This window comes from Dama dama, chromosome 26 (assembly GCF_033118175.1).
Source record: "Dama dama isolate Ldn47 chromosome 26, ASM3311817v1, whole genome shotgun sequence".
In the NCBI taxonomy this organism is placed as follows: Eukaryota; Metazoa; Chordata; class Mammalia; order Artiodactyla; family Cervidae; genus Dama; species Dama dama.
Window position 1 is genome coordinate 21,283,749 of NC_083706.1, and position 1,153,433 is coordinate 22,437,181.

Here is a 1,153,433-nt window from a genome sequence, read left to right on the forward strand (position 1 = left end):
CTGGCAAGAACACTGAAGTGGGTTGCTGTTCCCTACTCCAGGGGGTCTCCCCGACCCAGGGATAGAACCTGTATCTCTTGCATCTCCTGAATTGGCAGGTGGTCTTTACCACAGTGCCACCAGGGAAGGCAACACAAATAAACCTTTTCCTGAAGATCTGATTTCAATCCTAGTTAAAGAATATTCTATTTGTTACAAGACGATAGTTATTAAATATGACAGAGAACATACACACAAGCAAAACAAACTTTATTTTCAATCTCCCAAAATCTTCCATAGATGAGCATGAAGTTTATTATGTCTTTCAAATTCAAGAAAGCCAGAAACACAGTACAAAAAGGATTTGCATTGTTAGAAATGATATATATGATTTCCACTAGAAAGCTCTTGATGATTTATGACTGAACTAAGACATACATTCTCCTGAATTTCTAATCAAAGAATTGTACTTACTAAAAGTATGGACTTAATTGTTCTCATATAACAAATAAAAATACTATATATTTTTATTTGAAAATTAACAAACTGGCCTGTGAGTTTTATGAGTTTGCCAAAATTGTTGAGAAAGGATTCTCAGTGGACTTCAATAATCAAACGTGGGGACATAATCTTTTAAAAGTTCTTGTTTTTATGGGCACAAACAATGGAAATAGATAAAAGTGAAACATCAGAAAATTTCAGAAATCAAAATAACAACATGTTACCATCTCAAATCACTAAATAATCCTTAGGATACTGGAAATCAGGGTCCATTTCCACTTGAAAAGGAAGAAAATAAGGTACAGAGAAGCAAGTTAAGTCAGCATGTAAGCATTTATGAAAGATTGTAATTTTTTTCCTGTGGAAAAGTTGTTTCATGATTTGTCTTCAGAAACTAGTACTAAAAAAGCGAATGATTTCTATACATGATATAAAATAATTATGAGATATGAGATTACCTATATTTTTGTATACAGCACAATCTATGAACCAAGTCCAAAGTAGGCCATTAAATTCCTGTATAATACCTGTATGGCTTCCTAGGTGGCTCGTGGTAGAGAACCCACCTGCCAATGCATGGTTTGATCCCTGGATCAGGAAGATCCACTGGAGGAGTAAATGGTAAACCACCCCAGAAAATTCTTGCTTGGAAAATTCCATGGCAAAGGAGCCTGGCGGGCTATAGTCCATGGGGTCACAAGAATTGAACAAAATAGCACATATGCATAATTCCTGTATAATTCTCTGTCATTTCATTTTGTTAGAGGCCAAATAATGTTGTCCCTGTATACTTAATACATAAATGATACATAACTGAAATGGCTTTCCTCCAATCCTAATAAACATTTATCTAAAGGGTTATCTGGTCTACAGTACATAAATTAATAAAGCATATTATCAGATCTTTGGTGATATGGCAGTAATGAACTCTGGTTATTAAGGGACAGGGGAAAAAGTTATGGGAACTACCTGTAACTCAGAGTGGTTTTGACTGTCAAGTCTCAAACACACTTTTCACTATATGTTTCTAAAACTAAATAAAAATGTAAAGTCAAACTTATTTCCACAGCTCCAAGGGAATCACATAAGAAACCTGGCTATTTTAGATCATTCTCATATAATTATTTTTTGTTGTTTTTAACAATAGTGATGATAACACTAAAAAATGGCAAAACAAATTCTGAGGAAAGTGAAGATAGTTGGTGAGCTTTTGTCCTATTTTAAATTGTTTTACTGAGAAACTAAAGTATAAAAGTAATTTCCAATTGCTTAATTGTCAGTAGTGGGAATAGAAACCACAAAAAATGTGCACATTAAATAAACATGTCCCTAGAAACAATAAAAAAATACATGTAGATTTTGGCACAACAAAATAGACTATGAATTTTATACCCTAGGTTGCTCTTTAAGTTTTATCTGTTAAAAACTTTTAATGTTGTCTTCACCTTTGCAATGGCCTGGACTCCTTTCGGGGCTATTTTTTCAGCTAGGAGGCTAGGGTTTGGTTTTACATTGCAACATTTATGTTCACTGACCAAGTGGCTTCAGTCACATCTCATTGTTTTTGATGTTCTTCAGTTTTGAAGATTTCTGTAAGAAAAAAATATTAAAAGGGGTCCATCAGAACGTGTATTAGAAATAGTCAAGAAAGAAACTATTTGCTTTCAAGTACTGTTTGTAGGACACTCACCTGCCTCTAAGTTTTTTGAGAACTGAGAACAAAATAAGAACCAAGACAAAACAAACAAAAAAACCAAAAGTCCAAGGAACTCACGTAAACCCTTCAAAAACAAAGTAGATATTTCTGTGAGATAATACATTAAATTTGTTAAGTGTCTTTCAGCTTACAAAGTGCTTTTCTTTGTGTTTTAGTTTATGCTTATAAAGACTCTTTTATCTGGCAATGTAAAGTGAAAACCTGACTCCAAGGTGAAGTTCAGAGACTGGCCTAGTAAGGGGCTAGAGCTTGATTGTGCTCTAAAAAATGTCCAGTTGCAGACCCATCACCTCAGCTGTGCCACAATGGCTATGCAATGGAGTCCAAATCTAGTGGAGGAGAAAAGGGTACCTATAATATTAAATGAAAAAAAGCAACAGGTCTCAAACAGAAGCTGTACAATCTCGTTTCTAATGAACATGTGCACAGACTTGATGTTAAGACATCATGTACACCCATGGCTGATTCATGTCAATGTATGGCAAAAACCACTACAATATTGTAAAGTAATTAGCCTCCAATTAAAATAAATAAATAATTTTTTTTAAAAAAAGACATCATGTCACACTCTCAAGGAAAGTAAGCTACCCTGCACTCTCTGTGTTCAAGGAAGATGGACACTTCTTTGCCTTATGGCTTTGTGGAGCATGAGGCATAGGCAGTTTAAAAAAAATTCTAATGGCATGAACTATAATGGTCAAACAGTACAGAAAACTGATCATTTCTTTCACTTGTTCACTCCTCATTGTGCTAGTGATCTACTGTCCAGTGCTTAGCCTCGTGGACCTGGAGAGGAACACTCTGAGGTTGTTGGCCCTGAGCGTTCATTAGCCTACGACTTCCTCCCTACCTCCCTTTCTGCCTCCCTTTTCCTCTTCTTCCTTCCTTTCTTCCTCCCTTCCTTCTTGCCTTCCTCTCTCCTCTCCTCCCTCTTCCTCCTCTTCCCTTCATTCCTTCTTCCTTCCTTCCTTTTCTACTACACACTGGCTCTATAACCTTAAGTAAGTTACTTAACCTTTATGTACCTTAATTCCTCATCTTTGAAAACAAGGCGAGTGGGGAAGGGACAATAATGTCTATCTTACAGGGTTATGACAAGGATCAAATGAGTCAATAAATGTAAAAGTTTTATATTTTGCAATAAAGAGGTTTACTATTTCATCAACTGTTACCTAGTTTTACTATCTGTGTGAAATATAAGGACAAAACATAGTCTGTGATCTCTGAGGAGTTCACAGACTAACTGGGAAAAAAAGAAAGAGGATGTCAAAGCAGAAAAAAGTGGAATTTCTCCACACATCATGTTAATTCCTCTAACAGCCTGAATTTATTTTCTTCCATCAACTTCCCCTCAGTGCTAGGTGAGGCTGGGGGCTGGAAGGTGGGGTAGGATGAGAGGAAGATCGTCTAGACCTCATGCTCTCTTTGATTTCATTCTCTCTCCTCATCATCCACCATCCCCAACTGCTGCCTTCAGATTTTCATGTCTTCCTTTTATCACAAACAGCAATAAAACTACATACTGTGGAATATACATTATAGATAAAAGAAAACAGGATTCTTAGGCAGCATGCCCAGATATAATCCCCACTTCCACCACGGACTATCTTTGTGACTTTATCTGCAAAAAGGGATAACAACCGAATTTCTCCCTCACAGCCTTGCTTTTCATAAGGGGAGAGGCTGGGGAGGGCAAATGAAATAGATACACTGTAGTACAGAGAAACAACCTGAAAAACTCGATCTGAGTCCTGATTCTAAGACTTACTGGCTGTGTGTCTTGAGAAATCTCTGAATTCCATTTTCTTACAAGTGAATAAGTTTTGGTAACAATAACAGAATCATAGCATTGAGGAAACATCACATGCAATAACGAACCTGCAAGTGTTTTGTAAAATGTAAAGTGCAACAGAAATATTACTTGCTATTACTATCTCATAGTCACACAAGCCTGTAGCTTGAAAGTTCAATCTGTCATCTTGACAGTTATTAGTTTCACTTTCCCTTGTCAGTAAACTGATTTAAGATAGAACAGAGTTAAGCAGAAAACTGGGAGGGGAGGGATTAAAATAATTAAATTATCTCAATATAAAATAATAGGATTTAAACTATCTTAGTTTTGGAAGGGACTCAGATGGTAAAGCATCTGCCTACAGTGTGGGAGACCCGGGTTCGGGTTCAATCCCTGGGTTGGGAAGATCTCCTGGAGAAGGGAATGGCAATCCACTCCAGTATTCTTGCCCCCCTGCCCAAAACAAAGGGGCTCAAAGAAATATTTGGGAATCCCAGGTAGCACAGCGGGAAAGAATCTGCTTGCGATACAGGAGACTCAGGTTCAATCCCTGGGTCAGGAAGACCCCCTGGAGAAGGAAATGGCAACCCACTCCAGTATTCTTGCCTGGGAAATCCCGTGGACAGAGGAGCCTGGTGACCTACATTCCACCGGGTCACAAAGAGTCAGACACGACTGAGCGACTTCACTTTATAAGTTGCCTCTCTCTGCCTGATTTAGCCCCATCTTCCACCCAGGGCGGGAATCCCCTCAATGATGCCTGTGCTTTAATGGCCAGCTGAAGTTAAGACACAGCTGATTTCATGTTAAGTGGAAACTTTGTTCTTTTTTTTTTTTTTTCCAGTGGGTTTTGTCATACATTGACATGAATCAGCAATAGATTTACACGTATTCCCCATCCCGATCCCTCCTCCCACCTCCCTCTCCACCCGATTCCTCTGGATCTTCCCAGTGCACCAGGCCCGAGCACTTGTCTCATGCATCCCACCTGGGCTGGTGATCTGTTTCACCATAGATAATATACATGCTGTTCGGAAACTTTGTTCTTTACTGAATTAAGTTACAAGAATTTTCACAGTGCGAATGAACTGATTTTTCTGACAATTATTTAGGTTTTAAAATTCAAATTGATTTAAAGCCATCAAACCTTTTGGCATTCATCGACCACTCCTTTGGAAAATGTCACCAAATTAATTTGGAGGTGATGTTTCTTACCTTGAATTGAATACTGACTGATTATTTTTGAAAATTCATAATTACTTAGATGATGATATTAACTGAGGGCTCTGGAATCAGGTGCACTCAGTTCCTGGGAGTTCAAGCCAAATACTTCATCCACAGAAGAACACAGAAGGAAGTTTTATTTTGTTTTGTTTTTCTCTCAAAAATGTGTTCTTCAATAGTCAGAATAGTTCTTCAATAGTCAACGTCTATGTAAGAACAAATGACTGTTTAATTCACAAAATGAAGCTTTAAAAATATGTAAGATTAGATGAGAATTTTTTTGAATGAGAGTATTAAAGTCAAAGAAAATCTCCATTTCATCTGATTTTTGAGGAATCCAGTTCAGGTATATCTAAAAATGCTCTACATTCTTTTATAAAGCTGATTTTTCCCAAACAGTTAACTGAACCAAGGCTAGTCATGCCCTGCATTTTCCCTTTTGAGAACTTCGAGTGTTCCTTTCCTCAAACTGCTCAGCCTGATGTTGAAAAGTAAAACTTGAAGTAACCACATCTACTTGCTCTAAGAAGCACTTGTTTGTGGAACTTTCTAGAACCTCTTCCAAACATCTTCAGCTGAATTTACACCCATGTACCCTTCCTCTATTTACTTTCCTTTAGCATTTTTGTAACTAAGTTATTGGTTGAGAGGGAAAAAAGCAAATGATACAAATTTATTCTTCTTCTCATCTGTGGTGGTTACAAGATATTACGTCATTTTTCAAAGACGAGTCTTAAACTCCTGGCAATTGTTTTTGCATGTTTGATAGGTGTCACACACAATCTGTCAAGAACAGAGTGGGAGTCTGGGCTTCATTTCTCTATTCAAGAAATATTTATTGAGAACCAGCAGTAAGCCAGGAACTCTTTTAAATCTAAGGACAGAGCAAATGGGTAAAATTTCCTGTCCTCATGGAGCCCACATGTGGGGAAGACGGCCCATAATCAAAATAAAGCAGCAAAGTGTGCGGCGTGTGAGATGCCATGAAGGAGGTCAGTAGGCCCCGGTGAAGAGTTACAGTTTCAAATAGGGCGTTCATGGAAGGAATTGCCAAGAAGGTAACGGCTAAGAAGAGACCTAAATGAAGATAAAGGCCGTGCAAATCTCTCGGGGAAAGACTGTGCCACTTAGAGAAAACAGTCTGTGTTGTGCTGAGGATGGCTGCCCCTCAGACTTCTGAGGAGCAGCTGGGAGGCCAAGGTACCGAGAAATGGAGAGACCCCTGGAGGATTCGGAAGAAAAGAGTTACATGATCGGATTAAAGTTTTAAAACATTCACTCTGGCTGGCCTGTTGAGAATGGAGGATACTGAGGCAAGGGCAGAAGCAAATTGACTAGTTAGGAAGCCAGTCCAAGAATGCAGATGAAAGGTGATGATGGCTTGGACAAAGTTGATGGCAGTGAACTAGGTAAAAATAAATAAATAAATAAATTCTAGATACTGTTTGAGGATAAAGCCAATAGGAATTGCTGGTGGAGTAGGTGATGAGAAGGGGAGAAGAAGAGACAGTTTGTTCTTAATTTTCCTACTGTATTACCTTTCAAAGTGTCATCAGACCTCAGTATCACAATCACCTAAAAACATGTTGAAATCAAATCAATGACTGTTCTTTCTTGAGAACCTCTGAATCAGACTCTCTAGAGCAGGGGTTAACAAAGTTTCCTTCTAGAGGGCCAAATCGTAAAAATTTTAGGCTTTGCATATGGTCTTGGTCAAAACTACTCAGTTCTGATGATACAGCACAAAAGTGGCTACAGACCATGTGCACGTGAATAAGTGTGGCTCTGTTGCAGTAAAACTTTATATAAAAATTGAAATTTGAATTTTAGGTAATTTTAATGTGTCAGAAAATATTTTTATTTTTCAACCACTTAAAAATGAAAAAACAAATATTCTTAGCTTGAGGGCAGTACAATAACAGGCAATGGGATGCATATGACCCACCAGAGGTTGTCAGCACCACTAGAGAGAGAACATCCCAAGAATATGTATTTTTAACATGCTCACTAAATGACCGTTTTATGTACAAGAACTTAGAGACTCACTGAGACAAATTTTCAAAGTCATCTGTTCCTTTTTGCTTTGCTTACTTTATTGGCCAAATTAAAGATGGGCCTTGTGAATGAAATAAAAACCAAAATTGATTGAACTAATGGGTAAAAGAAAGTCCTTTGCCAATAAGAAAAAAGGTTAGGGAAAAAAGGGAAAGGAAATTTAAAATGATAAGGTTAGAAGTTATTAATAAGGAAAATTAGGAAATCGGGGAGAGGCTCAAAAGCTCATTATTTTTAAGAAAACTCTATAGTTTCAAAAAATGCATTTACCATTAAAAAAGATCAATTAATGATGCGCATATGACTCTATAAAGGTCCACGGCAAAGATCAACATACAGATCCAATCCCTTGTTCCACCCAAGTTAAGATACTGTCACTGGTCATTAAGAAAAGTCTCATTTTGCCGTGTGAAAGAATGACACTTTTCTCTGCTCTGTGCACAGAGCTCCCGTCTGCTGCAGGAGCCCTGCATCTGGTCTCGGTTATTATGACTTTATACTGTGGCATCTTTTTCCTATTTTATCACAGAAAAGTGATGAATTTGCTTTAACTGGTTTTCTTTATAGTGTTACACACAAGTTATAAAACCACGTGGGGGAAACAATAAAAAAGTGAATGTACTTAAACAGATTTGTTAATTGTAGTCATACTACTGAAAGAGTGATCGTCCTGGACTTAAAATAATTGCTTTTGTTTCTTCATCTTGTATCTCTTATCTCTGCTTTGCTGCCACCGTCTTTGCTGACAATCTTCTTTGTCTCAAGATTTAATTCACCAAAATTTTGTTTCTGAGACGTAAGCAAACAGAAATTGACAATTTTAGAGAAATAACTTTTAATAAACTAAAACACAGTTTCCAACCTGAATAGGTAGGCCTAAAACTATTAGCAAACACCTTTCAATTTTTTAAGAACTGATTTGTGAAAAAAAATAAGTTCATAAGTATCTAGTGAGCATCATGAAAAGTGTGAGTGATGATGAGAAGAGAAAGGAAATGAAGAGTAAAACTTCAAACAGGCCATCTCAATAAGGTGTCTTCATCTCATATGCCTAACTCCTAAAGCTGAAAGATATATTTCTTAAACTCTAATAGATTAACATGTGACATGGTTACAATTATGCCACACTAGTCAATATGCAGTAGGTACTAAACGAAGGCTATGATAATATGAATAATTTTCTAGCGTGCCAGTCTCATTATATAATTTCACATGAGGCAGGCATTTTTATGTTTATTTTACAGATAAAGAAATCAAATCCCAAATAAATTCAACATTATTTGAGTTAGAATTCAGTTTTGGGTCTGTCTGGTGGCAAAGCCTGCACATTTCCTCTATACCCCACCATCTCGCAGAATGTTTCCCCAGTGGATAATGTTCCTACTCAGGCACAGTCTGAGGAGAGAATGAAGCGGAGAGAAAAGAAAACAAAAAGACTGCATTGCCTGGAGAACTGCTTTTCCCTTTCAATATGGTATATGGTTTTGCTTTTATAATTAACATTCTGCTGATGAGATCTCCCATTGGTGAGGGCTGACAGGTCAGATTTTCCATGAAGAGCAAGCACTGCAGGAAATAAATTAATCTCTAGGGAAGAAGAGGGTCAAGGCTGTCGGTACTCACACAACTGCCTAATAGGAAATGATGTTTCAGAATTGTTCAAAGAAGGAAATGACTGTGGGTTCTCCTTCCAGTATATTCTTCAACATTTAAACCTTCCAAAAAGAGGGAAATATTAATAGGTTGCTATAAAAGGAAGAGCAGACTTATAATGTTTTACTTTAGGCTGTCAGTATTTCTAAACTGAAAACAGTATTCCCTAGAAATGTGAGAGAAGTTCTACTGGTGTCATTATTTTGTTTATATTATGAAAAATCTGCATTGATGTTAAGAGAAGGACAAAAGATATACCAGATTTTTGGATTACCAGTTTGAAATTATCTGATATCTTAAACAATGATTTTCTAGTCTTTAGGAGTAAAAGTAATTATTGTGCTTAAAATTACATATTATCTAGAATAACAATGAATTATTGAAGTCTGCGTTTAATAAAATTGAAAAACAAGGATATATTTTTTTATTTCTAAAGTTCCTATGTCTAAATAACATATATTCAGTCATTCAGTCAAGGTCTTTAAAATGGAACCCTCACCTTGTTTAATTCTGAAATAGTTTTATAGAAAAGTTCCTATGCTTTGATTCCCAACATATAAGTAAAATATGTTTACAGTAAACATTAACATTGAAGTAAAGCTCAATATAAAGAATTCTTTATCTTCTTATAAACCCATTCTTTCTTTCTAGCTTCTGCCATGACCTTAATGAAAGCTTTTCCATGAAACTTGTTTCCTCTTATCTGTTTAATTTACCATAAGTATGTTTCTAGATGTGGTGAATCATTTCTATGTGAGTCTTAGCTTAGAAAGTCTTAACTTATCATAGTGCCGTGACTATGATATCAGAAAAGACCATCTAATCACATGCTTTTAGAACCTGGGGCATCTCATATTTTGATGAGGAAAATATAATTCAGAAAAATGAAATGTCCTGGGACAGTCTGTACAGCTAGGATGCACAGCGCTGGGACTAGACCTTACTGAACCTGTATTCTGTTTTCTGGCCCAGGGGTCTTCTCACTACTTGATTACTTGGAGGATGAGTTGTGGCTTGGGTTTAATATAAAGATGTAGGATAATTAGAATATAGTTGGAGCTTCAGAAGCAAGGAAATTCCATTAGAGAATGTTGATCAGGAGAGTATAAAATTTACGTAATAGAGAATATTTATGTAGGATAAAACCAAACATATAAAGAGAATAAAAGAAAACCATCTTTCTGTTTAGCCAGTCAGATCACCAGAAGCAGTCTCTACAACTAATGTGTGACCTACACAATAACCAGATCCTTCTCACAGCTAAATGATAATCCTGATACCAAACAACTTTGCCCTGGGCTGAAGGAAGCCACCTTGCCCACAGTCATGTCCCCTTTCCAAAGGCAGCTGAATCCAATGATGGACTGAAGCAGGGGCCATGAAAACCTGGCCCCCTTGTCCTAACACAGGAGAACTCAGAAGAGCCACACCAGTTCCACAGTTCCCTGTGCCATCAGCTGAGGTCTTTCTTGTGACACTACTATGATTTCTTTTATTTATTGTGATTTCTATTATGATGACTTCTCTGTCCAGACCTGCTTTCATTCCTCAACCTATGTGTTGTCCCACAAAGCACTTCTCAATAAACTTTCCATATGCAAGTCCACCCTGGAAACTGGACGTGAAGCAAATAGCTCAGTACAAACATTTGCTCTTAACACATGTCATCTCTTCAAAAACACTGCTGCCACTGATGAACCAGGGAAACTGGACTCTTCTTGAGCTACTGCAGCTGAGGTAGGGGGTGGGAGGGGTCCTTTAGGGAGGCTCAAGGATTCCACGTCTTTGTAGGATCGCATTGCTTCAAAGATTCAGAGGATTCAGTGACACATCTGCAAAAGATTTCTAATCACTTTTCATGTACATAAGATTCATAGAGGCCTTGAAATTCCCAAGAGGACAGAGTTCTCAAAGGGAAATACTATGGACAGAAACTCAGAGACTATAAGAGCCATACCAAGTGGTCAGAGCCAGCACTTTGCAAAATATACTGTCAGGAGGCAAAATTTTTCTTAGCCATCAACTCATAAATATGCAGACATGAATTACAATAGCCATAATTCAACTGGAGTGTATTATGTACTATACTTTGGGCTTCTCAGCTGGTGCTAGTGGTAAAGAACCTGCCTGCCAATGTAAGAGACTTAAGAGATGCGGGTTCAATCCCTGGGTTTGGAAGATCCCCTGGAGGAGGGCATGGAAACCCACTCCAGTATTCTTGCCTGGAGAATCCCGTGGACAGAGGAGCCTGGCCAGCTACTGTCCATAGCATTGCAAATAGTTGGACATGACTGAAGCGGCTTAGCTTGCAGGCATACTAATTTTAACCTATTTTATCTAATGTAGTCATTGAAATAGCCTGTAGGATAGCACTATTATTAACCCAATTTTACAAATAAAGAGACAGAGATGTTAGCAAATTGTTTGTGATACACAGCTGGTGAATGCAGTAGCCAACGTTTAACGTTTAGTCTTAGGTTCGGAGTCCAAAATTTAACTACGTAATCATCCTACTTTCAGAAAACTGTTCTTCTGGTGCAGACTTAATAATAATGTTCCCTAAATAAGATATGGGCCTTGTCGAACAGCCAGAGTGAATCGAGGATCCAGAGAGGAAGGTCACCCTTGAGATCTGGTGAGGTATGTTCATGTTTCTTAAGTGAAGAGGAGCTGGGACTGACAGCACGGATCCTGTGGTAGAATCTCCTGTGTTCCCGGCCACAACAGATCAAACCTTCATTATACAACGTGTTCAGCTATTTAGAGTGAATCTTCTAGTTGTCTGTAGTGAATTTCAAAATAAATAATTCCCTTTAGTATAATTATTAGATACAGATCTGAAATGGTTCCACTTCATCTAACTGAAAGAAGAAGGTCTGGGTGTCCAGAAGGGGCAAAACCGCAGAAGCAGCTTCCCTGTCTTAATGAGGCTTTGTTTGGTTTCGCTTTGCTTTCTCTGTGATATGCTACAGAGACTCTAAAACTGCCATTCTCACCCGAAGAGAATTTAGGAAATGACTGACTTGTGTCTAAAATTTTAAAAGAGGAGAAAACTCAGAAAGAGTATGATTTGTCCATCCTGAACCATCAGGTAGTTAACGAATATTCACAGATGAGCTACTCATTCAAAGTACAGTAAATGTTAAGTATAGATCCAAAGGGGCTTCCCTGATGGCTCAGATGGTAAAGAATCTGCCTGCAATGCAGGACACTGGGGTTTGATCCCTGGATTGGGAAGATCCCCTGGAGAAGGGGACGGCAATCCACTCCAGTATCCTTGCCTGGAGAATCCCATGGACAGAGAAGCCTGGTGGGCTACAGAGTCGGACACGTCTGGGCTACTAACACACACATAGATTCAAAGAGCCTCTTTTTACTGAAGAAAATAGACTAAGTTTCACAAGACAAAAATGAATTTTGAAGAATTATATTTCTGCTTTACTTTTGTGTTCTTGTTATGGAACTGTCACACAATTATAATTCACAATGAAGACAGACTCTATAATTTATCATAATTTCAAATGGGAAAGCAAGTGAAAATGCTGCCCAGATACACACACTGTGTAGTTTTTAAATAAATTCTTGTTGAAATTAATGTAAGAAAGCAGATTTCATTTCACTCTCTTGAGTAAAGTTAGAAAGTCGCACTTGCCTAGGACCATCACTTTAATTCCAGGTCCTCTTTTTTCTTAAACCATCACTAACAGGCAATAGGTTCAAAGCAGTTCCTGCCCTGGTCTGTATCATACTCTGCACTGATTCATTCACAGCACAAACCTGGAGCTGTCATACAGCATCCCAGGAAGATTCACACACAGGGGAAGGTCAGATAATAAGTTTTGCAATGATTGAAACAAAAACTTTGATCTCAGCGATTGTGTTATCTGGTACTTTTTAGGATCCATAATCTTAAGGAAAAAAAAAACAGTTTCCAATGAATTAATAATAGCCTGAGACTCAGCACACTGCAGCCAATTTTCGCTGCAGTAGTTGTTTCTTTTATAGTCACACTTGGTTAGTATTTGAAATTTGGAGGAATTGCAATATGCATGGTTTTCAAAGCCCTTTATACAATTTCATTTTTATCATTCAGAAAGAGTCAATGAAAAAGTAATAAGAAAAGCTCTATGGGATATTTTTATAGGAGTGTCAGAAGCCAGTAAGTTAACTACATGAAAGAACCCAGATTGCACAGTCAGAGTTTGAGCAGAAACACTTCAGAGACTTTATATCTAGTATTTTGACTTTTACATGCCCTTGGAGGAAAAAAGAGTGCCGGCTACAAAATCAAATAAGGAGGGAAAAAGAACAAACCATATGCTTAAGCATAATTACAGTTTCAATTTTTCTACAAACGAAATGTGAAGTTTCAAAGATAAAGTGTAATAGAAATTGAGCTTCTTTGGTGTGTTTAAAAATATTGCCAAGAAAGAAAATTCTCATTTCCCTTGCTAACTTATCCCAGATTTCCACAATATGGAAGTTAGTCTGGGTAACTTAATTGAATGCTATCAACTTTTTGACAAGTCCATTTGCTCTTGTTTTGCTTTTAGTAGAGATGAAAAATATCAGAACACCGTCTCTATAAACTAAACTATTATAATTCAAGTCTGCATTAGGCTACCCATCTGACACTTTTTAAAATTAAAAGAATCTCAATTATCTTGACCTCTTCTCAAGCTGTTAATCCTTCTTGTTAAATCTAGCAAACATTTAGCAATATTATTGTCATGATAATACAAGAAATGTTAGACTAAAAACACTTCCTTGGGCATGAAAATCATAAATGAGAAAAAAAATCTAATAACAGCAAACAATGAACAGATCTTTTGTCAATGTGTTTAATATTATGATTCACTTAAAACTAAATTTCAGTGAGATTCACAGTTCAGGGCTGTTGCTTTGACTGAGTCATATATTCCAAATAAAATGGTAATAAGAAGCTGTACATTTTGCCTTTGTCATAAAGGCAGTTAAAACCAGTATCATGTGGCTTAACCAACCTGTGGTTGCATCAGTACCTGTTATTGCAGTTGCCTCAGTCTTTCTCTTCTGTTTCTCCAGATCAGCCAAATCATTCTGACAACCAGCTGGTACTTTTGAGTCCAGACCAACTTGATTTGAGTACAGTTTCTTGGATCTGTCTACGTGGACACTCTGAAATGACACAGACCAGAGTGATTGATTTTACAAGTAAATTATCAGTCCAAAATGAATGCTTCCCAGTGTATGACAAGGATAGTTATCATATGGCGAGTTATTTCTGTATATCTGAAATCAAACAGTCCATATGTCAAAGTGGGTTACAGGTTATATCTTCATCAATATACTTTGGTAATCTAGGTGTTGAATTTTTGAGGCAATCTAGGTGATTCAATTAACAAGTCCTCTCAGATGCAGAATATTATCTTCAAAACCCATTTGTGTACATTACTTTCTTCTTATGAAGCTTATAAAATATTGTTTACTTCATTTTTATTCTTAATAATTTAGTAATGCAGACTTTCATTATATGTTACATAATTACTTATTGTATAATGAAGAACAGGTTTCACTTCTGTATTATCTACACATTTTATATCATAAAACTAATCACAATATTTACTTTAAAATAACCTACACTTTTATCAACATTGTCCAAGTATGACAAAGCTCCTCTAGTCAATTTTAGAATGGCAATTCATCATAGCAATGAATTATTAAGGTAAAACATCAATGGACTCTAAAACACATCTCACTTATAAGAAATGTCATAGGGTTTGATGTTGCCCTGACATACTGTATGCTTCAAAAGAATCATCAGATAGGAACAAGCACTAAATTGAATTTTCAATTTAAATAAGAAATTGAATTTTCAGCACATTGCTCCTTACTGAAATTCAGATTAGAAGTTTTTCAGCTTGGATATGATTACAAAATATTCAGAGATTCATGGAGTCAAAAGTAGCCGATCAATTTTGGCCATCCACACTAGCCATGTTGGTTCACTAAAGAGTAGCATAATGAACAACTTCCCTTAGGTTCCTCTTACTGACTGTATACAGCATTATATTCATTAAAACTTCATTAAAAGCTTGAATCAAAGGCTTTTAAAGTTTGGGAAGAGCCATTAAGGAAATTAGGGTCCTTCACAATTAAACAATATACCCAAATTAACAGAATGAACAGTGCCTCAGGGATATGTCTCCCAACCCTTAGTCCAGTGCTTTTCCCTCACTCGTTGACCCATGTATTCACTCAATGGACCAATTCTTGCTCCTCTCTGTATGCATGTTCTTCCTGTTTGATTTTGCACTGCCTTCTTACTCTGACTTTTGAGTTGTCCATGTGACTTTTGCTAGACCAACAGAAAGTTGACACATGTGACACAGAGTTGAAAATGCTTGCACAGTTGGTCTTACTCATGGGTGTCCTTCCCCTACATTGTGAGAACATGCCCAGACTAGCCTTCTGCAGGTTGAACAGGACAGAAATTAGAGTCAGGTTACCCCAGTCATCCTGGTTGAGACAACTAAGGGCTAGAAGAGTCTTAAATATTTGGTTAAACCCAACCAGATGAGCTAAAACTAACTTAGGTCAGCTGAATTCCAGAGCCTCATGAAAAATGTGTTTATCTGGATGCCACTAAGTTTTTCTGGTGAGTAAACAGCATTGTGTGACAATAGATAACTGGTACACCCAACAACCATTTATATTTAGTATCCCAGATACTGGGAACATTGTGAGAATACAAACATAAATATAAATAGTCTCAGACTCTATGTTGTTCAACTATAATTTCTTAAACCAGTGGTCCCCAACTTTTTTGTCACCAGGGGCTGGTTTCATGGAAGACAATTTTTCCATGGACCAGGGTGAGGGGGAGTGGTTTCAGGATGATTCAAGTGCATTACATTTATTGTGTACTTTATTTCTATTATTATTACATCAGCTCCACCTCAGATCATAAGACATTAGATCCTGGAAGTTGGGGATCCATGTTTAGATCTCTGCCAACTATTTAGGCAGAGAATTAGAAGAGTACAGTTTTTTGTTGGCAATTCTCAAATTCCTTCTTCTTTTTTTTAAGAGCTCTGCTTTGTATTGAATGTGTTTTAGTCAAAAAGACCAGAGCTCATGTCATCATCAGACTCTTCAGCTTCTCCTTTCTTTGCTTCTACTTTTTCCCTCAGTAGGGGTAGCAGTGCTGGATGGGGCCGGACCTCCTTCTGGGTCTGGTCCACCAGCTCCCACATTGCAGATGAGGTTCCTGACGCTGACACTGGCCAAATCCTTTGCCAAAAAGTCTGGCCAATTTAATGACAAAAGATGGAATCCTGATGATATTATGGGGACAACTCAAAAGATCACAGTTGAATATTGATATTAACTAGAACTAAGCCACTGTACTTCTTTATATTTGACTCATCCACAGCCCATAAAAGCTAAGTCCATCACTTGACATGAATTTTTAAAATTATTTTCAAGCCTGTAGTACCTCATAGCTTTGAAAAAAAATACTTTCCTGATTCTGAATTAGATACTTTGGAAAATATATTATTATCTCAAGTTATTAGATGAGTATTAAATCATGGTCCTTAGTACTGAGAAGTACTAAGCAGTAAATTAGGTTCAACAAGGAATGCAGTTTCCTACTTTTTCATACCAAATTCAATTGATGACATTAAAACACTGAGGAGAAAATGTTAGAAAAGTTCATGCAAGCCTGTAATGCTATGAACCTTCCCCTTAGCACTGCTTTTACAGTGTCCCATAGGTTTTGGGTTGTTGTGTTTTCATTTTCATTCATTTCTATACATATTTTGATTTCTTTTTTGATTTCTTCTATGATTTGTTGGTTATTCAGAAGCGTGTTATTTAGCCTCCATATGTTTGAAGTTTTAACAATTTTTTTCCTGTAATTGAGATCTAATCTTACTGCACTGTGGTCAGAAAAGATGACTGGAATGATTTCAATTTTTTTGAATTTCCCAAGACCAGATTTATGGCCCAGGATGTGATCTATTCTGGAGAATGTTCCGTGTGCACTTGAGAAAAAGGTGAAGTTGATTGTTTTGGGGTGAAATGTCCTATAGATATCAATTAGGTCTAGCTGGTCCATTGTGTCATTTAAGGTTTGTGTTTCCTTGTTAATTTTCTGTTTCGTTGATCTATCCATAGTGAAATGAAAATGGAGAGATCACAACAGACAACACTGAAATACAAAGGATCATAAGAGACTACTACCAGCAGCTCTATGCCAATAAAATGGACAACTTGGATGAAATGGACAAATTCTTAGAAAAGTATAACTTTCCAAAACTCAACCAGGAAGAAATAGAAGATCTTAACAGACCCATCACAAGCAAGGAAATCGAAACTGTAATCAAAAATCTTCCAGCAAACAAAAGCCCAGGACCAGATGGCTTCCCAGCTGAATTCTACCAAAAATTTAGAGAAGAGCTAACACCTATCTTACTCAAACTCTTCCAGAAAATTGCAGAAGAAGGTAAGCTTCCAAACTCATTCTATGAGGCCACCATCACCCTAATTCCAAAACCAGACAAAGATGCCACAAAAAAAGAAAACTACAGGCCAATATCACTGATGAACATAGATGCAAAAGTCCTTAACAAAATTCTAGCAAACAGAATCCAACAACATATTAAAAAAATCATACACCATGACCAAGTGGGCTTTATCCCAGGAATGCAAGGATTCTTTAATATCCACAAATCAATCAATGTAATACACCACATTAACAAATTGAAAGATAAAAACCATATGATTATCTCAATAGATGCAGAGAAAGCCTTTGACAAAATTCAACACTCATTTATGATTAAAACTCTCCAAAAAAGCAGGAATAGAAGGAACATACCTCAACATAATAAAAGCTATATATGACAAACCCACAGCAAGCATCACCCTCAATGGTGAAAAATTGAAGGCATTTCCCCTGAAATCAGGAACAAGACAAGGGTGCCCACTCTCACCACTACTATTCAATGTAGTGTTGGAAGTTCTGGCCTCAGCAATCAGAGCAGAAAAAGAAGTAAAAGGAATCCAGATAGGAAAAGAAGAAGTAAAACTCTCACTGTTTGCAGATGACATGATCCTCTACATAGAAAACCCTAAAGACTCTACCAGAAAATTACTAGAGCTAATCAATGAATATAGTAAAGTTGCAGGATATAAAATTAACACACAGAAATCCCTTGCATTCCTATATACTAACAATGAAAAAACAGACAGAGAAATTAAGGAAACAATACCATTCACCATTGCAACAAAAAGAATAAAATACTTAGGAGTATATCTACCTAAAGAAACAAAGGACCTATACATAGAAAACTATAAAACACTGATGAAAGAAATCAAAGAGGACACAAACAGATGGAGAAACATACCGTGTTCATGGATTGGAAGAATTAATATTATCAAAATGGCTATTCTACCCAAAGCAGTCTATAGATTCAATGCAATCCCTATCAAGCTACCAACGGTATTTTTCACAGAACTAGACCAAAGAATTTCACAATTTGTATGGAAATACAAAAAACCTCGAATAGCCAAAGTAATCTTGAGAAAGAAGAATGGAGCTGGAGGAATCAACCTGCCTGACTTCAGACTCTACTACAAAGCCACAGTCATCAAGACAGTATGGTACTGGCACAAAGACAGAAATATAGATCAATGGAACAGAATAGAAAGCCCAGAGATAAATCCACGAACCTATGGACACCTTATCTTTGACAAAGGAGGCAAGGATATACAATGGAAAAAAGACAACCTCTTTAACAAGTGGTGCTGGGAAAACTGGTCAACCACTTGTAAAAGAATGAAACTAGAACACTTTCTAACACCATACACAAAAATAAACTCAAAATGGATTAAAGATCTAAATGTAAGACCAGAAACTATAAAACTCCTAGAGGAGAACATAGGCAAAACACTCTCCGACATAAATCAAAGCAAGATCCTCTATGACCCACCTCCCAGAATATTGGAAATAAAAGCAAAACTAAACAAATGGGACCTAATGAAACTTAAAAGCTTTTGCACTACAAAGGAAACTATAAGTAAGGTGAAAAGACAGCCCTCAGATTGGGAGAAAATAATAGCAAATGAAGAAACAGACAAAGGATTAATCTCAAAAATATACAAGCAACTCCTGCAGCTCAATTCCAGAAAAATAAATGACCCAATCAAAAAATGGGCCAAAGAACTAAACAGACATTTCTCCAAAGAAGACATATAGATGGCTAACAAATACATGAAAAGATGCTCAACATCACTCATTATTAGAGAAATGCAAATCAAAACCACAATGAGGTACCATTATATGCCAGTCAGGATGGCTGCTATCCAAAAGTCTACAAGCAATAAATGCTGGAGAGGGTGTGGAGAAAAGGGAACCCTCTTACACTGTTGGTGGGAATGCAAACTAATACAGCCGCTATGGAAAACAGTGTGGAGATTTCTTAGAAAACTGGAAATAGAACTGCCATATGACCCAGCAATCCCACTTCTGGGCATACACACTGAGGAAACCAGATCTGAAAGAGACACGTGCACCCCAATGTTCATCGCAGCACTGTTTATAATAGCCAGGACATGGAAGCAACCTAGATGCCCAACAGCAGATGAATGGATAAGGAAGCTGTGGTACATATACACCATGGAATATTACTCAGCCATTAAAAAGAATTCATTTGAACCAGTCCTAATGAGATGGATGAAGCTGGAGCCCATTATACAGAGTGAAGTAAGCCAGAAAGATAAAGAACATTACAGCATACTGACACATGTATATGGAATTTAGAAAGGTGATAACGATAACCCTATATGCAGAACAGAAAAAGAGACACAGAAATACAGAACAGACTTTTGAACTCTGTGGGAGAATGTGAGGGTGGGATATTTGAAAAGAACAGCATGTATACTATCTATGGTGAAACAGATCACCAGCCCAGGTGGGATGCACGAGACAAGTGCTCCGGCCTGGTGCACTGGGAAGACCCAGAGGAATCGGGTGGAGAGGGAGGTGGGAGGGGGGATCGGGATTGGGAATACATGTAAATCCATGGCTGATTCATATCAATGTATGACAAAACCCACTGGGAAAAAAAAATAATAATAATAATAAAAAATAAATAAAAAAGAAAAGTTCATGCAAATTATGTAACTAACATATATCCCAGACTTCAGAGAAGAATGCAGAATTTAAATAAAATTCTTAAACCTGAAAGCTTAACATGAAAGGCTGAGGAAAGAAAATGAACTCTTGATCAGAATGGGTCAATTATTACAAAAGCCTGGAGCTTCTTGGTGTAAACCTCTGGGCAGGTTGAACATTTTATATATCAGCATTTCAACAATTAAGAACCCCACTTTGCTAGAGACAGTACCCACTTTTTGATCTCTTCTAGTAAAGCTCAGTGAAGCTTTCCAAGCTCTTCTTTGCCTTAGTTATTACAGGTGAGTTCCTGTTCCCAGGTCTGAATGAAAAGGGAGGTACTCATCTCTTAAGCTACTAACTCTGCCACGTCCTCTAAACCCTGTTCCCTTAGCCCTTCCCTCCAGGCCCCTGAGTCTTCAAACCATCCCCAGGTATTGATTTTGTGCTACAGTAAAATTTCCATAATGCTCCATTTTTTCAGTGCCAGTTGCTCTTCATTGAGGACCGGTTCACCACCCACCCCACCCCCCCTCCACCCCCCACCCCCCACCTCTCACTCGGCCCTGTGGCTTTCTCTCCTTCTTTCCAATCTCTCAAGTTCTTCCACTGTGCCTTCAGAACTTTGCTCTGTGGTTTGCAAACTTCACCGCATACTTACCTTTCTTTCAGAACATTGTCTCTACCTTCCAACCAATCTTGACTAAAATTCCATTCTTCACTAAGGACAGCACTTGCATTGCAAATGACAATGGCTGCTTATTCTTCCACACCCTAGATACCCTCAGGTTGAAGATGCTCTGGCCCCTAGTGCTTATGTTAATTTGGTGTGCAGAGTATTTTAAATGAGTTTTGTGTGTGTTAAGTCACTTCAGTTGTGTCCGACTCTGTGAGACCCTATGGACTGTAGCCCATCCATGGGATTCTCTAGGCAAGAACACTGGAGTGGGTTGTCATGCCCTCCCCTTAAATGAGTATAAGATTGAATAAATGGATGTCCTTATCTCTTTGAAAAAATCCCTATTGCTCTGTTATTCCTGCCATCTATCTATGCACTATCTCCATTATTGTTGGTACCATCTGTCCACTAATCTCTAGTCACAGTTCATTCTTCATAAAAAGACTGGATTATTTCTCTTCAAGCCCCACGATCCCAAGTGATGCTCATACCTATACAAATATTCCTTTCAGCACCCTGACTGGATCTCCTTATTACAAATAAACTTTTCATTTCTCTTCCTTAGCCTTTCACTTCCAGAGTCACATCTGAAATCTGACATAACCTGAACATTTTCCACTTTCAAAATCACTAAATGTCCTCCTTTCTCCACTAATCTCCCATCCTCAAGTCCAGTGTCTCTCTATACTCCATCCAGTGTTCTCATTTCCCAGAGTGCTTTTGTCCCCAGGACTATTTCTGGGTCTCATTGGGACCTCAGATCTGATGATCCCTCTATTTTCTCTATGTCCAGTAGCCTTCTAGCTCTTATAATCCCACCCCCTACCTTCTCTCTTGTGACTCTGCTACGTTGTTCACCTAGAATGTTCTTCACAAATGCTTCCTCATTACTTTTACTAAGTGTGGAGTTCCTACCCATTTTTCATCACCATGTAGTCTTTAGCTAGCAACATTTTTTCCAAATCTTTGAGAAACTTATACTTCTACTGAAATGCAATTTTCCCAAATACAATCAAACAACAGTTAGCTTCATGTTTAATATCTATCTTTTGATTAAAATAGAAATGCACTGAAAATAAAGATGATGCCTTTACTATTTTTAGTCCTTATTTTGGCATTTAAATATAGTATTAAATAACTATAAATTAAACAAGTAAAGAAATGCATGAATAAAATACAGACAATTTTTATGGCATTTCAAGAAAAAGAGGCCAGCTTATCAATGACCAATACAGTCACATGTTCACATGTTAAGAGTGATAGCCACTCACTCTTAATAGTAAAACTTATTATATAGTTGAAAGGCACACATATTTTAACTTCTTTTATCCATTAAAAAAACACATCACAAATCCTGTGCTTTAAGTGAACTTACTGTTGCAATCACTGCAAACACTATGTTATGTAACATCTCATGTATTTCTCTGATTCATGTTAGACAGTCACTATGTATGGAAATTATAAATCAAATAATGGTGATGACAGGGAAAGTGAGAACCTGAGAACTGAGTATGTATAAACAGTGGCCCCATATTCCCAAGGCATGAAATTGTGGTCTAACAATAATAGAAGAAATAAAACCCTCTGCTTGGCACTGCTGCAGTGATACCAAGCTTTCAACCTGAAGATCAAGTCCAAGAAAAATGAGAAAAATAAGATGTGTGCAAACAATAGAGAGGAACGCAGGTAAATCTGACCTGGCAGTCATTGGGCCTTTGTGACTACTCTATAGTACTTCAAAAATAGATCCTGTTCATTTTGTGTAATTTCCATTTAACTTGTCATTAGAAATGAGTCATTAGCATCCTGTCCGCTAGTATAAAATGAGCATTAAATTGTTTGTCATGTTATTCTTGGCTTGCAGTTTAAGTACTGCTTTTAGTGTTCCTGCTGAAAGCAATGATCCAATTACAAGATATTGGATATTTTTCTCATGCACAAAGAAAGGAGCAAATAAACACTGTCCCAAAAAAGTTAACCCAGATAGCCATGGAAAAAAATTGAAAGACTTTTTCAATTCTATCTTTCGTCTCATACCTTAGGCCATGTTGTTGGGTAAAAATTACCCTTTTCCAAACAAGCCATTGAGATTCCCAGTTTGTGATTATATTCGCTTGTCTTTTCTCCCCAAGGGCAAACAAGGCTTGCTTTTCCTTAGAAAGCCACAGAGGGACTTCTTGGCCCAGGAACTAAACATCATCTACATTTAAAATGATGTGAAATATCCCAGTTAAAATCCATCATTCTCTTAACAGACTTAAAAAAGTGACCTCCTTCTCTGCTTATATAAATAACTTCCCTTTTACACTGCCTGTACTTTTTCATTTCAGGGTAGTGAATTCAAGGGATACTTGAGAAGAAATTTCAAATGTGAAATATTCAGGAAAAAATTTCTCATGAACTTTATTCCTCAGAATTAAATTCTACTTAAAACAAAAAGCTAACAATAATTTGAGCCTATACATTAAAATAAATAAGCAAAGACCAAAATCTAATCACAAGAAATATAGGTTTGCTGTGCACATTCAAATTATCACTCCAGGAGAACATGTAATCCTCTATGTAGTCTGTGTTCTAGTATGTGTGTGTTCTTTTTGGTTCATTTATGGTTGAATCACCATAAATAATTTAGAAGGTTATCAAGTGGTTTGGAAAAAGTAATAAATTTCTCATTGTGCACTATAAAGACTTAATTAAATGGAGACAAATGTTTGGTATTTTTCCTGAGGAAAATATTTAAATAAGCAAGAATATCAACTGAAAAATAATCTAAAGTTGATCATCCATAAAAATAGTCCTCTGTTTCAGACAATAATTTGAGGTTTCATACAATCATCCATTTACACAAATTAACTGTTTTTTCCTGCAAAGAAAACATTCTCTGTACCAGTTGAAAGAGAATGCTTTTGACCTTGCTTTGTCCAATTCCAAAGACAAACCATCTCTGAAACCTTTTCAGTCCCTTCCAGCCTTAGGCTGTTTGCAAGGGGGTTGCCCAGGCCTGTGGTATGCATGCCCATTGGAAGCCCATTGGAAGCCCACCTTCCCTTCCATTCCCAGAACTTCAGGCTGTGGCCTGTCTGGCGTTTCTGAGACCTTTTGCTGGCTGGCATCACTCACCATTCTCAGCCAGGGCTCTTCCCTTCTCTACCATACACACCTTCTTTGCGCCCTGGGATCACACTGGCCGGACTCTGAGCTGGCAGCTGACTGAGGGCCTCAGCACAGTCCCAGGTGCATGCACACACGTGGCTTGACACTTAGATGCTCTTGGGCCTAACTGTAGTTAACAGGTGGGACCTAGGCCTCTTATCCCAGCCTGCTCCAAGGACTGCCCAGAAGCTTAGACATTTAAAAGAGCTGGGGTTTTCTATTTGCCTTGTCCTTTCCCTTGGGTCAGAAAAGAGACAACTGGCCCATGGAAAACAAAGATGCCTGTATCTGCTTCCCTAGCTGCCCTGATAAGAGATGAGAGTCTTCCATCTCTGCCCTTCAGGGCCCTCCACTTCCTGCTGGACTTGCTGGGGCCAGATCCAAAGGAGACTATCCCTCCTGGAACTATGATTAGAGATTTTATCATGTATCATATATCACAAATCACACCAGGCTCTCTGGGAAAGAAATCCTTCAGTTTTTACTAAGCCTACTTTAAGCCTACTTTCAAAGACCTGTTTCCAGAACATATTATGTACCAAAGGAAGTTAATAAGAACTAATATATTTCATTGGTCATCCATATAAATCATTCAGCATTTTTCCTCTGCTGAAAACTGGCAACTAGATAATTTGACATCTATAAGTCCTACCATCTTAATTTGATGTTTATTTGGCCACTGTCTTGGCAAAAAAAAAAAAAAAAAATCATAGTTTACAGATGCAAGAAGAACTCAATATAATAATACACTTCAATTGAAAGAAATTAATTTAAGAATTTTCCTCCAGAGTCTCAGGGCAGAGAACCTCTTCACACTGTTCTGTCAAGCTCAATTCGATCTACTTCTTGCCACTCTAATTTTCTATGAATTAAGCCAAAGACGAAATGGAAACTTGAGGTAATGCTTGACCAACATACCTTTATTTTAAAATAAGGTCAGAGGAGACAGTTACTCTGTACATTTGTTATACAAATAATGAAATAAATGAGAAGTCTGGCTGCCCTCAAAAGATGTTAGACTTGTTAGATAATGGACAAGGCACGTAAAAGTTTTTGCTGTTTTAGAGGGGCTGTGACAACTGCATTCCCTAGAAAATACAACAGTTGGCTTACTTACAGTGTTGCTATTATGAACACAGGAATAGCTCTTTGTGTAGAAATATATTTTCTTCTTTTTCATTATTTGGCCTTCCTGAAAGTTTTAAGATGATTAATTCATGTGGTTATTATAACTTTCACGGCTCCTATTTTAATTGGAAAATCCTAACTCTTTAGACTTTGTAAGGGCAATTTGTGGCCAAAGGGCAGGAAAATTAATCTTAATTTGAATTAGAGAAACAGAAATTCTAGCAACATAAATTATGTGACACATTTTTGGTTTAGATTAGTTTTGGTGAAATTAGTTTTGAATCAGTGGACGTACGAATAGCATTTGAAAAATGTCCAGTAGAGCAAGGCTTGATGCAGATGGCAGATGGGAACTGCAGTCTACCATATAATAGTTCTGTATCTAGAAAAATAATTTAAAATTCATTTCTTAAAAATTACATTTGAAACCATTTTAACCTTCTGGGTATTAAAATGCAGGCTTTCCCAAGGATCTTTGAAAGTCATCCATCCTGGCAACTTGATTTAAAATGTTTCTATACTATTAATTGAGCCAGCAACAGCTTTGATGAGTATGAGTCATCTGTTTCTTCAGGTATTTGCATTCTATGAAATGCAAAATGGTACTCTTACCACCAAAGTGGTATTAATGTAAAAATCTCCTGCTCTTTTGAAAGAGTGCCCAACACAGGATGTCTTCCTCAAAGGCTGCTTCCCACCTCCTCACCTCAAGCCTGGCCACACTTCTGTGAAACTCGTTCCCCATAAGGCTGCTGTCTGACCTCTTCCTGCTCACACACCCCATTCTCCATGCCCTTTATAAAGAGTGCTCTCGTACCACCATCCAACAACGTCTCTAAATTTCTTGCACAATCTTGGCACGATCCCTCCATCATCTCTGGGATCCTCTCCCACTGTGCTCACAATGTTCTCTTCAGCTCCTGGCCTGCTCTTTGCCATCCCTCTAATCAAAACGACATCAGAGGACTTAACATTTCATGCCTCTGTAGCACTTTTATTTTTTACTCATTTTTTTTTTTTTTAAGTCTCTTGTAAGTACAGTTAGAACTTGGATCTCACTGTCCCTCAGAGTTTCTCCATCATCCAGATCTTGGGTTCCAGCACTCTCCTCTGCACACACTCTTACTTAGCCCTATTCTGCCCTCTCAGTCTTCAGTTCACTTTTTCCTTCCAGCTTCCTCCTATCTCACTTGTTTTCCTACCCAAGGGATCCTTGGAACCCACATTAACAGTTTTTTCTCACTGTGGTTGTTAAGATTTTCGTTTTCTATTCCTCTCATTTTGCCAATTCCTAGAAGTCACTTTCTGTTCTCTCACTTCCCGAAAGGTGGCTCATTGCTGTTAGTTGTTTGGTTTTTTTTTAAGTCTTGTAATTTTCTCATTTGTCTCTGACATAAGTTCATGTTGCCTGGTGACATTGGGTCCTCAGTATTACTTAGCAATCTGAGGATCTCTACTTCAGTTCCTTGTGAGGCATCCATAGACAATGTTTCAAAATCTTTCCTTCCTTTATCAAGCTGAAGTTGCAACCTGGCATTCCTCAATCATAGAATGGTATTTAATCAGTTAATTCAATGAGATAACAGCTATTTGAAATCAACTTCCACAACTTTCCTTGTCTTTGCTTAGAAAGTCAGTTAAGCTCTCTTCTTTCTCATTGACTTGCAAAATGTCCTGTCCACTTTCTGAAGTATTCCCATTTCTCCGACTGTGACCCTTTCTTTCCCACCTCTCCCTGTCTCAATTACTATGCCCACTTCTACACTATTTTCTGACCCTGCCTCTCCACTGCTTTGTTCATTTTCTGCCAGACTTTAGTGAGAGTGGACTATTCTTCTTGCTCCTTTTCCTTCTCTCTTCTTCATGTATTAACAGATATTTACTGCATAGAATCTGATTTCTGTGCCTGCCACTTGACTAAAAACATTTTCACCAATAACTTTCTCATCATCAGTCATAAATCCCATGGCCTTTCCTCAGACCTCATGGTTCCTGAGCTTTCTGCTGCACATAACTCTGTTACCAACCTCATCATTTTTTAATAAATGCTTCCCCCTCAGTCTCCAGAAACACTGTACTCTCTTCTCTCTTGGACCCTCATTCACTCATCTCTTTCATCATCTTTTCTCTTTCCTACCAACCTCTAAGTCAGCGATCCTTAAACCATTCTGATTGCATGTTTTAAATAATAAAAAATTTAAGCATAAAACATAAATGTGATGCATGTGTTTGTTGCTATTGCTCAGTCGCTAAGTCATGTCTGACTCTATGTGGTCCTAGGGACTGTGGTCTGCCAGGCTCCTCTGGCCCCGGGATTCTCCAGGCAAAAATACTGGAGTGGGTTGCCATTTCGTTCTCCAGGGGATGCATGTGCAAATACACAAAATTGTACTTATGTACTCTACTAGCATATATGAATTTATGTATATTTACTATACAACATATGATTATAAAACAAAGTAGAAATTTACTAAAATTGAAGTAAAAATATTTTAAGCAAAATTTTATTTCATTTATTAATAACACAGAAAAATGCTGGAATAGTTTTCATTATTTTTTAAATCTTGATTTAACACTTTGTGATACAGCAATTCAATTGTTTCCTTCATAATTAAGTTGATTTATATACTGAGTTTAAGTGGGTGTCACCCATGAAAAGTAGTGCTTCACAAAAATACATTGATCTAAATGGGAAAAGTACCTTGTTAATTGCTCTCACTAAATCATGATGCCTATATTTCAACAAAGTCTACTCATTTGGCAAAGATAATGTAGTACATGTAGTACAACTAGTAATACCCTATTTTTCCTAACATACAACTCTTTTTTAAAACCCAAACAGATTTGAGCTGTCAATTAATTAAGATTTTAAATACTGTGTTCAAAACCCACTGAAATTCTTTGGAAGTGTTTGTAAATGATTAAAATTTTTGTTTCTAAGTTTTTAAAATTTGTAAGATGAGAGGTTTTATATGTTGAAAGCTGTTTTCAGGAATTAAAGCACTTAGCTTCGGAAATATTTTTTAAAGCATCCTTTAAAAAATATTCCTTATAAGTGATTCTTAGTTATTTTTTGTCCTTTTTATTGAAAGTCCAGCTCAAATGTGTACATATGTATCCCTCTAGGTTACAGACAACCAACAGGCAATTGGAATCATGGATTAGGTAGGCAAATTTGAACACTTGATTTATTGTAAAATAAATCTTAATAAATCTTCAGTTTTGGAAAAAATAACTTGCCGTCAGATAATTTATAAATAAATCTTTATATGGCACAAAAAATGTCATAATCATTCCCCCCTCACAAAGTGTAGTGAGTTGAGGATCCTACTACATTTTTTACTTTTGTTTCTATAAATTAACCATATTCAAAACATGCTGTAGAACTTTGTAAACTTCTGGCTACAATTTCTTTGCTATAGTAACTTGCATACAATGACCCTGGGAGTATATTTCATATGCGGATTCACCACTCTAAGCCTCCTGTAGGATTTAAAAATTCTAGATAAGGGAGCTCCTCTATCAACTAGTTGAACTTCATTCACCCATGAAGCAATGCTTTTACTAAAGAAATCATTAAGGGAGAGAATCATGGCTTCTCCAGTGCGTTAAAAAATACTTTATGGGTTCCATTATTGAAGCACAATCTAGCAAAACAAATGAACATACATGTCAGGAAAAATTGAACTCTCACACAACTTCATAGAAAATTTCCCTCACTGAGTCATTTGTTTGAATAAATAACAATAATAGCTAACATTTATTTTGTGCTTACTAAGTGTCAGGCACCATATTCTATGCCTTTTACATGTACTAGCATATTAAAATCTTAAGCATTTTTCTATACATCTTATAAGATTATTTTCATAAAAAGAAATGGTTTTAATTTGTCACCATATTGCTTCTTTGTGTTACATTAGCCATTTTTAGGAAGAACTAGTTTACACAATAATATGTCATTTTTTTCCTTACTACTATTAGAAAAACTCAAGTTAACATTAATTATAGTGACTTTTAAGTACAATGAAGTACTAGATTTAGAATAGCATAATTATAAACAGCACTGAAAACCTATAGACAAATGTCTTCATATTCTTATTGCTTAATTTTAAAATATATTGTTATTCACTAAGGTTTCATTTTCTCAGTTGCTAATGTCACATAACAAAGTATAAAATACGGTGAAATTTGCTGTCAGAGTGTTATAAACCCTTATTTCAATCTTTTTGATAATTTCAACTTTTTGGCTGACATTTTGATGGGTTTGACTAGTTAATTTTTTTTTTTCCTTTTAATGTGGCTGATGCAGAAATACTAGAAGTAGAATAGAGTATTAATAGCAACTCAGCAACTCTCTCATGCCTCAACCCACTCACATTTTCAATTCCTCTTCCCCAAAGCTAACCACTACCTTGACTTCTGATAGCATAGTTCAGTTTTCTCTTTTGTTTGGAAACTTTACATATTTTGGATAATAGAGTATATTCTCTTTTGTGTCTGGATTCTTTCACCTTTTCTGAAATTCAGAGAGTATTCCATTGTACAAATATACAAAAATTTATTAATATACTCTACTATTGAAGAAGATCTGAGTTGTTTCCACGTTTTAGCTATTACAAATAACACTGCTATAAATATTCTAATGCATGTCTTTTTGTACATATACATTAATTTCTGGTGCACATATGCATACATTTCTGTAGGCACAAAATTGTTAGGTCATAGGGGATGTATATGCCTAACTTTAGTAGATCCTGAAAAACAATTTTCCAGACTATAGTCACACAGAGTACGTGAGATTCAGTTTTTTCATATTCTTGCTAAGATTTGATACTGTCTGTCTTTTTAACCACTCTATGAATCTATAGTGTTATCGCACTGTGGTTTTAATTTACATTCCCCAGGTGACTAGTGAGATTAACTATTTCTTCAATGTTATATTGGTCACTGTGAAGTAACTGTTAGTACTTTGCAAGTAACAACCATTCAGTTGTTCTGCCCATTTTCTGTATTATGCTGTCTGTAATTTTGTCATTGACTGGTAAGTTTTATATACTCTGAATAATAGTCTTTTTTTAAATATTGCTTGCTTATTTATAAATAGTCTTCCCTTCTCTGTACCTTATCTTTTCACTCTTTTAACAGTGTCCTTTGTAATATAATCTTTATTTTGTATTATGTGTGTGCTCAGTCACATCTGACTCTCTGCAACCACATGGACTGTAGCCCAGTGGGCTTCTCTGTCCATGGAACTTTTCAGGCAAGATACTGGAGCAAGTTGCCATCTCCTATTCCAAGGGATTTTCCTAGCTTAGGGATTGACCCTGCAGCACTTGGGTTTCCTGAAGTGGCAGATGGATTCTTAAATCGACAGTTTTTTCCTGTAATTAAAAAGGATTGTTCATTTTGTGAGATCTGATTTTATTTAAACTAGAAAACAGAGTTTTTGAACACCTTGATCAGGTTTATCAAATCCGCAGTGCAATGCAATTCCCTGAAATCCAGGGTGCCACCATGTACCTAGGCAGAGTCCCATCTTAGGGATATCTAATCTCTTAAAACAGAAGCAAGACCCAGTGACCCAGAACTGCTCTATAATTTGAGTTGGCAGTGATCATCAACAGCAGCCAACTTTATAAAAACAAACCAAAACCTACTACACAGCAGACAGAACTCTACTCAATGCTCTGTGGCAACCTAAACGGGAAGAAATCCAAAAAAGAGGCTATTTAAACACACAGCTGATTTGTTCTGCTATACGGTAGGAACTAATAACAACATTGTAAAGCAAATACACTCTAATAAAAAAAAATTTTTAATAAATAAAAACAAAAGACAACCAGATATTATGTACCTCCTGATAGAAATGCACAGCACTCTTTATGGAGTAGTCCTTCCAAAAAATCAAATCTGAATCTTCCAAGCTTCAAGAGTCAACTAACAATGTGTAAGAAAACATGTCAGAAGAACATCTTCAAAGGAAGCCAACTCACAGGCAAAGCAATCTTAGAATGCATGACATCTAGAATATATTTCATCTAGATTATACGGCAGAAAGCAAAGAAGAATGAAAAAGTCTCTTGATGAAGGTGAAAGAACAGAGTGAAAAACACTGGCTTAACACTCAACATACAAAAAACTAAAATCATGACATCCAGTCCCATCATATCATGGCGAACAGATGGAGAAAAAGTGGAAACAATTACAGATTTTATTTTCTTGGGCTTCTAAATCACTGCAGCCATGAAATTCAAAGACACTTAGTGCTCCTTGAAAGAAAAGCTATGACAGTGTATTAAAAACGTGGACAGCTTATTAAAAAGCAGAGACATCACTTTGCAGACAATGATCCGTATACACAAAGCTACAGTTTTTCCAGTAGTCATGTATGGTTGTGAGAGACAGACCATAAAGAAGGCTGAGCACCGAAGAATTGATGGGTTTGAACTGCGGTGTTGAAGAAGACTCTTGAGAGTCCCTTGGACAGCAAGGAGCTCAAACCAGTCAATGCTAAAGAAAAACAGCCCTGAATATTGGAAGGACTGATGCTGAAACTGAAGCTCCGATACTTTGGCCTTCTGACGTGAAGAGTCAACTCATTGGAGTAGAGCCTGATACCGGAAAAGACTGAGGGTAGGAGGAGAAGAGGGTGGCAGAGGATGGGATAGTTGGATGGCATCATTGACTCAATGGACATGTGTTTGAGCAAACTCTGGGAGATAATGAAGGTAGGGAAGCCTGGCATGCTGCAGTCCACGGGGTCTCAAAGAGTCAGACTGAACAGCAAAAACAAGATTATATGGCTTGTGGTAGACCAAGGGGAAAACTGATACACAGAAATCCTATGTGAAGTATAAGAAATCTAAAAAGAGAAGGTGCTTGGTAAAGAACTAAAATATCACAGTTAATTTCAGTTTCTACACAATTGCTCTATTTAACAGGCAAAAGAAAAGCATTTCCACTCTTGAAACCACAGGGATACGATTGGTAAAATTCACGCTGTAGAAAACTATAGAACTAATCCAGTTTCTCAAACAAACTGAGAAAAAACAGAAAGAAATCTATAGATTAAAAGAGACTTTAAAGCATGTCATTCAATTGTAATCTTTACATTTTATTTAGAGAAAACATTTAATAGAGAGCCAGGCAAATTTGAATTCTAACTTGATAATAACATTCAGGCATTATTCCTAATGTTGTCAGGAATATAACAAAATTGTTTAAGAATCTGTATCTTTTAGAGATATCCACTGACATATTTGGTGTATAATGGCCTATGTGGGAAAATAATCTAAAAGAGTGTATATAAGGACTTCCCTGGCAGTTCAGTGGTTAAGACTTGGCCACCTAATGCATGAGGAGTGGGTTCGATCCCTAGTCAGGAAGCTAAGATCCCTCATGCCTTGTGGTGAAAAAACCAAAACAGGAAACAAAAACAGTATTGTAACCAATTCAATAAATACTTTAAAATGGTCCACATTAAAAAAAAAAACAAAACTTTAAAAAATAAAATAAAAATAAAAGCGTGGATATATGTGTTGAGTATAACTGATTCACTTTGATGTATACTTGAAACTAACATAACGTTGTAAATCAACTATACTCCAATCAAAATTTGAAAAAAAGCCTTAAAATTTTAGCTCTTAAGAAAATACAGTAAAACATCATTTCATATTTGCTTTAAAAGTTAGGTTGTAAGCAAATAGCAACAGGGAGGTTGTGACTGTATTTCAGTAGCAATTTTACATCCCCACCAGATGGCAGTCTTCCCTGACTCTTCGCAGGTACCTTACAGAGTCTAGCTGTTCATTGCTCACAAAGCAGTGAGATTACATTCGTGTACTCAGATAGAATATTGGAAATCTGCCAGAACTCCATGGCTCCAGGATTAAATATCTCTTTGAAAAGAGACTTCCACGGGCAGAGGTTTTCAGTTTTTCAAATGATATGTATATCTCTGGGACAACGGCTATTTACATAAACTCTAGGCTTACAACGAGTTTCTCAGGATCACAGTTGGCACCTTTTCTTGATGTTCAGGACGCCAACAGGCTGGTAAATGCACCAGAGAAGGTTTCAGAGTATTGTGTTTCTCCAAGCAGAGCCAAGTAAGAAGAATTCAAATGCCACCCGTATATCAAGTATTCTCATCTAATCTCAGCTCCTAGAGTGTTTACTTAAAACATTTTCATTTTCTTGGCAAAGAGCTACGTAAATACATTCAATTTTACCTCTTTTATACATATGTCCTTGAGATATTTTGACTAATGTGTTAGGTTTGAGAATTTTACTCTCCAACTACATGTGCATGACTAGATCATAAACTAATTCTAGAATAAAAGGCTTATTTCAACAATCAGTGACATTTGCAATTGAGAATTTATCCATTCTTTGCGATGTTGGAGACAATGTCACTGCATTTTCAAATTTAATTATTTTTTATTTATACCTATAACAAATTCATATCCCTGACAGGGATCAGTATTAGTAACTAATTTATTCAATAGGGAAATTCACACAACTCCTCTATTTTATATAGGGGGGATAGATTAGGAATACTCTCACAGGGACCTCGTGTAAAGAATCTTCTTAGTCAAGGGTGTGATGGTGACTGAGGGAGTAAATTGGAAGTCGGGCTCTGTCCTTATCTTCTTGGCTCTTTTCTACTGACGGATAGCAGAACACATAATTTCAAAATATGACTACGGGAGTTTAGGGCATGCCGCCTCAAACATGTTGCTTTGGTATATTGATTATTTTGAGCTGTAGGTACTTGGAAAATAGCAAATGCAGGGAGAGTCTGCCTCTGGCTCCCCTTATCTGATTAGAAAAGAGATCCTCCAAAACTCAATTGTCATACATCTCCTGCCCGGGGGGTTCAGTGTGAGATTGGTCGGCTCTTCTCACAGAAGAGACCAGAAGTCATCACCACATTCAGACAGACTTTGTCACAAACTATCATAGCTCTTATCTTTTTTCTAAGGGTCTCTTCTTTCTTGATAAGGATGCAAGATCTTGATGAGGGTGAAAGAGGAGAGTGAAAAAGCTGGCTTGACACTCAACATTCAAAGAGAAAATAAAATCATGGCATCTGGTCCCATCACTTCATGGCAAATAGAAGGGCAAACAGTGGAAACAATGACAAACTTTATTTTCTTGGGGCTACAAAATCACTAGGATGGTGATTGCAGCCATGAAATTAAAAAACGCTTGTTCCTTGGAAGAAAAGCTATGACCAACCTAGACAGCATATTAAAAAGCAGAGACATCACTTTGCCAACAAAGGTCCATCTAATCAAAGCTATGGTTTTTCCAGTAGTTATGTATGGATGAGAGAGTTGAACCATAAAGAAGGCTGAGCACCGAAGAATTGATGCTTTTGAATTGTGGTGTTGGAGAAGACTCTTGAGAGTCTGTTGGACTGCAAGGAGATCCAACCAGTCCATCCTAAAGGAGATCAGTCATGGGTGTTCGTTGGAAGGACTGATGCTGAAGCTGAAACTCCAGTACTTTGGCCACCTCCTGTGAGGGGTTGACTCATTGGAAAAGATCTTGCTGCTGGGAAAGATTGAGGACAGGAGGAGAAGGAGGTGGCAGAGGATGAGATGAATGGATGGCATCACTGACTCAATGGACATGAGTTTGAGCAAACTCCAGGAGATAGTGAAGGACAGGGGAGCCTGGTGTGCTGCTGTCCATGGGGTTGTAAAGAGTCGGACACGACTTAGTGACTGAACTACAACAACATCTTTCCTAAAAATCATTGACTCCCCTCTAAAGGGCCTATGTTCCCCTACCCTTTCCTGAGTAAGATGGTATTTAAACTTAAATTCTAAAGCTATCTCCTTGGGATAGCTCCTAGGTGTTACCAGGGTTACCAGGGTTACTCTCATGTGCACATGGGGTCTACATGTTAATAAACCTCTGCTTTCCTCTTGGTAATCTGTCTTTTATTTACAAGGACCCAGAAGGGTAGAAGGAAAAATATTTCTCCTCTCCTACACTATTCACACCTAACAGAGAAAAGCTCAGCTATGGAACAAAGCTATGGGAAGTCCCACCCTGCCCCCAGATTCTCATTTTCTCCCTGCCACCCTACTTCACACAACGGTCTGCTGCATATCTAGACAATATAAACTATTTTTCATATGCATAATATAAAGCAAGTGTTAGAATTCAGTATAAATTTAAGTAAAAAAAAAAAAAAAAAAATACTCATTATCCAGAACTAAATTCACAGTCATTCTCAGAGAATGGGGCTATAATTCAGTTGCCTAACAATGTAGCATATGTGGATACAATCATGCATAGGAAAGGAAAATTTTCTATGGATGGGGCACTGGGAACTGAATCACATAGGGAAGCAAGGCAACAAGGGGAGGCTCTGGTATTGTTCATGAGAGTTGAAAACAGAGACATTTCTATTTTATTTCAACTGCAAAGAGTCTTAGGTTTATCACATAAAATTAGAGTTTTCAGTTTAATTTCTCTGGTATTTAAAATTCCTAAATGAATGCTATGCTATAGCCCAAAGGACAAACTCCAAACCACCTCCTGTGACCTTTAAGATTATTTCTCAGCCCCATTTAATGTCTCCTCTTCTATGCTTTGCAATTACATGAGCAGGCCCTGACTTTGCTTTTTTCTAAGTCCACCCCACTACACAGCATGCTCCTGGCAGTCTCTCTGCTTGTTCATCTTTGAAATTTCCAGTGAGTTCTTAATACATGTGTGGTGGATTAGTTAATCAATTATTAACTCATGTTTGGCCTTCTGACTAGGCTATTTCTGTAAATTTCTAAAATGCCTAGGAAATAAATGCCTATCCATGGTTCTCTGGGAAGACTTGAGATACCTGGGTCTGATATTTATTCCTGCTGTAGCAAACTTCTACAAACTGTTTGGCTTAAACAGCAGAAATCTATCCTCTAAAAGTTCTGGAAGTCAGAAGTTTGAAATCAAGGTGTAAGCATGACTCTATTCTCTTTGGAGGCTCTGGAGAAGAAGCATTTTTGCCTTCTTCCGGTGGTTGTTGACATTTCTCGGTGTTCTGTGGCTCACGGCTGCTTCATTTCAGTATTGGCCTAGTTGCCTTTTCCACTGTGGTTTTGTGTGCCTAAAATTCCTCACTTTTTGTCTTATAAGATGTGTATGATGTCATCTATGGTTTACCTGTTAATTCATGATAATCTTCTCCTCTCAAGATCCTTAACTTAATCACATCATTGCCATATAAGGACATACTCATTCTTTTGTCATACAAGATAAGAGTTAGATTTTTACATGACCAAGATGCAGACATTTTAAGGTACTCCATGTATCCCACCGCAACCTGAGAGTAAACAATTAACCATTGAAGATACAAAGTCCAAACTGAACTCAGAGTATCTATCACAAATGCAGTATTTTCTTGGATAGACCTAACCCTAGATGTTTCTATAGCTCTGAGGAGGAACTTTTAGATATAGCACCCAGATGAACGGCTATTGCTAAGTGAGCTATAAATGAACTGACACCTCCCAAAAAACATGAGGATGCAGTGATAAAACTGAAGAAGACCCTGGTGATAAAACAGTACCTCAGGAGACAGACCTGATTAATGCCTTTTAGTTCTATCTATTGGACAGGCCAGTACTGTGAATATCTGGGGATGGAGACCTCAAATACATGCCATCCAAAGAGAAGCATTTGGGAGCTAGATAGTTCCCTGGTAGCTCAGACAGTAAAGCATCTGCCTACAATGCGGGAGATCTCGGTTCAATCCCTGGGTCAGGAAGATCCTCTGGAGAAGGAAACGGCAACCCACTCCAGTACTTTTGCCTGGAAAATCCCGTGGACAGAGGAGCCTGGTAGGCTACAGTCCATGGGGGCGCAAAGAGTCAGACACCACTGAATGACTTCACTTTCACTCTTTCACTTTCCAAAAGATGGATAAGAAGCCCAAGTCGAAAAACAAATTTGCATTTCCAAAGAACAAAGGAGTTGAGAGAGCAAGAGTGAGCAAACTGTGCGGCAAAAATAGATGACAGTTACTTCCAATTATTTCCAAAGGTTAAGAATAAAGAACAGAAAAAACATCAGTGGGAAGAAGAAGGTGGTCTGTGAAACAGGGAGGGCCTGGGCAGCCTACTTAATGCTGTAAACCTAACAAGCTCTTCGGAACTAAAATGAGACTTTGTATAAATCTGTAGTCTACCACTTTGCCATTATTCTTGTATGCTATGACTCTTTTATACTAAGTATTAAGCACTTAAGGTAGCTTTAATATCATTGGTTAAAGGGCTCACATTCAGAGGATATGCGCTGGTACCAAGCAGACCAGCTTCTCTTCTCCAGGAAGGCTGGCCCGCGCCCGTGTCCTTTTCTCCAGCACCATCTGACCTTGTGCGTGGTCGCGTCAAGACAGAAGAAGAGCCACTGGAGAAGGGACACTTGGACCTTGGGACAGATTCTACCCCCGACTCCTCCAGGGAAAGAGATAGAGAAATAATTAGGACTTTGGCAACAGGAACCTAATTCGGTTTTCCCCCCTGTTTTATGGGTCTTTTCTGAGAAGCTGGGAATGTCTTATCACAAAGAATATCTAAAATCATTTAAAACATCCATGAAATTAGGTGCTGGTAACTCAAACACCTTCAGAGCTAAAGATGGAAAACAGAAAAAAACCAGAAGGACCATAATTGTGACTGACTTCGAGGGGTGGAGGGGGGGTGCAGTTACCAGTTTTTGACCCTGTTTAATGACAGTATCTTGTCAGACAAATACTACAGAAGTTTGGAGTTCTCTAGAGTATTGGAACATTGCTAAAACTTTTTAATGGATATAAATTTCAAACTGTTCATAGTCATAGCCCAGTAGTTTAAAAAAAAAAAAAATTGAACAAAAGAGATTAAAAGGTAATTTTTTAAAAACTTAATTGCATGGCCAATCCAACTGATTTTCCCCAAAGTGCCTCTTATTTGGCCTAAAACCTCTGAGTGGAATGTGAAAATGTTGATTATATGTAAGGTCAGCTTCATTCTGCTATTGCTATATAAAGACATGAAGGCATAAACAGTCTGATCAGTTTTTTTCTTTTGCTATTTAAACATAGAGATAGTATGTGGTTACAAATGGCTGTGGAGAAGGGGAGGAATTATTTATTGAAGCATGTGTGATGGACATAGCATCAGACCTCCAGAGAGCATTTATGAGTTACTAGGATTCCAAAATGCAAACTATAAACTATTTCCTGCAATATTTTTTATGAAAAAAGAAATAAAAAGTTAGTAGGCATTTTATGATATATATATATATGTATGTGTGTATACATGTATATTTTTTTATATTACCAGCAAGTGTTCTAACTAAAAATCAAAAGTTTTAAAAAAATTTTGTCTTTGTAATCATGTTTGAAAATATTTTTACTTTCTTGTTCCTATCATCATATATATAGACATTTGACATACTTGCTTGCCCACATCTAAAAAGTTCTTAAATTGTATAGACACCATCTATGTGAACCAATAAAACTCCACAAATACTGCAGTTCTATAGAAAAGTCAGCTTTAAATTTGGAAAGATACTATCTAACCTCACCACTTCTCAATAAACATGTGGTTAATAGACACAGAACAGTGAAAGATAACAGTCCACAATACATAAATTATAAAAATATGAATAAGCTTACCATTTCTTTAAACTGGTCTATTAAGTTTTCTGTGTGTTTTCAGTATTAAGGGTCAGTAACCTTTGCAAGCAAGAGAGTTTCAGAAAAACATCTATTTCTGCTTTATTGATTATGCCAAGGCCTTTTACTATGTGGATCACAATAAACTGTGGAAAATTCTGAAGGAGATGGGAATACCAGACCAGCTGACCTGCCTCTTGAGAAACCTGTATGCAGGTCAGGAAGCACCAGTTAGAACTGGACATGGAACAACAGACTGGTTCCAAATAGGAAAAGGAGTATGTCAAGACTGTATATTGTCACCCTGCTTACTTAACTTATATGCAGATTACATCATGAGAAATGCTGGGCTGGAGGAAGCAAAAGCTGGAATCAGGATTGCCAGGAGAAATATAAATAACCTCAGATATGCAGATGACACCACCCTTATGGCAGAAAGTGAAGAAGAACCAAAGAGCCTCTTGATGAAAGTGAGAGAGGACAGTGAAAAAGTTGACTTAAAGCTCAACATTCAGAAAATTTAGATCAAGGCATCTGGTCCCATCACTTCATGGCAAATAGATGGGGAAACAGTGGAAACCGTGGCAGACTTTATTTTGGGGGGGGGGGGGGGCTCCAAAATCACTGCTGATGGTGATTGCAGCCATGAAATTAAAAGACACTTACTCTTTGGAAGGAAAGTTATGACCAACCTAGACAGCCTATTTAAAAAGCAGAGACATTACTTTGCCAACAAAGGTCCGTCTAGTCAAGGCTATGGTTTTTCCAGCGGTCATGTATGGATGTGAGAGTTGGACTATAAAGAAAGCTGAGCACCGAAGAATTCATGCTTTTGAACTGTGGTGTTGGAGAAGACTCTTGAGAGTCCCTTGGACTTCAAGGAGATCCAACCAGTCCATCCTAAAGGAGATCAGTCCTGGGTGTTCATTGGAAGGACTGATGTTGAAGCTGAAACTCCAATACTTTGGCCACCTAATGTGAAGAGCTGACTCACTGGAAAAGACCCTGATGCTGGGAAAGATTGAGGGCAGAAGGAGAAGGGGACGACAGAGGATGAGATGGTTGGATGGCATCACTGACTCAATGGACATGGGTTTGGGTGGACTCCAGGAGTTGGTGATGGGCAGGGAGGGCTGGCGTGCTGCGGTTCATGGGATCACAAAGAGTCAGACATGACTGAGCAACTGAACTGAACTGAACTGAACCTATACCTCTTATATAAAATTATGTTTTTTTAATTCTTTTGATGTTTCCTCTGATTTTGAAAATAGCTCCTAAAATACCATTGTTTGCTGTTGTTTATCAAATTTCATTTGCAATATTGTAGAATTAGAATTACAAAAGGTGGAAGAATCTGCCAGACATATTATGCTCTCTTTTCCATAATAAAATAAAAATGCAAAATGGAGTGAATGAGGAGGATAAGCCAATTAAGGACTTACAACATTTCTAGAAAAAAATTTTAAGCCTTAAAAGCAAACAAAAATCTAGAGACACAGCAGAAAGTGTTCAGCTATGAATTTAGAAATTGATTTTACAACCAGCTTCTCCAACTCCCTAAGTAACCTGTGGAAGTTTTTTGTGGTTACTCTGCTTTTCAGTTAACCCTTTGCTATGCCAGCTCATTCTCATAACAGACATACTCATCTAATCAAGATATCAATCCGCAAAATGGGAATAACCATTACTGGTTGATCAAGATAATGGTCAAGGTTACACGAGGTGTTCAGGCTTGACAGAACACAGAAGAAATCATTGGAACACAGGTACTTTCCCATCAGGTGACAGTTGATCCCCACGCAAATAATTAACACCAGTGAAAAATGACTAAAGAAGTGGTTGCTGTAAATGAGTAAATGAAAACCACTAAAACCAGTTCTTTGCAGAGCAGTCAATAGAGTTACATGAAATTCAGGGGAGAAAAGGATATGGATCATTGTGGAAAATAGTATTGTGGTTCCTAAAGCAATTAAACATGGAATTACTATATGACCTGGCAATGCAACTTCTGGATATACATCCAAAAGCATAGAAAACAGGGACTCAAACAGATGATTGTATATCAATATTCACAGTAGCCAAAGATGAAAACAAACCACATGTCTACTAACAGAAAAATGGATGGACAAAATGTAGAATATTATTCAGCCTTAGAAAAGGAATTGTGACACATGCTACAACATGAAGAAATTTTAAAGTTATTGTGCTAAGTGAAGTAAGCCAGACTCCAAAGAACAAATATAGTATGATTTCACTTATATGAGTTACCTAGAGTAGTCATATTCATAGAGATGAAAAGCAGAATGCTGGTTGCCAGTCAGTGGAAGTAACGAGTCTTACTGTTTAATGGGTACAAAGTTTCAATTTGGGAATATGAAAACATTCCTGAAATGGATTGTGGTGACAGTTGTACAACAATATGAATACACTTAGTCTCACCGAATTGTATTCCTAAAAATCAATTGAAATGGTAAATTTACATCATGTATATTTCATCACAATAAACATGTTATGAAGAGTATTTCTTCCTAAGTATAAAAATCATTTGTTGAAAAGGCCAACAAATGAAAGATCAAATTTTTCTTACAATGATATATAGTGTGCAGAAAGATGATTCATAAACAAGAAAATGGCTATTCTCTTGAGGAAGGTAAGCATCCAAATAAGTGGTCCACAGGAGACTGAAGGGCAAGAATCACCACGAGGTGACTGTCTTCTCTTGACTCTGGAGCTAGTTTTGCTTTTTTTTTTTTTTTTTTTTTTGCAAGTTACTCAGTCGTATCCGACTCTTTGCAACCCCAAGGACTATACAGTCCATAGCATTCTCCAGGCCAGAATATTGGAGTGGGTAGCCTTTCCCTTCTTCAGGGGATCTTCCCAACCCAGGGATCGAACCCAGGTCTCCCATATTGCAGGCAGATTCTTTACCAGCTGAGTCACAAGAGAAGCCCAAGAATACTCGAGTAAGTAGCCTATCCCTTCTTCAGCAGATCTTCCCAACCCAGGAATCGAACTGGAGTCTCCTGCATTGCAGGCAGATTCTTTACCAACTGGGCTATCAGGGAAGCCCTGATAGCTTTTGCATTAGAGTCTCTTAATTTTAAATTTGCCACTTGTATGCTAATCTGGGTACCAAACACTCCAGATATGAAGTCTAAGCCTCAAGTTTTATCTTACCCAAAGATAAATTAAATGCAAAAGTCAGGTTGACATTTAGAAATTAATGGATGTGAATGGAATGAAGAAAAGAAGTTCGTATTAGAAATATGCTTGGTGTTTAAGAGGAATTAAAGAATGAGATATCTGGGAAAAGAGTAGGACAAAATGGTAATATTCAGAGGATGAGCTTTCTAGTCTTTAAATGTAATGGGGATGGAGTATAAAGGTTTCTTAAGTTAGACTCTCTTAAGAAAAATGTATACAAATATTTTTTAGTTGCTATGTTATTAGGTTTGTGGGCAGAAACTAAATTCAAACAATTCCGGACATCTTTTTGTGCCCCGGGCTGCTTGACATATATGCAAGGATGAAGAAGAAGGTGATGAACTCAATTCCTTTCATAAACCTTAACCCAAATTTCTCAGGTACATAATGTATTACAAAAGCAAATCTTGTATTTAGAATAAGTTATGCTGAAAATATGAATAAGTATTGGAAAACTAGTCTGTGTTTCTCAATATTATTATAGTCATTTCTGTATTATGCCTATAGGTGTTTCCTTAGGTGAAAGTACAACAGTTCACTAGGTTTTATTTTCAACAATTTAATGTTACCTTTGGAAAATTGCTTTTGGCCATGAAAAAAAGACTAGATAGTAAAGATAAACAACTGAGATCTGGAAATAAAACTTTTATTAAATCACTGAAATTGACCAACTTACCAAAATTTTGTATCAGATACAATAGCCCCTAGAACAGACTTTTCACTGCCTGCTCTCGGTGATTATTCTTCAATAAGTTACAGAAGCTGAAAATGTCTTTATTGGGTTTGCCAGAATCATCTGCTCATTTAGCTTAGGAAGTTAAAGAGTGGCTGATCCTTTGGAAATTTTCAGCAGAAACAAAATTTGTCTTTGGTAGTCTCTTTTTGCTCATTATCCCTCCTTCCATTTCCCAGCTCCCTTTAATATCCTTATATTACCCCAGATCCTTCATACTGTTTTAAATGTACAATGGAAAAGTATGACAGAAAAGACTAATATAAAGAAAGAAAACACAGTAGAACTTATGCCAAAATGGCTCCTGAGCTTCAGAGATGTTTAAACAAAATCCTCTCTTTAACTTCATAAAGCAATCAAAGCAAGGTGACCAAAAACAGCACTCTTACACATATCTAACTTGAGAGAGCATCAGTTATTCCCCAACTCTTACGGAAAGTCACTTGGAAATATATATCAAGACTTTTAAACATTATTATACCCTTGGCCGGTAATTCTACTTGTGGGAAATAAGCCTAAGTAACTAATCTTAAATATAAACTGTTTTATAGAGAAATATTGGAAATGATCATTAAAATGACAATTAAAATTCAAAAAAATACAGGATAACTGTAGGGAAACTGTGGTGAATTCATGTAAAGTAGATATTTAAAGTCATTTAAAAAGATGACCTACAATATCTTTATGCTATAATTTTACATGGAAAATAACAAATAAAGATACACGTGTGTTAGACAATGTACCTGCACTACTGTGTCAAACTGTAAGTACTTAAGGGTATTATGCTATGTGAAATAATCGGATAGCAGAATACAAATATTATATGGCCTCAGTTCTTAGAAACAAACAAAAGCTCAGAGACACAGAGAAGAAATTGTGGTTGCCAGAGGCCGGGGGTTACAAGAGGACAGAATGAGTGAAGGGATCAAAAGGTATGAATTTATAAGTAAAATATAAATATGACATAGTTATGTAATAAACAGCATGGTGACTATTGTTAACAATACTGTTTCATGCTTGAAAGTTGCTAATGGGGTAAATCTTAAAAATTCTCATCACAAGAAAAAAAATTTTTTAACTATGTACTATAACAGATGTTAACTAGACTTACTGTGTTGATCATTTCACAAAGTACACAAATACAGAAATACAAAATTATTATGAAATAATATAATGTTATATATCAATTATACATTGACTTTTAAAAAAAAGAAACAAGGATGTTAATCATAGTTCTGTTACTACTACATAACATTGAGAAAGCCACACTTTCTCAGAAACTCATATTCCATGTTAACCTATAATAATATAATTATGAAATGCTTTGTGAAAGTGAAAGTGTCAATAGCTCAGTTGTGTCCAACTCCAGCCTGCCAGTGTCCTTTGTCCATGAAATTCTCCAGGCAAGAATACTAGAGTGGGTAGCCATTTCCTTCTTCAGGGCATCTTCTAAACCTAGGGATCAAATCCCAGTCTCTTGCATTGCAGGTGGATTCTTTACTGTCTGAGCCATATTCATACCTCAAATTATTTCATAGTGAAAGCAGCCTGGATTGAAAGTCAGGAGATTAAATGTCATTCCCAGTTTGACTCCTAACTTTTTAATTGATTCTGGGCCAGGCAATGTATTAGGACTAGCCTACCTACACATGAAACAGTAGCATAAGATGAACTTTAAGGTCTCACTCCATTTAACATTCCATGATTCTTTCAATATGGCCCTATAACAATTTCATATGTCAGAATATTGCTATTGGCAAAAAATTTCCTCATATGTAAAACCTGATCTAGCCCTGAGGATATTATGCCTCATCGAGTCTAGAGCTCACTGCATGGTAAAAGCTATTTTCCTTTATCTGGAAAAGCACGTAATTATTCAGTCTATGCCCCTCACAGTGTGAGCAACTTCTTTAGTTTCCGTTGTTCAAATATGAAAATAGCATAAAGATACGTAGTGATAATAAACTGGCTGTAAGCAAAGCAAGTGAACTCGATATTTATTCAAACTCCAGGACTGATGCTCTCTATGTCAAGTTAACGGGGAAGAAAAGTCTTCATGAAACTACATATGAAGCATTGCACGTCAGCAGCTTATTTTGAAAGAATATTTGAAATAGAAAATAATGATTTATTTTCATAAAAAGGCTGTATCACATTTTCAATTCTTTGGATTTTTGTTGCATGTCCAATATACTTTCATAGGAAGTAGCATCTTACATGTAGCAGTAAACCTACAGGTGAGTCTGAAATAGATACCTTGATAGGACCAGAGATTTTTTTAGAGACTTTTTGAAAGGAGGTTAAGACTCCAATTAAGTAATCTTCTTCTATAAGATCCCGACAAAGCATTACCCAGCCATAGGGTTAAAAGTTCCTGGACCTTACTAGATTGAAGATGAGGTTTAAGCTGTAAAATAGGCCTTATCCTCTGGACTTATAACTGAACTGAAAGTTTACTAGAGCATAATACATCATAGAGAATTGCAGCCAGCTCCAATGACCATGATAACCCCATGTCTTGAGTATCACAGAATATAGGGATAGATTCAGAATTTTGAGCGGATCAAAATATTAATTAAAAAGGCATTTTGTTGATCTTTTCTGGGATACTAATAAAAGCCATTCCTAACCTCTGCTCATTTCTTTATAAAATGGGAGCACTATCTCCCAGAGCACTTGGAAACGCTTGTAAAAAACGTTCTATACAAGTAAATTGTCATTGGCCTCATCATAATCATTGTCTATTATGGGGGTATTACCACAATCCTGTCCAGGTCTCAGTCAACTAACTCTATGGGACCTGGGTTGTAATGAGAAAGCTGTCCGTGCAGGGCAGAGAAGGAATTATTGGTATCCTTTTCTAAGTAAAGCATATGCTGATCAACTGCAGTTGAAAAATAATTATCTCTTAAGTGAAAGATAAACAAGGACATCTCATCATTTATGTATCGTCTTTATGAGTCAATTATAGTTTCTCCTCATAGCTTTGACCAGCATGGAAAATTATCACTTCATATATATTTCAGTATTGAATTTGTTTTTGATTTTATGTATACCTCATATAGTATTTTGTACAGTCAACCTGAAAAAGAAAACACAAAACAACTTGCTAATTGTAGGCAAAAGCTTATTTATGCCTAATCACAAATTCTAAATTATAATGTTAATGCATCATTAATATAAGAGCTATCCTCTTAGTCAATGTTTGGATTTAGATTCTCAAACAATAGCAAAACAAAACGGTAAAACTCGATCTTTTTATCTGATTTAAGGCAGGAAAAATCTGTGTTCCCTGACTGGATAATTAGTTATACAATTTTAAGTTAATGATTGAGATTTATGGGAAAGTTAAAATATGATATAAAAAAGCAACTTAATATTCATTGCATATTATTTAAATACTTTACAAGGCAGAGATTGTACAAGCAGTCTTCAATTTACAAGGGACTATGGTCCTACACTTGGGTAAAGTTATTGAGAGAATTTTCCTATAACAGTATTCTCAACCATATGTCTAAGGCTTCTGGACTTTCTCATAACAGTTGTTTCAATGTAGGTTAACTTTAATACAAATGATATTTTCAAACTGATATTTAATATATAATTTTTATTGTGAAATATGTATGAGGCTGCTGCAACTCATGATACCATAGCCCAATAATGCTATTATGGACCTAAATTCTTGCTTCTCTCCCCTTTGTCATTCTTAGAGTGTCAATTCTGTCGACTTTTCAACTCTGGTCATAGCCACAAGATGACTGCTAGAAGCAACTCCAAAAAATGTTTCTTTGTTCACATCCACTGTAAGACAGAAACATCTCTACTTCAACTAAGAATAATCTTCCTCTCTTTGGTCTCAACTAGGCAAACTGGGACCCTGTGACCATCTCCAGACCAATCATGATTGATAGGAAAATTGCATCAAATGAATCATAAAATAACCTTGAAGATTGGAACAGAGGTTTTAAAAGAAAAGAAAAAAAGGTTATATTAGGAAGAAGGAGGACAGCAGTGCATTCTGGGCATTTTGAATGCTACTTAACAAATCTGGGAAAGACAGATTTCAGGCAATAAAAATGGATGAAGGAAGAGTGGTGATTTGTGGCAACTGTTCAAATTAGTGAATTGTTTATAAATTACCTACTGATAACTTGGGAAATTTTTAAAATGTTCATAATGAAACATGCATGTAGGACTATGCGTCTAGAAAATATTGTAACTAATTGGAAAAATCTCCCAAGAAATCAAGTTATCTTAAAACTTTATCACATTCATTATTTTCAAAAGACCTCCTCCTTCAAAAATTACATGACAGCTTGTTATTTTGGTAATAGATTCTTTAAGCAAATGTCTTGCTCTGCTGATGTGTGAGGCCTTTTCCTTCCAAAATTGCAAGTATCTACAGAACACATTTCTTCCAGAAACACATAATGCTCCAAAATTATACCTGGCATTAGCATCATAATCACCAATGAGACACAGGCAAAGCAATCCAAGGATAAAGCACATAAGAGGCATGGACTCTCTAAATGAAAAAGACCTAAATACTATTTCAACTCCTAAAAGATGATGCTGTTAAAATGCTGCACTCAATATGCCAGGAAATTTGGAAAACTCAGCAGTGGCCACAGGACTGGAAAAGGCCAGTTTTCATTCCAATTTCAAAGAAGGGCAATGCCAAAGAATGCTCGAACTATGCCACAATGGCACTCATTTCACATGCTAGCAAGGTGACACTCAAAATCCTTCAAACTAAGCTTCAACAGTACGTGAACTGAGAATGTAAAATATACAAATTGGATATAGGAAAAGCAGAGGAACCAGAGATCAAATTGCCCACATTCTTGGATCATAGAAAAACCAAGGGAATTCCAGAAAAACGTCTACTTCCGCTTCATACACTACGCTAAAGCATTTGGCTATGTTCCATTCAGTTCAGTTCAACAGTCGTGTCCGGCTCTTTGCAATCCATGAACTGCACCACGCCAGGCTTCCCCGTCCATCATCAACTCCCTGAGTTTACCCAAACTCATGTCCATTGAGTCGAAGATGCCATCCAACCATCTCATCCTCTTCATCTCCTTCTTCTGCCTTCAATCTTTCCCAGCATCAGAGTCTTCTCAAATGAGTCAGCTCTTCACATCAGGCAGCCAAAGGATTGGAGCTTCAGCTTCAACATCAGTCTTTTCAATGAACACTTGGGACTGATCTTCTTTAGGATGGACTGGTTGGATCTCCTTGCAGTCCAAGGGACTCTCAAGAGTCTTCTCCAACACCACAGTTCCAAAGCATCAATTCGGTGCTCAGCTTTCTTTAGTCCAACTCTCACATCCATACATGACCACTGGAAAAACCATAGCCTTGACTAGATGGACCTTTGTTGGCAAAGTAATGTCTCTGCTTTTTAATAAGCTCTCCAGGTTGGTCATAAATTTCCTTCCAAGGGGTAAGCACCTTTAATTTATGGCTGCAGTCACCATCTGTGGTGATTTTGGAGTCCAAGAAAATAAAGTCAGTCGCTGTTTCCATTGTTTCTCCATCTATTTGCCATGAAGTGATGGAACTGGATGCCATGATCTTAGTTTTCTGAATGTTGAGCTTTAAGCCAACTTTTTCACTATCCTCTTTGACTTTCATCAAGAGGCTCTTTAGTTCTTCTTCACTTTCTGCCATAAGGGTGGTGTCATCTGCATATCTGAGGTTATTGATATTTCTGCTAGCAATCTTGATTCCAGCTTGTGTTTCAACCAGTCCAGTGTTTCTCAAGATGTATTCTACATATAAGTTAAATGAGCAGGGTGACAATATACAGCCTTGACGGACTCCTTTTCCTATTGGGAACCAGTCTGTTGTTCCATGTCCAGTTCTAACTGTTGCTTCCTGACCTGCATATAGGTTTCTCAAGAGGCAGGTCAGGTGGTCTGGTATTCCCATCTCTTTCAGAAGTTTCCACAGTTTATCATGATCCACACAGTCAAAGACTATGGTATAGCCAATAAATCAGAAATAAATGTTTTTCTGGAACTCTCTAGCTTTTTTGATGATCTAGCAGATGTTGGCAATTTGATCTATGGTTCCTCTGCCTTTTCTAAATCCAGCCTAAACATCTGGAAGTTCACAGTTCATGTACTGCTGAAGCTTGGCTTGGAGAATTTTGAGCATTACTTTACTAGCATGTGAGATGAGTTCAGTTGTGCAGTAGTTTAAACATTCCTTGGCATTGCCTTTCTTTGGGATTGGAATGAAAACTGACCTTTTCCAGTCCTGTGCACACTGCTCAGCTTTCTAAATTTGCTGGCATATTGAGTGCAGCACTTTCATAGCATCATCCTTTAGGATTTGAAATAGCTCAACTGGATTCCATCACCTCCACTTGCTTTCTTTGCAGTGATGCTTCCTAAGGCCTACTTAACTTCACCTTCAAGGATGTCTCACTCTAGGTGAGTGATCACACCATCGTGATTATCTGGGTCATGAAGATCTTTATTGTATAGCTCTCCTGTGTATTCTTGACACCTCTTATCTTCTGCTTCTGTTAGGTCCATACTATTTGTGTCCTTTACCGAGCCCATCTTTCATGAAATGTTCCCTTGATATCTCTAATTTTCCTGGAGAGATCTCCAGTCTATCTCATTCTATTGTTTTCCTCTATTTCTTTGCACTGATCACTGAGGAAGGCTTTCTTATCTCCCCTTGTTATTTTTTGGAACTCTGCATTCAAATGGGCATATCTTTCCTTTTCTCCTTTGCTTTTTGCATCTCTTCTTTTCACAGCTATTTATAAGGCCTCCTCAGACAGCCATTTGCTTTCTTGCATTTCTTTTTCCTGGGGATGGCTTGATCCCTGTCTCCTGTAAAATGTCACAAACCTCCATCCATAGATCATCAGGCTCTCTGTCTATCAGATCTAGTCCCTTAAATCTATTTCTGACTTCCACTTTATAATCATAAGGGATTTGATTTAGGTCATACCTGAATGGTCTGTAGTTGAACATTTCTATGGAGACCTACAAGACCTTTTAGAAATAACATCCCAAAAAGATGTACTTTTCATTATAGGGGATTGGAATGCAAAAGTAGGAAGTCAGGAAACACCTGGAGTAACAGGCAAATTTGGCCTTGGAGTACAGAATGAAGTAGGGCAAATGCTAATAGAGTATTGCCAAGAGAACACCTGGTCATAGCAAACACCCTCTTCCAACAACACAAGAGAAGACTCTACACATGGACATCACTAGATGGCCAACACTGAAATCAGATTGATTATATTCTTTGCAGCCAAAGATGGAGAGAAGCTCTATGTGGTCAGCAAAAACAAGACCAGGAGCTGACTGTGGCTCAGATCATGGACTCCTTATTGCCAGATTCAGAATTAAATTGAAGAAAGTGGGGAAAACCACTAGATCATTCAGTATTACCTAAACCAAATCCTTTATGATTATACAGTGGAAATGAGAAATAGATTTAAGGCACTAGATCTGATAGACAGAGTGCCTGATGAACTATGGAAGGAGGTTCATGACACTGAACAGGAGACAAGGATCAAGACCATCCCCAAGAAAGAGAAATGCAAAATGGCTGTCTGAGGAAGCCTTACAAATAGCTGTGAAAAAAGGGAAGCAAAAAGCAAAGGAGAAAAAGAAAGATATAAGCATCTGAATGCAGATTTCTAAAGAATAGCAAGGAGTGATAAGAAAGCCTTCCCCAGCAATCAATGCAAAGAAATAGAGGAAGACAACAGAATGGGAAAGACTAGTGATCTCTTCAAGAAAATTAGAGATACCAAGGGAACATTTCATGAAAGATGGGCTCGATAAAGGACAGAAATGGTATGGACCTAACAGAAGCAGAATATGTTAAGAAGAGCTGGCAAGAATACACAGAAGAACTGTACAAAAATGATCTTCATGACCCAGATAATCACGATGGTGTTTTCACCCACCCAGAGCCAGACATCCTGGAATGTGAAGTCAAGTGAGCCTTAGGAAACATTACTATGAACAAACCTAGTGGAGGTGATGGAATTCCAGTGAAGCTATTTCAAATCCTGAAAGATGATGCTGTGCAAGTGTTGCATTCAATATGCCAGCAAATTTGGAAACAGCAGTGGCCACAGGACTGGAAAAGTTCAGTTTTAATTCCAATCCCAAAGAAAGTCAATTCCAAAGAATGCTCAAACTACCACACAATCGCACTCATCTTACACGCTAGGAAATAATACTCAAAATTCTCCAAGCCACACTCAGCAATATGTGAACTGTGAACTTCCAGATGTTCAAGCTGGTTTTAGAAAAGGCTGAGGAACCACAGATCAAATTGCCAACATCCACTGGATCATCGAAAAAGCAAAAGAGTTCCAGAAAAGCATCTATTTCTGCTTTACTGGTCATACATAAGCCTTTGACAGTGGATCACAATAAACTGTGGGAAATTCTGAAAAAGATGGGAATAACAGACCACCTGACCTGCCTCTTGAGAAACCTGTATGCAGGTCAGGAAGCAACAGTTATAACTGGACATGGAACAACAGACTGATTCCAAATAGGAAGGGGAATACGTCAAGGATGTGGATTGGCACCCTGCTTATTTAACTTATATGCAGATTACATCATGAGAAACGCTGGGCTGGAAGAAGCATAAGCTGGAATCAAGATTGCTAGGAGAAATATCAGTAACCTCAGATATGCAGATGACACCACCCTTATGGCAGAAAGTGAAGAGGAACTAAAGAACCTCTTGATGAAAGCAAAAGAGGAGAGTGAAAAGTTGGCTCAGAAAACTAAGATCATTGCATCCAGTTCCATCAGTTCATGGCAAATAGATGGAGAAAGAGTGGAAACAGTGGCTGACTTTATTTTGGGGGGGCTCCAAAATCACTGCAGATGCAGATTGCAACCATGAAATTAAAAGAGGTAACTCTTTGGAAGGAAAGTTATGACCAACCTGGACAGCATATTAAAAAGCAGAGACATTACTTTGTCAACAAAGGTCTGTCTAGCCAAGCTCTAGTTTCTCCAGTAGTCATGTAAGGATGTGAGAGTTGGACAATAAAGAAAACTGAGTGCCAAAGAATTGATGTTTTGAACTGTGGTGTTGGACGAGACTCTTACGAGTCCCTTGGATTGCAAGGAGATCCAACCAGTCCATCCTAAGGGAGATCAGTCCTGGGTGTTCATTGGAAGGACTGATGCTGAAGTTGAGACTCTAATACTTTGGCCGCTTGATGAGAAGAGCTGACTCATTTGAAAAGACTCCGATGCTGGGAAAGATTGAGGGCAGGAGGAGAAGGGGAGGACAGAGGATGAGATGGTTGGATGACATCACCGACTCAATGGACATGAGTTTGGGTGTACTCTGGGAGTTGATGGTGGACAGGGAAGCCTGGCGTGCTGTGGTTCATGGGGTCGCAATGGGTCGGACATGACTGAACAACTGAACTGAACTGAGTGGTCTAGTGGTTTTCCCCACTTTCTTCAATTTAAGTCTGAATTTGCCAATAAGGAGTTCATAATCTGAGCCACAGTCAGCTCCCAGTCTTGTTTTTGCTGACTGTGTAGAGCTTCTCCATCTTCAGCTGCAAAAATATAATCAATCTGATTTTGATGTTGGCCATCTGGTGATGTCCATGTGTAGAGTCTTCTCTTGTGTTTTGGAAGAGGGTGTTTGCTATGACCAGTGCGCTCTCTTGGCAAAACTCTATTAGCCTTTGCCCTGCTTCATTCCATACTCCAAGGCCAAATTTTACTATGTCGATCACAACAAATTGGAAAATTCTTAAAGAGATGGGAATGCCAAAGCATCTTACCTGCCTCCTGAGAAACCTGTTGCAGATCAAGAAGCAACAGTTAGAATCAGACGTGGAACAATGAACTGGTTCAAAATTGGGAAAGTAGTACATCAAGGTTGTACATTGGCACCCTATTTATTTAACTTATTTGCATAGTACACCATGAGAAATGCTGGGCTAGATGAAGCTCAAGCTGGGATCAACTTTGCCAGGAGAAATATCAACAACATCAGATATGCGGATGATACCACCCTTTGGCAGAAAGCAAAAAGGAACCAAAAGGCACTTGATGAAGGTGAAAGAGGAGAGTGAAAAAGTTGGCTTAAAACTGAATATTCCAAAAACAAAGATCATGGCACCCAGTCCCTTCACTTCACGGCATATAGATGAGGAAAAAATGGGAACAGTGAAAGACATTACTTTCTTAGGTTCCAATATAACTGCAGAGGGTGACTGCAGCCATGAAGGTAAAAGACGCTTACTCCTTGGAAGGAAAGTTATGACTAACCTAGACAGCATATTAAAAAGCAGAGACTTTACTTTGTCAACAAAGGTCCATCTAGTCAAGGCTGTGGTTTTTCCAGTAGTCTCGTATGGATGTGAGAGTTGGACCATAAAGAAGGCTGAGCACTGAAGAACTTATGCGTTTGAACTCTGGTGCTGGAGAAGACTCTTGAGAAGAATCCCTCAACTGCGAGGAGATCAAACCAGTCAAATCCTAAAGGAAATGAACTCTTAATATTCACTGGAAAGACACTGAAGCTAAAGCTCCAATACTTTGGCCACCTGATGCAAAGAGCCCAGTCATTGGGAAAGACCCTGATGTTGAGAAAGATTGAGGGCAGTAAGAGAAGAGGGTGACAGAGGATGAGATGGTTGGATGGCATCATTGACTCAATGGACATGAGTTTGAGCAAAGTCCCGGAGATAGTGAAGGACAGGGAAGCCTGGTGTGCTGCAGTCCATGGGGTCACAAAGAGTCAGACACAACAGAGTGACTAAAGAACTACAAATACTTTTCAAAGCATTAGTTGCTCAATCGTGTCCGACTCTTGCGACCCCATGAACAGTACCTTTGTCCATGGAATTCTCCAGGCAAGAATAATGAAAGGGGTTGCCATTCCCTTCTCCAGGGGATCTTCCTGACCTAGGGATTGAACCTGGTCTCCCACATTGCAGGCAAATTCTTTACCATCAGAGCCACCAGGCTATCCTTTTCAAAGGAAATGTTATAAAAGACTAGTTAGTTCAACTTCCTAGTCTAAGCACATTTTGGATTTATATTGAGATGTCAGTGAACAAGAATTGTGAGGTTTTCAATAAAATGTTTAACACTTCATATTTTTATCCAAAATAAACATTTTTTTTCCAACACCCTAGAGAATGCTGGAAAAAAACCATCTGGCATATCAAGATAACATTTTATAAGTTTTTTTTTTACTTTGATATCAGCTTACCATAACTTTTGAATATCTATTTGTATAAACATTCTCCACAATCAAAGCAGTAGCATAAATTCGCAATATTCTCATCCTACATATCAAGATTTAGTAATCAATAGTCAACATTAATTCATCCAAGTATGGAAAAAGATTCATGGTATGTAACTAGAAAATGCCATTAAATAATATTCCTGTTTGAAAAAGAAAGACTTTATCATCATTAACTTTAAAAAACTAGAAATTTCATTTCAACACTGTTCAGTGTAACTTCCTTAAAATCTATATGTAAACCTACCAATATGTAGTATGTACCAAACAGGTACTAATTTGTATGGCTTTATAAGAACAGCTATACAGAGTGGCTGTCTGGTTAAAAAGGTAGCACACAAAAATCTCATTAACTTGTAGATCAATGCCTCAAATGCAACTATGAAATCTTGGACACATTTTACTATGTCTAAGATTATTACAAGTCAATTTCACATTTGTAGAAGCATAGAGAAAGAAGCACAAAAGATGGGAATTATTGTGTGACATTTTCTAACAGAATATCTCCATGAACAAATTGAATTTTATTCAACATGAATGCCCATTGCCTCTAATGACTCCTTTTGACAAAATGATAGTAAAAACAATCAGATCAGAATGATCAGTATACAAAACATCAGAAAGCATTCTGGAACTTTTAAATGAAGCTTTTGGCTTTTTCCTCTGAGTCCTTTCATTGTCACTCAGCTGCATCATCTAGAATTTTTCACTTATTATTAACTATTTACTAAAGCGATAGCTACTTTATTTAGCTGAAGAAATAAAGTTTAGAGTGATAGTGTATTTTGTAGCATTTTGATATGCTAGTCAAGTTTATTCCAAAAGTGAGTTTCATTAGAGTGACTCACTGCCTAGCTTTTATGAGGGAGTGGTAATGTCACTTTGAACCCTGAAATGTGCCTGCTCTGCAGTCTAATTATTTATATCCTAATAGAAAATGCCATAACACTGGGTTTCTCTCCTGTTAAGTGAACAGCATATAATGACTTTTCAATTGAGATTGTTCCTCATTAGAATGTTCCTACCAATTTGTGATTTTTTTTTGTGGCAAAAATCATAACAAAATAGTGTCATGATCAAAAAATGGCCACCACTTTATTTAGAAAGAAAAGTAGGAAATAAAAAATATCTGTACAGCAAAGTCAAAAGAACATTCTTTTATATGGTAGTAGAACTTTCCAGTAGAAACTTTCTGGAATGAGAGAAATGTTCTATATCTGTGTTATTCATTACACTAGTCAGTGGCCACATGCAGTTATTTGAACACTTGAAATGTGACGGCTGCTGCTGCTGCTAAGTTGCATCAGTTGTGTCCGACCCTGTGCGATCCCATCGATGGCAGCCCACCAGGCTCCTCTGTCCCTGGGAGTCTCCAGGCAAGAATACCAGAGTGGGTTGACATTTCCTTCTCCTGAAATGTGACTAGTTGAAATGTGACTAGTTGAACAAAGAAACTCTATTTTTATTTTAGTTAATTTAATTTTAAATTGCCCCACATGGCTAGTGACCATATTAGTCATGAAGTAATATGTTACTTGTTTCTACAATTATAATTGGAGTTACTGATGAAGTATTTAAACCTTAGGGAAATATATATATTCTTGAATAGACAAAAATGTACTTAAAATGTAATAATCTCTAAAGGCACTAATATATTTAGGTGGTTTATATGTAAAGAGAAATTAATGCACTTACATAGCTGGATAGATGGATAATACAGAATAATACATATGAATAAATTGTATTAGCTTATAATTAATTAATTTAGTATCAACAATCACTAATTCTTAATGGGTTATAATATAGGTTTATTTGTTATTCCTGTTATATGTTGTCATGGTTCAGCTGTAGCTAAGACCTGAGACCAAACTGAAGAAGTGGTTACTATCTAGGACTTAATTCTTGAGAACAGTGGTGGAACCAAGTGCGGGATCTAAAAGCTTCTTCTTGGAAGTGCCATGTGTCGTATGAGTCACATTTCATCAGCTAAGCCAAGACACATGGACCAGTTTGATATCAAAGGTACCAAGAATATTATTTTTCTTCAGGAATAACCTAATAAAGAGCAATCAGATAGATAAGGGCAGCAAATATTTTTACAAAAGTACAACTTATTCTCCATAGATACATATAGATATAGCCACATATACCACATATATATATACATACACAAATATATATAGATATATCCACAATCTATGCATTTATGTGTATCCCTGGTGGCTCAGAGGTTGAAGCGTCTGCCTGGAATGTGGGAGACCACGGTTCGATCCCTGAGTTGGGAAGATCCCCTGGGGAAGGAAATGGCAACCCACTCCAGTACTCTTGCCTGGAGAATCCCATGGAGGGAGGAGCCTGGTAGGCTACAGTCCATGGGGTCGCAAAGAGTCAGACACAACTGAGCGACTTCACTTTCACACACACACACACACACATATAAATACTTACTCATTGCAAAAAAGATATGCATTGATTATAATTATATATAAAACCAACAGATTACAAAAAATAAAGAATTGAAAACACAACAAAATTGGAATCAAAATGGAGAGTATACAAAGATCAAATCATAGTTCCTTTACAGTTGAGAGAGCTGAATTGAAAACTTCCTTGTATGCTAAATGATGGCTACATTATCAATTCTAACACTTATATTAGTCTTAAGAGGAAAATAAATCCATTTCTTAGAGAAATATGGTTTTTATCAGTAGAATTTATGAAAATTCTATATGATAATGAAAAAACTTATTTCTTAATTACCTTGAAATAAATACATATTATAAATATATATCACTACACTAAATAAAGAACTCAATGCCTATCAGGCTTTCAATAGACATTTGCTGAATTTAAAAAATAACAGGAATGTCGAGTTTCCTATAGCAGCAACACAAAAAGTCACTTAAAAGAAAAAGCTCAATAAGGGAGAATATCTTTTACAAGAAGGCAAGTATACGGATAATTATGTAATTTGATACAAAAAAAGTTTGGAGTATATTGAAGAATGAATGGACTACAGATTATTTAGGTAAGCATTCTTAAAAGAAAGTATTCTTGGATCATTTCCATGAAAGATGAATCTGGCTCTTTATTGGGTAACTTGATCAGAATTATAATAAAAGATTATGAGACTTTTTAATCTGTTTTATATTTTTAAGCAGGTACATAGGTAGTTGGTGCACTTCTATGCACAACTGAAGGACTTATAAAATACTTAAAAGAACTCAATTCTAGAGATTCAAGGAATCTTGAAAAAGTTATACGAAAAGACTGAAGTCATAGTGTTCTGTACAGAAAATGGTTATAATTTCAGAATTTAGGAAGAGTGTATTTTAATTAGTTAAAAAAAGGAGTTTAGGGGCATTCCCCTAGTGGCCCATTGGTTGAGTTCACCTTCTGATGCAGGGGGTGCAGGTTCAATCCCACGTGCCTCTCGGCCAAAAAACCAAAACATAAAACAAAAGTAATACTATAACAAATTCAACAAAGACATTAAAAATGGTCCACATTTTAAAAAATGCTAAAAAAAGGTGCTTAATATATAAGTATTACTGGACATAGGATGATTAATTACAGTACTTTAAAATAAGGGAGTTTGATTACAAAGAAATTGCTGTTTATCATTATTAGATAGAACACAGCATAGTACCTTCATAAATTTTAATTGAATTATTCAATGAGTAATATTTATAAATAAACCTTGAGATTTGCTCAGTTATCAGTCACACATAAACTGAAGATACTCAAAATTACATCTCCACCTATAATCTCTTCCCTAATCACTGAACTTAAATACATAATATATATTCAACTATCCTCCAATGGATATAGTTGTATGTGCAAGACGTTTTAAACTTATATCTAAAACTTAATTACTCCCCTTCTCTCAATCATATTGCGCTTCAGAGGAAAGAGGTGGCTCAGAGGAAAAGAATCCGCCTGCAATTCAGGAGACACAGGAGACATGGGATTGATCCCTGAGAGAGAAAGATCCCGTGGAGGAAGAAATGGCAATCCACTCCATTATTTTTGCTGAGAAATTCCATGGAGAGGGGAACATGGCAGGCTACAGTCTATGGGGTCACAGAGAGTCAGACATGATTGAGTGATGGGCACATTCATTTATTCTCAATCATGATACCTTACTAATTGTCTCTATCTCAGTAAATGGCAAGTTAGTTCTTCCAATTTCTCAAATTAATAACCTTGGAGTCCTCCTTGACTCTGTCTCAGCTAAATTCAGTTCAGTCTCTCATTTGTGTCCGACTTTTTGTGATCCCATGGATGGCAGCACACGAGGCTTCCCTGTCCATCACCAACTCCTGTAACTTGCTCAAATTCATGTCCATTGAGTTGGTGATGCCATCCAAACATTTCATCCTCTGTCGTCCCCTTCTCCTCCTGCCTTCAATCTTTCCCAGCATCAGGGTCTTTTCAAATTAGTCAGCTCTTCGCATCAGGTGGCCAAAGTATTGGAGCTTCAGCTTCAGCATCAGTCCTTCCAATGACCACCCAGGGCTGATCTCCTTTAGGATGGACTGGTTGGATCTCCTTGCAGTCCAAGGGACTCTCAAGAGTCTTCTCCAGCACCACAGTTCAAAAGCATCAATTCTTCAGTGCTCAGCTTTCTTTATAGTCCAACTCTCACATCCATAAAGGACTTCTGGAAAAACCATTGCTTTGACTATACAGACCTTTGTTGGCAGAGTAATGTCTCTGCTTTTTAATATGCTGTCTAGGTTGGTCATAGCTTTTCTTCCAAGGAGCAAGTGTCTTTTAATTTCATGGCTGCAGTCACCATCTACAGATTTTGGAGCCCAAAAAAATAGTCACTCACTGTTTCCATTGTTCCCCCATCTATTTGCCATGAAGTGATGGAACCAGATGCCAAGATCTTAGTTTTCTGAATGTTGAGTTTTAAGCCAGCTTTCTCACTCTCCTCTTTCACTTTCAGCCAGAGGCTCTATAGTTCTTCACTTTCTGCCATAAGGGTTGTGTCATATGCATATCTGAGGTTATTGATATTTCTCCTTGCAATCTCGATTCCAGCCTGTGCTTCATCCAGCCCACCGTTTCTCATGATGTACTCTGCATAAAAGTTAAATAAGCAGGGTGACAATATACGGCCTTGATGTACTCCTTCCCAATTTGGAATCCGTCTATTGTTCCATTTCCAGTTCTAACTGTTGCTTCTTGACCTGCATATAGACTTCTCAGGAGGCAGGTAATGTGGTCTGGTATTCCCATCTCTTGAAGAATTTTCCACAGTCTATTGTGATCCACACAGTCAAAGGCTTTGGCATAGTCAATAAAGCAGAAATAGATGTGTTTCTTGAACTCTCTTCCTTTTTCAATGATCCAACGGATGTTGACAATTTGATCTCTGGTTCCTCTGCCTTTTCTAAAACCATTGAACATCTGGAAGTTCACAGATCATGTACTGCTGAAGCCTGGCTTGAAGAATTTTGAGCATTACTTTGCTAGCGAGTGAGATGAGTGCAATTGTGCAGTAATTTGAACATTCTTTGGCATTGCCCTTCTTTGGGAATGGAATGAAAACTGACCTTTTCCAGTCCTGTGGTCATTGTTGAGTTTTCCAAATTTGCTGAAATACTGAGTGTGGCACTTTCACAGCATCATCTTTCAGGATTTGAAATAGCTCAACTGGAATTCCATCACCTCCACTAGCTTTGTTCATAGTGATGCTTCCTAAGGCCCACTTGACTTCACATTCCAGGATGTCTGACTCTTGGTGAGTGATCATACCATCATGGTTATCTGGGTCATGAAGATCTTTTTTGCACAGTTCTTCTGTGTATTCTTGCCACCTCTTCTTAATATCTTCTGCTTCTGTTAGTTCTATCCTGTTTCTGTCTTTTATTGTGCCCATCTTTTCATGAAATGTTCCCTTGGTATCTCTAATTTTCTTGAAAAGCTCTCTAGCCTTTCCCATTCTATTATTTTACTCCTTTCCTTTGCACTGATCACTGAGGAAGGCCTTCTTGTCTCTCCTTGCTATTCTTTGGAACTCTGTCTCATATATCTATCAATGAATTATGTATATGTACAACTGATTCACTTTGTTATAAGGTAGCAAGTAGCACAACACTCTAAAGCAACTATACTCCAATAAAAATTAATTCTAAAAATAAAATAAAATTATGCCCTTGGTAAGGATTCAGGACAGACATACTACATGGTGGTTTTATTCAAAGGCAATGAGAACATTGATAATCACACTGTAACTCAGCAACAGCTTGTATATTTTCTTACTCTGTGCATTCTCCAATTTAATTTCTGATAGCTATATTTCCTTACTTCTCACTTAATACCTCCAGAAGTTGTTCCAACTCTGCTTTACCTGAAGAGATTAATATAAATATTATTTGTTCTGCCTTCTGTCGTTGTCTCCACATTATAATAAAATTAGACCACCCTCAACTGCAATATGAGTTTATGCTTCATTTTGTTCTGACATCTCCATTTGTATAGGCCACCATGGGGGAAACCTCATTAACTTTGAATTTCTAAGCTTCTTGTAAACTACAAGTGTCCTATAAATCTAATACTGCTACCAGAGACCATAGCATTCTCAAGAGATACTCCCTGAGACTTTCAAGAATTTTCAAAGTCAAAAATACTATTATAATACATAATTTCTTCCTTAAAAATTCATAAATACAGAGCAAAAAAGAGGGTGAGTGGTTTCTTCTAACTCTTAATGGTCCTACAAACACAAGGCCAAAATCATATATAAAGCTATTTGAGGAATAAGAATTGCTACTCTCTTAGGTCTCTTTACTACTCACTAACATCATCAGTTGGCTATATTCTTGGAAATATATCACAAAGCAACAAAATTTTCACCATGTCATGAGTGTAGCTGTGTAGAAGATGATGAAGAGAGAACAATAAAAGCCCAAGTTCAGATGTATGGTGAAGCTAACTCCAGCACATTAGCTTCAAAGCATAAAAGATTCAATTTCATTTGTAAACTGAAAATTGTTACATATTATTGTGTCTAAATATTGTGTAGATATAAGACTTATTGGGATGGGAAGGAGTTACAAGCCAAGAAGTAATAGAGTACAAGCAATCGTCTAAATTCTATGACCCTGCAGCTTAAAACAGTCGTATAGTGTTGCTGCTGTTCAGTTGCCAAGTCGTGTGCGACTCTTGAGACCCCATGGACTGCAGCATGCCAGGCTCCCTGGTCCTTCACCATCTCCTAGAGTTTGCTCAAACTCATGTCCCATTGAGTCGGTGATGCCATCCATCCATCTTATCCTCTGTTGTCCCCTTCTCCTTTTGCTTTCAATGGTTCCCAGCATCAAGGTCTTTTCAGATGAGTCAGTTTTTTGCATCAGGTGGTCAAAGTATTGGAACTTCAGTTTCAGCATCAGTCCTTCCAATGAATATTTGGGACTGATTTCTTTTAGGATGGACTGGTTTGATCTCCTTGCAGTCCAAGGGACTCTCAAGAGTCTTCTCCATGACCACAGTTCAAAAGCATCAATTCTTTGGCACTCACCTTTCTTTATGGTCCAACTTTCACATCATCATACATGACTATGGAAAAACCATAGATTTGACTAGACAGACCTTTGTTGGCAGAGTAATGTCTCTGCTTTTTAATATGCTGTCTAGGGTGTCATAACTTTTCTTCCAAGGAGCAAGCGTCTTTTGTTTCATGACTCTAGTCACCATCTGCAATGATCTTGGAGCTCAAGGAAACGAAGTCTGTCACTGTTGCCATTTTTTCCCTATCTATCTTTCATGAAGTGATGGGAATGGATGCCATGATCTTAGTTTTCAGAATGTTGAGTTTTAAGCCACTTTTTCACTGTCCTCGTTAAGCTTCATCAAGAGGCTTTTTAGTTTCTCTTCACTTTCTGCTATGAGGGTGGTGTCATCTGCATATCTGAGGTTGTTGATATTTCTCCCAGCAATCTTGATTCCAGCTTGTGCTTTATCCAGTCTGGCATTTCGTATGATGTACTCTTCACATTAGTTAAATAAGCAGGGTGATAATACACAGCCTTGACATACTCCTTTCCCGATTTTGAACCAGTTTGTTGTTTCATGTCCTGTTCTAACTGCTGCTTCTTGGCCTGCATACAGATTTCTCAGGAAGCATGTAAGGTGGTCTGGTAGTCCCTTCTCTTTAAGAGTTTTCCATAGTTTGAATGTTTCTTTTCATGGAAAGAATGCTTAATTTATACTATAAGTAAAAAATAGTAGCTATTAATACATAGTTAACCTATTTTCTTTTCTACTTCCAGAAATCAGAGAATTTCCTTCCTCAACTAAGTAAAAATGTAAAATTTATTCAACAGGCCCAATAAATTCATGAGTTATTTATCAATGATTTATGATAGAACGTCCATAAATACATCTTCTTTCCTCTTACAATCTCTTTCTCTAAGCCGTGCACACAGATACACAGTAGTTTATCTAGTTCTGAGCTTAGCTACTTAATGATTTCTCCATTCACACAGATTATAAGTTGGTAGAGGAATATGATGCTTCTTTTATTTAATTAAAGAAATGCACTTTCAAAGCTAAATAAATATTAACTAACATTAATTGTATTCCAGGGATTCATCTTCCATCCCTTCTAACTAGCTTAAATGCCACGCTGTGTTTCTGGATTCGTTAACAACTCTAGGCACATTTCCCTCCATTTGCCTCTGTCAACCCAGCAAGCTGTTTCTTCTGACTTCAAAGTGTGAATGTTTTGCTTCATCATCAAATTTGTCATTTGTGGTGAGACTTGGCTTACCTAAAAAGGAACCATACTTTCCAATAAAGACAAGAGAATAGGGATACTGATCAGCACTTTCTTTTAAAATATGCATGCCTCTTCTTCTTCAAAAAGAAGAAAGACAAGGGGACTTTCTTTTCTTGAAAGAATAAAGGCTAAATATGAAAGAAAGCTTCAAACAGTATTAATCACATTTTAAAAATTCAGAATATAATTACACAATACAATTATAAGCTGAATTATTTATGCATTCAGACAATTATTCAGATTAGAATTTTAACAGTGTCAATAATATCATGTTTCTAAACAAAAGTTCCCAGGTGACTCATCATTTCTACACAGTTACCTAGATAAAGCTCATTGTTGAATGTAGAAGTACCACTTTGGGTTCATTATATTGGCTTTGCTGTCTGCTGTCAGGTTCTAATAGTTTTTGCAGACCTGAGGCTTAGTTAGTGATTAAATCACTTAGTAGTGATTTAATTTGTTTTAAAATAGTTTACCTTGGTAAGACAATTGTGAATTAACCTTCATAAATAAATACACTTTGAGATATTTCAGTGTCAGTAAATCTCCATAAAGAACATTACTCTACAAAATACCAAAGTGACATGGTTATCAGTTTTCAGCAAATTAACTCAGAATGAAATGCTGTGATTGACAAAGACTTTCCTCTTTAAAATTTTATTAATCCTATCCCTTAGCATAAGATCAGACATTCTTGCTTTTCATATGGCTAATCTGGAAGAATCTTTTAACCTTAAACAACACCGTTCAGTTCAGTTCAGTCACTCAGTCATGTCCGACTCTTTGCGACCCCCTAAATCGCAGCACACCAGGCCTCCCTGTCCATCACCAACTACCGGAACTTACTCAATCTCATATCCATCGAGTCGATGCCGTCCAGCCATCACATCTTCTATCATCCCCTTCTCCTCCTGCCCCCAACCCCTCCCAGTATCAGGGTTTTTCCAATGAGTCAACTCTTCACATCAGGTGGCCAAAGTATTGGAGTTTCAGTTTTAGCATCAGTCCTTTCAATGAACACCCAGGACTGATCTCCTTTAGGATGGACTGGTTGGATCTCCTTGCTGTCTAAGGGACTCTCAAGAGTCTTCTCCAACACCACAGTTCAAAAGCATGAATTCTTCGGTGCTCAGCTTTCTTTATAGTCCAACTCTCACATCCATACATGACCACTGGAAAAACCATAGCCATGACTACACAGACCTTTGTTGGCAAAGTAATGTCTCTGCTTTTTAATCTGCTATCTAGGTTGGTGATAACTTTCCTTCCAAGGAGTAAAAGTCTTTTAATTTCATGGCTGCAATCACCATCTGCAGTGATTTTGGAGTCCCCTCAAAATAAAGTCTGACACTGTTTCCACTGTTTCCCCATCTATTTCCCATAAAGTGATGGGACTGGATGCCATGATCTTAGTTTTCTGAATGTTGAGCTTTAAGCCAACTTTTCACTCTCCTCTTTCACTTTCATCAAGAGGCTTTTTAGTTCCTCTTCACTTTCTGCCATAAGGGTGGTGTCATCTGCATATCAGAGGTTATTGATATTTCTCCCAGCAATCTTGATTCCAGCTTATGCTTCCCCCAGCCCAGCGTTTCTCATGATGTACTCTGCATATAAGTTGAATAAGCAGGGTGACAATATACAGCCTTGACGTACTCCTTTTCCTATTTGGAACCAGGCAGTTGTTCCATGTCCAGTTCTAACTGTTGCTTCCTGACCTGAATACAGGTTTCTCAAGAGGCAGGTCAGGTGGTCTGTTATTCCCATCTCTTTCAGAATTTTCCACAGTTTATTGTGATTCACACAGTCAAAGGCTTTGACATAGTCAATAAAGCGGAAATAGATGTTTTTCTGGAACTCTTGCTTTTTCAATGATCCAGCGGATGTTGGCAGTTTGATCTCTGGTTCCTCTGCCTTTTCTAAAACCAGCTTGAACATCTGGAAGTTCAGGGTTCATGTATTGCTGAAGCCTGGCTTGGAGAATTTTGAGCATTACTTTACTAGCGTGTGAGATGAGTGCAATTGTGTGGTAGCTTGAGCATTCTTTGGGATTGAAATGAAAACGGACCTTTTCCAGTCCTGTGGCCACTGCTGAGTTTTCCAAATTTGCTGCCATGTTGAGTTGAGCTAAATCTAAAATCCAAGTATTACAGTGTTTCAAACATATCCAAGACAACATTCATTTCTAATTTACTTTGCAGACCTTTCTTTACCAGGTGACATTCTAAATTTTGGTCAATTTATGACTCTATAGGGACATGGAAACATTACTTATATTAAGAAAAATTATTTGAATTTCTAAAGCTATATTTCAAATGGTAAATTTAATGAGGAAAGAAATAGACTAGAATAAAACTAATGCTTTTAAGGATTCCATTAAATTGGGTTAATCATTTAAGTTATCTGTCTTTACTTTGTTCTAATCAGTGGTTTAAGATGCTCTTTTGAATTTCTTAGTTTATTTTATTATGAATACATTAAAATAGATAGTAATTTCTGAAGACTTATGTGCTTGGCTGCATATGAAATGTTTTCCTATAATATCTTCTTTGATCTCCCCCAGGAACTTACTAGATCCATTTTCCAAGTTAGGAAAGAGAGGAACAGGGGTGAAGCAACATGTTCAGTGTCACTCAGCCCATAAACTCAGGCTTTGTGACTACAGTCAGTCATCTTCTTGTTCTGGGGTTACAAAGATTTTATATACACCCTACTAGATAATGGAACTTAATAATTACCTTTATGTTCCATGGCGATCACTAACTTCACTTTGAAAGTTGGAACTATGAAAGTATTTTATTATTTATGGTTTGCCTAAGCACAATTTAAAACCAAAGATGAGATTCTTTCAAGTCGTACCTTACATTTTTCCCCTTCTTTTTATTTCTGCATAAATACAAAATTAATATATGCATACCTCTTACTCATTATTTTTCCCTCCTTTTCCCCCAGTGTCACTGTACTCAGCATAGCTTTCTTTATGTAATAATATATATTGAATACTTTTCTTTTATAATACATCTAAATCTATCTCACTCTCTTAAAAATGCAATTTGCAGCAACAAAGATGGTCCTAGAGATTATCATACTAAGTGAAGTAAGCCAGACAGAGATAGACAAATATATAATATTGTTTATACATGGAAGCTGAAATGATAGAGACAAACTTATTAATACATACAAAAGAGAAATAGACCCACAGACACAGAAAACAAATTTATGGTCACCATAGGGGAAGGGTGAGAGAGGGATAATTAGGACTTTGGGACTAACACATACACACTTCCATATATAAAATAGATTATCAAAAAGGAATTTATAGCACAAAGAATTTGTGCTATAGTGTGCTATAGAATTTATAGCACACTAGTCTATACTCAAAGTTTTGTAATACTCTATTAGGGAAAAGAATCTGAAAAAATAGATACATACCTGTGTAAAAGTAATCACTTTGTTGTACACCTGAAAGTAACACAACATTTAAATCAGCTATACACTGGAGGAAAAAATGTAAAAAATTTAAAAATAAATAAATAAAATGCATTATGAATATTCTTAGATTATAGAATCTCTCCTATTAATAGTATTTATATTGCTTCCATATGTTCATTATTTGAAACAAAGTGACAATGGTTATGCTTCTGAATGCACATATGGAGGAATTTTCTAGGTCACATAATTTTAACTGGAAATGCTAGGTTAAAAATATTCATACAGGGTATAAGGGAACCTGTTAGCTCAAACTTTTTGGTTATCTTATTACCTTTCTCTTCCCCCTAGTGAATTCAAATATCTTATTTTTAAATTTGTATATTTGTGATTTTTAGTGAGATTAAGCAGTGTTTCACTTATTTCATGTCATCTGTATTTCTATAAATTTTCTATTCATATCATCTGCCCACTTTTCAGAGAGAGTGTTCACCTGTTCACTAAGGATTTTAAAGGAAGAGTCCTTATATTTGAACTTTTAGTTTCTTTATAATTGAATTATCTAAGGATTAAGCTCTCAAGGTTATCTTCTGGAAAAAACTTGGATGTTATGGTTCATTTCTGTATAGCTAGAGTCATTCAAATATTTTCTTGTTTCTATAATTCCATTCTTCTCTTTAGTAAGTATACTTGCCAACAGCTTCTAATTGCTATGGCTTTTTTCTGGAAATAAGAGCAATAAGTTTTTTTTTCCATTTATTTGTATTAGTTGGAGGCTAATTACTTTACAATATTGTAGTGGTTTTTGTCATACATTGACATGAATCAGCCATGGATGCAAACTAGATGCCCATTAGCAGATGAATGGATAAGGAAGCTGTGGTACATATATACAATGGAATATTACTCAGCCATTAAAAAGAATTAATTTGAATCAGTTCTAATGAGATTTATGAAACTGGAGCCCATCATACAGAGTGAAGTAAGCCGGAAAGATAAAGACCAATACAGTATACTAATGCATATATATGGAATTTAGAAAGGTGGTAAAGAGCAATAACTTTTAAATCTAATGTTATTACGATGTTTACACTCTCAGAGAAGTCTAAAAATGTAAAAAGTTCTACTGAATAATTTAGAAGTCCTGCCTTTTCATTTAGTTGTAGCTCGCTTAAGGGAAGAGGTTGGAAAACACTCCATAACTAAGAAATTCTTATTTTATAAAAATAAAATTTGTATGCTAGAATTCTCTTGGTTCTGCCAGTCATGAGCTCTTAGCATAAAAATGAGGTTATGCTAAATCAAGGTGATAGAACTAGATACATTCCAGAGTTCAATGTCTATGTGTGTATAAAGATACAATGATTCAAACTAAACACAAAAATTCTCTAAGTTGCTTTTTTGCATGGTTTTGAGGATGAAAAATAATTAAGAATCAAGAGGTAATCCCAAGATTTTGCTGATAAGAGAATAAAACTTTGGCCTGAAATGCCAAAATAAGGCATTTGAATGTAGCTTTTTGTAATGGTCTCACATAATCAACCAGTGTGGAAGCATTGAGACCTATCAGACTATTTTTGGAGTACCAGCTTATTAAAGAATCACTGTTTCTGATTATCACACATACTCTAAATATATTTCAGCATGAATAGTATGCCAAGTTCTAAGCTAGAAATTTTCAAAAGAAACATTAATATTTTTAGAACATGTTTGAGCTTCTTTATCCTATTTTCCATCATTAAAATGAAGACACTCCTAAAAATACTCAGAAATTTCTTTAAAGTATTTTATGTATTTAAAAAAGTTATGTTTTCCTATGACTGATAAGCAGATACAAATCTAAACTTCCACTAAAGGATTTTAAAAGATTTTTTTAATGACAACAGGAAAATTAAGAATATTTTCATCACATATGTGACATCTGGTATCTTCTTTACTGCCAAATCTATAAATGGCTTAACTTTCATTTAACTTTGGAAGAAAAAGCAAACAAACTTCAGAAAGAAGCTAAACAACCAAAAGTAGAGTAATTAATACAACAACAACTGTACAAAACTGAAATATTAGCAGCTATGTAATTATATGTCAGAGAAAAAGAGTTAACCTTAACTCAATTTCAAAGTGAGGAAATGATAATTAGGGAACTCATTCATTTTTATTCTATATAATCTTATTTTTAGTGATTTATGAGTGTCTCAGTTGCCTATTAATGAACTACAAATCACTCCCAAATTTAGTGGTTTAAAACTACACCATCTTATTATCTCCACCACTGTGTAAATCAACTGAGTTCAGCTCTATGTAATGTCATCTGGGTCTACAGCATCCAAGATGGCGCACTATGTATCTGACAATTTGGTGGAAAATTGCGGGTTCTACTGGGATGCTGTGATGATTTGAGTATCCCAACGGGCTCTTCAATAAGAGTCAATTTTTGCACATGGCAGCTCAGGGCTCTCTTAGAATGCAAAGTAGAACCTACCAAGCCTTCAGATTTAGACCAAGAACTGGCTCAGTGACACATATACTACATTAAGTTGGAAGACCAGGAGGTGTGACTCATTGGGGGTTGTCAAGAGTTTAGCTAAACAACTCCAGAGTACTGCTGTCCTGGCATTTATTTGGCTTAGCCAAGCACCCCGAGGACCTTAAACTAATACCAGCCCTTCATGTAAGGGTGTGTTCTAGATGACAGCCAACAGAGTCACAAGTAAATGTAAATTCCTAATATGACTTCCCCAGAGGCCCTTGTGACAAAATCTCCTTTGCCTCCCAGGGTCTTCCCTTTCCACACTCCACAAAGCTTACTAAAACCTCACTTTTATGGTCTGAATTGATCTATCCAGGCTTCTCCTGAACCGACAAACTGTTACTCTACCTAACAAATGTTTATTTAAACATACTTGTCATCTCCAAAAGTTTCCTTGGGACTCTTTGTTTTTGTTGTTGTTTTGTGATAAGACCAACTTAGCATTTTATCTATCCTCTTAAGACATTTTTGAAGTAAACAATACTTTATTGTTAACTATAGGCACTATGTTGTACATTAATTTCAAGTTTACTCATCTGGTTTAATATTTACCCATCGAACAGCTCCACATATTCCCCTCCCCAGTGATAACTGGGTAACTCCACATATTCCCCTTACCCAGTGATAACTGGGTAACTACTATTCTATTATGTATTTCTATATATTTAACTATTTTAGATGCCTCATAAGAGGAATCAAGAGTATTTGTCCTTTTTTGACTGACTTATTTCACTTTTTATAATGTCTTCAAGGACCATGCATATTGTCACAAGTTCATAGGATTTCCTTCTATTGAATAATATTTCACTGTATGTATATTTTATATCTTCTTTATCCATTCATCTGTCAATGGATGTTTGCATTGTTTCCACATCCTGGTTATTAAGAACAACATTGCAACAAAAATGGGAAAGCAGATATCTCTGTGATATCCTGATTTCATTTTCTTTGGATACCTACACAAAAGTAAAACTGTTGGATGATATGATAGTTTTAAGTTTTTTGAGGAAACTCCATAATGTTTTTCATAACAGCTATATTTTATATTCTCACTAAGGTGTACAAGGACTCCAATGTCTCCATAACTTCAAATATGTAATACTTTCCCTTTTTCATAATAGTCACCCTAAAAAGGTGATGATATCTCATTCTAATTTTGATTGGCATTTTCATGATGATTATTGATGTGAGCATCTTTTCATGTACTAATTGACCATTGGTATGTCTTCTATGGAACCGTGTTTACTCAAGTCCTTCACTCATTTTTAAAATCAAGTTGTTGGGTTTTTTTTTTTTACTATTGACTTGTAGTTCTTTATATATTTTGGAAATTAAGCTCTTATCAGATATATAGCATGAAAATATTTTCTTCCATTCCATGAGTTGCCTTTTTATTATGTAGAAAGTTTTCCTTGCTGTGCAGCTATTTTTTAGTTTAATGTAGTCTCACTCTTTTGTATATCTATATTTGCTTTTGTTGCCTTTGGTATCATATCCAAGAAATCATTGCCAAAGTTAATGTCAAGAAGCTTTTCCTCCATGCTTTTAGGAGTTTCAGATCATACATGTCACTCTTTAATCCAGTTTGAGTTAATTCCTGTGTATGGTATAAGGTTTTCTTGTGGTTTGGTTGCTAATGCACCTGACTCCATTTAATTTTTGCATGTAGATATGCAGTTTTCCCAGCACTGTGTGTTGAAGAGTAGGCGATCTTGCCTTCTTTCCAGATATCAGAGAAAAAGTTTTTAGTTTTCACCATTGAGTATGCTAGCTATGGGTTTTTCATATATGGTCTTTTTTTGTGTTAATTGACTATACTTAATTTCCTGAGAATTTTTTGTCATAAAAGGGCCTTGAATATTGCCAATGCTTTTCCTGAAACAGTGGAGATTATTAAATAATTTTTGCTCCTTCATTTTCCTATGTCACACTGATTGGCTCCCATGTGTTGACCCATTCTGGTATTCCAGGGATAAATCTGACTTGGTCATGGCACATGATACTTTTTTAAAGTGCTATTGAATTAGTTGTGCTAATTTTTTGTTGACACTTTTGGCATCCATGTTCATCAGGGCTCTTTGCTTGAAGTTTACTTTTCTTGTGGTGTCTCTCTGGCATTGGTATCATGGTGATGCTGGCCTCATAAAATAAGTTTGGAGGTGTTCCCTCTCTGATTTACTAGAGGACTTTAAGAAAGACTAGTATGAATATTTCTTTAAGTATTTGGTAAAACATCTACTTCTGCTTTATTGACTATGCCAAAGCCTTTGACTGTGTGGATCACCACAAACTGCAGAAAATTCTTAAAGAGATGGGAATACCAGACCACCTGACCTCCCTCCTGAGAAATCTGTATGCAGGTCAAGAAGCAACAGTTATAACTGTACATGAAACAACAGACTGGTTCCAAATTGGGAAGGGAGTATGTCAAGGCTATATATTGTCACCCTGCTTAACTTATATGTAGAGTACATCATAAGAAATGCTGGACTGGATGAAGCATAAGCTGGAATCAAGATTGCCAGGAGAAATATCAATAACCTCAGATATGCAGATGACACACTCTTACGGCACAAAATGAAGAACTAAAGAGCCTCTTGATGAAAGTAAAGGAGGAGAGTGAAAAAACTGGCTTAAAACTCAACATTAAGAAAACTAAGAAAATGGCATCTGGTCCCATCACTTCATGGCAAATGGATAGGGAAATAGTGGAAACAGTGGCTGACTTTATTTTCTTGGGCTCCAATATCACTGCAGATGCTGACTGCAGCCATGAAATTAAAAGACGCTTTCTCCTTGGAAGGAAAGTTATGACCAACATGGACAGCTTATTAAAAAGCAGAGACATTATTTTGCCAACAAAGGTCCATCTAGTCAAGGCTATGGTTTTTCCAGTAGTCATGTATGGATGTGGGAGTTGGACTATAAAGAGAGCTGAGTGTCGAAGAATTGATGCTTTTGAACTGTGGTGTAGGAGAAGACTCTTGAGAGTCCCTTGGACTGCAAGGAGATCCAACCAGTCCATCCTAAAGGAAATCAGTCCTGAATATACATTGGAAGGACTGATGCTGAAGCTGAAACTCCAATACTCTGGCCACCTGATGTGAAGAACTGACTCTTTGGAAAAGACCCTGATGCTGGGAAAGATTGAAGGCAGGAGGAGAAGGGGATGACAGAGGATGAGATGGTGGGATCACATCACCAACTCAATGTACTTGAGTTTGAGTAAGCTCTGGGAGTTGGTGATGGACAGGGAGGCTTGGTGTGCTGCAGTCCATGGGGTCGCAAAGAGTCAGACATGACTGAGCGACTGAACTGAACTGAACTGAAATTCACCTGCGATGTTATCCTCAGTTGGTAGTGGTTTAGTCACTAAGTCGTGTCTGACTCTTGCGATCCATGGACTGTAGCCCGCCAGGCTCCTTTGTCAATGGGATCCTCCAGGCAAGAATACTGGAGTGGGTTGACATTTCCTTCTCCAGGGGATCTTCCAACCCACAAATCAAACTTGGGTCTCCTGCATTGGCAGGCAGATTCTTCACCAACTGAGCTATGAGGGAAGCCTTATCCTTAGTTAGTCCTTGCTTTTCTTTGTAGGGAGGTTTTTGATTACTGATGCAATCTCGCTGTTATTCAGCTGTTCAGGCTTTCTATTTCTTTTGAATCAGTGTTAGTAGGTTGTATGTTTCCAGCAATTTATCCATTTCCTATAAGTTGTCCAACTTGCTAGCTCACAACTGATCACAATTATCCCTAATGATTTTTTATTTGTGTCATTATTTGTAATATCTTCTCTTTTAATTCTGATTTTATTTGCACCATCACTGATTTATTCCTAGTCTAGTTAAGGGTTCATCAATTTTGTTTTCTTTTCACCAATTCTTTTTTTTATTGCTTTTTGAATTATTTTCCAATTCTCTAATTAATTTCTGCTCTAATCTTCATTACTTCCTTCTTTGTGCTAATTGTGGCTTAGTTCATCATTTTTATATTTCTTGAGGTATAAAATTGAGTGGTTTATTTGAGATCTTCCTCATTTGAGATCTACCTTGTATAGGTGTTTTTAAACTTCCTTCTTAGTATTGTTTTTCCTGTATCTCATTTTGGTGTGCTTTCATTTTTGTCTGTCTAAGATATTTTTTAATTTCTCTCTTTATTTATTCTTTGACCCAATAATTGCTCGAGTGTATTTCTTTATTTTCCATTTATTCATGAGATTTTCCAATTTTCTTTTGCTATTGATTTCTAGTTAATTTCCATTGTGATCTGAAAATATAATTGAGATCATTTCACTCTTCTTGAATTTCTTAAGACTTACTTTATAACCTAACGTGTGATCTTAGATGTTCCATGTGTACTTGAAAAGAATGTGCAGTCAGCTTGCAGTTGGGTAGAAAGTTCTGGTACATCTGTTAGGTTTGTTTGGTATCTAATGCTGTTCAGGTCTTGTTTCCTTAGTGATTTCTGTCTGAGTAATCCATCCATTATTTAAAGTGGGTTATTTAAGTCTCCTATTATCATTTTATTGCTGTCTATTGCCACCTTCAGATCTGCAAATGTTTGTTTTACATATGTAAATACTTTGATATTGGGTGCATGTATATTTGTAATTGTTTTATCTTCCTATTTAATGGATCTTTGTATTATTATGTAATGATCTTCTTGATCTCCTGCAGCAATTTTTACTTAATGCCTAATTTTGTGATATATAAATTCAGATAAATATATCTGTGCGATATAAGTATTTGTCTCAGACAGTAAAGAATTTGCCTGCAATGCAGGAGACCTGGGTTCAATCCCTAGGCTGGGAAGATCCCCTGGAGGAGGCATGGAAACCCATTCCAGTATTCTTACCTGGAGAATCCCCATTGACAGAGGAGCCTGGCAGACTATAGTCCATGGGGTCACAAAAAGTCAGACAACTGAGTGACTAAGCACAGCATAGATATAAGTATAGTCACTTCTGCTCTCTGTGGTTCCAGTTTGCATGGAATATCTTTTTCCATCCCTTTATTTTCAATGTGATCCTCTGATGGCTGCAAGGTTGCTGGTTTGCACAGATACTGTGTTTTGCAAGGCTACTAGTTTTTAGGTCTATTACAGAGGTGAAGGGCTTCCCTAGTGGCTCAGACCAGGGAAAGTTCAGGTGGCTGAGCCATGGTGGCTCAGATTCAGGTAAATCTTCCTTCAATGCGGGAGACCAGGATTTGCTCCCTGGGTTGGGAAGATACCCTGGAGAAAGGAATAGTAACCCATTCCAGTATTCTTGCCTGGAGAATTCCATGGACAGACAAACCAGGCAGACTATAGTCCATGGGATCACAAAGAATAGGACACGACTGAGTGACCAACATACACACATACAGAGGTGAGGAGACAGAAAAGAGACTAAAGCTAGTTTGGGATGAGTTTTTGGTAATAACAACTGAAAGAGTCGAATTGTCATAGGGCTTACCTATTGAAAGCATTTTCTTTCCAAAACATCAGATAGCAAAGGCAGTCACACTATAAACATATATATATAATTTTCATGGTATACATGAAAAGATTGTATAAAGTTAAGTAAAATTCTGATTCTTAAGAAATAAGCTTTTTTCAGAATGATTAGAAGGTTTTATGTGAAGTACATTTATCTCTCTTAGATCTAATTTGATGTAATCTTTAATGTATCAAAATATTCAAAAATATAATAATTGAAACTTATCAGTTGAGTCTTAATGAAGAAGAAGAGCTGGTAAACCAAAATAGATATCTTCGCTTGCTTATTCAAAAACCAAAACCTTGAGAACACTAACTAAAAAAATAAATCCCAAAAGAAAACCTGAAGTGAATATTTACATGAATATTATGCTCAATATATTTATAAAAGAGAGGGGAAATAATGATGATTTTTTCATACCTAATTATTATTTTTAAATATTCCAAATTATCCATTTTGATTATGTATTAATCCCATTCACTGACAGGCTCAAGCTTGCTGACATTTAAGCCACTGAAATAGTCTCATCTTCTAACATCCACTCACCTTTGGGAGAAGATATCTTAAGGAAGCATCTTTGCTTGTTATTAAAATTTAAAATATTTCATAAAAACTTAATGACTTTGTAACTCTAGGTACCTCATAAAATATTATAAATTTTACATTTTCTTCCTGAGACAATCCTTTCAAAAAGTTCAATTTTGTAAACGCATTTTTAAAAGTACATTAAAAAATGTAACAGGCTTATTTTTCTGAAGTAACAAAAGTACCCTGTTTTACTGTGATTTTTTTCAGCCTACATACTTGAACAGTAAGTATAATAAGCATAATATCTCCAACAGGTTGGCCATCTGGTATTGTTTCAAAAAGCCTTAGGGAATACTCAATGTAATAGAATACAAAACATTGCCAACTGCTGTGATCTGAAACTTTGTATAATATAATCTACAAATCCATCTACCCAGATAAATGAATTCAGAAAAAATAAAATGTGACTTACATTGTAAATATAAAACCAATTTTTTTTAAAAGATAAGTTTCTTAATATCTGAACTTACATATTTTAAATGAATGTAAATGAACATGTTGGCCAGTGGTTATTGGGTGTTATGTGCCAGGTACTATTCTCAGTGATTTTCCTCAATGGGCTTGTCTAATTCTCACAACTTTTCTGAGGTATGTTATTATCCCTGTTTCACAAATGTGAAAACTGAGAGGACAGGATGTTAATTAATTTTCCCAAGATGAACAGTTAGGAATTGTGGACTAAGGACCTCCAAAATAGCAATGAACACTGGCAAAAATCATCGGAATCAACTTTCTAAAAACTCCAGAGATTAATTAAATATTTTCAAGAATCTGAGATCTTTTATTCAAGAAAAATGACTGAATCTTGATGAGGACAGTGTGCTTTGTAGGGTCTTACTTGCTTTAGTCCTATTCTCTCTCTTGAAAACCAGCAGCCTTGCAATCGCAGTCACTGTGAAAACCAGCAACCCTGTAGCCATCAGACAGGCATGCAGGGTTCTTAATGCCCAAGAAAATTAAAAACAGAACTACATACGATCTGTCAATACCACTTTTAGGTATTTATCCAAAAGAATCGAAATCAAGATCTCAAAGTGACATATACACTCTCATATCCATTTTAACACTATTCATAATAGCCAAGAGGCAAAAACAAGCTAAATGTCCATTGATAGATAAGTGGATAAGGAAAATACAGTATATACATACAGTGTAATACTGTTCAGCCTTAAAAAACAAGGAAATCCAATGAAATATGACAACATGGATAGACCTGAAAGACATTATGCTCAGGGAAACATCAGGCACAAGGACATACTCCTCATTGTTCTATGTTTATGAAGTATCTGAAGTAATCAAATTCATAGAGTCAAAGAGTAGAATGGTGGTTGCAGGGAGAAGGATGGGAAAATGGGACTAACTAATCAATGGACGTAAATTTCAGTTAAGCAAGATTAATAAGTTCTAGAGATCTGCTCTATGATATAGCACCAATGTTCAACAATATTGTATTATACACTTCAGTTCAGTTCAGTTGCCCAGTCGTGTTCAACTCTTTGAGACCCCACGGACTGCAGCATGCCAGGCCTCCCTGTCCATCACCAACTCCCAGAGTACACCCAAACTCATGTCCACTTTGTTAGTGATGCCATCCAACCATCTCATCCTCTGTCGTCCCCTCTCTTCCCACCTACAAGCCTTCCCAGCATCAGGGTCTTTTCAAATGAGTCAGCTCTTCACATCAGGTGGCCAAAGTACTGGAGTTGCAGCTTCAGCATCAGTCCTTCCAATGAACACCCGGGACTGATCTTCTTTAGGATGGACTGGTTGGATCTCCTTGTAGTCCAAGGGACTCTCAAGAGTCTTCTCCAACACCACAGTTCAAAAGCATCAATTCTTCGGCACTCAGCTTTCTTTATAGTCCAACTCTCACATCCATACATGACTACTGGAAAAACCATAGCCTTGACTAGATGGACTTTCATTGACAAAGTAATGTCTCTGCTTTTTAATATGCTATCTAGGTTGGTCATAACTTTTCTTCCAAGGAGGAAGCGTCCTTTAATTTCATGGCTGCAGTGACCATCTGCAGTTATTTTGGAGCCCCCCAAAATAAAATCTGCCACTGTTTCCACTGTTTCCCCATCTATTTGCCATGAAGTGATGGGACCAGATGCCATTTTCTTAGTTTTCTGAATGTTGAGCTTTAAGCCAACTTTTTCACTCTCCTCTTTTACTTTCATCAAGAGGCTTTTTAGTTCTTCACTTTCCACCACAAGGGTGGTGTCATCTGCATATCTGAGGTTATTGATAGATCTGGCAATCTTGATACTAGCTTGTGCTTCATTCAGTCCAGCATTTCTCATGATGTACTCTACATATAAGTTAAACAAGCATGGTTACAATACACATCCTTGATGTACTCCTTTTCCTATTTGGAAACAGTGTGTTGTTCCATGTCCAGTTCTAACTGTTCCTTCTTGACCTGCATACAGATTTCTCAAGAGGCAGGTCAGGTGGTCTGGTATTCCCATCTCTTTCAGAATTTTCCACAGTTTATTGTGATCCACACAAAGATACACTTAAAATATGTTAATAGGCTAGCTTTCTTGTTAAATGTTCTTAACACAATAAAACCATTGTTTTTAAAAGAAATAGCCTCATGTTTGAGCATTGACACTGTTACATCAATCTGGCAGCTCTCTGAAAAGCTTCTTTAGTTGGATTTGCCATTCCTTGACCTGACTCCACGCACTTTCTGGGAATAGTCCTATATCTAGGCCATTTATTGAAAATCATTGAGCAATTATTCATCACATCTTCCTAAAGCTGTGATACCAGCTATGGCAATAAAAATATAAGATATCAGGTTATCCCTTTCATATTCTAAATCTCCTAAGTTTTTTGTTTCATTTACCTCTGCCATTCTCCATCACCCTTGCATGCAGAGACACAAGTGCACATGTGCATGTGTATACACACCACACACAGACACACGGACACACACAAACATATACCACACATACTTCATCACCTTGTTGCTTAACCAGAAAGCAAAAACCCTGCATAGCTACTCACGCAAAGAAAAAAAACAGATCACCAATCCACTGAGTATGTCAACGTGACATTCTGCAGCACTCATGTCAGCATGTTCTCTATATGACATCATCAGTTTGGTTCAGTTCAGTCGCTCAGTCGTGTCCGACTCTTTGCGACCCCATGAATCGCAGCACGCCAGGCCTCCCTGTCCATCACCAACTCCCGGAGTTTACTCAAACTCATGCCCATCGAGTCAGTGATGCCATCCAGCCATCTCATCCTCTCTTGTCCCATTCTCCTCCTGCCCCCAATCCCTCCCAGCATCAGGGTCTTTTCCAATGAGTCAACTCATCGCATGAGGTGGCCAAAGTATTGGAGTTTCAGCTTCAGCATCATGACATCATATTTAAACTTATTATGTTTCAAAGAAATTGAAAGTCATCATCAGCCAGGGAAGTGCTTTTACCTATGCATATCAACAGTCCTGAAAGTATGTGTGTGAAGAAGATATTTATACACACATAATTTCATCTCTTTTTTGAATGTATCATAGAGAACAAATGACAGAATATCTTGACAACTGGCATCACAAAACAAATCTCATTTCTCAGTACAAACATCACTATGGCATGAGCCTCATGAAGGGAATGTATCAGTATTTAATCTGAAATTGTGAAGGATCTGAGACATTACTTAGAAGATGAGAAATCAGACTACCCAGGTGATAGATAGGTAGACAGGTGAACAGTAGGTAAATGGATAGGTAGGTAGGTAGAGAGATTGATCAATTGATTGATAAGTTAATCAATTGATAGGTAGATATTCTAACAAGAAACACAAAGTCTACAGATCAGAACACAGTTTATCATTCACAGAGCATCTATTACTGGCAAGGCTATGGCAGCATGATATTACTCTACAGATACAGAGGGGTTGTATCACAGACTCACAAAGGCATGACACTCAGCCATTTGGCTGACACAATGGCCCAGCCTCCCCTTTGAAGAGGAAGAGACTTTTACTCTGGGATATAAGCTAATATCTACAAGAGAAAGAAGTCTCAAAATCTCTCTGAAGCAATATATTACTTCTGTATTCCAGGACATGGTTGCTCTTTAGTCATCCTTTAACCAAGACCAATGGTCTTTCCTCAGAAAATTTGGACTCTGGGTTAACAGAACAATGTTCACAGAGAATTGCCTTCCAGTAGTCAAATCTAGGTGCTAAGGCTAAGTGGTCTACTGACCTTTCCTGATTTATTCTACAATTCCCTATTATTGAATAATGAAAGATTGGAAGTCTAAAAGGCGAAATGTAAAATGGTTCTTCATCATTATTGACATGTTCATTAAAGAAATCAATGATATTCATAATTATTGGCTTTGAACTGTCCAAACTTTTTTGAAAGTAATCATTTATTGGCAGTAACATGGTACTAAAATATATTTTTAGACCGCAGTATCCTAATTGAAACTAATTTCCTGACATTTTATTCCTATATCTTTTCTTGAAAAGACACAACAAAAATAATAACTCCAGCCAAGATCCACTCTTTGTGTCACTGAATAGGCAATACATTTTTTGTTATCTTACAAATTCTGTGCACAGTAAGTTACCTCACTTAATCCTCATTATCCTCTACCTTACCCAAAATATGACAAAGTATTACAGAAATAAAATAGACTTCATTTTGATATAGTAAAAATATTTTCAAATAAATTTCAAAAGTATAATAAAATGGTTGCACTATCTAGGTCACATTCTAGAAACAAAGTTTCAGTGTCTTGATATTGCCAATGTTAATGATTTGTGACCCACTTAGGACCAGAGTGATTCTTTTAGTGGTAAGTCATATCATACCACATCTCTGCTCCTTACCCTTCAGTGGTTCCCTATAGAAGTCACAGAAGAATAAAGTCCTTTCCATAGCCTGTAGTAATCCACATGGCCTGACCATTCTAGATTATGGTTGCTTTTTTTTCTTGTGTGTTGGTTTTGCTTTGCCTTATCTACATATCCCAACCAACTGATACACAGTTTGATAAATGATTGAGTATGATTAGCATGTAGTTGCTAATCGTACTCAAATAATGTTCAAAATTCTCCAAGCCAGGCTTTAGCAATACGTGAACCGTGAAATTCCAGATGCTCAAGCTGGTTTCAGAAAAGGCAGAGGAACCAGAGATCAAATTGCCAACATCCACTGGATCATCGAAAAAGCAAGACAGTTCAAGAAAAACATCTATTTCTGCTTTATTGACTATGCCAAAACCTTTGATTATGTGGATCACAATAAACTGTGGAAATTCTGAAAGAGATGGGAATACCAGACCACCTGACCTGCCTCTTGAGAAATCTGTATGCAGGTCAGGAAGCAACAGTTAGAACTGGACATGGAACAACACACTGTTTCCAAATAGGGAAAGGAGTACGTCAAGGTTGTATATTGTCACCCTGCTTATTTAACTTATATGCAGAGTACATCATGAGAAATGCTGGGCTGGAGGAAGCACAAGCTGGAATCAAGATTGCTGGGAGAAATATCAATAACCTCAGATATACAGATGACACCACCCTTATGGCAGAAAGTGAAGGGGAGCTAAAGAACCTCTTGATGAAAGTGAAAGAGGAGAGTGAAAAAGTCGGCTTAAAGCTCAACATTCAGAAAACTAAGATCGTGGCATCCGATCCCATCAGTTAATGGCAAATAGATGGGGAAACAGTGGAAACAGTGTCTGACTTTATTTTGGGGGGCTCCAAAATCACTGCAAATGGTGATTGAAGCCATGAAATTAAAAGATGCTTACTCCTTGGAAAGAAAGTATGACCAACCTAGACAGCATATTAAAAAGCAGAGACATTACTTTGTCAATGAAGGTCTGTCTGGTCAAGGCTATGGTTTTTCCAATCATCATGTATGGATGTGAGAGTTGGACTATAAAGAATGCTGAGTGCCAAAGAATTGATGCTTTTGAACTGTGGTGCTGGAGAAGACTCTTGAGAGTCCCTTGGACTGCAAGGAGATCCAACCAGTCCATCCTAAAGGAGATCAGTCCTGGGTGTTGATTGGAAGGACTGATGCTGAAGCTGCAACTCCAGTACTTTGGCCACCTGATGTGAAGAGCTGACTCATTTGAAAAGACCCTGATGCTGGGAGGGATTGGGGGCAGGAGGAGAAGGGGACGACAGAGGATGAGATGGCTGGATGGCATCACCAACTCATTGGACATGGGTTTGGGTGTACTCCGGGAGTTGGTGATGGACAGGGAGGCCTGGCGTGCTGTGGTTCATGGGGTCACAAAGAGTCAGACATGACTGAGTGACTGAACTGGAACTAGCATGTAGTTTAGAAGTAAGTCCTAAAGTTATTTAGCTTTGCATTGAAACTACATGAGTTCTGTGTATAATTCAATTTTTTTCCTATGGAAGATTTTTTTCAAGTGTCTTGAAAATTTGTTCTCTTGTTCAACTCCAGACAAAGACTTAGTTAGCATCTTTTGAGGGTAGTCATACACACTTTGAAATATGGTATTTAGTGCACAGATTATTCCATTCTAACAAAGGAGGTATGCACATCAATATTAATTTTAGCAAGTAAGGTGGTAAAATAAAAAATAAAATTCCAAGGAATTTCAAGGGAACTATGGTCAAGATAACTTCATTACTTGTTCCAAACTGGAAAATTCTCCTAGGTGAAGTGAGGAATACCCAGAAACTTAGATCTGCTCTATCTTAGAAGGAAGACAGAACAGAAACAGAGAGACATTAATTTTATAAAATTCAAAGAAAAGTTGGCAACAATGCCAATATACAATCCAAGTGTATTAGCTTACCACAATCTTTGCTCATCTGGTTAGCACACAGAACTACAGAAACAGTACAGATCCAAAGAGGAAAATGGTTGACAACATCCCTCTCTGCAACTATATGTAACAACACGATTTTTATATAAAAATCAAAATGCATTTGCATTTAAATGTATGCTACTGATGTACCTTATCACAATATCTTTGACCTAAAGGAAACAACTTTATCTCAAATCACAAAATCTGCATATAAAACAGGAGAAATTGAGCTTTTAGGTGAGGGAATATTAATTCCCTTGTGATATGTTCATTTTTAGTCATGCGTTATTTGGGGGGATTTTGTCTTTATAACCCCCCTGTGATGAAGGTGCAATCACTACATTTGGCCAATGATGGACACAATAAACATGGATTCCATACAAGGAACAGTAGAGCAGAGAACCGATAGAGTCATTCATATACTACCTTTCCAGGAGGCATCTGGGATCCTCAGAAGCTCAGGGGCTCTGCTGGCAGGAGAGCGTGGAGAATATTCACCCTGAGACTGACTGCAAACCTGGGAGCCTTGGGCAAGTCTTCTTAGCTATAAAATGGTGGCAATGATGCCCATAGCCCAAGGCTGTGTTACAGGGCTCAAACGAGAGGGAGTACACAAAACCACTGTGCATTCTTAACTATAAGCTGCTAGGAAAGACACAACTTGAAAATTTTGTAACATATTTATCAGTAACCCAATGTTAGGAAAATTCTGAGAATCTTCATTTTGGATTGTGTTTCTGGCTCTCTCAAAGTGCTCCTTATTTTGAACTATTCCCTGAAAAGCCTATGCTGCCAATCAAATCTGAATTACTGCTTACCTCTACAGACCACTCTCTTGAACACTGATTACCTTTTAACCATGACTTAAGAGTTTTCATAATAGGAAATAATAGTTGTACAGAGAGGTCTGGCAGGGCTTTACAGAACAGCTTCAGTCAGGTTGACATTTGCTTTTATTAGCCATATTTCCTGTAGCTGCTCAGACAATGAGAAATCCACTTCTGTGAGTTGAACCAATTATAACTAGCAAGTACACTTTTTTCTTGGTCTGGTCATAATGTTAAATGTTTGATTACAAAGGTCTTGTGCTTTTAGCTAAATAGGAGTAAATTTCTTTCCATTTGCAAGAACAAGCTATTTCTGCCTTTCATTCCATAGCCTCTTAGTATTTTAATTCTGGTCTCTCAATGCCAAATAGAGTCACAAATGTAACACCCTTGAGATGGGGAAAACAATATTGTTATATTCCTTTGAAAACAAATTGAGTTCGCTTCTGGAAGGACTAGACTGCACCACTGCACAGAAACAAATGCATTGCATGATCTAGGTGAGAACAGAGACAAGTTACACATGAGGAATGAGTTTCAGGAGCAACATAGAGAAGGAATTGGTAGCTCTAGAAAGAAATTTCAAGACAGGCATCAAATACAGGGATATTTTAAGATTAAGAAGATAAAAAGGTGATGGGGATACTTTTGCATGCACATCTAATGGAATGATACAACCACAATAAAACGAGCTTTGGAACATCAGGCTTGAAATAGGAAAGGATGATTCTGAAAAGAGGCAATTCCTGGGAAAGTCTTTCCAGAGAAGCATGAAAACAGAGAAGAGAAAATGGGCCAAATCCTACTAAGTGCAGAATTAAGAAGCCAAAACAGGCCACATTAAATCAAGCATTATAGATAAGGACTCCTCTTACAGGCAATGTTGTCTGGGAGATGACCATTGCACCAAAGTACCATAAGCTTATTTTTTGGATACTTCTGTTTCATCTCTTTAAAATTATTCTGCTATGGCAAAGCAACATGTTGATATTTCATGCAACTCAAATGAATATTTTTCAGTTACTTTTAACTCTTTACTGACCATTGTATAAATATGGGATCAGAGATTTGTAGAATACTTAGGTTCAAAGAAATAGTACTAATCATTAACTCCAACTTTATTTTATAGTCAAGGATGCTAAGATTATCCCAGATGACATGCCAACTAGTAACAGAGCCAGGAAAAAGAATTATGTTCTCCAAGTTCCCAGATTTTTTTCTTTCTTTTTTTTTTTTTAGTTATAGCTAAAATTAAATTTTCAATATTTTAAAAAGAGAACTACACCCATATAAAGTCCAAGGGACAGCAAGGATATCAAACCAGTCCATCCTAAAGGAAATCAGCCCTGAATATTCACTGGAAGGACTGATGCTGAAGCCAAAACTCCAATACTTTGGCCACCTGATGTGAAGAACTGACTCATTTGAAAAGACCCTGATGCTGGGAAAGATTGAAGGCAGGAGGAGAAGGGGATGGCAGAGGATGAGATGGTTGGATGGAATAACAGACTCAACAGACATGAGTTTGAGTAGGCTCTGGGAGTTGGTGATGGACAAAGATGCCCGGCGTGCTGCAGTCCATGGGGTTGCAAAGAGTCGGACACGACTGAGCAACTGAACTGAACTGAATGGAAAGTCCAAGGGAAGAAAATTATGTTATTAAGAGAACCCAAGTAGAAATAAGCTAAATTTTAAAAGTCAGCAGTAAAGAAGTTATAAAATGAAGTTCCCTTATTGAAAGTAGAAGAAAAAATGCAATCCAGAAGAAATATTTTTGACTTTGCACTCAAAATACTTTTGGAACTTACCATTTCTTATTACCTCCATTGCTATCACCCTGGCTCAGGACAGTATAATGGGGGCATGACCCCCAGTTGGTCCCCCCGTTTTCCATCCTTGCTCCCCTACTGTCTTAAAGCATCACAAAGGTCATATGAGTTTAAGATGTAAGATGGTTTATTTCATTCCCCTACTCAATCCTCCAGTTGTTTCACATCTCATGAAAAGTTAAGTGAAAATCACTACAACGACCTACAAAGACCTAACAAATGACTTCCTCATTTCCTCTGATCTCATCCCCTTTGTCTCCTTCACCAACTATATTCCAACTATTCTGGCTGTCCGGCTTACTCTCAAGCACATCAGGGACATTCCTATCTCAAGATTTGTACCATCTCTCTCCCTGGCCTGGAACACTTCTTCCTGGTCTCTACGTAGCTCCTCTTACCCATTCAAGTCTTTGGAAAAGCGCTGTCTTTTCAGTGAGGCATACTATGACCACTCTATTTAAATTTATTCTATTCCCTTCATACTCTTAATCTTTCTTATGGGGCTTCCTAGGTGGCACTAGTGGTAAGAGATCTCCCTGCCAGGGCAGGAGACAGTGGGTTTGATCCCGGGTCGGGAAGATCCCCTGGAGGAGGAAATGGCAACCCATTCCTGAATTCTCACCTCAAAAACTCCATGGACAGAGGAGCCTGGCAGGCTACAGTTCATGGGGTGGCAAAGGGTCAGGTGTGACTGAGCACACAAACACACACATCTTGCTTTATTCTTTTTTTCGTAGCTTACTATGCTCTAACGTTCTATATCATTTACTCCTAGCAGAATATAATATTAAATGTGGTATCAAAACATCCACTAAGATGTTTTGCTGCTGATTTATATGCAGTACTTACAATAGTACTTAGAACATAACAATAAAGAAGTGCTTTCTGGTTGAGAGACTTGACTAAAAGAAGATCACCATGTTAAAAGACATACCCTCTGGTTTTACTCACATATGTGTGTTTGTGCTCAGTCATGTTCGACTCTTCATGACTCCATAGACTATAGCCCGCCAGACTTCTCTATCCATCAAATATTCCAGGCAAGAATATTGGAGTGTGTTGTCATTTCCTCTTCCAAGGGGTCCTTCTGACCTAGTGATCAAACCCATGTTTCTCTTGTCTCCTTTATTGACAGACCAATTTGTTTCCACTCTCACCACCTGGGAAGCCCCACAAAAATACATAAATCCTACACCAGAGAAAGTACCACAGTGCTGAATATTTCTAAATCTCAAGGAAGGGCCTCTAATATGATGAAACATCACAACTGCATGAAAAATTGTTAGAAAGATACATGATTTTAATGAGAAGATTTAACTAAATGGCATATCAAATGATTTATCAAGTTGGGAAATCTAAGTATCAAAAAATTTATATTCTTCAAAATTAATATTTAAGTTCAACATAATTTCAGCCAAAAGCCCCATCAGATATTTATACAAAAAATTAACATTTTTAAAAAAATTAATTTGAAAGAATAAGACAAGAACTTCAACAATTATAGATGAAAAGAAAAATATAAGATGTATTAGAATGGAGTCTATAAAACTGGTTCTGAAGAATTTATTTACAGGGCAGCAATGGAGAAACAGACATAGAGAATAGACTTATGGACATGGGGAGAGGGGAGGAGAGGGTGAGATGTATGGAAAGAGTAACATGGAAATTTACATTACCATATGTAAAATAGATAGCCAATGGGAATTAGCTGTATGCCTCAGGAAACTCAAACAGGGGCTCTGCATCTACCTAGAGGGGTGGGATGGGGAGGGAGATGGGAGGGAGGTTCAAAAGGTAGGGTATATATGTATACCTATGGCTGATTAATGTTGAGGTTTGACAGAAAACAATAAAATTCTGTAAAGCAATTATTGTTCAACAAAAAAAATAAGTTTAAAAAAAGATGTATTAGAAAATACTGCATTGTAAGTTACTGATTTTACATTAAGACAACTCAGGTAAACCAAAGAAATGGAATAAAAAATCAAGAAACTGCCTCCAATACATATGGGTAAATAATAGTCTAGCAAATATATAGTACTGAGAAACATATGGACCAGTTTTTATAAAGTTTGATCCTCATCTCATGCAATGCACAAAATAAATTCCTCATGGAATAGAGAGTTAAATAAGAAAACACATAAAGATACAGAATAAATTATAAGTGGATCTTACTTCAAGGCAGGTCAGGCCTTCCAAGCTTAAAACTACATAACTAAACTATGAGAATGAGCATTTTGAATTCATTAAATTAATAACTTAATTCAATTATTTATTACTTAAATTAATAGTTTGTTATTATTATCACTCTTTTTATTGTCATTAAGCAATAACCAATATGAGACAATCCTGGATAGAAAAGCATTAGTTTTATGTGATGATAAAACCTGAAAAGGGTTAAGGGTCAAGAATCATTAAACATGAGAATTTAGAACATTCACTTCCTGTTCCCAGCTATTATTACTAGACCTTCAGCAAATTCATGTTTACCCAAGGGTACAACTACTAGTGTTTCCTTGAAAAATTGAAAAGAACAAACTGAATTCATACATTGGGGTGGGGCTCTAAAGATCAGAGCAATCTGATGCAACTGAAGTGAGAAGAGCTAAAGTGGATGTGAAAGTGTTAGGTTGCTCAGTCATGTCCAACTCTTTGAAACAATGACTGTAGCCCTCCAGGCTCCTCTGTCCATGGAATTCTCCTATGACTTAGGGTGACTGAAAACCTAACGTAATTTAAGAAAGAGTGAGCAACAATAATAAAGAGGTTGGAAGAAAACTTTTGGAGGTGATGAACGAGGTTTCTGACACAGACTGCTGATGCTTTCATGGGTGTACACTTATGACCAAACTCAGCAAACCATATGTGTTCATTGTGTACAACTTTTTATATAAAAAAAAAATAAAACAAAATGGTGAAATACAGGAATAAAGAGTAACAAGCATGAAAGCAGTGGAAATTTAAAGGAGAAAACAAGCACCTCCACATAAATTTTAGGAAATACAAGGAGTGGGACAGTGGTATGACAAAAATTATATGAAATTGATAACATACTTGCTTATATTTGGAAATTAAAAAAACTTGATATTCAAAAGGAGGAGATAATTGCATTGCACATTTGCAAACATACATATTTGTACATGAGATATGCACACATGATATGCAAACACACACACAGTTATAAATAATTTATTGAGCAAGTTAGATTTGATAGGATAAGACCAGAACCAACTTCATGCTTGCTCTTTTATACCCCTTCAAATCTCTCTGAACTAATGGTTGTTCTAACTCTGCATAAAATCTTGGGGAAATCCCATAGCTTTCAGTGACCAAATAATTCATAAAAATACACTTCTGTAGAATAACCACCAAACCTCTGAGTCCTTTCCTAGTTTGAGACTTTGTCCTGTAGTTGCCTCAAGCCCTCTTGACTCCCACTCCAGGATGTCTGGCTGTAGGTGAGTGATCACACCGTCGTGGTTATCTGGGTCAATAAAATCTTTTTTGTATAGTTCTTCTGTGTATTCTTGCCACCTCTTCTTAATATCTTCTGCTTCTGTTAGGTCCATACCATCTCTGTCCTTTATTGAGCCCATTTTTGCATGAAATGTTCCCTTGGTATCTAATTTTCTTGAAGAGATCTCAGTCTTTCCCATTTTATTGTTTTCCTCTATTTATTTGCACTGATCACTTAGGAAGGCTTTCTTATCTCTCCTTGCTATTCTTTGGAACTTTGCATTCAGATGGATATATGGTTCCTTTTCTCCTTGGCCTTTTGCTTCTCTTCTTTTCTCAGCTATTTGTGAGGCCTCCTCAGACAACCATTTTGCTTATTTGCATTTCTTTTTCTTGGGGATGGTTTTGATCACCAACTCCTGTACAATGTTACAAACCTCCATCCATAGTTCTTCAGGCACTCTGTCTATCAGATCTAATCCCCTGAATCTATTTGTCACTTCCACTGAATAATTATCAGGGATTTGATTTAGATCATACTTGCATGATCTAGTGGTTTTCTCTGCTCTATTTAATTCAAGTGTGAATTTTGCAATAAGGAGTTCATGATCTAGGCCACAATCAGCTCCTGGTCTTGTTTTGGCCGACTGTATAGAACTTCTCCGTCTTTGGCTGCAAAGAATATAATCAATCTGATTTCAGTATTGACCATCTGGTGATGTCCATGTGGAGTTATTTCTTGTTTTGTTGGAAGAGGGTGTTTGCTATGACCAGTGCATTTGCCAGGCAAAACTGTTAGCCTTCGCACTGCTTCATTTTGTACTCCAAGGTCAAACTTGCCTGTTACTCCAGATATCTCTTGACTACCTACTTTTACATTCCAGTCCCCTATTATGAAAAGGACAGCTTTTTCTTTGGTGTTAGTTCTAGAAGGTCTTGTAGGTCTTCGTAGATCTGTTCAATTTCAGCGTCTTTGGCATTAGTGTTGGAGCATAGCCTTGGATTACTGTGATATTGAAAGGTTTGCCTTTGAAATGAACAGAGATCATTCTGTAATTTTTGAGATTGCACCCAAGTTACTGTATTTTGGACTCTATTGTTGACTATGAGGACTCCTCTATTCTTCTAAGGGACTCTTGGCCCACAGTAGTAAATATAATGGTCATCTGAATTAAATTCACCCATTCTTGTACATTTTAGTTCACTGATTCCTAAAATGTTGATGATCACTCTTGCCATCTCCTTTTTGACCACTTTCAATTTGCCTTGATTCACGGACCTAACATTCCAGGTTCCTATGCAGTATTGCTCTTTACAGTATCAGACCTTGCTTCCATCACCAGTCACACCCACCACTGGGTGTTGTTTTTGCTTTGATTCAGTCTCTTCATTCTTTCTGGAGTTATTTCTCCACTGATCTCCAGTAGCATATTGGGCACCTACCGACCTGGGGAGTTCATCTTTCAGTGTCATATCTTTTTGCCTTTTCATACTGTTCATGGGAGTCTCAAGGCAAGAATACTGGAGTATTTTGGGTTTGCCCAAAATGGGTTTGCCATTCCATCTCCAGTGGACCACATTTTGTCAGAACTCTCCACCATGACCTGTCCATCTTGGGTGGTCCTACATGGCATGGCTCATAGTTTCATTGAGTTAGACAAGGCTGTGATCCATGTGATCAGTTTGATTCATTTTCTGTGATTGTGGTTTTCATTCTGCCTTCCCTCTGATGGATAAAGATAATGGGCTTGTGGAAGCTTCTTGATGGGTGAGAGTGGCTGTGGTGGAATCTGGATCTTGTTCTGATGGGTGGGGCCATGCTCAGTAAACCTTTAATCCAATTTTCTGTTGATGGGCAGGACAGTGTTCCCTCCAGTAATGGCAACCACCTACAAAAGGACTTATGCCAGCATGCTTGATCTTCCAGGACTGTTGTATTCAGAGCCCCTGACCCCATGGAAGGCCACTGTCGATCCATGTCTCCACTGCAGACTCCTGGACATTCACAGGCAAGTCTGGCTCCATCTCTTGTGGGGTCACAGCTCCTTACTCCTGGGTCCTGATGTGCACAAGGTTTTGTTTGTGCCCTCCAAGAGTCTGTTTCCCCGGTCATGTGGAAATTCTGTAATCAAATCACACTGGACTTCAAAGTAAAATTCCCTGGGGGTTTTTAGTACCTTTGCTAGATCACCAGGTTGGGAAATCTGTTGTGGGTCCTAGAACTTTTGAAACAGTGCAAGAACTTCTTTGGTATAATTGTTCTCCAGTTTGTAGTTTGTCTGCTTGGTGGCTCTATGCTGGGCCTCAGGAAGCAGCTCTATGAACAAAGCCAGTGGAACTGATGGCATATGCCAGCTGGACTATTTTAAATCCTAAAAGATGATGCTGTTAAAGATGCTGCACTTAATATGCCAGCAAATCTGGAAAACTCAGTAGTGATCACAGGACTGGAAAATGTCAGTTTTCATTTCAATCCCAAAGAAATGCCAAAGAGTGCTCAGACTACCACACAGTTGCATTCATCACACACTAGCAAAGTAATGCTCAAAATTCTCCAAGTGAGGCTTCAATAGTAAGTGAACTGAGAACTTCCAGATGTTCAAGCTGGAGAAAAGGCAGAGGAACCAGAGATCAAACTGCCGACATCTCCTGGATCATAGAAAAAGCAAGAGAATTCCAGAAAAACATCTACTTCTGCTTCATTACTGTGCTAAAGACTTTGATTGTGTGGATCAAAAAAAAAAAAAAAAAAAAAACTGTAGAAAATTCTTAAAGTGATGGGAATACCAGACCACCTGACCTGCCTCCTGAGAAATCTGTATGCAGGTCAAGAAGCAACAGTTAGAACTGCACATGGAACAACAGACTGGTTCCAAAGCAGGAAGGGAGTACATCAAGGCCATGTTTTGTCACCCTGTTTATTTAACTTATATGCAGAGTACATCATGAGAAATGCCAGGCTGGATGAATCACAACCTGGAATCAAGATTGCTGGGAGAAATATCAATAACCTCAGCTATGCAGATGACATCACCCTTATGGCAGAAAGTGAAGAGGAACTAAAAAGCCTCTTAATGAAAGTGAAACAGGAGAGTGAAAAGTTGGCTTAAAACTCAACATTCTTAAAAAAGAAGATCATGGCATCCATTCCCATCACTTCATTGCAAGTAGATGGGGAAACAATGGAACCAGTGAGAGACTTTATTTTCTTGGGCTCCAAAATCATTGCTGATGGTGACTGCAGCCATGAAATTAAAGGACTCTCGCTCCTTGGAAGAAAAACTATGACAAACTTAGCCAGCATATTGAAAAGCAGAGACATTACTTTGCCAACAAAGGTCCATCTAGTCAAAGCTATGGTTTTTCCAGTAGTTATGTATGGGGATGTTAGAGTTGGGCCATAAAGAAAGCTGAGCACCAAAGAATTGATGCTTTTGATCTGTGGTGTTGGAGAAGACTCTTGAGAGTCCCCTGGACTGCAAGGAGATCAAACCAGTCAATCCTAAAGGAAATCAATTCTGAATATTCATTGGAAGGACTGATGCTGAAGCTGAAGCTTCAATACTTTGGCCACTTGATGTGAAGAACTGGCTCCTTGGAAAAGACCCTGATTCTGGGAGAGATTGAAGGCAGGAGGAGAAGGGGATGACAGAGGATGAGACGTTTGGATGGCATCACCAACTCTATGGACATGAGTCTGAGCAAGCTCCGAGTGTTGGTGATGCACAGGGAAGCCTGGTTAGCTGCAGTCCATGGGGTCACAAAGAGTCAGACACGACTGAGCTACTGGACAGAACTGAACTGAACTGCTAAAGCCCTAAAGAGGCTTCCAAGTTTACAACAGAGAAGCAGAAAGTATGGTTGACTTTTTAATTACTAACTCTCTGTGTCTCCTTCCCCAACACACTAACTTTTCTTTTTCACTTTAGCATAAGGTCCAGGGAGAAAAGGGAATAAGAAGTATATACACTGTCTTCCATTGCTAATATCTCTGTAATTTAGACGTGGCAAAAGTTAAACACTGACTCATTCATTCATGGAATACTTCTTCATATTACTTAGAAATCATCCTATTTATGAATGATATTACAGTTTCCTTGCCAAAAGCTAGCCACGTACAACTATTGCCTTCAGCTCTTGGGTTTCAGAAAATACACCGATTAGTCAAGTGCCCTTCTCCTCCCTCAAGTTCATATCTTGTCTGCGGAGAACCCACATATATGCTGAGTCATTGACGGAAATGTAGTTTATTCCCAGTATCACTCACCCCAGGCGGAGAGCTTCTTCCATCATAACCTCCTACTTCTTGACTTTGTAGATATGTGTCAAATACTAGCTCCTATTTTCCTCAAACTCCCACAGCCCAATGACATGATCTCCAAATGGATTACTTGAAAACCTCATCTCAAAACCTGAGGTGAGAAAAAAGAACCCAACTCCCTTTACTCATAATTTTGGAGACAGAAAACTCAGAGGATGTGGTTAACTTTCTGAAAAATAAATCTTCTCTCCTCCCCTTGCTAACTTCTCAATCTTCCTCCTTCTCGACCTGAGGTGAGATGAAATGCTGTAGCACACTTGCTCCTGACTTCACTAGTATCAAGTTTCCTTTGGCTTCCAAGATACAACACTGGCCATCGCTGTTGCCACAGCTTGCAGGACATCATGTTCCAAGTCCTGCATATACAGTCTAGCAGCTCACTTTAAACTATGTAGGGTTCATTGGGTCACATTTAGTCTCAGATTTGGAGCAATGCTCTGGTGTAATTTCAGGGCAATGAGTAAAATGTAATAATCTGTTAGACTATACACATGTGTACCTATGCATATATGCATCTATATCTATATATCACTTTATCACAGATAAATACAGATTCACATATATATGTGTGCCTGAGCCTATATGTACATGAATAGTGGAAATACAGTACTTACCAGAAAAAAATTTAATGTGATAAGATAACTGGTGATTTTATTTTCTTCTTTTGTCCTTCTGTTTCCTAAAATGTCATGCCTTATTCTTAAAATCATTTAAAAAGTATATTTTTATATAAACATATAACAATGGATTTTATTTTAAAGGTATAAATGTAGTTCAACAATAAAACAATCACTGAAAAAGAATGAACAATCAAGAAGCAGACTTTAAAGAAATTTATTATGTGATAAAAAAGCTATAGAAAATTAAGAAGAATTCCTTAATGAATAGTATTTAGATGTTTTGAAATCACCTTCACAATATCAGATGAGTTCAATAATATATAATCTATACACATACACACATGTGCACACATACATGTATGCATAGCATACATCTCTATGCATGCATATATGTGATTATATATATTGAGTATATATGAAATCAGTAGTTTAAAAAAATTAGAAGTAAATAGGATTGATCAACATGTATTAGGTCACTGGAATGGGGATAAATTTAAAAGCAATACAAGCAGGCACAAATGAAATGAATAGGTTTGGGTGTATAATTTTAATACTTTCACAAAGAAATACTAAGAACCACTAGTCTGGAAATACCCCCAAATGTGACATATTTACAGACTGTTTTTAATATATGGCTTTCAAAGGAATTAATTTAGAGAAAAATAAAGCAAAATGAAATAAGGTAACGTTTCCTTTCTTTCTTTCTCCATATCACAAAACTTTATTGAGTGATTTCTCTATACCAGGAACTTTAATGAACACTAAGGAAGTAAACACATGTATTCCCTAGCCTAAAGAATCAAAAAGTCTAATTGTCATGATAGACAAGTAAAAAACATTATAACACTTTAAGTGCTATATATGAATTGCAATAGCAATTTCATAAGGCTTGTTACAGAAACCCATTTAAGAGTACCAAACGTAAGTGTGAGCTGAAGTTTGGGAGGTACAGGAGTGCAGGGAAATTTCCTTAGGACAGGTGAAAACATAGGGTCGCTTACGTGAAAGATAAAAGATGGCTTAGAATTCTAGCTCTAACTCTTACTGATAGCTCTCTGTCCCTGGGCAATTATTCTCTGAGTTTCAGTTTCCTTCTCTATAAATTGGGAATAATAGTAACACGCATGTGTGTGCTCACTCAGTCATGTCCGACTCTTTACAACCCCTGTGGACTATAGCCTGCTAGGCTCCTCCGCCCCTGGGATGGACTGCCCAACACACTGGAGTGGGTTGTCAATTCCTCCTCCAAGGGATTTTCCCGTCCCAGGGATCGAACCCGTGTCTCCTGTGACTCCTGCATTAGCAGGCAGATTCTTTATCACTGAGCCACCTGGAAGGCCTAGTAACACTCATAGGGAAACTAAAAGGATTTAATGAGAATAATTTAGTTATTAGAAATTTGATAAGTCCCCACTGAACAGATAAGAATAACAAAATTCCTTTCAAAGATTGGAAACTGAGGAAGGAATCAAGTCTTTGCAAACTACACATTTAGTATAGTTGAAGTATAAATGTGAAGATAGATATGGTGAGAAGGAAGGCTTTAGAAATACATAAGGGATAGATGATAAAAAAAAATTCAAAGGAAAACTATGTAGAATTTTTAGCAAGAGACTACACAGTAAGAGTTTCCTTTTACAATGATCAATATGTCAGTGATGTGTAGAATGTATTTGAATATAGTGTGACCAGAAATATTTATTGAAAAAGTTTGCATATAATGGATGCACTTATTCAAACTTGTGTTGTTCAAGAGTCAACTGTAGTTAGAAGGTCTCAATAATCCATCCAAGAAATAATGACTTGAAGTGAGGAGGTATATATTCAAGAGATATTAATAAATAGGATCTATAGAATTTAAAAATTAACAAATGGGAAGAGTAAAAAAAATTTTAAAAAAAGATTGTTTCTAGGTGCCTAGTTTAAGTTACTCAGTATATAGCATTTGGAAAGATAAGAAATACAGAAGGAAGTTGAAATGTGATTAATGTTTTTAAAGACAGTGGAGTAGTCCTTGTGTTGTTCACTAGTATCAGATTTTCTTCTAGTTCCAGGCATAAAGGAAGGTTACACTTTCTCATCCCCAATTACACAGGGACTACACTTTACTTTGGATAATTAAATAAGTGTAGTGGATAGAGCAGAGAAGGCAATGGCACCCCACTCCAGTACTCTTGCCTGGAAAATCCCATGGACAGAGGAGCCTGGTAGGCTGCAGTCCATGGGGTCGAGAAGAGTCGGACACGACTGAAGTGACTTAGCAGCAGCAGCAGCAGCAGTGGATAGAGCTAGAGCTAGAGATCTATCATTAATGCATTATTTCCAGCTCACCATTCTCTAGCCACATAATGACAACCCTCCATGTTCCAGAAAACGGAGTTTCCGTCAATGAAGGTCCTATTAAGGACGCCATGCTTCAAAAAAATTCTCCTTTGACAACTTAAAGTTCCATGAAATGTTAAGTTACTCACACATTGAGAACATTGATGAGTTCTATCATTTTTTGTGAGAAAAAATAAAAGCATCAGTTAGCCACAGCTTGAATTTTGATTCTAAAATCACAAGTATTCTCAACGGCACTGAGTCTCTTTAAATATGGTTCATTATATCTACCCATAGGTCTATAATCCAGACTTCTGGTCTTGGAAAATTATAGAACGTTGAGCAGCCTTAATCACCTTAGAATTGAGGTAATAAATTTGAGACTACCTTTATTGGATTTTTGTGAGAATTAAATGACTTTACACAGGTAAGAAAACTTAGAGTAGTGACTGATTCATGGTAAGCATTTAGTTAATAAAGTTCTCCAATTGCTTATTTTTAGGCTTTTTATGTACCTCTTTTGTCCCTTATATTTTGGATTTCCTCACAGAATTCCATCATTCTTTCTCATGAGCTACACACTTGCCAGTTTCATCTAATCCTCTCCCAGAACTTCATTTACCATTTATATTTGCTGACACTTGAATCATCAACTTCATCCTGGAATTCTTTCCCAAACTACAGACTGTTAACGTCTAACCAGACACCTCAGCTCAGACATCTCACAGATATTTCAAACTGAGCATCTTTAAAATAGACTCTTCCTTTTTCCCCGCAAAAGCATCCCTCCATGTCCTACGTTCTTGATTTAATGAGTTTCATCACCATCCATTCTGATGCTTATGTCAGAAGTCTGGATATTTTCCTTATACAGTGCCTTTTTTACTCCTTACACTTCATCAGTCACACATCCTACAAATAGCATCACCTACAATCGTTCTGAATATTGCTCTTTCAGTCACAGAGACAATTATCTTATCTCTCTTATATTTTAAGCTTTCTAATTGGTCTCCCTGCCTCTATTTGAATGAATTATCTGCTTTATAATTAGAGTGTTTTTCTAAACTAGACAATTGAATAACTTTATGAGATGCAGTTTTTAAAATTATTTTTATTTTGTATTGTGATATAGGTGATTAACAATATAGTGATAATTTCAGGTGAACAGCAAAAAAGATTCAGCTATACATACACCGGTTGATATTGTTACTCTTAGCTCAGTGGCTAAGACTCTATGTTTCCAAGGCAGAGAATGTGCGTTCAATCCCAGGTCAGGGAACTAAGATTCCATGTGCCATGCAGCCAACAAACAAACAGAAAACCCTCCTCACTTTATAAGTGTACAGTTCAATGAGTTTACTAAATTTATAGAGTTGTGCAACTATTGCCAAAATCCAGTTTTAGAACTTTTTCACCACCCAGAAAGTTCCCTTATGCTGTCTGTTTGCATTTCATTTCTACTCCTACCCACCACCCTAGGCAACCATTTCTCTGTTTTCTGTCTCTATAAACTTGTCTTTTCTAGATGTTTTGTATCTAAAATAGAAATTTTATTGTTATTTCCCACCTGGGGAGCCTACCATAGCCTCCATTTTTTTTCTCTTTAGAAAATCCAAATTCCTTGAAAAACAGGGCAGTTTAGAAAGAACCATTCTTTTTTTTTTTTTAATGTGGAATACAACTGATCTTTTTTTCTTCATTTTTTTTGGTATGCTAAAACACTAAAGTATAGTATTTCTTTTTAAAAGTTAGAAAGATAAGGAGAAAATGAGAACTAGTTTGTTTCAAATCCTAAGCTAAAAGTTGAAGCCGTGGGTTTAATGGGCTCCAAAGGTTATTGTCAAAGGAGACTTGAAAATAACAAAATAAAGTACCTCTTGGAAAAACAAAACCAAAGGAAAAAAAAATGACTAAATGTAGGAGACATGAAGAGTGGTGGTGAGGTTTGTAAGAACATGGGAACAATCCTTAGGAAATTAGGTAAGAAGAAAGGGGTCCACAACCACGTGGACCTGACGACAGAAATAGGCAAAGGGTAGGTCAAGTAACACAAAAACTGAGTTCTGACCTTTGGGAACATGCGGTGTGGCAGGAAATCTAATATGCTGATTCTGAGCAAGTCTCATTCGCCATCTGTGACAGAGTGATACAGAAAAGAACGGAACTACTTTGGAGCCCTGACCTAAGAACCTTGGTAATGATTCACCTTTTATATCCTGACCCTCTTTGGTCTTCTACCCTCATATTATTACACTGTGCTACAGACATTTTAAGCTTCTCCTAGATCCTGATATGAGGATCCAGGAGACAACTCAATAGACATGAGTTTGAGCAAATCTGGGATACAATGAAGGACAGGGAAGCCTGGCAGGCCGCAGTCCATGGGGTCACAAAGAGTCGGACACGCCTGAGTGACTGAACAGAAACAGACCTTGATAAGGTTATGTCTCCACACTATCGCCAACACAGGAGTTTTTTAGGGTTTTTTTTTTTTTTTTTTTTTTTTTGGCTAAATCATTCTAAACATCACTCGACATCTGACTATTTCTACATGTCCAAACTTACATATTTCAACTGAGTCATTAAGTATCCTTTTCTGAGCTCAATCCCACATTTCATTGTGTGTATGTGCTCAGTTGCTAAGTTGTGTCCGACTCTGACTCCATGGACTGCCCACCAGGCTCCTGTCCATGGGATTTTCCAGGCAAGCATACTGTAACGGGTTGCCATATCCTCCCAGGGGATCTTCCAGACACAAGGATCGAACTCACATCTCCTCTGTCTCCTTCAATGGCAGGGGAATTCTTTACCACTGAGCCACCTGGGGAGCTCACATTTGAAGAGGAGATTTTAATAAGTTGTCTTCCAAATCCCAGTACTGGCCTGCAAATGAGACTTTTCAATTTCCATACTGTAATTGTCTGTTTTCCTATGTCTAATCCATTGTACAGAAAGTCCACTGAGAACAGATACTATATTTCATTCACCTGATATGTCTACATTGCTGATCACAGTAAATGGCACATAATTAAGGCTTATATCTATGGAACTAAAATATGGAATTATATCTATGGAACTAAAATAACTATAAACAATTATAATAATTATTTTTAACATTTTAGAATAATTATTGATATAAATAATTTTAAAACACTGTATGCACAATGTACAATTAAAGCAATATTTAAAGAAATTCAAATCAATAGATTTTTAAATCTTTCTCCACAATCTTCTATTGCAACTATATAGTTCTAGTTTTTCTCTATGCATCTGTAATATGCTCTGATTTTTCTTGGCTTATTAAGAATATGTTCATTTTTTGAGATCCATACCTTATTAATCCTTACTAGTCTTTTTCTTTGTATAGGTCCATAGCTCCTTTAATGAATAAAAGGTTTCCTATTCTCTCTGGATCTGTGTTATCACCAACTTGATAGGAAATTTCAAAGTTCCTAATCCAAGTCCTAGTCTTAGTTCTAGTTCCTGAAATTTATTTCAGCTAAATCTGAATTGTCACCAAAGAACTCTCTAATCATGTCAGTAATGACCTTAGATCTTCCCTAAATTTCTAACATCTCAAATAGCTTAAGGTATTCTCCAGCTTTTTCATTACTGGATCAGGGAAGAAAAATTCTGAGCATGACAAACCCATATTTATAAGAATAAAATGCTAGAAGGAAGTGTCTTCCCTCATGTCACCACTTCCTCATCCTTTGATGTCTTCTAGAGGTACATGAAAAGAGTATAATTGCTACAGACCAGACACACTGGTAGAAGCCGGCGTCTCTCAAAGACTGAACTTTCCTTAAAAAGCTGATATCCAAGTACATTTAAATGGATTTTAAAAAAACAGGAGATCACTTCCAGTTTCTTTCTTTAATAAATCCGTACATATGAGTGATTTAACTGAGAGCCATTTTATATGCATAAAATAAGAAACTCTGAGTATAAGCAGGCACTCAAAAGACTGGGCATGGAGAGAGAAGAGAGTAAATTGAGTTCCCAGGCATGTGAACACTTAGATGTGAAGACCAGAGGAAGGACCAGCAAGGACCTCCAAAGAAAACTCAATCCCTAGAGCATAAGAAAACCAGTAGGGTATGCATTTCCAGAAAATGAAGAAAGATTCCAAACAGTAGCGGGTATCGAACTGTGGCATTTACCACTTAGTATCTAAATAATATGAGCAAATAAGATCGACCATAAAATTTGGCAACCTGAATACCACTTGGAACTACAACCATTACATACTTCTCAATATCAATTACCTACCCTGCAAAAAATATCAAGACTCATTTCATGAAAAAGTGTGAAGGACTCAATAAGATAATACATGAAAGTACCTAGCATAATGCCAGCAACAGAGGTATAAGCAGGAGGTTTTTTAAATTATTGATACAGATTGAGGTTGTCTGTAACACAGGCCACCTGAATACAGTATGCTTGACAGCCATGTGAGAGAGAATTTGGCTCAAGTGTCTAGTATGACTGGAAAAAGCAGAAATGATTATAGCTCAGAGAAGAAGCTGGAACCAGAGACAATGAGGAGAGAAATAGTGTGAGAAGGACAATTCCTTGGATAACAATTAAAGAAACACACCTCTCATGACTTTGTGTTTTATCCTATCTCATACCTGGTGACTGCACACTTTTTAAACATTAGTTAATATTTGGAAAGCATTTGAAAACAACAACAAACTTCTCTTGAGGACACATGGTATATAAAGTTTAGTGATCTAAATAAGCATAATGTCACAAGTTAAAATTCCATTCTTATCTCCTATACAATATATTGTCTAACTCCATAATTTTACAATCAACCCTTTTACATTTTGTATCTACATAAATATCTACAGGTGGGCTTTCCTGGTGACTCAGTGGTAAGGAATCCATCTGCCAATGCAGGAGACATGGGTTTGATCCCTGGATCAGGAAGATCCCCAGGATAAGGAAATTGCAACTCACTCCAGTATTCTTGCCTGAGAAATCCCAAGGACAGAGGAGCCTGCTGGGCTATAGTCCATGGGTCACAAAGAGTCAGACATGATTTAGCAACAAAACAATAACAACAAATAACTATAGACTTATTATATAGTTCTTGTGGTCTTTGATATATAAAATGACTCCATTTGGCTAATTTTTAGTCAATGGCCTTCCGATTTTATAAGATTTCCCCTATTTTTTCCTCTTCTCATCAGATTTAAAATTAGTTATGTAATCGGTCATGGTAAACATCTTAAATAATGGTTTGTCCTACAAGACAGCTAAAAGCAACTTGTGTTTTTAGAAGTATTTTTCATCATAACGATCATGACCGTGACATCACGATCATATTGAAGCTAGAGTCTGGATGAAGTATAATGTAAAAGAATTAATGCTGCTAAAGGCTGGTTGAAAGTTTGCCCTTAAATAATGCATTTGTATGAATCATTTCTTTCTCTATAAGTTTTTAGAAAAATACTAATTTTTGGAAGCCTATTTTTATGCATTCTTTCAGAACCATCTTATGCTCATTTCCTATCTTAACATTTACATAGGAAATTTGGTTTGCAAAGCAAAGCATATGTCCTTATTTATGTAGGTCTGACATCAGCGATTAAAAGTAATGGTTGACTTGCAAGAAATGTATTTGCTCAAATATATAGCTTATGCTTTATCAATTTTTTCTAGGCAAGGTTTTTATTCTAAAATAAATTCAGAACTGATAAATATAGTAGTGAAAAAAATCATATGAATCCATTTTGGGAACTGCAAAGTCATTTTGAATTTAGATTTCATCTGGATTTCTCCACCTGCTCTTTGGAGTTTTTTTAATTTTAGAAGAAAAGGAAGGTAGCAAACTGAAAAAGCAGCAGTTAACTATCTAGTGAGCCCACACATAACTCAATGATTCCAGGCACTAAACTCACTAAAGAAATTATAGGAAGTTGGCAATTCAAATGCCTTCCCTTTATACAAACTGTGCACTGAACATTCCAAACTGCTGATTCTTCTCCTAAGGTTGCTCATTTCTAAATAAGGGTATCCAGGTTATGGACATTTAAGAAAGTGAAAAAGCCTTTGTAAATGCCAAAAATCTAAAGTGAAATGATTTATTTCAAATTTTATTTAATCATTTTGCAAATCTACTGGAAAAATAAATATTTTTTAATTTATATTTTTGTGGAACTTTAATACTAACACTGAAAATATAGTGATCACCTATTTGGTGGTGTTTTACTTCTTGACTCCACAGATGGGAGAGAGAAGCAAGGAACAGTATTGATCAATGTTTCTCATCAGCTCTTTCTCATCTACCCAGTGAGAGAATTCTCAGTTGGCAGAAAGCTCAAAGATGGCCAAATTTTTGGTTTGTTCAAGTATTTCTAAGCAGGAGTGTACTTCAACCATCCTGGAATGGAAACAATGTTCTCTGGACAAAAACTCCTTAGAAAAAATAGTATTTTACTATTAGTTTGACAGCTTGCTCATTTTTTGCTTGCAATTTCCTTAAAATTGGACAATGTTTTCTAATGTCTTACTTTAACCAATTACTTTTCATTTAAAATTCATTCAAACCATTCTTTGGCTATTTGGCTAGAAGTATTCACGTGTCATAACTAGAGGAAAGTTTCAAAAGTTCTGATTACTCTCCCATAACCAACAGCACAAAAAGTACTTTAAATATTCTGTGCTACCCATTGGGCACAGATTTCTACCTGCAAGGTTTCAGCTGGAAATTGGGTTTGGCTCATTTTCAACCCAGCACTTCCTTTCATTCTCCCATTTTTTCACTTCTTCCTACTATAGTTGGCTATTTACAGGCTAAAGCCATTTATAAGCAGGGAACTCAAAAACCATCATGTACCAATCTGTATGTTATCTGGCCCTAATAAAAGCTCAAATATCTGCTAACATACACTAAAACTGTATCTCACAGTTAAAATTTGTCTTTTTAAAGGAAGGTCGTAGATTCCCTTTATTTTCCTTGTTATTCAGATTTAAATCCCCAATTTCTTAAGTATGTCTATATTTCACATCCCTTGCTTTTGGTCTTTGAAAATGGCTGACACTGTTTCTCTATTCACAGTGAAATAGACTTAAAGCTTCTAGGTTAGAACAAGAGGACACACTAAGGCATCCGTCTTCAGAAGTGCAGAGTTGGTTACAAATCCAGTCTTCATGTCTTTACACCACATCAAGTTAACAAAAACAAAAACAAATCACATCCTTTGTGACTAAATCCTATGGATGACAAACGAGTGGATGTCTCTGAAGATCTAGATTTAGCCTAGGAGTGTGGGTTTCTTTAACACTTTTCAGCCACTCTGTCACACCAGATCAGAAATGAGTCTCTGCACCCAGCAGCAGCTGTTGAAATGTTCTCTCTCTGCACCTCCCAGAAACGATTGCTTTCCTTCTGCCTTTTTCAGCTCTCACTCTAATTCTGGTTCAGGGTTTGTTTTCTGCTCAGTTCATAGTACCTTGCCATAACTGCCTCCCCTGCTCTTTGCCTTAATGTCTCCTATGGGTGTTCTTGTCCGACAGAAATCTAGACATTCCGGCAGCAAAGTGGACACTTGGGCATTAAATGGCCAAACAGAGTTAGTGAAATGCAAGATTTCTGGTCCCAGATGCAGTCTCCAAAGGAGTGGAATATCTCATCTTTCAACCAAAGGTTTGTTTTTCTATCTGGTTATAGGCTTTTTCATCAGAATACAGAAGTTACATTTCTCCTATGTGGCACTCAGAAGTCATAGCCATATATATTCAGGACAGGCAAAAACCCCAGTGAGGATACGCTCTTTCAAACTATCTGAAACTACTTCTGACAGAGAAACTAACCATCAGAGGAGAGTTTACTCCACAGCACTCTTATTTAGAAAAGTATTTTAGGCCCAGCTTAATTTATTTAATTGCTTTATAACATTTAATCACTTTATAACATTGTTTTCATCTGACTAAGTATCAGAATGCACAAATCTTAAAGATACTATTTTTTTTCATTTATTTTTATTAGTTGGAGGCTAATTACTTTACAATATTGTAGTGGTTTTCGTCATACATTGACTTGAATCAGCCATGGATTTACATACATTCCCCATCCCGATCCGCCCTCCCACCTTCCTCTCCACCCGATCCCTCTGGGTCTTCCCAGTGCACCAGGCCCGAGCACTTGTCTCATGCATCCCACCTGGGCTGGTGATCTGTTTCTCCCTAGATAATACACATGTTTCGATGCTGTTCTCTTGAAACATCCCACCCTCGCCTTCTCCCACAGAGTCCAAAAGTCTGTTCTGTACATCTGTGTCTCTTTTTCTGTTTTGCATATAGGGTTATCATTACCATCTTTCTAAATTCCATACATATGTATTAGTATACTGTATTGGTCTTTATCTTTCTGGCTTACTTCACTCTGTATAATGGACTCCAGTTTCATCCATCTCATTAGAACTGATTCAAATGAATTCTTTTTAATGGCTGAGTAATATTCCATTGTGTATATGCACCACAGCTTCCTTATCCATTCGTCTGCTGATGGGCATCTAGGTTGCTTCCGTGTCCTGGCTATTATAAACAGTGCTGCGATGAACATTGGGGTGCACGTGTCTCTTTCAGATCTGGTTTCCTCAGTGTGTATGCCCAGGAGTGGGATTGCTGGGTCATATGGCAGTTCTATTTCCAGTTTTTTAAGGAATCTTCACACTGTTCTCCACAGTGGCTGTACTAGTTTGCATTCCCACCAACAGTGTAAGAGGATTCCCTTTTCTCCACACCCTCTCCAGCATTTATTGCTTGTAGAATTTTGGATAGCAGCCATCCTGACTGGCGTGTAATGGTACCTCATTGTGGTTTTGATTTGCATTTCTCTAATAATGAGTGATGTTGAGGATCTTTTCATGTGTTTTTTAGCCATAAAGATACTATTTTTAACTGGTATAAACCCAAGAGGAAATTTGAAAGGTTGCTTGGTGCATTCTCATCCCCCCGCCTTTTTTTAAGACTCCAAACCTTATTCTTCCAAACACTGAACTATCACATTTAAAAAACAACAACAGAATCTTCCAGTGTAAGACTTCATGGGCCTGGAGATGTGCTGTCATCTCTACTGAAATCCATCCCCCAACTCATCTGCCCAGCTTACACCCAAACCACAATTCTCAAATCTCTACTATAACTGAGTGCTTTCTTAGTTAGGTATTAGAGAACAGTTGACAATCTCACCTTGGGAAACAATTCTATAATATTCTAGCTCCTATAACCTATCCTCAGAGTGTCTTAATTTCTGAACTTCTTAGGTGAAATGTAGAGTTCATAACTGATAATGATACTTATCACAAGTGAATCTGACTAACACTGTGTATATTTAATTTCTTACTATTAGACAGTCTATACAACTATTCTATTATTAACAGTTCAAGAAATGATCTTGTAAAGCTAAGGAACAAGGGAAGGCAAAAGTAAACTATACAATGAAGGATCTGATATTCTTCCTTACATATGTAATATGGTATTTTAATGAGTCAAGTCAGTTTGAATAGTTAAACTCCAAATAACCCTTACAAATTATTATCTGAATTTAAGGCACTATTCCACATACAATCCAAAATCTTTGAGGCTTGCTTTCAATGGCTGCTTTCTGCCTACAAATATTTTTTTAAAATCTTATCCAGTCCCTTCAAAAGCATATATAGAAAAGCTTTAATGTAGATATCAGAAGAAATATGAAAGAAATATATGAAAGGATGACATTGTGATAATAAGAAATGGTTGTTGCAAGATTTTTCAAGTACATTATGAAGAAACTGACAGAGTTTCTGTTTAAATTCCAAAAATAATATACTGAGTAAAGTCCTATCTTCATGGTGAGAAAAAAGGTTGAAAATGAGGTTGTCAGTAGATCTGAACACAGGTAAATTAGAGCATACTCTGGCATTTTAAACTGATTTCAGAGAAAATATAGCTCTTTATTGACCACACCAGAAATGATGAAACTAATCATGAAGAATTATAGACTCTCAATTGACTGATAAACTTTCCATCAAGCAGGTATCTCTTGATAACACCACTGACCTAGGATTTCCTAGCTTCTGCCGAAACCTTTTCAGGGCCAAGAAATAAGTTCCAACATTTTACACCAAAAATGTCCTTCCTTTCAGTCTCAACCAATGTCGCAATGGAAAATAAGAATGCACTCTTTACTACAAAATAGCTCTTTCAATTATAAAATAACTAACATCATCTAGCACTAAGTCATTCAAGTTTAGACTATCACTCATTTTCCTCAGTCATTCACAGAATAAAATGACTCATGGAACTTTTAACATCTTAACAAATAACTCTTAACATCTTAACAAAGTTCAGTTAATCAACATTGTTTAGAAGTGTGACTCAGAACTAGACAAAGAGTCGATGTGGGGTCTGAAAATTGAATAAACAGGAATTATTAATTTGATCTGGAATCCTACATGTATGATTTTAATCAAAGATAGCACTTGTTTTAGTTTAGCAGCTGGTGATAAAAGAAAATATATGTACTGATCTCTGCCCCTGATTCCTGGCACAGAGCTCCTGAAGCCCTTGTAAATTCCTAGGTGAAAAGATACTAGGAACATCTTCTTTTCTAATATTTGGTCTTTGACCCCAGCTCCTGACACAGGGTTTCTAAATCCCCTGGAATTTTCCGTGTGATAGTGAGAGAGTTAATTCTTAGGTAGGTTGATAAAGAGTCCGGGGCCCTCAAGGAGTAAGGAGTCTGAGATCCTTGAGGAGGAGAAAGGGGTACAGGGCTTGCTCTCAAGGAGGAGAAAAGGACAAACTTTTTTTTCCTACATTGGTTTGTCTTAGTCACATAAGACATTATTTTCTTTAAGCCCAGAGCTAATGATTACACAACAAAACTCATCTTGCTCAAGGGTGTGTTTTTCCTTAAGTTCTGTGCTAATGGGCTTCCCTTGTGGCTCAGCTGGTAAAGAGTCTGCCTGCAATGCAGGAGACCTGGGTTGATCCCTGGGTTGGGAAGATCCCCTGGAGAAGTGGGTGGCTACACACTGCAGTATCCTGGCCTGGAGAATTTCATGATGTGGGAAAGAGTTGGATAGGACTGAGTGACTTTCACTTCACTTCTAATGATTATATAGTAACAATGTATATTGTTTCTCTTCCTTAACAAGAACCTTCTGACTAATCTGGTTATCTTGTAGGAGTGGGTCTGGTAAGACCTTTCTATTGTTAGTTCTAATCTTGTTAATTTAAGATGTATCTTGTGGGAATGGGCCTAAAAGTATGTAAGCCCTTGATAAGACTAGCAGAGGGGCACTCTCTGTTCCCCTTCTGATGTCTGTCATAAGCATTCTCTGTCCTTTTTCACTGTAATAAACTTCTGCCACACAAGAGCCTGAATGATCAGGCATGGTCCCTGATCCCAAAGCTATATCTTCTTCTTTGGAGGTCACGAATTTCACATCCTTCACCATAAGCTACCAATAGGGGTGCCTTTTGTTCTAATAAGGTGACTCTGGGTAGATTCTCAGATGTTCTTGGATGGGGGCTGGTCACCAGAAACACCAAGCCATGATTAGAAGCTTGGAATTTTCAGGCCTAACCCCCATTCTCTAGAGGAGAGGGACTGGAAGAGGAGTTAGTAATTGTTCATGTTTACAAGAGGAAACTTCCATAAAATTCCCAAAAGTACAGAGTTCAGAGAACTTTCAGTTTAGTGGACACATCCACACGCCAGAAGGATAGTACTGTACACCCCAGAAATTCCTGACCCTCCCAGACCTTTATCTGACTGTTCATCAGTATTCTGTATCATATCCTTTAAAAACATAGGAGGAAGACTAGAAGGTTTTCTAAGCAGTAACCTAGACCCAGCATTATTGCTTTGTGTTCCTTTCCTAATGAAGCACATCAATCATTTTCATGTGACATTCTTTCAAAGGGCATTTAAACTTTTTTTTAATTTATTTATTTTCTACGAATGCTTTCTTAGTAGTTTAGGGATTTTTGGTCTTCTCCCTTCTACTAGTAATAGGCACCTACTCTATCTCTAGACCTTCACATACTACTCCCATATTTCTATTATTTGAGACAACTAGTTGTCATTCCCTTCCCCACCAATCCTGGCTGTAGTTGGGACAACCAATGAGTTGATTGAAACAGGAGATGGGCATGTGATCCCCAAACTCCTTCTTCTTTTAAAAATTGGAGCCAAACAAAGAAATTTTTTACATTCTTCTCTTGTGATGAAACCACGAGATGTGGGAACTATCACAAGTCATGTCCAATGTTTGATGAAAACGAAGGCTCACTCTGGCCATGTTCTACATCCTGTCTCTAATCAGCCCTGGATCCTAGTGTCCCCTTAGGTTCTCCAAAGGTACAGGAACTCATACTTTCATTAAAAGGAAAAAGGAAGGGAAAAACCACTTTGCCAGCAAAACAACACAGTTTAAGGGCGCAGTCCCACAGGACTGCTGCCCACTTCAGATGCCAGTTGCAAGTAGTAGGTCCCCAGGTTATTGACAGCTTCTGTCTGACGGTTACAAATCAGAGGTCCCCAGAATCCCATCCTTGGGTTCCATTAACTTGCTAGAGTGGCTCACAGAACTCAGGGAAACCCCTATTTACATTAACTAGTTTAGAAACTTTTTGGAGGCTCTAGGGAAGAAAGCTTTCTTGTCATTCTAGCTTCTAGAGACCATCCACATTCCTTGCCTCAATGATTCCTGCCTCCACCTCTCTAATGTTCTTCTGTAGTCACATCTCTCTCTGACCCTGACCTCAAGTGAGAAAGATATTTTAAGGACTCTTGTGATTAACTTGGACACACCTGAATGATCCAGGATAATCTCATCTCAAAGTCCTTAATTTCAAGTACATGTGCCAAGTCTCCTTTGCTTTCCAATGTCATGTATTCAACAGCTCTGGAGGCTTAGACATAGACATAGGCATAGGCAGAGAGGGTGGTGGTAGGGGGACAGGACTTTCTTCTGCTTCCCACTAAAAATGAGAACAACATTCCATCTCTCACATCATTTGATTCAGTAATAAAAATATATTAAACAGGAGAAGCCAGACACTCTCCATGTTTAGCAGCCTGTTAATCAACATTATTTGGAAACAGTTTAATTTCAAAATGACTCTTTCAAAATTGATTTTCTGGAAAGGAAATTTCTGCTGGTTTTATCTTTTCCTGAAGATGAGTTTGAAGATCTTTATTGGATTTCCCCAGCAAACAATCAGAATGCAGTCTTTGAAATGTAGAAGCAAAAGTATTTCCATACCCACATCCTTGAAGCCTTAGGCTGCTATCATTCCTGAGTATAGAGAGTAAACACAGCATCTCTCTTTGTTTTACTAATTGCTTTGTTTCCCCAAGCTGCCAGCTCAACATCTGCCAGGCCAGAAAGCACTCTCTCCACACACCAGCACTCTCTCCACACACATCTCCACTGCCGGCAAGATGAAGGACCTGAGCTCCCTGGGGTAGGGATAAGTGATTTCCAGGCACTCAGCAGGTGGTTTCCAAGAGGCAAAAACTTTCAGAGAAAACGAAGCTGAAACCCCTCCCCTCCCAAAATCTTTAGAGCAGTTATGGAGTTGTTGATTCTGTAATGATCTCATACTGTCTGCAATTTTATTGATTTTGTTTTTCAAAAGAACTGTTAAAGATGACAGTTCTCAGACAGGCAGAATGTGGGCAGATGCCCATATTCTCACACAGTTCTGCCAAGATACTTTTGCATCTTTCTGCACATAAAACAAAATGAAGACACGTGTCATAGACGCCTGCTACTGGTACCCCACCCCCAGAAGAAGGGGGTTTATTGTGTGCTCATTTCCTGGATGTAGTATTAAAACAACTCCACCTAGAAAAAAATGAACAGCTCTTCCAAAATAAAAGAGATTTGCTTCTGAGGCACTTTATAAACCATTCCTAATTAACAAAACCCATTGAAACAGCAATTTGGGTCATCATAATCAAGTGCCATCCCCACAATTTCTAATTCTTAAACTTCTTGTCACATCTACTGGTGAAGCATCAAAATACCAAATGCTGTTAACAGCTTATGCTCTGTTGACATTCAGTCATCTACTGTGCATCAGAAAGGCTCGTTTCAAATATGGCATGAAAGGAAGAGAAGTAAGCAAAAACCAGATTCAGAAAAGGTTTGAAATAAACTGCCTCCAGGAAAATGCCCAAGAGGAAAAACTGCAAAATCATAGCCTTACCTTGGGAGACTTGGGCAGATTCACTGTCTTTTTTTTGGCTAAGCTCAGCGGAGTTAACTCTATTTTCTCCCCTGAGGGATGCTTCGGAGGGCGAGGTGGGGGGTGCAAGAAAGAGCCTTCATATCTCCGTATCATGTAATACTGTTCTTCAGTGATCTCTTCGACCAGAGTACTGACTAGAAGTGATCCTGGATCCCCAGAAAAATTATTAACTACCTGAACGGTCATATTCACGCGGCCAACAGGAATTTCCCAGCACTTCTTGGGGTTGGCAAAGTCACTTATGAGTAGATAAGAGTTAGTGATAGATTCCTCCAACTGTAGTCCTGGTGTAGCAGCCAAAATGTCTTTTTCAATGAAAAGATCTCTCACAGACACCTTCACATTGAAGGGTAGGCGGAACTGTGCACAAAGCTCGGAAATCTGGTACTGTTTCTTATCATGGATCACCTCTACAAAACCTCCGTCCATGTACAAGGGCAGCAGTGCTGCCTCATGGGAATTTTTGAGGATTTTTTCACACGCCAGAACATCCATCACTTTTTTAATTCCTTCACAGAGGACTTCAGTTGTCTGTGAGTGATGCACTAGAAACTCATCCCCGACAGATACAGATGACAGCTCCTCAAAGGGGGAATGAAAGGCTTTGGTGGCCACCACATGCAGAGGTTCCTTTTCACTCTTTGCTATCTCAAGGTCATAGGCGGTTGGGAACTCTCGAGGTCGCCGCTTGAATCTGCCTTTATAGCTAGTGGGGATCAAGAAGTGTCTTTTAGGAGAATTGCTTCTAATTTCTGAAGCCAAGATCTTTGATGCCTGGCACTTTTTGTGGATCACAATGGTTTTCCCAGGCTGTAAAATGTTTATGGGTAGCTGGTTTCCTTGGGGCACTTCTATGACTTCAGCTACTATGGGGAACTCTTTATTGGTCATTTCATAAAGATCTTGTGTAGATAACACCTGAAGAAACCAGTTGGCATCATAGTTGTCGGTAATGTCTTTGACTTCAACATCTAAACTGGGGAGGATACGGACTATATCCTTTCGGACTGAAAAAGAAAAGACATTTTTTGCATCAAAATGTTGCTCTGGAGTAGTATTAAAATCGCTCCAGGAAACCCAAGGAGGAGGGGAAATGTGCATACATGTGGCTGATTCACTTAACTGTACAGCAGAAACTATCAACCTTGTAAAGCAACTATGCTCTAATTAAATAAATATCCTAGGGAAACAGCACCCCCTCCAGGACTCCTGCCTGGAAAATCCCATGGACGGAGGAGCCTGGCAGACTTCAGTCCATGTGGTCACAAAGAGTCAGACACGACTGAGTGACTTCACTTCAAAGAAAGTTAAAAAAAACTCAGTCCAGGTAGCACAAATAAATGTATTAGAAAATCTCAGATGCTTATGATATAACATTGCTTATGCATGACTTTCCCTTTTTTATGTTTAAAAATGAAATAGACTGTAAATAAAACCAACATCCATAAATCTGCCTAGTTTTAGAAATGGACATTAACTAGTATCTTGGAGCCCTACAAATGTCACCAAAATCATATCCTCCTCACTTTAACCTAAGAGTAGTCATTCCTCTGATTTTGGCGTTAACTATTCCAATTCTTTTTTGTAGTTTTATCATACATAACATACATGAATGTATGTACATATGTTTAAACGTATGAGTGTCTTTTCAGATAATTTATTATATCATTTTAGGTCATGTTTTTGCCGTCCAGATAGTGTATGTAAAATAATCTTAGAGGAAAGTTTGGGTATTTTACGTAAGATTCTTCCTGCATAGGCCTCAAGACATACAATCTTTATACAAAATTCTATGCTATCAGGTATAACTGTTTTGCAAAATCATGGGATATAAAGTATTCAAGATTAATTAATATGTGGAAATGGATACCGAAATGCAGTCTTTTTCCAGTGTGAAAACTATTCCTCTCTTTGCTGGTGCTGCCTTAACACCTAGACAGAAAAGAAGTAGTACAGAATGTTACAGTCAAAAGACCACTCAGGAATTCTAGGTTTGCTGGCAGAGTGCTTAATGGTGCATTCTCTGCCAATGTGTCACCGGGAATAATGAATCTCTTTTATTTTTTCCAAGAGCCCACTGTCTCAGAAGTCTTTCTTTGAGACTACAGAGACACTTAAAATATTGTCCTGAAATCATCTGCTCTCCATATGCTGTCCCACACAGTATCATTACAGATGGTCTTGCATCAAAAAATAAAGTTTTACATTAATATTAAAAGGATTTTATAATAGTTTGTATTTTCTTGAAAATTTCTTAACACTTAATGTTTTGTAGCCTTTTTATAATCTACCATTGTTTTCCAGTATATCTAGCCACCCTTCTGTCAATATTCTTTCTTTCCTATATGCTTTTGTAAATGAATAATTTGGAATATTTGGAAGACAGAATTTTTCTCTTATAAAACATTACCTATATTAATATGTTTTATATTACTGTTTATGCATCATTTGAAAACTCTAATTTGTGTCATATTACTTATACATGCTGCATAAGAGAGTTCCTAAAAACACACAGCATGATACTGTATTATTTTATTTTCTTGAACATAAAAAATAAAAAAAAAAATCAATGGTTGTCTATAGGTTGAAGGTCAGTAAAAACCTCAAAGATTTTCCATGAAAAAAGAAGAGGGGAATTTAAAAAAAAAAAAAAAAGCTTTATCAGTTCATTTTATAAAATTTGGTAAACTCAAACTTTTGAAATTGTTGCCACAGGTTTTTCTGAAACCCAACGTAATTTTAGAAACTTTAAAATCACACTTATTTCAGTTGAAATGAACAGTGTTTAAGAATTATAGAGCTAGGACTAGATGGGTTCATAGACTCAAGTCATTTCTCAAGTTGAGGGCACAGCTTGACATGGGTAGAATAGATGTCATTAAGGAGTTTCTGAGGATTCCTAATTGAACATAAAGACCATAATACAAGCTAGATCACAATCTGCATTTGGGCACAATGAGTCCAGTGGGGAAAGAACTGTCTTAATACTTTAGGATGATTTTATTGCCAGAGAAAGCCTATGGACCAGGATACCTAACTTCTGTTCAGTTTTATGTATCTAACTCCTGACCTATATTCAATGCTTCTGTACCAAATCCACTGAAGATATGCTAGTTTATCTGATCCTACTTGTAATACCAGTAGTATTTGAATAGTAGATTTGACTCTGCTATATAATTTTCTCACTTATTTCCTTTTTTTTTCCCCACTTTTTTTTTCACTTATTTCCTCCTTATCATTCTTCTCAACTTTTTTTCTGGTTTCTTCTCCTCCACACACCACCTACTCCCCCTGCACCTCACCCCCCTGCCACACACACACATACCTTTTAATGTTTCTTGGTTCTGCTTCTTTCTTTGTCTACACTCACACCCACTTGATCTTACACAGTCTCACATCTGTCTTTAAGTCTCATCTGTATGCTGATGATTCTTCAATGTGTATCTCTAGCCAAATAATTCTCCTGCACTCCAAATATCTACTTAAGATCTCCACTTGGATGTCCAAAAGATGTCTCAAAATTAACACGTTTACAGTGAAATTCTGATCTTCCCAACCCAAACCTAATCTATCTGTTGCTCATTCTTCTAAGAAAAATCCCCTCATGCTTTAGGCAGGGTGAGGAGAAAAGTAACCATTTTGAAATACATCCAGATCACTCACTTCTCCTTTAAAAAGGCCTGAGCTAAGAAAATCTACTTTGCTACAGCCTAGCCAACTTGGGTTGTACAGAGTCTAACTGATGTGGGAAGGGAATTACCAACCTCCAGTCCCTGATGACCATTCTATCTCACTAAAGAGATGTGAGGAAAAAAGCTGAGAAGCAAGATCAGTAAAAGACTGAGACTTAATTATAGGATTATAGAATGCTTCAGCTCCCCTACACTTCACCAACTATATCAAGGAGAATAATATGTGATAGCAGGAGATTACAATGGAAAGAATGGCATTTATGATCCTATTTAAGTAGGGGTCTCTAGAGAAAGACAACGGGGAAATAATAAACTAGAACACTACGTAGAATGTTAGTTTCTGACACCTACAGGTACAGCAACCAATGAACACAGCTTAATTCCTATTTTAAAAGCTCACACTAAGGACCTATTACCTCAATTTCTTTTATTCTATACATCATGCCTAGCTTTCAACAAGAAATTACAAGGTATGTTAAAAGGCAAACAACAGTCTGCAGATACAAAGCAAGCATCAATACTAGACTCAGATATGGAAGAGATTTTGGGATTATCAGATTGGCAATTTAAATATGATTAATATACTAAGGGCTCTAATGGAAGAAAATGCAAGAGAAGATGGCTAATATAAGCAAAGAGATGGAAACTGTTTGAAATAACCACAAAGAAATGCTAGAAATTAAAAACATAGGAAAAGAATTAAAGAATAACTTTGATGTGTTCATTAATAAACTATATATGGCTAAGAAAAGAATCAGTGAGTCTGAAGATTTGTCCATAGAAACTTTCCAAACTGAAAAGAAAAAGAATGAAAAAAACAACTGAGAATTTTGAAGACCAATAGGACAATTCCAAAGGTGTAATACACACATTAGAGGAATGCTAGAAGGAAAAAAGGAGAGAAAAGAAAAGATGCAATCATGATGTTATAATGGCTGAGAATTTTCCAAAATTAATGAAGTTAGCAAACAAAAAAATTTGTTTTTTTGACACCTAAACATATTATATTCAGACTACAGAAAATCAAAGAAAAGAGAAAACTTAAAGAAGCCAGAAGGGGAAAAAAAACACAAACAAACCATTTTACCTTTGGATGAAAGAAGCTAAGAACTACATTGGACTTCTCTTCAGAAACCATGAAAGCAGAAAGATAGTAAACAGCATATTAAATACTGAAAGAGGAAAAAAATACCAGCCTAGAATTTTGTAGGTGGAAAAATTACCCTTCAAAAGTCAGGGGTGGAAGAAGATGCCGTCTCAAAATATCTCTTTGGTTTAAGGATTAGTTTGAGCTAAATGTACTTCAAAAGTAGCAGATTCAAGAACATACTAATCTCCCCTTTCTTCCTAAAAACAGGAGATAAAGACTCCATGTTAAAGATGTCCTCCATACCAGAAGAAAGGAAACATTTTAACAGGGAGTCAAAGCCAAGATAATTCCAGACAAACAGAACTTGTCAAAAGAATTGTATCTTAAAAAAAAAAAAGAATTGTATCTTCCTTTAGCCTCTCCTCATAGTTTACTTTTCCACAAAAGTCTGTTATTCAACCCAATTTAAAAGCTGCAGGTTTCAACATTTCTTTGGGTCTTCATTTTCTTATTAGGGCTCCCACGTCAAACTTATGCAAATTTGTATGTTTTTCTCCTGTTAATCTAAGATCAGTTTAATTCTCAGGTCCAGCCAAACACTCTAAGAGGGTAAAGCTGAAATTTTACCTTCCCTACGAAAGTGAGGGAGAGATAAAGACTTTCTCAGACAAACAAAAATGATAAACTATGTCAACAGCAGACTTGACTTGCAAGGAATATAAAAGAAGTTCTTCAGAGAAAAGAAAATCACATGTCAGAAACTCAGATCTACATGAAGAAAGAAGAGCATTAGAGAAGAAATAAATGAAAGCAAAGAGAATATTTCTTATTTTTAAACTTTTTCTTATTTTTAATTGATAGAACAGATAACAGTTTGTTCAAAATAAAAACTGCAACAACATATTGGATAATTACAGCACATTGATGATGCAATAAATGACAGCACTGTATAAAGGGACAAGGAAGAGTAAGTGGGCATACCCTGTTACGCATTACCTGAACTCATCATGAAGTGGCATAGTGGTAGTTGAAAGTAGACTTAGATTATACATGCACATTTCAAACTCTAAGGTAATGACTAAAAATATCTTTGAAGTAAAGCTGATATGCTGAGGAAGAAAGAAAATGGAATCATGTAAAAGGCTCAGTTAAAACTACAGCAGGCAGAAAAAGAGTGGAATAACATATCTAGGTTTTTTGGATGGGGCCAAAGATAGATACTAGGAAAGATGTGACCACAACGTCAGTATTTAAGGATGGGGAGAAATTACAAGCCAAGATAGGATATGAGAAGAAACATCCTAAGAAAACCACAATTATAGATAAGGAAGCAGACTAAAAGGATATGATCAGAGATCAACATGTAGTTCAGTCTCAGGATTCTCAATGAGAGAAGGGAGTTTGGAGAACAAACCTGTTAAAAGTAAGACTATGTCTGAAGATGAATCTGTCCCTGGAATATTTGAGATTAATAATGACCAAATTAAATAGAATTCTGGCAGACTAATTCAACAGTATGTTTGGAAGAGAAGCTGAAATTGAGCATTTGTCTATCTCTACTAAGTGCCATGAAGCCCACAGATAATCACTATATTGACAACTCACTCCATCTAATTGCAGTTGCATTAACTTCAAATGTTACATATTTTACCATTTTGTTAGATAACACATTAAAACAAAATCCTTGTTATTGTTTACAATATTCTCTTTACTCTTGCATATTTTAAGTTCTCCACTGTTGTTCAGTCACTAAGTCGTGTCCAACTCTTTGTGGCCCCGTGGACTGCAGCACAACAAGCTTCCCTGTCCTTCACTGTTTCCTGGAGTTGGCTCAGCTTCACGTCCATTGTGTCAGTGATGCCATCCAAGCGCCTCACCATGAAGTGATGGGATCAGATGCCATGATCTTCATTTTTTGAATGTTAAGTTTTAAGCCAGCTTTTTCACTCTCCTCTTTCACTTTCATCAAGAGGCTCTTTAGATCCTCTCCACTTTCTGCCATTTCTGCCACGTTCTGTGTATTTGAGGTTATTAATGTTTCTCTTGGCAATCTTGATTCTAGATTGCGCTTCATCCAGCCCAGCATTTCACCTGATGTACTCTGCATATGTTAAATAAGCAGGGTGACAATATACAGCCTTGACGTACTCCTTTCCTGATTTAGATCAAGTCTGTGGTTCCATGCTCAGTTCTAACTGTTGCTTCTTGACTTGCATACAGATTTCACAGGAGGCAGGTCAGGTGGCCTGGTATTCCCATCTCTTTCAGAATTTCCCACAGTTTGTTGTGATCTACACAGTTAAAGGCTTTGGTGTAATCAATAATGCAAAAATAGATGCTTTTCTGGAATTCCCTTGCTTTTTCTATGATCCAACAGATGTTGGCAATTTGATCTCTGATTCTTCTGCCTTTTCTAAATCCAGCTTGTACATCTGGAAATTCTCGGTTCATGTATTGCTAAAGCCTAACTCAAAGGATTTTGAGCATTATCTTGGTAGCATGTGAAATGAGTGCAACTGTACAGTAGCTTGAACATACTTTGGCATTGTCCTTCTTTGGGATTGGAATAAAAACTGACCTTTTTCAATCCTGTGCCTGTTGCTGAGTTTTCCAAATTTGCTGACATATTAAATGCAACACTTTAACAGCATCATCTTTTAGGATTTTAAAAGTTCTCCATAGCCAAAAGTTAAAATAAAAGCATATTTTTAAAAGTTTCCTAGAATTTGGATATGACATACTTAAGTTTTCAAACTGACATACTTTCAAGACAAATTTTATTATATCTAAGTATGTGTCCAAGAGAAAGATAAGTCAACATTTCTGCTGTTTTTCTTACAAAATAGATGGTCATATGCTGTTGCAAAATATTTTTTTAAAAATAAGAGGGGAGATATCACATTACAATCTTTATAAACTTTAGACTACGACTGCTTACATTTGGTATATATAATTCTAGTGTGTGTGTGTGTCCGTGTGTGTGTGTGTATGTATTACACATCTTTAAACAAGTATTTTTAACTTATAACTGGAAAAATTTAATACTCTCTGTCACCACCAAAAATGAAAATGGTTACAGTGAGGGAGCTAAACTAAAAATTTTCCCAAAAAATTATCTTCACAAAAAACTGATTAAGAGATAACAAAGCACCAACCCAGAGCATGTGAGGCATTCCTGAAAGTGTTTATTACAAATCTTCCAGTTTTATATTAATCTGAAGTAGAAAGAATATATATTCACACAACCTTAACACTTTCCAAATTTTCTTCCTGGGTAAACATGAATTATTGGGTACATTTCTGGTTCTCCAAAGGGAGCTATTAAGAAAAAAATGTCCATTCCATTTTCTCTAAAAAAGGTAGCATTGGTTTCCTCCCTCTGCTTCTGAGTCATTTCATTAAATTCTGTCTTTCTGCCTATTCTTTTCAGGGAAAGTCCCTTTTACAGTTCGGGCTAATGTTAATCATAATGTGATGCTTTTCTGCATTTCCCACTGCAACAACTCTTTCACCTAAGTACTAATTTGGGGGAACCCACTAAAAATTATCTTTAAAGAGAAAATAAAGGTATATATTTAAGCTTGATTAATGTTAGGCAATACGTGTATCCTTGGACAGCTAATATTCTGGAATACTCTTGGTCTCAACTCAGCATTCAACTGCCAGTCATTTGCAATTAGACCTGAATTAGCAGTACACAGTTAGAAATCTACTGAGACAATCTTATTCAAGTCTGGAAGGCAAGATGGTTGTTTTGACATATTTTTATCTTAATAAATTTTGTAAATTTTAGCCTGCAATTTTTCTCAATTTTTAGTTTCTCCTATATTATTATGGTTAAATAGCTCATGTATTTTTGGGAAATTTTCACTTTCTAAGTTTGATTTTGTTGTTGTTGTCATTTACTTTAAGACTATACTTATATTTCTCTAAAGTCCTTTCATAAATTTTGTTTCCAACTCTCATTTATTCAGTGAATTGGTTACATTTTTGCATCACATCCTACTCTTTATTATGCAATGATTATTAGATGTGCTAATAATTTCTGAGCTTGCCTCATTCTAGACATTTAAATTAAAATTTGATTTATCGTTCATCTATTTGATCTCAATTTCCTTTATATTCTGTGACTTAATTTTTTCCCATTTATTCAGTTTCATTTCAACTTAAGAGAAGCTATACAAAGAATTTTCATTCTGTTGGGTGTCTATCTGTAATACTACTCTGTCTTTTACATTTTCATTTAGCTCATAAAAGCTAAGAAAAGTGAAGAGCCATTTTCTTATATTTAATGATGCAATTAACATATTTTCTTCATTTGATATGTCAATTGCCTGGCCTATTGTAGCTAGTTATTTAATCAAACACTGATCTAGCTGTTGTCATGAAGGTATTTTGTAGATGTGGTTGTCATCCAAATCACTTGACTTTAAGTAAAGGTTGTTGCTCTAGATATATGGATGAGCCTCATTCAATCAGCCGAAAGTCTAAAAAGCAAAAACAAAGGTTTCCCAGAGAAGAAACTCAGCCTCAAGAATGCAGCATAAACTTCTGCCCATGTTTCCAGCTTGCCAGCCTGTTTGATTGACATAGAACTTATTAGCCACTGCCCTCCACCCCGTAATTACATTAGCCAAGACCTTAAAATTAAATATTTAACTAATATATAACTATGCATATATAATACAATTATATATAAAATTGTATACTGTTTCTCTGGAGAACCCTAACTGGTAAAATGTTAATTATTGGTAGTTTAGGAATAAATAAACATGTATATACATATCCACACACACAAATGCAGTAAAAACAGTACTTTGCTTGCTGTTTGATGTTTATATTGGTAGTAAGATTTCTGCCTAAAGGAAGAAAATGAAATGGAAGCTGGCTAGAGTATTCATGGGTTTCAGAGATCATGTTATGTCACAATATTTTCATGGACACACCAGGAAAAACATCACTAATAAAAACTGAACTTGTTATATGACTATGTGTGCATACTAAATCACTTCAGTCATGTCCAACTCTTTGAGAACCTATGGACTGTAGCCCACCAGACTACTCTATCCATGGGATTTCCCAGGCAAGAATACTGGAGTGGGTGGCCATGCCCTCCTCCAGGGGATCTCCCTCACCCAGGGATTGAACCCATGCTTCTTGAAGCTACTGTATTGCAGGCAGATTCTTTACTGCTGAGCCACCTGGGAAGCCTGTATTGTGTCTATAAAAGGAGAATGAATATTCACTTCACGGCACCAAACTCAGTATCATTTATAGTTATATAACTGATATATAACTGACACTAACTTTGGTGCCATGAAGTGAATATTCATTCTCCTTAGCTATTAAGTTCATAAATATGTCATTGCAACCAATCAAATCTAGATATGGTAGGTGAGAAACTCCTCTTCTACCTAAACAGGATCTTTATACATAGACAGAAACAATTATTTTAGTGGCTTCATTCATTCATTCAATAAAGTATTTAATTTATTGAATAATAATCATTTACTTTATCAGGGCTTTCCTGGTAGCTCAACGGTAAAGAATCTGCCTGCCAATGCAGGAGATGCAGGAGATAGGGGTTCGATCCCTGGGTTGGGAAGATCCACTGAAGGAGGAAATGACAACCCACTCCAGTATTCTGGCCTGGTAAGTCTCATGGACAGAGGAGCCTGGCGAGCTATAGTCCATGGGTTTGAAAAAGAGTTGGACACAACATAGCAATGAAATAACTTTATCTCCAGCACTGAGAAGATAAATACATAAGAAATTGACTAAGAAAGTTTCAAAAGTTACTAAAAATTGTGTTGTGTTAAAAATATTAAGTTTATAAATTACACTTAGCATTTAGCAGTATTAGCAACCAATCCTTTCAGAGTAGTATTAGATCCAGGAAAAACTCTGGGCTAGGACCAATTTAAGTAAGTAGTGAGGCTTATGGGTAAAATATATTGTTTTTCAACCCTTTCTTCCCTCCAATGCATCACAGGGTAAAAAGGAGGAAAAGAATGAAAAAAGACAAGTTTCAATGAATCTAAAAGATGTCTGCAATTCTTGAACTAGACAAAGATTGAACTCAGATGGAATAATGGTCAATGATTTTGTAGAACAGAAAAAGGAAAGCCTATGAACCTAAGGTTTTTCCAGTAGTCATGAATGAATGTGAGAATTGGACTATAAAGAAAGCTGAACGCTGAAGAATTGATGCTTTTGAACTGTGGTGTTGGAGAAGACTCTTGAGAGTCCCTTGGTCTGCAAGGAGATCAAACCAGTCCATCCTAACAGAAATCAGTCCTGAATATTCATTGGAAGGATTGATGCTGAAGCTGAAACTCCAATACTTTGGCCATCTGATGCAAAGAACTAACTCATTTGAAAAGACCCTGATGATGGGATTAAGATTAAGGGCGGGAGGAGAAGGGGACCCCAGAGGATTAGATGGTTGGATGGCATCACTGACTCAATGGACATGAGTTTGAGTAAATTACAGGCGCTGGTGATGGACAGGGAGGCCTGGCAGCACCTCAGTCCATGGGGTCGCAGAGTCGGACACTGAGCGACTGAACTGAATTGATGTACCTAAGGAGTAGACTCCAATGAAAAGCCAGCCTTTTGTGTCCCAGATGACAATCAAAAGCCTTTTGAGTTGATGGCATAAGGCCCCTCTGAAGGTGGAGAAGGTAGAGGACAAAACAAGGGGATTATGTGAAAATTTGAAGCATGATTAAATCCAGATTTTCAGTTCTAATTTGGGGAAGATGGCTGACAACCCCTCCAACCTCTCTCACTGCAGGAAAACAATACAGGGTCCCAGAACCTGGAAAGTCAGCATAGGTGAGCAGAGAAGTGTGAAACTGAAAGCAAAAAAGGGAAGTCAAATATATGAGGGAACAGTGAAACCCTCAGTAACTTCCCCACTCAGTTACAATAGTTTCATAACCCCCACACGGTATCAAGAACATTGCTTTCAGATGAAACTGATCAAGTCCTGGAGGAAAGACTCACAGGATGTGAATTTAGGGAACTCTTCAATGAAAAAGCCAAAAAAATGTAACCTTAAATTCAAAGCAAAGAGTTTGTATATAAACAATACCTCACCTGTAAATTAAAAATTTGTCCCACATGAAAATAGGAACAAATGGCAAATAATGACTAAGCATTTCAGAAAAGCATTTAACAAGAATGACAGACTAAAACTATAAAAAGACTAGAAGAGGCAGATAAAATGCAAGGAAAATCAGAAAACTTTCAGTTCAGTTCAGTCACTCAGTCGTGTCTGACTCTTTACGACCCCGTGAATCACAGCACGCCAGGCCTCCCTGTCCATCACTAACTACCGGAACTTACTCAAACTCATGTCCGTCGAGTCGGTGATGCCGTCCAGCCATCTCACCCTCTGTCATCCCCTTCTCCTCCTGCCCATAATCCCTCCCAACATCAGGGTCTTTTCAAATGAGTCAGCTCTTCACATCAGGTGGCCAAAGTACTGGAGTTTCATCTTCAAAATCAGTCCTCCAATGAACACCCAGGACTGATCTCCTTTGGGATGGACTGGTTGGATCTCCTTGAAGTCCAAGGGACTCTCAAGAATCTTCTCCAACACCACAGTTCAAAAGCATCAATTCGGCGCTCAGCTTTCTTCACAGTCCAACTCTCACATCCATACATTACCACTGGAAAAACCATAGCCTTGACTAGATGGACCTTTGTTGACAAAGTAATGTCTCTGCTTTTTACTATGCTATCTAGGTTGGTCATTACTTTCCTTCCAAGGAGTAAGCGTCTTTTAATTTCATGGCTTCAGTCACCATCTGCAGTGATTTTCGAGCCTCCAAAATAAAGTCAGTCACTGTTTCCACTGTTTCCCCATCTATTTGCTGTTAAGTGATGGGGCCAGATGCCATGATCTTCGTTTTCTGAATGTTGAGCTTTAAGCCAACTTTTTCACTCTCTTCTCTCACTTTCATCAAGAAGCTCTTTAGTTCTTCACTTTCTGCCATAAGGATGGTGTCATCTGCATATCTGAAGTTATTGATATTTCTCCTGGCAATCTTGATTCCAGCTTGTGCTTCCCCCAGCCCAGCATTTCTCATGATGTACTCTGCATGTAAGTTAAGTAAGCAGGGTGACAATATACAGCCTTAACGTACTCCTTTTCCTATTTGGAACCAGGCTGTTGTTCCATGTCCAGTTCTAACTGGTGCTTCCTGACCTGCATACAGGTTTCTCAAGAGGCAGGTCAGGTGGTCTGGTATTCCTATCTCTTTCAGGATTTTCCACAGTTTGTTGTGACCCACACAGTCAAAGGCTTTGACATAATCAATAAAGCAGAAATAGATGTTTTTCTGGAATTCTCTTGCTTTTTTGATGATCCAGCAGATGTTGGCAATTTGATCTCTGGTTCCTCTGCCTTTTCTAAAACCAACTTGAGCATCTGGAAATTCATGGTTCACGTATTGCTGAAGCCTGGCTTGGAGAATATTAAGCATTACTTTACTAGTGTGTGAGATGAGTGCAATTGTGCAGTAGTTTGAGCATTCTTTGGCATTGCCTCTCTTTGGGATTGGAATGAAAACTGACCTTTTCCAGTCCTGTGGCCACTGCTGAGTTTTCCAAAGTTGCTGGCATATTGAGTGCAGCACTTTCACAGCATCATCTTTTAGGATTTGAAATAGCTCAACTGGAATTCCACCTCCTCCACCAGCTTTGTTCGTGCTAATGCTTTCTAAGGCCCACTTGACTTCACATTCCAGGATGTCTGGCTCTAGGTGAGTGATCACATCATCGTGATTATCTGGGTCATGAAGATCTTTTTTGTACAGTTCTTCTGTGTATTCTTGCCACCTCTTCTTAATATCTCCTGCTTCTGTTAGTGGAGTGAAGTTGCTCAGTCATGTCCAACTCTTTGCGACCCCATGGACTGTAGCCTACCCAGGCTCCTCCCTCCATGGGATTTTCCAGGCAAGAGTACTGGAGTGGGTTGCCATTCCTTCTCCAGGGGATCTTCCTGGCCCAGGGATTGAACCGAGGTCTCCCACATTGCAGGTAGACACTTTACCATCTGAGCCACCAGGGAAGTTCCCTGCTTCTGTTAGGTCCCTACCATTTCTGTCCTTTATCAAGCCCATCTTTCATGAAATGTTCCCTTGGTATCTCTAATTTTCTTTAAGAGATCTCTAGTCTTTCCCAATCTGTTGTTTTCCTCTATTTCTTTGCATTGATCGCTAGGGAAGGCTTTCCTTATCTCTCCTGGTTATTCTTTGGAAATCTGCATTCAAATGGGAATATCTTTCCTTTTCTCCTTTGCTTTTCACTTCTCTTCTTTTCACAGCTATTTGTAAGGCCTCCTCAGACAGCCATTTTGCTTTTTTGCATTTCTTTTCCATGGGGATGGTCATAGCAAAAAACTTTAAGAAATAGTATATTCTCAGTGAGAGAAGATATTGCATCCTTAATACAAGAATATGGTCACAGTTAAAAAATGAAGTAAGAAATAACTCTTAGAAATTAAAAATATGATAGCTGAGATTAAAAATTCATTAAAACAGTTGGAAATGTAGTTAAGAAACTTTCCCTGAAGGTAAACCAAAGACAAAAAACATAAAGAAAAGAGTTCTACATCGGTATGGGAGCTTCAACATGAGATTAGAAGTTACAGAATGAAAAAAGAAACAAAATAGTTGAAAGGCAATTACCAGAGAATTTATCCTAGAAATGAAGCACCTGAATTTCTAACTTGAAAACTTCCCTCACGGTGGAAGAATAGACCTACCACAAAGCCCGTTACTGTGCTGTTTCTGAATACTATGGATAATCTCTCAAAGGCAAAACTGGAAGGTAGATGATAAGGGAGCAAAGATTTTAAAATTCTGAGAAGTTGTTTTCAACTGGGAATCCTAGAAATAATCAAACTGTCCATCTTATTTGAGTGTAAAATAAAGATCTTTTCAAACAAGCAGGTCTTGTAATCAACTAATTAATATCCTCTGCACCTTCCTTAGGAAACAAGTAGGGTATGGGCTTCATTCACAAAACTAAAGGAAACCAGAAAAGAATGTTCTTTGAGTTCAGAAATTGCTGGTAAACACAGAAGCAATTCAAAGATAACCACCAGGATCATGTCAAATCGAAGTTCCAATATAACACTGTTATGGACTAAATGTTTATGTCCCCCAGTATTCATATGTCGAAACTGACTCCCAATGTAGGGATACAGAAGGTGGCACCTTTGGGAGGTGATTAGAATTAAACAGTCATAAGTATAGATAAAATCATGGAGCCCTCGTAAATGAGATTAGAGCCCTTATAAAAGACACCAGAGGGGTTTCCTAGGTGGTGCAGTGATAAAGAACCCACCTTCAATGCAGGAGATCTGGGTTCGATCCCTGGGTAGGGAAGATCCCCTGGAGGAGGAAATGGCAGCCCACTCCAGTATCCTTGCCTAGAAAATACCGTGGACAGAGGAGTCTGGCAGGCTGCAGTCCATGGGGTCGCAAAGAGACATAACCAAGCAACCGAAGCTGCAAGTCACCAGAGGGAGACTTCCACAGGGGTCCACTGGTTAAGACTCTGCGCTCCACTGTAAGGGGCATGGATTTGATCCCTGGTGGGGGAAGTTCCACATGCCACGTGGTGCAGACAAAAAGAAAATAAAAGAAATGTCACCAGAGAGTTTCCTTTCCCACTCTGCTCTCTGTGAGGATACTGTCAGTCTGCAACCTGCAAGAGTTTCCTCATCAGAATCCAACTGTGCTGGCAACCTAATCTCAGAATTCCAGCCTCCTGAACTGTAAGAAACAAATTCCTGTTGCTTATAAGTCATACAGTTTACAGTATTTTTTAATTATAGCATCCCAACCTTAAGCCAGCGTCATCTTTCAGGATTTGAAATAGCTCAACTTGTATTCCATCACCTCCACTAGCTTTGTTCATAGTGATGCTTCCTAAGGCCCATTTGACTTCACATTCCAAGATGTCTGGCTCTAGGTGAGTGATCACACCATCATGATTATCTGGGTCGTGAAGATCTTTTTTGTACAATTCTTCTGTGTATTCTTGCCACCTCTTCTTAATACCTTCTGCTTCTGTTAGGTTCATACCATTTCTGTCCTTTATTGTGCCCATCTTTGCATGAAATGTTCCCTTGGTATCTCTAATTTTCTTTGAGATATCTAGTCTTTCCCATTCTATTGTTATCCTCTATTTCTTTGCATTGATCGCTGAGGAAGGCTTTCTTATCTTTCCTTGCTATTCTTTGGAACTCTGCATTCAGATGGATCTATCTTTCCTTTTCACCTTTGCTTTTCACTTCCCCTCTTTTCACAGCTATTTGTAAGGCCTCCTCAAACAGCCATTTTGCTTTTTTTTTCCTTGGGGATGGTCTTGATTCCAGTCTCCTGTACAATGTCACGAACCTCCATTCATAGGTCATCAGGCACTCTGTCTATCAGATCTAGTCCCTTAAATCTATTTCTCACTTCCACTGTATAGTCATAAGGGATTTGATTTAGGTCATACTCAAATGGTCTAGTGGCTTTATCCACTTTCTCCAATTTTAGTCCGAATTTGGCAATAAGTTGTTCATGATCTGAGCCATAGTCAACTCCCAGTATTGTTTTTGCTGACTGTATAGAGCTTCTCCATCTTTGGCTGCAAAGAATATAATCAGTCTGATTTCAGTGTCGATCATCTGGTGATTTCCATGTGTAGAGTCTTCTCTTGTATTGTTGGAAGAGGGTGTTTGCTATGACCAGTGCTACATTCAATATGCCAGCAAATTTGGAAAACTCAGCAGAGGCCACAGGACTGGAAAAGGTCAGTTTTCATTCCAATCCCAAAGAGAGGCAATGCCAAAGAATGCTCAAACTACCGCACAATTGAACTCATCTCACACACTAGTAAAGTAATGCTTAATATTCTCCAAGCCAGGCTTCAGCAATACGTGAACCATAAATTTCCAGATGTTCCAGTTGGTTTTAGAAAAGGCAGAGGAACCAGAGATCAAATTGCCAACATCTGCTGGATCATCAAAAAAGCAAGAGAATTCCAGAAAAACATCTATTTCTGCTTTATTGATTATGTCAAAGCCTTTGACTGTGTGGGTCACAACAAACTGTGGAAAATCCTGAAAGAGATAGGAATACCAGACCACCTGACCTGCCTCTTGAGAAACCTGTATGCAGGTCAGGAAGCACCAGTTAGAACTGGACATGGAACAACAGCCTGGTTCCAAATAGGAAAAGGAGTACGTTAAGGCTGTATATTGTCACCCTGCTTACTTAACTTACATGCAGAGTACATCATGAGAAATGCTGGGCTGGGGGAAGCACAAGCTGGAATCAAGATTGCACGGAGAAATATCCATAAACTCAGATACTCAGATGACACCATCCTTATGGCAGAAAGTGAAGAAGAACTAACGAGCTTCTTAAAAATAAATAAATAAATAAAGAGCTTCTTGATGAAAGTGAGAGAGGAGAGTGAAAAAGTTGGCTTAAAGCACAACATTCAGAAAAATAAGATCATGGCATCTGGCCCCATCACTTAACAGCAAATAGATGGGGAAACAGTGGAAACAGTGACTGACTTTATTTTGGGGGCTCGAAAATCACTGCAGATGGTGACTGAAGCCATGAAATTAAAAGACGCTTACTCCTTGGAAGCAAAGTTATGACCAACCTAGATAGCATAGTAAAAAGCAGAGACATTACTTTGTCAGCAAAGGTCCATCTAGTCAAGGCTATGGTTTTTCCAATGGTCATGTATGGATGTGAGAGTTGGACTGTGAAGAAAGCTGAGTGCCGAAGAACTGATGCTTTTGAACTGTGGTGTTGGAGAAGATTCTTGAGAGTCCCTTGGACTGCAAGGAGATCCAACCAATCCATCCTAAAGGAGATCAGTCCTGGGTGTTCATTGGAAGGACTGATGCTGAAGCTGAAACTCCAATACTTTGGCCACCTGATGCGAAGTGCTGACTCATTTGAAAAGACCTTGATGCTGAGAAAGATTGTGGGTAAGAGGAGAAGGGGACAACAGAGGATGAGATGGTTGGATGGCATCACCGACTCAATGGACATGGGTTTAGGTGGACTCTGGGAGTTGGTGATGGACAGGGAGGCCTGGGTGCTGCAGTTCATGGGGTTGCAAAGAGTTGGATACGACTGAGTGACTGAACTGAACTGAACTGAACCTAAGCCAAGCACCTATGCATTAGTTCTAGAGATCCACAGATACAGATTGGAGCATGAGGTCAGAGAGTTCCAGGAGGAATATTTCAGGATAAAAAATAAAAGAAGATGTAGATCTCTTGACGGTTTGGGCTCTGGAATATTGTAGAGAATAGTTTTTGTTTCTGTTTTTTTAACAAAGATGTTGGAACATACAAGTCTTAGGAGAGGACTGAAGAAAACTAAGCAATGAAATAATAAGGTCATTATTACAGAAAAGTAAAGTTATACAGAAGTGAAATTATGGTCGTTATCTACCACCTGATTCAGCGATGAATTGTCACAGAAATGAAACTACTTAACCATGACTTATCATAAAATGAAAGAAAGGAGAAAGAGAAGAGAAAGTAGGAGTATAAGACCATTAAATCTTCACATCACAAGTGAATGTCAGAAAATGTCTAAAATTGATCACGTGAGAAATAGCAATATCATATATTATTTGGAAATGTGAATGGCAATACAAGAAAGCAGGAGCAAGATATTTAAAGGAGTTACTTCAGAGTAGCAGAATGTAGGGGAAATTCGGGAATGATCAAGAACATGGGTTTTCTGATAACTTTGTCTTTTTTACCACTATTTAATATTTCTGACTTTGATAAAAATGGAATTTTTTTAAATTAATGAGAGAAAGAGTCTCAGAACACTAAAAGATTGATGCAATTTTTTCTTCATCTGTCACCTATTATACAATATTCAGATACTGCCTTTCTGATAACACCATTTTGTTTGTATGATTTCAGCCCTCTGTTCATAAATGAACTAATATATCATATATTTGAGTGGAAACCTTTCCCCAATTTTGAAAGGCACTGTTTTTCTCCTAAAGCAAAATGCAACTTTCCAACTTGTAAAATTTCCATTAGTAAAGAAACAACTATCAATCGATACATCAAAACATAACTTCATTAAAGTTTTAATGATCAAGATTTCTAGTTTTTTGAAGCAATTTTAAATGGCTGCCTCCATTTTTCACTTGCAAATATTATTCATTCCATCTGTTATACTAGTATGAATTTTATCTTCCCGTTAAAGGCACAAACTGATTTTGCTATGTGGTTAGAAACCTGTGGTTAGAGGTCTTTGGTGGTTATTTATACTCTTTCCCAAAGAGATTTAGCTTTTTAAAAAATCATTAAATGTATGTTAAGAGTTAGAGAGGTTTGGCCTATGATGGAAATACAACCAAGAATTTCCAGAAACAAATATTTCATTTAAACACTTTCAGCTACTTCTTTTTTTAGTGAAGTCTAAATTTTCTCATTAATAATGTTAAAAACTAGCACTAGGAGTAGAATATCTTACATTTCTTCTTTTCTCTATTTACTTGCTATGTTCTCTTTTCAACAAACAATAATTTCATAGCTTCCTATAGTTTTCAATATTTTTCATCTTCCTTTTTGCTCTAAGGTTTCTCTAAAGTTCCCTGTTCCTAACTCATATCTATTCTTTTTCTTGTCACTTCAGAAGAGCAGGATTCAAGAGGAGTTTGAACTATGCTGGACACTCAAAGCCACTGAAAGACAACTTAGCAGACCATGTGCCCGTGACTTCAAGGCAAGTTTAACTCTTCAGTATAAAAAAAGAATAATATAACACAAGACCACAGTTGATTAAAAAGCAGTCTAAAGAATTATGTATAAAAAGAAACAGAATTACAGATGTAGAAAACAAACTTACTAAGGGGTAAGATGGAGGAGGGATAAATTGGAAGATCAAGATTGACATACACACCCAACTAGACATAAAATAGAAAGCTAATCAGGTCCTGCTGGGCAGTACAAGGACCTCTGCTCAATCCTCTGCAATAGAAAACGGTCTCAAAGAGAGTGGATGTATGTATAAGTATAACTGATTCACTTTGCTTTATACCTGAAACTAACACAACATTATAAATCAACTGTACTAGAATAAAATTTTTAAAAGTACATTGAAAATAAAATTTAAAAGTCTACATTTTATCTTTAGAAGAAAAATGCCTATAATAACAATTTTTTAAATTGGACTTTTTTATGTTGAACACCCAGCATCCATTTTCAGGAAATATGCAGCAGTCAGTATACAGGTAAAGCAGTCTCATACAGAATCCTGAAATTTCTGTACAATAAGAGCTAATGCTTAAAATAATCCCTAAAAATCAAAGATCCAAAATAATTAAAATCAAAATCCAATTTTAATATTATTAAAGAATAGAAATTTATTAAAACCTTTTGGGAAGGATTTTATTTCACCCAAAGGCAATTTCTTCTGGGACCTTAGTTATTAGCATGAAATCATATTTAAGTCCGTCTAAACAATTCAGTCAATATCCCTTGCTCTTTGTCAATGTTAATATTTACTAAACAGCACCACTATTCAGCCACCAAATCAAGCCAGAAGCTTGGCAATGAGGTTGACTTCTTTCCACTCCCAACAGACCTTGAGCTCTGGCTGAATGTACTTCTGAAATACCCATTAAGAACAGCTGTCCCTCTCAGGTTACCACTATATTAACTTTTCAGTACTCTGCCATAGAACAAGCGGCCTCACTACACTTCTATCTTATTTATCCAGCTGGAAAATCTCTCTTAATTTGCCCTTTGGACAAATTTAATCCCTTACTTAACTCATATATTTCAAGACCCACCATGCCTGATTCTACTCCTCCATTGCATGCTTTGATGGCTGTCTCAACCCGCCTTCTCTTTTTTCTCATGTCAGCTGCACTAGAACCACAATCTCTTGCTTATCTCCTTTCCTGTAAGCTGCATCTGCTTCCTCCAACGTTGTCCTCTGTTTCTCGACCTGCCCATCTCCTAGTCAGCCTTCAGATCTCAGTTTACATGTCATTTTCTCAGTGAAGGCTTTTGTGATACCTAACATAAATGCATTAAATATTGTAGCTATCTTGTTCATATATTTAGGTTCTGGGTTCACCTTCGTTTGCATCTGCATTATAGGAGCTGCCAATGGTTTTAGAAAAACTGATTTTAAAATGAGAAAATGCAACCCATTATTTATGAAAATTGAGGAAAATCCAGTTACCAATTTTGACTGTACATTTTGTGAAAGCTGCCAGAACACTAATGTAATGTCTAAAGTTTATTGTGACTTCAATTTTTTGTCATATTAACCAGTTATTGACAAGAGTTAGAATCTAGGACTTCTGACTGAAAATACAGAACTCTTGGCTCCATACTTGCCCTGCTTATGTGCCATAATCTTAAAAACTCAAGGTGTTAATTTCTTTAGGATTACAAGGCTCTATCCAGCTATTCCTATTTTAAAATGCAAAAATCTCATGAAGATTATGCCATTTGTAGCAACATGAATGGACCTAGAGACTGTCACATTGAGTGAAGTAAGTCAGAGAAGGAGAAGTGTTTATGACATCCCTTATATGCAGCATCTAAAAAGAAATGACACAAATTAACTTATTTACAAAATGGACTCACAGACTTAGTGAAGGAGAACTTACAGTTGCCAGGGGGAAAGGATCAGGGTAAGGGATAGACATGGAGTTTGGGCTAAATGTGTATACACTGCTATTTTTAAAATGGATAACCAACAAGGACCTATTGTATAGCACAAGGAACTCTGCTCAATGTTAAGTGGCAATCCGGAGGCAGAGGTGTTTGGATAACACACACACACACACATAGTTGAGTCCCTTTGCTGTCAATCTGAAGCTACCACAACACTGTTAATCAGCTATGCTCCAACATAAAATAAAAAGTTTAAAAATAGACAATTTAAAAAATCTTATGAAGATTACATATTGAAATACATTCACATGGGGAGAGGGAAAGGGGAGTGGCAGGATAGGATAAGGGATTAAGATATACAAACTACTATATATAAAGTAGATAAGCAACAAAGATATATTGTACAGCACAGGGAAATACAGCCGCAATTTTTTAATAACTCTAAAGATGGTATAATCTATAAAATACTGAATCACTATGCTGTCTACCTAAAGCTAACATTATCAAACATATTTCAATAACTTTTAACTCACACTTTTGTATGAATTAATTTGTCACATTGTTTTCCCTTAAGTCAGAGGAACTCTCAGCTGATAGGAAGATTTATGACCAGTAATGGATGGCTAAAAAAAAGAAAAAAGGCTCTCAAAAAATAACAGTAAGGGACACATTAAGGTAACTTTGCACCCTTATCACTTTTGAACACCTCCATACAAGAAAGCTATGTAAAATCCTAAAAGATGATGCTGTTAAAGTGCTGCACTCAATATGCCAGCAAATTTGGAAGACTCAGCAGTGGCCACAGAACTAGAAGAGGCCAGTTTTCATTTCAATCCCAAAGAAAGACAATGTCAAAGAATGTTCAAACTACCATACAGTTGCACTTATTTCACATGCTAGCAAGGTAATGCTCAAAATCCTTCAAGTTGGGCTTCAACAGTACGTGAACCAAGAACTTCCAGATGTATACGGTGGATTTAGAAAAGGCAGAGGAACCAGAAACCAAACTGCCAACATCCATTGGATCATAGAAAAAGCAAGGGAATTCCAAAAAATTATCTACTTCTGCTTCATTGACTATGGTAAAGCCTTTGACTGTGTGGATCACAAATGGAAAATTCTTAAAGAGATGAGGATACCAGACCACCTTACCTGTCTCCTGTGAAACCTACATGCAGACAAGAAGCAACAGTTAGAACTGCTCATGGAATAATGGACTGGTTCAAAATTGGGAAAAGAGTACATCAAGGCTATATATTGTCACCCTGCTTTTTAAAATTATATGTAGAGTACATAATGCAAAATGCCAAGCTGGATGAATCACAAGCTGGAATCAAGATTTCCAGGAGAAATATCAACAACCTCAGATATCCATATGATACCACTCTAAAGGCAGAAAATGAAGAGGAACTAAAGAGCCTCTTGATGAGGGTGAAAGGGGAAAGTAAAAAAGCTGGCTTAAAATTCAACATTCAAAAAACTAAGATCATGGCATCCAATCCCATCACTTCATGGCACATGGATTGGGAAAAGTGTAAACAGTGACAGATTTTATTTTCTTGGGCTCCAAAATCACTGTGGACAGTGACTGCAGACATGCAGTTAAAAGATGCTTGCTCCTTGGAAGGAAAGCTATGACAAACCTAGACAGCATATTAAAAAGCAGAGACATCATTTTGCCAACAAAGGTTCATACAGTCAACACTATGGTTTTTCCATTAGTCATGTATGGATGTGAGAGTTGGACCATAAAGAAAGCTGAGTGCCAAAGAATAGGTGCTTTTGAACTATGGTGTTGGAGAAGACTCTTGAGGGTCCCTTGGACAGCCAGGAGATCAAAGCAGTCAATCTTAAAGGAAATCAACCCTAAATATTCATTAGAAGGACTGGTGCTGAAGCTCCAATACTTTAGTCACTGATGTGAAGAGTCGACTCATTGGAAAAGATCCTGATGCTGGGAAAGATTGAGGGTAGGAGGAGAAGGGGGCAACAGAGAATGTGATGGTTGGAAGGCATCACTGACTCCATGGACATGAGTTTGGGCAAACTCTGGGAGATATTGAGGGACAGGGAAGCCTGGTGTGCTGCAGTTCATGGGCTCACAAAGAGTCAGACACAACTTAGCGACTGAACAACAACAACAATAATAATATGAGAAAGCTTATTTCTAACCAATTATGCTGTGTTCTAAAATGTAACTCTTTTGACCATGTTTAACTGACAGTGATAAAAATTAAATCAATATTTTAATCTGTCTGTACCTGATAATTATAGCATTTTACATTTGGATAGCACTACACAATTTAAAATATTCATTTAAATACATTATTGAATTTGATTCTTGAAACAAATACATGGCTTGCTTATTTACAGATGAGAATCTTAACTCTCAATGGGCTTAATGGATAAGTAGGGACATAGTTTCATTCTTTAGACTAAAATCTTCCTCTTTCCCAAACCCCACAAACTTGCTCATAAAGCTTCATTCTCAGTAGATACTTACATTTCATCACACCTTGAATTTCATAAACAGGCTTGAGAATCACAGCGCCATAAAAGCCTCTAGGGAATGGGTTTGTTGAGTCCCACTTCGCTGAAAAACCTGTAAGTATCACAGTTCGTGTTCTGTTCTTGGGGATCTTCCATTGGATAATTTCCTTTAGGGTATAAATATGTTCATCTTCACACTCATAGAACTCTCCTTCTTGTGACAAAGGCAAAGTAAATGAGTGCTTTTGATGATTCCTTAGCACACCACAGTTTACCAATATTTCTCCATTGATCTCTTCCACTGAGTTGAGCATGATTCGCTCACCTTGCTTTATGATGAGATTCTCTAGTTTTATATCCTTCTGATGATAGAAGCAAGGATGATTCAGTCTACTTGGTCTAATATGGTTGGCTTTTGTAATCTCTTCCATAGTGAGGTATGGAGTTGTATCAGCCACAATCTTAAAAAGACCTGAGAACAGAATTCTGTGAATTAAAAAGAGTTCTTAACAATGAAAGTTCTCATAAGTAAATCACAGTGAGAGAGTTATAAAGCAAGTAAAACATAGCATTCAAAAGTAAAGTACCTTTTTAAAGATTAGAGATATTTGTTTTAACCCTGAATTCTTCTAGGGTATATCTTAATGTATTATCTGTAGGCTGGATTGTCAGATCCACACAGGTCACATAGATGGAAACAAGGGGAAAATATCTTGAAATAGAAAAGGCCTACTTCTTGAAAGTTAAATCTGCATGAAATACTGGCTATCTCCGAACTACATGTGTGATCTTGAGCAAGGCACTTAATCTCTCAAGATCACATTTTTAACTTTTAAAATGAAAGGACTAGATTAGATGAGTATTTCCATATATATTCTCTGGAAACACCAAAATTAAAAGCTATTTCAGTAGGAAACTGTTTCATGGTCAAGTTAACAATTACAAAGCTATTACCTGGAACTTGACCATGCTGATGACTGTAACACATCATGAATGAACTTAATGACACTAAATTGTACATTTTAAAGTGGTAAATTTGATGCTATGCATATTTTACCATAACAAAAAGTATCTACCTTTTTCCAAGTAATTTGAAATTTCTCAGAAACTTTAGATGCACTATGACTCATAAGAGAGAAATATAACATTCAGAATTTCCCAAATTTCTTTCATCATAAAACTCTTAGGGGCACCTTCATTAATAAATTACTAAACAGTATATCATATATACTAGTTTTCCACATAACTCTCATTGGGAAATGCCAGGTTAAGAAGTTGTTCTGGATTGAAATCTCTTGATTGTATATCATTCATTCTTTCTATTACTTCTCTAATTTTTCATTATTTCAAATCTTTTCTTCCAATACTATTAGGACAGTCAAGTAACACAGCTTTTTATGTTTGCATGTTTAAATTTAATTCTTTTCTTTCAATTATTTTGCATTTATTTCATAGGCACATCTGTTTTGTAACACTAACAGAAATTTATTTATATAATAAATTTCATTAAATTCCAAAGAAAGTAAGGACAAAGGAAAAATTAGGTAACTGCTTGCTTAAGTCCAAAGTAAATTGAGAAAATATTACATAATAACATCCACTTAGAAGCAGCATCTAAAGAACCCTAGAGGAATGATATAGCTTGGAAAAGTTCTTTATTCACTTAGCCAAAAATACAGTCCAATTAAATTTCTCTATCAAATTATTATTAACCAAATTAAAATGGCTTTTACATGTATTTTGGGTTATGGTACAAAGATTTATGTTACTATTTTACTCAAACAAAAAAAATTACAGGATTTTGATTATTTTTAAATATAAATGTTCTGAAAAAGTATGTGATGCAATCCTGACTAAGACTGAGGAAGATAGCATGTGCAATCTGTCCTGGAAACTTTTATAAATCAAACAGTGTTCATCCCCTGCATAGTGTGCTTGAAGACAGTAAGGGGAAAAAAACATTTACTTTGAAGGAGCTTCTTATTTTGTTAGGTCTTGTATCAGGGAAAATCCAATAAAACAGTACTCTTAAATTCCCCACAGTAACTGAATTTATGTGTGTTTGTGTGTGTGTGTGTGTATGCACCCATGTGCAAGTATATGCGCATGTTTAGTCTCATTTGTCTCCATGGGAAGATTTATTTTTAAGAGTCTGCTGGCATTATAAGGGTATAAAAAATTTAGCTGTTTTCCTGAAATAAGTTTAAATAATAGCTACCTAGAATCTCATAAGCGTAGAGAAACATAGCTTTATTTCTATCCTAGCTATATTGATGACATAAGTCACAGAAGAATTAATTCAGCATCTTCTTTCCTGGGGAATTGGGTTCACCTAAGGTAATAACAGACCCAAAATGTTATGAAGTAGAAAAGCCTTAAACCCTATGGGCCACTATTATTTCAAGTTAATCACACATTTCAGAGCTGTCTTGTTGGATGTCTCTATTGCAAGAAAAATCTAAGAAATCTGTGTGTTTTCCCTCAGAAGATGATTAGGGACACAGTTTAGCATACTAAGTGGCAGAGTACAGTAAAAATATTTATTAACTTGTTTCTTTATATATCATTGCAGCCAGTCCAAAGAGTCTGTCCTTGTAAACAGCCACTCAATGCCATATAAACTAGTTTCAAGTATATAGAAATATATATCTATACACATACATATGAAAGTGAAAGTGAAAGTCACTCAGTCATGTGAGACTCTTTGCGATCCCATGGACTATACAGGCCATGGGATTCTCCAGGCCAGAATACTGGAGTAAATAGCCTTTCCCCTCTCCAGGGCATCGTCCCAACCCAGGGATTGAACCCAGGTCTCCCACATTGAAGGCAGATTCTTTACCAGCTGAGCCACAAAGGAAGCTCAAGAATACTGGAGTGGGTAGCCTATCCCTTCTCCAGTGGGTCTTTCTGGCCCAAGAATTGAACCGGGGTCCTCCTGCATTGCAGGCAGATTCTTTACCAACTGAACTATGAGGGAAGCCCTATACATACATATATATTTATATATGAATTATATCATACTGTAGCTATAATTTCATAATAAACTGAAGCAATATAGTTTTATAGTGCAGAAAATATAATCTATTATTTTTTCAAAACACAAAACAAAACATATTTCAGGAGCTATGTGATAATTAGAGTAATAATAAAAGAAGCCAATATATAATCTTAACAATTTAAGTTAAAAAGCAGAAAGAAAATAGATTTCTATTCCAAATTTGATTGTCACCTGTTAAAATAGATGAGCTTCCCAGGAGGCACTACTGGTAAAGAACTCATCTGCCAATGCAGGAGACGCAAGAGACATGAGTTCAATCCCTAGTGTGGGAAGATCCTTCGGAGGAGGGGAAGGCCATCCACTGGAGAATCCCCATGGACAGAGGAGCCTGGTGGGCTACAGTCCATAGGGTTGCAAAGAGTTGTACACTACTGAATCAACTTAGCACACATGCAAAAAGCATACTACTCTTATTTTTACTTAGGAGAAATTGCTCAGATGGAGTGTGTCTCTTGAGAAACAAAAATTATAAGGAAATGTAATCAGCTGATCTGTTGAAAATTAGCCAATAAGTAAATTTACTCTTTGAGATCTTAATCCTGAATCTTAGGCTTTGGGGAAGTTTATATTTTTATCTAACTATTGATGATCTACAATCATTATTATGTAATAGTAACAACTGAAATCTGCTTAAAAAGTAACAAATTTGAATAATTTTTTCATTTGGATCATTTATAATCTTTTAAGAACAGTAAAACAAATATTACCAAGGAATATAAAAAGTCATGATTTTCATAGTCATGGCTGTAGAATCTCAACTCATACTTTGAAATCCAAATGTCATAATCTTACCTATATACCAGGCTACCTCCCTTTCACACAAAGGACTTACAAGGACACTGTCTATGAAAACATATTTATTCCAGTTCACAAAAATATGTATGTGGTCTTGCAAGTAGGCCCTTGATTTCCATGGATCAGCCTTCCCAGACCCTTGAATATGAAAAGAGCTAAAATAAATTCCTGGTTCACTGTGTGGAATTTACACTCATCAGACTTTTTTCTACTGTTCCTTTACCTCATCAATTCTCACACAAATAGGGAGACATTTTTTAAAAAACAAAATTTCCAACTGTATATTATAATACTATTTATATTCCAACTGTGTATTCACATAAGATCACTGTGAAGAGTTCCCAATCTTTTTTCCTCATCTAATCTGTAGCTCAGATATGCAGATGACACCACCCTTAACCAGAAAGTGAAGAATTAAAGACCCTCTTGATGAAAGTGAAAGAGGAGAGTGAAAAAGTTGGCTTAAAGCTCAACATTCAGAAAACCAGAATCATGGCATCTGGTCCCATCACTTCATGGAAAATAGACGGGGAAACAGTGGAAACAGTGACTGACTTTATTTTGGGGGGTTCCAAAATCACTGCAGGTAGTGACTGCAGCTATGAAATTAAAAGACACTTACTCCTTGGAAGAAAAGTTATGACCAACCTAGACAGTATATTAAAAAGCAGAGACATTACTTTGCCAACAAAGGTCTATCTAGTCAAGGCTATGGTTTTTCCAATAATCATGTATGGATATGAGAGTTGGACTATAAAGAAAGCTGTGCACTAAAGAACTGATGCTTTTGAACTGTGGTGTTGGAGAAGACTCTTGAGAGTCCCTTGGACAGCAAGGAGATCCAGCCAGTCCATCCTAAAGGAAATCAATCCTGAATATTTATTGGAAGAACTGATATTGAAGCTGAAACTCCAATACTTTGGCTACCTGATGCAAAGAACTGACTCTTTTGAAAAGACCCTGATACTGAGAAAGATTGAAGGTGGGAGGAGAAGGGGAGACAGAGGATGAGATGGTTGGATGGCATCACTGACTCAATGGATGTGAGTTTGAGTAAACTCCACCACTGAGTTGGTGATGGACAGGGAGGCCTGGGGTGCTGCAGTCCATGGGGTTGCAATGAGTTGGACACGACTGAGCAAACTGAACTGAACTGAACTGAACTGAATCTCTAACTTGCTTTCACAGTTCCAACCAAACATATGCCTCCAACTCTTAGAAAACGAATCCTAGAGTGAACTTTACGAACTAATTCTCATTTTCCTCTCATACTTTCAAAATTAGGATATTAAAAGATTAGCAACTTAGAATGTGCTGGACATTTACCTGCATGATAGAATTCATTTTTCTGAATAACAATATGAGGTAGCTAGAAATAAAAAACAAACACTTCACAAATAAGCACAAGAAAGTCTGTAGAGATACCATAAATTCTCTATCGTCTCACAGCACATAAAATACATAGTAGGATTTTGTGTCTCTAAAGCTCAAGGGCTTAATCACAAGGCTACACTTTTAAACCTTTCATTATTATTTGGAGCCATAAATTGTTTTTCTAGCTTTTCACTCTCCTTCTGGGTGCAGAAATTCTTAGAACTTCTTAGAACAAGCAAGATGAGAAAGTGAACTTCACTGATATTTATGACATCGTTTGGCACTGGTCTCATCTCTTCATATGTCAGGGGGCCACTTGCCTGAAGGTGTAGGACGCGGGAGTCCAGCACAAGCTGAAGGGGTCGACAGTGCTGCCTCTTAGATCATGTACTCTGAGTGAGCTGCAGACCACCTGGCCATGTTAAGTGGGTTTCCAGAATATATTATCACAGTTTTTAAATAAAATAAATTTCACAAAATGGATAAATGACTTCACACACTTCTTGCAAAAAATTGTGTATTGAAAATAAAATTAATATAACACAAACAAGGAGCAAAAAATGACGAAGCTGACATTTCTACTCTCACTCAAGTTTTTCTTTAGCCATATTATGAAATAAAACAATGACACTAATAAAATATGAAAGGTGGCTGAAACTTCTTTAATACTTTTAAAGTTGTCGAAATGTATATTTATATCCATTATCATCATAAAGAAATTAGCCTTTGAGATATAGGTTAACAATACAAAAAATATACATGCAAGCACACAATTTTAAATAAATACATATATATTTGAAATACTGCTCAAAAATTTCCAATGGACTGATCTATGTGGAGAAGAACATTTAGAGAGAAATCAAAGTGTTTTTCATACAAAGACATACATGTTGTACTTTTTGTCTTGTGTCTTGTCTCTCTGCCAGTAAAGCAAACTGTATTTCACTTATTTTTGTGAGGGTATGCCTCTGCCTCTTAAAATGGCACTTTGTCTTGCAATCAGATTCTTAAGAATCCCTGTTATTTTATACTTGCTTATGTAAGTTTTTTATTCTGCATTTTTGTATTATTTTGTTATTTTCTCAAGGTAATTCTTAGGTCAGCATATCCTACAAAAACTTCTTCAAGACTACCACAAATCTGGTATTTTGACTAGAAATTTTAGCTCAATTAGCTCTATGTAATTTTGGATTTAATGAGATGTATGAAATACCCTATCAAAGCAAAAAACCCCACAAAATTCTTGGGCAAAGTAATGAAATGTAATAATAACAACATCCAAGCTGTAAAAAACTTCTTCAGATTTCACAGAGTCAATTATAGGATTACTGAAAATCATCAACTAATAAGTGATTCTAACAATCTTTTTTTTTTTTTTCTCATTTATTTTTATTAGTTGGAGGCTAATTACTTTACAATATTGTAGTGGTTTTTGTCATACATTGACATGAATCAGCCATGGATTTACATGTATTCCCCATCCCGATCCCCGCTCCCACCTCCCTCTCTACCCGATTCCTCTGGGTCTTCCCAGTGCACCAGGCCCGAGCACTTGTCTCATGCATCCAACCTGGGCTGGTGATCTGTTTCACCCTTATAATATACATGTTTTGATGCTGTTCTCTCAAAACATCCCACCCTCGTCTTCTCCCACAGAATCCAAAAGTCTGTTAGAAAGATGATAACGATAACCCTATATGCAAAACAGAAAAAGAGACACAGATGTACAGATTCTAACAATCTTGATAGAAGTCTCTAAGAGTAGCAACGAGGAATGCAAGGAAAGTCAAAGGTCATAAAGAAAATTCTGCATAGTAATTTAATGGGGTATTTAGGAGGGAAGAAGACATATATAAGCTGGTGACCAAGTCTGTTAAATGTTAGATGCTAAGTGAGGATGTAGAATTCTTATGTTTGAATGTCTTTACACATATAATGAAATGAGAATTATCTATAATAGCTATTAATGGTTTTTAATAGTTTTTTTACTTGGGGTAAAAAATAATAAGTCATAAACTTTTGATTCATTTTTATCTCAGTGGTTCAAACACAGCATGAAAAAACTCTTATTTTCCCACTATGTCCTTAAAAGGTTGGACTATGCATATCTAACACATTTGAGATATTTAGCAAATAATTCATGTGAATAATGTTAGATTTTAAAATCAAATGATATAATTTTATATCTATGCCTAAAACTCTGTTATAATCATGGCTTTATTAATAAAAGTACCATATATCCTTGTTCATGTCAAAACTTTCTCTCTACTAAGCAGTGAGAATGAGTAATAGACCTAGGATGAAGTGAGAAGATGTGAGAAACTTTTCTTTTCATGAATCTTGACAAGAGCACAGTTCTCTGGACTTTGGCAGTTCTGCAGAGAACTGCCCCTTTTATTATAGATTACACATAGAGGCATCAGGACTGGAAAGAACCCCCATAGACAATTAGTCCCCTCAAATCTCTCATAAGGCTTTATTAGGAGGATAGTCGAAATATTACAGATTTACTCTTTCTGGACCTTGGTGACTTCAGGCACTAGAATTTTCAGGGCCAGCAACATAGTACTATTCCAATAGTAAAGTAAAGTAGTCAGAGTAGGAATTTTTGCTTCAAACAGACGGAGTTTAATTTTGACCTCAGTCCTTCCCCCACTGTGTAAAGTTGAGAACTTAAATTCTCAGAGTTATAATTTCCTTTTCTGTAAAATGGAGAATATTGTATCATCCTCCCCATAAAACCATTCTGATGATTAAGTGAGAATACATGTAACACACTTAGATAGCATTTAACACATAGCAAGCACCAAAAAAGGAAAATACAAAAAAAAAAAAAAATAGCTATTCTTTCACCTCATTTTCTTTCACTCTGGAATTCTAAGCCATAGTAGGTTGGTTATAACATCAGAGAGACGAACACTTATAGGGCCAAAGAGTACACACTAGATATTCCAGTTTGGATCAAATTAGATGAGACAAAATATGTAGAATCCATGATTCAGTAGTATGTGACACAGGCTGAGCAAAAATAATTCCCAGCAACCATTATAGATTATGCCAGAGTGTTTGATTATGGAAAAGAGCCTCTGGTGACTTCTTTAGTTGGACTGCCTTTGGGGAAATATTTCCAGGTGGCTTTGAGGAGTCTGTCTGACTCCGTGCTTCGATAAATTTGCTTAGAATTTAACCATCATAATATTATGCTCATAATAAGCTGATTATAGGGAGATGTAAGCACATGTTGAATGTAAATATTGCGCTGGTTGTAGCTATTCACCAGGTATACATTATACACAGTTGCTGAAGTTCCCTTAAACAAAAGAAGCAGCAAAATGCCAAGGCATTTTTGAAAATGTGCTTTATTCATGGCTCTGAAGGGTAGTTGAAGCCAATTGAGGGAGGAGTATACCCTTCCTCTATTTTAATGATCTTAATTTTGCTAATGGGAAGAGTTTGGGAGCCATGTGGTGCTAATTGCGTTGTTCAGTATTGATGTTGCTTGCAAATTAAATGTACCTAAGTAGCCACCTGTTTATGCTTATGATTATGTAAAGCCCCATATGTTTCCCTCTCTACACATGGGAGGTAAATATTGAAAAAATTATTCTGGTGTGAAGGGTGAAAACAGCAGCAATTCTTCTATAACTGTCAACATATGCTGTGGTGTTTCCTTTAATGCTGTGCTTTGTCTGACATATTTGCTGATTTTTACCATGCAGTGTTCAAAAAAATCTGCTATCCATGGTTATACAAAACAATTAAAAATCAGTTTACATTAAATTCAAATTAGGAAGAGATATAGTTTTCCAATGTAACCGTAAGTTCTAAATAGATTTCAGAGCTTATGATTTAAATAGACTTGATTTGCACAATAAAGAAAACCAAACTTTTTTCCTAAATTCACCGGCATGTATAAAGCAATATTTTGTTCCTAAGCACATCCTTTTGATCCCATATTAGTAGGCAACCAAAAAACTGACTCGAATAACATAAATTTGAAAATCCTACCTGAAATCGGCACTGGCTCTTCAGTTGGGAATCCCACCATAATTCCCACTGGATTGATTCTGAAAAATTTTCCTGAACCTCATACAAAAGATCTGACCTGGTACCTGGTCAGCAAGAGCTCATGAGCAGTTTTGGGGATGAGCCTCGTTAGAGCACTGGATTATCTGGCAAGGTTTAATACCTTTGGAACTAGTTCAGACTGTTCAGAGTTTGGCCCTGACAGTAACTTGCTGAAGAGATCAGAGAGACTGGATTTGCTGTTGATGATCACTTTAGATAGTGCAGATAAACAAACTGGAGTTCCATATGGTTTATATCTGATTGACAGGGATTTAAACGTCGATTGTCTAGCATCCTAGACATGACTGTCTCTATCTTCCCAATAAAGTACTGCAAAAAGGCACAGAGTATGTTAGAAAAAAGATGTAAATTAACCTCATCATCAAAAGCTAAGTGTAACAGACCAACTCCCCTACTTCAAAAAAGCAGTCAGACTGGGCCTCTTATTAGTTTCTAGTAGAATGTAATTGGCAGAAGTTTTATTGAATGTGATTTGGCAATAGGCATCAAAACTTTAAAAACATTTTTACTTTTGAAGTCATAATTTTATGTATATGAAATGATCATAATAATCAGAAGTGCAGACAAAACTTTAGCTAGAAGACTGTTCTAATGAAATTGCATAAATGATCATGTTTGGAATGGATTTATTATGGTATAGCCACATAATGGACCATTATACAGAAAATAAAAATCATGTTTTGAAGGATATTTAATGACATTGGCAAGTCCTCATAAATATGTTTATTTTTCATATGAAAACATGTGCCTATACCTGTGTAGGTGTACAATGCACTTGAAAACAATGGAAGGGAATGCACTAAATATTAATGCTAAATAGCTCTAGTGATGAGACTATAGCTCCCTGAATTTTCTTCCATTTTCTACATTTACTTCTTTGCATTTTCTTCCATTTTTTTAATTTTCTACAAGATATATGTGGCATGTGCAAAGTTAGAAGAAATCAATACATTTTATAACTTTAAAAAGTTGTATTCCTTATGTTCCTACAAAAACCCTCATGACATTTATAGCAGCTTTACTTATGGTTGTCAAAACTTAAAAGCATCTAAGATGTCCTTCAATAAGTGAATGGATAAATAAACTATGGTACAATCAGACAATGTAATATTATTCAGTGCTAAAGAGAAATGAGCTATAAAGACATGAAAAGACATAGAGGAACCTCAAATGCATATTACTAAGTGAAAGAAGCCAATCTGAAAAGACTACACAGCCTATTATTTCAACTGTATGATATTTTGGAAAAGGCAAAACTATGGATACAGTGTAATGGTGAAGAATCTGCCTGCCAATGCAGGAGACACAGGAGTAGTGGGTTCAATCTCTGGGTTGGGAAGATCTCTTGGAGTAGGAAACGGCAGCCCACTCCATTATTCTTGCCTGGGAAATCTCATGGACAGAAGAGCCTCGCAGGTCACAGTCCATGAGGTCACAGAATCGACCCACACACACACACAGACACACACACACACACACACCATTCCTTTTTTTTATTTCCATTTGGGGTTCCCAGGTTGTGCAATGGTAAAGAATCCACCTGCCAATGCAGGAGATGCAAAAGATGTGAGTTCAATCCCTGGGTTGGGAAGATTGCCTGGAGTAGGAAATGGCAACCCACTCCAGTATTCTTGCCTGGAAAATTCCATGGATAGATGATCCTGGTGGGCCATGGTCCATGGCGTTGCAAAGAGTAGGACATGACTGAGTGACTGAGCAGACAGAACACATAGAAACAGCAAAAAGACCAATGGTTGCCAGAGATTTTGGGGAAGAGAAGATGAAGAGACCAGACACAGAGGATTGTTGGGCAGTGAAAATACTCTAATATGATCCCATAATGGTGAATACATATCATTTGTTTAAGCCCATGGGACACACAGCACCGAGAGTAAAGCACAGTGTAAACCAGAAACGTCAGAGATCATCATGTGTCAAGTCTGATGTGCCCATCATAACCAGTGCACCGCTCTGGGAGGAGATGTTAAAATCGCGGAGGCTAGGTCTATGCAGAGGTAGGGTGTATATGGGACAGCTCTGTACTTCATGTCAAATGTGTTATGAAAACCTAAAATTGCTCTAAAAAATAAAGCCTATTAAAAATCTTTTCATCCAATGGCAGAAACTCTAAATCTCTGATATATAACTAAATATAAATACAGCAATGTTCTTTAGCAATATCCACCTCAAGAAATGAAGGCCTGAGTAGACAGTTTGGGTGGACAGTCTGGTTCCTCTCATGAGAGTCCACGCTGGTACTGCTGAGGCAACACCATAAAGAGCTTTGAAGGAATTGTTCATGAAAAAGAAGGAGGTGGTAAGAGTAAAAAGTGATGACATAGATTTTTAGCAGAAGTGCTTACAAAATTAATAATATGAGAACTTATAGAATAGTGCCAAGTGTAAAAGAGTCTATTTTAAAATCATCTTTTTGATAGAATTCCAGTCTAATTCTAAGAGGTACACAGCTGGGCAAAGAGAACATTGTGAGCTAGAACTGCTGGTCTATTTGTCTTTCAGATAATATATATCTTAGTTATTCAAAACCAAAGATGAGGAAAAGAAATCTGATCATGCACTACAGAATAGAAAACACAGGCAAAAAAAAAAAAAAATGGAGCTAAAAATTATTGTAAAATTCTGAATTTTTGTGCATTTAGACGACTTCACATTTTCTTGTGTGGTATAAGAAGAATATTCCTTTCCTGACCAGTCTAGGAAAATATTTTGTATAAGAGACAGAGATTAACCTCTTTTGCTTAAGTGAGCACAGTGGGGAAGAAATGCCTTAAGAGAAGTTGACCCAGAAAACCTGGAAGAATGGCCCATGATTCCTGGAATAGAAAATAATCCAGAAATCGGGGAGCCCTACTTAGGGCTTTTCTGAATCATGTGTCATCACAACATCCAGATGTAAAAATAACAGCAAATTCTGCTCTATAGATTGCTTCTTTTAATGTAAGTCATTTAAAAAATGAAGACAAAATGTTATTCATGTATTATAAAGCTATTAAATATATTTTAAATATTTTCACACAATTTTCCTATCAGGTCCCTTTATAAACTGATAGTATAGTAAAAAATGATAGCTACAATCATAAAATAGCTAACATAAAAGATTTAATCATTCTAATGGTACATGAAACATAATAAATCACCACTGAATGTAACGTTACATTTTCTATCAATTAAGTATATATTTTCCCAAATAAAACAATGAGAAATTCATTTTGAAAAATGTTCATGTATTAGGTGTTTTAACGTCCATGCATAAAGGAGCAAGTTTCATAAATTTTAATCATTTAACCTTAATCAGTTTCTTGAAGAAATACTTCTATTATTCATCCAATTTTGTCACTGATTATTACTACTTTCCTACACTTTTCATATTTATAATTAAAATGATTTTGGAAAGAGTTTTACTGTTAAGTGATATAGATATGTTGGAAGATAATTCTCCATAGCATTTCACATGTCTTAAAACTGGAGGTAAAAGATTTGCTTCCTGACCAGTATGGAAATAGTAGAGAGTATCTCCCTCCTGAGAGACATTCTAGAATCGTAAAGTCTCCCTCCTCTTTCCCAAGAGATTTTCTTACATTCCAGGTAATAAAGGCAATGTTTTCTTCAAAGGCAAAGAATGGCAGGTTGGTAAGCACCCATTACACTTTGGAGATTCCCTGAACTCACTGTTCCTCCACTGTGCATTAGACATCCACCTGGCTCAGTCCCATCTTCTCCGTGGGAGATGGGACTCAAGGGGAACCACTAACGCATGATGCTCAAGCCATCAGCTGTGCCATGAGAAATTAACTGCGGCATTCATACGGGCTTATTGTTTCATGACTGATCCAATTTATGAAGTGTAGCAAGTTAGCTTGGCAGCTACAAGGTAACTTAAAGATGGCTTGACCTCTTGACAAATGAAATCCATTTATCCACTTATCTGGTAGCAATTAATTTACATAGGAAGCACTGCCTAAAGTTTGTCTTTAAAGCATGACTCAGGTCCATTAAACATATGAAAGAAATATTATAGTTAATAAATTTTCTAACATTCATTTAAAAATTCCTATTTTATGTTATTTAGGAGTAGCATTAATTGAGATTTAACCTTACAAAGCTTACTGCATATAACAGAAAAGTTAGAAAGAATGCCACATATCTGGGGGATTTGTCGATCCTCATAATTTTTTGTTTAATTTTTGTTCTTTTTTGTGTTTTCTTAATTTTTTATTTTGTTTGTGGATCCTCATTATAACACTGATGCTGGCTGACAAAAAGACCACCTTACTCTTTTCTATGATTAAGAAAGAAGTGCCCCCGAGCACAGACTCTGGAATGGTTTGGATCTATCCTGCAGCTCTCCAATACAGTACCACAGCTGAAGCTCTGCACTGAGCATTTGAAATATGGCCACTTGAAATTTGTATGGCCAGACTTGATATGTGCTGTAAGTGGAAAATACATGCTGGGTTATAACACATTAAAAATACATGCTTGACGTGAAAGTAATATGAAATATCTCAATAATTTTATACTGATTAGATATTAAAAGAATATTATTTTAGATGAAAGTGAAAGTGTAGTAGTCACTCAGCCATGTCCAACTCTTTGTGACCCCACAGACTGCAGCCTGCCAGGCTCTTCTGTCCATGGAATTCTCCAGGCAAGAATACTGGAGTGGATAGCCATTCCCTTCTCTGGGGCATCTTCCTGACCCAGGGATTGAACCCAAGACTCCTGCATTGCAGGCAGATTCTTTACCGTCTGAGCCACCAGGGATGCCCCAATATTTTAGACACATAGTTTTAAATAAAATATATTTGTAAAATTAATTCACTTTTTTTTAACTTTTAAGAGTATCTGTGTTTGGTAACCTCCAAGATAGGTCCCAGTGATTCCTGCCTTACATCCTGGTTGTCACTTCTTTGTGCAGTCCCCTCCCAGATCACCAGCATTCGCCTGTGTGATCAAAAAATATAGCAGAAGTGATGGTGTGTCACTTCGGAGATTAGGTTATAGAAGACTATGATTTCCATTTGGGGCTTGCTTAGATCACTCAGGAGAAACCCACGAGTAGAAGAAATGAAGTTTTCTGGGATAGCCACATAAATGTTTGATGAATAAACAAGAATAAGCATATTAAATGTCTATTGGACAGTGCTGGTGTAGATTTAGGGGCTTCCCTAGTGGCTCAGCGATAAACAATCCGCCTGCAGTGAAGGAGACCCCCTGCAATGCAGAAGACACAGGTTCAATTCCTGGGTCAGGACGACCCCCTGGAGAAGGAAAAGGCAACCCACTCCAGTATTCTTGCCTGGGAAATCAGAGGAGCCTGGCGGGCTTCCGTCCATGGGGTCACAAGAGTCAGTTATGACCTAGCAATAAACCACCACCACCAAGGTAGATTTAACATAACCACTTACGTAACTATGTGATCTTGAGCAAGTTACTTGGCCTTTCTGTAACTGTTTTCTCATATGTAAAATGTGAATTCAATTAGTAATCCATATATACATAAAAGTGTTTAGAGGAGTTTTACATGTATAAGAATTTAGAACAGTGTCTGACACATCATTAGGATTCTGAGACTGTGATGTGGGCAGGATAGACTGTAGGGTAGTAGGCAATGTTCCATACCTAAGTTCTACTACCACACTTCCCACACACCTCCACAATAGTATTCCTCCACAATTATAAAATTCGTAAAATATGATCTAAAAATTCAAACAGAAAAATGTCTTCAATCTAACCATGTAATTTTATGGTGATTTTACAGATTCAACCACAGCCTTTCTTGAACATATGGTTTAGAGATATTATGTAAGTTTGCTGCTTGGAAATAAACTTTGTCCATCTGAAAAAAAAAAAACAAAAAACGTATGCTGAAACTTAGGATACTTCTTATGTCTAAAGAGAAAGCATTTATTATACATGCTTAATAACACTATGAAGGAGAAACAAATATTTCCAAGAAGTAATCCAGAAATTTGGAACTTTACTATAACCCAAACATTACATGATTTACTGATCTATGTGGAGAATGCAATCAACTGCCAAATATCAGAATATATTTTTGTTGTATTTGGCAAGAATGGTATGTTTTCTAGCTCATAAAACAACTTAACCAAGTGGGCTGTCTTCTAAAATAACAAATTATGCTTCTAATACAAGATGTTTATTTCCATAAACAATTGAAGTGATTGCTTTTTATTTCTTTCACTATATTGAAGATTTTTAAGGTAACATAATAGATATATCTAGAAACATAATATTAAAATATATGATGCAATCAGCTATGTATATTGCAAGCTTAATTTCCCACTCCCGTTTAGCAAAAAATCAGCTTCCAGTTCATTCCCTTAAAGAGTCCTTGCCAACTGACTACAGAGCTTTTCTTTCTTAATTGTTGCTTGAGCTTTCATTTGCTGGAGTTGCATCTATACAGCTATATTTACTGATTAAAAGCTGTATATCTTTCTTCAGTAGAGCATCTTTATTTGCAAAGAAAGGGTACCATGCATACCATTGTCAAAGCTATGGTCATCTTCATCAAAACTTTTGGATTATCAACCAGAAATTAAGAATCTACATTTGTATACTTTACTTCAATACAGAAGAGTAGATGATGTCAAAGAGATGGTGGAATAAGGGTCTTTGAAAATTGTTTCCTCCATAAAAGCAATAGAGAAACTGGTTTTTAAAAATCACCAGGATTAATTTTTTCAGAACTCTGGAAATTAACCAAAGAATTACAGCAATCTGGAGAAAATTTATTAATGGAAAAATATTACGAGCTGAATCTTTTTAAGAACAGCAAACTTTGTGGCATTTTAACTTGCTTGTATTCCCACTCTTTCTACCCTCTTCAACTTCATGGTAGCTTGAAAACCAACAGCCTATGATCATAGCAAAGCCAGCAGTTATAAGATGGGGCAGAAGCTGGAGTTCCTTCAAAGCTCATTCTCAAAAAAACTCATTATTTGACATGTCTGGTGACTCTGGGGAAGCTTCTGTTTGTAATGCTGTCTCTATTTGGTCTATTTTGAGTTCATTGAAGGGGGAGAGACTTTTTCTCAGGGCATTTGTCAAAAACAATGAAAGGCAATTATTTAATTTCTGTGGGGTGTAACAGTTGGGGAGGGGGAAGGTTAAACAAAAAGCCTAAAATGAAAAGCTCAGGAATGAGGTGTCCATAAGGACACTGAGAAGTTCCAACACATTGCTGGAAATCTAGAGGACCACATAAATGTATGTGACCTTGCACATGCCCAAAACTATGTGCATGCTCAAGAAAGACCTGACAAGTTCATAAACTCTCAATTCTGGTTGACTTTGAAGCTTTATGTGAGCAGGAAATAAAAGCTAAGCAAGAGTTTTCAACTGCTTGGTTGAGTGTTTGAAGGCAAGCTCCAAATGAACACAGAATCTCTTCAAAGACTGGGAAACATCTTGGTTCCAGTTGTTTAAGGAAATCTCTGTTCAGACTTTCATTGCCCAGCAAGCAATGACTTCTATAGCGGAGATTTCAATGGCTGTATGTAACAAAGAATGTAAACTTTACAGACTTAATTCAGAAGAATCACTAAATAATCAGCAATAAGAAGCCCTGAGGAGGGAAGAGAATCCAACTTCTAGAGTTGATACATTGTATTGTTGAAAATATGCAATATTAGACATTAAATTGCAAGACAGGCAAAAGAACAAGTGTCTGGCTCATAAGCAAGGGGAAAAATTCAATCAACAGAAGCTGTTTCTGAGGAAGCCTAGACACTAGAATTCCTAGAGAAAGAATTCAAACAGCTATGTTAAATATATTCAAAGAACCAAAAGAAACTGTGTCTATAGGATGAAAAGGAAGTATGAAATCAAGTCTTAGCAAATAGAGAATATAAGTCAAATTCGAAAGTAGGTAAACTGAGATTATCCATTCTAAGAAACAAAAAGTATGAAGAAAACAAACAGAGCTTCAAAGACCTGTGAGACACCATCAAGCCTATCAATATGTGAAGAATGAATACCTCAGAAGAAAGAGAAAAAAGTGTAGAAATAATATTTGAGGAAATAATGGCAAAAACTTCCAAAATTTGATGAAAAACATTAATCTACACACTTAAGAAGCTCAACATACTCCAGGCAGAATAAACTCAGAGATCCATGGCTAGACACATCATAAGTAAACTGTTGAAAAGTAAAAACACATAGAGAATTTGAGGTGGGGGGGGGGAGGAGAAAAGAAAAGATTCATCATGTACAAGAGTATCTCATAAGATTAAAAGCTAATTTCTGCTAGAAACCATGGAGGACAGAAACCACTGGGATGACATACTTAAAGTGCTGAAAGAAAAGGACTATCAACCAAAAATTCTCTGTCCAGAAAAAAAAAAATCCTGTAAAAATAAAGAAACTATTAAGACATTTCCAGATAAACAAACATTGAGAGAATTCATCACTACCAAACCTTCCAAAGAAGAAAACACTCAAGGGGGTCCTTTAGGCTAACATGAGAGGATACAAATCAGTGACTCTATTGTATGTGACGAAATAAGAGTTATCAATAAAGGTAACTACGAAAGTAAAAGACATTTAAATGTATGCTTTGCTTTCATTTTCCTCCTAGCTTATTTTTTTTTAAAAAAAGGCTGCATAAAAAAGTTACAGATCTGTCCTGATGGGCACACAATGTATATAGGTGTGATTTTTATAATAATAAAAACCCAATATGCAGAGTACATCATGAGAAACTCTGGGCTGGAAGAAGCACAAGCTGGAATCAAGATTGCCAAGAGAAATATCAATAACCTCAGATATGCAGATGACACCATCCTTATAGCAGAAAGTGAAGAAGAACTAAAGAACCTCTTGATGAAAGTAAAAGAGGAGAGTGAAAAAGTTGACTTAAAGCTTAACATTCAGAAAACTAAGATCATGGCATCTGGTCCCATCACTTTATGGCAAATAGATGGGGAAACAGTGGTTGACTTTATTTTGGGGGGGCTCCAAAATCACCACAGATGGTGATTGCAGCCATGAAATTAAAAGACTCTTGCTCCTTGGAAGGAAAGTTATGACCAACCTAGACAGCATATTGAAAAGCAGAGACATTGCTTTGTCCACAAAGGTCTGTCTAGTGAAGGCTATGGTTTTTCAGTGGTCATGTATGGATGTGAGAGTTGGACTCTGAAGAAAGCTGAGCACCAAAGAACTGATGCTTTTGAACTGTGGTGTTGGAGAAGACTCTTGAGAGTCCCTTGGACTGCAAGGAGATCCAACCAGTCCATCCTAAAGGAAATCAGTCCTGGATGTTCATTGGAAGGACTGATGTTGCAGCTGAAACTGCAATACTTTGGCCATCTCATGCAAAGAGGTGACTCATTTGAAAAGACCCTGATGCTGGGAAAGATTGAAGGTGGAAGGAGAAGGGTACAACAGAGGATAAGATGGTTAGATGGCATCACTGACTCAATGGACATGAGTTTGGGTAAACTCTGGGAGTTGGTGATGGACAGGGAGGCCTGGCGTGCTTCAGTTCACGGGGTCACAAAGAGTCAGACACGACTGAGCGACTGAACTGAACTGAACTGAACCAAGGAGTAAGAAACAGATCTATATGGGAGCCAAATTTTTTATACCATTGAAATTAGATTGGCTAATCCAGACTAGATTGCTAAAAATTGAGACATTAATTGTAATCCTCAGACTAATACTGAAAAAAATCACTAAATATACCCACATATATTTAGATATTTTTTAAAAAGCACCAGACTTCTTGTTTCTAGTCTGGCATACAAGGAATTTGGAAGATATCCCTCTGTCCTAAAGAAAAGTGAAATCTGAACAAACTGAAAAAATCAATGATTGTTCTTAGGTACATCAGAGAAGTGAGATCAGAGGACAAAATACTGCCTCCAAAACTGGAGGGACAGACAGGGAGGTACCAAGAATCATAATTTACTGGAGAAGAAGCTGCTGCAAAAGCCAGTACCAGCGTAGACAAATCTGAACTGCAATCAACAAATTGCTGGAGGCTTAACGTGGACAAGTGTGACAGTAAAAAACCTCAAGGGAGATCTAGTCATAGGGAGGGACCACAGTTTTTTAAGTTCTACCACCAAAAACTCAACCTAGCTCTCACAGTGTTCATCAAAGAAAAATCCCCTCGTGCTTCTCATAGAGGGAAGGTAGAAAAACCCATTTTGAAACAGGCCAGAGTATTCTGTTCTTAATCAGTGCTTTATCAAGACTCATTGACTCAGAGGGATGAAAATACACAGCTAACACCCACTCTAGCCTTCCACTTCGGGAAAATACACAACAAAGCCCACTCTCGCCTTTCCACTTGGGGAAAGGGAAATACCCAGCTTTGGCCTGCACTGGTCCTCCACGACGGAGAAGGGAAATACCCAACTCCAACCCACTCTAGCCATACTGCCCCAACTAAGGATGCGGGGAACAGGACCAAGAAGCACTCTGAAGTTCACAATTCAGAGGCACAAGTTCACAAAAATACTATAACATAATCACAGGACTAGTGAACGTTTCCACCCCTGCCACACCTCACTGCCACATTGCGTGCATGCATGCCAAGTCTTTTCAGTTGTGTCCAGCTCTGAGACCCTATGGACGGTAGTCCGCCAGGCTTCTCTGTCCAGGGGATTCTCCAGGCAAGAATACTGGAGTGTTTTGCCATGACCTCCTCCAGGGGTCTTCCCAACCCAGGGATCAAACCTATGTCTCTGATGTCTCCTGTATGGGTTTTTTTCTCAGGCAGAGTTTACCAAACTATAGTTCACAGGTCAAAATCTGCCAACCCCCTGATTTTGAAATAAATTTCTATGGAACCACAACCACGTTCACTGGTTCAAGTAGTGTCTATAGCGACTTTCATGTAACAACATCAGAGTGGGGTAGTTGTTATGAAGACCATTTGGCAAGTGAAGTCTTAAATATTTACCTCCTGGTCCTTTATAAAAAAAACCTGCCAACTCTGTTCTAAAGAATAAGACAAATAAAGAAATCACTAATTACTATCCAATAAGGTGTATAGTATGGTGCCCAAGATACTATGGTAACATAAAAGAGTGATATCTAGATTGAATTATAAAGTCAGCAAAAGTTTCCTAGGAGACATAATATCTGAGACAATTTTTGAAGATGGCATTAACTAGACAAAGAAGAGCAGCCAAGCTTTGTCAGTGAGGCCAGCAAATGAAGGTTAGCAGTAATCCAGGGAGTTAGGAATAAGGAGTGCAAATATGATTAAGAAAGATTAATTCCTTCCATATAAATTATGAAAATACATCTTTAATTTCTTCATTCCTACTACCTAGCACAGCTAATGGTGCATATAGTTGAACTCACAAATATCTCATAGCAGAAAATATTAATTCCTAAGTAAAATATGTTTACTGAAAAGGTGAGAATATTTGCCTTCTATTAGTCCTTAAAAATCACTGAACTTTAAGACTCCAGTTTTTCACCCACTACCCTAGAATAAAACAAAAAATACCATTTTTTCATTGTTTTCAGTTATAGAAATTATATAACATTTAACAATACAGTTTTATAAATGAGAAATTGTTGCAAAATACTGTACCTGGAAAATTCATAGGCAGTTCAAACGATTTTGGAGACACACAACCTTCAACCTGCTCACAAATTTCAGCCATGATTTTCTTAATTTTGAGGTCAGTAATTTTAATCACTTCCCCTGTTGACAAACAGCATTCATCTCCAAACATTTCATAAATAGAACCTGAAAAGAAGAAGAAAAAGAGAATTCAATAATGAAGACCAAAGTAGGAATCAAAAGTCTCATATGAAGCATTTTTATTCAGTTCTTCTCTTAGACATCTGCTAAACAGGAATTTAATCAAGCTTGGCAAAATGTACAGCATGTACTAGGAAAAATATTAGATTTTTCACTTCATCCACTGGGCAAAGTGTAAGCAATCTTATTTTTGCTATTATTGTAAATTGAATTTATGGTTTCTTCAGTACCTTTAGCTCATCTTTCCAAGGTCAAGCTCAGCCATGTCTTCCCCTGCTGGAATTTATGATCTTTTTTTGCTAGGTCACAGAGTGAAACCACATGAGTCAATAATGATCTAAGTTAATACTGCAAACAAGGTTGTAATACCATCTAACCTCCAAAGACAGAGGATTTGTATACCTGGGCTTCATATTAAGAGCAATGCATCTATTTAAAATACCTAGTTCTTTTCATCATCATGAATATAACATTTTGCCCACTTTTTCTCTTGTTTTTGACAAGCTGAAAACAGTTCTCAATATCTGATGGCAACAGGGGGCAGACCAGTCCAGAGAAACTGAAAAACTTTATTTTAGTTCAGGATTTCAGTCTCCTTCCTAAGAGACCTTTTACCATAGACGTCAATGCTGAATTTCTCATCTCTTTAATTTTTCTTTTATATCTCCTGGTAGAAAAACATTGAACAGTGAAACTAAAGATGAGCAACAGGAAACAGGAGAAGCAAAAGTTCTGGATAACCTACCCTCAATGAAAAGGAAACAACCCCCAAACTACATCTCTGTGATACTGTCACTTCACAATAAAACAGGAAACTAGAGGTTGATATAAATAAACATTGCAGAACTCTGGGATTTTTAAATATATCAATTTTCTTACCTCCAATATGATTTAAACCCTCTTTACCACACTAAAATACGAACAATAAGAGCATACAATTTTAGGTTAGTTGGTTGGTTTTCTGAATTTTTCTCTGCTGAGACCCCTCCTCACAGATATAGCAGGTATCTAAAACATTTTTACAGCATTAATGGTTATCATGAAAGCTATTAAGCCCAGCATTTAATCTAGGTCTATCCTGTAGCTCAAACTGTAAAGAATCTGCCTGCAATGCAGGAGACCCAGATTCAATCCTTGGATCAAGAAGATCCTCTGCAGAAGGAAATGGCATTTAATCTAGCTTTAAACAGTTCTGTGTTTGTATCAGTCTCAACAGGGAGCAGGGGACATATGCAAATCAGAATGATTTAAGGAGGTTTTATACAATTCATGAGGTTCTCACAGCAAGTATTCTGGGGTGGTCTGCCATTCCCTCCTCCAGTGGCTCATGTTTTGTCGGAACTCTCTACTATGACCCTGTCCTTCTTGGGTGGCCTTACACAGCATGACTGATGTGTGCAATGGATGCAATAGACATGAACTTGGGCAATGGACACTGTTGCAATGGACATGAACTTGGGCAAACTTCGGGAGATGGTGAGGGACGGAGAGGCCTGGTGTGCTGTGTCCATGGGGTGGCAAAGGGTCAGACACAAACTGGGCGACTGAACAACAACAAGGAGGTTTTTAACAAAGCGGCAATTTACACACTGGCACAGCCAGTTCTAGGAAATACAAGAACATAAATGTCCTGATCCCACTCTTTCTCCATTGGATCATAAGCCAGTGCACCCCAGTTCAGCCAGAAGCTAGAAGACAGTGAGCTGCTGACTCCACAGGAGTCAGCCTTCCAGGCAGAGTGGAAATGAAATCTAGCACACCAATCTTATGGTCCAAAAGTGAGGGTCATTTTTGCAAGCAAGCTAGTGTATGCGCTCCTCGTATACTTCTAAACCTTGCTTCTTTTCTCACACTATTCCCTTAACTACATACACATATGTTCATTACTTTTCATTAACTTCAATACGTTGTGTTGTTGGCCATCTCAAATCCCTCATGGAACACACTGGGACATTAAATAATAATAAATCCACAGTGACATTTTCTTCCAGTGAGCTCAGAATAGTTATTTTCTGATTCTCATTTGGCAATTAATCTCACAGTAGCATTTTACTTTTACAGTATTATCTCATCCTGTACTTAACTTTTTATGACTTTAGTTTCTATTACTCCCAATTTAATATTAAGCTTCATGAAAAAAATACTGCATTATATTACTGTGTATCTACCAACACATCAACCGCCCTTCCTCACTGATTGAGCAATCTTTAATGAACACTTACTATGTGTCAGACATTGTAATTGGCAGTAATTTAATTTGGCATTTAATTGGCAGTAATCTAATTGACATTGTAATTAGAGATATAGAGGCTTCCCAGGTGGCTCAGTGGTAAAGAGTTCCTTTGTCAATGCAGGAGCTGCAGGAGACGTGGGTTTGATCTCTGAGTCAGAAAGATCCCCTGGAGGAAGAAATGGCAATCCACTCCAGTATTCTTGCTGGGATAATGCCATGGACAGAGGAGACAGTGGCTTACAGTCCATAGGGTCACAAAGAGTCAAACATGGCTGAAGAAACTGAGAACCCATGCATGCAATAGAGGTCCCACACATATGTTTTCTCCATAGAAGCACTGTTTTGAAGAGAAGAGACAAGTAAGCAAACAATTGCAGCAGATTATGAGAATGCTATAATACAGAAAATACAGGGCATTGTGGGAGTAAATTGGCAACATTTAACTAAGCAATTACATGGTAGAGAGCTTAGAGAAAGAATTATGGAGGAGACAACAGCCTAGCTGAGTTTTAAAGGAAACCTCACAAGATGTTAAGGCAGGAGAGGATATAGTATTTGAAAAGGCAGTGAAGTGTGAAAGAGTCTGATACTTTCTGGAAACTTCACATAATATTTTATGTCTCAAATATAAGTAAGAAGTAGGAACTGGTAAGAAAGGAGATGGGAGAATTAGAGGGAATCCAGATCACGCAGTGTGTTTATAAAATTACCAGTAAACAACAACAACAAAACAATTAGTCTGAAGCAACCTCAGAGTCAGAGAATTTACATTTTCAGTTATCAGGGTTCAGGAACTAATACCAAGTTAATGAGAGGTCATACGTATCTAGGCACTTGCTATCCAAAGTGTGGACTGCTGCATCACCTGGGAGCTTGTTAGGATCTTAGCCAGACCCCAGACCTGCTGAATCAGAACCTGCATTTGTAACAAGATCCCCAGATGATTCATAAGTACATTAAGGTCTGGAAAGCACTGGTCTAGACAGCAAATGTATAACTGAAATAGTCTCTGTTCTGAGGTTGTAGCAAAACTCAGCAGAGAGAAGGGCGTCAGGTAGAGGAAGCATTCAGCGTCACTGAGGCTGTGTCAGTGGAGATTAGGAAAGGGAAGGATTTAAAAGAGCAAAGTGACACGGTGAGATTTTTGTCACATGAAATAGAATGTAATTTGATCTTTCCCATTTCAGCAGAAGTCTGTTTGGCTTAATTTCAGCGCAATGAATGTCTAATTGCAGATGTAATGTACAGCAGACTGACTCACTTGGAACGCCAGCTCTTTTTCAAAGGTTCCACTGGAATTCAGAATTAAAAGACAAGCTTATGTGAGATTACATATCAACTCACAGGGGACAGAAGTCAAAATCTAAGAGAAAATTGTGAGTTTTTGTCACCATACAAAAACCTTTTGCTACTTCAGGTCTCTTTCTAATCATCCCTCTTCTTTTAAAAAAAGAAACCCTCCCCCCCTTTTTTTTTCAGTCATGCAAGGAAAAGAACCTCATGAGAATGTTAATCTTTAATATTTGCCTTTAATTCTTTGTGACTTGCAATATTCTCTAAGTAAGAAAGCTATGAACTCATTTTTAATTAAGGGAGAAGTCAGTGATACCCAACTCTAGAAAGTTATGTCCATGATAGGTGACAGGAAATACAGCAAATCACAAACTCCTAAAACTTGAAGAGTTCTTGTACATTGTTATCATTATTATGTCTCTTAAAATACATTTTTCCTCAGTGAAAATATAAAATGGTTAATTTAAAAAACAGCCAACATTCATAATCTCAGAACAAGCACATTATAATATGCCTAATTGCCTTCAAAAAATTGCTGAGATGTGTGTCTGAATAATGTGTTGTGTGTATATAGATATAAAAATAGTTTTCATTTCATTTTTAACCACAAGACATACATTTTCAATATGCAAATCTCAAATCTATTAAATCTTTACAGACTGATTCTTTCCAAGTCAGAGCATATGTATTCAGGATAATGCCAAACATCAGAGAAAGCTGGAACAAAGCAGCCTGTTTTCAGTGATCAAACATTGCCCCTGAAGGCTGTAATGAGAGAGTCATGTGCCTTTGAAATCACCTGTTCTGTAATGCTACTTTGCTCAATAAAAATGACACATTAATATCCTTTTATGAGCCCATCCCTTATTTGACAATCCACATAAGCAATGCTGGGATCACACAGAAAAAAAAAAAAAAATGGTTCCAAAGATTTTCTTCCTTTTCTTTTACAAAGTTGAAAACGTGTGGCAGTCAGGCAAGAGGAAGCTTATTACAGGCCTTTTTGCCCTTTACTCAGCATGTACTCATTCGCTCCATTCCCTTGCCATCACTTCTCAGCCCTGCCATGCCAACCACTCATTCCATCATCAGTCTGCTGAAGTTCAACCAATCCTAAAAATTTAGCTCATGTTCATTGTCTTCTTCAAAGCCTTCCTTTATTCCCACCTAAGTAAGAATTAATTCTTTTCTCTAATAGTATTTTGCATGTGATCATTATCACAGCCTATGATTATGGTATTATTTTCTGACCAATGATATTATATATATACATTAGAATTTGCTATGCCTTCCTAAAGAAAAGACATCATCTTAACTATATTTATACCCCTCCTCACATGTGCACAGATAATTGCACCTTTTTTGTTGATTAGTATTTAGATTCTTAGTGAATGTTAAATTATAACTTAGCTATACTGTAAAATCACAACAAATTACTGAGAATAGAGTAGAAGTCTTTCTCCATCAACAGTTTAAAACATAGCTAACCCAAGGCTTTGGCATGGGTTATATCTCTAATAACAAATGTACAAGCATATGTGAGATTAGCTGGTCACCTTGTGAATTCCCTAGACAACGAACATTAAGGGCAAGTAATTCTACAATATGAATCTCTGGGGATAAATTTTCTATTTTTCCATTATTTTATCATTTCTATATTGCTGGACTTGAGGATGAGGTTCATAAAATGGTCTAAGTTTGATTTAATTTACTCTGTAAAGTCAGACTGATATCGTATGACACTATCTATAGATTGGGCTTGCCAGTAGAGATTTATCATTTCTACTCATAAACAGTTGTGATTATTCTTTGTTATTATTCTTACATAGCCAGTCTTCCATAAGGAGACTGTCTCCATCCCCCGTATGGCATAGACAAAGTCATTCCCACCCATGACATGAAGACTATATCTAAAAATAGATGAACATGATATATGAATGTAGTTTGCAAATAAAGAAGCTTGCAGCTTTACTAGGGATGGATTCTACCAGCTGGATATCAGGTATATCTGAGAGGTGTACCACTGACAGGTATATCTGAATATTGATAAGAAATGACCTTTCAAGGTCAGAGAGACTCTCATTCCTTCTGCCGAACTATCAATATGAAGAGGGCAAAACAGTGGCACCAAGTGTTAAGGCAATTGATGACCGACACCAAAGACAGTAAAGGCATAATCTCTCTTACTTCTACCAACATGGGGTTTTTTTCTGGTGAATTTTAGGTTTAAGTGTTAACTGAGAAATCAAGTTTAAAGACAGAAATATGCTAGAAACTATAGTGAATGTTGGTGAGTCTTAAAAAGTCTGAACATGGAAGCAATGAAAACCACAATAGGTTGAAAACAATGGAATCCAAGAGTCAATAAAGCAGATTAAAATCATAGTGAGGCCAGAAAATGTCCAACTTTTCAACTACTCTGAGTGAAATATGCAGCATTTAGACAATCAGGTTTTAGTAGTTGATGGAGAAAGATTCACAGTGTCATGCACCAGCTAAAAATTTAAAATTTGTTTAATGGTAGAATCAATTTAGTAGATTAAATAAAATTGTGCTTAGAGGGTTTGCAAGTTGGTGTAACTATAGACGTCAGCATCATGGCTCTTTGTGGCAACAAATATCAGAACAAAGGGATTCAGGGTGTATGAAATGAGTATCCCTCCTACATATCTATGAAACATTTCCTATGATGATGGAGCAAATCAGTGATCTGTATCTCCCAATATTATTATTGACCAAATGTTCCCCTGGCTTTACCCAGATTTTAATTCTCAAAATTACATCATAAATAATGCTATAATCATATGTTCATATAATTATATGAACAATGTTGCATTGAGAGTTGGTTTATTATCTTAGGAATGACTTGATTTCAAGTACATTTTATATACTTCAATATATTTGCCTATGTATTATATCCTAAATGTTAAATAAAGCTGCTGTAGTTCTCCATAGCCATTTAAAATCATAAATTTGTTCTCCATATCGCACTTAATGAATATCAGTACATTGGTTTAATTGTTTATACATGGGCTCCAATGTACTATAATGTGTTTACTCCATGCATACAAGATAAAATTTCACTATAAGTTTTCCCTAAGTTCATTAGCACTGAATACTTCATTAACTATTTTACTTATAAAATATGAATTTTGAAATTGCTTTATATCCATGGAATTAAGTAATAAAGATATATATGCTTGTATTTAAACACCTTTATTTTTATTATATTTTTATAATAATTCATTTGTATTAAATTACCCATCTATAATGGATTGGGAAAAGAAACTGGACCTTCACTGCAGGTAGTTTGAGAAGCACTTCTCTAAACTGTTAAGTACAAATATGACCAAGTCAGTCTGTGCAGGAAACCAGGATGTAGTCTCAGGGAGTTAGAGAAAATTTTGAATATACTAGAAAAGGGAAAGTTATAATGTAATACACAAAATCAGTATTATTAGCTCATTTATCTCAATATCACCAGTGACCTGAGTGCCCTGACTAAAAGACACAGGAATTTTAATCAACTTGACGGTAATAGTTCTAATTGCAAACTATTACACTGGCATTCTGATTTGTACATTATATTCTTCTGAGTTGTACGAGACAGTGCTTGAACCTAATTGAACCTAGACACTTTGAACTGCTGCATCCACACAGCTAAGGAACAAAGCCAGGAGCACGTGAAATCCCCTAAGAGATGAATTTTGTGAGTTCTATCTAACTAGTGTGCCAGGTATTCTCAATGAGAGAGATGGCAAATATCTAAACTATATTCTTCCATTCTCCCTTCCCATCAATAATCATCCATGGCACATTTCCAGCTGAATCAATATGAGGCCTAATAATCCACCTCAACATAAATTTCCAAGTGACTATCAATCAATTGAAGACAGCATGCCAGGTATAAATTATTCTGAGCCCAGTCCTGTACTATGACTTTTCTTGCTTTCTTTAAGCCCCCTTGGGAGATATTTATTTTTAAAGATTTTAATTGTCCGGTCTGGCTAATTTACTCTCAAAGGCTTAGTTAAAAGAAATCTGGCAGAAGAATACAGAGTCTCCATCCATCATTTTTTTTCAGGTAGCTGCCTGAATTAAGGCATAAAACATCTAACTTGATAATAATCACAACTATATATAGCCCAATGGCAGCCATAGGATGACTTTCAATTTCATTTTATTTCTAAGCCAAGTGCCATTATTTCTAACGATCTCTTGAATCACTAGTCTTAGTGTCAGGAGCTTAAATAGCATCACATCCTACTAATATATTAAAATGACTTAGTCTCTATATAATATCTCTACCAACTGGTTGTCTAAACTATATTTGAATACTTTCAATGGTGGAATTCCAATTATTTTAGTGTGATACTTGGTGTGCACGCATGCTTTTGAGAAATTCTTGTTGTGAAAAGCTCTGCATTGTAAGTGTAATATGTGTTCCTGTAGGGTATAGAGACACTGAGAACTATGCTTATCCTTGGAATCACAGAAAACAGTTATTTAACTCTCATATATAGCAGCCTTAAAATGTCTGAAGAAAGCCATAACCCATTGTTCTTTAAAACAAATCAATCTGTCCAATGATTGAAATCTGTTCAGGGCCCCTGCTTACAGCATAGGCTGCCCATTATAAAAGGACCTGAGGCACAGCTTACTTGGATGTCAATGGCATTCCCGCAGTTCCGCACCAAGGTATCATGCCCCTCAAAAACACATATGCCACTGACTGCTCCGGAAGAGGTTTGATAGTGCCCGTGGGGATGTTCTAACATGGCTGCTTCAGCACCGACCGCCATGTTTGAATTTCAACCAGTGAGAAAGCGAGATGAAGAGAAGGAAACATTCTCTTTGTTTCAGTAGCATGCAGTAGAAATTTCAAATGTCAAATACGATCTCGGTCCATTAGCTGAAACCTAATCAAGTGGCTACTTTAAGCTTCAGGAGACCGGTGTAGCATCTTTAGCCAGGCAGCTGTGTTCACAGCTGAAATCTCTGTTACCATAGAAGACCAAGAGAACAGATACCAGTTACCGGGACAGTTAATAGTCTCTCAAATGGTAAGGAAAATTTATGCGTATTTCAGGATTTAAATTAGGCTTCATGTGCCTATAAAATTTACATTGTCTTATGAAGAAAAAAATACCAAAGATAGGTTTGTTGCTGGGGTTGAGACTGAAGGATTAAATTTCAGGGTTGAACATTATCTCTATTAAGTGATACAACTGTTGAATACACACATGCACAACTGCCTCTCTCTACTCATTCCTAGGCATTTAACTAGGTAAAACTCACAGATAAAAATGCCTTCTCTAGAGTCAGTCAGTGTCAAAAGCAGAACCTACATTTGATAAATATGTGACTTCAGGCAATATCTTCTGTAAAATGGGATAGTACCTCAATTTCTTTATCTTTAAAATGAGAATAGCAATTTTACCTCGGATAGTTGCTTTGAGGATCAAAGTATAAAATCAATTTTTAAGTTTACAACCCAGAATCTGGCACCTATTTAGGGCTCAATAGACTGAGCGACTGAACTGAAATGAACTGAAACATTAGCCATCATTGATGTCATTATTATTATTTCATATGATGTTGTTTAAGACCAAATAACTCAATATAATGTTATACTATTGTAAACTGGTGTGATTTGCTTGGTTAAGATGAAAGATAAATGTCTTTCTGTAGATAGGGATGGGGGTCCTCCTGAATAAAAAATTGTTATTTTCTTGTCATTCTAAAAAGAGAAAATTATGAAAGTGAAAACAGAAACTTGAGAAGACGGACTTGGGCTGGGAATCAAGAAACATACATCCAAGATAAATTTCTTCCCACCCTGTACCAAGGAACCTTAGTTTGCCACAAATGGGTTACAAGTATGCTAGCATATTGAAATTCATCTTCCTTGAGGTGATCAGCTAAGATGGGTCTGGGACGACTAGTGGCCTTGGCTGGTGGCGCTGGTTGAAAGTTACCTTGTCTGTTTACCCCATCCAAGCAAATACAGTTGACTCCTGAACATTGCTGGGGTTTGGGGTGCTTACCTTCCAGGTGGTTGGAAATCTGCCTATACTATACAGTAGCCCTCTGTATCTGTGGTTCCACATTAATCTAATTAACAAATTAACTGAATACATGCTATGTGCCAAGCAAAATAACTATGATGAGTACTGCTGATATAATGGTGACCAAATGATGTGTGATCTTAACCTTCATGAAATATTTAATTACTGAAATAAAAGTCATTAATCAAAGAACTATACAAATATATGATTACAAAAAGATAATTACTATGAAAGAAAACAACATGTACTAGGAGAAAAGGCCTGGGTTTGGGCTCCATGAATAGGACATCTGTACTACATTTATAAGACCATTTAACAAATATTTATTGAGTCCTAGGAGTATTTATCTCAAGTTTATAGTAAAGCCTTATTAAGAGGTGCTTCAGCTGGGACTTCTGTTTCTGGAAAGATGAAGTAGACATACATTTTCCTAACCTCATATATTCCAGACTTGCAACTGAAGATGCTGGCAACCTAGAAATGCCAGTGGGTATAGACAAAAAAAATATCCAATAAATTCTGTTCTCTCTAGCCAAAAAGTCAGGAAAGGAACAGCCTAGAAAAACAGAAAACTTTTTGACAGTGATCACTCTACTCAAGCCAAACACCACAGAAAAATGGTTAGTTTCACAGCCACCTACACCAGAAAAGGCTGGGTAGAGTTGTTAGAATTGCACCCTCAATGAGTGTGATGAGACATTCACCCACCCTTTGCTGAGGTGGTGTCAGAAAAGGCAGAGTTGAGAGGTGGGACTTACATCTTTGTGAAACAGTAATAAATTCCCATTTTCTGCCAGGGAAACCAAGTGAGGAGTCTAGACTTCCAACACTACCCAGCAGTACTGAGGTACACTTGTTCCGCCCCCTTACAGGGAAGTCAGAGGATGTCAGAGAAACATCAGGATTTTCTCTCCTGCCCCATGTAATTAGGCACCACCCCACCACAAGGGACCATGACTCTCAAGAGGAATGAGGCACTGTTATCCCTCCTTTCAAGAGTGGTGTCAGTGAAAAACTCATGAGAAGTCAGCCTCCCACTCTGACCAGCAGTAAGGGGGAGCCTTTCTCCTTTGGGTGTCAAAAGAGGCTGAAAGGAGAACCCGGGCTTCTAACCCCACCTAGCAATAGTGAGGCAATGCATCTCATCCCCTGTTGGAGAAATAAAAAACAGAAACCAAACAGAAAACTAAATATATAACAGACTTAAGCTTTGACATAACAACAGTTACATTAAATGTAAATGGTCTAAATACATCAGTAAAAAGAGATTGATAGAGTGGAGTAAAAAAAAAAAAAAAAAAAAACCCAAATATATGCTATCTATAAAATACTTACTTCAAATATAACAATATAGACAGGCTGGAAGAAAAGGGATGGAAAGAGATATATCACGCAAAAACATATCAAAGGAAACCAGGAGGAGCTATATTAACATCAAATACAGCAAACTTCAGATTGAAGAAAATTGCTAAGGACAGGGGTATATATTACATAATGATAAAATTGTCAATATACCAAGAAAATACAGCAATCTTAAATATGTATATATCAAACAATGGAGCTACAAAATATGTCAACAAAAACTGATTCAACTGAAAGGAGGAATAGACAAATCCACAATTATAGTTGGAAACTTCAACATCCATCACTCCACAACTGATAAAACATTAGACAGATTATCAGTAAGGATATAGAATAGCAAGAAATCTAAACAACAGAATCCAATCAACTTTTATAGAAGATGATAACCAACACAGCAAATACACATTGCTTTCAAGTGCCCATCAGAATGGAGATATCCTGAGCCATGAAACAAACCTCAACAAATTTAAAGAACTGAATCATAGTATTCTCTGATTACAATGAATTAAACTAAGAATAAATAACAGAAAGATAACAAAAATCCTCCAAACACTTAAAAACCTAAATGCCATACCTCCAAATAATTTGCAGGCCTAAAGAAAACTGCAACACATCAAACCACAAATTTTGACAAGGATAAGGAAGTATCCTTATCCTAAATGCTGATATTAAATCCTAAATCCTAAATGCTGATATTAAAAAAGAGAAAAATCTCAAGTCAATATTCTAAGCTTTTTCGTTAAGAACTTGGAAAGAAAAAAATAGAGAGAGAAAAATCAATGAAACAAAGATGATTCCTTGAAAAGATCAATAAAGATTACAACCATTAGAAACTCTGAAAAAGAAAGAAGATACACACGACAAATGAGAGGAAAAAATAAGATGTCACTGCAGACCCTCCAGAGAGCAAAAAGGAAAAAAGAGATTCCTACAAACAACTTAACTTACATAATTCAACAACTAAGGTGAAGTGAACCAGTTCCTCAAAAACCACAATATACCACAACTCACCCAAAACAAAATAAATACTTGTTTCAGTTCTTTATTCTGATAATTGATTCATAATTACAAAGTCCTATAAAAGAAAACTCCAGCACCTGGTTGTTCCACTACAGAATTCTATCAAACTTAAAAGGAAGTATTTTCACCAATTCTACACAATCTCTTTCAGAAAGCAGAAGAGAAAATATGTACCAATTTATTTTATGATCCTAATACTACCAAAATCAGACAAACACCACAAGAAAGAAAACTGCAGACCAATACTTCTACCAAAGTATTGCTAGAATATTGTGTAAAGTATTGGTAGAAGTATTGTGTAAAAAAACCATTCACAAAATTTTAGCTAATACAATACAGCAATATATTTGAAAACTATATATCATAACCAAGTGTGGTTAATCCCAAAAATACAAGGTTGGTTCAAATATTCAGAACCGATCAGTGCAATCCTCTATATTGTTAGGCTAGAGAAGGAAAAGCATATGACCAAATAAATTGATGTAGAAAAAGCAGTTGAAAATTTAACACACATTTGAAATAATTTTAATATAAAAAACTCTATGTAAAAGCCAATGTGAAAAAGATGAAAAGACAAGCTACAGATTAGAGGAAAATATTTCAATCCATGTATATAGAATTTACAGAGAATTCTCAAAATCAAATAGTAAAAAAATCAAACAATCCCACTAGAAAATGGGCAAAAGACATGAGCAACCATTTCATTGAGGAAGAATCACAGAGGGCAGATGAGCACATTGCTAGCCATCATTGAGTGCAAATTAAAAGCACAATGAAAATCACTAGATGCTTCTCAAAATAGCTAAAAAAAAAAAAAAGTGACACCAACAAATGCTGGTGAGGATGCAGAAAAGCTGAAATACTTGTACATTGTTGGAAGAGAATGTAAAATGGTAGAGTCACATGAAAACACAGTTTGACAGTTTCTTAAAAACATAACTAAACATGCAACTACCAGCATTTCAATCTTGGGCATTAATCCCTGAGAAATAAAAAAAAATATTTTCACATAAAATCCTGTCTACAAATGTTTCAGTTCAGTTCAGTTCAGTCGCTCAGTCGTGTCCGACTCGTTGCAACCCCATGAATTGCAGCATACCAGGCCTCCCTGTCCATCACCAACTCCCAGAGTTTACCCAAACTCATGTCCATCGAGCTAGTGATGCCATCCAGCCATCTCATCCTCTGTTGTCCCCCTCTCCTCCTGCCCTCAATCTTTCCCAGCATCAGGGTCTTTTCCAATGAGTCACCTCTTCACATGAGGTTGCCAAAGTATTGGATTTCAGCTTCAGCATCAGTTCTTCCAATGAACACCCAGGACTGATCTCCTTTAGGATGGACTGGTTGGATCTCCTTCCAGTCCAAGGGACTCTCAAGAGTCTTCTCCAACACCACAGTTCAAAAGCATCAATTCTTCGGCACTCAGCTTTCTTCATAGTCCAACTCTCACATCCATACATGACCCCTGGAAAAACCATAGCCTTGACTAGACGGACCTTTGTTGGCAAAGTAATGTCTCTGCTTTTTAATATGCTATCTAGGTTGGTCATAACTTTCCTTCCGAGGAGTAAGCACCTTTTAATTTCATGGCTGTGATCACCATCTGTCATGATTTTGGAGCCCAGAAAAATAAAGTCAACCACTCTTTCCACTATATCCCCATCTATTTGCAATGAAGTGATGGGACCTGATGCCATGATCTTATTTTCTGAATGTTGATCTTTAAGCCAACTTTTTCACTCTCCTCTTTCACTTTCATCAAGAAGCTCTTTAGTTCTTCTTTACTTCCTGCCATAAGGGTGGTGTCATCTGCATATCTGAGGTTATTGATATTTCTCCTGGCAATCTTGATTCCAGCTTGTGCTTCCTCCAGCCCAGCGTTTCTCATGATGTACTCTGCATATAAGTTAAATAAGCAGGGTGACAATATACAGTCTTGACATACTCCTTTTCCTATTTGGAACCAGTCTTGTTGTTCCATGTCCAGTTCTAACTGTTGCTTCCTGACCTGCATATAGGTTTCTCAAGAGGCAGGTCAGGTGGTCTGGTATGCCCATCTCTTTCAGAATTTTCCACAGTTTATTGCAATCCACACAGTCAAAGGCTTTGGCATAGTCAATAAAGCAGAAATAGATGTTTTACAGCAGCTTTACTCATAAGAGCCCCAAACTGAAAACACGCCAAATATCCGTTAACATGTGAATAGCTAAATAAATTGTGGTACATCCATATTTTGGATACCCCTCAGCAGGAAAAAATAAACAATTAGTTCATTCATAAATATGTATTAATCTTCAGAGAATTATGCTGAGCAAAAAGGTCAATTCCAAAAGGTTACATGATGCATGTTTCTCTTTACATAACACTTTTGAAATGAAAACTTTATCAAAATGCTGAACAGAATAATGGTTAAAAGGGGTTAAGCAGGAAATGGGGGGAGTGGGAAGGAAGTGGGTGTGGCTATAAAAAGGCCACGTGAGTGACATGATGATAGAAATGCTCTGTACCTTCACTGTATCAATGTCAATATGCTGGCTGAGATGCACTTTAGTTTTGTAATAGGTTACAACCCTTAGACACTAGATGAAGGTTACATGGGATTTCTCTGTATTATTACTGCAATTTCACAGGTCCATAAACATGTGTGTGTGTGTGTGTGTGTGTGTGTATTATGCCTGTGGTGCAGTGCAACTTCTCACATCAGTGACAGACTAGGAAAGCCTCATTCAACCACAGGAACTAGGAAGACAAAGGGAAGCAGAGAAGGAGCCTGAGGAAAATGAATAACCCCTAACTGCAGTAAGTCCTTAGGAGAGTCATGATAGCAGAGAGAGAGGTGGTGGGTTACACTGATACTGGAAAAATTTGAGTCTCTTCCTACCTATGGGACACCCAGAGGGTCCCAGAGGGACTCTAGAGCAGCATTGTCCATTCAAACATTTTGCAAAAAAGGACATATAATTTGAGTTGCCCAGTACTGCAGCTAATAGCCACAAACGGCTCATGAGCACTTCAAATGTAACTAATGTAACTGAGGAACTCAAGTTAAAAAAAGTATTTAAATTGCTACAGAATGGCTAGTGGCCACTGTACTAAAGAGTAGCTCTTTTTTGAAGAAAAACAACAGTTGATATGTGAGTCTAGGTTCTGCTACTGGTAAAGTGCTTCAGAACTTGGGTATTTTGTGTGTCCTTATGTCACCTTGATTGTCCTCTTATGCTAATGAAGTTAGCAACAACAAGCTTAAAGTATAGTCTCTTACATATGCAGTAGGTGATGTATGATTATGGCCAAATGGGGTCGATCTGGAAGGCTGGTTATTAATGTTAAGGGACAGGCATTCCAGAAAGTTAAAATAGCACTTTTCAGATTTAAATAAATTAATATGTATTAAAGAACTATATGACATCTAGTGTCTTTCCAAGATGATCTGATTACAAAATATAAATTGGTTGAAGAGAACATATGAAGAGTGGATTTGAACTGTAGGCAATATATTGCTGTGTTTCTAAGAAAGTTCTCTTAGGAGCAACAGCAAGACAGGAGAGGCAAGGAGAAGTTACCAGATGCCATTAAGTATTCAGTGAGGAGAGCCAGAACAGATTGGCAGCCACAAATACTGAAATGGCTCTCCACCAACTGGTGAAACAAAAACAAAAGAATGTGGCCAAAGTGACTTCCAGACCACGATGCTGGGGCAGTAAGAGAAAGCTGGTGCATTTAAATGCGGAGAAACTGGAAAGGAAGCACCATGCTCAGTTCCTAATATATTTTTCTGCCATAAAATGGTCATACTTAAGTAGAGATAGTCCTATCTAGTTCCTCTTGAACAACTGCTTGGCAGCAGGCTGCACCAGAATTAATTGGGTAACACTTTAAAATACAGATTCTAGGGCAGATTCTAGGGCTTACTCCAAAAATTCTAAATCAGATTTTCCAGGGTAGAATCCAGGAATATGTTTTTGTTTTTTTAAAAGTTCCCAAGTATATTCCAAAGTTTACTTATGTTTGAGAGATACAGTTACAAATCATGAAAAAAAGGAAAAGAAAATCAGTACACATGTCAACTTGGGAAATGATACAAATTTGGGAGTTAGTTAAAACTAAGAATGAGAACAAGACACAAGCAACTCTGGATAGATCTCCTCCACTGAGAGCAAGAATAGAGTATCTGGGACATGTGCAAAGACAGATATTTAATGTTACTACTTAATACACTTCAGCACAGACAATGAGATACACGTGCATGTGTCCAATATGCTTAACCTATAGTCCTGGGTAAGGGATAAAAAATAGTCTGTATTTGAAGTACACTAATATGGAAGGACTAATGCTGAAGCTGAAACTACAATACTTTGGCCACCTCATGCGAAGAGTTGACTCGTTGGAAAAGACCCTGATGCTGGGAGGGATTGGGGGCAGGAGGAGAAGGGGATGATAGAGGATGAGATGGCTGGATGGCATCACCGACTCGATGGGCATGAGTTTGAGTAAACTCCGGGAGTTTGTGATGGACAGGGAGGCCTGGCGTACTGCAATTCATGGGGTGGCAAAGAATCGGACATGACTGAGTGATTGAACTGAACTGAACTGAATATGCAAACCTCATGAGGAACACTGGGCTGGAAGAAGCACAAGCTGGAATCAAGATTGCCAGGAGAAATATCAATAACCTCAGATATGCAGATGACACCACCCTTATGGCAGAAAGTGAAGAGGAACTAAAAAGCCTCTTGATGGAAGTGAAAGAGGAGAGTGAAAAAGTTGGCTTAAAGCTCAACATTCAGAAAACTAAGATCATGGCATCAGGTCCCATCACTTCATGGCAAATAGATGGATGAACAGTGGAAACAGTGTCTGACTTTTTTTGGGGGGGCTCCAAAATCACTGCAGATGGTGATCACAGCCATGAAATTAAAAGGCGCTTACTCCTTGGAAGGAAAGTTATGACCAACCTAGATAGCATATTAAAAAGCAGAGACATTACTTTGCCAACAAAGGTCCGTCTAGTCAAGGCTATGGTTTTTCCAGGGGTCATGTATGGATGTGAGAGTTGGACTATGAAGAAAGCTGAGTGCCGAAGAATTGATGCTTTTGAACTGTGGTGTTGGAGAAGACTCTTGAGAGTCCCTTGGACTGGAAGGAGATCCAACCAGTCCATCCTAAAGGAGATCAGTCCTGGGTGTTCATTAGAAGGACTGATGCTTCAGCTGAAACTCCAATACTTTGGCAACCTCATGCAAAGAGCTGACTCATTGGAAAAGGCCCTGATGCTGGGAGGGATTGGGGGCAGGAGGAGAAGGGGACGACAAGAACGAGATAGTTGGATGGCATCACGACTCAATGGGCATGAGTTTGGGTAAACTCCAGGAATTGGTGATGGACAGGGAGGCCTGGCATGCTGCGATTCATGGAGTCGCAAAGAGTCGGACATGACTGAGCAACTGAACTGAACTGAATCAGAAATATAGAACCCAAGTATATACTAGTTAACCCCCCCAAAAAAATTAATCAGAAGCTCATACTCTCAAAACAACTACCACAAGTGTCGTCTACATTATCTCAGTTATTAACACAGCTTTTTAGATTAGGATAATGGATATTAGTATTAAGATGGCTTTATTGGTAGTGAAAGTGTTAGTCACTCAGTTTGTGTTTGACTCTTTGTCACCCCATGGACTATAGCCCACCAGGCTCCCCTGTCCATGGAATTCTCTAGGCAAGAATACTGGAGTCGTAGCCATTTCCTTCTCCAGGGGATATTCCTGACCCAGGGATTGAACCCAGGTATCCTGCATTGCAGGTGGATGCTTTATCATCTGAGCCAAAAATGAGTGGTGTTCAAAATTAGTCTCAAATGTAACACAGACACTCCTGTGCTTGCAAAGGGGTAGAATTAAGTGAGCCCAATATAGGTCCTGGTCCTGGGCTTCACAATCCTGCTTTGGCAAAGCAGCTTTGTCATCTAACCAGAAAATTAGCTAGAATGTTGCTACAGAAGTCTCTAATGAGCCTTTCATGGAAGGTGCTGTCAGAGTATTTAAAAGACAAATAGTTTAGACTACATCAAGCTGACACACAGGTCATGTAAGTATTTTGACGTCTGTTTGCAAATAAACATTCTACATTTGATAAAATTTCATTTTATGAGACCATATGGTTTCAAAGACTGAAGGCTACCAACATGGACAAAAAATAACCTGGTAAAGGTGAATGATGACATCAATTCTTAGTCAGTTTGAAACTAAAGTCATTTTCTCCAGAAAGTTTTGCATGACCTTTTTTCATCAGTTACTCTTAAAAAATGGGATTCCCAGGTGGTGCATTGGTAACCTGCCAATGAAGGAGACACAGGTTCAATTCTTGGATCAGGAAGATCCCCTGGAGGTGAAATGGCAACCCACTCTAGCATTCTTGCCTGGGAAATCCCATGGACAGAGGAGCCTGGCGGGCTATAGTCCATGGGGTGGCAAAGAGTCAGACGTGAGTGAGTAACTGAGCACACACACTCTTAATAATGGAATGAAATTAATAACACCGTGGGCTTATTTCAACAAATGAGAGCTGCCAAATTTTGCTGAGCATTGAGCTTCTGGGTTTTTAAAACATGATACTCCCTTGAATAATTCTGTTTTCTTTTCAAAAGAAATCTGAATTAGAAAACCAACTAGCATGGAGCCCAACAGTAAAAATACAATGTTGCAGGTCACCTGTCAGATGAATGGCATCTATCAGTAGACAATCTCACTGTCAAATTTTTAATGAGAACTGATAAACGAAAGGCTTATTGTTCCAAGTAAGAAGAGAATGTTCTTAACAGCAGAAATCAAAGTCCATACTTCTATCTTCAGTGGTTTAAAGCACTCATTTAAAGTGTGTTGCAATAAGTAGTTTACTCAATGTCCTATTTTTGAAAACCTTCTTCAAAATAATGCTATTTCTATACCAAAAAAGTTTCCTTAGGTATATTATCAGAAAATTCCAATGTTCTAATCAGCAGTTGACCAAAACTCCATCATATACCAATCCAGGAGTGACCACATAATTGTAAGCATTTGTTAGTGTAGAGCTGGACAGGACACACTTCTGTAGCTGTTACATCTGACTTCATGAGGAGTCTTGACTTCTAAGGGAGGGCTATGGTGATTTAATGAGCTTTGTTACTGCAAATTCAGTATCTGCCAGGTATTAGCAGTCATTCAGAGTATTAGCGGAATAAAGGGATATTCTTGGAGATCTGTTTAATCATTTATTTGTTTGTTTTCCTTTGTTAAGTATCATTAAGAAAAATAATTGTTGATCCTGTTATTGGAAAAAGAAAGTTTTCTTCTTCTCTTCACTAATAATCCATGGATGGAATAATTGCACAAAGACTTTATGGACAAGTCTCTGCCCCTCTAAAAGGAGGAGGTTAATTTTGTTGATTTGGAATACTGTCTTATTCTAAAAAGAGTAGATTTACTAGAAATGAAGAAAATAACTTTTGTTTGTTTTAAATGGACAAATTACAAGAAGGCAGGGTGAAGCGAGATTTAAAAAAAAAAAAAATTGGATCCTTGGGGCTGTCAACAGCTGCCGCTGCTGTGGCGACTCTGATGCAGTGAGCGAGCCCAGGCCGAGGCCACCGGAGCGCGGCGGCAGGACCGCAACCGCACGGCCTGCGGCTGCCTTTGCAAACCCGGAGCTGCCCTCTCTGTTTCCGATCCGACGCCTCAGCCAAGCTCGGGTTTCAGGATTTACGACCCTCCCTCTCCAGGCCGGCTCCGCGTCGGCATTTTCCCTACCTATCAACAGGGGCTGTGCGTGCATTTAAGCCTTCCCCGGCAGCTCCGATTCACACCCACCCCGCAGCCAGCTCACAGCCCGGGTACTAGGGTCACGGACACCTCCTAATCTTGATTTTTTTTTTAAGCATGCAATGCATGTACAGTCGACCTGGGATTTTTTTCAGGTGTCATCTCTATTATTACCCTCTATATTATCTGTCCTTTCTTTGAGTGAAGATCTTGATCGCGGTGGGTTTTATTTTATACGCCAGCCCCTCTTCCTGTCTTATGACGGCACAAAACGGCTATTCCAAGCACACTGCTGTCCAAGAGCATCAGTAAATGAATCCAGTCTCATCCGAATGAAGTGCAGAGAACGGAAGGGAGGCAGGCAGGGAGGGCAAGTGGAGGACGGTCCAGCCTGTGTCTGCTCTAAAACAAGTTCAGATTTTCCTTACTGTCGAGTTTCTGTAATCTCTCCGAACATGCTAAATGATGGCTCTTTTTTCCTTAAATTACTGGAATAAATACATACACTATATTTAAATTGGGATATATTTAAATCAGTAACTATGTTACTAATATTCAAAATCAGAGTGGCCTCTGATAATGAACAGTTAATTAAAAACTCAAGATTTGAGTTCACAAGTTCTGGGAAAAAATATTTTAAATATGTTTTAGGCTTTTCCTGATGTCAATAAAGAAGTGAAAAAAAAAAAAAAATGCCTTTTGGTCTGTGGTTAGAATTTACACATTGTTCATGGGGCAGGTGTTCTTTCCTTAACTGACATTAAGTGCTGAATCACTAAACCAACCCTTCTAACCTAGAGTAAAATGGAAAATCAGAAAATTAATTTCATTATACAGATTAGTGAAAACCTTCCCCGTTTCCTAATAAATTATTTTTCATTAAAATAACAACAAAATTTTCAAATAATGTCCTTGCCATTTAAAAATGTTATTTCGTGTGAAAAACTTTGTTTCATTTAAGTAAATTTCATCTTATGGCTTTTGCTAAAATCTGCTTTAAAAAGGTACAATGGTTTCAAATATTTATTAGAAGTAGAACAAAGTAGATGCCCCAATTAGAGTGCAATTTTTAAAATTCAGACCTTAAATACTGCATCAAAAATAGACATCTCTAAAAATAATTTTTTAGAATTTTTAACACCTTACTTGAAATTACCTTTTCTCCCATTCTCATTGCTTACTCTCCAGTTATTCAGCAGGGCCTAAAAATATTTGCTGGTATCATAGTATACAAAAGTATAAACTACTACACATAAGGGCAAAGCTTTTTCATTTTCTTTAGAAAATGTTTTTCAATGTTAAATAATTGATGAATAATTTGTACTTATTCAAAGGAATTTGGTAATTAATAACCCTAAACAAAATGTCTATTTCACAGTATTTGAAAACCTACAAGCCAATAAAAAACACAATTTTTACTTAAGTTATTGCTTAGTCACTTCTTTATACTTATAAAATGAAGAAAGCATATGAAGAATCTCTATACAAGTATATGTAAAAACATATGCTAGCTTTCCATTTTTTTCATCTTTATATTGCATAGTCAAGCTTGGCACTTAACAAATAAGTTGAATTTTTAAAGCATGAATATTCTGCAATAGATGTGAACAATGTGTACCACTGTATAAAAATGCCCACATTTTGGGACATTTCCACTTAAGTTAAACAGCACAAAAATCTTCCTGGCAGTTATTTTCTTCAATAGCTTTTGAAAATAAAACAACTGATATTACTCTTACCTGAGCTTCTTTTGCTTGCTTTTAATGTTCCTATTTTAGGGCTTTTTCCTAAAATAAGTTCTGCTTGAGTTAAGTTTTAGGGAAAAAATGTGTTCCATTCAAGTACAAACACAAAAATGCCACACACTTATTTTTATTTTATTTTTTAAAATGTAATGTTTAATTACACTAAAAGGATAATTCATTGATCTGTAGTGTATGGCCTAGAACCAGTCTAAGAGTCACGATATACAGTAGCTGAGGTGTTAAGCCTTAGATAAAAAATGATTCCAAGGTTTCTATAGAAAAACATTTAACATCATTTCAAATAATATTGTGCTTTAATGAATGTTAATTTTGCATATTACCAAATCAACATTTTTAAAATAAAATTGAATGTTCAGGTTTGCCAAATTCTATTCTGATAGTCATTTTAGTGTTCAACTATATGACACTGACACAAATAGAGCCAATTTATATTTTTTTAATTAGTCATATTATCAATTTCAAATATTGGGATATAATAAGTTTTACCGAATTGTAAAGCTTAGATATTGAAAGTGTTCAACTTTCACTGTCTGCAAACTTAGATCTTCCTGAATCAAGAGCAGTTTTAAACCTGCGAAGCTCAACAGAATCTGTTGTAAATATTTAGAAAATTCTACTTAAGAAATGTAATGTTCATCTTTAATACATTATTATAAATATAAGTTCATGTAGAGAAATACTGGTGCTCTGTGTCATTTAACTGAAATTATTTTTTAAATATGTGACAGGACATATTTCATTAGCCTTTACAAAATTTTGTTTCTCTTGAGTCTGTATCAACCAATATCAATATTGTGAATTAATATTAAAAAGTGAAAAAAAAGTTTTCTTTTGCCCTAATATTTAAAACTTATGAAATATGAATAAACATAAGTTGAATACAATGCTATAATTTTCAAATTTTCCCTGATTCTACTACCATATCCCTAGCTGATTAAACTAAACCTTAAAAAAGTTAAAGTCAATTAGCCATAAAAGAATTATGTTGGTATTAAAATAGGCACGATTTTTTGCCACATGAACTCATACATGTGTCAAATTAATAAAAGTCATGTTCATATAGTTCACTATGTATCATCATTCAATGCATTTAACCAGTTCAAGTTAATTTTTAACATCATACTTATTAAATTGAAATTGTAATCAGTAGTAGAATGTGCGTGCTTGTGCATACTAAGTCACTTCTGTCACATCTGACTCTGTGACCCCATGAACAGTAGCCCACTGGGCCCCTCTGACCATGGGATTCTCCAGGCAAGAATACTGGAGTGAGATGCCCTGGCCTCTCAGAGGGTATCTTTCCAACCCAGGGATCGAACCCGCATCTCGTCTCCACCACTGATAGGCAGGTTCTTTACCACTGAGCCACCAAGTCCTAAAAGACAAACCAAATGTGTATCTAATACAAGCTATTTCTTGTGTTTGTTTGTAACCCAATTGTATAGTCAAACAGTAAATAGTTATAAAATTTCTAAAAATGTTGATTTTATAAAGATAGGATTTACTACAGAATATCATAAACTCTTCAGGTAGGAAGAGCAAGAATAAACTTCACTACAAGTTTTATCTCTGGGGCAAATAGGTGTCTTGAAAATGGAAATAATAATAATAATTTCAGCAGATAACACCAAGGATTAAATGTATTTATAATGTATAAATGTATAAAAAATGTATAAAAAAAAATATACGAGTAAATTTTTTATATGAGACAAGTGCTCAGGCCTGGTGCACTGGGAAGACCCAGAGGGATCGGGTAGAGAGGGAGGTGGGAGGGGGGGATCGGGATGGGGAATACATGTAAATCCATGGCTGATTCATGTCAATGTATGACAAAAACCACTACAATATTGTAAAGTAATTAGCCTCCAACTAATAAAAATAAGTGAAAAAAAAATAAAAATAAAAAATAAATATAAAAAATTTAATAAGATTAAATATATATGCATACATGTACTAAATTTGTGTACAGATGAGGATAAAGTATTATTTAATTATATGTGTTGTATTAGATATATTCAGATATATTTATGTATAAACATACATATGCAAAACACATTTATACACGCATTACATATGCTTACACACCCAAATCTATATACCCATCCCATAATAATCCTTCAGTATATAGAGCTATCATAGTCAATAATCTATCATAAACTATGTTATCTCTGACACTTCCATTCTAATGCTTTCTGTTCATTTATTTTGATTGACAAACCAGCCCACTTTCTCCAATTTCTCCTTCAACAGAGACTTTTTTTCCTTTATTCTTTGTCGACTTGACCAACTTCTTCTCTATCCATACTTTCCATGTTGCTCTTTGAGATCCACATATTTCTGACCTGACGCATGCACTACAGCGCAATCCTGAAATAACAAGGCTTTTTTCACCCACTTACAATTCTGATATATTAAATCTGGGAAGCCTCCTACTCTTTTTACTTCAGACATACATTTTTGGCGGGCTAACGTCCATCCGCATCTGAATGTCCTACAGGAGCTCATGCTCATTGGAATGTAACTGAATCAGCCCTCCATCTCCAAAACAACTGCTGCTCTTGTGGCAAGTCTTTCAAGTAATATTTTTATCACCCACCATGTTTTCTTAGTCCAGAAACCTCTGATCTGTCATCAACTCCTCCCTCTTGCTCACAGCTCATAAACTGTGAAGTTCAGAATGTTTGACCCAAAAAGACCACAGATCCTGTCTTTTCTATTTGTAGCTGCTACTAGATCCTTGCTGTTTGTCTCATATTCATCTAGTAAACCTCTACTGGAATAGATGTCTAATCTACTCATCTGAGACTTTTTTTTGCCTTAAAATCTCAGAAATTCTTTAACTTTTTCTATAATTTTCAAATTTACAATCAACATGATTTACTTTTATAATCAGATATAAAAATAATATCCTTTTATAAATTACTATTGATTACAGCATAAATTCAATAACCTTATTACAGCTCAGAAGCCACTTAAAATATGACAACAAATTACCTGGTCACCTATTATTCTCTGAGCTGTTCTTGGATCACATTTTGAATTTTCAAACTTGTATAATGATCTAAACATTTTTTTCTCATTCTGAAATTCTCTTATTTGCTTACTCATTTTCTATATAGGCTGCGGAAAAATATCATCACCTCTTGGTAAGCTTTTTGGGTGGTAAATTCTCAGTGTTCACAAAACAGTTTATTAAAATACATTTCACAATATAGCACATGTATTGATTTTTTAAAAATCTATCTTCTTTTACTGTCCTAAAGAGTCCTTAAGGACAAGAATCATTCTCTATTCATTTTGTAGAAGGAAGGATAGAGAGAAGAAATGCAGGGAGGCAGATACAATTTAAGGACTAATTTCCATAATTTTAACATATTTTGGCAGGAAAAAGAAATATGATATTTAATATATTCAAAACACAATATTTAAAAATCTTACCTCCTCCAAATCTTACTTTCCCCAAGAGGGAAAACATTTTCATGGTATTTAAAAATTGCTATAAGAAACACTTTTGAACATTATATTTAGGGCTTATTTAAGCAAAACTATGCTCTCACTTCTGCAAATGTATGTGTGCTTTCATCAATATTCATTTTGGTAAACAGAAGAAATGGCTAATAGACTCTATATTCAAAGTGATGAGAAGAGTTCTTGCATTGTTTTAGTTGCTTTTGCTAATTTAGATTGGTACCTCCAAGTTCCAATTCTAAGAGTAAAACTCTTATAATATTCAAAAGAACTACATATGGTTCTGCACCATTTCCCCTCCGATATCATTTCTGTCCACTCTCCTCCTCCTTCTAGCCTCAGTGGTTTCTCACTTTTTCTGAAATACACCAGCATACTCTCACCATAATATTTCACTAAAGATATTCTCGTAACTTGGAAAGCCATTCACCAGATATCTGTTTGGTTAACTCCCTCACCTCTCTCAGCTAGAGAGATCTTGTTGTACCTGAGTCATCCCCAGCATGCTTCATAACTGTATAGAGAGTTGATTAATTCTTAAGTTACTTGGAATTAAGGCTTCAGAAAATTCTAGTTAATGCAAATGGATCTTAGACCTAGAGATAAGAGGTAAAACTTGTGTATGTAAGAAAAAAAAAACTGTGCAGTAATGAGTTAACCATTACTGAGGGTGCTCAAACCCTGCACATATCAAAGAAAGGACTACCCCTTAACTGGCTCTGGAGAGAAAACATCTAAGCCCTTATCCTGTCAGATAAGAGTGTTTTATATCTGGGATCTTGGGCCACACCAGATAGAGTATGCTAACAATGTGATTTATGGTGAATGCCCTTTACGGTCCATTTGGGGTCCTGGACCATACAGCACCACTTGATCTCTAGAGGGTCTGAAGACCCAGTAGGTGAGGTCAGTCACACAAATCCTCCATGCTTGTTTAACTGCTCCAATAAAAACCTTGGATACGAAGGCACAGATGAGCATCCCTAATTGGAAATAATATGTCCTTATTGTGACACATCATTGCTAGGAGAATTAAACATTATCCATGTATCTTCACTGGGAGAGGGTAACTGGCAATTTGTTTTCTCATAGACCCTGCTGTATATATGCCTTTTTCTTTACTGGCTTTAGTTTTTCTTTGTTCCCTGTGGTAAACTGTAACTCAGTTTAACAGCTTCTCTGAGTTCCGTATTTCTAGAAAATCAGCAAGACCAGGAGTGATCTGGTGGACCCCCAACACAAAATAGGAGGAAATTTTTCTAACTTTGAGTTAGGTAACATGATAAAAAATGTATGACACATCTTGACTCTATAAATTTAAAATCTTTTTGTTTCAAAAGATAATATTATGGAAATGAAGACAAGCCATAGAACAGAAGAAAATATTTTCAATTATATATCTGAAAATATTTGCAAATCAAATATCCAAAATACAGAGATAAGTCTCACAGCTCAATAACAAGAGGACAAAGGCCAAAAAATCTGAAGAGATGCTATTTCAAAAAAAGGCAAATAGATGCTACTAAGCACAGACAAAAATGCTCAACATCACTTGTCATTAAGGAAATGAAATTAAAACTACAGTGATATACCATTGATTATAAAACAAAAGATACACAAGTTTTAGCAAGGATTTGGAGAAACTGGAATCCAAATTCATTGTAAATGGGAAATTAAAATGGTACATTATTCATATTATCTCCAAAAGGGAGATAATACAAATGGCCTTTGGTATTGAATAAACAAAATGTGGTATATCCATACACAAAAAACTATTTAGGAACAAAAAACACACCAGAATAGTAATATATGCTACAACATAGATGAACCTTAAAAACATTAAGCTAAGTAAAATGTTAGTTTCAAAACACTATATACTGTATGATTTATTTTATATGAAATGCATAGAAAAGGCAAATTTATAGACAGAAAGGAGAGCAGTGGTTGCCTGAGGCTGGAAATGTAAGCAATAATGATTGGCAAATAGCTCAAGGGACTTCTTTGGGGTGATGGAAATGGTCTAACATTGGTGGTGGTTGCACAACTCTATAAATTTACTAAAAATCATTGAATTGTATACCTATAAGAGATGAATTGTATGGTTTTAAAAATTAATACCTCAAAAAAATTAATACCTCATTTAAACTATAAGCAAAATTTAATGGGGAAAGATGCAAAAATAAACAATAAATAATAACCTACATGATATATAAGAAGATAGTGTTTTGATTCCAAAACAATGAAGAATTTAATAGTATAGGGAATATAGGGGAGAGGGAACAAAAATTTTTCAGTAATAAATAGGGTGGTCAGATAAGCCTCACAAGTTGACATCTGGTTGAAGAGCTTGCCGACTCAAGGAAAAAGTGGGAGCAAAGTTTTAAGGCAGAAGCATATCCTCAAGTTTGAGGAACAGTGAGGAGGTCAATGGGGTTAGAAGGGAAAGATTTGTAAACAATAAAGTCAGAGCAATAATGAGAGTAAACATAGAAAAATAAAAGCCTATTTCCCATTGGAAGGTCATTATTTTGAGAAAAACTGGGAGAGCCATTGGAGATTTTTTAACAGAGAAGCAGCATAATCTGGCATACCACTTACAAGCATGACTCTGGATGCTATAAGAATAGACTTCAAGAGTGAAAGACAAGTAGGGAGACCAATTAGGTGGCTATTTTGATAATCCTGGCAATATGTTATGATGATATGAACCCACCAAGGGGGTAGATGGAGGTCTCAGTGAGTGGTGATATTCTGGATAAAGCATGGGGGAGAAATTGGCATAAATTTTTCTCCTTTTAAAAGTTAATTCATACTTTTATAAAAATTAGAAGTTAATACATCAAAATGTTAATCATATTTCTTTATATTTGATGAAATTATTCAATATTTATTTTTCTACATTTTCCAATTTTCTAGCCATGTGCACATATTATTTCTATAGAGAAAAACCATTTTTTCAACATCCAGTTAATTGAGCAAGATTGTAATACAAGCAAATCTTGTTTTTGCCCAAATTTTAAGACAACATCAAACTGGTTACATATATGAAGTAATCAGTGATAAATGGTAATATTAGCAATATGCAGAATAGTCAAGCAGCAAATATTTCCTGAATACAGAGTGGTAAATTCACTTTTCCATAAAAATGTGGTAACATTATTATCAACTAACTTTCCTGGGATTGTATGACTGTCTCCAGAGTTTGCCTAATATCTAGTTTTTTTAGTTGGTAATAAATGCAGTTCTAGTTATAATGAATATAACTTGTATCAGTAAGGAAAGAATTATGTTGAAATAGGGCTTCCCAGGTGGCTCAGTGGTAAAGAACCCATCTGCCAATTCAGGAGACACTGGAAATGTGGGTTTGATACCTGGATAAGGAAGATCCCCTGGAGGAGGAAATGGCAACCCGCTCCAGTATTCTTGCGAAGAAAATCCCATAGACAGAGGAGATTGGTGGGCTACAGTCCGTAGGGTCACAAAGAGTTGGTCATGAATGAGCGCGCATGCGTGCACACACACGTGAGTGCACACACACACACAAACACATATGCTGAAATAACAAACAACTTCAAATTCTCAGAGATTTAAATAATAAAGGTATATTTCTCATTTCACTCTGTGTCCAATTCAAATGAGTGAAGGCAGGGTGTCTAATAACTATAGTTACTTAGAGATCCAGACTGTTGAAGGCTTCATTTTGACATGATCTACCAGGATAAAATATGTTAAATTATTAACTGGTTCTTAAAGCGTCTGTTCAAAATGATACACCTTACGTCTGCTCTCGTTACATTGGTTAATGCAAGTCCCATGTCCTATGGTCAGAAAAGAGTCAGGAAGTCCAATTCTATGATGTACTCAAAATTTAAAGAGAAAAATCTATGATAATTATTATTTTGAGAAGGGAGATAAAAGAAGAAAATATTAGAGCTTCCATTTGTATTAATTTTTATATAAAAATAAAATTAAACTATACTAACATTTACTCTAAAGATTTTCTAAAATTTAATTTTAAACTCTAGTATTTAATTATAAAAAATTTAATTTATTCCCATACCAGATGGTCACATGACATGTATAGTCCCCAACATGTTGAGACAGTTTCAGAATTCCAAAAACATGAATGAAAGCAATTGTCTTCTTTCTTTCATTTTCTTGCAATACTTGCATATAATGGATTGTATACAGATCAAGTTAAGAATTATTATAATCCAGTTTCAACTCTCCACAAAGTAGGCAATAACTTTGTAAGATGCCTACAAAGACATTTCGGAATTGAAAATTGCAGAACCTATCAAGAAGAAAATGACAGAGTGACACTTCTATTCCTAGTACGAACTTGTCATCAGCTACATACAGCTGCTGTCTAAAGAAACTGCCAAAATCAGATTTATGAAGAAAATTATTTCACATATGGATTGATGGCCACCAACATTAATGATAAATCTTCCTTAAATGTATATTTTATATGGTGTGTACATGCTGTATACTGGACCTTGACAAGGTATCTTTAAGGGCTATTATTTAAAACAAGCACTGAAATAAATACATTACAGCTATGTCTTTGAATCACCCTATCACATGGTATTAAATCAACATTTTTCCAAATACTGAAGTATTCAATAATGGAAATATTTAATACTTTCAATAATGTTAAATAATAGTTAATATATTATAATAATTTAACTTTTATGAGAGAAAAATGGGTTTATTACTAATAAAACATTTAAATTGTTTAAAACATTATTAACTTCATCTTTATCCTCTTATAATTTTTACTACTGTGTATGCTTTAGAATTACCATAAATAACAATAAAGAAATTGATATTTTAAGGTATGTGCTCATTTTTTTTGTTTTTAGCCTACAAGGTTTGTGATTGAATAAAGTCCTGATCAATTAGCTCAAGGACGGGGCATTCCAGTCATTATTTCAATCTGTGGTCAAAATTTATTTTTTTCAATTGTCTACTTGAAATTTCCATTTGGGTGAATAACAGATTTAACATGTCCAAAATGAGTTTTTGCTTTCTCTATCAAACCTCTACCCTGCCAAGGTCTTCACAACTCTGTCAAAGGTACAAACATCTATCTAATGGTTAAGGTCAAAGTCCTGTCATGCATCATTTAGTCTTCTCCTACCTCACACCCATATCAAATCTATTAGCAAGTCCTGACATTTCTACCTCTAAAGTACACACTACATTCGTCATTTCTCTTCCAACTGAATCAAAGTAACACGAACTCTCTTCTGGATTATCACACAGTCCTAAAGTGTCTCAACCCACTTTTGCCCTGCAAAGGCCTGTGCAGTCCCACCAAAAATGGTGACAAGTCCCGTCAATCTCCTACTGTGCATTGGTCATTACCAGTTATAAAATCTAAACTCCTTGAAATGCTCTTGCCCATTCCTTAAATCTCTTTCTCATATGACTTTCCCGTTTTGTCTTATATGTTCAAGGTACAGGGACATTTTTCTCTTCTTCAAACAGACTAAGCCCCTTTTGGCCTAGATGTTCACTCTGTTTGGAACACTCACCTCCAGGATATTTTCTTGTCTGATTCCTTCTCAGCATTCAGGTCTCTGCTACTAAACCAGCTCTTTAGAGAGAAGTTCACTGATCATTTTATCTTACTGGTCCCCACCCACTTCCCCAGCCCCACTATGTAGCAAATTATGTATTACATGGCTTTTAAGGCCTACAAAATTTGTGCATCCGCATGTCCTCAGCCTCATTTCCACTGTTTCCCCTCAATTGCTCTGCTTTATCCTCACATGTCTCCTTTTTGCTTCTTACTTAGATAAAGAGATCTATTATATGGTTTGCACTTGCTCTGTCCTCAGCAGAAATGTTCTTCCAGAAATATGCAAGACTCATTTCCTCAGTTTATTATGGCCTCTGCTCAAATATCATCTCAGCAGAGCTATCTGCCCTGATTGCCCTAGCAAAAGATCATCTCCTCCCCCTCTTGCTTTGCTCTCTACTTATTTAGTTCTTCATGGTACTTGTGTATATATCAAATCTGTCAGCTGTTTGTCATTTGTTCCAGCCACTGGAATATAAGCCCCAATAGGGTAGGGGCTTCCCCAATCCCTTCCATGATTCTAGCCTTTTGAACAATGCCTGATAATGTGTTATTGTATTTTATATAAGCTAGTCCATGCTGAGACTCACTTGATGTTTCACGTTTCATGTCATAAAGGAAGCCTGAATCAATTTCAAAGGAACAGTAATACAATACAATATAGACTACTGTTCTCTAACAACATACAATAAAACTAGTAATTAAAAGACAAGAACAGCTAACAACAATGTTATATTATCAGAAAATAAATAGCCATTGGATTTAAAAGGAAAAACATGTACTCAGAACTGAGTAAAAGTGAAAATATTACAAGGCAAAATTTATGGGAAAGAAACAAGTATCTAGAGAAAAATATAGGCTTAGGCGTACTTACCAAGAAAGAAATGTTTTTAAAATGACTGTGATTTATACCAGGAAGCCAGAAAAGGAGCAGGAGAGCAAAGGACACGAGAAAATAATAGAGTCAGAAATCAAGGAGAGAAGCAAAACAACAGAGGATTTCACCAAACCAAATTCTGATTTCCCTCCCCAAAATTTCACATCCAGTTATTCTTATAAGAGAATTTTACCAAATTAAAGAGTTTAAGGCCCATTTCTCTCTTTTCAAATACCTCAAAAAAAAAGAAAACAACAAAATCTATGTAGTTCACTTTAGAAAGCTAGTGTTATCTTGAATCTAAAATTATAAATGAGTCTATTAGCTCATTTCGATTATGATCAAGTGCAAAAATCCTTAAATATATCAAATTCCTACTTTGTATTTCAAATGTTACTACATATTATTATCAATACTATATTAAAAGATTCTTCAGTTTGAAAAATCTTTTAAAGGTAATTTCATTAGCAGACCAAAGAAACCAAACAACCTAGAAAGCAAGGAATAGATAGGAACTTCCTTAATTTAGTGACGACTAAACATCAGTTCTAGAATACTCTACTTAATGAAGGAGTTTTAAACACATTCTTTATGATTCATAATTCTCATTTTTTAACACAGTACTGGAGGCTCTGGACTATACTATCAATATAAGGAAAAATGAACAGTTGCAAAACACATGAGGCAAGAGACCCAACTCAATGTTTTCTAATGATATCAATATTTAGGAAAATCAGAGAAATAAAAAATAAATTATTAAAATTAATAAGTTTATCAGTATGACAGTAATAGGTACTTACATTTCCACTTCAGTGGTAATCAATGAGAACAGAGGAAATACGGTATCAGTCAATATAGCAATACAACATGTGTATGTGTCTGCATTCTAGGAACTAGCTTTAGAATACACAGGATCTCTACAGAGACATTTTTTTTTTAAATTCTAATACATGATCAGAAAGATGAATTTTTAGTTTGTTTATTTTTACTGAGAGATAAACTATGTTAATGGATGGAAAGACCTTACTACTTAAAAAACTGAAGTCATAATCAAAAAACTTATCTACATCAGAAATCCCAGCTCAGAATGGCTTTATTTGTAATTTTACTAAATATTTAAATAAGAAATTACATCTAATTTTTATGATATCTTTAGAAGAAGAAAAAAGACTCTACCCAAGAAGTTCTATAAGCTCAACATAACTCAATAAAAAAACCTGGGTAGGATGTCATACAAGATTAAAATTATAAGCCAATTTCATACCCTAAAAGAAATACAAAAGTTCTTTAAAACTAATAAACTGAATTCAATGATATATAACCAAATTGATCTTATCCCACAAATAAATGACTTAAGATTTTAAAAAATCAGTGCAAAAAAATTATCATCACAAAAGTTATTTAAAAATTTGATAAAGTAAACATACCTTTATGACTTAAAAAACTGGTAGAAAATTAGAAACTTCTTTAAATTAAACCAAACATTATATTTAATGATAAATTATTAAAACTTTCTCTCTATGGTTGTGAGGTGAGTAAAACGAGGCTTTTATCATTACTCTTATTTGATAAAATACTATTGATAGAAACAGTAGCTAATACTTTAACTGAAGGAAAATAAAGTACAATCATTGGAAAGAATAAGAACCTATCAACATTTACAGAAAACTTAAATATGTATATAACAAATCTGAAATAAAGATATATTCTTAGAATTCAAACACACAAAGAATAAATGAAAACTTCAAAAGATACCACTTATAATGGAATTTTAAAAATCAATCAGTTAACTAAGAATAAATCTGAAATAGAAGTGTAAAAACTTCACAAATAAAAGTTATTAAATGTTACAGACAGAAGTGAAAAGATATCTATTCATATAACTAGACAGATAAACTAGGTTCATGGTTCAGAAGAAGACTTCATTTAAAGATCATGTCAATTCTCTATAAAACAATGAACTGCTAATAAAAAAAATTGGGAGAACTGGTTTTACGATACTAGTTCTCAAATTTGGCTTCATTTTTAATCATCAGGGAGATTTTTAAAAAACTGATGCCTTATCACTTACAAATTAAATCCTTGTCTTTTCAGGAGAGAACCAGACTCTGAGAGTTGCTAAGAAAGTAAATTTTAAAAGTTCCCATCACAAGAAAAAAAAAACAAAACTGTAATCATGTGTGGTAATATGTGTTAACTAGATTTATAGTGGTGATACTTTTGCTATATGTACAAATAATGAATCACAGTTTTGTACATTTGAAAATATATGATATTATATCTAAATCTCAATTATCTTAAAAAGAGATATCAAGTGTTATGAAGAATATGGATTAATTAGAATTCTCATGTTCTGCTGGTAGGAAGATAGCATGATATAACTACTTAAGAAACTTGTTTTCCATTACCTACCCAAACCAAACATATGCATCCCGTGTGATGTGGCAATCCCACTCATTTATATACACAATTGAATATGACACACGTGTGAACACACATATATAAGAATGTTCATGACAACATTAACAGACATCTTCAAACTGGACATAATTCAAATGCCTATTAGTAGTGGAATGGATAAATAAATTGCAATATATTCCTCTACTGGAATATTACACACACTGGAATGAATAGCCTATATAGAACAGCATGGATTAATTTTACAAAGATAATGTTGAACATATATGCCAAACATAAAAGGATACTGTTATAATGTTTCATTAATATAAAGTTCATAAATGGGCAAAAGTCTGATAAGGGTTACTTCTTGGGAAGATGGTAGATAATGACTGAGAAAGAGCACAAGATGTAACTTCCAAAATACTTGTAATTTTCTATTTCTTGACCGTGATGGTGGTTACATGGATACACTTAATTTGTGAAAATTCATCAAGATGTATGCTTTTTTCTCTTAAGTGAAGTGTAGCATAATAGTAAAGTATTAAAGGATGAAGACAGTCTGAACACATGGAGAGAGTATGTTCTTTTGCAAGATTTAAAGTAAAAATGTCAATCCTTCCCAAGTTAATCTATAAAATCAACATACTCTAATGCAAATTCCAGTTGAATTTTTTTTCCCAGTTGAATTTTTAAAGTAATCAATTGATTTATTTCAAGACATGTTTGAAAGGTCTGTGAATAGCTACATCAACTTAGGATAAAGGAGCAAAGAGATTGGTTTATATGTGAACTATGCTTATGCCAAAGCCATAGTTCCAAAAACAATGCTTGAACACAATTGAGAAAAGACAGACTAATGAACAGAAGAGATATTTAAGAGACAAACCAACCCAGTTATGAGCAGATAACTTAAAGACAAGAACACAAATCAGAGAGAAAATGATGGCTAGCTTAGCAAACGGTGCTAGAAAATTGCAGTTACTATATGGAAAAAATTCAAATTGGATTCCTCTGCACTTCATGGCATAGTTTAAAATTTAAATATGAAATTTAAAGTTGATTTAAAATAACATAAGAAAATATCTTTGTAAACCAAACATGAGGAAGAACTTTCTAATGTGAAATCTTAAAAGCACAAACTATGAGACCAAACAATGACTTGGGTACAGCTTAGGAACAAAGATACATTTCGCAATATTATATATATGGAAAAATACGGTCTGCTTCAAAATAATCCATTTACAAATGAATTAAACAAAATGGTCTGTAGAAAACTGATGGCTGCCTACACCAATTCATTGCCTGTGCATGCCCGCTCAGTCACATCCGACTCTTTGTGACCCCATGGACTGCAGTCCGCCAGGTAGCTCTGTCCATGGGATTGTCCAGGTGAGCATCCTGGAGGGGGCTGCCATTTCCTATTCCAGGGGATCTTCCCGACTCAGGCATCAAACCCGTGTCTGCCACATCTCCTGCACTGCAGGTGAATTCTTTACCACCCACATTCACTCATTCTATTCTGCTATAAATCGTACAGTCTTAGTAAAAGTCACTCTGTACTACCTCAAGAGGTTAACTCACTCTCTCCTATAAGGTGATTTTGTTTTATATATTTATTTTGGCTGTGCTGGATCTTCCCCGCTGCCTGCGGGTCCTCTCGTCACAGTAAGTGAGTGCTGCTCTAGACGCGGGGCAAGGGCTTCTCACTGTGGCGGCTTCTCCTCTTGGGGAACTCGGGCTCAGGAGCACCCCGGGGCCAGTAGCCACAGCTCCCAGGCACTAGAGCACAGACTCACAGGTGTGCAAGTGTGTGTTTGTGTGTGTGTGAACTGGGTCTGACATTCATCAATCATGTTATTTCTTAATATAATATCTAAAAAATTATTTTGTCTGCAAATGGGAAAGATTTTCCTACCTACAGCTTTTTACCTTCCCAGTACCTTTTCTGGACTTAATTGTATGACTGGCTCGATTCTACCACCCTTGGAACCAGAAATATATATTTCCCCAGAAAATGACTCTGTCTTACATATATTCGAAGCACTGCTTAAAAAAATTGAGGGTATGTATTGTATATGTTGTGAGTCTTAATGCTTTCTTTGAAGTAATAGAGTAAGTTACACCAAAGCACACTAACTTATTCAACAGTCTTAGTTGAACTCTGACTTTAGAACTCTGATAAAGATTCTATAAAAATTATCTTGTATTGAGTAAGTGTTAACTTCTATACCTTTAAATATGAATGCCATTATTAAATTAGAAGTTAGACCACTGTGGAAAGAGGGAGAGAAACATTGATATAAGCAACATTTAGAAGTGGTTAAGATTTTGGTGAAATTTTCTTCCTAAATGCTGTGCTTTTAATAGCTGTTTTAAAAAAAAAAAAAAAAAACAACCCAAAAACTGTATTTTATGTTCTAGAAACATAGATACAGATAACTTTTCACTTGAATTACAACCAGTTTCAAAGGAAAGGCAAGAATAATTCATGTTGAACTATTTAAAGCCCTACAAAAAGTTCAAGAAGCTTCACTCACTTCCTAGCCCCTATCCACACCAGTCTTATCCAGTTTCTCCTTTCAACACAATATATTAAGTCTTGACAATTTCTCAATTACTGTCTCTGATAATGACCTTTCCTTTAACAGAACTCATATATTTTCTGTTGAAAAAGCTTGCACCTAAATTCCTAACAGTATATTGAGCATATTGTAGCTAATCAAAAGATAGGAAGGTGCTTACCTTCAAAATAGAAGCCTGACTGGATTTCTAGGACCCTGGGGAGGGTCCTGAGGTCAAGGGAGTGGATGAATTCTTCCAGTGGCAACGCCATTGCTTTGGCGTGGGTCTTGTGCGGACCTGGCACTTACAGAAGCTTCTGGCTTCTGAGTGTCACTTTGCAGCTACAGTTCCAACTCATCGTTCCTTTACCTGGGATGTCACGCCGGAGCCTGCTTGGGGTGGAGTAACTCTATGTGGGGAGGGGAGTGAGAAGGGAGGAAGGAGGCAGGCAGGGGACAAAGGGTGTTACAGCTCTTTTTAGTTCTCATTGTGGCTTCATTTCCTTCTAACACTGAAGTAGAACAGGATGGGGGTGTGGTGAGCATGTCTGAACAGACACTGCCCAAAAAATGAGAACTGGCAAGTAGCTGGGTTCATCTGCTGCTGGACCAGCTGTGCATCCTCCGCAGGGGCCAGGCTGCTTGAGGTCAGAGTTGTTTGTGGCTTGTCAACCAGGAAAGAAGAGGAATTCAGGACTAGAGTATAATCTTAAAAAGGGCACCGTATCAATTCTTTATCTCTTCACTTCACTTCTAAAGTTTGGCTCTGTGCCTTATTTGCATACTCTCAGGGCTTTTATACAAAATTAGGTTACAAAAGTGCTTTGTGTCAGCTCTTTTCAGAAATCTGATACTCTGGAGGGGGAGGATCAGAAACCCCTTTCTATTCTTCCACATTAAAAATTTTGCTGAATATTAAAGGAGAGTGGGGGAGGGGTACACTATGCAAAGTGATACAGTGAATCAATATGAATTTTCTAATCACCACACCATAGTGAAAGTATCTAAATCTGTTGTTAGGAAATCTGAATTTCCTGGGGTTAGCTCTGATTTTGACTTACCAGTGACATCAGCCTTGTCTTCTCTGTCCCTCATTTGTCTCATTTATTTAACAGAGAAAAAGTTAGAACTTAATACACTGTAAAAATTTCTTACAAGGCCAAAATTCTACAACTCTGATCATGGGGTCCAAATTTGCAGTGGCGAGGGTTGGGGATGACCAAAGTCAAAGGAAGCAAAAGAAGCTTCATTAAAAATAAATCTCTAAAAAATCTCCCTTCCTAGTCTTTATATTTAAGTGAGACAATATTTTAGAGCTAGAGTATACAATTCAAGGTGACATTTTCCAAGTCTTTATAAAGGTGACTAAAAGAAGACTGGTCGATATAAATACAGCAAAAGAAACTAGGAAGCTGCATATTAGACTTACAAACTGGACTCCGGGTTCCTGTCTAGAAACTGTTTTAGCCTTAAGCTGCAAAGAGCATAGCCAGACAGAGAGGGTCAGGGCGCACTCATTATGTAAATAACCTAAGAAAATAAAAACAAGGCCTTATAAAACTCTTTTAACTCTTAAAATCATATCTGATATTTGCAATAATCTGCCTGGCTTCAATTCTGTCTTTACAAAACTAAATTTTATAAGGTCACGTCAATAGATTTTTCACCAGTAGCTTCTAAGTACTTTTTCATTTGCAGTTGTTTTTTTGTTTTTTTTGCTCAAAATCCTCCTAAACTTGATCAGTCTGCCTTCTGCACCCCTTTTCCCAAGCTTAGGACCTTCAATAGACTGCAAACATTGTTTACAGCTTGCCTCTCACATGGTTGAGTATATGGAAAGGGCTGCTGTGGACTGCTCCTTAAAAATCGTGCATCTGTTAGAAGTGGTACTATAGCAAATTTCATTTGATATCTAACTCAAACTGGACTTCACTTGATTTTTAAAAAAAAATTCTCCCACATCAACTTTTTATCCTACTAGTCAACGAAGCCATTTCAAAGTATTATCAATCTTTTACAGTTGTCTTTGCTTCTCCTGCTTTTGCTCTAGGAACAGATGAACCTCCTTTTCTGTTACATTCTCCTTCTTTTATATGCTCAGTCTTAGTTAATGACACTACCACTCTCTCAGTTTATCAAGCCCGAAGGCTGCATCATGAGAGATGCCATGTCCCGACTCCAAATCCCTCAAGCACTATAGGCAGCAAGAATCAATATCACTCACCTTGTTCTTGCTTTATATTCTCCACTACTACTGCTTTAGTTCAGATCATTATCACTTCTGACACTATAGGCAAAGAAATCCTGACATAAACAGCTGAGATAAAATTGACAAATAAGAATATTAAGAGAGTACTTGAACCACCAGGTAGTAAAATAAATGCTTAAAGTTTAATAACTGAAACAGCAGATTACAGGTGTAGTAAGAGCCTGATCAATGAGAATTCAGAAAAAAAACCAAAGCATTGCCAACTAAAGATGATGCTTCATCACCCAGTTCTACAAGAACTGAGTCATTAGCCACCTTGGTTGCTGATATTCAGCACATCCTGAAAGAAGTTCAGGACAGAGATCAGACTGGTAGAACAGGCCTTCAGATAATTAGAAACTCTCTGGAGAAAATTTTAAGAACTCATTGTCTTGCATCTTCACATTCAGAGAAGAGCACTAAAATCATTAACTGAGATGGCTGTTCTTCATGACTGGCAGCAACCCTCCACTGAGATGTGTGCTTGATTGCACATACCCCTTCTCCAAAATCCACTCCCACCACCACTTCTCCAAAATCTCCACCCCATACCCCTTCCGATCAGCTCCTCAGAGTTCTCTGAAAGGCTTCTCCTGGGCTACAGTTCTCAGTAAGTGCTCAGATAAAACTGAAACCCATAGCTCTCATGTTTTGCATTTTTATTTCAGCCAACAGTATAAATAATAATTCTATATGAAAAAGATGAAATTTCAAAGCAGTAGGGGAAAAATTCATTCAAAAAATAATTTTAAATAATTTTTAAGTAAAAATTTCCCAGAATGTTATGCAACAAAATTAATTGCAAGGAAAGGGTTTCCCTGGTGGCTTAGTGGTAAAGAATCCTCCTGCCAGTGCAAGAGACATGGGTTCAATCCCTGGGTCTGAAAGATCTCCTGGAGAAGGAAATGGCCATCTACTCTATTCTTGCCTGGGAAATCCCATGCACAGACAGGCTACAGTCCATGGGGTTGCAAGAGTCAGACATGACTTAGCACCTAACAGCAGCAAACCAAGGGGGAAAATGTCTGAAGAAGGTAAGGAGAGAATTATTTCTTAGTATCATTGGAAGTCTTAAAAGACTAATAAGTTTGACAACAGACATAGGAAACACTTCTATAAATAAAAAATGAGCTCTAAAAAATAGAAAAAAATATTTTACATAAAGAATTAATGTCCTGGATCTATAAAGATCACTTATTATTCACACAAAATAAGAATATTTAAGGATTTCTGCTTCTGAATATGAGCTTGGATTTGACCAACTCTTCTACCAAGGACAACTTGAGAAGTGGATAGCTTTTCAGAATTTGTTTTAAGGAACAGGAGTGTCATCAGGGCAATTGGGACTTAAGAGTCAAGATCTTGCAAGGCAGGGAAACACAAAGTGAGGGAGATCCAGTCTTCTACACTTCTTTTCCCCTCAAGGCATTTGTGGATTAATAGTTGGCACCAAGAGAGACTGAGAAGCAAAGAAAATGTGCTGGTAAAAGAGGAAAGAAGCAGAGCTGAGTCTTAGCAGTTGCACATAGCTAGGGAGACAAAAATTGGAACTTGGGGCTAGCAAGGCATCCGTACATGCATGAGTGCTAAGTCAGTTCAGTCCTATCTGACTCCTTGTGACCCCAAGGACTATAGTTCTCCAGGTTCCTCTGTCCCTGGGATTCTCCAGGCAATATTCTTATATTGGAGTGGGTTGCCACGCCCTCCTCCAGGGGATCTTCCCAACTCAGAGATCGAACCCAGGTCTCATGCATCTCCTGCAGCGCGGACAGATTCTTCACCACTGAGCCGCTGGGGAAGACCAGCAAGGCGTCCAGGGAAACTCAGAGAAATGAGTTGTTCAGCACCATGCTTCCCCTTCAAGACCTGGTCTGTTCAAAAGCAGCAGACGGTTGATTGTCGGAGAGAGCAGTTGGAAAGCTTCTTCTGTAAGAAGCTGCAGAAGCCAGGAGTGCTTTTCAGAGCCTCATAGAGATGGGAAAACAGGGCCTGCCGAGGAGGAGGAAGGAGCTCTAGTAAATATTCCTTGCCTTCAGCAGGGCCCCTGAGACTGCTCCCTAAAAGACAGTGTTGACTGTAAACAAAATAGGCCTCACAAAAATTGAAGACCAGACTAAATTTCATTCAATCCCTGACTGGATTAAGGTAAACTGCCCATTTTAGCTCCATATAAAAGCTTTCTTAGGAGAAAAACAACCAGAACTCCAGAATTTCTAAAATTTTTTCAAGATAACATCTAGGGAAGGAGAGAAAGAAGGAAAGAAGGGAGGAAGGAAAGTGAAGGAAGGAAGGAGAGAGAAAACAAGCATGTCAGAAAACAGGACAAAGAAAAAAAAGAAGAGGCCATTAAAACAAGCTCATGGGAGTCTTAGATATAGGAATTATTGGGTGTACAATTTTAAATAATTTTTGTTAATATGTTCAAAACTTTAAGATAAAAGGATAATTTCTGAAGATAAATGCCATTTATAAAAGCTATTCAATGAACATTCTAGAGTTGAAAATGCAATATAACTAAAATTAAGAATTCAACAGTGATTTAACAGCAGTGTGGACATATAGTAAGAGAAAATGGTTGAACGGGAAATAGGGGGTGTAGAAAATATCTACACGATCTTCAGAGAGATATAAAGAATGAACCATTAAGAATAGGATATAAGGGACATTTCAGCCACATTGAAAAGGTTTTTACTTACATGTAAACTGAGTCATAACATAAAAGAAGAAAGAGAACAGAGGGAAATCAACATTTCAAGAAACAGTAGTTGGAGATTTTCCAAAGCTAAAAAAGACTTTGATACTTAGATTAAAGAATTGCCAAGAATACCAAAGATGAAAAATACAAAGAAAAACATAGGAAGGAACAACATATTGAAACATTTAAAAACTAAAGTCAGAGAGAATATCTTAAACGCAATACATGGGGGAAAAAACCATCATCTTCAAAGGATTGACAGTAAGATGAAAGCTGACTTATTAATAAAAACCAATAAAGCCAGAATACACAGAATCATTAAAATCTTGAGAGAAAATAACTACCAATTTAAAATTCCACATTCAAAGAAAATAATCTACAAAAATTAAAGGAAATATTTTCAGACAAATAAAAACCAAAAAAATTTGTCTTTAGTAGACCTGCACTAAAACAAATACTAAAGGGTGCTTTTCAGACAAAAGAAAAATGATCCCAGACCAAAAATGCAAAGAGGAATGAAGAAGGCAAATACATGGGTTAACTGAATAAATGTTGACTGTACAAAACAATAATTTTAATGATTTAAAAATTTAAAATATATGCAAACTATTTATAGCTCATGTGTATACTGCAACTTAAAACAGTAATGCAAAATAAAGTACTAGTAAATGAATTTAAATGTTCCAAGTTTCTGACCTTCTAGAGAAGTTGTAAAAGTACTTGTTAGCATTGGACTGAAATAAGGATGTGTGTTATAATTTCTAGGAAAACCACTAAAACACAATAATTATTGTTTTTATTAACCCAGAAAAAAAGGCAAGGAAGGAAAGAAAAGGAACCCTAAAATAGCTGGCAAATAATAAGGTGGTAGCAATATTGTTTATTGAATTAATTTAAATTAATATAAAAATAAATATTAACTAGTAATCTGAGTAATAAACTAATATTGACAAATTGTATTTTGAAAATACATATTACTTAAAAAGATATACTTTAAGTACACAGAAAATCTAAAGCCAAAGAGGTGGGAAAATCTACAAGACAATATTAAATAAAAGAAAGCTCAAGAAACTATACCTATGTCAGATAATGTAGATTTAAACACAAAAAGCATTATTAGACATAAAAGGTATTTAATAATCAAAGAGTGATCAACTCACAAGGAAGATGGCAGCTCCAAATCTGTAATGAACCCAATAACACAGCTTCAAAGTATCTAAAGAAAAATTAACCAAATGAAAAGACAAAGAATCCACCCTCAGAGTAAGAAACATTTACACATACGTTCAACAGCTGTTAGAACCACCAAATATTTAACTCATGAAATCCACATTGCTGATGGTACTTACTCACATATACTGAAAACTGATGTGATCTATCTTGAAACCCAACTTTATATTTAAGTCAGTTTGATCTAGTATAATCAGATACAACCAAAGATTTATTTATACCACCCACTGAAGCACTTACTATTTTTAATGGCCAAAAACGGGGGGGGGAAAAAACAAAAACAGAGAAGTATTTTGTTGACAGAATTCTGGATTTGTTTACTCTGAGGTAAGTGCATCATGGACCATGACAAACCCTTGCCCATTCCATAAGGAATTTTAGCCCAGTTTCTGATGGAAAACAGTCTTCTACCAGAGGCCCAAGTCTCAGAACAGTAATGCACAAGGTCAGAATTGTTCATTTTCCTACTGAAGAAAATTCTAATGTCTCTTGCCCGACCCTCCCCCTAGCAATAGAAGAATAATTTTATACTAATCTTTAGCCCATTTTTCTCCAACTATTTAGTCTGTTTTCTCTAGGGCATCACAGGACAATGGTGATGCAGGGACTAAAGCCACTCCCCAGAGCAATCCTGTGGAAACAATAGCAGAAATCACCCAGGGGCCTCTTTAATGAGACAGGTAAGAGCTCTGTGACCACAATTTGGTAGGGCCTATGAGCCCCTTGTCAGCCTGAAGAAATTAGGAAAGACAGAACTTCGCCCTTGATCTTCCCAATAAAGATTTTTTGGGTTTACATCTCTCAAGGGGGATTTGAGGCGGGAGGTAGATGCCCCCCACTCCCCAGAGTAAAGTAATTAGAGATTCATTCCCTGTGGACTGAAACTAAGACAGGAGTAGCAGGACAATTAAGGGAGGAGGCTGGGCCCTGCCCAGACCACGTATTTCTCATTCTCAAAATCAGGAGACCTCCCTGACCACACATGCGCAGAAAGGTTCCTTGGAGTTCAAAGGGGGAGTGATGTCAAGGAATGCTCTACCCATAAGCCTTTCGGGTAGAATCCATCTTTGCTAAGAGTCGTGTGAGCACACACAAGAGGATCCTGAGATCTACCAAATGTGGACTGTGAACCAGGCAAATGAAAATGATTGGCCAAAGGAAACTTGGAAGAAATGCTCCATGAAAGCAGTTCAAACCACCACAAGTGCCTGACTCAGAGACTCTCTCCGAGTCTCCCCGTGTGTCTACACATACTGTTCTTTTTTTCCTCCTAATAAATACTTGATTTGCTTCAGTGGAAAATAAAAAATAAAAAAGAATGGAGAAATATTTACATCAATTATCCACATGACTGTACTATGATGCCACAAAAATTTTTTTCAAAGAAAACTCTGTTATGAAAAATGCTAACTATGCTAAAAATTGAGGACAGAGGAGAATCAGCATAGAAAAAATATAGATTAGGTACCAAATTTTATATTTCTAATGTGTATGAGTGTGTGTTTTTATTTTAATTTTTAGAGTGTGTGTTTTTAAAAGAAAAAAATTAAAGATTAAAAGTCAATGAACGACAAAAGGTGTTTTTCCTCTTGACAAACAGAGATTTTTTTTTTTTAATTCTGTGGTTTTTATCACCTTCTTTGCACAGTTTTCACCCAAGCCGCATATTACCCTGTTCCTCTTTATTATATCCTGTGGATTTTTTTTTCTTATCTTACCTTCGTATTCATAGTTATGCCCTTTTCCTAAATACTCTTTTTTGGCTTTCCTCATTTCTCTTTCTATTTTTCTACCTTCCAATCTTGATCTTTTTTCTCACTCACAACATCTGTCTTGACTATTCAAATACAAATTTTAATTGTTGCATCTCCAGCCAGGTTTTGTCAGGAAAGAATATAAATCCAAAGATACTGGTTTTTCAATATTTTCAAGAAAAATTTAAGATAATGCTCTTCTTGTGAAATACCTTTATATATTTGCAACTAATACTCATTTTAAAAAATGATGGCCACATTATTACTTTTATGAATTATCTGATCGCTACTAAATATTTTCAGAAAAGGGAATGCTAGCCAAAAATAAATAGATCAAAGGGTTTCCCATTATGACCTTTGATCCTTTGATCTGTACTGGTATAGTGATGGCTTCTAAATTTGTGTCTCTGTCCACAAATTCTGAGATTCAGATCTATATAAAACCTTTTGGATACTTTTCAAACCTTAAATTCAACATGCCCCAAATCAAATATTTAATTCCTTTTGCTGTCCCCAATTCCAACCCCCACCCCATTCACAATCTGTCTCTTCTTTCTATATTTTCCATCTCAGTAAATAGCACCACCCTCCATCCAACTCTCCAAGCCAAAATCCTAGGTCTTGTTAGTGATACTTTCCTCTCTGCCATCCGCTCAACCAAATGACCACTGAGGGAATCCAGGTCTACTGTTGGGACATTTCTCAATGACAAATGTCCCAACAGTAGAAAGAGAGGTCTGCTACCTCTCCCCAAGCTTACTGAGCCTATGTGATGAAGGCCGCCACCATCTCCTGCCAATATTAAGGTAAGAGCTCCCAGACTATCAAATGTTTGAAACCTCCTTCCTCACTGTAGGTGTAGTGTTAGTCGCTTAGTCATGTCCGACTCTTTGGGATCCCATGGACTGCAACCCCATTCAACTAGTATGAACTTTCCAGGTGGCACAGTATTAAAGAATCTGCCTGCCAAACAGGACCCAGGGGTTCAATCCCTGTGTCAGGAAGAGCCTCTGGAGAAGGGAATGGTAACCCACTCCAGTATTCTTGCCTAGAGAATTCAAGGGACAGAGGAGCCTGGTGGGCTACAGTCCATGGAGTCGCAAAGAGTCAGACATGTCTGAGTGACTAACACACACACACACACACACACGCAATCATTCTAAAGTATGAATCTGACTAACTCATTCTCCTTATTATAACTCTTTTGGAAGCTTATTCTTCAGTGGTTATTATCTGAAGTCTCTCCCCTGCTATAAATAATTTGCAAGCTATAGGAACTCACAAAGTCTGCTCCACATGACATGTGGCCAAAACTGACCCTTTCATAGACAAAGCATCCTGAGCTTGAAATTTGGTCCTTTACTTTTAGGAAAAGAAAGAATAAATAGTTGTGACTGGAAGCTTTTGTCCTTGGGTAATGCCTCCCTGGTGGCTAATTGGTAAAGAATCCCTGAGTCAAGAAGATCCCCTGGAGAAGGAAATGGCAACCCACTCCAGTATTCTTGCCTGGGAAATCCTATAGACAGAGAAGTCTGGTGGGCTATGGTCCATGGGGTCGCAAAAGAGTTGGACATGATTTAATAACTAAACAACAACAATAATAAGCAGAAATGTCTAATGGCATTTCTCCTAGAAAGATTCATTTCATTTATTCCTAGTTTTTTAAGGAAACTCCATACTGTTTCCTTTGGAATTCCACTCCAAACTCCATAGTGGTTCTATCAATTTACAACCCCAACAGTGCAAAAGGGTCCCCTTTTCTCCAAACCCTCTCCAACATTTATTATTTGTATATTTTTTTAATGATGGCCATTTCTGACTGGTGTGATGTGATATCTCATTGTAGTTTTGATCTGCATGTCTCTAATAATGAGTGATGTTGAGCATCTTTTCACTTGTTTATTAGCCATCTGTATGTCATCTTTGGAGAAATGTCTGTTTAGGTCTTTGTACCACTTTTTGAATAGTCTGTTTTTCTGATATTGATTTGTATATTTTTGAAATTAACCCCTTTTCAGTTGTTTCATTTGCCATTATTTTTTTCCTTTCTGAGCATTGTCTTTTCAACTTGTCTATAGTTTCCTTCACTGTGTAAAAGCTTTTACATTTAATTAATTGTTTATTTTTGCTTTTATTTCCATTTACTATAGGAGGTAAGTCATAGAGGTTCTTGCTGTAAGTTACATCATAGAGTGTTCTGCCTGTGTTCTGTTCTGCCTGTGTTTTCCTCTAAGAGTTTTATAGTTTCTGGTCTTATGTTTAGATCTTTAATCCATTTTGAGTTTATCTTTGTGTATGGTATTAGGAAGTGTTCTAATTCCATTCTTTTATACGTAGCTGTCCAGTTTTCCCTGTAGCACTAATTGAAGAGACTATCTTTGCCCCATTATATATTCTTGCCTGCCTTGTAAAAAAAATAAGTTACCTTTAGGTGCATGGGTTTATCTCTGGGCTTTCTATCTTGTTCCATTGGCCTATATTTCTGTTTTTGTGCCAGTGATGACTATAGCCTTGCAGTATAATCTAAAGTCAGGAAGGTTGATTCCTCCAGCTCCATTCTTCTTTGTCAAAATTGCTTTGACTATTCAGAGTCTTTTGTGTTTCCATATGAATTGTGAGCTTTTTTTGTCCTAGTTCTGTGAAAAATGCCATTGGTAATTTGATAGGGATTGCACTGAATTTGTAAATTACATTTGGTAGTATAGTCAGTTTCACAATATTGATTCTTCCAACCCAGGAACGTGGAATATCTCCCCATCTGTTTATGTAGTCTTTGAAACCACCATATGACCCAGCAATCCCACTACTAAGCATACAGCCTGAGGAAACCAAAATTGAAAAAGACACATGTAACCCAATGTTATTGCAGCTCTATTTACAATAGCTAGGATATGGAAGCAACCTAGATATCCATTGACAGATGTGGAACATATGTAGCATGGAATATTACTCAGCCATTAAAAGGAATGCATTTTAGTCAACCCTAATGAGGTGGATGAACTTGAGTCTATTATACAAGTGAAGTAGGTCAGAAAGAGAAAAACAAATATTGTGCACTAACGCATATATATGGAATCTATAAAGATGGTACTGATGAACCTATTTGCAGAGCATCAGTGGAGACACAGACCTAGAGAATATACTTACGGACATGGCTGGTGGGGTGGGGGAGGAAGGAGAGGATGGAATGTATAGAGAGAGTAACATGGAAACACACATTACCAGAGGTAAAACAGATAGCCAATGGGAATTTTCTGTATGAATCAGGGAACTCAAACCAGGGCTCGGTAATAACCCAGAGGAGTGGGATGGGAAGGGAGGTGGGAAGGATGTTCAAGTGGGAGGGGACATGTGTAAACCTATGGCTGGTTCATGTTCATGTTTGGTAGAAACCAACACAACACTGTAAAGCAATTATCCTTCAATTAAAAAGAAATAAACTTTAAAAAGATGCATTTCCCATCACTACAATAATTCAAATATGCTTCAAAAGTTCCTGTTGAAAAAAATCCGTTTCTGTTGAGAACACTCTCTGAGCTTGCTGCTCAATGCTTTTACTAAAGAACAGAGATGGACCTGCCCATAAATAAACCTCAACGTTGATACTAGAGTTGTAATTGTGGTTCCCCTCGGGGCTCAGGCAGTAAAGAATCTGTCTGCAATGAAGGAGACCTGGGTTCAATCCCTGAGTCAGGAAGATCCTCTGCAGAAGGGGAGGGCAACCCACTCCAGTATTCTTGCATGGAAAATTCCATGGACGGAGGAGCCTGGTGGGCTACAACCTGTTGGGTTGCAAAGAGTCAGACACCACTGAACAACTAACACACAGGTATAACTAGTGTCATCACTGCCGATGATTTCTGCCCTAAGAAAAGCAATGTTGGATAAAAGAGAAAAAAGAAAAGTAATGAAAAAAAAAAAAAACAAGAAAAGCTAAAAACAGGCTTTGTATAAAATGTCCATTCCTTTGCTAATCTCTCTGTATCTACTTTGTTAAAATTTGAGCAGAACTACTTGAATACTAAAAAACAAGCAAACAAAATCCCCTCACTACATAAACTACACAGCAGGGATTTAAAACCAGTATTTTAATATCTGACTATGACAACATTCCTTTGAGTGAAAACTAAACCTTAGAGAATATTTTCACTGTTAGCTAAATCTCTTCATTGTTTATTCTGAAAAATAAAAAATTTGGTCTTGCCTAGAAAAGAGGAATCACTCCCTGATTTTTGCTCAAAATGTGGAATTTATTAGTTCAAGTCACTGATGAGTTAAGAAGTAATTCTATCTACCAATAGCTGTTTCTGGAGAGCTACACAATATTATCAGAGCATCAGGCTCAGCTTTCTGCTGCATGGATTGCATTTCAGGGACATCATGTGGTTGACCCCTGGCAACTCAAGATCTTCATAGATCCAAGTGCAATGGAAAGAAACTATAATCATCCCTCAGTATCAGCAGGGGATTAGTTCCAGAAGCCCCGCCTGCCATACCCAAATTGAATGTTCAAGTCTCTTATATAAAATGGCATAATACAATGAATATAAGTGGCTCTCCATAACTGCAGGCTTCTCATTCACAGATTCAACCAACGGTGGATGCCAGACCTGTGGATATAGAGGACCGAATGTATCTTCTCTTTATATCAGGAAAAGTCCCAGGATAAGTTTTGATTAATTCAACTTGGATTACACATCTGTCTCTCAGCTGATTATTGCGACTGAGAAAATGGAATATGCTAGTTGCCCACATCTAGCTCATGTGCTTCACTTCACATTTTATTAGGCAGTTGCCCCAGGTAAATCACAAAAACCAAGTTGGGAGACAAGTCTCAAAGCAAAATCTGTGTGCTATTACCCAAAATAGGAGAAATCGATATTTGATGGGCAAAATCATAGATGTCTATCATAAGTGTTACCAGTGCTGTAAATGGATCCCTGTTTGCAGTATTGTGAGCACCTTGCTCTTCCATCTCCAATTGGAGATATAATTATGTACATTTTTAATTTAGAGGAATGAGTATGAATTACTCTAGTCATTGAGAAAGAAAATTAAAATCTGCTATGAAACAACCTATTTGTCTTGTCAAAATCCACATGGGCATCTTTAAAACTGCACATCTTTTAAAAGATTGCTAAATTAAAATCTTTCACTTTCCCCAGTGACTGTGTCACAGCCTACATCGTGGCCCCACTTTCAAAGAAGCTTATGCCTCCAAGCGTTTTTACCCTCTTTTTGGATGAAGTTCAAGATAGGGCTGACAGTTCTTCCCAAGTAGGTTTATCATTCTGGTCATCCTGTTTTCTACCCTTATGCTTGATTGTTCTTTCAGCAAACATTTGTTGATGCTTCCTCTGTGCCTGTGGTTACATAAGGCATTGAGAATATAAATAAGCCCTTAAATTACATTTTAGCAGATCATGCACACAATTTAAAAATCACAAGCCAGTGTGTAAAGTTGTATAAAGCTCTCCATAGGGATGAGCAGACTATTTTATGGGAATGCCTAGGAGGGATACCCAATCCAAGAGACCTGAAGATTTAAGACTGGGTTTCTCTAGGGAGAGTATTCCTGAGCTTAAGCAGCAGTTAGGTAGCTAAACCTGCTCAGCTTGAGAAGGATTTATTCACAAGGAAGGATTTCTTTGCACAGGGTTCTGCCTGTTGTCAGACAGTGCAGAGAAGGTACAAACTGAAAAATGAATCTTGGGGAGAGGACTGATGTGGATGTTGGCATCATCGTGTGAATTCTCTGCTGCCATTTAGCCTTGTCATTGACCTCAATCCCTCTCCTCAGAACCATAATGACTAATAAAACAAAATCCCTTCACTAATAAAAGAGACTCCATTTCCTTTCTCCAAATGGTACAAGGTTCTGCGCTGTAACTTTAAAATTATTTTAATACTTAACTGCAATATGCATGTAAAAAGGATTTTCACACTTTTAACAGTAATTCTCTTTTTCACCAATTTCTTATATCTGATAGATCATCAAGGATGTCATTCATATTTTAGTATGGTAATACAGTCTCTGAGAAACAATTCAGTCCTAAGCATTAATAAAAATAAAATTTTAAAAATAATTTTCAAAACAAACACTGATAGGTTGCCAACCTCTTCAAAATGTCAGGACTTTTTAAAATTCAGAACTAAAATTAAAGAATGTACTAAAATATCATTGTATTATAAAAATAAAATGAATTATCAAAATAAAATATTAAAATACACTTTAAATGTAAATTATTTAGTTTGGGAAATTTAACTTATGTATTTGTTTAACCCAAGTCAGTTTTTTGAGTACAAACGTTTCACTTCACTGAAATTATTCTTTATAAACAGCTTCTTTTTTGCACCTCGTGCTACAGGATTAATGTTGGGAGGTAAGCGGTGACCACAACTGTAGTGTCAGTAGCATATTGATTATGGGGAATGTAATAAAAATAACGAAAACATACAAACATAAAATAACAACCACCACTAAAACTATTATTTTTGCATATATGTATGCTGAAGAGAGAATGATCCAGAATTCCTATTTTCTAAAGTATTTTAAAAACTGAAGGACTTAACTTTCTCCCTTGGCAGGTAAGCAATGCATAACTGAGATCACTACGCTTCTCAAAGTCCCTCTATTTTGTAAAGTAAGCACATGATACACAATTTGACTGGAATCATTTTCAAAGTTGGAAAAGTTATAAATTTTAGTGACAAGAAAACCCAGGGCAGAAACTCCTTACGGAAAGAAACAAATTTGTTGAGAAACTACGTTCCCGCATCCCACTCTACCAAGCAAAAAATCTCAAAAAAAGACTGAAAGGGTAGCAACAGGAGAGGTTTATAGATTCACTTTCTACAAAAAGAATGACTTTAAATTTCATTACTTTCTAGTGCATCCAATTTCTTCAAGAATTTTTTTTGTATACATGGAATAGCTAAGAATAAATGAAGTAAAAGTCTAGTTATAGATGATTATTCTTCACAAAGATTTATAGTTATAGTTCAAATTACCTTCTCGGTGACTATGTTTTCTAATTAAACTCTGAGAGCATTGCAACCAGCCTCATCATTTTGTGAGCTTATTGTTTTAGAAGATGTATTTATTTCATTCTTAGGAGTCATGAGTTTACCTTCAAGAGTTTGTTATCAGGGAAGATAACTCTTGACATCATGTGAGTATTTGTTTTCTGATGGAATGTATTCAAAAGTAACTTAATATTGTTAATCTATTTCCTGCAGCACTATTCCTAGAGCAAAGCTGTCTGAACAGAATAAGGTGTGGGGAGCCAGTTCCTACTATCACCATGCTGCAAAGAAGAGCATTAGAGGACTTCATATTCAAAATGGAGCTTAAAAAGTAGAGTAACCGTCTTTTTTCTTTTTGTATTTAAATAATTAATTTTAGAATAGGTTGTAGATTTACACAAAGCTGCAAAGTTAGTGTAGAGATTTCCTGTACACTCCACACCCATTTCCCCTAGTGCTAACATTTTACGTTGCTGTGGTGCTTCTGTCACAAGTCAGAAACCAATATCGAAATTAACTAAACCCAGTCCTTAATTAAAATTTTATTACATTTTTACTAACACCCTTTTCCTGTTCCAGAGTCCTATCCAAGATACCTACTCACGTTTAGTTGCCATGATTCCCTAGGCTGCTTAAGCTGTGACAATTTCTCAGACATTCCTTGTTTTTGATGACCTTGAAGTTTGAGGAGTACTGGTCAGGTATTTCGTAGAGTGTACCTCCACTAGGGTTTGCCTGGTGTTTTTCTCATGGTTAGACTGAGGTCATGAGCTTGGGAAGAAAGACCACAGAGATGAAATACTGTTCCCATTTCATCACATCAAGGATTTATGCTGTTAACATGAGGTGTCACTGATGACGGTCACGTTCATCATCTTAAGGTAAGAGTGTTTACCAAAGTGTTCTCCAAAGTCAATTTACATTTCCTTTCCCTTCAAACTGTTCCCTTTGGAAGCAAGTAATTAGCATAGTCTACTCTTAAGGGTAAATAAGACCCTATTGCTGGAAAAGATTGAAGGCAGGAGGAGGAGAAGGGAACAACAAAGGATGAGAAGGTTGGATGGCATCATTGACTCGATAGACATGAGTTTGAACAAGCTCCAGGAGCTGGTAATGATGGAAGCCTGGCGTGCTGCAGTCCACGGGGTCACAAAGAGTTAGACATGACTGAGCGACTGAATTGAACCGTAAGGGGTGGGAATTTATGTTCCAGCTCCTTGAGGGGAAAGTAGCTACATAAACACTTTGTAATTCTGCTGAATGAGAGATCTATGTCTTCTCTCTCATTTATTGATTCACTCATGTATTTAAATCAGTATGGATTTGTGGATATTTATTTTAACCTTCGGGTTATGCTCTAACACCACTTTGTTTTATAAATTTTGTAGCTCAAATTGTTCTGACTTTGACTATTGTATATATACATATCTATAAATATTTCTATATGCATTTGTCTCTATCTACATTAAGCTAGACATGAGTTCAACCTGATATCTCTAAGTTTAAACTAGTACTTCTCATTTATTCTAAACTTTTCCCCTTGCTCATTTGTAACCTTCCACTCCAAATAGGAGATGTCTGCCTCCCACTACCTGCCATTCAATGAGTTACTTGTTCAATCCCAGTATATATGTCCAGAGGTTTCAGACACATTAATCCATGCACAGAACCACTCACTGTTCTAGGAACATGCTGTTAATCTAGTAGGAAAAAGGTCGCTATGGTGTGCTTTCCTCAGCAGTCTGGCTGGAGTATGCATTCGTCCCTGAACAACCTGACAGCCAGGTGGCTGCATGCTCTGACTGGCCAGATTAGGTTGGAGGCCTGTTCTGACACTGAACATATAACACCTCGGTAGAGAGTGAAGTAGGAAGTGATTCCTCCCTCAGAGAAAGGCAAAGAGATGCTGGGTGAGGAAAAAAACAATGATGTCTCTTACACTCATCTTTTAAGGGTCATCTCTAATTCCTTTAGCTCTATGAAGCCTTTTCTGATCATTCAATCATTTTTAAAATTCTCTCTCCTTTCATAGGAGTCTCATTAGCTGAACATCTCTTATTAAGTGGCTTTTGCATGCTTTTTCTGTTTCTGGATTGTTAATTTGCTTCTAATTCAGCTGCATATGCTTCATTTTTCCAAGCAGTGTGCTTGCAAATATTTTCTAAGAGACTAAATGAACAACTTTCATATATATGTATTTAATTGAATTAACAAAACTGAAGCAGGTTAAGTTCTAGTACACCCTCCTCTTCTTTTCCTCAAGATGACAGAATAAGGTTATGACCACACTTGGCCACAGGCCAATGCTAGGACGTCTGAATCAACAAGAGACTCTCAGTTGTCAACTAAGTAAGACTAGAAATTTCAGGCTTTGAATCCCCAATGCGTTATTTCATCTGCCTTTGAAGCAAATATCAACCACATTAGGAGGCTAAACATGTTTGTTCTGAATAAGACTTTGTAACTCATGCCCTAGAATTCGGTCACATGGACCATATTCCAAGACGGTAGCTTTGAATAGGTGGTGGCAATCAAGAATTGCTTGTTTCCTAGGACCAACTCTGGATGAAGTATTGCTCTCATATCCCTTACTGAATAATAGATGTTAAGTCTTATACTATTATTCCTATAAGAATATAACTGTGAAGATACTAAGAAAAACTTACATTCTTTTTTCTTGTCACTTTGGAAATCCCTATGGTATGAATCCCATATGCTATATATCATCTTCTATAATGACATAATTTTAAAAGTGAAAGGATCCTTGGCACATCCAAGTCAGGGCATAATTGTATAATCTCTAGAAAGTTCTATGTGGTTTGATAAGCAGTATTATAGAGAAAATTCCAAGTACTATATTTTATAAATGCCCATGCTTTGGTTATCAGAAGAACTGACTTGAAACTTAGCTTGACTTTACCTAACCAGTGAACTCAAAGAGATGCTAATTGTTGGTCTTAAAACATTTTCAGAATCAACTGCATATTATATTTCTTTCAGCTTTGTTGAAGTATAATCAAGAAATTAAAAAGTACAGTGTACAACAGGATGTTTGATAAATGTATGCACTGTGAAATGATTACTATAGTCATTACTATAATCACAGACATATCTATCACCTCAAATAGTTACTTTTTAAAACTTTTTTGTGGTGAGAACACTTGAGATCTACTGCCTTGGCAAATTTCAAGTATACTTTATTATTAAATATAATTACCATTCTGTACATTAGACCTCCAGAACTTACTCATACTATAAGGGAAAGTTTGCACCATTTGCTTAATATTCCCCTTTATCCCCACCCTTGAACTTCTAACCATCATTTTATTCTCTGTTATGATGATTCTGATTTTCTTTTTTTCATTCCATATATGAGATTACGTGATATTTTTATATCTGTGTCTGACTTATTTAATGTCCTCCAGACCCATCCATTTTATCACTAATGGCAAGATTTCCTTCTTTTTTAAGGCTGAATCATATTCCACCTTATACAGCACATTTTCTTTATCCACACATCCACTAAACTACACTTATGCTGTTTCCATATCTTTTCTACTGTGAATAATGCTGAAAGTACACATACATCTTCAAGATCCTGTTTTCATTTCCTCTGGCTGTATACCCAATCCTCTGGGATTGCTGGATCATGTGGTAGTTCTATTTTTAAGTTTTTGAGGAACCTCTATATTGTTTCGCACAATATCTGTGCTGATTTCCATTTCTAACAAACAGTGCAGAAGGGTTCTCTTTCTCCACATTTGATCTTGGGTGGCCTCAGCCTGCAGCAGCTTGAAACAGGATTTTGGTTTCCGGGCCAGAGACTGAAGTCTAGCCACAGCGGTGAGAGGCCTGACACCTCGCCGCTAGATCAGCAGGGAGCAGCGGCCAGTGGCAATGCCTGTCAGCTTTGCAGAAGTGACTTTCCACAGAAAGATGGAAAGTAGTGAGACTAAGTGTTCACACAGAGGCAAAGAGTACATGTGAACTAGCTCACATGGGCAGTCTCAGAGAGAGCAGTGCCCTTGTGGTACAGTGTCTGAACCATGGGGCATTCCTCGCAGGTTCCTCTGGCCCGTCATCTGGTTGCCTGGCGCTCGGTCCATATTTGGTCCGTCTCAGGGTTCTCGCTGTGTGCACGCACATCTCTTAGCCAAGATAAATTCTAGTGAACAGGTCTATAGGTAGGCCGACATCACCTACTATGGGGTAGTGGCCCCTCCTTTGACCCTAGAGGAGGCTTTCTGCGCATGCGTAGTTGGGAAGGTCTCCTTGACCTCAAGAATGAGAAATACATGGTCTCTTTATCTCTGATCTCTTATATGGGCAGGGCTCAGCTCCTCCTCTCTCCTGCTATTATCTTCAAGCTGGAGTATCTGTTCACAGGGGTTAAACCCAGCTGCTGAGTCTGCAGCCCATCTATCTCCTGCCTCATATATTCAACAGGACTTGTTATCTTTTGGCTTTTTGATAATTGCTCTTGTTGTTGTTCAGTCACCAAGTCCTGTCTGACTCTTTGCAACCCCATGGACTGTAGCATGCCAAACTTCCCTGTCCTTCACCGTCTCCTGGGGCTTGCTCAAACACTGTCCCTTGAGTCGGTGTTGCCATCCAATCATCTCATTCTCTGTCACTCCCTTCTCCTCCTGCCCTCAATCTTTCCTAGCATCAGGGTCTTTCCAATGAGTAAGTTCTTCGCTTCAGGTGGCCAAACTATTGGAACTTCAACTTCAGCATCAGTTCTTCCTGTGAATATTCAGGGTTGATTTCCTTTAGGATTGACTGGTTTGATCTTCTTTCTGCACAAGGGACTTTCTCCAAACCACATTTCAAAAGCATTAATTCTTCAGGGTTCAGCCTACTTCATGGTCCAACTCTCACATCTGTACATGACTACTGGAAAAACCACAGCTTTGACTAGATGAACTTTCTGGGCAAAGTTCTCTCTTTCTTTGTTAATACGCTGTCAACATTTGTCATTGCTTTTCTTCCAAGGAGCAAGCGTCTTCTAATTCTACATCTGTAGTGACTATCCACAGTGATTTAAAGTCTGTCACTGTTTCGATTGTTTCCCCGTCTATTTGCCATGAAGTGATGGGACCAGATGCCATGATCTTCATTTTTTGAGTGTTGAGCTTTAAGCCAGCTTTTTCATTTTCTTCTTTTATCTTCATCAAGAAGCTCTTAGGTTCATCTTCACTTTCTGCCTTTAGGGTGCTATCATCTGCATATCTGAGGTTGTTGATAATTCTCCCAACAATCTTGATTCCAGATTGTGATTCATCCAGTCGAGCACTTTGCATGGTGTATTTGCATATACTTTAAATAAGCAGGGTGACAGTATACAGCCTTGATGAAGTTCTTTCCCAGTTTTGAATCAGACCATTGTTCCATGTTTGGTTCTAATTGCTGCTTCTTGACCAACATATAGGTTTCTCAGGAGGCAGGAAAGGTGGTCTGGTATTTTTAAGAATCTTAAAGAAACTCTTTAAGAACTTTCCACAGTTAACTGTGATCCACACACTTAAAGACTTCAACATAGTCAATGAAGCAGTAGATGCTTTTCTGGAATTCTCTTACCTTTTCTATGACATAGCATATGTTGGCAATTTGATCTCTGGTTCCTCTGCCTTTTCTAAATCCAGCTTGAACATCTGGAATTTCACAATTCACGTACTGCTGAACCCTAGCTTGAAGGATTTTGAGTATAATTTTGTTGACATGTGAAATGAGTGCAATTGTATGGTAATTTGAACATTATTTAGCATTGCTTTTCTTTGGGATTAGAATGAAAACTGACCTTTTCCAGTCCTGTGGTCACTCCTGAGTTTTCCAAATTTGCTGGCATACTGAGTGCAGCACTTTCACAGCATCATCTTTTAAGATTTGAAACAGCTCAGCTGGAATTCCATCACCTCTGATAGTTTTGTTTGTAGTGATGCTTCCTAAGGCCCACTTGACTTCACAATCCAGGATGTCTGGCTCTAGGTGAGTGACCCCATCATTGTGGTTAACTGGGTCATTAAGAGCTTTTTTTGTAGAGTTCTTCTGTGTATCCTTGCTGCCACCTCTTCTTAATATCTTCTGCTTCTGTTAAGTCCTTGCCATTTTTGTCCTTCACTGTACCTGTCTTTGTATGAAATGTTCCCATGGTAACTACAATTTTCTTAAAGAGAACTCTAGTCTTTCCCATTGCATTGCTTTTCTCTATTTCTTTGCATTGCTCACTTAAAAAGCTTTCTTATCTCTCCTTGCTATTCTTTGGGACTCTGCACTGAGTTTGGTATATCTTTCCCTTTCTACTGATTGCCTTTTGCTTCTCTTCTTTTCTCAGCTACCTGCAAGGCCTCCTCAGACAGCCATTTTACCTTTTGCATTTCTTTTTCTTGGGGATGGTTTTGGTCACTGCCTCCTGTACAGAGTTACAAACCTCCATCCATACTTCTTCAGACACTCTATCAGATCTAATCCCTTGAATTTATTTGTTACTTCCTCTGTATAGTCATAAGAGATTTGATTTATGTCTTATCTGAATGGCCTAGTGGTTTTCCCTACTTTATTCAATTTAAGTCTACATTTCACAATAAGGAGCTCAAGAACTGAGCCACAGTCAGCTCCAGGTATTGTTTTTCCTGACTGTATAGAGCTTCTCCCATCTTTGGCTGCAAAAAATATAATCAATCTGATTTCAGTATTGAACATCTGGTGATGTCCATGTGTAGAGTCGTATTTTGGGTTGTTTGAAGTGGGTGTTTGCTATGACCAGTGTGTTCTCTTGGCAAGACTGTTTGCCTTGCTTCATTTTATACTCCAAAGCCAAACTTGCCTGTTATTCTGGGTTATCTCTTGACTTCCTACTTTTGCATTCCAATCCCCTATGATGATAAGGACACCTTTTTTGGGTGTTAGTTCTAGACGGTCTTGTAGGTCTTCACAGAACCATTCAACTTCAGCTTTTATGGCATTAGTGGTTGAGGCATAGACTTGGATTACTGTGATATTAAATAGTTTGCCTCAGAAATGAACAGAGATCATTCTGTCATTTTTGAGACTGCATCCAAGTACTGCATTTCAAACTCTTATGTTGACTATGAAGGATTCTCCATTTCTTCTAAAGGCTTCTTGCCCATAGTAATAGGTATAATGGCCATCTCAATTAAATTTGCCCATTTCTGTCCATTTTAGTTCACTGATTCCTAAAAATGTCGATGTTTACTCTTGCCATCTCCTGTTTGACCATATCCAATTTACCTTGATTCATGGACCTAACATTCCAGGTTCCTATGCAATATTGCTCTTTACAGCATCAGACTTTACTTCATCACCAGACACATCCACAACTGGGCATAGTTTCTGCTTTGACTCAGCCTCCTCATTCTTTTTGCAGCTATTTCTCCACTCTTCCCCAGGAGCGTATTGGAAATCTACAGACTTGGAGGGCTCAGGGATTCCCAGTTCCTTTGCTGGCTCCCCAGGTTGAGAAGTCTGATGTGGAGTCTAGAACCTTTGCAACAGTGTGTGAACTTTTCCAGTGTGACTGTTCTCTAGTTTGTGGGTCACCAACCCAGCAGGTCTATGGTAGGCGACCTGCTCCAAGAGGACTTGGGCCAACACACCACACCTTCCAGGACCACTGCAGCCAGTGCCCCTGTCCCCACGCAGGTCACTGCTGACCCACGTCTCTGCAGGAGACTCTTGAACACCCACAGGCAGGTCTGGCTCAGCCTCTTGTGGGATTGCTTCTCCTTTCCCCTGGGTCCCAGTGCACACAAGGTTTTGTTTGTGCCCCCCGCCCCCCCCCCGACAAGTCTCTGTCTCCCCTAGTCCTGTGGAAGTTCTGTAATCAAATTCTGCTAACCTTCAAAGTCAGGTTCCCTGGGGATTCCCAGTCCCTTTGCTGGATCCCCAGGATGGGAAGTCTGATGTGGGGCCTAGTCATAGTTGTTCTAAGGTTTGGAGTGGTATCTCATTGTGGTCTTAATTTTCATTTTTTGGTGACAGTGACGTTCAGTATCTTTTTTCATATACTTGCTGTCCATTTGTATGTCTTCTTGGGAAAAATGACTACTTAGATCTTTTGCCCATTTTTTAAATTGGGTTATTTGGTTTTGCTTTAGTTATGAGTTATCTGAGTTGTCTTATGTATTTTGGATATTAACTCTTTCTCCTACAGACATTCTGCAAGTATTTTCTCCAACTGCATAGGCTCCATTTTCATTATTGTTGATGGTTTCTTTTGCAGCAAGGAAGCATTTTAGCTTAATGTAGCCCACTTGCTTATTTTTTGCTTGTGTTGCCCATGTTTTTAGTATCAGATCCAAAAAAAAGAAAATCACTGACAAGACCAATATCAAGGAGTCTTCTCCCGATGTTTCCTTCTTTTAGGCCTTATATGTTTACAATTTTATTTATTCATTTTTGCCTATGCCAGGTCTTCACTGCTTGCAGGCCTTTCTCTGGTTGTGGCGAGCAGAGGCTACCCTTCCTTGCGGTGACAGGCTGCTCATTGTGGCGGCCTGTCCTGTTGCAGAGTGTGGGCTCGAGGGCACTGGCTTCAGCAGTTGCAGCATGTGGGCTCGAGAACCCAGGCTTAACAGTTGCGGTGCACAGGCTTAGTTGCTCTGTGGCATGTGGGACTTTCTTGGACGAGAGATCGAGCCCATGTCTCCTGCATTGGCTGGCTGAGTCATCACCACTGAGCTGTTAGGGGAGCTCTAGACCCGATGTTTAAATCTTTAACTCATTTTGTGCTTGAGGGTTTTTTTTGTAAGGTAAAGGTGCAATTTGATTTATTTTGCATGTGGCTATCCACTTTTCCCAACAGCATTTATTGACCAAAGACTGTCCTTTCTCCATTGTGCCTTTGTGGCTCCTCTGCCAAAAATTAGCTAACTGTATATGTGTGGGTTAATTTCTGGGTTCTCTGTTCTGTTCCATTGTTCCGAGCCTGTTTATTTTACACAAGCACTGACCATACTGTTTTGATTACTGTGTCTTTATAATATCATTTTAAATCAGGAAGTTTAATGTTTCCAGCTTTGTTCTTATTCAGGATTGTTTTTGCTATTTGGGATGTTTTGTAGTTCCATACAAATTTTAAGATTGTTTTTACAAATTTTAAGATTGTTTTTACTAGTTCTGTAAAAAGAAATGCCACTAGAGGTTATATGGGGATTGTATTTTATTTGCAGACTGCTTTGGGTAGAACAGAGAGCTTAACAATATTAATTCTCCAATCCATCAACACAAGATATCTCTCCATTTATGTGTGACTTCAAATTTCTTTCATCAACATTTCATAGTATTCAGTGTACACATCTTTCAATCCCTTGGTTAATGTTTTTTCTTAACATTCTACTCTCAACTCTATTTTAATTTTTCACTTACTGAAGTCCTGAGAGTTGAACTATAAAGAAAGCTGAGTGCCGAAGAATTGATGCTTTTGAACTGTGGTGTTGGAGAAGACTCTTGAGAGTCCCTTTGACTGCAAGGAGATCCAACCAGTCCATCCTAAAGGAGATCAGTCCCGGGTGTTCATTGGAAGGAGTGATGTTGAAGTTTATTTTATTTTATTTTATTTTTTGAAGTTTAAACTCCAATACTTTGGCCACCTGATGCAAAGAGCTGACTCATTTGAAAAGTCCCTGATGCTGGGAAAGATTGAGGGCAGGAGGAGAAGGGGACGACAGAGGACAAGATGGTTGGATGGCATCACTGACTCAATGAACATGAGTTTGGGTGGACCCTGGGAGTTGGTGATGGACAGGGAGGCCTGGCGTGCTGCGGTTCATGGGGTCACAAAGAGTCGGACATGACTGAGCGACTGAACCGAACTGAACCTAACTGAACTGAGTATAACTACATTACTGGTGGATCCACTTTTCCCCTATTTATAGAAAATGTACTTTGAATATATATAACACTTTTTTGTGTGGACCATTTTTAAAGTCTTTATTGAATTTGTCACAATATTGCTTTTGGTTTATGTTCTGGTTTCTATTCTTTTCTTTTTCTTCTTGGCAGAGAAGCCTGTGGGATCTTAACTCCCTGACCAGAGACCAAATGTGCACTCGCTGCATTGGAAGGTGAAGTCGCAATCACTGGACTTCCAGGGAAGTTGCTAGAAAATGTGGTTTTAGAAGAATCACAGAAAATCCTTTTAGAGCTTTTGTTGGGGTGTTGAATGCACTTACTGTACCTCCCACTTAGGAACAAACAAAATTGAAAGCAAACATGGGAAACAAAGTGATGATGGCAATATTGAGTGAACGATATTGGATTCTGGATCTCCAAAGAAGACTCAGCTTCAGGATCAGGGACCAGGCTTGATCACTTAGAGCTTTTGTGTGGCAGTTTTATTACAGTGAAAAAGGACAAAGCTTCTGACATAGACATCAGAAGGGGGACAGAGAGTGCCCCACTCATTAGTCTAATCAAGGCCTTATATACTTTTCCCAGACCCACTCCTACAATATACATCTTAAATTAACAAGATTAGAACTAACAGTTGAAAGGTCTTACCAGACCCACTCCCACAACATATGTCTTAGTAACAAGGTTAGTCAGAAGGTTCTTACTGAGAAGGAGAAACAAGCTCTTGAGCAAGATACATTATTGTTATATAATCATTAGTACATACAATCATTAGCAAAAGGAAAAGATATATCTATTTGAATGCAGAATTCCAAAGAATGGCAAGGAGAGATAAGAAAGCCTTCCTCAGTGATCAATGCAAAGAAATAGAGGAAAACAATAGAATGGGAAAGACTAGAGAGCTCTTCAAGAAAATTAGAGATAACAAGGGAACATTTCATGCAAAGATGGGCACAATAAAGGACAGAAATGGTATGGATCTAACAGAAGCAGAAGATATTAAGAGGTGGCAAGAATACACAGAAGAACTATACATAAAAGATCTTCATGACCCAGACAACCATGATGGTGTGATCACTCACCTAGAGCCAGACATTCTGGAATGTGAAGTCAAGTGGGCCTTAGAAAGCATCACTATGAACAAAGCTAGCAGAAGTGATGGAATTCCAGCTGGGCTATTTCAAATCCTAAAAGATATTGCTGTGAAAGTGCTGCACTCAATATGCCAGCAAACTTGGAAAACTCAGCAGTGGCCACAGGACTGAAAAAGGTCAGTTTTCATTCCAATCCCAAAGAAGGGCAGTCCCAAAGAATGTTCAAATTACTGCACAGTTGCATTCATCTCACACGCTAGTAAAGTAATGCTCAAAATTCTCCAAGCCAGGCTTCAACAATATGTGAACTATGAACTTGCAGATGTTCAAGCTGGTTTTAGAAAAGGCAGAGGAACCAGAGATCAAATTGCCAGTATCTGTTGGAACATAGAAAAAGAGAATTCCAGGAAAACATCTACTTCTGCTTTATTGACTATGCCAAGCCTTTAACTGTGTGGATCACAACAGACTGTGGAAAATTCCTAAAGCGATGGGAATATCAGACCGTCTTACCTGCCTCTGGAGAAATCTGTAGGCAAGTCAAGAAACAACAGTTAGAACCAGACAAGGAAAAACAGACTGGCTCCAAATTGGGAATGAGTACATCAAGGCTGTATATTGTCTCCTTGCTTATTTAACTTATATGCAGAGGCCATTATGGGAAATGCTGGGCTGGGTGAAGCACAAGCTGCAATCAAAATTGCCAGGAGAAATATCAATAACCTCAGATGTGCAGATTATACCACCCTTATGGCAGAAAGCAAAGAAGAACTAAAGAGCCTCTTGATGAAAGTGAAAGAGGAGAGTGAAAAAGCTGGCTTAAAGCTCAAGATTCAAAAAACTAAGATCATGACATCTGGTCCTATCACTTCATGGCAAACAGGTGGGGAAACAATGGAAACAAGTGAGAGACTTTATTTTGGGGGGCTCCAAAATCACTGCAGATGGTCACTGCAGCCATGAAATTAAAAGACGCTTGCTCCTTGAAAGAAAAGCTATGACAAACCTAGACAGCATATTAAAAAGCAGACATTATTTTGGCAACAAAGGCCCGTCAAGTCAAAACTATGGGTTTTCCAGTAGTCATGTATGGATGTTGGACTATAAAGAGCTGGACTATAAAGAAAGCTGAGCGCTGAAGAACTGATGCTTTTGAACTGTGGTGTTGGAGAAGACTATTGAGAGCCCCTTGAACTGCAAGGAGATCAAACCAGTCAATCCTAAAGGAAGTCAGTCCTGAATATTCATTGGAAAGACTGATGCTGAAGCTGAAACTCCAATAATTTGGCTACCTGATGCGAAGAAGTGACTCATTGGATCAGACTCTGATGCTGGGAAAGTTTGAAGGCAGGAGGAGAAGGGGACAACAGAGGATGAGATGGTTGGATTGGCATCTCCAACTCGATAGACATGAGTCTGAGCAAGCTCTGGGCATTGGTGATGGACAGGGAAGCCTGGCATGCTGCAGTCCATGGGGTCACAAAGATTCAGACATGACTGAGCAACTGAACTGAATCATTAGTACAGAGCTGAAGGAAAAACATACCCTTGAGCAAGATGAGTTGTTTTGTTGTGTAATCATTAGCTCTGGGCTTAAAGGAAAAAAGCGTTTTATGTGACTAAAATGCAGGAAAGTAAAAAAACATTTGTCGCTTTCTCCTCAAGAGCCCTGTACCCTTTTCTCCTCCTTGAGGGCCTTGGACTCCTTATCAACCTACCTAAGATTTAACTCTCTCAATGTATTATCTATTTGTTGTTTGGTACAGCTAGGGTAAATAATAGATCTGTGAATATCAGCTAAAATTAGAGCCTCCAACCACCTTCCTCCAAGTCCACAGCTTGTAACTGACAGCTGAGAGAGTTCCAGATTCTACACTTTAAAAAATTCACAACTTCCTTCACAAGTCATATTTCTGACCTATCACTAGAAAACAGGCCTTGGACTCTGATTTGGCTATGCTTACTAATAAAAACCAGGACAGAGAAAGATAAGGTAGTCCTCCTGTGGGCAGGAGAGTGAGAGAAAGATCAAACCATACAAGAACCTTTATACCAGTTTCACCAGAAAAGGAGTTTTTCCTATGGAAGGAGCAAGTAAGGAAGATGAATATTCAAACTGTTTTCCAGCATTTAAAATAGATTGCAGGGGTTCCTAATTTTATGTAAATGAAGTCAGAAAATTAGCTTTATATTTCTTTAAAAATTATTTCATATTTTGAAACCTAAAGAAAGTGTTAGAAAATATTTCTATTTTGTTAACATTACAATTAAATTGTTTTATTGAAAAAAAAAATAAACCTAGGGAAAAAGTCAGAAAGATGACCAAAGTTAGAACTATATGCTCTCTGTGGGTATCCTCTCTGTGGGAAACTTAAATGTTGAAAACAATATGATAAAGAAAGTAAGAAAAATAAAATGAATGAAGTACTTTCATTTCAGTGGTTAGCAATGCTAAGACAAGATAATTACTTCCTGCTGCACTGTTAAGATTCTAGATCTGATAATTCCACCTTCCAGCAGTCAGTGAACTCTCTTATGCTTAAAATAAATTTCTACTTAACCCATATTCAATGTCTGTTGCTTACAGACAAGGGCCTTAAATAACATACTACCAGGCAATTGTTTCAGATTGACCTAGCCATATTTGTACTGTACAATCACTTTCTGGACCATAGTTGGCTGAGGAGGGACTTGAGAAGAGCAAGGGCAATCAGATTCTTTTCCCCAGAATTTTAGAATTAGGACTAATGACATGCTGGAAATTGTGAATTAAGTGTCATTAAAGACAAAAAATTTTCAGAACTAGTCACAAACTCCTGCTTCTGAGATCTGCTTTTCCTGGTTTCCACATTTCAAATGTCTAAAGGTTTAACATTTCCTTTGATTCTATGAGGTACCATAAAATGCTTCTAACACATTTCTCCTTTCTGCTGAAGTTAGCATGACTCAGCTTATCTCACTGATACTGAGAGAACACAAACTACTGTGCTGTTAAAAGTCCTCACTGTATAGTTCAGTGGTGGTTTTTAAGAATCATGCATGACTTGACTAAATTTAGAAGTCATTATCCATTGGCCATTTTGCTCAGTTCAGTTCAGTTCAGTCGCTCAGTCATGTCTGACTCTTTGCGACCCCATGAATCACAGCACGCCAGGCCTTCCTGTCCATCACCAACTCCTGGAGTTTACTCAAACTCATGCCCATCGAGTCGGTGATGCCATCCAGCCATCTCATCCTCGGTCGTCCCCTTCTCCTCCTGCCCCCAATCCCTCCCAGCATCAGGGTCTTTTCCAATGAGTCAACTCTTTGCATGAGGTGGTCAAAGAATTGGAGTTTCAGCTTTAGCATCAGTCCTTCCAATGATCACCCAGGACTGATCTCCTTTAGGATGGACTGGTTGGATCTCCTTGCAGTCCAAGGGACTCTCAAGAGTCTTCTCCAACACCACAGTTCAAAAGCATCAATTTTGGGGGGGCTCAGCTTTCTTCACAGTCCAACTCTTACATCCGTACATGACCACTGGAAAAACCACAGCCTTGACCAGACAGACCTTTGTTGGCAAAGTAATGTCTCTGCTTTTTAATATGCTATCTAGATTGGTCATAACTTTTTCTCCAAGGAGTAAGCGTCTTTTAATTTCATGGCTGCAGTGACCATCTGCAGTGATTTTGGAGCCCAAAATAATTAAGTCTGACACTGTTTTCAAAGTCTTCCCATCTATTTCCCCTGAGGTGATGGGACCAGATGCCATGATCTTTGTTTTCTGAATGTTAAGCTTTAAGCCAACTTTTTCACTCTCCTCTTTCACTTTCATCAAGAGGCTTTTTAGTTCCTCTTCACTTTCTGCCATAGGATGGTGTCATCTGCATATCTGAGGTTATTGATATTTCTCCCGGCAATCTTGATTCCAGCTTGTGCTTCTTCTAGCCCAGCATTTCTCATGATGTACTCTGCATGTAAGTTAAATAAGCAGGGTGACAATATACAGCCTTGATGTACTCCTTTTCCTATTTGGAACCAGTCTGTTGTTCCATGTCCAGTTCTAACTGTTGCTTCCTGACCTGCATACAGGTTTCTCAAGAGGCAGGTCAGGTGGTCTGGTATTCCCATCTCTTTCAGAATTTTCCACAGTTTATTGTGATCCACACAGCCAAAGGCTTTGGCATAGTCAATAAAGCAGAAATAGATGTTTTTCTGGAACTCTCTTGCTTTTTCAATGATCCAGCGGATATTGGCAATTTGATCTCTGGTTCCTCTGCCTTTTCTAAAACCAACTTGAACATCTGGAAGTTCTCAGTTCACGTATTGCTGAAGCCTGGCTTGGAGAATTTTGAGCATTACTTTACTAGCGTGTGAGATGAGTGCAATTGTGCGGTAGTTTGAACATTCTTTGGGATTGCCTTTCTTAGGGATTGGAATGAAAACTGACCATTTGCTAGTCTGGCCATTTTGCTAGTCAGGTCCTAATGGCAGTATAGACAGTGCCTCATCATCAACTCCAAACTGGCACTTAATACTCCAAAGGACAGACTCCCACCATTAAAAATACATGAATGAACCTATAACACATATTCTATAATTAGCATTTTAACCCTAAAGAAAGAGAAGTATTATCAACCTGATCATAATGGTAATTTTTTTTTTTTTAAGAAATTCTCATATAAACTCTGTCTGGATAGTTGAATTGGCTACTTGGAGGAAGAAAATCCTGAGACTATATATTTATAACTTGTGATAACTACAGCCGTCAAAAGTCTTATGCAGAAGGTATTATTCTGCAAAGAGCTGCACACTTGATCACAAAGGCTGACGCTCAGCGTTATTATCTATATAGGGATACACGAGCAGCCCAGGTCTCCTCCCACAAGGAGAAGGGTGTCATAAAGGGACCCACACACACCAGCAAAAGAGACCAACATACACAAAAACCTTGGAAAGGGAAATGTAAACCTGAGTCCTCACAATGCTTGACTTGTGAACCTGGTGTATCTAGAAAGCAGGGTAGAGCTCTTAAATCTTGATGTGATTTTTAAACTCAGACTGGACCAGACTCTGGTATTTCCTGCTGTGTTAGCTGACTGTAACAGCGACCAATTCCAGTTAGATTAATCTGAAAAGTAAAATTATTATAAACGTTCAGAATTGTTTAAAGGCAAGCTTACAGCTGGGGATCAGGTAAAAACTGGAACCACAAATCAAAAAGCCATCTGGAACTTAAAGTGTTCTCTCCCCATCTTTCATTTTTATTTTCTCTGCATGTCACAAAAAGAGTCTAAGTAACCCTCCCATGTTCACTCAGATAGTTTGTAATAGAGGTGGTACCAAAATTGAAATCTTTGATTTCTGGTTTTAAGCAATTTTCTACTTCACTTTACTCTCTGTTTTAAAGGCAACTATAATCAGCTGTGTAAATCTAACACCTTCCATACTTTACAATTAGTAAACTGCACTGAATGGATACATATCGAATGAAGTTGAACAGCTGCATGGAGGTCCACATATTTCTTTCCTCTCTACTATCTGCCTCTCTTCCAACACAGTATAATAGGTGGTGTCATTGACCATGAAGTCATATTGTTTCTGTTCTGCACCTCACCATGGTGAGGCCATGGCCTTTAGGATTCTCAAAGCAGAAGTATATGTATTGATGAAAACAATTTTTTAATGTTTTTATGGAGGAAGAAGTGAGGTAAACAGATGAAGTGATGCTCATGTGTGACCTAAGCCATGTGTCAAAGTCTAGTTTCCCAAAGAGAATGGCCAGGAGAAATACCCAGTATTTCTGGGCAACTGTGAAACCTTGATTTACACAGATGCAATAACACCTGCTGAATTAACCTATGACATTTGTCAAAACCTACCTCTGCCTAAAACATTCTCCTCCTGGCATGCTAAGAGACAGAAGTATTAAACATTTACTGAGACACTTCAAGATAGTCTCAGGTCACAGGAAGTGTTGTGAGATTTATTTGGCATACTTTAAATGCACATAACACAGTGGGAGATACACAGGGAATGTACCTGAGGTTGTTTTTTTTTTTTAATCAGCTTCCTCTGTGACTTTTACACTATAATTTATTTTTAAAGAAGCATCATAGTTTTCTGGGTGCCATAATAAAATCTAAAATAAATGCTTTTGCCCAGATAAGCACTATTAAAAGGAAAGGATACTGAATTCATTTAAATACATTTCCAAAAGACTGATTTTCCCAAGGGAGTGAGCATATCCTATTTTTTTAATTATTCTTGAAGTTTTGCCTATCAACTGACAATTTCCTACAGAAAGGAAGCAAAACAACCTGGCTTTCCTGACAGCAAAGAGCTATAATAATACTAGAATGAAACGGATTTGTCACTTACCTTATCTATTTTAATGTCTGAGTTACTAGTAGTCAGAAATGAAATAACCCCCACGCTAGCGAACACAGTTGCTAAGAATATATTAAGCTGAAAGTTAAATTCAAAGTCAACTTTTCCCAATTTTTGAAGATTAACATACGCAGTCTTAACACTAAGCAACAGGTATGATGAGTTATACAAAATTAGAGAAAATGTAGTCATATTTGCTTCATTTTTCCAACTACTTTTCTACTCTTCTCAAAAGTCCAGCATCTGCCATCATAGCTGCTAACAGCAGGATGTCTGGGTGATCCATAGCGAAAGTCACTCAGTTGTGTCTGACTCTTGGGACCCCATGGACTGTAGGCCGCCAGTCTTCTCTGTCCATGGAATTCTCTAGGCAAGAATACTGGTGTGGGTAACCATTCCCTTCTCCAGGGGATCTTCCGACCCAGGAACCAAACCCAGGTCTCTAACATCGCAGGCAGATTCTTTACTGTCTAAGTTACTGGGGAAACCCGGGTGATACATAAGTACCTGGTTAAACCTTCCACAACAAGCCCCAGATCTTCCTATTTTAGCACAGTTCCACTTTAGAAGTTGTGATTTTTTTCCCTTGTCACTGAACTTGGTTCAGGTCATCATGAACTGGTCCTCTGCCAAAAGCAATGATTTCTCTTGAAGAGTGGTGATTGTTATATAACATTGTGAAGGTACTTAATGCACATAATTGTGAAACATGCACTTAAAAATGATTTAAAATGGTGAATGTTGTGTTGTATACATTTTAATAAAAAAAGTAATTATCTATAACTTTTATTTCTAAGCAGCAGAGGAAGCTTGCTTCCCAGAGGGTCCTGTCCTTCTTTTTCCAATAGGTCCACCACTTCTGTATCATTGCAAGCCAAAGGCAGAGGCTTTTTGTAGTAATCACAGGTATATAAAATAAAATTGTGTCTTTTTACCCTTTCTCTTCTCCTTCAAAAGACAGAATGCAATTTCCCTATGAAAGTACAGGGTCCCCTTTGAAACAAACTGAATATGGGAGGTACCATGCTGTATAAATTGAGAGGACAGACGGCTAAATGCATTTCACCTTCTTTCCTGCTTGCTCAGACTCATGCTGGCTCCCTCAACTACCCCAAAGGGAGCCCAACTACCCTGAGGCCACCATGCTGTAAGGAAGCCCAAAACAACCCACACAGGGAGGCCAATAGAGAAGCCCTAAGATCACAGGAGGACAGAGATGCAGCCCTCAGCTTCTCCAGCTTCAGTCACTGACTACAACTGCGTGAGGCACAGAACCAAAATTATTGTTGTTGATTTTGACTCACAAATTGCAATGCAGCAATAGAGAACTAGAGCAGAATTTAATACCTTAAAGTGGGTACCATGATAAAAACTAAAAATATGTGACGCTGGATTTAAAACCAGGCAAAAGCTGGAAGAGCCTTTCCTACCTAGGAAAGCCTAAGAGGCATGGAGAAAAATTTAGTGAAGTTTTAAAAGACCTCAAGGAAACTGTCTTGAGGTACTGTAGTAAAATGTAGGCAACATAACATTTCCCATTTTTAATCATTTTTAAGGGCACACTTCACAATGCTGTGCATTGAGTGTCTTCACAATGTTATAGAACAATCAACACTCTTCAAGAGAAAGCATTGCTTTTGGCAGAAGACTAGTGGAAGCTTGAAGGAAAGTATGGAAAATATTAGAAGATTAAGGAAAGGAGATCCTTTTATATAGTAATAGAAAGCTGAACAAAGCTGTCGTCTGAAGTCACATGAGAAATAGAGAATGCACCGGCGAGCTTGGTGGTAGAGCTAAGGACGCCTCCGGGCAGAGCGCCGGGAGCTGCCAGGTTCCCTTGAGCTGCCGGTGGTGAAGTGAGAGAAGAGACGGTCTAAAATGCAGTTATTCAGGTTTCGAATGGGATTTGAAGAGTGTGCAAAGGCCCTTGAAACAGTATTTTCAGCTAGCGAAAGCCTCCCAAACTAAGAAAGGGTCTCAAGCCAAAGATCACATCCAAAATGTGACTAAGGATTATCAGAAAGACCTAAGGCACCTTAGGCAGACAAAAAGGCAAAAAAGGCCTTAAAGCAATGCCTTTCAGTTAAACAAAAGGGTTTCTGTGAACCTTAAGAGAAACTTAAGAACCTTAGCAACCTCAGAGCTACAGTGAAAGTAGAAAGGGCGTACCTTGAAGATATCTGTGGGTGTGGCTTTTGTCTAATGAAGCAAATCAGATTAATACACAAGAAGCCTATAATATTTAAAAAAACTATTTGAGAGTATTAAAAATTAAAAGAGAGCTTTGCGTTTTAATTTTCAAAGACTGAAAGCAAGATGAGAAAACTAATCAAATGCAAATACAGACTCATCTTATATTTCCTACCTATAGTCACTTCCTGTATTCTATTTCCAATCTAACAGTCACTTCTCCAAGAAAACTTAATTCTATTTATTGGAGGATGGTACTAGAAGCCAAGATCTGAGGACTTGGTGTACTCATTGCCTCTGAGATGTCACTGTTTCTAGGTTTTCTCACCTAACAGGACAAGGAAATATATATATGTGTATAGAATCTTGTATATATATGCATATTTATAAATATTTCTCTCTATATATCTGTGTTTACATTAAGCTAAACATGAGTTCACAGTGATCGCTTTAATGCTAATTTATTACATGGATCACTCTTGCTTCCTCCCTTCGCTTATTTCTAAACTCCGATAGCAACAGTGAGAGAGTGGTTTCCATAACCACCATCCATTTAGTTTCTTTCCCAAGGGGGTATGGGTTACAATTCTAACACTGCTATACATGTATACTGGTATTGAATAATTAAGTAAATGGGTGACTAATGTTAGGGCTGAAGCAGGAACTATACAGGATGAGCCTAGAGTATTTCACTGTGCCAGAAAACACACAGTCTGATAGGGAATCTCAAAGGGCTACAAGTGAAAGAATCCAATAGCCAAACCTATAAGCAAACTAAAAAGGAATATTGCATTACAACCCAAAGTAAAAAATAAGTATTCATGAGCTCATACTGATATAAACGAGCTTCCCTTGTGTCTCAGCTGGTAAAGAATCCATCTGCAATGTGGGAGACCTGGGTTTGATCCCTGAGTTGGGAAGATCCCCTGGAGAAGGGAAAGGCTACCCACTCCAGCATTCTGGACTAGAGAATCCTATGGACTCTATAGTCAGTCCATGGGGTCACAAAGAGTCAGACACGACTGAGCAACTTTCACTGATATAAACAAACACTTGAAAAAATAAATGAAAGAAAACACAAATATGCAGAGTAATTCCAAAAAATTTTATATATATATTCTCCATTCTCCCACCCCAGGAGGTGAAGCATAATTCCCCAAATTTTGTGTCATGCATATAATGACTTCCTTCCAAAAAGTATATTTGGGAAAGGTGGAAATGTCAACTGTACAGTTGAGAAACCTAACAAACACGACCTTTACTCGATAATCAAAGTCAACATCAACAGTGATGTCACGTTGATCACATGAACCCTTGATATGATGCAACACTTCACCTTAGAAGTTTTCTTCCCCAAACCTACAGCTCTAGTCTAACAATGGGAAGAACATCAGACAAACCACAATTGAAGGACATTCTACAAAATATCTGACCAATACCCTTCAAAACTGTCAAGGTAGTTAAAAACAGGGTAAGTCTAATAAACTGTCACAGCTAAGAGGAGCTGAAGAAGATGTCACAAGTAAATGTAATATAGTATCTTTGATGGCATTCTGGCACAGTAAAGTAACATTAGAAAACTAATAAAATCTGAATAATGCCGAGTTTAGTTAACAGTTGTGTATCTGTATTGACTTGTTAATTGTGACAAATGAACATAAGATGAAAGATGTTAATAACAGAGGAAATTGAACATACATAACAATTTTCCTTATAATTTATTTACAACAATCTTCATAATTTTTCTGTAAATCTAAAACTATTCTAAAATAAAAGTTTTATTTAAAAGAAAACAAATTAAAGAAGAAACTGTATCATCCTTAGGCCATGACAGGGTTGCTACACCAATACAGGTTTACCTACTGCCAAATTTTTATTGCACAGAGGAAATTTCCATGTTGCTAAATTTATCTTGATATAATTTTCAAATCTTTCCAATCAGAACAAGGAAATGAAAATGAGTATACTGGATTTTTGAGGTGTGAGATAAGAATGACAGAACTGAGAAAAGGAAGATGCATAGAAAGAATTAAGTTCTTTCTGAAGCATATTATTTTATAAGAGCCCACATTTTAATGTCATATTTGTGTGAGTAACTACACATTTGTAACTGAAAGAATGATCCATCTTCCCCAGTTGAAAAAAGATCTCTAATCGTTGTTGGTGGGTTGTAATATGGGAAACAAAAGAATGTTTAAAAGCAACAACAATAATATGCTGAGTAGACTCTAAAAACAACACAAGGTAGCCAAGTTTGGTGGGGATCAGTGGGAATAACAAAGTTGACAAGAGTATTCAGGAAGTGATTTTTAAGATAGGGTGTATTAGAAGGAAAGTTGGATATAAAATGTCGTGTCACCTCGGTCAAGACCCCTGGTGTTACCTGTGATCCTCAGAGGGTTATTCTTGTCTGGCTGGTTGGAAGCCCCTGCCATCTGAGGCAAAGGGGATGATATATCTAGTAGTTCCTTTGAGATTTTGCATATTTCTAAGCAGAGGACACAGAGGTCCAGTTCATGAGTGAAAGTCTCAGGAGACTCCTCAGAAAAAGTCCAGGCCCCTTTGGTCAGCTGAGCAGTTCAACTAGTTACTGTCTAAGGTCAAGGATGCTGTATCCATATCATCAATTCAACAGGCAGTGAGGAAGTGCATTTAGGTTAGAAACTCAGATATTCACGTCTAAGGAGAAGCAGCATTAACAAAATAGAAATATAATGAGATCAGAAATAAAAAGCAGAATGTGGGAACCAAGTAAAGCCCACAACCCCAGCAATGAAGGTACAGTGAAGTGGAAGGGGGAGACTGTGATTTTTGTTCTGTGGCTATTAAGAAGAAACTCTCCAAAACAAATCAGTGATAAAAGGATGTATTATCTGTTTGCTTCTGGTTATAAGTCACTCTCTAGAAGCCCCTGAAGGTCACATCTACATCATTTCCCACAGTTTTAACAAGGTGGGTATGGAGGTAAAATTTTGGTCCCTAACTTTGACACCCTAGGAACTGAAGGTGTTCTAGAGGCAAGCTTTCATTTTATTTCCTTTTTCAGAATACTCCATGTCTCATTTCATAAATTAAAAACGTGGCAGGATATATTTAATTGTAATTTCCTCCTCGGCCTATGTAAAGTTCAGTCTGAAACAGCTTCAGAGTGTTTCATTTTAATGACTGAAATGTGTATTCAATTCCTATAAAAATCCAAAGTTCCATTCCGAATGCAGTTGACATTCTCCAGCACATCATTTAAATTTCCCCTAGTAATTTTCTGCCTTCTGTGAGACAGTGATATTACATTGCCTCAAGGCATTTTGCATATTTTGTTGATTTTAACTTTTAAAGTCCTGGTGGTTTTTACTCTCTCATTATGTCCCTGCTCATGTCCCATATTTTCTCTACTGTTCTAGGAAGCAGTGAGGAAGTTGAAATAATTTGTGTGAGTATAAAAAGCAATTTCTAAGTGATGGGGACAGAAGAGGGTTTGAGACAGAAGCATCGATGAAGACATCAGGAGTTAAGGAAGTTTATTCTGGTTATGATGGCTATGAAATGACTGCATTCTTCTGCCTACTACATAGAAGACTGTAAAATAAAATGGAAGCTGAGGTCTAGAATCTCTTTCAGCATTTAGGAAAAAAAATGATAAAACCACTAGATTATTTGAGATTTCTTACACAAAAGAATAGGAAAGGCATGGGAGGAAAAGGCAGAGTACTCCAAGTCTCTGAATTTTCAAATGTCAACTCTGTTAAGTGGAGAAGAAACACTTGAATGAAAACAGGAGAGGAGAATAAGCCAACCTGATCAAAAGGCAATGCCAAGAGCCATTATATCTAATAAAAATTTTCAAATACCTCTATTCTGCTGTAATAGCATGAAAAGGAAAAACCTGTGGCATATCTAATTAGCGTGTGGTATGTGTGTGTGTGTGTGTGTGCTTAGTCACTCAGTTGTGTCCAACTCCTTGCAACGCCATGGACTGTAACCCACCAGGCTCCTCCGTCCATGGGGCTTTTTCAAGGCAACTTTTTCAAGGATTGTCATTTCCACCTCCAGGGGGTCTTGCTGACCTAGGGAGCAAAAACGTGTCTCCTGCACTGCAGATGGATTCTTCACTATTGAGCGATTGTGTGTGTGCGCTCAGTCATGTCCGACTCTGCGACCCCATGGACTGCCAGGCTCCTCTGTCCATGGGATTCTCCAGGCAAGAATACTGGAGTGGGTTGCCGTTCCTCCTCCAGGGGATCTTCCCAACCCAGGGACTGAACCCACATCTCTTGCATCTCCTGCATTGGCAGGCATATTCTTTCCTCCCACTGAGCCAGCTGCGAAGCTCATATTGAACAATTAGGAAGCGTCTAGTTAACATATATATGTGCCTTCCCCAGTGGCTCAATGGTAAAGAATCTGCCTGCAATGCAGGAGACACAGGTTTGAACGCTGGGTCCAGAAGATCCCTTGGAGGAGGAAATGGCAACCCACTCCAGTATTCTTGCCTGGGAAATCCCATGGACAGAGGAGCCTGGTGGGCTGCAGCCCACGGGGTCACAAAAGAGTCGGACACAACTCAGCAACTCAACAACAATCTGTCTTTATCAGGCTTCCCTGGAGGCTCAGACAGTAAAGAATCTGCCTGCAATGCAGGAGACTAGGGTTCGATCCCTAGGTTGGGAAGATCCCTTGGAGAAGAGAACAGGTACGCATTCCAGTATTTTTGTCTGGAGAATTCCACGGATAGAGGAACCTGGTAGGCTACAGTCCATGGGGTCGAAACAAGTTGGACATGACTGAGTGACTAATACACACACACAGTTAACAGATACATGTATTATATATTTTACCAATATAACTTCCATTGCAGTATCAAGAACATGACACATATTCCCAGGTACTTGTAAACTTTAAACAGTAGTATTCTTCACAAATATTTTTAACCTTTACCCCTCACTTCTTATCTATTTGCTTTCTTTGGCCTAGATCTTTTTCATTTATCCATCCAATGATCCATCTATCCAACACCTACTGGGAAACGCCAAAGTGGTAGATTAAAGATGGTCACACATTCTTTGACATTTCTCAAATTGAGATGAGGATGGAGGGGTCTAGTTCTCTTTCTTTTTAATCTAGATGTGCTCTGCAAAACCTCCAACTAATTAGAATTGACCAGGCAGAATGAATGCTGTTCCTTTTTTGAGCCAGGCCTTAAAAAACTGGGAGGTTCTACTACTTATTTTTTGAATTCCCTGTTCTGGGCGAAAGTCAGTTACCTTGTGAGAGGCTGAATGCCCCCGAATCTACCACAGTATGAGAAAGCCCAGGCTAACCACACACAGAGGCCATGTGAGAAAGATGGCTAATCAGTCCAAGTGGCAGACATTTGTGTGATGACTCCAGCCACAAGCCATCAGACTGCAACCACATGAATGACCCTAAGAAAACAATCAGCCACCGAGCTGTCAACTGAGACAAGATAAAAGATATATTGTTATTGTCACCAAGTTTTGGAATGGAATACTACATAGCAACGGATAGCCAGAATAACCATATCCAATGTAGAATGCTGGGAGGATACAGGGGAAAGTAAAACAAGGATCCCTTTCTCTAGAGAAAAGTAGAACACTTTTAATTCACATTATGAGAAGTAGTTTAAAAGTGACTAATTATATAGGAACATAGAGGAATGAACGATTAATTATAGCCCAGGTCAGGTTTTCTAAATGCTCATTGTTGAAGAAAAAGACAGGTGAGTTGCACTATGTGAATTATTTAAATTCTCAGTTTCCCTATTTATAAATCTTCAGTTCAGTTCAGTTCAGTTCAGTCACTCAGTCGGGTCTGACTCCTTGTGACTCCATGGACTGCAGCACGCCAGGCCTCCCTGTCCATCACCAATCTTATCAGGATTAAATAGATGAATCATATAAAATGCTTAGAATATGGTCTGGCCCATGGTAAATGATCAGTATATACTAGCTTTTATTGTTATTACTATCAGCGGCATCAGCACCAGCAGCAGTAGTAATGGCAAGCATCTGCATCTCCAGATGTAACTGAAAGACTAGTAACTCCGCCAAGTTATTTCTGCCTGCCTGTGGTGGTAAACGAGTCCAGAGGTACGCGACTGCTTATCACACTGAAGTTCTTTTGAACATCTTTGATCTTCAGCCGTCACCAAATATTGCTGCAAGTCACACTAGTCTGTCTAAAATTATTGTTTCTAAAGGGTGTAGAGAGGAAAGGCACTGTGGCATAATGTTTAATCCTGTTTTGAGCATACACGGGCTGTATGGCTTCCTGTGCTTCATTTGTCTTATCTTTGAAATAAAAATAATCGTTTATCTGTCTCAAGAACTTACAGTGAGGATGAAATGTATTAACACATGTGTAGTCCTTAGCAGGTAGTGTTGAACAAATGTTAGTTACTGTTACTACTGTTATTACCTCCATTGACAAGTACAAATAATACACTCTCCACTACACACTAGGCATTTTTATATATTATTAATGAGCCATTCAATAACATTTGATCATAACTGTTACCGTTTCTATGATAAAACTGAGGTTCGATAACATTAATATTTGGAAAAATAAAAAACCAAAAGAACAAAAATAATTCAATATTTGTCTTTCAACATTTTCTTGCTCCTCATAATTTATCTTAATTTTGTCTTGTTGACTCACTACTTCTTTGAGTGTTGTGACCTTAAGGCAAGTACTTTACTGTTACTTGCTATTTTAAGAAAAACCCAGACTTCTGGTTAAAGCATATTCACAGTGGATTATTTTCTTCTTTTGCCATCAATTCTCAACACAAATACAATACATTTCATAAAATGACAGTATGAACTACTCTTTTCAACCCTCTCAGAAATACATTTAGTGGTATGTTTGTGGATGGCAAAATGATGTCAATGCTTTTATCCATCTGCCTTTCTACTATCTAATTGTAGATCAACATAGGGTATTTGATGTATACTGTGGACTATAAGAGCTGTCCTCAATACTTCTGAAAATGGGTTATATCAAAAGCTTTAAGCATGAATTCATGACACTCTATTTAGAATTAGAAATCCACAAATTTCAGAGTAGCTTACTCTATATTGATTCTTCTGTGGAAGTGACGTAGTGTTTAGAGACTATGCTGGCTAAAATTTTCTCCCTTAAAAAATAAGCAAACAAACAAAATAGTAAAACTCATTTTTTGTTTCAGAGAAACCCTTGCAAGTGTTTCTAAGAATAGATAAGACTTCATCAAATAGGACTTCGATTTCTACCTCTGTTTATGATGTATGATACATACATACAAGAATATATGTACATATGCATATTACACACACACATGTAATTTTGACAATGTTGGAGTACTGCTGAAGCGCAGAACTTAAGAAGTCAGGTTCTACTGCCACTACATAAGCAGTCCAACTGCTCTGAGGACACCATGCTATAAATCCAGACCACACGTAGAATCCAGATGGAGACACTCAGAACTACCTGAAAAGAGAGGCCCCACATTACGTGAAGAGTCTGTCCCCAGCGCTTCCAGCGTGCACTGTCTCAGCTCCACATCGCTGACTGCAACTTCATGCAATACCCTGAGCTGAATCTTTCCAAATCTTTTACTCATAGAAACTGTGAGCAATAACAAAATAAAGATTGCTGTTTCAAACCACAGAAACAAAGACAATAAAAGGAGAGATGGAAAACATACTTTCTTCAGGAAATCTGCCAATTTATGGAGCACAATGAGAGGCCAAGATTCTGGATAATGGGTCTAGTCAGGAGGCACCTGCAAAAAGGCAGGGAACCCACAGAAAACTTGTGAAAATATCAAGGTACTGGAGAGAGAAAACTCGGGAGTTCAAGACTGCCACACAGCAATCTTCAAAATTAACAGATAAGTTTTCCATTTTATCAGCTGCCCTTCTCACATCACACCCAAAAAAAATGGCTACATTAAAAGACACTGATCATAACAAGTATTGGTAAGCATGTGGAGTGAGTCAAACTCTCAGAGATTTAAAGTGTTATAGCCACCTGCACATCTATTTGGCACTCAATATCCACTAGTAATGAATGTGTACATTCTACTCTTAGATATAAACTTGGGAGTACATTTAGCAGAAATATCTATATATACTCATGAAAAGGCAAGTACACTAGTACATAGCAGCACTATACTTAATAGAGTAAAACAAGAAACAATTCAAATGTTCAACACGGCAGAATGAATGAATAAATGCAGTAACTAACAAGAGTGAATGAACTACTTCTACATGCAATAGCACAGTTTAAACTTACAAACATTATATTGATTGAAATAAAGCCAAACACAAAACAATTCATTTTTATTCCATTTATATAAAGTTTAAAAATGGGCAAAATTAATCTATGCTATGAGAAGTTAGGATAATGATTACTTTGTGAGCACAGTGACTGCAAGTTGCTATTAGTGGGGTTCTGGGATGCTGTCAATATTGTATTTCTTGATCAGGTGCTGGTTACATGGGTATTTTTTCTTGTTGGAAACTCATTGAGCTGTATACTTATGATGTGTACATATCTCTATATAAGCTATGCTTATTAGTCTTGTCTGACTCTTTTTGACCCCATGGACTGTAGCCCACCAGGCTCCTCTGTCCATGGGGTTTTCCAGGTAAGAATGCTGGAGTGGGTTGTCATTTCCTTCTCCAGGGGATCTTCCTGACAAAGGGATCAAACCCACGTTTCCTGCACTGGCAGACAGATTGTTTACCACTGCATCACCTAAGAAGCCACATAAGCTTTACCTCAATAACTCTTTTTTTTTTTTTTTTAATAAGATCTTCCCCCTATGTTTTCATGGGTTTCTGGAACCCCTCCAGGTTTTTTTTTTAGTGAAGAGCTATGAATTATCCCATCCTGCCTCTAGCAAGGGGAGGAAAAGTAACCATTCTGAAATACATCGAGAACATTCTCTATTATCAAAGGCCTACTGTCCAAGGAAAAAGACTCTACCAGCACCTTACTCTATGTAAAGGGTAAGGCCTTCACCCAACTTCAGTTCCCTCTAGCCTTCCTGTTTCACCTAAGAGGGAAAGAAGAAAGCAAAGAAAAATGAAAGTCAAAAATTGGGGACATAGGTACATTAAATGACTTTAAGTCATAAAACTATAGATCACTTTTCCTCCACCACACCTTTCTACCACACCAACAGGACTCCAATGTAATAGCAATGAAAACAATGATAACAATGAAAGAGCTGCAATATGCAGACTCTATCTAAAGAGGAGTTCTTAGGGAAACTTTCAAAAAGAGGGAGACAAAAGCTAGGACACTTCAGGAATCTAAAGCCAGTGGCATCTATGGCTAGAGCAAACATTAAACACAGCTCAGCTTCTAGCCAGAGAATCACAGAACTTCACACTAACAGCCTGTTTACAATTCCTATTACTTCATGCCTGACCTTAAACAAACAAAAAAAAATCACAAGGCAAGCAAAAGGAAAAGATAAAGGAAGATTTTCAGGTTGGACCAATACATATTTTTAATACACAGTATAAACTATCTCCTGAAGAACTGAATTAATCTATTCAATTCCAGGTAATATTTTTCTTCATTGGGCATAAAACTTAGTTACCCGTTCGAGTTGTGAATAGTATCAAACTTTTGGAGATTGTTATCCTGAGTTTAAGTAACACATTTTCTGCCAACATGCTGAATAATATTCTTTACCTCAGATCTCTTCTCAAATGTCACCTCATCAGTGAGTCCCTACTGCACTTAAAATAGCAGCACTTCTCCACACTCCTGATCCACTCTCCCTGTTTATATTTCTTCATAGGATATACGTGTTCACCTGACACATTATAAATCTTGAAAGTGAAAGCGTTAATCGCTCAGTCGAGTCTGACTTTTTGCAACCCCATGAACTGAAGCTGGCCAGGCTGGTCTGTCTTTGGGATTCTCCAGGCAAAAATACTGGAGTGGGTTGCCATTCCCTTCTGCAGGTGATCTGCTAGAAAATCTTACTAAGTGTTTATTACTTGCCTCCCTGTCTAGAACGTAAGATTCTTGACATCTGTCTTATTTGTTAACTACCCATCCCGGCCCAAAGTGCCTATGACAATTAAGTGTTTGGTAAACACATGCTGGGCTTCCCAGGTGGCACTAGTGGTAAAGAACCCACCAGCCAATGCAGGAGACACAAGAGACTTGGGTTGGATCCCTGGGTCAGGAAGATCTCCTGGGAGAAGGAAGTGGCAACTCACTCCAGTATTCTTGCCTGGAGAATTTCCACGGACAGAATAGACTGGGCAGGTACAGTCCATGGAGTGGGCAAGAGTCACACACAAGTGGGCAACTGAACAACAACAAGACAAATCGATGACAAATACATGTTAAGTAAATGAATAAATAAACACTTCATAAACATTTATTTATATAGAAATAAAGATACCAGTGGTCATGTACGGATGTGAGAGTTGGACTGTGAAGAAAGCTGAGCGCGGAAAAATTGATGCTTTTGAACTGTGGTGTTGGGGAAGACTCTTGAAAGTCCCTTGGACTGCAAGGGGATCCAACCAGTCCATCCTAAAGGAGATCAGTCCTGGGTGTTCATTGGAAGGACTGACGCTGAAGCTGAAACTCCAGTACTTTGGCCACCTCGTGCGAAGAGTTGACTCATGGAAAAGACCCTGATGCTGGGAGGGATTGTGGGCGGGAGGAGAAGGGGACGACAGAGGATGAGATGGCTGGATGGCATCACCGACTCGATGGGCATGAGTTTGAGTAAACTCCAGGAGTTGGTGATGGACAGGGAGGCCTGGCGTGCTGCGATTCATGGGGTCACAAAGAGTTGGACATGACTGAGCGACTGAACTGAACTGAAAGATACCAGACTGTAAGATTGACTAAATTGGTACCCTGTACTAAGAGCTGTGCTAGGCCCTTGCAAGCATCCCATCCTGCACCGCGCGAGGTCACTGCGAGGTCACCGTGGGGTCAGCGGGCCAGGAACGTGGCAGCCCTAATGGCGCAGGCGCAGATGTACACACTGACTTCAGACTTGTACAAGGACATGCTTCTCAAGGACCACTACTGCATCCTGATCCTGTATTTCTAGACGTTGCCAGAGGACTGTCTTCTTGGAGCGGTCAAAAACCTGGTTTAACAGTAACTCCAAGAGGGTGAGTCTGTCCAAAATCACCACCGCCGTGGGTCTAAATATCAGCTCTGTGACTGCGAGAAAGGCTCGCCTGATGCTCCAGAGGAGGCAGGAAGAACTACAGTCTTTGTGGGACAAGGCCAAGCAGAGGGCCACAGCTCCTGTACATCATGGACTCCATAGAGAGGAGAGGCTGTCCGAGGAGAGACACAGCCAGGAGGGACACTGCGAGTCAAAGCGTTGGAGAAGGTGGTCTTGAGTGAAGTGCTGGGCGATGTCCCCATCCTGATTCCGGCCAGCAGGCAGGATGTATCGATTTGTGTATCTGCACCATTTAGACGGCATAGAGACTGCACCTGCAAGATCCGCAAGCATGACAGCTCGATACCCACCCACTCGGCCCTCACTGGGCAAAGGCTGGGGGAAGGCTTCTCGTGGACGGCGAAGTGCGTCGTGCCCAACGTGCGCGGGCCGCCCAGGCTGCCAGAGATCACGCAGGCACAGCCGTACCGCTGGTGCCGGCCACTGCTCATCCCTCGGTTCAGAAAGGGCTCCTGCCGACTCAGTGCAGCCCAGGCAGGCTAGGTTTGCTGGGTTCATTTGCCTTTTCATTTTTACATCTGCTTTGTTTAAAACAAAAAGATAAAGAAACAAACAAACAAAAAAAAAAAAACCAAACAAAAAAACTGTGTAAATATCTGTAGATTTTACATGGATTACCTTATTTAAGTTTCACAACAACTCTCTTTGTAGGCACTATTATCCCTTTTGAAAATGATAAAGCTAAAGAACAGAGATAAATCATCCAGCACACCCCTGAGTCTGAACATTTTTTTTTTTTAGGTCTTCTAGAATTTTGGCTAAACACCAAACTTTGTAAAACAGAAATGATAGGGACCCACTCAGCCCAAAGAAGAGTTAATTATTAACACACATGTCTGAGGGACCTTTGAAGATATGCCAAACAATCGTACCAACATCAGACTGTCATACATGTCCAGAGTAGATAACAGAAAGACCAAAAGCTTGGAAAGGGTTTTCTGGAAGTAAAACAGTTGTAATTTCAGAGTCATTATTCAGTGCAGTTCAGTCGCTCAGTCATGTCTGACCCTACGGCCCCATGGACTGCAGCACGCCAGGCTTCCCTGTCCATCACCAACTCCAGGAGCTTACTCAAACTCATGTCCATCGAGTGGGTGATGCCATCCAACCATCTCATCCTCTGTCATTCCCTTCTCCTCCCGCCTTCAATCTTTCCCAGCATCAGGGTCTTTTCCAAGGAGTCAGTTCTTCCTATCAGGTGACCAAACTATTGGAGTTTCAGGTTCAGCCTCAGTTCTTCCAATGAATATTTAGGACTGATTTCCTTTAGGATGGACTGGTTGGATCCCTTTGGTGTCCAAGGGACTCTCAAGAGTCTTCTCCAATACCACAGTTCAAAACCATAAATACTTCAGAGCTCAACTTTCTTTATAATCCAGCTCTCACATCCATACATGACTACTGGAAAAACCATAGCTTTGACTAGACAGGTCTTTGTTGGCAAAGTAATGTCTCTGCTTTTTAATATGCTGTCCAAGTTGGTCATAGCTTTTCTTCCAAGGAACAGTCAAAGGCTTTGGCATAGTCAATAAAGCAGAAGTAGATGTTTTTCTGGAACTCTCTTGCTTTTTTGATGATCCAACAGGTGTTGGCAATTTGACCTCTGGTTCCTCTGCCTTTTCTAAATCCAGCTTGAACATCTGGAAGTTCATGGTTCACATACTGTTAAAGCCTGGCTTGGAGAATTTTGAGCATTACTTCACTAGCATGTGAGATGAGTGCAATTGTGAAGTGGTTTGAACATTGCTTGGCATTGCCTTTCTTTGGGATTGGAATGAAAACTGACCTTTTCCAATCCTGTGGCCACTGCTGAGTTTTTCCAAATTTGCTGGCATACTGAGTGCAGCACTTTCACAGCATCATCTTTCAGGATTTGAAATAGCTCAGTTGGAATTCCGTCACCTCCACTAGCTTTGTTCATAGTGATGCTTCCTAGGGCCTGCTTGACTTCGCATTACAGGGTATCTGGCTCTAGATGAGTGATCATACCATTGTAGTTATCTGGGTCATGAAGATCTTTTTTGTACAGTTCTTCTGTATATTCTTGCCACCTCTTCCTAATATCATCTGCTTCTGTTAGGTCCATACCATTTCTGTCTTTTATTGTGCCCATTTTTGCATGAAATTTTCCCTTGGTATCTCTAATTTTCTTGAAGAGCGCTCTAGTCTTTCCCATTCTATTCCATTTCCTCTATATCTTTGCCTTGATCACTGAGGAAGGCTTTCTTATCTCTCCTTGCTATTCTTTGAAACTCTGCCTTCAAATGGGTGTATCTTTCCTTTTCTCCTTGGCCTTTTGCTTCTCTTTTTTTCTCAGCTATTTGTAAGGCCTCCTCAGACAACCATTTTGCCTTGCTGCATTTCTCTTTCTTGGGGATGGTCTTGATCACTGCCTCCTGTACAATGTCAGAAATCTCTGTCCATAGTTCTTCAGACATTGTGTCTATCAGATCTAATCCCTTGAATCTATTTGTCACTTCTACTGTATAATCGTTAAGGGATTTGATTTAGGTTGTACCTGGATGATCTAATGGTTTTTCCCTACTTTCTTCAATTTAAGTCTGAATATTACAAAAGGAGTTCATGTTCTGAGCCAGTCAGTTCTCAGTCTTGTTTTGGCTGACTCTATAGAGGTTCTCCATCTTTGGCTGCAAAGAGTATAATCAATCTGATTTCGGTATTGAGCATCTGATGATGTTCAGGTGTAGAGTCTTCTCTTGTGTTGTTGGAAGAGGGTGTTTGCTATGACCAGTGTGTTCTCTTGGCAAAACTCTGTTAGCTTTTGCCCTACTTAATTTTGTACTCCAAGGCCAAATTTGTCTCTTCTCCAGGTATCTCTTGACTTCCTACTTTTGCATTCCAGTCCCCTATAATGAAAAGGACACCTTTTTTAGTTGCTAGTTCTAGACGGTCTTGTAGGTCTTCATAGAACTTCATTCAACTTCAGCATCTCCAGCATTATTGGTTGGGGCATGGACTTGGATTACTGTGATACTGAATGGTTTGCCTTGGAAATGAACAGAGATCATTCTGTCATTTTTGAGATCGCACCCATGTGCTGCATTTCAGACCCTTTTGTTGACTGTGAGGGCTACTCCATTTCTTCTAAGGGATTCTTGCCCTCAGTAGTAGATATAATGGTCACCTGAATTAAATTCACCCATTTCAGTCCATTTTAGTTCACTGATTCCTAAAATGTCTATGTTCACTCTTGGCATCTCCTGTTTGACCACTTCCAATTCACCTTGATTCATGGACCTAACATTCCAGATTCCATTCGACTTTCCTTCCATCACCAGTCACATGCACAGCTGGGCATTGTTTTTGTTTTGTTTCTGTCTCTTCATTCTTTCTAGAGTTATTTCTCCACTCTTATCCAGTAGTATATTGGGGACCTATTGACCTGGAGAGTTCATCTTTCAGTGTCCTATCTTTTTGCCTTTTCATACTGTTCATGGGGTTCTCAAGGCAAGGATACTGAAGTGGTTTGCCATCCTCTTCTCCAGTGGACCATGTTTTGTCAGAACTCTCCATCATGACCCATCCATCTTGGATGGCCCTATACTTCATGGCTCATGGCTCATAGTTTCATTGAGTTAGACAAGGCTGTGGTCCATGTGATCAGTATGATTAATTTTCTGTGATTGTGGTTTTCATTCTATCTTCCCTCTGATGGACAAGGATAAGAGGTTTATGGAAACTTCCTGATGGGAGACTGACTGACTGAGGGGGGATCCAGGTATTTTTTTTAAGGGCAGGGCTATGCTCAGTAAATCTTTAATCCAAATTTCTATTGATGAATGGGGTTGTGTTCCCTCCCTGTTGTTTGAGCTGAGGCCCAACTATATTGTAGGTAATGAAATAATCCTTCAAAAGGCATTGCCACACTCAGTGCCCCTGACCCTACAGCAGGCCACTGTTGACCCACACCTCTGCCAGAGACTCCTGGACACTCATGGGCGAGTCTGGGTCAGTCTCTTGTTGGGTCACTGCTCTTTACTGTTGGGTCACTGCTCCTTACTTGTGGGTCCTGGTGTGTACAAGGTTTTGTTTGTGCATTCCAAGAGTCTGTTTCCCCAGTCCTGTGTAAGTTCTGGCATTTCTATGGTGGGGTTAATGACAACCTCCTCCAAGAGGGCTTACGTCATACCCAGGTGTGCTGCACCCAGAGCCCCTGTCCCTGTGGACAGGGCCACTGCTGACCCATACCTCTGCAGGGAACACTCAAACACTCAAAGGCAGGTCTGGCTCAGTCTCTGTGGGGTCTCCTAGTGCCTACAGGTTTTGTTTGATCCCTCTGAGCATCTCTGGCAGGTATGGGGTTTGATTCTAAATGCAATTTTGTTATTATTAATCATTATCAATAGTCATTATTAGATTGAAGAAAAGGACTGTGGCTTTTCCTATCTGCCTTTATCCTTTTCACATGTCCCTTCCACTCGAAAGCTGTTCTCCCCAGGAAAAGAATCCAAAGATGATTATCTCACTCCCATACTTGCTGAGCTTCAGAAACTTATAGACCCTTGAGCTCACTGAACCAAGGTGGGGTGCAGTGAGAGAACACTCAATAGCTTCACCTGTGTCCTCTGGAGTTCAAGAGTATTCATGGACATAGAATTAGATATCTACCTCTTAGCTGGATAAGGCTGAAGTTAACTGAAGCAGCCCCTTTTGCAGGGCCTGAAGACAGGGAGCCACAACTCCCAATAGTTTTGTGTGACAGAGCCAGGATGAATCCATGTTGAAGTTCCTCATTTATGAAGATGGACTGCTGGCGGTAGAAGCTCAAAAGTGATAGACTGTGGAATAAACCTACCAAACACACACACACACACACACACACACACACACACACACACACACACACACAAGGAAGTAGAGGAATAAATAAATAGATCCCCCACTAATTCAAGTCCACAAGCTCCAGGTCAGCATGTGTTAGGACAGGGAAGGAAGCTGTTTTTAAAAACTGGATTAAGATATTAGTTATGCTGTAGTTGTCATGGAATTTATAACACATAGACTTCTTTCAATTGAAAGTTCTATGGGAGCTATGATAGCCGTCTGCTCTAGATATCATCAAGGGGTGAAGAAGGCTATATCAAAGCAAACAGGTTGAAAGTAGTAGTGAAGAAAAATTAAACTTTTCTGTTTGTACCCTATCAAGATTGGATTATTCCATAAACAGGGAATATTGATAACACTTATACTTTAGCCTTAAAATATCCAAAAATAAATAATTAAAAGGAATATAACATAATCTTAATTATCTCTAAAAAATATGGCAAAATCTGGGCTAGGAATCCATTTCCTATTGTGGTACCAAGGGTCCAGATTTGTAGTGTTAGTCTTGGCATAAATGGATTATTTTTGACACAGATTCCACAATTAATCTCAGTGAACCAGCTTGCATTTGCTCCAGCAGCCATATGTGGCATCTGAAATAGACAATAAAGACCAACACAACCCAACAAAGACTTTCTGCTAAGAGACTGTAAATTATCAAGATTATGTGTGAAGGGATAGCAAAACATCTGCTTAGATGACAAAATAATAACCATGGCCATTGATGGAGTGATGTCAGTCACTATACAGAGTACTTCTTAACCTATGACATAGGTTCGTGATCATCCCCATACATTTAAATGTGAAAAAACTGAGGCATCAGTTCAGTTCAGTCGCTCAGTCGTGTCCAACTCTTTGCGACCCCATGAACTGCAGCACGCCAGGCCTCCCTGTCCATCACCAACTCCCGGAGATTACTCAAACTCATGCCCATCGAGTCGGTGATGCCATCCAGCTATCTCATCCTCTGTCATCCCCTTCTCCTCCTGCCCACAATCCCTCCCAGCATCAGGGTCTTTTCCAGTGAGTCAACTCTTCGCATGAGGTGGCCAAAGTACTGGAGTTTCAACCTCAGCATCAGTCCTTCCAGTGAACACCCAGGACTGATCTCCTTTAGGATGGACTGGTTGGATCTCCTTGCAGTCCAAGGGACTCTCAGGAGTCTTCTCCAACACCACAGTTCAAAAGCATCAATTCTTCGGCACTCAGCTTTCTTCACAGTCCAACTCTCACATCCATACATGACCACTGGAAAAACCATAGCCTTGACCAGACGGACCTTTGTTGGCAAAGTAATGTCTCTGCTTTTTAATATGCTATCTAGATTGGTCATAACTTTCCTTCCAAGGAGTAAGCGTCCTTTAATTTCATGGCTGCAGTGACCATCTGCAGTGATTTTGGAGCCCCCCAAAATAAAGTCTGACACTGTTTCCACTGTCTCCTCATCTATTTCCCATGAGGTGGTGGGACCAGATGCCATGATCTTAGTTTTGAGATTTAAAAACTCATTTGTCATCCAGCTGTTAGATAGCAGACAAGACTTGAAACCAAGCGTTTTGGATACAGTCTATGTTTCTTCTAATTTTTATGTAAGAGAGATGTCTCAAGTAGCAAAACAGAACTAGTCAAAATTCTTTAAAAGTACTTATGAAATTAAAAGAGAGTTCCCCTGTGTTTCCCTAAGAACCAGAACTAGTGTCAGAGGTGTCTGTTTTGAAAATTTTCCTCTGCCTAAAGTTGATTATAGCATTATTATAAATTTCTCTGTGCTTGTCTTTTCTTGGTCTTCAAACTCAGTATAGTGGGCAGGGATTCCTTTAAAGTCAAATTTAGCTGGAGGGAAAAAATTAATCATTAAAGGTGGACGGGCCCCAAAGGCTTACTGTCTCTGTTCTTTTATCTTTCCACTTACTTCTTGTAATACAAATATTACAAGATTACACTTTTCTGCATATTTTCCTTTTTTAAAAAGCCCAAATATATATTGGTTTCATACTTTTGATTATTACTTTAGTAAAACTTCAGTTGAAATAAATGTTAAAGGCTCAAAACTAGTGCATTCATTCTCTTAGCTACTAGGAGTGTTGCTGCCAGTGACTCTCAGTTGAGTTCATCTCTGGAAATTATCCTCGGTTGAAAGAAGTAGCCACAATCAATATTAAAACACTTCTTTGAGGCCAGCTGGAACTTAATGGGTAGTCAGAGTTATGGTACAAAGTTCTTGATCCTCTTGACTCAGTTGAGACAATTCTGAAAGACTATCCCAATTTCAGAAATCTCCATAGGATCAGGTGAGGCCTCCGTTGCAACTAATCACAGTTCAATTTCATCCTCTGCCTTATTTTGCCTTCCTCATTGCTCACTCTTGTCCTTCCCCAGTAAAGGCACTCCTTGATAAACCTGCATGCAAATCCTGGTGTCTTAGAGATTGCTTACTGGGGAATTTGACCTAAGAAATTTGGTACTAGAAGTATGCCTAGGAGGCAAACTCAGTAAGGTGATTTTGGAGCCAGATCCACAGCTGGCCATCTGACAATAAGGACCCCATCACTTGCAGTGCAATTCTTAGAAATTTTACCAGTGCTGAATTGTAATGAGATACTGGTGAAATAGTGCAGACCACCATGTTGCCTACTACTGTGGCACAAGGACTCTTCTCTCATCAACTAACAATTGCTAAGGGAGAAGTGACCAGTTAAAATTGGGAGAGAAAAGGCCAAGTTAAATTCATGAATTGGTTGACTCAGTATATGGATATAAGCTGGAAATAAACTGCTTTTTCACTATAACCCTGCTTACTGGTGGCCTTGAAAGAAAGTGGTTAGAGAAACCTATAGCACTTAATCAAGTTTTGAGCAGTGCTCCTGGTCATTGACATTTATGGAAAGAAAAATAGTCATGTATGGATATATTAATATACTGATTCATGGATAGTGATGAATGGCTTGGCTCTTTCTTTGGGGTCCTGGAATGAGAAAAGTTGGAAGATTTCAGGTAAGGAAATTTGGAAAAGGTGTATTGGCAACATGTATCAGAGAGGATATGGACTATGAAGATCCTTATATTGTATGCTAATACCAGAGAATATCCATGCAACCAAGAGGACAGAATACAACCTCTAACTGATGCTTACACAGCCTGTGTCCTTAGCCACTGGCAAATGTCCAATCTGACAGCAACTGAGACCAGTGCTGAGCCTCCAATATGGTACAGTCCCTTGAGGAGATGAACCATTTGGTGGCAAGTTGAGTACACTGGATTCCTTACACACTACAAAAACCAGTGATTTATGCTGACTGGAACCAACAGTTATTCTGGGTATGGTTTACCTTTATTGATTTCAGGAGCTCAACTAGTACCACTATACAATTATAGAGTTTTGATCTACCAACATGGGATTCCTCAAAACAACAAACAAAACCAGAGGAACTATTTTAAAGCAAGAGTGATTCAGCCATGAGCACATGCTCATGGGTTCCATTGGTCCTGTTACATTCTGTATTACCCAGAAACTACCAACTTGGTGGGGTGATGGAAGGGGCAGATGAGACGCCAGCTTGGATCATGGGGCAGCGTCCTTGGTGATATAAAACACACCCCAAATCAACATCGGTTACATTGTTCTGGGTTGCCAATATATACTCACATGGGCACAAGAACCAAGGGGTGCAGATAAGAGAGGCTCTAGTGATCGTCAGTCTCAGTGACCTACTTGGAGTTTTGCTTCCTGTACCTTTAACTCTAGGCTCCACAGCTCTAGATATTCTGGTTTCCAAACAGAGAACCCCTCTGCCAGAAGACACAGTAGGAATCCCACCAAATTTTAAGTCAAAATTGACTCCTGGACACTTCAAACTTCTTGTACCCAGAATTCAGCAGGCAAGCAATGCTAGCACCATCATGGCAGGTATAATTGATTCTGATATTCATGGGGAAGCAAGGCTGCTGGTATATAACAGGGGCACGAAGAGTTCGTTTGGCACCCAGTTGGTCCACTGGGTCATCTGTTGCTTCTCCTGTGTCCATTATTGAGAGTAAGTAGTCAAGCACAGCAGCTATTTCTTAGGAAATGCACAGGACTACAGACTTTCATCCCTTATGCTCAAGAGTCTGTGTCCCTCAAACGCACAGGCCATCAAGACCCACAGAGAGCTAGTCAAGGATGTGGCAAATCTGGAATAAGCAGTAAAGGAGGAAGGTCATGTGTATCCCTGAAATTAGCTGCAGCAGTGGGGTCTTCAGTTTGTACTGTTAACTGTGCTCATGCATGTTTTCTTCTGGTAATAGAGGCCAACCAGAACCTTGGAAGAGCTGATTTCAGATGGAAGGAATCATGTGAAGTCAATGGATCGAAGAGACACCAGGGGTGAACTGTAATAAATGCTATGGTGTACCTCGCAGGTCCCTCCTTGGAGCCTATGTGCCTATACCCCGCCTGTCAGAAGTGTCGATTATTGACGGCTCTCAGCTGAGCCCTTCTCTAAGAATCACACTTGGTTTGTGGAAGCTTCCTCTTCCAGGGTTATGTGCCTTCCCTCTGGGTAGACTGCCACCAGTGATCAGTTGATACGCAGATAGGAAAACTGACCTCTGCCTCAGTTGGGGTGACCTGCAACTCTGAAGATCCATCCCAGCTCTGTTGCAACTGTATCATCATTAAACTTTTCCCTCTGCCCAATCCTGCATTCCTCACCCCTCTCACATGCTGTTCTCAAGACCACTTCCAAATAAACTGCTTGCTTGCATGCTAATCTCCAATTCAGGGTCTCTTGTCAGGGAAACTAACCCGCAACCTTTCCTAACTCTGTTAAAATGATAATTCTTTTGTCTTAGCTAGCTGTCATAAATGTGCACAAAATTATTTTGTTGAAGTTTTTCTTTCTAAACAAGAAATGATAATTTTAAATACATACTTAAGAAATTCTTTCATGTCTTTCAAAGACCTGCACATTCTTTCCTTGCCTTCTTTGTGAGATAAGATTGCCAGAGCTGGCTACTGAAAACACAGCCTAGGAGTTCACATACTCATCGGTTATTAAAAAGTGCTGTAATCTATTTCCTTTATTTCTACAGCCCTGACAAAAGGAACGCCCTGCTCCCTGCAGAGGTTCTTTTTTAAAATATGAAACAATGTAAAGTCTTTACCAAAGCCACCAATTTCCTGTATCTTTAAGCCTCTTTGTCTCATTTTAAGAACCTCAAAAACAGTCATTAACAAAGCCAACAGTATTTCTCAACTTAAATTTGAATTTGACGTTTCAGTTTAAGTCTACTACAAAAACCATCTCCAGAAATGTGGTTATGGTTGCCTGAATAACTTTTGATTGACAACAAAATAAAATCCAAACCCTTGCCATGTTAGGTTTTCCACTTCGTCTTTAAATTAATCCCCACTTGACACTATTCCAGCTATGCTGGCTGATATACAACTCACAAACATTTCTTGTCCTAGTTTGAATGCCCTCCTCCCTTCTACCCACTGGTCCATCCCATCTCTCATGTCATTGCTTCCATAAAGTTTTTATGATCTACAGAGGTCATGAAAATATTTCCCATAGCTCATGGGAGAAAGAACCTAATCCTTAACACAGCCTAAAAGCTTCTGCATTATATGGCTTCTCTCTCTCTTTCTTGCTTTATCTTGCATGTTGCTCTCGAGATTTCATCCCTATGGGCATTTCCCCATTTATAGCACCATATTCTTCTTCCTAAGGGTTATTTGCACACGAGTCCCATTCCTATAACACTTTCTCTTGCCTGAAAATTTCAGCTCTAAAATGATTTTCACAACCTAAATAATCACAATGTTATGATCACTCACCTAGAGCCAGACATCCTGGAAAGCAAAGTCAAGTGGGCCTTAGGAAATATCACTATGAAGAAAGCTAGTGGAGGTGACAGAATTTCAGTTGAGCTATTTCAAATCCTAAAAGATGATGCTGTGAAAGTGCTGCACTCAGTATGCCAGCAAATTTGGAAAAACTCAGCAGTGGCCACAGGATTGGAAAATGTCAGTTTCCATTCCAATCCAAAAGAAAGGCAATGCCAAGCAATGTTCAAACTACTGCACAATTGCATTCATCTCACATGCTAGCAAAGTAATGCTCAAAATTCTCCAAGCCAGGCTTCACCAGTACGTGAACTGTGAACTTCCAGATGTTCAAGCTGGATTTAGAAAAGGAAGAGTTTCATTAGGTCCCATTTGTTTAGTTTTGCTTTTATTTCCAATATTCTGGGAGGTGGGTCATAGAGGATCTTGCTTTGATTTATGTCGGAGAGTGTTTTGCCTATGTTCTCCTCTAGGAGTTTTATAGTTTCTGGTCTTACATTTAGATCTTTAATCCATTTTGAATTTATTTTTGTGTATGGTGTTAGAAAGTGTTCTAGTTTCATTCTTTTACAAGTGGTTGACCAGTTTTCCCAGCACCACTTGTTAAAGAGGTTGTCTTTTTTCCATTGTATATCCTTGCCTCCTTTGTCAAAGATAAGGTGTCCATAGGTTCGTGGATTTATCTCTGGGCTTTCTATTCTGTTCCATTGATCTATATTTCTGTCTTTGTGCCAGTACCATCCTGTCTTGATGACTGTGGCTTTGTAGTAGAGTCTGAAGTCAGGCAGGTTGATTCCTCCAGCTCCATTCTTCTTTCTCAAGATTACTTTGGCTATTCGCGGTTTTTTGTATTTCCATACAAATTGTGAAATTCTTTGGTCTAGTTCTGTGAAAAATACCGTTGGTAGCTTGATAGGGATTGCATTGAATCTATAGACTGCTTTGGGTAGAATAGCCATTTTGACAATATTAATTCTTCCAATCCATGAACACGGTATGTTTCTCCATCTGTTTGTGTCCTCTTTGATTTCTTTCATCAGTGTTTTATAGTTTTCTATGTATAGGTCCTTTGTTTCTTTAGGTAGATATACTCCTAAGTATTTTATTCTTTTTGTTGCAATGGTGAATGGTATTGTTTCCTTAATTTCTCTGTCTGTTTTTTCATTGTTAGTATATAGGAATGCAAGGGATTTCTGTGTGTTAATTTTATATCCTGCAACTTTACTATATTCATTGATTAGCTCTAGTAATTTTCTGGTAGAGTCTTTAGGGTTTTCTATGTAGAGGATCATGTCATCTGCAAACAGTGAGAGTTTTGTGGGTTTTGTCATACATTGATATGAATCAGCCATGGATTTACATGTATTCCCAATCCCGATCCCCCCTCCCACCTCCCTCTCCACCCGATTCCTCTGGGTCTTCCCAGTGCACCAGGCCGGAGCACTTGTCTCGTGCATCCCACCTGGGCTGGTGATCTGTTTCACCATAGATAGCATACATGCTGTTCTTTTGAAATATCCCACCCTCACATTCTCCCACAAAGTTCAAAAGTCTGTTCTGTATTTCTGTGTCTCTTTTTCTGATCTGCATATAGGGTTATCGTTATCACCTTTCTAAATTCCATATACATGTGTCAGTATGCTGTAATGTTCTTTATCTTTCTGGCTTACTTCACTCTGTATAATGGGCTCCAGCTTCATCCATCTCATTAGGACTGGTTCAAATGAATTCTTTTTAATGGCTGAGTAATATTCCATGGTGTATATGTACCACAGCTTCCTTATCCATTCATCTGCTGATGGGCATCTAGGTTGCTTCCATGTCCTGGCTATTATAAACAGTGCTGCGATGAACATTGGGGTGCACGGGTCTCTTTCAGATCTGGTTTCCTCAGTGTGTATGCCCAGAAGTGGGATTGCTGGGTCATATGGCAGTTCTATTTCCAGTTTTTTAAGGAATCTCCACACTGTTTTCCATAGCGGCTGTACTAGTTTGCGTTCCCACCAACAGTGTAAGAGGGTTCCCTTTTCTCCACACCCTCTCCAGCATTTATTGCTTGTAGACTTTTGGATAGCAGCCATCCTGACTGGCGTGTAATGGTACCTCATTGTGGTTTTGATTTGCATTTCTCTAATAATGAGTGATGTTGAGCATCTTTTCATGTGTTTGTTAGCCATCTGTATGTCTTCTTTGGAGAAATGTCTGTTTAGTTCTTTGGCCCATTTTTTGATTGGGTCATTTATTTTTCTGGAATTGAGCTGCAGGAGTTGCTTGTATATTTTTGAGATTAATCCTTTGTCTGTTTCTTCATTTGCTATTATTTTCTCCCAATCTGAGGGCTGTCTTTTCACCTTATATACACTGGAAAAAAAAATAAAAATAATAAAAAAAAAAAAAAAAGAAAAGAAAAGGAAGAGGAACCAGAGATCAAATTGCCAGCATTCACTGGATCATTGAAAAAGCAAGAGAGTTTCAAAAAACCATCTATTTCTGCCTTATTGACTATGCCAAAGCCTTTGACTGTGCGGATCACAATAAACTGTGGAAAATTCTGAAGGAGATGGGAATACCAGACCACCTGACCTGCCTCTTGAGGAATCTGTGTGCAGGTCAGGAAGCAACAGTTAGAAGTGGACATGGAACAAGAGACTGGTTCCAAATAGGAAAAGGAGTACATCAAGGCTGTATATTGTCACCCTGCTTATTTAACTTACATGCAGAGTACATCATGAGAAATGCTGGGCTAGAAGAAGCACAAGCTGGAATCAAGATTGCCGGGAGAAATATGAATAACCTCAGATATGCAGATGACACCATCCTTATGGCAGAAAGCGAAGAACTAAGGAGTCTCCTGATGAAAGTGAAAAAGGACAGTGAAAAAGTTGGCTTAAAGCTCAACATTCAGAAAGTTAAGATCATGGCATCTGGTCCCATTACTTCATGGCAAATAGATGGGAAAACAGTGACAGATTTTATTTTTTTGGGCTCCAAATCACTGCAGATGGTGAATGCAGCCATGAAATTAAAAGACACCTGCTCCTTGGAAGAAAAGCTATGACCAACCTAGACAGCATATTAAAAAGCAGAGACATTACTTTGCCAACAAAGGTCTGTTTAGTCGAGGCTATGGTTTTTCCTGTAGTCACGTATGGATGTGAGAGTTGGACTATAAAGAAAGATGAATGCTGAAGAATTGACGCTTTTGACTATGGTGTTGGAGAAGACTTTTGAGAATCCCTTGGACAGCAAGGAGGTCAATCAAGTCCATCCTAAAGGAAATCAGTCCTAAATATTCATTGGAAGGACTGATGCTGAAGCTGAAACTCCAATACTTGGACCACCTGATGCGAAGAGCTGACTCAATTGAAAAGACCAAGATGCTGGGAAAAATTGAAGGCAGGAGGAGAAGGGGATGATAGAGGATGAGATTGTTGGATGGCATCACTGACTCAGTGGACATGAGTTCGGATAAACTCCGGGAGTTGGTGATGGACAGGGAGGCCTGGTGTGCTGCAGTCGATGGGGTCGCAAAGAGTCAGGCACAACTGAGCAACTGAACTGAACTGAACTGAACTGAACTCTCTTTCATTCAGTGATTCTGTGCTTTTCTTTTTGGGTCAGTAGAAGTTTGCACAGACCAGAAATAATAATGTAGGTATTTCCAGGAATAAGGAATTCAAAAGGAGAATGTATAGCCCACACAAGACTTTGGAAGAGTGGGAAGAGTGAGACCTAGGGAAAATGCCATTTGAAATCAAGACATGTCTACGGCCATACCACCCTGAATGCACCCAATCTCATCTGAAATCCAGACATGATAAAGTACAGGAGTCACTTAGGATCTCTGTTGGACCTTTGTGGCTAAGTCACAAGAGAAAGCATAAAAACTGCTGGTGACACCTATCAGCTGTTTACCACAGCTCATGAAGTTTCCCTACCCCTTACAGGAGAAAACTGCCTTCCACTTCTTTTCTTATATCTGAATCTCCCGTGAGAACCTCCCATTAGTGGAATCTAATCTACTAGGAATTTGGGACAATATAGTTTCCAGGCTTCCAGATAAGAATCAACACAATTTTTCTATCACGGACCAGATGGCGAATATTTTAGGCTTTGTCATCATAGCGTGAAAAGTAAGTATATACATAGAGACACTGAAATTTGAATCTCAGATAGTGTTTACATGTTATAAGCTCGTGTTTTTCTTTTGATTTTTTCCCCCCAACCATTTACAGTTGTAAAAACCATTCTCAGCTCTGAGAGGTATGAAGCAGGTGGCAGGCTGAATTTAGACTATAGACAATTGTTTGCCAATCTTTATCCTAGACCTTGCAAAGCAGGAATGCTAGATATGGTGCCGATATGCCAACGGACAACCTGGTCGCTACCTAATAAGACCACAAGGATTTTAGGACCTCAATAAGGCCAGAAAAGTTAGGGAGGAGAAAATGAACAGAAGGAGCACATGTCAGGGGATGCTGGGCCATCACTACTGAAATTTACTTGTGGTTTCTTGACCTGTTCAGGCTGAGTCTTACACATACATGCATACCAATCATATTTCATGGGGGAATGAATACTGTTGCATACATCCAACCTCCTAATGTCTTCAGTTGATGGTAGACATTCTTATAGTCCATTTTTAGAGTGATGTGGTATTTCATACCATATTGGGCCGTTCCTTTTCTATTAGAGCTTGGTAGCAAACACAAAGCAAATCTGCCACTGGAAAATAGTGCTTGGCAGAAGAGGAAATAGTTTTCTTTCCAAAACCTCAGGATTCTGCTTTGTGATGTTACCATTGCTAGCACATACTTCATCCAGTTCCTCCATATATTTTTTCAAGTACCACGCAATCTGTTGAGTCACAGGTCTAAGTGAAAGGTCACCTGTGCAAAAGGCTGGACCTACTTCAACTCTTCTCTTGCTCCACATATCTCTTTAAACAGGAAGCCTTATGGGTTACTTAGTAGATGGATCAGAGCCATATACCCAAATATAAAGCCTTAGGTAAACTAAGTCCTCAGGGTCTTTCTGCTGTGGGCTCTGCAAAGTGAAGCAGCTTGTCTGTCATTTAAGAGGGAGTGTATTGGTATTTTTGTACCATTGTCCTACTAGGAACTTCATAACATCAGAGGTCTGTGGGCCTTTTACATGGGTTCTGCCCTCCCTCAACTGTGCTAAGGCATCTGTTTGTTAGTTTCTTCCTGGTGCCCAAACATGATATTCTGTTGTATGTCAAGGTAATCAAGGTCACCACTCCCAACCCAGAACCAGAATATCAGCTATTCAAAACCCCTGTAACAATGAGGAAAAGAGCTTACACCAGAATGTAAATCAAGGTGGTGCTCCCTTATGAAAAAAAAAAAAAAAAAATTCTTCCTAAAAACCATTGTCAGCTGAACAGAACAAGGTACTTAGTGCCATAGTTCACATTCTGGCGCAAGCTTCCTAATTCACTGGGGACACAGAGGCCAGAAACCAGTTCACAAATGCCACTGGGTGAGGATAACTGCACTAGTCTAGACCATAATATGACAGAGATCAGACAGAGCTTTGATAAAAGACAGCAAAGGTACACTGCTGAACCGCTGGGCAAGGGTGAGATGTTGCAGGTTATACTAGCTGATGAAAACTAAAGGAAAAGCATTTGCTGGGCCACTAGATGCATATCACTTGCCAGAGGCAGATTTGTTTTAGTAAAGATACCAGTTATCGCTTGCCTCAGATTACCAAAGGCCCATTTCCCATCAGCAAAGAGATCATCCATACACTCATCAGACGTATAAATAACCTAATCCTTAATCCAATTTGATGAACTGGATATTAGGACAACTTCTGGAATCAGTTAGTGTATCAGTCAAGATTTTGACAAGAAATAGATGATGGTACTCAAACCAGTAAATTGAAGGACTAGAAAAATATATTATTTACAAATTTAGCAAGTTTGAGGGACCAATAAAGATTGCTTAAACACCCAGGAAGTGGCAAGGGATGACAGTCATTGTCAGCCGAGATCCAAAGGATGAAGCAGTGTTACTGGAATTTGGGGAGCTAAAGTCAGAGCTGGAATGTTGGTGAGGAATGCAGCCACTATAACAAATGTGGACCAGCAGGGTGAAAGCATTACCACCATGTCTTCCTGCCAGCTGACCTCCCATTGGTGCCTGGCTTTGACCACATCCAATGCTAAGTCAGACAGCCAGGGAGTACCAGTGATGCAAGCCTAGAGGTCAGCCTCCCAGTACACACAGCCAGGCAGAGAAGGGCAGGGGATGACTCTTAAAAGACCAGTAGAGAAAACTACACACTCTTGAAAGGAGACTAGGGGATAACATACAGTCCTCCACAAGAGAAGATTTTGATAAAATAAGTTATATCTCTAAGATTAAATACCATATACAATTTTAAAAACTGGATTTGCTTTCCAAAGTAACTAAATTCAAACATATAGCAAGTGAAAAACAGGAAGCAGCAGCAGGATACCCACACTGTAACATTTATATAGCATTTAAAATCCAATAAAACCACACTTTATGGATGCATAAATGTGGGGAAAGGGGATACTCTAGCAGTAACCATGGGGGATACAGTTCTATATATATCACTGTTAGGGGATGACTGTTTCTGAAAACATCTTCATTCTCCCCTCACACTTGCAGTCTGGCTGGATGTCTTGTCTAATGCTGTGTGCTATGGCTTGAACTGTGTCCTTCAAAAGACAATTTGAAGTCCTACCCTCCAGTACCTCAGAATATGAACTTATTTGGAAAAAGGATCATTGCAGGTGCAATTAGTTACGTTAGAATGAGGCCATACTATATAGGGTGGGCCCTTAATCCAACATGACTGGTATCATAAGAGAAGAAGAGACACAGGAGAAACACCATGTGAAGATGAACATAGAGATTGTAGTCATGGAATTGCAAGACAAAGAATGTTAAGGATTGCTGGTAACCCATCAGAAGCTAGAATACTAAAGAAGTCTCCCCATAGATTGTAGATGTCAAAGAGCCTGTGACCAGGCCTACACCTAGATTTCAGACTTCTAGCTTCCAGAACTAAAACAATCAATTTCTGTTGTTTTAAGCTACGTGGTTAGTAGTAACTTATTACAGAAGCCCTAAGAATCTAGTACCATCTCAGGATTCTTACCCAGAGTAAGTACTATGCTTCTAGACTGTGAGTTCCCAATAGGTACAAGAGGCAATGCCATCTTTCAATCAAGGGCAGTCTGTTTTTCTCCTGCTCTGGTACAATTTAGACTCCAGTGGGGTCCTGATACAATGTAGACACAATGGTGTCCAAGAACCCACAGTCAGTCCTGTGACTTCGGTTTAGGGCCAGCCCATCTTCCCTGACACCTGAGGTTACACAATTCAGCCCCTCTCACTGCTACGGGGCTCCATGTGCTTTGGGGAAAGCCTCCACAGTTCTGATTGCTGAGATTTTCATTTCCTGTTTTTATAGTAGGCTCTATGTTTTTAGGTTTATATGTTACTGTCATTTTTGTGTTTGGACTAGAATGGAAGAAGATTTTGCTTATATTTCATCAGTGATAGTGAACTGGATGAATTGCCATAATCTCCTTAGACCCAGATTTGTTTTTTGTTTCTCATGGTCCAGAGTCAAATGACTCACTAAACAGCTCATTGAATTCATGAATACTATATATGAGTTGCCAAAGTACTTAGGCGAAAAAACAACCAGTGTACTCAAAGGAAAATCCTGGAAGATTCCCAGAAGCAGATGTCTGTGGGTTTCATTTATTTGTCTGCTTTTTTTTTTTTTTAATCAAAAACACTGCATGGTGTTGTGAGGAAAACAGAAGAAAAAAGAGGCTTAGATTCTAGGTCTGGCTTAAATTACATCTAATAAACATTTATTGAAATTTACCATGTATGATACAATGTGTTAAGGCCTGAATTTTACATTGTGAGGGTGGAGAGAATGAAGGACCAAAATGAATAACATATCCAAACTCTTGACTCTGGTGTTCTAAACCCACATGCTGTGGACCACTCTTGCTAATTTCACATTGTACTACTTTGCCCAGGGGACGCCAATCTCACTGGCCACTTTCTCTTTCTTGTACACATTCAGCTTCTTCCTATTTGGAGGCTGTGGACTGAAAGAATTCTCTCTTATCTGCAGCTTTTGCGAAATTTATTGAAAAATCATCCACTGTAATCCTCTACAGAGCACGTATCAATAGGCATTTGTTTTTACTGTTTATTCGCTTTCTATATTTTGTCTTTTCTATCTAATTTCACTCTTTTGGGCATGATTCTGGACAAGCACAAGATGTGGATTAAAATCCGGTTTTATATTCTCTTTCTTTTTGATGCTATTACCAACACAACGATAAGAAAAGAAATGGGCTAGAAATGGGTACTTTTTATATTCGAAGAAGAGATTATGGACCAGGAGTTAGTGACTACCTAATATTTTCTGCTAGATTTAATAAATGGGGAGATGGCTTTGGATTCTTTGCCACTGAGCAGTGGTTAAAACATGTTATTACTGTAGGTTGGATCACTGGTAGGTGATGTGTGTGCTGTGGCATATCTTTGGTCAGAAGAATAATCTCTCTTGTTGAATCTCATCTTTTAGGGAAGCTTAAAGTCTTTTCAGAACTAAAGTACAATATGACATCCAGAGATACAATTCACTAATCTTATTCAGACTTATCCAGTTTTGCATTTACTCATTTGTGTGTGTGTGTGTATTTAATTCTTTGCAGGTTTGTCACATGTGTATGTTCATGTATACATCACTACAGACAAGATACTCAATGGTTCCATCACCACAAGGATCCTTTATGTTTCTCTTTTATAGCTACACTCACCTCTCATTCACCCACCAACCCATGTTCCTAATCTCTGGCAACAACTAACTATTCTCCATTGCTAAAATTCTGTCATTAAGTTGTATAAAGGGTCAAATAGCATATGCCTTATTAGGATTGGCTTTTTTCACTTAGTATAGTTCCCTGGAGATTCTATCAAGTCGTTGCCTAAATCAACAGTTATTTTTTAAATTGCTGAGTTGTGTTCCAAAGTGTGGATGTACCGCAGTTCGTTTAACCATTTACCTGGTGCAGGACCTTAGGCTCTTTCCAGTTTGGGGTTTTTTCACATTGCTATGAATAGTCATGTGCAGATTTTTGTGTGAACATTAAGTTTTCACTTGGGGAGGGATAAATGCCTAGAACACAATTTCTGGGTTGTATGTTACAGCATGTTAAGTTTTATAAGAATCTGTCATGCTCTCACAAAGTGGCCCTGCCATTCTGCCAGCAATACATGCTGGTCCAGTTTCTCTGCATCCTCACCAGCATTGGATGTTTGGTGTTGTCATTTTTATCTTAGCCATTCAGGTGCATGTGTAGTAGTGCTTATTATCATGCTCATTTCCCTAATAGATACCAATGCTGAACCTTTTTTCAATAAGCTTGTCATATCCTCTTCAGTGAGATGTCTGTTTGTGTCTTAGGCACATTTTCTATTTTTGTTTTTTTGCTGTTGAGTTTTGAGAGTTCTTTATGTACTCTAGATGCTGGTCTTTTTATCAGATATATAATTTGTAAATCTTTTCTTCAAATCTTGTCTTTCATCCTCTTCACTTAGGTTTTCACAGAGCAAAAGATTTTAATTGTGATGAGGTCCAGATTAGCAATTTTTAGTTTTAAGGGATCATGCTTTGGTGGCTAAATCTAAAAATACTGTTTACGCCTAAATCCAGAAATCCTTCTGTTTTTTTGTAGAACTAATACTGCACTCTTCTGATTAATATAGTAATATGGAAGCCTCAATACTGGATGGAGTGATTCCCCTCATTCCCCTCATTTTTTATTGTTAGTCAAAATTATTTTAGTTAGGGCCTATGTCTTTCAATATGAATTTTACAATAAGCTTGTCTATACCTAAAAAAATTCTTATTGTTATTTTTATAGAAATTACACTGAACATATAGATTAGTTGGAAAGAACTGGCATTTTTACTACCTTGAATCTTAAATCCCTAAACCTATATATATTTCCATTCCTTTTATCAGAATTTTATAATTTTCAGCAGGTAAATCCTGTACATGTTTGGATAAGTATATAGCTAAGTATTTCATTTTGTTAGCAGTTTTAAATGACACTGTGTTTTTCAGTTCATCACATTTACTTTTAACATATAGGAATGCAATCAACATTTTTGCATTGATTTTCATCATGTGAACTTATTTAATTCACTTATTTTTGTTAGGACTTTTTATAGGTTCTTTGGGATTTTCTACATAGATAATCATGCCATCTGCAAATAGGAAAAGTTTTATACTTCAAATTTGTATGATGTTTGTTTCTTTTTCTTGCTTTATTGCAAGCTAGAAATTCCAGTACATGTTGAATAAAATATTGAGAGAGGACATATTTGCTTGTCCCTCAAATGAGGGAGAAAGCATTCAGTCTTAGACCATTTAGTATGAAGTTAACCACAGTTTTTTTAGATCAAGTTTAGAGAATTTTATCAAGTTGGGGAAGTTCCCCACTAGAGAGATTTTAATCATGAATAAGTGGTGGATTTTATTAAATGCTTTTTCTCAGTATAATCACATGTTTTTGTTTTTCTTTAGTTTGTTGATATCTGGTATATAACATTGATTGATTTTCAAATGTTGAACCAGCCTTACATACATGAAAATCATCCCACTTGGTTATGTACATAATTTCTTTATAGTGTATTGGATTCCGTTAGCTAATATTTTAAAGATTATTTTTATGTAAAATTCATGAGATATATTGTCTGTAATTTTACATTTTTGTATTGTCTTTGTCAAGTTTGGTATGTTAGCACTTAAATCTTATTTTCTCTGGTTCTTAACCCAGTTTTTCTTTTCTTAATTCCTTGTGTTGTTTGAACAGGTTTGAAGGTTTCATCTTCACCCATTTACAGTGTTTCTGAGTGTATCTCTTGGTGGAGATTTCCCAGTGGTTTCTCTGGGCACAACAGCACGTGACTCATTGTAAACTAGTGGGCCTGAGGAAGCATCACCACAAACACAGCTAGTGCAGGTGATGGAGTTCCAGCTGAGCTATTTCAAATCCTAAAAGATGATGCTGTGAAAGTGCTGCACTCAATATGCCAGCAAATGTGGAAAACTCAGCAGTGGCCACAGGACTGGAAAAGGTCAGTTTTCATTCCAATCTCAAAGAAAGGCAATCCCAAAGAATGCTCAAACTACCACACTATTGCACTCATCTCACACGCTAGTAAGGTAATGCTCAAAATTCTCCAAGCCAGGCTTCAGCAACACGTGTACCGTGAACTTCCAGATGTTCAAGCTGGTTTTAGAAAAGGCAGAGGAGCCAGACATCAAATTGCCAATATCCGCTGGATCATTGAAAAAGCAAGAGAGTTACAGAAAAACATCTATTTCTGCTTTATTAACTATGCCAAAGCCTTCGACTGTGTGGCTCACAATAAACTGTGGAAAATTCTTAAAGAGAGAATATCAGACCACCTGACCTGCCTCTTAAGAAACCTGTATGCAGGTCAGGAAGCAACAGTTAGAACTGGACATGGAACAACAGACTGGTTCCAAATAGGAAAAGGAGTACATCAAGGCTGTATATTGTCTTGCTTATTTAACTTATATGCAGAGTACATTGAGAAATGCTGGGCTGAAAGAAGCACAAGCTGGAATCAAGATTGCCAGGAGAAATATCAATAACCTCAGATATGCAGATGACACCACCCTTACGGCAGAAAGTGAAGAGGAACTAAAAAGCCTCTTGATGAAAGTGAAAGAGGAGAGTGAAAAAGTTGGCTTAAAGCTTAACATTCAGAAAACAAAGGTCATGGCATCTGGTCCCATCCACCTCATGGGAAATAGATGGGGAAACAGTGGAAGCAGTGTCAGACTTTATTTTTTTGGCTCCAAAATCACTGCTGATGGTGATTGCAGCCATGAAATTAAAAGACGCTTACTCTTTGGAAGGAAAGTCATGACCAACCTAGATAGCATATTAAAAAGCAGAGACATTACTTTGCCAACAAAGGTCCATCTAGTGAAGGCTATGGTTTTTCCAGTGGTCATGTATGGATGTGAGAGCTGAACTGTGAAGAAAGCTGAGCGCTGAAATATTGATGCTTTTGAACTGTAGTATTGGAGAAGACTCTTGAGATTCCCTTGGACTGCAAGGAGATCCAACCAGTCCATCCTGAAGGAGATCAGTCCTGGGTGTTCATTAGAAGGACTGATGCTGAAGCTGAAACTCCAATATTTTGGCCACCTCATGGAAGAGTTGACTCATTGGAAGAGACCCTGATGCTGGGAGGGATTGGGGGCAGGAGGAGAAGGGGATGACAGAGGATGAGATGGCTGGATGGCATCACTGACTCAGTGGACATGGATTTAGGTGAACTCCGGGAGTTGGTGATGGACAGGGAGGCCTGGCGTGCTGCAATTCGTGGGGTCACAAAGAGTCGGACATGACTGAGCAACTGAACTGAACTGAATGGTATCATTATTTTACCACTTTCAGTAAAGTATGGAAATCTTACTTTTATTTATATTCCTTTTTTCTTTCCCAGTTTAAAATATTATTTTCTTGAATGTCAGATGGCATTGCAATTTTTGTTTGAGTCATCAAATATAATTTCTAAAACATATACATGAGGAAAGGGATATTCTATTGTATATACCTATAATTCTGCTCTTGCATTTTCCTTTATACCTTCTTGATGCTTGAAATTTCCTCTTTTATTATTTCTTCTTTTGTTTGAAGAATTTCTTTTAATCATTCTTTAAGGGAGGTCTAATAACAAAGGTCCTGGGTGTTCACTGGAAGGAGTGATGCTGAAGCTGAAACGCCAATACTTTGGCCACCTCATGCGAAGAGTTGACTCATTGGAAAGGACCCTGATGCTGGGAGGGATTGGGGGCAGGAAGAGAAGGGGATGACAGAGGATAAGATGGCTGGATGGCATCACCGACTCAATGGACATGAGTTTGAGTCAACTCTGGGCATTGGTGATGGATAGGGAGACCTGGCGTGCTGTGATTCATGGGGTCACAAAGAGTCGGACACGACTGAGCGACTAAACTGTTAACTGAACTGAAGAACAAAGGTAATGAAGACCAATAGTAGGTAAACTTAAAATATTTTTCATCTTATCCTTTACTAATACACATGACTCCTGTAGTCTTTAATTTCTTAAATTCAGCAATACAGGCTTTGGATTTGATCATCTCTAATACCTCTCGAACTTCCATGTTTTCATGAAGATTTCTTATGTGAAATTATTCAGTGACCACAGTTGAACACTCTGGCAATAAAGAATTTAACATTGGAAAGCAAGTGATTAACAAAAACTTACTTTATCATGCCAAGAATATAACATGAAGGTGAAGAGAAATCAATTCCAGTCTGTTGACTGTGCTTCAGATAATTAGATTTATGGAACTGGAGTTCAGGTCCCCACTGTGGGCTGGCAGGAGCCCATACCGTTTTGCACCTGCCATTGAAGTCAGCGTGTACCATCACAATCTGGAGGATGGCGCTTCCACAGATGGTTTACCGTACTTGTGACTAAGGTCAAGCCATCCCACAGCTCGCAGAACAAGGGCTCCCCTTTTGAGCTTTCAATATTATTATTTCCAGAAGAATTATCTTCTAGTCATCATCTTGGGGCTGCTTGTTAGGTGAAATGTGTGAATTACTCTGGACTATGCTCTTCTGAATTTAGTCCAGGTAGAAGGGACCAGAGACACTGACATTCTTTTTTTTTTTTTTTTTCATCTTTAGAGTCAAGACTCAACTACAGATATTTGTAAAACAGAAAAATATGTGAGAAAATAAGGTAAACAGAAACCAAGAACAAATATGAAAAATAGTTCTGATAGTTACTTAAAGACAACTAAAACTCATGTTTCTTTAAAACACATTTTAAAAACTTCAAAGTAAGATAATAGCTCTTCTACAGTGGAGGTCACAACAGGCAACCAGAGGCAACCTCCTGACAAGTTTTGTTTTTTACAGAGTTGGGCTAGAGGCATATTTTTGTTTTTGAATTTAATTGGTTGCTCATATTCAAAAATTTTAAGTATCCACATAAAGGTTTAGATTTCCCCACACCCTCTTGAGAGATGAGACAATGTAGGGCCCATATCCCTGTGGAGCATACTGCTGGGAGATGAATGCTTCTCTTTGGGCATTATTTGTCCAAGTTCACTTTCAAGTCCAAGTGGGAGTCGGCCTCCTCACATCATTCCCTCTGGTCCCCATGTCAAGCAACAATTTAGCATCAGTTTCATGCTATTGTGTTTCTTGTAGCAGAGCTGAAGATGGCAGAATATCTACTATCCATTTTTCAACTGAAAGTAAGGAAATGCAGAATGAACAGAAGGAACATGTGTTTTATAAAAATGGAGGCAGATATATATTTTTGTAGAGATGAAAACAATTCCTACAAAAATGCATACACTAAAGATGTTTGCCATAATAATACAACTGGAATGATATACCTGGCCTGTTTATCTCACTCACAGTACCCTGCTGGCTCTGCAGGCATCTCCTCCTTCTCAAGAAATAACAAGTGGGTGCCATAACAATTTTGTTTTCTCTGCTTTCCCAGTTTGACTTTGTCTCTTAGACCAAGCGACACAGTGGGAGTGCATGGCCTTTGTTCACCTGTGTATTCTAACATCTATTTAAGAAAATAACTCTTTGGTGATTCAATTTAGATATTTTTGCTTTTCACATTCTGCATTTACTTAGATTGCATCTGAGTCCTGAGGGTTTGTATATTTTTATGCTGGTTTTAAAAGTTTATTTTTAATTGGAGGATAATTGCTTTACAATGTTGTGTTGGTTTGTCATAAACGTTAATCAGCCATAAGTGTCCGTATATCCCCTCCCTCCCACTCCCTTCCTCCCCACCCCCTCCAGGTTATCACAGAGCACCAGTCTGAGCTTCCTGTGTTACACAGCATCTTCCCATTAACTATCGATTTTACACACGGTCTAACCCAACTGAGCTAACCAGTAACGAGGCTGACACACACACACCGCCGTGCGTAAAACAGATAGCTAATGGGAGGCTGCCGTATAACACAGGGAGCTCAGACTGGAGCTCTGTGATGACCTGGAGGGGCGGGGAGGGAAGGACGCTATCTCTTTTACACGTGGTAATGGGCATGTGTCAAGGCTACTGTCTCAATTGATCCCACCGTCTCCTTCCCCTACTGTGTTCACAAATCCATTCTCTTATGTCTGTGTCTCTATTCTTGCCCTGCAAATCAGTTCTCGTCAGTACCATTTTTCTAGATAACATATATATGCATTCATATACAATATTTGTTTTTCTCTTACCAACTTCACTCTGTATAATAGGTTTTTAGGTTCATCCATACTGAGGGTTTGTATTTTTGTCCTAACCCCTATCTGATTTAAGACTGATAAAACATATAAGACTAAGTTGAAATGAACACGACATCAGAACAGATCAGCACACAGTTTTCTGGGTTAGATTTCAAGTATTGCAACTGCCTTTCTACAATTGGCAAGTGCATGATAAAGAGATGGTATCTGTCATAAAATCTCCCCACCAATCCTTCCCTGAGCAGATCTTAATGCTAAAGAAAGCTTGCCGATATTCCACAGTGACTTTATGTTGCTTCAACAGTTTAGAAATCCATTCCATTGCTTTTTTTCAGAATTTGATAATAATAGTGTCTCTATGGTGTTTGTTATCTTCCAGGTTAGCGCTTCAGTTCACTTTGGAAAAAGCTGGAAGATCAGAAATGTTATATATCTACCATATTTCCATTGATTTTTGGATAATTTATATTCTAGAAGCCACTTATAGCTTACTTAAAGCAGATTTCAAGACCGAGCTTTCCTTTTTAGCTTCAGAGAGATAATATTCTAATACTCTGCAGACCGCTTGAATAGAGCAGAGTTGTGAACAAATTAAGATAATGTTTCTCCCACTCCAGGCCTCCCTAAGCTGTGGGAAGACTTTTTGAAATTATAGGTAAGTAGAAATCGTAACGGGAGGCCCAGTCAGCTATCTTCTATCCTCACTTATGACAGTGTTGATAAAAATAGCGTTATCACTCTTACATTAAATAGTGGTGTTTCTTAAAACACTGAAATGAATTTAGGAAGGTTGTGGCATGTCTGCCTATGTAAATATAAATATTCTACATATTACACAAGGTATGGGACAGTATATTAATTTCTGGCTATTTTGCTATAAAAAATGCTTACTCAAGTGCATAGAAATAAAATACATATGGAATTGTCACTCCCTTATGAAAGTTAGGCATATACCAAGAATTGTCTTGCAAAGCTAACAGACTATCTCCTATTTCCAGTTGGGCTACAGATATTTCTCTCTTGCATTTTAACATTTGTAGGTGTCTAGTAAGGTTTTTAGATCCTGAGAACTTTATGTACACCATTTTCTGGCAACAGAGCAGAGTTGAGAGGGAGCAACTGTTGATGTCTGACTTCTAAGCTTATTATCTAAGGACCTGGAACCCGAGATCTCAAGGTGAATATTAAATGCGCTTGTCAGTAGAGAGGTAAATATGTCTCTTCTCTCTCCTGGTACAGGTAGAAATACCTTCCTTTTTGTGTATCTCCCAATGTTAGAGACCATTTATTTGCAAAACAACAACACATTCATGCAAAATCCTTTTCTTTCCTTAAAGACTAAATATTAGAAAAAAGGTAAGGCAGCTCAGACAAGAAGGTGAAAACTTCTTTTTAAGATTAGTTAGAACTCGAATTCTCAGTTGCTGTGTGTCTCTACCCACCCACTTCCAACAATTTCCTAGTGATAATATATAGGAAGGGGATCTATAAAATTCCACATCAAGACAGCCATTTAAGAAGTAACTGACATGGACATAGGAGGCCTTTAACTGTGAAAAGCATGGTCACTTTTAAAGAATTCTACCAAGGCATCTCCTGCCTAGAAGGACACAGCTGAGTGGGACATGGCCATGCATGGGACTACACAATAGTATAAAGTATGAATTTTTGAATAAGAGTATTAAAAAGAACAGATTTAGTGTCCCATCCTTCTCCCCCAATCCAAGTGTCTCTGGATGAACTGGCCTCTGTGGTGCTGCCCGTACAGAGCAAGCATGACATTTTTACTTCCTGTTGGAGCCAAAAAGGACTCCTTTTGTACTTTGCTTGAATTTTGGAGGCCACACAGACCCCTTAGGTTTGTGGTCAGTGGTATTCATGGTGACTTTGGTTAGGGGTGGGTTTAATCCTGTGACTAGAAATCAGGATCATGTAGCAAAGGAGAATCCTTCAATTAACATCATGAACATTACTGGGTAACCCAATCTTGGGTGAGTTTGTAGATTTTTTGTTAAATGCATCCATGTTTAAATGAAAATTAGTCTCCCTAGGAAAAGATGAGTTCCTTTATCTAAATTCTTACTAATGAAAGTCACAAGTGTTTTAATAATGTACAAAGCAAATGGAAGTAAGATAGCCATAATGATAATGCTTTATGAGAAAATCAATTAATGAGGAACAGTAAGAATGAAGTGCCAAATTCCCCTTGCCATGCCATCGGGGAAGCAATGTGTTCAGTGGAAGAGAGTAATTGATCAGACTCAGGTTTCTCCTTTTTTCTTGGCTCTGCTGGGTCATCATTGCTGCACGGGATTTTCTCTGCCTATGGCGAGTGGGGACTCCTCTCGAGCTGCGATTTCTGGGCTTCTCATTGCAGAGGCTTCTCTGGTTTAGGAGCACAGGCTCTGTGGTCCCTGGGCTTCAGAAGCTGCAGCACATGAGCTCAGCAGCTGCGGTCCCCAGGCTCTAGAGTACAGGCTCAACAGCTGCGGGACACAGGCTGAGTTGCTAAGCGACAAGTGGAATCTTACTGGATCAGGGATGAAACCCATGTCTCCCGCACCGGCAGGTGGATTCCTTACCACAGAGTCATCAGGGAAGCCTCAGACTCAGATTCACATCTGTTGACAAAACATTTACCCTCTCAGCTTCAATTTTATCACTCGTAAAATTGGGATGACAATTATTATTTGTGGTATATGGAAAAATAAGGAAATTTACATGACATAAAATGGTTCAGTTCAGTCGCTCAGTCGTGTCCGAATCTTTGCAACCTCATGAATCGCAGCACGCCAGGCCTCCCTGTCCATCACCAACTCCCGGAGTTTATTCAAACTCATGACCATCGAGTCGGTGATGCCATCCAGCTATCTCATCCTCTGTTGTCCCCTTCTCCTATTGTCCCCAACCCCTCCCAGCATCAGGGTCTTTTCCAATGAGTCAACTCTTCACATGAGGTGGCCAAAGTACTGGAGTTTCAACCTCAGCATCAGTCCTTCCAATGAATACCCAGGACTGATCTCTTTTAGGATGGACTGGTTGGATCTCCTTGCAGTTCAAGGGACTCTCAGGAGTCTTCTCCAACACCACAGTTCAAAAGCATCAATTTTTCAGCGCTAAGCTTTCTTCACAGTCCAACTCTCACATCCATACATGACCACTGGAAAAACCATAGCCTTCACTAGACAGACCTTTGTTGGCAAAGTAATGTATCTGCTTCTTAATATGCTGTCTATGTTGGTCATAACTTTCCTTCCAAGAAGTAAGCGTCTTTTAATTTCATGGCTGCAGTCACCATCTGCAGTGCTTTTGGAGCCCAGAAAAATAAAGTCAGCCACTGTTTCCATTGTCTCCCCATCTATTTGCCATGAAGTGATGGGACCGGATGCCATGATCTTAGTTTTCTGAATGTTGAGCTTTAAGCCAACTTTTTCACTCTCCTCTTTCACTTTCATCAAGAGGCTTTTTAATTCCTCTTCACTTTCTGCCATAGGATGGTGTCATCTGCATATCTGAGGTTATTGATATTTCTCCCAGCCATCTTGATTCCAACTTGTGCTTCTTCCAGCCCAGCGTTTCTCATGATGTACTCTGCATAGAAGTTAAATATACGGGGCGGTGGCCGAGAGGAGCAACCCCACGTCCAAGGAGCGGCGGCTGCGCAGGCTCAGGAGGGCCGAGAGGAGCTACTCCACGTTCAAGGTCAGGAGGAGATACCCATTGTCCAAGGTAAGGCGCAGCGGCTGCAAATTGCTGGAGCAGGCGTGCAGAGATACCCCAAGTCCAAGGTAAGAGAAACCCAAGTAAGATAGTAGGTGTTGCGAGAGGGCATCAGAGGGCAGGCACACTAAAACCATAATCACAGAGAACTAGCCAATCTGATCACAGGACCACAGCCTTATCTAACTCAGTGAAACTAAGCCATGGTGTGTGGGGCCACCCAAGACGGACGGGTCATGGTGGACAGGTCTGACAGAATGTGGTCCACTGGAGAAGGGAACGGCAAACCACTTCAGTATTCTTGCCTTGAGAACCCCATGGACATAAAATGGTAGTGACATGTAAATATAGCAACTTAAAAAAAAAAAGGTGGTGTTAATTCTCTGGTCTTTTTTTCTCTCCACTCATTTGGAATTCTGGAAATTCAAGTTAAAGAGTACAAATGAAAGAAATTTGTATTGGGACATCAGTTTTACTTTTAATAGATTTCAAGTTGTCTACTTGTGTCACTGAGAATAGGGTATTTATTTGGGAGTGAAGGCATGAAAATTAAGGGGAGAAAATGATGTGCAAACAATAACTGCTGTAATTATAAAAGTTTTATTTCACTCTTACTTTAATTAAATCTTCATAAGCACCATGTCATGAACTGGCACTAAAAAGAGGATACTGGAATGCTTTAGTCAATAACAAACTGCAAGCTGATGGTGTGAAGTTACAGCTACATGGAGCATGTGTAAAAGACCACATTTAAAAAGGTTCACTTGGGAATCCCATGATGATGCACAAAACAGGAATCTGGCATCAATTTGTTCACACTTTGCTCAGAACTCAAAGCTTGGGCATGTAAACATCAAAAGAAACACTGTATCACCTTGACAGTTTACAGTTTGCTAACACTTGACCGTAGAAGCATAAATGTTGCAGTTTTGATTTTTTGACCAGTGCTTGGTCATAGGCTGAAAAGACCAATCCCTTTAAAATTTAAATGATGCTTAAAGGTCATGTTCAACATTACACAAGTCTTCAGCAAGGCCTTTGAATGTGTGTAGTTCTCATAATGATTACCAAACCATACTGACCTAAGGAAATCATGAAAAATTATATATTTTCAGCAAAATGTTTTAATTTGGTCCTACATTAAAAGACCCAATTGCCAAGGTGTTTTACATAAATTTAATTCACAAGCATGTACACAAAAGAATCACTTTAAAGAACATTGCTTCCTGATTTATGAATTAAAAAGTTTATCCTCTACTTACACTAAACATACAAAAAATAATCTACAAAAATTGTTTACAATTGATTTTAGTGAAAGAAAAACCTTTCTTCAAAAGAAAAAAAAAGATTGTGTGGTGGTAGTATTTTTGCCATCAAAAAAGGAATGTAAGTAACCAATAAATATAATGTGCTTTCTCCATATAGACATATTTACACTTGAGTCTTTGGCTTATGGTTTTTTTTTTTTTAGAAAGAACTTTAAATGATCCAGCCATCATTGCACATTAAAAGAAAATAAGCCAGTTATATATATTTATATATTTATATAGAGATCTGCTACACTTGAAACATATAAAAAATGAACTTTCCTATGAATTTGCACAACTTTTCTTTCTTCTTCCTTGAAAGTTTTAACATCTTTTATCTGAAAAAGGGAGAAAAATGCCACAAAGAAAGTATTAATTCATGCAACACGCAGTGGCTGCTATACCAAAATCAGGAGAGGAAACGCTGCCTATTCACTGTACAAACACTGATAAGTTTTCATGTGAATCTGCTGCTTATTAAATATAATTTATGTGGCATGAAATGTTGATGCTCTCATACAGCAATAGAAACTAATTGAGTCCTTTTTATTAAGATACACAACTTCATAAGAAAAATACTTTTACCTCTCAAATGTAAAAGTCTCCCACCCCCCACATTAAAATCTTTCTGCACAGGTGTGACAGGTACAACAGCTGCTGGCTCAACAGATGAATGGGTTCTGTTGGGGTGACTCTCAAGTCTCCCCCAACTAAGATGACTCCAGGTACTCCAAAGCCACGTCGTAGCAGAAACGGTACTGCTCCTGAAAGACGTTAAAGCAAAAAGGTGGAGTGAAGTCAAGAAAAAGGCAAAGAATGGAGAACAGTTATTGTCAAATAAATACCTGGCATTCAATTTAGATTATTCAAGAATGACGAACTTTTTTATCCCCATAGACAAGTTTAACATCAAGGCATATATTATTTTACATTTGAGTCTAATGATTACTGCTTAAGAAAAAAGAAGTTGATGTAAAAATATATGTTGTCTTTGACTCATACTCTGTATCAAATTAAAAAAATGGCAGTATTGCTTATTTGATTATAACAGTAATACCTGATCAGTACAGAAAAATTTCCAAGTACAGAAAAAGATTATAAATCAGAAAAATTTCTATAAATTTCTATAAATCTATTATCAGAAATAATTGTTTTAAAATACTACCTTAGTTTCAGACCATTTTTATGCATGCTTGAAATAGTATTTTAGAATAAATATAATTGCATACCTATATTTGAGGATATAATTTTATATTTTATTTTCTGTTGTTTAGTATTGTTATGTATTTTTTCTCATGTTATTTAACACCTCTTTTAATATACATAAAAGTCTAATATATGAATTGACTATAAGATGTCATTTATTTTTTATTAATTTTAAATAATCCTAGAGTGAACATGCAAGTAATTTTTCTCCGCACTTTATGTATTTTCCTTAGTGGTATAAATCAGCCAGTTATTTCAAACTGCCATTCCACAATTCCAAATTCTTAATTTCTTCTTCTAGTGTTATTGAGAGGCAATTGATATACAGTACTGTTCACGTTTAAGGTGTACAGCATAATGATTTTACTTACATATGTGAATATCTAAATTCTTAATTATTGACATAGTCTTTGTTCCATCAGAGTATTTAATTAAAAGTTTCAAAAATGGTTAGTGGTTCCTAACTTTTTCTGAGCTTACTTTTATCAGAAAAATTACTTCTGCTGCCTTTATTAAAGATAACTTGGCTGACAATAAAACTTTTTTGAGTTAAAACTGTTTTTCCTCTCAGTCCATCTATATGTTGCTCCATTATGAAGAATTTAGAAAAATTCAGAGACTGAATTACAAATTATGACTTATAACATGTATTAAAATCTTCTCAATTCAGTCCAAGTGGGTAAAATTCAGACTGAATTAGAAAACAATCTAAAACTCAAGCTATTTCAAAAGAGAACTTTCGGGTATCTTGAGCAATAAAACAGGGAAGTAAAAAATTTCCCCAAGCGATCCTACCCTAATTATCAGTTCTACCCTAATTATCAAGTAGGTGTGATTTAAATTAGCCTACCACTGTATCAAGTAACCTCAAGAACCAAAAAGTGTTTGTGAACAGTTACATCTCTTTAATCAGTCTCTAGCAATTTGGTTTACATTCTATATTTTCTTACCAAACTCGTCAGTTCAATTCAGCATCACAAGGAACTAATCATTAACCTTGATTAAAAACGAATCAAAGGACTGGGTGTTTAGACAAGATTCATGGGACATGAGTGTAAAGGTAAATACTAACTCTTAAGAAGGTTCTAGAATGGCAGAGTTTAATCACAGGTTTTGTTTTTTTTTTAAGGAACAGTGAGAAATCAGTTAAATTTGGAAGTATAATTTGAATTCTGAGGCCAGAAGCGATCTTATTGATGATTTTAGGAAGACTTGATCTGAGAGACAGAGGCAGACTTACATGAAAAAATATTCAGATGGCAGAGAGTTTAAAAACCTAACCATTCAGTCAGTTCAGTTCTGTCGCTCATTTGTGTCCGACTCTTTGCGACCCCATGAATTGCAGCATGCCAGGCCTCCCTGTCCATCACCAACTCCCGGAGTTTACTCAAACTCATGCCCATCGAGTCGGTGATGCCATCCAGCCATCTCATCCTCTGTTGTCCCCTTCTCCTCCTGCCCCCAATCCCTCCCAGCATCAGGGTCTTTTCCAATGAGTTCCCCCAGCCCATTTTGTAAACAGACCTCAGAGTTTTACCTAAAAATCCCTCAAATCTATCTGCCTTCCTCCATCTCCACTGCCAACACCCCAGTCAAAGCCAACACCATCTTATTGGGACACCAGCAATACCTAAGGTATGAGCTGGAAGAGAGGGGCTTTGAAGACTTGTCGAAGGGGAAGAAGTCTGTGACTGCTCTTAAAAGTGAAACTGTATAAATGTAACTCTTCAGATTTTGTCTCAGGAAGCAACACACCTCTTGTGTGAAAATCCATGAGCAGGAAGTGGTGAAAATACTTTAAAGGCTTATTGAATTGCTCATGTCAGTTATCTGATCATCTTGATAAGTGCAGGGCAAGCAACAATGATGTCTTGGTTTTTCTGGTTTACTTCTCTCTGAGCACAAACTACACAGCTGCTCCTGACCTATTCCCACCATTCACATATGTGTAACCCACAGACATCGCTTTAGACGTTGAACATGCTGAAAGTTCAACATGCTATCTTCCTCTGCATATAGCTTCAAATAGATGAGCTCCTACATACACATATTAACACCTCCCTGCTCTTATTTTGTAATCTGAGTTCTGATTTTACGAGCCATGGCTAATTCAAGTAATATCACATGATTATAATCTAAAATTGGTAAAAGATGAAAACTATCAATGGTAATAGTTTAAGAAACTATAATTTGACCAGAAAGGAAGAATTATAGATAATGACTAAAATAAGTTGCATTTGCCGTTTAAAAACACTGGGTGTCTAAAGCACTAGATACAATCTAGATGTATATCCCCTAAAATGTTTTACCAGTTAACTCAATATGCTTTAAGAAATGCCAAGAATAAAACCTAGATAACAGGATTTTTCTTATTACAGAACCATTTATCAAAGTTTACTATAGCAAATATTTATTGCTCAAAAAAAAAATCCTATACATTTTCCAAGTTAAATGAAATTAGTTTTCATCATTAGCAGTTTATACAATATGTGATTAAGCTTATGGGTGCAGAAGGAGTTACTTGGCAATTCATTAATTAGAGCATGAAGGTCCCCACAAAGACTCATTTACACATTTCATTCCCTATCTGTGTATGAAGTCAGATCAACAAATAGGTATTTGACTGATTAACCTCTACCTCCCCTTCAGCATCCCAAACTGTGACTCACCGGGGCTTCCACCATGTTTGGCTTGCTGTTCCTTAGTGTCTTGACTGCATGGAACACATCAACAACATTTTGCCGTTTCACCATTTCAACAACAATGCCTATAGCACAGAACATGCCACTTCGCCCGCCACCATTTCTGAAAGCAAAGAAAACAAAGGCGTTTTAGATGGAAGTTTTGGTGACCATAGGTCACACAATCATACATGTTTTGGAAAAGAAAATATTATGTTTTTAATTTTCCCCCTTATGTTTTAACTTTGCCTCACATGTGTACGTGTTTGTGTGGCAGGCAGACAGGAAGATACTTGAGGATGGTATTAACTCAACGGTTTATGCTTAGGGTAGGGACATGCTATAGGCGTACATTGCTGCAAGCTAGATACTTTGAGATTTTTACAGATTTGTATATAGTGTAAATCAGAAAAATTATTGAGAGTAGTGTTCAAGAGTTTATATGATAACTATATAAAATCAGTTTGAAAAATACAAAAGTTGTAGTAGTGAATTATAAAATTGTGAAACAGGAAGATTGTTTTAGAAGAATATCTAGTTGAGGTCTGTAAGACGGGAGTTAGTCACTCTTTAGCAGAGAAAAAAAAGAAGACTAATGATGGAACGAGCACCAGGTCCCCCAAATGGCCCAGCCAAGATGCCATACTCACAGGCAGTGGATGATCGTCCGGCCCTCCCCTTCCTCGCATTCCTCCTGCCATTTTTCCACCTGCAGTATCAGCTTCAAAAATGACCGTTTGGAGCCAGGCACTTCTCGGTGAGAAGCCCAGCCTAGATATTGAAACTGCTGCACCATCAGATAACCTTCTTGTGGCTGTTGAGGGAAAAAATATTTCTATGTAAATAAGTTAGGGCTAGAATTTTTACTAGAAAGTAAAAGGTTCATGGCTTCCCAGGTGGGTCAGTCATAAAGACCACCTTCCAACGCAGAAGATGCGGGTTTGATCCCTGGGTCAGGAAGATCCCTGGAGGAGAAAATGGCCATTCTCTCCAGTATTGAGCCTGGAAAATTCTATGTGAGGGGAGTCTGGCAGACTACAGTCTATGAGGTCACACAAAGTCAGACATGACTTAGAGACTGAGAGTGCAAAAAAGTTTCATACCAATTTTCACTATGACATAAATGAAACATTAGACTGAATCTAGCTAATGCAAGTCCAAAATATGTACATGCCAGGGCAGAAAGATTCTAAGTTATATGAGAATTATCTTCATATAAGCTTCTCCCTGACACTTCATATCCAATAATCAATTCCTATGATTATACTTAACTTTCAAATTCATCTCTTCTTTATTGCCATTGATATCATTGTATTCTCAAATCACAAATCATAATAATTACTTCCTAGTTGATCTCCCTGAACAAACTCTGATATCTTTTCAAACCATTCTTATTATAGACATCATGATTTAAATGCAAATATGATCATGTCACTTCTTGATTTTATATCTTCCAAATGATCTTAGCATAAAACCCAAATTGCTGCCTTGGTTTAAAAATACCTGTATGATAAGGCTCCACTTCTTCCTCCAATTTCTCTTTATTCTAATAACCTAGTAAAGGTCTAGACACATTTGCCTTCTCTTAATCTATTTACTTTGGAGAAAGCAATGGCACCCCACTCCAGTACTCTTGCCTGGAAAATCCCACGGACGGAGGAGCCTGGTAGGCTGCAGTCCATGGGGTTGCAAAAGTCGGACACAACTGAGTGACTTCCCTTTCACTTTCCACTTTCATGCATTGGAGAAGGAGTTTATAAAATTTCCTTTATTTGTAGATAAATGGTTGTACAAGTTGTTTAATGTTTATCTTCCCTGATAAAATATAAAATCTCTTTTCCCTTAAAATCTCTTATCACTAGAACCTAGCAAAAATACTTTCCAAGTTACAGTACTGCTGAATAAGTGAATCAATACGTTAAAGCCTCAAGTGAAAATACAAGGAAGAATTTGTAATGTACAAGTGAGCCATATCATAAGGCATCAGACCTGAAGCTCCACATGGCAAGGTTCACACATCTTTTGGTGGGACAAGGAACTACCAAGTTTAACACCCAACCTCTAGTTGGTGAATACTAAATATTTGGTGAGGTGAATGATATTAAATGGTAATAGGAAAAGAAAGAAAACCACACACTAATAAGGGCTTGAATACCAAATATAGATCAAAATAAATATGCTGACCAAAAAAAAAAAAAGTAAAACATATTTCAGTTCCTGTTCCTAGAATATTTTTCATATAAACAGTTCAATTAACAGGTAGGTTTTACTTTCTTAGTTTAGCAGCTACAGTTTCTCAGCTAAAATATTAGTAGAACCATAATGTAACAGATGTGCAGACATAATGAGATTCTTTAAATTAACATCTAAGATATGCATGAGTATTATGACATGATTGAAGTTATCCTTTTCTTCCCTCACTGAAATGAACAATAGAACTGGATATGATTTTATTCTCTACTTATACACATATAGACATTAATCCGGAACACATATAGTCATTTTGATGTGAGGAACACTGTAACAGGACAATTTTAATTACACCCTTAAAATAATACACGTACATAGAACTGCTGCTCTAGAAAAGAGTAATCGTTCTCTTTAAAAAGAGAGATAATTCCATAATTCCATGGGAGGTACTACTGATTTCTTTTCAAATTCTGCTTGCTATGTGGTCATATAATCTAAACAGTTTTTATTAGTACTTTTTTGTTTTTTGGAGAGACCCCAGACAGTTTGTCACTGATGGCAAAACACAAGAAATGTCAAGGAAAGAAAGGTTCCTGAAGGACAGTTGCTACTTTGCTGCTGGGAAAAGGCAAGGGTTAGCAGCACTGCATCGAGCTACACATCTGGGCAGAGCCAGAGGCTGAGCCATTCAGAGATGAAATTGTAGATGAGCTATAGGAGGAGAGTCAGGGACATATGTGATTTAAGCAGAACTGGAATAGTGACACAGACCCCTTCTATAATGGCTGATCCAACATATCACTTTCTCCTGTTGTCAATATTATATTCCTATTTTTCAATTGCATGCCTCTTCTGGGCTGGATATCAATGCTAATAAGACTCGAAGTTAATGCTGAGATAAATCTACATATACTCAGAGGCCAGGCCCAGACAATCAAACTCAACTGAACCAGGGAATCTGCATTTAGATTACCACATAAAATACAATAGGCTAGTCACTGACCCAGAAACCTAGCTTCCAGCATTTCTGATATCCTGTTTTTAGAACGCATTTTTATTGCAGTGCTAAGGCATAGATGATTAGTAGCTTTGGGATTGATTATATAATTTCTATTAATTATACTCTCTCTTTTGTCTGAATGGAAATGTACCCCATTCTATTTGTGATCACCTGTTCTGGATCAATTCAGTTAAAAGAATTAATGACTCACTCTTGTTAGATTGCATATCCTAAAAATCCGGTTTATTACATCACAATCCATTGAACAAGACATACATTCCACTTGGATAGGACCGTATCGTAGCGTCCCTTCTTCTGGCCAGTACTGAGGGCAGCCCTAGAGGGGTTTTTTGAAAGAAAAAGAAAATGAGCCTTATTTTTTTTCTAATTAGGATAGCATAAAGCAGATGTTAGCATTCTATTACTACTTTATTAAGTCACATGTAAGTATACGAAAGAAACCCATAACCGTTAACCTGGGACAAGTCGACTTCATTCAGCATCACAATGGAGGTGCAGCCGTAATCATACACTAGTCTCCAGAAATCTTTCACAGTATTTGGCAGGGGGTATTGTGTGACAATGAAAGCAGCTGGCTGCCTGTAGCTCTGTGAAAAAAACAAGGTAGATAGGGAAAAACAATAACTTAGAATGAATAATCAGTTGCACAAGCAGATTCAATACACTTCAATGTAGGGTTGGGAAGACTCAACGTCTTCACATGGAGTTGAAGTCAGCCTGCTGCTCCAGCCATGGAATAACAGATGTGGACCACTGCAACATGCTGCAGCTGGTAAACAGTCAATCTGATGGTTCGCCTTTGATGCCTCAGCAGCAATTCAAGCCAAGAATTAATTTTGTTGATAAAAGTAAATATACGATAAATACAAAAATAAAAATTAAAAAAAAAAAACTTCTTGAGGCTAAGATCCTTTGTGAGGTACCTGTTGGGCTGTTTCAGTCTTCCAAAGTCTAAGAGGCTAAAGACATGTAATTTCCATGTGTGTGTCTGTCTGTCTGTCTACGAATATATGTCTATCAGCTATCAACTGTTATAGAACTGTTTGGCTCTTCTCCACTCCAAATAAGAAAAAGGCAAATAAGAATAAAGTACCACATGTGCCTCAAACTCATGTGCTTTTATATTATATTGACATTATTAACACATCTTGTAGGCAATCCACATCTCATAGTTTCCTGGGAATTTCTAACATATATCAATGATCAGAATGATAGTTTCAATCATTTAAGATTTTTCAAGTGCCACAGAGTAAAACTAATGCATTCCCTGGCCCCAGGTAAGAGCGAATGACTCCTTGTTGACCCAAGGCCCCCTGATTGGGACACAACGCATTCTCTCTTTCTAGAAAGAGAGGATAGATTCATCTGGCCAGATAATCTGTCATTCTACAGACTAATGATCTACACTAAAATAGAAATATATATTTCTATGTAATAAACTAAGGATTTGTAAAAATATAACTAGACAGCTGCCTGAGGTAGATTTTTTAATGCTGATAAAAATTGTCAGTGATCTGCTAACTCAGTTGTATCATATTACTCTTTAAGTCCTTCAGGTGTCTCAACACCAGTGTAGAAACTGACCTTTGAGCTTCACAGATCCTATCACCATTTGGGAAATGCTGCTAACCATAGCATTTCACTCCATGGAAGACTGCAGGATAAATCTGAGGAGACAGTACACCAGCAGCTTCTACATGGCCTTAAGACCTCAAAAAGTCGCACCTGTAGCTTTGGTGAGTGCCCTCCTAAGGAAGATATGAAGGCTTATGAGAAAGGATCAGAAGAAAGAAATAAACTTCCCTTCCAATTAAATGTCTGCTCCATGGGAAAGTAAGTCAAGGGAGATGAAAAGCCCTCTATTCCTTGTATGAGTCAGAGGGGAGGGGAGACGGATGAGGAGAAGACTGAGGCGTCCCTATTTCTTTCCTCCAAGTGCAGGAGCGCATCTAAGGCTTTGATATCACACGACTCTTGGCCTTACCTCATGATTTTCACAGGCATGACAAGGGTGTATGACACTCACAGTGGGGTAGAGGTTAGACAGGAAGGGAAGGTGGGAGTGTTGAACAATGAGCCCCATTCGTAAGAGCCAAACCAAACCTAACTTTTCTGTAGTCCCAACCACACTACCAAATCCACTGGGCAGTTTCGACTATAAAATATATGTGTTGAATCGCAGTGAATTAAACAGAAGATAGGAACACATAGAATACAAGGTTCTGTCGTCACACGGACCAGAAAACAACCTGGAAATTAAGAAATTTGAAAGAGATATCAAAGACAAAAAATGCCTCAATATTTTTCCTAATGTTATTTTCTTCTTCTCACCCTTTTTCATTCTAAATATAGACTGACTCAGGAAAAAAAAAAGGTCTGTGTGTTTTCTCTATTATTTAGTATGTTTGACTTTGCAGATGATTAAAACAGCAAGAAAAACTATAATGAGGATCTAGTGTGATTTCAGGGGACAAGAGTAATAACTAGGCAAGACTCTGGTCACAGCAAGAGTAGTAGCTTTCCACTTGAGCTTACCTTTAAACTATTTTGCTCTGTAGAATAAAGAAGAGCAAAGTAACTGGGTGAGGATTAGAAGTGGCACATAGGCTTTGACAAGTCTCTACTATCAGAAACCAATTTTGGAGAACTCAATAGGAGCAATGACTTAGAAAGCTTCATTATTCATCACCCAGGAATGAACCCTGACTCTGGTTCCTCCTTATTATGGCCCCATAGTCTGAAGGGCAGAAACTAGAGATGCCTTTGAAGGAAGGTGACAAACCAAAAGGATGCTGAACTTAAAACCCTTCTTGCTTTTTCCCAAGGTAAGCAAAACAAGATGGAAAAAGGCTACTTTAAAATTCTCTTTCCATGTTGGTGTGTCTATGGGATGATGACACGTGAGTACATGCTGTACCATCTACAATACAAAGACTGGAGTAGGGCAAGAGAGTTCTTTTCATGACGATTGATGTGTTAACTTGGTATCTTCCATGCCTTCCCTTATATCTTATTAATTAATAACAAATGATACAAGTTAGCTATAAATTATTGGAGTAATTATCAGTTAGCTATAAATTATTAGTGTCAGAGATAAAAGTTTCCAAATTAACACAATTTCAGTAGAATATGACATTCTATGATTTAAAAAATTCATTCCTAACTATATTCAAAATAGATAAGCATGACTCTCCTTCCTGAAAATAATCAGGATGAAAACTATCACCTGCAGATATTGCTTGTACAAAAATTTTATAATAATTGAAAATCAACTGTCAAACTTATAGCCAAGCCTAAAATTTATAGTGCCTAAGAACCACTGTAAGGGAAATTCAAAATCACTGTCCAAAAAATTTCGTATTACAATGAAAGTTTCTACTTTTCCTTTTTAGGCCATTTAAATTTTCTTGAAAAGAGAACCTAACCAGTATTCATCAATTTTGCAGCTTTTCATTACATTTTACACTAACAAAGAGAGCAGTCTCTTACATCCATAAGAGCAGCATTGATGTAGTTACTACTCTCCCCATCAATTGTAATTAAAAAAGGCAGACATCTGTCAGGTGGCAGCATGTCCATAAAACGGTTCTTGTCATGGTTCCTTGGCAGGCATGCTATACTGCAGTCCTCAGCTTGTAGTCGAGGGGTGACTGAATTCAAGGTCTGGAAAGAAAAGGGAACCCAGGTTAAAAGACAGTGACCCATTTCACAGCATACCACAGATCTTTCAAGCATTTAGGAGGCCAAGTAGAAAGTAAAGAATTTGTGCAAGGCAATGACATTTGCCATGATGACAGGCTGGCAGACTTCGTAGTTAAAGCTCCTAAAGCCTGAGAAGTGACATACACATTGTTCAATGTACCTCTCTTTAAAAGGGGAAGGGATGCTAAACAACACAGCAACCTGCAGAAGGCATTGTCTAACCAAAGAAAATGCAATCAGAGCAGCCCATGATGATGTCCCATCATCAAACTTATAATTTGTAACATTTTAATGTGCCAGATTTGAGGACATGCTATGGCAAAGAATCAAAGCATTAGGTTTTTAGAGTTATTCTTGATTTCATAGTCAACAGCGTTAGGGATGTTTTAAGGACAGTGAAAACATTTGGGATTAGAGATGATGTTTAGCACATACTCCGGCTATTATTAATCAAACTCCATAAGACTGCATTTTAAAAAAGATTGTAAAGATACACAAATTATCACTAAACTTGACTTTTATGGTACCTTTTCTGCATACTTTCCCCTGTGTCTGAATTCGACTGCCCTTCAAAATATAGCAGATATGATATGAGCTCATTAACACAAAAGTTGAGTCTATAACTTTGTATAACAACTGTATAATGAAAGAGACACGTATTATATTATACTTAAAATAGGGTCAAAGGTTATAAATTTGACTTGAAAGACCTTCCATGGAAGAATTAAGAATGCCCAAGACAAACTGTAATAAGTTACTCATAAAAAGGTGCTAGAAATAATAAATACCTGGAATTCATCTTTGAGATGTGAAGAGTTTGTCTGGGAGTCTATTCTAATCATATCAAAATATGCAGCTTTAAATTCACAGACAGGTATGGCAGTTTCTCCACATAAGCAGGCCTCTAAAATGGCATCATGAATAAAAATGTACTGTTCCTATCAAAAGAAAGAAAATTTTCATAATATTTTAATACAAGTTTCCTGTCATCAAGGAATTTTCTCCATATAAAAATATTAATAAAAATACCAGTATTTTTCTATGACTTGATGAGCTACTATTGATTCTATGTGACACACACCTACTATTTAGTTTGATAAGTGTTGGAAAGCAAACCAAGAAAGACCACCTGAGGTTAATCAACAGTCAACACACCTCTGTCTGGACCATGTTGATACGACGAGATCTTAAGGCTTTGACACAATTGTAGATGTCAACAACACCCTCTCTTTCAGCCATGTCCAGCATGATGTCAATCACAATGTAACAACCAGTTCGCCCAGCGCCAGCACTGAAAAATAAGCAGATCTAAAGAACTGCAGGAAGCATGTCCATACAAATTGAAAGACACATCCGATTTTCAAATAAGTGGAATCAAATCGATTCAGCAAAGTACAAGACATAACTTGTATGCACTCTGTAAATGCCTGTTAATGAACAAATAGCTTCAATGCAGAGAACCTACTCTGGTGTAAACTGAGGACTGGAACAAATTAAAAGATATAAACTTTGTAAATCAAATTGTGTTTTGAAAATAATGTATTATGTCACTTAAGTTTCATAGCTCTTATACGCAGTCTTCACTTTACAAAAAATTCAAGCTCATAGAATTGATCAGGGAGTGGATTTATGCTTTAAAATTTCACCTGAGATCAAAAGACTCATAGTTATGTCATTGTGGGCACTCTGACAAAATGCAGCAATGCTGTCTTCGTCAGACAGATTCTGGTCAAGGCAAAAGAACATTAATCTAAAACCTTTAAATGGGAAATCACATTTCAGGGGAAGTGTTAATAGTGAGGGTGGGGAAGAAAATGTTCGTTATTACAGGGGAGAAGACCAACAGTAGAAAGAATATTTAGATGGTGATCCAAAGAAAAAATGAAAATGAATTGTTAGGTATGAAATATAATTCTTAACAGGTCACAAAGATAGAACTATCTTCCTGTATTTAATTCAGTAGTCGAGTCATAATATATTATAATAATATATTATATTATTTTACCCGTTGGGAAGACTTCTCATTTTATACATATAAGTCAATGGAGCAAAAAGGTATAGTTCAGATTTTTATGGAAAAATCACTTTGTAGTCAGCTCCCTCTCTTCCATAAATTCAGATGCCCAAGTGGAAGTAGAAAATGACACTTGTGTTTCAAGAGCATATCTGAGACTGTTGGAGCAATACTGAAACGGGCAATTCACAGGAAAGGAAACCTCTGACAAGTCAAGACACTACATAATTGAAAAGCCATTCATCTCATTTTCTAAATGCATAGACAGACTATTAAGATTATTTCTTTGAAGTCTGGATTTGGTCATTTCTCTTAAACTTAATTGTTCTTTAAGAAATTTAAGTCAAAGGTATTGTGGCTACCTGTTTCTTTTTCTTGCCTACCAGCTTCTCAGTCACTGTTCCCAGGGTTTGAGACAGGAAAGTGATTGAAGAGTACATCAGACTTCTTGAGGAGGATTGAATTGTAGATTTTTTTTCAAGGTACACAGTATCTGATCCTAATGAGACACCTTACTTTTATTTCATTCTCTGTTGTCTTATTTTTCCTTTCATATGTGGTCATTTAAATACTGAATAGGCTGGATTTTCAGGGAAGGAAAAATGCTTTTAAGCACAACCTATTATGTACCTTGGAAGGGACAGTATTTGGGAATGGTGTGCAGCGTTTAGGAAAAGCTTTTCAGATTCAGTATACATTTTTCTATTCATATTTCAAAATGAGGCCATGTAATTTGCTTTTAGTGTCTCTGAGTACTTGTTTTAAGAGAAGTTTCTAATCAGAAGAAAGTCTGGATAATAGTCACATTTTTTCTGGCATATATATGCTGAATTTTACTAATGTAGCTTTCAAAGTCCTCTGAGGGATGGCTTTTAAAAAAAATTCTTAAAGTAGCTGTTTTACAGCACAAATTCTTGTAATTTAGGCCATTTAATAACTTTGTATGCCTCAAATTTAGTTTTAAAAGCTAGGCTTCTATTAAAATTTACTAAATTGGCAAGAAATACCTGGCTTTATTTACTATTCCATACTACATAGGCTTTTGCAAAAGTGATTAAAAAATAACCCACAACACACGTGTAGATGTTGCCACTAAAAGGCAGAGCTTCTACATTCACCATTACGGACAATACTACACACATTAAGATGAATGTATTATTTCTGAAGTTTCTTTTATATTCTCCTTAGAAGCTGACTTGTATTTTATTGCTGTTTTACCTTAACTGTTAAACTTGCAAACTGGAACCTTGTAAGCATGCATTAGTTTTTGTGTTTGCAAGCTTTGTTTGGATACTTTAAAAAAGCTGGCTGCACAAAGTCAATGTCAATTGGACCACCACTCACCTGCAATGCACAACGATGGGACCCGCGCTGGGAGGGTTGGAGAATTTGACCCGCCGGATGAAGGAAAGAAGGCCGGTAGCATGGTAGGGTACTCCATGGTCAGGCCAGCCAGTGAAATGGAACTGTTTAACTTCACGGATCTCATTGTATCCTCTCTGTGCAAAGACATTAAGAAGTGTTTTCAAGGACCAAAATAGAGCCTTTAAAAGACAACCATGGGTACTAGACCTGACCGACAATGAAAAAAAATAAGAAATTTATCAAAGATACTGCTTTTGCTGAAAAAGGATGCTGACATGGCCTAGGAGCTTACCTTTATTTTCAGACAACTCCCAAAGAAAGAAATTAAGAAGTCTTGCTCAGTTCTGTAAGTCTGGGTAAATTTCATTTACCTTGACAGTCTGTTCCTTATTTGGAATGACAACACATAAAATGATTAGGGGAAAAGGAAGAAATGGGAAGTTAAAATGCTGCCCTGTTGACCCACAACACACTGAGTTCTCAGGTGGTGTATAAAAGCAACTTTCTGCTTCTCACCTTACAAAGAGATTTTAATGCCTTGCCTATCCATGTTGAAAATGGTTTTGAAGCATGGCATGTAGGGATTTTCCAGAACAGTGCTACTCTAGATGGGTTTGTAAAAATATACAGACAGCTAAACTGTTCTTTGGCCAGACTATTTTCTTAGCTCTGTGAAATAAATCAGCACACAGAGGATTATTTATAGCAACAAAAATACAAACTGAAAGAAGCAAACATCCATTGCTGTGCCTTTCTCCTATTGGGTTAATTTTTAGAGAAACCTTTCAATGCGCATTTCAAACTCTTCCCTTCCTTTTTGTTTAAAGAAACCCATAGATTGCAAGAACAGCACTTGGAGAATTCAGATGAGATGCTGCAGAGTTTATTTTTAAGAATCCACATTTGTGGCCCTCCAAGCCCCACTATAGTCTATATATTTACAACTCTACTATGAACTCTGTGAAATCGCAATCTCACTTGTTCCTCAGAAAAGGTAGAAAAAATTGCATGAAATAAATGAACTAAATGAGAAATTTTAATTCCATCCTAAATATCACCAAAGCCTTGGAAGCCAGTGATCACATCTTATAATTCTTTTTCTTTCCTGTTCCGAGTACAAAACCCCACACAAAGCAGGGCTCAACAAGTAAGTATAATAGTGACAATGATAAACATCATGAAATCATGCAAACAAAATCACTTTCTTAAGTACTTTTGAAATCAACTTTACTGAGGAAGGCCATACACTGTTCAACGATAATCTCCTCAGCACTGATCCTTTTGCTGGAGTTGCTGGAAGGGCCTTGCTCTCTTTAGAAAATTTTAATATCTGGCAGTGCATGTTTTCTTATTATTCATTTTGCTTAAACTTTCCTGAATAATTTTCAAATATATAGATTTTTTAAAAATCACTCTTTTCCAGTGTTTTTTATATGAGGAAAATAAATTAAAAATAAACCCTAAAAAAAAATACCTTAATAATGCTATAACTAGTATTGTATCAACTCCATAAGGAGTTATTAATGCCAAGTATTCCCATTCTGGGACATGGGGCATGTCTCCATTTATTCATATCTTAGTCTGTGTCCTTCAACACATTTGTAATGGTTTTATTCACTTAGGACCTGTTTCTTTCTTGCTAAATATATTTATAGATACTTCAGAGGGCTTCCCAGGTTGCTCAGTGGTGAAGAATCCGCCTTCAATACAGGGGATGTAGGTTCAACCCCTGTGTTGGAAATATCCCCTGTAGAAGGAAATGGCAATCCACTCCAGTATTCTTGCCTCGAGAATTCCATGGACAGAGGAAACTGGTGGGCTACAGTCCATGAGGTCACAAAGAATTGGACAACAGCAAGAACAGATACTTAAGAATTTTTATTATTATGAAAGGGATTTTAAAAAATCTATATCTTTATTAATAATATAATGAAAATATATCTTGAATTCAGTTCAGTTCAGTTCAGTCGCTCAGTCGTGTCTGACTCTTTGCGACCCTATGAATTGCAGCACGCCAGGCCTCCCTGTCCATCACCAGCTCCCGGAGTTTACTCAAACTCATGTCCATCGAGTCGGTGATGCCATCCAGCCATCTCATCCTCTGTCGTCCCCTTCTCCTCCTGCCCCCAATCCCTCCCAGCATCAGGGTCTTTTCCAATGAGTCAGCTCTTCGCATGAGGTGGCCAAAGTATTGGAGTTTCAGCTTCAGCATCAGTCCTTCCAATGAACACCCAGGACTGATCTCCTTTAGGATGGACTGTTTGGATCTCCATATCTTGAATTAGTCACTTAACTAATTTTGATTTTCTTTTTTTAAATATTCTAACTAGCTTTTTTTGTATAAAATCATTACACCTTAAAATAATTGCACCCTTTTTAATAGTTTTGCCATTTATTCCTTTTGCTATCTTATTTAATTTCCTAGAGCTTCCAAAAATGTTGGACACTAGTGACCATGATTATCCACATTGCATCTCTGATTATATTAATAACTGTAAGGCCTCTAGCTTTTCACTCCTTCATATGTATGCTACTGGTTATTGTTGAAACAGCTTTATCACGTTTAAGGAGTCTCCTTATTTTTTTCTAATATAATTGGAGTATTACTATAAATGTCTTTTAAATAAAATTAGGTGCATTACAATATGTATTAATGAAATCACAGGATTTTGTTCCTTTAATGCACTGAGATAATGAAATATTCTTTTAGATTTCCTACCACAGTTGTAAAATCTTTAAATCTTAAAAAAGCAATCATGATAAATCATGTAATGATCTTTTCTTAATTCACTGCTGGATTCACATTTTCAGTATGTCCTGAATTAAACTGTATGTGTGCATACTTGAGAAAGAGAAACAGGGAGAGATCTAAAAAGAGAGACAGAGAAGAGCTTGAGAGAGTCCTGTCTTTATGTGGTTCTATTATCACAGTTCTGCTAGCTTTTAAAACATATTTAATTGGTTTTAATGGTTTTTCTATGGCCTAAATAGTTTGATTAACTTAGGTATTAGCTATTCATTAGTTATTCTTTAGAGGTTAAAGACACCTCAATTATGAAACCATAATGCAATTTTAATGGCAAATTTCAACACTCTTATTTTCTTTTACCAGCTGTTCAGATCCTGAGCTTTCCTTGGGTTAAATACTGGAAATAATTATTTGCTAGAATTTCATTGTATCTAGACTAAGATCTGTCTCTAAATTCACACATAATATAACTTTCTTAATAGCAGCTATAGCTATAGTTCTGTCCCTTTTGTGTTACCCAGTGTTACATATTTTGTTTTGATGGCTCTTCATTTGGAATTGACAAGTGGTTTAGTTACTTTATTGATCATTTCAAGGAAATGGCTTTTTTATTAAATTTATTCTTTTTTGTCAGTGTCTCATTTTTATATTTATTTTTCCCTTTGTTTTACTGACCTTCCCCCTAATTTCTAGTTTAACTGTTTTTCACAAGATCTTAGACTATCTTTCAAGATAGAAATCACTTTTGATTATATATTTTTCTAACTTGTGGAATATTTTGATATAAAATTATTTATCTTCATAATATATTTTTAGTTTGAGGCAATTGTGTTTCAGTCACTCAGTCGTGACTGTTTGTGAGCCCATGGACTGAAGCACGCCAGGCTTCCCTGTCCTTCACCATCTCCCGGAGCCTGCTCAAACTCATGTCCATTGAGTCGGTGATGCCATCCAACCATCTCATCCTCTGTCATCCCCTTCTCCTCCTGCCTTCAATTTTTCCCAGCATCAGGGTCTTTTCTAATGAGTTGGCTCTTCACATTGGAGGCAATAGTTCATTCAAAGATTATTCATAAGAGGCCTTTGGTGATTTCTGAGCCTAATTTGGGGAGTCGCTGGTCAGTGATTTGTTGTTATTTTCCACTGGATTTTGGAAACATCTTGAATTTTTATTATGTATTTAAGTTTCCTTTATAACTAAGTTTGTGATTGATTTCTTTTTAACTTTATATTTTATATTGGAGTATAGCCGATAAGAGGCTTCCCAGGTGGTGCTAGTGGTAAAGAACCTGTCTGCCAATGCAGGTGACATAAGAGAGGTGGGATCAATCCCTGGGTGGGGAAGACCTCCTGGAGGAGGGCATGGCAACCCACTTCATTTTGTTGCCTGGAGAATCCCATGAACAGAACAGGCTGGCGGGTTACAGTCCATAAGGTCATAGAGACTCGGACACCACTGAAGTGACTTAGAATGCACGCATAGCTGATGAGCAATCTTATGATAGCTCCAGGTGGACAGCAAAGGCATGACTGACTTTTCATAAGTTATAAGAAGAATGTATATTCCAAATTCTCTCTTTCAATGATAATGGAATACAGCTATTCATTAAATCATGCTTGATGGTTCTTTTCTTGAAATCTCCTACATCTTTGCTCATTTATTCCGCTTGATTTGTCCAAGAAATTTTTATACATACTTTATAAATGTGATAATAATAATTATATTGTTCTGTATACAGTCCATGGAATTCTCCAGGTGAGAATACTGGAGTGGGTAGCCTTTCCCTTCTCCAGGAGATCTTCCCAACCCAGGAATGGAACCCAGGTCTCCCTCATTGCAGGTGGATTCTTTACCAACTGAACTATTAGGGAAGCCCATGAAGTCAACTGTAGTTTAAATAAATTTCTTAGGATAGGTGCATGGAAGGTAAAACTTGTGGTCAAATGACATCAATATTCTAAAATTCTGTAGAGAAAACATTGCTTTACTGATTTACAGAGAGCTTGTGTGCATGTGTGCTAAGTTGCTTCAGCTCTGTCCAACTCTGTGCGACCCTATGGACTGTAGCCTGCCAGGCTCCTCTGTCCATGGGACTCTCCAGGAAGGAATATTGGAGTAGGTTGCCATGCCCTTCTCTAGGGAATCTTTCTGACCCAGGGATTGAACCCACGTCTCTTATGTCTCCTGTATTGGCAGGCGTGTTCTTTACCACTAGCACCACCTGGGAAGCTGGAGGGCTTATGGCAATTTAAATATGATCAGCAACACATGAAAATATGTCTCATCATACCCTTAAAATCAATGAGGATTATTATTCTTTTTCTAAAAGCACTTGCTGATTTGAAAGTAAAAAATGGTATACCAGCACATGAGGTGAAACATTTTCAATAAGCATGCTAGCAGTTGCTTTTTGTGGGACAGAGATTCTAGTATTTCCTTTATATTTATATTAAAGCTATGAGTTAAGAATATTAAATAATCACAATTTCTTTGTTGTGTGTGCATCTTTTAATTAAATTTTTTTGATACAGGTAACTTTATACTTTTGTGTGGTCAAAGTTATTCAACTTTTCTGTAACAATGTATGTTATCGCTTTTATGTCTTACTTTAGTCCTCTCACACTGCCCACTACCTTCAGTCTTTCTGAACCTGTTTAAAAAAAAAGTCAGATCATGTTACTCCTGGGCTCAAACCCTCCAATGGCCGGCTACTTTTACCTTTCATACAAACTAAAATCATCACAGTGGCTCATAAAACCTCACTTATCTGGCTCTGTGATTTCCCTGACTTTAAATCATATTTCTTTCCCTTTTACTTACCTGTCTCTCAATATCCTAGACTCCAGTATATTTCTCACTGTGACAGGAATATCATGCCTCTAAGTCTATGCAATGAGTGTTCCCTTCATCAGGAATATTCTGCCTGGGACAACCTCCCTGGGATATAACCCTTCCATGGCATATATTACCCTTCCATGGGATATATATTACTCTCTCCTGCACTTCCTTCAAGCCTTTACTCACATGTTACTTTTTCAACTACTCCTTTCCCACAAAAGAAAGGGTTTAATATGTGTCTCAAGGTTCAGAAACATGCCTGGTACATGTTATGCTCTCAAATAAATACTTGTGAAATGAATAAGTAAATAGATGAATTTTATAGCATCCTTAAAACAACTCTTGACAGGGATTTTAAGGAAAAAAAAAAGAAAGAATTTCAGTAGACTTAATTTTGTAGAAGGTTAGGGTACTTACCCTTTCCAGGGTGAATGTCCTAACTACATATTCGGCAAGTGGTTCCATTTCTACACAAGTTACTTTGAAGTCACCATAAACTTCGGTATCATCAGGCCAATACTTATAGCATTTAACCTAAATGACAAAAAGTATATATAGGTCAACCTAAATATATAATACACATTAACCAAGATGATTTAATTTCAGTGATAACTCTTCAGGTCATAGTTAAAAGATGGTTTAAAAACCCATAAATAATAAAAAAAAACCCACAAATAAAAGAATCTGTAACAATAAATAGAAAGATTTTGTGTACTCTCATAAAAACATACAAGCCTGACAATGCAACTAGATTCTAACATAAAATCAAAGCTTATTTACTTTACTAAGTGAGAAATCAAATCATTTCTTAGCAATCAAAGACTCACTTAGGAGTACTCAGTTGAAATGCTATGCCAAGAAATTTTTTCAAACAATTAAATGGTATTCTATTCCAAGTGTATTTTGTTTTGCTGTTCAACTTATACTGATATTTTATAACACACAGGGTGTCTTTTGCCTCTTACCCGGCCAACTTCAACTAAATTTGTGACCATCACAATGCATGCAGACTGCTCTTGCCAGATCATTCTCCAGAAATCATACACTGTTTCATGAACTGGGCCTATAAAAAATTAATTTGAATAGTATGTTATCAGAGAAATTTTGTAGTTAAAAAGAAGTGTAGATAAGAAAAAGAACAATATAAACTAAATGAACCAAAGTAGAAAACATAAAGGTCTAGCACAAAATGTCACTAAAAGTACTTCAATTCAATTCATATCTAAATTCACACTAAAGGCAAAAAAATAGGTGTGTACAAGTTTGCTTTCTTCAGTTTGCCTTCTGTGTTTCCAAATTCAGAAGATAGCACTAGTTTTTAGGGTACTTATATCTGTCTACTGTTCTTGTTCTTGTTGTATAGTCATTCAGTTGTGTCCAACTCTTTGCAATCCCATGGACTGTAGCCCACCAGGCTCTTCTGACCATGGAATTTCCCAGGTAAGAACACTGAAGTGGGTTGTCATTTCCTTCTCCAGGGGATTTTCCTGACCCAGTGATCAAACTTGCGTCTCTTGCATTAGCAGGCAGATTCTTTGTTCATTGAACCACCAAGGAAGCAGGGGTTATATCTGTCTTTAAGTTCCGTTAATTCATCTTCATGTAAATGGGAAAATAGGAAGTCTTATGCCACCATCAACCAAACAGCACACATTACTAATTAAATATATATACATCATTTATAAACAGTGTAAGTTTAGGGGTTAATGAAGAACCATCAGATATATAAGGACATGTTCTAATTTATGCTATCATCTCTGAGCTGCAAAAGCATCTACTGGGCTAAACTTTACCCTATGCCATGAAACAAGAATATCATTTACCATGGATGATCTTTCTAACTTAAAAGAGTTTATAATTAATTAAACTCAGTATAACTCCAAAGATATGTGAAAAACACTTAGAAAATGACCTCTGCAAAAACAGGAAATTAACTTTTCTTTTACTTTCCCTTTTTATAAAATAAGATGTGCAGTTTTCTCATCTGATGGTCAGTAGTCAGTTTGGGGAGAAAACTAGAGGTGGTCTTGGTATGGTCGTAAGGATACTTTTATTCCCCAATGTGCCACTCTAACAAGATCTCTTTACTTCTACTTTTCCAAGAAGAATGAACTCGACTAAGTTCCCTTCAGCCCTTTGCTATGTCTTAGTCTTGACTTGAAAAAAAAATTGTTGCAAGACAGTCCAACATCTCATTATAGCAATGTTGGCCTTGGGTACTATTACATGCCAGGCCAACAAACTCTGCTGCAAGGAAACGGGCGCCTTATATAAGATGAGATCTCAGTTGCTTTCATCAAAAAATAAGTAATTTCTCTGCCCAGCACTCTTTACTAGTGCTCTGGGACATCCTGATACCAAGAACCAAATCTCAAAGACTACCAGCAGCTTCTCTTTTGCTTTTTATTAAAAAAAAAAGATCAAGGTTTAATTTATATACATTTTAAAGAGATAAAACAATCTGTATTATACAGATGAATAAAGAACAGTGTCAACTGGAAGAGCTGATTTTTTTTTTTAACTCAGATCAAACTGCAAGAAAACATCATACGGATGAATTAAGCAAGTCTGATTACTCTATTATTATTTGATTATTCTACTCTATTTAAAAAGGCAAAGTTTTACCTTGAGTAGCAATGTAGTGACTTGGTCTCTGGTAGCCCTAAAATAGGAGAACAAAGTAGTCATCATTTTATATCAGTGCCAGAAATAAATGAATGAAGGCATAAAAAGAGGAAGACAACCACCTGTTAAGATTAAGTTATAGTAAAAAGTCCAGAAATGAGTAGTGAACTCATAGTTCACTTCTCAAACCTAGGTTATCTGAAAGGTAAAAATAAAACAAAAATTAAATATTTTAAGGGGTCTGATTAGAATATATATTGCACAATTGAGTTTTGCTTGCTGGGAAAGAACTTTATAGATTTTGCTTGGTTTCACTAAAATGTTTATGCCTTCATGTTACTCTTTAGTTTCATTCCTGGCAAAATTGTGTCCAAAAATATTAATTCTTATTTTATCATCCAAAAATACAACACACTGCATTACAAATGGACAACGACATATTAGAACCATAAAAAAGAACAGAACATTCCAATGTTAGAGCTGGACAATGCATGTGTGCATCAAGTCAAAGTCCTGCTGAGATTCTTTTTTAGAGAATATTTCTATTCTATAATATGTTCAGGAATCTGCCAAAACTATTTTGTGTGTGCTGATAATATTAATTTACACACACATAATTATAGGTACACACATATATAGGGAAAAAAATCTTTTAAAAAAATGCATCTTATCCTGAACAAAAGGTTTAGTACTTTTTTCTTTCTTTTTATAGTGTGCCAAGAGTTTTATGTGGTTAAGCACTTGATACTGTTCCAATAAAGAAATTACTCCAAATAAAAGATAAGTTGTTAGCTGCTTTCAATTGATTTGAATTTCAATAGATCATTAGTAGCAAAAATGTTAATAGAGTTAAGCTGTGACTTTGTTGTGTCTTCAGCAAAGGGCTTTAGTAAAAGCCTGAGTTAGCAGACCATCTGGTCCTATCCAAACAGCTACAAAACATTTGGTGCATACCAAAAATTCTTGATATTTGCAGGACCCTCGGGTGTGCCCAAAGTGTCCATAAGACATTTGGTCCATGCCAAAAGGTCCTTAAAAACTGTTCCTGTCCAAAATGTCCATGAGCATACTTGGTCCATGCCAAATGGTATTGGATGGCACCAAATATCAAGGACTTCTGGCATGGACCAAATGTCTCCATGGACATTTTGAAAAGGAACAAATATCAAGGATGTTTTGGTATGGACCAAATGTCTTAATGGATGTTTTGGATAGGACCAAATGTCCTGCCAGGGTCTTGGCAGAAAACCAAGGTTAAACTAAATAGGTAAGAACAAGTACAAATTTGTCAGAGAACTGTTGATATTTTTATTCTAGAGAGTAGACTGTTTAGTTTTCCATATTGAATGAGAGTAAAATAATGATCAAAAATTTAACCAATATAATCAAAGACTATAGTTAATAAAATTCATTAATTCAAATATATAATGATGTCACAAAATAACTATAAAACATGAACTTGATAAATATGATAAAATTATTTCTTATTTATAGAAATTATAAAGTTAGATCCAAATTATACATATATTTTGCATATCTATAAATGTATCATATATGCTGCAATTGTTGATATTTCTATCTTTTGCCTTACAAGTAATGCAAATTTAGAATTAATTCATTTCAGTATGCCTGAACTATTTTTTTTAAATAGTGAAGTTTAATGAGTGCTTAATATGTTCTAGGCATTGTGCTAAATGATCAACATGAATTACTTCATTTAATTCTCACAATAAAATGATGAGGTTAGTGGTATTGTTATTATCTCCACTGTAAAGATGAGGAAACCGAGGGACAGAGGGATGAGTTGACATTCTTGCAATTTCCAGTGTGATTCTGAACCAAGAAATATGAACAGAGCCTGTCCTTCTTGGATGTAATACACTGCATCCTTAATATTTTATTTTATTTGATAATTACTTGCATTAAACAAAGGATATGCATGTACATATGTCAACCAAAACTGAACAGTGGAATGTATGATCAAAACAAACTTTCATTTTTATGATTCAATATATATGTGTGATATGTGTATTTCACAAATGCAATTTTGTAATTATTTTGCCTAAGTAATTTTAATACTTTACAAACCAATACCACACACCACAAAATAGTGTCCCTACCCATTTTTAACATCAGAAGTCAGATGTAATGAAGTAAAATTTCAGAAATACTAATACACATCATACTATCCAGCTTCTCACATATGTTTAGGGGAGGGGTAGGATAAAAGCCAGAAACAGAAACCATCAACAAATAAAACTCGAGTACATAATAAACTGTCAAAAGCTAAAAATGACCCTGCTTTTCTAAACATAGAAAAGGGAGGGAGGTAAAATAGATCTTTACACATGTAAAGGAGTTACAAAAAAATGAACATAGATATACTATATGAGGCTAGTTAGGTGATGCATGCAGAGAGAACTAGTAGTAAGCATTAGTAAAAACTGTGATAAGAGTAGTCACATTAAATGTTTATAACAGGTGCTGTTATTTACAGATAGTGGTACTTACATCCCTGTACAGCCAAATCTACAGCCCAAACCAAAGTCAGGTGTGAAAGGAAGCACAACAACGTCAGTAAGTACTAGGACGCAGAACAAAGAAAAGTGTACAGTTTGTTCTTTATTTTAAAAAGCTAGCAATCACTTTATAGGTAATAACAAGGAAAAGATTTATATATATACATATATATATATAAGCCAATAAATTGGGCATACTGCAGGTAAAAATACTTACATCTATGTAGTTGGCATTAATGTAATCTGAAGATGGATCGTCCTCAACAGGTTGCAGAATTACTCTGGAGTGATCATCTGAGATTTTTAAAGGATAAAATAACAGCTATTAAATTTCCCCCCTGTTTTGAGACAATGACCCTAGTAGAAACTTAGAATAATTCAGTGGTTAACAACAGATTATCCATAATATACTTTCAAAATTTCCTTGGATACTAGTCATATGAAAAAATGCAAGAACTTTAATGAGCTCATTACTTATTTTGATGATAATATTCTATTAAGAAAGCTTCAATGACTGGCATCTTCATAGTTAGGAAATTTTTAGTAGACATGATAATAATGTCTGATAAATCATCATTTGAGTCATAAATTTTTCTGAATTGCTAAACTTGCCTTAACTCCTAATTTTGCTTGTTAGGCATGATTTTAAATGGGTGGGATCTTTTCTCCCTGTACTTTACAGCAAATGGGCCACAGAATTAGGGAGTGAATTTAGAAACCCTGCTCTCAACTTACTTTGTGAGAGTTATGGTTACTCTCACAAAGGTTAAACTGATGTATTCGAAAGAGAGTGTAAAATAATTTAAATTGAGAATAAAGTAGTCTAAGTAAAATCAGCAGCTAGTTACAAGCTAAACAATCTGTCACTCTTCTTACTGCTCCTATGGTTTCATATGATAATTTATTTATCTCATGAATACATCTTGAAGACTTAATCAGGAGGAAGTCCCTAATGATAAATAACTTGGAGTAAATGGGACTCAGGCACTGACTCCAAGAAAGGAAACAAGGTATACGGAAGGAATAACACTCCCACCTTGAATGTGTTTGGTGGAAGAGTTATAGTAATTTAGCAATGAAAAAAATCCTTCATATTCATTGTCCTAATATTTTCAGTTGTTAATGACACCTCCAGGCATTTATATGCAAACATAAAATTCAGCAGGACATTATCACCACAAGATGAAGAATCTGAGTCAATCAATGTGGTTGATGACAATTTCAGAATTACTGCCAATATCCAATGCTGTTATAATATTAAATAGGTTACTTTATAAACAGATTGCCATCCTCTGGGATTTTTTAAAGTTTAAAACCATAGAAGGAGTAATTGCAAATTTACCCTTTATCTTCTACACATGGTTTTTACATTTATCAAGAATCATAAGAGAACTTACATGCTATAATGTTTCCATATCTGTTTTTTGCTCTATTTTGATCTTTTTTAGCTACATCCCAAGACGCTGACTGTCCTTCAAAGAAGCTCTAGAAAAAAGCACAATTAACACGCACACTGAATTTAATTCCTTTCCTTGAATCAAGTCTGTCTGTTTTAAAGACGAAAATAGTAAAAGTCACTTTCTCAGGGAGGAAGGGAGTCCTAGAGCAGTAAACAATCAATTTTCAGACCTCAAAGCTTGTTTGTTGGACTCCTACTTGTTCATCTTGGATTGGACTGAGTTCAAATTGAAGACAAGAAACAACTTTAGGGGGAAAAAAGTAGGGGGGGAGCCTTGAAAGTATTTCAAATTTAACATCACTGCAATTTTGTGAGATGGAAGTAGAGAAAGCATCAGAGACTTCAAAACTACTTTTAATGAGCATCTTTCAAAAATATGCTTCCTTTAGCATTTCTGACAGGACAAAGAAAACCTGTTTTCTCCCATAATTATTCATTAAATCGTGTGCAATACATCACATTTTAGTTTCTTTGAAGATCATGAAAAGGACTCAGTCTCCACAACAAGAGACCATATGAAAATTAAAAAGAGTCACCATCTCCAAGATTCTTGGAACAGATGAATTTGTTGATTGGTTTAATTACCATATGCAGCAATTTAAAGTATGGGTATAGATATCTTTTTGCAGAAAAATTTAAACTTTGCTCAACGCAAGAAATGGGGTCTTCAAAGAGCCAATGGTCTTTGAAGCAAGGTACACAGAAATACACAGGCAATGAACAACAAGATAGTTCTGACAGAATATTGTAATTCCTTGCACTATTTTGTCACCACAGCATTGTGTTCCCAGCGTATATCTAAAACTGATATTCAAAATTCAAAAATAATTTCATTCACTCCCTAACTAAGTAATCTGTAAATAAAAGGAGATGTTTAGAAGATTCCTTATGAAGTTAGATGCATTATATTTTAGGTGGTCTTTCAAAGTAAAATACTCCTTGGCTTCTTTCATTTTAATTGTGCGTGTATGGTGGTGAAGATACTTTCTTCTACACCCCAGAGTGCCATTTCTCAGTAAGTGAAAAGTAGCAAAAGAACTATTCCCTTTTTGCTATATTATATACATTGGGATGTTTAGTTAAATAACTTCTTCTGTAGTATAATCTTGTTGTTTTAGTTTGGGTAGGAAGGGGAAATAAGGATGAAAGAATTTCCCACATCCTTTTTTGGGCTGCTTTTTGTTGTCTGAATTTGCAGTACTGTTTTTCTTCCCAGCCACCCTCAACCTATAATCCTCAAAACAAAATTCAGAATGACAAGGAGCACATTTAGCACACATAGCTTGATCTTATTTTCAACAAAGGGTCAACATGCAAAAAGGCAGACAAGTGTCCACTGCTTAGGTCATTCAAATGGCAGAAACTGCAATGGTACGCCAGGACTCAAGGTATTCTGCTATGGACTTTTGAGTGGGGAAAACAGAAGGTCTAACAAACTGGTCTCTAGGGAGCACAGTAAAATAAATTATGAAATCCAACATTATTTATTAAAATGAATTTTGACCCAGCTATACCCCCAGGAAGTATCCTTTTCTTTCAATCCATCTACATCCTTCTCCTCGAATGCCCACTTGATTGTTCATAGATAAAGGATTTAGAGGGTCTACAGAGTATTCCAGGACTTGCTATGTAAATGGGAGGAAAAGGTGTTCAATTCTGCTGAGTATCACGGTTAGAAACAAGATTCAACATAGCATTGAAACTTTCACCTCATATTCCTCTTTGAACCCATAGCTGTCTGAAGTCTTCATGAGATTAATGTGCTGCAGTAAGTCGGCTACCCTGATGGCTGGGTGCAGCTGTCCGGTCTGGTAAGGGGATTCTGTCCCCTCACACAGGTAGCGAGGCACATCAAGGAGACGACTGGATTCTGCTGTAGCACTGTGGTTCTCATCTGCCATGTTCCAGATTCCAGAAGATCAGAAAAAAGACAAAGTTACCTTGTTTAATATATATCTATGCAAAGCAGATTTTAAGATCTTATGATCTTTCTGATAATAGGAGGAAGAAAGAAATACAGTGCAGACCTAGGGCAGCATCCCTATAAAGACAAAACCTTTTACTCCAGGTAGGAGGTCAGGGCATATTATTAATATGTGTATATAAGCAAGACAACAGATGCTGTGAGATGTAGAGAAACAGCTGATCCACTTTAAAGAAGTATAAGTGGGAGATTTTGCTGAGTTCTGACTTTTTTCTTGTGTCTGCAGTCATAGCAGTATATTGTGGGACGAGAAGATCAAGTTGTCAATTGGAGAGGTGTTTTCATTGTTGATTAAACTGAACAAATTCTTTCCCATCCATATCCCAACCTCCCAATAGGCAGCCCATCCCCACTGTAGTCCTACCATGCCCTTCCACCTGGGACTTTTTACCATGAAACACTCCAGACTCAGAAACCTGAACGTTTTACAGAATCAGCCCATGGCCCAGTACGTCTGCTAGCCAGGTTACACGTGCATTTACACTTCATCTCTACTCCCCTGGTTTATTATTATTGCTGTGTTTTTTTGTTGCTGATACATTTTGACTCTTCTGGTTACTGTGTACAAGAAACCTTGGTTTGTCTCTGGGACAAAATGTTTAGATTCTTCTGGAATTCCTCCATGGCCCATCTTGGCTGAGTTACATAGCGCCTGCTTTATGTTCCCATGGCCTTCTGTTCTCCTACATTCATTTCACTTACAATGTATTTTAATCATTTATTTCCTGATCTCTTTTTCTAACTAAACTCTAAATGCTTAGCATGTAGAGACAAGAGTCATATTTTTCTTTTTATTCTTAGTGCCTGGTAAAAGCAGTCACTCAATAAATATTTCAATATTGCAATGAATCAATTAGTTACAAATCCATTAAATCCCTCACCACCCACATTTAAGTGCAGGCCCCATCCCAACTATGTTGTTAGCTTAAAATGAAAAGAAACTCTTAAGTCTCTGTCATAAGAAGGAAGAAAAGAACAAGAACATTTTACCTCTGAAAAATAAATATTATTTTAATGACCACAGTGATAATCATTACAGCGAGAAGAGGCATGCTTATAATGATCACGTTTAAACTTACCATCTTCAAAAAAACAAATGTTTTAAGGGGTGTTACTTTGGCAAACATTATAGTGCCATACTCATTAACAGAAGAGAAAGTACACTCTTAGGGAAAATTTTGTTTTAATGATACTGCATACTGTAGAGAACGATATTTAGTTAACAGTTAAACATATTTCAAGTGCTGGTACATCTGCCTGTTCTATCACCAACTCTACAAATAGGATATGGCAAAAAATGAATTGTTGTCCCCATGATAAACACTTTTTCTTCCTGGAGAAGGAAAAAAAAAAAAAGAAAAAGAACCCCACAATCAGATTTGTGTGCTTCTATAATTTAGCTTGATTGCATTTACTTTACTTTCTCTTACTAGGCAGAACGTAGTTTTTTCTTTTGCATTTACTTATAAAAGTCCACATTGAATTAAAAAAAAAAATTCGGTTGGATTCTGTTGTGACCTAAAAATACCTAAATGAATTAACGCTTTTTACTCTGGTTTCCCACCCCTCTACACACAAACATTTGCTAGCAACCATGATTCATGAGCGTTTACTATTTTTTCTATGAGACAACACTCAATTGGCCTACCTTTGCTAAAACACTGCAATCAATAGACTGACATAAAGAAATATACATCTCCCCTGGAAAATTAAATCCAGAAGCCACTGATCGGGGCACTATCACAGAATATACAGCTTAGGATAAGAAGTAAAGAGAACAGAATGTTAGGAAGGCAAAATGCAATCACCCAAGCTGGAATAGAGGTAGTAAGTGCTCCGAGAAGCAGACCCGGAGCTTACATTGTACTTGTTGGAGCAGTGGAATATTTACATTTGTAAAAGGCTCAGTGAGAAACAGAGGACTCATCTGTATTCCAGATCTTACACGATAACGTCTCAATAGGAAGTAGACAGTGCCTTTTGTTTTGCATTAAGCTTTAATACAGTAGTACAGTGCAGTATTTTTTAAAATAATCATACATGAATTATTAATATCTATACATTTCTACCTCACCTCATTGAATTACCTAACAATGCGACTACAAGCCAGAGTCCATGTACTAATTATTATCCTTACTACACATTTAAGAATAACTTTAAATATTTCTTTGATGGAAATGTCTTCTAGAGTTCTTTGCAATACACTTACCAGTAATAGGGACTTTAACCCAATGCAGCAGTAAAACACAAAAAAACAAAAATATGAATCAATACAAAAGTTTCTGACTTCTTTTGAAATCAGTAAGCAGGTACTAATATCAAGCAATATTTGAAGTGATTTCAAAAATTGCTTTATAAGTACAAAATCAACTGGATGCAAAACAACTATAAACACAGTGATTCCAAGAATGATGAAAAATGCAACAAATCATTTCTAAATTTGGTATGATTAACAAGTTATTTAGCTTTCAAAGAAGAAATATAAAAAATATCAACCAGCTTGACTTACAAAATGAAATAAAATGCACCATGATTGTTTAAATGAATAGATTTATAACTCTGTTGTGTTAATTCTAGCCTTCCTAAAAAAAAAAAATATCCTCTTTCATGGGGAAAATTATTACAATAATATTTTAAACTTTATACATTATCACTTTCTCTTTACTAAGCTCTGTGGAGAAGGTATGGTAAGAATTATTATATCATTTTATTGAAGGGGAAGCAAAGACATTTTTCATGAATATTTTCATGAGTTCATATTTGTGAGTTCACAAGAGGACTGAGACTTATTAGACCCAATTCTACATGTCTTTGAATATTACCGTAATGAAATTTTAACAGTTAAGTAACTATCTTTTTCCTTGAATTTTTAATAACTTCATTGAATTTAACTTATGAGCTTGATGCTGACCTCATTCTACAGTGCTCAACAGAAGATGACATTTTCAGAGGAATTTGATGCCTCTCAAAGACCATGATTCCTGGCTTCTCCCTATATGATCAGGCCATCCTTTGGGGTAAATTCCCTAGCTCACTTCCCTGCCCTTGTTGCTGGGAATATCAAAGGAAGAGTGCAGTCAGAGACAGAAAAAACTGACTTACAGATTCTTTTAGAATATAACTTTGTATTATAAAATTTTAACTTTTAATAACTATTTTAGTCAAAAAGGTATATTTTACTTAACTGAGTTAGGTGTATTGTTCTAACATATTTTGAAAATTTAAACACTGAATACATTGATGATAAAAATATGTGTAAACTGATGTCTTATGTTCAAAGAAATTTAAATATAAAGTATGAGAACTGGGAGTTTTAAAGGTACATTTATCTGGCAATTTCTACATTTCTCTGATTAAATCTTAAATGTTAGAAGCATGGGGGACAAACTGATAAGACAACTTGTGAACGTACAAGCCAGCTGGTCATGAATCATTGCTGGGTAATTAGTCAAGGGACAGAGTACAAATCGAAATGAAACTCATTGCATTCTTAAATATACTGTAGAAGATCTATTTAATTTTACAGCTGAAACGGCCTTATTTATTACTAGCAATACTAGCTGTCTTAGATGTTACATACTGGTAGTGAGAGTTGCTCAGTCGTGGCCAAGTCTGCGACTCCAGGGACTGTAGGCCGCCAGGCTTCTCTGTTCATGAAATTCTCCAGGCAAGAATTCTGGAGTGGGTTGCCATTTCCTTCTCCAATGTAGTGGTAAATCTTGGCTTAATGTAAATTTTTTGAAAGATAACACTTATCATGTAAAGTGCATATAGAATGCCACACTCCATTATTAATACTGTTACAATTTTACCTGCATTTATAAACTCTTAACTAAGACAAAACTAAAGCAAATGCACAAATGCCTAATGTTTACTTGGAAATGTATTCTTTAGTTGTTATAAAATTAGGAGGATTTAGAAAAATCCCTTTAAATCAGCTATATTTTATATATATACACTAGCGACTCTGGTAGCACTGGCCCCTGAAATGTGTACATTTGGATTCATTCTACTAACTTACATATATAAACATTAATCGGAAAAGGAGTGCGTCAAGGCTGTATATTGTCACCCTGCTTATTTAACTTCTATGCAGAGTACATCATGAGAAACGCTGGGCTGGAAGAAGCACAAGCTGGAATCAAGATGGCTGGGAGAAATATCAATAACCTCAGATATACAGATGATACCACCCTATGGCAGAAAGTGAAGAGGAATTAAAAAGCCTCTTGATGAAAGTGAAAGAGGAGAGTGAAAAAGTTGGCTTAAAGCTCAACATTCGGAAAACTAAGATCATGGCATCTGGTCCCATCACCTCATGGGAAATAGATGGGGAAACAGTGGAAGCAGTGTCAGACTTTAATTTTTTGGCTCCAAAATCACTGCAGACGGTGATTGCAGCCATGAAATTAAAAGACGCTTACTCCTTGGAAGGAAAGTTATGACCAACCTAGATAGCATATTAAAAAGCAGAGACATTACTTTGTGAACAAAGGTCCGTCTAGTCAAGGCTATGGTTTTTCCAGTGGTCATGTATGGATGTGAGAGTTGGACTGTGAAGAAAGCTGAGTGTAGAAGGATTGATGCTTTTGAGCTGTGGTGTTGGAGAAGACTCTTGAGAGTCCCTTGGACTACAAGGAGATCCAACCAGTCCATCCTAAAGGAGATCAGTCCTGGGTGTTCATTGGAAGGACTGATGCTGAGGTTGAAACTCCAGTGCTTTGGCCACCTCATGGAAGAGTTGACTCATTGGAAAAGACCCTGATGCTGGGAGGGATTGAGGACAGGAGGAGAAGGGAATGACAGAGGATGAGATGGCTGGATGCCATCACCGACTCAATGGACATGAGTTTAAGTAAACTCCAGGAGTTGGTAATGGACAGGGAGGCCTGGTGTGCTGCGATTCATGGGGTCGCAAAGAGTCAGACACGACTGAGCGACTGAACTGAACTGATATATTCATAGTAAGGGTCCTTGTACTCACTCCAAATCTAACAGAACCAAGAATTAAAGGAGAAGTTGTTTTAAAAAAAGTATACCCAACTAATTTGAAATGCACTAGATCTAATTGGGCTGATCACAATGGCTCTCTTTGGTAAAATCAGGACTATACTTGCAAAATCAAACTGCTTCCTGCAGTGTAAATACCGTGAGGACAAAGCTGTGACCCATGCAAGGAGGTGGGGTCCATGCAGAAAAGAGGGCAGAGAGTCAGGGCCTCACCTAACACGGCGGTCGGCACGAGCGGATCACTGGGCACTGCAGGAAAACACAGCTCATGAAGGAACACATTGCCCTAAAGTCGTATTTCATATTCTTTTTTCCTTTAAGATAGACTCATCATTTCTTAAGAAATATAACTATTAGACTTTCTTTATGACTATAAATATTAACTGTAACTTTATTACTATACTATAATCACTGCAAAGGGAACATTCTCTTTCTCAACTTGGGTTACCAGGAAAGGTGCATCTATAATTATAGTTCAGTAGTCAGTCCAATTTTAAAAACCAAGAAGATTCAACTTCAATTTATAAAGATTTTAAAATTAGGGGGAAAAAAGTGCATTTAGGTCTATCCAGTGTGAGGTACTTAGGTAATTATATTCATTCCACTTTATCTAACTTTGGAAAATAGATTTAATCCTTTCTCCAAGTTCTTAAGTGTATATTTATAGATATACTGCTAAATTCAAGCTTCCTAATAAGGTATACAGGCATTAGATAGAAAAACTTTGGAAACAAAAATCCTTTCAAATCTTTAATTGATTAATTTTTAAATCAAGTGGTTAGAGAAGCGATACATCTATACTTTTAGCAAAACTTTCAATAGCAACAATGTTTTATGTTTTTCTCTATTATTTATCTTACAGTAAAAAAAAATAGAACAGATCAGAAAGTCCTTATCACTATTAAAACTAAATATCAAAATGACTGATTATAATATCCTTAACTACTAATGTGATATAGGTATATATCAAGGAAAATCATGGCCAATAATTTTTTAAAAGTTTGCACCAAGCTGAACATTTCAGAAAAAACATCCCCTTTTGAAAAGCCATAAATGCATAAACCTACAAATACTTTATTTTCTCAGTCTTACCACTACATATTTTTATAATCTGTATTGAAAATAACACTTCTATTGTTGGCTTCTTTCCTTATACAGTTTTTCCCAAACTGGGATCTGTGGCAAATGCCTCTGTGAACACAAGGCCTAGGATAAACACAATTTGCTTTCCTCAAGTACCAATTTCACTTAACTATTTGAAGAGACAATCAGGTAATTGAACTTAATTTTAAGTAACAAAATAAACACAGTGCTATAGAAAGGGATAAAAGAAATTCTAGAAAATTTGAAGAAAAACAGTAATACTGATGATGGGGCATTAAACAATACTTCAGAGGAACTGTTTTAGAAGATATGTCTCCATAGACAAACATTTGCAATTCTTAACACAGATGAGTGAATAGATGGATTTCACCATTCCCTGTCAATCCCTCAGTTCAAGTAAACTTTTGGACTTCACACCAGATACCTAACAGTATGTAGATTTCTCTTTTCTCTGGTTAACTTTTTATTACTGAAATTCCTGAGGCATCTATAGAATAATTAAATAGAATGACTTTTCCCATGCCAATAATTCCCAGAAAGAATTATGATATTTCATATCTCAAAAGACTTAACCTTATACAATGGAAGATTCAAATATAAAACAATTATAAATTCTGACATGAGCTAATTTAATGCAGACAATCAAATATTTTAACTTAAAGCAATAAGATTTGGTCTGACTGGTGTATGAATGTCTCTTATAGTAATAAAATTCATACAGTTTGAATTTAAACTAAATCCAATATCAAGACTGACAATAAGCCTTCTGATACACTCCATAGTAATCCATATCACTTTTTCTATTCCCAGTTTCTTCTTCCACTCTCTGCCTGGTTTCCCATCACTATTCAAAAGCTAATGTGTTGTATTCAGAGAGAAATTAAATAGCTTTAAAAGTCATCGATCAAAATTTTGGTAAAGAACTTACATCTTGGACTAAAATTATGTTGGTCCATGAAGGTGATGGAAAGAGGGTCTTCTGCATGCAGAGTGCTCTGATCAGCGTAACTTCGGTCCATAGCATTGACCATATGTGTCATTTCCTGCCGGGCGTTCCCCATCGCATCTTTGCGTTTCTTAGCAAGCTTGCTGCCAAGACAAATACAGAAGGGAAACCTTAGCGTGAGGCTTGAAGGGGAACTGACACCAGCAGTAAGTATTCAGGAAAGCCTGAGCGTAAAGATATAGATTTGGCTTAGAAACTCTAAGAATATATCATAATATCAGGAATTAAGTTTGACACCTAAGCAATATTTGTTGATTGCTATAAAATTGTTTTATTTGTCATATGGATATATTAACATTCAAGCTGTCAACCCAAATGTCTCATCATTTCTTGTATTTTATCATTACAATAAATTATCATAAAGCACAACTATACTTTATTAAAACAGTAAGTAAATGCTTCCTTAGTAGAGCTGTTCAAAGAAAAGTTAATGCTAAATTTTGGTTTTCCTTCTGGGTGATTAACACTCTTGATCAAAATTTCAGAAGATGTTCTTTGGGAATAACATGACTACTTTTTCAAGTTTATTTTATTACAGTCATCCACTTAAAATAGACAAACTCTATTCTTCACTCTTTGTCTTTTGTTCGGTAAAAATGCAATGTGTAGAATTCACATTTTAAAATATATTTATATAACATTAATACAAACCTAACCAGGAAATTTGTAGAATCAACTGCAGCTTGATAACAATGCAAACACTCAGGAATATACAGGGAAATTATGTACTTTATAAGAAAAGCACTTTGAGAAAAGTTTGGAAAATGCTATGTAGAAGTATTATGCAAATGAATAATAAACATGGTCAGATCCTAAAAATATGTTTAGGAGCCCCATGGCACAGTGCCAACTACAGAACGGCCTTACAGATGCCACAGAACAAATGACCCAGGAGATCTGGAAATGAGCAGAGTTACACTCTGAGCTCCTCAGACACTGACATCTTTACCTTACATATCAAGGGTGTGAAACACAATCTGGTTCATTGTGAATGTTACACATGAAACATGCAATTAAAAAACTATTTAAGGTATATAAATATTCATCTCATAATAGTAAAAAGAAAGGGACTCTAAATACCTATAGTAGCCAGATTATGTTTCTAAGTTTATGGCAGCAGTTTAGGTGCCTTGGAAATATATTTTAGCTATTTTAAGAATAACATTTCTTAGTTGGATTATTAACAAGGGTAAATTCTTCTGATTCTCATTAGTATCTGTACTAGAATAAATATACTAACATACTACAAACATGTTAAAAAAGTGATTTATTTTAGTAGCTGTGTTTATGTCCAAAAGCGTTTCCTTTAGAAAATTAATTTATTAATTTGAGAGCTACTCATGTGTAGGATATTTTTCTCTGAGAATTATAGTACTTAGCCTCAAGGATACATACCCAACAAAATCCAATATATTGACATAGCATATATGACACCTAAGTAAGATAGTCATAGAGTAAGCTTTAGGGATGGAAATGGCATTATACATTTTAGAAATAATAACAATGATAAGGACAGTATCATCAATAATAAAACAATGACAAAAGTATAACAAAAACTATCACCACCACCACTAGCACGACCACTACATCATCACAATCACCATCACCACCACCATTGTTTAGCAGCAATATTTGCTCTATTCACTGAAAGATCTCTTATCTCTTTTTTCTAGGCTAGCGGGCAAAAGCTCTATAAAACTCCTAACAGGTTTTAGACGGAATATAAAAGTGTTGCTTCCTGTCATGAGGCATCACAAGGAAGGGTGGAGACCGTGGGGAACTGGAGAGCAATTTAGGGGGCAACTTACCTATGTGAACACTGGCATCTGATCCCAGAGTAGTTTCTAATTTTACAATTATTTTTAAAGAGAGGTCATGAATCTACAAATGTATATTTTCTTATTCTTTCAAGTGGTCCTATTTTTTGGAAGAGTGTATGGGGCAAATCACACATCAGTAGGTCATGGGTTATTCTACAGCCTTCACTTTTCAAACTTACCTCTAAGGATAGTTCCAAACTTGCCTATAGGCTATTTGTTCTTTGACCTACAATCTTCTTTTACCTCTAATATCTGGTTAACTTATAATTCTGTCCTGCCTCATCAGGGAGACTTCTCTAACTGAGCAAACACAATCTTTCTCAGACTAGGTTTCCCTGGTAGGTATTTTTAAAGCACCATGTTTTCTGCCTATAATAATACTCATCACATCATTGCAAGTATCCTTTTGTTTTTCCCACTGCGTGTTCCATGAAGGGAAGAATCCTCTGCATAGCCCTAGCGCTCAGAGCAGTGTCTGGCACACAGCAGACACTCATTAAAAACTTGTTGGAATGGATGAATGAGGTCTCTGATATGCTCGGCACTTGTCATGTGTTAACTCAATTAATTCTCAGATCAATGCACTGAAGAAGGCATGAGATTTCTAATTGTACAGATGAGTTCACTGAGGCTTAGACAAGTTAAATAACTTGCCCAAGGTTATTAATCTAATAAGCAGTAAAGAATGACCTAGTTCCAAGGCCTAAGCCCTGATACTATATCCAGTTCCTTTTTTTTAATTGTCACATTGCCATGTGTATTATAATATGAAGCAGTCACTGCTCTAGGAGTTAAACATTAGTTGTTATAAATTTGAGAAGAATGTGGATGTAACACAAATGCTTTGCCATTTTAAAGTTTAAAAAAGAGTTGAAGAAATAACTTTCAATCTTTGTTTCTTAGATAAGAAGAAAGAATAAATTCATTCCTCAAAAATTCTGAGAGATTGACGTGGCTAAAAATAAGACAGCTTGAAATTTGGATTAAAAACAATGTAAAAAATCTGAAGACAGATAGTTGGAAGCAAATGGTAAAGACGTTTAAATTTTGAGGCTTTACTTTAAAATATATCATTTAAACATTTTATGATTGAGAAAAAATAAGAAGTAATGAATTTGTCAAATGCATGACAGGTAAAAGTCATGGCAATGAAGGACTTTTACTTTTCAGATTCACAAACCTTTGTTAGTAGACAGATTATGAGAGAATACATATAAAACCTTTGTTGATATCTGCCAACCATGTATTATCAGCTTTTTCTTATACCTTGATCCTCACAACAACCCTGTGAGGTAGGCTTTAATTCAGGTTATTACAAAAGAAATAAATATCATCACCAGAGTTAAGTGCTTTGATCAAGAACTGACAGTTACTATGACGATGCCAATGAATTTTTAGTTCAAAAATTACATCTGGTTTACTTTTAAATTTTACTATAATTTATTTCTACATTTCTTTTAAAAACTGTCTAATTCAGATTTGCTTCACTAGATCTGTTTAAGCAGCTTTTAAAAATATGTCTGTTAAACTTTTTTTCTAATTATGATTGATAATGCCAGGAACCCTAAGTACTTCAGTAACAGTATCAAAGCCTAATACATAGTCTCGAATACAGAAATGCCACACATCTATAAAAAGGCAATCCAATCCTAATATTATAGATAAATGGATGGCTAATGGTAACATTACTGATGTTCTCATAATTAAATATTTATTGATTCCTGCATGTTTGATATTTTGTCTCCATCTGAGAAACCAGCATATATAACGTACGCTTCAGGACAGTTAAGCAGATCATTTTGCAACTACTTGAGTTGACAGATGTGCAAATGACTTTCATTATCAAAGCAGCCAACAGCATAAACTTCTGCAGGTGGATATATGGGTGGGCTATAAAGAGGAAAAGTGCTTCATCATTGCATGAAACGGTACATTTAATTACCTTTGGCTTCATCAAACATGATTTAACAAGGATATTATGATCCATCACAATAAGCTAGGCACACTGTTACTTTACACCTGCTTATTTTATCAGATTTTAAAAAGCCAAATGTTTGTAATATTTAAACTGTTGGCAGAATTCTGTTACAGTCATTGAGACTCTCACCAAATCCTTCTGTAATGCTAACTTAAATTTACTTAGTGAAGTAAATACTGTGGGATATGTGCACCAAATAATCAAAATCCTTGACTCTCAAAATTTGGTGGATCAAATATTGATCAAGCAATGACCAAGAATACTCTGTTGTATCATTCCTTTGGATTGAATGTATATGCTGGAATTTAAGGTAATAAGCTGAGAATGATTAGTGGAACAAACTGGACAACGCTCTCCTTCCTCATCAAGAGTAGCATTTCATACCTAAGCATAGAAGAGCTAAAACTTTGGAGCACAAAAAAAGATATGTAATACCTATTATGTTTTGTTTAGGTTGACAGGCTTGCTTTTTTGGTCTTGGTTTTACAAAATCACTGTCCTATTTAAGTCATAATAAACAAACTCAAAACTTCTTCTCTAAAAAGATTTTTTTCTTTCTTTATCACTGTCACATTATAATTCTTATCCATTCGTTTTCACCAGAGCATACTGATTGCCTACATAGCTAAACCAAAGGTGTTCTGAAGTCACAACCCATCCCAGATTCCTGGAAATGTGGAGAGAAGTTATCACAGTCAGGCCTGACCTGATTTGCATTCTGTGAAGGCATTTTGAATGTTCTATGAATACATCAGTTGGGTCATTTTGTTGGATATAACAGTGTGGCTCAGGCAGTAAAGAATCCGCTTGCAATGGGGGAGACCTGGGTTCGAGCCCTGGGTTGGGAAGATCCCCTGGAGGAGGGCAGGGCAACCCACTCCAGTATTCTTGCCTGGAGAATGCCATGGACAGAGGAGCCTGACATGCTACAGTCCATGGGGTTGCAAAGAGTCAGACACGACTGAGCAACTAAAGCACACACATGTAAAAATAGGTATTAGTGAATTGCAACCACTATCTCTACCAGATGAGTGAGATATCATATTGATAATGTACAGGTTTGACTTAAGTATGTAAATGATGCTTTGGGCTATAGACTATGCCTACTTATGGAAAATCGTAAATAAAAGTTAAAAGTAGCTGAACATACAGAAATACAATATCCCTTTTTAAAAAGATTAATAAAATAGGTTAATAGGTAAACTTTATAGCTTTAGAGTCCAGAAAAATATATTTTTTTGCAGTCATCAAAATTGCAAACATTCTGTTTTTTGGTTTGCTGTTTTTTTTGAAAAGGGATACTGCATCTTTAACACATGTAAAGTTGTATATCACCCATTTTCTACTTACAGGTAGTAGGAGTAAGAATAGTAGCTCCTCCTGGCAAGCAAATCACAGACAGTGGAAAAAGAGAAGCAATGGTGAATGAAAAGCGTGACTCTGTCACATTCAATAAAGCAGAAAAATGTGCGTTAAAAAGTAAAATAAAATAAAATAAAATTCATGTTTTTTTTTTTTGTTTGGATTTCAATTTGCTCATGCATTGGTTAGATATCTTTCGCCATGCAATTAAACAGACATACGCAATAGAAAATAAAATTTAAAATACATAATTTGGAAAAATAACATGCTGACTTTTCTATAGCCAAAAAAAATTGAAAAATTAAATGGATTGTGTATTTTTAACATGCAGTTAAGCATAATATCATCCATTACCATCTAAATGTCATGACAGATGGAATAGCTGTGTATAGAACTTCTACACTAAATTGACTATTTTTCTTTAAATACAAAATGTAAAGATCTATTAGGTTAATACAGAATATATGCAGAATGACACTTTAATTTCTATAAATAAGTCATTATATCTTATTAATATACAGGTACATACGTATATTATGTGAATATACATATGCACCATATACTACATATGCACAAAGGTGTTTCTACAGCAGATGTATGTGACCATGATATCATATACATTTACTGTACTGAAACATAATTTCAAATTTATGTTTGGAATTATTAATGTATTCATGCTGCAAATTTAAAATAATATATAACCAATGAAAAAATGGCATACATTTGGAAATAATTCAACAGTGATTAAATTAAAATGACTTTGCGTTTTGAAAGATGCAATATCCCTTTTCTTAGCCTAAAAACTTACTTTATATATACCCTTCACTGCAGAATTTTACTAAATTCCAAACCATTTCTTTATACAACAACCAAAAATACACAGAATTTTTTTCAACATGAGAAATATACCTACATATATTACTCCTAGTGAGAGATAAAGTCTTGAGAAACTTAATTTCCCATAAAAGTAAAGATAATGCAAGGCTAAAATAATTTGCTTTTCTACTATTTTTATTATAAATTTGTATATTAGCATATCATATAGGGAGACTACATGATATACTAAAATTGATAACTTTGATCCTAACATTGTTATAATACCTATATCTTTGTGTATGTATAATAAACATATTTATGATTAGATCACATGCAATATATGTGTGATATACTATGTATAACTAAAAGTTATTATGAAGTTTCTTAGATAAGTAAGGGATTCTTGGTTATATTATATAGAAGATAATATACCTAAGCATGTAACTTTATGTACCTATAAAATTGCAGCTTCTCTAGTCCTAGAGGTAGTGATGAGGAAAAGAGAAGAAAAAAAGAAAAAAAACAAAATCCCTAGCATACTTTCTAGTAGAAGACAATCAATTAAAGCATAATTATGAAAACTCAAACATTAAACATTTTAATAGAGAGGCTCATCTATCCAACCACTTAAAATATGAACCAGGAAAAGAATTTGATGCATTAGGCAGTTGTAGAGAGTTGTCAGAGCATTTTAACCACACAGAAAAATCATGCTTAGAGATTGTTTTGATGTACTTTAAAAAATTTATGTTTCATTTTTGGTTATTTTTGAAGCAGACAGCCACAGATTAGAAAGCTACAACAACAAATGAGTGCTTTCAAATAATTAACCAATAAAACCAGTATTAACCCAATTTTAACTAAGACATAACCAGAGGCCATTTTCATGTTTTCATATCCAGCCTGAAGTAGCTGAAATACTTTTAACTCTAAAGCAAAGTTAACTCTCTAGAGTTTAGTTTAACTCTTGAATATAAATTTAAACTAAGTAGAAACATAAGATCTGAAAGTTGTATTCAATGATTTTATTGATCTTGATTGGCAAATTTATTAGTAAAGTGTTTAAACCTTCCTGTCTCAAATATGATATAATTTCCAACCACAGAGGTAGACAACAGCAAAAAGAGAAAGCGCTATTGGGGAAAGCACGTATGTAGCTAATTTAACACAAAACACTATAATGCATACCTAATGTTTCTAATGCAGATGTGTCTTCTCCAACATATATATCTCCAGGGGGTAATTGTAAAGAGGCAATACATTAAAATAAACTCTTATGGAATCATTAAACATGTAGTATGAGTCATCTATATTATTAATGATTTATTTTGAGTACAAAATAACAATCATAATAGTATATTATATGATTTAGTATGAAGTAAGCAACATCTTTTATTATATTCAATATAATTAATGAATGAGAAATACGTCTATACACCAATATTTTAGAACTATACTCAGCAAAGATTTTTTAGTAATCCTTCCAGATTGTAATATTGTTTAAAACATACGATTGGAAGGATTGGAGAGTTCCATTAATTTCTAAAACAATGCCTTACAGATAATGACATTTTATAGAATAAGAAAAAGTTCAAATTATAAAAACTATATTCTTTGAAATGCTTTCTAGTAGAAGTATACCTTAATCTGCCAAATATAATTCAATTTAAATTCCTGCAGGTCTTAATATCTTCATGTAATTCCAGAAGATGGCGATGTTGGTTGCTATAGTATAAAACACTGATGCTCAATTTAAAAATTTGGTTCTTCATATTAAAGTGCTAAAGTATTTAGTCAGTGAATATTAATGTACAACTTCATAAAATAATGTTCATATTTCTCAAATCTTATTTGTAGTCAACATTTAGAAAAACAGTAAAAGTACAAAATAATTCATACACCAAATATCATAATAAACTCTTATTTTGCCATGTGTAATAAAAAAAAACTTCAAAACATAAGATATATGAATATTGCAAGCATTTGAGGAATTTAAATTCATACATTGATTTCAAGGTTAAATTGACAAAAGCATATTTTATATCCAAAATTAAACTGCAAATAACCAATTAGAATTTATTTTCCAAGCAGGGGAAATATACTTAGAAGCTGGCAATATTGTTAAAATTCAATTCTTGTTGTTTATTCTCATTTAAAAAGAGCTCAGGGAAACAAAGAAGTGTCTGAAAACTGGTAACCGTGACACAAACAGTGAGTGAGTGGGACAGAACAAAATCAGGTCTTACCTCTTTTTCACAATTAATATGACTACGAGGAGGAGGAGGATGAACACCAGAATCCCAGCACTAATGCCTGCGATTTTCACCACTCTGTCAGTCTGCTTGGCTGGGTCTGGAATCACTTCTGGTTCTTCTGTTGCTGCTGCTAAATGAATCAAAAAAATAAATTACTGAAAGTAGCTAATTATCATAGAAAGGAAAATTATTCCCAGCTAAATATTACTACAGAAAGACAATTTATTTTATTTGAATAAAAGTAACTCGAAAATATAAATATAGTAGCATGCTAAACTCCGACATGAGAGATTTAAGGTTAAGGGAAGTATTTTTTGAAGAGAGATGTTGTTAACATAAAAAAATAAAGGGAATAGTGAACTATTTTCCTTCAAGTGTCCTTAAGAGTAAGGACACAGGATTTTTAGCCAAGAGTGTGGTGGAAAGAGATGAGATTGGATTTAAAGACTCATTTTTTTATCACTTCATTCAACAAGTACTTCTCTGCTCAAATGCAAGGTGCCATGCATGACCCTTTAAGGTAGTGTCAATGGCATTTATCTGGGATACAGAGGGTTATAGTGTAAATGCTGGAGGTGTGAGTTTATGATATGATTTAAAAGATTTGAAATAAATCGCTGATTTGGAGGAAGACAAGAATAACCAATGGAAAACAAATTTGTCAAGGAATATTTCACATCCTCTTAACCAATAAAATCCAGAATATAAACTTGAAAAACAGAACATTGAGAAGATGAAAGTTTTTTTTTTAATTCTATCTCCTCACTTTCTTTCTTTCTCAAAGCAACCACCATTCCTCACAAACAAAAACAATTAATATTACAAATCTTAAACAAATCTACAAACTCCAGTAAGCCTCTGAAGACATTTTTCTTTTATTTGCCTTGAAAACTGGCAAGGAAAACATTATTATCTACATTTTACAGATTAAAAAAAAAAAAAAACTGAGGCTTAGAGATATGGAATAAATTGTAAATTGCTCAAGAACAGAGACAAAATCTAACACATCTTCTAAAGTAGCATGTTTCCAGGCTCATGGCCCCTTCTTGCTAAGAATCGATGTGACAAGAGAACAGGTGATTCTTAGAATTACGCACATTTAGGAAACTGCTTTAAAGCAGCCATCCCAGTGTCAAGAGATGCTGGCTGAATGAACAAACAAGGGGATCCCTAAATCTATCCTCAGACCTTTCTAGTGGATAATTAAATTCCCTTTTACAAAGTATCCATTTTTCTATATTCAATCCTTTCTTCTTTAGCTTTTCTCTCTTGGTTCCTACTTCCAACCTCTTCTTCCACTCCCAGACCCGCACATTTAACTATCTGCTCCAGTGTTTCAACTAGGCACAGTCTCCTCCCAAAGGGGACTGACACAGGTTGTTAACTTTTAATTTATCCAAGGAGGAAATGAAAAAGAACTAATAAATCCAGTATCAGTATCATTTCATAAAATGGCAATTTAAAGGTATATCAGTAGGAAACATGGTTTGAAGAAAAGCGTTACAGAGAACACAGTTCATTCTCCAAAGTAATTCACTATAACCGTCTTAACATATTATTTCCATAGGATAGGATAAAATTCCCCACAGACCAGTATAAGATAACTATAATTCTCAAGAAAGAAAAGCAAGCCTTCAGTTTGTTTCTTCATTAAGCAAGGGAGTTATCCTTTCTGATGACACTTGCCATATATCCAGGCTTCAGGGAATTTCCAATTTCAAATAGAGGTTCAGTTCAGTTCATTCACTCAGTCGCTTCTGACTCTGAGATCCCCATGGACTGCAGCATGCCATGCTTCCCTGTCCATCACCAGCTCCCAGAGCTTGTTCAAACTCATGCCCATCAATTCAGTGATGTCATCCAACCATCTCATCCTCTGTTGTCCCCTTCTCCTGCCTTCAGTCTTTCACAGCATCAGACGCTTTCCAGTAAGTCAATACTTTGCATCAGGTGGCCAAAGTATGGAGTTTCAGCTTCAGCATCAGTCCTTCCAATGAATATTCAGGACTGATTTTGTCCAGGATTGATTGGTTTGATCTCCTTGCAGTCCAAGGGACTCTCAAGAGTCTTCTCCAACATCACAGTTTAAAAGCATCAATTCTTTGGCGCTCAGCTTTCTTTATAGTCCAATTCTCACATCTGTACATGACTATTAGAAAAAACATAGCTTTGAGTAGTGGACCTTTGTTGGCAAAGTAATGTCTCTGCTTTTTAATATGCCATCTAGATTGGAGATAGCTTTTTTCCCAAGGAGCAAGCGCCTTTTAATTTCATGGCTGCAGTCACCATCTGCAGTGATTTTGGAGCCTAAGAAAATAAAGTCTGTCACTGTTTCCATTTTTTTTTTCCCATCTATTATCCATGAAGTGATGGGACTGGATGCCATGATCTTAGCTTTTTGAATGTTGAGTTTTAAGCCAGCTTTTTCACTCTCCTCTTTCACTTTCAACAAGAGGCTCTTCAGTTCCTTTTTGCTGTCTGCCATAAGGGTGGTGTCATTTGCATATCTGAAGTTACTGATATTTCTCCTGGCAATCTGGATTCCAGCTTGTGCTTCATCAAGCCCAGCACTTGGGATGACGTTCTCTGCATATAAGTTAAATAAGCAGGGTGACAACATACAGTTTTGGCGTACTCCTTTCCCAATTTGGAACCAGTGCTTTGTCCCATGTCTGGTTCTAACTGTTGCTTCTTGACCTGCATACAGATTTCTCAGGGGGCAGGTCAGGTGGTCTGGTATTCCGATCTCTTGAAGAATTTTCCACAGTTTGTTGTGATCCACACTGTCAAAGGCTTTGGTGTAGTCAATAAAGCAGAAATAGATGTTTTTCTGGAACTCTTGCTTTTTCTATGATCCAATGAATGTTGGTAATTTGATGTCTGGTACCCTTGCCTTTTCTAACTCCAGCTTGAACATCTTGAAGTTCACAGTTCACATACTGTGAAGCCTGGCTTGGAGAATTTTGAGCATTACTTTGCTAGTGTGTGAGATGAGTGCAATTGTGCAGTAGTTTGAACATTGTTTGGCATTGCCTTTCTTTGGGATTGGAATGAAAATGGACCTTTTCCAGTCCTGTGATCACTTCTGAGTTTTCCAAATTTGCTGGCATATGTGCAAAGTGCAACACTTTCACAGCATCATCTTTCAGGATTTGAAATAGCTCAGCTGGAATTCTATCACCTCCACTAGTTTTGTTCGCAGTGATGCTTCCTAAGGCCACTTAACTTCGCATTCCAGGATGTCTGGCTCTAGGTGAGTGATCATACCATCGTGATTATCTGGGTTGTGAAGATCTTTTCTGTACAGTTCTGTGTACTCTTGCCACCTTTTCTTAATATCTTCTGCTCCTGTTAGGTCCATACCATTTCTGTCTTTTATTGTGCCCATCTTTGCATGAGATGTTCCCTTGGTATTTCTAATTTTCTTGAAGAGATCTCTAGTCTTCCCCCATTCTATTGTTTTCATCTATTTCTTTGCATTGATCGCTGAGGAAGGCTTTCTTACCTCTCCTTGCTATTCTTTGGAACTCTGCATTCAGATGGGTATTTCTTTCCTTTTCTCCTTTGCCTTTCACTTATCTTCTTTTCTCAGCTATTTGTAAGGCCTTCTCAGACAGCCATTTTGCCTTGTTGCATTTCTCTTTCTTGGGGATGGTCTTGATCCCTGCCTCCTGTACAATGTCACAAACCTCCATCCATAGTTCATCAGGCTCTCTGTCTATCAGATCTAATTCCTTGAATCTATCTGTCACTGCCACTGTATAATTGTCAAGGGATTTCATTAAGGTCATACCTGAATGGTCTAGTGGTTTTCCCTACTTCAGTTTAAGTCTGAATTTTGCAATAAGGAATTCAGGATCTGAGTCACAGTCAGCTCCAGGTCTTGTTTTTTGCTGACTCTATAGAGCTTCTCCATCTTCAGCTGCAAAGAATATAATCAATCTGATTTCGGTATTGACCATCTGGTGATGTCCATGTGTAAAGTCATCTCTTGTGTTGTTGGAAGAGGGTGTTTGCTATGACCAGTGCATTCTCTTAGCAAAATTCTGTTAGCCTTTGCTCTGCTTAATTTTGTACTCCAAGGCCAAACTTGCCTGCTACTCCAGGTATCTCTTGACTTTCTACTTTTGCATTCCAGTCCCCTATGATGAAAAGGACACCTTTTTTGGTGTTAATTCTACAAGGTCTTGTAGGACATCACAGAACCGTTCAACTTCAGCTTCTTCAACATTAGCAGTAGGGGCATATACTCGCATTACTGTGATACTGAATGGTTTGCCTTGGAGATGAACAGAGATCATTCTGTCATTTTTGAGATTGCACCCAAGTACTGCATTTCAGACTCTTTTGTTGACTATGAGGGCTACTCCATTTCTTCTAAGGGATTCTTGCCCTCAGTAGTAGATATAATGGTCATCTGAGTTAAATTCACCCATTCCAGTCCATTTTAGTTCACTGATTCCTAAAATGTCGATGTTCACTCTTGCCATCTCCTGTTGGACTACTTCCAATTTGCCTTGATTCATGGACCTAACATTCCAGGTTCCTATGCAATATTGTTCTTTACACCTTTCCTTCTATCACCAGTCATATCCACAACTGGGTGTTGTTTGGTTTTGTTTCTCTCTCTTCATTCTTTCTAGAGTTGTTTCTCCACTCTTCTCCAGTAGCATATTGGGGACCTACTGACCTGGGGAGTTCATCTTTCAGTGTCCTATCTTTTTGCCTTTTTATACTGTTCATTGGGTTCTCACTGAAGTGAGAACACTGAAGTGGTTTGCCATTCCCTTCTCCAGTGGACCGCGTTTTCTCAGAACTGCCCACCATGACCTATCAGTCTGGGTTGGCCCTACACGGCACGGCTCATAGTTTCATTGAGTGAGACAAGGCTGTGGTCCATGTGATCAGTTTGGTAGTTTTCTCTGACTGTGGTTTTCATTCTGTCCTCTGATGGATAAGGATAAGAGGCTTATGGAAGATTTCTGATGGGAAACTGACTGTGGGGGAAACTGGGTCTTGTTCTGATGTGTGGGGCCATGCTCAGTTAATCTTTAATCCAATTTTCTGTTGATGGTGGGGCTGTGTTCCCTCCCTGTTGTTTGGTTTGAGGCCAAACTGTTGACCCTCACCTCCTGGAGACCCACAGGCAAGTCTGACTCAGACTGAATTGCTTACCACATTTCAAACTACATGTTATGGTTCAATTCATCAAAACATGCATTAAATATATTGGAGATCTCTTCTTTCCCAACAGCCACGTTAGGAATGCACACATATGTCACTGTGCATGTATGCTTAAATATATTTACATATTTATGTATGTATACATATATATTCAATAAAAGCAGGGGGAGTATATTTCAAAGTTGGATATAAAACTAAAAGGAATATATTTATTGTTTGCACTTGTCAAATTGGATTGGCTTGACACAGTTACTTCTTGAGATAGGGAGACAGAATGTTTGATGTAGAAATCTCTAGAAGAAACTTTAGGGCATGCAACAAATCATCATGATTCATGATTTAAAGCTTACTCTAATAAGGTTCTATGTTACACATGCCTTTCAGAGGGTAAGAATAATTCCTTTGTGATTTTCTGCCCTAACTCCCAGAATTAATCTTTTTGCAATGCTTTGGAAGATTATTTCTTATTTAATGAGGTAAATCTATTTTTAATACAGCATTTTAATTCAATTAAACAAATGCTATTATGAGATAACTTTACAAGGATATTATGCTTTAAGTAGCATATGTTATGTTTCATAAGAATCTTCAGAACTACTAGGATCATCCAAAAGTAGACAGCTCTCACCATATACACAGTATGAATAGCCAGCCTTAATACTAACTGTGATTAGTAATTATATAGCAACAGTGACATGCAGCTGATGGCTAAACAATTTCAAATACAGAAGATGGAGAAGTTTTAGAAGTCTCATTTAATAACACTGATTTGCTCCTGAGTTAATTTAAACATATTTCCAGAAATAAAAAGTCAAATCTAAAAGTAAACTGGCCAAAGATAGTGAAACTCTGCAGGTGTATTCAGTCTGCAAAGTAGTGAAATATTTATAATTTATTATGTAAAACAGTGTTACTACTTTAAGGTCATAGGATATATGTCCTTATAAAACACTGGACTTCAATTAATATTTACCAAGTAGTTAAAAAAAAAATAAAACAAAGCTTCTTCATCTGAGTCGGGTAAGACTGCTTGTTTGTCATGATTACAAGTCCTGTGCAAAAGAGCTGTTTGTCAATGCTTCAAATCAGTATAAATCTTGAGTGGAGAAGGCTAATCAAATTCTTCAGGAACACGTGACTTGGTGGTTGTTTTCTATTGATTGTGAATCCTCCTCAAAGTCTTTAGTTATGACTTATTATTACCAACAGCATTTTTTATTAAATGTCTGCATAAATTTATTACATTATATACCTTAATCACATGCATTTCTCCAAGTTTCTGCCCTACTAAACCAAGGTACATAAATATTCTATTTAAAATCATTCAAGCTTAGAAGATTCATTAATGGAAACACAAGTAGTAGCCCCTAAGTGAGCATTTTCTATTTTCTTCAAAGAGAGCAAAAAGCTATTACAGTGACTGCACCCCTGAGCCCTGTTTATAATTTATGCACATACACAAAGGCAATGTGGAGCACCTTTTTCAGAAACGCTTTCCTTTGCCATAAATCTTTACCTTTTTTTATCTGCCAAAGAATATTCCAAGAGTCCCCAGTGTTCTGAAGCCAAGAGCAGCATAATTCTTTGGACAGCAGGAAAATAACTAAGGCAGTATTTTATGTTTATGGAACAAATTTATGAGATGCATTTTGGGGGGCAAAAATAGTTGAAGTAACTTTACTTAGGTAAAAAACATATAACTACCTAAAAAATACACACATTTAATTAAAAAGAAAATTACACAATAGCTGTAATCATACAAGTACAATCCATCTTCATGATGGATTTTAGAAATAGAAGCCTCTAAGTACCATAAATTAGGTGATCTCATAGTGTCTTTAGAGACACCATCATACTGCAAATGCTCCAGGTATTTCACTAATGCTTTCTCTCCTCTTCAGTTATAATTCTGGAAAATTGTTCATACTTACTTCCCAATCATTGCTTATTACTTATAACCGGGCTGATGTCCCGCAGTGGCACCGATCCACCATCACCAATGTCTCTAACGACTGACTAGTTACTGAGTTCTATGTGTACTTATTTCACGCAACCTCCTGAGAGCATCTGACATTGCTGTCTACGCTGTTTTCTTCAAACACTCCTTCCTGGGGCTTCCACTACTTGATCATCTCCCAATTTTCCCATGATGCAGGCTTTTTCTTTCCAGATCTCCATTGTGAGTCCCTCCCTCATTTCCTTTAGAAAATAGATGCTGCTTTGAGTTCCTCAGTGACAACCTGAACATCCTGACTCAGGTTTCCATACTTTTGACTTGGTGATTTCATCTACTTCTATCACTTCAATTGCTATCCATGCTGATCACTCTCAGATCAATATACAGTAGCCCCCTCCTTCCAGTTCAGTTTCACTTTCTACTGTTTCAGTTACCTGTAGCACACTGTCAGCTAAAAATATTAAATGGAAAACTCCAGAAAGAAATGATTGGCAACATACTGAGTAGCATGATGAAATTTTGCACCATCCCAATCCATCCCACTCAGAAACCCTAACCATCACATCATCAGCTCCTCACACCCAACCATCAGCTTCATTATGGCTGCATGATTCAGGATCATTCTAAGCAGATGATCCTCCTTCTGACACATCACTGGAAGGTCAATAGTAGCCTAATGATAAGACACAATGTTTATGTCATTTATCTTGCTTCATCTTATCAAGCAGGCATTTTATCACCTCATATCATTGCAAGAAGGGTATATGCAATAACATATTTTGAGAGAGAGCTATATACCACATTCACATATCTCTAACCAAGGACTCCAATCTGAGCTCCTGACTCATGTAGTCATTGGATTCTTTTATCCAATTTTTATTGCATTCTTTTATCCTGCATTCAATGTAGGAAAGTCACTTTCAACACACCGTATCCCAATCTGAACTCGGTTCCTCCCCTAGTGTATCTACCCTTTCAGAAAATGACACAACTTTCTAAACAGTGTTCAAACAGAAAGCTGAGCATCATTCTTGAATGTTCCTCTCTCTCCTTATATCTAGGGTTAACATATAATCTATGATCCAAACTGGAATGCATTTGAAAGTGAAGGGGAATACTCAATAATTATGACAGAACAAAAGGCAAACACTGGAATTGTCCTGGGTAAACTGGCATACATGAACACTTGACTTTTCTTCCCCTGATACAATTAACTGCAAAGTACTACTACTTAAGTATCTCCTGTCCCAGGCGCTCAGGGCCGGTGCACTGGGATGACCCTGAGGGATGGGATGGGGGTTCAGGATGGGGACACATGTACACCCATGGCTGATTCATGTCAATGTCTGGCAAAAACCACTACAATACTGTAAAGTAATTAGCCTCCAAGTAAAGTAAATCAATTAGTTTTTTTTTAAAGTATCTCCTGTCTCTACTTTCTCCATCCCCACTGCTGCTACTTAACTCTGGTCAACATCATCCTTTAACCAGATTACATGGAAGCCACGTGTTTTACCCCCTGGCTGCATTCTCTGCCTAATCCACATCAAAACCACAGTGCAGCACAAAGTCTAAGACCGCAACTGTGTCACGTCACTCCTCTAGCTAGAGCTCTCCAAGGCTTCCCACTGTGGTTAAGTCCGTGAAAGCAGGGACCATGTGCTATTTTGCTTACCACCATATTTCATAGGACCTGGAAAGGTGTAATAGTACAAAATATTGGTTGAATAAATAAAAGAGTAAAACTAAGCTTGCCTATGGTTGATTATAATGATACAAAGAAAATCAGCTGTCTTAAAAAAAAACACAAGGATATATATGACCAGGCATATACATTGTTTTTTTTGGGGGGGGGTTGGTTTTTGAGTATTGGCATAAGATGAACTTCTCATATAGTTTTTAGGAATAGTAAGTGACATAATGGGGCTTCCCAGGTGTGCTAGTGGTAAAGAATTCACTTGCCAGTGCAGGAGACACAAGAGATGCAGGTTTAATCTCCGGGTTAGGAAGATCTCCTGAAACAGGAAATGGCAACCCACTCGAGTATTCTTGCTTGGAAAATTCTATGGCCAGAGAAGCCTGGTGTCCATTGTGTCGCAGAGTTGGAGGTGACTGAGCATTCACACACACAAATCATAATGATGGGGAAAGTGTTTTTTTATAAACTGAAGCACGTATAGTGGAAAGTAGAAGTATTAATACATTCTGCTGCTTTGGATGGAGACAGCTTAGATATTAGCCCTTTGGGGCTATCATATAAAAATTAAAAGTTACGAATAAGGGAACTGATATTACTGAAAAACCGTTTTAAAAAAATCTTAGCAGACTATTGTATAAATATATAATGATGAGTTTTGTAAAGTACATGTTATTAATTAAATAGTCTGCCACAGTGGACAGCTAAGCCTTAAGGGCATCTTGAAGTATGCATTATTTAACTCAGTGATCCTTTGAAGTCACTTGCTTCATCATTTCATATGATTTTATGAAACTTGTCTAGTCTTAGATTATTGATTAAAAAACAGGGTCTATCAGAGTTTTATATCGGTGAAAAGTGAAAATAGCTATATGTCACACCTTTTTTTTTAAATGAAAACAAGAATATAGTTTTGTTTTTGTTTAATAAAGATATGGACATTATCTCAAAATTTCTGATGTGGAAAATAACAGTGAAGAAGTCTATGGAGGCTTTAAACAACTATGATATAGAAGTATAGATTAATATTACAAATATTTTAAATTAATTTCACACTGCTTAAGGCATCTCTTTGTAGTCTTAGAGTCTCTAAATTTGTTTTTAAACCCATAGTTCAAAATGTTACATAAAATCCTGAAGAAATAATATAAATACTTTTTGTAAAAGCGAAAGAAATAAGTAATACATTTCAGAAATGTACTTAAGGGTCAAAAACCATGTAAAAATATTTTTAGTTTTATTATTTTTTACTTCATAGTATTTAATGAAGGGCAAATTTAATTTTGCCTATGGATTTTTCATTAAATTCCCATTTCAATTTAATCAATTCAGTAAAATACAGATTTAGGTGGTCTCTTACTTCTTAAACAAAATTGAGTCTGTCTACTATGTTACCTCTGAAATCTGTCATTAATTCTTGATTGCATCTTCTCCCTAACTCAGATCAAGACCCAGTCACCTTGCTTTTTCACTAAGCCTTTCTGCTTCTCACGTAGGCCTCCTCAGATTTATCCTCTACATTGCCACCAGAATGAGTTTTTGAAAATGTAAAGGTGATTAAATGAGTCCTTTAACTGTTTTCTATTTAAGAGGAATGGCAGAAGTTCTTGGTATGACATATAAGGTCTTTCAAAACGAAGCTCTAATCAACCTTTTTGATCTCATCTGGTGACAATTACTTTAGGGTATCTTACACCAGAATCAATTAAAAGCTTCAGCCACTCCTCAAATACTCAAAATATTCCTTGATCTACTCCAGGGGTTGACAAACTGTGGCCCTATAGATTGCATCCAGCAGATTTTGACTGTAACTATTACATGATTGCAAATATTCAACTTTATAAGATAATGCCAAATTGTTACCAATTTAACATACTCACAGCAGTGTATATAACCCTGTTTAAAATTACATCTTAACACTTTGCATTATCAGACTTTTGTAATTTTTGCCAATTTAGGGCTAGAAAATGATATCTATTATGCCTTTGATTACTAAAATCATCTTTGAGATACTTATTTGAAGTATTTACACCTACTTCTTTTCTGAAATGCTTGGTGTGCAACTTTGACCCATTTTTTTTCCATTTGGTTTTCATCTTTTTCTTATTAATTTATAGTAATATTTTATGTGTATATACTAATTCCTTGCTAGTTATATGTACTGCAAATACCTTCCATTGGGTGATGGTTCTTTGACCTTATATATAGAATAGCTTGATCAACAGCAGTTCTTAATTTTAATGAAGTCAAATATATTAATCACTTATTTGAATAAAAACAATCTTCTTTTTTCCTCTAAAAGTTTTAAAACTGTGCACTTAATATTTTATCCTGGATCTATATGGAATTGCTTTCTGAGTATAATATACAGTAGGAAGGTATTTCAGACCGCTCCACCTTACATAAACATCCAGTTTCTGTGGACAACTTTTCAATTGATCCAATGATCTACAAAACCACTTAATGCAGGAATTCAGTTCCCAGATTTTCCATTATTTCCCAAAAGGAAATGCTCTGTTCTGATATAACATGGTTTTAGGCTACTATAGCTCTATAATATGTTATAATGTATCATGAGCATGTTTCCATGTGTAGTCCTCTCCTTCTGAAGTATCTTGGCTGGTCCTTATATTTTTCTATGGATAACTCCTTCAGATTAAACTTTGGCTGATAAGTGATCCCCTCACTTCTGTCAAAGCTGCTGTCCAAGTAATCCAGCCAAAGAGTTATTTCTAAATTTCAAAACTGTGGAAAAGTTCCATTTGATCTTTTGCAAATGGTTCTTTGTTTAGTTACTCTTGATAGCATCTTGCTAATCTTTGTGATTTGCATTTTTGTTTCTTTAAATATTTTGTACACAGCTCTTAGTTCTTTCGTATTCTGTACCCAACAACCCAATCCCTGCAGTCCTTTGGGAATTATTAAGATCTGCTTTTTTTTTTTTTGCTATACTTCACAGTGAATTACTTTCATGAATGATCGGTGACCTTTGATTGTGAGTTAATTGCTTTAGGTTAGTCTGTGAGAATGCTTCAGACCTAGATTAATCATGCTTTCACCTAAAAAAGAGAATCTGCGTCAGCTTCTGCCAGTAATCATGAGGTGGCAGAGGACATGGACTGCCTCTGCATCCCTTAAGAGTGTCAGCTCCATATTTTTATAACAAAAATATTGACCTGGGTTTCAGTCCCAGCTCTGTCGCTCACTAGCTGGGTAAACTTGAGGAAGTTATTTAACCACAGCTTTCCTCAGTTTTCTTATCAGTAAAAAAAGAAATGATAAAGATACCTAGGTTCCAGGTTGAAGGAAAGATACATCTGCTAAAATACATAAAGTCCTTAGGACAAAACTTGGTATATAAGGCCTCAGTAAGTGTTATATTTACATAAATGATAATTAAATTCAGAGAACTCTTTACAAATCTAGATTTTTAAACCATAGCTAGTATGTGTTCAAATAAAGAACATCAAGAGAAGTCTAATTACAAATATGAAAAAAGGAGTAAAGTTGGAGAAATAAAAATACCAATAAATTGGCAGTCAGATAAAATTCTTTCTAGAAAAAGCAGTCATGAGGAGATACATGGATGAATGGAATCTTATATCCATGAAGAAGGAATGTGTTTCCTTCCTTTAATAAATAATTAACTGTTGTTCCTGGCATGTTCCTGAAACAATTCCAGCCTCTGAAGATTCATCCGGGCTTCCTCGGTGGCCCAGTGGTAAAGAATCTGCCTGCAATGCAGGAGATGCTCAGGAGACATGGGTTTGAGCCCTGGGTCGAGAAGATTGCCTGGAGAAGGAAATGGCAACCCACTCCAGTATTCTTGCCTGGAAAATCCCATGGACAGAGGAGCCTGGCAGGTTATAGTCCATGGGGTCACAGAGTCAGACATGACAGGACACACACAAACATTCATCACTGAATAAGACAGATAATATCTCTGCTCTCATGCATTTACATCCATGTTGTGAAGATGTAAGTTATAAATATATAAGTATCATCTGATAGTGAGAAGTTCTACACTGAGAATTGAAACAGGGGATAAGACAGAAGACCACAGTGATCTCTTTAGATTCAAAGGTGAAGGAAGATTTCTCTGAACAACCTAGAGGTAGACAGTGTGGCTTTTCACTGAGAAAAGGACGAGTGTATCTTATCAGTAGCAAAATGTATCAAATGCCTTATCTAGAAAGTGAAAGTGTTAGTCATTCAGTCATGTCTGACTCCGTGATCCCATAGATTGTAGCCCACCAGTCTCCTCTGTTCATGGTATTCTCCAAACAAGAATGCTGGAGTAGGCTGCCATTTCCTTCTCCAGGGCATCTTCCTGACCCAATGATTGAAACTGAGATTCCTGCATGGCAGGCAGATTCTTTACCATCTGAACCACCAGGGAAGCCCTGCCTTGTCTATCAACTAGGTAATAAATGGGGTTCAGAGATTACAGAGCTATCTACTTGATTTAAAAAAAAGGGTTTTCTTTAAACCTCAAGTAATAAAGGTGATCAGAGAATAAAAACAGAGTGAATTAAAAATAACTTACTTCAGGAAGTAAAAAAATAAGAAGGCAAATAATGTAAAGGTATGGCCCTGGGGAATAATAAGAAAGACCACATTTATACCAAAAGTACAGGAAGTGGAAAGTCAAGTGTAAAATAAGGAACTACATTTTCTACATACTGATTGTTACCTGTGGGACATTCAAAGTAGTAGTTCCCTATTAAGAGTAAAATAGATTGAGCTAAGTATTACTGAGAAATAAGAAAAATACATTAAAACAGACAATGCTGAATCATGTATCCACACACAGAGTTTACAGCAAAGTAGGCTAAAGAACTAAAATCTGAACCTTAATGTGAAACGTTTACAAAGTGATAATGTGAATATCTGGAGTTGTTGGGGGAAATAGCTTCATGATAATGTCAGTGATATTTTTCCTCCTATAAACTACAAGATAAGGAAAGTCTCTTCTTCAGGGGGAAAAAATGGAATATTAAAATCCAGGCATTGCATTTAATTAAAAGGCAAATGCACTTGACATTTTTGTTGGCACGGAACTCAAAATGCCAGATCTGGGCCAGTCATCCAAATATGCCAGTTACAACACAAACGGCACACACACACACACACGAGTGTAATATAATTTGAAATAATACAGGAAGAAGTAGAAACCAAACAAAACCTTTATTAGTGCTCAAATTATAAAGATGTGACATAACCCAAAATAAATATGACCTGCTTTTAACCTATTTCTACTTTCCTTATTTGTAAAATGGGTTAAGATTAGCTGCTTTTGGCTGCTTTTACTTATGAATTCTTTCATTTTCAGCAGGTCATTTTCCACCAAGGCTTGGAAAATTCATTAATCTGGCATATCTCAGAAGAACACACAACATGGTTTAAATCATATTAATAGAGGTTGCAGTGCAATTTTCTCAGGTGTTTATTTACTAAATTAGAGACTGCCTTAATATTGCACAGAGGAGCCAGATTAAAAAGTGATTTTATTTGAGTTCCAGCTATTCCAAGATAATTTAGTATAAAGTTTAAATTATTAATAAGTGGTTTAGAACTTGAGATTGGTTTTAATCCTAAAACATCTTTTGGCTGTGAGTGAACAGATAGGAGCCACATTTTTAAATGGTTCTTGATCATCGAAAATTACCTAAGCACTGGCTATATTTCACAATTTCTACTTCTCAAAATAGCTAGCAAACACTTACATTCAAAATACCTAATCGACTACATTTGGTCCACTTCTAGATAGTAAAGATTTTTTTTTTACACTCAAAGCCCTTCCCTTGTTGAAATAGGATGCTCTCAATAGCAAACGTCTGTCACTTCAGTGAGGTTTTCCTCGTTCTTCAGTCTCACCCTCTTCTGAATTTCTACACACTTACAGATCGTTTCTTAGCTGTACCATAAGTCACAGCCTAATGGAGGTGTGGTGGAGTTAGAGGAGGAGCAAGATTAATATTTGGAGAAGGAAATAACAATGCACTCAAGTATTCTTGGTTGGGAAACCCCATGGACAGAGAAGTCTGGTGGGCTACAGACTTGGGGTCGCAAAGAGTTGGACATGACTGAACAGCGAAACAACAGGTTAAATTCACTGATTATATGGACTTGGGGAGGTTAGACGTCTTCTGTGAATATCAATTTCTTTCATGAAACAGGGCAATAATATTTTTATACATGTGCTGTGCTGAGTCATATCCAACTCTTTCCGACCCCATGGTCTGTAGCCCGCCAGGCTCCTCTGTCCATGGGGATTCTCCAGGCAACGATACTGGAGTGGGCTGCCATTCCCATCTCCAGGGGATCTTCCCAACCCAGGGATCAAACCCAGGTCTCCTGCACTACAGGCAGATTCTTTACCATCTGAGCTAGCAGGGAAGCCCAATATTGGAGAGCATAGCCTATCCCTTCTCCAGGGGAACTTCCCAACCCAGGAATCGAACCAGGGTGTCCGACATTGCAGGTGTATTCCTTACCAGCTGGGCTGCCAGGGAAGCCTATTTTCATACATATTAAGGAGTAAATGAGATAACCTTAAAGAAAGCTCATTAAGGTTTGTTTTCTATGTGTGTTTCCCATTTGTGTGCATCTTTTCTTCTTTGTGGGCATACCTCAGCATTTCCCTCTCTCACAAACTGTAGGGATTCAGGAAATACTTGATCTCCAAATCCCTCACATGTGTCACAAATTTAACCAGCAACAATCTATAGGACGTTGCTTGTGGGATAGAGTTTTATAGTGTAAATGCAAATAGCCTACTTAACTTTTTGCCCGCTATTTTTAAAGGTATGTGCTTGGTAAAAATCCATTCTCAGAAGAATGCCCCTCGGTGGTGCCCTCAGCTTTCCCACACTCTGAGCAATATCCTTTTCTCCTTTATCTCCACTTTATTTTCCACAGTGACTAACTTTTAAACCACTGAGAGTTTTTTGTCTGTTTGTTTGATCTTTTCGCCTTTTTGACATCCCAACTTTTGGTCCTTTACTTTCCTTTCCTTAAATTCTAATTCTCAGAGCCCTCAAACAAGTGGCCTCATTTCCTTCGACCTTTAGTATATTTGCTTTTTCAGTGACCTCCAGCTCACTGAATCCACTGTTTCACATACTTTTTTCCACTTACTGTTTTGAATTCCTTAAAGCTGGTTTCTAAGTACCTCATGCCAAGTGAGTCCTGCTACAGTCAGGGATGCCTGGCTTACAGAGAAAAAGAAAAATGTTCATTTATTCTGAAGAGATCTCTGAGGCCATGTGCCCCCGTTATCACCAGAACCCACATGAGATTCCCAGTCCTCAATACTTCCTGGCAGACCTGCTTGTCTTGGATGACACTGATCAACTCTTCTTGCATTAATCTCAAGGTGAACTTACTCTTTCTCATGGGCTTTGCTAAGCCTTAGACCTTATAAGGGCTTCCCTGGTGGCTCAGAGGTTAAAGCGTCTGCCTGCAATGTGGGAGACCTAGGTTCAATCCCTGGGTAGGGAAGATCCCCTGGAGAGGTAGCAACCCACTCCAGTATTCTTGCCTGGAGAATCCCATGTAGGGAGGAGCCTGGTGGGCTACAGTCCACGGGGTCGCAAAGAATGGGACACAACTGAGTGACTTCACTTCAGACTTTATAAGCATATTATTTTTCAGTCCTCACAAACTAACACATTTTCATGTTTTGGAGATATAGAAAACCAAACATTTCAAAGGACAACTTCTACAAAGTATATACATACTTGATAGACTGCGTGCTAGATCCTTTCTAATTTTGACTGCTGGAGATCACAAACCAACATGCGCTGACACAGAGATTACAAATCTACATCATAAAATCCCACCCTCAATGCAGTTTTCTTCTTTAAGAACACTGAACTTTTCTGACCTGTAGAGAACTGAGTGGTGGGATCATCAGACGCCAGGAAAAGGTCAACAGAGGTAAAGCAAAGACTTAAGTATAATTTGAGAAACTGTGATCCTCAAAGATAGTCAATAAATTATTAACCAACATCATGTGCATATTAATTATCCCAAGATAATTAATCAATCTTAACTGAAGATTGATTTCTAATTGCCTTGACAAAAAAAAAAAAAAAAAGGTGAAATTACAAGTGAAGCGTCAGGTAAACACAGGCTCCACCCTGTTTTTCTTATTGGTTTTTGCAACATAATAATTTCCTCTATTTTGCAAGAATAAAGATAAGTCTCTATTCTAATTCTTTTATTTCTTCCTTTCATTCCCCTAGATTAGGTTCGTTTGGTTTGCTTCACATCTCCTTTCCATATCATCCTGGATCTGTGAGTTGTCTCTAACAACCTGGTCTTGAGTCTGCAGGAAACAAGAGCAGGATATGTGCGAGTGCCTCAGACACGCTCTACACGCTCACCCGCACACCCATGCTGCATCAGTGATTTCCAGGCTGCATTTACAGGGGTGAGCTGGCAAAATTCCACCCACCACTCTTTCATCAGAAGTAAACTCAGAGTCAAAAGGATTTCAATCCAAATCCACACAAGAAAGCTGGTCCTGTTCCTTTCTGGTGGCAAAATGAATGAGCCTTGACAAGGAATGTCAATACTCTTGTGAACAGGCAGTTCTCAGGTAGTGCAAATTTTTTGCACAATCATAGACATATTTATCTGATGCCCATAGACAGTGGGAATGGGCAGATCTGATTTTACTAAATGGTGAGTCCCAAAACATGCTGATAGGAGATAAATTCTGTCCTGGGTTTCAACCATGCTGTATTCAAAGAAAGAATATTCTTTTCTTTCCAAGGTGTCCTTACATCACAAGGGATTTCATAAAAGGAACCAATTAAGACACAATTCTCCCGGGAAAGGAAATCCTTCTAGTCATGATATTATAATCCACCTAAATTTACCCTCTCAGTATCTCTAACCTCACACACCTGAAGAAGCAGAATATCTGACTGATGACTTAGGGCTCCTGTTTGTAGCATGAAAGGATGCCAAGTGTGACATATTCTTTCAAGAGTACATTTGATGGCTTCTGAAAGAAGGAGTGAAAGTCTGAAGACTCTCAGGATAGCTTTAAGAAGGAAGAAATAGGGAAGGAAGGAAGGAAGAGGGAGTGTCCTTAAGGAAAATCTCTTATGAAAGGCCTAAGTTTAGAAGCACGAATCTCACTGATGGTAAAGGAAATAAATATACTCAGGTCAGATAAAATTCCCCTATCTATCCCTTCTTCACCATTACAGTCTTCTTTCTGGACAGGACCTTGGCTAACCATGCTGCTATTTGAATCATTTAATCTGGTGGAACAAAATGGGGTGGGTACATGGGTGAGAAGGGCTATGCCTGACACTCTGGAAACCCAGCTGGTTTTTAAAATCTGTCAGTAAATTATGACCTTATAAATCTTGTTTTCCAGTCACATTTTAAAGGAAAAAGACAAGATTAATAATTCCCTGTTATGTCTGCAATACAATAAATGTATAAATTTAGTATCAAATTTAAAATGTGTTATTTTCATAAGATACAAAACTAGAACTACATTTTAACTAATTTCTGAAAACTAATAGAATTTATCAGAGAATTTACAGGGAATTTTATGCAGAACATCATGGTAAAAGTAAGCATATTTGACTGTATAGCTAAGTGAAGGAACTCGCTTCTGGACAGGAACAGACAGGGTGCCCAGCTATTGGTGCCTTGCTGTTGCAACCAAGAACTGAGAGGAAGGTGGGAGTTCCTGAGACATCAGTGGTTACTGCTCACTTGGGAATCTGTATGACCTAAACGTGTATTTAGGTGAACCCAGTACCCCCTCTTTAGAGACGATCAGACAACCTCAGACCCACTCATCTGTTCTGAATTCCTTCCCTACTAATTTCTTACTGGTTTCATATCTCTGGAGAACTCTGAGTAATATGCTACCAGTTATACTATTTCCAGCACTGAATTTGTCCCCGATGTATTTGAATGTTCTATGTTTTGCTCTGGTTTCCTATTAAGATTCTTCTGAGAAATATTCTTTTTGAAAATATGATAAAAATAGAGAAACAATCACTTCTCATGTAGTATATTTTAAAAGAGAACCACTTAATCTCTTATTTTTGCCATTAGAGACCATCTCTTCAGCAATCAAATAAGTCACAGATTTTAGTTTCTATCTACCCATATTTTTCTTTGCAAAATAGGCATTTAACCTACACCTGAAGTTCAAAGCTACATAAATATTCCAACTCATAACAGTAACTCAATCCTTTAAGTATATAGCATTTCAACCCATATGAACATATGAAAATATTTCCTTGTAAGTCCTGTATAAACACCTGGATAAATCTTATCCTACTGTATCACCACGTACTTTAGAGCTGAAAGTCTATTCTAAGCACATGACCACACTACCTGCAATGTAACAGATGATGTTCTCAATATAAGATTATGTTGCTATGGCATCAGTAAACCACGATTTCATAAACCCTCCTGTCCACCTTGAACATTTTTAAGATAAAAGAAACTATTAATAGTTTCTATTATATAAGTTTGCACCGACCACAGATATAAATTCATAGCAGGAGTAGAAATTAATAATTTAATAGTTTTGTAGTATATAAAACTAGAGCTATGTTTGGACTAATCTCTGATAATTCCCAGAATTTACCAGTATACTTTGTAGTATTACCACTACAGTTTTGCAGTTCATTAACGTGTACCAATAAAAGGAATATGAGAGAATAAGATGTAACAGCAATATTTACCTTTTCAAACTAGTACAAGGTGCTAGTTTATTTCGCAGTATACTAAGTACACATATATCTCTGACATACGTGGAATAAATTCTACAAAGCTAGAGGAATTTACAAACCCCTTTAAATTAGATTATCTCAAGCTATTTTCAAATCCCCAACAAACAGTGAAACAGAGTTTTATATTCTGCGTATGTGAACTTGGCTGACAACAAAGATCTGCATAAGACATTCTATCCCCATGAGGCCAAGTTTTGTTTTTTTTTCATTAGTTTCTATGAATTCATATTCCAAAGTCTCTGATGTAGACAGATTGTTTTCCCCAACTTTTGCAATATCAAAGGTATCTAAGCTGAACCTCAAAGGAGACAAGACATTCTTATAAATCTTTTGCTAAACTGTTGTACCCTATAGAGAAAGAAAACATAAACATATTTAAATAAAGATGAAAATCAAAGGTTTGTAGTTTAGAAAATCCCTGATTACATCCTCAAGTAAGAGAAAATGCTGACCAAACAGCCACATCTAAGAGAAAAGTTCATAAAGTAATTTCCCATCTACATATCTGTTTCCAACTGCTGCTATACCACAGACTTGGTGGCTTAAGACAACACCCATTCATTCTCTCACAGGTCTGGGGACCGGAAGTACAAAAGCAGTATAACTGGGTCAAAATCAAAGTATTGGCCTGGCTATGATCTCTTCAAAGGCTCTAGGGGAGAAGAGGTTCCTTGTCTCTCCCAACTTTGCTGACAGTGAGCATCACATCACTTCCAGTCTCAGCCTACGTGGTCACACTGTCTTCTCTTCTGTATGTCAAGTCTTTTCTTTCCCTCCTTCTTATAATAGACACCCAGTTAATACAGGATAATCTCCTCCTGTTCAGAGCCTTAACTTACTCAAGTCTTCAGATACTCTTTTTGCTTATGAGGTAACATTTATAGGTTTCAGAAACCAAGACTTGATATTTTTAGGTGGCTATTCAGCCTAGCTCAGTGGGTGAAGAAACCACCTGCATTGCAGGAGACACAAGAGCTGCAAGTTCGATCCCTGGGTCAGGAAGATCCCCTGGAGAAGGGCATGGCAACTCACTCCAGTGTTCTTGCCTGGAGAATCCTGTGAAAAGAGGAGCCTGGCGGGCTATGGTCCCTAAGTTTGCAGAGAGTCAGACATGACTGAAGTGACCGAGCACAGAGTGCTCAGCCTAATAAAATTCATGTGCTCTCCAGTGTATTTTAAACAGGATTTTTTAAGACACACATGTTAAGAAATCAAGAGAATCCCACAGGAAGGAAATCAAAGTGATAATGCTGAGTCGGAGGGAACCGAGAGGGCAAAGATGATCATTGGCCACCTTTGACAGCTCCTGATGTGGGCCTGCTTCTCGTAATTCCCATTGTTAGTTATTTTTATTGCTAACAGGAAGGGAAAGTGAACCCGCTCGGTCATGTCCGACTCTGCGACCCCACGGAGCCTACCAGGCTCCTCCGTCTATGGGATTTCCCAGGCAAGAGTACTGGAGTGGGTTGCCATTTCCCTCTCCAGGGGATCTTCCCCACCCAGGGACTGAACCCAGGTCTCCCACATTGTAGGCAGATGCTTTACCGTCTGAGCCACCAGGGAAGTCATTGCTCACAGAACCTCTCCTCATTTGAAACACATTCATATACATAGTACCTAGAGAGATAAGGGCCTGCAATGTACTTCAAAACTTTATTATTCTATATGTATATGCACCAAAATCGCCTTTCCTTTAAATCAGGTAAGATAACACAATCCAGTCGTAATAGCTCTTTCTCAGCAGATGAAGGGCTGTATTTGGAAAAAATTTGAGAATCATTCATGTACTCCAACCTTATTTTCACAAAGCCCTTAATATAATGAAAGGAATCCACTACCTCACTTCCTCATGCTTCCTGATATGTTCCAAACACACACACATTTTGAGCTGCTGTCCTGCCTCATCCTTTTGTTGCAAGGCCCAATGTCTACCTCCAATCCATGTTTTCTATAATGCTTTCACCACTTGCCTGGTAACAAATTAACACTTCATGTATGAAAATCTCATGACCTTTTTAAAATATCTTCTTAAAATTAGAATCTCATAGTCTTTTTTTAGAAGGTCTTGATTATTACTTGTTTCATACTTAGTTAAACACACGTATGTTTTCCCCATTACACTATAAGCTCTGTAAAGGCAAGGAACGACTGTCTTATTCAGGACTGATGTTCTCTCACCTGTTCTGCACCCCTCCCCATCCACATCTTGCTAGAGAGACTTTCATAGTGCTGAGGTTCTGTACCTGTTCAACTGATTAAGCTTTGGGTTTACTCTTTGGGTAAAGTAGTTCTGACTATATGACTTTGCCTCCCCAGTCAAATTCAAAGGAGAAAGGTTACCCCTTCTTAGTAAAAAAGATAGTTACAATGATACTGTTAGCATTATTTATATGTATATACATATATATATATATATAATATTTACATATAGTTCTTGAGAGTTTGAATGACTCAAGAGGGCAAGCTTTATACTGGAAATTGGTTATTTTAAAATAACTACCCAGAATAAAAATTATCCTTTCAAAGAAGAGAAATAATTGTTAAAGTAGTCCATTATAATCTTCCAAATGATATAATTTCTTTCAAACATATAATTTCTCTGGGAAAACAACAGTCTTTTTAAGTACATATTCAAATAATATGTACTCTTAAAATAGCACACCATTTTAAAAGTTTCAAAATATAGAAGATCATAGATAAATTTATGTTATCCAAGCCAAGCAGTATAGCATCTTTATTTACTCAACAAATACCTACATGGTTTTACATGCCAGGCAGTGGGGAGTTGTCGGGGATGTATCGGCCCGTAAGAGCTAGAACTCAGCTTTTTAGCTTAAAGGACAAAAGAGCACACAACTAACTGTGATAAATCTTCTGACATAAAAAACAGGATGTTCTAAGGACACTTTAATCTAGTTTGGGGACTAAGAAAGGATAATTATACTGAGGCCTCAGGGTATGTGCCAGTGAGACAAAGATGATACTGCAGTCTTGGGGCTGCAGCTCTGAAGAGGGCCTGACATAAAAAAAACAGGTTTTCAAGCCATCCCAGTATAGAATTGTAGTGTAGCGCAGTATAGTGATTGCAGCCGTACTGAAATCTTCTAGCAAGAGTATGAGGAAGAGAACGTGGCCCAGGTCCAAGTCCTGAGTAGTGGTTAAAAATGAAGGTAACATGTTGGGTAAGCATTTCGGGCAGGTTCAAAGACCTTCTTGCAACAAGAAATTAAAGACAGCTTAGTGTGGCTAATTAGTAGGAAGTGACACAAGCCCACAGTTTAACACTAGGTTACAACCAGATAATGCATGGCTTTGTAGGGCAGACTAAAGGCTTTAACCTTTATTTTAACAGCATTTGGAAACCAAAACAAGTATTTTAAACTGTCATAAACAGATCTATATTTTTCCATGCTCTCTCTGCATATCACATGAAGAGTCAGTAGGAAGAAGGCAATGGCATATTGGAAGGACCAGCTGTAGTGATATATAGTGCTTCAGGCAAGAGAGGAAAGTGGCTTTGACTGAACTAACAGCAGTGGAGCTGGGGAAGAAAAGCAGATTCAAGAAGTGTAGGCAGTGGACTAATTGTGTTTGCTGATTGGTTGGATACTGGACGTTGGGAGGAGAAAGAACCAAGTATCTGAGTCACTCAGTGGACAGTAGTGATAGAAACTGAGATAAAGAACCCTGGAATAGGGGCAGGTTTTAGGGGGCGGGAAGGTCACGTTAGTTTTGAACTTGAGTCTATGTGCCAGCAAGAAAGATATGACAGCTACAGGGCTGTAATTCAGAAGAGATATCTAAGAGATACAGATCTGAAAGCCATCTTAAAACTGAGCATGACTACAGCTATAGTGAAGTCTTCTACAGTGAATACAAGTAAGAAGAGAAGAAAGGCCACTATCCAAGCCCCAAGAAACACCAAAAAAGGAGGAAAAGCTAACAAAACATGCTAAGAAATTGTAGATGAAAAAAAAAAGAGAAAACCTAACCAACCACGATAGTTGGTTATTATGGAAGAAGCCAAGGAAAGCAAAACTCTTGGCTTAGTCTTGTTCTAAATTTGGATAAACAGGGGAAGTATTTACTCAAAGGTTATTTTTAATTGTTATTTTTCAGTCTGAGAACTACAGGGTAACAGACATGTTTATTTGGCTTATTTGGACATTTTCGAACTGTACAAAAGACTTAATTCATTTGTTAATAGAAAAAATATATATATTATTTTAAATGTCATGCACTGAATAAATGAGTTACTAAGTATGATATATCTAAAGCCCATAATCCACTTACAGATAGCAACTAGAAATTGACAAGAAGCATTTTTGTGACAAAGTTGATAAAGCAGTTGATAATTTATCAATAGTTCTCTGAAAGTTTATGGTCCATTAAACTTTCATCTACATATGTGGTTGTGTATTATAATGATGAAAATCATATTATGTCTAGTTTGTACTTTTAAAAGATCTCTATCTAAATATCTTAGAATAACTTTTTATAGACTTGTTCTGCTGTTATTAGAATAGCCAAAGAATCAAATATGACACCATTTTACACATCAAAAAGGCAGCAGGAAAAATCACCATGTACTCTGGGCTAGTTATTCTGTTTTGTTGAGACCCAGTTTTCTCAACTTGGGATAAATCCTCTCCAGGTTTGTTTTGAAGATCACTGAATATACATTTGGATCACTGAATATATAACTAGAAGTGCTTTGCATGTAGATGAAACTTATATTAAATATCAATATTATGGAGTAAAAAAAATACTAGCATGCAATTGCAACACATAATACACTTTGGTAAGATTACATAATTTTGAAAAAATACTGTCAGCATTTTTTTACATAGAATGTTTTATGCAAACCTTTTAAAAATTATTTTTAAAATGAAGCAGGGGTTCAGTAGTAGATGAGGAAGGTATTAATCATTTGATATTGCTTCCCTTCCCACTGCAATAAATAGAACATATCTTCACAGTGAAACTGTGGCTTACCCAACACTCTAAACATCGCCCCATTTCACTCATTCAGTTTGTATTTGTTAATTCATTTAATACATATTTTGGGGTACCTGCTGTGAAAGCCACCGAGGGCAAACTGAGGCTGACTGAGGCTCTGCCCTCATGGCACCTGCAGTCCACAAGAGGAGGTAGGCGCTGCACAAAAAATTGTTCCTGAGTTCAGCGCCACAAAGGAAGACACTATTCACTTCTTTTCCAGCCTTGACATATATCTCACAGCACCCAGAGAACTCTGGATTCGTGAAGGTTCTCACCACTTGTTTCATAATTTACGACAATCACTTCTGTGGTCCCACTAATGCACACAGCTAATACACACTTTCACTTAAGACAGAAGAAAATATTGAACTATCACCTTGTGATGACTAAAGTATTTTCACTTGTTCATTGTTTCTTGGAATAATGCATACATCATTTTTCTTAGAAGCAGATTCTAGTATCACGATTCCCCATAGACAGAACTGTTTGTCCATGTAGCAAATAGGTAACTAGTGTCTGTTCATTAGTTTATTCACTGAAGAAATATGTACATTGGGTAAAAATCTAGGTCTGATGGTATAGTTAGCCACATGAAAATGAGCAGAAAGCGCCTGCCTTCAAAGAGTCCAATGTGTCCTCAAGGAAACTGTGTGCCCAAAAGTCAGGGAGACCCTTAAAACAAGTGTTTTTAGCAACTTCCTCTGTTGAATGAATGATTCCTTAAGAGCTTCATAAATGCTAAGTTCTTTTAACATATTATTTCAACTAACTCTCACAAGAACTTATAAGACTGGTAAGCCAGGTATTTGCACCTTTATTTACAGATGAGGGTAAGTCACAGAGGATGGCATCACCTCTTCCCTGGTCTATCTGGTGGTGCTTCCCTTACTGAAGTTTCTGATTCCAAGTTCTACTTATCTTTATCTATCTCCAGCATTCATGTGTGGCTTTTCTAAAACCCAAATATGATCCTACTGTTGGCCTGTTTAGTATCTTACAAAACTTTCAGGGAAAATGAAAATGATAATGTAATTTAAACTAAATAACAGTATTTAGCCACCCAAAAGGAAAATATATAATATGGGAGAAACTCATGATACACCAATAAGTAAAAGTAATGAGGAATCACAACTGCTACAATTATGGAAAATATTTATGTAAGCATTTGATAAGAGAAAGGAAACAAGCAAAAATGATAATAGTTAAGGATATTGTTCCAAGACATTCCATATTAATAAGCTGTTTTAATAATTTTTAAAGCAGAGGAGAAAATGAAACCCTGAAGAATTACTGATAGCTGACCCCCACTCTCAAGATGAAGTTTAATCCTGACTCTAAGAAGACTATGGGAGAGTATAATCCTTTCATAACTCTGCATCAACATAGCTTTCAGCCTAATTTCTCTACATATTCCTCCCTGAACATTCCATTAACTTTGCTCATACTGGTCCCTGTTCTAGAAAAGGTCTCTGGTCTTGCCACCAGCTGAAGGGCCATTTTGCACCGCACTCTGTTTTTCCTCTTGGCAAATTCTGTCATAATTATTAGCTCATTTGTCAGGCTCTCTCCCTATTCACAATTCACTCAGAGTATGAGCCACATCTTATTTTTATTTTTCAATGTGGCAGAGAGTAGGTGTGCAACATAATTATGTTAATTAAATATTCTTGTATACTTCCATAAGCGAGAACGCTTGCTCTTTGATATGATGTCTTGATAGTTTCTGATGGCAGGTGGGGACGGTAACTGGACTTCACTTTGATATTATCATTCTGCTCCCCTATTCTGCCAACTTCATAAATCTTTACTGACTAAGATTTCCAACCTAAAGTAAGGTTAGAATTGTGTAAGACTGCTTGTAACTTCAATTATCCACATTTCACCGTGAGAACTTGGCAGGCAGAGGGTCAAATTTTTTTATTTTGCCCACTCTTCAAAATACATGTGAGCATTGTTTTCCAGATTTACACCCTCCAATGTATCACCTGCACTATGTTAGGTTCCCGAGAAGCAGAGCCTGGGACAAGGATCTGGGCACACATGACTGAAGTGAGTGCTTTCAGGAGAAAAGGAGAGAGGAAAGCAGGATCGGACAGGGAAAGAAGCTAGGTGAGACTGTGGTCTCAGCTGGAGTCTAACTTTAGCCTGATCCCACTCGGGAGAGAGATGAGGAGCATGAACTGCCCTAAAGGGGACTTCACCTTGAGATGAGGGCGCTGGCTTCCGTACCTGCTTGTCAGTTAGTTGTTGCCTACAGGCTGCCAGAGTTGGGAGGTGAGCACATAAAGCCTTTGGAAATGCAAGTGCTTTGGAACCAGAAATGATTTTGAGGGCAGAGGGGAGTTGAGAGCCACAGGCAGCCAATACTCACAGAAACTGGGGAATGGGTCCAGAGGCTTGGTAAAAGACAAAGCGCCAAAAGTGACAAGAGTCACAAAAAAGTACAACCTTCAAACAACAGCAGAGCCGGCTCTTTAAAACACAGACTATAAAGCAGCAAGAGACATTCTGACTGATACACATCATAAGATTCCTAAGTTAGCCAGTAGTGTTTCCAGCTCAACCAGAAGCTAACCCTAACCCTAACCCTAACCCTAACCCATATTTATCTGTATATCCTGACGTTATCTGTAGACGGTCCTTAAAACCTGATTCTTCCATTAGGTGATTGTGTCATGTGAGACATGGATGCTTCTTAGCTCCTGTTTCTAGCTGTGCATCTTGAAATTTGCTTCCTTGGATTATTTTAATCTTATCAAAGCCTTCATATGTGTGTCTCAGACGAAAAAGGAAGGTTCTTCAATTCCACAGAATCAGTCCTGCATGGTTGATCAGATAGTAGCTAAAACTATTCACTTAAATGCAGCTCATTCTCTGCACAAAGCATGTGCACATCAGGTCTCCTTCTTATTTCCATAACTCAGAGATCAAATTCAAGAAAAATTTCAAACTGACATGAAAGGAGTTCTCTTCAAAAGCCGAAAATGTCATTTGTTATAGGCTGTACTAAAGTTTTTGCATGGAATTTGTTATAAACACCTGAACACTGCATGATTGAATGACTGAATTCCAGCATTCATTTTGCTCCCCTAACAAATATTTACTGAACACTCACTAGGTGAAGAAAGACACTAAAGATATGTCTGGCAGATAACATGAAATGAAACTCCAGGTTTGGAACTGATATTATACACTGCCACATCATCAAAACTTTTAATAGCAAGGACATTTTTTTAATTAAAAATAAAAAATTAATCTGATATAGAAACCCAAGAAAGGAAATAAACGAGAGGGCAGACACAGTAGCTGAAGCAGTGATAAGGAAGCTAAGCTCTGAGTGCTCTTTGACTTCATCTTGTCCCACATCCTTAAAAACCACTCATCTAACTGGATTTAAAGTTTAGGTAATGCTGTTGACTGGTGATTTGGCTGAGAGCCACACAACTTGATTTGTAAAACTCAGATTACCTGATTCCAAAGCCTGGCACATTTTTTTTTTTTCTCTCACATTACAGCTTAAAGATATGGCTCTTGTCTCCTGAAACTCTGACACTTGTCTGGAAATAAAATGCACAAAATACTAATACAAGTTGTGTGACGATAACACTATACAAATGCTGCAGAATTAATGGTGGAACTTCAGAAGAGGAGAGATGTGAAACTGAACTCTCCTGAGTCATTCTCAGAAAAAAAACAAATGAAGCAACTTCAGTGTCAGTATAAAACTTCTGAATATACTATGTAAGACAAGACTGTGATAATTACTTTTTTGTGGGGGGTTTTGCAAGGAGGAGACAGATAATGAGAAAAAGCCAAGTAATCGAACCTTCAATTCCATTTTTAAAAATCACCAATGCTTCTGTTCTCCAATAACCCATTCCCCTAAATGTTTCTGCAATCAAATTGAGCCTTGCTTTCTTTTCTCATTTTCCTTATCTTTTCCTTTGTATTTCAGTTTGTAGATTTTGAACTCAGATAGCTTGTGCTGGTGCATGCTAAGCTGCTTCAGTTACATCCAACTCTTATGACCCTGCAGACTGTAGCCCAACAGCCTCCTCTGTCCCTGGGACTTCCCAGGCAAGAATATTGGAGTGGGCTGCTGTTTCCTTCTCCAGGGGATCTTCTAGACCCAGGGATCAAACTCCTGGGTTTGATCCTGCGGCTCCTGCATTGCAGGTGGGTTCTTTACCACTGAGCCATATGTGAAGCTCCTTAAGATAGCTTAAGAAATACTAAAATTGAAAGTGACTAAGAGATGTATCACCCAGTTACTTTCTTTCTCTATAAGAAAAGCACCTGACCTGTTGGTCTAGAGACCTGTTTAAATCAAAGCACTTGAGGTTAGGCCCTGTGTGTGGCTGCACATTTCCCCTGGAGAAGGAAATGTCAACCCACTCCAGCATTCCTGCCTGGAGAATCTCATGGACAGAGGGGCCTGGTGGTCTAAAGTCCAGGGGATCGCAGAGTGGGACACCACTGAGCAGCTAACACACAAGGACCTCTGGGTCAGGAGAGACGTGCTGCCAAGCTGCGCTGTCTCAGCCCCAGCGGGGGGCGGGGGGGGGGTGTCCAGCAGCAGTCACAAGGGCAGAGGTTCAAGTGTTTCTTGCTCGTTGTGCATGCTCTTATCTGAAAATGCTATCTGCTTTTGACCTCCGACCTGTTCCTAATTTCTAGCTTCTACAGAAGACAGACTTTGGTGGCTTTCTCTGGCTGCTGCCTCTCACCTCAAGCATGTAAACTTGCATCACTGACTCAATGGGCATGAGTTTGAGCAAATTCCAGGAAATAATGAAGGGCAGGGAAGCCTGGTGTGCTGCAGTCCACGGGATTTCAAAGAGTCTGACACAGTTTAGCGGCTGAACAAAAACAACAAACAGGAGTTTCACTATTTTGTTAAAAGTCTGTAAAGGTCACTGCTCCAATAGCTTCATGAAGTCATACTTCTAGGAGGGTAATTCTAAACTCTGATTATAATCCATGAAAATTTCTACAAAATATAAAGGCCATTATTTATAATGTCTTACTCGCCTATAAACTGATTATAATTAAACTTAAAATACAGTCAAACTATCAGGGTGAAAACATTCACCTCTTTAAGAGGATGAATAGATGCAGTAATTCTGGTTTCCAAGAGCTGGAAGGTTATGTAGGATCTACAGGTTTTTTTATTTTATTTTATTTTAAATCAGTCCCACGGAGAAAGAAGTCAACCGCGCCTGGCACAGATGTAGGTCTGGCTGCTGTAGGCAGTGAGGTTCACCATGTGAGAAGCCAATGCACAGCCAGGATGGAACTGCTGCACTTGACAATGGGTCTTATTCCCTGGGTTGATAAATATTTTTTTAAATATTGATTTTGGTAACTCAGAGGTGTACCTTGAACCAGTTCTAGGCTAGGTATCTTCCCAGAAAGAAGGCAGTTGAGTTTTTCTGTCTGAACAACTGATGGGAATGTGGGTGGAGACAATATGGGGCTTTTGAAGCAGAGGAAGTAGGAGGTATGAAGAAATTAGGAAAAGACAGAACATATTTCCAGTATTTCTAAATTGTTTCCAGTTGTTTGCATAACTTGATTAGTCGCATAGAAAAGAACTATTGAGTTTGGTACATGATGGGAGCATAGATGCCAGAGCTGTGCTTAGTCTGAAAGTGGGTTTTGGTGGGAATGTCTGGAGATACTGAGTTATACTGGCTAAACTGTGGTAGAAAATAGCAATTATTGAAGTCAGACTTAGAGCATGAAAATCCAGCTGGCAAATCTTTCCAAAACGTTTAGGACTGTATTCAAACTTCATGAGATCATAGCTATGTTCACAATTTTCACCTTGCCAGATTTCTGAGGATTTTAGAATAGAACAGCATATGTGTGCTATTACTGCATTAAGCTAAAGTTTTGTTTTATTTTACTGACACACAGAGTTAGATATTAAATGAAATGGTGGTTATACATTTAATGAAAGATTTTGTATTGTAAGGTAATACTGGTGATTAAAGGTCAATTTCACAAGTCACGAATAATATTATGTACAATATTGGATCTGATTAGGGCCCTAAAAATGCCAGCGAGAACTTGAACCCTTCAGGTATCACATGTCTTCATAGAGAAAGAAATACTCTTTTACACATATGACCAGTTTCTTGAATCCAGGTACAGTCTCCAATACAAGCTAAGTCCTGATCAAAATGTAGACATGGTAAGTAAGTCATCTTCAAAATTATGTTATCCATACTATTTTTTTTAACATACAAAGGGCAGTGCACAAAAAAAAACAAACAAACAAACAACACACACACAACTATAGACATTGTTAAAGCAATTAAAGTCTAAATGTGCCTCACTATAGAGAAAGGGAGCTAAGGAAGGAAGCTAATCCACTTCTCCTTAGGTTTTCAGAAAATAATCCAACAACATAGCTATGACATGCATTCAAAATGATGGGGCCTGTTTGTGATCAGCAGCATTTCAACCAAGGTGTTTGGTACAAGCTTCCCTTTGGTAAAGGAGAAGAATCATTAAAATCTTCACTGAAGAAACATATTTACTTATTTAGATTTTATATTTGCATGTTTAACAAACATGTTCTATTCATTTACTCACTCATTCATTCATGGAGCTGGTGCAAAAATAATAAATATCCAGGATACTATAAAGTAAATAAGGTGATAAAGAGATTGATTGATAACAAAGAAGACAAGGCATCTGAGTTTTGTGAAATCTATAGGCTCCATAGATTTTAGAAAAGACCATCAAAAAAGGTTTTAACATTTTAAAATGTTAACAGTTTCAGCATTTAAAACTGTTAAAGTTTTACACTTTACAATTACTCTTTGGAGAGTAGAGTAGTTATGTCAGACGTTATTTTTATTTTGTTTTTAATCTGAAGAAAAGGGACTGGGAAATAAAAAGTAGATGGGCAAGATGTTGAAACCTGAACCGGAGTTATGTAAAGTACTTAAGCCCTTAATATTTGTGGATTCATTTGAATAAAATTAACTTGAAATGTTATACCATGAAAAAGTGAAGAAGCACGTATGTGAAAGAAATTGTTTCATGGCTATAAGAAGTTGTGTTTCATGGGTATATGAGCTGCGTGACAAAGAAATAGTAGCAAGGAGAAAGATGAAAGTGAAATAGACATGATTTTGAAACTAGTTATTTAATGTTTGTGTTGGTTAGAAAATTTGAGGAGTTCTCATTTTTTTTTTTTTTTCCGCCCCGTAAAATGCTATCTTGCCACTCATAGGACATTACTTATTAAAAACAATCATATTAATTCTCTTTTCATGAAACATTATCAAATCCTTCAGTAAGTGGTTTCTGCCAATGCATCTTGACCCATGATGGCAACATAGTAATCATACTAGGAAATTCAGGTTTTCAATTTATGAAATACCACTTGAAGATATACTTACTAAAATATATCAGGTCCATGTGTGGCATGTCTGGGTTCTATTTCAGTGACTGGAAAAAGAAAATACTCTTATGATTCTACGCTCACAGAAGCTTCACAACATAGCCTTCCGTGGAGCAAACAAATAGAAACACATGTCAAAAATGTGCACTGAAGGTTATGTTCTATAACTGGTTCTCAATAGGGCAGCTAGTGACTTCCGGAAGCATTTAGGAAATGTATAGAGACATTTGAGTCTCCCAGTGATTAGAGCCGAGGATCTGTAAAATTTATTTGGGGGAGGGCAGGGCAGTCTGCATTAATACATGTTGTATTCTGTGACTCTAAGAATAGCAATACGCATCAGTATCCGGTGTGTCTGTTCAATGGTTGAGTTCAATCATTTAGGTAACGAAGTACATTTTATTTTATTTCCTTCAGCTCTTTTATATATTAGGATGGGGGACGTTATTGATTACTCTAAAGAATTATGCATATTGGTACACTAAATGGATTTTGTTTCATGACAGTAAAGAAGGTTTTATAAAATAGTTGCTATTTTGAGGACTAGTTATTGTTTTGAGAACTATGTTTAGGAACCTCTGATCCATAAAAATTCCTCAAAATATGAACAAAAAGAGCCCCTGGCAATCAAGGCACAGGGAATGCAAGAGCCGGAGATTAACAAGTCCAACAAAACCACTGCGTTTCACAAGATCTTATTTTCTGTAGTGGTCACATAGTCCTGGGCGGGGCTCTGTTCAGGAGAACTTTGGAGACAAATACTCTTTCAGATACCCAGACTCTAAGACAGTACCAGTTGTGTAAAGAACACTAACTTTATAGGTTAAGAAATGACTTTGTGCTCAGTCACTCAGGTGTGTCTGACTCTTTTTGACCCCATGGACTGTAGCCCACCAGGCTGCTCTGTCCATGCAATTTTCCAGGCAAGAATACTGGAGCGGGTTGCCATTTCCCACTCCACGGGCTCTTCTCGACCCAGGGATGGAACCTGCATCTCTTGTGTCTCCTGCACTAGCAGGCGGATTCTCTGCCACTGCGCCACCTGGGAAGCCCTAAGAAATGATTACCAAAAAAAAAAAAAAAAAAAATTTAAGAGCAGAAATGATAGTTACAAGCCGAAAACAAAAGAGAAGATAAATAATCTTCATCAATGGAAAATGGCAAGAAAATGAACGTAGAAAAGTAGCATGTGAGTGCCTACTGATCAATAAACATATTTTATTCACCCTTGTTCTCCTGAGATTGTTTATACTTAATATACAGGATGACAAGTTCTTAATAACATATTGAAATAAATTTTGGAAATAAAGAATTAAGAAAATGGCAAAGAAAGCTACCTCATAAAATTATAAAGTTTCCTTGAAAAGGACTGCTAATTATCCGTGTTTTTTTTTTTAACCCCCAAAATAAATGACCTGATTTCTTTTAGTCTTCTTCCTAACCCATTCTTTTTGGAAGTGAGTCTTGCTCACAGTGCCTCTCCTCCTCTCACCCTTTTATTCTGAACTAATCAGATTTTTCTCAGTAAGCAGACCTGTGTATTTGATGACTCGACCTAGGTGTCTGATGCTGAGAGCTCCTCTGTGAGAGAAACAAGGGACATTATATACTAAGTCCTTTAAGTCATCCCAGATAAAGACTGAATTAATTTACATCTCAGGGGAAATTTGAAACTGCAAGCTCCTATCCTGAGGTCCCTCTACTTCCTGCAGCAAAGTTAATTTAGGTCATTCTCCAATACCCTGCATGATGAGCAGCTGCTCTTGTGAATGAATCCAAATAAAAGCATGACAAAATTTGGGGCAAGTCACCTTGGAGAGTTCTCCAATGGAGTCTCCAGACTTCTCAGAGTCTCCTAGACCCTGGCCTACAAGTCTTAAGAAAGTATATTTAAAAAACACATGTAAGTCTAGTACAATCAGGATTTCACTACATATTTATCTCATTGATGTCTTTATGTAAAGAAAAACAGAAGGCAGTCATGTTTAAGACATCTACAAAGATTTTTAGCATCATTTTAGTAAATAAATAATCTTGTGATCATGGCAATAGATTAAGGACAGGAGCACATCATAGGTCAGTTCTAAAACTGAATTCCTCCAAAACTAGAGCAGAAGTAATCCACAGTTCAGCAAGTGAATATATTCTTCTATTTTCTCCACACTATATTGCTCTAGATGACTGTATATATCATGTTGAAAATTGTCTTTATTTCTTAAGACTCTTAAAACACTTATTATATTGAGAGTAAAACTTTAATTTTGTTTTACAATAAATTTCCATGTGGTTTTAACACTGATTCCCCAATCCGTGTTCTTTATCAACAAACAGGATATATAGCTTAGATGTTTCACAGATATCATTATATTGAACACTGAAGATTTCAAAACATCTGGTAAACAGAAGTCAAACTGAACTTAGCTGGTGATGTGCATATTTTTTTAACTTTTTTTTCTGACTGGGTTATATACCTCTTTTAAAGGAGAAATTTAAAATAAGAATGTACTTTACGTACTTTTGTGATTATTGTGACATTTGTCTTGTTGACATTCTGCAAAGTATTGTGTGACTTTCAAATACTTAAAACTGGATTTAAAAAAATTTCTTAGCAGTGAATTTAAAAACACTGCACATTTGCTTCTGCCAACAGTCTTACCTAATGAATCCCAACTTATTCTTGTGGCTCCTCATAAGTTCCTCTACTTTGATTATTTTTTGACACACCTTGTTTGCTTTTAAAGAATAAAAAGTGTAGTTTTCACTACGAATATTGCCTCAGTCAATGAAAGAACGTCTGAAGAACTTGGAAATCAGACTATTGGTGATTAGTAAAAGCATATCATAACACATGTAAATCCATGGCTGATTCATGTCAATGTACGGCAAAAACCACTACAATATTGTAAAGTAATTAGCCTCCAACTAATAAAAATAAATGGAAAAAAAAAATAAAATCTTATTCATTAAAAAAAAACGATTTAAAATCTACTGTAGCTCAGGAAATGTGACAAGACCACTATGCACTTGAAATATTCTGAAGTATTTCCAGGCTTTCCCAAAGTACCAGAATTCAAAAAAAGAGTAGAATATTTGTTAACTTTTTTCATTAATCAACTTGAAACAAAATGCATCACATAAATTGAATAGCTAACTGTGTTCATGTTGCCATCTCTTCATTCCTCATTGGATGATTTTAAAAAACAATCAGTGGTATCATCATGTGGATCACTTAACTATAATACAATAAAACATTGTCCATTAGATAACTTCAGATATGCAGATGACACCACCCTTATGGCAGAAAGTGAAGAGGAACTAAAGAGCCGCTTGAAGAAAGTTAAAGACGAGAATGAAAAAGTTGGCTTAAAACTCAACATTCAGAAAATGAAGATCATGGCATCTGGTCCCCTCACTTGGTGGCAAATAGATGGGGAAACAATGGAAACGGTGACAGACTATTTTGGGGGACTCCAAAATCACTGCACATGGTGGCTGCAGCCATGAAATTAAAAGACGCTTGCTCCTTGGAAGAAAAGCTATAACCAACCTAGACAGCATATTAAAGAGCAGAGACATTACTTTGCCAACAAAGGTCTGTCTAGTCAAAGCTATGGTTTTTCCAGTAGTCATGTATGGATGTGAGAGTTGGACTATAAACAAAGCTGAGTGCCAAAGAATTGAAACTTTTGTACTGTGGTGTTCGAAAAGACTCTTGAGAGTCCCTTGGACTGCAAGGAGATCCAACCAGTCCATCCTGAAGGAAATCAGTCCTGAATGTTCACTGGAAGAACTGATTTTGAAGCTGAAACTCCAATACTTTGGCCACCTGATGCAAAGAACAGACTCATCTGAAAAGACCCTGATGCTGGGAAAGATTGAGGGTAGGAGGAGAAGGGGACAACAGAGGATGAGATGGTTGGATGGCATCACCAATGCGATGGACATGAGTTTGAGTAGGCTTCGAGAGTTGGTGATGGACAGGGAAGCCTGGCGTGGTGCAGTCCATGGGGTCACAAAGAGTTGGACACAACTGAGCAATTGACCTGAACTGATTAGATAAGCAAAATCTTAAAAGACTGGTATCAGTTAGTAGTGATAAGGGTATAGAGAAACCAGGATTCTAGTATACTGTTTGACATATAAATTTGTATAATTCTTTTTGAGTGTAATTTGGCTGTAATATTTTAACATATATATGTACATACTATATATTAATATTTAATATAGTAAATATATTTTAAAATATTAAAATATACTATATAATATATATGTATAAAACTTAGAAATACCACTTTAGGAATTTGTCCTATGACAGACAAGGTTTAATTCATAATCGCATGCAACACAAGGCTTTTCAGTTCAGTTCAGTTCAGTCGTTCAGTCATGTCTGACTCTGTGACCCCACGGACTGCAGCAGGCCAGGCTTCCCTGTCCCTCACCAACTCCCGGAGTCTACTCAAACTCATGTCCATTGCTTCGATGATGCCATGTTGGTGATGCCTGTCTCTCAAAAGGTGAAGAATTAAAAATATACTCACACAATGAAATATCTGTATTTTCTAACTTGAAAATATGTCCAAGATACTTGAAGTTAAAAAATGTAAGCTTCAGACCACTATCTTAGGATGATGGCATTAAAAAAATTTATCTCTAGGTCAAAAGACAAATATAGGTATGCCTCTATGATCATAAATAAGTCTGGAAAAAAAATCCCCACCTTAGGTTAATATGTGCAATTTTGTGTCTACAACACACAAATTAGATTAGTGATTTGTTTTCTAAAATCTGAACAGAAACACCTCCATAGTTTGCAGATGGGAAGATATTTGTTTAAATGGAATTATGAGCTAAATCCAGATTATAGCAAGTATATAACATAGACTGTAACTATCCTACCAAAATGAAAACGGATGGATTTTATTTCCAAGAACAGATGTTGGTAGAGTTGAGGAATCTCCATGAGGAAGATGATAGCTTGTGATTTAAGACAGATGTGGCCAATGACTATTTTTACCCCAAATCTGCTTTACATAGTAACTACATACAGGTGTCTGCCCTCCATCCCATGACTGGCCCCCTTGAAGCTCAACATCTGGCTTAATGCCTGACAAGAGAGTAGGCAGACAATAAATACAATGCAGATAAGACGACCAAATTGTCAGTGTTTAACAGCTGGTGGAACAGGTAGGTGTAGGGAATTAAGCAATGGACAAAGATGTAATCAAGGGATGGCTGCTGTTCACAATGATGATGTAAAACAATTTTTTTTTAAAAAAAATCACAGATTAACAAAGTAGTTGCTACCATAAGCACTTCTAAAAATTGATATGGTGGAAGCCTAGCGTGTGTGTGACGTCATTCAGTCATGTCCCACTCTTTGCGACACTATGAACTGCAGACAGCCAGGCTCCTCTGTCCACAGGATTCTCCAGGCAAGAACACTGGAGTGGATTGCCATGCCCTCCTCCTGGTCTCCTGCATTGGCAGGTGGATTCTTTACTGTTAGCACCACCGGGGAAGCCCAGTAGCCAGCCTAGAGAAAAACTGAATTATGTGAGGTGAAGTGTTAGCTACATATTTCTTAGGACCTTTAGTTTTCTTTCTTCCTTATTTCTTCACACACAAAAAATTTCTTATTTACTCTTATCTTGAGTGCACTGTCAGATCACCACCAATGAACCACAATTACTTCAAGCTATCTTCCCTACTGGCTGAACATGTTGGAAGAATACCTGGCCAATACAAAGCCTCCTTTTATAAAGGAGTCAGAACTGAGATGACGGTTAACAGGGAGAGCAGAAGAAAGCTTTACTAATACAGTGAAACCCTACCTCAAAGGCACAGCCCAGGTGAATTTTCACCTGGGAAAGATAGCAGCAAGGAGGCCAGGAGAGCGGGAGGTATATAAGAACTGATGGTTTCCTTAAAGGCAAAGACTGGGACTTTAAGAGGCACAGGTGTTACAAATATGGTAGTGAAAGTGTGAAAATGTTAGTCACTCAGCAGTGTCCAACTCTCTAAGACCTCATGGACTGTAGCCTGCCAAGCTCCTCTATCCATAGAATTCTCCAGGCAAGAATATTGGAGTGGGTAGCCACTCCCTTCTCCAGGGGATCTGCCTGACACAGGGGTCGAACAAGGGTCTCCTGCATTGCAGGCAGATTCTTAACCATTTGAGCCACCAGGTAAGCCCCCTACATATAAACAAGTTCTGTTCCAAGAGTTGTTCCTAAGTCCAACAAAGTCAGCCTAGGGGCCCAAACAACACAATCGGCTATATAGTACTGTACTGTAAAGGTTTCAATACTTTTCACACACAAAAAAATACATAAAAAACAAACACAAAATATAAAGAAAACACTTAAAATTCTACAGTACCTTGAAAAGTACAGTAGTACAGTACAAAAGCTAGGATTTAGGGGCTGGTAGCAGTACCGGCAATATCACCACTGCTTTTATGCTTGCTTCTAGACATCTTTAGGCTTGAAATAAAGATACTGTACTACTGTACTCTTTACAGTATTGTACAAAAAGTACACAAAAGCACAACTGCTTGTAGAAGATGTACACACGTGATGTACTTCAGACATGTGAACTACACATATGTGATTGGATATGCAAACACATGTTCAGGTCTTTGAAAGTTTGCAACTTGAAGGTTTGCATATAGGGAACTTACTGTAACAGCAAAGGACAGCAATGAAAACACTGTCCTTTTGAATTTACAATATGGAAGGCAAGTCTGCACACACAAATATCTATCACCAAGAGGTTTAAAAGGACAATCTGTATATTTCATGAAAGGCAGTCAGTCAGTAAGTTGCTCAGTCGTGTCTGACTCTTTGCAACCCCATGGCCCACCAGGCTACTCCGTCCATGGGATTCTCCAGGCAAGAATACTGGATTGGGTTGCCATTTCCTCAAAGGTCAGTGATACTTAAATTGTAAACTTCCTTCTGCTTCCACCAGGGTTATGCAAAATGTGGTGACAATCACTTTGTCACCTTCACCATGGTATTTGCAAATGTGAATTGCTGCATTTCCTAAAACAAGCACTTGGAAATGGTAACCTCTTTCCCAGTAAATTCAGCAGGAGCTCTAAGAGTAAAGAGTAGAAAAGGTAAGAATTAAACAAGATTCCAAATTTTAAAGTTTGGTCGAAATTCATAAAAAACAGCAGGAGACAAATCTGGAACTGTTTATATGTCTTGGTGATAATATTCATTTTCTGTCTTTAAAATGAAAACATAATAAACTATATGTACTCAAGCATGTGGCATTTTTTATATCTCAGATTTGCAGAATCTGAGAAATTTTTATTTTTGAAAGAAATTAGGATTTTACCATGATTTTTATAAGGGTAATTGGTGCTACATAATTTACTTGAGAAAACTGACCACAAAAATACCCACTTTACTAATCTGAAAGTTTTAAATACATAAAACAAATTAAAAATATAATTCACTATCTTTTCCTCCCATCAATCACACATAGTGGTCACTGCTCATTCAACAAAGATCCAATTAACTTTCGACTCTAATGCTGTTTATTAAATCAGAGCCATAATCTTTAAAGTAATCCACATTTCATTAAAAACTGAATAGAATGCATAATTTCAAATACTAAACTGATAGAGGATAAAGGATACTTGTCTATTATGGGGCAATAATCATAAACCAATGCTCTATAACACTCTGCAAATGTGTTTCAATGAGGCCAAACTGGATTTTAATCTCATTCCTACAATAGGATAAATACAGAAAAAAAAGAGAGGCAGAGTTCATGTTACCATAACACTGCAATAAAACTAATGTAATCCTTTTGAAGTGGGGATTCATTCTAAAGACCTGTTTTTAATTGCTAAGAATAAAAATAATTTAATTTTCTATCATTAAGCATTTGCCTTTTTCAAAATCAAAGGATTAAAACAGGGAATCAGTACTACCCTCCTTCGTTTGCAAATATTTTCTCCCATTCTGAGGGTTATCTTTTTGTCTTGTTTATGGTTTCCTTTGCTGTGCAAAAGCTTTTAAGTTTAATTAGGTCCCATTTGTTTACTTTTGTTTTATTTTCATTACTCTAGAAGATTATGAAAAGGAGGAGATGGGTAAAAAAAGACCTTGCTGTGATTTATGTCAAAGAGTGTTCTGCTATGCTTTCCTCTAAGAGGCTTATAGTGTCCAGCCTTACATGTAGGTCCATTTTGAGGTTTTTGTGTGTGTGTGTATGGTGTTAAGGAATGTTCATTCCTAATTTCATTCTTTTCACACGGAGCTGTCCAGTTTTCCCAGCACCACTCCCTGAAGAGACTGTCTTCTCACCATTGTATGTTCTAGCCTCTGTATTAGATTAGGTGACCACAGCTGCCAGGGTTTATCTCTGGGCTGTCTATCCTGTTCTATCAATCTATATTTCTGGTTTCGTTCCACTACTATGCTGTCCCGATCACTGTAGCTTTGAAATATAGTCTGAAGTCAATGGGCCTGATTTCCTCCAGTTCCATGTTTCTTTTGCAGGATTGCTTTAGCTATTTGGGGGTCTTTGGAGTTTCCATACAAATGGTACATTTAAGTGTTATAATTCTGAGAAAATGCTCTTGGTGATTTGATAAGGAGTGCATTGAATGTGTAGATTGCTTTGGGTAGTATAATTATTTTCACAATATTGATTTTTCCAATCCAAGGACACGGTGTTTCTCTCCATGTGTTTGCATTATCTTTGATTTCTTTCATCAGTATCTTATAGTTTTCTGAGCACAGATCTTTTGCCTCTCTAGGTAGGCTTATTCCTAGGTATTCTTTTTGTTGCAATGGGAAATCAGATAGCTTCCTTAATTTCTCTGATTTTTCATTGTTCGGGAGTATATAGAAATGCAAGAGATTTCTGTGTATTAATTTTATAACCTGAAACTTCACCAAATTCATTGATGAGCTGTGTAGTTTTTCTGATGGTATTTTTAGGATTTTCTATGTGTAATGTCATGTCATTTGCAAACAGTGACAATTTTACTTCTTTTCTTTAATTTGGATTCCTTTCCTTTCTTTTTCTTCTCTGATTGCCAGGGCTAGAACTTCCAAAACCATGATGAATAAAAGTGGTAAGAGTAGACATCCTTGTCTTCTTCCTGATCTGAGAGGAAATGCTTTCAGTTTTTCACCACCGAGAATGTTGTTTACTGTGGGTCTGTCATGTACAACTTTTATTATGTTGATGTAGGGTCCCTCTGTGCCCACTTTCTGAGTTTTTACCATAAATGAGTGCTGAATTTTGTCAAAAGCTTTTTCTGTGTCTGTTGAGATTATCATATAGTTTTCATTCTTCAGTTTGTTAATATGGTGTATCACATTGATTGACTTGTGTACTTTAAAGAATCCTTGCATCCCTGGGATAAATCCCACTTGATTGTGGTGTACTGTCCTTTTAATGTGTGTGTTCCTTCAGTGAATTCTGTTTGCTAGTATTTTGTTGAGGGTTTTTGTGTCTATGTTCATCAGGGTTAATGGCCTGTGATTTTTTTTTCAGTGTGAGATATCTTTGTGTGGTTTTGGTATTAGAATGATGGTGGTCTCATAGAATGGGTTTGGGAGTATTCCTCCCTCTGCAATTTTTTGGAAGAGTTTGAGAAAGATAGGTTTGTAGCTCTTCTCTAAATGTTTGATAGAATTTACCTGTGAAGCCATCAGGTCCTGGACTTTTTGTTTGCTAGAAGATTTTTAATCACAATTTCAATTTCATTATTTGTTATTGGTTTGTTCATATTTTCATGTTTCTTCCCGGTTCAGTCTTGGAAGGTTGCACCTTCCTAAAAATGTGTCCATTATTCTAGGTTATTCATTTTGGGGGGCATGTAGTCTCTTATGGTCCTTTGTATTTGGTGGTAGTCTCTGGAGCTTGTGTGGACAGAGGACTCCTTGGCTTAGAATTGGACAAGCATGCTTAGATGGGTGCCCCTCCTAGCACCCATGGAGGCATGAGGCTGGCTGCTAGGGAAGGAGGTTGCAGTGGAGGCACCCCCCCTTGCATGCCACTCAGCAATGGCACCTTGCTTCTGTAGTGACCCAGAGAAGTGCTTCTATAGCTTCTTCTAGAAAAGTCAGAAGTGCTTCCATAGCTTCTTCTGAAAACATTCCCAGTTGTGGAGCTCCTTACTCCTATCCCTTCATGCTGTCTTTCCACAGCCAGCAGTTGTCCCCTCCCTGGGTCCGCTCTCCAAACACGACTTTCCATCACTCAGCCCCTGTCCGCACCAGGAGACACAGGACTCAGGCCGGCGTGGGCAGGCAGCAGCACAGATCGTGGGCACAGGTCTTACTTTGTCCTGCCTTTCACAGACCAGTTGCTGCATTTCCCAGCAATCCTCTTTCTGCCCTAGCTGATTTCCCCACTGTGAATGGGCTTTGCTGAGTGTGGGAACCTCTACACTTTCAGTTCCCCTCCAGGGGTGCTGGTCCCTTCCTGTTTCCTCTTTTGGTTTTTTCTTTCTTTCATCCTACCTGGTTGCATGGGCATTCTTCTTGTTCTTTTAGGTGTCTGATCTTCTGCTAGTGTTTAGCAGGTGTTCTGTGATAACTGTTCCATTTGTAGATGTATTCTTGATGCAGTTGCGAGGAGAGGCAAATTCCATGTCCTCCTATTCTGCCATCTTGACTCTTCCCCAATATTCATATTTCTATTGACAGTCTGTTAAAGGCAATCCAAGCTTTTCCTGTCTTGCTCCTCGAAATTTTTCCAAGCCTCTGCCCAATTCCAAATTCATGTCCATATTTTTAGGTAATTGTTTCAGTAAGACTCCTCTTCCAGGTACCAAAATTGTATTAGTTACTTTTTTATGCTGTAACAAATTGCCATGCATTTGTGTGCTAAAAAAGCACAAATTTATTATCTATGGTTCTAGTGGTCAGAAGTCCTAAATGAATCTTGTGTACTAAGTCACTTCAATCATGTCCAATTCATTGCGACCCTATGTACTATAGCCTGCCAGGCTTCTCTGTCCATGGGATTCTCCAGGCAAAAATATTAGAGGGGTTTGCCATGCCCTCCTCCAAGGGATCGTCCTGACCCAGGAGTTAAACTTGCCTCTCTTATGTCTCCAGGATTGGCAGATGGGTTCTTGACCACTAGAGCTACCTGGGAAGCCCATAAATGAATCTTACAATACTGAAATTAAGAGCTGGCAGGCCTGTGTTCCTTTTGGAGGTTCAAAGCGGGGAATTGTCTTTCTTGCTTTTTCTAGTTTCCTGAGGCCACCTGCATTCCTTGGCTCATGTTAATATTCTATATATAACAAGGTTGTGTATGCTAGCATTATTTTCAATTTTAAAAAATAGATTATTAAAAAAATACAGTGAACGCTCTTCAAATTTCTATGTCTGCAAAATAAACTAGTAATATTCTCTTAATGGACAATTGCTAAAATTATAATAAAATAAATATAATAATAAGTAGATAAAGTTCAATTGGCTTCTTAAAACAGATTAAAAATCATCACTGGCCAGAAACTTCCCATCAGTAACTTTGCAGTTTTTGAAAGCTTCCCATTACCTTAGAATACTTATATAGTATACATACTTACACTACATATACAATTTTTATTCTATTTTTTATAGTCTTCACTTTTTAAACCTATTTTTCTCTTAAAGAATAAAGGTGAAAATTAATATTTGAAATAATATTAGTAACTCAAGCAAAATTTTTCTTTTTACATTTTTTCCCATTCTAATACTGCAGCATAATTTAGATGGAAGGGTAGTAAAACCTGACAAGAATACCAAGAGAACAAAGTTTTTATTCATAAAGAAATCAAATACTTCAAATTATATCTAAAGTATGTTATTAAAATTAACATGTAGTTAAAAAAATGACTAATACATTTAAAGGCATTGAAAAGTGGAATAATTTTAGAAAACAACAACACTCATTCCAAAAAGATTGCATTTGTATTAGATATCAGGCATGGACTTCACAAATACAAACAGATACTGCCCTTACTCTCATAAACCTTACAGTCGATCTATACAGGTCTTTATCCTAAGAAATTTCTGAATAATACATAATTTGGAGAATCATTAGCCTTTGACTTCACTGTAGAAATATTACATTTTTATTCTACTATAGTTTTTTGAAAGCAAAGGGATATTTTAGTTTTGCAAAGAAGTTGAAAAAATCTCCTAGCAGTTAATTTTTAGTAACTTGCTCTATATTAAAAGAAAAAAATTTACAATGATAAAGTCTTTGACAGATCACAAGGAAATACTGCTGCCTAACAGAAGTTAGTTCCAAGTTATAAGCCACTGATTTAAGCTTTACTAAAAGTGTACTTGTTCCCTGCTTGGTTTCACTTAGATATATTTTCATTTTCCTCATGCTGTAGTCTCTTACTAATATACTTTCTTGCAATTCCCTCCCTTCTGAGTTGAAGAAAAATGAAACCTCAAATTAGACTAATTTTTGAAAACGAGGACAGATATACAATTGGCTGGAAGGATGATGCACAGTTTTTTTCCCTTGCAAGAGAAAGGAGTATGAGCACTAGCAAGAGTACTTAGGCATTCAGAGGAAGAACAATAAAATTATTCTCACTGATTACATATTTCCAGAAGAGCTGGCAGATTTCTCAAAGATAATTCAATCCTAGGGGCCAATAAAAGCCCAACCCCATCCAGAATTTCTTACTAGCCAAACTAAAGCACTACAGTTGACCTTAGATTCCGTCAGTATGTGCTCAGTTGCTCAGTTATGTTTGACTCTTTATGGCCCCCTGAACTGTAGACTGCCAGACTCCTCTGTCCATGGCATTTTCCAGGCAAGAATACTGGAGTGGAGTGCCATGTCCTACTCTAGGGGTCATCCCAACCCAGGGATCGAACCCACATCACTTGCAACTCCTGCACTGGCAGGCAGATTCTTCACATTAGCACCACCAGGGAACCCCCTCCATCAGCATAAAAGGCAGTGTAAGCAGATCTGAACATTTCTTTCTGATGCTTTACTATGTCCTTCCACATATACCTGGCAAAATATAAAGCATCTTTGTACAATTTAAGAAACTAGGGTTAAGATTTTAGAGCCTGAGACCCAATTAAGCATTTTTTTTTCTACAGACCTCACTCCTACTTTCAAACCTCCCTTTGTTGCAGTTGTAAAGATACAGCACAAGAGTGCAATTTAAGAGCTGAGATTGTTGAGATTTACTCAAGTTCATCTGTGATAAATATGGTGGGAATGAATTCAGTCAAAAAGATTCCACACACATGGCACAACCAAATGGAGCTTCGATGGTATTACTGTAACTTCTTGACAGACTTAGAGTTCTTTTTCTTCTCATGCTTGTTATTTCTGAATGCCTGATCACTTAAAAAAGCACTTTTACCCATCTGCACACTCAGAGAAAAGGGCACCAATGAAAAATTTGACAAAAGCAGCATAAGACAAAATTAAAACTATAAAGCAAATTCCTTTTAAAAAAACTAATCTTATCCAGTAATTAGAGGAAAGATAGCAAAGGAGGGAAGAAAGAATAAAGTAAATAAAATATCACCAGAATTTATATGTTTTGTCATATATTATTAATAAAATCTATCCACACCTACACTTTTGTGACAAGTAAATTTTTCTTAATATTGGAATGCATGCTTAAAATGTATGATAGCACTGAAGTCATATTATTTTGAGGGATTAGCAAAGATCTATATCATCATTGTTTAACATAAATAATACTCTGAATTAATAATGATCTGATTTAGACCATTCCCGGGATGGAAACTTGCGAGAGTTAAACGAACACCTTTCATAATTACAGGTCAACTTTGGGTTTATCAAAAGAACAAATAAGCTGATACTAGATAAATGGGTGAGTGGAGATATGCATAATTGAGTGGTTGGAATTCTCTTCCCATGGCTTCTCAGAGAACCATGTAGGTTCCTCCTTCCCAGCTCTCAGGGACTCAGTTAGGATAAATCCTACCAAAGTACCTACATCCAGGAGGCAAATGGATTCCTGATACTCTATAAAGAAAGCTGAGTGCCAAAGAATTGATGCTGTGGTGTTGGAGAAGGCTCTTGAGAGTCCATTGGAAAGCAAGGAGATCCAACCAGTCCATCCTAAGGGTAATCAGTCCTGAATATTCATTGGAAGGACTGATGCTGAAGCTGAAACCCCAATACTTTGGGCACCTGATGCGAAGAGCTGACTCATTTGAAAATACCCTGATGCTGGGAAAGACTGAAAGCAGGAGGAGAAGGGGGCAACAGAGGATGAGATAGTTGGACAGCTTCATCGACTCGAGAGATATGAGTTTGAGTAAACTCAAGGGAGTTGGTGATGGACAGGGAGGCCTGGCGTGCTGCAGTCCATGGGGTCACAAAGAGTTGGACATGACTGAGTGACTGAACTGAACTGAACTGATACTCTTGACTGACACCTAATAAGAGATTCCATACTTTTAAATGTCAATTTTATTTTTCACTACTATTCCTAAGGGAAAACAAAAACCAAACATCAGTTTAGATAATACCTGCTGCAAGTAGATTACCCACCACTAGTGGTTTTGATAATAAGGACATTTACTTTTTTCACATTTAAATATACAGTTTAAGGAGTTCTCACAATGGATAGCTCAGCTCAGAGTTGTTAGGTCTCTGAGTTGGCTTGTTTTCTTTGCTGCTCTCCTCTTGTTAGCCAGTTTGGCTCTTCACTTTTTATATATCACACCCTTGAAACATAATGCTCATGATAAGATGGGTGGGTTGGTGGCTGTCTTTGCCATCTCTCCTTCTAAAATTCAGCAAGAAAACATTTTCTTAGAAGTCCAGTGATTGATCTCAAAGTGTGATCATCTGAGTAGTAGGAGAATCAGTGTTGGCATAAGCCTGTGAGAAATGCACATTCTTGGGCCTCTCTCCAGGCCTATTGATTCAGAAACTCTGGAGCCGATGCCCAACAATCCATTTTTAGAAGCTCTCCAGGTTGTTCTGACTCAAGCTAAAGTATGTTGTTGTTGTTCAGTACTCATTCAAGTTCGACTCTTTGCGACCCCATGGACTGCAGCACGCCAGGCTTCCCTGTCCTTCACCAACTCCCAGAGCTTGCTCAAACTCATGCCCATCGAGTCAGTGATACCATCCAACCATCTCATCCTCTGTCGTCCCCTTCTTCTCCTGCCTTTAATCTTTCCCAGCATCAGGGTCTTTTCTAATGAGGTGGCTCTTCGCATCAGGTGGCCAAAGTATTGGAATTTCAGCATCAGTCCTTCCAATGAATATTCAGGATTGATCTCCTTTAGGATGGACTGGTTGGATCTGCTTGCAGTCCAAGGGACTCTCAAGAGTCTTCTCCAACACCACAAAAAAAATAGCTGTATTTCAGTAACTTAAGAAAAGAAACCCCTTTCTCACCTTAAATGCTCTGTTCCAATAAATTTACTTATACTACACTTTTCTGTTTTATCAGATTTGATACCTTTTATTGGAATGGACAGATTTAATCAACATAAAATCCACTATAAAATTAAAAATTTAAGTTGCCAGTTTTCTTCTAGAAAACCAGAAATTCATCTGACAGAAAACTGAACGAAATATAGGTTCAAAGTTTAAATTAAATTACTTATATAAACAGATGATAATACTTTCAATTTCATATACTATTGGTCTTACTTCTTAGTTTTATTCTAGGGAATTATTTGATATCTTGATTACTCATCAACGCTTGCTTGCCTGTAGACTAATTTTATGTAAACGAGTACATGGTTCCATAAATGGTTATTTCATATTGATAATATTTTAAATGATATTATATTCTAGTGTTAGCTTAACACAGATAAAACATATTTCCAGAGAAGTACTTTTGAAAATCCACTGAGTAATTTCTATTATAATTTGCATATGATTTTCATATTTAAATCTGACCATTAAAATATCACTTACTGCATAATTTCCTTGAGAAAAAAATAAAATTATCATGGTATACATTCTTTTTGGTACCATGGCACCAGATTCTCAGCTGCTAATTTAAAAATAATTTTGTGGGCATATACCAATTTAGACCATTATATGTAATTATAAGTAAAAACACAGAAAGCAAACCGATAGCAGCAGTGATGTTTCAGTGATCCGAGAGACTTGTGCCTATACATGCTGAGTATTCAGGTTGCACAAGGCTCTTCACTGGACAAGAGACTTTTTAAGGTTGCCTCCTTTTCTTAATGTACCACAGGAACCTTTCCAGAGACTCATTCTCCTTGTTGCTTTTCAAAGATTAACACTGGACTAAATTCCTTTTCACATGTTTATACTTCTGGCTTTGGATATGCTATTTTATAAATGGTATGACTTTCAAGATTCCCAGTGCAATTTATATTAAACTCTTCCACTCCATTCCTGACACATATTGTCTCAATGACTTCTTAATCTAAATGTGAGTCAGAGAGAAGGATCAATGATCCCAGCAGCAATGACCCTAGCTCCCAGAACACTTCTTTTGTCTCATAAAATATATTCATATCACTACTTATTTTAGACATTATGATATTGATTATACATGTTTTCTCTACCAGTCAAGTAAACACCTGTTTTCTCTTTATGTGTTGCCTTTCGATGTGACTTCTGAGAAGGCAGGAAATACATGATGTTTTTTAGAATAATTTTCACAAGTCAAAATATTTTCAAAATGATTGTGCTGTTCTAGTGTATGGGCTAGTTGCTCTTGGCTTTTAAATTCTTTCACATTTCCCGAAAGAATTTCCAGTGTCCTAAGTCAGTATAGTGCACACAATTTTAAGTATATAGTTTAATAGGTTTTTGCATATATATACTAGACACCTGTGAAATAACCAATCATCCCTTGCCCAGAAGGTTCCTTCATCCCTCCCTAATCAATATGGTTATGTCATTTAGTGAGTGTATCTTCAAAATGTCCTGCTGCAAAAGTTTTAGTTTTCATACTGAAAAATTTTATATACCATAGCTGAGTATACTTGTGTGCTGTGAAACCCTGCCGGGCAGGAATGGAGACGCAGACACAGAGAACAGACTTGTGGACACAGCGGGGGAAGGAGAGAGTGGAACAAATTGAGAAAGTCACACTGAAACACAGACATTACCATATGTAAAACAGCCAGCTAGTGGGAAGTGGCTGAATAACACAGGGAGATCAACCCAGAACTCTGTGACAACCAGAGGGGTGGGACGAGTTGGCGGGTGGCAGGGAGAGTCAACCGAAGGGGATACGTGTATATTTATGGCTGATTCGCATGGCTGTATGGCAGAAACCAATACCACATTGTAAAGCAATTATTCGCCAATAATCATAAAAACATAGTCAGGTAAGTTAATTTTACCTTAATAGTGTGTTTTTTTCTATGTAAAAAAATGCTAAATGATTATAGTAATTATGGTGATGATAAAATATCAGTTAACTCTTAACTCATACTAGGCGTGATTTAGGCATTTCATATATACACACTTCTTTAGTCTTCATAATAATAGTAAGGTGTAGGTACTCTAACATTCTTATTTTTAGAATGATAATTTTATTTTATTTTGTTCAACTTAAAAGAACAGTAAGAAGGGGCAAAGGCAGGATTTGAACCCATTAGTCTGGGGCCAGATTTCTTTCACTCAAGGAACAACACTGTCAGCCTGAGACCCAGAAGAAGAGCAGGGTTGGATTTCTAGGCAAAAAAGAAATCCCCATAAATGGGCCATATCTTATTACCTCTGAGTCTCTGGCAAATATTCTATGCCACATGGTAAATCTGATTTCCATAATCTCAACTCTCCTGCAGTCAAAATATCATATGCTAATGGTCATCATAATTTTATTTGTATTGAGTGAGGGACAAAATAACACTTAAGCATATATAAATGCAAATAGTTAGCTGAACAAGAGAACTTAAAATTTTAGAATCATTTATGGCTCGGGTGGTAAAGAATCAGCCTGCAATGTAGGAGATGCAGGTTCAATCCCTGGGTCAGGAAGATTCCCTGGAAAATGGAATGGCTACCCACTCCAGTATTCTCACCTGGAAAATCCCATGGACAGAGGAGCCTGTTGGGCTGCAATCCAGGACTACAGAGTTGGACTGAGTGACTAACACTAATATGCAGATTTAAAAAACTTCTTGAAGGCTGATATGAGACCATTTTACATTTCTGGTTTTGTTTTAAATCTGAAAAACTTAGGACCTAAATGCCTTCTGCTATTATATTCTAAAAATTTCAATTTTAACTCTTGATACATATGCCAAGTGTTTAAAATAAATGCCTATACACTTCATACATCTATGTATGCATTCTCTTTTCCTTCATTTAAATTTGCTTTATTTTTAAAAATATCATGAGGAATCCCAGTATTTGAATTGAAAAGTGTATATTACTTTCTCTTCTGTGAAGCTTTTTTATTACTCCTCATGAGTCAAGGGAAAAGTCTTTTGTTATTGCCTTTACAAATCAAGGGTATAAAACAAACGCTTAATTGAGCAGATTGATGATTAGATGGAGAAAAATGATGAAAGGAAAGATGCCAGCACAAACAGAATATGGCCATTCATTTTTTACTCTAAATGAATCAACTACTGCTATGAATGGGGACCTAATACTCATTCTGGCAGCAAACCACCCAGAGCCTCAGCCCTCTGTGGAGCCCCGTGTCTGTGCGGACAGCTTTCCTCATTTCTCTTCGTGGAACACACCAGGCAGCTCTCTTCTGCTGGCACAGTCACGTAACTCTTAAATGCAGGGTTATAAACACAGTGGAGTACCTGAGACTTTCTCCCACTCTGAACTCCAAATACTCATTCAACGATGAAAACGCGCTCTCTCAAAGAAACAAGGTAACTAAACTATAATATGCAGTCAGGAGAAACAGCCCTGGCTGTTCCCAGACCTAATTTCTTGGCAAGACTTGGATTAAAAAATTTTTTCTTTAATAAAAAGGGAAAGAATCTTCAATTCAACTACTCTACTGATATGGACCTGTTTCCATCCTTACCCTTACATATGCCTAGACTAGCTCAGTCTTTTGTGTTTAACTGTCTACAACCAAAAGAAACAGAGGCTGTTAAATAAGGAATTTGCTGTTTCGAGCAGATATTGCTGAGGTTTTCATAATATGTTGGCTAATCAGCAGCACAAGACCTCTCAGACACTAAAATGGCAGAAACAAACCCTTCTGAAGTTTTCTAAACCCTTCTTATGTCATAACAAGATGCCTCCAGCCAAGTACTAGAAGATGAAAAGTAGCACACCATAACTTGTTAAAGACACCCAAGTGAGTCAGAAAACTTGGCTGGCAGTTTACCTGGGCCCAACTACAAATACTCTGTAATAGAAGTGCCACATTTAATTAGCCCTGAAGCAGGGAACAAAGCTCTCTCATTTTAGAAAGTTGGCAAATGAAATTTGGGGAAAAAAAAAAAAAGCAAACCTCTTACCTTTGGTAGCAATTCGTACACACTGGGTTTTAGTTTCCTGACGGAATAAAAAAAAGTCAGTTATAAAAAAATGAAAATAGTCAGTTATAGGTAATGTTTCCTATTTCATAAACTACAACTAGTATGAAGATTAATCTTGGGTTATAAAGAAGGCTTACAAAGAATAGAATCACAGCATTAAAGACACTATTTTTTAGATGTTTTCACAGAGATTTCTAAAAAATCTAAAATAACTTAAAAAAACTAGTATTTTCTAAAGCCTTAGGTATCTCTGTTTACCTTGTTATGAAACAGGTTATCTTGCTGGGACAAACAATCCAGCATCCTATTTGAATTTATTGTACTTTTTGAATGACCATAAAGAAAAATATATTTGCAAAGCTAATATAAATCAGACCCAAATATAAATTTCATGTTCATCTCATACCTGTAGATTCAGACCAAAGCTGAATACTAGACAGTTTCGCTTTGATTCTAGCACAACTAAGGAGCTAAATGATGAAAGTCATAAAATTGCATCACAGTTACAGTATATTTCATCTGTTCTTTTTTCTTTTTTAATTTAGGTGTTAGGGATTAAATATTTCTTGGTGGGATTATGTTCTTTCTCTTGCTAGCAGATGAGATCAGGAAGTAGAAGGAGAAACGGGAAACGACAAGACATTTCAGAATTTAAAAAATCTTTTCTCTTCCTTTTGTTTTTAAATGTTGTGGGGTGGTACTAGGAGGGTGAAACACATTTCGAGGTTTGCACTTCGCTCCTCCAAAATTAAGTTCACTCAGTTTATATCCTTGAATCCAAGAGGTTGGATAAGATGTTAAAGGCGGTGAACACAGCAGAGGTTATTTGTTTTTAAGATGTGTATGTAACTCCATCTTGAGTAGTTTTATAGATAGATAAACCAAGACTTCCTATACTTTCCTCTTAAGCATTTGTTATTTTTAAATTAAAGTAAAGCATTGAGGGGGAAATTAGTAATCAAAATGAAAATCTGCACTTTTATTATTTAACTGTGACCTGAAGCCTTCACAGTACACTCCAAGAGACTGTTTCACAGTACCATAAAGGCTCAAAGGAATTTTGATTTCTTAAAAGCAATTGCTGTTAACTCCATCAGGATTACCAGTCTCTGTTGGTAGGAGCCATGTCAATTTTAATACTTTTTTCCAAGATAATTATGAAACATATTATTGCTACTCTGTACTTTGATTAAACCGCGTGTAGATATATTCACAATTAGAAGAGAAAATTCATATCAAATCTTTTAAAAGAGTGCCAGAGAAAATTCTTTATAAGTAACAGACATTCATTAACACTTCTCTCATACCACAGACCAAGTTACAAAAGTTAATTTGGAATCTCTCACCTCTCTAAAGATGAATACCCAAACACAGAACTATGCTACTTTATACCCAGAATGGAATAAAACTTCTGTGGTTGTCTCTTTTTTGAGCAGCCCCATCACGGCAGTGGTACGGAATGATGTGTGGGTAGAAAGTAGGCAGCTGACTCCTACTTATGTAAAAATAAACTAGAAGATGAGAAGAGCATTTTTAACCATGAGCAGCCTCTGGCTTTGAAGTACATCTTAGAAGATGCTGTGACATTTTTCTTTCCATATACTGTAATCCAACCATACAAGTAAGCACAAAGATAAAATTTTCATTCAAAAGCAGCCAGTCAATACCCTAAGTTCTCAGGATCCCTTACAGAAATGCAAATAGATTACTATGTCCTGCACTGAAATGATTCCAGGATATAATAGGACTGCTGCAATTGGATATTCCACATCATTTCCCAGGTACCCATTTCAGGGACTCAATTCCTCAAACCCGACAATTTCCTATATAGCTACAAAGTACATAAAATTGTCATTCTTCTATTGAATTTTAAGTTGTAGAAGGTTTCCATTCTCAATTTTTTTTCTATACCTCTCTGCAAAAAAAAAAAAAAAATTAAATAAAATATGCTTTAGGAAAGGAAATCTTTCAGGAGAACAGCATGAGACATGAAAGCTTAGGTTATTTCCTTACATATGGAACCACTGGTAGTTTCTAACTTCCTGTTGTGTTTCCCTCTTCAATATTCATTTGGGAGCCGTGGCAGTGTTCAAAAACAACTGTGTCCAAAATGGGAAAAGGAGGGGCAGCCAGGGAACAGAAAACAGACTTCTCTAACCACACAGCATCCCGCCATCGCCAGGCTGCCTTCTGTTTAGGTTCTGTCAGATATACCACAGGCGCCCTATTACTTTGTAATCAGAGGATTGTTACCAGTTATTTACTATTTGGCTTGTACCCCCTGAAAACTTTATAAGGGTTTATTAGCCTGCTGTGGAACACGCTTTCTGTTTATCCTGCAGTAAATTTAATCTCCTGAAGTGTGCCGCTATTGAGCAAAAAAGACAGAACAATGCCCTATGTTTACAGGGGCTGGAGGCCCGGCAATACTACACCCATCTTTTCAAATCATTTTACTCACAATTGCTCTTGTGGGCTTTCCTGAAGAGGGCTCAAAGAGAAGCAGTTACTAGGAAACAGGAATCCTGTGTGAGATAACTGGCGTGGAGCCCCGCCCCTACAGTAGGCCCCAAACCGAGCATGCTGCTAGGAACAGAAACAACACCCCCTACACACGGAATTTTTTATTTTTTTTCTTCCCCTGACAAATGTTACTGAGTATTTATAAAATTTGACTGTGGCTAATCCTCAGGGCAGTGAAAAAGCAAAATCCTGGAGGACGCTCACCTTCTCCACACTACTCATGGCTTGGAAATAGATGTTGTATCCTTTGCGTGGAGCCAAAGGGGGGTTCCAAAAGCCCTGATAGGTTCTGTTATCGCCCACTGTGAATGGGGCAGGTTCTGGAAGGTTCCCTGGGGGCAGTTCGGCGGCAAAGTAGTATGGCGCACCCCCACTCATGGCATTCTGGTAGGTGACAGGGACCTGGTAGCATTCCATGGATCCGGTCTCTCTCTTGGTTCGGTGGGGGTGCAGCTCCTCCACAACAATCTGATAGGCACTGTTTGGGAAAAGACAAGGAAGACAAAGCACGCAGTTAGACTCTAGATACCGAGCTTTCTCAAAACAAGGACTGGGGTGTCTCATGTAAGCATGCAACGTTTCAGTCTTTAAAGTCAGTCTTAACCTCCTGTATTCTGATTTTCAAGCTCTTTTGCAGTAAAATAGCATTTCACATGGATTCTGCTTCCCCCAACCCCAGTATAATCACTAAGGACAGGGGAAAAAAAAAAAAAAAGACAAGACAAATCACCATAGAACTCTGCACGTTTTTAAATGTTGAGAGATGAGATCCCTTAATAAGGAACCTGACATTAAGCAGAGACATAGCATATATTAAGTTTTTTGTCTGATATTTTAAAATGTTTAAAGTTAACATTTTCCTTTGAAATCATAGTGTGGAAGGCCTGGCTCCAAGGCTCAACAAGAGTGACTGCCTCAGGGCGGGGCTGGAAGCACCAGTTTGTGGTTGTCATCACATTAGAGACAGGATGTGCTGACAGGCTTCTCCACCTCTTGACCTTGCCATGGCATCAACACTCGCTCAGAGCTATGCAGATCTAAAACACAAGTGACATGCTGCAATTCGGGCACAGATGGACAGAAATCTGTCCTCGCCACTGAAATAGACTGCCTCCTTCTTCTAGAGTTGTTAATAATAAAATGTTACAAATTGTAGAAACATATGGTATTTGGCCTATTAAAGCTCAAACCTAAAGCTTCTAATACCTTTCTTAAAAGTCTTAAAACTTTTCTCTAATAGCTAGTCTTTTATAGAGGAAAGGAGAGAAAATAATTCAACTTTAATTATCTACCTCACCACTAATTAAAATTTTAATTCAATTTCTGAAACTGGTATATTAATATTTTCTCTGTAGGATAGTCTTTAGGAAAATATACATTTTTTAGGTAATGTACAAAATTTGAAGGTAACGTACATCTGATAAAATGGACATTATTAATATATTGTTATTTATTTTGTATATTACATATATATGATAAATTTTTTAAAAATATGTAATTTAAATTCCTGACAATTATGAGAGAAAGTACTATGGTCACATACAAATTAAAAATAAATCAGCTGTGTGTAGGGCTGTGTGTTTGAATCTTGAATTTCCAGGCAAATCAGATCATTCTGTGTAGAGAAAATAGTTCCTATTCAATGCATCTCCAGCAGTAATAGAACATTTTCTTTAATGAACTTCCAAAAAATAAAGGAGAGAGAAAGAGAGATAAAAGTTTCATCTAAGATAAACATTAAATTTTATGCTAGTTTAGAATCGAGTATAAAATTTAACTTAATACACACTCCATCATACTTACAAACAGGACACTTGCACAGATTAAGAGAAAGGAGATTTGTAGATTAAAGATTTTATTTTCCTCCTAATTATTTAAGTTCCCATTTTCCATTAAAACTGTGCTAAGAAATAGGTAGGTTGGTGTCAATCTCCTTTCCTTTAGAAATAGGACAGGAATTGTACTAATGTCAGAAATTGAGATTTGAGAAAATAAACTAAGGCAGAATTCTATGTTATTTGAAATTATCCATACTGCATCATTCCCTATAACTCTGCCAAGTTGGGTCTCTAAGCTCCAAGGAATGCTACTGACAAGATACATGCTCTCTGAGGGGTATGTGGAGCAGGCACTTGTCAATTTTAAAATACAGGGAAACATAAGCATAGCCCTTGGAGAGAGAGAGAGAGACAGATCATAGCTGACATATGTTATGTTAGGCAAGCCTAGTCTTTTATTTTTCTGCTTATTTTCAATTTAGAATCCATATTTGTATGTTATACATCTGTATATCCTATGGATACATTCATATATGTGGATAAACTTGCATATGCACACTACTCGAATAAGTCTAACCTTATAATCTTGTCCTAATAGACAATATTGATAATTACCCAACCTTGTTAATCTTTAGCTTAATCTTTAAAAATAAATTCCTTGTTAATTAGCTCACATCTCTAGAAAAATCCAGAACATCTAGTGAACATTCAGTCTTAACTAATTCTATTAAACTGACACAGATTGTACAATCCAAATTAAAGAACTTCACATGCGACAGCTTGTCTCTTCAGATCTATTAAGAACAAAAGCAAACTGCCGATGTTGGAGAGGAATAAGGGAAGAAAAGTATGCTCTTTGGGAAAGATCTCATCGAACTTGAGATGGAGCTCCAAACTAAAATTATAAAGTTCATTTTTAAAATAAATTTTCTTATCTTCCTTGCTCAATTTGTCTGAGTAGGCTGTTCTTTAACCATATACTCCTCATTTTTCTAAAGTTGTTTTTTCCCTGATACTTATTTATCACTACAAATTAATTAAAGGGCAGAAAGTAAAAAATAAGAAATCAAATTAAAAGTTATTTGACTGATTACATGAAATTGGCCTATGCTCTTTCATGCCTGTGGTGTCTAATTACCTAACAGTACTTAAGTCTAGCTAGATCTAAATATATGAGTTTAGTACTTTGGCAATTTTAAATATTCCAAAGCCACATGAATAATTTTATTCACTCTACCTATATTTCATATTTTCCCATTATTCTTAATTGCATTTTTAAAATATTTCTATAATTAGGTTAAAATCAATATACTGATATCATGAATCTTTACTCAACATTCAAAACATGATTTCTTTATGGTAAAAAACTAAAGGTGATTTCACTATACTATAATTTTATTAAACATTGGTATGACATCATTTTTAGTGTTTTAGGAGGCAAAATAATGACTTCTTTCATACAACTTCCCTTCAGCTGTAAGACTTTAAGAAAATATACACAGGAATTTTTGCCATTAACTCAAAGCAATTATATGATAGACATGGTAGATATTCTTCCTGATTTAATGCTTAAAAATGTTAGATATGAACTCAAAGATACCTTTGCCTTCCACGGATTTTTTTTTAACCCATTAGTAAGTAAACCCTCTGTGATTCTGATTAAAGTTTTAGCTTGTATGATTTCTAGGTGATACCAAGTCACAAAGTATACAATGTATACTTTCTCATTTTTTAATTGAAAATATTTCCTTAAAGCTTTAGGAGAAATTCCCTAGCTCTAATGTTTTACAATTCCCCTAACCAACAAACCTCCCAAGATCTCATAGCCACCATTGTTCCTATTGACTGCCCCAATGCCAACATTCTGAATATCCACAGAGTAAAGGCTTAATTACCATATTTTAAAATTAATTCTATCTTGTCAAAATTATGTGATGCTCTCCCGCTGTCAAAATCTGTACTCATTATACTGGGGTTAATATCTTACATTGAAAAGGCAAGAGAGTTCCAGAAAAACATCTATTTCTGCTTTATTGACTATGCCAAAGCCTTTGACTGTGTAGATCACAATAAACTGTGGAAAATTCTTCAAAAGATGGGAATACCAGACAACCTGACCCACCTCTTGAGAAACCTATATGTAGGTCAGGAAGCAACAGTTAGAACTGAACATGGACCAACAGACTGGTTCCAAGTAGGAAAAGGAGTACGTCAAGGCTGTATATTGTCACCCTGCTTATTTTACTTATATGCAGAGTACATCATGAGAAACACTAGGCTGGAAGAAGCACAAGCTGGAATCAAGATGGCCAGGAGAAATATCAATAACCTCAGATATGCAGATGACATCACCCTTATGGCAGAAAGTGAAGAGGAACTAAAAAACCTCTTGATGAAAGTGCAAGAGGAGAGTGAAAAAGTTGGCTTAAAGCTCAACATTCAGAAAACTAAGATCATGGCATCTGGTCCCATCACTTCACAGGAAATAGATGGGGAAAGAGTGGAAACAGTGACAGACTTTATTTTTTGGGGCTCCAAAATCACTGCAGTGGTGATTGCAGCCATGAAATTAAAAGACGCTTACTCCTTGGAAGGAAAGTTATGACCAACCTAGAGAGCATATTAAAAAGCAGAGACATTCCTTTGCCAACAAATGTCCATCTCGTCAAGGCTATGGTTTTTCCAGTGGTCATGTATGGATGTGAGAGTTGGACTGTGAAGAAAGCTGAAAGCCGAAAAATTGATGCTTTTGAACTGTGGTGTTGGAGAAGACTCTTGAGAGTCCCTTGGACTGCAAGGAGATCCAAGCAGTCCATCCTAAAGATCAGTCCTGGGTGTTCATTGGAAGGACTGATGCTGAAGCTGAAACTCCAATACTTTGGCCACCTCATGCAAAGAATTGACTCATTGGGAAAGACCCTGATGCTGGGAGGGACTGGAAGCAGGAGGAGAAGGGGACGACAGAGGATGAGATGGCTGGATGGCATCACCGACTCGATGGGCATGAGTCTGAGTAAGCTCCAGGAGTTGGTGATGGACAGGGAGGCTTGGCGTGCTGCGATTCATGGGGTTGCAAAGAGTCGGACACGACTGAGCGATTGAACTGAACTGAACTGAACTGAATATCTTACCACATTCTTATATCTCCATCTTGTTCTCACTACTTTCAAATGCACATTATCCAATTCAAACTTGTGTGACCATTGTTACCTAAACATTTGCAAAATACCATTAGAATAAACATTAAGTTAAAACAACATCTATTTGATTTTACTTGGATCATAAGACCTGTGTACTCATGGTGGAAAAGTACTATTTCCATCTTTGCTTAAATTTCAAAGCATTTTTATCTGGAATTCAAATAAGTTTTCTTGTGTGACAGTGGTGAGAAAAATCAGGTGCAATTATTTAATCTCTTTAAAATTCTGGGATGAAATGAAATATTCTGCAGATGAATGAAGATGGTAGTCATAATGTTTCAACTTGTGTATATGTGACCAACTGACCCAGGGATTAACTCTAACATACAAGGTTTGAACCAGCTAAACCCAGTTCTATATTTTGATCTGTATTCCTGTTAAGCTATCTTGAGTGCCAAGCCACTTCAGTTCTGTCTGACTCTTTGTGACCCCATGGACTGCAGCCCGCCAGGATCCTCTGTCCATGACATTCTCCAGGCAGGGATACTGCAGTGGGTTACCATGCCCTCCTCCAGAGGATCTTCCTGACCCAGGATCAAACCCACATCTCTTATGCCTCCTACATTGGCAGGTGGGTTTTTTTTTTTTTACCACTGGCGCCACCTGGGAAGCCCGTTAAGCTATCACTGAGCATCAAACAATTTCTTTTCTAAAATAATTGTGGGGAAAATGATGGTTTTGATGGCATTTCATGACTATGTCTTAATTATCTAACTAAAAATATATGGTACTTAATATTCTAAAATGCAAGAATAGGTTTTACCTACAAAATAAACATTTAGTTATACTCTAGAATAGATAATTTCTTGCCAGCTTAAAATAGGCTGAGCTTATATTTGGAAAAAGGTGTGATAAAACACACATTCATTTATTACATCTTACAACAAACTGGATTCACCACTGAGGAACTCTTCTCTCGTGCTTTTGTAATGTTCCACCGCTGTTTTCATTCTTTGAAAACACATCTACATTGACTCAGTCTTTTAATAACTGGGACATTCTATGAATTCTAATTTATAATTAAATCTACCCAGGTTAAAATTTGAATTCATTTAAGAAATATATAAAAAAATAAATTTTAGAAAAAATTAAATTATGCTTTAAAATGCTTTAAAATTATGCTTTAAAAATTAATTATGTTTTAGCAAAAATTAAATTATGCATTCTAGAGAAATGATTCCAAATGTGGGTAATATTAATTTTGAATCATAGTAATGACTGTCAAGTAATGACAGTTTTAAGGCTAGATCTCAAAAAGTTGGTGAGGACATTCAAAGGACTAGTTAAGTCAGACAGCAACTTTCAAGCTTTAGAATGATTGTGCTAGTTGTACATTTGTGTCCGAATTTTTGTGACCCAATGGACTGTAGCCCACCAGGCTCCTCTGTCTATGGGATTCTCTAGGCAAAAATACTGGAGTGGGTGGCCATTTTCTTCTCCAGGGGATTTTCCAAACCCAGTGATGGAACCTGAGTCTCCTGCATTGCAGGCAAATTCTTTACTGTCTCAGCCACCAGGGAAGCCCATTAGAATAATTATATATTCAAAAATTAATTTTGTCAAAGAATCAGACTTATTAGAACTGTACTACACAAGTTTTACTTTAGTGTACGGACACAGTCTTAATGAATACTGAAGAACAAAGTGGTTGGTGATACTGAGTTCTCCATTATTTAGGACAAGACTTTTCACTGGGGTATACATTATTTGTTCACAAATATAAGGCAAATATAGTGGTAAGTAACTGATTTGTAACTTAAAAAAAAATTGTCAATAATATATTCACAAATCCAACAAAGTTCGTGAACACCAACTCTGAGCAAAGGATTTACAAGGATGAAGAACCCTCTCATTGCAGACCCAGATTGTCCATGACAAATCTGGGCAAAGGTCTGTGCTCTGTTGCGATTGTTTTATCTTTGGTTTACAATGCTTAGCACAGTGCCTGGCACATAATACATGGTCAATTAATATTTGTATGATAATTTGATTAAATTAGTAAGAGCTTAGGCTACATTATGTGGCACTATTGTGTAATAATAATAATATACTGTGTGTGCAACTTACATTAAGTAGAGCTGAGTTCACTCAAATATCTAACTCTAAAAAGATAAATGCAAGTACCTGGCAGCTCATTTAAACAAGAGGAGCAGAACTAAAGAACTAAAAAGTAAATTTTATCACAGGTAGAAGATGTGAATAACTCTGATTACTTGTCAATAGTAAAAGATGTTGAATGCAGACATTTTCTCTTTCTTCTTTGGATCAGCAATCAGACTTCCTCACAGATCACTCATTCATGAAGAGAATTATAGACTTTGCATTTTCAAGTATCCAGTGCCTCACAAGTGTCTCTATTACAAATGTATCCAATCATCTCTTTTTCCTCTGCTGTTGGTATTACTGTAACTTTTAGCCACACATGAGATAAGAGTTTCCTTTATGGACTCAGGTTCCTTTATCAATATTTTCTTCTTTAATTAACAAAAATATTTCTTCCTTTCCAGTGATACAGGATTATTTACGTGGTTAATGTGTGCCCATAAGGTCAAGCATGTCATATAATGCACAGAACAAAGATTAATATTTTATGAATATGTAAACAACTTGAGATGATTCAATTATGATATACCTGCAATGATTTCTGTGCCTTGATTTATTTCTCCAGAAAAGTATATAAACAAAAGTACCCATCAAATCTACAAGTTTCAAATGGAAACCTGCTAAAGTTTTGTACATTTATCTAATGACAAATGCATAGGAATTAAAATCCTTAGAATAATTTCACTCAATCTGTGAAAATAACATGGCTCATAATTTCTTCAAGATGAGGATAATATATGGGAGATTTTAATACTAGATAGTTAAGTTAAATGGCAAATTGAATTTTAATATTTACTATGAAATTTCTGATAAGCAACAATTTAGGAATTAAAAGGTTACATAAGTCACATTCATTTTAACTATTCTTTTATTTCCTCAAAGCTTCCTATTTGTCAGTCATATTTATGAAAATATATTATTATGTAATCTATATTATTATTCAATCAATAATTTCACTCATATGGAGTTATTGATAACAGATTTAATACAATGGACAGGGGTTATTTTCTCTTTCTATTCCTGACAAACACCTTCATGCTCATATACCACAAATACCAACAGAGGAAGGGAAATGAAATGGGGCTAGAGGAATAAAAAATTCAAAGAACAAAGCTCTTAAATCAAACAGTACAGACAGGTGAATGGTTCAGTTCATGAACATGTTAAAATCCCCTTAGAATTTTACTCTTAAAAATCTCTCCACAGGTTTGACCAAAAGAAAAAACAGACACAAACAAAACAAAAATAAAACCATTCTGATACTAGCTACCAAATGAATGTCTCTTAAAGATGAACCACTATATTGGCTGCTGAACGGCTGTGAGAACACATCTCTTCTACCGGCTGCTTTCCCTCTGACTGTGATTTTCCCCTCTTACCTGATAGGAGCGCCTTTCGCCTGTGCTGGCCTCAACAAGACTGTTATCGTGGTGGCAGTTTCATTGAGAGAGGCATCAACGCCTTCGTAGTCAGGTAAAGTTGGAGCTGATAAATGATTAAGGAGGGAAAGTTTCAGTCAATAAACAAGAATATATCATAGTTCAAACTGAATAAATGATCCTGATCAAACCAGTCTATCCTAAAGGAAATCAGTCCTGAATATTCATTGGAAGGACTGATGCTGAAGCTGAAGCTCCAATACTTTGGTCACCTGATGCGAAGAGCTGACTCATTGGAAAAGACCCTGATGCTGGGAAAGATTGAAGGTGGGAGGAGAAGGGGATGACAGAGGATGAGATGGTTGGATGGCATCACCGACTCAATGGGCATGAGTTTGAGTAAACTCCGGGAGTTGGTGATGGACAGGGAGGCCTGGCGTGCTGCAGTCCATGGGGTTGCAGAGAGTCAGATGCGACTGAGCGACTGAACTGAACTGAAGGGAAAAATCAATTTAATACTTAATATTAAACTGTACCTTAACAAATGCCACTGAATGTTAACTCTGGAACCTAAAGCAGCAGGAGATAAGAAGTTAAGACTTGTTAAAATTTAAATTATAATGTGGCAACTTGTGACACACACTCCAAACATTTTATGAAGATGTTTTAACTTCTAGTTTCCTGAGATCTTGAAATCAGCATTGATGGGATGGGGGTAAGGTGTTAGTAGCACAGACTCTGGGGAGTTCCCGTTATAGAGTTGCACATGCAGAAGTGGAGAACCTAGGTAAAAGGCTGCCTGGGGAGGTGGTGCTGCTTTGATCTAAAGGTTGTGGAATGACCCAGCATTGATCTTGACCACTTTCACCACTGTGGTCACAATAGAGACATATCTAGGAAGTATGCTGAACAGAAATGGGCACTTCAGCTGTTAATTACCAAGAATTAGTGCTCTTGTTGCCAGATACTTAAAAAGAAGAAATCTAAAAATTTTCAAAATACTTGATAATTTTGGGGGGTAAGGAGGCTTCCTAATCCTGAACTGGGTGAATAACCTCAAATGGCTTTTGATCATTTCCATGAAGAAAGATGGTTAAGGGAGGATATGACCAATGAAATATGTACATTACCAGAAAAACTGTGAACAAATGGTATCTAATAAAAAGTTTAAAGTATTGCATTCACTCATTGAACATTTACTGAATACTTACTATGTGTCAAACTTTACAAGAAGTGCTATAAATATAGAAGCAAATGAAGCATGGTTTTTGACATTTATAGAGTTAAAAGTAGGGATTCAGATTTATCAAGAGTGACAGTGTTGTAAACACCAACAAATTATAGAAGAATTTAGGTGACCAAAATAGGAGACAGTTAATTAGACAGTGTTTCTCAGACTAGGGAGATCAGAAACTCCTGGGGGGGGGCTCTTAAAATAAAAATGCAGAATGCTGTCCTATTTGCCTACTGTTTCTGATTCAGAAAGTCTGGGGAGGGACCTGATAATGTACATTTCTAGGACATTTTAATGTGAAGTTGATGCTGGGGGACCACACTCTTCTAAACTAGTGTTGGGAACTGGGAAGATGAGACAGAGAGGACTTCACTATTTAGGCAATGTGTGAACTGATTATTAAGAGTAAAAGCTCATCAGAAAGAGAGAGCATGGTAAAAAATATACCAGAGATAAAAAAACAGAATATATGAAGATACCATTATGTGAAAGGACACGGACAATACAGTAGTTTGCTGTGACTGGAACTTTGGATTTATGGATAGGAGAAGAGGATGAAAAGGGTCATAAAATGAAGTGCCATAAATGTTAATCATGCAAAAATGTCATACTAGACATAATATAGTAAATATATTAGATTTTGAAAAAAAAATTAAGGAAGAAATAAATGTTGTACAAAGATCAATAGAAAAACAAAAAAAAAAAAACACAGGAGCAAGAGTGCTCCTGAGAAAGATATGTCAATGATAGCTTTAAATACAATCCAGATGGAAAGGCAGAAACAGTGACATGAGAAAGAGGCAAATTATCTGGGTGCTGCTTAGGAAGTAGAATCAACAGATACTAAATAGGTGCAAAATGTAAATGAGTGCTACTATGTATGTATATCATATAGTACATATGTATATGTACTATACATACACACATATGCATAAATCATACTGAGAAGCATCATGCCTCCAATACCTCAATTTCACCTTAAGTTGTTTTTAAATTGCTAAAGGATAGAATTACTGGACTCAAGGGGTAAATAACGATAAATTACCTTAAAAGTTCAAGTACACCTGGGAACCACACTAACCATAAATTTCATTAGCCTCAGCTTGATCATTATGTGTTCCCAAGATATAGCGATTGTAACCAAGATTTAAAGTTCAAAGCAAATATCCATGTACTAAATTGTTTTGCTCTGTAGAATTATAATAAAAATGAACATGGAAGAACAAAAAGAATTTATAAATTTTTGCCTTCAATCATGACTAACTATATTAAAGATTCAAAAAATGACGTCAATTACACTCAGTGTATTTGTGATTCTTTAGGATATGCTATCAGAGAAGGCAATGGCACCCCACTCCAGTACTCTTGCCTGGAAAATCCCATGGACAGAGGAGCCTGGTAGGCTGCAGTCCATGGGGTTGCGAAGAGTCAGACACGACTGAGTGACTTCACTTTCACTTTTCACTTTCCTGCATTTGAGAAGGAAATGGCAACCCACTCCAGAGTGCTTGCCTGGAGAATCCCAGGGACGGCGGAGCCTGATGGGCTGCCGTCTATGGGGTTGCACAGAGTCGGACACGACTGAAGCGACTTAGCAGCAGCAGGATATGCTATTACAAACCAATTCTGTTTGCACTTTATTTATTTCATACCTGAGATATTGGTGGTCACATTGATGGCAGTGGCTGGCCCGAAACCTTTGACAGTGCTGGCTCTTATGAGAAACTGGTAGGTGGTTCCCGGATGGAGATGCATGAAGACATGGTGGGTACTGTTCCATAAGTTTGATACGGTCTGGGGCGGTCCGGCCACAGGAACCGCAGGATCAAAGGATCTTATGCTGCTGTAACTGACCTGTTTTAAGAAATATTATTTCCTATTACATATCCAATACATATCTTAAATAAGACAGCACTCAAGGGCATCTGTGTGGAATGAATCACGATTTTTTCCCTTCTTTTCTTTCTCATTTTGATATGGTTATTTCACTGTTATTCTGTATCTATTGTCTGTCTGTCTGTCCATCTCTATTTATCTACAGATAAACCTAAACTTATCTGACTAGATCAATATACATCTATTTTCTTCCATCAAAAGATAAATCAATATAATTAAATATGAATGTTTATTGTTGTTTTAGTCACTGAGTCGTGTCTGACTCTTTTGGGAACCCATGGACTGAAGCCCACCAACATCATCTGTCCATGGGATTTCCCAAGCAAGAATACCGGAGTGAATTGCTATTTCTTCTCCAGGGAATCTTCCTGACCCAGGGACTGAACCCATGTCTCCTGAATTGGCAGGCGGATTCTTTACCACTGAGCCACCAGGGAAGCCATAAATATGAATACATATTTATATAAAATCTTATGGTCATATATAATGTAATGCGTGTGAAACACAGAAATTCCCACCAAAACTGAATCAAGAAAAAATACTTTGAACAGACCAATCACTAAAAGTGAAAAAGAAGAGTGTAATAAATTTTCTGCAAACAAAACTCTCCATTTTCATAATGTACTCTGTTGCCACTAAAACGTATTTTATACTGTAATCAACACTGAGTACTCAAGAACAGAACCACATATCTGTGCAATGAAAATGACATTTTCTTTTCATCTTTTCACGTTTACAAATAAGATAACGATTTATATTCAAAGTTGAGATGAAGCTCTGGAATAGAGAGGTTTATTATATATTTTGCTTTAAAGGTATTTTCCCCTACCCTAAAAGCAACTGCATTCAATGGCTTTCCCTAAATCATAGCATGAAATATGAGTTTCTTAATTTTGTAAAAATTTATTCTTTACAACCACCAGTAAGTCTGTTGGCAAGTTCCATCTTACTTCTTTAAAACAATATTTACTTAAGAATTTGAAAAGTCTAGGTACCATAATATTCATTTTGATATTTAATTTAGAGGAATCTACAAATTAAAACAGAGAAGAACTAATAGTGATTATAATCCCCTAATTTTCATTTACTTCTTTTCCATTATTTCTCTGATTTTCTCTAACATGTTCTTTGATTCTCCCCTTCAATGCACATTTCATTAAACTTCCTTGTTCTCCCAGTACCTCATATTGAGTGATGATTCCATTTGGATCCAAAGGTTCTTTCCAGTTCAAGAAAATCTTATTTTCAAAAGAGGTTCCTTGAAGAGAATTGACCGGTACAGGGCCAGGCACTACATATAAATACATTATTGGTTATAAGGATCCTTATATCAGAAACAGAAAAAAGTAAACATGTAAGCTGGATAAACAGGTTAAAAGTAAATAAAATAAATAAAAATAAGTAAAAATAAAAAAGCTGTATGATAAGCTTTTAATCTATAGGAATACATGTGAATTTAAAATAAATCTCTAAGCTTCTAATGCAGATTATGTACAACTGTAAAGTTATTTTTATTCAACAGAATTTTCTATCACTGCAGAGAGCTGAATAGTGTAGTCTAGTTCTCTCTGTTGTACGCCTCTAATAATGTGAAGGTCTCATTTGTAATTTGTTTCAAGAACAGAGCTTGCCTTGAAAGATTTCCCTGAATGATTTTTTGAAGATTATCATAAGCCCCTAAAGTATCACTATAAACAATGTTCATAAAATAATAAATAATAATAATAATTAATGCTCCTTAGACTCAAAAGCCAAACCATACGATACTGAATTAAAATGCTCATTAATAGTCAGTCTTTCATAGGTATACTTATTACATTTCTATAATTTAAAAAAAAGAGCATTATTACAATGTATAAAAAACTCTTTAAGATTAATAGGTTCAAAATCATTGCTTCAGTCTTTTAAATGAAACTTCCCTTTTTCAAAGCAAAGAATCAAACCACTTTATAACATCAGACTTGTTTAGAACTCAACAATCAGCATAATTAGTTTTGAAGTGTCCCCAGGTATGACAAGATTTGAGAAACCATTCCAGCCCTTATTTTCAAATGCCATATAACTGACAATACCCAGTGGCAACAGTGAATGACGTGTCAGCTTCTATTGACAAAATACAAAATACTTTTACTATTGTGTTTTTCCTTTTATACATTTTATTTAAATATTCAGTTGCATATATGTACATAAATATCCAGCATTTTTGTTCTCTTAATGTTTAAAAACATATCCTATCCATCCTACTTTGCTTGAAAGTATGCTTTCACTTGAAAATATCAACCCAGTTTTTTAATTAATATTTTTCCTTAATCTAACGTTTCAGTGAAACGTTACACATGAAACTTCACACATGACATTATCTAGAAATGTAGTTTCAGAGTCTACAGCAATTTTGTGAGGATGGAAATAAATTAAAAATCACTGGATCAAAGGAAACGCATTGCAATGTGGCCAGCAGCATCAAGAAATTCTGAATGATATGTCAAAAGAGTAAGATTTATTTCAATCCATAAGGAGACGATGAATCATGTTATGACCTCTGGGATAGCCAACATCATTTGGCACATTAATAATGAATTTATGAAGGAAAAAACCCACAGTAAACCGAGAAGATGCCAGGACTAAACTCCACAAGATATGTTTATGCATCTAATAGCCGAGGGCTTGGGGAAAAGTTAAGCAAAGGCATCCGCTCCTTTTCACTCGCGGGCCCACAATGCTGGCACATGCTACGCAGTCATAGAGCGGCTGGGATGGCCTGTGTGGAGTCTGTGGCGTCTGCTGAGGCTGCTAAGGGCAGCGGTTTGCTTTGCAAGAGAATATCTATTGTTTCTATTCCACCCAAATGAAATAAGCTTACACCTGTAATTTAAGGGAAAGCTTTTATTCACCTTTTCCCACCTCTCATAGAGGGTGGCTGTTGGGAGGAGGTGGAGGGGAAGCCCCAATTAGTGAGTAAATGTTTATTTTATGGTATTATAATTACTATAGGCATTCCCCGAACATGATTTGACACACACACGCACACACACACATACAATGAAATGGCATGGATGTTTCAAATTGTTTGCATATAGGGATCATTTTAAATGTTAGTAAATTCTGCATAGAGGGAACAGTAGACTTAGAAAGTAGCCTTCCCAGAATTTGTGTATTTTTCTGCTCTTATACATGTACTACTCTGTCGACAGGATTCACTTCATACATTTACGGAAACGTTTATGAGAAGATGATAGCTGAGAGAGTTCTAATTACTGACCTTGTACTGGGGCCAGTATAGTGAATGAGAGCAAGAATTACATGAAGGTGAACACACACCCATGAAACGTGCAGGGAAAGGAGTGTGGGGGCAGAGCACATGCAATAATTTCTACATTTGAAGGAAGACAATTCTATACACAAAAAACATCTATATGTACACATGATTTGTGCAAATACAACATGAAGTTACTAAGACCATCACCACTGCAGTCTTTATATTGCAGGAAATGTCACCTCACATTTCCACATCAACAACTTTTAACTGAGACAGAATGCTGACTTTTATTCCCCTGCTTGTAATTTATTTGAGAGCTGTTTCAGCTACAAAATTTTTTTTCACATAAGAAAAACCTTTAAAATGTAATTCTCAAAGTGGAAGAGAGGAAAATGAAATGTGAGTGGGGTAGGATAATATTAAATAAGCATTACAGCCTTTAAAATATAATAAATACACATTTAAAGAAAGCTTTCTAATAGCCAAAAAATATTCCCAAACCAGGTTTTCCTGCAGGGTTAACTTAACAATATTGATTTTTATGAATGCAAGAATAAAAAATGAAAACAAAAACTCATACAAAAAATTCTACCTATGCATTAAAAAATGCATGCAATAAATTAAATATAAACTCTACTTTAGGGTTCTGGTGGGACATCATTCTAGCTTTGCTCTCATGATTTATGGATGTCCCCAGAATTCTATTCATGAAATTATATTCTTTAACTAGATGACAGAAAATTTATTTTTCTATGTATATGGGGCAGCAATAATCTAGTAAGACAGACTTAATTAGATCATCACAATCCATCCATCTTCCAACAATAGATTATGATTTAGATATTCTGTCCCCCCAATTCAGGAACATTGAAACACATCAAATACCCTATGTAGAAACTGGAGTTCTGATCTGAAGACTGAACTATTTGCAAATACTTCATAGAAAGCTTGAACTTCATTTAGTCCTAGATATAAAGCAAAACTTAAAAAAAAAAAAAAACTTTAAGCAGAAGGAATTACTATGCAACTCTACCACCATGAAATAATAATATACAACTCAATATCATTACAAGTAATAAAAACATTCTTCAAAAAAGCTTAAAAGGAGGGTGAAAAATAATATTGAAATTAGGCTAAATAGTTCCATTTTACTTTTACAAAATTTTTTTTAGATAAAATAAATAGAATAATCATGAGTTTGATCAACTTTAGGACATAATTTAAAATTCCATGGCAATTCACTTCCTAACTGATAATCTAGTCACATATGTACCAAAAAATAAATGAAAAAATTTAATGCAATATGAAAAAGGAATATAATAAGCCTGACAGCATTCTTTGGTTTGTGGAAAGAAAAGCAGGCTAAAAACTCAATCCAAATAATACCATCAAAATAAATTATATTTTTAGAGAATGACTAAGTGAAGTGAAGTGTTAGTTGTTTAGTCATGTCCAACTCTTTGTGACGCCATGGACTGACTATAGCCCGCAAGGATCCTCTGTCCACGGAATTCTCCAGGCAGGAATACTGGAGTGGGCTGCCATTTCCTTTTCCAGGAGATCTTCCCCACTCAGGGATCTAACCCAGGTCTCCTGCATTGCAGGCAGATTCCTTACTCTCTGAACAACCAGGGAAGTCCCTATGACTGACTAAAGAAGCGTAAAACTTGTATAACAGAGACTTAATATTAATTAAGAAAATATATGTTTTTTTCACTTTTAAGTGTAGGCAATAAAACATGTGAGTACATTCTTTTTACTAAACTCACAAGTTATAAAATGTATAGTCTACAACGAATAAGTGAGACCTAATCAAACTTAAAACCTTTTGTACAGCAAAGGAAACCATCAGCAAAACTAATTGATAGCTTGGAGAATGGAAGAAAATATTTGCAAACAAGGCAAATGACAAGGGGTTAATGTCCAAATATACAAACAGCCTGTACAACTGAACGTCAAAAAAAACCAAACCATTCAATCAAGAAATGGGCAGAAGCCCTAAACAGACATTCTGCTGAAGAAGACACACAGATGACCATCTGACACATGAAATGATGCTCAAGATCCTAATTAAAAGAGAAATGCAAATCAAACCCAAAATGATGTATCACCTCACATGTGTCAGAATGGCCATCATCAAAAAGTTTACAAATAATAAATCTTGGAGAGGATGTGAAGAAAAGGGAATCCTCACACACTGTTGGTGGGAATGTAAACTGGTGCAGCTACCATGGAGAACAATATGGAGGTTCCTTAAAAAACTAAAAATAGAACCCTAACCCTAACAATCACATGATCCAGCAATCTCACTTCTGGGTATATACCCAGAAAAGACAGAACTCTAATTCAGAGATACATGCATCCCAATGTTCATAGCAGCGCTATTCACAATAGCCAAGACATGGTAACAAACTCAAGTCCCCTTCAACAGACAACTGGCTTAAGGAAAGTGAGTGAGTGCTCAGTCGTGTCTGATTCTCTGCGATCCCAGGGACTGTATGTAGCCCACCAGGCTCCTCTGTCCACGGAATTCTCCAGGCAAGAATATTGGAGTGGGTAGACATTCTCTTCTCAAAGGGATCTTCTTGACGCAGAGATTGAACCCGCATCTCCTGCAGCTCTTCCAGTTGCGGGTGAATTCTTTATCACTGATTCATCTGACTTAGCAGGTGTGGTATAAACATACACATACACATGTAAATATATGTACAATGAACTATTAGTCATAAAAAGAATGAAATATTGTCATTTACAGTAACATGGATGGGTCTATAGAATATTTCAATTAGTGAAGTCAGACACAGAAAGACATATACTATATGGTATCACTTACATGTGGAGTCTAAAAACAGTGCAAATGAATCTATATACGGAACAGAAAGAGACTTAGTTATTAAAGGGTAGAAGGAGGGAGGGAAAGACAAAGTAGGAGTAAGGGATTAATGGGAACAAGCTACTACACATAAAATAGATAAGCAACAAGAATCTACTGTATACAACATGGAATTATATTCAGTATCTTACAATGAACTGGCTCCACATTGGGAAACAAAAATGTTAAGGCTGTATATTGTCACCCTGCTTATTTAAATTATATGCAGAGTTCATCACGTGAAAAACTGGGCTGGATGAAGCACAAGCTGGAATCAAGTTTGCAGGGAGAAATATCAATAACCTCAGATATGCAGATGGCACCACCCTTATGGCAGAAAGCAAAGAGGAACTAAAGTGCCTCTTGATGAAAGTGAAAGAGGAGAGTGAAAAACTTGGCTTAAAACTCAACATTCAAAAAATGAAGATCATGGAATCTGTACCATCACTTCGTGGCATATAGATGGGGAAACAATGGAAACAATGACAGACTACGTTCTTGGGCTCCAAAATGACCACAGATGGTGACTGCAGCCATGACATTAAAAGACGCTTGCTCCTTGGAAGAAAAGCTATGACCTACCTAGACAGCATATTAAAAAGCAGAGACATTAATTTGCCAACAAAGGTCCATCTAGTCAAAGCTATGTTTTTCCCAGTAGTCATGTATGGTTGTGAGAGTTGGGCCATATAGAAAGCTGAGTGCTGAAGAATTGATGCTTTTAAACTGTGGTGTTGGAGACGACTCTTGAGAGTCCCTTGGAAAGCAAGGAGATCCAACCAGTCAATCATAAAGGAAAATCAGTCCTGAATATTCATTGGAAGGACTGGTGCTGAAGTTGAAACTCTAATACTTTGGCCACATGATATGAAGAACTGACTCTTTGGAAAAGACCCTGATGCTGGGAAAGAATGAAGGCAAGAGGAGAAGGAGACGACAGAGGATGAGATGGTAGGATGACATCACCAACTCAATGGACATGAGTTTGAGCAAGCTCCGGGAATTAGTGATGGACAGGGAAATGTGGTATGCTGCAGTCCACAGGATCGCAAAGAGCTGGACATGACTGAGTGACTTAACTGATCTTAAACTATTGTCTAGGGCATCTTCCCGAGCCAGGGAATGAACCCTGGTCTCTCACATTGCAGGCAAATTCTTTACCATCTGGGCTATCAGGGAAGCTACCAAATAAAATATAATGGAATATAATGTTAAAAAACAGTCTGAATCACATTGCTGTACAGCTGAAACTAACAAAATATGGTAAACAAACTATACTTGCTGCCTCGTGTAATCAGACATGGCATTACTGCACTTTATGAAATGAGATAGATATTTTTACAGAGCTTTTGAATCCATGCTTAGACTTCCCATTTTGATACTCTGCCTATGAAACAACTAACTACATTCAACCATTCTTTCTTTCATAAGCAAGTGTGTTGTATGTGTGTTGTGGGGGGAGGCAATACAAGTGTTTATGTGTTAGATCAGGGTTTGTTCTTTATAATATTGTTAATGTTTTGATTAACTGCAAGTTCAAACATGAATCTGTGAATTATTTCAGGTGAATCTGTTCTATTATTTCAAAGATGACAAAAGTACATTTATCAGGAATAAGTCTTTGAAATTTTAGGAATATGCCTAATTTTAGGACAAGATTGTTTCCTTGAAAATCTGAGCTAAATGAAGTATATTTATCTCAACAAAAACAGCAAAACAATACATGATCATTTTCATTTTTCAGAGTGAAAATGTTTAAAGTGATAAGGAGAATTTCTAGAAACTATGGTATTATTGACCTATTTTATGGCAATCTCATACTTGCAGGCATCAAAATATATATCTGAGACTAAAGTTCAGAATCTGAGGAAATTGGGAACACTAGGGTATGAAATACATCCTGTTTTCTGAAACCCAAATAAAAACGTAGCCCTCCTGACAAGCTATTCAAGGAAAATTTTAGAACAGGATGGACCTTTAGAGATCATCTAATTTAAACTTTTCATATAGAGCTGAGAAGTAGAGAATTAGAGGGGTGAAAGGACTTACTAAGGTTACGAGTGTTATTTGAGCCAGGATTGAAAACTCACGATTCCTGACTCCCAATTCAGGGTTGCCTCAATTCACTATATAGCATACTTTTTTTCCTTCTTCTATACCTTCAGTCATAAAAGGAAGTTTTGAAAATGAAATGCCTTACTTTGGAAGCATATAGTGTTATTATTATACTACTTTTGTCTAAGATACATTAAAAAAAAAATTTTTTTTTTTATTAGTTGGAGGCTAATTAGTTGTTGTTACTTCACAACATTTCAGTGGGTTTTGTCATACATTGATATGAATCAGCCATAGATTTACACGTATTCCCCATCCCGATCCCCTCTCCCACCTCCCTCTCCACCCGATTCCTCTGGGTCTTCCCAGTGCACCAGGCCCGAGCACTTGTCTCATGCATCCCACCTGGGCTGGTGATCTGTTTCACCATAGATAGCATACATGCTGTTCTTTTGAAACATCCCACCCTCACCTTCTCCCACAGAGTTCAAAAGTCTGTTCTGTATTTCTGTGTCTCTTTTTCTGTTTTGCATATAGGGTTATCGTTGCCATCTTTCTAAATTCCATATATATGTGTTAGTATGCTGTAATGTTCTTTATCTTTCTGGCTTACTTCACTCTGTATAATGGGCTCCAGTTTCATCCATCTCATTAGGACTAATTCAAATGAATTCTTTTTAACGGCTGAGTAATATTCCATGGTGTATATGTACCACAGCTTCCTTATCCATTCATCTGCTGATGGGCATCTAGGTTGCTTCCATATCCTGGCTATTATAAACAGTGCTGCGATGAACATTGGGGTGCACGTGTCTCTTTCAGATCTGGTTTCCTCAGTGTGTATGCCCAGAAGTGGGATTGCTGGGTCATATGGCAGTTCTATTTCCAGTTTTTTAAGAAATCACCCAACAGGTAAAGGAACATGAAAAATGCCCACCAAGTCAAACAAAAGAGGAGGAGATAGGGAATCTACCTGAAAAAGAATTCAGAATAATGATAATAAAAATGATCCAAAATCTTGAAAACAAAATGGAGTTACAGATAAATAGCCTGGAGACAAAGATTGAAAAGATACAAGAAATGTTTAATAAAGACCTAGAAGAAATAAAAAAGAGTCAATTAAAAATGAATAATGCAATGAATGAGATCAAAAACACTCTGGAGGGAACCAAGAGTAGAATAACGGAGGTAGAAGATAGGATAAGTGAGGTAGAAGATAAATTGGTGGAAATAAATGAAGCAGAGAGGAAAAAAGAAAAAAGGATCAAAAGAAATGAGGACAACCTCAGGGACCTCTGGGACAATGTGAAACGCCCCAACATTCGAATCATAGGAGTCCCAGAAGAAGAAGACCAAAAGAAAGGCCATGAGAAAATACTCGAGGAGATAATAGCTGAAAACTTCTCTAAAAATGGGAAGGAAATAGCCACCCAAGTGCAAGAAACCCAGAGAGTCCCAAACAGGATAAACCCAAGGCGAAACACCCCAAGACACATATTAATCAAATTAACAAAGATCAAACACAGAGAACAAATAGTAAAAGCAGCAAGGGAGAAACAACAAATAACACACAAAGGGATTCCCAGAAGGATAACAGCTGATGTATCAATAGAAACCCTCTAGGCCAGAAGGGAATGGCAGGACGTACTGAAAGTAATGAGAGAGAATAACCTACAACCTAGATTACTGTATCCAGCAAGGATCTCATTCAGATATGAAGGAGAATTCAAAAGCTTTACAGATAAGCAAAAGCTGAGAGAATTCAGCACCACCAAGGCAGCTCTTCAACAAATGCTAAAGGATCTTCTCTAGATAGGAAATGCAGAAAGGTTGTATAAACGTGAACCCAAAACAACAAAGTAAATGGCAATGGGACCACACCTGTCAATAATTACCTTAAATGTAAATGGGTTGAATGCCCCAACCAAAACACTAAGATTGGCTGAATGGATACAAAAACAAGACCCCTATATATGCTGTCTACAAGAGACCCACCTCAAAACAAGAGACACATACAGACTAAAAGTGAAGGGCTGGAAAAAAATATTTCACGCAAACGGAGACCAAAAGAAAGCAGGAGTCGCAATACTCATATCAGATAAAATAGACTTTCAAATAAAGGATGTGAAAAGAGACAAAGAAGGACACTACATAATGATCAAAGGATCAATCCAAGAAGAAGATGTAACAATTATAAATATATATGCACCCAGCATAGGAGCACCGCAATATGTACAGCAAACACTAATGAGTATGAAAGAGGAAATTAATAGTAACACAATAATAGTGGGAGACCTTAATACCCCACTCACAACTATGGATAGATCAACTAAACAGAAAATTAACAAGAAAACACAAACCTTAAATGACACAATGGACCAGCTAGACCTAATTGATATCTATAGGACATTTCACCTGAAAACAATCAACTTCACCTTTTTCTCAAGTGCACACGGAACCTTCTCCAGAATAGATCACATCCTGGGCCATAAATCTGCTCTTGGAAAATTCAAAAAAACTGAAATCATTCCAGTCATCTTTTCTGACCACAGTGCAGTAAGATTAGATCTCAATTACAGGAAAAAAATTGTTAAAAATTCAAACATATGGAGGCTAAATAACACGCTTCTGAATAACCAACAAATCATAGAAGAAATCAAAAAAGAAATCAAAATATGCATAGAAATGAATGAAAATGAAAACACAACAACCCAAAACGTATGGGACACTGTAAAAGCAGTGCTAAGGGGAAGGTTCATAGCATTACAGGCTTACATCAAGAAACAAGAAAAAAGACAAATAAATAACCTAACTCTACAACTAAAGTAATTAGAGAAGGAAGAAATGAAGAACCCCAGGGTTAGCAGAAGGAAAGAAATCTTAAAAATCAGGGCAGAAATAAATGCAATAGAAACTAAAGAGACCATAGCAAAAATCAACAAGGCTAAAAGCTGGTTTTTTGAAAAAATAAACAAAATTGACAAACCATTAGCAAGACTCATTAAGAAACAAAGAGAGAAAAACCAAATTAACAAAATTAGAAATGAAAATGGAGAGATCACAACAGACAACACTGAAATACAAAGGATCATAAGAGACTACTACCAGCAGCTCTATGCCAATAAAATGGACAACTTGGATGAAATGGACAAATTCTTAGAAAAGTATAACTTTCCAAAACTGAACCAGGAAGAAATAGAAGATCTTAACAGACCCATCACAAGCAAGGAAATCGAAACTGTAATCAAAAATCTTCCAGCAAACAAAAGCCCAGGACCAGATGGCTTCACAGCTGAATTCTACCAAAAATTTAGAGAAGAGCTAACACCTATCTTACTCAAACTCTTCCAGAAAATTGCAGATGAAGGTAAGCTTCCAAACTCATTCTATGAGGACACCATCACCCTAATTCCAAAACCAGACAAAGATGCCACAAAAAAAGAAAACTACAGGCCAATATCACTGATGAACATAGATGCAAAAATCCTTAACAAAATTCTAGCAAACAGAATCCAACAACATATTAAAAAAATCATACACCATGACCAAGTGGGCTTTATCCCAGGAATGCAAGGATTCTCTAATATCTGCAAATCAATCAATGTAATACACCACATTAACAAATTGAAAGATAAAAACCATATGATTATCTTAATAGATGCAGAGAAAGCCTTTGACAAAATTCAACACTCATTTATGATTAAAACTCTCCAAAAAGCAGGAATAGAAGGAACATACCTCAACATAATAAAAGCTATATATGACAAACCCACAGCAAGCATCACCCTCAATGGTGAAAAATTGAAGGCATTTCCCCTGAAATCAGGAACAAGACAAGGGTGCCCACTCTCACCACTACTATTCAACATAGTGTTGGAAGTTTTGGCCACAGCAATCAGAGCAGAAAAAGAAGTAAAAGGAATCCAGATAGGAAAAGAAGAAGTGAAACTCTCACTGTTTGCAGATGACATGATCCTCTATATAGAAAACCCTAAAGACTCTACCAGAAAATTACTAGAGCTAATCAATGAATATAGTAAAGTTGCAGGATATAAAATTAACACACAGAAATCCCTTGCATTCCTATATACTAACAATGAAAAAACAGAAAGAGAAATTAAAGAAACAATACCATTCACCATTGCAACAAAAAGAATAAAATACTTAGGAGTATATCTACCTAAAGAAACAAAAGACCTATACATAGAAAACTATAAAACACTGATGAAAGAGATCAAAGAGGACACAAACAGATGGAGAAACATACCGTGTTCATGGATTGGAAGAATCAATATTGTCAAAATGGCTATTCTACCCAAAGCAATCTATAGATTCAATGCAATCCCTATCAAGCTACCAACGGTATTTTTCACAGAACTAGACCAAAGAATTTCACAATTTGTATGGAAATACAAAAAACCTCGAATAGCCAAAGTAATCTTGAGAAAGAAGAATGGAGCTGGAGGAATCAACCTGCCTGACTTCAGACTCTACTATAAAGCCACAGTCATCAAGACAGTATGGTACTGGCACAAAGACAGAAATATAGATCAATGGAACAGAATAGAAAGCCCAGAGACAAATCCACGAACCTATGGACACCTTATCTTCAAAAAAGGAGGCAAGGATATACAATGGAAAAAAGACAACCTCTTTAACAAGTGGTGCTGGGAAAACTGGTCAACCACTTGTAAAAGAATGAAACTAGAACACTTTCTAACATCATACACAAAAATAAACTCAAAATGGATTAAAGATCTAAATGTAAGACCAGAAACTATAAAACTCCTAGAGGAGAACATAGGTAAGATACATTTTTAAAACTAGAAAATTGTATTCATATTCACATTAATGATATGCTGTAGTAGAAGTGTGTATAATTCACAATATTAAGATAAATGTTTCTTCCTAGTATTTAATAATTTAGAAGTAATACACACAGAAATTGGGCAAATTATAATTCGATTACTTGGGTGGTAATAAATAAAAGATGATAGCTTGCCAATATCTGATACAGACCTATATTCAGACTTAAAAATATAAACTTTGGCCTTCTTTTATATTTATAATTAAATAAAGCTATCTAAAAACTAATATAACAGGTAAACAATATTGCTTTCAAATCTAGGAAATGAGAACTATTACTATTGGTCTGTAAAATGCAAAAAACTAAATTTTTAGTTAAGTGCATTGCCCCAATAGGTAATTGATATGTTGCCACAAATAGTAAAAATTATTTTTGAATATTTAACATAATCCATATTTAGACTTTTAGTATATTTGCCAATTTTCTAACATTGCATAAAGACAAAACAGTAAAGGAAGAGTTCATCTACTATTTGATGCTATTGTGAAGAATATTAAGATTTTTGTTTAAGACAAACTATTTTCAAAGTTAACCCTGTTAAGAGTAGTTAGCAGATTTTAGAATCCAACTCAGTTTTGGGATCTCTAGGCAAAACTGTAAGACAGTGCATAATCCTGTGATATAATCTCCCCTTTAAAAAGTAAAGAAGTATGACCATACCATCTTCATCAGTTTGAATAATCGTCTCTTCACTCTCCTTCCTGCCTTCTGGATTGGTGAGGATCATCTTGAGGCTGACGTTTGTATACGGCGGCAGATGGTTCACAACATGCTGAGGGGCTTTGGGGTCCATGTCCAAACAGCCTGCTTTGCTCTCGTTGTGACCACGGAAGAAATGGTAGCAGATAGTGACATTAAACGTGTGGCACCGGGTGATGTTGTAGCCCAAGGATTCCCAGTCCACCGCAATGCGCCTTGCCTGGATTTCAGCAATCTTTAACGTCTTTGGGGTTCGCATAGGTTCTGAAAAATAAATCAGATATGCAGATAGCTGTCAGCTTTACCATGAATCATCTTGAAAAAGAGTAACACTGCACATGACACAACATGTGTGAACCTAGGAAAATTGGAAAGCCATTGTTTACTGTTTATTTACTCATGATCTTACTTTATTCAGGGGGCCACACCATGTGGCACATGGAATCTCAGGTCCCCAACTAAGGGCTGAGCCTGCTGAATCTGAACCCCTGCAGTGGAAGAGCAGAGTTCTAACTGTTTGACCACCAGGGAAGTTCCACATGATTTTGTTCTTGAGGTTTCTGTCAGGGGCTATGATTTACCAATGCAAAAACAAAAAGAAAAAACTGTAAAAGGTCTATAGTCCATAGTTCTCAGGAACATGGCAGAAAAATAAAAACCTGAAAATATGGCCATGACGCTTTTATAGTTGTTTCTGTTGTTACTGCCCTATTCCCCAACTTTTGTCATTATGGAGCAAGTGAATTAGCTAATACATCATAATGGATAAGAGTCAACATGTTCTGCTCTATGATTTATCATGTCACCAAGCTATGCTGTATACTAATTAGTCTAATTGTATCACTAAACTACCATTTACAAAAATGACGCAGATATTAATTAACATTTATTATTTCAGTAATGATGTTGTTCATCAAAGCAGAAAAATATCTGAGAAAAATTGCAAGAACACATGTGGATATACACACAGTCATCTATCCTTTTTGATCTCTTTTTGTCTTTCTCTAGGAAACACTCAGGTTTGACAATCCATAGAGTGTCACCCAAAGCAAACTGGGAGGTGAATTTCCACTCAACTGGAAAATTCTGGCAGAACTAAACACTCTGAAGAATTGAGTCCATCCATCACTGCTTCCCAAGTGTATAGTTTTCTCATGCAAGACTAACTTTAATCATCTAACTTAATAAAAATAATTGCTCTATGAAAGTCATGGCCATGGCAAAGTCTACATAGTAAACAAACAAATATACAGCAAAACTTTAATACATTGATTTGACAAAGAGATCAAAGTCAAGGCCTAGGTCAAGGCTTTGTTGGTGATTCTGTTAACTCATTAGGGATTGTTAGTGCTCCTACAAAATAGAAATGAGTAGGAAAAAAGCAAAGAGAAATAATAATAAATACAACAAATCCAACATGAGTGGTTTTATAAATTTTCTTTTTCTAAGATTAAAGTCTTAGTTGTGTAAAAATAATCAGGATGGTGCACAGATGGCAAGCCTAAATTACACTCTGGTGGCCATTTAATTTAAAACTATAAGACTATATATACACACACATATATACATATAAACTTTTGGTAGAATCCAAAGTTTAGGTTTTAAACTCCGTCTGCTGATCTTCTGACTGTTTACAATATCCAGTCTCCCTATTTTATCACTTTTGCTTCAGTGTTTCTCTTAAGAATGTTAAATAGGCTAGAACAAAGATGTGATTTGCAATCATTTAAAAAAAATATCTTTAAATGTCTACTGCTATGTTAATGTTTTTCCTGCCAGGCACAAGAGTGAGATGATGACACTTTCATTTCCATCTAGTTAGACTGAAAACATAGTCTTTGGCACCACTGTCCACAAACTGGCCAGATACTCATAGATAGGATCATCCAAAATTTCCCAGATAAACTGTGATCTGTGATTGTTGTAACAATCACATGAAACTGAGTGACCCTGTTGCAATTAGTCCACAGTTTATTTGAAAAGTATATAGAATGAAAAGTAAGACTTTTTCAGAAAATACCTGGCATATATAATGAAAATATCTTATACAGCAATAAGAGAAAATACCAATAAGCATTTATTTCTCAGTTTTAATATTTTAGGTCTAGTAGCTATATACTTTTTTCATATACCCTTCATTTTGAATCTGACATTTTACCCTTTACAAATTTCTCTTTATCCAAGTGATCACTCACTCTCACACATCTTTTCATTTTATTCCACTATTCAATTTGCACTTACCCTGCATTCTAATACAACTTTAAAAGACTAAGAAAAGCATAAAAGAAGTTGAAGGAGATACAAATGAAAGATATTCAATACTCATGGATTGGAAAAATAAATATTGTTAAAATGGCAATAGTACCAAAGCAATCTACGGAGTCAATTTTCATCTCTATCGAAATTCCAATGGCATTAAAAAAAAAATAAAACAAATAATACTAAAATTTGTATGGGACCACACACACACACAAACCCAAAAAGCCAAAGCAATCTTGAGAAAGAACAAATCTGGAGGCAACATGATCCCTGATTTCAAACTATATTACAAAGTTATAACAATTAAAACAGTATGATACTTGTATTAAAACAGAAACATAAATCAAAGAAACACAACAGAGAGCATAGAAATAAATGCATACATATCTGGTCAACTAACTTATGACAAAGGAGTCAAGAACATACAATGGGGAAAGAACTATCTCTTCATTAAATCGTGTTGGGAAAATTAGACAGTCATATGCAAAAGGATGAAACACAACCACTCTTTTATGCCATATTCAAAAATTAACTCAATCAAATATCTGAAAGTAAGACCTGAAACCATAAAACTTTTAGGAAAAAATCTTAGGCAGTAAACTTTTTGACACAGGTTCTGGGCAATGATTTTTTTGAATCTGACACCAAAAGCAAAGGAAACAAAAGCAAAAAAAAAAAAAAAAAAAAATTGAGACTACATCAAACTTATGAAAAAGTAACCACCTCAGGGGGAGAAATTATTTGCAAATCATATATCTGATAAGTAGTTAACATCCAAAATACATAAATAGCTCCTACAATTCAACAGAAAAAAAAAAATCATTGAAAAATATCCAGAACATCCAAATAGATATTTCCCAAAGAAGACATTCAGATGGTCAACATGTACATGAAACAATGTTCAATATCATTAATCATCAGGGAAATAGAAACCAAAAGCATAATAAGATATCACCTCATACGTATCAGAACAGCTGTCATCAAGAAGACAAGAAATAGAAAGTGTTGCTGAGGATGTTGAGAAAAGGGATGCATTGTGCACTGTTGGGAACATAAATTGGTGCAGCCACTATAGAAAATAGCTTTAAAGTTCCTCAAACCATTAAAAATAGAACTACCAAATGATTTAGCAATTCCAATTCTGGGTATGTACCTGAAGAAAATAAAAACATTAACTCAACAAGATATATGCATCCCCATGTTCATTGAAGCTATCTTACAAGGAAACAACTCAAGTATCCATCAAGGGATGAATATGTAAAGAAAATATATTTCATATGTATATACGCAATACAAATATACCTATGTACAATAGAATACTATTAAACCACAAAAAAGAATGAAACCTTGGCTTTTGCAACAACATGGGTAGATTTCCAGGGTATTATGCTAAGTGAAATAAATCAGATAGAGAAAAACAAATACCATATAATCTCTCTGACATGTGGGGTCGTAAAAATAAAAACAAAAAATAACTCCCCCCAAAGATCATAGATTAGTTATAGAGAACAGATTGACATTTGCCAAAAGCAGTGGATGAGGTGTCAGAGAAATGAGTTAAAGGGGTATAAATGTATTAAAAAATAAAATGAAATAAAACTTTAATATGAATCTGTTTTACAGATGTATGATACAACTTCTTTGGTAGGACAGGAAGAAATTTTTAACTTTGGCAATGAGTAGAAACTATAAGGCCAATAAACGCACCCCCTCCCCCCCGCCAAAAAAAACCAAAAAACAAAAGAAGCAGATAATCATAGGAATGGTTTAAAGGTTACATAAGACTTTAGGGTGTAGTCATCACAGAGAGACCATCTTTCAATTTAGAGGCATATATGCATCCTTTTTAAAAAAGAAAGAAATAATAAAGTGTACACATGAATATGAAAACAGTAGACATGCAAAAAATGGTAAAGAAAAAAAAGCTACTTAATACTTCATAGACTAAAATCTGCCTGTTATATTACTGACTACATATTAACATTTTTTCCCAAGATAATCATAAAATAATTTAAAAAATTATTTTCTCTATTTATAAACTTAAATATTTACAAAAATAAATAGAAATTTTCTTTTCCTAACTAATCTCATTATATCCAACTTCTTTTGCCTTCTGGCTTCCCTTATTCAACCCCTTCATGGAGTACTGAAAATAGGAAATGTACGTGCTATTCGAGATCTGCTCAGCTGCTGCAACTAGCTGACTGCCTGTTAGAACTGCTTCACATTCTGAAGAGCCCTAGAGCAAGTCAGACTTTGCAGGAGCTTGGCATTTCTCTAGGCAGGGAAGAGCAGGAAGAGATGCAAATGTGTGCACACTGAAGGACTCACTGTCAGAAGCAGAAATAACTCACCACTCCCCACATTTTATTCTCCTATTTCAATTTTTTAATTTTTAAAATAAAAGTACACCCAGACACTCTTAAAGACACAACTTTACATACTCAATTATTCATTTTTAAGAATTGACCAAAGACATATTTATTATGTAACATGTAAAAAAATACAGAGTTCACTTTGAGAATTTTGCTTTGGTGTATTTAATTGCTGCTTACTTTGACTCTAATATAAATTAGATTTTAAAACTCTAATTCAAAATCTGGAAAAGGTAGGTTAACATATCCTATACATATGTGCATAAATGACAATCATAATACTAGTAGTGAATACTTTATTAGCTGGTATAAAAAGTGAAGATTTGTGAAAAGAAATACCTTTCTAGTAAGCAAAGACTCTTTCTACATGGTCAATATGGTATTTAAAATCTGTATTTTTCACAATGGCTTGAATAAATGCTAAAAAACAAATTGTTATTACTAACATAGTGACTTAAAATGTAATTTTACTCTAACCTAGGGCAATATTCAGAAACCCACATACAACAAAGTAAACACACACACACATACAGAAGCACATCTAAAGTCAAAATTCAATTATTTTGAGCTCTAAGGCATCTGCAATAACTCAGAGGAAGTCACTCTCTAATTAAATTTTTTTCTTAATTTACATGTTCTTTATTTTTTCCAGTTTTTATTGAAGTTGGACATTGAGCTATATTTACATATATGTTATATATGTGCTCATGCATGTACATTTATGTATATATAAACATATACATATATTAACACATGCACATACATACACACATAAAACAGGCACTCTGCCATGCAACATCTCTGAAGTCTGTTAACTCTGACATGGTTTGACAACCATGTGTACATAGATTTTTTAAAAATATCAGAATATAAACAGTAGGGGTGTGATAATGTTCTACTACTATGAAATCCATTCAAAGTAAATTCTATTAGAGGATTTGACAGTAAAATTACATAAAAAGTTTCTCACTCTGATCCATTATTCTTATGGCTTATCAATAATAGCATCTTATTTCTGAGATATGAATCTATAAATAAAAATTTTAACCTTTAAAATTGAATAATTAACTTTTATAGAATAAATGGAAGCAGGATATTGCTCAAGACTCACTATGTTACATAAAGCTGAGCATAAGTGCTTTTTAAAGGATTAAATAATTTAAAGAAATGAGCTTGTGTGGTGAATGGCATGTAGAGACGTCACAGTAGCTAGTATTTATAACAATCATCACTGGTCACCACAATGATGATAAAACAATGGTGGTCTCATTTATCAATGCATTATCTGTCAAGTGTTTTGAAATTTACTAAATGTTCTTTCTTCTTTCCAATTTTTAACTTTCCATTTTCAAATTTCTATCATGTATCCAGACATGTTCTCTCTCTCTCTCATTTTGCTTTTCTAGCAAAATGAAATTTGGGAAAGAAACAAAAATTGATAAAAGTTGTGGAGCAAAATTTTGGCAGAAACTTGGGAAGAAATATAGCAAGGTAGTGATCTTCATGAAGTAAAGGATCATATTAAATGTTTTGAACAAGTCATCCATCTATTATGAAACAAAAAATGGGTTGCCTATTATCTAAGTATATGATATAAGACACTGTGGAGGATTCTGAAGCAAATAAAACAATAATAGACTTCAAGGAGCCTAACATTTATTTAGTAAAAGTGATAAACTAAGAAAAAGGATAAAGAGTTAAAACAATATGATAGAAATGTATGTGAATGGAATAAGATACTACAGGAATTTAAGAAAGAGAAACAGCTTCCACTTGTCAAATGGAAGAGACCTTTGGATTAGGTCTCAATAAATAATGCAAGAAGATCTATAGAATAGTTTGGATAAACAATACAAACGAAGAGGAAATAAGATGCATAAATACGTAGAGGAAACTGGAAAAAATATGTAATCCCATTTGGTTGCTATACAAGTTATCTAATAGGAGATTATATAGGAAATGTTTGTTGGGAAAAGATTAGAAAAATTTTGAATGTCATGACAAGAAGTAACCTCATCTATACCTAATAGAAAGTAACAGAGCAGGAAATTAACACAGTCAATTAACTGCTTTAGAAAAATAAAGTTGGAGGTTCGATCAAGTGTGCAGTCAATGGAAGTGGAGAAATCCAAACACTGCAAAGTGTTAGTGGAGAGTAAGAGGCAAGGAAGTATGACTTCAGTAGACTATGGTTTTCTTTATCTTTTCTGCCAAATATTGATCAGCTAGGGTTACCAACTTTTCTGATTCCATTTCTCTTTTATTGTTCACCTATTTCCTATTTGCTACAATGAGAAAGGTCACATGAAATCAAGAAATAAATAGATACAGCAGAAAAGTGGCATATCAAATCTATGACCAGTAATGTACAATTAGCAGATAAATAAGGAAGTATAATATCACTGCCCCTACTTAAATTCTAAACAGATCGAGCATGGGATTTATGTCAGTAATAGTTTTTGTGGCAAATATTTAATACAATTTGATAGGACAAAATGAAAAACTACTTAATAACTCAACAAACATTAAGAAAAATTCAGACATGGGTCAACAGAGAGTGCTTATTTTGAGTCACTTCTCAACAGCAAGTGGTTCTGTAAAGTGCCTCTTTTTCTTCTCAGAACAAACAACCCTCATTTGAGGACATGTATTCTTCCAACAGCCCCTAAGCTGAGCCATTAAGTACTTCCACCCAGTGCCAAGAAGTAAAAGCCAGGGATGGTTAATAAGTGGTTCTAGATAACAGATGAAAGGAAATGCAATTTGTGGTATTTGCTGAACATCACGTGACACTCCAGGTCAATATCCAGGTGCTTCTGTAGTGATAATCTCTGGTTATTCTGAAAGAGTTGTGAAAATAAAAGCTTTAACAAACACAAGAGAATCAAGGGCAGGGATCACATTTCCCTAGAATCAGATTTTAGTGATAAAACTTATTATCCAGCTGACAGTCAGAGAGAAATAGAAGATATCCCAAAGCTCATGCCAAGAAGAAAAGGAAGATCTTGTCAAAGATGTCACAAAGTAAGAACACCGAAGCATGACGGGGAGCTTTTCCATGAGGAAGCTTAGAAGCTGACTGCAAAGTACAATTTCCATTCCATTTATCAAAACAAATACTGGAGAAGTGAATTTCTTGACTGCCAGAGAAAATATTTGTTAGTGTAAAAAATAATTGAGATGAAATGTCTGAATAAAGGTGACTTTTTTTTTTTTTTTTTAAAGGAAGGAAACATTGGCATACCACGGGGGAGGAAAACACTTAAGTGCTCTGGAAGACAATGTCTTTACTTTCGCCATCTGATGCTTTGTATTTTTATTCTTTTCCTCATGGTAATGACTGAGAATAATCAAGGTTTTACACTGCACATCTTTTCAATCTTACAGCATCATTAGTCTTGCCAAAAAGATTTCATCTCCGCTCCCACAGGTCAAATTGAGTTAATGATAAGTTGGTGAGATGACTTGATTAGTACTGTAACATGAGGGAGCCTCAGGTCCAGGAATAATCACAAACCAACTGTCAGCTCTTTTGGCTTTCTGGCTGTGTTGTTGAAATGACATGCTTGGACTCAGGGGATATAGAATGACAGGGGGTGCCTGGTTCACTCAGCTCTCCTACAGAGCCACAGAAATATTTACCCAGTACCCTCAGAATAATACTAAGCACATCATCAAATTAAACCAAAATATGTCTTCACTGCTCTCAAGAGCCTGACGGAAGCTCATCAGATAATTCCAGCAACATTTGCATCCTCTCTACAATAATGATAAGGAAATTGTTTGATTTTCAAAAATACATACTCACAAAGGGACAAAGAAAAATACAAAAATAACTGCTTTTTCCAAAAGTTAAATCCTAATGTTTGTCTTATTAAACCTAATTCTCGAAATATGGGGACTTGAAAATTTGGGGACTCTTTTTTTCACTTAAATTTTTATCTAATAATATTAGACTGTGTTGGAAGAAACCTGTAACTACAATCAGTGAATCCACTTTAACTCATCTCTGATATTGCATATTCTGCTTATGTGTTATACTTTAAACAACACTTAAGACATAAAACGTAACACACATATACCTGGATAATACACGAAATAGAAAAAGAAAAGGCATTTTAAAATATTTCTTAAAAAAGAAAAATCTCCTACCATAATATAAACTTTATTTTTCTAAAATATGTTTAGCAAAAACATTTTTCAGACACAAAAATATAGTGATTGCATATTATCTTTAAAAATTATTATGTAAAACACTACTTCATAACATACAGTGTATAAAACAAGATGACTAGAGAGGAGCTGCATACAGCTATGACAAAACTAGGAACCAGCCTGATGCTCTGTGATGGCCTGTGGGGGGGATGCGGGAGGGGAAGGAGGCTCAGGTGGGAGGTGTTGTGTGTATAATTATGGCTGATTTGTGTCATTGCATAGCAGAAACACAGCACTGTAAAGCAATTCCCTCACTGCCCCCCCCAGTTAAAAATTAATTTAAAATAAATAAAGTGAGAGAAAAAAAAAAAACTTTAGAGGGAATTTCCAGTGGTTTCTCCACTCCTAAAAAGAAGACAAGTGACGCATTTACATTGAACTAAAAGATGTAAATATTTTGTATACCAAGCAAAGTGGTTGGTCCCATAGTACATGCTTGGAACATTTATTTCCTGAAAAATAAAGCAACTAATTTTAATATGTTTTGCATTCAAGAGCTAATGAAAATAGAACTTAAGAACTCAATTCTGTGATGTCTCCAATTCTTCACCTCTCCTTGTATCCACACTGTTGGCCATGTGACTTTACAACGCTTAGCACCGAAGAAGTGGGGTCTATTTACCATCTTTGATTTGGTACTTGCCTCGTGACTTGCTTTGGTCAACAGAATGAGGCAAAAGTGGTGTTGTGCTGATTTTCAGCCTTTATCTCAAGAAGTCCTGTGAGCTCCTCCTGCTCTTACACCTCCACCATCACTTCTGGACTAAGAGATGCATATGGAACACAGCTGAGTTAGTCACCTCGTTGTACAAGTAAAGGTTGTCTAGATCAGCCAATAGCCAGTCCACCAGCAGATTTGTGAGCCAGACATGAAGATCAGAGGCTTTCTGCCGCTGATGAGATTTTGTGGCTAATCATCACTCAGCATTTTGATATAAAGTGAAGTGAAGTTGCTCAGTCGTGTCCGACTCTTTGCGAGTCCATGGACTGTAGCCCACCTGGCTCCTCCGTCCATGGAATCTTCCAGGCAAGAATACTGGAGTGGGTTGCCATTTCCTTCTCCAGGGGATCTTCCCAACCCAGGGATCGAACCCAGGTCTCCCGCATTGCAGGCAGACGCTTTAACCTCTGAGCCACCAGGGAAGCCCAATTCTGATATAAGCTCTGCCCTTAATCTCTGTTGCTGTTCAGTCACTAAGTTGTGTCGAACTCTTTGAGACACCATGAACTGCAGCAAGCCAGGCTTCCCTGTCTTTCACTGTTTCCTAGAGTTTGCTCATATTCATGGCCATTGAGTCAGTGATGCCATCCAACCATCTCATCCTCTGCTGCCTTCTTCTCCTTTTGCCTTCAGTCTTTCCCAGCACCAGGGTTTCCAATGAAACGGCTCTTTGCATCAGGTGACCAAAGTATTCGAGTTTCAGCTAATCTCATGCGGTAAATTATCTTAACATTTGTGTGAAGATTACATTAGTGATCCCTGCATAGAACAGTACTTACAAATTTTATTTCTCTGAAACTGAATTGTGCTGAGCCACTATGTACTTATTTATATTATTTTTATTTTGAAATAAACATTTATTAAGGGCTTGATTATTAAGGGCCAGATATCGTGGCAGTATATGACATAAAAGACTTTAAATGAATTTGTTTTTGTCTTTATTTCCTGTATGCTCTTTGAGAGTAGGTTCATTTCTTCATTGCACTCTCACAGATACTAACTTATTAAACATAGGCCTAATAATTCTATGAGACATAAGACACGCAATACTTTATTCTAAGCTATAATAAAATTGAGAGTCATTTTCTAGCACCCTAATCCATCACTGAGACATAAAATTAAATATTTTAATTTTTACATCAATATGTTTATAGGTAGATATAAAGTGAATCAGCAATATAATCTAAATTTCTTTACTTTTGAGTGAATAGGTCTAACAGAAAAATACATTTACATATATTTTTACTCTTGTGGCTCAGCTGGTAAAGCGTCTACCCACAATGCAGGAGACCCAGGTTCACTCCCTGGGTCAGGAAGATCCCCTAGAGAAGGAAATGGCAACCCACTCCAGTATTCTTGCCTGGAAAATTCCATGGAGGGAGTAGCCTGGTGGGCTACAGTCCATGGGGTACCGAAGAGTCAGACACAACTGAACGACTTCACTTTCTTTCACGTTATCCAAATCCGTCTAACACTTCTTGGTTCGATGCATGAGACAGGATGCTCGGGGCTGGTGCACTGGGATGACCCAGAGGGATGGGATGGGGAGGGAGATGGGAGGGGGGATCAGGATGGGGAACACATGTACACCCATGTCTGATTCATGTCAATGTATGGCAAAAACCACTACAATATAGTAAAATAATTAGCCTCCAATTAAAATAAATAAATTTAAAAAAAAGTAATAGTACATGTTTTCCTCAACTACATAACTCCTACAGTAGTAAATGAAAAGTTAAGAGGGCTCATTTTAAGTGAAGCTATCTTATGACATGAAGTCCTTTAAGCCCCCTAAAATAAACTACAATGATTACATTATAATGATATTCCAAATATGTAGGCTCATTTCACTCCTTACAAAAATCATAATTTTAATACATTAACTTAGATCCTGCTCTCAGTCCTTCTTGAAACTTACAAAACAGACTAATTTGCTTTGGATCACATTTCTGAAGAAAGACAAGAAAATTTCTAAATGATAAGAGAAAAAAGCCAGAGCAATACAAATTTTGAAAGAGAGAGTAGCTATTGACATACTGGAACACATCATTTGATTTAATAAAATGCAAATGTCTGGTAACTTGCTTGCTTCAAGGGAACAAAAAGATAGATAAGGACTGTAGGGGTGATGATTATTTGTCCATTTCCTTTTCTGAAGCCACCACTTATTCTATGCTTTCATGCATGATTAACAGCTTGCAGATCCTTCACCTGTAATCAATAGTTGTGAAGTTTTATATTAGGTTTAGAGATTAGGAAGCCTTGAGTATAAATTTTATCGATTGGTACAGCTTAGCTGCAGAAATCCCTGTACATTTTTCAGAGATTAAATTAAAAGGAGATATATGGCTGCCACACACTAGAAATGCCAGTGTGATGATAAGATGTGACCTCTTTATACGCATTCCTCCAGATGAAAAAAATCCATCTAGTACACTAAAACATGAATCAGCATGTCAACAAGCGTCAAGTTGAGATAGTAAATACAGTGAAAATGTGACAAAAGGAATTACAAAACCACAAGGAAACCTGCCTCACACTATAATAATTACAGGAGACTTGAAAGAATTAATTGCTTCAGCTCATTTGTAACTTAGGAAATTGACAGAGATAAGAATAATGAACTCCTTAACTCACACTTGGGAAAATCTGAGCCTATATTAAAATGGAAGATTCACAATCTTTTTAAAGATAAAGGAACAAGGACAAACTTAATTACTAGAAAAATAAATATAATCATTTTAAAGTTAGCAAATAACCTAGTGAATATAAAATTCATAACCAAATCTGCTTTATGAATATTCCTGTTTCAAAACCTCTTAAGGAACTGCGCTATATGTTATGTCCATTGTTTCAGGTCTGAATATTCCTACCTTAAAATCTTTTAAGAAACTCTGTGTTCAGGTTTCCTATATTAATATGGAAACTTGAAATCAGAAAATATACCCTATATATATGGAAATAAATAGTACATATAAAACAGGCCTTGAAGAAACAATGCTAACTAAATAAATGTTAGAATAATTCATTAGCTAATAGATTTGCCATATAGAGCCAACTTTTAAAACACAGCATAAACTCCAGAGTTAACTCCTACTAGGATAATTAATTTTAACAAATATCTAGCAGATAATACAAATGGGCCAGACTAGTTCTTCAGGATAAAACGATTAAATAAGACATGCCTCCCTTCCCCATACAACTCACAGTGTGGAGAGGTACAAGTCCGCACACAGGTAAGCTGTATGTTAATGTGGTACAAATAACACTATGGGCCGAAGAGGCACGTGAAACTGTACAACTTCAACGGTAGGAACAATAAGCGGCTTCACCATAGTAGTAATGATCCAGCTCCTTTTGGATGATTAGATGTTTTCACAGTGAAGGGAGTGGATATGAAGGGCCTTCAGAAACAAATAATACCAGGGTTGCAGGGAATCCTGGTTGTCATTTTGGACGGGGAAGAATTCTAGCCACACTTTCAGTATTTTTCCATTAGTGTATTCGTCCATGTAGGGAGGAGCAAAATATATATTGGAAAGGCAAACACTTCTGAATATAATCTCCAGCTGGTTCTCTCCTTGAACTCTGGATTCATATATCCAATTGCCTTCCAGTCATCTCAGCTGAGTGGGCTAAAGGGCATCTCAAACAAAATCTGCAAAATTAAGCTACTGCTATTCCTCAGCCTATTTATCATTAAATACTTTTGCAAGTCTTTCCCATCTCCGTAAAATAACTCCACATTCTAGGTATCCAGGCCAAAAACCTTAGAGTCATCCTAAGGACTTCATTCACCTCACACTATACACCCATTTGATCAACAATTTTACCCCTCCTCTCTATGATATATGTTTAGCTTCTGACCACTTATCACTGCTTCTAGCACTGCTATTTCTTTGATCTTCGCCACTATCACCCCAGGACTGCAACTAGTGAAACTGAATTCAGACTAAACTGGAATGAACATCTGCTTCTACTTTTGCTCCTCTTAGTTGTCAGAAGGACCCCTAAAAACCCTCCAGCGATGTCCACCTATGTCAGAGGAAGAGTGAAAGTCAATCATCACAATGGGCTTATAGGTGTGGCGTGTTCTGCTACCCACCCCATCCCCACCCTTGCTCCCTGTCTGGCCTCATCTCCCATGACTCTGTCTAATCTATACATTGCTGTTTAGCTGTTGGGCGGTGAGGTCACTCTTTTGAGACCTCATGGACTGTATCTCACCAGGCTCCTCAATTCATGGGATTTTCCAGGCAAGAATACGAGAATGGGTTGCCATTTCTTCCTCTGGGAGATCTTCCTGACCCAGGGATTGAACCCCTGTCTCCTGCAACCACTGAGCCACCTGGGATACTCATCTGCATATTAGATGCCACTTAAGCAGCCAGGCACATTTTTGCCTCTGGCAGGGCCTTTCCACTTCCTCTTCCTTTTGCCTAGAATATCCTCCCAGATAGACATTTTTCTTACTCCATCTACTGCTACAGGGCTTTAATCAAATGTCATATGTTACTGAAATTTTCCTTATTATTTAAAATCTATTGTCTGTTTACCGCTTCATTTTTCTCCCGAACACTTACTGTCATCTAATATCATCTATATTTTATTTTAGTATTTCCTGTTTCAAAATTAAAATGCTTGGTGCATAATCATTGTTCAATAATATCTAGCCTGATGATTGAATGAGTGAATGAATGATGAACTAATGGATCTTTCTATCTTCTGCAGTCAGTAAGTTCCTAGTACAAAATAAATGAGCTACAAATTTTGGCTGACTGAAGGTAACTTTTAATAACAGAAAAGTCACCATTAAAATTCTACCTCTAAATTTAGTTATAAAATGGAATTTAAACTACTGACCACATGTATCCTCTAGAAATAGCCCTAGCATGTTTTCATGCTTAAGAAGCAAAGACAACATTCAATTTGAATGATAAAAATATGAAATTACTGGGAGAATTCAACTGACAGGAGGGGAAAAGGTTACTGTAGACCTTTGAAAAACTAAGGTGGATGATGTTAGGAAGTGTTCTTATTTCATTATTTTACATGTAGCTGTCAGTTTTCCCAGCACCACTTACTGAAAAGGCTATCTTTGCCAAAGATAAACTCAAAATAGCTTAAAGACCTAAATATAAGACCTATAAAACTTTTAGAAGAAAACATAGAGGAACACTCAATGTTATAAATCAAAGCAAGATCCTTTATGACCCACCTCCTAGAGTAATGGACGTAATCAGACATTTCTCCAAAGAAGACTTACAGATGGCTAAGAAACTCATGAAAAGATGCTCAACATCACTCATTATTAAAGAAATGAAAATAAAAAAAACTATGAGATATCACCTCACACCAGTTAGAAGGGCCATCATCAGAAAGTCTACAAAAAGTAAATACTGGAGAAGGTCGGTAGAAAAGGGATCCCTGTTGCACTCTTTGTGGGAATGCAAACTGATACAGCTTCTTTGGAAGATGGTAGGGAGATTCCTTAATAAAACCACCATATGACCCAGCAATCCAACTCATATACCCTGAGGAAACCAAAATTGAAAAAGACACATGTACCTCAATTTCCTTGCAGTATTATTTACAATAAATTGTATAGAATTTAAAAAATTTTTACATTTTTTAGATGTCCATTGAGTGGATAAAAAAGCTGTGGTACATATACACAATGGACTATTACTCAGCCATAAAAGGGAACAATTTGAGTCAGTTCTAATGAGGTGGATGGACCTAGAGCCCTATTATAGAAAGTAAAGTAAGTAGAAAGAGAAAGAGAAATATTGTACACTAATGCATATATATGGAATCTAGAAAGATGGTACCAATGAAATTATTTGCAGGGCAGGAATAGAGAGACACAGAGAACAGACTCATGGACATGGTGTGCGGGAGGAGGAAGGAGCGGGTGAGATGGATGGAGAGAGCAGCATGGAAACTTACACACCATGTGTAAACGACAGCCAATGGGATGTGCTGTCAGGAACTCAAAGAGGGGCTCTGTAATGACCTACAGGGGTGGGGTGGGGAGGGAGATGGGAGAGAGGTTCACGAGGGAGAGCGCATATGTATACGTGCGGCTGATTCACGCTGATATTTGGCAGAAAACAACAAAATTCTGTAAAGCAGTTATCCTTCAATTAAAAAAATTAAAATAAACTAAGGTGGAATATCTTTGACAGAAGGAGGTGTTCATTTAATGTCAGAAACTTGAAAAGTATTTATAATGAATATCAGGCTGGTTTAGTGATATTCATTTTGAACTGCCTTTTATTGTTATTGATTTTTAAAGTATTTTCTTATTTTCTCCACTAGGGAGCAAGTTTCTCTAGGGCAAGGAACATATTTACCATTTTACTTATTTCTTATTCAGTGCTAAGCATAGAATAAGAAAGCGATGAATATATTAACTTTAAGGAAATTTACCCAAAAGGAGATGTTATGAAATCTAAGAGATTTGAAAATTACATATCAAAATAAACCTCATCAAGACAGAAAAAAAAAAATTCTTGAAGTTAATGGCTATTATTTTCAAAACCTAAGAAGAATTAGAAGAATAAACTTTTGGTATCTTACATTATCTGATATTTTAATTTAAAAACTAGATGTTCTCTATAAATTGAGCTTAATTCATAAATAACTGCTTTTGTTTTAGATTCCACTGTAGAACAGCTGCTGTCATTGAACACATATTAAACATCTCTTTTATTTGCATAGAGACCTAAAGAATTAGTTCTATAATTAGAGCCTGCATCAGTACTGTTTACCATGAGTTTACTGTCAGTCATACTCTCTGATTTCTGGGGCCAAGTTCCTCTGGGCACTGCTTATATTTATATTAGTCTGTTTATTTTAGTGACCTAGAACAAATTTCACAAGCCTATTCCCTAGCCACATGTTTTTACATGTGGCGTATTTCTTAATCTATTAAGAAATAGGAGAGAAGAGACGTTGGCTCATGGATAGAGCATACATGTGGAAGAAACAGATTAAAGGGAATGGATTGTGGAATCAGACTTTTGGTTACTACAGTGCAAGTTACTTAACATCCATATTCATCATTCTCAAATCCACAAAACAGGAAAAAATAGTACCTACCTCAGACAACAGTAAGTAGTAAGAATAAAATAAGAGTCTATATATGAAGTACTTAAGAAAATACCTGGCACATTTTATAAATAAAATGTGGCTATTAATTTTATTGTAATTTTATATTGATGATCTATCTATTAACATTATCACTTGTAAGAATAAAATCCTAGAGAAGTCGGGAAGAAGTCTCTACCCCTCCCCACCCCCACCCCAAACTGGATCACCTGTCATCTCTGGCTATTTATTCATCTTTCATTCGCCAAGCAGAAGGTAAAAGCATTCATTTATAATTTTCAAAATGTCAAGCTAAAAAAATTTTTTTAAATGATTTCTGGATTACTTGGCCCATTTTCAGGTTCTTGGAGAATATGGATGTAAAGTACTAAGGAAAATATCAACTAGAAATAAAAACAGTCCTAAACTCTAATAGGAATCTAACAGAGACCTCTACAAAAGGATAGATAATGCTGCTGAACAGAAACTGAATCCTTTGAGCCTACCCACTTATGGCTCATATGCAAATACAAACTCTCTTTCTCTATAAGTGAAGTTTACAATACATCATTAAACATTAGAATTGAAAATTTCAAGAATTCTTGTTTTGAATGCAAAGCCATAGGGAGAGTTGTTTAAGAGGTTTTGCTGTTTATTTATCTATCTGAATGGTTGCATAGCGACATTCCCAGCAAGCAAATGTCATGATCAACTTTTAGCTATTTATAATATTCTAATATACAGTAATGCTTTCTTGGAACACTTTAGCATGTCTTTTTGTAAATGTAAAAAAAAAAAGACTTAGCAAGCCCAAACTATTGGAGCAACTAACAAAAGGTACATCACTAGGAATTCTTTAAAACTGGATTTAATTTAAAGAATATCCAGGTGATTAATTTTTAGATTCTTCTGAAATTATAATAACTTACTTTGAATACAGGACAATATATCCAGTTCTCTACTAATACATTCCCATAATTAAACCATATATAAAAATTCAAATAATTATATTTCAACAACTAAGGTTACTGAACTTCACTCGCATGTAAGATTTCTCTTTTTTTTTAAAAAAAAAAACTACATCAAAAGGGGAAGGCCTTAAGAAAACCATTAAAATGTTTTACTCAACAATAGGTTTGCCAATTCGATCTCATTCTCCTTTTTCTCTTTTATATACATTGAGAATGCATTTTTGTATGCATTTTCTGAAGTAAAGCATAATGCATTTCCCTGGCTCATCAAGGAATGAAGTACATCAGAAATATATATTTCAAATACATTTTAAAACATTTTTCTTAAAATAGTCCCAGTTTGATTATTATAACCATTTAGGGAATCTTTTTCCAAAAATGTCATCCATATTTTCCTGATATCCTAAACACTCTATATTGAAAATATTAACTACAACAATTTTTCAAGCTCATCATCGTGGCCTACTCTCCTGTTGAAGTTAATACTCTCTAATTTCAATATTTGTTGGACTTTTAGAATGTCCTCTCTCTTCCAAGGGAACATTTTGTGAAGACATGAGTTATGCCATATTTCTTTGACTCCATCAAGGATTAAAGCACAATGTCACACGGTAAAGCCTTCTTTAAAATTTAACCTATTGAATGAAACAATGAAAAACTTGCAGTAATTAACACATTACATCTGTTATCTTTAAAGACAACCATCTTATCTTTTTGACTGATGTCCCTTGAGTGAGCAAAAGCATGTAACAGAACCTCTAGCCCAAAGTGAAAGTGAAAGTGAGGTTGTTCAGTTGTTTCTGACTCTTTGCAACCCCATGGACTGTGTCTGCCAGGTTCTTCCGTCCATGGGATTTTCCAGGCAAGGATACTGGAGTAGGTTGCCATTTCCTTCTCCAGGGGATCTTCCTGACCCAGGGATTGAACCTGGGTCTCCCGCACTGCAGGCAGACTCTTCACTGGTGGTCTGAGCCACCAGGGAAGCCCGCAGTAGTATAATGCAAAAAAATGATGGGGAAATAAATAGTATTTGTTCAACACCTTTAAGTTCAAGTAAAATATATATATAATTTTAAATAGAATAATCATAGTTTTGCTATCAAAGACTGAAGCAAAAGAGAAAACAACTGTTAATATTTTATCAAATTGCCTTATATTACATACATATTATTTCATCATGTTTCTTCTGAAAATATGAGGAAAATATCTGTATTAAATACTTGTGACAACTGGAAAAGAAAGGCTTTCAACTTTCTCCAAGAGAATGTGTGGTCTCCTCACTGAGGCTCTGCATCATGGGGTAAGGACTCACACTGAGAGGCATAATTGAGATGGCACTTCCCGCTGAGCAAGACAGCAGCCCCCTTCCTGGGCACAGGCCAAAGACCCGGCAGCAAGAGGCCTCTTTGACACAATCGCATTTCTTTTCACTTATCAATCTCATCCCTGCAATTTTCTTTTAATTTTACATGAAATTGAAAATGATCTCTCAACTGCTTCATTATGTCACCAGGCCATGTCAAAACCACACCAAAGCCCTAAATAGCAAAAACACACATCAGTCAAAATTAGTTATTCCTGAGTACCTTCTTAAAAGTGAGTATTGTTTAAATGCCAATAATAGATTGTTCAAAATTATAAGAAATTTATTGCTTCAAGATATTGATGATACATATCCTACTTTTGAATTTATGGAGTGGTTTCACTTTGCCAACAAAGGTCCGTCTAGTCAAGGCTATGGTTTTTCCAGTGGTCATGTATGGATGTGAGAGCTGGAGCATAAAGAAAGCGGAGCACAGAAGAATTGATGCTTTTGAACTGTGGTGTTGGAGAAGACTCTTGAGAGTCCCTTGGACTGCAAGGAGATCCAACCAGTCCATCCTAAAGGATATCCATCCTGGGTATTCTGGAAGGACTGATGCTGAAGCTGAAACTTCAATACTTTTGCCACCTGATGTTAAGAACTGACTCACTGGAAAAGACCCTAATGCTGGGAAAGATTGAAGGCGGGAGGAGAAGGGGATGACAGATGAGATGGTTGGATGGCATTACCAAATCTATGGAACAAACTCCAGGAGACAGTGAAGGACAGGGAAGCCTGGCATGCAGCAGTCCATGGGGTTGCAAAGAGTCAGACAGGACTTAGGAACCGAACAACAAGGCAATTAAACACTGTCAGTAAAAACCCAATAAAGTGACAAAAGAAGCAAAACAAAAATTAAAATTTTTGTTGTGGCTATAGAGCACAGAAAAAGTTAAAAAGTGGAGGCATCGAAGCATTAAATACACGCTGCATGCCACGGAAAAGCTTTAAGTAAAAAAAAAAAAAATCATTTAATACTCACAAAAACTCTGAAAGGAGGTATTTTCGTCTCTAATTTTATAAAGCATGAAACTGAGACTAGAAGGGATTTGAGTAACTTATTGATGGTTCAGCCAAAATTCAAATCTAATTATGGCAAACTCAAGAACAGTACTAACAGTGTACATACTGTTAGAAACAGTGCATTTGCATTAAGGAATCCAGAAAATATAAGTAATAATATGTAGAAAGTTTTCCATAGAAAGGGATTACAATTTACTGCAACATTATTAGAATGTAAAATACCTACTATGCTCCAGTAGTTACATTTAATTTATACTATTGTGACCACAGCTCTTTAAATAACATCAGAGTAGCTAAATGCAAATGAATAGTAAAATTAGCCTCCTAAATGAGATTATCCTTTCCATCCTTGCCCTTTTTCACGTGTCAAAAGTTTGAAATGTAAGATTAATTATGATTTTTAGTGTAACTCACTTACATTCTTAATAATTGTTACATTATTAATGGCACACATCTGCCATAAAAAAATGTTGGACCAGTTCTCTCATCTAATTTATTTTCAAGCTGTGTGTGCTATTATTCACAAATGTTAAATTTGTTTTTAAATTGTTATTTTTTTGTTAAATGGCAACAAGTATTAATATTTCAGAAGTGGTTTATCAAAACCCGAAAACAGTAATGAACAACATATCCAGGTCCTTAACATCAAGAGTGAACAAGATTCAAGCATCAAAATATAAAGTAAAAATTTTTGTGCTAGGACACAGATGTTAAAAAGACCCAAAAAAGGGAAGGATAACTTAAGTTCTTGAAACTTGCATTGTCTTATATTAGTGATCCATTCATCTCTAGATCCCATTACACTCTCTATAATAAAATACTGTCAAATAGATCTATGGACAGCATTTTTAAAACAAAATCAATAAACTCCATATTAAATCAAACAAGATTTTATAGAATAAGAGCAAAATAATGCTTTCCATGACAACGTAGACAATTTAGTCACCAAACATGAGAAGGGACCAAAAGAGACTTCAAAGTCACATTATTTCTGGGAGTTTCACAAAGCCACTGAGACACTGAAGGATAAATATTATACACTCAAAAGTCAGAAAAAACTATTAACAAAATGTCTACACTAGTAAACATTGTTAGACACTGCATAATGTCATGGAGGAACTATATGATGTGAAAGAGCAATGCTTGTCTCTTGGAAGTACTAGTAGACATTTCATTCAACCGTTGAACAAATCACTGATGTGTGGAGATATACTCTTGATGGCTGTGTGGAATAAACTTCAGAGCACAATGTACCATCAATTTGGGTACCAGTTGCCCCGCCCCCCAACCAGGATACACACAGATGCGGGAACAAGGCAGTGAATTAAACACTGGTAGAACACAGCCAAGTAAGCAGAGAGGAAAGTTGGCACTTTGAATAGAGAATTAAATAAAACTCCTATGTCAGTACAGGCATTTCATTGATTGAAACAGTCAAGAGTCAAGCATAATGCTATCGGATCTTGATTCAGTGTCTAAGGAAATAATAAAATGGGGAACATATTCAGTGTGATTTTCTGTGTACTGAACGAAGAAATGGGCAGTGAAAACAAAACTGTTCTGCCATACTGGCGCATCCTGACTGTCAATGGGAAAGCAGCTCACACAGGTCTTCAAAGTGAAGGCCGCAGTAAGCACATTTCTTCCTCCACTGGTCATGCTGTTAAAGACCATTTCAATGATTTTAAGTGGCAAGCCCAAAGGGCCCAATTTTGACAACATATTGAATTTATTGAATAGTCTAAATCTATCATATCAGAGACAAAATATTACCATATTTAATACTGAGGATCAGAAAGATTTCTTAAAATGACTGAGTAGCAAAACAACAATACAACTGCCACAACTTTAATCTAGTTCAATACATAATTTTTTTTTTTTTTAATGTTTTTAGAGACAGAGGAGACAGGTTGGTGCTCTTTTGGTATATATATTTTAAAATATATATAATGCTGCAACAAAACATGAAAAAATTGCTATTACTGAATACAACAAAAGAATTAAAACCAATTTATCATTATGTCAAGTTAAAACACTTTTTAAAATATTAATTAAATTGGAGGATAATTACTTAACAATATTGTGATGGCTTTTGCCATACATCAACATGAATTGGCCACAGGTATACATGTGTCTGCCACATCCTAAACCCCTCTCCCCCATCCCTTCTCACCGTATCCCTTGCTTGTTTAACTGTCTTGCTTCTGCCACCTTAAGACTCACACATTTTGCTGAAAGTATCTTCCAATAAAATATCAATTCACCATCTCTGGCTCCCTGTTAGCTCTAAACATCCAGAACTGACAGTCACTAAAGACTTGGTAGAGATCATTTCCATTGACCTATAATTAAGAGTTAGCACTTACTAACTTAGAGGAAATAAAGAAGAGAGAAAATACAGAATGGATCTAGAACTTAAGATGTTTCTCAGAATATTCATCTTAAATCTATATACAAATAACAAGCAAAGTTGCAATTAATGATATGTTTTAATACGAAAAAAGTACCCGTGTCTCCCTCATGGTAGGCAGATGCTTTCCCATCTGAGCTACCAGGGAAGTCGTAGTTTAAAAATTACCTGTATTTTCTAAGCTGCATTAAACTTCCAGATGCCATCTGTGGGCTTCCCTTGTAGCTAAGCTGGCAAAGAATCCACCTGCAACGCGGGAGACCTGGGTTCGATTCCTGGGTTGGGAAGATCCCCTGGAGAAGGGAAACGCTACCCACTCCAGTATTCTGGCCTGGAGAACTCCATGGACTGTATCGTCCATGGGGTCGCAAAGAGCTGGGTGACTTTCACTCACTCACTCACGCCATCTGTAGATACCAAAGTTGTCAGTAATACTGACCTAGTGGGTAAATTTTAAATTCCTTGGCAAAGTATAAAATACTCTTGTAGATTCAGGCCCCATTTACCTCTTCACTGTCTTCTCACCATTTTCTCCCTCTGAATGTTGCTGGAATTCCAAGCTATCCGCAGTTCACATCACATGCATCTTTCTTACCTCCATAATTCTGTTGTTGCTGTGTCCCTCGATATACTCCCCTCTGACTGCCCCTCTGTCATTCAAAACCCACCTGCCTAACTACTCCCTGCCATTTTTCAGTATCACCTAGCTCAATATCAGATATCTTACTTTTATATGAGCTTAGATGTTCTCTAGGAAAATTTTCCCTAATCCCACATTCCCTTCTTCCTCAGTTAGCTGCATTTATAATGCATTGTGACCCTGGTATCATGAAACTTACACTTTTGAATGATCAGTGTGTATATTTATCTCTACTACTAAAATATATACAACTCTAATTTCTTTATTTTTACATTCTCAGAATCTAGTAAGTATCTAATACACAGTAGGTGTATCAAACAATGACTTACAACTGAATGTCTAGTTTTACCTGTAAAATAGAGGTGAGGGTAATGGTGAAGGTTTCATAGCTTCAATAAATGTGTGCTTCTATTTACTACTATCTATGATTGAGCAAGGTGAAGAAAATCTTGATGAACCAGATGGACGGTTATAATGAGTTACAGATGTGCTTAACCAAAAATGTACTTTTATAAATTGACTTTAACTTAATATTCAAACTCTTTAATACAACAATTTAACTTCTATTTTTTAAATGACACCAAGTCCTTGTTTTTTGCACTTGGGCTTGGACCCAATTCAATGAAGATAATGGTGAAAAAAATACAATATAATTGCATTTATGACTGTATGTGCATGCTGAGTTGCCTCAGTCATGTTCAACTCTTTGCAACCCTATGGATTGTAGCCTGCCAGGCTTCTCTGTCCATGGAATTCTCCAGGCAAGAATACTGGAGTGGGTTGCCATGCCCTCCTCCAGGGGATCTTCCCTGAAGGGATGATGGAATGGAACCAACATCTCTTATGTCTCCTGCATTGGCTGGCAAGTTCCTTACCACTAGCGCCATTTGAAGCATATATTATAACTTTCCTAGATGAAGACCCATTAAAAAGAAAATCAAGGTATTGAAGAGTTAGTACTTTTTAAATTAACATGAGAGTTTGACATTTAATTTTATGATGGAAAGAACATATTTTAGTAAGTTACAATGAATTTTGATTGGCTTAATAAAGGGAAAGCATTTGTTTATGAAAACTGTGGTATACTAGAAGCATGTGATAGAGTCAATATGAAGATAAGTATATCACAGATTGCAACCCACTCTGGTACTCTTGCGTGGAAAATTCCATGAATGGAGAAGCCTGGTAGGCTATAGTCCACGGGGTCGCAAAGAGTCTGACACAACTGAGCGACTATCTGTCTATCTATATCACAGATTCAAAGCTCTGGGATGTGAGAGTTCTTGACAGGTTATCTGGGCTGGCAGTCCCCTTGCCTTGGCAAGATCATTGTCGAAACACAGCAGAGAAATGCTTCTGTGTACTTAAAAAGTACCTCTAGGGGAAGAGGAGTCATAATCTCCCTTAATAATTCACTAAGCTTTTTTTAAAACAAGGTACCTAAATATAGTTTAGCACACTGAGTTCAGAGTCCATATTCATTTCCTTTCACTTTAGTGGTGAATTAAAGTGGTTTAATTCACTGAGTAAATGCAGTTTGATTTCTTACAAGCAACTTAAACTCATGTCAGTAACTGAACACATCATTTTCTTTCCATATTTCTCTTTCCAAACTGGTTCCTCTTCCTATATCACCCACCATTTGCTCAAACCCAAAGGTCATCCTGTATAAACTAATTTTTCCCATCTTCCATACACTCACATCAAATCAAGTTTCAAATCTTACTATTTGTTACTCTAAAATTCATCCCTTTGTTATTACCTCCAGATATCACTTAGAACAATGAAAGAGCCTCCTAATTAATCTCCTTACCTCCAGTTCTGCCTTTTGTTTATAGTCACATGTTATACTTTTAGTTTATAGTCATACAATGATGGATAAAAATGTTTCTATGGCATCACTTTGATTAACTACACCCAGATACAATACATACTATGTACACAGAGTTAGGAGAAATAAATATAGGAAAAAATTACAAAGGGTCATTAACTATTTTCTCTGCACATACAATAACAGATACATGTGCACATAAAAACACACACATACATACTGTACGATATATATGTATCTTAATGCCTTCCCTGGTGGCTCAGATGGTATACACCTGCAATGCAGGAGACCTGAGTTTGATCCCTGGGTCAGGAAGATCTCCTGAAGAAAGAATGGGCAACCCACTCCAGTATTTTTACCTGGAGAATCTCATGGACAGAGGAGCCCGATGGGCTACAGTCCACGGGGTCACAAAGAGTCAGACACAACTGAGTGACTAACACATACACCCTAATGTTAAGAAATACTGAGTTAAATTTGTGATTGCTGTTTTAAAGAAAAACAGCAAGGAATTATGACAACATACAATAAGGGAGCTTCGGTTGATAATAAAACACCAAGAAAGCTCCCTTGAAGAAGAGAGATGTCAGTAGCATCCTCTGGGGGCAGGAGAATTGATTAATCTGGGTTGTAGGAAGGGTATTCCATGCAGGCTGCTCAGCTCGAAGGCCCAGAGGCAGAGCATAGGGCAGATCAGAGAAGCCATGGAAATAAAGGCAGGTGTGGTGACAATCAAGATATAGGAGTGGAAAGTGCAGGAGATGAGGCTTATGAAAGAGGTGGTGCCCATGTCAAGTTGTGGCCCAGGTAAAAAGAATACAGTCTTTATGTTTTTCTGCAATCACCAGTCTGTTTGTGCATGTGCCCTAACTTTGTGATTGAAAAAAACAAATGAAAATACTGTTCTCAGGAGTAATATTCCTAATATGTAATGCCACTATGTCAGTCCTCTACTCCCTGCCACATTCAGGATGATGACAAACAGCTCTGAAAGCACACATACTCTGCTTTCTGGGCATGTTCTGACTTTCGGCCTGCACCTCTCACCAAACTCACAGGCATGCTGGACTCCAGCCAACCTGAATGGCTCAGTGACTGAACACAATCACATCCTCTCTCTGTCTCTAACACACTGGCCTCCCAAGATCCTCTGGCTCATACACGCAGGACAATCAGAACTAAGGTCCCAGGAAGCTCTCCAGGCAACGTAGCCTCTGTTCTGTACTGCGCTGCGCTCAGCCATGTCCGACTCTACGTGACCCCTGGACTCACGTGTAAACTAGGATTCTCCACCAGGCCTCTATCTTCCCATGTGTGTTTCCCTGGCACAACTCAAAATATGCTTAGGTTAGAATGTGCAGATGCCCATATATATATGTACCTATACACACATATATGCATGTATATACACACATATATATGTATGCACACACATATATGCATATACATATATATGCATATACATATATATGCATACAGCTACAAGAAAATTATTTTATCAAGAAAAATTGATTATAAAAATACTTGTGGAAGTATCTGGTAAATAACAAAGCCATTTAAGATAAATTAAAAGAGTGAAAGAGAAATTTCATACTACAATTCTAAGGAAGGTTTTTTCTGTTAGTAAAATGAGAATACTAATACCGATCTTACAAGAGTTCTCAAGGCTGACATAATTTTGACATTAAACAATATATATGGAAAAGGATTTGAGGTTAAAATTAAAAATCTGAATACTCACATGCTTTTACACTGAACAAGTCTTACCTTAAAAACTACTGTTAATATATTTGAAAGTCACAGCTTGTCTCAATATCTGTACAGTTTGTCTCAATGATCTCTTGCTTTTCACAACATTTTTTTTCTATTTTTGTTATGTTTTTAAGGGAATCTATCAGGCTTTTAATTCTGTTCTTGATACTTGATGTCCTAATCTGTCATCTTCTACCTACAGGATCTGTTAACTGGTGACAGAGGATTAAAATTAAGAGGAACACAGAACTATCTAAATATAGATTTAGAATCCATAACCTCTTAGAAGTTTTACATATATCTTGTTTTCCCTTATTCAATTTATAATTAATAAATGTTTTCTATACTTAATCTTAGAAATGTAGTAGCAATATTATCTGATCTCTGTATAAAATATCAAGCTAACTGATTTATGTAAAGGTGTGTAATGATGCTACAAGAAGATGTTACTATATTAATCACTATATCTAGGAACAGGTAAGATATAGCATAAACAGAGAAACAGGTAAGTGTGGCAGACAGCAAAGATGTTTTGAAGAACAATTCTGAATTCCATAATTATGGATGACAGTATTTGTGATCTACTGAAGTTCCTCCTGGAAGACACAGTTTCATAAAATGCAGTTTGAAAACCAATTTTCCGTACTAAGCTTTGTGTGATTATAACTTGAGATAACGATCAATATACATTCAATTAAAATTGAGCAAAAACAAATTGATTAGGTAATACTGATGAAATGAGTATAACATTCTTAGTTGTGCAGACTTTCAAGCTTTAGAAGGAAGAATCTCAAATTAATGTGTGACTGCATTGTCTATAGAAATTGGCATTTCCTAAAGATGACATTTTATAATATTATACTCACCTTCTGCAGCTTTTTGTATTTTAAATCTCCAATCTAATTTATTTTGATCCATTAAGATCTTTATAGCTTCTTTTTTAATGTTATCTAAGTTGGAGGATGTAAGTATCTAATCTTCTTGTTCTAAAGTTCTAATGATTCTCCTGTTTTCATAATTAAGCTACTTATTTGTGATTGAGTAAATATGATCAAAGAGTCAGAAAATACACAAATTCCACAAGGAGGCTGCCTCAAGGCAGAAAGTGATCCAGGTACCATCCAAAGGTTTTCTAATTACAGCATTCACATGCAAAGAAAAATGGTGCTAATAACTAAAAATCATAATGACCTATTGTTTAAAATAACTCAATTTATTCTTCCATCCATCAGATTTTACAGTAAAATCTGACATAATTTGTATCCAATGGCAATAAATCTAGATTATCAGGGACTTGTATCGTGACATGACTGTGTTGAGCAAATACTATGGCACTGGTGTTAGCTATCTCATCCCAATTCTCAAATTAGTAAAAACAAGCAGTTGGCTCTAAGTATAGTATTATGCATTACTTTTCCTTGCTTTTACTTCTCTAATATGGAGACCTTTTTTTGATGACTAGGGAAAACAGAATTCAGAAAAGCAAGAAAGAAAACTGAACTACACGTCATTTCACTTAGGTTAACAGTAAAGCTTGAAAATCTCCCCCCGTCACTTTCCTTTGAGTTATTAACATGCATATATAAGGATAGCCAAATCACTCTTTTGACTATTATGTTTATAATGAACTATTAATTTTTTTAAATGTACTTTTTCTATTAGCAATGTTCTTAATCTTTCCCTGTTTTTACTCTAATAAGTAAAATCATGACATTAGCAAAACTTTTCCATCTTGTCTTCTAAATCATTAATAGATTTAATACCATCAGTACTAAAATTGATCCTGAGGGCACCCACTATTAACCTCTTTCCACTTGAGAACCCAGCCATTTATTTCTGGTCTTGCTTTATATCAATAATACAATTTTAAATATGAGAAGGAAATTTCCATGTTAATCCTTAGTCTTCAGCTTTCCTTAGTTTTGTCTTATAAAGAACATTTTCAGAAGTTCAGAACCACACAAGCATTGCTCTTCCCCATAATAATTTTGTCAGTTCACTTCATTTGTTGGATTTCTCTCAAGTAAGGTTGGGAAGATCCCTTGGAGGGGAACGGCTACCCACTCCAGTATTCTGGCCTGGAGAATTCCATGGACTGTATAGTACATGGGGTTAGAAAGAGTTGGAAATGACTAAGTGACTTTCACATTTCAAGGGTCTATTTAGTCTTGAACAGAAGAGTCAGAAACATTATTTAAATACCCTAACAGTATAAATCAGCTGCTTTGAAAGAGTCAGGCGAAAAAATTAAAGTGACAGGAGTAAATTTAAATTTCACCCATCTGTTAGACTCATACATAATCCATTAATTAAATGAAATCTAAAATGTAGTAAAGCATACTTATATGGGCTTGATTCTCTTTAGTAATAAAAACATATTTTTAAAAATTTTATCATGAAAGCATAACTAAACAAAAAAATGGCAAGCTGAGGATCTGTTAAAAATATATACTTTTTGATTGTTACTCCTTCCAATTTTCAAAGATCAAAATGGCATTCTATTTTAGTTGGATTTTTACTTAAGTATCAACTTTATTCTCCAAATGAAGAACACAGTCTCTTAAAATATAAAGTCTTCTTGCTAAAACACTTCAAAAACTTCTTTAGATATATTTTAAAAATTCAGAACTATATAATAGTGGCTTGAAAATACTTTCTCAAAGAATTTATTTCTAATAGTGCTGGTGACTTTGGAAATTATTTCCAGAAATAAGCTAAAGCTGTCTATGAGAAGATAATAGCTAGAAAAGTGAATTTGCTAAAAAATAAAATTGACTTTATCCCAAAAGATAAAGCCCTCAGTTTTATATAAGTTTCACAATCATGGGTTTTACTTGTTTTCATATGAATTTTTATATGTTTATATAAGTTTCTCAATCATGTTTTTTGCCTGTTTTCATAGAATTTTGAAATGCCGTGGGCTTAAGTGTAATGGAAAATCAGTAACTATAATGATTATTAGAAAAGCTTCTGATGTATTTTTGATAGACATTTCCTAATTTCAAATGAACTACTGTACTGAACATATTTTAAAAATTAATAACAATATATATTAAAGTGTGTGTAAATCTGGAATTTATTTAAATGCTTTAATGTCATTCCCTTTAATTACAACAACAATATGAGATTGTTCCTATTGTTATATCCATATTGAAATAAAGTTAGATGTTCTGTCCAGTCAGAATACTGTAGAAAGAATTCTGGTTCTTCAATATTATAATCCAATGAAATCTGAAAAAATGTTAACTAAAATAAATGGTCTTAATTTACCAGAGACTTTCCAATTTTACAATATTTTGTTCTCATTATATAATTTTTAGACTTAATCCTAGTTTCAAAGACAATACTGTTAACTTTTTTGCATACCAATCTTAGTCCTATACATCTCTTCTCACTGAAGTGGTTAAAAATTGAGATTATATTCTCAATAATAATTTTGGCATCTTGCTCTTAAAGTTAAGAAATATTTGGGGGAAAAAAGAAATATTTGAAATGTGATTCTTAAAAGTCTTTTATCTGGAAATGCAACTTTTTTTTTTTTTTTTAACAATTTTCAACTCAGAAACTTCTGAGCTGTTTCCAACCTAAAGCAAAAGTGTCACCAAAGATAGATCTTTATCTCAATTTCAGATTATTTATCTTGAATACAGTAATTCCACTATGTTTGAAATCTGTCAAAGACACTAGATGCACATTGCTATGTAGGTGGAGTGACGATTTTTTCATGCTAATGTGTTACAAAACTGCTAACCTAGACACTAGGTAAGGGCTGCAGGTGTGTGCTAATGAAAGCATTTTATATATTTGCTTTTGAGAAAGTTTACTTATTGACTATTTAATACGAAACAAGGCAGAAAAGCATGGCATCTTTAACTGCACACTTAAAGTATCAGGTTGAGAAGTCAAAATCTGCTTTTCAATTGAATTATTTTTAAAGGATTTCAACCTATACTTGATTTCAACTGCTATTATAGCAAATACAACAGTAAAGGAAAATCATGAGCTATTTCAATAAAATAACACATATTATTAAAAATCAAACTTTTCATTGTGAGAATATAGCACCACAAATACTTTCCCCCATAATAATCTGCCTCTGTACATTAGATGAACAACTTAACTTTAAAAATATGTTACTAAAAAAATATACTTTACAGTAGTAAATTAAAAGACTATTTCCCCCTACTTTTTACAGAAAAAAATTTCATTATATTTTTCTTCTACAGAATTTAGAGAAGAAATACAATACAAAAATTTATTTAGGGTGTTTTTATCAACCATCAAAAATATTTATTGAGTAATAACTATCATTCAGCAATAAATAAGATAACTGAGAAGAACTGTATTTATGTTCAAGGGCATTACAAAATAGTGGTCAAAACTATTACTCTGTAAAACAATAAAACTTAAAAATGATAAAACTTAAAAATTAAAAATTAAAAAAGCAAAACTTGAAAATATAAATGACAGTAATATAAATAAGCACTAAAGGCTGCTGATGAATATAGCTCAAATTCAGAGATTCAGTGTTGACTAAACTGTAGAAATGAAGTAGGAAATGTCCAAATTTTAATCAGACACTATCATTCCTGCTAGCGAGTGAGATTCATTTAACACCTCTTTGGGTGGATAGCTGCAACTGATAAAAATGTTGTTATCAAATTGAGTTATCAAAAATGAGTTATCAAATATTTATTCTTTACAATACAAAAATAAAATACAAATGACAATGCTAGATCAACCTAACGAGTATGCATGTGCTTGTCTTCGTTTTCACAATATCTGGTCAAAATGATTAGAACAGTAACAGCATTAAAAATCATATCTTCATTCTAGTACAATACTTTTAAGTATATAATGAAATATATATAAACATCTACACAGAACCTTCTTTTGGAAATAGTATATTTGCATATGAAACTCAGCTAAATTTTTAAAACTCAAAGGAATAATTCATAACAGCTGCTTCCTTTTCCCTAAACGATTGCCATGTAGACTTTGTACCTTCCACATGTTGAGTGAATTTTAAATGTCTTTTAATGCTCAGGTATTTTTCTTTTTTTTTCCCACCCCAGCAATCAACATTAAGATTACACCACACCTGCTCTCCTGTTTAAGTTTCACTTTTTCCTGAACTTAGCACTAGATTGCAAGAACTGCATTTAGCTTTCTGATACATGTCTAAAAAAATGAGCCAAAAGTAGTCTTACTAATTTGTGGCCATCAGTCATTTAACTGTGCCTCTCTAGTGTTTCGAGATGTCTTATTCCATGATAAAAGGGCAGTTAACACCTGTAAGGTAATTATATCTACCAAATGCTGTTGGCCAGGAATATGAATATATAATTGTTCCTACCATCTGTTAATTGTTCTATTTGAATCACTTATTTCATCATATACATATACTTGGCATTTACCTACTTTTACTAGCCTCTAGAAAGAGGCTGATAGTAGAGTTTATGTCTTTACATCATTAAGATGGAATTTTTAAGTTTTGGGGTATAGACACAAATTAAATAAATAAATAAACAAACATATAAGTGTGGCTGTTCAAGGAAAAAGAAAATTATACTAGTGAAAGGGAAATCCAAAGAAGAGAGTAAATCATTTTCACAGGGAAATACAAATTTAATAGAGAAGAGTTGACTGGAAAATTGCTAGATAACTGAGACGAAATCCTACATAAAATCATATAAATTCAAAAAAAGCACTTTTGATCTCTGTCACGAGGAAATTCCAGAAAAAGAGACTGATAAATTTTATATCAAGCAGCTGAAAAAACATTCAAAGCCCTTCAGGCTTTAAAACTTAAACCGGAATCCTCATGTTCCACAGAGGGATTCAGAACTTGTATAAATATTTAATAAACATTGTATTTGCAGTATTTTAACTGCAATAAATGTTACTAACACAGGGCTGAATTTATTAACTGTGGGACTTAAGGCAAGTTTCTTCTTTTCTCAGAGTGCCCCATTTTCATCATTTATAAATCAAGAGTATGTGAAGTGTGAAGCCTAAGAGAGATACACGTGTACAGCTATCACATTCAGTGCCTAGCAACAGCTAGAGCTCAAGAATGGTCACTTACTATTTTTATAACTATCATTTAAAAACAGTTCTGATTATTTTCACTGAGCAACATAAATTTAAGATCCAGCTGTCTGCGTGTGGTCTGACAGCTAGTTCCTTTTATTGCCAAGCAGTATTCCATTGCATAGATGTACCACAGTCTCTTAATTATTCAAATTTTGAAGGGAATTTTGGTTGTTTCCAATTTTGTGTGATTATGAATACAGGTATTATAAACATCTGCATGCAATTTTCCATGCAGGTGTAGGCTTTTGAATCAAATAAGTAAGAGTATAGACACTGGATAGTATGGTAAGACTGTGTCTAACTTTGTAAAAAAAAGCCAAACTGTCTTCCAAAGTACCAATGTGCCAACTTGCATTCTCAACCGAAATGAATGAAACTTCCTACTGTTCCACATCCTTGCCAGCAATTGGTAATTTTATTTTTTAGTGGATATTAGCCATTCTAATAGGTGAGTAGTGGTATCTCACTGTTGCATTAGTTCTTGAAGAGGATTATGTCTTCTCCACTGAATTGTCTCAAGAAGCAATCGATGGTATTGGGAGGGTCTATTATTGGATTCTCTATTTCATTTTACCGATCTATGTATCTATTTTTCCTCTAATACAACATAGTCTTGACTACTGTATCTTAGTAATAATTCTTGAAGTTGGATAGCATTAGTCCTCTAACTTTCTTTAACTTCTTCAGAACTATGCTGGCTTTTTGAGGTCTTCTGCCTTTCTATATAAACTTTAATATCAGTTTATCGGCATCTAAAAAATAACTTGCAGAGATTTAGATTGGGATTGTGCTGAACCTATAAATCAGGTTAGAAGAACTGACATCTTAACAATATTGAATCTTCTATTCCTTACACATAGAATGTCTACATTTATTCAGATTCTTAAAAACTTCTTTTAGCAGTGCTTTGTAGTTCTTCAAATGCAGATCCTGTATACGTTATGTTAGATTTATATACCTAAGAGTATCATTTGGGGAGGGTGCTTTTTGAACTTGAAATTCCAATTATTTATAGATGCTATAGAAAAAAGCAATATTCACTTTGTATCACGTGAAATTTTATACTTGCTATTGATTTCATGAGGTTTTTAGTAGGTTGTTTGGGCTTTCAGACATCGACGATTACATTATCTGTGAGTAAGCACAGTTTTCCGTCTTCCTTTACAACCTGCTCATAGGTTTTCACATTTTCTTGCTCTACTGCACCTCTAGTACAAGTATTCCTCCATTACTCACAACCAGTCCCTCCCATCAGGACGCTTCCACAAGCCTCGTATCCTCATCCATCAGAGGGGAGACAATGAAATCCACAATCACAGAAAACTAACTGATCACATGAATCACAGCTTTGTCTAACTCAATGAAACTATAAGCCATGCCGTGTAGGACCACCCAAGACAGACAGGTCATGGTGGAGACTTCTGACAAAATGTGGTCCAATGGAGAAAGGAATGGAAAACCACTTCAGCATTTTTGCCTTGAGAACCCCATGAAGAGTGTAAAAAGGCAAGACAATATGACACAGATAGATGAACTCCCCAGGTCTGTAGTAAAGTCCAATACTGTAAAGATCAATATTGAATAGGAACCTGGAAATGTTAAGTCTATGAATCAAGATAAATTGGAAGTGGTCAAACAGGAGATGGCAAAAGTGAACATTGATGTTTTAGAAATCAGTGAACTAAAATGGACTGGAATGGGTAAACTGAATTCAGATCACCATTATATCTACTACTGTTGGCAAGAATCCCTTAGAAGAAATGGAGTAGCCCTCATAGTCAACAAAAGAGTCCAAAATGCATTACTTGGGTGCAGTCTCAAAAACAACAGAATGATCTCAGTTTCTTTCCAAGGTAATCCATTCAATATCACAGCAATCCAAGTCTATGCCCCAATCAATGCTGAAGAAGCTGAAGTTCAAGGGTTCTATGAAGACCCACAAGACCTTCTAGAACTAACACCCCCAAAATACTTTCTTTTCATCATAGGTAACAGGAATGCAAAAGTAGGAAGTTAAGAGGTATCTGGAGTATCTTCAAGGCAAGTTTGGCCTTGGGGTACAAAGTAAAGCAAGGCAAAGGCTAACAGAGTTTTAATAACAGAATGCACTGTTCATGGCAAACACCCTCTTCCAATAACACAAGAGACGACTCTACACATGGACACCACCAGATGGTCAATATACTGAAATCATATAGATCATATTCTTCGCAGCCAAAGATGGAGAAGGTCTATACAGTCAGTAAAAACAAAATGGGGAGCTGACTGTCGCTCAGATCATGAACTCCTTATTGCCAAATTCAGACTTAAATTGAGGAAAGTAGGGAAAACCACTAGTACATTCAGGTATGAACTAAATCAAACCCCTTAAAATTATACAGTGAAAGTGACAAATAGATTCAAGGGATTAGATGTGATAGAGTGCCTGAAGAACTATGGACAAAGGCTCAACACACTGTACAGGAGGTGGTGATCAAAACCATCCCCAAGAAAAAGAAATGCAAAAACGCAAAATGGTTGTCTGAGGAGGGCTTACAAATAGCTGACAAAAGAAGAGAAGCTAAAGGCACAGGAGAAAAGATATACTCATCTGAATGCAGAGTTCCAAAGAATACCAAAGAGAGATAAAAATGCCTTCCTCAGTGATCAATGCAAAGAAATAGAGGAAAACAATAGAATGGGAAAGACTAGAGATCTCTTCAAGAAAATTAGAGTTACCAAGGGAACATTTCATGCAATATGGGCACAATAAAGGACAGAAATGGCATTGATCTGACAGAATCAGAAGATATTAGGAAGAGGTGTCAAGAATACACAGAAGAACTATACAAAAAAGATCTTAGTGACCCAGATAACCATGATGATAATATCACTCACCTAGAGCCAGATGAGTGTGAAGTCAAGTCGGCCTTAGGAAGCATCACTATGAACAAAGCTAGTGGAAGTGATGGGATTCCAGCTGAGCTATTTCAAATCCTAAAAGATGATGATGTTAAAGTGCTGCACTCAATATGTCAGTAAATTTGGGAAACTCAGCAGCGAAGAGAAATATCAACAACCTCAGATATGCAGAAGAGACTACCCTTATGGCAGAAAGCAAAGAGGAACTAAAGAGCCCCTTGATGAAGGTGAAGAAGGACAGTGAAAAAACTGGCTTAAAACTCAACATTCGAAAAAGTAAGATCATGGCATCTGTTCCCATCACTTCATGCCATATAGATAGGGGAATAATGGAAACAGTGAAAGATTTTAATTTCTTGAACTCCAAAATCACTGGGAATGGTGACTTTAGCCATGAAATTAAAAGACACTTACTTCTTGGAAGAAAAGCTATGACAAACTTAGTATATTAAAAATAAGAGACAGTACTTTGCTGACAAATGTCCATATAGTCAAAGTTATGGTTTTACCCGTAGTCATGTATGGATGTGAGAGTTGTACCATAAAGAAGGTTGAGTGCTGAAGATGATGCTTTTGAACTGTGGTGTTGGAGAAGACTCTTGAGAGTCCTTTGAACAGCAAGGATATCAAACGAGTCAATCTTAAAGGAAATCAACCCTGAATATTCATTGGAAGGACAGATGCTGAAGCTCCAACACTCTGGTCACCTGATGTGAGGAGCCAACTCAATGGAAATGACCCTGATGCTGGGAAAGATTGAAGGCAAGAGGAGAAGGGGATGACAGAGGACGAGACAGTTGGATGGCATTACCTACTCAATGGACCTGAGTCTGAGCAAACTCTGGGAGATGGTGATGGACAGGAATCTTGGCGTGCTGCAGTCCATGGGGTTGCAAAGAGACCAGACGTGACTGAGTGTCTGAGCAGCAACAACGTATATAGAGTTCTGTACGATCCTTGGTGTCAGGCATCCACTGGGCATTTTGGAATATATACCCCCATGAATAAGGGAGCACTGCTGTATGTTGTTACATGAGATTGGTGATAAAGGGCATTTTTCTTATTTTCAATCCTAAGGTAAGGATATTACTTTTATATATGCTCAATGCATTGAGTTAAATTTCAAACCAAGCTGAAATATGTATCTTTGGCTCATGTTCATGTCATGATGAAGATTTTTTCTCTAATTTTTACTTTCCAACTTACTATATAATTGACTCATTTTCTATATCATTGTCCTCCCCCCCCCCCCCAAAGGGCAGAGATCATTGTTTTGTTTACTAACATGTTCCACATACTTTGAACGACTTTCTGGCACACAGGAAGGAGCCAATAAATAACTTTAGAATGAACTTTGTCTTCTTGACCTCAACTGTGGGTACTGCTTATTTAAATTTTAAAACATTTCACCTTATTTTAGATAAATACTATTAGGAAATTTTCTGAAGAACCTGATGTTAGAAGAGTTAAAATTTTAAGGATCAAAAATAAGCAACAGGTCATATTTGGACAATGCAATTTTTCAACCTGTGTAAACAACATTGACAAAAGTATAAAAGCAGTATTTCCAAAATTATCACTCAGAAGCAAAAGTTCATCTAACAAGGAAAACTGTATGATTACTTCCTGTCATCTGGTTTCACTACTTGTGGCAATAACAAGCATATGAGACTTCAGTGTGTAGAATGCAGTGAAAGTCTGCAAAACCATTTCATGGAGAAATAAAATTACAACATGATCATGGGACAAAACCAAGCTCTGAGTTTGTTTTAGTGTCTATTCTATAATGCCATGTTACAGAACACCAAGAGAAGTTACGTCTGACATTAAACATGTACTTAGTTTTAAAAACAGTGTTTACAATAATAAATGCAACTTATTGATTACTTACTGTATTAGTTTCTAGGACTGCTATAACAAATTACCACTAAATGGATAGCTTAAAAGAACAGAAATATACATTTTTATAGTTACAACTAGAAATCTAAAATCAAAGTGTTAGAGTTGGTTTCTTGTAAAGCCTCTAAAAATGAAACTGTCCTGTGCCTTTCTCTTAATTTCTGGCAGCTGCCAGCAATCCTTGGTTAATTTACCTCAGTTTGTGTCAACATAATGCCTATCTCCATTTCTACTTTCACATGGCCTTCTTGCCTGTTTCTGCTCTCGTCCTACAAGTATATTGGTGATTGGATTGAGGCTCTACTCTAATTCAGCATGACCTCATCTTAATTAATATTCAAAGATACTATTTCCAAATAAGGTCCCAGTCACTGGTAATAGGAATTAGAACTTCAACCTATCTTATGAAGGGACACAACTGAACCCTTTATAACCTACTGTCTGCCAAGCAAAAGGCTAATTATTTAACAGATATTAGTTCTTTTCTCACAACTATTATGATGAAAGAGTCCTGTGTGTGTATTAGTCTTTCAGTCATGTGTGACTCTTTGTGACCCCAAGGACTATAGCCCGCCAGGTTCCTCTGTCCATGGAATTCTGCAGGCAAGAATACTGGAGTGGGTTGACATTTCCTTCCCCAAAATAGTCTCAGGATTATGAAACAGTACTAGGAACATGATATTTTCAATAAGCGAACTGAGGCATAGGGAGGCCTACTCATTTGTCCAAGGCCACATAGAGCAGCGCCTTGGAGAAGGCTGTTGGGCTGGTGAGAGCAAGCACAGTGGCAGCTTGAGCGAAGTGAAGGTTGAACTCCATATAGGCAGCTCTGACGTGCTGTCCTGCCAAGAGCATGCCATTTAGTAAGGACAGCACCTTTTCAAACACTGTGAGCTCATGACCTAAAACTTGTATTTCATATTCATGAATGGAGTTTAAATAAATCACAGCAGGGACTTTCAGAATTTCTTGTTACCAAAGAAACCAAAGCTCACTGTTGGTCATGAGGCACGTTGTTAATCAACAACTGGAAATGAGAGGAATAATTACTTTTTAAATTTTTGCTGCTGAGGAGATCTTTGCAGATAAATATCTCAAGTAGGGCAGAGATGCAACGTTTTGGCTTGCTTTTGGCTGAGCATTTCATTCAGCTGAACAAACTCACTTTCTTGATGCAGGGTCAAAATGCTACCTGCATGGAATATGTCTTTGATGAAACTAAAACTTGCTCTTCAGACTCAACATACAAAGTAAGGTAAAAATGACTTTGCAAACTTGTACTGAATGTCTGATTCAGTAGAACCTCAGTGTTCCTGAGACTGTCTTGAAATGTACTCCCAGCATTTTGGTTTGCTTCACCCAAACTGAACTCTTTGCTTGTGGGCACTGTGAGCAGCAGCTGAATGCTCTTAAGTCACTTTGCACTAAAGTAACAACCTCCAACTATTCTTTTCAGCCTCTGGATCAGTTTTATAAGAGATTATCCTGAGATTCAAAGCAAACTACTAAAATACACTTTTTTTTTTTTCAGTTACATGAATTATCTATATGAACTAGGATTTTCCTGACACCATGAAACCAAAACAAAGTGCAGAAATCAACCAGATGTTGAGACCAGTAAGACAGCAGATCTCATCTCAAAAGAGCAAAGTTCAATTTTTGTTTTTATCAAAATATTCTTGGTTTATAAATTTATACATTTTGAAATAAATATATATTTACAGAAGTATCTGCTGGGCTTTTACATCGATTTAATTTTTTTAAATGGCTTTCAATGATAGAGAGGATTGATGCTTTTGAACTGTGGTGTTGGAGAAGACTCTTGAGAGTCCCCTGGACTGCAAGGAAATCCAACCAGTCCATCCTAAAGGAAATCAGTCCTGAATATTCATTGGAAGGACTGATGCTGAAGCTGAAACTCCAATACTTTGGCCACCTGATGAGAAGAACTGGCTCATATGAAAACACCCTGATGCTGGGCAAGACTGAAGGCAGGAGGAGAAGGGGATGACAGGATGAGATGGTTGGATGGCGTCACTGACTCAGTGGACAAGAGTTTGACTAAACCCCAGGAGTTGGCAATGGACAGGAAGGCCTGACATTCTGCAGTTCATGGGGTCACAAGGAGTTGGACACAACTGAGTGATTGAACTGAACTGAACTGATAAAGAGGAACTTATTATCTGTAGACCAAAATCCTTAGTTTTCAAAGTAAGCCAAAAAGGTGATCTCTTCATTCTTCTGTCTTCATCTTTAGATCCGCACTCCATTGTCCAGGCACACAGCATACGCAAGTGCTGGCACCTTCTTTCAAATCGGAAGGTCTTCCCCTTTTCTTTTTCTCAAGTTCTCAAGTTACCAAAAGCACTCCTGTTGTTCAAGGCCATGCTGAAAAGTTCCCTTCTCAACAGACACAGGCCCGGCCATCATTTCCCTTCCTAGAACTCTCACAGTACCTGGAACAAATGTTTCACACCTTCATGGTAAAGTCCTTAAAAGCAACATCTGTATGGTATTATACCTCAGATGAAGGTGTATGTGTACATAAGAAACAGGAGAAACCACAAGTTAACAATGGCCAATATTCCCTGGATTCCAAAGATTTACAGAAGAAATAATGCTAAAATGGTAGAAGAAAAATAGAAAATTCACATGAATTTTTAAAAGACAGTCAAAACTTTCAAGGGAATTGTCCTATTGGAAATGAAGGAGTCAGGCTTTTCCAGAAGTTGTGGTTCACTGACCGTTTCTAATGCCAGAGTTCTTCGGTGGAAAAGTCGGATGACTGAATTACTTTTGTACATTTGAAAGCTAATATAAAGTACCAAAAAGATGTTCTTGGAATGCATGACAAATGAAAACTAAATAAGCCACAGAAATGACACAAACTAATACTTCAGTACTCCAACCAAATACTGCAACAAGAGTTCTTTCTATCAAAGGTGTAACTAGTGCCCATTTTGAAAAGTGAGGTAAAAGTGAACTACTGATTCTAACAGGAAATACTCCCACTAGCTGCATAGACTTATGATTTATAGAGCCAAAGATATTGATTGAATACAAGTCTTCATTTTTGCTTTGAAAATATACAATTTGCCTTAACTTGATTTATCCTTTACCTGTTTAAATTGGCTTATGACTTTGCCTACATCTATTTATTTCTTGTAATTCTGATTATTCCACACCTTGCTCAATGTCTCCACAAATAATTTCTCCATACCTGTCAGAGTAATCTTTCTTATCACAGATATTCAAGATAGAATATTCACCAGTATTATACATACATGTTTTCAGTAATAAATTGGCTTGTATAAAAAATTAAAAAAACTTTTCTAATAAAACTAGAATCCATTGCTTCAATGTAATACTGCAAGTTACTTTTTTCATTCAATCACTGATTAGTTTTAATCACCAGGAATTAAGTATTTGTCTAAATGAAGTTGATGCTCTCAGATTCTTCTCTTCCTTTCTGTGATACTCATATAAGAGGCAGTTTCACAGTACCTTAAACAGAGAAATTACTCAATAAATGTTTGCTAAATTGAACTGAAGGGAATAAGAAATGCCATCACTTTTCTGAGACACAAGAGTCAAGGCAGAAGTGAGGTGATCTATCACAGCTAACAAAATCAGTACATGCACATAAATGTAAAAACATAATGGCATATTCAACCCATTTACAAGTTGAACATCATTACCTTCAGAACAATCTCAAACTAATAGTATTTAGAAAAAATTAAGGTAGTGCATTTTATTAGCCATGTCCCTACTCCCATTTTGTATACATTTTATTGTCATTTCATGACTAGATGTGTCATCATGTCAGTTGCGAACATTAATCTTGCTTAGGCTTAAAGGAAAAAAAAATTCCATCCAAGGAAAGCAATGAAGCATTTCTCTATATCTTTTATGTTTAAAGGCTTTCTGAGTGTCATCAGATAATGTCACATTCAGACAATCACTTGCCAGCTCAGAATGCACACTCTGCTTCTATTGTTGAGTGAGAAGATTTAAGAGAATAAAGAAAGAGTTAGGATACGGTATATTTTGTCAAAATCATGAAATATTTTTTGATGACAATAATGCAGAAATTAAATAACTGCTTGGATCAAAAGATTAAGGCAACTTAATGTGGAATACAATTCGTTCTAATTTATTTTCACTGTTATTTTTCTAACTCACTCATTTAAATTTGATTTCCTCACAGAGCTAGAATACCAAATTTATTTCTGCAAAAATTACATTATTTTCAAGGATGTACTCTCAACAGTAAATCTTGCGAGGCACTGACTGACATGCTTTCTAAACAAGAACAATAGAGCAAAAACAATGGGCCCGCTTTATTGCCAGGACACACATGAATGTCGTGACATAGGCCAGTGTCCCATCTCAGTGAGGTGCCATCCACCACTGAGTCACCAGCTGGAGACTTACAAACCTGGCTCACCTTATCTCACTATCCCTGCCTCTTCAAGTCCTAGCTACTCTATTCTGTCTTTTGAATCTGTGCGATTCTCTTATCTACACATTAATCCAGATAGGGAGGAAAAAATAGGCATCATGGGATAAAAATTTTTTTAATTTTTGTTTTCTAATTTAGGAAATGCTAGGTTAAACAAATTATATCGGTTATTTACCATAAGTCTTGTTAAGCACTGAACATGTTTACTGTCATTTTAACTTACCACATCAAAATTATGAAAATTCATTTGGCAATTAAATGCTTGGGGACTGTTGAAGACTAAACTGTATATCCACAAACAAAAGGATGGCATTGGTATGCAAAATACATGAAAATGGGGAGATTTCACCCCTAATTTAGAAACTCAAGATTTTGAAGACTAAACTGTATATCCACAAACAAAAGGATGGCACTGGTATGCAAAATACATGAAAATGGGGAGATTTCACCCCTAATTTAGAAACTCAAGATTCTGGAAACAGACAAACTAACTAATAAGGAAACAATCCATATGAAACACAAACAAGTGAATAATTGAATTATATTTTAAGGAAGCTGGTTTGAAAGCTACAAGGTTCTGGGTGAGTCTTCCACTCCAGAATTATGTAATCTGCTGTTGCATGAAAGAGCAATTATTGTCTTCTGTTTATAATTTCAATCCAATTCACATTCTCATGGGATTATAAATGCCTACTGTCTGCTCCTCTTTCCAAATATCTTGTGCACTAAGTTTTTTTTCCCATTCTCTCTTTCTTTAAGGGAAGAGAATTGAGGGGAGGGTATAATACTGAAAAGAAAAATCAATTCCCTAAGAGGCAGTAAAAAGTATAACTGAAATAACATACTATAGATTGTGCAGGGACAGAGTTTTGAGCATTCAATTCATGCAGTGGTTTTCTTTCAAAGTCACTGGAAGATAGAGCAGCAATTGTGATTTTGGCAATTTTCCAAATCTCAGCTGTGTGTTGCTTGAAAAACTGCTTCTTGGTGGCAAAACATGGGTGATCAGGTGGGGACTGAAGAGAGGACACATGACCTAATAAAAATCTATGGGGAGTCACGTCAGTGAGAGACCACCATGGAGCACACTTCTGCATCTGCTCGTGGGAGGATGACAGGTGTGCATTTGGACACAGGTAGACTATTAACTACTGCTCAATAGGAAAATTAGCTCTTCTCTGTTCCCATGCATCTCAGCATCTCAGTACAGAAGAGATATCCAATCTCACTGCCATTTGGGCTGAAAACCTTCCAGTGCCCCTCGAGCCAGAAGTAAAATTAGGACACCTGCCGAATAAAATGCCCTCCTTAAAGTCAAGTGAAGTTTTATAATGGTCCTTCTTTTTGTCTTTTAATGAGACTAAGTTTTAAAAGGGATATCTCTAAACTACCACCTCACAGTTTATAAGAAAGCATGACTAACTCTTCTAGACTTTTTTCACTATTTTTATTTAATAATGTTAAGTTACAAACAACTAATGCTATGATAATGTGATTCAAAATTTGTAAATTGTCATTAGCTTTAAAAAAAAAATTAGCTCTGATATCTGCACTGAAGAAAAATATGGTACTGGTTAATAACTTGTATACAAAATATTTAAATAAGTATTCCCAAGTTGTCCTCAAAGGCTAAATACTTTCAGACAAGTAACTATAAACCATTGTGCTACAAACCGGGCTTCCCTGATGGTGCTAATGGTAAAGAATCCACCTGCCAATGCAGGAGACAGAAGACATATGTTCAACCCCTGGGTGAGGAAGATCCCCTGGAGAAGGAAATGGCTACCCATATGTCAGTATTCTTGCCTGGAGAATTCCACGGACAGAGGAGCCTGGTGGGCTACAGTTCTTAGGGTCGCAAAGAGTCAAACACAACTGAAGCGACTTAGCACACATGCACACACATACTACAAAATGTTCTACAGAACACAAAATGTACTACAAAATACTGAAGCAATGAGATGAAGCACACATGAGAAATATAAGATGGAAGATCAAGAATAGAAATTGTTACAGATTGTACAATTAAAACAAGAACTAGTGTCATCACTTATAGTTACTTCCCTGATTCTGGAGAAAATCACTAGTATCAATCTTTACCATAGATTTTTCCAGAATCACAACAGATGACACAATTACTACATGGACAGTGACATGAGTTAAGATCATAGCACATTTGATTTTCATTTCTATTTGACTATCATATTCATTCTATCTTCCACAAAAATGTTCCCACCACATACAACCTAAGTTCTCCCTATGCTGCTGCAAGTCTAATTGATGAACTAGCAAATACTAGTAGCTATTGCAGCTATTGTTCATATCATTTTGTAAAGCTCGATGACACATAAACTAGAGAACAATCATGATTTTCCCATCAGCCAGATCTGAACAGCTGGATGTCAGCATCTTTCATTCCAGTTAAGGGAGCAACTCTACAGAAAGACACACGCAAAAGCTACTGAAACTGTCAGAGACTGACTCACATTATCATATCAGTTACAAAATGAAGTAGAACAGAAACCTATCTAACAAGTATCCAATGGTCAAAAATTCAATCTTAAGGAAGAGAGGAATATACTGAAAACTTTAGCTCAGATTACTTATGTAGGAACATATTAAAAACAGCTTCTTGTTGATTAGCTGCTCAGTTGTGTCTGATTCTTTTGCAACCCCATGGACTGTAGCCCGCCAGGCTCCTCTATTGAATCTTCTGGGCAAGGTTACTGGAGTGGGTTGCCATTTCCTCCTCCAGGGGATCTTCCCAATCCAAAGACTGAATCCGGATCTCTGCATCCCCTGCACTACAGGTGGATTCTTGACCACTGAGCCACTGGGGAAGCCCTAAAACCAGCTATTTAATATCAAATGTTTGAAATGAACATTTAGAAATTAGCATGTAATTCACAAAGTACTTTGATATCCCTTGCTCTATATAAAAACTTTCCTTTGGACAATATGAATAGAACTATGTGATTTTTAAAATATGACCCTGACAATCAATCTCTAAGAACTCTTTCACTAAAATTTGTATCATCCTGAGATCTAACATAGATATCAGAACCAAAACATATTTTTGTATATGACACACACAGATGATGACTAAACTTAAGAATATTAGGAATCTTGACATTTCTCATTTGCCTGGACAAAATTTTTAAAACAAAACATGGCATGACTTTAGACTTTTATTTTTTACTTTGAAATATCCTTAAAGGGATTATATATGATTATATATACATATACACAACTGATGAAAAAATTTTACCTGAGAAAACATTTGTAAACTTCTTTTGGAGGATAAAAAAGATAAAGAGTTTATACTTTGAGGAAATGCATATCAAAATGTAAAAACTCAAATTGGATATCTTAATGAGTATGCTGTTAAAGGGCAATGCCGCAAGTAATCATAAAACAGTAATACTTTCATCACCATCTGTACAGAATAATGACTAAAGGAAAATCTTCAAAGTAAAAACTAATACATTGGCTGCTGTGGATCTCAAACACTTAAAGCAAACTCTATGTTCTCTATTTTCCAGAATGGTCCCAGTGCAAAATACTCTAGCTTCTCTAAGTATAAATCATTAGAATTGTATAAAATTCCAAATATTTTAAGATTCAAACACTGCCCCCTGCAACCAAATCAGCAAAAAGTTTTAGCAAACCATGAGTTCTAATTTTTTTTTTTACTGTGAATGGTTCCAATAACAATATTATCGCAATACTCATTAATAAAACTATTTACTACTGATTAGCACAGAGTAAACTGTATTTGTGGTGATGCAGATATTTCCATTCCTGTAGCGAAACGCATCTCTAAGATGCCAAAACAAACATACATACATATGTATAGCTTCTCTAAGTGAAGAGGAACTGAAGAGCCTCTTGAAGTTGAAAGAGACAGTGATATTCAATATGCTATATTCAATATGCTATAGCAATATTCAAAATGCTAAGATCATGGCATGTGGTTCCATCACTTTATAGCAAGTAGAAGGGGAAAAAGTGGAACCAGTGGCAGATTTTATTTTCTTGGCCTCCAAAATTACTGTGGACACTGATTGTAGCCATGAAATTAAAAGTGCTTGCTCCTTAGAAGAAAAGCTATGACAAAACAAAACAGCATATTAAAAAGCAGAGACATCATTTTGCCAACTAAGGTCCGTATAGTCAAAGCTATGGTTTTTCTAGTAGTCATACATGGATGTGAGAGTTGGAAGAATAAGGAAGCCATAAAGAAGGTTGAGCACTGAAGAATGGATGCTTCCAAACTGTGGTGCTTGAGAAGACTCATGAGAGTCCCTTGGACCACATGGAGATCAAACCAGTCTATCTTAAAGGAGATCAATCCTGAATATTCATTGGAAGAACTGATGCTGAAGCTGAAAATACTGCACCCACCTGATGTGAGGAGCTGACTCAACGGAAAAGACCCCGATGCGGGGAAAGACTTAAGGTAGCAGGAGAAACGGGGTGACAGAGGATGGTATGGTTGAATGGCATCACTGACTCAATGGATATGAGTTTGAGCAAACTAAAGGAGACAGTGAAGGGCAGAGAAGCCTGGCATGCTGCAGTACACGGGGTCGTAGAGTTGGACATGACATCAACTGATGTCAACATGCATGCATAATGTGAGAAATATTCTTGAGTTCTAGTTGCTCATCTCAGAGGTCTTATTTTTTAACTTTTACTAAGAATACAATACATATGTTCTGAAGTTTTGTTTTCTGTTTTTTATAATATTACCAACACTATACTCTCTTCCTCCAGTGTAAGTGTGGTATTCTTCATTCATCAAATTTGCGAACCTTTCCTAGTCACCTGTGCTGGTTAATAAGTATCAGCCTAGCTATTCTGCCCTGGTGCCATGCTGTGCGGCAAACACCACTCTTGATGTTGCTGTAAAGGAAGATGTTCAGATGCGATTAACATGGAATCAGTAGACTTTGAGTAAAGCAGATTAACCTTCATTATGTGGGTGGGCACCATCCAATCAGCTGAAGACCCTAAGAGAAAAGACAAATAACTCCCAAAGAATTCTGCCCCCAGAGAGCCTCTGGATTCAACATGGCAACACTGTCTCCTGCCAGATCTTCTAGCCTGTAAGTCTGTCCTGTGAATTTTGCACTTACAAGCCTTCAATAGCTCCATGAGTCAACTCCTTTAAAAAAATCTCTTTTCTTTCTATCCACTCCCCTTCACTAACTCAAATTGTTCTGTTTCTCTGGGGAACCCTGACTAAAACATCACCACATTTTTTTATTTTCTTCTTTATTTAACCTCCACGATGAGGAGCAAGGTCTAACCATGATTGATGTGTGCACAAAGGTCATGCAATCTCCCCTTCTCACCCTCACTGTTTGTGAAAACTACTGTTGAAATCTGTTTCTTAACAAGTTGGAGGGCTATTGATGAAGAGTTGCAGTTCTTGGTTTGGTGAAGGCACATGCTAGGGTCTACCTTTCACGATGGTTTAGGCATGCCGAGGTGGGAGCCATTGCTAAGTCTTAGCTTCTCACTGCTCCACAACAAAAGGCCCTGTTGACTCTTATTACACAGTCACGTGAAGCCAGGGTTTCTCAGAACTGTTTTTCAGTGCTGTTGAGATTCTGCCTAGGAAGTGACTCTGAATGATGTGATGCCCCTCTGGCTGCTGCAATCCTAACACACTTTCAAAGTGGACACTAGTGGACTCAAACGAGGCTCTGCACCAGCCACTTTCTTTAGGAGCAAGGCCTTCTTAGCGAACTTTGCGTCTGGGATATTGCTGTGATTCCTGAGTCTTTCTGTTCTGCTATTTTTCAAGTGCCTGTGTATTGCAATAGTGAAATCAAGTCTATCAATATGCTCTGTGCCTGGCCCTGAGAGGTACTTTCACATAAAGAAGCTGGCCACTGTTATTGAGTACTCAAGAAAGAATAGCATCTGCAAGAGTTTTGAGAGTTAATCAGTTCAGTTCACTTCAGTCACTCAGTCGTGTCAGACCTTTGTGACCCCATGAACATGTCCATCACCAACAGGCCTCCCTGTCCACCACCAACTCCCGGAGTCCACCCAAACCCAGGTCCACCGAGTCAGTGATCCCATCCAGCCATCTCATCCTCTATCCTCCCCTTCTCCATCTGCCTTCAATCTTTCCCAGCATCAGGGTCTTTTCAAATGAGTCAGCTCTTCGCATCAGGTGGCCAAAGTATTGGAGTTTCAGCTTCAACATCAGTCCTTCCAAACAATACCCAGGACTGATCTCTTTTAGGATGGACTGCTTGGATCTCCTTGCAGTCCAAGGGACCCTCAAGAGTCTTCTCCAACACCACAGTTCAAAAGCATTAATTCTTTGGTGCTCAGCCTTCTTTACAGTCCACCTCTCACATCCATATATGATCACTGGAAAAACCATAGCCTTCACTAGTTGGACCTTTTGTTGGCAAAGTAATGTCTCTGCTCTTTAATATGCTATCTAGGTGGGGCATAACTTTCCTTCCAAGGAGCAAGCGTCTTTTAACTTCATGGCTGCAATCACCATTCGCCGAGATTTTGGAGCTCAGGAAAATAAAGTCTCTCACTGTTTCCACTGTTTCCCTATCTATCTGGCCATGAAGTGATAGGACCGAATGCCATGATCTTAGTTTTCTGAATGTTCAGTTTTAAGCCAACTTTTTCACTCTCCTCTTTCACTTTCATCAAGAGGCTCTTTAGTTCTTCTTCACTTTCTGCCATAAGGGTGGTGTCATCTGCATATCTGAGGTTATTGATATTTCTCCTGGCAATCCTGACTCCAGCTTGTGCTTCTTCCAGCCGAGCGTTTCTCATGACGTACTCTGCATGTAAGTTAAATAAGCAGGGTGAAAATATACAGCCTTGATGTACTCCTTTTCCTACTTGGAACCAGTCTGTTGTTCCATGTCCAGTTCTAACTGTTGATTCCTGACTTGCATACAGGTTTCTCAAGAGGCAGGTCAGGTGGTCTGGTATGCCCATCTCTTTCAGAATCTTCCACAGTTTATTGTGATCCACAGTCAAAGGCTTTGGCATAGTCAATAAAGCAGAAATATATGTTATTCTGGAACTCTCTTGCTTTTTTGATGATCCAGCAGATGTTGGCAATTTGATCTCTGGTTCCTCTGCCTTTTCTAAAACCAGCTTGAACATCTGCAAGTTCCAGGTTCATGTATTGCTGAAGCCTGGCTTGGAGAATTTTAAGCATTAGTTTACTAGCACATGAGATGAGTGCAATTGTGCGGTAGTTTGAACATTCTTTGGCATTGCCTTTCTTTGGTATTAGAATGAAAACTGACCTTCTCCAGTCCTGTGGCCACTGCTGAGTTTTCCAAATTTGCTGGCATTATGAGTGCAGCACTTTCATAGCATCATCTTCCAGGATTTGAAATAGCTCAACTGGAATTCCATCATCTCCACTAGCTTTGTTCATAGTGATGCTTCCTAAGACCCACTTGACTACACATTCCAGGATGTCTGGCTCTATTATCTGGGTCATGAAGATCGTTTTTGTACAATTCTTCTGTGTATTCTTGCCACCTCTTCTTAATATCTTCTGCTTCTGTTAGGTCCCTACAATTTCTATCCTTTATTGAGCCCATCTTTGCATGAAATGTTCCCTTGGTATCTCTAATTTTCTTGAAGAGATCTCTAGTCTTTCCCATTCTGTTGTTTTCCTCTATTTCTTTGCATTGATCGCTGAGGAAGGCTTTCTGATCTCTCCTGGCTATCCTTTGGAACTCTGCATTCAAATGGGTATATCTTTCCTCTTCTCCTTTGCTTTTTGCTTCCCATCTTTTCACAGCTATTTGTAAGGCCTCCTCAGACAGCCATTTTGCTTTTTTGCATTTCTTTTTCTTGGGGATGGTCTTGATTCCTGTCTCCTGTACAATGTCACAAACCTCCATCCATAGTTCATCAGGCACTCTCTGTCTATGAGATCTAGTCCCTTAAATCTATTTCTCACTTCCACTGTATAGTCATAAGGGGTTTTATTTAGATCACACCTGAATGGTCTAGTGGTTTTCCCTACTTTCTTCAATTTAAGTTTGAATTTGGCAATAAGGAGTTCATGATCTGAGCCACAGTCAGCTCCTGGTCTTGTTTTTGCTGACTTTATAGAGCTTCTCTGTCTTTGGCTGCAAAGAATATAATCAATCTGATTTCAGTGTCAACCATCTGGCGATGTCCATGTGTAAAGTCTTCTCTTGTGTTGTTGGAAGAGGGTGTTTGCTATGACCAGTGCGTTCTCTTTGCAGAACTCTATTAGCCTTTGTTCTGCTTCATTCTGTACTCCAAGGCCAAATTTGCCACTCCAGGTGTTTCTTGACTTCCTACTTTTGCATTCCAGTCCCCTATAATGAAAAGGACATCTTTTTTGGGTGTTAGTTCTAGAAGGTCTTGTAGGTCTTCACAGAGCTGTTCAACTTCAGCTCTTTCAGCGTGACTGATCGGGGTAATCAGATACCTGAATAAACACAGAGTTATGGGCTGAATTTCCCCTCTTTCCCCTCAAACTTGTATTTAAACCCCAGTATTTCAGAATGTGATGGTATTTGGAGAAATGGCCTTAAAAGAGATAACCATGTGAAGAATGAGTCCCTAACAGTGAGCCCTGGGTTTAATAAGAAAAGAAAATTTGGACACACAGAGAGACATCAGGGATGCAAGTGCACAAAGGAAAGACTATGTAAGGACAGAGCTAGAAGGCTGCCATCTGCAAGCCAATGAGAGAGGACTTGGGAAGACTCAGACTTACTGACACCTTGATCTTCGAACTTGTAGCCTACAGAACTGTAAGAAGGTAAGTTTATGTTGTCTAAAACACTAAATCTCTGGTATTTTGTTATGGCAGCCTTGGCAGACTCATACATATGGCATCAGGAAATGAGAAAATAGTAGAACACCAGAGAAAGGCATTACAGATAGCACTTTAAGTTCTTACTTGGCTTTACCTATCAAACCTACCCCCCAAGTTCCTCAGATCTGGGATCCAAATGCGAGAAGGAAAACTAATTTTTTCTTCGAAATGTCCAAAAACTGAAACGTCAAACTAATTGAATGCCATGGCACCTTCAAGCTCTTTATTCATGCAGGTTGCATGAGGGTGTATTTTCTAAACTTCTGTTTAATAATAAATGTCTTTTTGGGTCCTTCTCATATGAATTTTAATTAGACTGCTATAAAATTCTTAACTCACTACTTTTCCTCAAAATACTAAACACGGTTGTATTGTCTTCAGGTATTTACTTCTGCCGACTAATGCTGTAGTGTTTTTACTAAAAACCAAGTTCTTATACTACTTTTTTGTTCATGTAGTTTTGGACAAGCCTGGAGCCAGACTGAACCTGGGATGCTAACTAACAAAAACAACGCATCCTTTGCTCTTTGCTGCATTGTGACAGCTGATCCCACGGCTAACTGATGTACACAGTTCCTTTTCAAGCTCTAGAATCTGGCAAACTATCTCTGGTGAAGCTCCACATCCCTGAGGGGGATCTTATTCTTTTCCCACTCCCAGAAGTCTAACGTTCAGAATAACTGGAATAACCTAAAAATGAGAAGCTCCAGCATAAACGGTTACCTAGGATTTTCCTCTTTTGCTTTTACTGTCCAATTTGCAGGCACTGTACTCTACAAGGTGCAAAATACAATCACATATTCTCTCTGTTCTATTTCTCTTTTATACTCTCAGTTACTTTTTTGCATGGATTTTTAAACCAATAAGTGAGGTACCTGAAGATAGGGATTACTTTGAAAAGCAAAATTTCTACAATATAGGAGTAGTTGACCAGCTTTTCATGTTGAGAAAAACATTTATTAAGTCAGATTCAATATAGTTTTTACTTCCTGCTTCAAGGAAGCTTACTTAGCTTTATTCAGAAGAATAGCACATGTAACCCATCAGCTGCATTTAAAAATATAGCTCCAACAACAGAGCTATGGATATGTGTGTGATGAAGCAAGTAGAGTAACATGGTAGTGATAAAATGGAGGTGGTTAGCACACAGGTATTCACTAGAATATCACTTCAGCTGCTGTATTTTTGAAGTTGTCTGAAACTAAGTACAGGGAAAAAATCCAGAATTCCTCCCAAATTCCAGCAGCAAGATGGCCATCAGTCTGTTCTCTATATTATGAATTGTCACCTTTCTCTGGGTCCTTATAGTCAACTTGGTGGGAAGTTTAGAGTTGTTATGTCCAGGGTTGATAGCCAAACACCATTTAACATAGGAATTTCAATATCTCTTAACAATAACAAATACCTATTTGCTGAACCCAAACAGCATCCAAGATATTCTTTTTGAAGCAAAGGGAAGCTCACAATCTAATGAAGAACAGCCAAAGCAATTATACTAAATGTCCCCAGAAGCTAAAATAATATAGCAATGCAATATTTCGTAGGTCATATGAAACTTTCCAAGCAGTGAATGCAAATATTATATATCTCTTGTGAATTATTTCCAAAAATATCAAGTATTAATCAAGAAAAACAAAGGAGGATCATCTCACAGAATTGGTATCTCCCCCTTCAGCTTTTTCTTGCCCAGTTGAAACATAAACACCTGCTACAAATTCATTAAGCAACAAGTATTTCATTTTCAACATATATAGCTTTATAAAAACAAAGGCTTATTATTATCAAGGGCAGATGTGTTTCTGGATCTGGGCCAAATTACTTTTCTTTGAAACAGCTAATATATACTCAGTCCTCAAATTAAAAATGGAAATCACCTACATTTTGATTTTTAGATGTTAGGAAATATAAAAGAGATGTTTAATATGTACTATCCTCATAAATACCAGAGACTGACTAGAATAATTTTATCCTGCCCGCTAGAGATTGCTTTTTGCCCAAATTCAGATGAATATAAAATAGGTATGCAAACAATGTGTGTATATGCGTGTGTGTTAGTCACTCAGTCATGTCTGACTGTTTGTGACCCCATGGACTGTAGCCTGCCAAGATCCTCTGTCCGTGGAGTTCTCCAGGCAAGAATACTGGAGTGAGTTGCCATTTCCTTCTGCAAAGGATCTTCCCGACAGAGAGATTGAACTTGGATCTCCTGCACTGCAGACAGATGCCTGAGCAGTGATCAGCAAGGATGAAGAAATCACCTGAAACCTCATTTTCTTGTTAGTTTCCACAATTTCACTTCATATTCAAAATGATTAGATGTTTTCTCTACATCTTAGAGACAACTGCCCAAGTGACTTATCTAAAACTTCTTAAATTCTTCTTGATGTTTTTGCCATTTTGACTTTTTTATTTGAAAGTACTAGTTTTGATTATTTTTACCTCTCTTTCAATTAAGAGAAATCATCCTCATTTTTATTATCATTTTATTTGCTAATCAATTTCATTTTTATGTTGAAACAATAATTTCCCCCACCCATTATTCAGGAGTTCAGGAAACTAGACACTCTGTCCTTGTAGCACCTGCAATCCTGAGCTTTTCAGCTCCTGTTTAGTTTTCAGTGTGGAAGCATCTTGGGAGATAAAGTAAGGGCCTTGCACCAGGGAGACTTAATGGACATATTCTATAATCACCTGAGTGCTTTCTCTGCAGTCTTCCTCATCACAGCAGCGGTGTGGGAAATACAAAAGAAATGACAGGGTTTTTGTCTCGCCAAGAGACTTCAATCAGATGGAACACATGCAGGGGTATTTACCAGTTCTGAAAAAGGGAGGGTCAGTGAGCTGGAGCAGCCTGGAGAAAACAGCATGGACCAATCTTGTGGTCGGAGGACAGGGCGGAAGGAAGAGAATGTATCCAGTGGGAATTCAGGCTCTGGTCAGGGACCCATGGGAGGTAAAAACTACATGGAGAACAGACACATTATTGAGACTCTTAAATACTGGGTGAAGAATTTGGACTTCTGCAAAGAGTGCTAAGCCTTCACAAATTGAGAGGGTGGAAACCAAGTAGGATAATTTTTTTTTAAAAAGTGTAAGAAAGAAAAAATCTGTTGGGTGTATAGAATAGATTGAATAGGAAAGCCTGGGTAAAGATAGGTGATCTTGGAAGCAGCTACCCTGGTCCCCATGTGAAGTGATGACAGCTCAAACACTTTTATAGTTATCACAGATATTTTATCAATAAAATGTCACAAAAAAGACATATAACTAACATGTGAAAATTGGAATTTCATGAAACTATAGTTTAAAGAACTCCTATCTTCTTTTTGCTCTCAAAGGTCTCTATTGAGAGCATCATAGTTAGGAAAATGGGTTTTTACACTAATACTTTGGAGGAGTCTTCCTGAATGATTAGGATTCCTTTTGAACACAAAGTTAACGCAGTCAATAAATCTCTCTCTTCTCCTATCCATTTCTGCTCTGTCTCTCTTGTTTTAGCATTGCTCCTAATATATAAACATACAAATCCAGGTCATTCTTCATTGACAGTTTCTGGAGTTCAGAATCAACATCCAGGAGCTCTGGGTCAACTACAGAGTAGTAAAGAATTAGTAAACTGCTTTAGTTCTCCAAATTCAACTGATGTCAGATACCAATCCCTTAGTTTTAATTCTACACTTTAGGATACAGTGATTTTGCTTTTATTTCCCTAGCAACAACTGAGTAATTAAAATTAAGATTGAGAGAAGAGAAAGCAGAACTCCAACAAATGCTGTGAACAATGACTACTCAGACACCATCATCCTATCGTCTCCTTTTCTGCAGTGGAGGAAAACATTCTCTCATTTCATATTCAAAATGCTATCGTACCCTTTTCTTCCATCCAAATGCACACGTTGCTTCCTGGCTCTTCAACACTGGCAGTATGTAGGATTCATTTCATACCTGGTAATCTGGACGTATATGAGTAACATTTCTAACAGCTAAAATATTGTTCACATCACTTTGAAGAAGAACCCTAAATATAAGACATCATTTAGAATCAGACAAACAAAATAAGGAGACTTATAATGCTAGAGGGATGACATATAATTTGTACAAGAGGCCTTTGAAATTGGCAAATTAAAAAAATATATATATAAAGCATATTTACCTTTAATTTGAAATACTAAGTTTGAAATAAATAACTCAAAGTATAAATGTCAAGAGTTTGCCTATGACATCTCTAATTTACCAGTCCCATCCCCTGCCTGAATTGTTGCTATGGTGTCTTTTGGTTTTATGACTCTTACAATAAGCATGATTTGAATACACTGACTACTGTGTCTTATACAAGTAATTTTTCAGTAATTTGCAGGGGAAAAAATGATTTTTTTTCCCAAAAGAACTAAGTTGATTATAAAGCTACTGAATACACTCTCAAGAAGTACTATGACTAGAATTTAGGATGCTCATTTTACAGGTAAACATTTTCAAAAGGAAAAAACAGATACAAATGAAGTAGGTATATATAATTTGTCTTACAGGTTTAATTTTTTCTTGACTTCTGCATTTGAAAGTACTTTAAAATTCACCCCAAAGCTCAGTTTTCATTTTAAACAAAATAATTTTGTATTTGCAGAAATGATCTATACTCGTTAAATATGAAGATTAGTTATATAAAAAAAGACAGCATTTTGTTTTTACGAGGTAGGCTAAGACTGCATTCAGAAGCAAGGATCATAAAGGAGAATTGTTCCCATGGTTTGAAGCCTGTTTTGGTGTCTGTCATTTTTTTCCAGTAAATGTGTTAACTTGCATTTTCACACTCAATGCATTTTGATCACCTACAAACACAACTTGACTTCTTGATTGTTGAGAAAATTTAATCACATGAATGCTTGATTCTTGATGAAATTAAACTGCAAAGGAAGAGCTATATTATTTTATTTCATGTAATATTTTATTAAATAGCATGTCAGTTTATTGTACCATAAAGGAACTTTGAAAATATATAATTAACATTTTACTCTGTTACAGCAATACAAATTTGTTTATGGTTCAAGGGAGCAACCTTGAGAAAGAAACTTAAACTTCCCGTGTATACTATTGTCTAATATTGCCATGTCTCCAAAGATAAAATAATATTCTTCTATATATGTTGATAAAAAAGTATCTATTGAAAATACAGATTCTTATTTATATATTCAACTACCACCAGAAAAGTTACAAAGAGCATACTAAATAATAAACTTTCCTAAAAGAAAATAAATGTGAGATGATTCTAAAATACTTTTAGTGCTTAACATATACTTCAGAAAAATAAAAGCATGCCTAAAACAAACAAAGAAAAAACTCCTCTACTAAATAAAATCCCATGGAGTTTTGGAATATGGAGTCTTGGAATAGCAATATGAGAAAGCAATATGAGAAAGATACCAATATGAGTGCAACCTAAGAAATAGCCTTTGATTACCTTTTAAAAAGCTTCCTTATGTACTAAAACAACAGTATTAATTCAACCTTGGCTACAAAAACATTTCATGTTTTCTTTGATTATAAAATTGGTGCCTCTAGCCTTGGCCTTGGGTTTTTGATACTTTGGCCTTTTTTTATGTACTAGGATTTGTTTAAACCTTAATTCATATAGAAGCCAGAAGGAAAACATTTCAGTATCTTCCAGCTTTACCTTTACTTTTTTAAGACTGCTCATTTTTTAAGTAGAAGGTACAATATACTGTACATCCAAATTGAGGTCAATTTCTTCTTCCAAGAATCAAATTCTTTCTGATAACAAATAACCAGCTCTTCTCCCTTACTCTTTAAATACCCCAAAGACATACTACCATATATGTGTGCATATAGTTATGCATTATTAATGTGTGTATATAAGCATATAAGTGTGTATATATCTATAAATGCATGGGTGTGTGTATATATATGTATATATATATGTGTATGTATGTGTATATATATATATATATATATAACCATATAGATATAATAGAATCATTGTAAATGAGAATCATGAACTTGTTTTCGATTCTTTAGTTATCATTCCACAACCAGAGAGCTGACGTAGCTCAGAACACAGGCTCAACAAGCAACATAAATTCATTCATTTTTACTTTAAAATTCAAATTGAGAGCCTGCAGAGAAGCTGATAAGCTGTCTAGTAGAGTATAAAGTCTACCATGGGCCTTAAGATCTTGCACAGGTGGATTATGTGTAATGAAGTAAAAGGAATAAATATCATCTAAGGTGAACAAATCCTCCACAACTCTCATTCAGGCAAGTCAAACATGGGGAGTACATTGAAAGTTATGAATATAACATTCCATTGGAAGTTATGAATATAAATACCACCACATATATATTAATATATTGCTTTCACAAACATGTGTCTTCTAAATAAAAGTATATTTCTTATAGAGATGGTAACAGAGAAAACTGTTGAAGTTTTTTTTTTTTAGGGCTCAAGAAGAAAAGACCAGGAAATCTTAACTTTTCAATAAAAAATAAGCTCTAATAAAGCACAAATGCTCTTCTATTCATGCAATACCTCATCATCTAAGTATCCTGATACTATACATATAAATGCACATTTCACACACATGAAGACATTGGTACTATCATATATTAAGCCATAGCAAAATACAATTTGGTACATTGCTTTTAAATATAATTTTATATTATTGTACTATAACTCTCCAAGATAGTTATAGTCTCTGATCTAATAAAATAGTGACTTATTCTTACACGCTTTTCAAAACCTATCCATGTTAATGATGATTCAAAACGTTCAATATTATTTCTCCAAAGTTGATTGGTCCTAAAACGTATTAACCCCCCCTCTCTCCTATCATAAAGATCCCTCCACTAGAGATGCCTTCTCTCCAGCTCCCAGACACAGCGAAGATGAAGGAAAAAGCAAGAGGTTGGTACTAAACTATATGATAGCAGACACAAAGATTATAACGCAACTCCTCACCCTCTCTCCCTTTCTTTCATATATCAACTTACACTGAAGAATTGAGTTAACTTCTCACAAGACACAGAAATGGAAGAGAACTATACACCGAATTAAAAGAAGCATTTGCTAAAAACGTTTTTAATGATTTGATTTGAAACACTGAATGTCATTGGAACAATTACATATTCTTTTTCACAGTGACAACTTCACGTAAACCATGGTAGTGTAATGCTATGTTGTCCTACGTGAGACTGAAAAAATAAGTTTCTCCATTAGTATCTCATATTACCATAATCATTGTTACCTCTTTCCCACTGCAATTATTACCAATAGTTGCAACACTTTCAAAACACCAGTTTTGGCATCCCTGTCACTAATGATTCTCAGCTTCAGGTCATGCTCTCCAATACACTCTGCTTACAGGATTTTTTTGACCTTACTAGGACTCCCAGTCCAAACCATCATCATACTCTTGTGACCTCTAGTCCCTCCTTGCCCCGCTTGGATTCCAAGCACATCATTATAATCACATCCCCCCATAAATTCTCAATGTTTTTGCTCCTTTTAATATTTTCCTGGAGAAATCCTAACTCACAATTAAATTCCATTCTCTGCTTATTCTGCACTTCTAATGAAGAAGCTGAAATTTGCTCAAGAAAAAAATTTTAAAAAAACAAACTGCATAACCATGATGCCTGGTTTCACATTCAATTTTTGACCACAAACCTGAGGTGGGTCCTCAACACAGCCAGCCAACGATTCTATTTCCCAATTTACTCACCTCCCTGGGAGGACTATTTCATATCTCTCTCCTCACATCTTTTCTATCCCACTCTCACTCTTAACTGCCTAGCTTTGTTCTTTTTCACTCGGGAGAACCTCTTCATTGTCCTATAGAAGTTCAGTGATACAAGGTCCTCCCTTCTTATACCAAGGTCTTTTCTCTTGCCTCCAACACTGTGCTACTCAAATGATCTCAGAGGTAGGACCAGCCCCTCTATCCCAATCTAATGGAAACCTAAACTTCTATGAAATACAATCAAATAAATGACTAACACTGAAATAAAAAAGCAAACACATGTATCATATACCAAATACTAGATTCAGCACACACAATTACCATATCAAATTGCTAAAAAAGCTCACTCTCAAGTTCTGTCTTATCTTGTACATTGGTGATAAATAGCTTATTTCAAGCACCAGCCACATCTTCACACTTTTGAGTACCACTAACCTTTTGAGGCCTAGATCTGGTGGTTCCCCTTGCTGAAACATTCTTCCCCAGAAAGCCACATGGCTTGCTCTTCATCTTATATACTTTAGCTCTAATGTCACCATCTCTGAGAGAACTTTCCTGACCATTACATGTTATCTATCAAAATAAAACCTTGCCAACACTTTCCATTCCCTTGCATTATTTTTTCTCCCTAGCCTTTATATTTTACTCAGCATTCTTACATGATTAATCTTTTATTGTTTCTTCTCTCAATATTACAAGTTCAGTTCCATGAAATTGATGATTTTCTTTTTTTTCTGAGTTCCCAGCATTAAATTCTACCTGGCACATAATAGGTATTCAATGGCATTGAATTAAATGTTTTTACCAGATATATAACCAAAGATAACTGGCATGGAACTCTCACAAATATTTGGATAACAGTGAAAGTTTTCTGTGGTTTTGTAAACATAGATGTGCAGTTTCTCTCACAATTATACACTTTAACAAAAATGAAGTATAGTTGATTTACAATATTGTGTTAATTTCAGATGTACAGCACACTGATTCAGTTATTTGCTTTACTGATTATATTCCATTATAGGTTATTATAATATACTGACTATAACTCCCAATGTAGGTGAAGGTGAAAGTTGCCCAGTCGTATCTGACTCTTTGTGACCTCATGGACTGTAGCCCACCAGGCTCCTCTGCCCACGGGATTTCCAAGGCAAGAATACTAGAGTGGGTTGCCATTTCCTTCTCCAATAACTCCCAATAGTATAAAATAAATCCTTGCTACTCTTCTAATTTATGCATAATATTTAGTTAGTATCTGTTAATTCTATGCCCCGAGATTGTCCCTGCATTGTCCCTGTGGATGACCATAAGGTTGTTCTGTATGTCTGTGAATCTGTTTCTGTTTTGTAAATAGACTTGTTTGTATTATGTTTAGATTCCACATATAAGCGATATCATATTTGTTTTTCTTCGTCTGACTTATTCACTAAATAATGTAAATATAAAAGTAATGTAAATGGTAACACTTCATTCTTTTTGTGTCTGAGTTATATTCCATTAAACACACACACACACAGAGACCACATCTTAAGCCAATGATAATCTGCTGATGGGCACTTGGGTTGCTTCCGTATCTTGGCTATTATAAATATTACTGCTATGAACACTGGGATGAGTGCACCTTTTCAAATTATACTTTTAATGCTTCTTTACCATGCGTTCCGAAGTTAGGGAAGAAACAGCAGGCGTGAGCTCCACCTCTCAGAAAGGGCAGTACTGTGGTGTCAGGAACAAAGTTTTAACTGTTAGACATGTTGCTTAAATTCATTTCACGAAAGCTATGCAAAAACAAGTGTCTACAATTACTTTAAGATATTTGCGATGCAATCCCCTGTAACAAGCTTTTATACAGAAGAATCGCCTAATGAAATGAAATCATGAGCAATTAAATCACATTGACTTTCAAGAAAACTAGAAGTAAATTCATAATATTTTTGCTCCTTTGCTTATGAAGGAACCTGTGTCTCTTTGACTTTGGTTCAAGGCTGATTTTACTGTGCACTCATGACACTGAATAACAAACATACTTAGGTGAGATTTGAAATATTTTCAAAAATTAAAAGTTATACATTTCTTATTTTTGAGGTAAAGAAGCAAGAGTTAAAAATCTATTTTAAAAAATCTATTTTATTTCAAAGCATTAAACATGATCAAAAGATTACCCCTGTTTAAAAAAATAAATAATAAACATAAATTCTTTCAGATTATACTGGCATCATGTATAAATTTCCTTTAAGATTAGATACATAATGTGTTCTATTACCTTTCAATCTAGATATCTTATAGTTAGCACATTAAAATCTTTCCTATTTAAAATAATTAATTGTAACTATTTAGTAACAATTATTTCTTTACCAAATTAGTATCATAAATAGACACTCATTATGTTGTGTTCCTAGCACTCGAAGCCTGTGCCTTTGGGAAGACAACAGGTTTTCTTGGAAATGCTTTCGTTGATTTGGTTTGATGTGCGTTCCATCTTCTCACAAACCCAGCCTTGGCTGCAGCTGGGTCAGTTGTGGTACCCTGGCCCTTCCACTCGTGGTCATGGATGGATGGCCGGCCCCCTAGTTCAGCTACTTCCACTAAATCAGAGGTTAGAGGCTGACTCCCTTTCTGTTTGTGGCTCTATGAGAATGGAGATGGTAGGAGATGGTAAAACTACTGACACTGAAATGTGACTGCAAAGGGGGCATAAAGAAAATCTGGGGAGTAATGGAAATGTTTTATAACTTGATTATGTGGTTTCTGATAACTCATATGACTGTGTATTGGAAGGATAAATTTTAATCTATTTAAATTATACCTCAATTGACTTGATTTAAAATTTTAAAGTTCCAAGGTACTGCTTTACATAATTTGTTTGTTGGAGTGCTGTTCTACCATGTGGTTTTAATATACAGGCCAAGTCAGCAAAATGATATTTTTTCTGCAGTCTATCCTACAAATATGATATAAAAGGCCATGACAAGGTATTAAAATTAATACTTTAATATCATTCTGTGGAGCAGTGTATAATGCTCGACAATTGTATACCTCATTTACACAATCTATAAGCATCATATAATCGCTTTAATTTGGAACAGGTTTTAATACAAATGAATAGCTTGAAAAAACAGGCACTTGAGAACTAAAGTGGGAACATTTCTCCTATTCCAGTATAATTAGCTCATTCTTCTACCTCAGTCTGCTCTCCTGTTATCTTCTGAGGTATTGCTTCATATAAAAAGACTATTGCTTCCATTTAACTACTTGTTTAAGTAGCAAATATACTGGTTTTCACCATATTTATTAATATAAAACTATGCTGTATAGAACATTCACACATGATTTATGCAAATGGTATGGGAAACATTTATTAATAAAAATGACAACATTTAGAAATACTTAAACCTTCTAGTAAAGTAATAATCTACCTAAGGCGAAACAGCTAACACTTTTCTATAGTTTTTGTGCTTAAAATTATAAGAAACCAGGGGCACTTTGTTTCAGAGAAGCCACTCTTCCTTCTGGCACTAAACAGCAAAGCCTTAATTCTTTTTCCAGGATAGTCTTTCAGATGTTCATCATTCAAGCAGATATACTAGTGCCTCTCTCCCAGGAGAGAGCTATTTCCAAGTGCCTATATATTTTGTAGATTCTTAAAACTGTACAATTGACAAAAACATAATGTTATTAGGGATAAGCAGCAGACCTTAAAAAGAAAATGGATGCACAAAATAAAAGTCAATAGTTTTCGATGTTCAAACAGAGAAATCTTCATTGGCTATAAGGGTTCAACACAGAGCACTAGAGTTTTGTTTTAAAAGTTGTCTCGTACAAATGAATGAGTGTCTGCCCTGGTTCAACAACATTCATATGAAAATAACATAAGATAAAAAATAAACACTAGAACCTGAGAAATGAGACAGTGTTCCACATAAGGAAATATATGATGGACCACAACTGAGAACATAAGTTTATATTGTCCTTCCTCCCTACATCCACTAAAGTGAAGACTGTTCGGCCTGCTCAATTTACCCCCAATTCACTGCTCCTACAGTGAATTGAAATCTTCATTGTAGTAGAGAAGGTTAAGGTCATTGATATAATAATCATATGATGGAGAGAAACAACAAAAACACACATAGGAATCTGACTCGATTGCTAAACAGTCAATAAATGACAGCCAAGTATTGCAATGCAATCTTTGTGACCAGAAAAAGGGAGGAGAAAAGCTCACTGCAGGAGGCATGTTTAAAGATGGTAGAGGAATAGGATTGGGAGACCACTTTCTCCCCCACAAATTCATCAAAAGGTCATTTGAATGCTCAGCAACTTCCCACAAAACAACTTCTGAATGCTGGCGGGGGACACCAGGCACCCAGAAAGGCAGCCCATTCACTTCGAAAGAAGGTAGGACAAAATATAAAAGACAAAAAGAGAGACAAAAGAATTAGGGATGGAGACCCGTCCTGGGGAGGGAGTCCTGAAGGAGGAGAAGTTTCCAAACAATAGGAAACCCTCTCACAGGTAGGTCTGTGGGGAGTTTTGGAATCTGAGAGGGCAACATAACCGGGAGAAAAAAAGAAAAATAAAAACCACAGGATATGCTCCTAACCACAACTGCCAGCAGAGATGTAGCCCAGATGATCACGACTGCCACCACCGAGTGGAAGCTGGCCAGGGAGGCGCGGGCTGCATCACTGGTGCTTAGGGCAAGGACCAGGCCTGATGCCCTAAGGACAATCTGAGGGAGCTAACATGAGGTAGGAGCCCAAACTGTGGGGCTGCCAGAGAGACAAAGAAACAGAACTCCCCCGCGGAAGGCGCTAATGTGCAGCCTGGCCCCCTCACAAAACAAAGGATTGAGTGAATACCAAAGGAGAGCGAGCCGGCTATGGACAGGCCCCTCCACCCCACCGGAGGCAGAGAGGCAGGCAAGCAACAGCCAGAGCCAGAAGGCAAGGCTCAATCTCAGCCCCAGAGACAGGCGTCCTCCCCCAAACTGTGAGCAGGCGCCCAGCTGCTAACCATGTCTTCCTGGGCTCCTGGACGGCTGACATTTCCCAGGAGGGTCGCAGCCTGAGATCAGCTCCCCAGAGGAGACACACAGGACACCTGAGACTGCGCTCTCACGGCGCACCAGGAAACCGAGAATCTGGGACCGGGAGGTGAGTCAGATGCACGGCCCACCTGGGACAGAGCGCTCGGCAAGCTCTTGGTCACCGAGCTGCTCGGACCTGGGAAGGGCAGGAAACACACGCCCAGCCGGGTCTGTGCCCTGCGCAGACCGGAGAACCTGAGCGCTTAGACCTGGGAAGGGCATGAACACACGCCCAGCCGGGTCTGTGCCCTGCGCAGACCTGAGAACCTGAGCACTTAGACCTGGGAAGGGCATGAACACACGTCCAGCCGAGTCTGTGCCTGCGCAGACCCGAGAACCTGAGTGGCTTAGACCTGGGAAGGGCAGGAAACACACGCCCAGCCGGGTCTGTGCCCTGCGCAGACCGGAGAACCTGAGCGCTTAGACCTGGGAAGGGCATGAACACACGCCCAGCCGGGTCTGTGCCCTGCGCAGACCCGAGAACCTGAGCGCTTAGACCTGGGAAGGGCATGAAGACATGCCCAGCCGGGTCTGTGCCCTGCGCAGACCCGGGAACCTGAGCGCTTAGACCTGGGAAGGGCAGGAACACACACCCAGCCGGGTCTGCGCTTAGACCTGGGAAGGGCACAAGACGCTGACCCCGCTTCGGATGGCGCCCCTGCAGAGCACCCTGGAGCCTGAGCAGTGTAGACCCGGAAGGCACACACCGCGAGCTGGGGCAAACCCAGTGTGGTCCGTACACTGCGCGCACTCCCCACACACGCCAGCGACGTTTATGTGCAGGGTCCCTCCCTCCCCACAACACAACTGAACAAGTGAGCCTGAATAAGTGACCACCTTCGCCCCCTTCTGTCAGGGTGAGCCTGAATAAGTGACCACCTTCGCCCCCTTCTGTCAGGGCGGAAATGAGACACTGAAGAGACCTGCAGACAGAGGAAGCCAAAATAAAGAAGCGGGAACCGCTCTGGAAGTGAGAGGGGTGACAGATTAAAGCCCTGTAGTTAGCTCTGACTAAGCACTGGAGGCGCCCTGCAGACACAGAATAGGTAAGAGCTGGGACGGGGAGCGATCTGAAACTGAACTGACCCCACGCTGCCCACAACAGCTCCGGAGAAATTCCTAGATATATTTTTATTATTAACGCTTTTTAATTTTTTAACAAGTTATTTATTATTCCTTTAATTTTCATTTTTAGAACCTGCTATTACCTTGCAAAAAAGACCCTATTTTAAAGCAAATTTCATATATGTGTTTATAATTTTTGTGATTTTGTTTTGTATTTTTAATATTGTATTTTCTGAAAGTCTAACCTCTACTCTAAATGTTTAATCTTTGCTTTTTGGTATTTGTTATCAAGTTTGTTATCAGTTTTGTACCTTTAAGAATCTAATCTTCAGCACCTATTTTCACTTAGGGGTGTGATCACTGGCTTGATCGCTCTCTCTCCCCCTTTGACTCTCCCTCCTCTCCCCCAGGTCACCTCTATCTCCACCCTCCCCCTTCTCTTCTCTATTTAAATCTGTGAATCTCTCTGGGTGTTCCGGGCTGTGGAGAACACTTAGGGAACTGATTACTGGCTAGATCAGTCTCTCCCCTTTTGACTCCGCATCTTCTCCTCCTGGTCACCTCTGTCTCCCTCCTCCCTCTTCTCTTCTCCAAGTAACTCTGTGAACCTCTCTGGGTGTCCCTCGCTGTGGAGAACTGTTTCACCATTAACCTAGCTGTTTTATCATCTGTGTTGTGTGGATGGAGGAGTCTTGAGGCTACTGTAAAAATCAGACTGAAAACCAGAGGCAGAAGGCTTACTTCCAGAACTTGAGAACATCAGAGAACTCCTGATTCCAGGGAACATTAATAGACAAGAGCTCATCAAAAGCCTCCATACCTACACTGAAACCAAGCTCCACCCAAGAGCCAACAAGTTTCAGAGCAAGGCCACCAGGCTGATTCTCCAGCAACGCAGAACACAGCCCTGAGCATTAAAAGACAGGCTGCCCAAAGCCATACCAAACTCATAGACACCCCACAACTCACTACTGGACACTTCATTGCACTTCAGAGAGAAGAGACCTAGCTCCAACCACCAGAACACAGACACAAGCTCCCCTAATAAGAAAACCTTGAGAAGCCACTCATCCAACTCCACCCACAGGGACCAAGCTCCACAATAAAGAAGAACCACAAACTTCAAGGCTACAGAAAGGCCACCCCAAACACAGAAATCTAAACAAAATGAAAAGGGATAGAAATATTCAGCAGGTAAAGGAACAAGATAAATGCACACCAAACCAAACAAAAGAGGAAGAGATATGGAGTCTACCTGAAAAAGAATTCAGAATAATGATAGTAAAGATGATCCAAAATCTTGAAAACAAAATGGAGTTACAGATTAATAGCCTGGAGACAAGGATTGAGAAGATTGAAGAATGTTTAACAAGGACCTGGAAGAAATAAAGAACAGTCAATCAGTAATGAACAATGCATAGAAAAAGAAGAAATGAAGAACCTCAGGGTTAGTAGAAGGAAAGAAATCATAAAAATCAAAGCAGAAATAATTGAAAAAGAAACAAGGGGACTATAACAAAAATCAACAAAACTAAAAGCTGGTTCTTTGAGAAGATAAATAAAATAGACAAACCATCAGCCAGGCTCATCAAGAAAAAAGGGAGAAGAATCAAATCAACAAAATTAGAAATGAAAATGGAGAAATCACAACAAATGACACAAAAATACAAAGGATCATAAGAGACTCTTATCAGCAATGATATGCCAATGAAATGGACAACTTGGAAGAAATGTGTGAATTCTCAGAAAACTATAGCCTTCCAAAACTGAACCAGGAAGAAATAGAAAATCTTAACAGACCCATCACAAGCATGGAAATCAAAACTATAATAAAAATCTTCCAACAAACAAAAGCCCAGGACAAGATGGCTTCACAAGTGAATCCTACCAAAAATTTAGAGAAGAGCTAACACCTGCCCTACTCAAAATTTTCCAGAAAATTGCAGAGGAAGGTAAATTCCCAAACTCATTCTATGAGGTCACCATCACCCTAATACCAAGTTAGACAAAGATGCCACCAAAAAAAAAGAAAGAAAGAAAGAAAAAACTACAGGCCAATATCACTGATGAACAGAGTTGCAAAATTCCTCAACAAAATTCTAGCAAATAGAATCTAACAACATATTAAAAAGATCATATATCATGACCAAGTGGGCTTTATCCCAGAGATACAAGGATTCTTCAATATTCAAAAATCAATCAATGTGATACACCACATTAACAAATTGAAATTAAAAACCATATGATTATTTCAATAAATGCAGAGAAAGCTTCAGACAAAATTCAACACCCATCTATGATAAAAACCCTCCAGAAAGCAGGCAGAGAAGGAATATGCCTCAACATAATTAAAGCCATACATGATAAACCCACAGCAAAGATTATCTTCAGTGGCGAAAAATTGAGAGCATTTCCCCTAAAGTCAGAACAAGACAAGGGTGCCCACGTTCCAAAACTATTCAACATAGTTTGGGTAGTTTTAGCCACAGCAATCAGAGAAGAAGAAGAAATAAAAGGAATCCAGATTAGAAAAGAAGTAAAACTTTCACTGTGTGCAGATGACATGATACTCTACATAGAAAACCCTAAAGACTCTGCCAGAAAATTACTAGAGCTAATCAATGAATATAGTAAAGTTGCAGGATATAAAATGAATACACAGAAATCTCTTGCATTCCTATATATTAACAATGAAATAACAGAAAGAGAAATTAAGCAAATAATCCCCCTCACTATGGTGAGGAAAATAATAAAATACTTGGAATAAATTTACCTAAAGAAACAAAAGACCTATATATAGAAAACTAAAACGTTGATGAAAGAAATTAAAGGTGACACAAATAGATGGAGAAACATACCATGTTCATGGATCAGAAGAATAAATATAGTAAAAATGAGTATACTAACCAAAGCAATCTACAGATTCAATGCAATCCCTTTCAAGCTACCAATGATATTTTTCACAGAACTAAAACAAATAATTTCACAATTTGTATGGAAATACAAAAAACCTTGAATATCCAAAGCAAACTTGAGAAAGAAGAATGGAACTGGAGGAATCAACCTGCCTGACTTCAGACTATAATACAAAGCTACAGTCATCAAGACAGTATGATACTGGCACAAAGACAGAAACATAGATCAAAGAAGGAACAAAACAGAAAGCCCAGAGATAAATCCACATACCTTTGGACACCTTATCTTTGACAAAGGAGTCAAAAATATACAATGGAGAAAATACAATCTTTATAACAAGTGGTGCTGGGAAAATTAGTCAACCACCTAAAAAGAATAAAACTAGATAACTTTCTAACACCATACACAAAATATACTCAAAATGGATTAAAGATCTAAATGTAAGATCAGAAACTATAGAACTCCTAGAGGAAAACATAGGTAAAACACTCTCTGACACAAATCACAGCAGGATCCTCTATGACCCACCTCCCAGAGTAATGGAAATAAAAGCAATAATAAACAACTGGGACATAATTAAGCTTAAAAACTTTTGCACAATGAAGGAAACTATAAGCAAGGTTAAAGGACAACCTTCAGAATGGGAGAAAATGATAGCAAATGAAGCAACTGACAAAGAATTAATCTAAAAAATATACAAGCAGCTCTTGCAGCTCAATTCCAGAAAAATAAGTGACCCAATCAAAAAATGGGCCAAAGAACTAAACAGACATTTCTCCAAAGAAGACATACAGATGGCTAACAAACACAGGAAAAGATGATCAACATCATTCATGATCAGAGAAATGCAAATCAAAACCACAATGAGGTACCATCTCATGCCAGTCAGAATGGCTGCTATCCAAAAGTCTACAAACAATAAATGCCGGCGAGGGTGTGGAAAAAAGGGAACCCTCTTACACTGTTGTGGGAATGCAAACTACTACAGCCACTATGCAGAAGAGTGTGCAGATTCTTTAAAAAACTGAAAATAGAACTGCCATACAACCCAGCAATCCCACTGCTGGGTTACACACTGAGGAAAGCAGAATTGAAAGACACGTGTACCCCAAAATTCATCACAGCACTGTTTACAATAGCTATGACATGGAAGCGACCTAGATGTCCATTGGTAGATGAATGGATAAGAAAGTTGTGGTACATATACACTATGGAATATTACTTAGCCATTAAAAGAAACACATCTGAGTCAGTTCTAATGAGGTGGATGAAGCTGGAGCCTATTATACAGAGTGAAGTAAGAAAAACACCAATAAATATACAGAAAGAGAAACACCAATACAGCATATTAACACATATATATGGAATTTAGCAAGATGGTAACAATGAACCTATATGCGAGACAGAAGAGACACAGATATAAAGAACAGACTTTTGGACTCTGTGGGAGAAGGAGAGGTTTGAAACATGTATATTATCATATGTAAAATTGATCACCTGTCCAAGTTCAATGCATAAAACAGGGCACTCAAAGCTGCTGCACTGGGACAACCCAGAGGGATGAGATGGGGAGGGAGATAAGAGGAGGGGTTCAGGGATACGTCTACACCCATGACTGATTCATGTCAATGTACGGCAAAAACCACCACAGTATTGTAAAGCAATTAGTCTCCAATTAAAATAATTAATAAAACAAAATCACTGCATCCTATATTGGTTGAACCACTGCCTATTTTAAGGACGACACTGAGCAATTTGTTCCAACATCTGCAGAACATCATGGAAGAATAATTTAGGGTGTTGTGAGTGGGAGAAGGGTGAATGAGAACACATTTTCTTAAGTAGGTAGGTATTGTCTAAAAATAAAAGGGTGCTTTGTGAGGTAGAAAATCCTGATAATTTTAAAATATTCCTTCTGAAATTCCATGTATTATTATGTATTATGTATAGCATATACTATACCAAAGGTTATGCAAGGCATATGGAATTAAAGTTAATAATACCAAAAAAGTTCTTCCTTCAAAAAATTTCTACTCCAGAAATGATCTAGAAGGTACTGGTAATTCCTGTGTTGGATAATACAGGTGGCAACACTCCCTTGGTATGGAGAATATATATATATACAAATGTTCCTCTATGATCTGTTCTGAATCAAATGTTTAATGATAACCATTAGCATTTTGTTATTCATTTCCTGAGAAGACCTGATTGATACTCCTTAGCAGGTTTCCAATATATTGTTATCACTTCTTCAGTGTACCCATCAGAATAAAAACCAAGAATTGACTGATTATGGAAAAAGAATGCATTAGTTTTCCATTTCCTATCTTTGCAAAACTTCCAAAACATTTTAGTTATGAAAAAAAAAAATGCTTTAAAGTTTTGATTAAAAGTGTTTCTAGCTACACTGATTTACTTAGAACAATCACTAGTGTGTAAGAAATTTATTTGCATGTTAATTAACTTTAGGGGAACGAGACCTGGTTTACTCTAAGATTATATAATGTCTTTCCAGGAAAAGAACAAAGCCAAAGTTTGGGAAAATGACAGAATTTAATTACCTGTTTCCATGATTCCAAGGGGAATTTGTCTACCATATCTTACATAAATGACTGATGCATTTTAATCAAAGGGAACCACAAATTGAATCAGCCTGCTTCATATTATGGTGTAGGCTGTCACTGAATATCAAACACAATCTTTATGACATAGCATAGCTAATGAAATAATAATACATTGATGACAATACTAACATGAAAATAGAACAAATGTAAGAATGTGAAATGTGCTATAATGATGTTTAAGATTTGTCTGACTTAAGAACAATGTTTTAAATTTTTAATAGTGTTTATATTGCAGTAACAATACAGTGTTGTACACATGTAGTAGATAGTTTTGGAAGCTTAAGAGCATGAAATTCAGTCTCAATCTAGGGTCTACTGTGTGACATTTGCCTAATCTAATGTTACAGCTTCACTTAAGTGGAGTTAAGGTTATGTACATCCTCGGTAGCTGTGAGAATTAAAATACAGCATGCAGATACCTGGTGAAAATTCTAGCACTTGGTAAATCTCAATAAGGAGGAGAGGGGCAAAATCTCAGTAAATAGAAGATTATACAGTGTTGAGAGCACAACTAACTCCCTATTTTGTGATATTGAAGCCCATTTTTATTATGCTCATCATTCCTCTCTCGCTCCTTCATTCTGCCAAAACTAAATCAGCTTTGAATTTGTGTGCAGATAAATTATAGGTAAGAGAAGAAACACTCACTGCTAAATGCTTTTAAAACAGATTGCTTTCAGGTAATTGTAGATGTTTGCTATATGAAATACTGTCTGGGAGTTATGACGTGCCAGGATTTCATAAAAATTATGGGATCTTCCTTAGTAACCTCAACCTTAAGTGATTCTTATCATTCCACTAGGTGAAACAGCCAGAAAGCATGCTCCTGGGCTAGAAGCAAGATGTAGTCTAACAACATTCATTAGTATCAATTTAGGTTACAGGGCATGCCAGAAAGTTCACTGAACTTGGCTGTAATTTTTGCTACAATCATTGTAACAGCAAGCCAAAAAATAAAGCCCCCAGGGTTGGGGTGAAAATGAGGTAACAAATCTATAATTACTATACTGGGCCGGGTGCTGCTTTTTAAAGTTTTTAATACCACATAAAATCATTTCTGAATTTACTCTTTTGACTTACACAAATACATACCAGGCTATAGGCCAAATGAACTGAGTGTTCAACAGGAAAGCACTCAGTCTCTGGTCTCTGGACGTGAGAGGAGCCAGTAACCCACTCAGTGTTTGTGAAGCAGACAACCCAAACAGTTGAGTCGGTATATGCCCGACACTCTAGGTTCGCCGGACGGGGAAGGGCTGTACTTTGCACTCCCCAACCCCTTGCTCGGGGAATGTGACACCCCCTCTGACCTCAGACTGCCTTGCTCATTTTTCCAGAGGCATCCCAACTGTCGCTCCTTCTGTTCAGCGTTCCCTGAAACTTCCAAACAGTTGACTGCTATCAAAGCTTTGAAAATGTGCCCCGTCATCATATAACATAAACATCTGTTTATCTGTCCCTTTTTTCCTTCCTTGAGCTCACATTTTTACTGAGGAGTCACAAGTTTATAAACACACAAATATGGGAGAAAGGAAATACAGGCTACTTTAAAAAGGGGGCAAATCCAATGTCAAGCCCAGACTGTGTCCATATTATCTGGGAGAAAAGACAAACTCCTGTTTATTCATTACCACATGAGAACAGTAACATCAGCTTTTCAGATTTGCATTGGAGATGAAATATAAGGTAGGTCAGGTGATTAGCACAGTATTTGGGAGAGAGAAGTATGTTAAAATGTCTGTTCTTATTATTATCGTCAATAGCGCAAATAAAGAAGATCATGTGACAAGTGTTTTGGTAGGAGAAAAATAAAATGCTAAAGGAATACAAGGTAAAAAAAAAAGTAATTTTGATTAAGATATGAGAAGTATGAAGCATGTCATTTAGGAGTTCAATAAACATTTGTTATATTGACTTGAATTTCATGATCTCTTGGAAATTGAGCTGGGAATTAAAGGACAGATAAAATTTTGAAAAGCTAAAATAGGGAGGAAGATATTTTTTCCCAGTCTTATGAATTTCAGTTTTATTTCTGTACATTTGCCTGGTATTCTGACTATAACAACTCAAGAATATCTGATAAGCTTACTTAACCATTTCATTTTATGTAAAAAATACTCAGCAACAGAGGAAAGGGATGAGAGAACAAACTAAGGCATTTTTAAAGAAAGTCTTTCATTCTAATCTTTAGCTATAGGCATCACTGTAATAGGTTATTTTGTTATATTAGATATGAGCAGGAAACATAAATGGTTAAAGAACCCAGAGAGAGACCAACACTCATCTAATAAGCTTATCTCAAACAAGAAGCAGAAAAGACAGTAAGTTCTTCATAGAGGAAATGTAAATCAAAATTTAAAATGTGTATATATTCAGATGTAGCAAAAAATATATGCAAGTGATATGCATATTCTATAAATTTATGCTTATATTTTACTCAAAATTTTCTTCTGTACACAGGTAGCATATAAGAGGAATGACTTGTTTGCTATTAGAAAGTTATTACAAACTTTTAAAAGAGAAGCTTCAATAGAATATTCAAAGAAACTGAATAATAGATGATGAATGTGTGAGTAAATACTATAGGGACAGAAAGTATAATATTCTTTTGAGAACTTTATTAGTGAAGGGAAAAGAGACCAGTAGGTCAAAATGAAAAGTGAAAAAGTGAGTGAAAGTGACTCAGTCTTATCCAACTCTTTGCAACCCCACAGACTATAGAGCCCAGGGAATTCTCCAGGCCAGAATACTGGAGTGGGTAGCCTTTCCCTTCCCCATGGGATTTTAACAGTGTCTTTTCTTTGATAAAGATCCTTAAGAATATGAATATCTGTAGGCTGTTTGAAAGAATCAAGGTAACGAATGACGAGAAACACATAAGACAAAGTATTTGAAGGAAAGAGTTTCTGGAAAGATACAACAAACTAAGATTAAGTGCACTTGGAAAAGGGTTATTATACTTCAAAAAGACATAGGATGAACTTGCCATCAGATCAGGAGGAAGGCAGGAAGTAGCAAATTCTGGAAAACTGGCTGTGTTTAGAAAAGAAAAGGAAGAAAGAATAACCAACTGTGCAGTTGATTTGCTCTGCATTTTCCAAATCTCCTGTAAGCGTGTTATCATACTTTAAAAATTTTTAAAAATATTAAAAACTTTTTAAAAATTGTAGAGTTGAGAGCAGATGGCTGTGATTTTTCTCACTAAAATTGAAGGCAAGATTTTCAAATGAGAGTTAAGAGTAGTTAGGTGTTTGAAAGAAAGAGACATTATGAGGGTCAGCATCTGCTTTCAGAAATGAGTTGAATAGAGACAAATGAAACCACTGATGGTAAACTGGGCGAGGACTAAAACCAGTCAGTACAGTGAACAGACATCTCATCACTTGGCATCATGAAGGGGGGGCCATGAACGTAACTCAACCTAGCGCAGGGTGAATAAAGTGGTGAAATAAGCAGCAGAATCTGAGGGGGTGTGTGGAGGGGGGCAGGCTGTGGAGGAGCTGAGAGACTGAGCAACTGGACTTGATGACGAGGCCAGAAGAAACAGACCAACGGCAGTGCAGAGGAAGACGCGGAATGGTCTCAGTGTAACACTGGAAACCAGGGCCTGAGAGATGCAAGTGCGGACTGCAGCCATGACATTAAAAGACAGCTGCTCCTTGGAAGAAAAGCCATGACCAACCTAGACAGCGTATTAAAAAGCAGAGACATTACTTTGCCGACAAAGGTTGGTCTAGCCAAAGCTATGGTTTTTCCATTATTCATGTATGGATGTGAGAGTTGGACTATAAAGAAAGCTGAGAAACATAGAATTTATGCTTCTGAACTGCAGTGTTGGAGAAAACTCTTGACAGTCCCTTGGTGTGCAAGGAGATCCAACCAGTCCATCCTTAAGGAAATCAGTCCTCAATATTCATTGGAAGGACTGATGCTGAAGCTGAAACTCCAATACTTTATCCACCTGATGCAAAGAACTGACTCCTTGGAAAAGACCCTGCTGCTGGGAAAGACTGAAGGCAGAAGGAGAAGGGGCTGACAGAGGATGAGATGGTTGGATGGCATCACCGACTCAATGTACATGAGTTTGAATAAGCTCCAGGAATTGGTGATGGACAGGGAAGCCTGGCATGCTGCAGTCCATGGGGTCGCAAAGGGTCAGACATGACTGAGTGACTGAACTGAACTGAACTGAGAAACGCAAGCATGGACTCATTTAAAAAGAAAATACTCTAAGAAATGAGTTACCCATGGCTTGTTAAAGCACCTACAGGGTGGTAGAATGAAATGTGGAGAAAGCATGATCTAGGTGGCAAAGTGGTGATTAAAAACAAAACGGCTTGCTGAGAGTTGGAGGATCATGACAAAAGAGAGTAGCATTTATATGTTGTGATGCACATAGAGGGAGCAACTCATGAAAGAGAGAAGGTGATAGAATTATCAGGCATCACTTGAGTCTGAGGGGAAGAACTTAGTAAACTACCTGAGACAGGCCAGGACTCAAACACATCTGAATATTGACCCGCAGAACACCAACTACTCTTGTTAAAATTAAATAACTCAAACTAGAATTGGTCATGTGGCTTCCACCTCTCTAAAACTGAATACAATAAGAAATATGGCCCAGAAATAGGACAGTTTTTCCTTAAAGGAGCACAGAATGTGTTTGGGAAAAATAAAATAAAATTCATGAAGAAATTAGTTGACTGACAAAACAGAACATAAATAAGTGGTGCATATATGTGAAATCAAATCAAAAGATCAAAACATGAGGAAAACATAATTGCAATATGTTAAAATGGCAATATGTTAAAATGGATGTGAGAGTTGGACTATAAAGAAAGCTGAGCGCAGAAGAGTTGATGCTTTTGAACTGTGGTGTTAGAGAAGACTCTTGAGAGTCCCTTGCACTGCAAGGAGATCCAACCAGTCCATCCTAAAGGAGATTAGTCCTGGGTGTTCATTGGAGGGACTGATGTTGAAGCTGAAACTCCAGTACTTTGGCCACCTCATGCAAAGAGCTGACTCATTTGAAAAGACCCTGATTCTGGGAAAGATTGAGGGCAGGAGGAGAAGGGGATGACAGAGGATGAGATGGCTGGATGGCATCACTGACACAATGGATATGGGTTTGGGTAAACTCCGGGAGTTGGTGACAGACAGGGAGGCCTGGTGTGCTTCGGTTCATGGGGTTGCAAAGAGTCAGACAGGACTGAGCGACTGAACTGAACTGAACTGAACTGGAAATGGCAAAGGTGAAAAATGGCAAGATGGTGAAGACTAATTAAATGAGACAATTTTCTCAGTAAGGTACACAGTGCATTGTTTTGTTGCCGCTGCGAGATGGTTGAGAAAGCTATTAATACACAGTATAAGAAAAAAAAATTAAATCTATTTAATCATGTTCATCTTTCTCTAGCATGTGGTTTTTCCCATTTGTTAGAGCATATAATATATTTACTATCAGAAGAAAGAATATGTTTTTTTCAGAATTTGATTTAAATTACTTGGGTGTAAAACTGTATTATCAGAAGGTGACTGAACCATTCAAAGTACAATTAGCATTACGTTTTTACCACAGTTCTATAGATTGAAATCCATCTTTCACCCAACAATGACTATGTAAGTAAAAACACTGCCCTCCCCTTTAAGAATCAGCCAGTTTAGAAGGAATTTTTTTTTTTTTTGGCTTTTTTTTTTTCATTTATTTTTATTAGTTGGAGGCTAATTACTTTAAAATATTGTAGTGGGTTTTGTCATACATTGACATGAATCAGCCATGGATTTACATGTATTCCCCATCCTGATCCCCCCTCCCACCTCCCTCTCTACCTGATCCCTCTGGGTCTTCCCAGTGCACCAGGCCCGAGCACCTGTCTCATGCATCCAGCCTGGGCTGGTGATCTGTTTCACCATAGATAATGTACAGAACAGACTTTTGGACTCTGTGGGAGAAGGCAAGGGTGAGATGTTTCGAGAGAACAGCATCGAAACATGTATATTATCTATGGTGAAATAGAAGGAATTTAAGATAAAGGCATTACATTGGTTTTCTGACAGACTTTGACAACATTCTACCTGCCATGCCCACTAAGTGAAAAATACAAAATTCAGCAAGACCTTGTTAATCATTTCATTTGATGGAAATGTATTCATTCAATATTCCTATGGAAAAAAAATGGCCTTTTCTCCTAAGTATTAAAATAGCCATAAAGGGTTTATGACAACCAATATAAAGGGCTAGTTAGGGCCTCAATTTATCAAAATAGCTTTACTTTCCCTGGTCCCAAGAAAAAAAGTGAAACAGCATAAATACCATCAATAATGATGATGGAAGATTAGGAATTTGGAAGCATGTATTCTTTAGCTAAGAAGTGATTTATGACTGTAACAGGCCATGAGTATGACAGAAAAATTCCATAAGAAGGAAAGAGAAAGCTAAGACAGGATTATCTGCTTAGGCTGAACAAATGAGTCACAATTGTTCTGTATAATTTAGTGATCCCATTTGCATGCTGTATCTCTTATAAGCATTTGCTACTAAATAATCAATATATGAATAACTAATAATTTAATTGAGGTACTGTATAATGACACAGATAATTCATAATAAATGACTGTTAAATTGCAAGAATGTATGTATTTAAGACTATGTTATTAGAATATTAACAGAAAAAAATATTAGTTATGAAAAGGAGAAAAAATCAAAATTTATTTTATTGATCATTCTATTACTAGCATGTCTAAAAGATTCCTGTAACCATAAGTGATATAACTGACATTAATAATCTAATGGCAATAAGACTGAATTATAGTGAAATAACACATTTTTAAAAAGAATGCCTACATTTAACAATACATGTATCTATGCAAAAAAGTGATAATTTACTTGGTTAATGAAAAAAGTTTAATAAATTCTGAAAAGGCATAAATTACACCATCTAATTATCTGACCACAATGTAGTCCACCTAATTAAAACTAACTGGTTATTTGAAAAAATGATTCACCTAAGGAATTACTTCATCAAAGAGGAAATAAAAATGCAATTAGAGATAATTTCAAAAATAATGAAAATGATAACCCAATTTCCAGGCATTATAAATTTGCATAACTTGTTACTTGGATAGTGTTACAAGATGAAAATACAATTAGATGCAAGAAGTTACATTTCATTTTTGTTTATTATGAAAAATTTCAAACAAATGGCAAAGTAGAATAATGTATCAAGCCCTCATGTCCCTAGCTTCAACAATTATTAGTTGATGTATTCAAATCTTGTTCAGTGTTTGGTTATGTAAGTATTTTTTGTAAGCTGTCACAAATCACAAAATTGCAATGCCTAGCATAAACTCATACATTATGAATTTTAACTGATAATGAAACACCAAATGTGGAATTGGAAGAACAGTAAACTAAGTTATATATATTAATGTTTTAATAATATTAAAACAGTATTAAAAACTTAGTTAATATCCATTTGCAACAAAAATTAAATACAACAAAAAATAGTTATCATTACAAGAATACAAATGATTAGAATTTTTAGGACCCACCTCTAAATTGTTCTTAATTCATTGTTTGCTTAAGTGTAAGTGTCCCTGCCTGTACACACGCATGTACCTCTGCATGTATATATATCAGAGAAGCACTGTAGCATCACTGTTACAAAGAACTGTTGGAGCCAGGCTGCCATGGTTTAAATTCTAGCTCCTTCTTTTAATAACTGTGTGACTAAAAAGAACCCAACTAATTCTTCTTTTAGTTTCTTTGCCTTTAAAATGGGCATAATACCTCACCCTGATATTGTGAGAATTTACATGCGTTAACACAGGCCTGTAATCATTTACCGAAACTCTGAACTATGATGAAACAATTTATAGTTTTTTGATCATCCCCCTTGATTTTTCTGCAGTGGTATTAATGTGTGTGATCACAGAATGTTGCTCTAGTCCCCACTGGAGAGTTACTATGCTTTCATGTCTGAGTATAGACTATGGATTTTCAGTCTTCTTAACCACTCGTAAATTATTGCATCCTTTCGACACCATTGATCATTTTTTCTTTTTAAATGGGAAAAGTACTTCAAGATGTCTCAGGATTATTTCACCTCTTAAAACACATAAATTATATTATGTTCTTTTCATAGTATATCTTTATTATCATTTTTTCTATATATTTATTTATTAGATTAACTGGTGGAAACCCCATGGACAGGGGAGACTGGCAGTCTGCAGTCCATAGGTTGCAGAGTCAGACATGACTGACTGAGCACACAGCACATATGTAAAATAAATATACAAAGTACATCACAGTTGACTAAATGAAAACGCACTACAAATAATAATACGTTTCTAATATCAGTGACTAGATTTATTTTAGATTGTTATGCAATTTGTGAATGATCAAAAACATTCCACAATCATTTAAATACCTAATTGTCTCTCTCATCCAAAGGCATTAAATATAAATACCCAAGGAAAATAAATTTTAAAGCATCCTTGATAAAATGAAACATTTCAGTGAATGGCCTCTCCCTGTAGTTCTTATTGACTGAGCTTGGGACGTGAACACATTTAACTGCAGAGACAAGGCTGCTGGGGGAAGCCTGAGGGCTTCATCCACAACACACGGACATTTCAACATAAATCACCAGGAGCTAAATTACAGAGGCTACACAAACTTCCCAGTTTCAGTTTCCCATTGCTCACTCTTATTCTTCATCTAAATCCGCATCAAGCACTAGTGCTCTCAAATACCTGACTTAAAAAAAAAATTTTGGAAGATAATTGCTTTACAATATTGTCCTGGTTTCTGCTATGTGGTGGTTTAGTTGCTAAGTCATGTCCAACTCTTGCGATTCTATGGACTGTAGCTCACCAAGCTCATCTGTCATCAACATGAATGAGCCACCTGACTTTTTAAGTAACTCAAAACATATCTGCAGTGGACACTTCAGATTTCTCTCTCTTCTTCTAAGACCTTTATCAAAGAGACATTAATCTTAGCTTTTTCCCCCCTTTCTCTCAATTTGAACTGAAAACCTGTTTAATTCTTCTATTTCATTCACTTAGATATATACTATTCTTCTTTTCTATATGTAGCTGGAAAATGTCCTGGTTGGCAAAAGTCTCCCCTCATAGGTGATAATTTCTGAAGTTTCTTTGAACTTCTCAGGATTAATATATGAAAATCATTTCTAGGGCCAAATGTATGGCTCTCAGTGTATTATATGGCATTCTTTTTAATTTCTAAACATAGATGGGGTCATCAGTGAGGTCAAACTTAACTTTAGGTGACAGATAACTCTACTGAAATGGCTCCCATAGGTCTGAAGGGTTGTAAAATTCAGTACCGAACAAAAATCTTTCATCAAAAAAAAAGAAAGAAATTGATACTATCATAAAAGGAAGAGATTTTTAAGCCTAAATTGTCGTTTTCATCTATGTAAATAATTGCATATAGAGTGTACCTCCATAAAGGTATGAAAATGTTTTAGGATTCAATTTTTCACTTTTGTGATACAACGAAGTAGATCAAAGTCCCCGAATAGAGACTCCACAGACTACATTTGGAAGCTCCAAATAACTTCAGTCCTCTTCCACTATCCTTGCGCAGTGTAATAAGCTTCCAGTGAGACTTACTCCTAACTGCTATATTCCTGCAGAACATGATAAAGCTGGCTGTGTTCAGTTAGTATTCTTCCTTAGCCAGTGTTGTGAGCTAATTTTATATTTAAGGTATAAAATTTAAATTGTGTAAAACCCATTATTTGAATTCTTTATAAAACAATCATACTCCAAAATGGTTTTTGAAAGAAATCACAATGAAAATCAAAGTTTACATATACACTTTCTAAAGCACCAATTTATAACTCCTGAACTTAAAGGAAAATGAAGATGAACATAAAATGATGTTCATGAACATCTTTAAAAGTTTGCTGGTGCCAATAAAGACTATTTTTACCCCCTGACAATCTCCTTATGAACCTGTTGTGAAGACAGAAAAATAAATGTAAGGTATCAATCATTTCTATGGCAATAGATTGTGATGTCAAAACAGGGAAAAATACAGATTTATAGTAAGAATGGGGTGTCTATAGATAAGTGCAAAATTTGGTGTAAGGTCTACAGAAATAGACAAAAACAGCCAGATTGCATTTACTTATATCTTGTTGTTGTTTTTTTTGTTTTTTTTTCCCCAGTAGCACAAATTATATATTGTTAAGTATCACATTTCACTTATGCTCTGATGTTTATACAATTATTTAAATTATTATTCTTATTTCAAGACACTGAAAAGCTCATTTAAATAGAAAAACAAAAGGATTACTAAAAAAACAAGATTTTCCCTGGTGGCTCAGATGGCAAAGAATTCTCCTGCTATGCACGAGACCCAGGTTCAATCACTGGGTTGGGAAAATTCCCTGAAGAAGGGAATAGCAACCCACTCTAGTATTCTTACCCGGAAAATTCCACAGACAGAGGAGCCTGGTGGGCTACAGTCTGTAGGTCTGCAAGGAGTCAGACATGACTCAACGACTAACACACACACACAAGGATTACTACCAATTTATTATTATTTGTTATTCAACAAATAAACATGTCATCACTTTTGAGTGAAAGGATGGTACACTTATTCAATCCAAAAGGTAGAGTAAAAGAGATACACTGCATTCATTTTGAAGAGCAGAAACTGTACCTCCAAGCGGGTGAAAACTTGTTCTTGGAGGAGATAAAAAAGATATATATATATATTATATATATATATATACATATATAAGATATATAATATATTTTTACAGTACATAAACAGGTATACAGTGTATTTGTGGAATCATGAGATGGCTCTGAGTGGAGTAGGTCACAATGAGAAAGTTGTTGGGCAACACTGATTACTCCCCCAGTAACTAAGGAAAGGAGTCAGTAACACGATATAAAGTGCAGGAATCACAAATCCACAGAAATCTGACTCAAAGTGGGAAGAAGTGTGGGCTCTCACACTGAGGAAAAAGTTGAGTCAGAAAACTCTGGATTAAAGTTATAGATCAAGTTTTCATTAGACGTCGTGTCTGGTTCACATTGTTCTCCTTTGTTGAATAGAATGCAATAATGTAAATGAATACTTAGTACCATGTCTAATGCACTGAAAAGAATCAATATGACACTTCTAAATATTAATAAACACATGGTTTAACAAATTTATATTGACCACTTGAAACGCGGAGGTGATTTTTTAGTCTCCGAAAGCCTAGAAAATGATATAAGAAGGTTTTCAATGAAAATAGTTTGAATATAAAGTAGTCCCTCAGCAGAGTAATCAAATTCAGAAATGAGTTATTGAAGGAAGCTTTAGAACCTCCATTTCTAAAAAATTTTAGGTAACTACACCTCCATCTGCTCAAGATGATTTATACATTCATGAGCCTTAAGTAAAGGGGCTAGACCAGATGGTATTGAACTCTCTTCCACATCTATTATTTTCAGACCTCAAATAGTTTGTGTTAAACATGCTACTTTAAAACTATATATAATGGATAAAATGGGTAGGACAAAAGCTAGCCCATGTTCTAAAAAACACAGTAGCTTATGTTTTGAAACAATTTGTTTTGTCTATAAAATTCTGTCAAAAATAACAAATGATGATTGCACTCATAATTAACAATTCCCGGGGTTTCTTGAGTATAAAACAGAAGGAAAAAAATATTTGATTAATGCATTACTGAAAGTTCATGTTCTAGGAGCCCTATGTGAATTGTCAGTGTATATTCCATAGCTCGTTATCATTTATCTTCATCAGCCATAGGCCAAAATTACCAGAGTCCAATTACTTTGCTTCCTAGATTCAAGAGAGAGGAAGAGAAATTATGTCAGTCTACCACAGGAGATGGCTTAAAATGCCTGAGGTAAAGAAAGTAATCTACTGTTCTCTGACATTCACTGCCTGAAAGTCATTCACATTAACAACCATTCAAACTTGTTTAGTGCAAGCCAATTGCTTCTATTTCCCTCTTGTCGGTTACATTAGCTTCAATTCAAATTTAACTCTTACAAAATTAAAAAAAATAAAACTCTCAAAAAGCTTGACAAGGGCATATATGAGACCTGACAGAACATAATGCTTCTAAATTTACTAACTTTAATATAACGATCTTCAAATTTTTATTTTCACAAAGAACTCTCTACCCTTTAGTAGTATGCTAATTTTCATTCTCTTATTTTTTGCCCTGAACCAGGGTGTGATGATGGGCAAATAAATGTTTATCAAGATTAAAAAAAAAAAAATCCTTCATTTATACTAAGTACAGCATCAGCAGAAAAAAACAAATGTCGCTAATTTCAAGCAAGACTATGTCATTATTTACCATTACAAGACAGAGATCAAGTTGCATTTCAAATCGCATAATATAATCCAATATTCTTTCACTAGGAACTATTATATAACAGACCATTAACTTCCAGACAATTTAGAGCTCACAAGGTTAACATCAGCAAGACAAAAAGGAAATGGGGATGATATTTAAATAACAGTAAGTGAAAATATTCTATTTTACAACATAATGGAGATATTAGGTTTGATGTTTATCTGTTATGTAGGATTGTAAGACTTTGATGTTTTATAAGCCTTTTCACTAAAATTTAATATTATTTAAAACAGATTTTACATGTGAATAAAAATGTATGATATATAATACAATTACCAATGAACTGAATCTCAACTTTTTTTGTTCCTAATTTTACTCATTTTATCTTCAGTATGTTTGTGAGTTTGTAAAAGAGAGAAAAAGGAAAAAAGATAATGGTCTAGATCTATGTAAGCTTTACCAAGTCTATCTGTGGTAGAAAAACCAGAATGTGGGCACAGCTAATATACTCACTAAAACTGTCTTAAACTTGTTACATATAGAGAAAGAGCCTGAGGTAAAAGCAACAGATCCAATTATATTTAGAAATAATTAATTGTCAAATCCTGAGTGAAGACTACATTTCAATTAAAAAATGAGCCAAATACATTTTTGTATGTTCAATGAGTCAAAGAAAGTCTTTCCTGCCAGTTAACTCTATCTGGGTGAGGTCCATTAATTTTCAAAATTGAGCAGTGAAACAACTTACAGAAAGCTGCAAATATTAACAAGATCTGCACCTTGTCCTCAGAGATGGTGATCAAGACCTCAGAAAAAATATTATGTGGACATCAAGAATGACATGCCTTTCTGGTTTCTTTTCTATGTGACTAGCACACCTTTAGGTGTTCTTATTACTTTATCAGTAATTTTTAGAATCATTTTAAATATCAAAATAAAACATAAGACTATTAAGGAACAGACCCATGATGTTTCTATGCCATCAGTTATTAAAGCAAAATCCTTTTAATAAGAAATTTTTAAAGTACAGTTATCATCATGCTTTTTCTCCACTGTGATGTTTTAAGTTTCTTTAGGCTGGAACAAACAAAAATAAGTTACCAATTTGTCTTTTCTCTATTATATGGGGGTGTGTTTATGCCATAAAAATAAAACAATGTGACAAACAGCTTGATAGAAAAATATTTTTCGCTTTCCCTTAGAACTTTATGCTTGATGGCAGAGAAAAAGAAGAGATGCTGTCATGTGTCAAAAAAAAAAAAAAGGTTAAAAGCAAGCTGAGTTAGCTAACCACTTATAGCAAAGGTTCTTACACATTTTTTATGCCATGCCTCCCTTTGGCAGCCTACTAAAGTCCAGTCCTTTTATAAGAAGAAGCTTCACAAATGCATAAAACACAGAGTTGCATTGGAAATGAGTTAGAATGAATAACAGGTATCACATTATCTTTTAAATATGCAATACAGTAATAAATATGTTTAGTAATGCTTTAAATAGAGACTGGCCTATAAAATACTGTAATTTAAAAGTAGTGGTAAGAGTAAGTGATATTTTAAGCTATCTACAACATCTGTAACGTGATATAAAAATATCCGTGAAGTTTGTCAGAAACAAAGTCATCGATGTTACTATCACAGGTTATAGTGTTTATTCACAAGTAAAGGAAATACTCAATTAGAGTTAGAAATTACAGGAAATAAGATGTAATTTTTTTTCCATGTATAAATTCTCCCATGGTGAGTTCAACTCTAAAATAAGTTTAAGAACCCCTGTTTCAAAGGGGTACTTTCTAGTCTCCGTCATCTTCCCTTACAGCTCCCTCTCATCAGACACACAAATCCTTCATCAATATCTCCAACCATTATCTTCTAGAGGACACTCCACAACCAACTCTATACACCTCCGAGTAGTGGCCATCACTGAAGCTACTACATGGCACATCTGATACATAAACATATAGACGCGCATGCACGCGTGTTAAGTCACTTCAGTCACGTCCAACTCTTTCTGACTCTATGGACTATAGCCTGCCAGGACCCTCTGTTCATGGGACTCTCCAGGCAAGAATATTAAGAATACTGGAGTGGGTTGCCCTCCTGTAGGGGATGTTCCCAGCCCAGAAACTGAACTCACGCCTCTTATGTCTCCTGTCTGGGCAGGAGAGTTCTTTATCTCTAGCACCTCCTGGGAAACCCAATATATAGATATCCAGATATTTGAAAAAGAGCATTAATGATGATCAGAAACAGAGGTAATACTCTGAGACAACTGTTCAAATTCAGAGGTATAACTTTCATCATGAAGAAAGTACAGTATCTGTTCTAGAATAAAGCGTGATCCTATAATCTTAGTCATTACCAGTTATGACCCTATGTTCATCTCTCAGTTGCTTTCTCCATGAAAGAAAATCTTTACCCGCTGGTTGTAATGGATTATTAATAGCTTTAGAGTTTAACTGAGTTTTGTATATTACATGAAATTGGCTGACTAGTATATTATGGTTTATTCTGGTGAAACTACAAATCTCCAGCACCTCTAATTTATGACAAAAATGAGTCAGTTTTGAAACCATTAATATAGTTAATATCTGTATCCTAAAAAGTTATTAGGTACAGAGCTAGATTTAAGTTAATTTCTGCATTCTAATCATTAGCTGGAATGAACTAGTTTGCTGATGTGCATTTAATAGATACTGTTTTAAAAAAGCATAAAATACTGATAAAGTTGGGGATGGTAGAAGACTAACAGCATTTAGCAAATCACTGAAGGTGGGAGAAAGGCCAGAAAAAATGAACATCTGAAAAAAGGCAGGCAATATACATAAAAATGAAATTAGCTGATAAAAAACAGGAAAACATTCAAGTGTTTTCCATATTTTCAAAAATACTTTGGAGAATAAAAATGTTCTAATTGTAAATATTTAAAGTTCAAAGAAGGGGCTATAAAAGAAAAGGAGGTGAAAATTAAGTTGCCACAATTCACCAAGAAGAAAATACAAATGACCAAGTAAGAAAAAGTTCAAGCTTGGGGTAATTAGGTAATTAATCAAAATATGTAAATATAAATAAAAAACTTAAATTTCTGTTTTCCACTCAGGCTGCCAAAAGTTAAAGCCTGGCGATATCAAATACTAGAGAAGATGCATAGAAGCTGGGACTTGATAATTGACAGTAAAAGCATTACCAAATATAATACTTCGGAATGCAATTTCACAATTTCTTATATAAGTGAATATGGACATACCATATGACGTTAGCATTCCAATTTTAGTAATATACTATAGGAAAACTTCTATATTCTTAACAATGACACATACAAAAAATATTCATTACAGCATTGCTTATAATTGAAAAGAACCCGGAAATAATTTAAATGATCATCTGTGGAAGAATGATACTAAATGACAAATCACAAAGTGGAATAATTTTTCAGCGACTAAACTGGATTAACATGACTCTGCATGTGTCTCTCAGTCACCCAGTCATGTCCAACTCATTGCGACCCCCTGGATTGTAGCCCACTAGGTTCTGCTGTTAGTGGAATTTTCCAGGCAAGAATACTGGAGTGGGTTGCCATTTCCTACTTCAGAGGATCTTCCAACCCAGGGATCGAACCTATGTCTCCAGTGCCTCCTGTATTGGCAGGCAGGTTCTTTATTATTCTGCCACCTGGGCTCTATGGATAATAATAAAAACCTGTGGTACATATACACCATGGAATATTACTCAGCCGTTAAAAAGAATTCATTTGAACCAGTCCTAATGAGATGGATGAAACTGGAGCCCATTATACAGAGTGAAGTAAGCCAGAAGGATAAAGAACATTACAGCATACTAACACATATATATGGAATTTAGAAAGATGGTAACGATAACCCTATATGCAAAACAGAAAAAGAGGCACAGAAATACAGAACAGACTTTTGAACTCTGTGGGAGAATGTGAGGGTGGGATATTTCAAAAGAACAGCATGTATACTATCTATGGTGAAACAGATCACCAGCCCAGGTGGGATGCACGAGACAAGTGCTCCGGCCTGGTGCACTGGGAAGACCCAGAGGAATCGGGTGGAGAGGGAGGTGGGAGGGGGGATCGGGATGGGGAATACGTGTAAATCTATGGCTGATTCATATCAATGTATGACAAAAAAAAAAAAAAAAAAAAAAACCTAAGAGAAACTAAGACAAAAGATTATTTGATATATTTGTTCATATAATTAATATATTAAAAAAAAAAAAAAAAACACCTTAAAATACCACATTCTCCAAGACAATCTACTGGGAAAATTCCACTCAAAAGTGACATATCAAATGAAAAAGGAGTAGACAAATCATGGTAAAATGACTGCTTTTAAACACTTAGATGTGGAAGTAGTGTGAAAGAGCAGTAAGAATTATGACTACAAAATGGAATACAAACGTTGTATAACATCACAAAGTAAAATAACAATGTTTATAAGATGTTATTAATTATTAATTAGTGGCAGTAAACTAGGATATTCATGTTTATAGCAAAAAGTAAGTTGCCATCCAATACTGAATTTCAAAAAATGATTCTGAAGACTTAATATTTACTGTAATCCATTTTCTTACTTTCTGTGATCTTTAAAACATACTTGACCTCATTGACTAGATTTGTTTTCCCACATAATAACAAACATAACACTCCTCATTCAAATCTCACAGGTGCAGTTCTACATGTTTTCATGGATATCGTGTAAATTCTATGTGTGCAAGCTTATTTTTAGAACTGCTATAGATAAAAACACCCAGGACTTTTTGGTGCATTACATTAAATAAATCTTACATGAAGAAAAAAGTCAAAGAAAGAACAGAAAGAAATAAACAGAAATAAAGAAAGAAAGAAAATTTTACCTAGCTGTCAGTCATGATTTTAGTTTCACCTAGTTTCCTATTTTAATATATACAATTAACTATTGTTAAGAACTAGTGCATATGGAATACACTTTACAAATTATTTTATCCAACCACTAACCCTTCCCCTCTCTATCTTTTTCCTCTTTACACAAATATACATACATACTCACACATACACATAGAAAGTGATGCATAAAATGAAATTCACCAGAAGTTAATAATCGATATCTTTTCCTGCATAACATAACATTTAGGTGATTTTGTTTTCTTTTTTTTTGCATACTTGATTTCAACCTTTCAAACTATGATATAAAATCAATAGAAAAATAAACTAGGAAATACTAACCTTATTTTTTAAATATCTACATAAAGTAAAACAAAGCAGACCCAAAATGCACACACGACTAGGCAAATAAAATAACTGAGACTCAGAACTACTAGTTGGATGATTATTACATGTTTTGCATTGCTTTCACTAAGACAAACTCTCAAAAATATCTCCAGTTTCATAAAATAAGCAATAAAATTTATTATAAACTCATATGGTACTATATGAATAAATATTCAAGTATTAAAAATTAATGAAACTAAAAGCTAATTTATCATGTTTGTAAAAGTTTGTGAAATAGAACAATTATACTTCAAGAGGTAACAGATGATAAAAAAGCAAAACACCTATGAGAAAATGGGTTAAAACTATTTAATATAGCATTGGATATTCATCAAAATTCTGTGTGATAGATGAATTTCTAAGCTAGTTCTCCATTACCTGAGTATTTTTTCTATATTGTGATGAGGAGAAGGTTACTAAAATTCCAACCGGCAAGTTTTCCTGTGGCTTTAATATCAACTGCTCATAGGAGACATAGCTTTTAGAAAATCAATTTACTCATAGCCTCGAGACAAAATCATTTGGTAGCAACAAGAGGAAAGAGGTACTCAAAAGGATTGCCTGAAGGATATGCATTAAAGACAGTCCTCTAGACAGATTCCATTTTATCCTTTAAATCAAGGCTGATCTCCTGATAAGCTAATTTTTTTTTCTTATCTTCAAAATTAAGACAAGGTATCTTTTTCTGAAGCAACTAATTTATTTTATATTATGAAAACTATGACTTCTATGGATTAGACTATGTTATCTTGGAGTCACAAGTATCTAGAGTCACATCCCAGCTCAACAAGTTAATAGCTGTGTGAACTGAGACAAAACTCTTCAATTCTCTGAGACTCCTTTCTGGCAAATGTAAAACTTAACAAACCACCACTTTGTAGTGTACTGCAATAATTAAACAACACAATTATGTGTCAAATACTGAGAACAGTTCTTAGAATGTTATAGGTGATTGATAAATGGTTTTTATTATAAATAATACCACAGTTATTAACTGATAGAGATTTTACTTTTACTACTAATAAATTCAGAACCAAATATGGTGTCCCTAATAACACCAAGTTCTATGACATAAATGTTTGTTTATTTTTATTACCCCCTAAATCTATCTGTTTTTTTCCCCTAGTATCCTTTAACCCCCAAGTTACTTATCAATTTTTGTTGCTCTATTCAATCTTGTATGTTCCAGTAAACCATCTCATATTGTTTTTGAAGTTAAGAAGGATATAAATAACACATAATCATATGTAAATATATAAATAATAAAATAAATACTTTTTCAATAATGTTTTATATACTCTAAAATCAGTCCAGTGTTTACCATGAGACATATAGCCTGTGCTCTGTGTATAATACTATAAGCATACTATTATACACAATATTATAAGTAATGTATATATGTATTTAATAATAAACATATGTTCAAACTTTATAAATAAATATATGTTCAAAATCATCACAACACAATTGGTGAGAAAGCAAAATGGCACAGAATTAGGTTCACAGGAAGGGAAAAAAAAATCCAATTTTTTTAGTTCAGTTAAGTTTAGTCACTCAGTAATGTCTGACTCTATGACCCCAAGGACTGCAGCATGCCAGGCCTCCCTGTCCATGGCCAATTCCTAGAGCTGACTCAAACTCATGTCCATTGAGTCAGTTTTGCCATCCAACCATCTCATCCTCTGTCATCCCCTTCTCCTCCCACCTTCAATCCTTCCCAGCATCAGGGTCTTTTCTAATGAGTCAGTTCTTTGCATCAGGTGGCCAAAGTATTGGAGTTTCAGCTTCAACATCAGTCCTTCCAATGAATATTCAGGACTGATTTCCTTTAGGATGGACTGGTTGGATCTCCTTGCAGTCCAGAAGACTCTCAAGAGTTTTGTTCAACACCACAGTTTCAAACCATCAATTCTTGGGTGCTAAGCTTTCTTTAGTTCAACTCTCACACCCATACATGACTACTGGAAAAAACATAGCCTTGACTAGGCAGAGCTTAGTTGACAAAGTAATGTCTCTGCTTTTTAATATGCTGTCTAGGTTGGTCATAACTTTTCTTCCAAGGAGCAAGTGTCTTTTAAGTTCATGGCTGCACTCATCATTTGTGGTGATTTTGAAGCCCTGCAAAGTCAAGTCTGTCACTGTTTCCCCATCCATTTACCATGAAGTGATGGGACCAGATGCCATGATCTTAGTTTTCTGAAAGTTGAGTAAGCCAACTTCTTGACACTCCTCTCTCACTTTCATCAAGAGGCTCTTTAATTCTTCTTCGCTTTCTGCCATAAGGGTGGTGTCATCTGCGTATCTGAGGTTATTGATATTTCTCCTGGTGATCTTGATTCCAGCTTGTGCTTCATCCAGCTGAGCGTTTCTCATGATGTACTCTGCATGTAAGTTAAATAAGCAGGGTGACAACATACGGCCTTGACATCCTCCTTTCCCGATTTGGAACCAGTCTGTTGTTCAGTGTCCAGTTCCAATGATTGCTTCCTGACCAGCATACAGGTTTCTCAAGAGGCAGGTCAGGTGGTCTGGTATTCCCATATCTTTAAGAATTTTCCAGAATTTGTTGTGGTCCACACAGTCAAAGGCTTTGGCATAGTCAATAAAGCAGAAGTAGATGTTTTTCTGGAACTCTCTTGCTTTTTCAATGATCCAACGGATGTTGGCAACTTGATCTCTGGTTCCTCTGCCTTTTCTAAATCCAGCTTGAACATCTGGAAGTTCATATACTGTTCACATATGGTTCACATAGTGTTGAAGCCTGGGTTGGAGAATTTTGAGCATTACTTGCTAGCATGTGAGATGAGTGCAATTAGTGGTAGTTTGAGCATTCTTTGGCATTGCTTTTCTTTGGGTTTGAAATGAAAACTGATGAAAAATGAAAACTTTTCCAGTCCTGTGGCCACTGATGAGTTTTCCAAATTTGTTGGCATATTGAGTGCAGCACTTTCACAGCACCATCTTTTAGGATTTGAAGTAACTCAACTAGAACTCCATCACTTCCACTAGCTTTGTTCGTAGTGATGCTTCCTAAGGCCCACTTGACTTCACATTACATTAATATAATTTCTGATAGCAAGCACTCCATTAAATGAAATAAACTTAAACATAGAAGTTTAAATTAAGAACTACACCAAAAATTTTTCCCCAAAGGTTAATTATTGGTCGCAAAGAGTTGTACACAACTGAGTGACTTTGCTTTCACTTTGCCGTGAAAAAAGACTCTGATCATTAATTTCTAAATTACATAGAAATCACATATAAAATTTTTTTCTGTTATTCTTGTCATGCATTTACTCAACAAAGGCTATTTCACTGAGAAAGAATGACAAGGAGACTAAAGAAATGGATAATTCCTTTGCAATTTTGTATGTTTCTAAAATAGTTTAGAAAAACTATTGATTTTAGTCAACATTTTTAAAGGTAATATTTCCTAACTCAGTACTTTATTTAAAATGCAAACAGATCTTACCTGGTATATTAATTAACCAGAGAGATGACCTCTTTTTCAGGAGTGCCATTTTGGGAGTTAGCACTGAGAATTCATGTGTCATTTTTTAAAGTAATAATGTAATAAACCTTTCATTTTCTCTCCATGAGAGATACAAATGAGGCAACTAAAGAAGAAAAAAACTAAAACAACTCTTTCTAAACCAGGCATGATAGCAAAGACATTTTAGGAGTATAAAACTTGTAACATAAAATCATCCAAGTAAAAAGGCTTTGTTTTTTCTACATACATCACACCAACTCAAAGACCATAAATGACTCTAAGAGGCTAAGGTTATAGAATCTATACAATAGGTCTTTTTAGATATAGAGCCATAGTAAGAAAGCAAAACTTCTGTGAATCCCTTTGTACACAGTTGCATGTGGACACAGATGCACACACACAACTGACAAAGTATATAAACAAAGAAGCAAATTACACACATCCATTCAACATTCACAAAACTAAAAAAACAACATCCAGTCCCATCAATTCAAGGCAAACAGAAGGGGAAAAAGTGAAAGCTGTGACAGATTTTATTTTCTTGGCTTTCAAAATCACTGTGGATGACTGCAGCCATGAAGTTAAAAGATGCTTGCTCCTTGGAAGAAAAGCTATGACAAATCTAGACAGCATATTAAAAAGCAGAAATATCACTTAGCCAACAAATATCCATATAGTCAAAGCTATGGTTTTTCCAGTAGTCATGTATGGATGTGAGAGTTGGACCATAAAGAAGGCTGAGTGGTGAAGAATTGATGCTTTTCAACTGTGGCACTGGAGAAGACTCTTGAGAGACCCTTGGACAGCAAGGACATCAAACCAGTCAATCTTAAACAAAATCAACTCTGAATTTTCATTGGAAGGACTCATGCTGAAGCTGAAGCTCCAATACTTTGCCACCTCATATGAAGAGTCAGCTTATTGGAAAAGACCCTGATGGTGGGAAAGATTGAGGGCAGAAGAAGAAGGGAACAGAGGATAAGATGCTCACTATGTGGATGTAAGTCTGAGCAAACATGGGATATAGTGAAAGACAGGGAAGCCTGGTGTACTGCAGCTCATGAGGTCTGAAAGAGTTGGATAGGACTTAGGAACCAAACAATAACTTATAGCCATGGAAAGTTTCCTTCAATTTCACTATGATGCTTGCTGGATATAATGATGTAGCTTACAAAGGGACAGGGAAGTAGAATGAATTTGAACTCTGGGTGATAGTGAGGGTAGGCTGCAGTGGGGAGAGAACAGGAAAACAGAACAAAAAAGTAACACTCTAAGTAAAATTTTACTTTCCTCAATACAGTTAGTCCAAAGTCACTTTAGCCAGAGTGTCACAACCTATATATACATCAACTGGGTCTGAGTGATGAAAATTTGCCAAGCTAGAGGTGATGCATTATTTGTCAAAAAGATTGAACTGCACTTTTATATTAGTACAAGGAATGACAGGGCATGATTATTGCCACAAGCATGAGGCTGTTTAGGGGTAATGTGAGCACCTGAACAGTAGGTAGTAACGGGAAATGTCTATCTCTTCTTCTTTCCTTTCAAGGTAGGTACTTGTAACATGCCTTGTTACACTGCCAAACCATTTCTCACTCCAACTCCTTAAATATCACCTGTCCAAGCTGAGGATCTATTTTTAACTGAACACATATGCACTAGTCATTGCTAACAACCTTAATATATAATAAGGGCTTTACTAGTCCCATGAAAACTAAAATACTGTGTACTGTTTATAATATGGGAGCATCATCTCTGTTCCACTGTTCTGCTGCATGCAGGCCTGTATTCATTTCTCTATTATCCAGAACTTTTGATGACAGGTATATTAAAAGGCTGTGATTATACCCTATCAAGAAAAAGAATATTTCTAACTCCCAAATGTTTCATCAGATCAATTCTTGATTTTAAATTTAAAATAGTAGTAATATTACACATATTTTAACTTTATTGTTACAGATATATGTATATATATTTCTGTCAAAATATATTTCTAGAAGCTTAATATATTTCCAACTTTGAAACTTTCTCTCAGAGTCAATTTCATAGTAGAGGTGATACCAGCTTATCTCCTTAAAAGATAATAAAAGAATTATTAATCAACTTTATATTTCGAGAATCCTTTCACTGAAATTGTAATTCATGTGAAATCCTTTCACATAAATAATTAGAACAGAGCTTTAAGAAAGGCTTACTGATTATTCACAAAATTATAAAATATTGTAACAGAAAAAGTGATCAGCTTTAAAAAAAAAGTAGAAATCCAATTAATCTAGCCCATATAATTAGCATTATATTCAAAGACTAAGGAACAGTTTAAGGGATAAATCACTAAAAATTCTATATTTTTGTCTTAATAATAGGTAATTGTAAAGTCATTTCCTTAAGAAGATATTTGTACTGCTGTTTTATAATACAATCTCAGTCTTGCTGACCTACTTTTTAGATTATAAGAACATTCCACTAAAATCTGACAAAGAAACACTTACTTTCTGCTCTTTGCTGAAATAAATAGGTACTTTATTTCATCTGTTCTGGTGAATATCCTTGAAAAGTCTAGATATTTAAATATGTCCTACAGAGGTTTCTAAACTGAGTTTTTTAAAGAATCAGAACAATTATTTTAGTTGATTCTCAAAGCACTTAAAAAGTAAGTTGTTATAATTCAAAGTTCTAATAGAGTATCAGTGTTTACACAATTATTTAGCCATACTAGAAACCCAAAGAATGGCCATGCACCCTCTGAGACTAATCCTTCCCACATATATTCGTGACCCTCTCCTGTCAAGGTGTGGAGATACCTGATGGGCATGCCTTCTGCATCAAAACACCATGAATCTTTGAGATAAGGTATCAAAGGAGGTAAGAGAGCAGATGAGAAAGGAGACAAAAGTGAACTCAACAGATCCTTGGCAAGTTCACCGAGGATGAGCTGATAAAAACCAACGTGAAACCACATTTTTACTCTGTCTTTAGCATAATGCTCTAAGCTACCCTCTACGGGGAACGCTTAAAAAGCAACTATGGAATTCACAATTCGACAAACTAACCAGTCTTTTTAAAGTATATACTGATCAAGTTTAATGCATTTGTAAATAAAAAATAGCCACTTTATACTTTTTTATTGGTTCTACATAAAATCATTTAACAGTTTCAGTAATCCAAAAAGATACTAAGTTATCCAGTATAATTCAACTCCCTGAAAAAGAGTATGGTTTTTTAAAAGTGGTTGAACAAAATTTATTTGAATTTTTAATTCAAGGAAAGCATACCCATGACTCCAAAACCACGAAATGAAATGGTGATGATGCCCAATCTATAAATCCTCTTCTTTATCCTCTATTGAACTGTGGACCCATGACTATACCTCAACAGAGCAACCTCCCTTCTAACACTTTCCCAATGTTTTACCTCATCAAGTTAAAACTTGTCACTATACCTTAATTTTCCAAGCCAGAATTCCTTCCAATATGTCTCAAAATTCCTTCCAATATATCTAAGAAAAAGAGATTGCATCTCTCAGTCTCTTTCAACTCTGCCTCAAGACTGGAATCCTTGTTTGTATTGTTTCAGTTCAAGCACTGATCACTTTTTGCCTAGAATGATATTAGAAACCTCTAAATCTCCTGAAATCTCCTTTCAATCCTTTCCCCAAACTACCACTAGAGAAATATTTCTAAAGCCAAACCATTCTAAACATTTTCATGAAAGCATTCAAACTAACTAATCTTTAAAATCACTCCCTTGAGCAAAATATTCTAATACATTAAAATAATGTTAAAAGGTTAAGATAGACAAAGAAAAAGTTGGAAAGGTGGATAGATGTGTGATATAGCAAATATGACAAAAGAAAACTTGTAGTGGTGGATATATGGGTATTCAGTTCGTAATTCTTTCAGAAGGTCTACATGTTTACAATTGTTTTAAATCTCAGAAAAAATATAATTATTTTAATGTAACGGCTTGTTAAGTAAAAAAGGCTAATATTTACCGTGGGCTGCTGCATCTGGGCTAAGGAAGCACTTTACGTGCATTATCTCTAGCAGTGTGCTAGAAAATGTCTAACCCTTTCAACATGAATTTGGCTGTCTAGAAAGCAGAGGAGATCGTGAGGGACAAAGCCCTGGTCTGTGGCATTTGTGAGTCTCCATGCTCAAATACTCCAAGCTTCTCAAAACAGAAGTGGAAGAGACGAGCATCAGTGTGTCTTTATATCTCCAACATACTTGTAAAATAGACATCAACAGACTCAAGAATACAAATAATTCAACATGTTAAAATAATTAGGAAGCTTTGAGTATGTATTACTTTTATTTAAAGGATAATTGATATAGCTGTAAAAGTTTGTGCGATTTATTTTTAATAATAATTTTAAAACCACTGGCAAAATTCCTGAAAACTTAACAATCATTTCTCAGTTTTAACACCTGGCTGATTATCTCACAATGGCAAGTTGGGCAGGTATAATCATAGATCATTATTTTTATACATGACAATATGAAATATTGCAGAGACTATTACCTGCCCATTAGTAAATATTACAGCCAGCATTCAATCTAGATTTTACTGACTCACAAATTTCAACTGATACTTGCTAATTCTCACGATCTGCTGCTTCATGAAATTATACTCCTAATTCAAGGTTCCTTTATGCTTCCATAGACATAAAAGCATATGTCTCATGCCACTTATTTGTCTAATTATTTACCCACAAGCCTATGTGATAACCTCTTTAGGCAGCTCAGAAAAGATATGCATTCAAGGCAGCCTGGATTTGAATCTAAGACTTTACACTAGTACGTCGTGCATAGTAAGTACTCAATGCATGGGAACTACTATGAACATGATTCCCCAGATTTTGAGTGGCTACAGAGAAGAATTTTCAGTTTAGAATGACCAGCACTTAAGGTATTGTCTGACCTTAAGTCAGACACTCATGCAAATGAAGACAAGAAATGCAATCTGAATGATAGTCTTGGTTTTCCTGTCAAATAATAGTAAAATATTGGTCAGATCACCTCACTGAGTCCCAGTGCCCAGAACAGTGATAAATGGGAGACATGGACTTGATTAATTATAAAGTACTTTCTTGTGCTAAAATGGCATATATGTCCTTGCTGATCCAGTAAAGTGCATTAATATAGTACTTACAGAGAAATTGAAGAGTATATGTCAAGAATTTTTCAATCATGTAGAAAAAAGCAAATCCATAACCCTCATTGTAACATTCACAATAGCCAATCACTGGTGTTAGCCTAAGCTTTCTTTCACTAATAGGATGGTTAAATATATTCTAGCACATATATCCAATAGAATATTAAGCAATCATTAAAGATGATGGTTAGAATGTCCTGTAGAAATAAGGAAATCAGTTAATGTCATGGTAAATAAAATAAACAGAATGCAAACTAAATTGTATATATCTTAAAGAAAAAGCATGAGCGTAGAGAAAAGCAATACTGTACTAACAAAAATGACAAAAATGTATAAACACTGTGGGGCTCAACAAGGGATATATGTGTACTTAGAGGTGATTCACACTGCTGTACAGCAGAAGCCAAAACAACATTGAAAGCAATTGTCCTCCAATTAAAAAAATGCTGTGATAAACCATAATGGAAAAGAAAATTTTATTATTATTTTTTTATTTATTTTTATTAGTTGGAGGCCAATCACTTTACAATATTGTAGTGGTTTTTGTCATACATTGACATGAATCAGCCATGGATTTACATGTATTCCCCATCCCGATTCCCCCTCCCACCTCTCTCTCTACCCGATCCCTCTGGGTCTTCCCAGTGCACCAGGCCCGAGCACTTGTCTCATGCATCCAGCCTGGGCTGGTGATCTGTTTCACCCTAGATAATATACATATTTCGATGCTGTTCTCTCGAAACATCCCACCCTCACCTTCTCCCAGAGTTCAAAAGTCTGTTCTGTACATCTGTGTCTCTTTTTCTGTTTTGCATATAGGGTTATCATTACCATCTTTCTAAATTCCATATATATGTGTTAGTATACTGTAATGGTCTTTATCTTTCTGGCTTACTTCACTCTGTATGATGGGCTCCAGTTTCATCCATCTCATTAGAACTGATTCAAATGAATTCTAATGGAAAAGAAAATTTTAAAAAGAATGTATATATAATATATGGGATTCCTAGGTGGTGCTAGAAGTAAAGAACCCTCCTGCCTATGCAGAACACACAAGAGACATGGGTTCCATCCCTGTGTCAGGAAGATCCCCTGCAGGAGGGCATGGCAACCCTCTCCAGTATTCTCGTCTGGAGAATTCCACGGACAGAGGAGCCTGGCAGGCTACAGTCCATGGGGTCCCAAAGAGTTGGCCATGACTGAAGCGACTTAGAATGCACAAAGGTATAATGTATAACTAAAACACTTCAGGGTTTAACACAAGAGTTAATAACATTGTAAAATAACTACAATTCAATAACAATAAATAAGAAGAAGAGTACTTCTAAAGAAAATTCTATTTGTGAAATTTAGTGGAACGCTTTCTTATATATAATTTATAAAAACTATTTTGGTGGGTAAATTCTAATGAAGTCTTCACAAAATCTGGGACTTTAGTAAAGAACCTCCAAAAATCTTAAGCTTACGGATAGTTAGTGCTCCCAAGTCACATTTTCTCTTCTAAGCAGAGCAAAGTTGGTTGTATTAGAAAGCAGACACGCGCAGAGGGTACACACATACCTATGATGCAGAATTCACCAGAGGAGAGGATGGAGAAACACAAAAGGGAACTCTGGAACAATAATTCTGCTTTTTAGTATCCCTTAGTTATATTATTTCTAAAGATGGCACCCACCCAAATTATTGAAATTGACTGTAAAAATGTTAAAAGAAAACATAAACAGGTTCCTTTAAGCTGAGAAAATCAAGTATTAATTCAATTCAATGAGCTCACATTTTGTAAAAGTAACTGGTTCATTGCTGGAGCTTAGCTTTACAAAAATGAGTTTCTCCTTTGGTGAACAGTAAACCAGAAATAAAAAGGAGGCAGAAATTAAAGAATTATCTGATCCCAAGAGAAGGATGATTCAGAGAAGAAATTTTCTCCCTGTTGCTTTCAAAAATAAGCAGAGTTCTGTATTCTACTGATGTATTTTGCGTGATGTAGAAATACAGGGGAAAAAATCTATTTAAGAAAATTACATAGAATGATGCAAAGAGCTGACTCATTAGAAAAGACCCTGATGTTGGGAAAGATTGAGGGCAGGAGGAGAAGGGGACGACAGAGGATGAGATGGCTGGATGGCATCATCGACTCAGTGGACGTGGGTTTGGGTGGACTCCAGGAGTTGGTGATGGACAGGGAGGCCTGGCGTGCTGCGGTTCATGGGGTCGCGAAGAATCGGACATGACTGAGTGACTGAACTGAACATAGAATGATGAGTCAGTTTCTACATTGCCACTTGTTACAAGAAGTTAACTAAATTACCTGTTAATTTTTCTTTTAAAAATAAGATAAGTGAGAAAAGTTGCCATCTCTTCATTACTTTAAGCCCAACTCTTTCACAGTGCTGGTAGAAGTTCAAAATTTAATCACTAAATCAAGGAAAACACAATGGCTGGCCCAAACCATCAGAGAGTCTATGTTAATAATCTGATGTATATTAACTTGTGTATAAAAAATATTGTGGCCTACAGCAATATGATTTCATCATAACATGTGGTGAGGGAACAGCTATTGCTACCTTCATATTGTAGTTCTTTAACTACTAGATAGAGCTCCAATATCTGTCCAGTGTTCACAAATTCAACAATATGCCAATTTGTTTCTAAGTTTTTCCAAATGCTTTAAAATGCCATATATAAAGGTGATAAAATGAATAATACCTTAAGATTATATTGCTCAGTGTTGGAGAAATTAAACATCTAAAATATATTCTTAAACTTCTTTTAGTGTTATAATTTACTGGATGGCAAATAGAGTTACAAATTCATATAAAGCATATAAACAAACTTTTCAAAGATTACTGCCATGTGTACTTCAAAACTAGATATCCATACCTCTATTTATCTGTAAGATATATCTTAAAGAAGAAAAAGGTCTAGCAAAGCGATATGACTTCCAATAAATGTTACCTGAATTTTGAGCAAGCATCTTATGCATATGGTGCTATTAGGAAATCCTTAATAATTGGCACACTAGTTATTTCACTTTCCTCTATACTTACTTTTAAAAGAGGAGTCTATTTTATATATATGTGTGTATGTTAAAATTAAGGTATGTGTTTTGTATTATTATAAGTACAAAAGTATTATAGAATCACATGTAACATTACTACAAAAATATGATGTTCATATATTTTAACAGTACCTTCTTAAAAATAAAGTATCAGGTAAAAATAAACTTTGTTTGCTTGATTATTATTCTTTACTCATGAAGGGCTACATAGAGGTGGGAAACAGTAACAAAGCCAGAGAATAAAAGATAAGTGATTTAAATTCAAACTTGGCTCATACTATTTGGCTGAGACAACTAAAATGGACATCACTCAATGATTTCTAGGCCATATCATATGCAGTGACAGCTGAATTTGCACATATCTTGCTTAGGATGACATGAAAGGCATGAATTTCTGCCCTTTGAAGTTCACTTTTTATTGGGTTCACATAGTGTAATATTACTTACAATACTTCAGATTAAAATTCACTCATTATCTTTCCTTTGATTATGCTTTTTTTCTCCTCTGCATGTGTGTGTGCCTACATGTTCAGTCACTTCAGTCCTGTCCAACTCTTTGTGACCCTATGGACTGTAGCCCACCAGACTCCTCAGTCCATGGGATTCTCAAGGCAAGAACCTCCAGGGGATTTTCCCAACCCAAGGACTGAACCTGCTTCTCCTGAGTCTCCTGCATTAAGGCAGATTCTTTACTGCTGAGCCACTGGGGAAGCCTCCAGTTTATACACAGGTTGGTGGAAATAGAAAAGGATGGAAAAATCATCCTTATAGCAATTATTAGCTACAAGGCCGTATCTTGTATGAAGACATTGAAGATCAAAAAGTTAAATTCTAAGATGATGATCTCATCCTCAGATTTTTCTTAAGAGTAAAGTTAAATTAAGTAAATAATGAGATACACCTTTATAAAGTAATTTTTTCCATTTGAGATATTATACAGAATGACCAACACTCTTCAAATATGGTAATTAAAACTTGAATGATTCTAAATAAGTGAATTCCCAAAACAATAATCTGTATTCCTCCCCATCAAACATTCCCAAGAAAAACACAGCTGCAATTTTTTTGCCAAATCCTGATTTTAAAAATTTTGCTTTTTATTCCAAAGTAAATATATATATATATTTATTTATATATATATATTTTTATATATATACATATATATATTTATATATATATACATATATATATATGTATATATATATATAAAACTCAAAGAAGGAATTAAACAGACAGTGACAACTGAAGACAGAGAAAGAAAATCAAGTTAAATTCTACATACCAGTGTAACCACACTGGCATCAGTGAAGACCAACATGATTCACAGTTTCTTAACTCTACCTGCACTGGTTTCTTCTTCAGACGTTCTTACCTTATTATCATTTGACATTATTAATACATTTTTATTTCTATTTCTACTTCCTAATATCAACTAAAAGACCTAGAACCAGAGGGGATATCCAGGACATTTAATGGAACTGATGCTGTTACTCAAATCATTTCCACTTGTCAGCTTTATTGCATATTTAAAATTCAATAAAAACAAATGAAGTCAATAAAGAGTACTCAATGACACTGTTAACAGACTCAGCATGTAGTAAAGTACTGTGGATAAACTAAAAGAGTGTCATTTTTACTGGTTACCAAATGCTTTCTAGCAACCAAGTAAGTCAAAAGAAGACAATTTCAAGCTGCAAGCAACCCAACTCTATTTAGTTAATGACACAGCTAGAAGAAAATGTGCCATGAAGTGTATGTATAGTTAATGGCACATCCCATTCCTGAGAAGAACCAAGAAGGGCAGTGGAAAACAGCATTTCATATTTGTTGAACTTTCATCAGTCTTAGGCTGGGGGGTTCGAGCATTATAGACCATTAGCAGAGTTAACAGAAGTTGATTATATTATGTTAATCTCTCTCGCCATTGAAATTTAGAGTAACATTTCTATAATCCATGAAACACAGAAAATCAAAAGAAACTACATAACTACTTTGATAACTTGAATTAGGAACACGAATTATATTTTCAATATAATACCTCCATCTGTGCATACAGTTCCTATGTGTTGATATAACAGGAAAAGGAGAAGGCAATTTGTACTTATGATGACTACTGGCCTCATAAGTTGCTTTATGCATTATTTCACAGTTAAGGAATTAGGGATAAGATTCAGTTCAGTTCAGTTCAGTTCAGTTGCTCAGTCGTGTCCGACTCTTTGCTACCCCATGAATCGCAGCTTGCCAGACCTCCCTGTCCATCACCAACTCCCGGAGTTTACTCAAACCCATGTCCATCGAGTTGGTGATGCCATCCAACCATCTCATCCTCTGTCGTCCCCTTCTCCTCCTGCCCTCAATCCCTCCCAGCATCAGGGCTTTTCCCAATGAGTCAACTCTTCGCATGAGGTGGCCAAAGTAATGGAGTTTCAGCTTCAGCATCAGTCCTTCCAATGAACACCCAGGACTGATCTCCTTTAGGATGGACTGGTTGGATCTCCTTGCAGTCCAAGGGACTCTCAAGAGTCTTCTCCAACACCACAGTTCAAAAGCATTAATTCTTTGGTGCTCAGCTTTCTTCACAGTCCAACTCTCACAACAATACATGACCACTGGAAAAACCATAGCCTTGACCAGACGGACCTTTGTTGACAAAGTAATGTCTCTGCTTTTTAATATACAGTCTCTTTGGTCATCACTTTTCTTCCAAGGAGTAAGCATCTTTTAATTTCATGGCTGCAATCACCATCTGCAGTGATTTTGGAGCCCCGAAAAATAAAGTCAACCACTGTTTCCACTGTTTCCCCATCTATTTGCCATGAAGTGATGGGACCAGATGCCATGATCTTAGTTTTCTGAATGTTGAGCTTTAAGCCAACTTTTTCACTCTCCTCCTTTGCTTTCATCAACAGGCTCTTTAGTTCTTCTTCACTTTCTGCCATAAGGGTGGTGTCATCTGCATATCTGAGGTTATTGATATTTCTCCCGGCCATCTTGATTCCAGCTTGTGCTTCTTCCAGCTCAGCGTTTCTCATGATGTACTTTGCATATAAGTTAAATAAGCAGGGTGACAATATACAGCCTTGACGTACTCCTTTCCCAATTTGGAACCAGTTTGTTGTTCCATGTCCAGTTCTAACTATTGCTTCCTGACCTGCATACAGGTTTCTCAAGAGGCAGGTCAGGTGGTCTGGTATTCCCATCTCTTTCAGAATTTCCCACAGTTTATTGCGGGTTAAGGCTAGAGAAGTGTTAATCCAGCTGTGTTTAGAAAACAGTGATAGTGTTTTCAAACTTATTGCTTGAGAAAAATTGTTTTGGGGTCAGAAGTTAATCCTCTCAACTCTGGAGTTCCAAAGTGCTTTGTATTTTTATTATATCATTTATTATGCTTTTATTATCATTATGGTCCTAACACTAGACAGGCAGTTCCTGAAGAGTAGGAATCCTGTCTTATTAATACTGTGTCTTTTGCAGTCTTCAGTGTGGTTATGTATGCAACTCTGACCTCAAAAAATTTATGAAATGAACAAATATGCCATCAAATACACAATAGCTCTTGAATTTCTCTCTGATCCTTCATAATTTTCTCCTCTAAAATAATGTGTTATACCATGGATTCTGCATGCGTATTAATGCACTGGTTGACCAACATACTTGAAAAATAAATCAAACAATTAAAGTAAGTTAGTTTATAAAATCTCTTTAATGAAAAGAACTTTCTTGATTATTAGAAATGACAATATTTTCTAGGAGTTTATAGATTTTTCATTTCTGACCTAAAATAAGAGAGACATGTAGAGCAGATTACAGTCAGTATAATTAAGATTATAAGCATGTGTTCATGCTGTTTCTACTCCCAGTCTTTCCTAAGCTCTAACTCCTCTTTCACAGAGTTGAAACAATCTTTCTAAAAGCACATCTAGTAGTGTCAGTCTGCTTCTTAAAAACAACAGAAAAGCAGTCTGGGTTATGTCAACACTGGCCACATCCCACCGGCAGCTTTAGTTCTACCATAGCTCAGAGTCGGCCAACGCTCCATCTATTATCAGAACCCCCCAAAACTCAGCAATGTTTATAACTGGGATAAACATGTGGTTCCCCCCTTTTTTTCCTTTCTATTTTCTGTTGTTCTGCTTTAACAAATCATAGTCAATTTTTCAGATCCAGCTTAAAAGCCATCCTTTTCTGGTGACAGCTTCTCTAAAACACTTTCTTGAAAAGGAGGAAGAAATTCTTCCTCTAAACTCCTTTCACTTTGCATTTTACTCTTTGTTTATGGGGCCGCCCCTTGTGACTACTAGGAACTAAAGTGCAAGGAGCTGTTTGTATAGCTTTGAAGACTTAGTATATATAACCCAGTGTTGTTAACAAACAAAAAAGCCAACAGTTTTCTCTGAATAGATAAATGTCTTTCAAACTGAAATATTCCCTATAGAAACTGAAAAACAGTATCACTTGTTACTCACTAAAAGAGAAAAGCAAATTTTTTTAAGGGTTTTACCCTTTTAGATTTTTAAGAAAATTGAAGAAATGTTGTTTTCTATTACTTTTCTTATGGCTTTTTATCTTTGTATTATTTGACTTCAATAATAATAACCTTTTAAAATTCAAAAACAATAAAGAATTCATATAGAGATCATATATAAGAAATCAATAAATTTCAAAAAATTTTAAAACAAATGCTGATAAAAATCTTTAATTGAAATAAAATAGTATGGCATCCTTACACTGGTAAACCACACCAATTCTCACAGAGTTGTTTATTTAATTTAGTTTTTGTTTAACTGCAAGGCTGAGTTTCAGTGATGAACAGCTGTGACTGGTAACTATCTTTGACCACAACAAAAATCAATATATGGTTCCATTTTGCTGATGATACCACAGCCAAAAGGCCAAAATTTAATTCCATACTTTGCTGTTTCTGGTGTATGCCTGAATATTGTTTTGTTTTCTTTTCTTCCATTTTGGACTTAGGAGAGAAAAAGCAGTTTGAGTAAATGCCTACATTTAAAATACGACACACTCTTTTTTCACTGCTTCATAGATCTACATGTTTCAATGAAAACTGCCAAGAGCACTGAACTTCAATATAAGAGCAGAGAGTAGCTTTCCCAACTGTGTAAATATATTACGTTATGGACACCCTGAACTCCTGACCTTCCCTCTAAAGGAGATGCTGCTAAAATGTCAGTTAATCATAAAGCAGTGCCACAATGGGTTACCCAGAAGCAGAAGGCAATTTAAAAGAGCAATTTTAACATGCGATTGCCAAAACATGCAATGCAGACAATTTCTGATGATGGCATATTTTATTTCCATTTAATAAGAGAAAGAGAAAACTGTATTTTCTCAGCTTCTATACCAGATGGCATACCCAGGGGAAATAGACACTCTGAAAAAACAAGTGTGCTTTCTTTGATTGTTCAATGGAGTTTTTGAATTACTTCCCATTTAAGACAACTTCACATGTATACATTTTTAAAAATGTATAAAATGCTTGAAAAAGCATTATGAGAACAATAACATGGGTCAGGCTGTAGGCTAACAGTGAAATAATCATACCCTCAGGCACGCAGAGAAGCAGGAGGCAAGCATAGCTGGCTACAGCCACAGAGGTTGTAATTACCACCTCTCCTAATGTGAGTGACCCTGAAGCAGGTAATTGTACTTACCAAATGATTTTAATGTACTTCAGATGGAAAACAAAGAAATGCTTTGGGAACTAGGCAGAACATTTTCAGAAAAGGATAGAGTAAAACATATTTTACACTTCTTTAACTGTTTAAAATATTTCAAAGAGCATATACTTGAGTGTTAAGTACACTAATCAACTGTGCTTTCAATAAAACTGAAATTGCAAATATTAAGCTATGTTTTCTCAAGGAATAATTCAGTCATGCAGATTCTATTTTATAAAAATGTACATCCCTCCCAGATACCGTACTTTCATATATCCATGCTACATTCTTCTGAAAGGGGAAACAAAAATGCCCATAGTAGGAGAAAGAGGGGAAAGAATTCAGCTTTTCAAGTACCAGAGAATAGGTATGAGCCCCAGTTGCCCAGTTGGCTAAAGATAAGAAAAATCATTGTTTTTTACTTTGTTTTTCCTAAGTCTTACAATTCACCAGCTACAAAATTGGGATAATAATATCCAAGTAATTATAAGGCAGCATCAGTCAATACTGAATTATGAAAATCTACGCTTGCATTTAAAATATAAAATTTACTCATTAACACACATAAATAAAGCTAACTCATTAACTTGCTGTAAAATTATTTATTGACAGATTTCTGCCAAGAAAAAAAATTACTATTGCCAGAAGTACAATTTAAAAGGCTTAACTACATTAAAATGCAGTTTTAAAGACAGTAAATATAAACTAATTACTCTCTGATAGGTATCTAGTAGTCAAGAATTGTTCCTCTGTTTGATAAACCAAAATAAAAAAATAAGAATTTCTGAGAGGCAGGAAGTCATCATCACCCTATTTGTTACTTATCAAAACTTCATGTGAAATTGATATCAGAAACACACATAGAGCTAAAAAAATTTATACTTATCTTCAAGGCTTCTTGGTGGTCTAACATGTAGAATGCATTAAAATAGCTATTTCAAAACAAAAATATTCAACCAGATGATACTAATGGTAAAACATTACCCTACAACATGGCATTCTACCAATATTTCTTAAAATGGAATGGTTTACAGAACCAATATTCAGAGTTTACACTATTTAATAAAATTAGATAAGAACTTCTCCAAAAGTTATCTTTGTCATCTCAAGGGGATTATTTTCCCAGATTATGAATTTTTGTACTAAATATCAGAGAATATCATAGTCAGCATAAGTTGTGTTCTGTTCTGTTGCTATAAAACACCAGACTGAGGCCAGTGATGACATTCACGCTGGTAGGGTCTGAGGGATTTTAAACTCGGGGAAAGGACTCTTGAAGAGGGGAGGTAGATGGATGTCATAATTTTAACCTATACTGACTCTGTATTTAGATATGTGATGTTCATCAGTTATACCTAACTTCTGCTTTTCAGAGATTATTTAAAAGCTAATAGAACATCTAATTCCATAAGTTTTCCCTCTTTTGCTAATAAGAGAGGACAATTAGTAGACATTCCTATAAAAGAGTGACCATAGTTTCTCTCCCGTCTACAATGTACTTGAAAATCTAGTCTATAAGCACTTTTTACCATAAAACCTACATCAAACACACCTATGAGAACATTAATAAATTAATAAAGATATGTGACAAAGACTCACCACATGTGAAAGATAGTTTCAAAAACAAACTTTTTTACGGTTGGAAGTAAAACTGCAAATGAATGAGCTTGATACCCTTTTATGCCACAGAGCCCACAAATTAAATGTTTTTCAAATAACATATCAAAAAAAGACCAATATAATTTCAAAATGTCAAGACATTTATAAATTTGAAAGCAGCTATGAGTGTAAGTTATTCTTACTCTATCCCCTCCCACACACATAAGGTTATTCTCAAAGTAAAATACCTCAAAGCACTTTACAGTCATATTTTTACTTATTTCAGCTCAATAGGCATTCTGAACATAAGCATTCAACAGGGATAAATCAATGTTCCTCAAAATGTTGTTTCCATCCACTTAATACAGCATAACTAGCCTTAAAACACAATTTCATTTATTTGCAATTTCCATTGGCCCTCAGACTAATGACCAATTTCAAATAATTTCTAGGTTAAAAACTTATATTATATTAACAATCCATTATGTGGTACTGCTAAATTTTAAGTATCTATTTTGGTAAAAAATAAGGCAGATGAGATATTTAAAAGAAAGAAGTTTGGGCCCAGAAATCAAGAGGAAGCTCACTTGAATAGTAAATTAACATTTATTACTTTAATTTGTATATACCTTGTAAGGATTAAATGTAAAGGGAGAGAAAGGTAATTTTATCAGAAAATACGTGTAGACAATTTCTCCAGTAAAACAGACCCACCATTCCTCATGCTATGCCATCACTGGGTATTAATTCTGCAAGAGTGAGTCACTTCTCAATTTCCATATCGCTTCCTTTTTAAATTATTTCTCTGACTAGTTGAGGTTGTAGAGTCAACTTGCTTTACCCCACAGGAAATTCACCTACTACAATAAGAATAATTTGTCATATTACTTAAAATGAAAATACTTCGCTGTACTGAAAATGTGAAAAGCAAATTGTGTGATTTAGGCTGAGCCTCAGAGACTTACCTGAGGTCTTCAGGATTAAGCTATTTTCCAACCACAAGATAAACATATGACACAATCAGCAAAATTAGTAAACTCTCTATTGTCTAAATCTGAGACTAAAAATTCAGCAGTGAAGCTTCCTACTAGTGAGCATTTTTCAATATTTATATAGGAGATATATAAATATGAATATATAAAACTTAAGTCATAATAAAATATTTTTAGGGATGACAATACATTAGGTAATTGCATGAATTTTACTTTAATGTTAGATCAGTACTCTTGGTGGGTACCCTCAGAATATTGTAACTGTTAAACAGATGTCAAAGAAACAAAAGACACATTACAGGCATTTACATTTTCATAGATCCCTATGTTCTTAGTTTTCAATTTTCAGAACCTAAATCTTTAAATGTTCAAGACATGCAGACCTATGAATTAACTCTGCAGGTGTGTTTCAACATAATGATTGACGAAAAAAAAAAAAAATCTCTTTCAACTAAATTAAAAAATTAAACTATTTTCAACAATAAAACAACTAAATAGTATAATAGAAGTGCACTCAATAAATTAGACATTTAAACATTTCAGTGGATTTAATAAATAGCTAATGATTTCTCTCATTATAACAATACGTTGCAATAAGGAACAGGATGCATGTCTATACAGTACTTTTTATTTCACTTTTCATTATTTCTTAGTGTTTTCTCCATATGCTGTTATTTTCACCACTCTGTTGTAGGCATGAGGAAGACAATACAAGTCTTAAAAACTTAAGAAAAGCCTCGGTATTTTAGAGCTGGGTCTCAAGCTGCTGCATTAATCCTCAACAGGATTTTCTGAATAGACTTTATTGAGGATTGAATCAGAGTAACTTTTCTTATGCATATTACCAGATATAGCCTCTGCACTGACCATAACAAAATTATCAAGAAACACAATTTGCACACAGTAGAAAGGTACTCAACAGTTGCTTGAACTGTGAAGGTTTTCTCTCTCAATAATACGTTCACTGGCATCAATCAGAGATTGTGGGCTAAATACAAAAAAGCTGAGCAAAATTACCATCCAAGAAAAGACTTTAGATTCATAATAATGATAATAAAGAAACATTCACACTGCCCTTAAATCCGTCAAATTTATGACACAATTAAGGCTACAATTTACCAAGTACTCTGGAAATCTTAGAATAATATGACTAATCATGTACCAAAGAATTAGAAATTTTAATGTTGTAAAAATATTATGTCTTATGCTAGATTCCTTCAGTAGGCTGAGTAGCCTGCTCTTCAGTCTTACCTGCACATTTGGTTCTGGTGATTAGTGGAGGTCCTGGAAGCCCCGTTCCACCTTCACCTGGTCTTGTAAGTAGAACACGGATCTCATATTCGGTATCTGGATCCAAATGCCATAATTTATAAGTTGGCGCATTGACTGCATGGGTTTCTGTCCAGGACCCTGATGTCATTCGGTACTCCACTTCTTTCAGAATAATAGGACCATCGCCAATGATGGAGTTGGCATTTAGCTGAATCAGCAAGTATGTAGGCCCAACGCCTAGCAACTGGGGAGGAGCAATGGGTCTCGGTGGTTCTAGGAGAGATGAAAGTACAATCCCATTAGCTAAAAATCCAAAAGACTATAATGCACAGATTTACTTATATCTCTTGAAGTCTAAAGGCTTAAGGACTATTCTATTTAGGAGTTCATAATAAATATTTAAAAGAAAACTGGGAATGAGTGGTCTGGAAACTTTACTTTTAAACAGCAAATACTTTCACAGATGGGATATGACCCTTTTACCACAAGTTTTGTTTTGTTTTGTTTTTTAATTAAAAACATGCCTCTCCAGGAGATAAATTTGTAAAGACAAAGTAACCAAGGGAAATAAAAAGAAAATATTTAGAGATAGATAGCCCTGATTAACTACTAAACACAGTACAGTTGATCATTAACATTCTTGAGGAACTAAGATCTTGACAAATCTCCATGTTAATGAATACTGCTATAACTAATTATTTTGTTCGTAAAATATGGCCAAGTCATGTTTTTCTTCCTGCTGTTTTTTGGGTTTTTTTCTTTAACTTCTGCAGACTTCCTGCAGATGAAATGAAAAGAAGGCATAGCAACATTGAACTCAGGAGCTGATGCTGAGTGCTGACTTGTTTCCATGTATCTATCTCTCAATATAATAAACTGAAACTGACAGCGAGGCAAAATCACAAATCATCACATATCACTGGCCTTTGGGAGGAGCATGTGATAAGGCAATGCATCAAATATTAAACTCAAATGTCAAAGGTGCAAAGCAATTTAATCTTGAATATCTTAGAAAGAAACTTTGGGAAACAATATATCAATTTTTGAACTTATGAATATGATAAATAATGAATAAGGGAACTATTTCACCTTAACAACAACAGAGGTGAAATTTGATACTGAACTTTGTGAAAGACCCCATAGCTTTAGCTCTGTCCATATGAACTCTAATTAGTACATTGCGATCAGGTGGAAGCTTCTTTAAATCTCAGAAAGAACACTTCTTGGGGAGCCAAAAGACTTTAAGGGAAAGTGTTAATCTATTGTTTCAAAGGTGTTTTTTAAAAAAAGTTAAGGCACACTATATGAAGAAAAGCTATTAAATGCAACCACACAATGCTTCTCTTGGAGTCCACCCCTTCATCTCAAGGAGAAGATGCAGATAGAAACAAGAAAATAGAGCTGATATTTTTTTAAACTGGATTTCCTATTTTAATGGCAATGAATGCTGATAATACAACACTGGGGGGAAAAAAAAAACAAACTTATACTTCTGGTACAGTTTTCCAGTGTAGCCCAGAATTTGCTTTTAAACTCCAATGTATAGTTTCCCCTTTTGAACCCTTGTGTTACAAACATCCCTAACATGAAGAATAAAACAAGCTGGACTAAACCTCTATACAGGTTAATTTTCAAGAATCTTCCTCCAAAATTCATATGATAAATATACATTGAGTAATTACTAACTGCTAAGCTCTTCTAAGCGCGCCGGCTGCGACAGACCGCACAGAAGCGTGGCCGAGAGGAGCTTCCCCACGTCCGAGGTCAGGGGCGGCGGCCAAGAAGAGCTCCCACAGGACAGAGGATGAGATGGCTGGATGGCATCACCGACTCGATGGGCATGTGTTTGAGTCAACTCCGGGAGTTTGTAATGGACAGGAGGCCTGGCGTGCTGCGATTCATGCGGTCGCAAAGAGTCGGACACGACTGAGCGACTGAACTGAACTGAAGCTACTCTACACATTGGGTATTCATAGAACATGGCAAGGGAGATATAATAAATCAGCAAATTCATTATTTTAAATTGAGAGTTATGTAGGAAATAGATACCGAGATTGAGATATCAGATGTTGGAGGGAGAGGTACCTAGTGAGTAACATTTGTTTTTTTTTTCTGCCCAAATGACTTTTAGAATATAAAGTCACTCACATCAAGAATCATCATTACACAACAGCTTTCAAACTAGTTATCAGTAAAATCATATGAACTTGTGCTTCACTACTCTCCTGTTTAAAGTGAAAATAAAGCTCAGATTAAGATTATTTGTATGCTATATAAACTAGTACTGTAGTGTTAGTCACTCAGTCGTGTCTGATTCTTTGCAACCCTATGGACTGTAGCCTGCCAGGCTCCTCTGTCCATGGAATTTTCCAGGCAAGAATACTGGAGCGGGTTGCCATTCTCTTCTCCAAGGAATCTTCCCAACCCAGGAATTGAACCTGGCTCTCCTGCCTTGCAGGCAGATGCTTTACCATCTGAGCCACTGGGACCATGAGTTTTATAAACTGCTTACATTTAAAATTGTTTCTATTTCTTATAGAAAGGTAGTTCTTAACACCTGATTTATAAATTTTAAGTACAAAATCTCTAATGGTTTGAAAATTCTTTTCAACAGCATATATTCAAAATTGAGTATAGGGTGAACTAATATATACAATTTCACAGCTGAATTCCATTGAGAGGCTACAGAAGAAAAAGTCTAAATAATACCAAAATAGTTTAGAATTTTCATCTATCAGCTAAATGAAAAAAGCTGGACAATTCATACCATGAAGTTTTAGCAACTAGTCTGACAACTTTTATATTTCAAGTTTATAAAAGTTTTGGTAGACAAAGAGAGAGTTGATCTATTTTCTAAACCTTAAACTAAAATGAAACTGAATAGAGGAATGAATGTAATAGAAAAAATGCAAATATCTTCCCAGACTATCTAAGTGTTGCACATATTTTAAGAAGCAGTCTGAATTTTGCAAATAAACTGAACTGCCTCATATCTGTAATGTTTGTTTTCATTCCAGATGGCTCATGTGCTGACTAATTTAAGTAGGAAATGATACTAAATTCACAGCATCCTGGGATTCTAACCCAGAGCAGTGATGCCTCACTCACATCACAGCTGAACAATAACCTGCAGAGGTCTGATATTTTACATGACTGGATAATTTGCCAAATGAGTCATACATAACAAACATTGGGGTTAATCTATAAATTTATGCATAGGGTGAAACCTGACCTAATAAGTGTACATTGAATGTAAAATCTGAACCATCACAACTCTGCACATTATTGTCATGGAAAATAAAGGAGAAAACAAAAGAGGAGAACAGAAGAGGAAAGCTACAACAAAACATACTATTAGAAACAAGTGAAAAAGTAAAGCATAATGTTTCTTCCATCATTTCTACCTTTAAAGAAATGACATGTGTAAGAAAATGAAATTTAAAGTCAAGAGATCTAGTTTTTAAAATGCATACACTACTAGCTGAGTAAACCTGCGCATGTTATTAGATTTCTTAGCATTATAATTTTCTCATGGGCACACTAGGCATAATTTTAAGATTTTTAAAAGACTTTACATTTCTAAGCATGTCAACAAGCCTTATATTTGATGCTGTTTTGCTTTGTTTTGTTTCTGCCAAGGAGCATATAAATTTTAAACTCGAAAATTAATATTCAACACTAGTGTTTTGTGTACATGAAGAACTGAGTTTGATATAATCAGGTTCCTGGACCAAAGAGGGCAATAATTCACTCTGATCAGTTTTACATCTCACTTAGTATGGTCAAGTCAACAAAAGGGCAGTCCAGTAATCAAAGCACTAACTCAAATTTGAAACTGTGGCAATATTCAGAGAGGCTTAAAAACATATACATTGATTAACAGCATGATGATAAGTGAAACCTAACATCAATGAGACTAATATACCAATACATATTAAATTTTATGTTGGAGGTAAAAAGTTGCCTCATATTAGCATATGCATTTTGTTTTTAGCCCCTTGAGAACAAGGCGGCTTATTTATAAAACCTCTATTCATTTCAATAAATTATGCATGAATTTTAATCAGTTAGCAAATGAACAAGTAATTGTTCTGCAGCAATATTAATATTCTTCATAACTTAATACACTATCAGACCCAGAGGTGTGGTGTGAATAAATCCCAGCTGTACAATAGGTATCAACTGAAGCGTGCAATCCCCAAAATACAAGATAAACTTTGCTGATGTTACCAATTAACTTCCAATTAATGACTTAGATTCATTATTCTAGAGCTAAACCTATTATAAAATTGCAATTATACATTCAAATTGCTTTATTCATTTTCTTATTTCAAATAATTTTTAAAAGTGTCTTGGAATCAAAGTAAGTCATTATGAAAGAATATTCTCATTCAACTATTCCTATTACAATGCTATTTATAAACAGACATGTCATTTATCAACACTGAGTTCATAAAATGCAAAATCAGAAGTTGAAGCTACGAGGCCAGAAAAAAGTCACTCAACAAAGTAAATATCAAAGCAAATGACACTTCTACATTTGTCCTTCCAAATAAATACATTAAATACCTCTCAATCCTATATCCTTCCACATTGTTTTATTTACTTGTCAGAGAAGGCTTGACAAAAAGTATCTTGAGATAAGCCTTCTCATTATAGAAGCAGGCAATAAAAATGTCTCCGAAGACTGTTGTAACAAATTACGTCAAAAGTGTAAGTTTAAAATAACTGAAATTTATTCTGTCATGATTCTAGGGCCAGGTGTTCCAAATCAGAATCACTGGGTTGGAATCAAGGTGGTACCAGGACATACTTCCTCCAAAGGCTCCAGAGGAGAATCAGTATCCTGCCTTTTCTGGCATCTCCTGGCGGCTGGTATCTGCTGGCTTGGGGCCACATTACCCCAGTCTCTATTCACAGTTCACACTGCCTATTCCTCTTCTCTCTGTAGCCAAATCCCTCCAATCCTCTCCTTATAAGGGATTTTCCAGGCAAGAATAATGGATTGGGTTGCCATTTCCTTCTTCAGGCAATCTTCCTGACCCAGGAATCGAACCCAGGTCTCCTGCATTGCAGGCAGATTGATTACCGTCTGAGACTCTAGGGAAGGTATTTGTGATTATATCCACATGCAGGGTCCACATGAGTAATACAAAATACTATCCCCATCTCAAGACTTTTGGCTTAACCACATTCCCAGAGACAGTTTTTCCAGATAAGGTAATAGTCATTGCTGTTGTTCAGTCGCTCAGACGTGTCCGACTCTTTGGACTGCAGCACATCAGGCTTCCCTGTCCTTCACCACCTCCCAGACTTTGCTCAAAGTAGTCATAGGTTCCAGAGATTAGGATCTTAGATTTTTGGTACCATTTTTCAGCCTATTACAGACATGGATTATGAACTCATCCTTACTCCTGGGAGACATCACGGCTCTACCTTTATTCTAGTTGGTAGGAAGCTAGAAAAATAATTCTTCTAGGATCCTTCCTAGCTAGGTTCAGAACAATTGAAATTATTTTTGAGGCAATAATTTATCCACATTGCTTTTTTCTTGCTGTTTATTTTTAAAGGAAATGAAAAAGTAGACGATGAAAATTATTACTGGAAATGGCTATAAGAGTTAATGTTCCCTTTCTATGTCTAAATTCCTATAAAAATACAATTAGAATATTTGCCTTGGAGTTATTTATTTGCTATCATTTGTTTACTTAAATGAACAGATCAATTCAAATCAATATTATTCTACTCCTTTATCATTCCTCTTATTAAAATTTTGACCCAGGTACAGTTTAAAAAGAAAACTTTACTAGTTCATGCTTCATTTTGTCTAATTTTCTTCCACATCACCTATTAAATGCTCAAGTAAGTGGAAAAGAACATTAGCGACAAAAGCAGGAAGAATAACATCAGTATACAAAATAATTCATGCTTTTATTTATCAGCTACCCTATGACAGTTTTAAATGATCTTAAATTATGCCTCAAAAGGATAACAATATAATGTAATGGTACTTGACTGTTTCAACAAATTTGAAATAATTAACACTGATGAACAGAAGATGGCCTTTCCTTCCATAAGAAATGGAAAGCAATAAAGAACATTGTTAGGGGGCATTTGATATCATATAGATGGCAACATAATTTCTCCCAATTTTTCCTAAGATGTAAAAACATGCACTAAACAGTTGGAAGTGTTTTGATGTATAAAATGTAACAAAGTTTATCCTGCAGTCAGATTTTAAAAACTGTAATGCAAATATATTTATGAGAAGACTAATAGTTCTTTCATGATTTTCACTCTTATCACTTATACCTCAGATTTCCAATCCTAATGAATTCTTAGGCAGCTGAATACCTCTCCATTCACTCTTTGGACTACTACCTCATAATATTTGCCCATATCAGTTATGTAGTCAGTAAATCCTATGAATCATTTTTCAGATAAATCACCATTTTAATTATGTTGACACATTTGTGCATTGAGAAAGTAAAAAATTTTATTTAATATATTAAAATCCTTTTAATACAAAATCAAAACCCCTATATATGCTGTCTACAAGAGACCCACCTCAAAACAAGGGACACATACAGACTAAAAGTGAAGGGCTGGAAAAAAACATTTCAAGCAAATGGAGACCAAAAGAAAGCAGGAGTCGCAATACTCATATCAGATAAAATAGACTTTCAAATAAAGGATGTGAAAAGAGACAAAGAAGGACACTACATACTGATCAAAGGATCAATCCAAGAAGATATAACAATTACAAATACATATGCACCCAACATAGGAGCACCGCAATATGTAAGGCAAATGCTAACGAGTATGAAAAGGAAGTTAGTAGTAACACAATAATAGTGGGAGACTTTAATACCCCACTCACAACTATGGATAGATCAACTAAACAGAAAATTAACAAGGAAACACAAACTTTAAATGACACAATGGACCAGCTAGACCTAATTGATATCTATAGGGCATTTCACCCCAAAACAATCAACTTCACCTTTTTCTCAAGTGCACACGGAAGCTTCTCCAGAATAGATCACATCCTGGGCCATAAATCTAGTCTTGGTAAATTAAAAAAAATTGAAATCATTCCAGTCATCTTTTCTGACCACAGCGCAGTAAGATTAGATCTCAATTAAAGGAAAAAAATTGTTAAAAATTCAAACATATGGAGGCTAAATAACACGCTTCTGAATAACCAACAAATCATAGAAGAAATCAAAAAAGAAACCAAAATATGGATAGAAATGAATGAAAATGAAAACACAACAACCCAAAACTTATGGGACACTGTAAAAGCAGTGCTAAGGGGAAGGTTCATAGCATTACAGGCTTACCTCAAGAAACAAGAAAAAAGTCAAATAAATAACGTAACTCTACACCTAAAGCAACTAGAGAAGGAAGAAATGAAGAACCCCAGGGTTAGCAGAAGGAAAGAAATCTTAAAAATCAGGGCAGAAATAAATGCAATAGAAACTAAAGAGACCATAGCAAAAATCAACAAAGCTAAAAGCTGGTTTTTTGAAAAAATAAACAAAATTGACAAACCATTAGCAAGACTCATTAAGGGAGAAGAACCAAATTAACAAAATTAGAAATGAAAATGGAGAGATCACAACAGACAACACTGAAATACAAAGGATCATAAGAGACTACTACCAGCAGCTCTATGCCAATAAAATGGACAACTTGGATGAAATGGACAAATTCTTAGAAAAGTATAACTTTCCAAAACTGAACCAGGAAGAAATAGAAGATCTTAACAGACCCATCACAAGCAAGGAAATCGAAACTGTAATCAGAAATCTACCAGCAAACAAAAGCCCAGGACCAGATGGCTTCACAGCTGAATTCTACCAAAAATTTAGAGAAGAGCTAACACCTATCTTACTCAAACTCTTCCAGAAAATTGCAGAAGAAGGTAAACTTCCAAACTCATTCTATGAGGCCACCATCACCCTAATTCCAAAACCAGACAAAGATGCCACAAAAAAAGAAAACTACAGGCCAATATCACTGATGAACATAGATGCAAAAATCCTTAACAAAATTCTAGCAAACAGAATCCAACAACATATTAAAAAGATCCTATATCATGACCAAGTGGGCTTTATCCCAGGAATGCAAGGATTCTTTAATATCTGCAAATCAATCAGTGTAATACACCACATTAACAAACTGAAAGATAAAAACCATACGATTACCTCAATAGATGCAGAAAAAGCCTTTGACAACATTCAACATCCTTTTATGATTAAAACTCTCCAAAAAGCAGGAATAGAAGGAACATACCTCAATATAATAAAAGCTATATATGACAAACCCACAGCAAGCATCACCCTCAAAGGTGAAAATTGAAAGCATTTCCCCTAAAATCAGGAACAAGACAAGGGTGCCCACTCTCACCACTACTATTCAACATAGTTTTGGAAGTTTTGGCCACAGCAATCAGAGCAGAAAAAGAAATAAAAGGAATCCAGTTTGCAAAAAAAGTGAAACTCTCGCTGTTTGCAGATGACATGATCCTCTACACAGAAAACCCTAAAGACTCTACCAGAAAATTACTACAGCTAATCAACAAATATAGTAAAGTTGCAGGATATAAAATTAACACACAGAAATCTCTTGCATTCCTATAAACTAACAATGAGAAAACAGAAAGAGAAATTAAGGAAGCAATACCATTCACCATTGCAATAAAAAGAATAAAATACTTAGGAGTATATCTACCTAAAGAAACAAAAGACCTATACATAGAAAACTATAAAACACTGATGAAAGAAATCAAAGAGGACACAAACAGATGGAGAAACATACCGTGTTCATGGATTGGAAAAATCAATATTGTCAAAATGGCTGTACTACCCAAAGCAATCTATAGATTCAATGTAATCCCTATCAAGCTACCAATGGTATTTTTCAGGGAACTAGAACAAATAATTTCACAATTTGTATGGAAATACAAAAAACCTCGAATAGCCAAAGTAATCTTGAGAAAGAAGAATGGAACTGGAGGAATCAACCTGCCTGACTTCAGACTCTACTACAAAGCCACAGTCATCAAGACAGTATGGTACTGGCACAAAGACAGAAATATAGATCAATGGAACAGAATAGAAAGCCCAGAGACAAATCCACGAACCTATGGACACCTTATCTTCAAAAAAGGAGGCAAGGATATACAATGGAAAAAAGACAACCTCTTTAACAAGTGGTGCTGGGAAAACTGGTCAACCACTTGTAAAAGAATGAAACTAGAACACTTTCTAACACCATACACAAAAATAAACTCAAAATGGATTAAAGATCTAAATGTAAGATCAGAAACTATAAGCTCCTAGAGGAGAACATAGGCAAAACACTCTCCGACATAAATCACAGCAGGATCTTCTATGACCCACATCCCAGAATATTGGCAATAAAAGCAAAAATAAACAAATGGGACCTAATGACACTTAAAAGCTTTTGCACTACAAATTAAGCTATAAGCAAGGTGAAAAGACAGCCCTCAGATTGGGAGAAAATAATAGCAAACAAAGCAACAGACAAAGGATTCATCTCAAAAATATAAAAGCAACTCTTGAAGCTCAATTCCAGTAAAATAAATGACCCAATCAAAAAATGGGCCAAAGAACTAAACAGACATTTCTCCAAAGAAGACATACAGATGGCTAACAAACACATGAAAGGATGCTCAACATCACTCATTCTCAGAGAAATGCAAATCAAAACCACAATGAGGTACCATTACACGCCAGTCAGGATGGCTGCTATCCAGAAGTCTACAAGCAATAAATGCTGGAGAGGGTGTGGAGAAAAGGGAACCCTCTCACACTGTTAGTGGGAATGCAAACTAGTACAGCCGCTATGGAGAACAGTGTGGAGATTTCTTTAAAAACTGGAAACAGAATTGCCATATGACCCAGCAATCCCACTTCTGGGCATACACACTGAGGAAACCAGACCTGAAAGAGACATGTGCACCCCAGTGTTCATTGCAGCACTGTTTATAATAGCCAGGACATGGAAGCAACCTAGATGCCCATCAGCAGACGAATGGATAAGGAAGCTGTGGTACATATACACCATGGAATATTACTCAGCCATTAAAAAGAATTCATTTGAATCAGTTCTAATGAGATGGATGAAACTGGAGCCCATTATACAGAGTGAAGTAAGCCAGAAAGATAAAGACCAATACAGTATACTAACACATATATATGGAATTTAGAAAGATGGTAATGATAACCCTATATGCAAAACAGAAAAAGAGACACAGATGTACAGAACAGACTTTTGGACTCCGTGGGAGAAGGCGAGGGTGGGATGTTTCGAGAGAACAGCATCGAAACATGTGTATTATCTAGGGTGAAACAGATCACCAGCCCAGGTTGGATGCATGAGACAAGTGCTTGGGCCTGGTGCACTGGGAAGACCCAGAGGGATCGGGTAGAGAGGGAGGTGGGAGGGGGGATCAGGACGGGGAATACATGTAAATCCATGGCTGATTCATGTCAATGTATGACAAAAACCACTACAATACTGTAAAGTAATTAGCCTCCAACTAATAAAAATAAATGAAAAAAAAAAATCCTTTTAAATCCAACAATCCAATGTTAGATGTTTTCTTCAAATCACATCATTCAGGTGGCTCATAAGCTTGAACTGATCAAATAAAGTTAGTGCTCAGACATCACAAAGTTTCAGTTCAATTCAGTTCAGTCACTCAGTCGTGTCCGATTCTTTCCAACCCCATGAACCACAGCACACCAGGCCTCCCTGTCCATCACTGACTCCCAGAGTCCACCCAAACCCATGTCCATTGAGTCAGTGATGCCATCCAACCATCTCATCCTCTGTCATCCCCTTGTCCTCCTGCCCTCAATCTTTCCCAGCATCAGGGTCTTTTCAAATGAGGCAGCTCTTTGCATCAGCTGGCCAAAGTACTGACGTTTCAGCTTCAACGTCAGTACCTCCAATGAACATCCAGGATTGATCTTCTTTAGGATGGACTGGTTGGATCTCCCTGCAGTACAAGGGTCTCTCAAGAGTCTTCTCCAACACCACAGCTCAAAAGCATCAATTCTTTGGTTCTGAGCTTTATTTTTTTTTCTTTCTTCTATTCTATTTTTATTTTATTTTATTTTTTGGCTCCAGCAGACCACTGGCTCTGATTTTATTTATTTATTTTTATTAGTTGGAGGCTAATTACTTTACAATATTGTAGTGGTTTTTGCCATACATTGACATGAATCAGCTTTCTTTATAGTCCAGCTCTCACATCCATACATCACCACTGGAAAAACCATAGCCTTGACTAGACAGACCTTTGTTGGCAAAGTAATGTCTGTTTTTTAATATGCTGTTTAGGTTGGTCATAACTTCCTTCCAGAGAGTAAGCATCTTTTAATTTCATGGCTGCAATCACCATCTGCAGTGATTTTGGAGCCCCCCCAAAATAAAATCAGCCACTGTTTCGACTGTTTCCCCATCTATTTGGCATGAAGTGATGGGACCAGATGCCATGATCTTAGTTTTCTGAATGTTCAGCTTTAAGCCAACTTTTTCACTCTTCTTTCACTTTCATCAAGAGGCTCTTTAGTTCTTCATCACTTTCTGTAATAAGGGTGGTGTTATCTCCATATCTGAGGTTATTGATATTTCTCCTGGCAATCTCAATTCCAGCTTGTGCTTCCTCCAGCCCAGCGTTTCCCATGATGTACTCTGCATATAACTTAAATAAGCAGGGTGACAATATACAGCCTTGATGTACTCCTTTTCCTATTTGGAACCAGTCTGTTGTTCCATGTCTAGTTCCAGCTGTTGCTTCCTGAACTGCTTACAGGTTTCTCAAGAGGCAGGTCAGGTAGTCTGGTATTCCCATCTCTTTCAGAATTTTCCACAGTTTATTATGATCCACACAGTCAAAGGCTTTGGCATAGTCAATAAAGCAGAAATAGATATTATTCTGGAACTCTCTTGCTTTTTTGATAATCCAGCAGATGTTGGAAATTTGATCTCTGGTTCCTATGCCTTTCTAAATCCAGCTTGAACACCTGGAAGTTCACGGTTCACATATTGATGAAGCCTGGCTTGGTGAATTTTGAGCATTACTTTATTAGTACGTGAGATGAGTGCAATTGTGCGGTAGTTTGAGCATTCTTTGGGATTGCCTTTCTTAGGGATTGGAATGAAAACGGACCTTTTCCAGTCCTGTGGCCACTGCTGAGTTTTCCAAATTTGCTGGCATATTGAGTGCAGCACTTTCACAGCATCATCTTTCAGGATTTGAATTAGCTCAACTGGGATTCCATCACCTCCACTAGTTTTGTTCGTAGTGATGCTTCCTAAGCACTGACTTCACATTCCAGGATGTCTGGCTCTAGGTGAGTGATTGGATACTGCTAAATCTGAGGTTCCTATGCCAGCATCTAGACCACGTATCAATCAAAATGGGCTGTTGTTACCTATTATCATCTCCATGGAAACTACACATATGTAATGGCTATGGAAAGAGTGTGTGCTGTGCCCCACTGCCCACCCTTACAATATTTCACATACACAGAAAATCCTGAGAAGTGTGAAATAAACCCCCGTGATTTCACAGCTATAAATAGGCAGAAATATTTTAGGATGAAAAAAATGCAATGGAACAACAAAGCCCTTTTTTAATGATATATACATATATATATTCATTTTTACTATGTATTTTTAGATCATCATTACTTACGTCTATCTAGACAAGACTTTCTTCATTCTCCCCAAGAGGTTTTTCACTAACAGTAATTGTTCTAATAATTGAGGAGTGTTACTTGCTTTGAGTTGGCTAGAGCCAAGATTACTTGATCATGCAATTCACAGGATAGTCCCACAAAATGAAAAATCCTCCATCCCAAAATACTATAGGCTGCCCTAGAGAAACACTACAGTGTGAAAAATAATTCCCCCTCATAAATCCAGAGGTTATACTTACCTAAAATTATATCATATATTTACATTGTTTCATTTCTGGTGGTTCAGTGGTAAAGAATCCACCTGAAATGCAGGAGAACTGGATTCATTCTCTGGGTCAGGAAGATCCCCTGGAGAAGCAAAGCCACTCCAGTATTCTTGCCTGGAGAATACCATGGATAGAGGAGCCTAGTGGGCTACCATCCATGGGGTCATAAAGAGTGGGACATGACTGAGTGACTAAGCGCACACACATATTTACATTTCTCAAAAGAGTACTGGAGCCGTATTTTGAAGAGGGTGCAAACACTAAACATGTGATTATTTATTCACACAGGCTTAACCATCGTCAATGAGGCACAGTTAAATGGGCATGTGAGTATGCAACTTACTGAACAACAACTGAACTGACAGTTTTGGAAAACTATATATCAAGAAGTAAAAATGTGGTAACAGACTAAAGTAATCCCACTTCTGGAAATTTAATGTAAAGAGACAATTAAACCTATGTCTAAAGAGCAAAAAATTAAGCAATCACAATATTCTCCAATAGGAAAATGCTTACACAAATTAATGTATTTCAGTAGCATTCCATCATACACTTCAAGAACACAAGTTGTGAAGATTACACAACAAATGTCAGGTGACATTTGAATGTTTAGTTTATTACAGCTTTCATTTTACAAGGTAAAAACTATGTCCCTATTAATTAAAGAAAGAGAGAGAGAGAAAAGAAAACCACTAACCACTACTACCATAAGGAAATACACCAAAAAGGTAATAACAGTGATTAGGAACTGTGAGACCACAAGTGGTCAGGCTCTTTCTTTTTTCTATATTTTCCAATAAATTTTGTAACATGCTCATCAAACTTTTTCACTGCTACATTCCCAGTCTCTGTTGCAGTGCCTAAGTTCAATAATTTGCTACAGAATGAGTGGTTGACTTTAAGAACACCTTGAAAAAAAAGTTATCCATGTCACTGTAAGAAAAAATTATCCACATAAATTCTGTCTATTCCATACCGGAAGACACGGGCTGCCACTTCAGTGTCAGAACCATAATTTGGAGTTGGCAATAGCAATACTTTGTGTGTTTATTTATTAATTTGCTTAATTTATTTTTGGATAATGAAATTAAGTCCTCAAAACGTAAGATTTACCACCTTGATCTCTGAACCATGTAGCTAGCCAATTGCTCTGACAATGATACATGACACCTACAAAATGCTACTATTTAATTAAAGGAGTTAGTTGACTGGAACAAAGGAACACTTTCTAGGCAATTTCTTAGTGACCAAGTGGCATCAAATGATTTATCCACCTTGTTAAAAAAAAAGACATAGCTGCAAACCTATAATAATAATTCTCTTTTGTCTTTAAGTCAAATCAAATCAAGTAAACTTTTAAAAAAAGATTTTCCATGCGAAGAAACTCATATGTACATATACTAATTTGAATATAAAATATGACTTTATCAAATATACAGTTGCACTAATAATACCAGAATGTATACCAATAACATGAGTTTCTTGAGCAAAAATTTAATTCAGGGTAGGAAACCATTTTGATACTAAATATGCCACTCCTCACATTAAACAATCATTTTGTCTTTCAATCCCTATGTGATTTTGCATTCATTCTTTTTTAACTGCAAGGTCTGTGGAATTACAGTATTTAATCTCAGTGACATGGCTCTTTCCTGCTGCCTAAAATGCTGAAATAAGAAGAATCATTTCAGCAACATAACTGCAAATTTTGCATACTGAATTTCACATCCTGTATATTACCATGGCATTTTATTCATCTAGATTTGAAAACACTGCTGCAATAACTTTATTACCTGCTTGACCTAAAAAGGCACAGTGGCAGCACCCTGTTTGAGATCTGCCAGCAGAGACTAAAAACAAAGTTAGGTTCCTATGTAGGGTATTAGAAAAGGTGAAGGGATTTTTTAAAGTAAAGTTTATTTGCTTTTTAGCCTATGTAACCTAAAACCATGAAATAACTATCATTTTTATTTCCTTTTGTCCGCAAACTATAATTAATATCTATGCAATGGATTGGTTCAGAATTATGAATTACTGCAATAATTCAGCAACTTTACAAAGATTCCGTCAGTACCACAATCGGTATGGCATGGGAGCAAGCCAGACATGTTATGATGGAAATTATAGATCCCTTTGATTGAGTCATAAACTAATACAGAATATTTCTCTTATGGCCGTTTAGTCTCTCATTTCAGCCTGATCAGAGCTCAAACTGTTCATGTGTTTCAGGGAAAGAACATACAGATGATTCCAAGAATAACAATCAGGTCAGTAGTAAAACTGGGAGAGTCTTCAACTCCTTGGCTCCCTCAAGTCTAAGGTCATAAACAGGTAATCACATCACCATCAGTCAGCTTTACGAGGTTAGACAATAAACAAATACACGGTAGGAGAAAGGAGGGGAACTGTGTTTAGCAATGATAATATACATACGTTCCAGTAACACGTTATATATGCCTAGGATTTAAACAGGCCAAAGGATTTGGAGTAACACCATTTATATTCCAAATCTAGAATATTAATTTTTTTTCATGTTGTGAATCTAAAGTCCAAATAAAAATTTTAAAACTTACGAAATTAGAATATTCCAATATTTAATTATAACCAAACAACAAATGTAAGTTGGCCATCTTGATCCTTGGATTTAAATATTCTGTTGTGTTGACTAACTATAATATAACACATAATAAGTATAGGCTTCTTATGTTCTCATGAACTTTGTGGTCATTTCAAGAGAATTCAAAATGATGCAAGAAGTTTTTATGCATATGTAGCCAGCAACGGATGGCTACTTTTTTTCATGTAATTACTTAGTCAAGTAATGGAATCAGAGATACCATTCAGTCCCTTCACTCAATGACTGTAAAATCTGACTTTATTTACCCTTATTAATATTTACCTGTTATATTCCATATGACTCTGGAAGGTACAGCGTGCCATTTTTTAGCCAGGCATATTCCAGTGTACATGTGATATAGTTACTTTATGAAAAACAATTTGTGATGACATAGTAAAAAAATTAAATAAGACTTCAGTGCTATAGACAGTTCCTCTAGATAACAGGCTTTATGAATTCACTACTAGCTCCAGCATAGTCATAATTTTAGGATGCGTTTCAGTTCAAAAAGCACAAACTGCCAGAGACTTTCAAAATCTTCACATCAAAGAAACTGTGTCATTCATTAGCTAATACAGACTCAAGTCAATTTTGTAGTGTAAAGATTCCCAGTATATATTCACTTAAAAGGACAAATGATACAAATTAGCAATCATAGAACATTTCTTCAATTTTGAGGTTAAACAAAACAAAAAACAATTATGTGTCCTACGGAGGTAGACGTCCTTGATTAAATGAGAAGAAAGCAAAGCTTTAGGGTGAAATGGGTTCAACAGATGTGGTCAGTGACTTCAGATGGACTATTCCTGATGTCAACTAGGATAAGTGTCAGGGGACTTGAAAAGGGGACCACAGGACAGATTTCTGAACCTAGTCTCTGAACTAAGAAAAGCAGGTTTTATAGGTAACTCAAGAGTGTACGTACAATGATGAACAGAAGAGAGTGCCATAAAAACAGAGCCATCAATGAGATCACCATCCTTATTAACACACGGACTTTTACATAAATATTTTAATCATCCAGTGCTATTAATATTCCTTAAGGGGCCCGATACCCCATCTCCATTAGTCAAAGTGCCATCAAAAATAAAATTACCACACCTAGTTTTATAAACAGATGGAATCAGGGGGCAAACAAGAATAATTACAGATCTATGTGATAAAGTAATGAGATAATGACACTTTAAAGACTAGTATGACAGCTCAGCCAGCAAGAGACCTTTAATTTCCATTCCATTCAACCACCCCCATTTCCACACCATAATGGAGGTATGTAGACATTCAGAATATCAAAATAAAGTATTTCATCTCCACATAAAGTATTAGAAGGCAGTCCAAGTTGTAAACCATCAGTGCAGAGCTAGAGAAAGTTTCTAGGAGTAAAATAAAGGTTGTCAAGTCCATAAGTAATGTAGTAGCGTTGGGCTCTTCTTCCATGGCCACTGCTACTGACGAGAAACCTCTCTTTTCTATTTTGATAAATATCATGCCTTTTACAAACAAGGGCATGAAATGGCTACTGACCCAAACTGTTCATGTATTCTTCCTGTGAACTTCAAATTCCCCACCCTTCTGCAACGTTAGCCAGATCAACTGAAAACTTGCTAGGGGGAGGAAAACAAACATAAGTAAAATGTGCAAACATTTTCATAGGCACCAAAGAATCTCACAAACAGTACCTCTATCAGTGAAAATATGATTAAAAAATAGATAAGGAGGCCTACTATTTTCAGTATTATAAAAAGAAGGAAAAACTACCATGCTTCTTTGGCATGCATTTTTGTAAAATGTTACACTTATAAAAGTTGATATGGCTGAGAGATCTCCCTGTTGCACCCAAACTATACCATTTCTTATCCCAAAGCTGCAATACACTTACATTTTTAAATGTCTATGTACATGTTCAAGTTTTAAATTAATACGTGTAAATCTATGGCTGATTCATATCAATGTATGACAAAACCCACTGAAATGTTGTGAAGTAATTAGCCTCCAACTAATAAAAAAATTAAAAAAAAAAAAAAGAAATTTGACACTGCGCAAAGGTCAAGAAATATATTCATGAATCACAGAGCTATAGATGTGTTACTCCTGTAAGGTATTAAGATACATTTAAAATGTAAAGGAACTAATTTGTGCTTGTACATATTTATCTTGTTTCAAAAGTTATTTTAATACATAAACGCAAATTATGCTAAATGAATCCTTTATTGATGATAAATGCATCTTCTCTTAATAAAATCAAATGTTAATTAGGTGATGAGAAAGGGGTCAAAGGTAAAGTCTATACCATGGTACCCAACTGGGGGATATTCACATTATAGGCGGAATAGCTAGGGGAAAAAAAGAAAAAACTAGACAGCTTTTGTGATTATCATGGTATTATAGATAACACACAGCAAAATGAAAAAAAACATAAAATAATACAGACACTATAATGGCTTGAAAACATGGGCACGAATTTTTTGAGAGCATTCCCATTGAGAGCTTGAGTCCATGTTCTGGCCTCTTGAATCTGGGAGACCTTAGACCTGCCTAAATACATACAGCACAGAGAAGTGGTGGAATGAGGCTGTCACAGAAGACCATGCACTTCCCCTCTGTTCAGTGGAACCTGGATCATCTGCCCTTGGAGCCCTGAGCCATCAGGGCTCAGCTCAGTTAGCAGGTAGAGTTATCCTAGTCCAGGCGTCAGACATGTGCATGAAGAAGTTTCCAGATGATTCACACCTCCAGGAGTTTGAATTAACTTCAGCTAGTCAATTTAAGTGTTTCTGACTGAGGATACAAAATTCCTGGGTCTGGAAAAACCCACCCCTTCTGTGCATTTCTGAATTATTGGTTCCTAGAAGTTGTGAGCATTATAGGTCAGTTGCTGTTTTATGCCTGTAGGTTTGGGAGTATTTCATTTTGTAGCAGTTAATAAATGGAAAATTATGTCTTATTAACAAGGTGGTGGCTCAGAGGTTAAAGTGTCTACCTGCAATGTGGGAGACCTGGGTTCATCCCTGGGTTGGGAAGATCCCCTGAAGAAGGAAATGGCAACCCACTCCAGTATTCTTGCCTGGAGAATCCCATGGATGGAGGAGCCTGGTGGGCTACAGTCCACTGAGTCGCAAAGAGTCGGACACGACTGAGCAACTTAACAAGGTTGAAGGAAAATCTTCACGAAACCTTGATGAAAGTTGCAAACTTCTGCGCATAAAAATACTGCTCTACCATGATCGGTCTCTTGCTTACCTGTCCAGTCTCACATCTTACCACTCTTCAATACCAATCACATGTTCATATATCATAACTTGTATTTTCTATGGGAATTTTTTCTTTTATCTTCATCCACCTTCATCCTTTACAGGCTGCTTGAAGTGTTCTTTTACCATTTATAGACTTAGCAAAACCATTCATCTTCAAATCCCAGCTCATTTATCACTGCCTCTGAGAAGCCTTCCTCAGCACACCCTCTCTAACATGAAATAAATGTACCTTTTCCTGTAGGAGATTTATCCATATATTTTTTTCTCTGTCTCTTTAGTTATTGAGCTCCTAAAAGACACACATTTTAGTTGTCTTTAAGTTTGTGACTTCAGACTTCAATACTTAGCACATTAGGCAATCAAATGATGATTGTTTAAAGAATGCATTTATGAACAAATGAAAAGAATGAACATAAGAAGGTAATTTAAGGTAGGATAATACATACTGTTGGTGAGGATATGGAAAACTAGAACCTTAAAACTGCAAGGTGGAATATAAATTGATACAATAAATTCAAAAAGCTGCCAGACTTACTAAAGCTGAACATAAGCACATGCTATCACCTAGCATATCCACTTCCAGATAGATGTTCCCCCAAAAGTCAAATGCCTACCATCAGTAAACTGGAAAAACTGTGGCAATCTCATCAGTTAGAATATTTTACAACAATGATGTCAAATGATGTACAGATACATGCAAAAATATGAATGAATTTCACAAAGTTGGAGAAAGAAGCCAGATTAAAGAGCATAAACTACAGAATTCCATTTACTTAAGCTATTAATTACTGTTAGAAGTCAGGCACAATGGGTTAGTGACTGCAAGGGAGTGACGGGGACTTCTGGGGTGCTTGGTAATATTGTATTTTTTCATTGTTGACTGTATTTTCAGTTTGTGAAAATTCATCAAGCTATACATTTATCAAGCTATATATTTAATGCACTTATCTGCATATCTACACTATGTTTAAGTAAGAAATTTTAAAAATAAGGGAAGGATGGCTCTGTACTAATTCGTCCCTGACTCCTGCTCAGAAACGCCCCCTACACACACATAAGACTCAATACAATACAGTTAGAATCTCATCTTGAGTTTGAAATTTAAAGTCAGTATTTATGGCAAAAATCCAATTAGGCCAAAATTTCTCTTCAAAATTGTTAAATCAATCACAAAGACTAGTTCATATTTGTTTTTTTCTTACATACATCATTGTACCAGTTCTTTTGACTTGCAAAATATGAAAATCTCTGAATTTAAAAGAAACAAGAGGTATGTTTATCTGCAAGTTTGGGCATTAAAATCTGTTTGTCTTTGAGTAAATCTTTGCATCTTGGAGGGAGCAGTTGAGTTCTATAGTCACCTATGTAAAAATATATTAATATTATGAGGTATCTATAAAAGCATCAAGTGATTTTTTTCTGCTTCACAAATATATATTCTTGAAAATTACTTATTTGAATACATCTATATATGATACACTGCTTTTACACAGTTTATATACTTCCCATTTGTTGTTGTCCAGTCTCTCAGTAGTGTGTGACTTTCTGCAAACCCATAGACAGTAGCACGCCTGGCTTCCCTGTTCTTCACTATTTCCTGGAGTTTGCTCAAACTTATTTCCCTTGAGTTGATGATCCCATCCAACCATCTCATAATCTGTTACCTACTTCTCCTCCTGCCCTCAATCTTCCCCAGCATAAAGGTCTTTTCCAGTGAGTCAGCTCTTCACATCAGGTGACAAAAGGATAGGAGCTTCAGCATCAGTCCTTCCAACGAATATTCAGGATTGGTTTCCTTCAAGATGGACTGGTTGGTTCTCCTTGCAGTCCGAAGGACTCTCAAGAGTCTTCTCCAACACCACAGTTCAAAAGCAAAAATTCTTTGGTGCTCAGCCATCTTTATAGTCCAAGTCTCACATCTGTACATGACTATGGGAAAGACCACGCATAGCTTTGACTATACGGACCCCTATCGGCAAAGTGATGTCGCTGCTTTTTAATAACCATCTAGGTTTATCAGAGAGCTTTTCCTGTAAGAAGCAAGGGTCTTTTAATTTCATGGCTGCAGTTACCATCTGCAGTGGTTCTGGAGCCCAAGAAAATAAAGTCTGTCACTGCTTCTACTGTTTCCCCATCTATTTGCCATGAAATGATGGGGCTGGATGCCATGATCTTAGTTCTTTGAACGCTGAGTTTTAAGTCAGCTTTGCCACTCTCCTCTTTCACTTTCAAGAGGCTCTTTAGTTCTTCACTTTCTGCCATCAAGGTGTGTCATTGTCATATCTGAGGTTTTTGATACTTCTCCCAGCAATCTTGATTCCTGCTTGAGTTTCACCCAGCCTGGCATTTTGCATTTTGTACTCTGTATATAAGTTAAATAAGCAGGGTGACAATATACAGCTCTGACGTACTCCTTTCCCAATTTGGAGCCAGTCCACTGTTCCATGTCCGGTTCTAACTGTTGCTTCTTGACCTGCATACAGGTTTCTCAGGATGCAGGTAAAGTGGTCCGGTATTTCCATGTCTTTAAGAGTTTTCCAGTTTGTTGTGATCCACACAGTCCAAGGTTTTAGCGTAGTCAATGAAGCAGAGCTAGATGTTTACATATCCCATAACATTGCCCTATTGAAATTCTCTACTGAAATGTTAAATAATTATTTAACATTATTTTGGAATCATGCCAATTTAAGTTCATTAATGTCGACATTATTTGAACTTTGATTGCGCTGCCTCTGTTAGTTCACAGAAAGACTCTGTGAGCCCATCTCATAGCATCTCTCTGGATTTCTACTCAGCAAACACAGAAATGGAGCTACCCTGCAAGTGAATAATTTGAAAAAGAGACTGTGACTCATGATTTGACTTTCAACATGAAGAGTTACTCAGAGCATGTCCCTACCTTGAATATAAAAATAGAGTAAGTGGAGGAGAAAATTTCCTCCAGAGCATATATTAAAACTTTTCTAAATCCTGCTTCAAGAAGCTGAAAATAAGACAATAATGGTAGTCTCAGTTCAGTTCAGTCGCTCAGTCGTGTCCAACTCTTTGTGACCCCATAAATCGCAATAGTAGTCTACAGAGAAAGAAATTAAAAAAAAAAAAAAAAAACAAGCCAGAGAGTCTTCAGATTTTCATCTGACTTTATCAAAGGTGACTGGACCAAACAAAAACCCACCTTGCTGAGTACCATCCAGGAAGCTGCCGGAAGTTTTTAATATTCTAATGAAATTAAGGATAAGAGCTGATGGAGTTTGTTTTATTACCAAGCACTATGCCCTCAAAAAGAAGACAGGCTATTGGATTCAGAATAATGTATTTTTTCCACAATCAAGGCACTTTTGAAATCCAGAGAATCTTATCAGAGGCATAAAATACTTCCAAAATCTTCACAGAACTACAGAGTCAATTCATAATTCTTGGTTTAAAATCCAAGAAGAACGTTCAGGAAAGAAGGAAGGAAGAATGCTGAAGGAATATCAGAATAGTTAGGTTTCTTAGCTTTTCACAGACCACAGATGTACAGGATTCTGCCTAGATTCTAAAAAAGCCATCCAAGACTTGCTGAATCTAGGTTGAGTGAGCACGTTGGCTTCTTGGACAATTATTGAAAGAAACTAGAAATGAGAAAGGGATTTTAGTATTATCATTCACAAAGAATAAGCATAATAATATGTTATCATTTAAAGACTAGATATCCATGCAGCTACTATAAAAACAGAATTATAAGACCCTAAAGATCATGTATCTTATTTTTATCAGCAAAAATTACAATGACCAGCTAATGTAACTGTTCAAAAATGTCAATCAAATCAATGAATTGGAGTTTTTAATGTTTATAATAAAATAATATTTGTTATTTAAAGTGAATTGAAGAGAGGTGAGAAAGAATATAAGTCTGATGATACTTGAAATAAGTTCTCTTTTATTTTAGTATTTCAGAGAAATTCTCTCATAAGAATCAAAGAAACTATACACATTCATCAAGAGGATATACTTCTAACACCCCACAGAAAGAAATGTGTTGCTAATAACAAAAGATATTCATAAAAACACTGTCAATTATATCTTGCAATGTTCCTAAATTGTTCAATCAAGGCATTGGTAACAACAGAACATTTTAATTTCAGTATCAAAAAATTATCAGTATCAGCTGCTTAAACCCATTGTAGATAAACAGGATAATACTGAATACTTCAAATTATAACCAAATAAAGCAAAAATAGAGAAAATTTAAAGCGTTGGAGAATTTTTTATACAATTGTGATAAACTTCTTATAATTATCTTATGAATAGTTTCATATAACATCACAGGCTCAAGATGATGAAAGGTCACTAACATAGTGCCAAACACATTTTTATGAGATAAATTCAATTATAATTGCTGTGACTATTCCAGCCACAATTTAGACATAGAATCCAATTATCCATTTCATTTTCATTTATACCTCATGGGCTAGATCATTTATCATGTTTCATGATAATGATCAGAAGACACATGGAAAGTGATTTCTGGAGGTAACAAATTACCTACCGTATTAGCATAGCTTATAAGATCCTGTCAACAACTACTATGCATAAATATGAGGTAATTAAATTTACAATGTGCAGGAGTGTTTGATATGCTGCTTGCTTCCTTCACAGCTGCCAAAAATCTAGGTTGCTAAATGCAGCAAAACCGTTTGGTTGCAAATCAGGAATCATTATGCCCCAGAACTCCAACAGGTAGCTGGTATGCTGTGGCTCCAGAGACTGAGATGCATCTTTCATCATCTGGTATTATTACTTCTTGCCACCAGCCCATCAATCATTACTGTGCAGACAGCTTGAAACGATAGTCCTGGACCCTCACATTACTGCTCCTTGAACTCTGTCTCATCCATCTTTTGCATCATTCCTGATTCAGAGCTAAGTACCCTCTCCCAGCTGCAAAACCAAGTGTGAACCTGTAATGCCTTTAACCTATAGTGCCTCTCTAATAGTAATTGATTTCCCTTTATTACAGAGCCACTGTTCAGAAAAGAAAACCCATGCTCGCTGATGCCGAAAGATGATTTTGAAAAGATCCAAGTTACGGAATTCCAGTAATAGCAGGAAAATACATTATTTTGTTTTGTTTTGCAAGTTAGGCTTCAGAATTGCATTAGTATTTCTACTTGAATATTTATTCATAACACTCAGAAACATAAACTTAGATATAGACAGATATAGATACCTGCAAAGTACATTAGCCAGAAAGAAATGATAGCCTATGATATGTACATAAATATAATACTTTAATCTGAAAACTACTAATCAGAGTTCCAAATAAACTTTACAGTAAAAATCAGAACTTTAAGGTACTTGGTAGGTTGAAACGGCAAGATCTGTTTTCAAACTTGACCCAATGCAAATAAAAGGGATTAAAAGTTAGATGCAAGAATATTTGTGAAAACTGCCTTTTCAATTAAGTCTCTCACTGACACATGTTTTTCCTGATTGCTAAGAGAACCTTCAAAAATGATGCCAGCTACACAGCGGCTGCTGTACAATAAACTGCCCAAGACTAAAGGGTTTTAATTCCGCTCTATCTGAATGCTGCTATAAAAGTTTAATAAATCAAAATGATCAAAATGTTCCCAGTGGCAGATTGGGATTCGGTTTCCAATTCAAATTCTCTTTAATATATAGCTCCTCTGACATCTTGCATTCCCACCATCCATGTTGAATCCCAAACACCTCGCTTTCCATCACTGTGATGTATCAACCAGTCTGGTCATGGTAACTACTTTTTAACAACCCTGCACAATACAAAGAAATGTCAAACCTGGTTGGGGTTTTAACATAGAATAATTAATGGCAGGTGGGAACTCTTTATCCTTAAGTAAATATTTTTAAATGACCTGATGCAGTGAGTGACATTCTTTGAGGATTGAGAGATGCTGCTGAACAGGAGCCTTAGAAAGAAAAACCACCTTCCTTTCAATGCTTTAAAAAATTGATGTAAGAAAAAAACATATCTAGGAACATTATTATCAGGGGCACTCAAATTCTGAAGAGCAGAAAAAGTGGAAAAGTCTTTGGAGAGCTTGCTTTATTTCTATGAAGTACAAAGTTTTTACAAAGAACAGGAAGATTTTCACTTAACAGATCATCTCAAACCCCAAAAAAAGCAATATATGTGAAGCAGCAGGGAGAAAGTATTTACACATACTATATCTCACATATGCTTATTCTGTATATGAATAATGTATGAATAAAGAAAGACATTATATTTAACCATGTCAGGACTCTTTTTCCAAATTTTCCATTTAATTGCATACATCTGCTTTTATCCTAAGTTTAGCAACATGAAAAATTCTAATAATATTGGCTAAAGACTCTGAAATGGAAGCTTCCAAAAGAATTTCTATACACTAGAATTTCTCTACACTGTCTATTTAATTTATCTTGTATTGAATCTCTGTTAATAACCTTCAACTAGCTGAAGCCTTTTCCATATGCCCAAAGATTTAAAACCTGTCTCTCCAGTGACCCAAGCAGGAATTTACAACTAAAATGACCATCTATGCTATCAAGTAAGTTCTACAGGCATTCCAAACCTTTGTCCATACTACTATATTTGACCTAGTATCCCAGGCTGACTATTCCATCTTTGGTCATTTCACGATGTTCTTAACATAATCGCTCAACTCTGACTTGTCCTTTCCAACACAGCCCTCCTTAAGGCTGTCTTACCATCTCAAGTGTTCAAGATTTTTAGAGCCCCCTAAACTTACTCCCTGAAAACTCATTATTCTCCAAACCATCTCTCATCCTAGTTTTCTGAATCAGATGTGAAGATATGAGTAACCTACTGCAAAACTCCCAAAAGTTCCCAGATCAAATGATAATAATTGTTCATATTCTTTAGTCAGGCATTCAAATTGCTCCATAGTTAGGCCTCAAAGAACAATTTCAGGGTCACATCAGACTTCCCTGTGAAACACTGTGTCGTGGTCTATATGTAACAATAGCCCTCGAGAGCATGTCTTTACCTATATCACACCCTCTGCTTGAAATGCTCATATTTATATTCAACTATCCAAACCCTACCCATCCATCACTGGTAAGATGGATGTCTGCCTCTTCCACAGCTCATTCCCTGACTGGTAAAGTCAAGAATGAGGCTGCCTCCTCTGTCCTACACATTAAGACCATGCCATTCATATGGCACTTTACAATCTATGCTGTGTCTGTTTCTTGAACAATTACTTGATTATATCAGCTGGGTACTGGCCATGGTCCTGGCTATAGAAATGCAATAGTAAACAAGCAAAAGGGAAGAGCCCTTGACTTAGTTACTTGAGAGGTGGAGGCAGATGTTAGGAATGCAATAATATACTGAAGAAATGTGCAGATGCACTGCGGACAGAAAACGCCTGGGCCCTAAGGCTGAAGAGAGCGTGAGCAAGTGAAAGCAAGTCAGGGCTGCTCGAGTTTGGTGAGTAAAGGAGAATCTGGACTGGGGAGGTGGGCAAAGCCAGATGACAATGGGTCTTGGAGATTGTGATGAGACATCTGGAACTAATACTGCCTAACCAAGAAGCCGTAAGAATCAGAAGAGCAGTCAGTCTGTCAGCTATTGTGTGAAGACTGACTCAGAGGAGGCAAGTGCTCATGGGGGGAGACCAGTGAGCACTCTTTACAAAAGTACAGTAAAAAGCTCACAGATACAGAGAACAACTAGTGATTCCCAGATAGCTCAGTTAGTAAAGAATCTGCCTGCAATGCAGGAGACCCCAGTTTGATTCCTGGGTCAGGAAGATCCACTGGAGAAGGGATAGGCTATCCACTCCAGTATTCTTGGGCTTCCCTTGTGGCTCAGCTGGTAAAGAATCTCCCTGAAATGAGGGAGACCTGGGTTCGATCCCTGGGTTAGGAAGATCCCCTGGAGAAGGGAAAGGCTACCCAACTCCAGTATTCAGGCCTAGAGAATTCTATGGACTGTATGTATAGTCAGTGGGGTCACAGAGTTGGACACCACTGAGTGACTTTCACTTTCACTTTCCCTGACTACCAGTCTGGAGATGGGAGGGGGAAGGGGCAAGACAGGCATATGGGATTAAGAGATACAAACTATGATGTACAAAATAAGTAACAAAGATATATTGTACTACACAGGGAAATAAAGCCATTATTTTGTAATAACTTTAAATGGAGTATAATCTATAAAAGTATTGAATCATTATGTTGTACACCTGAAACTAATATATTATAAATCAATTAAACCTCAATAAAAATAAAGTCTCAGCACATAGAAATTTTTCCTTAATTTAAAAAAAGTAAAAAGCACAGTAAAAATAAAATGGTGATATGGATGAAAGCAATGGCTCTGATGGCAAAGTGCTGAGCACCCAAAGGATATGTAGTAAAACTCAGAAAATGAAAGAAACAGTTTATTAACATATGTATATCTAGCTGCTATATTTCACCCAACAATGTGAGTATATTTCAGACCACTGTCTTGTACAAATATTTGTTCTGCACATACTAATAGTAGGTGTTACAAAAAGATCTTTTGAAAACTTAGAGCTAAATACTCTGGAGAAAAAAATATTATAAAACAAAATCAATGAATTTTCTTTTGTACTGGAAAATAACTATCATCTGACTTTTAAGTATTTTGGAAAAAACTGAGAGAAACCTGAATAAGATAAGAATGTGAAAGTATGCATGTATTTGAGGGGAAAAAGAGAAAATCCAGGTGGAGGAAATAGCAACTCTAATAGTACAATGGCAGGAGTATGCTTGCTGTGGATTAAGGAGGTGAGTGATGGAAAAGAAATTTTGAGTGGTATCCAGAGCATATTTCATTTAAATTCTTTGGACCAGAAAAGCACTGTGATTTTTCTTTTTCACTAATGTGAAGGAAATTCACTGGAGGGGGTAGCAGGTAAACTAAGAATAGTAATGGTTCTTTCCATATGCACATGATGATGATAGAATATCCAAGTGGCAATTAGGAAAATGTAAATAACCATGTGGGTAAAATTTCTTCCTAACAGTGGTACAGGTAATTATTCATTTGTTGTTTCTTTGTTGTTTTAACACAAGGACAGATTCTGTGCCATTACAACTAAATCTAATTCTGAATTGCACAACACTACAGAAAAGACAACAAAATATGTTCTTTGTTGAGGGCTCAGAAGGCGGAAAGCAAAGCAAAACAGAGTTATCATCTAAATTATATCCTAAAGTTAAATACAACCCTGTCCCTACAGCCCATGAGAGATAAGGCCGCTTCTGTAGGCCACAATTTCTCTAAAATGAACATCAGAGCTAAGAGAAAGCTGTATAAGGAGAAGTTGTAATGGATTTATGCCCTGAGAAAAGCTGCTCATACTTTGCCACAATTATTTAATCTCTGTCTAGTCCTCAGCCTCTAAATCCTCATGTTCAACATTAAAATGTTATATTTTTTCTTTTTTATAAAAACTAGTTAACTATGAACTAAACACAATCCATGCACAGAATTAACAGAACATAAATGTTTATCTGTACCTATTTGTGTTGACCTTCGACTGTTTTTATTTCTTACTAGTCCAAATGTTTCTCAGAAAAGGAAATAACATGATTTATATTAACCCAGATGGAAAGGAAAGTTCTTTCTACAGTAAAAATACGATAAGCTTTGCTGAATAAGTTGGTTTTGACTGATTTACCTGATATTTACTTCCACTTAACATTTCATCAGTGGTTTCTGTTTCCGTGTATTTCCTAGTTTGTGCTTAGAAAGTCAGGTTCCTGATGCCATTTCACTAGTAAGCAGAATGTGGATTAGCTTGTTTTTAAAAAGATGTGAACATCTAACTTGTAAACAGTTTATGTTAACTGAAAAAAAGTTTAACACTGAAACATCTGTCAATCATACACTGGTTGGGAAGCCTGCTATTACTGACTCTAGAAGATGAAGTGGTGGAAAAGTGGAAGAAATTCAAGATCTACAATTAATGGAGTCCAGTCCAACCACACCACTTATACCACCATCGGCACACACATATCACTGAAAACTATGAATTATCTCTCTGCTTTGATGATTTACTCCAGTCTATCAGCTATAGAGCTTCAGTTTCACATTTGATAAGACTCTCATAGTACAAATTATATGCCACATTATATACCAAAATAGTGCTTAATAAGTTTGGTAAATATCCATTGGTATATTTTCTACTTATTGGAGGATATTATTTTTCCCTCTATAAATTAAAAATCTGACCAAAATCAAAGTCAAAACCCTGTGCCCAAATATTCAAGAATTCAACATTCTCCTATACAATTAATTAAATTATACATTGCTTGAGAGCTGAGATTACATCTGAGGTTTCTTAGTAATTTCCTGATGCCTATTATAACCAATTTAGTGAAAGTGAAGTGACAGTGAAAGTCGGTCAGTCATATCCAACTCTTTGCGACCCCATGGACTATATACACAGTCCATGGAATTCTCTAGACTAGAATACTGAAGTGGGTAGCTCCAGGGAGCTACCGGGGATCGAACCCAGGTCTACCACATTGCAGGCGGACTCTACCCGCTGAGCCACAAGGGAAGCCCAAGAATAGTGAGGTGGGTAGCCTATCCTTTCTCCTGTGGATCTTCCTGACCCAGGAATCGAACCGGGGTCTCCTGCACTGCAGGTGGATTCTTTACCAATTCAGCTATGAGGGTAGCCCCTCACCATTTTAAGTACTCCATAAAGGCTGTTAGTTGACTTTTCAATTAAATTACAAATTGACTTCATTGCCTCCTTTTTGGTTTGGGCTAAGAGAAAGAAAAAGAAGGAGCAGGGAGGGGAATATAAATTACAAAATCTGGGACGTTTACATATATTCTTCAGAAGAAATATTTATCACAAACTCCAAGAAAATAGAATTGAGAGGCTCAGAAGAAAAGTGCAGACCTATAAACAGTGCTCTGAAATCAAATTCCCTAGAGTTCAACAGGGGGCTTCCCTGGTAACTCAGATGGTAAAGAATCTGCCTGCAATGCAAGAGACCTGGGTTCAGTCCCTGGGTTGAGAAGATCCTCTGGAGAAGGGCATGGCAACCTACTGCAGTATTCTTGCCTAGAGAATCCCCACGGACAGAGGCGCTTGGTGGGCCACAGTCCATGGGTCTGCAGAGAGTCGGACATGACTGAGCGGCTGAGCACACAGAGTCCAGCAGAAAGAATGATTTGGCACACAGATCATCCTGTTAGCTCTTTGATCCTCTTAAATTCTTAAGAACAAAGTGCCAACGAAAGCAAAGCCCTCAAAGACACATTCCAAAAAAAACCATGATCAGTGCCTCAACGGCTAAACATTAGACAGAGCTCTACATCTGATTCACCTATGCAAACACACTCAGAAATTCTTTGAGAAAGAAGTCTTATTGCATTTTCATTTTTAAAACAAACAAGAAAATAAATAGCATGAAAATCACTGCTCTAGGGAGACAATGCTGTACTCTGTCACTTTCAGCAAATAGCACAAGGGAACATGAAGGAGGAGAAAATTAATAGGAAAAATTATTTGTAATAATGGAGCACAATAGTGGATAGAACAGTGTTTCAGTAATAAAATACTACCTAAAATAAAGGACATCCAGTATCCTTTTGCTCATTGAGAATTTAAAAATGTTCCAGACATCTTGTACATTGAATGGAATCACCTGAATTACAAGCAGCTCCTATGGATGAGAGGAGACTCCAAATACTCCTTTTATCTTACTCAAGGGTACCAATATAGCGTTTTTACACATGCCACATTTGTGGTCTCCTCCAAGTTTGACACATTTGGTATCCCCTGACTGACTGCAGATATCTCCCTAACGCAGGGGCAGTTGGGGAAAATTTGTATGTGGTTTATACTTGTGTTCTTACGCTTAAACTGAATTTTCCAAGATAACTCTTAAATTTGCTGTCAAGTTGACTAGTTTTTACAATAGAAGCAAAGAAAAGGGATTTTTAAGTCACTGTTAGAAAAAGAATCTATACATGAATTCAAGAGTCAGCTTGAATGAAAACTAACTGTGCTATGAAAACTAGCTAACAATCAGCAGTGTGTGGTATTAAAGAGAATGCTAAAGGATGCAAGCTAGAAATTCCATGGCTTTTCAACCACCAGCTAACAAGAGTGTTAATAAGTGTGTTTTCCACTTCTCAAGTGCCCTTGTTTCTATTATAAAAACAGTAAAATGAGAGCGTCAGATATGATTTTTAACTGATATATACAATAGACTACAACATGTTGGTTAAATCAAGATTGTCTTTCAGGTGAGAAAAAATCCATGCTAAACAAAAAGTACCCTCCTAGTTCATATAAGACTGGTTCAGATACTACAAAAAAACAAAGAGCCATCATCTTTTCCTCTATCCCAGTAATCTTCCCTCCATAGTAATCTTCCTATTCCCAGTAATCCTAGTTAAGGCAGGGATGTAGTTCATCATTCATTCCTTATATCTTTAAGAGTCAGCCCCACTGCTCTGACTTCAGCTACATTTTATTTATGAATTTTTAGAATAGTATCACTTATATTTATGTAAAAAATATGCCAAATGCTGTAGCAAACAAAGATGGACTAGACAGACTCTAATGGAACATAAACTACACATGATTACAATAAGGGTAGAATCTGAAAGGTTCAAATGCAAACTTAGTGTTAGTTTGGACAGCTTTCCTTCACAGGAGTAGTGGGTAAGTTGTAGAGTATGTACAAGCAACTCCATTAACAGTGCGTCATTCCCCACAAAGTCCAATTTTCTACTGTTCCCTGACTTGTTACAATAACGCCCTTCTCCCACATTACCAAGTTCCAAACTCTGCACGTCCTTCAAGGTAAAGTTGTACCTTTTGTGAAAAACATCCTCAGTTCCTCTTTTATGTGAATAGAATTATGACTCCCTCTGAATAACAATGATTTCCTCTGCAGTCCCACTTACAAAAGTCCTCTACTGGTCATTCCAGTCGTCTCTCCATATGCAGTCATGCAATCTTTGATATGTGTGAGAGGTGGTAACCTTTGTATCCCCATGTGGATAAGACCAAAGGATATGGCTATCCTGTGACCATCAAGGGACCCTGACTTAGCCAAAACTATGAACTCCAGAGTGAAGAACAGGAAAAGAACCTGGATCTCTCACGATTAAATGAACCAACCCTGAAGCCTATCTCTGGCACCTTTCAGTTATAAAAGTCAGCAAATACCCTTATCTTTAATTTGTATTGTCCTGCAAAGCTTTCACTTTTCACTTTCATGCATTGGAGAAGGAAATGGCAACCCACTCCAGTGTTCTTGCCTGGAGAATCCCAGGGAGGGTGGAGCCTGGTGGGCTGCCGTCTATGGGGTCGCCCAGAGTCGGACACAACTGAAACCACGCAGCAGCAGCAAAGGGAAATACCAACAACAATCCAAAGTCCTTATGATTCCAACACTGAAAATTTCAGTGTTTGCATTTTGCTTTACAGCAAATTGCTTTACAGGGCCACCTCCACTTGTACATGTGTCGACAATCACTTCATTTTACAGCTAGAGGTCAGTGGTATTCATTAGGAATAGATAACAGCATTAATTGAATATGTATGTCCAGCAAATTTTAATAATGGCTATTACACACCACTGAAATGTTGTCTAAGCAACAACAAAGACATAGAAAAGACTTTGCCTTTCACATTAAAGAACTTCAAAAATGTAATTAAGAGTTTCACAGATAGAAATAATAGAAAAGCACAGTTAACAAATGGGAATAGAAATTGAGTGTCAGTTGTAGCAATCAGAATTTTATAAAAGTTTATTGTGGGTCAGTTGGCTAGAAATTTAGTTACATCTTTGATTCAGCCAGGTGGAAAAGAAAGGAGATCAAGAATGAGACTCTGATTTATGTCTGAGGAGGCCTTACAAATAGCTGAGAAAGGAAGAGAAGCTAAAGGCAAGGATAAAAGGAAAGATATACCTATTTGAATGCAGAGTTCCAAAGAATAGCAAGGAGAGATAAGAAAGCCTTCCTCATTGATCAATGCAAAGAAATAGAATGGGAAAGACAACAGATCTCTTTGAGAAAATTAGAGATAACAAGGGAACATTTCATGCAAAAATGGGCTCAATAAAGGACAGAAATGGTATGGACCTAACAGAAGCAGAAGATATTAAGAAGAGGTGGCAAGAATACACAGAAGAATTGTACAAAAAAGAGCTTCACAACCCAGGTAATCATGATGGTGTGATCACTCACCATCCTGGAATGCAAAGGCTGGTAGGCCTTAGGAAGCATCTCAACGAACAAAGCTACTGGACGTGATGGAATTCCAGCTGAGTTATTTCAAATCCTAAAAGATGATGCTGTGAAACTGTTGCACTCAATATGTCAGCAAATTCGGAAAACTCAGCAAGGGCCACAGGACTGGAAAAGGTCAGTTTTCATTCCGATCCCAAAGAAAGGCAATGCCAAAGAATGTTCAAACTAACACACAATTGCACTCATCTCACACGCAAGCAAAGTAATGCTCAAAATTCTCCAAGCCAGGCTTCAGCAATACCTGAACCATGAACTTTAAGCTGTTCAAGCTGGATTTAGAAAAGACAGAGGAACCAGAGATCAAATTGCCAACATCCTTTGGCTCATCAAAAAAGCAAGACAGTTCCACTTGCTTCTGCTTTATTGACTATGCCAAAGCCTTTGACTGTGTGGATCACAAACTGTGGAAAATTCTTCAAAGTAGGGGAATACCAGACTACCTTACCTGCCTCCTGAGAAATCTGTATGCAGTTCAAGAAGCTACAGTTAGAACTAGACAGGGAACAATGGACCGGTTCAAAATTGGGAAAAAGAATACAGCAAGGCTGTACATTGTCACTCTGCTTATTTAACTTATATGCAGAAAACATTATGTGAAATGCCAGGCTGGATGAAGCACAAGGGGGAATCAACATGCCAGGAGAAATATCAATAACCTCAGATATGCAGATGACACCACCCTTATGGCAAAAGGCAAAGAAGAACTAAAGAGCCTCTTGACGAAAGGGAAAGAGGAGAGTGAAAAACTTGGCTTAAAACTCAACATTCAGAAAACTAAGATCATGGCATCTGGTCCCAACACTTCATGGCAAATAGATGGGGAAACAATGGAAACAGTTAGAAACATTTATTTTGGGGGGCTCCAATATCACTGCAGATGTGACTGCAGCCGTGAAATTAAAAGATGCTTGCTCCTTGGAAGAAAAGCTATGACCAACCTAGACAGCATATTAAAAAGCAGAGACATCACTTTGCCAACAAAGGACTGTCTAGTCAAAGCTGTGGTTTTCCCAGTAATCATGTAGGGATGTGAGAGTTGGACTAAAAAAAAGAAAGCTGAGTGCCGAAGAATTGATGTTTTTGAACTGTGGTGTTGGAGAAGGCTCTTGAGAGTCCCTTGGACTACAAGGAGATCCAACCAGTCCATCCTAAAGGAAATCAGTTCTGAATATTCATTGGAAGGACTGATGCTAAAGGTGAAACTCCAATACTTTGGCCACCTGATGCAAAGAGCCGACTCATTAGAAAAGACTCTGATGCTGGGAAAGACTGAGGGCAGGAGGAGAAGGGGACGACAGAGGATGAGACGGTTTGATGGCATCACCGACTCGATGGACATAAGTTTGAGTAAGCTCCAGGAGTTGCTGATGGGACAGGGAGGCCCGGCGTGCTGCAGTCCATGGGGTCACAAAGAGGCGGACACGACTGAGCGACCAAATCAAATTGAACTGAACTGAGCATTTCACTGTGTACATGTACCACATGGCAGAAACCAACACAGTATTGTAAAGCAATTATCTTTCAACTAAATTTTTTTAAAAGAATGAGAATCTATAACATAACAGACTACAGGTGGTGCTTTTTATCTGAAGTTTATAAACACATGTCAATGTGTATTTCACATTTTTTACACTTCCATCTTGTAGAAACACTGAGCAAAACATCTGCTCTTCATTTCGTCTCTGTAAAATCTTCTTTGTCAATAAAGATTGGCTTCCACAAACTGAAAATGTTATCATTACTCAAAATGATCTGGAAGCAAAGCTAAAGTCATGATAAAGTATATTCTATTTCAGCATTTTTTTTTCTTCCTCTGTCTGTGGGAACACAGAGATCAATACTCTTCAACATGAGAATTCTGCAGTGAAATTTTCATTTGTAACAAACAGCAACCAAAGAGCCTTAAGCATGCCCTGTCACTTTCAGTTTAGGAGAAAATGCACTAATAAACTCTTACCCTTGGGTCATCTTTGACAACAGGCAATACTATGCCAGATCTTATTAAAGACTATTCGTATCACTGCCCCAAAAATTTCCTTTAAAATTACCATCTTTTTTATCCATGTAACAGGATGTCAGCTTTGAAAGTGCCAATGAGAGACAAGACTTGTCACCATAGTTAATTCTCAGTGCTATTTCAACACCAGGAGAGCTGACCCCAAAGGGTGTATTTTGTGGTTAGCAATATTTATTTGGTGGTTATTGAACAAACAAGAGAATGTATTGTTTCATATTAGCTTTCAAATCAAACTCCTAGCAAAGTATCACCTGTAAGTGTTAAATATACATCAAAGTAAAATATATGAAAAAGAAAAGGAACAGTGCCCAAACTATCAAAATGTATTTCTAAAATGTAAACAGATTCTGGATAGTACACTCACAGCACCATCATATCTTTACTCAACAAGTACAATATAAAATGTAAAACAAAATACAGGTTAAATGGCAGGAACGTCATAAAAAAACAAAAAGGAAAAAGGGGAAAGAAAAATAGCTAAGATTTTCTATGAAATTCAGAGATACCTTTTATAAATGTTATTGAAATAATTAGTTACTTCTCAAGTAGCACTCCTAGAATAGCCATAATATAGATTCTCTAAGCAAAGAAAAGCAAGCTCTGATAAAATCTACTTTTCAATTCATATAAACAAGGGAGATCTAATAATCCAAAATAAGTCTCTTTTAAAATAAACAGGCACTAAATGCCTATCTGAAAGAAGGAAATTTACGTTTAAAGGGAGCACCTGGATAAAGCCTTCAACTCTACCTTTTATAAATGTTGAATACATCAGAGGCCACTTCTTCAAAAATTTTTGTATCTATAGATCTATATTTATGCCTCTCTCTATATATATGGGTCAGGACGATCCATATATATATGGGTCAGGATGATCCCCTGGAATAGGAAATTGTACCCCACTCCAGTATTCTTGCCTGGAAAATTTCGTGGGCAGAGAATCCTGGAGGGCTACAGTCCCTGGGGCCACAAAGACTCAGACACAACTGAGCAACTGAGCACACACACGCACGCGCGCACACACACACACACATATAAAACGGTAGGTTAGTCAAAAGCACTCGAGCTGCATTATTAAAAGCTACTGTCTCCGTCAGTGGCTGCATATCATGAACGCACATACAGCCTCGTGAAGATACAGCGAGCACGATGACTCAAGAGCACACCCACCTTATATCCATAGCATATTAATCACTCTGAAGATTACCCAAGGACACCTTCAGGCTTTCCAAAGGTACCATCAGGCTCAGGCGAGAAGGATGCAGGAAAAGGGCTCACCAAAGATGAATATACAAACATATACGAATATATGTTAAATTGTTTACCTAAACACTGGAGTTAAATATTACCATATTTTCTTGTTAGAATGAATTGGGGCTGTGATTTCATGAACGAAAGCATGTGCTATAAGGTGACTCTGGAGCTATAAGCAAAGTTTTATTTATAATAGAGTTCTATCCAATTTACAAAGATAAACTTTTCTTTTTTAATGAGCTACAGAATCTCTCAAGACAAAAGCATTACAAGCAGCTAATAGCATTATTTAATAATGTTAATGTGAGATAAAGCTTTGGTGGAAAGGAATGAGCCCAGCACCAGGAGTTAAGAAACATGGAATTAAATTCTTGCTCAGCCAGTTATTAGATCTTTGTGGCCTTGGGCAATTATCAAATAGTCTGAATTTCAATTTTCTTCTGAAAGTACTAAAGGTTAAAGTATTAAAATCAAGTAAATCTAACAATGAAATAATACACGTAAGAGACATTTGATGTTAAGCATTATAAAATGTATTAACTTGAATGTGGATTATCTCGTTTTCTCCTTCTAGCCTCTAAGCTCTGACACTTGGTTTGCTCTCTGCCTGGCGATCCTTCTTTTTCTCACCCCTGCCCCTCAAAACTACAACCTTCATCTGAGCAACTTTTTCTCAACTTTCAGATTCTATCTCAAAGAAAGTCAATGACAAAGGCCTTCCCCGACACCTCTGACAAATCTCAGTCCAGATGAAATGTTTTTGTTAAAATCTGCCAAACTTCTCCTTGAAGAGACTTATATGGTTTATAACTATTTTCACTTGTTATTATAAACAATTGATGCATCATAATCTATTCATCAAAAGTTGCTTTTCCTCTAAATTTTCACATGGCTGATGTCCTCATTTTTGAAGGATTCAGCTCAGTTGTCATGTTCACAAAGAGGCCTTCCAGATCATCTTAACTAAACCATCAATCCCCCTCATTTCATGTATTTATTTTTATTCATAACACATCCCATGATGTGATACTACAATTTCATATATGTTGTGCCTATTATACCTCAGTGTTAAGCTACATAGGGAAAAGAAAGTGAAGTTGCCCAGTTGTGTCCAACTCTTTGTGACCCCATGGACAATATAGCCTGCCAGGCTCCTCCATCCATGGGATTTTCCAGGCAAGAATGCTGGAGTTGGTTGCCACTTCCTTCTCCAGGGGATCTTCCTGACCCAGGGATCAAACCTGGGTCTCCCGCACTGCAGGCAGACTCTTTACCATCTGAGCCACAAGGGAAGCCCTACATACATAGGGGAGGGTCTTTGTATTTTACTAACCATTGTATCTCCACAACCTAGAACAGTGAATTACATAGGGACTCAGTCAATGTTCAATAAATGTAATAGACATTGTGCACATGTACTTGTTTTTCCAGTATCCGTTAAAGAAAAGTACCAATATATCATAATCCCTCACCAATCCCTCTGGTAGCCTTAAATTGATGGCAAAATAAAGGATTTACATATGTTTAGCCCTGTTGGAGTATTAAATAGATTTCTTTTGATAAAAATCACTTAACTGAAACTTGCGTGATACAGTATATAACAACAGTCTTATTTTGACCTTAAGACATTCTCAAAACTTTTATAATGATATGGTTTTTACAGTGATTTGAGATAAAGAGCTCTAGATTTAAAAATCAATCCAAATATCTACAAAAGTTGCTTCTGTTCTAATGAAGCCATGCAATTTCATGAAGTGAAAGCAATTTTACTTTACCTCTTACAATAAGTTGAGCAAAATTGGACACACCAGAACCTCGTTCTGACTGAGTTACACAGCGATACAAATCCTGGTCAGTTTTTGTCACTTCTTGCAATCTAAAGGAAGCAGCAAATCTTCTGTGATTGATGTTCTTAGTCTGAGCCACAGGTATATCTTCACCATTTCGTCTCTGTAAACAAAAACCAATCTTCTATAAAACAGGGTTTTAACATTTCCAGAAATTTAAAGCATCTTGGCAACCAACATCTGTGATAACTTACTATTTGTTAAAATTAGGATGAAAATATCTGTGTAGCCCCACAAATTTTCACTGTTGTCTTTCAATCACAAAACGGATGTAATATTGGTATCCCTTAAGGGGTATAGTGCTAAACTATAATAGTAATCTCAGTTTTCCATAAAATTTCTATTAGCCCAGAATATATGAATTAGCAGAACAGATAATGGCTTCTTGGCAAATAATTCACTGCCATCTCCCTTCTCCCAGGCTTTATACATGTAAAGTCTTCTTTTAGCCCTTTTACTGCACTTCATGTGCTTAATAGGTTTGTCCCTTTCAGGAGACTAAGTCCATGGTCGATGCATCTCAGTATTCTAAATGCATAGCATGCAATCATGACAGGATGACTATAAAATACTAATGAATAATTTACAGTCAAGCCAAAATCTGTACTCTTTACAAACTTTTATCTCTTTGGCATTAATGACAGCCAATTTATACCATTTAAAAGAAGTAATCAAAGGAACCTAAAAGTTAAAAGCATATCTGTCAACTTTCAAAATGAACTATTGGAAAACATATTTATAATATCAGGATGCCTCACACAAGACCATAAAGAATGTGGTTGACAAATTCAACTATAATAAAATTGCTAACTTCTATATATTGAAAGATATCATATATAAAGTGAAAAAAGCAAGCCACAAACGATGATAAGATATTTGTCATGAAAATAACCATCAAAGATAAATAGTCAGGTTATGTAAAATTCTCCTACAGTTCAATAAGGAAAAAGACAAATAATCCTGTCAACAAATGGACAGGCTATAAAGAGAGAAAATGTGTGTGTATAATAACCATGAAAAGAGATCCTCAGCCTAAATTTAAAAATTCTTTTAGTCAAAGATAGCACAAAGGGCAAAGAAAAGCCACAACTATGAAAGATAAATGGCCATGATCCTCATTCTCACTTCTGGTAGGTAAAATGCTAAGTATTCTTAGTATCCTTTTACATTATTTGATGTATAATCTCATCAAATAGTGTAAAATAGAATAGTAAAATTACCCGTGGAAGTGTACATGGTTAGTCATGTTAGAAAATTATTTGCTACTATCTAGTAAAGCTGAAGTTGCATAAAACATAGAACCGAACAGTTCCATTTCAACACTTGGATCACCCTTTCATGTGTGATCACAGATATGTACAAGAATGCTCAACTCAGAATCATTTGTAATAGTTAAGTATGGGAAACACCCCATAAAATATATCTGAGTAGTGGATATATGAACTGAAATTTATCCAATCAGTAAAATTCAACATGGCAGTTAAACTAAGCAAACTAAAACCAGTACAGTCCTGGTAAAAAATGTAGAACATCTCCTATATTCCTCTGAAATATATGTTTAAATCTAAGGGGAAAAGTTGCTTAGAAAAATTAAGAGACAAAAATGCAAAATGTCAGTTTCTATTAAATTAGAGTGGTGGGCATGTAAGCGGTCAATTTTTGTTTTTTTATAAATGTTTTTGAATGTTTGAAATACTTTGCATTTTTAAACAAGTAAATAATAAAGGAATTAATTAATAAGTTTTAAAATGTTAAAATCTACTGTATCTTTAACACTCTTCTCTATATCTGAAATGATATATGCATGCATATTATCTTGTATATATGCATGTGTCTGTATACGCTTATATACCTGCAGATAAAAAGTCCCAAATTTGACATTGGCATTTTTCATTCATTGAGTGTTTTGTTAATTCTTTGTTCCTAACCCACAAAGAGTAAGAGCAACTTATACTCACCAGCCCTAAAATATAAATTCATAAAACGCAGCCTGAATTCTCCCTATAAATCACATAACAAACAAACAAAAAAACTTTATGCATGCAAATCTCAACCTGCATTTTTTCAGTTATCACATTATTTAATATGAATTTTCCAACCAGAAGGCAGACCATGACCCAGCACTCATACAGCTACCTGCCCTCACCTCATCTCCCCTAACTTACACCTCCAGTGATGCTCTCCATCGTCCACCACCTTTCTTACTACCAGTTACAGTTCTCAGTTCTTCCTTCGGCAAGACCAGTCAACTCCCACGTCCTACCCTGCCTTCTAAATTATCTTACTCATGCACAAACACACTCACATCTTTTAGCACCGTCTTTCAAGATGGATTTCAAAATCTATCTTCTTCTGTGATGAGTTTACCCTTAATGTTTTACTCTTAATGATGATTATGTCATCTTTCCATTTTCATTGTCAGTCATCTCACAGTAACACTTTCCTCCAAACTTTTCCCAAAGGAAGGCACGGTGTTGTCTACTTTACCCTCTATCCCAGTTCCTCACGTGCAGACCGCTCTTTCACAATCCCACTCAAACAACCTCTCAACTTCTGGAATTCCCAGCTTGTGCAATGACTTCCAATCAATTATCTACCAATTATCAATTATCAATTATCTACCTCTCCACCATAGTTCTGTGAATATTCTCATGATCCCAAAATTCACCTAGGCCTCAGCCACACTCATCAGCTTCACTACTACCTGGACCCTATGCTAAAATAGCTTTCTCAATCTGAATCACAATTGTTGGTGAGATTGTCTCCTAGTCCTTCAGTCTTCTGCACTGTTAGTGAGACCTCACCTTCTGACCCTAATTTACTTTATAAGCAGCGATTTCAGAAATTTTCACTAGCCTGGAAGAATTCCAAGTTTTTAAAAACTTTCCATTGTTTATGTACTGCCAATATAGGATCTACTCTATTTCTTTGCAACAGTTACAAGAACACTACTGACTTCTGCTGGAATCAGTCATTTGCTCTTAAAAAATCTGAATTACCCAACAATGGACACCAACAACTCTTAGGTATTCCTAGATGATGCCCATAATGACATGAGCTATGAAGTCAAACGTGTCCACTCAGCCTCAAGATCACATTTGATCAATTTAAACATACTCTTCCACCTGCCATCTCCACTGAAACTGTCATGAATAGGGTCTCAGAAACTCAGAGATTATCATAAAAATTTAATCACCAGCATTTCTACCTTGAATCACTCCTATTACATATTCTGTACCTGTCCTTTTACCTTTTTGTGTACTGAAATCATCCTGAAGGTAGGGTTTCAAATCTTGCATTTTTTCTTCCACAGCATCATATTATGCAATATGTTATCATTATTTTGTGGATAAAGTTCTTTGTTAAAATGTACTAAATTCATATACTAAATTCATATATTTTTTAAGATAAGGGTCATGTAAAACTTCCTTAGGCTTTCATAAATTATTATAACAAAACATATAATAATTATTAATTAAAGTGAATACTAAAGGGAAGCTACAGAAATATAGAACCTCAAGGACATCTAGAGATCATTCACACAAAGTTCTTTCTGAGCTAAACCACAACGTAGAGATGGCTGAGGGCTCTACTTAAGGTGATCACATCCGGAGATCACTATGTTGATTACATTTTGTTTGTACGTGTTTTTTATTACACTAATAAAGCTATAACATGTATATGCTTAAATAGGATGTACATTGTTTATATAATTAATGAGTATAGTACACTTAGGTGCTAATTATCTCTCAAAATAACAATAAAAATAATTTAGCCATAATTTCAGATTTTTCTTCAAAAATCACTTAATAAGCCCCTCCATGTACCTCATGTTATATTAGCTGTTATCCTGATTCTATCACTGTTCTCTATTTCAAATTTTCTGTGATAGTCATTTCCATTTATCGATTATAAAATCAAAATCCAGAAAGATCAGAAATGTGATAAATAGCCTGTTAGTAGCAAGATTAAAACTCAAAACTAGGTTTAAAGATACAAAATTTAGTAATATTTCCTCTACAATAAACCAGAGCTGTTTTTGCTTCATTTATATCACAGGTCCAGTCAAATGAGTTGATTATTTGTTGTTGAGTCTTTATCAATGCATTATATCAATGAGAAAATGTAGTCTACTACACTAGACATTGCTTTATTTACTTTATTTGCTTCAAGTAATGCATTTTATTTACTTCAAGCAATGCATTAAAGTTAAAAGTAGCAGTTTATGACATGTACATTTCAGAAATCAAAAATAATGATAACTTTTTATTTTATAATCCAAAATAATAGATCTTTGCCTGCCTACAAGGTATCAATTTAGCAGAGTAGGCAGGGCTATGAAAGACAGAAATAAGAAGTAATGGCAATTTTATCTGTATGCAGCGGTGTTCACGTAGAGTTTTCTGCCTTTATATTCTTCAGTTCCAGGCTCTTTATTCTGCTTGGAGATTTTTATGTGATTTCACCATTGCAAAACCCCCAACTCTGAGAAATACTAAGAACCACAAAATTATATGATCCAAGGATTATAACCTAGCACTTTGCTTTCTTCATTCCTCTTCTCTCCACCCCGCCCAGATCCTTGGCACGCTTTCTTATTTATTTTGTCTCTAGTACAGGTTGTTGAGACTCATCACTTACCAAGTAACTCTAGGCAAGTCACTGGAATTGCTGACTATTGTCACTCCTCTAATTAAACTAAGTAAGCTTCATCACGCAGGGTGCATGCAGTATTTATTTGTCAAGTTCAGTTCCCGGCATAAAGTAGTGTAGTGGTAATATTGGTTATTTCCCAGTATCTATTATTGCATTAGCATTAGAATCACCTGACAGATTATTATAAATGCAAAGTTTACAGAGATCACTTTAGATCTACTGAATCAAAATCTATATTTTTACAAGATCCATAGGTTATGAATCAAGATATTTCAGCTCGAGACAATTGGTCAAAAACAATCATGGAGGTCCAATTCCCATAAGCAGTTGACAGGTCGAAAAATGGGTGTGATCCTGGCCAACGAGAAATAATAGGAATAAGCCATGTTATTTCCAGAAAGATTTCCTCACTTTTAGAGAAAGCAGAGTGGGCCCTCTTCTTTTCTCAGTGTCATGAATAAAATGATGAGGATGTCCCATTAAGGAAAAACAGAACCAGGTTCTTGATCGTATATCTAAAATGGTGTCAGAAGCTTCTCACCCAAGTCTGCCCACTCTCACTCTGAGGGTGTACTACCATTTAATAAATCCTCACTTTACTTTCTTGAGAAAAATTTTAAAAATTTAAAAATGAAATGATGTCAACAGTTCTTAGAGCCCCCCACCTATTTCTGGATTTCCTGTTAATGATATGACACATTTGGTTCTCTGTTATTTCCAGCTTGAAATCCTAAAGGTAAGTATGGTATGGTTAAAATATGGAATAGTTTATTTCTGTTTCTCTTTTCAAAACTTGAGGAATAAAATTAATCTGATTTAATTTTAAATTAAATAATGTGGTACTTGGAACACTTGCAGAGATTATTTCACTCTAATGACAAGAAGAAAAATTAAATTACATTTATTGCTTTCTTTTTCACTGCCTTTCATAATGCTATGTATCTCCTCCATCCTCTTAAGAGCTGGATAAAGAGCAAGCAATTGTTTTTCTATGTTTTGCATTTAAATTCCTATAAAATAATATTTAGGGGATTGCATATAATTTGTCAGTACCGGTGCTCTTTGCAAAACTAATCTCAGTTTAAATTTGCCCACTAAAATTAAGGTTGATGTGAATCAGTGAATCATATAACAATCCAGCCAAAGACCTGAGGGTTCCTTCCTGGGACTTGTCTGCCATATGAATTTTTTTTCTTTCTCATAGGTATCATAGAGATAAAGCTATCATCATCATCATTATTATTGAACAATTAAATCAAAGAATTTTAGAAACACGAAAGAGTATCATGGTAAACAAAGATTTAGACATTTATAAATTTAAAAAATTAGAAACATTGTTACTATTTTGAGAAAAGCACTCATTTATAACCATTACAAATCATACTAACTTCAATAGATTAAACAATACGGAAATAATGTTCCTTTAGGAGAAATTACACTAAAATTATAATACTAAATTCACCACCCATTTACTACATGGTAATAAAAGGACTGAACAAATAAATGGTATTTGACACAGGAAAAGAGGATGCAAATGTTATAATTCTGAAAAAAGTAGGGTAAAAATGTGCTGGGGGTACCAAATTACTAGAATCAGGATTATTAGCCAAGCTTAACAAAAAATAAAGTCAGTTATTAAACACAAAAATGAATTTTAACCTAAGAAGCAAAGGCATCTTTGCAATGTTGGGACAAGGTGATAAATATGAGGAACCACACAAAGAGGTCATGAGTAAATAGAACTATGGGAGATGACACCTATGTTCTAGTCTTGAAATGACTATTTATTAGCTTCACAATTTCTCATTTCTTTTCAGTTCTCTGCCTTTTCATCTAAAAATGGGGACATCAATTTCTAAAGGTTTATTCAACAGAGATACTGAGAATATTAGGTGAGATAACTGTGTAAAAGTTCTAACTGCAAATTCTAATAATAACAATATTATGAAGATAAAACGATATCTAAGTGAATAATATATTTGATAATTGTGATGCTCTTTTAATGTGTCAACCTGACAAGGCTACAGTCCCAAGTTATTCAATCAAAACACTAACTAACTAGATGTCTCTACTAAGGTATTTTGTAGATGGGATTAAAGTCCATAACCAACCAACATTAGGTAAGGGAGAATATCCTAGATAATATTACTAAAGAGTAGATCAGAGGCCTCCCTGAAGCAGAAGAAATTCCACCTGTGAATAGCAACTTTAGTCTGTGGCTGAATATTCCAGTCTGGCCTCTCCAAGAGCTTGACTTACAGACTTTAACTTGCTTACCCAGGTTCCACATCACATAAACTAATTCCTTGCAACAGTACAAGAAAGTTATCAAAGATTACTGAAGGCATATCAAAAGGACTCAGGAGCCAACCACCAGCAAAAAGTGGGATGATTTGAGTTTAAAAAACAGTAGTAATTGCAGTGAATTGAAGTCCATTAAATATGTATAAATCCATGAGTTCATGATACTAAATAAAAAGAAAAAAGAGGAAGAATCTGTCATCTTTTGATGATGTTAGGAACCAACAAATTATACTGAAAACCACTAATTAAAGAAAGAGTTAAGAAGCTACCATCCCTTTCTTTAAATGAACTGTGTCACTGTATAGTCAAATAGTAGATGATGAGAAGCATGTCTTCATTAATTAAACAAAATACAAAAGAAATAATAAAATTAGAATATCACAACTGACAACTTCCAGGAGTGAATATAGACATTAAGCACCAATTGGTATCAGGATCAAAAAAAAAAAAGGAATGAGACATTTTTGTGCCTCTGGTAATCACGCTATGCACCACCTCTAGCATTGCCAGAGGATCAAACCTGAGTCTAGATCTGGCTGCCAATTTTCAGGAAATTCAAAGGAACATGTTGAACTGAAGAGGACATTTGTATGCAATCAGTAAAATGCAGACTGTGTGAAAACCACAACTCAAACGGCCTGGGTTCCTCAACAGATAAATTGTGAGGGAAAAAAGGGACAGAGGAAAGACACAGAGATTAACAGGACTTTAAAAGATATATTTTTAAAAATAGACAAGACTAATCTATAGTGTCTAACATTATATATGACAAAAATCAAAAGAAAAACAAAGGCTAAAAGTCATGATAATTATTATTTATAGGGGTAGGGAGATGACTCAGTTCTGTCTGAGATGGAGAACTTGAAAAGAGCCTCTAGGGTGGCTGGTAGTCTTCTTCATGATCTGTGTGGTGGGTATCTTACAGAAATTCATTGAGTCATAGCTTTTCCTTTTTTTGTGAGGTTTTCTCTATGTTTTACTCTAAAATAAAATAATTTTATAAATATTAGATCTTTAAATCAGACTGCTTTTCATTAAGAAGAAACCCAGCCCACTGCCAGAACCCCATATGGCAACACTGGTCATAGGAGCTCATTAAAAGTTGTAAAGAGCTTGACAGGACACACCTGCAAAACACACTGAAGGGCAGACCCGCAAACAGTCGGAGAGTGTATTACTCTTGTACAAAATAAGTAGTCAATTGTTATTTATAGATATTGATAAGAAGAAATCCTTGAGCTTCTACGCTGCCAGGCTTTCACAGATATGTTCCAGGAATAAAGAAGATAAATAAGACAAACATAAATAAAGATAAATTATAAATAAGACAAAAATAAATAAAGGTAAAGAAGACAAACAATACTCCACACATTACTCATTTATAATCAATTATGTAATCTGCAGACAACAAACTCAGAGTTTATGAATAATCAAAGAAAGAAAAGAATGCATTATATCTTTGAGGCATTGAACTTTTTATGGTAGAAAGTCACACAAAGCCAACCAAAATGACCTCAGGGATATTTAGCAATTCTAAAAATTAAATATGGTTACACTTTCTGATGGTCTTTGTGACATACATACACACCCAAAATGGAAACAGTAAAAGATAAACATTATAATCAATGATACTTGGTCAGTGATTTTACTTTAAGACCAATGATTATAATTCTTCACATGAAGCCATGACGGAAGATGTAACGCCATGAACTCAAGTAAACCAATATCCTGAGGAAAAGCAGAACTGACAAGAGTCATAGCTATTAGCTATCAAATAGAACATGGTCTTTTAAGTGGAGTAGAATTAATTATAAATCAAATTGGAGAAGGAAATGGCAACCCACTCCAGTATTCTTACCTGGAGAATTCCATGGACAGAGGAGCCTAGCGGGCTACAGTCCATGGGGTTGCAAAGAGTCAGACATGACTGAGTGACTAACACTTCACTTCAATACTTAAATAGGATAAACAGAGAAAATTAGAATTAAGCAGCAGGCTAGGAAGCATCTATCAGTTTACAAGGAGTCAGGAAAGTACAAACATGTCTGATACTCTTCTCTGATGCTAGTCCTGCTCTGCGAGCCGCAGGATACAGAAGGCAAGGTGGATAGCACCAACAGCCTTTTCATAGTTGAACTCTCCTAAGTGAAATCAGGAACACTCAGAGAGTTAACTTGGCCACAAGCTTCAAACTGTCTTGGTAAACTTTTTTAAGGCTAGAAAGAGTGAAAAGGAATGAAAACGCTTCCCCATTTTTCACTTCTGTTTAGGAAAACTCACATGCAATTATCAAGGCAGAAGGACAAACAAGTAAACAGTTGGGTCGAACGGGCAAATTAATTCTCAGACAGAAAATGAGAAACACATTCATAGACTGTCAAAAGTAAATGCTTAAGGCAATTAAAAACCTTTATTACTCTATAAGATTCGAGTAATCTGTCTGTATTACTTCACTCACATCCTCCCAGATTCTTTCACCTGGTATCAGCCTGATCCAAACTCAACAGTCTTCTTCCATTGGTCCCTCTCCTTCCCTCCTCACATTTTTCTCAAAATTCAACAGCACAGTCCAATCCTAGGCTCTCACTACGTGATGTCTATATTGCCAGCAGGAGTTTCTTTCTTGCTTTTGTCACCATCATGGCCTCATCCCATCTCTTCCATAAACTATATTTACCTCTACTTCCCATTGTGAGCCTTCCACTGTAAGAAGATCCATCTCTTGATGAACACACACATACTGCAGTGCTGAGCATGCCCACTTAATCCTTGCTTATCCACGTCCTACATGTCTTTCAATGTGCCTGCTCAGCTGCTCAGTCCTGTTTCCAATCCCACTGACTGTAACCCGCCAGGCTCCTCTGTCCATGGGATTTTCCAGGCAAGAAGACTAGAATGGGTTGCCACTTCCCCCTCCAGGGGATCTTCCTGACACAGCGATTGAAACTGCATCTCCTGCATTTGCCCTTTAAAGACTATTTCACTAAACTTACTCCAATCTTTGGAGTGCTCTCTCAACTCTGAAATAGCGCAGGACTTAGATTCCATATGATCTCTTACTCAGTTATACCAGTATCTCCCAGGGCTGAAAGGATCTTAAAAAAGTATTCAGGCTCATGCTTAAATGTCCTCGACATCTCTAGCAAATGCTTATCCAGATTATGCTTGGCTACTTTCACTAATTGTAATTTTACTACCTCCTAGACTAGCTCATTCGAGGTTTCAACAGCCCTGCAATTACAAAGGTCTTCCTTATAATCAGCTTATATCTCTCACCAAATAGCTTGAAACCACTGGTTATTATTGTACTTCAGTGTCTATAAAAAACAAATTAAATGCCTCTTCTGTGTCCCCAATATTCTATTTGAAGAAATGTATCCAGTCTCCCAAAAGTCTCAAGATAACAATGTACCTTTAGCAATTCTGACATAATTTCTCTGACTTTACTAACGGTTTTGGTAATTATATACTGCTTTTTGTTATTCTAATATTTCAGATATGTGTCAGCCATAGGGCCATTGATCTAGAAAATGTTAGAACCTTCACCAAAATAATGTCAGAACTATCATCAAATCCAGACATTAGTACAATTTCACTATATTTCATTCCTTTCTCCCCCTATCCCCATGGTACCCAATGTGAATTAATCACATGTTAAATATTTAATCAGTTTGGCTTTGAAACAGTCCTCTCAAATTCCTTCTCAATTAACTGCCCACTATAAACTGTATGTTTCTAAGAATAGATTAATTTCTTCCAAGATTTTCCATTTATTATGACAAATGAAAAATTACCAGATTTTTTTCTCAAAAAGAAATAGTTTCAGGGATAGTAAAATTCCATGTGTAAATTAAGCATGATACAGGAAGCCAGGCACTTCGTATGACAGTATAAACAGACATATATTTATATTATAAGAAAATATTATAGCATGGCAGCATCAAGAAGAGCTTTGTGAGCAACAACTAGTTGGCATTTGAAATACGATAGTGATATATTTCACCAGATAAAATTTCTGTACTTTCAAATTATTCATTTTTTTAAATCACGCTTCTGATTTCCAGTGCTATGTGACGATGTTCACATGTCACATAGGAACAAGACATTTGCCTGGACAGATAAAACACTATGTGGCCAGAAGTTTCAGAGCAACCATTTTCAATGAACCTCAGCTGACAACAGTTGGTACTGCAAAAGGTCAGCCTCTCGCTGGTTGTTTTTGAGAGCAATTTGCATCTCATTGTACTAATTCTACTCCCAATCTATTGCTTAAATTATCCATTGCTCCAGAAGGAATGACATTTCCCTTGGCTAAGAAACTAGCTGTATCACACTACATTAGCAGTGACAAGCCTCAGCAAGGGCAAAGAGATGGCTGGCTCTCCTGCTTTGGCAGCCCGCTCAGAAGGCACACGGCCAGCACCTGGGGTGATTACTGACAGATTGGCCCAATCGCTACTGCTTTGATGGCAGTCTGCAAAGGATTACCAGTCACACGTTGAACAGCCCCATTTCAGTTCACCAAAACAAATGGTGCCACCAAATCGCCCCACAAAATTCCCTGCTTTCAGTAACTTTGCTGGTCAATTTCTGTGTCCAACCAAACGATGCATGCCCACCAAGCTCTGTAATGATGGATGGAGTCATTAGCATTTTAGTTTCTACACTGAACCTGAGGCCAAAGCATATGGCCTGACAGATGTTCCAGCAATGGGCTCTATTTGATTTGCCATCTAGGTGTCCACTTACACTGGACTTTCAAGAAAGAATACTAATTTATAAGTTATAGTCCAACCCCTGTTTCAACTCTTTCACACCCTTGAATGTTATAATATGTTCTTAGAACACTCAGAACATGCTTGAGTCTATACTTTGGTTTACAGTGACAATTAAAAATTACCTTTGAATCTAATCAAATGGTTTCAAATGGACAAAATGGACACAAATGCTGGTAAGGTTTGTAGGCTATTGCCATCTACAACTTGATTAGTACTGCCAGTGATTTGGTTATTTGATAAAATGTTTCATATACTCACTTTTTCCTCATTCATGGTTTATTTTGATAAACTACATACAGTGAACTAGTTAAACCTTAAGTTTTGACAAATGTATATGTACCCATAGACACAAAACCCCAACAAAGCTACATGACACTTACATTACCTCAAAAACTTTTCCTGCCCATTTCCACTGAACCTCACCCTCCACATTCAAATACTGTTCTGACTTATCTATCATGATAGATGAACATCGTCTATTCTGGAAGTTAATATAAATAAAGACATACACGACATACAGTCTTGTGTGTCTCCTGTCTTTCTGAAAACGTAACGTTGCTGAGCTTCACATGCACTGGTGCATATATCATTGGTGCACTCTTTCTCATTGATGAGCAACATGAAAGAACCACAAATTGTTAATTCATTCTCCAGTTAATGAACATGTGGGTTCTTCACATTACTGGTTACATAATGAATAAAGCTGTTACACAAGTCTTTTTGTGAACATGCGCTTTTATTTATCTTATGTAAATACCTGGAACTGCTATGTCAAGTTATTATTTGCTTACATGCTTTTTCCTGCCATTGCCATATCTATTACCCATGTTATTAGACTGCAATAAAATAAATTTTATAACCCACGAAATTATACAACCTATTTTTGTACCTTTCCTTTGAACAAATTATCTGATGCCTCTCAGGAATATAACCACCCATTTTTATTATTTTATTTTATTCAAGTGTACATTAAAATTTCACTTGTGATTTTGTTTCTCATAATCTGGATTTTACCATAAGCCTTTAGTGACGATTCACAAATTCTTTACCACTTGGGGTTTCTCAGGAACACAAAATACGCATAGTTCTAAAACTTGTTGTACACATTAAAAACAGCTATTCATATGGGAAAAACTGCAAGTTATAAGCTGTAAAGAAAGTGGTGTTCATATCTAGAATGAAAGCAACTTCACTGAGCTTTACAAAAGAAAAGGAATTTGAAAGTTCTCTAGGAGGAATTAAAGATTTTATCCTAATTGCCTTATCCTACATCAATGAACTGCATAACATACTTTTTAAAATGATGTTCCATAAATCCTCATGATTTCACCAGATTTATACCTTGCTGACACTCAGTGGACCTTTAAAAACATTCATCCATATTGTTTCATGCATCAGTCGTTAAGTCAGCATGTACAAGGAGGTTAATTTGGCTTATATATCTTGTCATTATTTTCTAAACTGTTAGAGTGAATGACCTACTTCTAAGACTAATTTTATAGCTTAGACCATGCAGGAAAGAACCTCATTAAAGACACAACAAAACCACTATGATATGCCTTATGGATTATCCCAGATTATCTCAGGTAACTCATTGCATCTGCTTTTTTGTGCTCCATTTTTTACCTAATTGGTATGTCATTTTAAACAATAAAATGACTGAAATATCAATTGCAAGCTAAAGATAATTTTAAAAATCAAAATAAAATATGAGATATACGGGATTAATAAATGGAGAGAAGTTATTCTCTAAATATATTTGTATACATAGTGAAAGTGAAGTCGCTCAGTCGTGTCCGACTCTTTGCGACCCCATGGACTGTAGCCTACCAGGCTCCTCTGTCCATAGGATTTTCCAAGCAAGAGTACTGGAGTGGGTTGTCATTTCCTTCTCCAGGAGATCTTTCTGACCCGGGGATTGAACCCAGGCCTCCCACATTGTAGGCAGATGCTTTACTGACTGAGCCACGAAGGAAGTCCTTGTATACATGAAACTACCTTAAATATTGTATCAATGCGATCACCTCCCAGCACCACCATGATCAGAGTTCTCTTTGACTGCAATGGAAAGGGGAAAGAGAAATGAGGGGTGTTTGTAAATCCTCACTTCAGCGCCACCACGATCAGAGTTCTCTTTGACTGCAATGGAAAGGGGAAAGAGAAACGAGGGGTGTTTGTAAATCCTCACTTGACTTCCTCATAGAGTTACAGTGGCCTTCTGAACTCAAAATCAGATTTGGAGTTCTTGAAAGGCACAGTCAATCTGGTAACACAGACCACAGCCTTGTCTAACTCAATGAAACTATGAGCCATGCTGTGTAGGGCCACCTAAGATGGTGGAGAGTTCTGACAAAATGTGGTCTACTGGAGAAGGGAATGGCAAATCACTTCAGTATTCTTGCTGTAAGAACTACATGACCAGTATGGAAAAGCAAAAAGATAGGATACTGAAAGATGAACTCCCCAGGTCAGTAGGTGCCCAATATGCTACTGGATATTAGTGGAGAAATAACTCCAGAAAGAAAGAAAAGATGGAGACAAAGCAAAAACAACACCCAGTTGTGGATGTGACTGGTGATGGAAGTAAAGTTCAATGCTGTAAAGAGCAATACTGCACATGAACCTGAAATGTTAGGTCTATGAATAAAGGTAAATTGGAAGAGGTCAAACAGGAGATGGCAAGAGTGAACTTTAGGAATCAGCAAACTAAAATGGACTAGAATGGGTGAACTTAACTCAGATGGCCATTATATCTATTATTGTGGGCAAGAATCCCTTAGAAGAAATGGAGTAGCCATCTTAGTCAACAAAAGGATCCAAAATGCAGTATTTTGATGCAATCGCAACAATACAATGATCTCTGTTCGTTTCCAAGGCAAACGTATCACAGTATCAGTATCACAGTAATCCAAGTCTATGCCCCGACCAATAATGCTGAAGAAGCTAAACGGTTCTATGAAGACCTACAAAACCTTCTAGAACTAACGTCTAAAAAAGGATGTCCTTTTCATTATAGGGGACTGGAATGCAAAAGTAGGAAGTCAAGAAACACCTGGAGTAACAGACAAATTTCGCCTTGGGGTACAGAATGAAGGAGGGCAAAGGCTAGTAGAGATTTGCCAAGAGAACGCACTGGTCATAGCATACACCCTCTTCCAACAACACAAGAGAAGACTCTATAAATGGACATCACCAGATGGTCAATACCGAAATCTGAACGGTTATATTCTTTGCAGCCAAAGATGGAGAAGCTGTATACAGTCAGCAAAAACAAGACCAGGAGCTGACTATGGCTCAGATTATGAACTCCTTATTGCCAAATTCACAATTAAATTGAAGAAAGTAGGGAAAACCACTAGACCATTAAAAATTAAGGTATGACCTAAATCAAATCCCTTACATTTATACAGTGGAAGTAACAAGTAAGATTCAAGGGATTAGATCTGATAGACAGAGTGCCTGAAGAAACATGAACAGGGGTTCGTGACACTGTGCAGGAGGCAGTGATCAAGATGATCCCCATGAAAAAGAAATGCAAAAAACCCAAAACGGTTGTCTGAGGAGGCCTTACAAATAGTTATGAAGACAAGAGAAGGGAAAGGCAAAGGAGAAAAGGAAAGATATACCCATTTGAATGCAGAGTTCCAAAGAACAGCAAGAAGATATAAGAAAGCCTTCCTCAGTGATCAATGCAAAGAGAGGAAATCAAAAGAAAGGGAAAGACTAGAGATCTCTTCAAGAAAATTAGAGATACCAAGAGAACTTTAAATGTAAAGATGGGCACATAAAGAACAGAAATGGTATGGACCTAACAGAAGCAGAAGATATTAAGAAAAGGTGGCCAGAATACACAGAAGAACTATAAAAAATGATCATCACAACTCAGATAATCACAAAGCTGTGATCACTCACCTAGAGTCAGACATCCTGGAAAGGGAAAGTCAAGGAAGCATCACTACAAACAAAGCTAGTAGAGGAGATGGAATTCCAGTTAAGCTATTTCAAATCCTAAAAGATGATGCTGTGAAAGTGCTGCACTCAATATGTCAGCAAATTCGGAAAACTCAGCAATGGCCACAGGACTGGAAATGGTCAGTTTTCATTCCAATCCCAAAGAAAAACAATGCCAAAGAATGCTCAAACTACTGCACAATTGCACTCATCTCACACACTAGCAAAGTAGTGCTCAAAATTCTCCAAGTCAGGTTTCGACAATACATGAACCATGAACTTCCAGATGTTCAAGGCGGTTTTAGAAAAGGCAGAGGAACCAGAGATCAAATTGCCAATATCTGCTGGATGACTGAAAAAGCAAGAAAGTTCCAGAAAAACATCTACTTCTGCTTTATTGCCTATGCCAAAACTTTTGACTGTGTGGATCACAATAAACTGTGGAAAATTCTTAAAGAGATGGGAGTACCAGACCACCTCACCTGCCTCTTGAGAAATCTATATGCAGGTCAGGAAGCAACAGTTAGAACTGGACATGGAACAACAGACTGGTTCCAAATCAGAAAAGGAGTACATCAAGGCTGTATATTGTCCCCCTGCTTATTTAACTTATATGCAGAGTACATCATGAAAAACACTAGGTTAGATGAAGCACAAGCTGGAATCAAGATTGCCAGAAGAAATATCAATAACCTCAGATACACAGATGGCACCACCCTTATGGCAGAAAGTGAAGAGGAACTAAAGAGCCTCTTGATGAAAGTGAAAGAAGAGAGTGAAAAAGTTGACTTAAAACTCAATATTCAGAAAACTAAGTTCATGGCATCAGGTCCCATCACTTTATGCAAACAGACTGGGAAACAGTGGAAACAGTGACAGACTTTATTGTTTTGTGCTCCCAAATCACTGCAAATGGTGACTGCAGCCATGAAATTAAAAGACACTTATTCCTTGGCAGGAAAGTTATGACCGACCTACATAGCATATTAAAAAGTAGAGACAGGAGGAGCCAAGATGGCGGAGGAATAGGACGGGGAGACCACTTTCTCCCCTACAAATTCATGGAAATAACAATTGAACGCTGAGCAAACTTCACAAAACAACTTGTGATTGCTAGCAGAAGACATGAAGCGCCCAGAAAATCAGCCCATTGTCTTCAAAAGGAGGTAGGACAAAATATAAAAGATAAAAAGAGAGACAAAAGAGCTAGGGATGGAGACCCATCCCGGGAAGGGAGTCTTAATAGAGAAAGTTTCCAAACACCAGGAAACCCTCGCACTGGCGGGTCTGGGGGAAGTTTTCTAATCTTGGAGGGCAACCTAACTGGGAGGAAAAATAAAACCCACAGATTACGTGCCTAAAAGCAACTCCCAGCGGAAAAGTACCCCAGACGCCCGCATCCGCCACCAGCAAGTGGGGGCGGAACAGAGGGGCGCGGGTGGCATTGCTTAGGGTAAGGACCGGCCGGAAGGTCCTGAGAGCAATCTGAGGGACCTAACATGAGATAGCAACTTTAACTGTGGGACAGCAAGAGAGAGAGAGAGAAAATTAACCTGCCCGAACACACTGCCGGCCGTTCGCAGAACAAAGGGACTGAGAAATTCCAGAGAAGAGCTAGCCTGTGGCGGACTGGTCCATCCCCCACCGGAGGCAGGAGGCAGGGGGGAGGGGAAGGGGCAGGCTCGGCCCCAAGGACCGCATCCCCTGCCGCACTGCAAACAGGCCTCCAGGTTCTAAGCAAAGACCTCCTGAGATTCTGGATGGTCGACATCCGCTGGGAGGGTCACGGCGAGACACGGCACCCAACAGGCGCAGGCGGAAACTGAGGCTGGGGCCGCGGAGGGGAGAAGGCGCGCGCACCCAGGGAGAGTGCGCCCCTCAAGCTCCCGGCTGCCTGAGCTGCTCGGGCGGGGAAGGCACAAAACGCAGGCGCAGCCGAGTCCGCGCTTTTGTGGAACACCCGAGGGCTGGAACTGCACACAGCGCAGGGCCCGCGCCATATAGAGCAGCCGGGAGCCTGAGCAGCGCAGATGGGGAAAGCAGCGCCCATCCCTCCCCACAGCACGACGGAACTAGCAACCTGAACAAGAGACCACCTCCGTCCGCCTGTGTCAGGGTGGAAATTAGGCACTGAAGAGACCGGCAATCAGAAGCCAAATAAACAAAGGGAACTGCTTCCGAAGGGACCGGTGCAACAGATTAAAATCCCTGTAGAAAACACCGACTACACCGGAAAGGGGCCTGTAGATATTGAGAAGTGTAAGCTGGATCGACGAGCTATCTGAAACTGAGCCGAACCCACACTGACCGCAACAGCTCCAGAGAAACTCCTAGATATATTTTTACTTTTTTTTTTTAATTAAAAAAAATTTTTTTTCTCTTTTCTTCTCTTTTTTATTTTTTCTATTTTATTTTCTTTTAAAATTCCCAATTACTCCCCCATTACTCCTTAACTTTCATTTTCATATACTTTTACGATTTTTTTAATTAGGGAAAAATTTTTTTTCTTTTTTGTTTTTTCTCTTATTTTCTTTAAAAGTCCTCTATTACTCCTCTATTACTCCTTAATTTTCATTTTCATTTCACTATAACCTTGCCAAAAAAAAAAGAGAAGCCCTATTTTTAAACTGAACTTCATATATATTTCTAAAATTTTTTGTGTTTTTGTTTTTGTTTTTAATATTGTATTTTTAAGAGTCTAACCTCTACTCTAGATTTTTAATCCTTGTTTTTCAGTATTGATATAAATTTTGGACATTGAAGAATTCAATATTCAGTTCCCATTTTTATTCAGGAGGGTGTTGATTATTCTCTCCCAATCTTGACTCTCCGTTTTCTACCTCAGAACACCTCTATTTCCTCCTTTCCCCTTCTCTTCCCAATCCAATTCGGTGAATCTTTGTGGGTGTCTGGGCTACGGAGAACACTCTGGGAACAGACAACTGCGTAGATCTGTCTCTCTCCTCTTGAGTCCCCCTTTTTCTCCTCCTGCTCATCTCTATCTCCTTCCTCCCTCTCCTCTTCTTCATGTAACTCTGTGAACCTCTCTGGGTGTCCCTAACGGGGGAGAATCTTTTCACCATTAACCTAGAAGTTTTATTATCAGTGATGTAAAGGTGGAGAAGTCTTGAGACTACTGGAAGAATAAGACTGAAATTCAGAGGCACGAGACTTAAGCCCAAAACCTGAGAACACCAGAAAACTCCTGACTACACGAAATTTAAGTAATAAGAGACCATCCAAAAGCCTCCATACCTACACTGAAACCAACCACCACCCATGAGCTGGTAAGTTCCAGAGCAAGACATACCACACAAATTCTTTAGCAACGCAGGAACATAGCCCTGAACGTCAACATACAGGCTGCCCAAAGTCACACCTAACACATAGAGCCATCGCAAAACTCATTACTGGACACTCCATTGCACTCCAGAGAGAAAAAATCCAGTTCTACACACCAGAACACCGACGCAAGCTTCCCTAACCAGGAAACCTTGACAAGCCAATCGTGCAACCCGACCCACTAGGTGAAACCTCCACAATAAAAAAAAACCACAGACCACCAGAATGCAAAAAGCCCATTACAGACACAGCAATCTAAACAAGATGAAAAGGCAGAGAAATACCCAACAGGTAAAGGAACATGAAAAATGCCCACCAAGTCAAACAAAAGAGGAGGAGATAGGGAATCTACCTGAAAAAGAATTTAGAATAATGATAATAAAAATGATCCAAAATCTTGAAAACAAAATGGAGTTACAGATGAATAGCCTGGGGACAAAGATTGAGAAGATGCAAGAAATGTTCAATAAGGACATAGAAGAAATAAACAAGAGTCAATTAAAAATGAATAACTCAATAAATGAGATCAAAAACACTCTGGAGGGAACCAAGAGTAGAATAACAGAGACAGAAGATAGGATAAGTGAGGTAGAAGATAAAATGGTGGAAATAAATGAAGCAGAGAGGAAAAAAGAAAAAAGAATCAAAAGAAATGAGGACAACCTCAGGGACCTCTGGGGAAATGTGAAACGCCCCAACATTCGAATCATAGGAGTCCCAGAGGAAAAAGACAAAAAGAAAGGCCGTGAGAAGATACTCAAGGAGATAATAGCCAAAAACTTCCCTAACATGGGGAAGGAAATAGCCACCCAAGTGCAAGAAACCCAGAGAGTCCCAAACAGGATAAACCCAAGGCGAAACACCCCAAGACACATATTAATCAAATTAACAAAGATCAAACACAAAGAACAAATATTCAAAGCAGCAAGGGAGAAACAACAAATAACACACAAAGGGATTCCCATAAGGATAACAGCTGATCTATCAATAGAAACCTGTCAGGCCAGAAGGAAATGGCAGGATGTACTGAAAGTAATGAAAGAGAATAACCTACCACCTAGATTACTGTATCCAGCAAGGATCTCATTCAGATATGAAGGAGAATTCAAAAGATTACAGACAAGCAAAAGCTGAGAGAATTCAGCACCACCAAACCAGCTCTTCAACAAATGCTAAAGGATCTCTAGACAGGAAACATAGAAAGGTTGTAGAAACGTGAACCCAAAACAACAAAGTAAATGGCAACGGGACCACACCTATCAATAATTACCTTAAATGTAAATGGGTTGAATGCCCCAACCAAAAGACAAAGATTGGCTGAATGGATACAAAACCAAGTCCCCTATATATGCTGTCTACAAGAGACCCACCTCAAAACAAGGGACACATACAGACTAAAAGTGAAGGGCTGGAAAAAAATATTTCATGCAAATGGAGACCAAAAGAAAGCAGGAGTCGCAATACTAATATCAGATAAAATAGACTTTCAAATAAAGGCTGTGAAAAGAGACAAATAAGGACACTAATAATGATCAAAGGTTCAATCCAAGAAGAAGGTATAACAGTTATGAATATATATGCACCCAACATAGGAGCACCGCAATATGTAAGGCAAATGCTAACGAGTATGAAATAGGAAATTAGTAGTAACACAATAATAGTGGGAGACTTTAATACCCCACTCACAAATATGGACGGATCAACTAAACAGAAAATTAACAAGGAAACACAAACTTTAACTGACACAATGTACCAGCTAGACCTAATTGATATCTATAGGACATTTCACCCCAAAACAATAAACTTCACCTTTTTCTCAAGTGCACAAGGAACCGTCTCCAGAATAGATCACATCCTGGGCCATAAATCTAGTCTTGGTAAATTCAAAAAAATTGAAATCATTCCAGTCATCTTTTCTGACCACAGCGCAGTAAGATTAGATCTCAATTACAGGAAAAAAATGGTTAAAAATTCAAACATATGGAGGCTAAATAACATGCTTTGAATAACTAACAAATCATAGAAGAAATCAAAAAAGAAATCAAAATCTGCATAGAAATGAATGAAAATGAAAACACAACAACCCAAAACCTATGGGACACTGTAAAAGCAGTGCTAAGGGGAAGGTTCATAGCATTACAGGCTTACAACAAGAAACAAGAAAAAGGTCAAATAAGTAACCTAACTCTACATGTAAATTAGCAACTAGAGAAGGAAGAAATGAAGAACCCCAGGGTTAGTAGAAGGAAAGAAATCTTAAAAATTAGGGTGAAATAAATGCAAAAGAAACTAAAGAGACCATAGCAAAAATCAACAAAGCTAAAAGCTGGTTTTTTGAAAAAATAAACAAAATTGACAAACCATTAGCAAGACTCATTAAGAAACAAAGGGAGAAGAACCAAATTAACAAAATTAGAAATGAAAATGGAGAGATCACAACAGACAACACTGAAATACATAGGATCATAAGAGACTACTACCAGCAGCTCTATGCCAATAAAATGGACAACTTGGATGAAATGGACAAATTCTTAGAAAAGTATAACTTTCCAAAACTGAACCAGGAAGAAATAGAAGATCTTAACAGACCCATCACAAGCAAGGAAATCAAAACTGTAATCAGAAATCTTCCAGCAAACAAAAGCCCAGGACCAGATGGCTTCACAGCTGAATTCTACCAAAAATTTAGAGAAGAGCTAACACCTATCTTACTCAAACTCTTCCAGAAAATTGAAGAAGGTAAACTTCCAAACTCATTCTATGAGGCCACCATCACCCTAATTCCAAAACCAGACAAAGATGCCACAAAAAAAGAAAACTACAGGCCAATATCACTGATGAACATAGATGCAAAATTCCTTAACAAAATTCCAGCAAACAGAATCCAACAACATATTAAAAAAATCATACACCATGTCCAAGTGGGCTTTATCCCAGGAATGCAAGGATTCTTTAATATCTGCAAATCAATCAATGTAATACACCACATTAACAAATTGAAAAACCATATGATTATCTCAAAAGATGCAGAAAAAGCCTTTGAGAAAATTCAACATCCATTTATGATCAAAACTCTCCAAAAAGCAGGAATAGAAGGAACATACCTCAACATAATAAAAGCTATATATGACAAACCCACAGCAAGCATCACCCTCAATGGTGAAAAATTGAAAGCATTTCCCCTGAAATCAGGAACAAGACAAGGGTGCCCACTCTCACCACTACTATTCAACATAGTGTTGGAAGTTTTGGCCACAGCAATCAGAGCAGAAAAAGAAATAAAAGGAATCCAGTTTGCAAAAAAAGTGAAACTCTCGCTGTTTGCAGATGACATGATCCTCTACACAGAAAACCCTAAAGACTCTACCAGAAAATTACTACAGCTAATCAATGAATATAGTAAAGTTGTAGGAAATAATTAACATAGAAAAATCCCTTGCATTCCTATACACTGACAATGAGAAAACAGAAAGAGAAATTAAGGAAACAATACCATTCACCATTGCAACAAAAAGAATAAAATACTTAGGAGTATATCTACCTAAAGAAACAAAAGACCTATACATAGAAAACTATAAAACACTGATGAAAGAAATCAAAGAGGACACAAACAGATGGAGAAACATACCGTGTTCATGGATTGGAAAAATCAATATTGTCAAAATGGCTGTACTACCCAAAGCAATCTATAGATTCAATGTAATCCCTATCAAGCTACCAATGGTATTTTTCAGGGAACTAGAACAAATAATTTCACAATTTGTATGGAAATACAAAAAACCTCGAATAGCCAAAGTAATCTTGAGAAAGAAGAATGGAACTGGAGGAATCAACCTGCCTGACTTCAGACTCTACTATAAAGCCACAGTCATCATGACAGGATGGTACTGGCACAAAGACAGAAATATAGATCAATGGAACAGAATAGAAAGCCCAGAGACAAATCCACGAACCTATGGACACCTTATCTTTGACAAAGGAGGCAAGGATATACAATGGAAAAAAGACAACCTCTTTAACAAGTGGTGCTGGGAAAACTGGTCAACCACTTGTAAAAGAATGAAACTAGAACACTTTCTAACACCATACACAAAAATAAACTCAAAATGGATTAAAGATCTAAATGTAAGATCAGAAACTATAAGCTCCTAGAGGAGAACATAGCCAAAACACTCTCCGACATAAATCACAGCAGGATCCTCTATGACCCACATCCCAGAATATTGGCAATAAAAGCAAAAATAAACAAATGGGACCTAATGACACTTAAAAGCTTTTGCACAACAAAGGAAACTATAAGCAAGGTGAAAAGACAGCCCTCAGATTGGGAGAAAATAATAGCAAATGAAGAAACAGACAAAGGATTAATCTGAAAAATATACAAGCAACTCCTGCAGCTCAATTCCAGAAAAATAAATGACCCAATCAAAAAATGGGCCAAAGAACTAAACAGACATTTCTCCAAAGAAGACATACAGATGGCTAACAAACACATGAAAAGATGCTCAACATCACTCATTCTCAGAGAAGTGCAAATCAAAACCACAATGAGGTACCATTACACGCCAGTCAGGATGGCTGCTATCCAAAAGTCTACAAGCAATAAATGCTGGAGAGGGTGTGGAGAAAAGGGAACCCTCTTACACTGTTGGTGGGAATGCAAACTAGTACAGCCGCTATGGAGAACAGTGTGGAGATTTCTTTAAAAACTGGAAATAGAACTGCCATATGACCCAGCAATCCCACTTCTGGGCATACACACTGAGGAAACCAGATCTGAAAGAGACACGTGCACCCCAGTGTTCATCGCAGCACTGTTTATAATAGCCAGGACATGGAAGCAACCTAGATGCCCAACAGCAGATGAATGGATAAGGAAGCTGTGGTACATATACACCATGGAATATTACTCAGTCATTGAAAAGAATTCATTTGAATCAGTTCTAATGAGATGGATGAAACTGGAGCCCATTATACAGAGTGAAGTAAGCCAGAAAGATAAAGACCAATACAGTATACTAACACATATATATGGAAATTAGAAAGATGGTAATGATAACCCTATATGCAAAACAGAAAAAGAGACACAGATGTACAGAACAGAATTTTGGACGCTGTGGGAGAAGGCGAGGGTGGGATGTTTCGAGAGAACAGCATCAAAACATGTATATTATCTAGGATGAAATAGATCACCAGCCCAGGTTGGGTGCATGAGCACAAGTGTTTGGGCCTGGTGCACTGGGAAGACCCAGAGGGATCGGGTAGAGAGGGAGGTGGGAGGGGGGATCCGGATGGGGAATACATGTAAATCCATGGCTAATTCATGTCACTGTATGACAAAAACCACTACAATATTGTAAAGTAATTAGCCTCCAACTAATAAAAAAAGAAAAAAAAAGCAGAGACATTACTTTGTCAACAAAGTTCTGTCTAGTCAAATATATGGTTTTTCCAGTAGTCATGTATGGACGTAAGGGTTGGACTATAAAGAAAGCTGAGTGCCAAAGAATTGATGCTTTTGAAGTGTGGTGTTTGAGAAGACTCTTTGAGAGTCCCTTGGACAGCAAGGAGATCCAACCAGTCCATCCTAAATGAATAATCATTGGAAGGACTGATGCTGAACCTGAGACTCCAATACTCTCGCCACCTGATGAGAACTGCCTCATTTGAAAAGACCCTGATGCTGGGAAAGATTGAAGGCAGAAGGAGCACTGGACAACAGAGGATGAGATGGTTGGATGGTACCACCAATTCAATGGTCTTGAGTCTGAGTAAACTCTAGGAGTTGTTGATGGACAGGGAGGTCTGGCATCATGGGATTGCAAAGAGTTGGACACGCCTGAGCGACTGAACTGAACTGATCATGTATTCATGGCAGTTGTAGTGTATCATTTTTCATTTAAAATAGAAAATTGGAAGCTTTTCTAGTTTTTGTTCTTTTACCCTATATTAAAACATTTAACAATTGCAGCTCAAGAAAGCCCAATGGTGTGGGCTTTCTAGGCAGTGCATTGGAGGCTGTGCTAAGAATCTGCCTGCCAATGCGAGAGATGCAAGAGACATGGGTTCCATCCCTGGGTCGGGAAGATCCCTTGAAGTAGGAGATGGCAACCCACTTCACTATTCTTGACAGGAAATTTCCATGGACAGAGGAACCTGGCTGGCTACAGTCTAGGGGTCAAAAAGAGTCAGACATACTGAGCAACTGAGCAAGCACACACGTTACATAATATAGATGATTTGGAGGACACAAAAAGTTGATGGCTGGCTTTTTTACACCTGACCATGACAGGTATACTACTGCTACTCCATTATTCCATTATTTTTGCAACAGAATGCAAAGGCCTTTCATTCTGAGTCATTTCAGACATTCATAGCAGTCAGCAGAGACTTTAAGCAGCAGTTGTTCTCACAGTGATATTTAACTTAAGGCATGATTTTTTCCCCATGGAGAAGGAAATGGCAACCCATTCCAGTAATCTTGCCTGGAAAATTCCATGGATGGAGGAGCCTCGTAGGCTACGGTCCATGGGGTTGCAAAGAGTCAGACAGAACTGATCGACTTCAATTTCACTTTCACTTTTTTCCCCATACAAAACTAATAACTTAAAATTTTTACATTGCTTCTTCAAACAACAACAGAAAAAAAATTATCAAGGCCATGTTTCAGACCATCAAAAATAATATAAAGGCCTGGTTTTCATCTTAAAGTTGGAAGTGATTTTGATCTCTACCCACATCTCCTTTTACTGAGGCCTGGAAGAGTTTAATGAATTCTCCAAGCACACACGATTAACTGGGTTATAAGAATTAAACAGTTAGAATTAAGAACTGGGCCTCTCGACCTTTAGAAGGTTTTTCTACACCAAGCAAAAATAACTTGACATCTGTTTCTATGTATTGCATTGTAGATTCACTGTGGAATCAAGTTTCTTCCTCCTTTATTATATTTCTACTACTTTTGCAAAAGATGGATCATTTTTTAAAAAATTATTGGCCACTTTTTGATTCACTTACTCTATACAGATACAGATATCAATTATATGTATATATCTACAACTTTATCTCTACAGTTCAATCTTGTTTCTTTGAAAACATTCTTAAACTAGGCAATTGATAATTTTCAATACATCTTAAATATAGAGAAGAATGATTTGAGAGAAGACATTATTGTAATTTAACTGGTCTATTATTGGAAAAGGCAGGAAAACTTTTTCACGAATAAGTATGTAAACTGATGAAGAACTGGGCAATGTCAAAATAGACAAGAAATCCACAAATTCACATTGGAAAATGTAAAGAGAAAGAAGAGAAAAGAGAAAGTTGAATAGAAATCAGAGTATTTTTATCTTTCATCTTTATTTGAAAAAGGACAAGAAGAAAATTTATTAAAACTATAGCGAAATGAGTCAATCTAAAAAATAATAAATGAGAACCCACTCAGAGCAGGAGGGCCAGAAAGTCTTTGTTGCCACAAGGAAACTGGTATTGAAGTATACAAAACCCTTTTTATTTCAATGTCACATTAAATCCTGGAGCATAAAACCAGGGGCAGACTACAGAGTCTCTCGTTCTCCAAGACAAGAGTATACAGATCACAATTAAAATAAAATGCCAAGAATGTTCCTAACTAAATGAAAAACAATTAGCAAAATAATTAGAAAATATATCTAAACACATTCTTAGCACTATTTAGGCTGAGAGAGAAAGTAAGAAGGATTGTGATTTGATGTTTAGATAATAAAACAGGTTGCACATTATAGAGCACACTACAGGAAGAATTATCTTATACTTCTATATCTGTGGGGGAAATTAGGATAATCACAGGGTTAAAAAAAAGGAGAGACTTTATTTCCTTTACACATATTCAAGATGCTATCCTAATACCCACATATCAAATAAATGACAAAAGTGATAATTAGATTTATATGAAATATATCTATTATTAACATTAGAGTGGATGTGGGAATTGAATGAAAAAACACATTTATAACACCCAGTACAATACCAGGCATTATACTAGGAATGATTTTAATAATTATTTCTTATAATCATTACTCCAACCTCCTGCAACCCTCAACACTAATGTTACCTCAACACTAATGATGACCCTCAACATTAATGTTACCTCCCTAAAGGTATCATAAAATAAAGCCTGATGTCTATGTTCAAGAAAGTAAGCTAATGATTTTCCTTTTTGGTCTCTACTGACATTCTCAGGAATTTAAAACTCTAACTAATTAAACCCCTTTCCTCATTCTGATGCAAATAAGAATTAAATAATAATAACAATAATAAAGGTGCTCAGAGGATATTACTTACATTCTAGCTTCAAATATTTAGATCAACAGTCATCAGTCCTGAGTCCAGACTCAAGGCTTTAGAGCTGCTCTCAGCCCCTCCCACCAACCTCTGCCCCAGGATTGACAGATGACTCTCTGAAGGCACGGCACATTCCTTAGTCACTGTTTTCTCACAGATTCCTTTAAAGTTCTTTATATGCACCATTTATTTTCCCAACATGTATGCTAAACTGTGATTCACTATATACACATTTACTGCAAATTTAATATGTGCACCGCAAACATCTTGTCCTCAGGTCTGTGATTAACCCCCCCACAAAAAACATCCTGAAAATAATTTAATTGGCTCTCTTCCGATTCACATTTCCAGAAACATTTCCAAAGATTTCTTAAAACACTTTTGAAAAAATTTATCAGTATGACAGCTCCTACTTAAGGACTATGCTCTTATAAGTGGAGCTCTCAAAATATTAAATGAGATATTTTTCATTTTTTTCCATTTTTGAATGAATCTAGAAAAATTGTTTTTACAGTTTGGACATAACATTGGAGAATCATTAGGTTTCACAAGGAACTAACCCAAACACCTATTAATTACACATATTCATATTCCAAAAATGGAACTATCTGAAATGAATCTGCAGTCAATTATATTAAACCTACAGAAAAGACAACCTGTCACACACATAGACTCACTACACTCCATCCTCCCATGCCCACCACACACATACAAGGAAAAATAATTTGTGATTTTTTTTTTTTGAAAATCAAGTGTACTCTTTAGCTCAGCTGCCACGTGGCCTTACCTGCAGCCATAACTTGTTATGCACAGCATCTCTCCCTGTAGCAATACATTGAAAAGTAGCATTCTGCCCTGCATTGACCTCTACGTCCCCCAGACGGAGGAAATGAGGAGATTTATCTGTGAAGGCAAGAAAAAATTATTTTCTTTCACATGAAGAAAACATGCCATGTTATTTTTTCCCAACAGAATAATGTTGTTAATACTTTTAAAGCTTTGGCCAAGACTAATGTCATATGGAAGTTTTCTCAGGGCTGAAAGACACCGTTGCATGTCTCAGGGTCAGTTCTCTTAATCTCAGGAGCTCTATTGCGTATTGCACCATAATTGATAGAGCAATTTCGTACAGAGTGAGCACCCAACAATTACTGCTTGAGGACCCTGGCAGCATGCTGCATACAGGTGACAATAAAAGTTACGCATCAAAGCAAGCAAAAGAGATCAAACAGGCGCAAAGCATGGCCTAATAGAAAGATATAATGGGAACAGAATGATGGCTCAAACATGGACATACACATGGCCGTTGAACTATTAAATCACACTTGAAGCGGCTAGAGCTTTCTTTCCCTTTTTTAAAAATTTCAATAACTACTACATAATCCTCTAGTACTTCAAAGAACAAGGGACTGTTCTTCCTTCTCTCAAACAGAGTATTAACTTAACTGTTGTTAAATCCACTTCTTATTGCTTTATAGTCCTAAGAAAGTTACCCGAAAGAAATATTAGGCCAACAAAACAGTAACGACTGCAATCAAAATATACATGAGTTATACGGCAGTCAAACAAGCACTCTCTTATAATTACCTTTTAAAGCTGAAGCTATGTATGTTTTCAACTAAAAGGAACTATAAACAGGAAAAGCTAACGCTCAGTGAGTAAAGAGAGAGCATGGGGGACCATATCACAATGAAACTACTGTTGTGCTCAATTTAAATATTTTTTTAAAATTTGGTTAACTCGTGAAAGTCTTGCTTAACATCTCCTTTCAAAAGGCATGTAAATGAACAATAGATGGAAACATGGTTCTCATATATGAATGGACTGAAAAAGTTCAGTAAGCCAACTTGAACTTTGAGTGAGATCATTTTGTTCCTCTTTTTCTTAGATTACATCGGATGCATTTGACTACATGTATTTCTTAGGACACACCACAATCATTTGACTCTTGCCTGCTTCATCTTCCCCTCGGGCCTCATCTCAGTTGGTGCTCCACAAAAGGAACGCTTGCACTAGAAGAGAAGCTAGAACAGTGCTCCAGTCTTGGGAACAGAGACCAGCAGCATCAGTATCTCCTGAGAACAATGAGACCCAGGCGGGGCCTGGCAACCTGTGATCTGCCACATGCTGCTGGCGATTCTGATGCACATTAGGTCCTGACAACCAGTTAGCAGGAGTATTGAGTCCTGGCATGGCAGCCTTTGTGCACACTGCTTACAAATTATTAGAGAATTTCCACCAGGAGGATTATGGAACAAATCACCTAGAATTCATGGGCCCTAAAAAATGCTGCTGTTGGGAGATATAGCTGAAGTATGAACTGCTTTATGCCTGGCTCTACTGAATGCTTGCAATAAATGTCATTCAGGGTATGTGATGTAAACACAAATTTAGTTACCCCATCTGAAAACCAACTTATGTTTGGGACATACCAAATGATGTGCAAATAAATTCAGTTTCTTGTTTTGTATGCTTTCTGTTGTCTTGTTGTTTATTATGAACTAGCCAGATATTTACTGTGACATGAAAAAATTAGTCCTAAATTAAGAATAAGATGAATTAATTCATTTTCTTCATTTCACTGCAAGTTTCAACTTAGATCACATAAGTTAATACAGCTTCTTTTCACTGAACTCTGATTTGTTATTCTTGGCATTCGTAGGCAATTTAATAAAGTCAAAAGATGGAGTGAGTCCCTTGATTTTTATTTTCTTCTGTCAAAAATAACATCAACTAAATAAATTGAAGATCTAATCAGCTTTGTTAGGAGATTCATGAATGAGGGAAGATTCCATCTATCAACTGGAAGCCAGATCCAAGGGGTTATACAAACAGAAAGTTTTTACAAGAAGGGTGGGACAAGGGAGCTATTAACAAAAAGAAAAGAAATCATTATTTATTTTTCTTCTTTGAAGAAGAAAAGGAACAGCAAGAGTTTTATGATTCAGATCACCTCTTCTTCCTCTGGGGCATAGAGAAGGATCACAGGACAGATTTTTTTATGGTGCTTGACCATAAAATCAAGACAAGGCAATTAAGATTAAGTTTTTGGAAGAGGCTGAAACTGAAATTAGATCAGGTATAAATTTAGGTTTGGTATCATGGAATTTTAGCATGAGTGATACCATTTTGAGAATGTGGTTTTCTTTTGAACATTAATTGAACAATGAAAAGAATCTTTTAACATGTGCACAAGTCTGAAAAACATTTGATTCAAAAACTCTAGAAATACCTCAGTGATCTTTTTAGACTGAACAGAAAACTAGGAATAACAACAACAAAAGAGACAGCAATGACCAAGTGATAAACAATCAACAGTCACTACCAATATAAGACAAGTGTTGAAAGGAGGTAGAAAAATACAATTCTTAATCACAACCTACCACAAGGATAACTCAGGACTTGGATGTCATCAATAGCAATATAACCACTTCTCCCTCCTGAGACTTCAGCTTCAAATATTACCTGTCAGGAAGAAACAGAAAACATTTACAACAATCGTTTTTAAGGAATTTTCACAGTGAAGGAAGAATAGCTGTAACACACTTAAGAAAATTAAAATTTAATTTTTGTCCTATAAAAATTAAAATGGTGTCTTATAATGTGAGTAATTTCTTAAAACATGTACAGGAAAACAAAATATTGTTTGAAGAGCAATTAAATTATTGAGGTCAGCAGTTCTCAGTAAATTTTTTAAGCAAATATCACTGATTTCCTGAATGGGCAATATATAGGCAGATATAAAAAATCCATTATCCCTAAATTTTCCCTTACTGACTTTTTCCATTTTTTAAATTTATTTCACATACACTGAGCATCAACTTGAAGCAGTATGCTAACCAGCTAAGACATCAACTGACCTAAGCTTTTAAATGCAGTAGCTGAATTTTCAAAGAAAAGAGGTCATTAGATAGATATTATGCCAGGTAAAAGCAACCACATAAAATAGAAACCAAATGAATGTAATCTGTATGGCCACTAAAACTCAAGACAGAGGAGATGAAATCAGAGAATTAGGCATGGAAGACTCTGAATACCAAGGAAGTGAAGACTAGGAGTATATCCTGTAAATGGTTAATCAATTTTAAAATAAATATATGTATGTATTAATAAACATTTTAATAAATATATTTTTAAAAATCAGTGTTCAAATATAAGCTCATGTTATAGAATTTTGTTATAGTCAACAGTAGAACTTACTTAATAGACTTTCCCTTAACCTTAATAACATGTGCTGTTACTTTTCAAGAGAAAATAGATTTAGCATGCCAAGTTTAAATATTTTATTTTATGATGGGCTCCTTTATTTATGGAGATACATGGGTCATCATAGAAGTATTTTGCAAACTATTTTAGTAAACACATTGGAAATTTATGTTTAAAATAGGAATAAAATACAATCAAATTGGTCTACTAGAAATATATTTGCTTCAAAGGTGAAGAATGGCCCCAAGGAAAGACTAGAAACCAAAAGATTCTAGTAGCAGTGAAAACAGAAAGATGAGATGAAAAAGGAAAGATAAAGAAATAATGCTAAGGAAATATTAAAAAATAGGAAATATTGATTCATTAGTTGTAGAGAAATAATAGGACAATTCTGATTTCTGGCTTAGGTCCCTAGGGAGTACTGCACTATATTGTCTATTGACAGGAAGGAAGAAATTTCCCTCTCTAACCTTCTTGAGCTCTTGTGTCTGGACTAATAATAAAATTGGCACAAGACCGATTACCAAGAGAAAAAGATCAAGTTTTAATCCTGTACAGATAGACCTCATAGAAATGGGACCTAAGAAATGGCCGAAGCAGGGAGCTTTTATGCTTTCTAGACAAAGAAACAATAAATCTGCGGGGAAGTGACGGCAATGAAACTTTGTGCTCAGTTAATGAAGAACCTAAACAGAGTTTGGACCCGGAGCAGTAAATTAGAGAAGTAACATGCTGTTCACACAGGTTTTTCAGCTTCAAATTCTCGACCTCTGGTGTTAAGGGTGTCTTTCTACCCCCAGAGGCAGTGGGTACAGCTTTCACATGAGAGACTTACTTTCCGCTTTCAGGGAAATGGAAAGGACAGTCAGAGTACCCCTCTTGCATTGGCCATTGCTAAGTAACTTCAATTCAAAATAATCAGCATATCATTAAGGCATAATTGGGCAGCCTACCCCATATCCCAACATTATCAGGATCCCTAGCTAGAACACGTGATACAGAAAAAGGTACAGATTTGAGGAAGAAGATAACTAAGTACATTTCAGACATAATAGGTTCACTAAGCCTAAAATACATATGGGGTAAATGCTTAGGAGATAACTAAATAGATATATCTCAGAGTGAAGAAATAGGTTTAGAATAAAGCTATAGATTTGAAAGTCATCATCACGGCAGTGAGTAAGCTATAGATTTGAAAGTTAAAGGTGAGTAATATGGCATAGGAAGATAAAGAGGAATAAACCACTGAAATGGAAGGCAAGACGACAGCCAGCAGAAGAAGGTCAGCAAAGGACAGTTCAGACCTAATGGTCGAGGAAGGAAGAGAAGGATCGGGAGGTTTCAGGCAGGCCAACACTCCCACCAAAAGGATTAGAAAAGGCCAAATAAATTATAATAACTATAATTTTAAAAAATCTGCATAGACAACGGCATCTAAAGGGGCACAAATTTTGAAGTACAGGGTCTCTCCAATGTGATCCCAGGATTCTCGTTTCTCATGGGAATATTGCCAATTCTGCAGTCAGGCTGTGGTTCTAGGACAGACTTAGGACCTCTATGGGAGAAAGTGAAAATACGGAAGCTTGCAGTAACAGCGCAAAAAGAGAACAATAAACTAGAAATTTGAGAGTCTGAATAAAACAGATGTAGGCTTCCCAGGTGGCGCTAGTGGGAAAGAATTCCTTCTGCCACTGCAAGAGACTTAAGAGATGTGGGTTTGATGCCTGAATAGGTAATATTTCCAGGAGAAGGGCATGCAACCCACCCCAGTATTCTTGCCTGGAGAACCCCATGAACAGGGGAGGCTGGCTGGCTATGGTCAATAGTGTCACAAAGAGTCGGACAAGACTGAAGAGACTCAGCATGCAAGCACAGGTCACGGCAAAAAGCATGAAATGCAGGAGAGAGCTCAAGGAAAACTAAAAAAGAATCAACTAAAGTTAGCCATTAGGAGTCTTCTGGTAATATTTGACACAGCTAGTATTACTGAAGTGGAGGGGAATTTTTATTGAGCACTTACTATACTCAAGAGACTATTCTAACAGAGCATGTTCATTCAGGCTCACATCTACTTTTGTCTCCCTCCTCTCTCCTTACCTCTCTCTCTGCACACACACAAATATTATTTCTTAATTAGAATCACACCAGGTAGATATTACTTTTATCCTCAGTTTAAAGAAAAGTTTAGTGGCTGCACCGAAGTCTAACAATTGACAAGTCTTAGAGCCAAGAATGAACCCAAGTCAACCTCCAGGTCCTAACCTATCAACTTCACTATATTTCTTCTCAAGTTAGAGACACAAACACAGTGGAACATTCCTTTAAATAAGCTTTAAATTTCCATTAAAAGTCTAATATGTTAACTTTTTAAAGTGTCATTTTAAATAGCAAACTAATCAGGTATTAGACTGACTAAATAGAAGTATCATGAGCATGACACCCTTTCCATTTTCATACCACCCCTAAGCCAGTGACGGGGACATGGCAGGCTGCATGATGACCCACCCCCTCTTCAGTCACTCCGACCATGAACTGGCTCCTATGCTAATTTTCTTCTATTTCAGGTCTGCACTTTATGGCTATTAATTTCCCTGGAATAAGCTGAAGTTGTGAAGTAAAAGAGATTTCTGTGGGAAGACAATTGCTTCATGATGAAAGGAGGGCTAAGCTATAAAGACAGAAATATATGTGAGTGCATGTGTCAGTGTCTGTATATCCAATTTGCATTTCCTGTGAAGGTTTTGATACAACTATTATGTCATTTTCTAAATATTGAAACAAAGACTTAGCAAGAAACAGAAGAGAAAATCAGAAACTTTAAATAAGTATAATTTGAAGCAACTGTGGTATAGGTCACATTCTTAGGGATGAGAAATTTTGTTTTTGACACCCACTTTTCCGGTATACAAATCACTGAGCAAATCACATAACCTTTTAGAGCCAAGTCTCATTATTTTTGCCTGGAAAATACATTGGATGGAGGAGCCTGGTAGGCTGCGGTCCATGGGGTTGCTAAGAGTTGGACACGACTGAGCAACTTCACTTTCACTTTTCACTTTCACACATTGGAGAAGGAAATGGCACCCCACTCCAGTGTTCTTGCCTGGAGAATCCCAGGGACGGGGGAGCCTGGTGGGCTGCCGTCTATGGGATCACACAGAGTTGGACATGACTGAAGTGACTTAGCAGCTCATTTGGAGATAATGCAGCTTTCATTATAAAGTTCCATGAAGTTTAAATAGTAGCATCTGTAAAAGTACTATATAAATGAAAAGGTAAGATGATAAACATTGTTAATAAATAACATTTGCATAAGTGTATCCCAGGAAAACAAGCTTTATTTGCTTGAATGGTTGAATGGTAGTTCAAGGAAAGGGAAGGAGAGAAGGCACAGACAGAAAAAATGAGAAAATTATTTTTGGAAAAAAATACAGTGTTATGAATAGACTATGCAGCTGAATAATCAGTTCATTATTTCAGTTTTGTTATAATTAGTGTTAATTAAATTATTCCAATTCTAGGCTTATCTTAGTTTTACTTTCTTGAATTGTTTTACTTACTTTGCTTCATGTAGGTGATAAGTTTAAACATGTTTACCACATCCCAGAGGAAAAGTGTCTTATTTGTTCATTTAAATTGGGCTTTATTCTGGACAATAAATTTAGGCCTTGATTTAAAATGGAGTGAAAGAATTAGTTCTTTAGTAAAAAAAAAAAAAAAAATGTTTCTCTTTTCAGTGACCTCATTTCCCCCGCTAAGTGTTGTCTCTGCCTCATTAACGAGACGAAGAGGAAATTTCTAAGATCAGATTCCTTTATTGCTAAGGATCTAATCAGCTTTATCACTTCAGCAGAGCTCCTACCTTGTAAGGCTCTCCTGTCCACTCAGGGAAAACCAATCTCAATAGCTTAATTACGCAGAACTTGCTTGGGCTAATGTCCAGGTCAGAGCTAATGCTTGGTGTCAAGTAGCCAACGAGGGTGTCCCAGGAGAAGGGAGCAAGGGAAGCCAAACGCTGTGTCAACGTGAACTCACCCAGGAGCCCAGCCTGAGAACAGGATGCAAGGCCTCCGCTGTTCACACTGTCCCCACTCCATTCCATCACCTGGAATACTGAGAGGGATTCTAATGAAAATGCTGCTGCTCTAGCAACATTCTTGGATTATTAACTAAATAAGTGAAGTAAAGTCAAATTAAAGGAGGGGAGAAGGTGAAAGAACAAGAATGACGTTATCCTTTGGCAAACAATTGATGCAGAAGAAATACCGCATGTAAGGGGAAGCTGAACTCCAAGTAAGGAGCCTGGGCTCTAGCTGTTGGTCTGCTATCACATGGAACCCATGCCATTTATTTAACTGTGTCTTCACAGCCTCAGATGGGCAATGCTGGCCGTGTCCATATCAAAGTTTCTTGTGACTATTGAACGGTTTATGTGAAATGATTAAATTATATATATATATATATACATATACATATATATAATGACTAAATTATATACGAAATGCCATGTAAGACAAGGTATTATGGATTCGAGAAATCTAACCCTAACTTGAACTTAACTTTCTTTCAATATAGCACAGTGTTAAACAGTACCATTTTTCTAGATTCCATATATATGCATTAATATATGATCTTTGCTATTCTCTTTCTGACTTGGGCTTCCCAGGATGACTCAGACAGTAAACTATCTCCCTGCAATGCGGGAGACCCAGGCTTGATCCCTGGGTTGGGAAGATCTCCTGGAGAAGGGAATGGCAACCCACTCCAGTATTCTTGCCTCTAGAATCCTATAGTCAGAGGAGCCTGGTGGGCCAAAAGTCCATAGGATTGCAAGAGTTGGACATAACTGAGTGACTAACACTTTCACTTTCTTTCTGACTTACTTCACCCTGTTTGATAGACTCCAGGTCCATCCACATCTCTATAAATGACTCAATTTCATTTATTTTTATGGCTGAGTAATATTCTCTTATCTACAGGTAGCACATCTTTATCCACTGATCTGCTGATGGACATTCCGCTTCTCTCCACGTGACAGGAAGAGAAAGGCAGATGTAGGGAACAGACACGTGGGCACCGGGGCAAGGAGCCGGTTAACACACTGTCATGGATAAAACAGACAGCTAGAGGAAAGCTGCTTTACAGCCCAGGGAGCTCAGCCTGGTGCTCTGTGAGGACCTGGAGAGGGGGGACGGGGGAGGGGAGGTAAGAGGAGAGGATATACGTGTGCAAACAGCCGAGTCAGTTCATTTTACAGCAGAAACCAACACGATACTGAAAAGCAGTTATACTCCAATTTTTTTTTAAGTGTAGGCTCCAAAGTCGGATACACATTTAGTTCATATTCTTTAAGTATTAACTTTACCTTATGGAAAAATATATGTAAAGTTACTCTAACTTCAACTGGTATACAATCTAAACCTATGTTTCTGTTTCTTCTAAACAAAACTGTGACTATCCACCTCAGGGTTAAAGGAGGATTAAATGAGCTGACACACCTGAACCATTTAGCAACAGATCCTGGCACGGGGTCAGTGTTCTAGGTTAAGGGACACCGCTGCCACGCAGGAAAAAAACATCTGTAAAGGACACGTGTACTAAAATGAAATTTCTTCTCATTCTCTCCTCTCTTTTCAAAAAACTGAACTCCCTGCCATGTGTATGGGAGAAAAAAAAAACCCTTAGACTAAACTAGTATTGTATTCCCATAAACCTTCTCAAATATGTTTTCTGTGATTTGAATTTTTAAACATTGATTATAGTTTAGTTTAGTAGTATAGTAAAGTTTAAAGTAAATTATCCACTTTCCTTCAAAGAATAAATGTACCAAAATCAAAACCTGAAGAAACAGAATAGGTTGATTTATACACATCCCTGTCCAAATTTGGATAATGAATAAAACAGTCATTTTAAAAAATGTTAACATGACCAAGGCTTCAGGTCTATCCGTATCAATGCTAGTAAACCATATACATCCACATCTCTGATGACAATGTGAGACCTCAAAGTCAGAAGCTGTGCTTGACTCAACTTTATGTCCACAAAGCTTATTCACAGTATCTGGCACCTAGCAGACATTCACAAATGCTAGCTGAAAAACAACAGCAACAAATTACACACAGACGGTGGCTCTCACAGTAAAGGATCTGCCTGCAATGCGGGAGACCTGGGTTGGGTCCCTGGGTTGGGAAGGTAACCTGGAGAAGGGCACGGCAACCCACTTCAGTACTCTTGCCAGGAGAATTCCATGGACGGGGGTTCTGGCAGACTACAGTCCATGGGGTCGCAAAGAGTCAGACACAACTGAGCGATAAACACAGCATATACATACACACAATGTATGAAATATATGAATGAAAAGTATGTTAACATCATTAAATATAATTGACTTCTCTTTCTCTCATGTGAAGCCTAAGCATTGGACTCTCAAGGATCCATTCAAAGCTACCTTCTCCATTTTTGCCATATATTTCACCCTGAAAGGACAAAGGAAGATAAGCCTGCAAAAATGAAAGAGGAAATTGGGGAAGGGGAAAAAATAAAATGTGTAAAAGTATAAAAGGGAAATGGTATCACAAAAGCCAATAAGACAATATTTGAAGGGGAGATGTCAGGACCAAATGCTAATCAAACACTAAGACAGAGATTAAAAATACCTTCATGTATATTTTACAACTAGAAGCTTGTACACTATGACCAACATGTTCCCACTTCACCCAAACACAGGACTCTGATGTCCACTATTCGAGTCTCTGTTTCTTTCTTTTTTCAAGATTCCACATATAAATGATGTCTCACCAGAGAACACAAATATTCACTTACAAGATGAATAAACTCTGCGGATCTAATGTATAGAACGGTTGTTGTTCAGTTGCTCAGTCATGTCTGACTCTTTGCAACCCCATGGACTGCAGCACACCAGGCTTCCCTGTCCTTCACCATCTCCCGGAGCTTGCTCAAACCATTGTGCATGCAGTCGATCATGTCATACAACCATCTCATCCTCTGTCATCCCCTTCTACTACTGCCTTCAATGGTTCCCAACATCAGGGTCTTGTCTAATGAGCCGGCTCTTCCCTTCAGGTGGCCAAAGTATTGGAGTTTCAGCGTAAGCATTAATCCTTCCAATGAATATTCAGGGTTGATTTCATTCAGGACTGACTGGCTTGATCTGCTTGCAGTCCAAGGGACTCTCAAGAGTCTTCTCCAACACCATAGTTCAAAAACATCAATTCTTTGGTGCTCAATCTTCTTTATGGTCCAACTCTCACATCCATACATGACTACTGGAAAAGCCATAGCCTTGACTATATGGACATTTGTTGGCCAAGTAATGTCACTGCTTATTAATATGCTATTTAAGTTGGTCATAGCTTTTCTTCCAAGGAACAAGCAACTTTTAATTTCATGGTTGCAGTCACCATCTGCAGTGATTTTGGAGCCCAAGAAAATAAAGTCAGCCACTGTTTCCACTGTTTCCCCATCTATTTGCCATGAAGTGATAGGACCAGATGCCATGATCTTAGTTTTCTGAATGTTGAGCTTTAAGCCAGTTTTTTCACTCTCTTCTTTCACTTTCATCAAGAGGATCTTTAGCTCCTCTTTGCTTTCTGCCATAAGGGTGGTGTCATCTGCATATCTGGGGTTATTGATATCTCCCCCAGCAGTCTTGATTCTAGCTTGTGCTTCATCCAGCCTGGCATTTCGCATAATGTACTCTTCATATAAGTTAAATAAGCAGGGTAACAATATGCAGCCTTGGCGTACTCCTTTCCCAATTTTGAACCAGTCCATTGTTCCATGTCTGGTTCTAATTGTTGCTTCTTGACCTGCACACAGGAGGCAGGTAAGGTATAGCATGGTGGTTATACTTAATGCTGCTGTAGCACATATTTGAAAGTTGCTAAGAGAGTTTATCTTAAACATTCCCACCACAAAGAAGAAATGGAAATTATGTGACATGCTAGTGTTTGCTAATACTGTAGTGGTAATCACTCTGCAATGCATCCTTGTATCAAGTCAAAACACTGTACCTCTTAAACTTACATAATGTTACATGTCAATTATATCTCAATGAAACTGGAACAAAACCACTTCTTACAGGTAATGTTGAGATTAAGAGTGATCAAAGAAAGAACCATCTGTATGAAGTAACAGATATGGGACAAGGGAAACCTATTGGACAATGATGAACAGAGCAGGGATGTGGAGATGTCTAAAATTCTCTTACAGGTAGTTTCCCTAAATTGCTGGAGAAATCTAACCAAGGATGGAAGAAGATGTGGGGTCAAGGGAAGTCTTCAACTTTTTATTATCATTTTTAGGACAGAAAACACTTAGCTATTTAGAAGTTGATGAGGATAATTCAACTTGATGGGGTAAGTCTGAGCATACATGAGAGAAAATGATAACTCTTAGTATGAGATAGGATAGCACAGGATACAAATTCCAGGTCACCGGAGGCACTCTATTTATAACATGAGGAAAGAAGGAGGGATGAAAAACAATACAAGTAAATCTGTAGAACTGGTAGATAGGGGAGTTTCTATTGCATGGCCTCGGTTTTCTCAGCTACAAGGGATGGGCAGGAGAGTAGGAGGGTAGGAGAAATGGTTGGAGATTTTTGAGAGAATCAAATGGAGCAGAATGGAGAGGAGAGGAGAAAGTGAATCAAAACAAAAAATGTGATAGGATCTCCAGGAGTACTGTGGGCCCATTTGAAGTTGGTGACTGAGAATTTCTACTCATCTTGATCTACCATGGAGCATGAAAACACCATGGTTCTATCATGGTTCTATTGAAAATAGAATTTGCTTGATCCTAAGCCCATAAAAAGTAGACAGAAAAAAAAAAGGAATCCAGGAGTTTATGGAAATAGAAAATGTGACAAAAAGATTATAAATAAAATCAAATTTTGATATAGTAAGCAAGGTGATGAATTAGCAAAAGACAGAGGGTTTGATGGACAAGTCACTCCCCATGAGGCTGATGGATGACCTTGGTAAAATTAATCAAGTAGAAAGAAATGAATTTATATTATGGTCAGAAAGTGAGATGCTTACATGACTTCTGAGATATTACAAGATGTGTTTAACAAGCAGCAAATTAAAACAAGGTTAAGTGATTTTTACAGATGGGTAAAATATGGAAGGTGATTTTTATAGATGAAGAGATGAAGGAACTATACCAAGGGGCTTCCCTCAATGATCCAGAAGCCATCAGGACAACGGTGGGCCCTGGAAGTGAAGAAAGTAAGTCTGACACCAGTATTAAAGTTCAGGATGGATAGAAGAAAGTGACTTCACTCAGGAGGATGATGTCATGGTTGAAAGGAGAGAATTCAAAGGGACAACGGTGTTTCCTACCCATTAACCTGATTCTAAGCTGCAGGGTATTAGTATCTGCCTTTTTAGAGACTGTTTGCAAAGACGTATTCGTCAGTGCAGGATTCCAAGGTGGCTCAGTGGGTAAAGAACACATCGGCAATGTGGGAGATGCACAGGACGTGGGTTTGATCCCTGGGTCTGGGAGATCCCCTGGAGGAGGGCATGGCAACCCACTCCAGTATCCTTGCCTAGAGAATCCCACGGACAGATGAGTCTGGTGGGCTACAGTCCATAGGGTCGCAAAGAGATGGACACAACTGAAGTGACTGAGCACACACACATCCCAAGTGTAGAGCTACAACAGAGCATGATTATTATAACATAATTAATTGTCTAAATAAATTTTCAAGGTTTATCTTCATTACTAAAATATAAGCTCATTGAGGGCAGTGACTTGGTTATTCCCCACAGCATCAGTGAAACACAAGAATCCTGCTGAAAACTGGGACCTGGAAAGAGTTCTAACATGTTACAGAAAGCAACCATGTATTAGATTATTCTAGTTAATAAGTTTTGCCTTCAGGGGAATTATGGGGGTAAGGTATTTAATTCAGTTTTACCTAACTCATAAAATTTTGTTGACATAACAAAATGATTCTCCCTTGAGAAAGTTCCAGATAATTTTCCCAAGCTAATTTAGAAACCATGAAAACATAATTACTTCCCTTGAATAGTTAAATAATGCGGTGAGGAATAAATTTCTGCTTACAGGCCCCAGAAGATCTTATACTGAATAAACCAAATAACTATGTGGAAACTTCAAAATATAGAATCCAGTTTCTTTTCAAATGTAAAAATATTCCATTTCTGTTCATACTTAAAAAGTAACATGCACGTAACTGGCAGGTGATAACAGAAGTCCAGCGTACAATGGGGAGTCACTGTAACCCACAACAGCTCTATCCACAGGTACTGTTAGGCTGGGCTTCTACTCTCCAAACAAAATTCTGTTGAAAGTATCATAGAATGGGAGCTTCACCCTGTTAGACCCCTGCAGGCCAGGCTGGCATGCCTACTGAGTCATGTAATAGTTGGTTTCTAAGAGTCTAACATGTGACAATGTCTTTAGTAAAGGCCTGGAGGCTTTCTGAAACAAATGCATTCTTAACAGTCATTGACATTGGTTGCTTACTTGTTTATATAATGCCTGAAAAAGATAATACCTGCAACTGCAAAAGGTACCTAGATAAAATATCTAAGCACAAGATATATTGGTATATTCTCTGGCTTTAAAGCTGCTTGAGAGAGTAATTAGAGGATTCTAACAATAATACCTGGAGAAGGCAATGGCACCCCACTCCAGTCCTCTTGCCTGGAAAATCCCATGGACGGAGGAGCCTGGTAGGCTGCAGTCCATGGGGTCTCCAAGAGTTGGACACGACTGAGCGGCTTCACTTTCACTTTTTACTTTCATGCATTAGAGAAAGAAATGGCAACCCACTCCAGTGTTCTTGCTTGGAGAATCCCAGGCACGGGGGAGCCTGGTGGGCACAGAGTCGGACATGACTGAAGCGACTTAGCAGCAGCAGCAACAATAATGCCTACTGAATACGGAAGGCACTTAGACATATGTTGTTTAGTCGCTAAGTCACGTTCAATTCTTTTGCAATTGATTCTTCATCTAAAACCCTTTCACATTTCATATTTTAGCTATCCTTAGCACCTTCATGACTTAAAGGTATACAAAAACAAAATCAGTCAGTTATTTTCCTTAAGATGTCCTGAGATGAAACACGACCTGTTTCTCAGTCTTGTCAAGACTGAACATTAGGAATTTGTTTTCTAAAGAGAGTAATGAGGGTTCCAGAGATCCTAAAACCTACACTATTACCTGAATACATGCAGGGCTTTTGTATAGTTACAAGGTCAAACATGCAAAAGACACACTCTCACACACACACACACACACACACACACTCACACTCACCCATGTAAACGTGCATGCATATAACCCTATCTAACCACCCACAATTATAACAATAGTGACTTAAGTATATTTTTGAATGCAAATTCTGTGTATAGTGTAGCCAAGTATTCTTGAATAAAACATCAATCTTACCAAAAACCCCTGGGATTTAAATTGCCTAAGTGATGAGAGGAACTGTAACATTATCTAACATGGAAGACAACAGTAGGTATAATAAGACTGCACTTGCGCCAAAAAAACTACAACATCCATCCAAATGCAACCCTTTCCAGGGTGGTATTGTATTTGCCTGATAAAGAACAGGACATCCATCAAAGCACATGCCAGTGTCCAAGCAATAGTAAAACTCCAGGACCACAGATCAAAAAGACAAAATAAAACCTAAAAGATTTCACTCCACAGAAGACTCTATAAAATAAAAGACCAAAGGCTGTCTGAGAAGTCTCCACACTAAAATGAATATGCAAGCAAAGTACATTCCTATGCTTCAAATTAGCCCAAGGAGTTGGCTTATCGCTAACGTAATCACCAGAAGTATCTCAAAGATCTAAGTAAAGGACCTAATTTTTAGAGCTCAAGCCAGAATGTTTAAGCTCATAATAATAGTCCATTAGTTATTTCAATTAATTATCATTCCTTAAATGTATACTTGTAAGAAACTGTCACTGGTCTTTTTAATTGGAATGATACTGATGTAGATTCATACACATAAAAAAACGCATGATCCAGACAAACTCCATCTCTGAAAATAGATAAACTTAAAACTTGAATCAAGAATAAATAATATTTACAAAATAAATGCAAGGGGAATTTTTGTGTTAGATGCATGTTCTCTATATTATTAACATGCATTTGGGGAGGAGGAAGGCATATATTGCTTTCTCAATAAGGTTTTGATATGTCTCTTATGATAATGAAAACACACACACCACAGAGATAAGGGCACACTAGTGTCGGGCAGAGCCTGAACTCAGAGTCACAGACCTCAACTCAAATCCTGTGCTGACCTCATGGGGTCACTGTGAGGATTCAAAGAGATTATATGTATTTAGGAGATTCTCCATAAATATTCACCCTTTCCTCCCTTTCTTGTCATGCTCCAGGGACTGATTCAATACAGGCACTGTTTTAAGACCCCAGCCTTTGAGAAACCAGGTGACAGGTAAACTTCAAGTGACATGGATGCTGCAAACCATGAGGTAACTCTAAACTCTAAACCACAGCGACACACCCACTACCTTACCCATTCCCAATCTCTAACGCAAAAATTTAAAAAAAACGTTTTGAAGAATACTACACCAACATCACTAAGCTACCTTTACCTAAAACCCTTTTCATCTCAATTTGGGGTCTACTATGGTAAAGCCGACTGAGACTAGAAACCACAGTATAATGTGTCCAACTCCCTTCATTCTTTAGAATCCCCGGTTCCAAGATAAGCAGACAGACTTGGCATAATACTATAATATGTCTTTAAATATGTATTCAGAAATAAATTGAAATAGGACCCATTTGTTCATGGCACAGCCTAATTTATGTTAGAGTAAGAATTTAGCAAAAGAGAAAAAGTCAAAAAAGCGATGAGGGAAATTAAACAAAGTTAAATGAAATAATCCATGATCTAAAAATGCCATTCATCACATTTTTAATCCTATGGGTCTGTCCTTAAATACATAAGCAAGCAACTTACATCATAGAAGATTTAGTATAAAATGAAAGTGGAGAAGCAAAGGGCAGCAAATTCATCAGCAAAATGTCATCTCTGTATCTTTACTATCATAGCTCCACCATCTGGGTTATATTTTATGGTTAGTTGTCGGAGCCAAAAATAAAAGATGACTGGTTAAGGTTGCTATTTCTATCAACATGACACTGAATTACAGTACTATTTTTCCTTGCTTCTAGAGATGTGCCATTTGTCTTCTTACAATCCACAGGCAGAACCTTTTAAATTTTAGCACCAACAGTCCAATCTCACACATAGCAGATCACTTCAGTTGCACAACTATATCTGAAAAAAAAATGCTTTCAAACTAACACAGAACGTCTGTTTCTCACCAAACTTCACTGACTCTCAAGAACTCTCATCTATACTCATGGAACCCAATTAAATAAAATGAGCAGAGCAACCTATGTGCACTATCACATTAAAAAAACTATACAAAATTAACATACAAAATCTGTTGATGTTATGCACTTACATGAAAGGGAAAAGCAAGCTTTAATGAACCAAGTAATTAAATGCCATTCCACAGGTAGTGTAACAGATCAGTCTACATCAAGGCAAAGTTCAACTGGATGCTAAATTTGAGCCCTCACATCACAGACGCAAACATATTAATAAGTAATCATTTTGTTAAGACCACATGTAAAAAGAGAACTCTTTATTTTCATCATATTGGCTTAAGAATTAAGTAATTTCAAAGGTACCATTTCCTCTTGAAAAAATAGGTTCAGATCAGGGTAGAGAGAGATTTTTATACAATTAGTGTAACTAATCTGTGTACTTAGTTCAATGCAGGGATAAATAACTCCATGAATTTTTTCCCATTTTATTTTACATTTAAATGGGCAACAACAGTGATATCTTTGACTCCAAAGATTAAAGAGTATAGATATACCTAGCTATTATATAATTTAAGATATTAGTGGAAAATGTTAGAAGAAATCCTAGCACCACAATAAAGCTAGATATCTCAGCACTGCTGAAAAATAGGTGCACACACACAAGTGTGCACACACATTCAATTAGTTATTTGCAGAGTATCAACTAAAATACTCAGTGACATAGTTAATAAAAATTGTGTCATACATCAGGGAAAGACACAGTCATACCTTAAGAATCTTTCTTGATAAAATTTTAAGACAAAAAGCTGTTATCTAGAATATTCAGAGGTCTGAAGTTAACAAGAACTGAAACCTGAAATCTCAGTCAAAAAGAAGGAAAATGGACATCCTTTTCTATATAATAAAATCAACATTATTTTTGAAGAACACTCATAACCCCTCTGGGTGTCTGGCAATCAATAAAAAATGGGTTATCTGAGGCACAGAATTTTAGAAATTACAAAACTGATGAGAAAGAAATCCTTGGAACTCTATGTACAATTACAAAAGCCTAAAACTATATAAAAATGTGATTGATTCATAAACCATTTTTGTTACCTACAGCAGACAAAAAGAATGGAATAAAATTGGGCTTCAAAGATAGACAGTGAGATATAAGCTCTATCTTTACTGAGAACGGGGAATGAAAAAGGAGGAAAAGCCTTAATTTACTGGCAGGATTTGGTTATAGGTAAGGGAATGTGACAGACACGATAATGACAAAGTATGTTCTTTAATGAACGGCATAAACAATAGAAAACAACTAGAGTGATTTAGGTGACTTGAGTCACCTAAATTTGAATCACTCAAATGAATCTAAAGTAGATTAGAAATTGCTGGAAAGCAAAGGCCTTTTCCAGAGACATCAGAAAATATTTAACCTACTGTAACTTCGCACTGGTTGTGCATAATGACATTAATATATCAGCAAATCATATTGAAGATTGAAAAATACCTTAGAAAGACCAAGTCAACAATTCACATGCAGTTCTTGCACCAGAAGCATCAACAATATCTGCAGACCTGATAGAAATGCAACACTCTCAAGCACAAAGTTTCTTCAGGTGATACTGATGCAGGATAAAATCTGAGAACCACTCATCTAAACTGATCTACCTTGGTTTAGAGATAAAGAAACAACTAGAAGTCTTTGTCTTTGTCCTACAATTACTAATGGAAGAGTTCATTCTAAGAACTATTCTTCTTGCTTCAGCATTGGTCTCTTTGCATGGAAAATCAATTCATGGTTAGATTCATAAATTTTCTTTTTTTCAGACAACCCACTACACTTAAAATACATGAATGCTATGTGAACTGAATCACCTTGTTGTGCACCTGAAACATTGTAAGTCAACTATACTTCAAATATATATATATATTAAGAAAAATACTAATTTTTTAAAGTTTAAACAACTGGCTACTCATTTATGCATCCAAAAATGTAATGCATAATATTTGACAGTCGCTAGAAAGAAAGAAGTGCCTAATTTTTAATCCCTGTCCTCAAAAGAGTCATAATGTGGCAGAAGAGATGGACATGTTAAGAAATAAATGTAGGGGCTTTCCCGGTGGCTTCGTGGTAAAGAATCTGACTGCCAACACAGGATGTGGGTTAGATCCCGGATTTGGGAAGATCCCACACGCCATGGAGCAACTTAAACCCCTGCACCAAAACTACTAAGCCTGTGCTCTGGGCCCGTGGGCCACAACTACTGAAGCCTGAGCGCCCCAGAGCCCCTGCTCTGCACCAAGAGAATCCGCTGCCACAAGAAACCTGAGCGCCACAGCTGGAGAATGAGCAGCCCCCACCCACCACAGCTGGAGAAAAGCCCTCACAGCAACGAAAACAGCGCAGCCAGAAATAAATAAAGAGAATTTTAAAAAGAAACGTGGCATTGTCAAAAAGAACAGCAGAGTTAGAGATATAAGAGTTCAGAGGAGGGAGAGAATTCCTCCACCTGGAGGAAGAGCAAGAGACTTCAGAAAAAGTGATCTCCGAGAGATTCTCTGGTCAGAGGGATCATCTGCATCCCCCGAGCCCTCGGTGAGCACACACCAAGCCTGCCAGCCGCTGGGGCTGAAACATGGACCAAAGGCAGAGCCGCAGCTTCGAGGAGGAAAAGATCTATGACTTATGCAGAGCAACGACGTACAACAAGGGAAAGACTGATGAATTATTTTCTATCTGGGAAAGCAATGATTCAAACAGGAAATGATTTCAGGGTAGTTTTAAAACATAAGATGAAGAGGAAACAAAGGATCAGAGTAAACAAGGTTCACTTGCGAAAAAAGGAACTTCATGCGCTACGGCCTAAGTGATCTATAGAACTTTCAGGGATACTTAGGAAGAAGAGAAGGTCTTCCCACGTGGCTCTGCTGGTCAAGAATTCACCTGGAATGCAGGCGACCCCTGGGTTGGGAAGATCCCCTGGAGAAGGGATAGACTTCCCACTCCAGTATTCCTGGGCTTCCCTGGAGGCTCCGATGGCAAAGTATCTACCTGCAATGCGGGAGACCTGGGTTCAGTCCTCAAGTTGGGAAGATCCCCTGCAGGAGGGCATGGCAACCCACTCCAGTACTCCTGCCTGGAGAATCCCATGGACAGAGGAGCCTGGCGGGCCACAGTCCAAGAGGTCAAAAAGAGTCAGATGTGACTGAGCGACTAAGCGCAGCACAGCACACAGGAAGAGAAGGGTTTCCCAGGCGGCTCAGAAGTAAAGAATCCACCTACCCTGGCAGGAGACAGGAGTTCAATCCCTGGGTCGGGGAGATTCCCTGGAGAGGAGAATCCTATTGAGAGAGGAGCCGAGAGGGCTACAGTTCATGGCATCGCAGAGTCGGACATGACTGGGCACACACCCAGGAAGATGAGAACAAGGAGATGAGGCTGGGAAACAGGAGGCCGTGACCTTATCCTGCAGAGACATTTATGCCAGAAGCGGGAGTTTGCCCTTTAGCCTGACAGTATCATGCCTTTGAGGAGTTTTACAAATGAGATGATGTGATTGATCTGCACCTAAAAAAGGACACTGGTAGCAACCACCAGAGTGAAGGCTGGGAATCTTATCAGAAAGAACACTGAATTACGATTTCAGACTCAAAAATCAGAGAGGTCTGATTTTTAAATAGGCCTAAAATTTACTAGTGATAAGCCTGTTAGAAAAAATGTCAGATGGTATTTTTTTTTAATTGAGAAATCAATTAGGACCACCAAAAATTACTTAAGTATGATATTTTGAAGAGATACATTGGGGGGAATTTATAAGGAAATAAAATCATTTGCTTCTTACTTAAACCACAGATACATTCATTTAAAAAAAAATGAGTTTACTTATATCTATACTATTTGTACCTATTTTCTTCTTTAAAAAGATAAAGGAAAACTCTTAAAATTTCTATAATAAGACCACTACATAAAGTTAAATTAAGCAAGGTAATAATTAAAGCTTTCATATGATTCTGTTTAAAAGATCAAAATATTTTACACATACAATGATACCACAGAGTTTAATTGCATGCATGCATGGTTTAATTGGTTAATAGATTAATGAGGTCTTGATTTCATATGTTCTTTCACCTCTTCTTGAAGTACCCATGCTAATACAAGAGCTAATTGCTCAGAGAAATCCAAGGAGATGGGAAAAAGAAAGTAAAGGAGATAACTATGGAATTAAACTACTGATTTCCATGTTTATGCCCTTTTTAGCATAGCATACGCATTTGAACATTATATAACCATCTACTGAACACATAAAGTGTACAAAAGTTGAACAACATAAAAAAAGCTGGTGCTTTCATAAAAAAATACTAATACGGAAGAAAGACAATAAATGAACATATAGTATGGTGACAACGTGCTGAGGAGGCACATAGAAAAAGAAAAAGAGGAAGACATAGGATCAGGGGAATCTCTGAGAAGGTAAATTCATGACTGTACTTTCATAGAAAAAAGTCTTAAAGTATACAGACCCAACCAGTGGTAGTTACCTTGAGGGAGGGGTCGGGTGGAGAGTTTCACTTTTTACTTTTTCAACTTTTGGTATTTGAATTTTTAGAATTTATCAATGTTTTACTGATGTAACTTAGAAATTCTTTCTTAGGCCAAAGATTATATTATTCTCTGAATTACATTTTTCATGACACTGGCTTCCTCAAAAATATATTTTAAAATCCACTTTTTAAAAAAGAGATTGGATTTTATTCTAAATGTAGTAGAACAGGCTTAGCAGAGGAAAGACATAATCTGAAATATGATCTAAAGAAACTGGTGGTGACAAATGTGAGGAGAAGTGGTTTGTGAGAGAGAAAGAGCCAGAAGCAGAAGCATTATTAAGGGGATCACTGCAGTTACTCAAGGAAAGGGTGACGATGGTATTAAGAATGGGGATGGCTGAGGAAAGGAAAAAATGCCCCTTATCTTTGCCACCTTCAATGTCCCTAGCACAGCAAGTGGCATGAAGTATGCCTTCGATACACAGATTTTCAAGTAAGAAAAATAGAAATGAGAGACTTAAGGAGGCCAACCAGTCGTGGGGCTGTAATGTATCACTTCTCTAATTTGGATTAGAGAGATAGGAATATTCTCCTTGTAAATACTTGTGTAACATCCATTTCTGAAAGCAGTTGAGTAATCTCCTAAGCAATTAAAGATTTATATAACCACAATTTTAAAAATCACCAACTCGATGAACATGAGTTTGAGCAAGCTCTGGGAGTTGGTGATAGACAGGGAAGCCTGGCGTGCTGCAGTCTATGGAGTTGCATGGTCAGACATGATTGGACGACTGAACTGAACTGAATTTTTAAAATACATTCTGAACACAATTCTCATTCAACTCCACTATTAAAGTATGCGGGCGCTTGTACACACTGCCGTAGTTAAAACGGATAACCAACAAGAACCTATTATACATCACGAGGAACTCAGCTTAGTCCTCCCTAACGGTGTAACTGGGAAAAGAATTTGAAAAAGAATAGATACATGTATCACTGAATCACTTTATTGTACACCTAAAACGAGCACAACATTGTTAGTCAATTATTCTCAAATATAAAAAAGTTGAAAAAAATAAAGTATGCTGTCACAGAAATTTCAAATAAATTAGAAGATATTACCAAAAAAAAAAAAAATAGAATGTCATAACAAGTACTCTAAAGACCCTGAAGAAACATTCCTTTAACAGCTTAACATTTAATAGTGTAGTTCCTCTTTAAAATCTGGCGGGGAAATTTAAACAAAGAAATTACAAAACTGATTAGCATTCTCTTAGCTTTTCCACTTTTCTCTTTAGTTACAGGCTGAGGGATCTAATCAGGTTTCATCCGGAGCCTGTTTAGCCATAATTTCTTTTTTACCTGACTTGATCTGGCACTCGATCCAGCTCTGAACTTCATTTTCTATTTCACCTGCATAAATATAAGTCCTATCTTATCTTCACTTTTTCACTCTATATCAAACCCAATGCTTAAAATTAGAAATTGAAAACAAAACCTCAATTTCTGTTCCAACATATTAGACGATGCACTGTTTTATATCCTGTTGCTCATATGATCAAAGATATAAAGGGAGAAATCAATATTCACAAAAACTTTTCAATGGGTTGTATGGACTTGAAATTTGAAGATAATGTTTCTAAAGGAGAAAAGTAATGCTACAAATAATAAGTAACAGTCAGTTTTACAAGCTAGCCCTTAAATGAGTTTACTCCAATATATAGGTCAAACACCATGCTGTCTTTTGTTATTGTTGTTCAGTTGCCAAGTCATGTCAGACTCTGCGACCCCATGAACCACAGCATACCAGGCTTCCCTGTCCTTCAGGATCTCCTGGACTTTGCTCAAGTTCACGTTCACTGAGTCAGTGATGCCATCCAACCATCTCATCTTCTGTCACCCCCTTCTCCTCCTGCCTTTATCATAGGCGTATTAATACAGATTCTTATAAGATACATTTTACCTTGATTTTTGAATTAGCAAAATGTTTACAATACAATCTAGCCACATGTCTACAGCTATTAAAGGGTGGGTGCTATAAAGGGAGATTCAGAGTCTAGAGCAATACCCTCCGACAGAGCTCTGTTCCACATGGAAACTTTTATCTATTCATCCTACATGGTGGCCCAGCAAGATGTGGGCATTCAGCACTTGAAATGTGTGACTGAGAAAATGTATTTTTCTTTTTTAAACAAAGAAGTATTTGTTTTAATTTTTACCTTCCAGTTTTACTGAGATATAAGTGATATACAGTACTGTATAAGTTTAAGGTATAAGGCATAATGACACAAATAAATCATGAAATGATTACCACAGTAAGTTTGCTGAACATCCATCATTCCTTACAGATAAAGAAAAAAAATATTTTTCTTTGTGATGACAACTCTTAGGATTTACTCTCTTAATAGCTTTTATATATTACATACAACAGTAATAACTAATTTATCATAGTTTACATTGCATCCCTAGTACTTATTTACCTTGTTACTAGAAGTTTGTACATTTGGACAACCTTCATTCAATTTCCCTTCCCCACCCCACCCCCACCTCTAGTAATCACAAATATGATCCCTTTTTCTACGAGACTATTTATTTTTTTGAAGTACAATTGACCTACAGCACTATGTTAGTTCCCGAAGCATAACAAAGTGATTCAATATTTCTATACATTACAAAGTGATCACCAAGGCAAATCTAGTTACCATCTGTCACCATACAAAAATATTACATTCTCATTAACTATATTTCCTACCCTGTATATTTCACCCCCATGACTCATTTATTTTATAAGTTTGTACCCCTTAGTCTTCCTCACCTATTTCTGTCATCCCTCCAACCCCTTCTGACAGCTACTTTTATGTTCTCTGTATCAATGACTGTATTTATTTTTTATTGCATTTGTTCATTTATTTTGCTTTTCAGAGTCTATATGTAAGTGAACATGGCATTTGTCTACATATGACTTATTACACTGAGCATAATGCTCTTTAGGGCCACGCAAGCTGCCACAAATTGCAAGCTATCTTTCTTTTTTATGGCCAAGTAACAGTTCATTGGGCATCTATTATCATAGTTCCTTCATCCATTCATCCATCAATGGGCACTTAGGCTGCCATTTAGCTTGGATTAAATTTAAATAATTACATCTACCTAGTCACTATCTCATTGGACAGCAGAACTCTGAAATATGCATTTCAACAAATCTGGAGAATAGCATTTAGGAGGCATATTAATGATAGTGAAATCAAAAGTAAAAAAAGATACAAATGGATTGTCATAGTAAATTAGTAAATTTTCATAGAAAAGCAATACAAATTCCATAAGAATCAAGAATGTAGGCTCTACTCTTAAGGAAAGTGTTGAGTTGGACCCTTACATGGTGGACTAATTATTTCATGGCACTAACAATCAAGAGTAACATGATTAAACCTAGACTCCCACACCAGTAGTTATTCAGCCTTAAATGACAAAACCAGTCAAGGTGCTTTATCTGGATCATGTCGTCCTATGTGGTTTGCTATCAGAGTCAAAGATTACTTTCCAGGTTCAGATATTATCCCAATTTTATGATGACAAACTAAGGAGCAAGGGTAAAAGTTACACTACCAGGTAAAATTGTTGATACACCAATTTTATGTCCAGATTCCATGCTTTCCCCCTAGGTGCATGTGAGACAAACTCAAGATTAAATTTTTGAAACCAAGTAAGTTCATGCAGTGAAAATGTATTATAAACTATATTCCCTTTAAAGGGGATTTAATCTTAAGGGAATCAGATTTAGAGTCTAAGTCTTAAGTTAAAACACAGATGTCAATCATCAATATCAGTGTCTTAACAATCCTAAATTTTTGAACCCTTTTTTATAGCAGTGAATACTTTGAGAAACATTGAATATCCATGTACAAAGAGAATGCTAACTTCCCAAGGAAAAGAAATGATAGTGTTTGAGTTTTTCTTTAAAAAGATAAAACTGTCCCTGCTTCTCGGCTACGAGGGTGGTGCGCCAGAGAAGAAGAGAGAGAAACAGATACTTTACCCCAAATCATCCAAACTGCCAGTTGCTTTAGATAATCAGTTTAAGAGCAGGGCCTATGATAGGGATATCCACATTTTACTTTTATTAGTTTGCATGTCAATATGAAACATCAACATAAAAAGTCTGTTTTGTGAAATAACGAAAAAACACAAAATACTTTGGCTCATTTAGCCTTTTTACAATAGGAGACCAACTGGTACTTCTTTGTTTTGCATGAAGTTGTAACTGTCCTAAGCCAAAGGCAAAAAGTGTCCTAAAGTACGTAGCATTCTAGATAATTCATAAACAATTACAGCCTATCGTCCTTCAGGGTTTGCTGAGCAGTGGTTGGTCCAGCTTTATACGGCCACTACCGTGACCCCCAGCTGATCTCACAAGGGAAGGTAATTCACTATTGTCCATAATGGGCATACCTACCTCTGTGAGGGAGGTGAAGCAGGGGCATACTCCGTGGGAACTTTTCCAAGGCCAAATAGAAAGAAGATTCTAAAAGAACCACTCATCAGTACTGGGAGCACCTGTTAGAAGGCAAATGGCTCCCGGGGTGGGGGGCAGGGGATGCTTTATGAAGAAGTGGTCAGAAGAATTTGGCAAAAATCATCTAAGAATGAAGAGGAGACTGTTAGCAGAGAGACAGCCACTGTGGTGGTAATAGAAGGGACCAGAAAGAACCATAATTTGGTGACGCCTGTAGTATGTTGGTAAATTTTCCACAACTTACTGGGAAAGCAGGAAAGATGACAGATTCTGGTTTCTGACACACATTATTTCAGTGGTGAAAATACTTCCACAATGGCCAATCTCAAGCTCCAAAGGCTGTTACTGAATGCAGAGTGGGAAGAGACACGCAGTAGCATATTATCATATATATAGTATTTTGCACCATAAAAAGATAAAGATCAAGAGTATAGACAATAAAATGCAGCAAGTTAATTAGGAAGTGATCAGTTTTAAGTATTTATTACTTTGTTTTTTAACATAATTCACTTATATAACACAATTAGTATTGGTTACTTTAACAGCAAGATCACAAGATCTCTAAATATTTAACAATCAGCTTGTGTGAACCAGTACAAGGCAGTTTGTGCACAGCTATAAAAGAAACAAACTCAGTGAAAAATCAGGGGTTGCTCCTGATATCTAACATAGGTCCAATTAAGGAAGAAGACCTCTTCCTCCTTTGTGTCCACTTCCAACCATGTACTGGCAAGAAGACAAAAGAAACAGCTAACCGTATACTGACTTCTCTCCTTTGAAAGCTCAACTGCAAGTCTAGGTGAGAATGAGTGGAGGGAAGGCAAAATGAGAGCATGTACCCTTAAACTGGACTGACCGGAACGTTAATGACTGACAGTGATCACAAATTATGAAATCTGTCCAACATGGTATTAAGAATCAGGGAAGAGTGAGTTAAAGTATAAACGAAAATAACGGTTGGTGGTTTCCTGAAACTTCTCTTCAAACTGGATACAAACATGTCTAAGGTGGCACTATTTGGAATACCAAGCTAGTTATCCACTGCTAACAAGAAAACCAAGATTTAGTGCTCACTTGGGCAGCAGATAAACTAAAACTGGAACAATACAGAAGCTAGCATGGCCCCTGCACAAGGATGACTGACATGAAAAGTCCTGAAGCATTCCATATTTTTCAGACATTTCTCCAAAGAAGACATACAGATGGCTAACAAACACATGAAAAACACTCAACATCACTCATTATTAGAGAAATGCAAATCAAAACCACAATGAGGTACCATCTCACATTGGTCAGAATGACTGCCATCAAGAAGTCTACAACAATAAACACTGGAGACAGTGTAAAGAAAAGAGAACCCTCTTATACTGTTGGTGGGAATGCAAACTAGAACAGTCACCATGGAGAACAGGGGGAGATGCCTTAAAAAACTGGAAATAGAACTGCCATATGACCCAGCAAGCCCACTGCTGGCCACACACTGAGGAAACCAGAAATGAAAGAGACACGTGTACCTCAATGTTCATTTCAGCGCTGTTCACAACAGCTAGGGCATGGAAGCAACCCAGATGTCCAGTTCAGTTCAGTTCAGGTTCTCAGGCATATCTGACTCTTTGAGAACCCATGGACTGCAGCACGCCAGGCCTCCCTGTCCATAACCAAATCCCAGAGTTTACTCAACCTCATGTCCATTGAGTCGGTGATGCCATCCAACCATCTCAAGCTCTGTCGTCCCCTTCTCCTCCCGCATTCAATCCTTCCCAGCATCAGAGTCTTCTCCAATGAGTCAGTTCCTTGCATCAGGTGGCCAAAGTATTGGAGTTCCAGGTTCAACATCAGTCCTTCCAATGAATATTCAGGACTGATTTCCTTTATGATGGACTGGCTGGATCTCCTTGCAGTCCAAGAGACTCTCAAGAGTCTTTTCTAATACCACAGTTCAAAAGCATCAATTCTTCAGCGCTCAGCTTTCTTTATAGTCCAACTCTTGCATCCATACATGACTGCTGGTAAAACCATAGACTTGACTATATGGACCTTTGTTGGCAAAGTAAAGCCTCTGCTTTTTAATATGATGTCTAGGTTGGTCATAACTTGTCTTCCAAGGAGTAAGCATCTTTTAATTTCATGGCTGCAATCACCATCTACAGTGATACTGGAGCCAAAAAAATGAAGTCTGCCACTGTTTCCACTGTTTCCCCATCTATTTGCCATGAAATGATGGAACCAGATGCCATGATCTAAGTTTACTGAATGTTGAGCTTTAAGCCAAGTTTTTCACTCTCCTCTTTCATCAAGAGGCTCTTTAGTTCTTCTTTGCTTTCTGCCATAAGGGTAGTGTCATCTGCATATCTGAAGTTATTGATATTTCTCCTGACAATCTTGATTCCAGCTTGTGCTTCATCCAACCCAGCGTTTTTCAGGATGTACTCTGCATATAGATTAAATAAACAGGGTGACAATATACAACTGTCCGTGACGTACTCCTTTCCCGATTTGGAACCAGTCTGTTGTTCCATGTCCAGTTCTAACTGTTGCTTCCTGACCTGCATATCAGTTTCTCAAGAGGCAGGTCAGGTGGTCTGGTATTCCCATCTCTTGAAGAATTTCCCACAGTTTGTGGTGATCCACACAGTCAAAGGCTTTGGTGTAGTAAATAAAGCAGAAGTAGATGTTTTTCTGGAACTCTCTTGCTTTTTTGATAATCCAGTGGATGTTGGCAATTTGATCTCTGGTTCCTCTGCCTTTTCCAAAACCAGCTTGAACATCTGGAAGTTCATGGTTCATGTACTGTTGAAGCCTGGCTTGGAGAATTTTGAGCATTACTTTACAAGCACGTGAGATGAGTGCAATTGTGCGGTAGTTTGAACATTCTTTGGCATTGTCTTTCTTTGGGATTGGAATGAAAACTGACCTTTTCCAGTCCTGTGGCCACTGTTGAGTTTTCCAAATTTGCTGGCATATTGAGTGCAGCACTTTCACAGCATCATCTTTTAGGTTTTGAGTTCCACTGGAATCCCATCACCTCCACTAGCTTTGTGTGTAGCGATGCTTCCTAAGGCCCACTTGACTTTGCATTCTGGGATGGGAATGGAGGGAACACAGCTCCACCCATCAACAGAAAATTGGATTCAAGATTTACTGATCATGGCCCCGCCCATCAGAACAAGACCCAGTTTCCCCCCTCAATCAGTCTCTCCCATCAGGAAGCTTCCATAAGCTTGTTATCTTTCTCCAACAAAGGGCAGACAGACTGAAAACCACAATCACAGAAAACTAACCAATCTGATCACATGAACCACAGCCTTGTCTAACTCAATGAAACTATGAGCCATGCCATGTAGGGCTTCCCAAGACGTACGGGTCATGGTGGAGTGTTCTGACAAAATGTGGTCCGCTGGAGAAGTAAATGGCAAACCACTTCAGTATTCTTGCATTGAGAACCCCATGAACAGTATGAAAAGGAAAAAAGAGAGGACACTGAAAGATGAACTCCCCAGGTCAGTAGGTGCCCAATATGCTACTGGAGATCAGTGGAGAAATAACTCCAGAAAGAACGAAGAGATGGAGTCAAGGCAAAAACGACACCCAGTTGTGGATGTGACTGAGGGGGTTTCCGGATGGGGAGACACATGTGCACCCACGGCTGATTCATGTCGATGTCTGGCAAAAACCACCACAATATTATAAAGTAATTAGCCTCCAATTAAAATAAATAAAGTTAATTTAAAAAAAAACAAGATTAAAAAAATAACCTTTTCTTTATAGAAAAACAACCTGCTATTTTAAACAATGATGCCATATAAATGGTGATATATGCTGTCCTGCTATTTCCATATGGGCATCTTTTCTCTACCACAGATTAACAGCAAACTTGAAGGGCTATAAAGTACACTAAATTTGCAAGTCATCATTGTTAAGAACCATAAGGTTAGAGTACCTCAATGCATTCTTTTATTTGCTCCTCACAAAAGAGCTGCAAGGTAGGTACACAGTTATTAATAGTCATATCTTGAAGCTGAGAAAAATTAAATAATGTGCTCGCCTAACAGTCAAAACTTGAATACTCAACTCAAAAGGTCTACACAGTTATACACGAGCTAAAGAACACTGGTTTCAGAAATCACCTTGTCTTTTTACCAACTTACTACTTGAAATGATAATATTGTCTGTTTGCTGTTTCAAGACTGTGATATATTTTCCTAGTGGTTTGGTTTTCAAAATAAATAAGACTTAATTTTCTTCCAAAAAAAAAGAAATCAGACCCAGGTTCTAATCCTGATTATGCCACTGACAGGTGATATTGGGTCACTCTCTCTGGGTCACAATATCTTCTTCTATAAAATTAAATCACTGAACTGTAATATCTGTAACATCTCTCTAGAATTATGATTCTGTTTCACCAGGAGGGAAGGCAACATGTCTAGAAGACCAGGGTAGTGATTACACAACTAAGAACAAAATGATACTAAAGGGAAGAATTCAGGCAAGGCATACAGAGTGCAAGAAATAAAATAATCTTGTACTAAACCAGGTCTCAACACAGAAGCTTTTATATGCTTCCTTCAAACAATGTTTCCAAGCATTTCCAAGTTTGTTTAACCAACAGGGCTTGCCTGTGGATTTAATGCAAACATGAAATTAAAGTAGCATATGAAGGTATGCAGAAGATTGTAATTGGGGGTGGGGACAGAATTGCTAAGCAGTTCACCTGAAAATTAGATCTCACTCTGTTCTAGGGATTATCAAATATCAAAATGAAACATTTTATAATTTATTATGAGATTGGCTATTATGTTATTAATATTATAAAAGTACAGCTAATTAAATGATACTTTTGATATAGAGGTTTTCAGGAACAAGCAGAAACAAAATATCCACAGATTAATGCATACCCAGAAAATAACAAATCAATATCAGTGATGAGTCTTTATAAAGTAAATGGTAAAAGGAAGAAAGTCTCTGATTCATCTACATGCCATAAATGCACCTTTGAACAGGCAAAACTGTGATGCATTTCTTAAACCAATTTATAAGAATGGAAGTTACTTAGGTCAGTCAATAAAATATGAATTATTTTATGTTCTCTCTCTCCCTTATTCTTCTATAATTTATTATTGCGCCAAAACCTATTAACTGCTGTATTATTTAAAACTTATGCCTTTCAAAGGAGCAAAGATCTCTCTTTTATTTATATTTGTTTTTCACATTCATAATAAAAACATGTGGGCACATATATGTAAAATACACAAACCCAAGAAAGCCATGATTAGGTTTATAACTCAGCCTCGACCCACCCAAGCTGCGTCATGATTTTACTATGTGAGAATTCATGAACCTCTCATATGCCTTCTTCATTCTCTCAAACACAGAGCTGATCTGAAGGGGATCGCAGGGTAACATGTGAACTATTCTAACATGGAATAGGCATTCATTACATTCTTTACTTCTGATTAGAGTACAGTTAAGAAAGGTCATGGCTTCAGTGAGGCTTCCTACAGCTCTCAGGAAAGACCTCCAATATGTTGACAAGAAACATTTACAATGACCTTTCAGGATCTCAGGAATCTCTTGATCGACTCATGTTATCCCCAGGGAAAGAACAATGCCTGGGTGTCTTTATTTTTGTCTCTATACAAAGCTGTTAACCACTACATCAGACCCACCTAACCGTCCAAAACACACAGTCCAACCAAAATTACGAACATGATGGCAAACACGAGACAGAAAAACAAAGAACTACTATTCACTGAACACTTACTTGCCAGACAGTACCTTAGGCACTTCTGAACAAATGTGAGGTCTAGACACAATAAATAAGTTGTATAAGGAAAGAGAAAGCAAGTGATTCAGCTGGGACTTTACTCTAACTGGATTTAATCCCAAAGGCCATGCTCATTAAAACTGTATAACTCTTCCTCCAACATATAGCTACGACCAAGAAGTCACAAAACATCTTCCCCTGAAAAGTTTGTACTGAGCAGTTGACCAAACAACCCACAAGACTCCACAGTTAGTAGCAACAACATATAAAACTCCCTTATCTGTGGTCTTGGAACCATGGCTATGTACAGACTCTGAAACATTAAGTAAAATATTCATTTCTAGCTTAAATATCCTAAGGATGGTGCAAATATACACACATGAGTGTACATCAAAGCTGTCAATAGCAACGGTATATAAATTAAAATTTGAGATTTATGAAAATAGATCTGGAAAGTCTAACTAGAAAAGGCATAAATAAAAGAGCTTAAAAAGATCTATTTTCTCTACCAGTAACTACTTGGGTTAATGAACCATTCTGATTTCCTTGTGATTATAAGGAAATGTACAGTTCAGCTGACATACACACTGAACCATCATAAAACTATCAGCATCATGTTTTAGCACCTTAGAAAATTTCTATTATTCCTCTTTCAGTCTAATAGAGTAACAGGAAAACCAAGATAGGAGTGGCAGGGAAGACTGGAATGAAGTACTCAGTTGCTATGAAATAATCACTGTGTCAAAGGAATGGATACATTTGTTTGTGCCTTTCCAGTCTTATGCCCAGAGGTGTGTGATTATCTAATAATCACTGCTGTTCCCCAGAGAAACATGTTTTGCTTCATGCTACAATTTTTTTAAAATGAAAAACGTACTGCTAGAGGTGCCTATTAAATTGATGGTGATGACTTAAATTAACCCACATTTGTCACTAAATTTCAAGGGTCATCCATTATTGAACACAAAAAGACATATTTCTTACATGATGGGAAGCATTAAACACAAAGAAAGTGAGAGAACCATGTATTATAGCTTATATAAGATAGAGAACTATTAGAAATACTTGATTTTCAGTCTTCCTGGGAATCAGGGTCCATATACAGAAAGGCAAAGCATCAGAGACATGCAAAGAATAAAGCGGTTTACTTGTGTTTGCCAACTGCATTACTGACAGAAACCATCGTTATTCTGTAATAATCACTGTGCCCCAGTGAACAGTAAAATTGTTTTTAACAATTCATTTGTTTTACAACCTCCAAAACATAATGGCTCTAGTCAAATTACTGTAGTACAACAATATGATCATCTACCCCCTAAATCAGTCCTTTATCTGGAGTCCTAAGTCCTCTTTAAATATAAATGTCATCTAAAGCAAAATATTTTCAATATATTGAATCCATTCTTACTATTTCATTCTTTTGCTACCCATGTATTTTCTAAAGACAAAACAAGATAATTCAAATGTTTATTAACGACTCAACAAACAGAAGTAAAAGATTTAATGTACTTCCTTGAGAGATACTTTTCCGATTTCTTTCCTTACCTTGACAGGAAAGAGAGAACTGTATGTTAACATTCCTGAGGGAAATAGTCATTAGTATTTTCATTTTCTTTCCACCAACAAAATATAAATATGAAGTCACTGAAGATGACTTCTGAATGTTCATCTTTGATCTTCTTCAGTCATTTTTTGTACTTCTACACTCATGAAAATCATATGTACAAGCTATCTCTCTGATGTTACAGACAGAAAAAAAGAGACCACATCAATCAGTAATTTCATTGTCAAGTTAGACCCAGGCAGGAGTATAAGGTGGTAAAAGTGTCTTAAGTGAAGTGAAGTTGCTCAGTCATGTCTGACTCTGCGACCCCGTGGACTGTAGCCCACCAGGCTCCTCCATCCATGGGATTCTCCAGGCAAGAATACTGGAGTGGGTTACCATTTCCTTCTCCAGGGGATCTTCCCAACCCAGGGATCGAACCCGGGTCTCCCGCAGTGGTGGCAGACGCTTTAACTTCTGAGACACCAGGGAAGCCCCAAAAGTGTCTTAAGCTCAGGGTTAATTAGTTCCAGAAAAGTCCCAGAGGGCAGGGATTTATTCCCTTTGATAAAGCAAAGGCAGTTTAATAAAATGGCCCCTAATATTCAACTCTAAAATCCCAGTTTGTCAACTTTATATGAAAAAAAAAAAAATTGGAATCTTGCTGTCCTGCAAAAATTTGTAACTAGTCCATTCATTAAATTCATTAATTTCTTCATTATTAGAATAAGAATGAAATTGACTAATGGTAAGCCAACAGCTACAAGTAAATGTTATAAACCTGTCACTGAAAATACATGAAAACTAAATTTGTAAATTACATGTATAAAAAGTATTATGGGATATTTTAGTACTAAAACTAAGCATGTTCTGAATAGGTAAATATCTGTGAGACAAAAATCATTAGATAGCATAAATAAAAATATATAAGTACTTAAATTGAGATAAGGGTTCAAGCAATAATTCCTAATTTTAGCAACTAATTCTCTGCCCAGCAATGAGCAAGACAATATGGGGAAGACAGGTTACAGCATAATACATGAATCCTCTGCTCAGCAGAAGAAAAAATAAATTTTAAAAGTACCTAACTATAACATCAGACAAACAGCAGGACATTTGGCTACAAACCTAAATTAAAGACAATCCCAACAATCAAGGAAATGACAACCCACTCAAGTATTCTTGCCTGGAGAATTACATGGACAGAGGAGCCTGGCAGGCTACAGTCCATGGGGTCGCAACGAATCAGACACTACTGAGCCACTATCACTCATTCACTCAACAATCAAGAAGCCAGAGACAGGGTGAAGTAAAGGAAGGTACAAAACGACATTATATGGGTTATGTGGATGTAGCCACATAGATGTGTTGAAACACACATCTGGAGTGGCTCAAAAGAAGGTAACAATTAAAGGGTATGATTAGAGGGGCCAGAAAAACAGGCACACAGTTTTGATGCTTCAAAGCCAGTTTGCAGGATGCCCCAATGTGGATACTGATGCCGGGTAGGCCATTTAATCAAGAGAATGACATATAGAAATCTAGGTAATGGTGGGAATAACGAATGTAACCCAGACATGAAACATGACAAAGACAGTGCAATTCAAAAACTGATTCTATCATGAAAAAATGAAGAGTCGTTTGGGTTATGATAAAGTTGAGTCAGTTTCAGCTGCAACATTTCCAACTAGAGAAATTATGAGAATGATGTGGTACTGATAGAAACACAAAAATTGGACACAGTTGGAGTATAAAGAGTAAATATAAACAGTTAAGACCTAAACTATTGATAACTGAAAGTATAAAGTAGCCAGCTACACTTAACGCAAAATCTTTATTTACATGCATTTCTTTTACCACCTGCATAAGTCCTAGGGATAAGAACCGGCAGATGTTAAATTTGGGATCATTGTTTTTTAAGTATCTTAAAATCATTGATGTAGTAACTAGAAGGCAATATATTCTCCAAAAATAACTCCTCCAGTATAATAAATGTGCTGCAGCTTTTCTACGCAATAAGGCAAAATCAATTTAGCATTCTCGATGGCAACAAGAAAAGTCTTTAAATGAATTAACTTTGGCTTCCACTGAATCTACTTTCTTAGTCAATTATCTTTAACCCATAGCAGGCAGCCTTTACTTTTGGCCCATGATGGATTTCCCGGAAACCACATCTCACAGATAGCTGTAAAGAGCGTTAGGTTTTCCCATAGGAATGATCCTGTAAGTTGGGTACAGTTTCTGACACCAACAAATCATGATGATGTCACTCATACATTATGAAAAAAAAAAAGCAAACTTATTAATGTACAACTATAATCAGTTTAGGGCTTCCCGGGTAGCTCAGCTGGTAAGGAATCTGCCTGCAATGCAGGAGACCCCGGTTAGATTCCTGTGTTAGGAAGTTCCCCTGGAGAAGGGATAGGCTACCCACTCCAGTATTCTTGGGCTTCCCCGGCGGCTCAGACAGTCAAGAATCCACCTGCAATGCAGGAGAGCTAGGTTCGATCCCTGGGCTGGGAAGATCCCCTGGAAGAGGGCATGGCAACCCACTCCAATATTCTTGCCTGGAGAATCCCCATGGACAGAGAAGTCTGGCGGGCTACGGTCCATGGGGTCGCAAAGAGTCAGACATGACTGAGCGACTAAGCACAGCACACAGCATAATCATTTTAAATATAATTATATTCCAAGTCATCTAAAATGTCAGTACTGAGGAAACCTTAGAAAATATCTAAACTGCAACATCTTATTTTTCTCAGATTAAAAAAAGAGACATATATAGGTTAAACTGGATTCAAAAGATTTCAGTATTAGAACTTTTGAGTTCAACTGGCTCAAAGATCAATATACTTAACATTCATTTCCCAACTTTACAAAACCATATGCAATGAGCGTAAGTAATTAGTAAACACAAGAGCCAACGTGCTACAAGCTAAACGCATTTCATATCAGACAGGCAATTCTGACATATTAAATTCTGAGCATTTTCCACATATGGTACAGATGCCAGAAAACTCAGAAACATCATATATATGTGTGTGTATATATATGTGTATATATGATGTGTATATATATATATATGTGATGTGTATATATATATATATATATATATACACACATGTCTCTATGGAATGTATAATATGAGCACCCAGGAGTCTTAACTTTTAGAATGCATTTTTGAAGAGTAGTTGAAGAGTATTTAGACAGTACACATTTATTTAAAATGCTACTAAGGAAATTTTTAATTTATTTCTGCACTCAAAAAATAGAAGTAAAACCATCTCAGGAAGCATTCTGTTTAAATGTAGCCATTGTCATACAAACGGCTTTGTCATATAAAACGAATTTGTCATACAAAACAAATCTCGTCCTATAGGAATCACTGAACCAGTCAGGCATCAAGAAGCCAGCTCTTGCTTTGCTTTTTGTTGTTGTTCAGCCGCTAAGTCATGTCCAACTCTTTGCAACCCCATGGACTACAGCACACCAGCCTTCCCTGTCTTTCATTGTCTCCCAGAGTTATGTCCATTGAGTCAGTGATGCTATCCAACCATTTCATCTCCTGTCACCCTCTTCTCCTCCTGCTCTCAATCTTGTCCAGCAGCAGGATCTTTTCCAATGAACTGGCTGATGAAAACATCAGGTGGCCAAAGGATTGGAACTTCAGCTTTGTTTTTTCCTTGTTTTTTTGTTTTCTTTTTAAAGCCAAGATTTTGACTTCCGTTGTCAACTTGTGGCAAGACATTCTTCACTGAGGTCCTTAACATCAAGGACAGCCTTGAAGGAAATTATAAAGAAAACACACACATACAAGTCTGCCTTAGTGCTACAGTCTATGGAGGGAGAGAATAGAAACTGCAACTTTTTGCCTTGATAACAGTGAGAGAAAGACAAATTTCTAAAAAAAGAAAGAAAAACTCATCTGAAGTTAATCCAAGGTAACTGAGATGGCTGGCAGAGGACCACGTGCCAAAGAAGCCACAGCAGTTGCCAAGTTAAAAACCAAATGAAACATGGGACCCTATTGCCTTAGAGTCAGAGCAGTGATTACTAGTTAAGTGCTTTAAACTTTGACAGCGATGGAGAGGGGACCGACCAGGTGTCCTCACTGTAGGCATGGTCCTCCCTGGTACTTAAACAAATCATGATGAAAGCACCACAGGGAGGTTGAAAACAGATGATTTCATTCACCCCCCACCCTGTTATCAGCTTTATAAGAGCTGTAGCTGAAAGGTGGCTGATAAAACTAATGTAGTAATCTCCCCTGCTAGGCTTTGATCTGGTTTTCTGGCAGAAGCACCTATTATCTACTCAAAACAGAAAAAGAAAGAAAGAAAGGTCTGATCAGGTGCAAATCTCTATTGGCACCTTGGCCTAAGCTCTGAAACCCCCTCCTCACTCAAAGTCTAAAGGATTCAGAAAACACTAGCACACCGTGTTCTCAACTTTGAAGAGATCATTACTCAAAGTCGGTGAACTGTGATTATAATATCGCTGGTTCTCTTCCAAGACTATTATTATATAATCTCTGGCCAACACTGTGTGCTTTTAGCAAACCCCACAAGTTTATTCATTCTATTTGGGAAAGATGGAACAAATGCACTTAAAATTAATATCAAACTGAGAGGTTTAATTAGAAATTTACTAGGAAAATAAGTATTAGAATATTAACAGCACCTTTAACTATATTAACAATTCAGTCTTCTAAAACAAGAATTCTAAAATCAATCATAAAGTTTTGCATATGTTGATTATAAGGGATTTAACCACACATGGATGAATCATGAAAATATAGGTTAAAAATAATAAACAATGGATTTTTAGTATGACATTAAAGAATATATCAAATATTTCAGAAAGCAGTAGTATTTAATCTTTGTGAAGTCCCAAGTCCCACTGTTTCAAAATCATAGGTTCTCTACCTTAATGAAGTATGTAAAATTAAGCTCACAAGCAGCAGAAGATCAGAATTGGACAACTTAGTTATACACAGAACCCAGATTTTAAACCTGAGTCTTCACAACTCCTTCAAATTTACAATCTAACATGCAATGTCTTCATCTGTAATCACTTTTAATATTGAACTCTAGACCAAAGGATGTCTTGTGAAATGGAGAAACAGTCATGTATTTTGGATACAAGACTATCTAGAATCATCTCCCTTGAATACACTCATGGAATACCCAGTTAAGAAGAATTCTAGTAAGGATACATGAAATAGTAATCAATGCAAAAGAAGCAATTTACTACTGTAATGTCTCAAGAGTCCCACAACAGTATGGACTTTACAAGCTTTCTTCTCACCATCAAAATGAATAATAATAATGCAGTGAATAAAATTTAAAACTATTATTATAAACTTATATTCCATCTCTTTCCCAAATATATACATATATAGGTAAGCCACGGTTCCTTTTTCAATTATTAGTGAACATAGTTTATCAAATATATTACAGTAAAGAGTGAAAACAACATAAACCACAAAATATCAAGCTCCTATTTTGTAAAAGGCAAATGTTTAACTTCTCATTTCAGTCACTCAGTCATGTCCGACTCTTTGCAAACCCACGCGTATGCAGCATGCCAGGCTTCCCTGTCCATCACCAACTCCCAGAGCTTATTCAAACTCATGTCCATCGAATCGGTGATGTCATCCAACCATCTCATCCTCTGTCATCCCCTTCTCTTCCTGTCTTCAATCTTTCTCAGCATCAGGGTCTTTTCCCGTCAGTTCTTCGCATCAGGTGGCCAAAATATTGGGAGTTTCAGCATCAGCATCAGTCCTTCCAATGAATATTCAGGACTGACTTCCTTTAGGATGGACTGGTTGGATCTCCTTGCAGTCCAAGGGACTCTCAAGAGCCTTCTCCAACAACACAATTCAAAATCATCAATTCTTTGGTGTTCAGCTTTCTTTAAAGTCCAACTCTCACATCCACACATGACTACTGGAAAAACCAGAGTTTTGACTAGATGGACCTTTGTCACCAAAGTAATGTCTTTGCTTTTTAATGCTGTCCAGGTTGGTCATAGCTTTTCTTCCAAGAAGCAAGAGTATTTTAACTTCCTGGCTGCAATCACCATCTGCAGTGATTTTGGAGCCCCCAAAATTAAAGTCAGACACTTTCCATTGTTTTCCCATCTATTTGGCATAAAGGGATGAGACCAGATGCCATGATCTTAGTCTTTTAAATGTTGAGTTTTAAGCCAGCTTTTTCACTCTCACTTTCATCAAGAAGCTCTTTAGTTCTTCTTCACTTACTGCCATAGGGTGGTGTCATCTGCATATCTGAGGTTATTGATATTTCTCCCAGCAGTCTTTATTCTAGCTTGTACTTCATCCATCCTGGCATTTCACATAATATATTCTCCATGATGTTTACATTTCGCATGATGTACTCTGCTTGATGTTTAAATTCTGCCTTTACAATTATAATTTTTAAAATGTTGGCCAATAGACTAGACCTACTATTTCAAATAATAATGACCTACAATCTCAAATAAATAAGATGTTTTAAATTGCATCACCAAATTGTTACTGTTTTATTTTCCTAAAAGAAGTGCATTCCTAGGACACCAGAGGGTATATTCTCCTTGCCTAGACTTTGTCTCTGATAAATGAAACATTTTTCATCTCCTATAGAAACTGTTATTTTACAAAAATCAGAAAACTACAACTATAATCAAATATGTGGTTAAGTAAATTATTCAGTTCAGTTCAGTCGCTCAGTCATGTCTGACTCTTTGCGACTCCATTACTATGACCCTATAAAGACATCTCAGTAATTATTACAAACATAACTTGAAAATTCTTGATCATTTTCAAATTTACTATCCAGCCATACTGAACTGCTTATTGGGGCTTACAATTCCCCTAAATAAATTCAAACTTATGTCTGTCCCATTGGCAGATATGTCTGCAGAGGAAATCACTGGCATTCACAGTCAAATAAAAAGCCCACTTGTTCCACTGGTCACCACAGAAATAGACTTGAAAGCATTTAACTCTGGGTCCAAACAGATGATTCAGAAATCCTTCTAAAAGTCACAAGAAGCTTGTCTCACCATTAAATTTTGTAGGCCAGCTCATGGAAGTGCATTAAGTGAAATACCCTGATTTTACTTGCATAAAGTGAATATCTGTCTGTACCATTTTCAATTATCATGGAAAAAGTTAAAACACAAATTTCTGGTTGAAGCTAACCAACAAAAGCAGTATGAGTGAACTTGGCCCTTTTGTTGATGCTGAGGTCTGATAACTAAAATTATTCAATAGAATCACGTTTAAAAGCACATTTACACCATAAGCTCTGTTATGCTCCTGTTTCCCCAATGAAGAATAAGTAAATCTGTGTGACTGCAACACATCAGACACCAGCGTGAACACTTACCATGTACATTAAGTGTACACACTTAAGATGCAGGTATTAAATCTATTCGGAGGTTAAGATACTAAGCTTCACAAATGCTGACTAATTTCACGTGCTGTGCTGTGCTGAATCACTCAGTCGTCTCTGGCTCTTTGTGACCCCACAGACTGTAGCCCGCCAGGCTCCTCTGTCCATGGGGACCCTCTAGGCAAGAGTACTAGAGTGGGTTGCCGTGGCCTCCCACAGGGGATCTTCCCAACCCAGAGATCGAACTCAGGACTATTTCAGAGAGCTCAGTAAATGAACTCAAGTGGTTCTGAAGCCCGTGCTCTTAATTTGCATGCAGCACTGCAAGAATTATTTCTATATATAGTTCTGTTTACTTTTTTCAGTGTGAAGCAGAATGCTCATAGCCCTGAGATGGTTTACTCTATATTTTTATTTATTTGTGGAATTTTTGTGTCTTTGTTTATAACCAACAGGAAAGTTCCATCATGTTACCTGAAAAGGGTAAAGAAGGGTTCAAGTATCTATAGCCCCCATCTGGGTCTATTTGTCTGTAAAGAGAAAAGAACTAATAAATTGGTAAGTGAGGGCAGTGCCTTAATTTTAGGAATGGTTACAATAGTGAGGGACTGAACGGAGAAAAAGACTAAACCAGGAGTTGACATTTCTGATGGTAATCACAGGGAATAAGGATTAGATTACTCAACTCTATGGCAGGAGGTGAGCATGGTCTCAATGAGTGGACTTAACATGCGGACTTAATATTCAAATGTTCTGGAATGAAAATAAACCACAATGGGAGACATGACGCAAAGCAAAGGGCACTTATTATTGAAAGTTAGCACTTTAAATCCCACTGTCACTAATTCTTTGTACAATGTCACAAATACGGCAAATTTAGGCCCCAAATTGTTTTCACCTATAAAACGAGAAAGGTGGCTGGACAAAATGCTTTCTAAGGTGCCCTTAAGTATTAATTTTTCACTGGTCTAAAAAGATAACTTGCTACACCTGACATATTATAAGCAATGCTTCAGGTTCTTTCCAGATTAAGTATTGTATTTTTCTTTGCCCACGATATATTTTTCTTTGTTCTTTCGGACAAACCAAAACCAACCAAGCTTCCAAAATGGGAGTAGTATATATAAGCAATATCTATTTTGTAGAATTTAACCAGTGTAATGATACATGTAAAACTTTAAAACCATATTAAATATTCAATTAGCATCAATTAAATATTAAATAAATATTAAAATAATTTATTATGAGATACTACATCTTAATTACAAATGCCAATGTACTGAATTATTGAATACACAAGTGCATAAGATTCTGCTCAAGGCAACATATGTAAAGTTTTATGATATCTGTAAGTAATTTAAACACAAACTTACTTATGTCTACTAACAGCATTTACCAGTACATCTTATTTAAGACAGCAAAAATACTGTATTTAAACACAGAAGTTCAAGAGAAGTTCAAAAAGAAAACAAATTTATTTCTTTCATAACTATTCTTTTCCACTTACAGATGTTTTATATTTATTTATTTAGATCTGTCTCCTTTCTCTTCTAGAAAAGACTAAAAGCAGCTGAAAGGATACATTAGCCACAAGAAAATTCCACAAGTGCAAAATCAGAGGGAAAGAGAAAAATAAGACTAAAGACGTCAGTTAGAGACAGAAATAAAGCTCAAATATTTTTACCATAAACATTTATATACTTCATATTAGAGAGCCATAAATTGGTTCTAAGCTTTCTAGCAATAAATGCAGCATGCAGTTCCAGTGTAATTTTATTCAATAAAACAATTTCTTTGGGAGAAAAACTGATGTGTTCCTTGTACTAGTTTCTGAAGATCTGGTTTGATCTGGAGATAGATTTTAGATAATATGGGAACCTAGAGGTAAAAAGGATCAGTTATCTTTTAAGCAATCTTCCTCAAATATTATTTCTCCAAATCATGGACTCCAATGAGTTCAAGACTGTTCCCTTCCTGAAAAGGACTATGGCATAAAACTATTCAACAATGCCATTTAAATGCAGACACACATGTTTCAACAAACTCTAAATTTTAAGAAATTATGTATAAGAAGCCCATATACTTTAATAAGAATTAAGGACTATCACCTTAAAAAGATCTGACCATGCCCACTTGGGTACCCCTTCGTTGCAGAGGGCAATAATACCACAGGAATAGAGATTTCTTTAGAAAAGTTTATTTTAAATCTTCTCTAACTGAAAGACAGTGCATGATCTGCTGCCTGGAAAGTCTGTTTCTTATAGCATGGCACAAGAGTGTGAACCTGAAAGAAAAGTTTCACTAAGGTGAAAACAGCTGTCTGCTTCAGTTGATTGAGGGGGGAAAAATAATTCAGTAAAGGAAACACAGGAAGTTTAACTTGGAGCTAAGTTTAAGAAATACTACCTGTGAAGTATAATCCAAGGTAATTATGTGAGCCCTTCAAATAAAAGTCAGTCACAGTACACTGACAAAAGAAAATAACACATTAACAGTAGGAGCAGCTGCCAATGCATGGCACTTTCAGATTGAGATAACAAAATGACAAAAAACTATCTAAGAAAATGGTTATCTTTTGTCCCCTATTAGAGAGTAGGCTTGCAAGCCCTCTGTCAAAACACTGCGAATCACTTTAAAGAGAAGAGAGGTCAGAACAATCATATTTTACCCTAATGAAATGTGTGACCTGCTCTCTCAAAACTACATTCCTGCTGACCCTGACTAGCAATGGTAATGCAGAGACTGACTCTGAAATGAGATCAATAACTAGGGTGGAAAGTTGATGTTGAGCTTTGGTAGCTAGCTCCTAACAGACTCCTGGCCAAAGGAGTAAAGGTTGAGGAAAGAACAGACATGAGTTTCTGTGTGGTTAGAATAACACTCTACCATGATTTATGAAATGACCTCAATCAATAGCTTAGACTTAAATTAATAGCAATCTTGAATTAATTCCAGCCTCCTAGTCCAAACAAATTATATCCTTAAGTTATGGAGAAAACTTGAAGTATATGATTTCCTTTCTAGTACTTAAAACTATTTGTTGAATGAACAGCTGAATGACCCCATGTGCTATTTGCTGACACTGAGAATAATAAAAATGAGGGTAATACATGAACACAAGGACAAATACAGTCCCATTACTTTACAAACTTAACAAACTGAGTTAAAAAGTCCTCCAAATCAATGCTTCTAAGTCCTCGGTGAAATTCTATTAATATTTAAATGAATATTTTCTGAGTAATTCCAAAGAAAAGCTAGAAGTACCAGAATAATAGATACAGGAAATGATGCAGTTCATAATTTGTCCATAATTCACTAAAAGCATTTTTTGTAAAATCTATTGTACTAACTTTATGGGCAATGTGCAGAATTGAGGGGTAGATAACAACATAATGATGTCACTTTCTGACTAGTCTAACCTCTCTACTGGAAAAAGAGGTGATAAATGCATTGTTATCAAACAGAGAGAAGCCATCATGCACAAAGCCACAGAGCTCAGTCCTGAGCTTTAGTCTATTCATTCTTATTATCAAACACTTGAAAGAGAACATCACTGGCTAATACTTACCAAACATACACAAGATTGCAGACAGTATCTAATACACTGGCTGAGAAAAATATGGGGGAAAAAGTTCTTTACAGGCTGTGATAATGAGATACATCTAACATAATAATAATAACATCTAATAATACATCAAAATGTATTAGAGACAATGTACTGTCCTTGGTTCTGATACAAACTTCCTGATTTCTCAGGTCAGTGCTCTTGTTACACCCCAACATACTCTACAGAAAAAAGCATGGAGACTTCTAATCAGCAACAAGAATAATCCAGGAAGGGGCCCTGGGCCAGGAGGCCAGGGAAGGGGGCAAAATCAGACCCGTTTGTCCTGGTCTTCAGTGTACAAGGTGCTGTGTTTACCTTTCCCACAAAGTCATTAATCACCCTGAGATATGTCCTAAGCACTTATTTAGACTACAAGTGGCTCACACTGCGAGCCATTATATGTTGAATATAACAGAACTCAGAGCTGGAAATCACACCAGTCCCTGGAGGAACAATTCTCCCAAATTTCTACTGAGGACAGATTGATAAAAGCTGCCTAGAAAAACCGCTCAGTGCTTAAGTCTGTTCTTTGAATGTGTTACAGCCTGATTCCAATTAACAACGACCAAAAAAACAATGTAAATCAGACCCTACATTAAGAAAAATTAAAAAAAAAAAGAATTGATTTGTGATGTTTGAAAAATATACAAGCAACAGGCACTCCCGCACTAGACACCTTTAATTAAAAACACAAAGTAAATGGACTCATTCCCTAAAGAATGGTTTTCCTTAGCAGAATACAGAATTGCTTATCAGGTAAATCTGTTATAGCAACAGCCACTTCAATAGGGATCAATGCAGTTGGAAGCCAAGTAGATATACTTTAGCAGTAAACCAAAAAGCTATTTGGGTTTTTCCCTTTCTTTAATTGAAACCAATGGAAGAAAGTACTCTCATCAAGTTTCTTCTGAAACATTTCAGTTAGTTAGGCATGAAAAGGACTGCAAAACTGCATCCCCAAAGTGACTACTAAAATGCTATTTATTGTGTTTTAAGAATAGTTACATATGATTTCTACTATACATTTCCCTCCCAAATTTTACTCAGTGGGTGGAGGAAAGAATTCATGGTAAACGCTAATGCTTTTATTATTAACCAGCTCTCAAATTCCATCCCCAGTCATCTCTAAGCATCTCACTATCAATATACTTGTAAATAACAGTTACCTGAAGACTAGAAAAGCAGTAATGAGGCAGTAAAGTGTCTGTTAATTACTGACTTACTAGAAGAGACTCAGAGAGAGAGTTAGAGACATACAGACAAGGAGACATAGAGAGATAGAGAGACAGAGTCAGCAACAGAGAAACAGACAGAAGCAGAGAAAGAAACGCTTTCGTTGTTTACCTTTATTAGCAGGAGTAACATTTTAAAAATCACGGATTTATGAAAATATCAAGGTTTAAAAAAAAATCACCCACATCTGCATTTCTTAAATCAGTCTCCTCTGGCCAGTGTTCCTCTGGGTTTATAGGACTGGGGCATGACTCTGCAGATCCATCCCTAGAGGTCTGGAACCTACCACAGCGATAGGACAATAGCAGCTTCTCAGTGTCAGGGAGCACATCTTAAAAAACTTTTATATCTAACCTTAGTGGTCATCACTATCCGTCTCCTCTTTATGCATGGATTACCAGGAAATGTTACCAAAGAAAATAAAATAATACTACCTAATAAAACATAAGTTTAAAAAATAACTTTTGGTGACAATATTTTTAGATAGCAATTTAACAGTAATGCAGCTCATGAGTCATCTTGTTTGAGGTCAAATGTCATCTTGAGGGAATTATGGTGTAAGTAAATAAAATAAAATAAGATAAAATTTAAAATATATATGCAAAATTTAGGGCTTCCCTAGTGACTCAGTTGGTAAAGAATCTGCCTGCAATGCAGGAGACCTGAGTTTGATCCCCAGGTCAGGAAGATCTCTGGAGAAGGGAACGGCTACCCACTCCAACATTTTTGCCTGGAGAATCCCATGGACAGAGGAGCCTGACAGGATACAGACCATGAGGTCCTAAAGAGTCGGGCAGGACTGAGTGACTAACACTTCACTTATGCAAACTTTAAGAGGAAAAAAATACAAAATCAACTGAATTACTAAGTTAACTATAACATTTTCTCAAATATAATTTCTAGTCTTAAATTATAATTACACACACAAAAAAAGTCAAAATGAAGTGGGAAAACTTTATTATAGTAAAACATCTAGATTTTTTTAACTGGATATGAAAGCTTACTTCTACTATGATTACAACTATGAAACATACTTAGAAAAATCTAGAAAATGCTAATATCGTCATCATAGTTATGTTAGATGTTTAGGACGTCACAGTAATTTCAAATCTATTTTTCACACTTTTTATAGCAAATTACTTGAATGTTTCTTTTCAAAAAAATACTCTGCTACTTAAGCAAATGAAACTTTCAAGAAAAAATTTATAATAGTGATTTCATATTTTGAAACTTTAACACAATTAGAGTTGGCAAGAGAAATCTACACTTGCAGATATTCAGCCAAATTTTACAGCACAACACAGCAATTATTTCTCTATATCAACACAAAAAGACAGTTTGACATCATGCTGACCCCACTTACTCGATCCACTCTGCAGAACCCTGCAGAGCTGGTCAGGGATCAAATGGCATCCAAAGCCAAGGCAGGGACCATGGAGGGAGTTGGAGGAATGAACTGAGAACAGGCCTGTCCAGGCCAAGGTTCTCCAAACAAGGCAAAGACAGGAGGTCAGGATTGAGCTTTAGGGTCTAATGGCATAGAAAACAACGTTTAGTCTTCTGTCTGTTCAGAAATAATCTGTACGTTAGGCATACAAGGAAGACAACCTCCACTACACACGCCCCAAACATTCCCTCTAAACGCATGCAAAACAGAATTCTGGAGCCCAGAAGGAAGGCTCTCTGAGGCTAAATGGTCAACAAGTTAGTTTTCCTTTAATTTCACTTTTACTACCTCACTCTCCCTCTTACCAGCCGCTAAGAAGTCCCTTATGCTTGGCACTTGAGGTCCAGAATCAGGACTTTATATAATATTATTATTAGAATTCTGTTTCCCGTAAGTCCTTCCCAGGAAGGAGCAGTTGCCTTAAATAGCTGCAGTAAGATAGCACCCCCCCACCAACCCAGAGCCCGTATGCGTGGACACACGCTGTGTGCTGAGTCGCTTCCATCGTGTCCAACTCTTTGTGACTCGACAGACTGTAGCCCGCCAGGCTCCTCTGTCCACAGGATTCTCCAGGCAAGAACACTGGAATGGGTTGCCTTTCCTTCCTCCAGGGGATCTTCCCGACCCAGGGATCAAACCTGTGTCTCTTGTGTCTCCCGCATTGGCTGGTGGGTTCTTTACCACTAGCGCCACCTGCGAAGCACAGAGTCCATGCGTCTACATATTAAAACAACCTTTATCTGCACTTGTCATTCTTTGGATTCCAAACCCACCATACATCCCTCTTTATTGTAATCCTGATAGAACACAGAGAGGTTCAGAATAGCAGCCAAGTGCTGACACAGACTCAATGTTCTTTCAACTCCCAAGCTTCTCTGATACACTCAAGAATCTCCACCAAAATTAATCTTCTATCATTATGTGTATACACAGAATGGGAATCTAAGACTATAACTTTCTTACTTGTTCAAAGGTTGCAGGAAGTAGGAGGAGTGGGAAGAGAAAGGTAGCATGCATAAATTGAGCAAACAGAGAAAGAAAGAGACAGGAAAACTCCCTTACCAGTTTTCCCTTTCTGTGTCACTTACTTATTATCTCCCAGAGAATCCATACGATACAGTGAGGGGGAATATTAAGGCATCTTAGGACTAGATCTTGCTTTCAACTAAGAAACATAGCGAAGCTTCCTCACTTAAATCAGAAAGTCTTTAGCATAATGATGTTTCAAAACAAAAAAGGCAATCCAGATGAGCCACAGCAAGCTCTACCAAAGCATAAATTCCTGCCTTGGTTTCAACAAATATTGTCAGTATATCAATAGAGAAATACTAATTATATAACTCGATTAAGCTATTACATACATCCACACGAGTCACATACATGGCAGAGGAGCTTGCTGTAATTTTTGAATCAGGCTACCAAGAACCAGAGCTTTTCAACCGTTGGAATCCCAGTTCTGTAGCTCACTGCCCTCACCCCACGCGGCTCCCTAAGAAGAAAAAGGAAACATATCCATCCAAAAGACATTCAGTGTGTGGATCTGAAATAATTCTTTAAATGCCAGAAGTTAATAAAGCATGCTTCACACCTGTAATTTGCCACAGGCATGTTCATATTTTTTCTAAGGGATTGGATTTACATCAACCTCAACAGATTTAGGTACTCAGTGTATAAACATTTTAACATAATAATAATCTTCTGTCATAACAGAGAGACAACGTGGCCTGGTGAACTGTATGCTGAATACCCTTATCCAGCCCTATCTACCTCACAGGTATTCTGAAAGTTTAATTAGTAGAGACCTCCAGAAAACACTATGAGTTCTTTTCCAAAAATACCTTAAAAGGTTATGTATTCACTATACTGTTACTGTCGTTTACTTGCTAAGTCGTGTCCAACTCTTGCAACCCCATGGACTCTAGCTGGCCAGGTTCTTCTGTTCATGGGATTTCCCAAGCAAGAATACTGGAGTGGGTTGCCACTCCATCCAGGGGATCTTCCTGTCCCAGGGACCAAACCTGAGTCTTCTGCATTCACAAGTGGATTTTTTTTATCACTGAGCCATCAGGGAAACCATATTCACTTTACCAGTAAAGAAAAAAGAGGCAATAATACAGCTATGAGAGTAAAAAGAAATGGCAGTTGGGATCAAAATGAATGAGATAACTGCTGAAAGAGATTAGAGGCAAAATTAACATAATAAATATGAGTATATTAGTCCTACAAGTAAGTATACCAAAGGCTGGTACTTATTACATGGGCATTGCAATAAACAAGCTCACCGTAAGCAGTTAGTTAAAACAAGCCACACTTACCTGGACAACAGTGCCCCATTCCTCGTGGAAGGCAAGGACAGCCAGAACCCAGCTTTGCATTCACCCCAGGCTCCCTCCTGAACTGCCTTTGCTAGAGTCCGGAGTGCAGAGATGTCCTTCAAAGGCTATTTCCTCCAGGGGAGCCCCCATCAATTTAGAAAATGACAAGGATGACAAGGAACCAAAGAGGAGAAGCCCTGCAGTAGAGCCCAATCTAGTCAGCAAACAGGAGTCAGAAATAGTAATCTAGAAGTAAAACTTGTTCAGGAAAGCTAAGAATACAATGAGTATCTTTTTGATTTATGAGATGAGTTTCACAACTGTGTAACCATGTAAAAGACAGTTTTATATGCAAATCATTATTATTATAAATTCATAAACATTGCCTAGTAGTTGAAATAATTCTCAATGTTCTACTCCATAAATTAATCATCCTAAATGATCATTTTCTGATATAGCAATGTAGACTGAAAAACAATATAAATGGAAACAATATGCACAATTGCACTAAAACTAAAATTAATAACATTTATTAAGAAAACACCTAGCTATAGAAATAATTAAACTGCTCTTGAAGGAAACAACAAAGCAGCAACTCATTAATCTAAGGATTCACTCATTTTGTCGTATAGAAGAAACAGCTCCTAACGATATTGCTCATATCCACCCTGCATTTCTCTTTCACACTGCATTCCGCTCTTTAGGCCATTAGCGCTCTATACCTGGACTACCACAACAGCCCACTAACAAGTATAACCGACTCTGTAAAGTCGCCAGTGACATAGAAATGGCAAAAACTTAAGCTGTCCTGAAGCAAGGCTCTGAAGCTATTCATCTCAGGTAAACTCATCACTTCAGAGTAGTTCTCTACTTTTTTCCTGGATGCAGTTCAAACTTGTTAGTCTGGCTTTCACAGGTCTTCACAATCTGGCTCCACTGTGAAGCCATTCTTGCTCTCTGTTCCAAAACCATTCCTCAATTCTGTTCGTTTGGACCTCTCCAATTCATTGAAAAAGCCCATTTCTCAACTCCCGAACACTGTTTTAAATGCCATTCCCTTTTCCAGGAGTAAATCCTAACCATTCAAATGCCTCCTTAAAATCCTTAAAATCTTTAGTATTTGTTCTTCTTGTTGTTGTTTAGTCACTAAGTCCTGTCTAACTCTTTGGCAACCCCAGGGACTGTAGCCCACTGGGCATTTCTGTCCATGGGATTTCTCATGGGTTGCCATTTCCTCCTCTAGAGCATCTTCCTGACCCAGGGATCAAACCCACATCTCCTACATTGGCAGGCAGATTCCTTACCATTGAACCACCAGGGAAATCTTTTCTACATCATATTGATTAGATGCTCGCCTCCATACTCAGCCTCCCCAAATCACAGTCACAGTACATAACCCGTGCTAATCACATGATACTTTTCATATACTGATGTGACCATCAATACTGACCCATATTTGTTCTCAAAGGATAGAAACTCTGTCTTCTACAACTCTGGACCTCATATGGCCCCTGCTTAAAATATGCACTCAATGAATGGTATAAAATGTTACAATTGACATTTCTACTTTTCAACAAGACTCTTGAAGATTTTTCTCAATTTTATTCTAGTTTGGAAGGACCAAAACTGAATGCCCTACATTTAAAAATCAGCACGATATTTATAGAAGAGATGCATTTACAGAACATTTTATAAAGTACATGAAGTTTTATAATTATTGTTCATAATACATACAAAGTAGGTCAGAAGCATCATCTTCCCTTCAAAGTTCAAGAACGGAGACTGCAACTAATATTTTCATTAGGCTCTGCCACAATTGTATAACTTCAGACCACTGTGATTCTGTTTGGCTGTTAAGTGAAATGTGGAGTTTGTTGTGGATTTTTTTAAATCTCAGTTTGTTTCTGGTTAAATAAATGCCACCAAATAAGAGAACATGGAAAAGTCCATTAAATATCTTACTAAATCCCAAGTTATGGGCCAGGCACTGTGCTTTGCCATGAAAACACAACGTTGAATATTCTTACGTTTTTCTAGGTTTACATACCAATCTTCTGTACTCATACACAATATGAAGAGGAACACAACTCTCTTTTCTCTACCAAAATTTTACAAGAACAGCTAAAAATTGATTTCTGCCAGCCCTGTGCAAATGTAGTGAAGCACATCATTGTCCTGAAGCCACACTGGTTACTGTCTGAGATTCTCAGCCACTTCTAACATCAAAATGTCATAAATCAAGCCAAGAACACTGATGCTATTCCTTACAATCCTGGTAATCCTCAGATACCAGAGGGTCCCTCTTAGTTCCAGAGTACTACTCAAGGACTCCCTTCCCTCTCCCTAGTTCCCCCAAATGCTCTCCCATGTGCCCTCTGGAAGACGCCTGGCATTGCTAAATTCCCCTTTGAGTGGGACCCAATCAACAAGCTCTGAATGCTGCTGGCTGTCTCTACCCACCCCAAGGTGAAGCTAGTGTCAAGTCAGCCTCTATTGGGAACATTCTCTTCCACAGCAGAGTGTGGGGCTATGCCTTTTTCCTCTGACTGCTTTTAAGCTTTTCTCTTTATCACTGTTACTTCATTATGACTCTACTCTGCTGCTACTGCTACTGCTGCTAAGTCGCTTCAGTTGTGTCCGACCCTGTACGACCCCACAGACAGAAGCCCACCAGGCTCCTCCATCCCTGGGATTCTCCAGGCAAGAACACTGGAGTGGGTTGCCGTTTCCTTCTCCAATGATTGTACCTTGGTGTGGTTTAATTTCCATTCATTCTGTTTGGAATTCATTGTCCTCTTGGATCTGTGGGTTTATGGTTTTCAACAAATTTAGTTTTTCAACAAATTTACTGAGCCATTATTTTTCTAAATATTTTTGTTTTCCTTCTCTTGTCCTGTGGGACCCCGATTACACATTAGACTCTTTGATACTGACCCACAGCTCACTAGGATTCTGTTCTTCTTTTTTCACATCTTTTTCTCTTCTTATTTCAGTTTTGATACTTTCTATGGCTATGACTTCAAAGTAATAGGGATATCCCTAGAAGCTCCATTTGGATCAATTTTGTATCTTCCATTTCTTTCCTACTCATGCTCACAATTTTCTTTTGTCTCTTCAGCATATGGCACATAAGGATATAATAGTTGTTTAACAACTTTGTTTGCAGATTTCATCATCTCTGTCTTTCCAGGGTATGTTTCTTTGATTATTTTTTCCGACTACTACTTATAGTTCATTTCCTGCCTCTTTGCATGCAAGATAATTTTTTTTTATTGAATGCTAAACATTGTAGGTTTTATATTGTTTGGTGCTGGATTTTGTTGTATCTCTTTAAAGAGTCTTGAGCTTTTGTGGTGGTGGGGAGGGGGTGGGTGTCACACAGGATTATATATGATTCAATATGACCCTCTGAAGTGTTGTTTTTAAGCCTTGGCTTTTAAAATAAGGCCACTCAGTAAGACAATGTCATTCTGAGAACTCTAGGTAGAGCATTAGGTAACACTCTATGTACAATGAAGGCGCTCCACCCTGGCTGGTAGAAATGCAAATCAGCCTGAACTCCGGGTGAATTCTGAGAATTGTTTGTCCTGCTGCTTTCCAGTGATTGTTTATCCTGCCTCTTGCAGTTTCACTGGTGTATATGCAGGGATCTTTCTGCAAATCTTTGGAGCTCTCTATTTGTGCATCTTTCTCTACACTTCCCTGTCCTACAAATTCTCACCACTTCGGCCACTCAACTCTGATCTCAGTCTCCTGAGAGAACAGAGATCTCAGTGAAAGTGCTGGATTCTGGTTAGGGTCCCCTCCCTGTACCAGGCTTGGGTACCACTTCCAGGTTATAAACTGGGACAATCAGAAGATCATCTCACTTGTTTCTCATCTCTCGGAGATTATAATATTGTATTGCCTGATGTCCAATGCCTAAAAACTTGCCCAGGAGGACAACTCCTACAACAGTTAATCTTTCATGGACAAAAGCAGAATTTCTCCCAAGTTTGATCATTTAAAATTCCCCCTCCCCTTCTGCTTTTGCACCTCAGAGAATGCTCCACTGAGCCAACACTTTATCACAGCTAATAATCTAAGTTCCTCTCTAACTTGTAACTTTGATTCCTTTGCACTGTCTATTCTTCAGACTCACATACAAGGTAAGCCTCTTCACTCAAACTTTATCAATGAATAAATACATAAATAAAAGAAATCAGACACCACTTCCTTTAACTTATTGCCAAGCTACAAATTTCTGTGCATACCCACATGGCTACTGCTTTCCATCATTCTTGAACGAGGAGTTCACCTTACCTTTTCACGGCCAATCCACTGCTCTTACTGCTTGCCTTCCTGGAATCTCATTTCATCTGTCATCAATTTCTTCTGTGTCTTCTGCTCCTTTCTTAGTCTTTTATAAATATACTTAAGTAGTTCCTCTCATTTTTAAGAACCCTTCATTGGATCATGATTATCCCATGGCTACTGTCCAAATCTACTCTTCTCATCCAAATTTCTACTGTCTACTTACTTTCTGTATTTTATAATATCTAAGTTACTTACAAACCCACTGAGATATGGCTTCTTCACTCAAAACTCTATCAGAGCCTTTTTCATTGAAACAGGCTAATTATTAGACACAAAAGTCATTCTTCAGGTGCCTGTCTTGCTTCTTGAAAGTAAACTGCCTTGGCTCTACAACACTGAAAGTTTCTAGTTCATTGTATACTCACTGGCCATTCTAATTTTGGGGCTCATTTTATTTATTTCATAATCATCAATGTTACTCAAGACTCATTTCTTGGCCTTCCCCAATACCTTTCACTATATATATATATATATATATATATATATATATATATAGAGAGAGAGAGAGAGAGAGAGAGAGAGAGAGATACATGCACACACACACATATACACCTTCTAGGTCAGGTTCTTGACCTTTCTTCTTCCTTTTCATCAATATGTTGGCCTGTGTCCATTTTCCATCTTAAATGATCCACTCTTTCTCCCATCAAATCTATGCCCACCATTGCTATAACCTACACCAGTGCTTCTCAGAGTGGAATCCCTGAATAATTTGTATTGAAACACCCAAAATAAAGGCTATAAATGAGAATTTCTAGACTCTACTGAAGATCTAGTGAGTCATATTCTCTGTGCAGTGGGATCCTTTGGACCTGGATTTTTAAGAAGCAAATCAAATGATTCTTATGACCCTGAACACTTACAGACTACCAGTGTAGACCCTAAATTCTAGAGATTCTTGTGAATATCAGACTTCTGGGAGCTGTGTCTCACTAAGATCTATCAATCAACATTAATATTACAACAAATATAACTCATTAGCAATGAATTAATGTCTATTTTAAGGGACAGTCTTCTAGGAAACAAGCCACAAATTGAATTTATAAAATCCAACTCCATTCTGAGTTTATCAAAATAGTATTGAGAATGTTTGACTTAAGGAGTTTAAGTCACTCCAAAGTTCAAAGTGTTTCAACAGTGTATTTGATTCTCTGTTATTGTCCAATCAATGAAATGACTTTAAATTTCTTTATAGAATATTAATTAAAAAAGAACATTTGATTCTATATAGCTGAACTTTTTTAACAACATTGAAGGTTTTAAGGAGACGTTTCTGATGTCTTTTTCCTCCCTTTAAAACATCAGTCTTTACCACATAGATAAACACAGAAAATTTGACCTGTGCCATGATAATATACTTTATGGAGATGAAATAAGTTTCAGAAACTTATTATAGGATTCTACAGCTAAGTAAATCTAAGCTTAAACATGCCACAAATTGTTAGGTATTTTATAGTACTATAACTCAAGGACAATTTCAAGGATGTGTCAAACAACATTATTAATTTAACATTTTATTTTTCATGCATAAATGTCATGTTGCAAAATAATAGCACTATGTTTATTAACTTCAAGACAGTGTTATTAAAAAGGTACTTGATTTGTGAAGCAGTAACACAATTAGATGGAGAACCATTCAGTTTTATGATTTTCACAATTGAAAAACTGCCTGTTTAACTGACTGAAAAAAAAGGTTGGGAAATAAGCAAAAAATCCACATGAATCCTACTCAGATAGACCTCCTTGGCTAATTTTTTAATATCTAAGTTCCAATTTTTTATATCTACTCAGTGGTTATAATTCACTTCAAATACAAAGTTTTAGAGATCATATTTGCATTCTGGGATTTTTAAAAAATGTTTATACGTCTCCATTAAAAATTAACACTTTCTACCACTACCCAAGTCTTATCAGTATTTAAAGAGCTAACAACCAAAGCAAAAGAGAAAACACAGAGATACACTTAACTGAACACAGGAAGAAAGCCAAATAAGCCACACTTTCTTTACGGTTATTTCTAGAACAGTGGTTCTCAAAGGACAGAGGTTCCACACCAACAGCATTCAATACCTCCTGGGACAGTGGCAATTTAATCTCTTGGGCTCTTCTCTAGTCCTAAAGAGGCTGCTCTGTGGATTGGGCCCAAAAATCTAAGTTTACCAAACCTTTCAGGTATTCTGACACCTGCTCAAGTTTGAAAACACTGATGTAGTTTCATGGAACGAAAGCATTAGGATATAGGATAGAGAATTAGAGGATGCTTTAAAGGATTCTATATATAAGCAATTTAATTTTTTAAGCTCTCAAAATTTCTAACTTATTTAAGCCTCTCGGTATGCTTAGTAGTTGGACTTCTTGGTGGCTCAGATGGTAAAGAATCTGCCCACAGTGTGGGAAACCCGGGTTCAGTCCCTGTCGGGAAGATCCCATGGAGAAGGGAACGGCACCCCACTCCAGTATTCTCGCCTAGAGAATCCCAAGGACAGAGGAGCCTGGTGGGCTACAAGTCCACGGGGTCACAAAGAGTTGGACACGACTGAGCGACTAAGACTTTCACTTTCATATGCTTATTGGTATGAAGACAACACATCTGAAACTTCTGATCACCAGAGAAAACCTATAAAGATTGATTTCTGAAATATAGAATATGCTTATTGGTATGAAGACAACACATCTGAAACTTCTGATCACCAGAGAAGACCTATAAAGATTGATTTCTGAAATACAGAATACACTTATTGGTATGAAGACAACACATCTGAAACTTCTGATCACTAGAGAAAACCTATAAAGATTGATTTCTGAAATATAGAATATGCTTATTGGTATGAAGACAACACATCTGAAACTTCTGATCACCAGAGAAAACCTATAAAGATTGATTTCTGAAATACAGAATAAGAAGTGTTGTTGACTTCATGATTGTAATCCATACATTTCTCATAAGAATTATGCCATATATTTCAAACATAAATCCTTTAATATGACATTTGTTTCCAGTATCCCCAACAAGACAGGAAACTAAAGTAACTGCAGTGAGTAATTCATATCTTTATTTCAACATCTAAAAGAACGCCAAGCTAGCAGAAGGAATTCCAGAAATCTTTATTAAAGAAAAAAAAAATGTCTTGGTGGTTAAAGAATAGCAATTGGAGCGAGACAGTTTGGGGTTCAATACACAAGTGAAATTTTCTAGCATTCTAACCCTGCTTAAGTAAAATTCACCAAGTTTTTAGTTTCTTCCTTTATAAATTGGACATGATATTTCACTTCATCCAGTTGCGAATGTCAAAGTAGAGTATGCAAGTAAAGACTGCAGTATAAAACAGCTAGAGGTAGCCTGTGGTTACAAAAATGATTCTGTCTTCCAGACTGTCTTAAAGCTATTCTTTGTTTCACTTGGCTGAGATTTCTAAAACCTGACCAGAAATAACAAACATCATTTACCAGCCTATGTATGACAGAATTAAAGTAGCCAATAAAATTTAGGGAAAGTAAAACTCAGACCTCTTCCACAGCAATATAATAGATCAAATGTTTCTCCAGAAATTATCTGAGTTACAGGTTGTTTGGTCAGCTAAAATTAAATAGCAATAATAACTAAACCATCTGAGGAAAGAGCAGGTATGCTGCTGACCGAAACATTATAGAATCTGAGTCATTTCAGCAATCCTTTTGTGACTGAATGGGCACAGGGAACTTAAGTGCAAAAAGGACGTAACAGAAGACAGACTCAGTTCTCTGCGTGCATTGACACATTGAGCACTGTTAGGTCAGTTTACTAAAGTCTTAGGGCAAGAGATAACGCTAAGTGCATTTCATCTCTGTCATTCTGGTCAACAGACAGTATATTTGAACTTGGTATACTTGCAGTAACCAACAAAACTTTTAGATTTAGCTAAAAATCACACTGGCTCAAAGCCTAATATTTGCTTATCCACTGTGATGGCTTAAGATATGCTAAATGTAGAGTTTAGGTAATACTAGTATGATATATATCCTGCCTCTGCTTTATCTTAAATTTAATTTTTATTAAATAACTCATGACTGTAGAAATTATTGCCATCCTGCAAATATGAAAATATGACAGAGGAGTGATCAACTCAAAAAGAAATCACATACCTCTGAGAATAAAGCTAGAGCATTAATGTAATGCAAAAAAATACATTTGGGCAAATTATAGTATGGAAAAGGAAGGATATAATATCCTACATAAGCAGGTATATAACTGAATATGTGGATTTTATACTATATGGAAATCCTTAGGTTATGAATATTGAATTTTCCTTCACAAATTAACCACATCATGATTAGCTTGTAGTTGAGAAACAGAATATAAAATAAATTATGTGTCACCATATGATTATTCTAAACTACTGTCCTTCAAATTTAAAATAATTTAATAGAAACTTATGGCACTGATTTGTTTTCACTAATTAAAAGATAAAACAGGCCTTGACCAGTCCAAGAAATATGAGATAATTCAGAAAAATAAAATGTAAAACACCATTAATGTAATCACCCATTCAGTTTAGCACAGTCATTTATATAAGACAATTAGGAGGTTTCTATAAACCTCCTTTCATGTGTCAAGGTAAACAAAGAGGATACAGAAGATTTTATGTGGGAAGGACAAAGGAGGAAAGAAGGAATGGATGCTATATTAAAATATACAGATACATGTTGCTATAGTAAAATACACAGATAAATGCTAAGAGTACAATCCACAGTGTGCACAAATTTCTAAGATTCAATAAGTTTGGATTACGTCTGCTACTTAAAGAAACAGGCTGCTTTAAGGTTCACTAAAGAAAACCCCTTCCAACTTCTTCCACCAAAACTGGTTAATGATTGTAGGACAGGAGAAGTTTAGCTAAGACAGGCATTAAATTCAAGAAGGACCACTTCAGGGCAGTGCTATAAACGGTTCTCATTCTGTATCCTGGCTTGATTTAGATCTCTAGAGAGCAGAATTCAGAGTCTCAGGCCCCACTCTATATTGATGAAATTGGAGCCTCTGGGGGAGATGTAAAGGCAAAAATTATGTTTTCTCTATCTTAGAAGAAACTTTTATTCTACAATTCAAACTATTATAAATACAGTTTACAGAATTCTGTCTTAATATGAATAGTCTTTAAAAAGAAGCATCACTGCTGCTATATTCTTTGATAACTGGAATGCTTTGTTTTTATTGCTGGAAAACTATTTTTATTTTATTCTTTTAGAATAAGGATATTATCTCAATGATCTAGCTAACCTAAAATAGATTCACAAAGTGTAAAATCATTTACATTTACTGTCTTGCTTATACAGGGTAGGTTACTTTGTAACACATTCAGAAACATCTAGTAAACAGATCTTAGGGAGCATTTCATTCATTTAAATTCCTACCAGTAAATTAACAATTGTGAAAAAGCAAAAAAAGCAAACTGAATAAACCAAAGGGGGGAAAACACACATTTTTATACGATGCTGGGGGGAGGGGGGCGCGGAGAACATTCTCTGCCCCAGACCTGTTTACCCTGCTTCTGCTTTATTCACTCTGTTTACTCAAAACCTGTATTGAGAAATGAAAAGTAAAGTCTTTCATGTTAAAGTCAATAAACCCCTTTTATCTTCTTTGAGATTTGTGCAGAATTTGATATTATCTTTACCCTCCTTGAATGTTCTCTGCCCTCCAATTTCCTGTCAGTCAGTTTCATGGTTTTATCTTCTTCGTATTTCCCTTCTTTCCCCTTTTCAGACTTGACTTGCTGGACTCCTCTATAGATTAACAATGTCTACGAAACTCTCTTCACACTCAATTTATTCATCCTGGGTGAGACTAGCTTCCTCTGATTTTTATCTGCATCCTCATGCTGATGACTTCCAAATCTGTTTTCTAGTTAAAATCTTTCTCCTGACTTTTAAAATATCCCTAAAAAAGGTGAAAATGAAAGTGTTAGTCACTCAGTCCTGTTTGACTCTTTGCAATCCCCTGGACTGTAGCCCGACAGGCTCCTCTGTCCATGGGGATTCTCCAGGCAAGAATACTGGAGCGGGTGGTCATTCCCTTCTCCAGAGGATTTTCCCAACCCAGGGAACGAACCCACGTCTCCTGCATTGCAGGCAGATTCTTTACAGTCTGAGCCAGCAAGGAAGCCCAGGATAAACTGAGTCAGCTTCACACGGATGACTCACAGCCAACTAAGTGAACATCATCCAGATCCACAACCCCCAGTACACACACACACACACACACAAATACACTGATGTGTTTCCTCTGAAATAACCAATATCGAAATAAATAGCATCACACTCCACTATGCTTACACAATTAGAAATCACAGTATCACCTCTGCCTTCTTTCTCTAATCTAACATGCGAAATCAAACTTTAACTCCTAACAACTCCATCTCCGAACCATTTCTGGAAAATCAATTGATTTCACTCAAGTCTGCACTATCAGTCTCATCCTATTTCCAGTTCTCCATTTCTATCTCTGACCTGAACTACTGAAAAGAGTCTTCTAAATTAGTAAGCTAATTCCAGTACCCCATCAGTTCTTCTCCAACTAGATCTTTCAAAGTTAGTCCCCATTTTTATCCATTGAACTCTATGTACATGAGACTTTTTCACTATGAACCCCTATTACTGCTCTTCCTTTAAGGAGTTAAAATAGCTGTCAGTCTATAGGAAGATGTCCTTGGTTGGTGGAGGGGGATATGGGTGAAGGTGTGCCTATGGCTGAAGAGGGACATAGGAATAAATACTTAGAGATCATATCCATAAGTGTAATTGTCCTATTACATTTTTCATTAATTCTCCTCCATGGCTCAGTCTAGGTGTTTAAATATGGGTGGAATACCATTCAATATTCACTCATATTACTCTCTTATAAATTATGTAGTCTTTAAGTAAAAGTAACTCTGTACTACTTCAAGAAATTAACATAATCTCTCCTGTAAACTGATTTTCTTTTTAAGCTGGAAGACTTAAGTGAAAGTTGTGGCATAAAGACTCATTATTTAGTTTTATTTCATTAAAATCAATTGTTGAACCAAATTTCTCTTTCTAAAATGGAGTTCTTCTTTAAAATGCTTGGACTACTGTTACACAGAATTTAAAGTGCAAAAGATTTCCACTGTTACTGCAGTTCTAAGAGTTGATTATCTCAATCACAACACTCACTTAACAATTATTTGAAGTCTTATTACCCGTTGAAATAATAGAGGCGTTTACAGTCAAAAAACAAAAGCTGCACTGTGGTCAGAATAAAACAGAGCCACGGAAGATCCTATCACAGCCCATGACTTCACAATTCTAGAGCATAAAAACTATTAAGAAGTGTGTTCCATGCTTTGCCGGTAGTTTACTTAAAAAACAGTAAGAGAGCCGCACTGGGGTTTGCTCCTCAGCAGTAAATGGGGGTGATGTCAGAGCTCTTTCCACATAATCATGCCAAGCGCAAAAAAGTATAATACTAAGAACAAGGAACACAGCTTCTTTATGGGGGAAAAAAAAAAAAGGATAATGCTCAGAGTAATATATTCTTTAATGTATATCAATGCTGAAGGTAGCAGCGTTCAACACCAGGGAAACAAAACATTACAAACATTTTAACTTGTTTAACTATCTATGATTTCAGTAATTTCAAGGGATACAAATGATAAAAATACACAAAACAATCTTTCACTTTAAGGGGAAGAAGTTTGTGATTGTAAAATACTTAAAATGATTAGTTATCTTGAAAGAGATTGAACAGGAAGGAAGTCCTGACCCACCGGGACACTTCTCTCTGTATGGCACAGAGATCATGTAGCCTCAGAGAGTCTCCAAAATCAAGGGATTGGATAAAATAATCATTAAAGCCTTTCAGCTGAAAATATGTACAATTCTACCAATTACTAAGTTTAAAAGCCATCTTTATATCTATTTGTGAAGTGCATTTAAAAAAACCATTTGTTCAAGAGAATTGAGAAGAACATTAAATTCCCAGAGAATTCATTTTAACACAAAATCGGTATGTGTTCCCTGGTTCTTCTAGGATGATAGAAACAGGTTGACAATCTAAAAAGGAAAAAGATAAGAAACATGTTTTATAAAACAAAACTTACAAGAAATGAATCATTCTATTCATAGCACTTTAAAGATTAATTGGATAGCACAGCATTGTACCTATCTGGTTATTTCGGTATTTCTTCTCTAAAACAAAAATGTTTCTGAACACAAAAACAGTTCTTTATTCTACCAGACTTCTAAGCATTTTCTTCCTGATTGCTTTAGAAGAGAGTTAACTGTTTGCAAGTTTGAAAAAAGAAAAAAGAAAGGTTAATATGCCTTTCAGTAGATTTTTAAGAACCCCAAATCCACAGGTTCAGTAATTTATCACTCTGATTCTGGTGCAGAACAATTAACAGCTGAAATAAAATTGACTAATGGAGAGACTTGAACAGATTTTCATTTCTCTTTTTTCCTATCTTGCATGAATCACCAAAAATACTAGATTCACTCTGGTCTATATGATTAGTAACTTAGAGAATTTAAAGTTTCCTTTCCTCCACTCAGTTCAGTTCAGTCGCTCAGTTGTGTCAGACTCTTTGTGACCCCATGAACCGCAGCACCCCAGGCCTCCATGTCCATCACCAGCTCCCGGAGACCACGCAAACCCATGTCCATCGAGTCAGTGACGCCATCCAACCATCTCATCCTCTGTCGTCCCCTTCTCCTCCTGCCGCCAATCCTTCCCAGGATCAGGGTCTTTTCAAATGAGTCAGCTCTTCGAATCAGGTGGCCAAAGTATTGGAGTTTCAGCTTCAGCATCAGTCCTTCCAACGAACACCCAGGACTGATCTCCTTTAGGATGGACTGGTTGGATCTCCTTGCAGTTTAAGGGACTCTCAAGAGTCTTCCCCAACACCACAGTTCAAAAGCATCAATTCTTCAGCGCTCAGCTTTCTTTATAGTCCAACTACCACATCCATACATGACTACTGGAAAAACCATAGCCTTGACTAGACGGACCTTTGTTGTCTCTGCTTTTTAATATGCTGTCTAGGTTGGTCATAACTTTCCTTCCAAGTAGTAAGAGTCTTTTAAATTCACGGCTGCAGTCACCATCCACGTTGATTTTGGAGCCCCCCAAAATAAAATCAGCCACTGTTTCCACTGTCTCCCCATCTATTTGCCATGAAGTGATGGGACCAGAGGCATGATCTTAGTTTTCTGAATGTTGAGCTTTAAGCCAACTTTTTCACTCTCCTCTTTCACTTTCATTAAGAGGCTCTCTAGTTCTTCTTCACTTTCTGCCATAAGGGTGGTGTCATCTGCATATCTGAGTTTATTGATATTTCTCCCGGCAGTCTTGATTTCACCTTGTGCTTCATCCAGCCCAGTGTTTCTCATGATGTACTCTGCATATAAGTTAAATAAGCAGGGGGACAATATACAGCCTTGATGTACTCCTTTTCCTATTTGGAACCAGTCTGTTGTTCCATGTCCAGTTCTAACTATTGCTTCCTGACCAGCATACAGGTTTCTCAAGAGGCAGGTCAGGTGGTCTGGTATTCCCATCTCTTTCAGAATTTTCCACAGTTTGATGTGATCTGCACAAAGGCTTTGGCATAGTCAATAAAGCAGAAATAGATGTTTTTCTAGAACTCTCTTGCTTTTTCAATGACCCAGCAGATGTTGGCAATTTGATCTCTGGTTCCTCTGCCTTTTCTAAATCCAGCTTGAACATCTGAAAGTTCACAGTTCACATATTGCTGAAGCCTGGTTTGGAGAATTTTGAGCATTACATTGCTAGCCTGTGAGATAAGTGCAATTGTGGGGTAGTTTGAGCATTCTTTGGCATTGCCTTTCTTTGGGATTGGAATGAAAACTGACCTTTTCCAGTCCTGTGGCCACTGCTGAGTTTTCCACATTTGCTGACATATTGAGTGCAGCACTTTCACAGCATCATCTTTTAGGATTTGAAATATCTCAACTGGAATTCCATCACCTCCACTAGCTTTGTTCATAGTGATGCTTCCTAAGGCCCACTTGACTACACATTCCAGGATGTCTGGCTCTAGGTAAGTGATCACACCATCATGATTATCTGGGTCATGAGGATCTTTTTTGTACAGTTCTTCTGTATATTCTTGCCACCTCTTCTTAATATCTTCTGCTTCTGTTAGGTCTATACCATTTCTGTCCTTTAACGAGCCCATCTTTGCATGAAATGTTCCCTTGCTATCTCTAATGTTCTTGAAGAGATCTCGAGTCTTTCCCATTCTATTGTTTTCCTCTATTTCTTTGCATTGATCGCTGGGGAAGGCTTTCTTATCTCTCCTGGCTATCCTTTGGAACTCTGCATTCAAATGGGTATATCTTTCCTTTTCTCCTTTGCTTTTCACTTCTCTTCTTTTCACAGCTATTTGTAAGGCCTCCTCAGACAGCCATTTTGCTTTTTTGCATTTCTTTTCCATGGGGATGGTCTTGATTCCTGTCTCCTGTACAATGTCACAAACCTCCATCCATACTTCATCAGGCACTCTGTCTATCAGATCTAGTCCCTTAAATCTATTTCTCACTTCCACTGTATAGTCATAAGGGATTTGATTTAGGTCATACATGAATGATCTAGTGGTTTTCCCTAATTTTTTCAATTTAAGTCTGAATTTGGCAATAAAGAGTTCATAATCTGAGCCACAGTCAGCTCCTGGTCTTGTTTTTGCTGACTGTATAGACCTTCTCCAACTTTGGCTGCAAAGAATATAATCAATCTGATTTCGGTGTTGACCATCTGGTGATGTCCATGTGTAGAGTCTTCTCTTGTGTTGTTGGAAGAGGGTGTTTGCTATGACCAGTGCGTTCTCTTGGCAAAACTCTATTAGCCTTTGCCCTGCTTCGTTCTGTACTCCAAGGCCAAATTTTCCTGTTACTCCAGGTGTTTCTTAACTTCCTACTTTGCATTCCAGTCCCCTATAATGAAAAGGACATCTTTTTTGGGTGTTTGTTCTAAAAGGTCTTGTAGGTCTTCATAGAATCATTCAACTTCAGCTTCTTCAGCATTTCTGGTCGTTGCATAGACTTTGATTACCGTGATATTGAATGGTGCTTTGGAAATGAACAGAGATCATTCTGTTATTTTTGAGATTGCATCCAAGTACTGCATTTCAGACTCTCTTGTTGACTATGATGGCTACTCGATTTCTTCTAAGGGATTCTTGCCCACAGTCGTAGATATAATGGTCATCTGAGTTAAATTCACCCAATTTTTATATTTTATTATATTCCCTTTAGCACCATCATAGTACCTTACATTATAGATAATTAATAAATATTGGTGGGTTAATTAGTCAAAGGATACTAATTTTGCAACGCAGTTGCATTTAGATTGTCTTGGTTGAGTTTTTAAAATTTGATTTGGGGAGTTGATTTAAAAAATTTTTGCATCAAATAAATTTTATTTAAGAAAATGACAGATTCTATGTTTTCCGAGATTTCCATTTTTTTCAGTGTCCATGAAGAGGCCTTAGAAGCAAAGCTGAAGGCAGAGAGGGATGGGAAAATCCCCAGTCCAGGAAGAGTCAGGTGTCTTTGGGAAAGATCCAAACAGTAGGGAAATGTCAGAGACCAGATGTGAACACACAGGTCCATTAGTGAGGATATCAAACCCTATCCAAAGCAACAAGAAACCAGGATATGGGGGCTGCTCATAAAAACAGTTTGAAACTTCTCTCACTGCAAGTACTGCCAGAAGCTGCAATTAACTTCTCATGGTCCTAACCACTTTGTATTGCTGAAGGAGAGAACCTTGATAACAGTTAAGAATTAAAGCAATTTTGTGTGGTCAGATTGTGATTAAAAAGTCCAAGTGTCACTCTTAATGCATGTGAGTCCCTCAAAATTAAAACATTCATAATTTTTAAAAACTTCTCAAAGTTAACTAACACCATTTTTATGGAAAATTTTTCCATTTTCAGGCTGATACCAATTCACCTCCTCCAGGCAATGTGAGCACAAATTATGGTTTAAATAATCTCCCTATCTTCTGTCTCTTTAGTAATGGCAATGAAAAAATAAAATAAAAAGTTCCAGCCTCTGCTTCTACAAACCAATGTCATCCATTTATATGACAGCTAAACAGAGACACAAAAGTACTGGACAAGGAAAAATGCTTTTTTTTCTTCCTTTTTTTTTTTAAAGTTAAGTGAGATACACCCTGTCTTGACTTAAGAAGCATTGTCCTTTACCAAGTTAGTTATATTCTCTATAGGGTTTTACTTGAAGAACAGAGGAAATGGATTGTGCCTGTTCTGATTCCCAGTTATCACACAAGGTAAGCTGATGGATACAAGCTCTCACTGGTATAGAGATGATTTGTGAGGACGGTTTATGTAACTGAATTGAGCAGACTGTGTCTGCAATGTGAGCTCTCTCTGAACTAGAGCGGGGTTCAAGCCTGAAATTCAATTCAGGGCATGAACTCTTGACAAGGTAGCCCACTGAATTTAAGGTAGTACAGTGATAACTAAGAAGCAATGGATAACTTTGCCTCCTGTATTATTTCCCTGACTTTCTTCCAAAAAGAACCCTGACCAAGGAACATCCAAAAACAAACTCATGTAAAACTTCTGGGCTTTATAACTCAAGTCCATCAGCTGGCTTCAAACAGAGAAGCAAATAGCAATTAAAAAAAAAAAAAAAAAAAAAGCAGAAAGAACCTTTTACTGCATCACAAAGGCAGCACACTGACAATTCTCAGAGGCAAGCAACCCAGCAAAAGGAACTCTCAACATGAACAAGGAGCTTCCTGTTGCCAATCAATAGGGCACTCCTGGTTGTATAGTGAGTGAATGCCATTTACCAACTGGGCTGTATTAAAACCAGCAGACCCATTTGTGAACAGCAATCTATTTTCTTTTCCAGGAGATCGTGGGGCATAGCATACCCTTTTATGGCACAGGAAACTTAACTTTGTTGGCATATTTGACACAGAACTTGTCCAACTTGAAACCACTGGGTACATAAAGCAAATAAAGGATTAGAAGCCACCCAGGTGTAGGAGACTAAGGATTTAACGGGCAGATGGAGGAGAAGAGCATCACCTGGACAGCCTTCATCCTTTATAATAAAAGAAAGTTCCCTGACAATCTCAGTGGAAAGAATAAGCTTAAATGAACAAAATTTAGCAATTCTGTTGACAAAGGCAGAATCCCTGAATAGACTTTTTTTTAAAAAATGTGAGTTTGTCTGCCAAAACCTGATTACCTTTCATAATAAATAAATCTCTACCTAGCAGAAAGGGAACTAAATAACAAAAATATCCCTCGCTCCCCACAGGTTTTCATCCAAAAACGTTGAATGTCACAACTTCAAGAGTCTCGTTTGAACAGATGGAGCTTGAAGAAGAGCAATATGGGGATAACCAGCAAACGCTGAGTTGAGGTCTACCTTTGATCTGCTGAGTTCAGCCTTCAAAAGAATGACTTTCAAAAATCATCACTGTTATCAGACTGCTCCGCTGATTAACTCTTCTGAGTGGTTCACAAACATTTAGGAATCAGATTAGCAAATCTCAAGACCTGGATTTGGAAACTTCTAAACAGCAAAGTCCAACCAACTCAATGTCATCTTTCATTCCTCTTCATGTCAAAACCCTCCACTTCAGCAGACCAATGTGGCTGTCCCCTCACACAATGTGATCACTCCCATTTCTGACTGCTGGGGGCACTATCTATGCCTCATCATGGATAAACAAACTCCTTTTCACTCCTGCTATGCATACCCAGATGCCACTCCATTTTTTCTGACCACAGAGCCTGTATGTTGCTCCCTTATTGGAGCTCATACAAGAGAGCCAATACAGACGTTTTCTGTCCCTCAGAAGACTTTTGTTTCTTCCTATTGTTTTATCGGGCTTCCCTGGTGGCTCAGATGGTGAAGAAACTACTTGCAGTGTAGGAGACATGGGTTCGATCCCTAGGTCAGGAAGATCCTCTGGAGAAGGGAATGCTACGTACTCCAGTATTATGGCATTTGCAAATATATGCAAAATCAGAGAAAAATGTATAATAGAACCCCATTTAAGCATCACCTACCACCAAAACTTGTCAAAACATAACCAATTTCCTGAGTTGACTTTATATTCCCTAAAGAAAGGTATGAAATTGTTTCCATACTTGTTTTATTTCAGAGCCTAGATTAGTGCTAAGCATGCAATGACAACAAAATAAATACTTGCTCGGAGAAATTAAATCCAGTCCACCAAAGTTCTAGACTGGCCCTTAAGTGTTCAGCTTACTTCAGCCAATCAATTCTTAATAGACAAACCATAAAATCATTCAATGTTTCTAAAGAAATATTAGCAAAAAAGAAAAAGAAAAAACTTCCTGAACTGGTATATGGAAGTGGAATAATTATAACCTTACTCTTATACCATCATTTGATATTTAATCAGAAAATCAAATTGTCCTCTGAGACCAAGGCTGAAAAATCATTATCAACAAACACACACCCTGGCACATTAGAGAGGAACTAGAATTCACCTCTAGGAAATCCAACGGAATTCTAGCTAGCAACATAACCTTACACAAGTCAGTTATCCTTTCTCAGGTCCTCATCTCTAAAATAAAAGTAGTTCTTTTCTTAATGGTGGGCTATAGTCCATAGGATTGCAGAGACTTGGACATGACTGAAGCTATTTAGCATGATAATATATAACACATATATTTATATATATAACATATAATTATAAATAAGCATATATAAAATAAATATTATATGTAAGGTATACATATTCTATATAGATATATATTATACATATTAAGATATATATATGCATTATATATATGTGTGTGTGTATATATGCATATATATATATTATGTTTAAATTCACACAAAGTGCCCAAATTGACCAAAGAACAACTAAAGCAGGTTTCAGACTAAAGCAGAAGATGTGTGTAAAAAATAATTAGTAGAGAGACTGAAGTAATTGCCTGAGGCTAAATTATGAAGAACCTCAAATGAAGGCTAAACATTTTGACTTTAAAGGAAACACTGACAAAATCTGAGAAGGTCAATATCATCAAAATAGCATCTGTCCAAAAGTAACTGATTTATAATAGAATTTAAGGCAAGGGAAAACAGTCAGGGATCATTACAAAGATGATATGCAAGTAGGGCTGTGACTAGAGAGCAAGCACTGAAAAAGACTAAAGAAGAATATAAATCTGGAAGATGTACAAGACCAAAAATGAGTAAACAGAATCCCTTGACAAAAATCTTCTAAAAGTGCTCAAACGGTTTCTTGGATGGCAGAGAGCCACATAACTAAAGCCAGGTGCATCTCATTCTAGAAAAGTTCTCCTTTGACCACTGCTCCGACTGTCTCCTCATCCACGGCACCCTCTGCAGAGAAGTTGAGGCTAGATGGCATGACCAACTCAATGGACATGAACTTGACCAAACTCCAGGAGACAGCGAAGGTCAGGGAAGCCTGGCCTGCTGCAGCCCATGGGGCCGCAAAGAGCCAGATACGGCTTAGTGACTGAACAGTAACAACCACCTACCCTCTGTCCAACCATGAAGACCATCTCCCCAGATTTAGGGCCTTCGTCAGCTGCTAGCTCTGTTGCTACACCATTTCCCTGGTCTTGGCAAGCCTGGGTCCCTCTGCCATTAAGATCTCCAGGCGAAACCCACTTTCTCCAGCAGTTCTTCCTGAACTACTGCTCCGAGCTGTTTTCTGGAACGCCAACCCTCACATCAGCGTACTGCACTCATCCCCTCAGCACTCACTCCATTCGGTATTGTGCTCACTCACTTTCATCTGCTTTCCTCCCTCCCACCACGAGAGTAGGATTCCTGGGAGAACAGGAGCCTTGACACTTATTCAGAGCTATATATTCCCAGCATCCAGAACAGTGCTTGGCAGAGATTAGATTGCTTGATAAATGCTTGTGGAAGAGATATTAATTAATTAATGAGTCATTCATAGTGACCTACAGAGAGAAAGTCAATATCATTGTTGCTCTTCTGGGACACTTACCTTCTTCAGGGTTAGATATTCCACTTCCCTAACATGCTGTAAGAGAATCCCAAATCTTTCCGATTCCATCTTTGACTGCTGGTTTTAGTCGGTGTCTTTCATTTGTAAATAAGAGCTTTAAACGGAATACTTTGAGGCTTTCATTACCTCATAAAACAGATGTAAACTAGACTAGCTATTGCCCCATATCATAGCGACCAGAATTCAAAAGATCACACAAAGTAGTCACTCAGTGAACAAGAATCTGATGATCAATAGACCTGGGATTGAACTAAGACTGAAAAACTTGCAGTTTAAAACTTTACCCAATATATAAAATGCCCTCACCTTTATTCTCTACGAAGATAAAAAACAAAAAATAGAGACAGAGAGAGGGAGACCATCTCCTTCTAATTCTCATGCATCATGTCACAATATCTAACATAATAGCCATACTCAAAAAATAGTTATTTGGTTAAGTGTTTAATGTTTTGCTTACAACTTCTCCCCTCTGCAAAACAAGGCAGTAGATAATAAGAGAAAAAAACATAAAAGAAAATGAATAGCAACCAAAATTTTAAAAAGGGTAGAAATACACTCCAATATTTATGAACCTAAACCGGCTTCACCTCTTCATAAGTTTAACTTGTTGAAGTTCACAGCCAAAGCAAAAGTGTCTTAATAAATACTAACCCAGAGAATCACTATATCTGTTTCCAAGTATTATATTTGTGCTGTTGCTGCAAAACTCCAGGATCTAAAGATGTTTAAGTTTGAACCAATCTTTGATCTCTACGTGCTAGAAATTTTCCACTCTTTATTACTTTATTGAATCATTACCTGGTATAAATTTAATACACCTTATTTTTAAACATAAAATGAGAATTGATTTACTGCTTTGAGAAAGCTGAGAAGAATGATTTTTTAAAAGATCATTCAAAGAATAGTAGGAATCTAAATCTCATCAGGGAATTTCAGTGGTGTGTGCAATGGTTATTTATATAACTAAATGCAGATATAACATGTAGTAACTAGTTTTATAATGACAGTTTTAAAAATCCCTTTTGAAAATCAAGACAGCTAAAATTAACCAGAAATTGTCCACTAGATTACATAAGTAGATGTTTTAATTTACAAAGTCCAAAGTCTGTTTTCCTTTAATTTCCCACTTGTATTACAAACAACAGAATAATTATTCTATACATTATCAAAAGGAATAGTAAAATAGATACAAACTACAAATATGTCTGACATTTCCTGTTTTATTTTCTACCTACTACATTCCTTCAATTTAAAAGCTTATACTAAAAGACATAATTACATCCTTTCCTTTTTCCATTATGTTCTAAGAATGGAAACTGAAATTACCACAGCAAAAAAAATAAATTTTCGATAAAAACATAATGTCACCCAATTTAATTTTGTTTTTCCCTTGATGAGGCAATATTTTGTTACACACCACATGCAGTCAAAAATAAAGAAAAATCAGTCTTTGTCAAGAAAATGGACAGAAGAGGCACAGAAATTCAAGTTGCACAGAAACTTGAAAGACCATGGAGAAGAAACACCAATTCTAATTGACCATCAAAGTAAGCAGACAAAATAACTGAAGGAGGAACTGATTTTAACCTGTTATCTATAATTTTCTTACTGATATGATATTGCATTTATAAATGGTATAGCATTGTCAGATTAAATGGATTAGTAAACGGATTGGAAAGAAATGATTCCTGCCCCTTGTATTTTTGAGTTTGGCTAGGGATTCTGTCCCAGTTCAGTTCAGTCACTCAGTCGTGTCCGACTTTTTGCGACTCCATGGACTACAGCACGCCAGGCCTCCCTGTCCATCACCAACTACCAGAGTTTACTCAAACTCAAGTACATTGAGTCGGTGATGCCATCCAACCATCTCGTCCTCTGTCATCCCCTTTTCCTCCCACCTTCAATATTTCCCAGCATCAGGGTTTTTTCCAATGAGTCAGTTCTTCACATCAGGTAGCCAAAGTACTGGAGTTTCAGCTTCAGCATCAGTCCTTCCAATGAATATTCAGGACTGATTTCCTTTAGGATGCACTGGTTGGATCTCCTTGCAGTCCAAGGGACTCTCAAGAGTCTTCTCCAACACCACAGTTCGAAAGCATCAATTCTTTAGCACTCAGTTTTCTTTATACTCCAACTCTCACATCCATACATGACCACTGGAAAAACCATAGCTTTGACTAGACAGACCTTTGTTGGCAAAGTAACATTTCTGCTTTTAATATGCTGTCTAGGTTGGTCATAACTTGTCTTCCAAGGAGCAAGCATCTTTTAATTTCATGGCTGCAGTCACGATCTGCAGTGATTTTGGAGCCCCCAAAAATAAAGTCCGTCACTGTTTCCACTGTTTCCCCATCTATTTGCCAGGAAGTGATGGGACCAGATGCCATGATCTCAGTTTTCTCAATGTTGAGTTTGAAGCCTACTCTTTCACTCCCCTCTTTCACTTTCATCAAGAGGCTCTTTAGTTCTTCACTTTCTGCCATAAGGGTGGTGTCATCTGCATATCTGAGGTTATTGATGTTTCTCCTGGCCACCTTGATTCCAGCTTGTGCTTCCTCCAGCCCAGTGTTTCTCATGACGTACTCTGCATGTAAGTTAAACAAGCAGGGTGACAATATACAGCCTTGACTTTCTTCTTTTCCTATTTCAAACCAGTCTGTTGGTCCATGTCCAGTTCTAACTCTTGTTTCCTGACCTGCATACAGGTTTCTCAAGAGGCAGGTCAGGTGCTCTGGTATGCCCAATTCTTTCAGAATTTTCCACAGTTTGATGTGATCCACACAGTCAATGGCTTTGGCATAGTCAATAAAGCAGAAGTAGATGTCTTTCTGGAACTCTCTTGTTTTTTCAATAACCCAGCAGATGTTGCCAATTTGATCTCTGGTTCCTCTGCCTTTTCTAAAACCAGCTTGAACATCTGGAAGTTCAGGGTTCACGTGCTGTTGAAGCCTGGCTTGGAGAATTTTGAGAATTACTTTGCTAGTGTGTGAGATGAGTGCAATTGTGGGGTAGTTTGAGCATTCTTTGGCATTGCCTTTCTTTGGGATTGGAATGAAAACTGACCTTTTCCAGTCCTGTGGCCACTGCTGAGTTTTCCACATTTGCTGCCATATTGAGTGCAGCACTTTCACAGCATCATCTTATAGGATTTGAAATATCTCAACTGGAATTCCATCACCTCCACTACCTTTGTTCGTAGTGATGCTTCCTAAGGCCCACTTGACTTCACATTAGGATGTCTGGCTCTAGGTGAGTGATCACACCATCGTGATGATCCAGGTCATGAAGATTTTTTTTGTATAGTTCTTCTCTGTATTCTTGCCACATCTAAATATCTTCTGCTTCTGTTGGATCCATACCATTTCTGTCCTTTATTGTGCTCATCTTTACATGAAATTTTCCCTTGATATCTCTAATTTTCTTGAAGAGATCTCTAGTCCTTCCCATTCTACTGTTTTCCTCTATTTTTTTGCACTGAAAATGTAAGGAAGGCTTTGTTATCTCTCCTTGTTATTCTTTGGAACTCTGCATTCAGATGGGTATATCTTTCCTTTTTTCCTTTGCTTTTCACGTCTCTTCTTTTCTCAGCTATTTGTAAGCCCTCCTCAGTCAACCCTTTTGCCTTTCTGCTTTTCTTTTTCTTGGGGATGATCTTGGTCACTGCCTCCTATACAATGTCATGAACCTCCATCCATAGTTCTTCAGGCACTGTATTAGATCTAACACCTTGAATCAATTTCTCACTTCCACTGTATAATCATAAAAGATTTGACTTAGGTCATACCTGAATGGTCTAGTGGTTTTCCCTACTTTCTTCAATTTAAGTCTGAATTTGGCAATAAGGAGTTCATGATCTGAGCCATAGTCAGCTCCTGGTCTTGTTTTTGCTGACTGCATAGAGGTTTTCCATCTTTGGCTGGGTATACTGAGGCAGATATAATCAATCTGTGCTAGTAGGATATATATTTTTGTTCATCTTGGTAAATGGAGATCAGCCCATTTGTGGGTGCTCAGTCGCCAACTCTTTGTGACCCTATGGACGGCAGCCCACCAGGCTCCTCTTTCCATGGGATTCTCCAGGCAAGAATGTTGGAGTGGTTGGATAAAGAGGCATGGAAAACAAGGAATCAGAACTGCATTAATCTCGAATCAACAAGCTGAGCTGAACACAAGTGAGTGAGCAAGAGAAATATGGGCATCTATTCCACTCTTTGGAGCATCTGTCTTCCTCCATCCCCTTGGATGAAACAAACTCCTAAGAAAAGTCATCAACTGAACAAACACTGCCTAATTCTGCTTACTGCTCATTATTTTTCCAATCTGTTAAATGGGAAGTGCATTAATTTCATGGAAATATTTCTCAAAAGAATTAGTGGAGGGATACCTGGCAGTTCCTGCTACACTAAATGAAAACAAGTATGATATAGTAGAATAACAAGAGACTTCTGTCATATACTTGCAACAGTAATTGTGTTACTAGACTCATCTTCATTTGTTTACACACTGTAACTTTCATCAGTGAATCAAAGCAAACAGAGTCCAAAGGAAAAGTAAAGCAGGTGTTCTATAATAAAGGCAAACACTGCCAGGAACCAGAGAGAAGTCACCTTCACAGGGTGATCATTTTAAAGAAAAACAATGACAATAATAATGTGGAAGTTTTGTCAGATCTATTGGGAATACTTTCAGTGAAACAAACAGGGAATCACTAAGAGTAAAAATGAGCAGCAGAAAGCTGATTTGTTAAGAGCCCATCAAACAGAAGGTATGGTGCTACTGTAAAAATGAGCCAGAATGCCCATGTTAGGCAAATACTATTACCAGAACTTAAATAAGCCTATTAAGTTATGATTAACTTCAGATGTCACTGATATGGCTGAAGTTCAAATTCTTTAAAGAAAAATTAAACTAGTAAAGAGGAAAAGGGGAATAATTTTGACCACTTCATAATCAGCAACTTAGTCCATGCATGAAGATAAGAAACATTCACTTGACACTTGATCAAGTATTAAAACAAGGTAAAGGTGACATATATGGAAGTATCTAGCTCAATGTTTTATACATAGTAGAAACTCAACAAATTATCCTTCCTTCCTTTCTTTCTATTCCTTTCAATCATTGACTCATTTTATCATAGTCCTATTTACAATTTCAGGTATATAGCTTTGTCTTCTCTCTGTAACTGGACTGAAAAATATTAACTGCTTCATTCATAGATAGATACAAATACTTTAAATTTTGCCGTATATCTCACTTGTGCTATCTACAAACAATGTGTTGAGAGGTGGGATTGTCTGAAAGGTCAACAAAGATGTGACATGATATAATAGGATGTCTTAAACTGCACGGGAGAATACTCAACTAAAAGCTGCTATAATGTTATTTTTATTGCTATTGTTGTTGTCATTTTGCCTGAGAGTAGGACCCTGGTTCCTTCCATACTTCCTTCTGCTACCCTCAATTTGTGATCTTCTTTCTCTGAGTTACAAAATAATTGCAGTAGAGCCAAGCATCATGTTTTCATGCAACAACACAGATCCCTTTTTAATCAGGGAATAACATCTTTCCCAGAAGTCTCCCAAGTGACTTTCCATCATAGCTCACTGGCTAGTGCTTCACCACTCCCATCTGCAAAGTAAGCTGGGGAAGTAAGGGAGGTGGAAAAGTACCTGAAAAAAGTGAGCAGAAAGACTACTGAACAGAAAATGCATAATATCTACAATACTGTCATATAAAATAATGAGCCAGAGTCATTTATAATGGTTGTAAAATGAAGACATTACACCTACAGGATATCCCTAGTGAAATGGACGGAATTGTGTCCCCCACGACACCTCACTAAATTCATATGCTGAAATCCTAACTGCAGATGTGATTGTATTTGGAGACTGTGCCTTTAGGGGGTAATTAAGAACCCAGTTGGCTAGAGGTAAAGAACCTGCCTCCAAGGCAGGAGGCATTTGACAAGGTTTGGATCCTTGGGTGGGGAAGATCCCCTAGAGAAGGGCGTGGCAACCACTCCAGTATTCTTGCCTGAAGAATCCCATATGCATGAGACAAATGCTTGGGCCTGGTGCACTGGGAAGACCCAGAGGGATCAGGTAGAGAGGGAAGTGGGAGGGGGGATAGGGATGGGGAATACATGTAACTCCATGGCTGATTCATGTCAATGTATGACAAAAACCACTACAATATTGTAAAGTAGTTAGCCTCCAACTAATAAAAATAAATGAAAACATAAATAAATAAATGACCCTTTTTACCAGAAAAAAAAAAAAAAAAAAGAATCCCATGGAGAGAGGAGCCTGGCAGGCTATATATAGTCCATAGGGTCGCAAGAGTAGGACATGACTCAAGTGACTTTGCGCAAGGTCAAAAGAGTGGGACCCTAAGTCCGACTGGCCTGCTGCCCACAGAAGAAGAGGACGGGATGTGAGGTCACAGGGAAAAGGTGGGCACCTGCAAGCCAGGGAGAGCTCTCACCAGAAAACAAATAGACCAGCACTTTGATCTTTGGCCTTCACACCATAAGAGAAATAAATTTCTGTTGTTTAAGTCACTTGGTCTGTGGTATTTTGTTATAGTGCCTCAAGCAGACTAGGAAAGAAAATCCATCTAGGAAAGAAAAATATTGCCACCCTCCTTTCTTCAGTGGGGCTCTACACGGTTGGATAAAGACCAGTAAAAATTGGAAGCATCCCAAGAGCTATGGCACAGAAGTGCTATCCTCTTTTCCTCATGCTTTGCATGGATGGTTCATGAGCGTGCTCTTATTTCAGCCCCTCTCCTTCAAGAGCAATCTTTTAGAGACTTTTTATTTATGTAAACAGTCATTTGGTTTAAGTCCCAATCTTCTTGGATCCAAAGCAGCAGTATCTCTGGAGTGCAACAAACATTCCGCTGCCAAAATATCAGTGCAATACATGTTAACACAAACCTTTAAAATGGAAACAAAAATAAAAGACCCCATGCTTGTCCAGTTCTTACAGTTTTGTTTTTTTTTTTAAACCAGTGGAAAATGTTAAGAAGAAAATGGCTTGCAAAAGTTCAGTGTTTATTTCTCAGTGAATTAGGGGGTGAGAAAAGAAAGGCACATTCTGCTATATTATCACTTTCCAATTTCAGGCCAAACCCCTGTAGTTTTCATCACGCATCATTTTTGTGATTAATGATGTGCACCAAGTTAATGGAAAACAGCAGATTAGGTTTCCACTAATAGTTTTGGAAGTTATGTCTGCCTGCCTCATTTGGTAACAACCTCACTGTTCAGTAAGAAACTAATGGATTTAATCCCAAAGCAGAATTTAGTTTTACACATTCAAGACAGGTCAGATTTCCAGAGTGGAGAAAATTATATTCTTAGAGGTGTGCTATGCTTCAGTTGAGATTTAACACTGAGATAATACCTCATGATATTTGGGTTGATTTTTGTTTTCTTTCTTTTTGCTTCTGTTTAGTGAGCAATTTAAAAATTTACAGTACTTACTTAAGGTCTATAAAAATAGGAGGAATTAGCAACTTGTAACCATGGCAAATAAAATGCATGTAATATATTTTCTATAATTAGTACACTAAGCTAAAAAGACATCTATTGTTCTAAAGACACAGGTGAGAAATAATTCCTTATGTATTATTGTATCACTGCAACGCTTATGTCAGAAATAAAATTCACATTTGCTAGTCCTGTTTCACTATAGACAGAGCTGGTTAACCAAAACAGATACACTAGAAAGCAAACTAATCAAGGAACAGAGAAACCAAGAGGCAAGAATTCTAGTTCCATTTCTGTCTCAAATTACTTTGGAAACAATTCTTTGTTTTCATTTTTCCCACCTCATTTTATATCTATCCCTCTTAAGTCATTTAATAATTGCTATTAAATATATATTACATTAAATATATATTGTTTCAAAGTTTTATCTACGCATATCTCACATGCCCATCTGGACGAGGTTCCTTAAAGGCAGACCCCACCTCTGATTAACATTTTCATCTTTACATTTATTTATCTTTACATCTTTATATGGCCAAGCTAGACTGTAAGCTTCAGGAAAAGAGGGATTTTACCCATGTATCTCCATAAGTTAGCATGATGTGCTAATAATGTGTAAAAAAATCAGACGTTTTAATAAATTAAAAACCTGAAAAAAAGAGAGTGGGGTGGAGAGGAATGAATAGGTGTAAGACAAAGGACTTTTCAGGCAGTGAAAACACTCTGATTCTATAATGATGAATATATGTCATTATATATTTGTCTAAAGCCTTAGAATGTATAACACCAAGAGTGAACCCTAAAATTAACTACAGACTTTGAGTGATTGTGCTGTGCTGTGCTAAGGAGTTTCAGTCAAGTCCAACTCTTTGAGACCCTATGGACTGTGCCAGGCTCCTCTGTCCATGGGATTCTCCAGGCAAGAATACTGGAATGGATTGCCGTGCCCTCCTCCAGGGGATCTTCCCAAATCAGGGATTGAACCCGAGTCTTTTATGTTTCCTGCATTAGCAGGCAGGTTCTTTACCTCTAGCATCAGGGAAGGCCCTTGAGTGACCATGATATGTCAATACAGGTTCATCTATTATAGCAAACACAGGTTCATCAATCAGACCTCTCTGGTGGGAGTTGATAATGGGGGAGGCTATGCATATGTGAGAACCAGGGATACATAAGGATGTCTCTGAACCTTCCTCTCAAATTGGCTATGAACCTAAATCTGCTATTTAAAAAAAAAAAATAGTATGTTTCACAATTAAAGAAAAAAGCTGAGAACTTATTAAATCCAACAGAGTTCATGTTATTTTTTATTTATTCATCATAATGTTAACCTAATTTATGATAAACACCCACTATATGAGTAGTTTACTACTATTAACTCATTTAATACTTAGAAAACCCAATGAGACAGGTACTGTTGTGATCTTCATTTTTCAGATGAGGAAACTACAGTCAAAGAGATTAAAGAACACCCCCAAGACTCCACATCTGCTAAACAGGAGAGTCAAGATTCACTAAGAAGTGCTGGCCCCAGAGTCCTTGGGCCCTTATCCTAATCTTCCAGGTAACCAAAATTCATTATTCAGAGAATCACTTTTGCCTTTATTTCACAATTTCATATATCTTTTTTTTCAAATCTGAGGTTTCTTGAGGTTGAAAACTAGGAATTAAATTACCGCATCAATCTTCTCTTTAGGCATCTGATAAGATGGAATCTGTGGGAAGGGAAAACCATACCAAAGATATATTGCATCTTTTTCAGTATTTAGTTCAACAGAAAAATGGAAAAAAGAAGGACTGGCTTGCAAGGAGCATTTGTTTTCACTTCCAGGATCGTGATTTTTATACAAAAGTTATCCCATACTATTAATAATTAAAAGTAGTACTATTCTCAGCCTAGTTTTGATTGCTTCTGTTGTTATTACTAAAGTTTGGTGAAAAGGGGCTGTACAAGATGACTGGTCAGATACAGAATGGTTCAAGCAAAGACAGAAAGGAGTCTTCACTAGAGAAACAAAAGGAAAGGGAGTTAGAAAAACGAGCAGGTTAAAACAAGCAAACAAAAAAAGGGTAAAGAAGAAGTCCAGAGACTGTCTCTGGAGAAGAGAAGCTGAGAAAACTGTGGAACCAAGGAGATCAATTTCTATGAATATCACAATTCTACTTAACCTAGAGTCTGGAAAAATTAAAAATAAATGGCATTTGTTTATGAATAAAGAGTAGACTTGTACAATGGCACAATTGCAATGGCTATATTTTAATTTTTAAAAATACATAAAGATTCTGCATTAAGCAATAGTCAAAAGTTTTTCATGTTATTTCCTAATAGCAAAAATCCTACATAAATACAGTTGTTTCTAATAACTGTTAAACAGATATTACCAGTATCTGAATGACAAAAATCGATGAAAACATCAATCAAGTAATTTATTGAGCACTAAGCACGTGAATAAAAAATATTCTACTCTGTTATTTTCTCTCATTGATCGTTAAGTTTTGCAGGTTAAGGAGAAGGATGTGGAAGCAAAGTAATCACGTAAGGAATGATCTATTGCTCAAATTTTAGTCTGCAACAAAGAGACATTTACCCACAGGTTCTATGTATTTAGCAATCATTTTCTCAGACAAAGAGATCTCCAAAAAGATCTCACTGGCCAGGTTGAAACTTGCACAGGTTCCTTTTGCATGATTTTATTAAAGGTACCGCAGGTACAAGTAACCTAGGCAGCTTTGTCATGCAAAATGAGACTGAACAAAGAAACATTCATCCAGTTCTTGGTATGAGAACTCAACATTAAAAGCAACATTATAGAAATCTGCGCCATAAGGAAATGTTATGGGGGAGGGGCTGGGGGAGGAGGGATTGACTGGGAGTTTGGAGTTAGTAAATGCAAACTATTACAAATAGAATGGATAAACAAGGTCCTACTGTATAGCATAGGGAACTATATTCAGTAAAGTGTGACAAACCATAATGGAAATGAATATTAAAAAGAATATATACATATGTATAACTGAATCATTTTGCTCTACAGCAGAAATTAACACGACACTGTAAATCAACTATATTTTAATTAAAAATAACTAAATAAAATAGAAATTACAAGTTGGTTGAAAAAAAGAGAAAGAAAGAAAATGTTATATCATTGATTCAAAGATAGATCTTACCAAAAAATAGGAGAAAGCATAATGTATGCTATTTCTAAGTTACAAAGGATCAGCAGTATGATACAACAGATACATTATTTGTTGAATTTACCAAAATCTACCTCTATGGGTTTTTATTTCCAAAGATATAACTAACAATTTGATCCTTTAATGAACTATTTATGCAGGTAGCAAACAAAAAACAGGGCTGAATATAAGCAACCTGACTCTAGAACCCAAATTTTTAATATTTCTGCTAGGTTTGTTATCTTAGCTTTAATTTATTTTGAAGTGAAGTGAAGTCACTCAGTCGTGTCCGACTCTTTGCGACCCCATGGACACCAGGCTCCTCCATCCGTGGGATTTTCTAGGCAAGGGTATTGTAGTGGGTTGCCATTTCCTTCTCCAGGGAAACTTCCCGGCCCAGGGATCGAACCTAGGTCTCCCGCATTGTAGACAGATGCTTTACTGTCTGAGCCACCAGGAAAGTCCTTTAACTTATTTTTAGGAGGCTGAATTCATTGACAGCTTTGTTTTGCTGAATCGGAGCTTTTTCTTTTCAGTGTTATGTTAAGCTCCAGTAACAGATTATAAAGAAATTAGTACAAAGACAATGTGCTGTGAGGTGACCCAGCAATGACAGCCATCAGCCCACTGTTGTCAGAGACGAGCCCAGTAATCTTGCTTCAGTGCTTTTAGCATTCGTTTTACACAGCTCCATCCACTCACCTACCACATAAGCAGCCCTCCTATTTGCGCCCTGAAGAAGCAGATGGCTCTCCAGGATTGCCGAGAAACATCCTTCTGTTCAGGAATAATGGAATGAACTAGCACCTAATAAGAATCCACTGAAATCTTCATAGACACATAACCCTAAACGGAGAACCTTACCTTTAGAACTATAACTATGAAGCAAGAGACTTTTAATAAAACAAACAAACAAAAAAGCAATTCAAAAACAAAGCAATTAAAACAATGGATTGATTCCCTCGCCCCTCTTCCCAGGAATAAAGATAAGCTTAACATGCTTTATTTTAAAGTAGAAATAAAACTGTTATTACCTTATAAATTACTCACTGATGATAATAAAAATATACTTTTACATAACCCATCTCTGTTAAGCTCTATAATAAGCTACAAATAGGCAGATCTTTTAAAAGTTTAAATTCTATAAGATCTAGCACAGAAGGGAATTTTCAGGAGAGAGAACTTTCTGTTACCAGGTACTAAACCTCACATGAAGATTACTTAATAACTTTCCAAACTGGTAAATGGACTTTTTTGGTTAAACCAAATAAACTCAGTCACATAACTCACAACATAGGTACTGACACTATTCATTGTTCAGTTTACTCATAATTAAATCAAGCATTTGTGGGGAGTGGAATCCAAAGACCATGTTTGGTTGGTCCAACATATGGACCATGTTTCTTTGTTGGTTGTTTTTTTTTAATGGTTGGGCTGGAAAAGCCCTGATAGGTCATGTACAGAGAGACTTTCGAGTCATAATGAGTAATTAGACAGTCAAGTGGCAATGGAATAGAATGAAGCAGCCACTTAGTCACTAGACTGAAGACTCTAAACTGAAATCCTTTAGTTTTACCTTGAAGCCAGAACTCAAATTCTTGGTGAGGCTTTGTTTGCTTTTTTTTAACTTTATGTAACTGACAAAATATTTAAAAATTATTGAAGATGCCTCTCCTCAGATAACATATTTCATGAAGTCCTATTTCATGTTTATTTTTAAATATTATTTTCAGGAAGTTATTGAACCAATCCAGTCTGAATATTATGCTCAACTCAATAAGACTATTTCTTCCAGAACAGAGATACAGAAATATGTCTGTCAGTAAGCAGCTCTTTGCCAAACAACCAACAAATTTTGTACCTAAACTACCTTTTTCCATATGTTGAAATGTCTTCTGTACTTTGAAGATTTTGTGCCAATATATTTAAAAACATTTTCTCAAGAACAGTGGTGGAGGAGGACTAAAGAAATCATCTCTCATTCCTATGGGGCTAGAATTTACCTCTAAGTATTATATACACAGTGAGATCCAATGACATCAAATCATGAACCAGAAAAGAACAGATGATTACCTGATATTCATTGGGCCAAAAGGTGCTCACTGCTAGCTCAGCCCGAAGCCAGTCTCTACCCGTGATTCCAGTCACATTCCAAATTGGATTGGCAAGAGGTCCTTTATTCACCCTAACCAATATGTTCAAAGTTCCAGGACTCAGCCCCTTCTGGCTGTATAACAGGTAACTGAAGTCAATACAGTGAGTGTCGTTCTCCTTCATTGTAGGCAGCTGAAGTCTGGCTTTTTCTCCAGGGTCATGATCTGAAGAGTCCACTATCATATAGGAACCTGAAATGATATCGCATAAAATAAGATCAAGTAGATATATAAGCAAAAGGGAAAATATAATAACAGAAATAAAGCTAAAAATGATACCAATCTATTCTGAGTATTAAATTTAATTTAAAAAGACTATGTCTTCCCAAACAGAGATATAGAAAGATATCAAACAAGTAAATAGATGAATTGAATTCATAGTGGGTAACAGACACTGTTCAAAGTACATAACATGTACAAATTAATTTACTCTCCACAACAATCTGTTACTATTCCTATTTTACAAATCAGGAAACTGAGGCACAATTAGTAACTTAAAGTCAAACAGGTCATGCAGAGCCTGGTTCAATCCAGATTCCCACCCTAAATTATCTCTACTCTTGCTAAACAAACGTCTTTTAGCAAACAACCAAAGAAATGTATTATTGGTCTGATTTACAGAGGGAGTGTATTATTCCTTTCCCCACCCATAATTCTAACACAGAGAGGGCTACGAGTACAGGCACTAGAATCAATTTCTGACCCCAGATCCCAAGATCATCACGTATGCAAGTTGTGTGACCTTTTGCAATGTACTAAAAACTCTGGACTTGCTCAAGGAATAAGGATACTTTGCAGTGTAAGTGTGAGGACTGAAGTGTAAAATGCCAAAATTTCTAGAACTGAGAATTTGACACAAAGCAGATTCACCTACTTGGAGCCTCTTCTGCTAAGTTGACAGTTGATCACCACTCCTATTGTCCTTGAATCTGCAATAGTCTCTATGGTATTACAGAGCTACCAGATACCTGGTTTGAAATCACTTATCTACTCCACTACCTTTGGCTTAATAAATATTCATTTGGAAATCTGACAGGAGGAAGAAAAGAACATAAAGAATCTCAACCTCCCAGTTCCTCATACTTTCACCCTCAAACACACTTGTGTGGCAAGCAAAGTCATACACAGAAAAGTATAAAAATGGGATTTGAACATTAACAGCTGATATTAGTCCAAGGACCTTTTTTAAAAAAACCACCAGTTTTTCTCATGTCCCTGTGGATGTTAACAAAGACATATATTACAAAAATGTAAATATTTACATTTCAAGTAATGATACCCATTTATCACACTTAACGTAGAACACAAATTTTATTGTAAAATATTTTTCCTTAGGGTATAATTTTAACACTCCCCCCCAAATGTATTATATGTAGTGTTACAGAACCCAGTGTTACAAGGGTTACACTTGGACCTCTCTTCTTGACAAACCTGAGGAACCTGGTTGAAAAGTCAACCCAGTTCAATTAACACTCAATGTACAAGTTCAAATCATAGCACATAGGAGGGTTTCAACTATTTAAGAAACCAAAATTTCAAGATTTCAAGTCTGACCAGTTCCTGGTTAGTGGGTATTATATGGTTCAGAACTTTTGTGGAGATTTCAAATGATAACACTATTAGTTATTTAAGCCAAGGACAGAATAAGCTTACTACAGTGATCATCAAGGAGAAGGCAATGGCACCCCACTCCAGTACTCTTGCCTGGAAAATCCCATGGATGGAGGAGCCTGGTAGGCTGCAGTCCATGGGGTTGCTAAGAGTCGGACACAACTGAGCAACTTCACGTTCACTTTTCACTTTCATGCATTGGAGAAGGAAATGGCAACCCACTCCAGTGTTCTTGCCTGGAGAATCCCAGGGACGGGGGAGCCTGGTGGGCTGCCGTCTGTGGGGTCACACAGAGTCGGACACGCCTGAAGTGACTTAGCAGCAGCAGCAGCAGTGATCATCATTGACATTACTTTCCCTTAATTTTCCTCAGTTCTCCTCTTCTCTTGTAACCTGAAATTCTTTTCTTTTCTCTTCTTCCCCTCTCCTGATTTTTACAGACTGCACATTCATAGAATAAACTATCCTTATATGTTTTGAAGAAATTATGTCCTTTTCTTTTAAATCAGATATTTAATTTATAGAAGCAGGATGCTTCTGTTCTTGGTTATACTCACTTTCTACAGTCCATCCTGAACTGTAAAGATGTCTTTCAGATTCACCACAGCAGAACAGATCAATCATAGCTTTTAAGAAGAACCAGAGCAAAACTAAACAAATGGGACCTAATGAAACTTAAAAGCTTTTGCACTACAAAGGAAACTATAAGTAAGGTGAAAAGACAGCCCTCAGATTGGGAGAAAATAATAGCAAATGAAGAAACAGACAAAGGATTAATCTCAAAAATATACAAGCAACTCCTGCAGCTCAATTCCAGAAAAATAAATGACCCAATCAAAAAATGGGCCAAAGAACTAAACAGACATTTCTCCAAAGAAGACATACAGAAGGCTAACAAACACATGAAAAGATGCTCAACATCACTCATTATTAGAGAAATGCAAATCAAAACCACAATGAGGTACCATTACACGCCAGTCAGGATGGCTGCTATCCAAAAGTCTACAAGCAATAAATGCTGGAGAGGGTGTGGAGAAAAGGGAACCCTCTTACACTGTTGGTGGGAATGCAAACTAGTACAGCCGCTATAGAAAACAGTGTGGAGATTCCTTAAAAAACTGGAAATAGAACTGCCATATGACCCAGCAATCCCACTTCTGGGCATACACACCGAGGAAACCAGACCTGAAAGAGACACGTGCACCCCAATGTTCATCGCAGCACTGTTTATAATAGCCAGGACATGGAAGCAACCTAGATGCCCATCAGCAGATGAATGGATAAGGAAGCTGTGGTACATATACACCATGGAATATTACTCAGCCATTAAAAAGAATTCATTTGAACCAGCCCTAATGAGATGGATGAAGCTGGAGCCCATTATACAGAGTGAAGTAAGCCAGAAAGATAAAGAACATTACAGCATACTGACACATGTATATGGAATTTAGAAAGGTGATAACGATAACCCTATATGCAGAACAGAAAAAGAGACACAGAAATACAGAACAGACTTTTGAACTTTGTGGGAGAATGTGAGGGTGGGATATTTCAAAAGAACAGCATGTATACTATCTATGGTGAAACAGATCACCAGCCCAGGTGGGATGCACGAGACAAGTGCTCCGGCCTGGTGCACTGGGAAGACCCAGAGGAATCGGGTGGAGAGGGAGGTGGGAGGGGGGATCGGGATTGGGAATACATGTAAATCCATGGCTGATTCATATCAATGTATGACAAAACCCACTGGAAAAAAATAATAATAATAAAAAAAAAAAAATTAAAAAAAAAAAAGAAGAACCAGATCTGAGATCTTAGATAAGTGACTTATAGTGTTATTGGGCCTCAGCTTCTTCACAAATGTAGTGACCTATTTCTCCATGGCTTTCACTATTTTTTCAGTGACATATTATGGCACTAGTGGATTTAAATTATTTTTACAAGTCTGCATCAATTATGACTTTTGACTGTCAATTTTCAAATAGTGCTCTCTAAATGACTTACAGGCTTTCAAATAGTTATTTTCTTCCATTATGAAATAAAGTTTGAAATAAAATGTTTTGTCTCACATTTTATTTATATAGTATGATTTTTACCATTAAGACCATTTAGCCATTTTCAGCCAGTTGCACTTTTAAGCTACAATAATTTTCTTATTAAGAAAATGGGATAAGCAAAGTATATTAATTTGTAGGAATTCCAATTTGATCATTAGAAGTCACAAAATAAAACCCTGCCAAATTATTTCAGCATTTCAAGGACATTCAATGCAAGCTAAATAAAGTTTTAGAAGTATTGATATTTCATTTTTATAAAACGTTTCTGCTAAATTAACTTCTTTCAATGTAGCCTGACTACTGCTACATTTTCGGAGTGCTATGGAATATCGTGCCTTTATTTCACAGTTCCAGAAGGGAAGACGCAAGCAGAAGCATCAAAAAGCCATCGAAATCCTTCTGCCATCTGACTTCATATAGTGGCAATTTACCCTGTAGGCACCATGGAGGTAGCTGCCTGTTTGACACAAGATTCCCTTCCATCATCCCAAACACAGAGAACACTATGCTATTCTTATCAACTTCTAAAAATTACTTCCACAGTCTCCCAGAATAACTGGCTACCAAGACATAGAATCAACAAAGTCTGTAATATGCACTTTCTCATTCTTCACATTATAATTTAAGCGTATTTACTATTGTTTAGTTATCAGCTAACTAATCCCTCAGATTTCTAATGAGTTTGGTTCTATTCAGCTGTAATTTAGCTATCTCAAAAAAGGCTTAATAGTGAAACATTTGTGTGCACATAAATATAATGTACTAATTTTTAATAAATGTGACTTCTTTAGTGTGGCCTTACAAATATTCCTTACAGTCTCTTGAGCAACAGAGTTCTCAAATATATCATTTAAGACAGAGGAAGAAAACATAAATGCTTATAATTAAAACTTTTAAGAAGTATAACCTTTCTGGAAAGCAATTTGCCAATGAGAATCAAAAATCTTTCAAAACTTATATGCCTTCTGCTCTGGCAATTCCAAATCTAGGAAGGTACACTAGATAATCACGTGTATGCACAAAGATAAAGCCTTAAAACAAAAACTCTCATTTTCCTCATTAAAATAAGGAAAAGAAAAAGTATTTAAAATTCCAATAATAGGCAATTTGTAAAATTTTGATAAAAGTCTGATGAACACTTATGCAGTCATTAAAAATGATATTAAAAACATTTATTGGAAAATACAATATGTTAGGCAAAATACATGTTATAAAATATTATACTCACTTATGAAAATATATATTTATATTAAATAAAAGCATTGGTATAAGTGAGTGGGTGTATTCATTTATGAACACATAAACATGTAGATATAATTGAAAGAAAACAAAAATGCATAGAAAATGTCAACTGTATCATCTGGGCAGGGGGGGTGCTGTACTTTGTCTTGTGTTTTATTTTTGTTCACATATATTCACTGAATGTTCTACAACAGGCATGCAACAGGTTTGTACTTTAAAGAAAGAAAGACCGCACAAATGCCATCTTACATGAGGACCATCGAATGGATAATCATAAATACTTAGGAAATAAACGCGGCATTTGTTTTGTTTTTTTGCCTTTTAAAAACTAATCCTATTTGTATCCCACAGATTAACAGCTTCTTGGCTTTCGAAAAAAACAATACAAAAACTAGGACCTTCTTATTTACTTCAACTCATTAAAAAAGAGAGGCTGCAAGTACTTAGCAGCTTTTACTTAGGAAGTCAAAAAAAAACAAATTCCATATTCATAAACACCACAGTCCAAAATCTAGATAAACAATGTCCTATGAATTTTCTGTATTAATGAAAATTTTATCGTTAGGAAAAAACATAGTAACAGAGAAAATAGGATTAACTGCTAAGAAAATAATGAATGATAAATAGATTTCTACACTTCATCCTTAACTTCCTTCATTATATATATATATCTTTTTGAACACTAACAATATTTTCATTAAGTCAGCTCTTATTCAAAATCCATTGTATTTTCCCTGTAAAGTAAGCAGAGAGAAATTTCCACTTCTGTGCTTAGTACTAACCACGTTCCATAATCTTGCCCAAAGTACTACATCTATATTACCTTTCACCACTTCTCTTCACAAACCAGCTTCCCCAATCTGACAGAGCACTCACTATTCTCCCCACATATCATGCCAGTTTCCTCCTTCAGAATGGGTTCAGTCTCTTATAAAAAAGCCTCCCCTTATCTGAGCCCCTAGTCAATTATTACATTATTCTTCTTCAGCCCTAGCCCACCCTGACCTTCCCCTGCCTTTGATATACAGTTTCAGCCTTTTTTGTTCTATCCCTTAATTATACACTGCCTTTACACAATTACATAGGAACATTTATATCCTGCAAAAGAGTAATAATATCCTCTTAGAAAGTACATGATTCAGTCAAGAGTCCAATCAAAAGAGAAAAGCCACACAAAAAAAATGTAACAGTAAAAGTATAATATAAAGAATTATTAACTATAAGAAGGTGATGTTGTTGATCAGTTGCTCAGTCATATCCCACTCTTTGCGACCCCATGAATTGAAGTATACCAGGTTTCCTTGTCCTTTACTCTCTTCTGGAGTTTGCTCAAACTCATGTCCATTGAGTCGACGATGCCATCCAATCTTTTCATCCAAGAGTATAGAGATTTTAAAAGTATAAAGAGAACCCTAAGGGATAACCGCAATACCCAAGGAACACTTGCCCACAGCAGGTTTGGGGTGAGCTGTGTGAACACTGGGGAGAGCCACAGAAAGGCGGTCACCAGGCCAGCGTCGGGGCTGCAAGCTCTCTGAGACACTGCAAGCACTGGGATACCTTGAGCCCTGGGGGGCCAGCAAGAAGAAACTAAAACAGAAACACAGCTCAATCAAGAGTTAAAAGCGCCTTTCCACTAAAATGCCCCCAGGGGCCCTCTACTGACAAAGCTAACTCTGTGAGTTTCAAAGGAGAAAGGCTTCGAAGAGTCAAGCTGCATCTTACAGAGCAGATGGTAAAGGGTGGTTTTAGCACTGTTCAGCTATGAACTGACACATCTCATAAGGACCTAGCAGATAGAAATTCAATGATACTAGTTAGCTGGTTAGTTGAATGGCTGAATGAATGAGGAGACAAAGAGACTAGCTCTTAAAATTTAACTGTTGAGAGTGTACCAACTCCACTCATGTGTGAGATAAATTATCAGAAAACCTCAGAACAACAACAAAAATAAAGCAAACAATTGGAACTGATTTATATTGATTCCAAACAGAATCATTTGATGAAAAGAGTATAATGTTTGGAAGTACACACTTTACATTTTGATCAGAGTCATTCTTGACTATATATATAAAACCTTCTATTAGAGCAATGGTTCTCAAACATGTTAGTCTTAGGATCATTTTTCCAGTCTTAAAAATATTGAGACTATCAAAGAGCCTTTGTTCCTGTGAGTTCTATCAGTATTGACCATACTAGAAATTCAAACTAAGAAATTTCAAAAAAATTATTAATTCAGTTAATATTAACAATAATAAATCCATTATATGTTAACTCAAATAAAATATTTTTATGAAAAATTACATTTTGCCAAAAAAACATGGTATAAAGGGAGGCACATTTTTGCAAATCTCTTGAATATATGACTTAACAGAAGCTATCTTCTTCATTCATCCTGTTGTAATATCAAATATCATGTAGCCTCTGAGAAATTATACCATACACTCACAAGAAAATGAGAAGCAGAAAATCAGTGTCATGACAGTAGTTTTGACCTCACAGATCCTCTGACATGGTCTTGGGGACCCACAGCAGTCCCTGGAGTACATGTGAAGAATCACTATATTTTAACATGCATAATTCTTTTCAACTCCATGCTATAATGAGAACCTTTCCAGTGTACTTACTTATACTCAATCTACTCATTCAGTTGCTGCATGGTATATAGATGTTCTCTACGAAACAAAAGGCTTTACTGAGATGTTGGATGTCTGGAGAATAAAAATTGAAAAAGTTGGATATTTTTACACCAGTATAAATATAAAGGGTGTATTAATCAAGGTTCATGAGAGAAACAAATAGATACACACACACGCACACACACACACAAAGGTTTATTGGAAAGAACTGGTTCATGTGATTACAGAGGCTAAGAAGAACAGACCCAGGAAGAGCCAACTGTATAGTTCTAGTCCAAGTCCAAAGGCTAAGTAATGTTCTATCTTAATAAGAAAAGCATTTTTGTGTGTTCTGAAGACCATTTTGAATAGTTATCAAAAGCTACCAAAGCACCAAGACACTGTGCAAAACAGTTAGTTCTTGGCATTGAGTGAGGTTTTCCCAATAGAAACAAAAAGCATGCCAGGAACTGTTGATGTGAAAAAACTAAAAGCGCTGAATACTAATACAGTGTCATGCCCAGCCAGCCTGAGAGGCCATAATCAGGACCACAAGGAAGAGAACAGTGACAACTGAAATCACAACTTGGACCCCAATCCATCTGGGATGATTTCTTTTCTTTGTTGTAAGATTAATATCTCTAAGCATTTATGTTGCCATTATGAAACTGAAGGCAATGTCTCGCTTCTCACAATATTTTTCAGCTTCTCATTTCCTTTTATCAAGCTTCTTCTCCTCATCCCATTTTGCTTCATCTGATTAGTGGCAACATAATATAGCAAGTTACTAAAACTAAGAACCTAGAAAGCAGGTTGATCTTTCCCTCACTTTCCTCTTGCACTTCACTAACAATTTATATTGCCTCTGAACTTCTCAATCCATCCAACATTTCTTCATCTCAGCTAGTTCATCCAGCTCCTATCATTTCTCAGGAGGACAAAACTAGAATAGACCCCTAACAGGTTTCATGAATTCTACATTAGCAGTGCTACAACAGTTTTCTACAGGCAGCCGGATTTTTCCAAAACAATTCATCTTTTCTCATCTCCACACCGTAGTGATAATTAAACCCAAACTCTCCACTCTAACCTATCAGCTTCAATACAACCTGCCTTCTCATCCTCAGCACGCTCCAGCTGCAGTGGACGTCTGCCTTTTAAAAGTCCAAGGTTATGTCTGTTATCAGTGTTTTCACACTGGGTTTTCCTCTGCCTGGAATACTCTCTCCTCAGCTGGCTTATTTTTATCATTCAGGCCTCAGCTCAAATACCATCTATCACTGAAGATTTCCCTGGTCCGTTAATAAAGTAGTTCCTTCCAGGATTCCTTCTAACATGCCATTCTTTGTTATGGCCTTCATAGCCCTTCCCATTTACCGAATCCACTTTGTTTATCTGATTGAAAAACTCCACACACACAGAAAAATCATACTTTATCTTGCTCATTCAAAATTCTAGAACAATGTCAGCAGCCTTCAGCACGGAGTGGGAAGTTTTTACAACATCTGGCAACCACCTATCTGTGCTTTCTGCTCGGCTGTCTGCAGCACTTCCATAATGCTCTCTTACGTACCAAATGGACCATATTGATCAGAGCGCCTCCCTGGCTCTCATGCAGTCTTTTCAAGATCAGAAACCTCTTTTTCCTCCCAGCACTTAACAGAGGAATTCTGCATAGGTAAAGTCCTAGTGAACTCAACTAAAGCAAAAAAAAAAAAAAAGCAAGCAAAAAAATGAAGAATTTCAAAAGTTATAGCAGTTCTGTTTTTTCAAAGACAACAAGAAGGGAAAGAAACAGTAAATCTGAAATAACTTTAAACAATGTTCTTAAAAACAAAACAATGTTTTCAAATGCTGACATTTCCCTCCAGAGACCCCATGATTTTGGTAAGGTTGACAGATGTGCCCTCACTTTTGTTGCAGTCTGTCATTATTTTCTTCAAACATCTATCTAACTTCTTTCTTTTTTTTAAACTTTTTATTTTGTATTATTGATACAAAGTCAATTAACAATGTTGTGATAGTGTCAGGTGAACAGTGAAGGGACTCAGCCATACATATATATGTATCCATTCTCCCTCAAACTCCCCATCCTTTCACCGTGCCATATACTATTGGGCAGAGTTCCATGAGCTATACAGTAGAAGCTTGCCGGTTATCCATTTTAAATGCAGTAGAGTGTACATGTCGATCCCAAACTCCCTAACTATTCCTTCCCCCCATTCTATTACTTAAGATAATGCCTTCCACTAAGTTTGTTTCTAAAAGACAGAACGAGGCACACATTTTTAAAAATTACATTTGCCCCCAAGCTCCAATACAAAAGAACTGAACTTGCAACTTCGCAGGATTCCAGTCCAACAACTTTGTGTGTGTGTGTGCTTAGTCGCTTTGTCGTGTCCAACTCTTTGCAAACCCATAGACTGTGCCCATCAGGCTCCTCTGTCCATGGGGATCCTCCAGGCAAGAATACTGGAGTGGGTAGCCATGCCCTCCTCCAGGGGATCTTCCCAACCCAGTGATCAAACCCAGGTCTCCCACATGGCAGGCGGATTCTTTAACGTCTGAGCCACCAGGGAAGCTCTGTCTGTTTCATTGTCTGGACTTTTTTATCCACATTCCGCAGGAATAAAATTTCTCTTAATTCCTGAGTAAGGGCTTTTTGTATTTGTTCTAGGTAGCCATCTTACATTTGAAAATAAAATGTATTTTATCTTCAAGAACAGCATCTAACATGTTCATAAAACACAGAACTATACAAAGATTTCAGATGAAATGAGCACAACATTTTTCCTTCTTGGGAGACTAGTCACCTCAGGAAGTTTATTTGCTACACATTAAGATCTAGAAACTGGGCCAAACACTGTACTACAGTTTAATCTCCTTCCCCTACAACATCTTAGAAAGAAAAAGAATGAACCCAACTGGCCCTTACTTTGACCACCTGAATTTTTTTTTTTGACCACCTGAATTTTTATTTTCACCTCCATGATACAGAAAATCTGTGCAACCTACTATTAAAAGTGTGAATTAATTATCACCTACCCCCTCTTAAAGGCAGGCAAATTTTACAACCTGCTGCACTTTTCTCATCAGGATTTTTTAGGATGCCAGTTTCCCCTACCCACTATCTCCCATCTCTTCAACTCCCTAGCTTGAGCAAATAATTAAACCTTTCTCTGTCTTGGTTTTGTTGTCTTGAAATGCCTAAAGCCCTTAAGGTATGCTGTCAGGACCAAAGGAGACTGTGTCTATGATGTACTAAACCACACTGATTAGGCAGATCTTTAATATGTGTTCCTTGGGTCATATTCATTCCTTTCTCTGTTAAATAGTTCAGAGAATCATACTGGAAAATGTATGAAAGAACATTTTCAAAGGTTAAAAATGAGATAATGTTAATGAGTTAAGTAAACTTAAAAACTTCCTATACAGAGACAGCCAAACCTTTCTCAACCCTTCCCTTCACAACTCTACCTAATCCTTTTTATCCCCTGTGAATCAACCCTCCTTACCAGCTCTCACCTTCCTGTTTCTTTCTAATCCTCCCCTTTCACTCTGATTATCTTTAAAATCTGGTAAATACACACTGGAAACACATACACACACCTAACCTTAGCAACAGTTATAAAAGGATAAATAAGTTTAAGATTTCTTGTACTAAGATTGGGGTTCCCAGGTAGCACAATGGTAAAGAATCTGCCCACCACTGCAGGAGACTCAGGAGACAGGTTCAAACCCTGGGTCAGGAAGATTCCCCTGGAGAAGGGAATGGCAACCCACTCCAATATTCTTGCCTGGAGAATTCCAAGGACAGAGGAGCCTGGTGGACTGCAGCCCCTGGGGTCACAAACTGTTGAACACAACTGAGCACACGCACACACACGTTCGAAGATTTCTCCAATTTCTGAAATTCCGGCATTCCCGCCACGGCTCTCCAAGCTGTGGGGCTTCTGTATTATGTGGTACTGAAATGTTTTGAGAAGCAGCTGCTAAAATGAAAAGCAACTTCAGAGAGCATAATCAGAGTTGCATTTACCCCAAAAGGCAAGAGAGTCTTTATTCTATAGCCAATTTCATCATCATCACTTCCCTTCTCAAAGGAACTGAGACTAGAAAGAACATTGAAAGGAATGAGAAGGTAGAAGTCTCTGGAAAGTGCCTACATGTCATATTAGCAATTCCAGTCTGTTGTCTGGATATACCTTAATTCTATTAATAATGAAAGACCAGAACTCAAGGTCAGTCCAGAATGAGTGTGCAGTATTTGTTTATTTCCATATAAATGGATATTCCCAAAGACAAAGTGCTCCACTCAGTAGTCACTATGTGCCTAAGGGTACCAAAATCTATCTGAAAATTTTAATATGCCATATAGCAGGAGAACAAAGCTTTACTTTGACTCAAAATTAGTAACAAGAGTCAACAACTACTCCTGAATAAGTAAATGGCAAGTGATGATCAATTAGAGAAGAACTCAGCTTGAGTGAGATTTCTCAGCTGAGTTCTCAGGTTCAAGGATAATCAGCCTACAGGAGTTCCAAGTTGCTTCCTTTATTAAATCCTAAAGTTCTAAATTTCCCTCGTAGCTCAACTGGTAAAGAATCCGCCTGCAATGCAGGATTCTGAGTTCGATTCTGGGTCAGGAAGATCCTCTAGAGAAGGCATAGGCTACCCACTCCAGTGTTCTTGGGTTTCTGTGGTGGCTCAGCTGGTAAAGAATCTGCCTGTAGTGTGGGAGACCTGGGTTTGATCCCTGGGTTGGGAAGATCCCCTGGCGAAGGGACTAGCTACCCACTCCAGTATTCTGGCCTGGAGAATTCCATGGCCTGTATAGTCCATAGGGTCACAAAGAGTCAGACACAACTGAGCGACTTTCACTTTCAAAGTTCTAAATCACAATAGGATACACTTCATAAAAGATTTGGAAAAAGGAGTAAGATTCATTCCACTCTCATCCCAAGGATATCATGTTCCTATCTAGGAAATGGTTAAAAAAAAAAAGAAAGAAAGAAAGCAAAGTCATGCTCTGAAGTCAGAGACCTGATTCTGCAGTCTGGCGCTAGTACCACCCACCTCAAACCATCCACCTCTCCTCTACCACTTAACTGGTGAAAATCAGTACCAGAAAAAGTAAATGTCATAGATATAATAAATTACTATTTGAGAGGATTGTTACAGGGAATACAGAAATGGGAACTATCAACGTAAAAATGTATTTTCACTTTTTTACTTACAAAATATTATTTAAACCGAAAATCTATCTGCTCCTTTTTGAAAACAGAGCCTGCCTTAGAATACAAACTAAGTGATGAGGGGAGAGGGTGGGGCAAAAGAGAAGGAGAACACAGAACATGAGAGAAAAACGAGCGATGGAGTATGGAGAAATAGAGGGTCCAAGCAAGATGAAAAAAAGAGAAGGAAGTGTGCCTCCACTCTAAATGCAAAATTTGGGAAGACAGAAGAAAAGAGGGAAACATACGGTGGAAAATAAAATGAGGTTATGTTTATTTTCTGTCTCCCCAGGTATCTTCATAAACCATCCAAATATGACAAAAGAAACTAAAGTCCTAGGAAACATAAAAGCAAAAGAGAGTGATATCATCACTTCAATGTTAAGATTGTTGCTTTTGGCCACAAGATGACTAATCTTCTATAATTCAAGGACATGACATAATTTTTTTTTTTTTTTAAATCCAAGACCCTTTGGAAGTCTTCTGAGCCTACATTAATTTTGCTAGCTCTAGTGGAATTAGTGGTTCCCAATACTAGAATAAAGTATAATACTGTTTTCTAAGATAAGCTAATCCGTCTCTCCAATGCTGCCAATCCAACTGTTATTTAAAAACCATCAAACAAAAAAAAACAGTTAAAAAAAAAAAAAAAGAAGAAGAAAGAAGAGAAACCCCCAAAACATAGTTGGTCAATTGCAAACTACCATATCAACCACTGGTGAGGAAAGAAAGAGTGTGCAAACACTTCTCTGACTGTGGACAATTTATTCAACTTCCTCTTAGCAAATACAATCACCCAAGGACATTCCTCCAAGAAAACATTCCTTTCAAATACATCCAGAAAAACTGCATGATGCAAGTGCACAAACGGCCTCCATTCCAACAGGGCTCTTGCTGACCAGAAAGCAGGCAAGGATTGAACTTTGTTTTTATAAACGTTAACTTAAGGCTCAATGAGTGAACACAAACATGGAGAAATTGTTGCATTTCTGTTCCCACACTAACTTTTTAAAGCCTCCCTCTGGAATGTACGGTAGAAGCTAAAATAAAAAATAGTTTCAGCCAAAAAACAAGTAGCAGTGGGAACTCTGACCAACAATCAAGCACAGGTGTTTCCCAACCCACCACCCCCCCCACCCAACACACAAAAGGGAGAATACGGAGAGGGGAAGAGGGAACGCTGAGTAACTTCAATTTTTTTTTTTTTCCCACAGAGGCTCAGTATGTTTTTGGCTTCGATAAAGCCCAGACAAGAGCAGGGGCTGTGACAAGGGATGGAAGCTGGGAAGGCGTGAGGAGGAGGAGGATGGGGAGTGGAGGTGGATGGGATCGATGGCTCCGGTTCTTCGGCCACTTAGACGTGAGCAGGGGTGACCGTGCGGGGCCCTCAGTGGCTCATGGGAGTGGGAGTTTTCCCTAAACCCCAGCTGAAGACAAGCGCCCACCCTGACCCCTCCCCCCACACCCTGTCCCTTCTTTAGTCTCTGAAGCTGGAGCAGCGGGCTGGGTCGTGGCAGGCGGTGCTGCTGACCATCTCTCAGCAGAGGTGCCCGCGAACACCAGTGGCCTCAGTCCTCGCCTCCACAGATGGCCAGCAAGGCCTTCAGGAAGTGCCCGGAGGTGTCACCCTCAATGGCTTGGTGGAGAGACTTGTCGTATTTCTCGATGAACTCCCGCCGGATGTTGAGCAGGTCGATCTCACTCCGCGAGACCATGATCCTGGTGAGGGTCTTCTCATCCGTGCCAGCACCCTTCATGGATTTGTAAAGTTTGTCGGCAAAGAAGAGAGGCTTGTTCTTGACACTTTGAACAATGGCCACAAACACGTCTCGGACATCCCCGGACATCTCCTTCTTGATGGTGTGCTCCACGTCATAGTTGGTCATCTTGACGAACTCCTGGAAGACTCTCCAGAGGTGCGGATAGCTCCGCGTGCAGAGGATCATCATGAATCGTGTCTCCAGGGAAGATTTGTCTCCACTGGTCATGTCTGCTATTTCCAAGATCTCAGCAGCCACCTGGGCATCTTCCCGGGCCCGTTCCCGATCTTCTCCTCCCTCCTCACGGTTCCCCGTGGCCAGAGAGATGAGGATCCTCTTGAAGTGACCGGACGTGTCTGAGCTCAGAGCATCCTCCAGGGACTTGTGATAGTCCTCCTTGTAGGCCTCATTGATGGCCTGGATTTCAGCATTGGTCCGAGTGGCCAGGATCTCGATGAGAGCCTTTTCATCTGTGCCGGCTCCCTCCATGGCTTTCTTCAACTGCTTGGCATCATAATGGGCCGGTGGCATCATGAGCCCCAGAATGAGCCTTGCCAGGTCTCCAGAGAGCTCAGACTTCAGGTCAGCCATCAAGTCCCGGCCAAAGTGAGACTTGAAGGTCTGCTGGATCTGCTGCCGCTGGCCATTGCTGCGGTGAGCGATGATGTCGATGATGGTGTCCTCGTCAGTTCCAAGCCCCTTCATGGCTTTCCGCAAGGCTTTGGCATCTGCATCAGGGTTGAAGTCACCAGCTGGGTGCACAGTTCCTTTCAGCTCTACTCGGGCCACTGCACTAAGCTCCCACATCTGATAGGCCACCTGCGCTGCCTCCGGGAAGAACTGGCCAGCAGCATCATCATCATCTCCCCCACACAGCTTCAGCAGAGCCTTCTTGTATTCGCCAGAGGTGTCATTCTTGATCATGCTGTACAGAGACTTCTCGTACTTGGTCCGGAATATCTCCCGGATGTCGAGCATGTCCAGCTCGCTGCGGGAGACCATGATGCGGATCAGGGTGTTGTCCCGAGTCCCCAGGCCCTTCATGGCCTTGAATAGCCTCTCAGCAAAATACTCTGTGGTGCTCCGGATACACTTCACCACAGCCAGCATCAGCTTCTCAAAGTCCCCGGACAGCTCCCCTCAGATGCTGACTTCAATCGGCTTCCCTGTGGTCTTCAGATACTCATCAAACACCAACCAAAGATGCTGCTTGCTGCGATTTCCCAAAATGTAAATGAACTGGGCTTCATCTGTTCCCTATTTCAGTTCCCCTGCCTCATACAGGTCCTGAACGTCCTGCTGCACCAAGTCCTCGCTCACTACGTCATCCTCCTCCCTGGTACCCTAAAGCAGGACCATGAGCATCTTCTCAAGTGGCCAGAGGTGTCCCCAGTGATGTCAGCCTCCAGGTCTCGCTCGTAGGCATCTTTATATGCTGCCACCAGCTGGTGGATCTGCTCGTTGGTCCAAGAGGCCAAGATCTCAATGAGGCACTTCTCATCGGTCCCAATGCCCGAGATGGCATCTTTAATTTCTTTGGCATCACCATAGGCAGGTGGCCTCATAAGACCCACAATCAGTCGTTCAAACTTCCCCGTCAACTCATACTTCAAGTCTGCAATGAGGTCCTTGCCATAGAGGGACTTGTAGTTCTGGCAGATCTCCTGCCTCTGCCTGTTGCTCTGGGAAGTAATCACCTCCAGGATGGCCTCCTTGTCACTGCCAAAGCCCTTCATGGCATTGTACAGAGTCTCGGCATCCTGGCTGGGGTCGAAGTTGGGGAAGTCACGAATGGAGCCCCGGTACTTGGCACCCTGTGCTGGTTTGGCCATGGTCTCAGGTTCTGCAACAGAAAACACGCCCAGCGGAAGCCTCCCGTAGTGGACGGACAGAGGGGCAGACCGACACGCGGACGCGGAGCTCGCTGGGTCAGAGCCCGTTAGCAGAGCTAGCAGCCGCAACGCAGGGGCGGGCCGGGAGAGTAACTTCAAATTTTTGACTCTATCTACTGTTGAGATGTACTTTAGGATTTCAGTAACATTCATAAGATAAGTGTAAACACCTTAAGCACACATTATAGGATCAAGTTTTTCTCCCTTGGGAATAACCAGAAGCAGGGATATGTCTCCAGCCTTTTTTTCCATCTAACTATAATATTATCAAATATCTCCCTAAGAACTGTTTACATAATTTTTTAAAAAAAGGAACTGCTTTTTAAATATGTCCTACAAGTAGTGACTAAACTCTACAAGTACCAAGAACTGGAAGTGACCACTCTAATCATGGTGATACATATCCACTAAATTCAGCCAAGCGTATGCACAGGCGCAGATAATGCCACGCACTGCATCTGGTACCCAGGACCCTCCCAAGTATAGTTCATACAAACGCTGCAACGTGTCACTTGCAATGAATCATCAGCATGAACTCAGAGTTCACAATTCATAATGATAAACATGCATTTTTTGCCTTGTTTTACCCCTCCTTTTTGCTTGAAACACTTGTGGTCTCCTTTTCTCCCCTGAAAGCCTAATTTCTACCTTCTCTAGGAATTCCTATGATTGATCATATACCTTTTTAGGTGATTCACAAATTTCACATTTCCTACCTTCGAGTTTGTAAGGCATAGAATCTTCCAAGTTCAAATAAGTAAACATCTTAGGGCCTACTGCTATGATTAGGCATAGTGATCTACACAGAGCAGATAACACATTTAATGGAATTGATGGTGAAGGCTAAGTGGAAAGTTACTAATGGAACTATGTAGAACAGTAAAAATATCTTATTTAATTCATCCAACATTCTAGTGAGAAAGATATCGAATATATAAGTGCTTAATATGATACAGAAGAATGTGGGGTTTAAAAAAGTAGCTTGCTCAGAAATCAATCCAAATCAAATACTAAATCCATCTTCTTTAGTCTATATATTATACTACCCATTGAAGAGGGTAAGAAATTCAGTTTACAAAGGTAACACATAACTTAAATTTTTTTAATTGCTTGGAGAAAATGGGGGAGATGAAGACAGTGATGAGGAAGTGAACAGACCAAGATGACCTTGTAAACAAAATAAGGACCTTTGCCTTTATAGACCTTTGCCTATATAAACCTTAACCATTTATAGAAAGACACAGAATAGCCTTAAGCTGGGGGAAGCAGAAACTGCTGTCCTAAATCAGATTTAAATTTTGGAAAATCACTCTGGCTACCGTGTGTAGACCAGTTAGGAAATAGTTACAGCATTCTCATAGAGAATTCTGTATTTAATTATGATGGCAGATGACAAATATAATATGAAGCAAACATCTAAAACCTATACAAGAGGTAAAAAATCAACAAGAACTGATGTGAATGAGAAGCAGAAGTGAAGAATAGACAGGGGTCCAGAATGCACAACTACGTCTCTTGCTCACATACCCAAATAGACAGCGATACAATTTCCTGAGCCTCGGCACACTGGACAGAGATCTATTTGGGAGGAAAGTTCAGTTCAAGTTTTTTATTATAAACAACAGAAGCTCCTACATAATTTTCAGCAAAAAAAGAAACATATTAAAAAAAAAAAAAACTAGAAAACCCAAGCAATAACCAAAATATTAGTGGAGTCCCATCACTGAGTACAAACAGTCCTCCCAGAACCCAGGCTGAGTCCTATATTTTGCTGATCGTGGATCTATGCTTCAACTCTTTGCAGAAGGAAATCCTCATGATGTCTTCTTTCTGCAGCCAACGGTTTCCTAATTAAACTTCGTTTAGGTGGTCTGAGGTGGAGATTTGGTCACCTATCAATATCCTGGCTACAAGGATGGCTTAAAGGTGTTGGACTTCTTTCTGAAGTCATGAGAACTTGTAAGGTAGGAAATTCACCAAATATAGGAAAGACTGCCAAAAAGAATAATATATATCACCTAAGGAAGAAGGGGCATAAATTTTATTGAAACATACCAGAGAAGACGCCAAGTAGGCTATTGGATATATGATTCTGTATCTTAGAGAAAAGAGCTTAGCTTATTATAAACACATTTGTGAATCATCTCCACATATATTTTACACTTGTAAGCAAATTCCATAACCTTACTGTGTTTTTTGCTTTTCATAAACTTTTCAACAAAATCTCAAATATTTTATAAATATGGTACTATAGGTTAAATTTAATCAAGTTAATGTCACACCATATATTATTATGGAATATGGAACACAACAATCTGTATGCAAACCATTCTATCCCTAATACTGACAGAAATACTTCCGAGAAATTCACTCTAAACTTTTAACTTACATGGCTATCTCTGATAACTCCAAATGTTTTTACTATCTTTTACTGAAGTGTTATTTCAATAGCAATTAATAATTTGTGTGATTTCCAAGACCTCACAACAGATTCTGTCTACAGCTGGATGAAAGCTACTTAATCTTGCACTCACAAGCACACATGACTAGTCTGGGTATCTCGAGTATATTCACCTCTTGACCTTCAATAAGCACATCTCCGAATCTAAACAGTTGTCTCCTGATTTATTTTTTTCAAATACAAAACCAAAATTCCCAGTTGAGTGTGCTGTATATTTATCCCGAGCAGCATTCAATTTAAAAGACAATGTGTTCTGGGGAAGAAAAAATTGACAAGATACTGAAAACAGACAAATGTATCAGAGAGGAAAAATTGGAACTAATGGTGATTGAAACACTAGTGTGGCTATCTTCTCCACAGTAGTTTTGGCCTAAAATTGCTTCCTGGAACCCAGAAAAGCACGTAAATGTCCTTCTATACCTGAAAACATGAAAAGAAATAAATGAAACTCAAACAACTTCATGGATAAACTAGCTGCAGTGACATTTGCTGAATGAAGAAATTCACTCTGATATGAATCTTGGGCTTGGGTTGGGGTGGGGGGAGCTTCAGGGGCAGTAATCCTACCACAGCGCCCCTGATTCTCCTTTTACAGATAGAAGTGACTTCATGATCAAGTTCTTTAAGGTAGTAATGGAAAGATGGTTCCACCCACCTCTCTAGTTGCCCAGCATCATAGGTAGGATGAAATCCAAAAATCAAAATTACTACCCCAACAATACAAAATCCAAAATTTTGCCATCCAATGCAAAACGAGATAAAGAGGGTGATGGTGAGAGAGATGTCGACTGTTGAGGAGGTAAGCAAAGGAGAGATGCAGATGCCTGAGGAATCTAATTCTCAGACCAACTAAATAGATTTGTTTGGATGACCTACAAAAAGGGTAAAAAGTCTCCAGTGGCTAGAATTTCCTCCTAAAATAACTCATTTCGACTAAGCATAAACTATTTCTTGGTTCTCTATCAAACCAGTAAAAATAGCTAAGAGTTCATTGGTCTGAACTGTCAGAGTAAACCCATATGGCTCATAATGTAAACATGGCAACCAGATCGGGTGTCAAGACTTTCTCTGTTGATAAACATTTGTTTCAAGCGTCAGTCTCAGGATGGCAGTCACATAAGGAATCCCCTCATTCCAGCAGACCCAGCAACTGAGTAAGCATTACGACTTTTACTTTAACCAACTTAAATGTGCAAGAAAGCATGGTTTGTTAAGTCCCTATGGACAGCAAACAGTTTAGAAATAACCTGATTCAGTGTTTCTCAAACCCAAGAAAATACTAATCTTTAAAAAGGAAAACTTTCTCATGGACCTCCGTGTTAATTTACATCATGCACAGATAATCTCTGAGTACTAACTTATTATAACAAGAGTTTATCATACTCTTATCCACACAAACAAATATAAAAATCAATACAATTTAAATTAATACTAATTTAATGTCATAAATTAGGTTTTTAAGAATCAATTCTGCAAATATTACATAGTGACACTATGTAATATTTGTTTACTATGTAAACATGTTTACTGTGTAAACATATACACTTTATTATATAATTATATTTCACTTTGGATTTGATTCTTCTTTAGATTTTGATCAAAATGAAACATCATTTGAGTCAGTATTAATACATCATTGTTATTTTTCTTTGACAGTGATTTTTAGCCACTGACTCATGCTTTTGTTGGATCAATAATCTAATGGTGTGTCCCAAAATACAATAATAGGAAAAACTTAAAGTTGTTTATAAACATTTCTTTTCTGATTATTTACTATGTTTACTGTTAATGAACTTTTTTCAAGCTAATACATAAAATGTCCAGTTTACTATAATTTCTCAATCTTATACATTTATTTTCTGCCACACAGTAGCTAAAGGTTTCTATCACTTTTCCCAATGTGAACTGCTGTTAAATCTTCATTTGTGCCCTAAGCCAAGATGCAATTTGTACTTTCCTTTAACAAAGCTACATGAACACAAATGCAAATAATGCCTTCGAATTATTTCTTAATCACCCACATTATCTTAAATGTGTATAGTATTAATTTTAGACTCAAAAAACATAGAAAGTTTTAAACTTTCATAGGACTCAGAGAAAGTACCTATAGACTGTAGGTTGAGAAGTATTGCCTAGCCCATTTAATAATACTCACCCTCAAAGAAGACTCATCATTCACAATACAGACAGCTGCACAGTGAGAAAACAAGAAGCACACTGGACCAAATTTGTGTACAAACCTAAATTCATTTTCTTGGAGGAAAATACATACTTTCTTTTTCCAAAGAAAAACATTTTTTAAAAGGTACTCAGAGTCATGTCCGTAAAATGAGAACCATCACTTTACATTACATGGCTTCCTCTTTGCTTTCAGCTTTAGAATCTAACACTAGGGAAGGCTTTGCTTTCTCTGAAAGTAGTTAAAACTAAACAACTAATTATGTATTTCCTTTTCAAGTTGTTGCCAGGAAGCTTGCATGTAATTTGAAGTTCACCTAGAATGGTAATATAGGCCTCAGTGGCTAGGAAATCTAGGTTTATTGGCTGTGAACTTGATTTTATAGTCATATTTGCATTCCTGGGTAGCAGGAGTCTTTTCTCCTTAGTTATCACCACCAACTAAGTATCTTAGAGGCGAAAAAGGAAAAAGTGTTAGTTTCTCAGTCCTGTCCAACTCTTTGCGACTTCCTAGACTGTAGCTCACCAGGCCCCTCTGTCCACGGAATTCTCCAGGCAAGAATACTGGAGTGGGCACCCATTTTCATCTCCAAGGGATCTTTCCAAGCCAGGAATCTTAGAGGTAAGTCTAATTATGTATGTAACAGTGGAAGTTATATGAAAGTATAAATTAAATAATGAATGGTTAGTAAATGAAGATAGTTCTGACTTGTTACTAAGGTAAAGTTTTCCGTTCATGCCTATACCACTTTGCCAGAAGCCCCAAAACCAAATCTATATAAAATTGTGAATGGAGAAGACAGTCAATCCTGATTGCCTACAAAACTAAATCTAAGAAGTATAACTGTAAAGTAATTAGCCTCCAATGAATAAAAATAAAAGGAAAAAAAAATAAGAAGTATAACCACTGACTGACTACTTATCTCAATATTAAAACTTAATGCAGTTACATCAAGAAAAAAAAAGGTCATCATGTAGTTATTCCTCTTTCCCAACATCACCTCGTCACCTTTGAGTAGCAACGTGCTGACCATAGAACAGGGTATTATAAATTGTATTAAAATGTATTATAAATTATAAATGGATTCCCACTTAAAGCAGAAAATTCAAATTGAGAACAAAGTTTAAATGGTAAAACCACAGGAAAAAGTTGTTATAATTTCAAAGAGAACTTTAAAAAATCATCTTTTTAACAAGTTCATTCTAGCAAATTTTCAAAGAAATCTCTTGATTAGAAGAAATCTTTCCTATCTTCAAAAGCACAGCTAACAAAACATACATCAATCATTATTTTTTGATTGGTAAAAATTCACAAATACTCCTTTTAAACTCAGAAAAGCAGGAAAATGTCCCCTATCTTTCTAAAGAACATTGTTTTGGATATCTGAACAATACAGTAAGACAGATGACATATGTCTAGAAAAAACATTTTTTAAAATCAATAGATATTATCATTCATGAAAAGAATACAAGGTTTTCTAACATTTAAGTAACACAATAAATAGAAGATGACCTAATTTACACAAAAAGGTATTTCATATAGGCTACCTCAATAGTATGATACAACTTCTATTAACACATCCTTTGAAATAAAATTTTTAAATAGAAATTCAGCTGTTACAAGCTTTATCCAAAAACATTTCATAAATTATGTGAAAGAGTTGTTTGCCTTTTTAGCTCCTTAACAAAATACATAAGGACAAAGTTCTTATTTCTCCCAAGTTTAGTTGAAATAAACAGGACAGATTAAGAAACATCTGCAATGTTGTCTATATTTTTAAGCATACAGTTAAAAGAATGAACTCTGAAGTGAAATCAAACTTGGTTCAAATACTGGCTCTACGGCTTGAAAGTTAAGTGATTTTTACAACTTGCTTCCCCTCATAGAGAACTGGGCTTATTATCTGCAAAACAGGGATAACACCACCTGAATTATAGCAATTTGGGGACTCATATATGGAACAGATTTATCCCTTTATGTGTTTCTATGCAATAGAAATATCTGAAATATCTGAAATCCATAGAAATATCTGAAAATCCAACATAGAAATATCTGAAAATCCAACAAATTACCATGCTTGGCTTCTTATATCAAAAATACTTCATCATTCTTCTCACCACTCCTCCCCAAAAGCTCAAATCCCTCACACTGATTCTTTGTTGTAAACAAGTCAACAATTATATTCTGATCAACAGTACCAGGGGGAATATTTCTCTTATGTCGTCACCCTCTTTGCATCCACTGATGCTGCTCCCTCTCTCAGAAACCCTCACATCACCACTCAGCCAAAGAAATCACACAATATCTCAAAATTAAACTCAACCTACATCAGGTTCCTTATCCTGAATTTTCTACCAACGGGAGATTTGTGTTTACCAAAAGGTTGTAAAACACAAGGTGATACACCGCAGTGTAGAACATATGCAGTCAGCCTCAGCAAAATAAAACTATTATTGTCCGTCTTTCTTCCACTCTCTTCAACCATCCCTCATTTCTAAGGAGGACTTTTGTTTATATTCCTCAGTTTTTGTCATACCCCTGTGGACAAGGAGAATAGAGGGAAATTTTTTTTAATTAATCTAGAGAAACTATATTTTTTATTTAATAAAGGACAGAAAGTTATCTGGGGAACAGAAAACAATGACCCTTAATGTAGAAGAATGGGGGTTGAAAGGTAGGTCTCTAAATATAAAGCCAATATAAAGAATGTATTTTTCAGACATATACAAAATTAGAGCCAAAATTAGTGATGTGGACCTTTAAGGAGTCATATAAAGAGATAGTTTTAAAAGCAATTTTTCCACTTATCATACTATACATCATATACACAAACAAGGAAACATACACACACACATAAATACACACACAATACACTCACATAAATCTGCGGGAGTCTTCAGTGAATGCATGCATACTATTTTAAATGCTTTTTGATATTGAATATATGCTTCTCTTTGATGTGAAACCAAAGGGAATTGAGCCTTCAGGTGTGGACAAGAAGATGCATTTTAGTTCCCATTATATACATGAAACACTGAACTTTGAGACCAGCACAAAGGAAATATGGAGTGAGTGGTAGCTGCTTTCATCCTGTCGTCTATTCTTTAATTATTCTGTGTGTGTTCGCCATCTCCTCAAGAAGACAAGCCATCTTGCTGATGACAATACTCTATACTGCTTCAAGCCACAGCATCTAGCATTGTACTAAAGAAGGGGTCAGGAATCAATAAGTATCGGCTAATTGAATCACTGACATTTGAGAAAATCCCAGCATCTGAGACACAAATAATTAAGTTATGATGTGAACCTCAGCTTCAGCAGAAACAAGAATGTTTTCCAATTTATTTCTCCTCCAACACTATCTAGGATTTCTCTTTAGTACATAACTCAGACTGGAGAGATAATATATGTGCTAATCACCACGCAGGGGAAGAATACACTATCTGCATTTGTATCCCTTCTCACTGATACGTCCTGTTACCATGAAGGTGTTTAATACAACCTCGTCTGCTATGCCAAATGCTCTGAGATAATGAATCTCAATGTATAAGCTTTATTTCCACTAGAATTATATATATCTAATCCTCAAAATAGAATCACTCAATTTTAACTACAAAGGAAAGTGGTTGGTGTTCTTTTTTTAATCTTACTTTGCCTATTTTTTTAAAGTTACATTTTAAAAGGATATATAAATCAGGCAATAAATGTTCTATGTATCTACCTTTGTCTTTCTAGTGAATAGCAGAAAAAAATGTACTTTCACATTAGCATACACCTGCTGTCTCAAAAATATCCCAATGAGTAACAACCAGAAGCAGAAAAGGACAGGGAGCAGAAGGGTATTACACTGCTGATACTGCCCTGTCAGGCTGCTGAGTGGCCACAGTCTCACAAAGTTCTGAGGTTTTAGGAACTTTAGAGATCATTTCGTTTCGTCATGCATTTTATACATTAAAAATCTGAAAAACACTGATTTTGAAAGATGTACCTAAATGACAAAATTTTAAATAATCAAGGAAGCAAAGGAAAACAAAAAGATGAACACTGAGGAGCAGTCTTTTATTTCTGCCTGACAGCGAGTAATCCTGTTATTAAAAAAAAAGTTGGAGGTTTTCGCCAATTTTCTGATACATCCTATAGTATAATAAAAACATCAATTAATTTCCTGAGTATAATGATCTTATTAACAGATAGTCTGCTATAAAGTCCCAATCTAAAACACTTCATAAATTATATAAATGGAATTTTTTTCTTTTTAGCTACCTGACAAATTAACACAGGGCAGATTCTAGTTTTCAATAAGCAGACAGACCTTAGGGAAAGATAAAACACTTAAAAAGCTTAAAGTGATTCCAAACAATTCGAACAGGGTCAGTCCAACTCACTTCAATGCATGTCAGTATGTGATCTTCAGCACATTATTTTCTCTTTTCTAAAACACAGGTCCTTTACCTACCCAACAGGGATAACATGCCCTGCCTCACAGGTCTGGCATGCAGAATATGGGAAAGTATCAACAAAGCACTCGGTATGAGGCTTGGCACATAGCAGATCTATGACAAAAGAGAACCCCATACTTGCTACCCTATTAATAACAGAAAAGGAATGAAAAAAATATTAATTTGCATGCATCAAAAGTCTGACCTTAAGTGATAATACTTTGACTCTCAAGCACATTAAACAGTAAATGAGGCTTCCTAACAAAAGACAATTACAATGTCACTATTACAATCTCACTAGAAACAATAATATAAATTACTCTTTTAATCTCTGATCTGTGACTGTGAAAACAAAGTCTTAGTCACTTATCAGCAAGCTTGGTGGGACAGTGGGAATAATGGAGAGGAGAGGTGAGAAGAGGGATCATTTATATCACAGTGACTTTGTTTGGTGACTCAGGGGAATTCTGACATTTTCTCCTTGAGATAATGAGAATATCATCAATACATTGTTTATACCTTCTGCCTTGTCAAAATGGTACTTTAAAAATGTTGCTAATCCAGGCAACTGAAAGATGGACTAACTTCATTGCACAGCCAATATCTACCATTCTGAGTTATCTCTAAACTTATAGAACTTGAATTAAATCTGTAGTCAAGAAAAGTCAATGTAAAACATTGAGATTATTTTTCATTTGTCTGCTTAAATGCTTTTAAGAAGCACAAGGATAGAGTGCGTGCATGCTCCGTCGTGTTTGACTCTTTGTGACCCCAAGGACTGTAGACCACCAGGCTCCTCTTTCCATGGGATTTTCCAGCCAAGAATACTGTAGTGGGTTGCCATTTTCTCCTCCAGGGGATCTTCCCAACCTAGGGATTGAAGCAGTGTCTCTTACATCCTCTGCATTTGCAGGTGGATTCTTTGCCACTGGTGCCACCTGGAAAGTCCAAGAAGTCCACCCTATATCAGAGAACTTTAGGTTTTTCATTAAATCCATAAGTCTCTATATGAGTATGCATGTGAGATGGAAGAGGCAGCAGGTGCATATAAAGGTAAAGCAATCATACACCTCTTACATGTTTTAGTTACTGTTCTTGCACAAAACACAGTAAGTATATGTACACTAATATTTAACCAGGACAAATTCAGATAGTAAATTCCATTTTCTGAAAACAAACACTTTAAGAAATCTAAAAGTTTCCTACATTTATGTATTAACAACACTTCAATTTCTACATTTTAATTGAGATTTAAAAGTGCAGCCGAGCATTGAAACATAAGATCCTATGACTTAGGAACATGGTGGCTTTCCTGGTGGCTCAGAGGGTAAAGCATCTGCCTGCAATGTGGGAGGCCTGGGTTCGATCCCTGGATTGGGAAGATCCCCTAGTGAAGGAAATGGCAACCCACTCCAGTACTCTTGCCTGGAAAATCACATGGACAGAGATGCCTGGCTGGCAACAGTCCATGGGGTCCCAAAGAGGACATGACTGAGCAACTTTATTTTACTTTTCAAAAACATGAAATAGCTGTTATCATTTTTGCTCAAAAAGTTTATTCAAAATTCTTGAAATCTTCCTTTGTCAGAAATACAGTACCCATAGAAATTTGATTATGTCAAGAACCCAAACATGACAAAAAATATTAGGTTGACCAAAAAAGTTCATTTGGATTTTTCCATAAGATTGTATGGAAAAATCTCAATGAACTTTGTGCCCTACCCATAGACATGGGCTTTCCAGGTGGCTCAGATGGCAAAGAATCTGCCTACGATGCAGAAGACCCAGGTTCAATCCCTGGGTTGGTAAGATCCCCTGGAAAAGAAAACGACAACCCACTCCAGTATTCTTACCTGGAGAATCCCATGGGCAGAGGAGCCTGGAGGGCTACAGTCCATGGGGTCCTAAAGAGTTGGACATGACTGAGCAACTCACACACACACACACACACACACACACACACAAACACACATACACACACACAAGACAAGGCTCTCAGTAGAGGCCACCTATTATAGATTTCACACAAACACAAATGCTTTGGTAAAAAAGGAAAAACAAAAAGCTGTGATGAACAGTAATAATCAAAAGTCACTATAGCAGTATTAGGATGAAAATATCAAATTAAGCTATATTATTTCTAAATATATATCCAATTAACTCATTATATAAAATTGAATGCACTATTAACTAATACATCTGATAAAGAAAGCCCCAAGTATAAACTATGCCAAAAATGAGCCATTTAGTCAAATGCTCATGAAGACTTCTAGAGTTTTTAATTCCAAACCTACCATCTGTACGTCAGTAAAAAGTACCCTACACTTTCAAATAAAATGGTTGTTCAATATATTGAAATGTTTCTTAACATATCAAAGTGTTACTCACTCAATCGTGTCTGCCTCTTTGCAATCCCCATGGACTGTAGATCACCAGGCTCCTCTGTCCATGGGATTTCCCAGGCAAGAATAATGGAATGGGTTGTCATTTCCTTCTCCAGGAGGAAGAACACATCAAAAGGATAATGGAGTGGGTTGTGTTGCCTCCTCCAGGAGGGAGAACATATCAAAACCCCTCCCTTAAATCTTTAAATATGTTTGCAGTTAAGACTTATGTTTATTGTATTTTATTCATAGTAAGTATTACAGCCATAACAATTTACAAAAATTTTCTATCAGAATTACAATCCAAATATCCATTTTTAAATTGAAATACTTCAATCTATTTTAACAAAATATACAATCAGTTCTTAGTTTTTTTCCTTCTTGCATTATATGAGAAGTTTTACAGAAATATAATCCTAGCAGTCAAATTGAAGAGAATTAGTTTTCAGTTAGTTATTAAGTATTTTTAGCTATGCCTTTAATAAGTCATGTATGAAAACTTGGAAGGTCTGTAATTTGTTTAACTTCTAAATTGGAGGTGGAGCAAATCAAACATCCTGTTGAGCACTGATAAGAAAAATAATCACTAATTTGGCTACCAATGAATAAAAATAAGTGGCACCACAGCATAGGAGTGACTGTGTCCTTATTAAATAAAAAAGTAAATGAAAACCCAACTATGTAAGGATGCTAGTAATTGCTGTGGGCTTTTGCAAACAGAGATTTCCATACCATACCCACCCTCCCTTATACTACACAAGAAGGCAATTACAGGTAAAAAAAGAAATGAAAGTAAATGAGGAATCATGAAAAGAAATATGAATAAGGTATAACAGAAAATTCTTATGAGAGTCCCAAAGAACTCAAGAGCGAAATCCAGAGAAAGGACAAAAAAAAAAAAATTGCAGTCAACCAAGGACAATGGGAAGTACTACAGTAAAATTTAAAACATGTGATGTTACTATTCTTCAAACCTCTTAGGCTCTTTCACTTAGTCAAATGTAAGCAGGAAACAAAATTAGAAATAAATTTGCCTGCGAGTATTCCCCAGTGGATTTTTTTCCCAAGAATTAAATCCCTGGGATAGTGGTTTATAATTGAATGAACAATTGCAGATGAATGAGAGATTTTATCAACAGGAAAAAACAGAAATTCATTCTAGCTTTATCCTTTCATGATCTCTGCCTTCTTATCTTCTTTTTATTGCATCAAATATAAATAAATGAATAAATGAAACGCAGTGAGAGGCCCACCGAGACAATTTAGGTAAAAAGCTTCTGCTGTTTTACTGCCTTAGTAAACAACAAATAAGCATATCTTCAGAAGCTGATTCCGCTAAGAGGGAAAGGTAACACAAGGACAGTTTCACACTATTCAACAAAAATCAGTGCACATCATAGACTTTAGTTGTAAAATACATGCAGAATTTTGATGAAAAGACATTTGTTGAAAAGACATAGGTGTTATAGTCTATCTGCTTTGTTTTATTTGAGCAATAATAAAATTGTATACATTTGAAACCTACTTGAGGTTTGGGCTAGGTTTCCAACACTGAAAACTCCAGTAATGACCGACCCAAGGTGACCATTTAAGTCTTCCTCCAAATGAAAACACAGGGTGAAATGGGTACTATAAATAATTATGCCCAGGTAACTAATACAAACCAGGACCATCCTAGGAAAATCAGGATAGGTGGGCAATCTACCCACCAGTTCCAGAACATGAAGCAGAAGTTTCTTTGTGGCCAGTACTGAGAGAAAACCTGTACCAAGTCCATGTAAGTGACTTACATGCACGCAATTGATAATGATGGCAGAAAGTAAGAACTAAGAACTTCAGGCAGCAGCAGAAGAGCCAGAAATAACAAGCCAGAATGAACAGCTAGATGATCAAAGACACTAAATCTTTACTGGATTCTTAGGGCTAGCTCACAGTCAAGGAAGAAAGTACGGAAGGTACCAATAAGGGTCAGATATAAAAATGTTCTTAAACTTCAAAAGCTTCAGTCCGTTGTAAAAAAAAGAGTCAGCAGATATTACAGGTGTTGGAACTGCAAAGGTGGACAGTGGGCAGGAAAAGGACTTAGATAAAATTTAAGGACAGGTAGATTTATCCACAGTATCAAAATGTTCTTAAAGAAAAAGCAGACAGACGGTAAGGATGAGTATCCAGAAGTATTCATCCATTAAACTAACACTGATAAAATCCAGAAATGTGTATTCTGGATCAAAGTTTTCAAAGGATACACACTGTCCACACAAATGTTTTCTGTAGTCAGTAGAATATTTTATGAACATTTAAGTCAACATTTTTAAAAGAAGAAACTAACATAAAAATTGAGATTTCTACCTTCTCTGGAATAAATGAAAGAAATACAAACACTGGGCCTAAATTTCAGCATGGCAAAAAAAAAAAAAAAAATCCTATGGGATTGAAATATTCTTTAATATTTAAACTTAAAATAGAAAAAAAATTATCACTAAGCTCTTATTACCTATTGGCCTAGCAGATCTTTGAATTTTCAAACCACACTAATTGCTTAGGAGCCAGAAAGCTACTCTTTTATCTCCGGTTAATGCAATATTCTTTTGGTCCTATTTTCTAACTTAAAATTTAAAAAAAAAAAAGGTGGGGGGAGAAAGATAGTTTCACCTCTATTTTTTTTCAATTTTAGGGACCCTTATGCAAATACAAGAATGTGTGATGCTTTGCTAGGTACTTAATTACACCACTGAGGCAAATCCTAAAATCAGTAAGGATTCTAAGAATGTTTGAAAAATGACTTATATTCAATTTCAAAATAGTAACTTCTACCATACTCTACTAGCAGAAGTCCAGTGGCCTGAAGAGTGAAGGAATCTGATCAAGAGTCAGGATCTCAGAACGTGAAGGAAATAAAAGATAACACCACTATGTCAAAATGAGTGGTGACTTGATATAAAACAAAAACAACTGCAAATCCCAAAACCACAGTACTCCTAATTTATGTAAGGGGATTAGTGAGTTTTATATCGCAGAAAATGAAATGCAAATTTAAAACACAACATGTTCAGACAGACAGGGTAGAGAAAACTCATCACTGTAATCCCTTAAAGATCTAAAAGATATGAAAGATATCTCTGAGGACAGATCATCAGCTTCTCAAATACTTTTCACAAGTCACATTGATTAAATAAAATTTCTCAAATTTTGCCTTCTCATCTAGTTCTTACTAAAAATATATCCCGGGGTTTAAAATTTTCCTCCTCTAAATCAGAATTTACCAATCTAAATTTCCAGAATCCTTACAGTAAGGATGTTTGAATATTTTCTCAGGGAGATTTTTTATAAAAATGAAATCATGCTGTGAAACTTATACAAAACAAGTAAAAGCTAAAATGTCATGACTGAAATGATAAGGGGCCTCTCTGCCACGCAACCTGGCCTACAAGGGACACTGCTTGAGATTTGAAGAATGCAGTCAAGATCTGATGAGATAGGAAAGGAGAATCAGATGATGCTCTAGAGTCTGGACCATCCATCTCAATTTTAAACAGAGTAGCTCAACTTATGTGCACTTATACATGTTGACATTGGGCCTTTTAGTTAGTATATAATTATTTGAATTATTCTGCAAATAAAAATCACCCACTAAACACATACACACCAAAACACATTGAATGTAAGATGCTTCTTTAAAGTATTAAATATTTTAGCTGTATTGTCCTACAATTCATTTTCCATACTGTGGTCAAAGGGATCTCTGTGAATCTGTTTTAACTAGGTCTCTCCCGTGACCCCAATATAAAGACCATGTGTTTTAACACATATTACAATATTTTTCTGACCCTGTCTCCTCCTTGCTTTGCAGTTTCTCTCCATCCCTCCTTGCATCATGTTTCAGCCATACTGAACTTCTTTTTATTTCCTCTAAACTGCTAAGTCTCATACCTCTAACTCTTTGCATACGCAGTTCTCTCCCCTGAAAGGTAGCCTTTCCACCTATCTCTGCCTGGCTACCTTCTATTCATATACAGATCCTGAATGAGCCAACACACTCTCAAAGGCTGTGAGCTTCTACAGCATCCTGCATATCCCTCCTAACAAAGCACATATCAGGATTAATTCTACAAATAGCCTCACTTTGCTTAGCAGTGCGGGGCTATAAAAACTGAGCATGCAACCTAAACCTGTGCAAATAGATCTTTATCATCAACAAGGAAATTTACATTTGTTCAGAGGTTCTTTAAAAATTTTTGTCAAAGCTCTGTTCTTACTTTCAGTCATAAATTTACAGGAAAATGAAAAAAGTAAAAATAATAATCATTTAGTACACTCAAACATAAAATACTAAAAATGTTGAGAAAATTTATAAAGGATATCAAAAACTCAACACTTAAGAAGCAATCCAATTTAAAAAGGGGAAAGAGACACCCCACTGAAGACATTTTAGAGACAGCAAATAAACACATGAAAAATAGTATTAGCAACCATTAGAGAAATGCAAATTAAAACCACAATGAGATAGTAAATAACAATCAGAATGACTAAAATTAAAAAATAGTGCTAACACCCAGTGCTGGAGAGGATGCCAAGAAAAATGATCTCTCGTATAATACTACTGGTGGGAATATAAAATTTCTCAGACACTTTGTAAAACAGATCGACCATTTTTTATAAAACTAAACATGCATCTACCATGCTATCCAGCAACAGCACTCGAGTATTTATATTTAAAAAAACACAGAAATTTACACTTACACAAAATCATGTATAAAAGTGTTTGTAGTGGCTTTATTCCTAACAGCCAAATAGCAAACAACAACAACGTCTTGCAGTGAGAAAATGGTTAAAGAAACACTGGTACATACATACTATGGAATTCTACTCAGCAATAAAAAGAAACTACAGACACACTCAGTAATATGCATGGATCTCAAGGAAATTATGCAGACTGAAATAAAGTTTACCTCAAAAATACATACTACACATATACATACACAATAACATTCTAGAAATGACAAAATTAGTGCAGACAAATGACTAGCAGTTTCCAGTGGGTACTGATGAAGGGGCGGGGAGAAGTAGATATGACTATAAAAGGGCGGCCTGTAGGATCCTTGTTATAACAAAACTGTTCAATATCTTGACCATGGTGGTGGTTATACGAATATACACATGTGATAAAATTGCACAGAAGTTCACACAGACACACACATGAACACACACACACACATACACACACACATGTTCATGTGACACCGGTGAAATCTTAATAAGGTCAGATTGTGTCAATGCAATTTTTCAGGTTGTGCTACTACACCATAGATACACACAATGTAAGAGTGTATCATCAAGATGAAATGAATGAAAGACACAAAAGAGCTCTATTATTTCTTGAAACTTCATGAGAATCTACAATTATCTCAAAATTAAAACTGAACTGTAAAATCATTAAAAGTCATTTAAACAGTGCTTGTTTTTCTCCATAGATCCTACAGATGGGGCCAACAAGCATTTATGCCTCCAAAAAGCATCATGTGTTGTGCTGTGTGTTAGTCACTCAGTTGTGCCCGGACTCTTTGCAACCCCATGGACTGTATCCCACCAGGCTCCTCTGTCCATGGAATTCTCAGGGTTGCCATTTCGTCTTCCAGGGAATCTTCCTGACCCAGGGAAAGAACCCAGGTCTCCTTCACTGCAGGCAGATGCTTTATCGTCTGAGCTACTAGAGAATCCCAAGAATACTGGACTGGGTAACCTGTCCCTTCTCCGGCAGAGCTTCCCAACCTAGGAATCGAACCGGGGTCTCCTGCATTGCAGGCAGATTCTTTACCAGCCGAGCTACCAGGGTAAGCCCTAAAATGATTATATTTATATATTAATAAGTTTGCATTTTTTTGTTTGTTTTCACAATGAATGATTGACACCATCATAATTTGTTGGTGTCAGAAACTGGTAGCTCAGCTGGTAAAGAATCCACCTGCAACATCAGTGAAAGAACTACAAGAATCTCTTTAATCTGAGTACTTTGCTGGTATCACATCTGGGACATCCTTTCCTGTATTGTCACAACCTCTTTTCTCATTTATGACAAAATACTCTCCTTCCGTACATTTCTCTGACCACATACCTGGTCTCCTAAAGAGCTGGAAGGTCAACATTTCCATGGTCAGCAATTTTGTCTATTAACTCCATTTAGTTTCAATTCAAACTTTACTTTCAGCACTATCACTTTCTATTTCTTCACTGTGCTTTCATCTTTGCCAGGCAATTTACTCTGAAATAACCCGTTTTTATAAAATGTCATGTAGGTTGGCCAGAGGGAGACAAGGAGACAACATAACTTACCTACTTGCCCTGTGCTTGACTTGAAAACAAAAGAGCAGCTATGGCTTACCAACAGATTTTGAAAGAAGGGAAAAGACTCTCACTGACCATGATACACATATGTTACCTACACAGTGATTTGTGGGCTGACCACCCAAGTAAAGTTTGTGTTTTATGCAATTACAATTAATAAACCGGAGTAACAAATTTGACCACGTGGCCAGTGGACTGCTAAACAGTAGTACAATAAAAGACTGCCTGAACTTATTCCAACTAGTATGTGATCCTCTACTTCTCTAGGCATTCTTGCCAAAAAATTCTTCATCCTTTTTCCCTCCTTAACTAGTTATTGAGAGAGACTGTGACACATGTTCCCAATAAATGTGAATGCTCAAGATAAAAAGCATAAGCCTGAAAAGGAACCAGAGAACACAGTCATAATGATATTAATAACCATGTTTATACTGAACTCTAGTCAGAGAACACCACCCACATTCTGGAGTTTAAAACCATCTCATGATGATCTGTTGTTAATAGAGTAAGAGACAAAAACCTTCCAGAAATAATTTGTACATGGTTTGGTGGAGTTTGCTTTGGTTTTTGTCTTATTTTAATTTTACTCTTCTTTACCCAGCAATTTCCATACTAAAATGCTGGTTTTCATGTCTTGAATAAACACCCACTGACTAACAATGAGCTATCTCTAAAGTGTGCGGCAGGGTGGCAAAAGAATCTGATCCCAGAATGTAAAATCTGCTAAAAATGCCCACTTAATTACCATGTTCATTGATTAAACCCAGAAAGTACTTCATTTTTTTAGATGGGAATTGCATCCCAAATATAAAAAGATTCAACTTTTACTCTTGTAAACTTTGCATTTAATCTCCAAATATTTCATATTTAGAACGATCTGTATTATAACCATTTGCTGCATACATCTTACAAAAGTAATACACATTACTTGTAGAAAATACGAAAAATGCAAAAAAAAAAAAAAAAAGTTAAAATGAAAAGCACTCATAACCACGCCACCCAGAGATAATCACTGTTTACTTACATTTTAACATATTTGTTTTTTCTATATATGGAAATGGTTTTCCTCTGAACAAAATGAGATTCCTAGGATACTCATAGAGTGCACTTCTTTACATAATATATTTTGGATGTGTTATGGTTTTTATTCGGCTTTCTTTTACTACCTAACACAGGAATCAATATAAACAGCAACAAGAATGCCTAACATCATTAGAAAGAGTAAGGCAATGTGGTAAGTGCTTCATAAATTTTAACTCATTCCATGTGAAGGTACTATTATTGTTCCCGTTTCATATGAAACATGAATCCTAGACAGTTAAACTAACAACATGGCTGATGTATCCGATGGAGCTTAGATTCAAGCCCAGACTATTTTCATCTGAACGGCCCTGTAATCACATGCTTTCAGTCTCTAATGGTGAGCCCTTACCCAGTCAAGGTCAGTCTGAATTAATTAAGTCCAAATTATAGCGTGTTTTAAAACAAGTGTAGCTATTTCACTGGCAAATATCTAATAGAAATTAAGCATAGTAGACATTTTAATGAATTTAACACTTTACTGGAGAGTTAAGACTACTTTAACAGGAACAAAAAAATATTTTTTCCTTATGGTAACAGCTAACTCTGAAATTCTTAAAGGTATATTGACTTCATTATTGTACACTGCTTAAACATTCTCTCTTTAGCAGTATTTACCCTGGAAATGTTATGTTGTGAAATGAAAGAGTTTTCCTACACCTACGTTCAGAACAACTGAGTTCAGTAAATTATGTTGTGTACAAAAGTGAAACGGTATAGGTTGAAGCTGCTAAGCAAACTGTTTTACCAAAGACTATAAAAAAGTACATTTATACCCATGATGTCCAAATTATTTGAAATTTAAAATAGCAGAATTGAAATACTTAAAATGGGACACTGTCAGTCTTGTATTTTCTCTTTCCAATTTTATCCAAAAAAGGTTTTCTAATGCCTTTCATAAGACACGATCCACACATATTGACAGAGGGCCTAGTGTGTGCAGAGCAGCCTCTCTCTACCAGTAATAAGGCGTGAGTGTGAGTGTGTATAAGTATGTATCATATTGTAAAATTATAACTGGAAAGGAAGGAAAAAGAATGTAAGGAAATTTTAAAAATACATTTTCACTGAAGTTCCCAATTTTTCTACACATAAACATTTTTTTCGGCTATAATTTCATAATGTGGGTGAGACTGTTGCTGATTTTTTCCCTAGTCACTCTCAAAGCATCTGCTCTGAAGATGATAAATATCGGTGAGTCAACTAAAAGGCACATAGCCTGGGGCAAAGTCAATACAGGAAAATCAGTCTACACAATGTGTTTAACTGAGCCAAAGGGAGAAACACCTAACCCGCAGGTGTTACTCACACTGCTCAGGGCTAAGCCTTCTCTCCAGGTGCAGGACCTCACTTCCTTCCCTCTTCTCTCCTCCAACAGTTCCACCCATTCTCTCTTCTCTCTTTAGTCCATCCTTCTCGACCGATTAGCCCCGGCATGCATGTAGCCTCCTCCACTTTCACAACAGCCCCTCATTTCAGTCCAGATTCCTCTCTGTCTCCTGTTTTTCTCCCGGTTTCCACCTAAGCTTAATGAAGGCACGCGTTCACTTGCACAGTGAGCACATTTCACTGCAACCTCGCCTTTTTGTCTGCTTCTCTGGGTGAAACTTGTTCCACCATGGTCATCAATGAGTCCTTAGTAATGAATCTACTGGAGCTCCCCAGGTGGTGCTCTTGGTAAAGAACCAGCCTGCCAATGCAGGAGACACAAGAGGTGAGGGTTCCATCCCTGGGTGGGGAAGGTCTTCTGGAGGAGGGCAAAGCAACCCACTGCAGTATTCTTGCCAAGAGAATCCCATGGACAGAGGAGCCTGGTGGGCTGCAGTCTAGAGGACTGCACAGAGACAGACACGACTGAAGTGATTTAGCATGCATATTGGGTATTTCTCATTTCTGTACAGCTTTCCAAAGAAACAGGAGGACTTTACCTTCTTCTGTGTTATTGAAATTCTTGTACTTCTGACACAACTATTGCTATTTTTCCTGTTACCTCTCTGATGATCCTCTTCAACTTCCTTAAGGCCACTCCTTTCTCTGCTGATCCCTCAATTAAAGATTTTCATTTGAGTGTCTTTTTTCACAATAGAAATTGCAATGTTTCATGGGCAATCTTCCACACAAACATGGCTTCAGCCATCAATTTGTGCTGATGATACCTGAATCCATAATTCTACTTCAGATCGCTTTACAAAGTCCATTTCAGTTGGTTCTATGTCACAAAGATAATAACCAAGATCAGAATTGAAATTATAAACTATGACTTCTGACTCCACTTTAGCCTCACTCATTTTCTAACATGATGCATAGCTTTTCTGAATCTAAAAAGGGAAAAAATGCTAAATTTCAAAGAAAGAGTAAAAGAAATGTGAATTTCAGTACTTCACATAAGAGTAGTACTTCACGGTGAAGCTGGGACTTGGAAATTAAGAATGTTTAAAATTTCTAGACACAATTTACAAATGAGATGGAGCCCAGAAGTGTTGAGAGAGAGGTAGGGTACAAGGATTCATCCCTCATAAACTAAGAACTGAGACATTTTTCATCTTCCATATTTTCTTTTCCTGTATCTGCAATTATAGAATAAAACAATGCAAGGCAGCATCTCTCATGCTATTAAATCTGGACTCTAAATGTGTTCATTCTATAGTTGTTACTTAGAAACTATTTAACCAGCCATGGATCAGAGTTCATATTTTAATATTCTCATTTGATATCACAATATTAAGCAGCAGAAAAAAGGCAAAATAGAGATCACGGACCTCTGATCACTAACTGCCTTTTACAAAGAGTCTAACATGATCTAAGGAGTCACTTCCCTTAGAAGGCAAGGAAGACAGGAGTAGGAAAAAAGCAAGGAGAGAAGGAAATCTCTTTCACAGCCTATGTGGGGAGCCTCGGCAGGCAGACACGTAGTCCCACCACGTGTGATAAGAACGCAGCATCTCTGGCCACCGTCAAAGTACACACTGTTTCCAGCCTGAGCCTACGTATGTTTATAGAATAGCTTTCTGTAACCAGAAAGAGAGAGCAACACTACCCAAATAATTATAAATATGCATCCTTAGATAATTATAAATATTCATAATTATCATTCATAATTATAATTACAAATTATAAATATTCAAGAGCAACTGTCTTTATTTTTCAAAATGAGAGAAAAATGATACAATATTTCCATTCAAGTACTTTACTATAATTAACTTATTATTGATCATATTATACTGGTAATACATCTTCTTATACTGAAATTATTGTTTATGTCTGTCTGCCTAACTTGATTATAAATATCTCTTTTATCAGTGCATCTTTTTTAGAAATTTAAGATGCAGCATCACATTTAGGAATATATGAAGTACTCCACAGGTTTTAATAATAACTAGTAGTGATGTTAAATGGCCATATGATCATCTTTCTTTGCCATGCCTACATTCATGAAATTTCTGTGAAATACATGAATGATAACAGAGAAAGTCACTTATCTGTGTGTGTTCAGTTGCATCCGACTCTTTACAAGCCCATGGACTGTGGCCTGCCAGGCTCCTCTGTCCATGGAATTTTCCAGGCAAGGATACTGGAGTGGGTTGCCATTTCCTTCTCCAGGGATCTTCCCGACCCAGGGATCGAACCCCGAGTCTCTTGCATTGGCAGGTGTATTCTTTACCACTTGCGCCACCTGGAAGCCCCTCACAGAGAACTGGCCCACTCAAAGAGCCTGCATCAATTACAAATCTATTTCAGATTTGTAAACTCTTCTGAAAGTTAAATTCAGTGTGTTTTTATAACCTTAAATATTCAAATACATCAAAAGAGGTTTACTTATTCAGAAGCTGAGTGGTAAGAACAGCCAGTGATCATCTAAGCAGCTGTAACAAAGCAGAGACCGAATTTCACTTGTCCATAATAATCGCTGTTTACTATAAAGGTCCTTAGCCCCGAAGGAGAGGGCAGATTCAGGCCAGAGCCTACAATCCCATTCAGACACCAGCAGTGGAGAAAGCTTTTCTCATACATCCCCACGCAACTTGTTCCTTCCTCTTCTTGCACCATACCTAGAGATTTCAGTGGCCCCTGAAGAGATCAATACCTGCTATCTATTCAGAATAACCCAGGTGTGAGCAGTTGAATGAAAACACTGTTCCAACCACAGAGAAATGTTAGTAGAAGGGGTTGTACATCCCTAAGTTTCAGCCACAGCAGAAGAATAAGAAAAAGATGAAAGAAGTAACCTCGAGCACAGCTCTGGGGCATTTTCCAAAGACTGGGAAGTTTACTCCACCAGAAATTCTCACTGGACAGTGGAATATCTCAACGGCACTAAGCTGTCCTTAGGAGCACATTACCTGGAAGTGAGATTCAATCTGCTGTTTCAAAGCAAACAATAATGTTGATAAATCATACAAACAGAACTCTTGTTCATTTGAATGACAAAAATATCCAGTGCATTATCTCAGCACATGGGTAGGCAGAAAGAGAATATGAAATGAGTTGCTTGTTTCAATTTTTAAGTATCTGCAGGTAGAAGCTAGAAAGCAGTAATATACCTCTGATGGGAAGAGCAGTTCCCAAAAATATAACAGACTGCTTAGATCTGAAGGCAGGAGAAAAGTGGGGAGAGTGAAACACATATGAATAAAAGTCTTCGTGTGTTAGTCACTCAGCCATGTCTGACTCTGCAAACCCCATGGACTGTAGCCCACCAGGGCTACCAGATTCCCACCAGGAATCTTGGTCCACTGAATTCTCTAGACAAGAATACTGGAATGGGTAGCCATTCCCTTCTCCAGGGGATCTTCCTGACCCAGGGAGTGAACCCAGATCTCCTGCATTGCAGGCAGATTCTTTACCATCTGAGTCACCATGATTTCCATCATGTGAGCTAGTTAGGAAGGATGTGTGATGCAGAAAACACACTGCCTAGCTTTGCCTCACTAAGGTACAGACTTCCCATGGTACTGGCACTCAAATGGGGCTTAGGATTCTAATTGGAGGGCAACCACCCAAAACAAAGGTTGTGTTCATCAATAAGCACAATTTCTGAAGTTTGGGCCCAGGAGTCTCCCTTTTAAAATAAGCACTCCAAAAAATTCTGATGTGTGGGGCCCTTGGGTCACACTTTGAAAAAGAACAACATGATTTCCTAGTACTCTGTACCTGCTCCATTCCTGGCAGTCCAAGAAAACCAATGGTGGATAACTTAAAGGAAGCTTTACATAACACTAGAAAAATCACTGCCTTGCTAAATCCCAGAGAGCTTTATCAAGTAAGAAACAGTTAATTTTAAGAAATTGTTTCCATTTTCCAGTTTGATAGCCACATGATATTATTTCATTTATTTTATGCTTCCATTTTGTGCCTCATGGATTACTATATTGTATTTTGTGCACAAGATTAAATATTTAAGAATCATGCATTTCAACAGACTGCAAAATTTCTTATTTTAAATTTGCAATACTACTTATACTCTATAAATTTGTTAACATTTTCATTTTATTTGATTTAAAAACAGTATTTTCTATCTTTGAGTAAATCTGATATTATTCTACATATAGTGGTGTAATGCAATTTTCCCTAAAGAATACAATTTTTATAACATTTATTAGCCATCCAAAAGTGAAAACGTGTGTGTCTGGAAGTCAACAAAAATTATCTGAAGATCTGTGAGTGTCTACCTACTACTCACTGATGAGTGAGGAATTAGCCATAGGCTACACAGTAATATTTCAATAGACTGCTCAACTGGAATTATACTTTAGTCTAGACTCAAGAGAAGGCTGGACTCTTTCACAGACATTTTTATTGTTGTAGTTAAATTCACTGCTTCCTGAGTGCTTCAAAGTAAGGGAAAGCCTTCTTCATTAACATACATTTATCCAAAGTAAACAGAAATGTCTTATTTCCTTCAAATATAAACATGTTTATAGTCATGAGTACATTCCTGCTTATAACCATGCTTATCACCTTGTTGTTCAAGGTTAGATCCTACAAAGTTTTTATAATAGAAAAAGTTGTCTGAGATATGTATGATCTTTTAAGAATAAAAATATTTAAAAGAACATCTCTTAAAATTCCCATGATTCTAACATAAATCTAACGAAGTTTAAAAAAAATAAACTCCTCTTATTCCCGAGGGCTTGTTTACTTTACTATCAGAAAAACAAGCAACAGTAATTGATCTCCTAATATGTATAAGACCAGACTGTTAAGCCCAGTTCAGTTCAGTCGCTCAGCCGTGGCCGACTCTTTGCGACCCCCATGGACTGCAGCATGCCAGGCCTCCCTGTCCATCACCAACTCCCGGAGTTTACTCAAACCCATGTCCATCGAGCCAGTGATGCCATCCAGCCATCTCATCCTCTGCCGTCCCCGTCTCCTCCTGCCCTCAATCTTTCCCAGCATCAGGGTCTCTTCGAATGAGTCAGCTCTTTGCATCAGGTGGCCAAAGTATTGGAGTTTCAGCTTCAACATCAGTCCTTCCAATGAACACTCAGGACTGATCTCCTTTAGGATGGACTGGTTGGATCTCTTTGCAGTCCAAGGGACTCTCAAGAGTCTTCTCCAACACCACAGTTCAAAAGCATTAATTCTTTGGCACTCAGCTTTCTTTATAGTCCAACTCTCACATCCATACATGACTACTGGAAAAACCATAGCCTTGACTAGATGGACCTTTGTTGGCAAAGTAATGTCTCTGCTTTTTAATATTCTGTCTAGGTTGGTCATAACTTTCCTTCCAAGGAGTAAGTGTCTTTAATTTCATGGCTGCAGTCACCACCTGCAGTGATTTTGAAGCCCAGAAAATAAAGTCAGCCACTGTTTCCACTGTTTCCCCATCTATTTGCCATGAAGTGATGCGACTGGATGACATGATCTTAGTTTTCTGAATTTTGAGCTTTAAGCCAACTTTTTCACTCTCCTCTTTCACTTTCATCAAGAGGCTCTTTAGTTCTTCTTCACTTTCTGCCATAAGGGTAGTGTCATCTGCATAGTCCTGTCATATATTATTTCATTTAACCCTCATTTAATCTTTGTATTCAACATAAGGAAGAAATGCCTTAAAATCAAGAGCTTGTAAGTGGTATAGACAAGACTTCAAAATTTTGACCTATTCAACACCATCTTCTTGAAATTTCATCAATCAGAGAACATTAAGACATGAGGACAGCTCCTATTACATAATGTCAATGTGAGTCACTAATTAGCATTTGAGAAACACATCGAGTATTAACCTAATATGGATGTTAAGTATGAAGCCAGTTACTCACCTCTGAATTTATTCTGTCTTCTACTTCCCTTGGTGGAACTCCTAGACTACTTCTCCAAAATGTTCATAATCTCTTGGACCCCATGTGATTTTCTTAATGTTGACTTAAACATCAATAAAACTTCAGTGTGCTTTTCTATGCTTTTAGATAAATAATGATGAAACTGATGAAACTGACATCTCAGAAACTAAGCTGGGTTGGATAGCAATGTTATTCCATACCCTGTATGACCAAAATTAGCCTGAGCTTGTTTTTAACATAACATTTCTGTACTTAATTTTTTTTAGTCTCAGATATTTAAATACTGACAATCCAAAGTTCTGAATAACATGTGTCTATGGTGATACAAGCCTGAATGCACTCAATCTCAGAGCTCTGAGTAACATGAAATAATTTATTTCACAATTCTTAATTAATACAATTTTAATAAATATCCAAGGCTTTCAATATTTTGCTAGAATGAACAAATTTGCAAGATAAATATACAACAGTCTTTAAACATTTTTTGAAATATTGAAAATGGGACTAGGACACTCACTACCCCTATTATTTCTTTCCTACACTTAAGAATTCAGAGCATATTAAGTACCATTAACTACTTGAAATGAACACGGCCAAATGTCAAGTATATAAATCTATAAGGACTAGCTCTCCAGTTACTTAGAATGTTTTATAACTAACACAGTTTATAAGGATTCCAGAATTTATTTCAACAATACAATTTTTAACTCTACATACAGTTAGTTGTGGACAAAACATACACATAAAATTACTATTTCAAGAGAGAAAAATATTACCTATGAGAAAGTCTGTTCTTCCATTTTGTGCCTAGGAATGGTTTTCAGTCTTCCTCCACGAAACTAAATTTCTATTTCTCCATTTAAAATCAAAACAAACAACAACAACAAAAAAAACAGGATCCAGCTACTATCCACTATTTTGCTTTACTTTTTCATAGCACAGAGTTTACTCTACAAGAGCAATTAAGCACAGTGAATTATGCTTTAAGTATAATTTTCAATAAATATGGAACATTTTTCATATTTAAATAATATTAAATTGTTTAATTCATCTAAATAAAGATAATTTTGCCAAATAAATGCCCTGCAAATAACAAATTTTATAGTTTTCAGCTCATTCCCACCCACTCATATACTATCTCGACATTTTAACATAGTTAAGATATAAACCAGATTTTATTAAAATAAATCCATCTCTCATATCTTAGAGCACAGAACAGAACCTTATGTGCACGTAATTTGTAAACTTGAGAGGATACAGATATAATCAGGTCATTTTAAGTATATACTATTCTGAAAAGGATTTATAAACACCATTGAAATTATACTCAAAGTCACTCATTAAAGGCAACTCCGATTCCTCATTAACCTCTGAGAAGAATTAAGGAAAAGAATGTGCAATTTTTGCTAAAGAATAATGGTAGTCTTGGTTTCTACATATAAAAGACAGATTAAGAACCCCTGAATTACCAAGTTTACTGAAATGAATTTTAAATGTTGAATTAAAAATTTAAAACAGTCAATATCAAACAAAATTGCATTTATAAATAGAGGTAGAAACCATACTTAATGCCAGAATTGCAAACAGAAAAATTACAGAGTATAAATATATAAACATATATGTGTGTGCAAATTTTTATTCAAAGAATACCAAACAGAGGTAAAGACAATAATTTTAATGTATACAGTAAATGCACATATACTTCCCCTCAAACAGAAATGACAGTGTTGTAATGACAGTAAATCAGAAAATGAACTATCATGAAATAGGCATCATAAATCAAAGAGAACTGTTTACCAAAAAGAGAAGCCAAGATAGAAAGGAGATGCAAATCCAATATTAAAAGTCAAATTTGTTTTAGTTAATACAACTACATAAACTTAAAAGGTAGAAAGATGTAGGCAACCTGCTTCAGTGGCACCTTTGTGTCATAGCAGTGATGAGCACCAAGCATTCCATCTGCTGTCCACATTTTCCCATCCTACTTGCAGTTAGAAGATGTCATGTGACTTTTCTGATCAATGAAAAAGCAACTGAATGGAGATTTTTCTAATCACTCTCTTCTCTCATCACTGAGATACAGAAAGTTCAGTGATCCAAATGGTGTAACTACAAAAACGCAGAGCCTAAGTCAGAATGGGTCTCTTGGGTTTTAATACAAAGTTCCCAACAAACTGTTATAGACATGTAATTTGTAAGAAATAAACTATAACATGATCTAGTATAGCTCAACAAAAAGACCCTCCAAAATCAAAAAGACAGTCACAACAATGGACTGTTCTAAACTGCTTGGTATAATAGCAACTGCGTCCACTCCTATCTGCATATCTGGAAGCCTTCATCAGGTCCCTCCCTGTACTGGGGTTCATAAATTCCAGTCTCACTAGAAATAGGCATAAACACCGCATCTTCTTTCTATGGGGATCAGTTTCCTGACCACTCATTTCTATTACTCTTACCACTGATGCTTGGTCAATCACGGTGAAGTAAAAATATTCACAATACGATTCAAAGTAAGAGTGAAAGTCACTCAGTTGTGTCTGACTGTTTGCATGGACTATACAGTCCATGGAATTCTCCTGGCCAGAATACTGGAGTGGGCTGCCTTTCCCTTCTCCAGGGGATACAATTCAAACAGTTCCCAGAAAACTTATCAAGGAGGATGTTTCCCTTTGGTAAATCTGGAGAATTTCCTATGTGTTTCCTTTAGGCCCAGAATTGAAGTTTGTAAATGCTATTTTTCAAAAACTAACACCCTTCCAACGATACCCCCATACTCACACTCATGGTTCATTACCTTATCAAATTTGCAGCATTTCAGAAATAGAAGGAAATTATTTACCCATTCCCCCTTCCATTACAAAGATAAGGAAACCAGAGCCCTGAGTAAGTAATTAACAGAGCAAAAACGTAAACATTTTGGTGTTTCTGTAATCTCCAAATTAGATATCTAGTAATTCATGCAATAAACAGACCATATTCAAATTTTATCATTGCATTATTATACAGTTATAGTAACTCAAATGTGAAAACTTATTTTGTACTGTTACATAATTAAAGTCTAAGAGATTGTGACATGGAGTTACACAGATTTGTTCAAGACTTAATTTTCTTAAACATTCTCTAAGCTAAGTTTCAGATTTTTATATATGTCTTAGATGCAAATGGTATTCAAACAATTACATTTTACTTCTAGTCCTATTATGGGGGGGAAATGATTCATACATAAACTTGCCAGATAGTTACAGAAGTCTGCGTTACTTTTACTGAATTCAACAAATATTGTGCAGTAAAAAACTGAATGACTATAAAAACATATCATTAGAAACGCATAACAGATTGTCACCTGCATGAAAACAGGTTCAATTTATTCTCACAAACATCTCACAAATCTTGATAAGCTATTGAAAACATTCAAAAAAGAAAAGTGGAAGCATTATTAGGCTGTTCAATAGAGTCAATAATGATCATTGACTTCTTCAAAACAAATTAAACAAACAAATAACACTTCCTGAGCAACAATGCCTAGATCATTTACTGTAAAGTATATGGATAAGAATTAGTTATCTCACTTATTCAATTCACCTATGTAAATACAGTTTACACATCCACATTTTCATTTAAATGCAGTAGTGAATAGTCACATCATTTCTACCACATACTGGCTTTCCTTTTAGGGTGACCCATAGGCTTATAATGCAGGAGACCCAGGTTCAATCCCTGGGTTGGGAAGATTTCCTGGAGAAGGAAATGGCAACCCACTCCAGTATTCTTGCCTGGAAAATCCCATGGACGGAGGAACCTGGTAGGCTACAGTCCATGGGGTTGCAAAGAGTCAGACGTGACTGAGCGACTTCAGTTCATTTCACTTTATAGGCTTATACTGTCTTTAATATTCTGAATCAATTTTCTAAAAAAAGTTTCATTTTTCTGTTGTCTCATATATCCAAGTCCAAGTTTATTAAACGGTACTGCTGTGATGGAATCAATGACTTCATCTTTTCCTAGTCGTTGTGTGATTATAAGGAACTATATTTCTGTATTGCTAGTGGCCAATTTGAGAACAGGTTATTATAAACACACTGTATCTGCATATATCTGCATTAAATATATTTCAAAAATGGCAAACAATGTCTAATAAATAATGTGATTCAAACCTATCTCCAATTTCCTGGAAGTCTTGTAGAACCTAGCAAAACAGGCTACAGGAAGCAAACACAGACGTGAATAAAATCTTGTAGGCATCATAGGCATAATTCAAGCTCTAATCTGGGTATAATCCACAAGTGCAATTTTCTTTTTTCTAACAATCGTATCTCCACAGCCTGAAATAATCAAAGATATTCAGTTTAAAAGTCATCTCTGAGTTAAAAGTTTAAGGGTCTAGTGTGTTATTTGAGGCTTTATTCACTTGGATAGAAGTAGAGGTGAAAAGAAAATTTAGCTTTTATTATCTAAGAACAAATTTATTGGCAAAATGAAAATATTTTCAGAGGATTAAAATTTAGATATAAAAGTTCTTCCAAAGATTTAAACTGACCTGAAGTGGAAATGGCTTTTATTGTAGTCAGTGACCATTTACACTCATGTGTACAAGCCCTTCAGTGGTACATAACCACTAGTGTGGTGGGCCTAATTCATCTACGAAGAGCGTTTTGGCACTCTGGGACTGTGATTACGTGTTTGTTACATAACCTGTCAATATCAGTCTTTCAGAACAGACAGAACAGGCCCCTTTCCTAGCTCCAAGGTTGGATATTCTCCAAGACAATATTTCTGTACATTTAAGTTAAATCAAGAACAGGGAAAACCTGATAAGATTGGTTTAAACCCTAATCAGGTTTTGGTATCTGAATTCCAAGCTATCTGTAAGTACTCTAAAAGAAACTATCAGTAGGGTTATAGCTGTGATACCTGTCACCCTATCTCAGCCATAGAAAGCAGGGTTTTCCAAGTTTCTGAATCTTTTTGCCAAACATTATGGAAGAACTAAGCCAGGAGATTTCCTCTATGTTCAAATCAGTCAGAAGACTGGAGTTATTTGAGTAGCAGACAGATAAGCCCTTCCACACAGTATAACTGACAAACTGGCTCTTTACAATTAGAAAAACTTGTCAGGATAGAGGGCAAAGACCCGCTTCCCTGCCGGCTCAGATGGTAAAGAGTCTGCCTGCAATGCAGGAGACCCAGGTTCGATCCCTGGGTCAGGAAGAACCCCTGGAGAAGGAAATGGCAACCCACTCCAGTTTTCTTGCCTGGAAAATCCCATGGACAGAGGGAGCCTGGCGGGCTGCAGTCCATGGGATAACAAAGAGTTGGGCATGACTGAGCAACTAACACACACAGAGGTCAAACAAGGAAGCCTGGGGTGAGCACAGAAAGGAAATGAATCTTAGATTCTTCTGCGTAGTTTATGACTCTGACCAGCTCTTTGTGTATGTGACTGAAGTTGCTTCAGTAATGTCTGACTCTTTGTGACCCCATGGATCATAGCCCGCCAGGCTCCTCTCTCCATGGGATTCTCTAGGCATGAATACTGGAGTGGGTTTCCATGCCCCTCTTCAGGATATCTTCCCCACCCAGGAACTGAACATGTGTGTCTTACATTTCCTGCATTGGCAGGCAGGTTATTTACCACTAGCACCACCTCTCTAGCTGGTAAATTACAGATGTTGGGGCACTCTTTTGGAAAAGTCTGTAAAAAAGAAAGCTTGAATCACTTGGGCAAAAACACTGTAACTATCCAAAGCAGTTCTAAGTAATCCAACAGATTTAGTTAAAACATTCAAACCTTAAACCAAAGGATTTACACAAATTATGTCTCACACCTCTTCTGCTGTGGTATATTGAAGTACTTACAATGGCCCTATTTCTTGATTTCAAGTATTAAATAAAAATTGCTGCTCCTTTCCATAGTAATGCAAATATTTCTGTTCACTAAGCATCCATATGGGTTTCCCTGGCGGCTCGGCAGTCAAGAATCCACCTGCCAAAGCAGGAGACACAAGTTCGATGCTCTCATCAGGAAGATCCCCTGGAGAAGGAAATGGCAACCCATTCCCATATTCTTGTCTGGAGAATTCCATTGACAGAGGAGCCTGGTGGGTCACAGAAGAGTCAGCCATGACTTAGCAACTAAAACAACAGCAACAAGCATCTGTGTGTATACACCAAGGACCAGACCAAGGGGCTTGCGTATATCAAACCTGCACAAGATCCCGAAAAAGTGGACATCATTTTATCGACCAGATGACTGAGTAAACAAAGGCCTAAAGGAATATAAGGTAACTTAATAACAACAGGAGATAAAGTTGAGAAATCAAGCAAGTATCTTTCCAACCCCAGAGCTTTTGTCTCCCTTGCAGCTTTACAGCGATAATAATATACAATGACGATATGGAGGCAGCTCATGTGCATACTTAAATTATATCAAGTTAATTTCAAGAACCAGAAAAGAGAGTGAATTAGAATCACCATAATCTAAAAGGAGCTTGCCTGCTTTTAGATTCAATGAACATGCATGAGAGACAACAAACATGGACCTTCATCTTGTCATTTCTTTCCTCCAGCTCACAGCATCAGCTTCTTTAGATGCAGAGGATGACCCCACTGGCAGATGATACCTGTCTTCACAGAAGCACACTTCTAACTCCAAGCCAACTATTCATCTGATGCTCAGCTGTTCAACACTAGTGACGTCAGGGATGGGTGCATGGAAGATAGGAGCTGTGGGGTACCTACTAAATGGGAGTACCAGGACTTCCTTGGATGTCCAGCTGTGGAACAAGTGTGGAAGACTCCACACTTCCAGTGCAGGGATGAGGGTTCAATCCCTGGTTAGTGAACTAAGATCCTACATGTCCTGGTGTGGCCAAAAAAAGAGTACCTTGGTCGCTGTTATGTGGCATCTTCCTCAGGATCTAAACTCCATAGGAGCAAAAAAGTTTGCTCTCTTGTTCACTTTTCTAATCCCATGTCTGATACACAGCAGGCCCTAATAAACATTTGTTGATGTGATGTATGGCTAAATTAAATGCAGTCTACTATATGTGATAGTCTTCTTGCTGTTTGTCCAGCATTGCCAATAAGCAATACCGAATTATCCAGGGTCCTTCTATCACTGATTCTATCCAGTTTGACATTAACTTAAAGAAAGGTTACCAATATATCACAGGATTCTAGAATTTTAGAGTTCTGTAACACACTCATGAGAATACCCACTTAGGCCCAAAACAGTTCATTTCTCAAAGCCAAATCCTGGTGAATTCAGAGATCCTCTTAGTGTATGCAACACTCTCCACCCTGAGATATACTGCAATACTTTTACAAACACCAACACTCTTGCCATATCCCTGAAGTTAAATTTAATTCATCTCAGGTGGAACAAGTGCAGGTATTTTTCTAAGCTTCCTCAGAGTCTAAGTAGGCAAGTTTGATTACCACTGCCCTTTGCTGAATCTCTGAGTCACATTGACAGAGGCCCATATTAAAACAAATGATAATAGTAAGTAGGCAATAAAGGTGTCTCTCCTTCTAGTTTGTTTCCTATATAAATCAGACCCCTAACTTGGGCCTCATTAATCCTAGAGCTCTACATCAAATACAGGTCTCTTAGAACATAATAACAGTACTAAAATGGAAACCATTAACTACTATAAAAAATAAAAAGTAATGCCCTACTTGAGAGTTTGAGAGAACCTTTGGGAAAAAAGTATTCTCACTTTAATGAGTTACAATGTGAGTTCAATTTTATAAAGCAATTAAAATAAAGCGAATCCAGCAACTAATTTTTAAGATTTTACTCTCTCATGCACATCTATAGCCTTCCCCACTTCCACAATCAAAAATAATGCAAAATGCACAGATGTCATCTCATTCTAGAATTGTCGAGTTTATCTTATAAGTCATTGGCATTAAATCTACAAAAAAATCAATTTCACTGAAATTCAGACATGGAAAAGGAAGGGTGTTGGGGATAAGCAGGGAAATAGGAAGCAGAGACTGAAGGAGAGAATTACTGAATTTAGAGTGACAGCAGAGAAAATAAACTGAAGTGAGATCTGGGATGAAAAGAAAGAGGCAGGGCCGTGATCCACACTTACTCTAATTAAACAAACAAAACAAAATCAATTAGTGTTAGAGCAATTCCAATAGATGGAGAGAGGTACCTTAACAATTAACTCCTGCTAAAAAAAAAAATTAAAATAAGAAAAAAATGCAGGCAAATCTGTGACAAGGCCAATGAGCAAGATCCTGTCTGTACCAGTTGCTTCCTCTGACTAGTTGTAGCTTCCTTTGAGTATTCCTAATTTTCCCCCATGAAGTTTTATCTTTATTTTCAAGTTGCTTCCAATTTATTTTTAACCCAAAGTAAGTGCTACTGACCCAGGATTCCTAGTAACTGGAATGAGGAGCATCTGAGTCAGAAGGCCTTTTCTTTAACTCTTTAGAGTCACAGAACAAAGTGAAGCACCAGCCATCCCTCTTATAACCTAACTTTAAGTAGCTCTATACGCCCTTCACCAAGCAAGTATGGCAAATTCTCTGTGACTAAAATTATCATATCTGTCAAGTAAGAAAGTTGAGCTAGGTTTCTAAAGCACTCCCTAGCCCAAAGTACTATAAGATTACAGACTACAATAATGCTATTTAAAATTCAGATACCAGAAAATCTTTCCATTATTCAGAGAATATATAAAAATAAAACTCTTCACTTCCTTCCAAAAGAACAAAAATCACCAAAGAGCTAAACTGCACAGTTGGTTTCATTCACTTTCTTTAAAAGAGCCTTGACTTTGCACGCAATTTAAATTCCACCACCACTTCACAAGCCAAGCTTTCAGCCTTTAAGATATAGCAGGCATTTCACCAAGGAGAAAAAAGTTATCATGAAACTACATTTATATACTGATTTTTGCCTCCTCACTGTCCCACCACTCTTAACTGAAGTTTCACTGAATCATTTCCTACGTATATATCCCTGAAGAGATGCAGTTTTCAGAAGTGCAGTAATAATGATTTTAGAAAGCAGGATCTTTCCAAAGTACAGTTTAACTTCAAAGAGCTCTAAAGAGAAAATGAAAAGGTTCTATATGTAAATAAGGTTCAAAGAATGAACATTCTAAGTAAAACCTCAGTAGAAAGCACAGTATGGATAAACATCCATAAGATATTCAAAATAAATCAGGCCCTGATCTGATAAATCTAGATTTAATTTTGCCTTTCACCTTGTAAAATAAAATGCTATAGGTGAAAACTATTGTTTATCCTTAAATTCTTGACATAGAGGTAGATATTTAAAAGAAATTTAGTTGTACTGCATGTCCAAATAATCACATTTAGTAGATTAAATTTAATAGAAATTACACTCTTCCAAGCTCAACATATATTTTTTGAGAACTGTACAGATTATGAAAACTGATTAAATTTTTTAAAAAGCTTTAGAAATTCTTAAAAATGTTTTTAAGTTATATCTCTTGCATTTCAGAGCACACCTAATGTGGCCTATGCCATAGAGATGTGGGTGTGATGTTCCTGAAATCTGCTCCAGAATTGGGCCCTTTGTTCCTCTGAGGGAAGACAAGTGCTAAACAAAAAGTAGGGAACAGGAGTCCCTTTCCTCTAAAGCCAACAGTTTGGTAAACAGACAAACCATTCAAAATTAGAAACAACGAAAACCGAGAGTAAAACAAAAGCGCGTAAGAGACTGAAAACTGACGATAAATCGCACTCTGACCATGAAGGAAGGAACAGTGAAGGCAAATACACTTCAGCACTCTTGTTCAAACCAAAAATCCCTCCTGATTCAGTTTGTCTCCCCCCTACACACACACATACACACACTTTATGTCTTAAGGTATGTTTCTAAACTACATCATTCATAGTTATGGCCTAAATAAATATTTGCTAATTATTTCCATGTAGAAGATTCAAAATGCGATCTTAGACAAGCTATAATAATAAGGAAAAAATGGAAACAACACCAGGGGCTCATAATCTACCAGAAAGGACATGCAGTTTGGCCTCCTGCACGTAACAGATGCAAAATAAATATATTTTTCAATAAACATTGAAAACAACCACAACAAGCATCAATGGTAATAGTTTGACCTCATATTGCAGTACTTGCCTTTCCACCTTCAGAGCTTAACGTTCTAAATAAACATGATCATCCAACAGGGCATCCCTGTAATTGATGTGGCTGGAAAGTATTATTCATTCTTTACCCAAATGAGGAAACGGTTTTGGAAAGTTAAATTAGTTGCTCACAGCTACAGAATTAACAGTAAAGTGGGGAATAGAATTCACGGTTCCCTAAGCTATTGCTCCAGATATTTTTTTTTTTTTCATTTTCTAAATAAAATATTTCTCTTTTATAGGTCTTTAGGGGTCTTACATAATTTTTTTCATAGTAATGTTATTCATGAAGCAGTGCCTTTATAACATCAAGATAATTCATCATACCAAGTTTGCATTTTTCTATTTTGAAACCTATTTCAATTCAGTTCAGTTCAGTCACTCAGTCATGTCTGACCTTTTGCAACCCCATGAACCGCAGCACGCCGGGCCTTCCTGTCCATCACCAGCTCCCGGAGTTTACTCAAACTCATGTCCATTGTTTCGATGATGCCATCCAACCATCTCATCCTTTGTCGTCCCCTTCTCCTCCTACCCCCAATCTTTCCCAGCATCAGGGTCTTTTCAAATGAGTCAGCTCTCCACATCAGGTGGCCAAAGTATTGGAATTTCAGCTTCAACATCAGTCCCTCCAATGAACACCCAGGACTGATCTCCTTTAGGATGGACTGGTTGGATCTCCTTGCAGTCCAAGGGACTCTCAAGAGTCTTCTCCAACACCACAGTTCAAAAGCATCAATTCTTCGATGCTCAATTTTCTTTATAGTCCAACTCTCACATCCACACATGACTACTGGAAAAATCAGAGCCTTGACTAGACGGACCTTTGCTGACAAAGTAATGTCTCTGCTTTTTAATATGCTGTCTAGGTTGGTCATAACTTTCCTTCCAAGGAGTAAGCATCTTTTAATTTCATGGCTGCAATCACCATCTAAATGGACATTATTTTTTTTCTGATGAAAATTTCCCACTCAAGGAAACTCAAGTTTTAAATTCAAGATAATCACCTGAAAATAAGTCAGGTGAAAAAAGACAAATGTGATACAATTTCACTCATGTAATAAATAAAAACAAAATAAAACAAAAAAAACTAATAAACAACAAAATAAATGAACAAACCAAACACTTAGACACAAATAATAGAGTAGTGGTTACCAGAGGGGAAGGTGTGGAGAAGAAGGTGGCGTGAAGTCAGAAAAGGGGATCAACTGATTGGTGACAAATGAAAACTAAATTTTTGGTAGTGAGCACAGAAGTAGAAATACTATGTACACATGAAGCTTACATAATCTTACAACCCAATGTTATCTCTATTTTAAAAATAAAAATAAATTGGCAATAGAAAAAAGGCTGGGTGCCTTCCCAGGTGGTGCTGGTAGTAAAGAATCTGCCTGCCAATGCAGGAGACATAAGAGATGTGGGTTCCATCCCTGGGTCAGGAAGATCCCCTGGAGGAGAACATGGCAACCCACTCCAATATTCTTGCCTGGAGAATCCCACGGACAAAGGTGTCTGGCAGGCTACAGTCCATAGGGCTGCAAAGAGTCAGACAGGACTGAAGCAACTCAGTATGCAGTAGAAAAATAAATAAAACCATATGTAGATGGTTTATTAATTTGCCTATTACATTTCCAAAGCATAAACAATGATCTGCGTTAAAAATTAATCTGGTAAAAAAATAAAATTCCACCTAAACATTTCAAATTTCTATATAAAAGTACCACCCAGAAAATCATCATTATGAAAACCAGTTTCAGACATGTGTTACTATATTTAAAAAATAAAAGAATCCATGGACATCATTAAAGTAAACTTTTAACTTACTACTTTAAGGATAAAAAGATTATCTTCATGATTTATTACCAAAAAATCACTATTAAAGTTTGTATACCTTGTTTAAGTATTTGGTTCAAGGCAATCACAGCAGCACTACTAACTATACATGGTGTTTTCCCATTCTGCCCTTTGTTAGCATGGGCAATAACTTTATGATGTCTCATGGCTATTGTTTCAATATAATTGAATTCTTAGAAGATTTCATTTGCCTCAAAACATTTCAAGAGCACAACATGAACAACTCAATTATAATCAGACAACTCAGTGAATTGAAACTGAATAAACATAAATACTGGGATCTGTCTATGAATTAAACCATGTTCTTCCACACTCTGCCACTCCCACTGCCCCCACCAACAAGAGACTCAAGAAACACTTGAATTCTCTTTGATTCTTCCCCCTTTCCATTATTATCCTGCCAATTCATTCTATTAGTTACCTCTGTTTAATTAGTGTAAACCTCTGTACTGTAATGTGGAGTTGGTAAAATAAAATGACAACTTCTATAACATGAAATAGCACTCTTACTGCAAAGCATTTCTAAACCACATTGCATAGCTTCTTAGCACATGTCAATTTTATATCATAGAAATATCTTAATGCAATCTATTTACATTTTGACTACTGTTGTAACATTGTTATTACTCTTATAGATCCGAATGGTAGTTACTGTAACAACTTGTAACATTTCCAAATCTCCCACAATCTGCCACTGTCCTTCTCACACCCCGTCAGCACACCTCCACCCTAGCTCATTTCTTTGCTAGCCAACCTCCTCCCATCCAAAAGGTCAAAATGGGATACCTGGGACACCGTAACCACTAACTCACCCACGCAAATACAAATTTTTGCTTCCCTGAATAACAAGTAAATGTGTATTTAATCCCAAGAAAAACAGGCCATCTCAGATTTCATTTCGCTCTTCATCCCAAATTCTCAGCTCTTTGATAAAACTGTTTAAGCTATGAGTTAATGGCATTTTATTGTGAGGAAAGGTGCTTACAGATTACACACAGCTGCATAGAATGAATACTGTCCCAGTTGTCTTAGGTTTATCCCTCTTATTTTGGGACTATCCAATTAGCATGCCTTTCTCTAGGACAAATTAACTGGTCTACATAGTCTTAAGCCCCATTTCTCTTATTCTACATACAAGCTATGATTACAGAACTTTTAAACTGCCAAATAAGGTTTTCTTATTTGGAATATCCCTGCTACCAAGTGCTTACATCATAATAAAGGAATGGACTTCAGAGGCAAGGTACAAGAATACTAGGTAATGAATGGTGAAAAGCACAAATTAGAAATAAAGAAGTGAAACAGAGGAAGAGTCTATAGACAAGATTTTTCAATGCTTTGGATGTGGTGGTTCATACACATCCACAGCATCATGCAAAAACAAGAGAATTAAGCAATATTAGGTTTCAATCCATTCCCACATTAAATATATCCAGGAAAGCCAAGGGAAAAATGATAGACGTACAGTAAGTACACTGCATACACTGTTCATTTAATCCTTGAAATGAATTCCAAAGAGTTAAAGAGTAAGCCAGAGACCTAAAGACAAATAAAGGTTATCTGGAGTTAGTCCTTCTTACTTGACTTAACTTGACTTTAAGTTACTGAAGACAGATAATGATAATCAGGACAGACAGTTTTAGTTAGGCTGCATTTTAAGTGCTCACACATGATGGATACAAATAACTACTCCATGGGACATAGATACACCCTTACCCTGCTCTCAAAGGAGTATATCTAACTTCTTGGTATTTCACAAAGACACTTCTAATAAGTCAGTATCATAAATTGTTTCAATTCCCCACTTGCAAAATTCTGAATCCAATATGGAATGGGAAAACGAACAGAAAAGACTGGTACATATGTATATATGACTTTGGGTATGGAGCACAGTCCCATGTGAATGCACCATACCCGGTAAACATTGAAAGGAAAAGAAGCAATTTCAAGACAGCAAACAGTAATCTAAGATTGGAAATATCCCAATATGTATATTTTTAACTTTTTTCATTGTTGTTGTTTTGTAATTCTTCTAAATTGTATTTACTGATTTGTGTTTGTCTTTGCTGGGTCTTTGTTGCTGCACAGGCTTCGCTCCAGTGGTAGAGAATGGAGGCTGCCTTCCAGCTGCAGGCACGGGCTTCCCATCGCCACGGCCTCTCCTGTCGGGGAGCACAGGCTCTTGGGCACACAGGCCTCCTAGCTGAGGTCATGGGCTCAGCAGTTGCAGCTCCCTGACCCCGGAGCACAGACTCAATAGCTGTGGTGCACAGGTTTAGTTGCTCCGTGGCCCCTGGAATCTTCCTAGATCAGGGGTCAAACCCGTGTCTCCTGCATTGGCAGACAGATTCTCTACCTTTGAGCCACCGGGGATGCCTTCCAATATATTTTTAGTTAGTATTTCAAAGTAAAAGAAAAGTACACAGTAGCACACCAAAAGTTCTGCTTAAAAATTGTGTACCCAGACTGCTAGTCAACCAACTAAATTTGTTCCCAGTGTTCACATGTTATTTTCAGAATATTTCATCCAATGATGTTACGCTTAAATACAATTTCAAGGCTTAGGCCTTAAACTTCACTCCCTGACTTTTATGCCATATACCTCTATGTCAATTCACATTTTGCTGTGCAGTACATATATATCAGTCAGACACTGATTCCATATTTAATACATCTATAAACAAAACAGGATAAAGCACTGTAACACAAAATGCTAGAAATGGTTTACACAAAACATACACATTTAAACATGTCCTTTTCTTCCATTACTTAACATTTACTGCTTGATGTTATACATTAGAATCTCCTGGGAGACTTGAGATTAACTGTCTATGCCCTGGCCTGAACTCAAACAAATTATAACAAGAGTTTCTGAGGATGTGACAATGGACCTTTATAAAGAATCCCCATTTATTCTAAAATGTAGACAGCTTTAAAAACATGAATTCAATAATTGTTTTAAAGCATTCCTTAAATGTTACTTGAAATTTTCTTCTCTTCTAGACCTAGTACCCTAAAATTCCGTTATGCTAATAATAATATAACATTGGGGTTTCCCAGGTGGCTCAGTGGTAAAGAATCTGTCCGCCAACAGAGGAGACACAGCTGTTCCTTGGGTTGGGAAAATGCCCTGGAGGAGGAAGTGGCAACCCGTTTTAGTGTTCTTGCCTGGGAAAGCCCATGGACAGAGGAGCATGGAAGGCTACAGGCCACAGCGTTGCAAAGAGCTGGACATGACTGAGCCACTGAGCGCAGTACAACAGCACAAATCATCACAGCGATTACATAATAAACATGCTCAACAGCAATGACAAGAGTGTGGGGTTTTCACCATCCGGTTGTCCTGTGTGAGTGGTCGCTCCAAGTTCATTGATGAGACGATGCCTATGCAGACTTGTGGGTGTCCCTTGGTCTCAGCACAAAAACTCTCTCTTCAGTAGCAAAAATATTTCTACTGCATGTATGATTTCTATTATCATATTTCAACTCATTGTATTTCATTATTTTACCTGCTACATAAAAAAGACAGAAAACAGCCACAGAAACAAAAAAAATCTCTATCTTCCAATTTTCCAAGACCTCTCCAGTGTACATTTTAATATTAATTTCACACCTTGCTTCATATCATCTTCCTTCTTTTATTGATAAAGATAGAAAGGCAGACATATTTTTATAATTCTCTTCCACTCCAAATTCACTTGCATCATTCTCAGTAACTGTTGCTGCATTTGTCAATAAGGGGCATATTCCCCTGATGGCACAGACCACTACTGCTTAGTTCCCTTTGCATATTTCTCCTCATCTTTGATGTGTACTCACTGGAGTAACTCTTGGTGCAGTCCTTGGAACCCTTCTGTTCCCTAATCATACCTACTATTGTGAGCTCATCTAGTTTTCATGGTTTCAAATTATCATCTACATTCTGAAGACTCTAGTATGTGGTCCTCTCCCCTAAATATCCCAGTTGGAAAACATGTATTTCAAAGTCAGCGTCCCTTAAACCTAACCTGTGTTCTTCTCCAAGTATCTGCCCTGCCCACATTCATCATTATCTCAGTTCATCCTTCCAAGTACACAGGCCAAAACACTTTTTATTCACACTTGACACCAATCCAATCTGTCACCCAGTTCCACTAACCCTAATGTTTAAATACCTCCTTTGACCATATCCTGGTCCTAAGTCACAATCTTCTCTCACTTAGATTATCACAACAGGCTCCTAACTGGTCTCTCTGTTTCTACTCCTGCTCCATCCCAGTGTCCACTCTTCACATCCTTTAGTCAGTTTGACTCCATCAAGACACAAGTTAAATCACATCATTCCACTTAAAGCCTTGCAAAGTCCTCTTGATGGCTTATACAATCACCATTACTGCTGCGACTTCATCTTCTGGTACAACCCTTCACACTCATGTTCTTAAGACCAAAGGTGGACATGATTCTCTTTCAGAGACTTCCCACTGGCTGATGCCTCTGCCTAGAATGCTTTTCCCCTGGATATCTGCATGGCTTGCTCTGTCACATTCTTTTAAGTCTTCTCCATAGCACTCAGAAGCACTGTACATTTTACTTCTAACTTTTTACTCTCATTCTTCTCATCAAAATATAAGCTACTTGATGGTAAAGAAACTTCATCTATTTTGTTCATGAATTTAACCCAAGTGCCTGGAAGAATATCTGGCACACATTAAATGACTCTTTGTAGAGTGAATGAATGAACGAGCTGGTAAGTAATAGGTGGTCACTAGAACTGGCTGCATTAATCTTCATCATAGTACTTTAGTGTTACCTAAAACCTTGAGGAAAGTCAAAGGGGATCTGAAAGTGATCAACTTCATAAAGCAAGAGGAAGACAAAAAATAGAATCAAAGCGATTTACTAGACAAAAAATATATACTTAGCTGCAAAATAAATGGGAAAAATGTCCTAATTAACATGGAAGGTCAACTAAAATGAGAACTACACGAAATTTTCATTCACCTTACCGACTTTAATCAAGTTCAGAACTGTTATAAGCATATAAATCAAGTTGCATTTTAAATACATTAAAACTCTTCCTTTCTTAATGTGAAAAAGAAGACTTGTTCTTTGCTCTGTTTAACTCCAATACAGTCAAGAAATGTTTTAGATTTAATCTGTGGATATAGTATGTTTTGAGGATCTGGGGCTTCACAAATATTTACAGAAACACAACAAATTAACTACACATATTGAAGTGAAAGTTAAATTTTCAATAAATATGAACTATAAGTTACTTTCATTTATATATATAGAAAATATAACATTCACACAGTAGAGGATAAATATAGTAAAGTAAGGTAAACAAAACATAAGCCTTGCTGTGCGTCTGGACAAGACTGAGTAATTCCCATTGAACCAACCTTCTCAAAGATAACAATTATAAACTATAAAACTTGGGGTATTTATTGCAGCATTAAGTATGATAAAAAAAGAAGGAAAGATATATATGCCAACCATTGTGGAACTATTTTAAAATGTATATCACTTTCACATAATAAAGAATCTTTATATGCTACCCATCCCCAAAATACCTTGCAACATGAGTACATACAGATAATATATTAGGAAACAAAAAAAAGAATCTTTTATTCTATAGTCATCACTTTACCATGTAAACATACATATACATACACAGAGATGAATACATAAAGACTATACTAACCCAATATTGTTTAGCCACTAGGTCATGTCCAATTTTTTGCAACCCCATCCAGGCGCTAGCGGTAAAGAACCTGCCTGCCAATGCATGAGATCTAAGATACATGGATTAGATCCCTGGGTTGGGAAGATTCCCTGGAAAAGGAAATGGCAACCCACTCCAGTATTCTTGCCTGGAGAATCCCATGGTCAGGGGAACCTGGCAGGCTACAGTCCATGGGGTCACAAAGAGACAGATATGACTGAAGTGACTGAGCACAGACTGTAGCCTGCCACGCTCCTCTCTCCATGGGATTGCCCAGGCAAGAATACTGGAGTGGGCTGCCATTTCCTTCTCCAATAACAACATAATATAAGGTAGATAGAAATTCTCACTGGGAGCAAAATAAAAATAACATCAAATATTGATAGTGATTTCTTCTGTTTATGAGACTTATTTGTGATTTTTAACCATCTTGAGTTATTTAACTTTTTGTATGCTATGCATATACTAGTTATAAAATCAAAGAACAAAAATAAGCATGACAAATCTCCACTGAAAATATAAATAAAGAAAAAGTGTTGAGAAAAACACCTTTCAGGAAACTGAAAACAAAGAATATTCTCCAAAATAATTACTAGTCTATTTTTATTTTCATTCTTTGTCCACATCCCACAGCATGTGTAACCTTAGTTTCCCAACCAGAGATGGAACCCATGCCCCCTTAGGAGAGTGGAGTCTCAACCACTAATTAGGTTATTAAAGTAATTAATTTGTTTTTATTATTAAAATAATTAACAATTGTTGGCTTATTAATTAAAGTAATTACTGTTAATACATACATAGAACCTCTCTCTTTTTTAAAGAAGTCCAAATAATTTCATGAAATGTGCTATACAACAAAAAAATTGTATGTATTTCACTCTGGGGGAAATTTTACAGGGCAGAATACTGTCACTTCCTGGTACATTCCATTTTCTTATTTAAATGCTACTGCTACCTACATATAATTATCTTCTACCTTTACCTCCATTCCAGGACTGTCGTTACATTATGTAAAGTTCAAATAAGATTGAAAATAACAAAATAAAACAATAAGCCATTTGTTATGACTAAAATCACCTGAGAAACTAAACTGCAAGAATCTACTTTAATTACTGAATATTTATCACAGTAAAGTATAACTGTAGGCACTATTAGGAAAAGAAAGTAAAATACAGTACCTAACTATTGGCCACTTGCCTCAGTTTCATGAAATTCTTCTTATAGACTCTATAGTTTCTGACTAAAGCTCTACTCGGTTCTTCTTGGAACTTGGTCAATTCTTATTTCAGCCAATTTATTTCCACACTCCAGCGTACCGGGTTCTTGCTTCCCACTCTCTCTTTATACTCTGCCATTGCTACTTACAGTCATAGGATAAAATACCATGAATCAATTATATGATGTATGATGCACTTCTGTGAACCACACATACAATTTACTCTCTCTTTTGAAGTACTAGCTACTGAAATGACACAAGGCCAATCCACGTACATTACCAATATGATACCCTAGGTACTTGTTGGGATTATTAAAATCTACTTTCACTGTTTGCAAAGTAAGTTCACAACCATGTATTATTTTGGTCTTTACAATTACCATTTGGGAAATAAAGGGCAACTATTAATGTCCTGATTTTATCTTTAAAGACAGGACCTTTTGTCCAAATCATGTGGACTTATTTCCCAGTCATAAGTGTTAGAATCTAGAGCTTCCATCTTCCAAAATAACAAGCTCATAGTAAAGAAATGCTCTGATCACTCCCTTTCTCTCATAAGGAGTTGGTTATATTTCCTCATACCATTAAATCTTTTACAGGTTGAAAATATTTGCAGACTCCTGAGGTCATTCGGTTCTCTCTAACATTAGTAAGGTAGCTCAAGGTGCAAAAGCCTTTGAGTCTAAGGTATTGAATCCACGGTGTTCACTTCATAAAGTGGAGAGTAAATCCCCCCAGTCTTTATTTTTCTGTTTAATAATGTTTTGTTCTTATTTATTCTGCTTATTTTACTTATGGTTTTACCTGGAACAATCAACAGTAAGTTGCAGAAAGTGGAGAACACACTGAAGCAATTTATCTCAGCTGTCCCACCGATAAGTACTTGGAAGACAAAGGAAGGAAGGGACTTTCTAACTCCTGTTCACCCTGAATATAAAGTCCTGGAAATAAGGCTTCACTCCCGATACTGTGTGGCAAGAAGAACATCAAAAAATGGGTTCATCTGGTAACAAAATTAACGTTACATTCTTGGGAGTAGAAAGGCTTCACAGAAAAATCCTCTGAAAATAAAGAATTTTTAAATCCTTTAAACTCTAGATATGACTCCCTTTGAAGTTGTTGAGATAAAATTAAAAGGACATAGGGAGACTTTGTAGAAAGATATCATCTTTGATTGAGTAAGTACAAAATAACAGAGCAGGAGATGAGCAAAGTGCGAGTTCTATTCCCCATTAAAAACTCAAATTTTCCCTTACAATACTGTCCAATTTTGGACTCTAAAGAAATCTGTGCTCTTCTGTGTGATTTTGTCTGATATTCAGCATCTAATATTTCCCTGGAAATTTTACATTCATACCTACACACAGACACAAACGCCATATATAGAATATGACATTTTGAAAGGTTCATATCTCCCATGAAAATTCATTATTAACACAATATGTAGATAATATGTATAAACAGCAGAGGAACTGAATTTACCTTTCTCTCATTTTTCAAAAAAGGAAACCAAGACATCAAAAGAGCCAACAAAATCTATTTACTCATTAGAACAAGAACTTACAAGTAGCAACCTGGGCATATCTCTAGTCTCTGATAAAAAATTAAAATTTGTCCTAAATATGTAGATACTAAATAAGTATGTACACAAGTTTCACTTTAAGCTATAAAACCAAAATCAGTTTGCATGATAGAAAATTCAGATTTAAAAAATAATAACAATAAACCATATCAGACGGATTCAGGGGCAATTTTTCAAATCTAGATATTTATAAGTGTTTGCTTGATGATATCTGTATACTAACAGACACAGCTTTGGTAGAACAAGGCATTTTTTAAAAAATGTTTCCAATTTCTCAATGTTTCAAATGCTGTTACATATCTTCCTTCTATGCCTTTATGATGTTAGAGGCTGCAGCTGCTTTCAACATTAAATAAAATTCAAAGTTACATGATGTATTTCATTTTTAAAGTGTTAAAATAAGAATAATCACAGAGCACTTCAGTAAGCCAAATAGAAAAATAACTATGTAGAAAGTCTTAAAAAATTGAGAAAAAATAAACCTTTCCCCAAATTCTTCCATATCTTAAATAACCTATCCTAGTGAAGAATAATATTTGAGAAGTTCAAGTTGACCCACAATACTGTTCTATGGAAAACATTTTCAGATACCATTACATGTCACAGCGCAAAGCACCTGCATTCAGTGAACAATTATGTAGGAAAGGTAATTTTCTGAATTGGACATAAAATAATTCCTAATGAGCTGCTGAAAAAGTATAATGGGGAAAGGCAATTTATTCCTTGCTAAAAAAAAAAACAGGTAAGTGAAAGAAATTCAAATCAATTTCTTACAGATTAATGAGATTACTAACCAGCCATGTCACCTTGGGCCAGAGGGGAGAGGAGAGATAATACTTAATAAGTATCAACTACATGCAAGCTACTACCAAATGCTGCAGAAACATTTCCTTTCATTGGAACAGAAAAACTGAGGGAGGGAAGTAGGGGTGGAGAGAGAGAGAATTTTATTATTCCAAATGAGAAAATGGAAGCTCAAAAAGGTTCCATAGAGGTTCAAAGGTTCAAAAAGGTTCGAAATAGCAAGCAATAGAAGCTGCATCTGAATTCATGTTACACTAATTTCTGTGTCAGTTCACCTATTCCTACAGTATTCGATTTGTAAAATGAAAAGTTGGTCTAGAGATAATCTGTAAAGTCTCTTTTGGATTAAATGGAAATACATTTTGATGAACTAAGGATACTAGTCTGGTGCTACTACCCAAACAGTTTTTACAATAACTGAATTTGGGGGTTTCAAGTGTCAAAATACAAGAAAAATTGAGCACAAAGGGAAAATGTCTTTTATGGCATACTATTATTATTAATATTATATTAATTCAGTATGGTATTATAGTAGAAGCATGTATAGTCAAGTGTACAAAAAAAGGGTAGTGAATATTTAAAAGCAGCATATAAAAATTATAAATCATTTTTGTTGACAACTCATTTCTCTTTACTTATTCCTCACAAACGATTTCTCGGAGCCTGTAGGTATCCATTCTATGAACTCAGATATCGAGCATTTGAAATTCCAAACAACATCTAGATCACTGCCATTGGTTCAGTAAAAAAATTGCTCAGCCTGCAACAAGTAAGAGTGTAACATGAAAGCTGCTCTATTTTTCTAAATGGATTTCAGTACAAATGGTTTATGTAAGCACTGTGACTAGAGGGAAACCTGGACTTTATGATGAGGAATGTGACATACAAGAGCAATAGTCCTCTCTTCCCACTGGCTTATTGTCTTCATTGATTTTAGCTTTGAGTAAAAGAGAACAGAAGAAATAGTCACCTCTACCAAGCTAAGGAGTTCCTGTCTCAATTTCACTGGCAGTGAATATACCTGAGTAATTCAGTAAAAAAATTAAAAAGCAGTGCCTACGACATCAAGCAAGGTTTTGTTGTCAAAATTACACTCTCAACAGCCACGTTACACAATAAAACATAATATGAAACATCATTTTTGAAAACTGAGTCCCTTGGACTGCAAGTAGATGAAATCAGTCAATCCTGAAGGAAATCGTAAACCCTGAATATTCATTACAAGAACCGAGGCTGCAGATGAAGCTTCAATATCTTGACGACCTGAAGAGAAGTGTCAACTCACTGGAAAAGACCCTGATGCTGGGAGAGACTGAGGGCAGGAGGAGACGGGGACGACAGAGGATGAAACGGGTAGACGGCATCGGCAACTCAATAGACACGAGTCTGAGCAAGCTCCAGAAGGTGGGGAAGGACAGGGAGCCTGGCGTCTGCAGGCCACAGGGTCACAAGGAGTTGGACAGGACTGAGAACTGAACTAAACTGAGCCAAGTTACACAACAAAACAACATGAAATACCATCTTCCAAAACGGCTGCAAATATCTACAATTACAAACCTTTCACACCACATTCACATACACAATCTTTATTATTATATTATATTATAGGGTTTATTATTATTATAGGGTTTTATTATTATTGTATTATTATTATTATATTATTATTATTTATTATTATTATAGATTTAACCATGAGAAAATAGTATAAAAATGATAAGAGAAGGACCAGAGATAATCTCTCCATATAGAAAAATCAGGAAACACAACAGGGTTGGAAAACCACTCAGACCAGACCCACTCCACTCATCTACAAAGAAATACTTTAAGAGGCCAGTTGAGCAGTAGAATATATTAAAGCACCCCTTTTCTCTGTTTTATCAGTATTATCAACGTTTCTATTTATTCAGGAAAAAATAATTTTAATTTCAAGATAATAATACGCTTTCAAGAAAAAAGTTGAGAAAAGTTTATTCATATTGAGTCATTCATTCAATTATTTATTGCAGGTCTAATGGCAACCCAATCCAGTACTCTTGCCTGGAAAATACCATGGACAGAGGAGCCAGGTAGGCTACAGTCCATGGGGTCACAAAGAGTTGGAAACGACTGAGTGACTTCACTTCACTTCACATGTACCAAACACAGTGCATGAAAGTTAATGGTAGTGTTTTTTCACCTTATTCTTAACATTAAGCATCAGTCTCTTTATTTTCAAGAACTATATCACTTCATGAATACTAGCATATCCTTTAGCATCATTTTAGATATCAGAGTTTTAAGCTACAAAACTGAAAGTCAAAATCAGCAATAGGGTTACATTAATAACTCTTACAATTTAAACAGCTTTTTACTTTCTACAAAATTCTAAGTTACTTCTTAGCCCTGTATGGAACACAGTAAAACACTACAACCAGGAGACAAATTGGATACCAAATGTTATCTGAATTAATACTGAATTTATTTCTTAAACATTTCAGAGAAGAATCATATATTTGTTGAAGCAACTACTAATTTAGGAAGTATATTCATACGCTAAAAAGCTTCAGTTCAGTTCAGTTCAGTCGCTCAGTCGTGTCTGACTCTATTCGACCCCATGAACGGCAGCACACCAGGCTTCCCTGTCCATCACCACCTCCCAGAGTCCACCCAAACCCATGTCCATTGAGTCAGTGACACCAACCAACCATCTCATCCTCTGTCGTCCCCTTCTCCTCCTGCCCTCAATCTTTCCCAGCATCAGAGTCTTTTCAAATGAGTCAGCTTTTCACATCAGGTGGCCAAAGTATTGGAGTTTCAGCTTCAGCATCAGTCCTTCCAATGAACACCCAGGACTGATCTCCTTTAGGATGGACTGGTTGGATTTCCTTGCAGTCCAAGGGATTTTCAAGAGTCTTCTCCAACACCACAGATCAAAAGCATTAATTCTTCAGCGCTCAGCTTTCTTTATAGTCCAACTCTCACATCCATACATGACTACTGGAAAAATCATAGCCTTGACTAGATGGACCTTTGTTGACAAAGCAATGTCTCTGCTTTTTAATATGCTGTCCAGGTTGGTCCTAAGTTTCCTTCCAAGGAGTAAGCGTCTTTCAATTTCATGGCTGCAATTACCATCTACACTGATTTTGGAGCCCAGAATAATAAAGTCAGCCACTGTTTCCACTGTTTCCACATCTATTTCCCATGAAGTGACGGGAACAGATGCCATGATCTTAGTTTTCTGGATGTTGAGCTTTAAGCCAACTTTTTCACTCTCCTCTTTCACTTTCATCAAGAGGCTCTTTAGTTCTTCACTTTCTGCCATAAGGGTGGTGTCATCTGCATATCTGAGGTTATTGATATTTCTCCCGGCAATCTTGATTCCAGCTTGTGCTTCCTCCAGCCCAGCATATCTCATGATGTACTCTGCATATAAGTTAAATAAGCAGGGTGACAATATACAGGCTTGACATACTCCTTTTCCTATTTGGAACCAGTCTGTTGTTCCATGTCCAGTTCTAACTCTTGCTTCCTGACCTGCATACAGGTTTCTCAATAGTCAGGTCAGGTGGTCTGGTATTCCCATCTCTTTCAGAATTTTCCACAGTTTATTGTGGTCCACACAGTCAAAGGCTTTGGCATAGTCAATAAAGCAGAAATAGATGTTTTTCTGGAACTCCCTTGCTTTTTCAATGATCCAGCAGATGTTGGCAATTTGATCTCTGGTTCCTCTGCCTTTTCTAAAACCAGCTTGAACATCTGGAAGTTCACAGTTCATGTATTGCTGAAGCCTGGCTTGGAGAATTTTGAGCATTACTTTACTAGCGTGTGAGATGAGTGCAATTGTGTGGTAGTTTGAGCATTCTTTGGCATTGCCTTTCTTTGGGATTGGAATGAAAACTGACATTTTCCAGTCCTGTGACCACTGCTGAGTTTTCCAAATTTGCTGGCATTTTGAGTGCAGCACTTTCACAGCATCATCTTTTAGGATTTGAAATAGCTCAACTGGAATTTCATCACATCCACTAGCTTTGTTCATAGTGATGCTTTCTGAGGCCCACTTGACTTCACATTCCAGGATGTCTGGCTCTAGGTGAGTGATCACACCATCATGATTACCTGGGTTGTTAAGCTCTTTTTTGTACAATTCTCCTGTGTATTCTTGCCACCTCTTCTTAATATCTTCTGCTTCTGTTAGGTCCATACCATTTCTGTCCTTTATTGAGCCCATCTTTGCATGAAATGTTCCCTTGCTATCTCTAATGTTTCTTGGAGAGATCTCTTGTCTTTCCCATTCTATTGTTTTCCTCTATTTCTTTGCACTGGTCACTGAGGAAAGCTTTCTTATCTCTCCTTGCTATTCTTGGAAACTGCATTCAAATGGGTATATCTTTCCTTTTCTCCTTTGCTTTTCACTTCCCTTCTTTTCACAGCTATTTGTAAGGCCTTCTCAGACAGCCATTTTACTCTTTTGCATTTCTTTTTCTTGGGGATGGTCTTGATTCCTGTCTCCTGTATGTCATGAACCTCCATCCATAGATCATCAGGCACTCTGTCTATCAGATCTAGTCCCTTAAATCTATTTCTCACTTCCACTGTATAGTCATAAGGGATTTGATTTAGGTCATACCTGAATGGTCTAGTGATCTTCCCTACTTTCTTCAATTTCAGTCTGAATTTGGCAATAAGGAGTTCATGATCTGAGCCACAGTTAGATCCTGGTCTTGTTTTTGCTGACTGTATAGAGCTTCTCCACCTTTGGCTGCAAAGAATATAATCAATCTGATTTCGATGCTGACCATCTGGTGATGTCCATGTGTAGAGTCTTCTCTTGTGTTGCTGGAAGAGGGTGTTTGCTATGACCAGTGCGTTCTCTTTACAGAACTCTATTAACCTTTGTTCTGCTTCATTCTGTACTCCAAGGACAAACTTTCCTGTTACTCCAAGTGTTTCTTGACTTCCTACTTTTGAATTCCAGTTCCCTATAATGGAAAGGACATCTTTTTTGTGTGTTACTTCTAGGAGGTCTTGTAGGTCTTCATAGAACCGTTAAACTTCAGCTTCCTCTTTACCAACAGTTGAATCAAAAACTTCAAATTAACTTTTTTTCCTTTTTAAAAATTACTTAATTATCATTAAAGAATACCTTTGTCTTAACAAACAAGCAGATACAGAGAACAGGATAGTGGTCACCAGATGGGAAGTACCTGGGGGTCAGAGGTCCTGAATGGATAAAGGGGATCAACTGTACAGAGATGGATAGAAAATAAATGTTTGGTGGTGAGCACACACTAGTGTAAATAGATGTAGAAATATAATGGTGTACACACGAAACATATAATGTTATCAATCAATTTTATCTAAATAAAAAATAAATTTTCAAAAAATTCCTTTGTCCTGACAACTAGCTTTAGGTGAACTTCTGACACATTCCATTCACAGGTGTTCCCACAAAAGGTTTCCCTTGTGAACATTTTATCAGTAATATAGTTTTTGTTTTAATACACAATTCAATAAAGATATCTCTCAAAACAAAGGTTTTTGCCATTACTTTTTCCTTAAAAAATACTTTTACTTATGACACACACAGAAAATATCAAGATAGTATGTAAATAAAACTAAGAGAAAAGCAGAGACATTACTTTGCCAATAAAGGTCCATCTAGTCAAAGCTATGGTTTTTCCAGTGGTGATGTATGGATGTGAGAGTTGGACTATAAAGAAAGCTGAGCGCCGAAGAATTGATGCTTTTGAACTGTGGTGTTGGAAAAGACGCTTGAGAGCCCCTTGAACTGCAAGGAGATCCAACCAGTCCATCCTAAAGGAGATCTGTCCTGAATATTCATTAGAAGCATTGACGCTGAAGCTGAAGTTCCAATACTTTGGCCACCTAATGTGAAGAACTGACGCATTGGAACAGCCCGTGATGCTGGGGAAGACTGAAGGCAGGAGGAGAAGGGGACGACAGAGGATGAGATGGTTGGGTGGCATCACCGACTCGATGGACATAAGTTTGAGCAAGCTCCGGGAGTTGGTGATGGACAGGGAATCCTGAGGTGCTACAGTCTGTGGGGTCGCAAAGGGTCAGACTCGACTGAGAGACGGAACTGAACTGAACTGACTGAAAACTATGCGTGACAACAGCTGCAAGCTACATTCAAACACAGTAAAACATCAGAATTGTTTAACTACACTGAAAAGTTCAGTGTGACTGGAAAGTGTGCAGATATATTTAATACAAAGCAATCTATTCCATACAAAGAAACTCTAATATGTTTAATTATTTGAATCATATTAATTGTTTGAATCAGGAAAAAAATTTCAAGCTTTGTCAGTTCAGTTCAGTTCAGCCGATCAGTCATGTCTGACTCTTGGGGACCCCACAGACTGCACCATGCCAGGCCTCCCTGTCCATCACCAACTCCCAGAGCTTGCTCAAACTCATGTCCATTGAGTCAGTGGTGCCATCCAAACATCCCCATCAAGTATTATACTACCTACCTTGATAACCTATTACATTTGCGGTCTTTTCGTTACGTTTTAAGCAGGCATTTCGGTTAGCAATGTGACACATTAAAATTGTTTGCATTTAAAATAATAGGAAACTGACTTCCTATTATTTAGCAATCTCACATAGAATATCTGCTTTTCTGAAACAGACTTTTGACATTAAGTGGAGTTGCCCATGAACCAAGGGATGACCTGTTATGTACCAGGGAAAAGACTGTAACTTTGTCTTCAAGGAAAAAATAAGATTATTTCAGAACTCTGAAACAAAGTAGTCCAGGTAAAACTTCAGTGGGCATAAGAAACTGTAACAAGTTTGCAGAGAAAAATTTATTTTGGATATTTTTAAAGCATAATACCTGCAAATAATGAGTCCCAAAAAGAGGGACTTTGGGTTCCTCTTTGAGCCAAAGAAAACTTTGGCTCAATTTTGATAGGCTTTTTTGTGACTTTTTTCCTTAGCTTTTACTGCCAAATATCACATGAATGCCAGACTGGAAGTGTGTTTTTCTTCTATTAAAAAACAAATTGATCTTAGCAATTTCAACCTCCTCTTAACAACAGGTTGTAAAATTATTCCTAATTTTCTGTGTATTTAAGCAGAGATTTTGTATCTCTACTGGTAATTTCTTTGGTGCATTAAACTGATTTTATTATGATTTTGATATTAAAAACAAACACAACTTCATAGATTCTATTTTTATTTTTAAATACTAAATATTAATAGAAATCAATATAAATGATGGTAATAAATATTAGTATAAGTAATATTAAAATACTGATATTATCCCTTGTTCTCAATCACCTATGCTACTATCTTAGTCAAATGCTGTGCTTAGTCAATTGTTCGTGTCTGACTATTTGCAATCCCATGGATTGTAGCCTCTGTCCATGCAGATTCTCCAGGCAAGAATACTGGAGTGGGTTGCCATGCCCTCCTCCAAGGGATCATCCCAACCCAGGGATCAAACCCAGGTCTCCCACATTGCAGGCAGATTCTTTACCTTCTGAGCCATCAGGGAAGCCCTAGTCAAGTGACTAATCTGCAGTAATTCTTTAGATTCTGCCTGTATGCAAAGACTCTGAATTCAGAAAAATAAAAATTTCAAAAAGCCTTTGCTCGTAACTGTGAAGTTTCCTAAAGGTTTTGTGCTATGCCAAGTGGCTTCAGCCGTGTCCAACTCTTTGCAACTCTATGAACCATAACCCACCAGGCTTCTCTGTCCCAGGGATTCTCCTGGCAAGACTAATGGAGTGGGTTGCCATGCCCTCCTCCAGGAGATCTTCCCAACCCAAGGATCGAACCTCCGTCTCCAAAGGTTCCCTCATTGGCAGGCAGGCTCTTTACTGCTACAGCCAAAAGGACTTTGCACAAGCACAAAGATTTGTTCCCTTAACTTATGAGACCATAGAAACTAAAAATAATTGTTTGGTATGCGCCATACATTTTAGCTATTTTTTCTGTTGTTCTTTTTAACAAGATTACCTTCCGAGAGCATTTATGCTCATAAAGGAGAATTGGTTAAAAAAAAAAAAAAAAGTTAAAAAACTAGGCAAAAGAATGACTACATATCCTTCACTCAGCTCAGTTCAGTCACTCAGTCGTGTCTGACTCTTTCTGACCCCATGAATGCAGCACGCCAGGCCTCCCTGTCCATCACCAACTCCCGGAGTTTACTCAAACTCATGTCCATCGAGCTGGTGCTGCCATTTTAAGGAGCAGCTAATTTTTTAACTGTGTGTACTTTTGTCTGATTCACTATTCATTATTGATTATGACATTTTATAAAACTGTGAGAGAATATGTTAACTTGCAGAAAGCTCATGGCAATACAAATGAGACTTAACAGGGCAAATAAATTTTGTCTAGTAGAGTGGCGTATGATTTCTGTTTGATAGTAAAGATAACCTCAAAGGTTTTAGATGTATTACCCTGTTAGACATTAACTTATTTAGTATAAAATTAGGAATCTTACTACAGCACTCTTTTCATGCCTAAAAATGCTTCCCTTGTTCCTGTAATCTTTTGAACAAGCCTTACCATCCCCCTGGCTTCTACATTAATCAATTAAATATATCTTTAGCATGTGTTCATCTACATTATAAAACATTTGACTTTTGAGTTTTTATAAAGTATGTTAACTTATTTCTTCTATGTCATAAGAAAACAAGTGAGAATATAAAATCCCTCCATAGTAATAATTGCAGGTCCAACTCTGAGATCCCACGGACTAGTCCACGGAATTCTTCAGGCCAGACTACTGGAGTGGGTAGCCTTTCCCTTCTCCAGGGGATCTTCCCAACCCAGGGATCCAACCCAGGTCTCTAACATTGCACGCGGATTCTTCACCAGCTGAGCCACAAGCGAAGGCCAGATAACTGAAATAGGGCACGAAGATTTCCCACTTCTCAAGTTACAGATACAGTAAATGCTTTGAAATCAAGAAAAAACTGACACTAGGCTTGCAATGTATTAGAGAATATCATGTTGCTATAATAATTGCTTTATTTGTCCACTCTTCTAAATCTCACAGCTTCTGAATTCTACTACCTATATTCCTTTCCTATATCTGCATCAAATAGTTCTGCAAGGGGCATTGTTGTTACCTACCCAGTATCCTCCCCATCCTTATCCCATTACAACCTGTCTAGCAACAAGATGAGGGGAAGCTGGCACTAACTTCAACCTCTGCTCCAGTTAGGGGAGGAGTACAGGCTTCAAAGTATCATCCAATCATGTTTTATTCTGCTCACCACTGATTGGTTTAGACATAGGTATGGGACAGGATTTTGGCCAATTAGACAAGAAGATAAATCTGTTGATGGGCATCTCAGAGAAGTTCTTAATGCTGATTAAAAAACAAAGAAACAGACATAATGAAGACACAACCTCTTTTTCTTAGTGTCTGAAATTAACACCTAGAATAGCTACAGATCTTATACCCATGAGGGGAGCAAGCCTGAGGTTAAAGATAACCTTAAGAGTAGAGGAACAGAGAGACAAAAGCACCTGGAACCTCAAGGACATCACTTAATTAGCAGTCCCAGACTTCCTCTTCTGTGAAAGCAGCTTTGTTTATTTATGATTTAAAGACATTTTGACTTGGGCTCTCCACCATTTGGAGCTGGAGAAGGCATGAGAGAGAAGTGTTGCCATACTTTCAAGTCAGCCCTGAAGCTTGCTTTCTTCTGTAGTCTCTACAGGAAGATCTGTACTCCAGTTTGTTTACAGAGAGGTCAGAAGTGAGATCTTTACACTGTAGCTCTTTATACTTGAATTCCCAATCTTGAGTTTCCCAAGACATGAAACCTCTGAAAATTTACTTGGCCTCTCTGAACCTCAGTTCCTTCATCTAAAAGATGTGTTAATACATACCTAGAAGGGCTTTTATGAAATTTAAGTGAAATGACATGTAAAAATGCCTAAATGGTCAGAAGAGCATTTTAAAAAAATCATCCATTAAGTCTACCCTAGCTTGGATAAAAACCATGCACTCAAAATATAATTTTTCAATAGCCGTATTTGCCATTCCACTTTTCTATTTAATCCACCAACTATTTCAGAACTAGGGGAGGAAGAGAGGCACAGAGTTATATAATTGACTTGATAAAATTTGTAGAATTGTCCTACTTTATTCCATAAACTACAAGAAGCAAGTCAGTGTATCTTTTTATCCACATCCCCAGATGAAGATTTCATGATGCTGCGGGCATTTATAAGTGGTCACATGCTCTTAATGTATAAAACATCTCACTTCTATTGAGAAACATTATAACAAGGGAATAATAATTTAATTATTATAATAATTAAATACTCAATAATTTCCTCCTTCAAGGAGGGGGAAAAGGTCTGTCAACATACCATCGTACTCTTGACAGATACAAGGTTGAAAAACTGACAATCATCCAAGATATTCAAAGCATCTTTTTAATGTAATGATAAATATATATGCATAGCTCTGTATTTTTTACAACATTAACTATATGAGAAAATTAAATTCACATATTTGTAAATAATCCCTAATTTAATCACTTAGATTTCATTGCTTTTTTTGTGTAACTTTTTCTCCTGGCATTCTAATGTTTGAAGACAAACCTTTGAAGCTGAGAATGTCTAAAAGAGTTCTTTAGCCATCATGAGGCAAGTTTATTTTTGGAGAGGGACGTATAAGGTCATAACTGTACTTTCAGTCTTTCTCCCCACCAAGGAAAAGTAATTTTGTTTCCTTAGACCATGTATTGATTTTAAGGCACATGTTAAAGATGACTGCGTAGTCTCTGAAATTACTCTGTATTCTTACCCCTAATTCATTTAGGAGATTGGAAGTTCTCTAACACTGACACCAATATTAATTTCTTTTCTTTGTTTTTTTAAAATACTGACCTGTTTTCTCCCCCTGAGATATATCGAGACATATCTAACTTAGATACATTACATACCTGAAATAACAGGAAAATATTCCTGTCTCAGCATGCCACTTCTGTCCACTGTAATTTAGACATTCTTCACGCTGCATTTATGTTCACAAGGTAATGGTACTTACATTAAAAACCTGCCCTCATGAAGTGGCTCACCCTTCACAGGGTCCATTACAGCCTTTCACTCTCTGACCCTGCACTGCCTCCAACTCCTACTGTTTTTAATAAGCAACTCAAATGTGGTAAACTATCTTCTCTGTGCTGAGGGCAAAAGCACCAATAGACACATGATAACATGGTTTGGAAGAGCATGTTGAAATAAGCCCATAATTCAGGTCCTAAAATATCCTATTGCAAACAGTGTCTTAAAACTATTTTCAAACCCTAATTTTTAGTCTGAGTTCTTTAGTCCAAAATTTTTCCTTCTACCATAAATGCTCTAACGAGACAGCAGATAATATATATGTTTCTAAGGTTTTGCTTAGACAGCCATGCAGCAAGTGTTCATCAAATAACTAAAAATAACATACAGGTAAGTCAAAGAAAGGTCAGCTCCTCTTACTAGTGGGTGAGAATATCATGAGGAAACCCCAAAGCTCAACTGCAGTTCTAAACAACAGCAAGTCTCAGACCCCACTTCATGTGAAGATTAAGAGACAATCATTTCAAGCTTTTAAATTCTGGAAAAAAACAGGATTTAGATGAAGTAGTAGGAAAACATTGTGGAATAAACCTAATATATAGCTCCTTTTATAAGAGATGTAAAGATGCAAGACCAAGTGAAGGAAATGTATCAGCTACACCACAGTTTATCAAGAAGGATAGCACTGTAGCAACAGTAATTGTGATATTAGACAGATAGACCCAACTTCAAATTCAATCCCTAAGCAGCTCTAAGCAAGTTATTCACTCCACTTATCTCTAAACCGTCACTAATTTTGCAGGGTCCACGTGAGGATTAAAAATATATATCATGTCCCTGGTATAGTAGGAACCCAGTAAACTACCAATAAGTCTTAGCCAATGGGAGCAAGTACTCACTAAACAGAGGCTTATCTGAAGTGTTGAATGTGCATTTAACTATTATTTTAAAGTTGTCCCTTAGAATGTTACTTCCATAAGTATTTCTTGGAGAAGCCATTTTGATGGAACTGGGTGGTGGAGAAAGGGGTAGGGTAGGGATGTTAGGGAGTACAAAGCAAGCAAGTTCTGGGATCTGTGGCTTTTAGTTATCAATTTTACATCTTTGAGTGCTGAGAAGTACTGCTTTCAAAAAGAGAACTCTACTTTTTTTTTTTTTTTTTTAAGTTTAAAAATCGATTGATTTTGATGCATAGCCTTCCAGTTGGAAACTGAGGGTTTTAGGCTTTGTCACCTTCTTAGAATCTATTGTCTATATTCAATACTTACAGTATTTCCATCTGTTTTAATGAACTAACGTTAAGTTATTCTCTTATCCTTTCCTTCTCTCTCCTCGCCACCCTTCCCCTCTTCTCTCCACTACTACCCATCTCTCAAGTGGTGCTTAAGACAACGGCAAGGTTCACAACACAGTATCTTTGCTAGCATCAACAGACAATAATAACTAGATGACAAACAGAATAAACCAACATTTTGGCCTGATTTGCTTTATCCTCTAAACAAAACTAGCTGTAACATTGCAACTCACTATCTCTTAACCAACATTACATGCACATAACTTTATTCTACCACTCTCTGCCATATTTTGACTCTGACAGATTTGCTATCAAATAATTCTGTTAACTCAGATATGTGAGAATTAAGCAATTATGATCTTGTAAAAACACATGCTTTATTATCAACTGTCTGTAAGAGGGTGATTGCAAGGCTACCCACTCATTTTAATGAGTGATTAAGGTTCCCAATGAAACAGTAAAATAACACAAAAACTCCCTTGAAATTTCTCAGATACATTAAAATGCGATATACTGAATACTAATATTATTTAGTAAGTTGTGAGTAGGTCTTTACTTAGAAAACTAAGGGACTATTGCTACATAGAAAAATCTAGCTGAAATTGTGTTACTTAACAAATGCTACTATTTAAATATAATATTTCATTTGTTTTTCACTATATGACACAATATCAGAAGAAAGTCAGGCACAAAATCATGAGACCTATGCATGCTCACTACTGAATACAAAAAACATTTAGTCTCTTCAAATAAATATGTGAAGAAGACAAAACTTATTTTAACAACCTGGCTAATTATTTATAAACTCTTGGATAAAAGAAATTTTAAAAAGGATACACTGTTCCAAAAATAATAAATTAATTTACAAGCACATTTATTAATATTGTTCAGTATTCATTCTTCTCTGTGTAATGCCATTTGCTCTCTAAATTTCAGTCTGAGGATTTGACAAGGGGGCAGAATTGATACCTAGTTGGGCTTTTAAACTATTGAATCACAACCTCACTAAGCTTTACAACCTAGGAGGAATGGTTTCTTTCTTCAACCTTCAGATTAATTTAAAAACAGAGGGCTTTTATTACTGTGATAGATAGACATAAATAGATACTTAGACAGACAGAATGTATGCATTTTACAGAAGGGACTCTGCATAGTGATTTACATTATCATCAGTGAAAAGTACTAGACTGAAAGTAGAATACAACATAGCATAATTTTAAACTGTCAAATGAGTACTCTAGAGACTCTAAACTAAAATTCAATTAGTCATTTTATAAAACCTGTTAAAAGGAAAAAGCAGTCATAATTACAGATGAAGATAAATTTATTGAGATGTCTATCACAATGTCTATGCTCAGATCTAGGTCAGAACATGTAGCAAAATGGTACAGTGAATCTGTTTCATGATGTCATAAGTAGAAAGGAACATCTGACAAGGTCAAGAATACAGATGTATTTGAGATTGAAGGACAATTTCTACTTCCCTGCAACACCTTTCATTCTCTATGGATTTGATTTTTATAGGCTAGATTTTTAAGGGGTAGAAGATTGGAATTAATTTGACTAGTAAAAGAAAAAGAGAGAGATCCTTAAAATGAGCTCCTTCTTGGTAGTATTAATAACATTTAAAATTAAAACCAGAGACAGCAGCAAGATGGCAGAGGAGTAGGACGGGGAGACCACTTTCTCTCCTACAAATTCATCAAAAGAATAACTGAACGCAGAGCAAACTTCGCAAAACAACTTCTGATCGCTAGCTGAGGTCGTCAGGCGCCCAGAAAAGCAGCCCATTGTCTTCGAAAGGAGGTAGGACAAAATATAAAAGATAAAACGTGAGACAAAAGAGCTAAGGACGGAGATCCGTCCGGGGAGCTCTTAGGCGGCATTGCTTGGGGTAGGGTCCGGGCCTGAGTGCCCGGAGGACAATCGGAGGGAGCTTCTGTGAGTTGCCAACTTGAACTGTGGGAACCAAAGGAGAGAGAGTAAATTAACCGGCCGAACACACTGCCGGCCGTTCACAGAACAAAGAGACCGAGAAAGTCCAGAGAAGAGCGCGCAGGCTGCGGACCGGCCCAGCCCCGCCGGAGGCAGGAGGCAGGGGGGAGGGGAAGGTCGCGGCGAGACACAGGGCGCAGGCACCCGACCGGCGCGGGCGGGGACTGGGGCTGGGGACGCGGAGGGCAGAAGGCGCGCGCACCCGACTGGCGCCAGCGGAAACTGAGACTGGGTCCGCGGAGGGGAGGGGGCGCGCCACACCTGGGGAGAGTGCGCCCACCGAGCCCCTGGCTGCCTGGACCGCTCTGACGGGGAAGGCACTGAGAGCAGGCGCAGCTTTTCCTTCCGCGCTTTTGTGGAACACCCGAGGGCTGGAACCGCGCGCAGCGCGGGGCGCGCTCCGTATAGAACAGCCGGGAGCCTGAGCGGCGCAGACGGAGAAAGCAGGGTCGGCCCCTCCTGGCAGCCCCAGCCCATCCCCGCGGCGCAAGCCCCGCGGCGCAAGCCCCTCCCCGCAGAGCGACGGAACTAGCTACCTGAATAAGAGTCCACCTCCGCCCGCCTGTGTCAGGGCGGAAATGAGGCTCTGAAGAGACCGGCAAACAGAAGCCAAATAAACAAAGGGAACCGCTTCAGAAGGGACTGGTGCAACAGATTAAAATCCCTCTAGGAAACATTGTCTACACCGGAGGAGCCTGTAGATATCGAGAAGCGTAAGCCGGAACGAGGAGCTATCTGAAACTGAGCCGAACCCACACTGACCGCAACAGCTCCAGAGAAACTCCTAGATGTAATTTTACTTTTTTCTCTTTTTTTTTTTTTATTTTTTTTTAATTGTTTTCTTTTTTTTCTTTTTTCTTTTTTTTCTCTTTTATTTTCCTTTAAAATCCCCTATTACTCCCCCATTACTCCTTAACTTTCATTTCCATAGACTTTTACGATTTTTTAATTAGGGGGGAAAAAAAAAATTTTTTTTTCTTTCTCTTTTTTTTTTCTTTCCTTTTTCTCTTCTATTTTCTATTTTTCTTTTTCTCTTATTTCTTTTAAAGTCCTGTAGTACTCCTCTACTACTCCTTAATTTTCATTTCCAATACACTATAACCTTACAAAAAAAAAAGAGAAGCCCTATTTTTAAACCGAAGATTATTCTCTCCCAATCTTGACTCTCTGTTTTCTACCTCAGAACACCTCTATGTCCTCCTTTCCCCTTCTCTTCCCAGTCCAATTCTGTGAATCTTTGTAGGTGTCTGGGCTACGGAGAACACTCTGGGAACAGACAGCTGCGTAGATCTGTCTCTCTCCTCTTGAGTCCCCCTTTTTCTCCTCCTGTTCATCTCTATCTCCCTCCTCCCTCTCCTCTTCTTCTTGTGACTCTGTGAACCTCTCTGGGTGTCCCTAACGGGGGAGAATCTTTTAGCCATTAACCTAGAAGTTTTCTTATCAGGGCTGTATAGTTGGAGAAGTCCTGAGACTACAGGAAGAATAAAACTGAAATCCAGAGGCAGGAGACTTAAGCCCAAAACCTGAGAACACCAGAAAACTCCTGACTACAAGGAACTTTAAGTAATAAGTGACTGTCCAAAAGCCTCCATACCTACACTGAAACCAGCCACCACCCAAGAGCCAATAAGTTTTAGAGCAAGACATACCACGCACATTCTCCAGGAACGCAGGAACATAGCCCTGAACATCAACATACAGGCTGCCCAAGGTCACACCTAACACATAGACCCATCTCAAAACTCATTACTGGGCACTCCATTGCTCTCCAAAGAGAAGAAATCAAGCTCCACGCACCAGAACACTGACGCAAGCTTCCCTAACCAGGAAATCTCGACAAGCCAATCGTCTAACCCGACCCACTGGGTTAATCCTCCACAACAAAAAGGAACCACAGACCTCCAGAATACAGAAAGCCCACTCCAGATACAGCAATCTAAACAAGATGAAAAGGCAAAGAAATACCCAACAGGTAAAGGAACATGAAAAATGCCCACCAAGTCAAACAAAAGAGGAGGAGATAGGGAATCTACCTGAAAAAGAATTTAGAATAATGATAATAAAAATGATCCAAAATCTTGAAAACAAAATGGAGTTACAGATAAATAGCCTGGAAACAAAGATTGAAAAGATTCAAGAACTGTTTAATAAAGACCTAGAAGAAATAAAAAAGAGTCAATTACAAATGAATAATGCAATGAATGGGATCAAAAACACTTTGGAGGGAACCAAGAGTAGAATAACGGAGGCAGAAGATAGGATAAGTGAGGTAGAAGATAAAATGGTGGAAATAAATGAAGCAGAGAGGAAAAAAGAAAAAAGGATCAAAAGAAATGAGGATAACCTCAGGGACCTCTGGGACACTGTGAAACGCCCCAACATTCGAATCATAGGAGTTCCAGAAGAAGAAGACAAAAAGAAAGGCCATGAGAAAATACTCGAGGAGATAATAGCTGAAAACTTCCCTAAAATGGGGAAGGAAATAGCCACCCAAGTGCAAGAAACCCAGAGAGTCCCAAACAGGATAAACCCAAGGCGAAACACCCCAAGACACATATTAATCAAATTAATAAAGATCAAACACAAAGAACAAATATTAAAAGCAGCAAGGGAAAAACAACAAATAACACACAAAGGGATTCCCATAAGGATAACAGCTGATCTATCAATAGAAACCCTCCAGGCCAGAAGGGAATGGCAGGACGTTCTGAAAGTAATGAAAGAGAATAACCTACAACCTAGATTACTGTATCCAGCAAGGATCTCATTCAGATATGAAGGAGAATTCAAAAGCTTTACAGATAAACAAAAGCTGAGAGAATTCAGCACCACCAAACCAGCTCTTCATCAAATGCTAAAGGATCTTCTCTAGACAGGAAATGCAGAAAGGTTGTAGAAACGTGAACCCAAAACAACAAAGTAAATGGCAACGGGACCACACCTATCAATAATTACCCTAAATGTAAATGGGTTGAATGCCCCAACCAAAAGACAAAGATTGGCTGAATGGATACAAAAACAAGACCCCTATATATGCTGTCTACAAGAGACCCACCTCAAAACAAGAGACACATACAGACTAAAAGTGAAGGGCTGGAAAAAAATATTTCATGCAAACGGAGACCAAAAGAAAGCAGGAGTCACAATACTCATATCAGATAAAATAGACTTTCAAATAAAGGAAGTGAAAAGAGACAAAGAAGGACACTATATAATGATCAAAGGATCAATCAAAAAAGAAGATATAACAATTATAAATATATATGCACCCAACATAGGAGCACCGCAATATGTACGGCAAACGCTAACGAGTATGAAAGAGCAAATTAATAGTAACACAATAATAGTGGGAGACTTTAATACCCCACTCACAACTATGGATAGATCAACTAAACAGAAAATTAACAAGGAAACACAAACCTTAAATGACACAATGGACCAGCTAGACCTAATTGATATCTATAGGACATTTCACCCCAAAACAATCAACTTCACCTTTTTCTCAAGTGCACACGGAACATTCTCCAGAATAGATCACATCCTGGGCCATAAATCTGGTCTTGGAAAATTAAAAAAAATTGAAATCATTCCAGTCATCTTTTCTGACCACAGTGCAGTAAGATTAGATCTCAATTACAGGGAAAAAATTGTTAAAACTTCAAACATGTGGAGGCTAAATAACACGCTTCTGAATAACCAACAAATCATAGAAGAAATCAAAAAAGAAATCAAAATATGTATGGAAATGAATGAAAATGAAAACACAACAACCCAAAACCTATGGGACACTGTAAAAGCAGTGCTAAGGGGAAGGTTCATAGCATTACAGGCTTACATCAAGAAACAGGAAAAAAACCAATTAAATAACCTAACTCTACACCTAAAGCAATTAGAGAAGGAAGAAATGAAGAACCCCAGAGTTAGCAGAAGGAAAGAAATCTTGAAAATCAGGGCAGAAATAAATGCAAAAGAAACTAAAGAGACCATAGCAAAAATCAACAAAGCTAAAAGCTGGTTTTTTGAAAAAATAAACAAAATTGACAAACCATTAGCAAGACTCATTAAGAAACAAAGAGAGAAAAACCAAATTGACAAAATTAGAAATGAAAATGGAGAGATCACAACAGACAACACTGAAATACAAAGGATCATAAGAGACTACTACCAGCAGCTCTATGCCAATAAAATGGACAACTTGGATGAAATGGACAAATTCTTAGAAAAGTATAACTTTCCAAAACTGAACCAGGAAGAAATAGAAGATCTTAACAGACCCATCACAAGCAAGGAAATCGAAACTGTCATCAAAAATCTTCCAGCAAACAAAAGCCCAGGACCAGATGGCTTCACAGCTGAATTCTACCAAAAATTTAGAGAAGAGCTAACACCTATCTTACTCAAACTCTTCCAGAAAATTGCAGAAGAAGGTAAGCTTCCAAACTCATTCTATGAGGCCACCATCACCCTAATTCCAAAACCAGACAAAGATGCCACAAAAAAAGAAAACTACAGGCCAATATCACTGATGAACATAGATGCAAAAATCCTTAACAAAATTCTAGCAAACAGAATCCAACAACATATTAAAAAAAATCATACACCATGACCAAGTGGGCTTTATCCCAGGAATGCAAGGATTCTTTAATATCCACAAATCAATCAATGTAATACACCACATTAACAAATTGAAAGATAAAAACCATATGATTATCTCAATAGATGCAGAGAAAGCCTTTGACAAAATTCAACACTCATTTATGATTAAAACTCTCCAAAAAGCAGGAATAGAAGGAACATACCTCAACATAATAAAAGCTATATATGACAAACCCACAGCAAGCATCACCCTCAATGGTGAAAAATTGAAGGCATTTCCCCTGAAATCAGGAACAAGACAAGGGTGCCCACTCTCACCACTACTATTCAACATAGTGTTGGAAGTTCTGGCCACAGCAATCAGAGCAGAAAAAGAAGTAAAAGGAATCCAGATAGGAAAAGAAGAAGTAAAACTCTCACTGTTTGCAGATGACATGATCCTCTACATAGAAAACCCTAAAGACTCTACCAGAAAATTACTAGAGCTAATCAATGAATATAGTAAAGTTGCAGGATATAAAATTAACACACAGAAATCCCTTGCATTCCTATATACTAACAATGAAAAAACAGACAGAGAAATTAAGGAAACAATACCATTCACCATTGCAACAAAAAGAATAAAATACTTAGGAGTATATCTACCTAAAGAAACAAAGGACCTATACATAGAAAACTATAAAACACTGATGAAAGAAATCAAAGAGGACACAAACAGATGGAGAAACATACCGTGTTCATGGATTGGAAGAATTAATATTGTCAAAATGGCTATTCTACCCAAAGCAGTCTATAGATTCAATGCAATCCCTATCAAGCTACCAACGGTATTTTTCACAGAACTAGACCAAAGAATTTCACAATTTGTATGGAAATACAAAAAAACTCGAATAGCCAAAGTAATCTTGAGAAAGAAGAATGGAACTGGAGGAATCAACCTGCCTGACTTCAGACTCTTCTACAAAGCCACAGTCATCAAGACAGTATGGTACTGGCACAAAGACAGAAATATAGATCAATGGAACAGAATAGAAAGCCCAGAGATAAATCCACGAACCTATGGACACCTTATCTTTGACAAAGGAGGCAAGGATATACAATGGAAAAAAGACAACCTCTTTAACAAGTGGTGCTGGGAAAACTGGTCAACCACTTGTAAAAGAATGAAACTAGAACACTTTCTAACACCATACACAAAAATAAACTCAAAATGGATTAAAGATCTAAATGTAAGACCAGAAACTATAAAACTCCTAGAGGAGAACATAGGCAAAACACTCTCCGACATAAATCAAAGCAAGATCCTCTATGACCCACCTCCCAGAATATTGGAAATAAAAGCAAAACTAAACAAATGGGACCTAATGAAACTTAAAAGCTTTTGCACTACAAAGGAAACTATAAGTAAGGTGAAAAGACAGCCCTCAGATTGGGAGAAAATAATAGCAAATGAAGAAACAGACAAAGGATTAATCTCAAAAATATACAAGCAACTCCTGCAGCTCAATTCCAGAAAAATAAATGACCCAATCAAAAAATGGGCCAAAGAACTAAACAGACATTTCTCCAAAGAAGACATACAGATGGCTAACAAACACATGAAAAGATGCTCAACATCACTCATTATTAGAGAAATGCAAATCAAAACCACAATGAGGTACCATTACACGCCAGTCAGGATGGCTGCTATCCAAAAGTCTACAAGCAATAAATGCTGGAGAGGGTGTGGAGAAAAGGGAACCCTCTTACACTGTTGGTGAGAACGCAAACTAGTACAGCTGCTATGGAGAACAGTGTGGAGATTTCTTAAAAAACTGGAAATAGAACTGCCATATGACCCAGCAATCCCACTTCTGGGCATACACACTGAGGAAACCAGATCTGAAAGAGACCCGTGCACCCCAGTGTTCATCGCAGCACTGTTTATAATAGCCAGGACATGGAAGCAACCTAGATGCCCATCAGCAGATGAATGGATAAGGAAGCTGTGGTACATATACACCATGGAATATTACTCAGCCATTAAAAAGAATTCATTTGAACCAGTCCTAATGAGATGGATGAAGCTGGAGCCCATTATACAGAGTGAAGTAAGCCAGAAAGATAAAGAACATTACAGCATACTGACACATGTATATGGAATTTAGAAAGGTGATAACGATAACCCTATATGCAGAACAGAAAAAGAGACACAGAAATACAGAACAGACTTTTGAACTTTGTGGGAGAATGTGAGGGTGGGATATTTCAAAAGAACAGCATGTATACTATCTATGGTGAAACAGATCACCAGCCCAGGTGGGATGCATGAGACAAGTGCTCCGGCCTGGTGCACTGGGAAGACCCAGAGGAATCGGGTGGAGAGGGAGGTGGGAGTGGGGATCGGGATTGGGAATACATGTAAATCCATGCCTGATTCATATCAATGTATGACAAAACCCACTGGAAAAAAAAAATAATAATAATAATAATAAAAAATTTAAAAAAAAATAATAAAAAAATAAAAAACGAAAAAAAAATAAAATTAAATTAAATTAAAACCAAAATAAATAGGTGAAATCATTTATGAAGGCAAAAGCTAAATATTATTAAGTATATGAGGATCTTCTAATTACATTAAAATCTGAACTGAATGTAATGATTGAGAAGTAAAGTATTTTTAATTCAATTAATTTTAAAGCAAGAGGGAGACCTTTTTTGTTTAATGCTTGACCAAAATATTTTAAACCACATTATATAAGTTGACATTTTTCCTAAGTAAAATGAAATAATGACTTGGAAAATCAAAGAAGAAAAATACGATTTATGTTCATGAGGACATTATAGTTTAGTGGAGAAAAGAAGATATTTTTAAAGTATTATGACAGCCTGCAATTGAAATATGTACCAGGTACAGTGGACAGCATATCTGAAAGTGAGGACAGAAGAAATATTATATAAAAACTCCATGCCAGCCAGGAGAATCTTCCCAAAGCAGAGAGAACTTGAGCAGACATAGTAAGAATGGGTAGGAATTTGATGAATGGATAAACAGAGAATTGCCTAAACAGAGGAAAGGAAACATATTAATACAAAGACTCAGAGATGTCAAAGAGCATATTATCTTTGAATGTGGGAGAAGGCATAAAGGTTGGTGAGGGGAAAAAAAAGGAGTTTCAACCCATTTGAGGTGTCCTATTATATATCTTTCATTCTACTCTGTAACATCTTTGAATTCTTTGTCTAGTTTCCCCAAAGTATCCTTGTGAGCTCTGATTTTATTTATTCTGTTTCTTGGCATTTTCTATTAACATATAAGACATATAGAGAAAAGAACACAACTCATAATTATACACTTCAATGATTTTTCAATTTCAGCTTATCTGTGAAAAAACCATCTGGATCAAGAAAGACTGCGTTACCAGTATCCAGAAATCCCCTTCCTGCCACCTTCCAAGCACTAACCACTCCCCACCCCTCTAGGCCCTTCTGTAGGTAAATAATATCCTGACATCATCATTAGTTTTGCCTGTTTTTGAAATTTACATAAATGAAACACAGTACATTTGTGTTTAGTTTCTTTCCCTCAAGATTATGTGTGTAAACTTCATTCATATCATATATAGCAACAGTTTGTTCATTTGCGTTGCAACATTATGTGGATTTATCATGATTTTATTCATGGCACTGTTGACAGACACTTGGATTGTTTTCAGTTTCGGACTATTTTGGATACTAAGTGCTGTAAGTGCTCTTGTACACATTATTTAGAAAACATGTATGCTCAGTCCTGCTAGGCTGATACCTCATAATGGGTCTTCCGGGAAATTAGGCTTTGCAAAAAGGTTATACAGATTGATACCTGACCAAAGTTCAGTATATGAAGACTCTCACTTGCTCGATACTCTCACCAACACTTGAAATTTTAATTTTCATCTTCTTGCTCCATGTGTTGTGGCTTTAATTTGTATTCCTTTGATGAGCAGGTACTCATATTTTCATATGATTTTTGGCCATTAGGATATACTCATTCTTTTGCATGCTATTTTAAATGTCCTACGCTGGCCTTTCAATCACCATCATTATCAGCTGACAAAGACAGCTTTGCTGAAGAACACTTTAAGCAATCATTAACAGCATTATGTCTTCAAACGAAAAGAAGTAATTTTCTTTTCTATATGTCTTCATTCTTTTAGTATCTAATCTATTTATTCACTCTTATCTCTTCCCTGCTATCTTTTTAGGACAAAAAGATCAACAAACAGATGCCAATTAACAATGTCCAAGTACTGTAAAGAGAGTCCAATAACAAGATTGTTGACAAGGGATTAATTTCCAAAATATGCAGACAACTCATGCAGCTCAATATTTAAAAAACAAATGATCCAGTAAAAAAAAAAAATGGCCAGAAGATCTAAATAGACATTTCTCCAAGGAAGACATACAGATGATTAAAAAGCACATGAAAAGATTCTCAACATCAATAATTAGTGGAGAAATTCAAATCAAAACTGCAATGAGGTATTACCTCACACCAGTCAGAATGGCCATCATCAATAAATCTACACGCAATAAATGATGGAGAGGGTGTGAAAAGAAGGGAACCCTCCTACACTGTTGGTGGGAATGTAAATTGATATAGCCACTATGGAGAACGATATGGAGGTTCCTTAAAAAAAAAAAAAAAACAGAAAATAAAGCTACTATATGATCCAGCAATCCCACTCCTTGGCATATACCTTGAGAAAATAATAATTTAAAAAGATTCATGCACCACAAAGTTCACTGCAGTACTACTTGCAATAGCCAGGACATGGAAATAACCTAAATGCCCATCAATCAACAGAGGAATAGATAAAGAAGATGTGGTACATATATTCAATGGAATATTATTCAGTGAATAAAAACAAAATAGTGTCATTTGCAGCACAATGGATGGACCTAGATAGGCATTATCATACAGAGTGAAGAATTCAGACAGAGAAAGACAAATATAATATTGTTCATATCTGAAACCTAAAAAAGGGTACAAATAAATGTATGTATCAAAACAGAGTTACAGATGTAGAAAACAAAGAGGGTAAGAGAGGGAGGGATAAATTGGGAGACTGGGGTTGACATCCACACATTATATTTATAAAATTGTTGTATAGTACAGGGAACTCTAATCAATACTCTGTAATGGTCTATGTGGGAGAAGAATCTAAAAGAGACTGAATATAGGTATATGTATGTGTGCATGCATGCTAAATACCATCGTTTCAGTGGTATACAACTCTTTGGGACCCTACTGACTGTAGTCCACCAGGCTCCTCTGTCCATGGGATTCTCCAGACAAGAATACTGGAGTGGGTGACCATGCCCTCCTCCAGGGGATCTTCCTGACCTAGGAAACGAACCCACATCTCTTCTTACATCTTCTGCAGTGACAGGCAAGTTCTTTACCACTAGCACCACCTGGGAAGCCATATGTACATGCATTCGTATATGTGAATGTATATGTATATGCATTGAGTTGGACAAAAAGCTCATTTGGATTTTTCTGTAGCACGCACACTCAGTTGCTAAGACATGTCTGACTCTTTGCAACCCCATGGACTGCAGCCCTCCAGGCTCCCCTGTCCCTGGAATTTTCCAAGCAAGAATACTGGACTGGGTTGCCATTTTCTTCCTCCAGGGGATCTTGCCGACCCAGGGATATCTCCTGCACTGGCAAGTGGATTCTTCACCATTGTGCTAACTAGGCATCTTACAGAAACACCCAAAAATGAACTTTTTGGTCAATCCAAAATATGTATAACTGATTCACTACTTTGCTGTATACCTGAAACTAACACAACATTGGAAATCAACTGTACTCTATTTTTTTTTTTATGTTTTAAATAGTTCCAAAGGGGAAAAATATGTTTGCATCAGAGACTCAGCCTTACTTTTGGGCTGCTAAATGTTTGAGTTTTCTCATTTTTAATAATTGAGAAAAATAAACATGTCTATTTTAAAATAAATGGACCATTCATAAAATTTTAGTAGGATAAATCTATCTCCTTTTTTCTGAATTATGAATAATGTTCAGTGAGGATTTTAGAGGAATATCAGAAGGAAAATGAAAAAAAAGTAGTGTAGATTATAAAAAGAGAACAGCAAAAGAACAGATACATACTTTCTTTCAACATCTACAAAAACCAAATACAAACTGCATTTGCAAAAATAAAGTGGCCATGACCTTTTTCCCTCCTCTGCATGATTAATTACTTAATGTCCTATTAATTGAAAGATGTGGCTGAATTTCAAACACTTTCATTTTCTGTGCACATCATCCTGTACTGTAACCACCGATTAAGCTGCTCATCAAAGGTGAACCAACAAGGTCATCTGAGCAAGTAACTCTTCAGTTATTCATTACCCATTTTCAATGGTAATTAACAATGGTAACATTTCCATAAATCAACATCTTTCTGATTGTTCTCTGATGATAAACAGTCAAAATATGTGCATCACAGCCCACCCCTTCTACTTTTATATAAAAATTCACTCTAAATATACCTCAGAGAAAGCACAGATAAAATATTACAGAAGTTTCTTTAATTAAGATGTGCCAGGAAAATAAGGTTATGTACCTTTGAGGGGAAATACAAACCTACAATACACAACTAAATGAGTCTACAACAAATAACCCAATCAAAAAATGAGCAGAAGATCTAAACAGACATTTCTCCAACGAAGATAAACTGTCAAAAAGCACCTGGAAAAATGCTCAACATCGCTAATTACAGAAATGCAAATCAAAACTACTGTGAGGTATCACCTCACACCAGTCAGAATGGCCATCATCAAAAAGCCCACTAAAACAAATACTGGAGAGAGTTGAGAGAAAAGGGAACCTCATACACTAATGCAAACTGGTACAGTCACTATGGAGAACAGTATGGAGGTTCTTTAAAAAACTAAAATTAGAACTACCATTTGATCCAGCAATCCCACTCCCGGGAATACCTCCAGAAAAAACCGTAATTCAAAAAGATACATGCACCCCCATGTTCACTACAGCATTATTTACAATAGCCAAGCTAAATGTTCATCAAGAGATGAATAGGTAAAGAAGATGTGGTATATATGTACAATGGAATAGCGTAAAAATGAAATAATGCCATTTGCAACAACATAAATGGACCTAGAGGTTATCATACTAAGTGAAGTAAGACAGAGAAAGACAAATAACATATGATGCCACTTATATGTGGGATATAAAGAACAATATTGCAAATGAACTTATTTACAAAACAAAAACAGATTCACAGCCTCAGAAAACAAACTTGTTGTCACCAAAGGGTAAAGTGCGTGTGTGTGTGTGTCGGGGGTGGGGTCAGTAAATTAGGAGCTTGGGATTAACATATATATACATTATATAATGTGTATATATATATATATATATGTGTGTGTGTGTGTGTGTATATATATATATATATGTATATAAAACATATATATACATTATATAATCTCCTCAGGATTCTGTTATAACTTATATGGAAAAAGAATCTTAAAAAGAATATTTGTGTATGTACAACTAAATCACTTTGTTGTACACCTGAAATTAACTCAATATTGTGTATCAACTGTATTTCAATGTAAAATAAAAATTTTAAAAAATTAAAAAGTAAATTTTAAGCATAGCTTGGATGGATTTTCATGAAGTGATCATGCTTGGTAAAATACTACCCAGGTCATACGTAGAATATTAGTGGCACCCTAAGAAGACTCTTTTAAACCTCCTTATAGTCATACATACACCAAATAAAACATTATCATGGCTTCTATTTTATTGTTTTACCTGTTTTTTTAACATTTAAATAAAGGAAATCATAAAGAATGCAAAAATAAATAAATAAATAAGTCTGCTGACAACATAAGGGTCAAATATGAGAAGCAAAGGGTACTAGTCGCCTAGTACCAATTAATTCCTCTGGAAATTATGGCTCAGCTCAGCTACAGAAGTGTCCAATTGTATACTCACCCATGAAAAGTAACAATTTAGGGTAGAAAGCAGATTTAATTCACACTGCTCTCAAAGAGTACACCGTGGGGTGAAACAGTAAGAAAAATAAAGTGTATAATATTATGATTAAAACACTGAAACTATATTTTAAAATTTAAATTACTAATAGGCAAACATCTCATCAAACTATATGATAATATACTATGATAATATACTACATGTATATGATAATATATGATAATATACTATATGATATATATACTATACTATATAATATACTATAATAAAATGATGTGTTATTGCATAGTATATTAACATATTACATTATTAACTATCAGTATATTATATATTATATACATGATCATACATAATTATATTCCATATTTTATTTCTGAGTAATAGGAAAGTAATTTACTCTCTTTAGTAAAGTATTTTAAAATTTCTATTTGCAGTTTCAATTTTTCAATTTAATAATATACACACACAGAGGTTGACATTATTTCCAAACTAGTCTGGAACTGAAGGCACAAATATTAGCCTGCTAGTATATAAAATGGTATGTATATGTTAAGATCCTATGTTATTAATAATTAAGGGAAAACACAATTTGAACTGGCTTAAACAATAAGAAGATGCACTATTTCACAAAACCAAAATGCAAAGGGTATAACAAGATCAAGGCAAAGAAAGCAGGGCTCAGCCTTATTTTTCTACAGTCAACTCACAAAAGTCCTCTCCATCTCCATCTCTGTCTAGCCTGTCTCTCCTGAGAGCCAATGGCATGCTGATGGCTAATGGCATGAGATAAGCTCTCTCCCTACCATGAAACAAGAAAGCTTCTCTTCAGTCTGGCTGCTGCTGTTGTTTAGGCTGCAAGCTGCGTCCAACTCTTTGTGACCCCATGGACTGCAGCACGCCAGGCCTCTCTGTTCCTCACCATCTCTCGCAGTTTGCCCACATTCACAGCCATTGCCTCGGTGATGCCATCCAGCCACCTCATCCTCTGACACCCTCTTCTCCTCCTGCTCTCAATCTTTCCCAGCATCAGGGACTTTCCCAGTGAGTTAGCTGTTCTCATCAGGTGACCAAAACATTGGCGTTTCAGCTTCAGCATCAGTCTTTTCAATGAATATTTAGGACTGATTTCCTGTAGGATGGACCGGTTGGATCTCCTTGCTGTCCAAGGGACTCTCAGGAGTCTTCTCCAACACCACAGTTCAGCGGCATCAATTCTTTGGTGCTCTGCCTTCTTTACGGTCCAGCTCTCACAACTGTATGTGACCACAGGGAAGACCATAGCCTTGACTATATGGACCTTTGTTGGTAGAGTGATGTCTCTGCTTCTCAACACGCTGTCTAGGTTTGTCATAGCTTTCCTGCCAAGAAGTAGCTGTCTTCTGATTTCCTGGTTCCAGTGATTTTAGAGCCCAGGAAGAGGAAATTTGTCACTACTTCCACCTTTTCCCCTTCTATTTGCCATGAAGTAATGGGGCCGGATGCCATAATCTTAGTTGTTTAACATTTAGTTTTAAGCTACCTTTTTCTCTCTCCTCCTTCACCCTCATCAAGAGGTTCTTTAGTTCTTCTTTGCTTTCTGTCGTTAAAGTGCCCTGATTACATGAAATCTTATGATTTAATAGAAGAGGTAGTAAGTGAGCTGATCTCACAATGTAGACAGTTTTGAAAGGATTTTGGATGTTGTTCTATTTTTTTTATGTTTTGGTTTTATTTCCATTTTGCTTTTTTATTAAATGGGAAAACAAGCACTAATACTTACATTTTTTTCAGGGTCAGAGATAACGAAGATTACAGTGAATTTTCTTGAGGAACAAAGGGTTAGATAAAGTTATTCAAGAAAAGGCAAAGAATCCATTGAGGGTCTTTGATGGGGTCAAGTAGTTTGACCACAGTAGTTTGTTATAACAAATTATTATATTATAACCTAATAAAAGAAAATGCTACATATTCCAAACGGACTTTTCCAACCCCAGTAAACAGAATGACTTACCTTGAGGCATCTCTGGTGGCAAATAATGAGGTTCTTGAGCACTAACATGTACCCATTCAAAGTCATCATATAAATCCTGGTGGTAATCACAAGCTCCAGGGCCATCATCAAAAGTACAGCCACCTGAAAGGGGAAAAGAAGAATTACTGTTATACTCTAAACAGTAGATGTGCTGGAAAACACATTAGATTGCAATGTACATTGTCATACTCATAAATTTAATAATAAACAGTATTTCTATCTATCACTACCTTCATTAAATGTTCACATACATTGAAACTTCTATCAGTATCTTGTTTGAATAAAAGATTGGTTTGAGGCTCAGAAGTATGGCTGAAGGCACAGATTTTTAAATATGAATAATAACAGAAGATACATTTAACTATATAAACAAATAGTTTTTAACAGCTTTATCAGGGGGAAGGGAAGGAGGGAAAAGAGAGAAAACTGTCTTTATAAGGCAAGTTCCCCAGGGACTGTAGCCTGTCAGACTCCTCTGTCCATGGAATTTTTGAGGCAAGAATACTGCAGTGAGTTGCCTCCAGTATACATTTCCTTCTTCAGGGGATCTTCTCCACCCAGGGATCGAACCCAGGTCTCTTAGGGTTCCTGCACTGGCAGGCGGATTCTTTATCGCCTGAGCTACCTGGGAAGTCCCACAATATCTAAGTTTTACCAAATTTCTTGCTTTAAAAGAACACTTTGAAATCTAGTCATAATAGCAAACAAAATACTTAAACTTTTGTAAGGTCTAAAGCGCTTGTGGTCAGTGAAACATGCTTCCATACTTTATTTAGATTACTTTCACACACAATTATGACACAATAGTGGGGAAAAACGGAATGAAGCATAAAATTGATCAGATGAGCCTACCACCACTCTCAGCCCCTCCACTGTATTTAATAACCTCTTTTTTTAAAAATGGAGGTGGCCCTTCCCCTCTACATCAGTCGTTTTTCCTGGCTTTATTTTCTGGGGTAATTTTATGGCAGAAGAAGAATAATTACTTTTGCATCTCAGCCTGCATAAACAGGCACACACAACTCAACATATTTCGCTTATTCAATTCGTGAAAACCAGAACTGGCCTATATATCTAATCATGAAGGAAAATGGATTAGAACTAATGAAAATCCAGCAGTGGACTTAATGAGAAAAACCAATAACCTGCCTCCTTTCGAGTAGCTTTTTTGTTTAGTTTCCATGGGGATCCCTGTGAAGAAACTCAGTGAATTCTCTGACCAAAAGCAGGCAAGGGGGGGCTGTTAAATTTCAGGCCTATAAATTCTCAGTAAATGAAAAATTCATTTCCCTCATCAAAAGTTTATCAATTTGAGAATAAAAGTTATATTTCTCACCAATGACAGAGACAAGCCAGTGTTATAGGCAAAAAAAGGCAAAATCAGAAATGTTCAGATCACACTATAGCCTGAAAACCTTTATCAAAAGTGGAATATGATTTGGGTATCCTCAAATCACTCTTATGACCACATCAATCCTTTACAATAACAAAACTTTAGCAGGTTGAAGTCTTAACACTGTCATTTAAATATGCCTAAAATAGCCTTTATATAAATGCTCTCATGAAAAATGATGTACTTTTTAATTTAAAATTAATCAATGAAGAGGTTGTTAGGAAATGAATCTTTCCATAGCAATGGGAAATTTTGTCTCAAAATATAATTGGCTATCATGACCCTAAAATGACTTATTGCTTTGCAACACATACCTTCAGGGCCTTCACTGCCCATTATAATAGGATGAGCGACTTCCATATATAAATTTAAACTACCAGTGGAACCCACACTGGCACATTTAGAAGACAAATGGCCTTAATTGCTGTCCTTCATGGCCATTGTTAATTTGAGCCTCCAGAATTCTTATTAGCAATCACAACTAAGAGTAGCTATACAATATAAGTGGGTCAACCCCTGTTATTTGTTGCACATCACTGCCATATCAGTCAAGAATCTTAGGAAAAATTCCTGGTCCATGTGACTTGGGTGATAAAAGAATTTTTTTAAAGACAATTTTTTTATTTTGTAATTTACAGTAAGTTCTAATCTAAGAGGTACAATATATCTATGAACCACATATGTAGCATAGGAATTAATCTTTGGTAAAAGAGGTTTAGGAATCTTTTTGTAAAGAATTTTGAAGTTCAAGGTTAAGAACTAATACAGTATACTGGACTGGATGATAAGAAATACCAAAAATATTATTCCTGGCCTGATGAATGGAATAGACTGACATGAGTGGGAAAGTGTATATTTAAAATACAGTGTGTTACAAGGGATCATGGGTTTCCCTGGTGGCCCAGCGGTAAAGAATCCACCTGTCAATACAGGAGATGCAGGTTCAATTCCTAGGTGGGGAAGATCCCCTGGAGAAAGGAATGGCAACCCACTCCAGAATTCTTGACTGGGAATTCCCATGGACAGAGGAGACTAGCAGGCTAAAATCCATGGGGTCACAAAAGAGTTGGCCATGACAGCAACTAAACAACAACATCAGATGATAATAGTACTACCAAAGCCGCAAAGAACACAAGTGACAAATGAATTGGCTACCTACACCTGAGCTGGTTTTGGAAGGCTTCATGGAGTCAGGCCTGTAAAAGTGAGTAAGGATGTGCCAGGCCAGAATGAAAGTGGGACTGAAATTAGAGAAAAAGCAAAGGCAAGGGCAGAACAAATCTAAAGAAACACGAGATGCTGAAGTATCTCACTTCTGCATAATGAGAATGAAAAGTATGCAGGGGACAAAAAAGAATCAAACTAAATATGAGATTTTTAGATGCCGTAAAACATTTAGGTTTTAGTCTATCATTGTATGAAGTCATTAAAGGGTTTTATCCAGGAGTATGATCCAATTCAAGGCACATAACATCATTAATAATAATGATAACAACAATAACACTCCAGAAGCTATGTGAAGTTTAAAGAGTAACGGGGGAAAATGGAGGTCGATAACTTGGTTCAACCTCATAACAGACAGAGCTAATTATAACTAGAGCTGATTCCACTTTACATAACCTTTGTTTACCTTTAAGGCTCACTAGACTAAAAACAAAGTGTTCTTTAATACATAGTCTTCTACAAACATGTTCCTCTGTTCAAGACATTTTTATATATAGTATTATGACCTATTTAAAAGAGAAATCTTAGCAAGGCTCTAATTCATAAATAAAAACCTAACGTATAAATTCAAAACTTCACTGAGGTAGACAAAAGGAGGCAATACTGAAATGACGTTCAAGAAATGTACTTAGGCAGGGAGGATGAAAAATGAACAAGGAATCACCTCGCATTTTCAGTTTTTGTGTTTGCTGCTGGTGACAGGACTGCAAGTAGAAGCAAAACCATTTCAGTGAAATGACAACCGCAAGTTCCTTGACCCTCGGAGGAAAATTACTTCTGAAGAGCCATTTCACAGATTGCTGATTCCTCTATGCCAGTCAGCCGGCTAAGGTACAGATCTGTCACACAATGGCCTGCGTCCACTAGGACAACCCATTTGTGGGGTATTGCAAGCTGTTCATCTGAAAAGAAAAATCAAGCTAATCTAGACTTGCCTAAATTTCTTTCCATTCCCACTGAAAAGATGTGTACTAATAACATTAAATAGAAAAATATAAAAAATTAAAATATTCCTATCTCGAAAATTGTATTGCCTAAACATTGAGAATTTAGAGAGATTCTTGAGTGTTTATTTAAACAGATGGTGATGGCTCTATGAGGCAGTATGGAAACAGAGACCCTTTCTGTGAAATCATAAAAGAATCAAAGTGTGTGTGCTAAGTCGCTTCAGTTGTGTCCGACTCTGTGTGACCCTATGGACTGTAGCCTGCCAAGCTTCTCTGTCCATGGGATTCTCCAAGCAAGAACACTGGAGTGAGTTGCCATGTCTTCCTCCAGGGGATCTTCCTGACTCAAGGATTGAACCTGCATCTCCTATGTCTCCTGCATTGGCAGGCAGGTTCTTTACCTCTTCCCAGGCCACCTGGGAAGCCTGAAAGAATGAATATTAAAGTCAAAGACTTTCTGATATCAAAACTTTCCATACAACTCAGGGTCAGGTTAATTTAGAACCAAGTTGAACTGGAGAAAAATAAAAAGTCAGTAGTCCCCCAGACAACTCTGAACATTTTATGGAGGACATTTTTCAAAAACCATTGACCTTCCACATTCACCCCTTCAAAGCATCTATGAAGTCTTAATTTTCTGACTGAAGTAAATAGCAAGAAACATACAGAATTATATTTCATGGTTCTTTTACTATTTGTAAAGAAAAAGCCTCATTGAGCTAAAGATAGAGGCCATTTTAATTTTTATTTTCTTAAACTGGAATACACAGTGTTCTGAAAAGCAAGAGGAAAATTTCTAGACAAAACATGGTGGCAAAATGCAATATTCTAAATACTGTTGTTTATGACAAATTAATATTTTCCAATTGTGAATTAAACTGTGATACACAAATTTGCTCATGTAAGTGACCACCAACTTTGAAATAATCAACCCTCCATTAAGAAATAATCTATCCTCCATTAAGAAATAATCTATCCTCCAAAGAAAGGGTAACATGTGTCACATTAGGTCACATGCAATACTGAATCAAACTAACTTTGAATAGATCATCTCTATCTATGCTAATCAAACCATAATATATTTTTACTGGTATAAGTCCCAAAATGCATTACAAAGAAGCCAATACGTTTCACAGAAAAAAAAATTCAGAAGAACAGAAAAGAACTTGTTACTGAATATCTTAAATGTAATTCCATTTATAATCTGAGGCAACATTGTCTATTTCCAGAAAAACAGATTATTGGAAAAGTGTAAAAATTGATGCTTTTAAATACAGTTCATATTTCCTCTGAAACCTACTGGGATATCTTAATAGAGTGTTTTTCCCTTTCAACTTCTTGGAATATTGAAGGTACAAAATAAGAATCGACACATCATAATCAAGGTTTAGGAAGTTTATCTCCAATCCAAGGGCAAGCAATGCTTGTTGTCAATTTAAGTATAGAAATTCAAATAGGAAAAAAAATCCAAATAGATGCAAAGGATGAATGTGTTTGAGATCACAAGTATGAGTCACTTAACACTTAACACATTGCTCTGGTTCAGTAACAAAGAGGATCTAATGAAGAAAAATAAGAGAATTTATGAAGAAAGGTTAAAGGTAATAACTTCAGATCTAGAAAAGAATATATTTTACCCTGTTAGTAGTTAATTAGTATAAGAAAATATTATTTCAGCCTAGCTCCTCCATAAAGGAAAAGGAACTTGAAATACATTTATGGAAATTCAAACCCATAATTTATTGATAGATACAAATGACTCTTAATGATGAGTGAAGAGCTCATTTCAAATACACCCATAAATTATCTAATTGTTCATCTCTAGATTACCACTTCAAGCCAAGAATATATGTACAATATATATAACCCAAGATTATTTAGCCAGTAAGACTTTTATTCAAATTGTCTATGTTTTGAAGCAAATGCTATACTCCAACTAGCCGAATAATCTTCCTTTAATAAGACTAAATTAACCAGAATAGAAAAATAAGTCCAATTTTACTTTCCTCTATCTTTGCAGAGAAGCAATATTAAAATCTCCTCAACTTCAAGGCTTCCCAGGTGGGAAGAATCTGCCTGTCAATGCAGGAGATGCAAGAGACACAGGTTCCACCCCTAGGTCAGGAAGATCCCTGGAGAAGGAAATGGTGACCCACTGCAATAGTCTTGCCTGAAAAAGTCCCAAGATCGGAGGACCCTGGCGGGCTACATTCTATGGCGTTGCAAAGAGCTGGACACGACTGAATAACTGAACACACACACACACAAGGAATTTAACAAACTGGCATATACTGTCACTGATGTGGTAAGAGAAAGAGACAGCATTTCTCGATGAAGCATGCAGAGATGGCTGAGCACATACACAGCTTTGCTGTTTTATTTGAGTTTCAATTTCCTTCCGAATAAAATCAAGATAATAATAGTTACAGTACAGTTGTATGAGGGTTAGTGATAATACATGTAAACCCCCTAACACTCAACAAGTTATTTTAACAGCATCCTTATTTTTTTATGTCCCATTCTTAACAATGTATTCTGTATATACGCTATACAGAGGCAAACTCATGCATATATTAAACAGCAGAAGAAAGAAACTTATGGTTTCTATACAGTTTACCCAGAAAGACTAAAGAGAGTCCCCATAAAGAAAATATTATATTACCATAACCAGTTTTCTCTGAATATTCATCAGATATGTTTTCAGTAAGGAAATAACCTTCCTTTAGATCAAGGCAGCAAATTTCATCTATCAAAAGCCAATTAATAAATATTTTAGGCTATGCAGGCCATATCATTTCTCTCACAACTACATAACTGTTGTCAATGTAGCAAAAAATAGCCACAGAGAATACCTAACAAATGGGTACGGCTGTATTCAAATAAAACTTTTATTACAAAAACAGGTGGCAGGACTTCCCTGATGGTCCAGTAAAGACTCTGTGATTCCACTGCAGGGGACACAGTTTCAACCCACGGCAGGGGAACTAAAAATACACATGCCACAAGAAGCAGCCAAAAAAAATTTTTTTTTCCTCAATTAAAAAAAAAAAAGTTAAAAAAACAGTTGGCATGCTGGATTTGGCCTGCAGGCCATAGTTCATCAACACCTGGATTAGATCACTCTGATCTTAAGTATTCTTGAAAATTACAGGTAGTACATAGTCTGGTTAAAAGCTTTCAACCAAGGATCTTTGACTTCTCCTCCAAAGACCTGCTCACCTCCATATGACCTGATTTCCTTTCCTTATATCAAGTAGGCAGCAGCCAAGAAGCTGAATCTGGAAATGGGGTCCAAATGACAGTACTATGTCTAAAAGCAAATCAGACTGTCTGGCTGGACAGTGGTTTAAATCAGAAAGTGAGAATATGCAAGAGCTGAAAACACGTTCAAGGTCCTTTCTGGGCTTCAAGGTTTTAAGATGACAAAGAGAAATATATTTTACATTATGACCCATCATATACATGGATATCTCCATGCAAATATTTAAACACATAATGTGTGTGAACCCAAATACATTTATTCACTCAATCATTTGTTATCTCCTCCTATGGATCACTGGTCTGGTGCTTTTTCTATAAATGAAATAAAATTAAAAGTAATTGTGTGAATCAAGGAAGTAGATAAAAGAAAACAGGATTGCAATCCTCTGTCTCAAACATACCCAAGCACATGTCCATCATGGGAGGGTACCCAGAAGTCAGACATGCATAATCCAAGTCTTCTTTTCTAACTTTCAGGTCTTAGGTCCAAGTTGAAGCTCCAAAATTAAGCCTTGGAGACCTGGGCAGCCCTGACAGTACATATGTGACTTCATCCAATCTCATTATGGAGCTAATGGATGATTACATGCCAAACAGCCATAGAAATGATTTCACAGATGAAAAGAGCTTTATTAAAATGTAAAAGGAACATATTAATGAAAAGTACCTCTTAGTAGAGAAAAATAAAATTGCCCAGGGTTACAAAGCAAGTAAACACCAGAGTCAGGATTTGAACCCAGGTACTATACAGGTTCTTTACTCTCAACCATGAAAATAAATGGCTCCTCAAAATGAAGTGTCGTCAATATTTTCAGCACAACCTCAAGCCATTACTCAACAAAGAGAGCAGTACCTACCCCTCCTCCCATGTAATGGTATGGCGGTGCTGCAACAACCTTTATGGATCAGTTTAGTCCAGTCGCTCAGTCGTCTCCGACTCTCTGCGACCCCATGAACCGAGCAAGCCTCCTGGTCCATCACCAGCTCCCGGAGTCCACCCAAACCCATGTCCATTGAGTCGGTGATGCCATCCAACCATCTCATCCTCTGTCATCCCCTTCTCCTCCTGCCCTCAATCTTTCCCAGCATCAGGGTCTTTTCAAATGAGTCAGCTCTTCGCATCAGGCGGCCAATGTATTGGAGTTTCAGCTTCAGCATCAGTCCTTCCAATGGACACCCAGGACTGATCTCCTTTAGGATGGACTGGTTGGATCTCCTTGCAGTCCAAGGGACTCTCAAGAGTCTTCTCCAACACCACAGTTCAAAAGCATCAATTCTTCGGTGCTCAGCTTTCTTTATAGTCCAGCTCTCACATCCATACATGACCACTAGAAAAACCACAGCCTTGACTAGGCGGACCTTTGTTGGCAAAGTAATGTCTGCTTTTTAATACGCTGTTAGTAAACTTTGAACCACATTACATATCAAAGTCTCTTAGGCTTGATGCTAGCAATAGGAAAGATTCCTTATTAGTGTTAGTTGCTCAGTAGTGTCCTCTGTCCATGGAATTCTCCAGGCAAGATTACTGGAGTGAGTAGCCTTTCCCTTCTCCAGGGGATCATCCCAGCCCAGGGATTGAACCCAGGTCTCCCACATTGCAGAGGGATTCGTTACCAGCTGAGCTGCAAGGGAAGCCCAACAATACTGGAGTGGGTAGCCTATCCCTTCCCCTGTGGAACTTTCTGACCCAGGAATTGAACCCAAGGTGTCCTGCATTGAAGGCAGATTCTTTACCAACTGAGCTATCAGAGAAGTCTGATTAACAAGTAACTTCAGCAAAGAATTTTATTTCAATACGGCGACTGCAGGCTGAGAAAGTATATGATACTACCCTATCACTCTTGCTTGGCAACCTTTACTTTCACCTCGTCTTCCCTAAAACATGTATAAACAACTGACTTTTCTTCTTTAAAAACATTAAAGTAAATGAAAAGCAATTTGTTCTGGCAATTTTGGCAGTAGCCCTTACAGGAATTTTAGGGTAAGAAACCCTGCGTTTTTGCAAAGCATATTAACGTATTTACCCAAGTTTTTTCTCCTATTTTTTTTATCCCAGTAAAATCTCATCTATTTTGTTTAGTGTTAGATACACAATCTAGAGAAACTCAGTGAACAAAGTAATAGAGAGTAAATGTACTGAAAAATACAATTCACAACTGAAGCCACAGTTACACTTTGGTAAAACTGGAAACCATCCAAGCTCACATTTAAACATTTCTTTGTTTTGTTTCTCATGGAGGGACTCCTGGTGGGCTACACTTCACCCATATCAGACACATTCTGGCTTATTTCAGCAGTTGCTCCTGACTCAGCTCAAGCATGATGGGTGATGGATCATTTTTCATTTATGAAGGGAGTTCTGCAAAATGCTGAAGCCATGTAAAACAGAATTCCATAACCCAACCTTCTAGAGAACAGACAAAGGTCTACCTTATGGCCTTGAATTTAAATTTTTTTATCATATTGGCAAAGGAATCTTAATTATTCTCAGTTTAAGAAGTTTAACAATTCAGTTGTGTAAAGCGGAAATAAACTTTGAAGAAAAGATAACCAACTAATTTAGTAATTAAAATGCATCCTGAAAGTAAAAAGAAAAATTTCTCATTTTCATTAATATGAAGCCCTTTAACTACTGAAATGTTTCTAGACTTGGTGTAACAGAGAAGTTGTACAAGTGAATTTGTGGATTTTCCATCATTCTTAAAACATTCTAAGGAGTAAAGACTTATGGTTCTTTCTGCCATTTCCTTTATTTAGAATTTTAAAAAGCTGGACACCATCATTTCAGTCGGTATGTTAATTACTGATTTCAGATGTTTAACCAGTTATCTCCTTCTACGCATCATATAAACAGTCAGTCTGGCCTTTTACCAGGTTCCCAGCAAACAAGCCACTCATCCAAACACAAGCAATCCTTATATTAATACTGAGTGATGTTAAGAGACCTTGTTGTCAGAGATCTCTGCCCTTTCCCATAAAGGAAGCAATCTGATTCCCATAAAGGAACCAATGTTTTGCTAAGACTTTTACTAGCCTTTAAATATATCAACTTAATGAAGCAGAGAGGAAAAAAGAAAAAAGGATCAAAAGAAATGAGGACAACCTCAGGGACCTCTGGGACACGGTGAAACGCCCCAACATTCGAATCATAGGAGTTCCAGAAGAAGAAGACAAAAAGAAGGGCCATGAGAAAATACTCGAGGAGATAATAGCTGAAAACTTCCCTAAAATGGGGAAGGAAATAGCCACCCAAATCCAAGAAACCCAGAGAGTCCCAAACAGGATAAACCTAAATATATCAACTTCTGACAAAGTCAGTGTTGAGGCCTGTGTTACAATGAATTTCTCTGCTCAAATTTTCTTTCTCAGGACAGAGCATATTGTAACCATTTAGAGGAATCACCACATTAAGACCTCTCAACCAGCAAAAAGCAATGCTCAACACAGACATTTAAGTGACATGTGAGTCAATAATCACTCTAAACTAATGAAGAGAATCATAATTGGGAGAATGAGGAATAATGTTTTTACACAGGGCTTTACCAAGTGAGATTCAGGTCTGCCTGTATCCTTATTCTCTCATTTCAATTAAAAAAAAAAAAAAGCCAGTTTGGCTTCTACTTCCACCTACTACATAGGAATACTGTGCCAATTAATTTTGAAAATCTCTCCACAATATCCTGTGACTAGTAAATCCACATGCTATACACATTTAAGGCATCATTAAGTTAGGGTTTTAGTAAGGAAAACATCTGAGATTCCTATTATTGTTTTATATTTACAGGATACTTTTAAAGTAACATGACCAAAATGTGAAGGATTAGAAAACAGACAAGCTTACAACAATATCCTATCATTCCTGGGCCTTTGTAAAAAAGATAAAGCAGCTTATATGATAAAAAAAAAATTCTGTTATATGTCAAAAATTCATGCCACCACTGATTCTACTCCCTAGTAGAACTTCTAAAATGTAAACTACCACAATTCAACTATTCTTACATAATAAAAATATTTTAAAGATGTTGACTCTGCCTATATTAGAATTTCAGATGAAATTCAAAAATATAAAAAAATGTTTCAGTACAGAAAGGAGGTCTGGACCTGGAAGAATAATTTCATACAGCGAAGTTAACTTTTGTTGCAAACTCCATTTGTATTAGGGACTCTTGGCTTCCAAGAATAGTAGGTATAAAAATACCTACAGACCTGAAATATCCTTGTCTCGTCAAATTCACATGATTGACTGAAGCATTATATCTCATTTACTTAACATAGTTAATTTTCCCTCCAGTTTTTGCTCTAAAATGTAATGACCACATTTAAACCCATTGAACGATAAAGTTTACAGATAAAAGGCAAACACACTTCTTCAGAATGAACCATAAAAAATCTGGAAAATTTTTATTTTCAAATATGAGGGGGTGGAGAGCTGGCGTACGGATTTGAATACTAGATTAAAAGCAGGGGTGATCTGGAGATAGCATCTGAAGCCTGATTGATGTCTGCTGTTAGGAGGACAGCTTTACTGCCTCACTTCTTACTTCAAGCCGCAGCTTGGAGTTTGAAATTGTCAAAGCTCTAAAAATAGATAAAATAAAAGGCATTATTACAATGTAAAGCTGACAAGGACATGGTTATCCTAGCAAATAATTCATAACAACAAATTGCCCCTAATCAATGTCTCAGTAAACTTAAGAAAAGTTTGCCATCCTCACCATTTGAGTAAAGGCAAATTGCAACGAAAGTGAGAATTTTTTCTCCATATCATTTGCAAAATCTTAAAGGATTAATAATACTTGGTGGTGGTGGTTTAGTTGCTAAGTCGTGTCCAACTTTTGCTACCCCATGGATTGTAGCCCCAAGAGGCTCCTCTGTTGTTGACATTACATGGGTTAAAAATAGGAGGGCAAATGGCATTGTTTTGGTGGGGATTGGGGGGGGGGGGGGGGCTGCAATTTGGTTTTTAATCACTTGCCTTTCAATTAAGCAATGACACTTCTTGAAATCTACCCTACATAAATATTCACCTATGTGCAGTCATCCTGAGTTCTATAATATCAAAACAAGCTAGGGCAACCAACTTCCAAGAGTGAAAACAAATTATGTATGGGTCTTTTCAATAACATCCAAAGACAGTAAAGATTACCTTCAAATTTGGAGGGCATTCACGGAAAAATTATTCACAACTGAAACCAGAAACTTTGTACTAATGAGCACTAGTAAGGTATTTTATTACTTAATTCACATGAAGATCATAAATGTTCAACACCATCAACTTATGAAGATAGACAAAGTATATTTGAAGAGGCAATACAGAATCCAGCAATTATTTGGCAAATGTTAAGACAATAAAAAGATGCAAAGATAGAGGTAAAAAAAAAAAAAAAAAGATGAATCAGTGCACAAATGGAAAGAAGTGGGGTCATAGGCAATGAAGGATATAAAAGTATCCTGCCATAGCCACCAATTCTTTCAACTGGCTATGTATCCAGATTGGGAAAACAAAGAAAAACTGCTTATAAGATGCAACAGTTTATGATAAACCATTCAGGATAAGATTCATTGCAGCAATAGCACTGTAAGTCAGTCCAAAATAAAATTATCTAAAAGAATAGCTTTGAGTATAACTTCCTAGTATTCTCCTGACATCTAATAATAAAACATAGTTCCTTTCCACTTATCACTTTAGTAAGTTCAGGCCTCACCTGAAGGTACAACCAGAATGCAAAACAGATTACAACATAATAGAGAGCTAAACGTGTCAAAGGCATTTTTGATGCTACTTTGTCTTCAAAGGATGGGTTGATAACTTTGTCAGAGAATGCAGACATATAGGTATTTCCATATGAAATGCTTGGATTATGATTATAACTATCTGGCTACTACTTATAATGTTATAGTCTTCTAATAATGTGATATTAGTAAAATAAAATCTATTTCTAGAAACAACATTTTTAACTAGTGGAATACAATTCAATTAACTGGTAAAATCACATGATAACCTTATTAGAAGAAGTAGGAAAATTTCTTCCAACTTCAAGTACCTTTCAAACCCCTCCTCTTATCTCTCAATTTTGTGTTTAATTTCAGTCTACAAGTTAGACGTGAGCATGTATTTTAGTTAAACCAAGATGATGCATGGAGGAAGCAGAGCTGGAGGAACTGAGGTATGACAATCATGGCTTAGATCAAGCCACCAGCTGATACTCCAAGTAGGTGTATCTGACGACAGTCCTTTCAGGAAATGCTCCACAGGGTGAGCTGTAACAGGGAGAAGGGCTGTTGGGCTACAGGAACTGGGTGACAGTCTCAGAGGAATGAAAGCATCTCTTGGGGAAGAAACAGAAGCAACTGGGGGAGGAGAGGAAGTGGGGGAGCTGTACTGAAGCCAAGAGCTTGAAACTCCAAAGGAAGAGTGGGGGGTGCGGGGGGCAGAGAGCACTAAGGTGAGGCCTAGATGGATGGAATAGTGGAATCTGTATCCTACTCGATCTAAGTGGCAAAGTCATATCAAGTGGCCAACCATTCATGATACCACGTATCATATGAGGTTGTGTCGCTGTAAAAATTGCCCAGATACACACACAGGAGGTTTTAACACAAGTGAGAAGCACTCAGATTCTTGATCAACAGGTTTTAACCTCTAACCTGTTAACTGCCACATCTAAAGGAAAATGTATGAGACGAGGAAACTTCTCCTTGCTGTGATCATATCTACAACCAAGTATCCCCCCACAAGACGAGCATAATCCATTTATAAGGTTCTGCATCCCATCCTTACTCTCCCTTCAGTAGTCCATAAAAGAGATTGGCTAGGTTGCATATTGCAACGTGCTCTTCAAGTATTTGAAGCTTCTTGTAAAAACAGAACAAAACACTTGTTTTTGCTGTGGAGATATTGGCTATAACACAGTCATGTTTTCAAGAAAAATTATTTCTACCAAAACATTAAAAGTCATTAAAAGCCAGTGACTTGGCATGTGGCCTCGCCCCAGGCTGCAGCCATGTCTACAAAATGCAGTCTCGAACTGGGTTATCTTTGATTTCTTTAAAGACCACAAAAGCTCAATGAGTGAAAGACTACTGAATCTGACCCAATGGCATTAATTACACTTCCAAGGGTGAAGTGAGAATCGTGTGAGTCAAAGAATAAAATTTTATAGTACTATAAAACACTGATGTAGAAGTCGCAGGGGAAGGGAACTGCAGAGTAATTGAAGGCAGGAGAGCTGACTTCCTGCCCAATCACTAACTTGGCTGAGCCTTCAGTGGTAAAACTTTCTTCCCAGACTTAAATTTATAATCACAATAACAACCACAGCCTCCAAAGAAAACCAATGAACACACTCCTCTTCTCAAACATTTAAGACACAAAGTAAATCTCTCTAAGGACCCAGGATGTCAGGCATATCTTTTTTCCCCTCAAAGCTCAATGTTACCATGGAGAAAAGTCAGACCTAAACCAGTCAACATGATTGTATACATTATACAGCAGAATATATAAACATGTATTTTCTTACAGAGAAAGGAGGAGACTGTTCAAGTTTCCACTCCAAAATTGAGAGCAGCTTTATTTCAATCCTATGATCAAAACTATTCTCTACATATTGATAGCTTCAAGCAGATATAAGTAACAGGAAATTACTATATGCACAATTTGGTATGCATTTTTGCAGTCACAATCTTTAGATGCATTAGAATTCACAAACTCAGAAAGTCTTTAAGGTTCTCAGAAGGGATTAATGAAAATATTTGATAAGAATACAAACAAAAGCCAACAGTTATTTTTAACATGAAAAAAAAAATATTTAACACAGTTCACAGCACATGTGTGCATGCATGTTAAGTCACTACAGTTATGTCTGACTCTTAGTGACCCAGGGGACTGTAGCCCGCCAGGCTCCTCTGTCCATGGGACTCTCCAGGCAAGAATACTGGAATGGGTTGCCATGCCTTCCTCAAGGGGTTCTTCCCAACCCAGGGATAGAACCTGTGCCACCAGGTAAGCCTTCACAACACATAGTAAGCACTAAATACACATCAGTTTTTTGGTTTGTTTTTTTTTTAATTAAAAATTCACACATAATCCTACCAACCAGAAAGAAACAGGGCAGCTTTCCCACATTATATTTTCTTATTACATACTGCTAAGATTTGAGATAGCTACTAGTTTCCTAAAATTTACAGTACCTGACCATTTTGCTAACGCTGTAAATAAAATAACGTACGACTCATGCTATCAGGGCTTCAAAGCATCGTTGTTGTTCAGTCGCTCAGGTGTGTCTGACTCTTTTCAACCCCATGGACTGCAACACGCCAGGCCTCCCTGTGTTTCACTATCTCCCAGAGTTTGCTCAAATTCCTGTCCATTGAGTTGATGATGCTATCTAAGTTGTGTCCAACTCTTTCACCCCACGGACTATGGACTGCAGCCCTCCAGGCTCCTCTGTCCGTGAGATTTCCCCGACAGGAATAATGGAGTGGGTTGCCATTTCCTTCTCCAGGGGATCTTCCTGACCCAGGGATCGAATCAGGGTCTCTTGCGTTACAGGGAGATTCTACACCAACTAAGCCAAAGCGTACGTTCATAATGTCTATATAATGCTCCATTTGTTCTCCTTTGTGTGTAAGTTTATGTATAATTATTTAAACTCACAGGAATTTCTAAAACAATATTTATAATGGCAATGGTGAACAGATGTTGATTTGTTACTGCTCTTCCTCTAGCTGGAGTGTTAACCTTTTTAATAGATTAGTATCTCCCAGTATTTATCTTCAATGCTATTTTCAAAGGGGGATATTCTTTAGATATGGGGTAAGAGTAGCAGCAACGGAAGTATAAAAGTGTCAGAAGTAGTCAAAGAAAGAGAGGTGACTATAGCAGAGGTGAAAACCGCAGCAACGATGACACAGTAATTGCAGCTAACAACGGCTGAGGTTACTGTGGGTAAGGGACTGTTCTCAACGCTTTACATGAAGTAATTCATTGAATCTTCATAGTAACCTAAATAAAGTGGATACGAACATTACTTCCATTTCATTCTTGCCTAGAGAATCCCATGGACAGACCACGGGGTTGCAAAGAGCTGGACACAACTGAGCAACTAAAAAAAAAAAATACTTCCATTTTAAAGATGAAGAAACTAACGTAAGCTTAGTTTATCTGAGCTTAAGATTTGTTCAAGGTCACATTGCTAGTAAGGCACCAATCCAGGATCCAGATCTAAGCAAAGTTGGCATTTCTGAGCTTTCCTCAAAGGGATGGGAACAAGCTCTTCAAAGGGAAGAGGGGCATTCAACTTGAGGAGAAAAGTCATCAAGCAAGCCAAGTATGACCAAGTGAAAATGCAAAGTGAACAAGCAGCTAGCTACCAAGGACCAGCTACCACAGTCATTCCTACAAACACAGGAAAGATCTCTGGGGAAATGAGAGACATTTTTGCACAAACTATGACCAATTACAAGAGGTCCCTTAGGAAAAGCAGATCTCATGCTCCAAACACTCCCGTTTAGTCAAGTAATGACTTCCTCTCAGCCTAAGAATCACAGAGACTTCTCAAACCAGTGAACTTGAAGTAAGAGATTGGCGCAAGTTCCCTTTCATCTCTTTCTTGATTTCTTCCCTTGGAGAGGGGGACGGAGGCATCATCTGGTTTTTAGCAGCTGTGATTCAGCTGTGACTCTCCATGCCCACACCAGGAATTTGGAAGTCCCTTCAGAGATGCCATTTACAAGTGAGAAATTGTTGGCAGAGCGAGGATACGTGCTTCTTTCAGTTAGCATCTCTTTTGTGTAATAAATAGTTTTAACCCAGTTTATTTCGGCATCTACAACCCATGTATTTCCTCAGTAGTAGAGGGCATTTAATTTACTAGAACCAACTATTTGAGGATGGTGACTGTATTTAAGCCTGCCTACGTACCATTGAAGCAGGACAGGGCTGTGACATTCTAACCTGACTCCTGACAGAGCTCAAAGCAATCCCATAAAGACAGACAAACCAAATATCAGGGTTATATGCCAAGAGTCTATCGGCATGGAGTACTGCTCAGACCAGTGCATTAAAAGAACAATAATTCGCCCCTTAGCCCAATGAAGTCCACCCTAGTTTTCTAGGAAAATGCAGGGATCCACTTTAAATGTTCATTTATTTTAAATGAAAAAATTTGAGCATCTATGGGGTTGCAAAAGACCCTCAAGCCCACTGAGCACAATTCTCCACCCAGCACAGGAATGTCCTCTAGTTCTCAGGACAGTTGGCCCCAGCATATGCTTGGATATTTTCACACCCTTCATCTCAAGACAGGACCTCTGTGGTATCAACGGTATTGCGTCAAGACAGCTTTGAACTCACTTGACAATTCAGATGGAATGATATGACATATTTGAGGAATCTCATCTTCCCAAAGACTACACCCTATTGTGTGTAACACAACCATTAGACCTCAGAATTGGAAAAGGCTTTAAGGATCATTTAAGCATAGGTTACTTTTTGTTTAAGCTAGACTACAATTTAGTGAAGGTAGGACATCTATAGATGGATACAGGTGAAACTGAGCCTTTAAGATCACTGTATGAGGACTGTCCTGCTGAACCAACTTTCCAAAACAAAGCTTCATTTCTGTTGACTTTTTCATATTCAAACTGATGTTTAATTCTTAATTTTTCTCTTTCTATTCTATTGAATTGACCTTAAAACCCTGATCAAAAAAAAAAAAAAAAAAAAGACTAATAAAAGTTAATAGGTCCTTAAAGGAAGCAGAAACTACAGTACTGAGATTCTGGTGACCCATGGGTCTTGGGAAAAAAAAGAAAGTAGATCCATTCAGCCTTTGAAAGAAACTGCACATGGAGAAAAACATTCTATCTGATACTTCCCAAATTCTAAGGAACAAGCCTATCTGAACTAAATATATTTGTAATATTATATAGAATGAAAGTTCACAGAAAAACACTCCATTTTCTCCAAGTATATAAATACAAGAAAGAAAAGGAGTATCAATATTTTAATTGAATCGGACCCCTATCTCTAGGTAGAAAAGGTTGCTCAGCTTCCTTTTACACTGGGGACTCTCTAAGGTTAATTGACTTTCCCAGATTCAGTAAATGATGAAAGAGAGTCTCTATCCTAGGTCCCCTTTCTCCCTGTGAAGCAATTCTTTTTTCTCTATTACATACCAGCCTGCAATGTTTATTATTCACCTTGCCTTCATCAGCCAATTTAATTTTCTAATTTTTTTTTGTCTTAGCTAGTGTGCACAAATGAAATTTCCTCAGAGGAGAAGTTTTTTTGGATAGCAATATTGTATATCATTCACCTAATTTAAAAAAAAAAAAAGAATCAAAAGAGAAGTTGGATTGCTTTGCTACAACTTATTTTCAAAACTTCCTCTTCTAGAGGAGAGTAGATCTTCATTGCTCTGTCCAGCTGACCTAATGTAATAAAGTCATCTGCAAGCATTTCTAAACGTGGCTTAGAAAATGAAAACCAAAACTGCTCTAAAAAGGATCACATTTTGCAAAAAGTGAAACCTAAGTATTTTTTGTAAATTCACATATTATGTGTCAAATCCTGTAAGTAGCACTACTCTAAAATTTACAGGTTTTTAATTTTATATTATTTAATATTTACAAACATTAACTTCCATTTTTTCATTTAATATGAATATTTAATGTCATTTGATATTTAAAAATAGAGTCAATGAAAATGTTCTCTTTTTTAGAAGAGAAAACTGAATGGATCCAGTTTCTTTTTTTCCCCAAGTAGTGACCCAAGGGCATTAGAATCTCAGTTACTGTGGTTTCTGCTTCCTTTAGGGACCTATTAACTTTTAGCCATTTTTCTTTTCCTTTTTTTTTTTTTCAGTTTTCTTAGTTCAGAAAACTGAGATACAGAACAATTCAATTTGGCCAAGGTGATATAACTACTAACTGGCAAATTAAAACCTGTTTCTCTTTCATTCAAAAGCTTGTATATCCTTCAATCCATGTGAAAAACAAAAGCACCTGGAGTCCTGCTGACACTTAGCAGGAGGAGGGGACCGCAGGGACCGTTCATAAGCACACAGGCGGGCTTAGGCGTTACTAAAGCAGGTCATCTTGTTTTTTCTTTGATAACATTTAACTTCTGCTCACTTGCTCACATGATTCAAGGGTCAGCATAACCTGGAAGAGCTATTCTCTGCATGTCATCTTCCACATCTCCTCAACAACCTTAGAATTCTCCAATGCCAAGGCTGCTATGTGAAAAATAAAAGGAAAGGAGATTTTTCTCTAAGAATTTTTCTTTTCAAACTTGAGAAAAACCTGGATGAGGCATCATATAAAAATTTTGTGCTTAATGCCCAAGGGCACAAGACAATTACCACAATTTAAAAAAGTTTTTCCTTTTAATAAGTAATGGTTTATTATTTTAATAAACACAAAAAATGCATTCATATTTTGGTAGTAAAAAAAAAAAGGCTCCATTTGAGATGTATAGTAGTGAAGGGGGAAAAAAAACACATTCTTTTCACAAATCACTCTCACAAACCACTTTGGCAGCGATGACTCTTGAGGATAATTTCCAGTTGTCAAGTCCCTTTCTCTTCTGAGAGAACAGACTTGAGCTGAGGAGTTGCACCTGAACCCAAGAGGCAGCAGGAGAGCCTTGTAGAAAATAACATTATGAAAAAATGAAGCAAAATCCAACAATTTTTACAATTAGAATAACATTAAGTCTCCACCTATAAGAGACTCAACTTTATTCCCTCAATCACAATAGACTGTGTGAATATAGCTAGGTATAAGAAACATAGGAAGGCTTTAATAAAAACCGTTGAAAATAATTAAAAATATAAAATGAAAAACTTTATTATTATATGTACGATTTTTAAAAAGCTTAGCTATAAAAAAATAAAAAATAAAAAGCTTAGCTATGTTAAGTTTGTGATGACTGGAATTAAATACTTGGAGCTGATAATGTCTTAGGTGATATCAGAGCTCAATGAATCGAGTCACCAGTAAATAATTAAAATCAATAAACACTGATTTCAGTACCAGTAGTACCTGTACTGCACTAGATAATGGACATACAGAGGCGAAAAAGTGGCTGCCATAAAGGAAGCTGGAGAAATATAAGTAAGCAATTACAGTGTGAGAAATACACAGTGTGTGCATAGCAAGTGGAGAAGTGATAAAACTATAAAGATAGGCATTATTTTTCAATTAACAAGTTTACAGATTCAATATAGCTTGGCTTTCCTTTAGAATTAAAAGGCAAGGAGGATGCATGGATACACAAAAAACAAACCTACTATTCATGCATAAAGACATGCATGTAAAAAAAGATGGAAAGGATAGGTTCCCCCAAAATTGTAATATTTCTTTCAGACTAGTGGGGTCACAAGCTTTCTATTTTTCAAATTCCTTAGTATGAACTCATATATCTTAAAGATTTTATATATGTATTCTTTTCACTCTCCAAGCTAATTTTAAAAAATTTTTAAAAAATGAGAATGTTCTCAACATGCAGTAGATATTTACTAACTAAGGACAAATCACATATTTACTTATGTCATATATGTATATAAATCCTGTGAAGCAGAAAATTTTAAATTTTTTATTTTCCTCTTATTTTGGTATATACTCTGATATGCAATGAAAAAGTAATTCCATTTTTTCCCCCTTGGGTTAATGTTTATATTTCCAGAAAACAAACTGGTTAGGTTTAATAAGTGGTCCAAGACTAAAAATGTGTGGCAGGTGTGAGAGGTAAGAGAGCCTAGGAGTTAACATTTCAGGATAATATGAGCCATTTAGAAGGTCTTATACAGGAGGATAATAAAGGGTTAACTCTAACTTCTAAATTGCTCTACGGATAACAGTTCTTCCTGAACCTCACAGAAGGATAGGCTATTAAATATCAGTACCTCCAAAGAGACGTTTATATACTGTTTATACATAGAAAATACATAATGGTTAATAATGCAAACTCAAAAAACAATAATATTATAATGGAAAGCATGGGAGTCATTTAATAATGCTAACAGGCACAGATCACTGTAATACAAGAAAACTAATTTGTGGGTATACCATTAGATGTTGTTTCTGGACTTATCACTATTATAAATCACTCCAACTTCATTTCTTCACAAACAAATATTTAATAATTAGGCAACAACACTGAATATTTCTTTTATCATAGCAGTATTTTTGTCACCCAGTCCCTCTTCCTTAATTTTCTCATTCCTAATAGTGTCATGAAGTCAGAGTTCACCTTTCCTCCCAAAGGAACAAACCGCATTCCACAGTAAATCTCATTGACCTGAGGTGTGAAAAAGCCAAAAAGAACATGTCCTTTTCATCTCTAATTCCCAGAGACATGCTGAGCGACTCCTCTCCCACACTCCTCAGTCTGGGGTAATGTACTGCATTACTTTCTACCCACATCCAGGGAATGAAAACAGAAGTAATGTGATCAGGTGCAAGTGAGTGTGCTTTTTAATTAAGGTTTTTATTGAAAAATACACACACAAGATAGATGCTAACACTCCAGAAGACACTGTATCTTGTCAGAAAAAAATAATTAAAATGCATTTTACCAATACTACATTTAATGAATTCTATTTATTATAAAGTAATGACCATTTAAAACTGATTAGGTGCCTCTTTCTTAACATAGTTATGGTTCCTTCAAACTCTCCCTCCTCAAAATTCCAAATGTTCCAAACAAAGTTTTTTCTGTTAGGAACACATGTGGCTTGAACCAAAGACCACAGTCATTAGACTTTTTCTGCATGTCCTAAAGGATGCACTACAAGCCCATGTCTGCAGCTCCAATGTCTTGCAAACCTGTCTCGGCAACCAGCCTGAACTCCTCCTCGTTACCAGCGCCCTACTAAAGAGCAGCAGGTAACTAACTTGACACATCACAGCTTGTGCCACATTTTAAATGCTGCACAGAGTCTGTGACCTTTTCATCAAACCATCTTTTTGCCTACACTGTTCACTTTTCATATCCTTATTTTTTAACTGAAGTATGGTTGATTTGCAATGCTGTGTTAGTTTCTGGTGTACAGAAGTGGGTCAGTTATGCATATACACATATTATATATTCTTTTTCAAATTCTTTTTCTTTTGTCTGCACCACATGGCTTGCTGGATCTCAATTCCCCCACAAGCAACTGAACAGCATTGAGAGCCCAGAATCCTAACCACCAGCCCACCAGAGAACGGCCCCCTTCCTCGTGGTAACCAGGAGGCTGGCCTCAGTGGATGCTTAGTAAAGAAACCCAACTAATACACAGCAAATGAATGATCGTACACTGAACATGTATGTATAAGATCTATTTTGTCATGAGTTTATGCCAATACATCTCCAAATACTGTTCATGCATACTCAGTCTACTTTGCCTATTATTTAAAATATCACTGTTCATTCTCCCTGAAAAAGGAAAGGGCTTTGATTTATTTGGCTATAAAGTCTACAGAGAAAAATAGTCATCCTAAATGATGAAACCACATTGAAAGATAAAAATATAAACTGTCTCAATCAATGAGGCTGGAATTCTGAGGATGGTCTTTTTTCCTACACAGAGTGAAAGTAATCATTAACATAAACACAAAGCTTAAATCTGCACAAATTTGCCTGAAAGTCTTCCTAGTAAAAAGCTAAAACGTATTATTTTTTTCCTTCTTTGATCTGTGAATCAACTGTTGTTTTAAATCAATAACTGTTTAATTACCACCTAAGAAATCCAAGACCCTGCGGCTTCCCAGGTGGCTTGGTGGTAAAGAATCTGCCTTCCAATGCAAGAGATGCTGGCAACTCAGGTTCAGTCCATGGGTTGAGAAGATCTGCTGAAGGAGGAATGGCAACCCACTCCAGTATTCTTACCTGGAGAATCCCATGAACAGAGGAGCCTGGAGGGCCACAGTCCACAGGGTCACAAGAAACAGTCGGACACAACTGAGGGACTACGCGAGCATGCAAACAGAAGACCCTACACGATGTAAGTCATGCAGTGGTGAGTGAGACCTTGCACACGCCTACAGAGAGCTGCATGCAGAAGGCCGGCCAAGAATATGGAACAACACAGGGTGATCTGTGGCAGTTACAACAGGAAGTTCAAGCGGAATTATGTAGTGCTTAGAAGAAAGCAGAGACACTTTCACATTTGCCACGTACGGTCAGGATTTTATGGAAATGGCAGCACCTAGGCTCAGCCATGAGGAGATCAGCCAACTAGCCCCGAAGCAGCACATTCAGACCATGAACCACACAGGACTGAGCCAAGTGTGTGCATCTGAACCAGTGAGGACAGAGGCGAGACGGCTGTTCTTAGTGTAAATCATCGTCAACTCCAGGGAAACTGGTAAAATCCACTGCTGGTCTTTGGAAGAGACTGTCTGTGCCCAGGTGAGATAACCTACCTTCCTGCCTCAACGGCCCCTCTGCTTCTCAGACATCCACATTGCCCTTCCCACATCAGCTTCTAGTTGCTCATATACACACATTCATTCTCTCTCAGATCGTTTTAAACCAATATTCAGGTAATCCAGTAAGTTTATTTTTCCCCACTTGTCATTGTTAAATAAAGAAAATGTACTGTACCTTTAGTACATTAACTGGTAAAGAAAACTATTAAAATACTTTGTATTGAAAATGATAAAAGCAAGAAAGTGTTCTCTGGAGGGGATCTCACCACATAAAATAAAATGGGAAAAAACAATTTTTGAGTTTATTAGTTTGTAAAGGTGGGAACAAATGGGGGTATAGAAACAAAAGAGGGGGGCTGGTTGTCAAAAATCATCCCATTAGTATTTAAAAAGAACACTGGTGTTTATGATAGAAGATGTTAATCTTTTATCTCATCTGGATGAAGGGATTTAAAAAAAACAATTCTCGAGTTTTTAGTGGAAATAGAGTGGAGGGAAAAAAGAAGTGCTTATTGTTTGATTGAGTTTTTTTAATCTTTTTTTAATCAAACAGAACACTCTTCTGAGAGACTCAAAACTTGTTGAATAGGATGAGTGAGATTTTTAACAAAGCACTCAAGACTATCTTCTTGAATACTCACATTTCCAGATTTACAATCCATTTCAGGGAAGAAGGACTCAGTAACTAAACCAGGGAGCCCCTCTTTGCTTCCTACCTCACACAATCAACCCCAAAAGAGTTGCTAAATAGTAGAATTAATCAGCACTGTTGTTTGCTTTCAACTGGAATCAGAAAGATCTTTGTTTTGAAAAAAAAAAAAGCACAGTGAGGGGATGATGATAACAACAGAATGATCATTAGATAATATTTCAAGTTCCACAATAAAACTGAGAAGCTAAAATGCTGTTCTTAAAATCCTTCTGATACAAAAATGGGCCTGGGTTTGGTTACTGTTTTGGCAGGCTTGCAAGAACACCTTACTGTTGTAAACTAACAATTCATGATTCATGAGGCGAGATCCATTTAAAGAAGAAACACACATTGCTAAGCAACATACAAAGTCTCACCCACTTCAGAGCCCAGGCCAGAAACCAGGAGCCAACAGAGCTGCTTTGTAACTCTATTCCAAGAACCCCCTGCCTGCAACCCCCTTTTGCATGTTATAGACTTTCTAAGCATATTGATAAAAGATAAAGTTTAATTTTTCATGATGTATTCTTTTTCCTCATTCATACATTTTTGATGCTATTTAAGGTATGACTTTAAAGTTGTAGTTCTTGTGTGTGTCCACGCATGTGTGTGTGTATAAACTGATGTCGATACCTTATAATCATTCTAAAATAAAAATCTATTCCTCTCCACTTTCTAGATCTGAAGTACCACAGAACTGTCTTACACTCTGAAAAACAAAACATGTGCCACTAGGATAATTCATACAGATACAATTACTGGTAATTTCTTAAGAAAACTTCAAATCAAGGAACACATGCAAATCATTATTTTCGGCATTGCCACACATGGGATTTTTGCACAGCCTCTATCTGGAGGGTCTACAGCAGCCTTACTCCTAATCAACAGGGCTATTCAGGGGACTGCAACATCGGTTCCCCTAACCATTCCCTTACCATAGTGAACCGGCACCAGGGTGGAACCGAAGACAACACATCAGAATTTCCTGCCCAGAATTTTGGACCTGGTTCCCTGGTGGGTCAGTCAGTAAAGAATTCATCTGCAAGGCAGGAGACTGCAATGCATGAGAATGTAGGTTCGATCCCTGGGTCAGGAAGATCCCCTGGAGAAGGAAGTGGCAACCCACTCCAGCATTCTTGCCTAGGTTCCACGGACAGGCGAGCCTGGCAGGCTGCAGTCCATGGAGTCACAAGAGTCGTTTTGCGACTTAGTGACTTAAACCTACACCAAGACTCACTCCACAGATGGAAATTAGGATATAAAATTTGAGAATTCTCAATGGTCATACTATTGTGTGGGGGAAAAAAAAGAAGTGATCCTTAAAGAAAGAAAAATGAAGCCAAAACACAGTGAAATAGAGAAGTGAAATGAAGATAGCACCCAAAAGGGTTTCTGTGTCCCTGTTCTACTTGTTCCAGAGGTCAGACTGCATTCTTGACCACCCCATGACTTGTTTATTATTCACTTTATCCTTGGACATCATTAAATTCCCATGTAAGTTTCTAACACATTCCTTTTCCTCTTTAGTCAGACCTTTGCCTAAAAGCAAAAGATTCTTAACTAACAAATTACTGGTCCCATTCATTATAGCATGGTGAATGCTTCTTTCCCAAAGATCTCAAAATAGTTTAGAACATATCACAGATGCTTTTTTAAAAAAACTAAACTTGAGCATTTCTGATCTGTAGAAATGTTAGAAAACAGAGGCTAAAAGCTTTAAGTAACTAACATAATAACCTGGGAAAATCAGTGGTGAAATTAATACTGTGTGGTAAAATAAAATACTGTGCTAAAATAAAAATCCTCAAAATTACTCTTATGTGTTCCCTAATCTATGTGGCCAAACTCACAACAGTCATCTTAAAACAAGTTCAGCTCTCTCTGGCAATTAAAAACCCTTTGATGAGTAAAGCTGGGTGTGTTCTTTTCTGAGAACCTAAGATCAAATTAAAATGTCTGGCTGAAAAACTTGGGAGGTCCAGCTCTTCTGATTTAAAGAGAGGAAACAGTTTTTTTTCTCTCTTTTTTTTTTTTTTAAATGAGGATGTGATCATTGGTTAGTAATAACAGCTGTGTAGCTAACGATAAATAAAAACTATTTTCAGTTCTTCTCATGACCTAGGAATATCATCAACCTAAAAATTTTAAAAGGCAAAAGGAAAGTTTAGCATTGTATAAAGTGACTAAACTCTAACGAATCATTATGGACAACTTCTGGGACTTTATTAACAGTTTCTGTTGTAGTTTCATTGAGATGTCAGGGACAGCAGAGAAGGGGAAAGAAAAAATATAATCATGAGTTTCATAATATTAACATTTATGCCAGTATATAGAGTCAAACAATATATTTCAGAGCAATTTAAGTATTGTATATTGAACAAACCTTATGTCTTTTCATAATAATTTACTGGATCAATATTTCTATTTGAGATGGGATGGTCAGTGTTTTTAATAAACATTTCTTGAGTTCTTCAGACTAGAATATAGAACAGTGAACATATATTTTAATTTATTTAAATCTTAAGGAAAAATAAGAGATTAAATTACTCTTAAGAGAACTACAGCTAGTAAAATGTGGAACAAAATTTCTATTTTTATAGTAAGAAAGTAAAGATCTTCCAAAGGAAAGAATGGTTATTGAAAAATCATTTTGAGACAGGAAGTTTAAGCCTGCTTATCTTGTCAAATTAATAGCTATAAGAATTAAGGTAAGGTCTATGGCTCTCAAAAATGCAGCATTTGACCTCAAGGTACACTTCTCACAGTGCCTGAATAAAATAGGGCTTCTTGTTGTTCGGTTGCTAAGTCTTCTCCAACTCTTTGTGAACCAAAGGACGGCAGCACATTTGGCTTCCCTGCCCTTCACATCTCCTGGAGTTTGCTCAAACTCAATTCCATTGAGTTGATGATGCCATCCAATCATCTCATCCTCGGTCCTCCCCTTCTCCCCCTGGCCTCAATCTTTCCCAGCATGAGGGTCTTTTCCAACAAGTCAGCTGCTCACATCAGGTGGCCAAAGTATTGGACGGCTTCAGTGTCGTCCTTCCAATGAATATTCGGGGTTGACAGGGCTTAGAAAGTAAGTAAGTAACTGATACCTGTGGCAGTTCAGAAGGATTCCTTCTTCTACAAGTCCTGAAAGAATCCTGGTTATGATGCCCAGTCACTTCTCTCTCAATCAAACCTGCATTTCTTTATGCCTAAACCACTGGAGTACTCTTCTGGTGTCCTCTCTCTTCCAAAAAGGAGTAGAGAAAATTGAAATTGAGCAGGGCCCTGTGGGGTTCCGAAGCACAAATCCTTTCTGTGTTCCCTATTTCTTGTCTGTAGGAAATAGGCTTCATTTAGCCTACCAGACCGTCCCTGAGTTTCAAAGAGCAGATTCAAACAGCTACTAATGAGGGAAAGCAGGGAAAACAAAAACAAGGAAGAAGTAATCAAGAAACAAGGGAGGAATAATCAAGGCAAGTTTGTCCTTGGAGGACAAATGAACCAGGGAAAAGACTAACAAGAGTTTTGCCAAGAGAATGCACTGGTCATAGCAGACACCCTCGTCCAACAGCACAAGAGACAATGCTACACATGGACATCACCAGATGGTCAACACCGAACTCAGATTGATTATATTCTTTCCAGCCAAAGATGGAGAAGCCATATAGAGTCAACAAAAACAAGATCAGGAGCTGCCTGTAGGTCAGATCATGAACTACTTATTGTCAAATTCAGACCTAAATTGAACAAAGTAGGGAAAATGACTAGACCATTCAGCCATGACCTAAATCAAATCCCTTATGATCATACAGTGGAAATAAAAAATAGGAATTAGATCTGATAGAGTGCCTAAAGAACTATGGACAGAGGTTCATGACATTGTACAGAAGGCAGCGATCAAGACCATCCCCAAGAAAAAGAAATGCAAAAAGGCAAAATGGTTGTCTGAGGAGGCTTTACAAATAGCTGAGAAAAGAAGAGAAGCTAAAAGCAAAGGAAAAAATGAAAGATATACCCATCTGAATGCAGGGTTTCAAAGAACAGCAAGGAGAGATGACAACCTTCCTCAGTGATCAATGCAAAGAAATAAAGGAAAACAACAGAATGGGAAAGACTAGTGATCTCTTCAAGAAAATGAGAGATACCAAGAGAACATTTCATGCAAACATGGGCACAATAATGGACAGAAACAGTATGGACCTAATAAAAGCCAAAGATACTAAGAAGAAGTGGCAAGAATACACAGAAGAACCATACAAAAAAGACCTTCACGACCCAGATAACAATGATGGTGTGATCACTCACCTAGAGCCAGATATCCTGAAATGCAAAGTCAAGTGGGACTTAGGAAGCATCACTACACACAAAGCTAGTGGAGGTGATAGAATTCCAGTTGAGCTATTTCAAATCCTATACGATGATGCTGTGAAACTGCTTCATTCAATATGCCAGCAAATTTGGAAGACTCAGCAGTGGCCACAGGACTGGAAAAGGTCAGTTTTCATTCCAACCCCAAAGAAAGGCAATGCCAAAGAATGCTCAAACTACCACACAATTGCACTCATCTCTAAAATACTTTACTTTTACATGTTAGCAAAGTAATGCTCAAAATTCTCCAAGACAGGCTTCCACAGTACATGAACCATGAATTTCCAGATGTTCAAGCTGGATTTAGAAAAGGCAGAGGAACCAGAGATCAAATTTCCAACATCCACTGGATCATCAAAACAGCAAGAGAGTTCTAGAAAAACATCTACTTCTGCTTTATTGACTATGCCAAAGCCTTTGATTGGATGGATCACAACAAACTGTGGAAAATTCTTAAAGAGATGGGGATACCAGACCACCTGACCTGCCTCCTGAGAAATCTGCCTGCAGGTCAAGAAGTATCAGTTAGAACCAGACATGAAAAATGGACTAGTTCCAAATTGGGAAAGGAGTACAACAGGCTATATAATGTCACCTTGCTTATGTAACTTATATGCAGCGTACATGATGCTTAATGCCAGGCGGAATGAAGCACAAGCTAGAATCAAGATTGCTGGGAGAAATATCAATAACCTCAGATATGCAGATGACACCACCCTTATGGCAGAAAGCAAAGAGGAACTAAAGAACCCCTTGATGAAAGTGAAAGAGGAGAGTGAAAAATTTTGCTTAAAACTGAACATTCAAAAAATCAAGATCATGGCATCCGGTCCCATAACTTCATGGTAAATAGACGGGGAAACAATGGAAACAGTGAGAGACTTTATTTTGGGGGGGCTCTAATATCACTGCAGATAGTGACTACAGCCATGAAAATTAAAAGATGCTTGCTCCTTGGAAGAAAAGCTATGACCAACCTAGAAAGTGAAGTTGAAAGTTTAATTGCTCAGTTGTGTCCAACTCTGCGACCCCATGGACTATACCTACCAGGCTCCTCCATCCACGGGATTTTCCAGGCAAGAGTACTGGAGTGGGTTGCCATTTCCTTCTCCAGAAGATCTTCCCGACCCAGGGGTCAAACCCAGGTGTCCCACACTGTAGGCAGACGCTTTACCGTCTGAGCCATGACCAACCTAGACAGCATATTAAAAAGCAGAGACATTACTTGGCCAACAAAGGTCCATCTAGTAAAAGCTATGGTTTTTCCAGTAGTCTGATGTGAGAGTTGGACTATAAAGAAAGCTGAGCACCAAAGAATTGATGCTTTTGACTATGGTGTTGGAGAAGACTCTTGAGAGTCCCTTGGACAGTAAAGAGATCAAACCAGTCAATTCTAAAAGAAATCAGCCCTGAATATGCACTGGAAGAACTGATGCTGAAGCTGAAACTCTAATTCTTTGGCCACCTGATTCGAAGAACTGGCTCATTGGAAAAGACCTTGATGCTGGGAAAGATTGAAGGCAGAAGAAGAAGGGGATGAGATGGTTGGATGGCATCACCAACTCGATGGACCTGAGTTTGAGTAAGCTCCAGGAGTCGGTGATGGACAGGAAGCCTGGCATGTTGCAGTCCAAGGGGTCACAAAGAGTCAGACAGGCCTGAGTGACTGAACTAAGAAAAAATAGTGCAGCCTTGGGGCAAGGTCCTGATTCACCCTGAAGTAATATAAATAGCAATATTTTTTAGCTCTTCTGCAGAACTAAAAGCTCCCACCCAGGTTGTTCACTGTAGTTCAGTTGCTAAGTTGTGTCTGACTCTTTGTGACCCCATGAACTACAGCACACCAGGCTTCCCTGTCCTTCACTATCTCCCAGAGTTTCCTCAAACTCATGTCCACTGTGGCTGAAATGGCAAAGAATCTGAAATGCGGGAGACCAGGCTTCAATTCCTGGGTCAGGAAGATCCCCTGAAGAAGGAAATGGCAACCCACTCTGGTATTCTTGCCAGGGAATTCCATGACAGCGGAGCCTGGAGGGCTACAGTCCATGAGGTCTCCAAGGGTCCGACATGACCGAGTGACTCACACACATATGTCTCCTGAGTTGGTAATGGCATCTAACCATCTCATCCTCTGTTGCCCCGTTCCGTTCTTACCCTCAATCTTCCCAGCATCAAGGTCTTCAGAAGATGGCAATTTCAGGTTGAGAGAAAGATTCCTGAAGCATCCCCTGCTACCTCACCACCAACCAACCAGAAGAAAGCCACACACCCTACAGCCTTCACCTCAAATTTTGCCTATAAAAACATTTTTCCCAAAAAAAAAAAAATAGTCTGGGAAAAATTCAGGAAGTTCAGAGCTTTTGAACATGAGTCACCCATTCTCCTTGCTTGGCCCCACAATAAACCTTCCCCTGCTCCACACTCTTGACATTTTGCTTTATTGGTTTCACTGTGCATTGGGTACATGAAATCAGTTCAGTAACAATTTCACCACAGAAACCTCTTTGTGCATGCTATCTCTTCTGACTCGTATTCTTGGAGAAATAAACTATACCATACTACTTCCCATATATAATCCTCTGATTTCAGTCTCTAGTCCCCGTACATTCCAGGCCCTTTTATCAAGGGTGCATTTCCCTTTCATGGCCTCCAATGTATACTGGTATTTATCAGTTCCAAACCCAGTTCAAACACCAGCTCATTTTAAAGTTCTTCTTGAGGTCTCTACCTGGAAGAAATATGTCCCAAAACACTGATTCTATTCTTTCATTATCTACCACCTTCTACTTTCTATTAAAGCTATTTTTCTAGTATTTTATTCAATCATTATAATCCCTTTGAAAGCAGCATCTGTGCCTTATTCACCTTTTTATTCTTTTCAGCACCCAACAGTGGATTTTAATTATTTCTTAAGTGAAAAATTCAAATGTAGCAATCCTTATAACTTCTTACAATGCCCTATGACCCCTTATCACACACCATGCTCCTTCAAGTGCTTTCTGCTTTGAGAAAATGAATAGAGTCAGCACGTTCAATACTCACTTTATCTTTAAAATTATATAGGAATGAAATCTAACAGTTTCAAAAGAAACAGCTATAGTTTTAAAGTTTTACTGAACATTTTGTCACTACATCTTGTCATCTGTAACTAAAAAGGCCTTCCCCCATGGGGGAAGGAGGTGAAAACAAAAGAAAAGCTTTTGTTCCTGCATAAGATAACCTTCTAAAGCCATTTTTTCTTGATTTACCTGAAATTAAATACATAGTGTTCCTATTTCAAATTATATCTGTCAAGGAAAATTTTTTCACTTTTTTTTAATAAACTGATAACACTTTGAAGATTTCAGAGCTTTGAGATTTTTAGGTATTCATTAATTTCAACCTTCCACAGGGTGTCTTCCACTTAGCGAGCATTGTAACTGTTGAAGCACAAGTTCTCTTTTCAAAACATAAAACATAAATAAATTGAAAGACTATGACCATCCCCTACTGCATTTTCCAATGATGTATTCAATCTGAAGGGAAATCAGTCCTGAATATTCACTGGTAGTGATTTAGTCATTAAGTCGTGTCCAACTCTTGCGACCCCATGGACTATAGCCTGCCAGGTTTCTCTGTCCATGGGATTCTCCAGGCAAGAGTACTGGAGTGGGTTGCCATTTCCTTCTCCAGGGGATTTCCCAACCCAGGAATCAAACCTGGGTCTCCTGCATTGCAGGCAGATTCTTTACAGGCTGAGCTACCAGGGAGGCCCTTGGAAGGACTGATGCTGAAGCTGAAGCTCCAATTCTTTGGCTACCTGATGCAAAGAACTGACTCATTGGAAAAGACCCTGATGCTGGGAAAGACTGAAGGCAGGAGGAGAAGGGAACGACAGAGGATGAGACGGTTGGACGGCATCACCAACTCGATGGACATGAGTTTGAGCAAGCTCTGGGAGCTGATGATGGACAGGGAAGCCTGGCATGCTGCAGTCCATGGGGTCACAAAGAGTCAGACACGACTGAGCAACTGAACTGAACTGATGATGTGTTGTAATGTGCCTCAGTACTGAACAGGCACACGTTAAAGATATAGAACTAGCAGTGATTGTATTAATAATAACAGTCACTGCCACTCACAATGTGCCAGAGAATGCTTGTGTGTTTTACATGCATTGTCTCATTTAACCCTTGCCACAGCTCCATGAAGAAAGCACTATCGTTATCTTCACAAATAACAAAATCTAGGAAGGTTTTACATAGTTCAATCAAGTTCAAACAGCTTGGATACTAAGGATAGTTCCAGGACTTTAATCCAGGTAATCTGACTCTAGAACCCAAACTCCTAGCCACCCTCCTCTCCCACCTGCTTTCTATAAAGCACACAAGAAATGCTCTGCAATTACATTCATGGTTGCAGAGCCACCCCTCTCAGCAGCAACTTGCTGCCACTACTGACAGTGGAAGGTATATCCAGATACTGGAAAATAATTGCTGTACTCGATCCGAGACAAGTGAAATGTGTTCACTAGGAAGGAGACAGTGTAAAATACTAAGACGTTTCTCAAAACTTTCATGATTTAATTAATTTACTTAGAGATTACTTAAATTGATTTAATTAATTTATTAATTACCTCTGTGTTCCTCAAGGTAAAATTTCAAAACTTCTGTCAGTTCCTAGAGGACTGCCACATCAGAATCAGTCCTTTCTCCTTAACCTTTCCCTTCACCAGCCTCCCCACTTCCAGTACCAACCACCACTATCAGCTAGAAAGACAACAGACAATCATTTAGCACTGTCCTATCCAGACACAGTGAAATAGGAAATCACGTAAGAATCTATAGACAATGTGAACTGATGAATCTTTTTCTAAGGATTCCCTTGTTCAGGGCTCATACTGAGACTATTCATCCACTGAAGCTGCTCAGAATTCTGCATCAGGATTACCCGATCACTGAGCATCGTACCCCTAAGCTAAGGGGAAGCGATTCTAGCACTCTAAAGATGCACATCATTAGTAGACTATTAGAAAGATCGTGGGCCCAATTATCTATACAAACTTCCAGCTTGTTCTGTAAATATTTATTAAATGCCAGGCACTGTTTTGAGCATTTGGAATGCAACAACACAGTGAAATATTCAGAATCTACACTCTACAAGCAATGGCAGATAAATTTGAGAATGTAAGCAGAACGGTGAGTATGCATGCTCCCATCAGAGGAACTGGAATGACTGGATGAAGGATTCCAGTGTGAAGACCTGCAGAGAAAAGTCATTCCAGGTAGAGCAAATGAAAATATCAAGTTCAAAATGCCTGAGGTAGAAGCAACTTTTTGGGAACCACCAGGTGGCCCACCAAGTATCAAACCTATGACTTCAAATAGACTACTATTTTTATTCCAAGCACCTGAGCCAATTACCAATGTAGGTCAGCTGGTGAAGAATCCACCTGTAATGCAGGAGACCTGGTTCGATTCCTGGATCGGGAAGATCCCCTGGAGAAGGGATAGGCTACTCACTCTAGTATTCTTGGGCTTACCTGGTGGCTCAGATGGTAAAGAATCCACCTGCAATGGGGGAGACCTGGGTTCAATACTGGGCTTGGGAAGATCCCTTGGAGAAGGGAACAGTTACCCACTCTAGTATTCTGGCCTGGAGAACTTCATGGACAGAGGAGCCTGGCAGGATACAAGTCCATGGGGTAGCAAAGAGTTGGACATGACTGAGCGCCTTTCACTTTCTTCAAAACTTCCTAGGGTTCCTGATAAAAATATTCATATTCCCTGATACTGTCCTAGTAATTAAGAAATAGTAATATGGTAATAGGGCACTAAAACTTCCCTTTTTAACAGCAAGGGTTAGACTATAACGAAAGAATGGTAAGAGTACCACTTCCAAAGTGATATCAAACTAATGCTTGATAACTAAAAGCAAATCTCCATCCAATTCAACTATAGAATATACCCCTTACAATGCATTTCAATGCAATCTAGTGGTGAGACACAGGGGCAGAGGAGTGTTTTAAAGAAATAGGCATCACTGTAAATAAATCAATATAAGTACACATATGTAAATGTTTATATATAGTATAAGCCCTTCTAGAGGTATGCCTTAGTGACTGAGAATATAAACTTACTCTACACAATGCATTGTGTATTATTATGAATGAAATGTTTTGAAAGACTTAAAGTAATAGAGATCAAATACAAGTGAGAATATCCACTATCATGAGATATGTCTACATAACTTTCAATGCTATATAAATTTCATTTTAAATTATGGGTATTATTTTCATTTTTTAATTCACTTCCAAGGCATTTCAGTCATAAAGGATCAGAATTCAAATCATAGTAGTTTGTAAGAGATTTTACATGTGATTGTGATGATGAAAATGTTACTTGTAGGAAGAACAGAGTCTCCATGATAAATGAGTGTGGAATTGGGTATGTTTTTATAATATGAGCAACTTAAGTGAAGAAACTTAGATTTGAGTTTAGGAGACTCAAAATAGGAGACTCTACCATTCAAGCTTAGCAATGATTTAAGAAGGGGAAAACAAAACAAAAAAAAAAAAAACCTGCAAAAAAAAAATCTCAGGAGACAGCTTAATATAGCTTTGATACGAGACGAAAGAGGAGAAAGTCTAGTTCTGTACTTGTCAGACATGCAGTTCCCTCACTGAAGGTAAAAGACGTAAAATAAAGATAGTACCTCCTCTCTTCCAAGATTATCTGAAATATTACACGGCATTGAATTTTCAAGTAACTAATGAAGAGCTTAGCATACATTAGGCAATCAGCGCATGTTAGTTCCCTTCCTAAATCACCCTGCTTCAAACCCTGTTAGATTTTATTATAATCAACAAGCATTTATTGAGTGCCTAGTTTATCAAGGAGTATTTTAAAACCTGGTGATGTAATGCTAACTAAAACATGTTACATGCCTTTAATGATTGATAGTAAAAAAGACAGAAAGAACACAATAGTCAATGTAGTATATTAGATACTATTATGAGAGTGCAACAAAACATGCACAAAATTAATTCTGTTGAAAAAAGGATGGGAAACCATAAAGAGGCAACTTTTAGATTTGAACTTGAAATATATGCAGAAATTTGCTATGGGAAAAAGACAAGAAAGACCACAGTGGGAAAAAGCAGATATCAATTCAGTAAATATTGATTAAGCAGCCTAGAGTGTACCAGGCCCTGGACTGGCACCAAGGATGCGTAAGCAGAGGTCTGGATATGTGAACATACATGGCATCTTCAAGAAAGAGCAAGTACATACTGGGCACTCCCTCTCCAATGTCTATCACACACTCCCAGACAAAAATAAATATTAACTAACATGGTAATTTTTAAAAATATTATTCACTATTATGCAAATATTCAAAGTTGTATTATGTTAGGGATGCTCTTTAGAGAGGTTCTTTATAAATTTTAAATAAATATACAGTCTTAAAACACAAATGTCTATTATATCTTAAACGTATTTTGAAAAAAATATAAACTATCAGTATCTTATGAGCACTCTTATAAGCAGTCTGAAAAATGTTTCATTTAATAAATAACTGAGATTCTAATCTCTCTACTCAACTAGTGGTCAGGTCTGATGATATCAGAATAACATCATTTTTTAAAATATGCTTTCAAATTTATCAGATGCTACAAATAACGTCAAGAGCATATCAACTAAAATGCAATCCTCACAGTGAACTGGAAAAGTTCAAGACATGCTCTTGTTAAACCATCAAATAGTGTAGCATCATACTGGACATAATTGCTTGTTTTTCTTTTTTCTTTTTTAATGAAGCAAGCGTCTCTTATAAAACCTCATGTAAGTGCACAGTAAAACTTAACCTGAGCTCTCCTTTTAAATCACAGATACTCAACAGTAAAACTGTTTCCTTGTAAAGCCAAGGGAAATACTCAAATGAGTAAGACTTGGCCTAAGGGACAGGGCAGGGCTTCCAAGGAGGCTCAACATTAAAGAATCCGTCTGCGATGCAGGAGCCACAGGAACCACGGGGTCAATCCCTAGAGGAGGGCAGGGCAACCCACTGCAGTCTCTTGCCTGGGATAGGGGAGCCTGTTGGGCTACTGGCCACAGGGCTGCGAAGAGTCAGACACGGCTGAAGCCTTTGAGCATGAGCAAGGCCAGCGTGCGGGAATCATGGCACCCTGGCATTTTCAAGAAAAAAATTACTGTTTCACACCACCAATCTTTGTGAAAATAGGAGGAAAATGCACTATGTATTTTCTTACCTTCGATACAAGGAAGGAAGAGAAACACTGCTCCTCATTTACAAAGCAGGTAAATTGTGATAACATTATTGCATGCATACCCTGGTATATCTTAAATAGGATTCAGTCTTACAGGGAAAAAAGGCTGCTGACATAAACTCAGCCTTTCAGGAATTACTACTGTAATATCCAAGATATATAGGCTACTAACTGTAACAACCGGGAGATGGTGAAGCAGAGGGGAGCCTGGAGTGCTGCAGTCCATGGAGTCGCAAAGAGTCAGACATGACTGAGCAACTGAACAACGGTAATACGTAAAATCAAAATACATTTGCAAATACAATTAGGTGATTGAGAGCAGTTCTCAGAGATAAAGGGCTAATAATAACTAATGCTAGTTATTATTATTGTGGAACTATAGTTATATAGCAAAAAGCCATAATTTAACATGCTCTATATAGAACTGTAGAACCATTTTGAGGGAGGGAACCTATGGCTGATTCAGGTTGATGCTTGACAGAAACAACAAAATTTTGTAGAGAAAGTATCCTTCAATTAAAAAATAAATAAATTTAAAAAAAAATAGTGACTAGAGAAAATTAGATTCAGATGTACTAAAACCCAGTCTCTGAGCACAATTACAAGATGTGGCTTTTTCTCCTGAGTAAACCAGCCAGGACAGACAAGAAAGCATACAGGTTAAGAAGGTGTTCTACTTAGTTCAAAACTAATACTAGCGTGTAAGGAGATACTTCTGAACCTCCCTTCTACATTTTTGGAAAGATGTATAACACAGTAGAACAAAGTTGTAAGCAAGAGTAGGATAGATTTACCACTTAACAGCTATGCAATCCCGAGCAAACTGCTTCACTTGCTGAAATCTCAATTTATTTACTTGCTATATGAATCAGTTATAGAACTTGCCTGGAGAAGGAAATGGCAACCCACTCCAGTGTTCTTGCCTGGAGAATCCCAGGGACAGAGGAGCCTGGTGGGCTGCCGTCTATGGGGTTGCACAGAGTCATGCAACTTAGCATGCATTGAACTTGCCATGTATACATGTATACACATACATACATACATATACACATGTGTATGTATATATATACATATATTATAAAAGCATTAAATGAGATTGTGCACAAGCAGTATGATTGACGCTTCAAAAACTCAGTAAATGTTATCTATTTCTAAAAAATCAAAGCACCAGAATTCCTCTTATGCTATACCATTCTGTGCATAGTCACTCAGTCGTGTCCGACTCTTTGCAACCCATGGACTACAGCCCGCCAGGCTCCTCTGTCCAAGGAGATTCTCCAAGCAAGAATACTGGAGTGGGTGGCCATGTCCTCCTCCAGGGGATCTTCCCAACTCAGGGATCAAACCCAGGTCTTTCACATTCCAGGCAGATTCTTCACCATCTGAGCCACCAGGAAAGCCCCCTCTTATGCAAGCTCATTCTAAAACAAACTTGAATAAACAGAATTACTTCAATAAAGGAATTTAAATATTCCTCATGTGTAAACCTAATGTGTCTTTTTTATAATTTTTTAAATGCCTATGGCTGAAATTCTCTCAGATAGGTTCTTCAGTTGTTTAAAACAATTCCAAAGTTTAAAACTTTCAAAAATTGAGCATGCAATAGCCATCATGACAGGGGTCTGATATTTTGAGTCCCACAAAATGTTTAAATAGCTTCTCTTAAAAATCAACTGGACTAAAAATCAACTGAAGGTATAATGTACATCTATCATCAATAATGATAACTAAATTAATTTTCCTGATGTGGAAATGATCTCAAGATAACCAGCCAACAGCTTAGGTCTGATTTTATTACAGCACCCAGGAAGAAGCTGGGCAAACACCAAGAATCATACAGAACAGCCTGCGTCAGCTGATGAAAGTAAAAGAAAATGATAGTTTTCTATCTTGCTAGGAGGTGATTTTAAAGCAGTTCCTTATCTGTTACTTGAAAGAGAGATGCTGACCCAAACAATGATTAGAGATTATTCTCAAGGTACAAATCACAAAGAGTTGATGGATCAAGGGCAGGAGAGCAATCATGATTTTTTCTGAAGAAGTAGTAAACCCCTTTCGTACTGGAATATAGCTTGGCCATTTTGTGAAGCTGGACCAAATATTGTCAGAAGAGTCAGTACTAAGAAGCTAGCGAAAGCAACCTGCGTGTCTAGTCATCCAAATGAGCTCTCACATTAACCGAGCCAGAGATAAAATATTTTGGCATTAGGACTGAATGTAGTTAAGAAGAGAAGCCAACTAATTGGCTTGCCAGAATGAAAAAAAAAAAGACAATATAAAAGGCAAGAATTAGACTTCTCAGAAGTTTTGGAGAGTCACAGGGAGAGTAACAATGAATAACTCCCTAGTTTGTATATGAAAAGATAATTTGTAAGTTACTCTTTAAGGTCTCAGCCAACATTTGCCCAAAATGTTGTTTAAAACAATGCTTACTTTCTCAGGATGTGCACCTAAAGACTGGAACTGAAAGTTAAAAAGTGAAAGTCACTCAGTCGTGTCCAACTCTTTGGGACCCCATGGACTGTAGCCCATCAGGCTTCTCTGTCCGTGGAATTCTCCTGGCCAGCCATTCCCTTCCAGGGGATCTTCCCAACCCAGGCATCGAACCCAGATCTCCCACATTGCAGGCAGATTCTTTACTATCTGAGCCACTAGGGAAGCAAAGATTGGAAGGCAGTTTAAAGCCAGTGCTAAGTATAGTTTTAAAATTTTGCATTTAAATTAGAAAATGACAAAAAGTAATAAAATAGCAGTACTAGCAATTAAAAAGTTAAAATAGTCCAACTGAAGGAATCTTCCAAAATACATCTCTCTCACTTGCAGCTTAAAGAAAAGGAAATTTGAAAATTCGTGGAGGAGGCGTATTTGTAGATAAATGAAACTTCTAAAGACAACTTTTGATAGTTTTGTTTACTTTAGAAATTGTTGTAAAGCTCCTTTGTCTCAAACATGCTTACTTTTCTGTGCTTTGAGCATATACTGACACTAATTTTATCAACTGAAATTATTTATCATACATAAATGAAAGGGCACAGTGGCAGCTGAATAATAAAAGCAAGCAATCAAATCTTTTTTGCATAAAATGATATGCTGAGAACTTCACATACATCACTTCTTTTTAGCCTCAGAACAAGCCTGTAAGATAGGTATTTTTCCCCATTTTATAGAAAGCAAGGGCACAGACTACAAGCTAACCTGCCCAAGACCACCAAACAGGACAGGAGTCAAAAATCCAGGCACGGCACTTCACAGCCTTAACCACTATGCTATACTGCTTTTGTAAATGATTTTCCTAAAATTTAGTTGGCCAAAAAAATGGGAAGAAAGAAAAGAATGGAAATAAAGAAACCCTTGCTGGAAAGAAACTGAATGGGGTAAAATTAAATGAGAGGCAGGTGGGGAAATAAGGAAGGTACACCCAAAGCAAGACAGGCAGGCCTCTTCCCGACTAGGAGAGCCAATGAGTGCAACTGAAAAAAAAAAAAAAAAATCCCACCATTGGCCAGGAGGTGCCGCTATTCCTAGAAGTGCGGGGTTCAATGGAATCTATTAATAATATGTTGGAGCTGACTTATTGTATAAACCATGTCACCTCACGGGACTTGAAAGACGGGCTTGTCTCTGGGTGACCCCCCGGACACTCCAACCTCTGCTTAGGAGTGAAAGAATAAACGAAGACTTGGCATGCCACTTTTAATTGGCTGCCAATCCCTGGCCCTTCACTACCTACCCTTACACACACATTAACACTCTAAATCAAAACGATTCTCCTCCTCTTAAGTTTCTTCTTTGAAATGCCATTGCCAGAAGGGATTTCTCTAAGAAGAATGTTGTATCACTGCCAGGGCACAGAGAAGTTGGAATTAAGGAAATAGCTGGCTGCTGGCCACGGGCGGGAAAAGAGAACACAGAACCAGTCAGCATCCGTCTCTCTGCCTCTATCCAGCAAACTATTACTAGCTCTCTCCATCTGCCTTTATCTTACCTCCTTTGATTTGGGGATCAAGTCACAGAGCTGTTGCCCCACCTCAGAGGCAATGCGTTATCCATTTACAAGGATATATAAACAGTGAATGAGGGCTGCCCCAGGTACTAAATTAGCCTGAGAAAAGTCTGAAGAAAAAGGACATATTGAAACAGGAAGGGAGCTGGGCACAACCTTTAAAAGAATGACATGGCCCGAAGACATGACATAAACTGAGTAAACCAAACAGGTCCAAGATGGCAGAGGAGGGGACTTCCACCAGAGCTTGAGCCTAAGTAAAAGCTCACTGCTGCACATCAGAGAGCTAGATGACACCCCCAGAGGCGCCATTACAGTTTCAAAGCCGACCATACAAGTCAAAAAGTGGACAGTGGCCAAATTCCTGAAAATCTCAACGCCTTCCCCAAAATAGCTAGAATACCCCTCCTACTCATTACCCTATGAAATTCAGTTCAGTTCAGTTCAGTTCAGTCATTCAGTCATGTCCGACTCTGCAACCCCATGGACTGCAGCACGCCAGGCTTCCCTGTCTATCACCAACTCCGGAGCTTACTCAAACTCATGTCCATCAAGTCGGTGATGCCATCCCAACATCTCATCCTCTGTTGTCCCCGTCTCCTCCTGCCTTCAATCTTTCCAGCAACAGGGTTTTTTCAAATCAGTAAGTTAGTTCTTTGTGTTAGGTGGCCAAAGTATTGGAGTTTCAGCTTCAGCATCAATCCTCCCAATGAATATTCATCATTGATTTCCTTTAGGATTCACTGGTTGGATCTCGCTGCAGTCCAAGAGACTCTCAAGAGTCTTCTCCAACACCACAGTTCAAAAGCATCAATTCTTCAATGCTCAGCTTTCTTTATAGTCCAACTCTCACATCCACAAATGACTACTTGAAAAACCATAGCTTTGACTAGACAGACCTTTGTTGCAAAGTAATGTCTCTGATTTTTAATATGCTGTCTAGGTTGGTCATAGCTTTTCTTCCAAGGAGCAAGTTTCTTTTAATTTCATGGCTGCAGTCACCATTTGCAGTGACTTGGAAGCCCCCCAAAATAGTCTCTCACTGTTTCCATTGTTTCCGCATCTATTTGTCATGAAGTGACGGGACCGGATGCCATGATCTTAGTCTTCTGAATGTTGAGTTTTAAGCATACTCTTTCACTCTCCTCTTTTACTTTCATCAAGAGGTTCTTTAGTTCTCCACTTTCTGCCATAAGGGTGGTGTTATCTGCATATCTGAGGTTACTGATATTTCTCCTGGCAGTCTTGTTTCCAGCCTGTGTTTCTTCCAGCATTTCTCATGATGTACTCTGCATAGAAGTTAAATAAGCAGGGTGACAATATACAGCCTTGACATACTCCTTTCCCGATTTGGAACCAGTCTGTTGTTCCATGTCCAGTTCTGTTGCTTATTGACCTGCACACAGATTTCTCAAGAGTCAGGTCAAGTGTTCTGGTATTCCTATCTCTTTAAAATTTTCCACAGTTTGTCGTGATCCACCCAGTCAAAGGCTTTGACATAGTCAATAAAGCAGAAGCAGATGTCTTTCTGGAACTCTCTTGTTTTTTCCATGAACCAACAGGTGTTGGCAATTTGATCTCTGGTTCCTCTGCCTTTTCTAAAACCAGCTTGAACATCTGCAAGTTCATGGTTCATGTACTGTTGAAGTCTGGCTTGGAGAATTTTGAGCATTATTTTGCTAGCGTGTGAGATGAGTGCAATTGTGCGGTAGTGTGAGCATTCTTTGGCATTGCCTTTCTTTGGGATTGGAATGAAAACTGACCTTTTCCAGTCCTGTGGCCACTGCTGAGTTTTCCACATTTGCTGGCATATTGAGTTCAGCACTTTCACAGCATTATCTTTAGGATTTGAAATAGCTCAACTGGAATTCCATCACCTCCATTAGCTTTGTTCGTAGTGATGCTTCCTAAGGCCCACTTGACTTCACATTCCAGGATGTCTGGCTCTAGGTGAATGATTACACCATCATTGTTATCTGAGTCATGAAGATATTTTTTGTATAGTTCTTCTGTGTATTGTTGAAATTACTCACCCTTATAAAATTTACTGACAACCCCATACCCTGCTGCCTCTTGCCTTCCAAGATGGCCCACACTCTGTCTACAGAGTGTGTATCTGTCTGAATAAAACTTTTGCTTTACTGTGGCTTGCTCTTGAATTTTTTCGTGCAAGAAGTCAAGAACCCACTTTTGGTGGCCATCCCAGGGACTTGCCTGAGACCTGGGATATGAACATCCTCTCCGCACCCTGCTCTCCTTCCTGCAACTCATGCCTCTAAAACTGTAATGTGAACAAATTACCAAATACAAGTACCACCTCTTAAGCTCTTAGTGATCAACCAGCTGCTTTTGAATTAATTATTAAATAATGGCTAGCATTTACCGAGCTCCTACTTTATGCTGGATATACAATAAACACCTCCAAAAGAAAAAACAACTTAAATATGGCCATATAATTAGGAAGCTATGGATCAGTATTTCAATCAGATTTCCAAATCTTAGGTTATTTCCAGTATACAACTGATGCCATGCAGAGCCCTGTAGGGCCCCTGGGCACATGGCCTTCCTGTGCCCTGCACTTCTTTCGTTATAGGAAACTGCCTTCATTCACCTCCATGACCTTCCCTAAGATCCAATGGGCAGATTCAAGCAATTGTTAACTGGGAAAGGGAGAGGATGTGAGACCAGGAAGAAACAGTCAACAGCAGCCTTGGGGCAAGTTTCTGTTTCCCCATCAATGGATGAACACAACAGTATCTTTGATTTGTTTTACAGATACTGTAAGCCCCTCAGGTGGAAGAAGTTATGGAATGTTGCCCACAAGTGAGTAGATCCCAGACCAGTTAAACCTGAAGGCTGATGATGCTGACTCCTACTGACCTCACCACCAACCCATCAGAAGAATGTCCACGAGCTGATCATGCCCTCTTTTACTATAAAAAACTTGTCACTATCTTCCCCAAGATGGGACACTTGGTTTCGAGGGCATCAGCCCACTGTGTCCTCCTTTGCCCGACAAAGCAATAAAAATATCCTTTTCTACTTCATCCAAAACTCTGTTTCCAAGTTTTGATTCAGCACCAATGTACAGAGAAGCTGAGCTTTCAGCATCACAAGGACATATTTATACTACATGGGGCACACTGAGATTTGCTTACAAAGTTCTCAGCGGCAATCAAGGAATTATTTTTCATTTTAATTCTTATTTTAAAGTAAGAAATATTTCTTAAGAGATCAAGACTCCAATAAATGGTGGTAAAGTTCTTCACTAAACATGAATTGACTAGGAGAGAAACAACAGGTGAGCAATTATGCATCTTTCCACTGTCCTCCTACTTCACAATATTTTATAATTAAATTGCCAAAGGGCATGGGGAGGCGGTTATGAAGGAACAAAGTAGATAAACATCTTTTTCTATAAAACTACAAATTAAACAGCACCAAAACTCTGATTAACCAGTGAATTCCCAGAGCCATGATAAATTCTGCCCATGGAAAGTGGTCAATATATTTTTTAATAAAAAATTAAGAAAAATGGAAAACTGTTCACAGTGATATAATTTAAAACAATCACAGCTTAGTATATAGGGCTAATTCAACCTTGAAAGAATTATAATAGGTTTACAATAATGGATTCTCCTTTAACATCTTTTGATTTCTAGTATGATTTCAGGATTCTAAAATCTATGCTTTAGGGTAAAGAGAAAGTATGAGGGGAAAAAAAAGCCAAATAGCAAAGAGTAAAGCACATACTGAATGACAGGGTCTAGGAGCCTGCAAATGATTACATGCTGCTCCTAATTAGTCTTACAAATGTTTAAGAATTAGTCTGTTGAAAGTAAAAACCCACTGCAACCAGACTCCTAAACATTAAGGTTCCCAGAGTAGATAATTAAATATATTTGGCCTGTAATATACCTCAACCATGTGCTAATTCAAAGCTTTGCTTTAAACTGTGGCTCTGAATCTGATTTAAATTCTGATTCACATGAGAAGCAGAAGAAAGAATAAGAAAAATGTCCCCATTCGATCTTTTGCTTTGCTTGGAGTTAGTTGGCTGTTCAAAGTAATTTAAACTAGCCTTTGGCATTCTTTTACCTCCATTTCCTTGCATAGCTCCTACTACCTAATTGTCAGATCTCCCAAGGGCTCCAAGACAACCCCACTGTAGGGAATGGGTAATGTCCTGATTCATCTGAGGAATGAAGGGTAGGCAACAGCCATATTCCTCTTCCTTCTGATTCAAAACTTCTCCCTCACCTTAGGGCAACTCATTTCAGCCAAGTGTTACGAAGGAAACTGTAATCGAATTAACTCATCCCAAAGTATTGGAGCTTCAGCTTCGGCATCGGTCCTTCCAGTGAGTATTCAGGGTTGATATCCTTTAGGACTGGTTTGATCTCCTTGCAGTCCAAGGGACTCTCAAGATAGTCACTTAAAACAGAGGATACTACCAATACTTTGGCCACTTGATGTGAAGAGCCGCCTCACTGGAAAAGATGCTAATGCTGGGAAAGATTGAAGGCAGAAAGGAGAAGAGAGCAGCAGAGGATAAGATGGTTAGATAGCATCACTGACTCAGTGGACATGAACTTGAGCAAACTCCAGAAGACAATGGAGGTCACAGGAGCCTGGCATTCTGCAGTCCATGGGGTTGCAAACAGTCGGACACAACTTAGCAACTGAACAAAAAACAACAAAATAGAGGATATATATTCATGTTCCAAAATTCTCTTTAAATTTTGAATATAGTAAAAATTTCCTCTTCCACAGGTAACTGCAATCATTTATCTTATGGATTCTTCCTAAAAAAACAATTTTTATATGTATGTATGTTTGTATGAAAGCAAATGGGAATACACTTTGTTTTCTCTCTTAGTTAACAGAAAAGCCAACAAACTATACATATTGTCAGGCACCTTTTAAAAAAAAATTTTTCTTTAATAAAATGTCTTGAACACCTTTCCATATTAGTATATAATGGACTGCCTCATTATTTCATTTTTTAACAATTGGGAAATATTCCCACTGTATAAATGGACTATAATTCAATCAAGCAGCTCACTACTGTTAAGCATTTAGCTGCTTTTCAGTCTTTCATTATTAAAACATACTGCAGTGAACACCTTGTACATAGATAATTTTAATAAATTCTCAGGGGAGCTGTTGTTGCATATACCCATCTGTCTCAGGGGCTTCCCAGATGGCACAGTAGTAAAGAATCAACCTGCCAATGCAGGAGAAACAAGAGACTCAGGTTCAGTCTCTGGGTCAGGAAGATTCTCATGAGTAGGAAATGGCAACTCACTTCAATATTTTTGCCAGGAAAATTCCACGGACAGAGGAGCCTGGCAGGCTATAGTCCATGGGGTCACAAAGAGGTAGACAGGACTGGGCAATGGAAAAAGCACACACACAACACATCTGTAGCTGATGGGCATTGCTAAATGATCCTCCATGGTATATGTTCCAACTTGCAAACCAAACAACCACATGTTAGGAAATGTCTGCTCCCAAAACCTTTGCTAACAAAGCAAACGACATGTGCCTTCTGATGGGCGAAAAAAGTAGCATTTCTCTATACTTTTAATTTACAATTCTTTATTTTAAGGGTAACTGAGCATCTTTTCATCTATTTAAAATTTGTATTTCTTTTTCTATAAAGAGTTTATTGACATCCTACCTACAACAGGAATTTTGGGTAGGCACTTAAACCTCTGAAAAGCATTTGATGTTTTTTAAAGGAGGGAATCACCCACATTAGTCCTTAAGTGGTGCATTTCAGAAAACATAAAGAATGAAATAAAACTTCAGCAGTGCAGGGAGAATTCGCCACTAGGCAGAAGTATCAACAAAGAGCTAAGTCAGGCTGGCCTAGGTGTTCTGAAGTGCTCTTTCATGAATAAGAAAACCAAAGATTAGAAAATCAATTCAACTGATAAAAAGCACTTATTTTCATGCTCTTCATACTGTTCCATACTGTTCATCCAAGTCTATGCCCCAACCAGTAATGCTGAAATTGAACGATTCTATGAAAACCTACAAGACCTTTTAGAACTAACACCAAAAAAAGATGTCCTTTTCATTATAGGGAACTAGAATGCAAAAGTAGGAAGTCAAGAAACACCTGGAGTAACAGACAAATTTGGCCTTGAAACGCACAATGAAGCACAGCAAAGGCTAATAGAGTTTTGCCAAGAGAACGCACTGGTCATAGCAAACACCCTCTCCCAACAACACAAGAGAAGACTCTACACATGGACATCACCAGATGGTCAACACTGAAATCAGATTGATCATATTCTTTGCAGCCAAAGGTGGAGAAGCTCTATACAGTCATCAAAAACAAGACCGGGAGCTGACTGTGGCTCAGATCATGAACTCCTTATGGCCAAATTCAGACTGAAATTGAAGAAAGTAGGGAAGATCACTAGACCATTCAGGTATGACCTAAATCAAATCCCTTATGATTATACAGTGGAAGTGAGAAATAGATTTAAGGGACTAGATCTGATAGACAGAGTGCCTGATGAACTATGGACAGAGGTTCGTGACATCATATAGGAGACAGAGATCAAGACCATCCCCATGGAAAAGAAATGTAAAAAGACAAAATGGCTGTCTGAGGAGGCCTTACAAATAGCTGTGAAACGAAGAGAAGCGAAAATCAAAGGAGAAAAGGAAAGATACTCCCATTTGAATGCAGAGCTCCAAAGAATAGCCAGGAGAGATAAGAAAGCCTTCCTCAGTGATCAAGGCAAAGCAATAGAGGAAAACAACAGAATGGGAAAGACTAGAGATCTCCTCAAGAACATTAGAGATACCAAGGGAACATTTCAAGCAGAGATGGGCTCAATAAACGACAGAAATGGTAGGGACCTAACAGAAGCAGAAGACATTAAGAAGAGGTGGCAAGAATACACAGAAGAACTGTACAAAAAAGATCTTCATGACCAAATAATCACGATGGTGTGATCACTCACCTAGAGCCAGACATCCTGGAATGTGAAGTCAAGTAGGCCTTAGGAAGCATCACTATGAACAAAGCTAGTGGAGGTGATGGAATTTCAGTTGAGCTATTTCAAATCCTAAAAGATGATGCTGTGAAAGTGCTGCACTCAATATGTCAGTGAATTTAGAAAACTCAGCAGGGGCCACAGGACTGGAAAAGGTCAGTTTTCATTCCAATCCCTAAGAAAGGCAATGCCAAAGAATGCTCAAACTTCCACACAACTGTACTCATCTCACACGCTAGTAAAGTAATGCTCAAAATTCTCCAAGCCAGGCTTCATCAATATGTGAACCGTGAACTTCCAGATGTTCAAGCTGGTTTTAGAAAGGCATAGGAACCAGAGATCAAATTTACAATATCTGCAGGATCATCAAAAGAGCAAGACAGTTCCAGAAAAACATCTGTTTCTGCTTTATTGACTACGCCAAAGCCTTTGACTGGGTGGATCACAACAAACTGTGGAAAATTCTTAAAGAGATGGGAAAACCAGACTACCTGATCTGCCTCTTGAGAAACCTGTATGCAGGTCAGGAAGCAACAGTTAGAACTGGACATGGAACAACAGACTGGTTCCAAATCAGGGAAAGGAGTACGTCAAGGCTGTACATTGTCACCCTGCTTATTTAACTTATATGCAGAGTACATCATGAGAAATGCTGGGCTGGAAGAAGCACAAGCTGGAATCAAGATTGCTGGGAGAAATATCAATAACCTCAGATATGCAGATGACATCACCCTTATGGCAGAAAGTGAAGAAGAACTAAAGAGCCTCTTGATGAAAGTGAAAGAGGAGAGTGAAAAAGTTGGCTTAAAGCTCAACATTCAGAAAACGAAGATCATGGCATCTGGTCCCATCACTTCATGGCAAATAGATGGGGAAACATTGGCTGATTTTATTTTTTTAGGCTCCAAAATCACTGCAGATGGTGACTGCAGCCATGAAATTAAAGACATTTACTCCTTGGAAGGAAAGTTATGACCAACCTAGACAGCATATTAAAAAGTAGAGACATTACTTTGTCAACAAAGATCCGTCTAGTCAAGGCTATGGTTTTTCCAATGGTCATGTATGGATGTGAGAGTTGGACAGTGAAGAAAGTTGAGCTCTGAAGAATTGATGCTTTTGAACTGTGGTGTTGGAGAAGACTCTTGAGAGTCCCTTGGACTGCAAGGAGATCCAACCAGTCCATCCTAAAGGAGATCAGTCCTGGGTGTTCACTGGAAAGACTGATGCTGAAGCTGAAACTCCAATACTTTGGCCACCTGATGCGAAGAGCTGACTCATTGGAAAAGAGCCTGATGCTGGGAAAGATTGAAGGCAGGAGGAGAAGGGGACGACAGAGGTTGAGATGGTTGAATGATGTCACTGACTCAATGGACATGAATTTGGGTAAACTCCGGGAGTTGGTGATAGACAGGGAGGCCTGGCATGCTGTGATTCATGGGGTAGCAAAGAGTCGGACACGATTGAGTGAATGAAACGAACTGAACTGAACTTGTTTTCATGCCAGGAAGGAATGTAGTTCACACTCAAGGGTCCTTCAAAGACCAGTGTTGGCCTCCCTACTTTACAACCTTACCTGTCTCCTCTAGACAACCCAGAAAAGCATTAATCTATGTTAGCTTAGGAGTCGGAACTATGTTCCATGAAAAAAGACAAAATAATTAATGTATAACATAATCAGTTTCTCCACAGAAAAGGTTAACAAGATAGATTCACTAATATTGACTTCCTAAAAGGTAATCACAGATTAGTAATTCAAGTAGACATGTACAGGGTGGTTGCACATGAAAGCTAGGCAGCTAGGCAGCTATTATAGTAATAAGAAAAGGTTAAGAAAGCACAAATGATCCATATAGCATCCTAAAGAGAAGCCAGCAGAAAAGAATATCTAGTAACTCAGTTCAGTAGCGACTACAGCCACCACTAACAGTCAGTAGCTACTCACATCTAAATAACAAGCATAACTAACCCTTCAGTCCTCATATTTCCATATCCAGATCAACCAAAGAATAATCAAAAGTCAAATCTCAGGTCCTGAAAAGTTATTTGAACAAATAGCAAAAAAGACAAAGATGAATACTAATAGACATGTCCTCAAAATACTTTATGATACTACTATACTATTTACAAGCTTCCCTGGTAGCTCAGATGGTAAAGAATCCACCTGCAATGCAGGAGACCTGGGTTCAATCCCTGGGTCAGGAAGGTCCCTTGAAGAAGGAAATGACAAACCACTCCAGTATTCTTGCCTGGAGAATCCCACAGACGGAGAAGCCTGGCGAACTACAGTCCACGGAGTCACAAATAGTCCAACACAACTGAGCGACTAACATGCCATTTACAATTCTGAATAGAGATGTAGATTTGTAAAAGGCAAAAGTAAGTTCTGGAACCATAAATAAATTGAGCAGGTGGATTTCCCTCACTAAATCCTCTTTCCTGCTGGATACAATCCTTCTACCCTTACTGCCAGTCACCTCACTTTTCTGTACACCATCTACCCCCTTTAGTACTTTATCACTTTTGTAACTCTCTCTTCCATTATTTTATCTCTGTCGTTTATCTCTTTCCTTCCTTCCACATTGGTGGGACCACAGTGTGCAAGGAATATAAAGTTTAACAACCTACCTCCCTCCTTTTCTAGGGACTCCCAAATCCCCTCAATTAAATGACATTCCAAGCAAATAAACATTTGCTTGTTATCAAATGCAGCTTCATAAGAAGCCCTTTGGCCTCCTGCCCACAACCACATGGCCACCCAGAAGTCTCTTCCTTGTAGAAAATAGGGCCAACAGTGCCCATAAAACACACCTAGCTGTTTCTAACCCTAGATACTTGTACCCTACCAATCACCTGTACCACTTCTCCTATGCAGTGATGAGATTCTAAGCAATAAAAGTGTCTTCATACATAGCAAAAAAAATGCATTCGAACAAAAACTGTGCTAAAACGGTAGGGCCATCTCTTACTACGTACAGAATAGAATAACTGAAGATAGTCACTGGGACATAAAGGGTTACCAGAGAGCGCTAATTTATTCATTGATTGACTTTTGCATTTTCATGGCTCTAATTAGTAAAGCTAGTACATTAACACAGTGTCTAAGAAGTAACGATCAGGAGCTTAATGACTAATTGAGAAGAAAACTCAAGATTTATTGTAAAAGCAATTCAAATCCTGATAGTATTGGTAAATAGCACACAAATGTATATTTTTAGCAGAATTCTAAAGCTCAAAACTTCAGAAGTCGGCTACTATTTTAAAATAAAGATGGCAAATCAAGTTATAATAACATCATAACATAGCAAGAAAAGCTACATCGCACAAAGGAAAAATATAAAAAACAAACAGAGGGACTTCTCTGGTGATCCAGTGGTTAAGACTCAATCCCTGGTCGGGGAATTAGTGCCCCAACTAAGAGTTTGCACACTGCAACCACAGATGCCGCATGCGACAACTAAAGGACCTGAGTGCCACAGCTAAGACCTGAGCAGCAAAGTAAGTGGACAGTTTTAAAAGAAGCAAATCAATTTATTTCTTTAAAATGGTGGCAGAGAAAAACATTTTGGTCATTCTAAAAAAAGAAACAAAAAAAACAGATAATGTATATTTTGTACTTTGTATTTTAATAAGCTCAGTCTAAGTCATGGATAAGCACCACAGTTGAGTTAAACATGGCCATTATGAATCCCCAAGGACATCAAACTGAAATTTAAATTGGAAGAGATAATGGCCTTCCCAGTTTGAGTTAAGCAGACATGGTCAGGAAAGCAGGAGAATAAAAAGAGAATGAGATCATGAAAAACTCAGATAATAGCTTTCAAAAGAGCTTGTTGATAAAAAGATGTATTGTCTACTCAAAGAAGAACAGAATTTCCTCCAAAGCCAGGATTTTCATGTACCAATGGGCATTTAATTACTGACAGAAAAAACAAGAACTTGAACTTCAATTTTTCATGTGTAAAGAACATTCTGAGGGACTGCTAAGAAAATTTATATATGTGTGTGTGTGCTTAGTCACTTCAATCATGCTGACTCTTTGCAAGCCTATGGACTGTAGCCCACCAGGCTCCCATCCATGGGATTCTCCAGGCAAGAATACTGGAGTGGGCTGCCATGCCCTCCTCTGGGGAATCTTCCCGACCCAGCAATGGAACCCGCATCTCCTGCTTTGCAGCAGATTCTTTACTGCTGAGCCATCGGGGAAGCCCATATATATATGTGTGTGTGTGTGTATATATATATGTATATATATTATATATATAAAATATGTATACACATGAGAGTTGGACACATTGACTAAACCATCGCCACCACTTATATATATGACTTACACAATGTATATATAATTTCTGGCACATACTGATGCTCAAAAATGAAAGCTCTTTTCTATTAAAAATTGAAAGGCTAAGAATAAAAATTCATTAAATGAATATAGATCTATTTACATTATACATTTTTTCCTTCCTAACATGTGGCCAACTTGTAGAAACCAAACGCAACAGGTATATAACATTTACATATCCTGATTTTTAAAAATGTTTTGAAATGTTTGGCTTTGCCTTAGGAATATATACTGATGTTTATATTATTATACACTTCCCTAGTGAGAAAATCATATTAACAATAAGATTGTCCAATTTGAGCGAGTTCCCCAAATAATAATTGTGAGATAATACACTGTCCACAAACGCAGAATTCTTTGCCTCTCTTCCTCCATGTTTCTAAACTGAACAGGAGTTGACCTTGGAATAGCTGCCAGAAACCTCCACATGAAGACTGGCCTAACACGTCCCATCTTGTCTAGGTTAAGACTGGGCACATTTCCCTTACTTAGAATCCTAGGCTGGCCTCTCACCAAAAAGACATGTTAACTGAAGGATCAGAACATAAAACAAAAACAAAAAATCCCCACAGATCTCTCTAAGTAATGCTGATGAACTCATGTATGACTTTGCAACCTGTAACTTCTCAATAATGTCCTGAGTTATCTGGCTGGATAAGAGATTTTCAAATAAACAAGAGAAAACGGGTAAAAAACCTCTTACAGAAAACTCCCTCAATTAGCAATCACCTTCATTTAGCAGCAGCACCTCCACTATGCCAGCTGCAGGGGAAATTAATTAAATTTAATAGAAGCCACGGGGGAAGTAATTAAATTTAATAGAAGTCATGGATTCCAAATGAAGATAAACTGTATTTGTAATCAGACCTACGGTGCCACTTATTCATTTCCCGGTTTAAAAACGCTTGAGCCAAACCACCTTCCACAGGAACACTAAGTTACCTGGATTCACTCCCTCATTTTCACTTCAAAACGTAAAATGATTGATGCAGTATGTTATAGAAAGCATCCCTAATTTTTTTGAAGCTTTTTTTTTTTTCAAAATAAAAAAAATCTGCACCGCCATAACATGTCAATTATGTGTAAATGAGCAGATCGGAATTACACAGAAGCCATAGCACAGACAAGAAGTAATGAAAGGTTGGCATGTTTGCTTTGGGAAGGAAAACTAGCGGCCCATTCATCTAAATGCAGTTATGTTTCAATTTAACTAAATTACAAGGTTTGAAATTAGCAATGCTTCAAGCGCTCCGGGCTACCGCTCCCACCAGAACACTTCATCTTTAATACCTGCTCTGGCTTGCAAATAAAACTAAGGAAAACAGTAGGGGGAAATGCTCAAAACATCTTTTGAACAAAGGTCTTTTCTAACAACTACAATTTTATGGTTTTTTACCCCTCAGAAAATCTAAAGCTTAAATGAGAAAAAGCTAAGTCATAATCAATCCTCTTTTTTTTTTTTTTTTAACTATGCCTAGTTATTTAAATATTTATCTTCCTTATAATGATAAAGTGTAAGCTCCTTAAGGACAAAGATAATTTCAGTTTCGAGTTTCTTACCTCTAAAACACAGGACAGCACTGTGTACACAGTGTGGGATTAGAAAATATTTATTATCCCATTTTAAAGGAAAAGAGTTGGACAGCATTACTTTCTATGAAATCAGTATCAACACTAGTTTGAGCAGGCAAACTTCTGTTTAGGAGCACAGGGCTAGGCAAGAAAGCCAAGATTTCCACCTAACTGGGGAAATAAGAAAGTTTACTTTTTGAGTTATTTTGAGGTCTAACTTCAATGAGATTTGTTAAAGCAGTTTAAGACAAAATAACAATGGCTGACATAAAACAAGCATCTACCATATGCCAGGCACCATGCTCAGTAAGCACTGTATATAGATTATTTCATTAAATGTTCACCAAAACCCGAAGAGTTAACTACTATGTTTATCTCTCATTCCAGTCGAAGAAAGTACAGTTTAGAGGAGTTACATAACTGATTCCAGAACCTAATAGCTAATTAATGATGGGATTAGGTTTGAACCAGGCTTAACCTCTTAAGGGTGCTTGAAAGCATTGAAAAACCTTGGCTATTTTCAGTGTGCAGAATCAAGACCATGTTCCTTAATGACAAGAAATACACGCAGTACAAAAGCAAAGCCTCCCTTTTGACTTAGAAATATTGGTGCCAGGTACATAACAAAATAGTCCATGACTCACTGAACATTTTTCTTTACCTTTTAACAAGCATGAATATCTTATTGATCTGGCCTGCACCTGGCCATTTTAGACACCCTTCTGTGTGGTTCACCCTCACGGCACTTCCTGCATTATACTGAAATTATGTAACTCTCCCACAAGACTGTGGACCAGTCAAGGATAAGGACCATGCCATTCATGCTAGCATCACCTGGTCCTGCCACATAACAGATGCTATAGATGCTTCATAAATTTTTGTGGACTAAACTAACTATTCATTTTTTAATAACTTTGGTTCCAGAGACCTAGAGAATCAATATATGATTGCTATTTATAAGGATTACATCATTTGAGTACATAAAGTTACGGTTGGTCACTTGTTCTACACAGACTTTTCTGGTCTTTTCATTTCATATACTGTCTTCTCCATAAGGCTTTCCTCAGGGGTAAAGAATCCACCAGCCAATGCAGGAGCCCCAGCTTCGACCCCTGGGTTGGGACGATCCCTTGGAGAAAGAAACGGCAACCCAACTCCAGTGTTCTTGCCTGGAGAATTCCATGGACAGAGGAGCCTGGTGGGCTACAGTCCACGGGGACAGTCAGGCACAGTGAGTGACTAAACAACTTCTCCATAAAACTAAGCTTTTACTGAACCCCCTGTATCTATTCCTATCACAGAGTTCATACCACTTTTCCTCACTTACACTCCCTGCTGTCTCCCTCTGTTGGACTATAAAGACCTTATCCTGGTACTCTTTCATCTTTAGCCCCAGCACAGAGCATGGCATATATGAGGCACTAGATAATGATTGGAAATACATTATTTATGTGTGCAGCTCTTTAAGGTCTAGCTCTTTGCCATCAGGAATCAAAGGTGTTCCACTCTGTATGTTTGGAGTGGGGTAGAGGCAAGAAATTACAAATATCATTTACAATCTAAACTGTAATCATTAACCTAGCCCACAAAAATATTAACCAAGACAACATTTCAAAGTGGTCCCCTAACAAAATATTTAGCCATGTGTTAAGTGGCAAAGATCACATCAACTTCTTGTGTATTCCTTTCTTACAACATTCCAGTTTTGAAAATTGTGTTTAAATGTACTGAGTAACTTTTAAAAATAAACATGCACATGAATCAAGAGAGGGTTTCACAAAATCTCATACAGTACATAGCTGAAAACAGGTTCCTATAAAACACTTAATAAATGATTTCTTTATCTACTTAACTATGCATTATTAAAACACAGACTTATACCTATATTTCATTATTTCATTAGAATTTACTATTTTGGTCATTCCTGGTGTTTGATTATCAACCTACGGAAACTGTTTTAAGTTCTCATAAAACTTGAAAAGAGAATGCATTTTAAGCATTATTACTGTTAGAAGGACACTTCTCTCATTGTTTGAGCTAATACTTTACTGTTGCTTTTATTCCCCACAGGGGAAACATGAAAGAAAAGGGTGGGGGGGGGACCAGAAAATACTAGAAAGATTTACATACTCTGGTCTCTGTTCCCAGGTTAAAATCTATAGGTTTTTCCCTCATGGTACAATTTTTTTAATTGACTGTTAACCAAAATTAGGAATAAATATTTAATACTTTTGTGTAGATTAGACCCTATGTGAATGCAATAACTGAAGAAAAAAACACATTTACCCTTAACTTATTTTTGTCCATATACTTACTGTGTGAAATCTATCTGTAGGAGAATAAAACTCAAATCATAAACTCTATAAGCAGAGAAACGGTTAATACATTGACAGTAGGGAAGTATGTCACACGTTCAAACAGTATTTGGTTCTCAGGATACATATACAGTTGTAATGATAAGCGAGATCACTATTAAGAAATGCACTGTGAGGCATTATTGTACTTGATTTATTTGAAAATTAAAAACAAATTATCCTCTTCTCAGTAATAGCAATTTAATTTTTTCAAGCTGTTATTGAACCAATTAAACAAAACCATTTATTCTAATACATGGAAGAAATTCTACTTGTGATAGTATCAAGATAATATTTTTTTACATAAAGAACAATTACTTTACATCTACATGACAACCACTCCCCTAAACCAAAGATACACAAAGTATGAGTTCCCTAGGACGCTTCTAGGAATCATGACGTCAAAACTGTTTTCATAATGATATTAGGACACTATTATCTTTCTCACTGATGGTGCAAAAGCAATGTTGAGTCAAGCTGTGAATGTCATTAGCATAAATCAAAACAGAGACACCAAATTTTACTAGCAGACATTCAGAGACATGCAATCACAATAAAGTGCAGTTTCACTTAAGAAGGTCTTTAATAAACCAGTAAAATTAATTAATTTTTAAAATCACAATCCTTGAGTACATGCCATTTTAATATCCTGTATAATAAAGGAAGGAAAAAGGGATAAAGCATTTCCACTGCATATCAAAATACAATGGGATAACTATCTCAAACAAAAAGCACTTAAGAGACTGAGATATGCGGTGAACTAGCCACTCTTTTCACAAAACACTGTGTTTTAATTGAATGAATGATTGAAGACAACCTATTCGGAATTGGGTATGACTGATATTTTGGGGGAGGAAAGAGCAAGTGAGCCTGTCACTCCAAGGAAAATAACTGACAGTGTCTGTTGCCAATGATAAAAATTGATAAAAATTGAAATTTTAAGTGAAAATTAGTATCTTGAAAATTTAATCCATCATCCTGAGCCTGACAGCTTTCCAACACTTAAAACATCTGACATTAAGAAATGTTATTGCTTGATTACTCACATAATAAAATATGTCCACATCCAGAAGATCTGCTTAACTTAGAGAACTGATATTTCCCAATTGACCAATATATGATGCTATAAAATCATGCATAGGTAAAAATCTATACAAAGAGCAAAACATATTTTACTGTAACAAGGTACAAAATGTTCACTGTAGATGTTTCAATTCTTCATTGAAACTAACTTATAAGAAATTACAAAAAAAAAAAAAAGAAATTACAGTCTGTAGCATTTTAGAGCAGTATCAAAGAACATCCTCTATTAAAATACACCTCCCTTTTATCTCATATATTACACCAAAAGAACATATTACAAAAGACAATGCAGAAGCAGATACAAAAACTTAGCTGTCTTCTAATGAACTAGAAAATCAAAGAGAATCATAAAAGATGTACATAAATGCCAGTCTTCTCACTAAATTTTTTGTTCTGCAAATGCAGGGTTTTTTCCCCACAAAAGTATCTTTTATGTTAACAAGTAATGAACTTTTTAATTATTATTTTTTAAACTTCTCAGTTTTCTTACACGGTATGTTGTATATATCAGTAAATATAACCCACATAAAGTTCTTTTGTGTTCTCAATAATTTTAAAAATCATAAAAGGATCCTTATGGGTCCAAAAAGTTTAAGAACCACTGACCTAAATGAAAGGCTCATCATCTACTATATAACGTGATTCTCAATAGGATTTTTACCAAACTTTTAATAAAATTAAGATATATTCTTAATTATGTGTCCTGTGCACATTTAACAGAGCCTACAAATGCCAAGCACTATGTTAATTCCTCAGGATACAAGACGAGAGGGCTTAGTTCTTGTCCTCAAGTTGCTTACAGTCTCACAAGGAGATGTCCTAGTCGCCCCAGGACTACTTGAGGACGGGACTCGTGGTAGAGTGAACCACTCTCAGAGTCAGCATCAATGCTCGGTCAGTTCAGGACGCTCGTTACCAGCTCAAGCTGCCACCGTCAGTTGGGGCTTATCACACTTCCTGTGCTTGTTTGGGTCTCCCATCACTTTTCCTGGATTTTCTAATTCTCACATAAAAGCCCCTCTGCCTTTTAAATAAGAAAGGTCATCTATCTGAGTTTTCCATTTTTTCACTTAAAGTATATTCAAGTGTGTTTGATATAACCTTAGAATCACATTTTCCCCCCTGAGTTAATTTGTTGATGGTTATTCATTGTGTCTTTACTACCAAAGTGTTATAGGGATTCACTGTATTCTCTTTATGAACTTCCATATTTTAAAAATTTTAGATAAGGTAAAATTATGTACCTCTAAAACCTAAGCTTTAATCACTGGAGAATATAATAATACGAGCATAACTTCTTAACTTTAAATTTTACATCTATCATGAAGTGAGCCACAAAAAGATAAAATACAACAAGATTTCTTTTGAGGGTCCATTTCCAGCCCTGGGTTCAATCCCTGGGTTGGAAAATCCCTTGTAGAAGGGAAAGGCTACCCACTCCTGTATTCTGGCCTGTAGAATTCCATGGACTGTATAGTCTATGGGGTCGCAAAGAGTCGGACATGACTGAGCAGCTTTCACTTTCCAAATAATGAGCAGAACATACTGAAAAACCACAGCAAAATTTTGAACTAGTCATGATTAGTGAACATCTTATTCCTTCACTGTTTAACACTAGGAAGTAAGAAAATGCAAACAGATTAAAGAGATATGATCAAGTTCTGACATTGAGAAAGTTAATTCATGGTGTTCGTTGCTAGCTAAGTCTCCTGTATTGACTGAGATGCAACTTTTAAAAGCTTCTGGAGAAGGTTATATGCTATTCTCCAAGCCACTCTAATTTCTATTAACATTTCCGCTACCTCACAGGCAAACGGTGGTTAAGAATAAACACCGCAGAGGAGCCTGGTTCAAAGTTCACTGTGTGACACTTAGGTTCCTTAAGCCTGTTTCCTCAGGCCACAGAAACGCCAAAAACAACTAACCTGGAGACTTCAGGACTGAATGATATCAACAAGTTAAGTAACCACATTTTAACCATTCAAAAAATGCTAGTCACTATATAATGGTCTCATAAAAATTCTAACCATCACAAACAACAGTAGATATAACCACTTTATTTACAGGTTCTATGGCAGAATCCGAAGATTGAAAACCCAGAGTCATTCCACTTCTCTCCCTCACAAAAAAAGTAGACAAAAATCCACACGAAGGATGGGATGGGATTAAATACATCTCACTCTGAGAGAAGCAGAGAACTGGGATTTACTGCACAGTCTCTGGGTCTCCCAAATGTTTGCACCCATTAGCCCCTGCACCACCCTTTCCTTATTCCATGACTTTAGACAAGCAGATAAAATCTCAGCGTCTGGTTCCTCTTCCACTGCATGGAGAATTAGATTCTCTATAAGGTGTTATGAGGATTTAAATGGACTAATGACTATAATAGGGCTAAGCACAAAACTGAGCATAGAATAAGCCTTGAAGAAATGTTAGTGTATTATTTTCAGGTTGCCTTTAGAGTGCTTCCTGTATGATACGTTTACTTTAGTTTTTAATTTAACAAAGATAAACAAGTACCTTCCAGAACACACCTAAATAAATTGCTTTGAATGAAATCCATATGCTGCAATAAAGTTTGGCAAAAGAATATATCAGTAGTAAAAACAATAGTTACCTTGTAAATTTGCTTTTATAATAAGCAATAATACTTTGGTATTTGAGCTATATCCAAGCTCTAGATTGGTGCTTCTCAACCCTGGTTGCACATAAGAATCATCGGGAGAAATTTTTTAAAAATACAATGCACACTGAGAATCCAACTTAGTATGCTGCAAACTGATGCATAAGGAAGAGAATTGTGCCACCTTCCCATTATGAACCATATTTCAAGGAGACCAAATAGCCCTAGCAGGTTAAAAGACATTTTTTCTATAGAAAATAATTCTAGATTATATATTGACAAGGAACAACATAGTAAGGAAGTCTCCATTTTATGTTTATTTTCATTAGAATGAAGATAGATATAAGCTCCTGACTCTAGCTGATTACTAAGGGACATGATTTTGTCCTGTACCAACAGGCACACCACTGTCCTAACAATGATTTTGGTTTCTTTGTTCAAAATAAACAGTGCCAATTCTACTACTTACAATCTTGAGAGCTCTGAATACAAGTAGAATTTAGAGGACAGAAGAGGGGTCTACTTTATTCTTATCCTAAAACACTACAATAGTCGATTACAGAGACTATTTCAAATTAATTCTAGATAGATATTCCAAATAACAAAACACTAGAAAACAAATTCAATCAACAACTTAACTACATTCTAAAATGATCTGATCCAATGAGCATAAATTTGAATTGTAATAAGAATTTGATGAACATTTTAAATGACCAACAAAAAAATTAAAAAGCTGAAAAATCTGCTTAACACAAACACATTCTTTGCACATTTCATAGATATAAGTCAGGATTGATGGATAGATGGAAAGGATAAAGGGGAGGGAAGAAGGAGGGGCAGGTAAGGAGGAGAGAGGGGGGGAAAACACAAATTCAGATGCTGTTAAACAAACCTTGACGATAATTCAAAAATGATTGTCTAAACAGTATATATTTGTATATTGGTAATATTAATAAAATGCCTCAAATGACACAGGTTCCAGACCAGGCATTGGCGAACCAGCCATGTTGTCCTGAAGAAATCATTTCTGTTCTCCTTTCACATCAAACTGACTAGTCTAAAAAATAAGGGTTCTTGTGAGTATTAAACATAATGCTACTTTTACAAAGTTCTTTTACAAAGAACTGATCTCTCTGTAGAAAATATTAGAGTAATTTAAAAGGCAATTAATAGCATAAAGAAGATTGAAGATAAGAGTACTAAGGTAAAATGAACTATTCTAGTAACTCAGAAGCTTAGTTTTCTCAGTTCCTAATTGACAAGCCAATTATAGGTATCAGAAAATAATAAAACTTAATTTCTACAAAATTATTTTACAATTTAGACTTTGTTCATTCAGACAGGTGTTGCCCATAATTCTTAAATTAGTAAGTTTTTACTGCAATGCTATTAAGCTGCGTGGAAAAAAAATTATCCCAAAATGGGTATATTCGTTCATTTGAAATCTCATTAAAATTCTTATCATTAAGTACACTCATTTTCTTTTCAGCCTCATGTCAATTCTCTGCTTCTGTGACCTTGAAGGCAGGGATACTGCAGACAGGAAACTACCATTCCCACTCAGGCTGAGACTATAGTGAGACTCTCAGAATCTGGAAACAAGCTCACCTTCCAATACTGAAAACAACACAAATCAGAAGGTAGCACTGTGCTTTGCTTGCATGCTCAGCCATGTCTTACTCTGTGACCCCACGGACTGCAGCCCGTCAGGCTCCTCTGTGGAGTGGACTGCCATTTCCTGCTCCAGGGGATCTTCCCGACCCAGGAGCTGAACCTGCAACTCTTGCGGCTCCTGCATTGGCAGACATTCTTTACCATTTAAGCGACCTGGAAAGCCTCATATCCACATTTAAAAAAAAAAATCTATCCATCTGGATATGAGCCCAATTGCAAGTATCCTGATTCCAGAATCAGATTCAAATTCCAGCTTCTCCACTTATTCCAGGATGTAGTTTGAGGCAAGTTACTGCACATTTCTCTACCTCTTTTTCCCACTCTGTCACATAGGAAAGCAAGAGTAGTTATCACCCAGGTTATCAAAATAACTTGAACGTGATCATGTAATAAAGAACTTAGCACAACAACGGGTACAAAGTAATCCTCTGACATACGAGGGCCGTCATCGTCACAGAGCCCCAGAGCGCATCTCAGGAAAATTGGGGCATGATGCCTAAGTGAAGCACTGCAAGCTTACTCATACTCCACTGTCTGAAGCAATAATTAGAGGAAGGGCAAAGATGTGCAAGTCCTTGTAGGGGAAGAGAAGAACATAACTGCTGGTTGTCGTATGAATCAGGATTCTCCAAAGAAACAGAACCAAGAGGGATACATATTGTTATTTATATATTACATACGTGTAACTAATAATACATATACACAGATATATGTGTGTGTGTGTGTGTGTGTGTGTGTGTGTGTGTGTGTGTGTGTGTATACACACATTTATGGCAGGAACTGGCTCACAAGATTACAGTGGCCAAGAAGTCCCAGGCTGTGCCGTCTGCAAGCTGGAAAAGCAGGAAAGCCAGTGGAACGATTCAGTTTGAGTTTACAGGCCTGAGAATCAGGAGGCCAAGGGTGTAAGTCCTGAGGCGGGGCAGGTGGGCAGCAGCTGGCTCAGTTGGCACAGCGCGACCATTGACGCAGCGTGAGTTAGAAGTCCTGCTCCACCAACAGAGAGCCTTGAGGTGGTCCTCGAGGCCCAGAGAGTGATGAGGGGCAGATCTCAGCTTCTCCCCAAGGCCCTCCAAGCCCTCGAGCCTGGGGCCAGCAGGTGAGCTGGGGGCCCAGGGACAAGTGTTCCCAGAGCCCCAGAGCCCCCGTCTCGGCCGCCCACTGTAGGGTCCAGGCCTCAAAGCAGCGGTGAACTTCTCCCTGTCCCCACCTCGGAGATCTACCAGCAGCAGCAGTCTCCATGGGTCACAGGCCACAGAGGCTTCAGCAACGGGAGCACATGGACACTGCCGTTAAGGTAAGAGCTTCAACCAGCTTCAGCCTCCCATTCCCATCTCAAAACTTGCACAGTTTAGATCAGTCGTCTACCCCAAGAGGTGGCCGGAAGTCAGCGATAACCAGCAAGAACACTGCATATCATGTTTTCAGGTCCACCTCTGTGGTTGGGCTGTTCTCAAAGAGGGACAATTATTGTGAGCTGGGAATTCATCTGGTTGTGAGAACATGCATTCCTATTGATCCTATACAATGATTCTCTCTAGGTTAAATGAAGGGCCTGAGGGCCAGCTGGGTCCTGGGCACCTGGCTCCCTCAGCCATCATCAACTTGCAGGACTAGTTCACCTAGACACCATCTAATCTATGATGTTATCTTTCATTGACTTTATTAAAAGAAATTAATAGATAGAATCAGGAAATTATCTCCAAGCATACATTATGAGTCAGTTTATTTTCAGTTTACTTAAAATGAATCAGTCTCCTAAAAATCAGATTAAACCAAAATTTTAAAGCTGCAAAACGCAAGATGCGATATGGAGTGACACTGCCAAGGTTGGGAGAATCTGTAATACCCTGACAATCCATGAGATCACGTGTATTTTTCGACAAAGTACCCACTATGTGCCAGACACTGAGAGTATAAAGACATGGTCTCTGCCTTCACTATATAGTCAGAGAGGGCAGCAGCCCTCATGAGCTTGAATATGAACTTAAAAATTATACACCAAGGGCTATGGAACAGGGTCAGAAATAACTTCGATTCAATACAGAAGTTTGTTCATAGGAATCAAATCGAATTGTTTCCCCTGAGCGTTAGCAGTAAAGAATGGATAGAACTCATAACTGGAATAAGTAGTAAAATACTAAATATTCTTCACAGAAGCACAAAACAACACAAGAAGGAAGGCAAAGTGCTGCAAAATCTTTTACGCCATCCACACAGTGTGGAGGATCATCTATCATTATGATACCCTCAACCAAAAACAGAGTATGTCATTTCAGGCTGAGCTACCATATACTGACAGTTTATACACACTACTTAACTGAAAGCAAGATGGTTCTGGACCTTTACTATTCTGGGGGCTACAGACAACTGCCTAAGTTTCTATTTTTCTAAGTTTTTGAGTGAACAATAAATCAGATGCAAACTCTTACTTGCAAATGTCAGACAGTAAATGCCTTTCATCATGGCTTTGTATACACAGAAAGATAGAAGAGTATTCATATACTTTGGGTATACTTTTATACTTTTCTCTTTAAAAGTACACTTACATTTTTTTAAGGCTTAAAATTATTTCCGAAAGATATTTAATCTTCTTTCTTAAAGACCTGTGCTTCAGTAAAAACTCCCAATCCATCCCTGTAATCCAAATTCTATTTGGTCCTGCAGTGAAGTCAAATGTGAGATCCTGACATCAATTTGTTGCCATGGAAATAATTGAGATGTCAATGTTTCTGCATTATGATTGTACCATAGGAGCAGATGGGCTGACAAGGGAAAAAAAAAAAATCTTTCCAAATATCTCTCTAATAATTAACCAAAGTATCTAATATTATCTTAAATTTACATTATTAAGAAATTTGAGTAAAATCAGTTGGAACAAAATGCAACCAATTTCAACTTCTAAATTTTCACTGAGGAAAACATGTTCAAATTATACAAACAGAAGGGCTTGCCATAGTCCTTTTATCCATTTGAGTGTATTTACTTGCTTATTGTATCATTTTTGTATTGCATAAAAATATATATAGTTCAGAATAGATGACATTTGACAAAAGCAAACTATTTCACATAGAGAAGCAATGACACTATTAGATGAAGAAGAGACACACAGTCCTTGAACTACTTTCCACTATCTTATTGAAAATATTTTCCTTCTGAGGAATATTGAACTTGGATAAGTAACTCACAAAACTAATCATTTACAATATACTTTTGCTATAAAAATATCTGTCAGGTCCTCTATTTGCCACTGACCTATGAACACATTCCAGAAAATTGGCTATTTGAGTACAAAGTCCAAATTTTTTTTCTGAATCCTCCACAGTACTTAGCCATATCTCCTGGACTAAGCTGAATTCACTTACAGAGAATTGTTCCTAAATGTAACAAGAGTTAGATACTTAAATAAAATAGGCTGAGAGTTTATATATATGTACATGAACGCCTAAACCATGAAGTATGAAAACATCACTGTCCTTATCTTTATAAGATATTGTCATTTGGAACCTCTTAATTCTACCACCCACAGTGAGCCCTTTTTATCCAAACATGAAAACGCTGCTCTTCCCATTGTGGGCTAATTACACCATCTGTTTAGCCACAGGACTATTAATGTTAACTCCTTAACATTTCCACATGTACTGCCCTCAAATACCTTGTACTGTCAAATGTACAAGCACTAGATAAGGCCAGAAAACCTGATTCCTATTCTCAACTTTCTCTACTGGGGTAACACTATACTTTCCATACGCGCAGATTTCCAGCTATCTTACCTGAATCTGATGGTGTGAGTTGTAAAGATACACAACAACAACAAAATCAGTCCCCTTCCCTCACCAAACCTAAAAATTGGAAAAGATGTAAATGTTTTGGGGAACAGATGGAAATAAAGCCAGATAAGGCAGATGAAGAGTAACTCATCTGACAGGCATGGCTTAGCCTTGAAATTAAGCTAACCAGTTTTTCATCTTCATTATAAAATAAGACAAAATAAAGTTAATAAAAAGCTATAAATCTTCTCACAGATTAGGGATACGTAGCAAAACACCTGCAAAGGAGATAAACTCTATACTAAGAAATTTAAAATACAACCTCAGAAAAGATCATATGCTAGATATCACACGGTTGACTAGAAATAAATGGTTATCTCATTTAAACTGTTCACAATAAAAAAAAAATACCACTTAAAAGAACAAGACCATTTTTAAATGTAATTCTTTGTTAAACATATGAAAAAGATCCATTATATTCATCTTCTCCTTCCTGTTCCCTACACCCATCTTTATTACCAATTAAAAGGCAAACACAAATTGATCAATAACTTTTCTCATGGTCATTAAATAATAAAAAACATTCTTTTGATTACCAAAACCAACTGAATGTTGAAAATACATGTGTTTGCCTTAAAATTATATGCAGATAAAACTTTATCCTCATAGCTTGAAAACTGGAACATTTAAAGATGGGTGTGTCTGTGTGTGTCTGCGTTTATCACTCAGTCGAGTATAACTTTTTGCCACCCCATGGACTGCAGCCTGTCAGGCTTCTCTGTTCCTGGAATTCTCCAGGCAAGAATACTGGAGTGGGTAGCCATTTCCTTCTCCAAGGGATCTTCCCATCTCAGGGATCAAACCCAGGTCTCCCAAATCGTAGGCTAATTCTTTACAGTCTGTGCCCCAGGGAAGCCCTTAAAGATGAGTGTTGCTCTTCAGTCACAGAGTCATCCAACTCTGCAACCCCATGGACTGCAGCAACATCAGGCCTCCCTGTTCCTCACCATCTCTCAGAGTTTGCCCAAGTTCATGTCCTTTGCCTCGGTGACGCCATCCAGCCATCTCATCCTCTGACACCCTCTTCTCCTTCTGCCCTCAATCTTTCCAACATCAGGGACTTTTCCAATGAGTCAGCTGTTCACATCAGATGACCAAAATACAGGAGCTTCAGCTTAGGCATCAGTCCTTTCCGTGAGTACTCAAGATCAATATCCTTTAAGATTGACGGGTTTGACCTCCTCACGATCCAAGAAACTCTCAAAAGTCTTCTCCAGCAACACAGTTCAAAGGCATCAATTCTTTGGTGCTCTCCCTTCTTTACGTTCCAGCTCTCACAGTCATCTGTGACCACTGGGAAGACCTTAGCCTTGACTATACAGACATTTGTCGGCAGAGTGATGTCTCTGCTTTTTAACATGATGTCTAGGTTTGTCATAACTTTCCTGCCAAGAAGTAATCGTCTTCTGATTTCATGGCTCCAGTAACCATCCAGTGATTTTAGAGCCCAAAAAGAGGAAATCTGTCACTGCTTCCACCTTTTCCCCTTATATTTGTAATGAAGTAATAGGGCTGGGTGCCATGATCTTACTTTTCTGAGTGTTGACTTTTAAGCCAGCTTTTTCACTCTCCTTTGCTCTCACCAAGACGTTCTCTAGTTCCTCTTCACTTTCTGCCATTACAGTGGTATCATCTGCATACCTGAGGTTGTTGATGTTTCTCCCACCTATCCTGATTCCAGCTTCTAACTCATCCAACCCAGCATTTCTCATCATGTGCTCAGCATATTACTTAAATGAATAAGGTACCCTGCTGTACTCCTTTCTCAATCCTGAGAACCAATCTATTCCATACAGTGCTCTAACTGTTGCTTGTTGCCTCACACACAGGTTTCTCAGGAGACAGATAAGATGGTCTGATATTCCCATCTCTTTAAGAGCTTCCCACAGTTTGTTATGATCGACACATTCAAAGGCTTTCAGTTCAGTTCAGTTCAGTTCAGTTCAGTTGCTCAGTCATGTCCAACTCTTTGGGACCCCATGAATCGCCGCACACCAGGCCTCCCTGTCCATCACCAAATCCCAGAGTTCACTCAAACTCATGCCCATCGAGTCGGTGATGCCACCCAGCCATCTCATCCTCTGTCGTCCCCTTCTCCTCCTGCCCCCAATCCCTCCCAGGGAACCCCATCAGGGTCTTTCCCAATGAGTCAACTCTTCACATCAGGTGGCCAAAATATTGGAGTTTCAGCTTCAACATCAGTCCTTCCAACGAACACCCAGGACTGATCTCCTTTAGGATGGACTGGTTGGATCTCCTTGCAGTCCAAGGGACTCTCAAGAGTCTTCTCCAACACCACAGTTCAAAAGCATCAATTTTTCGGTGCTTAGCTTTCCTCACAGTCCAACTCTCACATCCATACATATCCACTGGAAAAACCACAGCCCTCTGCTTTTTAATATGCTATCTAGGTTGGTCATAACTTTCCTTCCAAGCAGTAAGCGTCTTTTAATTTCATGGCTGCAATCACCATCTGCAGTGATTCTGGAGCCCAAAAAAATAAAGTCTGACACTGTTTCCACTGTCTTCCCATCTACTGCCCATGAAGTGATGGGACAAGATGCCATGATCTTAGTTTTCTGAATGTTGAGCTTTAAGCCAACTTTTTCACTCTCCTCTTTCACTTTCATCAAGAGGCTCTTTAGTTCTTCACTTTTTGCCATAAGGGTGGTGTCATCTGCATATTTGGGGTGACTGATATTTCTCCTGGCAATCTGGATTCCAGCTTGTGCTTCTTCCAGCCCAGCGTTTCTCATGATGTACTCTGCATAGAAGTTAAATAAGCAGGGTGACAATATACAGCCTTGACGTACTCCTTTTCCTATTTGGAATCAGTCTGTTGTTCCATGTCCAGTTCTAACTGTTGCTTCCTAACCTGCATACAGGCTTCTCAAGAGGCAGGTCAGGTGGTCTGGTATTCCCATTTCTTTCAGAATTTTCCACAGTTTATTGTGATCCACACAGTCGAAGGCTTTGGCATAGTCAATAAAGCAGAAATAGATGTTTTTCTGGAACTCTTGCTTTTTGCTTTAGCATACTGGATAAAACAGAGGTAGATGCTTTTCTGTAATTCCCTTGCGAATTCCAAGGGAATTCTCTCTATGATCCAGCGAATGCTGGCAATTTTATCTCTGGTTCCTCTGCCTTTCCTAAACCCATCTTGGATGTCTGGAAGTTCTTGGTTTGCGTAACTGAAGCCTAGCATGCAAGATTTTAAGCATGACCTTACTAGCATGGAAAATGAGTGCAATGTTTCACGGTTTAGTGCCACCCTTCTTGGGAACTGGAATTAAGACTGACCTTTTCCAATCCTGTGGCCACCACTGGGTCTTCCAGATTTGCTGACATACTGACTGTAACACTTTTTTTTTTTTTTTTTCATTTATTTTTATTAGTTGGAGGCTAACTACTTTACAATATCGTAGTGGGTTTTGTCATACATTGACATGAATCAGCCATGGAGTTACATGTTGAGTGTAACACTTTGATGGCATCACCTTTTAGGATTTTGAATGGGAATTTTTAGGGTTTTAAAGATGGGTGAAAGTGTTAGTCACTCAATCGCGCAACCCCAAGGACTGCAGCCCACCAGGCTCCTCTGTTCATGGGATTTTCCAGGCAAGGATACTAGAGTGGTTTGCCATTTCCTTCTCCAGGTAATCTTCCTGACCCAGGGATCAAACCCAGGTCTCCTGCACTGCAGGCAGATTCTTTACTGACTGAGCTACCAAAGAAGCCCCTTTAAAGATGGGTACTATGCATTAAATTTACCTAGAGTATATTAGAAAGGAAGAAAGGGGATACTAGGTGTGGTGGGATCTTTTGGTAGACTTCTCATCTGGAAAATCATTAATTGTATGTTCCTTAAAATTTTAATTTCCAATAAATCAAAACCTCCTTGTCAGTAGATTCTCACACTAAGTAATATTCACAGTTTCTACAAAAGTCAGGTACCAAGATGTGGCAAAGTTTCCCTGATAGCTCAGTTGGTGAAGAATCCACCTGCAATGCAGGAGACCCCGGTTTGATTCCTGGGTTGGGAAGATCCACTGGAGAAGGGATAGGATACCCACTCCAGTATTCTGGCCTGGAGAATTCCATAGACTGTATAGTCCATAGGGTCGTAAAGAGTCAGACACGACTGAATGACTTTCACTTTCACTTTTCATGATGTGGCAAAGTTTACCATCCATTGTTACAATGGGAAAAAAGAACAAAGGAAAAGAAGCTCACAACCCTCAGGGCATCTTCTTCCACCTCACCATGTTCCACCTTAAAGCCAAATGATATAAGCCATTCCACCACCATGTGAGTTCTCTGAAAAGATGACTTTGAAACCTTTGTATCCACAGCTGCTATTAAAAGACTACCTGAAACTCATAGGAACAACAAAGTCATTTGAACCAGTGAGGAAGCAATGGCCCCCAAAGCAAAGTCCACCCTCTGTGAACTAAAAGAAGCTGCCAGCACAGGCATACCTCAAAGAGATACCACGAGTTCGGTTCCAGAACACTGCGATAAAGTAAACACTGCAATAACGCAAGTCACACAATCTTTTTGGTTTCCCAGTACATATAAATGTTATGCATATAAATGTTATGTTATACCAAACTGTAGTCAATTGTCAAGTATGCAATATGCATTATGTCTAAAATATATATAGATCTTAATTAAGAATACTTTTCTGCTAAAAAAAACCCTAACCAATATCTAAGCCTCCAGCATGCATAATAATATCAGAGATTAATGAACATGGAGCACATAACAAATACAATTAACAATGAAAAACTTTGAAATATTGTAAGAATTACCAAAATCAACACAGAGACTCAAAGCAGCATCTGTCAAAATTTATATTAGATTTATAAATGTTTACGTACATATTTCCAGAGTAGGAAATGGGAGCCCACTCCAGTATTCTCGCCTGGAGAATTCCATGGACAGAGGAGCCTGGCAGGTTACGGTCCATGGAGTCGCAAAGGGTTGGACATGGCTGAGCACACACACATACTTACATGTTCACTTTGAAGGTTAGAAAAGAAAGCACCTCAAAATGGAGGACAGATTAAAATAGTGAACATTTACAGATATAAATATAAAAATAATATTTTCATAAGCTTTTACAGTTTGCAGCCATCTTTAAATGAAAATGGTGGAAGAAAAAATTAAGCTAGAAAAAAAGAAAATGAAGCTTGAAAGAAATTGTTTAAAAATACATATTGACACTAATCCTTTTTCTTTTTTTTTATAATGGACCAATTTAATCAAAATGTTTCTCTTCAGTACACAGATGCATGTATTATCCAGAATTTTTAGAAAAAAAACATATTTATGCACTTGTAATATAAATAGATATGTATAACCATCTTGGAAGAAAAGATTTTTTTTCTCTTTTGTTATTCTGTTTTTATATATAAGAAATCTAGAAGTCCTAATGAAAAGCCACAATTCATCAGATGTTGGAACATCATGGAAGTATAAAGGAATAAATAAAAGCTATAAAAAGGCATTAAAATGACACTTAAATACATTTGCCTAACAAGTCCCCACAGGGGAAATGGCATTAAAATATGTTCTGCACACACACGAATCCAAAAAGGGACTATAACTGCTTATAAAAGTTCTAACACATACTGACCTATTTTTCCTTTTTTAAGACAAAAGGGCCTGACCACTACTGCTTACATTAACAAAGGCATACACTTAATTTCTAGGAAGGCTAAACTGATTTATAAAGAATAAGGCAAACTTGCCCTAAGAGGCAGAAAAAGGAAAGCAGAGCACCAACAAGACTCACTGAATGACACTTGGATGTGCTGAGCGTGATCTAGGAATATTTTAACAGCTTTGAAAATGAAAGTGTTAGTCGCTCAGTCGTGTCCAACTCTGCAATCCCATGAACAGTAGCCCGCCAGACTCCTCTGTCCGTGGGATTTTTCAGGCAAGAATACTGGAGTGGGTTGCTATTTCCTTCTCCAGAGGATCGTCCCAACCCAGGTACTGTACCCAGGTTTCCTGCATTGCAAGCAGATTCTTTATCTTCTGAGCCACCAGGGAAGCCCCTAACAGCTTTAGTGATATGTAATTCACATACCACAAAATTCACTCTGTTAAAGTGGTTTTTGGTATATTCAGTGTTGCTCGAATATCACCATTATTTTACATCTCTTCTCTCTTAAAAACCTACTACCTACCAGCAGTCATTGCTCACAACCCCTTCCCCCCACCTTAGGTAAACACTGATATATTATGTCTCTAGAGAGATTTACGCACTGCATATAAGTGGACGCATTTAGTGCATGTTCTGTTGTGATTGGCTTCTTTCACTTAGCATAATATTTTTCAGGTCCGTCCATGCGGTAGCATGTGTTAATACTCCATGGCTTGTTGTTGCTAAATATGTAATCTAATGTTTATTTTTAAAGACAGTTTCAGGACATTAAACATTTTTTTCTAATTTCTGACTCTAAAAATATTGGGAAGGGGCAATGAGGATAAAACAGGAAGTTGTTCAAGGAAGACAAGTAAAAAAAATCAATAAAAGGATCTAGAGAAGCACATTCCCAAAGAAATATAATTAGACCCATAAACATAACTCTAAATTTCCTAGTTAGCTGCATTTAATAAACTAAAACTCAGATGACATTAATTTTAATAACATTTAACACAATATATCCAAAATATTATCACTTCAATATGTGATCAATATAAAAATGGGCATATTTTACATTCTTTTCTTCATAACATATCCATTATGCAACTTACATTTATCTCAGATCTCAATTTAGACTAGTCACATTTTAAGGGCTAAACGTAACATTGAGCTAGTTGGCTACCATTTGGACAGGACAGACTTAGAGAGTAACAGGAGAGGAACATTAGAGGCAAAAGAGAATAGTTAGAATGAGAAATGAAGAATGCAAAATGAAAACAGGGGAAGAACCGAGGACTATCAAAGGAAAAAAGAGCACATTTTAATTCTAAATGAAACATTTTTTGAGTCCCACATCTATGGTACTTACCACCACGTATGACACAGGGGAGGATTAACTGAGTAACTGGCTACTGGGGAGACCAGAAAGAATGTACAATACACACCTGTCCTCAATAAAATACCACCACAAAAGAGGGAGAAACATTTTTAAAACTCTAAAAAGTGATGCCCCTATGTGGCAAATGCAGACAGAGGAATTGGAAATGGTTGCTAAGTCACTTCAGTCGTGTTCGACTTTTTTGACCCTGTGGACTGTAGTCCACCAGGCTCCTCTGTCTATGAGATTCTCCAGGCAAGAACACTGGAGTGGGTTGTCATTTCCTTCTCCAGAGGATCTTCCCAACCCAAGGATCAAATCCCTGTCTCTTAATGTCTCCTGCATTGTCAGGCAGGTCCTTTATCACAAACACCACCCAGGAAGCCCCAGGAAATAATTTAGAGGTGATGGAATTTACTCACAACCGGGAGAACCCAGCAACGCTCTTCCACGTTTGCCCTATCCTCATCCTGGGCTCTTTCACACTTGAATTGACTGTATCAAAACAATTAAAATGAAGAGTGAGTGTGCTCACCACCCAGTAACCTGTGTTTCCTATGGTTAATAAGCAGTTTAAGATTTGGAGCTCTGCTTACTTACATACGTTTCATGTCCATGATACACATTCACTTCTTCAAATCACTAAAGCCTCAATTTACCTGTAAACTATACCTTCACACCATACCTAGCCAACGTCCACCAGCCACCCTAAGAATTCTTGTTGGTATATAGCTCTACATCACTGGGCTTCCCTGCTAGCTCAGATGGTAAAGAATCCACCTGCAATGCAGGAGACCTGGGTTGGATCCCTGGGTTGGGAAGATCCCTTGGAGAAGGAAATGACAATCCACTCCAGTATTCTTGCCTGGAGAATTTCATGGACAGAGGAGCCTGGCGGGCTATAGTCCACAGGGTCAAAAAGAGTTGGACACAACTGAGCGACTAACACACACCTTTTAATTAGTTTTACATAAAACAAATTTTCACATTAATATTAAATAATGTCCCTTTGTACCTAACTACAACATAAAATTAAGGTAGCTATTGAAAGCAAAATTTGAGGCATTTTAATTTGAATTTTATTATAATTTCCATAAGATAATTCAGTCTTCTTTATAATAAAGTGAAAGTTTACTTTTAAATAAAAGATTTCACCTTTAAATTCCATGACAAACAGAGGAAAAACTACATAGCCAGCTAGTATGCAACCACCTATTTATTATTGCATAATATTTTAGGCAAAAAGTCAAACTACAATCAACACAAAAGCTTTTTGCATCTTTATTTAGATAAATAATTGTTTCAACTCTGAAATCATTTGAAAGATCACATATTAAGTCAAAGGGTAAATTTAACCTCTAGATAAATAAGAAAATGCTAAGTCATAAAATAGATAAATATTGGCATAGCGTGTCTGCTAAGTCACTTCAGTCATGTTCGACTCTTTATGAACCTATGGACATAGCCCACGAGGCTCCTTTGTCCATGGCATTCTTCAGGCAAGAATACTGTAGTGGGTTGCCATGCCCAACTTTTAAGAGAGGCATGCATTAATAGCCCAAAATATCCATTTGTGTGATCTGCCTTAGCAGACATTAAAGAAAGCCAAAAGTTAATTTATATAAAATCAACAAAGCATATCTCTGAAAGCAATAAAAGAAAAGGCTATGCTGAAAATTTACACATAAACATCTATTTTTAAAATTTAGAAATAAAGTCATTGAGGTTTGTTTGGTTTTTTTTTTTTTAAGATAAAAATAACACAACAAACACATTGCCGTTCTACAGGAGTGGGAATAACAGAGGTCATACATGTTATAGATGGAAAAATTAAATCAAATTTATTCTTTCTCTTGGGTTTCATTTAATGTTGAAAAGGGGGTTGAGAATTTGTCATGGGCAGCCCTTCACTACTCTTATGTATCAAAAGGCCTTGTCCAAAGCAAACATGACCGTCAGTAAAACAAATAAAACTTATATTGTCCAACAAAAGTAGTTTGGTAACTTAAGTGAACTGAGGGTAAAAGAACGGTTGAAATGCACAGTAGGGGCCAGAGAGAGGTAATGAATGATTTTGCTCAACGTAAAAATAAGTCACCCAACACTGTCATGAAATGCAATCATGATTTTAAAAAAGATCATGAAGAAGACTTATTATTAAACAATTACTAACAAGCAGCTTACTTTTCAAAAAAGGATAAATATAATTGTACAATATTTGGAATCAATTTTGAAAATCTGTACTTTAAATTTAAATTCCTTTTGTTACTATTGTGGGTGTACAGACAGCTCAATTTCAAGTCATTTTTTAATGAAACATAAATTGAAAGACTAGCAGCATGCTCTGTGGAAAGACACCACTATTATAAAATATGTGGGTTCTAAGAACAGAGAAATCATCCTATACCATGTTCGAAAAAACTAAACATTCTGAAAATGTTTCATCTCATTTCTAATATTATAACACTATCAGTTCATTTCAGTTCAGTCACTCAGTCGTGTCCAACATTTGCGACCCCATGAATTGCAGCACGCCAGGCCTCCCTGCCCATCACCAATTCCCGGAGTTTACTCAAACTCATGTCCATCGAGTCGGTGATGCCACCCAGCCATCTCATCCTCTGTCGTCCCCTTCTCCTCCTGCCCCCAATCCCACCCAGCATCAGGGTCTTTTCCAATAAGTCAACACTTCGCATGAGGTGGCCAAAATATTGGAGTTTCAGCTTCAACATCAATCGTTTCAATGCACACTCAGGACTGATCTTCTTGAGGATGGATTGTTGGATCTCCTTGCAGTTCAAGAGACTCTCAAGAGTCATCTCTAACACCACAGTTCAAAAGCATCAATTCTTCAGCGCTCAGCTTTCTTCATAGTCCAACTCTCACATCCATACATGACCCCTGGAAAAACCATAGCCTTGACTAGACGGACATTTGTTGGCAAAGTAATGTCTCTGCTTTTTAATATGCTATCTAGGTTGGTCATAACTTTCCTTCCAAGCAGTAAGCATCTTTTAATTTAATGGCTGCAATCACCATTTGCAGTGATTTTGGAGCCCAGAAAAATAAAGTCTGACACTGTTTCCACTGTTTCCCCATCTACTTGCCATGAAGTGATGGGACCGGATGCCATGATCTTAGTTTTCTGAATGCTGAGCTTTAAGCCAACTTTTTCACTCTTCTCTTTCACTTTTTAGACATACGAATACTCATGGGGTGATTACAACCCCTCAAAAGTGTCTGGGCCCCTTTACTGCAACTCAATAAGCAGGAAGCACATGCTGAGATTTAACTCTGCCCGCACCAGCACCCAAGCTCCCTTCCAGGAGCAGAGGGTGAAGCCCACTGGACTGGGTGGCGGTAAACAGGTGGCCCAGAACCCATCTCAAAGGGGCAAGAGGCAATGGGCGGTGGACCACGTGTGAGCTCAGGGCCCAAGTCTTAATTTCCTGCTCCATTGATCCATGGGCTTCCATTTACAAAACTCAAATCAAAGATAAAATTAATATGAATTTCAAGACAGCAATCACAGGGCATTAAACCCCAAGCGTGTATTCCCTTCTGAATTTGAGGCCTCATGTGACTGTACAACTCGCCTGCCCATGAAGCAAAGCCTTGACAGTTGTGACTCAGAGGAAGTGAAAAAATTACTGAGCTCGTCCTTGTAGCACATTCCTGCCACTTTACTTGATTCAATCTGTCTTCATAATAACTACTTCCAAGTCTTTATCAATGCTACAATTACAAACAGGAGAAACTTCACCAGAAGAAAAATACACTGGATATCCAATATCGTACCTAATAATTCATGTGTCAGACAGTTCACATAAATTGCAGTGCAAGTTAGTCTTAGCATTAAAGAAGACAATAGTTTGAGCAAGAGTGGCAAGTATACCAACAGATTTTTTTTTAATCTAAAAAATAAAACAATTACATTTGAAAAGTTTCCTATGCATAATGTACAAGATCCTATTGGCCCCAGGGTAACAACTGGCAGTAGCTCCATTTCAAGCCTTTGAAATGCATAAAGTAACTAGACATTTTTAAATTTTTGAAAATCTTTCAAATGCAAAGTGACTAAAAACATGGGAGAGAATTAGGTTCCTTCCTAATAACCAGGAAGGGGAACAATAGTTATATAGTCATGTATAGAGACATTTTAAAAATAAATTATTTTTCATTGGGGATAGGAAAACATTATTAATTATTTTGCAAGTACAGAGGAAAGGAAATATGGATCATTCTAACAAACAAACAATTGAATATGGGATAGAAAAGGTAGGGTATACTTAAAGCAATGCAAACAGTACTTTCTTTGAGCCAAAGTATTTAATGTAGAAAAAATTTAAGTAAAACTAAGAGAATAAAATTACACAAATGAAATATAGTCTCAATGTTGGCAGACTAAAGTTGAGAATGAACTAAGATTCCTGAGAGGTACTAAAAGTAACAAAAGAAGCATTTACTATTTTATTTTAGATTTTGGATAAGAGGAACAAAGAAAAGCTGTGTTCATATCAGGCAAACAATGTATCGTTAACAATGGCAAATCCTATTCTGGTTCTGAGAGGATAAGGTAAATGAAGAAGGAAGAGAAAGAAGAAGAAAAAAAGCCCTGCATACAGATGAGAATTCTATAAAATACCAAATGACCACTTCTGGAAAGTTTAAGTATCCATTCCAAGAAGAATTATGATCCACCATAAGAAATCTTGCCGGTTCATACCACTGATCCCACTTTGACTAAAAGTCACGTGTAACATTCACATCACCCATGCAATGCACATTTTTCAGCCTTCATTCTTCTTGATGTTTCAGCAGAATTTAATACTAATGATCTCTCCATTCTCTTCACATTTTTGTTTTCCATGAGGTGTAGCTAATATTTCCTCCAACTTTTCTGGCCACTCCTAAGTCTCCTTTGCAGATTCACTGTCCTCTCATTGGCTATTAAATGTTGGAATCTCTTACCAGTAACTGCTTCAATTACAAGCTAAGCAGATGTCTCGTGAAGTTCTCTAATCCAAACATTCCCTTTGCATTCTAGACCTATATATCCAATGGCCTAATTGATCTCTCAACTTGTTTGTCACAAAGGCATTTGTAACATATCCATATCTAAGCTTATGATCTACATCCCCCTTCACCATCATTTTCATCCACTTTCAGGGCTCCCTCTCTCAGCAAATAATATTCCTATCATTTAGATTTACCCAGAAAAAAAAAAAGGATACAATCGTAACTCCACCTTCTCTCTCATCTCCCATCCAATCCATCACCAAATCTTGAGATTTCTACCTTCTTAACTTTCTCTCAAATCCACCCGCTTCTTTCCATATTCTAAGAAAACCAAGTTACCAACTTCTCTCACCTGTCTAACTGCAAAGGTCTCAACTCCTTTTATGATGCAATTCCTACTTGTTTCCATTCTACTTTCTACATTGCAGCCAAAATGATCTTCTGAAACAGAAATGCAATTTTATCACCACCATGACCACCCCTTCTTACATCCCTTGAATGACTTCCTGTTGTCTATCCTTAACCTCAGCATCACGTTCCTCTCCATCTCCATCTCACTCAACACACTCTTCCGTTCTGTACTCTTATGGTTTCCGGCACCTTTAGTCACACAGTCTTTGTAGAGTGGAGAATGAAAGTCGCTCAGTTGTGTCCAACTCTTTGTGTCTCCATGGACTGTAGCCCGCCAGGCTCCTCTGTCCATTGAATTCTCCAGGCCAGAATATCCGAGTGGGTGGCCATTCCCTTCTCCAGGGGATCTTCCCAACCGAGGGATCGAATCCAGGTCTCGTGCATTGCAGGTGAATTCTTTACTGTCTAAGCCACCAAGGAAGCCCTGGTGGCTTTGCAAATGTAGTTCCCTCAAATTGAACTCTTTGCCCTCCTCTAATTCATCTCTTTTAGCTTTATTCATTGCTATTTGTCCCTCAAATCAAAATTCACTTTTTGGGAGAAGCTTTCCAAGATACTCATAGCAGCGTGTATCTTAATTAATATTTATCCTGCTCACGAGACTATAATCTCCATGAGGTCAAGGGCTAAATTTGCTTATATTCAGTATCCTCTATTGACCATCTAGCATTCTATGCGTGCATGCTCGGTCGCTTCAGTCATGTCCAACTCTTTGTGCCTCTGTGGATTGTAGTCTGCCAGGCTCCTCTGTCCATGGAATTCTCCAGGCAAGAACACTGAAGTGGATTGCCCTGCCCTCCGCCAGGGGGTCTTCCTGACCCAGGAGTCAAATCCAAGTCTCTGCATCGCAGGCGGATTCTTTATTGCTGAGCCACCAGGGAGGCCGCCCCCTAGCACTGTTGTTATTCGGTTGCTCGGTCGTGTCCGACTCTGTGACCCCATGGACTGCAACATGCCAGGCTTCCCTGTCCTTCAGCATCTCCCAGCACGTGTTCAGACTCATTTCCATTGAGCCAGTGATGCCATCTAGCATACCAGGCAATTAGTAGACATTCAAGTTCTCATCAAACAAAGACTGTTCTAATCTGAGAAATCTTACTTGACAACAAAGAAGACAAGTCTCTTTTATTGGTGATCGAGTCATCAGGACTAACTAATTTGGAATTCACTGTTTCTCCAAATATTAAGAAGCTGATATTTTTCTGTTTACAAATATATACGTAAAGCACAAAGAATCTTGGAAAAATTTCATTCTGGCGATATCACCCATATCTTGAATTCCAAGCTTTTAGTTAACTATACTCTTCAGCAGGAGTTTATTAAGACCCTCATTTAACTGCCTGTCAATAGCACCACTGGATGTTTCTTATTATATAAAGTTTATTTTCAGATAATGTAATTTGTCTCTATTTAGCATTCTTTTCAGTGCTCAAGTTTATAATACTGTTGAATCTACATCTCTGACCATAAAATTTTATGACTACAAAATTATCATGGAGATAGATTTAAAGAAAAGGATTTCCTAACAAACCCACCAGTAATTCCATGATTTCCATGGACAGCATCCTCTGCCTTGGCCATTCATTTACAGTTATGTCCACTCCTACCCCCCATAAAGACACAGACTGTTACTAGTACTATTTTCTCCCATCTCCCACCTAATTAGTGTTTTCTCACTTTCCTTTAATCATAGATTTCACCAACCCTTTTGAAGTTACAATTCTATCTCTATCAGAAATAATTTTCTAAAACCTCTGTACCAAACAGAAACACTGCCTCAAGCTAGAGAAATTCAATATTCACAACTTTTCCCCCCCAAAAAAGTAATGTATCTGATTTCATCAACACAACATAAGTTCCTTTCTCATGGAAGCTCCCTATGATAAATAAGTCTCACAAGCTTGGAACAAGGTAGTTTGTTGATAGCAATGATAAATGTACTTTTCAGAGTTGTAGAAAAATAAGATCACAATATCCATGGCAAGATTAACAAAACTAGACCAGTATCTAACCTTGAAAAAAATAGAACTGACCACTATAAATGAGTGCTTTCCTCCATTTATTTTATCTAGCTAGAAAACATATATTAAGCCATCTATCAAGAAGCAAAAGGTTATCTTTGTAGTTAGCTGTATACATATGCTAAGGGAAGTTGTTGTTATAAATTATTAAGGTAAGAATGTGCACAAGGAGAGCATGCCTGAGTTGCTCAACTTCCAATAACCTGAAAATACCTCCAAAATAATTTATATCCTCACCCAGAAAGCCACTTCAAATCCAATAAAACAAAACACTGGCCATTTCTTATACTGTTGTTATTTATTAACATCCTATAGTACCTTTAAGGAAATGCCCTAACATAAGGGTTGAGGATATTTCTTCCATATGGAAGAAATCGGAACATTAAACGATCAAATAAGTCTATATCTGTGCCTCCAAACAAATAAGCACTCAGGTATTTCTATTCTCATTTTTATTTTAACGCAAATACTTAGACTAGCACTTGTGATAGAATAATCACAACCCAGCCCAGAAGTGTCTGTGTCCTAACATAACAGCCAGACAATCTAATCTCTGGAAACTGTGAATATGTCAGATTATGTGTCAAAGTGGGCTTAAGGTTGCAGATGGGATTAAGGCTGTTATCAACTGGCTTTGAGTGGAGGAGATTATCCTGAATTACCTGGTAAACCCAATGTAAGCATGAGTATCCTTAAACGTGGAAGGGGAAGCAGAAGAGAACCTGAGAGCACGAACTGTGGCAAGGGTGTGGCCTGACCACGCTGACTTTAAAAACAGAGAAAGGGAACAGGAGCCACGGAAGATATGTGCCCTCTAGAAGCAGGAAAAGGTAAGGAAATGGATCCACTCTAAAGCTTCTAGAAGAAATCAGAACCTGCTTTGATTTTTAGCCCAGTGAGATCCCTCTGCCCTCTAACTTCCAAAAATATAAATTAATAAATTTTGTCATCTTTAAGCTACTTTGTTGCAATTTGTTGCAACAGCCATAAAAAACTAATACAATAAAAACTTGGCAGCTAACAAAATGTTTCATACAATCTGTTATTCCTAAGCATAACGTAAACTAACCATCTCAGGCAGTTAAGAAAAAAAGCAAAACTCATGATCTACTTCAGACCTCACTAAAACAGTTAAGTTACTTCTCCTTGGGCCTCAGTTTCCTCATTTTTTGTACAATGGAGTTTATTGGACTGTTCTAAGATTCCTTTTGGGCTTCACTGGTGGTTCAGACCACCAAAGGCAAAAAATCTGCCTGCAAAGCAAGAGACATGGGTTTGATCCCTGGGTCAGGAAGGTCCCCTGGAGAAGGAAAGGCAACCCACCACAGTATTCCTGCCTGGAGAATTCCAAGGACAAAGGAGCCTGGCGGGCTGCAGTCCACGGGGTCGCAAAGAGTAGGACCCAACTAAACAACTAAGATTCCTTTGAGCTCTAAAGTTGTTTCTCTGTTTCATGAATGCTAATTACGAAGTCCTGTTTGAGCTTTGCTTTCTTTTCTATGAAATCATTTTGTTAATCTATAATGAGCTTCTTTTTAGGGCTTCGCTCATGGCTCAATGGTAAAAACCCCACTTGCCAGTGCAGGAGATAACAGGTTCAATCCCTGGGTCAAAAAGATCTCCTGGAGAAGGAAATGGCAACCCACTCCAGTATTCTTGCCTGGGAAATCTCATGGAGAGAGGAACCTGGTGGGCTACCGTCTAAGGGGTCACAAAGAGTCAGACAAGACTGAGCGACTAACACTATGGCTCTTTTAAATTGGAAAGTCAAAATATCCTATTGTTGGAATACATGATAGTGTCTTCAACAAATACCACTGAAGCACATTTTAAAATAAATTTTATGCAACAGTGTTCTCTCGGCTTGAATGAGTTTAGTAGGCCTGAGAGTAACTGACAATTGAAACCGGTAGATAAAAACATTCAGAGCACATATGTGCAACATTTTCCCAAACACTGCCGCTGTTACTGCTGCGGAGTCGCTCAGTCATGTTTGACTCTTTTGTGACCCCATGAACTATAGCCCACCAGGCTCCTCTTTCCACAGGATTCTCCAGGCAAGAATATTGGAGTGGGTTGCCATTTCCTTCTCCAGGGGATCCTCCCAACACAGGGATCAAACCTGCGATCTCCTGGTTGGAAGACAAGAGCCATCTGGGAAGCCCAATCACTATCATAAATATGCCTAAAAGGCATCTGCAGAATATTCAGTTTTCTAGTTAACTATGTGATTTTATGTGTGTGTAAAATTTTACTGAACAAATTAAAGTGTTTGATTTTCAATACGTTTGGAAGCAAAAACTGGAGCAGGAAATGAACGGATAAAAATGAGGGACAGAGAAGTCTGGATATTATGAAATATAAGTACAAAAGGAGGGGGCAATCTTGTTCCAGAAGGAAAACAATGATGAAGGCGGGGGTGGGGGGCGGTGAGAGTCAAACTCATGGAACCAGAGAATAGGAGTGGTCTCCAGGAACTGGTGAGGGTGCTGGGGAGGGTGGAAATGGGGAGGTGCTGGTCAAAGCTACGCACTTTCAGTTATAAGATGAGTAAGTTCTATGGATTTAATGTACAACATGGTGATGATGTAGAGTTGTTCTACAATACTGAATTGCACACTTGAATTTTCTAAGGCAGAAGATGTTAAGTATTATCACCACACACACTAAACGTGGTAACTTATGTGAGATGGTGAATATATTAGCTGATTATGGTACTCATTTCAAAATGTGTACACATGTTAAATCATCACATCACACATCTTTAAAACATAAAATACTTCTTTATATGCAACAAAAAAGGAAAAACGGGAAAAACAGCTATTAAGAAGAGTTTGGGGCAAGGTGCAAATGAGACAATAAAGACATGATAGGGAGTATATCAGTGGGGAAAAGAGATGTCTTAAAGGGAAACAAAAGGATTAAAGGATTCCCTGGTGGCTCAAAAGGTAGAGTCTGCCTGCAATGCGGGAGACCTGGGTTCAATCCCTGGGTGGGGAAGATCCCCTGGAGAAAGAAATGGCAACCCGCTCCATTGTTCTTGCCTGGAAAAGCCCATGGGAGGAGCCTGGCGGGCTACCATCCACGGGGTTGTAAAGAGTCGGACATGACTGAGTGACTTCACTTTCAAAGGGAAACAATCACAAATAAGTGAAAAATGAAAATCAGAAATACAAAACAACCTCCAAAACACACACACACACCAAAAGCAGGCCAGTCAATAAAAAGACAGTGGCCTGACTGTGAAATGGACCAAGCTAATGGACTCACAGTTGAGCCACATTCCTTCCTATTTTTATTCACAAGCTAGAGGTCCAGCGGATATCTGCGAGTGCATGTGAGGTTAATATTGGATATTTTCATACTGCAGTTTGGGGGCTGGGTTTCAAAGGCTCTGAGCATAGTTGTATTGATGATGTTTTCTCTACAACAATTTTAACAGAGTTAATGGATAAGAACACATCAGAAGCAAACCCATGTGTTACTTTATGAGAGGGGAGGCGAAAAGGAGAAGAATACGACTAACAAACAGGCCACTAACTGAAACACGAGGGCTGAAGAAGGATGTGAGGAGAGTCACAGGAACTGGGAGCAGGAGAAGGAAGGCAGACAAAAGCAGAAGCTGCCCTTCCACATCTTGCTTTCTCCCCAAGGCTGGTCCCTCAAGAGAACATAAAAGCCCTGTGAAATCAGGAGGTTCTGCTGAGCCTTTGTTCTTAATTCCATTCTTTTTTTTTTTTTCCCCCCTGTGAATTCTGCCTTTGGTTTGAATAGTCCCCTAGAAGCCTGGTTTTGAGGCTTCTGTTTATTCACATGCTTCGGCGTGTCATTATTCACATGCTTCGGCGTGTCACAGATGGTGCAACACAGCCAGACACACAGGGAGTGGGTGTGTGTGCACGTGTGTGCTGGTTGTTACTTGTTTTTTGCTTCCTTACCTTCTTTCAGTATCTGGAACTTTGCTGATTTGCTTTTATATTTTTATTTTGAAATAATTTCAAACTTACACAAACATTGCAAATATAATACAAAGAACTCCTGCATATCCTTTATTAATCAAATTCACCAATTTTCAACATTTTTTGTCACATTTGTTTTTTTCCCTTTCCACAATATTTATTCTATGTAACTCTATACAATTTAGTTACGTTTCCTAAACAATAGCAATCGGTTGCACATAGCATGCACTTTACCCGTATTTCCATGGTGTGTATTTCCAAACCACAAGAATACTCTTATAACCACAATACTATTACCACATGCAGAAACTTTAAAATTGATACAATATGGTTACATAATATAGAGTTCAGCAAATTCTTGGGCTGTACCTGACCCACAAGTGATTTTGTAAATAAAATTTTACTGGCACTAAGCCATGCCCATTTTGTTTTGTCCATGGCAACAAAGCGAACCACAAGCAGGGTTAGGTAGTTGTTTCAAAAGAGATACTATGGCCCGCAAAGCCTAAAAATTTTACTATTTGGTCCCCTTACAGGATAAAAGGTTTTTCTGATCCCTGATATAATTCATGGTTCATTTTCCATTGTCGGTTGTCTCAATAACATCTTTTCACCTATATTTCCCAGTTTTGGAGTCAATCCAGGATCATGCATTTAATTTTCACATCTCTCAGACTTCTTTAATCCAAAACAATTTCTCAGTTTTTCTTTGTATTTCATGACATTTTCATTTTGAAGAAGTCAAGCCGGGTGTTTTTTTGCTTTTTTTTTTGAGAATATTCCTCTTTTGGGGTTTATCTGCTGTTTCCTCATGATCAGATTCAAGTAACGTACTCATAATCAGAACATAACAAAAGTAATTTTATTTTTCTTATCATATTATACCCAGATGCACATAATATCTTTGTGCCCCACCTTAATGATGTTTAAGTCTGTTTCTCCACTATACAAGTACTCTTTTTTGCCCTTGTAATTAGTAAAAATCTGTAGAGTGATGCTTTAAGACCAGGAAAATATTCTACTCTCCATCAAAATGGTTCTGCCCCCAATTTAACATCCACTAATGATTCTTCCAAATAGGAAAAGGAGTACGTCAAGGCTGTATATTGTCACCCTGATTATTTAACTTATATGCAGAGTACATCATGAGAAACACTGGGCTGGAAGAAGCACAAGCTGGAATCAAGATGGCCAGGAGAAATATCAATAACCTCAGATATGCGGATGACACCACCCTCATGGTAGAAAGTGAAGAAGAACTAAAAAGCCTCTTGATGAAAGTGAAAGAGGAGAGTGAATAAGTTGGCTTAAAGCTCAACATTCAGAAAACTAAGATCATGGCATCTGGTCCCATCAGTTCATGGAAAATAGATGGGGAAACAGTGGAAACAGTGTCAGACTTTATTTTTCTGGGCTCCAAAATCACTGCAGATGGTGATTGCAGCCATCAAATTAAAAAGACACTTACTGCTTGGAAGGAAAGTTATGACCAACCTAGATAGCATATTAAAAAGCAGAGACATTACTTTGCCAACAAAGGTCCATCTAGTCAAGGCTATGGTTTTTCCAGTGGTCATGTATGGATGTGAGAGTTGGACTATAGAAAGCTGAGCACTGAAGAATTGATGCTTTTGAACTGAGGTGTTGGAGAAGACTCTTGAGAATCCCTTAGACTGCAAGGAGGTCCAACCAATCCATCCTAAAGGAGATCAGTCTTGGGTGTTCATTGGAAGGACTGATGTTGAAGCTGAAACTCCAATATTTTGGCCACCTCATGCGAAGAGTTGACTCATTGGAAAAGACCCTGATGCTGGGAGGGACTGGGGGCAGGAGGAGAAGGGGACGACAGAGGATGAGATGGCTGGATGGCATCACCAACTCGATGGGCATGAGTTTGAGTAAACTCCGGGATTTGGTGATGGACAGGGAGGCCTGGCGTGCTGCAATTCATGGGGTCGCAAAGAGTCGGACATGACTGAGCGACTGAACTGAACTGAAAACTGAATGATTCTTTCCCAAGTCAATGTTTACTATGATGGATGCAAATGGTAATTTCATAATCTGTTTATATATCACAGAATCCAAGATGGTATCAGTTTATGATCAGAAATCAGATGTTCAGAAATATTAAATGACTCATCTGTTGCTAGTTATTTTTCAAGGAGCTCTTGGAGAATTTTAGAACTTCTAAAACTCTTAATCTTTGATGGTCCTAAAATCTCTCAGGCACCAGAACACCAATTCAGGCAAATGTTCTCAAGATTCAAATAATCAGAATCCCTTGCTCAGCAGCACACAAAATCTATCTTGTGAAGCTCCCATTTACGTTATACAAAACCTAAAGTATGCAGTTACCAGTTACGTTTAAAAGCTGTATTTTTTAACTTCCACTGTTTTCACTCCAAAATGAACACTCATTTCTACAGTGTATATGTGTTAGTCACTCAGTTGGGTCTGACTCTTTGAGATTCCATGGACTGTAGCTCACCAAGCTCCTCTGTCCATGGGATGCTCCAGGCAAGAATACTGGAGTGGGTTGCCATTCCCTTTTCCAGGGGATCTTCCTGACCCAGGGATCAAACCCACGTCTCTTGCTTGGCAGGCAGATTCTTTACTGTCTGAGTCACTATGCAGTCCAAAGTAGAAAATAGACATTCAAGACAAAATAACACAAAAATAAAGTCTCACATTTTGTACAATCTCAATTGTGAGTTTGTGCATAAATCATTCCTTTTCACTTAACCTACCAGGGCCACATGGTTCAATAATCGTTGTCTTGGGCTTCAGGAATTAGGGTACAAAGTTTAGGGACCATACTTATATTATATATATATATATATATATATATATATTTTTTTTTTTTTTTCCCCTTACAATTCTGGGGTTAGAAGTCCAAGATTCAGGTGTTGGCAGATCTGGTTTCTTAGAAGGCCTCTCTCTCTGGCTTACACATGGCCAGATTCTCACTGTGTCCTCCCAAGGCCTTCCCTCTATACTTGACTGTGCCCTAATTTCTTCATTTTCTTTCTCCTTTCCTAACCTCTTCTTATGAGGACACCAGTTTCACTGGATTAGGGCCCATTCATAATCTCATGTTACGTTAGTATCTCTTTAAAGGCAGTATCTCCAAATACAGTCATGTTCTGAGATACTGAGAGTTGGGACTTCAACACATGAATTTTGAGGGGACACAATTCAGCCATAACAGGGACCAACAGTGAGGTTCTATTTAAGATACCTGATATTCTAGGTGACACTAAACCATATCTATTGATAATATACTTGGGTCTTCAAATTCAAAGTGGGACCATGATGGCAAAAAAACAAAACCTGAAAGTTGTATTGTGGGAGGAAGCTGAATAATTATTTAAAGGAGAGGTGATGCAGGGAGAAATGATGGCCTCATCAAACAGATGACGGGCTCTCACATGGAAGATACATGAGACATTGACCTGTTTGGAGCCATTCACAGAAGTTTAAACTATGACCAAGATATAATACATTTTTCAATGGAAAAAACAGTCTTTCTAACTTATCTGATACTAGAAGGAAAAACCAATGACCTCAGAAGACTGAATAAATGCTTAGAATAAACTGCAAATTGAAAGAATGAGAAGGAGTTGGTAAAATGAGGCTGTCTATTTGTATTTGTATATTCCTTTTCTCAAATCAAACTTTGAGACAAAAAGTTTTCAATGGCTCTGTCTATCAAAATTTAAGTTTTCTGAACTTCTGCAACAACTGAAAACTCATGATTGCCTCAGGCTGGAGCAAGAAGTGAAGAATCTTTATACCAAGGCTCAGTGTTATTATATTTCCCTCTGGAGCAAAATGTATACCCCACACTGTCAACTACACAAAGACAGAAAAAGACACCGCCAAAAAAAAAAGAGCATGTATGAGCATTGTAAATACACTTAAAAATGCCTATTAGCTCAACTAAAATTTAAGCCATACAATGAACGTGATATTTTAAGAACCATTACGATTTAAAATACACCAATTCTCAGACCAAGAACTATTACCTTTCCACATTAATTTTATATGGTAAAATTTTAAACAATCACTGTTTTAGGAAGTGAGTGGCAAGGCAGGCCACACACACAGTATAGAAGATATAAAATGAGTACGACCTCCCTCCATCCACTCTGGGTTTCAAACCCTGCCTTTATGAGAAGTTAAGGAGTTAGAAGCATCATAGCGCAGTTTTTACAGACAGGCTCCCTGGGCCAGATTCAGGCCCTGTCATTATCAGCTACGTGACCTTGGGCCAGACTTACTTTAACTCTGTATGTCTGTTTCCCTGTTTGTAAAATGGAGATAATACGGGTTAGCAAAGTACCTCATTTACTCGCTGTTAGGATTATACAAGATAATATATTTAAAGAGTGCCTCATACACTGAAATCATTTAAGACGTAAAGCTATATTCCTTTGGCCACAGGGAAGCAGTGAACATTTAAGAAAGAACCCACATGATCAGATTTTTGTGTCAGACAAATCACTTTCAGAGTGCAGTGAAAGATGGATTGGTTAGAGCAGGTCATTTATACAGCCAAGGCAGGAGAGCAGATAAGGAACTTATTGCAATAGTCCAAAAAAGATATTCTAAGGGTCTCAGCTAAAGCAACTGGAATAGCCAGGAGGTACAGGTATGGGAAATTTTAAAGAGACAGTAGAGATCTGGGCGTCAGGAAGAAAAGAAAATCATTTGCGTAACTGGAACTCTGAAGGACTGGTATGAAGCATATAAGAGCAAATGACACAGCTGCTTATAAAAATGTTGAGATTAAGATACACTCCTGGGCACCCCTGCGGTTACTGCCTTGAATAGATCTGAAGCATAGAGGTAAGGACTGTGCTGGAATACCATTTTGAGTAGAGTCAACCATATTTCACTGATGGGAAAAACATCTTAAATTTCTTTTGGAGGAAACAGATGGCACTTCCAAACAAAAGAGAGGGTTTACAGCCACATGCTAGCACCATGTTCAGTATCTCTGTAGGGTATTTCATACTTACACTAATGCCATTTCATCATTGCGTCAATTATTCAAAATTAGCGCTGGTTGTGACAGACAGACCAAAAGATTAGAAAGGATGTTTTTCCAACATAGGTTTTTCTGTTACGTTTTATTCATTATTTTATTCTGAAATTCCCCAAAGAGGGCAATTAGCAGATCTAATTCTGCTGCCCATGATCTACTTCTTCCCATAACAATCCTTATATTCACCAGCACCATTTCCTCTCATAGTAAGAAGAAATTTTGTTTGTATTGGGGTCATGTAAACAGACCCTCAAAAACATCTCACATAGTACCTGACTGTGAATATGTCCAGCACGTCCTGTGCATTGGAGAGCATCGTTCTGTCTGAGGTCAACTCATTCAAACTACGTAAGCAGCATTGTCATGTAGGTGTTAATCTTTGGATAAATAACACACTAGAAAATCATAAAGCTATTTTAATAAAGCAGGTTTGGTTTCACAAGTGTATAAAATATGTAGATTTAGTTTTATTTCAACAATCTCTTTACTATGATTTGGTAGACCTTTTAAAATAATTGTTTCACTCGTGGCTAAAAAAAACATAACTTCATTTTGATTCAATTCAACAAATTACTGCGTATTTTTGAGGTTTATGTTTTATTTCTTATTTAAGTCCTAGAAACCTGCAATTAATTACTGAGGAATTTAGACTATGTGATATTAAGGTCTAGATAATGATAAATATAAATAAATATGGGTTCTTTCTAAATTGCTTTTCAAAAAAATCTATCTTGAAGTTTTAAAACACAATCAACTTTTACTATCAATAAGTTGTTAGTTACTACTCTTACATAAAATAAGAATGCTTCCATGTGTTTGATTTTTCCAAATATTTACTAAAGAGGCCATAAAAAGTTAAAACGTGATTTTAAGAAGCGGAACAGTTAAGAATGCCACACAGAATAAAAATATTTAACCACTTTGATGTGAAATTACCTTGAATTAAATATTCGAAAAAGCAACAAACACACTTATTGCCAAATAAAGCAAGCCAAGTTTAATTCAGGAAGCTAACAAATTCTGTTTAAAAAAAAAATACACACAGTTACACTTAGGAATCTCTTGCAGATATATTGTACCAGAGAGGGAAAAAAAGGTAGCACCATTACTTTCATGGTTATAGTCAACATTTACCATAAAGCTGCAACCTCTTTTTTGTAACCTATACATTTAAAGTCTAAAAGCTAACCTTCAAGAGACGTAACTACCATAAATCAACCAATATTATTTAAAAGCACTAAAGAAAAGAACACACTTACCTAGTGCTTTCCAAAACACCCAGAAAAGAAAAACTCTTTTGTGTAAAAAAGCAGCTGATATTTGTGATGTAAACTTGGCACATACAGAACATATTCAAATATACCAGTTAAACAGTGGCATTTTTTTCCATGAAGAATAGAGCAAAGTTGATGATAATAAAGTTCCTATTCAAAAACCACCCTCATTTCGCAGGTCTGAGAAGAGACGGAGCTCAACTCTGAGGCATTAACAGCTTCACGCCCCACCTTCATTTCTCCACATGCAATTGTCACCACCATGAAATCAGAGAAAGAATGAGGCACTACGTGTAGAGGGATGTGTTGATGCTATTTAAATAAAAGTAACTGAAAGAAGAGGCAAGGCATTCTTCTCGACTTGAATTAATGAATATAGGCAATCTCTGGAGAGACTGTTTTGATATCAATCCTCAATGAAAAAAAGAACAAAACAAAGATCAAAGAATTTAAGAACTAGCACAATTCTGCTGTGGTTCATGGACTCCTTCCCACCTTCCCGACCTCTCTCCTCCCCACACTTTTATTCTCTGATAGCGATATCAGCGTATACAGAAGAACCTCACTTTTTCCCTCCTCACTGGATCCAGGCCGGAGCCACTATTATGTCTGAGCCTTGGTGGCTGCAATGGGACGCATCCGCATGTCAGAGGCCGATGCTTGCAGTGTTTATTCCTCCTCCCTGTGAACGGCCCCCTACCTGAAGTCCTGCTTGGCACTTTTACCTTCTCATGCTGGAACAGCTCACACATGCCTTCGGTCACCTATCTCCTCTGGAAAGTGGAATACACGTTTTCAGGGAAACCTAACATGACCTTTATCCTGACAAAGGCAAACAGAATAATACTGCAAAATAAGAATGTGGATACAGGCCATTTTCTGTGTTTATGATGCTTTTGCCACTTCTAGAAGAGACACGACCTCAAATACATGTGGGGCGCTGCATCGTTTTTCAACAAAAGGAAAGATAATATGCCTTGGGTTTATGTGACTCAGCAGAACATTCTCATAGTTCTGCCACATCGAAGAAAAGAAGTATAGCTAGGGAAAAAAAGTAGTAAAAACATATTGTAAAAGTTTTGCTAATCTGCAAGCAAATTAAGAAGTGCATTCAGTTGTAGAATGAGATATAGTGTTCAGAATTAAATTCCTAGGATACAAAAGTCAGCAGCGATTCCTCTCCCTGGACTAAGTGAGTTGCGTATTCAGCTCCCCATCACTCCCACTTTCAGCATCCTCCCAGCTTTGTCTTCCTCACCCAAGATAGGATTCCCATTCCTTTCAAAAGAGCTACAGAGAAAGTCACAAGTTCTCAATGGGCAGAGGGGAGGGGCTGAGGCAGGGGTGCAGGCTCCTCAGCAAACACTAACTACACCAGATTGGACGTGGTATTGTTCTAGCTGGAAAAAAAACACTGCTCAGGGACTGGCCCATCTGAGATCCACGGGCCTCTGGTCCTGCCACAATGTCAGTGGTGTGCTCAATAGTCCAGATGTTCACCAATGCTTCACCTCCCCAGCCTCAATAAAATGTACAGTTCCAGTGCCAAGTTACTGAAACTAACTAGACGTCTCAGATGAAAAAACAAAAACCCACACTTGACTTCTGATATGACCACGACAATGAAAATTAGCTGGGGAGAGGGAGTAAGAGGGTAATCTCTGCCATCCTCGGGTAGATGTTACCAAAAGTTCTACTTCAAGTTCTTATTTACGAACTAAACAGCGTCATAAAGTCCTGGACTGACTCAATCCCACTGTCCAAATTCCACTGTAACAAAATCCATCTGAACTCACACATAGTGTTTACAGATGAGGGGTGATCAAACATTGCTAGTCCAGGGCCTCTTTGTAGTAAACAAATTGGGAGGGGGTGTATTCTTAATCTCAGTAGTTAAGGAAGTGGAGATGTCACACAGAGGTTTTCTATCTTCCTGCCAGGGATATGCTTTGTTTGGGTAAAGGGTAGTACAGCTTAGGTAGAATTTGAAAAAAGCATTAGAAGGGATTGTTAGCTGCTCACTGAAGACAGACTTAAGGGTGGGGGAGGATATTTTTCTTCTCTCTTGGCACACTAAATTGAGTGTCCTGAATTTTACTTCATATTGTTTATTTTCCTGCTTAGAATTTCTATATTCTGTCCTGTGGTTAAAATAGGGGATCTATTATAATTTCTACTTCTTCCAAAAAATTCTTTCTTACACTTTGCTGTTGCCGTTCATTGCTAAGTCACGTCCATCTCTGCGACCCCATGGACTGCAGCACGCCCAGCTCCCTGTCCTCCACTCTCTCCCGGTGTCTGCTCAGATTTTTGTGTCCATTGAGTCAGTGATGCTATCTAACCATGTCATCCTCTGCCACCTCCGTAGCCTGGAAATGAGTACAAGGAGACTACTTCAGGTCACCTACTATCACTGGCTTTCTCAATCTCTTGGGTCTCCTTGGCCCCCATCTCCCTAATTTGTTATCCGCCTTAACTTTCACACACTGGCTGTAAATTACACAGAGAATTTTCCCTCACTCTCCCTCCAAGCTTAGGTCCACGCCCTCTTTTCCTTCCCATTCCTTCCTCAATGAGCTCGTTCCCTTTCAGTTCTGAAGACAGTCTGTGGCTGACACCCAAGAGCCACCAACACACAGGACTGCTCCCACCCCTCTTTCACTCTGGGACTTCCAAACGCCTGCAGGACATCTCACTCAGACGCCACCTACAATTCGACATGTGAAAACCTGAGCTCGTCTTCTTCCCCAACAATGAGCAAGTGTTCGCAAATTTCTCCTAACTGTGCAGGGTTCGTTCCGTGTTCATAATCCTCCCACTCCCTTAGGCTCCAAAATGTAGTCATTTTTGTCTCTTTCCCTCTTCTTCATCCTCAGCCTTCAAGCTGTCTGCAAACTCTTGTCATTTCTACCACGACCATATCTCCCTGATCTCTTCCTTCTTCTTCACCCTGAAATGTCATTCTAGCCCAAGCCCCTACTTCTCACACATGAATTAACGATTATGTCTCTAGTTCCTCCACACACCTTCGGTTTCTTCTTATAACAGGATTGCTAGAATGATCTTTACCAAGTACCCAAGGACACCTGACATAAATCAGGCTAACACCCTTATTTTCCTGATGAAAAACAAAGGCTCAAATTGGTGAAGTAACTTCCTATGTTTACATATCTATTTGGAAGATGGAGCGCAGGCTATGGAACACAGGGTTCACGACTTCTAGCCCAACGTTCTACCCTCTGTACCAGGACGCTTCCCCAAATCACATCAATCACCAAGGCCAAGGTCAACTCTAGTCTTAATGCAGCACACCACACAAGGCCTAAAACCTTACAAGGTCCATGTAAGCCCGTAATAACACTTCCAGTGCTTCTCCAAACTCACTTCTCATTACTCACCATTACATCCCTCTTCTCTACATCACTCTTAGTCATGTTCATCAACAAAACGTTTAACCCCACTGCTGGGTCAGTACATACAATACACTGGAAAGACAATTCTCTATTTTTGACTTATTGTTGAGTCCTGACAACCGTTTGAAGACAGACATGGGACTCAAACAGGCTTGCATTTCCGATTCCAATTTCAAAGAGCAAAATTATTTAAAACTCCTAATTACACTTTCTCTTTGGAAGTAACTTTGAAAATGCATTTTCATCACCTCATATGTAACATATTCTTCAACTTTGTTCTACCATAAAAACTAAATATATAACCAATTACTAAAACTCAATTAACTGGTCACTCACCTCACCTCAGATACTAATGATTTTGCCAAGATTTAGAACATGAGATCCTTTATCTTTTTAACGTTTTGCAATTTTGCATACCAAATACTTTGTATTTATACTGCTTTATAGTGTTGGCGCTTCCCTGGTGGCTTAGATGGTAAGTGTCTGCTTGCGATGCGGGAGACCCAGGTTCAATCCCCAGGTGGTGAAGATCCCCTGGAGGAGGAAATGGCAACACACTCCAGTACTCTTGCCTGGAAAATCCCATGGATGGAGGAGCCTCATAGGCTACAGCCCATGGGGTTGCAAAGAGTCAGACACAACTGAGTGACTTCACTTTCACTGGATGCTTACAAGCTGACACTGGGAAAGATTGAGGACAGAAGGAGAAGGCATCAGAGGATGAGATGGTTGGATGGCATCACCAATGCAATGGACATGAACTTGAGCAAACTTTGGGAGGTGGTGAGGGCAGGGAGGCCAGGAGTGCTGCAGTCCATGGGGTCACAAAAGTCGGACATGACTAGGCGGCTGAACAACATACTTAGAAGCTACAACAATGTAAAGTCTTTTCTGCCAAGAGACTAATCCAGATCTTGAGAAAGTGTGCTGAGATAAGATGAACGAACAGACATTCACTTTTTGAGTTATTTTCCTATTTCCCCATGCAACATCTGCAACACTGTACTGCAAAAACTGTGGTATCAAGGCTCCCTTTATTAAGAAACACTTTCATACCTTTTTCTCTTCCAGTTCTAAATCTGTTTCCCTTTCTCTTAATCAGATTCACGTATCATTCCTGTTTCCTCATATTTTGATCACATTACATCCCTTCAGTTCATTTGTTTTCAACTTCTAACACTGCTAACTTGGTGTGAGCTGGTCTTCAGTTTCTACCAAGAATTTTTTGAATAGAATTTCAAGTCTCCAACAAGATTTACAAAACTAAAAGGTCTTATAGGTCTTTTACCTCTTCCAGGACTATACAGCATACTATTTCCCAGAACACAAACACTCATTAAAGGCTTGTTAACTAACTCAAGAGTGGTTCTAAAATGGACCATCTGGCTGCTGTGCATTTTCTTCTCAGAATATAATTTTGTTCTAATCAAATCAAAAAATAAAATATATAAATAAATGAATGAATATATAAATCCTGCTGCACGGACTTCATGCATTTAGTACAAACTAGCAGTTTACAGGGTTTCTTTTATGTTATTGTTTGCTTGCTTTTAACCCTCACTCCTAGTGACAGAAAGCATGTTCTTGCTGTATTCAAGCAAGAAAGAGTGACTGAAGAGCTCAAATAAGACCTAGACAACATTGAACAATATTCTCTATCCCTCCAAAGGGGGTAAGTACCAAGTGAAATAGCTAGAGCTATAATGCCTATCCTCACCAAAATGTGAAGTCAAAAACATTCTTTGTGGTCTGGCTGTATCTACCTTTTCTCCTCATTTACATTATACTTCACTGTGTTTGTTTTCAGCCTCAATGTATGGCTTAAACTACTCTAATGGGAACAGAACAAAACGAAATCTTGACTGTGAATGATGCATGATCATACAATAAGAAACAGGAAGCGGTGGAAAAAGAAAAAGGACTATAAATAGAGACCTGCATAAAACAAGATGCATATAGCAGAAGAGACAACCAGAAACACACACCAGAAGATAAGCTCCACAGAAACCCTAAACATGTACTGACAATGTGGACATTTTCAGATACTGGGCGGTTACATTACGGTGATAAAGAACAGCCAAGTCACAGAAAAGCAGTATCTTCTCAAAAGCCACTGATGTGCCTCTTCATTTAGTCAGTCAGTGAACAGTTTCTGCTTCCAATGGACAAACACAAATAGAAAAGGCAAGGTACGAGAAAATACAGAGAATTCCCTACTGTTTGCAATCAACAAGACACCGATTGTTCTTGGTTGAATGGCTTATTCTGGGAATCCTTCTGACAGAAGAGATCTGATAGCATCTGTCTCTTACAAGTCAGGGCATTAAGCCAATGAACAATTCTCATTATCCCAGACAACAACAAATGAAGTCAGAGCAAGGAGGAACCAGGTGGTATCCTGCTCATAAAACCATTTGATGCACCGACACTACCCGTGTTTCCTAACTGAGCCAAGTTAGGACTAACTTCCTTAGATGCAGGATTCTTGGTAAAACAAAACTTTATGAATCTGAATATCTAATTATTTAGTATTTAGACATGGGCTCTGACCAGTGCAGTAACACCACCAACACTAGGCCCAGTAATTTTTCTATTTATTCATTTTTAAATGCTTGAATCACACATCACATTATCAAGGCCTCGAAGAGAGGGATTTTTTTTCTACCAACACGTTTTACCCTATTGACTCATTTACATCTATTTTCCTCTATTCTGATTGTTTAAAAGCAAAAAAAAAAAAAAAAAAAAGCCTTTCATAAAAGAAATATAATTCAAAATAACAATTCTGATTTTTTATTTCCTTTTCCTTCTCATCTTCTTTTCCTCATATATTATGAATAAGAATAGTTTAAGTGTAGTAATATGGAGCCTGACTCTCTTTTTGAGTAAACTATTTGCTTATAAAGATGAACAAGGGGAGAAAAAACAACACAGAAATGGAAATCTAATGTGGAAAAGGAAACCACACATTTCCCTATTGTACAGCTTGAGGATACTATGCTGTGCATTCAATGTCATTTTGCATGCCATCATGGCTATCACTTGATGTGTGTGTGCTAAGTCACTTCAGTCATGTCCAAATCTGTGCGACCCTATGGACTGCAGCCTGCCAGGCTCTTCTGTCCATGGGATCCTCCAGGCAAGAATACTGGAGCGGGCTGCCGTGCTATGAAGTCTAAATAAGACTCCTTTACTGTATCATCAGATAGTGCCTACAAATAGTTGAGACTTACACTCTAATTAAACTGAAACTCTAATTAAAAGTACTAGTCTAATACAATATGAAATGTCCTTGATCATCACAGGCCAATTATGTCTCAGTGTGCTATTGTCCTCTGGTGTGTATAGATTTTATCTTTTTATGAAAATAATGGAACAGTTTTGGTAATGACATCCTGCGCAGGATGTCCTGGTAATTCCCAGAGTCAGTCATTTCCTTTTCAATGTATTTTCTCCTCTTCATGGTTTTGTTATATATCCCCAATGTCCCTTGATTCCTCAGAAACATCCCCTGACTACTGACCACAGTGTTCTTCAAATATTGGAACTAATGATACACATGTTACAATGATCATGTTTATCAAACAAATACAAAAAAGAAAAAGTTTTTTCTTTTTTTTTCATGTGGCATTCATGGGCTTATCCATAATCCTTGGTCTTAAATTATTTCCAAGACAGTATAAAACAGGTTAAATAAGCAGTAATCTTTTATCAAAGCTAAATTTTCCCAAGAATAGTGGGTTTCAGTTCCACTAATTCTTCTTTCTACAACTTTTTATAGAAGCCTTAATAGTAAATGCTTCTTCAGCCATGTCTGATTCTTTGCAACCCCCATGGAATAGAGCCCGCCAGGCTCCTCTGTCCATGAGATTCTCCAGGCAAGAATACTGGAGTGGGTTGCTATGCCCTCCTCCAGGGGATCTTCCCCACCCAGGGATTGAACCCACGTCTCCTGCATGTCTTGCATTGCAGGTAGATTCTTCACCCACTAAGCCACCTAAGAAGCCCTAAAAGTAAATGCTTAGAAACATTTTGAAACTCCTAAGAGTAAAACTGAAATCTAAATCTTCTCAAAAAGTAATGTTTAACAGGTTATTTTAAATTCTGTTTATATTGTTAACTATACCTTCAAGTGAATTATTAACCATCAATCAACATCTGTCTCCAAGTTTTAACAAATTAAACTATCTTATATCAGCTTCAACAAATTTGAGTAAAACTGAATCTGTGATGCTATTTTCATTGTTGTGGAGCCAGCTATCAAATGATAATACTAACACTATTTGTTCCCAGAGTCAAAAGTAAACTAGGGAAGAAAATGTTTCCTGAGTAATGCTTTGTAAACTTTTAAAATGCAAATAAGGCATTTGTTAATGACTTTTTTGTTAAAGCTCTATTTAAAAATCAAAATGTTCAGAAAATATTGTTATACTTCAGAAATGTAGAGAGGCAGTGGGAAATCATCCCCATCTATATTTTGTCTATGAATACTGTCCTCAAAAATAAATTTATTTAGTAGAGTCTGTTCAAATAAAATCACATTTTAAAAGTCAACTGTTCCTTTCTTTCAGAAGATATAAATCAAATTCACAACCTTAACTGCCATAATTTCAAAACACATACAAACCCCATAAAAATTAAATTTCCATTTTAACTAGCAGGCAATCTCAACAGGATGCTCATAGGATTCAAAGCATTAGAGTGAAGTCTCTGAACCTACAATAAAAATGGTCTACATACAATAATGATCTACACATAACAATCTCAATCATGTGAAGTTTTAATGCTACCCACAAATACATACAAGCTATATAATTACAGCTCAACTATATCATTAAGAAAATTATCAGAAGTACCTAGTATTTTTTTATTGCTTTGTTGCAATCAACCCATGATCATATTTTAAAAAACAACTTAAGTAATAACATTCTAAATACAGAACAGCTGTTTATAATACCACATACTACATATTCGCTGTCAGGTTCCATGCAAGTAACTAGTGCTTGTGCTATTAAATCTTCACTCAGAAAAAAAAAAAGAAAAAAAAAAAAAACAAAAAACAAAAAAAAAAATCTTCACTCAGTTATGCTGCCATCAAATTTCTAACAATTCCCTTTATTGGGGGGAAAAATAGAGAGGGGAAAGCTTGCTTAACAACCAATACTAACATAATCATATAAGATCTATATCATTAAAATGCTTTATCTAACAAATTATTCATTGAAAATGATACAGATACTTAACAATACTGTCTTGAACACTGGAAATATGCTAAGAAGGTAGATCTCAGGTGCACTCATCACACACACACACACAAATGTAATTACTGAGGAAATGACATGTTAAAATTAGTTGAACTGTAGTCATCATTTCACTATGTATATGCTTATCAAATCATGTTGTACACCTTAAATACAAACTCCCATTCATGGAGAAGAGACAGGGAGATAACTTGTGTTGCTAAAAAGAAGTGAAGCAAAGAAGCAAAAGGCAAGAAAAGGAAAGAGAATCATTTGAGCTCCAGCTGCTTTCACAGTGAGGGATGCTAGTGAACAAGGGAAATCCCAGGTAGCAGTCGGGGAGCAATCTCCCACCAGGACCAAAATTAGAAGCAGTCACCACAGAGAGGATGTAGAAGAAGAGGAGGAAAGGTGACAAGGTCCAAGAAGAAACAAAATGGCGCTCCTGCTGAAAACATGTTTTAAAGAATAAGTTAACAATAATCAGAAAAGCAACAATGGAAAATACCTTCTAAGAATGAAGGCTAATACCAGTTTTCCTCAAGAGCTGAAAATACTTTAAAGAAAATCTAGGTAACAGTTTTTCATTTAATCTTTATAACAGAGGCATAAACGGGTATTTTTAATCTTCATATTGAACCAAGAAGAAGTCAAACAATGGTTTGACTAATATAACTTAGCAACTGGCAGAGGATCTGTATTGTTTCATCTGAGCGCCAAAAGGCTTCCCTTGTAGCTCAGTCGGTAAAGGATCTGCCTGCAGTGCTGCAGATGACCCGGGTTTGATTCCTGAGTTGGAAAGATATCCTGGAGAAGGAAATGGCAACCCACTCCAGTATTCTTGCCTGGAGAATCTGATGGACAGAGGAGCCTGGAAGGCTACAGTCCATTGGGTAACAAGAGTTGGACCCGACTTAGCTACTAGACTACCACCATCAAATTCCATGCTCTTTCATTATTCTGATTTCTGTGCAGAAAAAAAAGCAAGAACCAGACTTCCCAGGTGGAGACTCTGTGCTTCCAGCACAGGGGACTGGGTTGGGCCCTGGTCCGGAAGTTCCACGTGTGGTGCGGTGTGGTGTGGTTAAAAAACGTCATTAAGTGCTTGCATCCCAACTCTGACACTGCTGTACCACACTTTTGATTTTTCTCTCTAAAGTCAACATTTCTTTGGGGACAACTCACACCTAATGTGAATAACTGCACTCTGTCAGACTATTAGAATTTTAAGCAATCTAAAAATTTAATACTTGCCTCATAATCTATATTCTCTTTGTCAATAATCTTTATCTTCCAAGTAACTGTGAACCAGGTAAGCCCAAAAGAGGGAAAGGAGCTATGTAAGGATCCTGCTCAGAAAGAGAAAAGACACTCCCAGGAATAATGACGCCAGTTATAAGCCCACAAAGACAAATTCTCTAGAGTAGGCAAATTCTACTGATTTCAAGGGAAGCATAAATTTTTTATAATTATTTTACATCCTAAGTGCTAGAAACCATGCTAAGGACTCCACATGTATTATGCCATTCTAAGATAGGTAACAATGTTAGCCCCATCTAGATTAGTGAATTGATAATTTAATATTTGCTCAGGGTGATTCACTTAATAAGTGAAGGAGATGAAATATGAGTGGCAATGGGAAGACTGAATACACTAAATGTCAACTAGGAATGTATTCCAATAACAATGAATAAATTAATAAAGGATTGAAATAGGGTGAAAGTATTAAAAATGATGAGCGCGTGATCATAGAGTCTAAACAAAAACTACTTAGGATTTGATAAGCAATTAAATACAGAATATATTATTAAAATGTGTTAATTTTAAAAAATTATAATAATGCTGGTGCAGTTGTAGGTAAATAATATAAACATCTACTGCTGTCAATACAAATGTATGATATTCATTCAGGAATCCAAAATGAAGTTAAGCATTAAAACAGTTTCATCTTTTTTTCAAGAATCAAGCTTTTAGAAGTTAACCCAGAGAACACCAGTAAAAACGCACAAGCTTCCTTGTAATTTTTAATTACAAAGAAAAAAAATTTAAGGTGTGAAAAAAATAAATATTTAACCTGGGTTAAACGACAAGGTATAGTATGAATTCATGTAGCATATATGTTTTTCTGACAAAAACAAAGAAAATATTTAAGAAAAATGTGTTATTAGACATATTAATTGGAAAAAAGCTTGAATCAAAACTATGTGTGCTATAACTATTGAAAATAACCTATGACTTAAAAAAAGAGATAAAATATGAACACAGAAGAAAACTGACTCAGATGGTAAAGCATCTGCCTGCAATGCAGAAGACCCGGGTTCCACCCCTGGGTTGGGAAGATCCCCTGGAGAAGGAAATGGCAACCTACTCCAGTACTCTTGCCTGGAAAATACCATGGACAGAGGAGGCTGATGGGCTACAGTCCATGGGGTCGCAAAGAGTCAGACATGACTGAGCGACTTCACTTTCTTTCTTTCTCTTTTTGGTGTGATAGAAACTGAACTCAAATTAGCTTAGGCAATTTGAGTGTATTGGCAATTTGAAATGTATTGACTTGTGGAAGCACAGGGAATGTTGTATGATACACCATAGGATATGCAAGGGAAGAACTAGTTCTCATAAACAGCTGAGTTAAAAAAACAAAATTCAGCTGAGTAAATTTTAAAGGTCTTATCGACTTTATTCAACAGTTCACCAATCAGGCAGCACCCAATCTAGCAGACAGATAACAGTTCTAAGGAACTGTACAAAATAAAGACATTTATAGTTCCTAGCAGAAACAAGGAACACCAGGCCCCCCCCCCCCCAAAAAAAGGTTACTTTTTGCAAGGTTACTTTCCTTAGGGTCTATCAGACAGATTACCTAATTAGACCTGATCAGGTGATTCCTGATAGACTAGTTTAATTCTGCTTTGGGGAGATAAAACTGTAATTAAATCTTGGTTTGGTGACCTAAGGCTTAGAATAAGCAATTCCATTTTAGGCCTGTTGGGCCTTAGTTTTAATAGTCGGAACCAGGGATTTTCCACATGGTGGGAAATCTTCAGTTGCTCCCTCAGTTCAGTTCTGTTTTCTCCATAAAGCAGGAAAGACGGGTGCCATGGGTTCTCACCCTTTAAATCTTAAAATTTCAGCACCTGTTAGCTTTATTTTCTTACTTCAAGAAAATTCTAGGGTAGGACTCTTATTTCCCTAGTCTGTCTTAGTTACCCACCTTTGGATAAAGGACACCTTAACTAAAAGTTCCTCCAAGACTACATATTAACATAATAAGGAGGTATACTTTCACAATCCAAAGTCTGGATGCTGCTGTCAGAACGGGGAATGGTCTACATCTATACCATCCTAACACGCCTAATCATGTCTGATTTCAGAAGCTAAGCAGGGTCAGGCCTGGTTAATATTATACTTGGAAGTGAGAATGGGGAAGAGATAGATGCAGGACACCCACAAACAAAAGAACATTTTGGAACCTAAATAATAGCAGATAATTATCCTTGAAACAAGGGTTTCACCTCACCTTGGAAGTTGAGCACTGTGATATTGTGATTTATAATACGAAATATATACTGATCTTCATCCTTCTTTCTAGCACAAAGCTCCTAAAACCCTTGGCATTTTCTAAGTGAATACAGCAATAAAGGTTTTGATATTGGTAACAAATACCTTTCAACCATACCTGAGTTTATGCTACGAAGATGACCTTCGAAAAGCAGGGGAGAGACACAGAAGGAGGGGGGCTGGTTGCCACGGGAACAAATCCCCTGACAGGAGGGCTGGAACTTTCAGTCCTACCCCTCAAAACACACACACCTCTGGGGAGAGAAGAGAGGCTGGGGGTTGACTTGATTGCCAAGGGCCGATGATTTAATCAATCTTGTCCCTGTGGTGAGGTAGTTCAGTGATAAAGAATCTGACTGCCAATGCAGGAAATGCGGGTTCGATCCCAGGGTCGGAAGATCCCCTGGAGGAGGAAATGGAAACCCACTCCAGTATTCTAGGCAGAACAATCCCACGAACAGAGGAGCCTGGTGGGCTACAGTCCATGTGGTCGCAAAGAGTAAGACACCATTGAGCATGCATGCTTCTTTAATGAAGCTTCCATAAAACCCCAAAAGAATGGATTTCAGAGACCTGGTTTGGTGAACACGTGAAGACTGGGGGAGAGTGGGGTGCCTGGAAAGCGCATGGAAGCCCTCAGCCCTTTACCTATGCCTTCCCACGCTCATCTCTTCCACCCGGCTATTTCTGAATTATATCCTTTTATAATAAACCAGTGGTTCACTAAGTAAAATGTTTCTGTGAGTTCTGTGAGCCACTCTAGCATATTAACTGAAACCAAGGAGGATGTGGAAACCACCCATTTACAGTCTATCAGAGACAGGTGACACCCTGGACTTGCAATTGGCATCTGAAGGAAGAGGCCGCCTACAGCACGGAGCCTTTAAACCGGGGTGCTCAGCCACTCAGCTGTGTCCAACACTTTGTGACCCACTGGACTGTAGCCCGCCAGACTTTTCTGTCTATGGGATTTTTCAAGCAAGAATACTGGAGTGGGTTGCCATTTCCTTCTCCTGGGGATCTTCCCGACCCAGGGGTCAAACCTTCATCTTCTGTGTCTCCCACACTGCAGATAGATTCTTTTCACACTGAGCCAGAGTCTGATGTTATCTCCCAGGTAAACAGTGTAAGAACTGAATAAACTGCTTGGTGGTGTTGAAAAAAAAAAATGTGCACTGGAATTGGTGTTAATATCAGAGTCATGTTAGATAATTCCATGTTAAAATTGCTTGAAAGCAGAGGGAAAAAAAGTCCTATTTACAGAGTTAGCTTTGCCAGTAGGTAGCCCAGATTTAGCATTTCTGGGAGTGAGTATTGAGGGAATATGGTTCATGAAGAAAATCATTATACTTATATTGTTATAGTGGTACTGAAGTTTTTCAATAAATAAACTTAAATGTCAATTAATTCTTTAAAATCTGATTGGAATTCTTAAAAGTGAGTTTCATCTATAGTGAAAAATGCAGTAATTACTTTCTTTTTCCTGTCACTGGCAAATAAAATCCCCAAGTTTACAGACATAAACAAAATTTACACTAAGACATAAAATCATTGATCTCTAATGGGAAAGAAAAAAACTCTGCTGTTTCTTTTTCTCATAAATTACATCCTTTTATTTTTATTGTGAGCAAGCTTGAGAAAAGACTGTACTTTTTAAAAAAAGAAAAGTTCTCTAATATACTTTCCACAAATCATAAGCATAGTGTTTTGAAAATATTTCCACAGCGACCAATTTCAGTGCCATAAGACTGAGGGCACATTCAGGTATTAGATAAGGTGACTATGAAATAAAGTCAAATGTCTTATTTTAAAAATAAAATATATTTTCTATTGAAATTATACATAGAAATACAGAGATAACAAAGTGATTCCATGATAGAAAAAAATACATCATAAATCATTCTAAGGCAATTTATGTGTAAAATTTCACACTTAAAGCACAACACCTCTTCTTGTTTCTTCTAATCTATCATAACAAAAAGTGAAGTGACATGAAGATAGTTTCAGAAATTAAACTCTGCTTATCATGTAATAGTCAATCATATAAAAGTAAAATATAAAATCTAAACATTAATCACTATGGTGTAATTTTACTATTTTCATCTATGTCTAAATATCTGCATCAAATTATATGGATATGAAAGGCCCTTGACAAAGTACACAAAGCAGTCTTCCTTTAATTACATCTTAAAAGGGGAATCAGGACAAGAATTCAAGTATTCATTTATTAATTTTGCTTTCCTATACAACCTACACATTTGCAAATTCATAGGAAATGGTTAATAATCTCAGAAATAAACTCATTATTTCCCAGACCAATCCCAAGGTAGCTTTGTATATGGTCCATTCTATATGTATTTTCAGACAAGATCCCACAACATACCCGCAGTGGTCATTGCATTTTTATAACTGCACCATTTCTCTAGGTTTAATGAGACATAGGCATCTACCAAAAACACTACTGTATTTTAAAGACCATTTTAATACATGCAACATATTAACATATGTTTACTTTTGTTTACTTTAAACAAAAGTACTTTAAATACTTCAAAATATTTGTATTTTAAAGATACTTTAAAATAATTAAAAAGTGCTCAATTCATCAGTTAGACCAGTCTTGGGTATTAACATGGACACTTTAATTCAAACAAATTCTCCTCTAATTTCTCCCTTTCCCTCTTGTCCTTGGAAAGAAATTCCTCTCCAAAAGATGGCAGGGATATAGTATGAAGGTATCCTATAATAGAAACAATGAGACTAATGCTGGGGGGGGGCGGGGGGAAGGGATGAAGGTGAGCTTTGCTATCATTTGAAAAGTTAATGCATGACAAGAAAAATTTCAACAGTGTTGCTGACCCTGCTCATTCTGAACCATGAAACTGCTTGAGCCACACAAATGACTAACCGTAATAAAAGTAAGGGATTCTGCAGATCTACCCTTCCTGCACAGTACAGCCCAAAGCAAACACGCCATGGACACTGTGTACTGAAAGCAAAGAGCTAGGCAGAGGAGGGATGGGGCAGGGAAAACGCCAGAGGCAGGATGGAGTCACACATGCCAGGCGCAGGCAGCGGGACGCTCTGTCTGCTTGAGAACAAGGGCAGCATAGTGGTTAGCCTCACTGATTGAATAATCACACTTTCCATGAACCCTGACTAGGTAATTTTCCAGCTGCATGACCTCGAGTCAGCTGTTTAATTTCTCTGTGCCTCTATTTATTCACATGCAAAAATCTGTGTGTGTTGACCTGGAAGGGCCACCATTACAATACACCACACACTAGATGGCCTAAACAACATATTTATCTCCCTGAAGTTCTGAGCCGGAAGTTCACGATCAGAGAGATAGCACGGTTCTCCTGAGGCTTCACCCCTTGGTTGGCAGACGGCCACCTCCCCCCTGTGTCCTCAGGAGGCTTTTCTGTGTGCACCTGCATCCCTGGTGTCCTCCTCTTCTTGTAAGGACACCCATCCTACAGGATTAGGGCCCCATCCTTACGACCTCGTTTATCTTTAATCAGCTCATTAAAGGTTCTACCTTCAAACATGGTCAAATAAAGGGTTAGGATTTCAACACGAATGGGGGAGGGGGACCAGGATTCACTTCATAAGAGTGTATAACAATAATACCTTCCTCATATGATGCAGTGAAGATAAAATGTGTTAGCTTATATAAAATACCTGGCAAATGGGGAAGCGTTATATAAATACTTAAATATTAGGCTAATATCCATCAAATTAACATGTCTAACAAGTACCCACAAAACACAGCATCAGGCGGATGAAAACAGACATCTATTTGTAATCTGTATTTGAAATAATCTTGTATGAGTACAATGACATATTTGAGGAAAATACAGGACACATCTTGCTGAAAACATTTATCTCAATTCAAAACCAGGGTGATTGATATAGAAATGTTAGTAGTTCCTAACCAGGAGCAAAATGAGAGCGAAGCCAACATGTAGGTTTGATTTTCTCACATTCCCAGTGGGACACAATGGATTTTTGTGTCTCAGGATTATGTACTGATAAAGAATACAGAAAGAATGTTGATGAGGGAGCAGACAAAAGCAGCCTGGCTCCCATGTAACCACACTTGACAACTGTAATGTAGTTTGGATTATACCAATAATTTCCAATTATTTTACCTGCATTTGATTCTCAAACTGGAAAACGGTGATAAGAACATCAGATTAATTTAGACAGACCCAAGTACTCATGTGAACACCAAAATGTACCACCAACTTATACATTAGGCTTATATTAATATATAATTCATTATCTCATTACTTTTTCAATTGCCCTTCATCCCGGCCAGGGTTCTGTGTACCACAGACATGATGACTATGGAAGAGAATGGCTGATAGAAGAAAAGACAAGGGTAGTCATAATTACCACACACAAAGGATGCCAAAAGCTAACCAAAGCCTAAGCATAACTGACTAAGAGCCTAAGCACTGAGCATCAAGACAGGAAGAGGTCTAGGTGATAAAGCTTCCCCTGTGAATTGATTCACAGTGTTCCCAATTTTCTAAATGAATTTAACATAGTCATTTTATTGCAGAAGTCTGATCCTATCGCTCCCCTGACTAAAATCCTTCAATGTCATCAGGTTGTCTCCAACACCCCTTGAAACAAGACCCCAGAGTTTTCTGACCCGTTCTAGCCCCACAAACTGCCACATTCATCTCTGTCTTCAAAACACAGATGCAGTTCTTACTGCTTTATTTCTGGCCTCTTCACAGGCCACTCCCTCTGCCTAGAAAACCCTTCTTGGCTCTCTCTCATCCTTCTAATTCCTGCACATCTTTAGATCTCAAAACCCTACTACTTACTAGGTAAGCGCCATCCATCCACTCCTCAACTGAGGAATTTGTCTCTTCAGTATGTCCTCATAATGCCAGGACCTAACACGATAATCAAATTATCAAACTGGTACACTGTAAATATTTAAGCCACTCCCCTGCTCTTCATCTGGAAACTCCAAGAGTAAGACTTAACACAACTGTTCCCTCATCGGTGACACATTTCTCGACTTTCCAGGGAAAGCCGGTTTCTCCCCAATCTGTCCTCTCTCAGCATTTCATTCCTAAGAGGGTTAGAATATTTCTCTACATGTCTATTTCCCTCAACAGACTGAAGTTCCTGGAGGACAGAGTGTAAAGAGACCCCAAAACAGTGCCTAGCATATATTCATGGTTTAACATGTTTCCTGTTACTTTTAATGGTGAAGGGATAAGGAGGAGATACTAGAACAGGCTATTCATTAATTTGCTTGAGTTTTTGTAGACTAGGTTTTATGTTGAATTTCATCATGACCAGTTTTTTAAAAGCTTACAATAATCTAATTATGTGCCTTCCCTGGTGTCTCTGGGGAAAAGAATCTGCCTACCAATGCAGGAGACCCGGGTCCTGGGTCAGGAAGATCCCCTACAGAAGGAAATGGCAACCCACTCCAGTATTCTTGCCTGGGAAATCCCATGGACAAAAGAGTCTGGCGCGCTATAGTCCATGGGGTCGCAAAGAGTTGGACACAACTTAGCGACTAAACAACAACAACAAAATAATTTAATTATATGAAATTTTGTGTTAAATAATAAAACAAGCTGCATTCTAGTAAGTTTTGACAGAGATTTCCCCTTCAAAACACATCCTTTACCATTCACATTATTACTCTGCAGACAAGACTTGGGAAGTTTTCTGACAAGCCAAAATTATAGTGTGTAAATAAGGAACAGCTTTGAAACCACTGCCCAACAGCTGGGGGACTCAGCAGGCACCCAGAGTAAGAAAACACTTTTGTTTCCTGGGGGGTAAGAGGTTAGAGCCAAACACAATGGTACAACAGAAACAGCAAAGCAAGAAAAAAACGTTTACAGGATTTATCTTGACTCTTTGGGAAAGAAAATAAAATATTACAAGCCTTCAATCGAAGCGGCACCATGCCGTCATGTAATCCAAAAGCATTTTAAAGTCTGCCCATGATGTTTTCTAGTAAACATTTCCGAAAGAACCTGAAACTTGATTTATGTGTGTGAAAGGGAATTAGAGTCTACCTCCTACACTTTACAATTCACATTAAAACTGTTATAAAGCCCTGAAAGTATGTGGGGAAAAATAAGAGTTGAACTCCTATTTTTCTGACTTTAGTAAGCAGCCAAATGGTACTATATATTTATTTATATAACAAAATCTTTGCTATTGCCTCCCCTCAAAAAAAAACCAACTCTCAGTTCTCAACCTTCTAATATGTGTGCATTTTCTAAGACAGTGAAGAGGAACTAAAAAGCCTCCTGATGAAAGTGAAAGAGGAGAGTGAAAAAGTGGGCTTGAAGATCAACATTCAGAAAACTAAGATCATGGCATCTGGTCCCATCACCTCATGGGAAATAGATGGGGAGACAGTGGAAACAGGGTCAGACTTTATTTTTTTAGGCTCCAAAATCACTGCAGATGGTGATTGCAGCCATGAATTTAAAAGACGCTTACTCCTTGGAAGGAAAGTTATGACCAATCTAGACAGCATATTAAAAGGCAGAGACATTACTTTGCCAACAAAGGTCCGTCTAGTCAAAGCTATGGTTTTTCCAGTGGTCATGTATGGATGTGAGAGTTGGACTGTGAAGACAGCTGAGCGCCGAAAAACTGATGCTTTTGAACTGAGGTGTTGAAGAAGACTCTTGAGAGTCCCTTGGACTGCAAGGAGATCCAACCAGTCCATCCTAAAGGAGATCAGTCCTGGGTGTTCATTGGAAGGACTGATGCTGAAGCTGAAACTCTAATACTTTGACCACCTCATGTGAAGAGTTGACTCATTGGAAAAGACCCTGATGCTGGGAGGGATTGGGGGCAGGAGGAGGAGGGGATGACAGAGGATGAGATGGCTGGATGGCATCACTGACTTGATGGGCATGAGTTTGAGTCAACTCCAGGAGTTGGTGATGGACAGGGAGGCCTGGCGTGCTGCAATTCATGGGGTTGCAAAGAGTTGGACACGACTGAGCAACTGAACTGAACTGAACTGAACTCATTAGAGGAAACAATTTTTTTTTAAGTTTTCTTCTTTTTCCATATCTTATTATATACCAACTCCATGCAATCTAAAGAAATTGTGTATGTGTGGATGGGTTGGGGCATACATAGACATCTATATGTATTTGCATGTGCTCTAAAAAAGAGAAAGGTAACAAAGGAAGAACTTCAAAAAGAGTCAAGGTTATCTCTCAAGGAAGCTAAAGTATAAAAGAGAGAGAATCAACATCTCCCCACGCAGGGGTAAGGAACCAGCTGTTTGGAACTGAAAGGGGTGATTTTTATGACTAAGTTTTCAACATACACACATGCACATATAATAATACATATACCTTAAACCACAATAGAAAGGGTAACAATATAGAAAAGAATATGCAGTCAGGAGGCATAAAGCAGAATTATGCACTGGGAAAGCAACATGCAAATTTGTTTTTAAATTTTCTGGGAGGCAAAGATCCAAAATATCCAACTTTAAAGTTCCCTGTCTTGGTAAATGCTACAGTTCAAATCAGGTGCTTGGGAACCATCTCTCATCCTTCCCTCACTAAGTCCCCACAAATCTACCAGTAAATGTTAACTGTTCCTACCTATTCATTCTCCCACCCTACCTGCAACTAGACCACTATCACTCCTGAGATTACAATTTGCTCCTAACTTGTCTCCCCCAAATCCATTTGTCCTTATCCAAGCCATTTTTCATGTCTGTGCTCAGAATGATCCTTATAAAATGAAAATCTCATCATGTCTTTCCCCCACTTTGGTTTCCCTTTTTTTCCTTACAAGAAAATCCTCACAACTTTTTAGAGCCAAGCTCCTCTTCCCAGTCTCCTCTCCAGCCACACTGGGCTTCCGTCAGCTGCTACAAAACGCCACCTTCTCTCCAGACTCCATGACTTCATGCAAACTGCGCTCTTTGCTTGGTCTCTTTCACCCAGCTTTCTTCAAGTCAAGAATTCCTGTTCATTCTTGGGTTCTCAATGGCTCCAAGGCAAAGGCAGTATTCCCGAGAGAACTTCTCCTTATATTTCTCCCTACAATTCTTTACAGCAGTGCTCCCAAATGTTTTTTTGGTACCAGGGCCAGTTTCATGGAGGACTATTTTTCCACAGACTGAGGGGGGTGGTGTGGCGGGGGCGTGGGGGAAGAAGAGGGATGGTTGAGATGGTCTCAGGATGATTCAAGTACGTTACCTTTATTGTTCACTTTGTTTCTATTACTATTACATCAGCTCCACCTCAGATCATCAGGCACTAGATCCAGGAAGCTGGGAACCCCTGCTTTATGGAACTTAACAATCTTATGGTTACTTACTGACTTCTAAGTCTGTTTAACATCGGTCTACCCTAGACTGTAAGGACCATGATGAAAGGTCCATGATATAAATAAAGGACCATGTCCTCAGTCCCTAAAACATGCCATTGAAAAATGTTCAATGTCTATTTAAAGATTAACTGAGAGTCCTCCAAAACCTTGGGAGAAACAGGCCTAATAAGGCAGTCTCATCTTAGATTTCAGTAATGTTGATGGCTGGAAAAAAAAACATTTTCAGAAATCCTCAGGTTGGAAAGTAGGTCAGACAGAGAGGAAGCTAGTCATAAAATCCTATCCAGTAGTGAAGTAGAAAACAAAGAATATTGTAAGTCTTCCTATGATTGTTATATACTTCATCTAGTAAGGAATTTATCATATGCTTTGCTTGACAATTTCTAACTAAATGCTATACATATCATTAGTACTTAACAAATTACTATTCTTAATATAAAAGATCAAGTCAAAATGAAATATATTTGGGGTTTTGAGACCAAGTCCAGATTTAATCCTTACATAGCCTTGTCCTAGAAGATCCTAAAGCAGCAATATTTGAAATAATGTCATTTTCTTTAGCTTGACCACTAGTAACACTTACACAGCCTTTAAAATTATTATTATCCTATGAAATTCAAAATCTTCTAAACAAATAAACACTGTGTAAATCAACTCTGTTTTTAAATAAATGTTATGCAAGGTATGATAATAAGCTAATGATGATGTAACATGACATTTTCAGCCGTGGCTTGTAGAACTGCTATTATAAAATAAAAAAAAAAACCTCTTAATAAATGGAGATGATAGTTCCCCTCAGAAATTTTTACTCAGAATATGTTTATAATGCTTGGCATCACAGTAAAGAAGGCCAGCATGACTCTTGAATCAGTAAAACATTAAAGGTAACAAAAATTAGATTACTTATAAACTAAAAAGGATAATATCCCAAAAGGGTAACAAGATAACCCTATGCTATATCCCTCCCACACACACAACAGCATGGGACTAATCACTTAGAAAATTGCCTTATAGTAATTGTCAAAACTGGAGATGACTGTTCTATGCTACCAGCAGTCAAATAAATTTTCACCTCAGAGGTACCAAATAAACATGTAAGTGCTAATCAATAACTGAACATTAATCTTAATATCTTTCAGCTGCCAGGGAAGGAGTTAAAAGTAATGCCTTTTTAAAATATTTTTTAACTTAATTATCCCTGGCTATACATTGAAAAAATAAAACTTTTACCACAAAATAGACGGAAATAAAATTGCTCGAAATACTTGAGATTTTTATCTTGCTTTGAAAAAAGTAAATGTAAAATTTCACACTTACCCAAGTAACATCAAAAATGAGAGTCATAGGCTTAAATACTATGGCTTTCTTGTTTTAACTGAATCTTTCCATTTCCTGTCCTTTATTTTTCATTATCCCATCACTCTTATTACACATTCTCTTGCAGGATGAATTCATGCATATTTTGATGAGCCCTCTTCTATTAGTTTAGACCTAAAGTTTAAGTGATAGTCACTTATCAGAAGACTTTCTTCCCCTCCCTTTCTATCAGATCTAACTAACTCAATTCTCCCTTTCTATCAGTTCAGCTCAGTTCAGAAGTATCTGACTTTTTGCAACCCCATGGACTGCAGCACGCCAGGCTTCCCTGTCTATCACCAACTTCTGGAGCTTGCTCAAACTCATGTCCATCGAGTCGGTGATGCCATCGAACCATCTCATCCTCTGTCATCCCCGTCTCCACCTGCCCTCAATCTTTCCCAGCATCTGGGTCTTTTCCAATGAGTCAGTTCTTAGTATCAGGTGGCCAAAGTATTGGAGCTTCAGCTTCTGTCAGATCTAACTAACTCAAAAAGAGTAAAATCTCAGCAACTGGACGTCGTGTGAGGGACTGTGTGAATAATTATTTTAAAATATGAGTTGCTGAATACTTCAGAAGAAAATTTGGTGACTTCTCTGGTGTTCCAATGGTTAAGCTCTGCGCTCTCAATGCAGGGGGTGTGGGTTCAATCCCTGGTTGGGGAACTAAGATCCCACATGACCTATGGCACAGCCAAAAGAAAAAAAAAGAAACTTTTCTTTAGACTTTGAAGTATTTTTTTTAACTGTTCTTTTAACATGTTGACTAGCCTAAGTTCTCTAGAGAATTTTTCTCATGAATAGGTATGGGTACTTTGCTATTAGCATACTGTTTATAGCTGAAGTGTGAGAAAGTAAAACAATTAGTTCTCTTAGGAACTGTAAATAAATCCCCTGCAACTTCAGTTATCCTATTTCCTTAAAATTTTCTTTTTCTCAATTTGTAAAAAGATAAATCATAGCCACACTTACATTCAAAGGATCCCGACTTCCAATTTAAGGACAGTTTGGGAAGGCCTGCCCCTCCCTTCAGGAGCCCAGGAATGTACATTTAGGGTATTTCTTTGAGAAAGCTCAGCTTGGAGTATGGGGGTTCCTCTGCCCACTTAAACTAACACCTCCCTCCAACCCACTCAGGAGATGTTCACTCAGCTCAATAAACAACACTTGGCAAAGAGCCATCCTCTGGCTAATTTGCATCCCAATATCCTCCTATTCTTTTAGTTAATACTAGACTAAGGGACTGCAGAGCAGAGAAGCATGAATGCTCCTCTGTCCAGATATCTGCGGGTTCCTCCAAATGCTGAGAAATCTGTTTAAGGACGATAACGTTCATAACTCTAACGCTCTGTATGTATACTGTTATGAGGTTATTCCATACTGATGTGTAAAATGTAAAATATGCATGTTTTTATCATTATATCCTAAAGTGAGGCCACAGGGTAAATATAGAGTAAAAAAGAACCCTGCTAATGCAGGCAACTCAGGTTCAATCCCTGGGGGGTGGGGGGGAGATCCCCTAGAGAAGGAAATGGCAACCCACTCCAGTATTCTTGCCTGGAGAATCCCATGGACAGAGGAGCCTGGTGGGCTACAGTCGGGGGCGGGGGGGGGGGGGGGGTCACAAGAATCAGACACGACTTAGCAACTAAACAACAAAAATATACATCATAATAAGAAGTTTGATCAGAGGGCCACATAGATAGAAAGACAAAAGACTTAGAGGAGAGAGTGAGAGAAAGGAAAAAGAGTGAAAAAGAAAAGAGAGATGGAGACAGAAGGAGGGGAGCAGGCAGGAGAAATCTGGCTACTTTACTGGCTACTTTAATTTATTAGAACACCTCCACTCAAAAGTTTTACTATCAATTAGAGGTTTTACATTTGCTTTCTGTTCCATTGCTGTTGTATTTCTATAGGTCGTAGACATCTGTCTTTTAGAACTTTTTAGATGTTCCACTGACTATCACCACTGGTATTTAAAACTTCTGTTGAAAATCAAGCTTTATTTGCACAGTGTTATTTTTCCTTTAAAACCAAGATGCAGGCTTATTTGAAGACAATGTGGAAAATGAGCTTGTATAGGTATGTCCAAAGTTTATTTGCCTTCTGTTGTTTTATAAAGAGTAACGCCGAAATAGGAAAAGAAACTGTAAATAAACATCATAGCTACTTTATTCACGATATCTTGTCAAAAAACTATAAAAAGTACTCAACAGGAATGATCTCGACTCATGAAACAATGAATTGTAGACTTCTGAGTTTGAAAACTACTTTAAAAGGCCCTTAAATCCGATCATCTCTAATCAAACCTGGCAGTCAACTAAGCATTTGAAGAGCCAGAGAGCAAGTTACCATAGTAATAATAATACCTTACTTTGTAGCTCCTTTAAGGTTAAAAAAGCATATTTATATAAATTACCTTATTTGACCCTTTCAACCCTTAAAGAGTTACGGTGGCAGTGGCGGCATTATCCCCAAAGGGAGGACAAGGAAAGAGGCCCAGGTAAGTTAAATCAGTAATTTGCCAAATTAAGCAAAACCTGAGCTCTTGCAATCTACTAGAAGTGCCAGAACTCAATAGCTAAAGAAGGGCCCTGGAGTGTATAAACCCTTGACCTTGGATGCATCACAGACTTTGGATTACTTCATAGGATTGTAATGAGCATTATATGAAAAAAATGTAGAGGTTTTCCCAATTTTTTTGGTCTCGTATTAGACACAGAAACATAAACAAATCTATTTAATTAAAACCAAAGTTTCATGGAACAATACTTCCTCTATGAGATGCATGCTTATTTTTACGATAGTTGTTATAGTCTCTTCTATTTTATTTTGTAAAACACTCATTGCTACCAACTACATTGGATTTGGTACTCACAAAATGAGTGGTTACGTGCATTTTGAAACTACTGAGCTGAGGCTTATAATAAAGTTCTTAGCTCAGAGCTAGACCCAGTAAACACTAAAATATTACTTATTGAAAATAATACTTCCTATAAATGTCATCCTAGGTTAATGGACCTAAAACATTAAAACGGCTCTTTTTTTGCCCTCGAAATCAAAATCTAGACTGGACACATAAACAGCCCAGAGAAATATACATTAAAGGCTGCAGTTACTGACACAGAATCAGGTAAATTCCTGATGCTCAGATAAAAATTGTTGTGTCATGTCATCAGGCCTCAGTGAAAAAGTGGCTAAATACAGGGAGAAGTGAATTACAGATTTTTATCAGGCCCTGCTGCATACAGTGTTGAGATATAAAATAACAAAGTGGAAGTTGTCTCTCAAAAACAGATGCTGTAAAATGAGTCGTCCCAAGTTATACAATCGTGTGGTTAACTCAGAATTAGGAGGGGAGGGAGTCTTTAATTTTAATCACCGTGAATCACCGTGACCACTAGTGGTAAGCTTTCCAACCTTCTGAATTGCAATATATCTAGCATAATTAAATCTTTGATTATACAGCTAAGTCAGTCATCTTTGTGAATAACAATTAATTGCTAGAGCATTCTAGGCATAAAGATAAGAGATTGAGTTTAAAGTCTACTGATCCCAGGTCACACAGCATAAATTGATTTTATAAAGTAAATCCCTGGGAGTTTATATTAACATATGCCTCTTTTCTATGACCCTGTAAGTGTGAAAAACAAAGTTTCAATTATGTCCTGTAGGCACAACTTATTTTACTGCACTTTACTGTCCTTGTCAGATATTGAGGTTTTTTTTTTTTACAGCCTGAAGGTTTGTGACAATGCTGTATTGAGCAAATCTTTCAGTGCCATTTTTCCAACAGTATTTACTTACTTCATGCCACTGTGTCACATTTTGGTAATTCTCATAATATTTCCAGTTTTTTATCGTTATTATTATATGTATGATGATCTGGGATCAGCGATCTTTGATGTTACTACTACAGTTCACTGAAGGTTCAGAAGATGATCAGAATTTTTTAGCAATCAAATATCTGTTAATTAAGGTATGTACACTGTTTTTTTAGACATGCTGCTACTGCATACTTAATAGACTCCAGTATAGTATAAACATAACTTTCATATGCTCAATAACAAAAAAATTCATGTGATTCTCTATTTCACTGTTCAGTTTATTGCAGAGGTTTGGAAGCAAACTGATATCTGAGGTATACCTGTACACATTTATAACACTGAATAACACTTGTCTCTTTTCTCACTTTGTTTATTCAAGAGTGAAAGACTACTAATTGAGAAGAATTAAAATCTGTATTTTCTTCTGAACAGACTGGAAGAATTTTGTTATTAGTTTCAAATTGTTAAGTTTGGAATGCTTCCAAGTTCTTGAAATTGTCCTATATGGGGGAAGATAGATTTTCCCCAGATATGAGATGAAAGATTTTATATAAGATGTACAGAGAGAAATCAATTTTGCCAAAATAAGTCACTTGGGCACTGTTGGTACTTTGCTATATATTACAAAACTCAATGAAAACTCACACATATACAAACACACACAGTGTCCCACCAAAAGAAAAAAATATATATGTATATACACACCATATATTCACGATCTGCCAATTTCATAAAAAATATCTTACAATGTACTCTAAAGTATGCATATCTTACTTTTAAACACTAAATTCATTGTGGGCAGGGCCTAACAAAGGCATACAGGAATGCGCAGGAATTTTCATTTAGCAGGATTAACCTAGGGGACATTTTTTAGAACATGGAATATTCTTGCTTATAGAAATAAATATAAAAGAGCATGTGTTAAAACACTGCATTTGTGCAACACTGGTAGAGATTAATTTAATGAAAAACTGTTTAAATCAAAGAACCAGAAAAGTAACTTAAGCTAAACTGTATAATTCAAAAGAAAATCATAACAAAAGATCATTAAACAAAGACCTCAAATAAATTAACAGATATATATTTTAAATAAAAAGATAGATTTTGTAGATGTTAATTTCATATACATTAAAAAAGTATTTACCAAAGCAACAATGTATAGCAGAATGTGATACAAATCCATTCACCATCACTGACATTTATTCTCCAAATATTTCTGAGTAACACAAATGCTGCAGAGGCCACAAGCAGTGTGTTATTACCAGGATTATATAATAATTTCCAAGCCATAGTGGCTGGAAACCCACCACCTACTGTGTAATATTCTGGAAAAGATTGTGCTTAGCATGAAAATGTACATAATTCAAAGGCAGTGAAAAGCTCACTCTTTAAGTAGATGAGCAGGGCTCTAACAGTCTCTTCAGGAGAATCTGAACTGACACCAACACCTACCACTAAAGACGTGTACCCTGGACAGCGAGGACATGTGATTTACGCAGAAACACAGTCTTCTCAGGACTCTTCCTGAAATTAGGCTCCACATTGGACATTCCAAAGCCTCTGATATGAGCACTTTATATTGATGAACCTAAACCTTGTTGATAACCAAATCCTCACTAAAAGGGTTTCAAGATGGACTGGTCTTTCTCACACTAAATTCTAGTTTGGGAAAGAGAAAAACAAATATCACATATTAACGCATATATATGGAATATAGACAAGTGATACTGATGAAGCTGTGTGCAGGGAAGGAATAGAGACGCATGTAGAGAATGGACGTGTGGGCACAGCAGGGGAAGAAGGGTGTGAGATGATCTGGGAGGATAGCACTGACATATATACGTGACCACATCTTAAACAGCTCGCTAGTGGGAAGCTGCTACGTCACACAGGGAACTCAGCCCGGTGCTCTGTGACGACCTAGAGGGGTGGGATGGGGGGTGGGAGGGAGGCTGAAGAAGGAGGGGATACATGTATTCTTGCCTGGAAATTTCCATGGACAGAGGAGCCTGGCTGGTTACAGTCCATGGGGTCACAAAGAGTCGGACGTGACTGAGTGTCTAACACTTTCAGATGGCTGATTCATGACATTGTACAACAGAAACCAACACAGCATCATTAAGCAATTATGCACCAATTAAAAATTTTTTTAAAAAATAGAATGAAAAATTGAATTATGTTGTTTGGAAAGAGTGTTCTATAAAGGCCCCATAATTAATGAGGATTCACTCACTGTGTCCCTCACACCCATATCCAAGATTATAATGTGCTGAGCAGTATGCTGAAGCAAGCCCATACCAGTTCTTAACAGTTCGTTTTCAGCAAATTTGCAAGCCAGTTGTTCCTTACAGCCATTTAAAATTAAATCATAAAAACTTACATTTGAATAAATTATATTTAAAACAGAAGTATTAAAACTTTTCACCTCCTAATTATTTTACTATACTTTACTATTATTACCATATTTATCTTAGTACCATGTTAGTACCATATTTATCTTTTAAGGGTATTTCTTTCTCTTGTATCTCTATGGTGCAACTGCTATGCAGTGCTATGCTACCACGCACCTCTTCCCAACTCTGTGTCTGTAACATCATATTAGTATTTGAAATCTGCCACAGTGGGGACGATACAAGGTAGAAACTGGCAAATGCTAAAATTGTAACTTTGGTGGGTTCTTTTCTTTTTTTTTGGCGCGGGTCGTGGGGGGGGAGATGATGGTTAAACATTTACAATCAACACCACTACTTCCCCATTTTTCCATGAGCACTCTGTGCTCATTTTGGGGAATTTTGCCATGGTTGTCATTCTGATCCAGAAAGATCTAACTAGTCACCCCAAGAGTAAGTGACTGTCCTTTCCCCTTGTCCATCTCTCACTGTATCCCCTACTCTGAATTATACCTTAAGGGCTTCCCTGGTAGCTCAGCTGGTAAAGAATCCACCTGCAATGCAGGAGACCCCGGTTCAATTCCTGGATCAGGAAGATCCCTTGGAGAAGGGACAGGCTTCCCACTCCAGTATTCTTGGGCTTCCCTGGTGGCTCAGATGGTAAAGAATCCGCCTGCAATGTGGGAGATCTGGGTTCGATCCCTGGGTTGGGAAGATCTCCTAGAGAAGAGAACGGCTCCCACTCCAGTATTCTGACCTAGAGAATTTCATGGACTATTATAGTCCATGGGGTTGAAAAGAGTTGGACACAACTGAGTGACTTTCACTTTCACTTCTCTAGATCCTTGAGTAGTCAACTTTTTCATCTTTTTGCCCTCTGGTTTAAAAACACTGACGGACACAAAATGGACAGGTACTAAATGCTTGGTGAACTTAACCAAATTAACAGGAAAGAACTGATACAAGTTCTGCCCATAGACATCTTAGTGAATGAAGAGGCCACTAGCTCACCGGCCCTAACAGGGATCTTAATCAATCGTATGAGTGCACACAGAAATGCTGCCTGCCCCAACAAGGTACTGCTGAAAGTAAAGGGCTAATAATTTAGACTGGTATCTCCTATTTTAACAACCTCAAAAGGATATTATATTTGACATGCTGTCATTAAAGTTTAAGTCTCTTGCCATAACACACAGAATAGATATATCCTTTTTGACACTGCTCACATGAAAGACAATGCTTGGTAGGGCTATAATCCCAAGCACAATAGATGAGGATGTCAACAATTATAAGTCTCCACCTCAAAGGAAACTTCTCACTGCTTTCAAGGCATTGGCACCTGAAAAAATAAACACTGATATGACATCCTGCTACTCGCTTCTCTCCTCTTTACTTGACTATATTTGAAATCAACATGAGACACTCAATACAATTATGTGCTTTTCTAAAACATGTTGGTAACCAGGGAAGCTTGTGCTGTAATTATGAATGAGTGATGGGGTTGGATAGAGTGCTTCTATCTACTGCTGTCCAGACTCCAAGCTGTGAGTAAACTGCCCAGAGAAGAGGGAAGATCTTAAATAGATACGTCAGTGAACAGCATGTACTTGTGGGAAGTCCAAAGCACCGCCCTATATACTTTTCTTCACTAAGAAGTGACCAACAGCCCTCCAAGCAATTCCCAGGCCTCTGCTCAGTTCAGTTCAGTTGTTCAGTCCTGTCCACCTCTTTGCGACCCCATGGACTGCAGCACGCCAGGCTTCCCTGTCCATCATCAACTCCCAGAGCTAGCTCAAACTCATGTCTATCAAGTCAGTGATGCCATCCAACCATCTCATCCTCTGTCATCCTTCTCCTCCTGCCTTCAATCTTTCCCAGCATCAGGGTCTTTTCAAATGAGTCAGTTCTTCACATCAGGTGGCCAAAGTATTGGAGTTTCAGCTTCAGCATCAGTCCTCCCAATGAACACCCAGGACTAAATCCCAGGACTGGCTGGATCTCCCTGCAGTCCAAGGGGTTCTCAAGAGTCTTCTCCAACACCACAGTTCAAAACCATCAATTCTTCAGCACTCAGCTTTCTTTAAAGGCCACCTCTCACATCGATACATGATTACTGGAAAAACCAAAGCTTTGACTACACGGACCTTTGTTGGCAAAGGGACTGGTTCCAAATCGGGAAAGGAGTACGTCAAGGGTATATATTGTCACCCTGCTTATTTAACTTATATGCAGAGTACATCATGAGAAACGCTGGGCTGGAAGAAGCACAAGCTGGAATCAAGATTGCCGGGAGAAATATCAATCACCTCAGATATGCAGATGACACCACACTTATGGCAGAAAGTGAAGAAGGATTAAAGAGCCTCTTGATGAAAGTGAAAGAGGAGAGTGAAAAAACTGGCTTAAAACTCAACATTCAGAAAACTAAGATCATGTCATCCAGTCCCATCACTTCATGGCAAATAAATGGACAAACAGTGAGAGACTTTATTTTGGGGGGCTCCAAAATCACTGCAGATGGTGGCTGAAGCCATGAAATTAAAAGACGTTTGCTCCTTGGAAGAAAAGCTGTGACCAACCTAGAAAGCATATCTGAAAGCAGACTTACCCTAGGATCTGCATTCCTGATAAGAATTGACTAGAAAAGGACATAGTCTACACTCAGAATCCAAGAGACTTTGCCTTAAGAGCAAGGAGTCAGAGCACCTGGTTCTTCAAGAAATATCTGCACCTGGTTATGGGTTTGTTCAATTCCCTCATGCAAGAAGACTGGAAGCCACAGTCAGAACCACACTAGCTAAAACTTACAGCTCCTGTATATGTTTAAGTATATGGTCTACTATACATGATTCTGCCATTCTCTATTATTAATCTTTTTCTGATTGAATACCCTTATATGTTTGTTGTGAAATATATAAGGATCAATCTGCTTTCCAAGTGACCCGGTTATGATTTCGGAGCAGAGGACAGTCAAGGTACACATCCCCTTTGTTGAATGGATCTGTATTTAAGATTGCATGTGCTATAAAGGCTTGTTTTCTAAAGTTCCCTTTTATTAAGACATGAACCTGGTCAAACAGTGCAGCAAAATGACAACATCTCAAAAAACTTATTTTGTAAATGGAGAGGAGCTTATGAAGATACGTGCTGCTGCCAGAATCACAAAGACCCATGTCAGTAGGAGCACCCAGTTGGGACAAAAAAAGTGCATTATTATTATATCTACATGAACACTTATTTCTGCAAAATTCAACCCTACAATACAAACAGCTTCTCTGAGAGTTGAGAAGAATGTTTAATTATATCTGTAGAACAAACATTTTCACAGGTATAACCCATGGAAAAAGGAAGTTTATTTCAATTAAAGCTAGAATAAGGTGAAAGAGAATGAGATCCAAAGCTTAAACTGGATGTGAAATCCCTGCTCAAGTTTAGAAGGCTTTCCTCTGCACTGACCAGCCAAAGGGCAATTCTGCAATAAGCTAACAGTTGAGAAAATTTCAAGGAGCCCCATGCTCTGTACAACAGGACTCTAAAAGGCCTTAACCCTGCGGACAAAGGCTTGAAAAAGCCTAGGGGTTTAAATAGATTTGAAACTACTTAGGCAAAGGAGAACTAAACATCAACAAAAAAAAAACAAAAAATGCTATCTAAAATTCATAGGTAAATGACTATTCTAAGTGGCGGTAATGCATTTACTTAACATGCATCAAATGCAAATGAAGCAGTACAGATTGCCTTTTCTATATCCTTTAGGCACAAAACATTCTTTAGGAGTCAACTAGCTCTCTTTAGTTCTAATGATCTTATTTCCATATCTGAGTGCTGCTCCAAGACAAGACATCACCAAGTCTCACTGGATTGGACACTTATTGAGGGTATAGATCACACTCTCCAACTTTCTGGTCAATTCTCACTTTAGCCTCATTCTCAAATTAGTGTTTTCATATCTTAACTGAGATTGAATCTCTCTAGGAGTCAAGCTGTTTCACCAGTGCTCCCAAATTCCCCAACTCCTCCGAGTTCCCTCAGTCAGCTCAGTCACCCAGTCAGGTCTGACTCTTTGCAACCCCATGGACTGCAGCCCACCAGGCCTCCCTGTCCATCACCAACTCCCAGAGCTTGCTCAAATTCATGTCCATTCAGTCTGTGATGCCATCCAACCATCCTGTCCTCTGTTGTCCCCTTCTCCTCCTGCCTTCAATCTTCCCCAGCATCAGGGTCTTTTCCAGTGAGTCAGTTCTTTGTATCAGGTGGCCGAAGAATTGGAGTTTCAGCTTCAGCATCAGTCCTTCCAATGAACACCCAGGACTAAATTCTTTTAGGATTGACTGGTTGGATCTCCTTGCAGTCCAAGGGACTCTCAAGAGTCTTTTCCAATACCACAGTTCAAAACCATCAGTTCTTCAGCACTCAGCTTTCTTTATAGTTCAACTCTCACATCCATACATGACTACTGGAAAAACCATAGCTTTGACTAGACAGTCCTTTGTTGGCAAAGTAATGTCTCTGCTTTTTAATATGCTGTCTAGGTTGGTCATAGCTTTTCTTCCAAGGAGCAAGTGCCTTTTAATTTCATGGGTGCAGTCACCATCTGCAGTGATTTTGGAGCCCAGAAAAATAAAATCTGTGACTGTTTCCATTGTTTCCCCATCTATTAGCCATGAAATAATGAGCCAGATGCCATATTCTTCATTTTTTTGAATGTTGAGTTTTAAGCCAGCTTTTTCACTCTCTCATTTTCATCAAGAGGCTCTTTCGTTCCTCTTCGCTTTCTGCCATAAGGGTGGTGTCATCTATATATCTGAGGTTTGATATTTCTCCCGGCAGTCTTGATTCCAGCTTGTGCTTCATCCAGCTCAGCATTTCGCATGATGTACTTTGCACGTAAGTTAAATGAACAGGGTGATAATATACAGCCTTGACGTACTCCTTTCCCAATTTGGAACCAGTCTGTTGTGCAAGTCCAGTTCTAACTGTTGGCTTCTTGAGCTGCATACAGATTTCTCAGGAGGCAGGCAAGGTGATCTGGTATTCCCATCTCTTTAGAAACTATTTCACAGTTTGTTTCCAAGCTCTCTAAAAAAATGTTAAATGCATTTTCCACAGAATGTTTTAGGTATTTTATACCAAAAACTGAATCCCTTTCACACATTCACTCTAGCTCGCAACTCCCCTCTCACTTTCATAGTGTTTTGGTTTTTGTTTTTGTCATTCATCCTAAGATTCTGATTCTTAGGAATCAATGTATCTTTTCTCTTGTTTTCATAAACACTGAATTATATTCTTTATAGTGCCTGCCGTGGTCTTTGTTAATCAGCAGATGCGCTGATCTATTTTAGGCATCCTATTATCTACTCTCTGCTGGTTTTATATTGAAGTAAAAGATAATGCAGTTAGAAATTTTAAAAGATAACAGCACAGGTCAGGATATTCTGCAAACATTGTTTTATTCAGTTCAGTAATAATGCTGATGATGGCTTCTCGCCTTCTGAGTTGGCCCACACACTCTCTCTGTGGAATGCGCTTTTCCCAAGGCCCTTTGCCTTCTGAGACAGACCACATTCTGTCTACGGAGTGTGTATCTCTTTAAATAAGACCACTTCTTACCTATCACTTTGTCTCTGATTGAATTCTTTCTGTGACAAGACATCAAGAACTTGTGCTTCATTAAGTCCTGAGAGCTGCAACTAAGGCCCAAATCAAGATGGAGGATGGTAACTTAAGGCTGAGCACAAGATTCCTGGAACACTGCCCTCTGACCTCATCACAAGCCAATCAAAAGAAAGTCACACACCCAAATTACACCTACAAAAACTTCTCCCTGAAAAGCATCAGGGAGTTTGGGGTTTTAGGGTATAAGCCACCCATTCCCCTTGCTTGGCCCTGCAATAACATTTCTCTGCTCCAAAAAAAATGATGATGATGATGACAAAGCTAAAATGAAATTTTTTTTTTTTTTTTTCAGTATGCCAGGCATTCTTTTAAGCTCTTTAACTTAGTATTCCTCAAAAGAAACATCCAAGACAGGTATTTGAATCATCCCACCAGACGGGGAAACTGAAAGAATGTGGTTGGGCCATCAAGAAAGTGTTAGAGCCAGTATTGACACTCAGGCAATCAGGTTCCAAACTGGGTGATCTTAAATATTATGCTATATAGTCAATGAATATCCTTTGCTTAAATATGACATGGGCATAAAATGTTAGTGACTTGACTAAAACAGTTTCCTAAAATTTCTATTTTTGAAGCTTGGGTCTTTGTAATTTGGCAATTTTGACTTTGCTTCAAAAAAGTTTACACATCTCTAAAATTACTTTTCTCCATAATTCACTCACTACAAGTGCTGTGTACGTCATTTAACAGAGATTTTTGGAATCTCCATTTTCTAGTAGGACAATAGGTATATTGAAATAACAAAACTGTTGCTCCCCTTGAAAATGATTGACCCAAGAGCCAGGAATAGCATTTGCTCTGCTTCCAGGATGCAGGGGCAGGGCAGTTTGGGTGATGGTCAAGGTCCATCCCGATTCCTGGCTCCCTCTCCAGATCCCCTACCGAGTGGCTGCCCACTACTCAGGACAAAGAGCTCCACTGAAGCAGCAGAGAGGAGGCAGATTAGACTCAGCACCAAGGGCCGTTGATAAGCAGCTGCAGGTCGTGGCCAATACAAGTCTGTGGCCAAAAACCAGAGCCTCTGCGCACAATGCTGAGGTTATGCGGGCATATTTCCATATGCCGTCCTCTGTGAGGACATCTCCCAACCCTGTGCTTCCAAAAAAAAAGTGAGCTTCCAAAAAATAAACATGCTCCCTCCTCTACCCAACTTGTTTACACTTCCAATTACTCAACTTCTGGGAATTTCCACTCGGTGGGATATTACTATCATTGTGGAATATCTTTATATAATTCTTCTTTGGTAGGCTTCCTTCTGGTCTTCTGTGTGTACACTCAAGGATATGGAAAGACTGCTGACACTGCATTGTGGACCCACAAATTCTAAGCAACAGGCTTTGGCTTTGAGACTTGCCAAGCCACAGGGGCAAGGTCAGTCACAAAACAGACACGGCTTCACTCGCAAGTTGCTAAATGTGGAGCTATGCAAAGACTACTGCTCCTTAATTGTCCTAACAGTCATATCTGTGCCCAGCGGTGTACCCAGCCTCTGCCATGGCATGAACACATAGTAGACGCTCAAAGAACTGTGGAGTGGTTAAATAAATACATTGATGCAAACCTTAAAATCATGCTCTCACCAATTAGGCCAGCCAGCTCAGAGAGCAAGAATATTTTTTCTCTCTTCATAAAAAAATATACAAAATGAAAAACTATACACAAACTTGCTATATAAGAGAACAGTCCTTAAAACATATGTTCAAAAATTATCAGTAAAAATATTTTATAATCACATAATCTTTATTAGGGTAATGATAGTGCAGGGTGAACAATCCACCTGCAATGCAGGAGACCCAGGAGACACAAGACACGCATGTTCGATCCACAGGTTGGGAAGAGTCCCTGGCGGAGGAAATGGTAACCCACTCCAGTATTCTTGCCTGGAAAATTCCATGGACAGAGTAGCCCGGCAGACTACAGCCCATGGGGTCACAAAGAGTAGGACACAGCTGAGCGTACACGCACACACACACACACACACACACACACACAATCTTTATTAACATATTTAGTGGGGAAAAAATGTCTTTTGGAGCATTAGAGAGTAAAATTTGTACATATATATGAACTACATATATGTGAAAATGAATTTGGCCACTAAGTTTCATGATATATAACAAAATTTCTCATTGTTCACAAGAACCTCACAGACTTCTTTTCCATACCACTTTCCCAAAACTTAGATATGCTAACAACTTAGATGGCAACCAATAATTTAGATACACAAATATATAAAGTTTTCATTTCATTATTATTTTCATTTCCATTTTCACCATGTATTCTATGCCTTCAACAATAATGTCTTCAGTACCCAAGTTTATATTCCCCCCAAAAAAAATTCATGGTACTTTCTAACCATAAAAGTACTTTCACATATATTATTCATTTTACCTTTAAAAGTGTCCTACTGAGTAACTAGAGAAGCAAATAAAATCACTTTATTGTAATATTCCAATTTTACTGATAAGAAAATTAAGGTCAAACTGAAAGGAATTACTCCAAACCTCAAAGCCAGAAAGTGACAGAGCTAAGAGAGGAATACAGTCTTACAGAAATCAGTTCTCTGTGTACTAAAATTTTCTGTACATAAACCTCCAAAGAACCCAAAGCATCCTGTTCTTTCTGAAGCAGATCACTGCTAAATCTTTCACCTCATTTACCTCCTAAGTACCTAAATGTGAGTCTAGATAAAGGGGCAAAAATGGGTCAAGACTACAGAGCACTCTGCTTCAAACAACCAGGCTGTTAGGCAAAGTGTTACTTCACCGTACAAGAGTCACAGTTATCACACCTGATGAAGATATACTCAGGGGTAAAAACGAGTCATGAAGAAAGCAGCCGACGGACAGGGAAGAAAATAACAATTCATTAAGTTCTTTAAGATAAGATAAAGGAGTGTGAAGGTAGACCTCGTGCTAAACACACAGCAATCAATACGCTTCCTCCACAAGCACCGCCTTCACTCCTAAGTACCAGGCCAGCTGCCCTGGCCAGGGAAGGGAGGGCACACTGGTCTAAATTGGCACAGTCACATCTGGGCCCCTGATCCTCAGTCAGGGCCAGCTTTACTTGACTCAAAACTTAACTCAAAGTTCTGTCAAATTTTAATGTTGGACCTATTCAATACTAAGGCAAAAGGATGGCAAACAGATGGGGAAACTGGAAACAGTAGCTGAGTTTATTTTTCTGGGCTCCAAAATTACTGCAGATGGTGACTGCAGCCATGAAATTAAAAGACACTTACTCCTTGGAAAGAAAGTTATGACCAACCTAGATGGCATATTAAAAAACAGAGACATTACTTTGTCAACAAAGGTCTGTCTAGTCAAGGCTATGGTTTTTCCAGTAGTCATGTATGGATGTGAGAGTTGGACTGTAAGGAAGGCTGAGCGCCGAAGAATTGATGCTTTTGAACTGTGGTGCTGGAGAAGGCTCTTGAGAGTCCCTTGGACTGCAAGGAGATCCAACCAGTCCATCCTAAAGGAAATCAGTCCTGGGTGTTCATTGGAAGGACTGATGCTGAAGCTGAAACTCCAATACTTTGGCCACCTCATGTGAAGAGTTAACTCATTGGAAAAGACCCTGATGCTGGGAAAGATTGAGGGCAGGAGGAGAAGGGGACGACAGAGGATGAGATGGTTGGATGGCATCACCGACTCAATGGACATGGGCTTGGGTGGACTCTGGGAGTTGGTGATGGACAGGGAGGCCTGGTGTGCTGCAGTTCATGGGGTCACAAAGAGTCAAGACATGACTGAGCGACTGAACTGAACTGAAGGCAAAGAGAATACAATCCTGAAAATAATAAAATGCATGCTTTAAAATAGGGCTTAAAGACCAAAAAGAAACACTCCCAAAATGATGAACAGCTAGCTGATTTGCAACACACAAATCTGCTAGAAACAGATTGCCTCTATCTTCTCTTCCTGTCCAATCTTTTCCCCTTAGAGGCTAAGGCTTAGGCCACCATGTCTCCCTGATGTTACCACCTGGGAGTCCAGATCAGGGAGCTCCCAATTTCTTTTCCCCAGCACCTCCTCACACCCCCGCTCAGAAGGATCACAAACGGTACACACAGGTGCACCCCTCTCAGCCTCCACTGCTCACAGCTTGTTTAATTCCATCTCAAGCAACCACTCTGCAGTTTGGCTGCTTTTCCAGAACCTATTCCTCGATCTGTTGACAACTCATGGTTCGATCCACAGTCTTCTCCCATGACCTGCTTGGGGGATCTAGGGCTGAGTCCAGAATCCTAGTAAACTAAGGCGGTCCACATACTTCCCCTCAGGAGCTGGACATAAGATTGACTGAAGCCCATTTCAGTGACCCTCAGAGCCCCTTCAGAGGCCCAGCACATAGTTCACACATTCCTAATGGACCAGAATCTGGGAGCTGCTGAAGCCACCTCACCTGTGCAGGGAGCCTAAGACCAAAGTTCTAGAACACCCCAGAACTACACCGAGTAGACAGAGAAAGATCATATCCCAATAGAATTATATGAACTCCTAAGTAAAGCTCCACCTGAAATGTCAGGAGAGACAATAAATTCCCCTTTTGTTGCAAGCAGCCTAGGTTGCATTTTCTGCCACCAAGTAACAACAACAAAAAAAATGTCTTACTGTTACACCTGTGTATATATTCAATAATGAATCTTGGCTCTCCCGTTCTCACAATGTCACCCTAGGCAAGTTAATACTTAATCTTTCTAGGCTGAAGTTTGCAAAACAGAGATGACTCCAATCTTAAAGGATTATGGTGAGGATTTTAAATTATGTAAAATACTGACCAGAAGGCCTGGCAGGCTGCAGGCACGCAGTAGATGGAAGTTCCTATTGGGTTTTTTTCTTTCTTCCTATTTTTGTTTTGGCAACTGCTTTTTGCTCTCTCCTCTCCAGTGAATGAGGGAATAAATGGACCTAACTTTTGCTGACAAGAATAAAAGTAGAACGAGTATAAAGGGCAAGCTCTAGACTTTGGTGTACAACTAGAAAAGGTAACAAATCAGAGACTTCGGACTAAAATTCTTCAAGATGCATGCGAGTACTTGTCAGAGTTTCTCTCCATCATCAAGCTCTCCTCTCAACCTAATCCGTCCACAATTAAACCTCTTCCATAGAACACTAGTGTCTAAGTCAAATAGATGTGGCAGTCACTGATTTGTGGTTTATTCATTAATCTGGCAACTATACTTTGTGTATTTAAAACAATAAAAGTTAAGCAAACTTTCACTTACAGTACCAAACACGTAAAGAATTCTGCTGTAATCTGAGCCAAACCCCACCTCCTGATATCACAATACAACCAACTATCATGGGTTAACATTAATTTAGATATCTTGTTTTCCATTAGTTTCTGCCATAACCACGTCATTATGCCAGTATTTTCTAAGTCACTTGTGAATGGCAGAAACAAATAGAGCAGTTGTGATTTAATCAGAGACTTCACTGTTCAAACAGCCAGCAAAAGTAGACACATTTAGAATAGTAAATGGATAACAAAACACACTTACAGGCTTATTAATAAGAAGGCAATTAGGTCTTCTGGGAAAATTCATTTTCTCAAAGAATGCTAAAGCAAGCTATAAAATGCAAGTAAAATTGTGTTTTGACATGAATAGCATACACTGTCTATTACATCATAATTTTTCTCTGGAGAAAACTGACAAGAATCTCTGTTCTTAAATATGAGCACAAAAGATAGTAAAAAGAATATCAGTGATAGTTAATGTATTCTACCTAACTCCTATTCATTAAATTTGACTATCCTATAAATGAGCTCCTTATTACAGAGATCCTTAAATTACACTTAGAAGAAAAAGAGAAATATAAAACAAGAAACTGTAGTCACTGGTTTAAAAAAAAAAAGGGGGAATACTATCTTCTATATCAACATGTCAATGTGCAATGTAAAAATGATTGGCATATATCATGCTTGGTTCCTCAGATAATATGTTTACCTCAAATACTATATAATACATTCATAATCAAACCTATTTAGTCTAATTTTTATTCTCTTATGGAATATTTCTTTCAAAATTGTCTTAGTATTCTTTACAAAAAACCTAAATAGTTTTGTTGTTTTGATGTGTCTGGGTGATAAATTATAATTAAGTAATACTGATCAGAAATATAATTCCAGGGAAATTTATTTCATGTTGTAATTAATCCTTTCACAGTACTCTTACAATTCTACAGTGAAGTGCATGTGGCACATCTTTTCAAGCTGAGCTTTCTTTGTCTTAGAGCAGGGATTCTCAAAAACTAACTGTTCAAGCAGATCACCTGGGGATTCTGTTAAAATGCAGATTCTCAATCGGTAGGTCTGGCGTGGGCTCTGTTCTGTGATCACAAGATCATTGCGAGTTCCCAGGTGATGCTGATGCTGCCAGGTCATGGACTGTAATTCAGGTAGCAATATTCTAGGGCATCTTGCCACTGACAAATCCAATGGCTGTGAAGCAATCAAGTCTTCCTCTCTCTACTCTTCAATTTGTCAAATGACCTAAGTCGAGTCATATCAAGAAGCTGTGGCCAGTCTGCCACTTAAGCAGTTGCCACGTCACCATACCACCCGACAAGGATTAGGAGAATTTTTGCAGCTCATCAGCTGCTGCCCTGGACTGGGTTTGGAGAATCGGCCTGCAAGCAGCTGGTTAAGGAGCAGGCTGCATCGGCAAGAGTTTATATAAATAGACACCAATCTGGAGTTAGGTTTCTTAGTTTCTCCTTTAAAGCATGGTATAGGGCAGTCTATTCTATATTACATAGTTCCTATATTTTCCATTTCAGTTTCTTCATCTATGCAATAGACAAAAATAGTTCTCTATATAATCTAGGGCTCGCCAGGTTGTTCAGTGGTAAAGAATCCACCTACCAATGCAGGAGACATCAGTTTGATCTCTGGTCCAGAAAGAACCCGGGCTTCCCTCATAACTTAGCTGGTAAAGAATCCACCTGCAATGCAGGGAGACCCTGGTTCGATTGCTGGGTCAGGAGGATCCATTGGAGAAGGGATAGGATTCCCACTCCAGTATTCTTGGCCTTCCCTTGTGGTTCAGCTGGTAAAGAATCCACCTGCGATGTGGGAGACCTGGGTTCGATCTCTGGGTTGGGAAGGTCCCCCGGAGAAGGGAAAGGCTACCCACTCCAGTATTCTGGCCTGGAGAATTCCATGGACTCTATAGTCTGAGAGACTGAGCAACTTTCACTTTCACTTCAATTTCCAAAAAGATCCCACATGCCGCAGAGCAACTAAGGCCAGGCACCACAACTATTGGGCCTTTGCTATAGAGCCCAGGAGCCAGCAACTTCTGAGCCCACAACTAAAGAAACCCATGAACCCCAACTAAAGAGGAGCCTCCATTCTCCACAACTAGAGAAAGCCCTTGCATAGCAACAAAGACCCAGCGCGGCCATAAATGAAATAAATAAAAACAAGTAACTCTTTTAAAAAATACTCTATCTAGAATATAAGTGTAGAAATTTGATCCCATCTGTAGATACCCTTGGTTTCCTTCTCACTTGAACCTTTGGACAAGGATGTTCTATCATTGTTAAGATATGTGTGTGTGTGTGTGTGTGTGTGTGTGTGTGTGTGCATGAACATATATACATAAGTACATATTTACATCCTTCAACTTTCTCAACAAAATAAATGCAAACGGTAATTATAACACTATTTTATTTGGATTTATTTCTATCTGGGTTCTTTTGAAAATAACTCCTAGAATGACACCTATAAAAGGGTTCAGTCAGCACTGCTCTGTTCATCATTTTTATTAACAGAGCTCTGTCTACGATCATATAAAGTAGAAACATGGGTTATTTCATTCAAGACCACTTAATTTGCTCCTAAAACAATTGCAAGTGACACGATAAGCCACGTGTAATTTTGATGGATTATCAACATACAGAAGAGCATGCCAGAAAATTCAACCAGAGTTAAGTGGGGAAATGGCAATGTTCCACAATAGGATCAATGTGATCCTTACATCCCAAGCCCAGTGTTTCCCAGAAGCTCAACAATCTGCAAAACCTCACAAAACTTTTTTAATTATGTAAGGTCAGTTTTTATTACTAAAATACTAACAACAAATCAAAAGAATCCCCATAAGAATACTTACAGAAAAATAAACATACCCCTCCCATCAGAATTTTCATGGAACTAATAAAACTTTTCATGTGAAACTATGTTTGTTTAAGAGCATTTTTCATAAAAACACATTTACACTAAGATGAAATTTGAACTTTGTAAACTATCTACCTCTACAGTTCTCATTGATATCACACGTCCAAACATAACTTTTAAAGTTTTCCATAGCCCAGATATATGTCACTTATCTCAAAATAACAGGCAGTATGGTACTCAAATGTTTTCTATCCCCATTTACAAAAAGGAACGCAAAGTCTCTCTTTCTTTGAGAGACATACAAGCACAAATACTCTGCAACATTAAAAGATTATTTCATGGGTTTACAAGCTTATTTCTAACTTCAACTGAAATAAAAATTAGCCTGATTGATGTACTTACTTTGATATCAAATACTCATTTAAGATATCATGAATTGATAAAATACCATTATTCAGAACTATGACAAACAGCATGAGTTTTGATGGGGAGAAAAAAAAAAACATGTTCACAAGCAATTACAACCTCTTTAGGCAAAAAGAAATACCATTTGATAAACGGACACAAGACAGACACATGATCACAGGGTAAAGTCTGAGAGGAATACAGAGGGGGAAGTTTTCACATCCACAGAATAAGAAATGAATGTGTTTGGACAAAGGCAAAGGCTGATTCCAGTAAACAAATTAAAAAATAGGGCTTTTTTCCCTTCTTTAGAAAATTAAATAAAAGATCAACACGCACACACAAGATCCCAGTGTTCCTTGCTTTAAGAACAATCTGTAAACTCCCTTGATGTTTCCTGCCCTCAGCCCCCCAGTATTCCTCTTCCTGCCCTCGGTGAAGAACAAGTAAGAGAAATAAGAAGGCACAGGCAGAGGAGGACAGCATTTTCCATGCCTCAGAGAAGCAGATCCATATTTAGCATGACTTACACTGTACCACCAGCTTGAGCAGACCTAGAACACAGCACTTCAGAAGCATTAGAAGGCAACAACCTACTTTCTCTATACAGGGCCATACCACATAAATTAAATGTTTGTTAAAGGCCATAAAAACAGGTAGTAAACCATCACTGCCTGAAATATGAGATCAGGTAGGAGGACTGGTGTTTGCTCCGGGTAATGGTTGAGTCACAGTTCCAGTTTTTAAGAACACGATCAGCACCAAAAGACATGTGGTGAAAACAAAAAGGCTGTGATTTTGCAGACGTGCATGTGGGCTTTGTTGTTACTAGAGGGGAGGGGCAAGAAGCGTGGGAGAGGGGTAGAGTGGCAGAGGGGTTGATTTATTTTTCAAATTCATATTTATGAACATAAAGAGAAGAGCTGTCAGGAGCACATATGCCAAAGCCCAAAGAGCAGCCAGACCTGCCTCTTCCCGTCTGGATTGGCCAGACACAAAATGACATCTTGCAATCTAGGAAAAATCAACAGAGTCAGATATATGGAGACTAGTGAAAGAAAAACCAGTCCCAGAAATGTATGGTTACATAATATTAATAGTTTAGAACTTGGAGTTTTAATAAGTGAGGGATCATGAGATTCTGGCCAATCAAAACCAGAAAACTGAGAGGCAACCCTTTAAAAAGCTGTCTCTAATGTATCTTGCCAGTACAGACACTAAGTATAAGAGAAATTTAACTCACGTACGGAACAGCAAGGAATGAGACTGAGAAAGTGGCTCTGCTTAGATTAGTTGCAAGGTTCTAAGGGATCAAGTGAGTAAACACTTCCAGTGTGACATGCCAGGACTATACCCAAGGCAGGCTCTGGAGTTGCATTTCCAGGCTCGGATCACACTAGAGAGACAACAGTCCCTCTCTAGGTCACTGATAAGACTGCATCTAAAAAGCCACATTTTTCTCCCACTGAGATGAACAGGCTGAATAGCCAATAGGTAAACAGACAGTTAAAGAAACTGACTAAAAATAAATTTCTTCTATAGTTGGAATGCTATGAATGTTAATTCTGACTCTTCTACAGGTTCAACTCAAGTAAGGATTTACAGGAGGTAAGTTCAAAATAAATAAATAAAAGATAATTTCACTCACTGTGCTGATAAAATTAAGGTCTGGCCAATCTAGGATGTTTATGTTCAACAGCAATTAAAATGAATGACTGGCCGAGTGAAACACACACACACACACACACACACACACACATATACACACACAATCCTGAACTTACGAGAGAGAATGTGGGAGCAAAAAAAGATTGAAGTCAAGGCAGTTAGCTACCTTAATATATGATGATTACACCCCAGATAGCTACATGAAGCTTGACAATGTACAGGGCCAGCTCACATAAATTATTTTACCCCATTCTCGTAAAAACCATGTGGAAAGGTCGGAACAGGTATCATTATCCCCATTTTGCAGATGAGAAAGCTGAGTCTCCAGTTACCTCATCTGTGACTGGTTTTGTCAGCCATCTGAGTCCTAATACAAAAAACGTTCTTACATTGTGATATCAAGAAATAACACCTACAGACTCAATGAATAAACTTCAGTATATTTTTTGGGCTTCCATGCCTCAATTTCCCCAGATATAACACAGATATGACACATTTTAAGGTGCTGTTTTAAGAGAGTGATCAAACTGAAAGAACACAAGTTGAGATTTACAGGAAGCTCTAGAAGTTTAGATTTTCAAGAGGGTCACCACATAGCATTTTTACACCTTAACTCCAAAAGCTAAGGAAAAAGTCACAGATGATGAAAACATTCCTAAAACTGTGGCCTAAACAAAGCAGACCAGATTGAGCACACGCTATATCAAAGATCTAAGGGTCTGTAGTCTTTCAAATTTTGCTTTTGAAGTTTATCACTACATTAGGAACCATATGATAATATCTAAAAGTGGAAACTGGCCTAAATAGTGTGATTTTTAAAATATATTTAACAGGATAGTTTACAATTCTGAACATGTATTTGTTTTATACTTTCAAAGCACTTTTATTTAAATTTCTTGAATGAAATAAAAGTTCATCATTTAAAGTAGAATGTAAGAAAAAAATGCAACAAAGAATACATTTCCAATTTCTGACTCTATGTTTTTGCAACAAATCTGATTTCCATAAAATCTGATGATAGTGGAATAACAAATGACCTAGGAGAGGCAGAAAATAGAAATTTTTTTAAAAACAAATTTTTAATTTATGGAGAAAGGCAGATCCACAATCTGAACTCTGGGAATAAAAGGCATTCTTTTCTGGGCATATAGACAAATCCCGAATGGCAAAATTTTGAGATATAATCCTGCCAGAATTGCATTTACTAGGATTGCACTTTCTTTTACTTAAATATAAAGTCAAATGTTTTGCTTTGTCAATAAAGAAAAGCCAGGCTTATTTAAATTACTTAGCACTGTATGTCTAAGAACACAACTGTTCATTAGAGATACCTGAACTCCAAGGATCAGAAAAGCTCATCTATACATTCTGCTGGAGGATATCTAATATTTATTTGGTCAGTAAAGAGTAAACAGCATATGAAAGGAGAAAATGGGAAAGTTTCTTCACTGATAAAAACATATCCATCAGCTGTTGAAACTAGTTGCAAATTTGGAATACATGTAAGTTTCATCATGCAACTGGTAGAATTCCAACTTTCAATTAACTACACGCCTTTTCAAGGGTAAGCTCTGCGTGCACTGACAACACTGCAGAAATCAATACCCACTTCCAACTTGCCTGCCTACAACGTCTTACATCAAGCACGCTTCCAATACTAGCCAGCACTACCTGTCGAGACGCTTGCACTAATGCTTACTCCAGAAAGAATTAAAATTAAGCCATCGGTTCACTCATTGCACAGAGCTGTCGTCCTCTGCAAACACCACCTGTATACATAACTTTCCCTGTACTCGCTGCATCTCATAATCTGCCTGAGTACACATCACAGGCTGCCATCTGAATCTGTTGTCCAACTCCTTTTATAGAGTTCTAAAAGGGGGCGGGAGGGGGGAAAGAGGACGCAAGGGAAATAAACATTACTCCGGAAATCAACAATCTGGGTTTATTTCCAGGAAACCAGGCAGCCACAACAACGAGAGAAACCGACAGTGCAAAGTTCGTCCGTTCCCCGCGTCCCATGGCCTCAGCCAGGAGCGCGGCCGCCGCTTCCCGCGTCTTCTGCAGCTCCCCTCGGCCACCTCTGCGTCTCCATCTGCACCGAGAACCACGGCAGCCAGACGCTCGCCAGCCAAGCTGAGCGGGGCGGACTGGCCAGAAAAGTTGTCTGGACCGGCGGGAGGCAGACGATCGCCCGGGAGCCTGCTCCCCAGCGTCCACCTGGTGAAACTTCAGAGCCCCCAGAGGAGAGAACGAAAGAAGCCACCGACTGGAAGGATGACAAAACTGGCAGGGAACGGAGGACGAGACTGGGCGAAACGGGGTTTCACGCACTTGTCGAAGTGGTTTTACTAGAACCCAAAAGGGCTAACTGGCGAGACCTCACTGCATGCCTCCCCTGGGGTTCTCTTGGCGGCGGGCGGCAGTCGTTCACAGCCCCCAGCAGGCAGGCCGGCTCCGGGAGGAGCTGCGCCAGCTTCGCGGTGGCTCTGCGGGAGGAACGGGCTCCCAGCCCCGCGGGTCAGGCTTCCCCGACCCGGCGCCCAGACCTCGCCGCCCAGAACCGCTCGGTGTGGATCCTCAGAATCGTGTTTCAAAACATCCTCCAGGCTCTGCCAACACACACACGGAACCTGCTCCGCGCGGCGCCCTAGCCCAACGAGCAGCCGGCGCTAGAGACCGAGAGAAGGACTGGGGGAGGGACGGGGAAGTAGTTAGACAATAGTCAGGGGAGGTTATTCCCGGGACAAAAAGCACCTGGCAAAGCGCGCCGAGGTCGGTCCCTTCGAGTCTCCACCTTTCTGACAATGGCTTCCCGAGGGGGGAAAAAAACATTTTTTTTTTCATATGTTCTAACGGCGGAGAGCTACAAGCCCGCACCACGAGCAACAGAGTAGCCTTCCCCCAGAGTCGTTAACTACTTTTTCTTTCTCTCTTCCCCCGCGCGATGCAGCCAGCGCCGGACGCCGAGGCTCCGGGTTTCCCAAGAAAAGCACCGCCGCCCTGACTCCCGCAGCGCCCGGCCCGCCTGCGCCCGGGGCGAGCCTCCGCCGGGAACAATGGAGCGCAGCGAGGCAAGTTACCTGCGCCCCGGCGCCCACTCGGGCGCCCCGCGTCCCGCCCGGCACAAAGTCGGGGGACCTCTCTCCGTCTGCCCGTTCCCCCCGCCCCCCGGGGGGGCGCGAAAGCTTCCCCCCAAACCTTTGCCCACCGGTCCTGGAGAGGAGCCCGATGCCTCCCCGGGCAAGCCCCAGGTCGGGGGCACCAATCGGGGCTCCGCACGCCCCCTCGGCCACTCACCTGCGGAGAACTGGCCTTGGGCCGACCCCAGGAGCGGCCAGGGGGAGAGGAGCAAGAGCGCCACAAAAGCGGGCAGCGCCGCGGCCGCCGCATCCATGTCGACTTTGGGAGAAGTTTCAAGCCGCTCTGCAAAGAGCTGCCGGGAGGCTCGCAGCGAAATCCACCGCTGAGGGGCCGGCCGGGCCTGGCGGGGTGAGCGCCGGGAGTGGACAGCCGCGCGCCCGCACTTTTTCCTGCTCGGCGGGAGCCAACTACCTCTGGGGCGCCCGCGCCGCCGGCCGGCCGCGGCGGCTGCTGTCCATGCTCGGCAGAGGCTGCTCCCGTTCGCCAAGAGTTACTTTGCTCGGGGAGGGACGGGGGCGGAGCCGGGGGTGACGTCGGCCCGCGGGCTCCGGGCGCTTCGGAGGAATGCAGGCTCGGGCGCGGCGCCGCCGCCGCCTCCTGCCGGAGAGACACGCGCCAAGCCCGGCCGCGCGCCCCGCGCTCCGCGCCGCCTTTGTTCGCCGCCCGAGCCCGGCCGGCCGCCGCCGCTCGCGGGTAGCTGGCGGGAAAGGGGGCCCGCGCCGTTGGCTGCCCTATCAGAGCAACTGCAGTTTGAGAAGCGAGAGTTGGGTCAGCAGTGTGGCCGAGCCCCAGGGGGCGAGCGCAGAGACACCCCGTCGCCCACGCAGAGGTATCTCGGGGTTCTGTCCCCAAGACGAAGGTCCCAGCGCAGCGGAGGCCGGCGAAAGAAGGACGAGTGTGGAAGCGCCCAGAGGAAAACACCCACCTGCATCGCAAACTCTGTTCCCTATTGATGTCGTAAGGAATAAGACACCCCACCCCCGCAGAAAACTTATCGTTACTTCCTCATATAAAAATAAAACTTGAACCAAAATAAACGTTCAGTAACTTTCCAATGTGAAGAGCTGGCGTGTCTTTTTTTCTGGTTTATCATTTGCCGAATATTTGGATTTACTCTCTGCTTCACTGACTTTGCTTATACTTCTGAAACCTTCGGCCTCTTTCCACTTCTTCCCTCTGGAAGAACCTGAGAACTGCAAGGCTTATTATCCTTGCCTTTCACAGGGTCTGCTGGAGTGGGAAATGGTTTCTGTTTGGTTTTTAATATCTGAGAACTATTTAAGACGTTAAGTATTTCACGAAAGAACTTAATGCGGACAATGAAAACAGCAACGAATGATTTCGTACGCAGGAAAATAATGCTATATTATGACAGTAAAGTATTTTACAGTTTGCTGCTTCTTCAGCAGCTTGAAGTGGTTTCACCATATGCCACACTTACTTGCTTCTATGAAAAGACTGAATAGAGTATACTTTGTTCAATTTTGTAAAATAGCAAATAAAATAGATGTCACAATTGAAGAAACAATTTTTATTCAGAATTTTGATATCATATATACAATTCCTAGAACAATGGAATCTGTTGATTGACATCTGTCAGTTCCTTAGACATCTTTAGCTTTTGTAAATCAAGACAGTGTGACGTTCAATTTAATATAACATTCACACAATTTGCCAGGACACATATTCCTTTATTCAGATTAAGTATATGCAATTAAAGACCCTCTGCAATTAAAGACCCCCCTTCTTCCCCCCCCCACAAAGTGGTAAAGAATCCACCTTCCAATGCAGGAGACTCAAGAGACACAGGTTCCAACCCTGTGTTGGGAAGAGTCCTGGAAGAAGGAAACGGCAACCTGTTCCAGTATTCTTACCTGGAAAATTCCATGGACAAAGAAGCTTGGCGGGCTACAGGGATTGCAGAGTCAGACAGGACTGAGCACGCTCGCTTCTCTCTTCTCTTCTATTAAAGACCAAACTTACGATAGAGCTCATTTTATATACATATAAAGCAAGGAAAATATATCAGCAAGAAAAATACTTCTTTAAAAATTTGATAAAGATCGATGCTTGATTAAACATAATTGGGCATCTTATAGCTGGCCTCTTGACACATTGACCCTTGTCAATTCAATTCAGCATTAAGCTCATTCTTCTTTAGGGTGCAATGTATATTTTTTTAAGTCATCAACCTATAACTCTGAGCACATCAATGTTCCTATTACTTTTATGGAAGAATATTCCTGAATATTAGGTAACAAAAAACTAAAGGACATACATTTTTCTTTTAAAGGACTTAGCAGAACTTTGTGAAACTTAGCAGCAATGTGTCTCAGGAAAAACAAATGTCCCAGCACCACCACCATCCATATACTAATTAATCTCTTCTTCTATTCCTGAAAGAAAGATGAAGGAAGTTCATGACTTGATAGGTTTGTTTAAACACACAGAAAGCTTGTTTAAAAATTGACATACAGTGCCAGGGCAAAGTGCACATAGTTCTAACTTGCCCACTCCTTGAGTCAACTAATAGAGCATTCATTTCACTTTCTTCATCTTAGAAGTAATAACAATAACAGGTAATGTTTACAGAGTGCTTGTAATGTACTAGGCACTGGTTTAATACATAATATCTCATTGAGACATTAAGATATACAAAGTCTCCTTGAGTTCAGACAATAATCCCGTGCATGCATGCATGCTCAGTGCTCATTCGTGTCCAACCCTTTTGGCCCCATGGACTATATCCCGCCAGGCTCCTCTGCCCATGGAATTTTTCAGGCAAGAACACTGGAGTGGGCTGCTATTTCCCACTCCAGGGGATCTTCTCCACCCAGGTCTTGAACGCATGTCTTCTGTGTCTCTGGAGTTGGCAGGTGAATTCTTTACCACTAGCTCCACTGCAATGAGGAAACAAAGTTAGAGATTAAGTAATTAATCGAACAATACATATATGAGTAAGAAGTAGGCAAGGGGAAACAAAGAGAAGGAAATCCTCAAATGGAATCGGCAAGCATGCTTCTCACTAAAAATCAAAGAAATGCAATAAGATTTGTGGGCAAATAATCAGTACTTTTGTCCTTGGTTGTCACTACTGCTGGCCACAATACCTAATACTGATTACAGTATATTGAAATGATTTGAGTAAAAGATATGTGTATCTTTCACACATTACTCAGCAAATATTATGAATTTATTAGATCTTTGTTCATTTGAAAGAATGGATGAGTATAGTCATCAAACAATAGAAATGTAAACTTGGTATAATGAAATAAAAAGACGGTCAACCTGTTCAAAAACTAAAATGTTCATATTCTTAGCCATTCTAAGTAGTCCAAAATATGGTAAATGTTATGGACACAGATATTTATCACTTACAAAAGAGAAAACTGGAAATAATACAAAAGTCGTGGGCTTCCGTCATAGCTCAGTTGGTAAAGAATCTGCCTTAAAAAAAATAATGAAAATAAAGAATCTGCCTGAATGCAGGAGACCGCAGTTCGATTCCTGAGTTGGGAAGCTCTGCTGGATAAGGGATAGGCTACCCACTCCAGTATTCTTGAGCTTCCCTTGTGACTCAGCTAGTAAAGAATCTGCCTGCAATGCGGAAAACCTGGGTTTGATCCCTGGGTTGGGAACATTCCCTAGAGAAGGGAAAGGCTACCCACTCCAGTTATTCTGGCCTGGAGAATTCCGTCCATGGGGTCTCAAAGAGTCAGGCACGCCTGAGGGACTTTCACCTTCACTTTCCCCAACCACAGGCAGATAGGTATTATCTGGATTGACTATTTCACGGCCTTTAGGAATGAAGTTTTTGGGTTTTTTTTTTCTTTTTTCTTTTTTTTTTTTTAAAGGGTAAGTTGAAAGTGGAAAAATATTTCTGATAAAATATTAAGTTAAAAAAAAGATCAGAAGTCAATACAGATATACCTTCCATCTGGGGAGATGAAAGCCTTCTGGAGATGAATGATGGCAATGGGTGCCCAGCAGTGCAAAAGCACAGAACGCCGTGGAGCTGCGCTTGACGATGGCTGAAGTGGTCGTTCTTATGCCGCACGTGTTTACCGTGTGTGAATAATCAGAGACAAGGTCAACAGATACTGATTACAACTAAGCGGGGGTGGGGGAAGGCTGGGAAAAAACCAAAAACCATCATGCTGATGTAATTAGAAGTAAATGTAGAATAATGAAATTTTATGACTGCCGTTCCCTGTTTTCCAACCCTTTTTGATATGTGGTTTTAGTGTTTGCTTTTAAAGAGGACAGGCTTGCATTCTGATTGCAGATTTGCCGCGGAGTAACACCAATCATGAATTTAGATCTATACCTGGCAAAATGTTTTCTGTAGAATCTCAGCTCTATAAAAATTTAGCGAGTGTAATTGGAAAATAAGGGTCTCCAGATCGAATAAGCTTGGAGAACTCTGGATTGAGCAAAGTTAAACAGATTCCTTTACTATAGCTAGCCTTTCTCTTGTAGAACTTTTCCATGGTTACCGGGATGGTGTTGGGCAAAATGCATCTGTCAGAGGGAGGAAAAGAATACATTGTTTCTCAAAGTTTTGGACTATATAACTCTTTAAAAGAGAAGTGTTTCTCAGGACTAGGTTTCCAAGGAACAGAATTTGGGAAGCACTGCTTTAAGCACCTTTTAACGTCTGAGGCTAATCAATCAGATTTTTCAGAGGACTGAATGAAATACAGTATATTTTAATATATATAAATTGTTTAGGTATAAATTTATTTATAGCAATGGATATGAAGGGCCCAGATGATATTAAATGCTGAGTAAATGTTCTTTTCCACTTATCACTTGTTCCACTTAAGGATTATGGACAAACCTGTATTCAGAGGAAGCAAGGTTTTATTTACCCAATGACAGATCACGAGTATACCCACAGCATGCATTGATAAGCAATTAGACAATATTCTGTTTGTCAATAACAATTGCTTGCTTATATGATTCTTTCTGTTTGTAATGCCTATTCACATGATCTTAGCCTATCCTCACTCCAACCCTGTGAAGCAGGTAGAGCAGGTAGCGTTATTAATTTCACTTAACTGATTAAGGAAAACCAAAGTCTAGAGGGATTAAAATACTTGGCCAGTTTGATGCTGGTCAGTGGCAGAGCTGTCTCACTGGCCAGCATATTCTAATTCTGAATCTTATTTCCCCTCCACCCCGCTCCACGCCTATGTACCTACTTCTCATCTCTAAAAATATTCATTTGAATCAGATGCCAAAATTCTCAATACCAGTTCATCAGATAGAGCTTTTTAGGCTGCTGGATGAAAATGCTCTTCCATTTCCTCTTTGAATGGTTGTGGGAGGGATGGGTAGGTACTAGAAACACTTCCTTACAGTCATAGCCTTCCTGGGTATGTATGTTATCAGTAGAGTCCTCCAGGAAGGGAGGGGAAGGGAATTTCTGGCAATAAAGCTCTTGAAGAGAACAGAGACTTCCAGGAAAAAAAAAGTGTCTGTTATGCCTTTGAAAGATATTGTTCTGGGTGAGTGTTGGAGACTATAAGGCAAAGCCCCATGATCCCAGGATTAGTGCTGGGACCTAGCCAGTTACTACTGAGATCTTGACACCAGAGCATCCAGAAACAAATGGAATTGTGATTGCTATGTACCTGTCTCTAAGGAAATTCTCCTCTCTGTATGTTCTTAGGTAATTTGGGATCAAATGGACAGAAATGCACTGTACTCAAACCCAGAGTTATTTTGGAAGTCCCTTGAACCTTTTGAAATATCCATAACTGAGGATTAGTTCAGAAAACACTAGTCAAAATAGTGCATGCTCCAAAGGTTTTATCCAAGAGAGGAGGGAAAAAAAGGGGGGGGGGGGGCAGCTAGAGAGCTCAGTCAGAAAAGGCAATGGCACCCCACCCCAGTACTCTTGCCTGGAAAATCCCATGGACGGAGGAGCCTGGTAGGCTGCAGTCCATATGTCGCAAAGAGTCGGACATGACTGAGCGACTTCACTTTCACTTTTCACTTTAATGCTTTGGAGAAAGAAATGGCAACCCACTCCAGTGTTCTTCCCTGGAGAATCCCAGGGATGGCGAGGCCTGGTGGGCTGCCATCTATGGGGTCGCCCAGAGTCATCCACGACTGAAGTGACTTAGCAGCAGCAGCAGCAGAGAGCTCAATGTTGCCAATTTGGAGAAATAATTTGCTGGATATAATTAACAAGCATGGGTCAAAGAGGAAGCTAATCATACAAGTGTGAATTGGATTGAGGTGGAGGGATGGGGGATTTCCCGGAGAAGGGCACAGCAGCCCACTCCAGTATTCTTGTCTGGAGAAACTTATGGTCAGAGAAGCCAGGCGGGGTACAGTCCATGGGGTTGCAGAAAAAAATCAGACACAACTGAGCAACTTAGCAGGCACACACAGAGGGATGGTACAGTGACAGTCACTTCCAGAGGTGGTGCATTCTGACTTCAGTGTCTCTTCCCATTTTCAAAAAGCCTAGCTTAAACAATGTTAATAAAAGATTGAACTCTGAGGGGAAAAAATGTTGGGTCTTCTTGATACCCTATGTGTTTGATAAATTACCTTTTCTGGGACACTGTATGGTGTCTTATTCACCCTTTATACTTTATAGTGAGTAATTTCAATGCCAAAAAAGTATTTGTTTTCCCCACGGCTCACTATAAGAGAAAAAAAAGACATAAAGGGCACTAGCGGTATAGACTCTCTTTGAATCCTGTTTGAATTATTATGGTGTGAATGGACAAATTATCCTGGGCTATTTGCTTGTTTTTTATTTTAATAAAATCCAGGAAAGAGGATAAATCTTCAAACTAATCAAATACATCATGTATTCCATAATACATTTTGCAGGGTTAAAAGCTTATATACAGAGTTGCAGCCTGGGGAGAATTAATACAGATGAATGAGGAATTCTCTAATGATCATGTTCTCTCTTTCCTCCCACTCACTTTGGAGGGGTGGAGGCTGCCTCCACATATGGAACCCTGTGGATCTTGCCATCTTTCTTCTCTGCTTATTCTGGTCTTGAGACAGAATGCAATAGAATTCTGAACACAAAATGTGGTGCTTCAAAAGCTCTGGAGATTTTTCTAATCCTCCAAATGTTCTCCAATAAAACCCTCCCTTTAGTGGCACCGCCACTAAATTCATAACCAGGGGAAGCCTGACAAGAAAATGAACCACTGAAACCTACACACAAACATAGGGGTGCATTTTAGTGCCGAAGTTCTTTTTAACCAAAGTGAAAAATTCATTTTGTCATTTGCTAGCATTTATTAAGTGTGCAATGCAAAGAAATAGAGGAAAACAATAGAATGGGAAAGACTAGAGATCTCTTCAAGAAAACTAAAGATACCAAGGGAACATTTCATGCAAAGATGGGCTCAATAAGGGACACAAATGGTATAGACCTAACAGAAGCAGGTGGCAAGAATACACAGAAGAACTATACAAAAAAGAGCTTCTTGAGCCAGATAACCACGATGATGTGATCACTCACCTAGAGCCAGACATCCTAGAATGCGAAGTCAAGTGGGCCTTAGGAAGCATCACTACAAACAAAGCTAGTGGAAGTGATGGAATTCCAGTTGAGCTATTTTAAATCCTGAAAGATGATGCTGTGAAAGTGCTGCACTCAATATGTCAGCAAATTGGGAAAACTCAGCAGTAAGAACTGGACATGAGACAACAGGCTGGTTGCAAATCGGGAAAGGAGTACTTCAAGGCTGTATATTGTCACCCTGCTTATTTGACTTATATGCAGAGTACCTCATGAGAAATGCTGGATGAAGGACAAGGTAGAATCAAGATTGCTGGGAGAAATATCAATAACCTCAGATATGCAGATGACACTAAATTTATGGCAGAAAGTGAGAAAGAACTAAAGAGCCTCTTGATGAAAGTGAAGGAGGAGAGTGAAAAAGTTGGCTTAAAGCTCAACATTCAGAAAACTAAGATCATGGCATCTGGTCCCATCACTTCAGGGCAAATAGATGGGGAAATAATGGAAACAGTGAGAGACTTTACTTTCTTGTGCTCCAAAATCACTGCAGATGGTGACTGCAGCCATAAAATTAAAAGATGCTTGCTCCTTGGAAGAAAAGCTATGACCAACCTAGACAGCATATTAAAAAGCAGAGACATTACTTTGCCAACAAAAGTCTGTCTAGTCAAAGCTATGGTTTTTCCAGTGGTCATGTATGGATGTGAGAGTCGGACCATAAAGAAAGCTGATGCTGAAGAATTGATGCTTTTGAACTGTGCTGTTAGAGAAGACTCTTGAGAGTCCCTTGGACTGCAAGGAGATCCAACCAGTCCATCCTAGAGGAGATCAGTCCTGGGTGTTCATTGGAAGGACTGATGCTGAAGCTGAAACTCCAATACTTTAGCCACCTGATGTGAAGAACTGACTTATTGGAAAAGACCCTGATGCTGGGAAAGATTGAAGGTGGGAGAAGGGGACAACAGAGGATGAGATGGTTGGATAGCATCACCAACTCGATGGACCTGAGTTTGAGCTAGCTAGGAGTTGATGATGGACAGGGAAGCCTGGCATGCTGCAGTCCATGGGATCTCAAAGAGTCAGACACGACTGAGCAACTGAATTGAGCTGATTAAATGTACAAAACAGTATTAGTTACTCTACAGGGAAACAGAGGAATTAGCCATTTACATTTGAGATTAACAAACGAAAAAAAAAGAGAAAGAGAGGGGGAAAAAAGCCATATGTGTCTGTGGATGTGTGTGTGTAATACATAATATATTCAAAATGTGAAGAAACAGTAAAAGCAAAGTATTAGGTCCTAATGAAGTGCAGTTGGAGAGAAAAGCTTTCAGGGATGACCAGTGTTAACTTATATTTGAAGAAAATGATAGTTGCGACTGGCATGGGAAAAAAGGCATGAGATATAAACTACTATTTTGTGCTTGAACTTTCTTGAACTGGCTTTCTGTGAAGTAGTTTGCTAAGAGTGCCTCTCACTAACTTTAATACCTGTCTATCCTGGAAATAAGTTCTCATTTCATTGTTGAATGTTTTCAAATCACCTGAGAAGACTTGTTGGAAGACATATAAAATAACTTTATGTTGTAACATTCATTTATATGCTTCTAAATCTTCACAACTGCCTAAATTAAATAAACTCAAGAGAAGAGTCCATTAAGAAATAGGCATACAAGCACAGTGCAGTATTGAAATCACATGTAGTTTCTTTGAGGTCATGATGAAATAGTCAATTAGCTCTTTACTTGTTGACAAATACTGTTGGTATAAAATAATGGTCCACTCATCTCAGCAAAAGTTAAAAGATGACAAATGACAATAGTCAGGGGAAAGAATCAGAGGCTGAGTTGATCAAAGCCTAGTTTTATTTCAGTTTCTGCATAATGGAAAATGGTCACTTAACTAATTTCTACCAACTTTAGAGAAAGTTTGTTCCCAGTGGGAATGTGCATAAAATGAAACCCAAGTATCCTCCATTGCAGGCAGATTCTTTACCATCTGAGCTGCCAGAGAAGCTCCAGAAATAATGAAAGTGAAAGTGAAAATCTCTCAGTCGTGTCTGACTCTTTGTGACCCCATGGACTACACAGTCCATGGAAATCTCCAGGCCAGAATACCGGAGTGGGTAGCCGTTTCTTCTCCAGGGGATCTTCCCAACCCAGGGCTGGAACGCAGGTCTCCTGCACTGCAGGTGGATTCTTTACTAACTGAGCTACTAGGGAAGCCCCCAGAAATAATAATATTAGCTAATTAAAGAAACACTTTGTGTGAGTTGATAAGCGGAATAATGACAAGCTCACTCCCCTCCCAAAAAATCCCTGGACCCTGTGTATATGTGAAGACCTTCCCTTACATAGCCAAAAGTGAAGTTGCTCAGTCGTGTCTGACTCTTTGAGGTCCCATGGACTGTAGTCTTCCAGGCTCCTCTGTTCATGGGATTCTCTAGGCAAGAATACTGAAATGGGTTGCCATTTCCTACTCCAGGGGATCTTCTCTACCCGGGGGTTGAACACAGGTTTCCTGCATTGCAGGTGGATTCTGAGCCACCGGGGAAGCCCAAAATATCTGGATAGGCTCAAAGTAATTCACAGGGTCCGTATAAAACAGAAAAAGTGAAGTAAGAGAGAAAAGACGGAGAGATGGAAGCAGAGATGAGAGGAGAGAAAATGCTACGCTACTATATTTGAAGACAGAGAAGGGGACCAGGAACCAAGGGATGCAAGTAGTTCCCAGAAGTTGGGAAAGTCAAACGAATGGATTCTCCTCTAGAGCCTCCTCCACATGGGATGCAGCCCTATTGATACCTTCATTTTAGTCTCAAGTCCACTTCTTTGACCTCCATAACTGTAAGATAATAAATTTGTATAATTTTTAGCTACTAAGTTTGTAATAATTTGTTATAGCATGGCTCAGTTCAGTTCAATTCAGTAGCTCTGTTGTGTCTGACTCTTTGCGATCCCATGGACTGCAGCACGCCAGGCTTCCCTGTCCATCACCAACTCCCAGAGCTAGCTCAAACTCAGGTCCATCGAGTCGGTGATGCCATCCAACCATCTCATCCTCTGTTGTCCCCTTCTCCCACCTTCAGTCTTTCCCAGCATCAGGATCTTTTCCAATGAGTCAGTTCTTCGCATGAGGTGGCCAAAGTATTGGAGTTTCAGCTTCAGCATCAGTCCTTCCAATGAATACTCAGGACTGACTTCCTTTAGGATGGACTGGTTGGATCTCCTTCCAGTCCAAGGGACTCTCAAGAGTCTCCTCCAACAACATAGTTCAAAAGCGTCAATTTTTTGGCACTCAACTTTCTTTATGGTCCAACTTTCATATCCCTACATGACCACTGGAAAAACCACAGCTTTGACTAGACAGAACTTTGTCAGTAAGGTAATGTCTCTGCTTTTTAATATGCTGTCTAGGTTGGTCATAGCTTTTCTTCCAAGGAGCAAGTGCCTTAATTTCATGGTGGCTGCAGTCACCATCTGCAGTAATTTTGGAGCCCAAGAAAATAAAATCTGTCACTATTTCCATTATTCCCTCATCTAGTTGTCGTGAAGTGATGGGACCAGATGCCATGATCTTCATTTTTTGAATACTAAGTTTTAAGCCAGTTTCTTCACTCTCCTCTTTGATTTTCATCAAGAGGCTCTTTAGTTCCTCTTCACTTTCTGCCATAAGGGTGGTATCATCTGCATATCAGAGGTTATTGATATTTCTCTTGGCAATCTTGATTCCAGCTTGTGCTTCATCCAGCCCAGCTTTTCACATGATGTACCCTGCATATAAGTTAAATAAGCAAGGTGACAATATATAGCCTTGACGTACTCTTTCCCCAATTTGAAACCAGTCCGTTGTTCCATGTCCAGTTCTAGCTATTGCTTCTTGATCTGCATACAGATTTCTTGATCTGATACAGCATGGATGGAAACCTTAGTACACATGGGTTATCCTAATTGATCCTTTTAGTTATTATGCCCACAGTACAAACTCAAATAAAAAATAAGAAAACTGATGCTTAAGTATATTAAGCAATTTGTTTAAGTAAGTGGTGAGTTAAAGCACAAATCCAGACACTCTTGCCCCAGAGTCCCCAGGGTTAAAGAAATAAGCCATTTCAAAGCATTTGGTTTGACCACAGTGAGTTCTCCTCACACCTCTCAGAATGTCTTTTATCAAAAAGACAAGAAAGAGGGCTTCCCTTCTGGCTCAGTGGTAGAGTCTGCCTGCCAAGGGAGAAGATATGGATTCCGTCCCCAATCTGGGAAAATCCACATGCCACAGAGCCACTAAGCCCATGCACCACAGCTACTGAATCTCTGAGCCCTGGGGCTCATGCTCCACAAAAAGAGGAAGCACTGCAGTGAGAAGCCTGCAGACTGCAACTAGAGAGGAGCCCTGCTCTCTGCAGCGAGAGGAAAGCCCAATCAGCAGCGAAGACCCAGTACAGCCAAAAATGAATAAATAATAAAAATAAAATATAAAAAGTGACAGGAATTAACAAATGTCAGCGAGGATGTTAGGAAAAGGGAGCCCTCATATACTGTTTGTGGGAGTGTAAATGGTGCAGCCACCATAGAGAATACTATAGCAGTTCCTCCAAAAAATCAGAAATAGAACTACCAGACAATCCAGCAAATTTGCTCCTGGATATTTTTCTACAGAAATCGAAAACTTTAATTCAAAAAGATATTGCACTCCATGCTCATTGTAGCATTATTTACAGTAACCAAGATATGGAAGCACCTAAGTGGGCATCAACAGTTGAATTGAATAAAGAAGATGCAATATATATATATATATATATATATACACACAATGGAATATTAAACACAATGGATAAAGAATGAAATCTTGCCATCTGTGATGACATGGATAGACATAGATGATGTCATGCTAAGTGAGCTAAATCAAAGAAAGACAAATACTCTATGATTTGACTTTTATGTGTAGAGTCTAAAAAAACAAAACAAATGAACAAACAACAAAACAGAAGCAATCTCATAGCTATAGAGAACAAACAGGTGGTTGCCAGAAGAGACAGGAGTGTAGGATGAGAGAAATAAATGAGGGGAATTAAAAGGTACAAACTTCTAGTTACAAAATAAATGAATCGTGGGATGAAATATATAGTATGGGGAATATAGTCAACAATAATGTAATACCTTTGTATGGTGACAGATGGTAACTAGAATTGTCACAGTGATCACGTTGAAATGTACAGGAACATTAAATCACACTCCATTGTGCAGTAGGAACTAACATAGTGTTTAGATCAGTTACACTTCAAAACAAACAAACTCATAGAAAAAGAGATCATACTTGTGATTACAAGAGGACGATCACAGGGAGTTGGATGAAGGTGGTCAAAAGGTACAAACTTTTAGATATAAGATAAATAAATACTAGGGATGTAATATACAACACAGTTAATATAATTAACACTCCTGTAAGTTACATATGAAAGTAAGAGAGTAACTCCTGAGTTCTCATCACAAGGAAAAAATATTTTTCTTTTTTTTATTTGTATCTATATGAGATGATGTTCAGTTCAGTTCAGTCGCTCAGTCATGTCCAACTCTTTGCGACCCCATGAACCGCAGCACGCCAGGCCTCCCTGTCCATCACCAACTCCCGGAGTTTACTCAAACCCACATCCATTGAGTCGGCGATGCCATCCAACCATCTCATCCTCTGTTGTCCCCTTCTCCTCCTGCCCTCAATCTTTCCCAGCATCAGGGGCTTTTCCAATGAGTCAGCTCTTCACATCAGGTGGCCAAAGTATTGGAGTTTCAGCTTCAGCATCAGTCCTTCCAATGAACACCCAGGACTGATCTCCTTTAGGATGGACTGGTTAGATCTCCTTGCAGTCCAGGGACTCTCAAGAGCCTTCTCCAACACCATGGATGTTCACTAAACTTATTGTGGCAATCCTATGATATAACGCATATCATTATACTGTGCACCTTAAATTTATGCAGTGCTACATATCAATTATATTCAATAAAACTGGAAAAAATAAAATAAACTTCCTCCAAATTAAAAAATCCTTCTGATTTGGAATGACAAAAATATATTGAATTACTGCACAAAGGTTCACTTGTGATAGAAAATTTATAAAATTTTTAAAATGTATTTGTAATTTTCTGTATTTACAATGAATACACTTGTTAACCTGGTACAAATCATTTACTGTAAATGCTAGCAATCACATTCTATTTTTTGGTATAACTATATTCTTCAGTCAGAGGAACACATAAACTAGGCAACAGCCTTTATCATAGTTATCTTGAAGATTAACCATCATTTACATTCGGTATATTTCCTGTGGTAACTTTCACCGTCCTGTCTTCTCTGGATTATAAACTATTGAAAGGGCTGAGACTGTACTTCCTCTATTTTCTACAAGGCCCACATCATATCCACTTGTTTGACTCTTTTTTTAGGTGAATCAATTGGTCATTAATTCTGGGGATCATCGCCTCCTTAGAAATCAAATTTTTGCTTCATTGATGCACAGGCTGTCACTCTAATTTAGCAGAAGTCAAACAATACACACATCAACAATGACTGTGTTGTTTATCATTTTATCTCCATCCATGAAGTAATTAATCACATAGCTGTTCAATTAATGACAGTTAGGAGAAAATGAATGGATGGATGGAGTTGAGGAATGAATGAATGAAAAGACCTTTCAAGCTCAAATAGCTTTATAGTCTGGCAGGAAAAGATGTAGAATTCTGAGATAATGAGAGAACAAACCCCTGGAGAGAAGGTTTAAGAACAACAAAACAGAGTAAGAAAATCTTAACCCCTACAGACATTGGAGTTTAGAAGTATTATTCTGATGCAAGATATTGAAGCCCATTTTTTTCCTTTATTTCATTTCTAATACATTTTTTAGAATTAAAATACCAATCAAGAATGCAGACTTAATTCGTTTACTTCTTTTTGTGTTGTTCCTACTCATGAAATATTTTCTTTTGTGCATAATAAACAGCTATCAGTATCAGTTACTTACACCCAGAGACATTGAAGTTTTAGGTTTACACCTCATCGTATGAGACTCAAAGCTCTGTTACTCTCAAAACAATGAGAGCTGTCATTCCAAACCCAAGGTGTCCTGGGTCAAGTGAGATTGCCCTCTGAAATAGTTGGTGTGCGACACGTCGCTTCAGTCATGTCCAACTCTGTGTGACCCTATGGACTGTAGCCCACTAGGTTCCTCTGTCCATGGGGTTCTCCAGGCAAGGATACTGGAGTGGGTTGTCATGGCCTCCTCCAGAGGATCTTCCCCACTGAGGGATTGAACTCGTGTCTCTTACGTCTCCTGCATTGTCAGGCGGATTCTTTACCACTAGCGCCACCTGGGAAGCTTAGAGCTATTTAATTCATCTTTGTGTGTGACTGAGGATTCCTCCCTTTCTAGATAGCTTCAAGAAGGGAAAGCTAAGTTGATAACCTCGTTTTCAGAATGTTGTCTTTGCATTGTAAAATATCTCAGTAAATAAACTGCAATCAGGTTGACAGCATAGGACCCGGTTACTGGCTTATACCCTTAAATAGGGTGGTGTGACTCAGACGCCTCTTCTGCTAGTCTGTCCCACACAACTTGATTATTTTCTTCATTTATTTAATAAATATTCACTGTGTGTGTCGCAGTGCTGGGTACAATTCTGCTTAAGTAAAGGGGACAAAGTAGGTAAAAATCTCTGTATTTATATTCTAGCAGAGGGAGATAGATGATAAACAAGTAAAACATATAGATGGCCAGGAAATAACTGCCATCATTACAATTTATGTTGCAATCTCTCAGAAATATCACAAAATAAATAATTTTATTGTATTTTGCATTTGAAACCAAGATTGGGTTCAATTCATTTTGGTAATAGTGTTACCAAAATTAAAATTTTGACTCAGTATAAGAAAAGATTGTCTTATCAGACAAATTGTCTTATCAGATAAAAAACGTTTTCTTTGAAACTTGTCCACTTACATTTTATAAATAATTGTGTAACTCTCTGGGTTTCCTTTTTTATTTTGGCTGCTGGCAAACTGCTAAATCTGTGGTCTTTATTTAACATTTATGTACATTTTACTGGTCTTCATTGTTATATATTCAACTTCCAGAGGTATCATTGTATTATTCTACCCTGGTTTTCCTTTTTCCTTGATTCATTTACTTATTTATATTTTATTGTATTGGTTTCATTTTTGTAAAACAAGAGTTAAGTCTCCCAATAAATGCACAAGACTGTCCCAGGAGAATGGGTACTCAAGCTTTGTAGACTCATAGAATAGGCCAAGAGATTCTATTTCCGGCTTCTTAAAACTTTTTAGATGAAAAATGCAAAGTTGCAGTGGAGAAGGCAATGGCAACTCACTCCAGTGTTCTTGCCTGGAAAATCCCATGGACAGAGGAGCCTGGTGGGCTGCAGTCCATGGGGTTGCACAGAGTCGGACACGACTAAAGTGACTTAGCAGCAGCAGCAAAGTTGCAGAAAGTTAAGATGCCTTAAGATTTAATAGTACATACTCAAGCACATGCTAATTAACCACTTGTCAGGGTGAATGTTCCCAGGGATTACCATTGACTAGTACCATGCATTACCATAAAAGCTATTGGTTAAAATGTGGTCTAAGTTTATGCATCTCTAAATCACAGAATTCTAGTAGCTTTTAAGTTTCTATCTCCTCCATGTGACATTCTGCCAGTTATCCTTGGCTAATGGTGAGAGAAAGTGAGAAGGATGACCCAACCAGGTCTTCCAAATTTTTGACAAAACAATCAAGAAAATAAATCTTGGTACAGAATCTATAAATCTTAGCAAAGGGACATGTTTGAGGAGACGAGGTAAGATGCTAGAAATGCCTTTAAATTATTGCAGCCTATTCCTGCCTTAGAAAGTACATGATTCAGATTCAAAGATGTGATTTCTCAATGAAGAAAAATTACGCCTGAGTTGGCAAGTGATGAGACCTATCACAGAGCTATTTTGTCCAGTAGTAATATGCCTGCTGATCAGTTTACTAAGGAGCCCAGGGGAAGATTAATTATTTAACAGTAGAATAAATTGAAAATTTGGCCCTAACTATTTCAATACAGGGGCTTCTCAGGTGGTGCTAGTGGTAAAGAACCCACCTGCCAATGAAGGAGACGGTAAGAGATGTGGATTTGATCCCTGGGTCAGGAAGATCCCCTGGAGGAGGGCATGGCAATCCACTCCGTTATCCTTGCCTGGAGAATCCCATGGACAGAGGAGCCTGGCAGGCTACAGTCCATGGGGTCGCAAAGAGTCCAACACAACTGAAACGACTTAGCATGCACACACGCATTTCAATATCAATTGAGACACCAGGCTGCGAAACTCTTAGCAGTAATCACAGAAAACACAATCGAATCTGAAACTAAGTTTTGCAATTGGTCCATCAACTCCATCTCCTTATTTCTTCCTCTTAACCTTCAACTTCCATTTTTCCAATTCCAGCTCATTCAGTTAGTTACCTCCACTCCCCAACAGCTACCCGTTCCCCACAATCAGCTACAAACAGCTACCCGTTACCCACAGTCAGTAACTTTCCTAATAGGGCAATTTCTCTCTGCAGCTTTCCCTTCCTCCTCCTCCTCTCTTTCTTCCTATATCTAATGCTCTATACTGGACTTTGTGTGGGCGCACAGGGTCCCACACCTCCACAAACTTGTTATCATCTAATGATAAGTGTGGGGACATGGAGGATGATATGCGAAAAAGAATGAGGACTAAAGACAAAAATGAGAGGCACAATTGAGGTTTAAAAAAAGCCCAGTGTGAAAACAGAGATAGAGAAGCAATTAATTTCTGTCGTTTTTTAGACAAAATATCTTCTCTTGGCTTATTCCCCTCCCATATGGTTCTCTCACTTTTAATGGGGACAATTTGGGATCTGGGTTGTCAGTTTCTGCTACTGAAATGTTTAACTGGAGGATGAAATTTATTCTGATGTCAACATAGAAGAGGGTGTTTTAATTTAACATAGAGAAAGAGCAGTTTGGTGACCAAATCTCTATGAGGACCATAGGTTTCTGCTGTCCATTTCTGCTCTAAGACCTGCAATACCAGTTGTTTAAGCCATGTGTTCTCATTTCTTCCTCTCCTTCCAACTTTCCAATGCCTTCCTAGGATTTCCCAGTGTTTTACTACAGTAGTTTCTTGTACCAGACTATTCTAGTCACTATGTACTTCAAGTACAGATCAATCTATGTAACAGGCAACCTGGTTGCTGGTATGTTATGAATTTAGAGGAACTCTCCAGAGTCACTTCATCTAAAATGCCATCATTTTATGGTATCTTATCAAGCATTCAGACATTTCTATGAGGGTAGGGTGGAAGATCTATCAGACATTTACACCTCATTTTGAATTATTTTTATAATATCCTTGTCCCCTAAACATTTAGCAGTCACGCACTACCTCAGCGAGACTAATTCACTTATTCAGGCACTGTTTATTGAGCAACCTATTTCAGGTTAACTTGTTACAAAAATGGAGAAGACTTGTCTGACTCATATGCTAGTTGGGGAAAGAAATGCACCACAATTTTAGTAAATGAAAACTGTATGGAAAAACACAATGCTTCCTTGGGAACTGGGTGTAGGCTTGAGAGACAGGAACACAGATTTGCGATAAATCTTGAAGTTTAAATTGGAGTTAACCAGTTAACCAGAGGTAGGGAAGATGGGGAAAAACTGGAATCCTTTTAAGTATTTTGAAATGGGGAGGGTTTGAGTGAAGGCCAGAATAGAGACTTCTAGCAAGCAGGAAAAGTGTAAGACAGCGGAGAGGGGAGAAGAGGTAGATTCAGAACCTGGGAGAAAAACGTAAAAGGGAGATGGGGATTGGGGTAGACAGTCTGTGATTATTTTAGACTTTTGCTGTTAAGAGTTAGTTTTAAGAGGTAAAGAAACAGGCAGTTGGGATTCTACTAGTAGGGTAATTTGAATTAAAATATGAATTATGGAACTGACAGTCATGAATCATCAACATTCCTTTTAATCAACACTTCTCCCTGTCACCTTGGATCTGCATTGTTTTATTACACAGAAATGTGTTGAAAAGCACACGAGTCCGGGTTCTGTCATTAACAAACTGCTTGCAAGTACTCTAAACCTCCAAGAAACCATTTTTTCATATTTCACAGGAAAGTACAAGGAAAGATGATCCTAAGGATCAATTTTAGTTTTAAAGGCTATGATTACTTTTAGGTCTTGGAAGAACTGTATTTTCTATTTGTTGTTGCTGTTAGCACTACCTAAATAGATATATCCTCTTCCTACTAGGATCATAAGCATTACCAGAACATTAGCACCAAAGAACTCAGGGGGTTACTATTTTAAATTTTAAAAATAACTTATTTCCTCATTATAAAAATAATATACATTGTTTACAGAAAAATTAGAAAGAAGAAAGCTGTAAAACATTACAACCCCTACCCACTTAGACAAAACCACGCTTGATACTTGGCGTATAATCTTACTAAGAATGCTATTATTTCATGTAAGCCTGTATTAAATTAACAATGAATCATTCTCTACTAGAAAAAGCTGTTTCGTTCATCTAGAGCTGAGAGCTTTACACAAATAACTATTGAACGTTTCATGGGGTTCAACAAATCCAGGCAGATTTCACTCTCCCTAGAAAGTGAATCAAGCTACATTCAGTAAAATCTAATAGAATTACAACTCCATACAAATGTCTTCCCTATGATTTCAGATTAATGTTTCTTTAAAGTGCTTTGAAGGAGCACATTCAAACATTAATAGGAGGTGTGATTTATGGGGCACGTACCATGAGTCCGGCAGTGTACAATGTATTTTCTATGAGCTATCTTTAAATCTCACAAAATACAGTAGGGCAGGTCTTTTGATTCCAGTTTTGCCCATAAGATTTCAGAGACTTGGGGGAGATTAATTGTCTTTGTAATGGTCATGTTGCAGTGAAGAGCCGAGCCCAGATTTGGACCCCAAACTCTCTTGTGCCAAATGCCATCTTCTAACCCTTCTTACCACAACATCATCATTCATCAAACTCTTTTCCAAATGATAACGAGTGTCTGGTGAGATAATGAGTGTTCCATGAAAACAGGCTTTGTTGCCAACTATGCTTGAAAAACATCACACTGCAGGCAAGAAAGTTATTTAACTTAATTTAATGCTCAGTTCCTTATTATTTGAACACTACAACATGTTTTTCACTAACAGACCTTCAGCCACATCACCTTAGAGACCCAGGCAAGTAATAATGAATGAGGAAACCCAGCCTTTTCCCTATTCAGTACAGTTTAAACAACCACTGCCTCTTAGGAACATTTTATCTAAGTTCAGGGAAATGTTGAATAATAAAATATAAAAATATCAAAAGTTATTTTCTTTCCAGCCTCAAGTACAAACAGAAACTGATTTAGTAAAGTGAATGAACCATAGTCTATAATGTCCCTTGCATTGACCACCCTTCCAAAACCATGAGAGGCCCCTAATAAGGTATTCATATAAGCATAAGCTTTTTGTAAAATTTGTGGGAAAAAAGATATTATATGTGCAGTTGGTTATGATTTTGTGTCTTTCCTCTTCATCTTTTCCTGTGCCATATTTTGTCTACTGAGAGATACTGGGTAGTGGTTAAGGTTTTTGGTATTCAGTTAAGTATGTGTGGAAACACAATTGATTGTCTAATGCACTGATTATCAGCTGGGGATAATTTTGCCCATCAAGAGATATTCAGCAATGTCTGGAAACATTTTTGGGTGTCACGACTGGGGTGGAAGGTGGAAATGTTACTGGCATAGAGAGGCCAGGGAGGCTGCCAAACGCTGGAATTCAAAGAATGCCCCTCCCTCCCACCAACAAAGATTTATTGGGCCCAAAATGTCAGTAGTGCCAGGCTGAGAAATCCTGGTTTAGTGAAATACATTTTTGTGGTTTGCAATCACATTCATGTTAAGTCATTCCTGGTTTTCCAGGTGTAGAAATGTCTTCCATGGATGTACTGTGCTGACTCCCCAGGGTCATGACATGAAGATGGAAGAGCAAAAATTGTACATGACCTGCTCTACAGTAATTGACACTAAAGTATATAGGTAGGTTGTGGAGGAGAAGAAAGTTCTGAAAGTTGTGAAACCAGAAGCTAGTCTGAGATAATTTTTCCAAATATAAAACACTTGAAAGTAATGGGAGGCTGCCTACTCAAAACAGAAATCCTCTTCTGGTGGAAACATATTAAATAACACAGCATATACAATTGTAAATACACCATATATTTTTCTCTCCTTGATGAGAATTATGAAAAATGGAATTTATAGAACTGTTCACACTGAATGTAGGGCAGACACCTAAAGTAGTTCTACAAATATCATGTATGTCAGCTTTTTAAAGTCACCTATGTTGTGCATCCCAACATAGGGGCATCTTGGCATGACAATACCAACCATAAGTTATGAGGCTGAAATAAAGCTTTCTAAACCAATGTTAATGTAAAACTCATTTGTTCTACAATACTAGAAGATAGATTAAAGTATCTTTTTATTTCAATTAATTAAAACATAGAAATTATCACATAAAAATATTATACAGGTATGATGGGCAGTTAATTATTATAATAATTAGCAACATTAATAATTCTTGAATTTTATGATCTTTGTCAGTTTTTTAAAAATATACTACTATTGTGCTTTTTTATCATCTTAAATCTAATTAAGTTTTTCTTGTAATTTCTTTTCTTAAGCAAGGTACACAAAATTGTATTAAGCTTCAGGTCTCACAGAATCTGCATATTTTACTATATATATATTTTATTTGGATATAAAATACTGAATTGGTATTTCTTTTATTCCTTTAAAGACAATGTTTGCTTCTGGTTCATGGCTCATTGTAAAAAGCAGCCCTTCTGAGAAGTCCATTTTTTTCCTTCTCCTGCTCTGTCTTACTAGGACTGAAATATTCTCTTCCATTTCCCTTACTTAATGGAAAATGAAGATGCAAGGAAAAAAATCCCATTTCCTCTGTGAAACCTGCTGCCCTAAAGTCACAAACATAATTTATGGATTCTAAGCATGCTTGCATTCCTTGCCATGCCAATAAAGTTTATTGAAATTGGAAATGGAATTTTAAAGCTTAAACCAAAAGAACCAGTCCAGAGGTTGGAAAAATATATATATGTACAATATAGCCAAATGAGAATGTTGTTCTAACTTGGCCAAACTGTAATGCAAGTTATCAAAAGCCAGAGTCTTTTATTTTTTTTAATCCAATCTAATCATGTTAACATTGAGGAAATTTTTCATTTTTATTTAATATTTTATGACCTAAGACTTGTCATTCCATATGAAAAAGGAGTTCCAAGGGAAAAAAAAAACCTTTTTGCCTCATGGTTCAGAGTTCTAGGGCTTTAAGATTTAGAGAGAATGTGACCGAAAATATCTATGGTAAGGCTAAAATTACTAGTCAAGGTGAACATTATAAAAATGTAAGTAAAAATGAATTTAAAAGTGATATGAGTACATTGAATTGGTTGAAACATAAAGTCCCACAGAGAAGTATTTGTGGACTGCTGCAGGAAATCTACATTAAAGCACATTATTTCATGCAGAAAGAATCTTACTGAAATTATAAAGTACTCCTATGGCAAAAAGGAAAGAACAACCCACTGCTTTATGGCAGCAGTCAGAGTAACAGCACACATCTCAAAATAAATCCCTCACACTTTCAGAGAAATAACTCCTGCTAATCAAATGTCTCAAAACATCTGGGCACTACTTGAAGTTTCCTGAACATTCCGGACAAAGAGACAGAAATGTAGGTTGCAAGAGGGCATAATAACATTTCAGAGATGCTGTTTTTGAAGCATGTCTAATTTCCTCCAATCTAAACTGCCCTGGTCTAATAGATACAAGGATGGTAGGCATTGAGAGCCCCAGAGTGCAGATTAGGGAATATCTGAAGCTAAAAACAACTGCTAGGCTGGATGTGTGGGGATAATGGCACAAATTAAGCACTTGAGCTCCTGATTCAATTTCTTACACTGTGTAGCTCCGAAGTGATTTGATAGGCTTGTTGCCAGAAACTTTGGGGGAGAACCTGTATGCTTTGATGTTTTAGTGGGAGAATTTAGTTGAGAATTCTACTAAGCTCCTAGCATCAGGAAAATATTTACATGACTCTGTAGATTAAACCTTTTGCAGAATGATGACAAAAGGAAGTACTAGTCTGATATTAAGAAAAGGCTACCAATGCAGAGACAGAAAAACTTGTAACACTTGTGATTTGGATAAATCTCTTTATCTACAAAATATACAGTAGTATACATATGAGGGTGTTATGATGAAGGTTAAATAATACTAACATATGTGACATGACTTCTCATGGGGCCTGGAACAGAATAGTTTTCTTGTTTAAATAGTTATCCTTTTCTTCTTTCATCTAGTCTCAACTAGGCTTAAATGATCATGCCTAATACAAAGCTATTTCTACTATATTTTGAAATTAATTACAATAATCTTTTATATGGGTCAACATTCTGAAATTTAAGGGAGAAGGTGTTAACGGAATGAAAAGACTTACTCATTAGATGATTCGCAGAGTAACAATAGAGTTTATATTGCTCAGGAGTAGGAATGGGCACACGGCATTTAATAGCATCAACTTTAGAAGTACTCAGGCTATTTTGTGCACTCAATTTCTTTTCAACTTATCAAAGTCCAATTTAATTTGAATAAAAATCAAGTTTCTAAAAAGCAATATTATATACGAAAACCATGCTGAAATTAACTGCATATTTTAATTTAAGCAGGAAATTTGAGCTAACAATTTCTACCATCACACATGAAATATCTCATATATTATTCACCAGAATGAAACATACTTTCTCCCTCCCTCCCTTCCTTCCTTTCTTCTCTTATTCCTTTCCTGCATTCTTGTTTTCTCTCATTAAAAAGAAAGCAGAAGTCAGTTGGCTCTCAATCTCAATGTACTACATTTTATACGTGAAAGACTTCACTTTATACGTGATAGTCTTATCTATAAGGTTGTTCTACACAGACTTAATGATAGTATCATAATGAAGTTCCAATGTAATAGGAACATAATGCGCTATCTTTAATATAAGTATATGTAAAAGTATATCTTAAGTATGCTACCTTAAATATGTACATTGTAATTTTTATGGTTCTGCCTACCACACCATCATTCATAATCCTTGAGTTTTTCCCTCTAAAACACAACATTGACTGCGTGATCCATAGCTACATTTCACAGAAAATGGACGGAGGAGCCTGGTGGGCTGCAGTCCATGGGGTCGCTAAGAATCGGACATGACTGAGCGACTTCACTTTCACTTTTCACTTTCATGCATTGGAGAAGGAAATGGCAACCCATTCCAGAATCCCAGGGACGGGGGAGCCTGGTGGGCTGCCGTCTGTGGGGTCGCACAGAGTCAGACACGACTGACGCGACTTAGCAGCAGCAGCAGCATGGCTATTTTGTTAAAATTCCAGAAAAATGAATTGAAATATAGTAATTGAAGTCTACCAGCCATATATCTATCTTATCGGTGCTTTGAAGTTTAATGGGAATCTGTTAAAATGTGTGCACACGCTTTATTTTTCACATTGAAGGCTCTCTTCTTCTGTTTAATGCCGAAGTTTTCTTTTCTTCTTCTCAACATATTGGAATCACAGGTCCATCATGCTTTTCCTGCAAATCTGAAATCCAAAATAATCTGAATACCGAAAGATGCTTTGAAACTCACATGATGGCAGAACCTAGTTGAACACGAGATTATTTATGATCTCTGTTTTACACACTTATGGATGCTAACACATTTCCCTGCAACAATAGCATTTGATTACAGTGCTTCTACAGACGACCTATAGAAGTATGTGATATATGGTGTGTGTATGACTTCACTGTTCTAAAATTCTGAAACTTCTTGACTTTGATACATAGCTTGCTCCATGAATTTCAGGAAAGACATTGTAGATGTGAATTTCCTTTAGGATTGCTCTTGTTATATTGACTCTCAACTTTTCTCCTTTATTTTTATTTTGTAAAAATTCAATAAACTTGGATTAAATGAAAGGTCAGCTGTGTTTAAAAGTTGATCAGGGGTTAATAATTCAGAGTCTCTTTTGTGAGCTATTAAAAGTGCAGTTGAAATTATTTCTATTAGAAAACAGGGGAGAACACTAGATGTTATCGGGGTATCCATTTGAAAACCAACAAACAAAAAGATATGATTCTTTATCATGATGGGAGATAGAATGCTAAATTCTAGATAAAATTATTTAAATGTAGAATTTCATTTTATCAACACATCTCAAAAAGTGATGCCTGGCACTGTATACTGACTGCTGAGTCCCATGATTATCTGCTATAATCCAACTATTTTCAAAGTTTTTGATAGATGGCCCTTCGTGCTCTGCCACCTTGCTCTGTGAATCATGTAATTGTTTATTGTACTGGTCCATTTCACTTCCACTTAGTACCATACATATCTCATATATACCCAGAATATTTATATTTCCTTTTTTGATGATGAAAGAAAACATTTTATGTTTTCTATATAAGGGAATTCTGAAGTCAAGTTATTAATGCAAAAAGATAGGTATTTTTGCCTTTGTTAGGTCTTTCTCTTCCTTTCTTTTTTCTTTCCTTCTCTCTGTCCTTTCCTCCTTTCTTCCCTGCTTCCCTCTTATTTGCCCTTTCTTCCCTCAAATGAATATTATCCTTAAGAAATCGGATGCAGCACAGAGCTCTTCTCTTGAAATACAAAGCTATCTAGAATGGTGAATCCTTTCCAGATAATTTTCAATTTATTTTGCCCAAATCCATCAGAGGAATCACTATCCATGACAGTTATAACCTTGAGAAATATATTTCTTAAATAATAAGACTTGGAAGTTGAAATTACTCCTTGATCCCTGGGCTGCAGAATAGATGTGTTAGCAAGCATGACTACAACATGAATCTCCTTGTACATCTCCATCAGAGATCTTGGGTGACCAGGTACAATGTCAATGAGCAGTAATATTTTGAAAGAAATCTTTATTTCTGAGCAGTAGGTCTCAACAGTGAGCTTAAGATATTCAGTAAATCATGTTGTCAACAGAAGTACTGTCATCTAGGCTTTGCTGTTCCATTTACAGAGCACAGGCAGATTAGATTGAACATAATCCTTAAGGGCTCTGGGACTTTTGAAACTGTAAATAAGCACTGGATTCAACTTAAAAGTTACAACTACATCACTCCCCCAAGAAGAGAATCGACCTGTCTTTTGAAGCTTTGAAGCCAGACACTAACTTCTCTTCTCTAGCTATAGAAGTCCTAGCTGGCATCTTTTTTTTCCCAATAGAAGGCTATTTAATTACACTGAAAATCTGTTCTTTAGTATAGCCACCTTTATTATCTTAGGTAGATTCTCTGAATAACTTGCTGTAGTTTCTGCATCAGTACCTGCTGCTTGACCCGGCACTTTTATGGAGATATCTCCTTTCCTTAAACCTCATGAATCAACCTGTGCTAGCTTCAAACTTTTCTTCCACAGCTTCCTCCCTCTCCTGGTCTTCACAGCATTGAAAAGAGCCAGGAACTTGCTCTGGATGACCTTTTGGTTTAAGGTAATGTTGTAGCTGGTTAGATAAGGCTGTTTTCGCTTTCTGATCATTTGTGTGTTCACTGGAGTAGCACTTTTCATTTACTTCAAGACCTTTTCCTTTGCATTCACAACTTGGCTAATTGCTTGGCACCAAAATGCCTACCTTGTTCGGCCTACCTTAGCTTTAACATGCCTTCCTCACTAAGCTTAATCATTTTTCACTTAAGGTTTAAAATGAGAGACATATGACTCTTTCTTTCACTTGAACATTTAAGAGGCCATTGTAGGGTCATGAAAGATTTAATTTCACTATTGTTTGTCTTAGGCAATAGGGAGACCCAGGCAGAGAGAGAGAGAGTGATGAGGGGACAGCTGGTTCTGGAAGCAGTCTGGACAGACACATTTATCAGTTATTTGCTGTTCATTAGTGGTAAAGAAACTGCTTGGAAAGGCAGGAAACATACGAGAAATGGGTTCAATCCCTGGGTTGAGAAGAGCCCCTGGAGAAGGAAATGGCAACCCACTCCAGTATTCTTGCCTGGAGAATCCCATGGACAGAGGAGCCTGGCGGGCTATAGTCCATGGGCTTGCAGAGAGTCGAACTTGACTAAAGGGACTAAACACAACCACACACGGGTGCAGTCGGTGGTACCCCAAAAACAATTACAGTCATAACATCAAAGATCCCTGTTACCGTAACAAATACAACAATAATGAAAAAGTTTGAAACATTGTGAGAATTACCAAACTATGCACAGAGAAGTGAGCAAATGAGTGCTGGGAAAATGATGCCTATGAACTTGCTTTGACACAGGATTGCCACAAACATGCAATTTGTTGAAAAACAAAAAGGAAAAAACACCTCACTGTCTATGAAGCAAAATAATCCAGAGTGCAATAAAATGAGCTATGCCTATATTCAGCATTTAGTCTTTCATTTAATCTGTTTCTTTTGTGAGTACAATGCCTCAGTATCCCTGATTAAACCTCAGTCCCTCTGCTGGAGTGGGGAAGCTGATCTGAGGGTTCATGGATCCAAGGCACACCTCTGCCTGAACCAGTCCTGAGAGCTTCTTCCTAAGACTTTCTGGGATTCTGAGGGAGTGACTCTGCTAGCTAATCTTCAAAATTCTCCTTTGCAGGTCTAGATTTCATCTTCATTTAGCTCTGCCAATTTGATTATTCTCACCTGCTTTTTATTTTCAAAAATGCGTCCCCATCTTTGACTTGGCTATTGTCTTCTTTCTAATTCTCTTTGTCCTTGCAGGTTAATTCGTTCATTAGCATTACATGCCATGACTTCCATTCCTTTCGTTTATACAGGGAGTGGAAATAAACACAAGAGTTCAGTCTATGGTGCTTTAATGAACTCTGTTTCCTAAAATTACTGCAAGAAATATGATTCAATTTTAAAGTTAAAAATGTTACTTTAAAATGAATGTTGAATTTGACAGATGAGGCCACTTCCATATTTCTATATGATTCTTTCATTAAGTATGAATGAAACAGAGTCAGTTTCATAATGTTTGCATCCCATATATTAAACACAGCCCTATCAAGTATATTTTTACAGTTCTATTTTCATTTTTAGATTGAGGTTTGAGACTCAATTTGTTGAGCAGTTTTTGATGGATATAGTACCACAGCACGTAGTATGGGGTTTACACATTGAAGAATTGTCAGCACACTCTAAAGGAAATCTTCAGGGCTAGATTCAGGGAATTTTGTCTAACGAGAATTTTTTTTTTTATTTTATTTTGATTATTTATTTACTGATTGCGCTGGGCCTTTGCTGCTGCTTGCGGGCTTTCTCTAGCTGCGGGGAGCGGGCACTCCTCTCTGGTTGCAGTGCATAGGCTTCTCGCTGTGGTGGCTTCTATTTGTTGCGGAGCACAGGTTCTGGGCACACAGGCTTCAGTAGTTGTGGCTGATGGGCTTTAGTTGTTGAGTTGCATGTGGAAATCTTCCCTGACCTGGGATCAAACCAGTGTCCCCTGCACTGGCGGGTCGATTCTTAATCACTCTGCCACCAAGGAAGCCCAATATCTTTTTGCAATTCCAAATTGTGGGAAATTTATGAAAGAAACAATTTATTAACAACGTTTGAAATATCAGAATGCCAGATAATTGATAGCAGTTCCAGAAAGCATGTGAATTGAAATAAAAAAATAGTAATAAAACCTTCCTTGACTTATATAGACTATTATTGATTGGCTGGCTTCGGTTGATTTTCACAGCTGTTTTCTACAAGATTTGAAAATAGCAATTAAGTTTAACTAGTGTCATCTGATGTGTAAATACCTACCTTATATGTGTATTTGTCAGTTTATACCTCTTTATGGACTATAATACAGTACTTTCAGAGGACAGCTTTATCTTTTCTCCTCTATAATTGTTTTCACTTCCATTAAAAGAGAAAGGTGCAAATAACAGATTGAATGAAAGCATGCAATCTATGTTATGTCAGTAAATCCTTTATGTCTATCACAACCCCACCTAACCTTGCAGTTCCCCTGATAGAATAGGTAGGAAGGCCTTTCTCCAGCTGCTGTTTTTGCCGATGAGATGCCAAATGCCTTTACAGATACATCTCAGAAAGAAAGAGAAAGAGAGATGGGAATGCAATAGGAGAACTCTGCTCTTAAAAGAAGTTGTTCAAAAAGGTGACTGATTTTATATTTACTAGATCACCACACAAGCATGACTTCAAATGATATTCATTAACAATAAAAGAGAATTTGATCTGATTTTTAAGTATTGGATCATATCTAATAAATAATGCCTGCCACTCAGGACCGTGGAGCTCTGTCTTGTGATTTTTTTCATTTAAAAAAATTTTAAACTTCGAACGTTTAAAAAATTTATTTGGAATCCAATTTATTTTCATACATCAATACTCATGAGCTATACTCTGAAGAGTAGTTATACCACAATGAATAGAGAAGCAAGCAATATGTAAATATTACTTATTTTCAGGCATAACTTTATTGTAGGTAAGTAATATGACAAAGGAGTAGCTGCAATGTTGTAAATATAAATTCTGTAGTCTAAAATTTCAGTAATTCCCTTTCCTGTTTTTAGCGACAACAAAATAGCCAAATATTCAAATAATTTCCATAATTTCTGTATCTCACACTATCCTCCTTCCAAAGAACTTGTTCATTATATATAGAGGTTGTTGGTCTGGATGACTATTCATGCTTGTGAACATATTATTGGCATTAATGGCCTTTAATAATGATCAGTCTGATATTAAAATTTTCTCATTTCAAGCTTGGGATTTCAGAAATACTGTTTGCTTGTTATTATATTCTCTAGGAGTTTACAGCCAGGATATAACCTGTTATTAATACTATTATCAAGTAAATAGAAATTTCAGAAGGTCAACAAAGAAGGAAAACAAAATAACAAAACTCTTCTTTCTCTCTCTTATCCCTGTCTTTCCTCCCCCTCCCTGCCATCCTCCTTCCTCTTTTTTTATAATAGTAAACACAGCAAATTGAGTTCACAGTTTTTGAGACTGGACAACATTTCTTATTCATCACTTTTTAAGCTAAATTATACATCTGTTCTTTAAAGCATCAAATTGTCACAAAAGTGTGTAGGAAAAATAAAACTGTGTTTGAGGCGGGTGATACATTTTTTTGTGTTCTTGAATATAGGTGTAAATTGAAATGGAATAAAACAAGCAGGAGCAAACAGGGTAAGAATTAAAAACACTTTATCATTGTTATTTCATTTCCTTTAATACAGAGTGCAATCAATACTTTACAACAGGGTTAATACACTCTCTTCAAACATGCTATTATTCTTTCACAAGAGCACAATAACTTTATTAGTTATGCTGTCTGCAATCTTTCCAAAGTGACAAGAATGTGTGGGTATGTTAATCACAGACAATTCCTGTTGCCCTCCGTTGGAATATTTTCAGTGTACACCAACAGTAGCAGCAAGAACCAAACAGCTGTGGGTAATTTTAATGGTGGAAGTTCTAATTTTAATTAGTATAATTAACTGTAACAAACAAAAAATAGAGGTTCACTCTTTCTGCTCGGTAGTTATTGAATATTCAGATCTTACATCTGCTCCCCATTCAAGTGAAGCCTGAGTCACATTACTTTGTCTTAAAGTAGTCCTAGTTTATTTTGTATGAAGACAGTTTCTCAGTTTACTCCTGGATATTTTAGCACAGTTTGACTTATTTTTAAAAGGATTTTGTGTTTCTAAAGAATGTATTAAAAATGAAAGCAAAAATATTACTTGGCCAACATATAAAATATCCAATAACATGTCATTCCTAAAACTTGTGTTTCAACCTGTTTTCACAGAAAATCCTTTCTCATTGGCAATTTTCTTCTTAGGACCCATACCACCAATTTAACTAACAGTAAATAGCATTTTAAGTGTAGAAATTAAAATCAAATCAAGTGAATTAAACATCTCCAGTATATATAGCATCATATTAGATAATTCATCAATGTGATTTCACATGGGGAAAACATAAGGAAAGGCATCTGGTATGGAGTGAATTATGTCAACAAAGAACATGTGTGGAAGTCTTAACCCTTACTTGGAAATAGGATCTTTGCATAAGTAATGAAGCTAAAATGAGGATTTAAGTGCACCGTAATCCAATGCCTGGGTTCCTTACAAGGAGAGAAAAAGAGACACATGCAGAAAGAACACCATGTGAACACAGGCAGAGATTAGAGCTATTCTGCCACAAACCAAGGAACCCAAGAATTGCCAGCTACTGCCAGGCAAGGAAGGCTCCTCTACTAAAGCATTCAGAGAGAGTATGGCTTTGCTGGTATCTTGATTTCAGACTTTAAGTCTTCAGGACTGTGAGACAACACATTTTTACTGTCTTGAGTCACAGAGTTTATGGCACTTTCTTACAGCAGCCCTGGGAAACTAACACAATATCTTCCAACCAAGTAAGATAACTCCTAGTCAAGGAGACTCTACTGTTTATTAGGGCCCTTCGATCCTTAATCATACCACTGATTTGGCTGGAAGTGCATGCGTTGCCAAAGGACAGTTCGCAGGAAAGATGACAAATCATAAACCACTTTTGTAAACAATTACAAGAGGACAATAGCTACATCTAACTGATGAAGTCAACAAGCTATACGACCCTAATAGAACACATTCTGATGTGCTTCAGATACTGACATTCTAAAAAGGAAAACATGGTGTGTGCACCACCACTTTATCAACTACTTACCATAGCACATTTTCTCTTTTAATTATACTTTTTGAGTGACTATCAAAGAGAAAAATTATCAAATAAAAACAGACCAATAAGTGAAAATTTCAAATGATTTTAAAGCTGGAAGTCTTCGCACTGATCCAGTCAACTTACTATTCTGTTGGCCTCTTTCCCTAGTCCTTTTCTTTCTTTATTTTGGGCCTGGCTTATTATGATCTATTATCAACTTACAATATCACTTGCAAATAGTAGGAATCCCCTAATACTGAGAAAACAAGACATAGATGATCCAGAGAAGATAATTACTAGATTGAGAGAATAGAAGAAAAATATAGAAACAGAACTTTAACAGATGGACTGAACACAAAATCACTAAAAGATGGTACATTACATCAAGGAGAGGAAATAAACATTGAAAAGGAAGCAGGAGAAAGGAAGAATCAGAAACAGTGCACTGTAAAGACAAAAAAGCTTGAAACAATATTAGAGATGGAAAAAAATAACCTAAACTGCACTTGAGGCCGACAGTTTAGAATAGTATATAAGATTACCTCTGCGTAAATAACCAGAGATCAAATTGCCAACATTCGCTGGATCATCGAAAAAGCAAGAGAATTCTAGGAAAACATCTATTTCTGCTTTATTAACTATGCCAAAGCCTTTGACTGTATGGATCACAATAAACTGTGGAAAATTCTGAAAGAGATGGGACTATCAGGCCACCTAACCTGACTCTTGAGAAACCTGTATGCAGGTCAGGAAGCAACAGTTAGAATTGGACATGGAACAACAGACTGTTTCCAAATAGGAAAAGGAGTACGTCAAGGCTGTATATTGTCACCTGATTATTTAACTTATATGCAGAGTACATCATGAGAAATGCTGGGCTGGAGGAAGCACAAGCTGGAATCAAGATTGCTGGGAGAAATATCAATAACCTCAGATATGCAGATAACACCACCCTTATGGCTAAAAGTGAAGAACTAAAGAGCTTCTTGATGAAAGTGAAGAAGAGTGAAAAAGTTGGCTTAAAGCTCAACATTCAGAAAGCTAAGATCATGGCATCTGGTCCCATCACTTCATGGCAAATAGATGGGGAAACAGTGGAAACAGTGGCTGACTTTATTTTTCAGGGCTCCAAAATCACTGTGGATGGTGATTGCAGCCATGAAATTAAAAGACGCTTGCTCCTTGGAAGGAAAGTTATGACCAACCAAGACAGTGTATTAAAAAGCAGAGACATTACTCTGCCTCCCTGTCCATCACCCACTCCCAGAGTCTGTTCAAACTCACGTACATCGAGTCGGTGATGCCATCCAACCACCTCATCCTTTGGTGTCCCCTTCTCCTCCCGCCTACAAACTTTCCCAGCATCTGTGTCTTTTCCAAGGAGTCAGTTCTTCGCATCAGGTGTCCAAAGTATTGGAGTTTCAGCTTTAGCATCAGTCCTTCCAATAAATATTCAGGACTGATCTCCTTTAGGATTAACATGTTGCTTGCAACCCAAGGGACTCTCAAGAGTCTTCTCCAACACCACAGTTCAAAAGCATAAATTCTTTGGTGCTCAGCTTTCTTTATGGTCCAACTTTCATATCCATACATGACTGCTGGAAAAACCATAGCCTTGACTAGACAGACTTTTGTTGGCAAAGTAATATCTCTGCTTTTTAATATGCTGTCTAGGTTTCTCATAGCTTTTCTTCCAAGGAGCAAGTGACTCAATTTCATGGCTGCAGTCACCATTTGCAGTGATTTGGGAGCCCAAGAAAATAAAGTCTCTCACTGTTTCCTTTGTTTCCCCATCTATTTGCCATGAAGTGATGGGACCAGATGCCATGATCTTAGTTATCTGGATATTGAGTTTTAAGCCAACTTTTTCACTCTCCTCTTTCACTTTCATCAAGAGGCTCTTTAGTTCGTCTTCACTTTCTGCCATAAGGGTAGTGGTATCTGCATATCTGAGGTTATTGATATTTCTCCCAGCAATCTTGATTCCAGCTTGTGCTTCATCCAGCCCAGCTTTTCTCATGACTTATTCTGCATATAAGTTAAATAATCAGGGTGACAATATACAGCTTTGTCATACTCCTTTCCTGATTTGGAACCAGTCTGTTGTTCCATGTCCAGTTCTAACTTGCTTCTTGACCCACATACAGATTTCTCAGGAGGCAGGTAAGGTGGTCTGATATTCCCACCTCTTTCAGAATTTTCCACAGTTTGTGGTGATCCCACAGTCAAAGAGTTTAGCATAGTCAATGAAGCAGAAGTGGATGTTTTTCTGGAATCCTTTGCTTTTCCTATGATCCAGCAGATGTTGGCAATTTGATCTCTGGTTCCTCTGCCTTTTCGAAATCCAGCTTGAATATCTGGAAGTTCTCAGTTCACATACTGTTGAAGCCTGGCTTGGAGAATTTGAGCATTACTTTGCTAGCACATGAGATGAGTGCAATTGTGAGGTAGTTTGAGCATTCTTTGGCATTGTCTTTCTTTGGGATTGGAATGAAAACTGACCTTTTCCAGTCCTGTGGCCACTGCTGAGTTTTCCAAATTTGCTGGCATATTGAGTGAAGCACTTTCACAGCATCATCTTTTAGGATTTGAAATAGCTCAGTTGGAATTCCATCACCCCCATTAGCTTTGTTTGTAGTGATGCTTCCTAAGGCCCACTTGACTTTGCACTCAAGTGGATGTCTGGCTCTAGGTGGGTGATCACACCATCATCGTTATGTGGGTCATAAAGATCTTTTTTGTAAAGTTCCTCTGTGTATTCTTGCCACCTCCTCTTAATATCTTTTGCTTCTGTTTGGTCCATACCATTTCTGTCCTTTATTGAGCCCATCTTTGCATGAAACGTTCCCTCGGTATCTCTAATTTTCTTGAAGAGATTTCTAGTCTTTCCCATTTTATTGTTTTTCTCTATCTTTGCATTGATCACTGAGAAAGGCTTTCTTGTCTGTCCGTGCTGTTCTTTGGAACTCCACATTCAGATGGAAATATCTTTCAGACAACTGTTTTGCCTTTTTTGCATTTCTTTTTCTTAGAGATGGTTTTGATCACTGCCTCCTATACAGTGTTATGAAACTCCATCCATAGTTCTTAATGCACTTTGTCTATCAGATCTAATCCCTTGAATTTATTTGTGACTTCCACTGTAAAGTCATAAGGGATTTGATTTAGGTCATACCTGAATGACCTAGTGCTTTTCCCTATTTTCTTCAATTTAAGTATGAATTTTGCAATAAGGAGCTCATGATCTGAGCCACAGTCAGCTCCTGGTCTTGTGTTTGCTGATTGTGTAGAGCTTCTCCGTCTTTGATTGCAAAGAATATAGTCAATCTGATTTCAATATTGACCATCAGCTGATGTCCATGAGTAGAGTCATCTCTTGTGTTGTTGGAAGAGGGTGTTTGCTATGACCAGTGTGTTCTCTTGGCAAAACTCTATTTTTTGCCTTTGCCCTGCTTCATTTTGTACTCCAAGGCCAAACTTGCCTGTTACTCCAGATATCTCTTGACTTCCTACTTTTGCATTCCAGTTCCCTATGATGAAAAGGACTTCTTTTTTTGGTGTTAGTTCTAGAAGGTCTTGTAGGTCTTCATAGAACTGTTCAACTTTTCTTCTTCAGCATGAGTGATTGGGGCATAGACTTGGATTACTGTGATATTGAAAGGTTTTCCTTGGAAATGAACAAAGATCTTTCTATCGTTTTTGAGATTGCACCCAAGTACTGCATTTCAGTCTCTTCTGTTGACTATGATGGCTACTCCATTTCTTCTAAGGGATTGTTGCTCACAGCAGTAGATATAATGTTTATCTGAATTAAATTCACCCATTCTGGTCCATTTTAGCTCACTGATTCCTAAAATGTCGATGTTCACTCTTGCCATCTCCTTTTTGACCACTTTTAATTTACCTTGATTCATGGACCTAACATTCCAGGTTCCTATGCAATATTGTTCTTACAGCATTGGACTTTCATCACCAGTCACATCCACAACTGGGCATTGTTTTTGCTTTGGCTCAGCCTCTTTATTCTTCCTGGAGCTATTTCTCTACTGTTCTCCAGTAGCATACTGGGCACCTACTGACCTGGGGAGTTCATCTTTTAGTATCATATCTTTTTGCTTTTTCGTACTGTTCATGGGGTTCTCTGTTCTCTGTTGTCGTACTGTTCAAGGCAAGAATACTGAAGTGGTTTGCCGTTTCCTCCTCTAATGGACCATGTTTTGTCAGAACTCTCCACCATGACCCGGCTGTCTTGGGTGGCCCTACATGGCATGGCTCATAGTTTCATTGAGTTAGACAAAGCTATGATCCATGTAATCAGTTTGATTAAACTTCTGTAACTGTGGTTTTCATTCTGTGGAATTGATAGGTTCACTGTATTCTTTTCTTTTAGATGTTGTTAATAGGAGCCTCTCTGATATTTAATTAGTGTTTACAAAATACTTTATTTTCACAAAATGGGATGTAAAATTTTATCAGAGATCCATGTATGCATTGTGTGTGATAGACAGTATCTGCCAATAAAGAATACAACAGCTTTCTTCAGAAAGACTTCTCTGTTCAGATTGTATTCACATTCAGTTAATCTTATGATGAGAACAAGCTCATCTGCTGCTGTGAACAGATAAGAGAAACAAAGTGTGTAAAAAGACAATGGAGTGGAAGAAATATTTTACACTTTATCAAGATTTGCCACAAGTTATTAAGAAATATGTATCATTGTAAGGTTATACTGTCCTATATGCTTTTTCTGCTACCTACGCTCTTTTCTCCTTTATTCCAGTTATATTCCATTTTACCCACTTTGCCTGCTATGTTAGCCTTCAAAATCGTTTAATTTTTAAAGCACTATTAACTTGGAAAATGTAGATTTTCACCACCCACATTAATCTGTACTACCTCATTTCTCTTTTTAAGTCATTTTTCCTTCTATTGCCTAAAATCCTGCCCATTTTGTTAAAATTTTCCCCACTACTTTTAATTCCATCAAGGCAAATGTGGGCATGAAGGATGATGAATATTAAATTTAATTCAAATTTCTTTAATTTCCTCTAGACTATGGGGATATAAAATATTCCTTTGGGAGGCATGGCATATGTATATTTCTTTATAGAATACATGCCAAAAAAAATGTGTGTCTAAGGGCCTAGGGGAGACCAGCAGTTTTGACATCTCAGACTTCTCTCAGTCATTTTTTAAACAACCAGTGCTAAATGTCTTTTTCTACTTGTCTAAAAGGATTTGTACAAGTGTTTTCTGTTTAAATGCAAAACACCTTAATCTGTTATCAACTAACATTTTAATGGCAATTATCCATGCTTATCCAATGGCAGACCCTGGGGAAGAGAGATAAGGCCTTCAGAAGGCAAAGAACATGGGCGGTTAATTAGATGGACTGAAAAGGAAGATTAACACATGAGGAACTGGGAACAAACTACCTTGTCATTTTGATGGTCTTGTCAACCACAGGTGCTCTGATTGTCTCAGTGTCCAAGACTTTGCCACGATTATTGAATATTCAATAGTTAATTCTCATCTGTTTCTGTAATTTAGTTTCTCTATGTTAGATTTGAGAGCACAGGTAGGTTGCCCTTTTCAATATCCTCCCAGGTATACTTTTTCTCTGACACTCTTGAAAGCTTTTTTTGTTCTGCAGTCAGCTATAATAAACAAATTTGCTAACTGGAAGCATGATATGAAACACTTATAAACACTTGTGTTTTCCTTTTGTGTTTTACTGAAGTTTGACTTCTCTTCTCTAAATGATTTTTCTCCTTCTGAGTTATTATCTCTGCAGCACAACCTTAATTCTGTTGTTTCACTTAATAACTTTAACACGGTGACTCTAATTTTACTAACGTGCCTTTGGTTACTTGTTTTCTTCTCACTGTATTTTGTAGCTTTTTTTTTTTCCTGCTCTTTCATCAACATCTCCCCAGTCCTGCTCCTACCCCAAACCAACCCCTGGTAACCACCATTAAATTCTCTGTTTTTATGAGTTCAGCTTTTTTAGATCACACATTACATGTAACTGATCATACAGTATTTTTTTCTGACTTATTTAACATAATGCCTTCAAGATTCAAATGATAGCATTCCTTCTTTCTCATGGCTGAACAATATTTCACTGTATGTATTTACCACTTCTTTATCCATTCATCTGTTCATTGACACAGGTTGTTTCCATGTCTTATGAATAATACCTTGTGATGTAACGCTGCAAAATTTTTTGTGTTTAATTATTTTTCTTCTCCTCACTAACCCCTTTTCTTTATATCTTTCTGTAAGGTGTTCAAAGTTATCTCAATCAATCAATGACCAAGCCATTCCTCATTCATATTCCTCTCTCTTTTTTAAGCTCTCTTTACTCTTCTCTCTACTCTGCTTTTCTCTACCCTGCACTTAGTCTTAACTCTTTGCCCTCTATTTGTCAGAGGCTTCCTCTTCTTTGCACCGACGTCCATCACCTCCTCTCTTTAACTTTTCTTGCCTTTTGCTTTTTTTTTTTCTCTAATTTATCTCCCACATTCCCACTGATTTTATTCTCTCATAAACTGCCACATTTGTTCAATTCACTTCTACATTAGAAAGGTATATCCTTTACACGTGAACCAGTGAACCAGTGAAGCTGCTCAGTCGTGTACGACTCTTTGCAACCCCATGGACTGTAGCCCACCAGGCTCCTCCATCTATGGAATTTTCCAGGCAAGAATACTGGAGTGGGTTGCCATTTGCTTCTCCAGGGGATCTTCCCGACCCAGGGATCGAACCCAAGTCTCCCGCATTGCGGGCAGACGCTTTACCTTCTGAGCCACCAGGGAAGCAACACCCTTCAAATTCCTTTGCCACACCCTAAGCTTTTCCTTTTCCAAGAATCCCACGGATGGAGGAGTCTGGTAGGCTACAGCCCATGGGGTCGCAAAGAGTCGGACACGACTGAGCGACTTCACTTCTTCACGTCAAGCTTTCCTTTAAATATGCATATTACTGGTTTTGATAATTAATGCTATGTGAGTAGGTATTTTTAAAATATGATCACTCCAAAAAGAACTGGCATAAGTCCACAACTATAAAGTATAAAAATAGAAGAGCAATTGAAGAATGGTTGTACACGTGCACCAAACCCTGCTCATTTGATCACAGCTCACATCAGAGAGACCCGATGTTGAAGCTGCAAGTGACAGAAATTTGAGCAGCTTGATTACATGAATAAGACAAAGTCTTGCTTATTTACATAAATTCAACAAGTATTGGTTGAAGTTTTACTATATACCTGAGTATGCTGCGACATGATATGAAAAAATATAGATGAGTTTGAAACTATGCATATCCTACAGAAATGAACAGTTTAGTAGCTCTGTCTTTGGACCTCTCATATTACTGTGCTTAAAAAAAAAATCACTGGGAGTTCCCTGGCGGCTGAAGGGTTAGGATTTGGGCTTTCACTGCCGAAGCCTGGGGTTCAATTCCTGATCAGGGAACTGAGATCCTGCAAGTCGCACAGCCTGGCCCAAAAAAAAACAAAGCAAGAATGAACCACATAGAAAAAAGATAATAATTAAAAAAAGGAATTATTACCTAAATCAGGGATTATGTCTGGGCTACAGAATTCTTGTTCTGGCTATATTACCCTATTCCATAGGACCTATTGGCTATTTCTTCAAAATTTTCTCATCTATTTGGCTATTATTATTCCCTCATTATTACTTTAATTTGCTACTTTAATAAATAATTATATTAGCTCCCCCTAACTGATCTTCCTGCTTCTTTTGTTCTTCTCTCTGTCTCTGTCCCTGTCTGTTTCTCTTTATTTCCAAACATCCATCTGTCTATCTATCTATTTATTATCTACTGTTTGCCATACTCTTGACTAAATCCTGGTGTAGTCAAGGCACAACATGATGCCTCCTTTAAGGAACTGATAGCCTGGTCTACTTCACTACTGTTCAGTTAAACTTTGTATTTTCCTTTCTTAAAAAAAAACAACAACCAAAACACCGTAACATATTCCAGTGACTTTTAGGATAAGGTTCAGATTTTTCAGGGCTTGTAGGACTCTTCACATTTTGGCACAATATATTATTATGACAAACTTAGTGTATTAAAAAGCAGAGACATCACTTTGCTGACAAAGATCCATAATAGTCAAAGCTACGGTTTTTTCAGTAGTCGTGCATGGATGGGAGAGTTGGGCCATAAAGAAGGCTGACTGCTAAAGAACTGATGCTTTTGAACTGTGGTGTTGGAGAAGACTCTTTAGAGTCCCTTGGACTGCAAGATCAAACCAGTCAGTCCTAAAGGAAATCAACCCTGAATATTCTTTGGAAGGACTGATGCTGAAGCTGAAGTGCCAGTCCTTTGGCCACCTGGTGCAAAGAGCTGACTCATTGGAAAAGACTCTGATGCTAGGAAAGATTGAAGGCAAAAGAATAAGGGGGTGGCAGAGGGTGAGATGGTTAGACAGCACCCCTGACTTAGTGGACATGAATTTGAGCAAACTCTAGGAGACACTGAAGGACAGAGGAGCCTGTTGTGCTATAGCCCCTGGGTTTGCAAAGAGTCACACACAATGTAGTGACTGAACAACAACATACGATTATCATTTGGAGGGAAAAACAGGAGCCAGAGATGATTGACGTCCTGCAATGTGCAGGGCAGGTCTATATAACAAGGAATTATATAACAAGAAATCTGGCATGATGTTCACATGCCCACAAGATGTTCAAAACTTCATCTGAACCCAGAGCCTAACTCTGTTTCTTCATTATATACAAAGCTTTATTTAATTTTTTGAAATGGTTTTAATATATACTGATTTTGATGCTAATTTCAGCCAAAATACTAAACGAGCCCAACTAGAATCCTCTTTTACTTTCAACCTTCAGCAACCAGAACAGGAAAATGAAGAGCAATGTGAGAGAAATCTGGGTTACCTCCTCTCTGTTCTTTCAGCAATTTGTATGCATGCATACCCGAGTTGGGATAGCATACAGTTTTGTTCTTGCTCCTCTGTCCCCCATTATCTTGGTGCAATTAACGCCCGCTCCAAATCCCTGCTCAGAACTCTTGTCCAAATATCTCAAGGGTCAAATTTGAGCTATAAAACAAAACAGCTAATTCTTTGTAAGAATCTAAGAAAAATAGGTGGAGATAATCTGTCTTCAGGCAATTGTGTCTCCACTCCATTCTCCAAGTTCTTGAGAGGTACTCAGTTTTTATCTGCACAATGGAATTATCTATGGAACTTTAAGAAATACTAATGCCTAGGTCCCACTCCCAACAGCTTCAGATTTTATTGATGTAGGATGTGGCCCAGTGATTAAGTGGTTCTCTATACAGTTCAGTACTAAAGAATTATAATACAAGGAATATCTCCTTCGAATGCTGATACTGCCAAGGGTGGTGAAAGATGAAGCATGGATCTGAGATTTTTGGAATAGGAGAGATTTTTCTGATATTTGGAGCTCTTCATCTTAGGAGTCATCAACCCCACCTGACTCATTGACCTGGCACATTGGGCAACACACTACTTGATAGCATGGATGATGCTTCTAGAACAGTGGTTCCCAAATTTGTTGCGTGTTGAAATCACCTGGAGATGTTAAAGAATACTAACACATGGTTCCCTTTCCTAGAATGCTGATCTAATTGCTATGAAGTGGGACTCGACTTTGGGAGTTTTAAAAATCCACAGGTGGTTTTAACGGGCAGCAAATCTTAGGAACTAGCTCTGGTGAAAAAGAGCCCACAGAACAATATAGAAGGACACTTGAGGAGCACAGCCATTACAAAAGGAATTTCTGGATTACAGATAGCCATAGAAACAGATTGTGAGTTTAAAATTATGGAAGCCATATATATATATATATAAAAAGCCAACATAGATAGGTAAGACAAATTCACACACATAGGTATATAAGCATTTCCAGGGCAGAACACAAACAAAGACTCTAAAATTATGATTGAGATCAGATTTGTCAATAAACATATATAAGAAGATAATAAATGGGTATTTTACAAGTACTAAAGAAAAATAATTTAAAGAGTTTTCAAATATGCCAGCATAATAATAAAAAAATTCTCACAGAAAGCCTAAAGAGATTTGCTATGCAATGACTCACAGAGACTACAGTTTTAAATAAAATAAAATTAGAGAAAAATCCAACAGTTGCTGCAAAAGATACATGAATTAAAGGTAACTGACTTGGTTAAGTTTGCTTTTATTGTAGCCATTTAAGACCAAATAAAAAGAGGAAATACATCCACAATAATCCAGAATAAAAAATCTTGAAAACAGTTATATGATGTGAACTATTGTGAGGAAAGGAGTATGTCAAGGCTACATATATTCACCTTGCTTATTTAACTTATATGCAGAGTACATCATGCCAGGCTGGATGAAGCACAAATTGGAATCAAGATTGTTGGGAGAAATATCAATAACCTCAGATATGCAGACGAAACCACCCTTATGGCAGAAAGTGAAGAAGAACTAAAGAGCCTCTAGATTAAAGTGAAAGAAGAGAGTGAAAAAGTTGGCTTAAAGCTCAACATTCAGAAAACTAAGATCATGGCATCTGGTCCCATCACTTCATGGCAAATAGATGGGGAAATAATGAAAGCAGTGAGAAAATTTATTTTTTGGGCCCCAAAATCACTGCAGATGGTGACTGCAGCCATGACATTAAAAGACGCTTGGAAGAAAATCTATGAGAAACCTATAAAGCTTATTAAAAAGCAGAGACATTACTTTGCCATCAAAAGTCCATCTAGTCAAAGCTATGATTTTTCCAGTAGTCCTGTATGGATGTAAGAGTTGGACTATAAAGAAAGCTGAGCACTGCAGAATTGATGCTTTTGAACTGTGGTGTTGGAGAAGACTCTTGAGAGTCTCTTGGACTGCAAGGAGATCAAACCAGTCCATCCTAAAGGAAATCAGTCCTGAATATTCATTGAAAGGACTGATGCTGAAGCTGAAACTCCAATACTTTGGCTGCCTGATGTGAAGAACTGACTCATTTGGAAAGACCCTGATGCTGGGAAAGACTGAGGGCAGGAGGAGAAGGGAATGACAGAGGATGAGGTGATTAGATGGCATCACCAACTCAATGGACATGAGTTTGAGTAAGCTCCGGGAGTTGGTGATGGACAGGGAGGCCTGGCATGCTGCTGTCCAGGGGATCACAAAGAATTGGCTATGACTGAGCGACCAAACTGAACTGAATTACTGTGAAGGAGAATTAAAGAATTTTAAGAATTTGTTAATTTCTTGTCTTCTTCAGGAAAACTTTTTGTTAAAGAGAGAAAGCATTAGAAAGAAACTAAACAAAAATAAATGAGGGTTGGTGAAACATTCATGTATATGAGCAATAATGATGAATGTAAATAGATTAGACTCATGAATTTAAATTCCAATTTTAAAACTGAGTATGTGAAAAATCCATATAGATAGATATAGATGTAATTTAAAAGACACATTGACTTTACTTGTGGCCAAGCTATAAAAAGGAAAAAAAATCTACCCTTCAATCTGAAACAACTAAAACTCTGGACACATTAGGAAAGGACAGTTTTCAAGACATTGCCCTCAAATACAAAGAACAGTGATGTCTGGCAGATACGAAAGGAATGAGGTGAGCCCTCTGATCATGCCAACCTTGAGAGAATGCCCAGATCATATGGAGGGTAAACTCAGGTGGAGATCAGTGGACTTCCTAATTTTAGGAAGCTGAGCTAAGAATCTGAGAAAAGAAAGGGAAAGTCGTTCAGTTGTGTCTGACTATTTGCAACCCCATGGATTATCCATGGAATTCTACAGGTCAGAATACTGGAGTGAGTAACCTTCCCCTTCTCCAGGGGATCTTCCCAACCCAGTGGTAGAACCCAGGTCTCCAGCATTGCAGGCGGATTCTTTACCAACAGAGCTATCAGGGAAGCCCCAAGAATCCGAGAAGAAAGTAATTAAAGTTCACATGACAGGTAGAGTACCAAAAAAGAGATAGTTCCACGAAAATAAAATTCTGCACAACCCCTGAGAATCACCCACTTACAGTCAGCAAAGTACTGATCAGCATATGCATTTGAGAAAACAACCTTAATAGTAACTGAAGGGAAAAGAATACTCGCAAATAATCAGAGAGAACACTTAGAATGGGACACAATGACTGTACCTATCAGCCAAGCTAGAGAACTACACAATTCACAGGGCCCTGGGTAGTAGGGTCTAGTCATGGCACTGGCAATATTTAACTAAAATACATATGACTATAGTCTTACGTAAACAAATCTTAAAAGCTAGACTCCAAAGGATCAGATTACATTACCTCAGAAAAAGCTCAAAATATTTTTATAATACAAAATATCCAGCACTGTACAAGGTAAAATCTTTATTGCCTGATGTCTAACAAAATTTTTCTAGACATGAAAAGAGTGGAAGAAATGCAACCCATCATAAGGGGGAAAATCAGCCAATCAAAATGAGTGAGAACAGATAAATATGTTATAATTAGCAGACAAGGATATTTAAATCCTTTAATATAACTCTATATAGATACTTGTGACTGTATATGTTAAAGTAGCTAGGAGAAAGATTGAACATGTGTGTGTGTGTTCAATTGCTCAGTCATGTCCAGCTCTTTGTGGCCCCATGGAAACTGTAGTCCACCAGGCTCCTCTGTCCATGGAATTTTTCAGGCAAGAATATTGTAGCTGGTTGCCATTTCCTCCTCCAGGGAATCTTCCTGACCCAGGGGTTGAACCTGCGTCTTTTGTGTCTCCTGTGTTGGTGGGCAGATTCTTTACCACTGCGCCACCTGGGATGGTATTAACAGGAGAATAAGCACTGCAGAGGAAAAGATTATTGAATCTACAGATACAGGAATATAACATCAAAAAATGAAAAAAGTAGCAAAAAGACAAAAAAAGAAAACAAATGGTGCATCATCTAGCTCTGGGACAATTTCAAGTGGCCTAATGTACACATATTTGAAGTCTCCAGAGGGGGAGAGGCAGAAAAAATATTTAAAGAAATAATGGCTAAAATTTTTTCCAAATGTGATGAAAATTATAACCATACAGGTAAAAAAAATTGTGTTTCAGGGAACACAGTTTAGCTCATAACATTTACAATTTACCTATTTTAAATTATTCTATCATCTAATAGTAAAGACATTTATTGTAGAAAAGCACAATAAAATTATTTATATAATTTTGGGTTGTTATTCAGACTTTGATACTGTCCCTGGAGGATAGATGGACAGCTTCTCTATAGACTCTTGTTTTATAAAGTTTTCTTGTTTACTTCTTCCCAATTCATCCTTTATTTCCCCAAACCATTAGAGGGATATACTTCAAGTTTTAGGTACCAGAGCCTAATATATGCCTTGACAGGTAGTAGGCTACCAGGAAGTGAGGTGTACTTTCTGCTATCTGTGTATCATCTCATGCTATAAAATAAAAAATTATTTTGGCTCTATATTTAAAGCATAGTTTCTTTGTGAGAGTATCATATATCCCCCCTTTTCTTCTCCCTTGTAAAAGTTTGTAATTTGTCTTTATTTATCATCCTTATTCCAATTAAGGTTATGTCCCCCTTTCTTATATAAGATTGGCATGCTTACTTGTTGCATTATATAATTTTCTATTGCTGTTGTAAGAAATTACCACAAACTTAGTGGCTTGAAACAAGAAAAGATTGCTTAGCTTATGGTTCTATAAGTTAGATGTCTGACACAGTTCTCTCCGGGCTAAATTCAGGTTTTTGACAGGATGGTGGTGTTTTCTGGAGGCTGAGGTGGTGAATCATTTCCTTCCTTCTTCCAGCTTTTAAAGGTTGCCTGCCAGCACTCATTTACTCCTCCATCTTCACAGCTGGTGAAGGTAAGCCCTGTCCTTCTCATATCACATCACTCTGACCTTGATTTTGTTTCCACATCTCTTCTGACTTTGACTCCCTGTTCTATTTTTAAGGGCCCTCATGTAACAATCCAGGATAATCTGCCTCTTAGAAATCTGTATTCCACCTTCATTTCTCTTTGCCATACGCCTTAATTTATATATATATATATTTACATGTTCCAGGGAAGACGTGGAATCTTGGGGTGGGATAGCGGCATTATTCCACTTAACATACTTTTTTGTAAAACCAGTTTTGTTTTTTTCTAGCATCCATGCATATTTGTCCTCTTTCATTTTCTTATACTTACACAAAATGAGTTCATCTCCGCTTATCAAAACCATATCTAATTCATTTCACATAGGTGCAAGTATCTAACAATTTCAATACGTCTTTTGGTGTGCTAGTTCCTAAGTCCTTACATGTTGAAACACAGTCTTTTTTTCTTTCTTTTTTGCTGCACCATGCAGTTTGTTGGAGTTTAGTTCCCTGACCAGGGATCAAACTCAGCTCTTGGTAGTGAGAGCTTGAAGTTAGCCACTGGACTTCCAAGGAATTCCCAAAATACAAATTCTTTTCTTTTGATGAGTCTATAATTTAGTGTTCAAGTATTCTGTCTTCCCTTTTTGAATTATGTGTGTTAGTAGGTTACAAAATCTATAACTTTATTTCAGGATCATAAAAAGATTATAACAAAATAATTACAATAAAGAGGGAGGGCTGTATATCACAAGACTGAGAGTCACTGTGTTAAAAGTAGGAGGTTGACTCCTTGAACAATAAACTGAAATCTTTTTTTGGAAGTGCTGTATCCAAAAAACCATACTAACACCACCCACTCCCAATACATACTTTCAAATACTTTGGATATTTAGGCAGATCTAGAGCCACTGTCAATGGGAAGTATTGACCTTGGTACGTCATCTATTTTAGTTTTATAAAGAGCTTCTTGTAGACCTGTGACTAGAGTATGAAATAGAGTTTGTGTAATACACTTTGCTAAAGGTTTCACAAAGCAATAGGAGATTAAACAGATTAAACAATTCAAACCAAAAAAGGTTTAGTTTAAAAAATCTTTTAGGTAAAAATTAAAATGTGTTGATTTTATGTTGGCTACCAAATGTTAATGTGCACACATTTTCAAAGTTAGAATAAATATTGTATTGTTCTTTGTGACATTTTTAATTCACTTGTATGATTTATAAAGTATAAATCACTTATATGATTTATAAATGAATTTATAATTCATTACCAGAAGATTTTTTACTTCTATGGGGATAGTTTACAAACAAATATATACCAAAGTAGAACATTTTAGGTTTTTTTAAAAATTGTCCATATTTTTCAATTGAGTAAATCTCATCTCTGATGTTTCAAGTCAAACATTTGTTTGAGCCTCCAACAAATTTCTTTGTCTTCCTTCACAAAGACAGTAGAATGACTCAGTATTGTGCTTTAGATTTTTTTTCTGCTGACCTTTCCTTTTCTCTAGCTGTGTAGTGATGGGCAGTGATGGGAGGATGGCATTGAGCATAGTTCTGAAAACCTTATCCATCTCACAGCTGTTCCACAGTTGATTCCTTCCAGGGCTGAGCTAGAGAAAGAAGACACCACTGGATCTAGAAGAAGTTGAATAAAATAATTTGTGGAAATCCTATCCCTTGACTGTCTTAAGGGAGAAGCATTCTTAATAATTGCCTCCTAGATGCCTGTGTGCATCTCCTAACCAAACTGTGGTCTTATGCCTCCATGGAACTGCCAGTCAACAACTCAAAATTGCCTCCACTTGTCATGAGTGAATATATAATTCCCGATGAGTGCCTGATTGATTGGGTACACCCATTCACCTACAGCCTGCCCCTTTTTCTAATTTAGGCAATAACAACAGATTACTCTTCTGAATTCTTTTTGTTAGATATGGTGCTATTTAGTCATAATATTTCATTTAATGTTCACAACTCCATGTGGTTACAACTAAAAAATAAGGAAAAAGAAAAATATTTAGGGGGAGTTATTAGCTCTTAGGGTTTTTTTTCCTGGTGTCTCAGTGGTAAAGAGTCTACCTGCCAATGCAGAAAATGCAAGAGATGTGGGTTTGATCCCTGGGTGGGGAAGATCCCCTGCTTAGAGAAGGAAATGGCAACCCACTCCAGTATTCTTGCCAGGGAAATCCCATCAATAGAGGAGTCTGGAGGGCTACAGTCCATGGGGTTGCAAATAGTCGGACATGCCTTAGCGACTAAACAACAACAACAAATTAACTCTTAAGATTATGCAGTAAATAAATATCAAGGCCAATAAACTAAATATGGCCAACACTGGGTTGCACAATTCATTAATTCATTCAGCAAAATATCTGAGTGTTTAATATCTGTCAAGCAGAGAGCTAGGTTTTGATAATGCAATGATCAATAAGACAGAAAAAGTACTTGTCATTTGGGGACATAAATTCCCCTGAAGGAAATAGATACAAGCAAGGAAATAGATCAAATAATAATAATTTGTAAGAATTTTGACGGAGAAAATCCATAAGGAACCCAGTAGGGAAGAAAAGTGTCTCTCAATAGGGACCAGTTAAACTAAATCTTTAGAAAGACAAAGGATGGGACAGGGAGAAAAATACAGCCTCCCAAGCCTGAACACAAGCCAGCATGAAGGGTGAACTGCTTGGGGTTTGGGTAAGATTGGAAAGGTCATACAAGTAAAGCATTTTTTGGTGTGCAATTTGGCAATATCTGTCCTCATTTTCAATTTGCTTGAATGTAGCACTTTCTTTTCTCATAGCCTTATAAAAATATCCTAGCGTGTATGAAATAAGCTGTCCAAGATCAGGTAAATCTTTCCCTTTCCTAAGGGAAAGGAGGCTATGGAATCTCAGGTTGTTGCGCTTTTTCCTTTTCTCTTTGTATCCTCTGAGCTGTAAGTTATAACACTCCATTTTGGATTTTTTCCCCACTCTACAGGCAGTCACCGATAGAGATCTTTCCTGGAATAGTAACAGGAAAATAATGTACAACAAAGCTGACATGCCACATGCTGGGCTGTATTGCAGGTGCAATCATAACTTTTAATAAAAGAGAAAAAGTTTATTTTGGTAAAATACTATCTTTCCAGCTGTCCTAACAGATACCGGTGAGAAATGTCCTCTGAGGACAGGATGGTGGTGGGAAGCCATCCCAGATTCCTGGGGCTTGCCCTTAGGGCGGAAGCACTGAGCATTCAGATTGTGTAGTCCTGAGATTGCCACTCTACCAGTAAAACCTGCTCTGTAGGACTGCACCAGACTGGATTTTTATCTGTGCTTTTGTTTCCCTGCAAATCACTTTGGAGTTTGTTTCTCAAGTCTGGAAGCAGCAGGTACGTAATTTTGGCAGAACTTTTCTCAGTGAGTTTCTAGTTGTTTCATTGTTTACTTAGAGTGTGGGGGTGAGTAATAATGAAGAAATTGGTACCAAGGGTTAAGACTGGGCAAATTTCCTCCAGCAGCTCTGGCAGCTCTCCATATTCTAGGCCGCAGGGAGAGGTAAGCCAATTATCCAAGTAGTTTAGGCAAAAAGGTAAAAATAAAGAGAGGATGATTAAGTGCTTCCTCTACTTCCTGTTGTGTCATTGAGGTAACAACCTCGATGCTCTGCTTTGGTCTGGCTGCTGAAACCTGAACCTCTTGGGGCTCAAGGTGACTTGTGTTGCAAGAGAAGACCCCATCCAGCTGTGGAGGCTGGCTTCTCCTTGTGTGGCGTAAAGAATACATAGGGCTTCCTGGTGGCTCAGACGGTAAAGAAGGAGACCCGGCCTTGATCCCTGGGTTTAAACAAACTGTGGGAGATAGTGAAGGACAGGAAGGCCTGGAGTGCTGCACTTCATGAGGTCGTAAAGGTTTGGACATGACTTAGCAAATGAACAACAACAAAGAATGTATAAGGTTAACCAGCACATGCAGACAGACACGTTCTAATTCCTGATTCTAAACTTACCACCTATTACTTTCTTTTGCTTTTGTGCCATCAATATATTCACTTGTTAAACCTTCTCCATGTTTATTTAGATCATGTGATCACTTAGAATAAATCATGACATGTGTTTACATTTATCTCCTTTCTCCTTCCTTTCTTTTTCCTTTCACCCTTCTACATTAAAAATAATAATAATTACTCTCTTTTTGGGGGCTTACTTTTTGGGGGGTTGTGCTCAGCCTTCCTTCGCTGTGTGCAGGTTTTGTCTGGTTGCAGAGAGTGGGGTTACTCTTGTGGAGCACAGGCTTCTCACTGTGGTGGTCTCTCTCGTGGAGCATTGGCTCTAGGCACACAGGCTTCAGTTGTTGTGGCTCATGGTCTCTAGTGGTTGTGGTGCCCGGACTTCAGTTGGTCCACAGCATGTAGAATCTTCCTGGAACAGGGATCACACCATGCCTCCTGCATTGGCAGATGGGTTCTTATCCACTGTACCACCAGGGAAGCCCCATCCTTCTATATTTAATCAGTGTGTGTAATATCCCGGGTACTATGCTACATGGGCTTCCAGGATGGCGCAGTGGTAAAGAATCGGCCTGCTGTTCAGGAGATGATGGTTAGATCCTTGGGTGGGGAAGATCCCCTGGAAAAGGAAGTGGCAACCCACTCCAGTATTCTCTCTGGGAAATTCCAAGGACAGAGGAGCCTGGCAGGCTACAGTCCATGAGGTCGCAGAAGAGTCAGACTTGACTTAGTGACTAAACAATAATAACAATAGCTTTTGGTGAGACAGGCAAGTAAAGTAATAATTATAATATACTGCAGGTGAATATTTGAATAGAAATATACATTGGAAGCTGCCAGAAAGTAATTCAGGAAAACAATATTGTACCATGACTAGTACACTTACACACACATAAAAATACACAAAAGCAAACAAAAAACTAATAGTAAATAGCAAAGCTATCTGGAAAGGAAAATGCAGAATATCAACCCAGATGTATATTAATGTGAATTAGTTGTTTTAAATTTTACAGAAAATAAGCCTGATATATATTTATCAGTGGTCTAGGAAAATAGATTGAATTAATAAAATAATTTAAACAAAAAGGTTAAATTTTTCTTTTCTTTCACTGAGTTATAAAGTTCATTATAATATGAAACTTTTTTCTTTGAACTATCTACAATTCACAACACATAGTAGATGCTTAATTGAAATGTTTGGAGGAAAAAAGTAAATACCATAACTTTAAAAAGTAGTGACCCTTGTTTTTGTGGGATAGATTTATGAAACATACATTTCCCTGTAATAGAAAGGACAACACTAAATGTGATATCATTTCTTTGAGAATTCAGAGTCACTATTATGATCAGCAATTACTTAATTTAGCTTTAGGTGTACATGCAGATAGTAACATAGGGTGTAGGGACAAAAGGATATCAATTTGAAGAGGTACATCACATTTTCTTTCTTGAAAAGATGCCTAGATTGCCAAATGCTTGCTTCTAGTTTATTTTCATTGATCTGTTTTCTTCCTCACAAATGTGGAAGAAAACCACTATATTTATTGGCCCCCAGGAGAATGTAATATGACTATTCTTTCCCAAAGTAAATTATGGAATAAAAGTACACTGTCCTCTCTTAAATAATTTCCTTACCCTCCAGAAAAAATTCTTCTTTCTCATTGTTAGTTGGTGTCTTGTGGTGTGGTGGTGGTTTAAGTGCAAGTTGTGTTCAAAGTTTTGAGATCCCAAGGGCTATAGACTGCCAGGCCTTTCTACCAGTGAGATTTTCCAGCCAAGAATACAGGAGTGGGTTGCCGTTTCCTCCTCCAGGGGATCTTCCCAACCCAGGAACAGAACCCAAATTTCCTGCTTTGGTGTGTGGATTCTTTACTGCTGAGTCATCAGGGAAGCTTGCAGTTCATTTCTTAGTAGCACAAAATCACAATCTCCTTTTTTCAACCTGTCCCTATTAACATAGAAACTTCACCATATATTTTTCTATATATTTATGTTAATATTTATTAAATAAGTATTTACTGAGCACCTGCTATGTATCAGGCAGTATTCTAGGAGTATCAAGAGATACATCAAGGAACAAAACAGAATCACTAACTTCATGGAGTTTATAATCTAATATTTTAAACTAACTTGTCTCTCTGTTTTATGAATTCACATTAGTGCAACTGGGACAAGAATACCTATCCATTTAAAGCTTTATAATATTTTACAGTTGACAATGCTCTTTTAGAGAGTACAATTTCATTTGGATTCTGCAGATACGATGGGATAGGTGTTGCTACTGTCTTTTTGCAATGCATAGATGCAAAACTTGGGCTCTTAGGCAGAATAAATTACTTCTCAAGGTCACACAGGTATAAGTAGCTGAGGTGCTTGAATGCAGACAATTAAAAATTCCAAAACTGCTTCAGTACTCTTTAATTTAGAAAATATTTTTATACTTATTATTTAATTTGTTCTTCACAATGATCTTTGTGGTACTTACTGATCCTTCTCTAATTTTAGTACCTGATTGTGTGGAATTGTCAGGTTATCCGTTCAAGGTCATCTAGCTGGTAATGGCAGAACTGGGAATCCAACCATGTTCATTGAAAAAAATCATCTCTGTATGCTAGACACCAGACAAATATTTTCTTTAATCTCTCTATATTCTTTTAGGCAAACAGTGTCCTACAAATTCATCATAAATATGACATAAATTTTTGAATGCTTTATAGATTAATATCCCATGAAATTAAATTTTCTTATAACACTACATCTTCTGAATAACACCCAGGTATACCTTTTGAATAATGAGGTGACTGTGGCAGGCAGCAAAATCACAAAACTATTACACTAAACATTCTGTTTTTCAGAGTATATTCTACAATTTTCTTAGGTAAACCTGTCATTCAGACAAGGTTTTTAAAAAAGTACATTGCAGGTGACAAAAATAATGTTAAAACAACCACAAAAAAACAAAGCAAAATTCTAGCTACCCATCTATTAATACATACCTTGTAAATATAGACCTAGAAATATACATTATGTCTGATGGATAGAATTTCCAATAGTGCAGGTTTTAGTACATAAAAATCAGCAGGATTGGTATATGTAAAAGCTGGTAAGGTATCCTTTTTCTTCTTAAACTCAGCAGTTTGAGATTATTTCTGTTTGGCGAGCAGGAGTAAAATGGACCACAATTTCCCCAGCTTTGTAGAAGTGTTCCAGGAGACTGTGTTTATAAATGAATCCTAAAATGCTACAGAGTTTTCCTGCAGCTTCATTGTTTGATGACTTACTTTCCACGGACAAGCTCAGTCTTCAGGTCTCATGTCACACTGTCTGTGTATGTGCTCACTCAATCATGTCAAACCCTAAAGTTGCCAGTCAAGTGGAACATGAAGAACTTCTGCCTTTTTGCTAATAGGAAACTTTCTATTTCTATGGTTTCTATGGAACTAATTGTTATGTTTTTTTGTATATGCCTGAACGTAGCCCTGGATATTATTATGATTTCCTTTGCCAGTATGCACCCCTTGCCCAATACCGTTTAGAGGACTCTCAAAATGAAAACTCCTCCAGCACAGCCATGCCCTCAAGGCACCTACGGTCAACAGAGCTCACAGTGCCCTCCTCCATGAAGAGCTTAAAGAACTTGGTGAAATATAATGGTTTTATGTTTTGTTTTAAGAGGCTATTGAGGTATTTAGGGTAAGGGAAAAATAGGAAACCATCATATATTAGGCACCTAATATCTAGAAGGCATTTGGGCTTCCCAGGTGGCACAGTGGTAAAGAATCTGCCTGCCAATGCAGAAGATGCCTGAGACTCAAGTTTGATCCTTGGGTTGGGAAGATCCTCTGGAGGAGGAAACGGCAACCCACTCCAGAATTCTTGCCTGGAAAATGTCATGGACAGAGGAGCCTGGCGGGCTACAGTCCATGGGGTCGCAAAGAATCAGACATGGCTGAGTGACTGAGTGCACACGCACACACGTCTGTCGGGCACGTGAGATGCTTTTCACATGCTGTCCTGTTTTATTTTTCACACCAGAAAAGTTCCTCTATGAATTACATGTTATCCCTCTTTTACAGATGATAAATCTGGTACTCAAGAACGTTAGATAGCTTGTCCAAAGTTGAGTAGCAGAGGTAGGATTTCAAACCTCTAAAGTTTGTTTCTGATTACTATTGGGTTTACTGGGTTTAATCTGTTCTTAGACCAAGTGAAAGTGGTCTCTCTTTTGATAGGCATACTGGCAAATTAAATTCATTGTTCTTGACTCCTTGGATCGTTCACTCTTCGTGGCTCTGTTTTTGTTTTTTGTTGGTAAAAATGGAACATATTTAGGCAGAAGTAAATTTGGGTGAAGGTGAAATTTTGTAAGTTGAGTGAAAGTAAGACTGCTTGAATTGGCTCACTCTGCTCAAAACACTATAATCAGTAGTCTACTGAGTCCAGATATCTATATGTGACAATAGCTTGGTATATTGTCAATAGTCTCTACTTCAGACTTTGTAAAGTTGCCAAAAATAATTATTAAGAATGATTAACTGCACTCATGAATGGAAACTGCTTTCCTTTTCTGGATAGATAACCAAGTTTAGCTAGGGTGGCCATGGAAATAGCTTATACATTTAACTCTTCTAGATGCTTTCTTTCCTTTGATCCCTCTGGGGAATTCTCCAGGCTCTACTACCTGGAATTGAAATTTCTTCCCCTCAGAATTCTTACTAATAAGATCTTGATCCTTGAATGTATAAATAGCCAAAGTTCACTTTAAATAGAATGTTAATCAGTAGATTTTTATGGAGAATTTGCATCCTTCCAATATGCTAACTGCTTGGTTTATTCAGTAACTCTGGGCTTTTCTTGCTGTTGTCTGTACCTCTTTAGGGAGGAGTCTTTTTTTTTTTTTTTAATTTTTGGTTAAAGTACAGGACACCTAACCTAAATTGGCTTAAAGATTAAAAGTAGTTAATTCACTTTCGTAATAGAGAGTTTGAGCGGTAGTCTGGGCTTCAGGTTTTGCTCAGTGAAGAGTCCAGCCCTATTTTTCTGTAATTCTCCTGGCTCTGGTCCCCCCCAGTTTCAGCGTTGCCCTCAATCTGTCCTGCCTTATGGTTATAAAGTGGCTGCCAGTAGCTTCTGGAGTGACCTGTTTCTTAACTCATGTTTGGAGAAAAGCAAACATTGCTTCCCAAACTGCTGAATTGAAGTTCTAAATTTTTCTGAGTCAATCATGGATGCCCAGGAGGAATGAGTTTAACCTAAATGACTTATTCTAAGTGAGGCTCATTGGTGGAGGGGACCAGCTGCATGGATTCTCTACAATGGAGAATGACAAATACTTGTAGGCTGTAATCAAAATGCCTATCATAACATATGAACCTAAACGTTAAATTTATCTTTATTCCTCTTTTTGTTTTTTCCACTAACAGTGGAACAAGGAAAGTTGTTGTTCTTTAGTTGCTAAGTTGTGTCTAACTCTTTGTGCCACCAGGGACTGTAACCCACCAGGTTCCCCGTCCATGGGATTTCCCAGGCAAGAATACTGGAGTGGGTTGTGATTTCCTTTTCCAGGGGATCTTCCTGACCCAGGGATTGAACTTGTGTCTTTTGCTTGGCAGGTGGATTCTTTACCACTGATCTATGTGGGAAGCCAAGGAAAGTTAGAGAAAGGTTATTGGGATCTCATTGATGAGAAAGTCACATTTTTAATGGTAACCACGATGTAAAGAGATTTTTCTCCTTTAGGTAAGTACTGACACATAATATTGTCAACATTTTTCAGTGACAGGATGGTTTAACCAAGTGTTTCCAAAGCATGGCCTAGAGGAGGCCAGCAGCATCAGCATCTCCTGGGACTATTTAGAAATGCAAATACTGAAACAAAACCGCTGGGGGTGGGCAAATCTGAGTTTAGCAAACACTGCAGTTGATCCCCTGGAGAATGCAATGCACCCCACTCCAGTACTCTTGCCTGGAAAATCCCACGGACCGAGGAGCCTGGTAGGCTGAAGTCCATGGGGTTGCTAAGAGTCAGACACGGGTGAGCGACTTCACTTTCACTTTTCACTTTCCTGCATTGGAGAAGGAAATGGCAACCCACTCCACTGTTCTTGCCTGGAGAATCCCAGGGATGGAGGAGCCTGGTAGGCTGCAATCTATAGGGTCGCACAGAGTTGGACACTACCGAAGTGACTTAGCAGCAGCAGCAGTTGATTCCCGGGTGTCACCAGTGGTAAAGAACGCACCTGCCTATGCAGGAGACAGACATGAGAGACGTGGGTTTGATCCCTGGGTGGGAAGATTCCCTGGAGGAGGAAATGGCAGCCCACTTCAGTATTCTTGCCTGGAGAATCCCATGGACAGAGGAGCCTGGCGGGCTACAGTCCATAGGATTCCGAAGAGTCAGACACTACAGAAGCAGCTTAGCATTCCTGTGCTTGCATAAAATAGAAAACATAGCGGATTTAGATTATGTTAGAGTTTGAGAACCACTTCCCTGGTCTAGAAGATGTCCTTTTCATTATAGGGGACTGGAATTCAAAAGCAGGAAGTCAAGAAACACCTGAAATAACAGGCGCATTTGGCCTTGGAGTACAGAATGAAGCAGGGCAAAGGCAAAACAGAGTTTGGTCAAGAGAATGCACTGGTCATAGCAAACACCCTCTTCCAACAAAACAAGAGAAAATATTACACATGGACATCACCAGATGGTCAATATCGAAATCAGATTGACTATGTTCTTTGCAGCCAAAGACAGAAAAGCTCTACACAGTCAGCAAAAATAAGACCAGGAGATGACTGTGACTCAGATAATGAACTCCTTATTGCCAAATTCAGACTTAAGTTGAAGAAAGCAGGGAAAATCACAGGACCACTCAGTTCAGTTCAGTCGCTCAGTTGTGTCCAACTCTTTGCGACCCCATGAATTGCAGCACGCCAGGCCTCCATGTCCATCACAAACTCCCAGAGTTAACCCAAACTCATGTCCATCAAGTTGGTGATGCCATCCAGACATCTCATCCTCTGTCGTCCCCTTCTCCTCCTGACCCTAATCCCTCCCAGCATCAGGGTCTTTTCCAATGAGTCAACTCTTCTCATGAGGTGGCCAAAATATTGGAGTTTCAGCTTCAGCATCAGTCCTTCCAATGAATACCCAGGGCTGATCTCCTTCAGGATGGACTGGTTGGATCTCCTTGTAGTCCAAGGGACTCTCAAGAGTCTTTTCCAATACCACAGTTCAAAAGCATCAATTTTTCAGCGCTCAGCTTTCTTCACAGTCCAGCTCTCACATCCATACGTGACCACTGGAAAAACCATAGCCTTGACCAGACAGACCTTTGTTGGCAAATAATGTCTCTGATTTTTAATATGCTATCTAGTTTGGTCATAACTTTCCTTGCAGGAGTAAGTGTCTTTTAATTTCATGGCTGCAATCTCCATCTGCAGTGATTTTGGAGCCCCAGAAAATGAAGTCTGACACTGTTTCCACTGTTTCCCCATCTATTTCCCATGAAGTGATGGGACCAGATGCCATGAACTTAGTTTTCTGAATGTTGAGATTTAAGCCAACTTATTCACTCTCCTCTTTCACTTTCATCAAGAGGCTCTTTAGTTCTTCTTCACTTTCTGCCATAAGGGTGGTTTCGTCTGCATATCTGAGGTTATTGACATTTCTCCCAGCAATCTTGATTCCAGCTTGTGCTCCTTCCAGCCCAGCGTTTCTCATGATGTACTCTGCATATACAGAAGCAGAAGATATTAAGAAGAGGTGGCAAGAATACACAGAAGAACTGTACAAAAAAGATCTTCATGACCCAGATAATCACAATGGTGTGAGCACTCACCTAGAGCCAGACATCCTGGAATGTGAGTCAAGTGGGCCTTAGAAAGCATCACTATGAACAAAGCTAGCAGAGGTGATGGAATTCCAGTTGAGCTATTTCAAATCCTGAAAGATGATGCTGTGAAAGTGCTGCACGAAATATGCCAGCAACTTTGGAAAACTCAGCAGTGGCCACAGAACTGGGAGAGGTCAGTTTTCATTCCAATCCCAAAGAAAGGCAATCCCAAAGAATGCTCAAACTACCGCACAATTGCCCTCATCTCACACATTAGTAACGCACAAAATTCTCCAAGCCAGGCTTCAGCAATACGTGAACCATGAACTTCCAGATGTTCAAGCTGGTTTTAGAAAAGGCAGAGGAACCAGAGGTCAATTTTCCAACATCTGCTGGATCATCAAAAAAGCAAGAGAGTTCCAGAAAAACATCTATTTCTGCTTTATTGACTATGCCAAAACCTTTGACTGTGTGGATCACCACAAACTGGAAAATTCTGAAAGAGATGGGAATACCAGACCACCTGACCTGCCTCTTGAGAAATATGTATGCAGGTCAGGAAGCAACAGTTAGAACTGGACAGGGAACAATAGACTGGTTCCAAATAGGAAAAGGAGTATGTCAAGGCTGTATATTGTCACCCTGCTTATTTATCTTATACGCATAGTACATCATGTGAAACGCTGGGCTGGAGGAAGCACAAGCTAGAATCAAGATTTCTGGGAGAAATATCAATAACCTCAGATATGCAGATGCCACCACCCTTATGGCAGAAAGTGAAGAACAACTAAAGAGCCTCTTGATGAAAGTGAAAGAGGAGAGTGAATAAAGCTCAACATTCAGAAAACTAAGATCACGGCATCTGGTTCCATCAGTTCATGGCAAATAGATGGGGAAACACTGTCAGACTTTATTTTCTGGGGCTCCAAAATCACTGCAGATGGCGATTGCAGCCATGAAATTAAAAGACACTTACTCCTTGGAAGGAAAGTTATGACCAACCTAGATAGCATATTAAAAATCAGAGGCATTACTTTGCCAACAAAGTTTCATCTAATCAAGGCTATGGTTTTTCCAGTGGCCATGTATGAATGTGAGATTTGGACTAAAAAGAAAGCTGAGCACTGCAGAATTGATGCTTTTGAACTGTGGTGTTGGAGAAGACTCTTGAGAGTCCCTTGGACTGCAAGGAGATCCACCAGTCCATCGTAAAGGAAATCAGTTCTGAGTGTTCATTGGAAGGACTGATGTTGAAGCTGAAGCTCCAATACTTTGGCCACCTGATGTGAAGAACTGATTCATTTGCAAAGACCTGATGCTGAGAAAGACTGAAGGTGGCAGGAGAAGGGAACGACAGAGGATGAGATGGTTGGATGGCATTACTGACTCAATGAACACGAGTTTGAGTAATCTCTGGGAGTTGGTGATGGATAGGGAGGCCTGGCATGCTGCAGTCCATGGGGTCGCAAAGAGTCAGACATGACTGAGTGACTGTCCTGAACTGAACTGAGCCCTGGTCTAACAATTCCTTCAACTGACACTAATCTCTGGTTTTCATGTGTCCTTGATAGGATCACTTCCTTTGATTTAATTGCTATTTGAGATTTGAGCATACCAGGCGATTGAGCCCCAGATAAATTATTTTCTTAAGTTCTGGCATATACCAATAAAATTTTGAATTCAACCAAACTTGTCCAGTCAGTTCTAACAATTCTTTTTTTAAAATGTGGCTTTATTCCAATGCAATTGATACATTAAGAAAGAAATTTTGTGTAAGACAGATTTTGCATTTGTTTTTACACTGTTCTTCTGCTACAAAAGAAAAAAAAAGACAAACAGATAAAGCCAGGAAACTACACTGCTGAGTTGAGCCTCCTAAGAATGTACAAAACGTACATGATTCACACCTTAAAAGGACAGTGGTTCACATCCATTCACATCTATGTTTCACTTCCTATTGACTCAGAGAAACTTCCTTCCACATTTCACAATGACTCACAAACGGAGACCCTTCCACAAACTTCAGGTCCTTTTCAAAGTGCCATATTCATTGTATTATCTATATATTTCTTATCCATTTAATGAGTGTAAAACTGTGCTACAGTTATTATTAGGTTTGATTCTTTTTTTTTTTTTTAAACTGTTTCACTGACAGATTTTTGGAGTATCATTCCCCAATTCCTATAGTTTTAATTCCATTCTTTTGCAAAGTGTGGAGATTTTTAGACACCTGTGTTCCATTAAAGTAGATCTGAATGTGATTTGATTAAAACTTAGCAACTTAAAACAATTATAATCTTTATTTCAGGGCAAGCTTTTTGTTTTATAGCTATGATTATTTTGTTTTTCACCATCAGGGAGTGATAGCCTTTAAAATATTTACCAGTTTACTTACTGATGTATTTTATTTGATTCCAAAATTGTAGGTTTTAGATACTAAAATATATTAGTCTATAGCAGTTAACATTCCAAGAAAAAAATGCATTCCTCTTTAATTTCCTCTCTTTTTGCTAACCAATCATTGTAATATACAAATATCTGAAAATGTCCACATTTTCCTTCTCTTCTTGAAAGATAGATTTATTGAGAAGAACCAAAAGATTTTTAAAGAATATTAGGTGTTTGAAATCACATTACAAAGATTTAAGGAAAAGCTGTTTGTTATTATTATCACTATTGCTGTTATTATTTCCTTGAATACATATTTCTCTGTCCTATTTACCCTTTTCCAAAATATTTTTCTTCTTGTGTTTTTAATCAATTTAAAATTGTTTTTAATCAAGGAATACAAAAAAGTGCTTGATAATTATAGTCATCCCTTGTATGAAGGAGGAGAATCTTTAGTAATTAGCTGTGTATATGATATATGAGGTGAAAACAATTGGTTCAAATGATGTTGCACAGAAATGACTCTTTGAACTTAATTATTTTTTACCATATTCTCCATCCCACCTCTTATCCCTTTATCCAGTGATAAAGTGCTCTGAAAGTTTGATTTCTGGAGTAATGAAAGCTCAGTGAGAAAATAATAGCTGCTGAAATCCCTTTAAAGAATTTAGCAATCAAAGGTGAGTTGTCCGAAGTGCATTTACCCTGAACAAAAGTACAGTGAAGCTGCTAATTTTTATCTTTGTAATTACTCACAGCTTATTATTTTGTTGTCTGCCTGCCCTGAACGTTTTCCACATCAGTGTTATCTGCCTTAGATTTCGGTCTGTCTTGACCCAGAGTCTCTTTCCTAAATTGCTCCGTGCAATTAAGTGCTTTGTGGTTATGATAAAAAGCATCATTTTCACTGTTAGACTAGAGATCTACATACAAAGCTATATCCCATAGAGAGTAACTTCTGTCACAGAGCAACGGCTGGGTACAAACTGTATTAAGGGCGGGACAGACAATCACTCACTTTAGAACTCATGCATATCTTTTGACAAGGAGCACCAGGCGTGTGTGTGTGTGTGTGTGTGTGTGTGTGTGTGTGTGTGTGTGTTAGAGCAAGGGTTCAGTAGTTGTGGTGCAGGGGCTTAGTTGGCGCACAGCGTGTAGAACACTCCTAGACCAGGGATCGAACCCATGTCCCCTGCATTGGCAGGGCAGTCTCAAATCACTTCTTAATCTGTAACAAAGAGAACAGAAATTAAATCAGTTATAAAAGTATATATGTATATATATACACACATACACAGACAGCAGTTATAAAAATATCAATTAATAAATTTGTTAATTGGGGACCTTTAAAGGCTTTGTTGATCTCCTATGGTTTGACTTCTTAAATCTGTAGTCTATTTCTCTCACTAGTGACTCAGTAAGTGGTAAGGCATGTACATGTACAAATATAATTTAAAATATCAGACTATACTTTGTACAATGAAAAAGTCCCAGGCCATAGTCTCAAATAAATTTCAGTAACATTTGCTTAATGTCTGCTACTGCATTAGACACAAGGTCCTACAAAATAAGCAATATACTCTTCTTCAAAATTAAAGGGTTTAAAAAAAAAGTAAAGGATTTGCAAAGATGTTCACATTAGAAAAAAAGAATATGATTAGTTCAATGGGTCAGTTTCCAGAAATACAAATTTGTGACTCCTTTAAACAGCCGATAAAGCTCCCTGGAGAAATATGAAATAGCTATTCAACTTGTCTATTTGTAAAATTTTTTTTTCTTAACTTAGTTTTCAGTCTTCAATTTGCCACCAAATACCAGCTGGGTTTAAAGTAAGAAGTGTGGAAAAACCAGAAACATTTCTCAATCATGCATGTGAATAATGAAGCACCCCCTAAAGTCTTGATGAATAAACATCTTGAATGCCAAATAGATTTTCAGGGGACATATAAAGTGACAAGCATTTCTAAAGTCCTAAAGTCCATTTTCAAATTCCAAGTTATTCTTTCAAAATCCTTAAGTCTTCAATAGAAAGTATGTTTTTAAATTAAAAAAAAAAAAACCCTAAATTTGGAAAATAAAAGGTTATATTTCAGGGGCTTGGTAAGGGAATAACCCATTAAAAACAGCTTTTAAACATATAAACAGCTGGAAAAAAAAAGATAATGGAAATGTTCTGACATCTTATTATTCAGTGCCGATGAGTGTATCTCACACTTGACAAGTCTTTGCTTCCTGGTTCTGACTTGTTCACTAACTGAAAGTTTGACCTTGATCAGACCATTTCCTCTCTCAGAGCTGTGGATCTCTTATGTCAAAGGAAGATGCTTGTCTGTGAAATCTCTTTTTTTTGGTAAAACTTTTAAAGCCTTTAGAGTTCTAAAATATTATTAAATTATTTAGATACCATGGTATGATTTTGAAAACTTATTTGCTTACAGAAAAATATTTTGAAGGCCCACTAAAGTAGTATGTTGAGAGAGTCTAAAAAAATCACTTAAATGTAATATTGCTCTGACAACTGACCACTACTAGAGAGGGGTACAAGTTCTTGTTACAGTTTATCAAACGCTGATGGAGAAAAGAGCATAAGAATGTCTATTGCAAAAGTATAGACAATTAGATATAATTTGTCTTAATAGATCTGTAGATAACATGGACCATTACCTACATACTACTTGTTAAAATGTAATGTCCTCTAGCGCTCAAGTCATTGTACTGAACGCCTCGTTTGTGTGTGTGTTTATCTTGAGCAAAGCTTACTTCAAAGATCAGGGAGTTTGGGGTTAGTAGATACAAACAAATAGAATGGATCAACAGCAAGGTCCTACTGTATAGCACAGGGAACTACACTTAATATTCAGGATAAGAAATAATGGAAATGAGCATTACAAAAGAATATATATGTGTGTAACTGAATCACTCTGCTATATAGCAGAAATTAACATAGCATCAACTATATTTCAATTAAAAAGTTAAGAATGGATGATGTTAATAAAAAATTTAAAAATGAAATTAAAAAAAAAAGGAAAGCAAAGATCGATGCCCCTGAGTTAATCAGGGAAAGGTCAAAGCTCATAAATCAGTCTTACACATGTTAACTAAAACCTCAGAACTAGTGGGATCTCTCATTAGACCTTCAGTTGCAAGAGGGAGAGAGAGAAACCACAGGGCAGGCATTTTTCTATAGTAGTTTGCTTTAGTGAATTTTGGACTAGAAAACCACTAACTGAATATAAAAACATTGAAAATAGATATTTTTCATGTTTGTTTTTGTGTTGCCTGCCATCCTGACAACTAAGGGGAAAATAATGCATTTGTAGAAGTAGGTAATCTTTGTGTCTCTGAGTTTCTTATCCCTGAAATAATTGGCAGCGTGAATCTGAAAAGCAGACACAGAAAGTCATCCTTGGTTTGATGACTTTTTTGGGCTTTTCGTGTTTTCATTTTGGTGCATTTTTTTCTGACATCAAATATTAGCTTGGTGCTAAAAATCAAGAGGGGGAAATGCAAGCAGAAAAATGAGAAAAGTCAGTTCATTACTTCTCTTCTTTGTATGATGGGGCTCATGTGATTGGTGCATTAGACTTTGTAGTGTCATTTCATTCCTTTCTCTGTAGACATCAATACTAGGAAATAAAAAGCAAAGTTCTAAAGTGAGAGGAAAAGCACCAATTATATGTATGCACATGGTTTACGAGGGTTTTCAAGCTATTGATCTTCAGGTAAATGTCTAGGCTGAAGTAGATTTAAATGTGTAGGTGTCTGGGCTGTATTTTTACATTTATCATAATTAATATCTAAAAAAGGAAGGAAAAGACAAACTGTCACTCTTATTATTTCCTCCAATTGCCTCTGCAAAAGCAGGAAAGACAGGGGATTGCTTTCTATCTACTTGAAATAGACTTTTAAAGTACAGTGAATTTAAAAAATCTTTGGACACTTTTCTTAAAGTTTCCTTCAGTGAAATTGATAGGAATCAAAAATTTATATTAAAAAAAATGGCAGGGCCATTGCTCCTAGCAGAGTTACCTGAATGATTTGCTAGGTCAAGCAATCTGTCAACTATTTTCCTCTAGATCAGAGGATTAGTATATCAGGTCAGATTCTTATCCTGTATAACACTGAACAAAGTTATTTTTGGAATCTGACACAGTATATTATTTGACACTCTTAATGGGGATATCTAAGACTTGACTTCCAAAAACTGAATGGATTTTAAAGTAGAACATAATTCCTATGGTAAAGTACAGCTGTAAAGACTAAAATGCAGTTTGAATACATTCAGACTGAATCTTGAATGCTTTCTCCATTAAATAAAGAGATTGCAAATTAAAAGTACTCAAAAATTGCAGTTGACATTCAGAAACACATTAGCTTCATTCTTTTCCAAAATCACCATAGCAATTACTCTAAACTTTAATTGGCTAAAATTTTTCATCATTGAAACACTGATTTTTAAGAGACAATGTTTTTTTCTGCCTTGGACTTAACTTTTTTAGAATTTTAAATCCATTCCTCTACCAGTTCCTAAAATGATTGAGCACATTTGCATTTTGTCTTTCCAGGGAAGGCATTCTTTTTCTTGAACTCTCTTATGCTGGCTTCTTATGCTTGGTCAGATGCTGTGAGCATCTTATGCCAAACAGCTATAGCTTCCATGCCAATCTACATTTCTCAAGGAAAAAAAATGGAAAAACTTGTACACAGGGATCTGAGTTATATTTAGAGATCTCAATTAGGATTTAGTCAATTCTTAACTATTTCTTTGTGACATTATCTTTACATTTTCTTCTCAATTTAACTTCAGTTTATGATACTGCTTTATTGTTTAAATATTTATTACCTTAAAATTACCCATTACAACATAATACATTCAAACTTATATTCCTTCCTTCATGCTGCTGCTGCTGCTGCTAAGTCACTTCAGTCATGTCCGACTCTGTGCGACCCCATGGACGGCAGCCCACCAGGCTCCTCTGTCCCTGGGATTCTCCAGGCAGGAATACTGAAGTGGGTTGCCATTTCCTTCTCCAATGCATGCATGCATGCTAAGTCACTTCAGTCGTGTCCAACTCTGTGTGACCCCACGGACAGCAGCCCACCAGGCTCTGCTGTCCGCAGGATTCACCAGGCAGGAATACTGGAGTGGGTTGCCATTTCCTTCTCCTCCTTCCTTATGTTCAGTTAATTAGTTATTTTTTCATTCAGCAACCCCCGGTGCTGACACAGTGCTAGAAACAACATGGAAAGAGGTGTGTTCTAGGATCTAAAACTACTTGTAAAGGCCAGACAAACAAACAAGTACATTGAAATGTTAAGAGATCAAAGGCAGGAGGATATGCAGGGGACTCTGGGGGCCCAAAGGAAGGTTTGGTTTTTACCATCTGGGAGAGAGGAGATGAAACAGAAGCCTTGTGGGTGCAGATGATGCATGACCTGAATGTTCAAAGGTGTTTTTCCAGATGGTCAATTGATGAAGGTACTGTCCCTCCAAGGGGAGAACCAGAGACAAAACAGGCTGGGATAACAGCAGGGTGAATTCAGGAAACAAGGAGCTCAGCCTGGCTAAAGCAGAATGAGAGACAAGGCACAAGAATGAGTCAAACCCCATTTAATGGATGATACCAAGATGGAGTGTGGCCTTCAAACAGCAAAAGAGGGTCAGGGGAAGAGTCAGCAAAGTTAGCAAGAAAAAAGAGAAAAGAATATGACACATTTTTTTTTTTTCCTTTTACAGTGAACACACCAGATACTGGAAGAAATAGAGATGAAACATTTCAGAGTCTGGCTTTTGCTTCTGGTTAACAAAATCTTTACTACAGTGAAATAAAAACAGAAGTATAGAAGAGATGGAGATAAGTTGCTTTCCTTTATGGAATGACAAGAAGCGTGGACTACAGAATTCTCAGAATATGAGGACCCAAATATATTCTTAATTCCATCTCTTTCACCAGTGTTCGGTAAATACACAGCTAAATATACAATTATATTCTATTAGTTTCTGTAAAAGTCATATGACAAAAGCAAAACCATAAACCTATGATTGAGAAAAAAATTATATGATTGAAACTATAAACTCTATATTTGTAGAAATAACATATACAACAACAATAACAAAAAGGACAGGAGTAGATAAAAGGAACTCGTTTTGCAAAGTTCTTAGATTTCATTTAAAATGCTATAAAATTAACTCTAAGTGGATCATGGTAAATTAATAATGCATGTTGTAATCCCATAAACATTCATTAAAAATAATGTAAAACTGTACATTTGAAAAGTCAACAGACACATTCAAAACAAAAAAGTTTAATTTTTAAAAAGGCAAGCAAGAAAGAAGACAGGAACAAATATGTAGATGAGAATAATAGAAAACAAATAGAAAGTTATAGTTTCATTTTGGTTTTAAAATTAAAAAAAAAAAAATCCAGGTGAAGAATATCTGTCTTTTAATAGGAAGAAATCATGTATTTACATATAATGTAATTTGTGAGATGAGATGGCAAATTCTGTTTTTTTTTTTTTTTTGGCAAATTCTGATTTATCCATGAAGGAGAAACTGGTATAGGACATGACCTTCCAAACAATTAGAAAACTGGACCAAATATATGAAACAATTATTTTCAGACATTGGCCAACAGATAGCAGAGCACTGTAGTTCCTTAAGAAATGAGTTAAATCCTACCTGCCAGAGGCAATATAAGCACATAATAAGATGACTGCTTTTCAGAAACATGGAAGTCAGAAAGAAATGAAACAGTATTCTTAAAATGCTAAAAGAATTTTTACATCCAACAAAATATTTTCCAAAAAAGCAGGCAAATAAAGGCTTTAAATTACTTATTTAAAAGTTTTTGAGATATAATTGGCATAGAACAGTATATTAGTTTCTTGTGTGCAATATGATTCAATATTTGCATATATTGCAGAATGATAAGAACAATAAGTCTAGTCAACATCTGTAACCATACATAGTTATAATTTTTTTTGTTGTGATGAGAACTTCTAAGATTTACTCTCTTCAATTCAGTTGCTTAGTCGTGTCCCACTCTTTGTGACCCCCTGGACTGCAGCAAGCCAGGCTTCCCTGTCCATCACCAAGTCCTGGAGCTCGCTCAAACTCATGTCCATCAAGTCAGTGATGCCATCCAACCATCTCATCCTCTGTCATCCCCTTCTCCTCCTGCCTTCAATCTTTCCCAACATCAGGGTCTTTTCTAACGAGTTAGTTCTTCGCGTTAGGTGGCCGAAACATTGGAGTTTCAGCTTCAGCATCAGTCCTTACAATGAATATTCAGGACGGATTTCCTTTAGGATTGACTGGTTTACTCTGTTGGTAACTTTTAAATATGCAATGTAGTATTATTAATTATAGTCACCATGCTGTACATTATAGCCACAGGACTCATTTATTTTATAACTGGAAGTTGTAACTTTTGATCCTCTGCATCCATTTTACCCACCTTCCCATGTGCCCACTTCCAGTTCCTGGCATCTACCAGTCGGTTCTCTGTATTTATGATCTCTGTTTTTTCTTTTTTAATTCCATGTATAAGTGAGACCATAGAGCATTTTCCTTCCTGTCTGACATTTTACTTAGCCTAATGCCCTTAAGGTCCATACATGCTGTTGCAGATGGCAAGATTTCATTCTTTTTTAAGGCTGAATAATATTTCATGGTATGCATATATCACATTTTCTTTATCTGTTCATCCATTGATGGACAATTAGATTTGCTTCCATGTCTTGGCTGCAATTAATATAGAGCTGCACTTTTTTTTTTCAGATTTTTGTTTTCTTTGGATAAATACCCAAGTATGGAATTGCTGGATGATATGGTAGTTCTTTTTTTACATTTTTGAGGAACACCCACACTGTTTTCCATACTGACTGCACCAGTTTATATTTCCACCAGTAGTGTACAAGGCTTCCATTTTCTCCACAACCTTGGCAACACTTGTTATTTTTTGTTTTTTTGATTCTAACAGGTGTGAGAAGATATCTCACTGTGGTTTTGATTTTCATTTCCCTGATGATTAGTGATTTTAAGCATTTTTTTATGCACCTGTTGGCTATCTGTACATGTTCTTTGGAAAAAAAAAATGTATGTTCCGATAGTTTGCTCATTTTTAATCTAATTAATGGTATATTGATACTGACTTGAATGAGTTCCTCATATATTTTGGATATTACCTCCTTATCAGATATATGATTTGTAATTATTTTCTCCCATTGAGTAGGCTGCCTTTTGTTTTGTTGCAGAGGCTTTTTAGTTAGCTGTAGTCCCACCTGACCTGCCTCTTGAGAAACCTGTATGCAGGTCAGGAAGCAACAGTTAGAACTGGACATGTGACAACAGACTGGTTCCAAATAGGAAAAGGAGTATGTCAAGGCTGTATATTGTCACCCTGATTATTTAACTTATATGCAGAGTACATCATGAGAAATGCTGGGCTGGAAGAAGCACAAGCTGGAATCCAGATTGCTGGGAGAAATATCAATAACCTCAGATATGCAGATGACACCACCCTTATGGCAGAAAGTGAAGAGGAACTAAAAAGCCTCTTGATGAAAGTGAAAGAGGAGAGTGAAAAAGTTGGCTTAAAGCTCAACATTCAGAAAACTAAGATCATGGCATCTGGTCCCATCACCTCAAGGGAAATAGATGGAGAGACAGTGGAAACAGTGGCTGACTTTATTTTTTTAGGCTCCAAAATCACTGCAGATGGTGACTGCAGCCATGAAGTTAAAAGACGCTTACTCCTTGGAAGGAAAATTATGACCAACCTAGATAGCATATTAAAAAGCAGAGACATTACTTTGCCAACAGAGGTCCATCTGGTCAAGGCTGTGGTTTTTCCAGTGGTCATGTATGGATGTGAGAGCTGGACTGTGAAGAAAGCTGAGTGCCAAAAAATTGATGCTTTTGAACTGTGGTGTTGGAGAAGACTCTTGAGAGTCCCTTGGACTGCAAGGAGATCCAACCAGTCCATCCTAAAGGAGCTCAGTCCTGGGTGTTCACTGGAAGGACTGATGCTGAAGCTGAAACTCCAGTACTTTGGCCACCTGATGTGAAGAGTTGACTTATTGGAAAAGACCCTGATGCTGGGAGGGATTAGGGTCAGGAGGAGAAGGGGACGACAGAGGATGAGATGGCTGGATGGCATCACTGACTCGATGGGCATGAGTCTGAGTAGATTCCGGGGGTTTGTGATGGACAGGGAGGCCTGGCATGCTGTGATTTATGGGGTAGCAAAGAGTCGGACATGACTGAGTGACTGAACTGAACTGAACTGAACTGAGTCCTACTTGTTTACTTTTGCTTTTGTTGCAAGACTTCTTTAGAGAAACAAAAGCTGGAAGAATTGCTAGCAGATATTAACTACAAAAAATATTAAAGTTCTTCGGTTGAAGGTATATGTTCCCTGAGGGAAAACTATATGTATAAAAAGGACTCAAAAGTGCCAGAAGTGGTAAATTAATAGTAAATATAAAATATTTTCTTTTTTTAATAATAAAATATATATAACATAAAATTTACCATTTTAATATTTAAGTGTACAGATCAGTAGTATTAAGTACATTCACACTATGTACTCTCACTAAGTACATTCACATGACCACCATCCATCTCCAGAACTTTTTCAACTTCCATAAAATTCTTCTTTTGTTTTATTTTTCACATGTTTAAATGATATTATACTATTTAAAGTGAAAATAATGACAATGTATTTTGTGACTGATGACATATATATGAGTAAAGTATTTGATAACAAGAGGACCAAGTGCAGGAGATATAAGTTTATACTGTAATATGCTCACATTATACATAAAGAGGTATAATGATATCTTGATATTGAATAAATAGCTTAAATAATTTAATAATTTTAAAAGCAAGTTATGAAAAGTTGAGAGGCATATTGTAAGTTGTAGAGAAGTCACTAAAAATATAAAACAGGGGTTTTCCTGGCGGTCCAGTGGTTAAGAATCCACATGCCATTGCAGGGGACACGGGTCTGGTCCCTGGTCTAGGAAGATGCCATACGCCACAGCTGTGGGGCAACTAAGCCTGCGTGCCACAACCGCTCAGCCAGCACTTTGGAGCCTGTGAGCCGCAAGCACTGAGGCCAAGTGCTGCAACTACTGAGGCCCACGTGCCTAGAAGCCTGTGCCCCACAACAAGAGACACCTCAACTGGAGAGTAGTCTCCCCATCCACAGCTAGAGAAAGCCCTCAAGTAGCAGTGAAGGCCCAGCACAGCCAAAAGTAAATAAATAAATAGTAATTATATATATATATATATATATATACACACACATATATATAACAAATAGATATTGCTAATAAACAGTGAAGAAAAAATTGAATACTACAAGATAATTATATGATCCAAAAGAAGCAAAAGAGGGAAAAAGTCAACAAAGAAATGGGACAAACAGAAACCAATAGTAACTTGGTAGGCTTAAATGCAACCCTATCAATAATTACATCAATTCAAATGATTTAAATGTACCAATTAAGAGGCAAAGACTGTCAGAACAGATGAATAAAGAAGTTTTCAATTACATGTTGTCTACATGAGATATATATTTAATATAATGACATGGGCTTAAAAGTTAAAGAATGGATAGAGATGTATCATGCATTATAAAGCTGTTATGATTCACTGAGAGAGATATAGCATCACTTATGTTATAGTCCTGCCAAGAATGCATCCCCTGAATTTAATCACAAGACAAACCCAATCAGAGGGTCATTTGTCCCACAAAATAGCTGACCTATCCTCTTCAAAAGTGTCAAAGTTATAAAAGCCTAGCAAAAACTGAAGAATTGGCCCAGACTAAGGGGGAGTAAAGAGCCTTGTAAGAGGTGATTCTGAACTGGATTCTTTAAATATTAATAAACATTATTGGGACAGTTGGCAAACTTGAATAGGGTTCAAAGAGGTGGCCTAAAGAGTTAGACCAGTTAGCTGATAATGTTGCATCAATGTTTACTTTCTGATCTTGATGACTGCATTTTTTTTGATGTGGGAGCATGTTGAATGTCTTTGTAGGAGATATATGCTTAGGTATTCAGGGCATTGAGGCTTCAGATTGGCAATTTATTTTCACGTGGAACAGGAAAGAAATTCTTTGTGCTACTTAATGCACCTCTCCTTATGTTTGAGAATTTTTTAAAGTTTAAAATTGACTATAAAATAATGAACAATAATTCCAATAACACTCAACTTCTCAATAGATGCTAGAGATAGAGGGGTAGTGGCTTCAAAATTCTGAGGGAAATTGTTTTTCAACAAAGAATTCAACACCCAAACCATCTATTAATCAAGCACGAGGGTAGAAGAGATTTTCAGATAGACAAGAACTTAGAAAGCTCTGTCAGAACTGAAAAACCTACTCTATTAAAATAAGGGAAGAAAAAAAATACATCCATTGGTGAAGAGATATATTAAAATAGTAGCATTCAGGTGGCCTAAAGTGTTAAAAGAGGTGGCCAAGAATAGTCAAATCAGGAGGTGGATGGTAGGAGGTGTGGAAACTACTATTCTTCATTTAAAAATAGGTACATGCATTATTTTAATCATGATGTAAAAGAATTATATTCATTAAAATAGTGAAATATGGGAAAGTGAGTGAATGAGTAAAGACAGTAGGTGAAAGCTATCCTTAACAATAAAACGATGGAGAATTCAGGAAACAGCTAGAGAAGGAACACAGGTTTGAGACATTTTTTTTTTCCTTCTAAATTAAGAGAAATAAGCATGATTTTATAATCTGAAGGAAAGCCAGAAAAGTGGGTAATCAAATAAAAAGTTCTAGAAGGAGTGCTTTTTCAATTATGCTGGTAGAAAGTACACGATATGCCATGTAGATAGAAATAATTTGTAGTTCTGTGTGCTATAGAGAGCCCCACTTTTCCCCATACAGATCATCTGTTGAGAAAAAATGGGACATAAAGAGGCTTTCAAAGCTTGGTTTAGATCTGAAGTCATATTTGTGGCTCATGGTTGAGGGAGCTGAATGAGTAACATTGGGTTGCTGAGCAGCATTGAATGGTCCAGTTGAAAAGACAATGCACATTTTCTTTTTTTATTTATTTTTATTAGTTGGAGGCTAATTACTTTACAATATTGTAGTGGTTTTTGTCATACATTGACATGAATCAGCCATGGATTTACATGTATTCCCCATCCCGATCTCCCCTCCCACCTCCCTCTCCACCCGATTCCTCTGGGTCTTCCCAGTGCACCAGGCCCAAGCACTTGTCTCATGCATCCAACCTGGGCTGGTGATCTGTTTCACCCTTGATAATATACATGTTTCGATTCTGTTCTCTTGAAACATCCCACCCTCGCCTTCTCCCACAGAGTTCAAAAGTCTGTTCTGTACATCTGAAAAATATGGAATGCTTCATGAATTTGCGTGTCATCCTTGCACAGGGCCCATGCTAATCTTCTCTGTATCGTTCCAATTTTAGTATATGTGCTGCCGAAGCGAGCACCAAACGCACATTTTCAATAGCGCTAGCTGTATAATTATATACTTCTTTTCCCTCAAGTGTTATCATAGTTGTGGGTATAGGGATTTCAGACTTCACTAATGGATACCAACAAGTGATAACCAAGGGGGTGGTCTAAACTTTTCCAGGAGAAAAGGAAGTGAAACTATATGGGGATGATAGGCAGGATTAAGAGGGAGGGGTTGAAAAACTGGAGGTCAAATGCACTGAAATAGCAGTCAGAGTGAGCTTATAGAAGCTCCAAACTAGGATGCTGTGAAATCATATGCCAGGCATGAATGGGTTTAGTGAGAGGGAGACTTGGGATTGGTTCTGATGATTTTAAAAATTTGCCATCCCAAGGAAGCTCATTGGTGGAAAAGAAATCCATAAAATAAGCAGGGTTCATTGTGTAGAAGGAAGAAAAGCAGCAAGTGGTGCCCTGGGAATGGGAAGTTTCTCCAGTTGTTTTGAGGAAGTCAGGTTGACTTAGAGTCTCTTCACTGTGTCCTTTGTATCCTGGGGCTGACATTTCTTGGATGAATCAAACTTCGCCGCATTAAACTATGTGTGAATGATAAACCACCTACTATGAAGTTGGCCTTTTCTAGTTTTCTATCTTGGCACCAATTTAACACCTTAGTCCTTTCTAGCAAGGTTGTTTTTTTTATTTATGCTTTCGATTTCTTTTGCACTTCAGTGATAGTTGTCTTGGCACACAGTCCCAGCTGCAGACAGCTTTTATTTTTAGATTTCTTTATTCAGAAAGAGTAGTCCCTGTTTAGGGATTTCACTGTCATTCTAAGCTTGCCACTGAGCTACGACCCTGCAGCTTTCTTCAAATTCAAGTCACTGGGGAAACCTTTTGAAATGCTGAGAAGACAAGACAACATTTTGTACAAGGGAGAAAAGGCAACCAAAAAGAGATTCCAGAACCAAGCAGATACCGTGAAAAGGACGGGAAAGTGAAGACTGTGACAGGAGCCAAAGGACAAAAGACAATGCATCAAATCCTTAATAAGCCAGTCAGCCAATAGCATCAAGACCAAGGGCAGTAACTTGTAGCTAGAAGTCTGCAAACAGGGAAGGAACTTCTTGCTTCATATATCCCAAAGTACCACCCACGGTACTACAGGTCATAAAAATACTTCCTGTTGTTGAAATAAGGAAGTCACTTCCTAGTTCACAATGTTAGTGAACTGGTTAGATTTTGAGGATTCTCCTTGAAACTCATTCAGGTATAGATTTTCAAAGAGTTTATTATTTGAGTTCAATAACCTTATGTGGAACCTGTATTTTATTTTATTTTATTTTTTTTGGAACCTGTATTTTAAAAAAGGAATAACAGAGTTAAGTACTATGTGCCTAGATAGTGAAAATATATTTACCTAAGCATTGGCATATTATAAAGGATATGTTCAAATCACTTTTCCCAATATTTAGCAATCCTAGTTATGATGCACGAAAGATGAACAAATATCCTATAAAGTATTGAGTTGACCAAAAATTTCATTGGGATTTTCCATAAGATCTTATGAAAAACCTGAATGAACATTTTGGCTAACTCTGTAATTATAATTAAACGTAAAGGTACAATTTAGGGCATGAAAGGCATGCCTTAAAACATGGGTGTCAGGAGCAATATATTCTTCAAATGATGTCCCAGTATGCCACATTTTGGTCTGTTTGAAGAGCCTAGAAGTGATGATGGTTGGAAGAGGATGCAGAAAGAAAGTACAGGGCAACTGCGAAGTTGCAGAAGGAAAGTACTGGGAAAGCATTAAAATTCTGTGGCTCCCAAATAAGGCCCTTCTTATCTCAGAAGGTTGTAAGAATGATTTTTCAGTCATTTATTTCTTAAAAATGAAATTTTAGTCTAAACACTTCAGTCACTTGAGGTATACCTAGGAAATACTGGAATACCATTAACCATTTAAACTAACTCTGATGTAGCAACTCCTGCCCCCACTTATAGATTCCCTTCTGGTTATTGCTTCTGCTCTCCCCATATGTGGGTCTCCACCAAGGTTCATTCATTCTCAGCAGGATGAGAGGGAACCGAATAAGCAGGGGCAGGAGCGCACACAGCCTGGGCTCAGCGGTCCTGGCTTCATGTCCTATGAGTCTGGCTTTGTCTCTACTTGCTTTGGCTTGCCTGGCAATTTCAGATAGCCTGCCTCTTGGGCCACACATTTTACTTTTACCCCTTCTGTTTCTGCTAATCATCTAGAAGCTGTTTGTTGGGGCCTCTAAAACTCCTGGCTTGCTCTGAGTGCTAATACTTATGTTTGTCCTCTTGACTCTTTCTTTGTTTCCCTAACATTTTAAAACATACTTTTCCCCAGTTTTAGGGCTTCTTCTGACCTCCACTGTGCCCTGTTCTACATAATCTGCTGTAATTAGTGTTGCCTGAAGGAAGCTAATCAACCAATATTCAAAATTCATAAAAACTTTGAAGTGAGCAAAAAAACTTGTATTTTTTTTTCAATACATTCCCTTAGATTTGACTATCAACTTTCAGAGTCAAAAAGATGTCAATCAGCAGCCATACGTGACAAATAACTTCTGGGGGTGGTGCAATGATCATGGGTCAGGCCCTCAGCTCTACTGTGTCATGACTTTGATCAGGATAACAACAACAATGATGATGACAACAGTAGTAATAATAATTGCTTCCCCTTAGTCTTGGCACAAAGTCTGGTAAACAGAAACTGCTCAATATGTGCTATTACAGTGATGGGTATAAATGTGTAATGATCGCCAAGATTTAGATTGACTTTTACAGGGACTTTGTCTAGCAGCTCCCTGGCGCCCCAAAACCTGTCACATCTATGGCATTCCCTCTTACCTTAGCAGAGTTTCTCCGTATTATTACTGCACTGTTTTCTAGAATGTCCACGTCTACACTTCTAGCTTTGTGGAAATATTTTCTCTCCCAACAGTCTCTCTCCCAACTCCTCCCAAGAGTCAACCAGGCTGACATGTTTCGCCTGGTATGCTGGTCCCTGTCTAGTCAGATGCTTCTGTCCTGTGACACGCTTACCAGAGGTGTATCTCTCATCAGTTGACCTTAGGAATTACTTGGAAAGATTCCCTCCCGAACCTCAACCCCTCTGGCTCAACCATTCATACCTCATCACCAACGACGATCAGGAAACAAAGTCGGTATGGAAACGGCACCTCATTCATTCTCTAGATCTTTTCCTCATTGTGAGAAGCCTCACAGTCCGTAGGTTAGGATGATTTATGTTGCTCTGTCCCTATAGTTCTTCCTTGGCTCTCATATAGCACTTGCTGCTTGTGACTGTAATTGGTTGTTTTCAGCATGTCTCTCTTTCAAAACTCTAAGCTTTATGAAAACAAAGAAAAAGGACATACCTCCTGATTATGGCTTTATTCCAACTTCCCAGCCCAAGGATTGGCAAGTATCACAGAGGGGTTAAGAGCTTATGATCTGGAGCCTGGCTGCTTAGCTCAATTTATGACTCCACCTCTATTATCTGTGTCGATTTTGATGAGTTACTTAAATTACTTGTATTTTAGTTTACATGCTTGAAAGATAGGTATTTTAATAATAATGTTTATCTCTTAGAGAAGATTAAATACATTACTAAGGATAAAGGACTTAAAATGGTGCTTGGCACAGAGTAAACAGCTATTAAAGTAGGATCTCAATAAATATTTGATGGATTAATAAATGTCATGGTAGGTCCAGCCATCAGCATTCTGTAGACATCATTTAATCAATCTGAATAGTCCAGCTGCCTTGAGAGGGTCTTGATTATTTTTCACACATGTTTTTCATTTACTGCCTCTCAAGTTTTACTGTATTTGTGTCAAATCTGCTTGTCTAAACATTTCAAAAAGCAAAACAATGCTACATAGTTTAAAAAACTGTCATAATTTAGCTCTATGGATTTCTAAAACTTCATATGTAAACTGCTTAACTGCCTCACCGGAGGTTTTATGGGCTAATCAAATCCACTCATGAATAGATATGTAGTAATGTGGTGTGTGGTATATAAAGAAGGATGCTAGATTAATGTTTGTGTGTGCACAAGTATTTGTGTTTATTTGCATGTGTGTGTGTGCATTGGGAGTGAGGCTTATGATGCTAAAGATGAGTAAGATGAAGTTTTGCTCTATGGAATCTTAAAATTTAATAAAGGAGATAACCATGCAAATGACGGACTAAATCACAAGGCCCGGTCCTCCGGGAGCCTGTGAAAATCTACATCCTACTCTGAAAAACTTGTGTCTATAATTTTACTCAGGCTGGCCTCTGAGGTAGAGGGTAGACTCCCAGTGTTTCACATTCTTTGTTTGTACAATGCCCCACATCTCTGCACACAGAAATAAAGTGCTGCTATTAGCCCAATGTGAAAAGCGCTTTTTCCCTGAAAGGGACAAAAGTTTTCAAAGCTATAGAAAAAGGTAAGTTTTTCAGGAGAAAGATTTTTTCCTAAAAGGACCTCCTAAGGAACATTTTAAAATATTTAAACAAGCAAACAAACAAACAAACTGGGACGACTGAGTGAGTTTAAGTCTGTGCCCCTTCTATATTCTCTCATCCTGTTTCTTTTGACCTTCAGTGAATCACTTCTTTGGGTTATTTATCTCCACCCCCACTTGGTTGTAGTACTAAAAGAATTCTCCGAGGGGAGACTATAGAAGCCTGCAAGCAGCAGGGTCCATTCTGGCAGGAAAACTATTCTATAAAAGAAAAAGAAATGGATTTCCTTTCGCTGTAGTTCAATATTTTATTCCTCTACACACTGGCTAAATTCCTCTATCTTAGTTCCTCACTAATGTCAGGGTTGGGTTGCCCCACTGTCAGACAGCTCTCTTCATTATGATTATCAGTGTCAATGCCATGTCATTAATTCTCAAGGGTGTGAGGAGGCCTCACACTGAATGAATGGGGAAGGTCACCATGGAAACATTTGTCTCCATAGCTGACTCACTGCAACCCCCAGACTGCTCCACCACATCCTGTCTGCCATCTGAACTGCACTGGATGAAGCCACAAATTTGGCATCTACTATAGGATCATATTCTTTCTAAAAGCTCTTAAAAATCTATGCCAAGGAGACATTCCTCAGACTCAGGGTAAAAATACCATTGCAGATGTGTCTAAGTGGGTGATGCCATGCAATTACTTGTTAACACCTTTTAATAAACACACACAGTAAACATTACCTGCAGTTTTCCAGCTCCCAGTTAGAGCGTGGTATTGTAGCCTCTGGAAGCGCCAAGGTAGGAAATGAACAAAACGCTAGCATTTTCATCTTTCAGAAAGGATTCCCCTCTGGCCTGGTGTGCTCTATCAACCTGTATCACAGGGAACTGGAGGGAATAAAAAGCCCTTTGCTGAGGTGTTGTTTTGTTTGGTTGTTTCAATGTAAAAAAAAAAAAAAAAAACTTAGCAAGAAAACCCATGTCGAAAAAATTACATTTGAGAACTGCAGATTTCTCATTTAGCTTTATCATAGAAAGTTAGGATATCAGCACTTCCTAGATGGGAAATTAGATTTATGCTGGGAAATATTAGACGTAAATAAAATCACACGAGAACTATAGTGTACATTCCAGCCACCTCAGCACAGTTCAGTGGAGCAATCTGTCTAGTTCTTTGTTCAGAGCTGACTGTGATTATTTAAACCTAGGCCCAAGCAGAAGGAGCAAGCATGGGAGTGAAAAAGGGAATGGTCTATTTCCCAAGCTGTGCACCATCCTTGGGTCTTCAGAGAGGGAGGAAGGTCCTCATTTATTGTTTATACACTGGATCCCAGATGGAAGTCTTAAACTTGACTGATAATAGTAGATGTTTATATAGCATTTGCTTAAACATATACCAAGCTGCACATGTATCACTTCTTTTAATTCTGTATATTATCACATGAGGTAGGTATATTCTTTACTTCATGCAACAAATCAGTGATTTCCCCATGGTCACATAGTTCTTCAGTGACTGAATTGAGACATAAGCCCAGGCAATCAGCTTCTAGAGTTCATTTGTATAATCATCAAGCCATATATTTGACTCTCATAGAGTCATATTTATTCATTCTCTCCCTCTCTTTCTCTCTCTTCTTATCTTCTCCTTTCTCTTTCCTCCCCCTTTCCATCATTCCCTTTCTCTCCCCTTTCCACATCTATTTATCTCTTACCCCCTTCCTGTTACCCACCCCCATCTGCCTCCCATCTCTCCCTTCACACCTGCTTCCATTATAAAAATTTTTCCTGGAAAGTTTGAGATGTCTTAAATCCATACAGCGAATTCTGCCCCTTTGTTTACATTGAAGTGTTCCCTTTTTATGGAATTTGCTTCAGCTTTTCTTTTTAACTTTAACTTATTGACGTATACCAGATATAGGGTGCTATGGCTTGAATGGCGCCCCCCCACCCCTCACAAGCATACCTTAATCCCCAATGTGACTGTATTTGGAGACAGTGCTTTTAAAAAAGGCAATTAAAGTTAAATGAAGTCCGAAGGGTGGAGTCCTTTTCCAGTATGACTGCTGTTTTTATATAAGAAGATAAAGAGACACCAGGATGGGTATGCATAGAAAAAAGGAAATCATATAAGGAAACAGGAGGAAGATGGCCATCTGCAAGCTAAAAAGAGAGGCCTTAGAACATTGCTGGCACCTTGATTTTGGACTTCTGGCCTCCAAAACTGGAAAAAAAAACAGATTCAGTTGTTGAAGCCACCCAGTCTGTGGTATTCTGTGTCAGTCCTAATAGACTAACATATATGGAGAACTGCTTGAATCTTAATAGATTTGATAGCTTGATAGATGTTCTCATTTTAAAATATTTATAAAATCAGTACAGACCAAGACATAGAACATTTCAAGTACTCAAGGAAGCTCTCTCATGCGCCTTCTACTCATTTTAGCCACTTGTTCCTATATTTTCACATCTTCCTGTGGCTTCCTGCCTGCAGAGAAGGTGTTCTTCAGTCCAGTGCTGTCACGAGGGAAGGCTCTGCTTCTCAGGTGTCCACCATGCCAGGGCTTGGGTGAGCGCCTCAGTTTGGAGGTCAGGGTCAGCAAGGCACTTGACTTGAGACCTAAAGCAACATTCCCCAGGCTGCTTCACAAATGATAAAGATGATGCTATAATTATTATCTGATTTTGGTATCTATCTCTCAGTTTCCAATTTAGGGAGGGAAAGGGGAACCAGAGCTTTTCAAAATGAAACACCTTGGTTGGGTCCAAGGTTGGCATGTTTAAAAATGCCTTACTATAGTTCATCATGAAGTATTTCAGACATTCAAAAAACACAGATACTACTATAACACACCTACCACCTGATTGCAATCAATCAGTAAGTTTACTCAACTGTTTGGCTTCCTAGGCGGTGCTAGTGGTAAAGAACTCCCCACCAATACAGGAGACATAAGCGATGCGGGTTCCAACCCTGGGTCAGGAAGATCCCCTGGAGGAGGGCATGGCAACGTTTATCTATGCCCATGCCCATTCTCCAGTGTTCTTGTCTGGAGAACCCCATGGACAGAGAAGCCTGGTGGGCTACAGTCCATGGGGTCACAAAGAGTCCACAGGGTCGTAAAAGGTGGCAACATACCTACCACCTGATTTCAATCAATCAGCAAGCTTATAAGCTGTTTACGTTTGAAAAAATTTTAAACTATTCTAGTAAATTCCAGAATTTTTTCTATTATTTTAAAGTCTAAAGGTTCTGGATTTTGCAGACAAAGAGTTCCTCTAAAACAAAACACAAAACTTCCTTAATAGCCAATCCCCCTCACCATTTTTTCTAACTTACTAGATCATTGGTTTATTATCAGTGCTCTACATGTGCAAGAAAAGTTCTTTAGTAACAAACTGTAGAAATGATCCTTGTGAGTGTAGTCTTGCCAATCCCATTTTTAGCTCCTGTATTGCCCAATATGTTGCATACCATCTGTTAGTCTAATGAAATGCCTCAAGGCTCAAATTGTAAATTTTGAAACTTTTAACTTCTTTTGATATGTGATTGAAGATCCCATTCTAATTTGGATTAGATGCTGGATGAAGTTTAAGCAGATTTGGGCCTGGGCTGCATGACTAACATCATTCATCTCAATTCCCAGCTTCTAGGCAAGAATGGTTTTAGAATCCATTTATTTACCTTTCACTCCAATCATACTTATGTGAGGGACACCAAACAGCTACAGAAAATCTGAGCAGATTTGAGAAAGGAGCAGCAGTGTAAACTCTTCAAAGAATTGCTAGATGGGTTTAGAGATGCCAAAGCTATTACTGGTGGATAGTCAGTATAAAGAGTCCTCTGGCCTTAGAGAACATGTTTAACAAATGAGTAGATGGAGACTTGAAGGGAAGATAGACAAATTGAGCCATGTTAAATATAAGCCAGGCAGAAGATTAAATTCAGGCCAGGGTTTGTTATTGCTTTGTGAGATTATCCACTCTAGGGTGGTTGAAGGTACCTTTGGAACATAAAGAACTCACTGACTTCATGTAGTTACCCCAGAGATATAAAAAGTATAGTTTGAAAAACAAATGAAACAAATGGCTGGACTTGAGGAGGGAGGCACGGGCGAGAAGCTGAGAGGTCAAGAACATGAAAAGGAAATCAGTCACAAAAGCCTACACATAGTAAGAGATCTACATAAAATAGACTAATTTATGAAACAAATTAAATGGTTAAAAGGTGCATGATTTGATTATCTTGTGTGATCATCTAACTTTTTGAACTGATCAACATGAATGTGAGACTATAAGCACTTCAGTAATAAAAAAAATCCCAGGCCACAACTGCTGAAGAAACTTGAAACCCATCCAGGCGTCTGAGTGAGATGCTTCTGCCAGGACTCAGGAGTAATTGTGGAGGAGTACTAACTGTTAGGGCTTTCCAGGTGGCGCTAGTGGTAAAGATCCCACCTACCAACGCTAGGAGACACAAGAGATGGGGTTTGATGCCTGGGTCGGGAAGATTTTTGCCACAGACAGAGGAGCCTGGAGGGCTACAGCCCATAGAGTTGCAAAGAGTTGGAAACAACTGAGGCAATTTAGCATGTGCGTACACACACAGTGACTGTTAACAATGTTTGGTAATCTATGATTGATTCATATTTACAGTAGTATAAACCATCAGTCTACCTAACTTATGTTACCAAATGTATCTATTTCTCCATGGTTAGTTAGTTAGGCTTTTTCAATTAAAAATGAAGTGAAAATGACACTTCAATTGAAAGTGTCAAATCCAAGCTAAGTAGTAAAAGAAAAACATATGGCCTTCAGTAAATATTACAGAAGCTCCCTAGTTTAGACATGCTGGATATATGTGCATGTATAATATCAGTAAGGGATAGTTCTCTTTTCCCATCTCTTTCATGTCTGTTTTCCTCATGTTGATGCTTAACAGGTTTCTCTACCTAGCAAAAAAAAAAAAAAAAAAAGAATCTTTGTAACCTTATAGGTAAGCTCCAAATCTATATCATTCTTGGAACTCTGGATCTGAGAAAGTAGAATATGATCTTTTTTCCACATTCTTACCAATCTTCAAAAAGACACTGCTTAATCTTGCTTGAAAACATCTTCAAATGGGGCCAGCCTCTCTATTCAAGCATGTGGGATATATGATTGGCCAACTTTGGTTCATCTGGTTATGGGCCAAGTTGTGTTTCCCCAGATTCATATACTGAAGTGCTAACCCCCAGTAACTCAGAACGTGACTGTGTTCTTGGAATTGTTCTTTAAGGATGTATTTAAATCATTGCAAATGGTGACTGCAGTCATGAAATTAAAAGGCACTTGCTCCTTGGAAAGAAAGCTATGACAAACGTAGACAGCATATTAAAAAGCAGAGACATCACTTTGCCAACAAAGGTGCATATATTTAAAGCTATGGTTTTTCCAGTAGTCATGTACAGATGTGAGAGTTGGACCATAAAGAAGGCTAAGCACTGAAGAACTGATGCATTTGAAGAACTCCTGTGGTGCAGGAGAAGACTCTGGAGAGTCCCTTGGACTGCAAGCAGATCAAATCAGTCAACCCTCACGGAAATCAACCCTGAATGTTCACTGGAAGGACTGATACTGAAGCTGAAGCACCAGTCCTTTGTCCACCTGACGCAAAGAGCTAATTCACTGGAAAAGACCCTGATGCTGGAAAACACTGAAGGCAAAAGGAGAAGGATGCGATGGTTAGATAGAATCACTGACTCAATGGATATGACTCTGAACAAATTCCAGGACACAGTGAAGGACAGAGGAGACTGGCATGCTGCAGTCTATGGGGTCACAAAGAGTCAGACATGACTTAGTTACTGAACAACAACAAAGTTAAAATGAGGTCATTAGGGTGGGCCTTAATGCAAAATGACCATGTTTCCTTTAAGAGGAAATTTAGATGCAGACGTGTACAGAGAGGAAGACCATATAAAGGTACAGGGAGACCTACAAGCCAGAGACTAAGAGCTCAGAAGAATTCAGCCTTACTGACACTCTGATGCTGGATTTCTCGCCTTTGAAACTGTGACAAAATAAATTTCTACTGTTTAAACCATGTAGTCTTTGGTGTTTTGTCTTGACCGCCATAGCAAACTAAAATACCTTTCTAGTCCTGTAGTGTTACGGGGTAAGTGTGGCCCTTTGCCCACTCAACCACTAACTCCAGAATGGGAGACAGGCAGGCCTGAAAGGAGGAAAGGAGACTTTCCATGACTTGAGAAAGGAGAGAGTGGTGCTCCACGTATCATAATTGTTAAAGTTTCCATAGAGTAAACAACCTGCATTGGTCAAAGGGTCATGATTTCATAGAACCATTGTGAAAGGAGAGTTTATTATAACTGATTTCTTATCTAAACTTTTCAAAACATTCTGAACCTCAGCTTCAATCATCACAGTTTTGCATACGTTGGAATGGCAGCAGAGGTTAGTATTTTCAAGGCAAGAAAGTGGCAGATAGTGTTAATTGGAGGGGTGTAGTCAGAAAAAGCCACGTTCTTAAATATTCCTGGTAGGCTGGGTATAAAGAATCTACCAGTTTTCTCAATTAGAATATCATCATTCAAGGCATACATTAAAGAAAGCAGTTTCACTCTTGTAGATTGCACGGAAATCTACAATGGACTAAGAAAGGAATGCCTTTTTTCCCCCTTTGTTTTCCAATGGCTGGAGCCTGATTCTAGCCAGCTAAAATTGAGAAGAAGAAGAAAAAAGTACTCATTAAACCTCTTAATGCATTAATTTAAGATATTTGGAGCATTTGAGTTTCCCTCTGAAAAAATGAAAAAGTGTTGGGCCTCACCGCTAAAGCCACTTCCACCAGGCAGATAAATAAGTACCTGCTGCGAGGGCATTTGTGTTGCTCTGAAATCTTGAAGTAGATATGGAAAGAAAAGGCATCGAGTGCTCACATGGAGTGGGCAGGACTGGGCCCTGAAATCTGGCAGGCGGGACAGCATGGGTCTGGACAGTCTGGCGAGGTGTGGCGAGGAAGACGCGAGAGCGCCCGGCTGCGGTCGGTCGCCAGCGGGCAGAGGGCGCTGCGCCGAGTCCCGCCAGGGAAGAGGAAGTGGAGGGTCGCTTATACCCAGTTTGGCAGGTGTCTGAGGCTGGGCCGCCTTCCTCCGGGTCTTTGTGCTTGCGCGTTTCTGCCGGGACTTGCCTGGGGCAGCTGTTTGCCGGCAGGGTCGCCCCGGGTCAGACACGCACGCGCGGCCCGGCCGCAGGTGTGGACCTCAGGTCGGCGGTGAAGCGGAAGCCTCGCCGCGGGGCCTTCCCGACAGACACGCGGTGCTGGTCCCCGCGCCTCTTCTGCGACGTGGCCCTGCTGGCGGCGGGCGCAGACGCGGACTTCCACCAGGAGCTGGGCTCCCGGGCGGCCAGGAGGCCCGCGTGCTGCAGAGACAGCGTGGGCCGTGCGGATGCTCCGCCGGACCCGCGCCGCGGCCCACCCCCGGGGCGAGGCGCAGGGCCCCCTGGTGCTCCGTGTCCGGTCCTCCTGCTCGGTGACGCCTGGAGACCAGCCCCCAGGCTGCTCTGTTCCCCTTGAGGTACTGCGCGCCCTGGGTGATGTCGGGGAGGGTGATGGGGCGGGTGCTGGTGGGCCCAAACCCTGCATCCTTCCGGCCTCGGTCAGGTCCCGTTCATGTTTCTTGGCCGGGTTGAGAGCCTCAGTGCTTGAGCTCTTGGCAGGCGGACACCTTGCCCTTGTCGGTGTCTTCAACCGAGTACTCGAGGAAGGACCATGCCTTCATGTGCCTTCATGTGCTTGTCTGGGGACTCCGCTGATGGTCTCCTGGGTACTAGCTGACTGGTGGGATTTTTGTTGGTACCGGCTTCCCAGGTGGCGCTAGTGGTAAAGAACCCTGCCTGCCATTGCGGGAGACCTAAGACACGCAGGTTCGATCCCTGAGTTGGGAAGATCCGCTGGAGGAGGGCATACCACTCCAGTGTTCTTGCCTAGAGAATCCCATGGAGAGAGGAGCCTGGCAGGCTGCCGTCCATGGAGTCGCAAAGAGTTGGACAGGACTGAAGTGACTTAGCAGCACACTGCATAATTGATACTAGCAATATCTTACTAATTTCTGTTGTACGCAGTGTTTCAGTTATACATATATATTCTTTTTCATTGTGGTTTATGAAAACCACAAGTCTGTTCTCTGTGAGCCTGTTTCCATTTGGTGGATAAGTTAATTTGTGTTATGTTTGAGATTCCACAGGTAAGTGACATCATATGATGTTTGTCCTTCTCTGTCTGATTTATTTCTCTTAGTATGATCATCTCTAGGTCCATCCATGTTGCTGCAAATGGCTTTACGTTATTCTTTTTATGGTTGTGTAATATTCCATCGTGTATATGTACCACATCTTCTTTATGCATTCATCTGTCAACGGACACTTATGTTGTTTCCATGTCTTGGCTATTATAAATAGGGCTGCTATGAAAATAGGGGTGCATGTATCCTATCTTTTGGATTATAGTTTTGTCTGGATATATCCCAGGAGTGGGACTGTGGGATCATATGTCATCTCTATTTTTAGTTTTTTTGAGGAACTTCTTTACTTTTAGAGGAATTTCATAGTGATTGAACCAATCTGCATTTTGAGTGGGATTTTTTGATAGGAAGGCAGGTATGGTTCTCCTCTCAGTCCTTCAGGCAGATCTCCAAGTGCAACTCACTGGCCACTTTCAATGATGTGCTATCCCCACTCCTCCATGGTATGTTTCACCATGACTGAGCAAATTGTAATCACACAGAATGTGAATTTTTAAAAATTTTATTTTATTACAAAAATTTTGTTTAATGTAGACCATTTTTAAAGTCTTTATTGAATTTGTTACAGTATTTCATCGGTTTTATGTTTTGGTTTTTTGGCAGCAAGGCGTGTGGGATCTTAGCTTCCTGACCAGGAATCAAACCTGCATCCCCTGCATTGGAAGGCAGTCTTAACCACTGGATCACCAGGGAAGCCCCCAGAATGTGAATTATAAGACTTGCTAGTGTTGAGGTCAATGTCCTATATCCAAGAGCTCAAAGAGTTTAAAATTAATTTCCTTAATTCATCCTACCCATTCCCAAATACATTTCTGTTCTTGCATTCCTCCTCCAAGTTACCCAGTCTCCCAAATGAGAAGACTGAAAATCATTTTATGCTTCTCTTTTCATCCTAGCCTATTCCTTTTATCTTTCCTGCCACGTCCCATTCATCAGACACAAAGTCCTTTTGATTCTTCCCCTAAATATGTCTTGAGTCTGTCTTTTTTCTTAATCAAGTTTCTTGTTATCTCCACTGTTGAACTGGAAGCCGTTTTTTTGTGCATGAGGCTTTTCCTCTATGCTTTTCCTTATTTCAAATCCTAAAAGCATATGAAATATAATTCGCAGGATGTTTTGTGGAAATGAACGAAGTAATTTGGCCCCTGATTTTCCAGTTTCATGGCCTGGTACCTTTTCCTCCTACACTGCACCCACTCTGTACAGCCTTCTCTTCCATCAATTATCCAGATGATTCCATATTTCTTTGCCTTTACACAAGCTGTTACCTCTGCCTCACATGTTCTTAGAAATTCATTGTTTACCTGGAAAGTGGATAGCAGAACAGTTAGTAGCAGAATTAACATCCCTGTGAAATTTCCTTTTACACCCCTGCTTGTGTGCCGACTTTGCTGGAGAATAACAACTACATTTCTTTCTCTTTCTGGCATGCAAGGAAACTGCTCAGCCTCCCTTGTTTGAAATGGCTATGGAAAGTGAATGGAAACAGTGTATACTCTTAAACTTCCTTCTAAATTCCTCCCAGTTGACTTCCTCCACAGTTTTCCATTTTCAGATGGGGCTGCTTTAAAGAACCCCTCAAGGATATCTTGGCTTCCTAGGTGGCTCAGTGGTGAAGAATCCGTCTGCCAAAGTCGGAGATACAGGAAATACAGGTTCCATCCCTGGGTTGAGAAGATCCCCTGGAGACGGGTATGGCAACCCACTCCAGTAGTCTTGCCTGGAAAATACCATGGAGAGAGGAGTCTGGCAAGCTACAATGCATGGGGTCACAGAGTTAGACTTGACTGAGCATGCACGAACGCAAAGGAGAAATGTGGAGAGAGGCTCACAAAAAACACCCTCGTAATTATAACTAACAAGGTTTTTTTTTTTTTTTGCACATCAAATCCTCTAATTGGAAAACATATTGGATGTAAGCAGTCATATTTTTACCCACTTACCACAGCCAATTCCTTTTGTTTGGGATAACAAGTGATATTGGTCATATTTTCAAATTCAAATGTAGTTTTCAAAAGTGTAATTTGTTATTTGTATTCTCATGAGTAGCAAGTGCAGTGGTGGTTTGTGCAAATTGACGCTCACAGTAGGAGTGTTTTAATACTACTGCATAATAGTATGCAATTTGAAAGGTAATTCTATTATGGCAAGTTTCCTGGGAAAAACAAATGGCCTGATTGTTATAAAATTTGGCTTCATTGTTAGAAATTACAAGTTTATTGAATAATAAATACTGCAGTCACTAGGCCTCTAAAACTGAAGTTTTGAAATGGTGGTAAGAAGAGGCAGTTTCATATAATTCTTTTCATTACCTGTCTCTTCTTTTTTTTCAAATTACCAAACCCCAGATTGAAAGAAAAAAGGGCTGTGATGGGAGCAAAAGGGTAACTGTTGTTCAAGTCAAAATAATAGCTCTTTTAGTTCTAAGTTTTTTTCTTCATTCCAGGGCAAATAAGATATTTTCAAGCCATTTTAATTATAACGAGTGATTGTTAAAATCATAGAGAATAGAAAATGCCTTTATTATTCAGGATTATTCTAGAAAATAATAAGTACAAATAGATCTAGGAAGTACTGATTACTAAAATCCAATACAAGGACACATGAATATTATTGTTATATACAACCTTATTTTATATTTTGTCTTTAGAATAAAATCTTATTAATTTGAATTGACAAACTTTTAAAATTTGTGATAAATTAAGCATTTTATTCTAAACTTTATTTTGTCTATTTTAAAACGTTGATGGTAAAAAATGAAAATTTAGAAGATTTTGTTATTTAAAAAAAGGAAAAAAAAGGCATAATTCTGTTTATAGAGTTAATGATAATTACATTGGAATCATGGCTGTTTACCAAGGTGCATATAATAGGATCTTGATTCATCAGTAATTGAGTTTATGTTACTATATATCTTTGGGGTGGATACAACTATATTTCTTTTAACATATCATAGAATCTTTGTGTTTTGCATTTTGTTCATATATTTCTTCATTAAATAACACAGGAATAAACAGGTAGAGTTTAAAAGATTGACATGCATCTTTGCTGTTGGGTTAAAAAATGCCTCTCTAAGTTAGCGTGCAAAGATTAAAAACATGAGATTCTAGGAAGATGGTAAACTAAATTGGGTGTTCTTCCTTTTCACTACCTACCTACTCCATCCAAACTGTCTTTCCTGATTCAAATGGCTGCTAGAACCCATGGAACGGCTGGGTGGAATTGAAGCCTTCATTTCTCCCACTCTGATGGGCTAAGTGGCCCAGCACCACTAAAGGAGCCTTGGGCTAGATTGTTAATCACCAAAATCTGTAGAGATCTTGGCCCTTTAGAGATTAGGGGAAACCCAGTGGAAGATCACCACGTTTGTAGGTGTTGTTTCCATTAGTTTCCAAAGGGGAAATAATAAAGTAAAAGAGAATTGGAGCATCCTCAGATGTCTTTCATGTACCCACGTCTGGGAGAGAATGACAGGTGCAAGAATTTCTATACTGCTGTTGGGCCTCCAATATACATATCACTTTCACCACTTTGGTACTATGCAACCAGCTTTAAGTGCCACTGAGCAGGAAAAATGAAACAAAACCAAAAACATCTAAAGGAATCCAGCAACTGGAGAGGAAGATGGGTCAGAACAAAGAAAACACAAGTCCGACAATTAAACTTCTGGATGAGGTAGATAACAGTTTGAACTGAAATCTAGAGTTCTAAGGAGATTCAGATACTTTTCAAGAAGTCTTTTGAAGCTAAAACAAAGAAACAAACAAAAATAAAATCTACTGTTTCCCTTCCAAAAAAAAAAAAAAAAAGATTTTCTAATCGAAGAATTTACCAGAAGAATTGAAGGTAACGGAGACTGTGATGTGTTCCACACAACCTGGCCCTTCTTCGTCCTGGGCATGTAGGTAGATTACACTCTCCAGCCCTCTTCACCCTAATGAGCACCCTCACTAATAGAGCTCTTGCTAGTGGAGTGTGACCAGAAGCGACCTGCACCAGCTCCAGAGCTGCCAAACTTCTAGCGGTGATATGATTTTCTCCCTGAGTGGAGATGTCTAAGGTGACTTGGGAAACCTTATGTTGAAGATAACAAGTTTCTGCCAAACAAGCTTGATTGAGCAGAGCAGACTCCCCCTTTGACCACTCACACTTTATGTGATCAAGAAATACCCTGCAGTGCTTCTGTCGTGGTTCAGTGGTAAAGAATCTGCCCGCCAGTGCAGGGGACACAGGTTCCATCCCTGGTCTGGAGAGATCCCATATGCTGCGGAGCAACGAAGCCCGAGTGCCACAGCTCCTGAGCCGGTGCTCTGGAACCTGGGAGCTGCAGTTGCTGAAGCCCAAGCGCCCTAGAGCCTGTGCCTCCCAGGAGAAGCCAGTGCGACCAGATGCCCGGAACCGCGACTGGAGAGTAGCTCTAGCTTGCTGCAACTAGAGAAAAGCCCGCGCAGCAACGAAGAGCCAACATAGCCATAAATAAATAAATGTGAAAAAGAAATACACGGCAATTGTGTTAAGCAACTGAGTTTATATTTATGCTTTAAGTATAACCTTAATGAATACGTTGACCTGAAAATTAGTGGCTTGAAAGATCAAAGGAAAGAAATATCTCAATGCACACATTATAAAAACAGATTTATGGAAATTTTAGGACTTTGGAAGGTGACTAATATGTGAAGAAATGGAGTTCTGGAAGGAGAAAAAAGAACAGATAAATGATTAAACCAACAATAAAAAACTTCCGAGAGATGAAGAGAGACCCAAGATAATTTAATGATGTTCAAGTAGAATTGAGGAGAAAACACATACACCTAAGGATTTCATGGTAGAATGTTTTTTAAAAGATCCTTATAAACTTTTATCCAAAAAGTATTCTTACAAAGGAAAGAGAAATCTGTCAATGGATTTCTCATCTATAAAAGGTAATATAGAAGAGAGGAGTAACATCTTGAAAGGAGAAAGTCTTCAAGCCAGGAATCTTAACGTGCTCACAAAAGATACTCATATTTTGAAATGTAGGAAAGATATTTATGATTATGCAAATGGTGGAGTATATGCTACATTAGAAGAAAAGAACTGAGAAAGCAACATATTCAAACCACAAGTAAAACAGAAGAGACACCCTGACACAGAGAGGAGAAGACGATTTGGAGCTAAATCTATGTGGATGATAATATCCTACTGCTTGGACTGTTAATGTAGTGTTAATTATGGAGTCTTGAAAATAAAGGCATATATGAAGACTGAATATTAGCCTACAACCTAAAGTATTCCATTTGAGCAAAACCTGAGAGTTTATAGTGGATAAGAGAAAGAAAAGTAAAAGCATTTAAATAGTTTTATCTAGGGGCATATAAAAGAGAGAAAAATTGCCCTCCCATTTTTATTAGGTTACAATCTTTTTATTAACATGTCACTGACAAAATTTTTCAGTGTCATACGTCCAACTCCAGTTTTGCCACAAGCCTTTCAATTGCATGATTTTGCGAAAGACAGTCATTTTTAGACATTAACATGTTGAGTTAAAGAATTGACTGCATTTTACATTTTCTTTCCTTCTTTTCTCTTTTCCTTATTTCTAGTGGTTAGAGGCTTATGATTCATTTCATTATTTATTCACATTAATTGGTATGTTCTATATGTTCCCACTTTTAATAGTTACATTAATGATGCTCTTAATCAGATATGTATCTTTCTTACCACTCTACTATTAAAAATTAGATGCCAAGTTTTCTCTTGACAGAGATGCTCTTCTTCAATCTTCCTTTCTCTACTTCCTTTCTTTAAAAAAAATTCTGTATTTACTTTTGGTTACAGTGGGTCTGCATCGCTGCTTGGGCTTTTCTCTAGCTGCGGAGAAAGGGGCTGCTCTCTCGTGTCGGTGTGTGGGCTGCTCGTTGCAGCGGCCTGTCTTGTGGGGCACGGGCTTCAGGACTTGTGGCACAAGGGCTTAGTTGCTCTGCAGCATGTGGGATCTTCCCAGACCAGGGATCGAACCTGTGTCCCTCGCATTGGCAGGCAGATTCTTATCACTGTACCACCAGGGAAGTCCTTATTTTTACTTCCTTTAATTACCACTCCCCCACCCCCACCCCCACCGCCCCACCACAACAGGCACAAACCACCGCGACTGCAGGGTTTAGTGAATGAAGTCTTAGTATATAAATTGTACTTTCTGTTTGTGAGAAAGGTTGTTCTCAGTTGTTATGCTATTTGGTCTTTAATTCACATACTCAACAATCTTTCATCTTTTTCTATTTCTTTAGACTGTTTTTATTTTCACAGCATTTGAAGCCATTCCCAGCATAGACTTTATTTTTGCTAAATTGTCTTTGCTGATCCACAATGTGGATTCCCTTATGCTTCTTGCTTGGGAGACACACGTTTTCCCTTATTTCTTTCGGAACACTTGATTTTGAGATTTTCTACAATACTTAAAGTTTTTCCTTTACAGGCTCTACCTACAGGTTTTTGAACCTGGATGCTTAGCCATCTTTGAAATGTCAAAATAGTATTTTTTCGATGCTGTTCTCTCAGATCATCTCACCCTCACCTTCTCCCATAGAGTCCGAAAGTCTGTTCTATACATCTGTGTCTCTTTTTCTGTCTTGCATATAGGGTTATTGTTACCATCTTTCTAAATTCCATATATATGCATTAGTATACTGTATTGGTATTTATCTTTCTGGCTTACTTCACTCTGTATAATGGGCTCCAGTTTTATCCATCTCATTAGAACTGATTCAAATGAATTCTTTTTAATAGCTGAGTAATATTCCATTGTGTATTACCAAGTGTGAAACAGATCGCCAGCCCAGGTTGGATGCATGAGACAAGTGCTCAGGGCTGGTTCACTGGGAAGACCCAGAGGGGATGGGATGGAGAGGGAGGCAGGAGGGGGGATCAGGATGGGGAACACATGTAAATCCATGGCTGATTCATGTCAATGTATGGCAAAAACCACTACAATATTGTAAAGTAATTAGCCTCCAACTAATAAAAATAAATGGAAAAATGAGTAATTTTTAATGTGGAGAAGTTCTTGATTCAAAAGAACAGAAAGTCAGAACCGTGCAGGATAGCACATACGTGGACTGAGGCGGCCGCCACATGTCCCAGCTGTTAGCATGGTGTGTTTGCTGTTAGTCAGACATCCCGTTCAGCCAGTACAGTAGTCTGCCTTTACTTAGGGTTTTTGAAAATATTTATGAACGATTCATAAGCAAACAAAATTTATTTATTTATTTGGCTGCTTCCAGGGTTCATGAGGCACGTGGGGTCTTCACTGTGGCACGTGGGCGTCTCTCTTTGCCGTGTGTGGGCTCTAGAGTGTACAGGCTCAGTAGTTGCAACATGAGGGCTTAGTAGCATAAAACCTATTTTATGTCCAAATTTTTCCCTAATATATCAGTCATGTTGGAACAAATTCCTGTTTTAAAATAAGCACTGTCACGGAACTGATGTAACATAAGGAATGAAATGTTATATCTGTCATTACATTAAATGTTAATTGACTGAAATCTTCCTTTACAAAAAAAGAGATCATCAAATTCAAGTAAAAAAAGCACAGCCATGTACTAACATTATAGGAAACACATTATAGCAAATATATGAGCAGAGAGAAACAAGGTAAATTTAAATAAAATATAGCAGAAATAACATTAATTATGTTAGAGACATTGCAATTCAAAGATAATAACTAATCAGGATAAAGAGTGATTATATAATAAAATTTCTATTATGAAGGAGATATGCTGACTATAAACTTTTGTGTATCAAACATACAACTCAATATACAAGCTAAAATCTATTAGAAAATCAAATCTATTAGAATTTATATTTACAATGAAACTTTAGTATACCATTGGGAGAAGGCAATGGCACCCCACTCCAGTACTCTTGCCTGGAAAATCCCATGGATGGAGGAGCCTGGTAGACTACAGTACATGGGGTGGCTAAGAGTCGGACTCGACTGAGCGACTTCACTTTCACTTTTCACTTTCATGCATTGGAGAAGGAAAGGGCAACCTACTCCAGTGTTCTTGCCTGGAGAATCCCAGGGACGGGAGCCTGGTGGGCTGCCGTCTATGGGGTCGCACAGAGTCGGACACGACTGATGTGACTTAGCAGTAGCTGGAGTAGCAGTTAGTATACCATTTTCAATTTTGATTTGGTAGGGGAAAAAGTTGTTTTGAAAAAAACAATGTATGTATATGTACATATACACACAGAAATATACATGTAAATGATCATACGTGTTAACATTTTTATATTCCTTAGGTAGAGAAAATATTCTAGATCAATTTGAAATTTTAACATATATGTTAAAAAATGAGTTCAATATTAGAAAAAGAATCTTACAGTTGATCAAATAATTAATACACTATGATAAAGATTTTATTTTAGGAATGGATGATGATTCATTATCAGGAAATCTGCCACCAGAATTTAATACATGATTTATTATAAAACAAACTTAAAGAGAATAAATTTATGGATTTCTAACAAAACTTTTTAAACAAGCCAGAAAAGACTACATTAAGATTTAAAAGTTTATTTACCAAAAACACAGATGGAGTCTATTTCTTTTCTAAATAATGAAACACTAAATATCTCTAAAAAAAGTCATTGAGGGTACGTTTCTAATTGAACAACTGGACAAAGGACATGAATAGGCAGTTCATAGGACAGCAGATCTTAAAGGTCAACAAAGAAAAATGAAATGATCAGACTCACTAAAGTCAGGGAAATACAAACTAAATTAACAATGTCATTATAGCCTGATTATATCAGCCAAAATAAAAGAGACTGAAATCTTCCTACTGCTTGCAGTTATATAAAGAAAACTGTATTTTCAAAAATTGCTAGTAGATATATGAATTACTGATTTTTTGGGGTTAGGACAGTTATAATAAAAAAGGAAAACTACCTCACATACCCTTTGATCTATCAATCCCATTCTGGGTATTTAAACCAGAGAGGTAAAGTATGAATATATAAGGATGTTTAATTAAGCAAAAAAAAATTGGGAGGAAAATGAATATCCATTATAATGGTTGAACTATGCTAGCTGCATATAATGCAGTTATAAAAATGTATTAGAGCTATATCAAGATACTTTGCAGAATTTTCATGAGGTAGTTTTGGGGGAATAGGAAAAGCAGAAAAATGTATATAATATACTTTTCTGTTTTCCTTTCTCTTGCTTGGTTTTAGCAAAGTGGGAAGCATGGATGCTAGGAGAGAACTGGGAGATTTTATTGAGTACCTTCTCTTTTAGACAAGAGTTAACATTTCACTGTTGGAAGCTCGCAAATCTGTCAAGGAGGTATTATTAGCTCCATCCTACAGATGGAGGTATGGAGATTCAAAAAGTTTAAATAATTTGTTCAAGGTAAAAAAAGACCCACTTAGTTGCAAAGCTAAGATATGCACTGCAAAATTCTGCTCCCAAAACTTTTGATTACAGTTTCAATAAAGTCAGAGGAGAGTTAAATTATGTGCCCTTTGGAAGTTGTATGCATAGGCATGTACTTGGGGAGCATTTGGAAAGATAATTCTCTTGAAGTTTCTTCTTATATTTTAAAAAAAATTGTGTGAATTTTTATTTCATTTCTTACATGTTAATTAGAATATAAGAACTGGGGATTTAAAACTTACAAAAATTTAAATACAAAGAAGAATGTTAAAAGCAACAAATAACATACAAGGGGATACCCTTAAAGTTATCAGCTGATTATTCAGTAGAGACTCTGCAGGCTGGAAGGGAGTGGCATGATTAAAGTGATGAAAGTGAAAAGCTTACAACCAAGAATACGCTACTCAGCAAGGCTCTCATTCAGATTTGATAGAGAAATCAAAAGCTTTATAGACAAGCAAGTGCTAAGAGAATCTGGTACCACCAAGTCAGCTTTATAGTAAATACTGAAGGAACTTCTCTTAGGCATAATTAGGAAGCTCATAATATCAGGAATTGGAGTGGTGGCAAACTTGTGGTGCGTGTACCTAGTAACCAGATACATGCATCCACTGTATTTCTTTTATGACATTATTTCAAATGAATTTTTTATATATCACATGTCAAATTATGTATATATATATCACATATATATATATCACATATATATATATATATCACATATATATTTCATTTTTAGTGACACATGACAGTTTTATATTATAATATCCTCACATTAATAGAGAAGGTATTTCTTCCTTAAAAAATAAAAATAAAAGAAGAAAGCAACTGAGAATTTTGAGATTCAGTCTTGTCCAAGGTCACATGTGTGCGTGTGTGCTAAGTTGCTTCAGGTATGTCAGACTCTGCGACCCTGTGAACTGTAACTACCAGTGTCCTCTGTCCATGGACAGAGTTTCCTCTCTAGGCAAGAGTACTGGAGTGAATTGCCATGCTCTCCTCCAGGGCATCTTCCTGTTCCAGGGATTGAACCTGCATCTCTTGCATCTCCTGCATTGGCAGGAGGGTTCTTTACCACTTGCGCCGCCTGAGAAGCCCTGTCCAAGGTCACATAAGTCCACCCAGAGTTTGAACCAGTCACAGATGTGCTCTTTGGTGCTCTCCACTCTGATTTCAAAGGAGAGGCTCTTTTTCACTTTCCCTGTTTTAATTTTAGAGTTCTGGCAGAATGGAAGAAGCATAAAGGAAATGGTTCATTGCTTTCTCTGGTATACAGTTTATCTTGAGAGAATTTATGGTGGTAGTACTTGAGAACAGCAGTATAGTGCCTGCATGGCAATTCTTACAGCATCTCGACTATCATATGTCATCCCATTTTCCTGTTTGCCACATTGTAAATCAGCTTTGCAAATAGCCACTCATGCAGGGAAGTACTTTACACTGGATAGTATAGTACTCTCCAATTTTGAATGTGGTTTAGTAAGCTGTACCTGCTAAATATATTGCATTTTTATCATTGTCATCTCCAAACCACAATATTAACTCTCATATGGTGATCAAAGTAACAGTCTCAAAACTCTTAGAGCGAGCAAGTGATGCTATTGTAGTACCTACCACTGTGTTAAACAGGATGGATATAGGTAATTAATAATTTTTAGGATATCTAAGTAGGTAGAAAACCTTCACCCCGAGTTGGGAAATATAAATAAATAAAAATGATGTAATGTGGTGAGACGCAGCAGAAAAGTATCCTTGGCAGAAAGAAGAACACGTACAAAACACAAGCTGGGAGCTCTTTCAGGAGAAGCTTTGAGCTGATCCAAACGAGTGTGAAGTGTGAATGCCCAGGGCAAGGCTCTGCAGAAAGCAGTGACTGCGGATGTGTTTATGGTTTTCAAAGCTGGAAGTAGCTTTGTGCCCATGGCTGTGACATCTTCTGGTGGGGGAGGAGCTGCATGAGTCAGGAGGGAGCATTGGATCAGCCCGCAGCGTCCCAGTTCTGGCGAACGAGCTGGTCAGGCCTGTTGCAGCCTCCTGGGAAGCTGCAGTCAGCCTGATCAAGGTCCTGGGGAGGGACTAGGCAGGCGGTTCGATCTGAAAGACTTAGACTGGCTCAGAGTCAAGTAGGTCAGACAGGGTTGGGCAGAGGCAGGCATGACAAGAGCTCCAAGAACTTGTGCCTCTTGAGAGGGGATGCCTGACCCCTAAGATCTTTTTGACTAAGGGCTGCCCTGTTTTTCTTTGCCTTTCCTACTTTCCTATAAAGTGGTATTCTCAAGTCTAAAATTTTCAAATAATTGGGAAAAGCCGTGTTACCTGGAAGTAATATCATAATCTTTGGTCCCCCAGGAAAATTCTTTGTGTCTTGAATTAGAACATGTTATTGATCTTTGCCCTCAGTGTGGTAAAATCATTCACCAAGGTAAAATCATGCCTTGGTGCTAGGAAAGGTAGAGTGGAGTTTGTGTTAATGAAAGGGGGATCTTGAAGCCAAGGATGCATGTGTACTTAAGCAGTAAAACAAACCCTAACCTGACAGATCTGTAAACTCTGCAGCATCCCTTCCTTTGCCCTTGACTTTGTCAGCTCCTTTATTTAAAAAAGATGATGTGGGGCAGACTGATAAGATAGGTTCCCCTGAGTATATCCATCCTCTCTTCAACCTGACTATGGTTGACAGTTTATGTAACACTAATTCTGACTAGGTGGAACTGAAAGTTGTCAAATTAATAGTTTTTACAGAATTTGTTGCATATGCAAAACCAGTCAGGCTCAGGTTTTTAAACAGTGGACATTGATTTACAGTTTCTGATGCTTTAAATACCATCCTGGTATGGCTGAATCTTACCTTGGCATAGAAGTGTGATAGTGTGAGTGCTGGGCCATTTTTAGTGCATAGTAATGAAGTGTCTCTCACAAGATAACTTATATTATTTTCCTTCAGGATAGCCATGAGATTTTTTTAAAACTGTTTTTCTTTTCTCTCCTGTCAACTCTAATGGAAAGGACTGTTAGTTAACTTTTCATATTTACCTTAATTTCTGGACAACTCCATCAAAACTTTGGCATTTGGAATAGGCCCAAAAGCTCCTATAAGGCCAGTCACTGACCAAAAGATCTCTTTCTTAAATTTACAAAATGGACAATAAGCTTATGATAATTATTACTCCAAGAAATTGCACAACCTCAAAATATATATGGATTTAAAGATGTGTACTTAAAATATTAAAAAAAATCATTTAGATATATCTGAGGAATATCACTGCCACTTGAAAATATTTCTCAAACATCTTCATGTTTCAGGTGTGAAAGCTTTGGTCAGTGGACAGCTACTAGACAATTTCTGAGCAGAGAAGTAAGAAAGACTAAGAGGAGTTAAAAGAGATCCTTCTGTCACTTCTTCATAAGATATCTTCATTATCCTATATATTTTTTCCTTATGATGCTTGTTAAGAATTCTATGTATTTAAGTGAGTATTGCTTGTTTCCTCAGATAGAGTATAAAATCTTACATCGGGCAGGAACCTTGCTTGTCTTCCTCATCTTGAATCCTCCATGCACTGTGCATGAGACACAGAGCCTGTGCAAGGTGAGAACTTAATACCTTTTTTGTGAAAGAATAAGTGAATGGAAGAATAAATAATTCAAGTGGATAATTAGAGAGTTAGACCATGAAGGAAATAAGTCAGGGATACCGCCGAAGGTTAGCAGAGTTGATCCTGAATGATACACTAAAGGTTCTATGCTCTGTGCCCTGATTTATGGCATATTGGGTACCAGTGGCCTGAATGTCCAGGTGTTGGCCGTGGCCAAGGAGCATTGTGAGACCTTGGAGATGACTCTTCCCTGATTGTGTTGGTGGCAGTAAGGCTGTTGTCTTATCCTGGCTTCTGATTACCCACTGTGTGTACAGTAACTGTTAACAGGCCAGGTGAGCTGTAAACAAAAGCTGTTTTCAGTTCTTCAGCTCCCTGTGCGATTCTTTAGCATCAGATGATAAACATCTTTGGCAGGCAGGCAAACAGTTTAAACATATTTTCACAGTGGTCATGAATACATCATTATTGTGATTCCTCAAATTTCATGGTAGCTGTTAATTGTATGTTCAATTGGAACAAATCAGAGCTGACCTGTCTAACTAGTTGGTTGCATAATAATTAATACATATAATAGTAAAGACATTAATGGATAATTTTAGCTAATAATAGCAAGTTTATCTTCCTTAAATGGGCTACTTTTTTCTGAAAATGATTTGCAATACAATTTATTCAGGCAAGTTTGCAGTCACCAAATTTCCTTATGTTCTGTCTACTAGAAGCAATTTGTCTTCTTTTCTTAATAGGCTTATAAATTTGAGTTTTAAAGCCAATTAAAGACAAAATCACCAAATGAACTAAACCTAATTTATTTGACTAACTGGCTAGCTTTTACTTTTCCAGAATTAAAAAATATGGAATTTTATGTCTTATTTTATCTTTAATGACTTTCACTGAGTACTTTAGACTTCAGTTTCTGTGTTACATAATATGTAGAATGTGATTAGTCATTTAGTGATTATTCTCTTAATATTAAGTATTACATTATAAGCGAAAGGATTGTAAATATGAATTATTCAAAACAAATCTGTTAAGGTATTTGTTTACTGTTTCTTGTTTACCAGAACATTAAAAAAGTCTCAGTGGTTTCAGAAAACACTTATTAAATAGTAGGTTAGATATTGGGGATGTAGGGATGAAGAATGTAATCTTTGTTCTCAAGAAGCTCACTGTGTAGAAGGCAATATAGATAAAGAAAGCAAGCATTTCATTCTAGTGTGATGAGTAATATAACAGAGGAATTCACACAATATTTAAAGATGAGAGCAGAGAGAGGCATTTTTTTAAATACTAGAAATAATTTATTTTGTTGTCAAAGATGTTCTAAAGGCAGTTCTACTTGATGGGTTTCTTGAAGAAAAGAAGATACTAGCCAGAAGGAAATACATGTGTATGTGTGTGCATGCCTATAGGATGAGTGTTTCAAATAGAGAAAATATCATGTGCAAAGATAATCAGACATAAAATAGCCTTTTATCATCTGTAGCTCTGTGCAGTATTATGTTTAGTGATCATTGATGAGAAGCTGGAGGAGATCAACAGGAGCCAGATCATCCAGAGCCTTAGAAAATGTGCTAAACAAATGGCTCTTTATTCTAAAGATAATATGGACCCACTAAAGAATCTAATGCAATATAGTTTCTTCCTTTCTTTCTTTTTAAAATACACGCTCTTTTTCAATATTCATAGAAATAATGTGGCTTTAAAAGTTCTTAAGTTCAACATAAAAATTGTTACTCTCCAATAAGATTTTCCAAATTACTTTATCAGTAATATGATTTATTTAACTAAAGAAGAGTCTCTTCTTTCACCCTGCTCCTTCCCTAATATTTATATAGGCTTTTAGTTGCTCAGGTAAGAATAACAACTTTGGATCAGTATGAAATGGGGATGGAAAAGTTTCACAATAAACTTGGGAGACTTGTTAAGAGGCTGTTGGGGATTGCAAGTAAGAGGTGACGAGTGTCTGAGCCAAAGTAGCAGTGGTGGGAACTGGGAGAATGGGGTTGGAGAAAGAGCTATTAAGCAGGTTAGATCATTAGGACAGGATGAAAAATTAAATAGTGGATAGAAATGATAGAATGGTTAAAGTTCATTGCTCAGTTTCTGGCTCATGCTAATAGTTAGGTAATGATCCACATCAGAGGGTTTTGACAGAATGTGTATGTAATGGAAAAATGGTGAGTTCAGTTGGGGATCTATTGCTTTAGAGATGAATGATGTATAATAAACACATGGATATATGGGTTGGAGCTTAGGATAGAGATCTGAGAGACAAATATAGATTTGAAACTCATTGCTGAACAGATGGTAGTTGAAATCACAAGATTGGTTAAGATGTTTCATAACAAAGGGTTAATAGGAATCAGAAGTGTATAAATGAAGAAAATTTGGGGAAAAACTGTATTTACAGGGAAAAGGAGGATGATGAAACTTAAGGGAAGCTAAGAAAGAGTACCATAGAAGAATAAATCCAAGATAGAAGAATCTTGGAAGATGATGGAGGAAATAATTTCAAGGTAGAAGAAATAGTCACCATGTCAAAAGTGGCTGAGAGGTCAAGTAAGACCTACAAGTGTCCATTCAGTTGAAAAGTTGAAAATTCAGGGGTGGTTGTTGTCTTGTTTGTGAAAATTCAGGTGACATTTTAAGGATTTTTGTTAAGCAAAAGGATTTCTCTTGGAAGGATAAAAACAAATCAAATCAATCAAAACCCACTCTGATACCATGAAAGTGATGACTTAGTTTTCTAAATGTTACAGACTCTTTGGTCATTTGGTTTAAAAAAAAAAAAAAGGAGATGAGTTGTATTTGCTGCTTCAACATCCTTAATAATTCAGAGAATTGTTGATTTTAGTAAATCCATATAATCAAAATGACAAAATTGGCCTCTCAGATTCTGTTTCTTTTCATGGTATTAGTTTGTCTTTCTTTTATTAATTTAAATAGTAATTCTGAATGTTATTTTCTAGACTAGCATTAATGGTTCTAAATTCATAATGTAGGTATAATGTGAAATTTTTTCTAGCTGTACTGAGAAATAATCGATGTATAACGTTGTGTAAGTTTAAGATGTACAGCGTGATAATTCATCTCACATAGTTACCTTTGTGTGTGTGTGTGATGAGAGGTTTTAAGATACTCTCTGGGCAACTTTCAAGTGTATAATATGGCATTATTAACTATGGTCACCATGCTGTACATTAGATCACCAGAACTTACTCACTGATAACTGGGAGATTTTATCCTTTGTCTGTCTTCACTGTTACCTTTATTTACCCTACCCTCCTCAACGCTGGCAGCCACCAGTTTTTGTTTTGTTTTTAAGATTCCACAGGGAAGTGAGCTCATACAATATTTGTCTTTCTCTGACTTCTAGAACTAAGCATAAGGCCCATAGGTTCCATCTCTGTTGTTGCAAATGGTGGGATTTTTCCTTTGACTGATTAATATTCACTTTGTATAAGTTGAGCCTTGGACAAGCCAGGGGTTGAGGATGCTGACTCTTCAGGCACTTGGCACGGTGTGTCCCTCGCGCTGCATCTTTCAATTCAACCAGTACTACATGGTACTGTAGTATGTATTTATTGGAAAAAATGTGCGTATCCATGGACCTGCACAGTTGAAGCCTATGTTGTTCAAGGATAAACTGTAAATATTGCCTTTTCTTTATCCATTCTTTTGTCCATAGTTACTTAGGTTGTTTCCTTGACTATTGTAGATAATGCTTCAGTGAATATAGGAACACATGTATCTCTTGGAGATAGTGATTTCTTTGTTTCTGGATACACCCAGAAGTGAAATTGAGGGATGATATGGTAGTTCTATTTTTAATTTTTTTTCTTTTTTTTTTCTATTTTTAATTTTTTGAGGCAACTCTATACCATTTTCCACAGTGGCTATACCAATTTACATTCCCATCAAAGGGGACAAGGATTTCTTTTTCCCTATGTCCTCACCAGTATTTATCTTCTATCTTTTTAATAATAGCCATTCTAACAGATCATTATGCATCTGTATATATATACATACATACATATATATATATATAGTGTAAAATTTAACATTGACATTGGAAGAATTTAAGACAGTATTTAATAGTTTTTTTTCTTTTTTTTTTTAATCTATAGAATCTCTCAAGAAGAGAGACTTCCCCAGGTTAATAAGTAAAGTAAAAGCACCAAGGAAAATTTATGCCCCAAGCTGGATTGCTTTCTAGCTGATTCAGATTTTCCAGTTTCACCCTTAAATATGGGAAACACTGTGTATGAAGTTTTATTTGGTGACAATGAAGACTGGAGAGAGGAGAGAATACAAATACTTAATTGTATTACTTAACAGTACTATTGTAAACAGCAGGTCGGTTTCTATTTCAAAGAGAGTGATAAAAGCTCAATATAGCCTTGGGCAGTACAGGGGAGCAGAGAAAGTACTGAACTGGATGCCAAAGATGAAATGTTATGAGAGAGAACAGGTGAAAAATGGCAGCAGGAATAACATTTTGGGCCTAGGGAAGGCTGGAATATTTCTTTTTATTTTTTTTCTCATTTTGCCTCTTCTAATTATGTTTCATTTAAATATCTCTCATGACATTTAAAATCAATGTCAAAAAGAACATTGGTATACAGTTTATAATACAAATCTCAGTAAATATTAAAGAATATTGTTAATAATTTTTCCAAGTAGATAATTGATAAGAAATATTTTCCAGAAGGCTGGTTAAACTTCAGGTCCCCAAGGTATTGGGGAAAGCGCCTGAGGCCTGCTCAGGAGATGGTCACACTGCAGTCCCCGTGTGTTTTACACTTGGTGACACATGTGGAAACTCACAGGACGAAGCAGTGCCACCAAGGCTGGGATATTTCCAAAAGACCATTCACTTCCTGAAACAGGAGTGTGCGAATTGTGTTTTCCTAGATATACAGGACCTGCAATATAGGTAGTTAAGAATTTCAGAGATGTTAAATTGATTATTTCATTGGAAGTCAATGCAAATGTTTTTCAATAAATAGAAAATATCTGCAATTAAAAGAAAAGTTCCATAAAATAATACTTCCTAAGTCAAGGTCTCCTTCGTGAATATGTGGTTGTGTTACATCCACAGTTGTTCACAGCGAGGGACAAAGACAAGACTGATGAAGAGAATTCTATTCTCTTAATAAATTTAGCAGAGCTGGTTGAAACTCTTGGCCTTCAGAACATCCACAGAGCTGTGATGTCCTCTAATCCAATTTGTGAGAAGAGGTCCTGACGGTAGTGTGATTCGTTTTTCATTCTTGCATTCCCTATCAGTGCTAACTCTGAGTCATTATTTTGACTTTTTAAAGTAGGTCTTCACTTCTTAATAATTAGAAAATAAAGAAAAACTGGAAGAATAAATTGGTCTTGTGACTTCCCTGGTAGCTCAGTTGGTGAAGAATCCGCCTACAATGCAGGAGACCCAGGTTCGATCCCTGGGTGGGGAAGATCCTCTGGAAAAGGAAATGGCAACCCACTCCAGTATTCTTGCCTGGAAAATCCATGGACAGAGGAGCCTGGCAGGCTACTGTCCATGGTGTCTCAAAGAGTTGGACCCAACTTAGGGACTAAACTGCTACCCCTACTCGGGGCTTCCCATGTGGCACTAGTGGTGAGGAACCCGTCTGCCAATGCAGGAGACAATAAGAGATGTGGGTTGGATCCCTGGGTTGGGAAAATCCCCTGGAGAAGGGCATGGCAAGCCACTCCAGTATTCTTGGCTGGAGAATCCCATGGACAGAGGAGCCTGGTGGGCAGGAGTTTATAGGGTTGCACAGAGTCAGACACAACTGAAGCAATTTAGCATGCACACAGTTGACTAACTTCTTAGGTGGTCTCCTTGCCTCACTGCTGCCTTCACTCTTTTGTAATCTATCTGGCAGAATAACTCTACCTTTTTTTGAGCTGTGTGTCACTTTTCCAAAATCTTAAGTTTGCTCTGAAGTCAAATATACTGAAGGTGGAATCACATATTGTTGTTGTTGTTTAGCCACTAAGTTGTGTCAGACTCTGTGACCCTGTGGACTACAGCATGCCAGGCTCCCCTGTCCTTCACTATCTCCCGGAGTCGGCTCAAATTAATGTCCATTAAGCCAGTGATGCTGTCTAACCATTTCATCCCCTGCCACCCTCTTCTCCTCTTGCCCTCAATCTTTCCCAGCCTCAGGGTCTTTTCCAGTGAGTCGGCTCTTCGCATCACGTGGCCAAAGTATCAGAGCTTCAGCTTCAGCATCAGTCATTCCATTGAATATTCAGGGTTGATCTCCTCTAGGATTGACTGATTTGATCTCCTTGCTCTCCAAAGACGTCTCAAGAGCCTTCTCCAGCACAATTCAAAAGCATCAGTTCTTCCATACTCAGCCTTCTTTATTATGGTCCACCTCTCACATCTGTACATGACTACTGGAAAAACCACAGCTTTGACTGTACGGACATTTGTCGGCAAAGTGATACCTCTGCTTTTTAATATGCTGTCTAGGTTTGTCATAGCTTTCCTCCCAAGAAGGAAGCATCTTTATTTCTGCAGTGCCTGCAGTCACCATCCGAAGTGATTTTGGCACCCGAGAAAATAAAATGTCTCTGTTTTCACTTTTTTCCCATCTATTTGCCATGAAGTGATGGGACTGGATGCCATCATCTTAGTTTTTGAATATTGAGTTTTAAGCCAGCTTTTTCACTCTCCTCTTTCACCCTGATCAAGAGGCTCATTAGTTCCTCTTCGTTTTCTGCCATTAGAGTAGTATCATCTGCATATCTGAGATGACTGATATTTCTTCTGGCAATCTCAATTCCAGCTTGTGGTACATCCAGTCTGGCATTTCTCATGATGTACTCTGCATAGAAGTTAAATAAGCAAAGTGACAATATACAGTCTGATGTACTCCTTTCCCAATTTGGAACTAGTTGATTGTTCCAAGTCTGCTTCTAACTTGTTTCTTAACTTGTTTACGGGTTTCTCAGAAGCTAGGTAAGGTGGTCTGGCATTCTCATCTCTTTAAGAATTTCCCACAGTTTGTTGTAATTCACACAGTCAAAGTCTTTAGCATAGTCAGTGAAGCAGAAGTAGATGTCTTCTGGAATTCCTTTGAAGTATTTTGACCCTCAAATTCCCTGGTTTTATGTGCTCCTAAAGATATGGAGAAACTTGGGATTTGCATCATAGCTCTTTGGAAATAAAAAATATGAATGAAAAAGTTTCAAAATAAATTAGAGGGTAAACTAGATAGTTAAAAAAACTGTTAAATATGTAATAGGGAGCGAGAAAGAGAGAAATCAGAAAGTTTGAGTTTGTGTATTTTGTTGTTCTTCATGTTAGATTATCTTCATGCTAATTATTCTTTGTGCATATTTAGAAGTTCTTCTTAAATTGTACATAAGAATACTTTTTGAGTTCTGTTGGTTGCTTACCACATAGTCAAAAAGATTTCTAATTACTTTCAGGACTGCTAAAAATGGAGTTCTAAGCAAATCTGGGTATATTCTCTTGTGATCGCTGGACCAGTCAGAATTTTTGTGAGATTAATATTCAGCACAAGAAAATTTGGCTCTTCTTGCTTGAGTAGCAAATTTAACCAAGGTCCAGTTTAGAAAATTCCAAACCAAACCATTGATGCACAGAGAAGATCCTGGAACAACAAAGTGATCCGTTTGAACAGCAGACCAGCTCAGTGATTGTGCCTGGAGTTCACAGTCCCACAAACAACTAGTGAGGTTGTATCACAAAGTCAAAATCAGCAATAAAAGAAAACAAATCTAGGTGACTGCGCCAAGGTCAGTTATGACAGTGGTCATAAGCAGCTTAAATGATGGCCCCAAAGTTTGAGGGCCGATTGGCCAGAAACATGTGAGTAGGGGACTTAAGTACAATAAGTTGTTACATGTGGTATATTACTTCAATCCCCCTTCCTTCTTCCCTCCATCCCTTCCTTCCCTCCTTTTTCCTTAACTTCTTCTCTCCTTTTCTTTTACAAAAACCATCTCTACTATGATAAGCACTTATAGTGATGAATAGGATTTTTTTTTTTTTTTTTTTTTGCTGCAAGAAAGTTCTCAGACCATGAGTGTTGGGATCATAGGTTAATATTTGTCTTTACTTAATTTATCTTGGGGCTTCCCTGGTGGCTCAGTGGTAGAGAATCCACCTGCCAATGCAGGAGATGTGGATTCGGTCCCTGGTCTGGGAAGATCCCCTGGAGAAGGAAATGACAACCCACTCCAGGATTCTTGCCTGGAGAACCCCATGGAGCCTGGCGTGATACAATCCATGGTATCTCAAAGAGTTGGGCACAACCTAGCAACTGAACAACAACAACAGCGACTCTATCTTGAGCACTCACCATTTGCAGTATTTCAGTTGTCACAAACTAAAATATGAATCTGACGCTGAACACTCAAGCTGTAGAGAATTATGTCCTAATGGGAAGAAACCCCACTCATGACCTCAGAACTGAATTGACTATTCTAATCGATGTTATGTGTGTAGCTCATGTTGTTATACAGTAAAATTCGCTTGGAATAGTGGTGCTAAGAGACTTGGATAATAGCCATACATAGACTTAGTAATAAAGCAAGAGAAATTCATGATGAACCTTTAAGGGAGAGGACATGATTTTTCTTGTAGTACAGCTGAATCGTTGCTATTATTAAGAAACATTAGGGTGGGATTTTATAGAATTACACAAAGCATATTGAACTCTTATAATAGTGTGAAGTATGATACTATACTCATACTTTGAGAGAATATATGCTTAGGCTTAAAATATATTGTATTTCAAGTTGAACTTCATGACAGCTGAATAAGGGATATGATACTGCTTTTAATGAGCTAATTCCTTCCTAATTTTAAGAGTGACAAAAGGTCAGCCCTTTGAGATTGCATAGCACACACTTGTAAGAAACCTTTATAAATCATCCCTATGTTCAAGTGCAAGGCAACTATAATACAACTCTATGCACTAAACCAAACGTTCCTTTCGAAATAGAGGAGAAAGAAGCAAATACTCACGGTAACAGTATGCTGAGTGCCTTATGGAATAGAAAAATAACATTGGTAATTTCTTATTGGCAAGGTTTGGATAAAGTAGAAATTTATTCATTGAAGGATACCAACCATAGAACATTTCTCATTTGGATGTGAACATATGTGCCATCTGTTCAGTTCTGGGTATCAGGTCAGTTTACCTTATCCCCAAATTTCAGAAAATGTCAACTACACACAGCATGGCCCTCTGTGTGCGATGGGCTTCCCAGGTGGCTCAGATGGTAAAATATCTGCCTGCAATGTGGGAGACCCCAGTTCTATCCCTGAATTGGGAAGATCCCCTGGAGAAGGGAACAGCAACCTCTTGCCTAGAGAATCCCATGGACAGAGGAGCCTGGAGGGCTACAGTCCATGGGATCCCCAAGAGTTGGACAAGACTGAGCGACTAAGACTTTCACTTTCACACACAGCATGGCACTAATGGATGTGGTTTAGAGAGGGGTTGCCTGAACTTTGAAACATTTCTGAATGTTCAGTGCAGAGAGATGAGAAATCGCACGTGCCCAACCTGAAACTATTACAGAACCCGGGTATGTAGGTACTTGATGTTGTTGGGTGATCAGAACTTGGGATCTACCCTCAAGTGTCAAAGGAGATTCAGAGATATTTTTTCAAATTTTAAACTTTTTATTTCATATTGGAGTGTAGCTGATTAACAATGTTATGGTAGTTTCAGGTGAGCAGTGAAGGGCCTCAGCCAGACATATGCATGTATCCATTCTCCCCTCAACCCCTCTCCCATCCAGGCTGGCATGTAACATCGAGTAGAGTTTCTTGTAAGGATATTTTTCTAACAAAATTCTAGTTAAAGGGGGATGACAATAAGAATATAACTATAAATATACTATTTTTTGAATGGCAAGTTATTAAAAATTAGTGAGCATTAGTTAGTACTTTATGTCAGGGACTATACTAAGTCATTGATATATATGGTTTTACTTACTGTGTGTCAGGAGTCATAAAAGTGTTAATTTTCTTGATCGAGCATTTCTACATTTAGGTTCTTGTACAATAGTAATAATCAATGATTTGTATAAAGAATTATGCACTAAGATATTTGTTGAAGCATTTTTTAAAAGATAGCATAGAATCTAAAACAAATGTCCAACAATGAGGAGTACTTAGGTGAAGCTACGTGATAAGGTATCATGCACTCATTGGAATAATGTTTGCAAAGAATACTCATAAAATTGGAAAATGATCTTCATGCAATATTAAGGGAAAAACCAAAATAAGAGGCAAAATAATATATATATATAACTTTAATATTACAATAATTGTGTATTTTTATAAAAAGGAATTGCAGCAAAAAATTAATTATGGTTTTATCTGGGTGATGGGAATTATGAACAATTTTTATAAGTCTTTTAAAATGCATATCTGCACTTTGCAAATTTTCCACGTGCTTACATTAAGTTTATAATTAGAAAAACAAGCTTAGAAAAGTTTCTGACCAATATAATTCCTGGTTTCTCTACAGGAAGATTCCTTTTATCTCGTTCCCTCCCCAGCTACCTTGTCAGTGGGATCTCCTACTCAGATTACAATTCCTTGGACTAACTTTTGGATCTCCAGGTATTTTCTTCTGACCTTTGAGGGCTTAGCTTTTCTCTCTTTTAAGAAACTACTCCCCACAGCAGGCTGTTGATTATGGCACCTCCCTTGAATGAAAGGATCTTCAGCTTGAAATGTTAAACTATACCATTCTACCTTTAGTTATTCACTGACATGCTGGCAGACTTCATGCCTTATTGAAGGTACTCTGTTAGAACTTCTAGGGCATATATTGAATGTCTCAAAAAATACTTGAAGTTTTGGAATGTTAGTGTGGACTCTTTTACAGTCCTCAGAGGCTTGGCCATCCTTTTCTACACACCTGCTGGCCTAGTTTGAAGATTACTGGTAAGACAAGAATGTTTTCATGAAAGTCTTTGGGATTCCTGGGTAAAACTAAGGAACTTTGGGATTAAAAGTCAGTGGCTGTCATAGACCTTGGAGCATTATGGGGAATAAAGAAATAAGTGATAAAAAGGAATACAGAGAGAGTTAAAGGTAGCCTTTAATATAATAACTATTTTATTAAACATTATTTTTCAGAGAATAGATAAATATAGAGAAGACATTTTACGGAGGTAAAGAAATCATTCTGACATAGTTTAGGGACATGTGCCCCATCTTGGAACAAATATTCAAGGTTTATAAGGAAAATTAAAAGAACAATATAGGTTGATATTATATAAGTGAAGATTGAGATACTTGATATTAACTCTTTAACAAGATAAATTGTGAATATTTCTTCCAAGGATCCAAAGAAGTAAAATTACTTATGGCCCAGGCCCTCTGTGGCAGGTATCATTGAAAAGTGTGAAATCCTAATCTCTCAGACTTATAGATGTTACTTTGGAAAGAAAAGTCTTTGCAGATGTGACTAAATTAAGGATAGTGAGAGAAGGAGATTACTTTGGTTTGTCCTCTGGGCTCTAAATACTATCACAAGTGTTCTTATAAGACAGAGACAGAGGGAGACTCCCCCTCAACTTGAAGTGGAAGAGAGGTAAGGTGACTGTGGAGGCAGAGATTGGAGTGATGTGTACACAACCCAAGAAAACGCTTGGAGCCGAAGTAGGTGGAAAAAGCAAGGAAGGATGCTCTCCTAGAACTTTCCAAGGGAATAAAGCTCTGCTGACACTTTGAGTTTGAACTTCTGGCCTTCAGAACTGGAAGAGAGTAAATTCCTATTGTTTTAGTCCACTGAATTTGTGGTAATTTCTTATTGCACAAGGGATTCCCTTGTGGCTGAGTTGGTAAAGAATCCGCCTGCAATGTGGGAGTCCTGGGTTCAGTCCCTGGGGTGGCAAGATCCCCGGGAGAAGGGAAAGGCTACCCACTCCAGTATTCTGGCCTAGAGAATTCCCTGGGCTATACTGTCCATAGATCACAAAGGGTCAGACACGACTGAGCAACTTTCACTTCACTTCACTTCGTTTCACTTACTGCGACCCAACAAATGAATGGTGGTGTAGGTTTAGTCACCAAGTCGTGTCCGACTCTTGCGACCCTGTGGACTGTAGCCCACCAGGCTCCTCTGTCCATGGGATTTTCCAGGCAAGAAAATTCTGAAGTGGGTTGCCATTTCCACCTCCAGGAGACCTCAACTCAGGGATTGATCTCTGTCTTCTGCGTTGCAGTTGGATTTTCTTTTTATCACTGAGCCGTCAGGGAAGCCCAAGAAATGAATACATTAACTAAAATAACTTGTACCTTGGAGAACATCCTCTTTGCAATTGGTTGGGGAGAAATGTGATTCTAAATGTGCTTTTAATATTGTGAAAGGTAGAATTTGAAAAGCAGGTGGGCAGTGTGGGAGGTGTCTAGCAGTATAGTGGCAGCAATCACATTTGTTGTAAGAGAACTGGAGTGTGAAACGAGGGGAGAATGAGGGAAAAGGTCTCTTTTCTGAGTGCCCCAGTCTCCCTTTTAGTTGAAGTATTAAATCTAAGCATTTAGATGGGATGAAGTTGTTTTAGTTATAATACTGGATGAGAATACTCATCCAGTACTTGGTGGTAACAGATACTCTGCATTTTAAAAAACCCAAGTCCTGGATTATCCTTCAAAAATTGCATGATGTAACCAGGATCTTTGCTATAGTTTATCAGTAAGGAAAGCAATAGAAGGAAAAATGCCCGAGTCATTTTTTCTGGACCTGAAGAACAGTTCCTTTTGGCTTAAATTACTGGTTAAAAGAAAAAAAAGCAAAAACAACTGCTGCTTCAAAACTCAAATAGATCCAATCCAAAGCATTCTTTCCTCAGAATGACCTTGTGGATGCCAGACCTAGTAAATTTACATTTGACAGACAAAGGTTTTTCATGTCACACAAAGGCAACATTATAATCTAGCTGTCAAGCTTTAGCTCCATTGATGCACAGAGATGTGGGACAGATGAAGATAATTCAGGGAATCCAGCTGTAGCCCCAGTCTCAGGGAACCTTCCTTCAGTTAGTTGAAATCCCAAACGCTTATCACAAAAGCAAGAGAAATTTGATAACGACCTGGCAGTGGCAGCCAGACTTATTCTTGCTAGAACAAGAGAGTGATAGTCAGAGATTGACATACCCTTAAAGCGATCAAAAGAGAAATGCAAAGGTTTTCTTTTCAGAGTTCAAGTCACACCGAGTTTGCTTAGATAGTGTGAAAGGCCCAGTCAAGTCACTTGTTAGAGTATGTAAAATAAAGTTGGGAAAGAAAGGAAAAAATGGAAAAGAACGGGTATTTAGTTACTGGGAGGACCAGTGAAGCCAGTCTCCCCTGCGTGTAAAGGAGGAAGAGAGGAGGATGCTCTGCTGGGTGTTTAAAATGTGTGTACGAGGATTATTTCTAGAGGGCACCTAGTGGGTATTTGCCAAAGATAAAGGAGTTAATTCTTTCATGTCGGTTATCGCAAAATATTGGATTAAAAAAAATCTGTAGTAATGTTTGTTTACAAAAGTACTACATATTATTTAAAAAGGAAAGCAAACAAGAGCTATAATAAAGGCAGACATTCCCATGGATGTCGTTTCCTCAGCTACGGTTAAAAGTTAACTTGTACGAAAATGTAGAATATAGATCTGGTAAATTTGTTAGATGTCATTGAGTTCAGTTGCCTTACTTTACAGCGGAGGGAAATGAGGCACAAACAAAGCTATGAGTTGACGTTTGCACGGCTAATATTAATAATTAGAAAAAGGTCTCGGTTTGCTCTTACATCACCTATAGATGATTTCATTCATCTGAATTTTCTGTTAAACTACTAGGGAGACACATCCTAGATCTTCTTAATTTGCTATTAGGTTGATTCAAACAAAGTAAGGAAGGAAATTAAAAAAAAAATGGCTGAAGACAGCTAAAGAGAGGAAATTATATGGAGAAGGTAGCATATGACTAAATTATCAGTCTCAATAAATTGAAGAGGGCTGCATTCTTGTTTTTAAACTTGAGGGAAAAAAACATGATAACAATATAGTATTTATCATCTCTGGAACTTTGTTTAATACAGGAGTATATATTTTTGGGTCTTTCTCTAGGAAATCAACCTCCAGTTTCTAAATCATTTTAGTCAATTTCTACATACCCCTAATCTATCCTTTGTAGCATCCCCCAGATCTGCTTATTTTATGGCAAATAATATAAAAGAGTTTTTGAATTTTCTCTGAGATATCTGAAATTTCACTGAATGCTAAGGTTTTTCCTCTGAAAGAATCATTATGAAAGCCTCTTCATTTGTATATCTTATAAAAAACATATTTAATCTTTAACGTTCTTTAAGAAGTTTCTTTTCAGAAAAGCCCAGTAAATTGACCAAAATAATTTAGCGTATTCTTAACCAGTGAGTACTAACCACCATTTCTTAAAGACCTCCATTTCCCCCATGATTTTGTGCTGTTTTAGTCTTTCTGATAGTGACTAGGAGGAACAGGGAAATGGTCAACACACGTTTTTTTCCTCCCTTTTAGCACCTAGTACAGTTATCAGTGTGTGTAAGATACATGTGTGATATACGTCTATACAAGAATATGTTCTTGTATATCAATATACAAGAATATGTATATTCAAATTCTCTACATGTGTTTATCAATGTATATCACATTGATAAATATGGGATTCACAATTTTTTGAATAGGAAAAGAGCTTGGATTTTGAGCCCCATAAATTTGGTATCAAATTTTGGCTTTTTCAGTTGCTGGCTGTGTGATCTTGGGCAAGTTAACTTCTGAACCTTGCTTTCCTTGTATATATAAAAGGAAGATAATACTGACTATCTTAAAGCGTTATCACCAGGATTAAATAAGATAAAGAAATATAGGACCTGGTACAATGCCTGGCATCTAGTAGGTATCAACAAATGGCAACTATTATCATTTTCTCATAAATAACATCATGTTGTGAGAGGATTAAATAGTATTGCCTAAAAATAATCAGCTCTTATCTTTTCTGTACTGATTTCTGTCCTTTAGAAGATGCTGCTTCTTTGGAGATCATTTATAGATTGTGGCTTAATTCAGTCTTTCTTAAATTTGCATTTCTCCTTTGCTCCACCTCTGACATCTAGAGCTTCTCTGCTGTTACCACTTTCTGGCTCTTGTCGTGTTCATGCATTGTTTCAGATTGGATTGTAACATGTTTTAGAACCATTTCAGGTATCCTGCCCTCTGTGCAATTGCCTTAGAATCCACTTCTTTCACAACTGGTTGTCACTTGTTACACTTTTATCAGTTTACCATTTTGGTAAGCGTTGTGCTTAGTTGACTGTAGATTTGGTTGTCATGCTTCCAGAGTGCCTGAAGTTCAGAACTTTTTACTGGACACTTTCTCTTGTCACTTAATGCTAAGAGGAACATGTCAACAGTGAAACTTATCTAGGAGCTGAATATGATATTACTGATAGATTTAGGTGTCACTTTATATAGTAGACAGTAGTGTTGCTTGACAGAATGTTGTTTGACTTTGTGCCAGAAGCACGTTGGGTTCACTGTAGCTGTCTAGCTCTTTGAATGTCAGTATGTCATTTGCTAGCATGCTAAAAATGTAGCAAGAGGCCAGGATTATTTTTAGTTGGAAAAGTTTTATTTAGTTCTTATAGGCTAAATAGATATTTAATGAATAACTTCTTTAATTTAGCCTTGTTCTTAACACACGAAAAAGGAATAAGTATCCAGTGATTTGAGTGATGAGTTCTTTGTAACAATGAAATATTTAAATGCTCTTTACCAGCAGCATTAATCAACTGTTATGTTTCTTTTGACAACCACAAGTATTTTCTATTAAGTGAGAGTAATCTTTTTTAAGCTAAACGTAACAATCACAAACAGAGAGAGCTTTCAATTTGAACTTTTAATACTTAGAAGTGAGCCTTTGTTCAGATTAACTGCTGCATGCAAAAGAATCTCCTCTGAATCATCATTAGTTTTATGATTAATTTTGAAACAAAACCCCCAATTTTAGTCACTGACATGAAATATTTCTTGGAGCAGGAAACTGGAATTTGTTTTCCTTGAGCACTTACTCATTCATCATTCGATGCCCTCTGGTACTAAATGCCATATTTTCAATGATCTAAAATGTATAATTTACAAAATATTTCAATTCTACTGTTATATTAAATGTGATATATTATATTGTATGTATAGTAATATGAGCTCACCTCTAATAAATTTACTGAGATTAACTTAAATCTGGGTGAGAGATTTGCCTTGAAGGATTATCCTGCCTAGAGAGTAAGAATCAAAAAAATGGTTCATTCTTTTGACTAAAACTTTGTGTTCACAGTTATGCAGTGAACTACTTTTCCTCCTTTTACTATCAAAAAATGCATAACTGCAAAAAAAAATTTACTGTAAAAAATTTTTTATAGTAAATGAAGATAACAATAGCCCTTCTAGTTCCCATACAAGTAGCCCTTGAGCTAGACTATTGTGTAGCAAAATCCTCTGATCTATGACTTCATCAGAACTGATATCATAATTTTTAAAAAATATTTCTCAATTACTTTTTGGTCATCTCAAACTTGTGGTATTTTCCTGGATTGGAAGGTTTAAAAAGCAGAAACCTCTCTGGTTATTCAATAGGAGGGGGTTTGATACAACAATTACTGACAGAAACCGTAGTTATGGCAGGTAAGTGAGGGTGGTGAAGCCAAGTCTGTGGCCAGTAGACCTAGAGAGGATTTTCAAGAGTTTGTCTGATCACTGTGAATCTTAAGAACCTCTAAGCAGTGGCTACTAGTGTTCTGTTGCTTGAGGCACCCCAAGTGGATGATGTTGAAGCCCTCATCATAGAATCTCATGCCTACCTATGCATATTTCTATAAGGGCTGCCAGGAAATAATGCTTTTTTTCTTTACTATCTTCTGCATGTAATGCTTGTTAGCCCTTTGCAGACTAACTTGGAACCATCCAGTTAAAAGGTCTGGGAAATAGAGTTTCAAGTTCTTCTCCTTTAAACAGTTAAAAGTTAAAATGATGTCTTAGTTGGGCTGCTATTGCAAAAATACCTTAGACTTGGTGACTTAAAATATTTATTTCTCACAGTTTTGGAGGCTGGGAAGTCTAGGATTAAGGTGCCGGCAGATCCGGTGTCTGGTGAGGGAGCTCTTCCTGGTTTTCAGATGGCCACCTGCATACTCTGTCCTCACATGGCAATGAGAGAGATCTCATGTCTCTTACTCTTTTTTATAAGGACTTTAGTCCCATGAGGGCAGGCCCTCATGACCTACTCTGACCCTGATTATTTCCCAAAGGACCCATCTCCAAACACCATCACATCGTTGATTAGGGCTTCAACACACAGATTTTAGGGCACGTACTCCGTCCAGAGCAAGTGGGAATAGGAGTGAGGCCAAGTTGAACACAGTCTGGCATAGTTTACACTTTGTCAACGCAAAGTCTACATATGCCTTTCTACTCATATTTTAATTTCAAAAACAGCAACAGTTCAACTTCATGCTTCTACATAATAATACAACTCTGCTTTGTATAACCACATATACATCTGGCCTCATATAGCTCACCCTTTCTCCAAAAAGGTAATTCCTTTTGGGGGAAATAATTCCATGAATCACTATCTATCTGTAGGTGATATACACCCCTTTTCTAACTGAATTTATTTCTCTTTTGATAGCTTATAACCTGTAGACTAAACTGTAAGGTTAATCTCTACTAATACACTTTATATTAAATAGAAGAAAAGGTTGGTAAACAAACTGACTGATATATGCAAATATGTATACCATAAATCACAAAAGGAAATGGGCTTAGCTTCTACCTGCCTTATTTTAACAAGTAAATAAGAGGGCATAGTCAGTGTTTATAATTTCCTTCACTTACTATCCTTTCCATTTGCCCTCAGTTAGCACCTTAGCTGGTTATGGTTCTTTACCTGATGGGGTGATGTATAACTTCATTTTTATGTGTATGTATGTGTACTAATTAAGATACAATCCAGAAAATCCCCAGAATCTTCTCTGCCTTAATTATGTGGCAGTAACTGTCAGGATCCATTACTCTGGTTATTGTAGTAAGCCCTTCTTTGCCTGTTGGCTTTGTGACATGAAGAGTTCAAGGTTTAAACTTTAATCTCAGTGGAATCATGGTTTGGTCTACTAGGGCAGGTGTTTATTCTTCAGGAATTAAGTCCTCTAAATCTGTAAAACTAAAAGATGGGACATGGGAAGACAGCTTTCATGACTGGGTCCCTAAGAATAATAGAGGAGTAAACACTCCCACTCCCAGTTCTTAGTTCCTTCATCAGTGGCTTCTGGTTCTAGCACAGTGCTGTTTGCTGATTAAAAACATACACAAAATACTGTAGGATAGCATCTAGCTGAACAGGGTATTATTACTTGTCCTTAATAGGGTATTCTGCTTGTATCAGGCGAGGAAATGTGATGTGGCATATCGTAAAACCAATAAATTCCATGGGTGTGAAGCTTTTCCTCATTTTTTTGCTGGGATATGTTTTCTTTGATCAAAAGCAGCTTTGTGGCTATCGCGGTTGAAAGTCAGGAATTTCATTAACCTGTGAGTCCTGGTACTTACAAAATAGTTCAGACAGGGAAGGTACAGCCATATCTATTGTGTTTATTCTCATGACATGTTGCTTCCTCCTCTATGATGGGGTGGTCATCCTGGCTAGCCAATCTCCTTGGGTACAGTGCCACAAAAGAGGATTAACATCAGATTCAGCTGATGGCATGTTAGGTATTTAGCAATAATAACAGTCAGAATTATTCTTGTTGAAGGGAAGACTATGCTTTTTAACCCATGCATAGCCTCTATCACTGATGCCTTGAGTATTTTGTTCACAAGCCTGTTGGTCCAGTGGGGAGTGGCTGGGGAGAGAGGGTGGCTCATATCCACAGAAAGTGTTCTTTTCTCCACTTTATTATTGGGGGTATTCTTTGCAGTTGATGCCTGTTTGTGAGCATTTATTTGGGCACAAATAATTTCAAACTCTTACTCATTCCCTTACCAGTTCTTATTCAGATCTTATAATAAATGCTTTATTTTTTTCAAAATCCTAGCAACAGGTAACCTGTTACTCATTTTTCATGGTATAAGCCAACCATTTCTTTTAAGAAGAAGTAAACTATTGAATACATTAACTTACTTACACGAATGTATTCATTTCTGGATAATTTGATGTATAATTTGATTAATTTTGGAAACTGTGTATACCGTAACCTCTATAAAACTACAAATATAGAACATTTCCTTCACCCCAAAAGTATTCTTGTGACTCTTTGCAGTCAAAACTTCCACTTAACCTCCCTTCCAAACAAACACTGTAATTTGCCTGATTAGTTTGGGCCCTTCTAGAATTTCATTTAAGTAGAATCAAGCAGTATATATTCTTTCATGTCTGACTTCATTTAACTAAGGTATTTTTTTCTTTTTTTAATTGAAGTACAGTTGACATGAAATATTATATTGGTTTCAGGTATAAAATACAGTGATCTGACATTTCTAATTTTTCTGTAATTTTTCTGAGATCTGTTAATGTTGCTGCATGTTTCAGTGGTTCATTCTTCTTCATAGTATTCACTGTGTGAATGTGCCAGAATTTGTTTACCCATAACCAATTTGTTTACCCATCACCTGGGTCAAGATGGATATTCATGGGATTTTAGATTTGGCCCAAACTTAAAATTGAAAAGTAGTGGAGCCACTTGAATAGGTAAGATGCAATCAGGATGCTGTAGAATGGGCATCTTGGTTCACTGTATCTCTGTAACCTTAAGAGAGAGATGAACAGATGAAGTTAGTACTCAGCAGGAAGCAGTGGGGAAGAGAAAGTTTCCAGGTTTTTGATGTCTTCCACTTTTCTTGTTCCAGTGTTTCTCTAAAATCAGCCTACATTGTCCTTAGGCACTAATGAAATATATCTATATCCTTATAATAAATTCCTTTTTTTTCTTGTTTAATCAGGCTAAATTTAATTTATAATACGTATAAGGCTACACTTCCAACTTGTAACATATTCAACTTTTTTTTTGTAATGTTTTGGTACAAACTATCAGATATGTTATCCAACACCTACCCTAAACTGAATAAACCGTATACCATCTCCTGGGCAGCAGATGAAGGTAGTTTGCAGAAGAAAGATGCTAAGGTCAAGTCAGAGGCTGGTAATGCAGATTTATATCAAATTCTGTTTCTTTCTTTCTTTTTTTTTTCAATTATTCTTATTAGTTGGAGGCTAATTACTTCGCAACATTGCAGTGGGTTTTGTGTCTTTCTTTTTTTTTTTATTAGTTGGAAGCTAATTACTTTACAATATTGTAGTGGTTTTTACCATACATTGACATGAATCAGCCATGGATTTACATGTGTTCCCCATCCTGATCCCCCCATCCCATCCCTCTGGGTCTTCCCAGTGCACCAGCCCTGAGCACTGGTCTTATGCATCCAAGCTGGGCTGGTGATCTGTTTCACCATAGATAGTATACTTGTTTCAGTGCTGTTCTCTCAGAACATCCCACCCTCCCCTTCTCCCACAGAGTCTAAAAGTCTGTTCTGTGTCTCTTTTTCTGTTTTGCATATAGGGTTATCGTTACCATCTTTTTAAATTCCCTATATATGCATTAGTATACTGTATTGGTCTTTATCTTTCTGGCTTACTTCACTCTCTATAATGGGCTCCAGTTTCATCCATCTCATTAGAACTGGTTCAAATGAATTCTTTTTAATGGCTGAGTAATATTCCATGGTGTATATGTACCACAGCTTCCTTATCCATTCATCTGCTGATGGGCATCTAGGTTGCTTCCATGTCCTGGCTATTATAAACAGTGCTGCGATGAACACTGGGGTGCACGTGTCTCTTTCACATCTGGTTTCCTTGGTGTGTATGCCCAGAAGTGGGATTGCTGGGTCATATGGCAGTTCTTCTGGGAAGCTGATCTCTGGCTGCGACCCTCCCAGCAGATGTCAACCATCCAGAATCTCAGGAAGTCTTTGGTTAGAAGCTGGGTGCCTGTTTGCAGTTTGGTAGGGGGTGCAGTCTCTGGGGCCGAGTTTGCCCCTTTCCCCTCCCCCCTGCCTCCTGCCTCTGGCGGGGATGGGCCGGTCCACCGCCGGCTAGCTCTTCTCTGGAATTCGCTCAGTCCTTCGTTCTGGGAACGGGCGGGTAGTGCCTAAATTTAGGGCTTTTCCCAGGTTAATTCTCTTTCTCTCTTGCTATCCCAGTTTAAGTTGCTATCTTATGAGAGCTCCCTCTGATTGCCCTCAGGGCGTCCAGGCCCGGTCCTTACCCTAAGCAATGCCACCGGCTCCTCTCCATTCAGCCCCCACTTGCCTGTGGCGGGTGCAAGCGTCTGGGGTACTTTTCTGCTGTGAGTTGCTTTTAGGCATGTAATCTGTGGGTTTTATTTATTTTTCCTCCCAGTTAGGTTGCCCTCCGAGATTCAAAAACTTCCCCCAGACCCGCTGGTGAGAGGGTTTCCCAGTGTTTGGAAACTTCCTCTATTATGACTCCCTTCCCACGAAGGATCTCCGTCCCTAACTCTTTTGTCTCTCTTTTTATCTTTTATATTTCGTCCTACCTCCTTTCGAAGACAATGGGCAGCTTTTTTGGGTGTCTGAAGTCCTCTGCCAGCGATCAGAGGAGTTTTGTTTTGTGGAGTTTGCTCGGCATTCAAATGATCTTTCGATGAATTTGTAGGGGAGACAATGGTCTCCCGTCCTATTCCTCCACCATCTTAGCTCCCTCTCTCAAATTCCATTTCTAAGATTAGACTTCATCTGGGTTTAAAAAAATTTTTTGTGGGAAGTTTAAATACCAGTATCCAGAACTGGAGATGGGGCACATGCAGGATAGCAGGTAATAGGAGAAGGCCCGCAGAAATATTAGGACAGTGAGGTAATCCATGCAGAATTAATCTAAAATGAACCTCAAGGAAAAGGAGTTATTCATTAATTTTTTCACTGGACAGCTATAGCAGCAGAAGGCACTGGACATCTAGCAGAAACCAAGGTAGAGACCACCCTTTCCGTATGGAACTTATATTCTTTGGGGAGGGAAGAAAAAAACATTAAATAATTACACATTTACTTCATTGTTACTATGAGTGCTATTCAAGAGAACCATTAAGAGAAGGGACTTGACCAAGTTGGGATACATGAACTGATTCTTTAAGGAGCTGAAATAAACTGTTTCTGCATACATTTTCTAACCCAGATGTTAAACTGGCAGACTTGTTCCAATAGGCCCATGGAATGAAGAAAAATCAGTTTATAATTACTTGTAATAAAAAAGTGGATAAATGTAAAAGTGCATGGGTTTAAATTTCCGAGTTCTTTTTTTTTTATGCCTTTGACATTAATTTTCTTCCTGAAATAAGTGTTAGTCTTGCGACTTAAAATGCAGAGAATAATACACATTGTCTAGCTTTGTCAGCGGGATGCAGTGAATGCAAAGAATTATCCTACCTAAGAAATCTACTGCTGTAAGTGGAAAGGCTTTAACTATCAAATCAACTTTACATTGGTTATATATATTTCCTTATTCTGTGTCAATGAGACTTATTTTCTTTCTTTTACCCAACTCACATTGTTCAGACCTTTCTCCAAACCTTCAGTCACTGGGAGGAGAAAGAAGGTAGGAAAATTTACCAGATTTTAGCATGAATTTTGTGCCAGATTGTGTAGGAGGTGCTTGGCCATTTCTGGCTGTTTCCTTTGTCCTTGAAAACCTATTCTTTTGCTGATCAGTCTAATCATATCTAATTCTCTAATAGAACAGACCTTTTTCACCAAGCCTATGGACACATTTGGTGTTTGTATATAGGCTTCAGAGGGTCAATGAAAGCTTAGAATTGTATTTCAGAGTCAGGGTTGGGCAAGAGAAGTGAGTCCATGATATTTATAAGCTTTAATTTACCAACTTTAAGAGAAAACAATGAGTCAAAATTGTTAAGTAACTGATCAAAAATCCTGCTTTGTCCCTGACACCTAGTCCACATCGATCTCACTCTGGAAGTAGTTTTGAAAGACTTAACGTACTTAAATATAAACTGATTCACAAGCTACTTAATGGTTTGAGAAATGATGGCTCACCTTCCAGATCAGATAGACGATTTCAGGATGCATTATTCTTTTTTTTTCTGGATCTTCGTCCCAGCATGCAGACTCTTCGTGGTGGTGCCCAGGCTTCTCTAGCTGCAGCACGTGGCTTCTCTTTTTTGGACCGTGGCCTCATTAGTTGCCCTGTGGCACGTGTGATCTTAGTTCCCTGACCAGGAATCAAACCTGCGCCCCCTGCATTGCAAGCAGAGAAGTCCTGACATAGTTCTTTTATGCCTCTTGTATCTCCTTTTCATTTCAAGCTCAAGGGTTTAATCTTAAATGTTAGTTAAAAGATTTTTTCATGAATAGCATATATTGTTGACTTCTTAAAATTATAAAAAATTAAATTTCCTGGTGAGAATTCATTTATCATCACATACTTCTACACTTGTGTAGTTGAAAAGTGGATATGATTATTGTTGACAGAAATTTTTAATTTATAAAAATAATCATAAAATATGTTTAGCTTAATGAACAATACATTTACAGTGTGTTGACTTTGTTGTTATCTAATATCACTGTGTTATTTTGAAAAGGGATCTTATAAACATCAGTCTTTTCCTATTATGCCTAAGTTTAAAAAATGTTATGGCTAATAAATAACATTTAAATACCACTCAGTATGCGGTAAGCAGAAAAATTACCTCCCCCCACATGACAGTCACCTGCTAATCCTCAAATCTATGAATAAATTGTTGGCATAATTATTTCATGGCACGAGGGAAAGAGGTTGCAAATAGAATCAAGCCTGCAAATCAGCTGAGTTTAGAATAAGGAAATTATCCTGTATTTTCAGGATAGGTACAAAGTAACCATAAAGACCCTTAAATATGGAAGAGGAAAGCAGAAGGATTAGAGTCAGAGTGATTTGATGTGAGAAACTCGCCAGACTATTCCTGGCTCTGAAAGTGAAAGAGGGCCATGGGCCAAGGAATGCAGGCAGCCTCCAGAAGCTGGCAAAGCTAGAAAACAGATTCTCCCCTAAAGCCTCAGATGTAATGCAGCCTTGCTGACACCTAGATTTCAGGCTACTGAGATCCATTTCAAACTCCTGACCTCCAGAACTCTAAGATAATAAATCAGCATGACTTAAGTCACTAAATTTGTGGTAATTTGTTACAGTGATTGACAACAGTAAACTTAATATACACTATCAGGTAGAAATAATAGCATTGGATTACATTATTTTTCACATACTGTGCACAAACTAATTGGTTAAATACTCTATATTATTCTTTTTTTCCTTTTTTTTTTTTTTTTAGTTCTCACACAACCTTATGAGTTAGACTTTTTTAGCAGAAGGCTAAGGGCAGTTTTGAATCAAGCTCTGTCTTACTCCAGAGCCTATAGTCATAACCACTGTGCTATAGTCTCCTCTTTTATAAATCGTTGAATGAATAATTGAGATATGCAACACTAAGCTAGGTACACATGGAACGTAAATGAAGTGCTCAGAAAATGCTTGTGAACAATTCATATTAAAATTATAAATTGCATTTTCTATTAGAACCTAATTCTTAATTTTCTAAAGGGCAGCATTTTGGTCAGTAGAAATATTCAGGAGGCTGGAGTTATTCTGCCTCCCTAAATAGAGGTATCAGTGGCTGGAGCAACTTAGAGCTTGGCTTTTTATATTTTAGCTGTTTATTACATCTATCTTTTGAGAGCTGCTCAAGCCTTTGAGAGTTCATTTCTTAGAATTATGAGAATGAGAAGATATATGAACCTCCTAGCATACCCTGGTGAATCATCTTAATCTGGTGTTTCCCTCAAGGTGTTCCAAACAGACATTTTTTATAGGATGAGAAAGTGAAAGCATACTGAACCTAAGGACAAGTTATAGATTCCCTAAAGAAAGGTAAGTATCATATAAAACAGGTGATACATTTTTTTCTTCAACTTTCCAAACTTGCTTTTATCCATTTGCTTGAAATGTTTTCTTTCTTGCTCTATAAGTACATTAAGTATAGTGCCTAATTCTCCCTATGGTATTTGCTTTCCATTAACTTTCTATTGATTTTTGGTTATGTGTATACAGTGCTACACCATCATAAACTGCACATAGCAGACTTAAAGAAGTTCTGAACTATGTTTTATCTTGGCTACAGAGTACCACAACATGAATATTATCTGTGGCCTCTTAAAAATTGCGACAAATAGGGTCAAGTCTAACCAAGTGATAATGTGTATAAATTATAGTGGGTAGAAATTTGACTTCTGGGGATGAAGGATGTTCAAGTAGAAAGGACAGATGAGAATGGATAAAGATAAGTTTTTGAAAATATAGCATTACAGAAAGTGAAGCAAAGCATAAATCATTATGAAAAGAAAGGGAGGAGTGTTAAGGAAGAAATATAGCTGCTGAGATGATGCCTAAAGGGGGATGCAGTTTTTGAGACAAGTGAAACTTTAGCAGTTATTTTAACAATATTATTAGAATAACCTCTCACACTTTAAAAGCATTCAAACTTTTTATTGTTTTGCTTTAGAATCTCAAGCACAGTAGCAATACTTTGAAATCATAAAGGCATATATATCATATGGATATATATCATAAAGGATCATAAAGGATATATATTGGGTAAACTAATTTATTAGTCTCCGTTATGTCATTTGTAAAATGGAGGTAATAAATATTAATGCACACAGTCATTGGATAGCTCTTCCACTAGTAAAGAAACTAGTAAAGTACTTGTGCAGCTTTCATATTTTTTGCATAATATAAATAACCCAGTTTGTTATTGTGCGGTTGCTGAGTTGTGTCCACCTCTTTGCGACCGCATGAGCTGCAGCACACCAGGCTTCCCTGTGCTTTACTGTCTCCTGGAGTTTGCTCAAACGCGTGTCCATTGAGTCGATGAATAACCCAATACTGTGTCCGTATTTGTATTAAATCTGGTTGAAATGAAAAAGTAAATGTAACAGAAAAGATTAGCCACAAATAAAATGGGTTGAAATAATCAAGTAAAAAGCACTTATGCTTTAACTTCTTTCCATTAGTTTAAAAGTTTTGATTGACGTCCCCAGGGCTGATTACATGTTCATCTCTGTTAATAGGCATTAATAGGACAGAAGAAATAAAGAAGCTAAGGAGATGGATGGCAAAGATAGGATTTTTTTTTTTTTAAAGCAGTTGGGTTGTGGAAATGATCTCAAATTAAAAGATTGTAGTGAGATTTGTTTATATTATTATCTGAGCTGAAACTGAAATTGAGGGTTTTATTCCCTTCCTGTATCAAACTAGTAGCAATTTATTCTCTTGAATTTTGAGATTGTATTCCACTTTCAAATGGTATTTTTAGACTGGAACTAAGTTAAATTTCTTGTAAGAAAAATTTTATCACATTTCCAAAAAAATGTTTACATAAAAGACCTGTATTGCATGAACAGCATTTAAACAATATTCATCTAGATGAACACAATGTTTCCCCTAAAACTTCTTTCTTATGAGAAGAAGGGAATAAAGAAAAGGTATATTTTGGAGGAAAGATAAACTGCCTGTTATGTTTTAGCTTTATGCCTTCTTTTTATGTATCACTGTACAAATAAGAATTTTCTAATTATCTTTCACTAGTTCATTACTGGAAACATTGTTTTTTTTCTTTGTACCATATTTTGTTAAAGTGTTCAAGATTCTAAAGCAAGGAGCTTACTTACAGAATCTTGTATATTGATTTTGGCTTTTGTTTTTTTCTTTCCATCAGAAAGTTCTTACAAATATATCGAGTGCAGGAAATAACATTCTGATATTTTTCTCCATTGTTTTTGCTAAGCTGGGGTGAATGGGTTACTGGAATATAGTGACAAATGACTTTTTCTTGCAGAATGACTTCTTTGACCATTAACTAATTTGTAATTTGTAAATTTTCATAGCCCAACTACAAACTTCAGCCAAATTAAGCATTCCTTCCACAGTTATAAAAAGAAAGGAAAAAGAGTGCCTCCTGAGAGCCTGTTTCTCTGTTCTCACCCTCTCCCAGAAATAGTCTCCCGGTTGGGTGTCTGGGTAAATTAAGTAGCTGTGGTGTAGGCTCCTTCTGGAATGGTCCAGTCTGGCAGGTTGCCATCTTGAAATAGAGTGGATGCACCAGCACCTATGGTAGTCTTGTTATGTAATCAGGGTTTAGATCTTTTAAAAGGAACTCCCTTTGATAATACAGCCTCTCCTGATGACTGATTGCCTTCCCCCAGTATCATTACGTCAGAGAAGGCCATGGCAGAATTGGGGTGAATTTTGTGTCACTGAGAAATTTTAAGTTGGAAGAGGAAAGAGAAAAGCAGAGAAGATTCAGAAAGAATAGGGAGAAAGTTAATTGCATCATCAATGTTCAGTAAATACTTGCAGTGTAAGCAAGTGTTTACTGAAAAAGTTTCCAAAGTTAGACTCCATTTTCTTTTATGGTGAAAAGGGAATGACGCAGAGACTTGGCGTCAGAAGGATGTCCTGGCTGTTGGCCCAGAGGGCAGCACCGTATCATGCGTTCATTACCGTAGCAGGTCTGCTCAGGGCCATTTCAGGCAAGGACGTCTGATTCATCACACATCAAGAACAGACCAGTGCCAAGCAGTGAGCCCATGTTGAAACACACGTAAAACACACATCTTCAAGTACACAGGGCATATGTATAAAATTAGACTTCTCAGGGCCACATCTGATCAGAATATTCACTCTTGAAGCCTCTGGAAAGCATAGAATGGCACACCCTTAATTGTTTTTCCTCTTCTATCTGACACTGCAGACATCATTTAAAAAGTGGCTATATTTCCGAGCTAAGGATGTTCCTTCAGATATTCAGTTTTCAACTCTCCCCCTGAATTTCTTTTTCAAACTGCTTCCTTTTCTCTACTTCTACTGTTTCCATGATATGCCTTTTTTCTTTTTTTCATGCTAGATTTTTTTTTTTTTTTTGCCACTTTATTTTTTTAACTGAAGAATAATTGCTTTACAGAATGTTGTGGTTTTCTGTCATACATCAACAAGAATCAGCCTTAGGTGCACCCATGTCCCCTCCCTCCTGAACCTCTCTCTCATCTCCCTCCCCACCCCACCCTTCTAAATTGTCACAGAGCTCCTGTTTGAGTTCCCTGAGTCATAAAGCAAATTCTCATTGGCTTTCTATTTCACATATGGTATTGTAAATTTCCATGTTACTCTCTCCATACATCTTACCCACTCCCTCTTCTCCTTCCCCCGCTTCTATAGGTCTGTTCTCACTATCTGTTTCTGCATTCCTGCTCTGAAAACAAATTCATCAGAGCCATCTTTCTAGATTCCATAAATATGTGTCAGTATATAATATTTATATTTCTGTTTCTGACTTACTTCCCTCTGTATAATAGGCTCTAGGTTCATCCACGTCATTAGAACTGACTCAAATGTGTTCCTTTTTATGGCTGAGTGGTATTCCATTGTATACATCTACCACAGCTTCCTTGTCCATTCATCTGTCAATCTAGGTTGCTTCTATGTTATAGGTCTTGTAAATGGTGCTGCAGTGAATATTGGGGTACATGTGTCTTTATCAGTTTTGGTTGTCTTAGGGTATGTGCCTAGTCATGGGATTGCTGGGTCATATGGTGGTTTTATTCCTCATTTTTAAAGGAATCTTCATACCATCTTCCATAATGGCTGTATCAATTTACATTCCCACCAGCAATGCAAGAGAGTTTCCTCTTCTCCAAACCCTTTCCAGCATTTATTGTTTGTAGACTTTGATGCTATCCATTCTGACTGGTGTGAGGTGGTATCTCATTGTAGTTTTGATTTGCATTTCTCTAATAATGAGCAATATCGAGCATCTTTTTATGTGTTTGTTAGCCATCGGTATGTCTTCCTTGGAGAAATGTTTGTTTAGGTCTTTTTCCCACTTCTAGATTGGGTTGTTTGCTTTTCTGGTATTGAGTGGTATGACCTGCTTGTATATTTTGGACATTAATTCTTTGTCAGTTGTTTCCTTTGCTATTGTTTTCTCCTATTCTGAGAGTTATCTTTTTACCTTGTTTGTAGTTTCCTTTGCTGTGCAAAAGCTTTAAGTTTAATTAGGTCCCACTTGTTTATTTTTGTTTTTATTTCCATTACTCTAGGTGGGTCATAGAGGATCTTGCTTTGAGTTATGTCATCAAGTGTTCTGCCTGTTTTTCTCTAAGAGTTTTATAGTTTCTGGTCTTACATGTAGGTCTGTAATCCATTGTGAGTTTATCTTTGTTTATGGTGTTAGGAAGTGCTCTAATTTCATTCTTTTGCACGTAGCTGTCCAGTTTTCCCAGCACCACTTACTGAAGAGGCTGTCTTTTCGCCGTTGTATATTCTTGCCTCCTTTGTTAAGAATAAGGTACCCATAGGTGCATGGGCTTATTTCTGGGGTTTCTATCTTGTTCCATTGGCCTATATTTCTGTTGTTCTGCCAGTGCCATGCTGTCTTGATGACTGTAGCTTTGTAGTATAGTCTGAAGTCAGGAAGCTTGATTCCTCCAGCTCCATTCTTCTTTCTCAAGACTGCTTTTATGCCTCTTTTCTAATTCTTCCCTTTTGCTTGTGCTAAGTGGCTTCAGTCATCTCCAACTCTTTGTGACCCCATGGACTGTAGCTCATCAGGCCTCTCTGTCCATGGGGATTCTCCAATCAAGAATACTGGAGTGGGTTGCCATGCCCTTCTCCAAGGGATCTTCCTGATCCAGGGATCCATCCTGTTTCCTTAATCCCTTTAATTGACAGTTTACTCAGATGTCTGACTTGACATTCTTTTTACCTTTTCCCTGAAGTTTTTCCTCTCAAATGACTTATTTTATTTTCAAAAACTGCAGTTCAGTCCCCATATCCATCTTGGACTCTCTGGATACCATATCCTAGTGTTTTATGGGAAATTTAAGAACTTACTTGACTTGGACAAGAGAGTGAGTTATGTAGTATGATATTTAATGGCATCTGACAAGGAGAATCTGATGCACCCATCTGCACAATAGGGATATTTGTACTTGAATTGGGCAGGTCACATATTTGGGCCATCCTTTTATTCCTAAACAATACCTAGATGAACACTCCAATATTTGTCTCTGAGACACTTCATTTTCTAGGATTACATTCCTAATTATCCTCACTTATGATGGCCCATCTTTTGATATATTAATGCTTTGAATAAGAGAAGAAGAAGAGTTAGTCGTTCAGTCATGTCCAACTCTTTGAGACCTCATGTACTGTAGCCTGCCAGGCTCCTCTGTCCATGGAATTCTCCAGGCAGGAATACTGGAGTGGATTGCCATTTCCTCCTCCAGGGGACCTTTTCCACCCAGGTGTCAAACCTGGGTCTCTTATGTCTCTTGCATTGCAGGCGGATTCTGAGCCACCAGGGGAGTGGTATATTGAACAAGATGACTATCAAAACTGGCCAACTTTGGAGTTACTCTCCTTTTGGTTTCCTTTGTCCCTTGAATCAGTTTGTATTGGCTTATAGTTAGGTGGCATTTTTTCTTTTATTTTTAATTTCTTGATGAGACACCTCCCTATATCATTGCCCATATATGGGCCCATCATTTGCCCATATATCATCCACAATATTTATGTTACATACTGGTAATTGAATTGTTTTCCATATATAGAAAACACTTTCATTTGCTAAACAAGTGATTGAGATTCTACTGTATGACACTGAAATCATATGTTAATGGATTCATTTATTAATTTCTTTAAGGAAAACTGTATTCATTGAGCATATATACTACTGTATATATATTGGCAACTATGTCCAAAACTCAGTATTCCACAGTGAACAAGTTGGACACGGTGTCTACCCTCAAAGTATTTACATAACAGTTGGGAAGTCAAATGAATAGTAATCACAGTATTGCTCATTAGAAATAATATAGAGGAAGTAATACTGTCTTATGGGAGCACTGATGCATATAGTAGCTTTTTATATTATAAAATTAAGGGGCAATATAATTTGAACAAAGCTTACAAGGTAGCCCAAGCAGATGAAGTAGGAAATTAAAATGTTAGCTAATAGTAAATAAATAATTTAAATCATCTGATGACAATTGCTGGGCTGGAAATTTTTACCAAGTTTTTTTGAATAAAAGGAGAGGAAAAACCCTTATTCTCAGTTTGTTTTCTAGGAAAATAAAAAATCCAACAGCAATCTGAGAAACAGAAAATTAGTCGAGAATGAGGCTAAAAATTATTTTTTAATATTGTTAAGGAAAAGTTAAAATTAACAGAAATTTGGCAGAAAGATGAATATAAAAATTATAGGGGAAAAAGGAAGTTTAGATCTTAATGAAACAGTTTTAAAGGGTTAGAAAGCCATTTATTTTAGAAAACCATACAAAAGTCTAAAAGCTTAGAATGTCTAGATCCCTAAAGAAATAAGGATACCATCATACAGATTTTATGGAGCAGTTTATTTTTACCATAGTTGATAGTGAACATTATTTTTTTCCTCAGAGTCTACAATATAACAACTAGTAAAATAGCAAGGACAACAGGTAAAATTGGATAAAACACTCCACCTTCTAGCAGTCCAGGATTTTACCCTGTAATTTGTCTTTAAGTTTTTTTCTTAGCCTCTTCCTGAATGTCTTCTATAACAATTGGTTTGTAGGTATTCCCATCATTGAGTAGTTTGACTGTCAGTGAATTATAGCCTGGGAAGCCATATAGAGAGTCTGTTTTCCTGACTTCAGGCCCAGTAGCATTCAAACTAACCTAAAACATTTCTCTTAAAAATCTTCTGTGAAGGAGAGGCCATAACCTTTCCTTTGTTAAGCTCTTGTAGAAAGCATCTGATTGGCAGGCTATTTTTAGATACATTTTCAAAGATTATGATTTTTCTAAGTCTCTCTTAATATATTGCTAGCATAGGATGTTAACAGCCCATGTTATTATCATGTCATTCTAGTGTTTTGACTAATAGACCCCGGGAGGAAGAAAATTAGTTTATTCTTTTGAACTGTTGTCTATATTTTCTTTCTTAATTTTATCTAAAGTATAGGCTTGTATACCCAGATCTGTATATTCTACATAGCACTCCTTTTGGCTTTAGACAAAGCTTAGAAAAAATAAGGAGAATATTTTGAATGATAGTAGAATAGTAGTTGGATGAAAACTATGGGCTGAGTGAGAAAGGGTTTAAGTACGAGTTTAATAAGAGAAAAATGGGTCTTTATCTTCAGAGAAGGCTTCTTACAGAGGCAGACTAGGGTCTTCATTAGAGACAGTGTGAACTGGGAACCTTAGTTCAGACTGGCATAAGACACTGAACAAAGCTGTAATTATTTTTTAAATTGACATATTGTGTTTTCTACTGTCCTCAGGATATTGACATTTTATTTTAAAATACTACTACTGAATGTACTTGCCACTGAATATCTATTTCTCTTGCTTACCTAGAACCCATTACCTTTCTAACTTTTTTTTTCACCCTTTGGACAACTATCCTGCTTCCTGTTTTAGGGCTTATGTTTTGAAAGAGATAACCACCTACCTAGATCCTTACATAGTTGTGATCCAGGCCTAAACAGTGACTTTAGTTCCTGTGCCTATGGAGCTTAAACTTTGAGGGGTGAGGTGAGAGCCATAGTTGGCAGAGCAATCCTAGAGTTGAACTTCTGAAAAGAAGGAGCTCTTTCTACTGTGGTTCTGAAAGTAGAAAGTGTAGCCTGGAGCTGCTAGGAGCTGTTTTGTTACTCCCTGGGATAAGCTTGATTAAATGAAGTCCATGCAAAGAAAAGCAGACCTGGGAGAAGAACAGAGCAGCTACTTATTGATATAGTTTGAGCCTCTGGATCTAGCATCTATTGAATGTTCAGCTTCTTAAGCCTATAGATTACTTACCCCTTTCTTTACCACAAGCCAGCATGACTTGCCTTTTTCTGTTACTCATAACTAAAGCAGTCCTAGGTGATGTGTTTTACTTCCATACCCATAGAGGAGCTTGGGTGCTTCTGTATTTCAAATGGTGAGTATCCTACCCAGAATCCACTTCCTTTTGTCTTTACCACCTGAGAAGAGGGCAGTGAAGGCAGGCATGAGTGGCCAGCCAGTCAGCCTGGCACACTACGCAAATGGCTACCATGGGTCATTTCTCATTTTCTGATAGCTTAATAATAAATATTTCCCTCCTTTGTTAGGGAACAAGGTAGACTTATCATAAACTAGAATTTCTTCTTTGGTGAGTAGCAGTGAAAAACTGATATTATTAAAGAGAGATCACTAACAACATCCTTTAGTAGAGCCCAGAAGGTTGCAAAAAGAAAGGAACAAAATGACACTTCTAATTTCTAGGCTGCCTAATTGGAATGCTAGTGTAGAAATTGCCGCCTTTTTACCTTCTTCTTTCCGTGTAGCAGGGCTAATGTTGCAGGGCTGTTGGATGCTAATCACTCATTCTTGCTAAACTAAGAGGTGAATAAGAGAAAGATAGCCCCACTGGAAAGTCATGGTCTGTGATATCCAAAGTTGAGTCCTCTCCCTGGAGGGGAATCTTTTTATGAGATCCTGGGATATTATAATACTATTCTGGTAGTTTAAGGAAAAAGAAATAGCTTCATAACTCTAGACATTAATTATATTAGATGATACATACTATTTGTAATACTAGGACAGAGAGTATCTTATTTTCCTTATTAATTTTCAAGTAGTTGCATCATGTTTCTCTTCTCAGGATTTAGCGTGAAGGCCTTTTCTGTATTGGCAAATAAAATGTCAAGGTGAGAAGACTCTAAGTCATTTGACAATAGGGAAATTGTTGAGTTTTAACTTGGTAGCAGATTTAATTTTATTGTTTTTAGAAAGCTTAAAAATATACATATCACGTGAACTGCACAAATCACAAGTGAAAAGCTTGATGAATTCCTATGACGTGAACATATTGGTGTGACAACCACCCAAATCAAGAAACACAGCGTGACTGATCCCCCAGACTCCTTTGTTCAATCACTACGTACCTTCTTTCTCAGCAAAGGTAGCTGCCGTCCTGACTTTTACACATCCTGATTATAGATTAGTTGCTGGCAGAGATTTAAAACGACAGAATGGCCTACTGAAATGCAAGAGAAGTTCCATAGATGGATTTAAACCTAAAACTGCATGGATATTTTTTTATAACAGTACCTGTGTTTCCTGCCATCCACACAGGAACCCACCCATACCTACTCTACATTCCCTCTGGAGCATTTTCATATTAAATTTTCAGTCTTGCAGTTGGATGATGCAAGAGATTTTGTCATGAAAGCTATACAACATTATGTAAGGTTGTCACTGGCGAGTCTGGTCAAGTAAGCACTTGGAGCAGCCATTGAGAGAAAGGGCTAGGGTGAAGGTATCCTTTTCCTTTCCTCTTCCCTCTTGCCTCACTCATAACTTCTATGGATTCCTCTTTTAACAAAAGAAAAAGGGGAAAGAAATATGTCTTTTAAAGGGTTTTATTCTTAAACTCTGCTTAATCTCTTCTAATTTTGACTTTAAGGGATATAGGTCTCTGTTGACACTCTCTCCTTGCCTTCTGAGGCTCAGAAATGGGCACTGGTATGGGTGTTCATTGGAAGGACTGATGCTGAAGCTGAAACTCCAATACTTTGGCCACCTGATGCGAAGAGTTGACTTACTGGAAAAGACCCTGATGCTGGGAGGGATTGGGGGCAGGAGGAGAAGGGGACGACAGAGGATGAGATGGCTGGATGGCATCACTGACTCGATGGGCATGAGTTTGAGTAAACTCCGGGAGTTGGTGATGGACAGGGAGGCCTGGCGTGCTGTGATTCATGGGGTCGCAAAGAGTCGGACACGACTGAGTGACTGAACTGAACTGAACTGAAGCAGATTAAGATATGGTTCAGGAGCGCTGGCCAGTGGGTGTTCTGTACGGATGGGCTAAGTGAAGAGAAGTGACTTGCTTTGGAAAAATAATGGCCATTCCAATGTACTGCTGGGTTTCAGAATCTGATATTCTGTATCCAGATAAACTGATCTCTTGGTCATTTGCCAAAGAGAATACTGAATGTTTAACAGAGCCTACTATTATATATGCAGTTGTGCCCTTTCCAAACTAATAGATGTTACTCATCATGCTGGGATAGCAGAGAGATTTGACTTTTAGAAGTACAGAGAAATTATTTGGCCTAAAACTAGAGATGCTGGATTATACTCATAGCATTAAGTATGAGTATACTCATATACTCATAGCATTAAGCAAATTTAGAATTTTAAAAATGTGCATTGAAGAGTATTTTACTCTTTTTAATAAAAAATAATCTCATGAACACAGTGAAAATCTATGGATTTTGCAATTTTTGGAGCAGTTACTTCAACTGCTATTTAGGTGATATTTATTGCTTCTTGGTTTTTTGGCTAAAATCAAGTATAGTATCTTTTCTTGTCAGTTTAACAAAAGGGGTATTATGTGGCATAAGCCCTCAAAATATTTTTATGTAGTAGTGCCACGGTCTATTATGTAGAAGAGCTCATTTAAAGATATCCATGCATCATATTAAATTAGCTTCTTATAATCTTATGTATTGCAAGTATTTCTTCTTCTAGTAAGTAATTATTGAGAAATAATGAGAACTATTGAGAGAGTGATTTCAAGAGTTTAACAAAGAAAGTCTCTACCCTTAGAAACTTGTGGTTTTCTTGAAGATAGGAATTCTGAATCTGTGTGTTTTAGCTTAGTGTCATCCTTACCTGAAATGGCGTGTGGAAAACAATAAGCAACAGAAAGGAGCAGAGTGTATTTGAGGGAGTAGACAAGTCAGTCCAGTTGAGTGCTGTGTGTGTGTGTGTGTTTATGCATCTGGTGTAAAATAAAGTAGGAGTCATTAACATTGGGTATATTGTGAATAGTCTTGCATAGTAACAGACAATTTTGTGCAGTGGATGTTGAATGAATGAATGAAAAAGAATCTTGAATACCTAATAGAAGATTTGAATCTTCATCCTGTAGGTCCCAAGAAGATATCATGAGTGTAAATTGTTTCCCATTCTGTGATCAGAAATGCTAGAGTTCTTTTCATATAGCAAAGTTGCAAGTTCTTGGATGAGAACTAAAACAACTTTTCGGCCTTAAAGAGAAAATCCTACTCAATATTGTACATATTTAAGTTTATGTGAAGTTGCTCACAGGCAGTGGAAAAGTGAAAGTGAAAGTCGCTCAGTCATGTGAGACTCTTTGCAACCCCTTCGACTATATAGTCCATGGAATTCTCCAGGCCAGAGTATTGGAGTGGGTAGCCTTTCCATTCTCCAGGGGATCTTTCCAACCCAGGGATCCAACCCAGCTCTCCCACACTGCAGGCAGATTCTTTACCAGCTGAGCCACAAGGGAAGCCCAAGAATACTGGAGTGGTTAGCCTATCCCTTCTCCAGCAGATCTTCCCGACCCAGGAATTGAATAGGGGTCTCCTGCATTGCAGGTGGATTCTTTACCAACTGAGCTATCAGGGAAGCCCAGGCAGTGGAAGGAGTTAGTCAAATAAATGATAAAGAAACTTCAAAACATCTTGGACTTGGAAATAAACTTGGTAGTTCGGTATCCTGTGAACTGTAACCAATCCATCTTTCCCAAAGCCAAATTGCACTTTTTTTTTTTTCTGTAACATTAAAGACTTCAAATTATACAAGCAAATGTTGTGACAACATTAACTTTCGCTAGAGTGATAAACCCAAAATTCCATTTAAAAATATACATGCAAATGCATATACCAAAATAATATATAGCTATATATATATATATAAATGCTATACATACACATGTATTAACTAGATTTTTAAAAATTCCATGAGGTAAACTTAAAAATTATGTCATTAGAGTTTTTTTCTTTTTTAAAAATTCAATTTACTTAAACTAAAAATAATTTCAAAAACAGGCCACCCATTTCTTCTATCCCCAACAATCCGAGTTTCTGATAGGAATCCAGATTTAAGAAGTATTTCCTTGAAGTCAGATCTATGACTCTCAAAATATAAACCAATTTATTTTATTTAGTTTCTTTTTATTTTTATTTTACCTTTAGTAATGAGTTCTAACAGAATGATCCACTTGGTTGTGCTCATGGCATAGCTGATGTCAACATATTCCTCACCTCCTGTAGATGACGTATCTTGCTATCCAATCCTGTTGCTACTTTTTTCTCATCAGCACTGGTACCAAACATGAGACGGTCAATGTGAGTGATTTGTTTTCCAGTCATTATCATCTGCATAATTTAGTTACCCCCTAGATATGATCTTTGTAAATACTGTAGGGGTCTATAGAGTAGGCAGATGCCGTATTGGGAAACATTCACCCGTCTTACTCAAGAACCTAATACAAGGGAATTTAGATATGTCTGTGGCCAGCATGACATTTTGCTCACAAGTTTCCAACATAATATAAAACTTAACATAAAATAAGTGAGAAAAATAGAGCTTTCAGAATATTTTCAGCTTATTTTCAGTCATCACATGAAAGAGTCTAGTCATCATTTCATTTGGCATCTTTGGATTATTTGAATGGATTATGTCCCAGATGGGTATTAGCATATTGGTAGGGCATGGTCAATTTTTTTTTTTTTTTTAAAAAGCAAGAGCTACTGGATTGGCTTGAACTGTTTCCTTAAAATGGCAGATTAGTTTTATGAGCGGTGTTTTTAATACAGCTTCACAGCAAAGCAGATTTGTGTAATTTGACCACCTGCTATAAACATCAATTTTAATCAATCACATATATCTTTGCCAATATAGTATATCAGCGGTAAAATGTTTGAAGATTTTGAAATAAATTTCATGATAAAATTAAGCAGCCATCTGGAATTATAATACAGTTTTTCTCTAAATGATTTGCAAGGAATAAATTTGCAATGTTGTATGTAGAGAATATATACATGTAAGTGCACATCTATTTTGTCCTTATTTATAATGCTGTTTGTGAGGACATTTTATTGTGAATAATATAGAAAATTTGCCTACTTAACAAGGCCTGTAAAGCTCCATGGACCAAAAGATGCTTGAGCTCTGCTGTTCCAGCCTGTGTGCTTAGATAATGATCCATCTGCTCTACCCAGGGTCTCAGTGATTATGATCCAATCTTCATAGCTTTTCAGTCACTGTAAAATTATTGCAAAACACAGAATCTGCTTTCTGCTATTTATTTCAAGTGATGTTGCTTTAATTATGTACCCCCATCCAAATATAATTTATGGGAAAAGTATGTATTTACCCTGCACATACAAGTTAGATTTGCCCACCCCCAGTTTGCTACAGTAGAAACTTCCTAAATTATTCAGGAAAGACATATTAAAAGAATTTGTGTAAAGATTATATTACTCTGTGGATCTGTGAAACCAAAAATATTGAATATTTAAATCAGTAGCAATTTTTCTGGAACACTTCAGTCCACCTTTTTTAGGGACATGGCTTATTTTGCATTTTCTTACCCTAGTCTTTTTTTATCTTAGTACTCCTTTTATTACTCAATTTAAAGTGTCACTTGTGGAATTTTTCCCTGGAATAACAAGTATTTCTTACACTAAGAACATATTTTATTAGTTTTATAGCTTTTCTTGCTTTTTTTCAAAATCATAGATTTCGAAAAAAGACTGAATTCAAAATTAAAAATGTAAAATCTAAGCAAAAGTATATTTAAAAAGAGACTTCAGATTGTCAATGAAAGACTCATTATTAACACTTAAACTTTTAAAAAGTCATTAGAGATGACATGTTATACTTTTAAATTCTGTGACATTACTGTCAATACGTGGAATTTGAAAGCCCTTCTTTATAGAGATTAACATTGAACATGTAAAAAAACCAAGGCATATAATTACTCTTATGTTTTTTTTCATTTTGTTTAAAAATAAATTATTTTACATATTTGAAGGATAGCCATAGGTTATCACCTAATATAAAGAGAAGTGAAAGTTTTTATTACTTGTTCATTTAAGAAAACACGTGTAAAGGACTGAATACTTAACTACATAATCTAATGTAAAAACCCAGTAAGATAACTTAGGCTGACTCCAGATGCCAAATTGTTGTCAGTATACCATAATACCTCTCATGTAAGTAAATATTCATGGCCTAACTTCACACATGATATAATAATTATGAATAAATATCTGTTTGGAAAATAGAGGAGAAAGCAACCTCCTCTTCCTTCAATAGTAGGTAGTGATTTCACAGAGGAAATAACATTTATAGTGGGCATTGACAAATGCATAAGACTTTGTGAGATATGAAAATGGTATGAAAGAGTATAGTGAATTAAGAGAAGGCTGAGTGAGTGAGGCCCATAGAGTTGGGTAACAGAACAAGGTGATAGAGAAGCAGGATAAAGGACTAGAACCTCTCTAAGGTCAAATTATTAAGAATATTTTTGGATTGATAAAGAATTATTCTGTAGGCATGGAGAGCACCATTTTAAAGCACAGGATTGACATTAATGGGTAGGTTTTGATAAAAAAAAAATTAAGAAGTGACTCTTGTGGAGGTAGTATTATACCAAACAGGAACAGATGCAGTGGAGCCAATTATGCAGAAATGATAGTGATACATGTTGCTAGAGAGGTCCATCAGACTGACAAATTAACTCCATTGTAGCCCTCAAAACTATTTTTTAAACAATGGTATCTGTTTCCTTTATCAATATTTTGCAGTTATCCAAGAGTACAAGGTACTGATTTGTCTTTTGTCTCCTTTACTTGACTCTCCTTCAAAAACAGATATAATGTAAATTGTTAGGTAAATATCTAATAGGGCTCTGGCTAACGAGAGAAGTAGAAAGTATGTGAATGAGGAACATAACAAAAGATAATTCTTGTGTAGTTGAGAATTGATAAGATGTCCTGGGTTTTAAAAAGTAGGAACTCTTGCTGTGAAAATAATTGTTGTTATTGCCATATATGTTAAAAAATTCTACCCTCTTTTTTATGCCGTTAAAAATCCCTGCTGTAATGGGTTATGAGACAGGATTCATGTGCCTTTGATTGTCCATATCAAGTATTATTTCATGGCTTTGACTTGATTTGACAAGTCAGGTCAATCAAAACAAGCCTCTACATTTTATCTAGTCTAATTATGCTATTAACAATTAGATGTTTTATAATAGTAAAGCATACTAATTGTTTGCTTGAAGTTTAGTGTCCTTAGCTGCCCTTCTAGCATATAAAATGTTGTTCACTTTAGCAAATATGTAAAGAAATAGATTAAATTTTGAGCAAAGCAATTTATTTCCTTACTTAGTGCAAGACTAGTACTAATGATTCTTCTAACAATTGTCATAAAGATGATTCATATTTTTCTTTGTGGCTTTATAAATGTACCATCTAGCATAAGATAGAAGATTCTACTTTAATTGCTAACATTTATCTTTTTGCATCTCATTTTCCCCCTGGAATAACACTTTTAGAAATGATAAAAAATAATTCCTTACTTAAAAGATTGGGCTTTAAAAATGGAATCCAAGGTTATTAGATAAAGTCTTATAGGTGGGGCTGCGGGTACATATATTATCCTAGTTTATATTATCTTGGTCTGTATGCCCTAGATATAATTAAATAGTTAATTGTTACAATTCTCTTTTGGAAGCTAAAGTTTAGATTAAAAAATATAAAGGCACAAGAAATTTGCTTTAAAATTATGAGAGCTGGACCATAAATAAGGCTGAGTACCGAAGAAATGGTGCTTTTGAATTGTGGTGTTGGAGAAGACTATTGAGAATCCTTTGGACTGTAAGGAGATCAGACCAGTCAATCCTGAAGGAAATCAATCCTGAAGGACTGATGCTGAAGCTGAAGCTCCGATACTTAGGCCACCTGACGTGAAGAGCTGGCTGATTCATTAGAAAAGACCCTGATGCTGGGAAAGATTGAAGGCAGGAGGAGAAGGGGACCACAGAGGATGAGGTGGTTGGATGGCATCAGTGGACTCAATGGACATGAATTTGAGCAAGCTACGGAAGATGGTGATTGACAGGGAAGCCTGACGTGCTACAGTCCACGGGGTCGCAAAGAATTGGACATGACTGAGTGACTGAATACCCACCTTAGGGCTTCCCAGGTGGTGCTAGGTGGTAAAGAGCCCAGCTGCCAATGAAGGAGACATGAGAGAGATGGGTTCAGTCCCTGGGTTGGGAAGATCCTCTAGAGGAGGGCATGGCAACCCGCTCCAGTATTCTTGTCTGAAGATTCCCATGGACAGAGGAGCCTGGTGCGCTACAGTCCACGTGGTTTCAAAGAGTCAGACACTACTGAAGCAACTTAGTGAAACAGTACCTTAAATAAGTAATTCATGGGATTTGCCATTTCTTGCCCTCAGCCTACTCCCACTTCCATTATCACTTCTTCCTCCTAACTTCTTTTCCTTCCACAAATGTATATGGAGAGCTCACTGAGTGAGTATAGAATGCGTTAGTGTAATGACAAAAATGCTGCCATACAAACAAATGCAGATATTTCTTAGATTAAAAGTTCAGTTCAGTTCAGTTGCTCAGTCATGTCCAACTATCTGTGACCCCATGGACTGCAGCACACCAGGCCTCTCTGTCCATCACCAACTCCTGGAGTTTACTCAAACTCATGTTCATTGAGTCAGTGATGCCATCCAACCATCTCATCCTCTGTTGTCCCCTTCTCCTCCCGCTTTCAATCTTTCCCAGCACCAGGGTCTTTTCAAATGAGTCAGTTCTTCGCATCAGGTGGTCAAAGTATTAGAGTTTCAGCTTCAACGTCAGTCCTTCCAATGAATATTCAGGACTGATTTCCTTTAGGATGGATTGGCTGGATCTCCTCGTTGTCCAAGGGACTCTCAAGAGTCTTCTCCAACACCACAGTGCAAAAGCATCAGTTCTTTGGTGCTCAGCTTTCTTTATAGTCCAACTCTCACATCCATACATGACTACTGGAAAAACCATAGCTTTGACTAGATGGACCTTTGTTGGCAAAGTAATGTCTCTGCTTTTTAATATGCTGTCTAGGTTAAAAGTACTGTTATGATTAATCTCAAGCAATAATTTGAAGGAGGAAAGAGCCATAATTTTTGAAGGGATGATATCACGAGTGAGCAGTGACTATATCAGGGAAAAATTGGCTCTTTAGGATCAAGTCCAAAAGTCCAGTTATGTAGAAGAAGTCTATAGCCACTGTCCTCTAGTAGGCACGAGGTCATGGTCTGCCTAGCAGGGGGAGGTTCTGTTAGATGAAGAATCAGGTAAGGAAATTGCAAACAAATTACAGCTTCACAAGATCTTTTAGCAGAACCTGATGAGGGAAAGGTGCATGGTGCAGAAAAAGCAAGGACTGAAGGAGGAAGGTGGCACAAGGAAGTTACTTGTGCTGTTAAGGAAAACAAATTCACTGTAAGAGAAAGCAAATCCTTTGTTTTCATTGGTTAGCATTGGACCATGGTGGAGATGGGTGAAAAGAGTGGGCTCTTGTCAAGAGTATTCATTTAAATTGATTGGCTAGCTGTTTTTTTTTTTTTTTTTTCTCCTTTTTTTCTCAAGGAAGGAATATGGCAAGTGTAGAATAAAAATGTTTGTATAAGGAGAATATTTCAGAGAACATAATGATTAAGAGCATGCACTTTGAAGTCAGGCTGCTTGGATTCAAATTATGTGGCTTTGGGCAAATTATTTAACCTCTTTGTGCCTTATCTTTAAAATGACGAAAACAATAGTGCACACCTCATAGTACTTGTAAAGTTTTAAGATAATAACTGGCCAAAGTAAGTAGTTGTTAAGATATATTTTATGTTATTTTATTAAATTAAAATAAATATATTAAATCTAATAAAGGCTGTGTGCATGAGTAGCTCATAACAAGTTATAAGTACTACCATTTTAGGGAAAAAAGCCAAATACGAAGTAATTAGGGTTTGAACTAGAAGTGTGACCTATGGTATGTAAAGGAAGAAGTAGATCTAGAATTTGTTTCTTCTGTTTACAAGAACAATCCTTTTGGATTGTTTACAAGATGGAACAATCTCATTTTGGATTATTTACAAGCACAATCCATTTCTTGCCCATACATTCCAAATTAGCCTGGATGTACTGTGAGCTTAGTCATGTAAGTATTAAAAACAATCTAAGATTTCAAATTCTTACTTGAAGACACAAGAGCTGTTGAGACTCCCAAATCTACTTCTGAGTTAGCAAAATTTGGATCAAAATTCTGTCTCCGTGGGACTTAATTTTGTCTTCAGGTTTAGAAACTTCAGGGCTTCTGATAAAAATATCATACCACACAGTCTACATGGGTCTGCAGACTGAACAAACGTGCCAAACACAAAGGCTGAAAGGATTTTAGAGCTGGTTAAGGGGCTGTTTATTATACCAGTCTTGTGCATTAGTGAATAGCTGGTTTTTGTGATTTGCATGCTTTTTGTTTTTGTGGGTAGCACTGGGACTTTCTGACATTTGAAAGTCTTGTTCCATCTTTGAATTCATGTTATATCCACTTGGAGAGTCCTAAAAATGTGAAGATATTTTGCAGAAGCTGGAGAACAATGAGAATTAGGCATGATTACTTGTACTATTGAAAGGTTGACTCATATTTTCACTTATTCTAGAGGGAGAGTTTTATTGGATGAAAAAAATGTGAATTTCTCTCTGTGTCACTTTGTTCTGTCTGTGGAGAGCAAAAGATTATTCTTTACAGTATGTTTTCTAATAATTTGTCCAAACTAATTTTGCATTCCAGAGTCATATATTGCTCTTGGGTGTTTTCCCTCCACATTTCCCCCTGGTGTATTATTTATACTTTTAACAAAATGATGAATGGTACTTTGTATATTCGAAATGTGTTTATTTCCTCTGGAGAATCTGAGTGAAACAAGTACATTCTTGCAGAAGAATCCTAATATGGTTACCTATTCCTTTGAAATTGGCTTTATCTTTGATTGTAAAAATTCTCTGTAAATTGAATGCTGTATATTAAAAAGCTACAGTATTTCATATTTTTAATAGAGATAAGATTGTAGAAACAAGTTATAATAGAGAAGGGATTTCAGTTTCTTCTAGAGAAGAGTATTTCATAACAGAAAATAACTCCATTTAGAGATTTGAAAGTATATTTTCTCTGCATGTTTCTGTGAAACTTTTAAAGACATGTAATTAGTTTTCTCTTTCCTGGAGATACTTTCTCTCCCTCTGATTCTCTTCTCTGGCCTCTATCACATTTTTGCACTTTGGCACTTAAACATTTGAATACACTTTTGACTTAAGGGAGGTATCCAATTGTTTTCACAGTATATTATGCATTATAAAATATATTATGAGATATAGGTATGATGGTTGATTTTAGAATAGAAAGTATAAGGCAAAGTGAATGTATGGGGCAACAAAGGCACAGAATTCTCTGGAAAATTGCTTTTTTTCTTCCTATATAATCAAAGTGTGATAAAAATTAGATTTTTGGAATTTCTCAAATTAGAATGTTATTAAATAATTTTGTAAATTTTAAAAAAATGTAGTTATGAGCACATGCATAAACAATTTTGCAATAGGCAGCTTGAGTAGAAAATTTATACAATCTTAGTTGTCATTAATTTTATTACAGTTGTTTATAAAATGGACTGCAATAAAACAAAGATTTTTAAATTTAAAAAAATTTTTAGCTGTAATTAAGACACTGTGGAACTTACATAAGAATATATACACATTTACACCTTCATGGACCACAGCCTTGTCATGGTAAAGGGGGTCACATAACTCAATGAAGCTGTGAGCCATGCCATGCAGGGCCGCCTAAGACAGACGGGTCATAGTGAAGAGTTCTGACAAAAATGTGGTGTGCTGGAGGAGGGAATGGCAAACCAATCCAGTATTCTTGCCTCAAGAACCCCATGAACAGTATGAAAAGGCAAAAAGATATGAAACGGGAAGATGAGCCCACAGGTCAGAAGGTGTCCAATATGCTACTGGGGAGGGGCAGAGGGCAGTTATTCACTAGCTCCAGAAAGAATGAAGCCACTGGGCCCAAGTGCAAATGATGCTCAGTTGTAGATGTGTCTGGTGATGAAAGTAAAGTCAGATGCTGTAGAAAACAATATTGCATTGTTGTTAAGTCTTTCAGCCGTGTCTGGCTATTTGCAATCTCATGAATGGCAGTATACCAGGCTTCCTGGTCCTTCACTGTCTCCTGGAGTTTACTCAAACACATGTCTGTTGAGTTGGTGATACCATCCAACCATCTCGCCCCCTTCTCCTTCTGCCCTGAATCTTTCCCAGCATTAAGATCTTTTCCAGGCTCTTCACATCAGGGAGCCAAAGTATTGGAGCTTCAGTTTCAGCATCAGTCCTTCCAATGAATATTCAGGGCTGATTTCCTTTAGAATTGACTGGTTTTATCTCCTTGCTTTCCGAGGGATTTTCAAGAGTCTTCTCCAGCACCACAGGTCAAAAGCATCCGTTTTTCAGCTCTCAGCCTTCTTTATGGTGCAACTCTCACCTCTATACATGATTAGTGGAAAAGCCCATAACTTTGACTAGTTGGACTTTTGTTGGCAAAGTGGTGTCTCTGCTTTTTAATATGCTATCTAGGTTTGTCATAGCTTTTCTTCCAAGGAGCAATCGTCTTTTAATTTCATGTCTTCAGTCACAACAGTGATTTTGGAGCCCAAGCAAATAGTCTGTCACTGTTTGCATTTTCCCCCCATCTATTTGCCATGGCGTGATGGGATCAGATACCATGATCTTAGTCTTTTGAAAGTGGTAAAAATATTGTATAGGAAATTGGAGTGTTAGGTCTGTGAATCAAGGTAAATTCTACATTTTTAAGCGGGAGATGGCAAGAGTGAACATCAACATCTTAGAAATCAGTGGACTAAAGTGGATAGGAATGGGAGAATTTAATTTAGATGACCATTATATCTACTACTGTGGGCAAAAATCCCTTACAAGAGTTGAGGTAGCCCTTATAGTCAACAAGAGTCTGAAATACAGTACTTGAGTGCAGTATCAAAAATGACAGAATGATCTTGGTTTGTTTCCAAGGCAAACCATTCAGGATCTCAGTAATACAAGTCTGTGCCCCAACCATGGATGCTGAAGAGGCTGAAGTTGACCAGTTCTGTGAGAACCTACAAGACTTTCTAGAACTAACACCAAAAAAAAAAAAAAAATTGTCCTTTTCATCACAAGGGATTGGAATGTAAAAGTAGGAAGTCAAGAGATGCCTGGAGTAACAGGCAAATTTAGCCTTGGAGTACAAAACGAAGCAGGGCAAAGGTTAATAGAATTCTGTCAGGAGAACACACTGGTCATAGCAAACACCTTCTTCCAGCAATACAAGAGACGACTCTACACATGGACATGACCAGATGGTCATTACTGAAATCAGATTGATTATATTCTTTGTAGCCAAGATGGAGAAGCTCTATACAGTCAGCAAAAACAAGATGTAGAACTGACTGTGGCTCAGATCATGAGCTCCTTAGTGCAAAATTCAGGTTTAAATTGAAGAAAGTAGGGAAAACCACTAGGTTATTCAGGTATGACCTAAATCAAAGCCCTATGATTATACGGTGGTGGTGATAAATAGATTCGAGAGATTAGATCTGGCAGACAGAGTGTCTAAAGAACTATGGATGAAGATTTATAACATTGTATAGGAAGCAGTGACCAAAACTATCCCAAAGAAAAAGAAATGCAGAAAGGCAAAGTGGTTGTCTGAGGAGGCCTTACAAATAGTTGAGAAGAGAAGCAAAAGGCAAAGGAGAAAGGGAAAGACATACCCAACTGAAAGCAGAGTTCCAGAGAAGAGCAAGGAGAGATAAGAAGGCTTTCTTCAATGAATGGTGTGATGAAACAAAGAAAAAATAGAATGGGGAAGACTAGAGATCTCTACAAGAAAATTAGAGATATGAAGAGAACATTTCATGCAAAGATGAGCATGATAAAGGACAAAAACGATAAGGACCTAACAGAAGCAGAAGAGATTTAGATTAAGTGGCAAGAACACACAGAAGAACTGTACAAAAAATGGTCTCAATGACCCGAATAACCAGGATGGTGTGATCACTCATCTAGAGCCAGACATCTTGGAGTGTGAAGTCAAATGGGCCTTAGGAAGCATTACTACAAACAAAGCTAGTGGAGGTGATGGAATTCCAGCTGACCTATTACAAATTCTGAAAAATGATGTAGTTAAAGTGCTGCACTCAATATGTTAGCAAATTTGGAAAACTCAGCAGTGGCCACAGGACTGGAAAAGGTCAGTTTTCATTTCAGTCCCAAAGAAGGGCAATGCCGAAGAATGTTCAAACTAGTATACAATTGTGCTCATTTCACATCCTAGCAAGGTTATGCTCAAAATTCTTCAAGCTAGGCTTCAACAGTACATGAACTAAGAACTTGCAGATGTACAAGCTGGGTTTTGAAAAGGCAGAGATCAAATTGCCAACGTTCGTGGATCACAGAGAAAGCATCACAGAAAAACATCTACTGTTTCATTAACTACGCTAAAGCCTTTGACTGTGTGGATTATAGCAAACTGTGGGAAATTTTTAAAGGGATGGGAATGCCATACCATCTCACCTGGCTCCTGAGAAACCTGTGTGTGGGCTGAGAAGCAACAGTTAGAACTGAACATGGAACAATGGACTGGTTCAGAATTGAGAAAGGAGTACGTTAAGGCTGTATATGTCACTCTACTTATTTATCTTCTGCAGAGTAAATCATACAAAATGCCAGGCTGCATGAATTACCAGTTGGAATTAAGATTTCCAGGAGAAATATCAATAACCTCAGATGTGCAGATGGCACTCTAATGGCAGAAACTAAAGAGGAACTGAAGAGTCTCTTGAGGGAGAAAGAGAGTAAAAAACCTGGCTTAAACTCAACATTCAAAAAGCTAAGATCATCACGCCCGGTCCCATCATTTCATAGCAAATAGAAGGAGAAAAAGTGGAAGCAGTGGCATATTTTCTTTTCTTGGGCTCTAAAATCACCATGGATGGTGACTGCAGCCAGGAAATTAAAAGACGCTTGCTCCTTGGAGGGAATGCTATGATGAACCTAGACACGGGAATAAAAAGCAGAGGCATCACTTTGCTGATAAAGGTCCATCAGGTCAAAGCTATGGTTTTTCTAGTCGTCATGTATGGATGTGAGAGTTGGACCATAAAGAAGACTCAGCACCAAAAAATTGATGCTTTTGAATTGTGGTACTGGAGTAGACTCTTGAGAGTCCCTTGGACAACAAGGAGATCAAACCAGTCAACCCTACAGGAATTCAATCCTGAATATTCATTGGAAGGACTGATGCTGAAGCTGAAGCTCCAATACTTTGGCCACCTGATGTGAAGATCTGACTCACTGGAAAAGATCCTGATGCTGGGAATGACTGAAGGTAAAAGGAGAAGGAGTGGTAGAGGATGAGATGGTTAGATAGCATTACCAACTCAGTGGACATGAATCTGAGCAAACTCTGGGAGATAGTGAAGGACAAGGGACCCTGGCTTACTGTAGCCCATGAGATCACAGAGATCACACGACTTATTGATTGAACAACAACAACAAATACACATTTATAACATGCTTTATAGTCTTCAAGGAACTTCCCAGGTAGCTCAGTGGTAAAGAATCTGCCTGCCAATTCAGGGTATACTGGAGATATGGGTTTGATCCCTGGGTTGGGAAGATCCCCTAGAGTAAAAGAAATGGCAACCTGCTCCAGTATTTTTTGCCTGTAAAATTCCATGGACAGAAGAGCCTATTGGTTTGCTGTCCACTGGGTCATGGAGAGTTGGACATGACTTAGTGACTGAACACACACACACACATTCTCTTCAGGTTTTTATAACTTGGTTGGAGAGAAAAATATTGATACCTAAAGATATAAGCTAGCTTGTAAGTGGCACAGGACCACCAAAAGCATTTTTGATTCCTTAGGAGAGTATTGTGTGGATATATATATTCATAGTTCTCTGAAGAAAGTATTTGTACATTCTGTTAGTTTCTCCTCAAACTCTTAAAACCATAATTACTTTAATTGTTGGGGACTTGTTGGAATAATCAGGGATGATGTCTTGGAGGAAGTAAGATAAACTTAGCACCTAAAAGTTGTGTAAGATGTCTGTGGGTGGGGACACATATGTATAAAAGGAGAGCATTCTATGAGAGATCAAAAGTACAAGTGATGATACAAGGCAGGAAAATGTAAAGTAAATTTATTCAGAAATGATAAGTAGGCAGCCACATTGAATTAGAGCTGAATTAAGTTAAGCCAAATTATAGAAGTCTTTCGATTCCAACTAAGATATTATTGGTAGAGTGGGATCTTCAAATACTTTTGTAAGTTAAAGTTGATTGTGGTGTATAAAACAGACTGAGAAGTGAAAACAGATGAAGTTGGTTTTAGTTTTTTTTGCATATATTAGTTTATGTAAAATTTAATATGAATAAGAACAAGAAGCAATTAGGATGATAGAAAATAAGAACAGACCTGGAAAGGCCTTTTAAGCTGTATGTGCGTGGCTATAGGAGCTATAAATACATTCATTCACCCCAGCAGGAATGACTGAGTGCCTTGGAATGAGCCAGGCACTGTTCCAGGAATCTGAAACACATCCGTGAAAAAAGCAGTGTTACTGCTGCTGAGATGTTTACATTTTAGGGGATGATACAAAAATTCTAAGTGAATGGGACAGTTATGGCACCAAAACGTGCTAGTTGTGAAAGGGGAAATGTTACAAATCAGTGGAGGTATTTCTAAATTTTTGTGCTAAAATAGTACGCAAGAAATTTGCTTCTTGGAATTTGAAAGAGACAATATTATATGTCACTACTATTCTATTTGAACTAAAGAATAAAGTAACTGAAGAATATTTAAATTAAACATTTCAGAACCATCTTATACTTTGTCTAGCTGAAAGTTCTACAATGAGCTGACAGAAATGGAAAAAGAAAAGAAAAAAAAAGAAGGAAAAAGAATTGGAAAAATCTGAAGTACTTTGGATAGCTGGAGAGAAGCATTGAATTGACTTCATGTTAAACATACTATAAAACAAAAAATCTTCAACATATGGCAGTTTACATTCCTGTTTGTAATAGTGAGATTTAAGTCTGAGAGTGCATTTCCCTTGAGAGTATTTCTGTCAGTGAGGCTGACTACTTACAGTCTAAGAAAGGGTTGACAGTAAGTTACACCATTCACACAGGACCTCAGCACTATAATGATAGTAGAAAATTTCCTTGGTTGTTTTATTTTTTTTCCCATTTATTTTTATTAGTTGGAGGCTAATTACTTTACATTATTGTAGTATTTTTGCCATACATTGACATGAATCAGCCATGGATTTATGTGAAATTCAAAATTTTAATTTTGCGAGTATTTAATAAGTACTTTCTATGTTCAAGGTACTGCAAAAGGTAATCAGAGTTTTTAAAATAATGAATAAAATAGAGAATTTGTCTTCAAGACATTTGCCACCTAAATAGGGAAACGAGCATGTTAAAAGTTCAAACAAACCATAACAAAATTATAGCAAAACATGATTAAAGGCACTTAGAAAAAGATGTCTAATTCTACTTGAGGTTATCTGGCAAGCTATGCCCGAAGAGTGAATCTCAAGATGTCTCAAAGGTTGACCAAATGAGAAAGGATATTTTTCTGTCATAGGAGACTTTACAGGCAATTGCACTGAAGAGGTGTAAAGATGAGCATGTTAAAGAAATTGAAAACTGAATGGTAGACTATTGATGGAGTTGTCAGAAGGCATGACATGACCCTGGACAGTGGCAAAGGCTAGCTGCTGAAAGGCCTTGCCCACCAGCACATATTCGAGCATTCTGAAGTTGAGTCCTCTGAACTCAATAATGTGAGAAGAAATAGTGCTGTCATTATAATCCCTAAATATACATTTATGTCAAGTAATGACACAAATATGTGAAGTGAAGTAGGATGGTGTAGTCTAATGTATAGCCAAGTGGTCATTTTTACAGGGTGAACCTAGATTCTCTGGGGTGAAGGAGAATCAGACCATAAATAGATAGGGTAGGTTTAATGAACTTCTGAAAGGCAATCTTCATCTAGTCAGACCATAGAAGAGAGTCACAAAAAGGATAATTCTAACTTACTAATTTAACTAACAAATATTAACTGCCTATAATATAACACTGTGGGAGATGAAAGACTTGGTCTTGAGGAGCTTGTGTTTCCGCAAACATCATGATCTTTGAGTCTGAAGAACTAAAGTAATAGAACCTGATGAATGATGTTGTGGTTACTTCCTGCCGCTTAGCTATCTTGAGTGAATTATATTGGTGATCTTCAAAGATTCTCAAGGTTAATGGACAGTTGCATTTCTTAATGTGTGTGTAAGTGCTGCTTTTGTGAACTGAATGTTAGCCTATTTATAAGACACACCACAAAGTGGTCTAGTGGAAACTCTTTAAATTGGTGCTACAAACTTGGGGTTGTGAAAAATAAAACAAGTAAGGCATCTTAAGCATACAATAAAAGTAAAAGAAAAAGAAATGCATGAGTAGAACAAAGAGATAGCATTAGAAACCATGACAGATAGTGTCGGTTGGGGGCCTACATGCAAACATTCACTGATTTTGTTCATGTTCTGCCCAGGGGTGTTGAGTATCAAGAGAATTTGGCTTCCTCCCCAACTCCAAGGGTGAAGCTTGATTAGTCCAAGCCAATTATGGTAATTCCATACCCTGCCAAGTGATTCATTCTGGCCGGGGCATGTGACAGCATTTTGGCAAGTGATATGTAAAGGGAAATCAGTTGGACAGCTTTAGGGACACTTTTAGCCATTCCTATTTAGGGATGTGAAGAAGAAAATATGTCCTCTGTTCATTCTGGCTTTGGAATATTGTGTAAGGATGAAATGTTTGAAGCTACTGCAGCCATCTCCCTATCAGAGGAGACAAGCTTAAGGACATATGTCTACATTCAGATGATGGCTGTAGGGAAGAGATGGAAAGAACCTGAGTTGTTCACTATATAATGGACTGACAAGATTAACCAACTAACCATTCCTACCCTGCCATATCTATGAACTCTCTATATGACATAACAAATGTCTTTACTGAAGCCAGTTTTGTTTTAGTGACTTTTCGCTTTCTTGCAGCCAAAAGCATTGCTGGGACAGAAAAACTTTTCCTCTTCCCTCTTAGAATCAAAGTTTGAGGGTCTGCAAATTAAATTGACAAAAGACAGATCAATGGGAGAAAGACATGTATTTCTTTATTGATATTAATATTTTATGTGTATGCAGCCCACATAGATAAAAAAAGGAAAGCATAAAGAGAAAGTTAGGTTCAGGGCATATATACCATTTTAACAAAGGAAAAGAGAATTTGGACTACTTGGGGCAGTAAATTATGGGAAGATGACTAGAAAATGTATAGTAGATAAGGGTTATTGAGGGTGGTTTGTTCTGCAAATAATTGTTTTCTTCTTTGTGGAGAGGGGAACACAGTTACAAATGGAAATTTATGCTTTGTTTTAGGAAAAGGGGGGGAAGTGCAGAGAGTTCTACTTATATTATGCTGCTTCTCTATTACCTTCAGCTCAAAATAGTTCTTATGCCAAATGGCATATGTTGAAGTGGCATATTCTATTCCCCTTTGACATTCTACATGATATAGCAATATTTCATGTTATGACTGAATGTTGTGTTCCTCCAATATTCATGGGTTGAAACCCTACCCTCTAAATGATGTTTTAGGAGGTAGGGATTTGGGGAGATCTTTAGGAGTTGATGAGGTCATGAGGGTGGAGCTATCATGAGTGGGATTAGTTCCCTTATAAGAGTCAAAGGAGAGCTTGCTTCCCCTCTCTGTTCTCTGCTATGTGATGATAACAAGAAGTTAACAATGTAAAACCTAGGAGGGGCCTCTCTGCAGAACCTGTCATGCTGGCACCCTCATCTTGGACTTCCCATCTCCATAACTGTAAGAAATAAAGTTTTGTTTATAAGACACTTAACTTATGGTCTCTTGTTATGGTGGCCTGAGCTAACTAAGACACCCATTCTTATGTTTCCAGAGTCTTTTGTTCAAGTTGATGTGTTCTCTAGAGGCTAAAGCACATTGGAAAGGGTTTGTTTTTATGTTAGATGTATATATAAATTATAATTTTTATGTCTATATAAAAACCAAATCTTAAGCATCATTAAGGCAAAACTGGAGATGATACATGTGTTGATAATTAAAAAAAAAACAAAATTAAAATGATTCGCAAAAATTCTGCAGGCAGGTTTTCAACTGAGGCTTTCATAGTTTACAATTAAGACACTTTTCTTATTTTGGGGATTACTAAGAGCGAAAACAGAAAGACCAAAAGCAAGTGGTTAAGAACTAGAAATCGACCAAGCAGATAGCTATTTTTCAGGTATGAAAATAAATGCAATTCTGCAGAAACTTAAGGAAATGGTTGACCTCTCTCCCGTTCTCTCTTGTGCTCACACATGTCTGACTCTTTGCAACCCCCATAGGCAGTAGCCTGCCAGGCTCCTTCTGTCCATGGAATTTTCCAGGCAAGAGTACTGGAGTAGGTTGCCATTTCCTACTGCAGGGGATCTTTCCAACCCAGGGATCATCCACACCCATGTCTCTTGCATCTCCTGCATTGGCAGGCCGATTCTTTACTACTGTGCCACCTGGGATGACCTTTAGCTGTCCCTTACAAAGGCATATAGGTGAAACAAAAATTAATCCTTAAATAAAGGTTCAGAGTAAGGAGGTTCAGAGATTTGAATCATTATGATCAATAAATTGTCTCTGTGTCACTGTGGAAATCATTTGTGTAGGGATCTGAATGACATTTATTAATAAGAACCTCTTGGTTATATGAAGTTGAATTTCATTGAAACTAGGCTCTTATTTTGTGAAATATCTGACTTAGCATTTTTTCTTTAGGAAGATATCATTTTAATTAGTGTTTTTGAAGGTTGAGTGGATAGTTTCATCGTTTAAAAGTAGTGACTTTTTTTTCCACAGACTTCAGCTCTATGTCATATATTACTGACCTTTAAAATGTCTCTGAATTATGGCTGTTTTCCTTTCTTAAATTGGGAGAACTTTATTCCTGATTGAGACACAAGAACTGAAAATGTCACTTCTCCCTTCAGGTGTGAGATGTGCAGAAAATCTTTTAGAAATGTTTAGTTTTCTAGTTTGGTGAAGTGCAGCTTCTAATTGTACAGAATGTTAGGTCAGTATTTTTTTTTTTAACCATTGGCATTTCTCACATTCGAGGGTAAGGGCTTGATGCTCATGTGAAAACAAGAAACAGAACACACAAAAATTCACCACCTGTTTTAGGGAATTTGGTCCCCAACTGAGAGCAATTACTGGCAGTATTAACATATTAGCAAGAAATGTCAGAATTCAAATGGCCAGTCTGAGTGTTCAGTTTTTACATGTTCTCTGATACTGGCTTAAGAAGGTTGTCTTTTAAAGGAAAAAGGTGATACTACATGGATTGTCAGGCAGCCATTCATGGTTCCTATAATATGTGTCGTGGCTATGGACCAAGAAAGAATTATTTACTCACTTGGAAAATGTTGTATGTCCTGAAATTCATCAAGGGCTTACTGCATGGGCGGCTTATCTCTAAGAAATGATCATGGCACTTAAAAAAATCATACTAGCAAACTTCCTAGGCTGCATGGAGAAAAATTAAATTTTCTCAACCACTTATTGGATACCACAGCAGGACAGAGATCTGTACTAGGTCTTGATGGTCATAGATAATTAAGAATCCACAGTCTAGCAGAAGGAAATGCAGAGATAACCAAGTGTGACAGAGAGCCGCAAGTGATATAGTTGAAGTACAATTAAATGAAGGGACAAAGATTAGGCACCACTTAATGAAAAGAAAATCATCCATCCAATCCTGCAATAAGAATCTATTGAACATCTTGAATGTGTTGGGGACCATGATTTGTGTGAGAGTTATGATGATGAACAAAAAGAGACTTATGGAGCTTATTCTTGGAATAAGATATTAATTAAAATATCTCACTAATATTTAATGACAAATTAAGTTAAATATATGTTGAAATGTACACCTCAGTGTGGGGTAGGGTAAATATAGGACAGAGAATTTAACATTTTTTCCTCAATGAGCTGGGATTGTGAGGTATGTTTTGCACTTAGATTTAGCTGTGTGATCTTTTGATACTTTGTTTTCTTCATCTTCAAAACCAGTAGAAGTTATATTTGTCTTATCTCACAGAACAAATCCCCACTTTGCTAACAAAGGTCTGTCTAGTCAAAGCTATGGTTTTTCCAGTGGTCACGTATGGATGTGAGAGTTGGACTATAAAGAAAGCTGAGCACTGAAGAGTTGATGCTTTTAAACTGTGGTGTTGGAGAAGACTCTTGAGAGTCCCTTGGACAGCTAGGGGATCAAACCAGTCAGTCCTAAAGGAAATCAGTCCTGAATATTCATTGGAAGGACTGATGCTGAAGCTGAAGCTCCAATACTTTGGCCACCTGATATGAAGAACTGACTGATTAGAAAAGACCCTGATGCTGGGAAAGATTGAAGGTGGGAGGAGAAGAGGGCAACAGAGGATGAGATGGTTGGATGGCATCACCAACTTGATGGACATGAGTTTGATTCAAGAGTTTGATTCAACTCCAAGAGCTGGTGATAGACAGGGAAGCCTGGCGTGCTGCAGTCCATGGGGTCTCAAAGATTTGGACATGACTGAGTGACTGAACTGAACTGAACAGAAGAAATCAATATAAATGAAAGAGCCTTGAAAAATAAAAAAGCATTATATAGATTTAAGTTGCACAGTGTTATAGGATAATAGTTAAAAGTACTAAGTCCAGGAACATCCCTTGCAGAACAAAATTGTTATACAGATTTAATTATGGTAAGGTCAACACTTGCATTGGTTATTATTGCAAGTATGTCACAAAAGCATTTTATAGTAGATATTTTTTTTATTTTTAGTACAGGTCAGTAGAATAGTAGATATAGAAACAGACTGCAGAATTTCATAAAAAGTCAGAGGCAAGACGACACAAGGTAGGATCAGAAGTGGAAGTCCTGATTCAGATCCTTTCATAGAAGCTCAAGTCAGTGGAAATAGCCCCCTTTTTAAGTTCTAATCTGTTTTTTCAGAGAGAAATTATTTCCTCTGTCTCCCTTCCTCAGGTTTCCCCTGCCCTTTTGGACAGCAAGATCATTTCTCCAGTGGGTAATGATGACTTCTCTATGAGTCAGATAGGTTGAAGAGCCCCTGAAGCTTATGTCTAGGCCTATGTCTAGGATCCTTGTTGATTTAGATTTTGTTCCTTCTTACTTTTTTAAATAGGTGATTTTATATTGTTATCTACTCCTTCATACTTTTCCTCATATTTTCCTAGTTTATATTCTGCATGCATTGTTCTTCTAAATTTAAAGATTAAATTCTATAGCTCTTACATTTCCTTTGTATAAACCCAGTACAGCGGTAAAGAATCTGCCTGCAATGCAGGAGACACAAGAGACACAGGTTCAATCCTGAGGTCAGGAAGATCCTCTTCCTGAGGTCAGGAGAAGGGAACGGCAACCCACCCCAGTATTCTTGCCCGGAGAATCCCATGGACAGGGGATCTTGGTGGGTTACAGTCCATGGGGTTGCAAAGAGTTGGACATGACTGAACAAGCACACACACACATTTCCTTTAACCTAGCTCCATGGCACACTAAAGCACAATTGGATATTGCATTTTTCCGAGTTTTCCCAAGTAGTCAAAAGAGGTGCCTGACAGCAGACTCATAACAAATCAAGAGGCAGCTCATGACTTTTTAATCATTTCTCAAGCCTCAAAATTATCATCTGTTTCAGGAAGAAAAAAAATTTTTACAGCTCCCTATTATCTTCCTCCAAGTCTGATCAGCAAGTGCTCTGATATTCTAGGTTTTTAAGAAACATATCATATAGAATTGGCAGGCTCTTTTGCTGTAATTGCCAACCATGGTATTTATTCACTACCTACAGATCACTCTCTTCAGGTCAAAAGTCATTGTATTATAAACATCTAAATTGGTTCTTTAATATGTGTATATATTTTTTGTTAGCAGTAGCACATCTCCTGAGAAGCAACACTTAGAGTCTATGGATATAAGGGTAATTTTGCACTGACATCTGTCAGTCCATTTATCACTAAGGAAGATCTGGTGAATTAATTTGTTTTCTGGTTATCTGCTTTCTCCTCTCCTGCTCCTTTTTTCTTTACCAGACTGTGGTCTTGGATAGTTTAAAGATACCTTCCAAGACAGAGAAGGGTTTTCATCAAAGGTGTGAAAATTAAGTACATAAATGTAACATTAAGTTCTGTGCAGTTTCCAACATATAAAACATCATTGGACATAAGGAACGCTTTTGTAGTCTTCTGTAGAACAGCACTTTGAATTCATGAACATTTCGTCAGACATTTAATGACAGTTCATTCTGTGCCAGGCACTCTTTGTAAGGTGGGAGCTCAGCCTGGGGACTGGGGATGAGGACATGAAAATGAATACAAATGCAAACATTTGCAAAAAAGGCACTTTGTATCCTTTTCAATTCCTTATAATCTGACTCTATTTCTATTTAAGTATGAAAGAAATTTTAAAATCTTTTTGGGAGGTAGGGGCGAGTTTTCTGTTATCAAATAAGTCAGATTGTTTTCTCCTTTGTACTTGCAACAGTCTTCTTCTGCAGTTGATTTCCTTGTACTCCACATGGTTTCCTGATGGTTTCCCATCTGAGATAACCTGTCTCTTTTCTGTTGTCATGACCATTTTTTCTTTCAGGGAAAATTGAAAGAAAGTAGCATGGGATAAACCATAATTTTTTTCTTTCACTTTTCTGCATTACTTAAAAAAAAAAAAACAAAAAACTTTAGTCCGTGATTCTCTTTTTCTTTTGAATACCTTTCCCCCTTTCTTCTCTTTTGTCTTGTCATAGTTAACAGTACCAATTTTTACTGAAGTTTTTCTAAAACAACTTTCGAAGGGGTCCTATTATATTTATAAAAGTTTCTCTTCATTCCTCTCATCATACCTCTTCCATATGACTTTAATGTGACCTCTGCTCAAACAACTAGAATTAATATCATCATTATTTCTGCATAGACTATACAACATGAGAAAGACTCTGTCCTTGTACTTTGTCATCTAAAAATATTTACATATATTGCAGTTCATGTTTTAAGTGTTCAGTAACTGTAGATGGAGCCTTACCTCAGCCATGTTGCTTATTTACTCAAATTCTTTCTTATTTGGGTAGAGAATCTTTCTTGTGACTTCTTTCAGATGTGGAGGCATTGGAAGGCTAAATATTCACATGTCAGCAGAGAAAAAAATGAGTGTTGACTTTTGGATTTCAGAGGAGGACATTTTATTTTTAGTGAAAAGTGAGTGTGCCAATTAGGATTTAAATGTGTTTATTCATTTTCACAATTACATATGTAGAAGAAAGCTCAAAGATGAAAACTTCTGTGAAAATGACCATATGATAAATCTTGGCACCTATTACAAGATGTAAAGCAACCAAATATTAAAGGGAAAAAATAAAAAAAAGAAAGCTGAATTTAGCACTATTGGAAATTCTGCACTGGGAATGGGAAATACTAAATGAAGAGGGAATAACTTTAACTATTCCATCTCCAAACTCACTATTTGAAAGTATTTCTATGCTAGTATTATATATATTGCTAGTCTTGATAAAATGACACCAATGTATAGTTTTTACTTCAACTTTATCAATACTATCGTTATCACTATCAGCTTCATTAACATTGGTGATAGTGAAAAATGGCTCAGTTGTGTCCGACTCTTTGCGATCCCATGGACTATAGAGTCCATGAATTCTCTGGGCCAGAATACTGGAGTGAGTAGCCTTTCCCTTCTCTAGGAGATCTTCCCAACCCGGGGATCCAGCCCAGGTCTTCCACATTGCAGGCGGATTCTTTTCCAGCTGAGCCACAAGGGAAGCCCAAGAATGCTGGAGTAGGTAGCCCTTCCCTTCTCCAGCAGATCTTCCCCACCCAGGAATCAAACCAGGGTCTCCTTCATTGCAGGTGGATTCTTTACCAACTGAGTTATCCTGGAAGCCCGATGTTACTGAGGTTTTTCTAAAACTACTTTAGAAGGAGTCCCATTATATTTGTAAAAGTTTCTCTTCATTCCTCTCATCATACATCTTCCATGTGACTTTAATTATTAACATTATCATCATTATAATGGAACACTTATTCTGTACAAAGTAAGATGCTCTATGGTTGTGCTAAAACAGAGGTTAGATAACAGCTGTGATCATAGAGACAATGGGTATACATAGCATTGAAAGAAGGCTAATCAAAATCATTAGACTTATTTGAAGAGTTTCCAGAATTTGCCCTAATTGATTGTGATTTTTCTCCTTTATGCTATTATATATAATTCCTCTTTCACAATTTGATTAACCTTGGATTTTAATCTGTCTGGTTGTTATCAAGAAAACCTATCACTTAACAGAGCTAATCTGGTATGGACTGTATTTGATTCACTAGAAAATATAATGAATCCTTAAAATTATTGATACCTGTTTGTGTTAATCAGTATAAATAATGCTTTATGGAAGAAATAATGGCAAATCTCATAATTTTAACAGGAAGTCTGATAGGAATTTGTGTAGTGATTTTTCCTGGATTGTTCATCTCTGAACAATGATTTACACCTGTAGACACATTCAGATCTTTAGCTCTGCCATCTTGGATTCCATCACACATGTCTCAGATATTGGAGAAAGAGTGAACTATCAGAGGGGATCTTTTAAGAATATATCACTTCTTTCTGTATTCCATTGGCCTGAAGTTAGTCATATGGTTTTAATTTATAATAAAGGAGACTGGTAAAAACAGCCTTCTTCTGTGCACCCCTTGCATCCCTCTGCAAAAAAATAGAATGGGGGTTTGGTGAGATGAGTGCAGAGCAGTGTGTCTGTCATACTGTAGAAAGGTCAAGTAGAAATGACAGTTATTATTTAGTTGCTAAGTCTTGTCCAACTCTTTTGCAACCCCTTGGATTAGCCTGCTAGGTTTCTCTGTCCACGGGGTTTCCCAGGCAAGAATACTGGAGTGGGTTGCCATTTCCTTCTCCAGGGGATCTTCCTAACCCAGGAATCACACCCACGTCTCCTGCATTGGCAGATGGATCCTTTGCTACTGAGCCACCAGGGAAGTCCCCCAGAAAAGACAGTAGTCATTTGGAAATTAAGAACTTTAGAGACAGAACTGAATTATAAATAAAACTTTGAAAACAATGAAAATTACATAGAGTTGATAAGTTAGGTATTAGATAATGAAAGCCAATACTCAAAGAAAAGAATATAGCAGATGAGTTTAAAAGTATTTAAAGAATGCTTTTAAAAATGAGGGACAAAGAGGGAACAATGTTGTGTCATGGATTTTTAATTGCCTCCTAATGTCCATTTCTTCTTCCTTTACAACAAAATTCTGATTTTCTCACCAGCTAAAAGAGTGTTTTCTGTCTTATTGTTGGGTTTGATCATGTGAATGACTTCTTTCCATTCATATAAGTGGAAATTTGTGTGGGGTTTATGCAGTCTTCTTTAAAAAGAGGAAATATGCTCTTCGTCTTCCTCTCCTTTTTTCAAACCATGATTGACCTTTAGAATGGGAAGCACGAGTCTCTGAAATTTCTTGACTGCCTACCCCCAAATTATTTTATATGAGAGAGAATTATACTATGGTTTTGTTCAAGACATTAGTAATTTTTGTTTTCTGTCTTATGCAGCTGTTCAAATCCTAAATATTATATGAAGGGATACCCATATTTAGCACAAATAACTCCAGAGCCCACTGAACCTAGATTTGATACTTTGTATTTCTCATTCTTTCCAGATACACATCAGAGTTTCATGATAGCAAAAACACCAAAAAAAAAAAAAAAAAATCAATAAAATTTGTAACCTCTGACTTTTTGTCATTCTCAAACTACTCAAAATTATAATCTATTAAGCAAGAAAAAAAGGCTAGAGCTTTTGGTTATTTTCCTTTCTGTAAAGCTTTAAGTAACCTCTTTGTCTTTCTAAATGTTTAAGGAAACAATATTTTAGAAAATAACCATGCAAGGAAACAGAAAGTACTCCATTTTTAGATCTTTTATATCTATATGAAATATATAGATACTGTGGAAGGTGAAGTAGAAAGAGTATGCAATCATAAAGAAATTTTAATTGATTTTGATAAACCTGTTTTTCCTGTAAGCTGATATATATATTTTCATCTTGGGAATTTTAGTGGGCACTGGAATCAGTGACCAATAAGTAACATGGTTTTGCAAAGGATAAATTATGTTAAGATTGATAGCTTCCTATCGAATTACAAACTTTCAGAATAGAAGACAGTAGATTTAATATGTAGCTTCTGGAATTTAATAAACCATTAAAAGTATCTGAAGAAATATATGAAAAATTAATTTTAATTGGCTCTGTGTCATTGTGGCTGAGAAATGAGTGGCATTGAATGAATTGAAAACTGTCTGATGATAAATACATGGTAAGATTAATGGCATTGCATTAATTTTTGGCAGAGCTATCCAGAAATAAGTCTGTGCTATGATGTTCTCTTTTTCTTCCTTCTCTTTCTCTCTCTTTTCTGTCTATCTCAAATCTTTCTCACTATATTTTTATTAGTCTTCTGAGAGGATCATATTATATAGTATTCTAGCCAATGAATAAATAAATATATGTTATACATTAGACTGTTGTACTCCCTAAGAATTTAAAAAATTTTATTTATTTATTCTCATTGGAGGATAATTACTTTACAATACTGTGATGGCCTCGGGTGTATATCAACATGAATTGGCCACAGACATACATGTGTTCCCTCCCTCCTGAACCCCACTCTCACCCTCCTCCCCACCCCATCACTCCAGGCTGTCTAAGAGCACCAGCTTTGGGTTCCCTGTGTCGTACATCAGGCTTCCCACGGGCTGTCTGTTTAATATACGGTAATGTATATGTTTCAATGCTATTCTCTCACATCATCTCACCCTCTACTTCTCCCACTGTGTCCAAAAGTCTTTTCTTTGTGTCTGTGTCTTCTTAGCTGCCCTGCATGTAGGATTGTTGGTATTATCTTTCTAGATTCCATATATATGTGTTAATATATGATACTTATCTTTCTCTTTCTGACTTACTTCACTCTGTATAAAAGGCTTTAGGTTCATCCACCTCACTTAATGGACTCAAATGTGTTCCTTTTTATAGCTGAGTAATATTCCATTGTGTATATGTGCCACAACTTCCTTATCCATTCATCTGCTGATGGACATCTAGGTTTCTTCCATGTCCTGGATGTTGTAAGTAGTGCTGCAGTGAACACTGGGATACATGTGTCCTTTTCAATTCTGATTTCCTCAGGGTACATGCCCAGTGGTGCAATTGCTGGGTCGTATGGTAGTTTTATTCCTAGTTTTCTAAGGAATCTCCATACCGTCCTCTGTAGTAGTTGTATCAGTTTGCATTTCTACCAACAGTGTAAGAGGGTTCCCTTTTCCCCACACCCTCTCAGCATTTATTGTTTGTAGACTTTTTGATGATGGTCATTCTGATCTGTGTGGTATGAGGTGATACTTCAGTGTAGTTTTGATTTGTGTTTTTCTAACAATGAGCCATGGTGATCATCTTTTTATGTACTTATTAACCATCTATATGTATTCTTGGGATAAATGTCTGTTTAGTTCTTTTCCCATTTTTTAATTGGGTTATTTGTTTTTCTGATATTGAGCTGCATAAGTTGCTTGTATATTTTGGAGATTAATTCTTTGTCAGTTGTTTTGTTTGCTATTATTTCCCCCCATTCTGAAGGTTGTCTTTTTACCTTGCTTATAGTTTCCTTCATTTTGCTAAAACTTTTAAGTTTAAATAGTTCCCATTTGTTTTTTTTTTGTTTTGTTTTTATTTGCATTACTCTAAGAGGTGGAGCATAGAAGATCTTGCTGTGATTTATGTCAGAAAGTGTTCTGCCTATGTTTTTTTCTAGGTCTTATAGTTTCTGACCTACATAGTTTCTTTAAAGACCTATGTTTAGATCTTTAATCCATTTTGAGTTTATTTTTGTGTATAGTGTTAAGAAATGTTCTCATTTCATTGTTTTACATGTAGTTGACCAGTTTTCCCAACCCATACCACTTGTTGAAGAGACTGTCTTTTCTCCATTGTACATTTTTCTTTTCTTTGTCAAAGATAAAGTGTCCATAGTTGTGTGGATTTATCTCTGGGCTTTCTGTCTTGTTCCATTGGTCTATATTTCTGTTTTTGTACTAGTGCCATACTGTCTTGATGACTGTGGCTTTGTAATATAGTCTGAAGTCAGGAAGGATGATTCTTCCAATTCCATATTTCTTTTTCAAGATTGCTTTGGCTCTTTGGGGTCTTTTGTGTTTCCATACAAATTGTAAAATTGTTTGTTTTAGTTCTGTGAAAAATACCATTGGTTGTTAATAGAGATTGCATTGAATCTATAGATTGATTTAGGTAGTATAGCCATTTTCATCACATTGATTCTTCCAATCCAAGAACATGGTGTATCTCTCCATCTGTTTGTGCTGTCTTTGATTTCTTTTATCAGTATCTTAGTTTTCTGCATACAAGTCTTTTGTCTCTTTAGGTAAATTTATTCTTAAGTATTTTATTCATTTTATTGCAATGGTAAATGGGATTGATTCCTTAATTTCTCTCTCTGATTTTTCATTATTAGTGTACATAGTAATGCAAGGTATTTCTGTGTATCAGTTTTATATCCTACAACTTTATTGTATTCATTGATTAGCTTTAGTAATTTTCTGGTGGCATCTTTAGGGTTTTCTATGTAGAGAATCATGTCACCTGCAAACAGCATTTTACTTCTTTTCCAATTTGGATTCCTTTGATTTCTATATCTTCTCTAATTGGTGTGGCTGGGACTTCAAAAGCTATGTTGAATAATAGTGATAAGAGTGGGCACCCTTTCTTGTTCCTGATTTTAGAGGAAATGCTTTCAGTTTTTCACTATTGAGGATAATGTTCTCTGTGGGTTTGTCATATATGGCCTTTATTACGCTGAAATATGTTCCTTCTATGCCTACTTTCTGGAAAGTTTTTATTGTAAATGAGTGTGGAATTTTGTCAAAGGCTTTCTTTGCATCTATTAAAATGATCATATGGTTTTTATCTTTCAATTTGTTAATATGCTGTATCACATCGATTGATTTGTGTATATTGAAGAATCTTTGCATTGCTGGGATAAAACTGGCATGATCATAATATATAACCTTTTTAATATGTTGCTAGATTCTGTTTGCTAGAATTTTGTTGAGGACTTTTGCATTTATATTCATCAGTGATATTGGCCTTTAATTTTCTTTTTTTGTGGCATCTTAATCTGGTTTTAATATCAGGGTGATGCTGGTCACATAGAATGGATTTGGGAATTTTCCTTCCTCTGCACAGTTCTGGAAGAGTTTGAACAGAATAGGTGTTAGCTCTTTAAACTTTTGGTGGAATTCACCTCTGAAGCTATCTGCCCCTGGGCTCTTGTTGTTGGAAGATTTTTTTTTTTAATTTTAATTTTTTAAAACCAAAAACATTTAGGGTATAGCAGATTAGCAATGTTGTGATAGTTTCAGGTGAGCAGTGAAGGGACTCAGCCATACATATGCATGTATCCATTCTCCCACAAACCCCCTTCCCATCCAGGCTGGCACATAAAATTGAGCAGAATTTCATGTGCTATACCAGAGGTCTTTGTTGTTTATCCACTTTAAATACAGCAGTATAGCAGTGTGACATGACCTTCCCCAAATCCCTAACTATCCCTCCCCTCTGGCAACCGTAAGTTTGTTTTCTAAGTCTATGAGTTTATTTCTATTTTGTAAGTAAGTTCATTTGTTTCATTTCTTTTTAGATTCCACATATAAGGGGTATAATATGATATTTTCCTCCTTCTCTGTCTGACTTAATTCACTCAGTATGACACTCTCTAGGCCCATCCATGTTGCTGCAAATGACATTATTTCATTATTTTTAATGGCTAAATATTATTCCATTGTATATATGTACCAATCTTTTCTATCTATTCCTTGGGATAGAGGCATGGATAAATAAAACAGATAAAAACAATAGAAATGTTTTAGTTTATAAAAATTAGTATATAAATCCATATGTTATAGGCATACTGTGAGAATTAAATATGATACATGTAAAAATGATTAACAGGTGCATCTTACAGAGTAGCATGTAGTCAGTGAAGATATTCTTTCTGTCTTTTTTCTTTTACTCATCCATCTTTCCATGGCTCCCTTTTTGCCTTCATCTCTTCAAAATAATGTTTGTACTTTAATAAAGACAACCATAACCTAATCTAAGGTTTAACTTTAATATACCTCTTAAGTCATATTTTGCCAATTTTTTATTCAATCACTGGAGGCTCAATAACTTCTGCAAGAAAACAAAGGAGCAAATGAAATATTTATGACTATATTTTTAAAAATTTATTTATTTTAACTGGAGGCTAATTACTTTACAATATTGTGGTTGTTTTTGTCATACATTCAGCCACGGGTGTACATGTATTCCCCATCCTGAACCCTCTCCCACCTCCCTCCCCATCCGATCCCTCAGGGTCATCCCAGTGCACCAGCCCTGAGCACCCTGTCTCATGCATCAAACCTGAACTGGCGATCTGTTTCATATATGATAATATACACATTTCAATGCTATTCTCTCAAATCATCACACCCTTGCCTTCTCCCGCAGAGTCCAAAAGTCTGTTCTTTACATCTGTGTCTCTTTCGCTGTCTGACTGTATTTTTATACTCACATATTCCATTTGAATTTAGGAGGAATGTTAGCATTGACTGCTTTCTCTTTCCTCTCAGGGGCATTTCCTTATTCTTTTGATTTCTCTCACCCACACATTGTGATTAATGTCATGGTGATGGGCATGTAGATACCAAAAAATGTATACACAGTAAGAAAAATGCTGTTTCAGGGCAACATTTTCAATGGCTATTTTTTCAGGGGTTAACCATATCTCTGTCCTGCCGGAGTTCCAGACTTCCATGATATGAGTTGAGTCATTCTACTAGTGAAGACGTAATAGCACTGACAGTGATTGCTCCTAAAACCTCTCCTTTCTGCTGCTGTAGAAACTTCTAGTACTTCTCTGTCACGTTCCTGCTTCCCCCTCACTTCCTTTACTCCGAGCGGGCGACCTTTATTTGCAATGTTAAGCACTGACAAGTTTCCTCTCACCATCCACTCTCTTGGCTTCCTTCCTTTCTTAAATGCTTCCTGCATTGCAATCCTAAACTATTAAGCAGCTAATGGATACAACTGTAAAACTGGTAAGTGTTTGTATTTTCTTAAGAAGTGAAATTATAGGTTGACCTATTGTGTAGAAATTAATCCTGCTCAGCAGAAGACAAGGTGTGACTGTAGAAAGTGGGTGTTTAGTGAGAAGTTGCTACTTAAGTGACCACGTTGGAAAAGAAGCACAGAAATGGTCAACAGTGTCAAGGAAAAGATCAATTTATACTGAGTGGGCAGATATAGATGTCATTTTGAATACCTGTATTATAAGTAAGTGGTGCACATACAAAGACACATCCATACTCTATGGAATGAAGAGGACAAGCAGTTTGTTTCTCTAAATCTGTGAACATATCCTATAATTCATGTGAAACTGCAAATTCACAAACACAAAATTGACAGAAATACGCAAAACTTTCCAACAGTTTATTTCCAAGTACATAGTAAAATATGACAACATAGTAAATTTCATGTCATTTATCTCCCAAGGGACGTGCTAGGTTTGTAAATCCTGGAATATGATCAGACTATGTTTTGAACTGTATTATCTGTTTGAGCTAGAATTTTTAAAAGATTACATATTTTCTTGAAGAAAATGTTCATCCAATTACTAATAGTGATGCTGAAGGAATGGAAATGTTATTTCTGGAAATCACTTACCACTTTTTAAAGTTTTATGGTTCAAACTGGAACACTGAAAATTGAAGTTTGATTTAATATTTAGTGGAAGAGGAGAGTTTATTATTTATATCTCTGATATTAAAAGTTATTTGAGATTTCTGTTACCAAACTTCATAAAATATATTTTGTAAAAGTCATTCTTAAATCACATTTTTAAAGTAAAAAAAGATGTGCTGAAAAGAGTTACATATTTAACACTGTACCTGACCTAAATAAGTTGGAGAAAGTTCTTAAACAACTTTGTATCATTTTCCCATCAATAAAGAGAGAGATAATAATACTTAATTATTTATTGCATAGGAGTCTTACTGTAATTAATGTCTTAAAGCACTTTGAAGATGAAAACAACTTTATAGGCCTCATTATTAAAAGTAAATTTTTATGGTAAATATCAGCCAATGAAAACCACACATTTGGTCTCCTCAATTTCTTTTTAAATGCTTAATATGGATCCCTATGTTAATTAGGAATCTTAAAAAAGAAACAACGCTTATAAAAAGCATCTGAAATTCTGCATTAAATTTTGATGTTTGAAATCATGGATAGTTAGTTTTTCTAAATTTTGTTTCTCTCATGGTCATAAGCCTCTTTCATATCCTAGAAAGTAAGTAAATACTGCTCCTAACTCCTTATTATGAAAAGAAATTTGCCATGTTAGACCCTCAAAGATTCACCTTTCTCTAAAGCCCTTTACTTAATTGCAAAGAGAAACTGACTATCTGATGCAACTCTGCATATAGAAAAAACAAAACCATTCATTTAAAAATATTTATTGAATGTATACTACAAAAGATAAATTGTATTGGAAAATTTAGAAACGTTCTCATTCTCATAGCAATTGCATTTAATAGAAGAATTCAGGCAAACCAATTCAAGATGGAAAGTGATAGGGTCTCTGGATGAGATTAAAAGTCATTATTACAATGGCTGAGGAAAGGGAGATACACAGTTTCAGGAAATATAAAATTTGTGGAAAGGTGGCATCTTAGGTGCCTTTAAGGTGGCTTTATTGGGAAAAAAAAAGGGAGAAGTGGTATTGTAAAACATTGGTTCTCAGTGAGGGACAGTCCCGCTTTCCTGCCTGCTCCACCCACCCAGGGGGGGACGTGTAGGAATATCTGGAGGCATGTTTGATTTTTGGTTGTTACAACTTGGGAAGTGCTACTGACACCTAGTGGGATGCTGCTAGACATCCTACAGTATATGGGACAGTCCCCTCCAAAATAATAATAGCAATCAGATCTTATTGTCAAGAATCAGGTTTGAGAAATTCTGTTCTTGAAGAGAACACAAGGTCATCAAAGTTACCACATGGAAAAAATACAGGATACCTGGAATTAGTGTGACAAGAGTAGAGAAATAGAGGTAGGTGATAATGAGATTATTGGGCGTTTCCAGTGGCTCAGTTCGTAAAGAATCTGCCAGCAATGCAGGAGACCCGGGTTCGATCCCTGGCAGGGAAGATGCCCTGGAGAAGGAATTGGCAACCCACTCCAGTACTCTTGCCTGGAGAATTCCACAGACAAAGGAGTTGGGCAGGATACAGTCCCTGGGATCTCAAAGAGTTGGACACGACTGAGCAATTAACTTTCATTTTAGTTTCAATATTGAAATAGTTATTAATACAATAATAATTTTGTATGGTGATGGTTAGTAGACTTATTGTGATAATCATTTCATAATGTATTTGGTTGTCAAATTACTATGTTGTACACCTGAAACTAACATAATATTGTATATCAACTGTACTTATTAGGCAAGCCTTGAGTATTAGGTTAGACTATAGAGTTGATTCATTCTTTTCATTCACTTACTCATTTAATAAATATATCTCAGGCAGTGGGGACAGAAAGATAAAAAAGTTTCTGCTCCCAAGTTTACAGGATAGCTGGAGAGAGTCAGTTATACTAATCATTGTATGTCTACTGAATCTTTGCATTTGATTTCTGTGAGACACCAATTCTTTTGTCTTTAAAATTTGTTCAGTTAAAAATAAAGTTTTGAAAAGAGTATACACTATATTCTTCCCATGCTTAGGATCTGACTTAATTTTTGCCAACATACCTTTTCTTTGCTTTTGTATAATTATTAGCAACCTGTGATATGTTGGAGAATATGCATTGTTGACCCTTCCAGATTCACTCTCCATTCTTCTTCACACTGCCTCATGGGTCCAGGATGCTCATGTTGATGGGTACCATGCTTGAGAGCCCCTGTGTTTGCTTTCAGTTACATTTAGCCCATCTGGGACACATATACTTTCAGAAGGTGAGAGTGAGAGGAGAAAGTACTTAGGATGTTTATTCCTTTTCCAGGTAACCCAGTCACCACGGATTAGCTGCTCCCTCAACTGAAGCCCCAAACTCCTTTCAGATGGGCTTTCTCATAACCTTCTCTGAGTTCCTATAACTGCTCCCTTTCATAACCCCTTCATACCTGAGCCTGTTGCAAGCCTTTTGATTCTGCACTATATCTCTTTATGAGCCTATCTACACTTAATAAAAGTCCTTTTTAAGCTTTCCTCATATTACCCATCTAGGACCTCATTTTTATTTATGAAACACATGAATTGGGTAATGGTCATTTGGTAGCTGCTGATGAAAAGACGTCCGCAAAGGAAAGAGTCCAGAAAAGTTTGGGAGTCCAGACTTTTGAGCCCAAAAGAATCTATTGAAGAATTTGCCTATTAACTTATTTACTATTTTATTGATTTTTAAGCGTGTCATACCTCAAAGGTTCAGTTGTTTCACCATTTTGATATTATTTGTGTGAACTAAAGAGCCTTTTGAGGAGAGTGAAAGAGGAGAGTGAAAAAGCTGATAGAAGCTCAACAATAAAAAAAACTAAGATCATGGCATCTGGTCCCATCATTTCATGGCAAATAGAAGGGGAAAAAGTGGAAGCAGTGACAGATTTTATTTTCTTGGCCTCCAAAATCACCCTGGATGGTGAGTGCAGACATGAAATTAAAAGATGCTTGCTCCTTAGAAGGAAAGCTATGACCAACCTTGACAGTGTATTAAAAAGCAGAGACATTACTTTGCCAACAGAGGTCTGTATAGTCAAAGCTATAGTATTTCCAGCAGCCGTGTACAGATGTGAGAGTTGGACCATAAAGAAGACTGAGTGCCAAAGAATTGATGCTTTTGCACTGTGGTGTTGGAGAAGACTCTTGAGAGTTCCTTGGACTGCAAGGAGATCAAACCAGTCAATCCTAAAGGAACTCAATTCTGAATATTCATTAGAAGGATTGATGCTGAAGCTGAAGCTCCTGTACTTTGGTCACCTGATGCGAAGAGCTGACTCATTAGAAAAGACCCTGATGCTGGGAAAGATTGAGGGCAGGAGGAGAAGCGGACAGCAGAGGACGAGATGGTCGGATGGCATCACTGACTCTGGACAGGAGTTTGAGCAAACTCTGGGAGGTGATGAAGGCGTGTTGCGGTCCATGGGATCACAAAGAGTTGGTCCCTACTGAGTAGATGACAACAACAACAACATCAAGTTTTTCTTTATTTTCTAATTCTCAAGATATGAAGACATACTTTAAGAGGTCAAAATAATAACTCAGAGTTAGCATTGACAGGGAATGCAAGAATGAAAAAGGAATTCTGCTAGTATAAATAATAATGCTTGGAAGCTTATTGGACATGATACTGTGGAAGGCCAATGTGAGATATGCAGAGAAAGATGATAATGAAAATTTGGAACATGATGCAAATAAACAAAACTCCACACCCCAGTTCCTTTATAGCTCTCATGCCTATCTCATGAATATTGAGATTAGAGTTTTTTTTTTAGATGAAGATAAACAGAGACAGTTTAATTGGAAAAGTAACTGCTTGTGTCAGTTAAGTGGAGAAAAAGTGATTCTTTTTACAGGGAATTTGAACTTCAAAGTCAGACCCTGAATAGAGTGAAGCAGGGAGTCTGTCTCCTTCATTTGGTCTTTAAAGTATCTCTACATTAAGAAGGATCTGTGTGCATTTTGTGTACCATGTGGAGAGAAACCAGAGACTCCAAGGAGACTTTGGTAAAATCTCAGCTTTGTCCTAGGTCCTACTTGGATAAAACAGGTCTACACTCCAGAGGCGGGGGAAGAATGTATCTGATGCAAACCAGTTTAACTTGTATAAAGATACTCTTTGTATTTTCTTTTTTTGTTTAGTTAATTTGTACTTACTGGGCAACATACTTGCCAGAGGTTCTAAAAATATACAAATGATAAGATATGGCCCTTTCCTTCAAGGATTTTTAAAATAATCTTCTGTGAACTTTCCAACTATGTCTGAACTGTGCTGTGTGGGGAACCAAGGAGTGTTCATCTAGCCAATCTGATATAAAAAGAAAAAAAAAAAAAAGATCTTCCTTGGCTAGCATGATGATTACAGCAACAATCTATAAGGAAAACCAAAAACCAGTGTGCATCTCAGAACAAAATATGGTTAATGTGATCCAGTGATTCCCTCCCATTAGGAGATACTCTTATATGGGACAAACTAGGAAGGTGTTTATTATTTCTTCCATTCGCATTTCCTTTAAATTAATATTGAGATTGTCCCTCTGAGGGATTATAATGGGTTGTATGACAAAGTTACGGTCAGGCTAGTGTCTATTTAAATTACAGAATTGAAAAAAATTAACGTTTTTAGCCCAAAATATACATTTCTGATTCTTGAAATGTCTGTTATTCACTTTGTTTTATTTTGAAAATGCAAAGTATCAGAAAATTCTCATAGTGCCTAGTATCTGATGCACTCAGAGAAGTATTTGAAAAAGTGATATTATATAAAATCTTTTTTGAAGATATGAATTTTATCATCAAGCCTTTTCTTTTTCAATTGCTGTCCCAACCATTCTTTCCCTCAATTCAATAGCATCACCAAGCACATTCCCTTTCCCCAGTATGTTAAGTGTCTAATATTTTAACAGCTTTATTGAAGGATAATTTACATATAAAAATTCACTCATTTAAAGTATACAGTTCAATGAAGCTTAGTAAATTTATATGACTATGCAAATCATCACCACAGTCTGGCTTTATAAGATTTAGTCACTAAAAACTTTCCTTGTACTTCTTTGCAGTTGACCCCTGCTCCCACTCTAGTCCCTGAAAAATCATCAATACTTTTTCTATCTCTATAATGTTGCCCTTTGTTCCTTTAATTGCTGAGCAGTATTTCATGTTTGAATGTATCAAATTTTGTTTTTCCATTCACCAGTTTATGGACGTATGGATTGTTTCTATTTTTTAGCTATTGTGAATTATTCTAAGTAAGGGAATATAAATAATATTTATCTGCCTACAAGTATCTGTGTAAATATGTTTTCATTTCTCTTGGGTAGATACATAAGACTGGAATTTCTGGGTTATATGGTAAGTATACATTTTACTTTTTAACAAACTAAAAAACTACCTGTTTTCCAAAGTAGCTGTATCATTATATGTTGCTACCAGAAATTAAGAAGATGTCAGTTTCACCACATTTTACCAAAACCTGAGATTGTCAGCTGTTTGCATTATAGCCACTGTAGTAGGTATATAGTGGTATCACATTGCGGTTAAGTATCTGATTTACTAATGGCTGCTTATATTGAAGATCTTTTTTTGGGAGGTTAATTAGATATTTGCATATCCTCTTATATAAAGACTTATTATTGGATTGTAAGAATTCTTTTCATATTCTGGACACAGTACTTTTATCAGGTATAACTTGCGTATATTTTCTCTCAGCCTGTATCTTGTCTTTTCGTTTTCTTTCTGGTATCTCTTAAAGCCATGGATATATAACCATATGTATCCATACACATGTGCATATGCAGAGATTTTACTTGGCCTTTTGGTTTTATTAAATGAAATCTAACTCTGCATAACTTTTAGTACTTTGATTTTCTCACTCAACATTACCTCATGGAAATTTTTCCGTTCGCTCTAATGCATTACTTTTAATGACTGCTCACTATTCCTTGGTGTTTATTTCTCCATTGATGAGTGTTCAGTTTGTTTCTCCATTTATTTTTTTCCTTGCATAACAACAACCAACCACACCCATGTCCATAACTATGTAGCCTAAGTACTGGTGCCTTTCTTTCTTTTTTTTAATTGATTGAATTCTTCTCTTTTTGGTTGCACTGTGTTCTTTGCTGCACGTGGGCTGTCTCTGGCTGTGGCGAGCAGGGGCTGCTGTTCGTTGTGGTGTATGGGCTTGTTGTGGTGGTTTCTTTTGTTGCGGAGTGCAGGCTCTAGGCATGAGGGCTTCAATAGTTGGGGTACAGAGGCTCAGTAGAGGCTTTGTTGCTCCACGGCATGTGGAATCTTCCATGCAGGGATCAAACCTGTGTCCTCTGCATTGGCGGGCAGATTCTTATCCACTATACCACCCAGGAAGTTCATGGTGCCTTTATATCTATAGTTTGAAGCCCAGTAATATGATATTTGGCTCAAAGGCTTTGTTTACATTTTATTTTGATAATTGTTGCTGGATTGCTTTCTGAAATAGATGTGATAATTCACTTTTCTAAGAAAGGTCCGGGCATCTTTTCTTCCATATCCACAAGAGTCAGAGAGATATCCCTTTAAACATGTGTGCCAGTGAGGAAGGTAAATTGTAGCTGAGCATGTGCATTTCTGTGATGACTAACACATTTCGGCATTTCCCTAGGGCTTCGCTGGTGGCTCAGCAGTAAAGAATACACCTGTAATGTGGAAGACTGTCCGCAACGCAGGAGATACAGGTTCAGTCCCTGAGTTGGGACAATCCCCTGGAGAAGGAAATGGCAACCCTCTCCAGTATTCCTGCCTAGAGAATTCCATGGACAAAGGAGCCTGGCAAGCTACAGTCCATGGGGTTGCAAAGAGTCAGACACGACTGAGCAACTACGTATACATACTATAATTACAGTTGTTTGAACTTGTTCATCTATTAACTCCCATTTAAACTTTCATACATTTTTTTCCACAGTGATGAGTCATCACTGTGGAAAAGGATAAGGCTTCCCAGGTAGCACAGTGCTAAAGAATCTGCCTGCCAATGCAGGAGGATGCAAGAGACGCGGGTTGGATCCCTGGTTCGGGAAGATACTGTGGAGGAGGGCATGGCAACCCACTCCAGTATTCCTGCCTGGGAAATTCCATGGACAAAGGAGCCTGGTGGACTACAGTCCATGAGTCGCAGACTTGGACACAACTGAAGCGAGTGTGCACACACAAGTCATCACTTCACAGGTTGCTTGCTAATTGCAAAAGGGAAAATATACCTTTAGTATGAAAAGATCTGCCTGTTACCACCCCAACCAAGTAGACAGTCTTAGTATTTGCTAAAAAATGGGATGATCTGACAATTTTTGTTCTATGCTATGTAATAGAACATATATAAATCATTGCCAATAAAGTGATTTGGCCAAGAAAATGTCACGTAGCCAGCCTCCCCAGCTAGATCTTCCTTGACTTTCATGGTGGAAGCTTTGTTTATGTAGAGACTACATATTTTATCCCATATACCTGACTGATAATAGAGGTAAAACAGGCCATGTGTTTGAGAGTATCTAATTTCTCTCTGGTTTTTTCCTTTGTTAATATTATTTAGATTTGGAGAGAAAAGTTTGATGAGAGAAACAGTAGTATTAGCATGTTACAATCCAGCTGCAATCTTTTTTCTGCAAAGATAATTCTGCTTTTGAAATATATTGCGTTAGGTGTGATCTGTTGTATCTATATGTCATTAATAGTATTTAAAAGTTTCTACACCTGACCGTTTACTTGGACAAATGCAAAGAACAATGAGCACTGATTTCTAAGGACCTATTAAGTAGTCATTTAAGTAACAAATTAGCTTAATCTTAGTTTACAGTAGTTAAATTTTGGAAAAATTTATTTGCACATCAAAATGACATTTCTTAGCATAAATATCCTTATTTTCAGAGGCTTATAAGGATGCAATAGATATGATTCTGTTTAATATACATAACTGTGAATAGACTTAATGTTGAAAACTTTAAACACTTCCTTTTACAATTGGGATTTTTGTTTTCACTCTTCCTTATAAGATAACTTTGAGATAGATATGTGTGAGAGTTGTAGAGTGGATGGCAAAATAGAATGCTAGAATGGGAAGGAAGAGTTGATAAAAGTATAACTGATTCAGAGATTTTTCTTGAACAAATGAAACCAAAGATTTTTTCCCCAGCAACACAAAGTCATTGCTTTTCTTTTTTCTTTTCTTGGAGACACATGTAGACTAAAATGTAATAAATACTGTACTTGTGTGTTTACTTACCAAAATGTTCTCCTCAGAAATAGTAATGATACCCTTTCATTGACATCATCCAAGTGATAATATACTTTTGTTTCTGTCATTGGAGTAATAATAACCTTTCAGCCACATCACTGCACAGTACTTCTTTCTTATATTGAACATAATGCATAAAAATAAAAAGGCTATATTATTTCTTAAGGAAAAGGGTTATTATTTAAATAAATTCACAGACGTCTGAAAACTACAGTTCCTTGTTAATGTGTACTTAGAATTTTTATAGATCCTTGTAACTTTTTACAAAAATTTAATTTTCATATTCCATAAATTGTCACGTTATACTTAACTCTACAGATCTCTGCTAGTTCACGTCTCAGAAATGTAGCTTCAAGCCAGTTCCAGTTGCTTATATCACAATAATTAAAAATTAGATTTTTTTTGGCCAAATACTTCTCAGACTGTTTCAAAGCCTAATTTGCATAAAATATTGCTGATAGATAAACTGTAAGTTATTAAAGGGCAGATATGTCCAAGATAATGTTGATAAGTGATTTTTAATATAACTTAATAAGAGTTGACACTACTCAGAGTGAAAATTTTAACTTTTTCTTGCAAATTACTGTAGTCACTTAAATTAACTCACAGTTTTAATATAAAACATTGATATGTATTTAATAGAGTCTGCTATGAATTGCTTCCTATCAAAATAATTGTGTACAGTGTGAAAAAAATTTGTGACATTAGTCTCCTTTAGTTAGTATTTAAGAACAAAGAGAATAGAAGTCCATTGTGTTTTTGTTTAGTAAGTTTCCTTTACTTCATCATAAATTGTAAAATTGTGATTTTTGCTGGATGAAGGAAATCCAAACAGCATCGCTCTATATAATAAGAACAGTGAATGATATACTGAGTATTTAAAATAAAGAACTAATTGTAATAGTAGTAAACTAATCATGCAGACATGAATTCTGGAAAGTAGGCTAGAGGAATTTTATAACAATTATAAAATTTTATATCCTTTTAACATGTGTTTATTAAATAAATGTCTGTTTCTGGTCTTGTTCCACTTTCCAAACTACTTTATCAGAGATAACATTGGATAGTGTTGGTTTGAAGTCACACTTACCAATGCAAGGCAGAAATATCTCTACTTAAGTTAAAGCCTAAATTGTCTGTTGGACTTTACTGAAATGAGAGATGCCTAGTTAAAGCTTTTGTTAAAAAAAATTCTTGTTTATCTAGCTGAGCAACTAAACAACTTCAGGACTCAATTTAAGTTGTTCTAAACATTATTTTTTGGTTTTCTTATTGGAAGTGGAGGGATTGTTCACCAAATTGGTAGTAATAAGAGTGAGGGATGACCCTGTTATTTAGTGTGTTTTCACTAGCCAGATCCCTTTCTCTGAATATTAAGTGATGTGTTATTCTCAACCATTATTGTTCTAATAATTTTTTTGTTACCAGTCTTACTGACATATAACTCACATACCTTATAGTTCACCCACTTGAAGTATACAATTCAGTGGTTTTTAATCTAGTCACAGAGTTATGCAACCATCAGCAGAATTAATTTTAGTACATTTTCATGATCCCCCAAAGAAACTGTTTACAGTCACTCTGCGTTTCCTCCCAACCAGCCTCTACCACCCTAACCCTAGTTGTTGCTTGGTCACCAAGTCATGTCAGCTCTTTGCGACCCCACGGACTGTAGTAGCCTGCCAGTCTCCTCTGTACATGGAATTTCCCAGGCAATAATACTGTAGTGGGTTGCCATTCCCTTCTCCATGGGATCTTCTTGAGCCAGGGATTGAACCACGGCTTCTGAGTTGGCAGTCAAATTCTTTACCAATGAGCCACAAGGAAAGCCCCCCTAACCCTTGGCAACAGCTAATTTAACTTCTGTCTTTATATAGATTTCCCTTTTCTGGACATTTCATGTAATTGGAATTATCGAATATGTCTTTTTTCGTGACTAGTGTCTTTCACTCAGCATAATGTTTTCAAGGCTTATCCATGGTGTGTAGCATGCATCAGTATGTCATAGCATTTTAAGGCCAAATAGTACTCTATTATATGGAATCTCTCATTCTATTTGTCCATTCATTGATTGAAGGACACTTGGGTTGTTTCTGTTCTTTGGCTATTACAATGTTGTTATGAACATTCCTGTACAAACTTTGAAGTGGATATATATTCCACTTCTCTTGTGTATATGCTTGGCAATGGAATTGTTGGATCATATTGTGATTCTATGGATAGCCATTGGAGGAATTGCTATGTTGTGCCATTTTACATTCCTACCAATGGCACATGAAGTTCTGATTTCTATACATCCTTGCCAGCATCTGTCTTATTTGTCTTTTTGATTATAGTCATCCTATTGAGAATAAAGTGATATCTCATTGTGATTTTGATTTGGATTTTTCTGACAATTTTGAATGTCTTTTCAGGGACTTGCCATTTGTATTTCTTCTACAAAAAATGTGTATTCAGATCCTTTGTTCATTTTAACAATTGTTATTTGTCTTTTATTACTATTATGAATTGTTTATATAGTATTAATTTTGTTTTGTGTGGTTTACTAAAGATGAAAACCTTAATGTATGTGTGTATAATAAATTCGGTTATTAACAAAACATGAAATCAATCAAATATAATTTTTGGTCAGTCTAACATAGGGAAATTAATTTGATTTATTTTTCTTTTAATTATTCTGAAGTCTATTAGACTACCAAACTGTGGATTTTAAGAAACTACTCAGGACATAGCTTATAAAATAATAGGATATATTGATTGGAAGTTAAGTTTAGAGAAATAAATTATTTATTGTGAGAGTTCAGAAAGAGTTCTCTTTTTAGAAAGATGTAATATGAAGAAAAAATTTTTCATTATAACCAATATTTTCATTATAATGCACTTATTTTTTAAGTGTTTAAAAGCTTTTGGCATTTGAACAGTCATTTTTCCTTGTTTCAAATTTTTTCATAAGCCTTCCTTCATACATATTATTACTTTTAGGTTATAAATTATACCTTAAAGAACATAAATGTTTTTATATTTCAGTAAAAGCAATCATCTCCACTTCCCACTGCCTTATCTTCAGTTGAACAAATGAGGGAAAGAGTAAAAATGATTTTTGGTCCCTTGATGTTGGTGGTCTGGCCCATTGCCAAATATAGTGAGTCAGCGATATAAGCCTAGGTTACATGGAAGAACATTTAAGAACAATCAAGGTTTGGGGAGGAGAACAGCTGCTACTAAAATGTCAAAGTATTAAGTATTTCTGTATATGTAATTGAAGGAAATGGAGAAGACAGCAGCAGCAGAGTGTTCAGGATGACGCCCAGGTTCACTGTAATTTGAAAGAAGGTGTTAATGATCCTTCCTTTAAATCTCTTTCTTTGGGCCTGGGATGTTTTATGAAAGTCTCCTTATGTATACTGCATAGAAAAAATGTGTAGCTCAACACATACATGACTTCTTTTTAATGACAGAAAGAAATGATGGGAATATAACTGAAAATTATCTTTCCAGTTTGCAAACTCATTGGGCAATATGAATTTTTCTTAAGGTTCCTGGGCTTCCTTAGTGGCTCAAAGGGTAAAGAATCTGCCTGCAATGTGGGAGACCAGGGTTCAATCCCTGGGTCAGAAAGATCCTCTAGAGAAGGAAATGGCAACTTGCACCAATATTCTTACCTGGAAAATTCCATGGACTGAGGAGCCTGGTGGGCCCCAGTCCATGGGGTCGCAAAGATTGGACACGGCCGAGCATCTAACACTTTCACTTTCACTTTAATACGTTTTGGTCAGACAGTAAGCCTTCACCATAAAATAAAAGTGAATGGACTATAAAACTGAACAGACTAAACTTCGTTATAAATTTGAATGTTTAAATATATACAGGGAGTTCAACACTTCAAATATAATGCTTATTTTAAGTGATCTTTGAAATAAAGCAGTGTATGAATGATGGTATAACTAAGATAAAATAAGTTTACATATATACAAATTTATCAATATATATAAATGTTTTAAAGCACATATAGTTCTCTCAAATAGATGAAATTTTAAATATTAACTTATTAGTACTAGCAAGAATGTGCAGAATGTAAGTCACAATTCAAGACCTGGGCACAGTGATAAGAGTGCTATCTCATTTGAGTAACAGCTCCTCATATCAGGTGTAACAACATCATCTTCTGAGATTCTCATTCTTACGTCTAGCCTTTATTTTAGCTCATAGATGTGCCACTGGAGTTTTTCCATTTAACAGCCAAGCCCTGTGACAGGATAATAAGTCCAATAATGTGATTGTAGAGAAGAGCCTGTTTTTGTCCAGGAGAGATGGAAATTGTCCCTACAAAAGAAAAAGAAGGTAAAAGTGAAACGTTAAGAGAAATAGCACTTTAAGGGCGAGAATTTTGTTTATAGATATGCTTTCCTTCAGTGCTAGTTTTGCAAGTAACTGCTTTATTTTGTGGTCTTGGTAAATCATGGCTGCTTAACTATGAGTTTAAAGCTGTTCAATTACCAACAATCCATCCCCTAAAACATATGCATGAAAAGATGTAAAATAAAGCAATAAAGAAAATTTCCTGTTTAAAATTTAATGCTGATATGATTAAAAACATATATCAACAGCTTAAAGGCAATCAGACTTCATAATCTAGGAGTAAGCTTGTTATAATAGAAACAAGCTTCATTGTCATTTCTGGATGCCAGATTAATTTATTATCACTTTCCAAAACTGAAAATGGTGAGAGTGATTCCTTTATTTGAATTGAGAACTACATCTGGGTCAGAGTTAATAGCCATCTGAAAGGAAAGTATCATTTGAGAAGGCTTGGGGGTATGCCTGAAGCTTGTTACTTTTATGTCATTTGCTAATAAGCTAGTTATCTGGAAGCTATTAAATTAGAATATTTGATTTTTCTGAGATTAAAAAGTATTGGACTCATAGCTAATATTTTGTACATAAGGCTTCCATTACATTCTGCAACCTTTAAAAATCCAGTGTTCGGGCATGTTTTTTCTCTTTCCTTCTTCCTGCCTTTGTTCTTCCCTCCCTCTCCCCATCCTTCTCTTCCCATGCCTCCTTCCCTCCCTTCCTTCTTCTCACTTTAGGAAATGTTTCTTTATTTGTTGTAGTTACATAAGTTATTATAAGAATTGAATTAAGATAATGTTCTGAGCTTATGTTTTACAGACCTTCAAACTTTAGAACTATGCCTGATTTAAAGAACTTCATACTTATTATTTGTACTACATAAGCTTGCTGGTTTATACCAGTATATGTGCTATTTAACTCATATGTGTTATTTAACTTATATGTGTTATTTAACTTATATGTGTTATTATATTTAACTTATATGTGTTTATATATTTGTTATATATTATATTTGTTATATATATTTGTTATATATGTGTTTATATATGTGTTTATATATGTGTTATTTAACTTATATGCAGAGTACATCATGAGAAACGCTGGGCTGGAAGAAGCACAAACTGGAATCAAGATTGCTGGGAGAAATATCAGTCACCTCAGATATGCAGATGACACCACCCTTATGGCAGAAAGTTAAGAGGAACTAAAGAGCCTCTTGATGAAAGTGAAAGAGGAGAGTGAAAAAGTTGGCTTAAAGCTTAACATTCAGAAAACTAAGATCATGGCATCTGGTCCCATCACCTCATGGGAAATAGATGGGGAGACAGTAGAAACAGTGTCAGACTTTATTTTTTTGGGCTCCAAAATCACTGCAGATGGTGAGTGCAGCCATGAAATTAAAAGACACTTACACCTTGGAAGGAAAGTTATGACCTACCTAGATAGCATATTAAAAAGCAGAGACATTACTTTGCCAACAAAGGTCCGTCTAGTCAAGGCTATGGTTTTTCCAGTGGTCATGTATGGATGTGACAGACTGTGAAGAAAGCTGAGCGCCGAAAAATTGATACTTTTGAACTGTGGTGTAGGAGAAAACTCTTGAAAGTCCCTTGGACTGCAAGGAGATCCAACCAGTCCATCCTAAAGGAGATCAGTCCAGGGTGTTCATTGGAAGGACTGATGTTGAAGCTGAAACTCCAATACTTTGGCCACCTGATGAGAAGAGTTGACTTGTTGGAAAAGACCTTGATGCTGGGAGAGATTGGGGGCAGGAGGAGAAGGGGATGACAGAGGATGAGATGGCTGGATGGCATCACTGACTTAATGGGCATGAGTTTGAGGAAACTCCGGGAGTTGGTGATGGACAGGGAGGCCTGGCGTGCTGCGATTCATGGGGTCGCAAAGAGTCGGACACGACTGAGCGACTGAATTGAACTGAACTGATGTGCTAAATTTTCAAAAGCCTATATCCATAGACTAACTAGTTATACTCAAGTATTCTCCCCTTCTGCCTTTACTGGGAAAATAAGTATAGGGCAGGAAAATGTGGGAATGTTAGTGAACCACTTAGGAACAAACTAAACTTGAGGAAAAAATAGAAACGAAATAAATGTTATGACCAATATGCAACTTAGTGTGTATTTGACAAGTTTTACATTACACATTTTTTAGACTATAATTTTTTATATTTGGTTTCCCTTTATTCATTTCCTTCCTCTTTTATTCTTTTCTCCTCTCCTTTATCATTACTTTATTTCTTTTCTCTCCTTTCTTTTTCCCACCAATTTTTTTTCTTCCACAAATAAGAAACGTTTCCACTCTGAGCAGATCTTTAGAATGTCAGTGTCCTTACATTTAGTTTTATAAGGGCAAGGTGTATGTGTTTGTGTGTGTGGTGTATCTGTGTGTTTTAGAAGTTTTTATTGTAAGAACATTTAAAACAGAAATTTGAATATATTATCTTTCTCTTTTGCCTAACATTTTATATAAATTCTACAGGGTTTCAGAAATAAACTACAGTAAACAGTTCAGAATTTCTGTGGCATAGTCTTTCCTTAAAATTTCTTACTTACTAGAAAAGTCTATATTGACTTATTTTAACTTGAAATATAGCCACAAGTATAACTTCCCATGGTGCTTTTTTCTCAGTGTTCCAGCTATGGAACTGCAAGTATGAAAACATTATGACTAATTTCTTCAACTGCTTATTAAACAGTCTTATGTTAAAAATCAACTTCTTTAGCACAGGCAATCAATGACTAATGAGATTTAAAATTTTTCATGTATAATATCATTGTTCACAAATTTTGGAGGTAATTTTCCCACTGCAGCAACATTAAGGGAGTAGGATTTGGTCCAAGAACAATCTCCAAACTTGATTTATTTATCTCATAATGAAGCTGAAGTGTAGAAATCTATAGTACAACTTCAATGCGTTGTTGTTTTGTTTGCAGGGAAAAAAAAAAAATGGGTTTAAGCACTCTTGAGTTTTTGATTTACCAGGGTTTTGCTTTGCTTGTGTAATCTGATTCTTATCCCTAGTTGCACAACTCTATAGGAGAGAAAAACACAAGAAATTTTTCAGCTCTTGCTCACTGCAATTTCATCCCAATTTTAACTGCGCCCGTACCACTGCCTTTTTTTTTTTTTTTTTTTTTAATTTATCTCTTAATGTCTGTCTAACAAAATATTTAAAAGAATAACTGCTGTGGGTTTTTTGTTCTTTCCCTTTATCTTTCCAATTTCATAGTCTCTTCTCCCTCAAGTTCCATTCTTAGTCTTCATCACATTATTATTCTTTCTGTTTATTTGGAAAGAGTCAGGGCACTTTCCCTCTTTCTCTGTTGGTCAGTTTGTGATTCCTTTCAATTTAAGAGAAAGAGATGATTGTACTATAAAGCCAAACCGTCTCTTTGTCCTTGACCCAGTTCTTTCAATTTCATAAGCAGTATTATTCTTAGAGATACTCTTTTCCGACTAGAATCACACAGCCTTTCTAACATTCACAGTTGTTCCCACATGCCCCTCTAGCTACAGTCCTCTTTCCTTCTTTTCCTTTACTGCTGAATATCTGGGAACATCTTCAGTGTTCCTTTCAGGTCTATTCACATGACTTAAATTCATGTAATTGTTTTTTTCTTCTCTCTCATTCTGTTGGGATCACCATCTCAAGAGCGACTCATTGTCAACTTTAATAGCCATGTATTCACTCTCAATCTACTTAAATCTTTAATGCATTTCACTCTTTAAAAAACTGCACTTCCCTGACTTCTGGGAAAGTGTATTACATTGCTCTGCAATTCTCAGGCTCTTCTCTTCTTATCCCATAAATGCTCAACCTTTTTAAAATATTTCTTTTCATTCCTCTATATTGAATAATAACATTAATATTGTTATATTAATACTTGTGCTATCTTTTGTGCTTTCTGTTAAACAGTACACCTCAAAAATCTTATCTCCCCCAGAACTACAACTCTCTTTTCTCTGAAAAATTATTTTAAAAAAAATGGCTTCCCATTTTAAAAGGCTTTTTGTTTGTATGGTTATATTTAATTTTCAATATGAACTTGTGAGGTAGATATTATTATACTCATTTAATAGACTCCTGAATTAATATTTTTTAGTTTCCAACTATCTGGCCACTTTACAAAAGTCAACTGGACTTGCATTGTGCTTAGCATTCAATATAGTGCAGTAACATATTTAGGATTAAATTTATAATCTTTTTTCCTATACCATCCAGTGTCTTCTCCCAAATTTCCTATTGGGGTTAATAATACAACTACTATCCAAGTCATTTAGTTCAAAATCTTGAGTTAAGTTCAATTTTAAAAAAGATGGTAACAATAACCTTATATGCAGAACAGAAAAAGAGACAGAGATGTATAGAACAGATTTTTGGACTCTGTGGGAGAAGGCGAGGGTGGGATGATCTGAGAGAAGAGCATTGAAACATGTATATTATCAAGTGTGAAACAGATCACCAGCCCAGGTTGGATGCATGAGGCAAGTGCTCAGGGCTGATGCACTGGGAAGACCCAGAGGGATGGGATGGGGAGGGAGGCGGGAGGGGGGATCAGGATGGGGAACACATGTAAATCCATGGCTGATTCATGTCAGTGTCATGAATGGCAATGTCTTGAATGTCATGTCATGGCAAAAACCACTACAATATTGTAAAGTAATTAGCCTCCAACTAATAAAAATAAATGAAAAAAAAAAAGAAATTAAAAAAAAAAAACAATTGAGACTTTTAGCCAGATTAACCTGGATTATCATCTCTTGGTAGCTACAATGATCTGTGTCTTCCCACAACACTTCTGATATCGAATGTGTGGGTTTTGCACACTAAGAAACTCTTCAGTTCTTTGTGGACACCAACTGGCTTGCCTGCAATTTAGTTCAATTCTGACATGAAGTACCTTGAGCCACAGGTTAAGGACTCAGCCCTACAACACTGCCCGCATTTCAGATACCAGTTACATGTAGAGGACCCCCAAGTTATCTGCACTCTTGTCCAATTTGGCTGCAGATCCAAGGTTACCATGACCACCTCCTTATGTTGCTACAGTGACCCACAGAACTTGGGGAAAAATTTAACTTACTATTACCAATTTATTATAAAAAATATTAATATAAAGGATACAAATGAACAGCCAGATGAAGAGGCATATGCAAAATGGTCTGGAAGGGTACTGAGCATAGGAGCTTCTGTCTCCATGGAGTTTGGTGAGTCTTACCCTTCCAACACAAGGATGCATTCACCAACCTGGAAGCTCTCCAAATACTTTCCTTTAAGGTTTTCATGAAGATTCCATTATGTGTGTAGGAGTGATTGATAAATCATTGACCACTGGTGATTATTATCTTGCCCTCCAGACCCCCAACCCTCCTTAGTGGGAGATTAGAGTGTGAGATTGAAAGTCCCAACCCTCTAATCAGATGGTTTATTCCTCTGGCAACCATCACCAATCCTAAAGCTATCTAAGGGCCTGTAAAGAATTGCTTTCTCAACCTAAACTCAGATATGGCCTAAAGGGACTTCCTTTGAATAATAAAGGACACTTTTCATCCCTGTCACTGAGAAAGTTTCAGGATTTTTGGAACTCTGTGCCAAGAATTGGGGATGAAGATCAAATTTATGTTTCTTATTGTATCATGATATCACAGTTGTCTTCTTCATTACTTGTCATTACTCCATTACTTCTTCATTACATGTCAATTCATTCTTCAAAAGTCCACAGAAACGCCCTCTCACTTGCTTCCAAAGTTCTTAGGAACCTCTCACAAGTCTTTGTTCCCATGGCACTCTTTTGTCGCCATCCTGATGCTGATGGATACTGTGCTTTTCAGAGCCCAGAGTCTTGGGTCAGACAAGCCTGGACTTGGATGCTCATGCTGTCACTTTGTTAACCTGGTCTGAGCTCACACTGCTTGCTTCACGGCAGGCCAGTTATTGACAGATGAGTTGTTAAGGGCAAGGAATAATGCCTTCTTTTGGAAAGCCAGCTAACCAAGAAGATGATGGGCTCATGCCCCAAAGAACCATCTTGCCTGAGTTAGAATTCAGACTCCTTTTATACTAGAAGTGGAGGAAATAAAGTTAAACACTCTGTGGTTCCCATCAGCCTCCCAAGGGGGTGTGTTAATTTCTTTCTCCCTGCAGTCATTCATAGGTGGACCTGGTCAGGATGTTCCCAGTGAGTTAAACAAAGGTATTTTAACTTACTGCTCATTACTTGGGGAGCAGGATTCCCAGAGATGGGCTGTTATGTATAATTTAAGCTTATAGGGAGCATCCATTTAGTTATTAATTTGTAACAGAATACAAAAGCTTCTTCCCTATTACAACTTACAAGCTGGATGACTTGTTGTAAGCAACTTAACATTTCTGAAGCTTCATTTTTCCATAGTGGTAAACAATGTTAATAATGCCTAGTTTGTGGGATACTTAAAAAGATGAAATGAGATAATAATGCACATAGCTGGAACATAAAAAATACTCAAAAGATTACTAGTTTACTCACCTCCTAAAGCATAACATTATGAAAATATCCAGAGCCTGGGATTTGAAAATTTGGTTCCCAGTGTTGTGTCCCTTTGGTTTGGCAGTGCTGTTTCCTAGTCATAACATTTAAAGTCAGCACTTTTACTATCTTCCGTGTACATGGGATGGGTTATAATTCAAATGAGTATTTGATGGGAAATTTTTCTGTGAAGATGTTCATAAAACTATAAGATTTGGGATCAAATGTAAATAATGATTAAAATCAAGCACTTGAACAAAGGAGTCATGTTTTGTGCATCTTTGCATGAACAAGCATGAATTACATAAACAAACATGAATAACAGTTTCTTATATATGAAAAGCCTGTGGTGTCGATTGAATTTACTTTGGTATTTCTTCTGTAAGTCAAAGCCATTCTCCTAATTAGGTCACAATCGCCTTTGTGACTAACTTTAAGGGTCATCTTCTTGGACACCTTGCCTCCAGGTTTTAGCACGTTCATTACAATGATGTAAATAATCCTGTTTGAACACTCATATGACCACACCATTACCTTTTTCAAGAACATTCAATGGCTTGCTTTTTCCTAGCACAACAAAGCTAACCTTCTCCCTTGAATTTTAAAATCCTCCATCTGTTCCTACTCTTCCTAGGCAATATTATTTTCCATTATTCCTTAACAAGCTTCCACTGCTTTACTGAGACAGGTATATTTTTTGTCTCTAGTAAACTAGGCCCTGAAGATACAAATTTGCATAAAATATTCAGTAGCATGTTCCTTAGTTTCTTCTCACCTTCTTTGCTTTTACACATGCGGTTTAAGTCTTCTGGAATGCCTTCTTGTCTCCCATCTCCTTACATAAATCTACAGAAATTCTATGACCCAACAAATGTTTTTTATTCCCCTATAAGTTTTTCCTTTTATTCTCATTAATCCTCCCCTCTCTTAATGTCATCACATAGTCTTTTAACATAGATGATTGAGTCACATAGTATAAGATTCGGAAGGTACATGGGGCTTACAGAGTCTTTGTTCCTTAGCAGCTTCCCATTTCTGTCCTCCCACAGATGTTCCGTATATAAACATATATATATATATATGTATGTATATATACATATATACATATATATGTATCCTCCCATCATCGCTTACCCCCGCCTTTTACTGCAAATAATGAAGGGAGTGATGAAGCTGTTCTCAAGGAGGTCATGTTCGAGAGGAAGCCTTAGTGAAGTAAGGAGCATAACTAGTGAAGATCCAGGGAAAGAAAATCCCAGACAAAGTAAACACCAATTGCAAGGTCATGTGCAGCATGTGGCAACAAGCTTGCTGCGCTCTGGGAAAAGCAAACTGGCCAGTGTAGACGTGCTGGGAGAGTGAGGATGCCGTCACAGCCGATGAGGGTGGTGTGGGATGGGGCCAAATAAAGTGATCTAAAACACAATAAGACATTTGCAATTTATTCAAAACTTGATGGACATCTATGGTAGGATTTTGAGCAGAGCATGCCATAGACTGCTTATATTTAAAGATGAGCCTTATAGATATTCCATTGAAATCTGACAATAGGTGAGTACAGAACAGCAGAGAAAATATTATTATTTGGATGTCTCAGCAAAAAAGGAAGCTATAAAAACACTTTCTTAAATGTGTCTTGACATTGCAAATCAACTGAAATTATAAATTACCTAGAAATTAATGACATTACTACATATTAATACCTAAAGGTGGAGAAGGCAATGGCAACCCACTCCAGTACTCTTGCCTGGAAAATCCCATGGATGGAGGAGCCTGGTAGGCTGTAGTTCATGGGTTGCTGAGTCCGACATGACTGAGCAACTTCACTTTCACTTTTCACTTTCATGCATTGGAGAAGGAAATGGCAACCCACTCCAGTGTTCTTGCCTGGAGAATCCCAGGGACGGGGGAGCCTGGTGGGCTGCCGTCTATGGGGTCGCACAGGTCTCGTCACACATGACTGACGTGACTTAGCAGCAGCAGCAATACCTAGAGGACATGGGTAGAACAATACTGGGGAGAAATTTATAACAGTAAAAGCATCTATTTAAATTGTTGAAAGTAAACAAACTAAAAATCTAGCTAAACAAAGGTAGAATTAAGAAAGTAACATAAAATAATTTAAGGATGAAGAAAACTGTAAGCGGGAATTTACTTAATATTGAGTAGAAATCAGTAAGGACCTACTCTGCGGCACGGTGGTCAATTCTTAGAGCTCTATCTGTAGTATGTGATCCTCTTCCAGGAGCCATCATTCATTAAGTTGAAGAATTCACCCAAGATGGGCCAATTATGATTTTCTCCCTAAAATTTTGACATTAAAAATTGTGAGAAATGGAGCCCCAGAGTAGTTAGAGCCTAGAAAAGCCGTCTGCATCTGAGGTCCTCTGTTCTGCACATGTGCAGACTCTCCAAAAGTTACCTGGACTCATGGGTAGATTAAAGGAAGCAATTTCCACAACTTTATCATCTGTACAGACTCTAATTATGCTTTTCTCATTTTAATTTTCTCCTTTACAAAAAAAGGCATACATCTCACTTAGACTTCTTGAATATTGCAATGGTAAATTGCACCAGTATGTATAAAGCACCAGGATATCAAAGAAGGAACATTTGGAAATACTGATGTCACTATTGAAGAAGTGAAGGCATAATGAAAGATAACAAATCCTCTTACAAGTCAGGAGATTTCTTATCATAGAACTGAATTTAAGAACTTAAAAGGATTTTCACTGATTAATCATTAAAAACAATTTTAAAAGAAATACCACTAAGTAATTTTTGTCCTGTGACTGATAATGTGTTAAAAAAATCTAAAACATTGCTATATCAAAACTCCTTTTAGAACCAATTATTAATCTATATGGACAAATTTTCTTAGCACTTATATCTATGAAATGAAAACAGGAATAATATGAATTTTGAACTCTATCTCGTTTAAACAGTATTAATATTTGCCAGTAAATATATGAATTAATAAGAAAAAGTAAAACCAGGAAATCTTTAGTCCCATTCATTTCACTAAGAAATGTATTTTTAAAGTTTACACTTTATGATTAATAATTGTTAAAATTTGTGAACTTGCTAAATCAACAGAGGACAGCTAGTAATTATAATAATAGTTTGATCCAAAAGAAAAAAAATAATTGAACACTTGGAAACTTATAATCAAAGGAAATTGTACATTAAATTAACATGCATTGTTTTCTTGAAGAAAAATCTTAAAAGATAATAAATAAAAGATGCTCAGGATAAAAATATGTATCACCCTGGTATAAAATGTTATGGGATCAAGTGAAACATAAAAAGGAAACAAGGAATGATGGAAAATTTTTACTTATTAAAGTTTTTTGAGAATGTTTTGTCCTGAGTGTCAAATCATTATGGTGTTTAGAGTCCACTGAATATATTTTAATGAGTTTAAATGAATATATTAAAATGTGTTTATTTTAGTCATATTTATAACATACAGAAAGTTATCTTTTTGTAACTACTTAAATTTATAATATAAAAATATAATTTTTGTATTATAAATATTATATATACAATTTAATTTTATAATACAAAATGATTTTTATGGAGATAAATAAGCAAAATGTTTTACGACTTGTTTTAAAGAGAAGACCCACTCCTGAAACTTGTGCTGCAGGGATCTGGTGAGAATTTCTTCATTTCACAAACCTAAGTTCAATTTGCAACTGAAAGAACCTAACAATTGCCAGATTTTTATGGTTTACACATTAAGAACATAGGTTTTGAGTTTGAATCCTTGATTGGCCATTTGCTCTCTGTATGATGTTGGAGAAGTAACATTGATTTATTCTTCAATTACTTCATCTGAGAAGTGAAGAAAAAAATATAGTTCCTATCTCAAGAGTTGTAAGAATTATGTTAATACAGTGATTCAAATTTATTAAGAATCTGAAATATTAGTTATTGTTGATATAGTGAAGATTTGGATTCTGATTAAAGATATAGGAGGGAATATGAGAATATTTTAAACAAGTATTTGGTAAAATAACTGTGAAAAACTGGATTAGTTGAATTTATCTCTAAGAAAATATAAATTGTTGAATTCTAATCATGTAAAGTAGGAAACCTGAACAGAGCAACAGTTAATAGAAAAATCTGGCACCTGTAAAGGTAATAGGATTAGATGATTTTATTGACAGATTTTTCTAACTTATGAAAGATTTTTAGGTAGTTTAAAACCGCTTCCAAAAACAGGACAAAGTGAAAATCCCAATGTTTATAGTAGCATTATACTGTTAGTATATATAAATATGCCACTTATACTGAGAATTGCAACCTATAGGATGTTCTTAGATAGGAAAAGTCAGCATGGAATAATACTGTCCTTGAATTAACCAATAAATAGAGTGTAATTCAAATGAAAATTTCAATAAAATCATGATTCTAAATTTGATCTTAGTTAAATTAATCAGTGTGTGAAAAAAATTGGGCATATTCATATATGCTTGGTGGGAGTGTTATTTGCTACAATATTTTGGGAGCTTACATGACATTACATATCTAGATGAGGAAGGTGCATATTTTTGATCTAGCAATGAGATGGATATTGATTGATGAAGATGTTAGTAAGGGAAAAAAGAAAGTTGAAAAGCTATGTTTAATATGATTTCATTTCACTGAAAATCCATATTTATACATTTAAATAGATTTGAATATATAGAGGAAAACTCAAATATATTTAAAGGTATGAATATGGATTTTACCTGTCTCCTTAAAAACTTGTATGCAGGTCAAGAAGAACAGTTAGAACTGGACATGGAACAGCTGGGAAAGGAATGTGACAAGGCTGTTTATTCCTCTGCTTATTGAACTTACATGCAGAGTACATCATGAGAAATGCAGGATGAATGAATCACAAGCTGGAATCAAAATTGCCAGGAGAAATATCAACAACCTCAGAGATGATACCACTCTAATGACAGAAGTGAAGAGGAACTAAAGAGCCTCTTGATGAAGGTGAAAGAGGAGAGAGAAAAATCTGGCTTAAAATTCAACATTACTACTTAGCTTTCAAATGCATTTGGGTTTGGAAGTGTGTATGTGTGCTTGAATAAGACCTTATTTTGTGCTTTTATTTGGCAAGGAAAGATTGTCTTCTCAAACTTTCTTTGGACCTGTTCTGCTTCCTGGTAGGATTTGTATATAAAAGAAAGCAAAATGTGTGCATAAGCTCTTTTCTGAGATTCTATGCATTTTGAAAGCTGAATTTCACAGAAACCATTTCAGTGTCTTATTAAATTAGTCACTGGAAGAAATTGATGCAGCTTTTACAAGAAATGAAAGTTCCCAGACAGTGCTGAAGCTCTACGAGAATGAACAGGTAAATCAGTCATACAAAATGAAATTATGTATGCACTTTTTAAGGGTTACCTTCTTACTAAGTAAATGAGAAGTTTTTATAAGAAATATTGCTTATAACTGAAAGCCCTTGGTTGTGGGAATATAATGAGAACATTGTACCATAAAGAATGCTGAGTGCCGAAGAATTAATGCTTTTGAATTGTGGTACTGAGGAAGACTCTTGAGACCTTTGTCCTGCAAGGAGATCAAAAGAGTCACTCCTAAAGGAAGTCGACCCTGAATATTCATTGAAAGGACTGATGCCGAAGCTGAAGATACTTTGGCCCCCAGGAGAAGTTGTGGCCAAAGCTGACTCATTGGAAAAGACCCTGATGCTGGGAAAGATTGAAGGCTGGAGGAGAAGAGGGCCACAGAGGACGAGATGTTTCGATAGCATCACCATCTCAGTGGACATGAGTTTGAGCAAACTCTGGGAGACAGTGAAGGTCAGGAAAGCCTGGCATGCTGCAGTCCATCAGATCACAGAGTCAGACATGACTTAGCGACTGAACAATAGCAATGGAGAGCTCAAGACTATTTTCTGACACAGTTTTCAATGTTGTTTATTGCAGGTAGACTCTGCTCTGAAAAGCCAGGTGAAAAGCTCTTGCATCTCTTTCCATCTCCCCTGCCCCACCTCCTATTTTTTTTTTTTTTTTCTCCTTTGTGTGCTGTAAGCATAATTCCCTAGGGGCCCCTTGTTTGCTTTCTGTTACTCTTCCCTTTAAATTGACGTTTATATGAGTTTGAGCAAACTCCGGGAGATAATGAAGGACAGGGAAGTCTGGCATGCTGCAGTCCATAGGGTCGCAAAGAATTGGACACGACTTAGCAACTGAATAACAACATAAACTTGAGATCACCTGTTTGCCTGAATTCTTTTTACAAAATATGGAAAAATGCAGATTAAGAAAAGGGTATTTTATTTTCTTCCAAATGTTTGAAATCAGAAACATTAAAGGAATAAAACAAATCTTTTAGTATGGAATCATCTTAGGGAGTAAAATATTGTTTTTTTGTTAATACAAATATAGTCTTTCAAAGCATTTTTTAATTTAGCACATGTCATCTAAATAACTTATAGTTACAAGTTAGATAATAAATGTTTATTAAGAACCATTTATGTGAAACATAAAGGTATTTTTTTCTTGATAAAGATGAAGGGGATCTGCAAGTAAAATCAGAGGATATAGGAGAAAAATAAAAAGGAAAATGCACTTTGAACAAAATTTGGAGACTCCTGGAGGATTTGGATTTTAAATGACTAGTAGAAACTGTTTGCTGATAGAGCTTGCATTTGTAAAGTTCAAGGTCCCAGCTGTGAGGCTATCCTCAAGCCAACGATTTTATTTTCGGGGGCTCATTAGAGCAAAGCAAGAAAGTGAGTCCATATCCAAGAACCAAATGCATTGCAAAAGTGATGGGTGATGGGTCAGCAATCATTATTAAGTGCAGAAGTTCTTTCTACTATCCTTTTAAGTTCTAACTCCCATACTAAATCAGTTACTTCATCACCACTTTCAGTGTCCTTCCTATTTCTTATTTCCCACATCATTCTGTACTGTTCCTTGTTGAGTCCATACGAGTGAGAGGAGGCAGCAGTGATTTGTTTGTTCTCAGCACAGACTTTGCCTAGTTGACTCTTAGGTCTTTTTGGCACCTGAAGCTAAAAAAATAAAAAGCATTAAAATCTAATTTTTTTTAGCTCTGCTGGTGTCAAGTTAGCTCCAGTCAAGAATCTTTGTAAATAATGGCAATAAAACTTAATAGGAAAGAACTGCAGGAGTTTCCTACATACTGTATTTTTTTCTTCAGGAAGAACTCCCCTCTACATGGAAGGTTTTCCTGTCCCAGCATGTCTTCTTTTTCCGAGAGCCTCTCTTTTTGACGTGACATTGAGTTCAAAGAACACAGTAAGTCACTTTTGTCCTCTCATTTCGTCACAAGTGACAGGTGTTTAAGCTGAACTGTTTTCCTTTCCCTGAAGGATTAGTAACTTTGAGTTTGTTGAAGGTGAGTCTTTGTATGCAAAAACTAGTGAGGAAGTAATTTTCTCAAGACTTCCTTACTGAATACTTCACACAAGTCTAATGTTGTGGCTTATATATAATTTGCCATCTACAGTCCAATGTGGAGTTAATGTTTAAGATTATTTTTTTCCTTGGCTAATTTTCTCTTTGCTTATTCAGGCAAATTTTGTGCCTTTTTATTTTATTCTTCTTTAATTTGTATATTTGCTGTGAATGAAAGCAAGTTTATGTAGGAGGCATTGTGTTGTGGTTCCAAAGATTTTCTTTAAGCCTTTTAGTAGTATCTTAAATAATAATGATTTTTGTGTCAGTAGCCAAAAAAGGCAAGTAAATTGGGTATTTTAACTATTTTTATAATGCATGCTACTGAATTTTCTTCCCATGTTTTGGAACTATGTAGTTTTACGTGAGTTTGGTTTCTGAAGGCCAACACTAGGGGTCACCCTTCCTTATTTTAAAGTTTTAGTCATTGCCCAGATCCCACTGACAGAACATTAATCTCAGAAGGAAGTAGGCAATTTTGTAAAGAAAAGCAAAAGACTTTTGGCACAAAGTGCTAGTAATTTTATTTCTTGTCCTTACCCTGTTGTAAAGATCAAATTTTTAACAGTTTTATGAATGAGGGAATGTTGTTGAGCTTTTTTGTGCAAAAACCATTTTGAGAATAAAAATCAACTCAGGTGGTTAGAGAAGGGCTTTTAAGAAGTAAGCATTTTAGGGTATAATATATAGGGTATTACTTAAAACCACTAAATTTTAAAAGGAGGTTTTCACTTAATAATTTATTTATAGATATGAGAATGATGTTGCTTAATAAAATAGTATAAATATCTTTCTAATATGAAATGAGAGGGGTTAGGTAATTAATGATTATGCATATCATAACTATGGGTTTTAAAAAATTATCTAAGAACAAAATTGTAGATAAAGGAAATGCTGAACTGTATCATGTTTTTCAGTCTCTAGTGTGTGTCTGTGTGTGTATCTGTTTGAAAGAATATTTCTATTTATCCTAATGCAAAGAAGTTGCAGAGAAGCAATCATTAACTCAAGATTTATTCCACAGTTCAACTTTGAAGATAGGGTTTACAGATTTATTAGGAAGCATGTTTCTCTCTGGGATATTTCAAAGACGATGTGGCACTAAAAGAGATACTTAGAATGCCAAAGAGTGCTCTTCTTCCAAGAATTCTGTTCAACAGTCTTTTTTTCTTTCCTTTAGAAACTCTTACTTTTGGTCTCTTCATTTTTCCTTGTTTTGAATGGTTTTCTAGATAATAAAGACAACACTACAATATTGTAAAGTAATTAGCCTCCAACTAATAAAAATAAATGAAAAAAAAAGACAACACTTTTAGTTAAAAATGCTTATCATGTGCGAGACATTAAGTCTTCATAACATCTTCATTTTGTGGATGAAGAAACCGAGGCATGGTGGTTTATACAGAGTACCAGAGGCCTGCTCTGAACAGAGGCTACCTGACTGCAGGAATCCTGCTCCTAAGCCCTAGGCTATGCTGAGTTTGCCAGCTGACTACACAATTGTGCACCAGTTACACAGTGTACATGGAGAAACACCCAAAGAGACATTTATACATTCGGGAACAAATGTATAATTATCTGTCCATCTGAAGAGAGGGATGCAGTTTCAATGGAGCAATTCTAATTGTGGTCTTTTTGGACAATAGTGGGATTAGTAGGGCAGCTATTTGGGAACACTGAGGATCACTCAAGACCCTAAATTTTCCATACAAAGGGAGCCATTTTAACTTGGAAGGAAGAGTCTCATTCAGGTGATTAGCAGGGCCAGCAGTTTCCATGGCAATAACTAGGTGATTCACTCCTGTTGTTTGTTCATAGTGATGTTCCAGTGTGCTGAACAGGAAGACGGGAATGGTTAAACAACTATTCAATTACACTTAATTTGTTCTTTAGCTATTTTTTCCTGCATGTAGGTATTCCTAAGTCCAGAGGAAGAACAAATTTCTCCTTTCTCGGTGCTCCTACCCCAATTTGTATATATATTTTACTACAATTTTCTCGTTTCCTCATAATTATGTCTTTAGTTTCCTCTTCTATACCTCATCTGCAAATTCACTGAAGCCGAGACAATGTCTTATTCTTTGCAGCATGCCCAATATGTATCACATTGTCAGACATACTAGAAACTAAAAAAAAAAAAAAGGTTGGGAAGAAATGAACTCTCAATTTTGAAAGCATTCTGTCATAGTTTTCAAAATGAGGCTATCATATTTCTCAACACTAATGAGATAGAGGTTGGGACTGGGCTGTAGGAGGATGCTTCACTAGGCTGACACAGTGTGAAAGTGAAATTGAAGTCGTTCAGTCGTGTCCGAGTCTTTGCAACCCCATGCACTGTAGCCTGCCAGGCTTCTCCTTCTATGGGATTTTTCAGGCGAGAACACTAGCGTGGGTTACCATTTCCTTCTCCAGGAGATCTTCCTGACCCAGGGATCGAACCTGGGTCTCCTGCATTGTAGGCAGACGCTTTACCGCCTGAGCCACCAGGGAAGTCCAGGAAGAACACCCGGAAGACGCAGGTGTACATCTCTACAAAAATACAGGTGATCAGCGGGGAGAAGGGAGAGAGAGCTCAAGACCAAACTGTATCTCCAGAAAGGGAAGGAAAGTGCAAGGCTTGTTCCAGAGCCAGACCAAGGGAGCTGTTCTGAGTCAGTTCCTAGATGGCAGTCTGTACAGTATACTTGATTAAACAATCTTTTGCAAAATTGAGTTTGATATAAGAAATTAAATTTTCCTTATCTTCAGAGTTGACTGAAAACTCAATTTGGGGGCTAAGCAAACTTTCTCTTGCCATCGGGAAGCCCACTGAGGCATCTCTGTCTGCATCCCCACACGCTGTTAACGTTTGCTCTGTGCCAGCCAGGTTGTGAAATCTGCCTGCCTCCCGTGTTCGGCACAGCATTTTCACCCGCACGCAGTATTTTTTGAATATAGAAACTCTAAGGCTGATGAGACCAGAGGGAGCATTCACACGCCCACCATTATGTTGACTTCTGTGTGTCCTTAGACTTCCTCTTTCCTGTCTTCTCTGAGTGAATCCTTCTTCCTCTCTCCTGTGGTCTTGGACCTAGCCAGTGGAGAGAAAAGGAGAAACGGGCAGGAAAGTTCTTTCTTGACTGATGTTTTCAAGAACGCATTGAGCTCTGTGGGACTTGCTGTTGTTTAAAACTACGTGTTTCTCTTCAGGCTTTTCTGCAGTTTCCTCACAGACTCCTCTCCTTCCAGCTCACACTGCTGAGAGTCTCACACCAGTAATTTGAGGAAAAGTTTCTTATCTCGCCTTCATATTTAGACATGCATCACTCTCTCTAAATGGTTTCTTCAAAGGCCTTGTCTTTGGTTCTGACATGAAGACAAATGAAACCCTGATTCCTTTTCCTTGGGGAGAAGCTAAGCACAACAATGGTCCAAAAATTCTCTACCAAATTTCCCCAGCCGTTTTGTGTACTCAATGTGAGTGGGAGGTAAAGACCCACAAAATCAGTTCCTCTCACCACTGCTACAAATCTCATTGGTGATCTTGTACCTGACTTTGATATATGGTCTAAGGGCTTAGAACTTCCCAGGGGGCACTTGTAGTAAAGAACCTGCCTGCCAATGAAGGAGACATGAGAGATAGGAGTCAATCCCTGGGTCGGGAACATCCCCTGGAGGAGGGCATGGCAATCCACTCCAGTGCTCTTGCCTGGAAAATCCCATGCACAGAGGAGCCTGGCAGGCTAGAGTCCATGGGGTCACAAAGAGTCCGACGCGACTGAGCATGCATGCATATGTGCATACATGCTCAGTATGTATAAAAATTCATATATAAAATGTTTTCTCTGGAGGTGAAATTATGACAGACTGTACTTCCTTAGTGAATTTTTAAGTGTGAATGTGTACTCTAAAGCGGCATTTGTTTGTAGAAATTGAAATTTTAAAAATATATAACCTTCAGTTCAGTTCAGGTCATTTGCTCAGTCATCTCCAACTCTTTGTGACCCCATGGGCTGCAGCATGCCAGGCTTCTCTGTCCAAAGCAACCTCCCTGAGCTTACTCAAACTCATGTCCATCGGGTCAGTGATGCCATCCAACCATCTCATCCTTTGTCGTCCCCTTCTCTTCCCACCTTCAATCTTTCCCAGCATCAGGGTCTTTTCCAATGAGTAAGTTCTTCTCATCAAGTGGCCAAAGTATTGGAGTTTCAGCTTCAGCATCAGTCCTTCCAATGAATATTCAGGACTCATTTCCTTTAGGGTTGACTGGTCGGATCTCCTTGCAGTCCAAGGGACTCTCAAGAGTCTTCTCCTACACCACAGTTCAAAAGCATCAATTCTGCAGTGCTCAGCTTTCTTTATAGTCTGATTCTCACATCCGTACATGACCACTGGAAAAATCATAGCTTTGACTAGATGGACCTTTGTTGGAAAAGTAATGTCTCTGCTTTTTAATATGCTGTCTAGGTTAGTCATAGCTTTTCTTCCAAGGAGCAAGTGTCTTTTAATTTCATGGCTGCAGTCACCATCTGCAGTGAGTTTGGAGCCCAAAAGTTAAAGTCTCTCAGTTTCCATTGTTTCCACACCTATTTGCCGTGAAGTGGTAGGACTGGATGCCATGATCTTAGTTATCTGAATGTTGAGGTTTAAGCCACCTTTTTCACTCTCCTCTGTCACTTTCATCAAGAGGCTCTTTAGTTCTTCTTCACTTTCTGCCTTAGGGTGGTGTCATATGCATATCTGAGGTTATTGATATTTCTCCCAGCAATCTGATTCCACCTTGTGCTTCCTCCAACCTGGCATTTCCCATAATGTACTCTGCATATAAGTTAAATAAGTAGGGTGACAATATACAGCCTTGATGTACTCCTTTCCTGATTTGGAAACAGTCTGTTGTTCCATGTTTAGTTCCAATGGTTGCTTCTTGACCTGCATACAGATGTCTCAAGAGGCAGGTTAGGTGGTCTGATATTCCTATCTCTTGAAGAATTTTCCGCGGTTTGTTGTGATCCACACAGTCAAAGGGTTTGGTATAGTCAATAAGGCAGGAGTAGATGTTTTTCTGGAACTCTCTTGCCTTTTCTGTGATCCAAGGGATGTTGGCAATTTGATCTCTGGTTCTTTTGCCGTACTGTTGAAGCCTGGCTTGGAGGATTTTGAGCATTACTTTACTAGTGTGTGAGATGAGTGCAATTGTGTGGTAGTATGAACATTCTTTGGCATTGCCTTTCTTTGGGACTGGAATGAAAACTGACCTTTTCCAGTCCTGTGGCCACTGCTGATTTTTCCAAATTTGCTGGCATATTTAGTGCAGCACTTTCACAGCATCATCTTTTAGGATTTGAAATAGCTCAACTGGAATTCCATCACCTCCACTAGCTTTGTTCATAGTGATGCTTCCTAAGGCCCATTTGACTTCACATTACAGGATGTCTGGCTCTAGGTGAAACCTTACTAGTAATCAAAGAAGATCAAATTAAATGAACACGATACCATTATTGCCTTTCAAATTAGTTTAAGAAAAAGAGAAAATAACAGTGTTGGCAAACTTGTGGAGAAATAGACACTGTAATATGCAACTATTCTAGCAATACCATTTTTTCCAGAGGGCAGTATTTTGTCTGGGTCAGTGGTGATAGGCAGGCAACCTTGTGATTTTAGGCAATACTGCTCCCTTGAGGTTATCATTATTCGGTCATACAGATTTTCCTGCCTCCAGGGAACTGAGAAGTAGAAGCTCAGCGGCAGGTCTATGCCTAAGGTCCATGCATGGGGCCTGCTTGACTATCCACTAACGCAGAAATATATCCATCCCCAATCCTGCCCTTGTTAACTGGCAAAATGGCCAGGGATGTGAAAGGAAAGAGCCTTTCCTTTTTAACCTTCCTGTGAAAAAATCAGGGTCCCGTTGCTTATGAAAGAGCAAGGTCTTAAATAAGGGAGAGCTTTTTCATTGGCTGATAAGTAAAAGAAGCATCAGAATTCAGAAATCCAGAAAAATGAAGGACCACTGAACCCTGGCTATGGAAAGAGCAAGAAGACTGCAGGATCAGAGGGCAGCCACCAGGGGTGCCCTGACTGTGCGGATCACAGCAAACTGCGGGAAATTCTTAAAGAGATGGCGATACCGGATCACCTTACCTATCTTCTGAGGGTCAAGAAGCAACAGTTAGAACCAGGCATGGAACAATGGACTGGTTTAAAATTGGGGAAGGAGTATGATAGGGCTGCATATTATCACCCCGCTTGTTTAATTTCTATGATGAGTACACCATACGAAATACTGGGTTGTATGAATCACAAGCTGGAATCAAGATTGCTGGGAGAAATATCAACAACCTCAGATATGTAGATGATAGCCACTCTAATGGCAGAAAGTGAAGAGGAACTAAAGAGCCTCTTTATCAGGGTGAATGAGTAAAGTGAAAAAGCTGGCTTAAAACTCAGCATTCAAAACACTAAGATCATGGCATCCAGTCCCATCATTTTATGGATAATAGATGGGGAAAAAGTAAAAACAGTGACATATTTTATTTTCTTGGGTTCCAAAATAATTATGGATGGTGACTGCAGTCACAAAATTAAAATACACTTGCTTTTTGGAAGCAAAGGTATGACAAACCTAGACAGTATGTTAAAAACCAGAGACATCACTTTGTTGATAAAGGTCTCTGTGGTCAAAGCTATGGATGAGAGTTGGATAATAAAGAAGGCTGAGTGCTGACGAATTGATGCTTTTGAACTTTGGTGCTGGAGAAGACTCTTGAGAGTCCCTTGGACAGCAAGGAGATCAAACCAGTCCATCCTAAAGGAAATCAGTCCTGAATATTCATTGGAAGGACGGATGCTGAAGCTGAAGCTCCAATACTTTGGCCACCTGATGCAAAGAGCTGACTGATTGGAAAAGACTCATGCTGGGAAACATTGAAAGCAGAAAAATGGGGCGACCGAAGATGAGATGGTTGAAGGGCATCACTGACTCAATAGATATAAGTTTGAGCAAGCTCCAGAAGATGGTGAAGGACAGGGAAGCCTGACGTGCTACAGTCCTTGGGGTTACAGAGTCAAGACACGACTGAATAACAACAGCCAGGGGCACGACAGAACTGTGATACCTCCCTCTACTCCTCTACCCCATCAATTAAAGGAGGAATAATTTTGAGGTAAAGTGGAAAATCACCAAATGCCCTCATAATTTGTTTTAAGTAAGTAAGTGTTAGTCGCTCAGTCCTGCCCGACTCTTTGCAACCCCATGGACTGCAGCCCACCAGGCTCCTCTGTCCTGAGATTTTCCAGGCAAGGATACTGCAGTGGGTTGCCATTTCCTTCTCCAGGGGGTCTTCCCAACTAGGGAGCGAACCGGGGTCTCTTGCATTGCAGGCAGATTCTTTACCAACTGAGCTACAAGGGAATCCCATAATTTGTTTTATCACAGTGCAATAGCCATATTTGTATTTACTTTGAGGAAGCCAGTGAAAAAGATCCAAATATCAAAGACCAAAATGTTTATCTGTTCAGCTAAAAATTTCACTTCTAGTAATTTATCCTAACGAAAATTACATGGCTTCCCCACTGATTTTATGTCCAAGAGTGGTTACTACAAATAGTAGATATAATCTCTGTTCAGTAATAAGGGATTCCTGAATTATGTTTGTCATATGATTGGATAATGACTAGCCTTAAGAATTATTTTGAAGAATACTTCCTATCAAGGGAAATATTATAATATTTTCATTAAGTTAAAAGTGCAGAACAACACATATCCAATTTCCTAAAAACCTAAAAAGCATGTATATAGTCATGTGATTGAAAGGATATATATACCAAAATATTAACAGTTGTCAATCCTGGATAGGTGGGATTTTTTTGTGATTGACATTTTCTGTTTTATACTTCTATACATCTCCAATTTAAAAATAATATTATTTTTATAACTGTAAAGTATTCAAGAATGTATTTCCTCTTGAATTGTAGGTACCAAATTCTTTCTTTTATGCCACTGTTCTTATAATACTTTTTTATTGACTTAACTCTAAGAGTCAGTGATTTTAGATAGCCTAACATATGTCTTTAAAATTGTCCTCTTAAAATGACTGGCGTTGGATTAAGTGGGTAACACTTGAATTGGGTGGTTTTCTTTCTCTTTCTTTCTTTTTGTTTTTTTGTGTTTTGCTCTAGATGAAGGGGCCAGAAGGTTAAGAAAAATGAGTAAAATGATCTGATTTACATTATTTTCAAAAATAATTATTCTCATAATTTAGTCACAAGGAACAATGACATCTGTCATATGATTTTAAAAATTAATTTTTTTAAACTAAGGAAACTGATATGGTGTAGTTTGGGAAATATCTTCCCCTATAAATAGAGCTACTGTCACTAATTATCCCATTGACTCTTTGAGAAGTAAATGAAACTGATTCATAGAAAACACCTGGCTCATAGTAAATACTCTATTACCTATCATCTTCTTCAACAGCAAGAAACAATAATATAATAAACATGATATTTTATATTCCACAAGATGTTACAATATGTGTACTATATAGTGTCTCTTCCCTTGATTTCAGCACTGAACACTGGTTGCATATGCAGAGAGTTTTATTTATGTACTTAGCATACCTCCATGTGGTTGGTTAGATACCCATGAATAATATGTCCACTATTCAATTTTTATTATTTCCCATCTTTCTGAGGAAAAACTCTTAAATCTCCAACAATCAGATAAAATCTATTACCAAAATGTATATGGATATGATGCTATTGAATCCTATTTGGCTCTTCATATGACTTCATTTTAATCTAGAGTCAAAGGATAATGCTATTATTTTGGCAGAAATTCTAAGATCTGTTGTTTTTGTTCTTTTATAAGCTTACTTCTTGACCTGTCTAACTTTGCTCAAATTTATCAACTGAGTAAACAAAGTAGAAAGCAATTCTGAATGGCTCTACACTGTACTCAAATGCACACAGTAAATAGCAATGATGAACAGGTGATTTACCATTATTAAGGAAGCGATGAACAAATGCAAAAGACACAGATAGCTATTTCACATTCACAATAAAAGTTTTTCATACCCACACTGATACTAAGGAAATTCAGAGAAAGTTGAACTTTAACTGTTAGTAATTTTTCATTATTTCAACATTGCAGTATTTCTAAATAAATGCCATGGTAAGATTTTTAGCAACTCCTTTATAATATTTTACTTCATAGAAATTAATGGAATATAAAAAAGATCTTTAAAGACATTGGGTTTTTCTTTTTGTCTTTTTGGATAAGTGAACTGAGATTCAATATCTTAGTTTGGAGGATGATTTTTTACATTTATTTTTTGCAACTCCTCTTCATAAGTGAAAACTATTGATTGGGCAAGTCAGACATTGCAGTAGTACAAATGTGCAAAGTTAAGTGGATTTATTAAAATGTGAACCACATACTCCTATATAATTACTAATCTAGTAAACCACAGGTCAAAACACCCAATTTTTTTTTTTTTATTATTATTATTATTTTTTTCCAGTGGGTTTTGTCATACATTGATATGAATCAGCCATGGAGTTACATGTATTCCCAATCCCGATCCCCCCTCCCACCTCCCTCTCCACCCGATTCCTCTGGGTCTTCCCAGTGCACCAGGCCGGAGCACTTGTCTCATGCATCCCACCTGGGCTGGTGATCTGTTTCACCATAGATAGTATACATGCTGTTCTTTTGAAATATCCCACCCTCACATTCTCCCACAAAGTTCAAAAGTCTGTTCTGTATTTCTGTGTCTCTTTTTCTGTTCTGCATATAGGGTTATTGTTATCACCTTTCTAAATTCCATATACATGTGTCAGTATGCTGTAATGTTCTTTATCTTTCTGGCTTACTTCACTCTGTATAATGGGCTCCAGCTTCATCCATCTCATTAGGACTGGTTCAAATGAATTCTTTTTAATGGCTGAGTAATATTCCATGGTGTATATGTACCACAGCTTCCTTATCCATTCATCTGCTGATGGGCATCTAGGTTGCTTCCATGTCCTGGCTATTATAAACAGTGCTGCGATGAACATTGGGGTGCACGTGTCTCTTTCAGCTCTGGTTTCCTCAGTGTGTATGCCCAGAAGTGGGATTGCTGGGTCATATGGCAGTTCTATGTCCAAAAACACCCAATTTTAATGAAATAAATGACTAATTCTGAACATTTTGTTATGGTAATTATAATAACCAAATTTTCTGTGTATGAGTTATTAACAGTTAATAATTATTAAAAGTTATGTTTGTGGGGCCAGATATAAAAAATAAGCATTATTGAAAGTGTAAAAAATAGCAGGCTCGATTTAAATTTGTTTTCACTCGTGGTTTCTGATCTTGCAACTTTTAAACATCAAGAACAGGGAAATCTGGTCCTGGCTTGTGAACTTCAAGCTTACTGAACTATTCAAGCAGGGTTAGTCCCTATATTGAAGCCATGTATTAAAACTTGCTTACTGGATTTTTAATGGACATTTAGGCTGCTAAGTGGTACTGCTATAATTATTTCCAGAAATTTCACTTATTAAATTTCTAATTTATTTCAGAGTTTGTTTTATAAAATTTAATGTGAACTTTTACTGGAAACTTAAAAAAGTAAAAAGTAACAAATTGATCTCAGTTGTAGACTATTTGCTTGACTTATATATTTAAAAGAATAGTTATTATGGTTGAGACCTTGGATTATATATTCTCTTGTGGCTCAGCTGGTAAAGAATCCACCTGCAGTGTAGGAAAGGCAGATTTGATCCCTAATTTGGGAAGATCCCCTGGAGAAGGAAATGGCAACCCACTCCAGTATTCTTGCCTGGGAAATCCCATGGACAGAGGAGCCTGGCAGGCTACAATCCATGGGGTCTCAAAAAAGTCAGACACAATTTAGCAACTAAACAGCAAGATAATTATTTAATAGGTCAAATGATAAATCTTTGTAAATGTATTCTGGATGCACAACTAACTTATAATGTTACACGTAGAAGAATCTTTCTTCTTTCCTCTATTTTTTTATAGTCTCTATTGTTTCCATTCTTCATCAGGGAAGTCATATTGATTTCAGCTATAGAAAGAATGCTAAAAACTGCCACAAACTCCCTTACAAGGCAATTTAATCTCAACAACCAGCTAGCTGAATGGATATCATTCAGGGGCAAACACACCACCATACAAATTCAAGAGCATTCAAACCCAATTTATTTTTAATCTCTCCCCCGTTGACAATAGGCAAATCTCAGTACTGGGTACTAAAACCTGTAAAGCAAAAGAGAATGATTTTCATGGCTTTTGAAAAAAGTCACTGGAGTCACTTTGCCAGTTGTTGTTTCTTTTTATCTTGAATTGGCTTATTGTTTCAGGCAATGTCCCTCACTCAGAGGTTTTCTTTTGCATATTCTGTTGAAGAATTTGAAGCATGTTTCCTTGGAAACTTGGGCTATCTGGAACAGTTTTTTACACAAGCGATGTTTTCATCAGAGATAATGTTTCCAAAGGAAGAGGAATATTAATAGTTTGCCCCAGATAAAGCATGAATTAAAACTACAATATTTTTATGCTCTTTCATGATGATTGTCAAAACTTGATTACTTTCATCAACAACATGAAATAATTAAAAAAAATTTTTCAAAGAATGTATCAGGTTACATGTTCTGTATGTTGTATAACAGTGTCCCTCAATTCAAGGCCGGTAGTAGAAAGCTAGTTGTTTTAAGTTGAATAAAATAGAAAAAAATTATACATATGTATTTCAATATTCCACTTTAATTGTAAAAGCCAGTTTGTATTTATTTGCCAACGTGCTGATGGAGATCCAAAACTTTTACTTTAATGGATTGGCTGAGAGAAGTTTTACTTCCCCCTTCTTATATGAACAGATCTATAATGCACTCTAATTTCTGATTTTGGTTTCCTTAAACTTAGAATGAGAATCCATGCCCTTGCAAGAAAAATTGAGTGCAAATTCCTTCTAGATTTGTCTCTTGTCAACTTTTAACAGTTTTCTCATCTATACTTCATACAACAGAGAATATGTTAGTGACTCACAATTATGAAATCTTTCACAGCATTTAACTTAGTTTACATAGCAAGCCCATCATCAGACACATTTCATCGCTTTGCATAAAATTTAATTTAATTACATAATTGTAGTAACAAGTTCAACTGGCATAAACAGTTAAGGAATTCAACTGAATCTTGGTAAGCATACAATTCTTCTAGTGGAAGGATATCTACTTAAAAAAATATTCACTGACTCAGAGAGGAAAACTTGTTTCTGTCCCCTTAAGTTCTGTAGCTGGGCCTGAAAATTAAACAGACATAGATTAGCAGGAAAAAAAAAACCACATACATTTCATTTAATATTTTTACATGTACATGAGACTTTTTAAAAGAAAAATGAAGATTCAAACAAGCCATTAGGTCTAAAAATGTATCTTTTAAAATCTTTTAAAATAATAATAAATTGTGGGGCTAGGACAAGACAAAGGGTTTAGGGCTAGGGCCAAGTAGGACAGTGGTGAAGTGATTAAAATGGAAGTAAAGGTTATTTTAGCAGATTTGTTTGGGTAGATCCGTTTTGCTATTGATTCCTTGTCTCTGATGTGATAAGAATATTCTTCTCTCCCTGGTACAGGAAACACATCTTTCTCATGGGTGATTTTATGACCTGCTTTTAGGTAGAAAGGGGGAGGTTAGAGAACCCTTCCTTGTATCTGCTGTTTCCCAAGTGCTTTCAGCTCAAAATAATCAATGTGTTAAGGTGGTATGTTCTGAACTCCTTCAGTATTTTAGTGTACCAGGCTCTATGCTTTGTTCTGGTGGTATGAGAGTGAATGACACAGATGAGAATTCCTGCCAGTGTGAAAAGGTAGATTAGAAAATAAGTAAATGAATATTTACTAGTAAATAACTCTAGCTTCTCTACAAATCGGGGATGTTCTCTACTTGAACTCTTCCCCACATTCACAGTACATGTATGGTCCTTTCTCTGTCCCTGACATTCAAGTAGGAAGCTATTACTACAGACCTTCCCACATTCAGTGCATTCAGAGGATTTTTCACTAGTGTTGATTCTCAGAGGTTGGAAAAGATATGTGATCTGGCTATCTATGTGACCAGCATTTTCACCCACCCAGCCTTTTCATCCACCCACCATGGAGCAAGGTATGCATTCTGGCTGAAGATTTTCTCTAGCATGAGCTCTTTGAGCAGAAGTGTAAGGGCACTTGGATAATAGCAGCGTTCAGGATGCAGTGGACATTCGTCAGTATCTTTATAGTAGAAGTGGAGAGAATAGCTTACTCTGTTGAGTCAGTCAAATAGACTGAATATTCATATATATTTGTTATTACATCATGATTTGGGGCCATAACAATACAGTTAGGTATTTTTTTTTTTTTTATCTGATTAGCATGCTAAAAATGTTTTCTTCTGGAAAATACAAACACTTCTCTTTTTATAGTATTTTGATATGTCCGTTCAATTCAGTTCAGTCGTGTCTGACTCTTTGTGACCCCATGGACCACAGCATGCCAGGCTTCCCTGTCCATCACCAACTCTCGGAACTTGCTCAAACTCATGTCCATTGAGTTGGTGATGCCATCCAACCATCTCATCCTCTGCCATCCCCTTTTCCTCCTGCCTTCAGTCTTTCCCAGCATCAGGGTCTTTTCCAATGAGTCAGTTCTTCATATCAGAGGGCCAAAGTATTGGAGTTTTAGCTTCAACATCAGTCCTTCCAATGAACACCCAGGACTGATCTCCTTTAGAATGGACTGGTTGGATCTCCTTGCAGTCCAAGGGACTCTCTAGAGTTCTCCAACACCACAGTTCAAAAGCATCAATTCTTCAGCACTCAGCTTTCTTTATAGTTCAACTCTCACATCCATACATGACTACTGGAAAAACCATCACTTTGATTAGATGGACCTTTGTTGGCAAAGTAATGTCTCTGCTTTTTAATATGCTATCTAGGTTGGTCATAGCTTTTCTTCCAAAGAGCAAGCATCTTTTAATTTCATGGCTGCAATCAACAACTGCAGTGATTTTGGAGCCAAGAAAATAAAGTCTGTCACCGTTTCCATTGTTTCCCCAGTCATATTGATAGGTCAGTAATTTGTTATTACCTTATCTAAAAAGTAATATTTGAATGATGAGAAATATGCTTATTAATAACTATTTTTGTTAGTGCCACAAACTAACATTCCAATTTATCTTTTTCTTTTCAATGACTTTCTTCTTAAGTCTATTCAGTTCTTTTCTCTTATACCATATTATATCATGTTAGTATTTCAGCAGTATCATAAGGAAATTTATGTCAGAGGAAAGAGAAGACTACAGTTCTTTTTAAGTAAATATGCTAAATATATACAATGTGATAATGTGTCCATTAGAACACTCCTACTGTGTTAGTAAACAAAACACTATTTTTTTCAACTTTGCCTCCTTCTTATTTCTTTACCAAAACAAACTCAGTTGTAATTCTCTTTTTGTTGCTATTGTGACTTCTCATGGAACAGTTCTACACAAAGCAGAATCACTTGTATATATGGGAATTAAGTGGTGAAATAAGTCTGGAATCCAAAAGAAACAGCTATCCACCTCCTGTGTGATGTCTTTTGATTTTTTGGGTGGGGGATGATAGATAATATAGAACAGTTTTAAATTTTCTTCTTTTTTGGAAATTAGTTTTGATAGTGTTTCCCAGTTGAAGCTGAAAGTTTTATTCATTCATTAATGAAGTGTTTACTATAAACACTAAGTGACAAGTATGATTTTAAGCATTTGAAATGTATCAGTGAATAAAACAGCCAAGGTTACTGCCCTTTCAGAGCTCACACTCTAGCAGGGAAGAAAAATGCCCAATGGAAAGGAACCAGAGAGGGGGTAGGCAGGTTGGGAGTGTTAAATGCATGGAGTTAGGGTAAACTCCATTGGGAAGGTGCTCTTGGCAAAAACCTGAAAGAGAAAGAGAGTATGTTTTTTTGATATGGTGACGAGAGGAACCTGGAGAATCTCTGAAAAGACGGTGCCTGTGGTGATGGAGATAGCGGGGGCCAAGAGGTAAGAGTGACTGAATGACCAAAGTAAATATTAGAAAGAGAAGTGAAAGCAATAGAGTCATATGATCTCAAGGCTCACTCTGGTTTCTGTGCTGAGAGTAAAGTATATTTGACCAAAGGACAAAGTGGAAAAACTAGTTAGGAGGCTGTTGAAACAGACAAGAAATGATGGTGATCCAGACTGTAGAATTTGCATGGTAGGATTCTGGATATATTTTGAAGACAGAGCTTTAAACACACTATGTTTTTCAAAAAAGTACTCTTTTTATTTTCATGGGCTGGAAATACATATTGGAAAGATTCTATTATTGCTTTGTAACATTTCTAGACATATTTCATTACTTTCCTTTACCATGAAAAAATTCTGAAAGCTTTTCTTCCTGTACTCACACACAAACCCATCATGTTTTTAGTGGGAGTGATGGATGATTGCAGATACATTTCACAGATGGTCCATCAATTCGTTTTTAAAGTGAGCTTGCCTATGTCATGTCATTTCTCAGTGCCCTGAACATAAACATACCTACTAACTATAGAAATACTGTAATTCATTCTAAATTTTAAATTTATTTTCAAATAGGCACCATAATTTAAAAAAATGTTATACGTATATGTATGTCACACATATATTTTGTCTTTTAAAATTGGCCTTCTTCAACTGATAATTACTTTATTTCTTTTCTTTTATAGCCAACTTATTTGAAATGAAGAGACTGACAGTCTGAAATGTTTGCAGATGTATCTCACATTTTATTCCTTTTCTCTAAATGCCAGTTCTGGTCAGAAATTGAAAATCAAATTAAGTATCACCAACCTATTTAACATTGTTGTCAAAATCATTCAGCTTCACATATAGCTGCTCTCTAGATCTTTGACTCCCAATTATAAGAAGGTATCTAGTATTTTCTTTTTCAGTCTTTTACCCTAATCTCTATCATAACAGCTTATTTTCTTTCCAAACTATTTAAGATTGTGTCATAAGTAGTTTATTGCCTTCTACTGACATGATATATTGAAAATTTTAGATTGTAAGAAGTGATATGTACTGAAAAAGACAGATGGAAATGATTAAAATGAATACAGAATAGAGAGTGAATGCACCGTGGCGGTAAAATCCAGTCATCTTCCTGGATAGAAATTTGAATGTTCTGAACATCTCTTACGTTAGGCTGAGTCTGGGCCTTACTGATGGTTGAAAAATATGTGTTGAAAGTTTCAAATTGTCTTCCGTATGAGTACTGATAAAAGTCACTTCTTCTGGCAAAACCATTTATTGGAATTGAGGCAGTTATCTCAGCTCTTTCTGGACAACATGGCCTTAAAATGATGAAAAATGAAAAAAAAAACTCACAAAAATATTCTACATTTTCAATTTGATTCCATGCATTTAGGGGTTCTTCATGTTTTATTTATATCAATTTCAGTGGTAAAATACCACTCACAAATTTCTCTCTCCAATCAGATCATTCCCTTGAATATCTGACTCTATATATACCTGCTTAACATTAAAAAAAAATAAAATAAAATTAATGAATCCCAAAATGAATCCCCAAACTGGCTCCCTCTCCACTACCATGTTCTTTCCAAATTTCATAAAAGTCATCTGCATCTTGATTGGTTTCACTAAATATTTCCAATTGTTCTGGCCCCCAAATTTGAATTCATTCTTGACTACTCTCTTTTTTCCTTATCCCACATTCTATCATCCAGAAATCTTTTTTGCAGTAAGTTCAAAGTATACATAGCATCTAACTGCTACTGTTTGTCACCACAGGGAGACAGTTTCACTAGACTTCTTCCTACCTCTTGTCTTGTTTCTTTAAAATTTATTCCCATTATAGGAACTGAGTGATCCATTAAAACACAATTTTCATGTCACTTCTTTTCTGAAAAGCTGCATTGATTCCCCATTTTAATGAATGGAAAACCCAAAGTTCATACAAGGACATGTAAGTTCCTACATGGTGTGGCCTACTGTTAGCTCTCTTACACAAGAATAGTGTTCGAGATCCACCAGGGAAGGAGGCACTAGTAAACACACCTGTATCTTAGCTGAAAACATTGAGGGACTCACCTTAGGACTAAATAAACATCAGAGGAGTCTCAACAAATCTGTAATCAGACTCTGCTCGTCTTAGTCGCTGATTTGATTAAGATGGTAGCTACTCCAGTCAACTCTATTTTCTAGACTGAGAGAATTTAAAAAAATACAAAACTTTTTAGAGGACGTCAATATTATCTGGAGTACATTTTTTTTTAACACAAAATTTGTGCCATTTCATTAACACTGGGCACATTATGAGATAGAATCATAGGATCAGAATTAAAGAGAAAAAAAATAAACAAAAGAAGCAGACTCACAGGTAATCTAGTAACCAGAGTTAGCAGATAGGAATATTAACATAACTGTAATTAATATGTACAAGGAAAATTTGTAAAAAGATTAAAAGTTAGAGAATGTTACTAAAGAATCAGAAATTGAAAAAAACTTTATTTTAGCCCCAAAGTAGGAATTCTTTGAAAGATTAGAAGCAACAGAAGACTGGATTCAATGGAAAATATCTGGTTTGAATCTGTGAAAGAGAAAGAACATCAGAGACACATGGAAACGTGTATATTATCCAGAGTTCTAGAAGGAGAGAGAACATGTGGCAGAGGCAATATTTGAATAAATAATGGCCAAGAATTACTAAAATTGATGAAAGATGCAGTAGAATGACTAGACGTGTGTGTGCTACTGTGCTGGAAAACATCTAGCAGAATATATGCAAAAAAATCATACCTGGGTTTATCATAGCAAAACTTTGAGAACCAAAGTCAAATAGAAAACTTTAACAAAAGTAAAAAAAGATGCTTCATCTTCATTACCTGACAGCTACTTACTCAGTGGAAAGATAGAAATCAGAAATCAATAGAATGATATCTTAAAAAATATTAGAGGAAAAATATGCCTACATTAATTTTATATCAAATAAGCTATCCTCCAAAAATGTAGACAAAATAATTATATTTTCAGACCAAAAAAGTGAGTAGTCAGCACTAGCAGATCTGAATGAACAGAAATATTTAGGGAATTCTTCAGGAAGGATGACTTCCCTGGTGGCTTAGAGACGGTAAAAGCATCTGCCTACAATGCAGGAGACCCGGGTTCTATCCCTGGGTTGGGAAGATCCCCTAGAGAAGGAAATGGTAACCCACTCCAGTACTCTTGCCTGGAAAATCCCATGGACAGAGGAGCCTGGTAGTCCATGGGGTTGCAAAGAGTCAGGCACGACTGAGCGACTTCACTTTCTTTCCTTTATTTTCAGGCAGAAGTGTAGTAATTTCATATAAAAATTTGGAAATTCAGGAGGTCATATGAATATGTGAGTGAGTCCAAACTTAGAGACTATTCATAAAAACAACACTAATAAGTAATGACTTATGGTGCTTTAAGATATGTGAAGATTTAAAGTACATGAAAATACAAAATATGGTGCTCGCCTCGGCAGCATGTATGCTAAAATTGGAACGATACAGAGAAGATTAGCATGGCCCCTGAGCAAGGATGACATGCAAATTCGTGAAGCGTTCCATATTTTTAAGTAATTAGCCTCCAACTAATAAAAATAAATGGAAAAAAATTCAAAATATGGAGGGGATAATAACTAATTTTAAGGGCTGATAACCAATCTTAAGGGAGATCAACCCTGAATATTCACTGAAAGGACTGATGCTGAAGTTGAAGCTCCAGTATTTTGGTCATCTGATGCCAACAGATGACTCATTGGAAAAGTCCCTGATGCTGGGAAGGATTAAGGGCAGAAGAAGAAGAGGGCATCAGAGGATGAGATGGCTGGATGGCATCACCGATGCAATGAACATGAACTTGGGCAAACCCTAGGAGATGTTAAGGGCCAGGGAGGCCTGACGTGCTTCAGTCCATGGGGTTGCAAAGAGTCAGACATGACTGGGCGACTGAATAACAACAGTAATAACCAATTATTAACATTCCAACTTTTCTAAGCTCTTTTCCAAGAGCTAAAAACGGGGTAAATTTCAAACTGTTCATGTTTATAGTTTTACCAGATGTTTTGCCATGGATAATATAGTTATCCATGTTTTCCATTTCTAATATCATTTTCCTTACTGTCTATTGCCTCATCACTAAGCTGATGCTACATTGCAAGTTATTTACATGCAAGTAAATGAAGTATCCCATGTCAAATTACTTATGTCTTTATTAATTAAAATAATACCAAATGTTATAAGATTAACGAACAGCACAAAACAAAATTTTGGTTTAGGTGACTGAAGATTGTATTTTGCCAAGTAACACCCAGTACAACTATTTTTTGATAATTTGCCTCATTTTAAGTAGTTCAGGACCTTGGGTTCCTTCTGTCTTGTGTTTCCACCATCCTTAGGACCCCACAGCCCTCTGCATTTAGTTGGTAAATAAAAATGACAGTGTAAACAAAGCGGGGCTGTTTCTCAGTCTGAGGTGACATCACTTTGACTCACATTACATCAGTGTTGTTACCTAATGGTGGCAGTTAAGGTTGGATAGGTAGGCGTCCCACAGAAACTCTCATATCAGTGAAGAGAGGCCAGATTTTTTTTTTTTTTCTGTACTGTTAATCAGTACTGTCACAGAAGCCTTTCTGAATGAATAAACTCAGTTCAGTTCAGTTCAGTCACTCAGTTGTATCCAACTCTTTGGGACCCCATGGACTGCACCTCACCAGGCTTCCCTGTCCATCACCAACTCCCAGAGCTTGCTCAAACTCATGTCCATTGAATCAGTGATGACATCCAGCCATCTCATCCTCTGTTGTCCCCTTCTCCTCCTGCCTTCAATCTTTCCCAACATCAGGGTCTTTTCAGATGAGTCAGCTCTTCACATCAGGTGGTCAAAGTATTGGAGTTTCAGCTTCAGCATCAGTCCTTCCAATGAATATTCAGGACTGATTTTATTTAGGATGGACTGGTTGGATCTCCTTGCAGTCCAAGGGACTCTCAAGAGTCTTCTCCAACACCACAGTTCAAAAGCATCAATTCTTCAGCACTCAGCTTTCTTTATAGTTCAACTCTCACATCCATACATGACCACTGGAAAAGCCATAGCTTTGACTAGATGGATCTTTGTTGGCAAAGTAATGTCTCTGCTTTTTAGTACACTGTCTAGGTTGGTCATAGCTTTTCTTCCAAGGAGCAAGCATCTTTTAATTTCATGAATTAATTTATTTAATTCATAAAATTTAGTTTCATAAATAAACTGAATGGTTTTAAATTCATAAACAAAGCTTATGTCTCACCAGAATAACTTTATCAGTTCAGTTCAGTTGCTCAGTCATGTCCAACTCTTTGTGACCCCATGAACTGCAGCACTCCAGGCCTCCCTGTTCATCACCAACTGCCAGAGTCTACCCAAACCCACGTCCGTTGAATCGGTGATGCCATCCAACCATCTCATCCTCTATCGTCCCCTTCTCCTCCTACCCTCAATCTTTCCCAACATCAGGGTCTTTTCAGATGAGTCAGCTCTTCTCATCAGGTGGCCAAAGTATTGGAGTTTCAGCTTCAACATCAGTCCTTCCAATGAACACCCAGGACTGATCTCCTTTAGGATGGACTTGGTTGGATCTCCTTGCAGTCCAAGGGACTCTCAAAGATCTTGTCTTCTCCAACACCACAGTTCAAAAGCATCAATTCTTCAGCACTCAGCTTTCTTTATAGTCCAACTCTCACATCCTTACATGACTACTGGAAAAACCATAGCCTTGACTAGGCAGACCTTTGTTGACAAAGTAATGTCTCTGCTTTTTAATATGCTATCTAGGTTGGTCATAGCTTTCCTTCCAAGACGTAAGCGTCTTTTAATTTCATGGTTGCAATCACCATCTGCAGTGATTTGGGAGCCCCCCCAAATAAAGTCAGCCACAGTTTCCACTGTTTCCCCATCTATTTGCCATGAAGTGACGGGATGGAATGCCATGATCCTCATTTTCTGAATGTTGAGCTTTAAGCCAACTTTTTCACTCTCCCCTTTTACTTTCATCAAGAGGCTCTTTAGTTCTTCACTTTCTGCCATAAGGGTGGTGTCATCTGCATATCTGAGGTTATTGATATTTCTCCCGGCAATCTTGATGCCAGCTTGTGCTTCCCAAGAAAAAGAAATGCAAAAAATCAAAATGGCTGTCTGAGGAGGCCTTACAAATAGCTGTGAAAGGAAGAGAAATGAAAAGTAAAGGAGAAAAGGAAAGATATATCCATTTGAATGCAGATTTCCAAAGAATAGCAAGGAGAGATAAGAAGGCCTTCCTCAGCAATCAATGCAAAGAAATAGAGGAAAATAATAGAATGGGAAAAACTAGAGATATCTCAAGAAAATTAGAGATACCAAGGGAACATTTCATGCAAAGATGGGCTCAATAAAGAACAGAAATGGTATGGACCTAACAAGCAGAAGATATTAAGAGGAGGTGGCACAAATACACCAAAGAACTATACAAAAAATATCTTCATGACCCAGATAATCATGATGGTGTGATCACTCACACTCACTTAGAGCCAGACATCCTGGAATGTGAAGTCAGGTGGGCCTTAGGAAGCATCACTATGAACAAAGCTAGTGAGGTGATGGAATTCCAGTCGAGCTATTTCAAATCCTGAAAGATGATGCTGTGAAAGTGCTGCACTCAAAAGTCAGCAAATTTGGAAAACTCAGCAGTGGCCACAGGACTGGAAAAGGTGAGTTTTCATTCCATTCCCAAAGAAGGGCAATGCCGAAGAATGCTTAAACTACCACACAGTTGCACTCATCTCACAGGCTAGTAAAGTAATGCTCAAAATTCTCCAAGCCAGGCTTCAGCAATACATGAACTGTGAACTTCCAGATGTTCAGGCTGGTTTTAGAGAAGGCAGAGGAACCAGAGATCAAATTGCCAATATCCACTGGATCATTGAAAAAGCAAGATTCCAGAAAAATATCTATTTCTGCTTTATTGACTATGCCAAAGCCTTTGACTGTGTGGATCACAGTAAACTGTGGAAAATTCTGAAAGAGATGGGAATACCAGACCTTCTGACCTGCCTTTGAGAAACCTGTATGCAGGTCAGGAAGCAACAGTCAGAACTGGACGTGGAATAACAGACTGGTTCCAAATAGGAAAAGGAGTGCGTCAAGGCTGTATATTGTCACCCTGCTTATTTAACCTAAATGCAGAGTACATCATGAGAAATGCTGGGCTGGAGGAAGCACAAGTTGGAATCAAGATTGCTGGGAGATTAACTTTATACCCACATTCAAATTTAAATAGACTTGATGAGGTATCCATTGTGTAAAAACTTTCAATTAAATTACTTGTCTAGGATAGTGTATCATTAAGTGATATGCAAAAGTTGAAAACATTCATGTAAGCACTCTATTATATGATACATATGTTGAAAAAATACATTTTACTTGAGAGTTATTTGTTAATTGTAACCTGTTTACAGTAACTTTAGTTGCATTAGTTAAAGACACTAAAAATAAAAAGGGTGTTGATAAGAGTATTTTATATGTGAATCTTGTATAAATCTTCATTTAATTCTTCCTGCAATAGCTATAAAGTCCTAAAGTCATACAAGCTTTCAAGATTTAGATTAGCCTTTCAAAACTAGCTCCTCTCAACATAGGAGAGTATAAAGCAAATAGAAATGTGCATAATTAAAGATATTGTGCTGATTTGTTTGATTTCTCAAAATTACTCATACTTTAATAGTGGAAAAAATGAACGATAATTATGGTCTTCTCATTTGTGACCTCAGCCCATACCTCCAGAGAAGAGAGATGACTTACTTTGACAGTATAAATTCAAACTCACAGGCTGTTTGCATATATTTGATACACACTGCAGTATTAAGTCCAATGAATTGAAGAACATATTTTGTGAGATGCAGTAACAACATAATATGTAAAAATATGTCTTATAATATTAAATCTAAATTAAATTTCTGCTCTTTATTATTTATACCAATCATTTAATATGGATGCATTACTATTTAGATTTTAATTTACAAATAACAACATTTAAAACAATTACTTTCATCCATGGATAATATATTTATTTGCATATCCGAATCAAATGAGATGGCTCTTTAGAAACTGCTCTATCTTATATACTGAGCTTATACCTCCTGTTGCTCGCAGATCCCATTTAGGTTTAATGAAAACCACTCACCGGTTATCCACTTTCAGTGTCCTTTTTAAATTAGTCCTGTAATATTGTGTCTATAAAGCACTGAGTTCTTTCACTGCAGTTGAGTTCCTGTTCAAAAGGCACCTTCCAGTATGACACAATAAAGACACCATTAAAAAGTTTTAAACATCATATTAAATGCTAATTAGATCTGATCAAATACACATTAAATTTTTATTGTAGTTCATTTTGTCCTTGATTTATTATTGAGTAAGGTAGTTGCATTTTTAAAAATCTTGGTAGCATTCATGTGGTAGCAAATGAATTGATTTCAACTTCATGATAATCATTGACTGCAACCAACCTGTTGATTTTTTTCTTGTATGATATAGTTTTTTTGTTGTTGTTTCACACTGTTTTTTTTTTACAGTTTTTATTTTTTATTGAAGTATATTTGATTTACAATGTTGTAATCTATATTCTTTTTCACATTCTTTTCCATTATGATGTAGTTCAAGAAGTTGAATATAATTCCTTAAGCTACATAGTAGGATCTTGTTGTTTATCTGTTTCATATACAGTAGTTTCTATCTGCTGATCCCAAACTCGTAATTTATCCTTTGCCCACCACCTTTTCTGGTTCGGGAAGTGTAAGTTTGTTTTCTTTGTCTGTGAGTCTGTTTATGTTTCATATATAAGTTCATTTGTGTAAGTGATAACATATGGTATTTGTTTTTTTCTTTCTGACTTACTTTACTTAATATGATCATCTCTAGGTCCACAATGGAGCTTTTAGACAAAGTAGATACAGACCTACCTGTGGGGAATTTATTTTGCCTTTGGGGCCAATACTGGAAAAATTAATATGTACGTTTCATTGCTAAAACCAGGGAAATTGTGGTCTTCTGCGAATATTATAAATTACTTGAGGGCAACAACTATGTCTTAGACATGGAGCTAAGTAGTTAGTTTTATAGCCTGCAGCTCTACTGAGGGAAGTAGGGGAGGGAGCAGGGAGCGGGAGACAGACTCTCTTCCTCACCGGGACTGGAGGGATGGATGAGAAAGGCCTCCTGGCAGGCCGCCTCTCGCCAAATCAGTCTCCTCCATGAACAGAGAATATCCCTCTGTTTGTTTTAATTTCTCTCCAGTGACTTTTGCGGTTTTCAGTGTATGGGACAGGTATATATTATACTGTAAATTTCTTTCCAAATATTTTGTGTTTTAATGCTTAAACTATATTTTTCTTTTTCTTTTTTTCTTTTGAACTTTTTATTTTGAAGTATAGTCGATTAACAATGTTGTGATAGTTTCAGGTGAATAGTGGGAGGGACTCAGTCATAGGTATAAATGTACGCGTTCTCCCCAAACACCTCTCTGCTCTAGGCTACCACAGAAAATCAAGGAGAGTTCCACGTGCTATACTATAGGTCCTTGTTGGTTATCCATGTTAAACATAGCAGTTTAAAAGGTATTTTTTAAAGATTCCTTTCACAGTAGTTTCTTGCTAATACAGAGAACACAAATTTAAAAAAAAATACTTTGTATTCTATGACCTTGCTGAACTCATTTATTCATTCTAGTCATTTGTTTTTACAGATTATTTAAGTCTACATACAATGATGCAATCTGTGAATAAATACAGCTTTATCTCCTGCTTTCATATTGTTATTATTTTTTTTCAAAAAAAATGTCTTTTTCTTGCCTTATCGTCCCTCTGAAGATTGCAGTGAAATTTTGGGTAAAAGTGTTGAGAGTGGGCATCTTTGTCTTTTTCTTATATATATGAAGTGGAACCATTTGATGTTTTACTTAAGTACTTATAGATTTATTGTAGGTATCCTTAATTTGATGATATCTTCTATTTCTAGTAGGCATGGATTTCTATCATGAGTGTTAAGTTTTGTCAAATATTTTTTTCTGCATCTACTGAAGTGATTACGTGATTTATTTTGTTATTATTGTGGATTACACTGACAGATGTTCTGATATTAAACCAACTTTGCATTTCTGTGTTAAACTCCATTCAGTCAAGATATATTGCTTTTATATATTTCTGGATTAGGTTTACTTATATTTTAAGGATTTTTGCATCTATATTCATGATAGATATTGTTCTGTAATTTTTTTTCTGTTAATGCCTTTTTCGGGTATGACTCTAAGGATTGACTTCCAGAGGGACTCTGGAAACCTTGCCCCTCAGAAGGCATAACATCGCACTCTCTTTCATACTCTTCTGCTGCCACTGTTCACCAATATTCAGGGGGTTTGGGGAGAAATTGTCAGGCACATTGATTTGTTTTTTACACCTGGGGCTCTTCCAGATTTTAATCCTCTCTGCCAGTGTGAAAGTTTAAAAAGCTAGGCTGGTTTCTCCTCATTTCTGCAAACCCTTTGCATGACAAGCCCATTAACTGCCCATTTGTACCCAGAAAAGACAAGTGCCCCAGGCATGGACGCTGTCTTGACTCACTGCTTTTCTGTGCATGGTTTATTTCTTGCTGGATTTAGCTTTTAAAGTTCCCGTGAATCCATCACCCTTTGATATTCCCATAGAATCTCCATAGAATTTGTTATTTGTCATTGTTTCTTGTGGCTACCATGAGAAATATGTATTTTTGCATTTTTCTACATTCTACTCAGAAGCAGAAACTCTTTCCACTGTCTTATATTGTTCCTTCTGTTCTTAGATATACAGAATTATCCCTATTGTCTGTGTTTGCTGTCAGACCAGTTTTTCCCCTTACTGAACCTTTTTACCTGCATGGGTACAAAGTATAGTTCTTTCTAAGATCTTGTCTCTTACTTCTATCTGTACCTTAAAATGCAAGCCATTAGTTTATGAAAATCAATCAATGTTTCATGAAGAATCATCCTGGAGTTTTAGCATGCTCTGCAAGATGTCAGTGCTTTCTCTTTTCTTTCTTCTTTCATTTATTCTTTCAGCAACGACTGGGAATTTCCTCGTCCTCAAGTGAGATGAAATATGCTTATAAAAGCTTGTTTTCTACATTTTGCCTAGCATTTCTAGGTGCTCTGTGGTTGGACAATAACTAGGGTGTCATATGACAGGAAACATAAGCCACTTCTTAGGCCTCAAACAATCTGGAAATACTTTTTTCTTCCTCTGAAATCTTCCCAGTACTTTTCAGTTCTCTGTTTATATATCTATAACATGTTCTCTGCTGTTACTAATTTGCATGCTTGTTCTTGTTGTACTACAACAGTGTAAGTTCACTAAAGAAAGGAATTTTTTTACATTCTTTATATCACGGTGCATGCTTGGTGCAATTCATTGTACAAGCTATACATTCAATGGAGGAGTTCATGTTTGAAGAGTGTAATAATGTGGATGAATTTTGAAAAAGAAAAAACATTTCTGTGAGCAAGCTAAATTTTGCAGATCCCCCCCTTTATTTGTAGCTGCAAATAAGAATAAATCCAATGGCAAGAGGACAATGGACAGTGATCCTTTGCTCAAACCACCCAAAGTTGTGTCGCCTTCATACTGTGGGTTCTCAACTTACTAAACAATAGCAACAATGACAATAATGATGGTGAAGGTGATAATAATAATCATCATCCAGTTAAATTTGAATTTTAAATAAACAAGGAATTATTTTAAAACAAAAGTATAATCCAAATTGTAACATTTGCTCAAATTTACCTAGAGGTTTTGCATTGTATCTGGTAACCCTATTCACATTACAACTAGGGTGAATACCCAGATCCCCACTGTTGAAGATTTTCCAAGTTTAGCTTCATTGCATTATATCCTATATGCAAGACTTTCTCTCTGAATTCCACTTCTCTCATGAGGATAATTTCCTCAGCATTCTTCTTCCTGTTTTCAAGATGACAGTTAGCAAATTGACAAAACTTAGCTGTGTTGTGTGTGAATAATAATGGGTTAATTCTCCAGTTTTCAATTCACATAATGTGCACAAAGTAATAGTGGTCTTTTGACATGAGTGTCGTAATCCAAGATAAGTGATTCTATTAATGGAAATTTCAAACCAGAAACAAATATATTTCTAAGAAACAAGAAAGGAGTTTGTTGTCTTCAAAACAGCCCACTAATTTGGCTGCTGACGCCACCTGTGTTACAAGGAACACTTCCAGCTTGTTAGGATCATCAGGTTATAGACTTCACGATTATTTAACTATAATTGGTAGTCTTAACTATGACTGAAAATCTGTTTTGGTGTTGTTACTTAAAGAGCCTGTTGATGAGGGTGAAAGAGGAGAGTGAAAAAGCTGGCTTAAAATTCAACATTCATAAAACAAAAATCTTGGCATCTAGTCCCATCACTTCATAGCAAATAGATGAGGAAAAAGTGGAAACAGTGACAGATTTTATTTTTTTGGGCCCCAAAAGCACCGCAGACAGTGACTGCAGCCATGAAATTAAAAGACACTTGTCTCTTGGAAGAACAGCTATAGTAGACCTAGACAGTGTGTTAAGAAGCAGAGATATCACTTTGCCGACAAAAGTCCATACAGTCAAAGCTATGTTTTTTCCAGTAGTCTTGTATGGGCGTGAGAGTTGGGCCATAAAGAAGACTGAGCACCAAAGAATTGATGCTTTTGAATTGTGGTGCTAGAAAAGTCTCTTGAGAGTCCCTGGGAGAGCAAGGAGATCAAACCAATCAGTCCTAAAGGAGATCAACCCTGAATATTCATTGGAAGCAGTGATGCTGAAGCTCCAATACTTTGGCCACCTAATGCGAAGAGCTGACTCATTGGAAAAGACCCTGATGCTGGGAAAGATTGAGGGCAAGAGGAGAAGGAGGTGACAGAGGATGAGATGGTTGTTGGCATCACCGACTCAATCGACGTGAGTTTGAGCAAACTCAGGGAGATAGTGAAAGACAGGGAAGCCTTGCATCCTGCAGGCCATGAGATTTCAGAGTCAGACACAACCTACCGACTGAACAACAACAACTTAAAAATACTTTAAAGAATGATTTTTGAATTTAAAAAATTTCAAATGATCACTTACAGACTTGGTTTCTAAAAAAATTGGCGAAAAGTCATAAAAATATAAAAAACAGATATTAAATGCACAAAATTACTCACATCACCAGTACTTTTCCTCTCCAGATCACATATACTTATTGAATATCACAACTTTCCCATTATTAAATTAAGCAGGAAATCAGGAAATAAAATACAATGTATAAAAAAATAAGTAAATAAAAGACAGTGTAATTGGAATTAAAAAGGAGTTAATTGCTACCTAAGGTTTTCATTTAATCAGAAAAATTTTTACATTTAGAACTAATGGAAACTTTTTAATTTATAAATTTAGATTTAAGGTTGATTCTTCCAGAGAATATTATTATTAAAAGATAGAAAAAGGAACTATGAAATGATTTCAAATAAAATAAGAGAAATTTTTTTAGTATTTTAAGTACATATTTTGTTTCTATGGAATAATAGAGATTTTAAATTATAGCAGAACAATGGTTACATTGAATATAAGGAAATACTTGTACTTGGAGTGTGTAAACCAGGAAGATAGCTACCAACTTTGGACAATTTTTAAAGGTACCCTTATAACCATCCCTCTAGGATAAGTATCTTGATAATTTTGTACATTCTAAAGACTTACATGTGGTTTATTTCTGTATAACAAATGAGATTTTAGAGTTGAAAAGAATTATTTCCCTGTGGTCCTCAAACATTTTTCTCCCTACTCAACACACATGATGGAAACAGCCAGCTCCTACAGTTAACAACTGGAAAGGGTGGAAGTTCAGCATCTTGATGAGGAATTGAGAAGCTACAGAAGGACATGGATAGTTTGATAAAAATCCTACAAACAATTCTGATATCCTTTCCCTTACTTTAAAAACTTGTATCTAGTACATTATTTAACATGGCAACTGAGAGTCAGTTTTGTTCAAAACCATCCAGAAAACTAGGTGAGGACTTCGAACCCAGATCTCCCATTCTTTTTAATACTTTGTGTTTTACTACATTCCTCTTAAACTCATCTTAGTAATGATTTATCAGTTTAATTCACAAATGCACATGGATTCTTTGACACTTATTTTTTTTGTTTTAAACTGATTTCCCTTAAATATTGTAAAGCAGAGGTTCTGTCAGAGAAATATTCATACATGAATTGCCTGAGTTAGTTTGATGCTTCCTGATGAACTAAAAGCTATCAACACAATTTTACCAGTATTTAAGCAGATTTTGTCTTATTATTTTAGGCTTTAGAACATACTGTTAGAATCTTTAATCTAGGATAAAAAATGTCAGAGCTCTTGCCCTAGTGACTAATTTTGATTAACTCATCCAAACCAATCTGGTTTGCACTTCCATACTGCGGTTTCACTAATTTCATAAGTTCATACAGTACTACAACTAGGAGAATAAAATTAGAGGGCAGCAGACAGTGATGGTGCATATTCCGTTTCTGGTTCTAGGGAGAAGTGGATGAAAAGAGGCATCGTCACACAGCTGGGATCTGTCAGCCCCTGCCTAAGTTACCTGGTTCTTAGGTGACTCTTCAGGAGCATAAATTCAGAACAGACTAGTCAGATCAAAATAATTCATTGTGTTTTATTCACATACTCACTGTATAAATTCATTCATGTCCTTCAACTTAATGTTTGAACTTTGAAAGATACTCATTTTCTGTTGCATCTTGGGCTTTCTTTTTCTCTTAAATACATAGGTGTATAAACTCTTATCTGGATTATATTCTTTTAGTAAAGATTCATTCATTTATTTAAAAAGTTCATTAAGTGCCTACTATGTTTCAGACCTTATCCTAGGTCTGATAAGTGCCTTATTATGGGCACAGAGCAATCAATAAAATAAAGTCTTTGCTCTCATGGAATTTATAATCTTGGATCTTACAGTTTTATAGTTTGCTTGGTTAAGTTTTTGTGTATATATATATATATATATATATATATATATATATATATATATGTACATGTCTCTACATACATACTTATACACATGTCTACATACGTATGCATGCGTATTTATGTGTGCATGTATGTGTGTTTGGCGATGCATGCTAATATGAGAAATAAAGAAAGGGACAGAGAAATTCACAGGGGTGCTGTTTTAGCTAGTCAGAAAATGCCTTTCTGATGTAGTAACACTTCAGTTACAGACACAGGTTAAGTGGAAGAGTGAGACAGGGCAATATCTGAGGAAAGAACAGTTCAGGCCAAGGGAGGCGCTTGCTTTGCATGTTTGTGGAATTGCATAGAATGATGCAGCTGTAACACTGTCAGGAGACAAATCATGAAGGGCTTTGTGGGCCTTAATAAGGACTTTGGAACTTTTTCTCTGTAAAATGGACATACACTGGAGGGTTTGAATTGAAGAAGGGGGTAATCTGGTATGTTTTTTTAAAAAACATGCTATGTGTGTGGTGTAAAAATAGACTATAGTGGAACTAATGTAGAAGCAGATACAGTGGGAGCTATTAGAGTAAAGCAGGTGAGAAATGGTGATTTTTGGATTGATGCCGGATCTGTAGAGGGGTGAGATTCTCACTTTATTTCAAAAGTAGAACCATAAGACTTTGCGGATGTTTGGGTGTGGTATATGAGAAGAAGAAAAGCTAAGATGACTCCATGATTTGGGGAAAATAGACATTGCTGTTTTTATTGAGAGGGAAGAATAATATTACATATATAGTGATTTCCAAAGTCTTTCCTAGGACTGTAACAGTTCTCACAAGATATAAGTAAAAGTTCCTCAGAAAGACTGAATTGGTCCAGTACCTCTTCATGTTACTTTGTGAGCATTTTTCACACTTGCTAATGAAATCTCAGGTTGGCAGCAGAAATAAAAATGATTGGTGGAGCTATTAGGGAAATATTCACAGAGGCTAACAACTATCTTGCTTGACAGACAGAAACAATGACTACTTAAGTGGCTCTAGGGACTGGGAGTGGCCTACAAAATCCACTAGCATAAAGAAATGTCAATCTTACTATAGAGTCTCTGACTTCACCATCTGTTTGCTGCTATGAAAGAAATAGAGAAGTTTCCCTGCCATGGTTGGATTTTAAATCAGTACTAAATGTTTAAATGCTAAACATGAAATAGATTTCATTCTCCTTCATAATTAGCAGGAAAACATTTGTCTTTTTTTTTGATCATGAGAGTAGAAAGGAAAACTCTTGGACTATTTAGTCTATTGATACTTTGAAAGTATGATTAGAAAAAAGATACTTAGTAGAAAATTTTTAAGTAGTATATAAAAATAAACCTTCAAATTTGTATAATAGACCAATTTTTTCTTGATATATGCTTTTTGATATTTATGTCTACATCTCATAAAGTCCAGTATAACTTATTGCTAGAGGAAACTATTTTTAAGAAAAAGGTGACAATTTTAAAGTACAATAAAAATATGCATCAGAATGCAAACATCTCTGATAATGACACATATTTTGTATATTATTTTTAATATACTGCATTCTGGGATTCTGTAAGAAAGTGAGAACAAAAACAAAACTTGCCAGGTTACAAAAAGTGGGAATGTTTCCAGATTTTTTTAAATCTTTATTTTATTTTTTATTTACTTTTTTGGCTGTATCATGTGGCTTGTGGGATCTTAATTCCCCACGACTATAGTCTCTTCTAGAGACTCTATGTGAAATTCCATTTCTTGGCCTTTTCTACGTACTTGCAATTCATGATCCATCTTCAAAATTCCATCTTCAAAACTAACAATGGGGGCTGAGTCCTTCTCATATCCTATCGTGCTGACCTCTCCTTCCCTTTCTCTCTTCCATTTTTAAGGAACCTTGGGATTACATTGGACTCACTGGAATAATTCAGGATAATCATCTCAATATCCTTAACTTAATCATACTTGAAAAATCTTTTGCCATCTTAGGTATCATATGCATAAGTTCTGGGGATTATAATGTAGAAAACACTGGTGGGCTGTTACTTGCCTGCCCCACCCCTCAAGTACCCTTATTGCCAGTGGACTCATAACTGGTTATTACTCAGCATCCTTCAGAGTGCCAGGTGCAAAGTCTGAGCAGGGAAGAGATAGCTCATTTACCAAAAAATTGCAAAAATTTTTCCATGTATGTTGCAGATGCTTGAGGAACAGATATGGGAGTGTCTTTTAAGAGTATTAGACCAAGGAGGACTGAATGTAACACTCAGTTCAGTTTAGTTCAGTTGCTCAGTCATGTCCGACTCTTTGTGACCCCATGAACTGCAGCACATCAGGCCTCCTTGCCCATCACCAACTCCCGGAGTTTAAACTCATGTCCATTGAGTCGGTGATGCCATCCAACCACTGACTGAATCAATTTTTGAAATGAGTAAATTTATTAGATATTCTAGATTTTATATATTAACTTGAACAGCTGGAAGTAGCTTTAATAATTTGCTTTGTTGTTGATTGAAACTTAGACTGAAAGAGCTTGGTAGCTGGAACTTCCTTGGCATAATGTAAAGGAGAGAATCTAAAAGTCTGAGAAGGTATGAGTGTTGAAATATTTGTCATGTATGATCTGTTCATTACCTCATCATATATTCTAAAGAGACCCAAAAGATCCTGACTTAACTAAGGCATCAGCTACCAGTGTCCTTAGAAAGCCTAGTAGTGACTGTCTTCTAGTCAGTCATTACTGATGACCACAGGAGATGCTGCCAGTGAGATATATTAGGGGTGATGAGATCCAGAATGGCAGGAGCTAAGTGTCAGTGCTTAAATAGGTTCAGAGACAGTGTAAGTACATTTACAGTAATGGGCAGCAGGAATGAGATGGTAATTTGAATGTTTTAACCAATAGGAATCTTTGGAGAAGGCTGTTTTTAAAGAATGATATATATGGAAAATGTGTTTAACTCATTATTAATGGAATCAACAAATGGTAAAGCTGATTTAATAAAAAACCTATAAGGTAGATAGAATTATTTATAGCCGTGGAAAGAAAGAATGCTAGATTAAGATTTATAAATTACATTTAAGAATATAGGACAGGTAAGGTTTTCTATGGCATGAAAATAATTTGCCTCTCTACAGGACAAAATTTATCTGCATTGCTATAGAAACAGAATCATCTGCTTCACTGTCAGTTTTATACTCACCAACACCTGTCCTTACAGAATTGCAAAATACTATAATCAAATGTACATGCCCCTAGGGGTTAGGTAATCCTTATTAGACAAACCTGTTACAAAAGGATCTAGCAGGACATTGAAAGGACATGCAATCATACATTTGCCTGTTTCCAGGTTTTGGGGTTTTTTTCTCATCAGTCCCTCCTTCAAAACACAAATTCTCTTCTCCCTTGGCCAGAGGCAATCACTGATACTTCCTGTCATTGTAATAAGATTTGTCCTGCATAGAATCATATACAATGTACTCTTTGTGTCTGAATCTTTTGTTAGTATGAAATTATCTAGCTAAATATTTTTTAGTATTTATCAGTGGTTCATTGTTTTGTTGAGATGTATTTGCATTATATGGATATACCAAAATTTGTTTACGTGTTTATCTACTGGTGGACTTTTTGTATTCTTCCTGTTTTTGACTATTTTGAATGAAGTTGCTAAGAATCTTCACATACAAATTTTTATGTGAACATATGACATTTTAATTTCAACTGGGTAAAGAGCTATGAATGGAATTAATAAGTTGAATGTAATGTGTATAGGGAGGCCTGGTGTGCTGCAGTCCATGGGGTTGCAAAGAGTCGGACATGACTAAGCGACTGAACTGAACTGAAAGTGTACACCTTTATAAAAATGTTGCCACAAAGCTTTGAACTGGTGAAATTATTTTACATTCCTTATTGCCAAATTCTGGCTTCAATTGAAGAAAGTAGGGAAAACCACTAGACCATTCAGGTAAGACCTAAATCAAATTCCTTATGACAATACAGTGGAAGTGAGAAATAGATTTAAGGGGCTAGATCTGATAGACAGAGAGCCTGATGAACTGTGGACGGAGGTTCGTGACATTGTACAGGATACAGGGATCAAGACCATCCCCATGGAAAAGAAATGCAAAAAGGCAAAACGGTTGTCTGAGGAGGCCTTAAAAATAGCTGTGAAAAGAAGAGAAGTGAAAAGCAAAGGAGAAAAGGAAAGATATTCCCATTTGAATGCAGAGTTCCAAAGAATAGCCAGGAGATATAAGAAAGCCTTCCTCAGTGATCAATGCAAAGAAATAGAGGAAAGCAACAGAATGGGAAAGACTAGAGATCTCTTCAAGAAAATTAGAGATACCAAGGGAACATTTCATGCAAAGATGGGTTCGGTAAAGGAAAGAAATGGTATGGACCTAACAGAAGCAGAAGATATTAAGAAGAGGTAACAAGAATACACAGAAGAATGATACAAAAAATATCTTCATGACCCAGATAATCACAATGGTGTGATCACTCACCCAGAGCCAGACATCCTGGAATGTGAAGTCAAATGGGCCTTAGAAAGCATCACTACAAACAAAGCTAGTGGATATGATGGAATTCCAGTCGAGCTATTTCAAATCCTGAAAGATGATGCTGTGAAAGTGCTGCACTCAATATGCCAGCAAATTTGGAAAACTCAGCAGTGGCTACAGGACTGGAAAAGGTCAGTTTTCATTCCAATCCCTAATAAAGGCAATGCCAAAGAATGCTCAAACTACTGCACAATTGCACTCATCTCACATGCTAGTAAAGTAATGCTCAAAGTTCTCCAAGCCAGACTTCAGCAATACGTGAATCATGAACTTCCAGATGTTCAAGCTGGTTTTAGAGAAGGCAGAGGAACCAGAGAACAAATTGCCAATATCTGCTGGATCATCAAAAAAGCAAGAGAGTTTCAGAAAAACATCTATTTCTGCTTTATTGACTACGCCAAAGCCTTTGACTGTGTGGATCACAATAAACTGTGGAAAATTCTGAAAGAGATGGGAATACCAGACCACCTGACCTGCCTCTTGAGAAACCTGTATGCAGGTCAAGAAGCAACAGTTAGAACTGGACATGGTATAACACACTGGTTCCAAATAGGAAAAGGAGTATGTCAAGGCTGTATATTGTCACCCTGCTTATTTAACTTATATGCAGAGTACATCATGAGAAACGCTGGGCTGGAGGAAGCACAAGCTGGAATCAAGATTGCCGGGAGAAATATCAATAACCTCAGATATGCAGATGACACCACCCTTATGGCAGAAAGTGAAGAGGAACTAAAAAGCCTCTTGATGAAAGTGAAAGGTGACAGTGGAAAAAGTTGGCTTACAGTTTAACATTCAGAAAACTGAGATCATGGCATCTGGTCCCATCACCTCATGGGAAATAGATGGGGAGACAGTGGAAACAGTGTCAGTTTTTTTTTTTTTGGGGGGGCTCCAAAAATCACTGCAGATGGTGACTGCAGCCATGAAATTAAAAGACACTTACTCCTTGCAAGGAAAATTATGACCAACCTAGATAACATATTAAAAAGCAGAAACACTACTTTGCCAACAAAAGTCCGTCTAGTCAAGGCATTGGTTTTTCCAGTTGTCAGGTATGGATGTGAGAGTTGGACTGTGAAGAAAGCTGAGCACTGAAAAATTGATGCTTTTGAACTGTGGTGTTGGAGAAGACTCTTGAGAGTCCCTTGGACTGCAAGGAGATCCAACCAGTCCATTCTAAAGGAGATCAGTCCTGGGTGTTCATTGGAAGGACTGACACTGAAGTTGAAACTCCAATACTTTGGCCACCTCATGCGAAGAGTTGACTCGTTGGAAAAGACCCTGATGCTGGGAGGGATTGGGGACAGGAGGAGAAGGGGACGACAGAGGATGAGATGGCTGGATGGCATCACCGACTTGATGGGCATGTATTTGCGTAGACCCCAGGAGTTGGTGATGGACAGGGAGGCCTGGCATGCTGCAATTCATGGGGTCGCAAAAATCAGACATGACTGAGCGACTGAACTGAACTGAAGTGAACTGATAGTTTCCTTTGTTGTGCAAAAGCTTTTAAGTTTAATTAGGTCCCATTGGTTTATTTTTGCTTTTGTTTCCGTTACTCTGGAATTTGGGTCATAGAGGATCTTGCTGTGATTTATGTCAGAGAGTGTTTTGCGTATGTTTCCTCAAGGAGTTTTATAGTTTCTGGTCTTACATTTAGATCTTCAGTCCATTTTGAGTTTATTTTTGTGTATGGTGTTAGAAAGTGTTCTAGTTCATTCGTCTATGAATGAATGACCACCTGGTTGACCAGTTTTCCCAGCACCACTTGTTAAAGAGATTGTCTTTTCTCCTTGTATACTCTTGCCTCCTTTGTCGAAGATAAGGTGTCCATAGGTATGTGGATTTATCTCTGGGCTTTCTATTTTGTTCCATTGATCTATATTCCTGTCTTTGTGCCAGTACCATACTGTCTTGATGACTGTTGCTTTGCAGTATAGTCTGAAGTCAGGCAGGTTGATTCCTTCAGCTCCATTCTTCTTTTTCAAGATTGCTTTGGCTATTCAAGGTTTTTTATATTTCCATACAAGTTGTGAAATTATTTGTTCTAGTTCCCTGAAAAATACCGTTGGTAGCTTGATAGGATTGCGTTGAGTCTATAGATTGCTTTGGGTAGTATACTCATTTTCACTCTATTGATTCTTCCAATCCATGAACATAGTATATTTTTCCATGTATTTGTGTCCTCTTTGATTTCTTTCATCAGTGTTTTATAGTTTTCTATGTATAGGGCTTTTGTTTTTAGGTAGATTTATTCCTAATCTTTTATTCTTTTATTCTATTTGTTGCAATGGTGAATGGAATTGTTTCCTTAATTTCTCTTTCTGTTTTCTCATTGTTAATGTATAAGAATGCAAGGGATTTCTCTGTGTTAATTTTATATCCTGCAACTTTACTATATTCATTGATTAGCTCTGGTAATTTTCTGGTGGAGTCTTTAGGGTTTTTTATGTAGAGGATCATGTCATCTACAAACAGTGAGAGTTTTGTTTCTTTTTTTCCTATCTGGATTCCTTTTATTTCTTTTTCTTCTTTGATTGCTGTGGCTAAAACTTTCAAAACTATGTTAAATAGTAGTGGTGAGAGTGGGCACCCTTGTCTTGTTCCTGACTAAGGGAAATGCTTTCAATTTTTCACCATTGAAGATAATGTTTGCTGTGGGTTTGTCATGTATAGATTTTATTATGTTGAGGTATGTTCCTTCTATTCCTGCTTTCTGGAGTTTTTTTTTTTTTTTTTTTAATCATAAATGGATGTTGAATTTTGTCAAAGGCTTTCTCTGCATCTATTGAGATATGGGTTTTATCTGTCAATTTGTTAATGTGGTGTATTACATTGATTGCTTTGCAGATATTAAAGAATCCTTGCATTCCTGGGATAAAGCCCACTTGGTCATGATATAGGATCTTTTTAATATGTTTTTGGATTCTGTTTGCTAGACTTTTGTTAAGGATTTTTGCATGTATGTTCATCACTGACATTGTCCTGTAGTTTTCTTTTTATGTGGCATCTTTGTCTGGTTTTGGAATTAAGGTGATGGTGGCCTCATAGAATGAGTTTGGAAGTTTGCCTTCCTCTGCAATTTTCTGGAAGAGCTTGAGTAAGATAGGTGTTAGCTCTCCTCTAGATTTTTGGTAGAATTCAGCTGTGAAGCCGTCTGGTCCTGGACTTTTATTTACTGGAAGATTTCTGATTACAGTTTTGATTTCTGTGCTTGTAATGGGTCTGTTAAATTTTTCTGTTTCTTCCTGGTTCAGTTTTGGAAAGTTATACTTTTCTAAGAATTTGTCCATTTTTTCCAAGTTGTCCATTTTATTGGCATATAGTTGCTGATAGTAGTCTTTTATGATCCTTTGTATTTCTATGTTGTCTGTTGTGATTTCTCCATTTCGTTTCTAATTTTGTTGATTTGATTCTTCTCCCTTTTTTTCCTTGATGAGTCTAGCTAATGGTTTGTCAATTTTATTCATCTTCTCAAAGAACTAGCTTTTAGCTTTGTTGATTTTTGCTATGGTCTCCTTTGTTTCTTTTTCATTTATTTCTGCCCTAATTTTTATGTTTTCTTTCCTTCTACTAACCCTGGGATTCTTCATTTCTTCCTTTTCTAGTCACTTTAGGTGTAGCATTAAGTTATTTATTTTATTTTTGTCTTGTTTCTTGAGGTAAACTTGTATTGCTATGAACCTTCCCCCTAGCACTACTTTTACTGAGTCCCATAGGTTTGGGGTTGTTGTATTTTCATTTTCATTCATTTCTATGCATATTTTGATTTCTTTTTTTGATTTCTTCTGTGATTTGTTGGTTATTCAGAAGTGTGTTGTTTAGCCTCCATATGTTGGAATTTTTAATAGTTTTTCTCCTGTAGTTGACATCTAATCTTACCACATTGTGATCAGAAAAGATGCTTGGAATGATTTCTATTTTTTTGAATTTATCAAGGCTAGATTTTTGGCCCAAGAATGTGATCTATCCTGGAGAAGGTTCCATGTGCACTTGAGAAAGAGGTGAAATTGATTGTTTTGGGGTGAAATGTCCTATAGATATCAATTAGGTCTAACTGGTTCATTGTATCATTTAAAGTTTGTGTTTCCTGGCTAATTTTCTGTTTAGTTGATCTATGCATAGGTGTGAGTGGGGTATTAAAGTCTCCCACTATTATTGTGTTATTGTTAATTTCCCCTTTCATACTTGTTAGCATTTGCCTTACATATTGTGCTACTCCTATGTTGGGTGCATATATATTTATAATTATTATATCTTCTTCTTGGATTGATCCTTTGATCATTATGTAGTGTCCTTCTTTGTCTCTTTTCACAGCCTTTATTTCAAAGTCTTTTTTATCTGATATGAGTATTGTGCTCCTGCTTTCTTTTGGTCTCCATTTGTGTGAAATATCTTTTTCCATCCCTCCACTTTCAGTCTGTATGTGTCCCTTCTTTTGAGGTGGGTCTTTTGTAGGCAGCATATAAAGGGGTCTTGTTTTTGTCCATTCAGCCAGTCTTTGTCTTTTGGTTAGGGCATTCAACCCATTTACATTTTGGTAATTATTGATAAGTATGATCCCATTGCCATTTACTTTGTTGTTTGGGGTTTGAGTTTATACAACCTTTCTGTGTTTCCTGTCTAGAGAAGATCCTTTAGCATTTGTTGGAGAGCTGGTTTGGTGGTGCTGAATTCTCTCAGCTTTTGCTTGTCTCTAAAGCTTTTGATTTCTCCTTCATATTTTAATGAGATCTTTGCTGGCTGCAGTAATCTGGGTTGTAGGTTCTTCTCTTTCATCACTTTAAGTATTTTCAGCCATTCTCTTCTGGCCTGAAGAGTTTCTATTGATAGATCAGCTGTTATCCTTATGGGAATCCCCTTGTGTGTTATTTGTTGTTTTTCCCTTGCTACTTTTAATATTTGTTCTTTGTGTTTGATCTTTGTTAATTTGATTAATATGTGTCTTGGGGTGTTTTGCCTTGGGTTTATCCTGTTTATGACTTTCTGGGTTTCTTGGGCTTGGGTGGCTATTTCCTTCCCCATTTTAGGCAATTTTTCATCTATTATCTCCTCAAGTATTTTCGCATGGCCTTTCTTTTTGTCTTCTTCTTCTGGGACTCCTATGATTTGAATGTTGGGGCATTTGACATTGTCCCAGAGGTCTCTGAGGTTGTCCTCATTTCTTCTAATTCTTTTTTCCTCTCTGCTTCATTTATTTCCACCATTCTATCTTCCACCTCCTTTATCCTATATTCTGCCTCTGTTAGTCTACTGTTGGTTCCTTCCAGAGTGGGTTTGATCTAGTTATTGCATTATTCATTATTTATTGACTCTTTTTTATTTCTTCTAGGTCCTTATTAAACATTTCTTTCATTTTCTCAATCCTTGTCTTCAGACTGTTTATCTTTAGCTTCATTTGTTTTCAAGATTTTGGATCATTTTTATTATCATTATTCTGAATTCTTTTTCAGGTAGACTCCCTATCTCCTCCTCTTTTGTTTGGTTTGATGGGCATTTATCTTGTTCCTTTACCTGCTGAATGTTTCTCTGCCTTTTCACCTTGTTTAGATTGCTGTATTTGAGGTGGCCTTTCTGTAGGCTGGAAGTTTGTGGTTTGTCTTTATTGTGGAGGTTCCTCCCTGTGGGTGTGGTTGGACAAGTGGCTTGTCAAGGTTTCCTGGTTAGGGAAGCTTGCATCGGTGTTCTGGTGGGTGGAGCTGGATCTCTTCTCTCTGGAGTGCACTGAAGAGTTTTGAGGTGTCTGTGGGTTTGGTGTGACTTTGAGCAGCCTGTATGTTAATGCTCAGGGCTATGTTCTGCGTTGCTAGAGAATTAGTGTGGTATGTCTTGCTCTGGAACTTATTGGCTCTCGGATAGAGCTTGGTTTCAGTGTAGGTATGGAGGCTTTTGGATGAGCTCTTGTCAATTAATGTTCCTTGGAATCAGGAGTTTTCTGGTGGTCTCAAATTTTGGATTTAAGCCTCCTGCCTCTCATCTTCAGTCTTATTCTTACAGTAGCCTCAAGACATCTCCATCCATACTGCACCAATGATAAAACATCTAGGTTAATGGAGAAAAGATTCTCCACAGTGAGATTCACAGAGTTAAGTGGAGAAGAGAAGGGGGAGGGAGGAGATAGAGGTGACCTGGGGGAGAAAAAGGAGAGTCAAAAGTGGGAGAGGGCAATCAAGCCAGTAATCACACTCCTAAGTAAAAATGGATACTGAAGATTGGATCCTTCAAGGTACAAAGTTGATGACAAATACCAAAAACCAAAGATTAAAAATCTAGTGTAGAGGTTAGACTCTCAAAAATACAATATTAAAAAAAACAAAACAAAGTCACAAAAATTATAAAAAACATATATGAAATTTGCTTTCAAAATAGGGTTTTTTTTCCTCCAAGGTAATAGTAGGTTATAAAAATGAAAATTAAAGGAGTAATAAAGGGCTTAAAATTTATTTAGATTAAAAAATGACAATAGTAAAATATATCTGGGAATTTCTCTGGAGCTGTTGCGGGCAGTGTGGGGTCAGTTCAGTTTCAGATAGCTCCTTGTTCCAGCTTATACTTCTTCTCGAGGTTTGTAGGCCCCTTCCGATGTAGTTGGTGCTAACTACAGGGTTTTAATCTGTTGCACCTGTCACTTCCAAAGAGGTTCCCTCAGTTTATTTTGGCTTCTGTTTGCAAGTCTCCTCAGTGTCTAATTTCCGCCCTGACACAGGGGGCAAAGGTGGTCACTTACTTAGGCTCAGTTGTTCGGTCGTGCCGTGGGGAGGGAGGAACACTGGAAACAAATATCACTGGTGTGTGGGGAGTGCTCCCAGTGCCTGGGCCACAGTGGGTTTGCCCCCGCTCACGGCGTGTGTGCCTTCCCATCTACACTGCTCAGGGTCCAGGTTGCTCTGCAGGAGAACTCTCAGAAGTGTGCCCTGGGTTGCATGCACTTCTCAGGTCTAAGCTGCTCAGGTTCAGGTTCTCGAGTACTCCACAAAGGCACAGACTCGGTTGGGCCTGCGTTTTGTGCCCGTCCCAGGTCCGAGCAGCTCAGGCGACCAGGTGCTTGGCGCGCGCACTCTCCCCAGGTGGGGCCGTGCGTCCTATCACCTCCCCGTCCCAGCCGCTCGGTTTCCTGGGCGCACAGCGGGAGCGCCGTCTCAGGTGTGCCGTTTGTCTCCTCTGGGAAACTGATCTCTGACTGCGACCGTCCTGGCGGTTGTCAACTGTCCAGGATCCCAGGAAGACTGGGAGCAACTGGGAGCCTGCTCGCAGTTTGGTAGAGGATGCCATCTCTGGGGCAAGATTGCCCCTCGCTGGCTCTGGCTGTCGCCCGCCTGCCTCTCTACCTCTGGAGGGGATGGGCCAGTTCACAGCCCACTAGCTCTCCTCTGGTATTCGCTCACTCCTTTGCTCTGTGAGCAGCCGGGCAGTGCCTTAGGTTAGAGCTTTCTGCAGGAAAGTTTCTCTCTCTCTCTCTCTTTTTTTTTTTTCTCTCTGGCTATCCCACAGTTTGGATTGCTGTCTCACGTTAGCTCCCTCAGATTGCCCTCAGGGCATTCAGGCCTGGTCCTTACCCTGAGCAATGCAACCCATGCCTCCCTGTTCAGCCCCTTCTTGCTGACAGCAGACATGAACGTCTGCGCTACTTCTCCGCTGGGAGTTGTGGTTAGGCACGTAATCTGTGGGTTTTATTGATTTATTTTTTCCTCCCAGTTATGTTGCCCTCTGAGATTCCAAAACTCCCCACAGACCCGATGGTGAGAGGGTCTTCTGGTGTTTGGAAACTTCTCCTCCTTCACAACTCCCTCCCTGGACAGTTCTCCATCCCTAACTCTTTTGTCTCTCTTTTTATATTTTGTCCTACCTCCTTTTGAAGACAATGGGCTGCCTTTCTGGTGCCTGGTGTCCTCCGCCAGCGTTCAGAAGTTGTTTTGTGGAATTTGCTCAGTATTCAAATGACCTTTCAATGAATTTCTTGGGGAGAAACTGGTCTCCCCATCCTATTCCTCCACCATCATAGAAATCAGTGAATTTTAAAGGAAATCAGTCATGAATATTCATTGGAAGGACTGATGCTGAAGTTGAAGCTCCAATACTTGGGTTACCTGATGTGAAGAATTGACTCGTTGGAAAAGACCCTGATACTGGGAAAGATTGAAGGCTGGAAGGGGGTGACAGAGGATGAGATGGTTGGATGGCTCATTAACTTGATGGACATGAGTTTGAACAAGCTCCAGGAGTTGGTGATGGACAGGGAAGTCTGGCATGCTGCAGTCCATGGGATTGCAAACAGTCAGATATGACTGAGCAACTGAACTGAACTGAGATGTTTTTCTGGAAATCTCTTGCTTTTTCTATGATCCAACAGATGTTTGCAATTTGTTCTCTGGTTTCTCTGCCTTTTCTAAATCCACCTTGAGCCTCTGGAAGTTCTTGGTTCACGTACTATTGAAGCTTCACTTGGAGAGTTTTGAACATGATTTTGCTAGTATGTGAGATAAGTGCAGTTGTGTGGTAGTTTGAACATTCTTTGAAGGAAATGGCAACCCACTCCAGTATTCTTGCCTGGAAAATCCCATGGACAGAGGAGCCTGATGGGCTACAGTCCATGGGGTCGCAAAGGGTTGGACACGACTGAGCGACTAACACACTCTTTGGGATTGGAATGAAAACTGACCTTTTCCAGGCCTGTGGCCACTGCTGAGTTTTCTAATTTTGCTGGCATATTTGTGCAGTGCTTCCCTTGTGGGTCAGCTGGTAAAGAATCCGGCTGCAATATGGGAGACCTGGGTTTGATCCCTGGGTTGGGAAGATCCTCTGGAGAAGGGAAAGGCTACCCACTCCTGTATTCTGGCCTGGAGAATTCCCTGAACTGTATAATCCATGGGGACACAAAGAGTCAGACACGGCTGAGCAACTTTCACTTTCACTTCACTTTTACAGTATCATCTTTTAGGATTTGAAATAGCTCAGCTGGAATTCCATCACCTCCACTAGCTTTCTTCATAGTGATGCTTCCTATGGCCCACTTGACTTTGCACTCCGGGATGTCTGATCAGTAATCACACTGAGCATTTTTCATGTAGTAGTTGGTCATGAGTATGTCTTTTAAGATAGTTGATTAAGTCCTTTGCCTATTTTGGTGGGGAGGAGCTTTTGTCTTCTAAATATTTAGTTGTAAAAGTTCTTTATATGTTGATCTTAAAATTGAGTTTTCAGGTATATATATTGAGGACATTTTTTCTCAGTCTCTGGATTGTTTTTTTCTGTTTTCTTAAATGTGTCATTTATAGAGCAGAAGTTTTGAATTTTAATGAAATCCAAAATGCTGATTTTTCTAAGATGAATGATGCCCCCCCACCTTTGCCTAATCCAGAATCACAAACATTTTGTCCTATGTTTTTTAATAGTTGGCTTATATTTTTAGGTCTAATGGTTATATATATAATCCTCTTTGAGCTAAATTTTTTGTGTGCTCTAGGTTTATGTTTTTCCATATTTATATCTAGTTGTTCTAACACCATTTATTAAAAAATTTACATTTTTTCCCCATTAAAATACCTTTGTCTGTATAGAGATCAAGGCATGGATCAAAGGAACAAAATAGACCTACACATGTATGGTTAATTGATTTTTGACAAATTGTCTTGATTTCTTCAGCTTTATTATATGTCTTGAAGTCAAGTAATGCATGTTCTTCAACTTTGTTCTTTTTAGAAACTATTCGTGGTCTTTTGTATTTCTATACAATTTTAGAATTAACTTACTAATTATTACAAAATGCCTGCTTGTTTGTTGAAATTGTATTAAAACTTTATTTCATTTATGTAGAATTATCTCAACAATTTGAAATCTGCAGAAACATCATCTTATCTTTCCATTTCTTTAGATGTTTTAAACCTTGTCCAACAGTGTTTCAAAGTCTTTAATATATAAAATAGTCACATACTCAGCCAAAGAATTAAATGTATCACTGTGTATACTTCTGAAGCTCTTTTTCTGTATAGCTCTCTCATCTATAGACTATTACTTTGTAATTTCCAGCCACCTAAACTTCCCTCAATACAGCTTTTCACTCTTTAACTCAGTGAAATCATTGTGTTTTCTTTGAAATCTTCTCCATGAACTTAGATGTGGACTGTGCTTCCAGACAGAAACCCAGGGCAATGTAAGTCTCACTGATTTGTTTCCTATCTCTCAATTGTTTAATGTATTTTTGTCCAGTTTTCTCACTGTTAATGGTGAAAGAGCTAGTTGTTTGTTACTCTACCTTGGTCTGAAGCAGAACTCCTAAAAATCATTGTATGTTATGAAATAAGAAAATGATTTAATTTCTTTAATTCTGATTAGTGAGTTCTCAATGCGTTGTTTAAAATTTTTTATTCATTGATTTGAAGTATCAACTTTAGCATAAATTATTTCTTAATTATACTTCTATCTCTATCTGGCTGTGCTATTATCTGTCATTCATATGTTTGTTTATACTTAAAATGTATCTAATAGTTTAATAATAGGAAGTTTAAAATATATTTCAGTATAGTACAGTACCTTCTAATAATCTTACATTTCCTGTAATTGATTATGTGTGATGTGCTATGATGAAAATAGAAATATAAAGTTTTGTATATTTGTCATTAATCCGTAGAATTTTTTTCTTTTATTAAAAATCTAATTTAACTTTATTTTCTGGAGAAGGAAATGGCAACTCACTCCAGTATTCTTGCCTGAGGAATCCCATGGACAGAGGAACCTGGTGGGCTAGAGTCCCTGGGCTTGCAGAGTCAGCATGCCTGAGTGAGCATGAGCACATCAGCCTTATTTTGGTAGATTATGTATTATTCTGAATCTAGTTGTTTAGCATATCTCATGAAGGACAGGAGGGATCGGTCTGAAGAGATGGCCCCTTATTAAAGCAGTTTCACTTTCTGCATGTTGTGTTGTAGATTGGTGGATGGACTCTGTCTGAGCTGTTAGTTAAAAAAACTTTTACATATTCAAAGTAATGTTAATAATTTAAACTTATAAGTGTTAAATGTAATCTAAGGATTTAAGATGAGCAGTCTACATAAGGAGTTGAGAACTTGATTTGTTCAGTCTTATAGCAATAAAAGTGTACTTTTGAAGACTGAAAGATACTGAACTGAACTAAGTAAACAAAATTCCAATAGAGTATGAACTTTTGAAAATGACTATATAGAGATATGAGAAATTCACATATGAAAGCTGCAGTTGAAATTAAGTTTTCAGAAAGAAACATAAATATTAAAAACCTTATGTCAATGTAGAAGATGTAAAAGAAAAAAATTGTTCATTTGACTCAAGAAGGATTTAACTGTGATCATTCATTAATTTATTCAATCTACAAATATTTATTAAGCTTAGTTAGCATCTACAGTATAATGTATTGCCATTTGAGAGAATAATGTGATATAAGAGTTTCTCTTGACTTCAGTGAAGTCACATGTTCATAAAGATCAATTTAATTTTTATACAGATGTTAAAAATGATAAAATATATATATTCTCTTAATGAATATATATATGATTTATTTTATAACATTAATGAAAGCCATGCTAATATTAGGAACTATGTTAGCCTCATATCAGCATTTTCCAGCTTTAAAAATATTGCTTGGTTTTAGTTGCATATTTTATACCAACAACCTAGCAATCTTAACAACTGAAAAAAATTGTCATAAATGTTGCCACAATTTTGATCAATGAGAAAGAAGATCTATAGTTTGTCACTCTGAATTTGCCTTATTCCCTTGGGTTTCCCTTCAACATGAGAAAACAAAAACTTTACTGAGTTCAGTGATTGAGAGAAAGCACTTCCTGGAGGAGCAAGAGATCATGAAAAGGTAACTAAAGATAGTTAAACACAAGATTGTATTCTGAAACTATGCCTCTTGCATGTATACCTCAAGAGTTCAAAATAGCATTATTATTTTTTATACATTTTTATTGCAGTATGATTGACATATAATATTATAGGTTTCAGGTGTACAATACAGTGATTTGCAGATTATATTCCATTTTTAGTTATAAAATATTGGCTATATATCCTGTGCTATACAATATATCCTTGTAGCTTATTTATTTTATACACAGTAGTTTACAAGTATATTTTATTACATCAAAATTAGTTATCTGGGTATTCACGACTACAATGCAGTCTGGGAGGTGTACACTTTAGCTTTCTATTTAGTGCTTAATAATAGATGATATAAGATATCATTGACAAAATTTAGGAATAAGTGATATTTCATGGGAAGATCTATAGAATATTTAGGACTAAGAATTAATCTTATCTTTTTTTTTTTTTTATTATTATTATTTTTTTTTTCCAGTGGGTTTTGTCATACATTGATATGAATCAGCAATGGATTTACATGTATTCCCAATCCCGATTCCCCCTCCCACCTCCCTCTCCACCCGATTCCTCTGGGTCTTCCCAGTGCACCAGGCCCGAGCACTTGTCTCGTGCATCCCACCTGGGCTGGTGATCTGTTTCACCATAGATAGTATACATGCTGTTCTTTTCAAATATCCCACCCTCACATTCTCCCACAAAGTTCAAAAGTCTATCTTATCTTTGACTTCCCTGGTGGCTCAGAGGTTAAAGCATCTGCCTATAATGCAGGAGACCCAGGTTCGATCCCTGGGTTGGGAAGATCCCCTGGAGAAGGAAATGGCACCCCACTCCAGTACTCTTGCCTGGAAAATCCCATGGACGGAGGAGCATAGTAGGCTACAGTCCATGGGGTCACAAAGAGTCAGACACAACTGGGCAACTTCACTTTCACTTTTTCTATTTTTAATAACAGGGTAAATTCCCATAAGGAAACAAGAAAAAGAAAAGAAAAATGACAAGGATTATGACTAAGAGATATTGTAATAGTTAAAAATATACAGAGGTGAAATGTTAACCTCACAACAATCAATAAAATACAAATTAAAAGTCTGAGATACTGTCAAACTGATACTGTTGCTCACATGACCTCTTTATGGCCCCTTTACCTTTATCTTGTCCTAATCATTCACTTCCCTCTTTATGTTCATATTATCTGTGTTTCCTCCCCAGTTGAAGTGAGACTTAGGTGTGCCATTCCAGAACCCTTGAGAATACAGAAGCACTGTGCCGCGGTTCTCCACTGCACTCCTTAAAGGTAACTATGAGAAATTCTGATTAATTCTCTGTGACAAATTCTAATTGAGGATTGCATGCAACAGAGATCACATTTACAAATTTACACATCCATCCAAGTCTTCACTACAGTACATTTTATGCTTTTCATGAACTCATAAGCGTTGGCAGAAAAAACCAAGTAGGTATCTGTCCCACCATCCTAAATTAGACAGTCACTAAGAGCTTGCTACACCGGGTATAAAAGTTTAAATTAATCTCATATTTAAATGTGTCACTCTTTTTGGAGAGTTTTAATCATAAATGAGTGTTGAATTTTGTCAAAGGCTTTCTCTGCATCTATTGAGATAATCATATGGTTTTTATCTTTCAATTTGTTAATGTGGTGAATTACATTGATTGATTTGCGGATATTAAAGAATCCTTGCATTCCTGGGATAAAGCCCACTTGGTCATGGTGTATGATTTTTTTAATATGTTGTTGGATTCTGTTTGCTAGAATTTTGTTAAGGATTTTTGCATCTATGTTCATCAGTGATATTGGCCTGTAGTTTTCTTTTTTTGTGGCATCTTTGTCTGGTTTTGGAATTAGGGTGATGGTGGCCTCATAGAATGAGTTTGGAAGCTTACCTTCTTCTGCAATTTTCTGGAAGAGTTTGAGTAAGATAGGTGTTAGCTCTTCTCTAAATTTTTGGTAGAATTCAGCTGTGAAGCCATCTGGTCCTGGGCTTTTGTTTGCTGGAAGATTTTTGATGACAGTTTCGATTTCCTTGCTTGTGATGGGTCTGTTAAGATCTTCTATTTCTTCCTGATTCAGTTTTGGAAAGTTATACTTTTCTAAGAATTTGTCCATTTCATCCAAGTTGTCCATTTTATTGGCATAGAGCTGCTGGTAGTAGTCTCTTATGATCCTTTGTATTTCAGTGTTGTCTGTTGTGATCTCTCCATTTTCATTCTAATTTTGTCAATTTGGTTTTTCTCTCTTTGTTTCTTAATGAGTCTTGCTAATGGTTTGTCAATTTTGTTTATTTTTTCAAAAAACCAGCTTTTAGCTTTGTTGATTTTTGCTATGGTCTCTTTAGTTTCTTTTGCATTTATTTCTGCCCTGATTTTTAAGATTTCTTTCCTTCTGCTAACTCTGGGGTTCTTCATTTCTTCCTTCTCGAATTGCTTTAGGTGTAGAGTTAGGTTATTTAATTGGTTTTTTTCCTGTTTCTTGATGTAAGCCTGTAATGCTATGAACCTTCCCCTTAGCACTGCTTTTACAGTGTCCCATAGGTTTTGGGTTGTTGTGTTTTCATTTTCATTCATTTCTATACATATTTTGATTTCTTTTTTGATTTCTTCTATGATTTGTTGGTTATTCAGAAGCGTGTTATTTAGCCTCCATATGTTTGAAGTTTTAACAATTTTTTCCCTGTAATTGAGATCTAATCTTACTGCACTGTGGTCAGAAAAGATGACTGGAATGATTTCAATTTTTTTGAATTTTCCAAGACCAGATTTATGGCCCAGGATGTGATCTATTCTGGAGAATGTTCCGTGTGCACTTGAGAAAAAGGTGAAGTTGATTGTTTTGGGGTGAAATGTCCTATAGATATCAATTAGGTCTAGCTGGTCCATTGTGTCATTTAAGGTTTGTGTTTCCTTGTTAATTTTCTGTTTAGTTGATCTATCCATAGTTGTGAGTGGGGTATTAAAGTCTCCCACTATTATTGTGTTACTATTAATTTCCTCTTTCATACTTGTTAGCGTTTGCCGTACATATTGCGGTGCTCCTATGTTGGGTGCATATATATTTATAATTGTTATATCTTCTTTTTTCATTGATCCTTTGATCATTATGTAGTGTCCTTCTTTGTCTCTTTTCACTTCCACAGTCATCAAGACAGTATGGTACTGGCACAAAGACAGAAATATAGATCAATGGAACAGAATAGAAAGCCCAGAGATAAATCCACGAACCTATGGACACCTTATTTCTGACAAAGGAGGCAAGGATATACAATGGAAAAAAGACAACCTCTTTAACAAGTGGTGCTGGGAAAACTGGTCAACCACTTGTAAAAGAATGAAACTAGAACACTTTCTAACACCATACACAAAAATAAACTCAAAATGGATTAAAGATCTAACTAAATGTAAGACCAGAAACTATAAAACTCCTAGAGGAGAACATAGGCAAAACACTCTCCGACATAAATCAAAGCAAGATCCTCTATGACCCACCTCCCAGAATATTGGAAATAAAAGCAAAACTAAACAAATGGGACCTAATGAAACTTAAAAGCTTTTGCACTACAAAGGAAACTATAAGTAAGGTGAAAAGACAGCCCTCAGATTGGGAGAAAATAATAGCAAATGAAGAAACAGACAAAGGATTAATCTGAAAAATATACAAGCAACTCCTGCAGCTCAATTCCAGAAAAATAAATGACCCAATCAAAAAATGGGCCAAAGAACTAAACAGACATTTCTCCAAAGAAGACATACAGATGGCTAACAAACACATGAAAAGATGCTCAACATCACTCATTATCAGAGAAATGCAAATCAAAACCACAATGAGGTACCATTACACGCCAGTCAGGATGGCTGCTATCCAAAAGTCTACAAGCAATAAATGCTGGAGAGGGTGTGGAGAAAAGGGAACCCTCTTACACTGTTGGTGGGAATGCAAACTAGTACAGCTGCTATGGAGAACAGTGTGGAGATTTCTTAAAAAACTGGAAATAGAACTGCCATATGACCCAGCAATCCCACTTCTGGGCATACACACTGAGGAAACCAGATCTGAAAGAGACACGTGCACCCCAATGTTCATCGCAGCACTGTTTATAATAGCCAGGACATGGAAGCAACCTAGATGCCCATCAGCAGATGAATGGATAAGGAAGCTGTGGTACATATACACCATGGAATATTACTCAGCCATTAAAAAGAATTCATTTGAACCAGTCCTAATGAGATGGATGAAGCTGGAGCCCATTATACAGAGTGAAGTAAGCCAGAAAGATAAAGAACATTACAGCATACTGACACATGTATATGGAATTTAGAAAGGTGATAACGATAACCCTATATGCAGAACAGAAAAAGAGACACAGAAACACAGAACAGACTTTTGAACTTTGTGGGAGAATGTGAGGGTGGGGTATTTCAAAAGAACAGCATGTATACTATCTATGGTGAAACAGATCACCAGCCCAGGTGGGATGCACGAGACAAGTGCTCCGGCCTGGTGCACTGGGAAGACCCAGAGGAATCGGGTGGAGAGGGAGGTGGGAGGGGGGATCGGGATTGGGAATACATGTAAATCCATGGCTGATTCATATCAAAGTATGACAAAACCCACTGGGAAAAAAAAATAATAATAATAAAAATTAAAAAACAAAACAAAACAAAACAAAAAAAAAAAATAAATGTGTCACTCTGAAGGAACTTTACTCTCTCCTTCTCTCTCCCAAAGCCCAGCATTGTTACCTTTGTCTTCTGGGATACAGATGTTATGACCCTTCCCTATGTTCTTTCTGGTGATGATAGAACTCATTCCAGTCCCAATGATCTTGGAACACTCTCTTTGATCAAATCACAGAATCTTTGTCTCTGAAACAAACAAGTGAATAAACAATTAGACCTCCAATGGTAGCTTCCTGGAATTTTACCTCTTATTAGTTTCCATGTCAACTGACATATGTATTCCTCATGTGAAAGACATTGTAAAGGCCCAGTACTGCTGCCGTGTATAAAATTTCTCCACCTTCAAATTTTAGCAATTTAATAGATGGGAATTGACTCTAGAGGGATAATGAGACTGATTTTTATGGAATGAATGTTTATACCTTGAGCAGCATGTCCTAAAGCAAAACCATAGAATATCCTGTGAAATGATTTATGAAAACACAAAGATTTTATGGTCTAATACATGCAGAATAATAAATATAAACCATTTCTCATCTTATAGATTCAATAAATTTAAACACAATAATTTTTCTCATTAATTTATCTCATATGTTCTAATGAAGAAATCTACTTGGCAGTCATTCCCAAATTTATTTGAAAGATGGCTTAGTGCATTTGTTATGAGCTCAAAGTCTGCAGTTAGACAACTCAAGAGTATATTCTGACTCTGCCATTTGCCAGCTATGTGTACCAATAATTGGACCAATTATTTGATCTCTTTGTTTATCAGTTTCATCATCTACAAGGTGGTGTTAATAATAACTGCTTCATAAGTTTCTTGTGAAGATTGAGTGAGTTAATATATGTCAATTGCTTTCAACTGTGTTGATATAAGTGCTCCCAAAAGGTCTGTTTTTATGATTTAACTTTGGTATCCTTTTAAAAAATGTAGCATATACTAGTAGCCTGTTATTAACAACCTACTTATCATTCGCTGACTAATTCACAAATGCTGGTCATGTGTGAGCTGTTGTCTTAATATGGGTTACTCTAACAAAATACTGCAGACTGAACGGCTTAAACAAAAACATTTATTTCTCACAGTTACAAATCATGGGATTGGCAGATCCTATGTCAGTGAGGGCCCACTTACTGGCTTGTAGATGGCTGTATTCTTCTTGTATTTTTACATGGTGCAGAGCAAAGAGTGAGGAAGCAAGATTCCAGTTCTCTCTCTTTTTTTTTTTTTTCTTTTTTTTTTATTATTATTATTTTTTTTTCCAGTGGGTTTTGTCATACATTGATATGAATCAGCCATGGATTTACATGTATTCCAGTTCTCTTTTTATAAGAGCACTAACTGCATTCTTGAGGGCTTGACTCTCATGAACTAAATACTCTTCAAAGGTGTATCTCTTAACACCATCACATTAGGGATTAGAATTTCAACATAGGAACTTTATGGAAGACACAAACAAATATTCATGGCAAACAAAAAATACATGGCAAAATATATCAGGCCTATATTTTTAGTTAAGAGGCACCCATAGGGTAAACTTTGGTTTGTCTGACTCGAAAGTCTATGCCAGCAAAGGATGGGCTTAACAGTCTTATTCTATTTATTGAAAATACTTGAGACATTGAACATGACCATCTACTATCAAGATTTCAATTGCAGAGGAATCTATTATGTTCTTGGAACATTTAAGAATGCTGTCTAAATGGTTTTTCTGTGGCTGATTGCATCAGGGGTAAGTTTCTGACCAAAGGATGAATGATCAGTTGCCTGATGAGTTCTGCCAAACAGGGATAATAGGTCATTAAATTAACAATTCCAGACTTTCCCTTATGACATTTGAATATCAGGCATACTGAGAGAGTCTTTCAGTTCAGTTTAGTCACTCAGTCGTGTCTGACTCTTTGCGACCCCATGAATCACAGCACGCCAGGCCTCCCTGTCCATCACCAACTCCCAGAGTCTACCCAAACTCATTTCACTGAGTCAGTGATGCCATCCAGCCATCTCACCCTCTGTCATCCCCTTCTCCTCCTGCCCCCAATCCCTCCCAGCATCAGGGTCTTTTCCAATGAGGCAGCTCTTTGCATCAGGTGGCCACAGTTTTGGAGTTTCAGCTTCAGCATCAGTCCTTCCAATGAATACCCAGGGCTGATCTCCTTTAGGATGGACTGGTTGGATCTCCTCGTTGTCCAAGGGACTCTCAAGAGTCTTCTCCAACACCATAGTTCAAAAGCATCAGTTCTTTGGCGCTCAGCTTTCTTCACAGTCCAACTCTCACATCCATACATGACTACTGGAAAAACCATAGCCTTGACTAGACAGACCTTGGTTGGCAAAGTAATGTCTCTACTTTTTAATATGCTATCTAGGTTGGTCATAATTTTCCTTGCAAGGAGTAAGTGTCTTTTTAATTTCATGGCTGCAGTCACCATCTGCAGTGATTTTGGATCCCCAAAAAATAAAGTCTGACACTGTTTCCACTGTTTCCCCATCTATTTCCCACGACTTGATGGGTCCGGATGCCATGATCTTAGTTTTCTGAATGCTGAGCTTTAAGCCAACTTTTTCACTCTCCTCTTTCACTTTCATCAAGAGGCTCTTCAGTTCGTCTTCACTTTCTGCCATAAGGGTGGTGTCATCTGCATATCTGAGGTGATTAATATTTCTCCTGACAATCTTGATTCCAGCTTGTGCTTCATCCAGCCCAGTGTTTCTCATGGTGTACTCTGCATATAAGTTAAATAAGCAGGGTGACAGTATACAGAGAGTCTTTAATCTCATAAATACTGGATGGAGAGCCAGAATGCTGCTGACTCATAATAATGGTTAAGTCTTAGTCTCAGAATACTCACTTCTGATAAAACCATACAAGCCAAGTTTGCTGATAATTTTCTACCAGAACTATTACTACTGTATTTAATGTCTGGGAGATCTGACTTGTTGCTGTTAACATTTTCCCTTTTTCCCATGTATCCTTTTGGTACAGGAAGCTTTTTACTAGCTAAGATGGTACAAAGATGATGCTGACACTTTTCTCTAATGCTACTTACCACAAATATCAGTCCATATCTGTGAAGTATCTTCCTTTCCTAATTAGAAAAAGAGGGAAGAGTTTTAGTTAGGGTACAGACAGGTGTTTTAAGATCAAGAGGCTAGAGAAACTGGTTATTTAACGTTTGAGCCCATTACCCTTTACAAGAGAATTAAACTCAACAACAGGGATTGTAAAGAGATTTAATTTCCTTCATTCCTTGAAGAACCTTGTGGTATTCAGACAAGAGATGATAACTGAATTTGACGGAACTATTTGTATAAATACTGTGCCCCCAGGGGCCCTGGAGAGCAGGGTTTGTTCTCACAGGCATTCCTACATCGTCATTGCATACAGCATCTTTCTAGTCCTTTAGAGTCCAGCAGCGTGGGGCATTGGAGTTTTCATGCCTAGAAGCAGGGACTCTTTTCCAAGAACTTCTGCAGTCAGGGAGTGTGAACTTACATAAACCCAAAAGGAGAGCTAAAGATGTGTATAAATGTGACATGGTGACTGCAGCTGACAGACTGGTTTTTAAGCACAATCAAAACATTTCTTTGAGCACTTCCAGAAAGAAAATCTTGGAGAAGAAGTTGAGGGGGGCTTATTTCCTGCTTAGGCAGGTAGGAGAGAGGTTGATGACTCATAATTAAATATCTCTCCATTAAAAAATTCACAGTCTGTTAAGTCTCGGTAATACTGCTTATAATGAAAATAAATCCCTATCAACTGAAATATCAGCATATCCTAAAATACTTCTTCCAATTTGAAAAAGCTTACCTATCACAATTGTATGGTATACTTACTACCTACAAGAAGTGAGTACCGATAGCAGATTTTAGAGGTTTTTTTCCTACTAAATTAAGGTCAGAGAAGACTGACTTATTTTGCTACTTTTATTTTTTTGCTATTTCAACCATAAAGGGATGCTATCAAAGAAATAAGCCACAAACTGAGAATCACATGGTAGAATTTCTTAGTAATAAATAGTTGAATTAATTTGTGCAATTTAACAAATTGTTAACAATTCTGCTTAAAAGTATATGTATTTCTTTTTATTCAACTTTTCACTTATTTCACTATAAGTTGTGAAAATAATACAGATGGGGTCCGTGTAATCATCCTCCAGCTTCTGTCAGTAGTGGCATCTTACAAAGTACATTCTCCAAACCAGGATATAGGTATTGGCAAATGAGAGTTAACTAGACCAAGTCATCAAACACTGCCAATCCCCAAAACTCAAGATGAAATAGATAATCTGAATTCTTTGGTAAATATTAGAAAAATCAATCTTTTATTTGAAAGCTTCTGCAAAACACACTCCCCAGTGGTTTCTCTGGAGTATTCCACCAAATATTTAAAGAATAATTAAGATCAGTTTTACATAATTTCTTCCAGAAAACAAAAGAGAAGGAAACACTTACCAATACTTTGTTTTTGAGACTGGCATGACCCTACTACCAAAGCCAGATGAAGACTACAAAAAAGTGAACTACTTCCTTATGAACATAGGCACAAAAATCCTCAACAAAATAATAGCAAATACAGCAGTGTATTTAAAAAGCTATGTCTAATGACCAAGTGGATTTTATTCCAGCTATGCAAGGCTAGTTCTGCACTTGAAAATCCATTAATGTGTCTGTATGCTAAAAACTATAGAACTATGACAAAAGAAATATAGAAGATTTAAATAGCTCTAGAGGGAAGCAATGTTCATGGATTAGAAAGCTCAGCATAATAAAGATGTTAATTCTCCACAAACTGATATATAAGTTAAACATAATTCTCATCAAATTGTCAAGAAGATCTTTTTTGTAGACTTAGACAACTATATATATATATATATATATATAATTTAAAGAATAATTAGTATCAGTTTTACATAATTTCTTCCAGAAAACAAAAGGGAAGGAAATATTTACCAATAGTTTGTTTTTGAGGCTGGCATGACCCCAGATGGATAGATAGATAGATAGATAGATAGCTGGTTGGCTGTTGGTGCAAACAGGATATAAATGTGAGGAAATTTACCTTAAAGGCCACAAACTTTTGGAGGGGAAGACTTGTATACCAAGGGATACCTGTTTTCAACATCAAAGGACTCACAGACCTGCCTAGTGGTGGTGGTGGTTTAACTGCTAAGCCGTGTCCAACTCTTGCGGCCCCAGGGACTGGAGCCCACCACGTTCCTGTGTCTTTGGGATTCTCCAGGCAAGAATACTGGAGCGTGCTGCCATTTCCTTCTACAGGTGATCTTCCGACCCAGGGATGGAAACTGCGTCTCTCACATCTCCTGCATTGGAAGGCAGGTTCCTTACCAGGTATGCCCCCAGGGAAGCCTACGAACAGGCCTCTCCTCCCCAAAGGACAGCAGAGTCCTTTATAAGGAGAGTCCTGGCACGACTCACCCGGTAGTATTTGCTGTCTGTGGCACAAAATGTTAGACCAATATATTTTAAAGTAGGTGTGGAAAGGGAAAGGAATAGAATAGAATAGTCCAAGCAGTTTTGAATAAAGAATAAAGCTAGAGGAATCACACTACCTAATTTTAATACACTGCAATATATGTATATTTATATGTCTCTACTTTTTAATTGGGCTTCCCAGGTGGCTCAGTGGTAAAGAATCCTCCTGCCGATGCAGGAGATGTGGGTTCAATCCCTGGGTTGGGAAGATCCTCTGGAGTAGAAAATGGCAACCTGCTCCAGTATCCTTGCCTGGAAAATTCCATGGACAGAGGAGCCTTGCCGTCTGCAGTCCATGGGGTCTCGAAGAGTAGGACATGACTGAACACAGCACAACAACTTTTTAATTAATTAATTTTTTCCAGTTTTATTGAGTTTTAACGGACATACAGTATTGTATAAACTTAAGGTATACAACATAATGATTTAACTTATATATGTCATGAAATGACTGTTACAATAAGCTTAGCGAATATCCATTATCTCATGGAGAAACAACATTTAAAGACAAACAAAAAACTGTGTAATAAGAACTCAGGATTTATTATCTTAACAGCTTTCACATGTAACTTACAGAAATGTTAATTATATTTATCACATTGTACATTACGTCCTTAGTACTTTTTCATCATGTGCCTGGTATTTTGTAGTACTGTTTGACTGCCTTCATCCAACTCCCTGTTGCATCCCTGGCCTCCGGTAACCACAACTCTGACCTTTTCCCCAGTTTCCGAGTTTGTTTGAATGTTGGAAGTATAACTGACCTACAACACTTTGTTAGTTCTTTTTTTAACAACATAGAGAAGGGAATGGCTACCTACTCCAGTATTCTTGCCTGAAGAGTCCTGTGAACAGAGTAGCCTGATGGGCTACAGTCCATGGTGTTGCAAGGAGTTGGACATGACTGAATGATCAATATTAACACTTTGAACAGCATAGTGATTTTGCCCATACATTTCAAAATAATCACCATGGTAAGTCTAGTTATGATATGTGACCAAATATATTATTTAGTTACTGTGTTCTCCACACTGTACATTTCATACCTGTGACTTATCTATTTTTCAAGTGGAGTTTGTATCTCTTAATCTCTGTCTCCTATTTCTTCTCTTCCCCCAGTCCCTCTTTATAACCACCTGTTTGTTCTCTGTATCTATAACTCTGTTTTTGTTTTATTGGGTTTGCTCATTTGTTTGGTTTTTCTAAGATTCCACATGTAGGTGAAAACATACAGTATATTTGTCTTTCTCTAACTTATGATTCTTAGCATAATGCCCTCTAGGTCATCCATTTGCTTCACATGGCAAGATTTCACTCCTTTTTGTGGCTGAGTACTGATGCTGAAGCTGAATTTCCAATACTTTGGCCACCTCATGCGAAGAGTTGACTCATTGGAAAAGACCCTGATGCTGGGAGGGATGGGGGGCAGGAGGAGAAGGGGACGACAGAGGATGAGATGGCTGGATGGCATCACCGACTTGATGGACATGAGTTTGAGTAAACTCCGGGAGTTGGTGATGGACAGGGAGGCCTGGCGTGCTGCGATTCATGGGGTTGCAAAGAATCGGACGTGACTGAGTGACTGAACTGAACTGAATATTCCTTTGTGTGTGTGTGTGTGTGTGTGTGTGTGTAAGCACATCTTGTTTATTCATTCCTCTGTTGATGAGTACTTGGGTTGCTCCCATACTGTGGTTATTGTAAATAATGCTGCTATGAACATAGGGGTGCATACAACTTTCTAATTAGTGTTTTTGTTTACTTTGGATAAATACCCCAGAGTGTAATGGTTGCATCATATGATAGTTGAATCTTTTTAATTTTTTGAGTAATCTCCATAATGTTTTCCATAGTGCCTGCAACAACTTACGTTCCCACCAATAGTGCATGTTAGTTCTCTTTTCACCACATCCTGGCTAACACATATTATTTGTGGTCTTTTGGATAGTAGCCACCCTGACAGTTGTGAGATGATATCTCATTGTGGTTTTGATTTGCATTTCCCGGATGATTAATGACTTTTAGCATCTTTCTACATGCCTGTTGTTTATCTGTGTGTTCTTCGGAAAAATTCCTATTCAGATCCTCTGCCCATTTTTAAATCAGTTTGTTTGCTTTTTTCACATTGAATTGTATAAACTCTTTGTATATTTTGGATATTAACTTTTTGTCAATTATATTTTTTGCAAATACCTTCTCCTGTTCAGTACATGGTATTTTTTTTTTTTTTTGGTGATAGTTTCCTTCACTATGCAAAAAGCAGATTTTCTGTTTAATGTAGTCCTGTTTATTTTTGCTTTTATTTCTCTTGCCTGAGGAAACATATCCAAAAAAATATTACTAAGAGCAGTGTCAAAGAGAGTATGGCCTATGTTTTCTTCTAGAAGTTTTATGCGTTCATGTCTTCCATGTGCCTTTAATCCATTTTGAATTTATTTTTGTGTATGGTGTGAGAGAGTAGTCCAGTTGCATTCTTTTGTATATGGCTGTTCAGTTTTCCCCACACTATTGTAAAGTTTGTTTTTTCCCCCACTGTATTTTCTTGCCTCCTTAGTCATAAATTAATTGCCTGTGTAAGTGTAGGCTCATTTCTGTGCCCTATTCTGTTCCACTGATCTGTGTGTCTGTTTTCGTGCTAGCACCATACTGCTTTTATTAATGCAGCCTAGTTTGAAATCAGGTAACATGATACCTCAAGCTTTATTCTTCTTTCTCAAAGTTGTTTTGACTATATTAATGGTCTTTTGTGTTTTCATACAAATTTTAGAATTATTTTTTTCTAGTTCTGTGAAAAATGCTGTTGGTATTTTGATAGGGATTCCATTGAATACACAGATTGCCTTGGAATGTATGGTCATTTTAACAATATTTAATTCTTCTAGTACATGAACATGGTATGTCTTTCCATTTGTATTATCTTTAATTTCCTTCATCAGTGTCTTAAATTTTTCTGGCTATAGGTCTTTTACTTCCTTAAGCAGGTTTATTTGTGAGTATTTTATTCTTTTTGAAGTGATGGTGAATGGGATGTTTCCTTAATTTCTTTTTCTGATAGTTCATTGTTATTATACAGAAATGCAATAGATTTCTGCTTATTTATTTGTATCCTTCAGTTTTCCCAAACTCATTGGTAAGCTCTAGTAATTTTTTGAAAGTGTCTTTTTTTTTCTGTGTATAGTATCATGTCATCTGCAAATTAACCATTGTACTTCTTTCTTTCCAATTAAGATTCCTTTTATTCATTTTTCCAGTCTGATTGTTCTGACTTGGACTTCCAATACTATGTTCAAAAAAATGCTAAGAGTGTGGGCATCCTTGTCTTGTTTCTGATCTTAGAGGAAATGCTTTCAGGTTTTCACTGTTGAGTATGTTAGCTATGGACTTATCGATATAGCCTTTATTGTGTTGAAGTACATTCCCTCTATACCCACTTTGTTGAGAGGTTGTTTTTTTTTTTACCAAAAATGGATGCTGAAATTGTGTCAAAAGCTTTTTCTTTATCTGTTGAGGTGGCCATAGGATTTTTATTCTTCAGTGTGTAAATGTGGTATATAACGCTGATTGATTTCCAGGTATTAAACCGTCCTTGCATCTCTGGATAAATTCCACTTGATCATGATGTATGATCTCTCGGTATCTTTTTATATTCTACTTAACATTTTCAGTTTTTCTAGCTTTTGAATATATAAAAATAATTATAACGATGAACATGTTTTCATGTTCTGTCTGCTCATCCTAACATCTGTTCCAGCTGTGGGTCTCTGGGTCAGTTACAGTTGATTGATTGATTTTTCTCTTATCATAATTGCCTGCTTCTTTAGGGGTGCTTATTGATTTTTTTGTAATCAAATGGCAAGAAATAGAAATTTTACTTCTTTGGTGCTATACACTTTTGTATTTCTAGAAATATTCTTGATCTTTATTCTCAATGCAAATAAGTTGTTAATACTTGGAAATAGTTTGATTTGTTCTGGTCCTGTTTTTAAAATTTGATTTTCAGGACAAGTGCACCATTTGATTTAAGCCTAATTTTACTCCATTACTGACCCTTCTGAGTACACAGTGCACCTTGAAATATGAAGTTTCTCTAGTCATAATCTGGCTGGTGAGAGCAAGCACTGTTTTCTGGTTTTGGGTGAGCACGAGATAACTTCTCCCTTTATTTACTCACATTAATGCACCAGAGAACGCTTGTCTACATCCTAGAGGGGAACCTTCCATATTTCTCTGGAGTTCAGACGCTGTGAAGCTCTATTTTAAGTGGTACTCTTTCCTTTGACTTTTGTTACCTCGCTTTTTCTGGATTTGCAGCTCTGTTTTCTCTGCCCAGAGACTCTGTTAGTTTCTTGCATTGTAACCACCCCGCTGCAGTACAATGCAGGAAATTGTTTTACGGCAGTAAGCTCGGATAGTTCAGTTCAGTTCAGTCCAGTCACTCACTCATGTCCGATAACAGCAGCTCTGACTCAGCTCTTTGAACTCCATATCTCAGGAATCACTGTCCTTTGTGCGAGACGTTGGAAATGTTGTTTCATGTATTCCTTTCCATTCTTCAGTTGCTTCAAGTAGGAAGGTAAATTCAGTCCCTGCTACACTTTCTTGGCCAGAGGGAGCAGCACCATTCTATTTTACCTAGACATCTTTCATGTTTTCTGTATCTCTCCCTGCCTTTACTTTCACTCTCTTCTAATAAATTCCTTTTGCTGTAACCAAAATAATTCTTCTAAAACACATAGTTGATTAAGAACTTGGCTAAAACACTTCATGAATTCTCATAGCATTTAGCATGAAAAATAAAATCTAGTAAAAGCTTAATATTACTTACAGGCCTTCTGTTTAAATCTGGCCCAAATCATTTCAATCCAGTATCTTCCATTTCTTCTTTTTATACTCTATATTGCAGCCACACTTTACCCAGAGTTCTTCACATGTGTGAGATAGTCTTGCATCTTTAGATGTTCACACCTCCTTATACCCTTCTCCTAGCTATACTCTGGTCATCCTCTATTTCTTCATTTGAAGTACACTTCCTCCAGGTTTAACTCAAGTACCTAGCACCTAACAGGCACATAATAAATATTTCCTTCAGCACGTTGTTTTTTGAATTTGCTGTGGGGAGGATATATTGAAAATAGAGATTAATCCTGTATGTCTGTGACATTTTGGTTTTCAAATTAAATGAATTCTAAAAAAAGTTAAGTTACTAATATTTATATTCTCAAGATCTTTCCATTTCTACTGAATGGTTATGAGTTTGGCTGTTTTCAACACTTGAGTTTGCAATGGAGTTTATCCACCTGCTTCCTTTCTCATCTTTCCTACTAAGTTGTCTGGCCTTTAACAAGGACTTTCTGCTTAGTGCCCTGTTTCACCCAATTCTAGGTTGGCATAATAATTGAATTTTATTCCAGGAAAGGCTCTTCCATTTCTCCCTCAGGCCAGCTGGCATCTTCTTAAAATCCTTTGCAATTTTCGTGGCCTATCTCGTTCCAGTTTCTTCTCGCCTTGGCTTTTTCTCATAACACACCAGATTCTCTAATGAGGCAAAGGCTATTTGTCTTGACTGCCAGTGGGCAGAATTCCTAGTTTTATTACAAACCATCAAGCAGAAATTATTTGACTAGAAAGAAAAGATGGCATTTAAAATTGTAAAACAATAAAGGGTGAAAATAAAGGGAAAATTTTTGTTTCTCTACTTTAGATAAAGATCTTCCAGATAATATTCTCATAAAAATATATTGTCAATTATTGTCATATACTCTGGAATGTGTTTCAAGGTCTTTTTTCATGTAAGGGATTTTAAAGTGTGTGTACAATAATATTTTTTGGAAAATATTTTTCCCTTTTAATTTTGGGACCTTCTTGAATATAGACTGGGTTAATATTTGAATCACATTCCATTTGTTATAAAATATTTATTAACTAGAGCTATGTGCAGAGCACTGTGCTTGATTTTGGGGGCACATAAGGATCAACAACAGACGTGTGGTCTCTGCCCTTATGTACCTATATGTGAATAGATCACTGGAAGGCGAATTATTGATTCAGAGATGAACTACAAAGTTTTAGAGCATCTGTAATGCTCAACTATACTACATACCTATGATGTTTTCTGTACTTTGTAGAAACTTATGTATTAATTAACATTTGTCTTCCTTTGTATCCTAGTGTTTCTAAGCCTGTATTCCAGAAGCATAGACTTGGACTAATATTTGTCTTTACTTTAACCTTCTCTCTCTTCATTAGATCTTGCATATCCTATTTGTTAGTTTGTTTCTTATATTAGTTTAGTTTAAGAGAAGCAGTGTTACTAGTACCAACTAACCTAACAGTCAGTTCAGGAAATAAAACATCTAATGATGTGGTTTTTACTATTTCTGCTCCCAACCTGAGTCTCACCATCTTCTAGTTGCTGTTATCTTGGATCATATATGTATATTCTGTTGCTTTTGAAGCTATGTCTTAGTCATTGCTAATATATAAGGAAGGCTGAGCACCGAAGAATTGATGCTTTTGAACTATGGTGTCGGAGAAGACTCTTGAGAGTCCCTTGGACTGCAAGGAGATCCAACCAGTCCATCCTAAAGGAAATCAGTCCTGAATATTCATTGGAAGGACTGATGCTGAAGCTGAAACTCCAGTACTTTGGCCACCTGATGCAAAGAACTGACTCATTTGTAAAGACCCTGATGCTGGGAAAGATTGAAGGTGGGAAGAAAAGGGGATGACAGAGGATGAGATGGTTAGATGGCATCACTGACTCGATGGACATGAGTTTGAGCAAGCTCTGGGAGTTGGTGATGGACAGGGAAGCCTGGTGTCCTGGTGCCTGAAGTTCACGGGATCACAAAGATTCAGACACGACTGAGTGACTGAACTGAACTGGAGACATATTCAACAGGTGGATTGTTTTTTTTTCATCTTTTAATTTTATAAAAATAAGTTATGCCACATTTTAACTTCTTGAACTTATTTTTCCCACTTATATTTAAATTGTTTATGTTCATTAGTGTTGTTGCATGTAACATTTATACATTATTTGACATCATTGTGTTTTGTGAATATACAATAATTTAGTCATCCATTTGGTTGTTTACAAATTTTTGCTTTTACAAACACTACATGCTAAATCACTTCAGTCGTGTCCAACTCTTTGTGACCCTATGGACTGTAGCCCTCCAGGCTTCTCTGTCCGTGACATTCTCCAGGCAAGAATGTTGACTTGAATTGCCATGCCCTTGTCCAGGGGATTTTCCTGACCCAGAGATCAAACCCTTGTCTCAGGCATACCCTGTATTGGCAGGTGGGTTCTTTACCAGTAGGATACCTGGGAAGCCCCTATTACAAACAAGGACATGGCAACCCACTCCAATATTCTTGCCTGGAGAATCCCACGGACAGAGGAGCCTGGTGTGCTATGGTCCATAGGGTCACAGAGAGTTGGACACAACTGAAACAATTTAGCACGCATGCACACACTGATGTAAATATGCTATATGTTGCTTAATTTACCTTTGCATGAGTATCTTTTTAATATACAGTTACCTGAGTTAACCACAAGTCTCTTAGAAATTATCAGGAGAAATAGAAATTTCTTTAGGCTATATTTTTCTATTATATAAATTTACATATCCTAGACAAGTTCTTTTCATTCTGATATCCATACTTGTAGAAATGCAATATAATACTTTTGTAGAAAGTTAATTTTTCAGAAATCTCAAACTTGCTGTCTAACCTGCAAGTGTTTTTCTTTATTGTCTTATTTTCAAAAGTAAATACAGTGCTCTTTTGCTTGTTTTTTTTTCTTTAAAGGTAAAAACTCTATTATATCTCACTTGGTGTATCAGTCGATGTGAACAAAACATCCATTTCTGTCTAAGACAGGACATTCTTGTGTTCAGCTAAAAAAAAAATGTAGATAAGATTTGTGACTAGATTTGACAAATTGAAAAACCTAGAAAGCATTGTCCAAACACTGTCTCATGTGACAGAACACAGAAGTCTGAACAGGCAGACTATAGTGAACGAATCCGCCGATACTGTTCAGTGTTGATATTATCCAACATTATTTTCAATGGCCTCTCTTACAAACATGAGATAATCTTTTTGTCCTAAGCTTTCTTATTCAAGTCATTTATCTTGTGATTCTTTTTCAAAAAACAAAACTTACACTAAGCCTTCATTCCCTGACCCCAACTGCCAGATAGGACAATGGCTGATGCTTTCTGAATGTACCAAATAGACGATTCACAGTTGCTTCTTTTACATCTGGCTTTACGCTCTGGAATTTTTAAGATTGCGTTTGTAACTCATTACTTGACCACAAGGGTGCACTAAGAAGCCCTCATAAACACAAGAATCAGCTGTTTAATTTGCTGTAACTCATTTATCCAGAGCAGTAAAATGTTTCTGTTGGATTCAAATGAAAGTGTTCCTACTCAAAGAACCTTCCTACAGTACTAGAGATTCTGTGCATAGAAGCAAAAAATGAATTCCCCTTACAAATAAAATACAGCAGACAAGAATTTATTTATAAGAAATAATTATTAAGTTTTACAAATTGTTTTGTAGATTGTTTCAGGCATGACAGTGAATTTATTCTGTTTTTTTTTTTTTAATTTCTTTGACACTTAAAAATAGTTTTACTCTCTAAAATGAATTTTAAATTATTTTGGAGAAATAGTGATGGGGTTTTAGCATATATTCTAATTATGAACTATAAAACTTTAATACATTTTGTTAGCTTATATCAATTTTTCTTTGTTACTTAGATTAAGTAAAACTGTATATTGGGTTTTTATGATTCTTACATAAATCAAGAAACACTTTATATGCCACTTATACCAACTTGAATTGTTGGAAATGAGTTTTGTTTCATTTCACAAAACAAAGAAAAGATCCACACTGACTATAGTGCTTCAAACCTATTTGTGTCTCTATCTCCCCTGGTGGCTCAGAGGTAAAGAATCTGCCTGCAATGTGGGAGACCTGGGTTTGATCCCTGGGTTGGGAAGACCCCGTGGAGTAGGAAATGGCTACCCACTTCAGTATTCTTGCCTGGAGAATTCCGTGGCTAGAGGAGACTGCAAGTCCATAATCCATTGGATTGCAAAGAGTCGGATACGACTGAGAGACTAACACTCTCATTAGAAATATGGGGCTTCCCACGTGACACTAGTGAGAAGCTCCCCTGGAGGAGGGCATGGCAACTCCTCCAGTATTCTTGCCTGGAGAATCCCATGGACAGAGGAGCCTGGTGGGCTATAGTCCACAGGATCACAAAGAATTGGACATGACTAAAGCAACCCAGCACACATGCATGCCTTAGAAATATATCACATCACTTCTCATCTTAGTGACAAAAAGTGACAGTCATTTTGCCTTCAGATGAAGCTTTGCAGTTGTTGACATGTAGATCTGCCACATCCTTTACTCTCCAGTGAGCATTTATTAACTACCTGTTAGAATAACATAGCAGGTACTGTGATAGATCTGGAGTAATTAAGCTTAATTGATTCCCAAGGTTAATCAAGGTTGACAATATCAGATATAAAGGCTCCTTTAAGACATTCATTGTCTATTAGGGTAGCAGAGGAGATGGAGTTATTAAAAAGGTGTGTGAGAAAGCTTTCTTCAGTAGTCATTGGAAAGTTTATATTAGCTACAATCAGGATGAATTATCTTATGTTTTAGAGTGGGTAGTAGAAGAAGTACTAGGTTGGGAGGCAGAAGTTCTGGGTTTTAGTCTCAGCTGAGTCAATTATATTTTGGGAACTTCAAAAGATCCTGTTTCCTTATTTGTAAAATACAAGAGTTAGAGTAAATGATCTTTTGATTAAGTTTTAAATTGCTATAATTCTACTTATGTGGTTGTATAATTAAAAGATTTATTCAATGAAGATGCAAAAGAAATTGGATTGCAAACTGAACATTCTGTAGTAATAGGACAATAAATATATTGTGGGCTCTTGATTTTGAATATAAAGACATTATTCTTTGTACAGTTTAGTTCAGCATTCGGCATCTTGCCAATGTGATAGGCACAAAACTACCCCTTACATACAAAATAATCCTTTGAATACCATAACATTCCAATCCACTGCTATTAGTCACTGTAAATTTCTTGGTACGCTAATTTAGCTTGGTGAAGGAAAAATATGTAATATCATTTCAGGAAATTATATTTCATAATGAAGGTTCGATACTGTGATGGTTACCGAGGACTTCCTTATTTTCTTGTCTATGAAAGAGAAAGTGTTAGCCGCTCAGTCATGTCTGGCTCTTTGCTACCCCATGGACTACAGCCCACCAAACTCCTCTGTCCATTGAATTCTCCAGGCAGGAATACTGGAGTGGGAATCCATTCTCTCCTCTAGGGGATCTTCCCGACCCAGGGATCAAAGCCAGACAGATTCTTTACCATCTGAGCCACCAGGGAAGCCCAATTTTACTTCAAAAATGTTTATTATGGAAAATGTCAAACATAAATAATGAGAGTGATATAATAAATTTCCACATATTCATCATACAGTTTTAACAATTATCAATCTACAGCCAGTCTTCATTACGCTATGCTGCCTACTCCTGATTAGTTTCAGGGAAATTCCAGTATCGCATTATGTCATCCATGAATACAGTGGCAGAGCAATCTAAATCATTTAAACCAAGCTCAGGCTGTTTCCTGTTGTTTTGCTTGTTGGTATTGGATCTTCCTCCTCTCATATGACCATCAGTGTGAGTTGAGGGAGGAGCCCTAGTGCAAGAATGGTGGGGGATGCAGGATTTGGGATGCCTGCTCTAGTGTCTTATTCATGTGCTTTAGGTCTGTTGGAGTTAGATCCCAGATGCACCACTTCCATGCTACTATGATGGCTGCTGGGTCTGTCTGACTTGCTGATGGAGTGGACCTCATACTAATAGAGGACAGCTCATGATAGGAGCTTCCTCAGATGTGCCTGCTTGGTGTTCTGTTGTCAAGTGTTTCATCTTTACCAGGGCTCAATAATCCACCAGGAGCTGTTTTTCAAAAAGTATATAATTCTTCACTGTAGATGGCCTGACTTTGTTCCATCGTCCCAGCTGCCTGCATTGTGATTCACCTGCTGGGACTTTCCATAAACCCATCACTATCTATAGCTACCACTGAGACTTCTACTTTAATGTAAGGTCTACTAATTTGTATAGCCTAAGCAGTAGGCTCCTTACACGATGCCTGAACCCATCTCACATCCTCCATCTGCTCCAGCTCTAGTCAAAGTTAGCAACATGTCATGGTACCCAGTATATGAACCATATCACTGTTCCTCAGTGAGAAATGTGTTGCCTCAATTTGTTTTCTATCCTAGGGAGGCAGAAATTTTCCTCTACTGTTCTAGTTTCCTCTGGCTGGTCTAAGAATTAAATTGGCATAATATAAATTAATAGGAAAAAAAACAAACAAAAGTTTAATAACAGGTATACATAGTAGAGACCAGGAAAACTGAGTAACTCACCCAAAAGGACGAAATCCTCATCTCAAGGGCCATTCTTAATTGAAGACAAAAGATGTTGGAGGTAGTGGTTTGGGGCTACAGAGGAGAGAAGACACTCCTATGGAGATGGAAAAGCAAATATTGCTGGGCCATGCAGAGACAAGAGGACTCTAGACCCTGATGAGTTTCCCCCTTGACACTATGAGTATTAATGAATTTAGTATATTTGTTTTATAGGGTAACAAACTGCCACAAATTTGTTTCTACTGTAACACATTACCACAAACTTAGTGGTTTAAAGCAGTAAAATTTTATTGTCTCACCATTCTGGAGGCTAGAAGTCCAAACTCAAATTGTGAGCAGGGCCAAATCCCCCCCCAGAGAAATCTTCTACGGAAGATTTCATTCTTTGCCTTTTCAAGCTTGTGGTGGTGGTTAGCATTCCTTGGCATCACAACTTGCTGTATCATACCAGTGTCTGCATCTGTGGCCACATTACTTCCTGGCTCTTCTGTATATTCTCCTCTGTCTGTCTCTATATATTCTCCTCTGTCTGTGTAGGGCACACTTGGACAATCCAAGATGACCTCATCTCAAGATCCTCAATTACCTCTGCAAAGATTCTTTTTCTCAGTAGGGTAGCACTTAACAGGCTCCAGGGATTTGACATGGAAATCTTTTGGATTCCATTTTTTTCATTAAAAAAATTTTTATTATGAAATGTGATCCATCACCCAATCATCAACATTTTGCTCAACTTGCTCCATCTACCCTCCGATTATTTATACTAAAGTATTTCAATCCAAATCCCAGAATTCATGTCATTTCAACCTCTAAATACGTCAATGTGCCTCTCCAAAAAGGGGAGGCATTTTCTTACATAACCACAGTGTCATTATCACATCTTACATAATTGTAATTTTTATTATGATCTAATTCCCTGGTGTCTCAGAATCTGCTTGCAGTGCAGGAGTCTGGGTTTGATCTCTGGGTTGGGAAGATCCCCTGGAGGAGGGCATGGCAACCCTCTCCAGTACTCTGGCCTGGAGAATCCCCATGGACAGAGGAGCCTGGCAAGCTGCAGTCCACGGGGTGACTAAGGATTGGACACGGCTGAGCGACTAAGCACAGCACAGCAGTACCCTGTTCACAGGGCTTCCCTGGTAGCTCAGCTGGCATAGAATCCACCTGCAGTGCAGGAGACCCTGGTTCGATCCCTGGGCCAGGAAGTTCCTCTGGAGAAGGGATAGGCTACCCACTGAGGGATTCTTTTGCTTCCCTGGTGGCTCAGATGGTAAAGAATCTGCCTGCAATGTGCAAGACCTGGGTTCGATCCCTGGGTTGGGAACATCCCCTGGAGAAGGGCATGGCAACCAACTCCAGTATCCTTGCCTGGAGAATTCCCATGGACAGCGGGGCCTGGCAGGCTATAATCCATGGGGTCGCAAAGACTCGGACACAACTGAGCGATGAAGCACACACATGCATCCTTTTCATATTCAAATGTTCCCAAATTAAAAAAAAATACATCTTGGCAGTTGAGTTTGAATTAGGATCCAAGCAAGGAATACTCACTATGTTTGGTTATTATGTTTTTTAGATTATTTCTAATGTGGAAATCCCATGGACAGAGGAGCCTGGTGGGCTACAGTCCATGAGGTCGCAAAAGAGTCGGACACAACTTTGTGACTAACCAACAATGTCGAATGGTCCTCCTCTAGTTTTTCAGGCTGTTAACTTGTTGAAAAATCCAAGTCAAGTGTCCTGAGGAATTCCGAATTTGTTATGTTTCTTCCTGTGGTATCATGTAATTTGCTTCTCTATCTGCAGTACTCCCTTTAGACTGGAATTTATATGCAGAAGCTTAGAATTAGGTTCAAATTATTTTGAGGTGCCATCTGTTGGACTCCCTCATTTAGTATCAGTTTTTACTCCCTAATTCAGTATAAAATAATTATAATGTATCTATACTTTTAGAGGATATAGTTATTGTGACTATACTATTTTCTTTATAACCATCATTTAGTTTTAGTTCTTCAGATAAATATATCCTTAAAACTTCTTCCAGAACATCTTGCTGATGGCTCCCAATTTACTTAGGTTGCCTGAAACTTTTATTTTAATTGATTCCTTCAGAATGCTCATGGAAGTAATTCTCTGGGTTCTTGATGCTCCTAATAGTTGGATGTTCTTCAGCTTGTATATATAGTATACTTGTATGTATGTGTGGCAATTTGCCTGAATATAAAAATTACTGGCTTACATTTCCTTTCATCGTGTTTTTCAAATTGGTTTCTTCAGTTATCTTCTGGCGTAAAGTACTGTTGTCAGGAAGTCTAACAGCTATCTAGTTTTCTCTGCCTTTTAGATATCTTGATGTTTTTGCCTAAATATTCAAACTACCACCCCCCACCTCAGTTTTTCCATTTTCTTAAAAATTCCTTTGTTTTCCCAATTGTGACTGAATAGATCCTGTTCTGGGTCATTTATCCAAATACACAATGTGCCTTGAAATATGTACTTTCAACCTTTCTTTCTTTTCAAAAAGTGTTTTGAATTGTGGTTTTAGTATTCTGTTTTATTGCCATAGTTTTCATATGTTGAATCTTGCCGACCTTCCAATGATCTTTATCATTTTCTTTTGAATTCCCTTTTATTTCTATTTTATTTTGCTGTTTAAACATTAACTCCTTTATATGTTTTCTTTCTCTTAAACCATTATTCATGATGGTGTGTGTGTGTGTGTGTGTGTATCCCTTCTACTTTAGTCATCATTTTGGGAGTGATTTTTTCTTTTATTTAGAATTCTTTCTAAGTTTTTTCAGCAATCTATCAAATTGTATTTTTTTCTATTCACCACATTTATGAGTTTGTGTAATTCTTAATTAAGCTATTAATATATAATTTGTAACAATTTCTTAACTTCTTTGGACTAATTTTTATTGATCAGGTAACTTTTGTGGGACTCTCTTGTGCACCTTCATTGTCTGTGGAGACATAAACTTTCTCCTTAATTTAAGTTTTGCTACAATAATTTTATCTATGATTTGACTGCAGTTCTTTTCATTGTGAATGCTTGAGGTTAATTTTCTTAGGAGAGAGAAGTGGGTAAGATTGTACTTCCTAGCTTCATGGTTCTAGACCTCCTTCTTCTGTTAGTGTGGAAGAAGAATGGAAATTAGAATGGAAAAATGTCTTCCCATTCTCTTGAGATTTTACGTTGTTTTCCCCTCTCCGAGGTGAGATGAGCTTTTTCTTTCTTTGCCTCTGCCCTATTTTCTATCCTACTCTCTAGATTTTGGAAGGAGCTTTGATTGTTTTGTTTCTTTTTTAGGGTTCAGAGGATTTAGGCTACTCCAATACCATAATGATCTTACCATGTTTTCCTACATTGTACACCCAACCTGGAACCTGTCAACTCCTTTCCCAAATCAGTTGATGTCCTCATATTTCCTTCCCAGGCTTTTCAGAACTTGACAATTTGTGGGTTCTCTGGGCCTTATGACTCTAAAAAACCCTGTGTTTTCCTCTGCTTCCTCCTTCAGGGTCGCTGGACGAGACTATTTGGGTCTTGTTCTCATGGTATCATCCCTTAGTAGCATTTTAAGCTTTGTGGGGATAACTTGTTACTTAGTATTGATGTAGAGATTTTCCTCAGTGTTTGATTTTACAACTCTTGAGTGTTTTATCTGCTTTTATGGGAACATTAACAAAGATTCAAAAATGACATATATAAGTTTGCTAAAATGTCCTAACAAAGGGCTACAGACTGGGTGGCTTAAACAATGGAATGTATTCTCTTATAGTTCTAGAGGCTAAAAACCCTAGAAATGAGCTCCATGGCCTAGAAAGGAGAGAATGTGCATGGCAGTCCAAATTGTCCTAAGAAGATTTAGGAATTACAGTAGACCTCAAGAAGTAATTGGGAAGTTGTTGGGTCAGGACAATGTGAACAACTTTTGGTGACCTTGAAATTCAGGTGGGGAATCTAGACTACCTTAGAAAAAAATAATGGAAACTTGATCAAGGTTTTGAGGCACATTGTGTATTAAAACAAATTTAAAGAGATTAGTCTATCTGGAATATGCTTGATGGACTCAAAACAAAATTAAAATTACTAGATTAATTTACAGTTTACAAAATATGTTTATATCATTTTCTCAGTGCCAGTGGAGGATAGGAAATAAAGGCTTATTTAGATGTGATAATTTCCCAGAAGATTTGCACAACTGTTATCTCATTTACTCCCTGCAAAAACACTTTGATACAGGTGTTAATGTTCATATATTACAAATGATAAACTTAAGACCAGAGAGTTGAAGTAACTTCTTCAAAAACATGTATTTCGTGAGTTGTTAATGTTAAGATTTGAATCTAAGTCTTTCTACTTTCAGAGATCATGTTCTTAATACCAGCCTCACAGAAACTTGCTCTTAATATTTTAGAGGTATTATAAAGTGTGTTCTAGAGACTCCACAGTGAGAATAGAGAGGCAGGGATAGGCATGAGATTTGGAGAAGGGGGATGAGTTATTGAATGAACATGTATTTTATGAGGTAAAGGATTACATGTAGCTCATTTTTGCATCTCTTGTACTCAACATAATGTGGCAACATATTAGTCTCATGAAAAATTTTTGTGGGAATACAGTGCTGAACCTCATTCTTGGTATCATGGCAGTCAAAATAGATTCTGCAATTTTGCGTTTCCCCCAAATGGGGAAAAGTTAATCGTGTAGAATTTGTCATTTACAGATTTAATTGTCCTATACATTAAAGGGAAACATTTCTTTGGTCATTTTTCTCGAGTTTGTGGTCAACTATGTCCTGTGTATTCTGGGTCTGAGATAAGTCTATTTAATAGTTGAAAGTACCAATAGAAAATTGAGGGAAGGAAAAGGGGTCCAGTAGTCCAGTTAAGTCTCTCTTTGGGGGGAACAGAATTTAGCTTAATAGCAGCTCTTTTCACCTTCACCTTCTCCCAAGGCTGATTTCTAGTCTTTTGTGTCTCTACTTGCAGAATGACTTTTGAACCTCTCGTAACTACACCAAATTATGGCTAATGTAAGGATGTTACTGTGTTGTCTGTACAAAACAGGGAAAGAAAACTGGAGATGCTAATGAAAATAAAAACATGGACAGACTGAGGAGTTTCTTGCATATAATATTTTAAGTTATGCTTTATGTAATTTTAAGTCAAACTGTTATGTTTAAATTATGGAATTAAAAATAAATAAATAAATTATGGAATTATATTGAAAAATAAGGTACTTTTATTTGAACCTCACTAATAGTTTTGAATCTTATTTTTAGAAATGCTTCTTGCTTATATTATAAAATTTAAAACTTCATAAAATCAAACTTTAAGCATTAAATATGAATGAATTTATTATTATAATAAATAAAAATTAATATTTAGAAATCATGAAAGGGCTTGCACTATGGAAATTTTTTTAACCAATAGAACACTGATTAGAGTTCGCAGTGCTGTGAGTAATGTTTATCAGACATTTCCTCCTGTTGATAACTGTTGTAACTCTGGATTTTAAAACAAGTGTTTAATGCTATTAAGACCAAGATAACTCTGGACCTAGAGAGCATGCTCAATGAAAGCATTTATGAATATCACAATGACTCTGACTGTAGGTCTCTTCCAGAAGAATTCCATGGCATTTCTCTTGGTTAGTCTGGCTTCTAATTTGAGACACAGAGTTACAGTTCTATGACTTTAACATTTCAAAAAAGAAAAAAGTCAAGAAATCATATTACAAAGAAATTCTATAAAAATTTGTGAAATCAACCTTTCTTTAGGCATAGCATTTATAGAATTCTGTCTATGTGATGGCTGAAACTAGTCTCTTCTAGTTTTATGATTTATCTTAAATGAAAATAAAAATTAGTCTATTTACTGATTTGCTAACATAGAAGACAAACTCCCTGGGCTCATTTCCCAGACCAACAACCGACTTACTTGTATAAAAAGTGCACAATTTTATTTGCAGCCCAGCTTCTCCCCATTTAAAGTAGCAAACAACTATTTTCTCCATGATTCTTTAATATGGTTTTTGAGAGGATTGACATCCCTGAAATATTTTTAAATAAAAAATTAGGAAAGTGTTCAGGTTACATTGCAGAAATAAAAGCACCAGCAATGCTTGGCTGAGTAAAGGAGAGGATATGAAATTATATTTATATCATGTAAAGGAATACTGTATTTGATATTCAAAGTAAATAAATGAAGTGAAGTTGCTTCAAAGTTAAAATGAAATTTAAAACTAGTATGCAATGAAGACAACCATAGGATAGTGATAAGTCAGATTGATTTGCCCAAGTTTTACTGGTGAAAATTACAAATGGAATCTGGAATGCAAATTATTACTTCAAATTTTTACCTAGTCTAATAATTGGAGAACTTAACCAGGACAGCTGCATTTTGACTGGTACAAGATGGTTCTAATACTAAATGTTTGATAGTTTGGATTAAATACTATAGGAGCAATTGTGAGAAACTAGAAAGTATAGTGAGATGTCTAAACAACGAGAGGATGCTTTTCTGAGAAGGAGATAAAGGCTCATTATTGAGACCTTGGAAAGTAAAGAGGGTTCTAAGTTTCAATATGAATTTTTTGAACTTATGTTCATTAATTTTCTGGATATGTATTTCTTCTCATAGTATTTTCATGTAGTTTCATAAAAATTTTTAATATTTGATAGAACTGATTTTTATCAACCTGTACCCATTTTTCTTTTAAAAAATTCCATAGATATTGAATGTACAATAATGGAAATAATTTAATACTAGAGAGAAAATTATATCCAGACAAATCAATGGATATAAAGTCCATGAAAAGGATTTTCTTTTAATGATAAGTGTGGTTGGGAATGATTAATGATTAGTGATGGGAAAAGGGTGTCAATAAAGTTAAACATCTCGATAATTATTTGAAAAAAAAATCTGGAGTTTCTATTTTACTCCTTGCCTAAAATAGTTTAAATTAGCAAAAAATTTAAAGATTAAATTATAAAGGTTTACAAGATAAATGAAATAAGTGTGTGGTTGAAAAGGACTTGCTGAGAAGACCACAAAACTCAAAAGCCGTAAATGAAAAATATTAAAAAATTTGAAAATACTGCATGAATATTTAAACATCTGTGTGTCATAATTCAAAGTTAAAAGATAAAGTTGTGGAAAAATTGCAAAAAAAAAGAAAGTAAAAGAGATATTAGACAGAAAGTGCTTATTTTTAGTTAAGGAATTATGTCATAATCATGTACTGGAATATAAAAAATATTGAACATATATTGCAATATAAATTTAATAAATTGATGAGAAAGAATACAAAATGACATCAGTTGTGTTGTTCCAGAAAAATAATGTTCTGCAATCTATGTTTGCACAATACATTTGGCCCCGACCTTTGGGAGAGAAAAGATGATGAGCAGAAGCTACTATCTTCCCCACAGAACATTTTTGACCTGGGAGCTGAAGTGACAGCTTAAATTACAGAAATCTGGTGGAGACAGAACTGGCTAAATACAAGTTACTTTTTTCTTTCAAAAGTTGAGTGTACAAGAAACAGAAGTTTCCAAAGCTTAAAGATCCAAACCTTAAAGAGAGGTAAACAGTAACTGTTGACTTAGAGTGAAAAGTAAAAAAGATACAGAATGAACATGTTTTAGGATTACCGAGGTTCTTTGTTCTCTCTCAGCCATTTCCCAGTTCCCAGAGAAAGAGGACAGATGTGTTAGATAGTGGGCAAAACAATGCAAAAGTGAAAAGCAAATGCCAACTACTCCCCTCTGGACAAAAGCTCAACGTGTTTATGAAGAACACTTGAGAAGGAGGGCAGAATTGAAGTTAATCAATCAATAAAAAATTAAGAAATCATTTATAAAAAGGTTTATGATCTATACAATCCTTGAAGATTTCCAGAGGAAATGTATCCTTTTCACATATCTTTGATATGTGAAAAGTTCAATTTATGAAACGTGATTCCACCAACATTGACTGATGGCGATGCTCGCCTGAGTGTTGAATAGCAAAACTGTGTGCTGGGTGCTTTGCTAGGCACCAGAGACCTTTAGGTAACAGTCCTAGTACTTGCTATTAAACTGCTTATAATATAATGAGAAAGAGATATGGAAACAAAAAAGTACATTGCCATGTAGTTTGGAGAGGTGTGCTTGGTATATACATGAAGTATTGATGAAAAAGCTCTAATGTCTCAAATTCTCAGAATGGATGCTCAATTTGTAAGAGCAGAGAGACCTCACCTGTTTTGTTTGACACTATATTTACAGTTCCTGGAATAAAGATTGGCATAAACAAGTACTCAGAATTTTTTTTTTTAATTAAACAAACTAAATCTGCCTTGGGGAGTTAGCTTAAATTTTGTGATAGAGGTAATGATTCTTTAGAGAAGACAGACAAACAACATAGCAATATCCCCAATGGTACAGAAGCAGCTTGATTGTCTTGATGGTCAACAGTCTGCAGTGGCTTCCAACCTTGTAGGAGGAGATGAAGTCTCTACAGTTTGAAGAATCTGGAATGGTAGACAGCAGTCGTCACATTAGATAGATCAGAGTGTGGAGGATTTGGTACAGATATTCACTGAGATAATGGAAGATGATAATGAAGATGGAGAAAAATGGAAATAATGGATGAAAAACAAATTTCCTTCCTGAAGAAAATAAGTTTCAACACTTTAGACAGGGTCTGAATGGTACCTCAATTACGGCAGAGAGATTTCTGAGGCTTGGAGGTGCCAGGAGAGTTTTGAGGGAAGAACATGTGGAGGCAGGCCAGGGTAAACTACTCCTAGGGCTTGGACAACTCTGCACTGCAGTATATAAGTTATTTATTGTTCAGGAATTCTCTTCTCCTATCACTGAGTCTTTAGGGAGAGTCATGTCCAAAATTACAACCTGGTCTTGGTTGATTGTGCAATATTAAGACAACACTTAGGGATGCCATCAGGGATGTCTGGAGAATAATATAATAAAACCATGGATACCCAATATGGTTGTAGTTTAATAAGACAGTTAGCACATTGTTAGGGCATAGAAATCATGCATAAATATTGGTTGTCTTTGTCTCCTCTGCCCTATATCACAGACTACCTCCATCATCACAAGTATTTATTTGTCTCTCACTGTTTTGTACCAGTGAACCTCTCATTTAGTGTTTGATCTTTTTCTTTTTTATAGACAATGTTTATTTCTCTTTTGCCTGTGTCCTAAAATGTTTACCCACAATCTTTCCAGGAACCATGTTAATCAACTCCATTAGAAATTTGAGGCTTATCTCTATTAGGATATCTAACATCAACCTAACCCTCAATCAGGGCAGATATATGTTTATTTCCAGTGATTTGAATTATTTTCCCTTTAGCTTTGCAACATCATGGCCAACATTTAAGCCCCATCACAGACACTACCTAGTCCCTGAATATAATCCCAGCCCTACTGAGCTTATTTAGATTCAGTCTACTATTTCCTTCAGATGAGTACCACTCATTCAGTTCAGTTCAGTCGATCAGTCGTGTCTGACTTTTTGCGACCCTATGTACCGCAGCATGCCAGGCTCCCTGTCCATCACCAACTGCCAGAGCTTACTCAAACTCATGTCCATTGAGTTGGTGATGCCATCCAACCATCCCATCCTCTGTCGTCCCCTTCTCCTCCTGCCCTCAATCTTTCCCAGCATCAGGGTCTTTTCAAAAGAGTCAGCTCTTCGCATCAGGTGGCCAAAGTATTGGAGTTTCAGCTGCAACATCAGTCCTTCCAATGAACACCCAGAACTGATATCCCTTAGGATGGACTGGTTGGACCTTCTTGCAGCCCAAGGGACTCTCAAGAGTCTTCTCCAACACCACAGTTCAAAAGCATCAATTCTTTGGCACTCAGCTTTATTTAGTCCAACTCTCACATCCATACATGACTACTGGAAAAAACATAGCCTTGACTAGATGGACATTTGTGGACAAAGTAATGTCTTTGCTTCTTAATATGCTGTCTAGGTTGGTCATAACTTTCCGTCCAAGGAGTGTCTTCTAATTTCATGGCTGCAGTCACCATCTGCAGTGATTTTGGAGCCCCCCAAAACAAAGTCAGCCACTGTTTCCACTGTTTTCCCATCTGTTTGCCACGAAGTGACAGGATCGGATGCCATGATCTTAGTTTTCTGAATGTTGAGTTTGAAGCCAAATTTTTCACCCTCCTCTTTCACTTTCATCAAGAGGCTCTTTAGTTCTTCACTTTCTGCCATAAGGGTGGTGTCATCTGCATATCTGAGGTGATTGATATTTCTCCCATCAATCTTGATTTCAGCTCGTGCTTCTTCCAGCCCAGCGTTTCTCATGATGTACTCTGCATAGAAGTTAAATAAGCAGGGTGACAATATACAGCCTTGATGTACTCCTTTTCCTATTTGGAACCAGTCTGTTGTTCCATGTCTAGTTCTAACTGTTGCTTCCTGACCTGCATACAGGTTTCTCAAGAGGCAGGTCAGGTGGTTTGGTATGCCCATCTCCTTCAGAATTTTCCACAGTTTATTGTGATCCACACAGTCAAAGGCTTTGGCATAGTCAATAAAGCAGGAATAGATGTTTTTCTGGAACTCTCTTGCTTTTTCGATGATCCAGCGAATGTTGGCAATTTGATGTCTGGTTCCTCTGCCTTCTCTAAAACCAACTTGAACATCTGGAAGTTTACAATTCATGTATTGCTGAAGCCTGGCTTGGAGAATTTTGAGCATTACTTTACTAGCCTGTGAGATGAATGCAATTGTGTGGTAGTTTGAGCATTCTTTGGGATTGCCTTTCTTAGGGATTGGAATGAAAACTGACCTTTTCCAGTCCTGTGGCCACTGCTGAGTTTTCCAAATTTGCTGACATATTGAGTGCAGCACTTTCACAGCATCATCTTTCAGGATTTGAAATAGCTCAACTAGAATTCCATCACATCCACTAGCTTTGTTCGTAGTGATGCTTCCTAAGGCCCATTTGACTTCACATTCTAGGATGTCTGGCTCTAGGTGTGTAATCACACCATTGTGATTATCTGGGTCTTGAAGATCTTTTTTTGTACAGTTCTTCTGTGTATTCTTCTTAATGTCTTCTGGTTCTGTTAGGTCCATACCATTTCTGTCCTCTATTGAGCCCATCTTTGCATGAAATGTTCCCTTGGTATCTCTAATTTTCTTGAAGAGATCTCTAGTCTTTCCCATTCTATTGTTTTCCTCTATTTCTTTGCCTTGATCACTGAGGAAGCCTTTCTTATCTCTCCTTGCTATTCTTTGGAACTCTGGATTCAAATGGGAATATCTTTCCTTTTCTCCTTTGCTTTTCACTTCCCTTCTTTTCACAGCTATTTGTAAGACCTCCTCAGACAGCCATTTTACTTTTTTTGCGTTTTTTTTTTCTTGGGGATGGTCTTGATCCCTGTCTCCTGTACAATGTTCATAGTTCACTCTGTCTATCAGATCTAGTCCCTTAAATCTATGTCTCACTCCCACTGTATAATCATAAGGGATTTGATTTAGGTCATACCTGAATGGTCTAGTGGTTTTCCCCACTTTCTTCAACTGAAGTCTGAATTTGGCAGTAAAGAGTTCATAATCTGAGCCACAGTCAGCCCCTGGTCTTGTTTTTGCTGACTGTATAGATTTCTCCATCTTTGGCTGCAAAGAATATAATCAATCTGATTTCGGTACCACTTATAAGACCTTAATGATTTTTTGTATCTTAGCTACAGCATCACGAATAGATTGTAAGCTCCTTACTGGTCAAGCCTTGTTGTGTATTTGAATCCCACATAGTGCAAACTCCAAGGTCAGAACATAGCAGATATACTGTAAGTGCTTGTGCTTACTGACTTAAAAAGAGGCTTCACATGGGTGGAGGAAGTATTCTTGAGTCTCTGAGCAATACAAACTGGAATCTCTCCTAATAGGGAATGGTTAGCAGATTATCCAGTGTCAAGAAGCACCTCTTCCATTCCTCTGTCCTGTCAGACATCCTTATGACCTTCCTTTTGTCATTCTCCTATTTTCCTACTGCCATCAAGGATTTGCTCAGCTCTGCATCTCTGGGATCTTTATGATTATAAAATGACATGAGGTAAGCATGGAAAAAATTTGTTGCATATCACTGAATAAGAGATATTGCACATCACGAAGTAAGGTGATATGGCAATCCCCTAATCACTGGAATGTTCTGGGTACATTATTAGACACAACAAAAATGGAAGAGTTACACCATGCACATATGACTTTACAAATTTATTCTCAGAATTGGTGAAGCAATAACCATGAATAGCTGTTGTATTTTGCTCTGTTATATATAAATGAAACAACTAAGTATAGACATCTCCAGGGTCTCTGGGTTTGTCAGCTGGTTATGAGATACCCATGGATTTTGCTGTTAAATAAATACAAGATGGAATAGTGTTTGGGTGAACATTTCTTCTTTTTTTTTTTTATTATTATTATTTTTTTTTTTCCAGTGGGTTTTGTCATACATTGATATGAATCAGCCATGGATTTACATGTATTCCCAATCCCGATCCCCCCTCCCACCTCCCTCTCCACCCGATTCCCCTGGGTCCTTGAACATTTCTTCTTATGCTCTACAAAGATAAAAAAAAAATAAGAACATGGGGACACTTATGAAAAATATCAATATTGCACAAAAAATCAGTATAGTAAATTTAAACTATATAAAATTGTTATCCTTCTCAATATTCTTATTACAGAACTTTCTGAACAATAAATTTCTAAGTTATTCTAAATAGCAAATGAGAATCATGTATACAGTTCATTGGCAATTTGATTAACTGAATTATGGTAGTATTTTCCTAATGAGTAACTGGGAAAATTAGGAAAGGCAAGATGATGTATTTTCTGCATTTGTTCTTCAGACAGAGTTGTATTTTTACTTCTACTGATCATAAGAGAAGTTTTCTCCCTGAGTTGTGACAGGGAACGAGAGATAGATTTTGTTTTGTTTTTTTTTTTTTCCCTTTAAGAATATCTGTGATTGTTATTCCCAAGAGAAGTTGCCTAAGGTCCTCTTCTCCAGTTATAAGCTTTCTCAAAGATGAAAAAACGGTCTCTCAAAACCCATGGAGAGCTGTGAGCAAATGAAGCCTTTCCATGGGCATTGCCCTGAGCCTCAGGTCTAATGTCTCAGCTCTGCTACCTCAGTACCTTCCAACTGATTCTTATCTTGAAATGGAAGAGGGTTAGAAATTAACACTAGAAAAACCGCTTGGAGATACTTGGTGAGATCAATTTAAGAGTGACCAATGTGCAGTTATACGCTTCCTAAGTGCTATTTAAAGTTGATTAAATATAATAAAGTGAAGCAGAACTCTAAAAGGAAAAAGACTGAACATGACTGGCATATATACTTTTTTTCAATTTTAAAATATTTATTTATTTGGCTACATCGAGTCTTTGACGGCTTCCCTGGTGGCTCAGATGGTAAAGTCTGCCTGCAATGTGGGAGACCTGGGTTCAGTCCCTGGGTTGGGAAGATTCCCTGGAGGAGGGCATGGCAACCCTCCAGGCAGTATTGCTGCCTGGAGAATCCCCATGGACAGAGGAGCCTAGCGGGCTTCAGTCCATGGGGTTTGCAAAGAGTCAGACATGACTGAGCAGCTAAGCACATAAGGTCTTAGTTGTGGCCTGTTAAAACTTTGTTGTGGCATGTGGAGTCTTTTGTTGAGGCAACAGAGGCTGTCCGGTTGTGCTGCTCAGCCTTAGTTGCTCTGGGGCATGTGGTTCCCCAGCCAGGGATCTAACCCGCATCCCCTGCTTTGCACGGTGGATTCCAAAGTATTGGACCAGCAGGGACGTCCCTGTAGTACTGGTTTTGATAGTTGATTTTAATGACAAACATGATGATGTGAAGTTTTGCTGTTGTTTTAGTTGCTAAGTTGTGTCCAACTTTTTTGCAACTCTGTGACCTATAACCCATCAGGATTCTCTACCCATGGGAGTTCCCAGGCAAGAATACTAGAGTGGGCTGCCATTTTCTTCTTCAAGGAATCGTCCAGACCCAGGGGATTGAACCCACATCTCCTGCATTGGCAGGTGGGTTATTTACTATTGGGCCACCAGGGAAACACAAATGTGAAGTTTACGTCTAGACTTTTTTGTGTAGCACTTGCTACACTTACCTCTTCAATAGTGTGGATTGAGCCTTCTTGTTAATGTACAATCGCATCATCTTTTCAATAGCTGTTCAGTTCAGTTCAGTCGCTCAGTCGTGTCCAACTCTTCACGACCCCATGAATCACAACACACCAGCCCTCTCTGTCCATCACCAACTCCTGGAGTCTACTCAAACTCATCTCCGTTGAGTCGGTGATGCCATCCAACCATCTCATCCTCTGTTGTACCCTTCTCTTCCTGCCCTCAATCTTTCTCAGCATCAGGGTCTTTTCAAATAAGTCAGGTCTTCTCATCAGATGGCCAAAGTACTGAAGTTTCAGCTTCAACATCAGTCCTTCCAATGAACACCCAGAACTGATTTCCTTTAGGATGGACTGGTTGGATCTCCTTGCAGTCCAAGAGACTCTCAAGAGTCTTCTCCAACACCACAGGTCAAAAGCATCAATTCTTCGGTGCTCAGCTTTCTTTATAGTCCAACTCTCACATCCATACATGTCTACTGGAAAAACCATAGCTTTGACAAGATGGACCTTTGTGGACAAAGTAATGTCTCTGCTTTTTAATATGCTGTCTAGGTTGGTCATAACCTTCCATCCAAGGAGTAAGCATCTTTTAATTTCATGGCTGCAGTCACCATCCACAGTGATTTTAGAGTCCAAAAAAATAAAGTCAACCACTCTTTCCACTGTTTCCCCATCTATTTGCCATGAAGTGATGGGACCGGATGCCATGATCTTAGTTTTCTGAATGTTGAGCTTTAAGCCAACTTTTTCACTCTTCTCTTTCACTTTCATCAAGAGGCTCTTTAGTTCTTCACTTTCTGCCATGAGGGTGGTGTCATCTGCATATCTGAGGTTATTGATATTTCTCCTGGCAATAGCTGACTTCCTGCTATGGATTCAAAGAGGCCAGAAAAGAGACTTTTTGAAAGAAGGATCACAGCCTGTGAGAAATACGTTAGTGCTGACAATTTGTTGTTACTTTCTTTGCATTTCTTCGTCTGTCCTCAGAAATTGGATACCACCCTCCAGGACAAGCTAAGTCTAGAGCAAAAGTAACTGAGACATCAGTCTGTAAGTCCTCACCTAACATTGTCACAGAGGCCCTGGCACTCTGCTGGTTCATTTACTTATGTTTTCAGTTTCCCATTCTCTGAGAACCCTTGTAATCTTTCACTGTGGTGATTGTTTCTACTACCATTGAAAAGCTCGTGCAGGACTATTACAAGGAGTCACCGTTAGATCTCCTTGCCCAGTCTTTTTCTTATAGCTTCCTCTTCTTTTCATAAGTGTCAGATTTTCATTATTGTGATCTCAAGTCTTTCTCTGCAAGATTCTACTTCATCCAGCTT

At 37.3% G+C, this 1,153,433-nt stretch overlaps 3 protein-coding genes, 5 non-coding genes and 1 pseudogene across 13 annotated transcripts; 3 read left to right on the forward strand and 6 right to left on the reverse strand.

The window, feature by feature from the left end:
• Nucleotides 1-228: 228 nt before the first annotated feature.
• On the reverse strand, nucleotides 229-191,126 carry THEMIS (thymocyte selection associated). 3 transcript variants are annotated; one of them, XM_061130151.1, is made up of 7 exons: nucleotides 190,864-191,124; nucleotides 154,078-154,236; nucleotides 133,173-133,631; nucleotides 109,153-110,201; nucleotides 66,143-66,172; nucleotides 13,943-14,078; nucleotides 229-2,070 (listed from the first exon to the last, which is right to left on the reverse strand). In XM_061130151.1, exons 1-7 carry the CDS (start codon nucleotides 190,952-190,954, stop codon nucleotides 2,036-2,038), a joined length of 1,959 nt encoding a protein of 652 aa, XP_060986134.1. In that variant the 5' UTR covers nucleotides 190,955-191,124; the 3' UTR covers nucleotides 229-2,035. The 3 variants fall into 3 exon arrangements, with proteins under 3 accessions (XP_060986134.1, XP_060986135.1, XP_060986136.1); XM_061130152.1 differs by lacking the exon at nucleotides 66,143-66,172 and having other exon boundaries at nucleotides 190,864-191,122; XM_061130153.1 differs by lacking the exons at nucleotides 229-2,070; nucleotides 13,943-14,078 and adding an exon at nucleotides 64,171-64,843 and having other exon boundaries at nucleotides 190,864-191,126.
• Nucleotides 191,127-266,749: 75,623 nt separating this feature from the next.
• Nucleotides 266,750-878,582, reverse strand: PTPRK (protein tyrosine phosphatase receptor type K). 4 transcript variants are annotated; one of them, XM_061130452.1, is made up of 32 exons: nucleotides 878,453-878,582; nucleotides 741,289-741,411; nucleotides 648,419-648,690; nucleotides 568,727-568,808; nucleotides 566,131-566,246; nucleotides 537,919-538,093; nucleotides 499,685-499,978; nucleotides 390,482-390,784; nucleotides 377,953-378,062; nucleotides 376,528-376,729; nucleotides 373,642-373,747; nucleotides 365,386-365,659; nucleotides 362,638-362,674; nucleotides 311,169-311,307; nucleotides 302,869-303,029; nucleotides 301,050-301,085; nucleotides 298,036-298,047; nucleotides 295,552-295,736; nucleotides 293,781-293,868; nucleotides 292,601-292,677; nucleotides 289,865-289,901; nucleotides 288,205-288,302; nucleotides 287,657-287,773; nucleotides 281,631-281,785; nucleotides 279,428-279,563; nucleotides 279,061-279,210; nucleotides 278,060-278,233; nucleotides 275,026-275,157; nucleotides 274,761-274,886; nucleotides 272,010-272,173; nucleotides 271,348-271,483; nucleotides 266,750-268,236 (listed from the first exon to the last, which is right to left on the reverse strand). In XM_061130452.1, exons 1-32 carry the CDS (start codon nucleotides 878,547-878,549, stop codon nucleotides 268,183-268,185), a joined length of 4,368 nt encoding a protein of 1,455 aa, XP_060986435.1. In that variant the 5' UTR covers nucleotides 878,550-878,582; the 3' UTR covers nucleotides 266,750-268,182. The 4 variants fall into 4 exon arrangements, with proteins under 4 accessions (XP_060986435.1, XP_060986432.1, XP_060986431.1 ...); XM_061130449.1 differs by lacking the exons at nucleotides 298,036-298,047; nucleotides 301,050-301,085 and having other exon boundaries at nucleotides 311,169-311,304; XM_061130448.1 differs by lacking the exons at nucleotides 298,036-298,047; nucleotides 301,050-301,085.
• LOC133047369 (U6 spliceosomal RNA) lies at nucleotides 593,042-593,149 on the forward strand. Its single transcript, XR_009690734.1, has one exon. It is a non-coding gene; the product is annotated as a U6 spliceosomal RNA (small nuclear RNA).
• On the reverse strand, nucleotides 662,703-664,986 carry LOC133047093 (annexin A6-like). Its single transcript, XM_061130119.1, is given in 2 exon segments — nucleotides 662,703-664,393; nucleotides 664,396-664,986. Coding segments are annotated over 2 exon segments (2,022 nt in total). The 5' UTR covers nucleotides 664,853-664,986; the 3' UTR covers nucleotides 662,703-662,828.
• Nucleotides 878,583-950,117: 71,535 nt separating the features above from the next.
• Nucleotides 950,118-950,224, reverse strand: LOC133047361 (U6 spliceosomal RNA). The gene has a single exon (XR_009690727.1). It is a non-coding gene; the product is annotated as a U6 spliceosomal RNA (small nuclear RNA).
• Nucleotides 950,225-957,994: 7,770 nt separating this feature from the next.
• Nucleotides 957,995-958,103, reverse strand: LOC133047356 (small nucleolar RNA U3; annotated as a pseudogene).
• A 114,031-nt stretch (nucleotides 958,104-1,072,134) lies between these two features.
• On the reverse strand, nucleotides 1,072,135-1,072,207 carry TRNAC-ACA (transfer RNA cysteine (anticodon ACA)). Its single transcript has one exon. It is a non-coding gene; the product is annotated as a tRNA-Cys (tRNA).
• A 16,036-nt stretch (nucleotides 1,072,208-1,088,243) lies between these two features.
• LOC133047364 (U6 spliceosomal RNA) lies at nucleotides 1,088,244-1,088,350 on the forward strand. The gene has a single exon (XR_009690730.1). It is a non-coding gene; the product is annotated as a U6 spliceosomal RNA (small nuclear RNA).
• A 28,620-nt stretch (nucleotides 1,088,351-1,116,970) lies between these two features.
• TRNAY-AUA (transfer RNA tyrosine (anticodon AUA)) lies at nucleotides 1,116,971-1,117,042 on the forward strand. Its single transcript has one exon. It is a non-coding gene; the product is annotated as a tRNA-Tyr (tRNA).
• The last annotated feature ends 36,391 nt before the right edge of the window (nucleotides 1,117,043-1,153,433 follow it).

What these genes read in the sequence shown, in the direction of transcription:
- THEMIS (XM_061130151.1), bottom strand. Translation starts at nt 190,954, where the DNA reads ATGGCGTTGCCACTGGAAGAATTCATCCACTCCCTTGACCTCAGGACC. An exon ending in ATCTGCCCAAGTCTCCCAAG is followed by an intron (nt 66,173 to 109,152) that starts GTAAGGCTATGA and finishes TGTTACTTTCAG; the next exon opens with GTGTACAACAAAGTGATTAC. An exon ending in AAGTGATTACTTTTACACAG is followed by an intron (nt 14,079 to 66,142) that starts GTATGTATCTAT and finishes GTGTCATTTCAG; the next exon opens with AGTGTCCACGTAGACAGATC.
- PTPRK (XM_061130452.1), bottom strand. Translation starts at nt 878,549, where the DNA reads ATGGATGCGGCGGCCGCGGCGCTGCCCGCTTTTGTGGCGCTCTTGCTC. An exon ending in ACATAATTTTAGTCCAAGAT is followed by an intron (nt 301,086 to 302,868) that starts GTAAGTTCTTTA and finishes GTTTTCCTGCAG; the next exon opens with TGCCCAGTGATCCGCTCGTG. An exon ending in GGACATTCACCCTGGAAAGG is followed by an intron (nt 281,786 to 287,656) that starts GTAAGTACCCTA and finishes GTCTTTGCACAG; the next exon opens with AGAGGATACAATGAGATCCG.